At 43.9% G+C, this 897,838-nt stretch overlaps 3 protein-coding genes across 10 annotated transcripts; 2 read left to right on the top strand and 1 right to left on the bottom strand.

Moving 5' to 3' along the window:
* Nucleotides 1-107,412: 107,412 nt before the first annotated feature.
* RAN (RAN, member RAS oncogene family) lies at nucleotides 107,413-114,333 on the bottom strand. 2 transcript variants are annotated; one of them, XM_088482094.1, is made up of 7 exons: nucleotides 114,259-114,333; nucleotides 113,088-113,133; nucleotides 112,908-112,992; nucleotides 109,526-109,651; nucleotides 108,457-108,644; nucleotides 108,044-108,214; nucleotides 107,413-107,824 (listed from the first exon to the last, which is right to left on the bottom strand). In XM_088482094.1, the coding sequence occupies exons 2-7, from the start codon at nucleotides 113,121-113,123 to the stop codon at nucleotides 107,780-107,782; spliced, it is 651 nt and encodes a 216-aa protein (XP_088338220.1). In that variant the 5' UTR covers nucleotides 113,124-113,133; nucleotides 114,259-114,333; the 3' UTR covers nucleotides 107,413-107,779. The 2 variants fall into 2 exon arrangements, with proteins under 2 accessions (XP_088338220.1, XP_088338221.1); XM_088482095.1 differs by lacking the exon at nucleotides 114,259-114,333 and adding an exon at nucleotides 114,104-114,252.
* A 48,174-nt stretch (nucleotides 114,334-162,507) lies between these two features.
* Nucleotides 162,508-269,427, top strand: STX2 (syntaxin 2). Of its 2 annotated transcripts, XM_088482097.1 has the most exons (11): nucleotides 162,508-162,695; nucleotides 180,807-180,875; nucleotides 191,686-191,785; nucleotides 205,707-205,781; nucleotides 207,780-207,853; nucleotides 213,610-213,718; nucleotides 214,665-214,738; nucleotides 228,761-228,898; nucleotides 250,235-250,345; nucleotides 256,730-256,847; nucleotides 266,698-266,782. In XM_088482097.1, the coding sequence occupies exons 1-10, from the start codon at nucleotides 162,666-162,668 to the stop codon at nucleotides 256,811-256,813; spliced, it is 864 nt and encodes a 287-aa protein (XP_088338223.1). In that variant the 5' UTR covers nucleotides 162,508-162,665; the 3' UTR covers nucleotides 256,814-256,847; nucleotides 266,698-266,782. The 2 variants fall into 2 exon arrangements, with proteins under 2 accessions (XP_088338223.1, XP_088338224.1); XM_088482098.1 differs by lacking the exon at nucleotides 256,730-256,847 and having other exon boundaries at nucleotides 266,698-269,427.
* A 1,530-nt stretch (nucleotides 269,428-270,957) lies between these two features.
* Nucleotides 270,958-846,135, top strand: RIMBP2 (RIMS binding protein 2). 6 transcript variants are annotated; one of them, XM_088482099.1, is made up of 31 exons: nucleotides 270,958-271,091; nucleotides 306,438-306,533; nucleotides 358,806-358,913; nucleotides 422,843-423,016; nucleotides 425,605-425,739; nucleotides 550,222-550,362; nucleotides 633,878-633,967; nucleotides 675,248-675,370; nucleotides 704,966-705,070; nucleotides 710,172-710,222; nucleotides 723,222-723,242; nucleotides 728,001-728,205; nucleotides 731,989-732,036; nucleotides 737,906-738,057; nucleotides 738,168-738,244; nucleotides 739,617-739,726; nucleotides 745,722-746,534; nucleotides 758,806-758,957; nucleotides 770,409-770,879; nucleotides 771,195-771,344; nucleotides 774,799-774,957; nucleotides 780,376-781,086; nucleotides 787,974-788,091; nucleotides 801,916-802,068; nucleotides 802,861-803,045; nucleotides 809,420-809,588; nucleotides 810,426-810,491; nucleotides 819,610-819,713; nucleotides 827,020-827,091; nucleotides 833,441-833,575; nucleotides 845,120-846,135. In XM_088482099.1, exons 1-31 carry the CDS (start codon nucleotides 271,065-271,067, stop codon nucleotides 845,306-845,308), a joined length of 5,310 nt encoding a protein of 1,769 aa, XP_088338225.1. In that variant the 5' UTR covers nucleotides 270,958-271,064; the 3' UTR covers nucleotides 845,309-846,135. The 6 variants fall into 6 exon arrangements, with proteins under 6 accessions (XP_088338225.1, XP_088338226.1, XP_088338227.1 ...); XM_088482100.1 differs by lacking the exon at nucleotides 723,222-723,242; XM_088482101.1 differs by lacking the exons at nucleotides 723,222-723,242; nucleotides 731,989-732,036.
* Nucleotides 846,136-897,838: the final 51,703 nt, after the last annotated feature.

Consider the following 897,838-nt stretch of genomic DNA (forward strand, 5'->3'; position numbering starts at 1 on the left):
TGCAAGCTAAAGGTAAAATAGGCAAGAGTTGTTATATATTGTGCAGGGCCATCTTAACATATGGGCAAACTGGGCAGTTGCCAAGGTCCCCATGTTCTAGGGGCCTTAGAACTGGGCTTGGAGGGCATCTACATGAAGTGTGCGGGCTCTCGTTCCGTGCATAGGGCAGCCTGCTGAGAGGCAGGCAAAGAAAGATGCTCCCCGGCTGCTCTGTTTGTGAATTACACAATCAGAGCAGCCAGGCAGAATTCGCTAACTGCCTCCCAGTCTGCAGCCCCAGGGCCACATAAAGGGGGGGCACATTTCTCCAGGCTACCCTAACCCTAACCCACCATTCCTGCAGCACAACCCCAATCCTCCCCTCCTGCAACCTAACCCTGGCCCCTCGCATCCTATATTTGGGACATGAGGCTGCCGTGTAGATTAATATAAATGACTAAAGGACTGTTGTGATCAGAGATGTGTGCCGGACCATTTTGGCTGGTTTTGGTTCTAATTCGTTAGCCAGTTTTGCTTTTGCCAAACTGCCGTGACTGGTTTTGGTTTTGTATTTCTTTCCAAAAATTTGACAAAAAAAGCTAAAATCACATCATTTGAGTCTTTTTGTTCCTAGAGTACTATTAAACCCAACTAGCATTTTTCTTTTTCTTTTTTGAATTTGCAGCTCGGATCACACTGCGTGGAGTCACAGGGCTTATATATGCACATGAACCAAGCGCACTAGACTATAAAGAGCATACTTGCCAACTCTCCCTGATTGTCAGGGAGACTCCCTGAAATAGTAGCAATCTCCCTGACTCCCTGAAGAGTCTAGTAATCTCCCTGATTTCCTCTAATCCCAATTATGAAGCTGTTATATATAAAAAAAGACAGAGATATGTACATTCAAATGGGATCATTAGTATAATTTCTTTGCATTGGTTATAAGGCACAAGGATCCCTATGGATTCAGTATGATTTACCGCCGGTCGCATGTCCGGCAGTTCAAATCCCGACAGCGGCATTCCAGCAGCACTGAAAATCCCGATCGTCCCCAGGTAAGTATTCTCTAACCTATTCTACCCCCTAACCCTCCCCCCTAAGTGCTTAACCCTAAAGCCCCCTCTAAGTGCCTAAACCTAACCCTCCCTTCCCCACTGCCTAAACCTAAGTCCCCAGGGGGGGTGCTTAACCCTAAATTCGCCCGGGGGTGCCTAACCCTAACCCCCACCTTCCCCTAGCCTAAACCTAACCTCCCAAGGGGGTGCCTAACCCTAAATCCCCCCCCGGGAACCCTAAACCTAACTCTCCCCCCCCCGCAGCTGTCCGCAGTCGCCCGACTTACCTTCGATCGGTAAGCCGGGTGTCGGGCTCCCGGCATAGGGAAAATGACAGGCGTCGGGATTTCGACGTCTGTCATTTAACCCTTGCCAGGATTATACAGTCGGGAAGTCGGCGGTTGGAATTCCGTCCATCGGCTTCCCGACTGTTTCCCGATCCCTATGGCTTCATGTATTTTCTAATCAGAGTGTTTTCATCAACAAGTAGATCTTACTAACTGCTTTGGGGATCATTTACATTTGGATGCAAGTAAATATTTTGACACGCCTCTCAGATGTAGCACTACACGTCCACTTTACCGCCGTGTTCATAGGTGTTACTTTCACAATCTCCCTGAAATGCTTTTTCAAAAGTAGGCAAGTATGATAAATAGCACAGCCACTTGTTATGGGCCTGGAGTCTGGACACAGCTCAGCCACTTTACAGCAGAGTACAGCGCAGCATACAGAAGCGTACCCCTATACACACTGACTATACAGAGCACACGTACTTGTGAGTCTGGAATCTGGACACAGCACAGCCAATACAGCAGAGTACAGCGCAGCATACAGCATCGTGCCCCTATACACATTGACTATACAGACCACAGCCACTTGTGAGTCTGGAGTCTGGACACAGCACAGCCAATACAGCAGAGTACAACGCAGCATACAACAGTGTGCCTGACAGTGAAATGGCACCGAGTCCTGACCGCGACACCTTATATAGAATCCAAAACCCATGAGAATCCGACGCTGGAAGGATGACGTTTTGCCTTGAAGTGGAATCCGATTTCCGGGGGAAGACCCGAGCCGCCGGGAGGATTGACTCGGATATCAGAATTTTGGGTGCGTTCGTATTACAGGTAATCCAAACTGCTCATCTCTAGTTGTGATACATGTGTCTGTCCTGCACATGAGTGGCTATGCAATCTCACTGCTCAGAGCATAAAACCAGAAAACAGCGAATTGACTGTACATTGGCATCTTTCTGATCAGTGGATGTGTACCAGCATAAGCATTTTGGTGAGTGCTCAAATCCAAAAAGATAGGGGTATATGGCAGTTTAGGTAATAATAATACTGTAGTGCTTTACAAAGGCGAATTAGTACAGCTTAAATAAAATGTTTTATAAATATTTATGGGCCTATTTATCAATGAGTTATCATATGTAACAAGTGATAAAACTTGTTGCGTATGATAAATGGTGCTCCAGCCATTCAGATCCCAACAGTCATTTTTCAAATGGCTGGAGAACCATTATCATAAGCAACAAGTTGTATCACTCATTGCATATTATAAAACTCATTGATAAATAGGCCTCTTAGGCCCTCATTCAGAGCCACTCGCTATTTGCGGTCGTTCGTTCTAAAACAAGGGGTGGCTATTCAAATGAACCGTTCGCTGTTTGCGGTCTGTTCACGCCTCTATGTCTGAACGAGCGAACAAAACTTGCGTTAGTTTTTTTTAAAAATACGCCCCCTGGCCGCTCGCATCCTACGTCATGTCCGCTATTTATTAGATTAATCGAGTACATCGACCAGGGTATGAACTGCTCGCTTTTCTTGGGGCTGGTGTTTGCTACCACAATTTTGCGAGCAGTTCTGGCTCTAAAATAACCCAGTGACGTGGTCAATGACGCTGCTGTTTTAAATATGCACACCCATAAAACGCCCGTTTTGACCTTTAAGCACGCCTGCGATCGGATCTCCACTCCCCGTTTTCAAGCACCTTCCCCTGTTACCACCCACATACGCCTCTTTCTGTCACTCACAATAGCAGGCATTCGCTATTTTGCGAGCACATGAATTTTGGCCGCACTGAGTTGTTCGCGCATGCATATAACGATCCGTACGCATGCGCAGTTGGGCAAACATCGCTCGGAGCGAACGAGCAGCGACTTGCGTCCGGCTCTGAATCAGGGCCTTAGTTTGCTTTAAATTTGGAAAGTAGTAAATATTAATGGATTATTAACATACATGTAACTAATCTGTGTAACTATAAATATACATTGTTAAAATGTTGGCAGAACAAGGGATATACTTGACGGCACATGTCTGTGTAGTGGCACTAACGGTAACAGGGTCCTCCATGTGACTCCATAGGCCCCCCGCCATGCTTCCATTTTTGACCAATTAGAAGAGAGCTCAAGCCACTGAGTGCCAATGACTGTTTTGAGAACAGCCTGCGGTGTATTTGCCTTAGGAACAATGGACCTGATTCAGCAAGGAACTGCAGACACATACATATGCTAGAGGCAGCCATGTCATTTGCAAGTGGGGAGACGCAGGTGCTTATAACAAAGGTCTTTAGCAGTATTGAAGTGCTTGTGGTGGTGTGACATCGCACATCACACTGATCACTGCTTTAATCTGCTTAAACAGTTTAACTTGCCTACAAATCCATTGTTTGTATCTCTAGTCCATAATCCCCTCATCTCCTCGTAAACCTTCCTTTAATCTTATTCATATATACTAATCTCCTATTACAACATTGAAGGCAGGGAGATTTCCACAAAACCCTATATTTGCTCATAATATCACATTTTATTTATTAACGCAAGTAATTATAAATGTTAAGGTGCATATACACTACACGAGTGTAGAACGACTGTACGATTACTACATCGTATTCGTTCAATCGTTCATTATACTGTGCAGCGGATATTGTGCCCACACTGAAAGATATGTCGTTCAGTGCAGGCACTCTCCCTCATCCCCAAACATGGCCAACCTGTCGATATCGGCAGGTTGGCCTGCATGTTCAGGCGTTGACGGATGCTGACAATGACCAGCGGGAGCGGGCATCGCTGGTAGTTGCCGGTATATTCACTGCATGATTAATTAACGATTGAACGATAATGATGTCGTAATCGTTCATTTTTATTGTCTAGTGGATAAGCGCCTTTACAGTGCATTTCTGAGTGATATAGTTATCTTGATTTGCTATCAATCATAAATCATAAATTCCTGATTAATATTAGCAAAATACTGATTTTCCTATGACTCAATTTATGGATAAGATCATTTAAATGGGAAATGACTTATACAACATTTTACTGACCTTTTACAGCAAATATTGGTATCCATATATTACTCACCATTCTAGGACAGAGGTTATGGCTTCTGAAGGTGGAACATCTTTGTGTACTGTAGATAACGAGCTGAGTAATTAACAGACAAATAGTTATGATATTTAAAAAAAACAAAAACAAAACAATTTATCTTGTTCCAGTTAAGATACAAATGGCAAATCATAACCTTTATCTCAGTTCTGTGGACTGCAGAGTAAAACTAGATATAAGTAAAATAAAGTAAATTAGATATTCTTTAGATACATGTGACTAATGCTGGGTACACACTGGGCAACATATCAGCTGATCTATCGTATGTGCTTCAGCCAGTGAGTACAGACATATATCGACGGCTGTGCAGCATGGCCGATATACGTGCATCTGCAGATATATCGGCTCATCATGATGTATTTACGGGCGGTCACTTGCTGCAGAGGCCACGGGTGACTGACATCACAACTGGATGGGCACATGAAAATGTCCGCCCATTTGTGATGTCAGTAACAACACATCGGGCTGACTATTGGTAAGTGTGTATGCAGATGGAATCGTCCAGAAGGCTGACCCATCGTCCTAGTGCGTACCCACCTTAAGCATACAGCTCCCTTTTCTAGTCTGTGAATACTTACAGAATTTAAGTATTATCCTGTAAACCTTTCAACATTCCTAGTTCACAAACTTTCCTGATGAGGCCCCTAACAGTCAATGTTAAGGTTTTTTTTTAATATGATATCAATCTGATTTTGTTCACAAAACATAAATAGTTAGTTATAACAAAGTCTCCCACTACAAGTGTATTGAATAAATTATTAATTGAAAGACTATGAGAAAAACACTTAACAGTATTACTAAGTTCATAATCATTATAAACAGAGGGCCTGATTCAGAGCCGGATGCTCTTTCAGGGCGCTCGCTCTGAATCAGTGCTCTCCCTCTGAATTTTAGAGCAGCCTCCTGGCCGCTCGCATAGCTGTGGGTGACCACCCACAGCTATAGCGAGCGGCCAAATAGATGGTCGCGATGGTCAAGACCATCGCGACCATCGGGCTTGCGACGAGACCCTTGTGGTAGGGTCTCGTCTGCCGCAAGCCCTGGAGTGCTTTTGGCTCTATCAGAGCCAAAAGCACTCCCACTGACATCACTTGTGATGTCAGTGGGGCCGGCCCCAGATGGTAGGCGTTCCCATGGGAACGCCTCCGTTTGGCCAGCCGCACCCCCGGCATGCCCACCAAAGGTGGCGTGCCGTCACTCACCATCGACAGCATGCTGCCTTAGTAGCGAGACCCATAGCTACGGCTTGCCCGTCGCTATCCGGGTCTCGCGCATGCGCACTACGGAGGCGGGTGCGCCGTGCACATGTGCACTGGCCCAACATCGACCAGGGTCTGAATCAGGCCCTGAGGCCCCTTCCCCCTCAATTACCATGTCTGTGGGAGGAGGTATGAGGTTAGCAGAGTGTGATATTTACCTTTTGTCGATGTACCTTCAGGACAGACAAGGCTGTCACCCATCTGACACTTACTCAGCCATTTCCTGAGCCCTATTTCTTTGTCTTATTTAGGAGTATAGAAATGACTGGATTGGTTATTTTATTATTTTGAAATGATTTATTTTTGAATTTTTAACTATATACCCTAAACAGCAGAATAGACAAATACGTGCAGTACGGTACTGTGTAAAATAAAACGTACACATAGAAGAGACCAAAGCAGCTGTATCCCATACCAGGGCCGAAACTAAGGGGGCTAATGGGGCATGTGACCTGGGTGCCGGACTTGAGGGGGTGCCGGGGAGAGGCTGCCGGGAGACTAGGTTGCTGCTCTTGTGGGTTTGGAGCCTTGAGAGGCACAGAGACACAGTCAGGCTGATGTGGTGCCGGTCGCAAGCCAATCAATGCTCGTGGACTGGCAGCTAATCAGCAGAGGCAGTACTGACAGTTCCCCAGCGTGTGGCAGCCTCATTCCACACCACCCCAAACTCACCCATTGCACGGCCCGGGCAGGTAAGAGAAGAGAGATGGGGCCTTACTGTGGCTTAATGTAAAAGAGGCCTTAGTGTGGCATAATGTGTAAGGAACCTTTACTGTGGCATAAATGTAGAAGGGGCAATACTGTGGCCTAATGAATAAGGGGCATTACTGTGGCTTAATGTATAATGGACATTACTGTGGGGCATAATGTGTTGTAAGGGGCATTACTGTTAATAAAGTGTTATAAGGCATTATTGTGTCACAAAACCACACACCCTTTTGTTGCCCCATGTGACAAAAATCTTAGTTTCGGCCCTGCTGGTCAGCTAACAATAATACATTTAGAGAACCCAGACACCCAAACCCCATATGACAAAGTAGCTGTCACGTATGAGGGTTGAGTTGGTTGGAACATGCGTAGGAGGCTGAAGAGGAGCCTAGGGAGGCATGATTGATTTTGGGTGGCTTGCGCCAGTACTTCCTCATACAATGAGGGAAGATAGGAGGTGATGAGCCCAATGGCGTGGACAGTGGAACAACTTTATTAGATTGGAAACTGAACTGTAGTTGTAGAATCGTATAGGAACCGATGTAGTAGAATCGATGAAATGGAATTGGTGAAGCAAGGTCGGATTGGAATGGATGTTTGAATACAATCAGATTGGAACTGATGTTAATGAATTGAAGAACTTGATGTATTTGAATCCGATGTTGATGAATTGATAAACTTGATCGGTTTGGAACCAATGTTGAAGAATTGAAGAACTTAATTGATATGAGTCCGATGTTGATGAATTGATGAACTTGATCGGTTGGGATCGATGTTGATGAATTGCAGTGCTGGATCGGTTTGGGGCCGATGATGATGAATTGTAGTACTGGACTGGTTTGGGACCGATGATGATGAGTTGCAGTATGGGGTCAGTGTGGAACCAATGATGGAGATATCATCTGGGACCGATAGTTGAAGATATCGGCCCGGGACAATGGTTGAAGATATTATCTGGGACCAATGGTTGGAGATATCGGCTGTGACCGATGGTTGTAGTTAGGAACAAGTCTCAGTGGATAACCCAGACTGGAGCACAGATGGAATGGAGACTTGCAACCAGACTTGGAATTGGAATCACACGGACTGGAACCGTTCTGATATAGAGTATCAGGGAGCTCAGCACAAAGCTGTAACTTCAGCAGAAGCGACATTGTACTGGCAATGGAGCAAGTCAGGAAATGGAATTTATAGGGGTGGATCCCCAGGGATTGGATGCTGCGATCAGCTGGTCTAGGTGCAACATACTGAGTTTTGGGGGGAACTCAGGTGTGCAACCTGAGTACTAGCATGCTGAGCAAGCACACTGAGAGCACATAGCAGGAACAGTGTGGACGGACCTCATAGCCAGCTGGATGCAATGTGCAGTGCAGGCGGACCTCTGAGTTATCCGGGAGTAATGTGCGGTCACAGCCATTGGCGTCACAAGGGGGTGCAGGGATTGCATGCCACACCCTAGTGTCACCCCCCGAGGGGTGACACCAAAGTGCCGACTCCTCCTCAGTGACAGGAGATGGGTGCTGTACTGTAACATTACGTGCAGCACTCGGCTCCTGACACAGTGAGGGAGCCAGCACTGCACAAAGTGTGGTCCCTGGGACCACCTCTGGGACCCCCCCGTAGTGATTGCAATGGTGGTTCGGGCCGCAAGGCCACACCCCTTCCTGCAAGGCCACAACCCTTTTTTACTGGGGAAGCCTCATGCACTACAGCCCTTCCTGCACCGGCTATCTCAGCGGGGAGGGACGCCACTGGTCACAGCGCGAGCAGATCTCAGTGCGAGCTGGAACAACACTGCAGATGTAAAACATGGGAGAATCTGGGAAAAATTTGTCAGAATCAGACCCGTCGCTATCCGGGTCTCGCGCATGCGCTCTGGGCCACCATTGACCCGGTTGCAAGTGCTCAGCGCTTGCGACCAGGTCAGAATCAGGCACACAGATCCAAGCAGCCAAAGGATAAATGCATGCCACCACCCAGTCCCCCGATTCCTGGATGCCATGAAGTATACGCTCCATGGACCCCAGGAGAGGTGAACTGTCCCACGGAATACAACTCATACATGAATATCTTACCTATAGTATAGGTAAGAGTCCTGGAGACAGCAAGCAAAAGGCCTGGAGGAATAGACCCCACATTCAACATGGCGACAGGCAGGAGATTCTGCCACAATCACAGCCACAGCAGCTAGAGGAGAGAAAAGGCCAGGCAATGGCATCGAGTGGAGAAATCACCCAGCCACCCCACAGCCACCATAGAGAACCGAGAGACAGCGCACACAGGCAGACTTCCAAATCTCAGGAAGGAAGGCGGCCGAGCGCAAAAAGACAGGAGGCCACGGCCCTAGTGCGGACAAGATGGAGAAGAGAAGAGACAACCCCGGGACATCAAACATGGCACAGGACCCTCAGGTAAGTATCACCAATAAGGCTGGCCAGGTGGGAAGTCTAAACGGGCAGCAGGATCATTAAGCAGGATCACAAAGGCTGGAGAGCCCAGGCCAGGCCCCCGGGATTGGCTCACCCTAGTGCCCAGAGAAATTTGGCTTTTCATGTTTGCAGTATGGCATAAATATTATCTCTCTAAAAATACGTGTAGCTATAGATCAATAAGCAATGGAGTCATTTATGGCAAACAAGCTTGCTTTTTGCTTATCAATTTTAATTTCAAGGAAAGCATAATATTGTGCTACTTTTTCAACATTAATGCTATGTAAGCTTATTCCCTAACTATGGGGTACACTGCTGGGACCACTGCAGCTCTGGAGATATTGCTTAAATTGATCTTAGTCCTAGGAAGAGAACATTATCCTGAAAGTGGATTATTTAGAGTACAGTAGTTACTGACATTAACTGCTTTCCGATAGGCAGCTTGGACTATGCAGTGACAGACGCGTCCTTTATACTATTTGGGGAAGAGTTAACATTTAATCCATAAATGTCTTAGGAATTAATTATTCTTTGTTCAAAACAAAATAGGAGAGAGTGGGATATGTATGTGGGCAAAAGATCAGCTAGAACTATCTGCTTGTTAGACATTGTAGAAGCCGGATGACTGGCTGAGACCTAAATTGTTAAAATAAAATCTGCACAACGCCATTTTATGTTGCCCCTGACGACGCCATCTTGCGTTGTCAGCATGAAAGCATCGTGTGCGATGCTAATATGCTATTATTAGCATCGTGCAACTACATTGCTACTGCATATTGTTTAAAGTCCCACCATATCCCATATGCACAATAAATCATACATATAATATACAAGATGCATAGCGCACAGCTGCACTGTTTAGCAAAGCACTCTACACATAACACGCACCACGCATATTAGCGACTATACGCAATATCCCCACACTGACACATTGCATACTTACACAAAAAGGTTCCCTAGCGTTAAGGTTAATATTAAAGGTTTTATATGTTATCAAATCTATTGTGAAATGCAGGTATTTTGATATCTAGGGTTTAGTATGTGATAAGCAGACCGTGTTTAGTGTTATTCTAAACCACTGTTTATTTGCAGATTTTCGGTTCTATCGACAAGGAGATCGTAACATGCGTCTGTGAATTACGGATCATGGAGAGATAGGCATTGAAATGTACTCTGTAATGTAACCATTTTAGACTTGTTATTCGGTGAGAAAACGCACACAAAGAGCTGTTGGAGGGCTGAACTATTACAATAAAACCTGACCTATGAAATTAAATCGTAACAGAAGAACCAGGAGGAAGAACCAATGGGATTATGCCAAGTCGTTCTATTGTATTGCCTATCTCTGCAAGGGTACATATGCAAGCACTCCAGATCTGGTAGTTAGTCATCTTTTCTTGTTGGTGGAGGTTTCATAGTTGATGCCAGGAAATCTGGATCCAGAGTGCATGCGTATGTATCGACTGTACCTTGTATTCTGTATAACCTTTGCGCTAATTGTATTATAGATCAAGGTGTGTAACTATATGCTTTTTATTTGAATAATAACTTTTGTGCTTTGGAACCACACTCAAAGTCTGGAAAGAGATTATTAAATATGCGCACGCAACGCTAAATAGCGACTTTAGGATATAAAGTTTAAATAGGAATTCATAGTTGGGGCTCATAGAGTGAGATCATGCTGCCATTATACACGGTAACACACAGTTATCGGTCCCTCATCAAAGGGTGGAGGCGCCATACGCAGGAAAAGAACTCATTGCCTTCAAAAACCTGCTACCACTTGATGCTGAGGGACCGCTATCCGTTATTGTGTGAGTTCAAGGAGCGCTGATTAGAATCCAGGGACAAGGAAGGAAAAAGTTTGTTTGTCTTCGTTGAAAAAGTTTCGTGTTAAAAGGGGAAGTTGCACAATAGCGTATGCATATTTCCTGTATTGCTGCCATGTGTTCAAAAGGTCATTGTATGCATAGCATGATTGCTTGTTAAACCTCTGTATTACACTGCTATATTAAGGGAAAAGGTTCTATATTCTGCACAGAAAAGGTGTATGTAAATTGAAACCTATGATTGTGAAGGCTACTGTCTGTTAAGTGTAAATAGTGGAGGTTACTGTCTGATAAACCTCAGTGAAAACTCGGTAGGTGCTTGACAGGGCAGTACAAAGTACTGGGCCAGTGTACAAAGCAGGTACATTGTGGTTATCGAGAAACTAAGGGGTTTCTTGGTCCGGCACCCATTAATCACAAAGTCCATTGATCAGTTAGGTTCTTTGGGCAATGCGATCGAACCGCATGGTTATATAAACCGTGATTGTAAAGTGGGTTGTCGTGGGAGTGAAACTGCTGGCAAGGTTAGGAGTTATTGGAACTTCTAGATGCTACCAGCGGGAGTAAACTCAAAGTGGCAAGTGAGCGATGGAAGCTTGAGTTAACATTGTCGCAAGTAGAATAATTTTCAATAGGTGGTTATTCTGCTCCTTGTTATACAAGCCGAATGTAATGCCAGGCGGGTCTGCTATGTATAATGGGAGGGAGTGCGTGAACGTAGCACACTGAAAATCGTTCACCAATCGAAACTGTCTAGAAATTGCTAAGCGTTTTCTCAGATGGGTGTGAAGCAATCTCTAGTACTGGTCAATGATGTGCTGCTGGTGGAAGGGCCGCTTGGATCGGCCAGGTATGTTATGTTTAAAAAGTATGGTGCGTACGCTACATCGTACTGCGACATATGGGTCAAAATGACCAAGAAATGTAGAACACCTTTTCCTAAGATTGGTAGCTTTGATTCGGAGGTTCTGAACAATCTCAGATTCAGTATATGTTTAGTGAAGTCTCTTAAGAAAAGGGTAAAGTCTAACAATTGCTTGAAGTTGTGGCAGCACGAGGGGGACATGTGGCTTAGTGGTGTGCATGTGATGCAAAATAGCGTTGTGTGCACGACGCAAGGGAGCGCACACACAAATAGAGTTGCGTGCGCGCCGCAAAATAGCGTGCATGCACAGCAAGGTATCGTAAGGTTAGGTTATTAGCGCAAGCGCACCACCACTGCCCCATGCGGATTGGGGTGAAGATACAGTCGATCTCAAAAATCATAAAAATGTAACAAGTATCTTGTACCCTCTTCTAAGTAACTATAAGTAAGGAACATGTTTATAATGCAGATGATGAACCTGTTGTGATGTCCGCTCTTTCCCATGTTGCACAAATGTTAAATGTACCACCACAGCAAGCACAGGTAGCTGCCCTGCTAGTACCAAGAATGGAGGTAGCCCCACCAGTGCAGGAAGTATTAACACCCGCTGTAACAGTAGCGGAGATTACTAATACCATACGTAGTAGCAATGAGGCTGAACCCTCAAACAGGTAGTAAGGTCAAAGGTAGCAGTGTGGCAGGCATCCATCCCATCCGGACAATAACTGTTCCCAATGGGAATCCGGATGCACATGATGTGGTGGCCACAAGGGATGTAGCGATGCATTGTCCATGGACAAGAGCAGAACTACGTTCCATAATGACAGATTTACCTGATCCTAGGAAAGAACTAGCAAAGTGCCAGAGATTTGTAAAGGATTTAGGTAATGCTCATGAGCCAACCAATACAGATTGGCGAGTAGTATTACGGGCATGTCTACCACACAATACCAACGTGAAAAAGTTTATCACAGCCTGTGTATTGGATGGAGATAGTCCCATAACTGATGCAGGTAATCAGGACAATATAACCCACATTGTCACCCAATTGGCTGTATTTTTCCCATTAATTGTTAACTGGAGTAAAATCTTCATGATTAAGCAGAAAGAGAGTGAGTCTGCAGATTATTTTACCAGAGCTCTGCAGACTATTACCCAATACACAGGCTTAGAGGATATAAAAGACAACACCCATCACAGGGAAATGACAATCGCAGTGCTTGTGGATGGTCTTAAAGACACTCTAAAGGCCAGGGATCAGACACACTCAGGGAATCTGCAATTGAACATGATAAAAACATCTTTAGGAAGAGAGAAATGCAGAGCGAGAAACTAATGGCTGTTAGTATCCAAGCTCTGGAAGGAATGCAAATAACACCGCAGCACTCTTATCACACTCAGCCACAATACACTCATCCCATGCAACCTCCAAACCCTTATCCCAATACACAACCACAATCTTTCCTCATTCCCCAACCCACACAGCAACAACCTCTCACAACACGTCAACAACGAAGGTGTTATAGATGTAACAAGGAGGGCCACATAAGTAAGTTCTGTAAGGCCAGAAAGTGGGAAACGCCAAACCAGGGAACACCGAGATACCCACAGAAAGGGCACCCACAGCAGTCAGGACAATTCCAGCCATCACCTGCTCACGTTGCAGCAGTGAATGCTTTTCTGGAAGAAGATAGTCAGCTCTAGGGGTCAGGTCACACCTGTAGTCTACAGCCAGTCAGGTTAACTGGGGGTACTAGGAAAGAACCTGTAATGATGGTTGATGTAGCTAGTACTAAACATTCTTTTCTTGTAGACACAGAGGCGACCAGATCAGTGATAAAATCTCCCGCTAATTTACAGGTGACCAGCACAACAGTACCAGCAATGGGTGTAACGGGTAAAGTGCAACATTATCCTTTAACCAAATCTGCAGAGGTTACTATCAGTCCATTGCATACCAGGCATTCCTTCCTCCTAGCAGCAGCAGCCCCTACTAACGTACTGAGAAGAGATTTGTTATGTAAAATGGGATGTGTCATTTTTTTGTAACCCTGATGGTATATTCTTAGATATCCCAGAGAGAGTTGCGCACGAGGTGAGGGATATATTGGACACTCCCCAAAGGTTAATGTTTCACTCTACTGTTTCAGATAAGAATCCATCTCATGTAGAGCAGATGTTATCTCAAATACCAGGTTCACTTTGAACCAAAGATGGACAGGACACTGGATTGATAGGAAATGTAGCTCCCGTAATGGTAAATTTAAAAAGTGGTAGACAAGCTCCAAAAATTCCTCAGTACCCATTAAAACAGGAGGTAGAGATAGGGGTTTATCCCATAATTGAGCGGTTATTACAACAGGGAATTTTAGTCCGTACAGCAAGTGTAGCCAACAGTCCTTCTTCCCTGTGAAGAAGAGTGGTGGGAGGGGTTATAGTCTGGTACAGGACCTTAGAGGGGTTAATAAGGTAGCAGAGAGTCAATTCCCCGTAGTGCCAAATCCAGCTGTCATTCTAATGCAGATCCCACCAAATGCAACCCATTTTACTGTCATTGACCTCTATTCTGCTTTCTTCTCTGTCCCTCTCCATCCTGACTGTCAGTACCTATTCGCATTTACATACAGGGGGGTACAATACACATGGACACGGTTTCCCAGGGCTTCATAGACAGCCCCAGTATCTTCTCCCAGGCCTTACATGACTGTTTACAATCTTTTCAGCCTAATAATGGATCTGTTCTAATACAATATGTGGACAATTTATTGTTGTGTTCTGATTCGTTTATGTCATGTTTAAATGATACTAAACTTTTATTGCTTCATCTCTCGCAAACAGGACACAAGGTTGCTAAGGACAAACTACAGCCATGCCAGTCCAGGGTTAAATACTTAGGACACTGTCTAACGCAGGGATTACGACATCTGACTACTGGCAGAATCCAGGCCATACGGACCATGACACTGCCGCAGAACCAACAGCAAATCCATACCTTCTTGGGAATGTGTGGATACTGCAGAATGTGGATCACAGGTTTTTCTATTTTGGCTTTACCATTACAGGACTTAGGCCCTCATTCAGAGGCGGTCGCAAGAAGCAATTGCTCTTTCTGAATGAGGGCGGCCACTTCTTTTTTTTAGTGTGGCCAACTGGTCACTAGCTAAGTTGTGGGTTACCACCCGCAGCTTAGTGACTGACCAGGCTGATGGTCACTATGGTCAGGACCATTGCGACCATCGGGGCTTGCGACAAGACCCTAAGGTTGGGTCTCGGCAACAGCAAGCCCCAGGGAGCTTCCTGCTCTGATCGAGCAGGAAGCTCCATACTGACATCACTGCTGATGTCAGTGTGGCCACCCACAAAATGGCAGGCGTTCACTTGGGAACGCCTCCATTTGTGTAGCCCTGCCTACAAAATGGGCTGAGCTGTCGATCAACATCGATAGCCGGCCCTTTTGTAGTGAGCTTCGGAGCTAGAGAGTTTCTCTCTCACTCCGGGGCTTGTGCATACGCAGTGTGGCCGCTGCACGTGCACAGGGCCTTAACATCGACCCGATTGCAAGCGCTCAACGCTTATGACCGGGTCTGAATGAGGTCCTTAGTCTCTTCCTCAAAGCCCGATCGTGTCATACACACAGAGGAAACAGAGCAGGCTTTCCTTAATCTTAAAGATAGTCTGACAAGAGCACCTGCATTGGGAATACCTGATTATGAAAAACCTTTTCATTTGTATTGTACGGAAGCTGGCGGTTGTGCAGCAGGTGTCCTCACACAAAAACATGGTGATGCCAGTAGGCCCGTAGCATACTACAGTGCACAATTGGACACTGTGGCAAGATCACTCCCGACGTGTTTAAGAAGTGTAGCAGCAACTGCTCTATTGGTCAGTAAGAGTGAGGATGAAGTATTAGGCCATGATATGATTGTTTATACACCCCATGCTGTATCTCCTTTGCTGAATTCTGCCCAAACCAGACATGTTTCCTCAGCTAGGTTCACAAAATGGGAACTAGCTCTAATAGCACCTGCAAACATCACCATTAAACGGTGCAGTACGTTAAACCCAGCACCGTATTTACCATATGTGCCTCAGGAGGCACAAAGGATTGAGAGAGGTGAGTTGGTGGCGGAAGGTGAGTTTTGCAGGTATACTGATGCACATGATTGTATGGAATATTTAAATCAGACCTTTACTGCAAGACCTGACATACGTGATACACCTTTAGAAAATGTAGATGTGACATTTTACATGGATGGGAGTTGTCATAGACAAACTGACACTGGAGAGTTATGTACAGGTTATGCTGGTGTAAATGACAAAGACATCATAGAAGCTGAATCCCTTGGTCCACCTCACTCGGTCCAAGTGGCGGAGCTGGTGGCACTAAGGAGAGCATGTGAATTAACAAAAGGCAAATCTGCTAATATCAGCACTGACTCTAGGTACACCTTCTGGGTAGTACATGATTTTGGTGCTCTATGACGTCTAAGAAATTTTATGACAGCAGCAGGCACACCAGTCGCACACTCAAAACATATAAAAGGACTATTGACAGCTATCTAAATGCCTAAGGCAGTAACCGTCATTAAGTGTAAAGCCCATACATGTGTAGATGATCCAGTGTCACTGGGCAATAACAGGGCAGACGAAGCTGCCAAATGGGCAGCAGGTTTAAGAGTAAACATGCCAATAAATCAAATGATGATGGTTTTCCAAATTATTGATATGCAGAAATTAATTGAGATGCAAAATTTGTGTTCCATTCAGGAAAAGGCAGTCTGGAGATCTAAGGGATGTGGGCAAGAGTACTCTGGACTCTGGAGAGATGGACAAGGTAAGCCGGTGGCACCCAAGGCATATTACCCAAGCCTGGCTGAGGCAGCACACGGTCTGATTCACCTGGGAAAGCAAGGTATGTGCAAGTTGGTGAGGGCATATTGGTGTGCACCAGGTTTCTCTTCCCAAGCTGAAAAGAGGGCAATGTCCTGTTTGACATGCTTGAGGAAGAACATTGGAAAAACAATACCAACCAAGCCATCCCACGTTCCTCCGACAGACGGACCTTTTCAGGTAATACAAATTGATTTCATCCAATTACCACCCTGCAGGAATCTCAAGTATGTATTAGTTTGTACAGATGTATTTTCTAACTGGGTAGAGGCATACCCAGCTGCCACTAATACTGCTGTGTTCACTGCTAAAAAGATTGTTCAGGAGTTTGTATGCAGATACAGTATCCCTAGAATTATTGAAAGAGATAGGGGTACTCATTTCACAGGTGATGTCTTCCAGAACATGTGTAAGTTGATGGGTATTAATAGTAGACTTCACACCCCTTACTGACCGCAAGCCAGCGCCAAGGTGGAGAGGATGAATGGTACTATTAAAAATAAATTAAGTAAGATCATGGCAGAAACTGGACGGGGTGGCCAAAAGCATTACCGCTAGTCCTTCATAGTATCAGGACAACTCCTAGACCCCCCTTCAATCTGTCAACTTTTGAAATACTGTTTGGTAGACAACCTCATTTGATTATAAGTCCACAGGAAGATTTGAAAAGTAACAACGAGGTAACTGTAAAGTATCTTATAACAATGAGTAAACGGTTAAAACAGCAACAGCAGAAATTGAAATTGTTGTCACATGATATGTCTGAAACAAACTGTCATGATGTTGAACCTGGAGAATTTGTTATGAGCAGAAATTTTTTGTGTTCAGGTTGTTTGACAGATCAGTGGGAAGGTCCGTACCAAGTGTTGCTGATGAGTACAACTTCATTGAAAGTGGCAGAGAGAGATACCTGGGTCCATTCCACTCACTGTAAGAAGGTCAACCAACCGGTGGAGAGACAAGGGGGAGTCGAGGCAGATAACGTAAACCTGTCAATTGCGAGTCTGTTCCAGGAGGGTTAAAAGTTGCAGTGAGACACCTGAGCTAAAGAAATTTGTAGATCACTGATCCAGCAATGGAGTGGTATGCTGGGCTTACGTTTGTGTCTTCTTCCAGAGTTTTCATCATACTAGTTTGTTTCAGGATTTCTGGTTTCTGTGACAGAGGACAGATGATGGAGAGGAGAGTTGATGGTGATATTGATGGAGTGGAGTTGGGAGAAGGAGTGCTAAACCAATCGGCAAAGTATCTGCCCAAACCCAGTACAGTCATTGTTAAGAGATCTATTATTTTGAAATCTTGGAGACCATGTGAAGGTCTCTCGTCTGAGGAATATTGTATGTGTGAGTTTTGTGGGTCCCTAGTCGATGAGATATGCATCCAACGGTGCCAGCCTAAGTATAACCTGTATTGGGGTGGGTATCCTTTAGAGGATTATCATATCATGGTAGGCAAAGTTTTAAACCAAACTGACTGTTGTGTATGCTCTCATGTGCCTCAAGGACAACATAATTTAGGGTTAGTGCCATTCCCATTGAATGCCTCTGAGGTTTTAGAATTGCGAAGAGGGGATGCACTGGATGGAAAATTTCTTATGTCCAAACCACCTAATTTTAAATTCCACCAGTACCAAGTAGATAGATCACTTTTATGTTTGAACATCACCAACCCCAACAAACCAGGAATTTGGGAGGTGACTGGGAATAATCAGACGATGACCTTCTCACTAAGAGCTGATAGTGAACATATACATTTTGAACTTACACGCACAATTAGAACATGTGGAAGACACTTCCAGTATAAATATACACTAAGTTCCACCAAGTAAATGGTTGGTAGAGTACCAGAAGGGTACTGTGCCAAAGTAATACAACCAGAAACTTGTATGAGTCAAATGGGAGAACCTGAAATAGGATCACTGGCTAGGGAAATGTGTTTAACGATAATGATGTTTACTATCCCTTATGTACTCCCTGATGATGTGTATTTTATATGTGGAAGGAAAGCGTATAAGGGGCTCTCTCCGAGTTCAGAAGGTTTATGCAATCTAGGAAGAGTAGTCCCAGAAGTTATGACCATTACACATGGTGAAATGCTTGGTATTCATAAAAATACACCATCACCATATCTTCACACACAGTATGAACACCGTGACAAGAGAAACATGATACCTGGTGATATACATAAAGCCACACAATTGATTAGTGAAACAACTGGCTTCCAAATTTTAGTAGCATTGGTCCCATCAGGAGTGCTCGGGGTACTCTAAATTACAGATATATTCAAGATCTTGCTAAATTAATAGATAATATCACCGAGATGTATGATGACACGTTCAGGTATACAGGTAGGGAGTTACAAGCTTATAAGAAAGAACTTGTGCAACATAGGCTAGTGTTAAATTATTTAACAGCTGTCACAAGAGGGTACTGACTTTGGCCACCCAATTTGGTGTAAAGTGTTGCACATACATTACAAATAATACTAGTGACCCCAAGGAGGTGATAGACCGGAAGATGGATGAAATTCTGCAGCTGAAATTGGAATTTTGGAAGAACCATAATGCTTCAGTGGCTGAAGAAGAGGAGAAGGTAGAAGAATGGGTTTCATGGTTGAACCCAGTGAAATGGTTCTCCAGTCTAGGAGGGTGGGTCCAGGAAATGGTCGCTAGTATAGGTAAACTCCTGATCCTTATATTGGTTGTCATCTTAGTAATTGGCTTATGTGTCAGGTGTGTTCCTGCTGTGGTGAAATGTGGAAAATTTAATGCTAAAGTTAACCATAAGAATGAAATCATGATGGTGGTAAGCAATGATAGTATGAATACCAAGGTAAATGTAGAACTGCATTACAACTCTGAACTAGAATGTACCATCTGATGATGTATAGATGTAGCCATGCATGAAATGTATTATGAAATGTTATTTTAAACACCTTAAATAATGTAAGTCCCTATCCCCTTCTAGACTTCCTTTATAGGTGAGGTGCATCTCCACATCTTTACCATGATCTTCCAAGATCTGTGGTGTAGTTTTATGTCCCTCCCAGAGACACATTATTGATGGTTTAAGAACCACCTTGTGCCATCCCATAATATAACATGAAATAATATCTCATAGTGTAAGACTAAAAATAAATTTAAGACCAGAGTGTGATAGTGTGTGGTTTGCTATCAAAGGGTGGACTGTCAAAGCCGGATGGTTGGCTGAGACCTAAATTGTAAAATTAAAATCTGCACAATGCCCCTATGTTCGCCATCTTGCGTCGTCAGCATGAAACCATTGTGTGCGACTATTGTGTGTAAGCTATTATTAGCATCGTGCGACTACATTGCTACCGCATATTGTTTAAAGTCCCACCATACCCCATACGCACATTAAATCATACATATAATATACAAGATGCACAGCGCACAGTTGCGCTGTTTAGCAAAGCGCTCTACACATAAAACGCACCACGCATATTAGCGACTATATGCAATATCCCCACACTGACACATTGCATACTTACACAAAAAAGTTCCCTAGCATTAAGGTTAATATTAAAGGTTTTATATGTTATCAAATCTATTGTGAAATGCAGGTATTTTGATATCTAGGGTTTAGTACGTGATAAGCAGACCATGTTTGGTGCTATTCTAAACCACTGTTTATTTGCAGATTTCCGGATAACCTTTGCGATCAAGGACTGTAACTATATGCTTTTTATTTGAATAATAACTTTTGTGCTTTGGAACCACACTCTGGAAAGCGATTATTTCATATGCGTACACAACGCTAAATAGCGACTTTAGGTTATAAAGGTTAAATAGGAATTCCTAACATTGTCTCTTGAAAACTGTCAAATGTTACATCACTTCTAAACCAATCTGTCATACATGAGAGGTGGTTGATGCCTGTTAATAAAAAAAGTTAAATTATATTTTATTTAGACTGATTTCACAATGTGAACAATTATTCCTGAATATGAGACATCAGAACTGGATTAAGGTTTGCAAGGGCCCCAGAGCAACTAATGGTGCATACACACGGTCAAATGAACGATTTAACGATTTTACAAATGATTTGAATGTTTGAATGATTTCAGACTGTATTAAAATGAATGAAATCGATCAAATCTGACTGCAAACATATCAGATGTCAGATATTGTTAACTGGCAGCCGGGAATGCACATTGATCATCGTTACAGGCTCACATGTCAGATTTTCTGTCAGAAATTAATGATTGAAAGATTTTTAAAATCATTATCGTTCAAATATGACAGAAAATCTGACCGTGTGTATGCACCATAAGTTGTAGGGGCCACTACAAATAAAATTGGTAATAAAATATGATGGCGATGTTATTAAAAAGTATAATCTATAAATATTCCCAGCACTACAAACACGGTGTAGTGCCCCAAGTTCACATATGCCTCAGTGCCCCCACATCGGTGATGTAGCTATGCGTGGGGGCACCACAGTGTGTTATACTGCAGTGGATTCCACTTATAATAACTATAAGTAAGCCATCCAAATATTAATCAAAGTGACCAGCAGTATATGTATGAAACGCTGATGCTTGTTTCGCCTAGGGGATGCTTAATCAAGGCAGTTAAAAAAAAGAAAAACTTCCTTGCTAAAGCAGCCCCTAGGCGAAACGCATCTCAGCGTTTCATACATATACTGCTGGTCACTTTGATTAATAATTAGATGGCTCATTTATAGTTATTATAAGTGGAACCCACTGCAGTATAATGCTTCCCTGCTAACAGGGATTGTTCACAACCGCACTGTCACGCAGATCTGTGTGAAAAGAGGGTAGTTTTTAATCTCTAAGTGACAGGCATTATACGGAGTATGACAGCTTATAGAAACACAGGATAAATATGACTGCCTTGGAATATTAGATGTCAATTGTAACTGTTGCAACAATACAAGGTTACTATTTGTAACAAAGTACAATGCAAGTTACTAATCATAACAAAGCTATATTACTGCAGCCGCAGAAGAATCATATCACCACTAGCGGACACTGGTTCTAAAATAAACAAAATGACTGATTAGAAAGCCTGTACATGATGATAGTAATATATATATATATATATATATATATATATATATATTATACTTACCTAATAGAAATTAATCAGGATTAGCTATTAATTAAATTTCATGGGGTACTTATCATACAGGAGTTCAGTACGCAGGTGTGATCACAGTAATATTTAGAACTACTGTAGGTGTATTATAAGCCAGTTCCTATGAGAGATATATACATATCAGCCCAGCGGTATTGGAAACAGTTTTAATACACTATTTTTATATTCTATTTCTTTACACATTTATCTTTCTAAATCTATATTTTGAATGTTAAATATTTTGCCAGATAATTGGAAACTTTAAATAATTCATTTTTAAAAAAAAAACAAATAAAGATTATAGATGTTTTAATAGCAATTTTGTGCACTATTTATATGGGGGATGTATGATCTGTGCACCATATTAAAGGCTGAACTTCAGCAGAGGTTTACTGCACCAAATTCAGGCATTGACCACTGACAGTGGATGGAATACTCCGACTCTCCATAGTCAATTGCGGCTAGGCCTCTCTGAGAAAATTAAGGGTTCCCTGATCCAGTACTCAGGGCCTGATTCAGACCCGGTCGCAAGCGCTGAGCGCTCGCAACTGGGTCGATGGTGGCCCAGAGCGCATGCGCACGACAGAGCCGGCTCCGTCGTGCGCATGCGTGAGACCCGGATAGCGACGGGCAATCCGTTGCTCCGGGTCTCGTACCAAAGGGGGCATGCTGTCGATGTTGAGTGACAGCACGCCTCCTTTGGTGGGCGGGCCAGGGGGGTGGCTGCCCAGACGGAGGCATTCCCATGTGGACGCCTCCGATTGGGGGCGTGATGTCAATGGGAGAGATTTCTCTCTGGGGCTTGCGGCAACGAGACCCTACCACAAGTGTCTCGTCGCAAGCCCGATGGTCGCGATGGTCTTGACCATGGCGACCATCTTCCTGGCCGCTCGCTATAGCTGTGGGTGGTAACCCACAGCTATGCGAGCGGCTAGGAGGCCGTTCTAAAAAAAAAAAGACCGGCCCTGATTCAGAGCGAGCGCTCTGTCAGAGCGACCGGCTCTGAATCAGGGCCTCAGGGGGTCATACAGACCCGCTCGCGAGCGCAGGACGCTCGCAAGTGGGTCGATGTTGCCCCACTGCGCATGCGCATGATGGAGGGAGCCCATGGGAACGCCTACCATCTGAAGCCGGCCCCACTGACATCACTAGTGATGTCAGTGGGAGTGATTTTGGCTCTGATAGAGCCAAAATCACTCTAGGGCTTGCGGCAGCGAGACCCTACCGCAGGGTCTCCGTCACAAGCCCGATGGTCGCGATGGTCTTGACCATCGTGACCATCATCATGGACGCTCGCATAAGCTGTGGGTAGTCACCCACAGCTATGCGAGCGTCCAGGAGGACGCTCCATTTTCATGGAGGAGCGCCCTGATTCAGAGCGAGCGCTCTGGTCAGAGCGTTCGGCTCTGAATCAGGCCCTCAGTTCCTTGGAAAAGCTCATGCAACTAGCCATCAAAATAGATAGGCTCATTAAGGTAAGGACAATGGAGAAGGAATTTCTTCCGTTAATATCACGCGCCTCTCTTCCATCTGTTATGGAGGAATCATCTGAGTCAATACAACTTGGGGCATTCAGACTCTCCACAGAAGAAAAAACAAGGAGGTGGACTCTAGGACTATGGACCTCATTCAGAGGCGGTCGTTAGTTGCAAGCGGTCGCTCTGAATCAGGGCGGTCGCTTGCATCCTGAACGACCTCCTCCTTGTCGATTGCTAAGCTGTGGGTTAACAACAAAAGATCTAGCAACTGACATGGGTGATGGTCACGATGGTCAAGACCATCGCGACCTTCAGGGCTTACGACCAGACCCTACGGTTGGGTCTGGGCACTCGTAAGCCCCAGGGAGCTTCCTGCTCTGATTGAGCAGGAAGCTCCCCACTGACATCAGCAATGATGTCAGTGGGGCCGCCCCCAAATGTCAAGTGTTCCGGCGGGAAAGCCTCTGCTTGGGCAGGCACGCCCCCTGCCTGCCTCCCAAATGGGGCGAGCTTTCACTCACCATTGACAGCTCACCCCATGTGCTGCGAGACCCCTAGTGATGGAGCGTCCTTCGCTAGCCGGGTCTCACGCATGCGCTCGATGGAGCCAGCTCCGTCGTGCGCATGCCCAGTGGGGCAACATGGAGTCGGTTGCGAGCACTTGCGACCGACTCTGAATGACCCCCAATGTCTCTACTGTGGGGTCAAAGGTCACCTTGCTCATGACTGTCCTTGCAAGCCGGGAAATGACAGGACCTAATGGAAATGGAAGGGTTCATTTAGGCGTAATTTTAGTTTCTTCCAAAAATTCTATGTTAATCCCAGCTCAGATTTCATTCAATCAACAAATGGTCAATGTCTCTGCATTTTTGGACAGTGGAGCTGCAGGGAATTTCTTGGATATTCATTTTGCCCAGTCTCTTAACATTCCTGACATTGTTGAATTAACACCAGCAGTTACCATCTGCGGTCTCGATGGTAATCCCCTCCTGAATGGCTAAATCAACTCACAAACTCCTCCAGTTCAGGTAGCTATTGGTTCTTTGCATACAGAAAATTTGGTTTTTCTGTCTGGTACATTGGGCCTGGATCACAATTTCAACTGCGTACACAGATCGGCCGATTGTTGAGTACTCACTCTGGGCGACAAGACTTGCAATTTCTGCAACGGGTCAGAGCTGCTGTAATTGTACATTGTCGAAGCTGGCTAATTGGCTGAAACAGAATCTGTTTAAAATGAAATCTGCACGACGCCATTTTGCGAATGGCAACAAGACGCCATTTTGCAACTGGCCACCCAGCGCCATTTTAGTGCGCCATAGCAGGAAAGAACGCATTGTGCCTTCGAATATCTGCTACCACTTTGTTGCTGAGAGTCCTCTACCCATTATTGTGTGAGTTCAAGGAGCGCTGATTAGAATCCAGGGACAAGGGAGGAAGAAGTTTTTTTTCCTTCGTTGATAGAATTTTCATGCTAAAAGGGGAAGTCGCACAATAGCGTAAGGGTAATAATACATTTTGTGTAGTAGTCGCATTATTGTGTATGCGACTAGTCGCACAATAGCGTATACGTATTTCCTGTATTGCTGCCACGTGTTTTAAACAAAGCCATTGAGATTGCATTGTGATATTGATAGATAACATTGTTGTAAATATCTTGATCAGTGTTGCCATAATCTGGGAAAACGTTTATTTTTCTGCGCAGAAAAAGGGTGTGTAACAGTGAATATTTGTTGGTAGGGGTAACATGTTTCCTAGTTAAGGGTATCATGGGATCCTTAAGTGCTAGGCGCCTGGTGTCGGCCTAGTGGCTCGGTAGTAGATACCGCAGTCTATACACATAAACAGGTGTAGTTGTTGTCTTTGTTGTAGGTATCGGCTCTCAGTGTGATTGCAGTATTCAGTGATCAGTTACGGTTATTTGAGCATTGTAATTGAACCGCACAGTTGTGGCAAATTGTGATTGTGAACTGAGCAGAGGGTGGACGAAATCACTGAAAAGGGTAGGTGTTGTTGGAATGCCTAAATGCTAGCAGTGAAAGGTAGTCAAAAAGGCATTAGGTGCGTGGAAGCAACCTGGTTATTCTTCCATAGGTGTGTGGGCGCATCCTGTTAATATCGTCCACAGGTAAGTGAAAGTAGCCTTGATGTTCTTTCACCAGTCTAAAGCTATATTGAAAAGCTTAGGATTCTCCCAAGATGGGAGCCAAGCAAACGGTAGAGATGTTAAATGATGTGCTGCTGTTGGAAGCGCCGCTTGGGTCGGCATGGCATATTATGCATACTAAGTACGGTGCTTATGCAACTAGGTACTGTGATGTATAGTTTAAAATGACGAGGAAAAGTGAGAAACCGTTTCCCAGATTGGCAGCTTTGATAAGGAGGTATTGAACAATGTCCGAGATAGCATCTGTATGGTGCACTCTCGAATGAAAAAAGATAAAATATAACGATTGTTTAAAGTTGTGGCAGCATGAGGGGGATGCGTGGCTTAAAAGTGTGCACGTGACGCAAACTAGCGTCACGAGCATGATGCAGGAGAGTGCACATGCAGCGCTAAACTGCGGTGCGTGCGCGCCTCGAAATAGCGCACACGCACAGCATGGTAGCATTGCGGAAGGTATTGCCAGTGGTTCAAGCACACCACCACCGCCCTATGCTCAGGTACAGTCGATGTAAAAACTTATAAAAATATAACAGGTAACTTGTACCCTCTCTTGAGTAATCACAAGGAAAATGTTTATGATGCAGATGATTAACCTGTTGTTATGTCTGCCATTTCCCATGCTGTACACATGTTAGATGCTCCATCACAACAAGCACAAGTGGTGGCCCCATCTTCATCAGTGATAGTACAGGAAGTGTTAACATCCACTGCACCCGTAGAGGAAGTCGTTAACCCTATACTTAGCAGTAACAGGCTAAATCTCCAGCCAGGTAACAAGGTCAAAGATAGCAGTGCGGCCGGTCTGCATCCCATCCGGACAATAACTGTTCCAAATGGGAATGCGGATGCGAATGGTGTAGTACCCACAAGGGAGAGAGCAATGCACTGTCCTTGGACAAGAGCGGAGCTAAATTCCATAATGAATGATTTCCCTGACCCTAAAAAGGAATTAGCAAAATGCCAAAGATTTTTGTCTTCCACACAATACCGTCGTGAAAAAGTTTATCAGAGATTGTGTATTGGATGAAGATGGCCCCTTAACAGATGAGGGTAACCAAGGTAACATTACCCGCATAATAACTCAATTGGGTGTATATTTTCCAGTAGTAGTTAACGGGAGTAAAATTTTCACCATAAAACAAAAAGAGAGTGAATCTGCAGAGGATTACTGTACCCGAGCTCTGCAGGCTATCACCCAGTACATTGGGATAGAGGATATTAAAGATAGGACTCATTATAGGGAAATTTGGATACTTATGGATGGTCTTAAAGACAATCTAAAGACCCGAGTCTAGACCTCACTACCTGGCTGGAGGGGAGTTACTGTAGACACACTCAGGGAATCCGCTATTGAGCATGATGAAAACATCCTCAAGAAGAGAGAGACCCAGAGCGAGAAGCTAATGGCTGTTAGTATTCAAGCTCTAGAAGGAATTAATGTAACATCACAGCCGCCAGATACACATGCATCTGCACCGCTACACGGCCTAACCAATCCTGCACCACCACAGCCCTACCCCACTTATCACACACATCCACAAAACCCATACTATCCACAATCACCATATTACCCTCAAAGTCCTTATCCACACCCACAATCTTTCTCTACCACTCAACCCACACAGCAACCCTTTCACCCACCCCACTCACGAAGGTGCTTTAACTGCAACCAAGTGGGACATGTAAGTAGGAACTGTAAGGTGAAGAAGGTAGGACCCCCTAACCACGGAGTACCTTGATATCCACATAAGGGATATACACAGAGTACAGGTAATTTCCAACAGTCACCAGCTCCAATTGTGGCCTTAAATGCTGTATTGGAGAGTGAAAGTCAACGCTAGGGGTCAGGTCATACCTGTAGTCTACAGATAGTCAGGTTAATGGGAAGTACTAGGGAAGAACCGGTGATGATGGTTGATGTAGCTGGTACTAAACATCCTTTTCTAATTTACAGGTGACCAACGAGACAGTACCAGCAATGGGTGTAACGGGTAAAGTGCAACATTATCCTGTAACTAAATCCACAGAGGTCACTATCGGGCCATTGCATACCAGGCATTCTTTTCTCCTAGCAGCAGCAGCCCCTACTAACGTACTGGGAAGGGATTTGTTATGTAAAATGGGATGTGTCATTTTTTTGTAACCCTGATGGTATATTCTTAGATATCCCAGAGAGAGTTGCGCACGAGGTGAGGGATATATTGGACACTCCCCAAAGGTTAATGTTTCACTCTACTGTTTCAGATAAGAATCCATCTCATGTAGAGCAGATGTTATCTCAAATACCAGGTTCACTTTGAACCAAAGATGGACAGGACACTGGATTAATGGGAAATGTAGCTCTCCCGTAATGGTAAATCTAAAAACCGGTAGGCAAGCTCCAAAAATTCCCCAGTACCCATTAAAACAGGAGGTAGAGTTAGGGGTTTATCCCATAATTGAGCGGTTATTACAGCAGGGAATTTTAGCCCGTACAGCAAGTGTAGCCAACAGTCCCATCTTTACTGTGAAGAAAAGTGGTGGGAAGGGTTATAGGCTGGTACAAGACCTTAGAGGGTTAATAAGGTAGTAGAGAGACAATTTCCCATAGTGCCGAATCCAGATGTCATTCTTATGCAGATCCCACCAAATGCAACCCATTTCACTGTCATTGACCTCTGTTCTGCTTTCTTCTCTGTACCTCTTCATCCTAACTGTCAGTACCTATTCACTTTTACATACAGGGGTGTACAATACACATGGACACGGTTTCCCCAGGGCTTCATAGACAGCCCCAGTATCTTCTCCCAGGCCTTACACGACTGTTTACAATCTTTTCAACCTGCCAATGGATCTGTTCTAATACAATATGTGGATGATTTATTGTTATGTTCTGGTTCGTTTATGTCATGTTTAAATGATACTAAACTTTAATTGCTTCATCTCTCGCAAACAGGACACAAGGTTGCTAAGGACAAACTACAGCCATGCCAGTCCAGGGTTAAATACTTAGGACACTGTCTAACGCAGGGATTACGACATCTGACTACTGACAGAATCCAGGCCATACGGACCATGACACTGCTGCAGAACCAACAGCAAATCCATACCTTCTTGGGAATGTGTGGATACCGCAGAATGTGGATCACAGGTTTTTCTATTTTGGCTTTACAGGACTTAGGCCCTCATTTACAGGACTTAGGCCCTCATTCAGAGGCGGTCGCAAGAAGCAATTGCTCTTTCTGACATCTAACAAATGACAGAATCCAAGCAATACAGACCATGACACTGCCGCAGAACCAACAGCAAATTCGTACCTTCTTGGGAATGTGTGGAGAATGTGGATCCCATGTTTTTCTATTTCGGCCTTGCCATTACAGGACTAAGGGCCTGATTCAGAGCCCCTCGTAAGTGGCCGCTCGTTCGCTCCGAGCGATGTTTGCCCAACTGCGCATGCGTATGGATCGTTATACGCATGCGTGAACCAGTCAGTGCGGACAAAATTCGTTTGTTCGCTAAACAGCGAATGCCTGCTATTTTGAGTAACAGGAGGAGGCGTATGTGGGTGGTAACAGGGGAAGGTGCTTGAAAACGGGGAGTGGAGATCCGAACGCAGGCGTGCTTAAAGGTCAAAACGGGCGTTTTAAGGGTGTGCATAATTAATACAGGAGCGTCATTGACCACGTCACTGGGTTATTTTATAGCCAGAACTGCTTGCAAGATTGTGTTAGCAAAAACCAACCACAAGAATAGCGAGCAGTTCATACGCTGGTCGATGTATTCGATTAATCTAATAAATAGCGGACATGACGTAGGATGCGAGTGGCCAGGGGGCATATTTTTCCAAAAAACGACCGCAAGTTTTGTTCGTTCCTTAATCTTAAGGATAGTCTGACAAGAGCATCTGATTATGAAAAACTTTTTGATTTGTATTGTACGGAAGCTAATGGTTGTGCAGCAGGTGTCTTCACACAAAAGCATGGTGATGCCAGTAGGCCCATAGCATATTATAATGCACAATTTTACACTTTTCCACAAGATCACTCCCGACATGTTTAAGAAGTGTAGCAGCAACTGCTCTATTGGTCAGTAAGAGTGGGATGTGGTTTTAGGCCATGATATGATTGTCTATACTCCCCATGCTGTATCTGCTTTGCTAAACTCTGCCCAAACCAGACATGTCTCAGCTAGGTTCACAAAATGGGAACTAGTCCTTATAGCACCTGCAAACATCACCATCAAACGGTGCAGTATGTTAAATCCAGCTACGTATTTACCATATGTGCAACATGATGCACAAAGGGTGGAGAGAGGTGAGTCGCTGGTGGAAGGTGAGTTCTGCAGGTATATTGATGTACATGACTGTATGGAATATCTGAATCAAACCTTTACTGCAACACCTGACATACAGAATACACATTTAGAAAATGTAGATGTGACATTTTACACGGATGGGAGTTGTCATAGACAAACTGACACTGGAGAGTTATGTACAGTTTATGCTGTGGTAAATAACGAAGATGTCATAAAGGCCAAACCATTAGGTCCACCACACTCGGCCCAAGTGGTGGAACTGGTGGCATTGAGGAGAGCGTGTGAATTAGTGGAAGGTAAATCTGCTAATATATACACTGACTCTAGGTATGCCTTCGGGGTACTACATGATTTTGGTGCTCTATGGTGTCCGAGAAATTTTATGACAGCAGCAGGCACACCAATCGCACATTCCAGTCATATAAAAGGACTACTAACAGCGATCCAATTGTCTAAGACAGTGGCAGTAATTAAGTGTAAAGCCCATACATGTGAGGATGATCCGGTGTCACTGGGCAACAACAGGGCAGACGAAGCTGCCAAATGGGCAGCAGGGTTAAAAGTAAATGTGCCAATTAACCAAATGATGTTTCAAACGATTGACATGCTGAAATTAATTGAGATGCAAAATTTGTGTTCCATCCAGGAAAAGGCAGTCTGGAGGTGCAAGAGATGTGGGCAAGAGTCTTCTGGACTCTGGAGAGATGGACAAGGTAAGCCAGTGGCTCCCAAGTCGTACTACCCAAGCCTGGCTGAGGCAGCGCATGGTCTGACTCACTTGGGAAAGCAAGGTATGTGCAAATTGGTGAGAGCATACTGGTGTGCACCGGGTTTTTCTTCTCAAGCGGAAAAGAGAGCAATGTCCTGTCTGACCTGCTTGAGGAAAAACATTGGGAAAAAGATCCCTACCGATCATTCCCACATTCCTCAGACTGACAGACCTTTTCAGGTAATACAAATTGATTTCATCCAATTACCACCCTGCAGGAATCTCAATTATGTATTGGTGTGCACTGATGTGTTTTCTAATTGGATTGAGGCATACCCAGCTGCCACTAATACTGCTGCGTTTACTGCCAAGAAAATTGTTCAGGAGTTTGTATGCAGATACGGTATCCCTAAAATTATTGAAGTGATAGGGGTACTCATTTCACAGGTGATGTCTTCCAAAACATGTGTAATTTGATGGGAGTTAATAGAAGACTTCACACCCCCTACCAACCGCAATCCAGTGCCAAGGTGGAGAGGATGAACGGGACTATTAAAAATAAATTAAGTAAAATCATGGTGGAAACTGGACTGGGCTGGCCATAAGCACTACCACTTGTCCTTCACAGTATCAGGACAACTGCTATACCCCCCGCCAATCTGTCCCCCTTTGAAATACTGTTTGGTAGACAACCTCATTTGATTATAAGGCCACAGGAATATTTGAAAAGTAACTGTAAGGTATCTTATAACAATGAGTAAACAGTTCAAACAGCAACAGCAGAAACTGAAATTGTTGTCACATGATATGCCTGAAACAAACTGTCATGATGTTGAACCTGGAGAATTTGTTATGATCAGAAATTTCTTGCATTCAGGTTGTTTGACTGATCAGTGGGAAGGTCCGTATCAGGTGTTGCTGATGAGTACAACTTCATTGAAGGTGGCAGAGAGAGATACCTGGGTCCATTCCACTCACTGTAAGAAGGTCAACCAACCGGTGGAGAAACAAGGCGGAATCGAGGCAGATAACGTAGACCTGTCAATTGCGAGTCTGTTCCGGGAAGGTTAAAGGTTACAGTGAGATACCTGAGCTAAAGAAATTTGTAGATCCTTGTTTTCAGCAATGGATTGGTCTGCTGTGGTTATCTTTGTGTTTTCTCCCAGAGTCCTCATTATCTTGGGTTGTTTTGGGATCTCTGGTTTCTGTGGCGGAGGACAGAGGACGGAGAGGGGAGCTGATGGTGATATCAATGAAATGGAGTTGGGAGAAGGAGTTCTAAACCTACCGGGGAATATCTGACCAAACCCAGTACAGTAACTGTTAAGAGATCTGCTATTCTGGATACTCGGAGACAGTGTGAAGGGCTATCGTCTGAGGATTATTGTATGTGTGAGTTCTGTGGGTCCATAGTCAATGAGAGATGCATCCAACAGTGCCAACCTAAGTATAACCAGTATTGGGGTGAGTATCCTTTAGAGGATTATCATACCATGGTGGGCAAAGTTTTAAACCAAACTGACTGTTGGGTGTGCTCTCACGTGCCTCAAGGACAGCATAATGTAGGATTAGTGCCTTTTCCATTAAATTTCTCTGAGATTCTAGAATTAAAAAAGGTAAGACACTGGATGGAAAATTTCTTAACACCAAACCTCCCCATTTTAAACTCCACCAGTACCAGGTAGATAAAACACTTTTATGTTTGAACATCACCAACTCCAATGAACCAGGAAGTTGGGAGGTGACTGGGAATAAGCAGACGATGACCTTCTCACTAAGAGCTGATAATGAGCCTATGAATTATGAGCTGTTACACACAATTAGGTCGGGAGGAAGACACTTCCGGTATAAATATACACTAAATAACACCAAAGAAATGGTTGGCAGAATACCAGAAGGGTACTGTGCTACCAGAAACGTGTATTAGCCATATGGGAGAACCTGAGATAGGATCATTTGTTAGGGAAATGTGCTGGATGATTATGATGCATTCTATTCCTTATGTTCTCCCTGATGATGTATATTTTATATGTGGAAGGAAAGCGTATAAGTGGCTCTCTCCGAGTTCCGAAGGTTTGTGTTATCTGGGAAGAGTGCTTCCAGAGGTTATGACCCTTACACATGGTGAAATGCTTGGTATTCATAAAAACACACCATCACCATATCTTCACACACAGTATGAACACAGAGACAAAAGAAATATGATACCTGGTGACGTACATAAAGCCACACAGTTAATTATGAGACAACTGGCTTTCAAGTTTTGGTAGCATTGGTTCCAGCTAGGATCTCTCGGGGTACACTACAGTTAGATATAGCCAAGATCTTGCTAAATTAATAGATAATATCACCAAGATGTATGATGACACATTTAGGTATACAGGTAAGGAGTTGCAGGCCTACAAGAAAGAACTGGTGCAACACAGACTAGTTATAGATTATTTAACAGCTGTCACTGGAGGGTATTGTGTAACTTTGGCCACCCAATTTGGTGTAAAGTGTTGCACATACATTACAAATAATACTAGTGACCCCAAGGAGGTGATAGACCGGAAATAGGATGAAATTCTGCAGCTGAATTGGGAATTTCGGAAGAACCATAATGCTTCAGTGGCTGAAGAAGAGGAGAAGGTAGAAGAATGGGTTTCATGGTTGAACCCAGTGAAATGGTTCTCCAGTCTAGGAGGGTGGGTCCACGAAATGATTGCGAGTATAGGTAAACTCCTGATCCTCATACTGGTTGTCATCATAGTAATTGGCTTATGTGTCAGGTGTGTTCCTACTATGTTGAAATGTGGAAAATGTAAAGATAAGGTAAACCAAAAGAATGAAATTATGATGGTGGTCAGTAGTAACAATATGAATACTGAGGTAAATGTAAGACTGCATTACAACCCTGAACTAGAAGGTACCATCATATGATGTATAAGATTTAAACATGCATGAAATGTGTTATTAAAATGTTATTTTAAAACATCTTAAATAATGTAAGTCACTATCCCCTTCAAGACTTCCTTTATAGGAATGGTGCATCCCCACATCTTTCCCATGATCTCCCAAGATCCGCGGTGTGCGTATAAGGGTAGTTTTATGACCCCTCCTAGAGACACATTATTGATGGTTTAAGAACCACCTTGTGCCATCCCATAATATAACACTCTATAATATGTCATAATGTAAGCCTAAATTAAATTAATTGTAAAATCCGAGTGTGATAGCATGTTGTTTGCTATCAAAGGGTGGACTGTCGAAGCTGGATAATTGGCTGAGACAGAATCTGTTTAAAATTAAATCTGCATGACGCCGTTTTGCGAATGGCAACAAGACGCCATTTTGCGACTGGCCGCCCAGCGCCATTTTAGTGAGTCTCACACATAAGTACATACGGCGATGCTATTATTTAGCGTTGTGTGATTCCCACGCAATGGAAAGATGTTAAAAGTCCTCACTATATAAATACAGACAATTATTAACACATATAATATGATCAACCCTGCAAAACACGTACCACGGTGTACTCCACAAAACACGTAGCCGCACAACGCTAACTAGCATCTTTTCCCAGTACCCCAATACTTACACTCTACACCATTTTACATAAAAAGGTTCCCTAGCATTAAGGTTAATATTTAAGGTTTAATTCATTATCAGTAATGTTGTGAAATATATGCTATTTGATATCTAAGGTTTAGTGCATGATAAGCAGACCGTGTTTGGTGTCATTCTAAACCACTGTGTCTTTGCAGATTTCCGGTTCCATTGGGGAAGAAATCGCAACATGTGTCTGCAGGTTATGGATCATAGGTAGTTAGGGATTGAAATGTTTCCTGTAATGCAGCCAGTCTAATTTATTATGCAGCGGGAAAATAGACACAAAGAGCTGTTGGAGGCTGGAATATGACCATATGAATTGACCTATGAACTGTACTGTAACAGAGGAACCAGAAAGAAGAACCAATAAAATCATGCCAGCCTGTTCTATTGTATTGCCTATCTCTGCTAGAGTATATATGTGGGCTCTCTGAAACTAGATGCCAGTTTTCTTGCTTTGCTGTTGACGAAGGTCTCATCTTTGATGCCGAAATCTGGATCCAGACCGCGTGCGTATGTAACGCCTGCACCTTGTGACTGTATGATTTATTTGTGCTAATTGTATTTAGATCACAGCATGTAACCATCTGTTTTTATATTGGATAATAACTTTTGTGCTTTGGAACCACAATCAAAGTCTGAAAACAATTATTTCTATTGTGCAACTCATAACACTAAATAGCAACAATTTTAGAGTGTATAGATAGGTAGGAATCAATAATGTGACAAGCCGATGTGCTTTGATGTTACGCAGGACTGCGAGGTATTGCAAATGTGAGAAAGCAGTAGTGGGCGTCTCTATGCTGGCTGAGCGGTGGCAGGCATATTTTCATAACAGCATTGCATGCGATTAAGATGCGGCAATCACAATTGCGATCCATGCTGAATCAGGCCCATTGTCTCATGGTTCCACTCATATTAGGCCATCCATGGCTGAAAAATCATAATCTGGTGATTAACTGGGAGAGAGAGGGGGTGGTGCAATGCGCGAAAAGTGAGCCGTTTGGGCACCTAACGTGCACTTTTCGTGATCACGCCCAGCACTTTGGTTGGGTGTAGCTGTTTTACGCAGCTAATCCCGACCTCTATGGGCACAATCAGCGCGATAATTGGCATCAATTGAATAGCGCCCCGCAATCTCCCGTCACTTTAGATGGGAGATCAGGCATGTTAAAACAGTTGAATACTGCCCATTATGTAAATTTATCCAGGGCTTACCTATAATAGTGCCCATTCTAATATGTAGACAGCAACGTAGGAATCTGTGCTAATTAAAAACACCTAAGGGCAGATGGGTGGGGCGCAATTACCAAGCAGGAGGAGTCTAAGCTTTCAAGTGTATAATATATACACAAATATAGTGAAATGGGGAAGGGGGCTTGAAGTACTTGTAGTACAATGCAGGGGACAGAGGGCCTCATTCAGACCCACTCGATGTTTGGCCACTGCGCATGCGCACGCTGGAGCCGGCTCCGACGTGCGGAAGCGCGAGACCTGGCTAGCGACCAGCTCTCCGTCGCTCTGGGTCTCGCACCAAAAAGGGGCGGCTGTCGATGTTGATCGACAGCTCGCCCCGTTTTAGAGGCGGGCAGGGGGGGTGGCTGGCCAAACGGAGGCGTTCCCGACGGAATGCCTGCCGTTTGGGGGTGGCCCCACTGACATCACGAGTGATGTCAGTGGTGAGCTTTCGGCTCTATTAAGAGCCAGAAGTTCACTGGGGCTTGCGGGAATGAGACCCTACCGCAAGGGTCTCGTCTTGAGCCCCGATGGTCGAGACCATCGCGACCATCACTTGGCCGCTCGCAATAGCTGTAGCAGGAGGCCGCACAAAAAAAAAAAAACACCCTGATTCAGAGCAAGCGTTCTTTCAGAGCGTCCGGCTCTGAATCAGGCCCAGAGTATACACTCTAAGTACTAAGAACAATGATAGTCAATATAATCCTAATAAACTCTAAAATTAACATGGACTATAAGTGAGGTTCTTAGTACATGTTTGGCCATTTTTGCTTTCTTTTTGGTACATTGTCCCATGGTTCGACTCATATTAGGCCATCCATGGCTGAAATATCCTAATACAGTGATTAATGGGAGACTGGAGAAATAATCCAATGGGGATCTAAATGTGCTGATGGTTGTTAATTGTTGCCAGTTCGGATTCTGCAACATTTGGCTGAAGCTTTACCGTCTCAGTATTCAAGACTTCACTAATGTTTTTAAGTGAATACCTTGCCTCCCCACAGGGACTATGATTGTGCTATTGTATTAATCACAAATACAATGTTAAGTTCTTATTACACATTAAGATATATAAAATATAAAAAAAATGTGTGCACCGCCTAAAGGACAAAACATTTTTCTCCTCTTTGTATCTTTGACGTGCTATTGTATTAATGACAGGTGCCAAGTTAACTAAAGGGAGGTTATATGCATTATCAGCTCCTGAAACTAAAGCCATGGATGATTACATCAAGGATTTTGAGGGTTTTATTAGACCCTCAAAATCCCCAGTGGGCGCAGGATTTTTCTTTATTGCCAAAAAAGATGGAAGCCTTCGGCCTTGCATTGATTTCAGGGGTTTAAACAAAATCATCGACAAAAACACCCACCTGCTACCCCTAGTCTAATATTTGACCTCCTTAGAGAAGCAACCAAGTTTATGTCATTTGTATAAACTTCTACTACTCAGACCTGGCGGCATTTCAAAACCGGTGAAAGTATCGTACTTTAATGGAATGCAGGAAAGTTCACGCTGAGCTGGTCCCTTGAACCCCTCTGCTGGGCTGGCCAACACTGCCGGCGATCCAGGTCGACACTGCCTGCCAGCTGCCACGCTTCCGAGATTTGAGTAAGCCTCTGGCTCCACCATCTCTGTGCAGTGTCTTCTCCCTCAGGGTTGCCAATAGATCTCCTTCTGCCTCAGCCTTAGCCGCCTGCCATCAGCCCCCCTGACAGGAGCAAACTGTGGAGGTGATGCATGTTCAGCTTTCTTTTTCCCAGCGAGTTCCTTCCACTCCCATCCTGCCCACTTATTTCCACCACTACTTTCATCTTGCCCCTGCTCCACACTACTACTCCCATCCTATCCCTGCTTTCCACTATTACTTCCATCCTGCCCCAAACTACTACTATTCCTAGCCTTCTCCCTGCTTCACATTACTACTCCCACCCTGCCCCCTGCTCCACACTACAACATCCATCCTGCCCCTGCTTTCCACTATTACTCCCATCCTGCTGCTAACTACTACTATTCCCAGCCTGCCCCCTGCTCCCCATTAATACTACTCCCATGCTGTCCCCACTTCCCAATAATACTTCCAATCCTTACCCTGATCTGCACTGCTACTACTCCCATACCCCCTGCACTACTACTACTCCCATACCCCCTGCTTCTCAATATTGCTACTCCCATCCTGCTCCCTGATCCACAATACTACTACTCCCGTCCTGCCCCCTGCATCCTGCTTACTACTCACATCCTACCCCTGCAGCCCACTACTACTACTCCCATTCTGACCCAAGTGTATGGAGCTCGTGCTGAAGGAGCTGGCTTCGTTGGTGGCAATTGACTAACCAAAGTACCCCCTGGCCCCACAATACAGTACTGCCCTAACTATCATCCCTGCCTCTGGAACATACCCGTAACCCGCCCTACCTCCTGGCCTCAGGATCATACACTACTACATGGCCCCCTAGACATACAATACCCCTAGGGACATACACTACCCACCATACCTCCCGACCACAGGTACGTGCACTGCTCACCCTATTTTTTTCTTGTGGAGGCCAATCTGTTTTTATTTATTTCCTGTTGGGCCAGTGTGTGTGTGGATTTTTTCTTCTAGGGGCCAATATGCTTTTTATTTCCAGTGGGGACCAATGACTATCATTTTTTTATCGAGTGGGCCAATGTGTTTTATTTTTTTCTTGTGGAGGCCCATGTGCTTTAATTTTTTTCCTGTGAGGGGGCTAATGTGTTTTTTTTTTCCCTGTCGGGGGTCAGTGTGTATTATTTTTTTCTGTAGGGGACAATGTGTTTTTTTTCTCCTGCGGGGGTCAATGTGTTTTATTCTTTTCTTGTGGCGGTCAATGTATTTAATTTTTTTCTTGTGGGGTCCAATGTGTTTTATTGCTTTCTGTAGAGACCGATGTGATCGTTTTTTTCTGTGGGGGGCCAATGTGTGTGTTTTTTCCTGTGGGGGGCTGTTTTTTTTTCCTTGTCGGGGGTCAGTGTGTTTTATTGCTTTCTGTAGGGACCAATGTGTGTTTTTTTCCTGTGGGGGCCAATGTGTTTTTTTTTTGTTGATGATCTGCACTTAGCATAAAGCTGAGGAAAGTTTAAATGGTGCGACCAATGGTGGCGTCTAAAAACGCACAAAGCATGATTGCAGCATCTGTAGACACTGGCAGTGGGCATCTCAGTCTTTACATATATAGATAGGTGCACGGATGTACACCAGGGAAGGGCATTGTAGTGTCATTAGCATAAAGTCGTAGACCCAGCTGCAGCAAAAGATGCAAGAAAGGATGCAATTGTGTCCAACTCAGTCAGGCCCTATGAGAAGGGATCCCGTCCCCCTCGACAGACGCCATCCCCTCAAAAGACCCCGCCCCCATTAGAGCTGCTTCCATAAATTTTCCTGGGCTGGTTTTCCATCCCAATCAACCCCTGAGGGTGGTTGTTATAGGCAGAAGACCTCAGCTATTGTTTCTAGAGGGTTTATGCAAGACAGGCAAATGTTACATAACAGCTATGAGCACTAGGGCTAGGATCACTCTTGGGGGACAGGGTTGGTCTAGTTTTAATTATTTATTTAATTATTTTTTTAACACCATTAATCGTGAATATATTAAAGAATTCATGAAAGATACACTACACCAGTGGTTCCCAAACTGGGTGCCATGGGTTGGTGATCCAGGACCAAATTCAATTATTTATTGTATGCAGGGCCATTGAGAGCAGTGTCTCCAGGACGCTATACTCCTCATACCATCTGTACTATCATTGATGGTGGTAGTTGCCCTGAGGGTCCTCTCTCTGAATGTTGGGGTTAATGCTGAGTTTTCACTGGAGTGGTCACTCTGGGTGCTGTGCAATGGGTACTTGATCTATATCCCTCTTTGAGGCTGTAGGCTCCAGGTACCCAGCTGTGGTAGTCGATTTGTACTATCCTCCGCGGATTCCAGACGGGCTATTGAACTGTTGATTATTCATTTCTCTATTCTCTGAGTTCTCAAATATAGGTTCCAGCTCCTATTCCCTATGTTCCCTATATGAGTTCACTTCAATTGGTTCAAGGGGCAAACAGAGAGCCTTATAGAGATCTCTGACCTCTTAGACAGCACTAGGCAACTTGCCAGATGGGTCCACATGTCCAGACTCAGATCTGACTATTCAAATCGTGACACGCAGCAGCCTCTCTGGACCCTATGGAGCCCAGCACACAGCAGTGTGTGCTGGCTGGGGAGAGAGACTGCTGACGCTGAGCAGCAGTCTCCTCTTTCTCCCTGTAAAATGTGCTACTGACCCGGGCCTCTCCAGTAGACCCGGGCACAGGTAATTAGTATACACTCCCATCCCCCTCATGGTGCCTCTCACTGTATGGTCCACGTGATAGGCAAAACCAGCGTTGGTGGCTGCCAATCGCAAAATACGTATTTGGACAAGCAAAAGAGTAACCCTGTCCACCATCACATAACTGAAGCTAAGGGTGACAGCTAGGTACAATTAACTTAATTTAATCATTTTTGCTGAAGTTTTCAATGAGAACATTTTGGCCTAGGGGTGCCGTGAAAAAATGTTGATACTCTCGGACGCCATGATTCAAATAAGTTTGGGAACTTCTGCGTTACACAAACGGGCACACATTCTAATCTTTATCAGCCCCTTTCTATTTTCCAATACTATAGGTTACATACTTATTTTAATCACACAACATAAATCACTTGTGTAGTTATAACCGTATTGAGCTAATTAATATACTTGTTAGTATTACTGCATATATAAGTTTATACTTTAAATACAATACAGAAGCCTGTAATTGTTCCAGTGTTCTTAGTATATTCCACTCATCATACATAAAATACGGTTTGTTTGAGAGTATTATTTAATGCTTAAATTAGTCATGAGACTGATGGGACACTTGATTTATTGTTACTACATGTAATAGTTTTGTGTATTTCAAACCTTTGTCTACATTTATCTAAGTGCACCTTGAAATGCTCTTCTATCCAGAAGCCCAACGGTGGATGGTGGAGAATAGTTCCCATTAACCAAAGAACTGCCACGGTCAGAAGGGATGTCACAGCAGTCAGCAGGGCTGTTGCTGGTACGGTTGCATCCCATTCGACTGTACTGTCCGCGTATGTCCCCGGCTGAGGAAATCAATCTATTGAGACATCCACTGGCTGCAGGTCTAATTCACCGTAGTGCGCACATAGGTGCACCATCGAGCGAACATTGGCCAAACCATCAGACTTCTAAGCAACCCTATGTTTGCTTAGAATGTACGTCGGAATTTGGCCGCAAGTGCGAGAGAAAAAGGCACTCAGGTAAATATAAACACAATATAGTTAAAAATTGGAAATAAATACGTGAATAAAGTGCAAGAATTAGGTGATAATTTAACCTAAAAACTTATACAGAAACATGTAAATAAGACACTCTTCATTTCATATATATTAGTGGCAGCTCCTCACAGTGGTTCATGTGTTGGTGACAAAGAGCGCCTACTAGTGGGAACAGTATCAATAGTGTAATAAAAACATCAAATATAAAGTGCACTAAAAAAGATAAGGAATTTCACAACTTATCTCACAAAGTACTTTCTATGGTCACATGACCACCATAAGATTCAACATGTATGAAACTACAAAAGAAAATTGAACATAGTGTGTACTGCACAAATATTTCAAGTGTAGAATAAGGTCATATGTTAAAACATAACATAGGAAGACATAGGTCCCAAAATAGAGATCCACTAGTGCTGGAAATTAATAACACAGTTTTATTCAATAAAAGCAAACAGTAAGTATTGCACGTACAAGATATAAATATCAAATGAGCTTATCTGTCCATAGGGGAAGTATCAGCAGTCACAACGCGTTTCATCTCATACAAGAGACTTTATCATGGGATAGATTTCCGTACACACAACAATGCCTCATATACAAAGATCACCTCATTTTTTCAGCAAGTGCCTCACAAAGTGAACTTTCACCACTGTTCAACGAAAACTAATTTTCTCAGCATCCGCAGGACCGCAGCATGTTGATGTCCCCCTCAGCACTATAAACCTTATAGCCATGCAAGGCCTCATAATGTTAGAGTCTCAAAAGTTCCACACCCAATCAGGGCTTCTCATAGGGAACAAATGGTATAAAAGATACATTGCTTTTGATCTAGATAATACATGCAACACTGTCATTTGTAAGCTATGTCATTAAATACAGTACTAAATTGTTATGCATCTGTTGTAAATAATAATTCAGCATGTAGTTTACTGACAATCCTAATTCCACCAGAATGTCTTCATACATTAAGTATTCACCCATATCTTTTCAGTGACTGGTGCAGTCATTGACACCGCTCATTTATCTCTATGTACCTCTGCATATATTAGCTTGTTAGGGAAGAGTAATTGATACAAATGAATTCTTGAAGGCTTACTGTGTCATGGATAAAGCAGGCCTGTTGTCTTCACACATGAAGGAATGGAATACTTGTAATGTGTAAGAAGTGTGGCAGCAGGGACTCTCTTCCTGCATACATCTCATACATCACTCTTCTTAACCTGCATTCAATCTTACACTTAAGCTAAACAAGACTTATACAAATGGTTTTAGGAATATATAGTTAACTTTCCTGTGTGTAATGTGCCTTCTATACTCTTTTATACAGCTATTTTAAATAGAGATCAGCAATTCAGTTCTTTTTAACTAAATCAGCGCAAGTTCGGATTTATCTTATTGACTATCAAAGACACGTGAGAGCTGGATAGCCAATAAGATGCAGTTTTTCAGATCCAAACGTAGCCGAGTAGAACTGAACCGCTCATCTCTAATTTTAATATACTGTAGACTGTAAATAGTAAAAGTTTAAGAGTGGAAAACCGGTTAACTAATAAATGGTGCACTTGGGCTTTTGGTTTGTTTTTTATTATTATATTTGTATTATTTTAACATTCTACTGTGTTGTACAATCACTGAGATAAATTGAATGTACAGTGTTAACAATACATTAACATACAGTCAAAGAAAAGGAGAAAGAGGCCTGATCATTAATACTTAAATATTTCAGTTTAGATTTAAGATAAGTCATATGGTATGGTGACTGCATTTAAAACACATGAAGCAGGATAGAATTCCAGAGGTAAGGAGTAGGCAGAGAGAAAAGTTCAAGATGTTAATTGCTTTGGATGGAGATTTTGGGAGAAGCAAAGAACATATCTTGTTGTACATTAGAATATGGGGGTTAAAATGTAGAAAAGTACAGTCAAGTGGGTACCTTGACATGAGTAAAAGTGAAATGTGAGTCTATAGAAGAGGATACATTGCTGCTTGCTGACTTTAGGAAGGACTGATGGGTACCTGAGAAGGTGAAGGTAATTAAGGTGAGAAAGGCTGTGGGCATGTTTAAGATGAGGACAAATTTTGGCCATATTATAGAAAACAGTTTGGTCACCTGGACTGCCCTAGGATACCAATCCCAGTGTACATCACAAATAGCAATGATCAGAACGTGAAAGTGGCCGTCTATCAATGTATAGTATAGCTGCGTCCTGACAGTTAAATGAAGGGAAAAGTGGAGGATCTCAGAGTGGCAAGTATATGGACAGGGTCCTAAGAGAGAATGGAAGAGGTATATATAAAAGTCAGGGGACTAATAGCAGGAGCTGCATAACAGCTTAATGTGACTGTGACAATATTCACCTTTCCTCCTATATTGATAGGAGGAAGCATTAAAAATGTAAGGTTACTAAACAGGGACAATGAAAAAATCTTAGTGCCAGCAGGGGCAAAAGCAAGATTTGTTCCAGAGAGGGGGTGGAGCCAAACATAAGGGGTGAAGACTGAGGCGACCTAGTAAATGCAGAGTCTGTCAAACTACTGTATATATATATATATATATATATATATATATATATACAGAAAACCGAGCACTCACCATGTAGTGAGCTTTAAACCAGGTAACATTTTTTTCAGTCTAAACTATGTGATAGCAGCTAACAGGTTTCCATCAGTGTGACAGATAGTGTAGGACCTGCAGAAAGTGGGGTCCCGTGATGTGGGCTGCGGGCTTAAATGCATTGATCAATCCATGAACTAAATCCCCATTATTTATTTACTTATTTATTTACTTATTTATACATCATTGTGAGTGTTTAAACATGGTGAGTGCTGGGTTTTCTGTTTTTATTTATTTAAGCAATGTGGTCACAGGCCACTTGCACCCCAGTCCTGGGAATGGCGAGTGCAGGTCTGCACCCCAGATCTAGGAGTGGCGAGTGCAGTGGATTTCTGACTTAGTATATATATATATATATATATATATATATATATGTATATATATATATATAGTAATAGGATCTGGGTAGGAGGTCCTTCTCCTAGGGTAGTTGGACACCTCCTAACACACAACAGCCAGGAAAACAGCACACCAGTCCAGGGTTTTCATGCATGCTAGCCAGAGCTAGTTTTTATTGTGCAGTAATAAAACTGAAAATCATAAACTTAAATCCAAGCCCTTCTGGGCACTAACTAGACAATAACTTCCCTCTCTCAAAAATTGGTAGGGCCTACAGTCCTCACCACAAACATAGGCATTTGCAGATTACTTACAAGAAGTATAACATAGTGTCTCTGAATAAGCTGCCTGCTTGCTCTTCCCAGGTGTGAGACCCTGAGCCATAGCCCTACACGGCTTATATGAGACTCTCCCAGCTGCAGGCACTGATTAGCCTGCTCTCAGGTAGAAGGCAGGAAAAGCTGAACTCAGCCTGAATCCGACTGAGCATGCATTTCACTTTATGAAGACAAAACTGAAGGGAAAATGACCCAAGAACAAGCAGGAGCTGAAGACATTTGCAGTAGAGACCTGGCAGAGCAACACCAGGGATGAAACCAGCATCTGGTGATGTCTATGCGTTCCAAACTTCAGGCTGTAATTGCCTGCAAAGGATTTGCCACAAAGTATTAAAAAGTGAAAGTTAGATTTAGGATTGTTTAGTTTGTCCCATTACTTTTGGCCCCTTCAAAAGTGGGAGGCACATATAGAAACCGTTGTAATTCCTACATTGTTCACCTAATTACCCTCAAATTAAATCTGAAAGTCTGCAGTTAAAGCATATCTTGTTTGTTTCATTTCAAAGCCATTGTGTTGGTGAATAGAGGCCAAAATATGAAAATGATATCAATGTCCCAATATTTATGCACCTGACTGTGTATATATAATATATATATATATATATATATATATATATATATATATATAATACAATATAAATTTTATGTGATGATCTGCACAAAATAGTCTAATTTAGTGAAGTGAAATGAGAAAAATATATATAAAAAAGAATCTTTATAAATAAAATTCTGAAAATTGGTATGTGCATATGTAATCACCCCCTTTGCTATGAAGCCCCTCAAAAGTTTTGGTACAACCAATTACATTCAGGAGTCACATAATTAGTGAAATGAAGTCCACCGGTGTGAAATCTAAGTGTCACATGATCTGTCAGTATAAACACATCTTTTCTGAAAGGCCCCAGAGGCTGGAACACCACTAAGCAAGAGGCATCACACAATAAAGACCAAGGAGCTCTCCAAACAAGTCAGGTACAAAGTTGTTGAGAAGTACAATTCTGGGTTGGGTTATAAAAAAATATCCAAATATTTGATCCTCCTCCAAAGCACCATCAAATCCATCATCATCAAATGGAAAGAATATGGTACCACAACAAAGGGCCGTCCACCAAAACTCACAGACCGGGCAAGGAGGGCATTAATCAGAGAGGCAGCACAGAGACCAAAGGTAACCCTGAAGGAGCTGTGAAATTCCACAGCAAAGACTGGTGTATCTGTGCATGTGAACACAATAAGCCATACACTCCATAGAGCTGGGCTTTATGGAAGAGTGGTCAGAAAAAAGCCATTACTTAGTGATTAGTGATATAAATAAGAAGACACGATTTGCGTTTGCCAAAAGGCATGTGGGCGACTCCCCAAATGTATGGAAGAAGGTGGTCTGGTCAGATGAGACTAAAATGTAACTTTTCGGCCAGCAAGGAAAACGCTATGTCTGGCACAAACCCAACACATCCCATCACCCCAAGAACACCATCCCCACAGTGAAACATGGTGGTGGCAGCATCATGCTGTGGGGATGTTTTTCAGCAGCAGGGACTGGGAAACTGATTTGAGTTGAGAGAAAGATGGATGGTGCTAAATGCAGGGATATTCTTGAGCAAAACTTGTTTCAGTCTGCCTGTGATTTGAGACTGGGACGGAGGTTCACCTTCCAGCAGGACAATGACCCGAAGCATACTTCTAAAGCAACACTCAAGTGGTTTAAGGGGAAACATTTAAATGTGTTGGAATGGCCTAGTCAAAGCCCAGATCTCAATCCAATTGAGAATCTGTGGTCAAACTTGCTGTTCACAAGCAGAAACCATCCAACATGAAGGAGCTGGAGCAGTTTTGCCTTGAGGAATGGGCAAAAATCCCAGGGGCAAGATGTGGCAAGCTCATAGAAACTTATCCAAAGCGACTTGCAGCTGTAATTGCCGCAAAAGGTTGCTCGACAAAGTACTGACTTTAGGGGGGTGAATAGTTATGCACGCTGACCTTTTCTGTTATGTTCTCCGAAATGTTGTTTGATTCACAATATAAAAAAAAACACAGCTTCACAGTTGTAGGCATGTTCTGTGAATGAAATGATGCACACCTTCAAACAATCCATTTTAATTCCATATATATGTGTGTGTATATATATATCACAGATACACATTACTTGTCTTCTTACATCTCCAGTGTGAGATACAATAAGCCTTGGAGTGTGATAAAGTACCAACCAATCAGCTCCTAACTGTCAGTTTACAGGCTGTGTTTGAAAAATGACGCTAATTGGTTGGTACTTTATCACTCTTCACTTTATCACTCTCCAAAGCTTAGTACATCTCGGAGTCAGAGGCTGCAACAGTAGCAGAGACCAGGGAGTACAGGTTACTGGGTTACTGACGTGATTTGCAGGTGTTTGAAGAGGGGATGGAGCCAAATGCTGTGAGGGACAGGGCTTAATTGAGGACCACGGCAGGCGGATTGAGTTATTCATGTATACCATCATTACTTAGAATGGATGGTTCTTAGCTACACACATAGCAATCCACAGCAACAAAACTACATGTTAGAACAGGTGCCTTGTGATATTGTTTAAATAACTGCCATCTGCACAAAACTCCTCTTATCAACTTCCGAAGTAACATGTCTGTAATAAAGGTATTAAGACTCTATAGTTTTTTATCTGCACGAATAGCATGTCTTTAGTGCCATCATGTGTCTGTACAGCATAATGCAGGTCTTTATTTTGCATAATAGATATTCAATTGAAAGGCATATTTTCCCGTGTTCTTACAGACAGTATCAGACTTTTTCAGTGGTTGTGTCTTCTTAAGTATCTGATTTATTAAATTTAGCAGATATCACAAAGAGAAACAAAAATGACAATCTGAAATTATATCACAATCTAGATACCAAATCATACAATGATAGGGCAACATTCATAAAAGAAAAAAAAACAGTACAAGCAAGGGCAACAAATAAGAGATTTTGATGGTAGAAAGACTCAATTAATAAAGGACATTACCTTGTCCCAGAGTTTATGAATGTTGCCACAATCCCAAAAATTATGGCAATATGTAGCTTTGGAAAATCTGCACTTAGGACAAGAATCTGTCACCTCTTCCATCACAGTGAAAATAATATTGGAGTAAAGAGTCTGAAGTACTAATGCTAGGAATATCAGTACTCCAACTAGCAACAGAACAAGCCCAAAAATTACATGAGGCCGAACTTATAAGATACATACATAAAAACTGGGTTCTTTATTGTAAGACTTTAAAAATCCATAAAAATCATAATCCTGGTGTTTTCAGAACATAGGGGGTAGAGTAGTTATAAATGATGACTTTGTAAATATATAAAAAAAAGTGTATATAATAAATTGCCTTTCCAAGTTAAAAATGAATAAGGCACCTTATCCGGGATTAAAAACATCCATTATGACCACTGTTCCCTTTCCAAATCAAAAAAAGCAATTATCCATATATTGCCCCATTTACAATGTATAGGAGTGGTGAGTATCCTTATATAAAAGTTTGGATAGAAGGTAAATGGGTATAAGTGAACAGGGGGATATAAAAGAACACTAGATAAATATGGGGCAAACAGCGCTGAATAAAACTCCCCTCCACTTGCTCCTGATAGCTTCATCGTGTTTCCCCTAATCCATCCCCTGTTCATTTGTCTAACCTAGTCAGTGGTAGAAATTTAGTGTTCAGTGTGTATGCTTTGTACTTATGCTATGATCTGCCATATTGGGTCACATTTATGTGTTTACCATGTTCCTATATTCTTATGTTTACCATGTGAGGGGCTGCATATAACTTGTGGCAACTCTACAAATAAACTTAATAATTGGAGTTTATTCCTTGGTTTGTATAACATTAGCCGAGTCATGCTGTGGGTTCTTAGTTAGGCTGAACATATTATGGATGAATTGTCCAGGACCTATATTGTGTTTCCATAAGAACTTTGACATGGTTTGATTCTGCCGCGTGGGGGGTGTGCATGTAAGGAACTCATCACTCAATCCAGCCACCTCCTGCATAACAGCTCCTCCAATGCCCTCTTCTCTAGGGAACACGGGTGTCGTCTCCCTCACATTAGGGCACCTCACACCAACTGTCACTTTTCCTCTCAATGTCCTTGTGCACAGTGTGCAGCACTGGCTCTAACCGGTTCTAGGCAGCCAGAACCTTCTGGCAGATTCTGGCCCACACCACAAGTACTTATGATACATTATTGTACCACAAATATGTATAAATATAACAATATTTCATCACAATGTCACCTACACTATCCCTATCTATGTTTAATTAACCCCTTTTTTATAACAATATATATTAACTATTAAGCATGGATAATAAATATATAATAATACTTATATTGTAGAACCCCGATTGGTGTAGTAAAGGCATGTGGAATTATTTTTCTCTCTGACCAAGGTGGGTGGAATCCGCTTCCTTGATTCGTGCTTCCCTTGGTGGGTCAGGGAGGTAAGGAGGGTTACACTGACACAGGAAATCACCACTTCAGGTTGCAATTAAAGTTACAATTTATTGCAGAAAGCTGTTCAAGGTTTGGCAATGCTATAACAATATACAATGTTACCATTTATACGTACACTAGTAAATTACACTTTCAACAAAATTAATATTTTATTGTACTGGAACAGCTTTATGCTCCACCTGCCGGAACAGCAAACAAACACTGTTAAATTCCAGTGGCTTACCTCAATGCATATGCAAACTCTTCAGGGACCAAATACTGCTTAATTTATACAAGTTGTAAATTTCCTAAGAGATTTACTAAACTATAACAAAATACCTACTCACTAAGAAATGCCCCGACATGTCCCTACCACTTATACTAGTACTTAATAACACATATTACTATAATAATTATTTCCCAAAGATTCTATATACTATCTGGCCAGACACCTGTGTGTTGGTGCACATATGGATGGTTTATGCTCTCCTGGTATATAGCTGAAGGAACAAAGCAGATATAATGATCCTGCAGCTCGATGCATTTCTGTAAATGACATTTGAATGGTGCAAACCCAAGTTTGTTGTTTGTGAAGAATTTGGGTTATAATCTCTGCACTTCACAATGAAACTGTCCATTATTTGATAAGGGAATATCAGCTTCCCTAGACTGGTCAGTTTCTATTTTAGGGCAAAGGTCTGTGCACTACAGCTGTCCCACAGGGATGGAAAGAGATCTAGATCTGCTCCTGGGCTACTAAAGAATGTGCCTATTCCAATAGCGGAATAGTGAGTGCTGATGTAACCTGGATGCTGTCAGACCTGTTCCTCATCAGCAGGAATCTGCGATCAGCAGCACCAAAAGCTCAGACAGCTCTCTCTCCTCAGGGCAGTGTCTCAGCTGTCACTCAACAGAGCAGGGGCGGCACCAGAGTTCTCCTCCAACAGAGCTCACTGACAGCTCTCCTGCAGTACAATATCAGAGGTCCTGGTCTCCTGCAGCAGGATGTTGGCTTCCCTGCAGGGCACACACAATGGCACTGGCTCCCCCTTACCAGATATGGCTGCCTCAGTAAGTTAGCACTGGTGCAGCTCTGCCCTCTCAGGCTGTTGCCTCAGGAGACTCCGTCTAACTGTCAGTGCTGGTCTCCTATTTATACCCTCCAGCCACATGCCAGTCAGTGTCCCGCTGACTGCCCATGCTGCTGTAACTGACAACTGCCCTCTGCACACACAGCACACAGCACAGGCAGCAGGACTCCCTGTTCCTATCAGAGATGGGATAGTCCTTGCCAGAGCCGTAACTAGACTTTTTGGTGCCCTGTGCCAGAAAGAGCATTGGCGCCCCCTCATTTTTCAAAGAGACATAATGCACCCCAAAAAGGGCAATGTCTTCATGGGGAAGGGCCAGGGAAGAGATAGGAGAGGCCAGGAGATGCTGGGGATGAAATAAGAGGAAGCTACAAGCTAGAATGATAATAAACAGAAATTTGACAGGACCAAACAGCGCCCCCCGATCTGTGGTGCCCTGTGCAATGGCACGGGCCATACTACCCTAGCTACCTATACCAACCCAACCTCCCCTCTGTGAGGGGGTTTTTACATGCATAAATGTATTAGCAATATGTATGTATACCTAACACCTACTGTATAAGCTATATTTATGTAAATAAATACATTTAAACACATCCAACAGTTGTTTAACATATCTAGAGTGATTATACACACATGTATGTATGTATATATGTATATAGTGTAACATGGCCGGATTAGGGGTCCCTCTCCTAGGGTCGATGGCCTCACACAAAATACACCAGTCTGGGGTCTCGTACTAGCTGGTCGGTACCAGTCTTTATTGTGCAACGTAAAAGGAAAACAAAGCACAAAAATAAATGCTAGCCCATCTGGGCGATAACTAGACAAGAGGTTCCCACTCTAAAGAAATAGTGGGGCCTACTGCCTCCACTATCAAACACAAACGTATGCAGAAAACTTACAGGTAGTTTTCATCAAGTGTCTCTGAGCCAGCCAGTCTGCTTGCTCTCCCAGGTATGAGACACCAGCTTACAATCAAACACAGCCTATATCTGCGTTCCAGGTGCAGACCCTAATGAGCCTGCTAACAGGCCAAAAAGGCCAAAACCCGTAGTGGCCTGTGGATGGAGCCCACCCTCTCCTCACAACCACACCTCCAGGTCCTAAACCAGCTTTTCAAAAAGCCGACACTCAAATCTGCTTCACTGCAGACTTTCTCCTGGGGGTTTTTAGAACACATAGGTCAAAAACCTAGGACAAATGTATCTACCACTGACCGCTTTACCAGTGTCCCTATCACAATAGGTAGCGACACTCATAAGGGCACAATTAGGCCATGCCTCCCACAATTAGGCCATGCCCCTGGGCCTGCTCTCTGTGCCTGTCTGTGATATACACAAATCACCAGGGCATGGGATCTGTGATATATACAAATCACCATGTGGGATCTGTGATATACGCAAATCACCAGGGCATGGGATCTGTGATATAAACAAATCACCAGGGAATGGGATCTGTGATATACACAAATCACAAGGGCATGAGATCTGTGATATTAACAAATCACCAGGCTACGGGCATATGCAGGCCATACATCTATGGCCCGATTCCCCGTTCTCCCAATCCGATCTTTGATCAACAGACATCAATGATCGGTGATCCTTTAGCGAATCGGAGAAAACCTACATGTGAAAAATCCACAACTTGCCAGTACCGACCTTTATTTGGTCTGGATCAGTGAATCGAGGATTTCCAACATGTTGGATTCACCAATTCTCCAACAGAATGGGGAATTGGGGCAATACATTAGTGGTGTAAACTTTTCCCATGAAATAAGCCCTCCAAAGTACTGTATATAGGCATCATGCTGTGGGCTCTGGGCCTGATTCAGCTGAGGACAGAATTGAAAAGCCGCACACAAGTGGCTTTGCAATTCTGTCCTTCTGAAATGCAAATGCAGCAGGAGGTGTCTGACACCCAGGTCACAGCCTGGGATCACCATCGAGACCCTACCGCAGCCTACCCGGGTCTTGGCAGCCTTTGGGAATCTGCATAACTACAAAAATCTACGTCCTCTGCTGAATAAGGCCCTCTGAATTGTACACTGGTCAACAGGGAATGTGCTCTGATTTGCATACTAACCTCTAGACAAGGTGATCTGTGAGCTAGAACATCAAGTATACAGTTTACATTTGGGTTCCAAAACAGCTTGTACCTCCACTACCTAAAGCAGTGCAGAATTTTATATGTCTGGCTCTAGATTTCTGAATAAATAACCCTAAATCAAACACAACAAATATATAAATAAAGGAGAAAAATACAGGCTGTGCCCAACACATGATGAGTTAGGTTCTTGAGAGTCAAGCTGTTGATTAGTCAGGCAGCCAATTGGGAGTGGTCTTGTATCTGTGATTGGCTGACTGCCTATTAGGTAGTTGGGCTCTCTGTTGCGTAACTTATCCTGAGTCAGAGGTACATGTAATGTCGATGACGCACACAAGCTGTAGATTTTTTCTGTCTGTGTTTGCATGCAAATTGCACTGCACATACGACCCTATGGTTACAACTCTAAGGGGGAGATGTACTAAGCTCTGGGAAGTCATACATTTTAAAGTGATAAACTACCAGCCACTCTGCTCCTAACTGTCATATTACAGGCTGTGTTTAAAAAATTACAGTTAGGAACTAATTGGTTGGTTGGTAGTTTATCACTTTCCAATTTATCACTTTCCAGAGCTTAGTACATCTGCCAGTAAGAAAGAGATTTCGGTGGGTGTTTCAGGGAGGTAACAAGAGGGTGGCTAGCCAGACGTGGGCATGGCGCAGTCAACGACTGCGTCCAAAGGGGATGTAGCTAGATTACTGGTGGCTGGGATGCCGACCGTCGGAATCCCGACAGTGGAAGACCGACCCGGGACTACAGATAGGCATCGAAATCCCGAAGCCTATCTTTAGCCCCACACCGAAATCCCGACAGCCGGCATCCCGAATGAAAGTAAGCGGGGCTTCTTAGGTCTTAGCCGCAGGTGGGAGGGTTAGGTTTAGGCACTCCCGGAGGGACTTAGGGTTAGGCACCCCCCAGGGAGAGTTAGGGTTAGGCTACGGGGTGCAGGGCCGTAACTAGGGTGGTGTGACATGTGCCATGGCACAGGGCACCGCAGGGCAGGTGGCGCTGTTTGGGACTACCAATTTTCTGTTTATAATCATTCTCACTTACAGTTTCCTCTTCTTTTATACCCGAAATCTCCTGGCCGCCATCTGGCCACCTCCCAAAGCACCTTCACTCACATCCTCTTTTATTTACACACACATTTCAAAATACTGTCATACCCGGTACTCAAACCCATCACCTCTCACATGGCAGCCAAATACCTTACACATGGAGATATATGCCCCATAATTTCTGATGACAGCCTATGAGGCTGCCATCAGAAATTGTGGAAATTTTGGGTCTGCGCCTTATGTCACTATTTGAAAAACAGGGGGAGGGGGGGTGCCAATACTCTTTCTGGCCCAGAGCACCAAAAAGTCTAGTTACGGCTCTGACAGGATGGGGGTTAGGCACCCCCCCCCGGGAGGGTTAGGTTTTAAGGTGCGGAAACAGGGGGTTAGGGTTGGCACCACACCACTGGGGGAGGTTAGGGTTAGGCACCACTAAGGGAGGGTTAGGGGAAGGACAGGGGTAGGGATAGCATATTTACGACTCCTGTCGGGATCTTCAGATATCGGAATGCCGCTGTCAAGATTTGAACTGGTGGCTATTGAGCCGCAGGTATTTCATACTGATTCCATCCAGAGATAATAATTTATGGATTAAGGCAACACTATTCATTTATTATTTCATACAAGAGGCCAATAACATTTTTCATACTATGCATGTACTACTGTATTATTTATTTAATGCAATAACTACAAGGTACTCTTATTTATCAAATTAACTATGAGGGCACTATTATTTATTTTATCTGCAAGGGTACTGCACTGGTAGTCCACACTTTTGTCAATGCAAATATGTACTGGCGCGATAGCGCATGCTGACACTTGTAGTGCGACAAGAGCATGCACTATATTTTGGCCAACACTCTCTAGGTACATGTTAGGGACCTCCTGGAGTACTGGACCTGATGTCGAGATGGCTGGGTTTTTAGAAAATCAAGAAGCAAAAGTGGATGTTTCACATGTAGTTTATCCTTTGCGATTTAAGGTTTCGCAAATCAAATGGCTTTTTTGATCTTTAAATCACATGATAGTAAATCACATAGTAAATCAAGTGATTTGGATCTGGAAACCGCATTGAATACATGGCGGTTTGCAAACTGTGCAGTAAACCATGGGTTAGTAAATCTATACCCAATTGTCATTCATCAGCTCAGTCTAGTCTGTGCTGTGATCCAAGCTTTAAAAAACTACTGTATTATATGAAGGATTTTTGTAATCACGACTTTTGTGATCTGTTTTACAAGCATGCTTTATTTGCAACATCTCCAAGTTGTAAAATGTGTAATTTGCATTTATCTTTGAATGCAGTATATGAATACTTATGTCTTATGCTGAAGGTAAAAATTGTGACAAGTTTTCCATTCAGTATAATAAATGGTCAAACAGTGCCCTCATGTGTTGGAAAACAGAATCAACCCTTTGCAATTTTATTTTTAAGTGATACAGAATATATTGGTATATTCATTAAAGAAGCTGAATTCAGCCTCAATATTGTTGAAGTGCAGATAAATTTATATATTTTATATATATATATATATATATATATATATATATAAACAAGAATAAGGTGGCACTCCAAGGCCCGCATTCAATTTGAGGTGAAAGGGCCGGATCCGCGATACGCTTTCGCTGATGACGTAATTTTTGCCTGTTTTGATTTCACCCCGTATTCAATTTGGAAGACTTTCCGCCTAGGCGGAAAGTCAATGCAATGTACTAGGCAAAAAAGTTTCGCCTATGAATAGCAGGCGGAAAAAAGTGCAGAATTGGGGTTTTGGGGTGCAATGTTGCGGGAACCCCCCTGCAGCCTTCAGACAGTCCCCCAAAGGTAAACTGTGTCAAAAAAAAAAAAAAAAAACCACTTGACACCCCAAAAAATGACTTTGTAAAAGGGGGCGAAAAAAACAAAAAGTTGTGGTACAAAGTTAAAAAGTAGCAAACTTGACTCTGGGGGGTCCCCAAGTATGCCCCATGTGTTTTTTTGATTGCAGGTGCTTGCGGAAGGTTGATTTTTCATGATTTTTTGCAACCACTTTAGCAACTTTAAAATATGCTGACCCCCATTTTCAAGTACCCCAAATTTGTTGGGATAAGTTATTTTCTGGAAAAAATACTCCTGAATACTATTCTGCATCACATACAGAAAAACACTATTTAGCAGCTATTGAGCCCGTTTAAAAACACCAAATACCTTCAGCAAGCCAAATCGGGGGGTACCATAGTGTACCCCCATGTCAGAGCATCTTTTGGAGGGTGTCAGGCTGATTTCCCTATTTCTGACATGACTTTCCGCTTGTTTAAGTTTCGCCGGGTCCCGTTTTCGCGTACTTTCAAATTGAATACTGGAATACGCAGGCACGCGCACGATACTTTTCCGCCTGCAAAACAGGTGAAGTAGGCGAAACGTCTGGGCCGTGAAAAAGTATCGCGGCTCGGCTCAAATTGAATACGGCTCCAAGACTTGAATCTTTGTGAAAACGATGGTGCTTTATTGCAACGTTTCGGGGTCCAGCACCCCTTCGTCAGGACAGATACGAACGAAGGGGTGCTGGACCCTGAAACGTTGCAATAAAGCACCATCGTTTTCACAAACATTCAAGTCTTGGAGTGCCACCTTATTCTTGTTTTCTATATTAGGGGTGTGTTATCCCCGGGAAGGCACCCAAGCAAGGTGTAGCAGGCTGCAGCGGCCGACAGAGTGTCGGATATTTGGTTTTATAGTAAGCAAACTACAGTTGTTTAATCCCGTCTCCCTATGATGCCATACAGCGCGCCCGGCTCTCACTGGTCTCCTAGGGAACCGGATACCAACTGTGCATCAGCGGCTGTACATAGATAGGAAATATATAAGAACCCTCCACCATCTGTTTCCAAAATACTATGGGAATAAATATACATATAAAACATACATTAAACTACATACATTAAAACTAGATATAGTTGCCAAACTAAGTGGATAAATTTAGTGACGCAGGTACCCACAAGTTGTACATAAATAACGTGTACGCTGTGAGCTCTAGGCAAAGCACAATTCAATATTACTGTAATCATGAATCTCAACTACAGAATAACTAAAGGGAAATACTAAATAGAAAATACATTATAAATAGCAAGAAGAATCTATGCATCACATCAGAAGGAGTTCCAACATATCTTATCATTTAAACCATTAGGCGTAATTGTGTTCAATTCCATTATCCACTTGGCTTCAAGGCGCAATAGTTGATTGGCTCTATCACTTTCTCTTACTGATATGGGGTTGTTAATTTGTTTTGCCTGCTAATGCTGATCTTATGGCTGTCCTAGCGCCATTCTTTCGTGCATCGTCTTCATGGTCTTTCCCTCAGAGTAAAGCCCGCAACGGCATACTATGACTAGGGGTGTGCACCGGCCACTTTTCGTGTTTTGTGTTTTGGTTTTGGATCTGGATCTTTCTTCGTGTTTTGGATCTGGATTGGTTTTGCCAAAACAACCCTTCCGTGTTTTGGGTTCTGGGTTTTGTGTTTTGGATCTGTATTTTTTTGAAAAAAAGCATAAAAACAGCTAAAATCACAGAATTTGTAGGTTTTTCTGCTCCTATGCTATTATTAACCTCAATAACCTTAATTTCCACTCATTTCCAGTCTATTCTGAACACCTCACACCTCACAATAGTGTTTTTATGTCCAAAAGGTTGCACCGAGGTAGCTGGATGACTATGCTAAGCGACACGAGTGGGCGGCACAAACACGTGACCCATCTAGGCGTGATACTGCAGTGGCAGACAGGATGATAGTTTGAAAAGCTAGGCCCCAAACTGTACATAATGCAAAGAAAAAAAAGAGGTGCAAGATGGAATTGTCCTTGGGCCCTCCCACCCACCCTTATGTTGTATAAACAGGACATGCACACTTTAACAAACCAATCATTTCAGCGCCAGGGTCTGCCACACAACTGTGGCTGAAATGATTGGTTCGTTTGGGCCCCCACAAAACAAGCTGGCAATTAATGTGTCCCTGCACAAACTGGCTCTACGGAGGCAAGATGTCATCCTCATCCTCCTCATCCACCGATTCCTCACCCTCTTCAGTGTGTACATCCTCATCCTCACAAAGTATTAACTCGTCCCCACTTGAATCCACCACCACAGGTCCCTCTGTACGTTCTGGAGGCTGGTCTCCCTGGAAGAGCTGATAATTCATTTTGATGAACATCATCTTCTCCACATTCTGTGGAAGCAACCTCCTACGCCTTTCGCTGACAAGGTTCCCGGCTGCACTAAACACTCTTTCGGAGTACACACTGGAGGGGGGGCAACTCAGGTAAAATAGAGCCAGTTTGTACAGGGGCCTCCAAATTGCCTCTTTTTCCTGCCAGTACAGGTATGGACTGTCTGACATGCCTACTTGGATGCTGTCACCGATGTAATCCTCCACCATTCTGTCAATGGTGACAGTATCATATGCAGTGACAGTAGACATGTCAGAAATTATTGCCAGGTCCTTCAGTCTGGACCAGATGTCCAAACTTGGTCCTGCCTGCCCTGCATCACCGCCAGCGGGTTGCTTAGGATACCTAAGTTTTTTCCTGGCAGCCCCAGTTGCGGGAGAAAATGAAGAAGGAGCTGTTGACGTGTCACGTTCCGCTTCAGCTGACAGTGTTTTCACCAGCAGGTCTTTGCACCTCTGCAGGCTTGTGTCGGCCGGAAAGAGAGACACCACATAGGCTTTAAACCTAGGATCGAGCACGGTGGCCAAAATGTAGTGGTCTAATTTCAACAGATTGACCACCCTGGAATCCTGGCAAAGCGAATGAAGGGCTTCATCCACAAGTCCCACATGCCGAGCGGAATCTCTCCATCTTAGCTCTCCTTCACTTTCTCCAGCTGCTTCTGCAAAAGCCTGATGAGGGGAATGACCTGACTCAAGCTGGCAGTGTCTGAACTGACTTCACGTGTGGCAAGTTCGAAGGGCTGGAGAACCTTGCACAACACGGAAATCATTCTCCACTGCGCTTGAGTCAGGTGCATACCCCCTCCTTTGCCTATGTCATAGGTGGATGTATAGGCTTGAATGGCCTTTTGCTGCTCCTCCATCCTCTGAAGCATATAGAGGGTTGAGTTCCACCGCGTCACAACCTCTTGCTTCAGGTGATGGCGGGGCAGGTTCAAGAGTGTTTGCTGGCGCTCCAGTCTTCGGCACGCAGTCGCTGAATGGCGAAAGAGGCCTGAAATTTTTCGGGCCACCCAAAGCGTCTCCTGCACGCCCCTCTCGCTTTTCAGAGAATTCTGCACCACCAAGTTTATTGTGTGAGCAAAACATGGGACGTGCTGGAATTTGCCCAGATGTAATGCCCGCACAATATTGGTGGCGTTGTCAGATATCACAAATCCCCAGGAGAGTCTAAGTGTTGTAAGCCACTGGGCGATGATTTCCCTCAGTTTCTCTAAGAGGTTGTCGGCGGTGTGCCTCTTACTGAAACCGGTGATACACAGCGTAGCCTGCCTTGGGACGAGCTGGCGTTTCTGAGATGCTGCGACTGGTGACGCTGCTGCTGTTGCTGCGTAAGGAGATACATCTACCCAGTGGGCTGTCACAGTCATATAGTCCTTAGTCTGCCCTGTTCCACTTGTCCACATGTCCGTGGTTAAGTGGACATTGGGTACAACGGCATTTTTCAGGACACTGAGGACACTTTTTCTGACGTTTCTGTACAGTCTCGGTATCGCCTGCCTAGTGAAGTGGAATCTAGATGGGATTTGGAACCGGGGACACACTACCTCCAGCAATTGTCTAAATCCCACTGCACTAATGGCGGATACCGGACGCACGTCTAACACCAACATAGCAGTCAAGGCCACAGTTATACGTTTTGCTTCAGGATGACTGCTGTCGTACTTCATCCTCCTCGCTAAGGACTGTTGGAGGGTCAATTGTTTAGTAAAAGTAGTGGTGTTCCTACTTCCTCTCTGGGATGATGAACGACTCCCAGCAGCAGCAACAGCAGCAGCGGCAGCAGGAGGCGTAGCAATGCAGGATCCTCCGGAGGAATCCCGGATAGGAGAGTCAGTCATGCCAGTGACATGGCCTGCAGGACTACTTCCGATCCTGACTAAGGAGGAAATTGACGAGGAGGGAGTTGACGGTGTGGTTTGCCGGCGCTTGGATACAACAGGACAACGGGATTTAGGTGTCCCTGGACTGCTTACGGTCTTAGCCAAAGTTTCTGAACTTGACAGTAACTTATTATGAACGCGCTGCAGGTGCCGTATAAGGGAGGATGTTCCTAGGTGCTTAACATCCCTACCCCTACTTATTCCACCTTTACATAAGGTACATATGGCAAGACAGTTGTTGTCCGGATTTGGATAGAAATATTGCCAGACCAAAGAGGTGGAATGTTTGGTCTTCTGCCCAGGCATGACCGTGATGGGCTTTTTCATCCCACGGACAACAACTGTTTCCCCCGGAGCCTGATTTAAACAAACCACATCACAATCAGAATCCTCCTCGCCAACTTCCTCCTCAGCGCCAGCTACACCAGTATCCTCATCCTGTTGTACTTTTCAACAGTGAAACTTCAATTTGCATATCAGCAAGTGGACTGTGGGTGCTCCTTTCAGCACTTGCAGGGGGCGTGCAAATGGTGGAAAGAGCCACCTCTTCCCGTCCAGTGCTGGGAAGGTCAGGCATCGCAACCACCACCACACTTGGACTCTCCTTGGGGATTTATGATATCTTCTTAGAAAGCACAGTTCTTCGCTGTGCTTTTGCCAGCTTAACTCTTTTGATTTTTTTAGTGGGAGGAGGGCTTCCATCGTCATGTGAAGCTGAACCAATAGTCATGAACATACTAGGGATCGTCCTTAGCCGTTCCTTGCCACTCCGTGTCGTAAATGGCATATTGGCAAGTTTACGTTTCTATTCAGCTGATTTAAATGTTTTTTTCAAGGTCATTTTCCTGAACTTTGTCATTTGGGATTGTATGTGCCCTCTATTATGACATTGGGCATCGGCCTTGGCAGACGACGTTGATGGCATGTTATCGTCTATGTCATGACTAGTGGCAGCAGCTTCAGCACTAGGAGGAAGTGGTTCTTGATCTTTCTCTATTTTATTTTTATCGGAGAAAGTTTGGTCCTCCATTTATGTTATATCGATTTGATATATACGTGCCGCTAAACACAGAAAATATTTTTTTATTTTTGCTGGAGAGTAGTGCACTTTGTGGGTTACTCCAGCCTTTAAGAAATTAGCCAGCCGGCTCTTTACTTATGGGACACAGGCGCACGCTTGGCGCTGCTCCTTTGTTGATGCACGTGCGGATACTGCGCACACAATTCACAAACACAGAAAATAATTTTTTTTTTGGTTTGGACTGGAGTGTACTTTGGGGGTTACAGCACCCTTTAACGGTCAAGCCAGCCGGCCCTTTACTTATGACACATGCGCATGCTTGACGCTACTTTGTTGATGCACGTGCAGCCACAGTGCACACAATTCACAAACACAGAAAATAAATTTTTATTTTGTTTGGAGTGCACTTTGGGGGTTACACCACCCTTTAACAGATGAGCCAGCCGGCCCTTTACTTATGACACAGGCGCACGCTTGGCTCTACTTTGTTGATGGACGTGCAGCCACAGTGCACACAATTCACAAACACAGAAAATAATTTTTTTTTTGTTTGGAGTGCACTTTAGGGGTTACAGCACCCTTTAATGGTCAAGCCAGCTGGCCCTTTACTTATGACACAGGCGCACGCTTGACGTTACTTTGTTGATGCATGTGTGGCTACTGCGCACACAATTCACAAACACAATAAAAAATGTTTTTATTTTTTTTGGAGTGCACTTTGGAGGTTTACACCGCCCTTTAACGGACAAGCCAGCTGGCCCTTGATTTATGACACAGGCACACACTTGGCGCTACTTTGTTGATGCACGTTCGGCTACTGCGCACACAATTCACAAACACAGAAAAAAATATATATTTTTTTTTGGAGTGCACTTTGGGGGGCACTCCTGATGCACAGATCACCCCCTGGACAACACTACAGCACCGCTTTAGGACTACACCCTTTATGGAACACTGCACAACACAGTCCAGGCAGCCCCTATAGACTTTGGAGTGTACACAGCCCCTATGGACAACTGACTGCACAACACAGCCCAGCCAGCCCCTATGACAGCAGCACAACACAACCCAGCCAGCCCCTATGGACAACAGCAGCACAACACAGCCCAGTCAACCACTATGGACTGAGTGGACACAGCCCCTATGGACAACAGCAGCACAACACAGCCCAGCCAGCCCTAGCTCCCACCCTCCCTCTTCACTGTAGACAATCGGAGTGAGAAATGGCGCTGACGCGGGGACCTTTTATAGAATCCAAAACCCGCGAGATCCGGAAGGTGGGATGATGATGTTTTGCCTCGATTTCAGATCCGAGTCAGGCGGGAAAAGTCGAGCCTGACTCGGATATGACTTGGATCGGGGGGGCTCGGGGGGGTTCGGATTTCAGAAATCCGAACCCGCTCATCCCTAATATATATATATATATATATATATATAATATAATATATATATAATCCTGTATATAATTAAAATGTAGAGCGTATGTCTGATTTTCCATATATATTTCTATATATATTATTTCACTGGTGGTATGTTTTCTGTTTCTCTTTCCAGAATAGGGTTTCTATTTCTAGATGTAAATTATACCGAAATGAATATCTCTTGAAATTACTGATTTTATGTTTTTCTTTTTATATGTGCAATATGTGTTTTTTATTATTTTGTTCACAATCAGAATAATGTGCATTTATATATATTAGTAATGCTATTGGTGATTTATACGAGGACGTTTCGGTCTTGGGACCCATCTTCTATCAGATAAATACATATATTTATTTGCTATGTGTGCAAATTTTATTAAGCTAATTAAGTACGGAGTTGTATTAGTGGTAATTCACCAGATGGGAGTGTATGTATTGTGTATGTATTGCTTTTCTATAGTATTTATTTTCTATAGTATTGATTTTCTATAGTACCCATTGGAAACAATTCCTGGTTATCTGGCATTAATGGGTGGCTGGTAATGGCCACTTATAAGTGAACTATGGGCCTGATTCAGAGCCACTCGCGAGCACACTAGTGATGTCAGTAGTGTACTTCCTGCTCTATTAGAGAAGGAAATCCACTCGGGCTTGCGGCAGCTAGACCCTACCCCAGGGTCTCATCGCAAGCCCGATGGTCGTGATTATCGCGACGGTCTCCTGGCCGCTTGCACAAGCTGTGGATGGTCTCCCACAGCTTAGCGAGCTGCAGGAGAAATGAGGCTCTGAATGAGGTCTTATATCTAATCCCAAGTACGTTTACAATTGGCTGATAATTGTGTGTAATACACATGAATATAATATGGACCTGTGTAGAATCGCATGCAATGCCGATGTTCACATAGTTAAGCGATTTTCTGCTATAAGGTGTGCAGGAAAATTCCTTTAATCTTGTACGGTGCATGTGTTACATCGTGTGTACGCACAAAGGCGCTGTGTGATTGAGATGCTCGCTATCAGAAATCTCATGGAAAAGTGATGAGCATTCCTGGGAGGTGGCTATGAATGCGGGCAAAAATTATCCATCTCATGGGCGTACTATGGAAGTGTCACTAAAGTGTTTTCATACTCATACGCTGCAGCATTAATGCTTCAACTTGCACATATATATATTTTCTATTCAGTAATCAATAATATAACAGGTGGTGTATTCTTTATACAAGCAAGGGGGGAGGGAGATGTGTGTTGTCGAAAGTAGGCGGTAACTATGCCCTCTCCATGGTGCTATCCATAGCCCATGTCACAGACCACACTACCTGTGCAGACCACAACCCTATAGCGGGATGCGTTCGGCATCCCAGTGGTCGGGATGCCGAAGCTTACATTCCAGCACCAGCATCCGACCGCCGGGATGCTGAAGGTAAGTAGCGGGGTGGGGGGGAGGATTAGGTTTAGGGGTTAGGGTTAGGCACTAGGGGGGAGGGTTAAGTTTAGGGTGCGGGGATGGGGAGGTTAGGTTCAGGCACTAGGGGGGGAGGTTAGGCTTAGGCACCAAAGAAAGAGGGTTAGGGTAGGGAGAGGGGTAGGGTTAGCATACCAACCAACAAGTGTCGGTATGTTAAACCTGTCTGGATCCCAGCATCAGAATTCTGACCAACAGGATCACGACTGTCGGTATTTCATTATGATCCCCCCCCATACCGTTGGCCCCCACATTACTAGTCACACCCCCGCCGTGCTGGTAACACCTCCTGCGGCAGCACACAATAGGCCCTTCTTAAATGTCAGCTCCAGGCCCATGTAGACCTTAATCTGGTACTGTCCCCCTTGCTGGTCTGGACTGTTTGATGCATGACCTCAATGGCTGCAGTCTGTCGTTCCACTGCCACCCTAAGGCCATAGATGACATTGGCAAGGGTGGCAGTGGTGGATGGGGGTGACATAGATGATGGAGGTTGTGCCCACCATCCCCATCCGACTGCAGCCTTTCAGCCTCTACATCTCCTAAAATAAAAAAAATAGAAAAAAATTACTTTTTGGAATTGAAACATAAAGAGACAGATACAGAGACAGGTCTATGCAAATATTTACCAGATACAGCATGTGGGGTGTCTTTGGCAGGCAACACCAGATGTAATATGTCTGCATCTGCCAACAACCTCCGATCCAAGGACCCCAAAAGTTGTAATTCAGGTGGGTTGAATTGCAAGATCTCAGGGACGGGACCCCCTGGCCCATTTTTGTGCTGGATCCGGGAATAGATCTTTCTCTGTAGTCGGCTGCGAAGGTCACTCCATCTAATATGAATTTATTTAGAGAGCAAAATTATAAACAATATCTTGGTATGTAAAAAGTTCACTATATAAAAACATATGTTTGATTTTTAATTTTAAAATTCACTAAACATCAGTTTCACTTTTTTTTCCATCAATTTATACAAATAATACTGTTTCCGAAGATAGTTTTTGGTATAATCCACGTAGTGCTCAGAATTGATTTTCTTGCAAATTTCATTTGAGATCTGTCCACGAGCTCTAAATGGAGCTTTGGGCCCACTATGAAATCTGGTTAGTGCCTCTTCTATAAGTATATTAGTCAGGGCCAGATTGAGGGCCACATGGGCCTGGAGCTGAAAATTATCAAGGCATAATATTTTTAGAAGCAGATGAGGTGTGGCCAGCGCTGTGTGATGTGGCCAGAGCCACATGGGCATATACACCCTCTATAATCTCAATACCAATATCTCCATAAATATGTGAATTAATAAAATGCTTTATTTGTGAGGTAAATAGAAATACAATTTTACGACTTATAATTTATGGCTGACCATGTGGACAGCAGATGGTCAGTCAACATCATGCTGTCATGATGATGGGCCTATTTTTATTTGGAGGCCTGGAGCTGTAGCTCCATCCGCCCCATTGTTAATCTGGCCCTGATATTAGTTACCATCCTAATACTTTGTATCTTGCCATCTGGTGCAGAATCATCATTTGCTGTTGTGACAGACATATTTGAGGTGATGTGTTTTGAGGAGTTGGAGGAGGAACATCTGGTGTAGCCACAACCACAGTATCACCATCCACATCTGCTAGTATGTCCACAGGCAGATTTTCATCTGATACTACCTTTCCAAATTCGACCAGAAAATAGTGTATCTCTGCATAGCAGTCTTCCAAAGAGCAGCACTCTTCCACCATAACTGCAAAAGTCCAAAAACCAGCTGAGGCTATTTATAGGCATATGCGTAAGCAGGCATAACGCAATTATCATGCGTATATCCGCAATTAACATATGCCTATAAAAGCATGCTCCACAGTCAGACTCACTTTCCCTCGGATCTCCAATATGCCGCACATGCGTATGACTGCTCTGGCACTAAGTAAGACACCTGCTGTGTGGTGCCTGTAATTATATATGGAGTTATCTGAAACTAGAATAAAACAATAACTACTGTCATATCATAAGCAGCCATTTTTATGGGGACAGCCACATAGGTTGTTGCCGCACCATCGTGCAGCTTGACAGAAGGTGGTTTGATCTAAGGCGTCGGACCCCGGACCTCCTGGCCCACTTGCAGGCCATTAACACACGCAGTGAGGCCCTGATTCAGTGCCGGCTCGCTCTGAATCAGGGCCGTCATTCTTCATTTTTAGAGCGGCCTCCTGGCCACTCGTATAGCTGTGGGTGACCACCCACAGCTATAGCAAGCGGCCAGGAAGATGGTCGCGATGGTCAAGACCATCGTGACCATCGGGCTTGCGAAGAGATCCTTGTGGTAGGGTCTCTTTGCCGCAAGCCCTGGAGTGCTTTCGGCTGTATCAGAGCCGAGAGCACTCCCATTGACATCACTTGTGATGTCAGTGGGTCCGGCCCCAGACGGTAGGCATTCCCATGGGAACGCCTCCATCTGGGCAGCCACGCCCCCAGCACGCCCACCAAAGGTGGCGTGCTGTCACTCACCATCGACAGCACACCCCCTTTGTAGCGAGACCCTGAGCGACGGCTTGCCTGTCGCTATCCGGGTCTCGCACATGCGCACGACGGAGCAGCCTCCATTGTGCGCATGCGCACTGGGCCAACATTGACCCGCTTGCGAGCGCTCGCGAGCGGGTCTGAATTAGGCCCTAAGTTCCTTTGCGGTTTGTATGCCTGTTAGTGTTGATGTATGTACGCATATACATATGCATTGCTCCTGGGCATTCTTTAGGTTGCTGATATGTGCAATTTTGCTTTTTTGAATGGCTATTTTCTTTTTTGATGAGTATTATTTTAGTGTGAACATGTGTGTGATGTATGTGGTGTGTGGCATCTTTTTCTCATTAGTGAATAATACATGGTAAAGTATTACTATTAAGTTATAACAACTACTGTTCCTAAAAATCCTGCACAATGCCTATTATATGCTGCAATGCTATGAGTGTCAATTGCCCGCTGAACAGCAGTAGGAGTGCTCCATAATAGCAGGTTACTTATGGTAAGAGGAACCCCCAGAGCATTCAGTAAAACAACCTTTCACTCCGCAGACAGGGTGGCAGAGTTAGCACATCCTGCCACATCTATCAATAGCATTTATAATTCATTTTATGTTGAACTTTGAGGAGAGATATTGTTGGATAACAAGATTCCTAATCCTCTCTCCTTCCATAGGTGAAAATTTCCTCCAACCCAATCTCTACCTCTTCCTTTATAGGCGCCCATGGGTGTAGCTATAAGGGAGTCCAGGAGGTGCCATTGATATGGGGCCCAGAAGCTTAGGTTGCCCTGGATACTGGTCATATTGTTGTCGACCAAGTTCCTGGAATTGCCCTCTAAGCAATTGACCCATTGCCCAGCCTGATAAGAGGAATTTATCAGAGGTCATATAGGTGGTGATCACTATCTCTCCCTCTCAGTAATGCTCCGCACTGATATGATCCATCTCTCATGCTCTTGTTTTACCCTCACAGGCACAGCTGAGCTAATCAGTGAGCTCAACACTGTTATACAATAGGCTTTTCCTTGATTACTGCCTTTGTAGATTGAGCTGGGGCTGTAGTGAGATATGTGGCATAATATAAACTGGGGACACTTTGTGATATAATATGAACTGGGGACACTGTGTGACATAATATGAACTGGGGACAATGTGTGACATAATATGTACTGGGGGCACTGTTTGGCATAATTTGTACTGGCAGCACTACAATGTGACATATTGTAAAATGGTGGCACTACAATGTTGCATAAAATGAATTGGGGGCACTGTAGGTGTAATGTGAACTTGGGCACTACTATCGTGGCATAAGTTGAACTAGGGCACTACTAATGATAATATCATTATTAGGCACTAAGATGGGATATACAATTTAATAATATATAAGTTATCTAGGGCACTATGAGGCATAGGGCACTATGAGGCACTATGAGGCATAAAATTAACTAGGCACTACTATGGGACATAAAATAAATGTGGGCATTTACTATGGAATGAGCATTGGGGAGGGAGCACCTTCAAAAATGATGCTTTGGGGCCTTCAAAGTTTTGGATATACCCCTGAACTGGTGATGTCATGATGTACACAGAGCAATGACATCTAAGTTTTAGACCCATACTGTACATGAGGGCTCCTCCACACTGGTCAAAGCATTTTAGTAGACCAAGGAATTCAATTACTAAGTGATAGTTTATTGTGTGGTTTGACAAGTACTATAAATTAGATGAGGTTTTAAGATTTAAACCATAATATTTACTATCCTGCCGTTTGGAGGCTGAAAACTCAAACAGGATCCTAAGTATTGAGGTTTGCAATCCCCTATACTGCATGCTGCACCAGCCAAACTGCATTATAAAACCAGATATGAAATGCATAAATGTATCACAGCCAATAATTTAGCCAGTGGTGGTATTGCTATGCAGATGTCTGTCAGAGAATCAAATGACAATCAACCATATGGTGTTAAACACTGGACAAGGGACAAAAATTATTGATCAAATTGGTTAAATTACTTTGATTTAACCAATTTGTCTGAACAACTATTTTTGCCTGTTTTCCGGTGTTTGTGAGCAATAGTCAATGTACTGCGGTGAGGTGAGGCAGGTGAGGCAGAGCCTTTCCTGTCATACTTAGGAGTCTTGACTATAAATATTATAAGAAAGATTTAAAAAATATTATAAATATCTTCTTTGTATTAATTTAATTATTTTTTTATAGTCAAAACTCTGGAGTAAAAAGTGCATGGCAGGTGAGGCACTGCCTCCCCTGTCCAACTGTTCTGCACATCCCTAATCAAAACATCAAATTTCCAGCACTATATACTGCTGTATCTTTGTATAAGGTCCACATGAACCCTCAGGCCAGTGCATCCCCAGCCATTTACCTCACCGCACGTCACTGTAATATATAGTATATGCTCAGCATAAGTAATGTGAATTGATAACCTGATATAACTAGGGGTGAGCGGGTTCGGATTTCTGAAATCCAAACCCCCCCGAGCCCCCCCGATCCGAGGCAGATCCAAGTCAGGCTCGACTTTTCCCGCCTGACTCGGATCTGAAATCGAGGCAAAACGTCATCATCCCGCCTTCCGAGTCTCGCGGGTTTTGGATCCTATATAAGGTACCCGCGTCGGCGCCATTTTCTCACTCGGCTGTCGACAGTGAAGAGGGAGGGTGGGAGTTACGGCTGGCTGGGCTGTGTAGTGTAGTGCAGAGTAGTGTTGTGCTGTGCTGTGCTGTGCTGCGCTGTGCTGCTGTTGTCCACTACTTCAAAGTCCATAGGGGCTGGCTGTGTTGTGCTGTGCTGCTGTTGTTAATAGGGGCTGTGTCCACTACTTCAAAGTCCATAGGGGCTGGCTGGACTGTGTTGTGCAGTCAGTTCTCCATAGGGGCTGTGTCCACTCCAAAGTCCTGAGCAGTGTCCCAGTCCTAAAGGGGTGCTGTAGTGTTGTGCAGGGGGTGCTCTGTCCATCAGGGGTGCTCCCCCCAAGTGCTAAAAAAATAATATTTTTTGTGTGTTTGTGAATTGTGTGCGCAGTAGCCGCATGTGCATCAACAAAGTAGTGCCAAGCGTGCGCCTGTGTCATAAGTAAAGGGCCGGCTGGCTTGACCGTTAAAGGGTGCTGTAACCCCCAAAGTACACTCCAGTCCAAATCAAAAAAAAAATTATTTTCTGTGTTTGTGGATTGTGTGCGCAGTAGCCGCACGTGCATCAACAAAGTAGTGCCAAGCGTGCGCCTGTGTCATAAGTAAAGGGCCGGCTGGCTTGACCGTTAAAGGGTGCTGTAACCCCCAAAGTACACTCCAGTCCAAACCAAAAAAATAATTATTTTCTGTGTTTGTGAATTGTGTGCGCAGTAGCCGCACGTGCATCAACAAAGTAGCGTCAAGCATGCGCATGTGTCATAAGTAAAGGGCCGGCTGGCTTGACCGTTAAAGGGTGCTGTAACCCCCAAAGTACACTCCAGTCCAAACCAAAAAAAAAATTATTTTCTGTGTTTGTGAATTGTGTGCGCAGTATCCGCACGTGCATCAACAAAGGAGCAGCGCCAAGCGTGCGCCTGTGTCCCATAAGTAAAGAGCCGGCTGGCTCATTTCTTAAAGGCTGGAGTAACCCACAAAGTGCACTACTCTCCAGCAAAAATAAAAAAATATTTTCTGTGTTTAGCCGCACGTATATATCAAATCGATATAACATAAATGGAGGACCAAACTTTCTCCGATAAAAATAAAATAGAGAAAGATCAAGAACCACTTCCTCCTAGTGCTGAAGCTGCTGCCACTAGTCATGACATAGACGATAACATGCCATCAACGTCGTCTGCCAAGGCCGATGCCCAATGTCATAATAGAGGGCACATACAATCCCAAATGACAAAGTTCAGGAAAATGACCTTGAAAAAAACATTTAAATCATCTGAAGAGAAATGTAAACTTGCCAATATGCCATTTACGACACGGAGTGGCAAGGAACGGCTAAGGTCGATCCCTAGTATGTTCATGACTAGTGGTTCAGCTTCACATGACGATGGAAGCCCTCCTCCCACTAAAAAAATCAAAAGAGTTAAGCTGGCAAAAGCACAGCGAAGAACTGTGCTTTCTAAGAAGATATCACAAATCCCCAAGGAGAGTCCAAGTGTGGTGGTGGTTGCGATGCCTGACCTTCCCAGCACTGGACGGGAAGAGGTGGCTCTTTCCACCATTTGCACGCCCCCTGCAAGTGCTGAAAGGAGCACCCACAGTCCACTTGCTGATATGCAAATTGAAGATGTCACTGTTGAAGTACAACAGGATGAGGATACTGGTGTAGCTGGCGCTGAGGAGGAAGTTGGCGAGGAGGATTCTGATGGTGATGTGGTTTATCAGGCTCCGGGGGAGACAGTTGTTGTCCGTGGGATGAAAAAGCCCATCACGGTCATGCCTGGGCAGAAGACCAAACATTCCACCTCTTTGGTCTGGCAATATTTCTATCCAAATCCGGACAACAACTGTCTTGCCATATGTACCTTATGTAAAGGTGGAATAAGTAGAGGTAGGGACGTTAACCACCTAGGAACATCCTCCCTTATACGGCACCTGCAGCGCGTTCATAATAAGTTACTGTCAAGTTCAGAAACTTTGGCTAAGACCGTAAGCAGTCCAGGGACACCTAAATCCCGTTGTCCTGTTGTATCCAAGCGCCTGCAAACCACACCGTCAACTCCCTCCTCGTCAATTTCCTCCTTAGTCAGGATCGGAAGTAGTCCTGCAGGCCATGTCACTGGCATGACTGACTCTCCTATCCGGGATTCCTCCGGAGGATCCTGCATTGCTACGCCTCCTGCTGCCGCTGCTGCTGTTGCTGCTGCTGGGAGTCGTTCATCATCCCAGAGAGGAAGTAGGAACACCACTACTTTTACTAAACAATTGACCCTCCAACAGTCCTTAGCGAGGAGGATGAAGTACGACAGCAGTCATCCTGAAGCAAAACGTATAACTGAGGCCTTGACTGCTATGTTGGTGTTAGACGTGCGTCCGGTACCCGCCACTAGTGCAGTGGGATTTAGACAATTGCTGGAGGTAGTGTGTCCCCGGTTCCAAATCCCGTCTAGATTCCACTTCACTAGGTAGGCGATACCGAGACTGTACAGAAACGTCAGAAAAAGTGTCCTCAGTGTCCTGAAAAATGCTGTTGTACCCAATGTCCACTTAACCACGGACATGTGGATAAGTGGAACAGGGCAGACTAAGGACTATATGACTGTGACAGCCCACTGGGTAGATGTATCACCTTACGCAGCAACAGCAGCAGCGTCACCAGTCGCAGCATCTCAGAAACGCCAACTTGTTCCAAGGCAGGCTACGCTGTGTATCACCGGTTTCAGGAAGAGGCACACCGCCGACAACCTCTTAGAGAAACTGAGGGAAATCATCGCCCAGTGGCTTACCCCACTTAGACTCTCCTGGGGATTTGTGATATCTGACAACGCCACCAATATTGTGCGGGCATTACATCTGGGCAAATTCCAGCACGTCCCATGTTTTGCTCACACAATAAACTTGGTGGTGCAGAATTTTCTGAAAAGCGACAGGGGCGTGCAGGAGACACTTTGGGTGGCCCGAAAAATATCAGGCCACTTTCGCCATTCAGCGACTGCGTGCCGAAGACTGGAGCGCCAGCAAACACTCTTGAACCTGCCCCGCCATCACCTGAAGCAAGAGGTTGTGACGCGGTGGAACTCAACCCTCTATATGCTTCAGAGGATGGAGGAGCAGCAAAAGGCCATTCAAGCCTATACATCCACCTATGACATAGGCAAAGGAGGGGGTATGCACCTGACTCAAGCGCAGTGGAGAATGATTTCCGTGTTGTGCAAGGTTCTCCAGCCCTTCGAACTTGCCACACGTGAAGTCAGTTCAGACACTGCCAGCTTGAGTCAGGTCATTCCCCTCATCAGGCTTATGCAGAAGCAGCTGTGAAAGTGAAGCTGGAGAAAGCGATTCCGCTCGGCATGTGGGACCTGTGGATGAAGCCCTTCATTCGCTTTGCCAGGATTCCAGGGTGGTCAATCTGTTGAAATCAGACCACTATATTTTGGCCACCGTGCTCGATCCTAGGTTTAAAGCCTATGTGGTGTCTCTCTTTCCGGCCAACACAAGCCTGCAGAGGTGCAAAGACCTGCTGGTGAACACACTGTCAGCTGAAGCGGAACGTGACACGTCAACAGCTCCTTCTTCATTTTCTCCCACAACTGGGGCCGCCAGGAAAAAACTTAGGTATCCTAAGCAACCCGCTGGCAGTGATGCAGGGCAGGCAGGACCAAGTTTGGACATCTGGTCCGGACTGAAGGACCTGGCAACAATTTCTGACATGTCTACTGTCACTGCATATGATACTGTCACCATTGACAGAATGGTGGAGGATTATATCGGTGACAGCATCCAAGTAGGCATGTCAGACAGTCCATACCTGTACTGGCAGGAAAAAGAGGCAATTTGGAGGCCCCTGTACAAACTGGCTCTATTTTACCTGAGTTGCCCCCCCTCCAGTGTGTACTCCGAAAGAGTGTTTAGTGCAGCCGGGAACCTTGTCAGCGAAAGGCGTAGGAGGTTGCTTCCACAGAATGTGGAGAAGATGATGTTCATCAAAATGAATTATCAGCTCTTCCAGGGAGACCAGCCTCCAGAACGTACAGAGGGACCTGTGGTGGTGGATTCAAGTGGGGACGAGTTAATACTTTGTGAGGATGAGGATGTACACACTGTAGAGGGTGAGGAATCGGTGGATGAGGAGGATGAGGATGACATCTTGCCTCCTTAGAGCCAGTTTGTGCAGGGACACATTAATTGCCAGCTTGTTTTGTGGGGGCCCAAACAAACCAATCATTTCAGCCACAGTTGTGTGGCAGACCCTGGCGCTGAAATGATTGGTTTGTTAAAGTGTGCATGTCCTGTTTATACAACATAAGGGTGGGTGGGAGGGCCCAAGGACAATTCCATCTTGCACCTCTTTTTTTTCTTTGCATTATGTACAGTTTGGGGCCTAGTTTTTCAAACTGCCATCCTGTCTGCCACTGCAGTATCACGCCTAGATGGGTCACGTGTTTGTGCCGCCCACTCGTGTCGCTTAGCATAGTCATCCAGCTACCTCGGTGCAACCTTTTGGACATAAAAACACTATTGTGAGGTGTGAGGTGTTCAGAATAGACTGGAAATGAGTGGAAATTAAGGTTATTGAGGTTAATAATAGCATAGTAGCAGAAAAACCTACAAATTCTGTGATTTTAGCTGTTTTTATGCTTTTTTTAAAAAAAATACAGATCCAAAACACAAAACCGAGAACCCAAAACACGGAAGGGTGGTTTTGCTAAAACCAATCCAGATCCAAAACACGAAGAAAGATCCAGATCCAAAACCAAAACACAAAACACGAAAAGTGGCCGGTGCACACCCCTAGATATAACATAGCTGAGATGCTAATGATTAAAGTTCTATCAGCTGGAGAGCTCAGTACACAATCAGCCAATAAGAAGTGACCAGCTGGTGCTGCTGGTTGTCACCATCATTGTGTATGGTTGCACCAGCACTCCAGCCACCGCAGAGATACAGCTCCAGGCAGGTGTATCTATCTTCAGGTCTGCATCAGGTATAATTATGAGAACATGCCCATTTCCTTCTCTTCCTCATGCTACTGCTCCAGGACCTAATAAATCATAAGCACAGGAGGTGCCCAAATTTGAATACGGGGTGTATGCACATTTTATAGTATGTAGATGCAGTATGAAAATGTGTATCTGACTCAGAACAATAGATCTACGTCCAACACTACATGAGCCTCCCTCTATATATGTTTCCACAGATGCATAGTATGGGCCTGAATGTATCACAGACATACACAGCGCACAGATAATACACATCACTGCTGTGTGTAATGATTACATTTCTGCTCATCCCAGTTATGTGTTTTGATTTACTGACATGTAGTCATCACATTTTGGGGTCTATTTACTAAGCAGTGTTAGGAGACAGAGTGAAAAATGATAAGAAAGTGATAAGGTGCCAGCCAATCAGCTCCCAACTGTCATCTCACAGGCTGTGTTTGAAAAATTACAGTTGGGAGCTGATTGGCTGGCACCTTATCACTTTCTTATCACTCTTCACTCTGTCTCCTAACACTGCTTAGTAAATAGACTCCTGTATTTACTATTAACCCCCAATGCCCTGCATGAGATACATGGCAGTGCACCCCCCCCCGCCAGGGCTGCTAGTGATGTCATAGTGGCAGCTTATGATGCCACTATTGGAGGTGTGCTGGGCATAATAAGGCAGCTGGATGGTTCCTGTGTCATATCTGATATTGCTGGACTATTGACAATACGGATATTTTTCTTCTCCTTTCTGAGTGGATAAAATGATTTTATGATGAAGAAGGCGGAAAATAACCATCCTAAGACCATCAAATGACTGTAAGTAACTCTTCTAGAGCCATGGACTCACTGTATTACTGATGGTTAATGGTAATAGGTCACTGCTATATGATTTGATATAAGTTAAGTTATACCCCTTTTACACCGGAGCTAAATCCCGGGTTTTTGAAAGGTTAACCCGGCAGCTCCCTGGTGTAAAAGGGGAGAGGTTTGGATCGCTGGGTTGAGTGACCCGGCAATCCAACCCAGGTAACTAGCAGGGTTTAACATGGGCATAGCCCATGAAACCCTGCTGTGATAACAGCGCACTTCGGGTCACAATGACCTGGAGTGTGCTGCTAGCCGGCCGATTGGTCCGGCTTCAGTGGTGCTTAGAGATGACGTCATCTCCAATCGACCCCTTTCACGCTGGAAAATCCGGTTCTATGCAGACCCGACTCTGGTGTGAGCGGCTCCGACTCGGGAATATCCCGAGTCGGCGCCGGCAAAATACGGGGTCTGATCTGGATAGGAACTTTGGGCCTGATTCAGACCCACTCGCGAGCGGCTGTCCGCTCGCAAGTGGGTCGATGGTCTGCACTTAGCATGCGCACGACAGAGGGAGCTCCGTCGTGCGCATGCGCCAGACGCGACGAGCTAAGGACTTTCCTTCGATCGTTGTGTCTGATCAAAGGGGGCGTGCTGTCGATGTTGATTGACAGCACGCCCCCTTTGGTGGGCATGCCAGGGGCGTGCCTCCCTGACGGGGGCGTTCCCAAGGGAACGCCTACCGTCAGAAGCCGGCCCACTGACATCACTAGTGATGTCAGTGGGAATGATTTTGGCTCTGATAGAGCCAAAATCACTCCGGGCCTTGCGGTTGAAAACCTCAACCGCAGGCTCCGGCTCGCAGTGGCGATGGTCGCGATGGTCAAGACCATCGCGGCCATCAAACTGCACGCTCGTATAGGCTGTGGGTGGTGACCCACAGCTATACGAGCGTCCAGGAGGACGCTCCATAATTATGGAGGGCGGCCCTCATTCAGAGCGTGCGCTCTGCTCAGAGCGTACGGCTCTGAATGAGGGCCTTTGTTCCAACTCCGGGTCAGACCCGGAATTTAGGTGGAAAAGAGATATTAGATACATTAGTTTTAAAAACTCCCTTTTTCTTTGTATTTATACTATTTACTATGAATAACTGTTTTGCTTAGTAGCTTTCCATCTTTCTAATATTTATGTTAAGATTCTGATTTCAAATTATTTAAAATAAAAGCAAAAATATTGTGAAATGCTGTTATACAAGGGGAAGTGCATCTATATCACGGTTTGGTTTGCTTTATATTAGTGGTTTTGCCACTATAGGGAAATTACCTTGGCATTAAAATCCTGCATTGTTTTTATGTCTGTTTTATTATTTCACAGGTCGCTATGCACATCCGTCCGTTTAATAGGACAGAGGCTAAGAGCAGCGCCCGATGCATTATGCACCAGCTCGGGCAGCAGGTAAGAAAATGCTAATAACATTATTTTAGTTTAAACAACTGAATTAGTTTAACATTAAACATTAAAATTAATTATAAAATTGTTTTCTTCCCAATACATTATTCTTAGATTTGTTGTTCAAATTTTACTTTACAGCACATTTATTTATTAAATTTTTCACATTGTATATATATATATATATATATATATATATATATATATCTGTGTTTATAAATATGATAAAAAGAAAATGTTTTGCTTTGTGTATCAGAGGTGGAACGCTATCCACTGTCCCCATATACCCATAAGCAAATCAGAGTAATGACCTGCTGCACAGATAGTGCACAAGATATGGGAAATCATGGACAATTGCTGGACTATGCAAATGCTGGGCCTGCTGCAAAACACCATTGCAGGGCTCCTAAACTGCTCCTCCCTCTTACTAACCAGCTGAATATATTTGTCAGACAGGGGTGTGACCCCACAGACCAGTAGAAAATGCTGATCTCTCTGTTTGTGGCTTCTTATTGGTCTACAACTATGTGGTCACACCCCCCTAAGCTGCACATGCAGCACCAGCTATTGCTATATCCTCTGTAGATAGTGTGAGAAGATGTGTCTTTGTTTATACTGCAGAGAGGCCGGACAACATCTTCCATCTTGCCCTATCTGCAGAATCCAGGGCTCTCGGTTAAGTAGGGATAAAAGATGTCATGCACATATTCTATGGACAGTAACAATTCCCTCCACTAAGGAGGTTATGCTGAGAATTGTAGCTCCACAATAGGCAGCAAATCACTGGAGACACAATCCAATAAGTTATTATTATAATATGTCTCACTTACAGTTGGAAGGACCACCAAACTTATGAGTTAGACCATTCTGTGTCTTAAGGGCCTAAGAACCAGTGACTAGAAGAGTTTATATAGATACCAGCAGAATGTTCCTGGAAACTGTGCTGAAATTCTGACAAATATGACTCTATACTCCTATATCATGTTCCCATGTATGACTTTGCTTTTATCTATTAATATAAACTGGACTTAAGATCGTCTGCTCCAGCCCGGAGAGGTGCTTGTAGAGACTGGTGACATATAGTGAACATCTGTCTTCTCTTTCCTTACAGACAGTTCTACTGCAGGACCCTGGTGAGGATCCTGATGACGTCCTGCGTTGCTGCAGGACCAGGGAAAGGACGTTCACATTTAATGAGGTGTTTGACCAAGCAGCTACCCAGGTGATTGTAATCCTAAATTATGTACAATGAATAATAAAAGTTAATAGTATATATAACACAGTACTCATGGACATCCTATGAGAGGAGGGTTCCTGTGTGCTGTCTCTGAATGGGTCCCCCCAAACCATTGTACGTGATGAGTAGTCTCTGGTACTGTGCCAGAGCCTATTGTGCAGGCATACTGAATATCTGTGGAAAAATGGCGCCACAAGATAGATTTTTTTTTAGGTGGCCGCATGGTAAGTACATACAATGGGTGTATGGAGTACGGTCTGTGCCCCCTGGATTCAGGTTCCCATGTGCACCACACACCCTACACCCATTATACATATGGCAGCGTTGCTCATTCTGCATCTTGTAAAGGGAGTGAAATAGTTCATGAGAACAATTTATCATCGTATGTGAATGTAGCATCAGCCATTAATGCTTGTACAGCTGCCATTTCTCCTTATTCAGTATAGAGAATATTTTTACATTATTTTCATGATTGGTTATGTGGCATCAATAAATGTGTCTCATTTCAGGAGCATGTCTATCAGTCCACCATGAAGAACCTAGTGGATGATATCATGTCGGGGTACTGTGCTGCTATATTTGCATACGGCCCAACAGGTAATATTAATGTTATTAATACATAAGTCTAATTGTTTATATTGTATATGTAAAAGTAGTGAGCTGCTGAACTGAGTGGTGGTAAAACATGTGGACCATCTGTATTGTTAGTAATTGTGAGCTAGTAGTTTCCTGTGCAATTATCCAGGTGGTTACAGAAAGTAAGGCGTTAGATACATGGCATAATCCGGGTCTGAGCACTGAATCCTCAGTCTAGTGATGACAGATACAGGATAACAGATGAACATTTAATTTAAAACATCCAATAAGGGTACAAGTCATAGTTCTTAAGGATAACTCTTTTATTTGGGGCAAGTAATTGCATGAGAATGGTGACAAGTGTGGTAGTTAGAAGGTAAATCTCATTTACCAAAATATTGTTATAGATTTGGTCTATAGTCTAACAATATATTACACTATAGCTGTACAGGTAAAAGTATTGAATCACATAACTATGTTACAATGTTGTTTTGTGTTTAATAAAAAAAAGCCCCCAAATATGCATATTTTAGATTTTTATATAGTATCTTTAATGATGTTTACATTTTAATGGTTACATTGTCAGCTTGCGATAGGCTGTGGTTACCACTAACTCTCACTGACTAGGGAATAGGTGCACCCATCACCAAATGTGGAGGCAGCATTTTATGGGCAGAACAAATATACAATAGTGCACAGTCTATCCATTCACTAACAAGCGCTGATATCCCTGAGAGAGTGACCTGATGAGCAGCATCCTGATGAATATTGGCTTAGTCACATGATGTCTGTTACTGTACATTACTGACATGACACATTGTATAATTATATATCTGCCATTATTTCTTGTAACATCAGTGAGTGTATACTAAATACCTTTATATGTATCACAGGCACTGGGAAGACCTTTACTATGATGGGCAATGGTCATGAGCCCGGAGTGATATTTCTCACTCTGAAAGATCTATATAAGACCATCGAGGTGCAGAGAGGGCAGAATAAGTTCTCAGTGTCAGTGTCCTATGCTGAGGTAAGTATGTGAGGAATATGTGCTTGGTTTATATTCTATGGGCGGAATTCAATTCTTTTCATCACCTATCGAGTCCGACGGAGCTATTCTATTCTTGCTCCTGTTGGGCGCGATCAGCTGCCAAGCGCTACATTTCAGCTCGCAGCCCCTGGGGGATGAGAGCTGAAATGTGCGAAAAGTGACATGTTTGGGCGCCCAAACATCACTTTTCGCGATCGCGCCCAGCACTTTGGTCAGGTTTAGCTGCTTTACGCGGCTAAACCTGACCTTTATGGGCGCGATCAGAGTGAAAAGCTGGCACAATTGCATAGCGGCCCGCGATCTCCTGTCACTTTAGACGGGAGATGCGGGCCGCAAAATCAATTGAATTCCGCCCTATATGTCTTATTTAGAGGTGGATGGAACTCTGGGGGTTTGCATAAGATATGCATTTACATACTGCGCATACACGGGCAGCAGCGAGTATACTTAAGCCAAATGGATTGCAGCACAATTAGACATGATGCATAGGCAGATTGGGGTGTGTGTCTATTGCCAGTGCTGGAGGGCCAGATGCATCTACACAGAGTGATGGTAACTGTTAGCAGCGCTATCCTCTGATTGGCTATGTTATATGGAGTCACAGCAATATATTCACATTACTTAATTGATACCACTAGGACTTCTGCAGGACACAATCATCTCATTTGAGTTTTGAATGAGGTAACAACAGATGTTTGTATTATTTATTATTATTATTATTATTATTATTATTATTATTATTATCCTTTATTTATATGGAGACACAAGGATCACAGAGAGCCTAACAAAGTACATAAACAATTGAGCAAACAAGAAAACAGTGACTAATGGTGGGTACACACTGGGCGATATTACTGAGCGACTGCACGATTACGACATCGTAATCGTGCAATCGCTCAGTAATCATGCACAAATCGTGCACTTTTATGTCAGAAACGACCAGCAATGCGCACTCCCACTGGTCGTTTCCGACATTGTCCATCGCCTGAACATGCAGCACAATCTGACGACCTCGTCAGGTTGCTGCATGTTGGGGAATGGGGGAGAGAGCCAGGCGCTGAACGATATTGTTAATGATATCGTTCAGCGGCTGTGCTCAATGTCATGAACGACATTGAGCACAGTCTGCCGGGGACACACTACACGATATCGCTCAGGAAGCATAATCGTGTAGTGTGTACGCACCATTACAGTACAAGACAATGCAGGATAAATATATTGTATATAAATATTGCTGCAACAGCGGTCATAAAATTTAAATAAGTAGCACGGTGGCAGAAGTCAAGGGTTAGGTGCTGTATATAATAGTAAGGGAAGGAAAAGCTCATGGGGAAGAGGGCCCTGCTCATGGAAGCTTATATTCTAAATGGTAGGGGCAGACAGACAGGGGGTGACACAGATGGGATAGACAGTGAGCATGGGACAGAGTGTTTGGATGAGAGATGGAAGGCTCTGATGAAGATGTGCGTCTTGAGAGCCCATTTAAAGTTTTATAGAGAGGTGGAGAGTCCAACAGGGAGAGATAGAGAATTATTAGAGGTAGGGAGCAGCCTGTGCAAAATGTTGGAGGCAATCGTGGGAAGAAGCAATCAGTTTGCAGGAGAAGCAGCATTCATTAGTGGAGCAAAGAGGACAGATGGGAGTGTGAAAGGAGATGAGGTCAGAGATGTAACTGGGAGAGGATTGGGTGATGACTTTGTAAGTGAGTGTGAGGAGCTTGAATTGGGTTCTGAAAGGGTAGGGCTTGTAGGAGATGGGAGGCAGATTTAGTTCATTTGGAGAGGACGATGAGCCAGGCAGCAGCATTGAGGATAGATTGGAGAGGAGAGAGTCAGTAGTCAGGGAGGCCAGATAGAAGGAGGTTACAGTAGTCCAATCTGGAGATGACCAGTGAGAGGATGAGGGTCTTAGTAGCATCCAAGGTGAGAAAGGGTCTGAACATGGAGATATTTTTGAGATGGAAATGGCAGGACTGCAAGAGATGCTGAGTGTGTGGTTTGAATGTGAGGGAAGAGTCAAGGATAACTCAAGACAGTGCACTTGGGAGCTAGAGGAGATGGTTGTGCCGTCAATAGATAATTAAATTATATTTAGTGATGTTATGTGGGAGGGTGGGAAGATGATCAATTCTGTTTTAGACATATTAAGTTTAAGAAAGCGCTGGGACATCCAGGAAGAGATAGCAGAGAGACAGAGATACGAGTGAGGAGAGAGGGGGAGAGGTCAGATGAGGAGAGGTAGATCTGAGTATCATCAGCATAGAGATTAAATTGGAGGCCAAAAGAGCTGATGAGCTCACCTAGAGAGGACTTATAGAGGGAGAATAGGAGAGGTCCAAGAACAGAACCTTGGGGGATGGTAATGCAGTTGTAAACAATACGCTCATGGAGTCTGGGGAAAAAGGTAGGAGATAGATGAGTCTGTAGTTGGAGAGAGTGCTAGGATCAAGGGTTGTTTTTTTTAAGAGGGGACAGTGCCAAATGAGAGGGAGAGACTGAGGAGTGGGCAAGATGGGAATAGGTAGGAGAGAGTATTTAAAATAATCACTGTATCTGTGTACACTATATGAAACATGCCACTTAATCATTTATTAATTGTGTAATAATATGGTAATGCTACTTAATAATATACTAATAACACTATCAATCCACATCTCTACACCATCTCTGTGTTATTTTGCGCTATACACACTTATTACACCTGACATACACCTGCAGCAAATGCTGTATTTTAGCTGAATGCATCTTGAGATGATTCTGGCCCAACAAATGCATGAAATTAGCTTTTTATGTGTCCCTCTTATTTACATTCTGTCCACATATGCGGCCTACTTTAAATGATCCCCTTACATATAATAACATGTAATAACATGTAGTTGGGCATAACTAGAAATTACCAGGCTCATAACAAAGTTTGACGTGGAAATTAAGTCCCCCTACTCTGCTTTTTTGAAAATGCATGAGGACTGGTGCAGAACTGAATGCTAAGATTGGCCCCTGTTACATCTGTGCATTCCCCAAGAACCTTTCTTCAAGATATACAGCATCTTTAGAACTACAAGTAACACATGCTCTTTCCAGAGAGTAAATGTAGATTACACACTTGTGCTTGTATTGCACAGTGATTATTCCTTGTAATGCAGAGAGTGATTATACCTTCGTTACATTTGCAGGTCTACAATGAAATAGTTCGGAATCTACTAAGACCGTCCTCTGGATGTTTGAACCTTAGAGAGGATCCCTACGGCAACACCAAGATAGAAGGGATTGCAGAGTTCTTCCCCAGCAGTCCTGAAGAGGTGACTATCATTAGTCTGTGCTACCCTTATGCAGCGTCCATGCATTATCACTAGCCATCCCTGTCTATAATATTATTATTATTAATATCATCTTTTATTTATAAGGCACCACAAGGGTTTTGCAGCACTGAACAAGGAGGAAATGACAATGCTGTCTGTAAAGAGCCTATTAATGTATGAATGAATAAGCAGAGCCCATGACTATGTGATCACTGGTGTAGTGACCCTGCTATAGCTATAACACATGGACAAGTGTAACTTTATGAGTTGTTTTGTGTAACCACAAGAGTGTTAGTGCATCTATATTACTTTCTTTTTCAGGCCATCATGTTACTGACAAAAGGGAATAAGCGCCGCTCTAAGGCAGCCACAGCTGCCAATAAGAACTCATCCCGCTCCCATGCTGTTGTACAAGTCACCGTAAAGCAGACGAGCAATGATGGAGTGTGCATGGGCCGGCTGTACATGGTAGACCTGGCAGGAACAGAGCGAACATGCCAGGTATTTTACATCTCATTATCATTTCTTTGTAGTCCCCTGTAATGCCAAAGAGGTAAATATTGTAAGAGTTTGCTATTCTTCTGCAGTGTTCATGCTTCACCACTAGTCATCACTGTCTGCTCTACAGACAGAATATTTGTCACTCAGATCAGTCCCTGGCCCATTGCAGCTTACACTCTAAGAACACACGCAATCACAAAGAGGAACATACAATGTGTTTTCAGAAATATAGAAGGTTACTAAAGCTGCACTAAGCTAAATGCTTTGCACCAGTAAGCACAGATCTCCAGTTGTGCACTGTGTAAGATTTTGTTCCAGTTCTGCTCTGTACAATGAGGAGCAGTGGTGCACCAACACCATACATATTATGCTATGGACACCTTCACTCCTCCCAACTCTTCCCCTTCTCCTTTATATTTTTCTGCTCCTCTGCAAATGCCGCCACCTTGCTTGGTAAAGTTAAACCCTGATGAAAATCGAGGTGCACTCGCACACAGGGCCTGATTCAGAGCCGGACGCTCTGACCAGAGCTCTCGCTCTGAATCAGGGCCCTCCTACCTAAAAATGGAGCGGCCTCCTGGCCGCTTGCATAGCTGTGGGTGACCACCCACAGCTATAGCGAGTGGCCAAAAAGATGCTCGCGATGGTCAAGACCATCGCGACCATCGGGCTTGCGACGAGACCCTGCGGTAGGGTCTCGCTGCCGCAAGCCCAGGAGTGCTTTTGGCTCTATCAGAGCCCAAAGCACTCCCACTGACATCACTAGTGATGTCAGTGGGGACGGACCCAGATGGTAGGCGTTCCCATGGGAACGCCTCCATCTGGGCAGAAACGCCCCCGGCACACCCACCAAAGGGGGCATGCTGTCAGTCACCATCGACAGCACGCCCCCTTTGGTGCGAGACCTATAGCGACAGCACCATCGACCCGCTTGCGAGTGCTCAGCGCTTGCGAGCGGGTCTGAATTAGGCCCCCAGAGCTGTAACAGTGCATGTACTGTATGACATCATTATGTCATGCAGAGGGGTTGTGGTTGGCAGCTCCAAAAAGCGCAGCGCTAGCTGGGTGCCTTCAGGATGCCCGATTGGCTGCATATACTGTGCAGGGTGCCCATCTGGAGTGTCCGCAGGATGCTCTGTGGGTACTGCAGCACAGGGGCATTTCTAGAGAGGAGGCGGCCCATGTGCAGTCTCCAACATGGGCCCCCTTCTCTCTGTCCGGCAGTTGGCAGCGTACTGAGCTGTGCATGGCCAGTGCCAGAGTTATAGACTCTGGGCACTAGAGTTCGCCCAGAGTCTATAGAGTATGCGCAGGTCACCGGGAAAATAGTCGCAGCGGCCATTTTCCCTGTACTGCGCATGCGCAAACAATGGAAAAATGGCCGTGGTGGCCATCTTCCAGTCGTTTTTACATTGCCATACCACAGCGCCAACGCGGGACTCCGGAGATGTGAGAAATACTATGGGTGCAGAGTGTGCGGTGCAGGGCCCCCCTGGACCCAGCGGCCCATGTGTTATAACAGAGCCTTTCATGTTTATAGCTCTTTCTCTCGTGTTTGTAGTACTCTCTAAGGCAGGCCACACACATAGCGATATTTTACCCGATCTAGCCGATTCCGACACATTGAAAAGACAGATTATGTAAAATATGGCCAAATTGAGAGTAAATCGTGAGTCCCCACTCACGATCATGATGTGATGCGCATCCTTGCTGGTCGCACATCGCATCGTCAGATCTGCTGTGCAGTAGGGCAGATCTGACAATCTGGGATACAATGCACCGGAAAAAAAAAAGTTAAGATGCAAGATAGATCTTAAGTCAGATTGGATGCTTTTTACTCCAAATCGTGTGTAGGACTGCCGGGGAGCTGCCAGGGGAGAGTTCAAGGGAAATCATACACGATGGCGGATTGTGACCACATCGCTATGTGTGTGGGCACCTTAAGCGTGGTGTTTCTCCCCTTAGAGCCGTGATTCCTAATCTGTTACCGGCCACCGCCCCCTTGGTTACTTACATTTATTTCAGTGACCCCCACCCCCTGAGACCTTACTCGTAACAAATTCTATACATTTTTGATTAATGTCATTTTGTAATTAATAACATAGACCAGTTTCAAATTCATGATACTAATAATAGAATAAAAAATTTTTAGTAGCATGAGTTACATTACATCCAGTAAGAAAAGCATTTCAGCCAAGATCACTAACTAAAACAAAGGTGAATGAATATTCGACTGTCTTAGGACACAATTGAAGTAAATTGTGTCATTAGTTTTATCATACAATAGTTTATGTGTTTGTACCACATCCACTGTGACTGAAGTCAGATGTGGCTTCATTATCTTTTCTGTTTCTATTTTAGACTAAGAACACTGGCCAAACCCTGAAAGAAAGTGGCTATATAAACCTCTCCCTTCTGGCCCTAAGGAACTGCATTATGGCACTACGCAAAAGACCAGGCAGCCATATCAATTATCGGGACAGCAAATTCACCTGGCTGCTAAAGGTATGTTATTACTATGAGATTTCCTACACACATATGACAATACAACTGTACCTGATGTTAGGGACAGTGATAAGAGAGAAGGGCCCCGTGTACAGTCTCCATGCAGGTCTCCCTCTTCTCTTACAGGCACATGCACTAATTATACTCTGGCACTGCGCTTTCTCTACTGCGCATGTGCAGAACTCTGGAAATATGGCACCCATGTCATTTTCCCGGTGACTACATTGGTGATTATAGCAGCACTGGCAGAGTGTTAAGTATAAGTTATGGGTGCAGGGTGTGTGGTGTGAGACCACTGGACATGTACACCATATACCCTGCACCCCTTATAGATACACCCAGGGGCGTATTTATAATAGGTACAGGGTGTGCAGTTCAGGGGGGCCCGCACCGCACACCCTGCACCCATACTTTTTTTTTATACTTACCTCTTCTAAGTCCCACAGAGTAGCGCTACACAAAACACCTGTAAAATGACTGCCGTGGCCATTTTCCCGGTGTTTCGCATATGCGCAATAGGTAGTCACCAGGGAAAATGGCTGCTACGCCATTTTCCCAGTGAGAAGCTCGTGCGCAGTAGACTCTGGACACACTCTAGTGCCCGAAGTCTACTGCTGCTATCAGTTCGCTGATGGCAGCCAGAGAGAGAGGATGGGGCCCCAGATGGGGAGTGAATATTGGCCATCTCCTCTTTTAATACGCCACTGGATACACCCATGGCTGATGTATAAGTAGCATTAGTCACTTCTTAGATATCTGTTTGGGATACAAGCTTTTAGGAATATGAGACTTTATTATGCCCTGGTACTAATGGGGTGTGTGCTCTAGTTTATTGGGGTGTGGCCACAGCCCATTTGTAAATGCTGAGGCCCTGTGTAAAGGGGGTGTGGCCACAGTATCCACGTCGGAACCCCAGTCATCAGGAATATTGCTCCTAACACATTGTTCTGCTGTTTTATCTCAAACAATGGCTGCAATCAACCATGATAATCATATTAGTAATTAGTGCAAACATTTGTTTCTCACAAACATAGTATAAAACAATAGTAATAGATCTATAAACTGCTCATTACAATTTGTAAGGATTCCTCAGTGATCTCCCCTATAACCAGAGCTTTATCTATCACAGGGCGCACTGAGTGGCAGGAGCAGAATGGTGATGATCACACACATCAGCCCTACGGATGCTGCCTATGAAGACTCTCGCAGCACACTCATCTATGGGAGCAAGGCCAAGCACAGCAAAACAGTGGTGAGCAGCCCCCAAGGGGTAACTGCATATTTATCTATGTTACTGGGTATAACTGTGGTGGAACAAGGGATTTATTATTAAATATAACAAACATTATGAACATTCAAAATCAGTTTTATTAGAATATTGGTTGGAATGTGATCTTTTATTTTCTATTAGAAATTCAGCTGCAAATTAAAATATGTTAAAAAGATATACTACAGTCTCAATCAGTCATAAACGCTACATCTGTGGTATTACATGTCTGTGCGAGGACATGTAGGTTACCCATCCATGATCTCCTGTCTCCCTGTTTTCTCTGAGTGTGCCAGTGCCCAGTAACTAACTCTCTGCCGATTACCCTTCCTCCTGCAGGTAGAGAGGAACCGTGTTTGTGCCCTCCACAAAATCCCTGGGGCTACCGGAAAAGACAAAGTGCAACTGAAAGACCCTCGTCCTCCAGGTATTCTTGTTTCTTGTAATGAAAAGATTGAGGGGTCTGTTTATCATAGTTGTGGACTAACAATCTGCATCACCACTTATCTCAGCAAAACAAATTGTAGTTACACCACAAGTTACCATGCTGGGTGTTTGGGAGGTATATACATATGCTGGTCTATACAGTTGCAGATTAGGCAAAGGAAGCAACTGACCCAGGAACAATAGGCAGTGGCATCACAAGAGGGGTGCAGGCTGCACCTGGCTGTCATCTGCCAAGGGGTGACACCAAGGTGCAGACTCCCCCTCAGTGACAGGAGCTGGGTTTTGCACTGTAGTATTAACTGCAGCACTTGGCTCATGACACTGTTAGGGAGCAGGCACTGCACACAGGACAGGGCAGTCCGCACCTCCTGCACCCCCCCCCCAGTAAAAAGCAGCACTGAACAAGAGGGTTCAAGCTGCGAGGCCACACCCACTGTTTGCAAGGCCATTCCCCCTTTTCAACAGCGTGCACAGCATCCCTCCCTACACCAGGTAACAATGCGGGGAGGGACGCCACAGCAAAAAGGGGTTTACACTTCCAAACTATAATCCATTGACTAACTGAAGCAAAACATATACCAAGACATAGTAGTAACTGTACTATTTCTATATTCTTTTCCACAGAACTAGCCCATAAGGACCATAAGGACAAAGCCCCCAGTTCCAGTAACACTGGTTCTATGAGACGCTCTGAGTAAGTACTTTGTGCAGATATCGCATGAACAATATGTAACAATATGATTTATGAATAGAAATGTAAAATTCTGAAAATTAGTGTAATTGATAGATATGAGTAGATTGCGATTAAGTATTTTTTTATCTATTACTATATAAATGTTACTCATAATTCAGCATAATATCTAACTATGGGTACATTATTATATTATACTAATCTTAGGTATTGGTACATTCTCATGGAGTCCTTTAGGTGCAAATGTGTCTTTATTCGCTTTTTAGGGCTTTGCTGCCTGAATTGTCATCCGTGGTCCCTATGCCAAGAAAAGACCTGGCAGTACCTGAGCCAGTGGTTCCTATGCCAAGAGAAGACCTGGCAATACCTGAGGCTGTGGTCTCCATGCCAAGAGAATACCTGGCAGTACTTGAGGCCGTGGTCTCCATGCCAAGGAAACACCTGGCAGTACCTGAGCCCATGGTCCCCATGCCAAGAGAACACCTGGCAATACCTGAGGCTGTGGTCCCCAAGACAAGGAAACACCTGGCAGTACCTAAGGTTCTGGTCCCTATGCCAAGAAAACACCTGGCAATACCTGAGCCCATGGTCCCCATGCCAAAAAAACACCTGGCAATACCTGACGTAAGTGCTTTCAGTGTCATTGACTTACCTTTTCTTATGTCCTCATATTTATATATCTTTTTGTCATACATTGTAATGCTTATTACACTAACATTTAAATCTTATATTACTCCACAAGTGTCACAATTTATACACAATATGAGAAAGGAAAAATAGGTTTCTTGTAATACAAATTATCTTGCAAAAACATAGTCCATTATAATTGTAAATTAAATAAAAATAATTGGTAGTGGACAAGTCCATGGCCACGATTCAATTCAAAGAGATAATGAATAGCCCAGGGAGGGAGCTCCCAGAGCTAATCAACTCAGGATGATGTTTGGCCCGACTAAAGGATATTTTCTTGCACCCTCCTGGGGGTGCAAGGAGAAATCCAACAACAGCCTCGCGGCCACAACTTTAGTCGGAGAATGCCGGTTCTCGCAAGTAAACACCCATGTTAAGTCACGAGAACCGGCATTCTCCGACTTAATAGCGTGCTGAATTGAATCGCAGCCAATAAGATAAGCTACATATATAAAACTAAGAAATGTGAACAAAGGCATGAAAAAAACTCTAAATAAAACTAGTAAAACAAATATATTCCAATTATATATAATATATCTAGTCATCCTTTGTAGTATTATAGAATTAAATACTGAAATTCTATTAAAAATTCAGCTGCCAATTAAAATATGCTAATAATATATACTAGAGGCTCAATCAGTGATAAAAGCTACACCTATGGTATTACATGTCTGTGTGAGGACATGTAGGTTACCCATCCATAATCTCCTGTCTCCTTGTTTTCTCTGAGTGTGCCAGTGCCCAGTAACTAATTTTCTGCTGTCACCCTTCCCCCTGCAGGTGAAGGCGCACCATGTGAGTCTGGCCCACAAGATCCCCAAGGGCGCCAGAAAAATCAGTGTTCAGCTGAGACTCGTTCAGGAATTCTTGCACCATGTAATTAAAAGTTTAAGGGGTCTGTATATCATAGTTATGAACTAGCAATCTGCATCACAGCTTTTCGCAGCAATACAAATTGTAGTTACCTGGCAAGTTACCATGCTGGGACAGTTGGGATGTGTGTATGTATGCTGGTCTTTACAGTTGTGCAATACTTAACTACTGTATGTTACTGGGTATAACTGTGGTGGAACAAGGGATTTATGGGGACAAGTAGGTTACCCATCCATAATCTCCTGTCTTCCTGTTTTGTCTGGGTGTGCAGTGCACAGTAACTAACTCTCTGCTGTGTACCCTTCCTCCTATAGGTGTGTACCCCCCCACAAGATCCCTGAGGCTACAAGAGAAGACAAAGTGCAGCTGAAAGACCCTTGTCCTCCAGGTATTCTTGTATCTTATAATGAAAAGATTAAGAGGTCGGTTTATCATAGTTGTGGACTAACAATCTGCAGCACCACTTATCGCAGCAATACAGATTGTAGGTACACCACAAGTTACCATGCTGGGTGGTTGGGAGGTATGTACATATACGCTGGTCTTTACAGTTGTAGATTAGGCAAATGAAGCAACTGACCCAGGATCAACAGGAACAAATAGGGGTTTACACTTCCAAACTATAATCAATTGACTAACTGCAACAAAACATATACCAGACATAGTAGTGACTGTACTATTTCTGTATTCTTTTCCATAGAGCCAGCCCATAAGGACAAAGCCTCCAGTTCCAGTAACACTGGTCCTATGAGACTCTCTGCGTAAGTACTTTGTGCAGATATCACATGAACAATAAGTAACAATGTGATTTATGGATAGAAATGTAAAATGAGTACAATTAGTATAATTTATAGATAAGAATATTTTATTATGAAGTCTTTTTTTAGCTATTACTATTTAAATATTAATCATATTACACCATAATATGTAGCTATGACTACATTATTATATTGTACTATCCTTAGCTATTGTTACATTCACTTGGAATCCTTTAGGTGCAAATGTATCTGTTTTCTCTTTATAGGGCTTTCCTGCACAAACTGCCCCCTTTGGTCCCCATGCCAAAAAAAATATCTGGCAGTAACTGAGCCCTTGTTCCCCATGCCAAGAAAACACCTGGCAGTACCTGAGGCCGTGGTCCCCATGCCAAGGAAACACCTGGCAGTACCTGAGCCCTTGCTCCCCATGCCAAGAAAACACTTGGCAGTACCTGAGGCCGTAGTCCTCATGCCAAGAAAACACCTGGCAGTACCTGAGCCCTTGCTCCCCATGCCAAGAAAACACCTGGCTGTACCTGAGGTAAGTGTTTCAGTGTCATTGTGGTTATTTACCTTTTTCTTATGTCCTAGTATTTATATCTCTTTGTCATACAATGTAATGCTTATTACACTAACATTTACAACTTATATTACTCCACAAGTGTCACAATTTATACACAATATGAGAAAGGAAAAATAGGTTCCTTGTAATACAAATGATCTTGCAAAAACATAGGGCCTGATTCAGACCCGCACGCAAGTTGCGTCCGCTTGCTGTCAAAGAGGGGTCATCTATGCAAATCATGCGCTCGCTCTTTGCGGTGTAAGGACGCCTCTATGTCTAAGCAAGCGATGGCAGTTTGCGCTCACAAGTGTTTAAAGATGCCCCCTTGCCACTCGCAACACACGTCATCTCCAGGAAATGTAGGATTAATCGGGAACATCGGGAGCCATTGGATCTGCTCGCAGCGCTTGAGGTAGACCATACCCTCCCGCAAGCACTGCGAGCAGTTCAGAGTAATACCAACCAAGTCACGTGTTCAATGATGCTACTTTGCTAATTATGCATACCCATTAAACTCTGTTCTGATGGTCAGACACACCTGCGTTCGCAGCACCACTCCCCTGTTCACAAGCACCTTCCCCTTTTACCACCCACAAATGGCGCAATCTGGCACTCAAAGTAGCGTCCAGTCTGTGTACTACGAGCGGACGTTTTCACATCGCAGACGCTAGTTTGCGCACATGCAGTTGTGCGACCTTCGCTCAGAGCGAACGAGCGGCTGTTTGCGAGCGGGTCTGAATCAGGCCCATAGTCCATTATAATTGTAAAGTAAATACAAGTAATTGGTAGTCGACAAGTCCATGGCCACGATTCATTTTAAAGCAATGAAGAATAGCCCTGGGAGGGAGCTCCCAGAGATAATCAACTCAGCCTGATGTTTGACCCGACTAAAGTAATTCTTCTCGCACCCTCCTGGGGGTGCGAGGAGAAATTCGACCTCAGCCTCGCGGCCACAACTTTAGTCAGAGAGTGCCGGTTCTCGCAACTAAACACCCATGTTAAGTCACGAGAACCGGCATTCTCCGACTTAATAGCGTGCTGAATTGAATCGCAGCCAATAAGATAAGCTACATATATAAAACTAAGAAATGTGAACAAATGCATGAATTCCAATTATATATAATAGATCTAGTCATCCTTTGTAGTATTATAGAATTAAATACTGAAATTCTATTATAAATTCAGCTGCCAATTAAAATATGTTAAAAATATCTACTACAGGCTCAATTAGTGATAAAAGCTACACCTATGGTATTACATGTCTGTGTAAGGACACGTAGGTTACCCATCCATAGTCTCCTGTCTCCTTGTTTCTCTGAGTGTGCCGGTGCCCAGTAACTAACTCTCTGCTGCCCACCCTTCCTCCTGCAGGTGAAGGCACACCATCTGAGTCTGGCCCACAAGATCCCTGAAGGCGCCAGAGCATCCAATGTTCAGCTGAGACTCGTCCTCCAGGTATTCTTGTACCATGTAATTAAAAAGTTTAAGGGGTCTGTTTATCATACTGTAGTTGTGGACTGACAATCTGCATCACAGCTTATCACAACAATACAAATTGTAGTTACCCCGCAAGTTACCATGCTGGGACGGTTGGCACATGTGTACATATTACAGTTGTGCAATATTAAAAAAATATCAAAAAGGCTGTGCTGTAATGGAGTGTATATTGCATAGGGCTGGAATGCAGATTAGGCAAAGGAAGTGACTGGCCTGGGAATAATTGGAACAAATAGTGGTTTATAGTACTTACAAATTTACAAACTATAATCCATTGACTAACTGATGCAAATCATATACCAGACACATTAGTAACTGTACTATTTCAGTATTCTTTTCTATAGGGCCGGAATGGAAGGACAACAGGCTCAGTTCCAGGGACATTGTTCTTATGAGATGCACGTATGTACTTTGTGCTGATATCGCATGAACAATATGTAACAATGGGAATTATGGATACAAATTTTACATAATGAAAAATAGTGTAGTTTATAGATAAGAATAGATTATTCTGAAATATTTTTAGCTAGTTCTATTTAAATGTTAATCATATACCATAATACAGGGCCGTAACTAGGGCGTTGTGGCCGCTGCCTCCGCACAGAGTGCAACATGTCCTGAGGGTGGAACCAGCTGCACAACACAATTTCTATTTGCCACTGGGCGCCCGTTGCTATTTATTAGTAGCTATGTGCCAGGCTACTTTAGCCCTGCCTGTCACTCTCAGGTTGCCCCACCTCCAGACCCATCTGCAGGGATGGGAGAGAATCCATGACATCTCTCCTCAGCTCCCACATTTCCAAGAGGAGCTGTTTGATGGAAGTTGGAACATGGGCACGCAGAACACGGCGGTAACAGGCCCGGCACCAGTATCCTACATAGAAGGGTCCAGTGTGAGTGCCACTTTGACACACTGGACTCCAGTGCACAGTCACAGCAGGTTAATAGGTTCTAAATCTCAAAGTGCCCTCATACTGACATTTAAACCATTTTAACTATAGTTCTTTAGACCATGGGGATATTTTTCATCTACACAGCAGATTTCATGTCAGTAATCTAATCTAAAGGACACTACTGCTAGCCTCTACTATTAGGATATGGTGTCCTATAGAGAATACTATATTGTGTTCAATTGTGTTCTTCGATCTATGGGCCTGATTCAGAGCCGGTCGCTATTTGCAGTCGTTCGTTAAAAAAAAAGGGGTGGCTATTCAAATGAACCGTTCGCTCTTTGCCGTCTGTTCACGCCTCTAGGTCTGAATGAGCGAACAAAACTTGCGGTCGTTTTTTGGGAAACTACGCCCCCTGACCGCTCGCATCCTACGTCATGTCCGCTATTTATTAGATTAATCGAGTACATCGACCAGGGTATGAGCTGCTCGCTATTCTTGTGGTTGGTTTTTGCTACCACAATTTTGCGAGCAGTTCTGGCTGTAAAATAACCCAGTGACGTGCTCAATGACGCTGCTGTTTTAATTATGCACACCCATAAAATGCCCGTTTTGACCTTTAAGCATGCCTGCGATCGGATCTCCACTCCCCGTTTTCAAGCACCTTCCCCTGTTACCACCCACATACGCCTCTTTCTGTCACTCAAATTATCAGGCATTCGCTATTTTGCGAGCACATGAATTTCGACCGCACTGACTGGTTCGCGCATGCGTATAACGATCCGTATGCATGCACAGTTGGGCAAACATCGCTCGGAACGAACGAGCGGCCGCTTACGAGCGGCTCTGAATCAGGCCCTATGTACATACCTTCCAGCATTTAAACACACAAAATGGGGACAAACAATATTATCAGCAAAGAGCCCCAGGACCAGACTGCCACAGTATCATTTGCCATGGCCCCTCCAGTGTTGCAAACTATCAGTAATACCAAAATATGACATGGTGAGGAGGGGGGAAACCGGGGTTACACCGATTCTCCTTCTCGCACAGGGCACCACAATGTCTAGTTATGGCTCTGCCATAATATCTAGTTTTGGATCCCATTCTATATACTAATCTTTGCATCTCAGTAACTATCATAGAGCATATTGCATTTTACTTAAAATGTCATCATAATATATTTATATTTCTGCATAATAATATAGGATAACTATGAGTATAAAATGAGGAGGACAATGTCCAATTAAGTGAATCAGCCTAATTAAGTTGTATAATGTTCTCATGGAGTAATTTAGTTACTATGGTGTCTGTTTTCTCTTTTTAGGGGTTTGCGGCAGAAATTGCCCCGTGATCTCTATGCCAAGGAAACATCTGGCAATTCCGTAAGTGCTCTCAGTGTGGCTATTTTCAATTTCATGACCTAGCATTTATACGGGTTGGGTACGGGATGCCGGCACTCGGGATCCTGGGGGTCAGAATCCCTATACCGACATCCGGGCAGGGTTAGAATACTGACACCTGTTGGTAAGTATCCTTACCCTACCTCTCCCTCCTTGCACCCTAACCCTAACCTTCCCCCTAGTGCCTAACCACTAACTCTCCCCCTACCCCAATACTTACCGTCGGGATGCCTGTGCCGGGACTGACTGGTGTCGGGATTCCGGCGCTGGCATTCTGAGCCCTGGCATCCCAACTGCCGGGATTTAAACTACCTCTTATTTATACATCTTTTTGTCATACCAATGTAATTCTTATTACACTGACATTTGCATCTCATATTACTCCTCGTGTATCATAATTTATACACAATTTGGAGAAAGGAAAAATAAGTTTCTTGTAATGGAAATGACTGGGCAGAGACACTGGGCCTGATTCATTAAGGATCACTATTGCAATCGCAGCTCCGTAATCGCATGCAGGTCTGCTGCAAAAATATGCTAATGATCGCTATCGCAATACCGTCGCACTGCCAGCATAGACGCCCACTGCCTTCCACTTCCGCTATCTCACATCCGTAATACCTTGCAAACCTCCATAAACATTGGTAACAACGAGTACCATCATTCCCTAACGCAGAATTACAGCAGCCCTGACCTTACTTAGAAATTGCTAACCTCCTTGCACAAGCTGAGTATTCAAGCTGCGTATGCAATTGCAATGGCTAATTTATGCATGTCCCTGCAACGGCGTTCAAATGGACAGACACACATGCGTCTATCCGACCCACCCACCCCCCCTTCACCACCCCCAAATGCTCATTGCCTGTCAATCACTCTGCGTGGTCTCCGTGATCGCAGTGCAATCACAGTGGTGTCTACGCGAACATGCAGTGCGATGCATGCGCAGTACGCACCAATCGCCCATCTGCATATGCTTTAGCAATAGCGATCCGTAATGAATCAGGCCTATAGGCCATTAAAGCTATAAATTAAATAAAAATAATTGTCAGTTTTAGATTTATTTTGTCCAGGTCCATAAGATAAACTACATATATAAAACTAAGAAATGTGAACATAAGCATTGAAAACTTCCAGATAGAACTGGAAAAAAAAATGACATTCCAATAATATATAATATATCTAATCATTCATTATAATGTTTTAGAATTAAACTATTACTGTAGTAAAATATGCTCCTTTATTTCTATTTAATACTGCTCTTGAGGATATGAGAGTAGTTACCATTCCCACCTCCTCCCCAAATCCTTACCCTCTTCATGTCACCCCCTTGTGCCACTACTTCAATCTTTTCCCTTTTGAATGTAATGTAATGTAAGCTCTCACTAGCAGGGCTCAGCGCTCGCGAGCGGGTCTGAATCAGGCCCAGAGTCCATTCTGGTCAATATTGCAGCTCTTAATTTCTCCACAACTATAACTATATAAGCATGTGTATTGCAAACATATATATATATAAAAAGCAGATCTTAGTATATCAATAACAATTCTTCAGTATACACAGGTGTAGTTATATAATATGTGAATTAATACACCATATCCAGAGCCATTCCATGGGGTTTAAGAGACAGTTTTATAGAGCAAGGGCTATTAGGATAGTGTCTCAAATACTCAGGAGAACCTCCAGATGTTACTTACACTTTGTCATTACATACTTTTCATTAGAATTCTTTGGGGAATTGTATTCTGGTTCCATTTTCCCTTTCATTTCTGTTATTTTTAGTATTTTAGTATTTTTAGTATTTTAGAGTATTTTTAGAGTTGGTACATATTGTTAAAACATAAACGTTTAATTCTTCCTATGAATTGATGATCGGAAACTTTAATTGCTTTCCTTTTAGATCAAGACTACAGCTCATTGTAGTGCATGTTCTGTCAGACTACAGCTCATTGTAGCGCATGTTCTGTCAGACTACAGCTCATTGTAGCGCATGTTCTGTCAGACTACAGCTCATTGTAGCGCATGTTCTGTCAGACTACAGCTCATTGTAGCGCATGTTCTGTCAGACTACAGCTCATTGTAGCGCATGTTATGTCAGACTACAGCTCATTGTAGCGCATGTTCTGTCAGACTACAGCTCATTGTAGCGTATGTTCTGTCAGACTACAGCTCATTGTAGCGCATGTTCTGTCAGACTACAGCTCATTGTAGCGCATGTTCTGTCAGACTACAGCTCATTGTAGCGCATGTTCTGTCATCCATCTCGAATGTGCCCTTAGAAGGTGATGAAAAGAACTGCTTGGGCCGAGGCCGTCACCCTGCTGCATTGTCCACTAACACCATCGGCCATTTATCAAATAACATCTTACCAATTAAATAAACATCATTGGTGATTTTAGTGGTTTCAATTAATTACATTTCACAACTGAATTTTATTGTAATCTTATTTTATTGTATTCTTGTTACATAACATTATTCTAAGATCTCATAAGGTTTATGTTAGGGCAGTACCAGCAGAGAGATGATAAGACCATTAGAACTTGAGGTCTTCACCTTTAGCAAGCTGCCTTTCCCTTATAGCAAGGCGTGCCTAAGCCCTGGGGATCGTACCGTCTACATTTCCCACCCCACAAACACACTAATACAAAATAGGTTTTTGGACTGTGGGAGGAAGACGAGACACCTGGAGCAAACCACACAAACATGGGGAGAACATATAAACCACACACATACAGAGGTCATGTCCAAATATAACCCATGACCCCAGCACTGTGAGGCAGTAGTGCCAACCACTGTATATTCATGAGACTGTAGTTGCTAATCTACCAGTAACAAGTAACATCACAGAGGCATAAGACACTGGTTCCTGGTGACTACACAGACTGAATTAGCATTAATATGGACAGTGTACAGGGCCGGCACTACCATTAAGCAGGTTTAGGCAGCTGCCTAGGGCACCAGCACCTGAGGGGATGGTACTGAAGCTCCTAGCACAATAATAATGATGTCTCTGATGTCATTACTTTACTGAACACTGGTGGCAACCACAGTTTGCAAAAGCCATGTCCACCACCTCTGCACTTGTCAGCTGCTGTGTGACATGTCTGGTGCAGCTGCAGTGTAACCAACACCAGCGGTGCCCATCACTGGCCCCCTTCCTTCAGTCTCTGCATGATGACTGCTTCCCTCCTGGAACCAACAGCCACCAATATACTGTTGTCTTTTTCTCCCTTCTCCCTCGCATTTTAAGGCTCTGCCCCCCCCCTCTGAGACTCCACCTAGTTCAGCTACTGTGCCTGATTCCTCCACAGCCAGCTGCTCCAGGGGGTGAACCCAGGAATATTAAGAGGCCACAACCTCCTGCAATCAAAGGATGCTCCAACCAGCACTGCACTTACTGGTGCTGCTGGTCCCGCCCCCTGCACATGATATAAGGGGGCGCGCCGACACAGGGTGATCTTACACTCTGTTATGGCTTTGTTTATTTACATATCCTGACTTGGGACAGACATCAAAGCTTTTTCTGACTTGTGTTCCTCTTGTACCACTACCAATTTTGGGCCTTGCCTTTTGGGTTGTCGGCAGCTCTTTGGTTGTTCACCAAGGTAATGTCAGTAATGGCGGCCACACTGCAACTTCAGGGGATTCAGATAGTATCTTATCTAGACAAACTTCGCATTTCAGACCAGTAAGTGGATCCTCTGCAGGAGCACCTCAACCTGGCAATTCAGATCCCTCAGGTGGCTCCTCAAATAGCGCAAATCCAGCCTAGTGCCTTCTCAGCAAATGGTACACTTGGGGATCCTCTTGGACACTCTAGTCCAGAGGGTTTTTCTCCCATACTATAACATTGTTTCCCTTTGTAATGTGCTACAATCTATTCTCCACGTATAGAGAGTGTTGGTACATCTCTGCATGAGTGTTCTAGGCAAAATGGTCTCTACAGTACCTTCGAAATGTTGGGGTTTGCCCAGTTCCATTCCATGACCTTCCAATTGAAATTCTGACCAAGTGGAACAGATCTCATGTTCAGATTAAGTCCCGGTTAAGGCTATTGTCTTCAGAGACTCATCACCCGCTTCTCTGGTGGCTTCAGACCTCTCACTTGGGCGAAGTATATGTATTCCTCATTGGGAGTGCTCTCTACTCACTACAAATGCCAGCCTCCAGGGTCAGGGAGCAGTCACTCTGGAGATAACCTTCCAAAGACATTGGATGGACCAGGAATCCCAACTTTCCATCTATATATTGGAAGTGCAGGCAATTTACAGGGCCTTGTGTCAAACAACACATCTTTTCCAAGGGCTTCTGGTGAAAGTCTGCTAAGACAAAGCCAGGCCCATAACCTAAATAAATCATCCAGGAAGCACAAGGAGCCTTCAAGTCATGCAAGAAGCAGAATCCTCTGATGGGCAGAACGGTTCTCCCAACTCTGTCAGCAGTCTGCATTCTGGCAGTCAAAAATTGCGAGGCAGATTATCTCAGCCATCAAGATGTACAACAGCTCATGAACTATTGGGTTCACCCCTCCTTAGAAATATTTGCGTCCCATCTGAATCCCAAGATGCCCCGCTACTGTTCCTGGATTTGAGACCGGAGTGTTTTTTTTACTGGATGCACTGTCAGTCCCCTGGACCTTCCCATTAATTTATCTCTTTCCCTACTGTCTTGTGTCATCCATAAGCTGAAACTAGAGGACAAGATCATCATCCTGGTCATTTCAGATTGGCCATCAAGGGCATGGGATGCCGTTCTCAGATGCATGTTGGTGGCACCACATTGGTGGCTTCCCCTAAGGTTGGGTCTTCTCTCGCAAGGCACTTTTCTACATCAGGATCTTCAATGACTGGCTTTGATGTGGCTGTTGAGACAGCCCTCCTGAAGGCCATGAGTTTCTTGAATGCTTTGGTTCGTTTTATGCTTTGTGCTAGGAAACCCAGGGCATAACTAAGGTGGAGGCTGCTGCATAGTGCGGGTTGCCCTTGGGGCGGAACTGCTATGCTAACCAGCCTCTATAATGGGGGGAGGGGGAGAAGCACCCAGTACTCATCTTCAGAGGGCCGAACACCAGTGCATATTACTTAGAGGGGAAGGGGGGGTGCAGGAGGAGCCTGTGTGCAGTGCCGGCCGGCTCCCTCAGTGTCAGGAGCTGAGTGCTGCACTTGATGCTACAGTGCAATACCCGGCTTCTGTCAGTGAGGGGAAGTCTGCATCTTGGTGTCACCCCTTCGACGGGTGACACCCGGGTGCAGACCGTACCCACCTTGTAACGCCAATGAGGGGACATGGGTATAGTATTATATGTACAGGGGACAGCTGCATAGTATTATTTTAAAGGGGGCTGATGTTATATGTAAAGGGGAGGGCTGGTGTATAGTGACATGTGTACACGGGGGCTGGTATATAGTATATGTACAGGGAGGCTGGTGCAGGGCCTGCGCTTCCATTAGGCAACTTTAGGTAGTTGCCTAAGGGCGCCAGGACCTGAGGAGTGGCCCGCTGAGGCTGCATTGGAGAGGGGGCACTGTCTTGCTTCTCCCGAGCGCCTCTCCTGCTGAGAGACCCCCTGAAACCTGCCTACCCCAGCGGCAGACATCCATCTACATCCGTAGGCAAAACCCTTAAACCCTCCTCCCCCCCCCCTTACAGACCAAGTGCAGAGTGAGACACTGCTGCGTCTGGCGCCGATGACGTGAGTTATCGGCCGGCCCACTCTGCCGCTCCGACTCCAGTCTGCTCGGGATCGGGACCAGTGTCTCCCCTTCAGCTGCTGCCTCCCACCCTCCGAGGATGACTTTTGTTGCAGAGTTCCGGCGGAACAAAGTCCCTACTGCAGGACACTGAGCCTCCTCTCCCCCAAGGTGATTTGCTGCTGTTCTGCTACCGCACTCTGCCAGGGCTCCCAGGCAGACAGGTCCTTCAGCTGCTCTGCACTTCTCCTCCTGCGCTCTGCCAGGGATTTCAGGCACACAGGTCTGCGAGCCAATTAGAGCTTGCAGCCCTGTCAGCCTGGGAGCCCTGGCAGAGCGCAGGAGTATCGATAGCAATAGAGGGAGACTATAACCTTGTGGCAAACGTAGCTAACCACCGAGCCCGCGAGGGGACAATTTTCTTCTTTAGGTGGCCTTAATGGGCATGGAACTGCACTTCCGCCCTCACTCACTTCCAGGTCCCTAGCATGAAGGGGAAATATGCTCAACTCTGGCTCTATTTCCTGGCCTGGTCACCTCTTTCCTATCCCTGATACCCCTTTCTGCTGTCCCGTCTGTTCTATCTTGGCCCTGTCACCTCTATCCTGGAACCTCTATTCAGGTCCCTGTCACTCTTCTCTCCTGTCCCCACTGTTCTGTCCTGTCTCTGTCACCTTTATACTTTCCTGTCAGCTCTGTCCTGGTTCTGTCAATGCTGTCCTAGCATTGTCACATCTAGCAAAAAATATGATAGTTGCCCAATCAGCTTAATGATATACTACAGGTGCTTGTAAAGGGCGGGGTTTACACTGAACACAGAAAAAAGGAATTTGCCCCCCAGCACACTGCAGCTAAATCAAAAATACTTGAATCCTACATGATAATAGAAATTCTGAGGTATTGGTTACATACATTTGCAAATATATGAATAAGCGCTGAGCCGACGTCAAGGCTCCTCTATACCAGCGTCCCTAACATTAAGGGGTTCACGAGAAGCAAGGCACCCCAAAACATTCCAGCCAAGGACCATTCCCAGGGCATCACACGAAAAGGGGAAAAAAGGTGATGGTGAAGTGTAAAAGGATAGATGTGTAAAGATAAATCAATAAGTGTTAATGAAATGTAAAAGAATTAAAATAACAAATACACAAACGAATAGAGAAGTGAAAAAATATTCTATGTTAATTAAGTGGTGATGCCATGAGAAAGGTCCAGCCAGAACAACCCCGGGGGCCCCACTCCCAAACGCTCACCCCAAAATAATTATTGCTACATAATAGTAGCACCCACTCTGGGTCATATAATTACAAATTGGTGTATTGCATGTATGAGCTGCGAGCTAACTTACCTTGGAGGTACCCCAAAAAACCTCCACATGGCACTATAAGGATCAGCACCTCCTCCTAATGCTGACTCCCTTCATTCCTCCAAACTGCAAGCAAAAAATATGGTAGTTGCTCAATCAGCTTAATAATATACTACAGGTGCTTGTAAAGGGCGGGGTTTACACTGAACAGAGTTCATTTGTATATTATTTATGTCGTTTTAATTGTTTTACATTTCATTAACACTTATTGATTTATCTTTACACATCTATCCTTTTACACTTCACTATCACCTTTTTTCCCCTTTTCGTGTGATGCCCTGGGAATGGTCCTTGGCTGGAATGTTTTGGGGTGCCTTGCTTCTCGGACGTGAACCCCTTAATGTTAGGGACGCTGGGATAGGAGCCTTGAATTTCTATTATCATGTAGGATTCAAGTATTTTTGATTTAGCTGTGCTGGGTGGCAAATTCCTTATTTCTGTGTTCATTGTCAGATCTACCCTGTCATCTCTGTCCTGTTCGTGTCCACTTTGTGTAGTCCCTGTCACCTCTATCCTATAGATATCTAATATATATATATATATATATATAATCTATATACTGTATAAATATATATATATACAAACTTGTTTGGACAGGGGACATGGCGTTCTATTTATATATATATCTATATAGAAGAGATATATCTATCTAGATATCTATATAGATATATATGTCCATATTTATATATATACTGTATATATGTATAGATGGATGAATATTAAATTTATGTCAGAAAAGGCCATTTTATGATGGGTGGGGAGCACCAAATTACGGTCTTGCCCCTGGTGACAAAAATCCTAGCTTCGGCCCTGCTTCACTTCTATGCTACTTTGCCTGTATCTGGCTTCTCTGCTCTATTGCGTCTCAACTCCAATCTGCCCTTGTCGGGGCAAAATGCCACCAATTGTGGGTCCGTGGTGAGGGGGTGGGGCTAAATGACACACTTTCATATAATTTTACCCCCGCCCCATACGGACCGGCACTTCCTGTTTTTATCTCCACCATTCCGCCCACTTCACTTGTAAATGGGCAGGATGTTGGAGATCCGGCCAATCTTCTGGGGGCGTGGTGGTGATACCCAAAAAATTGGGATCCCATTGCCCAGCCTAAAAAAAGAAACTTCTTAGCGCTCATTTAGGTGGTGGTCTCTTAGAAGTGGCGTAACAAGGGTGGGGCAAGATTACATGTGCCCTGGCCGCTGTGACAGAGGTGCCAGTCAGATCATTCATTATGTGGGTTCCCGCCAACCGCACCAACCCCAGATAACCACCATGTAGGGGCCTACATTGTGTAACGATTGCTCTGTGGTATCTGTATCTGCAATTACTTCATAGTGGTTAGTACCACGCCCGGGATCAACCACCAATGCCTTGAATGAATGTTGTCAGTGTATGTACGAGTACATATATTGGGGCTGCATTTCATTATTTAGTTTGCAAAAGTCAGTAACCAGGCTCAAGTAATTGCAGCTTATTGGATGAGCATCTTTACATAGTACAAATCCAATTAAAAAGTAATTTGTCTCTAAGTATGCGGGTGGTGTTAGGATCACACATGCTATATTATCTAGTGTGCGGCCAGCAGGGTGTGAAAAAATCATGATTTAAAAAAAAAAAAAAAAATCAGATGTTTTTATTGAAATTATTTTATATTTAAATTGGATTTTTTTTCTATTAAAAGTCTTCAGAATCTGATGGGAACAGCTATTATATTTAGAAATAGAAATACTTGATTTGTCAATTTTAAATTCAGATCTCCGCTTCTTGGAGGGATTTAGAAGTGCGGTCAATCTCTTCAATGGATCTAAGGGATGATTGTAATAAGGGCTCAGGGTAGTTTTTTTTACTTAAAAATTCAAAAAGGTGTGCAGCCTGTTGTGAGAACACAACTTTAGAGGAACAATTGCGGCGTAGATGTCTAAATTGACTGGAAGGAATATTATCTAACCAACTCTTATTATGGTTACTAGTGTAGTCAATATAATTACTGGTATCTACTTCTTTATGGTAAGTATTAGTTTGGATGGTGTTATCCACTATGGTTAGTCTAATATCCATAAATGTGATAGTGGAAGGGTGAAAGGTGCTTGTAAAAGTGAGATTATAATTATTTTGATTCCAATATTCCAAAAATTCCAATATGGAATCATCATTCCCATCCCAAACAAAAAACATCATCTATAAAGCGTTTGTAGAGGACCAGGTTCACGCCGAACCAACCCCCTCTAAATCAGCTGCTCCTCCAAGCAGCCTTTATAGAGGTGCGAACCTGGTCCCCATCGCCGTGCCGATGCACTGTAAACAGTGGGTGTGGTCAAAAATAAAATTATTGTCAATCAAAATAAAATAGATGACAAAATAAATTCACGCTGTCCCCTTTCCATCGCATCATCAGTCATTATATATGATTCTACTACCGTGATCCCTCCTGTATGGGGCATGTTGGTATACAACGCACTAACATCACGTCAGAAATTAATTATGAGATAACCATTTAACCGTAGAAATAGAATTTTAAAATCGGTTGTATCCTTCAGATGCGATTTGAGAGAAAAGGCGTGAGGTTGCAAAAAGTGATCAACATAAAAAGATAAATTGGCAGTGAGGGAACAGACAGGAAATTATAGGACGTCCTGGTGGATTGTGCAAAGTTTTATGAATTAGCCTTTATTTATATGGTGCCACAAGTGTTCCGCAGCGCCGTACAAAGGGCCTGATTCAGAGCCGCTCGCTGCTGGCAAGCACTCGCTCTGAATCAGGGCGTGTTTTTTTTTTTTCTCCAGCCAGTTCGCAAAGCTGTGGGTAACCACCCACAGCTTGTGTGAGTGACCTGGAGTCTGTTGCGATTATCTCATTATCCATGTTTGGTCCTAGGGGTCAGAGTGTTTTCAATAAGAAAATCCACTTAAGCTCTACTTTATTGATTTACTTTTCCTAGTCCCCACCCTCTCTCCAAACTGGTGTGACCAGTTTGATTCCCATATATTCTAGCCCTGTGGGGTTTTGATTGTATATCTCTTTGAAGTGTCTTGACAGGTTATGGGTTTCTTAACCTTTTCTTATATTTCCCATATGTTCCCCTATTCTTGTTTTCAAGGTTCTTGTCATTCTCCCCATGTATTCAAGCCCGCAGGGACAGTTGATAAGATAAATGACCCCCTTACTTTAGCATGTGATGTGCTCTCTGACTTTGAAAGATTTTTGTGTGACATTAGACGAAACTGGGTAGTTTTTTGGTTGTCATGCCATGTATTCTACAGTATGTGCATGTACCACAATAGTAGAAACCTTTATGTAATGCCGTACCCATAAGGGTGGTTTGTCTTTGTTCTTACTGAGATAACTATATGTCAAGTGTGTTTTCAAGTCTTCGGCTTTCCGATAGACTATCCTTTGTATCTCTGGTAAGATGTCTGCTAAGGTTTCATCTTCCAAAAGAATGTGCGCAGTATTTTCTCTAATTTCTTACTATCTTGAGTGAATTGGGTGATAAAAGCGGCTTTAAATTTGTCATTGTTTTTTTCCATTTTATCTATCCATGTCTTTGATTTTCTGTAGGTCAATATCTAATGTCTTCTTTGTACTACTTTGTCTAGAAACTATAGTTTCATGCCGGTGGCTTGGCTCTCGAAGTCTTCCATTTTAGTACAGTTTGCATCTAATGGTGGGTACACACTGGGCGATATTACTGAGCGACTGCACAATTACAACATCGTAATCGTGCAATCGCTCAGTAATCGTGCACTTTTCTGTCGGAAACAACCAGCGATGCGCACTCCCGTTGGTCGTTTCCGACATTGTCCATTGCCTGAACATGCAGCACAATCTGACGACCTGCAGCAGTTCAATTCCAAGTGATGTTACATCACCTTGTCTACAAGTACTTTCCTGTACAACCCTATGGTGGTGCTGGGTGAAGCTGGCATGAAATCAATGTGATGTAAAATCACCCAGAATTGAATTGCCCCATTAAAAAACAAATCTATATCGGACATGTTATGTGCTAGAATTTCAGGATTGTAAACTGTACAAATGTGCAGTGGCAATATTACTTGCAGTGTTCCATAGACCACACTAGCACTATGTGAAAACAAATGACAAAGCTTGGCACAGACATAAATAGATTAACCCCAGGTACCTGTGATTGACATTCATCATTGCATAAGGTGCCAGATTGCCCCCACACTCCACATCACTTAGGATGACATTTATTATTTGCTCATTATATAGCACCAGCATAATCCCTTGAGCTTTATACACTGTGTATGCCAACAGGTACTGGGTATGGTCCCAATTGTAAATTCTATCTATAAGACTAGTGCGCTTAACAAATCCATAAAGGAGAAATTTGGAATTCCTTTGACAAGTAATTTTTCTTTGAGCTCACACAAAGCTGCCAGCTGGTTTATATTATAGACTAACCGTTGAGAAAAGAAGACATGCTGGTTTCCAAAGACATGTCTGCACAGGAGCAATGGTAATAGGCCCCTAAAACACTAACCTCAGACATCATTTAAAACATGACATTATAAGATATGGTAGTATGCATGGGGATAGAACTGTTGTATTTGAAGTTACAGAACCCTGCATAAATCTGATCTAACTGCCAGAAACCAAATATATAAACTGCCCTGCATGTCTAGATATTCCTTCATGACGCCCCCACCCCTTCTGTTTTCTTTATTAAAGTAGTAGTTATCCCCTCCAAAAATCATCACTGAATCGGTATGAAATACCAATGCCAGAAAGCAGAACCCCAACTAAGGTAAGTTTCTAACTATTCCACACCCTGTCTTCCCCCCCTTAAATCTCCCTTAGGGGTGCCTAAACCTAAGGGAGGCGACAGATACAGTAGTGGCCAAACTCCCATTACAGTCCACATTTTAAGGATACCTATGCTTGAGCACAGATTGACTGAATTACTAATTAAGGTAATTTGATTTACATGTCTGGACTCAAGCATGGATATTCTTAAATCCTGTACTGTAAAAGGCAGAGTTTGAGAACCACTGCTATAGTAGAGGATTGCTGGGAAATAAAGCATGTACATGGTTTTTGGAATAGGAATTATGGACAGACCTTATCAAGTATTTAAGCTCAGAAGCAAAAACATGGAAACTTCTCAGAAACTGTCCCATCTGCTTGTTATTTTTAATAAAACTGCTGGTTATGCTACATACCAGCAATGCTGATCTCACTTGTTACATATAAAATGGAGATCTTGCTGCTTGCTTTAACAGTACAGATATCAGAAGCAACATTTGTCTTACACAGAAGCCTTACACTGAAGGCGGTGTCCAATTAGCCCAATATTGTATGGGCGCTAACGGATCAGCAAAAATCAAGCATTTTTTGCATATTACACCGATTTTTTTTCCACCCTATAATTTCAAACGAAATTATCTCATAAAAAACACAGGGCCCGCTGTAAGCTCACCTTTTTAGGTTTAAAAAAAAAAAAAAAACGCAATTGTTGTTGACTCTTTTGGGACACAAGTCCCGAAAAATATCCACGATATGTGCCAGCGTCAGGCAGCACTTCAGGGCTAATAGGACAGACCCGCTGCAATCAATTAGCAGCACTGCTAATTTGATACCACACTCAAGTTTCTTGTAAGAGCCACAAGACTAACAAAAAAACCCAACCACAACCTCTAATATTTTACAGGGGCTGTGGCCGATATGACAATGTGTCAGAACTATTTACCTAGCAAACACTGCTGGCTTTCAGCCTACTTTGGAATAATTTTTTTTTTTACTCCTGCATTTAAATGCAACACTATGCTTTGTGTGCCATAGCAGGTTAACACTAGATTTGCCACTATATACACACAGCAATGTTTCAGATCCAGTATCAGGGACTGTTACTATACATGTTTTCCATATCACAGGGGGCACACAGATGTCTTACTCACTGACCTTTTAAAATGCTTACAGTTGGTACAAGCTATGCTGCTTGAGACATACCTGGAAGATAGTCCCTTAAGCATGTACGAGAAGCACTGACCTATAGAACACTGGAGCATTCATGTGAACAGTATCTGCACTCATACCAATGTTGGCAGTTAACCAATAAGGGTACAACTTTTATAAAGACAAACATGGTTTGGTACATCAGATATGTCAAACTAAGCAAGAGTTAGATGCTCTAATATTAAGCCATACTACCCTTTAAGATTCTTGAGGGGAGATTATAGCAACATGCATTGTGCCACTTTAACTCTTCCTGCTTCACCTATTTAGTGAGGTGAAGTTGGAAGCAGTACCGATAATATGTATTAACATCTCATCTGCCAGAGTTGGGATGTGAAAACTCACCTCGGCAATGACCGCCAGAGCAAACAGTGCATCAGCCTAATGCTGATACGGTCTCCATTCTCAGCCAGCTCCAGTGGGTATGTGCGAGTTCTCAAGCGCTTCCAAGAGCCCAGCAGCATGGACAGTGCTGACCCTGCTGTGGTGAAAGGGGAACAACTGCTGCAGCTGTTGATATTGATGGCTGCCAAAACAGTCAGTGCCATCCAATGCATGGTCAGTGGCACATCAGCACACCATCTTGTGGATAAGCAGCCGGCACAGGTAATGACAGGGGCACATAGCATCCCTGTCACTTACAAGCAAATCCCTCAATACATATGGGGGGGAGGGGAGGGGCAGTATCAGTGCACATAACATGCACTGACCCCGTTCCTCTCCCACATTCCCCCGCTTGGTAACAAATTTGCATTTGTGCCACTTATACTAGTGCTTGTTAAGTTGGTAGAGAACCACATATGCTGCAGCTGATAAGTTATCTTCCAATACCATTTGCCAAAAGGTTTGGTAACCTGATCTTTACCACAACCTCCAAACAATGCCAGTCACACCAACTTTATTGGGTTTTTAAGTTTAGTGTCATTGCATTTTGCAGTTTGCTTCCGAAGCAATACCAATGTCAATGCCCAAGTCTACATCAGCAAAACTAGTGGCCCCACCAATGACAACCATAGACTACTCTACAATATTAAAGGAAGCAAGCTTCATTTACATAGAAATTTCTCTATCTTGCAAGAACAGAGGGAGTAAATTAATCTTTGACTACACATGTATAGCTAAGACTCTGAACAACATTGAGGGACTAAACAATGAAACTAAAAAAAAAATAAAGTATGCTGTACTATACAGGGCTGCAAAAAGCAGTTTATTGATCCAAATCCACATTTGGAACATACGTGCAACTAGTGAATGACCAAGAAAAGTGTTGACAACATTTGAAGATACTGTAGTAAAAAAACAAAAACAAAGCCATTAACTAAAAATGGGAAACTTGAGCATCAAATCTTTTAAACCACAATTAGTGTAAACACCAGGATAGAGAAACTATGAACATTAAAGTACTAGGGTATTTGAAATACAACTTTATTATGATCTAAACGAAAAGGTAAGGGGGAATGACAGTAACAAACAAGATTCACCATTGAATATTGTGATGCGACTGTAGCAGTCTTAACTTAGATTGGAAATTTTAGGGATTATTATTTGCAGTCCCAAACAGCTAAATACGCAGGTCCAAAATATGAAGGATTTATTAAGTTTCTCAACCGCCACATTCACTCCGAAGCCCATTCATCTCCTTCAGCATCCCAAAAAGATTAAGCACATGTTTTGCTCAGCTAGATAATAAAGTGGCAAACACGCTGCACCATTGACATCACAGGACAGTTGCCTATAAAACTAGACTTCTGACTCTGGGCTCCAGCTTCATTAACCTCACAGATCATCATCTTCATCTGGCAATGCTGTGGTCTGAGCAACCTGGGGAGAAAAAATAAAATAAAAATAATTTCAGTTTGTATGTAAAAATGTCTACATCTGCCTTTTTCTTTTTTGGGAACACTTCTAAAAGGCAGTGTTTATTAGAAGACATAACACTGAGCAGAAGAGATTGCAGGACTAAAATGTGTTTATAACATAGCTGTTGACTTCGGTTAACTAGGCATACAGATTGGCATAATGGCAATTGTTAGAGCTTACCTGTAGATCAATTTCATACTGTGCTGCCAATTCAGGATCCATAACCACTTCTGGTGGTGCAAGAGCAGGCATGGCTACAAACTCAAGATTGGGATCACCTATCAGTTTCCTGGCAAGCCAAAGGAAGGGCTTTTCAAAATTGTAGTTGCTCTTTGCTGAGATATCATAGTACTGGAAAAATAAAGTCAAATACCAGAATTTACACCAAGATCTGAAGACAGGATTAGGACCAGCAATAAAAATTATGTACACATTTTTCTAATACAGAACTCCAGCTTACATTAAAATATAAGAGTGCCATCAATTTGCAGACTTTTACTTGAGAATTTCCAATTTTAGGGGGAAAAAAAAAAAAAAAAAAAAAAAACAACAAACATGTAGCAATACAGATTTCTTTAGGTCATGAAACCAACCTGAAGGTTCTTCTTCCTATGAAAGACGATGGACTTTGCTTTAACTTTTCTGTCCTTAATATCCACTTTGTTGCCACACAAGACTATGGGAATATTTTCACATACTCTTACAAGATCTCTATGCCAGTTGGGTACATTTTTGTATGTAACTCTTGATGTAACATCAAACATTATTATGGCACACTGAGCTGAAAAATAAAGCAACATTATTTTTTTTTTTTTCCCCGAACGATTAAAGAAAAAAAAACATGGGTAACATTTCACAAAATCTCAAGATTATATAAAGACAATATCTGGCAACAGCCAAATATGGCCATTGCCATTTTTGATTTTGTTACAATTAGACAAAATTCTAAACATGAAATAAAGAAAAAGGAACTATGAGAACAGAAAGACTAGAAGTAAAACTATTGATACGCCATATAATGGCATTAGATTTATAAAACCAAATCTGTGCTACCAAGATAGTCATGTAAAGTTAACATCTTTCACAGGGAGAGCATGTCACTACTGTATTCAAACATAGAATGATTGTAAACAGGGGAAGGGGAGGTGGGGGACATCTTCTTAGATCAAGGAAGTTCCGATACGAATAATTTAAAGGGGGAATCAAACCTGTATGCTCAAATACCTTTCAGATGTTTTCCTGCAATTGGTTAGCGCATAGCTACTATAAACCAAAATCTACAGCTGTGTCCACTTTCATCTTTTGCCACTTTGATGACAAACATGCGCATGTCAGGCACTGGCGTCTTTCCCACCATGCAATGCTATGGTTTGCAGGTGTAAACTTCGTTGGCGGCACGCAACTCACACCATACGTGGCACAATTAGCTGCATCAGTGGCAAAGATGCAAGAGGACACACATTTGTAAGATTTCATTAATTCTGGCTTTTTAAATGTACAACATTCAATTCACAAGTATATATTCCAACATTTACTGAAAGCAGACAGTAAATATATATTAAAAAAAAAGTGCCAGTATTGTTACAGATTAGCAACTCATTAGAATATAAGAAAATCTTAATCTAAACTGGTTATTAAGAAAGGACTGTACGCAAGACTTACCTTGGATGTAGTAACCATCACGGAGACCACCAAACTTCTCTTGACCAGCAGTATCCCACACATTGAATTTGATTGGCCCTCTGTTGGTATGGAACACCAGGGGATGGACTTCAACACCAAGTGTAGCTACAAGAAACAAAGTATTAACCTACCCATGCGGATTTTGTAAGCAAAACAGACAATATTGCCGAGATCACAGATCAGTGAATACATTTGACCTCTTGGGGGAGGTATGGATGAGGGATGGATAGACAGGTACTTTGATCAGTTTAAAGTGTGGCCAGGACAACATCCTAACACAGGGGTGGCCAAAACATTTATTGTGAACATGCGACCAGTTGACTGCGGTGGAAGTCTGCCGCTGCCTACTTTATTTTCCGGGCGCCTGCTGAGATCTTGTTACCGGCAGCTCTTTGCTTCACTGCAAGCAGAGGCTGGATCACAATCCTGAGCTCTGCCTTCCCCCCAGTGGGTGAAGAGAGAGAAGTCATGACGTGCTGAGCAGGAGAATCAGGAAGGATGGCGGTGGGTGCAGGGGCAGGGCTTAAGGCATGTATAGTGTGTATGTATGGGGCATTGAGCGCATAAGGGGCACTACTTTGTCCTAATGTGAATAAAGAACACTATGTGGTGTAATGTAAATCATGGGTACTATGTGCAGTTAGTGTTCACTCTAGCTCCGGGGGCAGGCAGGGCGCCGGAGCTAGAGCGCACACACGGAAAGGGGGCGTGTCTATAAGACACATGACCCTTTTCGGCACTCTTGGGGGCGTGCCCAACACTTACGGACAAGCCGGGCAGCCCCAAAGCGCTGCTGACAGGGAGAATAGATGCAGGCGCTCATTCACTGGGTCATCGCACATTTCCCCACCTGTGGGACACTGCGACCCGCATGTGAAGATGGCACCCACAGGCTGTGAGGGCAGGGTGCTTTTTACCCTCCTGAAGGAAGGCGGGGCCCTGCGCCCCACTAAAACAGCCTAGTGGGAACGCTACGTAGTGTAACATGAATAAGATTGTCCTACTGTGTGGTGTAGTTTGAATTGGATACTATGATTTCAGCAGGACAGTCCCACACCCCTTGCTGCAAGGTCAAGTCCCCTTTGTCGTGCTCTATAGATCACAAAAGGTTTTTAGCTCTAAGTAGAGCAATTCCAAAAATCTGGCCACCCCTGCCCAAGTCTTCTAAAAAGCTGTGGCCAACTGCAAACTCACGAGAAAGCACCAGTCAACATAGAATAGTCATGCACATAAAAAAAAAAAAAAAAGAAAAAAAAAAAAAAGGAGTGTTTGGCTATGTACCTGCTACTTCAAGCAGAGTTTTACAAAGGCAACAAACCAAAAGCTATACCTGGTCTACTAAACCAGTTCAAATTAGCAAAGCCCTTTGAGACAGCATTACGAGAACATAGGTAAACTTTCTATGTAGAAGATCTGTTCATGATTGTACAGGTCAGACATTGAGCTTTTTATTGCAGGTATGCCATCTCAGAGCAAGCAGGACAAATGCTTATTACATTGAGGAAAATTCAATAAAATCGACAATATACTCCCAGAACGTGTTAAGGCACTCTAAGGCAATGTACCTTCAATCATTTTTCTTTGCTCTACATGAAGGGGCACAGGAAAATGATACAGGACAGTTTATTGTAATAAGTAGCAGCCATACATTGTAGGATATACAACCCCTAAAAAGCAGCCTCACTGTGGTAAGCTCATCAACGCAAGGAGGTGTACAACACATTATTCACGCCTTTTAGTTTCGGCACATGCCACAAATCTGCAAGAGTAAAATATAGGGGTCTATTTACTAAACCTTGGATGGCGATAAGGTGCCAATCATCTCCTAATGCTGCATACACACGTAAAGATTTTCTATCCAACTAGTTTATTAGTTGGAAAGAAAATCTGGTAACGTATGGGAGTAACTTATGATCAGCAATTTGCTCATAAATGCCAGAAAACAGATGAAAATGGTAATCAGACATTTGTTAAATGTTTGATCTAAACAATTTGTTCAAACAGTTTGTGTCCATTTTCCGACGTTTGGGAGCAAATTGCTTATTGTCATTTGCTTTCATACCTTACCAGATTCTCATTCCAACCAATCAACTAGTTGGATGGTTGGACAGAAAATCTCTATGTGTACCCAGCTTAACTGTCACTTTTCAAAACAACCTGGGACATGGCAGTTAGGAGCTGATTGGCTGGTAACATCTCCATTCGAGGCTTAGTAAATAGACCCCATAATCTGGTATCTCCTAGTGCACAGAACAATGCTGCCTGTGTTCCTATTAGTATATTCATGTTATGGGGCAATGTATTTCCCATCTATTAGACAAAATGGTGGGGCTTTTTAAAGACTCACAGTGGCTATTCCCTACACCTTGAAAAAGAACCTGGCATCCTTCTGAAAGGAGGATAACAGTCTTTGCTGCAGGGACATTTTATGGGATCCCTAGACATCAGTTTGACCCTTGCAGACATCTTTACGTCAGAGGATAGGCACTCGCTTTTTCTTTAACAAAAAAAAAGGTTTTTGTACTACAACCTTTTTTTTCTCCATTTAATTTTGGAATTAAAACCTGGAGTATATCCGTGGAATATTAGACAGAAGTCCGGCTTTCATTATTTAAAGAAACCCATGATGTGCACTCCAAATAGGAAGATTTGTGAGTGAACTGTGTGGGGGGCACCCCTGACTTTTCATTTATGGTTGTGGTCTGTTACCTGATCCAAAAGATATAATATACATACTTGATCACGTTTTGGAGGCAGGGAGTTGTGTGCCTATATCCATGCACTTGTGGAGGTTCCGATTACTACACATCGAAGAAAAGACTATACAATAGTCTTTAAAGACCAAAAAATGATTGAAACAATTAACAGTATTAAGATGTTTACACGGTACGATTAAAATTAACGATATTTGTCGATCATATTGTTTAGTTTTTTGGTGCCCAACGACCTGCGATGCGCAGGCACATATGGACGATAACAATATCGTCCAGGTTACTTTAGGAACGTGCGATTGTTGATCGCAGTTAGTCATTGGTGGTGTACTGGATGATAGATATCGATCATCCAGCATACCCGGGAGATCGAACAATATAGTTATCAATCGTCCCGTGTATATGCACCATTACACAATTGGTCTTTTTTCTATTCAAAAGTATACACTGATCTGTTACACAGGGAAACCATTTAAACCAAACGAATGCCAAGATAATGCCATCTGCAGCTCAATTGTCAGACCCTGAGCACAACAATGAAGCGATTTATACATATAAACCTCAGAACGAGTACGATTTTAAGCTTTTCAACACTGTTTACATTCATATACTCATGTTAAAATGTAAGGACGTCAGGAAAGTCTACATACCTACATATTTCTTTTCAAATTCGCCAGTCAAGTGACGTTTCACAAACGTTGTTTTACCCGTACCACCATCACCAACCAGAACAAGCTATGAGGGGGAAAAAATAAAAATTAGGCACTACAATTTAAGACAGAGCAAAATGAAGTTAAAAAGGTCTTTGTTCTTCCAGAAGGTTGCATTACCTTAAACTGAACTTGAGGTTCTCCTTGGGCTGCCATGGTTTTTTAGCTAAGGAAAAAAATAAAATGACATTTAGATTTTGTTGTGTCAGCAACATGGGCAGCTCCATTGAGAACTATATAAGTAGAACACATCCACTAAGCAGGCAGCTTTATGCTTATTAAGGCCAGAGGGGTCAAACCATCTTCAATATAGAGCAACATCCATATTCTGACAGACCTGTTTTATATGTACATGCACATCTACTACTACTAATTATTGGGTCACTACATGCAGCTTGTGTGAGGCTGTATTAGTTACTAACTTACAGCAAGTTACAGGCTGCCAAGTCTTACCCACATGGATGGTAAAACACATAACTGAGGCCATGATAAATAAAAAAAAAAGATATAGCAGACAAAGAAAGGGATGCAATGCAGACAGGTTATATGGTGATAGATGCGTTTCAGGATGACATCTACGCCAGGAGTACAAAACTGCCCTAATACAACACGTCAACCAGATAGGGGACAGGAAAGTTCAGGATATCACGTCTGAGAGCCCGGTCCCGGGGAAGGAGGAAGCGGGGAGCAGTGAGGCGGCGATGGTGGAATATGGGGGGGGGGGCTGGGAATACTCCCGCCATTCATTGCCACATGCGGGAAGTGACTGAGCGGCTACTAATGGCGCAGGCGCTTCCTCCGACCAGGCCCGATTCTCCCATTGTCTGTCCACCCCCGCCCCCTCCCGGTACACTGCACCCTATATCCCCACACTACGGACTGCCCCGGGCCGCGGCCTCTTATCAGCACCGGCGTCGGGCGGCGCCCTTTGCTGCTTAGTCACTGGCTGGGGAGGAGGCAGGGAGCGAGGCCTGGCTGACAGCAGCCTGGGAGATCCGACAGGACGGCGGCTACTAACCTCCAAGACCGCGGCGTAACAGCAGAGCGAGTAACCCGCACCGTTAGGGGAAAAGCGCGCCAAGCCCTCCCCGTCCCCTGCCCCAGGTGGACCCAGCGCCGCCGCCCGTTCCACTCACCGACACGGGATCCCGCCCAGAGCTACGGGAATGTGTTGAACGGGGAGCAGGCAGTGTCTACACGTATCGGGCAAGCCGTGCCGCTAAGGATGGCCGGGATGCGCGGCGGATGGAGCGGGGAGGCCGGGGGGTGTTTCTCGCAGAGGAGCCCTCACCTTCCAGAAGAGTCTGTGAGACAGCTAGAGAAAATGGCGGAAGCGGGATTCAAATAGCAGGGTGCGCGCTGGGTGGGAGGGACATCACGTGGGGGGGAAGGGTTCTGACGTCACTGCGGGCAGCACTGCGGCGCGCGGACATGGCGGGCGGGAAAGGGGCCTGAAACGCAAGCGGCGCGCGCAGTTCCCTGGAACATAGGACCCCGGGGGGAGGAGGAGGAGGAGAGAGCAGGAATGTGCTGCTGCCTTGTTTCCATGCTGCTGCACTAAACTCACAAAGAACTGTTTTACTCTGTATGCCACAGAGAAGCCTACTGCAGGCCCTGGGTTACATACATCTGGCGCACAGAACACGGTGAACCTGGTAACCTGCTTCTCCAGTTGTTGGGAGTACAGGTGGCAGATTGCAGGCATCAGTCTGCTGTCTGTCATGCCATATAATTCACGGCTCATCTCACACGATGAGGATATGTGGTTGTGCAATATAATATCTGTCTTGACTAATAAAGGTACGCACACGGAGCGATATAGCGACCGATCCAACGGTTTAGAACGATATCGCTGCTGTAGTGTTCCGTGTGTGGGCATGATATCGCCCCCGTGGGGTCTCGCTCCTCCGGATCTTTCTGCGTGTTAAATTGATCTATGGAATCAATGAACAATCTCATGCAGCGTTATGCAGTTGAGGGAGGGGGGTGCTGGCATATTGGGCGGTTGGCCATTGGATCGCTCTGTTTGTGTGGGGACCGCCCTAAATGTCGACGGTCACATCGCAAGGTGTATATCGCACCATGTATGGGGCCCATAAGTTCTGATGCCTTTTTAGTGTGGTCAGCTGGGGCTTACATGTGTCTCACTTTTCCCACCCCAAATCTGTAACTTACAAGTACTTCATTTTAGGGCCGGCTCGAGGCACGTTCGACCAGTGCGGAGCAAACACGGCGCCACTCCATAGTGGGCACATCACTCCCAACCAGTATTGATTTCAGTAGGACAGCCCCGTTTTTGGCACTGCACCGCTGTTTTACCGCTGGAGGTTGGACACCTCTACCGCTGCGGCTGTGCCGGCCATCCATCCAGTGCAGGAAGAGGGCTGGCGGCTGCCCAGCTACTGACGTAGTGCTGGGGCTCGCCCCCAGCCTGACGTTAACGGGAGGCGTACCATATGGGCATGCCCCCAAATAATGTCATTTTGTGGGCGTGGCCTATGGTAATTAGACATACCCATTTTACACCCTTGTACATATAGGCCAGGGATGGGGAACCTCAGGCCCGGGGGCCGTATAAGGCCCCGGAATCATTTGGACTGGCCCTCAGAGCTTTTTTATAATATCCTCATCTGGCTAGCAGTGTGCCTAGAATGGCACCCTGCAGCCAGAATCTATGCAGCAGTGCTGCCTGGAGTAACCTTAGGATGCTTCAGACGGTCACTCCGCTGCCCTTACAGCTCCCCAGAGCGTCCTCAGGATGCTCCAGGTATTGCTGTAATCATCGGTGATTGTGGCCCCTCCCCCATGTAATATCACACGGAGGGGGCGTGGCCTGCACCGGACCCGCAAACAATATATATATCAAAATGGCCCTTGGCAGAAAAAAGGTTCCCCGCACCTGGTATAGGCAGAGATATGTAGAATGATGCTTACTTATATGCTTACATCAGTAAAGCATTTTGGAGACACATAGGTATCTTTTCCATAGAGTCCGTTATTCTTCCCCATAAATCAGGTATGTTGCTAAACAGAAACTCATGGTGTGTATATATAAATCACTATTTTGATGACACTTTACACACACTTAAAAAAGTTGAATAATTTATTCATACCAGATGGAAAGGGTAAAAGCCGATTCAGTATACACTACAAGTAGTATGGAACCCGGGTGCTCAAGAGTATATAGAACTGGCTCTGAGGCAAGGTAAACTATCCACTGTCACTCAACGCGTTTCGGCGCTCCCCGGTGTCTTTATCAAGATGAGTGACTAGAAAACATCTGTTATGTTCTGGGTTGTTAGTGGACCCGGGGTGGTCGCAGGAGCGATCACAGAAGCGAGTTTGAATAAAAAACTAGGTTTTTTAATATATGCTTGAGCAGACATAAAATATGGCAGTAAATAAAAGTCCAGGTATATATAAACGTGCACTAGAGTTCTGTGGTGGGAGTAATGGGTTAATGTCCAAGCAGAAACAATTAGAACTGTGCAGGTAGTGAGACTGGAATAATCAACCAGGTATGCAGGTAGTGATGCAGGAAAATAATAGCCAGGTATGCAGGTAGTGAACTAAGGCAATTGAGCAGGATGTCAGCAGGCTCAGGTATGGGCAAGGGTGGTGGAGGAAGCAGGGTAGTCCAGTGGAAGCTAGGAGCTGACTGGCAGACAGCAAATTATACAGGATAAGCACAGAACTCCCTCTCAGCTAGGCTGAGATACACGTTGCACTGGCAAAGAAGGAAGGCACTGACCCTTCCTAAATACCCCATGCCATGCTGTTACTGGCCGGAGGGAACATGTGACTCACCAGAATTGGCCAGCCGCATCACATAGCCAGAAGGCAAAATGGCGGCGCCCATGCCAAATGGAACGGAGACGCCGCTAGGCCTTACCAGCGCAGAGTGACAACAGGCCCGCACAACAACGCGCGCAGCCAAAGCCCCCCGCCAGACACCAGCTCCACCACCAGACAGCCCGCGCCACAACGACCTCACAGGTAACACCCGCCTAGCGTCATTCTGAAATACCCTGGCCGTGACAACATCGTATTAATAACAATTAAATTGAAATTAAGATTTCCAAAATATATAGTATGAAACATATTCACCCTTTTAAAAGGTATATAAGACACATGTATCCGCGTCGCCATCTTGTCCGCCATGGATAATGTTTTATAGGAGTGATGTAACGTCCCAAAAGTCCAGAGTGTTAATGGACAATAAAGTTTTTTTCTGAAAAAACTTTGTATATTAAGTATCGAGTGCACTAACTAAACTAACCAGGGATGTCATCCATCTAAAATGACCTGGGTAATATCGCGAGAGAGCTTAATTATATAGAGGGAAAGAACTCCCTTCTATATAAAGAGCCTAAACACCTGATCACATGATCGCGTTATCCTACTGGTATATATAACATAAAGTGGTACAGGAGTCACCTGAATTCCATACTTTGACAGTATAAATATCTATATCAGACAGAGGTATAACAAGGTTCAACTACTAAAATTTGAAATATAGAGAATGTAATCAGAGAGAGTACATAACTCTATTTAAGGATATTTAAAACACAGGTAAATACCATTATCTTCAATATACACAGAAAAGGAATAGTCAATAGAAGGGAGTACATACAAAAACTCTACAAGTGCCAAAATAGTACTCAATAAACCATTTGACCTCAAAATCAATATTTAGGCCTTTCGGTTTAAGAGTGTTTAGTTCATATATGTAGCTCATCTCTGTGCTAATCTCATATCCCTATCATTGTTTCTCTAGTTTTCCTTAACTAGTGAAATTGTTGCAAAACTTTTCAAACCTGTAATGGAGCAGTTATGTTTATCTCTGAAGCATTGTGAAAAAGGATGATTTTCTGAACCCTTCACAACATTTCTCACGTGTTCTGCCCATCGAATCTTTGATGCCTTTTTCGTTTACAGAACAGCTAGCATAGACAATACAGGGCCGTAACTAGGGTAATGCGACCAGTGCCGTTACAAAGGGCACCGCAGGGCAGGGGGCGCTGTTTGGGCCTTTCAATTGTCTTGTTTATTATCATTCTCACTTGTAGCTTCCTCTTCTTTTATCCCCAGCATCTCCTGGCCTCCCCTATCTATTCCCTGGCCCTTCCCCATGAAGCCATGGCCCTTTTTCAGGTCCACTATCTTATGTCCCTATTTAAAATATTATATTTTCAATTCTCTTGTACCTATTGTTATACCTTGTACAGAAATTCAGATTAAAATGATTATTTTTAATTTTTATCGATTTAGGCCCGTATTCAGTTAGCAGCAAAAAGTCGGAATCCCCAAAAAAGTATCGCAGATGACGTCATTTTGCCAAGCGGAAACTTTTCGCCATATTCAATTGAAAAGACTTTGCGGACGCGAAAACGCAATGCAATGTAATAGGTGTCGGAAAAAAGTGCAAATTCGCTATTTTGGGGTTCAAAGGTTAGGAAACCACTCAGGACCATTGGGACAGCCCCCCAAAGGTTAACTGCGTCAAAAAAAATCCTAAAAATATAGAGGAACACCTTAAAAAATGACTTAGAAAAAAGGGGCGAAAAAGTGCAAAGTGTAGGTACAAGTCTAAAAACTACCGAAATAGACTTTTGGGGGGTCTGCAAGTAGGGGTGAGATGTTTTCTTGTTTGTTTTCTTGGTTGTTGAGGGGGCGTTTTTTACGTGTTTTTAAACAACAAATTAGCGACTTTTAACTATGCTTACCCCCATTTTTAAGTACCCCAAATTTGACAGGAATACTTATTTTTACCATAAAAAAAGCAAAATGCTATGCACCACTTCTGCAAAGACACTAATTAGAGGCAATTGACAGCACTTAAGTACCCCAAATAGCTTCAGTAGGGCTAATCAGGGACATCTAGATTGATCCCCAATGTTAGTACATCTTTTGGGGGTTGTCTGGCTGAATCCCCCATGTTTGACAGCACTTTCCGCGTGTAAGTGTCGCCGGGTTGCGTTTTCACGTCCTTTGGAATTGAATACAGTGAAACGCTGGGACGCGCATGATAAGTTTCCGCACCTAAAACACGCAATGTAGGCGAAAAGTCTGGCAGGCGAAAAAGTATCATAGGTGCGAAACTAATTGAATATGAGCCTTAGTCTTTTCCCTTAATAATTGTTCATGTTCCATTGATCTAATCTCCACAAGAGCTTGACTGAGAAGTTTAGGTTCGTATCCCTTCTGTTTAAACCTATCAAATTCTCAGCTTGTATGTTGAAGGTTTTGATATTAGAGCAGTTGCATCAAAGTCGTACAAGCTGCCCTTTTGGAACGTTATTCAACCATCTTGGTAGATGGTTGCTGGTGAAATCTATATAGGTATTAGAATCAGTGGGCTTTATATAATTGCTAGTGGTAATATTACCTTCTATGATCTAAATTTTCAGATCTAAAAAATTAACTTCGCTTTTACTAATAGAAAAAGTCAAATTTATATTCAGCAAATTGCTATTTAAATATTGGCAGAACATAAGTGTCTCTCCCACCTCGTCATATAAACAGCACGTCGTCTATGTACCACCACCAGGACATCAGGTTTGCGCTACAGTCATGCTCACCCCAGATGGAAGACTCCTCCCACCTGGACATAAATAGGTTAGCATAATTGGGTGCAAACCTTGTGCCCATAGCTGTACCTTCCTGTTTATAGAAGACTCCGTTGAAGTGGAAGTAGTTAGAATGTAAGCTCTTATGAGCAGGGCCCTCTACCCTCTTGTGCTTCTCTTTACTTTCATCTACTTCTTACTCTCTAATAGGGCACCTAACACTTGGTTGCTTTGCATTTTTGCTTATCTGGGTGTTATGGTCGCGAATGTAGCAATGTATACTATCTATGTCCTGTATTGTACTGTACTGTGAGTCACTGTAATCTCAACCTATTTGTTTATGTACTTTGTAAGGTGGTGCGGAACACTTGTGGTGCCATATAAATAAATGATAATAATAATTACCTAATATAAAGGAGATTCCATCTAAGATAAAGTTCCTCAGATTTTCATCAGTGTTCTCTCTTTCTAAGGTGTTCCTGACTGTATCAATCCAATCCCTATGGGAAATTATGCTATATAGGGATGAGACTCATCCCTATATACCATAATTTCCCATAGGGAAATGTTTTATTTATGTTCCATATGAAGTGGTGATTCATTTTGTTTACTCTTAGCTGCCCTGAGGTGTAGCACCATTCTTTCAAGTGTTCTTTTTTCTTATTATTGTACTATATTAATTCAGGCGATGAGGCTGACGACCCCATGGGAGCACGCACTACACATTTTTCATGATTTGTCGTTCCAATGTACCGGAATCGGATAAATCGTTAACGATATCTTGTAGTGTGTAGGGGCCTTCAGTCGTAATGTGACCAGGACACACCAGGAGACTGTGATGTTTAATTTGATGTAAAAAATAAACTATAAACTGCACTGGTTTTCTTATCTTATAAAAATATATTTTCAATTTAATATCACACAGTAAATTGCACATACATAATATATCACAAAATATATGAATAACAATATAATATTACCTAAAAAAGGACCGATATCTTCTGCAGTGGTTTATGTATTCTAGTACTTATTAGGATCCATGTATTTAGGCCAATAAAAGTCATTTAATAATTTCAGTGTCCAAACAGAATTTGCAGCTGGAGTTATACCAGTCTCCCCTACAATCAACTTTGTAACTTATGTATAAAATAGCAGTTCCAACAGAAAATGGTGTTTACTTTTATCTGCTTTACTGTTACAAAGTAGCCAGTTCCCGAGGGACAAGATCTGTAACCAATATGGTGATTAGTAGCGGTGGTCACATACAGAGCCGTAACTAGACTTTTTGGTGCCCTGTGCCAGAAAGAGCATTGGCGCCCTCCCATTTTCAAATAGGGACATAACGCACCCAAAAAAAGGGGAATGGCATCATGGGGAAGGGCCAGGGAAGAGATAGGGGAGGACAGGAGATGCTGGGGATGAAATAAGAGGAAGCTACGGTACAAGTGAGAATGATAATAAACAGGAAAATTGACAAGTCCAAACAGCGCCCCCTGTGGTGCCCTGTGCCATGGCACTGGTCCCACTACCCTAGTTATGGCCCTGGTCACATAACTGCACTGAGTCCGGATCTCAGTGCTGTCAGCATAGCCTGTCAGTTTATAGCCGCACTCGTCCTTGGTGTGAAAAATTGTGTAAAAGTAATGGTGCATACACACGATCAGATTTTTCCTTCAGATATGAATGATAACGATTTAAAAATCGTTCAGTCGTTCATATCTGAAGGAAAATCGTTCATATCTGACATGCCTGAACGATGGACGATCAACGATGCGCGTTCCCGTTTGTCAGATAACGATATCTGACATCTGATGGGTTTGCAGTCAGACTTGGACGATTCCATTCTTTTTAATGTAGTCAAAAATCGTTCAAATCGTTCAAAACTTTGGTAAAATCGTTCAAATCGTTTAATCGTTCAATCGTTCATCTGACAAATCTGACCATGTGTACGCTCCATAAAGCAGGTAAAAGTAAACACCACCTTCTGTTGGAACTGATATTTGATACATAAGTTACAAAGTTGATTGCTGGAGAGAAACGTAGAACTCTAGCTGCAGACTCTGGACCTGATTCACCACAGAACGCAATATTGAAGTGCAAAACTATGCTAATCCATTGCTATCGCAATGCAATCTCAGCACAACATAAGGATGCCCACTTTAACTTACATACATCCGTAATGTTTCGCAAGACTGCAAAAACATCGGTACAATCGAGTACCATGGCACCCTTACGCACATTTGCACAAGTCCTGACCTTACTCAGAAATTGCTAACTTCCATGCACGCAATGAGACCTCAGGCAGTGTAGGTCATCGCAGTGGATAATTTATGCATGCCCCTGCAATGCCGTTGAAATGCACTGGCACACCTGCATTCGCCCGACCACCCCCCCTGTTACCACCCACAAACGGCACTTCCTGTCATTCACTCTGCAATGGCTCTGCGCAGTCACTGCAATCGCAGTCCCGATCGCTATTTTGCGCACGCGTACTCCGATGCATACGCATGCGCAGAATGGAACAATCGGGATGTTTTGCATTAAACAGTTGTAATTTGAGCGCTAAGGTTTTTTGTTTAATTTGATGTGCAACACTGTGTATGACTGAGTATGAATTTGTGTACGAAATGCTACAATCTAGCGGACGCAGCTTTTTCCCACACCAGGTTCCGTTGTGTGTCGTCTACAGACTCAGTTGCACACAGATATACAAGTGTTGCATATAAAATGAATCAGTCTAGTCTCCTGGTGCATTTTAGTTGCATTATGACTAAGACACATTTTCTGGCAAAAAAATATACCCGGCGTTAGTATAAGCGAACAAGTTCTGATGGCTCATACCAGGTGTCCCGAACAACAATTGCTGTATTTAAAAAATATACATGAAAACTACTGTAGATATGTGAAGAGCAAGATCCGTAATTCTGAGAATTATTAACTCTTAATTATATACTACCATCAAAGGTCCGTAGTGCAGTACAGGAGAAATTGTAATCATACATACACATTTAAATACAAAATCCAGAAAGGGGTTTGTTTTGTTTGCTTATTTTATTTAGAATGCGAGAAGTTAAATGTGCCAGTGGGGACAGAGAGGTTTAAGAGGTGAGCAAGCATCGAGGGAGCTGGGGCCGTCGGAGGCCATTGGGTAGAGGGAGCAGGTGAAAGGGAGGAGGATGTGAGAGGGAAAATATTTAATTGACTGTGATGGGGAGAAGGAGGAAAGAGTGGTTTGGCCATCATTAAGTGATGTGAGAGGAGCAAGACTAGAGACCCTCACTGAAGCACAACAGTTCAAGAATGATTACAATATATTGAAGGGCAGTGACTAGCAGTCTCATACTACTAAGTTCAGGACTCATAACTATGAGTAAGCCTATGACACACACATCGGGGTAAATTTACTAAGGATCGGTTTTGCTGTATATTGCAATTCAATGGAAATCACCGTCGAATTGCTGTGTAAAAATCTTGTATTTATTAACCATCGTATCTGAGTATCAATAGAAGTCTAATGGTAATGTTAATAAAAACCCATCGGATTATCCTTTTTCAAAAGAATCCACCATCAAATAGCAGTGTAATTATAACAGAAACTGACAAACATCACTTTTCTATTGTTTTAAGCAAGCACAAGTTAGTTTGACATCACAAATCCCTTGTAAAAACACAGTAAACGCCAACACATTGAGAGTGTATAGAGGTGTCTGGTGCTTTGCTTAGAAGAGAGAAAAGAGTTTGGAGGAGAATTTTGGTCTGAGAAAATGATTTGCTGTAAATTGTTTTGTCTATTTAAAAAGTTTGTCCTATTTTTGTCACTTTTGTCATTATTATTTCTGTCTTGTGTTTATTTTTTGCGTGCCTGTGGTGTTCTTGTGTAGTGAGTGGGGTCTCTTTGTCATGTATATCTTATTTGTTTTGTGTTAGTATGGTTGGGGAGAGGAGGAGTAGAGGGAGCCAGAGATAGGGAAGGAAGCGCAAGAGGTGGATTTGGAGTCAGAGGAAGAGGAGGATGAGAGTCAGCCCCCCAAGACAAAAAGTCAAATCTAATGTGGTAGAGGAACGAACGGCTGCATGGCAGACAGGTGGTGGGTCCTCTCTACTAATGGACTACTTAGATTAGTCCAGGGACTCAATGTCCATTACTCTGATTCCACCACAGTCTGATGATTGAAAATAATGTTATCTACACTCAGTAATTGTTTGCATATATGTGTAACACATAGAATCAGTGTCGGACTGGGGCATGAAGTGGCCCCGGGGGTATGCAGTGGAAGGGGCCCATGCTTAAGGGGTGTGGTCAGCCACCAGAGGGGGTGTGACCAGCTACTACAACCGCTTGGCTAACCATTTGGCAAAGTTTGGTGTCGTTTCTATAGAAGTGCGCCAAACATCTGTGGTCCTGCTCCACCAAGGCCAGGTAATTAACCCACTAATAGAGTAATAATGTATAATTTGAGTGCACAGTCTGGAACCTGACACCTAGAGGAAGGAGTGGGGCCCACTGGGGAATTCCCCTGTACCCCTGTGGGCCAGTCCAACCCTGCATAGAAGTGTTAAAGTAATCCTCTGCACGTACAAGGTAAAAGCAGCATTTTTGTCCCTCATATTAACAGTCAGTAATGGGCCCTATGTTACACTTAACAGTATTTAGTTACACAAAAACTGCTAAATATTTCTATGTTGGTGGGCTGATAGGAGCAGCAGCAGCACCTACACTTATGTAAGTTATATTGTTTGGCCATGTAGATGCTGTTTTTATTATTATTATTATTATTATTATAATTTTGCAAATGAGTCAGTGCTAAACATGGATTTTGCTATAATATTTTATTTAAATTAATGCTCATCTGCGGTTTATTCACAGCACCACAAGATTGATGTTCAATACGTTTTTTGTGTACGTCCATCAAGTGCTGTTGCCCCACCTACAGCAATGGTGCATCGTCCTCTGTAGACATCCACTCCAGCTTCTGCGCAGTCAGTTGTTGAGTTTCTGTTTATAAACTAAACGGGATGGGTAGGGGATGTTGGCGTTCGGAATCCCGGCGGCCAAAATCTCGATGCCGGCATCCCGACAGGGTTAGAATACTGACATCATGTCGGTCGGTATGCTAACCTTCTCTCTCGGCACCGGGATTGTGACAGGTGTCGGGATTCTGGCGCTGGCATTCTGACTGCCAGAATCCTCTCCGTCTGTATATTAACTGCATCACGACCAAACACAAAAATGTTTTTTTTTTTATTTTGACCAACTCTGCACTAAATGTTTTTATATTTTTTAGTGCAAAATCCAGATTAAAGTTTTACATTTTTTTTTTATGTTTTTTTTGGGGGGGGATTGACTACTATTTTTTTCCTCAGACTTGAATTTTTCTATAAATGATTAACTACAAGTGCATGATCCAAAGTTGCTTTAAACACACCATGATGCACTACTTTTAACAAACAAATGTCAGCAAATACAAAGTTAACTGTTGTTTCCAAACAGTTACAGCGCATTTGAGAACATCGGCAACCACTGCATATCCTGCTGAAGGCCCTGGTGATACAGTTGAGGAAGACATGATAACTTAATGCATTTATTTGAACTGTCTCCACCAACCAGGGCCACACTGGCCATCTGGAAATTGTGGCAAATTCCAGAAGGGCCGATGCCAATATGGGCCGGTCCTGCCACTGAGATGCTCGGCCGTCGGCAGAACATATCTCCCAGAACCACTTTGATAAAATCACATAGAAGAATCCCTCCCAAAATGGCCGCCTGAAGGAGAGATGGGCTCTAATGTCTGCCCGGCTGGAGGCGGTACTGTTGCTGTCCATCACAGGTGCATCCACCCCCCCACCCCCGGGGGTCACAAGAGCAGCAATATTCCTCCTGCGATCACAGCCCCCCTCCCGCGATCACAACAGCCCCTCCTCCGGTGGGTGCCCCTCCCTCCAGCGATCACAACAGCCTCTCCCCCACGGGTACCCCCTCCCACGATCACAGGAGCATCCCCGCCTGATGATGACAGCAGCACCAACCTGCAGGTAGGTGCTGATGCTGGAACCCCCTTGCCGTGCTTAATTTTGTGTGTATATATACAGTATATATATATATATTTTTTACCAACAGCACCAACTCCAGATCCACCAAGCCAGCAACTGCAAGCAACCACTGCCCTACCTGCTGTAGATAATGCAGCTCAATTTATGAGTGATATAGGTGCTTTTGAGATACAGGCGGAGCTGATGGGTACACAAATGCGCCAAAGAGGCAAAGAAATCATATATTGTCTTCCATGAATGTAAACATTAATACTTTGTGGTCAGCTGTTGAAAATCAAACGAGTGGTGTTCCTGGCAGTATTCCTTCCCCGCCACCAGGGGTGGCCTGGCCTCTTGTGTGTGTAAGCTGCAGTTTTGCAAGCTTCCAGAGGTGCTGCTCTTCTGAATCTGTCCTGCGACTAGTTGTAATTGCCTACTTATCAGCAGCATGGATTACACCTGATTATTAAGATCACCTGATTCAGCATTTATTTCACAGTTTGTGTACTTACTGGAATTTTTCTAATAATATTTCAGCCCCGGTGGGAGATTCCTGTCTGCCAGTCCAGGTGGGGTACTCATGTCTGCCAGTCCTGATAGGGGACTCCTGTCTGCCAGTCCTGGAGGGGGACTCCTGTCTGCCAGTCCTGGAAGGGGACTCCTGTCCAGCTGTTCCTGAGAGGATGCTGTCCCTCCAAACTGCAGTTGTTCTCAGGTTGCCTCACAGTGCAGCTCAGCTATCTCAGAATGCATCCCATCAGCCACCAACCCGAGTTCCATCCAGATGGCTGCTATACTGAGTGCCAACCAGCCACCAAACTGAATGCCCTTGCCTTTGGGCATGATGTTCTGTCTGCCCTTGACTCTATGCATGAGAAGTTGTCTGCCAGTGGTTCAAGAGGTATCCGCCGCCTTGCCAGAGGTCCGAGAGGGTTTCATCACCTTGCCAGAGGTCCTACAGGTGTATGTCACCTTGGCAGATGTCCAAGAGGTGTCAGTTTCCTGTTGCAAGATTCTGGACCTCATTCAGAGGCGGTCGTTAGTTGCAAGCGGTCGCTCTGAATCAGGGCAGCCGCTTGCATCCTGAACGACCGCCTCCTTGTCGATCGCTAAGCTGTGGGTTAACACCCACAGCTCTAGCGACCAACATGGGTGATGGTCGCGATGGTCAAGACCATCGCGACCATCGGGTCTTACGACCAGACCCTAAGGTTGGGTCTGGGCACTCGTAAGCCCCAGGGAGCTTCCTGCTCTGATCGAGCAGGAAGCTCTCCACTGACATCAGCAATGATGTCAGTGGGGCCACCCCCAAACGGCAAGCGTTCTAGCGGGAACGCCTCCATTTAGGCAGGCAAGCCTCCTGCCCGCCTCCCAAACAGGGGCAAGCTGTCACTCATCATCGACAGCTCGCGTCCGTCGCTAGCCGGGTCTCGCGCATGCGCATGACGGAGCCGGCTCCGTCGTGCGCATGCCCAGTGGGGCAACATCGAGTCGGTTGCGAGTGCTCAGCGCTTGCGACCAACTCTGAATGACCCCCTCTGTCTGCCCATGCCTCCAGGCATGTAGATTGGTCTGTTCAGCCAGGGCCATCCAAGACTCCTGCCCAGTCAGGGCCATCTGCAATTCCTGCCCAGCCTGCCAAGATTTCCAGTCCACCTTGCCAGCATTTCTAGTTCATATCTGGTCTGTACTCCAAGAACTACATCCAAAAAGGTCATTCCAGTTGCCACAACTGGGCCTCCCAGCTCGGTCATTGCAGCAAAAGAAGTTCTTGCTATTACCGTGACCGGGTCCACTGTTTCCAAGCAGCCCCCAGAGACTATTTCTCAGCCTACTTTTGATGTGGACATTTCACAGGTGTGTCCTTAAGCTGGCCACACACTAGACCAACTTACATCCAACCATCCAACTAGTTGATTGTTCGGAATGAAAATCTGGTAAGGTATGAAAGCAAATGACAATCAGAAATTTGCTCCCAAACGCCGGAAAATGGACAAGAAATGTCGTTTGAACAAATTGTTTAGATCAAACATTTAACAAACTTGTCTGACGACCATTTGCATCTGTTTTCTGGCATTTATGAGCAAATTGCTGATCATCATTTTCTCCCATACATTACCAGATTTTCATTCCAACCAATCAACTAGTTGGCTGGTTGGGCAGATAATCTTTAGATGTGTGGCCAGCTTTAGTGGACTTCTTCTAATAATATTTCCTTATCATACTCAAGATTTTTCAGAAACCAACTAACCAAATAGATTACCTTCTTGCACACTTCAGAAGGGCAGCTCTGAAGTGGGCCTGTCTATTTATGGAAATTCAACAACCTATGCGAAGGGATACCTAAACCTTTCTTAAAGCAATCTTCAGGGAGTTTGGACCTCTGTCTACCACCCCATCGCAACCATACTAGGGATTCCCTGAAGATCCCCACTAAGTTCTGAGTCTCCAGCGATCGTGTTGTGCTTAGGTGCCCAACAAATTCAGCCCATTCCCACTGCTAGAAATTCATCTAAGAGAAAGAAGATTATCTTTATCTGCTACTAAGGAGTATCTGGAATACGCTCGTTTTGGAGGAGGTACTATTATGATTCATGGTAGTATTCATTCCCCACCACCAGAGTTGCTTGGCCTCTTGTGTGTGTGATATGCAGTTCTAGAAACTTCCAGAGGGGCTGCTCTTTAGAGTCTGTCCTGCTGTCAGGTGTTAGGTAATTGCCTACTCATCACCAGCATGGATTACACCTGACACCTGGCTATGTAAGTCTGCCTGATTCAGGAATCATTTCTGTGTAAATGTTTTTGAAGCCCTGTTTTGCTCTGTACATTTGTGGTTCTTTGACATTTTCCAGAAAGAACTTCTGAATACCCTCAGGTGTGCCACTGTGACCACTCTGAATTCTGAAATAGTCTGCAGTTACAATACCTTTGTTTTTGTGCATATTCTAGGCTCTCTGGGCCTGATTCAGACCCGGTCGCAAGCGCTGAGCGCTCGCAACCGGGTCGATGGTGGCCCAGAGCGCATGCGCACGACGGGCAATCCGTCGCTCCGGGTCTCGCACCAAAGGGGGCGTGCTGTCGATGTTGAGTGACAGCACGCACCCTTTGGTGGGCGGGCCGGGGGGGTGGCTGCCCAGACGGAGGGGTTCCCATGAGAATGCCTACCGTTTGGGGGCGGCCCCACTGACATCACAAGTGATGTCATTGGCAGAGCTTACAGCTCTGTTTGAGCCGAAAGCTCTCTGGGGCTTGCGGCCACGAGACCCTACCACAAGGGTCTCGTCGCAAGCCCGATGGTCGCGATGGTCTTGACCATCATCCTGGCCGCTCGCATTAGCTATGGGTGGCAACCCACAGCAATGCGAGCGGCCAGGAGGCCGCTCCATAAAAAAAAAAAAAAAGACGCCCTGATTCAGAGCGAGTGCTCTGTCAAAGCGTCCGGCTCTGAATCAGGGCCTCAGTGTTTCCCTTGTGTCTGAATGCCAGTTTCCTCATTTACCTCACGTTTGCACCTATTATTATTATTAGAGGTCCTGTTCCTCTGTTTATGGACTGCCTTGTTATATCACCTGCCAGGGCCGGATTAACTGGGGGTCGACGGGCAGTCACTGGGCCCCCACACGGGAAGGGCCCCCACACCCATCGGGGTTAAAGTGGGCCAGAAGATAAAGAAACCAGTTCCGCCTCCTCCAGCCAACCTAACCCCGGCGGTGCAGGGAGACTCTATTTGCCAGGCGCCCACCGAGATTGTAACCGGCGGGCGCCCGGCTCACCGAACACCCCCCCCCCCCCGCAGCGTAAGCCGGAGATTGGAGCTCATGCGTGAGCTCCGGTTTCTGGCTCACGCAGTGCACCATGGGAGAGACGTAATGAAGTCACTCCCATAGTGTAGAGGAGCAGCCGAGTGGACCGGACATGGACAGCAGCGGATGCGGGAGTGGGGCTTAAGGTAAGTATTAGCTTTTATTTTTTTTATTGGTGCAAGCGGCTTTTCTACTGGGGGCATTACTACTTGAGGCATTACTTAGGGGGCATTACTATTGAGGGCACCACTTCTGAGGGCATTACTATTGGGGGCACCACTTCTGGGAGCATTACTATTGGGGGCTCTACTACTTGAAGGCGGGGCATTACTACTGGGGCACTATTACAGAGGGAGCATTACTATTGGGGGCACTAATACATGGGCATTACTACTGGGGGCATTTATACAGAGGCTACTACTACAGGGGGCATTGCTACTGGGGCCACTACCACAGGTGGCATGATTACTGGGGGCACAACTACAGGGGTATTACTACTGGGGGAATTTATACAGGGGGCATTACTAACTAGGGCATTACTATTGGGCACACACAGGGGGCATGACTACTGGGGGGCATTACTATTGGGGGCACAACTACAGGGCTATTACTACTGGGGGGAATTTATACAGGGGGCATTACTATTGGGGACACTACTACAGGGGGCTTTACTACTGGGGGCATAACTACAGGGGGCACTACTAATGGGGGTATTGCATAGGGGGCACTGCATAAGGGGTATCACTCCTGGGGGCACTACTACTGGGTGCACTGCATAAAGGGCACCACTACTGTGGGCTCTGCATATGGGGCACTACCACTTTTTGCACTGACACTTCTGGGGGCTCTGCATAAGGTCCCCATTGCGCATACCCCCAGTTTGTTACATTTAATAGTGGCCCCCACATGTTTGTTGCCCAGGGGCCCCCACAGACCTTAATCCGGCCCTGTCACCTGCCAATTACCGGATGCATTTCCAAAGTGTACCTGCATTTCTAAGTATACCTGTATTTCCAAGTGTATCTGCATTTCCAAGGTGTAGGGGAAGGCGGGGCTAGTTGTTACAAAAATATAAAACTGCAAATAGCTCAAAAATCTTTAATCATAACCAGACAGAACATTTTTCAAACAAAACAGTATTCTTTCTGCTATTTATATAGGGTGTAAGTTATATCCAATAATTATTATTAACAATGAAAAACATGTTTGTCGGAACAAAAATAATTGTAACAATCTGCCCCTGATGGGGGTAAGTTGTTATGGGGTTGGGGCAAATAGTTACCGATAAAATAATATATACAAAATGTTAATAGAAAAAGCGTTTATTAGAAACATTGTACGTTTATCACAAAATCACATTTGGCATATATTTGGTATACAGTCTGATGACAATGACAGACATCACTCATCGTTTTCACTGCCGATTTCTGATTCGCAATTAGTGCAAGTAAATGCTACTGCTTCACCTCTTACACAAGCAATATGATCCCACCCTTTACATGCAATACACTGGGCCAGATTAAGGTCTGTGGGGGCCCCTGAGCAATAAACTGGTGAGGGCCCCATCAATTACATTATCAAATATAAAAAAAATTACAAGTGATCTTCCAATATTTCTAAAGTTAACTAAAAACAATTAAAATCACACAGACATATCTCTCTACCCCAAAATAATCTTTAGTTACAGTAGGTGGAATCTTTAGTTAGGTGGAAATCTCTCTCTCTCTCTTTCTCTCTCTCTCTCTCTATATATTGTATGTGTGTGTATATATATATATATATATATAGGGGGTCCCTCTCCTGGGTAGAGGACTCCTTCCTTACACACACAGCAGCTGGGAAACAGTACGCCAGACTGGATTCGAGTACAAGCTGGTCGGCGCCAGTCTTTATTGTACAATGTCAGAAATAACATAAAGAAAACAAAACATAAATCCTAGCCCTGTCGGGGCACTAACTTCACAAGTGACTTCCCTCACTACAAGAACCTGGCAGGGCCTAATGCCCTCACCAGCAACAAAGGCACAGCACAGCACTTACAAATAGGTTTTCAAGTGTCTCTGAGCAAACTCCTTGCCTGCTCTCCCAGGTGAGACACTCAGCCCTAAACACACTAGGCTTATATTGGCCACTCTCTGGTGGGAACCCTAACAAGCCTGTTACCAGGCTGCGAGAACCAAAACCTGGAGTGGCTGTGGGTGGAGCCCTCCCTCTCCTCTCACCCACAACCCCCAGGTCCCAAACCGGCTTTTCAAAAAGCCGAGACTCAAGCCTGCTACACTGCACACTTTCTCCTGGGGGTTTAAAACACATAAGACAGGAATCTGGGACAAATGTACCTGCCACAGACCACTTTACCAGTGATCCTATCACAATACACACATACATATTTATGTATATACACACACACACGTGTATATATATATATATATATATATATATATACACACACACACACATGTATCTACATATCAATACATATATACATACACATACATATAAATACATGTATCCACACACATACATATATAAAATATGTGTGTGTGTGTATAAATATACATATATACATATATATATATATATATATATATATATATATACACATATTTTATATATGTATGTGTATAACCTGGATTGGATTTGACCTGTAATGATATAAATGTGACCTGAATTGTGTGCCTATTATATGTGTAGAAATGTGTGATACCTGCTTGTCAGCTGTCTACAGTAGCTCAGCTCACAACCACACCCGGGGAATTAGCTTTGACGTCTGATTCATCTTTGAGGACTCGGAGTCTCCCCTGCAGTGCTCTGTGAGTTGCTTACAGTTATAGCCCCGGCTCTGGTCCTGAGTCCTGAGTGAGCAGTCAAAGTCTCGCGAGATGTGACGTCATGATCTCGCGAGACTTTGACTGCTGCTTACTCGGGACCAGTGCAGTACAGTGAAGCTCCTCGGAGGAGCTTCCTAGATGTACTCCTGTGTTACAATGCCGGTCCTCGTCAGCAGCTGCTGTTAGGAAGCAGCTGAGCAGTCGCCGAGGAGGACCTGAGTGCGCACACTGTTTTTTTTTGTTCTAGTTGTGGGTGCCCTGTGTGTGTGGGGGCCCCTGGACGACCGCCCCTGCCGCCCTGCCTATAATCCGGCCCTACACTGGGTCCACTCCTGGTCAGATTTCGACAGATTATAACTCTTCGCACACATTATACAGCACACATTATACAGAAATACTCATCTTCAGAACTCAAAGTTTGTTTGTAACAACTTGCCCCAAATGACGTCAGATAACCAAGATGGCCATGCTTCATTTCACGATAACAATGATAATAAATACACTAATGGTCTGTGATTCTAACAAAATGAATAATAAGCCATTACCTTTACCAGTCCAGACAAGATATGAATTCAAATCTAGGTGAAAAATATTACTTTGGAACAAGAAGAATAAGTTTGTTTAAGTACCTATTACATAAACACGTCTGCGTTAGCGTCGTTTCACTGCGAACTGGCGGTAACATGTTCATACTTGTTCCCATTTGCACGAGCCATGGCGCGATGTGAGCGTGGTTTTAGATTCATTGTAACAATGTCACAACCCGGTCCTGTTTTTGACACACTGTGATCCAGTCTCATGGCAAGGTGCCAACGTTCTTTGTCCATTCTAGGATCATAGGCTTCAATTTGCTCGGGCCTGTTAGGCCGCAATCCACATCAGAGCCTAGCCTGGAGTACTGCTGTGACATGTTCTGATCACCTGACCATGGTCCATCCAATCCTATGCCACTCTGAGCCTCCGTGAACCACCTGATTCTGCTCAGCCTCTCACAGCTAACCCAGGGGCATAAGTTCCATCCAGTACAATGTCTAAACTCAGGGCCTGATTCAGACCCGCTCTCAAGCGGGTCGATGGTGGCCCAGTGCGCGCGCACGCAAGTCCCATAGCGAGTGAGAAATCCCTCGCTCCGGGGCTCGCAACAAACGGGGCGGCTGTCGATGTTGATCGACAGCTCGCCCCGTTTTGTAGGCGGGGAGGGGGGTTGGCTGAACAAACGGAGGCGTTCCCGAAGGAACGCCTGCCGTTTGTGGGCGGCCCTAAATAAATCACCCGTGATGTCAGCAGTGAACTTCCTGCTCTATTAGAGCCGGAAGTCCACTTGGGCTTGCGAGACCTGAGACCCTACCGCAGGGTCTCCTCGCAAGCCGATGGTCGCGATAATCATGACCATCTCCTGCCCGCTCGCACTAGCTGTGGGTGGGCACCCACAACTTTATGAGCGGACGGGGAAAAAAAAAATCCTAACCGCCCTGATTCAGAGCGTGCGCTCGCACTATTGCTTCATCTCTGACTCTCCACAAATGTTGCCTAGCTCAGTCCCAATTGAGTGAAGCTAATCTGTGCTCCCTTTGCATCTATCTCAGACCTGACTGTGCAGTTTTGTTCCTGATATATGTACAGACTCCTGCATCATCTCCAGACCTGTACCTACCATTCCTCTGGCTGCACAGGTAGTTACAGCCTGTTCCTTGTCCCGTTTCTGATTATCCATTCCGGTGTTCGGTCTGTCGGCCTGATTCAGAGCCGGACGCTCTTTCAGAGCGCTCGCTCTGAATCAGTGCCCCCACCCACAGCTATAGCGAGCGGCCAAAAAGATGGTCGCAATGGTCAAGACCATCGCGACCATCGGGCTTGCGACGAGACCCTTGTGGTAGGGTCTCGTCTGCCGCAAGCCCTGGAGTGCTTTTGGCTCTATCAGAGCCAAAAGCACTCCAACTGACATCACTTGTGATGTCAGTGGGGCCAGCCCCAGACGGAACGCCTCCGTCTAGGCAGCAACGCCCCCGGCACGCCCACCAAAGGGGGCGTGCTGTCACTCAACATCGACAGCACGCCCCCTTTGTAGCGAGACCCATAGCGACGGCTTGCCCGTCGCTATGTGGGTCTCGCACATGCGCATGACGGAACCGGCTCCCTCGTGCGCATGCGCACTTGGCCAACATCGACCCGCTTGCGAGCGCTCAGCGCTCGCGAGCGGGTCTGAATCAGGCCCTGTGTCCATTCCTGTCATCTATAGAGTGCTCCCAGACTACAGAGAAGAAAACCCAGTCCGAGCCTGGTAAATACTTCTGCCAAGATCTGACACTCAAGTGTCCTGGACTACAGAACCAAGTAAGAAGAGTGCTTTTATTGTTATCAAGTAACAACCCAGTACAGCCTAGTTAATCTACTGCTACACTCTTCTCTGCTACATACATCATACCATCAACAACACTAACGTCCCTGGTGGACTAGTGGGTACGATCCGGCATCTCTCTGCCAAGACCCGGGTTCGATTCCCAGTCAGGGAGGCATCTAATCACATGTCAAGAGGTCTCCTCAGGCCTGCTAGCTTTGCTCATACACCCAGGGGCGTAGGGAGGACGGTTCCAGTGGAGCATGAGCTCCAGGCGCCGGACAGATGAGAGGGTGCTGGCAGCTGCTGGAGTACGACTTCGGCAGTTATTTAATTGAAGACAGTGTCCCGGGTGCCAGCTCCAGGTGCACTGCTTTCTGCTTCATTCTGGCAGCCAGGGCTCCCTGATAGCCTCCTCCTCTGCTCCTTCCCGCACTGGATCCTGACACAGAGGACTGGGCTGGGGAGCAGGTAGGAATGCATCCTGGACCTCAGTATTTGGGGGGGGGGGAGGATTACTGTGGCTGCGAGCGGGAGGGAATATTGTGGGTGCGAGTGGGAAGGAAGTTTGTAGCCGTGAGAGGGGAATTACTGTGGCCGCGAGTGGGGTGGATTATTGTGGCCGCGAGTGGGGGCGTTATTGTGGGCCGCGAGCGGGAGCGGATTATTGTGGGCGTGAGTGGGGGGATGCTTGTGGTTGTGAGCGAGCAGCAGTACGCTAGCAAGCGGGTCGATGTTCCCCACTGCGCATGTGCACGACGGAGGGAGCTCCGTCGTGCACATGCGCGAGACCCGGGAATCGACGGGCTTTCCATCGCTCCGGGTCTCGCACCAAAGGGGGCATGCTGTTGATGTTGATTGACAGCTCGCCCCCTTTGGTTGGCATGCCGGGGGCGTGCCTGCCAGACGGAGGCGTTCCCATGGGAACGCCTACCGTCTGAAGCCGGCCCCACTGACATCACTAATGATGTCAGTGGGAGTGATTTTGGCTCTGATAGAGCCAACATCACTCCAGGGCTTGTGGCAGGGTCTCCATCGCAAGTCCGATGGTCGCGATGGTCTTGACCATCGCGACCATCATCATGGACGGTCGCTATAGCTGTCGGTGGTCAGCCACAGCTATACGAGCGTCCAGGAGGACGCTCCATTTTCATGGAGGAGGGCCCTGATTCAGAGCGAGCGCTCTGGTCAGAGCGTCCGGCTCTGAATCAGGCCCTTAGACTCTTCTATTGCTACTATTTCAGGGAGTCTTCCTGACAATCAGGGACAGTTGGCAAGCATGCCTCAGTCACCGCCCAGGATCTCCATGCAATTCCAATCTGTGTCCCTGGCGCTAACCTTTGGGACGCACGCGCAGATTTAAAACATTGGGCACTTGCATCCACTGCTGAATCAGGCTCTCTGTCAGTGAAAATATAGATCAGGCATAAGTCTCCTCAATTTCCTGTTTCAGGGTGATCCTCTTCATCATACAAGCAGGAGACAAACACATGAGAATTTTTGGGGTTTCAAATAAGAATACACAAAGGTTAAAAATATGCAAAAGGATCTGCCATTTGACATGCCTCATACTAAACATGGTGGCATAAATCTTTTGCCTGGAGAATTTTTTTTACATGCAGAAATTGCCAGTTACCATATACTTCCACTAGAGGGCAATTGCTACCTTATATTATCATCTTTAACACTGAGCAAAATTGTAAAGTTTCATCCATACCTGTGCATACAGGATCTGCTAGAACATACAAAGTTATGCAAAAATAATCTTTCCTACATGCCTACCTGGATGGTGCCTTTGAGGTTGGTGACTTGTCTGCAGAGCAGTGGCGTAACTAGGGTATTTGGAGCCCAGGGCAAATTTGAAAAGGGAGCCCCCCCACCACCACAACCACCCCGATATGTGGGCGTGGTCACTTAAAAATGGGGCGTGTCAACATGACACACCCCTTTATTTTCACGCTGAACATTCCTATCCATATGCACCTTAACCCCAGTAGTACCCCTTATACAGTACCCCCAATATGCAGTTGTGGTCCCTCTTATGCAGGCCCATAGTAGTGCCCCTTATACAGTATCCCCAGTAGTGGTCCCCCTTATACAGCCCCCAATTAGTTCCCCTTACTCAGTGCCCCCAGTAGTGGTCCCCCCAAATGCAGTGCCCTATGTAGTGTTCCCCCTTATGTAGTGCCCCCAGTAGCAGTCCCCACAATGCAGTGCACCCAGTAGTGGTATCCCCTTATGCAGTGCCCTTTATATAGTGCCCCCAGTAATAGTCCCCCCCCCTATGCAGTGCCCTTTATATAGTGCCCCCAGCAGTAGTCACCCCCCATGCAGGTTTCCCAGTAGTGGTCCCCCTTATGCAGGCACCCAGTAGTGATCCCCCCTATCTAGTGCCCCCTGTAGTGGTCCCCGCAGTGCTCCTAGCAGTAAGCCTCTTATATAGTGCCCCCAGCAGTAGCCCCCCCCCTCCCATGCAGTGCCCCCAGTAGTGGTCCCCCTGATGCAGGCTCCCAGTAGTGACCCCCCCTATCCAGTGGTCCCTGTAGTGGTCCTTCCTGTTATTGCCCCCAGTTGTGGTCCCCCCAGTGCAGTGCCCCTAGTAGTAGGCCCCTTTTATAATGCCCTCAGTAGTAGTCCCCCCCCCCCAAGTAGTGGTCCCCAGTTGAGGTTCCCCCTCCCGATTAAGTGCCCCCTGTAATAGCCCCCCCCCCAGTAGAGGTCCTCCCAATAATGGTGCCCCCCAGTAGAGGTCCTCCGAATAACGGTGCCCCCAGTAATAGCCCCCCCAATAGAGGTCCTCCTAATAATGGTGCCTCCAGTAATAGTCCCCCCCCAGTAGAGGTCCTCCTAATAATGGTGCCCCCAGTAATAGCCCCCCAGTAGAGGTCCTCCTAATAATGGTGCCCCCAGTAGTAGCCCCCCCCGTTGCGCCCCCACCCCAGTAGAGGTCCCCCCAGTGGTAGCCACCCCCGTTGTGCCCCCAGTAGTGCTGACAGGTTTTTAAAAATTTATATATAAAAACATATTTACCTGAATCCACGCTGCCGCCGCTCCCGCCGCCGCCCGCCGGTCCTCCCGGGCTGGCACGCTCAGCATAATGGGACAGACGTCATGACGTCAGTCCCATTACCTCTTGCAGTGGGTGCTGCAGCAGTCAATGAGAGTCTATCTGACTCTCATTGGCTGCTGTTTAACACACGCATGTGCGTGTGTTATGCACAGCCTGAGCCCGCCTCCTGGCGCTATTGGGCAAGCGCTCAGGGGGAGGGAACGGGCTCAGGCGTGCAGCACAGGAATGGCGCTGGAAGCCTAGCGCCGGTCCTGTGTAAATGTGTAACGCTGACCGCACTCATTGCGGTCGGCGCTACACTGGTGGCTAACTAGGGCGGGCCAGACCGTGGCCGGCGGCGCCCCCCCGCGCCGCCGGTCCCAGGGCGCCCAGGGCACTCACCCTGCCTGATCCCCCTAGTTACGCCACTGCTGCAGAGCTGACAACACATCTTACCAAACAAATATAATACATATGTTCCCATATGTAATAGGTGTGATTTTGGCAACATAGCTACTTGACTTAAAACAGCAATCTGTTTAAGGCAAAGCAAACTTTTAAATCTAGTGGCAATCATGCCAAAATGATGCAGGGACCAGTAAATCGCATAATTTGCATATGGGTGTGGTACATACTTGCCGGCATTTTAATTATCCTCCCAGGGAGAAACCCAGAGAAGAGATGCAGCTGACTATTTAGGGCTCCAGTGAGCTGTAAGGGCAGCGGTATGACCGTCTGAAGCGTCTTAAGGATGCTCCAGGCGGCACTGCTGCATAGACACTGGCTGCAGGGTGCCATTCTAGGTACCCTGCTATCCAGATGAGGCTAGCAGAAAAAAGCTCCAAGGGCAAGACCAAATGATTCTGCGGGCCTTATATGGCCCCCGGTCCTGAGGTTCCCCATCTCTGATTGAGGGTGTAGAAAAGGGTTCATTAGGCCCAATCCCCATTACAACAAAATGCAATTTTAGCCCCGCCTCCTCCATACAGACTTGCGATTCCGGGGAAGTGGACGGGATGTGGCAGAACCACCCACTCTTCCAGGGGTTTACCTAAAAAATCGTGAGTATCCCGCAACATCCGGGAAAGTAGGTAAGTATGGTTTGGTATTTTAGTGAGCTATGCAAAAAAATACTAAGTAAGTGTAGTACCTAACTTTCGGAATGTGACACAATGCAAAAACAGTAAGGCATGAATACACAAGATTAGCATGCGCCTTTGAGATTAATATTATTTTGTTTACTGAGGTATGTTATCGAAAGACCTACATTTTGCACCTACATAAACTGTGTGCAAATGTGCCACAAGCTGAGTCGGTTAATTTCCTACCTGCCATCCCAGCTGCTGTCCTCCTCTCTGTAGTGATAAACGTTCTGCAGGAGCGCCCTCTAGGAGCAGAAATGCACTACTACAAGAGATGTATATTTTTGCCCTGTCCATGTAAACTCACTCTGTGCACCATACAAGTGCCAGAGTAGCAGGTCATTATTGTGCTCCAGCATTTTGCTGCTATTGCATTCTGTTTGAACTGCTGTATACAAAACACTGAATGTCTACTGTCTTTAACCTTTTCTTGTGACCCCATTCTTGGCTTCTTTCTCCATTTTGCACCGCTGCTTATGATCCTTACCATGGCTTGTCGCTCTGAACCTGTGCCTATGACCCTGACCTTTGGCTTGTTTAATTGGTATGAGCCTGTGACTGTGACCCTGACCTTTACCAGTTTGATCATTCTCCTGCCTGCTGATTCTGTATCACACCTGCACTCCGACATAGGATTCATATAGATGTATGTAACTTTTCACTCTATATCGCATCACTTTGATGCTATATATAGCTTTGTTTAGTGGGAATTCATATTTACTTACCTCTCTTGAGATGCAATCCAAAAACGAGGGCTCTGTCGGTACATTCTTCTCCTTGCGGTCCTCTATGAAGCGTCGGGAAACAGGTCCTCCTGTGTGAATTTCCTTTTGCCTGGCAGCCGGTCCTGACCCCGCCCCCTTTCGTAGACCAGCAGCCATTGCTGCAGCAATGGCTGTTGGTCTAGGAAAGGGGGCGGAGCCAGCACCTGGTGCCGGGCAGTGAGCAGGGAAGTACTCAACTTCCCTCCTTTTTTCATCTGGCACAACAGATTACGCCATCCTTAGATGGCAAATCTATACACTGCAGAGGAACGGAAAGCTGAGCTTTCCGTTCTTCTATGAATTGCACTCAACATACAAAAGTATGGTGATGAGATTCATACATGGAGCCGGGGGTTCCGCAGGAGAAGTTATGAACTTCTCCACGGTAACCCGCTTTGTGAATAGCAACAAGCAGAGAAAAGCCCTGTTTACCGCAAAACAGGGCTTTTCTCTGCTTTATGAATAGAGCCCTTAGTCACCTCTAGGGCCCCGACCTGCAAATTATTAGAAGTGAAGTCCATCCCTACTTTCGGCCAGAGTCGGCTTTAGACCTCATGGGGCCCTAGGCAAAATACCGATTTTGGGGCCCCCCTCCTTCAAACAATCCATATCACTATACTTTCATTCCTAATTCATGAACCCCTCTCCCCACCCCTCTCCATCACAGCACCCCTCTACACATAGCACAGACCCCTTTCCTCTCTGAGCACCCTTCTCTACTCACAGCACAAACAGCTGTCCTCTCACAGCACAGAAGCCCTCTCTGCACACAACCCTCCCCCCACACAGCACAGACCCCTTGCCCCTCTGAGCCCCCCTCTCTCCTCAGCACAGGCCCCTCTCCCCTCTCAGCACAGACCCCCTCTCCCCTCTCAGCAATGACCCCTCTCTTCTCTCAGCACAGATCCCCCTCTGCCCTTTAGCACAGATCCCCCCTCTGCCCTCACAGCACAGACCCCCCCCTTGCCCTCACAGCACAGACCCCCCCTGCCCTCACAGCACAGACCCCCCCGCCCTCACAGCGCAGAACCTCCCTCTGCCCTCACAGCACAGAACCCCCCTGCCCTCACAGCACAGAATCTGCCCCTCTTCCCTCACAGCACAGACATCCTCCCTCTGCCCTCACAGCACAGACCCCCCTGCCCTCACAGCACAGAATCTGCCCTCACAGCACAGATCCCCCCTCTTCCCTCACAGCACAGACATCCCCCCTCTGCCCTCACAGCACTGAATCCCCTCCCTTCTGCCCTCACAGCACTGAACCCCCTCCTTTCTGCCCTTACAGCACTGAACCCCCTCCCTTCTGCCCTCACAGCATAGAACATCCCCTCCTCTGCCCTCTCAGCACAGAACCCCCCCTCTGCCCTCATAGCACAGAACCCCCCCTCTGCCTTCACAGCACAGAATTCCCCCCTCTGCTCTCACAGCACAGAACCCCCCCTCTGCTTTCACAGCACAGAATTCCCCCCTCTGCCCTCACAGCGCAGAATTCCTCCCCTCTGCCCCCACAGCGCAGAATTCCTCCCCTCTGCCCCCACAGCGCAGAATTCCCCCTCCTCTGCCCTCACAGCGCAGAATTCCCCCCCCTCTGCCCTCACAGCACAGAATCCCCCCCTCTGCCCTCACAACACAGAACCCCCCCTCTGCCCTCACAGCACAGAACCCCCCCTTCTGCCCTCACAGCACATACCCCTCCCTCTGCCCTCACAGCACAGAATCCCCCCTCTGCCCTCACAGCACAGAGCCCCCCCTTTACCTTCTCACAGCACAGATCCACCTCCCATCCCCTCATAGCAGCTTTCTCCCATCCAGTTACAGGCAGCTCACCAGCGGAATAACTTACCTGCCTGGCCTTGCTGGGTGCTGCTGGTGGTGGGCGGCGGGCTGGCAGAGTTGCAGGCTGCGGCCAGAGCTAAGTGGAGCAGCTGTGACAGAGTGGCGGTGGATGAGTCAGTGCGCTGTGCGTGGGTGTCACTTTTTTATGCGCAGAAAGCTGCGGCTGCAGCACACACACTCTCCAAGAGAGTACTGTGCAGATAACTGCGTGGGACTCTCTGGGAGTGGAGGCGGGACCGCGTGATGTCACGCGGTACTCGCGCACTACTCCTCTGGGAGCGCTTTGTGCAGATTTCTTCAGGCAAAGGGGCCCGTTGGCCCCTTGGGTCCCGCCGGGCCCTAGGCGACCGCTTAGGTTGCCTAGCGGGAAATCTGGCCTTGCTTTCGGCCGTTCTTGGTGAAAACCTGGGGGTCCATTAAACTCTGCACCTTGGGGTAGATTTACTAAAGCTTCTAAAACAGACAAGTGCTGGTGATGATCATAGCAACCAATCAGATTCTATCTATCATTTCTCTGTTGCATATTAGGAAATAATACACATATTCTGGTAGGTTGCTATAGGCAATAGGCTACCACCACTTGTCTGTTTTAGAAGCTTTAGTAAATCCTCCCCCTTGACTCTATGAGTGCTAGCCCTAGCCTGACTGTATCCAATATACAAGAAGTGTGGGAGTTGATGATTATTGCATCTTTTCTCCGGGCACATCTATATGCTGATAGGTTTAAGGCTGCGTATAGCTTAAGATGCATACAGCTGAAAATACACATAGGGAAATGCAAGTGTGATGACGCATACTTGCTCGTAAGCAACAGGGTAACGATCAACCTTATGTCAGCCCTTCGTGTGGAGACGTTTAGGTGTCCAGTCGGGACTCTAGGGACCGTTGTGCAGTTCTACAACAGCTTTATTAGACACAAGTGTCTAATGAACAGGAGGATTAGAGATGGAAGTGAAGGAACTATATACAATATTAATAGAATTTACAGCAGCAGAGGGTATCACAGAGTGAGTAAACTTATTACATTCATTCCTATTAGAAATGTAATCTATACTGGACATCAGTAAGCGAGTGCACAAACAAAGCTCCCTGCTGTCACCAGACCTTTAGAAAATGTACTTGATATATTGTTTTCCCTTTCATGTATTACATTAGGCTGTAAAATCTCATACCTCCAAAAGGATCCTGCCATTGAGCTAGCATCTTCTCTCCTGTGTGGATAGCAGCAACAGGACTATTTCCAAGGCCAGCGCTACCATTAGGCACCTTTAGGCAGCTGCATAAGGGCACCGGCCTCTGGAAGGCGCCGGTGAGTCCATCTAACAAACAAAAGGATGTCTTTCAGAAACATCCTTCTTTTACACAGTGCTGGCAAGGCCGGATTACTGGTAGGCTGGCAGTCTGGTCCCCCTCACAGAGGGATTGTCACCAGGATGGTGCAGCACCCGGACCCCAAGTCCCCATTTAGCAGTGGTACCTGTTCCTGGCAGCGTTGTGGACGTGATGTAATAACGTTGCGACGCTGCCACTACAAATCTGGATTGGAGGAGCCAGCTGCCAAAACACAGCACTGCAGATTGCTAGGTCAGAGGAGAGCACTGAAGGTGGAGCTACACAGACGAGGAACGGAGGGGCACAGCACCAGACGAGAAGATGGCCTGAGATAAGTGAACAAGTGGATAGAAAACTGGGGGGAGCAGGGGCGGCAGAGTGAAGCTTGACTAGGGCGTTTGCAAGCCTAGCACCGGCTTTACCTATTTCTCGCAAGGTAAACACACAACAGCGGACTTTTACAATTTGTGTTTATGTATTTCCTGGTCCAATTAACAGACCAAATCCAGGAGTTTGTGCATATGGAAAAGTACTGCAAAACAATATCTTCCCTAAAAGATTGCTACAACCAAGCTTCTCTCAAAAGGTTAAGGATACATTGAGGCTTCTTACCATAAGACTGCCCAAAAGGTGAAAAGCCAGTTGAATCCTGAGAAAGAAATATATATATATAGTGGGTGCTAAAAATAAATTTTAATAAATAAATGTATAAAAATAGTTCACACAGTGAATTTCTAATATCAATGCAGTACGATCCAGCTGCCCCCACAATGTGGTACTGGATACTCCAATAAATATGATCTAACAAAAGAAAAAAGAAATGGGAGCACTCAGACACAGGCTGCTGGCTTAAATTCAATTTTTACTTAAATCAATGTTTAAAATCACGTAAATTCATTGGTCCATAGGTGGAACTTTCAATCAATATCACAACAATAATGCACAAATATAACAATAATAGTGCTAGAAAAGCAAGCAATAAGTAGTTAGCAGCAAAGCACAGGAGGTCCAAGTTTTTAATCACCGCTATCACTGTGCAGTAAAACAAGGCGGCTAGCAGATCTCACCCTGTGGTGTGAGTTGCCGAGTTCAGCGCAAAAGAACCTCTGCTCCTGAACGGTCTCTGGAACTAGCGGTAAGCCAATGTAAGCTGCTACCATGTTTTGGCAATGTCCGGGATCAAACTTTTACGGCAACCCGGAAGTGTGTTCCACCTGCGTTCTGAGGGTAGGTCAACTGATGCGTTTCTCCGCATTTGTGGGTGGCGGTTTCATCAGAGGAATATTCTATCAATATCCGGAACCTAGGTTTATAACCCACACTCGGGCCACTAACTGGTTATTCAAATAGTATCTTTTTAACTCTTTGCTGGTTCCATAATAGCTCCATACTCGTAAAACGAAATTATAATGTTAAAACAACTCCACTGGAGAGACTATATAAAAAAATATATAACATCAATTATACTATAAAATAAATCAACTAATTTAAATATTAATTTATATCAGTCTTGAGGTGCTTAATTTAGATATAAACATATACCATGTTCTTATACAGCTAGCATTGATCCCACTAAACCAGTGGTTCCCAAAATGTGTCCCCAGTGGTGCTTTGGGGCACTTGCAGGGGTGCCTCAGGCTGGTGGTCCAGCACCAAATAAAATGATTTATGGCCAATGTAATGTAAAAATGTGGATAAACAGAAGCTCAAACCTGTCCACCACCACATAACTGAGCCTAAGGATGACAGGTAAGCACAATTTACTTAACTTTACTGCATTTTTTTTTTTAATTTCTCAATAACAAACTTTTGGCTTAGGGGTGCCATGAAAACAATACTGATAGTCTAGGGCGCCGTGATTCAAAAAAGTTTGGGTATCACTGCACTAATCCCTAGTTTTCAGAGAATATATGTATCTCATCTAATAATTCACTCTTATGGGGAATTATAACACAAATTCTCCACTGAATACAATGGAGGATATCCACAATATCCTATTAATATTTAGTATAAATTGTTATCCTTATCAGTCGACACAAACAATCAGTGATATTCAAGTTGAACTCACAAGTTTATACGTCTAAGATAAAAATTTATTAATTTTTTACTACACTTATAGACATACATGGTGCATATTGAAGAAATTATCAATAACTAAAAATATGCAAAGATAAAAGAAAAAGAGGAAAAGGTAAATGAGGAAAAAATTGTATCATGGAAGAGAGACTAATAACTTCTACCTACAACATTTGTCCTAGCAGATGCGGAAATGTAGTTGACACTAATCTACAATCATATAATGGATACGGATGGTAGGAAAGAAGAAAAGTTAGGGAATAAGGAATAGACGCACCCTAACTCTCAGATTTTGGCACTAGAAACAATGCAAAATAAAGAATCTCAGGGGGAGGGCTACAGAAATATTGGGGGAAAGAGATATTCCTGGTCCTTCTAAGACTAGTCACATACACCTAAATGTGCTTCAACTCTATAGTTTCATTCAGGCCATGTGGTTCCAGACTTCTAAGTCTAAATATCCAATATGCTTCCATTTTGCATAGGATATTAAATCTATCTACCCCTCTCTCTGTTGCCTTGACCTGTTCTATAGTCCTCACCCTGAGATTCGCAATACCACCCCCTTCACATTCCATCATGTGTCTAGACAAGTTGTGATAACCATTCTTATTAATAATATTCCTTTGATGCTCGAGAAATCATGTGTTTACTGTATGTATGGTTCGCCCAACATACTGGCGGCCACACCCACATTCGATAAGGTACACTACATAACTAGAGTTGCAATTCAAAAAACTGGTAATCTGAAAAGTTTATTTCAACACTGTTGATGTAAAGATGATGAATTTGTGTTGTTCTATGTGTTTACACATAATGCACTTCATAATGCAGCTAAAGAACCCATTGGGCTTCTCTGGTAGCCAATTTAGGGTGTTCTACCATCTTACAGTACTCAGTATAGTACTATCCTCCTTATATGCAGCTCCAATGGAATTTTTGATTCTATACCTATTAGAGCCCTTGCTCTTTTTAAACATACTGGGTGCCAGTTTTTGTTTTAAGCTGTCTGACTTTCTGTATACCACTTTAACCCCTTCCCCAACTATTGTCCCTAACACTGAATCAGCCTGTGAAATATGAGTATTTTTCCATATTATTTTCTTTATAGCTGTAGCATGGGTATTAAATTGAATAATAAATGCACATTTATCTCCAAGGTCCTCCATTTGTGCCTCCTTAGAGTTGTTATGCTTTGTATGTTGCTTGTATTTTAGCAAATCATTCCTATCTTTCCTTTCCGCATCCTCTAGGGCCCTATCTATAATATAAGTGGTGTATCCCTCTTCTTTAAAGGCCAAGTATAATTTATTTGCTTGCTTATAAAGGCCAGCCCCATCTGAACAATTCCTTTTGATCTGAAAAAACTGGCTTTTTGGGATATTATCTCTCCAAGCTTTCAAGTGGCGACTATTGTAATTTAAAAATCCATTGGTATCTACCTTTTTAAAGAAGGTTTCGGTAACTATTTGTCTGTCCTTCACGGGCAACGTAATATTCAAAAAATGTATATGTGTAGTGCTGTTTGTGCTAGTGAACTTTGGGCCTGATTCAGCTTTGGGAATAGAGTGAGAAAGAGCACGTAACTGTGAACCAGGACAAACCATGTTGCAATGCAAGGGGTGCAAATACATACCTTTTTATTTTGCATGTAGGGTAAATACTGGCTGCTTTTGCATATAGCCCACAAATACTGCACAGCTTTATTTTTACACTGCAATTTAGATGTCTGTTTGGACACATTCCTCCAAAATACAATTCTCTCTGCACATTTTACATCTGTCCCACCTGAAGTGCAGCATGTTTTCACCAAGATAATCAGTTACATGCTGTTTCTCACTCTATTCCCAAAGCTGAATCAGGCCCTTTAAACCATAAACATTAATATTGAGGGCAGTGACAAAATTGGTGATAGACGTGAAATCCCCATCCCAAATAAAAATCAAATCCTCAATAAATCTGCCATAGAGGACCAGGTTCCCCCCATATTTGCCACCTCATATCAGCTCCTCCTCGAGGGAGCCCATATAGAGGTTGGTGAAACTCAGGGTGAACCAGGTCCCCATGGCAGTCCCCCATGTTTGTAAATAATATTGTGTGTCAAACAAAAAATAATTGTGTTCCAATATAAATTTGATGGATGTAACCAAAAAGTAATGTAGTTTAGAGTCCATGGTACAATCTTTCTCCAAATATTTTTCTGCCACCTCAAGGCTTTTATTATGAGGGATATTAGAATATAGAGACTCCACATCATAGTTGAGGAATTGATAAGAACTCTTCCATTTGAGATCTTTAATCATATTTAAAAATTGTGTTGTGTCTCTAATGTAAGATTTTAAGGTGACTACTTGTCTTTGCAGATGCACATCAATGAAATGAGAAAAATTTCATGTGACAGACCCAATACCCGAAATAATAGGACGCCCAGGGTGTGCATTGAGGGACTTGTGTATTGTGGGGAGGTGATAATAAATTGGAGTGATGGGATAAGTGATTAATAAAAAGTGCCAGTCATCTTTGGAAATAGCGCCATCTGCTAGGGCCTCATCCAATAGAGTCTTTAATCTCCCCTGAAATTCTGTAGTCAGATTATTTGATAGTACCTCATAGAAAAGAGTATTCCCCAATTGCTTCTTTCAAATAGTCACATATGTCCTGTAAGACAACTCCCCCCCTTTGTCTGCCATTTTAATAGTTATTTGTTCCTCTGTCATTAGAGACTTGCTTATCTCTCATCGTATGTTAAATTATCTTTCAGGGGAGACTTTTCGGCTTCATCACATAATCTCAAAAAATCTTCCATTGTTTTTTAAAAACCTTCTACACAGGAACCTGCAACAACATCTCTGTTTTCTTAGTAGTACCCCCTAGTACCCTCTATATCAAAGATACAAACGTAATCCTCTTTTTCGGTGCCCCCTTCAGACTCTAACTCTTCCAAAACAGTAAGAGCCTCTTTCTCATCCTTATCTAATATAATTGGGACACCCTCTACATTTTTCTTTTTCAAATGCTTAAGTGCAAAGTATCTTTTTCTATTAAGATTTTGTATGAACTTATTTAAATCAATTTATTTATTAACAGTTTCTTATATAGCGCAGCATATACCGTTGCGCTTTACAATTGGAAACATTAATAGAGCAAAACTGGGGAGAACAGCAATGTGGTAAGTCAGGGTGTGCAACATCTCCCCCTGAATGACCCTGAATTGAGGTTTACATACCTTAACTCCTCTTAATTGAATAAAGGTGTGATTATTTCCTAAAGCACAGAAGACTAACCCTTTCTTCAAATGTGGGAGACTAGTACCCTGCCATATTCCCCCCTCATTAAAGGGTGATTCTAAATCATCTGTGATGGAAGCCTATCTTTCCAACCTGTTCACAACAAAGAGTCTGCATTCATATGCAGGCATCCTGGATGGTAACGCACCTCAAAATAAAAATGCTGGAGAGCCAGGTACCACCTTGCCAGTCTTGTGTTGGAATTCTTCATGGATTGCTATCATTTTAATAGTGCATGATCAGTAGCCATCGTGAATTTAACAACCCACAGATAATACCTAAGAAAAAAGAGATTTGCCCGCCAGCACACTGCAGCAAAAACAATACTTAATCCTACATGATAATAGAGATTCAAGCACACTGCAGCAAAAACAATACTTAATCCTACATGATAATAGAGATTCAGAGGCATTAGTTACATACATTTGCAAATATATGAATAAGCGCCAGGCCAATCATCAAGGCTCCTCTATACTGGCGTCCCTAACATTAAGGGGTTCACTTCCGAGAAGCAAGGCACCCCAAAAAAATTCCAGCCAAGGGTCATCCCCAGGGCATCACACGAAAAAGGGAAAAAGGTGATAGTGAAGTGTAAAGAAAAGATGTGTAAGGATAAATCAATAAGTGTTAATGAAATGAGAAAGAATTAAAATGACATAAATAATAAACAAACAAATAGAGAAGTGATAAAAAGTATTCTATGTGAATTAAGTGGTGATGCCATGAGAAAGGTCCAGTCAGAACCCCCCCGGGGGCCCCACTCCCAAACAATTAAGCTGATTTGAGCAACTACCATATTTTTTTATTTTTTCACAGATAATACCTCAAAGCTTCTACAGACCCTTTTACTTCAAGACATTCTTTTTCCACCACCGATGACCATCCCCGTCAAATTCCTGACACAATACCGCTCCTAGCCCCACATCCGAAGTGTGCGTTTGGACTACAGATGGCTTGGTAAGATCTTGGGTCTTTAAGACTGGCCCTTTACTCAGAAGTTCTACAAGTTGTTTATTTACAAGTTATTTAACACAGACTGACATTCTCTGGACCACTCAAGTTTATTTGGGAAATAATTTTTCAGATGATCTGTCAGTGGGGCCGCTAAGGTAGAAAACTTTAAAAATCTCATATAATAGCCTGCCAAACCAAGAAGGATCTCAATTATTTCTTGGTGTCCAGAACAGGGTTTTTTACTAGGCTCTAGACCCTACACATACTCTAGGTACTTGGATTTATTCTTCCCTAGAGCACATTTTTTTAAAATTACCATTTAAACCTGTTTCTCGTTAGGGCTGAAGAACCGCCTTTAGTCTGTTGATGTGGGTGTTCCAATGATGACTATATTTAACAATGTTGTCCAGGTATGCCTCAGCATAATTATGATGAGGATGAAGCACCCAGTCCATTAACCTCTGAAAAGGAACTGGAGCACCATGGGCTGCAAGGCATTGTTTTAAACTGATGGCACCCTAATGGAGAGGAAAAGGCCAGTTTCCTCTTAGCTTCCTCATCTCTATCTGCCAGTACTCCTTTGGCAGATCAAGGGTAAAAATATACCTGGCTGAGCCTAGACTGTAATGCAGCTCATCCACCCATGGCATTTGGTAGGTGGCAAAATTTGAGATGGCATTGACTGCAGAAATCCATGCAAAATCTTGTGGACCCATCTGATTTCGGAACCAGGATAATGGGCTACACCAATCCCCAAGTGACTCCTCAATTACCCCATATCTTAACATCTCTTGCACCTCCTCAACTACCTATTCTTGTTTCTCCCTTGGAAGCCTATAGAGCCTTGGCATACCACCACCCCTTGTGGGGTTACAATGTCATGCAGGACTAGGTTGGTCCTCCTGACTTATCAGAAAAGACATGAGAACTCTCTAACAACCTCACCCAAGGAAGCCTTCAAATTGCCTAACTCCACAGGTCCAGAGCGGTCACCATAAGGATGCATAAAGAAAACCTCCTGTTACTTATATGCCTTCAATAGATTGACATGGTCAGGTTAGACAATCTCATACCTGATTACTTCTAATGCCCCTTTCACTTTGCTAAAAACTTGCTTCCCTGGGTATGCAAAAACAAAAGGACTTTATTCCCTGGTGCAAGAATTCTAGCCCAGGCATTGAGAAGTTTTTGGGCCTCCTGGGTGTTTACCAAATTTGAATCATGAAGTTTTTCCCTTGGTCGGTAAGGATTTTTTTAGGTAAACCTACTCTGGAAAATAGATGCAGTGACATAGTTGCAACCTGTTTGGCTGTAGTGACCCTCAGCGGAAATGCCTCTGGGTAGCCGGTGGCATAATTAACTATGGCTAAAATTTATTTATAGTCCCTAGATGGTGGTTCAATTGGGTCCACTAAATCAACTTAAATTTTCTCAAAGGGGAACTCTACAATTGGTAAGGGAATCAGTGGAGCAGGAGAGCAGGCAGCACAAAACTGAGAAACTTCAGTATAAACACTTGTTTATCCTCTCCACCATCTTATCACAGCCTATTTGGTCACCTCAAGAAATTGCATGGGCTAAAAACAAAACCTGCTGTTTAAAGTGACCTCGCACCGCTAAATACCATACTCCCATGGGCAGAACTATGGGAGACAATGGAGGCACCTGCTGCTGGGCTCAAGCACTGAAGGGACACCTCCTCCATTGCCCACAATATATTCATCCCACTTAGGGCTGTAACTATGTGCACGTCGGCTCCCCCTCACCCACAAATCTGCCTCACTCCTCGCTGGCGGCAGCCCTAGCCTCGACTCGGACCCGTGCAGCAGTCCCGGTGCATCCCCTCACCAACAACTTCCCGTCACACTCCTCCCTGGGGACAGCCCTAGCCATGGACACATACAGCAGTCCCAGGGGCCCCCACACAGTCAGTACAATAGCTTCTTATACAAGAGTACAAACAGCAATTCAGGAACATGGCAATACAGAGTGTAAGCTCTTACGAGCAGGGCCCTCAACCCTCTTGTGCTTCTCCCTACTTTACCTCCATCTACTTCTTACTCCCCACTAGGGCACCTAACGCATGGTTCCTTATGCTCTGCTGCTTATGTGGGTGTTATGGTCGCTAATGTAGCAATGTATATTATCCATGTCCTTGTCTTGCATTGTATTGTATTGTATTGTACTGTAGGTCACTGGTCACCTATGTGTTTATGCTGTGTGATGCGCTGCAGAACACTTGTGGCGCCACATAAATTATAATAATAATAATACAGAATCAGCAATATGGTAGGTCAGGGAATGCAACATCCAGTACACAGAGGAGTGCCAAAGGTGCACACCCTCCTTTTTCTCCCCATGAATAACCCACAGAAGCAGGATTGTATATCTTAACCGCAATCCATCAATTAAGTCTCGGAAGATTGAGTACCTCAGAGGAAGTCACTGTGGGGTGCCACCAATGAGCATGAAAAACCAGTTGTGCACAGTGGATGCCTACTTTTTATATAGCCCCTAAAACCTGTGATTGCATGCTCACTATACCCAACAGCATAAACATACACAACATGCTGAACAGTGACAGATACCCCCTATTTCTCATTATACCCAGAACTTAATACAAAGTCATATGTGAGTGGTTTTACACAACAACAAAATACAATATAGCCATAATTATAGTTTTCCTGTTCAGAACTGTCAGTAGCTTTAACTAACTCGGAGAATGCCACCAATTTAGTAAGTAAACTATTCAAGGCATGCAAGGTGCCATATTTTTGTCAGGGCTCAGCCGGGGATCGGCTCCCGCTTACCGCGCCGCCGGCTTCCCCTGTCATCCTGGGTGGTCGGGCAGCTGGCGCGGGGGAGAAGCTAAGTATTCTCCCCGCATGCAGTGGCTTCCTGGTGGGCTGGTGTCTGGCATCACAATTCCGGACATGGGCGCCGCCATGACAGTCGGCCCATGTGACAGCATCTTCTTCCCAGGATAGGTGAGTGATCAGCTGACGCTGTGCACCTATCAAAGGGTTCCCCTGGGTATATAACTGTTCCACAGGTTCCAGGAAGTTGCCTGAACAACGGTTGTCTCCTAGCGTGCCTTAGTGAGTTCCCGGTCCAGGTTCCTAAACCTTTCTTACTGCAGCAGTGTATACCATCTCCACCTGTGTGCCTCCCGTCTCTGGTGAATATTGTGCAGCAGTGTATACCATCTCCACCTGTGTGCCTCCCGTCTCTGGTGAATATTGTGCAGCAGTGTATACCATCTCCACCTGTGTGCCTCCCGTCTCTGGTGAATATCGTGCAGCAGTGTACACCATCTCCACCTGTGTGCCTCCCGTCTCTGGTGAATGTCCGTGTAGCAGTGTATACCATCCCTACCTGTGTGTCCTCTGTCTCTGGTGATTTCTCAAGTAACCGTGAGTCTCCACTTGATATTTGATCCACGTATCAAGATATAGTTATTGTACGGTTAGGGTATTACTAGTGCCTATCCAGGCATCACCTCTCTGGGCCACGGGTGTTGGGTCTCTATTCCCGCAGGGCTTGGGTACTTGGTCAAAGGACCGCGACCTGCTCACGGGGTGCAGCTAAGCCCAAATCCCAATTGGGGGGGTCACTGGCGAACACCATCCTGTGGGTTAGATTCCGCACCTTTGCCCAGGTCTCGCCAACACTCAAGACCTGTGGATGAGGAGAACATATATCCAGGCCCCTCGTCTCCGCCTCCTCCCACAACTTAGGCCCTCCACGTCTTCTACTCCAGTCTCTGACGTGACAATTTTATTTGTGTGCAGCCAGACACTACGTTGATCTGCTTAGCTGCAATATTCTAAACTAATTACAACTAACTTCATATACTGTAGTTGGTTAATTATAAAACTTCCTACACAGGAGCAAATAGCTCATGTGTTAAGTGTCTGACTGCGGTATGGGGTTTGGAGTTTGAGTCCTGCGTATGGTATGCTGCAAATTATCTGTTCTAAAAAAATGGGGATTCAACTGAAGGTGCACATATACCCTGTATCTCCTGTATGTATGGGTTTAGCCGCTAGATGCAAGAGACAATCAAATTATCCTGCCTGTCTGCCCTGGCCCACAAATACATTGGTAAGACATCAGAAAAAAACTGTGATGGTGGGGAAACATTTCCATTTAAGGGGTTAGCCATTGGCCATCAAAATCAAACCATCAATGGTCCCGTTGTAACATCATTCAATTCACATCCTTAGCAGGGACTAATGTGAATGGCCAAATATTCTATGTAAAGCGCTGCAGATATGTTTGTGCGCTATATAAAGGACTGTTAAGAAATAAATATTATGCACATTGCAGATAAATATTAGTATTTCAATTCAGACTATAACCACTTGCCTGGCTTGGTCACATCAGATGCGACTAGCCAGAAATGCCCACTGGGCAGCTGCCAGAAGATAATATTCCAGCAACTTCCAATCTTAGAGGGATCTCCTGCCCCCCTGCAACCACAACTCTGCTCCCAGTATATCCAGATCACTGCAAGCGGCTGCAGGGCAGCAGAGACTGCAATGTTAACAGAACAGTCGTAGCTCACGGTAGCTGTGGCTTGTCTCCTGGTCTATCTCAATCATCGCTGGTCACAGTGATCGGGCAGTCAAGTGCTACCCCCAAGTGCTCAAGTGTGTGTGTTAATATATTAAAGATAATACTGTACTATAGAACATTTTTTTTTTTCAAAAAAGTCTCCAAAATATATTTTTATTATCACATTATGTAATTAATAGCTATTTAAACTTGATTTTGCAATTTTGTTAAAAAAAAAATTATATTGAATCAGGTTTAAATAGCTATTACTAATAATAAAAAAAATCTACAATTTTGGGGACATTTTTGGAAAAAATATTTGCTAGTTCAGCTATAAAAGTCTATGTGTTCAGTCCAAAATAAATGTACAGTTAATATAGGATTTCTTGCTTTATAATATTAATATCATATGCTTCAGGGATTCATTCTGGGTAATTTTTTAATTGAAGCCTAATTTTGTCTTGTTGCATGTGACTCTTGGGGGCATATTTTTCACTATTCACATTTTGTGAATGTAATTAAATATTTTATGTCTAAATTTGCAACGTGAAAATGTACATGGCTGATAAAGGGTGTTTCAGTCTCTCACTGCCTGGGGAACACAGATCAGAGGCCTATTGAGAGACACTGTGATTACTGAATGTATTTGGTGTACTAAAGTTCCTCCACTCTGTGGGGTATATTTACTAAAGGTCAATTTTAATCAATTTTAAAATCAATCAAAGTCAATTAACATCGATGTTGTGTTTCTGGGGCCAAATCACACATTTACTATAACTTAAAATAACTAAATCACAAATTGTCTGTTAGTAAATGTGTAATTTAGCCCCAGAAACACAACATCGATGTTAATTTGTTTTGAATGATTTTAAATAGTTTAAATCGACCTTTAGTAAATATACCCCTGAGAGAGGGAAACATTTAGTTCAGTTAGAGTTGGGCAGGCCAGGATTTACTTTTATGTTGTGTTTATTTTTGTGCTGCAAATAAAACTAGCTGTGGACACTTGTACCAAGGCCCTGGACTGATGTTCTACTACTTGGCTGCTGCATGACAAGTACAACCGTTGTCGAAGCTGGATAATTGGCTGAGACAGGATCGGTTTAAAATTAAATCTGCACAATGCCATTTTGCGAATGGCAATGAGATGCCATTTTGCGACTGGCCACCCAGCGCCATTTTAGTGAATGTTGCCCATTATAAGTACATACGGCAATGCTATTATTTAGCGTTGTGCGATTCCCACGCAATAGAAAGAAGTTAAAAGTCCTCATCATATAAATACAGACAACCCTGCAAAACACGTACCATGGTGTACTCCACAAACACATAGTCGCACAACGCTAACTAGCGTCTTTTCTCAATACCCCAATACTTACACACTGCACACTTACTTAAAAAGCTTCCCTAGCATTAAAGTGTAATATTCAAGGTTTATTCAGTATTATTAATGTTGTGAAATAAATGTAATTTGATATCTAAGGTTTAGTACATGGTAAGCAGACAGTGTTTGGTGTCATTCTGATCCACTGTGTCTTTGCAGATTTCCGGTACCATCGGTGAGGAGATCGCAACATGTGTCTGCAAACTATGGACCATAGAGAGTTAAACATTAAAATGTACTCTGTAATGTAGCCAGCTTAGATTTATTATGCAGCGGGAAAAAGGACAAAAAGGGCTGTTGGAGGCTGGATTGTGTCCATACGAACTGACCTATGAACTATACTGTAACAGAAGAACCAGAAAGAAGAACCAATGGAATCATGCCAAACTGTTCTATTGTATTGCCTATCTCTGCTACAGTATATATGTGGGCTCTCTAAACCTGGACGCCAGTCTGTTTGCTTTGCTGTTGAAGGAGGTTTCTACTTTGATGCCGGGATCTGGGCCCAGAGCGCGTGCGTATGTAACAACTGTACCTTGGGTCTGTATAATTTATTTGCACTAAATGTATTTAGATCACAGCGTGTAACCATCTGTTTTTATATTGAATAATAACTTTTTGTGCTTTGGAACCACACTCAAAGTCTGAAAGCAATTATTTCTTGAGCGACTCATAACGCTAAATAGCGACAATTTTAGAAGGTATAGACAGGTAGGAATCGATACTGTTTACTCCAGGAGATGGCATCCTTACCCTTATCATGCCACACATGGTGGAGAATGCAAGCACTGCAGCTAAATTGCAGCCAATAAACTCTATGTGAAATATTGAAAGCGACACCTAATTTTTACTTGCTGTTGGGAAAAGGCTGTTATGTTGTGAAATTCCTGGTGGTGTCATCATCAGATGCTTAGGAGAGCCAGATTCTGCTTCCCACAAGGCACTGCTGCAGGCTAATACAGCAGTTTAGCAGGTAGCTATGAGGGTGCAGCAAATAGCCATTGAGGAGGCAACAACAATTGGATATCGATGAACTCCTGAGGCAACACGCCAGGCTGGGCTTTCACAAGAGATAGCAGTGCCAGGACCGCAAAGGCTTGAAAGAGGTGGAGCAGATCCTGGCAGTACAGTCTGAAATTGCTTCCACAGATGTCACAACTAACTCCAGCTCCACACGGGCTAGTCATTTTTTTAAAAAGAGTATCAATGGTAAAGCCTATCTAACAACTTTCGAAAGAACAGCAGAGAAAGAAAGCTGGCCTAAAAATCAGTGGGCAGGTCTTTTGGCATCCTTCCTGTTAGGGTAACCACAAAAGGCATATCTTGACTTAAGCCTTACTGATGCCAAGGACATTGATAAATTAGAAACTGAGATTTTGACTTTTATGGGTTCATGATGTTGAGTTCATCGTTGGGAATACCTAATGGATAAGCCTCCCTGTTCTCAAATGAATGATCTTATCTGAGTACCAGCAGTCATGGACACCACTGGCCTACCTACAACACTCAAAAGGCCACTGATTGCTGGCTTTCCCAATTAGACTCCTTAACAGAACCCAGCTGGGCTCAGCCTCAAGCTAGAAAAAACACAACACCTCAGATGTTACCACTAATCTTCAGCATCAATGATTCATGTGGCGAATCCCCTTTCAGACAGCCACTATAAAAATAAACTCAGGGCCTGATTCATTAAGGGTCTCTATTGTGATTGCAGCTCCGTAATCGCATACAGGTCTGCTGCGAAAATATGCCAATGAATGCTAATGTAATGCCATCGCACTGCCAGCATAGAGACGCCCACTGCCTCCCACTACCGCTATCTCACAACCATAATACTTTGCACACCTCCATAAACATTGATAACATCGAGTACTATCGGCCCTTCATGCAGAATTACAGCAGAGAAGTGTGGCCAGAAGTGGTCTTCATGGAAGAATTGCGGCCAAAAAGCCTACCTTAGACATGGAAACAAGACAAAGTGACTCAACTATGCACAAAAACATAGGAACTGGAGTGCAGAAAAATAGCAGCAGGTACTCTGGACTGATGAGTCAAAATGTGAAATATTTTGCTGTAACAGAAGGCAGTTTGTTTGCCGAAGGGCTGGAGAGCGGTACAATAATGAGTGTCTGAAGGCAACAGTGAAGCATAGTGGAAGTTCCAGGCAAGTTTGGGGCTGCATTCAGCAAATGGAGTTGGGGATTTGGTCAGAATTAATGGTGCCCTCAATGCTGAGAAATACAGACAGGTACTTATCCATCATGCAATACCATCAGGAAAGCGTCTGGCTCCAAATGTATTCTGCAGCAGGACAACAACCCCAAACATACAGCCAATGTCATTAAGAACTGTCGTCAGCGTAAAGAAGAACTAGGAGTCCTGGAAGTGATCTGGCCCCCACAGAGCCCTGATCTCAACATCATCGAGTCTCTCTGGGATTACAGGAAGAGAAAGAAGTATTTGAGCAAGCCTATATCCACAGAAGATCTGTGGTTAGTTCTCCAAGATGTTTTGAACAACATCCCTTCCAAGTTCCTTCAAAAACTATGTGCAAATATACCTAGAAGAATTGATGCTGTTTTGAAGGCAAAGGATGGCCACACCAAATATTGAATTGATTTAGATCTGTCTTCTTTTTGCATTTTGTTAATTGATAAAGAACTATCAACACTTCTATTCTTGAAAGCATCTTACTTTGCTGCATTTTTTCCACACCTGCCTAAAACTTTTGCACAGTACTGTGTGCGTGTATATATATATATATATATATATATATATATTGCAGTGGTTCGGCACTCAAAAAGCTCCTCAGAATGAACAGGACCCGGGTGCTCGTGCTGGTAATCATACACAATAGCAGAAGTACCATAGGCAGGATTTTGCAAAAAGTTTACTGACTGCTTCGAGGGGGGGACGGCACGCGGGCCTGTGCCTCCCCGTAATTTCTGCATTTTTTTTTTTTAAAGGAGATCAGCCTTCAGGTTTGATATATATGGCGTCGGGCACTAGGACCTGCTGCCAACCTGTCTTCAAGTGACCCGGAGCCGAGGAGAGAACAGCAGCACTGAGCATTAAGAGTGACAGAAACATGGAGAAGGGGGATAGCAGCCAGTCGGACAGGGCAGGCCGATCACGGCCAGTGGGGGTATTAACATAGTGTGGTCGGGTTTCATGGTATCCTGTGACACGAGGGAGACACTGACACGAATGGAGGAACTGAGGGGAATGGACAGGAGCTGAGAAGGGCCAACCTCTGCAGCCACATCCTGATGACCTAATAAAGCTTAATTGAAGCCTGTGGTTGCTGTAGAACTACAAGTCTCAACAAGCAATGCAAGCCCCAGCACCTGGGAAGCATAGGGTGACTCATTGGGGCACCTAGGAAGGTAAAGAGCATTTGCAAAAGACAGAGGGCACATTACATCTAATTTTCTGAGGAGGCTATGAGGAGATAAAATGTGTTTGCAGCATCTGTGCAGAGCATCCTCTGACATTACTGTGGTATAATGTGTTATAAGGGGAATTACTTTGTTGCATAATGTGTTATAAGGGGCATTACTGCATGGCATAATGTGTTATAAAGAGTATTACTGTGTGGCATAATGTGTTATAAGGGGTATTACTGTGTAGCACAATGTGTTATAAGGGGCATTACTTAGTGTGGCATAATGTGTAAGGGGCATTACTGTGTCACAATACTACACACCCTTTTCAGGAGTGTGAGCGCAGAGAACATCCTCTTTGTTTTTTTGTTATTGTTTGTCTTTGGGGTGGCGCCAAATTACTGCCTTGCCCCGTGTGACAAAATCCTAGTTTTGGCCCTGCATACATATATACACATATGTCACACACACATGCACACACACACTTACCTTTCAGCAGCAGCTGTTTGTATATGGGGACAGGTCCAAGCGCCATGTCATTAGGCCCTTCCTCCTAGCTGCAAAATATCGTGATTTGCGGGTCAATCAGGAGGGGCTGGGCCAAATGACACAATTATAAAGGAATCGCGTCTTTTTGGCTCTGCCTCCTCTCCATTGATCCATGAATCGTGGCATTTTTCCTTCGAGGGGGTGTGGCTTAATAACATGGTGCCTGATTTTGGTTCTGTCAGTGGGGATTTCTGAGTACTCAGAAACCCCCCGTGTGTGCTACGGACACCCCTAAAAATCTTGCTTAGTATACCAAATTGGCCAGGGCCAGCCCTACTCTACAGCTTTTTGATATGCCCTCCTTCTCCACTGTACAGCACTGCACATTTTGGTGGTGCCTTCTAAATAACAATAATAGTAATATTAAAAAAAAAAAAAATATATATATATATATATATATATGCATAAATAATACAAATATTGCAGAGTTTATTTACTAAGCATCAGGTTCTAAAACCCGCGTTTCTGATCGTGTTTATGTCCGAAATTTAAAAGAGCAATGCTATTACTAGCTGTGATTTGCTAGTAAAATCATTGCTCTTTTAAACCCGGGCATAAACACGGTCAGAAGCGCCGGATTTTAGAACCCGTCTCTTAGTAAATAAACCCCTAGGCCAGAGGTTCCCAAACTCTGCCATTACAGTTCAGGTTTTAAGGACATCCATGTTTTAGTCCATATAGTTAAATCAAATTTAACCATATGGCGCGCTCAGCGTTTGTGACCGGGTCTGAATCAGGCCCATAGCCTCAGTTATCATGTAAGCAACACCAGAGGCATCGAGAGGGGGAGAGCGGGTACAATTTACCCGGGCCCGAGCTTTAAGAGGGGCCCAGGTGGCCCGGGTCTGGAGCCGCCCCCCCTCCCTCGCTGCAGCCCAGCAGATGCAGTGGAGATTGTTTGCAGCTGGGGGGGGCGCTGATCACACTGATCGCGCCCCCCCGGCTTTGCGCCAGGCTGAGGGGCTCACAGCGCCCCCTCCCTGGTGCACAAAAGTATGTTTTTAAAAAAAAGGGGGCGTGGCCACACCTCCCATGATTAGGCCACACCCTCTCTGTACCAATTGAAACGTTATGCCTTAACATTGCCAAAGACAATGGTAAAAAAATGCAAAGATGGAAACCCTAACCCCCCAACCCTCTTCCCCCATTACCACCCATAAACGCCCATCGACACTGCATGGAATTTCGATTTGCATCTCTGTGAAGTAGCCATCAGGATGCATGAACAGAGGACAATCATTGGCCACTTGTACCCAGTGATGGCTATCCACCATCGATGGTTAGAAACCATTATTGACCCATGGTTTTACCATAGATGGTGGAGATACAGATGGTTACCAGACATTGTGGGTAGCCATGGACCCGCCGCTCCAATGGGGTTTTTTTGTATACTTGCTCTGCTGTCAGTCAGTAGTAACCCTGAGCCGCCAGTGGCTCTGAGTCTGGCAGGGCAGCTTACAGTGCAGTGCAATTCACCGACACGCTGTCAGGATGGGTGGGCTGACATGTCACCTTGTCTGCCTTCTTCTAGCTGTAGTGCACTGCTGACTTGACAGGCTCAGCTGTCAGTCCGTCCATTCTATCTTTATAGGTGGGCAAGGTGGCTACTAGCATCTTGTAGTGCCTCAGTAGGCGTGTGGTCTCCTCCTGTCTCACTAACTCAGCTGCCGTGTACTGTCAGCTAGCCTCAGCTGCTGCTTTGTGGCTTTGCTGTGCTGCTGCACACTGCTATAAACATTAGTTTCATGCTATCAATGGTTCTTAATATCAGTGGCAACCACTGATATAAAACTTTCCAATTAGGGACTGCCATCAATGGTTCCTATCATGGAAGTTTCAAGCATGTGCTAGGCAGACTGCCAAATCCCATGAATTGCTCATCGGGAAGACGGAGACCACGCCAATGGAGGCTGGGCAAGACGCAAGTAGCTGCCTTGCCAGCCTATAAATGATAGAGTGCAGGGCCGATTTAGCCTTCAGGGGCCTGGGGTACTTATGACAGGGGGTAAACCTTGTAAACTAATCAAAATTTTGTGGGAGGGGGTGTTAATAGCAATTAAAGTTAGACTAAAAGTTGATTCCTGTAGCCTATTTATAGTGCATTATATAAAGTAACAGCATACAGAAAATTAAACAAACTGAACAGAACAGGTTGTGAGAGCTGGGGTCCCACGGGGACCAGAGGTGGCAGGGAGATGCAGTGGGTGACATTGAGAGACAGTGGGAGGCATGTAGAGATAGTCGGTGACAGGGGGAGGCAGTGGGAGATGGGGGAGGCAGTGTGTGGCAGCAGGAGACAGTGAGTGGCAGCGGGAGGCACAGGGAGACAGATGGCGACAGGGGAAGGCAGAGGGCAACAGGGAAAGGCAGATAGTCATTAGGGGGAGGCAATAGGTGACTAAGGAGAGGCACTGGGTGTTTTATGTTTGCTCCTGTTTTCCCATCCACAGACACATCTGTACCAGGGGCAGATTGGTCATTGACTTCAGTGGGAACTTTCCTGGTGTGCCGAAGGCTCAGGGGGCTGATGGCTGCTAACATTCAAGGAGTTATCAGCCTGAACCCACACTCTCCTCCAGCACTGCCGGCGCTGACTTGCTCTGGTCGCGAGGGGCTCCGTGACAGAGTCCCCAGCCCCCCCCTTAATCCGGCTCTGATATAGTGGATGAGACAGCTAAGGCTGTCAAGTACACACAACTAGAAGAGGGAGGTGACCACCCCCCGCACCAATGATGTTACGACGCTGCCCTGTACTATCCAGTGTAAAATGGAAACCCTTTGCTGGCGCACCCATGGCTACCATCGATGGTTGTAAACTAGTTGATTCTCCACCATCGATGGTAAAACCATCAGACATTGAGTGATGACCATCAATTATTTTTAGCCAATGATGTTTGATGGCCATCCCTAATACCGATGGCCTCTCCTAGCAATGGCCAGCCTGCATCCACCTCTTAATCCCTCTCCACTGGTGTGTAACAGACTGCACTCGGAGGTATAGCCCCAATAACGGAATGGGATTGAAATGCTGGCGGCTGTTTAGCCGCAGGTTCAAATCCCGACAGCGGGATTCCGACTGGGGTAGGTAAGTATACTAACCCTCCCGTCTCCCACCAAACCCTCCCTTAGTGGTGCCTAACCCTAACCTCCCAAGCAGAGATACCTATACCTAACACCACCTTCCCACACCCTAGACCTAACCCTCCCAGGTGAAGGTTTCTAACACTAATCTCCCCCCCAATCCTAACCCGCTAGACTCCCTAATACTAACCTTCCCCATCTCCCCCCCAGGGTCTGTATCGGCAGACGCAGATTTCCTGGCCTTGCAGGTGAGGCTGCGGTAAGCTTAAACTACAGCAGCTTGGCCAAAGGGGCAACCATATCCAGGGCTGCAACCTCGGGCGCTGGGATCGCAGATGCAGCAAGGAAGTGTCTGTTTTCTACAGATACCTCTCGCTGTATGTTAATTTTAGATGCACGGAATTGCACAGTCGCTGGTGTGCGGCTCTGCTATTCCGTCCATCTCTGAATCAGGCCCATACGGTGACTGACTGTTCTACTAGCAACACTCCACACACCCGCCGGCAGATTTGCATAGCCACACCCACATGTTTTCTCTGGCGCAGCTCTGCCCAGCAAACAAGGAGGGACCGGCTGCCAGTGCGCATGCGCGGTGATCTCTTTCCCCCTCCTGCCGCTACTCCCAACAGTGGTGGTTGCTGTGGTACCGGGCGGAGGGCAGGAGGCGGTGACCCTCCACCAAACACCGGGAAGCACACTCCCTGACTCAGGGGAGTCAGCAGCGCGTACGGGCATGAGGGACCGGCTGACCGAGCTGTCAGCGGTAAGTGTTGTCACAGGAGCCGCTATGGATTCATGGAGTAACGGTTCTGCCGAGCTGCGCCGCCGCCGCTGCTGGTGTGCCCCTGTGCCTGCCGTGCAGGCTGCTCCTCCTTTCCCTGCTCATTATATACAGCCTGCGGCGCCACTCAGTGCTGTTACTTTGTGTATATGTACGGACTGTTATGTTTTGGCATGTATGTTCCCGTGCATGAAATAAGTGCCACAACTCTCCTAGCTGTACCCCACTGGTATCTGATGGCAGCATACACACTGTAATGGGACCATTGAGCATCCAGTGTGTGTGCAGACATGTCCTGTAGTGTCCCCAGGCTCTTCCTCTAGGAAGTTTACACGCAGCAGATGTAATTGCTATATATATATACCATCATTGTGTCATTTTATTTCACTTTTATATCTGAGAACTGAATGTAATTACAGGACAAACACTGATAACTCGTTATGCACCCAAGAGTCCATTTTCTGTTCTGGTACCTGTGGATTATGGGATTAATAATGTTATCAATAATATATATTATAGTAACTCTCTCTCTAGCATGATGGAACGTGTGACACATTAATGGGTATTGAATATAAACAGGCATATGTTTACTTTCATATTCTGTTCATTTTTTTTCTTTATTTGTAAAATGTTTATAATTTCTGGAACTGTAAATCTGTTTCCTACAGACCAATTCCATTTGATTTTCATCCATATACTGTGTTTTTCACCCATTACCATCCTAATGGTTATTGCTGTACAAAATAATGCCACAAGCTTCTATCTCCAGCAGTGCTTGTCTCTGCCCATAGCCGCACATGAATAATTGCTGCTACAAGCCTTATTATATCATCTAGTAATTACGCTGTATGTGGTTGCTTTGATGATGTGTTTTTGGCTAATCAAGATTTGTCTTGAAAAACAAAATGTTTTGGAAATTTAAAGAGTTCTATATCCATTAAGTTATTCCTGCAATTTGGAGGACAGATCTTTGTTTCCCAGTTTCCAGAGTGTTTTTTTGGGGGGGAGGGTAGTAATCGATCACATTTCACTGACACATCCTGTAGGATTCCTCTCTGGTAGGCACTGGCCTCTGCACAGAGAAGATTCACATCTGCATACTTATTCTCTATTCAGATGTTGGGAAACTGTATAGAAAGTGGAGTATAAAGTAAGTGAAACCTATTTATAATGTGAAATGGCCCTTCTACATTTGTGTAGTATATCATAATCACAATAAGGCAGTGGTTCCCAAACTTTTCTGAATCCCGGCGCCCTAGAGTATCAGCTTTGTTTTCACGGCACCCCCAAGTTTTAGTTGGTTATTGAAAAATTAAGAATATAATCTAGTAAAGTGAAGTAAATTGTGCTTACATGTCATCCTTTGGTTCAGTTATGTGGTGGTGGACAGGTTTGCACTTCTGTTTGTTCACATATGTACATTACATTGACATAAATAATTTGATTTGGTGCTGGCCCACCAACCTGAGGCACCCCTGCAAGTGTCCCGAGGCACCCCAGGGTGCCACGGCGCACAGGTTGGGAACCACTGCCATAAGGTAATAGGTACATGCTTTATAATAAAAAAAGTTTTATATATTTCTCAATGCCTGTGTTGGGCTCAAAAATATACATGAATAGTTAATTATGTACTTAATGCACTCTTACTTCTCTGCAGCCGATTATCATTTTAGGAGGGGGTGGTCTTCTGTAACACAGTAGACAGAAAGTGATGGCTAATCCATACTTCTTATCTCATGTCATTGTATGTTAATTGTTTAGAATAGATCATAATGGCAATATACAAGGTTACGTAATATGTTGGTGCGTAATACGTTAAATATAATAGCTCGGCATACTTGCTTTGCAAAAATGTACTTTGCGTATTGATTCATACACAAGGATAGAGCTACAGTTGTGGTGTTCTAGTTGTATAAATTACTGCAGCTTTTTAATGTGCATCAGATGGCAAAAAGACCATGGGCTAAATGTAATAGCCTGCGAGCCGACGCATGCGAGTATGCTCATATTTTTAAAGCAGCAAGCATGTTAAAGGCTAAACCATCATGCAGACTATTACATTTAGCCCCATGTCGTAAATATTTAGGAGGAACTTTGTCTTGAATGTACAGATTAATACTGTACTCCAGGGGTAGCCAACCTGTGGCATTCCAGCTGATGTGGACCTACACGTTCCATCATGCTTTGCCACAGTTTTAATAGCAAAACCTTTAGCAGGGCATGTTGGGATGTGCAGTTCCGCAACAATTGGAATGCCATACGTTGTCTACCCTTGCTCTACTCTAGAACTACCAGGCTGCAGTGGAAAGTCACTATAACACTGGACAGTGTATTTTACCTTCATATCAGAAAATTCAGTTACTGGGATAAATTGTAATATTTTAATTGTAACATATAAACACAGCACAATTTACTGTTGGTAATTTCACTGGAGCAAAAATATCAACAGTTTGTACCTGACTTAGAACAGGTATAGAAGGTCAGGGTATAGCGCAGGATCTCTGGCCAATTTTGTTTCTGTATAGTGATTACATCATTTTAGCCTTGCCCATTCATGCTTCCTAACATCGCAAAAGTCATTATCGGGACAAAAATCAACCATGTCTCTGGTACAGCCAGACACAGTCTTTTTATTCATCTCAAATTGGGGTTGTTCTTAAATGTGAACTTTGAGTATGACCTGTACCTATATGCACTTTAGGGGGTCCATTTAGTTAGCTGTGAGTCAGCAATGGGACTTTGGCCTGGCCATATGCAACGTTACTTTGCCACGCTTGCCCCTAATTGAATTGACCTCTTTGAAGTTTTAGAAAAAGAGTGGCCACCAGCTTTCACAAAGTCTCAGGTGATGCAAAAATTCAGCAGGGGTGGGGAACCTTTTTTCTGCCAAGGACCATTCGGATATTTATAAAATAATTTGCGGACCATGTAAAATGATCAACTTAAAAATTAGTCTGCTAAATTTGGTGAAATATTTAATTAATAATTATTATTCAATTAACTCACCCCTAATGCGAGGACTGGAATCACACAATACACAGACATATGGGCCGACCTCACACTTACCACTTTGTGGGCTCTGGCAGCCAAGAGGAGGGGGAGGCTGTCTGTATGTCGCCTGGCAGAGCCTGGAGGGGCAGTCCCTATGGCCGTGTGACAGGCAAGTTGATAAAGCAGCCCTGGGGTCCTCTTAGTACAGCTCTGATGTAACCAGCCCGATGACAGCCCTGTAGACAGCTCTGCTGCGCTGCCTGCTGCCGCTGAGGGGGAGAGCACCCTGCACGGAATTGGTATGAAATACCGTCGGCAGCAGTTCGATTCCCGTCCACGGGAGCCCGACAGAAGCAGAGTGCGACGCAGCGGAAGCCCGACAGCGCTGGAAATCCCGATCGTGGATAGGTAAGTATCCACTAACTTAACCCCCCTAACCCTCCTTAGCGGTGCCTAACCCTAACCACCCCCTTCCCCGCTGCCTAAACCTAAGTCCCCCGGGGGGGTGCCTAACCCTCCCGGGGGAGTGCCTAAACCTAAACCTAACCCTCCCCCCCCCCCCCCCCCGCGGCTGTCCGCTCGCGGCGCCCGGCGTCGGGGAAATGCGGGCGTCTATATCTAGACACCCGGCATTTCACCCATGCCGGGATAAGACAGTCGGGAAGCCGGCTGCCGGTATTTAGGCAGTCGGCTTCCCGATTGCCTCCCCCCTGCACGCCCGCTGCACTGTCTCTGCTACTGCTGAAGGGGAGAGCGCCACAGCCGGCCAGGCCTGATGAAATGATCTTGTGGGCTTTAAGCGGCCCGCAGGCTGGAGGTTCCCCATTCCTGGTGTGAAGAATAAACCACTTAGTGCAAGTTACATAGGGCTAAATGTGTTGTATTAAATCTGACTTGATAGGGAGAATGCAGGTGACCACTGGTATGAGAAGAAGGATTGTACAATAACCATGTGACATTTCTTTTAGTGAACTATTTTTAAAGTCCTAAAGCAAGAGTAGCATTTAGAATTGAGACTGCAAGTTCAAATGTGCCATGTGAATGAGTCATTCTATTCAGAAATTTCTGCATAAAATGCAAATAACTGACCATAGCATACAGTGGGGCAAAAAAGTATTTGGACAGCCACCAATTGTGCAAGTTGTTGCACTTTAAAAGATGAGAGAAGTCTGTAATTTCCATCATAGGTACACTTTAACTGTGAGAGACAGAATCTGAACAGAAAATTCCGGAAATCACATTGTTTGATTTTTAAACAATTTATTTGTATATTCTTGCTGTAAATAAGTATTAGGACACCTACCAACCAGCAAAAGTTCTGGCTTTCACAGACCTGTTATGGAGCATACGCACGGTCAGATTTGCCAGATCTGTCAGATGAACGATTTTACCAAAGATTTGAACGGTTATGAGCGCTATAGATGAATTAAATAGATTAGTGGCACCTGTAAAAAAAAAAAAAAAAAAAAAAAAATAGATTAGTTAATACACAGTGCTTATAGCTCCTTTTATGAGGATTTATAAGGTGAGGTCCGGTGTTATAAGTTCGTTATGCCGCACTGTATGACTCCAAAACTGTCCCTACCTTACCCTCATATGGATGGTTACAGCGGGACAGGTCCGGGTTGTGATGTTACGTTGGTGGAGAGCAGCCTGGCCTTGGCTTTCTCTCCACGTGCCGCCGGCGTCTGGCCGCTATGGAAGACGTCAGCGGGACAGTGCGGGCAATGTGAACGGCTTCCCACGGGGGTGAGCTGATACCGGATACCAAACACATCACATCACAACCCGGACCTGTCCTGCGGTAACCATCCATATGAGGGTAAGGTAGGGACAGTTTTGGAGTCATACAGTGCGGCATAACGAACTTATAAAACCGGACCTCACCTTATAAATCCTCATAAAGGAGCTATAAACACTGTGTATTAACTAATCTATTTTTTTTTTTTTTTTACAGTTGCCACTAATCTATTTAATTTATCTATAGCGCTCATAACCATTATTATTTTACACCAAAATTGAATGAGCAGCTGCAAATTCACAAGCGCAGTATTGTGTATCACCCTTTTACAAAGATTTGAATGATTTTTGACTGCATTAAAATTAATGGAATCGTCCAAGTCTGACTGCAAACACATCAGATGTCAGATATCGTTATCTGACCATCGGGAACGCAAATCGTTCATCTGACAGATATGTCAGATTTTCCTTCAGATATGAACGATTGTTTTAAATAGTTATCGTTCAGAACTGAAGAAAAATCTGACCGTGTGTATGCACAATTACTTCCTCTTTAGGAAGCTCATCTATCCTCCACTCGTTACCTGTATTAATGGCACCTGTTTGAACTGGTTAACTGTATAAAAGACTCCTGTCCACACCCTCAAATAGTCAGACTGCAACCTCTCCACCATGGCCAAGACCAGAGAGCTGTCTAAGGACACCAGGGACAAAATTGTAGACCTGCACAAGGCACAAGGCTGGGATGAGCTACTCGACAATAGGCAAGCAGCTTTGTGAGAAGAGATCAACTGTTGGCGCAATTATAAAAAAATGGAAGAAATACAAGATTGCTGACAATCTCCCTCGACCATGGGCTCCATGTAAGATCTCACCTCGTGGGGTATCAATGATCTTGAGAACGGTGAGGGATCAGCCCAGAACTACACGGGGGACCTGGTTAATGACCTCGAGAGCTGGGACCACAGTCATAAACGTTACCGTTAGTAACACACTACATCGTCATGGATTCAAATCCTGCAGCGCCCGAAAGGTCCCCCTGCTTAAGCCAGCACATGTCCAGGTCCGTCTAAACTTTGCCCGTGACCATCTGGATGATCCAGAGGAGGATTGGGAGAATGTCATGTGGTCAGATGAGACCAAAATAGAACTTTTTGGTATAAACTCCACACACCGTGTTTGAGGGAGAAGAATGATGAGTGGCATCCCAGAAACACCATACCCACTGTGAAGCATGGGGGTGTAAACATCATGCTTTGGGGATGCTTTTCTGCAAAGGGGACAGGACGACTGATCCGTATCACGGAGAGGATGAATGGGGACATGTATCGTGACATTTTGGGGAAAAACCTCCTTCCCTCAGTAAGAGCATTGAAGATGCACCGTGGCTGGGTCTTCCAGCATGACAATGACCCCAAAGACACCGCCCGGGCAACTAAGGAGTGGCTCCATAAGAAGCATTTCAAGGTCCTGGATTGGCCTAGCCAGTCTCCAGACCTCAACCCAATAGAAAATCTGTGGAGGGAGTTGAAAGTCCATGTTGCCTGGTGACAGCCCCAAAACATGACACATCTAGAGAAGATCTGCAATGAAGAGTCGGCCAAAATACCTGCTGCAGTGTGTGCAAACCTGGTCAGGAACTACAGGAAACGTCTGACCTCTGTAATTGCCAACCAAGGTTACTTTACAAAGTATTGAGTTAAACTGTTTGATTGTCCAAATATTTATTTTCCGCAAGAATATACAAATAAATTGTTTAAAAATTATACAATGTGATTTCCGGAATTTTTTGTTGCACAATCTGCGGCTGTCCAAATACTTTTTTGCCCCACTGTATGTGAAAAACAGAAATCTCTGTGTCAAGGTGCTGGAATCTAAGGGGGAATTCAGTTATTTTTGTGCACCCAACGGGAGATATTCAATTGTTTTGCAGATGGTTCGCAAAAAAAGTGCTGTGGATGCCCATTACTTATTGTGTTTCGCGTGCCAAAATGCACGGGATTAACTGTGTAAAGCAACTAAACCTGTGCAAACTACTGGGCAGTACATTTTGGCACCCACAAGCTCGACTTTGGGCAGATTTCTTCTTGCTACCTAAGGAGGCTGAGCGCAGAAATAATGGGTGCCCGCGGCAATCGTGCCCAGCAGCCCTAACAATTGGTTAGCTCCCGTCGATGTAGATGGGAGATGCGGCAATGTTAAAACAATTTTATTCCCCCTAAGGGCGTGCAACTGTTTGTCGTTATGTTTTTACCCTTCATACCAGGGGTATTCAACACGCAGCCCTTCAGATGTTGTTGAACTACACATCCCAAGCATGCCCTGTTACAGTTTTAGTATGGCCTAATAGCAAAACTGTGGCAGGGCATACAGGGATGTGTAGTTCCACAGCAGCTGGGCCGCTTCTTGAATACACCTCCTTAATGCAGACTGGGAAAAAATAGCTTGTTTACAAGGGCAGTTCCTAAAAGAGGAACGTAGGTGTGTATCTAATTAAGCACTGAATATACAAATAAATAAGTTTGTGGAGTAGTATTTAAATTTATGAATGATGCTAGGTGACAGCTTTGGAGACTTGAACTGGGTGGATTCATAGGTAGGACCAGAGAAGTCACATCAGTTTTTCATACTTTGTCATTGTCCAAAAGATGTGGAAGGGGCACTGCTGCCTATAATTTTTCCTATATAAGCTGCAGTGTCTTTTATTTAGGGTCTAAGGGAGGGAGTTAAATTGTCTTTTTGGGTTCCCTGTGTCTGACGGAGCAACTCAATTATTGCTCCGTTCAAGTGCGAATACCGCAGACGCCCATTATATCTGCTCCCCCCTCCTCATGGGGCAAACAGAAATATGCGTAAAGACAGGCTTTTTGCACATTTTCCTTGTCGTGTCCAATAGTTTAGATGGGTTTAGCCATTTTACGTGGCTAAACCTGGTATATTTGGGCGCAACCAGCGCGAAAAAGGAATGGGCACCTGACGCTGAAACAACATTTGACCCATGTAAAGTGGCTGGCGATGGGGTACGCTAAAACAATTGAATCGCCCTCTAAATGGTCAAAATATATACGAATGGTTTATTTTGCAAATGTAACCTCAGCCCTATGTAAAGTTGTATTTTAGATACTCTAGCACCGGGTTGTTATACATGTGGCTCCCCAGCTGCAGTTTTGCTATTAGGTCATGCTAAAACTGTGGCAGGGCATGCTGGGATATGTAGTTCCACAGCAGCTGGAGGGATGCATATTTGACACCCCTGCTCCAGCATTACATTTTACTGTAGCATTTCCACCTCCTGGGGCTGGGCGGATTCGCTATAGTCAGAAGATGGAGGAGGATCCCTGAACACAAACTGTATGACCCAGGTGGAATTAAAAAAACAAAATACATAAATATATAATTTAAAAATATCCATTTGGCATTACACATTTAACATTTTTATCCATAATGTTTAATTTATTAATATTTATATAGCCTGTAGTAAAGGCCATTTCCACTTTCATTTGAATATACACATATACCATTGCGACAGGCTAGATATGATACAGCAACATAAATCTTTCTGTAGGGAATAAGTTTATTACAATGCTATGTAGCCTTAGAACTTTGCAGCTTGCTACTTCATTTCAAAGTCCATTTGTATTATGTCTGTGCAGCCAGTATTCAAACATTAGCTCCTCCAACCCGGCTATAGACAGCTTGGTTATGATATAATATAGATGCAGATCTGATACGTTGTGTAGTGCCATTACTAAAATATTCTATTTGGTAGTCCTTAATGGAAGATTATTTGTATTAGACCAACACAGTGTTAAAGGATATCGGTCATCAATTAATATTGAAAATGTTTTGCTGAACTCTTCTCTTCTTTTCATGTTTCGCATTAATTTTATTTGATCAAAATTGTGTTTTAGAATTAAAGAAATAGGGGGGAATTCAATCACTATGCTTGGCTGCGCACATATTGGCCAGTTACAGTAGCCCCTACATTGCATGTGTCCTACACACCTCTATGGGGTGCAAGGCAAGTCGTGCGTTGCAGATGGATGCTGTTCCAGAATGGCAAATTGTGTACTTCACACAATAGTGTTTTAAGATCTGAATTTCTCTACCCTTATTATAATTTATATATTGTCCATTTGCATTTTTACATTCTGCAACGGCAGAAATTAACATCAGCTGCAAAGCATTAGTGTTTGTCAATCTTGTGTGACATCAGCTTTATTATGTTGAGTAATAGCTTTTTATAGTCTGCTAATGTCATTCATGTTACTTTATGAAGAGCCCAGGAACTAGAGCACAGTAATAGAAGTCAATATAAAATTATAAATATAATCTAAACTGTATGGCTTGTAATAAGACTAAAGCTGCATACACACACACAGATTTTGTTACCAACGATTTTAGGAACTATTTTCTGTCAGATTTTTTAAAGTGTAATGAATGATTTTTTTGAACTACAAACTATTTTTGCATATTCCCTTAATGAAAATCGTTCAGTTGACAAGTTTGACTGAACTACAAACGTGAACGCGCATGAACGATTATCATTCTTCGTTTGACTCAGAAAGTGAACGATTTTTTTTAACGATAGTCGGTCAACAAATCATTGTGTGTGTATGCAGCTTAAGGAATACATTTACTAAGATGGGAGTTCTATTTAAGAAGTGATGTTGCCCATGGCAACCAATCAGATTCTACTGCTCATTTATCTAGCACCTTCTAGAAGATAATACCTGGAATCTGATTGGTTGCTATGGGCAACATCAATTCTTAAATAGAACTCCCATCTTCGTAAATTTAGCCCTACAAGTTAAAATGTTAAATTGGAAACTACATAGCAGATTGATAGTTTTTAAGCAGAATATGTTGTTATGTGATTGGAAACATTAAAGTTATTTTGCCCATAAGACCAAATACTGCTTGAATGACATTTGTTCTAGTAAATAGTGCTCATATATTTGTGCTTTGTTAGCCACCATATATATATTGTACACTGCTTACTATGTTCAACATCCAAAAGTGCAATATTATGCTGGGTACACACTATACAAAATGTCGTTCACTCAGCCTACGAATAACCTATCGCATAAGGCATCTGTATGTGTGTACAGAATACATGTATGCGAACGACGTCTTTCACAGACATATCGCATCAGCACAACAGATGCAGATATTTTGGTGCCTCTCGCTGTGTATACGGCCGCCCTGCCGCCCACCCGCACACTTGCTAGAGGGACCGCTGGTGACTGACATCTCACCTGGGTGGGCAAATTTAAATGTTGTGATGTCAACACAGACACAGTGAGCAGCAGATTGGTAAGTGTGTATTGGCTTACCAGTTGGCCGCTCGAGCGCCGGGTTCCTGGGTCGGCAGTCAAGTTGACAAGGTTTGTACCCAGCCTTATGCTTTTAGAACAACCTATACCAGCTGCTGGAACTTGCTTTATAAGATTTTTTTTTATTTTTTTGGTGTTCTGTGTTCCTCATGGCGTAAACCTCAGAGCACCAAACTGTTGTGATTGTATAAGATTTTCCATGTTTTATGATAATGTACAACTACAGCCATAGCCAAAAGTTTTGAGAATTTGTCAGATGTTACTATGGTATACTGAAGTAAAATTACAAGCATTTCATAAGTGTCAAAGGCTTTTATTGACAATTACATTAAGTTTATGCAAAGAGTCAATATCTGCGATGTTGACCCTTTTTTTTTTTTTTTTTCAAGACCTCTGCAATTCGCTCAGGCATGCTGTCAATCAACTTCTGGGCCACATACTGACTGATGGCCGTCCATTCTTTCCTAATCAATGCTCGGAGTTTGTCAGAATTTGTGGGGGGGGTTTTGTCCTCCCGCCTTTTGAGGATTGACCACAAATTCTCAATGGGATTAAGGCAGGGCTTGACAAATTTTTGTAAAATCTAGGAGCCAGCTTAAAAGTTTAGGAGCCAGACTATCGCTTGTTTCCAAAATATATGAAAACTTGTATAGACCACCACACATGCCCCTCAACCTCCCCACATGCCATCAGACCACCACACATGCCCCCTCAATGGTCATTAGATTCTGCTACATGTCCATATCTGCCCCGTATCAAAATATGACACATAGTAGGGCCCAAATACATATTATCCCAAAAAGTAGGGCTATGACAACAGGCACGAGGCAGAAGTGACATAACAACTGCAACAAACTTTCCCAGGGAAATGCAACGTGCCAGCTCTTATTACTTAGTGGGAACTGCTGCAAATGGGAGGCTAGAACACACTGTACAATGCTTTGTGCGCCTAATACACACACACACTACTTCCATCTATTCAGCACTTGCGAGTATGGACTTTTGAGCATTAGCAGCACACCATACGCCCCATGTATAACAGTCAGTAGCAGTTACTACTCCCATATTCCCCCCATAGAATGAGTGATCACTAATACGTACAACCTCACAGCGTTATCCGTACCAGAGGGGCAGATTCCCGGGTATTGCATGCATAACGACATCTTACTGACTGCTCCTTTTCCCTTAGCCCAGTCATATACCTGTAGTTTATTCCTGATTTCTGACTCTGTTTCTGCTCCCCCTTCGACCATAATTTCAGCAGCTCCAGCCCTCCCTTCTGGTGAGATAGACTTAAACGATGGGAGTTGGAGGAAGGCAGGGGCTTGGTTAAAGAGCTTCCTTGCGGTCAGGTGGAGTTATCGCAGCTACAGCAAAATATATCCCCAAACAGTACACTGACAATGAATGTGCTTTGTGGTTTCATTAATCAAAAATTAGTCGCCATTAACCTTGGTCGCCATGGCGACCTGGCCCCGGGTTTGTTGAGCCCTGGATTAAAATTAAGGTCTGGGGAGTTTCCTGGCCATGGACCCAAAATTTAAATGTTTTGTTCCCCGAGCCACTTGCTCTAAGGCAAAAGTGATAACTATCATGCTGGAAAAGGCATTGTTCATTACCAAACTGTTCTTGGATGGTTGGGAGAAGTTTCTCTTGGAGGATGTTTTGGTACCATTCTTTATTCATGACTGTGTTCTTAGGCAAAATTGTGAGTGATCCCACTCCCTTGGCTGAGAAGCAGCCCCACACATGAATGGTCTCAGGATGCTATGATTAGGCAAGAATGGGCAGCCCAGAAGTTGATTAACAGCATGCCAGGGCAAATTGCAGAGGTATTGAAAAAAAGGGTCAACACTGCAAATATTGATTCTTTGCATAAACTTATGGTGGGTACACACACCTGACAGATATATCTGCAGATCGAGTGATCTGCAGATGATGGTTCATACATACTGAACGCCCATCATATGCTTGTCCCCCCGGGTCCCGGCGGTTGGGGGGCAGGGCGGGGATGTGTACCATCCCCCACCCCGCTACTGCCACTGTGTACGGGCGGTCTGTACACACTTGCCAATGGACAGAAATGTCTGCAGATATTTCTGTCCATCGGCTGTGCAGCACAGCCAATGCGTTATGTCTGTGAACAAAGCAGTTCACAGACATATCGTGGGTACACACTGGCCGACAGGCATCAGATATACTGGCTGATCAATTGATCGGCCAATATATCTGTCAGTGTGTACCCAGCTTTAAATGTCAATAAAAGCCTTTGACATTTATGAAGTGCTTGTAATTTTACTTCAGTATACCATAGTAACATCTGACAAAAAGGTCTAAAAACACTGAAGCAGCAAACTTTGTGAAAATCAATACTTATGTAATTCTCAAAACTTTTGGCCATGGCTGTATACTCAAAGGTGTTTTCATTTTAGTAATGATTTCCATCTTGCTCATCTCTGGCCAGCACAAACGAACATTATCTGTATTTCTTAGTAACCCAATCAGATGAGGTCTAGGGCAACTACATTTTATTAGTAAAGCTGCCTTAATAGGTTTTATTTTTGTTAAAAAAAATTTTATTCTAGCTCCTTATGTTGGAGTTGTTTTCTGATCGGTTAACTTTTTTTTTATCAGTCCGGGGCATCTTTATTTTTATCATCAGTTTACCATGTTTCTATTTCAAGCAGTACAATGGAATTGTGACATAGCGATATGCACATTGGTTACACTCACTGCTCCCTCTAAGTATAGTGATCTGGAAGGGATAATGGTAAAAATGAAATTCGCAACTTAAAAACTCTGCAGATGTACATGAGCCCTCAGTAGACTAAAGCTGGGTACACACTATACAGTGTATCTTACGGCATATAGTTTCACCATGAATCAGAACGATATATCATACACATCATTTAGTGTGTGTGCGCCAGATGCGTCGTTCATTGCATCGTACTATTTCTGTCCTCCTTGTCAGATGGGACGATGCAATGAACAATGCGGTGCAGTTACATGCAGAATGTAACCATACATTGCGCCGTTGTACGCCGGATCATGCAGTGTATAGTTATATTGCATTGCTGGGTCGCACCATCGTTTGATGTGTACCCAGTTTAAGATTTTGAACTTTTCTGTGATTTTAGAGGGAACATTAAAACGGAATCTGTATGATTTACCACTGGACCCATGCCCGGCGGTTGGAATCCCGGCAGAGGACGAAATCCCGATCGTCCTAAGGTAAGTATTGACTAACCTATTTCTACCCTCTAACCCTCCCTTAGCGGTGCCTGTGCCTAAACCTAACCCCCCCTTCCCCGCCGCCTAAACCTAAGTCCCCCCCCGGCAGGATGCCTGACCCTAAGTCTCCCCCGGAGGTGCCTAACGCTAACCCCTTCCCCTAGCTTAAACCTAACCTTCCGCACCTTAAGTTTCCCCTGGGAACCCTAAACCTACCGCCCAACCCCTGTGGCTATCCGCGCCCAGCGTCCCATCGATCGGGATGCCGGGCGTCCGGCTCCCAGCGTATGTCTAATGACAGGTGTCGGCATATCGACACCTGTCTTTAGACCCTTGCCGGGATATGACAGTCGGGAAGCCGGCTGTCGGGATTAGGTCCGCTGGCTTCCCGACTGCATACCATTAAAACAGACTTGTGCTAGAAATAGTATTTATTTGACCGCTTTCATGCTTTGTATTGTATTGCTAATTTAAGAGCTGCATTCATTGGGCGTCCTTAAGAGTTTGGGTGCATTCTATATGAAACACAGATCCAGGTGTATGCAGAGCTGCATGTTTGCTAAGACTTGTCTACCTGGTTCCATAAAATGTGCCTGCTGCGTGCTGCTAAGTTTAAATTGTATCATCATGCAGTAGAGATGCCAGTCATGGTGACTAACATTTTTTTGTTTTGAAAATTAAGTAAATAAGTTCTACTAATGCTTGAAGCAGGGTTGGAACTACAGCCAGTGCAGTGCATTGGGGCCCACGGCAACAGGGGCCTGCAGTGGGCGGCGTTATTAGCGGCAGTACAGTAATGAGTCACACTGACTCATTGCAGTACACGTAGGCCCTAACAAAAGACGGAGGATGCCGCCGCGGTCCAACCGGAGGAGGTCAGGCCGGAGGAGGAGGTCCCCTCCCCTTCCCCAAGGCTGAACTACAGCCTTTTCCCCCCTGCACCCTGGCACTGTCAGTCATGCTACTGAACTGAAGAAGACAGCTGCAACTCGCACTGCAGTCAGTCAGGATGAAAAAGAGCCAGGGGCAACTAGTTCAGAGCCAGGAATGTAGGAAGGAAAGCAGGTTACAGGTTAGTGTGCTGGCACTGCCAGGATACAGTGAGCTGTAATGGGGTCGGTGTGTGCCATGAAGGAGGGTAATAAACTGCGTGGTAGACCGCAAGTACTGCAAGGGGGGGACAGTGAGTTATGAGGGGAGCAGTGAGGTTCGTAAACTGAGGTGGGCAGTGAGTGCTGCGAGGGGGGCAGTGAGCTATGAGGTGAACTGTGAGGGGGCAGTGAGAGCTGAGGGGGGGGTTAAGTGTGTGTTGCAACAGGGTCAGTGTAATATGGAGGGAACTAAAATGGTAGAAAAGAATATAGCGCTAGTATAAATATGGACATTTTCAAAATATGGAGTTCTTTATACCAGCAAATTATTGCTATAATTAAAGGGGTCAAAAATGTTAAGATGGGTACCGATCAGACAAGCAGTTTTTGAATAGACACATTAGAAGGGAGCTAGTTATATATTACTGTGGGTGACTTCTGATTTTTCTACTTAGTGTAGTCTTATGTGTGTCTTTATGCAATCAGTAGTATGCCCATTATATTGTATATTTAGGGACATCGCTTAGCCCACCATCTGGCAGGCATGTGCTTATTGTCATCACTGGAGATTCCATATTTCATGTGTGTTGCATTAATTACACTTTGGGGTTTATGTAAAAAGCATCGGGTTGTAAAACCTGGCATTTCTAATCATGTTTATACTCAATCTAAAAGGGCAATGCTTTTACTAGTAAAACATAACTAGTAAAACCATTGCCCTTTTAAAATTCTGGCATAAACACGGTCACAAGCACCAGGTTTTGCAACCCGATGCTCTGTAAATGAACCCCTATAAGTGTCACATATAGGGGGTATTCAATTAGCCGCAGGGTTTCCCCTGCGACTTATTACCGGCAAAAATCCCCGCAGCGTAGAGAAAGGCTATTCAATTAAATAGCCTTTTTTGTTGCACCGAAAAAAATTTGATGAATGCGTGGAAACCTACTGATTCCGCGTAAACTGCGGAAATAATGATTTTTTTTTTCCCCGCACGCAAACCTGATTTTGTGGTATTTCCATGGACTTTACCTCGCACCTCCCATGAGCTGCGATGTTTAGTCCGACTGTGGGGGCTCGCGTGTAGGGTAATCCCCTCTAATTGAATTGCTCGAGCGCGGGAATTAGCCACGCTAATTGAATACCCCCCACAGTGTTATAAATTTCAAGAGAAATTAAATCTTCTGTGTTTTCTTTTGTTTTGCTTAGTAATGGGGGGGGGGGGCAAAACATCTGGGCCCACCACTCGCTAGTTCTGCCACTGGCTTGAATGCCAGGCTGGTAGCGGCCCTTAGGCTGCTCAGCATAGAACTGCAATTTCTTGGTGAATCGGACGTGCAAATAAATGTCCTAGCTCTGCAAAAGAAACAAGCTGCTGGAAAATTGGTGATTGCTAGTAAGTAAGTTTTTAGTGATGAAATCAGTGATTTCCTGACTTTTGGTTAGCATTCTTGTCAGTTACAGAAAATCCTTTCCATTTTAATACATTAGTCCAGTGGTTCCCAAACTGGGTGCCGCAGGACACTTGCAGGGGCACCACGGGTTGGTGGTCCAGGAAATTATAAAATGACTAATTGTAAATGTGATAGGCAAAACCAGTGCTGGCAGGTACCAATTATAAAATATTTGGACAAACAGAAACAACCCTGTCCACAACCACGTAACTGAATCTAAGCATGACAGGAACAAATTACTTCATTTAATAATCTATGCTAGGGGTGCCATGATTCAAGAAAGTTTGGGAACCACTGCATTAGTCTAATAAATATTGTTAATATTTTAGACTCAGCTTTTTTATTTTTAAGGAACTGCTGAATAATTACCAAGGCTAGCTTAAATTTCTGTTTCTGCTGAAGGTAAGAGATGCGGTATTTTGGATGGAAGTGTGAAGTGACATGCACATCCAACGTACAGCTCATGCAGAGTCTACATTGTTGTTTATGCCCCGTTACCCTGTGAGGATTAGGTATAAGAGGTTCTGTTCCCTGGCAATAAAAGATGTGTTTTCAGTCCACAATATAAGCCTGGAGATAGTCATCGTGTATGTATATGTGTATGTATGTGTGTGTATGTATGTATGTATATATATATATATATATATATATATCTATATATATATATATATATATATATATATATATATATATCAGAAAAAATGGGACGGCACTCTGGATCTGGTTAAAGTGTATTCACCACTGAATCGATTACATATTGTATATATGCCAACGTTTCAGTGACGACACGCACCGCTTTCAAGACACAAAAAGCACAGCAAATGCAAAAAAGCTTTACAGACTTTACTTTGTATTTACTGTGCTTGTTTATTGCCTTGAAAACTGTGCACATTGGCATATAATATGTAATCGATTCAGTGGTAAATACACTGTTATCTTATGTACAAGACCCACAGTGCCGTCTCATTTTTTTTTTTTTTTTATATCGTTTATTAGACATATAGAAACAAACAATAAGCAACATAATAAAGGTTCTTCAACAATATAGAGATTGGGAAGTGTAACATCCTAAATATCGATGGAAATAATAAAAGTACACTCGATAAGATATAAAGTAGGATAGCAGGTTATTGGGGAGAAGGTGGGGATGGGGGGGAGGGAGGATGTATAAGCGAGCCGGGGACACACACGAAAAGGAGTCAAGAATGTAATTATGTGTCTCGGTTCATGTAAGACCGGGAAGGGTTACCGCTTGGGAGGAGTACCAGGTAGACCATATTGAGTGAAACTTATGCACTGTATTATTCAGAAGGCTAGTAGTGTACTCCATCTTAGATACGAACCAGATTCTGTTCAGGAGTTCTGGACGAGTTGGAGTCTCTGATTTCTTCCAATTACGCACCAACTGTTATTGGCGCTGTCTCATTTTTTTAATGTTAAAATGGTAGTAATTCTGGACTAGGACACCTGGGCACTGTTGATGGTTTATATTCTAGTGTCTGACACTAGGACTAAAGGCGCATATATCCACTGCACCGTAAATTGGACAATTTGAACAATATCGTTCATTGTCCACAATATCGTGCAGTGGATATGCCGTCAACGACCAGCGGGAGCTCACATCTTACATCGTCCGTACTTGCAGGGCAACCTGACAATATTGTCAGGTACTGCAAGTACGGGGATAAGGGAGGGTGACGTTACTGAATCATATATCGTTCATGTCGTTAATGACATTGAGCACGATCACTGCTGGTGAAACACTAGACGATATCGCTCATGGAGCATATCGTCTAGTGGATACCCGCCTTAAGATAGAGGATTTATATACATTTGCAAATATATGGTAAGCCACCAGCCATGATATGGCGCTTCTGCTAAGAGTTGTCTTGTACAATGAGTCCATATATTACGTCATATATATATTTGTGTCTTAAATTTGAGCGCTAACTTACCAAGAGGTACCCCAACAACCTCCAATATAGCACTAAAAAGAACAGCACTCTCTACAGGTACTGATCCCATAAATGCATGTCAGACAATGATACACGCAATGGAAATTGCTTAAAACATTGTACAAAAAAATTAATTGCGCTTTAATGATCTATTCTTCTGCTAGTTAAACTGGTAGGCTTTTTCTGTTTTCATGAATTTGCATTGCTGTCCAGTTACATCCATTGTTTGTGTTTTTGCTAAAGTGCCAAGAGAGACATATATTCATTCTTTTTTTAAACTTTGTTTATCCCTAAACAGGCTAACGAAGATGAGGACACCGTGGTTGTTATTCAGAAGGAACAATTTATGGATGATTTTTTCCATCAGGTAGTAATTACTTTTTCCTATTTTTAAGACTTGTGTAATTGAGATGGTTAAATGTTTCCGTTCTTGTCTAAACACATTTATCTGGTATCCCAGTTCAACGCTGGAGCAGGAAATACTGTTTTCTTCTCTAGACACGTATTTCCTCAGTAGAGAATTGTATAACAATATATGAAATATTTAACACTGAGAAATAGTCCTCTGTTTTAGACAACATTGAAATGTTTTGTTTATTAGTAGTTTACATATGGCAGTTTATTAATAAATATTTTCAGTTAACTTTTTCTTCTTCATTAAAGAGTAAATATCAAATATATTTGTCAAAAACAGTTTTGCACAGTCTGTAACTGGAAGTTGCTAGTTGATCCAGACAGCATTTTGGTACAACTGTGACCTGTCTATAATTAAATTATAATCTGCATGTATCATAAAGATTTTTTACATGGTTTTTCATTCAAAACCATCCACATTCCTGGCAGGCTGGTACATCATCTACCATTTGTGCAATGCAGCTGCGTCCTTATTATTGTTCATGGGAAATTTTCAGAAAGCTCTTTTTGAGAGCCTGTATATGACTCCCTCGCTGCGATGACAACATTAATGATTGGATGTCAGTGACACTTGTGTAGTCAGAGCCAATTGTTCTAATAAGTGCATTGGATCTTCCTTTTATTCATTTTTGCTGCACTTTTGAATCTTTCATGCTGAATTGCCAGTATAAGTAAATAAATGTGGTCTGTTTCATACTCTGGATGGACATTGCTTTCATGCTGCAAGGGTCAGGAAATCTGGATCGGAAGACATAGACCCCCTCTTTGTTCCCAAACGGCCAGAGCTTTTCAATTATGTTGCGGACTAGGAGGTCACTGCGAGCGATCTCGCAGTACAATATCTGCACATGTGCAGTACAAATCCTGCACATGCGTAGATTAGTAACAATCGGAGATGTACGCAAACCATTGAGTTTGCGTACATCTCTGAATCAGTCCACTTTAAGATCGTTAAATTGGTCAATCATTCTTTTTGTTGGCTTGTCTGTAGCGTATAGCAATCTTTATATCTTCACTGCTTTATAAAAAATCAGGAACTTAGAGCTGGGGGCGGCAGTTAAAGGCTTTGTTTTATTGCACTTTGCCCATTACTGGGTTAGATAGTGACTGTATGATCAGTCTTCTCCGTATCTTAGCTTGACAACCATAGTTTAGTCTACTGTTTAGATTGTGAGAGGGTATATGTAACAGCGCTCTTTGATATTCACTATTCTAATTGTTCTGAGGAGTAGCTCAGCTTGTGAGGCGTCCACTCTCACATATACTGTAGTAACGTAGTAGTATTCGGGTTTGAGCTAAGCTCTACACTGCTTTTATCATGGGTTTCTGTGCTCAAATGCCTTTTGTAGTAAATTATATCACTGCGATATCTTGTGTCTAAATCGAGATGTAACCTGCTCTCTGAATAATGTGCTTTAAAAGACCTTGAATCGATACATAAGGAGGGAACAAATATACTATTGAAGATGTCTTTATTATGGTTGGAGTCACAGTGCTCCTTGGGGGATCTATTGCATCAATTAGTCAATAGAACATTCTTACATAAGTTGTGCATGGATAAAAAGTCTAGAATAACCGCATATGTGAGGAATAGTCTTGATGCAGTTAGTGCCTCAATATGCATGTGGTTGTTAATGTTAGTTATGATCCAATGTTCGGTGGACAGAAGTATATCCTATATACTATATGATAGGGTCTCAGTGGACACACATGGGTGTCCTCGAAATCGTGTGTGTGAGAGTCGATGTAATAGTCTATTGGTGTTCTGTACGTGAGGTATGTAAGTAGTGTTCTGGTGGAATGGCGTCCCGTACCCCCAGGTGCACCAACTTACCCTCCACGTCCTCTATGCACACCTCATGGTTTGCTGTGTCTTCCTTCAGGTCTCTCCTGTCCTCCGGCGTCACGTGTCTCTCTCCATGTCAGCGCTTCCTCTGCTGCGCCTGCCTGAGATGCCGTCGAGACTTCCGGGTGTCGCGATCTCGCGGCGCCCGGGCTAAGCGTACTTGACAGCGGCTCTACTTTGTCTCCTGCCGAGGAGACTTAGGATTGCTTCTCAGTAGGTGGGAATCGTGAGTGGTGATGTTTCCAACGCATTTCTGCCTGTTCAGGCTTTTGTCAAGGATGATTTACTAGAGGGGGAGTCCTATATTGTGCCTATGTCCGATCAGTATACAGTGGGTGTGGTTTGTTGCTAGGCTGTAAATCCTCGTAACGATGTAAATAATATGTGCTGTCCTCGCACAATATTTATTCGTGTGCATTGATTTATTATCATTATCGTATGGACCTACGGGTTTATAGAACATCCACTTCTATAATTGTCTTTTATGAAGCCAATGAGCTAGAAAGATAGCAAGTGTGCATTGAAAGAGAAGTATAATAAATGCTGTCTGTGTCTGCAGACCTATTCTTAACCCCTTGTTATTGTGGACTTAATGTGTGGTATTCTCAATTCTTAACAGTAAAAACTGTGGTATGCATGAAATATGTTCAGAAATGATGTATGTTCATAACCAATCTTTTGTAGTATTGGGTATTTTGGGGTATTTGCCCTAGCGGGTAAAGGTGTATCATATATGGTAAGGGAAGAGGATGTTGAGATGGTGTAGTTTACTTCAAATATATGGTGGATTGTGTCTCACGGTGTACTACCTTTGTTCTTACTAAACTTGGTTGAGACTTTTGAGTGTTGCGGGATGTCACCTACTTCTACCTGCTCAGACTTCAAATTAGCACATTTGTGTTGAACTCTAGGTGTCATAGTTTTCAGTGTGAATACCCATTTGGTGGTGGTGGTCAGTGACATACAATGCAGGACATGGTTTATATGCATTGCTGCATTAGCGATTAGAACACTCAAAATAAGCAGCAGGGAGTCAGCAATCAAGTGTTAGGTGCCCTTGTGGGGAGTAAGAAGAAGCACATGAGGGAAGAGGACCCTGCTCGTGAGAGCATACGTTTTAAAGGGGGCAGGAAAACAGGATGAGAGCTGGAAGGCCTTGATGAAGTAGTGGGTCTTGAGAGCTTTTTTTAAGATTTATGGAGAGGGGGAGAGCCCCATAGGTAGGGAGCAGCAAAGGCAAAATATCGGAGGTGGTAGGAAGTAATTAATTGGAAGGAGAGACGGCATACATTTGTTGAGCGAAGTGGGAGTGTGAAGGGAGATGAGGTCAGAGATGTAAATGGGAGAGGATTGAGTGATAGCTTTGTAAGTGAGTGTAAGAACCTTGAATTGGGTTCTGAAGGGCAGGAGGTGTAGGACTTGAAGGAGAGGGGAGGCAGATGTAGACTGTTTGGAGAGGAAGATGAGTTGAGTAGCAGCATTGAGGACAGATTAGAGTGAAGAGAGGTGGAAGTCTGGGAGGCCAGATAGGAGGAGGATACACTAGACCAATCTGGAGATGATCAGTGAGTGGATGAGGGTTTTAGCAGAATACAGGGTGAGAGAGGGTTTGATTCTGGAAATATTTTTTAAATGGAAACGGCAGGACTGGGAGAGGTGCTGAATTTGTGGTTTGAAGGAGAGTGAGGAGTCCAGGATAACTCCAAGACAGCGCACTTTGGGGCTAGAGGAGTTACAGTAGTTGTTCCATCAATTGATAATTGTGGGAAGTGTGGTTATGCAGGAGTGTGGGAAGATGATCAGCTCAGGAATTGCTGGGACATCCTGGAAGAGATGGCAGAGAGACTGTTGGAAGTACGGGTGAGGAGAGAGGGGGAGAGGTCAGGGGAGGAAAGGTAGATCTGAGTGTCATCAAGACATGATATTGGAGGTCAAAAGAGTTGATGAGTTCACCTAAAGAGCATATATATAGGGATAATAGAAGAGGTCCAAGAACAGAACCTTGGGGAACACCTATTGTTAGTGGAAGTGAAGAGGAAGAAGAGACGGAGAAGGAACGTTCGGATGAGTAGGAGGACAGCCAGGAGAGGGCAGTGTCACGTAGACCAAGAGAGTGAAGGATTTGCAGGAGGAGAGGGTGGTCCAGTGTGTCAAAAACAGCAGAGAGGTCAAGGAGAATAAGCAGAGACTAGGTGGCCCTTGGATTTGGCAGCAAGGACGTCATTACTGACTTTCATGAAGGCAGTTTCAGTGGAGAGAAGGCATGTAAAACCTTGCTTATGTGTTCCCATCTCTATGAGGCAGGGGTGAAAATAGCATTGCTTTTTGCATCCGGCTGCAGTGCACCATGATTCTGGATGCAGCGGGGGAACGATATATGGGGCGTTCGTACACCAGATCGAGCAGTGTTTACGGATGGCCCAATATATTGTGATCTAGAGCCAAATTCAATTAACTTTGAAGTGAGGATTAGCCACAATGCTGTGCCCGGTGTTATTTAATTGCAAGCTGCACTTCGTGTTAACTAGGACTCTCAGCCCTTTTTGCGGCTGCTGCAAACTCATTTTCTACTTCAGGGTCCATAGGGGGTCCACAGGGTTGACCTTGGGGTATAGCTTGGATCTGGATCCACTGGCACCATACAGTTAAAGCTTTAGCTCCCAGGATGCACTTGGATCCTCCTCTATACCCCGCCCCCGAGCCACAGGCACCTCAGTTTCAGTTTGGTGCCGGCCGAAGTCGGTTGCACTGTGCAGTGTGGCTACAGGAGCAGCCCCTAAGCTTTATTTTTACAGAAGAAAAGTTTTTTATTTTTTTTCTCTTGTTTTACACTTAATGCAGCAGCATAGGACTGTCCTTCTGGACGTCCATGCTGCCGCTTCAACACCCCGCTGGCGCTGCGACGCCAGTACTGATATGGCCATCGCAGCGGGACCCCGGAGTTAGTCCTAGCATGGCTCCGGGACCTCCCTCTGACTGCTGCCGGACTCTACGGGGAACAGGTAAGCCGCGAGCAGCGCTCTTAGCACCGCTCGTGGGGGTAAATGCAGTCAGTTGCCGCCGGTCTCTGGGGACAGACCGGCGGCGCTAGTAGCGGCGGCGGGCTCCCCCTCATGCAGGCATACCCCGCGCTCCGCTGGACCACCAGGGTATAAGTTCCGGAGGGGAACCGGCATCCCTCAGCTCAGCGCGCCTTTTCTCACGTGTACTGGCGTCGCTGAGCTGCTCCTCTGCTGGCCACTCCTCCTCAGAGCTCTCCGGCTATAACGCAGGCTCCCAGGCAGGTGCATGGTCAGGTCCCCCTGTGTACCTCTCCCCTACCTAAAGGACAGTGTACACGGCGCTATAACTCCCCCCAGACACTGAATCTGGGTGGTTGAGGGCAGCGATTGGTGCAGTAAGTACAATCTTCCTGCATTGTATGTGACTTTGCTAGTGCTGCTGTCTGTACTCATTTTCTACTTGCTTTCAGCTTATATCTATCCCTTTGCTTCTCCTACAGCCCGAAGGTTTGTGGGGGAGGGGCGTTTTTCTATTAACCTCACTTTTATAAATCATGTATTTGTGAGGTCAGTCACATACTGTTGTGTGCTACACAGTACCATATTTTTGGGCCTGTTTGTGTTGCATGCTGGTGAGTGCGAGGGTGTTAACACCGTATGTCCTCTGCTGATGAGTATTTATTGTATAATTACTGTATCATGTCTGATGAGGAGACTGAGCACTCCGGGGCTCCTGTGTTGCTTTCCTGCAGACGCTGTTCTGCTGGTGTTAATGGGAGGATTTATCTCAGGATGGTCTTTGCGGGCAGTGCCAGCTGGTACCAGGCCCCTCTATACCCCCTATGCAGCAGGACCCCCCTTGGGCGATGTTTTCACAAGTGCTGACATCTATTGCAGATGTCGATCCCTACAGTGACCCCTTCTGGGGCATTGTCCCAGCACTCTATCTCCCATTCCCCGGATATTCCGCAGATATTGCGGTCTCCCTCCGGGGCCCAGACTGTGAGACAGTATTCGGGGCTGCCTGTGTATGTCCAGCTTCCCCCTGTATCACAACAGTCTGTAGTGCCTTTTCAGGGCTTCCCTCAGTCGGCTCCTCCGCCTTGGGTGGATGTTCTCTCCAACTCGGTACAGAGTTTGGCGCCTTCATCCTCAGCTTTTCAGTCATTTTTGCAGGGTGATGTGCCACAGAAGGCGACTAAGCGGCCTGTTGTGAGTTTACTCACTGCGCTGGTATCAGAATCGGATCCCTCTTCAGATGATGGAGAGGTCCATGAGGATTCTGATTTGGATGCTGTGGGCAGGAGGTTGAACCTAGGTCCTCCATTAATGTTCCAGCATTAGTTAGGGTGGTGCGGGCTATTCTCAATATAGAGGAGGAGGCACCGGTCCCTAAGTCGAAGTTTCCTGACTTCAAGAAAGCTGAGGTTACTTCTAATGTGTTCCCTCTGTCCGATCAGTTGGCGGATCATATGGCGGCGGCCTGGCAATTACCCAGCAAAGAGATTCCAACCGCAGAAAGGGTTGGCTTCTCATTATCCCTTTCCTGAGGATCATTGCAGGAAATGGGAGACTCCACCGGCGGTGGATTCACATGTCACTCGCTTGGTTAAAACCGCTGCGCTACCATTGCCGTCTATTTCCTCTTTAAAGGATCCAACGGACATGAAAGTGGAGATTTGTTTGAAGTCGCTCTCCGGAGCGGTGGCGCGCCCGTCCATGGCCATTTCCTGCGTGGCTAAAGCCATTGAGAACTGGGCCAAAGCCTTGGAGGATTCTCTTACGGACGGTGTTCCGGATGTTTAGAGAGCATTAGTGGCACAAATGAGGGATGCCGATTCCTATATTGGGGAAGCGTCATTGGACGCAAGCATGTTAACCTCTAGAGTTTCGGCTGCGGCTGTGTCTGCTCGGAGATCCTTGTGGCCGCGGTCCTGGAGGGCTGATGCGGACTCTAAAAAGGGTCTGGAGGCTCTCCCCTTTAATGGAGATTTGCTATTTGGTCCAGATTTGGACAAAATAGTGGATACCTTGGCTAAGTCCAAGTCGGCTTTCCTCCCTTCGGCTTCTGCGCCGGCTAGGGTGAGGAGCACTGCCGTTCGGTCCTTTCGGGTTCAGGGTAAGGCCAAGGGCCAGTCCTTCCCGAGACATTCAGCGACCAAAGCCTCATCCAAACCCAAGAAGCATATGGAATGCTTGGCGCCCCTCTTCCAAACAGGAGGATAAACCTGCTGCCTGACGGGACGGGCCTCTCCCTGGGGGACCCCAGAGTGGGAGGCCGACTTCTCAGATTCGCCCAGTGTTGGTTCAGTACCACCACAGATGCTTGGGTTCGAGAAGTAGTCTCTCAAGGGTACGCCCTGTTGTTTCGGTGCAGGCCGCCCCACCAATTTTTTTTGCACGAGTCCTTCGCTGGACGAGTCCAAAGCTTCGCATCTCTGTTTCTGGTGCAGAGACCCAATGGGTCTCATCGCCCTATTCTGAGTTTAAGGTCTCTGAACAAGTACCTCAGAGTTCCCAAGTTCAGGATGGAAACATTGCGCTCCATCATCCTGGCGATGGAACCGGGGGACTTCATGGTCTCCCTCGATATCCAGGACGCCTATCTCCATGTGCCCGTGGCACCGGCACATCAGCGGTACCTGAGGTTTGCTATCCTAAACCATCACTACCAATTTCGGGCGTTGCCTTTCGTTCTTTCCACGGCTCCGAGGGTTTTCACCAAGGTGATGGCAGTCATGGCTGCCCACCTTCGGGGTCAGGGTATACGGTTGCTGCCGTACCTGGACGATCTGCTGCTGCTGGCGAGCTCCCCGGAGGTGCTTCTTCATCATCTCCACCTGACAATTGCTTGTCTTCAAGCACATGGGTGGTTAATAAATTGGAAGAAGTCGTCTCTGATCCCATCTCAACGGATGGTCCATCTGGGAGCACTTCTGGACTCCAGTCAACAAAGGATTTTCTTGACTTTGGAAAAGGTATCCTCCCTACACCTGAGGATACACGGTTGCCTAAGCAGTGGCAGGGTGTCAATACATTCGGCAATGAGTCCTGGGGTCCATGGTGTCGGCATTCGACATGGTGGAGTTCGCCCAGTTCCATTCCAGACCCCTGCAGGGGCAGATTGTTGTGGAATGGAACGGGTTGTCCCGCTGGATACGATCCCAGATACTGGTATTGTCCCCGGAAGTGCGCAGGTCCTTGGCGTGGTGGCTGCAGTCAGCTCATCTCAGCCAGGGTCGCCCCTTTTGGATTCCGGACTGGGTTCTGCTCACGACAGATGCCAGTCTCCGGGGTTGAGGGGCAGTGACCGGCTCGTTCTCTTCAGGGCCGTTGGTCGGCGGAGGAGGCCGTCCTTCCCATAAACATTCTAGAGCTACGGGCAGTGTACCGTGCTCTTCTGGCGTCAGGCACCGTTCTTCTCGGAAGAGCAGTTCAGGTGCAATCAGACAACGCCACCACGGTGGCATACATAAATCACCAGGGAGGAACTCGCAGTCGAGCTGCGATGTTGGAAGTGTTCCAAATCCTGACTTGGGCGGAGTGCCACCTTCCAGCAATATTGGCAGTCTTCGTCCCGGGAGTCCTCAATTGGGAGGCAGACTTCCTCAGCCGTCACGACGTGCATCCCGGGGAATGGTCGCTTCACCCAGAGGTGTTTCAACTTCTCGTGGACAGGTGGGGACTGCCGGAATTGGACCTGATGGCCTCTCGTCACAATTACAAGTTGCCCATATATGGCTCAAGGACAAGGGACGCAGGCGCAAGCCTAGTGGATGCGTTGTCAGTGAAATGGTCGTTTCACCTAGCGTATCTGTTTCCTCCAGTCTCCCTGCTCCCTTGGGTACTCAGAAAGATCTAACAGGACGGAGGCACGTTTCTGCTGGTGGCTCCAGCTTGGCCCAGACGTCCTTGGTACTCTGATCTCAGGGGCCTGTCTGTAGACGCTCCGTACCTTCTGCCTCAACGTCGGGATCTGCTGTCTCAGGGTCCCTGCCTTTACCCGGATCTGGGTCGACTGTCTTTGACGGCGTGGCTCTTGAGACAGCCGTCTTAAGGTCCCGGGGCTTTTCAAGCTCTGTCAACAGTACCATGCTTAGGGCACGTAAACCTGCCTCTGCACGGATTTACCACAGAGTGTGGCACACTTACTTTCAAGTGGTGCGAGTCTAGAAGCTATGACCCTCGGGTGTTCAGAGTTTCTAGGATTTTGGCATTTCTGCAGTCAGGTCTTGACCTGGGCTTACGGCTTGCTTTCCTAAGAGTTTATGTATCGGCCCTGTCAGTGTGGTTCCAACGAAGGATTGCCACACTGCCTGACGTTCACACTTTGTTCCAAGGTGTTCTGAGGATCCAGCCTCCCTTTGTGTCTCCAGTGGCTCCGTGGGACTTGGCGGTGGTTCTTCGGGTCCTGCAGGGACCTCCTTTTGAGCCTCTTGAGTCGGTTGACCTCAAGTGGTTAACACTTAAGACTGTGTGTTTCTCCTGGCTCTTGCTTCGGCCAGGAGGGTATCCGAGTTGGGGGCACTTTCCTGTAGCCCCCCCTTCCTGAGTTTTTGCCTAAAGTGGTTGCTAAGTTCCACATAGATCAGGAACTTGTGGTGCCAGCTTTTCAGGCTCCGGGTCTTACGGCTGGCGAGGCTTCGCTGGACGTGGTCCGGGCTCTCAGAATTTATGTTGAACGGACGGCCTCTGTTAGGAAGTCCGATACGTTGTTCATCCTCTTTGGTTTCCATAAGAGGGGTTGGCCTGCCAACAAACAAACTTTAGCCCGTTGGCTTTGTTCTGTTATTAGGGAGGCTTATATACAGGAACGTTTGCCTGTTCCAGCCTCGGTTAAGGCTCATTCCACTCGGTCTGTAGGCCCTTCTTGGGCTGCTAGACGTGGTGCCTCCGCTGTTCAGCTGTGTAAGGCAGCCACTTGGTCTTCAATTCAGACATTATTGAGGTTTTATGCGTTTGACACCTTTGCCTCTCAGGATGCATCCTTCGGGCGCAGGATTCTCCTTTCTGCTCAGGAGCGTCCCTGCCCTTAGTTGAACTGCTTTGGGACATCCCCAATTTCAACCCTGTGGACCCCCTATGGACCCTGAAGTAGAAAACAAGAGATATGGTAAGAACTTACCTTTGTTATCTCTGTTTCTACGAAGTCCATAGGGTCCACAGGGCGCCCGCCCTGACGCACCTGGCTTCCAATGGGCTGTGGTACTGGTCACCGGTGTTTCCGTCTCCCATTTCTGTGAGTATGGTTTCTTGTGTGTTCCAGTCTTCCTTCTCTCTGTTTAGTCTCCTCCTTCGGCCTAGACTACTTACCAACTGAGGTGCCTGTGGCTCGGGGGCGGGGTATAGAGGAGGATCCAAGTGCATCCTGGGAGCTAAAGCTTTAACTGTATGGTGCCCGTGGATCCAGATCCAAGCTATACCCCAAGGTCAACCCTGTGGACCCTATGGACTTCGTAGAAACAGAGATAACAAAGGTAAGTTCTTACCATATCTCTTGTTATCCCATAGCTCCGTGTACTTATCTAGAAATCTATGGCTTATCACGCATTAGATGCAGATTTTTTGTGCAAGGAAAAGGCGTAATAGTCCGAGGCTACAGCACCTTTTCCTTGTGCAGTAAGATAACGAGGCTAATTGAATCTAGCCCTAAGTATCTCAGTATTTATATCGCTCAAAGGTATTACCATCTTTTTTAATTTGAACTTCCCCTGTTTATTCACTCAAGTCAAATCGGACCTTTTACATTTGGTCTAATCTTTTTATCCCCTGGATATAATAATAGAACATAAAATGTAACATATAATAATATATAATAGTCTCCCACTTATCCAAAGCACAGACCAGAACTGGCATCATATGGTAAAATGTCATATTTTATTTTAACATTCTTATTATTTTTGACTTTCCCCCAGGTAGAAGAAATACGGAATTGCATTACTAAAATATCAGAGAACGTGGAGGAGGTAAAGAAGAAACACAGCACTATATTATCTGCACCAAACCCAGAAGAAAGTAAGCTCTCGTATATATTTAGTATTTTTTTCCAACTTCTAAGTGAAGGTATTTCAACAATGTCAGAAATGCATCAGAAGGTAGCTATGCCTACAGCACTGTAAGTTGTGTGAGCATCTGAGAACTAAATACCTTTTTTTGCTGATCACCATTTCATATGTTGAACTTAAGGTATGGTTTTGTTTTTATTATTCTATAAATAGTAGACAGTATTAGCCAAGTATCTGTTCACATAAAACCCTTAGGATGTTGCAGAAGTGGTTGTTCTGCTCTGATAGCTTATAAAAAGCAGCAAGCAGAACTCACAGCCAGCAGGAAAACTCCAGCAAACGTTGTTTCCCCTGCACTGTTCACATGAAGCCATTAAACAGCTTACTTTTGCAATAGGTTCCCACAGTAGAATTTCCAGGTGTGTGTGTGTGTGTGTGTGGTAGGGGGGGGTATTTTGAAAGTGGAAGTTTCTTCTATCCTTAGTTTTGTTAGACACTCTAATCAGCACAGACTGTGCAATGGTTAGCGTTACTGCCACACAGCACTGACGTTGTGGGTTCGATTCTCTGTACGGCCCTAACTGTGTGGGGGTTTGTTAGGGCCATAGAGGGTTTGTGCTTGCATGGGTTTCTTCCGGGTGCTCCAGTTTCCTCCCACACTCCAAAAATATACTGGTAGGTTAATTGGGTCCCAACAAAAATTAACCCTAGTGTGTATGTGAGCATGTGGTAGGGAATATAGATCGTAAACTCCATTGGGGCAGGGACTGATGTGAATGGACAAATATTCTCTGTAAAGCGCAGTGGAATATGTGTGCGCTATATAAATAACTGGCAATAAATCATATTCCTTTTCACCCAACCTTTATGTGGCCAACATACTAAGTGCATGATACTGAGGAGAGAGACCCCATAGTCCTAACTGTCTATAGTTGGTATGGCTCTGTGATAATTTGGTCTTCTGTTTGCTTTAATGTTACTTCCCACTATAGGTGCGCACACCCCATTTCTCAACTCAGAGTCCACTAGTGGTATTGATAGGTGTCAGCAGATGTGTAATAGATGTCAGCCCACAAGATGTCTTAATCAGGGAATGACTTATTAACCAAAGTAAACTAGTAGCTACAGCATCTTATACATCTCCATTTTAAGAACATGGAACAAACGCCCGCAGCAGGTGCACATACGTAGCAGCACACTGAGTCTGGTTGTCTTGCTGATGTTAGTGTGACTCCAGTACTGTACAGAGCAGATGGAAGACAGCTTGAGTGCTCTCCTTCTCAACACGCCCTCCTTCACTCAAGGCTGTCTCTGTTACACAACCACAATAAACCTTTCCATACATTGAAAGTTTTAGTGGCAATCAAAAACAGAGGTTTTGAGTGTCAATTAAAACATAACATGAAATGAAATGACTTATGCAACATTTAAATGTATTCTAATCCACTCTCCTACAGGAAATCATTTAAAACAAATGACGGAAATCCCTTCATCAGCATATCGGCAAGATTATACTCGCAATATATTTTATGCTAATTAGATTACCATTAACTAACTGGTATAAAATGTCTGATTGCAATATGCTTGAAATACCCATGGTGCTAAGTGCTTGAGGTTAAGTCAATTGCACCTTTGTTGTCACATGCAATTTCAATTATATCCCTTGGGCTAAGAAGACTCACACACAGTCTCCTTTTATATGAGGCTTTTTTGGCAGTTTCTGTGTACCATGTGCTCCATCTCGGTTGTAGATAAGGCAACAGTGGGCTTTTTCCAGTTCACACAGCTGACAGCTGCACGTGCCATTGTGAACAGGTACCCACAGTGGCGTCACTATTGGGGTGTGGGCCACAATCGGGTGTCACCCTCAGTGCGGTTGACAGCAAAATGCTAGCTGCTCCTTAGTGACGGGAGCCGTGTCCTGCAGTGTGATATTCTCCTGCAACACTCTGCTTCTGTCACAGAGGAGAAGCCAACCGTGCAGGCAATAGTCTCCGGGGGCAGCCCAGCATCTCTGGGGTTGCTGGTCACGCCCCCGGAGTGATAGGATTGGGATTTCCCAAGAGGCCACGCCCCCCTTTTTGGGGGCGTGCAGGTATTTAAATTGTGCATTGGGTGTCACCAGACCCTGTTGACACACTGGTATCCAGTGGAAGTATGCCTGTCATTCTCATTGGATCCCCAATTGACATCACAGAAGGCTTCCAAAACTGCATTTTTAGTCTTTGAAAACTTCAAGTTTTAGATGCTGGTTCCCCTGAAGTATCTCAGGATACGTTTCACAGCTATATAATGCTTCCTTCCTGGGATGATTGCAATCTGGCTTACATGGCTCACAATATGCAAACTGGCTTACACTGCTGACAGCGTATGATGTCCGGTCATGTGCCTGTTATTACATTAAAGTCACTACAACACTTCGATAAGAAGGTCCTCTAGTTTCCTTAAACTCTGCCTCTGTTGTTGGACATCTTTACTTATATTAGTGCTTTTATCAATGGGTATATTGACTGGCTTTAACGTCCCAAATTCAGCAAGTCCTGCTTCAGTATGGGATGTGTACGGGATACCGGCACTAGGGATCCCAATGGTCAAAATACAGATGCCGGCATCCTAATCTTCTCCCTACCCTAACCCTCCCTCCCCAGTGCCTGAACCTAACCACCTCCTCCCACCCCACCACCACCCTTTAGTTCCTAGCCCTCACCCTAGTGCCTAATGGGGGGCATCCACTAGACGATTTTATCCCTGTCCAACCTCTTAACGATTTTCCCTTGAAGTTTCCCTTGAAATATAATCTTCAACTCTGAACAATTTGCAAAAGATTTGCAAACGATTTGCAAAAGATCTAACAATAAACTATGTTGTTTTAATCTGTGATTGAGAGCTTTCAACTATAGTGGGCAGACAGTGGTTCATCGTTTGATCGTTCAGCATGAACGATGTGTAAACGATGTGTAAACGATTTGTAAGCAATCAAGTGAAATTGACCTGCATGTTCAGTCGATGGAGGAGACGATCAAACGACCAGCGGGAGCGCGCATCGTACATCGTTAGAAACAATTACTGCACGATTTGCAAACGATGTTCAAACGATGTTCAAACGATGTTCGAACGATTATCGAACGATTTTATCATTATCGTTCAATCGTTCAACTTTATCGTCTAGTGGATACCCCCCTTAACCCTCCCCCCAATCCCACTACTTACCTTCGGGATGCTGACGCCAGGATTCTGACGTGTTGGGATTCCGGCGCCGTTTTTTCTAAGTGCTGGCATCCCATTTGTCGGGATACTGAACGTATCCCCTTCTGTATATCCTTGCTGGTTGTTTGCAATAGTTCCAGCATGTAAGGATTGTAGAGGCCCAGCAGTTAGTGTGCCAGCCCAAGATCTTTCAACTTGAACTCGCCATTCAACAATGATTTTACATTAATTATTTGGTTTACCTGACCAGCAAGCAATAAGTCATCTACGTACACCACAATGATGAACAACTTTTCCTTTTTGTGATGGAGGTAGGGATGGACATCGGAAACCCGGCATGGAATAGTTGCTGGGCTTCCGACATCAAATTATGCAATGCGATGGCAGCTAGCCATCGCATCGCAATAATTCGATAGGGGCGAAGTATGCTGGAGATGGTGATTTATTTTTCAAATATGTTAGGTATGTGTTTGATTTTTAATTTTTTTCATTATTTTTTTACTCTGTTGTTGTTATAGAAGTGCCAACTCAATAAAATATACTTGATAAAAAAAAACAAAAAACAAGTGGGTCTTTAGTGAAAAGCTTAACACAGATGGATCTCTTGCTCACTACAAAGCCTGGCTTGTTGCTAAGGGATATAACTAGAAATCCGGTATAGATTATAGAGAGATCTTCTCACCTGCTGCAAGGTAAACTATGTTTAGCCATTGCTTAATCTGTCCTGCATGATTTATTGCTGCACCAATTAGACTTTGATACAGCTTAAGTTAAATGAAGAATTGGTGGAAGAAATCTATATGAAACTTTCTGATCATTACAACAATAATGTGTTTCCATAAGGAAAAGTATGCCTATTAAAAAAGCAATTGTATGGGCTTAAACAGAGTAATCATTGCTGGTACATTAAGTTATATATTGTACTACTGGAGATGAACTTTAACCGTTCAAAGCATAACCACTGCCTCTATCTAGGGTTAGCAACCATCGAATTTCCGAGTCAATGGAAGTACTTTTTCCATCGAATACTGGAAATGCGATGGCTGCCAGCCTTCGGATGCAGCTTTCCAATGCCCATCTGATGGCTGACTGTGGAGGGGGGGCACACACCGCTGCACTGGATAGCAGCAGGAGAATAGATGTGCGCATGCGGAGCCTTGTGACACCCTCACCCATGTCACTGTGGGGGTGTGCCCAGGCTCCTCTACACTGAGAATAGATGCTGTACACATGCGCACATCTATTCTCCTGCTGCTATCCAGTGCAGCGGTGTGTGCCCCCCCTCCACTTAAGTCCCGGGAAATTACCCTGCTTCTGTCTGAATGGTGCTACCCGGGCAGCACCAAGCAGCTTTTACATTGACAGCGTAGAGCGTCCTATAGGACGCTCTTCACTGCTGCTCATTACAATGAGTTGGCAGTGCAGAGCGTCCTGTAGGACGCTCTGCGCTGCTGCTCATCACCCCCCGCACCGGTGGCTGTGGCGCTGACAAACGAGTCAGCATCATGGCCGGGTCCTCACACCGGCGCTTTGGTTTGCAGCCACAGCGGGCCGCCCGCACTCCCGCTGGACCACCAGGGTAGATAGGAGTTATTATATTATAAATAGAGGCTGCACTTTGATTGGATGGCTGCCTGCTGCATGATGATGACATCATCAGCGGCAGCCAGAGAGGGGATAGGTTAGGAAGAGCAGAGGAGAGGCAGGTAATATTTAAAACTAAAAAACCTGGCTTATGTCTGAAAGGGGTCTACCTGGGAATTTCCCGGATAGACACTGCAGTGTGAAAGGGGGGTCTCGACCAAATACCCGGGAATTTGCACAGGAGAAATTCCCGGGTCTGATCAGGAAATTTCCCAGGTTGTATGTCTGAAAGGGGTATAATTGACTTCACCTTCACCAGTCCACACACACGTGTGTACCAGGGCCAATGGTACTTCAACTCTGAACGCTGCCTTGGGAAATGGGCAAAATGCTGGTTTTGTCATCATACAACTAGCTTACACTGGTCTTTAGGAATTTCTTACATACATTCCTGTCACTATGCCATCAAGTTTCTGCTTATGGCTATAAGATTGGTTTCTAGATCTGGCACATACAACACATCCTCCATGTCCGTGACTGCTGTCTCGTTCTTTATTCTTAAATTAACAGATATTGTCCTGACTTTTGTGGCAGTTAGGATTTTGTCTGGTATCCCTCTGACTGTAATACCCCTTTCAGACATAGTGAGATTCCCAGGTTTTTGGCAGGACTTGGCCAAACTACCCAGTTCTTGTTTATGGTCAGTGCCTCTGCTATTGACCAGGGTTTTTCCCAGGACTTAACCTGGGTTGTCTACCCAGGGCTTAAGTCTGAATTGTGCGACCCGGGATTTTACTCCTTGATCGCACCTAGAGGTCTCTGATTGGCCTTTTGGGGCTGCCTGGAGGCAATGGGGCGTTGTCCTATGATAGGACAAAAAAACTATCAGCGCTGGATCTGGGGAGAGAAGCGGTGGTTTCTTTCCCTTTACAACAAGTGGTGAAGACCAAGTACCCATGGATTGGAAAGAGGTATCTGACCCGTGCTGCAGTGTGGAGAAGCAGCCGGCGCACACTAGCTACAGAGACGTTGCCCGTTGTGAGGTCTGGTGGTTGGAGAAGGGGTATGTGATTGCGTGAGTGTGTATAAGTGTGACGTGTGTATTTGTGCGTGTATGACATGTATGTGTGTGTATGAGCGTGACATGAGAGCAGCCTGGCCGTCCTGGCTGTTAGAATGCCAGGGCAGACAGGCTTATGTCTGAATGGGTTCTACCCGGGAATTTCCCGATTCTCAGGTGTAGTGTGGAAAGGGGGTCTCGAACAAAAACCCGGGTTTTTGATGAGGTGAAAAACCCGGGTCTGAGCAGGGAAATTCCCGGGTCGTATGTCTGAAAGTGGTATGGGTCACCTGTTAAAGAAATCAAACCAACCTGTGTTTCAGCTGAAGTGCCTCGTGGCTACAGATTCCATGAATCAGAAGTCTGTTAGTGTCTCATTCCTTCTCTCACAATTCCATGAGGCCCCGCTTGGTCCACTTATTTTGCACTCTGAGATTTTATGTCCCATTTTATGATATTTGAAACTTTTGTACTTGGGTTTAATTGGTTTAGCACTCTTCATAAGCAAGGTAGAGTTCACAGCAATTACCTCTACAGGTATGCGCTCTTGGAAGTGCAGCAGCTTGGTCCAGACTATTTCCGTTGATTGCTTGGTAGAGCAAGATTCCAAAGCCACTACTAGAAAGTAAAATTTCCAATGTTGAATTTTGCAACATTGCCATCGTAACCTCCTTGTCATCCGTCTTGACGCCTACGGATATCAATTGCTGTACAAAGGGGATCCGGTCAAACTACCTACAGTTGACATGCTGGCGCTTAGAATGCCGGCGCCGGTACTGCTAGTAACCTAACATAACTTCTCCATAGCTTTGCAAAACTCGTACTAGCCCATGTGCTGTACATATTTCCCTTATACATGAATAAAGGATTTTTTATGTACTCACAGCTTCCTTTCATTCAGTTTTCCTACAGCTGCTCTCTGGTTTTATCCTCCACTTTACATACACTACATTGCCCATAACCTGTTTGTATTGTTAGGTGTCAGCAGATGTGCAATGGAGGTCCATACACAACAAGATTTTTCTTACCAGGAAATGGCTTATTAACCAAAATGAATAATGCAGGATATGCACATATATGGTGTACACAATAAGTCATAAGGTATATGCAGGTATAATGCACAGTAACAGCTATGGCAGCATCTGTAGCTGCAGCGTCTTACACATGCTCCTTTCACTATGTAGGAAAACATAGGACAGATGCGCGGAGAAGCTGCACATGCCAAGTAGTGTGAGGAATCGGTGGTCACACTGACATCAGTTTGGCTCCTGTACTGTACGGAGCAAACTGCTTCCACAGGAGGATATGTATACAGTTGTAGAGAGAGTTAAATGTCGTTTACAAACACCGCCTATTAAATGGCTGTTAGGAGCTGATTGGTTGGTACTGTATCTCTCACGGTTGATACATCTCCCCCTGCAGTTCTATGGGAACCATGATTACCAGCCAATACTATGTCTGAATAACTCTAATTTTCCTCTGTTCCAGTCTTTATTATCTTCCCCAGTTCCCAAGACGGAACAGAGGACAGAGAGCTTTATATTTGAGGCCATTGAAAATCCCTGGAGGGAGGAACTGGATAAAGATTGAGGATTTAAGAATCTTGGGAAAAACATGTTGTTTCATGTGGGCTTATTTTTTGTTAAATGTGCTCGATACCCGCCTTCTAGTCACAGCTGACTGCTAGCTTGGTGCATGTGATTCATTGTTGGGTATGAGCACTAACTAACCAAATCTGCCTGCCTGTAATATTCAGCAATACATTAACTCTGTTTCTATTATGATCCTCAGCTGATTCCTACATGAAACTTTCTCTGCATTTTATTTAATAGTAATTAATCGCATGAATGTAAACAGTTATTCTTATTGCTAGGATCAGATATATATTAATGCATCACGCTTACATTTCAATAAAGTGACTGCAGGGTGAATCATTTATCATGATAAATTGTTTTATAAATAACACATTTTCCAGAGCGAATTGGCACCCTAGATATTTGTCATAGTAGTTTTTTTTATTGCTTTACATGCACCAGATTTCCTGTCAGACATGGAGGACAGACTTTTTCTGTAAAATGGCTTCTAACAGAGAACCGTTCCCCTCAGCTGCATAGCAAATGTAAATACAATGTCACATTTGTCAAGTTACTGGAACGTTACTCTGTATCTTGGTGAATGCTATGAGTAACTCTTTAACATATGACAAATTGAAAATTAAATTTTTGTATTTTCAATATTTTCTCTTAAGTTGTCTTTGAGCAGACTTTTTGCATTACAAGTACATCCTGTTGCTCCTCAGTGGAATTGTTAGAAATTCTTCATGGAATTTGTATTTATGAGGAGTTTTTTTTTGTTTTGTTTTTGCTTAACCTAGCAGTGACATGCTTTGTATAGTTGTAATTCAGCTGTACAATTACACTATGATGTAGATGTACTCTTGTTCTGCCACTGTAGCCTGCTTAGAATATCTTGGGTGTGGCAGCTGTGAGATCACTCCTGTTGCATCCTGCTGACATGGGGCCGGCTTTCTTTACAGTTCGTTTTGTTATCTACTTATTCTCCTGAGATGTGTGATAATAAGCGGTATTTGAAGTTTGTTAAAATGTCAGTATTTCTTGAAATATGATCATAGGCTTTATGCTTTGTTGTTGTTAATCTAGTCAGAATTTTGCAGACATTTCTAAGTAGCTAAGAATAACACAACTAAATCTAGAAATATGCCCTATAATTAACAATTATTTTTTTTTAATTTCCTCCTCTATGGCAGTAGATAATAAGGGATTAATCCTTCCTCCTAGTGGAGTCAGGACTAAAAAGATAACTGCTCTGGAAGGCGTTTAAGGCCACTCCCCCTTCTATTAGGTGTCTTTATTTTTTGTCCTTGTGTGGAGTGCAAGTATCATTTTCTTTTATTGTCACTCAGGCTTATCTGCAGATATGACATCTGAGATTCCAGGAGGAGTGCACAGCTCTTTCCTGGTGCCTTCATTATCTTACAATAGTACGTGTTGTGGGTAGAAGTGGGCTACCAATCTATAGGTGAAAATGTATCTTCTGGGTGAAGCACCTTCTACCCAGGGATTGTATAATGGGGCCTACACCTTTCAAAGTGAGACACTTAGGGCTCAATCCTAATAGCAGTGAGTATGCCACACTCACGGTACTCCTGGATTTTTGTTCCCAGCACCATATGGCTGCGAACCAAAGTTTGTGAGTCAGGGTTACAATTGGGGCTAGTTGTGGTGCCGCTGCCGTTGTTGCAACAACAATTTGGCCTTTTCGCGGCTAGTAGGATTGAACCCTTAGTGTGAGCCATACGTCAAAATTCTTAAAATGAACCCCTAGAACATGCATTTAATACTTAATAGCTCCTTTCTATTAGAGAAAAATATGATCACTGTTCCTTGGTTGACCGTGGTCTTAAGGCACACATCCACTAGCCGATTTCTATGATTTAACAATATCGTTAACGTACAATCGCTCACGAATCTGCCACATTAATGTCGGAAATGACCAGCAATGCGCGCTCCCGCTGGTCGATTCCGACTTCACTCATCGGCCAAACATGCTGAACAATTTGGCTATAACGTCAGGTTGAGCATGTTATCGGATGATTGATGTGCCCTCACTGAACGACTGCTCGTTCAGTGTAGGCACATTACAGACTGACAAACGACTGCACGATTACAATGTCGTAATCGTGCAGTCTTTTTTTGGTCTGCTAGTGGATGTGTGCCTTTAGGCTCGGAATAATAGGGGATTATTTGGAATGGTCTCAAGTCCTAGATGTAGAGGAGACTGACTGGTACACACTGGAGCGATGACATTCTGATTTGGCCAAATTGGATCAACTACTCATGCATATCATGCAGTGTGTATGCATTATATGCGTGCTCCTGCGGTTGCATGCAGCACATCAATCCTGACTATATCGCATGCGTTGCATGTTAACGAAGGAAGGAACCAGTGATTGTTCTGTCCTTAATTAATCGCTGCATTGTGTACCGGCAATTATGCAATGTCCAGGGTGTCCCCACTTTAAGGTACCGGCACAGGCCAGGAGCTCTGTATGTGTGGATGCCGGAATGCATTGGGGCAGATTCAATCGGAAATGAGATTTGCGGTTAATAGTACGCTGATGGCTCATGATATTTTACCAAATACAATTAGAAACAACAAATCATGACTATCATGAGCTTCAGTGTGTAATCTCTGTGAAGTGAATGAAATATGGGGAAATCATTCATTACCCCCAAAAAGTATCAAGTAAGTTAGCAAGTGGCCATAAGGTTGAATTTCGCCACCATCATGTCATTATAAATCACTATACATTATCACTGAAAAACATAACAATGTGGGATTAAAACCCTTTTACCTAGTATATATAGAAAAATATAAATTTTACTTTGTTTGTAGCTGGTCAAGATATAGGATATATCTGTAAATATAATACTATAGAGAGAGAAAAATCTGTTCCAATGGTTTAAAAAGTCGAGGAAAACTCACAATATTACATAAAATTCTAATAGAACTTTAATTCAACAAGGCTATATACATGAAATGTATGAGCAATTCAGCTATTAAACACACACAGGGAGAGATGCATCAAACCTTCCAGAGAGAAAGCGGAGAAGTAGGCCCAAAGCAACCAATAAACTTCTGTCAATTCAAAGACTTTGCTAGATAAATGACAGAAGCTGGTTGGTTGCTTTGGGCAACTTCTCCGCTTTATCTCTCTCCAAGGCTTGATGTATTTCCCCCATAATATCACAGACGACTAAGAAAACTTCTCGCAATTCAGATTTTTTTAGTTATCTGGGAGACCATTGGAAATCTGGTCTTTGGGCGCTCACTTTTTTTTTTTTGTATTTATCATATTTAAATGGTATTGTATATGTGTTGGTGTAGTTTCTAATTAAACAATGCATTACACTCTGGGTTCACTTCAATTACAAGTGAGGAAGGTAGTTGCTGTAATGGCATGGCAACTCTGCCAATGGCACTGCTACTCGTCCCCGTTGTGGCCCGATCTCGCACCAGATTCCTGGATTTTTGTACGCAGCTCTATGGAAGAAATGTTAAGAGGATGGAAATCTGCCAGTGTTAAGGCACATGTTGAAGAAATAAGGTAGTGAAAGGCATGCATTGTGGAGAAGAGAAGTTGGGGGGAATAAGGTTTCTAGTGCAAGTTATGGGTGATATAATTGCACAGACTTCATATTCTGTTATGGTGCATAATGAACTGGGGTGAATTGTGGGGTGCAGACGAAGGTAGGTTGGCATGTGCATGAGACGATCCCATTGAATAGTGATTTTTGGCTTAACCACCAGAGAAGTAGGGGGCCAAGTTAAGGGCTGTGAATGATGAATGTGGCAAGTGATTCAGTTGTGTTGAAAAGAGAGTTCAAGGTTACAAATAGGTTTAAGGGGGTCATTAGACTGGGCAGATGTTAGTAAAGTAAAGGTTTGCCTGGTGAGTGAAAAATAAAATGCACAATCCCCAAAGAGCGCTGGGCAATGAATGCATAATTATTTGTATATAGTATAAAACATTGGTAATTAACCTAAGCAGCTGTTATTAAATAACTAGTTTATATCCATAGATTCATGATCAAAGTCATAGAAACATAGTTTGATGACAGACGAGAACCACTTGGCCCATGTAGCCTGCCCTTTTATTTTAACCTTTTGGAAACCTCAACTCTATTTGATCCTTAGTCCTGTGTGAGGATATTCTTGTGCCTATCTCAAGCATGTTTAAATTGCTCTACTATCGTAGCCACTACCACCTCTGATGGGAGGATTCCATTTTTATATATTTTGTGTGGATTTTTTTCTAATGGCTCTTTGCACTGGGGCTTTTTTTAATTTGAAGTAAATAGGAATGTATATTGTAAAAGAGTTATAGTTCTGGAGAAAAATTTCCTTCATGGGGGTGAAGAAGCAGTTTTGCAGGTTGCCAGTCTGGCAATCAAGCCTCAAATATGGCATGCCAGAGTCTGTGGTGGCAACAACTGCCTCGTGTATTGCAGTAGTGAATGTGCTAGTGTAGACTGCTAGGGAAGGAGAGAACGGTGAGAAGAGAATGGTTTCAGTGAAGATATGACCTGGATTGGCTTGAGATCATTTAGCGGTCATATGTGGATTTCAGTGCATTCAGGGCACAAGAGCAAAAGGTAAAGATGAAGGAAAGAGGTTGCTATCCGCAAGGAGATGGTGTTGGAGAGGTTAAAAATGGAGCAGAAGTGGGAGAAGATGAGGTCAATGGAATGTCCATCATAGTGTGAGGATGAAGTCCACTCTAAGTGACCATAGGAAGACTGCAAGAAAAAAAATCGTTTTGTGGAAGCAGACACTGTGGGGTTGTCAGTGGAAATGTGCATTTAGAAGGCGAGACCTGGGAGATGATAATTGACAGCAGCATGTAGTGTTCCTGCTAGAATGCAGGCAGGGCACAGAGCGACAACAGCGGGATCTTCTGCACGCAAAAGGCGTGTGTGCTGCCGAAAAGGGTGTGTATAAAGGGTGCATGGCCAACAGGGGAGGGTAGTGTTCTTGTGAGACACGGTAATTTCGTCACATTTGGGGGCGTGCCCAGCACTTACGGAGGTGCTTGGCTTCCCCCAAGCTCTCCCCTCACAATGAATAGATGCCGGCGTCTATTCACCCGGCGGTGATCGGTCACCACAACTTTTCCCACCCGCGGATGGGGAAGGATCAGGGCAGGCTGCATCGCTAAAAGGGCAGGGTGCATTTTGCCCTTTTAAACTCTGGCAGGGCACATTTTGCCCTTTTAAACTCTGGCAGGGCACCTGGCTAAAACAGCCTAGGGTGAACACCTAGCATGAAAAGTGAGCTGATAGAAGGAACAATTGGTGAGGAAGAGAAACAGAGCGAAGGGTTGCCGTCTGGGATCACCATTGTGACCATCAGTTGCAATGGCTGGCACGCTTGTAAGGCCAGGAAGCCTGCGTCCATGGTTGCAGACACAGGCCTTGTCCCTCCCGGAAATCGTTTCCGGGAACGCCGGCCACCCAGCAAATGCCTCTGCCTGTCAAGCAGGCAGAGGCATAGGGGATTCCACGTGAGGAGGCAAAACTGTGTCCTCTCTAGAATCCGGCCCATAGTGCCAGGTGAGGTACACCAAGAACATAGATGGATGATTGTTTTTCGAAACTGAGCTATTCCAGAGTCACCGGTAATGGGGCGGGGGGGAGAGTAGGTTCTTGAGTAAGGCGCATGTAGGGAGCAGAACAATTCAATGTGCAGTTTGGGTAGATGTTGAGGGTGTGGGGAAGAGCAGTTGATCGAAGTAGTTCAGGTCCCCCACTTGGGATGCGTTCTGGGATATTGACAGCTAGGTTCAGTGGGCTAAGAAGCTGAATAGAAATGGTAATCCAGTAAATTCTTGAAACAACCTTGGAACCTGTGTCACTGTTTTTATCAAATGTTTTCTACTCATAAACCGAGCAAATGTGCTTCATTCCCTGTTTTCTGAATAAATTTGAAATGCACTTCAGTCTGTTTTGTTGGAGGTGCTTTGACATATAATACTGGATTAGGGTATGTTAATTGTATTTGGTAAAGACGGGCACCAGTGAAGTAATGGTTCCTAAACTATCATCGCTGGTAAACTAGATTTTATAATCTTTGAAAGCTATATGGATCCTCCTTGCAATTTCCATGTATTTATGCATTATTTTAATGCTACATGCAATGATTGCTATCCAAAATTGGATCATATTGGCAGTCTTGTCACTTTTTTTTCAACTAGAAAATATTACAGTATGGCTTGTTGTATAGGGAGTTTTGGGTAATCATTTAAAACATTTTCTAATGCACTATCATGCTCCTGATATAGCTTTTGTATTTAAAAGCTAAAGATATTTGTGCCACACCAGGAAACAAGACAGTACATATTAAGACATAAAGGTCAAGAGTGCTTGTCATTGATTTACAAGTACTAAACAGTGAAGTTTATGGTTAGCCTTTAATCTTGTTTCGAAAGACTTGGGAAAGAAGATGTATTAACCAGTGTAAAACCTAAGAAATTACATTAATATTTATCTTTTATTTTCAGGAACCAAGGATGAGCTTGAGAGCCTTAACAAAGAAATCAAGAATATTGCCAATAAAGTTCGAACAAAGTTAAAGTGTAAGAACAACTTTCATTGCTAGATTCTGTGGTAACTGATGTGGATGTTACACTTGGACATATGAAGGCTGCAGACTGAGTTTGGGACTTTTCAAAGTTAGTTCTAATAATAAAATGCTCCATGATTGTCTGAGATACTTACCTGATGTTTATAGCACAATTGTACTGGCCCTCACTTATACATTCTTGCCTTAGATAAACCGTTTTGGGAAAATTTGGGGACATATCAATATTTTGTCCACACTTTTTTTTTTTTTTCTGGGAATGGTACCGCTAATTAGGTGTAGAATTTACATTAGTGAAGAAGATGGCATTTAGATGGCAATAACACATACCTAATGCTGGGTACACACTGACAGATACATTGGGCGATCAATTGATCGTCCAATGTATCTGCTGCCCGTCGGCCAGTGTGTACCCCCGATATGTCGGTGAACGTCACCGTTCACCGACATATCGCATTTGCTGTGCTGCACAGCCAATGGACCGATATGTCTGCAGACATATCTGCCCATCGGCAGGTGTGTCCGCCCGTACACACACAGCGGCAGCCGCGAGGAGTGGGGCGGTACACGCAGATGAAGGCCGTTCAGTGTGTATGAACGGCCATCATCTGTAGATATGTCAGGTGTGTACCCACTGTAACTTTACATGTTTTGATGAACAACGATGAACTGTTCTTTATTGCATGAAAGTGAATACTTTGCTTGTGTGCTTTGGTAATAAAGATTTTCTCTCTGTGACCTGCACCTTTCCTATTCTCTGATGACCACTGCTTGCCTCCAGGATTTCTCCCATGCTGCTCCACCACTTAAGGAACTGCCCACCCTGCCTGACTAGACTGTTCCCCCACCCTCAATATTTTGAGAGCTTTCTCATAACCCATTTTACTCTATTCTTCCCCAGTCTGATACTACAACCTCTGCACGTGGTTTGGTATGCGATCCCGGCGCTGATAATGTCTGTGTTCAGAATCCCCGCAGCGTAATCAGACTGTAGATCCCACAGCCTAACCTTAAAAATTATCCTTATTGTGCAAGATCGGGAAAATCTATACCATTCTCTTTTTTTGGCCATTTGTACAATGGGACCACTCGAATGCTGGAGTGGATAAAGGTAATGGACCTTTTCCGTGCAAGTACATTTTCTTACAAATGTCTGAAACCTTCCCGGTAACCTCCTTAGATTGCTGCTTCCTGGGGTTCTACGCCTATTTCCTGAGAGACCTTCTCCATCTGCCGCAACATGCTGCTTCTTTGTTACGTACTTAAGTATTTTTACTCCTCTCTGCTTCATGATTCTAGACATTGAGTATTACTGGAAAGTAACATACCTGGTGGTAGTTTGATTTCACCACGCTCTCCATAGGAGCACCCACAGATTATACTGGCACGCTCTCATTAATGTTGGTGATGCTCACCGGATGACTTGCAACTCCAAAAATATCACATCAGACGAACATGCTAAATGATTCGGCATGTTTGACGGATTGATATTTTGCAATTTGGTCGCGCAAATACACAGTGAAATGATCTGGTCTATCCGCCAATATATGCCCAGCATACACAATATTGTCAGTGTTGTCTGTTAGGGAAACTATCACACAAAGCTTACTTTGAAACATTTTAATGTCTTGTAAATGATTCTGGACCTTTTCTACAGAAGTAAAATTTTGGTACATTTTCAAGTTTTTGACTGTACAATGTAACTTCCTGTGGTAGTTTGTGTTCACTAATTTCATGCCAGGATTACCTTCCCTAGCACTACTCCCACCACTATGACCTGATTTCATTACACATGATTGTTTTCACAGATTCGGCTAGAACTACTATACTGTATGTACTAACCTACTTATTGTGTCCATTCAACCCTATAGCGTAGGTAGATTTAGTGCATCATTTGTATTATTTGACTCTTTGATGTGTGAAATGAAGCTGTGATCAAGCATAGTTTGACTCATTATTAATAAAGGCTCATAGGTATATTTTTGTTATTTAGCTATTGAGCAAACAATTGACCTGGATGAAAATGCCAACCGGTCCTCTGTGAATTTAAGAATACGAAAAACTCAGGTAAGATTTGCAAAAAATAAAGAAATATTTTTACTCTTTTTACAATGTGCCCGATGCATTTATTCTTTATTATAATTTTTTTTATTATTAAATGGAAAACCTTAATTATGTCTTGTGTATAGTTTTGTCTGGTGTTTCCTCTGTGTCAGCCTGAAAAAAATACAGTTACCAAGTTTTTGGCTTGAAAATGTCAGTGGTTAAACGCTTCAAAGAAAATTCATACTTCAGACACAAGTTTCCACATGCATTGTGTTGGTGTAAGCAAAGTGTTTTCTTTTTTTGTGGAGAATAACACAGGAACAAGCAATCTGCTTAAAGTCTCTCTTCAACTTTGTAATGCCGCATACACACTAAACCAGTGGTTCCCAAACTTTATTGGATCACGGCATCCTAGAGTATCCGCATTGTTTTCATGGCACCCCTAAGCCAAAAGTTTGTTGTTGAGAAATTCAGAAAAAATGTAGTAAAGTGAAGTAAATTGTGCTTACCTGTCATCCTTAGGTTCAGTTATGTGGTGGTGGACAGGTTTGTGCTTCTGTTTGTCCACATATTTACATTACATTGACCATAAATAATTTGATCTGGTACTGGACCTGAGGCACCACTGCAAGTGTCCCAGGGTGCTACGGCACACTGTTTGGGAACCACTGCAATAGACGATAAGTTGGATGATATTAACGATTCTGAGCTCGATTAACTACATCATCCAGTGTGTATGCCAGACATTGTTAACGACACGCGCTTCCGTGGATCGTTAAAAATGTCTTTCATCGCCCTTACTTGCAGGGCAACCTGAAGATATTGTCAGGTTCTGCAAGTACGGGGATGAGGAAGGGTGCCGTCAGTGAACGATCGCTCAGTGTGTATGCGCAATGTCGTTAACGATATTGAGTCCGGCAGTAACGCTAAACGAAATCACTCATGGAGCATATTGTTAAGTGTTTATGTGGCTTAAGATGCGTGTATGTATGTTTTGTATAAGTGTGTAATAAAAATTGTGTGTGAAATCTATATGTGTGTACTTTATATATAATATATTTTGTGTTTAAACTAAAGTATGTTTGTGTATGTATATACAGATAGATATATAGTTGGGTATGAGATCCCTGAGGCTAGATAAGGATAGAAGGTAAAACCAACCCTAACCCTCCCTCCCGGTTCCTCACACTAACCTCCTCTAGTACCTAAACCTAACCTCCACCTCCACGCACTCTAACCTAACCCTTCCCCTAATGTATACAATATAAAAATACAGCAATGATACGGCACTCACAAATAGTGGACAAATGGTACTTGCTCCAGTGCCGTCCTTTACAGGGAACGGCGTCCCCACAGATATATGAACAGATATATGTACAGATATTTGTCATCCTGATGAAGGGGCATGTGATCCCGAAACATCGGATGAGACCACCTATGATTGAATAAATCTCAGAACTTTTTTCTATTACTTTTATGGACTCTGAGTGCCGCCTCTTGTGTACATATATCTGCGGGGACGCCGTTCCCTGTAAAGGAGGGCATCGGATCATTGCTGTATTTTTATATTGTATATATTAGGGGGAGGGTTAGGTTAGGGTGTGTGGTGGGGGAGGTTAGGTTTAGGCACTAGAGGAGGTTAGGGTGAGGAACCGGGAGGGAGGGTAAGTTTTTTTTTTTTTTTTTTACCTTCTATACTTATGGGTGTCGGAATGCCGCTGTTGGTATTCTGACCAGCGGCATCCCGACCAGCGTGGGTGTCATACCCAACTATATATTAAAAATAAAATATATATATATAGTGTGTATGTGTATAATATATTTTTTCACTCTTTCTCACCCTGGAAACATCTAAGACCATCAACTACTTACTGGTCATCTACTGACTGGACCACTGTAACCAACTATCTGGCCTCCCTGACTCTCACCTCTTTCCATTAAAGTTTGTCGTCAATACTGCTGAACGGGCTCCTACAAGAGCTATACTATCTCCCCTCCCCTTCCTTTCCAGAACACAATTCAAACTTCTCACACTAACTGACAAAGCCCTCACCCAATCCTCTCCTATTTACATCTCTGACCTTCTCTTCTGCCACACTCCAGCCTACCCACTTCGCAAATAATTGCTGCCTCTCTCCCAACCTATTACTTTCTCCCACTCCCGCAAGACTTTGCCAGTGCTGCTCCTTTCCTCTGAAACCCTCTCCACTCTCCCTATCAGACTCTACATCTTTCTACAAACCTACAAATGGACTCTCAAGACCCACTTCTTTATCAAAGCCTTCCAGCTCCCATCCTAACCCTCTGCCCCATGCTCCTTGCTCATTGTCTCTCCCCTCTGTCACACCAATGTCTATTTGCCCCACCCCTTTAGACTGTAAGCTCTTCCTAGCAGGGCCCTCTTCCCTCATGTTCTCCGCCCCACTGCCTGCAACGGCACAAAACTTTTGGGTTTTGGGTTGGGTTGGGTGTTATGACTGCTGATTGCACAATTTTTAAAAACCGTGTCCTGAAATGTTCTATACTGGAAGTCATTTTTTTAATACTGTTTATGTACTCTGTAAGGCACTGCAAAGCTATTGATAGACAAAATGTTGACAATGTATAGGTCAACACCAAATGGTCGACAAGCAAATAGATCAACAGGGACAATAGGTTGACTGTGCAAAAGCTTAACAGGTTCAAATGGTCAACACTTTTTTTTTTTTTCTTTTTTTTATTGTAAGCGTATTCTAACCCTAACCTTCCCCCAAGTGCCTAACCCTAACTGACCAATCTGGTAGCCTAACCTAACCTTAAAAAATGTTTGAAAAAAATGTCAACCTTTTACACTATCAACCTTTTGTACCTGACTACTTTTTGTCCCTGTCTACCATTTGATGTCAATCTATACATTGTCGACCCTTCATCCGGATACCGCAGAGCCCTGGGGGCACCTGATTGATAGAGCAGCATAATGATAATACACCTGATGATTCTAATAATGGTGATGGTTTATCTATCATTGTAACAGAAAAAGTTGTCTCTGGAGATGGCACTTGCTGAGCCTTCCACAACCCTGTTGGTACAAAAGACAGCATAAGGCTAGTGCATTGCCAATGGACACTAAAATACTCCATCCATATCTTATTCCAAACTTCACTAATACTGTATACATTTTATGTTCGTTGGAGGTGTTATGGGGATTAGTGTTAGAAGCCTGCTGCAGCAGCTCACAGATCTGTCGGGTCCCGGTCTTTGTTCGGGGACCGGGAAACTGTGGGACACCAGCCCCAATGGCCTATAGTCCCTGTTGTCTAGCAACTGACAGGACCCTCTGCGGTCGCACTGCCTGTTGGTCCTAGTTGTTACTACAGCTGGGATGCTTTCTTTGTACTTACAAGTGGCATATCTCTGTTTGTGCAGCTTCTCAGCTGTAGTATAATTATTTGTAAGGGGCCTGTCTCTGTATGTGCAGTGCAGCTACCCAGCTACAGTGTAATGAATTGCTAGGCGCCTGTCTCTGTTCTTGGGTTATGAATGGCTCCCTGAATAGTTAGCCACTTGCTAATATTTTTCCAAGAGTTGCTCAGAAATGGTCTTTTTTTATGATTGAATTTGGTCCAGAATATCTATTTAAAAGTACAATTATATAAAAAAAATATATTTTTGAAAACACAATATACCATAAATATAGTGATTTTTATGGTATACATGTGCATGAACTTGAACATTAATCTATTTAACCATACCCAATCAGCTGTCCCGTATCAATATTCTTGATCGATAAGAGGTGCACCATAATCAAACGGATTCATGGAACCATGCACATTGTGGGAGGATAGGAGGCTGCAGAGGGACAGGAAGGTCCAACTGAGATAATCTCTGGGTGTTTCTGACTGGTCAGATGCGACCATGACAGGGAATGCCCAACCTGGTCTGGTCGCACCTGATGCGACCATGCCAGGCAAGTGGTTAAAGCACATTCAGGGCCTTGGTGCATTGCCAGTTATATCTTCCGTCCTTCCAGAAGTCAGCTGCCCTGCTGCAGTCTTCCAGTAGTCCTGCAAGTTTTTCCCAGCCATTCTTGAATTGAGACTTGTCCCTGTTTGTAGGAATTATTTTTATTTTTATCTGTGTTTGTTCATTCATTTTTTTGTCTCTTATTAAATTTTTATTTTGTGTTTATGGGATTGTCTATTTATGATTAGTTCAATTTTAAATAATCCCACATTAATTTTTGAAGTCCTCAGGGACAGCGCTTCCAGTTTTCTTGGTTTCCTGTTTGTAGGAACCCTCGTGCACTCTCTTTGCCAGTCCTGCATCTGCTTGATAATTTACCTTTTTCTGGACCTGGATTCTTTCCTGCTCCCACCTCAGCAAATTTCTTGTGCTGCCTAGTTTCCACAGTGACTTTGTATCCGAGTTTAGTCCTGGTGGTATCCTAATACCAGGTGAACTTACTTAACCCAGGAGAGGCAGCTGTTATAGGTGTACACCTTTATTTGTCTTCAGGAGTTGTGTGGTAATCTAGGAGTGCATAACACTTAAGGTGCATACACACACAACAATGTAAGTAATGGATGATTTTCGTTGACCGATTTTCGTTCCGTTTTTCCCTTGAAAAGCTGGACGAAAATAGTTTTACAAAGTAGTTGGTTTTGCTTTACTTAAACGATTTTCCCTGTGTTGAAGGAAAAATGTTGCAACTTCTATTGAAAATCGTTCAGTTGGCCAGTCTGACTGAACTGCAATCGACAAACGTGAACGCAAATGAACGCTAATCGTTTGTTTTGCACTGAACGATTTTTTCAACGATAACGATGTTGTTATAGTTAAATCGTTGTGTGTGTGTACGCACCTTTAGTGGTACAATGACCATGTTACAGTATGCACAATGTATTTCTTACATCTTTCCAAGTACTTTGGCATTGCTGATTTTGCCTATGTAATTATCACAAACTCCTCCCCCCCCCCCCCCCTGCAATCTTACCACCTTTCTATATTTTATCAGCCTGTCCACCATTCCTCCTCATCACCCTACCATTGTTATTCATCATGTTTCTTCTTCATCTCCCTTCATCATATGTTTGTTCATATGTTTAAGTCCATTCCTGCATCAACCAACCAAAGGCTGCCGAGCTCCTGTAGGTAAGCTCAGGGAACATGTAAAGTGCCCTGCTATCAGGCAATCATTAACGCTGAACAGCTGCACAGTGCGTAATATTATAACCTTACCTTCAGCTATGTGTGTCTGTACATTCCTGGGTACACTGAAAGATATTTCTATGCATTGAACGTAATTGGCCTGTCATTTGGATGCGGCATGCTATTGATCCATGCTCTGCTATAGCAAGCCCTTCTTTTGGTTTATATTATTATACATTTGCTGTAACTATAACTTTTATGTTACTATTGAATTTTTTTTTCTGTATCAACTGTGTTAACCGGCTGATACATTACAGATGGCATTCAGGATGTTTAATTTAATAATTACAAAAAAAGTTTATTGTTTAGATTATCGTTGCGGTTTATGGTTTTGTGCTTGAATAAAGTAAGATTATAGGGGGGTTCCACTTGTACATAGATGAGATAAGGAATTTGATTATTAACTATTAAAGTACAAATGGGCACAATTAACAGAGCCCTGATGTCTGATCCTAGCGTGTTAAAAAAAAAAAAGTGTTATCTGCTTTTTGATTTTGGAAAGGAATCTGGTCTACAAATACATCCACCCAACTGACAAACTATTAGTTAGACTTAACACTTCCGTATTTTTTTTTTTGTTATAATTCCAGCATACAGTATTGTCCAGGAAATTTGGTGAAGTTATGATTGAATACAATGAAACCCAGATTCAATTTCGAGAGCGCAGTAAAGGACGGATACAACGTCAGCTTGAAATAAGTATGAGTCCAGCTAACCTCTTTTCTTAAAGGCCGATTCAATTGTTTTAGACTCCCCCGAATAGGCGCCTGATGGAGCAATTCAATTGTTGCTCCGTTCGCACACCTAAAGCTGCCGGGGTGGACATTTCTTCTCACAGCCTCCTGAGGTGCGAGAAGACATATGTTGCGAGTCTGGTTCTTTGAGTGCCGAAATGTATGTCTGGATGCCCTGACCACTTCTTTAGAAGGATTTAGCTGCTTTTTGCGGCTAAACCCAGTGCTTTTAGCCTCAGTAAATACTAATGGGCGCCCGAATGGAGAAACTATTGGATTGCTCCTTCAGGGGGCCTATTCATATAGACGTCCAACAGGGGGCGCACAGAACATTTGAATTGCGCCCTTAAAATGCACTAATGCTTGCATACTGTAGCAAAAAAATGTTTTACAATTTTATAGCTAATCCAACACATGGATAACGGACACTCATTTCATGGCACCCTTCCAGGTATGATGCTATGCTAAATGTTGTTCATCATTCTGAAAACTCTATAACTCTTGTAATATTAATGGGGGTGTAATGAACTGTAGGAAATATGTATTTCTGCCTGGCTTCTTCCTGTGTCTGATAATGGCTACATTAGAGCATATCTGCTCATAGAATATATTGACTTTTCTTTAACCATTAACCTAAGAAATTCATTTTACTAAGTTGAATTATATATTCTTTGGAAACACTCAAACACGACTGCATAGGAAATATGTGGTCTACGTGTTGGACAGGGAAGAGCTACATTTCAGTTTCTATGCAATAATTACTTTATCAGTAACAATTATACTGCCTGTTCTACATGCTACACAGCTGCAAAATAGAAAATGATTCTGATTTTTTTAATATATATATATATATATATATAAATAATTGACATTGTTAATTAGTACGAAGTAATAAAACTGTGTACTTGCAGCTGGAAAAACTACTACAGATGATGAACTGGAAGAGATGCTGGAGAGCGGAAACCCATCTATCTTTACTTCAGATGTAAGTATTGTGTTTGTCTAATCTGATTCCCAAATCCGATCCTCATGCATTCCCAAAGGATCATGTTTTCAGGATTTCTTTTTCTTCAGGGTCCATAGGTTCCACAGGGAGACCTTGGGGTGTAGTTTATGGGACCAATCTGGGCAACAAGCTTTTAGCTCCCAGGATGCATTGGGTCCACTCTCCCTATACCTCGCCGGAGTCGGGTCACCATTTCGCAGCTTCTTTTTTACATTTATTTTTAATTTACAAAGAATAGAGCGCGCAGCGACAGACTGTCCGTGGGACGTCTGCGCTGCCGCGACGCCAGTACTGATCTGGAGATCTCGGCGGGCATCTGTCGGTCAGCGCCAGCCAGAGCTCCCAGGGAGGACCCAGACTGCACCCGGAGATCAGGGGACAGGTAAGGCGGGTCACCGCTCGCGTGGCAGTCAATACCTCCGGTCTCGGTACAGACCGGATGTGGCTGGGTGTGGACGCAGGTTCCGGCCATCACGCTCCACTGGACCTCCAGGGACAATTTGGTGCAGGAAACCAACGTCCCAGGGGTTAATAACTTTGATGGGGAGACAGCTTCCCCGTTTTAGCGGCTCCTCCCCTCAGCTCAGCATGCCATTCCACTGCGGTCTGGCTTCCCTGAACTGCTCTCCTCCTCCGGACACTCCCCCTCTGAGGTCTGCCACGGCCATTTTCATCATAGTGCAGTCGCAGTTCTCCCAGGACAACGCGTGGTCCAGTTCCCCTGCATACCTCTCCTCATAAAAAGGGGTCAGCGTATGTAGCACTATTGCTTACCAGATACTGAGTCTGTGTAGTTGAGTATAGTGCCGCTTTGCAGCGTCTTTCCTGCATTGTATGTGACTTGTGCAAGCACTGCCTGCATCTTTTTTTTTTTTTTCTTTATCAGCTTATGGCTATACCCTTTCTCTATTTCTGCCCTAGTACAGGTGTTGTTAGGGTGGTTCATACCTGTCACATATTGTTGTGTGCTGCACTGTACCATTAGGCAACAGGCTCCTGCAGCTTAGCTAAGCATAAGACAGGGCCAGTATATTGCTCCCTGTTAGTATTTGTACATGTGGTTGCTTTGTACCCAGTGCCATATTGTGCGTAATTTTACCCTGCAAACTTGTCTGACAAGGGTAATGAACACATTCCTGTGCCATATTTGGTCTGTTTGCTGCTGCAGCTCCCGAGCATAAGACAGGACCAGTATATTGCATTCCTACTAGTATCCTATATACACGGTGGTTGCATTATACCCAGTGCCATATTGTGTGCCATATTACTCTGCAATGTCTAGCAAAGGTTAGAGTAACAAACCTGCATCTGCACTAATACTGATATCATGCAAACTATGTGCTGCAGGCTTAAGTGAGGAGGATTTGATACAAGATGGTTTATGTAGTAAGTGGTATACTTCACCAGGCCCATCAGATAACCCAGCACCTGTACAAGAGCCCTCCATGGCTTAATTTTCTCAGGTTCTGGCCATTATTGCGGACTACCAGGTGGTTCCGGCTGTCATTCACCGTATGGGGTTATCACAGCAAGCCCTAATTTCCCCTTTGGGGTTGCCACAACAGGTTTAGGCGATACAGGTACCTCCTGTGCCCCCTCCATGGGTATACATACTCTCTAACTCTGTGCAGAGTCTAGGGCTACATCTAATGCCTTTCAAACCATGTTGCAAGGTGAGAAGCTCTTACACAGTAAGCCCTCTAAGTGTCCTGTGTTATCGTCACAGTCCACGCAACTCTCAGATTCTAAATTATCATCTGAGGAGGCAGTAGATGCTGATCTCGCTATTCCGGACTTCCCTCTGGAGGAGGATGAGAGTCGGTCAAATATTTATATTCCTGTCTTGGTACAAGATCCATCTTATTAATAGAAGATGACGAGCCAGCCCCTAAATCCAAGCACACTGTGTGTTTTTAAATTCAGCAAAATTTCCTCTAGCCATTGCTTTCCTGCACAAGCACGGATGGTTAATAAACTGGAAAAAGTTCTCCCTGAATGGATTCTCAGAATCAGAGAATTTTTGTGATACCAGACAAGATCTCCACACTTCAACTACAAGTGTGCAGATGTCTCCACAGTCGCCGACTGTCAATCACTCAGCAATTCAGTTTCTGGGATCCATGGTGTCCACCTTCGACTTGGTGGAATATGCTCAGTTCCATTCCAGGCCTTTGCAAAGGCTGAGGTTACCCCATCAGATCAAAGCTCAGTCGATGGTATTCTCTCCAGAGGTGCGTCTGTCTCTATCTTGGTGGCTACAGACATTTCATCTAACCATGAGTTGCCCCTTTTGGATCCCGGACTGGGTAATCCTAACAACGGACGCCAGTGGCTGGGGCACAGTGACCGTTGCGCACGCCTTTCAGGATCATTGGACATCGGTCGAATCAACCACGCCAATCAACATATTGGAACTTAGAACTGTCTATAGGGCCCTCAATCTGGCCCAGCACATACAGTGCATCCGGAAAGTATTCACAGCGCTTCACTTTACTTGTTCCACATTTTATGATGTGACAGCCTTAATCCAAAATGGAATAAATTCATTTTTGTCCTCAAAATTCTACACACAATATACCATAATGACAACGTGTAAAAAAATTTTTTGACAATTTTGCAAATTTAATAATTAAAAAAACACTGAGAAATCACATGTACATAACTGTGCTCAATACTTTGTTGATGCACCTTTGGCAGCAATTACAGCATAAAGTCTTTTTGAATATGATGCCAGAAGCTTGGCACACCTATCTTTGGACAGTTTCGCCCATTCTTCTTTGCAGCACCTCTCAAGCTCCATCAGGTTGGATGGGAAGCGTCGGGGCACAGCCATTTTAAGATCTCTCCAGAGATGTTCAATCAGATTCAAGTCTGGGCTCTGGCTGGGCCACTCAAGGACATTCAGAGTTGTCCTGAAGCCACTCCTTTGATATGTTGGCTGTGTGCTTGGGGTCGTTGTCCTGCTGAAAGATGAACAGTCGCCCCAGTCTGAGGTCAAGAGTGCTCTGGAGGAGGTTTTCATCCAGGATGTCTCTGTACATTGCTGCATTAATTTTTCCCTCTTTCCTGACTAGTCTCCCAGTTCCTGCCGCTGAAAAACATCCCCACAGCATGATGCTGCCACCACCATGCTTCACTGTAGGGATGGTATTGGCCTGGTGATGAGCGGTGCCTGGTTTCCTCCAAACATAACGCCTGCCATTGACACCAAAGGGTTCAAACTTTGTCTCATCAGACCAGAGACTTTTGTTTCTCATGGTCTGAGAGTCCTTCAGGTGCATTTTGGCAATCTCCAGGTGGGCTGCCATGTGCTTTTTACTAAGTAATGGCTTCCGCCTGGTCACTCTACCATACAGGCCTGATTGGTGGATTGCTGCAGAGATGGTTGTCCTTCTGGAAGGTTCTCCTCTCTCCACAGAGGAATGCTGTAGCTCTGACAGAATGACCATCGGGTTCTTGATCACCTCCCTGATTAGGGCCCTTCTCCCCCGATCGCTCAGTTTAGATGGCCGGCCAATTCTAGGAAGAGTCCTGGTGGTTCCGAACTTCTTCCATTTACGCATGATGGAGGCCACTGTGCTCATTGGGACCTTCAAAGGGGCAGATATTTTTCTGTACCCTTCCCCAGATTTGTGCCTCGGGACAATCCTGTCTCGGAGGTCCGCAGACAATTCCTTGGACTTCATGCTTGGTTTGTGCTCTGACATGCACTGTTAAGTGTGGGACCTTATATAGACAGGTGTATGCCTTTTCAAAATCATATCCAAACAACTGAATTTACCACAGAGAGACTCCAATTAAGCTGCAGGAACATCTCAAGGATGATCAGTGGAAACAGGATGCACCTGAGCTCAATTATGTACGTCTGATTTCTTAGGATTTTTTTTCTATTATTATTATTACATTTGCAAAAATATCAAAAAAACTTTTTACACGTTGTCATTATGGGGTATTGTGTGTAGAATTTTGGGGACAAAAATTAATTTATTCCATTTTGGAATAAGGCTGTAACATAACATAACATAAAAAGTGGAAAAAGTGAAGCACTGTGACAACTTTCCGGATGCGCACTGTACTTCACAGAAGACCTGTACAGGTTCAGACAACAATGCCACAACAGTGGCTTACATTAATCATCAAGGAGACACTCTAAGTCGGGCAGCAATGACAGAAGTGTCGCGCATTTTGACATTGACAGTGTGTCATCTCCCGGCCATTTCGACAGTGTGCATTCCGGAAGTTCTCAATTGGGAAGTGGACTTCCTCAGCCGTCACAACGTGCATCCAGGGGAATGGTCTCTTCACCAAGAGGTGTCTCAACTCCTAGTGGACAAATGGGGCCTCCCAGAGGTGGACCTCATGGCCTCCTGACACAATCACAATTACCATTGTACGGGTCCAGAACAAGAGATGCCGAGGCAACCTTGGTGTATGCTCTGTCAGTGAAGTGGACCTTCCAGTTTGCGTATCTCGAGTTCTTCGGAAGTTCAAACAAGACGGAGGCACTGTCCTGATGGTGGCTCCAGTTTGGCCCAGATGTCATTGGTACGCAGATCTTCAGAGTCTCTCCATTGACACTCAGTTCCTGCTGCCTCAATGTCCGGATCTGTTGTCTCAGGGTCCTTGCCTTTACCCGGACCTAGATCATCTGTCTTTGACGGCGTGGCTCTTGAGACATCCCTCTTAAGGTCCAAAGGATTCTCTAGCTCTGTCATCTACAAGATGCTTAGAGCGCGTAAGCCGGCTTCTGCTAGGATCTACATCAGAGTGTGGCATACATATTTCCAGTGGTGTCGCCCCAGGATTTACGGCCCCCAGGTGTTTCTGATCTCTGAGTACTGGCCTTCCTTCAAGCTGGCTTAGACCTCGGATTCCGCCTGGCCTCGCTAAAGTGCATATTTCTGCACGGTCAGTATGGTTCCAACGTAGAATTGCTCCGCTTCCGGATACCCACACCTTCCTCCAGGGTGTCCTCTGGATTCAACCTCCCTTTGGCCCCCCAGTGGCTCCTTGGGATTTGGCAGTAGTTCTTCGGAAAGAAAACAAAAACCTGCAGTGAATTCACTGCAGGAACAGGGCGCTTGATTGTGCTTGGATTATAAATCAGTGCTTGCTGCAAGTAATATGGGTTAAAGTAGAACCCTAGAGATCGCAATCTCTTCCAAAGAAATTCAATAAACAAGATTTACTGCGCTAAGCACTGTAAATGACACGGTGTAAGCATATGATATGAAATAAATATGGTTTGCTGTCTGTTAATGAACAGGAGGCTTAAATAATATGTACATTTTTTTAATACATATATCGCATATCAATACTAGACATACATAAATCAAACAATTATAAAAAATATATATGATAAAAATATATATAAATTATTAAAATGAAATGCAATCATAGGATGGCTTTTAGCAGATGGCCATCACTGGCTGAAAAGACTTATATTTGTTATACTCATGTATGTATATCAAACAGGTCCCAAGACACTATGTATCTATGCAATTGTCACATGCTCATAGCGAAAGTGTTGCTAAAAAGTATCAAATTCCACAGACAAATGCTGGCAGCAGAACTCCGCTGATAGAAGCGTTTCTTCACTACTGGCGTCCCAGTGTGAGAATAATGTCCGCACTTGAAATGGTAATTCAAATGAACATAGTTAGCAATTAATTGAATTGAATAGACCTTGTAGTCAGTCATGAGAGAGTCCCGGTGATTCACGGGATGAAACGCGTTGACGTCATCCAGGCAGACAAGGTCCCTACACTCCTAGCACTGATTGTGCATTGCAACCTTCTGGCGAGTCTCCTAACCATCTGACCCCTTACCATCTGCAGCACACCGCTTTCCGCTACACAGCAGTTTGTCCTCCTCCAATTGCGGCTCTACACAGCTAGGACAAGCAGAGCCAGGACAGACAACAGTGTGGAAATGCTTTACAAGGTCTATACAATTAATTACTAACTATGTTCATTTGAATTACCATTTCAAGTGCGGACATTATTCTCACACTGGAACGCCAGTAGTGAAGAAACGCTTCCATCAGCGGAGTTCTGCCAGCATTTGTCTGTGGAATTTGATACATGCTCATAGAGAAAGTGTTGCTAAAAAGTGACAATTGCATAGATACGTAGTGTTTTGGGACCTCTGATATAGATACATGAGTATTACAAATATAGTCTAAGTCTTTTCAGCCAGTGATGGCCATCTGCTAAAAGCCATCCTGTGATTGCATTTCATTTTAATAATTAATATATATATATTCTTTTTTAATAAATATTATTTTTTAGAATTGTTTGATTTTTCTATGTCTAGTATTAATTGATATGTGATATGTATTAAAACAATTTACATCTTATTTAAGCCTCCTGTTAATTAACAGACAGCAAACCATATTTTCTTCATATTATATGCTTACACCATGTCATTTACAGTGCTTAGCGCAGTAAATCTTGTTTATAGTAGTTCTTCGGGTCCTCCATTTGAACCACTGGATTAGATGGAACTTAAGTGGTTAGCAGCTGAGACTCTTTCTTACGGCAATTGCATCTGCCAGGAGAGTGTCAGAATTGGAGGCACTCTCCTGTCGCTCCCCCTTCCTGATATTTCACCGGGACAGGGTTGTGCTTCGCACTCGGCCTGAGTTCCTTCCTAAACTTGTTACTAGTTTTCACATTAATGAGGAAATTATAGTCCCGGCCTTTCAATCACCGGACCTCTCGGCAGGTGAGGCCTCTTTGGTTGTGGTCCGTGCCCTCAGGATTTATGTGGACCATACCAGTTCCCTCCGTAAATCAGATTGCTTATTTGTGCTCTGTGGATTTCACAAGAAAGGATGGCCAGCCAATAAACAAACATTGGCTAGATGGCTTCGTATGACTTATCTCAGAGGCCTGCAAGCAGGGAAGGCCTTTCTGTTAATGCTCATTCCACTCTGTCTGTGGTCCCTCCTGGGTAGCTCGCCGTGGCGCCTCGGCTGTTCAGCTGTGTAGGGCGGCCACAAGGTCTTCTGTCAAGACCTTTCTGAGGTTCTATGCCTTTGATACCTTCGCCTCTCAGGATGCTTCCTTTCGGCGCCGGATTCTTCTCTCAATGCAGGAGCGTCCCCACCCTTAAAAGGACTGCTTTGGGACATCCCCAAGGTCTCCCTGTGGAGCCTATGGACCCTGAAGAAGAAAATGAGAGTTATGGTAAGAACTTACCTTTGTTAACTCTCTTTCTACTTCAGGGTCCATAGGGGGTCCACAGGGTTGACCTTGGGGTATAGGTTGGGAACCAAATCCGGGCACCACGCAGTTAAAGCTTTTAGCTCCCAGGATGCACTTGGGTCCACTCTCCCTATAACCCCGCCCCCCAGCCAGAGGCACCTCAGTTTAAGTTGGTGCCCGGCCGGATTTGGGTCACAGTTACTGCAGGGGGGCTGCTTAGCAGCCTCTAAGCTTAAAAGAGTTTTGTTTTATTATTTTTTACTACTCTTCAGAGCGGCAGCATCAGACTGTCCAATGGACGTCTGAGCTGCCGCTCCTACACCCCGCCGGCGCTGCGACGCCAGTACAGATCTGGGGATCGCAGCGGGACCCCAGAGTCTGTACTAGCCGGGCTCTGGAGGACTCCCTGGGCTGCTGCCGGATCGACAGGGACAGGTAAGTCGCGTGGTCACCGCTTGCGGTGATCCACGTGTGAATATGCAGCCTTATGCCTCCGGTCTCTGGGGACAGACCGGAGGCGCTAGCGGTGGCGGCGGGCTCCCCCTCCATGGAGGCATACCCCGCGTGTCCACAGCCCACCAGGGATTATAGCGGCAGCGGGAGCCGGCATCCCGGGGGGTCAATTGCTAGCCAGGGGAGGAAGCCTTCCCTGTCTAGCGGCTCCTCCCCTCAGCTCAGCGCGCCTTTCAATAATACAGTCTGGCGTCGCTGAGCTGCTTCCTCCGCGGGCCACGCTTCTTCTGAGGTCTCCAGTGGCCATTTTCTCTCTGTGGTGCTGCAGCTCTCTTAGGATGTCAGTGAGCCCAGTCCCCCTGCGTACCTGGCCATTTTGGGTGAGTGTACACAGCGCTATAGCCTTCCCAGACACTGAATCTGGGCAGTTGAATGTAGCGACATTGTGCAGTATATTATATGTCATGCTTATGTATGTATATATATTTTTCTGCATTGTATGTGACTTATGCTAGTGCTGACTGTCTGCTTTTTCTCTCACCTGTCAGTGTATATCTATCCCTTTTCTTTATCTGCCCTAATACAGGTGTACCTGGGGTGGTTCTGAGACCTCACATATATATATTTGTTAATATCTGTGAGGTTTGTCACATACTGTTGCGTGCTGCACGTTGCCATATTTTAGATGGAACTGTGAGTTGCATACGCTGATAATGGGTCCCTGCAGCTAATCTTCGCGTCAGTCAGGACCGGTATGGCGCTGCTTAATATTTCCGTCAAGATAGTCAGATATATCTGACCAGGAGATTGCACACGATACTGCACCCATTATTGCTATCCTGCAAGTCATAGCCTGCAGGAATTAGTGCGGAGGATTTTAACTCAGAAAGGTTTATGTATGCGGCACCATCTGGTGCCGGGCCCCTTGCACGACCCCCTTAAAGGGCGTTGTTTCTCAGGATCCTCTCCTTTGAGGATCGCCGGGCGGGCCCCATTGTCGTCACTCGCTTGGAGTTACTTCACCATACTGCCCTTTTGAACTCGGGGTATCTCGCAATTTCTTGCAATTTACCCCTGTGCAACAGACTGTCGCTCCCCGCCGGGGTTTTTCACAGTACATGAATTACCTCCGATACCACATCGGTCTGTCATTCCCCTTGCAGGGATTACCACAACGGCCACCCTGGTGGATGTCGTTTTATACGAAATACTAATTGGCGTGATATACGCCCTGTGGTTACTGACCAGTGGCTCTGCCGTGAACTGGATGGTATATTCGGCTCTTTCCCTCTCACATGGGGGGAGCCGATCTCAAGTATTATTATCCCTGCTTTGGGGCTGGTAGCCAGGCTCATTCTGGATATAGAGAATGTCGATCCTGCACCAGTATCATACATCTCCCGTTTTCTGCCCAGCGGGTGGATCTCATAGCGGGAGTCTGGCTGTCCCCAGATACGAGGAGTCACAAAGGCCTCCTGTTTCCCATTCCCTGAGGGTCCTCACAAGTAATGGAAATCCCCTTCTGGGATGGATTTGTATGTTAATCATCGGGTTACAGGCATTAATACGCCTCCCATCCCGGCCTGGACGAATTTTACGGATCCGTAGGTGGTAACTTTGCCTGAAATCAATGTACTCGTTTTCAGGGCCTGTTGCCCGTCCTACCATGGCCATCGCATGGTGATGCTTTTGTGACGTTTTTCCCCTCCAACACGTCTGAGGTTCAAATATCTTTTTGCCGCTCACAAAATATGCAGTGGTCATATGTGGGATTACCTCATGGGATGCCGGTCTTCTAACTTTCAGGGTTTCGGCGGCGTCTGTATCCGCCGCAGTACCCTATGGCTGCGTTATGGGAAAGCAGAGGTGCACACTCCTTCCATGGGGAAGTTCTTGTTTGGTCCTGACCTTGACAAGATCGTTGCATCATTGGCAGTATCACTAATGGGGAGATACCGTCTTTAGCTACTCCCACTACATTCGGACTAACTCTGTTAAGTCTTTTTGTCCTCAGGGTCAGCCTAAAGGCCTGTTTTTTCCTAGGCTGTCGGCCTCCATGGGGGCCACCATATCCAGTACCGAGCAGTCCTGGACTTCCGGACGACCCTGTTTCTACACCTGAGGATATACCCTCAGCCTGACGGGACAGGTCTACATCTGGGGAATTTCCAGAGTGAGGTACTGATTCTCAACGGCCTCTCATTGCTCATGCAGCCTCCTCACAGGCATTGTTACACGGGCCCTTCTTCAGAACTGATCAGGGCCTTACAATCCCAGAAAGCTATACAGTCTCTGTGGTAAGCAGAGCTATTTCGGCCAACCTCACTATCTCAGTGAGGGACTGGTTGTTCTACTTTCTTTTTGGGGCGGTGACCGACTGGTCCTCCTTTGCCTATACTCTGTCTCAAATCCCTGAATCAGATTCCAACGGTGCCTTGACTCAGGTGGAATCGTCCATGCTCCATCATCCGATGTTTGGAACCTGGGGATTTTATGGTATATCCGAGTATTCAGGATACGTACCTACGGGTACATACAGAGCCCTCTCATCAGCATGGGTTCAGGTTTGCTGTGCCACAGCAACACTTGTAAGTTTCGGGCTCTGCCTTTTGGGGCTGTCCTCAACTCCACCGGGGTTTACCAGCTTTATGGATTTTCTGACAGTTCACCTGTTCAGTGTATCCGAATGCTCCTTTCTCTGGACGGTCTCCTGCTTTTAGCAGGATCACCAAGGTACTTTACCGCCAGGTCAGGATAACCGGGGCTTCTTCTCGGCACAGATAATTAGTCAACGGAGAAAAAGTCCTCCCTGCATCCCTCACAGGGTTTTCTTCATCTGGGAGCACTGCTGGATTCTCAGAATCTGAGAATTTTTCTGGCGTAAGACAAGATCTCCACTCTTCAACTTCGAGTGTGCGGATATCTACGCAGTCGACATATGTCATTACTCTTTGTGATGCGCGGTCTACCAGAGTGTCTACCTTTTGGTAGGGTGGAATGTGCTCAGTTCCATTCCAGGCCTTGCCATAATTGACTCCCCTCCAGATGGATCGAGTTTTTTCCATCGGATCGCTGTTCGAACGATGATACTTTCTCCGGAGGCGAGTTGGTTTCTGTCCGGGTGGCTATGGCCATCTCGTCCAGGGTGTTCTTTGCTAAAGACAGTGTCTGGTCCGCATTCGTTTCGGGGCAGTTGGACGTCTGTCGCTTCTGCCCTGCCACTTAACTTGTTGATACTTTAAGCTGTCTTGGACTTTCACTCTGGCCTAACCCATTTGTCACGGTAAACCTGAATAGGTTCAGTCCGACAGTGTCACAACAGTGGCTTCCATCTAGGCAACACTGGTAGTTGGGTGGCAATGTTAGGAATGTCACCCATTCTGACATAGTCCAAGGGTCTTCTCCTGGCCAACTCTGCGGTGTTTATTCCCGGAGCTCTCCATTGGGAAGCGGGCTTCCTCAGCCGTCACGGCGTGCATCCCGGGGACTAGTCTCTTCTCCAAGAGAGGTTTCAACTCCTGTTGAGCAGAGGGGGCCTCCATGAGGGGATTGATCCCCATGGCCTTCTGACTCGATCACACATTACCGGTGTTACAGTCCAGCTCTAGGAGTACTGAAGCTACCTTCAGTGACTCTTTGTCAGTGAAGTGGTCCTTCCACTTTGTGTACCTGTGTCCTCCGGTCTCCCTTCTTCCTCGAGGTCTTCGGAAGTTTAATTCGAGACGGAGGGGCTTTCCTTCTGGGGGCTCCAGGTCGTCCCAGACATCACTGGTACTAAGATTTTCGGAGTCTCCTCATCGATGCTCCGTTCCTACTGCTTCACTATCTGGACCTGTTGTCTCAGGGTCCTTGTTTTTCCCTGGATCTGGATCGCTTGTCTTTAACTGCGCCCCTACTGTGGTCCTCGGGCTTCCCTGGCTCTGTCTTCATTGAGATGTTTAGAGCAGATAGGCCAGACTTTGCTGGGATCTGCCACAGACTGTGGCATACATAATTCTTATGGTATCGTACCTGTCGATACGATCCTCCGGTGTCCAGGATTTCCAGATATTCTGGCGTTCCTTCCAGCTGGCTTGGGTTTCACCCTTGGCCTGGCCTTCCTGACAGTGCGGATCTCTACACTGTCGGTATGGTTAAGATATGGAATTGCTCCGCTCTGGTATCCAGTTCATCCTTTGGAGTGTTTTCTGGATTATGTCTCCACTTGTCCTCCCTAGGGACTCCTGGGGAGTTAGTAGTGGTTCTTTGTTCCCTCCGGGGACAGTCAATGGAACCGCTGGTTGTGATAGCCATTACATGGTCTATTGTTTAAGCTCTCTCTCTCTCTCTCTCTCTCTCAGGGTGTTTAAATCAACCAGGAGAGTGTCTGAATTGGGAGCGTTCTCATGTGGCTCCCTCTTCTGGAGGGCATCATGTCAGGGTGTGAGTTGCTCTCGCCCTGTGTTTCTTCTTAAAGTGGTTTTTAGGTTCCATATTATTCTGGAACTTATGGTATGGCCATTCAGTTCCCAGTCCTCTCGGCTGGTGTGGCCTCATGGACTGTGGTCCGGCCTCTTTGGCTTTATGTGATCCGTTCAAGTTCCTTATGGTAATCGGACTCCTTATTGGTGGTCTGCGGTTTCTGGTTTTAACAGGAAACGATGGCCGGCCTATAATGAAATGTTGACTGGATGGCCTCGTATGTCTTCCTCAGGGGCCTACCCATGGGTGGGCATTTCTGTCGTTGAGGCTTGTTTTTTTCTCGGGCCGTGTAACCCTCGTGGGCGGCTCGTCGTGGCGCCTCGGCTGTTTTGCCTTACTAGGTGTCCACGTGGTCTTCTGTCCATACCTTTTTAAGGTTCTAGGCATTGGTTTCCTTTGCCTCTCAGGATGCTTCCTTTTTGGCGACGGATTCTCCTCTCAGCACAGGAGCGTCCCCACCCTTGGTTGAACTGCTTTGGGACATCCCCAAGGTCAACCCTGTGGACCCCCTATGGACCCTGAAGTAGAAAACAAGAGATATGGTAAGAACTTACCTTTGTTATCTCTGTTTCTACGAAGTCCATAGGGTCCACAGGGCGCCCGCCCTGACGCACCTGGCTTCATATGGGCTGTGTTACTGGTCACCGGTTTCCCGTCTCCTTTTCTGTGAGTATGGTTCTAGAGTGTTCCAGTTTTCTCTCTCTTTTTCTCTCCTCCTCCGGCCTTTGGCTACTTACAATCTGAGGTGCCTCTGGCTGGGGGGCGGGGTTATAGGGAGAGTGGACCCAAGTGCATCCTGGGAGCTAAAAGCTTTAACTGCGTGGTGCCCGGATTTGGTTCCCAACCTATACCCCAAGGTCAACCCTGTGGACCCTATGGACTTCGTAGAAACAGAGATAACAAAGGTAAGTTCTTACCATATCTCTTGTTTTTTGCGAAGTCCATAGGGTCCTGGTTTCATATGGGCTATCATGCTGGTCACTAGTTTCCTGTCTCCTCCTCTGTGAGTGTGATTCTTGAGCGTTCCAGTCTTCCTTCTCTTTTGTCCTCCTCCAGCCTTTGTCTTTTTACCAAATGAGGTACCTCTGGCTCGGGGGCGGGGTATAGGGAGAGTAGACCCAATGCAACCTGGGAGCTAAAAGCTTTAACTGCGTGGTGCCCGGATTGGTTCCCATCACCTACATCCCTGTGGACCCTATGGACTTCGAAGAAAAAGAGTTAACAAAAGTAAGTTCTTACCATAACTCTCATTTTATCATAAATAGGTGGCATGATCTACTTGACTGTGGACCTGATTCGGAGGAGTATGCAACCTGATGGATTGCATACAACTCCGATAGTTGCCGTTTGGCGCATGCGCACAATCTGTACTGCACATGTGCCAATCGGTGTCTGTGATGAAGGTCTCAGTGCCTTCTAAGCTGTAGCATGATTGACATGCTGCGGCTGTTTTGGGGCTGGAAAGGGGCGGCAAAGGTGAGTTGCGGCCAGTGTCTGCGTCTTCCAACGAAGCTTCACTGGCCCAAGAAGCGTTAATTTCGCGGCCATGCTGAGTAATCTGAGGGTTACTTAGATGGCCAATATTCATGCAAGTGATCTGATGGCTGCGTCCTCAGACGCAGCAGTGTATCACAGAAGCAGGCAGGAGATGTTTGTTTATATAAAATGCCCCCTGCGGCATTAGCATTATTTCTCATTGCCGCTGTGTACAAAGGCACAACAGTGATATGAATTGTGTACAACTTTGAATCAGGCCCTGTGTCCGTAAATATCCTGCCTGTTTCTTCAGACCTAAAAACTGAAAAAATGAGCTGTTGGGGGGTGCATGACGACTGATTTTGGAGAACACTGGTCTACTAATTACATTTTTATCTATTAGATTATTTCAGATTCCCAGATCACACGGCAGGCTCTGAATGAGATAGAATCACGACATAAAGATATCATAAAGCTGGAATCTAGCATACGGGAGTTACATGACATGTTTATGGACATAGCAACGTTGGTGGAGACTCAGGTAATTAATTTAAGATTTACTACTTTGCAAAACACCATTTATTATAATTGGTTATAATATGTTAATTGGTATAGTTGATCTGCACTCGCTTGTGAAAGAGTACTCATGTATAAGAAGCAGCTGTAATAATGGGTTTCCAGGGTCTCATTCACAGAAAGATGCTTAAGTCGTCTCCACACTAGACGACTCGCAAACCATGCAATGTCGTCAACTATTTCCCTTTATCTCCCTGTCACTCCTGGACATACGATATTGTGCTTAAACTGTGCAATCTGACCAACAACCTGTCTGTGTCCTCAACGAATTCCAGTGCATCGGTAACGAGATTGCCAGATCTTACTGCATGTAGGTAAGTTCTGAGGATAAGACAAATGACCCACGGGACAATGCGTCAGAATAATTATCGTTCGTCGACACTACACAATTTGCACGATTTGATGTTTTGATGCGTCGTAATCGCCCAAATCGTGCAAAAACAGACGATTAGTTTGTAGGCACCTTTAGAGGTAACCTAAAATGATTTGTAGGTGGGTTGTAATTGTAAATGTAACAATAGTTATGTGCTGTGTAATGTGTGCGCTACATATATTGCTGCTGTTAAAAAAAATAAATAAACTGATGCAGTGAATTAGGAGTAGTGGTATTGTTCATAATGATAAAGCATCTACCAAGTCACAGATGTAAGTTAAAATGAGGATGGTATGTTCTGCACGAGATAATTTGGTGCTCCCAGTTGCCCTATCTCTTGTCTATGATGTGTGCTGGATGGGAATTTAAGAGTGTAGCCAGATGCTGCAATCAACTAGTTTCTGAATACTTAATTGATCTAGTGCAGGAACCAAATATAATGAGTCACGTAGGTATTCGCATGCAATTTGCTAGAGCCGGCGCCATTCCGCCAAGATGGTTACTACATTTAGTACAGTCGTAGGTAATGCCTATTTATTCTATACAATGATAGAAGCTAAATGTATTATTTCTTCAGGGTCCGTAGGCTCCACAGGGAGACCTTTGGGGTATAGCTGGAGCTGGATCTAGATCCCGGGCACCACGCAGTTAAAGCTTTGCTCACAGGATGCACTGGGACCATCCTCCTCTATACCCCGCCCCTGAGCCACAGGCACCTTAGTTCTAGTTGGTGCCCGGCAGGAGTCGGGCTGATTAGCAGCCCCAAAGGTGATTTGATTTTGAGATGATTTGAGTTTTTTTCTTTTGACTCTTCAGAGCGGGCAGCGGCGGACTGTCCATAGGACGTCCGCGCTGCCACTCCGTTACCCCGCCGATGCTGCAACGTCAGTACAGATCTGGGGATCTCGGCGGGACCACGGAGTCTGTGCTAGCCGGACTCAGCGGGACTCACTGGACTGCTGCCGGATCTACGGGGACAGGAAAGAGTGGATCACCGCTTGCGGTGATCCGCGTGTTGAGCAGTTTTTTACCTCCAATCTCAGGGGACAGAGCGGAGGTGCTGGCAGTGGCGGCAGGCCCCCCATACCCAGCACGTAAACTAGACCACCAGGGACTTAGAGCTGGAAGTGGGAACCAGCGTCCCGGGGGTTAATTGCCGTCCAGGGGAGACAGCCTTCTCTGGTTAGCGGCTCCACCCTGAGCTCAGCGCGCCTTTCTTAGATCTTACATATATAGATTCAAGTATTTGTGAGGTCTGTCACATATGGTTGTGTGCTGCACAGTGCCATATTGTTGGACCAGTGTTTTGCATACTTTGTATGCACCCAGTTTTGCGCTTCCTGACTTCCCTCTCTGCTTTCCTTCAGGTGCTGCGCTGCGCTGCAGGGGTAGGAAAGGAGGATTTATCTCAGTATGGGCTATGTGTGAGATGCTATCAGTTGTTTGGGCCCTCAAACCCCCCAACAATGGGACAGGATCCCCCTTGGGCGGTTTTTTTTTCTCAGATGCTGGCCTCCATTGCGGATCACCTGGCGGTCCCAGCCATTTTGCCCCATATGGGGTTGCCCCAAACAGCCATCCTTCCCTCTCAGGATATCCCGCAATTATTGCAGTCTACTCCTGGGCCTCAGACTGTTACTCCCTATCAGGGGTTACCGCTCTATATGCTATCCCCACCGGTACCACAATAGTCTGTCATTCCCTCTCAGGGATCTCGCAAGCTGTACAACCACCCTGGGTGGATGTTTTCTCTAGTTCAGTTCAGAGTTTGGCAGCTTCGTCTACGGCCTTTCAGACCATGTTGCGGAATGAAAAACCTCAGAAGGCATCTAAACGTCCTGTAGTGTTCACTCTAGGTCCGGCAGCAGGCAGGGCGCCGGACCTAGAGATAAAGCACTTCTGCGCCAGGCGGTCAAAAAGGGGGCGTGGCCAAAGAAAATGGGGTGTGTCTTTGACGCACTTTCTTTTCGTCACTCCTGGGGGCGTGCGGCACTTACGGACATGCCGAGCAGCCACCAAGCGCTGCCGTTTTGACCACCTGCGGGACACTGCGAACAGCGGGTGGAGACAGAATCCGCAGGCTGTCTCAGCGGGGCGCCGCACTGGAGGTCAGGGTGCTTTCTGCCCTTCAGAAATGGGGCAGGGCGCGGTGCGGCGCCCCGCTGAAACAGCCTAGCGGGAACGTTAGTCCTGTAATGTCATCCCAGACCACACAACTATCAGACACAGACATGTTATCAGATGATGGGGAAGTGCCTGAGGTGTCTGATTCAGATTCCCGTGCACAGGAGGTGGAGCCTAAATCAGCTATTCATGTTCCAGTGTTGGTAAGGGGGTCCGATCCATACTAGATATAGAGGATGCCGTTCCTGCCCCTAAATCCAAATACCCTGAGTTTAAACAGGCAAAGATGACTTCGTCAGTTTTCCCTCTCTCTGACCAACTGGCAGAGCACATGGTGGAGGCCTGGTAAGAGGCCTCCACCGCAAAAGCATTTGTCCTCATGGAAAAAGTGGGAATCCCCACCTGCGGTAGACACCGGTTTTCCGTCTCCCTTTATGTGAGTATGATTCTCGAGTGTTAGTCTTCCTACTCTTTCTCCTCCTTCGGCCTTGGCTACTTACCAACTGATGTGCCTGTGGCTCGGGGGCGGGGTATAGAGGAGGATGGTCCTAGTGCATCCTGGGAGCAAAGCTTTTAACTGCGTGGTGCCCGTGATCCAGATCCAGCTATACCCCAAAGGTCTCCCTGTGGACCCTATGGACTTCGAAGAGAGAGGGATAACAAAAGAGAGATAACAAAGGTAAGTTCTTACCATATCTCTCATTTTTTAACTGTGTTTAGTGACCATGCTTCAGTTGCCATTATTGGGACTTTGATTCTGTTTCAATAAATTAATAGCCTTGATTGCCTATTTCTGCAAGTGTGTATGAAGATAATATTTAGGTATGTCTTTCTGTGCTGCTGGTGTGACAAACAAAGTTCCACCTAATATTCATCCCACAATGGCGCTTCCCTGGTTACATGTGTTTTTAGTGGATATTAATCTCATTGAATATATAAAAGAGAAATATACAGTCAGGTCCATAAATATTGGGACATTGACAGAATTTTCAGATTTTGGCCTCTATTCACCACGACAATGGCTTTGAAATGAAACAAACAAGATGTGATTTAACTGCAGACTTTCAGATTTAATTTGAGGGTAATTACATCCAAATCAGATGAACGGTGTAGGAATTACAATGGTTTCTATATGTGCCTCCCACTTTTTAAGAGGCCAAGAGTAAAGGCCCCCATACATCAGAGATTGATTGCTGCAATCGTGCAATTTGCAATCAATTGTGTCTAAAGATCTTTCCCTTTTTCAATCGATTGCAGATTGTGGCAATTCTGCAATCGATTGAAAAAGGGAAAGATCTTTAGACACAATCGATTGCAAATTGCACGATTGCTGCAATCAATCTCTGATGTATGGGGGCCTTAACTCAAAAGCTATTTCATGGACAGGTGTGGGCTATTCCCTCGTTATTTCATTATCAATTAAGCAGGTAAAAGTTCTGGAGTTGATTCTAGGTGTGACATTTGCATTTGGAATCAGTTGCTGTCAACTCTCAATATGAGATCCAAAGAGCTGTCACTATCAGTGAAGCAAGCCATCATTAGGCTGAAAAATGAAAACAAACCCATCAGAGAGATTGCAAAAACATTAGGTGTGGCCAAATCAACTGTTTGGAACATTCTTAAAAAGAAAGAACGCATCGGAGAGCTCAGCAACACCAAAAGACCCGGAAGACCACGGAAAACAACTGTGGTGGATGACAAAATAATTATTTCCCTGGTGAAGAAAAACCCCTTCACAACAGTTGGCCAAATCAAGAACACTCTCCAGGAGGTAGATGTATATGTGTCAGTCAAGAATCAAGAGAAGACTTCACAAGAGTGAATATAGAGGGTTCACCACAAGATGCAAACCATTGGTGAGCCACAAAAACTGGAAGACCACATTAGAGTTTGCCAAACAACATCTAAAAAACAAGAGATATGGTAAGAACTTACCTTTGTTATCTCTGTTTCTACGAAGTCCATAGGGTCCACAGGGTTGACCTTTGGGGGTATAGCTGGATCTGGATCCATGGGCACCACGCAGTTAAAGCTTTGCTGCTCCCAGGATGCACTTGGGTACGTCCTCCTCTATACCCCGCCCCGGCCACAGGCACCTCAGTTGGTAAGCAGCTAAGGCCGGAGGAGGAGACTAAACAGAGAGAAGGAAGACTGGAACACACAAGAGACCATACTCACAGAAATGGGAGACGGAAAACCGGTGACCAGCCACACAGCCCATTTGAAGCCAGGTGCGTCAGGGCGGGCGCCCTGTGGACCCTATGGACTTCGTAGAAACAGAGATAACAAAGGTAAGTTCTTACCATATCTCTTGTTTTCTACTTCAGGGTCCATAGGGGGTCCACAGGGTTGACCTTGGGGATGTCCCAAAGCAGTTCAACTAAGGGTGGGGACGCTCCTGTGCTGAAAGGAGTACCCGGCGCCCGAAGGATGCATCCTGAGAGGCGAAGGTGTCAAACGCATAGAACCTCAAAAACGTTTGAATTGAAGACCAAGTGGCCGCCTTACACAGCTGAACAGCGGAGGCGCCACGTCTAGCAGCCCAAGAGGGACCCACAGAACGAGTGGAATGAGCCTTAACAGAGGCTGGCACAGGTAAACCCTCCTGTGCATAAGCCTCACAAATAACGGAACGAAGCCAACGGGCTAACGTTTGCTTGTTGGCAGGCCAACCCCTCTTGTGAAAACCGAAGAGGACAAACAAAGAATCCGACTTCCTAACCGAAGCAGTCCGATCCACATAGATTCTAAGTGCCCGGACTACATCTAAGGAAGCCTCACCAGCTGAAAGATTAGGCGACTGAAAAGCTGGCACAACAAGTTCCTGATTAATGTGGAACTTCGAGACCACTTTGGGCAAAAACTCAGGACGAGTGCGGAGCACCGCTCTGTCCTGATGAAAAATCAGAAAAGGAGGGCGACAGGAAAGCGCCCCCAACTCTGACACCCTCCTGGCAGAAGCAATTGCTAGGAGAAAAACGGTCTTGAACGTCAGCCACTTGAGGTCCACCACCTCAAGAGGCTCAAAAGAATGACCCTGCAAGACCCGTAGCACCACCGCCAAGTCCCAAGGAGCCACAGGAGGCACGAAGGGAGGCTGTATCCTGAGAACACCCTGGAAAAAGGTGTGAACATCCGGTAGTGTAGCAATCCGTCGCTGAAACCACACGGACAATGCAGACACATGAACCTTCAGAGAGGCCAGGCGTAAGCCGAGGTCCAAACCTGATTGAAGGAACTCCAAGATCCTGGAAACCCGGAACACCTGAGGATCATAGTTTCTGGATTCACACCACTGAAAGTAAGTGCGCCACACCCTGTGGTAAATCCGTGCGGAGGCAGGCTTGCGTGCCCTAAGCATGGTACCAATGACTGAACTGGAGAAACCCCTAGACCTCAAGACGGCTGTCTCAAGAGCCACGCCGTCAAAGACAGCCGACCCAGATCCGGGTAAAGGCAGGGCCCTTGAGACAACAGGTCCCGACGCTGAGGAAGAAGGTACGGAGCGTCGATGGAGAGACACCTCAGATCGGAGTACCAAGGACGTCTGGGCCACGCCGGAGCAACCAGCATGAGCGTGCCGCTGTCCTGCTTGAATTTCCGCAGAACACGAGGAAGTAAGGATATCGGAGGAAACAGATACGCCAGGTGAAACATCCATTTCACCGACAGCGCGTCTACCAGACTGGCGCCTGCGTCTCTTGTCCTTGACCCGTAAACGGGCAACTTGTGATTGTGACGGGAGGCCATCAAGTCCAGCTCCGGCAGCCCCCACCTGTCCACGAGTAGCTGAAACACCTCTGCGTGAAGCGACCATTCCCCGGGATGCACGTCGTGACGGCTGAGGAAGTCCGCCTCCCAATTGAGGACTCCGGGAATGAAGACTGCCGAGATCGCTGGAATGTGACACTCCGCCCAAGCAAGGATGCGAGACACCTCCGACATTACTGCCCGACTTCGAGTTCCTCCTTGGTGGTTGATATACGCCACCGTGGTGGCGTTGTCGGACTGCACCTGAACCGGCCGTCCGTAAAGAGCGGGACCGGACGACTGCAGGGCCCGATAAACCGGCCGCAGTTCCAGAATGTTGATGGTAAGAAGAGCTTCTTCCGCAGACCAACGACCCTGAAGTGACAACGAGCCGGTCACTGCCCCCCAACCCCGAAGACTGGCATCCGTCGTGAGCAGGACCCAGTCCGGGATCCAAAAGGGACGCCCCTCGACCAGATGAGCTGTCTGAAGCCACCAAGCCAAAGACTGCCGAACCTCCGGGGACAACACCAGCAACTGAGAGCGGATCCGGTGAGGTAACCCGTTCCATTCCGATAGAATCAGCCCCTGCAGAGGCCGGGAATGGAACTGGGCAAATTCCACCATGTCGAATGCCGACACCATGGAGCCCAAAACCCTCATAGCCGAATGGACCGACAGGCGGCAACTGCTCAGGCAACTGTGTATCCTCAGCTGCAGGGAGGAGACCTTCTCCGGGGTCAGGAAGATCCATTGCTGCCGAGAATCCAGCAGGGCTCCCAAATGAACCATCCGCTGAGATGGAATCAGGGAGGACTTTTTCCAATTTATCAGCCACCCGTGCGCTTGCAGGCAAGCGACCGTCAAGTGGAGATGATGAAGCAGTACCATGACCGCCATAATCTTCGTGAACACCCTCGGTGCCGTGGAGACCAAAGGGTAGCGCCCGGAACTGATAATGGTGTTGAAGGATAGCGAACCTCAGATACCGCTGGTGCGAAGGTGCTATCGGAACATGGAGGTAGGCGTCCTGGATATCCAGGGACACCATGTAATCCACCGGTTCCATCGCCAGAATGATGGAACGTAACGTTTCCATTCTGAACTTGGGAACTCTGAGGAATTTGTTCAGAGACTTCAAGTTGAGGATAGGGCGATGAGAACCATTGGGTTTCCGCACTAGAAACAGAAGAATAGAACCCCGTCCCTCGTTGTAATTGAGGAACGGGAACAATGACGCCTGCTGTCAGCAAGGACTCTATAGCTTCCTGAATCTGTAAAGACTTGGTCGTATCCTGAGAAGGACTCGTGCAGAAAAGCTGGTGGGGCGGTCTGTGCCGAAAAGACAGGGCGTACCCCTGGGAGACCACTTCTCAAACCCAGGCATCCGTGGTGGTATTGTGCCAGCACTGGGCAAATAGAAGAAGTCGGCCTCCCACTCTGGGGTCCCCCAGAGGGAGGCCCGTCCCATCAGACAGAAGGTTTATCTTCCTGCTTGGAAGAAGGGCGCCTGGCACTCCAGGGCTGCTTCTTGGGCTTAGAAGCGGCCTTGGTCGTCGACTGCCTCGGGAAGGACTGACCTTTTGCCTTGCCCTGAACCCGAAAGGACCGAAAAGCAGAGCTCCGTACCTTGGGGAGGAAGGCTGATTTAGACTTAGCCAGAGTGTCCACAATTTTGTCCAAGTCTGGACCAAAAAGCAACTCCCCATTAAAAGTTAAGGCCTCCAGTCCCTTTTTGGAGTCAGCGTCAGCTCTCCAAGATCTCAGCCACAAGGACCGACGCGCCGACACAGCTGCAGCCGACACCAGAGAGGTTAGCAGGCTTGCGTCTAACGATGCTTCCCCAATGTAGGAAGCCGCATCCCTCATTTGACCTATCAACGCTCTCTGGATCTCCGGAGCATTTTCCGGAAAGGTATCCTCCAAAGCATTGGCCCAGCTCTCGATGGCCTTAGCCACCCAAGAGATGGCCATGGACGGACGGGCCACCGCCCCCGAGAGAGAGTAGATAGACTTCAAACAAGTCTCCACCTTCCTGTCCATGGGATCCTTCAGGGAGGAGATCGACGGCAAAGGCAGCGTAGCGCTTTTAATTAAGCGGGTAACGTGGGAATCCACCGCTGGAGGAGTTTCCCACTTCCTGCAATGAGCCTCCGGAAACGGATAGTTCGAAGCCAACCGCTTCTGCGGTTGGAACCTCTTGCTGGGCAACTGCCAGGCCCCTGCCATATGATCCGTCAATTGATCGGACAGGGGAAAAACCGTCGAAGCTACCTTGGCCTTTTTAAAATTTGGGTATTTTGACCTGGGGGCGGGCACATCCTCCTCAATGTGAAGGATGGCCCGCACCGCCCTAACCAATGCCGGCACATTAATGGAAGACTTAGCCTCCATCTCCTGGGCCCCGGCATCCGAGTCAGAGTCTTCATGGATCTCCCCGTCATCCGAAGACACGTCCGTGTCCGTGAACTGAGCCGCCAGTGAAGCCGGAACGGAACGCTTGGACGCCCGTGGGGGCACATCTCTGTGCAACATATGTTGAAAAGCCGATGACGAAGCCGCCAGACTCTGAACAGAGCTGGAGAGGACGTCCACCCAAGGCGGGGGTACTGCCTGAGGATACCCCTGAAAAGGTACCATCGACTGCTGCGGCACCGTGGGGGTTTGCACGTATACCGGCAAACCCGCATAAGGACCCACAGTCTGAGACCCGGGAGGAGACTGCACCAGACGAGTCACACCCGGGGAACGGGGCATGGTAGGCTGGGGCAACGCCCTAGAAGGGGCCGCAGTCGGGACCGCAAGTCGGTCCGCGATTGTCGCCAGCACTTGCGTAAACATTGCCCACGGAGGATCCTGTGCCACCGGGGGTTTAGAGGGTCCAGGTACCAACTGGCACCGCCCGCACAGACCGTCCTGAGACAAATCTGCCCCGTCAACCCCTGCCGAACAGCGTCGGCAGGAAAACAACACAGGAGCCTCGGAGCGCTCATTCCCCTCATCAGACATGACACAAACTTTTTTGCAAAAAAAGTGTCTCACCGAAACGAGGTAAGGCGTATAACACCCACGCACTCCCAAGTAGGCAACCCAAACAGCCCACAATATGGTACTGAGGAGCACACCGCAGTATGTGACGGACCTCACAAATATGTAGATTTATATAAGTGAGGTACACAGAAAGAACACCCCTCCCCCACGCACCTGCGGGCCATAGGAGAAGGAAAGGGATAGGTAAAAAGCTGACAGTAAGTAGAAAATAAGCACAGACAGCAGCACTAGCAAAAAGTCACATACCATGCAGAGAAGTTATACTCACTGCACCTTCCGCTACAATCAACCTCCCAGATTCAGTGTCTGGGAGGGCTATAGCGCTGCGAACACTGTCCTTTGCAGGGGGAGAGGTACGCAGGGGGACTGGTCCACTGGAAGCCTGCCTGGGAGCTCTGCTATGCTGCCTTAGGAAGATGGCCGCCGGAGAGCCCTGAGGAGGAGTGGCCGAGTGAGAACAGCCCAGCGACGCCAGCACACATGAGAGAAGGCGCGCTGGGCTGAGGGAGGAGCGCTGAAGCAGGGAAGGCTGCCTCCCCTGCTAGTACTAAACCCCCGGGGAAGCCGGTTCCCCGCCGGTACTTACACCCCGGGGGCCAGCGGACACGTGGGGTATGCCTGAAGAGGGGGAGCCCGCCGCCGCTACAAGCGCCGCCGGTCTGTCCCCAGAGACCGGTGGCATGAAGACTGTATTTTCCCCGCTTGCAGCGCCGACAGCGCTGCACGCGGCTTACCTGGCCCCTTCAGTCCGGCAGCAGTCCTTGGGTGGTCCCGGAGCCACGCTAGTACTGACTCCGGGGTCCCGCTGCGATCCCCGGATCAGTACCGGCGTTGCAGCGCCAGCGGCGCTGTTGGAGCGGCAGCGTAGACGTCCAGATGGACAGTCTGATGCTGCCGCTCTGAAGACAGTAAAAATAAAATAATAAAATCATCTTCTTTTTTTTTTTTTAAATAAAGAATAAAGCTTAGGGGCTGCTTATGCAGCCCCACTGCACAGGGTGACCCGACTCCGGCCAGGCACCAACTAAAACTGAGGTGCCTGTGGCCGGGGCGGGGTATAGAGGAGGACGGACCCAAGTGCATCCTGGGAGCAGCAAAGCTTTAACTGCGTGGTGCCCATGGATGCAGATCCAGCTATACCCCCAAAGGTCAACCCTGTGGACCCTGAAGTATAAAAACAATTACAGTTCTGGAACAACATCCTATTAACAGATGAGACAAAGATCAACTTGTACCAGAGTGATGGGAAGAGAAGAGAAGGAAAGGAGCTGCTCATGATCCAAAACATACCACCTCCTCAGTGAAGCATGGTGGTGGTAGTGTCATGGCGTGGGCATGTATGGCTGCCAATGGAACTGGTTCCCTTGTATTTATTGATGATGTGACTGCTGACAAAAGCAGCAGAATGAATTCTGAAGTGTTTCGGGCAATATTATATGCTCATATTCAGTCAAATGCTTCAGAACTCATTGGACAGCGCTTCATAGTGCAGATGGACAATGACCCGAAGCATACTGCAAAAGCAACCAAAGAGTTTTTTAAGGCTAAAAAGTGGAATGTTATGCAATGGCCAAGTTAATCCCCTGACCTGAATCCGATTGAGCATGCATTTCACTTGATGAAGACAAAACTGAAGGGAAAATGCCCTAAGCACAAGCAAGCATCACCAGGGATGAAACCCATCGTTTGGTGATGTCTATGCGTTCCAGACTTCAGGCTGTAATTGCCTGCAAAGGATTTGCAACAAAGTATTAAAAAGTGAAACTTAGATTTAGGATTGTTTAGTTTGTCCCATTACTTTTGGCCCCTTAAAAAGTGGGAGGCACATATAGAAACTGTTGTAATTCCTACACCGTTCACCTGATTTGGATGTAATTACCCTCAAATTAAATCTGAAAGTCTGCAGTTAAATCACATCTTGTTTGTTTCATTTCAAAGCCATTGTGGTGGTGAATAGAGGCCAAAATCTGAAAATTCTGTCAATGTCCCAATATTTATGGACCTGACTGTATATACACATGTGGAACTAAAAAATATCCAATAGTGCAAAAACCTTTTGACACTTTTTATACCATTAAAACATTTTGTGTCAGTTTTTGAACTATTGGATGTTTTTCTGTTCCACATGTTTTTATCCCGATGAGTGAGAAGTGATACACACCTGAAGTAAGAAGGGAATAAGACGAGGCGAAGTTGTGACATCATCTGTGCAGTGATACATATCAAGTTGCTATCTAGTAAGGTTAAACAACTAAACGGACAAAGGGCCTGATTCAGACCCACTCGCAAGCGGCTGTCCGCTCGCAAGTGGGTCGATGGTGTGCACTGCGCATGCGCACGACGGCGGGAGCTCCGTCGTGCGCATGCGCCAGACGTGACGAGCGAAGGACTTTCCTTCGCTCGTTGTGTCTGATCAAAGGGGGCGTGCTGTCGATGTTGATTGACAGCACGCCCCCTTTGGTGGGCGTGCCGGGGGCGTGCCTCCCAGACGGGGGCGTTCCCAAGGGAACGCCTACCATCAGAAGCCGGCCCACTGACATCACTAGTGATGTCAGTGGGAGTGATTTTGGCTCTGATAGAGCCAAAATCACTCCGGGCCTTGCAGTTGAGAAACTCAACCGCAGGCTCCGGCTCGCAGTGGCGATGGTCGCGATGGTCAAGACCATCGCGCCATCAACCTGCACGCTCGTATAGGCTGTGGGTGGTGACCCACAGCTATACGAGCATCCAGGAGGACGCTCCATAATTATGGAGGACGGCCCTCATTCAGAGCGTGCGCTCTGCTCAGAGCGTCCGGCTCTGAATGAGGGCCAAAGATCACTATTAATCTAGAGTCTGAAGGGTCACAAGTGTGTAATTTCATTCACCGGTGTGTATTGAATCTTTCTAATAAAATATATATATTTCCAAAACTGGGAAGCACTCCATTGTTAATGCATATAAGCGTCGGGTACCCTCCTAAGTGACCCCCCTGACACGGGTACAATGTACAACCTATGGAAAGGCGGCACTCCGATCAATAGTCTCCAAACACGGATCTGATAATCAACGTTTCGAGGGTACTTTATTCCCTCGTCATAAGGATAACAATGAACATATACAAAAACTCACCATTAAATACCTGCCACCGTCACCATGTGCAGCGCTGGCCCACGGGGAGACAGGAAGTCGCGCCAAAATGACATCATTCCTCATCACCTGTCGCCAAGGCAACCGCTCTGTGTACAACTAATACAAAGTGTGTTTACATGTACAACACCACTATGCAGTAAAAAAACAATCATAGAGGATGCATCCACAAAAGACAATACCCCAATAATATCATGAGACTAATAACAATACATAAATTCACATTTAAATATAGATCTCCTGATCGGCATAACAGCATATAGTAGACATATATCCTCCTAAATGCGGGCATCCCTATTCATAACTATACAATGCAAGTAATTAATATTGCAATCAGTAATAACAAACTGTTAATACCCTGCTGTGTAATTAATCATAATAGATAAATCCCACACACAGACTACATAAAACAATGGAGCCCCATATTCTCATTAAGGTCACGGGGAGCCAAAGTACCCAGCTTATGTATACACCGGCTTTCACATTGTAATAGCCGACCTGCACGGTCGCCCCTCCGATCAGGAGATCTATATTTAAATGTGAATTTATGTATTATTGTTAGTCTCATGATATTATTGGGGTATTGTCTTTTGTGGATGCATCCTCTATGATTGTTTTTTTTACTGCATAGTGGTGGTGTACATGTAAACACACTTTGTATTAGTAGTACACAGAGCGGTTGCCTTGGCGACGGGTGATGAGGAATGATGTCATTTTGGCGCGACTTCCTGTCTCCCCGTGTGCCGGCGCTGCACATGGTGAAGGTGGCGGGTATTTAATGGTGAGTTTTTGTATATATGTTCATTGTTACCCTGATGACGAGGGAATAAAGTACCCTCGAAACGTTGATTATCAGATCCGTGTGGAGACTTTATTGATCGGAGTGCCGCCTTTCCATAGGTGATAGATAGATATATACACTTTTTTTATTTATTTTTTTGCTTTTTTATACTCAATTTAATATCCACTAAGGACACATGTAACCAGTGGAGGTGACACTGTGGGGACGAATGTCATTATATACGGACTACCAGTGTGTATGAAGGCAATATATTATGTTTATTGGGTGGTTATATTCTTCAGACCTGTAGGACTTTCATAGTAGCTGTGCAGGGAAGCTGACGGACGGAATCCCGACTGTCTAATCCCGGCAAGTGTCTAATGACAGGCGTTGAAATCCCGACGCCTGTCATTAGACCTAAACCGGGAGCCCGACACCCGGCTTACCAATCGAAGGTAAGCCGGGCGCCAGGCACAGACAGCTGCGCAGGGGGGGAGGAGGTTAGGGGCTCCCGGGGGGGAATTAGGGTTAGGCACCCCCGGGGGAGGTTAGGGTTAGGCAACCCCAGGGAGACTTAGGGTTAGGCTGCGGGGAAGGGGGGGTTAGGTTTAGGCACTTTGGGGGGAGGGTGCGGGGTTAGGGTTAGGCACCCCTAAGGGAGGGTTGGGGGGGGGGAATAGGTTAGCATAACTTACCTTAATGGAAGATCAGGATTTAAACCTCTGTCGGGATTTGAACCGCCGGCCATGTAAATCATACCGATCCCGCTGTACAGTACCACATCGCAATGACAGTACTAGGATGCAAATCGAAAGAAGAAAGTTTTATGGTATCAGACCTCCATTTGAAACATGCTAGTGAGGAGCTTGCCTGTGTCTTCTAATGGCTATTTCACATATGCCGGTTTTGACCGGCCAGCAAAAAAATCGTCCAAAGCCGGACATTTTTTTTTCAGTGTCTTTCCCATGCAATGGCTTTAAGCCGTGTTTAAAGCTGTGTTTCTTGGGGTTTTTTAGTAGTAGCTATGCGCAGCATCAGATGGAGTTGTGGTTGGTTACAAGGTAAAAAAAAAAAGCTGGTGTGTGTTAAAGGAAACATTGGAATTTGTGCTTCACTGACGGCACAGCAACTGTCCTTGTAGAGCCATAACTAGACTTTTTGGTGCCCTGTGCCAGAAAGAGCATTGGCGCCCCCATCATTTTTCAAAGGGACATAATGCACCCAAAAAAGGGCCATGGCTTCATGGGGAAGGGCCAGGGAAGAGATAGGAGAGGCCAGGAGATGCTGGGGATGAAATAAGAGGAAGCTACAAGCAAGAATGATAATAATCAGAGAAATTTTACAGGCCCAAACAGCGCCCCCTGACCTTTGGTGCCCTGTGCGATGGCATCGGCCGCACTACCCTAGCTACGGCCCTGCGTCCTTGTCAGATATTGCCGGCTGTAACACGGCGACCGTGCCGTCTGAAGGGACCCATCTGTTTTCATACCTTAATAAAAATACTACACGGCAAAAAACACGCGCCGTTGCAAACCGGCAGGTATGAAATAGCCCTAGCGGTGGAGGGTTAAAGTGTTTTGGAAGATTTTAGTTACAAATGAGGTCTATGTAGTTCTAATAAAGTTACGTTTTATTACAGAGTTTATATAATTATTAATGTGTAATCCATATAATCCAAATATTTAAACCTTGGAAATAATGGAGTAGTGAAAGCAAGTATGAGAAAAAGTAACACATCCTGAGCCACACTCATCTATACATTTTATATAAATTAAAGTCCCAGGTAGTCTTTTTGTTCGGGCTAATCTCAAGAACCTCTGAACGGATTTTGATGCAAGTTTCACTATACTATAGAGCATTTGTCAAGGAAGGTTTAGCTGTATGAAACATTGTTTGACAAAAGGGAGCCGAGCAGTGACAATCATTGAAGCAAGTCAATGAAAAAAAGGATGTCCGAGCGCTTTTATGCCAAACTTAGATATATCACAATGATGGACTTTACATACCAATGATGGACTTTACATGCCATGTAGAGATTGATATGTATTACCCTGTTTCTCCAGAAAAATTGATGTAAGTCCTATTTACTGATACAAAATTTAAGTTTTTCCCTTTTCCCCTATCATTTCGATTTAATTTATATGAAAAACAATTCTTTATTTTAAACGAGTCCAATTCCCAGTAAGAGTCTGCTTTGGCATGACAATAAATAAAGCACAGGGACAGACACTTAACGTGGCTGGAGTTGGCCTGAGTGGAGACTGCTTTTCACATGGACAACTTTACGTGGCCCTTTTGCGTGTCACATCCAAACTAAATCTTTTCCTGTTGACATTAGGAGGAAAAACGACTAATGTCGTCTACAAGTGAATCTTATAAGACCATGGTTAAAACAGACTATCGTTGTAAATTCTAAATTTTTCCCATGCGAAGCCGAATCGGTTCTCTAGTAGAGTTAGATTTACTAAAGTGCGGGTTTATGTAAGAGGAGGTGTTGCCCATAGCAACCAAAATTATTCATCTAGCAGCGTTTAGAAAATAGCTAGAATCTGGTTGCTATGGGCAACACCTCTACTTCTATAAACCCGCACTTTAGTAAATATACATGATAAAGTGAATCTGAATTATCCAATGTAATATGCATTCCATCCACATTTATTCCCAGTCATCAAAAGTTGTCAGACCCTACAAATAGCCCACTGTATACTGCTGCCAGCTCTGAAGATATGGGGCCCATGAAGGTTGTCATTTACACAAGGGAAATCTGTTCACCACCAGCAATTACAAAGAACCAATTTAATTCTTATTGAAACCAATCTTTCATAGCTTGGATTGAATGCTGAGTTATTTTCTTTGTCAGAATGGAATCTGAAAGACAACCAACTTGAATGATCTGTTTGTTTAGTATTTCCATCTTATTCGGTCTCCCTTATTAATGCCATCCTTGCTAACCACCATTTCATCTGTGCATATAAGCATTAAATTATTCACGTTCTATTATATCATTCTTTATAACTGTGCCTTTACTATAACACTAGATTAAGGCCTCATACCCACCGATGTCAGATTTATTCTTCAAGTGTGTATATGTGTCAGCAATAACATTAAAAACCCCTGCCTAACATTGTAATGCTGTGTAGGTCCCCTTTGTACTGCCAAAATAGCTCTAAAGGTGCAAACACACACAACAATTTTTTGTACAATTATCTTTAACCATATCGTTAATCGTTGATAGAATTGTTCACTTTGTTCTGAGTGAAAACGATGAACGATTATCGTTCATGCGCATTCACGTTTGTAGTTCAGTCAGACTGGCCAACTCAACGATTTTCATTAAGTTAATTTGCAAAAATCATTTGTAGTTCAAAAAAAATCGTTCATTACATTTATTAAATGAACGATTTTAGTAAACTATTTTCGTTCATTTTTTCAAGGGAAAAATGAACGAAAATCATTTACTAAAATCTTTAATTTACTAAATCTTTGTCTGTATGCAGCTTCAGGCATGGGCTCCACAAGACCACTGAAGGTGTCCTGTGGTATCAGACACCAAGACGTTAGCAGCAGTTCCCTTAAGGCCTGTAAGTTGCGAGGTGGGGCCTCCATGGTTCGGGCTTTTTCTAGCACATCCCCACAGATTCTCTATTAGATTGAGACCTGGGGAATTTGGAGGCCAAATCAACACTTTGAAATCTTTTGGTTTTTTTATATGTTTTTCAAACCATTCCTAAATAATTTTTGTAGTGCTTATATTTATATATAATGTGTGAGTATAGATTGGCCAAATCTCTTAATTATAGGCTAGTTCCTCTTGCATATGTAGAATAAAAAAAAAAGATATATATATATATATATATATATATATATATATATATGCATGAAGGTGCACCACTCATCTCTCAATAAATCAAGCAGAGACCAAAGGATCAATAGAACGTTTCAGTACTTTTAGTACTATCTTCAACCATATGGTTGCAAAATTTTGGAACTAACATTCCCTATATTTAAAGATATTATATATATCCGGTCGCCATACGGAAAGACTGCTGTTAGGAGGAATTGTGTACTTCAATCTTGTTTGTGTGTGTGTGTATGTATATATATATATATATATATATATAATCGATACACGTTGAATAAGACATAATTGCTTTACAGACTTATATTGTGGTTCCAAAGCACAACACTTCTTATTGCAATAAAAGAAAGTTACATGCTTAGATCTAGCACAATTAGCGCAAAAGACAATTAAATACAAAAGGTACAAACCGATAAATACGCGTGGGCACTGGTTTCCGTATGCAGTATTTCAATCCTGAATCTGCGGTCACCCAAGGATATGGAGAAATGACTGACTGCTGCGCCAGCTCACAAGCCTATATTCGGTACAGGTTTCAGAGACAACAAAGGCACAGAATAACAGATGCTCATTGGTTCTCGCTTAAGGTCACTCCGTTCATTGCTTAGTTCATATGGTATCACTGGGGGTATGTCCCAGATCTTCAGATGTTGCTTTGTATGGTTTTCCCGCCGAAGAACTAATAAAAAAGACACTACATACAGAGATACATTCTAACCTATAATTCATACTTTGCGAACGCATGCTGCGATTTCCTTGCCGATAGAACCAATGGTCTACAAATAAACAGGGGTTTAGAATGGTACCAAACATGACTTGTCTACTATGTTCTATACTTTAAATACCATATACATACATTTCACAACATAATTATGTGCTACTAAAACCTCTAATATTAATTATTGTATGTTTAAGTGTGAGAATATTGTGTAGTTTCACTAGTTTGCGTTGCGCGTATGTGTATGCATGCAAGTCTGTGTGTGTGTTATGTAATTCAGTGTGTTTGTAATGGATTAATATATATAAATCCATTTCTGACACATTTTAATACGTTGCTTAAACTACAGTCCAAGGTGTTATAAGCAGTAAGGTTTATTTCTAAGCAGGGGGAGACCCACATCTGTTTGCTGTTGCCACCTTGTCTGGTAGCTTGTGACAGGCTTTATTTTTGCCTATTCAAAGTCTAAATGCCAGTTCCTTTGAACAGCAGTAGTATTGAACAAAAGGTATACAATTGTTAACGATTTGCAGGTTCCTGACAATGATTCCTAACTTTGCATTTAGAACCCTTCTCTGATCATATCACTATCTGTGTTACATTTTAATTATTTGTTATAGGCATATTGTATTAGTATGCAGACTTTCTCAAAACATATGCAAACACCCACAGACATACACATTAAACCTGTTTTCCACACTCTGACTAAACCTTGTAGTAATATAAATATATATTTGTGCGTATCGGAATTGTGCTGACGCAGAGTAGCGTCCAAGCAATTCGTCATCAGACCATAGACGACTAAATTGTCAGATAATAATTGCAAGCGATCGTATCCAATTATCTGACTTCGACAATATATATATACAGAATGTATATATGTTGAACTTTGCTATACATAATATTTTCCATTGGTTTTAATGTGATGTTTTGTATTTACTATATGCTACACTGTACATTGTTTGTAAAATGTGATACTTTTTATTTTTGTCTTTGAAGATTATTTACATTTTGATATTCATGTCTAAGCTAAACTGAATGTATATGAATACATAGAGATGCATAGCTCTTTCACTGCTTTGTGGCCGGCTGCCTTGTCAGGAGGTTCTTTTCTAACTAAGCAGGTAGAGCTTGAGTGACAGCTTTGTTGACTTGAACTGCTGGGTACATACCAATGATGCTGCGACCTAGCAACAGAACGATGTGATATAACCATACATCGTGTGAGCTGTACACCCTACATGATCCGGTGTACAATATGGTTACATGCTGCATGTAACTACATGGCACCGTTCTCTGCATATCCCATCTGCCGGGCAGAACAGCAGATGGAACAATGTGACAAACAACTGATCAGGCGTACACACTATACGATGTGTATGATATATCGTTCCGATCCCTTACACAATGATATATTGTTTAGTGTGTACCTAGCTTAAGAACGCACTGTGTGAATTGGTGCATCCTTTCACAGGGTCAGTGAACTGAATGAACAAAGTCTTTTTCATACTGCACAATGTGTTTTAACTAGGGGTGAGCGGATTCGGTTCTACTCGGTTCAGTTCGGATTAAAAAAACAAATCTTATTGGCTATCCAAAACTCGTGACAGCTGATACCCAATAAGATTCAGTTTTTAAATCCGAACGGAACCGAATCCGCTCACCCCTAGTTTTAACTCTATCCATTCATAGCTGAGAGTCAAATTTGTGCCTTAATAGTGGTCTTTTAAGTTTTCAAAACGATCATCATCATAGGAAATAATTGCATCCCTATAGACTTTTCTCCAGATGTTAACAAACTGTTTAATGCTTTGCCATTTGCTGCTGGTTCTATCTCCTGAAGGACAGAAATACAGGTAAAAGAACCATATGTTCTCATTTGCTATCATTTGCATTTTCATTCCAGTGTAACAAGGTTAGTTAAAAGGAATAATATACAAAACCAAGATATAAACCACTATTATGTTTGTGTCTCATTGTACTTGGTTATTGCTGTTTGTATGAATACCCTGCCAAAGTGGTACAGTTGTTTTTAGGATTTCTGCTCATGCACTCTTTTAGTCATCTAATTTATAGTTACTGTCTAGTCTGATTGAGGGTCCTGAAATAGGCGTTTAAGAATCACAGGTGTAATCCCCTCTGACAAAATATAAATCACTCTGATATTCTGAAAAAAATACATTTGGGGGTGTTAATGTTTCGTCATTTAAAGTTGCAATTAGGTTTGCTAATTGTCACGCAGTTACCCTGTTGAACCACAGTCTCATGAGATACTCGTACAATGTAGTAGCAGAGAGGCTTTGTAAAGTCTTTAGCCTAACTCCCTTGCTAGGCCATCACATGAGAATTAAGAAGCTTGATATTTAGCCAATACTAAATTCAGACTATATTCCGTGTCCTGGGAATAAGCAGAAACTAAGGGCCTGGTTCAGAGTTGTACGCAAACCCGATGGTTTATGTTCAACTGAGATGTTTGGTAATATGTGCATGCACAGGATCCTGTACTACACTTCTGCAGATCGGTGTCTGACGCGATGGTCGCAGTGCTACCATGATTGACATGCTGTGGTGGGGAAGGAGTGGAGACATGGAGCGGGCAAGAAAATATGGACGCGTTGGCTCCGTTTTCTGGGCGTGCCTAAGCCAGTGATTGTGTTGGTGGACGCAGCTTCACTGGCATCAGCAGCATGATTTACCTGGACATCCTGAGTAACCTGAGGGTTATTTAGATGTCTGATGGTCATGCAGTTGATCCAATAGCTGCGTCCCTGAACATAGCATCGGATCAGAGAGGCCGACAGAGGGCATCTTTTTTCTTAAGACACCTCTTGTGGCTTTTGGATTTTGTAGCAAAGCCGCTGCATGCAAAGACGCTACATTGTCCATCTCTGAATCAGGCCCTAAATGGTTACTGGAGAGCATTTTTTTTTTTAATTTCCATAAGCAGCATTGTAACTCTCCCTTACATATTGATTTTGCATGAAAGGTACCAAACTTACTGTTTAGCAGACAATAAAACAAAAAACAACTATGGGTTTACATCTTTAATTGTGCCATCTCCAAAAGTAATGCTTTCTGACCTTGTTTACAATAATGAATTCTGTACTCATAGCAGATACAGTATGAACCCTAAAATATTGTAACCAGTTTGTTACAATACAGTACTTGACACCATTTATTTTATGGTGGTTCTGTTCCCAAACACTTTAATCATTCAGATTATTTTAGATTAGCTGCTTAGCGCAAACCTTGGTTAGAACTAGGTGCATGTAAGTGCATGTTTCCTTGTCTACATAATTCCATAAGTACCTGTTGGTAAAATATAGTCCACTTGGATCTTATCTTCCATTTGGAATTTTATGTATTTAATCCTGACATCATTTTGTGTAACCTCAACATATTGGCCTGGTCTTTCGCTCCATAGGTCATATCATCTCCCTTGTTTTATTTGTATTGATTTTATATTTATTAATTTATTGTCCTACAGTTTTAAATAAAATTCTGTTGCTGACACAGGGTGAAATGATTAACAACATAGAGAAGAATGTAGAAAATGCTGCTGATTACATTGAACATGCCAAAGAAGAAACGAAGAAGGCTATAAAATATCGGACCAAATCACGCAGGGTAAGGTAATGAGCATGTCTGTATACTGTTCATTGTATTCAAAATGTAGTGACACTTGTAGGTTGCTATCCCTTCCAGCTGGTGAAACCATTCAATGTGGAAAAGGGCCCTAGACTGCACACCCTGAATATATATATATATATATCGAGAGAGAGAGAGAGAGATATGCTACCTGTGAAGACTATTGTTGCAAACACGAAAAGAAGAATTACAAATGCACAACTCCAACATTATATATAATAATATACATTTTGAGATAGTTTTACAATAAATAGAGGTTTTGCCATAATCATGGGTAGGCGTGGGTCCCCTGGATTGCTTTGGTTGGGCTGCTTCAGGGCATCGCATTATAAACACATTTTTCCTTTTCTTGCACTTTTAGCACCTCTCGTTTGTTTAATATATATGTATATGTATGTATTATTTTTACATCTTCATTTTTCACCCTATTATATACAGCAGTAGCTGCTCTTATCTATTTAACACCTGTTTACACTTCACCTTTCCTCATCAGAGTGATGCCCTGGGGTGGCTCAGCTGGGCCTGTTGGGGGTGTCCTGCGCTCTGTATTTCAACCCAAGTATGCTACCCTCAGAGGTTACCTGGGCGCGGTGGGTAGGCCCATAACCATGGCCATGATTATGCCAAAACCTCCTATTGATAAAAAATGATAAGAGCGCTACTGATGTAATAAAACCAATAAAATAAACCAAGCAAGGAAAAAAGGAGAGAGAAGAAAAGAAAAAAGTTTGAGAAACACCATAGATGATTTATAGCTCTTTTGAGATAATTCAATGGAGACCTACTAGGATAAGTTCCAAAAGGTGTACAAGGGATCACATACTGACTTTCCCTACCTCTATCCTGGAATGGAAGTGGCAGTAAAGTCCCGTTGGTCTTGTCCCGGTGATGATGCGATCCCTGCCGATGGTACTGAGATGTTAATCTCCGCGCTCCTTCCCGCTGCTGCCTCCTGGTGGTAAAGCGTCTTTCACGGCTTGCAGCTGTGGGTTGTTTACAGCGTTCTCTCCCGGCGTGACCGGCCCAGCCTTGCTGAGGGTGATGATGTACTTGGTGGGTGCCGCGGGTAACGGTGTGAATGCGGAGAGTTCCGCTAGGTGTGCAGAATGTCCTGGTGGTCTCCACTGATAGCCCCCAACGCATTTCATGCGATAAACGCACTTTATCAAGGATGGCTTGATGTCCTAAAAAGTGCTCCTTTTATAGGAGAAAAACTTTATTGTTTACACTTAAAAAACGGAAGTTCAAATCCGGAAGGGACTAAAAATAGCGGTAACCGCATGTGAAACAAGGCCATCTTGGATCTATATCTTACATGGACATTTGTTATAACGAGGTGTGTCAAAAGAAAAAATAGGATCAGAAAAGTTAGAAAAAAGGAAAAGGAAAAATAGGACATAATAGCGAAAATGTGCAATATGTGTGTAATGTTAAAAATGTATTCCATTAAAAAAAAATGTATTCAAAAAAATTTTTTACATTTTTTTTTTTAAATTTTTTATAAAAAAGCATTAAGTTCAAAATCAATATTCAGTCCGGAAGGTTGTAAAGTCTTCATATTAAATATCCATTCGGATTCTTTCATTTTCAAATTCTTTGTTAAATCTCCACCTCTCCAGTTATGGTTAACTTTCTGTATGGCTGAAAACTTTAATCCTGTTGGACTTTTATTGTGTACTTCTAAGAAATGGTTTGACACACTGTGCGTGGTTAATCCCCTTTTTATATTGTATAGGTGTTCAGATAATCTGATTTTCAGTTTTCTTTTTGTTTGACCAATATATTGTAGCCCACATGGGCATTCCAACATGTAAATAACTCCATCCGTGTCACATGTAATGTGATCTTTTATCTGATAAATTTTTCCAGTTTTATTTGATATGAATTCTTTTTTCGGTTTAGTGGTAACTTTGTCTAGATTTTTACAGGCTTTACAGTTAAGGCAGTAATGATAACCTTTATTTTTATTGTTTTTACTTATATTATTTTCTGGTGATAAAAAACTTTTTATTAATTCTTGTTTAATGTTTTTTGCTTTTCTATAAATTATTTTTGGTTTATCTGAGATAATAGACTTTAGATCTTTGTCCAATTTCAGAATATGCCAGTGTTTTTCCATCATATTTTTTATGAGTTGTGAATTGCTGTTAAATTGGGTGATAAAAAGCGGTTCCAGACTGTCATCTTTAACTTTCGTTTTATATCGGACTAGATCTTGTCTCTGTAATTGGTTTACTTTCTGGATTTGTTTCTCTAATTCCATTTTGTTATATCCTTTTTCCATGAAGTTTCTTTTTAACTCTTCACTTTGTGTTTGATAGACTTCATTTTCTGTGCAATTCTGTCGCACTCGTCTAAACTGACCAAAGGGAATATTTCTCTTCCAATTCTGATGATGGTTGCTGGAAGTGGGGAGTATGTTATTGCCATTCACTGCTTTTATGTGTGTTCTTGTGTGTGTATAAGATCATTTTTAATGTATATTTCCAGGTCTAGAAAAACTACCATCTCTTTGTCTGTGATCGTTGTAAATTCCAGATTTTTAGTATTGTTATTGATGTAGGATATGAAGTTTTTCAATTCTTCCTCTGGACCATCCCAAATGAAAAATATGTCATCTATGTATCTTTTCCAACATATAATGTTGTTTGCAAAAGCATTGTTCTTCCATATACATTCATCTTCCCATTTTGATACATAGAGATTTGCATAACTCGGCGCAAATGATGTGCCCATCGCCGTCCCACATTTTTGAAGGTAAAAATTGTTTTCATACCAGAAATAGTTGTTTTTTAAAATAAAGTCAATACCTTCCATGACAAAATTGATTTGTTCGTTTGAAATTTCAGTCAGGGTTGAAAGATAATATCGGGCATGATCACAGCCTAGATCGTGTGGGATGCAGGTATATAATGATTTTACGTCACTTGTACATAGAAAATATTCTTTTTTCCATGTTAAGTTCTCTAATATTTGTAGAATGCTAATAGTGTCTTTCAGGTAGCTCTTCTGTTGTGATACCAAATCTTGAAGGAAATGATCTATGTATTTGGAAAGATGTGCTGTAATTGATCCTATACCTGAAATGATCGGGCGTCCTGGTGGATGGTTTATATCCTTATGTACTTTTGGTAAAAAGTAGAAGTTCGGGATCTTAGGGTTGTTTTCTTTTATAAATTCATATTCTTTTTTGTTTATTATACCGATATCTAGACCTTCTTCCAAAAAATCATCCAGTTTTCTTGAGAAATTCTCAGTTGGATCAAATCTCATTAACTCATAGGTGTTCGTGTCAGATAATAATCTGTCTGCTTCAATTTTGTAATCATCCTTTTTCATTATGACCACTCCTCCACCCTTGTCCGCTGACTTGATGACTATTGAGCTGTCTTCCTTTAACTCTTTTAGCGCTTTCTTTTCTTCTTTTGATATGTTATATTTCATTTTTAGTTTTTCCGGAATTTGATCTATTTCTTGTTCAATCAGCTTTTGGAATGTGTCAATTTCAGAACTTTTACAAAACATGGGATTGAAGGTTGATGGTGGCTTGAAATCGGTGTGTTTGAATTGTTTGTTATAATTAATTTGAGTCCTTGTTAATGCATCTTTGGAAAAATATTTCTTTAAAGTCAATTTTCTAATAAACTTGTGAACATCTATATATAAATTGAATTTATTTATTTTCGATTGCGGGGCAAATTTTAATCCTTTTTCAAGTATAGTTGTTTGAGCCTTTGTGAGCGTTTTTCCACTTAAATTGAATATCGTGGATTTTGACTCATTGATTATGTTCTTCTTTTTTGTTTGACAACCTCCTCTTGTTCCTCTTCTTTTCCATTTCTTCTCGTTTTTTTGTATTGTGGCGTTCTGTTCCAATCTGGTGGTTTCTCCACTCCATGTGTTTCCTCTAAAAAAATATTCCTCCTCACTGTCTGTGTTATTCTCATTGGATCGCATCATCACCGGGACAAGACCAACGGGACTTTACTGCCACTTCCATTCCAGGATAGAGGTAGGGAAAGTCAGTATGTGATCCCTTGTACACCTTTTGGAACTTATCCTAGTAGGTCTCCATTGAATTATCTCAAAAGAGCTGTAAATCATCTATGGTGTTTGTCAAACTTTTTTCTTTTCTTCTCTCTCCTTTTTTCCTTGCTTGGTTTATTTTATTGGTTTTATTACATCAGCGCTCTTATCATTTTTTATCAAGTTATTTATTTCATATAGAGCTGCTTTTCATTTAGCGCGGCTACACTGTATCTATCCAAAACCTCCTATTGCACAATTCTATTGCAAAATGTATAATATTATATATAATTAGTAATGTTGGAGTTGTGCACTTGTAATTCTTCTTTTTGTGTTTGAAACCATTCAATGTACTGAAAGGTATTGTTAGCAAAACACGAGTGTTGCCAGCCGGGTGGCTTCAAGAAATAGGCGGGTAGGGGCCTTCGCAAAAATAGTGAAATGTTGAAATCCTGACTTTTTAATGCTTTAAACTTGAGAGTAACATTTTATACAGTGCATCCGGAAAGCTTCGCTTTTTCCACATTTTGTTATGTTACAGCCCAAAGATAGGTGTGCCAAGCTTGTGGCATCATATTCAAAAAGACTTGAGGCTGTAATTGCTGCCAAAGGTGCATCAACAAAGTATTGAGCAAAGGCTGTGAATACTTATGTACATATGATTTCTTAGTTTGTTTTTTCTATTCAATTTGAAAAAACTCAAAATAAAATTTACACATTGTCATTATGGGGTATTGTGTGTAGAATTTTGAGGACAAACATGAATTTATTTCATTTTGGAATAAGGCTGTAACATAACAAAATGTGGAAAAAGTGAAGTGCTGTGAATACTTTCCGGATGCACTGTATATTCTGTTTTTCTTTGCCTGGTCCCTAGTGTGCTCTGCTTCATACCATTCCATTATACTGGTTCTAATTCATTTTAGAGTAGAAAATCTGACCAGATTCTGTCCCACTTGCTTTATTATTATTTATTATGCAAAACAATGACTTACAGTACAAAACAATGCAGGACAAGGTTTATAAACATTGCTGCATCTGCGATCATAGCACTCAAATAAGCAGCATGACAGAAGCAACCAAGGGTTAGGTGTTGTAGGGAGTATGATAGTTAAAGCTAAGGGAAAGGAGAAGCCCATAAGGCATGAGGGCCCTGCTCGTGAGAGCTTACATTCTGAAGGTTAGGGGCAGACAGGTGGTTGACACAGATGGAATAGACCGTGAGGAAGAGGCAAGGAGCAATGGATTAGGATAGAGTTGGATGGCTTTGACTAAGAAGTGGGTTTTGAGAGCCCGTTTGAAGTTTAATAGAGCGATGGAAGAGTCTGAGAGGGAGAGAATTCCAGTGGTAGGAAGAAGCACGGACAAAATCTTGGACTTGGGAGTGGGAAGACGTAAACAGTTGGCAGGAGAAGCGTCATGCATTTGTGGAGCAAATTGGGCGAGGGGGAACGTGGAGGGAGATAAAATCAGAGTAAATAGGCCCAGATACTGCCCTACTTTCTTTCTGGACTGATAGCCAACCCATATACTGCCTCACTTGCTGGCTACACAGAAGTCCCAGTGACAAACACCCGGCTGGACACTAAGAGAGAGATTACCCATTTGCTGGCTGGACACATACTGTATAGCCAGCGCTGCCCAGATACTTTCGGCCGCATAACAGTGCTAGGTGGCAGGGGAAATTTGTAAGGCAGACCGGCAAAGAAATAGCATGGGGAGAACACTAATGGGTAATTATATATCCTTTCTCTCTATCATGTAAGTTCTAACTGCATCTGGCTGTGACATTCTACTGTGATATGACCTTATCAATTCTGCACACTATACATTTTTGTTTTTCCGCTCCATTCCATTCAGCATTGATCCATATCAGGCCAGGCCAAATTGTGGCTCTCCAGCTGTCATGAAACTACCCACTGATCAGCTGGGACTTGTAGTTCCACAACAGCTGGAGAGCCACAGTTTGGCTAGGCCTGAACTATATAGTTGGTATTTTGTACAGCTTTTAAATTTTTTAACGTACACATAATGCTGTCATTTTCGGTTGCCAAACGACAATGAACATATATACACACTGGTTTGTGTCATTCAAAAAAATAAATTTTTAATAGTTGGATATTTTTTGGGGGTGTTGGTGATGAACCCAAGACCTTTATTGTTGTGAGGCAGTAAAGCTAATAATGACACCAAACATGTTGCCACACATTAATCTTTTTGTTTGAATGTCAAGTAATACTGTATGTAACCTTACTGTGAAGCAGACTGGCCACTTTTAATAGCTATGGTTTTCTTGTAAACTTGATTTTTATTTAAACATTTTTTGTTTGTTTACAGAAAATATGGATCATTGCCATTTTAGTGCTCGTGGTGATTGGCTTAATTGCCTTAATTATTGGTTTGTCAGTTGGCTTTAAATGAAGCTTTGATTGTTTCCAATGTATATGCACAGGCTGTAAGTAATCAATATTTTTCTGTGCTCCCTCATTATACCATCAGCTCGGGAACGGGAACACACTTTTTATGGCATCGGGACAACGATTCTACCGTTAAATTGGAAACACTACATTTTAATTACTGTATAAAAAAAAAAGATGCATTTAAGTTTTTTTTTGTTTTCTTTGCCCATGCTGATTGTATAAGCAGTGTGCAATACAATAGAGCACAGTATCCAAATTAAATATATGCACAAATTATATACATTGGTTGAGGATATATTGGTATTTGTCACCTTTTTCATTCCAAAGCAACACTTGCTTAAAGAGGAACCACACTTTGATATCCAAGCTCACCCCATTCTGCAGCAAGAAAATAAAATGGGCTCTTTTGCAGTGCATGAAGCTTTTCAGTATATTTGGTCTTCTAGACCTTGGTAGAGTGCACACTTTTTGACTCTCAAAATTGAAGTAATTTTAAGTAATAAATGCAATCTATCCAGCATAAAATGATAGCATGCATCTTTGTGATCCATAGTCTGTACTTGTAGACACACAAATAATGGATGGATTGTTTTGTGACAAATAGTATTCAATAACGGACTACTCGCCACCCATTTATAACCCCTTATAATATTAAACAACTGTGTTGTTTGTACTTGCTTTGCTGGCAATTCCAGCTCTTCTGAAGTGGTCCATCTCCATTCCCTGCTTCAGGTGGCATGGCTAGCAGCTGCAGAGCCCATTTGACATATCCCTATAACATTCCACTGGTACACACAGTACTATATTATTAAATTAACCCAGATAGTTTGGTCTGCGCAGCCCTTTGATGGCAGTTTACAGAAAAGTCTGTTCTTTTACAGTGATTCTGGTTAAGGATTAGGGGGAAGATTTATCAAAGCTTGGAGAGAGATAAAGTACCAACCAATCAGCTCCTGTCACAGGCTGTGTTTGAAAAATAACAGTAGCTGATTGGTTGGTATTTTATCTCCATTCACTTTTTCTCTCTCCAATGCTTAGCACATAGGGGTCTAGGTTTGGTTCCACTTTATGAAGTGTGTTTTGTCACTTTTTGCACATGGTTTGTGGCATTGTCTTCTGTATGTACTAAATGATCTAGTTTTGTTCCCTCCTCTTACCACTAATTTCTACTTCAGGTTCCATAGGGTCCACAAGGTTGACCTTGGGGTATAGCTGGATTTGGATCCACAGGCACCACGCAGTTAAAGCTTTGCTGCTCCCAAGATGCACTGGGTCCATCCTCCTATATACCCCGCCACAGGCACCTCACTTTTAGTTGGTGCCCGGCTGGAGTCTGGTCACCCTAGCCCAGGGGGGCTGCTGGGCAGCCCCTAAGCTTAAACTTAGTTTAATTATTTATTTATTTTTTACACTATTTTCAGAGTGGCAGCTTCAGGCTGTCCATTGGACGTCTAAGCTGCCGCTCCTCCAACCCCGCTGGCGCCGCGACGCCAGTACCGATCTGGGGATCGCAGCGGGACCCTAGAGTCTGCACTAGCACAGGCTCTGGGCTCTCCCTGGACTGCTGCCAGACGCATCGGGGATAAGGTAAGCCACGGGTCACTGCTTGCGGTGACCCGCGGGTATGCATCTGTTAATGCAGTCCTTTGCCTTCGGTCTCTGGGGATAGACCGGAGGCGCTAGTAAGTGGCGGCGGGCTCCCCCTCTGTGGCATACCCCGCCAGACCACTAGACCACCAGGGAACATGTGCCGGTAAGCGGGAACCGGCGTCCCAGGGGTTATTCACTAGCCAGGGGAGAGAGCCTTCCCTGTTTAGCGGCTCCTTCCCTCAGCTCAGCGTGCCTTTTCTCTTGTGTACTGGCGACACTGAGCTGCATCCTCCTGCGGCCACTCCCCCTCTGAGGTCTCCGGCAGCCATCTTTTCCTAGCTGGGCAGCGCAGATCTCTCCGGCGATGTGTGGTCGATCCCCCTGTGTACCTCTCCCTTGCAAAAGGTTAGTGTACACAGCGCTATAGCCCTCCCAGACACTGAATCTGGGCGGTTGATTATAGTGACAAAGTGCAGGCTGTTTAACTTTCTGCATTGTATGTGACTTTTGCTAGTGCTGACTGTATCTGCTGTTTTTCTACTTTACTGCCAGTCTATACCTATCCCTTTCCTTCTCCTCCAGCCATGGTAGGTGTGTTTGGGAAGGGCTTTTCAACGATCTCACTTAACATAAATTCATGCATTTGTGAGGTCGGTCACATGCTGTTGTGTGCTACCCGGTGCCATATTTGTGGACTTGTGTGCAGCATACTTGTGGCGCGGCAAGACCTTCCCGGTTGTATTGTTATATATCTGTGGGTGTGGGTGCGTGTGTGTATGTATGTGTGTGTGTGTGTGTGTGTGTGTGTGTATATATATATATATATAATATATAGCATTCCCGCTAGGCTGTTTTAGCGGGGAAAAAGCGCCCCGCCCTCACAGCCTGCGGGTGCCATTCTCACCAGCGGGACGCAGTGTCCCGTGGGTGGAGAAACATGCGGTGTCCCGGTCACCGCTGGAGCATAGACGCCGGGCGCATGCGCCCGGCATCTATTCTCCCTTTTTGCAGCGCTTGGGGGCTGCCCGGCATGTCCATAAGCGCCGGGCACGCCCCCAAGTATGACGAAAAGGGGACGTGTCTCACACCCCCTTTTCGGACGCGCGCGCATTGGCCTCTCTAGCTCCGGCGCCCTGCCTGCCGCCGGAGCTGGAGTTAACACATATATATGTGTGTGTGTGTGTGTGTGTATATATGTGTGTGTGTGTGTGTGTGTATATATATATATATATATATATATGTATGTATGTGTGTGTGTGTATATATATGTGTATATATATATATGTGTGTGTGTGTGTGTGTGTGTATATATATATATATATATATATATATATATATATGTGTGTTTAGCATGTCTGAAGAGGAAGTTGAGCGCTTCCTCATCAGACCTGGCAGTCACCTAGTAAGAGGTTCCAGCCGCAGAAACGTTTAAGCAGTAGTTATCCGTTTCCTGCTAGTCATTGCAAGAAAGGGGGGATACATCACCGGCGGTGGATTCTCACGTCACTCACCTAATCAAGAGTGCTACCTTGCCAATGCCGTCCATTTCATCCCTAAAGGACCCCACGGGCAGGAAAGTGGAGACTTGTTTGAAGTCCATTTATTCTCTCTCGGGGGCGGTGGCCCGTCTGTCCATGGTCATCTCTTGGGTGGCTAAAGCCATTGAGAGCTGGGCCAATGTTCTGGAGGATACGCTTCCTGAGGAAGCTGCGGAAGTTCAGAGGGCTTTAATTGGTCAGATGAGGGATGCCGCATCCTATAATGGGGAGGCGTCTTTAGATGCCTGTCTCCTCATGTCTAGAGTGTCTGCGGCAGCGGTCTCTGCTCGCAGGTCTTTGTGGCTTTGTTCTTTGAGAGCGGATGCGGATTCCAAGAAAGGCCTGGAGGCCTTCCCTTTTAATGGGGAAATTTTGTTTGGTCCTGACCTAGACAAAATTGTGGATACCTTGGCAAAGTAAAATCGGTGTTTTTACCATCAGCTGCTGCACCTTCTAAAGCTCGGACATCAGCCTTTCGGTACTTTCGGACTCAGGGTAAGTCCAAGGGTCAATTCTTGCCAAGACAGTCGTAAACTAAGATGGCCTCTAAACCAGAGCCCGAAGATGAACCTTCAGCTTGATGGGACTGGCCTCTCTCTGGGGGATCCCAGAGTGTGGGGCCGACTTCTTCAATTTGCCCAATGCTGGTGCAATACCACCACGGATGCTTGGGTACAAGAAGTGCTCTCTCAGAGGTACGCCCTGTCCTTCCGGTACAGACCCCCTCAACAGTTCTTCTGCATGAGCCTTTCCCAAGACAAGACCAAGGCATTGTTGATCCAGGAAGCCATAGATTCCTTGCTGAAAGCAGGGATAGTTCCCGTTCCGCCATCTCAACGCGGGACGGGTTACTGCTTTTCTCTATTTCTGGTCCCGAAGCCCAATGGGTCTCATCGGCCCATTCTCAACCTGAAATCGTTGAAGAAGTTCCTCAGAGTGCCTACGTTCAGGATGGAAACTTTGCGTTCCATCATTCTGGCTATGGAACCGAGGGATTATATGGTCTCCCTGGATATCCAGGACGCCTACCTCCATTTTCCTATAGCGCCTTCACACCAGCAGTATCTGAGGTTTGCTATACAACATCTTCACTACCAGTTCCCTTTGGTCTTTCCACGGCTGTAAGGGTGTTCTCCAAAGTGATGGCTGTCATGGCTTCTGCCGTATCTAGACGAACTCCTATTGCTGGCCGGCTCACCGGAGGTCTTTTTACTACATCTGCACCTGACGATCGCTTGTCTCCAAGCGCACGTGTGACTAATAAACTGGAAGAAGTCCTCTCTCATTCCATCACAGAGGGATGGTACATTTGGGAGCCCTAATAGACTTCCGTCAGCAACGGATCTTCCTCACTCCGGAAAAGGTTGCCTCTCTACAACTGCGAGTGAGCAGTTGTCTAAAGAGTTCCCAGGTGTCAGTTCACTCGGCAATGAGAGTTCTAGGGTCCATGGTGTCGACATTCGACATGGTGGAGTATGCCCAATTCTATTCCAGGCCCCTACAGGGGCTGATTCTATCCAAATGGAACGGGTTGCCGCACCGAATCAGGACTCAGATGCTTGTGTTGTCTCTGGAGGTGCGCCTATCCATGACCTGGTGGCTTCAAACAACTCCTCTCACCAAGGACCGCCCCTTTTGGATCCCGGCATGGATCCTTCTCACGACGGATGCCAGTCTCCAGTGTTGGGGGTTGGTGTCTGGTCCTCTTTCACTTCAGGGACGTTGGACAGTGGAAGAAGCGGTTCTTCCCATCAATATTCTGGAGCTTCGGGCCGTGTACAGGGCCTTCCAGTTGTCCGGTCATGCTCTTCATGGAAGAGCAGTGCAAGTTCAGTCCGACAACGCCACCCCAGTGGCGTACATCAACCGTCAAGGAGGGACTCCACCTTCCGGCCATCTTCATTCCAGGAGTTCTGAACTGGGAAGCGGACTTCCTCAGCCGTCACGACGTGCATCCCGGGGAATGGTCCCTTCATCCATAGGTGTTTCAACTGCTCGTGGACAAGTGGGGACTGCCGGAGGTGGACCTCATGGCCTCCCGTCACAGTCGCAAATTGCTAGTGTACGGGTCCAGGACAAGAGACACCGGCGCAAGCCTGGTGGACGAGCTGCCAGTGAAATGGACATTTCAACTGGCGTATCTCTTCCCTCCGATAGCCTTGCTGCCTCTGGTCCTTCGGAAATTCAAACAAGACGGCAGCACGCTTCTGCTGGTGGCACCGGCTTGGCCCAGACGTCCCTGGTACTCTGATCTTCGGGAACTATCCATCGACGTTCCGTTTCTTCTGCCTCAACGTCGGGACCTGTTGTCTCGGGCCCTGCCTACACCCGGACCTGGGTCATCTGTCTTTGACGGCATGGCTCTTGAGACAGCAGTCTTCAGAGCCCGGGGTTTTTCCAGCTCAGTCATCAGCACAATGCTACAGGCACGTAAGCCAGCTTCCACCAGGATCTACCACAGGGTGTGGCACACTTCTTTTCAGTGGTGTGAGTCCAGGAACTACGAACCTCAAGCGTTTCGTGTTTCTAGGATTTTGGCGTTCCTTCAGTCTGGATTGGACTTTGGTTTCCGCCTCGCTTCATTGAAAGTTCATGTGTCCGCACTTTCTGTATGGTTCCAGCGTAGAATCGCTACTCTGCCTGATGTCCGTACCTTTTTCCAAGGTGTCCTCCGGATTCAACCTCCCTTTGTTCCACCAGTGGCTCCTTGGGATTTGGCAGTGGTCCTTCGGGCCTTGCAGGGTCCTCCATTTGAGCCTCTGGAGTCGGTGCAACTCAAGTGGATGTTTTTCTCTTGGCAATTGCTTCAGCCAGAAGAGTGTCAGAACTAGGCGCACTTTCTTGCCGTTCGCGTTTTCTGATTTTTCACCAGGGCAGGGCAGTTCTTCGCACCTGTCCGGGGTTTTCTTCCCAAGGTTCTCTCCAAGTTCCACATTAATCCAGGAAATTGTGGTGCCGGCATTTCAGTCACCTGATCTCTCGGCTGGGGAGGCTTTCTTAGATGTTGTCCGTACTCTCAAGGTTCATATTGATCGCACTAGTTCCATTTGCAGATCGGATTCTTTGTTCATCCTCTTTGGTTTTCATAAGAGGGGTTGGCCTGCCAACAAGCCCATTTGCTTAGTTTAGTTATTTGTGAGGCTTATTCACAGGAGGGGGGTTACCTGTTCCAGCCTCTGTTAAGGCTCATTCCACTCGGTCTATGGGTCCCTCACGGGCTGCTGGCCATGGTGCCTCAGCTGTTCAGGTGTGTAAGGCGGCCACTTGGTCTTCTATACAGACTTTTCTACGATTCTATAAGTTTGACACCTTCACCTCTCAGGATGCATCCTTTGGGCGCCGATTTCTCCTTTCAGCACAGGAGCGTCCCCGTCCTTAGTTGTACTGCTTTGGGACATCCCCAAGGTCAACCCTGTGGACCCCCTATGGAATCGGAAGTAGAAAACGAGAGATGGTAAGAACTTACCTTTGTTCTCTGTTTCTACGAGGTCCATAGGGTCCACAGGGCGCCTGCCCTGACTCACCTGGCTTCATATGGGCTCTGTGGCTGGTTGCCGGTTTTCTGTTTCCTTTTCTTTGAGTATGGTTCTTGTGTGTTCCAGTCTTCCTTCTCTCTGTTTTCATCTCCTCCGGCCTTGGCTACTTACAAGCTGAGGTGGCTGGGGCGGGGTATATAGGAGGATGGACCCAGTGCATCCTGGGAGCAGCAAAGCTTTAACTGCATGGTGGCCGTGGATCCAAATCCAGCTATACCCCAAGGTCAACCCTGTGGACCCTATGGACCTCGTAGAAACAGAGATAACAAAGGTACGTTCTTACCATATCTCTTGTTTTTGAAAATGTTCCAGGTTGAAGCTATGAAATGTCGCTGTAGGCACACCACACACATTAGGGGATCCTCATTCTTACAAATAACTTTTTGCTTTTCATCTTTTCTTACAACTTTTTTGCATTGGTATAATTAGTTGAGTTAGCATATGTAAAATTATAAAGACTTGACTTAAAATCGAAATTTTTAATAATTTAAGAGCTATGTTACATTTTACAAATTTGAATTGTAAATAAATTCATTATTGAGTATATTTTACAAACCACTTTAACCTTGCTGTAGAAAATGCATGAAGTTTATTAGGGTTACTAAAAATGTTTAGCTTTTTCAAAACCTTTCAGTACACACTAGGTTTAGAATGTCTTTATTCTGCCCCCTGGTGTACAGTTGACACTTTGCAGCAGATATGGTTTTCAGTTTAATTTCTTTTGTAGATGGGAAAAGTATTTATGTGACCTAATTAAATTGGTAATGCAGTTTAATACCCTATTTTAACTTTTTTTTTTTTTAGCTTTGCATTTTTATGCTCTTCTCTATTAACACTAATGTGACAAGTTAACAAATGCAAAATGTTTTTTGTCTCTATATGTATTCTTATTATTTTAACCTGTGGTGTCAATTCTCAGCATGATCTCATAGCATCATGTCAATGAAGCCAGAGAGAGACACTTTTGGATTACTGAAGTGTTAAATTATGATTGCACTACATTTCATTACTTTAAGTTTTAAAGCCACAATTATTTTTTTTATTTTGTAATATTAATAGATTTAGGGCAGACTTTCCCAAATTCTGCCATTACAGACCAGGTTTTAAGGATATCCACGCTTGAGTCCAGATGGTTAAATTAATTTGACTGAGGTACTATATAAGTCACCTGTGCTCAAGCATGGATATCCTTAAAACGTGGACACAGGTGTGTGTGTATGTATATGTATATATATATATATATATATATATATATATATATATATATATATATATATATATGTGTGTGTGTATACAAATCAGGTCTGTGCAATGTGTCCTTGATTAGATATCCAGATTTTATATACAACGTTACTGGATATGGTGCCACTCTATCCTGACTCCTTGACAGCAGAGTCAAATAGGGATTTCTGAAACAGGCAGGCACAGGAGAGTGCACTCGTGAATAGTAAAATAAAATCACTTTTACTTATGTATAAGCTCACGTACATTAAGGTTCAAAATGATCAGCATAGCATTCAATCATCACCCGGCAGATGGTAACAGCTCTAGGGAGACGAATGGCTTTCACGGATATCGCCCGCTCTGGAGACAGGCATAGGATGAACTCCTCCTATACCAATAATGGGCTCTGTTTTATGACTCGGAAAAGTATTGTCCCCTAGTTTGCAAACATCTTTGACCTGGATGGAGATTGATCTGTAGAAATGTTTATTTTAGATTACATTCCCAAAGAGCAATTGCTTCTTATTTCACGCATGCTGCCTTTTTTGCATCAGCTGCCAACACAGTCACCACCACTAATTTGGGCATTATGAAATAAACCTTGTTGGTTCTTCTGAAGCTGGGTACACACTATTACGATATATTATGCAACCTTGGTACTTACCACCCTTCTGCACGACCATCGTATAGTGTGTACCCCCAAAGCCATCGTTTTCACCCGTCGTCCTTTGCATCATCTCATGGTACTTAATGCCCGTCCAATTTACGATTCCATGGACAACGTGGTTTTACATGAAGCGTGTAATGATATATTGCATTGTCATGCGGCGGATTGTGTAGTGTGTACTGCAATGCAATATATTGTTACATTGCATCGCTGGGTCCCATCAGCTTAACTATTTTGCATTTGCTTTTCCTCTGCTTCTATATTGGCCACTATACAGTTCCTAAGTACATGTGAAACCTATTCTTTTTGCTTTATTTTCAAGGGCATTCTGTTTAGCTACAACTTTTTTTCTGACATTCTTATCCTCCCAATCCTTATCAATCATGTTACTACTCACGACAGATGAGCAAAGCCCGGCAGCGGAAGCCCAACAGCGCTGGAAATCCCGATCGTCGCTAAGGTAAGTATATACTACCCTAACCCTCCTTAGGGGTGCCTAACCCTAATCCCCCCTTCCCCGCTGCCTAAACCTAAGTCCCCCAGGGGGGTGCCTAACCCTAACCCTCCCTCGCCTAACCCTTCCGGGGGGGTGCCTAACCCTAAGTCCCACCCGGGTGCCCTAAACCTGCCCCTCCTCCCCCCCGCGGCTGTCCGCTCGCGGTCCCGGCATTCCTTCAATCAGGATGCTGGGCGCCGGTCTCCCGGCGTCGGGGAAATGTCAGGCGTCTACATCTAGACGCCCAGCATTTCACCCTCGCCGGGATATGACTGTCAGGAAGCCCGCTGCCAGTATTAAGACAACGGTTTCCCGATTGTATACCAGGCTAGGCACCCCTGAGGGGGGAGGTTAGGGTTAGGCACTACTAAGGGATGGTTAGGGGGGAGAGGGGGAGGGTTAGCATACTTACTGCCCCTGCTATTGAGCCGCCAGTATTTCATACCAAACCCTCTCTAGCATATGGTGCAGTGTGTAGATGGGTCAAGACATGCCAATGTATCCAGAAGGTTGAAAAACTGGGTTTACAAATAAATGGGGTGGGATATCATTTGGCATGAGCAATTCACCCCTTGTGAAAATCTACCCAGTATTCTGTAGGCAAATGTCCTTTTCTATTAAGCTGGGTGACACCGTACTGGCACACTATGTGCACAGCAGAATTTTGTTTGTTATGGGATGTGAAGCATTCTGTGCGGTGTGCTATTTACTTATAACGCTTTAAAATATATATACAAGCCAGAAAATAAATGTAGTAAATTGAGGCACCATTTTTACTCTCTGATATTTTGGTTGTATATTACAAATATTAATATTGTTTTCCTGACATTTCAGAAAATGATCTTCATAATCATCTGTGTTGCCATCTTGCTCCTAATACTTGTAATCATCCTGGCAACAACACTGACATAATGACCACGTAATGAAATGGATCTCGTGCCTCCTCATCGCTTTAGTTTTGCACCAGAAAGCCTTACTGTGGGTACTTAAATGATCCAACTTGGGTACAGAACTCCTGTTTTTGTTTTCTTTGCAAAGTATAAGCCAAACCACGCTCATCTGCAACAAACGGACAGGCGAGTATGTAACTGGACATTGAGCCAAAACACATGTATCGCTTATATGAAAGCAGAGCAGGTTTTTCACCATTTCACTTAATGATTGTTTTTTGCTAAATGTAATGTTTATTACGTTAGGAGCTCATTTTAATTGTGAAAGATGGTGCTTGACATTAATAAGCTGTCTCCTAAATTGTCCATGTTTTTGTTTTTCTCTTTGTATCATACACTTTATAATCCAATGCAACTACGTTCAAGTGCTGCTGCATTCAGTGTTATTTTTTTTTAATAATTTAAATTACTCCTATTTAGGAATCCTTCTAAATCTTCAGTCTGCCTAAGAGGATTCCAGCCACAAAGGCAGGCATCGCATATTAGCCCTGATTACATCAGATGTAGCTGCTCATTTAAAAAATGATGACTCTTTTACTTGCCATATTAATCCCTTTATAGTTATTAAGGTAGCAGTAAAAAAGCAAAATCACTACTTTGCGTGACAACAACACTCCTCCTCAAACACATTGGAGCCTCCTTATTTTCATGGTTATCAATGCATTAACCTCACGAGCTGTCTTCTGAAGTCTCGTATATTAGTCATTTAATCTCAAAGACCTTTGTTTTACTTTTGTAAATGTAATAAGCACTGAATGGTATTACACTTATTATCACTTAGTGCGTCACAGATTGAGGAACACACTGCTTTAGTTTGTGATTTGTCAATGTTCATATCCTGGATCTGTGTTATAAGTAAATTGTGCTTGCTCTGTTTCCATATTGCATTTCACAACTAAATAACTCCTGTTCAAACTATATGAAACCCTTTCCCAGCAGTGGGAAGGTAGCGCCTGCTACACTAGCAACAGTGCCTTGTGGTCCGTCGTGTACCACCAAAGGGCCTTGTCAGTAGCTCCTTGCTGTCTCTTCCTTCGTCTCCTGTGGGACAGGCCAGACTGCAAAAACACTGCACTACAATCCGCAACCAGTAAAGCCGGCCCCATAATGTGATGGTATTTTCCGGGGGGAGAGACAAATACTGGTTGAGCCCTGTCATCACATGCAGCAGACTGAACACTACTGTCAGTAGAGTAGCCCTTACCTTACAAATAATAAAGAGATAAGCTCTGCATTCTGTAGTCCACTATGCAGCAATTATGTAATATCAATGTGAACAGTACTGTTGCTAACCCAAACCAGGTAATCAGTCTTGCAGGTCTATGTTTTACAGTGAATTCAATGTTTTGTGCTTGTGACGTGATATATGAGAAACTGGGCTTCTACCACAGGCCAATATAATATTGCAAAACAAGTTTATATCTTGTATATATGTAAACAAGCAGGACCAGACTTTTTTTTTCCTTCCCCTTTATGAATGAAACCAAATGCAAGGCAAATCACACATTACAGTAACCAATCTGCTTTATTCCACTCACTAATGTATGATTTGGGTAGAATGTGAAAATGTGAACATTTCAGTTTGAGCCACCGTGGCATGTCAGGAGAGCTAGACCCAACATTTGTCACTCTTTTGTTGTTTTATCTGATAAGTGATTTATTGTTCTGAAATAAGCCCCCACTTCCTAAATATTACATAGCCCAAAGTGTAACACTAATTGACATCTATTTTGTATCAATTTCAACATGCTGGGGCTTTGTTTTTGCTTAATTTTTTTTCTTTTAAACATCTCAGATTTTTTTGTTGTTTTAAATGCACATCTGATGTTGTATAAAGTGACTTGATTTTGTTACCTTTATTGTTGCTAAAACATTCTAAACCAGATGGAAATGGACAGGTAGCTACTTTGTACTAGTATGATATTTCTCTGGCTTAGTTATATAGTTTGCACCTTGCTGAAACACTAAGCACTGCCTTACATTAAAATAATTCCTATAGGTGCATCAAATAAATGTGTAAATTAACCTTTTAATATATAGATTTTTTTTTACTTTATTTAAGATTATTCTAGAGCTCAATTAAAGTTTTTTTTAAATGTGAATATAGTCATTTCTGTTATAATGAAGGATTTTGCAAATGTATTACATTTTTTAACACATTCAGTGCATCGAGTATGTTCCTCATTTTATGTGAAATTTCTCCAGTCTGATATTTGTTTACTCCAAAATGTAAAGTAACAATGGAAATTAAGGCGCTTGTAACACTAAGTAGTCTAAATGGTTAATATTTGTCATGCCAAAATTATTATTTTTTTCCTTCTATTCTTATGTTGTCAGCTACATAATTATGTTTCTGTTAAAGCATTTCATGTGAAGAGATTGTAGTGTTTTTGTATATTTTATGTCTTCCACTGAAATCTTAAAATTCGGTTTAGCCCTTTTTGGTAAAGTGTTAATTTTGCAAATCACACATCTTAGATGATACATTCCTTTAATTAAAACAAAACCAATACACCATTTCTGAAAGAACTTGTTCCTATTGCCATGTATATACAGAGCCTTATGTACCATAAGTGTATCATGGCTAATAAACTATTATGCTTTTTAAACACTATTTTTGAATTTTGGTGCGTAATCTTACTTGTTGCTGCTCTAATATTTTGCCTTCACAATTTGAAATGTTTGGCAGATATAATTGTGATGTTAGAAGCTTAAATTTACCTCCCTTGCGTTAAATTTGTGAGACACTGTACGCAGAATTCAGTAGATTCTATTTTTATGTAGCCTTTCCTTTTGGAAGTTATATACAGTATGACATTTCAGTATAAAATGGCATATACCTGTATAACATCCTGTTTATACATGGTAGAGGCAGCCATTTGTTTGCAGTACCCATTTTTTAGCTTCTGTCTATAGGAACTAGTGACCTCTGAATTCTGAGGCAGAAATTAAATAAGCTACATTCTTCTGAATGTTTGTTCATTCCAGAAACTCCCTGCTTTTATTTTGTGTTGTCGCAGGTCACTTTAATTCTTTCCTGCGCTAGAGTGGGTTTTCGGCGGAGGGAGGGTTTGTAAATGCACTGTTATCAACTGATAGACATGAAACTGCTGAAATGACTGTGGACATTGATGAGCTATGTCAATTTAAAGTTTTTGGTAAAGGATTAAAATTTTACTTCAATGTTTTTTTTTTACACCCATTTATTTTGTAGTATTTGCAAGATTATTGTACATGGGTTTGTTCCTCACAAGATAGTTTTTTAACACTTTAAAGAGAAGGTGTGCTGTACACTTTGTAGCCACTGTTAGCCATTGGCAGATATATATTTGTAATTGATCTAAAAAAGGTTGGTATCAGGAAAAAAAAAATGCATGTTTCACTTGTATAATGTATTATATAGTTACTTTTGCCTTTCCTGTTTGTATTTTGCAGCTATAACATGCTTTAGAATATTGTACACCCTCGGTAATTGCTTACATTTATACATTTTGTGACACATGATGCTTTGTGAGTTTAGGCTATTAAAAAAAATCCTTGAGCCCAAAAATATGTGTACTAATACATTTTCCAATAAAATGTTACCTGCAAAAAGAATCTGCTGTTACTTTTTTCTTCAATAAAATGTCTTCTTTTTGTGTAAATTGGTATACTTGCATGTGTTTTTTATCGTCATTTCAAAAGAGTATTTTACAGATTATTAAAATATTTCATTTTCAACACTTATGTAATGTTAAACAAGTTTCACATGCATAGGAGGAAAAAGGATACATAACAGCCCTACTTAAACATTTTATATACATTGGTATTGAATAATAGTGACTATGATATTTAAAAGTGTGTTGTCTTCATTTGTGATTGTCTGTTATGGGTATCTTGCAGCCAATAATGATGGGCTGACAATGAAGTTCCTTTCCTGGGTCATCACTGTGAGGCTGCACTGGATCAGTATCCTCTCTCTCCTATATTTACAAGCCTCATAAGCTAAGCTAAAATTAGAACTGGCACATGGCCTTCTGCACGGGCAGTGGGTCAAACCTTGCACCTGTGGAGTAGCTCAACCCTATGTCATTTCCAGTGATTGGAGCTGACGCCCCATAGCACAAGTCACATGCTTTACTCTGCCAAACTGTTAAACATTTAAAACTACAAACTCCAGTGTGTATTCTGCAACAAATCTGTAATTCCACCATAGGACATTGTCACTTGTTACACCTGTTTGCAAATACAGGAAGTTATTACACTCCAGCAATGAGCAGCAAGAAGCGAGAAGATCTGGTATGTACTTACTGTAAAATCTCTCCCATGTCATGTGTTACCATGTATATCAATCACTCTTAACATGGAGCAATTTTTTTTGTTATGATGGATCTTTATTTTTTTATTTTAGTTTTTTCCTTGGATGCAGAATGTTCAAATTTTATATCCATTAGAGTAAATATTACATTTATAATACATAAAAAAAAAAAAAAAAATTCAGAAAAGCTTATGTTTTGTATAACTGTTGATAGATGAAAATATTTGGTTGTAACTGTTATTATATTAAAATTATGTGTTAGGACTTTCCCAAGAACATAAATATTAAAATGATACTGATGCATTTTCCTGGAAATAGCTTCTGGTGCTTGGATATTGCAGATAATGGAGGCTAGTGTTTATATTCAGTAAAGCCAGGAAATGACTTTCTATACCTGGATGGAGATAATCTGTATTAGCTGATGAAAGGCCACAGCTGAATCTAATACATGGCTCCACCCATCGCTAGGGATAATAGCATTTTGCAGACTTTCATTTCAGCATGCATGTAGCACTATGCACCTTCCTTAGCATCTGGTGCAGGGACGGGTCTTACACACTGCCTGATTGTGTACGGCTGCCTTTGCTGGGCTTGTGGAGGTTGCAAAAAGTTGAAGACTTTACATCAGTAAATGATCTGACTCCATCAGTATCAGTTGTGGTGGTCTTCTGTAATTCATAATTGTATATTAAAGAAAAGCACAACGTTTTCATATTATTGGAATTATACATATTGAATAATGGTACATTGCAATACAGGTACATTACATGCATGAGAAAATTAGAGTTTTGTTGTATATTGGCTGACAGTAAGTAGCACTACCAGGTGTTTAACACCTTCAGAGTTCTTTCTTAAGCTGGCCACACACTAGACCAACTTTCATCCAACCAGCCAACTAGTTGATCGGTTGGAATGAAAATCTGGAAACCTATGGGAGTAAATGATGATCATCAATTTGCTCCTAAATGCCAGAAAACAGATGAAAATGGTTGTCAGTGTAGATCAAACATTTATCAAACTTGTCTATTTGTTCAAACAACAGTTTTTGTCCATTTTCTGGCATTTGCGAGCAAATTGCTGATTGTCATTTACTTTCATACCTTACCAGATTTTCATTCCAACCAATCAACTAGTTGGATGTAATTTGGTCTAGTGTGTGGCCAGATTTAGTTGGTACTTGAATGGATTCTAGAGACAATACGGCGGTTTTGGGAATAGAATACAATACTTCCATCTTGTCAACTGTAGCAAAAATGCTCTGAAACAGACTGTACCCAGGACATTGGGTATTCTGTGCACTTATAAACAATTTGTGCACACTAGGGCTCCTATGTTAATGTATTGTGTAGTGTCTAATGTTTCTACTGCTTGTTTACATTTTATTTTGACATGATTTCTACCAATATGAACAATGAGGTTTACAATAATACGAATACTAATATACAGTTTGAAATAGGACTGATGTATATTATACTTTGTTCATGTTTCTCATGGAATAATTTAAATCTAAAGGACCTATTTATCAAGGCAGTTTATCATAAAATATTGGGGAAACTACAGTTACTGCATAATTTTATGTATCGTAACTATGTGCTAATAGCCTAATACAGGAGAAACACAGAAATCGCCTGCAAAAGGCTAATGGGGGGCATCCACTAGACTATTTTATCCCTGTCCAACCTCTTAACGATTTTCCTTTGAAGTTTCCCTTGAAATTTGATCTTCCACTCTTAACAATTTCCAAAAGATTTGCAGAAGATCTAACGATAAACTATGTTTCAATCTGTGATTGAGAGCTTTCAGCTATAGTGGGCAGATAGTGGTTCATCGTTTGATCGTTCAGCTTGAACGATGTTCAGTCGATGGAGGAGACGATCAAACAACCAGTGGGAGCGCGCATCGTACTTCGTTAGAAACAATTACTGCACAATTTGCAAACGATTATCGAACGATTTTATCATTATCGTTCAATCGTTCAACTTTATCGTCTAGTGTATACCCCCCATAACTATTGTTTTTTTGGAGTTTGGCCCTGTTAGTTGATGCAATTATTATTAGATGGCGTGAACTGCTTTTTGCCTATGGAGGCATTCTCGCAGGAGAGCAATATTCCGATCCCTCTCTCACAGGCTCGGTCTGACTGCATTCCCTGGAGGAGTCTTTCCCTGCATTATCGCTACCACTGTCCCTGCGAGTTAATTTTTTTAGATAGCGGGGATGTTTTCATTCAAAACTAAAATCTCCATCGTGTTACTGACTTAATTGCAGCAGTGCCACGATTATTTATGCATAAACCCCCTCATTGTGTCGTTTGGTACAGTATAGGATATTTGGAGCCGTATTCAATTTGAGGCGTTAAGTCCGGATAGGTGATACTTCACCGCCAATGACGTCATTATCGCATGTTTTGCTTTTACCCCGTATACAATTTGAAAGACTTTCCGCCTAGGCGGAAAGTCAATGCAATGTAATAGGCGGTAAAGTATCGCCTATGAATGGCAAGCAGAAAAAAGTGCAAAATTGGGATTTTGGGGTGCAACATTGCAGGAACCCCCATGCAGGCTTCAGACAGTTTCCCAAAGGTAATCTGTGTTAAAAAAAAAATGTAAAAAAAAACCACTTAAGGACACCCCAAAAATTTACTTTGAATTTGGGGGGGCAGAAAAAAAAATGTTGGGATACAAAGTTAAAAACCAGCAAACTTGAATCTGGGGGGGTCCCCAAGTATGCCCCAAGTGTTTTTTTGATTGCAAATGCTTGCGGCAGGTGGATTTTTCACGATTTTTTTTCAACTTGACTTTAGCAACTTTTAAATATGCTGACCCCCATTTTCAGGTACCCCAAATTTGCTGGGATAAGTTATTTTCTTGAAAAAATACTCCTGAATACTATTCTGCATCAGGTGTAGAAAAACGCTATTTAGCAGCTATTGAGCCTGTTTAAAAACACCAAATACCTTCAGCAGGCCAAATTGGGGGGTAACATAGGGAACCCCCATGTCAGAGCATCATTTGGGTGGTGTCAGGCTGATTTCCCCAAAACTGACAGTACTTTCCGTTTGTTTCAGTATCGCCGGGTCCCGTTTACGCGTACTTTCATATTGAATACGGGGTAAAGCCTGGACGACCGCAATACTTTCTACCGACTTCGCCTGTTTTGTAGGCAGTAAAGTCCGGGCCACGTTAAAGTATCGCGGCTCAGCTCAAATTTAATACGGGCCTTAGTGGTGTGGTTTTTTTTCTCTTTAAACAGGCAGTTTACCATTACATGCAGTATTGTGAAACATAAATCCCACATGGTCATTATGGTTGTTTTAATTGTCTTGTTTTGCACCTTCATGTTTCATTATTTTGCCTGAAATCAACCCAAGAAAAATATTTGTAATTACAGTATTCCCATATACAAAGACTAGCATGTTTAGGTGACCGTGCAGTTTTGGAACCAATATGTCCTGCTGACCTTTGTTACTTTATATAAAGCATATAGAGAAAGGAAAGATACACCTGCTTATGGAGGCACACCTTCCAAAATATGTTAAAATGTACCCTTTATTGGCAAACTTAGAATTAAAATGGAAGGCGCATAGGATAAAACACATGAGCTATATAAAAGGCATAACTGTATTTTATGGTAATATATTAATTTGTAATAAACAAAACACAAGTAATGAAAAAAAATATAGAAAGTGGGTGAATAAGGTACAAATGTCATGTGTGGTGGAAGCTTCCTCAGTCACTGGTCGTGTTTTCCTTACTAAGATGATGATGCAGCCCAATTTTTAGATATTTTACAAAACTACCCAGTGTATTAACGATACTGGATCAGAACCCCTATACACACCTTCCTATACCTTCTAATATCCTGCCTATACCTTCTAAGGATGACGCTAATTTGCGTACGCAGTCATACAGTAAATAAAGACTTAGACCTGGAATCTGTGGTTCCAAAGCACAAGTATTATTCAAGTAAAAGTTCAGACAGTTACACGCAATTGATCCAGACACAATTTAGGCGCAAAAGGAATACTACAGACCCAAGTACAGTATACATACGCAGCGCTTCCTGTACCAGGTGTTAGGCATCAGCAAGAAACTCCTCGTCTATCAGCATGCAGCACGAAGACTAAGAACCCAGTGTTTGAGCACACATATTTATACCCCCCAGGAATAGACAAAACAATAGAGACGTTTGTTGCTGATGCTATTGGTTCCCAAGGGGGGATCCATCTGTTATGGAGCATTTAACAGGCTGGTTCAAATAGACTCTCCCTGCCTCTTAACAGCTGGGGGTCTCTCCCTTCCCGCCCCCTGTAACATCCTAACAGTTAATACATTTTGTTGCTTGAAGTCTCTGCGATCCATAACTCGAGAATGCATGATGCAATCTCCCCACCGATAACACCGGAATACTGTGGAAAGAGTACGCATCAGTACTAAACCAAACACGGCTTGTTTAGCATGAATAAAACCTTAGTTATCAAATATCTTTATTTCACAGCGTTTATATTAACTGAACCAACTTAAATCATATATCTTAAAGCTAATGGAACCTTGTAAGTGAATATGTAATGTGTGAGTGTACGGGGTTTGATATGAAGACGCTAGTTAACTTGGTGCGGATGCATGCGCATTTAGCTACTAAACGGTGTTTTCATTCAGGGTCTTGTGCATTCGCTAATATGCGACTAGTTAACAGCGCTATTATGCGTATTGTGTATATGAGAAATGATGGGAGATGCAATCGCATGGTGCTAATAGTATTATCGCCACATGTACTAAAATGTGAGTTTATCTAAAATGGTGCTTAGGCGGCCATTCGCAAAATGGCGTCTTGCGATCTCATTTTCAAGATGGCGTCTTGCGATCTCATTTTCAAGATGGCGTCTTGCGATCTCATTTTCAAGATGGCGTCTTGCAGCCAGTCGCAAGATGGCGTCGCCGCTATTCAATTTTAAACTGAACTTGTCTCAGCCAATTACTCAGCTTCGACAGTCCACCGTTTGATAGCAAACAACATGCTATCACAATCTGCTATTAGAATTTAATTTAGGCTTACATTTACATATTATTTAGTGTTATTGTGGGATGGCACAAGGTGGTTCTTAATCCATCAATAATGTGTCTCTGGGTGGGGACATAAAACTACTATTATACGCACACCGCGGATCTTGGAAGATCATATGAAAGGTGTGGTAATGCACCAGTCTTATAACATCAGTCTTGAAGGGGAATTGAGACTTTACATTATCTGAGGTGTTCTATAAATAACATTTCAATAATACATTCTATGCATGTCTAAATATAATACATCAAACGATAGTATTTCCTAGTTCAGGGTTGTAATGCAGTTCTATATTTACCTCGGTATACATATTGTCATTACTGACCACCATCATAGTTTCGTTCTTACGTTTTACTCTGTTTTTACATTTTCCACACTTCAACACAATAGGAACACACCGGACGCATATGCCAATTATTATGATGACAATTAGTATAAGTATCAAGAATTTGCCTATGCTGGCGATCACTTCCTGGACCCATTCCCCCCTAGACCTGAGAACCATTTCACTGGGTTCAGCCATGAAACCCATCCTTCTATCTTCTCCCCTACTTCAGCCACTGAAGTGTTATGGTTCTTACGAAACTCCCATTTTAGCTGCAGAATTTCATCCTACTTCCGGTCTATCACCTCCTTGGGGTTGCTTGTATCATTGGTGACATAGGTGCAACATTTTACTCCGAACTGGGTGGCCAATGTTACGCAATATCCTCCAGTAACAGCAGTTAAATAATTCAGCACTAGCCTGTGTTGCACCATTTATTTCTTGTACGCTTGTAATTCTCTCCCTGTATACCTGAATGTGTCATCATACATCTCAGTGATATTATCCAGTTGTCTCACTGATTAACTGAGTGACTTTATGTACGTCACCAGGTATCATATTTCTTTTGCCTCTGTGTTCATATTGTGTGTGAAGATATGGTGATGGTGTGTTTTTATGTATACCCAGCATTTCAACATGTGTGAGGGTCATAACTTCTGGGACTACTCTTCCCAGGTAACACAAACCTTCAGAACTTGGGGAGAGCCATTTATACGCTTTTCTTCCACATATGAAATATACATTATCAGGGAGAACATAAGGAATGGTATGCATCATTATCATTAAGCACATTTCCCTTGCAAACAATCCTATTTCTGGGTCTTCCATCTGGTACATGCAAGTTTCTGGTTGTATTATCTTAGAACAATAACCATTTGGCACCTTACCAATAATTTCTTTGGTGGAACTCAATGTATACCGATACCTAAAATGTTTCCCACCAGACTTAACGGAGCGTAACAGATCATGGTTTATGGACTCATTATCAGCTCTTTGTGAGAAGGTCATCGTCTGATTATTCCCCGTCACTTCCCAACTCCCGGGTCTATTGGGGTTGGTTATGTTTAAGCACAAAAATGATCTATCTACTTGGAATTGATGGAGTTTGAAAGGAGGTGGTTTGGATGAGAGAAATTTTCCATCCAAGGTTTTCCCTTTTTGCAATTCTAAAATTTCCGTGGTATTCAGCGGAAATGGCACCAACCCTACATTATGCTGTCCCTGTGGCACATGTGAACACACCCAGCAATCAGTTTGTTTTAACACTTTGCCTGCCATACTATGATAATCCTCTAAAGGATATCCACCCCAGTACGGGCTATATATAGGTTGGCACCGTTGGATACAGTTATCAACTAGGGACCCACAAAGCACACAAATACAGGAATCTTCAGACGATAAACCTCCACACCTTCCCCGAGTATCCGGAATGATAGCTCTCTTAACAATAACAGTACTAAGGTTGGTCAGACACTTCCCTGATTGGCATTGCACTCCTGACTCCACTCCATCAGCACTGCCATCAGCTCCCATTTCCTCGATCGGTCTCCCATCACAGAAACTGGATACTACCGAACCGACCAAGATGGTGAACACTCTAAAAGAGAATATGAAAATGAACACAGCAGGCCCGTTCATTGTCACAACAAGACCTGCAGATTTCTTTCTGTTCAGTTATCTCACGACAACCTGTTCATTCCTCCCGGAACAAGCTCACGAGCGACAGGTCCACACTATCAGCCTTGTCTCTGACTTGTTTCTCCACTGGTTGATTGACCTTTTTGCAGTGAGTGGAATGGACCCAGGTATCTCTCTCGTCCACCTTCAAAGATGTAGTACTCGTCAGCAGCACCTGATACGGACCTTCCCACCTATCAGTCAAACAACCTGAATGCAAGAAATTTCTGATCATTACATATTCTCCTGGTTCAACATCATGACAGTTAGTTTCAGGCATATCATTAGACAACAATTTCAGTTTCTGCTGCTGTTGCTTTAACTACTTACTCATTGATATAAGATACTTTACAGTTACCTCGTTGTTACCCTTCAGGTCTTCCTGTGGACTTATAATCAAATGAGGTTGTCTACCAAACAATATTTCAAATGGGGACAGATTCAGAGGAGGTCTAGGAGTGGCCCTGATGCTATGTAGGACCAAAGGTAACGCTTCTGGCCATCCTAGTCCAGTCTCTGCCATAATTTTACTTAGCTTATTTTTAATAGTCCCGTTCATCCTCTCTACCTTGGCACTGGCTTGCGGTCGGTAGGGGGTATGAAGTCGGCTGTTAATACCCATTAGCTTACACATATTTTGAAAAACATCACCTGTGAAATGGGTACCCCTATCACACTCGATGATTTTAGGGATACCGTACCTGCATACAAATTCCTGAACTATTTTCTTGGCAGTAAACGCAGCAGCAGTAGTGGCCGCTGGGTAGGCCTCAACCCAGTTAGAAAATACGTCTGTGCACACTAATACATACTTAAGGTTCCTGCAGGGTGGTAATTGGATTAAATCAATTTGTATCACCTGGAAAGGTCCATCAGTCGGTGGAATGTGGGACTGTTCGGTAGGGATCACTTTCCATATGTTCTTTCTCAAGCAGGTCCGCCAGGATATTGCTATCTTTTCTGCTTGTGAAGAAAAACCTGGTGCGCACCAGTATGCCCTCACCAACTTGCACATACCCTGTTTACCCAGATGAGTCAGGCCGTGTGCTGCCTCAGCCAGGCTGGGGTAATATGCCTTGGGGGCTACTGGCTTACCATGTCCGTCCCTCCAGAGCCCAGAGGACTCTTGCCCACATCCCTTGGACTTCCAAATGGATTTTTCCTGAATTGAACACATTTTGCATCTCAATTAATTTCAGCATATCAATTGTTTGAAATGACATAATTGTTTCAGTTGGAGAAAACATTTTTAACCCTGCTGCCCATTTTGCAGCTTCATCAGCTCTGTTGTTGCTCAGTGACACCGGGTCATCCTCACATGTATGGGCTTTGCATTTAATTACTGCCACCGCTTTGGGCAGTTGGATTGCTTCTAAAAGATGTTTTATGTGTCGGGAATGTGCAACTGGTGTGCCTGCTGCTGTCATAAAATTTCTCAGACGCCATAGAGCCCCAAAATCGTGCACCACCCCGAACGCGTACCTCGAGTCAGTGTAAATGTTAGCAGATTTGCCTGCTGCCTGTTCACATGCTCTAGTCAGTGCTACTAATTCTGCCACCTGGGCTGAGTGAGGAGGACCAAGAGGTTTAGCTTCTATGATGTCTGTGTCATTTACAACAGCATAACCTGTACATAATTCACCTGTGTCTGTTTGTCTATGACAACTCCCATCCGTATAAAAAGTTACATCCACATTCTCTAAAGGTGTGTCATGTATGTCAGGTCTAGCAGTAAAGGTCTGATTCAGATATGTCATACAATCGTGCGTATCATTATGTCTGCCGAACTCACCTCCCGCCAGCAACTCCTCTCCTTCCACCCTTTGTACATCATGTTGTACATATGGTAGGTATGTTGCTGGATTCAGCGTACTGCAACGTTTAACAGTAATATTTGCAGGAGCGATTAGAGCTAGTTCCCATTTGGTGAACCTAGCCGAGGAGACGTGTCTGGTTTGAGCTGAGTTCAACAGAGCAGATACAGCATGGGGAGTGTAGACAATCGTATCATGGCCCAATACTACGTCCTCACTTTTACTCACCAATAGAGCGGTAGCTGCTACACTTCTCAAACAGGTGGGGAGTGATCTTGCAATAGTGTCCAATTGGGCACTGTAGTATGCTACGGGCCTACTGGCATCACCATGTTTTTGTGTAAGGACACCTGCAGCACAACCATCGGCTTCCGTACAATACAAATCAAAAGGTTTTTCATAATCAGGTATTCCCAATGCAGGAGCTCTTGTCAAACTATCCTTAAGATTAAGGAAAGCCTGTTCTGATTCCTCTGTGTGTACGACACGATCAGGCTTTGAGGAAGAGACTAATTCCTGTAAAGGTAAGGCCAAAATAGAAAAACCTGGAATCCACATTCTACAGTATCCACACATTCCCAAGAAGGTACGAATTTGCTGTTGATTCTGCGGCAGTGTCATGTTTTGTATGGCCTGGATTCTATCTGTAGTAAGATGTCGTAACCCCTGGGTTAGGCAGTGTCCCAAATATTTTACTCTGGATTGGCACAGCTGTAGTTTGTCCTTAGCCACCTTGTGTCCTGTTTGCGAGAGATGAAGTAACAAAAGTTTAGTATCATTCAAACATGACATAAACGAGTCAGAACATAGCAATAAATCGTCCACATATTGAATTAGAACAGATCCATTGGCAGGTTGAAAAGATTGTAAACAGTCGTGCAATGCCTGGAAGAAGATACTGGGGCTGTCTATGAAACCTTGGGGTAACCGTGTCCATGTGTATTGTAAACCTCTGTATGTAAATGCGAATAGATACTGACAGTCAGGATGGAGAGGCACAGAGAAGAAAGCAGAACAGAGGCCAATGACAGTGAAATGGGTTGCATTTGGTGGGGTCTGCATCAGAATGACAGCTGGATTTGGCACTACCGGGAATTGGCTCTCTACTACCTTATTAACACCTCTAAGGTCTTGTACCAGCCTATAACCCCTCCCACCACTCTTCACTGGAAAGATGGGACAGTTGGCTACACTAGCTGTACGAACTAAAATTCCCTGTTGCAATAATCGCTCAATTATTGGGAAAACCCCTAATTCTACCTCCTGTTTTAGTGGGTACTGGGGAATTTTTGGAGCTTGCCTACCGCTTTTTAAATTTACCATTACTGGGCTTACGTTTGCCATTAATCCAGTGTCCTGTCCATCTTTAGTCCAAAGGGAATCTGGAATTAGGGACAACATTTAATCTACCTGTGATGGAGTTTCATTTAAAACTGTAGAGTGATGCATTATCCTTTGAGGAGTGTCTAACATATCCCGCACCTCGTATACCATTCTCTCTGGGATATCTAAAAATACACAATCAGGGGTGCAATATATAACACATCCCATCTTACATAACAAGTCTCTGCCCAGTAGGTTAGTAGTAGCCGCAGCAGCCAGGAGAAAAGAATGCCTGGTATGCAACGGCCCAATAGTAACCTCTGTGGACTTTGTTAAAGGATAATGTTCCACTTTACCTGTTACACCCATTGTTGGTACTGTCTTGTTGGTCACCTGTAAATTAACAGGAGATTTTATCACTGACCTGGTCGCCCCTGTGTCTACAAGAAAAGGATATTCAGTACCAGCTACATCAACCATCATGACCGGTTCTTCCCTAGTACTTCCCATTAACCTGACTATCTGTAGGCTACAGGTATGACCTGACCCCTAGCGTTGGCTACCATTCTCCAATAAAGCATTTACGGCCACAATTGGAGCTGGTGCCTGCTGGACACTTGCTGGCCTCTGTGCATATCCCTTATGGGGATATCCAGGTCTCCCCTGATTTGGGGTTCCTACTCTTTTTACTGTAAAGTTTCTACTTAAGTGTCCTGGTTGTTTACAGTTAAAACATGTTTGTGTATCGGGTGAAGACGTGCTGTTGTGAGGTTTGCGCAGAGGGTAAAGGTGGTGGATGTGGGTAAGGATAGGGAGGGTAAGGGTATTGTGGGGGATAAGAAGTTGGCGGGTAGTATGGGACCTGTGGTTGTGTCGGGTTAGTGGGATAGAGTTGTGCTTGTTGATGTGTGGGATTAGTGAGGGCACATAATTGTTCAGATATGAGTGTGTGTGCAAGTGTGATGTTACCGTCATTCCCTCCAGAGCTTGGATACTGACAGCAATTCGTTTTTCGCTCTGGGCTTCTCTCTTCTTTGAGATGTTTTTCTCATGTTTGATGCAGTTTCTATGAGGGCATCTATTGTGAGTCCCCGCCAACCAGGCTGTGAGGTCTGAACCCGAGTTTTTAAACTCTTTCAGACCGTCCACGAGTACCGTGACTATCATTCCCCTGTGGTGAGTGCTATCTTTAATATCTTCTATCCCACTGTACTGGGTGATAGCCTGCAGAGCCCGGTCACAATAATCTTCTGCAGTTTCACTCTCCTTTTGCTTGATTGTGAAAATTTTGTTCCAGTTAACTACTACTGGAAAATATATACCCAATTGAGTCACAATGCGGGATATGTTACCTTAGTTTACTTGGTCTGTTAAGGGAACGTCACCATTCAATACACAATCCGTGTTAAATTTTGTCACGTCGGTATTGCGTGGCAGACAGGCCCTTAACACCACACGCCAATCTTTATTAGTTGGTTCATGAGAACTACCCAAATTTCTCAAAAATCTTTGACATTTGGCTAGCTCCTTTTTGGGATCGGGGAAATCATTTATGATGGAATTTAGTTCTGCTCTTGTCCAAGGACAATGCATTACTACTTCCCTCGTTGGTACTAAACCGTTCGCATCTGCATTTCCATTTGGAATGGTTATTGTCCGAATGGGATGCAGACCGATAGCGCTGCTACCTTTGACCTGGTTACCTGGCTGGCGGTTTAGTCTGCTGCTGCTATGTATGGTATGAACAACTTCCTCTATGGGTGCAGAGGGCATAAACACTTCCCTTGCTGTTACCGATGGAGATGGCAGCACCACTCGTGATTGTGGTGATGCAGCATCTATCATCTGCACAGCATGGGAAATGGCAGACATTACAAAAGGCTCATCATCCACATCATGAACATTTTCTTTATAGTTGCTTAAGAGAGGGTACAAGTTGCTTGTTACATTTTTATGGGTATTTTTGGTAACTGTACTTGCACCTCCATCCACATAAGGTGGGGGAGGTGAGCGTGAACTGCTGGCAATACTCTCCACGATGCTACCTTGCCGCACGGGTGCGCCATTTTGCGGCTCGCCCGTATTGCAATTTAGCGCTGTGGATGTATTTTCTGGCAATGTGCTCGCGATGCTAGTTTGCGTCGTTTGCACATTTTTAAGCCACGCATCCCCCTCATGCTGCCACAGTTTTAAACATTCAAAATATTTAACCTTTTTCTCTTGGGAGCGCATCAAACTGATGTGATCCCGGACATTATCTAACACATTTTTATCAAAACTACCAATTCTGGGAAACGGTCTAACACTCTTCCTCGTCATAGTAAACCATAAATCACAATACCTTATTGCCTAAGTACCATACTTAGTACGCATAATACGACGGGCCAATCCAATCGGTGCCTCCATTAGCAGCACATCATTGTCTAACATCTCTACTGTTTGCATGGCTCCCATTCTGAGACAACTCCTATGCTTTTCAATAAAGATTTAAACTGGTGTAAGACAATCAAGATACTTTCACTTACCTGTGGACGATTTAAGTTGGCGGCACCCACACACCTGGATAAGATTTGAAAAAGGCAACTTCCACACCCGGATAAGATTTAGTAAGGCAACTTCCACACCTATGGGAGTTTATATGTCAGCTACTCCCACGCACCTCTCTACAAGACAACATGTACACCTGCTACTGTGTATAGAATGGTAAAGCTGCTTACCGAGCGACTAGCACTTAGCCCTTAAAGGTCATACGGTACCTTTTACTGTAGGGAACAAGTTACCCCTACCAACAAAACACTCACTGTTACACAGTTTTTTTTTTTCCTGCGCAGAAAAATACACATTAATCCAGATACTGATAATAATTGAAAAAAAAAATGTAAACCTCAACGGCTTTGTTCAAACACGTGGCAGCACAATCGGAAGTACGTATACGCTAATGTGCGACCAGTCGCATACACAATGATGCGACTACCACACAACCGTATGACAACTTTAGCTGCGTACTCAAAACTGCGTCTTTGCTGTGCGCAAACCTGCGACTTGGCCGCGTACTCAGTACTGCGGCACCCCTTTAAACGTAAGGTTTTATCAACAGAGGAAAACAAACTTTTTCCTCTCTTGTCCCTGGATTCTAGTCAACTTCCTTGATTCACACGGAGACGGATAGCGATCTTTCAGCACAAAGCGGTTGCAGGCAAACCCTGCATGTGGCCACTCCACCCTTTGGTGAAATATCGATAGCTGTATGTACCGTGTGAACAGGTAAGTGACTTCACTACGAGCCCCCAACTAACGATACTGGATCAGAACCCCTATACACACCTTCCTATACCTTCTAATATCCTGCCTATACCGTCTAAGGATGACGCTAATTTGCGTACGCAGTCATACAGTAAATAAAGACTTAGACCTGGAATCTGTGGTTCCAAAGCACAAGTATTATTCAAGTAAAAGTTCAGACAGTTACACGCAATTGATCCAGACACAATTTAGGCGCAAAAGGAATACTACAGACCCAAGTACAGTATACATATGCAGCGCTTCCGGTACCAGGTGTTAGGCATCAGCAAGAAACTCCTCGTCTATCAGCATGCAGCACGAAGACTAAAAACCCAGTGTTTGAGCACACATATTTATACCCCCAGGAATAGACAAAACAATAGAGATGTTTGTTGCTGATGCTATTGGTTCCCAAGGGGGGATCCATCTGTTACGGAGCATTTAACAGGCTGGTTCAAATAGACTCTCCCTGCCTCTTAACAGCTGGGGGTCTCTCCCTTCCCGCCCCCTGTAACATCCTAACAGTTAATACATTTTGTTGCTTGAAGTCTCTGCGATCCATAACTCGAGAATGCATGATGCAATCTCCCCACCGATAACACCGGAATACTGTGGAAAGAGTACGCATCAGTACTAAACCAAACACGGCTTGTTTAGCATGTATAAAACCTTAGTTATCAAATATCTTTATTTCACAGCGTTTATATTAACTGAACCAACTTAAATCATATATCTTAAAGCTAATGGAACCTTGTAAGTGAATATGTAATGTGTGAGTGTACGGGGTTTGATATGAAGACGCTAGTTAACTTGGTGCGGATGCATGCGCATTTAGCTACTAAACGTGTTTTCATTCGTGGTTTTGTGCATTCGCTAATATGCGACTAGTTAACAGCGCTATTATGCATATTATTGTGTATATGAGAAATGATGGGAGATGCAATCGCATGGTGCTAATAGTATTATCGCCACATGTACTAAAATGTGAGTTTATCTAAAATGGCGCTTAGGCGGCCATTCGCAAAATCGCGTCTTGCGATCTCATTTTCAAGATGGCGTCTTGCGGCCAGTCGCAAGATGGCGTCGCCGCTATTCAATTTTAAACTGCACTTGTCTCAGCCAATTACTCAGCTTCGACAGTATGTTCCCCTTTCCCAGTTCAAGTTAATTTCAAGCTGTATTACAGATGTGTCCACATACATCTTACCTCCGTGCACTACAAGTTCCGTTATACAGAACATGTGAGCGCTGTGTGACACTGTAGCGCCAAGCGCTGTGCAACGTTGTACCTTCAAATGCGTCGTATTCGCAAAGCGATGCAAATAGGACGCACATGCAGCTTCTGCTGATTAAAATGGTATGTGGCATGCCTATCTGTACTTCTTTTATATGGGGAAATAGGAAAGCTCACATAGCCTATAAGACCCTTTGTCGGCCCTGTGAAGAGGGAGATTTGGCTTTGCCTGATGTGCACCTCTAGTACCTTGCAGGTCAGTTGACCCAGTTGAGTGGGTTACCCCATTGGACAAGGGAAACCTCCCTTTTGGCTCTCCTTGAGAAGGTGGGTCTGAACTCATTTGCAGTTTTTGTTGGCTCTTACTCCACTTTCCCATTGTCCTCTCTTGCTACAACATTCTCGTAGAATTTGGTTGAATGCGGAAAAAGTCTTGAGGGGACCCTGTCATGGACTCCGGCGTCGGGATTAGGATAGGCGTCGGTATTATGTTTTGACGCCTATCTTAACTCTCTTGTCGGGATATCGGCGTCAGCATTTAGACCAGCGGCTGCCGGTCACCTGACTACGTCCCATTCTTAGTCTCTGTTCTGTGTATGTTTGTGATGAGGAGAGGTGGGTGCACAAATATAATTTATAGATGCTTTTTAACACTATGTAGTAAATTCAAATACTTTTTAAGTGCTATCATGTAATATGTTAAGATTCTAAAGTTGTGTAAAGATAGTTTTAAATTATCAAAATCTCCAAAACGTCAGTGTCTTGGACACCTGACGGCCGTTCACTTACATTTACTATAGCCACTTCTAAGCTCTCACTTTGACCATTGGCAATTAATATGTCTATACCTTTTGATTGCAAAAGTAATTCAGCCCTTGCCTTAAGCGTAAAAGAACGGTTTTGTGTTTTTTTTGGTGTCATTATATTGTATTATTCAGTCTATTTTTCAGTATAGGTTACCAGCTGCTCCTGCTATGACTAATGTGTTGGACTAGATGCCCTACTGAAGCTGACAATACCAGAGCTATTTTTAAATATATATTCGGCAATCTGTGCAGTCTTTGAGGTTCTCTTGTATCTACTTCAAATAGAAAGTTTTTCATGTGCTCATATTTCTGCTTGTAAGAAAATCTGCACAGTAATTCATTGCAATCATATTTGTTTGTATAGTGCATATTTGTGAAACAACCATCGAGGAGACGATTAATTGGATGATGAAGGAACGAAGTAATCATTACCAAGTCAAAGTTTTTTATTAAATCACTCCCATGCCCCAACTACTAACTCATACCCCTTTTCCACCTAAATTCCGGGTCTGACCCAGAGTTGGAACAAAGTTCTTATCCGGATCAGATCCAGAATTTTGCCGGCGCTGACTCGGGATATTCCCGAGTCAGCGCCGCTCGCACCGCAGTCGGGTCTGCATAGACCCGGCTTTTGCGGAGTGAAAGTGGACGCTTGGAGATGACGTCATCTCCAAGCGCCACTGAAGCTGGACCAATCGGCCGGCTAGCAGCGCACTCCAGGTCATCGTGACCCGGAGTGCGCTGTTCCCATAGCAGGGTTTCACGGGCTACGCCCGTGTTAAACCCTGCTAGTTACCTGGGTTGGATTGCCGGGTCACTCGACCTGGCGATCCAACCCTCTGCCCTTTTACACCAGGGAGCTGCCCGGGTTAACCCTTCAAAAACCCGGGTTTTAGCTCCGGTGTAAAAGGGGTATTAGTGACTTCCTTTCAGTAATGTCTCGACAACCAAATCTTGTAAGTGGAACAAGTGAGTATGAAGTGGTCTACCATGGCGAGTGATGAAAGATAAGTGAGTGACTTTGAGGGGTTATTGTTGGTATATTTAGCTCTATATTGGTGAAGACTGCAGAAATTGTTCTTTCTCTAGAAATTTGGCATGGTAGTCTGAAGGAAAGACCTCACCAGCTGGCAACTCTTGACGAAATGCATTTGAGTGCTGCCCGAGACATAATTTTTCACCATTACTGTGACTTAAATGACATTTCTCGTACAGAAACTCTCATTTCTCCGATACAGTTCTTCCAAACAATAGTTAAATCCTTTTTCAAGACAGACTAAGCCAAAGGAAAATAAAAATAAAAACATTCAGCGCTAGCCTGAAAAGAGATCAGGTAATCATGCAGCAGTAGAAAAGAGGTATTTGCCAAATTCACTAAAGAAATCAAAAACACAGAAAAACTGCGCTTAACCACCCTTGCTGGGACATCAATTAAACCAAAAATAAAAATATATTTAATCACAATGCTTCATCAATAAAAAAAAATAACAATCAAGGTACAGTAATGTTGCAAGTTGTGCCAAGTATCACATACTAACAAGTCTTTATACAGGGAAACACATTATAAACATTCAGAATAAAATAGCTGTAGCCGAAACGTGCTACTGCTCTCTCCACTGGGGGTTCATTTGATCAGCTGCCTGCTACGAATTACATGCGGTGGCCTGTACTGCATCGCTACAGGTCCCCCACCACTACAGCCGCAGAGACCGGAGCCTGCATTTGCCATGTCACTATACTGCACTAAGCTGCGCCTGGGCAGCCCGGCTCATTACCCAGGACTGCAAATGTTGCCAGGAGTTTAAAAACGTATGTATCGTGTGCACATTGGACTTGTACAGTGAGAGAGACAAAGGTGAATTTACTCCATTAAGTCACTCCGCTGATGCACTATTATAAACTACCTGACGGGGCTCTATATATTGAATTTTACATCCTCCCTAGTGTAGCCACTACAACCAACAGCTAATCCTATCAAATATATTATGTGGATAGTTTAAAAGGAATCCCCAAGTGAACTTTTTTTTTTTTTTTGTTGGAAACCTGCAACAAGCTATTTGTATCCAATGTATTGGAGATTTGCCAATTAGGACAATTGACAACAACTGTTGTGTCCTCTTGTCTCTCCTAAGGAAACGTTTTTTTGCTATATATATTGCAACAAACATAAGTTACTGTTTTCTACATTCCAGCTTGCCAATCAGGACAATTGAGAATACCTTTTGTGTCCTCTGGCTCATTTGAGAAATTTGTGCTGGATACTTATCTTTGCACTGAGTTTTATGTTTTTATAAAATAATTGGAGTCTGATCATCTCCTTTTATGATGACATACTATTTTATTCTAAGGAATGTTTATATGTTTCCCTATATAAAGACTTGTTTGTATGTGATTCTTGGTACAACTTGCAACATTACTGTACCTTGATTGTTTGTTTGATGTTTTTTTTTATGAAGCATTGTGATTTAAATATCTTTTTATTTTTGGTTTAATTGATTTCACAGCAAGGGTGGTTAAGCGCAGTTTTTCTGTGTTTTAGACTGTGCCAAAGGGTCATAATTGGGAAACCCCTATTTATGCACTTATTATCAGTGCTGATACTGTGTTACTATAGTGATGCACAGTGCATGGTGTCCTGTACACAATCCTGATCTGTTGCACAATGTAAGTCCTTGAAATAATGGGTCACCAAAAAGATATGGTTTAAGCTGCATACACACACAACGATTTTGTTACCAACGATTTTATGAACGATGTTCTGTCAGATTTTTTAAAGTGTAATGAGCGATTTTTTTTTTGAACTACAAACGATTTTTGCATATTCCTAATGAAAATTGTTGAGTTGACAAGTCTGACTGAACTACAAACGTGAACGCGCATAAACGATAATCGTTTATCGTTTGACTCAGAAAATGAATGATTTTTTCAAACGATATTGTTTAACGATAATCGTTCAAAAAATCGTGTGTGTATGCAGCTTTAGAGCTACTCAATACTAAATTCTCCTGAAAGTGCCTTTCATATAAATATACAATGCTGTTGTCCTGGCTGGATGTGTGATCCATTGTCTTTGCACTGTTGTCTAGAATAATGCTGTCCAAGTATGTTCATAAACAGAACCACATGTATGTTGATACATTATTATTTACAAAATTTATCAATGTAGCTTATTGCATCTAAACCAGTGTTTAATTGCTATTAACCAATCAGAATGAAGCTGCTCTGTATTGTTAGTCAAATGTTGAGAGGCTTATTTGCTACAGAGCTCCTGACAGTTGGGTTGAGCTTATTTCCCCTTCGCGCTAGGGACCTGGAAGGGATGTGAAGCGAGGACGGAATTGCGGTTCCTTGCCCATAAAGTCCACCTAGAGGAGAAACATGTTCGCTCTCAACGCTTTGGGTGCAGTGGACGCTACACTCACCACAATATTATGTTCCTCTTCTATGTCCACGAGGATGGTAGGGAATAATGTTGGACAGTAGCTAATGACGTCAGGGTCCTCTCCGCGAAGGGAATCTAGACCCTACCCAGACGGTTGTGTATCATCAATAGAGGTTATTTTCCATTGGACTGTGCAGTGTTTATTTTATTAATATTTTTTTTGTGAGTCTTTAATATTTATTTAACATTTTATTTTCCTGATGCACTACTGTTCAAGGGCATGCTGGCAATTGTAGTTTCACATACATCAGCATGTTCTGTTAGCCATAGCATCCTGGCACTTGAAGATCTGTAACTGCCAGCATGCCGAAGCCAGTGCTTGCTGGGACCAATACACACCACCCAAGGGTGCTGAAAAGAGCCCTACTTTAGCAGCACATGGCTGTTTTTCTCATATAGGCGGCCTAATTAACTACACTTTGGCAACAGAGTATGTTGGTGGGGATACATGGACTCCGGGACTGCATTGTTTGCCCCCTAGTTGCCTCTACAAGCTCGGGCAAAGGTGCTGGAACTAAAGCAGTCTACACAGACATAAGTAGATATGTTTAAAAACTGCCCCTCCATCCATGTTGAAATGACCCCCTTGTGTGTAAAGGTGCATTCCTTTTCACCCAGTGATTTGGCCCTGAGGCTCATGTTGGCGAACACTCTACTTTTGCTTATAGATGCAAGCTTGTCACAAGGATATGTATGGATTTGTTTTGTGCTATCCACCCAGCTGCTTACATCTAAATATATTTGTTTGAAAAAAAAATATACGGAATATTCCAGTTTTAGGCACAAAATAAATGAGCTCATCCACTTCCTGCCCTCTTAGATTGAGTACACATGCATTGCACAAAATAACAGTACTCTAGGATTGTAAAAACCATGAAGGCTGCAAATTAATCATTTTGTGCTTAAGCTGAAGGATCTGTAGGAGCTCCAAGGCTATAGCAAACCTATAGAAACACAAAATAACAAAGTCAGCACAAAGGATACGTTTCAACTTTAAGCAATTGTTCTAAATATACACAGCAGTAATGTGTAGAGAGATATTAGAAATCGTTTTGGGGCATTTGCTTTTTTTTTTTTTCTTTCTCTTTTCTTCCCTTATGGGGAATGGGTTGCAGAAAGCTTAAGGTTACCACTTAACTGACTATTTTTAAAAACTGCTACAAAATTGTCATCTTTTTTTATGAGTGAATTAGGTAAGGAACATCCATTTTAACTTATCCAAAATGATTTCATACATTTTTTTTTTTTTTTCAAACATCGGAAACCTCGCAACTTTCAATTTGAGACCAGTTTCAGGGGCTGATTCAGACCCGCTCGCGAGCGCAGGACGCTCGCAAGCGGGTCGATGGTGCCAAATTGCGCATGCGCACGACGGAGGGAGCTCCGTCGTGCGCATGTGCGAGACCCAAATAACGACGGCCAAGCCGTCGTTATGGGTCTCGCACCAAAGGGGGCGTGCTGTCGATGGTGAGTGACAGCCCGCCCCCTTTAGTGGGCATGCCGGGGGCATGGCTGCCAGACGGAGGCGTTCCCATGGGGACGCCTACCGTATGAGTCCGGCCCCACTGACATCACAAGTGATGTCAGTGGGAGTGATTTTGGATCTGATAGAGCCAAAATCACTCCAGGGCTTGCGGTCACCAAGACCCTACCGCAGGGTCTCGTCGCAAGCCCGATGGTCACGATGGTCTTGACCATCGCGACCATCATCATGGACGCTCGCTATAGCTGTGGGTGGTAACCCACAGCTATGCGAGCGTCCATGACGCCGCTCCATTTTTAGGGAGGAGGGCCCTGATTCAGAGCGAGCGCTCTGGTCAGAGCGTCCAGCTCTGAATCAGGCCCTCAGACACTAGGGGGTGAGGGGGGAGGTTAATTTACTTTTTCCCAGCGGCTTCTAATCTTTGCAGCCGCTGGGTGGGGGGTCCTGCTTTGCTGACCGATCAGCAGTGATTGTCAGCACAGCAGACACAGGGGGAAAGGGTGCAGGCAAGCAGATGGATCGGAAGGTCCCTCTGAGAGCAACAGCTGCGAGAAGATTCTCTTCCTGCAGCCGCCCTCTTGTTCATCTGACAGGTCGAAATTTTGCGACCAGAGCAGATAAAAAACTGCCTGGTGTGGTCAGAAAATTGCGACCATACCAGGCTAAGGAGTTTTGCAGCATGCTTATTTCTCCTGCGGATGAATCTCGACTCCTGACATTTCTGTAGTTCTTGTGTTCCTCACCTTTTTGTTAACTTACTAAATTGAATTTAAGGCAGAACTAAACTTCACCATACTTGCCTACTTTCTTTTCCTGGAGATAAAAAGCAGATCACTTTGGGGGCCGGGCTCTTTACATCATTAGGCCCCATCTCTGTTGAGATGAGGCTGAGTGGGAAAAGGATCTTGGACCCCCTCTGGATGGGGAGAAGTGGGAAGACTTAAGACTGGATTGGTAAATGCTCCATCTCTACTAAAATTAAAGAAATTTCATATAAAACTTATTACCGATTGTATTACTCCCTGTGAGACTTTACAAAATGCTCCCCTCATCACCTGACTGTTGGCAGGGTTGCAGCCATAGGGGCACTATGCTACACATCTGGTGGACATGCCTAAATATTATGCCCGAATATTATCATGGTCTCTGGAAATCTCTGCTAACAAATGATACCTGGGTATTCTTGTTATGCTACCCCATCCGGTCTTGATACATTTTCAAAGAATCTACTCATGCATGTCCTATCGGCAGCCAAGTCGCTGGTGGCGCTCAACTGGAAAACTATTTCCCCCTGTCTCTTTCTGCTCTTAAACACCAGATTTGGCATGTGGCTGCTATGGAGGAGATAACTTATTATCTTCATGATAGGGGCCACATCTCTCAGGTTTGGGTTCCTTGGCTCTCTGCCGAACGCAACCTTCCATCTCTCTTTACCCCTGGGTGCTGTACATCCGCGATGACCCATGGGCGTCATGTACTCCCTCATACTGAGCTACTTTCACTACTACAATCTCCCCACAGATTGGTCTGTAATTTCTCACGCAATCTCTCACAGTGCTCATCTCCCCTCCCCCTCTCCCTTCCTACATTCATTCCCCCTATAACGGTCTGTATTGCAATTGTTGTTTTCTAAGTTTTCATTCGTATCAAAATTTGGTCACCTATTTGAGTCTAATATTATCTATTCATGTTCTCTTTAAGTCCTGTTTCCATTTTGGACTGGATCACGCTGTGACATTAGATATTTGCTTTCCTCTATATGTAGGACGGGTTTACTGTTTCTTTTTCTGTTTTTTTTTTCTCTTGACTGACTGCTCAAAATTAGGAATTATAAAAATAAAAATTGACCGAGACTTTGACCAGGAAAAACACAGGTAGAGACTAGGAAATCTGACAGTTTAAAAGTAGAAACACTGTTTTTATTGCATCTTGGTTATCTGTTCTCCACAAAGCATACTTTTATTCAGCTACCACAGAAGGTTAAGCTTTTATCCATGGTCAGGGACTTGACTTAAGAAGGCTAAATCTCCTGTTACGTGGATCCAGGTTAAGGTTAGCGCGATTACTTGAATTTAGGCCTTTTTCTCTTGGCAAAAGTCTTTGTGCTGTCAGCATATGTGCTACTTAAGAGTATATCCAATATCTTTTTCTATGCACAGGCTCAAAAGATTTGCTGGGCTCAATCCCCAGATCCCACCACTAACTAAGCCCACTGGGGAAAAGTAATCACTTAGCCATATAATGGATGCATCCGAATAAAGTGCTTAGCTTAAAGGAGTGTTACATAATTTGCCATGCATAACAATGTCACAGATGTGCTATAATCCGTGCCGGATTTTACCTGCAGCCCCCCCCCCCCCCCCCCCAAGTAAAATCCGCCACCTCAGTGTAGTCCTTGTCTGCACTGGCTACACTGTGACTGGCAGTGGCTTCTGGAAGCTCTGCCTGCCAGTCACATACACAACAAACAGTCTCGGGAGGTGCCTCCTCCCCCTGGGACTGCCAATCCGGGCTGCTATTAGCAGGGAGCGGCTTGCTGTAGGAAGCCATTACTTTGCCTTTCCGCCAGCCCTACCTGGCTACTAGGGGCTGCAGACGATGCAGGCGCCGGGGCCCGGTGAGTGTGCTTTATTTCGCGGCGGCAGCCCCATTCATCTAAGAGGGTGGGAGCCGCTGCTGGTTATAATTATACAAATAAAAAAAACAAATTCCAGCCCACAGGTTGGTAGGTTGGAGAAACTGTAACCCCCCCGCATAAGTTTACCCATGCTATATTTTTCATGTCTGTAGCCCCTCCTCTCTCTCATACTATGAGTTATGTTCCTTCCATACATCAACACTGCTAGACTTGATGCTATAAACCAGAGGTTCCCAAATTCTGTTCTCAAGGCATCCTAATGGTCCAGGTTTGAAAGATAATCATGCTTGGGCACAGGTGACTTAATTAGTACCTCATTCTTTTGATTTAACTATCTGTGCTCAACCATGGATATTTTTAAAACCTAGACCATTAGGGTGCCTTGATAAGAGTTTGGGAACCTCTGCTATAAGCCCTCTAACGCTCGTGGCAACCAACACTGCCCCCCCCTCTTTCCCTTCCTCCTCATCCCTTTGTCTGTGAAATCTATATGATTACACTTTTTTATTGTACTGATAGTATTTAAACTGTTTAACGTTCAACATTAGGGTTATACTGCAGGACGATTTGGATTAGGCACTAAAGTGAACAGTAGGGATTAGAGATAAAGGAAAGAATACTTACCGGAGTGCTGGAGGATCACTGGTCTGACCCGAAAGTGACAGTCACATGTCATGGGAAACAGAAGCTGTGCTGGGGCAGCAGTCAGGAGCAGGTAAGTGACCACTGGGCCTCACTTATTCTAAAATGTCGATATTGCATCGCTGTCTTTGTGAATGTCGATATGGGCAATGCTGACATTATGACCATGTCGACATTCTCATGCCGATATAGCAAATTTCCATATTATGACTTATCATACCCCGCCCTCTGTATATCTTCTTTTTTTTTTTTTTATATACTTGTAATCCATGCTTTACAAATAAAGGGTTTTTTTTAAATATGGAACTTTAAAATATATGCCTGTCTACATAATAATTTCCATACATTTTTTCAAGTTTGGTGTGAATGGTTCATTCACATAATAGGTCCACACCTCAAGGTTTCTTTTATTTTTTACTTTAGATCTCTCTGGACACGTATTTTTTTATGACCATCTTTTTTTTATGTGTTCTCCCCCTCTCTATTACTAATGATTGCCGGGGTCCCAGTTTTGGTCTCTATCTTAAACCCCACCACTCCCTGCTTCCTGTTTCTCTCTCTCCCCCTTTCCTTATTCACCAGAGCATTTCTGTATTGGATGTTTTATCTGTTCTTAATTAGCCTGTACTGGTTGTTTACATGGGATGGGTACAGGATGGCGGTGGTCAGGAATACCGATGGTTAGGATGCCAACATCTGTTGGGCAGTATCCTAACCCACCCTCTTTCCCTACCATAACTTCCCCCCCTAACCCTCCCTCACCCAGTGCCTAACCCTCACCCCAACCTCCCTACTTAACTTCGGGATGCCAGCATCGGAATTCTGACAGGTGTTTGGGATTCCGGTGCTGGTATTCTGACCATTTACATACACGTTTAGGTACTACTAGCTGGGATACCTGGCGTTGCCTGGGTTGAAGACTGGACCCTAAAGTACACCTGCCTATAACCTGGATAACTATGTAAATTAGGAGTAAATGACAGTGCAGCAGGCGTATTCTCATACCATTTGGAATGGGCTATATCAGGAGCAGACTGACTTAAAGAACAGAAACCACTTGAGATTCAGCTGCGGACAGATATGCTGTAATATGATAATGCAGCAGGGGACATCATGCCTCCTGCATGCATTACTGATCCAAGGATGCATCACCGGATCATCTGCGATCCTGAGTGATCATGGGGTCACGCAAGCCGGCCGCAGCAGATAAGTAAAATAGGCCAGGAAATCTCCAACTGAGATCGTGGCCTCTCCACAACCCCCCCCCCCCTCCCCTAACAACTGTGACACGCCTACATATTGGGGAATGGAGGCAGACGCTGCCCCCCGCCCAGAAACGGCAGCAGATTGTCGATCACTGACAGTCTGCTGCTGGACTGTGTGTGGGATTACAGACACTTACTGCACATGCATAGTACGGGTCAGACGCATGCAAAGACTCCCGATAATTGAGATCCCCGTTACTGAATCTGTGGTTGAATCACCTTTTGAAATCACTCTGCAGACCAACATTGAAGACTATGTCTAGCAGTGCTGCCATCGCGGGGCATGCAAGGACTGGAGTCCCATTCCCAGACAGAAGGGGGCATGCCAGGCAGTGGTACTGTGTGGCTGTGATCAATCTCCCCCTAATGTCTGTAATCTATGTATGCTAAGCTTTGCCAGGATCAAAATTTGTGGACTGATTATGCTGCCATAGTCTGAATGTATCGAGAACTGACCTGCTCATAAGCCTGCCAGGCACTCTGTTAAGACCCCCGATGCTGCTGTAAGATGAGACAGTGAGTGAAATGTTAATAATTTATATTGTTTAATGTCAAAGTTTATCATACAAACACAGAGGGCTGTCTAACTCCATATTTCATGTATGTGGCTGTTGGAAAAGTGGTATAACAGAGTAATTTAGGAGAGAGTGATAGTGTGTGCATGAATACAGCCCCTCAGCCCCAGAACCTGTCTAATATAAGTGTTCTGATTTTATGGGATTGTGTGAAAGTGTGTGGCCCTGACAGAATTCAACCCTAGGCACAAACCTAATCCTGGTCAAACCACCACCATGCCAAATTTGGCGGAGCTAGGTAGACAATTTGGCTGTGCATAACAGACAGACACACTTACTCGCTTATTATATAGATATATTTTTTCTTTTGGCCTTTTGTTGTTTGATGATGGTCTGTGCTGTTTGCATTTGAAAGCACAATAAATTAAATCCTTTAAAGAAAAAGGAAAACAGTTAATCTTCACACATACAGTGCTCTATGCACCTCAAGATATGTACGCCCATACATTGGCACAAATGTACAGGAATTAATGATGCAAAATACACTCTTCTCGATAACTATATGTGTACATGCTGGTCTGCATTGGCTGCATTTACAAGAACATTGCATTTCTTATCTTTGCCTACATGAACACCCTTCCTTGTTCTGCCTCTACATTCATAAGGTTCCTACATGCAAATTGAATGTGTGTCTGCATACAATAGCTGCACATAAAAGGAGAGTAGGAGTGTACCTTTAAATGCTCTAGTTACAAAAGAAATCTTCATGGCACATTCAGTTTGCATTGTACATTACTTCCTCTGTGTCTGACTTTTTACAGAAGCATCTCCCTTCTGACAAGGCAACTTGCTGCAGGGGTGTCAGAGAGGGTGATAGATTTATGTAATTAAGAATAAACACTACAGTTATTTTATGTAATTATAGGCAGAGCAGTAATAATCAGCCCTTGATGTGTGCTAGTAAATCTAAAGCAATAGCTTTACATGCTCCTTAAACACTCTAATCCACAGGTTCTCAAACTCTGTCCTCAGAAACCCAAACAGTGCATGTTTTTCAGGTCTCCTCACAGAATCGCAAATTGAAATAATTAGCTCGACGTGTGGCTCTTTTAAAACCTGGAAAGTAGGGGTGTGCATCGGCCCCTTTTCGTGTTTTGGTTTTGGATCTGGATCTTTCTTCGTGTTTTGGATCTGGATTGGTTTTGCCAAAACCACCCTTCCGTGTTTTGGTTTCTGGGTTTTGTGTTTTGGATCTGTATTTTTTTTTTAAAAAGCATAAAAACAGCTAAAATCACAGAATGTGTTGGTTTTTCTGCTCCTATGCTATTATTAACCTCAAAAACCTTAATTTCCACTAATTTCCAGTTTATTCTGAACACTTCACACCTCACAATAGTGTTTTTATGTCCAAAAGGTTGCACCGAGGTAGCTGGATGACTATGCTAAGCGACACGAGTGGGCGGCACAAACACGTGACCCATCTAGGAGTGACACTGCAGTGGCAGACAGGATGGCAGTTTGAAAAACTAGGCCCCAAACAGTACATAATGCAAAGAAAAAAAAGAGGTGCAAGATGGAATTGTCCTTGGGCCCTCCCACCCACCCTTATGTTGTATAAACAGGACATGCACACTTTAGCAAAGCAATCATTTCAGTGCCAGGGTCTGCCACAGGACTGTGGCTGAAATGATTGGTTCGTTTGGGCCCCCACAAAACAAGCTGGCAATTAATCTGTCCCTGCACAAACTGGCTCTACGGAGGCAAGATGTCGTCCTCATCCACCGATTCCTCACCCTCTTCACATACCCTCCAACATTTTCCTGTAACAACCCGGTACATGGGGGGCGTGGCCGCAGATAAAGGGGCGTGGTAACGAATAAAGGGGCGTGTCTATGGGGGCTGGAGGCATCGTGCACTGGCTGGTTTAGAACTTGCAGTTATTGTTATACTGCAAGTTCTGTATAATTACCGGCTGGCAGAGAAGCACGGAGGTCGGAGAAGATCCGGCTGTCACTCAGCAGCGCTACGGGAGTCCTGTGTCCCAGCAGCGCTGCCTATGAAATCTGGTGAGTGTACCCACCCGGTACAATCGGTACAGCCCCAGTTTGCCGGTACAGCCCATTAAAAAACGGTACTGTACCAGCTAAAACGGCATAGTTGGAGGGTATGTCTTCAGTGTTGTGTACATCCTCATCCTCACAGAGTATTAACTCGTCCCCACTGGAATCCACCACCACAGGTCCCTCTGTACGTTCTGGAGGCTGGTCTCCCTTGAAAAGTTGATAATTCATTTTGATGAACATCATCTTCTCCACATTTTGTGGAAGCAACCTCCTACGCCTTTCGCTGACAAGGTTCCCGGCTGCACTAAACACTCTTTCGGAGTACACACTGGAGGGGGGACAACTCAGGTAAAATAGAGCCAGTTTGTACAGGGGCCTCCAAATTGCCTCTTTTTCCTGCCAGTACAGGTATGGACTGTCTGACATGCCTACTTGGATGCTGTCACCGATGTAATCCTCCACAATTCTGTCAATGGTGACAGTATCATATGTAGTGACAGTAGACATGTCAGAAATTGTTGCCAGGTCCTTCGGTCCGGACCAGATGTCCAAACTTGGTCCTACCTGCCCTGCATCACCGCCAGCGGGTTGCTTAGAATAGCTAAGTTTTTTCCTGGCAGCCCCAGTTGCGGGAGAAAATGAAGAAGGAGCTGTTGACGTGTCACGTTCCACTTCAGCTGACAGTGTGTTCACCAGCAGGTCTTTGCACCTCTGCAGGCTTGTGTCGGCCGGGAAGAGAGACACCACATATGCTTTAAACCTAGGATCGAGCACGGTGGCCAAAATGTAGTGGTCTGATTTCAACAGATTGACCACCCTGGAATCCTGGCAAAGCGAATGAAGGGCTTCATCCACAAGTCCCACATGCCGAGCGGAATCGCTCTGTCTTAGCTCCTCCTTCACTTTCTCCAGCTGCTTCTGCAGAAGCCTGATGAGGGGAATGACCTAACTCAAGCTGGCAGTGTCTGAACTGACTTCACGTGTGGCAAGTTCGAAGGGCTGGAGAACCTTGCACAACACGGAAATCATTCTCCACTGCGCTTGAGTCAGGTGCATACCCCCTCCTTTGCCTATGTCATAGGTGGATGTATAGGCTTGAATGGCCTTTTGCTGCTCCTCCATCCTCTGAAGCATATAGAGGGTTGAGTTTCACCGCGTCACAACCTCTTGCTTCAGGTGATGGCGGGGCAGGTTCAAGAGTGTTTGCTGGTGCTCCAGTCTTTTGCACGCAGTCGCTGAATGGCGAAAGTGGCCAGAAATTTTTCGGGCCACCCAAAGCGTCTCCTGCACGCCCCTGTCGCTTTTCAGACAATTCTGCACCACCAAGTTTATTGTGTGAGCAAAACATGGGACGTGCTGGAATTTGCCCAGATGTAATGCCCGCACAATATTGGTGGCGTTGTCAGATATCACAAATCCCCAGGAGAGTCTAAGTGGGGTAAGCCACTGGGCGATGATTTCCCTCAGTTTCTCTAAGAGGTTGTCGGCGGTGTGCCTCTTACTGAAACCGGTGATACACAGCGTAGCCTGCCTTGGAACGAGCTGGCGTTTCTGAGATGCTGCTACTGGTGACGCTGCTGCTGTTGTTGCTGCGTAAGGTGATACATCTACCCAGTGGGCTGTCACAGTCATACAGTTCTTAGTCTGCCCTGTTCCACTTGTCCACATTTCCGTGGTTAAGTGGACATTGGGTACAACGGCATTTTTCAGGACACTGAGGACACTTTTTCTGGCGTTTCTGTACAGTCTCGGTATCGCCTGCCTAGTGAAGTGGAATCTAGATGGGATTTGGAACCGGGGACACACTACCCCCATCAATTGTCTAAATCCCACTGCACTAATGGCGGATACCGGACACACATCTAACACCAACATAGCAGTCAAGTCCTCAGTTATACGTTTTGCTTCAGGATGACTGCTGTCGTACTTCATCCTCCTCGCTAAGGACTGTTGGAGGGTCAATTGTTTAGTAAAAGTAGTAGTGTTCCTACTTCCTCTCTGGGATGATGAATGACTCCCAGCAGCAGCAACAGCAGCAGCGGCAGCAGGAGGCGTAGCAATGCAGGATCCTCCGGAGGAATCCCGGATAGGAGAGTCAGTCATGCCAGTGACATGGCCTGCAGGACTACTTCCGATCCTGACTAAGGAGGAAATTGACGAGGAGGGAGTTGATGGTGTGGTTTGCAGGCGCTTGGATACAACAGGACAACGGGATTTAGGTGTCCCTGGACTGCTTACGGTCTTGGCCAAAGTTTCTGAACTTGACAGTAACTTTTTATGAACGCGCTGCAGGTGCCGTATAAGGGAGGATGTTCCTAGGTGGTTAACGTCCCTACCCCTACTTATTTCACCTTTACATATGGTACATATGGCAAGACAGTTGTTGTCCGGATTTGGATAGAAATATTGCCAGACCAAAGAGGTGGAATGTTTGGTCTTCTGCCCAGGCATGACCGTGATGGGCTTTTTCATCCCACGGACAACAACTGTCTCCCCCGGAGCCTGATTTAAACAAACCACATCACCATCAGAATCCTCCTCGCCAACTTCCTCCTCAGCGCCAGCTACACCAGTATCCTCATTCTGTTGTACTTCAACAGTGACATCTTCAATTTGCATATCAGCAAGTGGACTGTGGGTGCTCCTTTCAGCACTTGCAGGGGGCGTGCAAATGGTGGAAAGAGCCACCTCTTCCCGTCCAGTGCTGGGAAGGTCAGGCATCGCGACCACCACCACACTTGGACTCTCCTTGGGGATTTGTGATATCTTCTTAGAAAGCACAGTTCTTCGCTGTGCTTTTGCCAGCTTAACTCTTTTGATTTATTTAGTGGGAGGAGGGCTTCCATCGTCATGAGAAGCTGAACCACTAGTCATGAACATAGGGAAAGACCTTAGCCATTCCTTGCCACTCCGTGTCGTAAATATCATATTGGCAAGTTTACGTTTCTCTTCAGATGATTTAAATGTTTTTTTCAAGGTCATTTTCCTGAACTTTGCCATTTGGGATTGTATGTGCCCTCTACTATGACATTGGGCATCGGCCTTGGCAGACGACGTTGATGGCATGTTATCGTCTATGTCATGACTAGTGGCAGCAGCTTCAGCACTAGGAGGAAGTGGTTCTTGATCTTTCTCTATTTCATTTTTATCGGAGAAAGTTTGGTCCTCCATTTATGTTATATCGATTTGATATATACGTGCGGCTAAGGCGCACACAAACACAGAAAATATTTTTTTATTTTTGCTGGAGAGTAGTGCACTTTGTGGGTTACACCACCCTTTAAGAAATGAGCCAGCCGGCTCTTTACTTATGGGACACAGGCGCAAGCTTGGCGCTGCTCCTTTGTTGTTGCACGTGTGGCTACTGCGCACACAATTCACAAACACAGAAAAAAAAAATTTATTTGGTTTGGAGTGTACTTTGGGGATTACAGCACCCTTTAACGGTCAAGCCAGCCGGCCCTTTACTTATGACAAAGGCGCACGCTTGGCACTACTTTGTTGATGCACGTGCGGCTACTGCGCACACAATTCAAAAACACAGAAAATATTTTTTTATTTGGTTTGGAGTGTACTTTGGGGGTTACAGCACCCTTTAACGGTCAAGCCAGCCGGCCCTTTACTTATGACACAGGCGCACGCTTGGCACTACTTTGTTGATGCACGTGTGGCTACTGCACACACAATTCACAAACACAGAAAATATTTTTTTATTTGGTTTGGAGTGTACTTTGGGGGTTACAGCACCCTTTAACGGTCAAGCCAGCCGGCCCTTTACTTATGACACAGGCGCACGCTTGGCACTGCTTTGTTGATGCACGTGCGGCTACTGCGCACACAATTCACAAACACAGAAAATATTTTTTTATTTGGTTTGGAGTGTACTTTGGGGGTTACAGCACCCTTTAACGGTCAAGCCAGCCGGCCCTTTACTTATGACACAGGTGCACGCTTGGCACTACTTTGTTGATGCACGTGCGGCTACTGCGCACACAATTCACAAACACAGAAAATAAATTTTTTTTTGGTTTGGACTGGAGTGTACTTTCGGGGGTTACAGCACCCTTTAACGGTCAAGCCAGCCGGCCCTTTACTTATGACACAGGCGCACGCTTGGCACTACTTTGTTGATGCACGTGCGGCTACTGCGCACACAATTCACAAACACAGAAAAAATAATTTTTTTTTTAGCACTTGGGGGGAGCACCCGTGACGGACAGAGCACCCCTGGACAACACTACAGCACCCCTTTAGGACTGGGACACTGCACAGGACTTTGGAGTGGACACAGCCCCTATGGACAACTGACTGCACAACACAGTCCAGCCAGCCCCTATGGACTTTGAAGTAGTGAACACAGCCCCTATTAACAACAGCAGCACAGCACAACACAGCCAGCCCCTATGGACTTTGAAGTAGTGGACACAGCCCCTATGGACAACAGCAGCACAGCGCAGCACAGCACAGCACAGCACAGCACAGCACAGCACAGCACAACACTACTCTGCACTACACTACACAGCCCAGCCAGCCCTAACTCACACCCTCCCTCTTCACTGTCCACAGCCGAGTGAGAAAATGGCGCCGACGCGGGTACCTTATATAGGATCCAAAACCCGCGAGACCCGGAAGGCGGGATGATGACGTTTTGCCTCGATTTCAGATCCGAGTCAGGCGGGAAAAGTCGAGCCTGACTCGGATCGGCCTCGGATCGGGGGGGTTCGGATTTCAGAAATCCGAACCCGCTCACCCCTACTGGAAAGGGAGAGGTAGCTTGGACTACACACTCTAATTTTAAACAGAGGTGCTGCCATGCTGTGAATTGTAGTACAATGCAAGGGACATAAGAATGCAGACACACACTCTAGGTACTAAGAACAATGATAGTCAAAATCATTCTGATAACTCTACAATTAACATGGAGTATAAGTGAGATTCTTAGTGCATATTTGCCCAAACATGTTTGCCTATCCACCACGTCAAGGTGAACCCCATAAGATGGGTCCCTAACATCCATAATACTAACACATTAAGTCAAATTTATTTAGGACTTACCTGTAATAGTGGCCATTCTAATATGTAAACAGAAATGTAGGAACCTGGGCTGATGATTAAAAACACCAAGGGCAGATGGGTGGGGTGCAAATACCAAACAGAAGGAGTCTCAGCCTTGAAGTGCACATATATACACAAATATAGTGGAAAGGGGAAGGGAGCTTGGACTACACACCCTGTTTTTAATCATATCAGAATTATTTTGACTATCATTGTTCTTAGTACCTAGAGTGTGCGCCTGCATTCTATATCCCGATCTTTGAAAATGTGTCAGGGAGTAATGAATACACCTATGCAGCTGCTTGCTGACCTGGAAAACATACTTGCCTACCCTCCCGTTTCAGCTGGGAGCCTCCCGAAAATCGGGTGCCGCTCCCGGCTCCCAGAAAAGCAGGCAAGCCTCCCAGCAGCCACGACCTGTCTAGGCCCTCCCCCCCTGCTGTTACAATAAAACCCCCACAGCGGTGGAAGGGGGGGGAGTGATCGAGGCCTGTCCCCTGCTTCACAATGCCAAAAATGTTGATATTGTGTAGGGGGGCGGGGCTGAAATTACGCAATTCTGTGTCCACGCCCCCCGTTCCACCCCCACTGCAGTGTAGTATTCTCGGCCATGCCCCCCTGCTTGTCTGACCTGGCTGCAGCCTCCTGGAAGGGGCAGGCAGAATGTCGGCAAGCCTGCCTGGAAATCGTGAACCTTTTGTGGTCCCGAGAATCGAGTTTGAGAACCCTGATGACAATTTTGTATAGTGTTGAGAAAAGAAAATTGGGGTAGACTTTCCTAGTGAAAACAACGTATACAAGAAAATGTGAAAACTGGTCTGGCCATATGGGGTGAAACAAATGAAAGTATTAAACATGGTCATTTAGTATTGTGTTTAGAGTCTAATTTCTTCTTTCATTTATAATAATAATATTATTTCTTAGTACATCCTGCTATAACATAAACTCCCCACCATGGGTGAATTATAAAATGTAACCACCAGCCCCCCACTTACTGACATACCAGTACACAGTACAATGAATAAGAGATGCAGATGGTTATCAGCAAGCCTGCTCCCTCCCACTCCGCAGGCATCAGCATGTTCGTATCCTGAGTGTTTCTTTTCTTTGATGCTGATTATTCACTCATCAGGTATATGGAGAGGATGTAACTGTGCTTTGCCTATTCCTCAGTAACTGCATACAAATAGGTTCTTCCACAGCATGTCTATTCCACTGTTCTCAGTGTCTGTGTTGGAGCTGAATGGGATGTCACACTCTCTCATGCCTATGGGATTAAGAGGAGTTTTTTCCCTCTGCTACTGATCTATCTTTAACTATCCAGATTGCAGTGCGTGGAAAAGTACGCCAGATAATACAGCAATTGGTATGAGAAGAATATGTTCCTGTTTGACTGCTCCTTTTGAGAATGCTCTTGTCTGCTATTAGCAAATAGAGGCGTTTGAGTGATCACTTGGAAGCATATTGAGTCCAGTGCTTTGTGTATTTTTGGCAGATATATGTACAGGATTTTTGACAGAGACAGACACAGTACTGCCCCTCGCTTCTGTGATCATGCAGGACACTTCACCTAACACAAGCTGCAATTTTTAGTTGTTAGTAAATACAGATTTTGTACTGGGATGTAGGTGCACCATTAATTCAGTCTTCAAGGTATATTATCGTCTCATCTGAACTGCTCATTGGTAACTTGATTTTGTACAAGGAACAATTTTGTTTTTTTATGCAGTGCAGTTTTACACAACACTTCACAAGATTTCTCTGAGATTACACTGTAATTTTATCAGCGACAAGGAGAGAGTGCCTTGCCACAGGGAGCCACCTGGGATTTCAGCTGGGGTCTCCAAGAGCGAGTAATAAAACAAACAATTAAATATCAGCATCTGACTCTGAGCAATACCCCCCTCTGAGCAATACCCCCTGCTTTCCAACATCTGCGGAACATGGGACTAATCTGGATAACTGTTCTTTGGAGCCCAGGGAGTTCAGTGTGTTTTCCTCTGAAAGGTTACCAAGGAATAAATACAATATCTGGTCTATCCATATGCTTATTTCGCCCCCTACAAATCTCCTAGATTGTTGCTCTTCTCATCAGTAAATGGGACAGGGTAACTATTATACAGAGAATACCAAAAAGGTAGGTTTTTAATGAGAGTATTTTAGGACATGGACAAATTATATTATTATATACCTGAAGGTACGGTAAATACTGGATAATGAAATCGTGCACAGAGCTGTTAATTAATTGCCAGTTAGTAGGTTGGTGGGAGTAAGAATAAAAAGTACCATAAGGTTACCAGCGCATGGAAGACAGCATGAGTCACCAGTCACAGAGGAATATTCTCCACAATGTCTAATATTGATATGGAGATAATTAGTCTAAGATTCTGGAAATGTACAGATATCATCTGGAGGTAACAGAACACTGACACTGCAGATTGTGATACTGGTGTTGGTTTTGCTTACAAATCAGAATGATATACCTCTTTATTACCTAGATTTTAAAGACAATTTGATTCTTAACAATTATGTGGCTTTTTTATATTTGTTATACATTTATTTGTTCTAAACTTTGTTATTGAATACATGATTGCATGTCTTTCCAGAGTATTCTAAATTCTGACGTTTATACAGTATAAAATTCCTTGATAACTTATTTTATGGCAATGTGTTCCTAAAGCAACTGTTACATTCTATTTTAGGAGAAGAGAAATGATCAAGATATTACTCCCCTGGAGGGTTTGCAAACAGACATCAAAGCTAATAAAACCACAAGGGACAAAGAGAAGAAAAAGTTGGTGAGTGACAGTATAGTCGGTAGATGGTTTTCTATTGAATTAGGTGAAGTATTAGAACAATATGGTGTGCAAGGAGGTTTGGGGCACAGTCCGAATAATGGACCCCGAAGGGTAAATGTACTAAACATCTGTTTTTCAAAGCCACTGATTCTCAGCAGCTTTAAAGGCTGGATTTAAAAGTGCAATTGTATATACAAACAAAACAAGTCTGATCTTGCAGGTATTTCTCTTTCCCCTTTAAATTCAACCCTCAAAGCCTTCAGGATTTGGCGGTTTTGAAAAAACAATCTTTAAAAAATATATCCCCTAATTTCTGTCTGCCGCAAATCCTTTGCATATACCATATCCTCCAGTTCTGTCTTTTAGGAGATACGGCTTGATAAGTGTGGCCACAGCCAATGCATTATAATGGCATCTCAGGGCAGGAGTTTATTTTGGTGTTAATAGATTGGAAAACACAATTCTTGACCTGCCACTTAATTTGGAAGTAATTTCTTAGGTACTTCATAATTGGTGGTGATATATACACATAATATCAAAAGCTGATGTATAATATATGATGGCTGGCAGTGGCATTCATTCTTACTCGTCCCCATCATTAGACCTTGGCTGGTCATGTCTTGATAAATCAAGGGTCTAGTAAGGAGGCAGGTGATTATCTGATCACTGGCATAGGGCATTCTGTGGGATCAGTTCACTAGCACGCTGTTATTAGATCCAGATAATAACACTGAATATAACTATTGTTGGTGCACAAAAGAAACACATCAGGCACATCTCGCAGTTTACTGGGTCCCAAGTTGAAAGATATGTGAAAAAAAGCATACATATATATAATAAGGCAAAAGAAAGGAAAGGAGTTGGGGAAACGAGAGAGAAAACCACTTTCTTCCTCTTCTGAGCTCTTCAAGACTGTGATGATCATGCAGTCCGCAAAAGCTTATTTTATAGTGTACACAATAACTGATTGTGTGAGATGACTTCTTGGATCACCATTTATTGATATTTAGAGTATTTATGTATTACCATTTATTGTATTGTAATTGGCTCAAAAACAGATGCAAACTCCAACAGGATTACAGAGCATAAAAGTAGGTCATAAGGCAAAATTAGTATAATGTTATTCTATCAAAGGTTTTAGATCATAGAAACCAGATACTGAGCCAGAATAGAAACATTCTGATTATTTTTCCTCAATGTAATGAAAGGGTTAAACTATTTACAAGTGGGGCGGTGGTAATACATAATTTTTAAACCTGTAGGTTTAGCAAGCGTTAAAATGGGCACCATGCCATTCAGACTAGTCTGTAAAGTCATTGCTCTCCATAAACTGAACAAGTGGGTAATGCATATGGAGCTTCCTACATCAATCTGTTCTAAATAATGAGACTGCATCCTCTGCCAGAGACTTACTTTTACTAGTCACGCTCTGGCCTGTTAGAGTGAGAGGAAGGGAAATGTTATTTGAATGTACTAATGTACATTTCAGAAACATGCTGTTGGTTCACAACAATGCATTATTGCACATTATATACAAAATATTTATTAAGATATCCAAGTGTAGTTTAATCTTCAGAACAATGTATAGAATTTATTGTATATACATATATTGAAGTGCCAAAAATAATGGGATAAATGCCTAGTATATTGTAGGACCCCCCTCTAGCCCAGCAAACTGCAGCAACTCTATGTGGCATCGATTCAACAATTAGACAGACCTCTGGAGGGATACTGACCCATGCCATCTGGGTAGCTTCCCACAGCTCTGATATTTGTAGTGCAGAATCTTGGGTGCAAATTGACCTCTCCATCGTGAAGTCCATGAAGGGCTGCAAATGGTGATAATGCAATGTTGTTACCAGTCCTCCAGGGTCCAATTAGCTACGTCACGAGCTCAGGTAAGACGCTGTGCCTGGTGTCGTAATGTTAACAGGGGCACTCTGGTGGGTCTGCTGCTCTCATCCCATGGAAGCTAAAGTATGCTGCACTGACCTGCTGGATATGCGTCTGGTACCTCCTGCATTGAATATGGATGAATTTGAGCCACTGTCGCTTGTCTATTATAACAGACAATTCTGGCCAGACGCTGCTGGTCACTATCATTAAGCATCCATGGTGGGTGGTAATGCCTTCCATGAGGTATTCCTGGTACACACGTGACACTGTAGATTGAGAAATGTTAAATGTTCCCACAACTTTGGAAATGGAATGTCCCATTCGTCGGTCACCCACTATCATGCCCTGTTCGAACTCCAATAATTCACGTCGCCTTGCCATGAGCAGCCTAACCGGTGTTCAAGCTGACTCACAAGATGTCAGATTACAACTGATGCAGCTCTAGGTACAGTGACAATACCTAGCTTCACCTGTTCATCTTTTCAAATGTGTTAGTGAGTAATGAATACACCTGTGCACAAGCTAGGTGATCTGGAAAACGTGAACTCTTGGTAGCTCTCAAGGACCGAGGTTGGCTACCCCTGGTATAATTCATACAATGTCCAATTAAGTTAGGTAAATGGCTGGTTGCTCCTCTTAGTAGGTTCCTGTCAGTAAATGGTCCTACACATACAATACAAACACAAAAAGGGTGCCAATTTGTGTAGTATTTTTCGTAAAAAAATAAATAATATAAAAGTAATGAAATAAAAAAATATTTCTTCAATTAATATGCATGCATCAAATGTATCTTACAATAATGCTTTTCTCTTTTTTTTTTTTTTGTAAATCTCTTTATTAATGGTTGACCAGGACATAGTTATACAGACAATATAATATATAATTTTCTTTTTTTCCTTGCATTACAGTAGGAATTAAAATAATAATAGAAGAAAAAGAAGAAGAACAGTCACATATTCCTATTATCTATTGTACATTTAATTTTTATCAAGAGTGTATGAATTGTCACATGTATCCATATGGGCATCCTATCTTGACAAATAAAATATAAAACATAAAACACAAGAGATATATAAAGTAGGCAAAATATCACCATTCCAGAAATCAGAAAAAAAAAAAAAAAAAAAAGAAAAAAGCTAATGTGACCAGAAAATGCATCACTGCGGCATACACTACCACAGTAATCCTTAAGAAGAGCTAATAAGTTGTCTTATTACATACCATTCGGTACCTTCAAACAATTTTAAAATCGAATGTTGTGTATGATTGTCTAGTTGGTCTATAAAATAGGACCATTTTTTATAGAAAGTTTTAACTCCTTTCTCTATATTAGGCAGTGTGGATCTCCTATCGAAATATAATAGTTTTAATAGCCATGACTTAAGTTGAGTAAGAAATGGAGAATTTTTAGAGATCCATTTTTTTAATATAATCTTTTTTGCTACCGTTAATATAACTGTAAGGAGGGGAATAATGTCCCGTTTATTGGGACCTAGATCCCAATTCGAGAATATAACAAAGAGGAGTGCCAGAGGATCAGGATGAACATTAATAGAAAACAATACGTTAATATATGCCACAATCTTATTCCAAAATAGTCTAATCTTTGGACATTCCCAAAAGTTATGGTAATAAGTAGCTGGATAATGATGACATTTAGGACAGACTCCAGATTCATCCTGAACCATGTGTTTGCGTTGTTGTTGTGTTATATATGCCCTATTTATAAATTTAAAGTGGACTTCCTGAAGAAGAGCCGATTGGGCGTATTTCATGGTGGAATCAAATCGTGATAATACATCCAAGGATTCTGGGTTGCATGCCATATCTGATGCCCATCTAGCATTGGTGACCCTCCATATCTTCCTCACATCTCTGTCTAGTAAGTCTCCATAGAGAAGTCTGGTATGGTATGTGTTACTTTTAATAAAGACAAGTAAATCAGATAAGATGTCTGTGGAGTCATCAAGAGACCCTAACGAAGGAAGGGAGTTTGCAAAATGTCGGGCCTGTAAATACATAAAAAATTGGGCGTGAGGTAAATCGAAAGCTATTCGAAGATCACCAAAAGATCTCAGATTTCCTCCAGGATCAAAAATATCTTTTATTTTCATTATTCCTTTGTCTCTCCATTGTAAAAATCTGATATTTTCCAAGGCAGGTGTGAAAGCTGGATTTCCCCAAAATGTAGTGTAATGAGAGCTACTGAAGTTTCTATTAAGTTTACGGTTAATAAATAACCAGGCATTGTATGTATCGAAAAACAAAGGATTGTGGAGTATATCTCGAGGAATTAATGAACGGGGAGAGTGTAGTAATGCTGCTGGTGAGAAAGGGGGCTAATATAGCCTTGTCTATAGAGATGTCAGTGTATAGATCTCTGTCAAGCAGCCAATCTGATATATATCTGAAAAAAATTGTCTGCGAGAAAATTTTTAGATTTGGGAAACCCAACCCTCCGTCTGCTCGTGGAAGGTATAATTTATTCATATTTATTCTGGCCTTTTTTCCCTGCCAGATAAATTTGGTGAATGCTTGAGTGCAGGATGTAAGGTCTGTTTTGTTAAGTGATATGGGTAACATCTGTATGATATATGTTATTTTAGGGATAATTATACTTTTTATTAAAGCAATTCGCCCCAACAGGGAAAGGGGGAGGCTTTTCCAGAGGTCTAAGAGATGGAACATTTTTTTAAGTAATGGTGTGAAATTGCTTGTATATAGATGTTTCAGGTCTGACGTTATAAAGGTACCCAAATATTTCAGTTTTGAGTTAGCACGTTTGAATATAGAAAGGGGTGAGGGTAAGGGATTGTGGGTTGAGCATCCCGAGACCGTAAGAATCTCCGATTTATCAACATTAATTTTATAACCAGCGAAAGACCCGAACTCAGAAATGATATCTAAAATGTTTGGAATGGATTGTGATGGGTTGGAAATAAGTAACATCATGTCATCTGCAAAAAGACTGACTTTTAATTCTAAATGTCCAATTTTGATACCACTGAATAATTTGGATTGTCGTAAGGCCACCGCCAGGGGTTCTAATGCTAAGGCAAATAGCAGTGGTGATAATGGACATCCCTGACGTGTTCCACAAAGAATCGGGAAAGGGGAGGATAAAAATCCATTGCATAGAATTTGGGAAGATGAGTTTGAGTATAGGGATTTAAGAATATTAACAAATTCATTAGGGAAGCCAAATCTTGTCATTGTGTCAAATAGGTGGACCCATGATACTAGGTCGAACGCCTTCTCGGCGTCCAGTGAAATAAGAACACTGGGAGTCTCTGGATTATGAAGTTTTATGTAGTGAATTGCAGACAGTACTTTACGAATATTAGTCACTGAATGACGTTGCCAAATAAAGCCAGATTGGTCTTTATGAATTAGTTGTGGCATTAAAATTTTAATACGCTCTGCCAATATTTTAGTGAATAATTTGTAATCCGTATTTAACAGAGAAATCGGTCTATATGACCCTGGTAAAGTAGGGTCTCTTCCCGGTTTAGGAAGTAATTTGATCAGAGCAGCATTAAAATATTTAGGTATAATTTTATCGTTCAATATAATATTAAACACATTAACAAGTATATTTATAATCTTTGGTTCTAAAATTTTGTAATAATCACCTGTAAGCCCATCAGGCCCAGGTGCTTTCCCTGGTTTTAAAGCTTTAATGGCATTCTGAATTTCCTCCACTGTGATTGGTAAAAGCAATTTTTCTGCCAAAGTATCAGGTAGTTTTGGTATATTAATATTGGACCAAAAAGAAGTTTGATTTTTATCATCGTAAGATTTTTGGGTATATAAAGATTCATAAAATGAGGAGAAGACTGATAAAATTTGTGAGCTAACTGAAGTGATAGTACCATTAGGTTTAGTTATGTGTTTGATGGTGGTGGAAGGAAGTGAGCCCCGTATTAAGTTGGATAGCAGTCGTCCTGATTTGTTACCTAATTTGTGAAATTGGAAGTCTCTATTGAATAAGGATCGATCACCTAACTGATTAAGAATTTCTTCAAACTGTGTTTTTCTCTGGAGGTAGTCAGCCTTATGAATGGTAGAAGGGGTGTCTTTGTATTTTTGGTAGGCCTCTGTCAGGTCTCTCTGAGCCGCCATGTAAGATTTAGAGAATTCTTTTTTTGTGTAAGCAGTGTATGATAATATATTTCCTCGTAGTACAGATTTGGAGGCCTGCCAGAACAGAAGTGGGTCTTCTGATTCGTGAGTTGAGTTAGTAATCTTGTATTCTTCCCAAAAAGTTTCTATTTTACTTCTAAATTTAAGAGATTGTGTTAAGTATGACGGAAATCTCCATTGTCTATGCGACCCCAAGTCAGCAGCCATAGACAACGAAAACCATACCAAGGCATGGTCCGATATAGAAATGGGTTCTATCTCTGTCGTATTAATCCGTGTAAATAAATGATCTGAGACTAAAATATAATCTAATCTGGATAAGGATCCATGTGCCGCAGACAAACATGTGTATTCTTTATCAATTGGGTGCTTAGCCCGCCATATATCAATAAGGTTAAGTTGTTCATTTATATACGGAATACCAAATTTTGGTGTCTGTGTGCAACGTCTGGACTGTGATTTTCTATCTAGTTTTGCGGAGGAAACTACATTAAAATCTCCACATATAATCAGAGAAGAGGAAGAATAAGGGAACAGTTTTGTCAATAGGGACATCACAAAAGTTTTATCATATACATTCGGGGCATAGATATTACACAAAACAATGGGGGTATCATTTATTTTCATATCGGCAATTACTAATCTACCTGACGGATCACTGTACGAATTTTGTAGTTGAACATTAAGGTGTCGTTGTGCTAAAATCACCACACCTCTTGATTTTGTCGAGTAAGGAGCTGAGGCAACCACTGACCACCTCAGCATACCGAGTTTACGAATTTCAATATCTAACAAATGGGTCTCCTGTAAGCATATAATATCTATTTTTAATTTATTTAGATATGTCAAGATTCTTTTTCTCTTGATAGGTGAGTGGATGCCTCCTACATTTAAAGTTCCTACTTTAATTTGTGATATTGAAAATACCAAGGCATAATTAAATTGAACTCACGGTACATTAATTTCCATGGAAGTACATGACTGTTATAAAAAAAAGAAAAATCATTATCACACAGAACTACCAAGATGGTGATCATAATAATAAAAAAAAAATGTAAATTTTGAAAGAAAAAGAAAAATGATAAGAATATGGTCTCGAACAGAGGAAACCACATTAGAATTATGTAGATATATATATATAACTTCCAGTATAAGAGCAAATAAGTAAGTTATTAAACTAAGTTATAACAAACTCTGCGACATCCGCTCCTAAACCACATCCAACTTCATTTTTAAACTCAATATATAAGAATATTAAGTGTTATGAGAGAACATTGAAGACAAATAGCATTATCAATAGCGGTAATGTCAGAAACATTACAAATTATGTTCTGAAAATGTAGGAGCATAATAAAGAAAGTATTCTATTAAATTGTGTCATATGACAGATGCTTTGAACGAAACATAGAATACTAATATAACCATATAACAATATAATCTAAACCGGTGTCTGATGTCATGAATTGACTAGAGTCCCAGAGAGAAAAATGGAGGTGACATCCGCCACCGTCGTCACAAGTAAAAGCGAGGTGAGGTATGAAATAACATGCGAGATTGTAGGGAGATCACGAGTAGTCATTATGGGATTCATTTGCCTCTTCTGCGGTCTGTTCTTCATCCAAATATGCCTCTGCATCCATAGCTCTTGTAAAATCAATAAACGAGGAACCACTGTAGATTCTTAAACGTGCAGGGAATATTAACGCAAACTTGCGGCTTATTTTGATAAGTCGAGTACACACCGGGGAAAAGGCTTTACGCGCCTTAGTAACTTCAATAGAAAAATCTTGGAAAATGAGGAGTCTGCTATCATTCCACAATAAATTTCTGGTTTTCCTAGATGCTAGCCATAGTGCATCTTTATGTGCATAATTTAAGCAGCGAAAAATCACTACCCGTGGCCTAGGATTTGAATGATCTCGGATTGGACCAACTCTATGTGCACGTTCCACAATGATCTTAGGGTAGGAGTCAGAGATTTTCAGTAACTCAGGGAGTGTTGATTGAAGAAAAGAATATAGCTCAGCCCCTTTAAGGGTTTCTGGCAGGCCTAGTATTCTCAAGTTGTTTCTCCTGGATCTATTTTCCAGATCATCAATTTTATTAATAATCTGGTTTTGTATTTTAGTAGTTTGAGAGACAGAACCTTTCAAAGTATATACATCTTGATAAATCTCCCCCAATCTACACTCAGAGGATTCCACTCTGGTGGAAAGCTGCTGTACTTGATTCTTAATATCTTTGATTGCCTGTGTAAAGTGTGCAGTTTGCTCCTGCATTAAGGGTTTCATAGTGTCTTGTATGGCTTTCACCATAGTGTCATAGGTGATTGGAGTACTCACTGTGGCTGTATTAGGCAGTAGTGCTGGGGAAGGCTGAGTATCAGACTGAGACATAACACTGCTCAACTCCGTCTGAGACGCCAGCGATTCAGGCGCGGGCGCCATCTTGGATTCTGAGCGCAGCTTCTCAGCTTTCTGAGTCTGGTGTCGTCTGGGCATCTGTGGGGGGAAATATTTTTCCATACACCGGACGAGTGTCTCCGCTTAGTGAGGTAAGCGTTTGTTCTCCGATGGAGGCTGATAAACAGCCGTGCACGCCGTGTGAAGCTGGGTGGTAACGGAGCTGAGCGCTGAAGCGTCTCACCACATCCTCACCACAACCGGAAGTCTATGCTTTTCTCTTTTTAACAAATTAGGTGATTTTTTTTTTCTATACTAGTTATCTCGTATTTCTCAATATGGCTGGATAAAACTTCATCCAATTTCTCAACCTTCTGTAGAGGTCCTATACACAGACCCTTGTACCAAAAGTATCCAAAAAAACACCAATGACCACTCATCGTTCAATACTTCACAAAAACTGTATTTATTTGGTAATAAAAATAAGGTTCAAATACACGTTCCTAGAAATAGTTCTTATCAACAAGTGGGTTATCCTCTTTGAAGACAGCTGTTAAGTGTCACATGCCATTTCACAAGGATAAGAGATACACACCCCTGAAGAAGTCAATGATGACGATAAGCGCCGGGTGGTTCATGTGTGGATCCCTCCAGAAAGGACCTTGTCTAATTTCGCCAGAGCTCATACCCACTGGTAGGGTGAGGTGGACTTAGTATTAAAATCTAACCCTAAAATGGATAACCAACATCTTGATAAAAAGAACGATTTCAAAAAAGTATTTGAACCATATTTTTATTATCAAATAAATAAAACTTTTGTGAATTACTGTACAATGAGTAGCATTTGGCATTTTTGGGGGGCCTTTGGTACAAGGGTCTGTGTATAGGACCTCTACAGAAGGTTGAATTAGTGGATGAAGTTTTATCCGGCCAGATCGAGAAATACAGAGGTGTCCTCCCTCGTCTTTGCTGCAGTCTTGCCAAACAGCCCTTCCTCTGTCGTGCCTGATGCCGTGAGACTCTGCTAGTGCCAGGTGTATTATTTTATGCCATATAAGCGTCTTAAGTTGCAATGTAATGCAACTAGGATACACCAGGAGATTGTGTGCGACAGTCTCTCAATCAGCATGCAAAGTGTTACGATGCAGCAGACGCAGCTTTTTTCCACACCAAGTTCCTTTTACAGTCTCAGTCATACACATATATACAAGTGTCACGTATCAAATTAATCCCCTGATGCATCCTAGTCGCATTGCATTGTATAAAAATAAATAAATGCAAAAAAGATGCCCAATGCTAGCAGAGTCTCACAGGAACTGGCAACTCACGCCAGGCAAATCGTGCTGCATGGCGTATTAAGGCTAGATGACAGAGGACACAAACCCTTATATATATATATATATATATATATATAATGGTTGATGTACATTGATGGATAGATTGTAATATTGTCATCTTGTCTCTCCATTGCTAATTATCTTGTAGCAATAGGATATCACTGCCCTGCATTCACTTTCACAGTCTCAACTTTATCTCGGGTCCAATTTATGTTCTATTTATGGCTGAAAGTATGTATACCTACATCACTCGTGTCCCAGTTCCTCTCGCAAGATCCCAATCTATTTATCTACAATGCTTTCATCTCAAATGCTATGGCACTGGTCTATCTTTAGCCACACAAGTGAGTCATTTACAATGGCCAAGCACAAGCACAGTGCAAAAATGCTTCACTCTGCTTATAATTTCAGCACACACCTGATTGTACACCTTTTTTTTTGTTTGTTTATGTTCCTGATTGTACACCTGATTGCAGGGACGCTAGCATAGGCATGTTTCCCAGTTTCTTTGTGCAGACTGGCAATAGGAGCATAAAATAGGCTCAAAACAACGTTTGTACTTGTGTTTATACATTATGGGCCTGATTCAGATGTGTACTCAAAGCCAATATTTAGGCAGATCGAGTGATTGATTGCCATATGTGTAAGCCGCACTGTGCATGCGCAGCGTTAGAATTGCACCTACGCTCGCACAGAGGATTCACTCATAGAGTGAGTGACAGGTAGCCAGGTGGTGGTTAGAAAAACGCAGGCATTTCGGACCATTTAAATGCCGTTTTCAGGGCGTGCATCAATTTGACACTGCGTCCTTGCTTGCCACAGGAGAGCCCTCTGTGTGTCTAGAGACACGCGGTGTGTGCGGCATGTTAGACTTACTTAGAAGGCTGATGGCTGCTGTACCTGCCTTCTATGTTTCCAGTTTTGAGTGAGTGGCGGATGTGAGACGCTTTTAGTGGGCGTCTCTAAGCACTGGACGACAAGTTAGTCCAGAGGTTCCCAAACTTTTTTGGATCACGGCACCCTAGAGTATCAGCATTGTTTTCACGGCACCCCTAAGCCAAATGTTTGTTGTTGAGAAATTCAGAAAAAAATGTAGTAAAGTAATAAAGTGAAGTATAATGTGCTAACCTGTCATCCTTAGGTTCAGTTATGTGGTGTTGGACAGGTTTGAGCTTCTATTTGTCTACATATTTACATTACATTGACCATAAATAATTTGATTTGGTGCTGGACCACCAACCTGAGGCACCCCTGCAAGTGTCCTGAGGCACCCCAGGGTGCCACGGCGCACAGTTTGGGAACCACTGAGTTAGTCATTAGTATATTTTCGCAATTGCAATCCTTATACATACTAAATGTGCAAAACACGTATCAACAGGGTTAATTATTTGCTCAAACCAATGTACCAATATTTGATATATCCAGCTAGAACAGGATTATAGGAAGGCCAACCAAGGGACTAGTGAACAGAAGAAGAGAAAGGTTATTGCAACAACCACTAGTACGACTGCAAAAACAGTAAAATTCCAATATGTTAGGACACCGATTTTCAAATTCGGTCCTCGGGACCCCAAACAGTGCATGTTTTCCAGGTCTCTTCACAGAATCACAAGTGAACTAATTATCTCCACCTGTGGAGCTTTTAAAATGTGTCAGTGAGTAATGAGTACACCTGTGCACCTGCTGGGTGACCTGTGTGGGGTCCTGAGGACAGAGTTTGAGAACCAGTGTGTTATGATATTAGCTTTTTATTGTTTTATTTGCTCCTACTGTTGTTTGGTGCAATAACTTTTCTCCTTTTCTTGCAATTACTTGACTTAGGAGTTGTATTGATGTGACAGTTTTATTTTGATATATCTGATTTACTTTGCACCCAGATTTATACTATTGAACAGAGATGCAGGGACGCTAGCGAACAGGGATGCAGGGACGCTAGCGTACAGGGATGCAGGGACGCCAGCGTACAGGGATGCAGGGATGCTAGCGTACAGGGATGCAGGGATGCTAGCGAACAGGGATGCAGGGACGCTAGTGTACAGGGATGCAGGGACGCTAGCGAACAGGGATGCAGGGACGCTAGCGAACAGGGATGCAGAGATGCTAGCGAACAGGGATACAGGGACGCTAGCGAACAGGAATGCAGGGACGCTAGCGTACAGGGATGCAGGGACGCTAGCGTACAGGGATACAGGGACGCTAGCGTACAGGGATGCAGAGATGCTAGCGAACAGGGATACAGGGATGCTAGCGAACAGGGATACAGGGATGCTAGCGAACAGGGATGCAGGGACGCTAGCGTACAGGGATGCAGGGACGCTAGCGTACAGGGATGCAGGGACGCTAGCGTACAGGGATGCAGGAACGCTAGCGAACAGGGATGTAGGGACGCTAGCGAACAGGGATGCAGGGATGCTAGTGAACAGGGGCGCTAGCAAACAGGGATGCGGGGGCGCTAGCGAACAGGGATGTGGGGACGCTAGCGAACAGGGATGCTAGCGAACAGGGATGCAGGGACGCTAGCGTGCAGGGATACTAGCGAACAGGGATTCAGGAATGCTAGCGAACAGGGATGCAGGGGCGCTAGTGAACAGGGGCGCTAGCGAACAGGGATGCGGGGACGCTAGCGTACAGGGATGCTAGCGAACAGGGATGCTAGCGAACAGGGATGCGGGGGCGCTAGCGAACAGGGATGCCGGGACGCTAGCGAACAGGGATGCAGGGTTGCAAGCAAGCAGGGACGCTAGCGAACAGGGATGCAGGGACGCTAGTGAACAGGAATGCAGGGATGCTAGCGTACAGGGATGCATGGACACTAGTGAACAGTGATGCTAATGAACAGGGAAGCAACAAAATGCTGTTCTGACACTTATTGAACTTGGCTCTCTCATAATCCTGCTCTCCCCTGCTTTCAGTTACTGCTATGGTAGCACCTAGTTCCTTTTTGCATTATGGATGTTTAGATGTAACAATGGCATCACCATGTCATATGACTACTCTGATGTTATCGTACATGGCAGGTAAAGAAGTAATGTGGGGCACTAGCAGGTGGGAAGTGGGAATGTGGGGCACAAGCAGGTGAGGATTGGTTCAAAACTCTAAACTTTATAAGTGAAATGTCTATTGGCGCTGACCCCTATTTATATAGAGACAATGAGGGTCTCCTACTGTATACACCAACAGTATATAGCCACATGAGGTGTTGTGATTAAAGTGAAATCATTTATTACAAGAGATACCTTCTGATAAAAGATATATCAACACAATAAAACATACACAGTCACAAACATAAAAATTCCTCCTTGGAAAAGGGAATAAAAACTGCATATAATAAAATACACTCTTAGCAACAACAAGTGAAAAATTACCCTATTTAAAGGGAATAATAAAGTAGGTAAACACTGATAAAGATCAAAATATTCAGTGTGAATGGTTCATACCAATAGAAAAAACTAGACCTAGGATCTCTGAATGAAAAAGGGGATAGATGTAGGGGCCCAAAAGTTTTTATGTAGATTAGGTCAGTTTCTAGACTTCCACGATTCACAGCGGTCAATGCGTTTCGACCCCACCTGAGTCTTTATCAAGACATTTCTATTGGTTTGAACCATTCACACTGAATATTTTGATCTTTATCAGTGTTTACCTACTTTATTTATTCCCTTTTAATAGGGTAATTTTTCACTTCTTGTTGCTAAGAGTGTAATTTATTATATGCAGTTTTTATTCCCTTATCCAAGGAGGAATTTTTATGTTTGTGTATGTTTTATTGTGTTGATCTATCTTTTATCCCTTTGTCAGAGTGTATCTCTTGTAATAAATGATTTCACTTTAATCACGGCATCTCATGTGGTTATATACTGTTGGTGTATACAGTAGGAGACCCTCATTGTCTCTATATAAATAGGGGTCAGCGCCAATAGACCTTTCACTTATAAAGTTTATTGATTATGTTTATTGGTCCTAACTTGTGGAAAGACCGCAAGGGTTTTAGGCTGCTATATTTTACCCCCTGATAAGCTCCATATCCCAAACTCACACTTTTTTTTCACTGGTCCAAAACTCTGGCCGTGCATTAAGGACAAACAGGCACACACACATTTTCTTGATTATTATATAGATATATGAATAGCTTTAATATAAATTCTTTATTTCAGACAAGGTTACTAAGGGGTCTATTTACTAAGCAGTGTTAGGAAAAGTGATAAGGTGCCAGCCAATCAGCTGCTAACTGCCATCTCACAGGCTGTGTTTGAAAAATGACAGTTGGGAGCTGATTGGCTGGCACCTTATCACTTTTCACTCTTCACTTTTCACTTCTCCTAACACTGCTTAGTAAACAGACCCCTAACATTGTAAGACAATTTGGTTACGCTGGAATGCAATATTGGCAGGCAATCTTGTGTGATTGGAAGTAGTCAACATATTTAAATGATTGAAGGGACACAGGGAGTAATTTATAAAGATCATGAATTAGGCACCACATCTGCATATTAGTTACACCACTTTCCATGTACAAATACGATTACTCCACCACTGAGCAAGTGATTTTTGTAACCTGCATAACCATGGGCACAAACGGGGCAGAAAATTGCCATGTTTTACTAGTGGAAAAAAATTATGCAGGTCCCTTGCTTTAAAACTCCCACTCACTTGGTACAGTTGGTATGGCTGGCTCTGTACAGACATTACACACATTATAGTTGTCACCATTTGAATAACTTTCAAGAAATACTTTGTGATGGAATAGGAAGTGTACAACTAAAGAGCACATATATCATACCAGCTGTAGTCTCAGTATCACATATATCATACCGTTCAGCTGTAGTCTCAGTTTTTTATCATTTGACAGAGGAACATAGTGCTCCATTTATGACTAAGTCATAACCCCATTAGTACTCGGTAAAAAGGTTATTGCCTCTGTTCAGTATTTAGCAAAACAGCAGTGAGCTTAGCCTACCGCTGATTATGACTGTACCAATGACATTGTCTATAGATGGTGTTAGCGGTACAGTCTCCATTGCCAGCAGTAAGGATCCAGCAAAGCCTTTCTGGCTCCAGCGTTTGCCTTCCAGGCTTTGCTGAGTCTCTGTTGGGTGGAAGGACAATGCATAAGCGCAGACAGATGTTGTGCAGAGTTTGGCTTCTGGCATCTCAGCAGAGGACACTTTTGAGTAGGACAACACTGGATATCGCTGTACAAGTAATTGATCTTAAATACTGGCAGCATATTGGCCCAGGCACTTTTCAAAGCTTGTTCAAAACTTTTCCATGCAACAGACCACTCCAAATAAATATACAGTAACTTTTTTCCCAGCAAAGTTTATGAGCTTCCAGAGAAATAGATGCTCCCCGGAAGAGCTGAAAAAAACAGTATTTGCAGTTTTTATAAGTCACACAAGCACATTCTGCACAATATAATATCACTTGACGCTAATGCGAAACAAGAATACGGTTTCATGGAACACTTCTCAGTGGTGAATATTGCCAAACACAAGGAAGCAGAATAAATATAATTTGCGCCAAAAAAAACCCTTGAAAATGTATAAATGGATCTTAGTAATTTGCTGCAGTATGATCATGTGACCGAGTGACTGCTTGTGGGTTGCCTAGGTAACCCAGCAGTTGTAGAGACAGGTGAGTATTGTGGAGGTGCATGCCTGCGCTCAGTGATCCTGGCAAATAGTATCAAGGTACTAATCAACTTATTTAGGGGTCTATTTACTAAGCAGTGTTAGGAGGCAGAGTGAAAAGTGATAAGGTGCCAGCCAATCAGCTCCTAACTGTCATTTTTCAAACACAGCCTGTGAGATGACAGTTGAGAGCGGATTGGCTGGCACCTTATCACTTTTCACTCTGTCTTCTAACACTGCTTAGTAAATAGACCCCTTAGTCTGCTGAACAGAAACATATTTATATGCATTTGAATAAGCGGTTGTACATGGTTACTAAATTGGACACTAGGTTTGTGTGGGAATGTAATTGGCACTTCAAGCTTTTAATTGGCCAGCCTATTTACTGCTTTCTGTCTCTTCAACACGTTAGTCACTTTGGGCTATACTTACTTACATAGTGCTACAGTCTGTTTCTGTCACAGACAAAGCATCACCATCTATCTACTATATAAAATTAAAATTTGTCCTTCTGTCTTTCTATACAAATCCACAGTTTACAAGCCAAGATCGTGAAGTTTTACATACGAGCGTATTAAAACACGGCAGAAGCAACTAAAAAATTTTTAAATCGAAATTAATTATTGTAAATTTTTAAATAATTAAAAAACACAATTTTTGCATAGCATTCGCCCTCTACAGGTCAGGTACGGAATTAGAAAAGAATTTAGCCCACAGTTTACAAGCCAAGATCTCTCTACACCTAAAACACCAAAGAAGAATAAAAGCATTGTCCTGTTTGTTTATTGTTAGATGCAGATTTGGACACCATTCTTCTTGGGCCATCTGCAAGGTCAATAATAAAAATATTAAAATTTTATTTTTGTTTCATTTCATAATTTGATTTTATAACATGCATTTTGCTACATACTAAGGAATTATGGAATTTTATTCTGTAGCATATAATCTAAGTCTCTGAACATCATTTACTATGGCTCTCGCATTGAGTTTACAGTACTGTACCTTTTAAATGCTGTATGAATTTATTAGGGATGAGTAGGTTTGGTTCTTAGAGAACCGATCCCACCCGAATTTCGGGGATTCGGGACGATCCGAGCGAAGCTCGGATCTCCCTGCCTGCCCCAGAACCCTCACCCGAGGCAAAACCTTGTGATGGCGCTGTCGGGTCACAAGGTTTTGTATTGAGCGGGCTTAACGCTGATTGGCTGAGAGAGCCGTCTGTCACGGCTATCAGCCAATCAGCGTTAAGCCCATTTAATATAAACACAGGAAGCAAAAGAAGATGGCACCCGACATCCCTCGCTGCCTGACACCACACTGGCAGCATCCCCCGCTGCCGACACCACCGCTGCCGACACTGCTGGCACCCCTGCAATGCTGCCTCACATACTCAGGACACCCTTAGCGACCCCCACACTGAGGACACCACCAGCATCTGCACTGCAGACACTGTCAGCACACATGCACTGAGGACACCGCTGGTACCCCCACACTGCCGACATTGCCGGCACCCTGCATTGAGAACACCCCTGCACTGCCGACACAGTCAGGAAACCTGCACTGAGGAACCACTATTGATATTAAGCCAGGCTTATTATGAGTCTGAATATGGTAAAAGTTGATATCTGCATCCATGAGGAGAGATCCATCTGATTTACAATCAGGCCCATAAAGATGGCAACTATACTGGGATGAAAAAAACGCAGCTCTGCAGGACAAATTTTTATTTATACTTGCTCATCCGTCAGCTTACACAACTACATGGTGTCAACAGTCGCGACCAAACTTTTTTGTCTACCTCATTGGTTCCTCACTATGGAATGCACAGAGGCTACTTCCGGTTCATTCCTTTTCAGCTCCTGAAGGGTAAAACTGATTGGATGAATCTTATACACCGTGGAGACCCTGAATGCCGGAAACAGCTGCACAAGGAACTGGAAGTAGTTTCATAGTGCGATCCAGCAACCAGGAAGTACACAGTCATCCTGGTATCAGAGCAACAGAAGCTCTTGGCCATGTTTACACTGTACATCTGACAAATTTTGAATGCTTCTATCTCCGAAGTTTGCTTTACATCGTTACAGGTCCTACTTCCTTCAAAGACCTTAGGACTGTGGATGGGCAAGTTTGTCACACTTTTTTCGTGAGGCCTGCCTAAGGAGAGGTTTGTTGGAGGATGATGTGTAAACAAACATTCTTAAAATCCCGGGCAACGCTGGGTACACCAGCTAGTATGTGATATTTAGGTATTTGCTATAAACTATCATTACAATACATACACACCCTTTCTCCACCGGACTCAGGCCACATCCCCCTGTAAAGCGTCTGTCTGAAGACAATATTAAATGAAATATGTTTTAAAATATTTTACCCTCTAGGCTGATTTCTTAACAGACGGGTATATTATTCCAGTCCTAGTCTGCACGGTAGGCAAATGTAGAGCTTTCAGGTTGTTTATTGAATTGAGGAACTCCTGGCAAGCTTCTGAAAGTGGAGCTTATATAAGTGATTCCCTCTGTTGTATATGAGAACTATGTTGTAGCTCAGTGTATGTAGACTTTGGCAATGTGTTTGTTTGTAATGTGCCCATTTCTAATGTTTTTATGTACATGTGATCAGATGTAAATAGTTTAGCAGCTGCTGTTTCTCTTTTTGAGGGGGAGATTTATCAAAACTTGGAGAGAAATAAAGTACCAACCAATCAGCTACTAACATTTAACAGGCTGTACTAGAAAATTGTCAGAAGCTGATTGCTTGTTACTTTGGAGTCTATTTAGTTAAGACCGCATGTTATTGCGACATATTTCAATACTATTACTGCACTATTTAAATGAAACATTATACCGGGACAGACTTGTGATAAAGGTATGTCCTGGCTAGGTTCCCAGATATCAGCCTCGTTGTTAATCTCCACTGCTAATGCACCTGCTGGGTCTGATGTGTCTGCAGAACCCATATCCCCCAATCATCCCGCTTTTCATGGTGTGTCTCATCTGAGGGCTGTAATGTCCCCTAGGGAAGAAGGAGAGTTGGGGTGAATAGATGACACTCCCCTTCCCACAATGCCATGCCCGCTTTTTGGGTGCATGGAACTTTAGCACACACCGGATCCTGAATTTTGCCTTATATATGTTGGGAGGTATGCAGAACCAGGGCTGGATTAAAGGCAGGGCGACAGGGGCAGTCGTCCAGGGGCCCCCACACATATGGGGCCCCCACACATTGTCCCCGACCCCTGGCCACATGCCTCAAGTCAGGTCCGGCTAAGGTTGGTCGCGATCTACTAGAAGCTCGCGGAGCTCCTGCATGTAGATCGTGACCAACTAACTGTTAACGCTGGCCTCTGATCGCTTCAGAGGCCAGCGTTCCCAGTGATTCATTGCGCGGGTGACGTCATGATGGCACCCGCGCGATGAGAGGAGCCTGCGCGCCTTTACTGGATCTAGTTAGATCCAGCAGGCAGAGGCAGCCGCGACGGCGGGACCCAGGAGCCCTGACAGGTAAGTTTTTCACAGGTGTGTGGGCGCGGAGGGGGAGTTAATACTGGGGGCACTACTTTAGGGTGCACGACTACAGGGGGCATTGCAGGGGGCACAACTACTGGGGGCATCAGACAAGTGGCACAACTACAGGGAGCATTGAATAAGAGACACAACTATTGGGGGCATTGCAAGGGGCACAACTACTGGGGGCATTAGAGAAGGGGCACAACTACTGGGGGCATTAGAGAAGGGGCACAACTACAGGGAGCATTGGAGAAGAGGCACAACTACTGGGGGCATTGCAGGGGGCACAATTACTGTGGGTATTGGACAAGGGGTACAACTACAGGGTGCATTGAATAAGAGGCACAACTACTGGGGACACTGCAGGGGGCACAACTACTGGGGGCATTAGAGAAGGGGCACAACTATTGGGGGCATTGGAGAAGGGGCACAACTTCAGGGGGCATTGCAGAAGGGGTACTATACGTGTGTATATATATCTATATTTATATATATATATATATATATATATATAACCTTTATTGATAGGGGCCCCCACATGTTTAGATAGTACTTACATATGGATTGGGATTGAAATGCCGGCGGTTCAAATCCCGACATCTGATGCCCTACAGGATCATGATCCCAACAGAGGCAAGAAAGTACCCTAACCTCCCCTGCCCCCCCCACCTCCCCTGTCCCCCTAGTGCCCAACCCTAACCTACCCCCGGGGGTGCCCAACCCTAACCTCTCCTTACCACTCCCTAATCCTAACCCTCCCTAATCTCCCCCCCAAAACTAACCATAACCGAAACCCCGCTGGACTCCCTAATCCTTCATTGTTCCTCAATAAAAAAAGCATTTATAAAAATTGATGGAAATACTCCACCTGTGGCAAAACATTTTGTGGAAATGGGACATAATCCTTTTGATTTTAAGGCTATGCCCATCGATTACATTCCACCATCTAAACGAGGAGGTGACCGTAATAAACGACTATTGCAACGTGAAAGTAGATGGATATATGACCTTCAATCAGTTTTCCTTATTGGTTTAAACAAAGAATTAACATGTTTTCTCTAACCAATTGTTCAGCACTCATCCTAACCCACCTCATGCTCTTTTCTTCCTATCTTCCCCTTCTGTGTCACGCCTGTCTGTCTGCCCCTCCCCTTAGAATGTAAGCTCTCATGAGCAGGGACCTCTTCCCTCATGTGCTTCTCTTTACATTTTCTTCTACTCTCTACTCCCCATTAGGGCACCTAACACGTGACTGCCAACTCCCGGCAGCTTATTGTGAGTGCTTTAATCACTATTTCAGCAATGTATATAAATCGTGTCCTTGTCCTGCACTGTAATGTACTGTAAGTTACTTGTTTCTTGTTCACCTATTAGTTCTATGTACTATGTAAGGCGCGGCGGAACACTTGTGGCGCCATATAAATAAAGGATAATAATAATAATAAATTGTAATGAATTAATGTAATCTGAGTTAATGTATCGATTGAAATAATGTTTCTGTTTAACTGTCTGTTCACCTTTCCACATTCACTGGGATCTCTGGCACTTTCGCTTTATTTAGGTCTACAGCATCGGTCTCCCTATTGTATGGGTTATGTGATCTGGGATTATACAATTATATATTAACTAGTAGTCTTGTAATATTGTAATACGATTGTAAATGTATTGTGTCCCGGAAACCTGTTTCTTATGTGTGGAAAGCATGGATGACATGTGTGCATTCCATTGCCGGGAGTATGAACCCTATATGGAGCGCGCACATGTGAGTGATAAGCGAGCGTTAGGGGATTGGTTGCTAGTGATTGTGGGGAGAGGTGACAGGTGACCGAACAGGTATTTGAATTCTATCTGGATTCAGTATTGCTGCATGGCCCCTGGAAGAAAGTGTTAGTTAGCACCAAAACGGCTGTCGGGTATCCTGCTGCCGGTCCTCTGCCACAGATCCTCCCATGATGAATATGCTCTCATGATAAGTACTCTGTCTCTCTCTAATTTGCACTTTATTGGCACTATGGCACTTTGGATTACTTGATCTGATGGCAAGATGAAAAATATATATGGCTATAAAATATGATGATTTTTTTTGTGAGTGCGGATTGAGTTTTTTGGACTCTGGATTTAATCCAGCACCCGATCTTTCGATTTATGTAAGAGTGTGCAGATTTGAGAGATAGATTTTATATATATATATATACAGTATTGTGCAAAAATTTTAAGCAGGTGTGGAAAAAATGCTGCAAAGTGAGAATGCTTTAAAAAATAGAAGTGTGAATAGTTTATTTTTTCTGAATTAGCAAAATGCAAACTGAATGGTCAGAAGGGAAATCTAAATCAAATCAATATTTGGTGTGACCACCCTTTGCCTTCAAAACAGCATCAATTCTTCTAGGTACACTTGCACACAGATTTTGAAGAAACTCGGCAGGGAGGTTGTTTCAAACATCTTGGAGAACTAATCAGAACTTCTGTGGATGTAGCTTGCTCATATCCTTCTGTCTCTTCATGTAATCCCAGACAGACTCGATGATGTTGATGATGTTGAGATCAGGGCTCTGTGGGGGCCATATAATCACTTTCAGGACTCCATGATAAATTTTGAGCCAATCAGACTCCTCCCTGATGGTATTGCATGGTGAATAAGTACCCTTTCTTTATTTCTCAGACTTTTCCGAACAGTAGATGGTTGTACCTGGGTCTCACTGGTTTCCATCAGTTCTGCTGGACATCTTCTGATTTCGAAGGGAAGTAAACATGATGTCTTTCATCAGATGCACTAAGTTTCCTTGGCCGACCACTGCACCTACGGTCCTCAACATTACCCGTTTCTTTGTGCTTCTTCAAAAGAGCTTGAATAGCACACCTTGAAACCCCAGTCTGCTTTGAAAGTTTTGCCTGGGAGAGACCTCGCTGATGCAGTATAACTACCTTGTGTCTTGTTGCTGTGCTCAATCTTGCCTGATGTATGACATGTGACATGAACGGTCTTCCACAACCTCACCTTTGTAGCAGTGTTTGGCTGTTCCTCAGCCAGTTTTAAGCCTCCTACACAGCTGTTTCTGTTTCAGTTAATGATTGTGTTTCAACCTACATATGAAAATCATGATCATTATCACCTGTTTGGTATGATTGGTTAATCATACACCTGACTATAATCCTACAAAATCCCTGACTTGGTACAAAAGTACCTAGAAGAATTGGTTTTGAAGGTAAAGGATGGTCACACCAAATATTCATTTGATTTAGATTTGCCTTCTGTTTATTCACTTTGCATTTTGTTAACTGATAAAAAAAAAACTATGAACACTTCTATTTTTTAAAGCATTCTTACTTTGCGGCATTTTTTTCACACCTGCCTAAAACTTATGCGCAGTATTGTGTGTGTGTGTATATATATATATATATATATATATATATATATATATATATATATATATATCTATGTATATAATATATACACACATACTAGAATAACAGACACCTCAATCCCTGCTCCTCCCCACCTGCTTCGTCGTGGTTCTGGCCCCCCTCCCCCATCATGGCTCTCATACTCCTGTCGCTTTGTCCTGCCCACTCCATCGTTCCCATACTTACTCCATCGGCAGGTCCTCCTCTTCCAGTTCTGTCCGGCCTACCTCTTCAACATGAGAACCTTTTGGGGCATGCACCCAGGCTATCACTGCGTGCCCATTTTGGAAACGGGACAGCCTTACACAATTGTTATATTCAGATGTGGACAAATTTGTTGGTAACATTACAGCTCAATGAAATAATGCTTCATTCCTCCTGAAAAGTGATGAAAATAAAAGCTATTGTAGCATCTATACCTGTTTAACTTTTGGTACTTCATAGAATAGAGAAAAAATAAATTGTGAAAAGAGATAAATTATTGCTTAGGGGTCTATTCATCATCACTGAATTTCTACAAAAGCAGGTGAAAATTAACATTTTTACCTGCAATTGTAGAAATGAAGTGTCCGGGCCATTCATCAAGAAGGTAAAGCAGGAGATGTCACTGCTCACGGCTCACAATCTATGGGAAGGAGTCACTGGTTGCGAAGAGGAATCATTTCGGATCAGCTGTCTCTGCACCGGAGCAATGATGAATTGCTCCGGTGCTCGCTTCATGTTAGTATGTTAATTATCGGGATCCGTTCAGTTCCTGATAATTAACATAATGAATAGACCCCTCATTTTCCAAAGATATCATACAATTGCCCTGGACAGATTTGTTGATATTACCTAGAAAGGACAATAAGTACTTGGATTATAGTGATAATTCAAACTAATTGTTTTATTAAATTTATATCACACGTCTTAAATTACGCATGCGTGGCGGCTACACTGCTATCACTCAGAGCACGGTAAGCCATTGCAGAGTGATTGACAAATAGTCAATGTTTGGGGGTGGTGATGGGGCAGTGGTTGGAGAAACGCAGGCGTGCCTGTCCGTTTGTACGTCGTTGCATGGGTGTGCATAAATTAGCCGCTGCAACGGCTTTCGCAGCTTGAGTGCTCACTGCGTGCGACGAGATAAGCAATTCCTGAGTAAGGTCAGACCTGTTGTAATTGTGCAAGAGGGGCCGATGTTACTCAATGTTCCCGATGTATACATAGGACTGCAAGATATTACGGAAGCGAGAAGGCGGCAGTGGGCGTCTCTATGCTGGCCGTGCAATGGCATTGTGATAGCATTCATTGGCATATTTTTGCAGCGGGTCTGCGTGTGTAGTCACAGGGGCAAATGTAGAATTTTTATGGGGGAGTTTATATACCCCTATAGATTGTAAGCTTGCGAGCAGGGCCTTCCTATCTATATATCTGTTATTAACCAGTTTTGTTCTATTAATTTTTACAATTGTAAAGTGCAATGGAATATAACCCGTCTAGAGGTTACTAGAAATCAGAATATCACTCAGACACGCAGCGACGAGTTCTTTGTTTACATATGTAAATTAATTGAGTCCTTCAGTGATTGGTTGTTTGTCATCTTATAGTGGAGTTAGAGCGCCAGCCAGGCCAGCCCTCAGACGAAGTGAACTACGAAATGCGTTAGTAGCCTGACTGATGCAGTGTGCTCACTCCTTGGCATCCTCCTCTTTGGTGTGGAACTCCGGAAGTCTTGCCGATCGCGGCATTGAGCAGGCTCATAGAGCGGTTTGGAGACCCGGGAGACCCGGGAGACCAGCAGCCGAGACAGAGCATTGCCATACGGGTGCAGTAAATGTCGTGGTATCCAGCCCACAGTATTTATTAAAATGGTATGAGTCCATTACCTCGTTTCATGGAGATGTGGATATTTGTCTTTTTTTATGAAATTGATTCATGCACGATAGAGCGCCCCCTTTCTTTCTTTTCATACTACAGATCATTTATGCCCATTGAATCCATGGTAAACTGAAGGGGAGCTGCGGTCTGTATGCAAGGACCTGAGTGCTATATGTCCTCACATATTGTGGAGGACTTTTTGCTGGACTATTGAGAGCTTATAAAAGGACAGCTTGAAAGTGATTAGCGCACGGGTATTTGTACATTTGATATATATATATATAAAACCAAATAAAGATAAAAGGGGCGCACCATAGTGCATCAAAATTGTTTTATTATAAACATTAACACTGCATTAAAGTACAATGTGCATACCAACTTTGGCGGTCAGACCACCGCAGGTATTAGAACATGGGGTTGATTACCACAGGAGGAGCAGCTCCTTCCACATGCGGTCGTCTTCACATCAAGCCACACCCTTATGCATTTCGTCTCCAGACTTCGTCAGAGGGCTGGCTTGATGTTTTCAGATGTCCGTATAAATAGGATGAATTCACCACACTTAATTACATTATTAGCAGGAATCAGCTGTAATCACTATTGTGTAATCACCTTGATACAGCATATACATTGCTTAAAATACATAAAAAAGGGGATATATTATATCCAAATTATAATACATAATTTCAAAAGTTAAAATACAATACAATTTTCCTTTACATATACAAAAATATACTTAAAATCATTAACACAATATACATAAATTTTTTTTAAAATACTAAAATTATTTTAAGCAGCATGTTGCTAAACAGGATATTGGTAAAAAGGAAATAGAAAGTATGGCATGATCAATAAATGAAATTGTAATATTATCTAACTGTATTATCAAAGGAAGGGCATAATTTCAAATCCTTCCCATGGTGATATAACGTATTCATTTTAAGAATCCAGTAGGTCTCTCTTTTCAAAAGCATGTTAAGTCTATCACCACCTTTATGATCTAATTTAACATGTTCCAATCCCATGAATCTTAATGGCTCTAGATTACTTGCCTGACAGATTTTAAAATGTCTAGGGACACTGTGATTATCTACTAGATGTTTCTCATATGCTCTAGGATACCAGTTTTGAGAGACCTTTTCGTTTGACCAATATATTTCTTCCCAAACCCACATTCGAGCATATAAACTACATCGGTGGTGTTACAATTGATTAACCCTTTTACCTTGTATTCTTTCCCCTTTATCTCCTCTGGAGGTTTTCCTTCCCTTGAGACCATGAGGGCAAACTTTACAACCCCCACACGTATAAAACCCCTCACTTTGCTTTAAAAAAGTTTTTTGTTCTTCTGCAACTACGGGTAAAGTGCTGGGTGCAAAATAATTTTTTAGAGTTTTAGCTCTCCTAAAAACTAACTCCAGTCTGTCAGGAACGTATGGAGACATAATATAGTATATAATGATATACCAATATTTGGAAATAGCTTTACGTATTTCACTGTTACACTCGTTATACTGAGTTACAAAAGGACACTTAACATCTTTAGTAGCTTCAGGTCTCTTTAACTCTTTATTTTTGTATTAAATTATGTCGGTTGAGATTCCCTGCTCTTTCGACTGCAGAACTGATCAGGGACAAAGGGTAACCTTTCTCAAGATAACATGATATATAAATGTTAGACTGTTCATCGAACTTCTCCAGGGTGTTACAGTTGAGTCTTAGCCTAACAAGTTGTGAATAAGGAAGATTACCTTTCCACTTAAACAAATGTCAACTATTAAAATCTAAATAGTTGTTACTATCAACTGGTTAAAAAAAGTCCATGTCATAATTTCCTTTTCATCACCATGACATCGTTTAGCATCAAGCAGTAAATCTAATGGGTAAATTTACTAACATGGGAGTTTTATTTAAGAAGTGATGTTGCCCATAGCAACTAATCAGATTCTACTTCTCTTTTATCTAGCACCTTCTAGAAGATAATACCTGGAATCTGATTGGTTGCTATGGGCAACATCACTTCTTAATAGAACTCCCACCTTATTAAATTTACCCCTTAGAATTTGATTTTATCATCTTGATAATTAGCTCTAAATCTTAGATTAAAATAATTTTTATGTAAATGTTCCATAAATCTGTAAAATTCTTCCTTTGTTCCGCGCCATACAATTAATATGTCGTCTTTATAGCGCTTATACACAACTAGACTATCGAAATAAGGATTATTATTGTAAACATGATTGTTTACCCATATACCCATATACAGATTTGCAAAACTGGGTGTGCAAACCGTCCCCATCGCATTTCCGCAAATCTGCAGGTACTGCTCCTTTAAGAAAGTAAAATGGTTGTGTTTCAGTACATAGTTGAGGCAATGCAATAAAAACTCTATTCTCAGTACTCCATAGCAGTATCACCCGTCAATATTTTCTAACACAATCTACCCCCTTTATGTGCGGGATAGATGTATAGAGTGGGATTGAACATCTATAAATGCCCATTTAAGAGTCTTTCCATTTAAGGGCATCAACAATCTGCAAAACTTTAGCAGTCTTTCACATATGAAGTAGGTTCTGGTACATACTTTTTTTAGATAAAATCCACATATTCAGATACTCTAGCCATTATTGACTCAATGCCCGATATGATAGGGCAACCGGGCGGGGCATCCCCATTTTTTGGGATTTTAGGTAAATAATATATTGTTGCTATTTTAGGGTGTTCATTCCACAAATATTTAAATTCTTCATCTGATAGTATTTTATCCTCTTTACCCATACATAATAGTTTGGATAATTCAGCATAATAATCTTTAGTAGGGTCGCTCTTCAGCTTAATATATGAACTAGAGTCAGATAGCAATCAATTAATATCTGTAATGTAACTGATTCTATCTAAAATAACAACACCCCTCCCTTGTCAGCTTGTCTTATTATTATATCTTTATTATTCATTAGTTCATTTAATGCTGACTAATTGGTTGTTATTTTAGCAGAACTGATCGATACAGGACCTAGCAGGCTGGCACCATGTAATTAATTAATATGACTCGATTCTTATGGAATCACATCATAATGGCTCCAGCTCCGCCGCTAATCGCGGCAATTTGTTGCGAGGGACGGGGCTTAAAAACATGGTGCCTGCACTCCAGTCTGTCAGGGGAGGGTTCTGGGTACTCAGACCCCCCCCCCCCCCTGCATGCACTATTGAGATCCATAGTGAATCAGGCCCATGGACCAGAGAAAGCAGCGGAAAGAGTTGTCTGAGGAGATCAGAGAGAAAATTCTACACAAGCTTGTTAAAAGTGAAACCTATATGACCAAGCAGCTTTGTGTTCTTGTGACTACACTTGCAAATATTATTAAGAAGTTTAAAGTCCATGGGACCATAGCCAACCTCCTTAGATGCAGCTGCAAGAGGGAAAAAAGAGCCAAGGAAAGCTTCCAAAGAAATACAAGATGACCTCCAAGGTGAAGATACGTCTGTATCTTATCACACCATCTGACGCTTTTTGAGTGACAGTGAGCTCCATGGAAGAAGACCCAGGTTGACTCCACATTTGAAAAAAAATTATATAAAAAAGCCAGACTGTAATTTGCTAAAATGCATATTGACAAGCCACAATTTCTCATATGAGAATGTACTTTGGACAAGAGTCAAAACTGGAAATTTTTGGCAAGTCGCATCAGCACTATATTCACAGATGAAAAAATAAAGCTTTAAAAGAAAAGCACACCATAGCTACTGTGACAGATGGAGGAGGCTCGGTTATGTTTTGGGGCTGTTTAGCGGTGTTTGACATGGGGTGTCTTCAATCTGTGCAGAGCACAATGAAACATACTGCCCAGTGTCAGAAAGCTCGGTCTCAGTCACAGGTCATAGGCCTTCTAACAGGGTAATGACCCAAAACACACAGCTAAGAGAACGAAGAATGAACAAAGAAACAAAACATTGGACTATTCTGAAGTGGCTTCTATGAGCCCTGCTCTGAATCTTATTGAATATCTATGAAAACAGCTGAAGCATGCAGTCTGGAGAAGGCACCGGTCAAGTCAGAGACAGGTGGAACAGTTTGCTCATAAAGAGTGGGCCAAGCTACCTGTTGACAGATGTAGAAGTTTCATTTAGAGCAACAAAAATTGGTTGCCTCTAAATGTTGTGCAACAAAATATTAGGTTAATGGTCCCATCAAAGCTTCTTCCATGGGCACTCAACAGGGTGTTGCCAAGTAAGTGTGTGTCTGTCTGAGCTCTCAGCGGCCCTGGTGCTAGTAGCCATGAGTCAGGTGTATTTCTAGTCACATTAATGTAAAAAGAAAAAACATAAAAACGCACAAAATGTATGCATGTAATAAAGACGGTCCCAATAACCTCTGATGAAGCATAACGCCATAACCTGTGTGCACTCCATTAACTTATGCCGCAGTTCATGATTAATTTAAAAAATCAATGAGGCTAACTTTACTGTATTTTAGGGTATAAATCTAAAAGTGATTGTGGCCCTAATGTACCGATAGAAAAGTCATGAAGTAACATTTTTAATGTTTGTACCAGGTGCCTTAGTGACCAGATCTGCAAGCTCATACAGGTTGAGTCTCCCATATCCAAAATGCTTGGGACCAGGGGTATATCGGATTTTCCGCATTTTAGAATATTTACATACTATAATGAGAGATCTTGGGAATGGGACCCAAATCTAAACACAGAATGCATTTGTTTCATATACACATTACACACACATTCTTAATGTAATTTTATACAATTTTTTAAGTAATTGTGTACCTTAAACAAAGTTTGTGTACATTGAACCATCAGAAAGCAAAGGTGTCACTATTTCAGTCATGCTAAAAAAAATTCTGTATTTTGGAATATTTGGATATGGGAGACTCAACCTGTAATAAACTTACAGGAAAAGTGTCAAAGACGTTAATATGGGGTGTGCTTCTATATGAGCGATTTTCTGTGTTTTTTTATGAGGAGGGTTCAATTATTATTTAAAAAAAAAATGCTGAGAAACTTTTTCTTAAATGAATTCCATTAAATCACAGGTTCTCAAACTCGGTCCACAGGACCCCAAACAGTGCATGTTTTCCAGGTCTCCTCACAGAATCACAAGTGAGATATTCGCTCCACCTGTGGATCTTTTAAAATGTGTCAGTGAGTAATGAATACACCATACTTGCCGACTATCTGGCTGCTCCTTCTGGAAGGAAGCAGCCAGATAGGCAGGGGGCGTGGCTGGCAAAAGGGGCGTGGCCGGATGGGCAGATGTAATTTGCGGGTGTGACGGGGGGGCATGTGATCACGTCATATTGGCGCCACCCCTGCTACACAATGGCGATAAAACAGGCATTGTGAAGCAGGGCCAAAATGGCACGATTCAGCGTGAATCGCATCACCGCCCCCCCTGCTGCGGGGGTTTAACAGGTATTCTGGGGGGAGGGGGGGATCGGTGGCAGTCGGGGAGGCTTGCTTGCCTTTCTGGGGGGCCGGGAGCTGCACCCGTTTATCGGGAGGCTCCCGGACGAATCGGGAGGGTAGGCAACCCTGGAATGCACCTGCTGGGTGACCTGGAAAACATGAACGGTGTAGGGTCCTGAGTGCCGAGTTTGAGAACCACTGTATTAAATGGTTTTAAGATAATAGGAATAATTAAAATCTTAATTAAATTACATCTTGTTGATGGTACATAGGATATAAAAGGTATTTACAGCATCACCAATATGTGTTATTTTCAGGAAACTGAGCATTAACTTAACCATCTATGCATCTGAATAGAAAACAAACACATACTGTAATGACGCCCATTACACTGGAATCGGTATGTAATGGCGACAGCGGCTGACCGGTGGATCGAAATCCCACATCGAAATCGCACCCCTAACCCTCCCTTAGGGGTGCCTAACCCTAACCTCCACCCCTAGTGCCTTAGCCTAACCTCTCCCCCATGGGTGCTTAAACCTAACCCGCCCCCCCTCCCCGCACCCTAAACCTAATCCTCCCGGGGGGGTGCTTAACCCTAACCTTCCCCCTAGTGGCTAACCATAATACCCTTTATCCTAGCCTAACCCTAACCTTCCCCGGTGAGGTGCCTAACCCTAAATCCCCTCAGGGGTCCCTAAACCTAACCTCCCCATCCCTGGGCTAAGTGAATATTTACCTGGCAGAGAGGACGATCGGTCTGACGTCCTCGGCGTTCTGGCGTTGGGATTAACATAGGCGTCGGTATTTGAACGCCTATGTTAAATCCCTTGCCGAGATTACGCTGTCGGGATTGAGACGGCCGGCCTCCGGTCTCATAACTACATCCCCATTACACTATGTGAAGCCTTCGCTGTCTGTAAACTCCAATATCTGTTGGATGTGAAAATTCTTTAATCAACTAGTTGATGTCTATAAATTAACAATGAGATAAATTGACCTCTTATTTAACCTGAAACTGCAATCTACTGTTCTGTTCTAAGGTGGGTTTCTGGAGTTAATTTGCATATGGAAAATCAATTAATCCATTACTAATTGTAAGAAAAACTCCCTTTTTGGTAGCATGAGCTCTCATTTAAAAATAGAATACATTTTTATATTCTATTTCTGTCAATGAAGGAGTTAAAAAAACAGGTAAATGTATTCTGTTTCAACAGTCAGCCTTTTGAAGCATTAAGAATGACAGAATTGCTGCGGTTGTGGGTTTGCATTATAATACATTTTCTCATTATGCTGCCAGTACAACACTTTTGGGTCCTTCTCTATGCAAGGCCTGACCTTTATCCATTACATCAGAGCTAATAGCTTGTTTGGCAAGTTTTTCCACAAACGATATTAAAATAAAAAGGCCGGCATCTGCATTAGTTCTGCAAAACCAATACAGTTCCATTATAGGCAATGAGGTATGTATACAGTACGGTATATGATGGTGAAGTATACAGAATGTGATGTAAATTATGGGCTCATATAAAGTTTAACAGAATTTACATCGAAATCACCAGAGCAAAAAGGAGCACAATGTACTCAGCTTGCAAGCTGGCCATATAAACAATATACGTCTAGTTCAGGAAGGGTAACGTGCGCCTGCTTTACTTACTTAGTAAATGTGCTGCACCAGGAGACGTTCCCAGTGGTAGTAGTAAATGCTGGGAAAGAGTACACAATTAATATACAGTGTAGTACATATATGGACCATGTCATGCAATAATAAATGTTATTGCTTGTGTTACGTTCACATGAATACACACATCCATTGCCTCCCCCTTTAAGAATTAAAATGGAAATCTGTTTTATTGCAACGGCCCGATTGCTAAAGTGACTATAATAATGCAAATAGATCTGAGCAGCCACATTACTATAGTATTAGGATTCAGACACATTGGGGGCGATTCAATTGTTTTTAATCTGTGATAATTAATGAGCGCCCAGTGTTGCAATTCAATTGTTCTGGGCGCTCATTAATTATCACCCTCTTCGCCCGGGTCTAGCCGGAAAGTTCTAGCTAGGGCGCACTAACTGCGGTTAGCGCGCCCTAACCAGGGGATTCTCACACATTTCTGTCCGTACCTTCCTGAGGGTGCCAGCAGAAATGCTGGCACCGCCGGCTATCGCACCCTGACTGACCAACAATTGAATAGCTCCGTCGGGCGTCTTAAAGAAAAAGTTGCAGGCAAAACATTTGAATTTCCCCCATTCAGCATTCATTCCAAAGCAGCTGCCGATCATCACCATAATCAGTTTGTGTATTGTTCCAGTGGTTGGGTATGCGCAAGTGATTTGCCTCCTTGTGCACAGTACATGTGTCTGTCTTGTGCTCAGCATGGACACATTTTATGTGAACAATTTATTTTGGCCTTGCTTACTGTACATACCCCCTACTGTTGTCTTTGGCAATGATACATAAGCACAAAATCCATCTGTCTGCATGGCTATGGATGCGTAACTGTTTTGGTGCTCATAATCTGTTGATGTTGTGTTTGCATACAAGTCTACATGAGCTCCTGTGTGTGCACTGTAAGTGTTCTACAACCTATTGTATTTGTGAAGGTAAAAATAAAAAATATTGCAGCAATTGCACATAAAACCTGCTGTGATGAGAAGGAGGACATGGAAATGTAACTGATTGTCACCAATTCCAGGTATGCACTACTTTAAGTTTAAATGTAATAAGTAGTACGCCATCTTTAAACCATCTTTGCACATTAGAACGAAGACCAATCATGCAGATGATCGCAGTGATTTGCCTTTGCCCCTGACCATCACAGATTGAGCCATACACACTATACGATTTAATGAACGACTGAACGATACCTTGTTAGTCCTTCATTTAAATGCACAGCCACAAACACGATATTGTTTGAATGATTGTGCAGCATGGTCAATCAATGTCGTATGTCGTCCACAGGAGTGCACAATTGTGCATACACATTAGACCAGTGGTCTCCAACCGGTAGCTCGTGGTCTTAATTTTGGTAGCTCACCTAGCTGCAGTACTGCTGAGTCAACTAGGAGGAAGTGACCTCTGACGTGTGCTCCACCATTGCATCGACACCATGGGTGGAGCCACAGGGAAGCACGTCAGGTGATTCCTGCAGCCTCTACAGCAATCACCTGAAGTGCTTCCCCGTGGTTTCTCCCACGGCGTCTATGCTACGGCGGAGCGATTGACTCCCACCGAGCCCTGATGGAAAATCACACAGCAGCCCTGCCTATAGCTTTTGCTCCTCTACTGCAAGTACATCCTTGGAGACGGTAATTTACAGTAAAATGTGCCTGTGCTTAAATTTTATTTACAAACTACAACATTATCACTGTAATAATTAAATGCATTTTTATTTTCTATGAAATATATATATATTTTTTCATTAAATTAATTTTTCTACAGTAGCTCACACCCCAATTAACGTAGAAGACCACTGCATTAGACTATATGCACAATTAGACATTCCGATACAGCAAATCGTGCTGTTCTAATGTGTATCCGGCCTTAGTTATTTTCTCTTCACCAGACATCCACCCTTTTCCCTGTACTAGCTGTGTCCTCTGAAAAGTGATTGCACAACTGGGTGATGTTGGATAAGGTATCTGTATGTATTAAAAGGCTACTGATTTGGTGTGACCACAGAGACCATGACTAATAAGAAGGCAGAGTATCATAAGTACATGCAAAGACCGTGGTAACAAACGTGATATATACAGTATATCGGGCAAATGCAGGATTTTTACAGAGGGGGTTTCCACACACAGATAGGGGATGGGTACAGGATGCCGGCATCCTGACAAAGTTAGAATACAGACACTTGTCGGTCAGTATCCTAACCTTCCCTTTCCCTACCCTAAGCCCCCTTCCCTGGTGCCTGACCCTACCCTCTCCCCCTAGTGCTTAAATAAACCTTAGTGCCTAACCCACCCCCTAGTGCCTAACACTAACCCACCCCGCTAATTACTTTCAGGATTCCAGTGGTCGGGATCCTGGCAAGTGTCAGGATTCCAGCGCCGGCATTCTGACACCGGAATCCCAGCGGTTGGGATATTGACCGCATCCCCACACACATATATACACATACATATATACACACATAGGGGCGGATCCAGAAGAAACTGACAGGGGGGCACCACGATAGGGGAAGGTGTGGGGCCGAAGGCACACAAGTCCCTGGAAAGTGAATGTGGCCTCACAGGGAATGCCATACCCACGAGCAACGTCCTCGTTTTCATCACGCTGAGGGCATGGATTACATACAATAACAAAGGTCTATTGGTAATTGTCTAAATCTTGGAAAGTTTCAGACCTGTCTGGAAAAGAGATGAGGAATAAATACCTGCATTTAAGTGTCAAATAATTTAGATCCCTCCCCCTGAATCTGCAACTGCCAGCCAACATAAAGCATTAGAATGCATGGATCTCTCTCATTGCCCTCTCCCTGCCCATATCTATATTACTGCCTCCTTGCTCCATATCGCTCTGATTGCCCCCTCCATTATTGTCTCATTACCCTTGCATATCTCCCTGATTGCCCCCTCCACAGCTGTCTCACTGCCAGTTCCTTCCAAATAGCACAGACCCCTCACAGCTCACTCATTGACTCTCTTACTGCCCCCCTAACAGCACCCAGTGTCCACCTCAGAGCACTCACTGTCCCTTTCATTGTCCACCACACAGCACTCCCCCTTCACTGCCACCTCACAGCACCCCCCAGCCCCTTTAGCAAACACCTCATAGCACCCCCTCGGCCCATCCAGTGTCCACCTCACAGCACCCCCTCGGCCCATCCAGTGTCCACCTCACAGCACTCCCCACTCACTAGCACCCCGTGTGAGACATTTTTGAGCAGCCCCATCCAACTATATCCATAATTAATACTTTTACTATTTTTAATATTAAAAAATGCACAACATTGGCTACCACAGGGAAAAACACAAACATTGCTCCTCACAGGAAAAAATAAAACACTTTTTCCCCCAGTGGAAAAAAAATTGGCCCCACAGGAATAAAACACACATATTGGCCCCCACAGGAAATAAAATACACCCCAGCCCCCTCACAGATGACTGACCTAACCTGTCGGTAGCAGAAGCCGTGGACGGCACAGGTCTGCTGTTTGGCAGGGTCAGAGAGTCTTTGGATACAGGTCTGGTGGATGACAGGGTGAGTATGCGGAGAATGGGTACGGTAAGCGACAGGGTGAGTGTGCAGGGACATGTCTGGTAGGTGATAGGGTGAGTGTATGTGGGGCAGATGATGTGGGTGACAGGGCGAAAGTCAGTAGGCAGGTCTGGACACAGCACCTCTTCCCTTCTCCTCCCCTTCAATGTTCTCCTCTCACAGCACTTCCCCACTTCAATGCACTCTCCCCCTTCATCATATCACAGCACACCTTCCTTCATTATTCACCACATCACAGCACCCTAACCCTTCCCCCAATATTCACCTCACACGGCCACGGGCAGCACCAGCAAGCTGCTTTCCTTCAAACTAACACCCCTGCAGTATCACCCACAGCAGCCTGCCCTGATGTGACACTGCTGAGGAAGAGGGGAGTTAAGGGAGACTGAGCTGCTTGGCTGCTCTGATTGTGTTATAAGTGTAATAAATGCAGGGCAGCCCCCCCCCCTGTGTTTCTGCAACTCCAGCCCTGGAGCCAGTCCCCCTTCTCTGTCCCCAGCTTCAGCTGCTCCATATTGCCAGCAGTCCCCCTTCTGTGTCCCCAGCCAGCCCCCTTCTGTGTCCTCTGCTCCAGCAGCTCCCCCCTTCTGTTTCCACCCTCTTCTGTGTCCAGAGCCAGCACCAGTAGCCCCCCTTCTGTGTCCCCAGCCATCCCCCCTTCTGTTTCCCCATCCCCAGCGGTCCCCCTTCTGTGTCCCCAGCTAGCTCGCCTTCTGTGTCCCCATCTCCATCAGCTCCCCTTCTGTGTCTCCATCCCCAGCAGCCCGCCTTTTGTATCCCCAGACAGTCCCAGCAGCCCCCTTTCTGTGTCTCCAGCCCCAGCAGCCCCCTCCTGTGTCCCCAGTCCTACCAGCAGCCTCCCTTCTATATGCCCAGCCAGCTCACCTTCAGTTTCCCTAGCTCCCCCCTCTGTGTCCCCAGCCCCAGCAGCACCCCTTCTATGTCCCCATCCAGCCCCAGAATCACCGCTTCTATAGCCCCAGCAGCCCTTCTGTGTCCCCAGCCCCAGCAACCTTCCTTCTGTGTCCAGAGCCAGCCCCAGCCTTTTATGTCCCTACTCCCCAGCAGGCCAACTTCTGTCCCCACTTCCCAGCAGCCCCTCTACTCCCCAGCCTTTTATGTCCACACTTAGCAGCCCCTCTTCTATTCCCTACTCCTCAGCAAGCCCCCTTCTACTCCCCCACTCTCCAGCAGGCCCAGCCTTTTATGTCCCCACTACCCAGCCAACCCCAGCAGCCCCCTATGTCCCCACTCCCCAGCCAGCCACCACCTTTTATGTCCCCACTCCCCAGCCTTTTATGCCCCCACTCCTCAGCAGTCCCCTTCTATGTACCTATTCCCCAGCCCTTTATGTCCCCACTCCTCAGCAGCCTTCCTTTTATGTCCCTAGTCCCCAGCAGCCCCAGCCTTTTATGTCCCCATTTCCCAGCAGGCCCCCTTCTATGTCCCCACTCTCATCAGTTCACACAGACTGCTGGGAGGAACTGATGTTAATAGCATTACCTGCCCAGCCATAACCGAGGAGGACAGATGGAGGAGGAGCTGATGTCTGCTGTCTGAGCCCGAGGAGGACAGATGGAGGAGGAGCTGTGCGTGAGTGTTTCACAATTGTGTGTGTATCTGTGTTGTGTCAGTGTCAGTACTGCAGGAGGGGGAGTGTTTGTGTGTGGTCAGTGCTGCAGGAGAGGAGAGGGGAGTGTGTATGTGTATTTGTGGGGGGGGGGATCTATTAATATGTGTGTGGGGGGGATCTATTAATGTGAATGTGTGAATGTGTGTGTGTGGGATCTGGTAATATTAATGTGGCAGAGGAGAGACATATTAATGTCAGTGGGAGGGGGGCTAGGGTGTCAGCGTATAGTAAGATTTGTTATTATATTTGTGTGGTCATCTATTGAAGAATTTTAATTATAATGGTTGTGGGGGAGCATATTCCTATTTTTGTTCACATTTCCTTTTGCAAGTCCCCCTTATGTCCCTGTGTCTATGGAAATGTACTGACATAAATTTGCCTCCATGTCAGCAATACAGAATATTTTGGTGACTTAGGGTCACATGCCAAGTGTTTACATAAAGTAATTGTAATTTAATTTGGTCCAAAGCACACCCAATTGGCAATAGACACGCCTTTTGGATGGTGCCAGACACGCCCCTCAATGGCGCACCGCGTCACACTTTTTACTGTAGTATGTAATCTCCCTGGAACTACTTTTCAAAAGTAGGCAAGTATGTCCTTACCTTGTTGCTGCTCAAGGCAAGCAAAGCGGCTCCTCTGTCCTCTCCTCAGCCGGGTATTTACAAAAAAACAAAACTTTATTGCACACCGGCGTCAGCAGGCACGCACGCACATCGTCAATCTGAATAGCTGCATGGCCCTTATCCTCGTGGCAGCCGTGCAGCTGAAATACAAGTAAAAAAACCTCCTCATGACAAGGGGAGCACATGCCTGGGGCCCCCGTCTGAATCCGCCACTGTACACACACATATATATGTCACTTATACCTTACACATATATGCACACACTTATGTCACACATATGTCACACACGCACACATAACCTTGCACAATGTCATCAGACCCCTCCCCTTAGCAGGAAAATGCCGCGATTTGCAGGTCAATCGGGAGGGGGCGGCATGTTCCCGCAAGGTGGGTGGGGCTTAAGAACATGGTGCCTGCTCTTGAGTCTGGTGGGGGGGGGGGTTTCTGGGTACTCAACCCCCCCTGCGTTCGCTACTGCAATATGTACACTTATTTACTGTATATAGTGCTAGCAGATTCTGTAGCACTTTACAACTGGAAACAAAGGAGTAATGAAGCAAGACTGGGTAATAGCAGGCAGAGAGGTAAGAGGTCCCTGCTCGCAAGCTTACATTCTATATTGAATATTTATATTGAAATAGGAATTTTATACATAAGGATAAGTGCTACATATTGCAAATTGGTCCATCCAGAGTGCAAAGATTTCGGGTGTATATTACAGACTATCAGACATTGCAGACAATTTAAATAAGAGTTTTATGATTGTATAATTGTAATCACATGTTGCCTGTAAAGGCGCATATCCACTACACCAGTGGTCACCAACCCGTCGCTCGCGAGCTACCGGTAGCTCGCAGACTTAATTTTGGTAGGTCGCCGCATCGCAAGCACTTCACCGCTGTGAACTCTCCTTTAGCGGCACTCCTGAGCCCCCTTTAGACGAGCCCTACACTTACCATCTGGACCGGAACCCGCTCTGCTGGCGATACCACCTGCTGGTCTGCAGATGTGGGTCTCTGGTTTCTCTGCAAGCCCTCCATAGCTGGGGCCCTGTCACGCTGCTGAAGCCGCGGGCTAAATTTCGGGTCCGGAAGTGTCCCTTCCTCACCCGGACATCTCCTGCAGAGGCTCTTTGGTCGCAATTGCCCCGTGGAGCCACTTCCACTTCTTCAGGGGCTGTAGTTTGCTGCTTTTTGTCTCCAGAGTCTCCATCTTGAAACCCACAGCCGGACACCGCATTAACCACTCAGTGCCCTGACAGCTGGATCGGAGTCACTTCACTGGACTTGATACACCTGGCTGTGGGTGAGTGACTTGAGGCTGCGGTTCATCTTCTAAACTTAGAGTGCCATTATTATATTATATCTCATTTTAAAGTGCTTATACATGGTTATTAGCCAGATTTTAGTTTTCAAAAATAAAATGTAGCTCTTCAAGATGTCTAATTTTTCTCAAGTAGCTCCCACCCAATTAAGGTTGAGACCACTGCACTACACAAATATAAATGGTCGATTGAACGATAACGACATCGTTATCGTTCATTAATCGTGCAGTGAATATGCTGGCAACGACCAGCGATGCGTGCTCCCGCTGGTCATTATTGGCATCTGTCATCGCCTGAACATACTGTCCAACCTGACGATATTGTCAGGTTGTGCATGTTCGGGGATGAGGGAGCTTGCACTGAACTATATATCATTAAATGTGTGCACAATATCCACTGTACAGTATAATGAACGACTGAGTGATAACTATGTCATTATCATACAGTCGTTCATTAGTCGTGTAGTGTATGTATATGCGCCTGAAGTGTTTGGGCACAGTTGCCAAAGTGTCTGTTACATTAGTGGATCTCTGCAGCTTTGCAGCAGAAACTGTTGCTGAATTAATGATGAAGCAAAATAACAACAATGCAGAAGTGAAAAAGAGAATAAGGAGATGTTGGATGAAATATAGATGCGTTTTAATATATTAAAGTCTTTTGTTTTTTTAGAGATGCTAGTGACTGCAATCAGGGCCGCAACTAGGGGGGGGCTAGAGGTGCACGTGCACCGGGTGCCGGAATGCAGGGGGTGAAAAAAGCTGACTCGAGGTGGCTTGGGGGCTGTAGATTCAGAAAACGGCCATCCAAAAATGGCCGCCGCCAAAGAGGAGACAAATGCTAGAGGTCCTTACTGACCCTCTAGTGTCTGTCTCCTCCTTGGCGGTGGCCATTTTTGGATGGCCATTTTCAGCAAATTGCATGCGGACTAGCCAAAAATGGCCGCCGCCTAGGAGGAGACAGGTGCTGGAGGACCTACTGGACCTCTAGTGTCAGGCCAGCGCAATGCACACAGCGCTGCCGGGAGAAGATGCTGAAAGCTGCATTTTCTCCCGTGAAATCCCCTGGCAACGAGCATAAACCCCCCTGGTAACGAGCATGAAACCCCATGGCAAGAAGCATAAACCCCATGGCAACGAGCATGTAGCCCCTGGCAACGAGCATAAACCCCATGGCAACGAGCATGAAACCCCCTCGCAACGAGCAGGTTATATTAAAGTAATAAGAAGCCTTACTGTGGGGTATAGAATGGTCTCGGGCACATATGTAAGTGGCACTTTGGTAATAGGCATTACAGTGTGTGGCATATTGTGTAATGGGCATTATGGTGTGTGGAATAATGTAAGTCACTATACCAGGGACGTCTGAGTAGTGCACTGCCTTATGGAGGAGCATGGACAAACTTCAGGTACAGAAAGGAAGGGGGTCGAAAAATTGCTATTTTGCACCGGGTGACAGATATCTTAGTTTCAGCCCTGTTGCAATGTATATAAATGATCTATTTATTTCACTTGCAGCACATTTTTGCTATGATGCTAGCGGACTGAATATGCCTAAGCAAGCGTTGTTTACAGTAAGTTAGTGAGATTAAAGGTTGAATAAATCCAACCTTATACATTTTTGCTTATGTTGATCTAGAGAGAGGCAAACAAGACCCCTAGTAAAACAGTTTGCAATTTAATCTTGGAAGGGACTTCCTGACCGCAACAATATCTATTAGGAATTCTCTGGGTCAATTACCACATTCTTTTCCCTGCTGATTATAGCTACAGATACAAAAGTTATCCAATTTTAATTTGCCAGAGCCAACTCATGTGGTAAGGCATTCTTCAGCTTAACCACCCTTAAGGCTATAAATCCAATGAAGTTTAAATGCTGAACTGGACTTGCCGATTTTTCTCGTGTGCTATGCGGACAGCACTTGGATGATTGCGTGGCTGCACTTTAGATCAGCTCTGTCCCCTACTGCCCACATAATCATCTTCTCACAAGGACAAAACAGTTACAAAATGGTGAATGTATTGGGAGATCAATGGTGGTCACCGTTCCTTTCACTATTCCCCCCTCGTCTGTACAATATAGCATATCACATTAGTTAATAGTAATTCCAGAAGCAAGTTGATTCTTTTATTGTCTTATACAATAATCAACAAACTTCAGTTAGGAAGTTCTGGTACACCTTGGGGCATGTAGATCTCATCTCCCTGATTCATATTAGGATGGTAACGTGAAATTCACCGATCATGCATAGGGTTATAGGCACTAGAATAGATGGTGCATGTTATTACACATTATGACTATCACAGCGCGCTGGACAGTGGCACGCACTTACCGGGTCCGGAGGTGCTGGTCTATGGCAGGGCAGCGGGCGGGTAGTCCCTGGCTCCCTCTGCTGTGTAGTACTTCCTCCCCCCTGCGGCATGGTACAGGCGGTCGTGGCTCCCTACGGGAGTGCGCGCCAACCTGACAGTATTTAAATAGACACACACACTTCTTGGTGACGTCACAGTAGGCGTCCTATTCAGGCCCTACCTATATAAGGAAGTCCCTGGGAGCACTCCTCTGCCAGAGTATATGCTCCATTGACTTACTCAGCGTTCCTGTGCTTTCCTTGTTACCTGTTCCTGACTTTGTCCGTGACTCTGATTTCATCTGATCCCTGGTATTGCTCTGATAATCCAGTTCTGACCTTGGCTACCCTCTGTGACCTGCATACGTCTGCTTCCTGGTACCATCTTGTCCGTTTGGTTTTGAAAGTCTTCTCCATTACATCCAGAGTACACCAGCACCTGTATAAGGGAACCTATTCTGAGGGCTGCGACCTGTGTGTCAGATGCAGCCAAGTCCATACCTTCTTGCGAGGGTCCCTGGTGAATACTGCCGGCACATTAGACTCCACGCCACAGAAATAGGTCATGCCAATCCCTAAATGCGGGTTGCATCCATTGTCTACCAAGAGTTGCAACAGAATACTCTGGCCCACAAAAACATGGATGCAGCTGGTAATCTTTCACCACGTGATTTGCTTGAGAACATCCTCGCCAGAGTCGAGAAACAAGAACAAGACAAGGCTCAGATTATGCAGTGTTTGCGGTGTCGCTCAATCACCTCTGGTACAATCAGCACCACTTCCCACGGTGACTATACAGACTGCAGGTGCTTCTGCACCAATATGAATCCCTCAAAGTATGATGGGGATCCTAAAGGCTGCAGAGGATTTCTGCACCAGTGTTCGATCCAGTTCAAGGCCCAGGTGGCAAGTTTCTCTTCCGAAAGGACGAAAGTGGCTTATGTGACTTCATTACTGTCTAGTCAGGCATTGGCTTGGGCTTCTCCGCTATGGTAAAGGAATGATTCTCTGGTCAACAATAGAGCTGAGTTTCTAGCAGCTTTCCGGAAGGTTTTCGATGAGCATGGGCGAGTATCCTCTGCAGGGTCAGCAATCCTGCAGTTGAAGCAGGGCAACCAATCTGCAGGACCGTATGCAGTACAGATTCGAACTTTTACTTCAGAGTTATGGTGGAACAACAAAGCCTTGGTTGCTGCATTCATGCAAGGACTGTCGGATCAAATCAAAGATGTACTTGCATCCAGGGAATTGCCAACATCCTTGGATGACTTAATCTCCTTGTGTTTCCTTCAGCACAAAGAGAGAGCACGTGAAAAGGAACAGTCTTGTCGCTTCAATGTCAAGGTTGCTCCACGTTTCACGGTACCAGTTGAACCTCCAGAAGAGCTCATGCAGATTGGAAAGTCTCATCTTCCTGCCGCAGAGAGGGAGCGGAGGTTCAAGAATAAACTCTGTTTGTATTGCGGTGAACCAAGTAATCTTCTCTCTGGCTGTCTGAGACGTCTGGGATACGAAAAGGCCTAATTGATCATGGGATGGTCAGATTAGGTGCATTCCAACACATCCCAACAGATAATATTGCTTCTCAGTTTTCCATCGATGTAACTCTGGTCCATGGAAATTCCTCTGAAGTCGTTAAGGCCTTTTTAGACTCTGGTGCCGATTGGCAACTTTCTGCTAAGAAGGTCCAAGAACTAGGAATTTCAAGTGTGCCGCTACAAAACTCCCTTTGTATCATTGGAGTGGATGGGAATAAACTTCCTACAGTTACTATCCACTCACCATCGGACGACAGAGGTTTCCATGCAAATGGGCACTCTCCATCGGGAATTGTTCTATATACTCCCGTCAGCCGAGAGTCCGGTCATCTTGGGTCTACCTTGGCTTCGCAAGTATGCTCCTGTTTTGGACTAGAAAGAATCTCAAATACTGTTGTGGGGTTCTCAGTACCATGGGTCCTGTCTCTCATCTGTCAGACCTCCACACCATGTTATTCGGAGTTCAGTCATCTCTCCGGAAGATCAGCTTCCAGCTCTATACCAGTCCTTCAGAGATGTATTCAGTAAAAAGGCCGCTGAGACGCTTCCTGCCCACAGGGAATGGAATTGTGCCATAGATTTGTTATCTGGGAACGTGCTTCCTCATGGAAGATTTTTTTCCTCTCTCGATTCCCGAGTCCCAGGCAGTGACAGAATACATTAGGGGGAATCTCGAACGTGGTTTTATCAAGGAATCCAAATCCCCGCTGGAGCAATCCTATTTTTCATTTTGAAGAAGGTTGGAGGTTTGCGACCATGCATTGATTACCGGGGTCAGTACTATCACCATCAATGACTGGTTTCCTCTACCTCTGATGAGCTCTTTGATCGGATAAAAGGAGCAAAGATTTTCACCAAGCTGGACTTTCATGGGGCTTATAATTTAATCAAAATCCAGTCAGGAGATGAATGGAAGATGGCCTTTAATACTTGTGATGACCACTACGAATACTTAGTCATGCTTTCTGGTTTGAGCAACGCCCCAGCTGTTTTCCAAAAACATGAATCACATCTTCCGGGTCCTGTTATACAAGTACATAGTGGTACCTTGATGACATTTTGATATTCTCTGAAGATATTATGACTCATCGCCAACATGTATATGAAGTGCTGTCACGACTCAGGGCCAACCAGCTTTTCTGCTAGCTTGAGAAATGCTCCTTCGAACAGAAAGAATCAACATTTCTGGGATACATCATTTCAGGGTCTTGCCTTCGGATGGATCAAGAGAAGCTTTCCGCCATTGTCAACTGGCCTCATCCTGTTGGGTTAAAAACAATACAATGCTTCCTGGATTTTTGTAATTTCAATTGTCAATTCATCAGGAACTACTCATCCATCGCTGCTCCCATTACTGCTCTTACAAAGAAGGAACAGGACACTCGAGTTTGGCCTTCTGTGGCAGAAAAAGCTTTTTCTCTGCTAAAACAATGTTTTCTTTCATCACTCATTCTAAGGCAACCAAATTGTAAACAAACTTTTTCCTGGAAGTGGATGCTTCCACTGTTGGAGTTGGGGCAGTGCTATCCAAAAAGAGATGAAGAAGCAAGTGGTATTCCTGTGGGTTCTACTCCGATAAATTCTCGGCCTCGGAGAAGAATTATGCTGTTGGGGACAAAGAATTACTAGGCATCAAGCTTGCTCTTCAGGAATGGTGGTATTTGTTAGAGGGAGCAAAATTTACACTGATTTTAAGAATTTGATGTACCTAAAGACAGCTCACTGCCTAAATTTTTGTCAGTCCAGATGGTCATTATTTTTGATTGGTTTAATTTGGTGATTACCTATCAGCCGGGTAATAAAAATGCTTTAATACCCCAGTCAGGACATTAATCAAACACACGTAAAAAATGAATAGGTTTAATTTTTTTGGAATAGATATTTGGGGGGGCGCGGTGGGCTGTCGCCGACCTACACGTACTGTCCGGTCGTTGGAGTGTTCATAGCCCACCGCCTCCCCCCCTCTCCTACACACATTGATTGTCTTCTGCCCACTCTCCTTCTATAATGCCGTCCCTGGTTCATCTACCCTTCTTTCTCTTCTACAGAGTATTCTTGTGTTTTTTATTATTTTATTATTATTATTATTATTATTATTATTATTTATTTATCTATTTATTTTTATTTTTCATTTATTATTTTTAATTTTTTACATATTTTTATAATTTATCATTTATAATACAATGGATCATATATTACATCATATAGTGTATGTTTATTACACCTTATGTAAATATATGTAATTACTTTTTCATTATCTATTTATCTATTTTTATACTCACCATCTATATCATGGTGATTCATATGAAATCTAGTCACTATATAAGTGGAACACATATACACAGACATGAATAATTTATATATGTGTGGAGTTTATATGTGTGATACGACCCCTTTTTTCTATTTGTATTAGTACTTTCCTTGTGATAGATGGACATACAGAGTTTCTAACTACACAGGTGAACAATTTGTGATACTATGCAGATAGGATTTGACATGGGCACAACCACACATTATATGTCCACATAGAGTTTTTTATATGCGTTTGTGGAAAGCCCATATGGGTGATACTACTCCATTAAAATAAGTTCCTATTTCTCGATCTCCATAAGGAATATTCCTGTGATAAATAAACAAATGCCTATTTAACTTGAATTTGATATACCTATACTTTATTTAAGGACACTAATTCTGTGAATTTCTTTGAGAAAATTGTTGTTGTTGTTAATAATGTTGTTATTATTATTATTATTATTATCAGAGAAACTGGGACATTTCCAAACATCCGGATTGGATTACTTAGATGATCCAATTAAGAAGCTTCTTATACAGCTGTTGTTTGTTTTTAAAATAATAACAGTATCCAGGCTATATATATATATATCATAGGCAAACGCAGGGGGGGTTTCCGTCTGCCTGGAAATCCCACTCCCCAGCCCACACTATGACCACAGTAGAAATAGTAATATAATAGATTGTTACTAGTGCTGCATGTTCTTCTCAGTATCACAATGAAATAATTAGCACCACTTGTGTACTTTTAACATGTATCAGCCAGTAATAAATTACCTCTGCACCAACTAGAAGATCTGGAAAACATGCACTGTTAGAGATGCACTGCTATAGAGCCCAATATGTACATACAGTATGTCCAGGGCAGTGCTAGGTTCTTCTGCTGCTCATCCAAGCTCCCGGACTTGCTCCAATAGTCTGGAATGGTGCCTACATCTAAAATAAATACATTCAGATCAGGCAGGATGGCCTACTGATGTATCTAATGGCTTACTGTGATCACTGGTCCTGTATATGCTGAAATTATTACACACAATACACTTTGTATGAAACTTATTAAACCTGGTTAAGTACTAATTCTGCCCTCTTCATGGACAGGCCACACTCGCTCTAAACTTAAGTATTTGGAAACCCCCCTCTGGAAATCCTGCGTTTGCCACTGTATATATATATATATATATATATATATATATATATATATATCCTGAAGCTACCGAGAATGTTGTTACTGCTATACTTTCTAAAAAATATACATATACTTAATTACTTATAAACTCTCTTGAACAGTCATTTTTATTTATAATGAGAAAGTTGGAAAATAAGAGAAGATTGCTATGAGATCTGCACCACCACTGTGGAAATAAGGAGTTAACAATGAATACCTGATTAACCAATAAGCCATGTTCTTCTACTATTTAAAAATTGGCTTGTGGGAAGGAGAGCATATCAGCTTGAAAAAGGCTACGGCGGTAGCCAAAACGTGTGTTGCTGCTCTCCTTGTTTTTTGGACTTGTACCCTCAGCATTCACCTACTACAAGCGCCAAGCCATCTTTTAATCTATTAATTTGGGGACCCACGTGGCTACAGAGACTGATGGCATATGGGAGTGTTATCCCATTTAGGTACGGGACTCCCTTCAAGTGCGGGTATTACATTCTACCAACGCCACCTGAGGCTGCTGATGAGAGGTGATGGCAAGTACTAAAACTCTCAATAATACACCAGACCTACATTTCCAGCTGGGGTGCTGGGAAATAGATGTCCTAATGTTGATATCAAATTGACAATGATTATATGAATGCTTTGAGGTGGACTGCCGTATACTTGCATGCCACTTGCGGCAAGTGAGGATTTTATTTTGGATACAAAGTGCAATAATTCCATTGAAAACATGAGACTAATTTTTTCTTATGCATAATATGTATAGCAACTGATGCATCAGTGCACAATTGAGCAAATAAGCTGAATTACACTGTGATTTTGTGTTTTGCTCCGGAGACCCCTGATTGGAGCTTTTTTCCTGTTTGGGAAAGTAATATATGGTTCCTATACATAGTCTGATCAACTTCCAAAAGATAAATAATCTGCCCGATGCCTTCACAATCCTGAAATAGGATGTCAATATGATGCGGGGGTGGTGTGGCACTCAGGACTTTTCCACAGAAATACTCACAGACAGCAATACTCTGTCTGTCTGTGAGCATTTCTTTGGAAAAGTCCTGAGTGCCGCACCACCCCTCAGAATATATATATATATATATATATATATATATATATATATACACATAGTATATATATTCCTTTAGGTTGTGTATTTATTGGTATTTATGTCTGTGTAAATTTATGTACTTTTTTCTCACCGTAAGTGCGGGTAATTAAACCTGTTAATTTTTTTCCTTGTGTATTAATTAATGTCCTGAACGGGGTATTTAAGCTCAGTATATTGCCTTTTCTATACTGATGTCAAGAGTTAGTAAAAACCTCTTTTTTACTGCTGCTTAAATACTTGTTTCCCTGATCTGGTTAAGCGCTGTTTTTTCTTATTTTTATTGGGTAATAAAAATATCAAAGCCAATGCACTCTCTCAAAGAATTTAGTTCCGTTGAGATGGAGGAATTGAAGGAGGACAAACCCATTCTAACCCCTGCTTGCTTCGTGGCTGTTACCAACAAGGTCAAGATTCCACCGGGGAAAACATTAGTAGCATCTGAACTCTGGTCCAAATTACTTCAGTGGGCACATTCTTCACGGTGTAGTGGGCATGCAGGAGTCAAAAGAACTTTGGAACTAATCCTCACTGATATTGGTGGTCAACGGTCAGTCACGATGTTAAGGACTTCGTGGAAACTTGTCATATTTGTGCTCAGCACAAGGTTCAACCACATTCTCCATTAAGTCCTCTGGTGCCACTATCAGTGCCTAACTATCCTTGGATTCATATCTCTATGGACTTTGTGATGGATCTACCTTCATGCCAAGGGTTCAACACTATCCTGGTGGTGGTGGATAGGTTCTCCAAGACCGCTCACTTTGTTCCTCTAAAAGGTCTACCTTCAGCACCGAAGTTGGCGGAAGTGTTTATTAGAGAAATTTCTAGGTTGCACGGATTTCCTAAAGACATTGTTTCCGATCGAGGGGTGCAGTTTGCGTCTAGATTCTGGAGAGCATTATGCAGGTGTTTTGGCATCAATCTGAGCTTTTCTTCGGCCTACCATCTCCAAAGTAATGGCCAGACAGAGCGAATAAACCAGGATTTGGAGAAGTTCATTCAGATGTATATTTCTGCCAATCAGGATGACTGGATCTCTCTGTTACCATGGGCTGAATTTGCCCACAATAATCTGTATTATGAGACGTCGGGGCACTCTTCATTTTTTACTATATACGGTTTGCATTCTATGTTACCAGAGTTACCAAGTCTTCAATCCGTGTCGCTGCCATCTGTACGTGGTACAATAAACTGGTTCTTTAAAATCTGGAAGGAGCTAAAGAAGAATCTGTGCAAAGCCTCGTCAAAGTATAAAATGTTTGCAGATAGGAAGAGAAGGAAGGTTCCGGTGTTGAGGCCTGGTGATAAAGTCCGGCTGTCAGCCAAGCACCTGTGATTAAGAGTTCCCAAGATGAAGTTCGCTCCCAGATACATCAGTCCCTTCCAGATTCTTCATGTGATTAATCCAGTGGCATTCCGTCTGAAACTTCCTGGTACTGTGAATATACCCAATGTATTTCATGTGTCCCTCCTAAAACCCCTGGTGCTTAATTGATTTTCAGCACCCTGCAATCCTCCCTCTGCAATTTCTGTAGACCATCAGCAAGAATATGAAGTGAAACAGATCTTGGACTCCGGGATTTCTAGGGGATCTGTTCAGTTCTTGGAAGACTAGAAGGGGTATGGTGCTGAGGAACGTTGTTGGGTCAAGGCTTCTGACATTCACACTCCCCAACTTCTTCAGAAATTCCATCAGAAGTTTCCTGGCAAGGTGGGGTGTTTGGTGCCCACCCTTAGAGGAGGGGGTAATGTCACAGCGTGCCGGACAGTGGCATGCACTTACCGGGTCCAGCGGTGCTGTTCTTTGGCAGGGCAGCGGGCGAGAGTCCCTGGCGCCCACAGCTGTGTAGTACTTCCTCCCCCCTGCGGCATGTTACAGGCGGTCGCTGCTCCCTTCAGGAGCGAGCGCCAACCTGACAGTATTTAAAGAGACACACATACTTCTTGGTGACATCAGAGTAGGCGTCCTATTCAAGCCCTGCCTATATAAGGAAGTCCCTGGGAGCACTCCTCTGCCAAAGTATAGGCTCCATTAACTTACGTTCCTGTGCTTTCCTTGTTACCTGTTCCTGACCTTGGCTTTGTCCGTGACTCTGATTTCATCTGATCCCTGGTACTGCATTTATAATCTGGGTATGACCTTGGCTTGCCTCTATGACTTGCTTATGTCTGTTCCTGGTACCATCTTGTCCGTTTGGTTTTGACCCAGCCTGTTGACTACGTTGAGTCTTCTCCTTTACATCCAAAGTACACCAGCACCTTTATAAGGGAACCTATTCTGAGGGCTGCGACCTGTGTGTTGGACCAGGGCCGGCACTAGGGGTGTTCGACCAGTGCGGTCGCACAAGGGCGCCACCCGTAGAGGGCGGCACCCCTCCCCAGCATCCCGATTTCAGCCGAAGTGGCCCGCGGGTGGTCAAATGGGGAGGCTGGGGACCCCCACCACCACAGCTGTGCACCGGTGCCAGTCCCCGGAGAGTGAATGGATGCCGTGCGCATGTGCGCGGCAACCATTCACTGACGGGAGAAGGCTGGGGGAAGCCCAGCCAGTGACGGAGTGCTGGGCTTTACCCCCAGGCTGACGTTATTTGGAGGCGTGCCATGCGGGCACGCCTCCAAATAACGGCACACAGGGGGCGTGGCCTATGGTTATTAGCCCACGCCCCCAAATTCGGTCGAGCGTGGCTTTCCCGCACGCGAACTTAGGGCGCTCTGTCGGGGTCCGGCACAGGGTGCTCAGAACCCTGGAGCCGGCCCTGTGTCGGACACAGCCAAGTCCATGCCTTCTTGCGAAGGTTTCTGGTGAATACCACCGGCACATTAGACTCTGCGCCTCAGAAATAGGTAACGCCAATCCCTAAATACGGGTTGCATCCATTATCTACCCGAGAGTTGCGACAATTACACTGCGCGGATTGTCTTCCCTCCCGCCTGAGTCCCCTCTCCTCCCTCGATTAGACTATCCATCAACAACCTCACAATCTCATCTATCTCACAAGTCCGCTGTCTTGGAGTTACTCTTAACTCCAACCTCTTCTTTGAATCACACATTCAGTCTCTCTCCCAGTCTGTTCGCTTCCACCTTTGTAATATCTTCAGGAACAGATACTTTCTCACCCAGGGGGCAACAAAGACTCTCATCCACTGACTGGTCATCTCTAGAATGGACTACTGCAACCTCCATTTATCTGACCTCCCTGGCACCCACCTCTTTACACTGCAGTCTGTTCTCAGTGCTTCTGCTCGGCTCATCCTCCTCTCCAACAAACTGCTTTTGACTCCACCTTTCACCAGGCCCTTCACTGGTTCCCATTTCCCTTCAGAAACTTAAAATCCTCACAGTCACCTATAAAACAGTCACTCGAATCCAATCTCCCTCCACACTCCCGACTTCCCACTTCACATAACCAGTAACTGCCGTCTCTCCTCTCAACTTAATACCTTCTCCCACTCCCACTTCCAAGATTTCACCCATGCTGCTCCCCACCACTGGAACTTACTCCCTCCCCAAATTAGACTTTCCACTTGTCTCCAATGCTTCAAATGAGCTCTCAAAACACACTTCTTTATTAAAGCATTCCAGCTCTCATACTAACTCCCCTATCCATGCTCCTTCCTCACCGTCTCTCCCCTCTGTCACCTCTGTCTGTCCCTTCTCTCTAGACTGTAAGCTCTCACAAACAGGAACCTCTACTCTCTCTTGCTCCTCCCTTGCCCATTTTGCCACCAAAATTTTAGGCTCAGCAGACAGCGCTACCTTTGTGGATATTGTGACTGCATATGAAACAATGTCTATATAGATTGTATATTCCATGTTCTCCAATGTTTTATACTGTAAGTCTTTTGCATTTCCAATTTATTTTCCATATATTTTGTTTGAACGGTTTATGCTTGCGAACGTTGTAAGGTGCTGCTGATCCCTTGTGGCGCCATATAAATCTAGAAGAGAGGCAGCACTCGGAGACTGATAACAACGGTGCACCCTACAACAGGGTGTTTATTTGGTCAATGTTTCGGGGATCAAGTCCCCTTCCCCAGGGCAATATATATATATATATATATATATATATATTATACAATTCCTTCAGTCCGGCACTCCTTCTTTGGAAGACAGCTGACTCCGGTGCCCTCAGCAGTAGATGGATGTTAAGTAAAGCAATTAAATGTGTCACATAAACAAAACCAACATTTCAGAGCGCTAAGCTCCTTGACAAAGGAGCTTAGCGCTACGAAATGTTGGTTTCGTTTATGTGACACTGTTAATATATTCATTATTGCCACAAATCTGAGTGCCGCAGCTTCATTACTTTGCTATATATATATATATATATATATATATATATACACAGCAGTGCAGAACAGCACACATTTAGTAATAAAAGTTCAGGTGCTGCAATCCCATAATAAATAACATAGAAGTATCAGACACCACTCACTACATTTTAAGTCACCAGGCTTTAGATGAGTATACCACTGTGTTTTTTTTGGTCTGCACTATCTACGTTATTACAATATAGTGTTTATTCTGACCACTTTAGTGTTATACATGCTGTCTGATTAAGGAGTGACATGCGCTTTGTAGACTGTTGCATACTGTATTTTTATACAATAGATCATGACCATTAGGTCATTTTTGATTTTTTTTGCATTTATAAGAAGTGTGCTGGTCTTTTTTCTATGTGAAAGCATTGGATATATATATATATATATATATATATATATATATATATATATATATATATGTATATATATATATATATATATATATATATATATATATATATAAAGCTTCCGGTTCTGTGTGTTTGTTCGGGCTAATCTCGTGAACCGCTGGAGGGATTTTTATGGGGTTTTCACTATATACAGTATTGGTTGAGGAAGGTTTAGTATGAACCATTCATCTGTGACAAAAAGGAGTGAGCAGTGACTATTTTAGTGAAGCAGTCATAGAAAAAATCTAATCTTACACCAAGTTGAAGTACAGTAGCTGCCCATAGTGCTGAAACACTGTGAGAGCCAATCAGAGCCAGCAATGTGCCCTGTTGCTTAGCAGCAGCCTAGAGAGGGGAGGAAGTCAGGGTCTAGAGCAGGATCACATCTGAGGCAGACAGAGGACCAGATTCAGATTTGGGAATAGAGTAAGTAATTTCGATCTGCATCTTAGAGCGGTAACCACCGGGACACATGCGCAGGGCAACTCTGACACATGCACAGACTGAAATCATCAGCGGCATTAACATTACGTGCACCTCTGAATCAGTCCCTATGTGTCGCACTTAATTCCCCGGTATTTGGATAACTCTAGAGTAGAGGTTGCCCTGTTAGAGGGACAGGCTGTACTGAATCTAGCATAGAGACCGGTTCTACACATATACAAGTGTGCAATGCCAATAATTGTGTTGTTACTTTTTGACAGCAGAAACCTAACAGCAGTAAGGTAGGAAGTGCTGCAAAACAACCAGACCAGAAAACCATCAGCAAGGACTCAGCAAAGCCAAATGCAGCCAAACTTACAAAAAGCAAGGTAAGAGGCTTCTTTATTCTTTATGGTTGTAAAGGTGTGGTCATTTTAGTGGGCAACTAAACCCCAGCATTAACATTTTCAAATTAATAGGGGAAGTTTTATGACATTATTATGCCTGACTTTCCATTGCATCTTTAATAAACATAAAAGTTTGATAATTTCTTTCCACCTTCGTCAAAAACAGCTTGATATACAGTAGGACACTAAGACTTTATGTAAAGTACAACTGGGTTTTTCTCTATCTTATATGCGGTGACAGCAACAGAAATCTTGGGATCCGGCACACTCAGGGTTTTTAAGGCCCCCTATCCCCTCCCAGGAGGTACATGCAGGTCAGCCATTGGCTCATCCCCAAATGTCTTTCCAGCCTCATCCCCAACTGTGTCTTTCAACCTTATCCCCCATGTCTCTCCAGCCTCAACCTTGCCTGTGTTGTACCAGCCTCAACCCTGATCTCTCCAGCACCATCCATGTGTCTCCAGCCTCTTCTCCCTATGTCTCTCCATATCCGGCCATTCACTCTTCTCCTCTGTATCTCTCAGCATCATTATCTTCCCACATGTGTTTCTAAGCCTCATTCCCCACCCTGTCTCTCTCAGCTTCAATCCCCCACACTGCATCTATCAGCTTTATCCCCCCACCCTACCTCTCTCAACTTTATCCTCCCACCCTGTGTCTCTTAGGTTCATTCCCCAGCCCCTGTGTCTCTCAGCTTCATTCCCCAGCCCCTGTGTCTCTCAGCTTCATTCCTAAGCTCCTATGTCTATGTTTCATTCCACATCTCCAATGTCTCTCAGCCTCATTCCCCAGCCCCTGCATCTCTCAGCCTCAAACCAAGCCCCTGCGCCTGACAAGCCCAGCCCCTGTGTTTCACAGCCCCAGCGTCTCCCCAGCCCTGTGTCTTCATCTCAACATCCCCCGCCCCGTCACTTCATCTCCAGCCCCCCCCAGCCACCACCTGACAGTGGGCCTGATTCAGACTTGGGAATAGGGTTTTTTTTTGTATGTATGGTCAATTCTGTCTGTAGCCTACAAATACTGTGCAGCTTTTGTACACTGCAATTTAGATTTCAGTTTGGACACACCACTCTCAAATGTAAGTCTTTCTGCACATTATAAATCTGCCCCACCTGCAGTGCAACATGGTTTTACCAAGATGCACAGTTGCTCTAACTTACTCTATTCCCAACTAAGGAGTCTATTTATCAAGCAGTGAAAAGCGTGGAGAAGTGGACCAGTGGAGAAATTGCACATAGCAACCAATCAGCTCCTACCTATTATTTTATAGACTGTACTTGATAAATGCTACTTCAAAGCTGATTGGTTGATATGGGCAACTTCTACACTGGTTCACTTCTCCGCGCTTTTCACTGCTTGATAAATAGACCCCTATGAATGACATCATGAACGCTGTGCTGGCACAAAAAAGACTATTGTTCCGGGTTGCAGGTCTCCCTCCAACTGTCTCTGAGTCCTTCTGAATATAGCAGAGGCCAGGGGGGATACATGAACTAGGCTCCCGAGATTCCTTTGTACCCCCCTGTCGCTGGGCCTGCTTATATGCCATATAAATTTACACTACTGTGGGGAACTACGTGGAAAGTGGGCCTGATTTATATATTTCCAGAACTCAGATGTTGGCGTAAATCTCCATTGATTGAAGGTCTGTGCATGCACAAGAGCCGCACTGCGCATGTGCGGATCAGGTCCTGTGATGACCCCAAAAGCCACATTCATGATTAGCAGCTGCTGGCATTTGGGGGAGGTGACACGGTGGCGATGGGAATTGTTACAGAAAACTGGGGCATGTTGACCCCATTTTCTGGGCATCAAAGCCAGTGGCTGCTTGGACACAGCTTCACTGGCAACGGTTTCGTGATTTTTCTGGACATCCTGAGTAACCGGAGGGTTATTCAGATGTCTGATGGTCACGCAATAGTACTGATGCTGCATCTATGGATCACAGAAGCCGGCAGTGGGCATCTTTTACTTAAGTCGCCTCCTGTGGCGTTTTGCATATTTTAGCACAGCTGCTGCGTACAAAGACACAGCGACTGTGCTCTAGCGTATATCCCTGAATCAGGCCCAGTATCGGAACAGATGTAATTATTTACTTCCAGCTTGGTGCAGCAGTTGTAAGATATGCGCTTTAGGGTGCCTCAGGCTTAAGTTTTACTATTAAATCTGTCAGTCTATTAAGTAGATTCTTCACTCAGACTTCTCACAGGCTGGAAATTATGCTTGGATGAGAATTCTATTGACTGAGTACTAGTATCCAACACCATAGCACTTTTTCTGTCATGCAAATTGCTGTCAGCTCTTTAAAAGAAGCCGTGATAATTATTATTTAATCTTAGTGTTTGAAATATAAAAGCTTTAAAAGCAATTTAACATCAGTCAGCACTGAAGCCTGCAATCTGTGTACCATTACATCAGTGAGTGTTATTATGAAATAAACTGTTACCCTAGTTTCTGCAGCTCAGTAATCCCTGTGAAGGTACAGTTCTGTGACCTGTGATTGGACGTATATTGATACCGTATAATTTATCATGACCCATTCAGGGATGGGAAGGAGTCTGTCATTGACGCTCGCATTTTTTAATTCACTGTATTGTAGTAGTGTTTGTGTGCCCAATATATTTTGTCAAAGCTGTTGCATTGACAGTTTTGTTTTTATATAATTTGACTTCTGTTACTGACGTATTGTATTATATTGCTGGGCTTTACCTAGTTACCTGTCATTTTATACTTATTTTGTATTGTAGCTGTACCTTCTATTTGTGATTCTTCCGATCCGAGCCGGCTCTACGCATAGGCAAACGTAGCAAATGCCTAGGGGCGCCTGGACGGCGAGGCTCTGCTAGAGGTTTGGCGGCCTCGATCGGAGCTCTGATCAGGCAGCAGCAGCTCACAGTCAGTAACAGCGGGCTGCCGCTGCTGGAGCAGGCGGGTCAGAGGAGGCTGGAGCAGAGTAGCAGACTCTGCACAGTGGGGGCAGTGGGCACTGTGCATCAACAAAAATGGCCGCTGCTGTCGGTGAGGAGGGCTGCTGCGGATGCATAGCTGCATCCAGCTCCTCCTCCCATGGGCCTTTGGAGTCCAGCAGGCTAAGCCTGCACTTGACTCCCTGCAGCCTGCCAGCGACACCCCCACAAAGCACAGTGAGGATTCTGCAGGGGCAGACGCACAAGCAACCAGACAGTTTTAAAAAGTAAGTGACTGTTATAAAAATGTTTTTCATTAAAGTCAGCTCAGCATGTAGTGAGGGATGCTGAGCTGACTGCTGTGAAGGCTGCTGTATGCTGGTCGGGGGAGGTGTGATTGGTGATGGGTGCAGCTGTGATCTGTGCTGCCGGGTGAGGGTTGCAGTGCTGGGAGAGGGCAGAGTGGTTCTGTACGAGGGGTCTTGTGCTGGGTGAGAGGTGCTGGATGAGGATTGCTGTGTAGGAGAGGGGTAATGGGTGTTGTTGGCTGCCTCTGTGATCTGTGCTGCTGGGTAATTGGTGTTGTGCTGTGCGACATGGAGAAGGGTGCTGGGTCAGAGGCGGAACTAGCGGCATTGCAGCTGGTACATTGCACTGACCTGGGCCTGCCGCAATGAAGGGGCCTGTAGCAGGCAGCAGTATAATGAATCTGACTGACTCATTTTACGCCGTTCATCTTTCCTCCGCGGGCGTTAACAAAGGAGGATGCCCGGATAGTTGTATATATTGTGCACTTAGCATGTGTTTCTTTAACAATAAAAAATAAGCCATAAAACAATGTGTTCTTTTTGGTGTCCGTGTATAAACACTAAGCTTGGTGGTGGGATTACCTGCACCAATGAAAATTTTGCCTAGGGCATCAAATTGCTCAGGGCCGGCTCTGCTTCTGAGTCATTCAATAAATAATATTGGGGGGAAAAAAACAGACAAATTTGTTTGTAATCAGTTAATGCGTTTGGTGGTAAGTCATAATTACTGGAAATGTAGAGATTCCGCACAAGGTAATCTGCATGGATAAAACCTGCCATTTCTGCATGATTTTAAGGTAAAAGGGGCTTTAGTGCCTTTGTGCGCCAAGGAACTCCCAGATTACTATTGTGTAATAAAAACAGCACAATGCACAATCCCTGCTGGTGTGAAGCAGGTTCCCCTAATATGCTCAGATTTCTTTTTTTTTGTTTTAAATATTTCTTTATTGAAGCATAATAATTGTGCTCAACAATATAATAGTTACACAAACACAATTAACATTAGCATTAAGAACACATTTATAACATGTAAATAGAAAAGATGACATCTGAAAACTGATATATTAACTAATCAGTATATATCTCCATCCATATAAAAATATTACAAATATAAACAATATTGTTAACTAGGGGTGAGCGGGTTCGGATTTCTGAAATCCGAACCCCCCCGAGCCCCCCCGATCCGAGTCCGATCCGAATCAGGCTCGACTTTTCCCGCCTGACTCGGATCTGAAATCGAGGCAAAACGTCATCATCCCGCCTTCCGAGTCTCGCGGGTTTTGGATCCTATATAAGGTACCCGCGTCGGCGCCATTTTCTCACTCGGCTGTGGACAGTGAAGAGGGAGGGTGGGAGTTAGGGCTGTGTAGTGTAGTGTAGTGTAGTGCAGAGTAGTGTTGTGCTGTGCTGTGCTGTGCTGCTGTTGTCCACTACTTCAAAGTCCATAGGTGCTGTGCTGTGCTGCGCTGTGCTGCGCTGTGCTGCTGTTGTTAATAGGGGCTGTGTCCACTACTTCAAAGTCCATAGGGGCTGGCTGGACTGTGTTGTGCAGTCAGTTCTCCATAGGGACTGTGTCCACTCCAAAGTCCTGTGCAGTGTCCCAGTCCTAAAGGGGTGCTGTAGTGTTGTCCAGGGGGTGCTCTGTCCATCAGGGGTGCTCCCCCCAAGTGCTAAAAAAATAATATATTTTCTGTGTTTGTGAATTGTGTGCGCAGTAGCCGCACGTGCATCAACAAAGTAGTGCCAAGCGTGCACCTGTGTCATAAGTAAAGGGCCGGCTGGCTTGACCGTTAAAGGGTGCTGTAACCCCCAAAGTGCACTCCAGTCCAAACCAAAAAAAAATTATTTTCTGTGTTTGTGAATTGTGTGCGCAGTAGCCGCACGTGCATCAACAAAGTAGTGCCAAGCGTGCGCCTGTGTCATAAGTAAAGGGCCAGCTGGCTAGACCGTTAAAGGGTGCTGTAACCCCCGAAAGTACACTCCAGTCCAAACCAAAAAAAAAATTATTTTCTGTGTTTGTGAATTGTGTGCGCAGTAGCCGCACGTGCATCAACAAAGTAGTGCCAAGCGTGCGCCTGTGTCATAAGTAAAGGGCCGGCTGGCTTGACCGTTAAAGGGTTCTGTAACCCCCAAAGTACACTCCAAACCAAAAAAAATATATATTTTCTGTGTTTGTGACTTGTGTGCACTGTGGCTGCACGTGCATCAACAAAGGAGCAGCGCCAAGCGTGCGCCTGTGTCCCATAAGTAAAGAGCCGGCTGGCTCATTTCTTAAAGGGTGGTGTAACCCACAAAGTGCACTACTCTCCAGCAAAAATAAAAAAATATTTTCTGTGTTTGTGTGCGCTTTAGCCGCACGTATATATATCAATATAACATAAATGGAGGACCAAACTTTCTCCGATAAAAATAAAATAGGGAAAGATCAAGAACCACTTCCTCCTAGTGCTGTTGCTGCTGCTGGGAGTTGTTCATCATCCCAGAGAGGAAGTAGGAACATCACTACTTTTACTAAACAATTGACCCTCCAACAGTCCCTAGCGATGAGGATGAAGTACGACAGCAGTCATCCTGAAGCAAAACGTATAACTGAGGCCTTGACTGCTATGTTGGTGTTAGACGTGCGTCCGGTATCCGACATTAGTGCAGTGGGATTTAGACAATTGATGGAGGTAGTGTGTCCCCGGTTCCAAATCCCGTCTAGATTCCACTTCACTAGACAGGCGATACCGAGACTGTACAGAAACATCAACAAAAGTGTCCTCAGTGTCCAAATCCCGTCTAGATTCCACCTGCATCCTCAAAGCAGCAGCGACAAGCGTGCGTCTGTCTGTTAAAGGGTGGTGACACCCTCAAAGTGTGCTACACAAACAATTAAAATATTGTTCTTTTTTTTTCTGTCTTTGTGAATTGTGTGGGCTGTAGCCGCACCTGCATCCTTAAAGCAGCAGCGACAAGCGTGCGTCTGTCTGTTAAAGGGTGGTGTAACTCTCAAAGTGCTCCAAAAAATAAAAAACTATTTTTTTAATGTGTTTGTGACTTGTGTGGGCTGTAGCCGCACCTGCATCCTTAAAGCAGCAGCGACAAGCGTGCGTCTGTCTGTTAAAGGGTGGTGACACCCTCAAAGTGTTCTACACAAACAATTAAAATATTGTTCTTTTTTTTTCGGTCTTTGTGAAATGTGTGGGCTGTAGCCGCACCTGCATCCTTAAAGCAGCAGCGACAAGCGTGCGTCTGTCTGTTAAAGGGTGGTGTAACTCTCAAAGTGCTCCAAAAAATAAAAAACTATTTTTTTAATGTGTTTGTGACTTGTGTGCGATGTAGCCGCACTTGCATCCTCAAAGCAGCAGCGACAAGCGTGCGTCTGTCTGTTAAAGGGTGGTGACACCCTCAAAGTGTGCTACACAAACAATAAAAATATTGTTCTTTTTTTTTCGGTCTTTGTGAAATGTGTGGGCTGTAGCCGCACCTGCATCCTTAAAGCAGCAGCGACAAGCGTGCGTCTGTCTGTTAAAGGGTGGTGACACCCTCAAAGTGTGCTACACAAACAATAAAAATATTCTTTTTTCTGTCTATGTGAATTGTGTGGGCTGTAGCCGCACCTGCATCCTTAAAGCAGCAGCGACAAGCGTGCGTCTGTCTGTTAAAGGGTGGTGACACCCTCAAAGTGTTCTACACAAACAATTAAAATATTGTTCTTTTTTTTTCGGTCTTTGTGAAATGTGTGGGCTGTAGCCGCACCTGCATCCTTAAAGCAGCAGCGACAAGCGTGCGTCTGTCTGTTAAAGGGTGGTGTAACTCTCAAAGTGCTCCAAAAAATAAAAAACTATTTTTTTAATGTGTTTGTGACTTGTGTGCGATGTAGCCGCACTTGCATCCTCAAAGCAGCAGCGACAAGCGTGCGTCTGTCTGTTAAAGGGTGGTGACACCCTCAAAGTGTGCTACACAAACAATAAAAATATTCTTCTTTTTTCTGTCTTTGTGAATTGTGTGGGCTGTAGCCGCACCTGCATCCTTAAAGCAGCAGCGACAAGCGTGCGTCTGTCTGTTAAAGGGTGGTGACACCCTCAAAGTGTGCTACACAAACAATTAAAATATTGTTCTTTTTTTTTCGGTCTTTGTGAAATGTGTGGGCTGTAGCCGCACCTGCATCCTTAAAGCAGCAGCGACAAGCGTGCGTCTGTCTGTTAAAGGGTGGTGACACCCTCAAAGTGTTCTACACAAACAATAAAAATATTCTTCTTCTTTTTTCTGTCTTTGTGAATTGTGTGGGCTGTAGCCGCACTTGCATCCTCAAAGCAGCAGCGACAAGCGTGCGTCTGTCTGTTAAAGGGTGGTGTAACCCTCAAAGTGTGCTCCACAAACAATAAAAATATTCTTTTTTTTTTCTGTCTTTGTGAATTGTGTGGGCTGTAGCCGCACTTGAATCCTCAAAGCAGCAGCGACAAGCGTGCGTCTGTCTGTTAAAGGATTACATCGGTGACAGCATCCAAGTAGGCATGTCAGACAGTCCGTACCTGTACTGGCAGGAAAAAGAAGCAATTTGGAGGTCCCTGTACAAACTGGCTCTATTTTACCTGAGTTGCCCCCCCTCCAGTGTGTACTCCGAAAGAGTGTTTAGTGCAGCCGGGAACCTTGTCAGCGAAAGGCGTAGGTTGCTTCCACAAAATGTGGAGAAGATGATGTTCATAAAATGAATTATCAACTCTTCCAGGGAGACCAGCCTCCAGAACGTACAGCAGGGACGAATTAATACTCTGTGAGGATGAGGATGTACACACTGAAGAGGGTGAGGAATCGGTGGATGAGGAGGATGAGGATGACATCTTGCCTCCGTAGAGCCAGTTTGTGCAGGGACAGATAAATTGCCAGCTTGTTTTGTGGGGGCCCAAACGAACCAATCATTTCAGCCACAGTTGTGTGGCAGACCCTGGTGCTGAAATGATTGGTTTGTTAAAGTGTGCATGTCCTGTTTATACAACATAAGGGTGGGTGGGAGGGCCCAAGGACAATTCCATCTTGCACCTCTTTTTTTTCTTTGCATTATGTACAGTTTGGGGCCTAGTTTTTCAATGCCATCCTGTCTGCCACTGCAGTTTCACGCCTAGATGGGTCACGTGTTTGTGCCGCCCACTCGTGTCGCTTAGCATAGTCATCCAGCTACCTCGGTGCAACCTTTTGGACATAAAAACACTATTGTGAGGTGTGAGGTATTCAGAATAGACTGGAAATGAGTGGAAATTAAGGTTATTGAGGTTAATAATAGCATAGGAGCAGAAAAACCTACAAATTCTGTCATTTTAGCTGTTTTTATGCTTTTTTTCAAAAAAATACAGATCCAAAACACAAAACCCAGAACCCAAAACACGGAAGGGTGGTTTTGGCAAAACCAATCCAGATCCAAAACACGAAGAAAGATCCAGATCCAAAACCAAAACACGAAAAGTGGCCGGTGCACACCCCTAAATTCATGTGTATATTATCTTTAGCAATCCCTAGATTGAAGAGCATAGCCTTCAGTGCTTACGGTCTGGACAGACAAGTTCTTTTTTCTTTAACTGTTTGTGCTTTTTTAAGCTCAAGAAAACAAAATCAAATCTCGGTGTGCCAACTACCTGTTAGTCTAAGGCACAGTACACACCTGTGGTTTGTTTGTTTTTTGTGTCACATTTGTTCAGTAGCAGACTTCCATTTGCTTTAATTTATTAGAAGGGCCTCTACCTCTATCCCCTTTTGTTTTGTTCACCTCTGCAATGAGCCCAATTGACTCAGTACAGAACCATTATTTCTATGTGAGTAGCCATCTCTCATCTGTTCCCCTATCAAAAATAGATGACTGGAGCATTCCTGGTGTATCAAACGGCACAGCTGGGAATGATAAACCCTCCAAACAGTGCTACTTGGTAAATGTCCCATAACCTACTCAAACTGCTCTCTGTGTTACTACACATTGGGTATGATGGAGAGTGATTACTTTGCCAGTTGGTGCAGAGGGCGTGATTAACACCCGGTCGCAAGCGCTGAGCGCTCGCAACCGGGTCAATGGTGGCCCAGAGCACATGCGCACGACGGAGCCGGCTCAAGGGTTCAGTGGGATGTCAGTGGGAGAGCTTTCGGCTCTGTTTGAGCCGAAAGCTCTCAGGGGCTTGTGGCCATGAGACCCTACCACAAGAGTCTCGTCGCAATCCCGATGGTCGCGATGGTCTTGACCATCGCGACCATCATCATGGTCGCTCGCTATAGCTGTGGGTGGTCACCCACAGCTATGCGAGCGGCCAGGAGGCCATTCTAAAAAAGAAAAAAGACCGGCCCTGATTCAGAGCAACTGGGTCTGAATCAGGCCCAGAGTGTCTTGTGTGAATTCGCTCTGCATATGGGCTATATGGGTTACATGCATTAATTCACTCTGCACCTTCCCAGAGCAGTGGGCACATACATATTAGCTCATGAAGATTTACATGGTTCTGCCACTTATGCCTGCCTGTGCCCGGAGCTCTCATTTAGGCAGTAGTACAGTATAGGCATATTTTTTGTAGATGATCAGGGGCAGGTGCAAATAGTGAATGATGAAGATGATACTATTGAAATGCTTGTGAATTGTGTTTAACAATTGCTCCACCAATGCTGACTAGTGATTTCTTTGTCACTCGGCATGTATTATATTTTTGATTGTGTTTTTAAGCATTTTTTTGTACTTGAGATCAGAAGATTGTACATGAGACCAGAAGATCTGCTCCATACATGCAGTAATACAGATTGCTGTGTCTTTAGACTCCATCAACGGTCACAGCATCAAAACTTGCACCAGTCCTATGGCAGATGCAGTTTCTCCATCTGTGTATACAGGGGTATATCTTCCTATTGGCCTAGATGGCCCTCACCAGGGGCACCATTGGTGACAGCCATCATCAATGATCTCTGGTCTCCTATCTCCTCTTACCAGTTTCCTGTAGTCAGTCGTCATTAGCAAAGGATCCATGGTTTCCTTTTGTCTCCTAAGCTCTGCTCTGCTCTGCTCTGCCCTCCATTGACTATGAATGTGTATCAGGCTTCTTATATGTCCCTTCATAACAGAAACATTTAAAAGTAGAGAGACTCATTTTTTTTTTTTTTACTTAATATATCTCTTCCCCCACAATACCTACCATATACCAATCACCATTCACTGATTCCCATATGTAAATCATACAGGAGAAGAGTGCCATATCAATCACAAGGCTATATTCGCAAGGTGATTTGCATATATGCAAATTATCTTGCCCACAATGCATCTAGTTTGTTATTGATGCCTTCTTTTCCTGTGTTGTTGACATATAGAAATTAATAAACAGTGCATTGCATGTAGTGTTATAACTGAAAAAAATATAAATATATATATATATATATATATATATTGTCTCCCTATTTCTGCAGGCGTGTAAATTGAACTACCCCCAGTGTAAGTATAGCAAATTTATGTTTTCTCAGTTTGAGGATCTTGCCATGATCCTTGTAGGTTGTGGTTATTTCCATGGTAAAAATATATATAACAAGCGCTGAATAAAAGTGAGAGAGACAAATTGTAAAAGATAATGATGTTTACAGCCCTTTTGGGGTAGTGTGATTGGAGCAGGTTGGAGGAAATGGGGACGCTATTTCCGTGTCCACACAAGGGTTCCAGATCTTTGGCTTGGTGAGTGTTGGTCTAAAACTTTCCCTACCTGTAAAGTCTGCCTGTCCTTGCAGACCGGGGATCTCTGCCAGACAGATAGTGTTCAACCGGGGCGCCGCTTGATGATGTCAGACGCCCGGACCTCGTGCGGTACGCAGATGGTTCTCCCAGATGGCTTCCTTCCGCTTTGCTCCTCACTTGTTCCAACGCGTTTCACGCCAATGTCGGCGCTTGTCAAGAATAGCTGGGGCAATCTCCAGAGTGCTCCTTAAATAGTATAACTTTATTAGTCAAATTAGGTAAAAACCGGATGTTCCAAACCGGAAATGCCGTCTAAACAGGCGGCAACCACATGTTAGTGGTTATAATGCAATTTTCTCTCTTACTGTTGTAAAAAATAATAAAAATAAAAAGAGGGACAGGTGACAAAAGGGACAGGTAAAAAATTTGGAGGAATAATATCTATAGAAAGGCTTTCAATTCTATTTCAATGTTAAGGCCACTAGGTTCCAAAGTTTCAAGATTGTATATCCATTTTGTTTCGTTTTGCAGAAGTTTTTTCACAAGGTCTTCACCTCTCCAATGTGTCGTTATTTTTTGTATGCCCATAAATTTTAAGCCTTGTGGGTTGCAGTTGTGATGTTTGAGAAAAGTTGCTGATAGATTATGGGTGGTTAATCCTCGTCTTATATTATATAAGTGTTCAGAAATTCTTGCTTTGAGTTTTCTTTTAGTTTGGCCTACATATTGAAGTCCGCAGGGACATTCAATTACATATATAACGCCTTCTGTTTCACAAGAGATGTGGTCTCTTATTTTGAATTCTTTTTTATTTTTGTTTGAAGTGAAGTTTGGCTCTGCTTTTGTTGTTGTTATTTGATTCTTACACCCTTTGCAGTTAAGGCAATGAAAAAAACCTTTCATATGATGTTCTTCCATCTTTTTTATTGGTAAGAAGCTGTTTGTTAGTTCATTTTTTAGATTCTTTGCCTTCTTATAGATAACTCTAGGTTTGGTTGGAAGCATCTTCTTCACTTCATCATCCAGCATTAGTATGTGCCAATGTTTGGCTAGTATGTTCTCAATCTTCTTATAATTTCCATTATATTGTGTAATAAAAATTGGTTGACTCTCTATTCTCGATTCTCATTGAGGTTTATATTTAATCAGATCTTCTCTCTTTAGCTGTGATGTTTTTTCTAATTGATTTTGTAAAAATTGTTCATTGTATCCTTTTTGTAGGAATTTTTGTTTCATTAGATCACTTTGTTCTTTGAAAGTTGAGTTTTCAGAGCAGTTTCTCCTAACTCTGCAGAACTGTCCTCCAGGAATGTTTCTAATCCAGTTTCGGTGATGGTTGCTGTTGAAAGCTAAAGCGTTGTTACCATTGCTTTCTTTGGTGTGTGTTCTTGTTTGTATTTTATTGTTTTTTACAAAAATTTCCAGGTCTAAAAATATGACCATGTTGTTACTGTGAGATTAAACAAATTCTAGATTGAGTCTGTTGTTGTTCATATAGTTGTAAAAAGCTTGTAAGTCTTCTTCAGCGCCATCCCAGATGAAGAAGAGGTCATCTATGTATCTTGACCAGAATAAGATGTTCTCTTTGTGGGGGTTGTTGTTCCAAATCCTTTGCTCCTCCCACCATGCCACAAACAAATTGGCTGGGAGCAAAAGATGTCCCCATAGCAGTCCCTTTTGTTTGTAAAAAGAAGTCGCCATCATACCAAAAATAGTTATGTCGTAAAATAAAGTCAATGTTGTCCATAATGAAATTAATTTGCCTGTTTGATATTGTTGATTGAGAAGAAAGAAAATATCGTGTTGCCTCACATCCAACTTCATGGTCTATGACCGTGTAGAGAGATTTGATGTCGCTGGTGCACAAAATATATGTCTCTTTCCATTCGATATTATCTATTTTTTGTAGAATGCTGGTGGTGTCCTTTAGGAAACTTCTCTGTTTCTCTACTAGAGTTTGGAGAAAGAAATCTAAATATTTAGAAAGGTTTGATGTTATCGATTTGATTCCAGAGATAATTGGCCTTCCCGGTGGCTTATCACGGTGTTTGTGTATTTTTGGCAGATGATAGAGTGTTGGTATTCTTGGATGTTTTTCAAGAATAAAATCAAATTCCTTTTTTGTTAGTATTCCCATTTCTAGTCCTTCTTCCAATTGTTGTGTTAGTTCTTTTTGGAATTCTTGAGTTGGATCCTTTCTTAGTCTTTTATAAGTTTCCTCATCTGATAGTAATCTTTTTGTCTCTATTTCATAATCTGTTCTGTTCATCACTACCACACCTCCACCCTTATCTGCCGGTGAAACGCGTTGGAACAAGTGAGGAGCAAAGCGGAAGGAAGCCGTCTGGGAGAACCATCCGCGTACCGCACAACGTCCGGGCATCTGACGTCATCAAGCGGCGTCCCGGTTGAACACTATCTGTCTGGCAGAGATCCCTGGTCTGCGAGGACAGGCAGACTTTAGAGGTAGGGAAAGTTTTAGACCAACACTCACCAAGCCAAAGATCTGGAACCCTTGTGTGGACACGGAAATAGCGTCCCCATTTCCTCCAACCTGCTCCAATCACACTACCCCAAAAGGGCTGTAAACATCATTATTATCTTTTACAATTTGTCTCTCTTACTTTTATTCAACGCTTGTTATATATATTTTTACCATTTACCAATTTTATCAAGCTGCTTACACTTAACCCTTCCCTCCCCAGGGGGTGCTCTGTCCATCAGGGGTGCTCCCCCAAGTGCTAAAAAAATAATATTTTTTCTGTGTTTGTGAATTGTGTGCGCAGTAGCCGCACGTGCATCAACAAAGTAGTGCCATTCGTGCGCCTGTGTCATAAGTAAAGGGCCGGCTGGCTTGACCGTTAAAGGGTGCTGTAACCCCCAAAGTACACTCCAGTCCAAACCCCCCCAAAAAATATTTTCTGTGTTTGTGAATTGTGTGCGCAGTAGCCGCACGTGCATCAACAAAGTAGTGCCAAGCGTGCGCCTGTGTCATAAGTAAAGGGCCGGCTGGCTTGACCGTTAAAGGGTGCTGTAACCCCTAAAGTACACTCCAGTCCAAACCCCCCCAAAAAATATTTTCTGTGTTTGTGAATTGTGTGCGCAGTAGCAGCACATGCATCAACAAAGTAGTGCCAAGCGTGCGCCTGTGTCATAAGTAAAGTGCCGGCTGGCTTGACCGTTAAAGGGTGCTGTAACCCCCAAAGTACACTCTAAAACAAATAACAAAATATTTTCTGAGTTTGTGAATTGTGTGCGCAGTAGCCGCACATGCATCAACAAAGTAGTGCCAAGCGTGCGCCTGTGTCATAAGTAAAGGGCCGGCTGGCTTGACCGTTAAAGGGTGCTGTAACCCCCAAAGTACACTCCAGTCCAAACCAAAAAAAAAAATTCTGCGTTTGTGAATTGTGTGCAGTAGCCGCACGTGCATCAACAAAGTAGTGCCAAGCGTGCGCCTGTGTCATAAGTAAAGGGCCGGCTGGCTTGACCGTTAAAGGGTGCTGTAACCCCCAAAGTACACTCCAGTCCAAACCAAAAAAAAAATATTTTCTGTTTGTGAATTGTGTGCGCTGTAGCCGCACGTGCATCAACAAAGTAGTGCCAAGCGTGCGCCTGTGTCATAAGTAAAGGGCCGGCTGGCTTGACCGTTAAAGGGTGCTGTAACCCCCAAAGTACACTCCAGTCCAAACCAAAAAAAAAATATTTTCTGTGTTTGTGAATTGTGTGCGCAGTAGCCGCACGTGCATCAACAAAGTAGTGCCAAGCGTGCGCCTGTGTCATAAGTAAAGGGCTGGCTGGCTTGACCGTTAAAGGGTGCTGTAACCCCCAAAGTACACTCCAAACCAAATAAAAAAATATTTTCTGTGTTTGTGAATTGTGTGCGCAGTAGCCGCACGTGCATCAACAAAGTAGTGCCAAGCGTGCGCCTGTGTCATAAGTAAAGTGCTGGCTGGCTTGACCGTTAAAGGGTGCTGTAACCCCCAAAGTACACTCCAGTCCAAACCAAATAAAAAAATATTTTCTGTGTTTGTGTGCGCCTTAGCCGCACGTATATATCAAATCGATATAACCTAAATGGAGGACCAAACTTTCTCCGATAAAAATAAAATAGAGAAAGATCAAGAACCACTTCCTCCTAGTGCTAAAGCTGCTGCCACTAGTCATGACATAGACGATAACATGCCATCAACGTCGTCTGCCAAGGCCGATGCCCAATGTCATAGTAGAAGCCACATACAATCCCAAATGACAAAGTTCAGGAAAATGACCTTAAAAAAAACATTTAAATCATCTGAAGAGAAACGTAAACTTGCCAATATGCCATTTATGACACGGAGTGGCAAGGAACGGCTAAGGTCTTTCCCTATGTTCATGACTAGTGGTTCAGCTTCACATGACGATGGAAGCCCTCCTCCCACTAAAAAAATCAAACGAGTTAAGCTGGCAAAAGCACAGCGAAGAACTGTGCGTTCTAAGAAGATATCACAAATCCCCAAGGAGAGTCCAAGTGTGGTGGCAGTTGCGATGCCTGACCTTGCCAGCACTGGACGGGAAGAGGTGGCTCTTTCCACCATTTGCACGCCCCCTGCAAGTGCTGAAAGGAGCACCCACAGTCCACTTGCTGATATGCAAATTGAAGATGTCACTGTTGAAGTACAACAGGATGAGGATACTGGTGTAGCTGGCGCTGAGGAGGAAGTTGGTGAGGAGGATTCTGATGGTGATGTGGTTTGTTTAAATCAGGCTCCGGGGGAGACAGTTGTTGTCCGTGGGATGAAAAAGCCCATCACGGTCATGCCTGGGCAGAAGACCAAACATTCCACCTCTTTGGTCTGGCAATATTTCTATCTAAATCCGGACAACAACTGTCTTGCCATATGTACCATATGTAAACGTAGAATAAGTAGGGGTAGGGACGTTAACCACCTAGGAACATCCTCCCTTCTATGGCACCTGCAGCGCATTCATAATAAGTTACTGTCAAGTTCAGAAACTTTGGCTAAGACCGTAAGCAGTCCAGGGACACCTAAATCCCATTGTCCTGTTGTATCCAAGCGCCTGCAAACTACACCGTCAACTCCCTCCTCGTCAATTTCCTCCTTAGTCAGGATCGGAAGTAGTCCTGCAGGCCATGTCACTGGCATGACTGACTCTCCTATCCGGGATTCCTCCGGAGGATCCTGCATTGCTACGCCTCCTGCTGCCACTGCTGCTGTTGCTGGAAGTCGTTCATCATCCCAGAGAGGAAGTAGGAACACCACTACTTTTACTAAACAATTGACCCTCCAACAGTCCTTTAAGTATGACAGCAGTCATCCTGAAGCAAAACATATAACTGAGGCCTTGACTGCTATGTTGGTGTTAGACGTGCGTCCGGTATCCGCCATTAGTGCAGTGGGATTTAGACAATTGATGGAGGTAGTGTGTCCCCGGTTCCAAATCCCGTCTAGATTCCACTTCACTAGACAGGCGATACCGAGACTGTACAGAAACGTCAACAAAAGTGTCCTCAGTGTCCTGAAAAATGCCGTTGTACCCAATGTCCACTTAACCACGGACATGTGGACAAGTGGAACAGGGCAGACTAAGGACTATATGACTGTGACAGCCCACTGGGTAGATGTATCACCTTACGCAGCAACAGCAGCAGCGTCACCAGTAGCAGCATCTCAGAAACGCCAGCTCATTCCAAGGCAGGCTACACTGTGTATCACCGGTTTCAGTAAGAGGCACACCGCCGACAACCTCTTAGAGAAACTGAGGGAAATCATCGCCCAGTGGCTTACCCCACTTAGACTATCATGGGGATTTGTGATATCTGACAACACCACCAATATTGTGCGGGCATTACATCTGGGCAAATTCCAGCACGTCCCATGTTTTGCTCACACAATAAACTTGGTGGTGCAGAATTTTCTGAAAAGCGACAGGGACGTGCAGGAGATGCTTTGGGTGGTCCGAAAAATTTCTGCCCACTTTCGCCATTCAGCGACTGCGTGCCGAAGACTGGAGCGCCAGCAAACACTCTTGAACCTGCCCCGCCATCATCTGAAGCAAGAGGTTGTGACGCGGTGGAACTCAACCCTCTATATGCTTCAGAGGATGGAGGAGCAGCAAAAGGCCATTCAAGCCTATACATCCACCTATGACATAGGCAAAGGAGGGGGTATGCACCTGACTCAAGCACAGTGGAGAATGATTTCCGTGTTGTGCAAGGTTCTCCAGCCCTTCGAACTTGCCACACGTGAAGTCAGTTCAGACACTGCCAGCTTGAGTCAGGTCATTCCCCTCATCAGGCTTTTGCAGAAGCAGCTGGAGAAAGTGAAGGAGGAGCTAAGACAGAGCGATTCCGCTTGGCATGTGGGACTTGTGGATGAAGCCCTTCTTTCGCTTTGCCAGGATTCCAGGGTGGTCAATCTGTTGAAATCAGACCACTACATTTTGGCCACCGTGCTCGATCCTAGGTTTAAAGCCTATGTGGTGTCTCTCTTTCCGGCCGACACAAGCCTGCAGAGGTGCAAAGACCTGCTGGTGAAAACACTGTCAGCTGAAGCGGAACGTGACACGTCAACAGCTCCTTCTTCATTTTCTCCCGCAACTGGGGCTGCCAGGAAAAAACTTAGGTATCCTAAGCTACCCACTGGCGGTGATGCAGGGCAGGCAGGACCAAGTTTGGACATCTGGTCCGGACTGAAGGACCTGGCAACAATTTCTGACATGTCTTCTGTCACTGCATATGATACTGTCACCATTGACAGAATGGTGGAGGATTACATCGGTGACAGCATCCAAGTAGGCATGTCAGACAGTCCGTACCTGTACTGGCAGGAAAAGAGGCAATTTGGAGGCCCCTGTACAAACTGGCTCTATTTTACCTGAGTTGCCCCCCCTCCAGTGTGTACTCCGAAAGAGTGTTTAGTGCAGCCGGGAACCTTGTCAGCGAAAGGCGTAGGAGGTTGCTTCCACAAAATGTGGAGAAGATGATGTTCATAAAAATGAATTATCAACTCTTCCAGGGAGACCAGCCTCCAGAACGTACAGAGGGACCTGTGGTTGTGGATTCCAGCGGGGACGGATGAGGATGTACACAACACTGAAGAGGATGAGGAATCGGTGGATGAGGAGGATGAGGACGACATCTTGCCTCCGTAGAGCCAGTTTGTGCACGGACAGATTAATTGCCAGCTTGTTTTGTGGGGGCCCAAACAAACCAATCATTTCAGCCACAGTCGTGTGGCAGACCCTGGCGCTGAAATGATTGGTTTGTTAAAGTGTGCATGTCCTGTTTATACAACATAAGGGTGGGTGGGAGGGCCCAAGGACAATTCCATCTTGCACCTCTTTTTTTTCTTTGAATTATGTACTGTTTGGGGCCTAGTTTTTCAAACTGCCATCCTGTCTGCCACTGCAGTGTCACTCCTAGATGGGCCACGTGTTTGTGCCGCCCACTCGTGTCGCTTAGCATAGTCATCCATCTACCTCGGTGCAACCTTTTGGACATAAAAACACTATTGTGAGGTGTGAGGTGTTCAGAATAGACTGTAAATGAGTGGAAATTAAGGTTTTTGAGGTTAATAATAGCATAGGAGCAGAAAAATCAACACATTCTGTGATTTTAGCTGTTTTTATGCTTTTTAGAAAAAAAATACAGATCCAAAACACAAAACCCAGAACCCAAAACACGGAAGGGTGGTTTTGGCAAAACCAATCCAGATCCAAAACACGAAGAAAGATCCAGATCCAAAACCAAAACACAAAACACGAAAAGTGGATGGTGCACACCCCTATTGTTAACAAGTTAGTGTATTTGTGAGCCCAGGTTCTCAACACACATCATAACTCTCATTGGAATAACTATGTACGTTAGAGCAATATCGGGGGATCATTTTCACACAGGCGTGTTTCATACCAGAGTGTATTCCTAAAACATTTCTCTAATTCTTCTTTCAATGATTGGGACAATGTTTCGATGTAACTTTCCCAAGTGGAAAAAAAAATTTCTGTGAATTTTTCTTTTTGTCTCAAGCCACTCCATTCGAAATATATGGAAAAGTTTTCCTTGAAACATCGTCAGTGTGGGTGCTGTGGCTTGCAGCCAAACTTGTAAAATACATTTCTTTGCTAGTGCTGAAATAATAATTAAGAACTTTTTAACCCCTTTTGGTACTTTAGTTTCCTTAGGTGTTGTACCGAATATTGCCCACTCGGGTGTTAATGGTAGCACTTCACTAAGTATCTAGTGACATAGTTTCCCACCATAACCCAAAAACCTTGTATTATTGGGCAGTGCCACAAGCAATGCATCAGTTCTGCGTCCTGCGCTCCACATCAGAGGCATTTGGAATCCTCCAACAAACCCATTACATGTCTTCGATGAGGGGTGAGGTAGGTTCTGTGTAATATGTTCAAGAAGAGTTCTGTGTAGGAAGTTGCTGGCACTAGTTTTACCGATTGTTCAAATGAGCATAATAAATGCTCCATGGATAAAGATGGAAAATGTTCTTTCCACTGTGTCAACCCTGTGTGTTGCGTATTATAATCTAAAAAATCTTTTGCGTAAAAACGAATAGTGTTGTGAGATAGCTTTATTTTTGGGGTTCTCCGTAGCAAGTAAAGTATCTAGATTATTGATGTAATCATTTGGAGCTAACTTTCTGGAAAGTTGAGCAATATAATGTTGTGCTTGAAAATATGCTAGAGGAGATGAACTAACAAGGGGGTATTTTTCTGTAACTTGGGTCAATGTCAAGGGTTTTCTTGAATTGATATCAGTGAAATGTCGGGCAGAAGTGATTCCTCTCCTATACCATAATGTAAAGGGGATTCCGGCGTTGCCATGTTGGAAATTGGGGTTGTGTATAAAAGGGAGGTATAAAGAAAAATATGAATTTAATGTACGTTTGTGGTGTAAAATATGCCATCATTTTCTGGTGGTCATCAGAAGTGGGTTGGTCTGGAGTGACTCAGAGATTTCCTCATCATGTAAGTGTATAAAGGATATAATATTCATGTTGCGCAAGAAAGCTGCCTCTAATGTTGTATTGGCATATTGATTTTTGTTGTGAATCCAATCCCTCAAGTAACGCAGATGTGCGGCGTGGCTGTACCAAGTGATATTTGCCATATTGATGCCCCAGTTTGATTTATGTTGTTGAAGTTGCACCATACCAATTCTAGCCGTTCCACCCTTCCATATAAAGGTTCTCATCAGCTTTTCTATTTCAGATGTGTGCCGTTTGGTCAATAAGATAGGAAGAGATTGGAGTGGGTAGAGAAGTCTAGGAAATAGAATCATCTTTATTAAATTGTCTCGCCCCAGATAAGAGAGATTGAGATGTTTCCATCTTTCTATACCTTGATTAATACTATACAAAATATGTTTCATATTAATTGTGTATAGGTTTTGAAGGTATTTAGGTAGCTGGATCCCTAAATATGAAATAGATTTAGTTGTCCATTCGAATGGGGTTTCTCCAAACCAGGACGGCCGCGCACAACCCTTTTTTAGATAAAGTGCCTTCGATTTTTCGAAATTTACCTCAAAGCCGGACACAGACCCAATTTTCAATATTCGTCTTATTATACGAGTTAAGTATTGTCAGAGGTCCCGAGATGAATAACAAAACGTCATCTGCAAATGCCGACATTTTAAGTTTCTGTACCGATAGTAATTCCCTTGAATTGTGTCCAATTTTGCAGTATTCTCAACATGGGATCTAGTGCTAGATTGAAGAGCATAGGGAAAGTGGACAACCCTGTCTAGTGCCCCTGGTCATAGTTATTTCTTCCCCTATGGTTTCATTAATAAGTAGCGATGTAGTTGGTTGTGTGTAAAAAAATGTAATAAGTGACTGAAATACCGGGCCGAAGCCCCGCCTATCAAGAATCGCATGAAGATAAGGCCGTGAGACCATATCAAAAGCCTTGGTGGCATCAAGGTTCAGTAGCATGGATGGGATCTCAGGTTGTAAATTAGCCACCATTACTGCTGCTATGGCCTTTCACTGAGTGCCTTCCTTTAGTAAATCCTAATTGGTGCGGTGTGAGTAGATCAGCAAATAATGTTTGAAGACGATCTGCAAATATTTTAGCTAATATTTTGAAATCAATATTCAGCAGGGTAATTGGGCGGTATGATGATATCAAAGTCAAATCTTTGTTGGGCTTTGGGATTAAAGATGTGTATGCTTGATTTAAAGTTTGGGTAATAAGGGGTATCACTTCTTATTTTATTAAAAAGGGCACATAGTGTTGGGAAAATTTCACGCTGTAGTATCTTATAATATTCTACCGAGTAGCCGTCGGGGCCTGGGGATTTATTGAAGTGCATGGATGAAATTGTGGCAGATATTTCAGTTTCAGTAATATCATTTTCCAGTTCCTCACGTTGCAGAGACGTTAAGTATGGTAGTGCCGCTTCCGCTAATATTTTTGCCAACAGGGTGGGATCATGTGTGTTCGCTGTATACAGGCTTTTGAAATTTTCCTGAAATTTCTTAGTTATTTCTGTGTTTTTAGTAAATAATGTCTGTGTATGGGTGTCTCTAATAGCAGTTATATGGTGTTTTTTAAAAAAAACTTTTTGTCATGTTTGACAATAGTGTGCCGGTCTTGTTGCCCCATTTAAAGTATTTTTGTTTTTCGTATGATCTAGTTTTATTTGTGCCTGAGTAAGCACAAAACTATCTAATAATTGTCTCGCTGCTAAATATGTCAATTGTGTTTCTGGTGTGGGTTGGGAGATGTAATCTGTCAGTGTAGTTTGTAAGTTTTGTTGCAGATCTACATATTGTGCCTTGTTGTCTTTATTTCTCTTTGCTATATAAGATAGAATGTGTCCACGCATTACCGCTTTGGACGTTTCACAGAACAAAATAGGTGTGTCCCAGTGCTCTATGTTATTATCCATACATTCTGTCCATTTTGTCACCATATATTTAGGAAATTGTTCTGAATTATATAGGTATGACAGGAAGCACCAAATAAAGGGATGGGAGTGATTTGATTTTGCAGCCAGAGGTATTGATACTGGTGCGTGGTCTGATATTGCAATGTCCCCTATTGAGGTAGATATTATATCTGAAAGAAGAGTGGTAGATATTAAGATATAGTCTATCCGTGAAAAAGACCCGTGGACTGCTGAGTAAAAGGTGTACGATTTGTCCGTACAATTATGTAGTCTCCAGGTATCCGTTACTGCGTGGTCATTCATGAGTTGTGGAGCATGTGTCCATTGGGCGGCTAAGGAGTTTGTAGGGGTTGGTAATATATCTATTTTTGGGTTGGCTACGGTATTCAAATCTCCTCCTATTATTAAATAAAAATTGATTCTACTATGTAAAAGTTGTGTTATAGATTGGAAAAATACCACTTGGTCATTATTAGGTGCATATATGTTTAACAATGTGTATTTGGTGTCATAAATTTGAATGTCTTTTAGTATGTATCGTCCCTCTGGGTCTGATGCAGAAAATAGTATGGTATATGGTAGATGTTTAGCAAGTATGATTGCTACACCTCTGGACTTTGTACGATATGGGGCCGATATCATTCATTAATCCAACGGTCTTTTAGGGTAGATTCATCCCCTTGTTTCCAATGGGTTTCTTGGAGGAAAGTTATATCAGGTTTCAATTTCTTCAGTGACATAATTATTTTTTTACGCTTAATTGGTGCGCCTGTGTCATAAGTAAAGGGCCGGCTGGCTTGACTGTTAAAGGGTGCTGTAACCCCCAAAGTACACTCCAGTCCAAACCAAAAAAAATAATATTTTCTGTGTTTGTGAATTGTGTGCGCAGTAGCCGCACGTGCATCAACAAAGTAGTGCCAAGCGTGCGCCTGTGTCATAAGTAAAGGGCCGGCTGGCTTGACCGTTAAAGGGTGCTGTAACCCCCAAAGTACACTCCAAACCAAATAAAAAAATATTTTCTGTGTTTGTGAATTGTGTGCGCAGTAGCCGCACGTGCATCAACAAAGTAGTGCCAAGCGTGCGCCTGTGTCATAAGTAAAGTGCCGGCTGGCTTGACCGTTAAAGGGTGCTGTAACCCCCAAAGTACACTCCAGTCCAAACCAAATAAAAAAATATTTTCTGTGTTTGTGTGCGCCTTAGCCGCACGTATATATCAAATCGATATAACATAAATGGAGGACCAAACTTTCTCCGATAAAAATAAAATAGAGAAAGATCAAGAACCACTTCCTCCTAGTGCTAAAGCTGCTGCCACTAGTCATGACATAGACGATAACATGCCATCAACGTCGTCTGCCAAGGCCGATGCCCAATGTCATAGTAGAAGCCACATACAATCCCAAATGACAAAGTTCAGGAAAATGACCTTAAAAAAAACATTTAAATCATCTGAAGAGAAACGTAAACTTGCCAATATGCCATTTATGACACGGAGTGGCAAGGAACGGCTAAGGTCTTTCCCTATGTTCATGACTAGTGGTTCAGCTTCACATGACGATGGAAGCCCTCCTCCCACTAAAAAAATCAAACGAGTTAAGCTGGCAAAAGCACAGCGAAGAACTGTGCGTTCTAAGAAGATATCACAAATCCCCAAGGAGAGTCCAAGTGTGGTGGCAGTTGCGATGCCTGACCTTGCCAGCACTGGACGGGAAGAGGTGGCTCTTTCCACCATTTGCACGCCCCCTGCAAGTGCTGAAAGGAGCACCCACAGTCCACTTGCTGATATGCAAATTGAAGATGTCACTGTTGAAGTACAACAGGATGAGGATACTGGTGTAGCTGGCGCTGAGGAGGAAGTTGGTGAGGAGGATTCTGATGGTGATGTGGTTTGTTTAAATCAGGCTCCGGGGGAGACAGTTGTTGTCCGTGGGATGAAAAAGCCCATCACGGTCATGCCTGGGCAGAAGACCAAACATTCCACCTCTTTGGTCTGGCAATATTTCTATCTAAATCCAGACAACAACTGTCTTGCCATATGTACCATATGTAAACGTAGAATAAGTAGGGGTAGGGACGTTAACCACCTAGGAACATCCTCCCTTCTATGGCACCTGCAGCGCATTCATAATAAGTTACTGTCAAGTTCAGAAACTTTGGCTAAGACCGTAAGCAGTCCAGGGACACCTAAATCCCATTGTCCTGTTGTATCCAAGCGCCTGCAAACTACACCGTCAACTCCCTCCTCGTCAATTTCCTCCTTAGTCAGGATCGGAAGTAGTCCTGCAGGCCATGTCACTGGCATGACTGACTCTCCTATCCGGGATTCCTCCGGAGGATCCTGCATTGCTACGCCTCCTGCTGCCACTGCTGCTGTTGCTGGAAGTCGTTCATCATCCCAGAGAGGAAGTAGGAACACCACTACTTTTACTAAACAATTGACCCTCCAACAGTCCTTTAAGTATGACAGCAGTCATCCTGAAGCAAAACATATAACTGAGGCCTTGACTGCTATGTTGGTGTTAGACGTGCGTCCAGTATCCGCCATTAGTGCAGTGGGATTTAGACAATTGATGGAGGTAGTGTGTCCCCGGTTCCAAATCCCGTCTAGATTCCACTTCACTAGACAGGCGATACCGAGACTGTACAGAAACGTCAACAAAAGTGTCCTCAGTGTCCTGAAAAATGCCGTTGTACCCAATGTCCACTTAACCACGGACATGTGGACAAGTGGAACAGGGCATACTAAGGACTATATGACTGTGACAGCCCACTGGGTAGATGTATCACCTTACACAGCAACAGCAGCAGCGTCACCAGTAGCAGCATCTCAGAAACGCCAGCTCATTCCAAGGCAGGCTACGCTGTGTATCACCGGTTTCAGTAAGAGGCACACCGCCGACAACCTCTTAGAGAAACTGAGGGAAATCATCGCCCAGTGGCTTACCCCACTTAGACTATCATGGGGATTTGTGATATCTGACAACACCACCAATATTGTGCGGGCAAATTCCAGCACGTCCCATGTTTTGCTCACACAATAAACTTGGTGGTGCAGAATTTTCTGAAAAGCGACAGGGACGTGCAGGAGATGCTTTGGGTGGTCCGAAAAATTTCTGCCCACTTTCGCCATTCAGCGACTGCGTGCCGAAGACTGGAGCGCCAGCAAACACTCTTGAACCTGCCCCGCCATCATCTGAAGCAAGAGGTTGTGACGCGGTGGAACTCAACCCTCTATATGCTTCAGAGGATGGAGGAGCAGCAAAAGGCCATTCAAGCCTATACATCCACCTATGACATAGGCAAAGGAGGGGGTATGCACCTGACTCAAGCACAGTGGAGAATGATTTCCGTGTTGTGCAAGGTTCTCCAGCCCTTCGAACTTGCCACACGTGAAGTCAGTTCAGACACTGCCAGCTTGAGTCAGGTCATTCCCCTCATCAGGCTTTTGCAGAAGCAGCTGGAGAAAGTGAAGGAGGAGCTAAGACAGAGCGATTCCGCTTGGCATGTGGGACTTGTGGATGAAGCCCTTCTTTCGCTTTGCCAGGATTCCAGGGTGGTCAATCTGTTGAAATCAGACCACTACATTTTGGCCACCGTGCTCGATCCTAGGTTTAAAGCCTATGTGGTGTCTCTCTTTCCGGCCGACACAAGCCTGCAGAGGTGCAAAGACCTGCTGGTGAAAACACTGTCAGCTGAAGCGGAACGTGACACGTCAACAGCTCCTTCTTCATTTTCTCCCGCAACTGGGGCTGCCAGGAAAAAACTTAGGTATCCTAAGCTACCCGCTGGCGGTGATGCAGGGCAGGCAGGACCAAGTTTGGACATCTGGTCCGGACTGAAGGACCTGGCAACAATTTCTGACATGTCTTCTGTCACTGCATATGATACTGTCACCATTGACAGAATGGTGGAGGATTACATCGGTGACAGCATCCAAGTAGGCATGTCAGACAGTCCGTACCTGTACTGGCAGGAAAAGAGGCAATTTGGAGGCCCCTGTACAAACTGGCTCTATTTTACCTGAGTTGCCCCCCCTCCAGTGTGTACTCCGAAAGAGTGTTTAGTGCAGCCGGGAACCTTGTCAGCGAAAGGCGTAGGAGGTTGCTTCCACAAAATGTGGAGAAGATGATGTTCATAAAAATGAATTATCAACTCTTCCAGGGAGACCAGCCTCCAGAACGTACAGAGGGACCTGTGGTTGTGGATTCCAGCGGGGACGAATTAATACTCAGTGATGATGAGGATGTACACAACACTGAAGAGGATGAGGAATCGGTGGATGAGGAGGATGAGGACGACATCTTGCCTCCGTAGAGCCAGTTTGTGCACGGACAGATTAATTGCCAGCTTGTTTTGTGGGGGCCCAAACAAACCAATCATTTCAGCCACAGTCGTGTGGCAGACCCTGGCGCTGAAATGATTGGTTTGTTAAACTGTGCATGTCCTGTTTATACAACATAAGGGTGGGTGGGAGGGCCCAAGGACAATTCCATCTTGCACCTCTTTTTTTTCTTTGAATTATGTACTGTTTGGGGCCTAGTTTTTCAAACTGCCATCCTGTCTGCCACTGCAGTGTCACTCCTAGATGGGCCACGTGTTTGTGCCGCCCACTCGTGTCGCTTAGCATAGTCATCCATCTACCTCGGTGCAACCTTTTGGACATAAAAACACTATTGTGAGGTGTGAGGTGTTCAGAATAGACTGTAAATGAGTGGAAATTAAGGTTTTTGAGGTTAATAATAGCATAGGAGCAGAAAAATCAACACATTCTGTGATTTTAGCTGTTTTTATGCTTTTTAGAAAAAAAATACAGATCCAAAACACAAAACCCAGAACCCAAAACACGGAAGGGTGGTTTTGGCAAAACCAATCCAGATCCAAAACACGAAGAAAGATCCAGATCCAAAACCAAAACACGAAAAGTGGATGGTGCACACCCCTATTGTTAACAAGTTAGTGTATTTGTGAGCCCAGGTTCTCAACACACATCATAACTCTCATTGGAATAACTATGTACGTTAGAGCAATATCGGGGGATCATTTTCACACAGGCGTGTTTCATACCAGAGTGTATTCCTAAAACATTTCTCTAATTCTTCTTTCAATGATTGGGACAATGTTTCGATGTAACTTTCCCAAGTGGAAAAAAAAATTTCTGTGAATTTTTCTTTTTGTCTCAAGCCACTCCATTCGAAATATATGGAAAAGTTTTCCTTGAAACATCGTCAGTGTGGGTGCTGTGGCTTGCAGCCAAACTTGTAAAATACATTTCTTTGCTAGTGCTGAAATAATAATTAAGAACTTTTTAACCCCTTTTGGTACTTTAGTTTCCTTAGGTGTGGTACCGAATATTGCCCACTCGGGTGTTAATGGTAGACACTTCACCAAGTATCTAGTGACATAGTTTCCCACCATAACCCAAAAACCTTGTATTATTGGGCAGTGCCACAAGCAATGCATCAGTTCTGCGTCCTGCGCTCCACATCAGAGGCATTTGGAATCCTCCAACAAACCCATTACATGTCTTCGATGAGGGGTGAGGTAGGTTCTGTGTAATATGTTCAAGAAGAGTTCTGTGTAGGAAGTTGCTGGCACTAGTTTTACCGATTGTTCAAATGAGCATAATAAATGCTCCATGGATAAAGATGGAAAATGTTCTTTCCACTGTGTCAACCCTGTGTGTTGCGTATTATAATCTAAAAAATCTTTTGCGTAAAAACGAATAGTGTTGTGAGATAGCTTTATTTTTGGGGTTCTCCGTAGCAAGTAAAGTATCTAGATTATTGATGTAATCATTTGGAGCTAACTTTCTGGAAAGTTGAGCAATATAATGTTGTGCTTGAAAATATGCTAGAGGAGATGAACTAACAAGGGGGTATTTTTCTGTAACTTGGGTCAATGTCAAGGGTTTTCTTGAATTGATATCAGTGAAATGTCGGGCAGAAGTGATTCCTCTCCTATACCATAATGTAAAGGGGATTCCGGCGTTGCCATGTTGGAAATTGGGGTTGTGTATAAAAGGGAGGTATAAAGAAAAATATGAATTTAATGTACGTTTGTGGTGTAAAATATGCCATCATTTTCTGGTGGTCATCAGAAGTGGGTTGGTCTGGAGTGACTCAGAGATTTCCTCATCATGTAAGTGTATAAAGGATATAATATTCATGTTGCGCAAGAAAGCTGCCTCTAATGTTGTATTGGCATATTGATTTTTGTTGTGAATCCAATCCCTCAAGTAACGCAGATGTGCGGCGTGGCTGTACCAAGTGATATTTGCCATATTGATGCCCCAGTTTGATTTATGTTGTTGAAGTTGCACCATACCAATTCTAGCCCTTCCACCCTTCCATATAAAGGTTCTCATCAGCTTTTCTATTTCAGATGTGTGCCGTTTGGTCAATAAGATAGGAAGAGATTGGAGTGGGTAGAGAAGTCTAGGAAATAGAATCATCTTTATTAAATTGTCTCGCCCCAGATAAGAGAGATTGAGATGTTTCCATCTTTCTATACCTTGATTAATACTATACAAAATATGTTTCATATTAATTGTGTATAGGTTTTGAAGGTATTTAGGTAGCTGGATCCCTAAATATGAAATAGATTTAGTTGTCCATTCGAATGGGGTTTCTCCAAACCAGGACGGCCGCGCACAACCCTTTTTTAGATAAAGTGCCTTCGATTTTTCGAAATTTACCTCAAAGCCGGACACAGACCCAATTTTCAATATTCGTCTTATTAACGAGTTAAGTATTGTCAGAGGTCCCGAGATGAATAACAAAACGTCATCTGCAAATGCCGACATTTTAAGTTTCTGTACCGATAGTAATTCCCTTGAATTGTGTCCAATTTTGCAGTATTCTCAACATGGGATCTAGTGCTAGATTGAAGAGCATAGGGAAAGTGGACAACCCTGTCTAGTGCCCCTGGTCATAGTTATTTCTTCCCCTATGGTTTCATTAATAAGTAGCGATGTAGTTGGTTGTGTGTAAAAAAATGTAATAAGTGACTGAAATACCGGGCCGAAGCCCCGCCTATCAAGAATCGCATGAAGATAAGGCCGTGAGACCATATCAAAAGCCTTGGTGGCATCAAGGTTCAGTAGCATGGATGGGATCTCAGGTTGTAAATTAGCCGCCATTACTGCTGCTATGGCCTTTCACTGAGTGCCTTCCTTTAGTAAATCCTAATTGGTGCGGTGTGAGTAGATCAGCAAATAATGTTTGAAGACGATCTGCAAATATTTTAGCTAATATTTTGAAATCAATATTCAGCAGGGTAATTGGGCGGTATGATGATATCAAAGTCAAATCTTTGTTGGGCTTTGGGATTAAAGATGTGTATGCTTGATTTAAAGTTTGGGTAATAAGGGGTATCACTTCTTATTTTATTAAAAAGGGCACATAGTGTTGGGAAAATTTCACGCTGTAGTATCTTATAATATTCTACCGAGTAGCCGTCGGGGCCTGGGGATTTATTGAAGTGCATGGATGAAATTGTGGCAGATATTTCAGTTTCAGTAATATCATTTTCCAGTTCCTCACGTTGCAGAGACGTTAAGTATGGTAGTGCCGCTTCCGCTAATATTTTTGCCAACAGGGTGGGATCATGTGTGTTCGCTGTATACAGGCTTTTGAAATTTTCCTGAAATTTCTTAGTTATGTCTGTGTTTTTAGTAAGTAATGTCTGTGTATGGGTGTCTCTAATAGCAGTTATATGGTGTTTTTAAAAAAAAAACTTTTTGTCATGTTTGACAATAGTGTGCCGGTCTTGTTGCCCCATTTAAAGTATTTTTGTTTCGTATGATCTAGTTTTATTTGTGCCTGAGTAAGCACAAAACTATCTAATAATTGTCTCGCTGCTAAATATGTCAATTGTGTTTCTGGTGTGGGTTGGGAGATGTAATCTGTCAGTGTAGTTTGTAAGTTTTGTTGCAGATCTACATATTGTGCCTTGTTGTCTTTATTTCTCTTTGCTATATAAGATAGAATGTGTCCACGCATTACCGCTTTGGACGTTTCACAGAACAAAATAGGTGTGTCCCAGTGCTCTATGTTATTATCCATACATTCTGTCCATTTTGTCACCATATATTTAGGAAATTGTTCTGAATTATATAGGTATGACAGGAAGCACCAAATAAAGGGATGGGAGTGATTTGATTTTGCAGCCAGAGGTATTGATACTGGTGCGTGGTCTGATATTGCAATGTCCCCTATTGAGGTAGATATTATATCTGAAAGAAGAGTGGTAGATATTAAGATATAGTCTATCCGTGAAAAAGACCCGTGGACTGCTGAGTAAAAGGTGTACGATTTGTCCGTACAATTATGTAGTCTCCAGGTATCCGTTACTGCGTGGTCATTCATGAGTTGTGGAGCATGTGTCCATTGGGCGGCTAAGGAGTTTGTAGTGGTTGGTAATATATCTATTTTTGGGTTGGCTACGGTATTCAAATCTCCTCCTATTATTAAATAAAAATTGATTCTACTATGTAAAAGTTGTGTTATAGATTGGAAAAATACCACTTGGTCATTATTAGGTGCATATATGTTTAACAATGTGTATTTGGTGTCATAAATTTGAATGTCTTTTAGTATGTATCGTCCCTCTGGGTCTGATGCAGAAAATAGTATGGTATATGGTAGATGTTTAGCAAGTATGATTGCTACACCTCTGGACTTTGTACGATATGGGGCCGATATCATTCATTAATCCAACGGTCTTTTAGGGTAGATTCATCCCCTTGTTTCCAATGGGTTTCTTGGAGGAAAGTTATATCAGGTTTCAATTTCTTCAGTGACATAATTATTTTTTTACGCTTAATTGGTGTATTAAGACCCCCTACATTTCAAGAAGTGACCTTAATTTTTTGGGAATGTTGAGAGTCAGAAGATGTCATAGTTAATGTGGGAGTAGTCATCCAACGTCTATAGCATGAGATAAACGTGAAAGGTATAATATAAATATAACCAAATCCCTCCTGTCCCAGCCAGCAGGGAGAATTAAATATGGATGTAATAAAAGATCAGAACCCGGGTTCTGTTCACATAACAATACTGTGTCTTTGTAATAATTCAAATATAAAATATGCTTCAATACATTTTCATATCTTTTCCTAACCAACATTTTTATATACCGTGTCCGAATGTAATTCTCAGACATTGGTGGGCATATATTACCAAAAAACAATTTGAGCATAATTAACAAATACCGAAAAAAGTAAATAAAAACATAAAACAGGTAGTTTCATTCCTATTACCAGATATTGTGGCTTCCCATAACTTTATGAGATATCTTTTTAAGTGTTAATGGAAAAATCAGAACGAGAGTGACCAGGTAAGTTCCTGGGGGAGAGACCCGTAGAAAAATGTGTGCGTGCTTTTTCAGGATTGTCAAAAAATAGCGTTTGGCCATTGTCAGTGACTTTCAGTTTTGCTGGGTATAATAATGCAAATCTCTTATTGTGTTCTACCAAGAACTTGCCTACTGAGGTGAACTCTTTGTGTTTTTGTGCAACTACAACAGAGAAGTCTTGGAAAATAAGTATACGTTGATCATCAATTATTAAATCTCTTTGTCTTTTGAAAGCAGATAGGATTTTTTCCTTAGCTCTATAATCTAGGAATTTCGCAATCACTGGTCTCGGCCTGTTTCCCGGCCCATCTCTTTCCGGGCCGAGCCTATGTGCTCGCTCTATTTGAGGTACCCCTATATCGTCTTGAATATCAAGTTTTGTGACTAGAGTTTTACCCAAATATTGCAGATCCCTTGATCTGTTCTGGTATACCTATAAACCTCAAGTTGTTACGTCTGTGTCGATTCTCTAAGTTGTCAACTTTTTCTAATAGCAATTTGTGAGAGGTAATATAGGAGTCATGTGAGTTTTGTAAGGTATGTAGATGATCTTCCACATCACTTGTTCTCTGCTCAACAGTGTCTAATCTGTTAGAATGTTCTGATATTTTAGATAAAACTGTATCTAGAGAGGTTTGGATTTTATGTAGCCTCTTAGCAATTTTAGGGGCAAATTGGTCAAGTTTTTCCTCTATTTTTGGGAGAAAATCAATAAATTTCTCGTCCATTAAAGGTCTGAGTGTTTCAAATTTTTCATCTATTTTAGGCATTATAGCGCTTAACAAGGCAACAGCTAAATCCGGGTTTGGAGACACATAATCAGCTTTCCTCATATCAGACTGCTCAACGGGGTAGTCTTTGTGGGAGAGGAGGGTGGAGTGCTTGTTTTCGCATGGATTTTATTTGGTTTACCCATTGTGCGGGAGGATGATCTCTGTGGTAATGGAAGTAATGATTTGGAGAAATATTTCTCCATATAACTAATACACTTGTATTACCACATCAAAAGATCATATAATAGATAATTTCAGCTGATCTAGTACACCAAAAATAGAAATGAATACAATTTGTGTCGTGACCAAAAAATAGTAGCGACTGTTTAACAAGTGAAATATGTCCCCACAACAAAGTAAACCAACCATAAATATTAAGCAATAAAGGAGGGGAGAAGGAGATGAGTGACTGAGGGTTTATGGTTAGTTGTGAGCAGGGCTAATAATATACACTGTAATCACCACAATAATTATATGTAACAGTGGTTACGAATGTATGGTGAGTATACTCACAAGACCCCTGCAATGTGCAATACTCCAAATAGACCATCCACCAATATTAGTCCAGCACAACAAATTGTGAAGGCGGAGAAGTAATCCGGATCCTGGTTTCAGTCGCCTCTTATAGTGAATAGATGATAGTGTCCCTTGTCATATTATCTCTAAAACTTGAAACTTGGGATGCAGAACCAATTCCCAAATCTCCTGCAGTGTACAATACTCCAAATAGACCGTCTATCAATGTTAGTCCAGAACAACAAATTGTGAAGGTGGAGAGGTAATGCAGATCCAGGTTTCAGTCACTTCTTATAATGAATAGATGATAGTGTTCCTTATTATATTATCTCCAGCATGTTGAAACCTGGGAAGCAGCCACAGTTCCCAAATCCCCAGCTTGTGGGAGTAAATTAAATATAGTGGAGGATAGTCCCGCCAGGTATAATAACCACAATCCCAAGGTTGGGTCAAATAGGAGATGCTGTAATGGTTCCCAGTACTGCCATCAATAATTAAGTTGTGCTTGATCCACAATCCAGAGGAAGATATAGTAAAGAACTTTCCCCTGGCACTCACTGTTAGGCAACTGCTTGGACAGCGACAAACCAGTCACACAGGAAATCCCCCGGTCACCTTTAATATAATATATTAGGAATTGTAAACAAGGTGAATTCCAAAGGTAGGTGATAGGGTGGGGAGTTTCTCTCTCCACGTCAGGCCAGTTGTCACACAAAAGTGGGTTCGGATTGTGTGAGCCACTCAAATATGTCCCTGTATAATTAGGGTCAGCAGCATGGGGCATTTAGCAGCATATATTGCTGTCTATAGTTCCCGTTTGCAGCCCCTTCATAAAGTTGCTACTGAAGCTTTAAATGAGGACGGGGCTCCGGTGATCGGGCCGCGGCAGAGCAGTATGGTCACACTTATTGCGTGGAAGCCACTGGAATACCCGCCCGTCTTCAATACTTGCTGCGTGTGCCTGAGCTCCAGCTCAGTCTGCAGGGGCAGGCAATCCCAGCAGAGTGTGGATGACCGCACCTATTTATCTGCTCCCCCGTGTTGTTGCTGACCAGGAGGTCCCAGGATCAGCCAGCTCAAAGCTCCCAGGGCAGATCGGGGGTCAGCCACACGGGCGGCAGGGAGGAGCCGCTGCCTTGTTCCGAAGGCACAGTCACACAAGATGGCGTCGGGTGACACTGCGCAGTTAAGGCCAAAGATTTGGCCGGACTCCGGGGTAGATAAGTTGCTCACTCCACCACACCGGGTCTGTAGCAAACCGACCACCGTGTGTTCCCCTATCCAGGGGATCGACGGAGTGTGTGCTAGGTTGTCTGTAGGAGCCATGCAGACCAGCTTTAAAGGCGCGAGGAGAAGAGCTGTTTAAAACGCGCCCATCTCAGATGCCCCGCCCACCGGAAGTCTCATGCTAAGATTTATTTTCTATTTTTAATTTTATGTTTGTTGAAATTTACATCAGGGAAATTGTGATGTCATCAGTCATCACCAACATTTGGATGCTGGATCGTTTTAAACGTTGTGAGGTGTGGTAGGTTACATGTTATCATTATATTTCAGTGGGTGATCAGGGATGGAAGTGAATGCAGAAAGTGCACCCATTGCTCTACTGCTCACCAAAGCTCATGATTGTTTTATTTTGCCACTTCTAATTTTCCCAGGCTGGAGCTCCGTACTCTAAAGCTGGGTACAAGCTATACGATGTATTGTACGATATATTGTTCTGGCACGGATCAAAATGATATATTGTACACACAATATAATGTGTATGCCCGATCCATCGTTCATGGCGGGCATTCATCGCATCATCCCATCTGCTGTTCTGCACATTAGATGGGACAGTGCAATGAATGACCCAGTGCAGTTACATGCAGCATGTAGCGATACATCACACCTTCGTACGTGACAGCTGCTCAGCAAAATGGAGGGAAATTTATCACACTGCGGTTATAAAACCGCCATGTGGTTTTCAGCCACAAACTACAATGTTGGTCACTAAAATCTCAAACCAAATCTGATGGCTTACGAACATCTAAATCGCATTCAGCTGAGGCTAAGAAGAAGGGATTTTTTTAATTATTTTATAATTTTTTTTTCAATGGTCAGATAGCTCAAGCTACATACGTTTCTTAGCTACCTGGCCATTCAAAACATAGAGGAGGCAAAACAGACATATTACAAATTAGTTTATCCACTATTCATTCATTATGGTGACAAAATAGTTTTTTATTTTATGGTGGCCAAATTAATTATTTTATTAGAACTATATGAATCATTTTATATTTTATAAAGGCAACATTATTTTATGAATGTAATATGGGGGTATTTTTAATACATAAATAGATAAGTGTTGCATCTTTCATATAATTATTTATTAACATTTAATTATATAGCACCAGCATATACCATTGCACTTTACAATTGGGAACAAAACCGTAATAAAACTAGGGATGTGCGCCGACCCCCGTGTTTTGGTTTTGGATCTGTATCTCCTTCAAGGTTTTGGACCTGGATTTGGTTTTACAAAACCACTCTTGCGTGTTTTGGTTTTGGATCTGTATTTTTTCTAAAAAATCATAAAAACAGCTGAAGTCTCATAATTTGGGCCTGTTTTTGTTCCTACAGTAATATTAACCTCAATAACATTTATTTCCAGTCATTTCCAGTCAATTGGATTGATCCCATCATACGGATTCCCCTTGTTCCACATTTGGCCAGAGCCTGTACCGGGACTGTATTCACCCCGCGGCATCCTCCAGCTGCGACTCAGCCTTGCACATAAAGACTGACGCCGCATCACGTCTCTGGAGTGAGCCATCCACACTGCCGGGAGGCAGACAACCACAGCAACCAGCCAGTGAGTACTAGCAGTGATTCCGCCGCGCTGCCGGGACCAACCAGCCGACAGCTTCACATCACAGACACGTGCCTGCACCGGGATTGCCACTCATTCCACGGCACCCTCCAGCTGCGACTCAGCCCCATACACTCAGGCTGACACCGCATCTCATACCTGGAGAGGTAAACTTTTCTTGCCGGGAGGTAGGCAACCATAACGGCCAGCCAGTGAACAGGAGCAGTGCCCTTGATGTATTGCTAACACGGATCGGCTGTCAGCTTGATTTCATATACACGGTTGGTGAGACAATACCTGCACAATTTACTATTTGCCTTCCATTACAATTTTGACATTTGGGTACCCATACCGCTATACACACACTAGCGGCTGCCATGTAACAGTGATCCGCAATTCATGTGACCCCTTTTTTTGACACCATTAATTTCTTGGAATGAGACATTCTTTTTTGAACAGATACTACCTCTGTTCTGTGATGATTGTTTTACTGCAACATATGTGGAGGTTGAGAATATATAGCATCTATGCTTCCTGATTTAGTTCGCATAGAGCATTAATGATTTCTATTTTATTCATGTCATTGCTACTTTGAATACCATAGCTTTTACCTATACACATCTTCAATAATTGTTTTACATTATAATTTATGTTTAGCATGTGTCTTTAGCGCCGTTCCACCTGTCCATATTTTACAGTTAACGGCACTTTTTGTGCCTTTTGGGAGTGGTGGCATACTCCCAGGTGGTGGGCAGCTGTCTACACATTATATTTTACGTTTAATTTACTGAACCATACCCCCCCCTTGGCGCTTGGTACTTCTCTTTAATGAAGGGAATTATCTGACTCAAGCTTGCAGTGTTTGTATTCACTTCACAGGTGACTACTTCGAAGGGTTTCAGCTTTCTGCACAACACAAAGTATTTTCCACTGGCCTTGAGTGAGGTGCAGTACCCCTCCTCTTCCTATGTCATAGTTCGCTGTGTAGCTTTGGATGGCTAAGTTAATAGTGTGAGCAAAACATGGGATGTGTTGGAATTCACCTAGCTGTAATGATCTCACAATATTTGGTGTCATTGTCAGAAATCACAAATCCAGAGTAGATTCCAAGTGAGGTAAGCCATTTGCAATGACTTCCCTGAATTTTTCTAAGAGGTTGTCAGCAATCTGCCTCTTAGTAAAACCGGTTATACACAGAGTAGCCTGCCTCTGAATAAGCTGCTTTTTCTTAGATGCTGCTGTTGGTGCCACTGGATGCAATACACCCACCCACATATCTGTGGTTAAGTGGACAGTGGTTACAACAACATTTTGGAGGAGACTAATTCATTTATTTTTCATGTCTCTGTACAGGCTTGGAATTGCTTTTCTAGTGAAGTGAAAACCTAGATGGGATTTAGTAGCGGGGACAGAGGATCTCGATTAACTGTCTAAAACCCACTGCACTAATGGCGGATATTGGACACACATCTAACAGCATAGATGTTATGGCATCAGTGATCCGCTGTGCAACTGGGTGACGGCTGTCATACTTGCTCCCCCTTGCAAAGGATTGTTTATCAGTCAATTGTTTTTTTTAGAACTACTACTAGTGGTCTTCCTGGTCCCCTTCTGGGATGAAGATCCACTCCCAGCAGCAGCAGGCATAGCGCTCAAGGATTCTGCTGAAGAATCCAGGATAGGGGATGACTGAGTTAGCCTTATCAAATTGGATGCAGGACTACTTCCGATCACAATTGAGGATATTGTGGATTAAGGTGTTGGTGGTGGAGATGCCAGGTGCTTGGATCTAGCAGAGAGAAGGGAGCTAGCTGACGCTGGACTGCTTGTTACTTTTTTAGCCAAAGTTTCTGAATTTTGCAAACACTTTTGATGGATGCGCTATAGATGACGTAACAGGCAGGAGGTTTCTAGATGGTTAGGGTCCCTACCTCTACTTACTCTGGCATAACAATGGGTACAGATGACTTGAAAATTGTTGTTAGGATTTGGGTAGAAATTATTCCACACATAAGAAGTGGATTTTTTTGTTTTATACCCAGGCATGACAATTGGCTTTTCCTTATCATGGGCAACAACTGTTTCCACTGGGGCCTGATTTACACAAACAACATCCTCATCATCAGCATCCTCATAATCAACATCCTTATTAACGTCAGCTACACAAATATCCTCCTCATCCTGGTGCACTTCCACAGAAGCATCCTCAATTTCTATGTCAGCATGTTGACTGCTCGTACCCATATTTGCAGAGGATGTACAGGTGGTGGAAGGAGGCTCCTCTTTAAGTACAGTATTGGAAAGGTCAGGCTCACACATGGCACCTGCCAACACACTTAGACTGTACTCCGGGATTTCTGACATTTCGGAGCGCACAGTTGGTTCCTGTGCCTTAACGATTTTAATTTTTTTGAAACGTCTACAGGGAGAAGGGCTTACATCATCATAAGAGTCAGAACCACAGTCATCAGTTGAGAACACATGCACAGACAGAGCAGCACAGAGCATGTCTGTTCTGTACACCCTGCACAGCCGGAGTGAAAATGTCGCAGATCACCAGGACCTTTATAGAATCCAAAACCAGCGAGAATCCAACAGTGGGATGATGTTTTGGATTCCGAGTTAGGCAGGAAAACCCGAGCTGGACTCGGATCCCCTATGTTCGGGTGGGTCCGGTTCTCTGAGAACCGGACCCGCTCATCTCTACATAAAACAAGACTGGGTAATAACAAGAGAGACACTGAGGTAAGAAGGCCCTGCCCTCAAGCTTACACTCTATAGCAAAATAGGCATTGTTACACAAGGATAGGTGCTACATATTGCATATTGGTCCAGCCAGATTGCAGAAGTTCACGGTGGGCTGTGTTTTCTTGTCATACAGGAATGTTGGCCTAAGGTCAGGAGGATGTGAAATGTAAAGAAAAAGAATATATGTAAGGTTATGTATGGATTTTGTCATCATAAACCCGCCCCGCCCCCCGCTATGCAATGCTGAGATTACTGGCATTGTGGAGTGCGGGACTGATCCACATTAACATGATTCAATGCGAATTGTGCCATCAGCCGCCTGTTGCCCCCACAGACTTGCCCACCTTTCCAGGAGGCCGGTAGCGCTACCCGATTTTCAAGAGCTTCCGAAGTATGCACTAGCTTTGAGACCAAAGGCTGCACAGGTTCTGTCACTGTTAGCTGATCCAGTTCCTTCTTCTGCTCCTGCTGTGCACTCTACTGGCACAACGGATCGTCAGTCCACCTTTCCCAAACAAACAGCATTACTCCTCCTTTCAGCTCTTCTTTGTCCCATGTGACCTATCCTCAATCCTACACTTTCAGCTCTTTCTCTTCTTTATCTATTTGTTTACTCTCCGCTCTTCCTCTTTTTTTTCCTTCTTATTGTTCCCTTCCTTCTCCCTCCAGCTAACCATCTCTGTTCTGGCTGTAACACCCCTGTTGCTGTCCTTCCCTCTCTCCCCTATCTAACTCTCTTCTCCTGTAAGCCCCCTGGGCCCCTGCTGCTGTTTTTCCAAACTAAGCATCCCCAGCAAACCCTGGCTCTCTCTTCTCCTGTAACCCAGCCCCCTCTACTCATACAGACCACCAACTTACTCTGCGTCTGGCCCACCCAACTGCTAGTCCAGCCTGCCCCCTCTCCTCATCTGGCCCACTCCCCTCTCCATGTACAACACTGTACTCTCGCTCTGTGCTGGGGTGTAGAAGGAAAATGCATGCTTGCATGGGCCACCATAAGAGAGGGGAGCTTTGGACAACCCCCCGTGCGCTGACCATTAATCCGAATCTGCTGCGGTGTTACCTGCCCTGCAGGGACAGACAACCCAGCAGGAATGACAGTTGCAGTGCTTCATGACTGGGTGTAGGCAGGCCCGCTGAGAGCCGCGGCGGGCCCGGGTAATAGGGGGCATGGCCTAATCATGGGAGGCGTGGCCACGCACCCTTCCCGAAAAAAAAAAGATTTGCTGCGCGCTGGGGAGGGGGGCACTCTGGGCCCCCTCAGCCCTGCTCAAAGCCAGGGGGGCGCGATCAGTGTGATCGCTCCCCCCCACAGGCATAGGAGACTGCTGTGGCTGCTGCTCAGCAGCCACGAGCAGTCTCCACTGCAGCTCAGCACACGCTGTGTGCTGGGCTGCTGTGAGGAAGGGGGAGCGGCGCCGGACCCGGGCCCCTCAGGAAGCCCGGGTCCCGGTAATCTGTACCCGCTCCCCCCCCTCTTGGCGCCCCTGGGTGTAGGGAAGCGGCAGGCCCTGGTGGCACTCCAGGCCCCATAGCAGCCATATCCCCTGCACTAATGGTAGTTACGCCTATGGTCTTATGTGTAAGTAACAGTATTTTATAAGGAATTCCATAAAATACAGATAACCAATTAAGGGACTGACAGAGTGGAGCAGCAGACAGTGAACATTTAGTGAGGAAGATCAGCCTTGCAGCTGCATTTAAAATAGATTATAGTGGTGAAAGTCTGTTTTGGGAAAGACCAGTAAGGAGACTATTGCAATAATCAATGCGGGATATAATTAGTGCACAAATTACAGTTTTTGCAGTGTCTTGTGTAAGATATGGGCATATTCTGGAAATGTTTTTAGATGTATGTAAAAGCATTTGGAAACAGATTTTGTCCTCACCACCTCCTGATAGACCCATGAATAGCGGCATTTTGCTGCTGCTCCTCAATGTCAGTGTTCTGATTGGAATGTATCACCTGGCCATGTCACAGCCCAGTTCCACACTCCCAGTCTCAGAATTACATATTGCCTAGTCCCGCCCCATCTACAACCAGCAGCTGCTGCATGGTAAGTGTGTATGTGTAATGTATGTGTGACATATACATGTATACTATATATATATGTATGAATATATATACAGTATAATACAGAGGTGTAGTGTGTAGCCATGGCGCCCAGAGCATGTGCGTGCTACCGCCCCCCCAACAAATTTTGCCAGGTAGGGGGCATGTCCAGCATGTGACAGGAGAATTACAGGGAAAAGAAAAATTAATATTGGGGGCAGTTTCATGACATGGAGGACTAGATATATTCCAACCCACTAAAGTCATTCCACTAATGAAATATATACAAATGTAATATAACATTAATATAATCAATGTTGCATTATATTTACTGTAATATAATGCCCCCAATTCAAATTAAGCCACATATAGTGACCAAAATTCACATGCTACACAATAGTGCCCCCAATTCACATTACGCTACACAGTAGTGTCTTTTATTCATGGTATGCCACAGTAGTGCCCATTATTCATGTTATACCACACAATAGTGCCCCTTTTTCACATTGTGCTACACAGTAATGCACACAATGTATGTTATGCCACACAGTAGTGCCCCTTATTCGTGTTATGCCACAATAGTGTTGCTTATACACATTATGTCACAGTAGTGTCCCTCATTCACATTGTGCCACACAGTAGTGCCCCTATTCACGTTAGGCCACACAGTAGTGTCATTTCATTATGATACACAATAGTACCTCCATTCACATTATGCCACAGTACGGTTGATTATACACATTATGCCAGAGTAGTGCCTCTTCTACACTTTATGCCAGAGGCATTTTTGGCATATGGCATCAGAGCAGTCAAGCGTGACTTCACAAGACTCATTGCTCAGGCTCCTCCCAGTGATGAGCGATGCAACCTGGTTTCTCAGCAGCAGCATCCGGCTCAGGCTTCCCCTTAGCAGCACGAACACAGCCGCCATGTTCTCTCCTCCTGTGTGACTGATGCTTAATCTGTGCAACCCGGAACGGCTGATGTCAGGACCAGGGTGGGAAGTGGGACTCAGTGTAAGCAAGGAGGAGAAGCCGGGGGTGATGATGGGAGGGGACTGTCTCCTCCTCCCTCTTTGTAATTGTCTGTGGCTCCACCTCTCATCCCGTCTGCTCAGTCCCAGAGCTGAATTAAGATCCCACAGGGCCCTAGGCAAAACAACGCCTCAGGGTACCATATTAATGTATATACAAATACATACAGCATATAAAATCCTCACACAGCTCTCCCTCTCAATCAGATCTCCCCACTCCCCCACAGCTCTTCTTTCTTCCTCAGTTCTCCCCTCAAACACACAGTGCTCCCCCCTCACACACACAGCTCTTTTCATTCACGGAGAACCCCCTACACAGCTCCCCCTTCACACAACACCCCATCCCCTCAAACACATACAGATTCCCTCCCTCACTCAGTTCCCCCTCACACAGATCTCCCCTCCTCACACAGACCCCTCTCTCCACTTTCTGAGCTCTTCCCTCATTTAGCTCCCCCCTTCACACAATACTCCCTCCCGTAAAACATGCATAGCTCTCCCCACTCAGATCCCTTCCCAAACACAAACCTTCCCTCCTCTCACAGACTCCTCCCACACACACCTCCCCTCCCTTCAAACACATACACAGCCCTCAGAGGGTGCAGGAGATCAGAAGCATATGAAAGCAGGCAGTTTTTTCTCTGCAGGCAAAAGAAAAAAATCATCTGCACCCCTTGCATCATTGAATCACAACAACAAACAAAAAATGGCAGCTGCTCAATCAATCTGGCAGTATTATTCAGGTGCATGAAAGGAAGGAGTCATACCAAGTAGAAAAAAGGCGGGGTTTAAGCCCCTATTGTTCCTCAGCACACTGAATTATACTTGCAACACTATATGAAGACTATATAGTAATAGGAATTCAGAGATATTAGTTGCATGCATTTGCAAATGCATGGAAAGCTGCTAAGGCCGCATCACGGCTTCTCTGTCACTAGCAGTCCCTAACACTAAGGGGTTCACGTCCGGGGAGCAGGGCCCCCCCAAAAATGTCTAGCCCAGGACCTCCCAGGGCATAACACAAAAAAAGGAAAAAGGGTGACAGGGAAGTGTAAAGTATAGATGTGTAAGACTAATTAATAAGTGTTGAAAAGGGGGTTAAAATATATGTGAAAAATTACATGAATAAAAGACAAACATTAAAGGTGATGTGAAAAGTAGCTATGTGTATTAAGTGGTGATGCCATGAGGAGGCCCAGCCAGAGTAGCCTCGGGGGCTCCATGCCCGAACGCTCACCCCAAATGTAATATATATCAATTATAAGGCCTCATAATAAAGGCACATATATATTTTAACAAATGTAAGGCCTCATGATAAAGGCACATACATAAATGCATCCAAATTAAGAGCCAGCTTACCTGGGAGGCACTCCAGGCCCCATTAGCAGCCACATCTGCACCTCTTGCATCATTGAATCACAACATGGTTTGGACTTTGTCTTGGACGGTTCACATTTGTACCCTGTAGCTGGGTTGCCCATGAGCCTGAAAATAGTCTAAATGCAATTCTTATAATAGAACACAAGATGGCAGGATCATGCAAATTATAACTTCCATTATAAAGAAGTAAATGAACATGATCATCTGATATTATTTAATAATAGTTGACCTCTTATTAGCAAGCAGTAATAACCGATAATGCTCATCCCTTCTTACCAATGGGGTAGTTTACTAAACAGTAGTGTATGAGTGTTGTGTAGTGAGATTACTGCTGACAGTATTCAGTGAATTCCAGTCATGTTTACATGTCGGCAGTGGTTGCTAAGCTGCAGTACATGTTGTACAGCTTCTAAAGCTAGATAGCACACCGGAAATACATTTAAAACACTAGATAAAATGATAAATAACTCACCTAGGCCCCAGTGCTGGTCCTAGTTAACAGGATGGGCGCAGTTAAAAAAAAAAAAAAAAAAGCAGCATGTCACCAACACACCCCTCCACACATAGGACCTGATTCAGACCCGTTTGCTAAGGCACGATCACTCGCTGCCTGACGATTGTTGCTCAGTGCGCATGTGTATAATTGGCAGTGCGCATGTGTAAACCAATCATTGCGATGGGGAATCGTGTGCTCGTAGCACAAAGCCAGAGTGCTACCTTGAGTGACAGACAGTGCCGTTTGTGGGTGATTTTGTACAGTTACGTGGCATCGAATTCAAGCGATTGGCTGCGGAACACTTGTGGCGCCATATAAATAAAGAATAATAATAATCGGCTGCTACCAACCTTGGGGAGGTGACACCATATGTTAGACAGTCAATAGGTCGACTGGGACAAAAGTATGACATGTAAGAAGGTTGACAGGGCCAAATGTCGACATGAACGTGGTCGACACAAAAATGGTCGACGCATGATTTTTTAAAAGTTTGTTAGGGTTAGGCCCATGGGAGGAGTGGCCGGGGCTGGACCACTCCTCACATGGGCCTAACCCTATTTCTCATTCATCCACAGGGGACACTGGAGTCAAGACTCTGAGTATAGACGGGTGCAGAGTGGAGCCGGCACTTTAAGAATTTAGAAGTGTGACTGGCTCCTCCCCCTCTATGTCCCTCACCTCTTCAGTCTTAGAAAAAGAGCCGAGAGGAGACGGAGAGGAAGAACCTCTAGAGAAGGAGGAAAAATTAGCAGAATACAAAGTGAGAACAGTAACAAACTGCAAGAACACAGCAGTCACACCACAACCAAAACAACATAATAGCAGCTCAGGGAGGGCATCCAGTGTCCCCTGTGGAATCAGATAAACAGATTTAGATTCCTGAGTGGAGCTGGCACTTTAAGAATTAAAAAGTGTGACTGACTTCTCCCCCTCTATGCCCCTCACCTCTCCAGTCTTAGAAAAAGTGCCTCGAGGGAGGTGGTCCCTGGGCACTCTCTCAATATAATTTTTTATTTTTTTCCCTTTTCACAGGCAGACAGTTCGCCCCTGTCTGCCTGTAATGTTGGAGCCACCGGAGGGACTCGTTGCTGTTTCTTGAGGCACGTGCCGGGTGCCTGACCATAACTCACAGAACAATGCGTTGGGAACAGTGAGCAGTGGACCCGTCGCGGCTGCATGCAGCTGGGTCCGGGTCCCACACAGTCTTCCGCGCATCGGCGGCAATGGCAGGGTAAGTAGTCCAGCCTTCCCCGCTAGCAGTGGAAGCGCTGGTTAAAAGTACAAGACGCGGCTATAGGAAGGGTACCCATTGCGGCTGCATAGTATTAGGCGGCCATTATAATAAGTGTTTCCAGCCTTCCCTGCTAACAGGGAAGCACTGGTTTTTCAGAAGCTGCGATGGTAGGAGCTGCCTACGTAGCTGGACGGCTCAGTAGGGGCGGCCATTTTCTTATGGGGTGGAGCTTCTCCCTGACTGAGAGGAAAGAGCGCATTCCTCCTCCCGCGCTCTCTGTCACTGGCCACCATTACAGCACAGCTACAAGAGCAGCTCCTTCTGACAGCTCCACGATATCAGCAGCACTGTTCCTGTCTTACCTACACTGGGTACAGTGAGTTATTGGGGGCACTGTCTGGGAGCCTTATTGAGGGTTGTGTGACAGTCCTCTCTCTATATTGCTGTGCCAATTTCCTCTCTATATATCTTCCCTCTCTCTTTCACCGTTTGTCTGAATGTAAGGAAATACTGCTGTCACTATACAAGTATGACAGGCAAAAGTAATGCTTCTAAGGCTTCTCAATAGTTGTACGCCTGTAAAAAGTGTAATTCTAAATTCACACAGACTCATTCAGAAGGGCTCTTTTATGCGAGTCATGCGACCCTGGGGAACCCACTCCCGGGGGATCTCCTCCTTGGTCCATGCTTGCTGGGGTCATGGTGGATTTATCTGCGGAACTCGCAGAGTCCCGCAAAGAAAGGGAGGCTTCTCGGGAAATTGCTGAACTAGCCTGGGCTCGGGCTATGGACAGTTTAATTCAGTCCAGTCGGCACCACCACAAACGCCGACCAGTAAGAGAGCCAGCCGTAGCTGCTAAACTGCAGTTAGGCGAGTCGGAGGATGACCGAGGGTCTCTAGTAGAGGAGGGAGATCTCTTTCAGGATTCAGAGGAAGAAATGCTTCCGGAAGAAGATCCTCTGGAGTTGGAGGGTCCTCAGGGACTAGACGCTCTAATTCTTGCGGTAAGCCAGGTACGTAAAATTTCAGATCATGAGTCTCCGGCTCCGAAATCCCTTTTTCGCTAAACAGCAGAGATTGGCTATCACATTTCCTATTTCACAGGAACTTGATGATCATTTGGCGGAAGCGTGGAAATATCCGGACAAGAAGTTCCAGATGTCTAAGCATCTTATTTTATCTTATCCTTTTCCTACAGATAATAGGACCCGATGGGAATCTCCTCCGGTGGACTCATCGGTATCCCATTTCTCCAAGTGGACTCATCGGTATCCCATTTCTCCAAGAAAACTACCCTCCAAGTTCTGGGAGTCATTTCATTGAAGGCGCTAGCTGACCGCAAGTTGGAAACAACTTTAAAATCCATATATACTATAGCGGGGGTACTCCTTCGTCTGGCCTAGTTAGGATCCTGGGTCAATAAAGCTATTGTACGATGGGCTGAAGAGTTAACAAGAGGTTAGCATTCAGGAACGTCAAGATCAGAACTCCTTACTTTAGAGACTCAGTCATCTATCTTGGTGAGGCTTCCAGAGATGTAGGCGTCCTTGGATCCTGGATTTCAGCTTCAGCAATAGTGGCTCGCAGAGCTCTCTGGCTTCACTCCTGGCAAGCTAATGGCAAATCAGTAGGGGCGGTGGAGGCTTTACTTTTCACCAGGGATATTATTTTCGGACCCGAGTTGGATAGTGGATCTCTCAGGCAACAGGAGGAAAATCCACTTTTCTGCCGTCTGCTTCCTTCTTGACCCCACAACCACATATGTCTTATTCTGGGACTTCCTTTCGGGTTCCCACAAAGGTCTGAGGCCGTGCAAGAGGCTTCTCTGTGGCTTCACGAGGAACAAGAGGTAGAGCAAGTGCAGCTACCCCCCATCGCCGTCAGGACCTAAACCTGCCTGCAAGCCAGTGGCATGATGGGCTACCAGCCCACCTAGGGGCTCCCATGGTGGGAGCTTGTCTTTCTCTGTTCAAAGAAATGTGGATTCAAACTTGTTCCGATGCCTGGGTCCGAAATCTAGATCACAACATTACCGTATAGATTTCTCGATCCATCCTCCTCATCGTTTCTTCAAGACCAGAATAATTCTGACTTCAGAAATGAAGATAAGGGTGTTACAGCAGGCTATCATGAGGCTCCTAGATTCAGAGGTGGTGGTTCCAGTTCCAAGACACCAGAGGAATCTCAGCTTCTATTCAAATCCTTTCGTGGTCCTGAAGCCGGACGGCTCGGTTCGACCTATTCTAAATTTGAAATCCTTAAATCTTCACTTAACGTTCTTCAGATTCAAGATGGAATCTCTGCGCTCGGTGATAGCAAGCCTGGAACCGGGGGAATTCCTGGTGTCTTTGGATATCAAAGACGCTTACTTACACATTCCCATCTGGGCACCACATCAAGCGTTTCTCAGATTTGCCATTCAAGATGCCCACTATCAGTTTCGGGCTCTTCTGTTCAGCTTATCCTCAGCTCCTAGGGTGTTCATGAAGGTCATGGCCACCATGGTGGCACTTATTAGTCTTCAGGGGGTCATGATAATCCTGTATCTGGACGATCTTCTGCTCAAGGCCCCATCACCAGAACGGCTTCTTGTGGATGTATTTACCACTTATCACCTTCTGCTTCAACACGGCTGGATTATCAACTTTCCAAAGTCACAGTTAGGGCCTGATTTAGACCTGGTCGCTAGATGTGGACGCTCGCTCCCAGCATATGCAAATTCAGCTAGGTGACGTCAAGGCAGGCGATTGCATGGCAAGGCATACGCACGCCCACTATGTCTTGGAGTGCGATCACTTCGTGTATGCAGTCGCCCACCAGCCTGTCTTTAGCCACCCACTAGCGAACGTCATCTCCAGAAAGTATATACAACCATCGGTACATCGGGTTCCATCGGAACTGACCGCAGCGCTTGCGGTTCACTGTACCCTACCACAAGCACTGTGAGCACTTCAGTGTATAGTTCAACCAGGTGACGTGTACTATGACGCTGCCTGTTAATTATGCACGCCTCTGAAACTGCATTAAGATGCTCAGGCACGCCTGCTTTTGCACCTCCACTCCCCCGTTTCCAGTGGCCTGCCCCTGTTTCCACCCTGTCACTCATTCAGCTGGGCTGTCTCTGCTGGGTGGGCGATTGCTTCCGGATCACTCTGACTAGTTCTCGCACGTGCACTGCAATGCATACACATGTGTACTTTGCAAAACATCGCTCGCTCCGAGCGATTGCTTGCTAGCGAACGGGTCCCTACACAGCATCTCTTATTCCTGGGGATGATTCTGGACACTACTCTTCAGAAGGTGTTTCTTCCAGAAGACAAAGCTGTGGCAATCAAGGAATTAGTCAGACTCGTCCTTCAACCTCGGAGAGTCTCCGTGCATCTTTGTATCAGACTTCTTGGAAAGATGGTAGCGGCTTTCAAGGTCTTAGAGTTCTGTTTTCACTCTCTGAACCCTCCAACTGGATCTCTTGTCCCAATGGTCAGGTTCTCATGTCCACATGCACCGCTTGGTACGGCTGTCTCCAGAGATGTGGATTTCCCTTCTTTGGTGGCTACAGTCCAACCATCTCCTGGCTGGGAAGCATTTCGGTCTGTAGGACTGGGTTATTCTGACGACGGATGCCAGTCTCAGAGGCTGGGGAGCACTGGTTCTGGATCATCATTACCAGGGCCATTGGTTGGGTCAGGAGGCCTTCCAATAAATGTTCTGGAACTCAGGGCAGTTTTCAACACACTTCGAGACTCCTTCCCTCTTCTGCGGGGGCTGGCCATTCGAGTCCAGTCAGACAACGCAGCCACGTGGCTTACATAAATGGACAGGGAGGAACTCGAAGCCGGGGAGCCATGAGAGAGGTATCCCACATCTTCTGTTGGGAAGAAAGTCACGCTGTGATGCTGTCAGTGGTATTCATTCCAGGTGTCGACAACTGGGAAGCAGGTTGCCTAGTCACCAGGATCTTCATCCAGGCGAATGGGCTCTTCATCCTTAGGTTTTCCAGGACCTAATTCAGCACTGGGGCAAACCCCAGATTGATCTCATGGCATCCAGACAAAACCATCAACTCCTTCTTTATTGCTCCCACACCTGTGATCCAGAGGCATTGGGGGTCTGTGGCCATTCCAGTTTGTTTATCTGTTTCCACCTTATCCCCTTTACTTCGAGTGCTCAAGAGCATGAAGTGGGATAAGGTCGGGGTCATTCTGGTGGCTCCAAACTGGCCTCGCAGGGCTTGGTTCTCAGACCTAAAAATGCTTCTCGAAACGGATCCTTGACCGCTGCCTCTTCATCCAGACCTCTTTCAACAGGGTCCTTTTCGCTACCCCACCTTAAACAGACTGCATTTGACGGCGTGCCTGTTGAAACTGCGATCTTGAAATGGAAGGGTATTCCACGAGCGGTTATCCCTACTATGATCCGGGCTCGGAAACCTGTGACCTCGGCCCATTATTACCAATTTCGAAGGCCTATGTGGCATGGTGTGAAAGATGGGCGTTTCATACCTCGTCTTTTTGTTTGCCCATCTTTTGGGTTACCTTCAGTCAGGTCTGGATGCGGGCCTTCGCTTGGGATCATTGAAGGTTCAGGTTCTGCTCTATCTGTTTTCTTCCAACGCAAATTGGCATTGTTTTCCGAGGTTCAGACCTTTTTACAGGGAGTCCTTCGCATTCAGCTGCTCTTTGTTCCTCGGACGGCCCCTTGGGATCTTAACTTCATTCTTTCTTTCCTTCAGTCTTCCGTATTTGAACCTTTTGGAGACTGTTGATTTAAAATATCTTTCTTGGAAGATGGTTCTGTTGCTGGTCTTGGCATCAGCTAGGAGAGTCTCGGAGCTTGGAGCGCTGTTGTGCCGCTCTCCTTATCTAATTTTTCATGCGGATTGGGCACTCCTCCATAGTCGCCCTGCATTCTTGCCTAAGGTGGTTTCTACTTTTCATTTTAACCAACCTATTGTGGTCCCAGTGTTGCAAGAGGATCTTCCATCCTCGCGTTCCTTGGATGTGGTGCGTGCCTTACGTATTTATGTAGACTGGACTGCTTCATTGTGCAAGTTCAATTCCTTGTTTGTTCTGTATGAAACGGCTAAGTGAGGGTGGCCTGCTTCTAAATGGGTTCTGGCACTTTGGTTACGACTGACTATTCATCAGGCTTATTTAGCAGCATCTCGGTCCCCTCCGGCTTCCATTTCGGTGCATTCTGTGCGCTCTGTTGGGTCATCTTGGGCGGCTGCCCAAGGAATTTGTTTCTTAGTTCTGCCGAGTGGCAACTTGGTCGGGGACTCATACGTTTGTTCGGTTCTACCAGTTCTACACATTTGCGCTTCTGATGCTCAGTTTGGCCGTTCAGTTTTGCAGGTGTCGCAGCACTCTCCCTCCCATTTAGGTGGCTTTGGGACGTCCCTCCAGTGTCCCCTGTGGATGAAGCAGAAAACAAGATTTTGGTACTCACCGTTAAATCTGTTTCTCTAATTCCACAGCGGACACTGGACGCCCTCCCTGCGCTGCTGTTATGTTGTTCTGGTTGTGTTATGACTGCTGTGTCCTTGCAGTTTGTTACTGTTCTTACTTTGTATTCTGCTTTTTCCTCCTTCTCTAGAGGTTCTTCCTCCATCTCCTTTCGGCTCTTTTCTATAACTGAAGAGGTGAGGGGCATAGAGGGGGAGGAGCCAGTCACACTTCTAAATTCTTAAAGTGCCGGCTCCACTCTGCAACCGTCTATACCCACAGTCTTGACTCCAGTGTTCCCTGTGGAATCAGAGAAACAGTTTTAACGGTGAGTACCAAAATCCTGTTTTCTGACATGCCTGTCACTACAGTCCCTTGACTGCTGTGCTGCCCGATTTGGAGCTGAGCTCCGATTGCAGTAGTGACGGGGGGGAGCTGCATAGCCATGGAATGCCCCTAGGCATTCCAGATGCCCTAGGCATTTGCTTAGAATGCCTATGCCTAGGGCCGGCTCTGCCATCTTCCCAAAGGTATCATCTGAAAGATTGTACCATCGGCACTTGCATGGGGACAGGAACTCATTGCACGTAACCCATGAGGATTGTTACTTGCACTGCACACCCTGCACCCATTATAGGAACGCCCCTGTGTATAGTGTATTTTAAGAAAGAAGGGTTGAGGATGAAGGCTTTCTTGATAACCAATAGTTAGCATGGTTGTACTACAGCAAAAGGCACCGAACAAACACAGGGTACTTGTACAATTATATCCCTATATTAATCTCTTAGAAACCAAGACTGAGGTATTCACTCTGGGTTTGGTCCTAGGCTACTGAGGCTCTTCTCTTAATGCTACTGGCAAATCAGCAGGTCTGCTTACTGTCACCCTGATTTTGGTGGATCCACAAGTCCCACAGGGATTCCAGGTGAAGGAAGATTCTCACAGTCCTTCAGTAGCACTCCAAATCTTCAGTAATTCCAGTAGGATCATTAACCCCTCACCAGTCCTAAGATTCAGATTTTTATTTAGTCTTGTTCCACGCTTGAAATTCTTCATTGTATAAACCAGAGCCCTTTCATTAAACAATCTATGCCCCACATTAAACCAGCAGGAAAGTATTTCTCTGCAAATTGCATAACACAATCCTGCCTCTCCTCCACACCAAACCCTGAGATCTCATATCCACGGAAGGCTGGGAATTAGCCAGCATATTAGATAAGGCATAGTCAGCACCTCTGTCTTGTGTGGGATGTCCGGCCACCTTCCCTTACCCCATCTTAACAAAAATCCATAATTTATAGTAGTTTATTCCTGAGATTTTAATTTATTCTTCTGGCTCCCCTATTGGAAGTTCTAAGAACTAGATCAGTCATAGGCAATCTGATACAATTCGGGGGTCACATTAGGTGCCGCTGTAACCTTCAAATGGGCTATACAATAGTAGATTAGTATATTTAATGATTTAAAGAGACTCCTACCTTTAATAACATATCAGCAGATAAGCATTACATACTATAACTAACAAATATGTCAACAGCTGGGGGCTGCTAGTGACGACTAGGTTGCCAATGGCCGTCTGTTGCCCATCAGTGGAATAGACCATAAATGATGTGTTGCAAATCTCTGTTTCAGACCCCCTGCTGGTAGTTCCCCCCCCCCCCTCTTCCTACCCCTGCATGATGTCTGCAGTCTCAAGAACATCCTGGACTTTAAACAAAGGAGCCTATCCCCTGGCGGTGTAATTAGCAACAGCATTGTTCCAGGGCATTAACCCTTGAGGTGCTAGGCAACGTACTAAGGTTGTAAATGTATCAAACCTAAAGAGTGGAGAAGTTGGCGATAGCGAGAAATTAGCTCCTAGCTATCATTTATCAAGAGCATTCTATAAAATAATAGTTTGCTATGGGCAACGTCTCCACTTGTCCACTCTTTAGAAGGTTTGATACATCTCCCCCTAAAACTCTTGCAGACTGGTTCTAGTGCAAACTTGAATTAAAGTTAACAGAACACAATGAATATATTCATAAAGTAAACCATGGTTAAATCATATACATAAATAATGCATTGGGTTACAGTAAATAAGATGATATCTGAAGGAGAGGGAGTCCTGGTTTATTTGAACACGCCAGTACTGTAACATGTGGCTCTGGGGAACAAAAGGACAAATATGACCACACTTTGCCATAAACAGGACGCATCTATGTTAATGTAAAGGTCACACTTTGTTTCATTACAGGCCCCTCACGTGCTCCCCTATAGGACTTTGTTTTATATTTCTCTTAACTGACCCTCTCTAACTAAACCCAAGGCTAGTGAAAGCCAGAGAATGAGGCAATTCTAAAGCAATAGGAAGTAAATGAGTCCCCCAGAGGATCTGTGCCCACTTATTGTACAAGCCTATCCTCAAACTACCAAAGTACTGGTTTGTGTCCCTTCAATGTACAAACCAGCACCCTATTATTAAACAATTTGTGCCCCACAATAAATTCTTCATTGTATAAACCAGAGCCCTTTCATTAAACAATCTATGCCCCACATTAAACCAGCAGGAAAGTATTTCTCTGCAAATTGCATAACACAATCCTGCCTCTCCTCCACACCAAACCCTGAGATCTCATATCCACGGAAGGCTGGGAATTAGCCAGCATATTAGATAAGGCATAGTCAGCACCTCTGTCTTGTGTGGGATGTCCGGCCACCTTCCCTTACCCCATCTTAACCAAAATCCATAATTTATAGTAGTTTATTCCTGAGATTTTAATTTATTTTTATTATTTTAATTCTAGGTTTAGAAATTATTGAAAATTAATTGTGCTTAGTGATTATGAGAACTTATGTTCTCTAATACATAAAAAACAGACCTGTAGAATCTTTGCTTTAGTACAAAGCAGTTACCATAGCAACCAATCATGCTGCAGACCTGCGTACACTCAGTGCAGACCTGTGTGCAGATATCTTGTCTACATAAACATAAAAGTCAAACCTAAAGTCACAGTGCTTGTTTCTCCCAGGAGATAATAATTTGGTTGGGGTAGAAATCAGGGACAACATGTCCAGCCAAGCTGCTTAGTCCTGAGAGAACAGATCATGAGGGACAAAGCTGAAGCCAATGGGTTGGAGAAGGTAGAAACTTGAGGGACGAAGCTTAATGCGAGCCATACATCTTCGGCCCAATTCCCTGTTCTGCCAACGGCGATCTGATCTGGCGATCAAAAACGCAAATCCACAGACATCGATAAATGATCCCTCGGGGAAGTGGGGAAAGTCAACATGTTCAAAATGTCTGACTTGATCATTTCGACCATTTTCAGGTCTGAATCAAGGAATCGAGGTTGTCACATATTGGATTTCTTCTTTTTCCCGACCCCTGCATCAGCAGAATGGGGAAATGGGGCAATCCATCGCAGATGTATGGGCCCCATAAGTCAATAGGTTGCAGTATGTCAAATTGTGAGAAATTAAGACAATGTCTATAAACAGTGAAACAAAACAAGACACAAGCACCAAGTAGTGAAAAAACTTTGCTGCTGTGTTTATTTCCTCCATGTCGGTGGCTGGGGCTCAGTATGGGAGCGCGATTAGTTATTATAATATCAGGAGTACGGATTCTTCTTTTTTCAACTATATAGGAAGTTTCCTATGCTTTTTTTCAGCCGCAGATTACAGCCTCTGCAAGTGATGTGATGAAATGATACAATACTGATACATTATTTCTCTGTGCTCCTAAAAATGCTACTGTTTTCCAATGATGGTATTTTTACTGTGTTATTTTAAAATCTTTAAATAAATATTATAATTAAGCGCTCTCTTTGAGAAATATATATCTTTTAGTGTGCGTTTAAGCAAACCAGTGCTTTAAATGGAGCTGCTCTTTTTGATAAGCGATCATTAAGAGTTTTCAAAAATGACTTAATAATATCTGTGCACCTGAATTTATATTTGTATATTTTGTATAGAACCTTAACAACACTGTCATTCATTCAGTGATTTAGGTGCCTCATGTACCTTAGACCCTCGGCAACCAGCTTGGTTGGCCTAGTGGTAGCAATGGCCCAGGGCATCAATGTGAAGAGGCTCAGAGTGTCAAGTTATATATGTTAACTTTATACCATAATTATTACTGTGCATCAGTCAATGTTGTTTTTTGTATACAAGAAATAAAATAAAATAAAAAAAAAATCAGTTTCCCTCCACTTGTTAATTAATCTAAAGCCGGGTACACACAAGACGACTTGTGTACCCATCCAACTGCAGATGCGATGAATGACATATCGTGAGGTCCGTACACACCACATGATTGGTGAACGACCGCACGATATGTTGTTCCCCTGCCACATCCAAATGCATGGGATCGTCACTCACATCTTCAGAGTGAGCAGCATGTACGGCAGATCTGAAGATGTCACGGATGATGACACGGGAGCGCGCATAGGGCCTGATTCTGACACGTTCGCGAGCGCTGATCGCTCACAAGCGGGTCAAAGGTGCCCTAGTGCGCATGCGCACGACGGAGGGAGCTCCGTCATGCGCGAGACCCGAATAGCGACGGCCAAGCCGTCGCTATGGGTCTCGCACCAAAGGGGGCGTGCTGTCGATGGTGAGTGACAGCACGCCCCTTTTGGTGGGCGTGCCGGGGGCGTTGCTGCCCAGACGGAGGCGTTCTCATGGGAACGCCTACCGTCTGGGGCCGGCCCCACTGACATCACTAGTGATGTCAGTGGGAGTGCTTTTGGCTCTGATAGAGCCAAAAGCACTCCTGGGCTTGCGGCAGTGAGACCCTACCAAAGGGTCTCGTCGCAAACCCGATGGTCGCGATGGTCTTGACCATCGCGACCATCTTTTTGGCCGCTCGCATAAGCTGTGGGTGGTCACCCACAGCTATGCGAGCGGCCAGGAGGCCGCTCCAATTTTAGGTAGGAGGGCCCTGATTCAGAGCGAGCACTCTTGTCAGAGCGTCCGGCTCTGAATCGGGCCCTTAGTGCGTACACACTGGACAATTTGAATGATTTGTCGTTCCGGTCTGTCGGAAAACGACAATCGTTTAAGAAATCGTCTAATGTGTACCCAGCTTAAGAGGAGCATGGATATTTCTGTAAATGTTATCAATAAGAATAAAAAGACCTCTGAGGATTTGGATACAACAACTTGAATAAAATTGATTTATTTATAATATATTATAAAGGAATGTAGTTTAAATCGGAATCGGCATGTATAGCCAGCTGTCGGGACTGTCACACTACCAACAGCGGCAACCCTAACCATCCCTTCTTGTAGCCTAACCCTCCCCACCCCACACCCTAACTCTCCCCGTTAGTGCCTAACCCTAAGTCTCCCCCCTCCGTGCCTAACCCTCCCCCCATAGTGCCTAACCCCCCAGTTGTGCTTAACCCTAACTCTTCCCCCCTAGGGGTGCCTAGTCATTATGGAGTATTGTGTGTAGAATTTTGAGGACAAAAATGAATTTATTCCATTTTGGAAAAAGGCTGTAACATAACAAAATCTGGAAAAGGTGAAGCACTGTGAATACTTTCCGGATGCACTGTATATATATATATATATATATATATATATATATATATATATATATCTTTAACTTTAGACCATAGGGCCCCCCAAAGCCTTAATCCAGCCCTGAGATGAGTCATGAAAAGTGGGTGGTGACTGCTCCGTGCATTGCTTTATCCATGGCTGATGAGTTACTACTATATTGTGTATTACTGCTGTTATAAACTGCAAATGAGAGCCTGATGCAGCTTTCTGTGCTACCCCCGTGGTCACTGAGCATTTTAGCTATGTTGCTATACACACTATAATCCTTTACATGGACGGTAATCTGATTCTTATCTCCTCTCCCCCCTAATGGCCAGGAGCTCCTTCACATCTGTGACTTTCCAATTTGTCATTATGTTGTCCATAAAGACTGTTTTGTCCCTGATGCCTGAAAATAAATACACCATCCCCAACTTGCTGTGCAGTTTGCATGGTACTGTAGCAAGACGAGTAAACAGAACATAAGCTTCCAATCTCAGCACAGTAAACTTTCATTATTCAGAAGCACTGTGCTTTAGGGGTATTCATGAAAGCTTGGAGAGAGAGAAAAGTACCAACCATTCGGCTCCTAACTGTCATTTTTCATACACAGCCTGTAAAGTGGCAATTAGGAGCTGATTGGTTGGTACTTTATCTCTCACAATTGTATCTCTCTCCAAGCTTTCATGAATACAGTACACCCAAAATATGTATAAAAAAACAACTAGCTTAATGCCCCGTGCAACAGAATGAAATACACAGATTGTATTGCCCTGGAGATGAATAAAGAAGCAAGTTCTGCCATTACACTGACTGTAATTATTAACAGCAACTTTGGCATGCATTAACATAATAAGCATAGGATGAAAATTACAATTCTCTCCTTAGAGAGAATGCAGCAAGTTTAACTGACCCTTATCTCCTGAACACACCAAGTAGCCCATCACATCAGAGATTTGAAAGACTAAGAGCTTTGATGTTGCCACGTCAAGTTTACTGAACCCATCTTTCCCAGCAAGCAAACACTCTGAGGACAAATAGACAGAACAGGACATGAGGCAGAAACAGATGCTCTAGAAGATGAATTTAGATTAACATTACTTCTGTAGGGTAGCACGGATCCATAGGATGGAGGAGAGACAGGCCAGATACCAACACTGCTCACCCACATCACTGCAATCCTCACCCATTCTGCAAGGTAACATTTATTTGTATTTATGGTTTAGAGCATATGCTATAACAGAAACTTATATGATAGGGGGGATCCAACATGTAATTAGTAGAGAAAAATTATATTAAGCATATCAACACTGGCAATTTTTTATTCAAATTGGACTTAATTAAAACATTGAGAGGACACTTTAAAAAAAAACAAAGATATAAAAATGAACAATTTAACGAGAATTGGGTGTCAGTGGCATTAAGGGTAAATGGTATGAGAGAAGTATACATGGGATGGAGAATGACCAGATCCATTCATATTCATAACAAGCTTGTGTTTAGGTGCATAGGCCTGAACTCTTACCAAAGATTCATATTGGGTCTACTAAATTAGGTGCTTATCTCACCTGTCTCATTATGGCAGGAGAAGATTGGTAGGCTGTCATGTAAGGAGAGTGGGTAAGGCTTCCAAATTTTTTTTTATATATATATATAACTCACTTCAATCAATAGAACTAAATGGCTTTTAACTCAGATTAGTTACTAATAGATAAGGCACCTACAGTACATCCTCCATAGCCGTATAAATATATATTTTCTGAAAATATTACTAAGATGATTGAAGGGGAGGTGATCTTCATTTGTGAAGGATGATCGCTTCAGCCACATTCATCTGATATTTTACCAAGGACTTTTTACATTCCAAAATAGTTATATTCATCAGAATGAGGGACCAACCCTCTAGGGCTAGTGTTACAGATACACACATGACTTCATCTAGGATAAGTTCAACTTCACGCCAGAATCCTTTTATTGTGGACTGGAGTCCCAGGGGCTTGGTTGCACCTCCAACACTTGTGTGACAGACCAGTAAACATTTTAATAAGAATACTAGGGCATATGTATAATCTGGTAACTACTATGCCTCCAGCACACATATACTACATTAGTTTGTTTATGAAAACATGAAAATCTGACTCTATGGTTCCCCATGTAGACTTTGCTCTGGTACCCTAGGGCCTATTCTATGTATTTTTGAAGGTAATCAAAAGCCAATTCAATGATTAACAGAAATATGTGAGATTAGGTGTGTATGGGTTGAGGATGATGAACAAAACATTTATAAAATGAGAGCGGTATCTGCAAAGCGTGTGTTTGTGGCCTATGTTATGAATAAACACTTGATTTGGAGGTATGCTAAAATTAATCAGTTTGGCAAGTTTAGGGTTCTTTTAAGATCTTCAAAGGACAGAACCTCTTTGGTATCCACATGCTGGCGGATCAGATTGTGTCCATGCAAACAGTGATGAGACTTGTTCATGGCACTAAACAAAACAGAAAAGCAGCTGTTTAATCAGGAGAACTATACTCTTTAAACTAGATGGAGAGAGAGATATTAAAAAAACTTTGTTAATATTCCCTTTTCCATTCTACAGATGTGGTATTCATACTGTAGGTCTACTACATTAATAATAGTGGAGTAAGACACTTTTACACTTCAAAAGCTATTAACCATAGTTTGTAAAGAAGACTCATTAAATAGAATATTTAACGGTATTTCACCATTAACAGACAAACAATAAAAACCAACAGCACCTGAGCTCAACTGGGATATATATATCGTCCAAAGCCGTTTAAAATAACTGATGTGCATTGCGATATCAAAATTCCATATATTGGTAATTTATTGTGATTCTATATATGTGAACCATCATTGAACATATATGATACATTTTATAATTATCGCTGATTTCATTAGCTTTATTTTAGAACAACACCGTGGTATTTATTTGACTCATTTGACATTGTATATTCTGGTAAAGTGTTATGCCTGGGCTTCTTTTACCACCCAAAGAAATTTCCCAGTGATTGGTGAGCTCTCTCCTCTAGTGAGCTGGTCACCAGGCTTCTGGTCTGTGACCCCAGTCAGTTGATGAGTGCTGTAAACTAAACTGCTGGTTTACAGCACAGCTGACCGGGGTCACAGTGCAGGAGCCTGGCGACCAGCTGACCCTAGGAGAGAGCTCACCGATCAAGCAGACCCCTGGATGCAGGTAAGTGTTTAATTTTTATTTTTAGCAATTTTCTATTTAGACCACAAAGGTGATCACAGGCACTGGCTCCCGACTCTGCTCTGCCTGACAGAGCGGAGCAGGAGTCGGGGAACTGGGGTAGAACCATGCTCAACGTTATCTCCAGATGGAGTTGTCATAGCAGGGTGCTTTCCATTGGATTTTTTCTCAATTCCTCTACATTTCAAGCAGATCGCATTTCCCATTACAAGTATGGGAAATGCAATCTACTTACTAAACAAATGCGAATTGAAAAGTAGTTTTTCATGAAAACCGCTCCAAAAGCCCTTTAATAGATTTCAGTGAAACTAAAATAATGTGGAAATGGTGTGAAAACACCCGTTTTCACATTGTTAGTAAAAAGAAAAAAAGATAAATAGAGCCCTAAATCCTACTTATTGAAGCCTGATTGGAATTTGGTCAGTAGGAAAAGTTTAATATATAAAGTTTTCCATTTATTGTTGGTAATCACAACTCCTAAACCAGCAAATTTGAGAGGGGTACCATTTGAAGCTAAATGTTGTATGGAGCCCTTTTGTAATTTGGACAGGTGTATTGGTGTTTATATTATTTAGAGAAATTGATCTTGAAATGTATTATATTGTCAAATTATTGGAATTTTACTATTCACAGAGGAAGTTCTGCACCGGCCGCACCACCCTTGTTATGGCCCTGCTTCCATAAGCAATGCTTATATTAGTGGAGATAGAGGGTACCACTGCCCTGCTAGAGTAATAACATTAAATATAAGAACTAATTGCCATAAAATTAATGTCTATATTCTAACATCTAAGATAGTGAAATAAGCAAACTTGGGCAGGTGGCAGTGCCAACATTTTACTTATGGTTAAAAAATCCTGACTAAAAAAATACAAATTGCATGTATACAAGTCTTAATATTTTGACATGACTAGCAATAAACTAATAGAGTTATTGCCAGGTAGATTGTAATAAATAATGTCTGAGGTACTATATAGTAAACTAAAGTAATGTACATTATACACAGGTGAATAAGTGGTACCCCTGTTGGTGTGGGAACAGGTAAGTCAGGTGGTACCTTACAGCTAAGATGGTGCTCCAGTGGAACTTCTTTCTCCTTTGGCAAGGATTTCACAAGCTTTATCCACCCCATGCTGTAGCAGAGAGGCTAGCCCCATATACACAGTAAAATGACCTAACGTGATGGCCTTTATATGATATATATATATATATATATATATATATAGATATAGATATATAGATATATTTAATTATATTTATCAGATATATTAATGGGGGGAGGTAGGAAGACATAGATCACTGTATGAAAATAATCACCACCATACATATTCTAGGAGATAGCAGCACAAAAAGAAGTACACTTTGGATATAACTTGGAAGAAGACAATTTCTGAGCTGTCTCAATATACTACATTTTAAATGCACATTAACCTTTGCACAACATGGATATACAATAATAGCAACATTGATTTTTACTCAGAACTGTTTTGTATTTTACTCTAAAGTGCACTCAAAGTTCTGTCATTGGAGTACTCTGTTGCTGGACGATCACTAACCTATAACATACACGTATTTGTAATCCACAATTGGTAATAACAATAAGCTTAGCATCTAATACTGTTCTTCCCTGATCCCAGAGAGCAATAGCTTTGACTTTCTAATGATAAAGCGCAACAAAAACATGGTCTGATTCAGATATGTATGATATTGTACACCCTTACATATCTGAACTAAACTAATTTAGTACTATATATCACGTGCCCAGATTATATGCATTACAGTGGTAAAATACATTTTAAGTAGCAAATATAATAAAAAAAATATAAATTATGTATAATTACTATATCACATTTATACTATTCATTCCATAGCCTCCCACACATTACCACGAATGTCCATATAACATCTATATATACTCAGTAGGTGGGAGAATATAACTGAAGCTTCTCTGAACTTATCTTTTCATGTTTATTTAAACCCTCCCATTACAATAGTGGTGTTTAAGTGTTCAGATAGGTTTGGCTATGTGGACGAAACAGCTTCTAACATGCTTATTTATCTACATTTGATTTAAATAGTTGTGATTATTTCCGGGATAATGTGTGCTCCTAAACAGATGACTGTGGCATATTACAACACATCACAAACATTTTAACTATACTAATAAAGCACAGAATATTGAATTTACTCTGCAGTGTAGACTTGCCTCAGATACAAACTGTCACTGTAACAATATTATGCTACTTAATTTAATAATACATAAATATGATGTGCTGTTCAACGGTACTAATAATATATGTTTGGCATGCATTTGGAGGTATTGCTGGGACAATATAATCTATGACCATACCTGTGTTTTATTATGTGCTGAAAAACCACTTTGGAATTTTTTATCAACTCAGGGCAAATTTTGGATAATTGTGATGTTCTGTGCTATGCTATATCCTGATGAAGTATCGGAATCCATGATCTGGCATGTGGCAAAATATGTCATTATTACTGAGCCAAATGTTTCAATATACAAAACTATATTGTACCAGGCAGGAACGTAACTGGGCACATCAGAGCCCAGTGCCAGCCCCGCCCACTCAGTGTGCGACATCATGATGTCACGCAAAGGGGGCGTTACCATTAGCTCCAATAAGTGCAGTGCTGACCGTGAGTCCTCAGAACACCTGATTGGCTGCATATAGTGTGTGGGGTTCCCGTCTGGAGTGTCCACAGGATGCTCCACTGGTGCTGCAGCAAGAATCCTGGCTACAGGGTGCCATTCCGGGCTCCTTGCTAGCCAGGAGCAATGGTCTCTGCAGTCGTCCATAGCTAGTTATGGCCCTGGTACCAGGTGTGGGAACTCTAATATCTAACTTATCATCCATTGTGGAAGAATTGTACGAAGGGTCAATAGTTCTCTTACTTATCATATTATTATATTTTCACCACAATATTTTAGGTACTATTTTTGTCTCACTGTTGAGAATTGTACCATATCAGTGACCATCTACTATTTGTAACGCTATCGTGTTTATACACTTTCGGAGTGTGTAGAAGGATTGTTCGACTTTAATTAGAATTTTATTAAAAAGTTATATTTTATCACACATATTTACACACAAGAGTGCCCCAACAAAGAGAGTCGTCTTTTTCTCTTTTTTTCAACACAGTGTAGACTTGCATCAGATACAAACTGTCACTGTAACAATATTATGCTGCTTAATTTAATAATACATCATGAGGTTTGCCTTTTTGCTATTCTGTAGTAGCAGAGGGCAATATGAGGCAAGCAGTACAGTACATGTATGTTTGGAAATTGAAAAGTATAATGTTCTATATTACATATCATAGCTGAAGACAAGACACCAATGTGGAACACAATACTGATTTAAGCATTAACAGATTACATACTTTACCCGTAACCCACATTTTTATCTTTTCTTTAGAACTGGACAACAGCACAGTTGATAACATGACATGAGTTATCAGTGCTGATAAAACTACAATATTATTTTATATATTTTAGTTTAAATTGGCAGTATGCACTCCTGCTACAAGGTATATAGCCATCCCCATTACTAATACTATCCAGGGTTAATTCTCACTATACTATGAGAAACCATGATCATCATTGTGAAAAAACGCTCCCAGGTTGGTCAACACATGGCTAATGTCTATTTTATACATTAGAGCAAAACGGCAAGTGTTATTCTTTTCAAAGGCTACCTGTCTAGTACTGAATAGTATTGTAGCTCTTCCAGACTACAACTACTTGCAGCATCATTCAGAATTACCCTAATTCATCCTCATAAAAGTTATGTTATGAATGATGCCAGTAATAGCTAACGGAGTGTATGGTTTTTTGTATCTGTCAGTTATCAGCATGGCAAAAAAAAGAAGACTCCCAACACTTTTGATTGGTTGGTTGGTTAATGCGGCTCAAGGAGACACCCTGTTGCCAGCATCTTTGTGGTCACAAATCCTGATAGTGTATCCTTCCCAAGAGGCTGCATTCTCACATGACAAAATTACAGTGTTATTATGCTACAGGTGATGAGACGTTTGCAAATGCAATTTGCCCTTTTGCGAAGTCTGATTTGCAGAAGAATCCTGTATATGCACACATTGCACATGCTTTGTAGCTGAGTGCACTCACATTGTATACAGTTGGTGGTACAGGGTGGTAATGGGGAAGCATTATGTAGGCTAAGGTTATCAAGGGCTAAGTTTATCAATTTGACTGATCTCTTGAACCAAGGATATGGCTGGTGCAAGAGCGCACTGATAATAATGATAATTCTGAAACCAAGTATATGGATAGGGCAGTGTGGTATTCTAGGCATGCTCTACTCTGCATACGGGGGAATATCCACATTTTTTCTATGCAAGCAATGCTAAAGCAATTCCGACTGACTTGCATTCAACTCTTCACCGGCCCAATGTATGCCATCCTTAGTGCACTCCATAGCAGTGTTATTGTTCACGGGACATTCTTCATTATACCTCCCTTAGCAGACCCCTATGGAACATTGCCACATCCCCAGATAATATTAATACACAATCCCTAGTCCAGATAAATCTAACACACCACCCCAGCTACTGTACTTATCAAATCTTTACCTACTTGACTGTGCAATACGAAGCACATCTATAGTGGAGCCAAACCCATTTAGGCTAAATAATCCCCATGATGCGAATAATCCACTATGCAAACTAGGCCCCTGACCAGTGGATGGTGGAGACTTGCAGGTGCTGGCTAACTGGTGTTCCTGCCATCAGCATAAAGAATTTTTCATGTATGAAAAGATCAGAGAGTGGCCTCAGAGAATCTACAGTAACTTTTGCAACTAAATCATCAGTATGGAAAATGAAAACCCTCGTGTGTAATCTGGGACAGCTGTGAGGTATGATGTCTGGGTAACTGTCAGATTTGTGACTAATACAAGCTGTGAGTTTGATGTACATGATGTCCGGACATGTTAAGAACCCTGGAAAAGTGTAGAAATCTCAACACAAATTTACAAAAATGCTGAAAAGTGTCCCAGGACCTTTCAAATCAAACATATCACCTTTGGGAGGAGATGCACTAAGCCTTGGAGAGGGATAAAGTAAAACCCAATCAGCTCAGCACTGTCATTTTTCAAACACAGCCTGAAAAGTGACAGTTAGGAGCTGATTGGTTGACACTTTATCTCTACACTTTATGTCTCTCCAAGGAGTACATGCTCCCTTGGTCTTCTGCACTATGGAATATTTATTGCTCCACTCATCCTTTCCCTCCCTCAGGTTTATCCCTATTTGTTCCTATTGTTTCCTGTATAGACTCTTGTATAAATAACAATAACTTGTATAAATAACAATAACCTATTGTTTCCTGTATAGACTCTTGTATAAATAACAATAGCTGACAATAACTAAAATGAAAGAGAACTTGGTTGTTTTTCATTTAAAAGAACATATTTGTTTGGCTATAATTACAGAATAAAACTTCCACAACAGTGGCAAAGAGGCCACCAACAAAACAGACCATGCGCTCAGTAAATGGAGGACCGGCCCACTCCCCTTGTCCCAGTAAAGAATCCGAGAGGGAAGTGGAGATTCGGCTTCTGCAGGTGGAGTGTGATGAGCTAAGAACCAGACTTGGATGTCTAAAGGTAAAAACACTATGGCATGAGTGCTTTAGTCTGGGTTAGCAAAGAAATGACCTTGTATTCATAGTCTGTAGTTGTTTATTCTCAGGCATTATTGTCCTGCTGTTTGGGACAGGTCCTCTAATATTAAATATATCCTATTTTAAGCATAGCAGGAAAAAAAGCTCCTGCCCCCTGTTTCTTTTAGGAGGTTTAGAAAAAAATGGAAATTGCTCCCAATATCATGCAGAGCAGCTCTCTGTTCCTCCTCTGCTAGTCCAGTGCCAAACCCCAAGACTTGTCATTGGTGTAGAGCACAGACGTGGTGCTAAGGTGCAGCAGTGGCAGAAATTAGCATATTGGTCGGGCTGCTTAGCATGCCAAGTATAGACTAGTGCTGACTAATATGCTAATGACCCAAGCCATTTAGCCTCTAAGAGGCAAAAGGAAAAGATGGAATTTTATTATGGGCTAATATAAAACTCTTAATAAAATTTCAATAGTAAAACAGCAATTAACGCTGACACTCAGTCTTACCTCAATTTTTCAGTCTCAGTTAGATGGTTGTTGGTTTCTGGGAATGGTGACTTTGTGAGGGCTATCTGGCACGTGAGGTCTAATTTCACGACTGGCAGATATTACTGTTATTATCCACAGAACACCCATAATCTCATCATATATTTAACTTTGAGTCCTTCATTCAGTTTAAAATTAAAAAAATAAAATAATATTTTAGCCATTGTTCATTGATAAGTAATATAGAGCAGCAAATAAAATGTTCTGCTAGGTAAAATGTATCACTTTATGCAAAAAACCCCCCCAAAATTAAGCAAACTTCTAAAATTGATTTAGACCTATGCACATAATATTACATATGTGGTACAGTATGTTATCTTTTGCTATACTATGGAAGCTCTGTTCACCTGAGAATATTTTGTTCAGTATGCTGTGGTCTAGTGTCTTACTAGCCCGCCATGATACTGGGAAAATCCCTGTGTGACCCACCCCCGGACCTATATTGCATCTCTGTCTGACCTCCTCCCCCGTATCTGTTTGAATCTAGATAGTTAGGGGTAAAAATACTAAGATTCGAGTTTGGTCGAGTTAGCAATCTCTGGAGAGTTTGGGCATTTTTTTCCACTCGCAAATTTACTAATGACAAACTCGGGAGAGAAATCTACTTTGCTACGGGAAAATACTGGAGAGTTAGTAAACTCTCTTCACTTCACCATCAGCTAAACTCGAGTAACTTTCACTAGTGAAGATAGGATTCGGGAATTTACCAAGAGGAGAGTTTATAAACTCACATGAGAATGGACAACACTCCTGTAAAAATGTGTGAAATCAATTCACCTGCCTGTGAGCTGCGAGTTTGGCAGAAACATACACAGATCAATATGATCCATGTATGTTCCTGCCTGTAAATAGTAGAAAGAAGGGTTACATTTTTCTTTAAAAATGACGTAAGGTCCCCCAAAAAAGGATAACCAGCCCCGGACTGCTCAGCCAGTCCTGGTTCCTAAAATTACGGGCTACAAAATGAGTAGGGTTCCCCCATAATTTAGGAACCAGCACCTGGCTGCAGGGCCAGTGCTGGTTTTAAATTTAGGGGGGAAATGCTTAGGGGTAGCCCTATATTTAAAACCAACACTGGACCCAAACCATCCGAGTGTAATGCCACAGGCAGGAGACCCTATCACAGGGTCTCCATGGCCAAAGCATTCACACCCCAAGCCAGTCATCCCAAGCCGGGAATCTCGGGAGGTGGGGATCCCCCAAGAAGGAGTCCCTCCTCTCCCGAAACCCCAGGTTTGGGCTGAAGCCCAGGGCTCTTCCCCGCACCCCTGGGCTGTGGGTATGGGGATAATAAAGTGTAAAATAGAAGTAATCTATTGTATTTTACAGTGGAACTACAGGTGCCAGCATGTCTGCCCTTTTGCACTTGTGGAACTACAAGTTCCAGCAGGCGGCCGGCACCCGTACCCCCACTGTAAAATAAAGTTAAAAAAAGACAAAACACAGACACCGTGTAAAGTAAAACTTTATTACACACCTACCTACCTCACTCACACATACTTACCTGTGCCAGCTGGTCGGTCCACTTCTCCCAAGTAGAATCCATTTGAAGTACTTGGAATAAAGATCCTATACTCACCTCCATCCTCGCGCTGCTCTCCGTAGCATCCAGGGGTCTTGGCAACATAACAAACTGAGTAACCGAACCCATAGGCACACATACCAATACTTTGCGAATGAGAGCTGACGGGCCCCCTAGGGAAAGCCCACGGCCCGCCAGCCAATCAGAGTCCACTTTGCATGTAGCGGCCACTCATTGGCTGGTTACACGTGGGTCCCAGACATTTTTTTAGATATTTGCGAACTACATTTAGTTACAGCCAAACTGCTAACACCTGATGGCAAAGGTCCCCTCTAGTGTTTTTTATACAAGTATCCATCACAATTAATTATAAAAGAGATTATTGTGAAAATCTTAATACAAATTCAATATTGAAAAAAAAAAAAAAAAGATTATTAATTAATGTAAATAAAAGTGGTTGCAATTGTAAGTCCACTGAAGTCATTTGTTGTCCTTTCTTTTTCTTTCAATACAGGAAGGATTAATGGGTCAAAAGCCAAGTGATATAGAGCATTTACTCAAACAGTCCCAGAAGGAGCTGCTGTGGCTGCAGAGACAGCTGTCATTTATCTCCAATGGAGGTCCAACCTGCCTTCTGTCCCCAAGCAAGGTACAGGACTAGTGTCCCAAATCATGCACATTAAATGAATAGCACTGTCTTAACTGAAAGTTAATGTGTAATACCGTGATCTTACAATAACTATAGTTAGCCTGAGTAAAAATAGTACACAGTTCTGCTGACATTGAAATTCCAGGCACAGTAATTTATGCTGCTTAAGGTGTACAATTTATTGCAGCCATATATCAAGGAGGCTAACAATGGTCCCAAAGGGAATAAGAACTTTGATCTACGGCTGGAATAAATTGCACAGTGATTGCTTATATTCTGGGTTATTAACCTCTCTGCAAGAGATCTACTACTGTCCCTAACTTATCTCTAGCTTTCTATGGCAGTAAATTAATTGCTGAGCGTTAATGAACACTGAGGACATTTTTTCTTTTACTGATGTAACATCATCACATATCATTCTTTCTGGTCATATTTTAATTTATAAAGTAATTTTTTTTTTTTACTGCTTTTCCTTTTATTTAAAAGTTATGAATATATTTGTCACTGTTTTGATAGATAGCCCAGCTGTTACCTTATTACACCAGGTGTAACATGTTAAGCACTCTGATATGCTAATCTTGTCTTAAGTACACATTTCGTGTATTCCTAGTGGAGGCAGTCATTTATACCCCTTTTCCACCTAAATTCCGGGTCTGACCCGGAGTTGGAACAAAGGGCCTGATTCAGAGCCGTTCGCTATTTGCGGTCGTTCGTTTAAAAACAAGGGGTGGCTATTCAAATGAACCGTACGCACATTGCAGTCTGTTCACACCTCTAAGTCTGAACGAGCGAGCAAAACATACGCTCGTTTATTTGTTAAAAACGCCCCCTGGCCGCTCGCACCATACGTCATGTCCGCTATTTATTAGATTAATCGAGTACATCGACCAGTGTATGAACTGCTCGCTATTCTTGTGGTTGGTGTTTGCTACCACAAATTTGCGAGCAGTTCTGGCTCTAAAATAACCAAGTGACGTGGTCACTGACGCTGCTGTTTTAAATATACACACCCATAAAACGCCCGTTTTGACCTTTAAGCACGCCTGCGTTCGGTTCTCCACTCCCCATTTTCAAGCACCTTCCCCTGTTACCACCCACATACGCCTCATTCTGTCACTCAAAATAGCAGGCACTCGCTATATAGCGTACAAACGATTTTCGGCCGCACTGACTGGTTCGCGCATGCGTACTAAAAACCGTACGCATGCGCAGATGTGCAAACATCGCTCGGAACGAGCGTACTGCCGCTAACGAGCGGCTCTGAATGAGGGCCAAAGTTCCTATCCGGATCAGACCCGGAATTTTGCCGGCGCCGACTCGGGATATTCCCGAGTCAGCGACGCTCACACCGCAGTTGGGTCTGCATAGACCCGGCTTTTGCGGAGTGAAAGTGGTCGCTTCGAGATGACGTCATCTCCAAGCGCCACTGAAGCCGGACCAATTGGCCCGGCTAGCAGCGCACTCCAGGTCATCGTGACCCGGAGTGCGCTGTTCTCACAGCAGGGTTTCACGGGCTACGCCCGTGTTAAACCCTGCTAGTTACCTGGGTTGGATTGCCGGGTCACTGGACCCGGCGATCCAACTCTCTCCCCTTTTACACCAGGGAGCTGCCCGGGTTAACCCTTCAAAAACCCGGGTTTTAGCTCCGATGTAAAAGGGGTATTAGAGGGCTGAACCAACTTTCTCAAGTATGCCATTTATGAATCATTAGGTACAGGTGTTTACCTGGAACTTTGCAGGCCCTCACTTACATTTACATGAGGACTGCTTCTTCCTATGCTTCTGTTGCTCTGCTCTGTATATCACTTATTGCCCATAGAGGAAGGGAAACACCAACGTTTTCTCATGCTTTATTTTATCACTTGTGGAATCTTTGGTCTGAATATCGCAGATGGGTGCAGTGCCCGCAGTAGCACAGGTGGCAGCTAAAACAACCTTTGGCCTTAGTTGGCATAATGATGCATGTTGTGCCTCAACTCCTTGCACACCTGCCAACACAGTTTACAGTGAAATAATAATCTAGTTTTCCCATTTATTTCCATTTCAAATTACCTGTCTGTAGCATCAGTTCATTATTGGTTATTGTGGTTAGAAAGTAAGGTAGAAAGATAAACCATACTTTTATCACTCTGTGAAGAGAATTAGGTCGACAGCTATAGCTGGGTACACACTTAAAGATTTTCTGTCCAACCATCAAACTAGCTGATTGGTTGGAATGAAAATCTGGTAAGGTATGAAAGCAAATGACAATCAGCAATTTGTTCCCAAACGCCGGAAAATGGACAAAAACTGTTGTTTGAACAAATTGTTTAGATCAAACATTTAACAAACTTGTCTGAACGACCATTTTCATCTGTTTTCTGGCATTTAGGAGAAAATTGCTGATCATCAGTTACTCCCATATGTTACCAGATTTTCATTCCAACCAATCAACTAGTTGGATGGTTGGACAGAAAATCTTTAGGTGTGTACCCATCCTAAGTCTTTGATGTCAGAGATGTCGACCCCACATGCCTTGCAGTGCTTTATGGCCGCATGGGTGGATCTGGCCTCCCACACCAGTCTAAGGGGAATTCCACCACCAGTCCTAGCTATCCCCTCTTCTTCGATATACAGGCTTCTAACCTTCTTGAAGTAGTTAATGGGACTCAAGCAGCACCAATATCTTCTCTCAACCATCAGGTCATGTGCTCCCATAGACTTCTCCGCTACCTCACACTTGTCCAGGACTTTGCTGTGTTGGAGCAATGTGGCTGCTTCAACATGCCTAATGTAAACTAAAAACCTGCTTTCCTGGGTTTGAGCCATTGGCGTATTTATAGTGGGTGCAGGGTGTGAGGTGCACATGGGCCCCTGGGTCCAGGGGGGCTGCGCGCCGCACACCCTGCACCCAACGTATACTTACCTTGCTCCGGCAAGCAGGTCCCTCCTCCTCCATGGTGCCATCTTCCCAGTGTATTCTTCGGGAAGATGGAGCTGCGCAGTGACAGCAAAAACTCTGGCACTGAAACAGAACCTTTGCTCTCTAGTGTGCAAAGCCATCTTCCTGAATATCACTGGAAGATGGCACAGTGGAAGAGAGACCCGTTTGGCAGAGCAAGTTAAGAAGCATGGACCCTTAGGCATTAATATACCCCTGGTTTATGCAAGCTGCTGTCTGTGTCCTGATGTGCTCGTTCTGGCTTTGCCTTCTGCTCTGCTATCCCCCTCTCATTCTATTTGGGGTTGTGTTGCATTTTGATACCATCTAGGCCTAAACACTTTTTGGGAAGCCAAATCATCTCTGCCACTTGGACTTCTGCACCAGCTAGGTGCTATGTCCTGGAGCTAAGTATCCCTAAGCTATCCCAGTGATATTTTACTGTAGCCATAGCTGATTACTATTAGCAGCACAAAAATACACAAAACATAAAAGTAAATCCTTTCCTGTCCGTCTCTAACTTAGCAAAATTATTCCTGCTCTCAGAGTGAAGGGACCTAACATCCCTCTCACAAAACAGAAGTCTTTAGCACAGCACTTACATTCAGTAATCATAGTGTCTCTCAAAAGACTTATTGCCTGTTCCCCAAGCAATAAGAGACTGATGCACCATTTATCAGCCTCTCACAGGTGGTCTGGAAATCAAGGCTGTTAATCAGGTTCTATCTACCAGACAGAAGCTAAAAACCCCGGGGCATATATGTCTCCCCTTGACAATCTTTTCAGTGTGTTTATTACTAATTCCCCCTAATGTTTTGACCTGTTGGGGCTCCTAAGCAAAAAAAACTAGAAAAAACTTCCCGACCTATGGGAGTCATTCAGACCCGCTCGCCAGCGCAGGACGCTCGCAAGCGGGTCGATGTTACCCCACTGCGCATGCGCACGACGGAGGGAGCTCCGTCGTGCGCATGCGCGAGACCCGGATAGCTACGGGCTCTCCGTCGCTCCGGGTCACGCACCAAAGGGGGCGTGCTGTCGATGTTGATTGACAGCACGCCCCCTTTGGTGGGCGTGCCGGGGGCGTGACTGCCAGACGGAGGCGTTCCCATGATAGAGCCAAAATCACTCCAGGGCTTGCGGCAGCGAGACCCTACCGCAGGGTCTCCGTCGCAAGCCCGATGGTCGCGATGGTCTTGACCATTGCGACCATCATCATGGACGCTCGCATAAGCTGTGGGTGGTCACCCACAGCTATGCGAGCGTCCAGGAGGACGCTCCATTTTCATGGAGGAGGGCCCTGATTCAGAGCGAGCGCTCTAGTCAGAGCGTTCGGCTCTGAATCAGGCCCTATGCTCTGCTGAAAACTTTTGCAATGCCATCCACCGTTATTCTCAGGTATCTACCTCAAAGCAGTATGATCCGTAATCAACTTAAATTTTCGCCCCAAAAGGTAGAACCTTAGTGTATCTAATGCCTACTTAATTGCTAATGCTTCTTTTTTTAACAGTGGCATAATTTCTCTCAGGTATATTCAATTTCCTACTTAAATAAGAGGATGTTCTTCACTATCTTTGCTTTGATTCAACACAGCACCTATTTCTAGATCTGATGCATTTGTCTGCACAACAAATAAATAAAACAACATTTTTAAAGTCAGGTGTCATCAAAACTGGTTAGGTGCACAACGCTAACTTCAACGCCTGAAAAACCTTTTCTGCCTCAGAATTCCACTTAACCATAACTGACTGTTTACCCTAAGTAAAGTCATTCAAAGGGCGAAATTGGGTATAAATCTTCTAAATACTCCGTGACTCCTATTAAAGAAAGCTCTTACCTGCTTCTTATTTAGGGGTCATGGCCAATTTTGTGTTGCCTCAAATGTATCATCTTGGGCCTTTATCAAACTGCCTATGGTGTATACAAGATACTTTACCGCTTCCATCCCTAAGCAACACTTTTTTGGGTTGGCTGTCATTCCTGCCTCATGTATGGAGTCCAACACTGCTTGTACTCTGGGTGAGTACAACTGCCAATCAGGACTACAGATGACTACATCATTGAGATAAGTAGCAGCATACTGTTTTTGAGGCCTTAGAATTTTATTCATCATCCTTTGAAAGGTGATGGGTGCATCATTTAACTTAAATAGCAGCATCTTATTTTGGACCAGGCTTTCCGATGCAGAAAAAGCATTTTTTTCATTTGACTTGTCTGTCAACGGCACTTACCAGTCCCCTTTGGTGAAATCTAGAGTAGTTAAGTACCATGTTGTTCTCAGCCTATTAATAAGTACATCCACTCAAGGCATTGGGTAGGCATCAAACCCAGCTACACTATTCAATTAACAGAATTCATTGCAAAACCGTAAAATCATGTGGGGTTTCAGAATGAGTACAATGGGACTTGGCCACTCACTATGTGACTTTTCAATTATATCTAATTTAGTGAAGCAAATCCCAAAATACCCTGGATTATAATTATCAAAATCCCAGGTATTACAGGATTCAAAATGCAATTTGGATTGGACTGGGGCAGGTGGTTAATACTTACCTTCTCGGTTCTGGTCACTTTAACCAGTCCTCTCAGGCTCTCCCAGCTGCCTATAGAATAGATGGAGCCCCATGATGAAGTTGCTCTCAGTCACTGGAAGTGCACTGTGTAGTAACATCATAACTGTGTGGTGTGCTCCCAGCCAGTCAGTGTCTGAGAGCAGCTGCATCACAGATATACCTCTACTGTCTGGTGAACAAGGAGCTGAAGACAATCATCTGCTCTCTGCTTTCCAAGGTGCCCAGTGCTGGGTTCAACGCTGGGATTGAGATTTTTTTTTAATCTTGGGTCTTCAAAAATGGGGCAGGATTGGGTTCCATAATCTAATTCCAAAATTTTTCTAATTTCTTTAGCCACCAATTCCTGTTGAGCTTCTGGTATTCTATATGCAGGGGTGTAGCGAGGGTGGTTCCAGTGGAACATGAGCTCCGGGTACCAAAATGGACAGAGGGCGCCATCCAGGGTTCCCGAATTCATGGGACGCTGCACAGTATGACGGCCACTTATTAGTTTTATCTTGGTTTGTTTGCTCTATATCCTAAATAAGTTACAGATCTGAGATCCGTTTCTACATTTCATGCTCTCTCAAGATGCCCAAATTGCCTCCTCTTCGGCCCTCCCTCCTCTGTGATCATCTTCTGTCACCTCCCCTTTCCTGCCAGATTGATTATATTCACTTGTCACCTCTTTAATTCCCTCTCCCTTCTACCTTGTGATCAGCTCTTTGCACCTGTTCACTCCTTTCTTATTGGCTTCTGTCACCACCCCTCTCTGATCGACTCTCCCCCCCCTCCTTTCAGATTGATTTCTCTCACCACCCCTCTCTGTTTGACTCTTTGCCCCTCCCCTCTCCTTTCTTAGTTTCTGTCACCACCCCTCTCCTCTCCTTTTCTTGTTGGCTTCTGTCACCACCCCTCCCCTCTCCTTTTCTTATTGGCTTCTGTCACCACCCCTCTCCTCTCCTTTTCTTATTGGCTTCTGTCACCACCCTTCTCCTCTCCTTTTCTTATTGGCTTCTGTCACCACCCCTCTCCTTTTCTTATTGGCTTCTGTCACCACCCTTCTCCTCTCCTTCTCTTATTGGCTTATGTCACTACCCCTCCCCTCTCCTTTTCTTATTGGCTTCTGTCACCACCCCTCTCCTCTCCTTTTTTTATTGGCTTCTGTCACCACCACTCTCCTTTTCTTATTGGCTTCTGTCACCACCCTTCTCCTCTCCTTTTCTTATTGGCTTCTGTCACCACCCCTCCCCTCTCCTTCTCTTATTGGCTTCTGTCACCACCCTTCTCCTCTCCTTTTCTTATTGACTTCTGTCACCACCCCTCCCCTCTCCTTCTCTTATTGGCTTCTGTCACCACCCCTCTACTCTCCTTTTCTTATTGGCTTCTGTCACCACCCCTCTCCTCTCCTTTTCTTATTGGCTTCTGTCACCACCTCTCTCCTCTCCTTTTCTTATTGGCTTCTGTCACCACCTCTCTCCTCTCCTTTTCTTATTGGCTTCTGTCACCACCCCTCTCCTCTCCTTTTTTTATTGGCTTCTGTCACCACCCCTCTCCTTTTCTTATTGGCTTCTGTCACCACCCTTCTCCTGTCCTTTTCTTATTGGCTTCTGTCACCACCCCTCCCCTCTCCTTTCTTATTGGCTTCTGTCACCACCACTCTCCTGTTCTTATTGGCTTCTGTCACCACCCCTCCCCTCTCCTCTCATTTTCTTATTGGCTTCTGTCACCACCCCTCCCCTCTCCTTTTCTTATTGGCTTCTGTCACAACCTCTCCCCTCTCCTTCTCTTATTGGCTGCTGTCACCACCCCTCTCCTCTCCTTTTCTTATTGGCTTCTGTCACCACCCCTCTCCTTTTCTTATTGGCTTCTGTCACCACCCTTCTCCTCTCCTTCTCTTATTGGCTTATGTCACTACCCCTCCCCTCTCCTTTTTTTATTGGCTTCTGTCACCACCCCTCCCCTCTCCTTTTTTTATTGGCTCCTGTCACAACCCCTCTCCTCTCCTTTTCTTATTGGCTTGTGTCACCACCCCTCTCCTCTCCTTTTTTTATTGGCTTCTGTCACCACCACTCTCCTTTTCTTATTGGCTTCTGTCACCACCCTTCTCCTCTCCTTTTCTTATTGGCTTCTGTCACCACCCCTCTCCTCTCCTTTTCTTATTGGCTTCTGTCACCACCCCTCTCCTCTCCTTTTCTTATTGGCTTCTGTCACCACCCCTCTCCTCTCCTTTTTTTATTGGCTTCTGTCACCACCACTCTCCTTTTCTTATTGGCTTCTGTCACCACCCTTCTCCTCTCCTTTTCTTATTGGCTTCTGTCACCACCCCTCCCCTCTCCTTCTCTTATTGGCTTCTGTCACCACCCTTCTCCTCTCCTTTTCTTATTGGCTTCTGTCACCACCCCTCCCCTCTCCTTCTCTTATTGGCTTCTGTCACCACCCCTCTCCTCTCCTTTTCTTATTGGCTTCTGTCACCACCCTTCTCCTCTCCTTTTCTTATTGGCTTCTGTCACCACCCCTTCCCTCTCCTTTTCTTATTAGCTTCTGTCACCACCTCTCTCCTCTCCTTTTCTTATTGGCTTCTGTCACCACCCCTCTCCTTTTCTTATTGGCTTCTGTCACCACCCTTCTCCTCTCCTTTTCTTATTGGCTTCTGTCACCACCCCTTCCCTCTCCTTTTCTTATTGGCTTCTGTCACCACCCCTCCCCTCTCCTTTCTTATTGGCTTCTATCACCACCACTCTCCTGTTCTTATTGGCTTCTGTCACCACCCCTCCCCTCTCCTCTCATTTTCTTATTGGCTTCTGTCACCACCCCTCCCCTCTCCTTTTCTTATTGGCTTCTGTCATAACCTCTCCCCTCTCCTTCTCTTATTGGCTTCTGTCACAACCTCTCTCCTCTTTCTTATTGGTTTTTGTCAATGCCCCTCTCTGATTAGCTTTGCCCTTCCCCTCTCCTTTCTTATTGGCTTCTGTCACCTCCCCTCTCTGATCGGCCTTTTCCTCTCCCCTCTCCTCTTTGATCCCCTCCATCCTTCTCTCCTCATTCATTCATTGTGCTTCAATGGACTTAAAAATTACACATCCTAGATAAAGTCCTAAACTTCAATTATAAGGTATGAGATTAAAAAAGGTCACTGCTTTGTTATTTAAAGTAATGGAAAATGTTATTTGAAAGGTCTTTTTAAAAAATATTAGGAGACCTGAAATCATAATAATGGTGGTAGAACAGGACGTGATTAATAGTACTCACATTAATATAGGTGCAATGTATATTTGCTAAGTAGGAGCATAGCTGAGAAGGGAGCTTCCCATAGGTACTGTGGACCTCATTCAGAGGTTGTCGTTAGTTGCAAACGGTCGCACTGAATCAGGGCAGCCGCTTGCATCCTGAACGACTGCCTCCTTGTCGATCGCTAAGCTGTGGGTAACCACCCACAGCTTAACGATTGACCAGGTTGATGATCACGATGGTGAACACGATCGCGACCATCGGGGCTTACGACCAGACCCTAAGGTTGGGTCTGGGCACTCGTAAGCCTCAGGGAGCTTTCTGCTCTGATGGAGCAGGAAGCTCCCCACTGACATCACTGATGACATCAGTGCGGCCGCCCACAAAACGGTAGGCGTTCGTTAAGAAACGCCTCCGTTTTGGAAACCACCCTCCACGGCCCGCCTACCAAACGGGGCGAGCTGTCGATCAACATCGACAGCCGCCCCTTTGGTAGCGAGCTCCGGAGCGAGAGAGTTTCTACTTCAGGGTCCATAGGTTCCACAGGGTGACCTTGGGGTATAGCTGGATCCTGGATCCTCGGGCACCACGGAGTTAAAGCTTTCAGCTGCTCCCAGGATGCACTTGGGTCCAACCTCCCCTATACCCCGCCCCCGAGCCACAGGCACCTCAGTTTTAGATGGTGCCCGGCCGGAGTCGGGTCACCCTGCGGGGTGGGCTGCAGGAGCAGCCCCCTAAAGCTTTTAATTTTTTATTTAACTTAGTTAAATTTATTTATTTTTTACTATAAGTTTTTTCTCTAGAGCAGCAGCGCTGGGCTGTCTGTACAGACTCCCACGCTGCCGCTCCTTCTCCCTGCTGGCGCCGCGACGCCAGCACTGAACTGGGGATCGCGGCGGGGGAAGCCAGAGTCTGTACTAGCCGGACTCTGGTTTCCCCCGGGACTGCTGCCGGAAGACGCCGGGGAGATCAGGTAAGCCGCGCACCGCTGATTAGCGGCGGTGCGCGGGTTCCTTTCAAATGCAGTCCCATGCCCCCGGTCTAGGGGACAGACCGGGGGCGCTAGCGGTGGCGGCGGGCCCCCCCTCCAGCGGAGGCATACCCCGCCAGACCACTAGACCACCAGGGTTAATATCGCGGCAAGCGGGATGCCGGCAACCCGGGGGTTAATATGCTAGCCAGGGGAGGAAGCCTTCCCTGTCTAGCGGCTCCTCCCCTCAGCTCAGCGCGCCTTTCAGCTCGGAGTCTGGCGTCGCTGAGCTGCAGATACTCGGCCACTCCTCCTCTGAGGTCTCCAGCGGCCATTTTCTTACTGGCAGCGTGGATACTCTCAGGGAGCACGCGGACCGGTCCCCCTGTGTACCTCTCCCCTGCAAAAGGACAGTGTACACAGCGCTATAGCCCTCCCAGACACTGAATCTGGGAGGTTGATTGTAGTGGAAAGGTGCAGTGAGTATATCTTCCTGCATGGTATGTGACTTTTGCTAGTGCTGCCTGTCTGTGTCTTTTTTCTACTTACTGTCAGCCTATACCTATCCCTTTCCTTCTCCTACAAGCCCTACAGGTGTGCGGGGGAAGGGTGTTTCTACTGACCTCACCTATATAGATCACGTATTGGTGAGGTCCGTCACATACAGTTGTGTGCTACACGGTGCCATATTGTGGGCTGTTGTCCAGCACACGGGTGAGTGCGCACGTTTTCTTCCAACGTCATGTCCGAGGAGGAGATTGAGCACTCCGGGGCTCCGGTATTGTTCTCCTGCAGGCGCTGTTCTGCAGGAGTGGATAGGGAGGATTTGTCACAGGACGGCCTGTGTGGACGGTGCCAGGCGCTCCCTGGTATGTCTAAACCTCCCATGTCGCAGGAGCCACCATGGGCGATGTTTTCCCAGGTGCTGGTGTCCATCGCGGACCGTCTGTCGGTCCCGACTGCCGCCCCTACTAGGGCGTTGCCCCAGCCTGCCATCCCCCATTCCCCGGGTGTCCCACAATTATTGCAGACTCCCCCGGGGTCTCAGCCTGTTGGTCCCTATGCGGGGTTGCCAATGTATATTCAGTCCACCCCTGTGGCACAGCAGGCTGTGGTGCCGTTTCAGGCTCCTGTGGCAGCTCCTCCACCCTGGGTGGATGCGCTTTCCCACACTGTCCAAGATTTGGCGGCAACATCTTCGGCTTTTCAGTCGATGTTGCGCAGTGACGTGCCCTCCAGGGCGTCTAAACGCTCAGTCATGGCGCAGGCTGCGCATCTTCCGGATTCTGAGGTGTCCTCGGATGATGGTAAGGTGCAGGATGACTCTGCCTCAGATGCCTCAGTCCAGGAGGTAGACACTAAGTCTTCCATCAATGTGCGGGCTCTGGTTAAGGCGGTGCGGGCCATTCTTCTGATTGAGGATGAGGCACCCGCTCCCAAGTTGAGGTATCCTAGTTTTAAAAGAGCTAAGGTTACTTCTGCAGCGTTCCCCTTGTCTGATCAGTTGACTGATCACATGGCGGTGGCCTGGCAGACACCCAGTAAGCGTTTCCTGCCACAGAAACGCTTGGCGTCCAATTATCCATTCCCGGAGGCGCATTGTAAGAAATAGGAAATTCCGCCTGCAGTCGATTCCCATGTAACACGCCTCATCAGGAGTGCTACTTTGCCATTGCCGTCTATATCCTCGCTGACAGGAAGGTGGAGACTTGTTTAAAGTCTATTTATTCTCTCTCAGGGGCGGTAGCCCGGCCGTCCATGGCCATCTCCTGGGTGGCCAAGGCCATTGAGGGGTGGGCCAACGCCTTGGAGGACGCGTTTACGGATGAAGCTCCGGACGTCCAGAGGGCGTTGTTAGGACAGATGAGAGATGCCGCCTCCTACATTGGAGAAGCATCTTTGGATGCTAGCCTGTTGACCTCTAGGGTTTCGGCGGCAGCAGTGTCTGCTCGTAGATCCTTGTGGTTGCGGTCTTGGAGAGCAGACGCAGATTCAAAGAAAGGCTTGGAGGCCTTACCTTTTAATGGAGAATTACTATTTGGTCTGGACCTGGACAAAATAGTAGATACCCTGGCGAAATCCAAGTCAGCCTTCCTCCCTTCAGCTACTACACCTGCTAAGGTCCGGAGCTCGGCCTTTCGTTCCTTTCGGGTTCAGGGCAAGGCAAAGGGTCAGTCCTTCCCGAGGCAGTCCGCACCCAAGACCGCCTCAAAGCCAAAGAAGCAAGCCTGGAGTGCTAGGCGCCCTTCTTCCAAGCCAGAAGATAAGCCTTCTGCGTGATGGGACGGGCCTCCCTCTGGGGGACCCCAGAGTGGGAGGCTGACTTCTTCAATTCGCCCAGTGCTGGCACAATACCACCACGGATGCCTGGGTGCGAGAAGTGGTCTCCCAGGGGTACGCCCTGTCTTTTCGGCACAGGCCGCCTTGCCAGTTTTTTTTTTTTGCACAAGTCCTTCTCAGGACAAAACCAAGGCCTTGCAGGTTCAGGAAGCCATAGAGGCCTTGCTGACGGCGGGGGTCATTATACCCTTACCACAGTCTCAACGTGGGATGGGGTATTACTCTACGCTGTTTCTGGTGCAGAAACCCAATGGCTCTCATCGCCCCATCCTCAATTTGAAGTCCCTGAACAGGTTTCTCAGGGTTCCCAAATTCAGGATGGAAACTTTGCATTCCATCATTCTGGCGATGGAACCGGGGGATTATATGGTCTCCCTGGATATCCAGGACGCCTACCTCCATGTGCCTATAGCAACATCGCACCAACAGTTTCTGCGGTTTGCTATTCTCCACAACCACTACCAATTCAGGGCTCTACCCTTTGGTCTCTCCTCAGCACCAAGGGTATTTACCAAGGTGATGGCGGTCATGGCGGCTCACCTTCGGAGCCAGGGGATACGGTTGCTACCGTATCTAGACGACCTCCTCTTGCTGGCAAGCTCCCCGGAGGTACTGATCCAGCATCTCCACCTGACGGTCGCTTGTCTACAGGCGCACGGCTGGTTGATCAACTGGAAGAAGTCCTCCCTCATCCCATCACAGCGGATGGTTCATTTGGGGACCCTGCTGGACTCTCGTCAGCAACGGATTTTTCTGACTCCAGAGAAGGTCTCCTCCTTACAGCTGCGGATTCACGGCTGTCTGAGCAGTGGCAGAGTGTCGGTGCACTCAGTGATGAGAGTTTTGGGGTCCATGGTGTCGGCATTCGACATGGTGGAGTTTGCCCAGTTCCATTCCAGGCCCTGCAGGGGCTAATTCTTTCGGAATGGAACGGATTGCCACACAGGATCCGCTCTCAGATGCTGGTGTTGTTCTCGGAGGTGCGTCTGTCCCTAGCCTGGTGGCTGCAGACAGCTCATCTCCTAGAGGGGCGCCCCTTTTTGGATCCCGGAATGGGTTCTGCTCACGACAGATGCCAGTCTTGGGGTTGGGGGGCGGTGACAGGCTCCTTGTCACTTCAGGGTCGTTGTTCGGCGGAGGAAGCGATTCTTCCCATCAACATCCTGGAACTGAGGGCAGTATACAGAGCCCTGCAGTCGTCCGGCACCGCTCTTCACGGAAGGGCCGTTCAGGTGCAGTCAGATAACGCCACCACGGTGGCGTACATCAATCACCAGGGAGGGACTCGCAGTCGAGCTGCGATGTCGGAGGTGTCCCGCGTCCTGGCTTGGGCAGAGCGCTATCTTCCAGCTCTCTCGGCAGTTTTCATCCCAGGAGTCCTCAATTGGGAGGCAGACTTCCTCAGCCGTTACAACGTGCATCCCGGGGAATGGTCGCTTCATCCAGAAGTATTCCAACTACTCGTGGACAAGTGGGGGCTGCCAGAGCTGGACCTGATGGCGTCCCGTCACAATCACAAGCTGCCCGTGTACGGGTCAAGGACAAGGGACGCAGGCGCAAGTCTGATAGACGCGCTGTCGGTGAGATGGCTGTTTCAGCTGGCTTACTTGTTCCCTCCAATATCTCTGCTGCCTCGGGTCCTGCGCAAGTTCAAACAGGACGGAGGCACACTGATCCTGGTGGCCCCAGCGTGGCCCAGAAGGCCGTGGTACTCCGATCTGCGGAGCTTGTCCATCGACGCTCCGTTCCTCCTACCTCAACGGCGGGACCTGTTGTCTCAGGGGACTATCTTTGACGGCGTGGCTCTTGAGACAGCCGTCCTGAGGTCTCGGGGCTTTTCTAGCTCCGTTATTACCACCATGCTGAGGGCGCGCAAGCCTGCTTCCGCGAGGATCTATCACAGAGTGTGGCACACTTTCTTTCAGTGGTGCGAAGCCAGAAACTATGATCCCCAGGTGTTCCGGGTTTCGCGTATTCTGGCTTTCCTTCAGTCGGGTTTGGACTTAGGATTACGTCTTTCCTCGCTGAAGGTGCACGTGTCTGCTCTGTCGGTGTGGTTCCAGCGCAGGATCGCTGCTATGCCGGACGTACACACCTTTTTCCAGGGAGTTTTGAGAATCCAGCCTCCCTTTGTGCCACCTGTGGCCCGTGGGATTTGGCGGTGGTTCTTCGGGCCTTACAGGGTCCGCCTTTTGAGCCCTTGGAGTCAGTGGAGCTCAAGTGGCTAACTTTTAAAACTGTTTTCCTCTTGGCAATTGCTTCTGCCAGGAGGGTTTCAGATTTGGGGGCGCTTTCTTGTCGTCCCCCTTTTCTGATTTTTCATCAGGACAGAGCGGTGCTTCGCACTCGTCCTGATTTCCTGCCTAAGGTGGTTTCCAGGTTCCACATTAATCAGGAAATTGTTGTACCAGCCTTTCAGTCGCCTGATCTTTCGGCTGGGGAGACTTCCTTAGACGTTGTCCGTGCACTCCAGGTTTATGTGGACCGGACTAGTTCTGTGAGGAAGTCGGATTCTTTGTTTATCCTCTTTGGTTTTCACAAGAGGGGTTGGCCTGCCAACAAACAGACTCTAGCCCGTTGGCTTCGTTCTGTTATTATTGAGGCTTATATGCAGGAGGGTTTACCTGTTCCAGCCTCTGTTAAGGCTCATTCCACTCGGTCTGTGGGTCCCTCTTGGGCTGCTAGACGTGGCGCCTCTGCTGTTCAGCTCTGTAAGGCGGCCACCTGGTCTTCCATTCAGACCTTTTTGAGGTTCTATGCGTTTGACACCTTTGCCTCTCAGGATGCATCCTTTGGGCGCCGGGTTCTCCTATCAGCACAGGAGCGTCCCCGCCCTTAGTTGGACTGCTTTGGGACATCCCCAAGGTCACCCTGTGGACCCCTATGGACCCTGAAGTAGAAAACAAGAGATATGGTAAGAACTTACCTTTGTTATCTCTGTTTCTACGAAGTCCATAGGGTCCACAGGGCACCCGCCCTGACGCACCTGTCTTCATATGGGCTGTGTGACTGGTCACCGGTTTTCCGTCTCCCGTTTCTGTGAGTATGGTTCTTGTGTGTTCCAGTCTTCCTTCTCTCTGTTTCGTCTCCTCCTCCGGCCTGGGCTGCTTACCAACTGAGGTGCCTGTGGCTCGGGGGCGGGGTATAGGGGAGGTTGGACCCAAGTGCATCCTGGGAGCAGCTGAAAGCTTTAACTCCGTGGTGCCCGAGGATCCAGGATCCAGCTATACCCCAAGGTCACCCTGTGGACCCTATGGACTTCGTAGAAACAGAGATAACAAAGGTAAGTTCTTACCATATCTCTTGTTTTCTCTGTCGCTCCGGGGCTTGCACATGCGCAGGGCTAACCATTGAGTCGGTTGCGAGCGCATCGGCGCTTGCCACCGACTCTGAATGAGGTCCAGTATCCCCACTCCAGTGATAGCTGTTTGGGGCAGTAATGCAGTCATAAGCTGTGCATCCTGTGGAATCTCACTCTAGCACATGTATTTTGTCAATTTAAGTTAAATGATCAGAATATATAGTACAATCTCCTCTATTGACTAATAACAATGATTAAAGTCAGATCCTAGGTGCTATACATAAATAAAACAGTGACAAAGCAGATACCACTTAATGTCAGTGCATCACCGAAGCATTCCATTCCCCCTATGGGACCTCCATGCAGAGGTGTAGCTAGGTGCCATGGTGCCCGGAGCAAGGGTATGTTTCGACGCCCCCCCTCCCCTGTACTGAATTGTGGGTGTGGCCAACATGTGGGGCATGTTACATTTGAAAATAAAAAATATTTAAAAATCTAATTTGGTGACAGAGGGCGTGATTCAGCAAGGATCTCAATTGCAAAGCTGCATGCAGGAATTATACTGTAGTGTGTAGCAGTGGCGTAACTAGGGTATTTGGAGCCCAGGGCAAATTTAAAAAGGGAGCTCCGCCCCCAAATGTGCGCGCGTGTAAAAAAATGGGTGTGGTCACTTAAAAATGGGGCGTGTCAACATGACACACCCCTTTATTTTCACGCTGAACATTCCTATCCATATGCACCTTAACCCCAGTAGTACCCCTTATACAGTACCCCCAGTATGCAGTTGTGGTCCCTCTTATGCAGGCCCATAGTAGTGCCCTTATACAGTATCCCCAGTAGTGGTCCCCCTTATACAGCCCCCAAGTAGTTCCCCTTACTCAGTACCCTCAGTAGTGCCCCCCCCCCAAATGCAGTGCCCCATGTAGTGTTCCCCCTTATGCAGTGCCCCCAGTAGCAGTCCCCACAATGCAGTGCACGCAGTAGCGGTATCCCCTTGTGCAGTGCCCTTTATATAGTGCCCCCAGTAGTAGTCCCCCCCTATGTAGTGCCCTTTATATAGTGCCCCCAGCAGTAGTCCCCCCCCATGCAGTTTTCCCAGTAGTGGTCCCCTTTATGCAGGCACCCAGTAGTGATCCCCCTTATCCAGTGCCCCCTGTAGTGGCCCTTCCTATTATTGCCCCCAGTAATGGTCCCCCCAGTGCAGTGCCTCTAATAGTAGGCCCCTTTTATAATGCCCCCAGTGGTAGTTCCCTCCCCCAAGTAGTAGTCCCCAGTAGAGGTTCCCCCTCCCAATTAAGTGCCCCCAGTAGTAGCCCCCCCCCCAGTAGAGGTCCTCCCAATAATGGTGCCCCCAGTAATAGCCGCCCCCACCACCAGTAGAGGTCCCCCCAGTAGAAGCCACCCCCCTCCCCCGTTGTGCCCCCAGTAGTGCAGATAGGTTTAAAAAATATATATATATAAAAATATACTTACCTGAATCCACGCTGCTGCTGCTCCGGTCCGCGACACCGCTCCCGCCAGTCCTCCCGGGCTGGCGCGCTCAGCATTATGGGCGAGATGTCATGACGTCTGTCCCATTACCCACTGCAGGAGCTGGACGGAAGCCCGGCTCTTGCAGTGGGTGCTGCAGCAGTCAATGAGAGTCTTATCTGACTCTCATTGGCTGCTGTGTAACACACGCATCACCACCAACGCTGGCGGCGATGCGTGTGTTATGCACAGCCTGAGCCCGCCTCCTAGCACTATTGGGCAAGCGCTCAGGGGGAGGAACGGGCTCAGCTGTGCAGCACAGGACCGGCGCTGGAAGCCTAGCGCCGGTCCTGTGTAAATGTGTAGCGCTGACCGCACTCACTGCGGTAGGCACTACACTGGTGGCTAACTAGGGCGGGCTGGACCATGGCCGGAGGCACCCCCCCACGCCGCTGGTCCCACGGCGCCCTGCCCGACACCCCCTAGTTACGCCACTGGTGTGTAGTGGACTTAGGCAGCTTTGCAATTGCGATACTTGCAATAATGCAAATGCAGCAGGAGGTGTACATTTATTATTAAACCCATCAGTCAGTGACCTGTTGATTATATATTAGTGGCCCACTGATATATAATCAACAGAACACTGGCTGATGGGTGCAATTATAAATATAAGGGTTGGGGACCTGCTACAATCAGAGGGGGGAGGGCCTGCCACTGACTTTCCTCCCCCTAACTTTTTGTCGCATGTCCCCATCCCCTATATTCAGTATTGCACAAATATTGACACCCCTATAAATTATAAAGTACATTCTGTAACCTGCCTGCCTATAAACAAAGTGCAGCCAGTGAGCCAGAACTCACTTCTTCTTTTCCCGCTGTTGATGCGGTGTGGTGCGTCCCGGGCGGCTCATCTCTCCAGACTCCTGTCTAGAGGCTCTCCGCGCACCTGACGTCACACGCACTCAGGGGCGGATTGGGCCAGACAACCAACCCGGGAAACTTCAGGAAGCAGCCCTAAATGGGGGTGGGATCTTTCTCCTGGAAAGATGAACACTTTACGCTTTCCTCCCACTACTAACCCCAATGCTATTTGAATATTGACCTCCTTCCTTCAACTAGCATTATTATTTATTATCCCCTACACATTACATTAATATTCCAACTAACCTTAATAGCCCTCAACACCACACATTAATAGCACCCACACATTACATTAAAACCACACCCCACACACATTATATTAATACCATTACACACACAGTAAAATAATCTGATTACACAAACACATTATATTATAATCACCCATCCTAAACTCGCATTATATTAAAAAAACTACCAACATTTGACACAGGGCATTGGGGACTTTATGAACATGTACACGTTGGGACACATTATATTAATGCCATTACATACATTATATTATTGCAGGGCTGTATTAAGAGAGGAGAGGGCCCGTGTGTAATCTCCGGCCAGGACCCCTCCTCTCTAGCCAGCAGCCGTGCGCGCATCAGTGAGTAGACCTTAGCTATGTGCCAGAGTCTACTGCGATTGAACAGGTCTGCAGAAAAATTAAGCAGCGTCCATTTTCCCAGCGATTTTTCTACTGCACCTTTGCAAATAAGCAGAAAAATGGCCACCATACTATTTTCCCAGTGACTTGTGCAGCACTGCCATTGCGGAACACTGAAGAGGTGAGTATTGAAGAAATGGTTGCAGGGCCTGCGGTGTTGGCCTGCACACCCTACACCCATTTTAGATACGCCACTGTATTTATGCCACCACACACACATACATTATAATATTGCCCGCACTACACTCTCTATCACTGCGCTGTACAAATGACACTCTCCTGGATAGTACAGCTACAAGGAGAGACAGAAGAAGGCATGTGAAAGGAAAGCAGAGTAGAATGTGGAGATGGGAAATGCGGAGTGACTCCCTCACAGCAAGGCAGCTAGGACAGAGATCTTTTAGTTAGTGCTGGATGTGGGGTCTTGAGTATGTCCCTCACTAGGTGGGGAGAGAGAAGGAAATTATAAGAAGAGTAAAATGCTGAAAAAAGAGGAAAGAGGGAGAGAGAAGATTACACAGATCTATGTGCTAGGACAGTCTATCAAGAAAAGAATAAAACACCTCTGCTATCAACACAGATCTGACTCTTACACATGACATAATCACAGTCAAAATGGCTGCTGTTGAATATTACTAGTTACATTTACTAATGCCATCACATGCTCCTTTAACTTACTTTATATGGCTGGAGGCAGATGGGTCACTCAAGGGCTTCAAGGTCCTTCTTCATACGGCTCCGTCCCGGGCTCCTCTGTGGATGCTGCTATGGAGAGACGTGATGACGTCTCTCCACACGGTATGCAGTCGGGAAGCCGGCGGACCTAATCCCGACAGCTGGCTTCCCGACTGCTTTATCCTAGCCAAGGTTAAATGACAGGCGCCTAAATCTAGACGCCTGTCAGTTTACCGACACCGGGAGACCGGCGCCTGGCATCCCGATCGAAGTGATGCCGAGCGCGGACAGCTCGGCATCTGGGCTTGCTTGTATTGGGGGACAGCTGGCATTGCAAGTATGGGATGGCCGGGCAGCACGTCAGATTAATTGCGGCAGGCACCCGGCGCTCCGGACCAGCAATACAGGTTGTTTGGAATTAGTGGCGCTGTCTGTGAGAAAGGGAACCCTGGGAGACCTCTGAACCGGCTTCCTCACTCTGCGCTCCTGACCCGAGTAATGCGTCATGCACTACTCGGCACTACTTGGGTCAGGAGCGCAGAATGAGGAAGCACTACGCGGCTCAGGCTGTCACTAACAGCTGCGAGCCACGGGCGGCCGGGCTGTAGGTGCCGCACGGCGCCAGAGACTGGCTGCGGCACGCCCTCTTAACTTTTTGGTGCCTGGAGCTTGGGCTCCCTATGTCCCTGCCTGCATGCCCTAGCGTGATACTTCCACTGTTTGCTGATTTTCTCTTCACTTCAGTATTCCCCCGCAGGCTGGCCGTACCCCACTGGCACAGTTCAGTACAGGAAGGGGGGGGGGGGGTGCTATGACATGCCCTTTCTCCGGGCGCCATAGTTCCACGCTACTCCTCTGTCTATATTGCTTTATTTTACCCTTAACCCCTTGTTTAGTGATTGTCATGTTTGATGTTGTTTTACCGGGTGTATCAGAAAACAGCCTCATGCTGTTGAATAGTGAAGAGGGATTTGGCTATTGTTACTTCAGGAAACAAAGGTACTGAGGTGGCTGACAGAGCTACTTTATCTTTTCAAGGTTTTATAAGATTTGCATGGTAGATCTGTTCTGGCTTTCTTTTCCCAGGCTGCTACACTTTATAATTAACATCACCCACTTTTTCTATGATTTCAAATGGTCCTTGTCACTTAGCCAAGAACAGAGGTGCGTAATTGTGCATTACGATTGCACACCCTTTGTTGTGCCTGTTCTAAGTGCTTTCTCACTACGGGCACCACTGCAGCTGTTCTTTCCTGCATTTGAGAAACATGCTCGATAACCATCTTATAAGGACTAGGTTCCCCCTCCCATGTCTCTTTTGCAATATCCAGCAATCCCCTTGAGTGTCTCCCATACAGCAAATCAAAAGATGGAATGTCCGTAACGGCCATCAATAAATATGGTAACAAATTATCACAATCTTTCACATTTTTATTAACCACTTTCTTATCACATTTTTTTTTTTAAACATAGCATTTTTATTTTTATCACATTATTTAAAGTTTTGTTAAACATCTCCACTAAACCATCAGTTTGAGGGTGGTACACGTAGGTCCTTAGCTGAGTAATTGTCACAAATCACGGAAAGATAGTGGATGCTAGCCCGTACTTCGGGATTGGCGAGAACCAGTACTGAGGTGCGGAGTCTAACTACCCAGCAGTATTCACCAGGGACCCTCGCAAGGAGGTTTAGACTTAACTGTGTCTGACACGCAGGTCGTGGCCCTCAGACTTGGTTCCCTTGTATAGGTGCTAGTGTTCTCTGTATAGAGTGGAATGCAGTGCAGGCATACCAAGTAGTCCTCAAGCTAGATCAGAACCAAATGGACAAGACGGTACAGGGAGCAGACGAAAATAGGTCAAGGAGGATAGCCAAGGTCAAAACCAGAATACTAGCTCAGTACCTGGGAGGAGATGGAATCAGGTCACAACAAGCTGGGCTCAGGAACGAGCAGTAGTAGTCACTGGGAATGCTGAATTATGGTTTGGGAGCCTATACTCTGGCAAAGGGATGTGTCGGAGATCCACCTTATATACTGGGACTTCAATCCCGCCGCTCACAATCACATCACCTTTGCTCGCATCTGCCCCTTTAAATTTACTTCCCTATGGGAGCCGTGGATGCGAAGATACACTACCACCAGAGGCAGAGGGGAAGCTGGAGACCTCAGCAGCACCAGATACCGACCAGCACCACCGGGCCTGGTAAGTGAACGCTGGGACCGGTGCACTGTGACAGTAACAGCATAACTCTTTCCTTGTCGACATAAATTGCGTACCCTGATCAGTTACGATTTTCTTAGGTATTCCTACTCTGCTAAAGACATATACTAGTTCCCTACCAATTGTCTTTAACATATTGCGCAATGGTATCGCTTCCTGGTATCTTGTAGTATGATCCATTATCACTAAAATATACTGATGACCCTGGGTAGACTTTACTATTCTCTCAATTGGGACCTCAATAATGGAATCGGTATGGCATGGCCGGCGGTTCGATTTCCGGCAGCGGCAGCCCAACAGATGAACAGATTCCGGCAGCGGCAGCCCGACAGCGCTGGAAATCCCGATCGTCCTCAGGTAAGTAATAACTAACCTAACCTAACCCCCCTAACCCTCCTTAGGAGTGCCTAACCCTAACCTCCCCCCAAGTGCCTAACCCTAATCCCCCCTGTAAGTGCCTAACCCTAACCACCCCCCTTCCCCGCTGCCTAACCCTAACCCTCTCGGGGGGTGCCTAACCCTAAGTCCCCCCCGGGTGCGCTAAACCTAAAACCCGCGGCTGTCCGCTTGCGGTGCCCGGCATCCCTTCGATTGGGATGCCGGGCGCCTGTCTCCCGGCGTCGGGAAAATGACAGGCGTCTAGATATAGATGCCTGTCATTTACCCACGCCGGGATAAAGCAGTCGGGAAGCCGGCTGTCGGGATCACGTCAGCCGGTTTCCCGATTGCATCCCTATCAATAATGGGTAATGGGACAAGCGGTCTTCTATAATGTGGCCTTGGAGCAATGTACTGATACTCAGGGCAGAATGTACAGTAGTCAGATTCATGCACAGTAGTATGATTCATCTTTATTGACCCCTGGACTGAAAAACTGCTGCAAAATTCTCTGAGTTTTTTTTTTTACCCCTAGATGTCCTGCAGTTATATGTACTTAAGAACTATCAATTGTTTCACAATATCTTCTCCCTTTTTGAACATTCAATGAAGAACTTGACGTACTGACATGTGAAGGAATGATAACCTACTCAGGCTACATCAACCACATTTACATTCTCCCTAGTCTTTACCACAGTAGGGTCTTTTAACTGTTCTGAGGCAAAAATATATTTCTTCTTCAGGGTCCATAGGGATCCACAGGGATACCATGGGGAAATGTGGTTTGAGTGATCCAGGCACCAAACAGTTAAGCTTTTAGCTCTCTGGATGCTCCGGGTCCTCCTCCACATATACCCCGGCCACAGGCATTCAGTTTTTCGTATGGTGCGGCAGGATCACACGCTCCTTTATAACAGGGACTGCTCAGGCAGTCCCAAGCTTTTATTTTATGTTTTATTTTGTTTATTTTTACTTCAGAGCAAGCAGCGCCAGGCGTCCTAATGGACGCCTGTGATGCTGCTCCATCTGACGCCGCAACACCAGTAACCGATTGGTGATTTCGACGAGCACCAGCAGAGCTTTTCTAACGGCTATGCTGGGACCCAGGACTGCAGCCAGAAGCACGGGGACACAGGTAAGGTGATTCCCTGCTCACGGGGAACCACGTGGCAGTTCGTACCTCTGGCGGTTGGAGACCTGCCGGAGTTTGCTGTAGTGGGGCGACCGCATCGTTCGCTATCCCATTAGACCACCGGGGCAAGTGAGCCTGGCACCTTGGACAGTGGCGGTGGCCATGATAAGGCAGGCGCACCCTAGGGGGTTAATGCAGCATAGGGGAGATAGGCTCTCCCTGGCAGACCGCCACCCCCAGTCCAGACGCCGATCTAGTTGAGGTTTTCACATGTCTGGGTTGCTCCTACTACCCTCCTCTGTATCTGAGACGCCCAGCGACCACTTACGGTGCTCTGCTGAAGCTGCTGGTCTCAGGAAGTTTTGGGTCTAGTCTCCCTGTATACCTTTTCCCAGAGGCCAGGTTATACAGCACTCAAATCCTACCAAACCTTGTGTTTTGAGTAGTTAATTTAGAGCCCATTACAAGAATATTGTATATGCATTATATGTGACATTTTCTAGCTCTGTTGTATTGATGTACAGCCATGACCAAAAGTTTTGAGAATGACACAAGTATTGGTTTTCACAAAATTTGCTGCTTCAGTGCTTTTAGACCTTTTTGTCAGATGTTACTATGGTATACTGGAGTAAAATTACAAGTATTTCAGAAGTGTCAAAGGCTTTTGTTGACCATTACATTAAGTTTATGCAAAGAGTCAATATTTGCAGTGTTGACTCTTCTTTTTCAAGACCTCTGCAATTCGCTCTGGCATGCTGTCAATCAACTTCTGGATCGCATACTGACTGATGGCCGCCCATTCTTGCCTAATCAATTCTTGGAGTTTGTCAGAATTTGTGGGGTTTTGTCCACCCGCCTCTTGAGGAGTGACCACAAGTTAAGATCTGGGGAGTTTCGTGGCCATGGACCCAAAATTTCGAAGTTTTGTTCCCCGAGCCACTTAGTTATCACTTTTGCCTTATGACAAGGTGCTCCATCATGCTGGAAAAGGCATTGTTCATCACAAAACTGTTCTTGGATGGTTGGGAGAAGTTGCTCTTGGAGGATGTTTTGGTACCATTCTTTATTCATGGCTGTGTTCTTAGAAAAAATTGTGAGTGAGCCCACTCCCTTGGCTGAGAAGCAACCCCACACATGAATGGTCACAGGATGCTTTACTGTTGGCATAACACAGGACTGATGGTAGCGCTCACCTTCCTTCTCCAGACAAGCGTTTTTTCAGATGCCCCAAACAATCTGAAAGGGGATTCATCAGAGAAAGTAACTTTACCCCAGTCCTCATCAGTCCAATCCCTGTACTTTTTGCAGAATATCAGTCTGTCTCTGATGTTTTTCCTGGAGAGAAGTGGCTTCTTTGCTGCCCTTCTTTACACCAGGTCATCCTCCAAAAGTCTTCGCCTCACTGTGCGTGAAGATGCACTCACACCTGCCTGCTGCCATTCCTGAGGAAGCTCTGCACTGATGGTTCCCCGATACCGCAGCTGAATCAACTTTAGGAGACGGTCCTGGCTCTTGCAGTACATTCTTGGGCACGCTGAAGCCTTCTTCACAACTATTGAACCTCTCTCCTTGAAGTTCTTGATGATCCGATAAATGGTTGAATTAGGTGCAATCTTACTAGCAGCAATATCCTTGCCTGTGAAGCACTTTTTGTGCAAAGCAATGATGATTGCAAGGTGTTTCCTTGCAGGTAACCATGGTTAACAGAGGAAGAACAATGATTTCAAGCTCCACCCTCCTTTTAAATCTTCCAGTCTGTTATTCTAACTCAGTCAGCATGACTGAGTGATCTCCAGCCTTGTCCTCATCAACACTCTCACCTGTGTTAACGAGAGAATCACTGACATAATGTCAGCTGGTCCTTTTGTGGCAGGGCTGAAATGCAGTGGAAATGTTTTAGGGATTAAGTTAATTGTCATGGCAAAGATGGACTTTGCAATTAATTGCAATTAATCTGATCACTCTTCATGACATTCTGGAGTATATTCAAATTGCCATCATAAAAACTGAAGCAGCAGACTTTGTGAAGACCAATACAGTACTTGTCATCCTCGAAACTTTTGGCCATGGCTGTACTGCCTTTATTTTCTATACTGTCAGTTATAACTATCACTGCTATTTCTCCTCAACCCTTTGCTACAGGTCCATGAGGGTATTTGTTTTTTTTGTACTTCTCATTTACTTGTACTTGTGAAGGCTGTCACATTTGCAGATGTTACCTTTAAACATAAATTAGTAGGTATAAAGGTAAGGGTAAACAGGAGGCTGATGCGCTGGTTACATGTAGATCCTGTTTGTCGGGCTTGTCTCCTCAGCATTTCATACATGATGGTTTGGGTGCTATTTGTTATAAGATCCCACCGCTCCAGTCCAGTTTACCAGCCCCTGGACAGGAGCCACCCTTGGGGTCCTCCTTGTCTCAGGTTATGATGCAGCTAGTGGACAGGTTGGCTACTCCCACACTGCCTCCCACTATTGGGTACCCACAGCAGGTACAGCCTGCTATGTTTGTCCCCCCCGATTCATCCTTCCGGGATAGATATTTGTGCCACTCAAGTCCGAGTATGGCTCAGTTGTCTGTTGCCTTTCAGCAAATGTTGCAGGCAAAAAGACCGGTAGCCACTAAATCACAACCTACAACCACACCAACTGGACATGCCCAATTTCGGCTGATCTTGTAAGCTATGCAGTGTTGGGCCTGGTTAGTACTTGGATGGGAGAACACCTGGAAACACCAGGTGCTGTAGGTAATAAGGCTCCGGTGTTTAAATGCCAGAAGGTGGTTAACGCTGAGTTTCCTAAGTCTGAGCAGCTTTCTGAACTCCTGGGGGAAGCATGTAGTACTCCTGATAAATGGTTCCATGTTACGAAAAGATTGGCATCTTTGCTGCCTCTGTCACCTGGCAAATGTACTAAGTGGGAAGTCCCTCTTACTGTGGATGCTCAGGTGGCACGTTTATTCAGGAGCTCTACTTTTCCTATACCGTCCTCATAATTAAGGATCCCACAGATAGAAAAAACTTGAAGCCTGTCTTAAATCAGTGTTTTTCTTTGTCAGGAGCTGTTACCCGACCAGCTATAGTTGCGGCCTGGGTATCCAAGGCATTAAGGAATGGAAAGGGGCACTCGAGGATACTGTACCAGATGCTACCAGAGAACAGCTGACCTATATCTCCCATATATAGGATGCAGCCTCTTATTTTGGAGAAGTTGTGATAAACGCTGGAATCCTGGCTTCTAAGGCATCAGCAACTTTGGTTAAATTGGTCATAGAACCTGTTGGGTAAGGTCCTGGAAAGCAGATGCGGAATCCAGGAAGTCTCTGGAAGCCCTGCTTTTTTCTGTAAAAACATATTATTTTTAGCAGAATTGGATAAGATAGTGGATACTCTGACAGCCTCAAAATCTGCTGGACTCCAAACAACTGCTACCTTTAAGCTTAGACAGTCCTCTTTTCGGTCCTTTTGCCCTCAGGGAAAGGCAAAAGGACAGCTTTTCTCCAGATAATCAAGGGGTGGGATGTAATAGAGATCGAGTCTGCCGGAGCTGCGGGATGCAGACTGATTTAGATCGTTTTTTTAAAGTTGCAGTCATTTACAAGGCAAAGCCATCACCTGGTGTCAAACTACAACAGATGCCTGGGTCCAAGAAGGGGTCTCTCAAGGCTACACCCTCACCTTCTTGAGATGTCCTCCCCAGAAGTTTTTCTGTACAATTCCCCCATCAGACTCTATCAAGGTCTTTGCCATTCAGGAGGCCATTCACTCCCTGCTGTGTTCAGGGGTGATAATCCAGGTTCCTCTGGCTCAGCAAGGAAGGGGTTATTATTCTAATCTGTTTGTAATTCAGAAACCAAATGGGTCTCATCGCCTTATTCTGAATCTGGGAACCCTCAACACATTTATCCATGTGCCCAGGTTCCGTATGGAGACTCTCCGGTCAATTGTTCTGGCAATAGAACCTGGGGATTTATGGTTTTCCTGGACATTAAGGAGGCGTATCTGCATATGCCTATTAAGCCATCCCAATGACGATTTCTACAGTTTGCTGTCTTGCAGAAACATTACCAATTTCAGGCACTACCTTTTGGTCTCTCAACGGCCCCTTGGGTCTTTACCAAAATAATGGCAGTTATGATGGCCAACCTTAGAATAGTCAGGATACTGCCATATTTGGATGACCTCCTGATATTGGCACAGTCTCCAGCTGTTTTACTACACAATTTCCAACTGACCATTGCTTGCCTAAGGACGCACGTCTGGATCATCAATTAGAAGTAGTCTTCTCTTTTCTCCAATACAGCAGATAGTACATCTGGGGGCAATCCTGGATTCTCAGGCACAAAGGGTATTTCTGCCAGGAGACAAGATTTTGGCCCTACAATTGTGGGTGTGCAAATTACTCCGCAATCAAAGATTATCCACCCACTCAGTAATGCAGGTCCTGGGGTCCATGGGTATCCACTTTCGATATGGTGGAAGATGCTCAGTTCAACTCCAGATCTCTGCAACAATTGATTCTCTCCCGATGGAATGGGCAGATTCTCTTCAGATGGAATGGGCAGTATCATCTAATGCCATCCCAGATGATTCTCCTCCAGAGGTTCGGCAATCCCTCTCATGGTGGCTACAAACGTCCCATCTGGACAAGGGTCACCCCTTCTGGATCCCAAATTGGGTGCTTCTCACCACGGATGCCAGCCTTCGTGGATGGGGTGCGGTGACAGGTCATCATACCTTTCAAGAAAGATGGACAACTCAGGAAAATTACCTGCCCATAAACATCCTGGAGCTTCGTGCAGTATAAAAATCACTCACTCTGGCACAGGAACTCTTCCAAGACAGGCAGGTCCAGATCCAATCCAACAACGTGACCACAGTAGCTTACCTCAATCATCATGGAGGCATGCAAAGTCAGGAAGCCATGAGGGAAGTGGCAAACATTTTGGTCTTGTCCAGAAATCTCGGAAATGTTCCTCCCCGGAGTCCTCAACTGGGAAGCGGATTTCCTAAGTAGTCAGGACATAGATGCCGGAGAATGGGCTCTCCACCCAGATGTCTTTCAGCTCCTGGTGGACAAATGGGGACAATCAGACATAGACCTCATGGCCTAACAGCACAACTACAAGGTCCCCAAGTATGGCTTCAGGACCAGAGACCCCACAGCCGCCTTCATGGAGGCGTTGGCAGTGAGGTCCGCTGTCAGTTTGGTTCCAGTGAAGGATTGCTTTTCTGCCAATGTTAGAATTTTTTTCAGGGTGTTCTCCGCATTCAGCCACCTTTTGGTCCCTCTGGTGGCACCATGGGATATGTATTTGGTTCTCAGGGCTCTACAGGTTTCCCCATTTGAACCTCTGGATTCAGTAGACCTTGTGGTTGACAGCGAAGATACTTTTTCGCCTTGCTATCTCCTCTGCCCGCAGAGTCTTTGATTTGGCAGCACTCTCATGTCACTCCCCATTTTTTTTTTACCAGGATAGAGCTGTCCTCCGTACAAAGGCAGATTACCTTCCTAGGGTAGTATCCCGTTTTCATGTGAATGAAGAGATTGGGGTTCCACTCTTCAGACCTTTCTGCAGGTGAAGCCTCCCTGGATGTGGTTTGCACTCTCCATATCTACGTTAATCGTACTAACTCCTTGAGAAAATCAGATGCTCTTTTTGTGTTGTATGACTTTCACAAGCGAGGCTGGCCAGCTAACAAACAGACTCTGGCTTGATGGCTGTGCATGACTATCTATCAGGCTTACTTGCAGGCTGATCTCCCTGTTCCAAACACGGTGACAGCACATTTTACTTAGTCTGTGGGACCATCGTGGGCGTTTCGACGTGGTGCTTCTGCTGAACAATTGTGCAAGGCAGCAACGTGGTCCTCTGTCCACACTTTTCTACGCCTTTGACACCTTTGCCTCTCAAGATGTTTCCTTTGGGCAACGGAGCTCCTTCCTGATATGGAGCATCCCCACCCTTAAGGGAACTGCTTTAGGACATCCTCCTGGTATCCCTGTGGATTCCTATGGACCCTGAAGAAGAAAATAAGATTTATGGTAGACTTACCTTTTAACTCTTTTTCTTCGAGGTACATCGGGTCCACAGGGCACCCACCCTGTCGCATCTGACTTCATTGGGTAATTGTTTTTTTCTCATGTTCACTAATTCCCTCTTCTTTGACAGAGTGTTTCTGGTGTACATTGTCCTTCCTTCTCCTCTTTTCTGCTCCTGCCTTGGGCTTGTTTACAAAATGTAATGCCTGTGGCCGGGGGTGGCATATATGTGGAGGACCCGGGGCATCCTGCGAGCTGAAAGCTTAACTGTTTGGTGCCTGAATCACTCCAACCACATTTCCCCATGGCATCCCTGTGGACCCTATGGACCTCGAAGAAAAAGAGGTAACAAACATCGCTCAACTGCGTAAATATCAGCACTGTGTCCATTTCTTTATGAGGCCCAATATGCAAAACATAGTTACAACTCTATATACATTTAACACTAAAATTAATGAATTTTGACTTTGCAAGATCTTAATATAACTATCTACAAGTTTATTTTTCAAAGTGCAAATTTGCTACAGTGTTTCTTAATACACTCACAAAGAAACTCGGAAGAAACCCACACAAGCACTGGAAGAATATACAAACTCTACACAGTTAGTGCTGTGGTGGGAATCAAACCCAGGACCTCAGTGCAGTGAGACAGTAATGCTAACCATTACACCATCCATGCTTTTTCCTTTGAATTCCCTTCTGCCAAACAACAATTAACACAAGTTAGCCTATTATTGAGAAAACTGTATAGTCCAATTTGACTCAAGAGACCAGGCATAAAACTTCTGATGGGTTTATAAGTTTCTATGAGGCTTTAACAGTAGGCTACATTTTCTAATGCTTCTAAGTTAGGAATGGGGGACTCGGGAAGCACCTCTGCACAAGGTTTAATTTGAGAGTAATAATTGATAAGGTGGCCCCAATTTATTAATAACTTACAAATGTATGATCATCCCATGGGGGTGCTGCCATAGACAGTAATAAACATTACACAAAGGAAGAAAGAGAATAAAAGCACTGTCTCTTTGCTGGCGCACAAATGGAAAAATAAATTAAAATGTAACTTTTATTATAAATGTTTAAAATTCATTATGCCTAACTAGTGAAATATTCCATAAATGATAAATCATGAAACACACATATGAATATATATTGATCTAATATTTTATTATTGATATTAAACAATTAGATAATTATAGTATGTTTTTCTCCGTGTCCTTTTTTCTGTTGTGCTTATAAAACATTCAATATTGTTGATTAAATTGTAGTAACTTCCTTATTAATAATGCACTCCCAAATGAATTATATCTATTGCAAATCTATGACTGTAGATAGATGGTAATCTCATATTTCTACTTCAGGGTCCATAGGGTTCCACAGGATACCTTGGGGGGGTATAGGTGTGACGTCAGTCGCAGGGCACCAAAGAGTTAAGCTTTCAGCCTCCCAGGATGCACTAGGTCCCCCTCCTATACCCCGCCCCCGGGCCAAGGCACCTCAGTTTAGTTTGGTGCCCGGCCGGAGTCGGGTGCACCTGTTGGAGTGGGGGCTAGAAGAGCCCCTGAAGCTTATTCTTCATGCAGCTGTGGCTGCACATCTGGATGAACAGCATGGACAGTCAGTCCTGACGTCCATGCTGTCTTCCCTACACCCCGCCGGTACCAGAACGCCGGTACTGATCCGGGGATGCTGGTGGGCGTCTGGGGTCACAGCTAGCGGTGACCCCAGATGCTCCGGACCATGGCCGGATTCAAGGGGGACAGAGGTAAGCAGCGGGGTCCCGCGGTGGGTCCCCGCTGATCACATGGTCCTAAGTCCCCAGGCAGGGGGCTCCCTGGGGACTGGCTGCAGCGTGGAGCCAGGCGACCAACCTGCGCTTCCACTACCCCCTGGGACAGCGGACCGCAGCAGAGCGGTAGCGCTGCGGCGTCCCAGGGGTTAAATGCATGCCAGGGGAGCGCGCCTTCCCTGTCTCACAGCCGGCGCCTCCCCCGCTGCACACAGCCCTCTCTGCATGCTGCCGACTGGTCCTGTGGCAGCGCTCCTCCCCCAGGCCAGCCTCCTCTCTGCTCCTCGGCGGCCATCTTCTCCAGAACGCATGGTGAACGCTGCTGGAAGCGCTGGACGGAAGCATCGTGGTCTGGGTCCCCCCGCATACCTCTCCTCCGCTGTGGTCAGGTCTGTGTATGCAGCGCTGTGTCCTACCAGGCCCTGTGTCTGTGTAGTTGAGTGATCAGCGCTGTTAGTGCAGGAATTGTTATTTTTCTGCATTGTATGTGACTGTGCTAGCGCTGCTGCCTGTAATCTTTTCTTCTCTAAACTGTCAGCTTTATTACTGTCCCTGTTCTTTCTGCTAAAGCCCTTGCGGTGCGGTGCTGCAGGGTGGTCTCTCGCCTATTTAATACTTAATTGGTGAGAGAGGTCACATACGTGGTGCCATCATGTCTGAAAGTGATTTTCCCCTCCGGCTACAGTGTACCACGTGCAAAGTACCGTTAGCGGAGGGGGAGGGTAGCGCGGAGGGCCTTTGCCGGCAGTGTTTGTCCATGGCGCGGCCTATTACGGTTACAGCACCGGTACAGGAGCCTGGGCTTGTTTCGCTCAGGCGTTAACAGCTTTAGTGGGCCAGTTAGCTCCGCAGCCCGCGTTTACTCCGATGGGTTTGTCCCAGCAGTCTGTGGTGTCGTCACCCATGCAGGGGTTCCCACGACAATTGGTGGTACCCCACAGTCTCCCTATTTCCCCGCTCCCGGGTTCTCAGGAGCCAGCGTGGGTTAACTCCCTGACGAGTTCTGTACAGCACTTGTCGGATGTGTTGCAAGGGGAGTCTGTGATGCGGTCTCATAAAAGGCCGGTGGCGTCTCTGTCCGCTCCTTATGAGGATGACGAAGGGACGTCTGATGATGGGGAGATTCTAGATCCTTACGATCAGGAACCTCTCCATACTAAGGACGCTGATGCTAAGTCCAAAGTATATATTCCTGGACTTATTCGGGCGGTCCGCACAGCCTTGGTGATTGAGGACGAAGTTCCCCCAGTGGCTAAATCTAAGTATGCCTTTTTCAAAGATGTGAAGGGCGATGCCACAGTCTTTCCTCTTTCGGGTCAGTTGGTGGACCATTTAGAGGAGGCGTGGAAACAACCTGGCAAAAGATACCAGCCGCAGAGACGCCTGGCGGTGGCTTATCCGTTCGCGGATAATTATTTTGCGAAGTGGGAATCCCCTCCACAGGTGGATTCTCACGTGACCCGTCTTGTCCGTAGTGCCACATTGCCGATGCCATCCATGTCCTCCCTTAAGGATGCTACGGACCGCAAGGTAGAAATCTGCCTGAAGTCCGCTTATTCCCTTGCTGGGGGGGCAGCACGGCCGGCTATGGCCATTTGCTGGGTTGCCAGAGCGATGGAGCGCTGGGCGGATTCATTAGAGGCTTCTTTTGAATCCGACTGTCCGGCCGATCAGGCGGAGTTGATTGGCAATCTCCGTGATTCGGCCACCTACATCAACGAGGCGGCTCTAGACATTAGTACTCTGGTGTCTAGAATTTCTTCAGCAGCGGTAGCTGCTCGTCGCACCTTGTGGCTGCGATCCTGGAAGGCGGACGCAGATTCCAAGAAAGGTCTGGAAGCGTTGCCGTTTACCGGAGAAGTTCTCTTCGGTCCGGATCTGGATAAGATTGTGGCCACGCTGGCGGCAGCCAAATCTGCCTGTCTCCCGTCGGCCGCTGCTCCTTCTGGTTCGGGACCATCGTCCTTTCGGTCATCTAGGGCCCAGGGCAGGCCCAAACCACAGTCGTTTCCTCGACAGGCTGGCCCTAAGAAATCGGTCAAGCCCCGGAAGCAGGCATGGAGTACCAGACGTCCGGCCCCCAAGCCAGATGGCAAGCCTGCGGCCTGACGGTCCGGGCCTCCCTTTGGGGGATCCCAGGGTGGGAGGCCGCCTGCTACAGTTCGCCCAGTGTTGGTCGACCACTACGACAGACACTTGGGTTCTGGAGGTGGTTTCCCACGGATACGCCCTCTCCTTCCGGCACAGACCCCCGGCTCGCTTCTTCACCACGGGTCTCCCATCAGACCGGAACAAGGCTACGGAGCTGCGGAAGGTATTGCACACTATGCTCCAGGTTGGAGTTATAGTGGCGGTTCCATTCTCCCAGAGGGGCCAGGGTTTCTATTCAAATCTATTTTTGGTACAGAAACCCAATGGGTCATATCGTCCGATTCTCAACCTCAAAGCACTCAACAAGTCTTTGCGGGTCCCGAAGTTTCGGATGGAGACCCTACGGTCCATCATTCTGGCGCTGGAACCTGGGGACTACTTGGTGTCATTGGACATACAGGACGCTTACCTGCATGTCCCTATTCTTTGGCGCCATCAACAGTTCCTCAGGTTTGCAATCAGCAGCGACCACTTCCAGTTTCGGGCGTTACCTTTTGGCCTGGCAACAGCACCACGTGTTTTCACCAAGGTGATGGCGGTCATGGCGGCTTCTCTGCGGCTGCAGGGAGTCCGCATGTTGCCGTATTTGGACGACCTGTTATTGGTGGCAGGATCTCCAGAGCTCCTGTTACGCCACTTGGACCTGACCATTGCACTGCTGCAACGGCACGGCTGGCTAATCAACTGGCAGAAGTCCACTCTAATCCCGTCTCGGAGGATTCTGCATCTTGGAGCCTTATTGGACTCGGGACAGCAAAGGATCTTCGTGACGGAGGACAAGATCTCTGCTTTACAGTCAAGGGTGCGCAGTTGTCTGCACAGCCGCCGGGTGTCCTTACACTCGGCGATGAGGTTACTGGGCTCCATGGTGTCGGTGTTCGACATGGTGGAATACGCCCAGTTTCACTCCAGACCTCTGCAGCACCTGATCCTGTCCAAGTGGAACGGGCTGACTCAGTCTCTGAAGTCCCAGACGATTGTGCTCACCCAGGAGGTTCGCCTGTCCCTTACGTGGTGGTTACAGACGACCCACCTCAACAAGGGACGTCCGTTCTGGGTTCCAAATTGGGTCCTGTTGACAACGGACGCCAGTCTTCGGGGCTGGGGAGCAGTTTCGGGTCCACACTTGTTCCAGGGCAGGTGGACGCCGACAGAAGCGGAGCTTCCAATAAATATCTTGGAACTCCGTGCGGTCTTCAATGCTCTCCAGCAGGCACAGCGGTTTCTCCAGGGTCGCCCGGTGCAGGTCCAGTCGGACAACGCTACCACCGTGGCCTACATAAACAGGCAAGGAGGAACTCGCAGTCGGGCGGCTCTCGTAGAGGTCTCTCGGATCCTGGTTTGGGCGGAGCGCAATCTTCCGGCCATATCAGCGGTCTTCATCCCGGGAGTGCTCAATTGGGAGGCGGACTTTCTAAGTCGCCAGGACGTTCATCCGGGGGAATGGTCCCTGCACCCGGACGTTTTTCAACTACTGGTGGACAGGTGGGGTCTTCCAGAAATCGACCTCATGGCGTCCCGGCACAACAACAAGTTGCCGGTGTACGGGTCTCGCACAAGAGACGAAGGGGCGTCTCTGGTGGATGCTCTGTCCGTACGGTGGACGTTCCGGTTCGCATACCTGTTCCCTCCGGTCTCCCTTCTTCCACGGGTAATCCGGAAATTCAAACAGGAAGGAGGGACGCTCCTGTTGATAGCTCCCGCGTGGCCCAGACGGCACTGGTTCTCAGACCTTCAGGGTCTGTCCGTGGACATTCCTCTGCGGTTGCCGCTACGACCGGACCTTCTGTCTCAGGGTCCTTGCCTTCACCCGGACCTGACTCGGCTGTCTTTGACGGCGTGGCTGTTGAGACGGCCATGCTGAGGTCCCGGGGGTTTTCCAGCTCTGTGGTGCGTACCATGTTACGAGCTCGGAAACCGTCTTCCGCGAGGATATACCATCGCGTGTGGCATACGTTCTTCCAGTGGTGTCGACCGAGAGGTTATGCACCGCGGGAGTTTCGTCTGTCTCGGATTCTCGCCTTCCTGCAAGCGGGACTAGATCATGGGCTTCGCCTTGCTTCTTTGAAGGTACAGGTTTCGGCCCTATCTGTCTGGTTTCACCGTAGGATTGCTACAATCCCGGATGTGCGCACCTTTATGCAGGGTGTTCTCCGCATTCAGCCGCCCTTTGTTCCACCTGTGGCGCCTTGGGATTTGGCTGTGGTCCTGAGGGCTCTCCAAGGACCGCCGTTTGAACCACTGGGCTCAGTGGATCTTAAATGGCTAACAGCTAAGACTGTTTTCCTTCTGGCCATTGCTTCGGCCAGACGTGTTTCTGAGTTAGGGGCTCTTTCTTGTAGACCCCCTTTCTTGGTTTTTTATGGGAACAGGGCAGTGCTCCGCACTCGGCCCGAGTTTCTTCCCAAAGTTATTTCCCAGTTTCATATTAACGAGGAAATAGTTGTTCCGGCCTTTAACTCACCGGGTCTTTCCGTGGGTGAGGCCTCTTTGGATGTTGTGCGGGCCTTAAGGACTTATGTTGACCGCACTTCTTCGTTTAGGAAGTCGGACGCTTTGTTTGTCCTCTTTGGCTTCCGTAAAAAGGGTTGGCCTGCTTCAAAGCAAACTTTGGCAGCCTGGATCCGTATGGCTATTTCTGAAGCTTATCTTCATGAAGGCCTACCGGTCCCTCCTTCTCTGAAGGCTCATTCCACTAGGTCTGTGGGTCCTTCGTGGGCAGCTCGACGTGGTGCCTCGGCAGTTCAGATCTGCAAGGCTGCTACGTGGTCTTCTGTCCATACCTTCGTGAGGTATTACAGGTTTGACACCTTCGCCTCTCAGGATGCTTCCTTCGGGCGGCGGATTCTCCTTTCTGCACAGGAGCGTCCCCACCCTTAAAGGATACTGCTTTGGGACATCCCCAAGGTATCCTGTGGATACCCTATGGACCCTGAAGTAGAAAATATGAGATATGGTAAGAACTTACCCTTGTTATCTCTATTTCTACGAAGTCCATAGGGTTCCACAGGACTCCCGCCCTGTCGCACCTGTGCTGCAGATGGGCTTTGCTCTGGTCACCGGTTTTCCGTCTCCCTCTGGTGAGAATGTGATTCTTGTATGTGTCCAGATCTTTGTTCTCTCTCTTCCTTCTCCTCCTCCGGCCTATGGCTTGGTAACTAACTGAGGTGCCTTGGCCCGGGGGCGGGGTATAGGAGGGGGACCTAGTGCATCCTGGGAGGCTGAAAGCTTAACTCTTTGGTGCCCTGCGACTGACGTCACACCTATACCCCCCCAAGGTATCCTGTGGAACCCTATGGACTTCGTAGAAATAGAGATAACAAGGGTAAGTTCTTACCATATCTCATATTATCAATACAGGCAAGTATATCCCAATCTAATAATGCATTCATGCAACTTGTACAATTTGCCAGTCTCATGCTAGCATCAATTATATGGGATTTATGATCAAAACTGTGAGTTGGTGACTGTTTCCACTATAATGATCACAGTGCCCTCTGTAGGGCAGAATACATCTTCAATAATGGAAATATGCCACATGGGAACATGCATCCACATCACATTACAGAATGTAGCGCCCCCTGTTAGACTGAAATATAATCAATCATATAGTTAAATGAACTATAGATTATTCTCCAAATTGATAGTTGCAGCGCCCCCTATAGGGGTATATAATTAAATTAGAATATTTGGCAAATCTATATCAGTGGAGATAATGACATGGAGCAATATAATTCCCCTCAATTGAATACTATGTGTATAATAACGCTAATATAAGCAATAACCATCTGTATTCTAGATAGGGAAAATCTTACAGCCCTATGGGGGGAGCTATAATATTTACATTGATTCAATATAATTTTTGTTTTCCTACAGAGGGCACTGTTATGAATTAATGATACAAGCGCACAGTAAAACTGATATAAGCAACTTTGCAGTCTTATAGGGGGAGATATAACATCCACCTAGAGTTAATATAATCCATTTGACATATAATGTGAGAAATATACCAATCAGTTCTCCATTGATACAGCATATGAGTGAATAATGTGATATGGGGGACTATAACTCGCCCTAATTTAATACTGTGTGTATGATAATGCTAATATAATAAATTAATGGATAATATATAGAATCTACCCAGTATTAATTTAATATCTGTCTGTATTTTACATAGGATTAGTAACAACCTGACGGCCCTAGAGGGGGAGCTATAATATTTATATTGATTCAGATACAAATAAATTCTCTTGTACTCCTGTAAAGGGCGTCATAATGAACTAATTACACATGTGTATGGTAATGCTAATATAAACAATTAAAGGGTAATATCAACTTACCTAATAAGATATTTATCTCATATGACTGGGTTTAAACTGTGCAGCCTTATAGGGGGAGTTACAACATCTATCTACAACTCATTTGGTATAGAATATGAGAAATATACCAATTATATTTTTTATTGAGATGACACATGCGTGGATAATTTGTTAAGAATTCAGTGCAGTATGCACCATCTATACAGCTATATTTGATTATGTCATTGGTGAATTTTATAATTGTGGTATTGGTTAATACTCATTAAACCAAATATTCAAATTTAATTATATACCCCTATAGGGGGCGCTGCAACTATCAATTTGGAGAATAATCTATACTTCATGTAACTATATGATTGATTATATTTCAGTCTAACAGGGGGCGCTACATTCTGTAATGTGATGTGGATGCATGTTCCCATGTGGCATATTTCCATTATTGAAGATGTATTCTGCCCTACAGAGGGCACTGTGATCATTATAGTGGAAACAGTCACCAACTCACAGTTTTGATCATAAATCCCATATAATTGATGCTAGCATGAGACAAGTTGTACAAGTTGCATGAATCATTATTAGATTGGTATATACTTGCCTGTATTGATATATGAGATTACCATCTATCTACAGTCATAGATTTGCAATAGATATAATTCATTTGGGAGTGCATTATTAATAAAGAAGTTACTACAATTTAATCAACAATATTGAATGTTTTATAAACACAACAGAAAAAAGGACACGGAGACAAACATACTATAATTATCTAATTGTTTAATATCAATAATAAAATATTAGATCAATATATTCATATGTGTGTTTCATGATTTATCATTTATGGAATATTTCACTAGTTAGGCATAATGAATTTTAAACATTTATAATAAAAGTTACATTTTAATTTCTTTTTCCATTTGTGCGCCAGCAAAGACACAGTGCTTTTTTTTCTCTTTTTTCCTTTGTGTTACATTTTATAATGATAAGCTGTTCAACCACTTGCTCCCACTACCATCTCCCATATCATGATTATATCAAATGAGGGTATCAATATGGAAGTTGCCCTAACAATTGAAATAAGGAGACAGTTGTTCCCAATGCCCCACAATGTTTTGTTTAATTTGTTTACTTTTTTTTTTTTTAAACTTTATTTTGTTTAGGGTTTTTCTTTTTAAGCAATTCTTTCCCTTCTCTCCATTTAAGCACATGTGAGAAAGCCCCATCATGTAATATCTTCCTTGGCATTATATGCGATTGTTTGATTGGTACTTCACTCACTTTTCTTTCATAAGTCTATTTAACTATGCAAATGTGGGTTCAATGCTTTGGTTAATAGGTTGATTATAAATAGCTGTTTGTGCAGGAACATATGACAAAATAAATCAGTACGTTAACATGCAGCACTTGGACAAGCGATACAATGCTGACCTTAATCAAATCAGATACTGAATAAATGGGTTGTTATATACTTTATTTGTGACATGAAGGATTTAAATGTGATTTAACAACACAGAGACAGCAGACATATACCCTTTTACACTAATGTCCTGGGTCTGACCCGGTATTTGGAACAAGGTCCCAAACCGGGTCATACCCGGGACAAACCCCCCCATAACTCCCTTCAGACTGCAGCACCAACCCGGATTATTCCTGGGCTGGCGCAGTTCACGATGCACACATGTGCAGTGAAACTGGCCTGCCAGCGCTTGGAGATGACATCATCTCCAATTGCCAAGAAACCAGGAACTTCCCATGCTGTAAACGGGACCTGGGTTATCTGTTTACACTGCAGGGTTACACGGGTCATTCCCGTGTTAAACCCTGCAAGCTACCTGGATTGGATTCCCGGGTCACACGACCCGAGAATCCAACCCTTGCCCCTTTCACACATAGCAGAAACCTGGGTTAACCCTGCAATAACCCGGGAATTTGCTGCTAGTCTGAAAGGGGTATAATAGAGAGCAGGGGCGTCACAAAATTTTTAGGTTGGGGGGCCAAGATATAATTTCATTTTGGCGCCACTAAATCTCTGAATGTCGCCCCCTTAGTGGCAGCTGGAGTAACCTGGACTCTCAGGGGCCTATTCATCATCGAAGGCCGTATGGCCTCCGATGATGAAGGATTAAACTCGCTGCGAGGAATACTTAAGTATCCAACTCGCAGCAGGGGAAGCGTGACACCGGAGCAATTCATCATTGATCCGGTGAGTGGACAACTGCTCCGAAAAGCAGTTGTGCCCGTGGAAAGTATTGCAGCTACTTCTGTAGCTGCGTTACTTACCTGCTCCGCGTTGACCCGGCTACGCATGTAAGATCTCAGGTCACGCATCGGCAAAGCCGCCGGGAGGGAGTGAGGAGGCGGTGGAGGGATCCGCTCGGATCCCTGTTCGCATCCCGGAACTTATTCCCATAGGAAGGAGCGGGGATCTGGGAACAAGCGCCGTTTGAAGATGGTGCTTGTTCTCAGCAGCAAACTGCAAAAACTTTCAGTTCTCGGAGTTTGCCTAATACCGGGGGGTCTTATCGGAGCCCTAATGATGAATAGCCCGGTAATCTAAATATCGTTTCCACATGGTTACCAGGCCATTTATTGTATAATGAATAGGTCCCTCAATCCCTCTAATCCAGCAATTCATGAAACAACTAATAATGCAATAAGTTTATCACAATATGTTCAGTACACATTGCATCCATGCTACAAATGAGATTTATTATCAGATCACTACACACACTATGCTGGGCTGGTTACAAAAATATGGATTTCAGTAGGATATAAATAGCTGCACATTTAAGTTGGTTTTGTTTAGTCCTATTACTATAGGAGCAGGGGTGTAGCGAGGGTGGTCCCGGTGGAGCACGTGCTCCAGCCAGGGACGAGAGATCATACATCCAACGGGGGCGGATAACCTGCAGAGCCTGCCCTGAAGCACTTAGGGCTCTATTTACTACAATCCGCATTTTTAATGCAGATTGTAGTGTGATATTACCGACTGAGGCCCTGATTCAGAGTCGGACGCTCTGACAGAGCGCTCGCTCTGAATCAGGGCGTCTTTTTTTTTTTTTATGGTGCAGCCTCCTGGCTGCTCGCATTGCTGTGGGTTGCCACCCATAGCTAATGCGAGCGGCCAGGATGATGGTCGCGATGGTCAAGACCATCGCGACCATTGGGCTTGCGACGAGACCCTCGTGGCCGCAAGCCCCAGAGAGTTTTCGGCTCAAACAGAGCCGAAAGCTCTCCCACTGACATCACTTGTGATGTCAGTGGGGCCGCCTCCAGACGGTAGGCGTTCTCATGAGCCGGCTCCGTCATGCGCTCTTGGCCACCATCGACCCGGTTGCAAGCGCACAGCACTTGCGACCAGGTCTGAATCAGGCCCTAAATTTGCATTGCGAATTCAGGCAAAATGACAGGGATTTACTAAAAATCCCTTGCAGGGACAGAGCTTGCGATAAAGCTCTGTCTCTGCGAATCCCCTGCGCACACTTATCACGGTATTTTCGTAAAAAATACTGTTACAAGTGCCGATGCATGGACCGACTGTCGCTAAGGGGAGCGCTGTGTATGCATTTAAAGGGAGGGGAGGTGTGTGGGGGAGGAGTCTGTGAGAGGAGGGAAGGTCTGTGTGTGGGAAGAGATCTGATTGAGTGGGGAGAGCTGTGCCTGTTTTATGGGAGGGAGCATTGTGTGAAGGGGGGAGCTAAATGAGGGAAGATCTTAGCAAGTGGGGAGAGCTGTGTGTTTGGGGAGGGTCTGTGTGAGGAGGAACTGAGTGAGGGGGAGAATCTGTGTTAGAGGGGATGGGGTGTTGTGTGAAGGGGAGCTGTGTGCAGGGGCGCTGAGATTACTATTTACCCGGCCCCGGGCTTCCTGAGGGGCCTGCGGGGGCCCGGGTCCGGCGCTGCCCCCCCTCCCTCACAGCTGCCCAGCACACAGTGTATATGTATAAGGGACACTACTGTGACATAATGTGTATAAGCATCACTATTGTGGCATAACATGAATAAGGGGCACTACTGTGTGGCATAACATACATTGTGTGCATTACTGTGTAGCACAGTATGAAAAAGGGGCACTTTCTACTTCAGGGTCCATAGGGTATCCACAGGATACCTTGGGGTATAGGTGTGACGTCAGTCGCAGGGCACCAAAGAGTTAAGCTTTCAGCCTCCCAGGATGCACTAGGTCCCCCTCCTATACCCCGCCCCCGGGCCAAGGCACCCCAGTTTAGTTTGGTGCCCGGCCGGAGTCGGGTGCACCTGTTGGAGTGGGGGCTAGAAGAGCCCCTGAAGCTTTTTCTTCATGCAGCTGTGGCTGCACATCTGGATGAACAGCATGGACAGTCAGTCCTGACGTCCATGCTGTCTTCCCTACACCCCGCCGGTACCAGAACGCCGGTACTGATCCGGGGATGCTGGTGGGCGTCTGGGGTCACAGCTAGCGGTGACCCCACATGCTCCGGACCATGGCCGGATTCAAGGGGGACAGAGGTAAGCAGCGGGGTCCCGCGGTGGGTCCCCGCTGATCACATGGTCCTAAGTCCCCAGGCAGGGGGCTCCCTGGGGACTGGCTGCAGCGTGGAGCCAGGCGACCAACCTGCGCTTCCACTACCCCCCTGGGACAGCGGACCGCAGCAGAGCGGTAGCGCTGCGGCGTCCCAGGGGTTAAATGCATGCCAGGGGAGCGCGCCTTCCCTGTCTCACAGCCGGCGCCTCCCCCGCTGCACACAGCCCTCTCTGCACTGTGCTGACTGGTCCTGTGTCAGCGCTCCTCCCCCAGGCCAGCTTCTCTCTGCTCCTCGGCGGCCATCTTCTCTGCAACGCATGGTGAACGCTGCTGGAAGTCTGGAAGGAAGCATCGTGGTCTGGGTCCCCCCGCATACCTCTCCTCCGCTGTGGCTCAGGTCTGTGTATGCAGCGCTGTGTCCTACCAGGCCCTGTGTCTGTGTAGTTGAGTGATCAGCGCTGTTAGTGCAGGAATTGTTATTTCTCTGCATTGTATGTGACTGTGCTAGCGCTGCCTGTAACTTTTCTTCTCTAAACTGTCAGCTTTATTACTGTCCCTGTTCTTTCTGCTAAAGCCCTTGCGGTGCGGTGCTGCAGGGTGGTCTCTCGCCTATTTAATACTTAATTGGTGAGAGAGGTCACATACGTGGTGCCATCATGTCTGAAAGTGATTTTCCCCTCCGGCTACAGTGTACCACGTGCAAAGTACCGTTAGCGTAGGGGGAGGGTAGCGCGGAGGGCCTTTGCCGGCAGTGTTTGTCCATGGCGCGGCCTATTACGGTTACAGCACCGGTACAGGAGCCGCCCTGGGCTTGTTTCGCTCAGGTGTTAACAGCTTTAGTGGGCCAGTTAGCTCCGCAGCCCGCGTTTACTCCGATGGGTTTGTCCCAGCAGTCTGTGGTGTCGTCACCCATGCAGGGGTTCCCACGACAATTGGTGGTACCCCACAGTCTCCCTATTTCCCCGCTCCCGGGTTCTCAGGAGCCAGCGTGGGTTAACTCCCTGACGAGTTCTGTACAGCACTTGTCGGATGTGTTGCAAGGGGAGTCTGTGATGCGGCCTCATAAAAGGCCGGTGGCGTCTCTGTCCGCTCCTTATGAGGATGACGAAGGGACGTCTGATGATGGGGAGATTCTGGATCCTTACGATCAGGAACCTCTCCATACTAAGGACGCTGATGCTAAGTCCAAAGTATATATTCCTGGACTTATTCGGGCGGTCCGCACAGCCTTGGTGATTGAGGACGAAGTTCCCCCAGCGGCTAAATCTATGTATGCCTTTTTCAAAGATGTGAAGGGCGATGCCACAGTCTTTCCTCTTTCGGGTCAGTTGGTGGACCATTTAGAGGAGGCGTGGAAACAACCTGGCAAAAGATACCAGCCGCAGAGACGCCTGGCGGTGGCTTATCCGTTCGCGGATAATTATTTTGCTAAGTGTGAATCCCCTCCACAGGTGGATTCTCACGTGACCCGTCTTGTCCGTAGTGCCACATTGCCGATGCCATCCATGTCCTCCCTTAAGGATGCTACGGACCGCAAGGTAGAAATCTGCCTGAAGTCCGCTTATTCCCTTGCAGGGGGGGCAGCACGGCCGGCTATGGCCATTTGCTGGGTTGCCAGAGCGATGGAGCGCTGGGCGGATTCATTAGAGGCTTCTTTTGAATCCGACTGTCCGGCCGAACAGGCGGAGTTGATTGGCAATCTCCGTGATTCGGCCACCTACATCAACGAGGCGGCTCTAGACATTAGTACTCTGGTGTCTAGAATTTCTTCAGCAGCGATAGCTGCTCGTCGCACCTTGTGGCTGCGATCCTGGAAGGCGGACGCAGATCCAAGAAAGGTCTGGAAGCGTTGCCGTTTACCGGAGAAGTTCTCTTCGGTCCGGATCTGGATAAGATTGTGGCCACGCTGGCGGCAGCCAAATCTGCTTGTCTCCCGTCGGCCGCTGCTCCTTCTGGTTCTGGACCATCGTCCTTTCGGTCATCTAGGGCCCAGGGCAGGCCCAAACCACAGTCGTTTCCTCGACAGGCTGGCCCTAAGAAATCGGTCAAGCCCCGGAAACAGGCATGGAGTACCAGACGTCCGGCCCCCAAGCCAGATGACAAGCCTGCGGCCTGACGGTCCGGGTCTCCCCTTGGGGGATCCCAGGGTGGGAGGCCGCCTGCTGCAGTTCTCCCGGTGTTGGTCGTTCACTACGACAGACACTTGGGTTCTGGAGGTGGTCTCTCACGGGTACGCCCTCTCCTTCCGGCACAGACCCCCGGCTCGATTCTTCACCACGGGTCTACCATCAGACCGGAACAAGGCTACGGAGCTGCGGAAGGTATTGCACACTATGCTCCAGGCTGGAGTTATAGTGCCTGTTCCATTCTCCCAGAGGGGCCAGGGTTTCTATTCAAATCTATTTTTGGTACAGAAACCCAATGGGTCATATCGTCCGATTCTCAACCTCAAAGCACTCAACAAGTCTTTGCGGGTCCCGAAGTTTCGGATGGAGACCCTACGGTCCATCATTCTGGCGCTGGAACCTGGGGACTACATGGTGTCATTGGACATACAGGACGCTATGGCGGTCATGGCGGCTTCTCTGCGGCTGCAAGGAGTCCGAATGTTGCCGTACTTGGACGACCTGTTATTGGTGGCAGGGTCTCCAGAGCTCCTGTTACACCACTTGGACCTGACCATTGCACTGCTGCAACGGCACGGCTGGCTAATCAACTGGCAGAAGTCCACTCTAATCCCGTCTCGGAGGATTCTGCATCTTGGAGCCTTATTGGACTCGGGACAGCAAAGGATCTTCGTGACGGAGGACAAGATCTCTGCTTTACAGTCAAGGGTGCGCAGTTGTCTGCACAGCCGCCGGGTGTCCTTACACTCGGCGATGAGGTTACTGGGCTCCATGGTGTCAGTGTTCGACATGGTGGAATACGCCCAGTTTCACTCCAGACCTCTGCAGCACCTGATCCTGTCCAAGTGGAACGGGCTGCCTCAGTCTCTGAAGTTCCAGACGATTGTGCTCACCCCGGAGGTTAGCCTGTCCCTTGCGTGGTGGTTAAAGACGACCCACCTCAACAAGGGACGTCCGTTCTGGGTTCCAAATTGGGTCCTGTTGACAACGGACGCCAGTCTTCGGGGCTGGGGAGCAGTTTCGGGTCCACACTTGTTCCAGGGCAGGTGGACGCCGACAGAAGCGGAGCTTCCAATAAATATCTTGGAACTCCGTGCGGTCTTCAATGCTCTCCTGCAGGCACAGCGGTTTTTCCAGGGTCACCCGGTGCAGGTCCAGTCGGACAATGCTACCACCGTGGCCTACATAAACAGGCAAGGAGGAACTCGCAGTCGGGTGGCTCTCGTAGAGGTCTCTCGGATCCTGGTTTGGGCGGAGCGCAATCTTCCGGCCATATCAGCGGTCTTCATCCCGGGAGTGCTAAATTGGGAGGCGGACTTTCTAAGTCGCCAGGACGTTCATCCAGGGGAATGGTCCCTGCACCCGGACGTTTTTCAACTACTGGTGGACAGGAGGGGTCTTCCAGAAATCGACCTCATGGCGTCCCGGCACAACAACAAGTTGCCGGTGTACGGGTCTCGCACAAGAGACGAAGGGGCGTCTCTGGTGGATGCTCTGTCCGTCCGGTGGACGTTCAGGTTCGCATACCTGTTCCCTCCGGTCTCCCTTCTTCCACGGGTAATCCGGAAATTCAAACAGGAAGGAGGGACGCTCCTGTTGATAGCTCCCGCGTGGCCCAGACGGCACTGGTTCTCAGACCTTCAGGGTCTGTCCGTGGACAGTCCTCTGCGGTTGCCGCTACGACCGGACCTTCTGTCTCAGGGTCCTTGTCTTCACCCGGACCTGACTCGGCTGTCTTTTGGCGGCGTGGCTGTTGAGACGGCCATGCTGAGGTCCTGGGGGTTTTCCAGCTCTGTGGTGCGTACCATGTTACGAGCTCGGAAACCGTCTTCCGCGAGGATATACCATCGCGTGTGGCATACGTTCTTCCAGTGGTGTCGACCGAGAGGTTATGCACCGCGGGAGTTTCGTCTGTCTCGGATTCTCGCCTTCCTGCAAGCGGGACTAGATCATGGGCTTCGCCTTGCTTCTTTGAAGGTACAGGTTTCGGCCCTATCTGTCTGGTTTCACCGTAGGATTGCTACAATCCCGGATGTGCGCACCTTTATGCAAGGTGTTCTCCGTATTCAGCCGCCCTTTGTTCCACCTGTGGCGCCTTGGGATTTGGCTGTGGTCCTGAGGGCTCTCCAAGGACCGCCGTTTGAACCACTGGGCTCAGTGGATATTAAATGGCTAACAGCTAAGACTGTTTTCCTTCTGGCCGTTGCTTCAGCCAGACGTGTTTCTGAGTTAGGGGCTATTTCTTGTAGACCCCCTTTCTTGGTTTTTCATGGGAACAGGGCAGTGCTCCGCACTCGGCCCGAGTTTCTTCCCAAAGTTGTTTCCCAGTTTCATGTTAACGAGGAAATAGTTGTTCCGGCCTTTAACTCACCGGGTCTTTCCGTGGGTGAGGCCTCTTTGGATGTTGTGCGGGCCTTAAGGACTTATGTTGACCGCACTTCTTTGTTTAGGAAGTCGGACGCTTTGTTGTCCTCTATGGCTTCTGTAAAAAGGGTTGGCCTGCTTCAAAGCAAACTTTGGCAGCCTGGATCCGTATGGCTATTTCTGAAGCTTATCTTCATGAAGGCCTACCGGTCCCTCCTTCTCTGAAGACTCATTCCACTAGGTCTGTGGGTCCTTCGTGGGCAGCTCGACGTGGTGCCTCGGCAGTTCAGATCTGCAAGGCTGCTACGTGGTCTTCTGTCCATACCTTCGTGAGGTATTACAGGTTTGACACCTTCGCCTCTCAGGATGCTTCCTTCGGGCGGCGGATTCTCCTTTCTGCACAGGAGCGTCCCCACCCTTAAAGGATACTGCTTTGGGACATCCCCAAGGTATCCTGTGGATACCCTATGGACCCTGAAGTAGAAAATATGAGATATGGTAAGAACTTACCCTTGTTATCTCTATTTCTACGAAGTCCATAGGGTTCCACAGGACTCCCGCCCTGTCGCACCTGTGCTGCAGATGGGCTTAGCTCTGGTCACCGGTTTTCCGTCTCCCTCTGGTGAGAATGTGATTCTTGTATGTGTCCAGATCTTTGTTCTCTCTCTTCCTTCTCCTCCTCCGGCCTATGGCTTGGTAACTAACTGAGGTGCCTTGGCCCGGGGGCGGGGTATAGGAGGGGGACCTAGTGCATCCTGGGAGGCTGAAAGCTTAACTCTTTGGTGCCCTGCGACTGACGTCACACCTATACCCCAAGGTATCCTGTGGAACCCTATGGACTTCGTAGAAATAGAGATAACAAGGGTAAGTTCTTACCATATCTCATATTATTGTGTAGTATAACATGAATAATGGGAACTACTGTGGCTTACCATGAATAAAAGACACTACTGCGTAGCATAATGTGAATTGGGGGCACTCTTGTGTAGCATGTGAATTTTGGTCACTATATGTGGCTTAATGTGAATTGGGGGCATTATATTACAGTAAACATAATGTAACATTGATTATATTAATGTTATATTACATTTGTATATATTTCATTAGTGGAATGACTTTAGTGGGTTGGAATATATCTAGCCCTCCATGCCAATAAACTTCCCCCAATATTAATTTTAATATTCCCTGTAATTCTCCTGCTACATGCTGGACACGCTCCCTACCTGGCACAATTTGAGATGGGCTATGTCTACACACTTCACCTCAATATAGGAGGTGTCAATAGTATGTATTGTGATTGGCAAATATGGTAAAATTATATGCAAAGTAATTTTCCCTAAACTTTATCCCTTAGTGAGACATATTACATACAGGTGTATATGTGCATCCAACCAGGGGCGTATCTATAATGGGTGCAGGGAGTGCGGAGCCAGGGGCACCGTGAGGGGGGGGAAGCGGGTACAATTTACCCGGGCCCGGGCTTCCAGAGGGTCCGGGTCCAGCGCCGCCCCCCTCCCTCCTCACTATCTCCCAGCACACAGCGTGTGCTGAGATGCAGTGGGAGATTGCTGTGGCTGCTGCTTAGCAGCCGCGAGCAGTCTCCTATGCCTGAGAGGGGGAGCGATCACACTGATCGCGCCCCCCCTGGCTTTGCGCCGGGCTGAGGGGCACGCAGCACCCCCCTCCCCGGCGCGCAGCGCGTATATTTTTTGCACTTTTTTATTCGAGGGGGCGTGGCCATGCCTCCCGCGATTAGGCCACGCCCCCTCTTTACCGGGGGCCGGCAGGGCTCTCAACGGCCCTGAGTGGAGCACACGGCCCATGGGTCCAGGGGGGCCCCGCACACCCTGCACCCACAGTATTACTTACCTCTCCGGAGTCCCATGTCGGGGCCGGGGTCCGGCGCTGTGAAAATGGCCGCAGCGGCCATTTTCCCGTCATTTGCGCATGCGCAGTACAGGCAAAATGGCCGCCACGCCCATTTTTCCAGTGACCAGTGCATACTCTATAGACTCCGGGCGCACTTTAGTGCCCAGAGTCTATAACTCTGGCGCTGGCCGTGCACAGCCGGCCGTCGGAGACTGCACACGGGCCCCCTTCTCTCTAGAAACGCCCCTGCATCCAACATAGTAATTACCTCACTGCTTCTGTTCATTACAGGGGGCTCCATTCTTCCTGAGCATTTAGCTGCCTGGCTCTGATGCATTCCTCCCTCCTATGAGGCTGCTGCTGCTCTTTCCTAGGGATGACCATTGCTGATTCAAAATTATCAATGGTTTATGGCCAGTGTTGAATGTTTTCGACATTGATGAGGCAGAACGAGATGGTTTCCCTCCATCGATGTAACAGCATAACCGAATGGGTTTTTTTTTTCACCAAGTGCCGAGACACCGAGCATAGCTCCACCCCCGGCACCTGTGAAGCCCCGCCCCCATGTTATGATTGGCCTACGGCCAGTCAGTCAAAAGACAGGGATGACCATTGGCTGGTGAAACCATCGATGGTCAACTGAATAGTTTGTAACCATCGATGGTTACTTGCTATTTTACCATTGATGGTAACCATCGATGGTTACACCACCGATGGCCATCCCTACTCTCTCCTCTACAGGTTAGACTAGCATATGATGAGCTCCACCAATGAGAGCTCAGCACATGCCTCTCTGACTTTTTGTGCTAAGTCTCATGGTACTCACTCAGTGTACTCCTGGCGCCTCTCTGAAATGTTGGGGGGGGCGAGTATGGTGTAATGTTCAGCTGTATCTTCACTTGCAGTTGAAGGGACGTAACTGTGTTTTAACGGAGCGCTCGCACGCAATGTTTATAGTTGGTGTCAATGGAATTGCTTGCTACAGTATTCAGGATTGTAAATATGCGTCATTTCATATAGATCTTTTACATAAAGGATAGGGTTGGTATAAGTGCGTACTTACAATTATGATGGCTTTGAATCTAAGCATACAGATCGGGGATGGATGCGTTCACCTCTGTATATATGTGTATACAGTATATATATCCTGTTATTTCCATACACGCAGCGAGGGTGGAATTAATGCAGACTTGCATGCAACTCTACATTTTCCACAAAATGAGTATATATTTAACTCTTTTGACAACTCTTTAAAACTGGTATCGTGTTATGAAAACACCCGGATTTCATGTATATACAATATGTACACATTAAGAAGAACCAGAAGTTGCGAATCACAACAGTTGGTTATAATTGAAATGTATCCTGAGAGCTGCATGTTCCCTATGGCTTAGTAAGGACCCAAAATGATATGCATGTCAGAAAATCTGTGTGTGCAATTGAGGACTGTAGTGCTTCCCTCCCTCAGGGAAAACCCTTTTATATTTCCTATTGCTCTTACAGTTGCTAAGCAGCTGACACTTGCACTGAATTGGAGAAGGCTTTGCTTCTTATGATATGTTAGCATACATACATGTCTTATGTTTGACATGCTGCTTCTGTTACCAGTGCTGGAGGTAGTGACATGCAGTTCATAATACTGATTGTATATGTATGTACCTTTTATATATCAATAAACCAATCTATCCTACACACCACTTCTGTAGCATTAATGGCACAGGAAAAGAAAATGATGTTCTCAAGGTCATAAACAGTACAACAGTTTATCAACTTGTAATTAATTGTAGCTGTTACAGTCTGCTCCTCCTATCCACTAGATAAATTTGTCTATTTTTATATATTTCAATTATTAGACAATTATTTTATAATGGATTAGTATCTGTTCCAAATCTTAAAACCGGAATGTGTATTTATATATAAAACAATAATATAGTAACTAGTCAATGAAGAGATGAGTGTGAATAAATGCAGAGATGAATATGTATAGTAACAAGCACACACCACACATATCCTATGTATAAATATGCCACTTTTACACTTTTAGTTAGTATTTTTTATTTTTTTTGTAATAGAAGTACTGTAAATGTGAGCTAATTTGAGCTACACAAACATGGATGCCTTAGATGCCTTTACAAGAAATGGAGTGCTTTTAAAAACAAACATACAGTATAAGAGAGAGAGGAAAGGTACCATATGCACAGAAAGAGTTACATTTGTCTAAATTAAAATAAAAAAAAAGGTTTGGAATTTTCCAGGTAATCCTTGTTAATACCCTTCTGCATAGGAGTTCCTAAGCTCTTCACTGGCTGCAGCATACTGTGGGATAAAAAAATAGGTAACCTATATTTGCAATGGATTGGTCCATCCATCCTGTGTAGACCATATATGTCCCCTTGTGTGCAGAGGTGGAGGAATCAGTAAGGTGTGGGGAGGGATGTGGCAGTAGGCTACTATATGGCTCTATTTATGAGCAGGAAAGGCTACAGATGGGTATTACACAGCTTACTGTATGAAATAGAGGGAAAAGCCATCTTGTGTGTGTGTGTGTGTGTGTGTAAGCTGGAGAGAGGGAGGAGGAGAAAGAAGGTCGGACTGCTGTCTCATAGGCTGTGGAAGCTGCTGCATGCTTGATGATGCTTCTTTCACTGGCTTTCAGCAGTCATGAATCATTGTGAGACGAGTACAAGCATTGCTTGCACACCAGACCTGCTGCTGCTGGTGTATCTGTCTTCCTGGATATAAATGGACACAGCACACTGCACCTGGCCCTGTGTCTCAGCAGCCTGACCTCCACTGCAAGGTAGGATGTCATTTCCCTCCTGCTGCTTTTGGTTTCCTGTTCTATGGCAGAAAGTTGGTTGCAGGCATCTCTCTGTCAACATTATCCTGCAATGGAGAACTATACTTGAGCTGTGGTAGTAGCTAACTTGCAATGCAGATGTTTTTTGTGAGTGAGAGGCCTCCATCCCGGTGCTTGAAAATATGCTGCAGCTGTTAAGGGGTTAAGTCATTCTAGTCATCAATATTGTAATATGGAAACAAATAATCTTCCTGAAACCCTTCTCAGTGTGGCTCAGATAAGAGGGTCCTTCATACCTTCACTCCACCCCACTCCTAAGCTCCCAGTGTATTGGTATTGGATCGTTCTTCCTCTCTGACCTACTAATTGGAAATATTAGTAGTAGACTAGATAGCAGCCTAAGTGATGGCTTTATGAGGTAAACCTGTGGGTGACCTTGAGCATGCAATATTATCCTGCTTGATGCTTTGGTACTAAGCAGCATTAGTGTGGGAAGGGTTAATAATATGTGCAGGATGAAATAAAAGCTTTGCAATATGCAGGGTATGTCTGCAAAGATCATTGATAAAGGCCCTTTGCTTTCAGCCTAATCCTATAGCTGGCAGATTTGGGCATAGAAATGAGGAAATCCCTCATTGCAAACAAGCTGTCATCTTAATTAACCACCTCTGTGCCCCATTATACTTCACCACAATAACTATACATGCTGTACCCTTTCAGGAAGTAGCCTTCTAATAAAACCGGTTATGTGGGAAAAAAAGAAAAAGAAACAGCTGTGCAGTTAAACTACAGTAACTGTTTAACTGATATATAAATGGTAAATAATGCAATGTAGAGATTCATCACTATTCCAGACCTCTCATTCACCGAGTTGGCAGTGTTTGTCACATTGCATCTTATGGGGGATGTCCCTGATCACTGTGTTTGCAGTCTGCAGTGTCAGCCCTCCGGTACCTGCTTTTATATTATGTTTTGCTTCTATTTGTATGAACAAGAAAATGCTGGAATTTGCCCAATATGCACCAGTGAGATTTTGCAGAGCGAATGAGTTTTAACATTGTGCCAAGGCAGACTGCAGTGTCTGGAAATCTTTCCTCTGATTAAAGTTAGATGTGTATTCACCAAAGGCTTGCACTTTATCTGGGATTTTTGTATTGATATAAAACAGATTATATACTGTGACTGTTTCTCATCAGCTGTCAAAGCTGTTTTTTTTTTAACCTGACCCCCTTTCTTATCTACTCCCAGACCTATTCCTTAATTTTTTCGAATTAGTTTTATTTTTTATTATTATGAGTTAATATAAACCGATATAATTTGGGTCTGAATATGAACAGTTATAATTTGGGTATGTAAAGCGGCTCACACATATGCAACGGTTTGCTGCATTTCCAAGGTCTGCCAACATCGGGACCGATCCTGACCGGAAAATGGTTGTAATCGGTGAGTCGGGGCTTTTTAACATGTTGAATTTCACTGATCCTCCGATGGATCATCGATGTTTGCGGATGTGCGGTTTTTATCGGCAGAACTGGGAATCGCGGCTCCGGTGTATGGGGTCCTTAAGTCTAAACTGGTTTATAATTTTTTTATTTTTGTTCATGTTATAATAACATTTGGGGAGAGAGTACCAACCAATCGGCCTCTGTCATTTTTCAAACACAGCCTGCAAAATGACCGTTAGAAGCTGATTAGTTGGTACTTGATCTCTCTCCTTTTTATCTCCCCATTTGAGTCAAAAGCATTAGCAGCCATTTTATTATATAGTACTGTGCATTACAGTAGTGGGCCACATAATTCTTTATAGGGTCGGAGGTCCTCACCATCACCCTTTAGTTTAGTTTAATAAGGTAGAAAGACGCTGCTTTTGTGGATAAGCATCAGTTTACTCACATGAAGCATTCATTCAGCACAAACAGGATGTCCTAAAGGTGCTTGTCTAACTGATGAGTAGACATCCCCATCATTACCTGATCACGAGAGTCATATGTCGCCCCTTTCTCTAATCCTCCAGGTATCATCCCACGGCCTATTCTCCTGCAGCCACAGCATGAAAAGGAGCGTCTCCTGGCTCCGACAACGAGGCTTACATTTAGTTTATATAGATTTCAGTTTGTCTTTTACACAGATCCTACCAAAAAAGTTTTATAATTTCAAAAATATCTTTAGAAAGTATATGAAATAATTGGCTATGATTTACATCTTGTTTATATGGTTAAACTAGACAAATATTCTTTGCAGAGTAGATTGTAATTAGTAGTCTGTTAATTTGCAGGTTTCTAATCAGATACAGGGTTTGTTCTATATAGATTTTTGGAACAGCATGGAAGCACACACATACTTTACATCTGATCAAATCATACCTGATTATAACATGTCTGCCGCCTTAAGTATACCTCCACTCTTTTTACATTCAGAAAGAATGTCTTGTACTATGTTGACTTCTCCCAAAAGCGTACTAGGCTGTCTCTGCTTTCATCATTTCCGCCAGTGGGGAGTAACAGCTAAACATGAGCAGGGCAGCTGTCTAAAAAACAAAAACATTACCCCCCCATTCTATCATTACTAGAATCATGTAACAAATATAAAGAAATCATAACTAAACACCAGCGTATTTTTAGTTTTACCCTATAATGAAAATAAATGGTTCCTTATTCTTTTGTAGTTAGCCTAACCCGCTCTGTCTCAGTATTGCAAATATATATTGGTTGCATATATTGGAGATTCATTGTTCTACTACAACATACAGTATATGAGCCACTATTTGCTGACAATATTGACTTTTTTAGAAATTGTGTATTACCTATTCGCAATGCTTTGTGAATAAGACGCATTTTAAGGGGAAAAGTCACACAAAAAGATGCTCGGCACTACCGAGTAGCACAGCGCTCATACATTATTTGTAACGCAAGTTGTAGCACTTGGAGGCTAGATGTATTTGGACACATCTGTAAATACAGAAATGATCCTTGAGATTTAATCCCATCAGTTTTGTTTTATATTTGGTACAGTAATCTCTTGCAACTGTGATTTTCTGTCTGTATGAATTGATATAGCTGTTTTATTTTGTAAAGCATCCTGCCTACCTAACCCCCCCTTCCCCTAGCCTAACCCTAACCTCCCGGGAGGGTGCCTAACCCTAAGTGCTCCCCGGGAGCCCCTAGCCTAACTCTCGCCCCCCAGTGCTGTCCGCGCCCAGGGCCCGGCTTACCTTCGATCGGAAAACCGGGTGTCAGGCTCCCAGCGTAGGTCTAATGACAGGCGGGATTACGACGCCTGTCATTAGTGCCTTGCTGGGATTAGATAGTCGGGAAGCTGGCGGACGGCTTTCTGACTGCTTCCCAACAAAACCATAGCACATGATGATGACTGGCAGAAAATCTTCATAGGAATTGTTATATTGTAGAGGGATATACAAATAAATGTAAAAATATTTGATTTTAGCCATTTAATTTAGAGAAACGATAGAAAACTAAACAAACTAGACAAACATTTGGCTTGGAAATAACAATAAAAACAAAATGTAAACAAATAATGTAAAACCAAAACATTTTAAAAGAGATGATAATTGTTATATGGGTATTAAAATTTGGGGTTTCCTTTGGATGTTTTAATTTATTATAGTTATTACATCTATTTTATGAAAGGGAATTATGTAACTAACATCAGTAATATGGGTGTGTAATCCATTAGCTAATAGTTTATCTGTTATTTGGAGCACTTTGTCGAAAATCTATTAAATTCCATTTAAAAAATACCCCTGTCGTCCCACAGTATTTCCCTGGTCATTTGTTTGTGTAGCAGTGCTCCTCATGGTTTCTGTGTAGGAGAAACTGTGAGTGACCATATCTGTATGTACGGCATTATTCCCAAAGAGCAACAACTAATGACTTATTTTCTCCTATGGTTTTCAGTCATTTCTGGATAACAGATTACATAACTATAAGCAAGATATTTAGTTGTCTTACTAATACAGCCAGGGCTGGATTAACAATGGGGTGGGTGGAGCTGCAGCTCCAAGCACGCCATGAAAATAGGCCCTCAGCATCCACTGACTTGACAGGAAAAAAAAAAAAATTCACTGCGAACATCACTGTCTGCACAGTGCACTGTATTGAATCCGACTGAACCGGAGCCGGACCATTCACACCCTCCTCCCTCCCTCCCTCCCTCCCTCCCTCCCCCCAGTTACACATCGGCCGCACGAAGCTCCGCCCCCTTGCCATCTGAAGCTCCGCCCACAATACGCGCTAAAGCTCCCTCCGGCCGTCCTTAGTTGTCTCACCTGGGTCACCAGAAGCTTCGGTCACTGGACTATCTGAAGTCCCGCCCATTACTTCCTACCCCATGCCCTTTTGCAACTGAGTTGATAGCTGGCTCTGGGGCTGGGCAAAGAAATGATGAGAAGTCAGCACAGCGGGTGAAGCGCAGAGGCTGAGCTGCCTTGCATCGGAGGGAAGGCAGCTGTCACCAGCCATGAGGAGAAAGCAGCATGAACTACCTAACTAACCTTCCCACAGGTTAGTGTGTGTGTATGTAGACACTGTGTATTTGTATGTATATATGTTTGTGTTTGCATATGTTTGTATGTATGTAGGTTCTTCTAAATAATCATATGTAGCGGATAATCAAAAGTGGTACTCTGGAGACTTGTTATACTGTATAAAGTGAAACAACGTCTTTAATCCATCCAACGTTTCAGGCCTCTGCCCATCATCAGGTCCCAGACAGAGGCCTGAAACTTTTGGATGGAATAAATATGTTCTTTCACTTTATATAACAAGCCTCTAGAATGCCGTCCTATATATATATACATATATATATAGTTCGGGTTGGTCCACACTCACGTCCTCATAGTTAAATTGCTGGGGTAGCTTACCCAAAAGGAAGTCCAAAAACCACCCATAAAGAACAAAAATATGCAAAAAATGGGGTGCACTCACCAGTCTTCCAATAAAATCCTTTATTTAAATGTTACATAGCAGCAGGTATCATAGTATGTCGACGTTTCGGTCCCAAGTGTGGACCTTTGTCTTGACAAAGGTCCACACTTGGGACCGAAACGTCGACATACTATGATACCTGCTGCTATGTAACATTTAAATAAAGGATTTTATTGGAAGACTGGTGAGTGCACCCCATTTTTTGCATATTTTTGTTACATATATATATATATATATATATATATATATATATACAGATATACAGATGGAATGGATATGTAATGCCTGCTGTTGGGATGCGTCCTGTCACAATACCGACAGAGGCATTCCCGATGGTTGGAATCCCGACAGGGGTCGGTAAGTATACTTATCCACCCTCCCCTAACCCTCCCTTCTTGTAGTCTAACCCTAACCCTCCACACAATGCACCCTAACCCTCCCCATTAGTTCATGAGCCTATGTCCCCCTCCTTCGTGCCTAAACCTAACCCTCCTCCCTTAGTGCCTAAACCTAACTCCCCCCCAGTGGTGCCTGACCCTAACCCTCCCCCCTAGGGGTGCCTAACCCTAACCTCCCCCCTAAACTTAACTCTCCCCCCTGCGGCTAACAGAACGGGCGCCCCAGACTTGCCTCGTTCGGGCACGAGTCCTCCCGGATTCCATGTCGGGATTAAGATAGGCGTCGGTATATCCATGCCTATCTAAACTCCCTTGTCTTGATTTCAGCGTCGTCATAGAGACCTTCTCTTGACTACATCCCATACCGATACCTAGTTCACCAACTGGTTATTTAACTTGTAGCTTATGCATTATCATTACTCTTTTTTGCATACCCGGTCTGTCAACATTATCCATTGGTCCCCGCCCACATCACACAACATGGCTCCATTATAATATCTACAATATTTGGAAGACCCCAGATTTATTGGCATAGGGCACATTTATTCAACCTTTTGAGAATTTAGTGATCCATAATAGCCATTTTAGTGAATATTAGCTGGCATCTATATGTATTTTTATCCCTTTAGTTGGTTACTACCTGAGCCTGCACACCACACTGGAGCGCAAACAGGAAGTGCCTTAATGTGTACTTCCGGCCATGGTCCAGTGACTATGCGGTGGTCTCCTACTGACAGTAGTGGCAATTGGGGGCACTGTGGATTTTGGAAGCAGGTACACAGTACTCGCGTAACCTGTTTTGATACTTCCTGTGATAGTATAACCCAGAGGAGCGCACATAGGAAGCGTCGTGCCGAGCACTTCCGGTCACGGATTGGCGCTATTATGTTAGTGGCCGTGATCTACCCACATTACCTCTACTACATGGGGCTGATTATGCATGTTAGCTAGCCCATTATAATCTACTGAGTTTTGGTTTTGTTAGATTTAATACAAGACTTTGATATTTCTGGTGGTTTGACATGAAGAAGTGAACACAGGTAAGTGGTGGGGGTATTTATATGAGGTTTCAGTCACCGTGGTGATACATACAGTTCCTTTGTCTGATGTTTCGTCTTGCGAAGGGTCTCAGAGCAGACCGAAACTTCGACTGATAATTAAATAAAACTTTCTTCTTAAAAAGCCCTAGTGAGTGCCCTCTATGTGCCCTCTATGTTTTACATATTGGATTATATATAATATATAATGTGTGTATATATGCTGTGGACTGCAGCTGTGTCGGCCTCCTGCTCCGGCTCTGCTTCACTAAAGAACAGCTACAGGCTCGGGTCTATTTACTAAGCCTTGGATGGAGATAAAATGAACAGAGATAAAGTCCCATCCAATCAGCTCCTAACTGTAATTTTTGAAACACAGCATGCGACATGACAGATAGGAGCTGATTGGTTGAGCCTTTATCTCCATCCAATGCTTAGTAAATAGATACCTCAGTGGCATGCTGGCTGCAGCGCACGCGGTATGGAGGGAGGCGGGAGTGAAGGATAGAGGAGTAAAGCGGTGTACACACTAAGTTGACAGGTCAGCCGAATGGCCGACCCGCCGACCCATCTGACGATTGTTAAGTGTATACACACTTATCAATTTGTTTGCCCAAAATGCCGGGCTTGACAGCTCAAATCGGCAGTCAAACACCTCCATGTGCCACAGCATGTGTACAGGCAATCAGCGGGTCGCCCGACGCCCGTACACACCAGCAGATGGCCGACATCTTTCATTAGTGCTGCACAGCAGATCGGATATGTCTGTAAACGATGTTGTTCACAGACATATCTACTGTACCCACCCAGCGATGCACTATAGATATAACAGGCAATATATCTATCAATGTGTACCCAGTTTTAAGCAGGCGAGGGTCTTATAGATATACTGTAGATCTGCCAGCAATTTATCTTGATATCATACATTAGTGTGTCATACACCTAAACCTTCCTCCACAAATGCTTTATAGAATAGTGACAACTGCATCATAATCGGTACAGTGGTTCGCAAGATTAGCCCGTACACACAGACAGATGCCTACCAGGGAATTTTTGTAATACTTTGTATAGATACAGTATGTTGTGGATTTTGTTACCTATGTCCTCCATGGAGATAGCCACACACTTTGTGTAGATCACATCCACACAGTAGGCATGCCCCCACATCACTGGTAACACTGCAGTGGTGCTTGTCATACTCCCCTGCAACAGCACACAATAGGCCCTTCAAAAATTTCAGCTCCAGGCCCATATGGACCTTTAATCTGGCACTGAATACAGCAAATTCACACATCACCACAATCAATGCTCACTGCATCCGGAAATAATTTACTGCACAACATTGTCCAAATGAACACTGCAATATGCTGGTGAGGCAGAACTAAAAAAAAAGTTAACAAGTAGATGCAATATCTTTAATTGAGCAATGTACACCAGCCCTAACTATAATTCATTATAAGGGTGGGTCAACACTAATTATTTATCGCAAATATTGGTCTCCTTATATATCTGCTTGAGTACTGCGTTCTCTACCACCCAGCCATCCTCTGCACAGACTGTCTCTCAGTCAATTATGAAGCCTGTTGCCAGGTTTTAATAAATTCACTAATTGGCATAAAGGCACTGACGTTGTACATAAACTTTTTTCTACCTCTAGGATAAAATTCAAAGTATTTTTCTTTACCTACAAAGCTATCCTCAATAATAAAATGGATGAGTAAATTTGCTGAAGTGCAGTTTTGCAAAACTGCACATTTTTTATTTAGTTTATGTACGACTTGGATGCCATAAAATATACTATAGATATAAAATATAATTTTGTTAAATACTGCCATCCTGATTTCTCATTTCTTTTTCAAGTGCAAAACCACACAACAAGCCTCCAGAAAAAAGTGTTATTCTTAGACCTGGTTCTGATAAGCGAGAGTGCCAGCGTCTTGGTCTGCGCATGTGCCATATTTTTTTAAGATGTCACCGGGAAAAAGGTGTTGTCCTCAGCCCAAAAGAACCTTGTTCCTGGGTGCAGGTTGAGCCACGAGGGACTCCCTTGACCTAGTGGTCCATGTGCACCCATTATATATACAACTCTGGGGAGCTCCTTTATGAGCGGGTTTGCCTATTATTTTTTTAAAATTCCTCTATAGCCTACATTTGATCAAGAAGATGATTTCAGGTAAGTATTACGGAAACTTTATTGTAAAAATAATTTAATTATTAATATTATATATATATATATATATATATATATATATATGAGGTCTGTCTAAAAAGTTTGGTGAGTGGTCTAATATATCTGTATGCAACGCTTGCAACAAGGTCGATAATACGCGCTAACATGCATGGACATGTCTGGACCTGCCCCCGCACTACCATTGTATTCATTTCAACAGAGTGTCCTGAGCAGTGGGTGTCGAACAGCAATGGAGCTCATCTTACACCGATTACTTGCCACTGCGAAAGCGTGCAAACCAATCGTACACACATTTTCTACTCACAGCATCCTGCCCGTACACTTTCACCAACATTTTGTGCGTCTCCGTCACCGATTTACCCAATTTGAAGCAGAACTTAATGTTGTGTCGTTGCTCCATTGCTGTTCGAAGCACACTGCTTGGGACACTCTGTTGAAATGAATGCAATGGCAGTGCAGTGGCGGCCTCGGGCAAACCCCGACTGGGGGCAGGTCCAGACGTGTCCATGCATGTCAGCGCGAATGAGCAACCTTGTTGCAAGCGTTGCATACAGCTATATCAGACCATTCACCAAACTATTTAGACAGACCTTGTGTGTGTGTGTGTGTGTGTGTGTGTGTGTGTGTGTATGTGTATGTGTATATGTATATGTGTGTACTATTAGTTTACTAATTACATCAATGTGGGCACTATTAATTAACAACTTACATCAATAGGGGCACTATGAATTCACAACTTACATCAATAGAGGCACTATAAATTTACTATTTACATCAATGGGGGCACTATTACTTCACTACTTATATATATGGGGCACTATTAGTTTACTACTTACATCAATGTGGGCACTATTAATATAGTACTTACATCACTGGGGGTATTAATAATTCACTACTTACATCAATGGGGTACTATAAATTTACTACTTACATCAATAGGGGCACTATTAATATACTACTTACATCACTGGGAGCACTATGAATTCACTACTTATATCAATGAGGCACTATTAGTTTACGACTTACATCAATGTGGGCACTATAAATTTACTACTTACATCAATGGAAGCATTAATAATTCACTACTTACATCAATGGGGCACTACTAATTCACTACTTACATCAATGTGAGCACTATTAATTTACTACTTACATCAATGGGGGCACTGTTCATTTACTAACATCAATAGGGGATTATTAGTTTTCTACTTACATCATTGGGGACACTTTAAATATATCACCAACATATATTTCCCCTTGATGAAATCCAGATGAAAGGACGAAATGCGTTGGAACCCTGATCTTGTGCCTTATGAACTCTACCTAATACTATTGAAAAGATAAGCTGACATCCGATTTTTTTTAAATTTTTAAAAAAATATATGTATTTTTTTAACTAAAAGGATTGCCATTTATTGTCTTTTAGTACCAATCATTTATTATCTTTTTTGGAGTATTTATGTATTCTATCTTGTGTATTTTTGTATGAAATGTTTTATTTAATTAAATATTCTTAAACTCTATAATATATAATTTTTATTAAGGCTTCAACTATAATATATATGATGAAACCGGTATGGCCTGGGGTGACCGTTCAAGGTACCATCAGGCACCAATCAATAATCCAATTTGTAAAAAACGCACTCACCAGGGCTTCTCGTTTCAGTTACTTTCATGACCTCCTAAGAAGGTTCTTTTTTACGTCACCATATAAACTAACTGAAAAGAGAAGCCCTGGTTAGTGCGTTTTTTACAAATTGGATTATATATATATATATATATATATATATATATATATATTATAATATGTAGCCTCTTTGTAGCAGGTCAATTTATATTTTTATTGATATTTTTATTGCACTAAGTCACTTTCTCTTGCTATTATTGTCCTAGTAGGGACAGGTTTATTTTGCACAGTTTTGCACAGGTTGCATTGGTTCACTTTATTAATGCACTATTAGGCGGTTATGGTCAACTATATTGTTTGATGTATCGTTGTACTAAGGTGGCAGAGTCACTGCCACCACCTTGTTGACTGAGCAGACACCTTTATACATGAAAAGGGAGTGCCACATATACATAAGTATATGTACATATACACGTATTACTATATATTTAATTACATATAACAAGCACACATTGGTGAAATACACCTAAAGCTGTACAGTGTTGGGGAATATTTGGCGCTGTTTTCTTCTATTGATTTATATATTAAAAAGCTTTCATTGATGAGTGGCAATTGCACTTTAGAAATAATGTAATTATGTGGCAAATCAGTTATCAACTTATCTCTGATCAATCATATATATGTGTTATATATTTTGGTGTTAACTTGTACTGTAGACTAGTGATGCCAATGTTTGTGCTGTTGCTTGTATATCTACAGTTTCCAATATACAAAAACAGCTATTGGGCTTTTAGTGGCATAAGTGCATACACTACATTCAGAGACTGTAACTAGACCTTTTGGTGCCCTGTGCCAGAGAGAGCATTGCCCCCCCTCCCCCCTGCCATTTTTTAAATAGGGACATAAAATAATGCACCTGTAAAAGGGCCACAGGCTCATGGGGAAGGACCAGGGAAGAGATAGGGGAGGCCAGGAGATGCTGGGGAAAAAAGAAGAGGAAGCTACAAGTGAGAATGATAGTAAACAGGAAAATTGACAAGCCCAAACAGCGACCCCTGCCCTGCGGTGCCCTGTGCCATGGCACTGGTCGCACTACCCTAGTTACGGCCCTGACTACATTATTGCCCTGGCACCCACTGTTTTTTTTTTTTCTCTCTTACACAGTGGAGGGTAAATCCAGATGTTACCCATCTGGTTTTACCAAGCTATTTTGAGGTTTAGTAGTTTACAAACCACAGTACACAGGTTGCAGGCTGAGTTTTTACAGTCCAATCTGCAGGATAGTAAATTCTGCTCTCCCAACTGATGTGGACCCTCATTTCTAGACATCACCACGTCACCTTCCCACACATGTCTGTAGGATTTTTCTCAGGTGACTTCTGTCCTCTGGAATGCTCTTCCACGCTCCATAAGGCTATTCTCTCCGTGTGTCAACATTAATTGTCCTTTAGGTTTTCTTAACTTTTATTTGCATGATACAAAATTATTTGGTCTGTAAAGATATTACAGTTATCACAATATTCTTAAACCAAGGTTATAATTTATTTTTTTTATTATCCACTTTTATATGTCAGGAAAAGGCCATAATAGAGACTAATTCAGAAAAAAAAATAAACATTAACTTTTGTTAAGCGGTTGCAAAGTTTAAAGTTTATAATTTTATTATTTCCTTAAAAAAATATTTTACAGTGGCAACATTTTTGTGTTTTGTTTTTAGTTAATTTTGTTAATGGTTGTGTTAAGCATATTGGACTTTATCAAGAATGTGTACTATGCCGGTTACCACAGCATATTTAGTGTTACAAATTTGGATACATACACATGTGCCAATTTTAAGTGCAGTAAAGGTGAAGACATACAAACTGGACACTGATGCATATAAAACAGATAGTTGTATTATTTGTGGCTAGTCTATGGTAGGGATAGACACTCCAACTGCTGTGGACCAACACAGCCCAGCATGCCTTGCCACAGTTTTACTGTTAGGGTATGCTAAAACTGTGGCAGGACATGTTGGGTTGCATAGTTCCACAGCACCTGGAGTGTCACATGTTACCTATCCGTGGTCTATGGTACAGTATGTGTAAGTTGGTGACGGCCAGCAGGTACTAGCAAACCACTATGATTTTCTATGTGGAAATGCACCGCTAACACTTATTGTTGCTTTTTGCTTTGCTCAGGCATACATTATACATGGGTGGGGGTGTATTTAAGCAAATGGGAATTTCTTTAATTTTTTTTTTTATATAAGGCAACAGTTTGTTTCTGATGTATTAGAGAAATATTTGAAGTTTGATTGATGCCTGAATGTTTATTTCTCAAACAAAATAAAAGGCTATAAACATGGGAGTAAGTGCATGTGACATATGCCTGGCATAAACTTGCTGCATATGCTACTCGTACCAACCTACATGTAAGTTTTAATAGTTGCAGTGTAGATGCAGATTTGAATATGCACGCAAATGCAGTTGTTGTTTTTTTTTCTTTTTAGGAAGCACATTTTGGTTGGGAAAGTTAATTCAGAACCATTTCAGTAGTATCTAACAGGATTAGGGTTCTGAATTGTTTTGGTGCACTGCTCAGTCCCTGCAGAAATCAGCAATGAATGACAGAAAGAGAAAGATTTGTTTCTTAAAGGAACGATGGTTTAGCAGTCATTTATAGCACTACATGGAGCTGTCCAAGGTACTGTAAAATGCATTGGTTTGGGGCTTATTCAATTAGGTGCGAGAATTGCTAAGATTCCGCACCTGCGGGTTTTTTTCTGCAGGTGCAGGATTTTTGCTACTCCGTTAGGTGCTGGGTTTTTGCTATTTTGAGTGCTGGGAGGTTTTTTTTTGAGCACCACCCGAGCAAGTCTGATTTTTGAGCACCACCCGAGCAAATCAGCGGGACTTGCTCTGGGACCCCGACGGTACCTCCCTGAGGACTAATTAAGCAATTGGAAGTTTACAATTAGCTTAATTAGCCCTTAATTACTTACCTTCCGAAACGTTGTTTTCTTCCTTCAGTGTCGGGACCTGGTCTCCTGCAGCAGGGGGAGTATGTCAGTGTGTGTGTGTGTATCCCCTCCCTGTAATGGGCGCTGGGAGAACTACATCTCCCAGCAGCCTTTGCTCCCACACCAGCCACCTGGAGCCTCCCAGCAGCCCCTTCCCTAGTGAGAAGATGGAATGGAGGACACCGGGAGCCGCGAAAACCACTGGAGACCCCCTGACACGCAAGTATAATTTTTCACACGTTGTGGGGATATCAGCTCTGGAAACCCCAAAACCATTATATTAAAATTGTAGACAGCGGCTATCGGGAATGCGCATACCAGTGGTAATCCAAAATTGGTTGCGACGGGCGTAAGGAACCTCGCTTCAAATTGAATATGCCCCATATTTTCATATATAATATCAGTCAGGTTTGTGTACCTGTAAGGAAAAGACATGTTCCTATGCCCGCTGAAGAAAGAGGTTGCATGTGCCTATAATAGCGGTCATCTGCACCCTTCTGCAACATGTAACCCATTAAGTCTGCAACAATCATAAATGTTTTCGATAGTTTCTGGAAAAATAGTAGCATGTTATGAGCTGCAGCACGGTGTTATGAGTTACACCCTATTTATCCATGTGCGATTAGGTGAACCTATCACTGATCAATAATGATCATACTGCATTTTCTTAAAACCCGTGTACAGTGACTATTCACTTCTTCATGGGCATCAATGATTTCTGTGAAGTGCTGAGTTACATTGACACAAGGGTAAATTTGACATTTAAAAAAATGGAGAAATGATGGTTATGCATACAGGGCCTTCACGTTCAAAGGGACAGAAAAATCTAACTATGTAAAATGTTTTTATACATTTAACTGATGTATATGTCTATCTAGTGTTGGTAAAACAACTCTATTCATACCATAAAATACACATTTCTTTATTGAAGTAAGTAAAGTTGCAGAAGTTAGAAAAAAATATATAATTACTTAAGTGGCTTAAAATGTAAAATAGTTATAAAAATGGAAACAAAAAAGCAATTTGGACCATGATTAAAAACAGGTATCACTCTTTACCCACTGAAGTGCTAAACACTTTCCCTGTATTTCTGTTATTTCTCTCTCATCCAAGCTACTTATGTTCCAGGTGTTGTCATGTTGATTTTTGTTCATAAAGATCAAATATAGAGTACATAGTACAGTTGGAGAACATGCATGAAAACCAGTAACAAAGATTGAGTTTCCCACATCGTATTTTCTATGATATCACAAGGAGACAATTTGCACAAAAATATATAACAATTTATTACATTAGCAAACACATATAAAAAATTGTATTCAATTAAATGGTTATATATATATATATATATATATATATATATATATATATATAGATGTAAATTGAGGCAATTAACAAGCATAAATAAAAGAAATGACTGTCTGGATGGTCACCGCCAGGATATCGCACCCAACCCGTTATAAATAAGTCCTTAAAAAACCTCTTCAAAATTAAGAAGTTCAACAAATCCAACTGGTGTTTTTCATAGCTACCAATCTGGGTCCTGCTGTCTTTTTCTAATGCAGTTTAGAAAGAGCAAACATATGATTGGTTGTTATGGGCAACATCACTTTTGCCATAGTGTTTATAATTGTTTCCCAGTATCTATAAAGCATTATCAGACCGCAATTCAGTTACCGGTGTTGTGAGCTAATGTGTACATTAGGCGTGATCCTGATGGTTTGTGTAGTTGGAGTTCTGCACATGCGAAGGATCTGCACTGCACATGTGCAGGTCTCCTTCTGCGACTACGGTAGCAGTGCCCCCAAGCCGCAGCATGATTGACATGCTTGTCGCCCATTTTTCTGGGAGAGCCAAGGCCAGTTTCTGCGTCTGAAGCAGATTTACCTTCCTTACAAGCAAGCAGGCGGTGGCCATTCTGGGTTAGCTTATGCTTACTAAGATGACCGATGGTCGCAATGTTGATCTGATCCTGTGTCTTCGGACAAATGCTGGCGTGTCTGACCGTTTAAACGCTGTTTCATGGGCGAGCATAAATTAGCCATTGCAATCACTTTCGCAGCATTAGAGCACTCTGCGTGTCAGGAGAGCTGCATTTTTTGCGGCTGGTCAGACTTGACTTACATGCTGCGTGACTGGCCGATGTGTGTTGATGTTACCAATGTTTACGCAGGAACGTGACATTGGACGGATATGAACACAGCAGTGGGAGTCCCTATCCTCAGCATATTTTCGCAGCTGCGTTCCGTGTGAAATCACAGATGCCGATTGCATTACCATCCGTCCCTGAATCAGGTCCATAGTTAACAAATGAATTATTCCAGTGGTATTTCAGTGTTTTTTTCACAACCTCTCTTGCCTATTAGTGGTTTTACCTAATCCAGATTTAGACAATAACTTTTTCATTGCATGAGTTATGGCTACCAACTTGCGTAGTTTTGACCAAGTTAGTTAAACATTGTAGCTAGCTGTTCATTAGTAGATGTATACTATACAGTATAATATCTATGAATATATGGTCTGTGGCAATTCTAGGGGCAAGCAAGCAGGGCTATCGACCGGGGTGCAGCGCCTGAGGGCGCGGCCGCAGTCACCCCGCCAGAGCTGTCTAATCTGACAGTGGCCGCCTGGTTTAGCCCGTCGCCATTAGAATTAACTGCAACCAGCATTCTGGGAGACTGGGACTACCAGTTGGAGGGAACAAAACAGTTTGGGTCGGCCTTTTGCCCTGGGCTCCGCAAGGTCTAGAACCGGCCATGTATATAGTGTCACCAACCGAATAGAAAAAATAAGTTCTCCGTGGTTACATTTGATCCGATTGTCTATATAGTCTTAATATTCATCACCTCTGCAATTTGCATGATAATTTTCTCCACCGATTAGTGAATCACCAGAAATGTGGCAAATTTCAGGTCAAATGTCCATAGCCAACAGTGTATGAACTCCTTAAAGATTAAGAGGCAAATTTAAGAGGCAACCAACACACTTGAAAATTAGCTTTGAAAAGAGCCTGTCCCAGCAATGGATAAAACTTAAAGTGATGGCTAATGCTATCACTTTACTTACAAGATTGAACCCAGCTGGCCTAATGTGCATACTATGCATGTGCAAGTGGTACTTACCAAAGAAGGATCCGTTACTGTAGTCATAGGCTAAAATTGCTAACGCTGTCTAAAGATGGACTTGGCTAACAGGGCCAAGCTCCATAAAGGTAAGGTTTTCAGGGCAAGGTAAATTGAGCATTATATCTTAAACAGCTATGGATAGTGTTGCTGCAATCGTTAGGTGGGATAATCCCTTCTTAAATTGCCTTGATGCTGTAAATTGCCACAAATTATTTGTTTGATAAATAAGCCCTTAAAAATCCCCTTTAAAAAGGAGTTTCACGTCTCACCACATCCTAGAGATCATGTACTTTTTTTTTAGAAACTTAATTTTTGATCAGTTGTTATACCAGATTCTTTTATTGTTGCTCAGAACTGGTGGTTATTGTCTATGATCTATGCTTACAATTGGTATGCAGCATAGTGCAAACTGTTTTATTTATTTATTACCAGTTATTTATATAGCACACACATATTCCGCAGCGCTTTACATAGGATATTTGGCCACGCACATCGGTCCCTGCCCCAGTGGAGCTTACAATCTATATTCCCGACCACATGTGCACACACATACAAACTACGGTTAAATTTTGGTAGGAGCCAATTAACCTACCAATATAATTTTTTTGAGTGTGGGAGGAAACCGGAGTACCTGGAGGAAACCCACACAAGCACAGGGAGAATATACAAACTCCGCACAGTTAGGGCCATGGTTGGAATCGAACCCACGACCTCAGCGCTGTGAGGCAGTAATGCTAACCATTACACCATCTGGTCATTAGCTACTTTCAAACACAGACGTCATCGGCAGGGTCCTTCACCATCCTTAAATGCTTTACATCAGGTGTGTTAGGGAAAAAAAAAAAGTGGTCACAGCTGATGTGTTTTGCCTCTTTCTGATGATACTGGCATTTCAGGACCTTGCGTATGAGGCTGTTTGAAAATGTTTAGTGAAGGTGATGGAGGAAGGGCAGGATCAATTAACTGTCTTCTTGCAGAGGGCTAATGCACAGGAAAACTTCTGAGTAGGTTTTCCATAGATGTACTTTTAGTTATTTTTGTCTAATGTTCTTTTCTGGTTTTATGTTACTTTTTTGTTATTTGTTTAATGATAAATGTTAGTATCCTATTAATCATTTCTAGTTTATGTTCTAATGGTGGTAGACAAGAGCCTTGGTAGCAGTAGCCAATGATCTAAGTGCCTCCAGTTGATAAGGAAACAGGCAAGGACTTTACTTGTCTCCAAGAAACACATTGTGGTGATTGTCATGAAACATCTGCTCATCCGCTGACAGATTGAAAGTATTGAATGGAGCACTAACCAGCAATTAAATGAGAGCTATTATCTGCATGGAATACAGACAAGGGCACATTTTCCTTATATACATCCATATAACAAGGATAAAAGAGGAAACAGATTTATCCATGCTTTACTGAAGGCTACTCAAGCATGGGCTTTCACACACCCGTTTATTGTTGCACTGTCCCCTCTCTCATCTACCTTTTTATTATTGCTCAGAGCTATGATGGTAGCCTACTATCACAATAGTGATATTACTATTGAAAAGGTTTTAATGCCACATATCGTTGAGCATTTTCAATGAGTCCATTATGGGTCTGTAAGAATCTTTTGCAGAGATGACTGATAGATCAAAGAAAAAATAGAATATGAAGACTTTCTATCATCACGTGGTAACCTGACTCCTGGGGCCTTGTGGGATAGCCTGCGAGATGCAGGCCTGGTGCTATCCCCATGAGTTAGTCCATATTATCAAAGCGCCAATAATGTTAAATGGCAAAAACAACCTAGATTTGAGAATACTGGATGACTTACTGGCATTTCGCCCGTGCCTGCATCTCAGGCTATGACATAAGGCCCCTATAAATTGTAAAATGGCTGACATGAGTCCAAACCCATCACTATAAGAAGTAGTTGTCAAGATGTGGGGTTTATTAAATTGGGTTTTCAGCTATTTCCCAATTCCTGCTTTATAGTTATGTAGCACTTTGGTTATATGAAGCCATGGGACACACACAATTGTGTGACAACAGGTAGAGGTAATTATTTGTCAGGAACGGAGAACAAACCCATTTTAGCTATTAAACAAGTCCAGATAGGGGTGTGTATTCAGAGCAGCTCCTTTCCACAAATATAGTGTATCTTGATTCTTCCACCCAGCAATACTGACAGTGCTCTCCTTTGTAATATAGCAGGTATAGTAAGCAGAAAAGTGGAATAAAATTGCTTTTATAATGTCATGAAATTAAGGCAAAAATTTATTTATCTCATAACACTAGTGTAATAATCCATAAAGATACTATCCAAGACAACAAAGGAACATGCTAAACAGCAGACTCATTCTAACCACTTTAGCAGATTCAAATAAGCCTGTTTTTACTTTTGATTTGCTGAGGCTGAAATGTGGTTGTGTTTATGAGTCTGAAATATATATTAGCTTGTTATTATATTAATACACTGTAAGGATGGGACACCAGCTTTTGTAGGTTTATGTTGGTGAATTATTTATGACCTATCCAACAGTCTGCTATAGTTGCTTATGTTCTCATGTTCTCCTTTGTCACCTTGGGCCTGTAGCCGTAAAAGAGCGCTGTTGCAAGACCGGCTACGTTACATTTTTTTGGCAGGGTTTCCTGTGATTACTTTTTGTTAGGGATATTTACTTTATATTTTTTATATTCCAAAAACGCAACCAAACATTCCATGCATGTCAGTTTAACTGTAAGCACTATTTAGGATCAAGACAAAAATTCCATTATTTATGTTGCTGCTTAAACACAATTTTCAGTCATTCAATTTATGAATATCTAGACCAGTGGGAGTGGGCGGTGAGTAAGATAGTGGTTGAATTAAATATATTCTCCAACATTATGATTTGCAGGAGAACACTGTATGTAGCTGAATGATAGTGAAGTATGGGAGTTAGTTGCAATTTCAGCTGCCGTCGCTCAGAATGCCAGAGCTGGAATCCCGACACCAGTCAGAATCCAGCGCCGGCATCCTGACTGTAAGTAGTGGGGTTAGGGGGAGGGTTAGGGTTAGGCACTAGGGGGAAGGGTTAGGCACTAAGGGGGGAGGGTTAGGTTTAGGCACTAAGGGGGGGGGGAATAGATTTAGGGCATGGGGGGGTAGGGTTAGGATACTTATCCGACAGTTGTCGGTATCCTAACCCTGTCGGGATGCCTGCATTGGGATTCTGACCGCCGAGACCCCGAGCGCCAACATCCGTACCCAACATTTTTGAACGGAAAATATAAGGAAGATTTATTTGTCTGTAAATATTTAATTAAAGTTGAAAAGAAAAACCCCATCGTTCTGCACACACCAGTGATGATAACAGGACATGCTGCCTGAGCAATAAAACTATATAACTGCAGCTCTTGGTGAGCAGTGTGAGCCAAACCTGCAGACATTTACCAAGCAACTTGCTTTTGTAACCGTGAGCCTGGATCTTCCATCTACACTAGGACATACTAAGGCGCATGACTAATCTCTGCCCGCTCTCTGCCAACCAGTCATTACAATATTGCGGTGTTGAAATCTCTCCTGTTTGGGAAGTCTGTCCTCACAACTATCTAGGGGTGGAATGAACTGCGACTGACAACTGGCAATCCCTGTCATTAGTCACAGGCGAATCTAATCCTGATTGCTAGTCTCCCAGATTGACTGCCCTGCTGAAATAGTTTTTTGTGCACCCATAAGTAATGGACGTGCAAAACTTATTGCACTTGTCGCGCCCAAATGAACCGGGTATAGACGCATTGCTATTGCTATTAATAATGCTGGCCTTCTGATTCTCGCATACAATTCAATGCTTATCGTATTTTTTCCCATGTCAGTTTACATCTATCAACTTTGCAACACTGGGCCTGATTCAGAGCCGCTTGTAAGCGGCCGCTCGTTCGCTCCGAGCGATGTTCGCACAACTGCGCATGCGTATGGGTCGTAATGCGCATGCGCCAACCAGTCATTGCCGTCGGAAATCGAGCGCTCGCAAAATAGCGAGTGCCTGCTAATTTGAATGACAGGATGAGGCGTTTGTGGGTGGTAACAGGGGAAGGTGCTTGAAAACGGGGAGTGGAGATCCGAACGCAGGCGTGCCAAACGGTCAAAACGGTCGTTTTAAGGGTGTGCATAATTAACAAAGCAGCGTCATCGACCATGTCACTTGGTTGTTTCTTAGCCTGAACTGTTCGCATGATTGCGGTAGGAAAATCCAACCACAAGCACTGCGAGCAGTTCAGATGCCTTTCGATGGACTTGATTAATCTAATAAATAGCGGAGATGACGTAGGATGCGAGCGGCCAGGGGGCGTATTTACAAAATAGCGAGCGCATGTTTCGTTCGCTCGCTCAGACATAGAGGCGTCAACAGACCGCAAAGAGCGAGCGCTCAATATAAATAGCCAGCCCCTTTTTCTGAACGAGCGAGCGCAAATAGCGTGCGGCTCTGAATCAGGCCCACTGTCCTTTATCTCAGCTCTCTTGCCTAGCCTCATATCCTCTATCTGCTTACAATCTGCGTTATTTTTCAAATTCTGCACACATTAGAACCCCACTTTTAATCCTCCCTATAACAATCTTGTTAATCTGCATACATATTGATTCACTGTTTTTTGATACATCACTGTTTTTCACTTGCATTTCTACAAATCTCTTGCACTCATATCTCATTTACATTTCCAAATTTCATTCCTCTTGTTTACTTATAAACACCATGACAAGGTTTTCGTCAACTCCCTCCTTCACTCAGTCTCTACCTAATCCTCTGTTCTGCCCCCTGCTTCCACCTTTATCCTTTCCCCCTTATCTTTTCCACCTTCTCCTCCCCTTCTCCCCCCTCCTCTGTCTGCCTACTCTTCACTCCTCACCATTGCTCAACTTTCTTCCTGTACTACCCCCCCTCTGTCCTACTACCCCACAACCAAACCCTCCTCCTACACTCCTCTCCCTGTCACTTCACCCCACTGCCATCCACATCTCCCTCCCTGCCCACCTCCTATAGGTTCCCTCTCTAGCTCAGGTGCCCACACCATCACTAAACTCTATTCATATCTGTCCCCCAAATTAATCTTACCTCCACGTTACAGCAACCCGGATAATCTTATTCACATCTCTCCCAAATGTATTCTCTATTCCTACAGTGCTGTCCTGTCTCTCTCCAAACAAAAATATTTCAAGAACCTCATCTCCTCCCAGTCCTCAAACCCCCAGCGTCTCTTTGCCACTTTCAACTCCCTACTCTGTCCTTCCCCTCCTCGCCTTCCCTCCTCGCTCTCTGTCCTCGACTTTGCCACCTACTTTACATCTAAAATTTATTCCATACGTGAGGAAATCATATCCCATCAGACCCTCAGCACTTCTCCCCCTCCTTGCCCTTACCACCCCTCCCCTTCTGTCTCTCCAACTCTGACATCCTTCTCCCCTGCATCTGGAGAGGAAGTCGTGGCCCTCATCCAGTCCTCCCCTCCTTCCACCTCCCCTCTTGACCCTATCCCTTCCCGTCTCCTCTCCCACCTGTCTCCTTCTGCCTGTTCCCATCTGGCTCACCTCCTAAATCTCTCCCTATAATCTGGCACTGTCCCTTCTGCATTCAAACATGCTCTTGTCTCCCCCTTTCTTAAAAAATTTACCCTTGATCCTAACATACTTTCCAACTATCGACCCAGCTTTCTTCTCCCTTTTGCTTCCAAACTCCTTGAGCGTATTGTCTACAACCGCCTTACCACCTTTCTTTCCTCCCACTTCCTCCTTGACTCATTTCAATCTGGCTTCCGATCTCTCCACTCCACTGAAACTGCCCTCACGAAAGTCAGCAACGACCTCCTTGCTGCCAAATCCAAGGGCCATTACTCTCTGCTCATTCTCCTTGACCTCTCTGCTGCATTTGACACTGTTGACCACCCTCTCCTCCTGCAAATCCTTTACACTCTCGGTTTACGTGGCACTGCCCTCTCCTGGCTTTCCTCCTACCTCTCTGATCGTTCCTTCACTGTGTCCTCTAATGACTCCTCTTCCCCCCACTTCCAATAATAGTAGGAGTTCCCCAAGGTTCTGTTCTTGGACCTCTCCTTTTCTCCCTATATACATCCTCTTTAGGTGAACTCATTAACTCCTTTGACCTCCAGTATCATCTCTTTGCTGATGATACTCAAATTTACCTTTCCACACCTGAGCTCTCCCCCTCGCTCCTTACCGGTATCTCCAACTGTCTCTCTGCTGTCTCTTCAATGGATGTCCCAGCGCTTTCTTAGACTTAACATGTCTAAGACTGAGCTGATCATCTTCCCACCCTCTTCCACTACATCACTTCCCACAATTTAAATATCTATTGATGGCACAACTATCTCCTCTAGCCCCAAAGTGCGCTGTCTTGGAGTTATCCTAGACTCCTCCCTCTCCTTTAAACCGCACATTCAGCACCTCTCGCAGTCCTGCCGTTTTCACCTAAAAAATATCTCCAGGATTAGACCCTTCCTCACCCAGGATGCCACTAAAACTCTCATCCACTCACTGGTCATATGGAGATTGGACTACTGTAACCTTCTCCTAGCTGGCCTCCCAGTCTCTCACCTCTCTCCACTACAATCGGTTCTCAATGCTGCTGCTCGGCTCATCTTCCTCTCCAGACGTTCTACATCTGCTCCCCCTCTCCTTCAAGCCCTACACTGGCTCCCCTTCCCCTTCAGATGCCAATTCAAGGTTCTTACATTCGCCTACAAAGCCCTCACCAAATCCTCTCCCGCATACATTTCTGACCTTCTCTCCCTTCACACTCCCGCCCGTCCACTTCTCTCAACTAATGCATGCCGCCTCTCTTGCCAACTGATTACTTCCTCCCACTCCCGCATCCAAGATTTTGCCCGTGCTGCTCCCTACCTTTGGAATGCTCTCCCTCTCCCTATCAGACTCTGCACCTCTCTACAAATCTTCAAACGGGCTCTCAGGACCCACTACTTCATCAAGGCCTTTCAGCACTCATCCTAACCCACCTCATTCTCTTTCCTCACTATCTTCCCCTTCTGTGTCACGCCTGTCTGTCTGCCCCTCCCCTTAGAATGTAAGCTCTCATGAGCAGGGACCTCTTCCCTCATGTGCTTCTCTTTACATTTTCTTCTACTCTTTACTCCCCATTAGGGCACCTAACACGGGACTGCCAACTCACGGCAGCTTATTGTGAGTGCTTTAATCACTATTTCAGCAATGTATATAAGGCGTGTCCTTGTCCTACACTGTAATGTACTGTAAGTTACTTGTTTCTTGTTCACCTATTTGTTCTCTATGTACTATGTAAGGCGCTGCGGAACACTTGTGGCGCCATATAAAGGATAATAATAATAATAATAATGCAGCTAAACCCATCTAAAGTCTTGGTTAGAGCTCCCCAAAGATCGACTTTTTGCAAATTTCTGCTCGCTACAACAGGAGGGTACAAGCAGAAATCTGGTCGTCTGCTGCACTCGCGCCCAATCGGAGCAACAATTTAATAACTCTGTTGGGAAGCCATTACTAATAGACACCCAAACAACAATCAAAATCCCCCCTTTAAGTGCTTATTTGAATCTATGGCATGGGTTGGAAACTGATTTTGGCTGTATACATGAGCAATGGAACGGGGGTGGGGGTGGGGGGGTACATGTGAAAGGAGCAGCGGGGACGGTCAGGAGCTGTGTTGTATAGCAATAGGCTGCACTGCCCCTTCATCGCATGGAGCAGGTGGTGTAATGTGTGGTCTTTAAGTTTAATACACTGCACATTACACTTCCTCCTCCTCTGTGCGGTGCAGAGGCTGTACTGCCTATTATGCACAGCCCCGGCCTGATTCTGACCGTCCACGGCCGCCGCTCAGCAGCTCAGGCAAGAGAGAGGGAGGGAGGGCAAGGAAGGTGGAGGAGGGGGAGAAGCAGGTGCCAGAACGATTTTATGGTTTCCCCCAACATAAAATCACTCCGTCGCCCCTGGCTATATATAAATAGAACATGTTGCTCTATATTGCTTTGCATGTATGGTATGCACATTCTTGTATTCTACCTTGGCATATTATTGCTGCCTCACTCTTTTAAGAGCATCTATTGAACCATATTTACCACTCTTCTTATAAAGTTTGCACAATACCTGTGCTCAGCAGAATTACTGTGACCGACAGATAAGAGTTAACCCTCCAATCTGTTCCCCAGCTGTCCTTTGTTGTACCCAGTGGCCAGGGTCAACACTTTGCTTGTTGTCCTAAGTCCGTATCCTGCAGAATATGAAAGTCCTCATGAAAACAGTCTAATACTGGGTACACACTGGTATATACTGTATATTGCCGATCAGCGATATGTTCTGTATGTGAACACCTTAGTGCACAGACCTACCGCGTAGGCTCTGCTGCACAGCCGATGGCAGATATATCTGTCCATTGTGCTGTGTATACGGGAGATCTGCCTACCGCCGTACACTTGTTGCAGAGGCCGCGGGGGGACCCGAGGCCAGATGCCAGATGATGGTTTTTCAGTGTTTATGAACAACCATCATCTGCAGATTTATCTGTAAGTGTGTACCCAGCTTAACACATATTCACCTGTATCTTGTTTATATTATTATTGTTGTTGTTGTTAATAATAATAATGTACAGCGTAAGTTGTAAAATGACACTGGGCTTGCTCAGAACACACCTCTTGCTGTTTGCTCGAGGGCCTGATTCAGCAAGGATCGCAGTTGCTAATATTCACGCAATTGGCCGATTGTTGCGTTCTGCACATGTGTATGCATCGCAGTGTGCGTGCGTGAGCTGGCTATTGTGAACGGGATTGAGATCGCAGAGGCTACGCAGACTCCTCACAGAATGATTGACAGGAAGCACAGTTTGTGGGTGGTGACGGGGGGTGGTCGGGGGAAACGCAGGTGTGCCAGTGCATTCTCACACCATTGCAGGGGCGTGCATAAATTAGCCACTGTGATGCCATATGCAGTGTGAGGTCTCATAGCGTGCGTGGTTGTTAGCAAATTCTGAGTAAGGTCAGGGCTTGTGCAAGTGTGCGTGAGACTGTGATGGTATACGTTTGTACCGATGGTTTCTCTATTCTGCTAAGCATTACGAATGTGTGTAAGGTAAAGTGGGCGTCGTTATGTTGTGTTGAGTTTCTATTGAGATCACAATGGATTAGCATGCTATTGCAGTTGAACTGCGTGCGTACGCAATATTGCGATCCGTAGTGAATCAGGCACTCAGTCCATAAGTTAACATATGGAATCCTATCTGAACGTGTGACTTAATTGGTTTGTCCTTGCCTCTCTGGAAGGTCCGCTAGCTGCCAGTATTACATTTTTCAGAAAAAAATAAAGGTTTCTCCCACACACCAGGCTCCGCAGAGAGAAGAACAGCCAGACTGCAATAATGAGAGAGCTTTCAGCAGTGTAAAACAAAACAAAGTAGAATTCCAAAAGTATGCATTGCCAGTTCTGACACATTGCAAAGTGCCACAGGCATCCTGGCAAAACAACATACAAATATTTATCGCTCTTTTTATATGTACAGTTTAGGGCCCGATAAACTAAGTAACAAAGTTACTGATTTTGCTTTAATGCATTTCCGAAACACAGAAGCCACAGTAGAAGTATTTTGCAAAGTGCAATAGTGACACACTTGCAAGCAAAAATTGCCTTATTTGGCATGTACAGGTACTTGTGCGTCTGTTTAAATGGTAATATGATCAGGATGGCATCTTTGTGCGTGACGATGGTACCAGTTGTGCGTGCGCAGACAAATATTGTAGTTTATACAGTGGGCATCTCAGGAATTTGATAGCCATTACTAACAGCAGCAACTGTGTCCAGCAGGAGACAAGACTTTGATCTAGCTATTTAGTAAACCTAATCCAGAGTAACATACTGTAGTAGCTTCCAAGTCTGTTTTAGAATTTGTCAGTTAGATGTACTGGTAGTGTCATCCTCAGTTTTACTGTTTCTTATACAGGATCTTGAAAGGATGTACTCTTATGACTGGAAATGGTTATTTGTAATGTTTGAAGTGGAGCTATAACAGAATCATATTTACAACATGCTGTCAGTCCTTTTTTTTTTTTTTTGCTGTAAAGTTTATTTAGGTTTTATGTCCCTTGCCTGTAAGTCAGACACTGCAGATAGGTCTGTACAATTAATGTACTTGTACAGGTGGTGACCATTCAGTGGCTCATTCCATGGTAACTCAAGTTACAAAGCGACATAGCCATGCATATACTTGCTATCAACAGCAAAAGGAATTCATGTGAAATTCATTTTATTTACTAAGAAAATAATAACAGGTCATGCTTTAAATAACTATACAGGAATTGCTAATTGTTTGCTATGTCACTTTGTAACGTGAGCTACCATGGAATGACCCCATTCTATTTAATTCTTACAATCATCAAGTCTTCCATAATATTTACATTACGAATCACAAATGTGGCAATCCAATCTTAGGAGGTAGTGTTTCCTGGAGAACGTTCTAAATTCAGACATACACCTAAAACCTGTGTTTTTGTGTGTGAACTCGCATCAACCCGGGTCTGTGTTATGCCTGAAAGGTGCAACCAGGACTGACAGTCTTGGGTCCGCGTCACTGCTCGCCAGCAGGGTTTTTCCCAGGACTTGCAACCCGCCTGAAATGTGACCTGTGTGACCTGAGTCTTGATGACCCGGGTCACGCCTAAAACAAACGGATTGGCCGGGGACAGTGGCGCTTGGAGATGAGATCATCTCCAAGCGCCCACTGAATGCTGGCAAACCCGGGTCACTGCAAGACTCGAGTCCAGTGTAAAGGGTGATGACCCGGAAATAAGCCATGTTTTCCCCATAAGTGTGAAAGGGGTAACCCGGCTTCAATCCGTGCTCGGTGTCCCGGGTCCGAGCTGGGTTGAAGCTGGGAATTTAGGTCTGAAAGTGGTATAAATTGTCCAAAATTTGTTGGTGGGAAGGGGTCACTTGGATAGCTGTAATATATGGGAAACACATGGCAGTACCCTGTGCATGTTGCAATAATATGGCAAACAAATTATTGGGCCTTAGTTAGAGTTGGACTTATGCTCAATTTTTGTTAATTTCAAATATGCAGCTATGTACTGTACAGTTGCACCAAATTCATTCGTATTTGGAAGTTGCAAATCTTGGATGAGGAGAGTTGGATGGGCAACCAAGCGTAATATAAGTACGGTAAGGTAGTTACACTTAATCAGATGTGGGCACATCCCCATATACGTTTATTAGGAGGCATATCTTTAACTGGCACTGAAGGCTTGGTGTAAAGGGGATCCCGACGCCGGCATCCCAACAGGGTTAGAATACTGACACTTGTCGGTAAGTACCCTAACCCTCCGTCCCTGCTGCATAAACCTAGCCCATCCCCCCTAGTGCCTAAACCTAACCTCTCCCCCGCAGCCTAAACCTCCCCCCTAGTGCCTAACCCTCACTCCACTACTTACTGTCGGGATGCTGGCACTGGGAATCTAACTGGTATCCTGACAGCCGGGATTAAAACTACATCCCGTGTAAAGATATATAATGATGATGACTCCAGCAGTGCTACAGCCTCTTTTGATTGGATGTTTGTGTTCCCTCCAGGTAATAAATATCTTTGCTCATTCGTTTTAAGGATATATAACATCAAGTTGCAGGTATTTATTTGTATTTACAGCTGAATGATTGAGAGATGAGTGATTTGGATTTGCTCTGTTATCTTCAGATCTCAAAAACGGCATCATATTAGTTATCCGGCTCTCACCTGTTTTGGATAAATCCTAATTAATACAAAGATAAATCCTAATTAATACAAACTAATTTGGTGAAAAGAACCAAGACAAAACCGAACCGCTCATCTCTAAATTACAGTATAGGAAGATGAGGGGCTGATGCGGAGTTACATGCAAGTTTATTTAGCAGAAAGATCTTACAATTCTTAGCACAGTGCGTTCTCCGTAGCCAAGCATACGCAGCTATGAGCAACTATGAGTGATTCAGAATCATACACAACACAGTTGCATCTCCAGCAACTGAAGGGGTGCAACTGGGGGACAACTGAGTGTCCACACATAGAATAAGTTTAGTTATGGTATGATGTGGGCATGTAGGTGGAATTGCAGGCTATGCTGAGATGCGCATATGTAGAAATCTGTCTGTTTTCAGATGGATCTCTTGCTCCAGTTGTAGGGCTGGTGCAAAAGTCTACTGATAACTGTCATTTCCATAGGAAAATAGATTGGAGCGATGCGGTCGCCTAGATGCGTACAATTGCGGCCAACTTGTGTCCAACTCTATACATGAGAATGTGGTAATGAAAACCCCTGATCTATAGAGTGTTGAGTTGTCATCCTCAGAGATGTCACAAGGTGGCCCCGCCCTCTAAGGCTGTGATGTAATGCTGTCACATCTAGGGGGCGGGACCGTCTGCTCTGTTAAGTGACTCCGGGCAGTGTTCTGCTTAAGGACGCTACGGGAGCCCCAGGTTGCAGTACCAGTGCTGGTTGCAATGGTGCAACCCACAGGGCCCTGCACTCTTTGCGGTGGCCCCACTCGCACACTCCTAGTTATGGCCCTGGGCATCCTTGCTTGATTAGCTTGAAAATTAAACATGCCAAATGGATTTTCAGAGATGCCCTTTATCTGTAGTCATTCTGAGCTAGTTCAGAGTGTATCATTTACTGAAAGAACAAATGTAAGCTCTTTAAAGTAAGATGTTCAGGGCCTGCAGTGCAAATGGTCTTTTGTGACATGTACTCTATGTACTTCTTGATATGCAGGCCAAGATGAAGGTGTTTGCAGGGGTGTAGAATGTTGGGGAGATAGAAAGCTAATAATTGATAAAAGCAGATTGAAGAGCAAAAATTTAATTTTTTGCCAAACAATATTATTTAAAAGCACTTTAATGAGTGGAGAGAGACTTTCGCTTTTTTTAACACCTTTTTTCCTTGCAAAAGCATGTGTTCAGTGGTGACCAAAAGTGTGCTCACATAATTAAAGGGGGCATATTTCTCACCTTGCAGCTTAATTTTTCACTTTTCTAAATGAGCTTTGACCTTTGTAATAAGAACAGTGAAACACACAAAAGTGACACTTGTAGTAAAGATGGTTCTGATGTCCCCTCCTTCTCACAAGTAGTTTAAGCCATAGATGGGGCAATGTCAGGAAGTACTGTACTTTAGGGAAATAATGGAAATGTTTAAATGAATGATTATAAAGTGGAATTAGTGTAGGATGCACTTTGTAGTGAAATTTTACTGTTCTCACCTTATGCGTTTTCCATCGTATTTGCCAACCCGCACATATAGGCACAGATTGATTTTACGAGATTGTTTCCAAGGAGTGAGCATTATCTATTTTGAAATAATAAATGGATTGTGCAGTTTTCCTTTGCTTTACCATTATCCCAGATAGTGGGAAGACTACAAATGATAGAAACATATATGTGTCTTGTGTGCTGATTGCACAGACCTGCAGAGCAAATGCTCTTTTTCGATGTTACCAAACTGAACACAGTTTATTGGGTAAGTGTTTGGATTTATAGATGGGGTGTCCAGGGACATAACTAGGTATTTGAAGGCCCCATAATAAAAGTTTCTAAGGGCCCATATGTACCACCCAATGGTGAAAATTGTATACAACACATGTAACTTTGACAAGGAAGATGGGCCCCCCTAAGCTCTGGACCCCATAGGAGCTGCACCCCTTGCAACTATGGTATTACGCCCATGGGGGTGTCTATGGTGCTGCAGAAGTTTGCAATGGTAAGGAACACTTTGCTAGGTGCAGAGTTAAGGTGCCTACACACTTACCGATCTGCACGTGATCCAGCATCGTGTACGATTTCCCTTGAAACTCCTCCCCGTCAGCTCTGCCCACAATTTGGTATTTAAAGTGTAAAATTTACAAACGATCTGGGGATTCACGATTTGGGCATTTTTTACACAATCTGTCGTTCCAATGCGTTGGAATCAGCCAGATCGTGTAAAAAAATCGGTAAGTGTGTAGGCACCTTTAGACACCTGAGTGGGATTACGTTATACCCACATCCAATGAAAAAATCTAGGGGCATATTTATTTATTATTGGGTTTTAGATCTGATAATTATAATTTCTTATTCAGGAAATAAAAAAACACACGCAGGGATATGTGCTCCGATAGTAGCTCCTCCCTGCGATGTGCAAAAGTAAAGTGATCACTAATGCGACCACTTTGTTCTCTGGTTCAGGGTCAAACATGCCACAACGCTTGCACAGTCTTCAGATCATGTGCGAGCGCCTACTGCCGGGGAGGGAACCCGGTAAATTTCACGACCCTAGCCCATTGAGGACGAGCTTCGAAATGCCTGCATTCCAGAGCTTGGTAAACTTGCCATTTTAGCAGCCCCATAGAAACCTATTAGGCCTGCTGTAGAGATCGAAAATGGGGTATTGTAGCAGATATCTGCTGTTGCCTCCGTGCATACATCTGGGTGGTACTTGATATTTGCATTTACCCCCAGGAAACTGGTGGTTTCCAGGGATATCCCGCAAATATTCTTTGATGAATATGCCCTTTAAAGGGCAGTTTTTGTTTTGCAGAAGAACACGTACTTCTTTGCTCCCTGAAAAAGGAATTTCCGCTAAGTCTGAGGTAGCAGAGGTTGTTTTTAAATTTTTTTTTTATTGTGAGACAATTTTTATCTTCCTCTTCCACTTTTCGGTAAAGTATGTGCACAGCGATGAATTTAGTAAAAACATTCAAACCTAGAAAAGTTGCACAATATAAAGTCCCAAAGTCACTTAAGGCATAGCTGGTCATATTGTTATTTTTTTACGATGGAGCTGTAAAACCATGTGCAGATTTATTTTCTGGGGACAATTCCAAGGACAGGGAAGTGGGCGTGAAATGCACTTGGTGGACAAACTGGCACACATTAAGAAGCAGTGCGGATTGGCATGGTTTGCAGAATGAGACAGCATGAAAGTGAACTGTGTTAGAAGGACAGTTTATAAAACATGATTTAGAACATCCTCGTTATGTGAGAGGGGGTTATTCTGGGGATATTCTGTCTTGAACACAGGATTGATTGGAGTAGTAAAAAACTTGTCTGTTATCGGGTTATGTCTGCAGTTTGTTTAGGCTCGGAATATAGTGCATGTGGATACCAATGGTAGTATGCATCCTACTCTCACAGTTCTGCCTTATAAATATTTAAATAGCAGTTCAGCTTTCAGGTCCAGTCATCAGTGACAAAGAATCAAACTTTATGACCTATTGTTAACTTGCAATGTGAAATATGATTCTTTCAGTCTGCTTGTCTTGAGAACAGGTTTTCCGTAGCATAATCATAACTGTATGTGGAACGAGATAACTAATCAGACCAGATGTGTTCTGTTATCTGCATCTGGAATACATACATGAACAGACATGCCTCCAAGTAAGGACACACATACTGTAGTAATGGGTGTTATCATGTCATATTTAGGGTGTGGTTATGGAGTGATGACATGTCTACCACTTCAAAAGCGGTAAGCATATCCTTAAATCCATTCATTGTTATGCAGAGCAGCAGTGAACAGGGATATATATCCTAGCATTCCAATTCACAGGATTACGGATTACGATCCCAGTTGGGATAGCAGGTCAGAGCTCTTAAATAGGTAATGCTGTGAGGTATGTATATATGAAGGGTTCTATTTATCAAAGAGCGACAATCTATATTGACAGCTAAAATGGGTGTGTTGTTCAGATGTTTTTTGCGTCCTCCTGTACAGGTAAAGTAAAATTGTGGCATTACATTAATGTAGCCCATACTGCATACTTTGGGGATCATCCCCTAGGGATCTCCAAGAGACAAGTGCAGTGGATGTGACAACATGATTTGCATCATCACGACCCCTCCCCCCCTGTACAGTGCTGCAATAATCTACCTGAAAAACCCCAGAAATCTATAAACAATGGCGCTGAAAAGTGGAACTCTAAGAATGCTTGATGTTATTGATAGGTGTCTACACGCAGCTGTTTATGGTTGCAAACCAAAAGGAGATACACAAAAAAAACAGTAAACAGCGCTGTGTACCACCTATAGTCTATATTAAAAATAAAAATGGAAAATAGAATGCAATACAAAAATTGTGCCAGAAATAAAAAATATTAATGTTAAATAATAAATCATGAAAGATACTTGAATAAAAATACAAATTTAATAATATGAAACAGACATCATTGGCCAATGTATCAAATGTACATATACATATCAAAAAATGTGTCTAAAAACACTAAATAAATTTAAAGCATTGCTTTAAATTATGCTTTAAATTAGTTATATCATCTACCCGGATAAGACAATTTCTTTGAAAGTCACCTTACTTTCTATTATGGAACTTTAACAGATTTCAGGCTTGTATGCATGGAGCCATAGCAATCTCTGCCCATACATTTAGCACCTATAACCACAGCTGCTACATTAGGTGTATATGCTGATCCAGATTTATGTAACTAGTTATCATTTATTACAGTGTTTATTGGCTCTTTTTTGATGTTTAGTGTTTTTAGACACATTTTTTGATATGTATATGTACATTTGTTACATTGGCCAATGATGTCTGTTTCGTATTATTAAATTTGTATTTTTATTCAAGTATCTTTCATGATTTATTTAAAATTAATATTTTTTATTTCTGGCACAATTTTTGTATTGCATTCTATTTTCCATTTTTATTTTTAATGTAGACTATAGGTGGTACACAGCGCTGTTGTTTACTATTTTTTGTGAATCTACCTGAGCATAGGTATTCTATGGAGGTCGCCAGGATTCAGTCTGCATTGCATGGCAGTTACCATGTTGTCCTATGTATTGTATGGCGGTAAATAGGATGCTCTCTTTTGTATGACTGTCACTAGGATGCAATGTGTATTGTATGGCGGTAACTACTCTAAGATGTTCTCTGTATTTATGGTGGTCACCAGGATGCAGTCTGTATTATATGGCAGTTACAAGAATGCAGTCTGAATTGTATTGTGGTCACCAGAATGCAGTCTGTATTACATGATGCTCATATAGAGTATACTGACTTCAATAGTACATTTTTTAACCTGCTAATGTATTTTATGTGTGATTTTGGCTAATTCTGTGATTGAAAACAACCCTATGCCATACATTATATTCTATTGATATAGATGTAATTTATATCTTGGTCCCTACATAAAACTGTTCTGATGCTACTGGCAGACCATGTTGAAGTCACACACTTTCAACAATTCCTCTATAAAACACTGCAGAATATATTAGCTCCAGGCAAAATCTGAAATTAAGTGTGTATAGCGTATGATATATGCAAGAGAATACAGTCAAATAAATGTATTCATTGAATCTCCACATATGACAAGTAGCAGACCTGTCTCACTGCAGTAATTTACAAGAACATTATTATTGATGGGGAGCCTTGGGTTTGCAGTTATCCAGATTCATGGCTCCTAGTCCCGTTCTTCCAGACACGCAGAAGCAAGAGCACAAAATGCATTGTTTTGCCTGCCCCACTAGGAGTGCAGCTAGGAGGGGGGCTCCCTGCTAGCACCCTTTTGTTTACGTCATCTCCCGGAGTGACGGAATGAAGGGGTGCCAGCAGGGAGCCGTAGTTGCAGCTGCATTCCTGGGAAGTTGGGTGAGCAGGGAAGGAGGGCAGTCAGCATATGGTTATAATCGCTGCTGCTTCCTGAATGCTGTGTGGCTGCTGCTACTTCCTTAATGCTGTGTGGCTGTTACAGGAGGAACAGATGAAATCTCCAACAATTAAGTTAGGCTGTAGGGCGTAGCTCAGTATAATTTATTGTAGTAATAGTAAGAATAAGAGAGTAGGGGTTAATGATTTATTGGGATTAATTAAAATTAAGTTTTTTTTATGAGACTGGGGGAGGTAATTATCAGGTTAATGTACATAAATTTAAATTTTTTTATGATATTGGGTTAATTTAAATTGGGGATTAAGAAATTAGTGATTATAAAGGGGTTAATTATATTACATTGAATAGGGTTGCTACAATGATGCTGAAGAAGTGGTTTTTGAGGAGGGGTTAATGAGGGAATTAATTTATAAGATGATCAAAAATACTCTCTTATGGTGTCACTGATGCTCTCTGTATTGTATGGCATCACCGATGCTCTATGTATTGTATGGCATCTCTGATGCTCTTTGTGTTATATGGCGGTCACTCTGCATTATGGGCCTGATTCAGCTTCAGATGGAATTGCAAAGCTGCTCGCAAGCAGCTTTGCAACTCCGTCTGTGCTGATATGGTAATGCAGCAGGAGTCATCACGCCTCCTGCTGCATTACGTATCCGAGCTGCATTGTCCAACGCAGCATTGTATACTTTGTGGGGCATCGGCTGGCTAAGGTAACCCATGGGGTCACGCAGGCGGCCGACGCAGTTGATATGAAGAAGCCAGGAAATCTCCGTCAGCCAGAGATCCTGGCTTCTTCCCTCCCCCCCCAACGGCGGCAACACACCTCCATTTTGGGGAGCGGAGGGCATCGCCGCCCCCTTCCCGCCCACAAACTGTAGCAGACTGTCAATCACTGCCAGTCTGCGAGCGGATCGCAGACCTGTTCTGCACACGCGTAGAACGGGTCATGCGCCTGCGCAGATTCCCGAACATTGGGAATCTGCGTTCAGCAGTGCACTAGTGTGCACTGCTGAATCAGGCCCTATGTTTTGGCCACTGTGATGTTATCTGCATTGTGTGGCCGTAATTGTAATGTTATCTGCATTATATTGTGGTCTTTGTAGTACTCTATGTATAATGGTGGTCATTGTGATGTACTCGGCATTATACGGTGGTCGTATAGGTAGATCAGGGGACGGCCAGACTTTTGGACTCTGTGGGGGAGATTCAATTGTTCCGCTGGTGGCTTTTATTTTAGAGGCCCGACAGAGCAATTCAATTGGTGCTATGTCGGGGTGCGATAGCCGCTGGCGCCGGCATTTCTCCACGCACTCAGGAGTGTGCGAGCAGAAATGTGACTGAAACACCCTGATTAGGGCGCACTAACTTCAGATAGTGCGCCCTAACCAGAAATTAATACGGATTTAGCCGTTTTAGACGGCTAAACCTCGTCTTTTAGACGGCGAAGAGGGCGATAATTAATGAGCGCCAAGAACATTTGAATAGCAAACTGGGCGCTCATTAATTAGCACGCCCAAAAAACAATTGAATCGCCCCCTGTGATCTACTTTAAAAAAACTTTTGTGATCTACTGAGCCTGAAAAAGGGGGTGTGACATGCAAAAAGGGCATGATCTCGCAGCAAGGGGTGTGGCGTCTGTCCTGCTGAAATCACACAAAGTATCCCCAATTCAAATTATGCCACACAGTAGCGCAATCTTATTCACATTACACCACATAGTACAGATGTAACCATGCTCATCTATGGCATGATACGGGCGCATCGTGGCGCGACTAGTGTGTCCGCATCGATGGCGTGCGCGTATGCACGCCATAGACTTCAATGGGGAGAACTCTGGCTGCGCCTAGTCGCGGCCCGGCAAACGCTGCACTATGCCGCGATGCGTGTGTCCCTTATACAATGTCTAGTGTAGTAGTGCCCCCTGTAGTAGTGCCCCCGGTAGTAGTGTCCCTTATGCAATGCCTCCAGTAGTTGTGCCCCTTATGCAGTGCCCCCTGTAGTAGTGCCCCCTGTATTTGTGCCCCTTATGCAATGCCCCTATATTAGAGCCCCTTATACAATGCCCCCTGTAGTCATGCTCATTATGCAGTGCCCTCTGTTTTTGTGCCCCTTATGCAACGCCCCCTGTATTAGAGCCCCTTATGCAATGCCCGCTGTAGTTGTGCCCATTATGCAATGCCCCCTGTAGTTGTGCCCCTTATGCAATGCCCCCTCTATTAGTTTCTTATGCAATGCCCACTGTAGTTGTGCCCATTATGCAGTTCCTCCTGTAGTTGTGCCCCTTATGCAATGCCCCCTGTAGTTGTGTTCCTTATGCAGTGCCCCCTGTAGTTGTGCCCCTTATGCAGTGCCCCCTGTAGTTGTGCCCCTTATGCAGTGCCCCCTGTAGTTGTGCCCCTTATGAATGCAGTGCCCCCAGTAGTAGTGCTCCTTATGCAGTGCCCACTGTAGTGCCCGTTATGCAGTGCTCCCCAGTAGTGTCCCTTATGCAGTGGCCTCAGTAGTGCCCCTTATGCAGTGCACCTTATGCTGTACCTCCAGCACTGGTGCCCCCTCCCAGTGTAGAACAGCCTCCCACTCCCCTGTGCTGTACTTACCTGTCTCCACGCTGGGAACCGATCCATGCCATCAGCGCTCAGGCTGTCACTCCTGCAGACTCGTCACATCGCAGCTGACATCACCCTCGCACTGCATCACTGGGAACGCTTGCCTCTAAAGCGATCATGATTGCTTCAGAGACCAGCGTTCCCAGATGATGTAGCAAGTTGGTCACGATCCACCGGTGGAAGCTTCGCCAGCTTACTGGTAGATCACGCACAACGTTTTGGCCAGGCCAGAGGTAGATGGTATGCAGTCAGAATGGTGACATTGTTATATTAGGATTAGGGTAGTGTGGAGGCATGCACTACATGTAGATGGGGCTCTCTATCTGCATAAAATGTAATACAGATATGTCCTCCGTCGTTATTATTGCTGCAGTCAAGTTAAGCATTCCTTCTAGTCGCGTGTGAGTTTGAGTTTACTCGTGCCGAGCATCTTTTAGTGCGTCTCATTTGCCGCAAATGCATCTTCTACTGGATGTGAATAAGATGCAGAAGCAAACTTTGCTGAATAAAATTATATGCGACATGTGTATGTTCTGTGTGTGACTGCAACTGTATTTGTATAGGAAATGTTGCGTTACAGTATCAGCAGCTTTATTTCCACACCACGTTCCGTTATGATAATTATACAGACTCTGGGCCTGATTCAGACCTGCTCGTGAGCGCTCGCAAGCGGGTCGATGTTGCGCATGCGCGAGACCCGAATAACGACGGCCAAGCCGTCGTTATGGGACTTGCACCAAAGGGGGCGTGCTGTCGATGGTGATTGACAGCACGCCCCCTTTGGTGGGCGGGCCGGGGGAGTGGCTGCCCAAATGGAGGCGTTCCCATGTGACCGCCTGCCGTTTGGGGGCGGCCCCACTGACATCACGAGTGATGTCAGTGGGGAGATTCCGGCTCTTAGAGCCGAAATCTCTCTGGGGCTTGCGGCCACGAGACCCTACCACAAGGGTCTCGTCGCAAGCATGATGGTCGCGATGGTCTTGACCATCGTGACCATCGACCTGGCCGCTTGCTATAGCTGTGGGTGGTCACCCACAGCTATGCGAGCGGCCAGAGGGCACACAAAAAAACCCCAAAAAACGCCCTGCTTCAGAGCGAGCGCTCTTTCAGAGCGTCCGGCTGTGAATCAGGGACGGAGCCCATTCACTTTATGCCACACAGAGGCCCTTATACACATTAGTAGTGCCCTTTATACTTTGTCAAACAGTAATGCCCCTTACACTACACAGTAATGCCACTTACTCATTATAATACACAATATCCTTTACAGATTATACCACATAGTAGTAGAGCCCCATTCAACACATTATTCCAACAATAGTAGTGCCCCTTACACATTATGACACACAGTAATGCCCCTTATAACATTAAGCCACACAGTAATGCCCCTTACACATTATGTCCCCCCCCCAACAACTCACCTCCCCATGTCTCTCGAGCAGCCTCTCACCTCCCCCTGTGTGCCATCACTTGGGGCCGGGCCGCCACCTAGTTACAGCTGGCGCACTGGCAGGCTGCAGCAGATACTGTATGCACTGGCACAATTCGAATCTGGGGCCAGTCGCAAGCCAATTTGAGCTTTCAGACCAGCAGCCAATCAGGAGCTGCCACTGGTGGCACTCTCTCCATGTCTACCTGCCGGTGCGCTAGCTGTAATCAGCTGGCACCAAATCAACACCACTGCCACCCAGACACTCCTCGGCAGCTCTGACTGGACTGGCCCCTCCTTGTGTACGTGACCTGGTGCAGGGGTAGCGGCGGGCCACAAAGGCAGCTCGGGCACCATAGCAGCTGCACCTCTTGCATCCACGGTAGTTACGCCACTGTTTGCATGCATGTTAGCAAATAGTGAGGTCCTTTTAATGATCAATGGACTGGGGTCATAGAAGAGTACAATGTAAATAAGTAAAAGCTGCATGTGTACTTCAAGGACCAGTCTTCTACCTGGGTTATGTCAGGTATCCCAGCTAGTACCAAATAATGACATTCAATAGAACCTGCTACACTATTTCCTCGGGGAGGGGAGAACATACGAGTCATCAAAGAATGAACGAAGCCTAAGGGCTTCATTTATCTTTTTGTTTTTTTTCTTTACTAAAAAAAAAAAGTGAAAAATTGTGTGTTTCACACACTTTTTACATTATTTTATTTTCACCTAAATGTATTAAAGGGCTTTTAGAGCAGTTTCGAAAAATACTACTTCAAGCCCTTTAATTTGAATATTTTTAGTTAGCCATGCATGCTGACATCCTCGCTACTCCCTCCGGGAGGGGGCAGCCAGAGTGCTTAGAGGGGGGCATGGAGCGTCATGGGGGTGTGTGGCCAGGGATATTACCAGGCATTGAAGGCATTGGAGCGGGGGTGTGAGCATGTGATTGCGTCATCGTGGGGGTGTGTGGAGAGGGTGCAGGGGGTAAGCGACGTCCGAGAGGCTTGCCTACTTTTCTGGGCAGCCGGGAGCGCCACCCGATTTTCGGGAGCCTTCCGATTTGAGATGCGGGGTGTGATAAATAGGGCCCTTAGTCAACAACCCAGTGGATGGCCTCAATTCTCTCAACCCTCCAGGATCGACTTCTCTCAAACTGTCACTGAAGATTGCAGTCCCTTTTACAGTATGTTGCTGTGGAACTTTAACAATTCCCAACTCTGCTATTGAGGCCCACTGCTAGTACACAGCTTAAAACCGAACATCATAGAGGCCATCATACTAACAGGCCATGCCAAAGGGCAGTGTGTCTTCAAGTCATGCATGTCATATTCTTTTTAGCCACTACCCCAAGTCCAGGTGCATGTAGTAGTTACCCAACTGTATTTTGCCCTTCCCATCAACAGGCCAGTGGCAGAAATAGACTTGTAGGGGTATATTTACTAAAGTGAGAGTTTTTAATAATGGAGATGTTGCCTATAGCAACCAATCAGATTCTATCTATTATCATTTAGAAGCTGCTAGTTAAATGTTAGGTAGATCTGATTGGTTGCTATAGGCAACATCTACATTTCTAAAAACTCTCACTTTAGTAAATATACCCTGTAGAATATGTTTTTCCCATCCTGACAGATGTACATCACCGGATTAAGAAACCGCATCAGTGAAAACCTTCACATCCTGATTCTTAGTGAAAGGATCCGTATTAACATTGTTTTCAAGGAAACATTCATGTTATATGACTATACACAAATACATTACAGGTAGTACTGTACAATAATTACAATTATTTATTTAAAAAACTGTTCATAATGGGTCACCTATTAATATATATTTTATATCATGCTGAATTTAATGTGAGAGTATATTATGTTGCTTATTATCTCAAATATTATATGTGGAAATAGAAACCCTCTCTGAGAATCTTGCACTTGCATTTGACCTGACAATTACATCTGACCTCTAAAAAGTTTGAAAACAAAAAAGCTATTTTACTATGTTGAAACATTGTTGAAGTAATTATCAATCAGATTGTCCTTAGGGTTAGATTATTGTGAATTTTCAGGTATTACAGTATAGATACATTGCTTGTTTTTGCGCACACTTCCATGAAACCACTCAATTAGTCCATGAAATATACTGGTTTTAAGATGTTCGGTGTTCTGTATGGTGGTCACTGGTACAATATTGCAGTCCCTGGCAGGCTCAGTGTACTGCATGGTGGTTACTTAAATGCTCTATGTATTCTATGGTGGTCACTGTGATGCTTACTGTTCTATACTTGTATATTGGGATGCTCAGTGTACTGTATGGTGTTCACTGGAATGCTCAGCATACTGTATGGAGGTCACTGGGATGCTCAATAAACAGTATGGCTGTCACTGGACTGCTCAGTGTACTGTATTGTGCTCTCTGGGATGCTCTATATATTGTATGGCTGTAACTAGAATGCTCAGTATATTGTATGGCAGTCCTGAGATGTTCATTATAAAATATAGCAACTACCATGATGCTCAATGTCCATTGTAGCAGTCAATGGATGCTCAATCACTGCGGATACTCTCACTATTTTATGACATTCACTGGGATGTAGTGTATAGTGACTAGGGCTAACTATTTGCTAACCCTGCCAATGTCTGTGTTGTGCCATGCCTACTGTTGAACTGTTCCTGCACACATGAGAGCACTTTAAAAAACGTCCAGGAGCACTTAAGTTTGCAATATCCGCCTCTGGTTTTTGCACCTGATTCATTTGTATACTGTAAAGTAATGTATGTGAATGTCAATGCAATGTTTAGAATTTAAACTTGAATACTAAACACATAAATGAGTAAAATCCCATTACTTCTCTGTAGTTTAATTAGCAAATGTAAATTTAACGAGGGAGTGTGGGAATTCTCCCATGCGGGATAGGTACGGGATCTCAGTGGTCAGAATCTCGACGCCAGCATCCTGACAGGGTTATAATCCTGACACTTTGTCGGTCGACATCCTAACCCTCCCTCCCCGGTGCCTAACCCTAACCTCCCCCTCTCTGCACCCTAAACCTAACCCTCCCCCGTGCCTAACCCGTAACCTTAATGCTAACCCCCCCTAACCCTGCTACTTAACTTCAGGATTCCGACGGTTGGGATTCTGACAGGTGTCGGGATTCCAGCGCCGGCATTCTGACCACCGCATTCCTCTTTGGCGGAATTTTAACAGCATTCCCTTTTGAAACTCCCTTTTCTGACTGACCAGGCTCTCCCCAAACTCTCAATCTCATGAGTACCATTTCAGTACCCACTAATTTATCCTAGCAACTCCTGATATTGCTCCCTCTTTGTACCTGCCACCCCCCTGTCACATAGTACTACCAGCTACAGTCCCAATTTCACTCCTTTGTCAACCTATCTACTTGTTCTGTTTTTTATATGTGTGATTTCTATTTTATATTATTTCCATTCTGACGGAATGATACTGTGGAGTTTTGTGACACCAAACAAATGATCAGCGGTGATGATGATAATTGATGTACAGTGTAGACCGGCATGTTATTGTATGCAAAATCATAGAGTCTGCACACTGCACAGATTTCTTAGACATCATAATTTTTCCGCTCTGTCTTACGGCACCCTAAGTGTACTATGCGGACTGCAGAACACCAAACTGATCGTGCAGGTTATAAATTTACATACTGCGTTAGCTCTACATACAAACCAGTCTGGATAGTGACACATAAATATTCAAAATAAATGATCAATCATAACGTTGGCCGTATGGTAGTTTAAGATCTAGTTATTTGGCCCAATTGCTACACATAAGTAAGTTTGCGCACATACATTTATGTGTCACTGGTAAATACTGTAGTGCTTATGTGATACAGTGTCGGACTAGGCATGAAGGGCTAGGGGACACCGGTACTGACCGGCCAGTGTCTAAAACTCAATGAGAACAAGACTAGTAAAGGCAGAATACGTTACATTGTAAAAAAAAATCTTACTACTTGGATGACCTAATTGTAAAAAAAAAATCTTACTACTTGGATGACCTAATTGTAGGTTAGTGATGAATGCAGAGCTACAATGCTATTCCAATCACCGGCAGGAACTGTGTTCATTATGTTAAAGCCCATAGCCAACAAGAGGAGAGGACAGGGTTGTATAGTAACTACCCACTTTGATTGACAGGAGAGTGAATATTGGTGTACTGTAGTTTCTATAGAAGCAAACCAGCACCCATGTTAATCAGTGGTTTTGATCCACCAAATAACTGACTCTCTAATAGTAGAAGAGCGCAGGCTGGAACCTGACCCCTAGAGGATGGAGTGGACCCTCAGGCAGTGGGGCACACCAGGGATTTCCCCTGTGGACCAGTCCGACCATGTGCTAAGTAAATAGAGGTCTCATGTTACCTGACAGCTGTTGACAACATATGGAGCCTGATTTGGTCACTGGTAGTCAGGGTTATCTGGATCAGTTTATAAATTCCGATATGAGGGGGAACAAAGTTGTAAAAATAGGCTGCCCAGGTGCAGGTGTTTCAAAATTCAAATTTCAACATCCATCTAGATACATTACACAGGTCTGTGAAATTTAAGGTATTGAAAGCTTTTATAATAATACTTTTATAGTCTTAATTATACTCCTGTGTACATCAAGAAATAGTATATTAAGAAAATTACCACATCACATTTACCTATAAGGGGGTTACATACATTTTTAAGAAAAAAAGTTTAATTGTTTTTGACACATTTATTGTGATATACGAAGAAAGTGTAGATGATATCACTGTGTTTTTGTCTTAATTACATAATAACATAACAATGAAATCAAACAATAATAGAAACAAAACCATAATTATCGAAAAAAATTGTTAATATCTTGTTGTTTTTTTTTGTGTTCAAACTTCATTTTGTCGCTTTTCGCTTCTAAGCTTTTTCTGTATCGTCTCTGTGTATCATCCAGCAGTAGTCAGCCATCATGCTGACGTCCCAATGACCCTGGTATCTTCTTTCTACATCTTTAACATCTTGGTGGAACCGTTCACCCTGTTCTTCACTGTAGTCTCCGAGATTATTCGGGAAATGCTCAATATGGGAGTTTCTGTAACTATTAAGCATTTCCCTAACAATTTCTTTGTAGTTTGGATCCTTGACATTGCCAAATGTTGAAATCACTTGTTTGAACGAAGTCCACGCCGAAAGTTGCACAATACTCATTACACACCCGAAATGTTCATCTTTTATTAACTTTCTAATGTCAGAGCCTATAAAAATGCCTTCCTTCAGTTTAGCTTCGGATAGGTTAGGGAATTTGATGCAAAGATATTTGAAAGCTTCTCCATCTTTAGGCAGTGCTTTTACAAATTGTGGTGTGTACTGCATATGTACTGTGTGTGTAGTGTGTACTGCAGGGCCGTAGCTAGGGTAGTGCGGCCGGTGCCATCGCACAGGGCACCAAAGGTCAGGGGGCGCTGTTTTGGCCTGTAAAATTTCTGTTTATTATCATTCTCATTTGTAGCTTCCTCTTATTTCATCCCCAGCATCTCCTGGCCTCCCCTATCTCTTCCCTGGCCCTTCCCCATGATGCCATTCCCCATTTTTTGGTGCATTATGTCCCTTTGAAAAATTAGGGGGGGGGGCGCAAACGCTCTTTCTGGCACAGGGTACCAAAAAGTCTAGTTACGGCTCTGGTGTACTGTGTGTATGTGGTGGTAATCAGGGGTTAAAATGAGCTGGCACAGGGTAAAGCTGTGTTGCATCTGTTGTATTTGGTTCCCCCTTCGCCAGCTCATTGTGTGTGTGTGTGTGTGTGTGTGTGTGTGTGTGTGTGCCTTTAGACAGTATGGGGTTTAGGCCCTTTGTAAATTTCAGCTCCAGGCGAGAACTGAATTGCTACGTTCTATACTACCGATTGAATTCATTTAAGACCATGTTTTATAATAAATGTAGGCAGAATACATTTACTACTTTAAAGAATATGAAAAAAATGACTTATTCATAAATACACATTTTGCAGAAAAGTAAATTAGTTAAAAAAGCTTTTTTATCGCAGACCTGTGTTATTTGCATCCAAATGACCTCAATAATAACCCTGACACTACAAGAATACCCCCACACACATGCACTACAGCAGGGGTAGCCAACAGAGCTACCAACAGTGCATGTTTTCCAGGTCTCCACACAGAATAACAAGTGTAATAAGTAGCTCCACCTGTGGATCTTTTCAAATGTGTTTAGTGAGTAATGAATACACCTGTGCACCAGCTAGGTTGTCTGGAAAATGTAAACTGTTAGTAGCTCTCTAGGACCGTGGTTGGCTACCCCTGCACTACAGAAACAATATGAAGAAACATGGCCAAAACTCAGTGATCCCCTTAAAGTAAACAGAGCCTCCAGTGACCGCCATGTAGTATGCACAGCATTGTAGCAACCGCCATACAATACAGAGAGAACAGAGTATCAGCCTTTTTATTTAATAAATTGTGAGGCCTTTATTAAAAAAAATTTATATTAAGTCTTCTACAGACAAATTGCAGTCTGCAAGTATATGTGTTTTCATTATGTTAAATGCACAATAACAGTTATTTGGCATAATTTGCACTTATAATTTAAGCCACCGGAAAATAAAAGCAAGTAAATATTAAGTTGTAATATAAAAGCATTACAGTCCTGTGCCATCTTTTATACCTTTACTGGCAAAGGCTAATGGAAATATATGAGTAAATATACTGTACATATAGAGGAGTTAGTACAGCACCTTTCAGCATTTGTCAATATGCCAGGCAGTTATGTTATACTTACCGACTTTTATAATCTCCTCTGTGGGAGATGCCCAGACAAGAGACACAGCTGGACACTTCCGGGGGTGGGGCCAGGTTCCTATGTCGTTAGGCCCTATCCCATCACGGGAAACTGCGGCGAATCGCGGGACCACAATTAAGGGGCGAGGCTAAATGATGCTTTTGAGTCATTTAGCCCCGCCTCCTCCATAACAAACCACGATTCCTGGCAGTTATTACACTGGGGAACAAAAAAATATATTTGTTTTTTTGCCAAGGATTTTTGCATTAGATCTTCGCTATAGCTGAATTGGCTCCAGTTTTCAAATTAATGAAAAATTATAAAATTCCATTATTTTCTCCATTTGAAGGATGGCGGTTCTATTTGGATAGTTCTAAATGGAGTTTAAAATGCGTATTACTGCACAATGGGAATAAATTTGTGTCTATTCCTATCGGTCATTCAACAAAAGAACAGTATGAAAATATCAAGTTAGTCTTAGAAAAAATAGCTTATTCTCAGCATCAGTGGTCTGTTTGTGTCGATTTAAAAATGGTAAACTTTCTTCTTGGGCAGGAAAGTGGATATACTGAGTATCCTTGTCACATATGCTTATGGGATAGTCGTGCAAAACAAAAGCACTGGCAGCAAACTGTATGGCCTCCAAGAGAAGTTATAACTGTAGGAGAAGCCAACATCATTCATGAGCCCTTAATTGACAGGAATAAAATTCATACTGCCGCCTCTCCATATCAAACTGGGTTTAATGAAACAATTTGTAAAAGCATTGGACAAGTCAGGCAATTGTTTCACATATATTTGTCAAACATTTGCTGCTCTTAGTATTGAAAAATGAAAGGCAGGAATTTGGCCCACAGATACGGAAACTGGTGAAGGATCCAAATTTTACCACATCTATGACTGAAATAGAATCTGAAGCATGACTGAGTTATTGTCTGTCATTCAAAATGTTTTAGGCAATCACAGGGCAGTCAACTATCATGAATTAGTACACAACATGCTAAAATGTTTCGAGAAAGTAGGTGCCAACATGAGTATTATTATTATAATTTATTTATATGGCGTCACAAGTGTTCCGCAGCACCTTACAGAGTACATAAACAAATTCTTGACCAGTGACTTACAGAACAATACAATACAGGAGCTGGACATGGATAATATATATTGCTACATTAGCGACCATAACACCCAGATAAGCAACAGAGCATAAGCAACCAAGTGTTAGGTGCCCTAGATGGGAATAAGAAGTAGATTAAACTAAAGTAGGGAGAAGCACAAGAGGGTAGAGGGCCCTGCTCGTAAGAGCTTACATTCTAAAAGGGAGGGGCAGACAAACAGGTTTGACACAGATGGGGTATACTGGGAGGAAGGAGCATGTAGCAGCGAGTTAGGATGATAGCTCGAAGGCTTTGATGAAGTAGTGGGTCTTGAGAGCCCGTTTTGAAGGATTTCAAATAGAGAGTCTGATGGGGAGTGGGTGAGAGTTCCAAATATGGGGAGCAGTGCGGGGAAAATCTAGGAGGCGGGAGTGGGAGGACGTAATCAGTTGGCATGAAAGGCGGCGTGCATTACTTGAGCGAAGAGAGCGGACAGGAGAGTGAAGGGAGATGAGATCAGAGATGTAAATGGGAGAAGATTGGGTGAGGGCTTTGTAACTGAGCATGAGAACCTTAATTGGGTTCTGAAAGGGAAGGGGAGCCAGTGGAGAGCTTGTAGGAGAGGGGAGGCAGATGTAGAGCATTTGGCGAGAAAGATAAGCCGTGCAGCAGTATTAAGGACAGACTGGAGAGGAGAGAGATGGGATTTGGGGAGGCCAGATAGGAGGAGGTTACAGTTGTCCAATCTGAAGATGACCAGTGAGTGTATGTGGGTTTTAGTAGCATCCTGGGTGAGATAGGGTCTGATCTTGGAATAATATTTGAGATGGAAACGACAGGACTGTGAGAGGTTCTGGATATGTGGTTTGAAGGAGAAGGAGTATTAAAGTACATTTTTTGTACAGCCATTTAGATCACTTCCCGTCCAATCTAGGAGATTTAAGTGAAGAACAGGGTGAACGGTTCCACCAGGATATTCAGGTAATGGAAGAAAGATATCAAGGAATGTGGGCTCGTCACATGATGGCCGATTACTGTTGGAGTCTGCAGAGAGACTGCCCGCAACAAGAATACAAAAGAAAATCCTACAAAAAATGGTTCTCATAGCTTCCTAACACTTCTGTATGTAATTATTCTGTCTAACATTTTATGAATCAAATTCAATCAGAATAAAAAAAAATATATTTTATAATATTGTTTAATTACATTTTTCATAAATATTAAAGACATATGCATATCTCAAAAACTTGAGCCAATTGAAATATAAGCATGGCATATTCATGATCAGGAGCACAAAATGAATCGACTCTTAAATCCCTGGCAACAGATTGCCTGTTCCCCAGTGTTATCTCCCTATCCTCTGCCCACTTCACTAGGAAGTGGGCTGTATGCGGGAGATCTGGCTACTCTTCTGGGGGTGCGGGGGGGCTACCTGAAAATTCGGGAGCCTCCAACAACAGGGAGAGTAGGTAAATATGAGTTATGTTAATCTCATTTTACAAATGAGATTAACAGTTAGATAATTGTATATCCCCCCTACATTTTACAAATAAAATACCTTGTACTCCCTGTACTTTGCAAACTAATTGCCTTGTATTTCCCTCCCTATACTTTACTAATTTGATTACCTTGTGTTCCCCCTTGTGTTTTGAAACAAATTGCTTTGTATCCCCTCACCCATATGCTTTACAAATTAGATTACCCCGTCTTCCCCCTATACTTTGCAAAGTATATGCTTTGTATTGCCTCCTATATACTTTAATATTAGATTCAGTTTTTATCCTCGACTCCTCCACCACTGCATGACATAGCAGCTTTCAAAAGCAATACATCTCAACACTTCAGACATCACTATTTACTTACAAGCATTAATGCTCTTCCGTCCTACTGTATGTGCTCTGCATCTGCAGCTTTTTGTCCAGGTGGCTCCTCTATGCAAACAGCGTTGCATTGTCATGATTGATGTCTGAGTCCCGAATTGTTGCGGCAGTGCCTCAATATGTAGGGGGTCGACATCAGCGCTTACCAAGTTCCAGCGCCGTAGGCTGCAGCTTAGTGTTTAATCAGTCGCTGCCTGCACTGACCGGTGCCCCTGTCAGATAGGCGCCGTTTGCTACATTTCTTGCAATCCATCCCCCACTCCAACATCTATGCCAATGCTTCTTGAGTGTATGTGGGCATCATTAGATCATAAACATTTTGATATAGGAGCAATGTAATGTTGTCTGAGTAGCCATTGGTTACAACAGTAAGTAATGTATCTGGTGGCGGTCTTGATAAAAATATCCTGGGGCTCTTTGCTGTATGATGAGAATAAGCGGATTATCCAGACAAGATAACCATGCTCATTTTTGCTGTCATCCAATTGAGAGGCGAACAAATACGGAGTGAGCATTTCTTTCCATAATTATCCGCTATGTGTGCAACCGTACTTTGCACACTTTATTTAATCTCCTCCTAAGTGTGTATTTGGTTTTACATTTTAAATACTTTTTTTTTTTTTTTAAATTTAACGTTCCCTGTGGTGCAATGAGTGTAGTGTCACATTTTAAATTGAGTGATGAAAAATAATGTTTTTGGGAAGAGCTTAAGGGCCTGATTCAGACCCACTCGCGAGCGGCTGTCCGCTCGCAAGTGGGTCGATGGTGTGCACTGCGCATGCGCACGACGGAGGGAGCTCCGTCATGCGCGAGACGCGACGAGCGAAGGACTTTCCTTCGCTCGTTGTGTCTGATCAAAGGGGGCGTGCTGTCGATGTTGATTGACAGCACGCCCCCTTTGGTGGGCGTGCCGGGGGCGTGCCTCCCAGACGGGGGCGTTCCCAAGGGAACGCCTACCGTCAGAAGCCGGCCCCACTGACATCACTAGTGATGTCAGTGGGAGTGATTTTGGCTCTGATAGAGCCAAAATCACTCCGGGCCTTGCGGTTGAGAAACTCAACCGCAGGCTCCGGCTCGCAGTGGCGATGGTCAAAACCATCGCGACCATCAACCTGCACGCTCGTATAGGCTGTGGGTGGTGACCCACAGCTATACGAGCGTCCAGGAGGGCGCTCCATAATTATGGAGGTGGGCCCTGATTCAGAGCTAGCGCTCTGGTCAGAGCGTCCGGCTCTGAATCAGGGCCTAAGTTCTGAGTTAAGCATTTACGCTACAGGTGAAAATAACTAGTGCAAGTCCATTCCCCTTTGGCTCTAGCCCATTTACCCTGGAAATAATGGGTTGTTTACAATTTGTGACACTGACAATTATTTTGGTTTTAGTTTTAGCAATGCAAATGTGGTTAGCCTAAATCGCAGAGAGGTCCTGTCCTATGCCAGTTTACTTGGCATCGCAATAAGATCTAGTTTTCTTCATAGTAGTGTTTCTGTGGAATTGGCACCCGCTGCATTATGAGAGATTGATTTAGTTGCACATACTCTTGTACACAGGGCTATGAATAAATGAAAGACCCCATCATGCGGCTTGGTACAGGTTACAGGCTTCTTACTTGTGTCACAAAGCATAGTTGCAGAAACTGCTGTTTTTAGGAAATAGAAAGGTAAATACTAGTAATAGTTCTCAGCATAAAAAGCCATACCACAATATAGTCAATATAAAACACTGGGGTTATTTATAAACAAATATGATATATAGATCTAGCTAGTATTATTATTATTATTATATAAACGATGATAATAATAAGAATTAATAATAATACTAGCTAGATCTATATATCATATTTGTTTATAAATAACCCCAGTTTTTATATTGACTATATTGTGGTATTATTATTATTATTATCATTTATTTATATGGCGCCACAAAGGTTCCGCAGCGCCTTACACAGTACATAAATGAGCACACAAGAAAAACAGTTATTAGCCGTACAATACAATGCAGGACAAGGACATGGTTTATAGACAGAGCGGCATAACACAAGCAGCAGGACATAAGCAACCAAGTCTTAGGTGCTGTTGTGGGGAGTTAGGAGTAAATTATATACGTAGGAGGAGGAGAAACACATGAAGGACGAGGGCCCTGCTCGTGAGAGCTTACATTCTAAAGGGGAGGGGCAGACAGACAGGGGTGACACAGATGGGGTATATAGTGAGGAAGGAGCATGGAGCAGTGGGTTAGGATGTGTGTGCTGCGGAATGTGTGTGTATAAGATGACCTGATATGTCAAAATTAAGTCCTTCATTCATCTATCTCTATGTCAACAAATAGATTTTGTTTATGTGTTATTTACATGAGAGATGTACAAATAAAGTTGTAGCACCTTAATTATTGTGTGTTACATTGTAGCATCTAAATACAGTACATCCAGATAAAAATGCAGCTATTATGGGACTGTCCCGCCATCCTAATACAGTAGTGACTACTTTAATCCCAGCTGCTGGGTGCTATGCCATGCTCCTATCAGTGGGTGCATCGCACATGCTAGACCCACCCACAAATGGGTGCAGCCATGCCCAACATGTTGTGCTCCCACAGGTTGTTGTTGTGCCTGGGCCCAGAATTTCTCTTGGCAGCCCTGGAGGTGACAGGCAGAACCAGGAGGGCATAGGGCTTAGTGGTGGGTTAACAAGACCATGGAGGGAGGGAGGTGGCTGAGAGTGGAGGAACAGGAAAGGCGGGGGAAAGGAGCAGAGGGTTGGAAGGCAGAGTGATGAGAGAAAAAAGGGGGAACACCAAGTGGAGGAGACCCGAGGGGGAAGATAGAGATGAATAAAGCAGAGGATTATGTGAGCACTGTGGTATGTGGTATGGCTCTTTATGCTGAGAACTGAATATTTGTGGGTCTCAGGAACGTAAATTGCATTAAGATTTAAATTGCAGAACCTTAGAATTATATTTGATGCATCATCCACCTGCAGACTAACACTATATCTGCAACACCCTATTTTATACAGCTACATAAAGACATTGGGATTATATATGGAATAATATAAATCTGGTTCCCTGTTTTAATACCATGCCATGAGAGATATAGTGGCATGAGTAGCGTCATCATGGCCCCACATCTGCTGTGCAATGTTGTGACTGCTTTATCACAAGGCAGGTGGTGGGACAATGCAAATCTCTTTACTTGCATAAGAGGCAAATGGTGGTGTCCTCCGAGTCATTCTGCAAGAATAGGTAAGTATATTATTTGTGTGACTGCGTGTCTAAATCAGACAGATAGGGATGGGGCAAACATCAGACAGATAGGGATGGGGCACTAAACTCACTAATACCTCTTTTACACCAAATTAAATATCCCGGGTTGATGCACGTGAAGAATAGTAGTAGTTGCTATTTTATATTCTATATTTTATTATTGTTTTTCTTTATTTTGGGGGGGGGGGGGGGGTGGACAAAGCATATTGTTGCACCTTGGCCCATCACTCGCTGGTTCTGCCACTGTATGTGCATGCAGAATATACTGTAGATTGTCAGTTTTGTACACAAGCAGATTGTAGATTGATGTGAGGGAGACTAAAATAATAACAGTCATGGCTGGCACAATACAATATTAGCATTACCAATGACTAGCGATTTTGCCTGTGTCATAAAAACATTTCCTAAGTACTACATGTCAGTATTACAATCACAAACTTACAGACTAACATTTCTGCTGTATAGCGTAAATCCTCTTTAGACCTACTATCCATATTGATTCATGCTTTTGCATTTAGATTTTACCTATGTTTGTGGTATAATTGTACAGGAGTAGCAGTTTGCACAGGCTGTGTGGAAGACACAGGGGCCCATTTATCAATAAATATTTGTGGCTTATTCCCTGCAAACACGCATTTTCGGGGGGTAATTGCAAATATTTAGTATCTTCCCAAAAGGACCGCAACAGATATCTGCCATACCTGCTGCGATCCCTCCATTCCCGCTGGCAGCCACAACCCTCATAAGTTTTTATTGGGGAAGCGATGCTGCCATTTTACCAACTTCCGGAATGTGATGTATTCCAGAGATTGGCCCTTGCAGCTACCACCATCTGAAGATGGCTGTAACATATGGGCTACACATTGCATAACTAGCTGGGAGAGAATGCCCGCACAGTAGTGAAGAGAATGCTGACGCGATCACTTCGATCCCAGCATATCGCAGTGACGATTCAGGAGCCCCTGACCCTGCGGATGCTCCGTAATATATTCGGCCGATGTGATTGCATCCCGCAATGCGATTATGGGCGCTAATATCGCGTCATTAATAAATGGGCCCCATAAGGACACTGGGGCATTCCCAGCAAAGTAAGGAGTTGGGACGCTTGTTCTTCTCAATTTGTGGAGCAGTGAAGAAACAAGATTTCAGTTTACCGGCATACCGGCTTCTCCCCTGATGACGGTATGCACCGAAACAGCTGTAGGGATTCATAGGCTGGGTGTTATGACGGACCCCACCGATGCTGTTACTCATTGAAACAAGTATAGTATGATATGCCAAAGATGTCTTATGCCTTTGCCGCTTGTTGTTGTGCTACCATGAAGTCATTCCTCACGGACAGTAAATTTATATTGCATTTGGAGGAAGTGTGCTGGTCTCATTTGTACTAGGGTTTTTTTGAGCCATCTGTTATGGATGTATATATATAATATATGTATATATATCCAGAGAGAAGCGGCACTCAAACGGACTTTACATACAAAGATACCACAAGTAAACGTAATGAAGGAAATGCGTTTACCTGTGGTATCTTTGTATGTAAAGTCCGTTTGAGTGCCGCTTCTCTCTGGATACATGCTCTTTTATGCAGTGCACCTCGGCTGTTGCCCGCTGTATTGGAGTGCCATTCCTAATTGTGTATATATATATATATATATATATATATATATATATTAAAACCAGCTGCCTAATATTGTGTAGGTCCCCCTCATGCCACCAAAACAGCTCTGACCCGTCATGGCATGGACTCCACGTGACCTCTGAAAGTGACCTGTGGTATCTGGCACCCAGATGTTAGAAACAGAACCTATAAGTCCTGTAAGTAGCTTGGTGAGGCCTTCGTGGCTCGGACTTGTTCTTCAAAAACATCCCACAGATGCTCGATCGGATTGAGACATGGGAAATTTGGAGGCCATATGAACTTTTTGTCATGTTCCTCACACCAGTACTGAACAGTTTTGCAGGGCGCACTATCCTGCTGAAAGAGGCCACTGCCACTGGGGAATACTGTTGCCATGAAAGGGTGTACTTGGCATGCAACAATGTTTAGATAGGTCGTACGTATCAAAGTAACAGCCACATAATTGGCAGGACTTAAGGTTCCCAGTAGAACATTGCACAGAGCATCACACTTCCTCCGTTGAATTATCCTTCTTCCCACAGTGCATCCAGGTGCCATCACAGACACCCGGCCATCCATGTGATGTAAAAGAAATAGTGATTCATCAGACCAAGGCACCTTCTTCCATTGCTCCATGGTGCTCTCATGCTCATTGTAGGCGCTTTCGCGAGTGTACAGGGGTCAGCGTGGGCACATATGTAGCCCATGTCCATAGGTAGCAAGCTGCGATGCTCTGTCTGACACCTTTCTATCATAGCCAGTAATTTGAATTGGGAATACTATTGTGTGTCCATGCCCCTATCTTTTGAGACCATGCCTCCTTTTTCAGTGCTCACCTTATTGAAAAAGCGCCAAGGGGGTGGGGGGTGAGTTCCACCACTTCTCTAATACCACTTTGAAGACCTGGTATGACCCTTCTGTATCCTGACCCTGGGAGTTACCACAGCAACTGAGGGGCCTGCTGGGTGGACTGAGCCCGGTAGCTGCTGGAAGATTAGTTTCCAGCAGCCTACGCAGGTGTCTCTGACATGGTCGCATCAGATGCAACCGTGTCAGGGAAAGCCAAGCTTGGCGTGGTCGCTTCTGATACAACCACGCCAGACGCAGTGGTTTTTTTTTTTAGCATTCCGCAAAAGGAACATTGCACCATACCACAAAAAGTACTCACTTGAGTCTGCGTGACATGCATAGATTATTCAAAACCAAACACCATGACCTGTCTATAGTTCTTAAAATCCCACCTTTTATATCTCACATTCACCTTTTACACCTATTTTGCCACCACTAAGACAGGTTTTTTCCAAAGTTAAAGTCAGATTGGACGGTCTTCAGTTCATCTGCACTTATTTTAATTTATTTTAATCATATCCATTTTTTTATTTGACATAACACCCCATTACAGCTCAACCATGCAAATTCAGCCATAAGTAGAGATGCAACTGACTTAGACTGTATTCAACTGAATTGCATACAACTTGGTATTGCCCTTAGTTCCGTACTCTTGGTTCTAAAGCATGCACAGAGAAAAAACATACAACATCTGTTGCACAATCGTACTTTTGTACATCTCTGCCCATGAGTGTGCAATTGTTTTGCTTGTCATTTGCAGTTTATTTGAATATCTTGTCTGGTTTTTATATTGCTTACTTGGTATAATGTTCATACTGTCTGTCATAGGGGGATGCAGAAGCCGGCACAGGGGATGCCACTTCGGCACTTACCCCTCCGCCTGAGTCATGGACTATCCCTCCCACCGGGACATAGACTCCTCACCTGGACATCCAGGTGAGTAGTGTGTGTACCAGAAGGAGAGGGGACGGGGTAGACCTTGATCCGGCCTAGGGTGAAGTGCTGTAACGGCTTCCCCTGTGCCGGCTTCTGTGCATGCCAATGCTGTCTGTAAAGCGCCTTGACTCCTATTGGAGAAAATTATTTATTATTATTATGGATGCAGGGACCCCTGTTGGAACCCCTGGGATGGCAATGGCTTGTTAATTGCCCTGTACCTGTAGTTTCATTTGGGATGTGCACTGATTTTTTTTTTTTTTTTACACCTGCTTCCTTGGGGGCACCAGAGCTATTTATGACTAACGTGAAGCCAGTTGTCAATTATGACGGAGGCTACACCAAGCACTATTTCAGGAGGCAAATATCCTACTGTTAATGACAGGAGTATAATATAATGAGTATTAAGTTGGACTTTGATTTCATATTTACAGTTGTCCACAAAAGGTTTTTGCATCTCTCTCTGCTTATAAAGGTGCATTTCTAATTAGTGGAATCATCTCCTGAGACAAAGAGTAGACATGTACCTCCTCATGCACTATTCAGGTGCACTTCCTCACTGGCAGACTCCTAAATGGATTTCTATATACAGTAGTTATTACTCTGTAATTAGAATAAAAGTGTTATTCCATCTATAGTCCACTTTTGTGTGCATTGGATATTCAGCAGTTTTTATGTCCTTTTACAACTATTCATTATGGCATTATTTTGCATACCTTAAATAGTTTTACATTAGTGTAATAGCTTTTACATGTAGTTTGTTAACACTAGCACACAAATCGGATGTAGTTATGACACCGGTGGCCGCGATGCCGACGGTCTCAGGACCGACAGTGAAATCCCGACAAGGGACTTCAGATAGGCTTCGAAATATCGACGCATATCTTAATCCTGACGCCGGAATGCCAAAGGGCACTAGCCCGAATGAGGTAAGTCCAGGGCGCCCTTAGAGTTAGCCATGGGGGGGGGGGTTGTTAGGTTTAGGGTTAGATTTTGGGGAACTTAGGCTTCCCTAGGGAGGGGGTTAGGGTCAGCAGTATGGATGTGCTACAAAAAGGGAGAAGTCTTTGTAGCACAACAATTATTTCTAGGATGAGGGCATTCTCTGCAGAACACTTAAGACAAAATTCCACGGAGGTAACATATAACATTTCACGTCCAAATGCAAAATGAGGCAAATATTCTGCAGAACAGTTTTGCTATATTCTCTAGGAAAGAGCGGTAAACTAATCAATTGCATTATTGCCTTACATATGTCAGTATGAGAGCACTAAATGTCACACTAGTGGTTCAGGAATGACAAGACTAATGTGATTTATTACCCTATACTCCCATGTCTGTTCTGACCTACACAATTCAGCACTCAGCTTAGAAAGAAATATTGCACATGTAATACCCAAACAACCGTGTAACAGAGATGCATGCCTGCACACAGGAAAGACCGTGGAAGTATCCAGCTGAATGTTCCATCAATGTCTTGAAGAATTCAGGTATTCCTGGTGGCAAAGGGTGGCCCTACCTAGTACTAAAAGGTGTGCAGAGCTCCCTTAAGGTGCACAGGTTGTTGCTGGAGCTATATATATTTGTGTTACCAAAAGTACTTATTACCGTCCGTCTCTCGTTGTCTTGCCGGCAAATAACTATTAGAGGTGTGCACCCTGTCCTGGTCGGAAGGCGAGCCTGTTTCTCACCTTGCACACAGGATCAGTGCAGCGGCTGGTGAGTATTGGATTAAAAAAAAACTTTCACTATTAACAAACAGGCCAGTTTGACACTTGCCGGTTTTGAACGGCCAGGCATGAATCGGTCGGTAGCCATCTGGGTTTTTCCAGGCTGTGTGCCTTTCACAAGCAGCGGCTTTGAACCGCTTTGTATGTTTTTTTTTTTTCATTTGAAAACCAATTGGACATGCGCAGCTGCTGCTGCATAAGGCCGGCCGGCAGAAGCCAGTGTGTGTGAAAGGAAACATTTTTTCCTTTACACCACTGGCGTGCAGGGATGGCACGAACACGGAACGGCAGCCGTCCTGCACAGTAGATATTTCCGGCTGTAAAACGGCGACCATGCCGTTGCCGTGCCGTGTGAAAGGAGCCAGCAGATTCCCTGCATTACTATATTTCACAGCCGGCTAAAAACCGGGCGGTTTTTTGCTGCCCGGCCAAAACCGGCAAAGGTGAAATAGCTCTTAAGGGACCTATCCATTAGCAGATAACTTGGACTGAACGATATATCATTCAGTCGTTCAATTTATCTGCTAATGGATAGGCCCTGAACGATGACAGATGCGCACTCCCGCGGCCGATAAATTTTATCTTTCGTCTCTCCAACATGTTGGTCAATTATCGCATATCGCTGCCAGATATTAGAAATATCTGGCAGTTTATGTGCGGTGAATGATGAACGATATTAGCAGCTACAAAGCACTGGAGAGAAAAAAATCCACTCCCTGAATGATGTCACGCAATATCGTTCATCATTCATCTTTTGCAAAAATCTGTCATGTACATGACAGATATCTTTCAGCACAGCCACCGCAATTTTCAATAGATATCTTATCTTTCGTCATTCAGAAAAACATCTGCTAATGGATAGGCCCCTTTACTGTTTCCATATTAGGTACATTGTAACAAGCTTTTAAACAAACACATGTGGATCTATATACAAGTACGTCATTTGAACTTTGTTTCCTGAAAACAACTGTATTGATATCCCAGGGAGACGTGATTATCTACGAATTGTTAAACATTTTTTATAGGAGTTCCCGATGTGATTACATTTTCTGAGGTTTTATATTTTTTTATTCTGTTCAATATTCTATGCTGCTATCATCATTGTGAGTGTTATATGTGACTGTATACATGTTTAGTAATAAATTGGTATGTTGAGTTTAGCCATTCCTCTATTTCAATTATTATTTGATTTCATTCAGCTGTATGCTCTACTGGCGCAGTCTTCCCTTCAAATAAAACGTCACGCCCTATTTCAGTGGATTTTTTTTAGTTGCTTACTGGGATGGTGATGGATTTGTCCTGGGCAAATCCGGGCAATGTTTGAATGAAACATAAAAAACTGTGCAGGAGTAATATGGTAGCCCAACAAGGCTTACCATTGTTATGAATAGACAGCCTGCCACATCAAATGAAGGGACTCCTGTGTTTATAAATTCAAGGATGTGAGATCTAGGCATTAGCTCCCCTCCCATCACGGGACTTTTAAAGCTTACTATAGCATAGGGTGTCATTGTCTGGTGATCATCAGAAAATACCTCCTAAGAGGGCACATTGTTTAAAATGAGGGTTCTTCTGAGTGTGCAGGTGCCAGGATGGGGGGAAAAGAACATGTTAAGTGCCAGGCCTACTAGTATCTAAGCAGTCCAGGTTGGTATTGTCTAGTGATCACCAGTCAATAACCAGTAACGGGGGCACATCATTTGAATGATTGGACTATTGTCTTTTAAATAAAGGTTCCAATGAGTTTATTAAAACCAGGAAGAGAGATATAGGCGGTCATTCAGACCCGGTCGTTAGCGCCGATGCGCTCGGACCGGGTCGATGGCCCCGCACAGAGCATGCGCACGACGGCGCCGGCGTGCGCATTGCGTGAGACCCGCTACGACCGACAGCGCCGGTCGTAGCGGGTCTCGATCCAAAGGGGGCGAGCTGTCGATGTTGATTAACAGCTCGCCCCGTTTGGAAAGCAGGCCGGGGGGGTGGCAGCCCAAATGGAGGCATTCCCATGGGAATGCCTACCGTTTGGGGGCGGCCCCACTGACATCACTAGTGATGTCAGTGGAGAGCTTCCGGCTCAGACAGAGCCAGAAGCTCTCCGGGGCTTACGACAACTGAGACCCTACCCTAGGGTCTCGTCGTAAGCCCCTATGGTCGCGATGGTCTCTGACCATCGCGACCATCACCGGAGCGGTCGTTAGAGCTGTGGGTGTTAACCCACAGCCTAACGACCGCAACAGAGACGGGCGGTCAGGATGCAAGTGGCCGCCCAGTTTCTGAGCGACCGCTTGCATCCTCCGACCGCCTCTGAATGAGGCCCATAGTCCCCTATTCCTGGAATTCATAATGATTTCTGCAGTGCAGGGCTGTTCCCTGGTAATCACCCATTATCACCAGAGAATAACTTTTCAGGGGTCACATCTCCCCTATTTTACTCCTGAGCAGTGGGTGTTGAGAAAGGGGAGATATAGCTCTTTTAATGCTCTCTCTCTAATTTTATGGCCTTTAAAAAGTTCCACAATATTTATACTGGAATGGGAATGGCTTAATAACAACATTTGTCTCCCCTTTATTTGAACCCTTGCAGTACAAAAGATGAGCCCCACTCATAATTAGCAATTAAGTGGTTAAGAACATTGTGATTGAGGTGGGCATTGGTGGGTATAGGATGAAATAAATAGACAGGGTTTTAGGAATAACCATACCAGCAGCAACAGCCACTCTAGTACTTGCACCAAGGACTTGGATCAGGGGCGTAACTATGGGTGGGGGGGTGTGACCGTTGCTGCTGTACAAGAGCGCAGGGCTCTGTGGGTGGCACCGTTGCTGCCTCACATCACTTACATGTGGCTAGCTTGGTGCTTGATATGGCACCCTGCTGCCAGGGCCACTGCTGAGGCACCCCCAGAATGTCTTTTATACGTTCCAGGCAGGCACCATGCAGTGTGTGTAACTGATCTGGAGCATTCTCTGAGCACTCCAAGTCCGCGTTGCACTTCCCGGTGCTGCCAGGCCCACATGTCCGCGCAACGTAATGACGTCAGGTGCTAAGGGGGCGGGGCTGGCACAGGGCGCATTTAAGCCCTGTTACGGCCCTGACTTTGATAGCTTGTATGTGCACAGCTCCATACTCTTCCTCCACCTCTGTGATTATACACTATTGTGTTTTACCACAAGTAGTTAATGAAATAAAATGTGCACTGTCCAGGACCATCACATTATTAGTTTTAAATAATACCACCAATCTTGCATTATATGAAATGTCCCCACATTTAATTAAAAGCACCACATAATACTAATACTCCCACTCCACCTCACGTGTAATAAAAAAACCCACCCACATGCCATTAATATTACCCCACAATCTCCACATAATAATAATACCTCCATATCAAAACCCCCGACATCAGTCCCCAGGTAACAATACCACACCCCACACATTACATTGATCTCCCCCATTCCTCCTCCCACATAATATTAATGCCATCACCATCCTCAAATAACTTAATCCCGTCGCCCTTTGCCAAGACTCTTACCAATTTTTGGAAGCTGTGGACTTTCTGTATCAGTCACATGTACTGATTAGAGGGGTCTAGAGTACAATAAAGAAATAAGGGCAAATAGTAGTAAAGAGATGGAGAGGACAGTATCCCTGATTCAGCTTCAGACGGAATAGCTAAGCTATTCCGTCTGTGCTGATATGGTAATGTAGCAGGAGGCATCACGCCTCCTGCTACATTGCGTATCCGAGCTGTGTTGTCCAAAGCAGCAATAGATACTCTGCGGACATGGGGTCACGCAGCCGGCCGTCGCAGCTGCAAGGGAGAGGCAATGAAATATCAGTCAGTGGATGGAGATCCTGGCCTCTTCCCTCCCTACCACAATAACGTCGTCGACACACCTCTGTTTCGGGTAACAGAGGCTGTCGCCGCCCCCTTCCCATCCCCAAATAGAAGCAGACTGTCAATCATGACAGTCTGCTGCCAGGATACGTGCGGGCTCGCAGGCCCGTTCTGCACATGCGCATGATCGGGAATCTGCGTTCACCAGTGCACTAACGTCAATCAGGCCCAGTATACAGGAGGTGAGAAACGTACAAATTTCAGATGTATGGTGTACCTCTTAGGTTCCTGGTCCAGCCGCCAGGAAATACTGCAATAGCGAGACACTGGGTTCCCAACAGACTACCCTACCATTCCATACAATGACTCTCACAGACTGATTGACGTCTTCAATGTAATATTAAAAGGAAAATATCAATGGGCTTTCCATGACCCCTGGACCCTAAGTTATAGCCTAGGTAGGCTAAAGAGTAATCCAGCCCTGATCTGAATTGATGCCTTTAAAGTAGACATTAGACGTAGCACAGAGTTGCACTACGATCTTGAAAACATTTTATTAATGGCCCCTAGTAAAATCCTTTTCCTAGGTGGATATGCAGCCATTTTTCCAGGTATTGATGGTCCTATAATACTGAACTTTCAAATCAGTTTAGTTTAGTTTACCAATAAGATGACAGAGGGGTATATAGTATAGTAGAATGCTGTTTAAGCCTGCACTAACTTCTATGATAAATACTTTATTAACCTCCTACCTTGTTTTTGGCCATGGCTATTAGAAGAACTGAGGAGCCTTTGGAAAAGACTGCTGCGTGCAACAACCCACTGGGTTTAGCTTGGTGGAAGGACACAATAGTAATATATTTTCTTTGATTTGCAATGTAACTGTTATGCTTGTGCTGGAATATTTCACCAGAAATTCTAAAAACATTATACAAATTGTCACAATTTTGCAGGACATGTATAATTTCAACTGTACAGGCTCTGTAAATGCTGTGCCTCATTTTGTGCTGCTCTGCCTAACCCCACATCATTTAGAACAGTATCCTAATGGAATAGCATACAAGTAAAAGAACTTGTAGAGCTTTTATAAATCCATAAGCTCTAAAGGAGCATTAGAAAGGAACACACTTAACGATTCACTCCATGAGTGTTTTCGGGCTCCGTGTCATTAACGTTATCGTTCAGTGACATCACCGGCAGCATCCCTGAACATACAGGCCAACCTGACGATATCGTCAGGTTGTGCATGTTCAGGTGATGAGAGATATCATTAACGATCCGCGGGAGCGCGTATCGTTAACGATATCTTGTATACACAGTGGAAGATATTGTGAACTGTATTGTTATCGTTCAATTGTTCAAAATATTGGGCCAGTGTGTAACCGGCTTAAGGAGTAAAGCTGGCCATACACCAGACAAACTTTCCTCCAACTAGTTGGTTGGTTGGAATGAAAATCCAGTAATGCATGGGAGCAAATGACACTCGGCCATTTCCTCCCAAATACCGGAAAACGGATGAAAGCTGTTGTTCAGACAAGTTTTTAAAATCGAGCAGATTTAGTCAACTTGCCTGAACAACCGTGTTCCTGTTTTCTGGTGTTTGGGAGCAAATTGCTGATTGTCATTTGCTCCCATGCATTACCGGATTTTCATTCCAACCAACCAACTAGTTGGATGATTGGCGGAAAGTTGCTCTGGTGTATGTGTACATTCCTGAAGAATCGCAGATCCTGCCTGTACGGAGTGGAATTAATAATTTGAATAATGAATAATTTTGTGTTTAATAAATTATGTTCTTAAATTTATTTTGTAAATTGTTGCTCATATATGTTTATTAAGAAGTGTGTGTTTTAGCAGCAAGCTGTTAAGTATTTCATTTTTGTTGTCAAGGGCCAGATAATGTGGGTTACTGCAGCTCTCTCTTAGTAAGTGCGCCAGAGCAAGTTGGATTTTATAGTGGAAGACATTGTACCTTTTATACCTGTTACACTATTCTGTTCTGTTTAATTATGTATCAGCGCGTGTTACAAACTATTTAGAAAATTGTTACGGAGTCCTCTGTTGTTACTAACGTGAGGTTTTATGTCTTAAAGCTGCACTACCACCTATAGATCTGCACATTAAATTAGCTGCAGAATGTAGCATCTCATAAATTCTCTTGCCCCTTCCAAACATCACACTGCCTTAGGTTTTATCTTGGACTGTGAAATTTAACCAGGGTAGGTGACAGAACTACAGTATTATGCTCCACTCCCTCCCTAGGTACTGTAGTAGTGCAACTTATCATGCTAATATTGACCCATGAGGGTAAAATACATTGTTAGTATTACCCCGACTTTCCACTGCAACTCAGATAAAAAGTATTGCTGCTTACAGGAAACTGAAGCTCCTCCCATACCTTTAGGTGCTTACCCTGATGATTTCTAATGCATGTCAAAATAGTACCTGTTTTTGCAAGTAAGGGGATGAATGTGCAGGCCAAGATAATGTAGTCTGTGGCGTTACAAATGTTTGAACAACCGCTTTGTGGAGTTTGCCAGATCAGCAGCGCTCCTGCAGATTAGAGACACATCTTGTACTAGTTTTGTGCTTTAGTGGAAAAAATTATATTTCAATGTGCCGGTCAGGACTGCTTAAAGTAGAAGTTACACCTTGTGCAGGCAAACTCTAAATTATGTGATTCAAATTTAGGCTTAGGTTGATTATACAGACCGGTAAGTGGTTGCATACCTAGATATATAGTTAGCCATGAGGTAGATGCACTAGTGAAAATAGAGAAGCAGCGTGGGTTCACATTATTTACATTTGTAATTGAGCCTTACTGTGTCTGCTCTGTTAAAGTCGCCTCAACCTTCTAACATGGCCATCTGCTGCAGAGCAGTGGGAGGACCTACTGGGTATATTGAGTTAAGTTTAAACACTTTAGACATTTATTGTATGTTATTATTGTTGCTATGTAGTTAAATGGTTAATCGCTTCACGCTGTCTCTTTACTGTGTTATTGTGCATGACTCATCTGCCTTACTAACATCACATGTCTGATTCATCAGACTTAAAGGTCACACTGATTAGACTCCAGGTACAATACTTGTTTACATGGCTCTATAAAAGGATCTGCATATGCACAAGACTGTCACTGTGTATTGGAGCCTCACAGTGCTCTACAGCTGTACAGTACTTAGCCCAAGAGAGCAGTGGCATATCTGGGGTGGTCGAGCGGGGCATGTGCCCTGTGCGCTGTCAGACCTAGTGGCCCCACCTCACTGGGTCTGACAGTGGCACTATACACTAAAACAAACACACTGACGCTGGGTGGTATATTCACTGACAGTGAGTGTACTACCTGGTGGTGGTGTATTTGTTTTAGCAGCCAATAAGAGTCAGACAGACTCTTATTGGCTGCTGCACCCTGGGCCAGTGCCGGGCTGGAGCTCACTCATGAGCTCAGCCTTCCGGCTCCCACAGTGGGTGAAGGAGAGACATCATGACGTCTCTCCCATAGTGCTAAGCAGTACGGGAGGAGCGGATGGCGGGGTTTCAGGTAAGCATAATTTGGTGTTCTGTGTGTTTTATGTGTAAGGGGCACTAATACTGGGGTCACTGTATAAGTGGCACTATTGGGGGCACTATATAAGGGGCACTACTGGGGGCACTGTATATAAGGGGCACTACTACTGCGGGCACTGTGTAAGTGGCACTACTGGGGGCACTGTATATAAGGGGCACTACTGGGGGCACTGTATATAAGGGGCACTACTACTGGGGGCACTGTTTATAAGGGGCACTACTACTGGGGGCACTGTATAAGGGGCACTATGGTTGCACTGTATATAAAGGGCACTACTGGGGGCACTGTATATAAGGGGCACTACTACTGGTGCACTGTATAAGGGGCACTATTGGGAGCACTGTATATTAAAGGGACACTACTGGGGGCACTGTATAAGGGGCACTACATATAAGGGCTCTGTATATAAAATGGATACTACTGGGGCACTGTATAAGGGGCACTACTGGGTCCACTACAGATAAGGGGCACTCCTGGGGCACTGTATATAAAGGGCAGTACTGGGGCACTGTATAAGGGGCACTACTGGGGGCACTGTATATAAAAGGACACTACTGGGGGCACTGTTTAAGGGGCACTACATATAAGGGGCACTACTACTGTGGCACATTACATAAGGGGCACTACTACAGGGGGCACTGCGTAAAGGGCACTACTACTGGGGGTACTGCATAAAGGGCACTGCATAAGGGGCACTGCTACTGTGGGCAGTGAATAAGGGGCACTGCTATAGTGGGCATTGCATAAGGGGCACTACTACTGGGGGAATTAAGGTGCATATGGAATGGAAAGGACTGTTCCCAGAGTGCCGAAAAATGGTGGCGTATCATGATGACACACCCACATTTTAGTGGCCACGCCTTTTGGCACTTGGTCCCATCCACTTTTTTGGCGCTCCATTTTTTTATCTTGCCCTGGGCACCAAATAGCCAAGTTACGCCACTGCAAGAGATTGATCCCTTGTCGTATTGCTGTTTGTCTTCTATCGCGTGTTTCCTGCTATCTTCAACAAAACCTACTCTGGTTTGGAAATCAATGTATGGACATAACCGCCTTGCTCACATCTGCTATGCACTTACCAATATATAGACGTCTGCCAATAATTATTGTCAGTAATACACAGCTTTTGACATGTATATGTGGAATAGTGGATTTACTTTTCTACCTGTATATTTTCACTTGTATTTTAATTTATACAAAAATTTTAAAGAGGTTATCTTCCTTTTATTTTTAACTTGTGATATGAGTCAGTATAAATGGTCTTTTTAAACCCCACACCTCATCCTTCATCCCAACTTGCTGCTTTATTACCGATTAAAACCATACTTACTGAATTTTTAGCAGTCCCTGTGGCAAGAGCAGGAGGTGTGATGATGTGATTCAGCAAGGAACGCACTCTAGCAGACGAACCCAGCCGCTGTGAGAATATGCTAATCAATGCATACGCACGGAGACCGCAGCACAAGATGCGCCCAGCCCCATATTAAACTGCCCATCTCCCTTTACTCTCAGCCTGATCAGTATGCAAGATAGCATAAACATCGGTAACATCGAGAACCATCAACCACATTTGCATAATAGTGCTTGACCAGGCCTCGCGCAGGATCTTGGCAACTTCCTGCGTGCACGGAGTCTCATCACTGCGTCTGTCGCTGCACTGCTTAATTATGCACGCCCCTAAAACGATGTCACAACGCACCGGCACGCCTGCGTTTGCACGACACCCCCTCCCCCCGTCACCACCCACGAACGGCACTATGTGTCAATCAATATCGAAAAGGGGTCTGTGTACACGCTGCTTGTAGTCTGCATACGCTTACCAGACCGCTCCGGGTAGTTCGCGCACGCGCAGTGTGATGCATGCACAGTACGGAAACATCAGCCAAGTGCGTGCGTTCTCTCCTTTGCGTTCCTTGCTGAATCAGGCCCTCTATAGTATAATGCCACGAACCACAGAATCACACCAGACTGAGCAGTTTAATGATGGTGCAAATTGGTGCATCTTGTGAGAGGGATCGAGGGCAGTTCCCTTCTCTTCCTGGAGTCAGTAAGAACTCCCTGAAGTTCATGAGTCTCTAGGACCTTGCATGATTAATGGTAATAGGATGATTTCTTACACAAGTATTAAAATATTAAGCAAAACTCCATAAGACCACTGTGCTTATGTTATACTTTCATTTGTAGTTTACAGTGTTGGGTACGGGATGCTGGCGCTCTGGATCCTGGCAGTCAGAATCCTAACCCTCCCCCTCTCTCCCTAACCCTCCTCTAAACCCACCCCCACACACCCTAAACCTATCCCTCACCCAGTGGCGTAATTATAGGGGGTGCAGGGGTGCACTTGCTATGGGGCCCAGAGGCTTAGAGGGCCACCAGCAAGCAACCCACTGCGCCATGCATTAATTTCTTTACATTTCCCACTGTGTTTATTTAAACTCTGCTGAACCTGGGCAAACGCCAGGCGGGGTGGGGGGAGGGGTGGCATGTGTGTCACTTACTGACAATGTGTGGCTTTCACCTGAAACGCAGAGCATCATCATCTCTCTCTTCTTTGGACGGCAGACAGGGACTGGTAGTGGGAGGGTCATGTGGCACAACAGGCAGCGGCTTCGAAGCGGCACCGGTATTTAATGGAGTGACTGCCTGTGAGTGAAACAAACTGTGCTGCTGCAGCTGCTGACAGCCTGCTCATTATAATTTCTTTATAAATATTATATGCCCATTAATATTCTATATATTGTATACAGTAACATGTATATACCTTTTATGCAGTATATGTATGTGTGTGTATGTGTGTATATATATATATATATATATATGGCCTGATTCATCACGGATCGCAATTGCAACTGCGTACACAGATCGGCCAATGGTGTGTACTCCACATGCATATGCATCGCAGTGCACGTGCGTGAGTTAGCACTGCGTTATCGCACTGCGATCACCTACGCAGATACAATGCCATTGCAGACCGAGAGATGAGACATCAGCATTTAGGGGTTGTGACGGGCGTGGTTGGAGAAACACAGGCGTGCCTGTCCATTTGAACGTCATTACTTGGCCGTGTATAAATTATGCACTGCAGTGGCATATGTAGCTTTAGTACTCACTGTGTGCGACGAGGTTAGCAATTTAGTAAGGTCAGACCTGTTGTTATTCCTGCGTGAGGTACCAATATTACTCGATGTTCCCGATGTATACACAGACCTGCAAGTTATTACGCATGTGAGATAGCGGTAGTGAGCGTCTCTATGCTGGCTGTGCGACTGCTTTGTGATTGCATTCATTAGCATATTTTCGCAGCAGACCTGTGTGTGTAATCGCAGCCACGATCACAATAGCCATCTGTAGTAAATCAGGTCCATAGTGCAGTAGCTAGGATTGTCGCACTTTTGCTCTGGATTTATACAGACGTGGAAACGTAAGTGCATTTTTACTCATAGGCAAACAACATCTTAAAGTTCCACTTTATTTTAAGCGCTATATTTTGAAATATTTTTTATATTTTTTATTATGCACAATACAACAACAACAAAAAAGAAAAGAAGAAACATCAGCACCTAAATGTAAAAACTAATAATTGGGAAACTACACCCAAGGTCTAGCACACAAATATTAAGGTTGGGACAGTATTTGCCGTCTGTTACAAACCAAAATGATGTATAGTTGCCAATGGTCCTTACTTTCGGGGACAGGCTTAGGGTTTTGAAGATTTATCCGTGGACTGGAAATGTCCCTGTGTGCAATTATTACCATAAATTCTTCATATGGTAATTAATGTTCAAAAAAAGTGCAATTAACACTTTCAGTAAACATGACTTTACGGGAACCTTAATGCTCAGTGACATATCTATAATTGGTGCATGTTATGCGTGCACACGGCCACATGGGTCTCATACGATTCACATCCTGCACCCAGTTCAACAATACTCACCTCTCCGGAGTCCCTCGTCAGCAGTGGCAGTGCTGCACTTATCACTGGGGAAATAGTATGGCGGCCATTTTCCCAGATAAAAATTGTTGGGAAAATGGCTGCTTTGCCAATTCCCAGAAGACCTACACATGCACAGTAGACTATGTCTCAGTGGCAGAGTCTACTAGTGCTCATTAATGCTCTGCCAGCTAGAGAGTTGGGGGCCCAGACGTAGACTGTACACGAGCCCCATCCTCTCTTAATACTCCCATGGGAGTGCTTCAATTTGGGCCAAGACACTATCAAGCATAATCTGCGTGGATGCATCAGCTTTGAGAACAATGTGTACCTGGAAAATAACCTAGACTACTGGCGACTATGAATAGCGCTCCTATGTGATCTCTCATTATCATATCATTTATTAAAAATCTGAAGTGGAGTTTTGGTACGAAAGGTCCCTGGGTGCAGTATCTCTGGGAAGACGCTGTCAGTCAATTTTTATTGAAATGCTTATTGTGTGATACAAGAGAAGCATCAGTACATCATAAAGGATCATTACAAAAGAAGAACACAGTATGTGGACATGCACTGCATTTTGTTTAATGCAAATTCATAAACTTGCTAAGAAGAACAAAATAAAGTAAATACAGCACTGTATGATCAGTGATATAATTCCAATTTAAAAATGAACATACATATGATATCAAACGATTTAAAAACTCCATAATAAATGACCTGAAATAATTATGGGCTAAAAATCAATCAGATGTGCTCAATATGAAATCTTTAGAGAAAGAGTAACCTAAAACAAGTATAGATCTTAAGTTATGATATACAGGTTGAGTCTCTCATATCCAAAATGCTTGGGCCAGAAGTATATTGGATATCGGATTTTTCCTTATTTTGGAATATTTGCATACCATAATGAGATATCTTAGGCATGGGACCCAGGTCTAAACACAGAATGCACATATGTTTCATATACACCTTATACACACAGCCTGAAGGTAATTTTATACAATCATTTTAATAATTTTGTGCATCAGACTAAGGGGGTCATTCAGACCCGTTCGCGAGCAAAGGACGCTCACAAACGGGTCGATGTTGCCCCACTGCGCATGCGCACGACGGAGGGAGCTCCGTCGTGCGCATGTGCGAGACCCGGATAGCGACGGGCTCTCCGTCACTCCGGGTTTCGCACCAAAGGGGGCGTGCTGTCGATGTTGATTGACAGCACGCCCCCTTTGGTAGGCGTGCCGGGGGCGTGACTGCCACATGGAGGCGTTCCTACCGTCTGAGTCCGGCCCCACTGACATCAGTAATGATGTTAGTGGGAGTGATTTTGGCTCTGATAGAGCCAAAATCACTCCTGGGCTTGCGGAAGCGAGACCCTACCGCAGGGTCTTGTCGCAAGCCCGATGGTCGTGATGGTCTTTGACCATCGCGACCATCTTTTTGGCCGCTCGCATAAGCTGTGGGTGGCCGCTCCAAATTTAGCTGGGACGGCCCTGATTCAGAGCGAGCGCTCTGGTCAGAGCGTTCAGCTCTGAATCAGGCCCCTAAGTATGTGTACACTGAAAGCAAAGGTGTCACTATCTCAATCATGCTCAAAAAATTCTGTATTTCGGAATATTTGGATATGGGAGACTCTACCTGAATATATCCTAAATAAGGGTATTTGGTAGTTAAACATAAACATCTTTTCCATTGCCACAATAACGCAGGTTATCGCTGGGTCTACCCAGGTAGCGACTCAGTAGAAAAGAGTCCCATAAAATAACCCTGGTCCAGTGACCAGCGTTGGACACTGGAAGGACTCGGTTTAAGGGGCAGTGTAAATGGGTAACTCGGGTCAGACGACTCTGGTCTCGTTTACAGCACGGGAAGATCCCGATTTCTCTTTTGGAGATGATGTAATCTCCAAGTGCCGGCAGAAGAGTTCCTCTGCACATGGGTGCAGTGTGAGCGGTGCCGACCCGGGAATAACTCGGGTCGGCACTGGTGTGTGAGGGAGGTCTGTCCTAGGTCTGATCCAGTTTGAAACGGTGTTTCAGATCATTTAGTAACAGCCAAAATAGACACCCGGCGCTAGCAGAGTCTCACGGCACATGGTGCGCTGAGAGGAGCTTTTTAGGGCGACTGCAGCAAAGATGTATAAGGACACATCTGTACATCAGCATTCAATTGGAGTAATTCTGAGTTTTGCAGATGATTGTTTAATAAATATGCAATGGATGGGGTTTACAGATAACAGATTCTGGCCAAAAAGTGATTGGAATTGGTGAATCAGGTTTTCCAGCATGTTGGATTGTACAGAACAATCTGTGCTGTTAATTGCTAGTGTATGAAATTCCGGCAGGTATATGTTCCAAATCAGATGTCCCATTGCATTTTTCGATAAAGCATCCTTGGCTCTCTTGATATAAGCACGCTTTGGCAGAATAAATTCCTCTTTCTCTACAGTGATTTTAACTTTAGCCAGTTATAACTTTAGCCAGGTCTATTGTTTAATACATTTTCTATTAGTTACTTTTGATATAGCCTATTGAGATGGTGGTCACAATAGGTGCACAGCAGATCTGTGCCGTCACGTGGGGGGTGCGGAGCGCACTTGGTCTCACCATCTGACGGGGTGACACCAAAATGCCAGCAGCTTTTTAGTGACCAGGAGATGGGCTCTGCCAGGGCCGTAACTAGGGTAATGCGACCTGTGCCATGGCACAGGGCACCGCAGGGCAGGGGGCGCTATTTGGGCCTGTCAATTTTCTGTTTATTGTCATTCTCACTTGTAGATTCTTCTTCTTTTATCACCAGCATCTCCTGGCCGCCCCTATCTCTTCTCTGGCCCTTCCCCACGCGGCCATGGCCCTTTTACGGGTGCATTTCTTATTTCCCTATTTGAAAAATAATGGGGGGGGGTCGCCAATGCTCTTTCTGGCACAGGGCTCCAAAAAGTCTAGTTACGGCTCTGGGCACTGCACATACCCCTGGAAGAGTATCCGGATCTCTCGCATCCCGCCCACTCCTTAGTGAAGTCGACAGGATGGGGAAATAATTGCTGGGAATCGCAGCATAAATGCCATGAATCGTAGCTCCTTATGGACGGGGCGGGGCTAAATGTCACAAATCACATAATTTAGCCACGTCCCCTCCTCGTGCTCCCGTGATTTGCAGCAATTTGCTGTGACGGGACAGGGCCTAATGACATAGGAACCTGGCCCCCAAAGTGGTCAGCTGTATCTGCTTTACGGGCATCTCCCGGGGGGCAGATAAGGAAAGTCTGTAAGTATGGCACTGCATATACTAAGTAATAAGGGGTGTCATTATTTGAAAGAGGGGAACCCCTATTTTTCTAAAGTGGGTGCCCTTTAATTATTATATACTAGGTTGGGGAGTTCTTCCCCCATACCTAGACTCCATGACATTTCAGCAGTGTAGTGGTTAATGTGTGGTTATCACAGTGATCACTACACAATAGCAGGTCGATGGCCGAAAATGCGCAATTGGACTCTTGGGTCTTCTCATGATCTGAGCTTATAGGAAGAGCTATCTCTGAAAGTAAAGGCCCCCATACACGGTGCGATGTAGCAGCCGATCGGACTGATTGGTATGATGTCGCTGGTATATTGTACCGTGTGTGGGCATGATATAGGCTAGTGCGCGCTACTCCTGGGGTCGTACATCGTACCTTCAGATCTTACTGCATGTTCACTTGATCTGGGGATGTGATGTATGATACCATGCAGCCCTATGCGGGTGTGGGAGGGGGGTGCAGGCATATCGGGCCACCCGATTGCTCCGTGTGTGGGGACCGCCCGATATGTCAGCTGTCGGATCGCAAGTTGCATCACAAGGTACATATCGCACCGTGTATGGGGTCTTTAAGAATTCCTGCATACCAGCGATCAAAAATGCCAGTATGCAAGAGAATGAGGGTGCGATATATCTACATTTTCTTGTGAAAATGATAGGTCCCATTCTATGAAATAGCTCTTAATGAAAATATGTAACATCACATGGAGAATTAATGGACAAGATTCTACAAAATAGTTTACTTTTTCCAGTATAGCTTCTCATGTATACTGTAACTGCTGTTATACTCCAACTCATCACACATGCATGTAATAAAGGCTGTCCTTATGCCCCTTCTTGGTTCATTTCAAATATTTAAAAGGCTGTATTGAGCAACATTTAGGGATAAAATAGGAAAGGTAACATTTATGAAGGGGATGGGGATTGCAGGATTTTTTATTTCTGTTTTTTACTCTTCCCATGTGTATTTCACATTGGAGCAGCGATCCCACAAAAGCAGACATTGAGTACTCTACTATGGTCAGTCCCAAAAATTGGGATAGGATACGTACCTAAGTAAGGGTAGTTTCATCTGCACATTTGTGCAAATAACTCTGGATTGTGGAGCAGTGGCGGAACTCCTGGAGACAATGGAGTCATTTGCCGTCGGGCTCCAGCCCTTAAGGGGGCACCTGGCTCCATTGTCCCCCAGGCCGTTCCGGGCACTGCTATGGAGATGGAGTGCCGCTGATCGGCACTCCACCTCCAGCGGCGTCAGTACGGGGGGGTGCGGTCGCACCCCCTATTTGCCGGGCGCCCGCTGAGTGTGTTACCAGCGGGCGCCCGGCTCCTTCTTTCCCCCCGGCGGTAACCGGAGGAACGGAGCTCACTCCTGAGCTCCGCTTCCGGGTCCCGCAATGCACTATGGGAGTGACGGCATTACTGGGGGCTCATTACAGGGGGCATTACTGGGGGCTTACTACAGGGGGCTTACTACAGGGGCATACTACAGGGGCCATTACGGGGGCTTACTACAGAGGGCATTACTGGGGCTTACTACAGGGGGCATTACTGGGGCTTACTACAGGGGACATGTTGGGGCTTACTACAGGAGGCTTTCTACAGGGGGCATTACTGGGGGCTTTCTACAGGGGGTATTACTGGGAGCATTACGGGGGGCTTACTACAGGGGGCATTACGGGGGGCTTTCTACAGGGGGCTTACTACTGGGGGCACTACAGGGAGTTTACTACTGGGGGCTTACTACTGGGAGGACTACAGGGGGCTACTACTGGGAGCACTACAGGGGGCCCTTTCTACTGGGGCACCGCAAAAGGGGACCACTACTGGAGGTACTGCATAGGGGGACCATTACTGGGGGGCACTACATAGATGGCACTGCATAGGGGGACCTCTACAGAGGGCACTGCACAGGGGGACCACTACTGGGGGATCTGCTTAGGGGGGTGGCAGCTGGGACTGCCATAGGTGCTCTGGGGGGTGGTACATTTTGATTTGGCAGGGGGCACCAACATTTATCTTGCCTCCGGGCACCTGGGATGAAGTTACAACACTGTTATGGAGGTATATAATTACCAGGTGCAAAATATGTCCCAATCCACTAAAACCAAGTCCATTTGAGATGATGCCCCACACTCATTTTCCAAGATGAAATTTAGGACTGTTTTTGAAATCTTGGACTCTTGGCAACTATTTAACAAGCCTGATTCCTAACTTTCGGGGAGAGTTTAGAAAATGTGAGATTTTAGGAGTGAACTCTCGCACTTTTTAAACTCGCCCAATGTAATAGAGTCTGAGAACATGCAAACTCCCATGTTTTTAGACTAAAAAAACTTAAGATTTAAACTCTAATCCAGATATTTTCCCATTTTGAAGATACAACTCGACCAATGTGAGATTTTACTGCTAAATGCTCACATTTTCTAAACTCTCACCCTATTACATTTGGCCCCTGGCCTTGCAGTAATTCACACAATTTTACCCAAAGTCTCAGAATATATAAAGGCCCCCATACACGGCACGATATATGTGCCGATCCGACGGATCGGCACGATATAGGTGCTGTATCGTGCCATGTATGGGCACAATATTGTACCTGATATCGTGCTGCGCGCACCCACGGGATCGTATATCGCATCCCCAGATCTTCCTGCAGGTTCATCTGATCTGGGATGTGATGTACGATCCCATTCAGATGGAGGAGGGGGGAGCCAGCATATCGTGCGGTCAGCGGGGACCGCACAATTGCCGGCGGTGACAGCACGATCCGTCTGCCGACGGATCGGCAGTCGCCCTACAAGGTGCATCGCACCGTCTATGGGCACCTTAACATTCAGAGGTGCCTGGTAGACATAATCTGATTAATCTCTCATTTTATCTGTAAACTAATTGTGTTTTAATTAAATGTTTGTTTTTATAGATTGTTATCCCTAGACCTATTGTAATTTGTAACTATTTGTTCTTTTTCTCATCAGTTCAGAAATGATCTCCAGTGTCTGCCGCCATCTGTGCAGCACAGAACATACAGCCAGATCCATCTCCTAGAGGAGAATTCTAGCTCCTTTAAATCCAATGTCACTTTGGTATCTCCAGATAAAGTGCGGTGGAGCTTTCTAGTAAGTTTCATTATGAATTGCTTTTAACAAATTTAGTTTTTTTTTCTCTCTCTCTAAATGTATGATTGTGAATTTACCAGGCTACTACTTTAGCTCATTTTCCCATTCAGCACTGACTCAGCTCTTGGGGGTGCCTTACAGATGTGCCCTAATACATCTTTGCTGCAGTTGCGCTAAATAGCTCCTTCGTTGCGCGCCAAGTCATGTGAGACTCTGTTATCGCCGGGCATCTTTTTGGGCGTCGCACACAGATATACAAGTGTCACATAATAAATTAATCAGCACAGTATTCTGGTGCGTCCTAATCTCATCGCATTGCGATTTAGACGCATTTTCAGCGACAAAAAATGCTTAATGCTAGCAGAGTAGCACGGGACCTGCTGGCTCACTCATGTCAGGCAAGTCGCACTGCGTTGCGTATTGAGGCTAGATGTATGAGGACACATCTGTATGTGAATTTTAGAGTGTGTGTGGCCAAGATGATGCAAATCATGTCATCACACACCCAGACCACCCATTTCAATGGGGAGGTGGGCAGGATCTGGGAGGCTGGTCTACTTTCTCAACAGTCCGGAAGAGCTCCCAGAAATTTGGGAGTTTCCCAGTAGGCAAGTGTGATTACAGTGTAGTTAATCAGTATTAGAGATAAGAGACATTGCCAGGGACAAACATTTTGAAACCATGACTTTCCCTAGACTTGGGGAAATGTATCAATCCTTCTTAAGAATGGAGAAGCGGACAAGTGAAGTTGTCTATATAGTAACCAATTAGTTTGTATCTAGCATTAATCATTCTATAAAATGATAGGTAGAAACTGATTGGTCTAAAGGCAACTTCTCCATTTGTCCACTTCTCTGTTTAGATGGTTTGAAACATTTCCCACTTAAGAACCTTTGATTATGATGTATTGCTGGTTGATATCTTATAATACTGGTTTTCATGCCCTGTCTAATGTCCCAACATTTTAATTATTGCTGACTGGTCCACACTAATAACGCTGAACGTTCTACATGTGCAATGAGTAAACAAACTATGATTACATTGAATACCCGTCATGTCTAAATTAGTTAAGTACATATGACACAGTCCAGAAGACACATGATCCTCAGCAATACATGCCAGTATTTCATGCAAAACTGTTGCCTGTGGTTTTTCAGCCCTGGTGAATAGAGATGAACCTGCAGGAAGGACTCATCTCACTTACATTGCCATGACACCTACGTTACAATGACACAGAATCTGTATCTCTAGCCCAGGAGCATTGTTATTATTCTGTCATTAATCTGCTCTGTACATAATAAAGGAGTGCCAGGTCCTCTCACCTCTTAGTTACTTAGTGACGCTGGCAAGTGCCACTGGCTGCAGTTGCAGATAGACAGGCAAAGGCTGGGACTGATAAACAGGGACAGGCAGGAACAGACACAGGAGTACAGTCTGTTGTGAAATAGATTCAGATAAGAGGCATTTTATGCCTACTGCAAAGTGTATTTAACCCAATCACTGCCTTAAATGAAGGTACACAGCATAGTAACCTCTGTATTTGGGAAACCTTTAATATCCATAGAAATAATATCAATAAGTATACATACATCTTAGATGTACAGAAGTTCTATACTGCAGCCCTTTCCTACTCATACAATAACTTTAGTGTCAGTATTACAGGATGATTAAGCAGCTGTATTTCCTTAGGGCCCTTTCACAAGTGCATCTAAATGCAGATTTAGGCTAAAATAAGCTGTAGATATACACGTAATGTGTTAATTGGTTGATGTACATATATAGAGTTATATACATTATTTTCTATGCAAAATAGCACTTGTCCAAATCCTACATTTGTAGCAAGGCAACTTAAATAAGCTGTGTTTCACATTACATATACAGTATGCATACAGCCATATGAGAGACTGTTTATCCATCATAACAAAGGTGCATGAGTCACAATGTGCATATTTACACAACAGCATCTGTTTACGCACATGTGAAAGGTTCTTGCTCTCAGTAGGTGTATGTAGGTAGAACCACATTCGCACAAATATCTCCGTACATGTTGCTAAACTATTGTCACCAATACTTATGAGTGGTAATTGCTAAAAGCTTGTTTTTAGTGAAAGTTTAGAAAGATAGGGGTATATTTACTAAAGGTCGATTTTGATCGATCAACATCAATGTTGTGTTTCCTGGGCTAAATCACACATTTACTAATACTTAAAAAAACTAAATTAAAAATTGTCTGTTAGTAGATGTGTGATTTAGCCCCAGAAACACAACATCGATGTTGATCAATTTTAAATTGATTAAAATTGATCTTTAGTAAATATACACCATAATATCCACATTAGAAATGATATTATACAACAATATTACAGATCAATTTAAAGATTTCCATATAGATTAATAAATAAACCTATTTTTTTAAGACAGCAAATATGCATGCTGTGTTGACAAAAGAAATTAGTTAATGTCTTATGAAAACTCCAATAATGTGGACATGTAATATACTTGTTTATGCACAAATCCACCTACTTATTTTCTTTATGCATGTGTACAATCTACTTACTGTATAAAGGCTGTACTTGTAAAATCAATCTAATTTGCCTTTAACATTGAAAGTATAACACAACTGTGATTGGCAACATTTCCTAAACACCTGTGCAAAAAAATGAAGAAAAAAAAATGTTCTTTTGCAGTAAGAGAGGCTCTTCAGGTATTCCCTAACAAAATGATTTCTACTCTTCTACATTCCTTGAATCTCTTGTAAAACTACATCTTGTCTTAGCAATAATAATACTATAATATAATACTATAATATTGACACACAGAATCATGCAGGCTCCATACAAATGGGACCATGGCCCTCATTCAGAGGCGGTCGCAAGAAGCGATCGCTCTCTCTGAATGAGGGCGGCCGCTTCCTTTTTTTTAGTGCGACCTCTTGGTCATTAGATAAGCTGTGGGTTACCACCCACAGCTTAGCGACCGACCAGGTTGATGGTCACCATCGCGACCATCGGGGTTGCGACGAAACCCTAAGGTTGGGTTTCGGCAGCCGCAAGCCCCAGGGAGCTTCCTGCTCTGAATGAGCAGGAAACTCCCCACTGGCATCACTGATGATGTCAGTGCGGCCACCAACAAAACGGTATGCGTTCCTTAAGGAACGCCTCCGTTTTGGAAACCACCCCCCCGGCCCGCCTACAAAATGGGGCGAGCTGTCGATCAACATCGACAGCCGCCCCTTTTGTAGAGAGTTCCGGAGCGAGAGAGTCTCTCTCTCGCTTCGGGGCTTGCGCACGCGCAGTGTAGCCGCTGCACGTGCGCAGGGCTAACTATTGACCCGGTTGCGAGCACATCGGTGCTCCCCTTTAGAATGTAAGCTCTCACGAGCAGGGACTTCTTCCCTCATGTGCTTCTCTTTACATTTGCTTCTACTCCTTACTCCCCATAAGGGCACCTAACACGTGACAACTCCCGGCAGCTTATTGTGAGTGCTTTAATCGCTATTGCAGCAATGTATATAAATCGTGTCCTTGTCCTGCACTGTAATGTACTGTAAGTTACTTGTTTCTTGTTCAGTTATTAGTTCTATGTAAGGCGCTGCGGAACACTTGTGGCGCCATATAAATAAAGGATAATAATAATAATAACCATATTTTTTGAATATCACTCACTATTGCAGTGCTTTGAGGCTCCAGTGTAGCAAACCAAAAGGTATTGTTTTGTGGTACACGAGACTTTTTCTGTGTTACAGAATTTCCCAATGAAATTCGGCACACAAGCAAGTAGTCAACTTGTGAATGCAAATGAAACTATGGAAATTCAGATGTTTTTATAATTTTTTGATGTTCGTCGCAGAACTAGAAGGGCTGTTTTACGCGCAAAGAAGTAAGATGTATGTGGACACATCTGTATATGACTTAATTTAACTTACATGTTATGTGATGATAATGCGGAAGTCCAGGTAGGAAAAAAAATATGGGGGTACTCCAGGCAGGGTAAAATTATTGGGTGAAGTGATACAGGGCATTCTGTGTTGAACAAAAATAAAGGGGAAAATTCTGTGTAGAACAAAAAATTAGGGGAATTCTGGGTGGAACAAAAATGATAGATAATTTCCGTGCAGAGCACTGAAGGCCAAATTCCACGAGAGAAACATGCAAAATCCAGCACCCAAATGTGGAATGAGGCAAATTTTCTAAAAAATATTTACTTTTCACTTATCTAGATTTTTTACCCATTAGCTCAAATGATTGGATGTTTACTGTAAACTGATCAGTGGAAAGATTCAGCATTTAATTATCATCCATAATACAGTTTATTCATGTAAATAAGAGACAAACTGGTATGATTTACTTTTTAATGAAAGTAGAAGAATAGGACAGTGTAAATGTTGATCTCCGGGTGGAAACGTGCATTGCCAGGCCCCATAACAACATTTTGTGGAGGCCCCGACAATGCTGCTTCATCCCCACAGGCCACCGCCTCTGCTCTGAGCAGGTTGCTTAGCCCGTGGACGGGAGGCACCCCAGCATTGCAGTACATCTAGGCCCCACAACAGCCTCATTCCCTGCACCCAGTGTGATTCTGCCTTTGTGATGATCATAGAATACTATTGAAGTAGGAAAGAGATTAAATCTATGAACATTGATGTTTGTTATCTCTGTTGTAAAGTTTATATTGTGCTATACAAAGATGATAAATAGTTAAAATAAATGTTTTAAGTGATTAAAAAGTAATCATGAAACAGAAATAGACTTTAATAACCAGACCTTCATGAGCAAAAGGGTTTCTGTATGTGATTTACAAAAATGGCTGATAAACAGAACGTGTAAATGTGGTGATAACATCTGTACTTGTTTCTTTAGTTGTCTAAGGGATTTTGCTTAATTATACCCCTTTCCGACATCTCGAGATTCTTGAGAATTTGGCCTGCCTCAGCCAAATTCCCGGGTAGCCGCGTCTGTCTGAAAGGTACCCGCCCCTTCAATCGACCGGGAAATTACCTTGCTTCTGTCTGAATGATGCTACTCTGGAATTTACTACCCCCGGGCAGCACCGAGCAGCTTTTACATGGAGTTGACAGTGCAGAGCGTCCTATAGGACGCTCAGTGCTGCTGCTTTGAGTTGGCAGCGCAGAGCATCCTATAGGATGCTCAGCGCTGCCGTTCACCACCCCCAGCGCCGGCCGGCTGTGTACAGAGAACCCCAGCCGGACGGTGGGGACACCCGCGCTGGAGACCGCCGACTGGTCCCAGCCATAGCGGGCCACCCGCACTCCTGCTGGACCACCAGGGAATTAAAAGAAATGTAAAAAAATAATAATAAAAAATAAATCTGCATTATGATTGGCCGGCTTCCGGCAGCTGAATGATGACATCAAAATCATCAGACAGAGAGGGGATAGGCTAGGAGGAGCAGACGGCAGAGAAGAGGCAGGTAAGCAGAAAAACCCTGCTCTTGTCTGAAAGGGGTCTACCTGGGAATTTCCCTGGTAGACACTGTAGTGTGAAAGGGATGTCTCGACCAAATACCCGGGAATTTGCACAGGAAAAATTCCTGGGTCTGAGCAGGAAATTTCCCGGGTTGTATATCTGAAAGGGGTATTAGACACTTGTAGTAAACAGGGAAATGCCCCAGTATTGTCACGTTCCTATTAAGGAGATCTCCTTTTGAGGAGCTGGAAGTCAAGGTCCCGGGTTGGGAAATGAACCTGAGGCGAGGGGCCTGGATATACGTCCTCCTCATCCACAAGTACCGGATGTTGGCGAGACCTGAACAAAGGCGCGGAGTCTAACCTGCCGGGAGGTGTTCAAAAGTGATCCCCTCCAATTGGGATTTGGGTTTATACTGAATCCAGCAAGCAGGTCGCAGCCCTTTGGTCAGATATCCGATACCAGTGGGAATAGAGGATGCAACCAAAGACACTGGGAAATGTACCTGATGATGGTACAGAATACACACGCTGTGGCTGGAGTCGCCCTACAGACACTGAGGAATGGTAGCACGAGATGTACCTGATGATGGTACAGAATACACACGCTGTGGCTGAAGTCGCAGCACAGACACAGGAATGGTAGCACGAGATGTACATGATGATGGTACAGAGTACACACGCTGTGGCTGGAGTCGCAGCACTGATACTAAGGATTACACTAGAAGTAGCTCTGACAAGAGAGGAGCACGGAACCTGGAGCGTAGTAACGAAAAGCATACACTAGAAGAACGGACGTTGTACAGGCAACTTCCTGCTGTCCAGAGCCCAGTTATATACCCCAAGGTAGCAGTCCATTGGAGGCCGGCGTCAGCTGCAGCAACCACGCTACCATTGGGTAAAGGATTAGTCAGGTGATGAAGACATGGCTGCACTCATGACGGCAACCGCAGTAACCAAGTCACAGGGCAACACATGCAAGTCCAAGCACTCCTAAGGCATAATCCTTAGCGTGTCACTCGCCGCCGCACCTGACGTCTGACCGCTGAAGAAGTCAGTGGAAGTCGGTGCTGGGGTAAGTAATGGTCGATCCTAGGCCGTAACCTGACAAGTATATTGTTTTTACATTGCTTGAATTGAGCCCATACGATACTGTTTGTGGTGAGTAGTATACCGGTGTGGTGTGATTTATGTAAGTATAGATATGTAAGGAATTTGTGGGAATATCTGATAGATTTCTGGTTCTGCATATTGAAGATTAAGGTTTAATTATTGTTTATGGGTTGTGGTTATTGTGACTAGTGGTGTGAAGGTGCTCATACATGGTCCGAGTGCATAGCTACCTGGCACAAGTTCACTTTTACTTCACATACATGTTGCCAAAACACTAAGGCCCTCATTCAGAGCCGCTCGCAAAAGCGAGCGCTCGCTCTGAATGAGGGCGGCCGCTTTTGTTTTGAAAGCCGGCCTCCTGGCCGCTCGCTAAGCTGTGCGTTACCACCCACAGCTTTAGCGAGTGACCAGGTAATGGTGCGATGGTCGAGACCATCGTGACCATCGGGGCTTGCGACGAGACCCTAGCAGTAGGGTCTCGACTACCGCAAGCCCCAGGTAGCTTCCTGCTCTAACAGAGCAGGAAGCTCCCTGCTGACATCACTGGTGATGTCAGTAGGGCCACCTAGAAATGGCAGGCGTTCCTTCAGGATCGCCTCCGTTTGTCCGGCCACCCCCCCACAAAACGGGGTGAGCTGTCGATCAACATTTTGTAGCGAGCCCCGGAGCGAGTGAATTTGTCACTCGCTCCGGGGCTTGCGCACGCGCACTGTGAGCGCTGCACGTGCGCAGGCCCTCTTCATCAACCTGCTTGCGAGCGCATAGCGCTTGCGAGCGGGTCTGAATGAGGGCCTAAGATCAGGCTGTTAGGCAGACAAAAGCCGGATCCTTTTATGGGTAATGTCATATACAGTCGTCTTGATTTTGAGCCTTGCTTTGTCATATTTGTGGTCAAACTAGGTTGAAAAAATTGTAATGTGCATAATCATTTTGAGATGAATATGTTTTTAGATCATAAGAATAATCGGAGGGGCCTATATATCAAGCTTAACATTCCCTTAAATCATGCAGAAACACATGATTTAAGTATCCTTGATAGATATCTTCCTTCATTCAGCTAAGTAACATGAGATACCGCAGATCTCATTACTCACAGAGGGGACTGCATTATGGAGATACTCAGTGCTTTTTTTTTCTATGATAAAAAGGTATTGGTACTCTCCTAAACTGATGAAGGTTATGTAGAATGGGAAGTGTTTCCCTGGCCTTTAAAGTAGGTGGGATAGAGTAGTCTGGTGATCCAGGTTCCAGACAGGAGTGTAAAAAAGTATTAGTGATGATGGTAGAAGAATTTCCTGATTCTGGAAAAAAGATGCTGGTACTTAGTACTGTTGAGCGCCTTCAGAAATATAGAGCTGGAGCTATTTATAAAGCTCCATAAAGCTTAGCTCTTTGGAGCTGGGCCCTGATAGCTAACGCCAGGGCTGTAACAGGGTTTAACAGTGCCCTGTACCAGCCCCGCCCTCTTTGCGAATTATGTCAACATGTAATTTGCAAAGGGGGCAGGGCCGACAGCATCCTTAAATGCAGGAGTGGCATGCAGCTGTACTCACAGCAGGGTGCCTGCCTGTAGCGTCCAAAGGACACTATGGGCGGCACTGCCACTCCGATACTGGCTGCTCTGCTATCAGAAGCAACGGCCGTGGGGCAGCGATGCTGCCATCCACAGAGCTCTGTGCGACAACACAGGTTGTATACTGCTAGTTACGGCCTTGACCAACGCCATCCTCAGATGGCATTAACGTTTGTAGCCAATAGTCTACATTTCACATTTTTTTCTCAGAAGGGTCTTCGGGTCCCTCCCCGACAGTCTGAAGAGTATGCATGCCTAATACAAATACCTTCTTCACTACTGCAATAAACAAGCTGTGAAGGAGGTTTAAATGTTTGAAAGTAAAAAAAAATGAATAAATCCAGAACACCCATGCTAGCTCGTTATGCTCTGCACCTCTTGAAATCCTTTATAAAGGTAATTTCCTGTTGGTATAGATATCCTGTCCTATTGCATAAAATCTACCCCAGAGTTAGCAATGAATTTTGGAGATATAAAACAGCACCTGGAAGCCACCTACATATTTGATGGGATTGCCCATTCCTTTCCCCGCTTTGGTCTGATGTCTTTAAATACTCTGCAGCTATACTAGGGGAGATGTCCCTAAAGACTTGGGGTTTTGGCTCCTAAATATCACCTCCGGTCCTACTGGCACTTATAAAAGATCCCTTTTAAGGAACCTTAATAACGCAGCAAAAGCCGTGATCCCGATTCTATGGAAATCAACTTCGGCTACTTCTATCAGAAGATTGATTATTACATGGACAAGAACCATATTATTTCCTTTTCATTGGGTAATCCTACTGATTTTACTGCCACCTGGTTACCAGCTGTTGGTTAGCCAGATAATGGGACCAGTTTGCCAGCCCCCTTGAGACAGTTGTGGTGTAGTCTCTCTAACCTCCTTTATTCATCCCTCTGACTTTCCGTATCATTTTCATTTGGTTCTTTGTTTTTCTCTTTTTATATTAATGTTGTACGATTTGGAAAATATCCATAGTACTAAAACTAAGGGGTATAGTGCAGGTTTTTAGAAGTGGAGATGTTGCCCTTAGCAACCAATCAAATTTTAGCTATTATCTTCTAGAATGTGCTAAATAAATGTTAGGTAGAACTTAAAAATCTAAAAACCTGTGTAAATATACCGCTAAATGCACAATTGAAATGTGATATATTCTCTTTGTTATCCCATTGTAAAGAACTGTTATGCAATGTATCATATTGTTGTCACTATTAGATGTTTCGTATTGCTGTCACTTGCTTTCAAATATGTATGACCTTTGTTTTTTCTTAATAAAAAACAGTTTGGATAAAAAATGTTGGGAAGTCATTGCTGGGACAGCCTCTCATCAATTGTGCTGTCTCGCCATGACTTCGAAGATACCCACCTTAATTAATCTGTTCTCACTGTGAATAGCAGCAATAACAGATGTTAATTAATGTGTCCAAAATGTAATAAATAGGCCCCTGAATCACAATAATTTAATTCATTGCATCTGGACCCAGATTAATAATAATTTATTGAACAGGTGATATTATAGAAGACACGGTGATGTTAATATTTGTTGTTAATAGAGAAGGTGACTGTCTAATTGAGGATATAATGTACAGCAAATGAGTATACATACTTACATGCAACATTTCCTTTTCATAATTAACAATGTTACTTTGATTATGTAGTATTGCAAAATGAGCACTTTGCTTGAAGTTCTTTTTATTCTGGAGGAATTATATATGTATGAGGATACGATTGGGGTAATACAGCCTGCAGAAACAGCAATTATCAGACTTTTGAGATCTCTGCATGATTTTAAATGCATTTCCATTTATGAAAAAAGCATATGGCTGCTTTGATATCTCTGTAGCTCCTGATGTATATAAATCTGGTGCATTCTTGTGAATCATTAGCAAAATACTGGTTTGCATTATCAGCAGTACACATAATACTGCTATAAGAGGGACAATATGTGAAGATATTAAATGTATAGTGCTGAGAGAAATGTCCCAAATTAATAGTATTAATGCAAGAATTCTCCATTATGGTGATGAAGTACCTCTTAAGGGCACTGAATTACTGCAGACTGAAAGAAAAGGACAGTGGTATCTTCCTAGGGGTATGTTCTATTAATACAGATGGTTACCTGAATAGATACTCTTCCGGTATATACTGTAGTTTATCTTACTTTACATATAGCTGGAAATTCTCCCATTCTCCATGCATACATGCTCTCCTCTACCGTATCGTTATATTAGGTTAGAAGGTTTGAAACCTCTAGAGTGGAAAGTTATTCATGCCTGTAATTTCTAACCTGTCAGTCAGTGCAGCGCTGGGGACGTTATATACAGTATGCAGAGCACATATCCGCTCGCTGTGTTAAATGGGATTTTTGTATATGATATATACTGGGCCTGATTCTAAGATGCATGGAGCTCCGTGTGCGCAACATTCGGAATGTTAATATTTTCTTCAGGGAATAATAAAGCAACTTTACATACACTACATGCATACGCACCGAGTCGCCCCACTATTTCTGTTTGCAGACACAGTTGTCATCACTAGTTTTGGGACTGACACCTACCCTATGTTGGGTGCAAGAGGTCCGTCTGAAACAAGCATCCCCTCGGCAGACTCAGAAACTGACACCAGTCTGGCAACGCTTCCATGACCCACCGACAAAACTGTCCTTTCTCTGTGCTTTTGCATTGTTTCCTCCCATTGAGCAGCTGCAGAATAACGTCCTCCTCTAAATCACCCAGTGACACACAGAGATGCATATGTTCATTAGGGTTGGGTACAGATCCTGACGGTCAGGATTCTGACATATTTCTGAAAGTATTATAAACCTTAACCTAAACCACTCATCCCGCAGCCTTACCCTAACCCTAAGCCTCCCCTAACCTTAATACTTACCTCCACAATCTGTTGGTATTCTGACAGTTGAGATGCCGCTGTCGGTATTGCGGCGACATCCCATTCATTACAGTGTATGCAATTCAAACACTATGGGGTCTAGTTACCAAGCAGTGTTAGGAGTCAGAGTTAAAAGTGATAAGGTACCAGCCAATCCGCTCCTAACTGCCATCTCACAGGCTGTGTTGGAAAAATGACAGCTGGAAGCTGATTGGCTGGCACCTTATCACTTTCTTATCACTTTTCACTCTGTCTCCTTACACTGCTTAGTAAATAGACCCCTGAATCACCAGGTCAAATAGAGGGTATCCCACACACCCCTTGAGATATATTACATAGACAATATTTAAAAAATCTATATAAATATATTGTCTGTATTATCAGACAGTCTATATATAATATTTATAAAGTCTCAATTATATACATATATGTGTGTGTGTAATATATATATATATATATATATATAATATTATCTATTACAGTGTATGCGCAGAGTTTAACAAAGCTGCACTGGACATTTACATTAATCCCAATAGCCCTGTTTTTTGCTGGACTGATTCTATTCTTGGACCTGAGGGCCTGATTCAGAGACGGACGCTCTGAAAGAGCGCTCGCTCTGAATCAGGGCGTTTTTTTTTGTTCGGCCTCCTGGCCGCTCGCATAGCTGTGGGTTACCACCCACAGCTATTGCGAGCGGCCAGGTTGATGGTGCGATGGTCAAGACCATTGCGACCATCGGGCTTGCGACGAGACCCTTGTGGTAGGCTCTTGTGGCCGCAAGCCCCAGAGAGCTTTCGGCTCTAACAGAGCCGGAAGCTCTCCCACTGACATCAATGGTGATGTCAGTGGGGCCGCCCCCAAATGGCAGGCGTTCCTTCGGGAACGCCTCAGTTTGGCCAGCCACCCCCCCTGCCCGCCTACCAAACGGGGCGAGTTGTCAATCACCATCGACAGCTTGGCCCCTTTGGTGCGAGACCCGGAGCGACGGAGCACCCGTCGCTAGCCGGGTCTCGCGCATGCGCACGACGGAGCCGGCTCCGTCGTGCGCATGCCCAGTGGGCAAACATCGACCCGGTTGCGAGCACTCAGCGCTTGCGACCGGGTCTGAAGCAGTCCCTGAAAGCGATGTCCTTTGTCATAAATTTGGGCATAGCGTTGTGGTAATGTGAATCTGTGTCAGTTGGGCCTGATATGGGAAGATTGTAGTCAGGAGAACCTGACAGAACTGCAGTGATGTGATCACTGTGAGGGGCCGCGCAACACCAGATCAGCTCCCTCTGGGGCCTCCTCGGATCCCTGACCCCCTTTCTGCTCAGAGTACCTGCACATGCTGAGAAAAGGCCTCTGCTCTACTTTATTGAGAGAAGTGGAAGGGGGCACCTAGGAGACAGGAACGGCATTGCTGAGGCACTACCTCTAGTTTCCTAAGGGACCCAGTGATACTGTCCCGCTCCTCTCCATGACTTTTTTTTCTTTTACTGATATAGTTTTTAAATGTGGCCACTTATAATTGAGACAGTTGCTCTTTATATGTACATTTCATGTTATGCCTTCACTGACAGCTGCACATTATGGGGCTGATTGTGAGTCGGGAGCAAAACGAACAAAAAAAACCCAAAGTAACTTTGTACAATATCTGGAACAAACCATGTTGCAATGCAAGCGGTGCACATATTTTATTTTTTTGCATGCAGGGTAAATACAGGCTGCTTTTGCATGTAGTCCACAAATAATGAACAGCTTTATTTGTACACTGCAATTTAGATCTGAGTTTGAGCTTTATTTGTACAATGCAATTTAGATCTAAGTTTGGACACACCCCTCTCAAATCTAAATGCCTCTGCACATTTGACATCTGCCCCTCCTGCAGTGCAGCATGATTTACCAAGGTGTAAACTTGCTTGCTCTTTTTTGCTTTGCTCCCAACTCTCAATCAGCCCATATATTGGTTTGGATTTATTTAGGAGCTGATAATAATGGGATGTAGTGATGAGGTCTCAATGCCGACAATGGAATCCCGGCAAGGGATGTAACATAGGCGTCGAAATACTGACGCCTATGTTAATCCTGGTGCCGGAACACCAAGGACACCAGCCCGAACGAAGGTAAGTCTGGGGCGTCCTTAGCGTTAGCCGCATGGGGGGGGGGTAGTATTACGGAGTCTTGCGGGGTTAGCGTTAGGTTTTGGGGGGGATATTAGGGTTAGGCACCCCTAGGAGGGAGGGTTAGGGTTAGGCACCGCCGGGGGGAGGTTAGGTTTAATGTGCGGGTAGGGGGTGTTAAGTTTAGGTACCCCTGGGGGGGAGGTTAGGGTTAGGCACTAAGGGGGAGGTTAGGGTTAGGCACCAGTAAGGGAGGGTTAGTATACTTACCTACCCAGTTGGGATATCCTCATGTCGGGCATCCACTGTCGGGATTTGAACGGGCGGCATTTCAATCCCATTCCGATAATAGCACCCTCCCCTAGTACCAGTGTTCCTTTGTTTTCACAATTCACATGTTCTAAAGCTGCATACACACGGTACAATCTGCACAACCAACAATATCGCTGAACGATTTCCGTTGAAATTTCTGTAGTGCAGGATAAACAATATTGGGTGTACACACTAATAGATATCTATGATAGGTATATTTCAATGAAGTCATCCTGCCACATCTCTGAACATGTCAATCATGATGAAATCGTCCAAGTTGGCCTGCATGGACGACCATAGATATCGTTATCGTCCATGTGGGGACGCGTATCACTGCATAAAAATGAATATGAGCGATTTATCGTTGAACAATATCGTTATCGTTCATAGATATCGTCCCGTGTGTACGCACCTTAAGAACACCTTTGAAAACTGCTTTTCCAAAACACAACCCATTCCATGATGGATTTGGGAGACTTTCACAATCAATCATTTGGTAAAAGTACAGAATCAAGCATTCTCAAAAGGCCGTTATTGCATTTAAAGAAACACACCTAAAATCCAAGAGTACATAAACTAAATGCCCCAGCCTTTTCTCTTCCATCTCCTCACATATTTCCTGTTACTTTTTAATAACGATCATTTAAACATACATGTTAGTATTCTAAAGAATAACATAACTTGTACTGTTACATTATTAGGATATTATAAGTTATATTGAAGTTTCATGAACTCTATAGAAGTGCTTGGCCTATTCTCTTTTGTTGATTTTTAATATTGTGTAATATCCTAATTATTTAAAACCATGTACTGGTCTTTTAACCCGGCCCTCGCTATGTACAGGTTGAGTCTCCCATATCCAAAATGCTTGGGACCAGGGGTATTTTGGATAACGGAATATTCCGTATTTTGGAATAATTACATATCATAATGAATTATCTTGGGAATGGGACCCCAATATACACACAGAATGCATTTATGTGTTCTATACACCTTATACACAAAGCCTGCAGGTAATTTTATACTATATTTTTAATAATTTTGTGCATAAATAAAAGTTTGTGTACATACATGAAATTCATTTATGTTTCATATACACCTTATACACACAGCCTGAAGGTTATTTTATACTATATTTTTAATAATTTGTTCTTTAAACAAAGTTTGTGTCCATTGAACCATCAGAAAGCAATGGCATCACTTTCTCAGTCATGCTAAAAATATTCCGTATTTCGGAATATTCCGTATTTCGGAATATTTGGATATGGGAGACTCAACCTGTATATGATTACTAAATATATGATTACTATGTTGCCGCAATACGTTTAGATGATACTGTATATAATAATACTAAAATGCATTTGTAGTTGTATAATATTTTTATGTTACAGATGTTTTTATGTTACAAATGTTTTAAAATGTGCTTATTGGCATGTGGTATATGAACTTTGGACAGTGGCTTCTCTTTTGCAGGCATATATTCAGGGAGTTTGTATTTATCTGATGGGTGCTTGGAGAGCAGCCCATCAGCTGTTCTGCCCATGACCTGAATTACTATATGCCTTCTAGCTCAGAACCTCATAGCAAACCTGATTAAATCATTAAATGGCAGACCAGCAGGGTCTGTAAATGAATTCCTAATCTAAAGGCCCAGTCTCCACAATGACATTTCCGCCAGGAGGTCTGCTCTGTAACAGAAAAAAAAGAAGCAATTACATTCCCTAACTAAATATACTTTAATATGTTGCTATACAGGCTGGCCATGAATCCCTAAATTAAATTAATCTGGTTAATGATGGTCATTTGATTTGGTTAAAATGATGTTCCTTAATTTATTGAAATCTCTTGCATTATACAGGATTTACTGTGGCAGACGTATTAAGGTTTGCCTGTCATTTGTAAGGTTGTACAGGCCAAAGCAGGGCACACTCGCTTCTGTGTTGTGGGGGAGATGTCATTTTTTTCCATGCTAGAGGGAACGGACTGTCCCCTTCTGAGGATAGATGAGTCCATGCACATACAGTAGGTGTATAGTATAATATTTATTTCACCCACCACTGGGTCTTTTCCTCAAGCTTTATGAAAACAGAAGATTTTATTTTTACAGCAGTTGACATTCAATGCTAAGTGGGGAATTCAATTAACCGCGATAATGTGAGAACTTGCGATGGGTACGTCGTTGTCGCACCTTTGCAAGTTATCTCCCCTTATGGCTATGCGCATTCGTGTTGTCGCACAATCCTATTACAAAAGACATGATGCGGCATTCACGTGATCATTTTTTGTGGTGGTACCCGTGATAAGTATAGGTAAATATGGGAAAATCTGCCTGTACCCCAAAAAAAAGAAAAACAGATATAGGATAACAATATGATAGTTTATTAGTGGACCTAATAAAAGCATTTGGGATTCTTAAGGTTCTTAAAATATGTCAAATGGCTGGTATATGCATGTTTCTTAAACAGTAAAATAATTATGGAAAGCAAGTGTTTTTTTGGCAAAATAAATGTTCTTTTTGTGTGGGAGGTGCATAGAAATGCCTATACGTGTATAAATAGATTTGTCATTTTAGACCACTTTTAAAATACCTTCAAAATACACTTCTAACATCCACCTGCAATCTTAAAAACACCTGTCCCATTCATACAGCACCCCATATAGCTGTCCCATATCAATTACCCCATTTATCTGCACTTTTTCACCCCCAAAGAATGACATATCATTATTGGCCAAATTAAGCTAATTATTTTTGTTTACTTAGTCAGAAAGGAGAGTGTTCCAGTGATTCTGAACCAACGATTTTTTTTGGCAAAAATTGGGGTTTCTACATCAGGGTCCATAGGGTATCCACAGGATACCTTGGGGTATAGGTGATGACGTCAGGCATCGGGCACCATAGAGTTAAGTTTTCAGCCTCCCAGGATGCACTAGGGTCCCCCTCCTATACCCCGCCCCCGAGCCAAGGCATCTCAGTTTCGTTTGGTGCACGGCCGGAACGACCACTTTCAGTTCCGGGCGTTACCTTTTTGGGAGTTCCATGTGTATTCACCAAGGTGATGGTGGTCATGGCGGCTTCCCTGCGGCTGCAGGGAGTCCGCATGTTACCGTACTTGGACAACCTTCTGCTGGTGGCAGGATCTCCAGAGCTCCTTCTACGCCACTTGGACCTGACCATTGCGGTACTGCAACGATACGGCTGGTTGATAAACTGGCAGAAGTCCACCCTGATCTCCTCAGAGGATTCTCAGTTGTCTGCAGAATCGCCGTGTGTCTCTGCACTCGGCGATGAGGTTACTGGGCTCCATGGTGTCGGTATTCAACATGGTGGAATATGCCCAGTTTCATTCCAGACCTTTGCAGCAATTGATCTTGTCCAAATGGAATGGACTGCCTCAGAGTCTAAAATCCCAGACGATGGTGCTCACTCCGGAGGTTCACCTGTCCCTAGCCTGGTGGTTGCAGACGACCCATCTCAACAGGGGTCGTCCGTTCTGGGTGGCGAATTGGGTCCTGTTGACAACGGACGCCAGTCTGCAGGGCTGGGGAGCAGTCACGGGTCCACACTTATTCCAGGGCAGGTGAACTCGGACAGAAACAGAGCTTCCAATAAACATCTTGGAGCTCCGCGCGGTATTCAATGCTCTCCAGCAGGCACATCAGGTTCTCCAAGGTCACCCAGTGCAGGTCCAGTCGGACAACGCTACCACCGTGGCCTACATAATTCGGCAAGGAGGAACCCGAAGTCGGGCGGCTCTCGTAGAGGTGTCCCGAATCCTGGTTTGGGCGGAGCGCAATCTCCCGGCCATATCAGCAGTCTTCATCCCGGGAGTCCTAAACTGGGAGGCGGACTTTCTCAGTCGCTAGGACATTCATCCGGGGGAATGGTCTCTGCACCAGGATGTCTTTCAACTTCTGGTGGACAGGTGGGGTCTTCCAGAGATCGACCTCATGGCGTCACGGCACAACAGCAAGTTGCCGGTGTACGGGTCTCGCACAAGAGACGAAGGGGCATCTCTGGTGGATGCTCTGTCCGTCCGGTGGACATTCCGGTTTGCTTATCTGTTTCCTCCGTTTTCCCTTCTTCCACGGGTAATCCGGAAATTCAAACAGGAAGGAGGGACGCTCCTGTTGAAAGCTCCCGCGTGGCCCCGGAGGCACTGGTTCTCAGACCTCCGGGGACTGTCCGTGGACATTCCTCTGTGGTTGCCGTTACGTCCGGACCTCCCGTCACAGTGTCCTTGTCTTCACCCGGACCTGACTCGGCTGTCTTTGACGGCGTGGCTGTTGAGACGGCCATATTAAGGTCCAGGGGGTTTTCCAGTTCTGTAGTGCAAACAATGCTAAGGGCTCGGAAACCATCCTCTGCAAGGATATACCATCGTGTGTGGCATACGTTCTTCCAGTGGTGTCGGCCGAGAGGTTATGCTCCTCGGGAGTTCCGTCTGTCTAGAGTATTAGCTTTCCTACAGGCGGGACTGGACCATGGGCTTCGCCTTGCGTCTCTGAAGGTGCAGGTGTCTGCCCTGTCCGTCTGGTTCCATCGTAGGATTGCTGCAATCCCTGATGTGCGTACCTTTATGCAAGGTGTTCTCAGAATTCAGCCACCTTTTGTTCCACCGGTGACGCCTTGGAATTTAGCTGTGGTCCTGAGGGCTCTCCAGGGACCGCCGTTTGAACCACTGGGCTCAGTGGACCTCAAATGGCTGACAGCTAAAACAATTTTCCTTCTGGCCATTGCTTCGGCCAGACGTGTTTCTGACTTAGGGGCTCTCTCCTGTAGACCCCCTTTTCTGGTTTTTCATAGGAACAGGGCGGTGCTGCGCACTCGTCCTGGTTTCCTTCCCGGTAGTTGTTTCGTTTCCACATCAACGAGGAAATTGTTGTGCCGGCTTTTAACTCACCTGATCTTTCAGTGGGTGAGGCCACTTTGGATGTTGTGCGGGCCTTAAGGATTTATGTTGACCGCACTTCTTCGTTTAGGAAGTCGCACGCCTTGTTTGTCCTCTATGGCTTCCGTAAAAAGGGTTGGCCTGCTTCAAAGCAGACTTTGGCAGGCTGGATTCGTATGACCATTTCAGAAGCTTATCTTCATGAAGGCCTTCCGGTTCCTTCCTCTGTGAGGGCTCATTCCACTAGGTCTGTGGGTCCTTCGTGGGCTGCTCGACGTGGTGCCTCTGCAGTCCAGATCTGCAAGGCTGCCACATGGTCCTCGGTCCATACCTCTGTGAGGTATTACGCGTTTGACACCTTTGCCTCTCAAGATGCTTCCTTCGGGCGGCGGATTCTCCTTTCAGCACAGGAGCGTCCCCACCCTTGAAGGATACTGCTTTGGGACATCCCCAAGGTATCCTGTGGATACCCTATGGACCCTGATGTAGAAAATAGGAGATATGGTAAGAAAATACCTTTGTTATCTCTATTTCTACGAAGTCCATAGGGTTCCACAGGACTCCCGCCCTGTCGCACCTGTGCTGCAGATGGGCTTTACTCTGGTCAAAGGTTTTTCTGTCTCCCTCTGGTGAGAATGTGATTCTTGTGTGTGTCCAGATCTTTTTTCTCTCTCTTCCTTCTCCTCCTCCGGCCTATGGCTTGGTACGTAACTGAGATGCCTTGGCTCGGGGGCGGGGTATAGGAGGGGGACCCTAGTGCATCCGGGGAGGCTGAAAACTTAACTATTTGGTGTCCGATGCCTGACATCATCACCTATACCCCAAGGTATCCTGTGGAACCCTATGGACTTCGCAGAAATAGAGATAACAAAGGTAAGTTCTTACCATATCTCCTATTTTTGCACAACTTATCACCTGCTCATGAGGTGGTGAAAACTTTTTCGTCACTTTTGCTAGGGAGAATTTGCACCCGCGAAAACCACGGCTAATAGGATTGCGCGATAAGTACAAGTTTGCACAATAAGCCATTTTTTGCAGAAAAGTGGCTTATCATGGCTAATTGAGCCCCCCCCTCTGGCTTTTGAATCGCTGTCATTTTAATGCCTGTTCTCACACTGCACATGCACGTTCATAAGGCCACGAATGTGCAGTATCTTTTTTTTTTTCTTTCTTCTTTAAACTATTTGAATGATGCAACAAGGATCAGTAGCAGTATCGTATAACCAAAAAACAAACAAATGGAGAGACAGTAAGGAAAGATACCAATAAAAAGAAGGCAACTAAGGATACTAGCTGAACACAGGGAGGCAGTAACTAAAAGGGTTGTGTGCAGTATCTTATTGCGGTAGCTGGCCATGGTGTCAGGGCCTTATTTAGAGTTAGCAGGACATCTGTCTACAAGGTTCCAGTCTGCATATTGGAAGATCTATGTTGCAATGCAGGGTGGAACAATAGTGCAGGCAGTATCCACATGATTTATTATTTATTAACTGATATTTATATAGCACAAACATATTCTGCAGCGTATCACAGAGATCATTCAGCCATTTACATCAGTCCCTGTCACAGTGAAGCTTACAATCTATATTCCCTACCACATGTACACACTAGGGTTCATTTTTGTCAGGAGCCAATTAACCTAACAGTACAGTATATATATAGTAGATTGTGGGGTAACCCAGAGTACATGGAGGAAACCCAAGCGAGGACGGGAAGAATATACAAACTCCAAACAGTTAGGGCTTTGGTGGGAAGCGAACCCAAGACCTCAGTGTTGTGGGGCAATATTACTAACCATTACACCAACCTGTTCTACCCAAAAAGATGCTCCCCCACTGGTCCCGGCCATAGGCTCAATCAGAAGTAGGTTCCAACCGTGTACCTTATTACATGCTTTTAATTTCATCAGGGGATAATTGGCAATAGCATGAAAAAGTATTTAAAGTAATTTACACATTGATGAGTATTCCCGAAACAAATGAATACCGTATATACTCGAGTATAAGTCGACCCGAATATAAGCCGAGGTACCTAATTTTACCACAAAAAACTGGGAAAACTTATTGACTCGAGTATAAGCCTAGGGTGGGAAATGCAGCAGCTACTGGTAGTAATCCCCCCTCTGGTACTGTCCCCAGTAGTAATCCCCACCTGGTAGTGCCCCCAGTAGTAATACCCCCCCTGGTAGTGCCCCCAGTAGCAATATCCCCCCCTGGTAGTGCCCCCAGTATTAATCCCCCCCTGGTAGTGCCCCCAGTAGCAACATCCCCCCTGGTAGTGCCCCCAATATTAATCCCTCCCCTTGTAGTGCCCCCAGTAGCAACATCCCCCCCTGGTAGTGCCCCCAGTATTAACCCCGCCTGGTAGTGCCCCCAGTAGCAACATCCCCCCCTGGTAGTGCCCCCAGTATTAATCCCCCCCCTGGTAGTGCCCTCAGTAGCAATATCCCCCCCTGGTAGTGCCCCCAGTATTAAACCCCCCCTGGTAGTGCCCCCAGTAGCAACATCCCCCCTGGTAGTGCCCCCAGTATTCCCCCCCTCCCTGGTAGTGCCCCCAGTAGCAACATCCCCCCACTGGTAGTTCCCCCATTATTAATCCCCCCCCTCTGGTAGTGCCCCCAGTAGCGATATCCCCCCTGGTAGTACCCCCCGGTAGTAGCCCCCCCAGTAGAAAGAAATGTAAAAAAAATAAACCACTTACCTGTAACCCCGCTCCTGGTCCTGACGCTGCTACAGGCTCCTCCGCCGCTTTGCATAATGTTTACCCACTGCGGGAGCCGGAAGATGGCTCCCGCAGTGGGAGCAGCAGTAGCCGCTGAGAGTCTGACAGACTCTCAGCGGCTGCTGATTACACCAAACACATAGCTGCCGGCTCCGGCGGCTGTGTGTTTAGCAGTGTGTAGTGCTGACCGAACTCCGTCCGGTCAGCGCTACACACGCTGTGCAGGCTGTGTCACAGTGACACAGTCCACCGCGGCCCGCATGGTACGCTACTCAGCAGCGTACCATGCGGGCATGACTCGAGTATAAGCCGAGGGGGTGCTTTTTCAGCACAAAAAATGTGCTGAAAAACTCGGCTTATACTCGAGTATATACGGTACTAGTTTGGCAACTAATTAATAATACACTGCAGTGACGTGAGGTCAGTGGCTGGGGAGGCACACATGGAGATGGATCTGAGTGCTGAGAGCCTGTCTCATCCCCCTACTCACTGTAACTCTCCCTTCACTACATTGATTCTACTACCTGCATCACTGTGTCTTCTCTTGCTGCTGCTGACTGAGCTCCGATCTCTAAACACTGCAGTGCACTTCCTGGTCACATGACACTTCCAAGGTGTCCACCCGTTTTTAAGGCACATCCCCCATGCTCAGACGCATGTCTCTATTAGCTCTTTCTGTGCAGCTTACTGCCTGTGGTGTGTCGACTGCTCTGCAAGCAGTGTCTATACAGAAGCAAGGCTGAGCTGTTGCTGCCTCATCTCTTGTCTCGCTGCACTCGCAGGGAGCTCCACAAAGCTGGTAAGTGTTAACTATAAAAATTATTACAATAAACAAAGGTGTTTCTAAGTTATAAATATCTTCTTTGTATTATTCTAATAATTTTTATATCATATCTCAGGAGTTTGACAGGGGAGGCTCTGCCTCCCTGCCTACCCTGACTGCACGTCCCAAATGCACTGCAAGGTTTTTGCTCTCCAACCACTTTTGATGCCCAACTGTTAATGTCTTTCACACATTTTCACAATTGTTCTATATATGTACGTATAGTTATGCTAGTTCATAATAATTGGTCTGTTTTTTTTGGAACTGAACAGATACAAGTAGTTTTGAGAGCAGGGATGAATTTTATGTGACATAACATGGCTCGCCTCTCTGATCATAAAGTGAAGTTGAAGTGATAATCAGTCCATGAGCACTAGACTTAACTGAATGACAAGTACAAGAATGAATGATGGCAAGTGACCCAGTTCCTCTCCCTGTCTTGAACCTGTGCACAGTCCATCAATCACAAAATCAGCACAGCAGTAGAGTGGAACTGTGGCAATTTTGTCTGTCAGTTTTTAAGCCTACTGACACCACTATCTCTAACCCCCATACTCACATTCATGGACTGTTCGACCTCTTATATGCCATATGCTTCTGGTGGTACAACACTGGAAGCATACAACCACCTATAATATCTTGAAAGGTAACCAATTAACAGGGACTAAATAATTATTAAATGATTATAGAACCGGAAAGATAGCTTATTAATAATGACTGTTCATACCCAAAAGTCACATGAAATAAATTGTATGTGTATGGTATATAAATAATTGACATTGGTAAGTACATCCGATCCACAGAACATGTTGGTTGTAAATCCAGTGTGCCAAAAAGTGTAGCTTAGGAAGGCACCTGTGAAACTAGGTTTCAAACAAGCCACTATTAGATAAATGGTAACCTACAATTACATGTAACAAATTCTATAAATAGCCAACAAATATGTTTTGAGATAAATATATTTAAAATGCATAATTGTCAACAGTCAATACAATATAAATAGTATATTAAAATACAGTACTTGGAAAGAAACGTGAGGAATAAGGAAAAACGGGAGGGGGAAAAATAGGGGTAGACTTGAGGAATAATTGAAGAGGGGAAAGAAAAGGAGGATGTGAGGAATAGGAGAAAGAATAAATGAAGCTTGGAGGAATTGGGGGAGATGAGATGAATTGGGGGTGACAGGAGGAATAGGAGAAGAGATATTGGAAGATGGTGGAAGTGAGAAGAAAAAAAACCTGCTCGATAGATAGCGACCCGTCAAGTGACGGGTCTAAAATACTAGTACACTTATATACAAACATATAGAAAGTAGCTGCAAGAGTACAAATATACATGTAGGCCTGCAATAAACATATTAGATGATAGAATAAATAAAAATATATTTAGGTTCAGTTTAAAAGCAATTGCAAGGATATACATAACAATGGGGTAGCAAGTCATTAAAATGTATACCAAATATATGGTTAGGAAATCCTATGAATTGAAAGTATTGTAGACCACTGAAAAGATTAAGGTGAATGCTATAAACAATGTGACTGTGATATATATATATATATATATATATATATATATATATATATAACAATATCCGGTGACAATGCACAGGAAAGAAGACCAGCACACTTCTTATGGATGCAAAAAAGACGTTGCAATCATGTTGTGGTAAATAGCAAAAAAATACAGCTTAGGAATATCCACTGAAGGCATGTCACAGTATAAAAAGGCAGCATGTATACTAGAGCAGCAGTCAAATGTACACCTTGTTGTAATAACAATAACAGTGATGACCAGCAATATGTGCAATATATACTTATCGATAGCCTGGTGACATTAAATGCAGAAAAAGTGGTTGATGGCCGACGGCCGTTTCTGTGTGTTTACACCTTCATCATGGGCACAATCGCAATAAACAATTACACTGTATAAATAGAGTAAAGGGCGCCATCCTGAAGATTAAGCAAAAGCACTCACCTGTACCTGTAATCATCGGTGAACCATGGGACAACATGTCCCGGAAGTGTCTCACCGGACTCCAACATGGGACTGAAGTGTCCCGCAGCTGACGTCATCACGCTACGGAGACAGACACGGTGCTGGGTCCAGCGCTGGCATAGGTCTCTGGCGCATAGGATGACATAGCTGTCACCTAGGAAGCCCATGTAGACTACAATTTAAATTTAGCCCGGTATAAAAATTATTTATATAAAGGAACGCTATTGCTAATAGTCTGGCTGGCGCCCATCTCAAATATCACAAAAAGGACTTGATAATAAGAAAAGGAAGCTTATAGTAACTAAATTATAACCAAGATCATCCAAAAAGTAAATGAAAAAAAAAAATAACACGCCGTTATGTCTATAATAATTTCAATTAAATACAGTGTATGAAAAACAGAAGGGAAGCAAGATAAATAATAAAGTGCAAAATATAGTGTACAAAAATATTAATAATAATGAAGTTCAATAATCCAAGACAAGAAAAAAATCCAATAAAAAAAATGATCCATAAAAAAAAGAAAAAAATATAATATGAATGAATAAAGTTTAGAAGACCAGGTGTTATTTACACCAATCCACGTTATCATAACTTATGAGACCAATAATACATCATAGAAAAACGCCAGATGAGATCTCTTCATTAAGCCCCTTAGGTCGTAAGGATTCAAATTTATAAATGAATTCACATTCTCTCTGTAGGAGTTGTTTCCCCCTCTCCACCTCTTTTAAGAGGTTTTATCTGATCTAGTGACATAAAGTGAAAATCCTTAATGGTATGGCCGATGTCGTGGAAATGTCTCGCAACAGGTGATGTACTGTGATCGACCAAGGTGGAAGCTCTCTTGATAGAAGAGCGGTGCATGGCTCTAGGTTCTTTCAACATTCGGGTAGTCTTCCCGATATATAACAAATGGCAAGGACAGGTAATAAGATAGACGACTAATCTACTCTCACATGTCATCCGATGTCGTAAACGATGACGTAATCCATTAGTAGGGTGCACAAACATATCGCCACATATATATACAAACCAACAGTGATCCGGCACTCAGGTATACATTTGCTTCTTTACCTGCCCTGGTGCATTCCTATTAGAGGAAATAGCATCCTCACTATACAAGCAGCACTGCATGCGGCATTCAGAGGGGTAAATTTACTAAGATGTTAGTTCTATTTAAGAAGTGATGTTGCCCATAGCAACCAATCAGATTCTACTTCTCATTTATTTAGCACTTTCTAGAAGATAATACCTGGAATCTGATTGGTTGCTATGGGCAATATCACTTCTTAATAGGACCCCCATCTTAGTAAATTTATCCCAGAAACTTGTGAAGAAATGCAGTGATATTTAATCAATCATTGACGTTTCGGGGTAACACATAAATATCACTATATTTCTTCACAAGTCTCTGAGTATGTGTGTGTGTATATATATATATAAAATATAAATATATATATATATATTATATATTATATATATATATATATATATATATATATATGTGTGTAATTTTGAAAGGATGCAGGTCTAGCACTGGAACGATATGTGGGAAACCAGAAGGGATGGGGTATTGGTTACAGCTAAGATTTGAATGATACAAAGTTGGATGTATGTAAATCTATAGCATATGACTTGCATCAGAAAGGCTCTACTTTTGACTTCATAAAGTGTTTAATTTGAAACCAAATAATTTATTTTTATTATTTGTAAATTGTGGATGCAGGTCAAAAAATACCTAATTTATAGTATGAAAAAATAAGACCAAACATTTTGTATCTTAATAACCTACAGCAAGTGAAAGGCTATAGATCTGGCCCTGGCTAGAATGCTTATTGTGAAACTCTTATTACCTACAGTTTTGAAACACATTCTTAGAGAAGGTTAGCTCATCATTTTGTAGGCTTATGGCTTTAGTGGTTAGCATTACTGTTTCACAGAGTTAGTGCCATGGTTTATAAATTCAACCAGGGCACCATCTGTGTGGAGATTTTTTTGTTCACCATGTTTTTGTGGGTTTACTCCCACATTTTAAAACATGCTGATAGGTTAATTGGCTGTGTGTAAAGTAGGACTGATGGGAATGATTAAATACTGTAAAGCGCTTCGTAATATGTAGGCACTATATAAATTAATTAAAAATAATAATAACATTTTCCCAAATGATAAATGCATATATCCAATTAGATATGGCGTTATAAAGTATTACAATTGCCACACTTAAATGCTTTAAATTTCCTCTCCTTAAACATGTCATGCTTCATCCTTTAAACTGTATATATAAAAGATGAAAAAAATGGGCACTCACCACGTAAAAAAAATATTAACTTCAGGTGCCAGAATAAAAGGGTAATATAAGGGATGATTCCGCATCGGACAGAATTTGGAATTCCATCCTTGCAAATATGCAAATGCAGCAGGAGGTGTACGTCATGCCCTGCTGCATTTGCGATCCCAGCACTGCGATCGAGGTTGGCGGCTGGGATCACCATCGTGACCATTGGTGGTCGATGGTGGATGGCGCTGGGCCTCCAGCCAGCTGGCCGGCTTGCAAGGCCAAAAAAACCGCGTTCGTCGATGCAGTCCCTGGCCTTGCCACTCCCGGAAAACGGGCCTGTTTCCAGGAACGCCGGCCGCCCCAGCCCTCGCACTGCCCCTTAAATGCCTCTGTCAATCAGGCAAAGACATCGAAGGGGCTGCGAGCGACTACGTAGGACCCATTCTGCACACTCGCAGAATGAGCCCCTGCGCACACGCAGACTCCCGATAATCGGGAATCTACTTTCAGCATTGCACTTGCGTGCAATGCTGAATCAGCCCTATAATCCGAGGAATAGGCGGCACTTCAGGGGATTACAATAAACATATTTGTTTATGTAGTTGCAGAGGCGTTGCTTCAGATCTACTGCAGCGTTGTTTCAGATCTACTGTGGGATGTACTAAAGAGTGAAATGTGGTCAAAACTTCGAAAACCCTTGTTTTTAGACTTTTGGCTGCATTTCTATATGTACCAAGCTCCGGAATGCGATACATTCCAGAGCTTGGACCTGGTGGGTAACTAAATCTTTAGATGGAATTATGCAATAGAAGCCTATAGGCTTCTTTACACGATTCCCCCTGAGAGGGATCCTATAGCATCCCTCCCAGCTCCCCCTGCAGTGCACTCGGAAGGATTTCAGAGAGACTTCTGGGTCATTAAGACGGAAGTCCCTCTATCGCAAAGGACAGTTCTTACCAGGAGAGCTAGCCTTTGTGATTTTCTAGGTACATACCGGTGCTAGTGTCTACCCCATCAGTGACGGAATCTACAGCATCACGGATGCGATGTTTAGTACATCCCGCCCCTAGTGTGAGTTTTTCTCAAGCTATGCATGCAGTAAATGAACAAGAAGGGCATTTAAAGCATGCAGCCATGGAGATTCATTTGTTTTACAGACTGATTGCCAGAATGGGGATGAAATGTGATCTATGTGATTTTGAACATGAAATGATTGTTGGGAAGAGAAACTGCTGATCTCCTAGGATTTGTCACGCAGAAGTCTCTGGGATTACAGGTGATAGTGTATAAAACAAAAAAATATCAATTTAGTGGTAATCCAGTGGGTAAAAACATTTTATTGATGAGAGATGTCGGAAGACGAGAATGGCCTTACTGGAAGGCGGCAGTATTCATGCGTTACAACAGTGGTATGCAGAAGAGTATCACTGCAGACGCAATCCTTGAAGTCGATGGGCTATAGCAGCAGAACTTGATAGATGAAAAAATGTTGCCTGGTCTGAATAAACTTGATTTCTGCTGTGACATTCAGTTGGTAGGGAGGAAATACAGGGACTTTGGGCCTGATTCAGCAGCGGATGTAAATGCAATCGCAACTGCAATCGCTTACGGATCGCAGTTGCTAAAATATGTTAATGCCTGCCAAAGCACAGCTGACATAAAGACGTCCACTGCTGCCTTCTCATATCCATCCAGTGGCGCACTCCTGCGTAAACATCGGTACCAGTGACGCACATCAAGCAGTCACACGGCATGTACGGCAGGTCTGACCACAAGCACTGCAGCTCTCCCCAAACGCAGGGAGTTCTCAGGCTGCGAATGCAACTGCTATGACTAATATATGCACGCCCATGAAACATCATTGAAACGGTCAGACATGCGTGTGTTTACTTAACCACCCCCCCCGTTACCGCCCCTAAACGCTGGTCACATGATACTCTTTGCAAATGGATCCTCTGTGCTTACGTAATTGCCATGCAATCTCGACACGTGCACAGTGCGACCTATATGCAAGCGCAATGGCAAATAATTGCTCAAACTGTGTAATCATCGCCATTGCTTCCACTGCTGAATCAGGCGCTTTGATCAAAAAGCCACATTAATAAGAGAATCAATAGGCTTGTATGTTTCTTAACTTTATTTTTCATGTCATATTTTTAGGATTACACTTTGTGCATCTAGGTGGAAAGATTACAGACCTGGACACATATGGCTCAATCAGACTTAATAGTTATTGATTAAGTAATTTGTGTACAAGTGGGAAATCATGAAATTCCGTTATATATGTGGCCACCGGGGACCATAAAGCCATCACACTTCTATTTTCCTGACAATCCATAACATATTTGGCCAATGAAGGACCACAATCCACCCATTATTCCCTAGAAATTTCCAATCCAAAAATGTTAATCAAGGTGCACCAGAAGTCTGAATTGCTGAAAGTCTGAGCGGCATAACTGTTGTATTGGCTCACTTAAGGACCCTTTTTTTTAAAACAATAAAATTATTAAGAATTAATACGAATGATTGCCACTGGTTTTCAATAGAATGGGATCACTGCAGTAGAGTAGTTTGAGTGCATTAGTGGAGTAAATTAAATATGGTAAGTATTTGAGAATACTGTGGGTAATAGGGCTTAACTAATGTGAATGAAGTGTTAAGTAATGATGATGTGGATATACTGTAATTTGATGTCACTTATTTCTTGGGATACAGAGGATTTCTGCGAATTTACTATTGAGCTGTAGATGTTTGCAGATTAGCTGTATACCGCGGAAAACTTATGATGTGTTATTACAATCTGCACAGTAAAGAGCAGCTTGTACTAAAATTCTAGTACCACTATTTCCAAGTGGAAGTAACAAGCTAGAAATCAAAGGAATGGGGCAGTTAAGATGATTCTACATGGTTCCTCATACAACTGGCCTCAATACGCCATGCGGCGCGAGACACGTGGCGCGAGTGTGCCGAACTGATTGGTGTAGCGTCTTATTCACAATTTTTTCACTCAAATGTACATCTTAGTCACAATCGGTTGTGATAAAACCGGTTCATAAGACCTTACTGATTAATTGTGTGACACTTGTATGTCTGTGGGCGACTGAGTCTGAATCTGTATACAAAGCACAACTAAACTTGGCGTGAAAGCAAACCGCAAGCGCTGCATCGTAGCACTTCGTATACAGATTCAGAATGATCAGTGCTGTCTTATGAAGCGGTCTTGTGCCTAAGATGCACATTCGATTGAAAAAGACTCAAAAAATCGTTCAGTGCAAGCAGAGTCGCACGAGACGTTTGGCATGACTTTAGCAATAATGTATGAGGACACAACTGTATCACACAATACATTGTGTTGACTTCTTACATACTATCACCAACATGTGGGAGAACTTGTGGGTAAATATATTATGCAGAGCTTTTCAAAGTCAATGTGTCTTCAGTCTTTCAAAGCCAATGTGTCTGGGTTTAATAATATTATATACAAAACATGCCTGATTTTGTATTTCATACTATTGCCCCTTAAATCCAGCAGTTAAAACCACACCTAAGATACGGTGGCCTTGAAAAGCGTTACATTGTAAATTTTCCCCTTGAACTCTGAATTGATTGATCCTCACTTATGGAACACTCTGTCATGCCATCATACTCTCCCCCCAGCTTTCAAAGTTTTAAAATGTCTTCAAAAAACTAACCACCTCTCAGCAAAGCATACCATTTTTCCGAATTGGGTACAGGATCCCGACAGTCACAATGCTGATGTATTTTGGTAAGTTATCTAAACCCAATCCTAACCCTAACCCACTCTTCCCGCAGTCTAGCCCTAACCATTCCCTACCGTAGCCTATGCCGTACCCCACCGCAGCCATACCCTAATCTAACTCTAATACTCACCATCGTAATCTGTCGGCATTGTGAATGCTGGGATCCTGACTACATCCCCATTTTGCCACCTAATTCCTCTTTGGCCAGCAGATGGGCCTATTTATCAACGAGTTTTTATCAGTGATAAAACTCGTTGCATATGATAATGGTGCTCCGGCCAATCAGCTCCCAACTGTCATCTGTTTTATCACTCTTTGGGCGGAATTCAATTGATTTTGCGGCCCGCATCTCCCGTCTAAAGTGACAGGAGATCGCGGGCCGCTATTCAATTGTGCCAGCTTTTCACGCTGATCGCGCCCATAGAGGTCAGGTTTAGCCGCGTAAAGCAGCTAAACCTGACCAAAGTGCTGGGCGCGATCGCGAAAAGTGATGTTTGGGCGCCCAAACGTCAATTTTCGCACATTTCAGCTCTCATCCCCCAGGGGCTGCGAGCTGAAATGTAGCGCTTGGCAGCTGATCGCGCCCGACAGGAGCAAGAATAGAATAGCTCCGTCGGGCGCGATAGGGGCTGGAAAGAATTGAATTCCGCCCTTTGTATATGATAAAACTCGTTTATAAATTGGCCCCTTAGTTTGCCATCACCCATTACCCACCCACATCATGCGTACCACTATTTTAGCCTAATTCCCACATATTAAATTCTTATGTTTTAGCCATAGGGACATCTTTCACCTTGTCTTCTAATCCATTGGCATCTCATTAACATGTGTTATTTGTCTTGTATGTTCAGTTTATTATATAATATATGCTGCTAATGGTAGATTACAGTAACATGCATTGAGGTCAATGGCTGGGGAGGCACACATGGAGATGGGTCTGAGTGCTAGGAGCCTGTCTCACCCCCTACTCACAGTGCCAATTGATTATCCTACCTGCATGATTTTCTCTTCTCTTGCTGCTACCAATCTCTATACACTGCAGGGCACTTTCTATTCACTTGACGCTCTCCTAGCTCTGATCTCTAAACATTGCAGTGCACTTGCTGGTCACATGATACATCCAAGGTGTCCATCAGTGATCAAGGTACACCCCCATATTGAGAGGCATGCCTCTATTAGCTCTCTTTCTGTGCAGCTTACTGCCCATGGTGTGGCCCCACTCCCAGCTCTGGAAGCAGTGTCTGACTATTCAGAAGCGAGGCTGAGTTGTTGCTGCCTCATCCTCTCGTCTCCCTGCAGTCCCAGGGAGCTCCACAAAGCTGGTGAGTGTTAACTATAAAAATTATTACAATAACAAAGAAGATGTTTATAAGTTATAAATAGCATCTTTGTATTATTCTAATTATTTTTATAACAAATCGCATGAGTATGACAGGGGAGGCTCTGCCTACCCTGACTGCATGTCCCTGGTAGATTGCCAGATTTAGCAATTTGCTGGCTCTCCGCTGTTTTTATTGTAATCAGGAGACAGTGCCCTCAATATTAACAGCATAAGGGTCAAGGAAAGTAAGAACTTAGGGCCTGATTCAGATATGTACGTAATGCTGATATTTCTACAGTGAGGATATCTTTGCAAAGTAATTGACATTCAGGGACAATAACTGGAAGTGGAGGCAAAAATGCAGATGTGTCGAGACCTTTTATGGGGTGTGTCTCAGCCTACAACTGTGACTAAGATCCGTATTCAATTAGTTTTGCATCTGCGAAAAAGATCCGCTGCCCGACTTTTCGCCTACATCGCGTATTTTGGACAGAAAACTTATTGTGCACGTCCCCGCTTTCCGCCGTATTTAGTTCCAAAACAGGCGAAAACGGCAAGCGGCGAATGCAGAACAGGCTGAAAGTACTGTCAGACTTGGGGAAATCAGCCTAACCCCCAAAAAAAGATGCACTAACATTGGGGATCAATGGAGAAGTGTTCCAATAGCCCTAATAAAACTAATTGGGGTACTGAAGTTGTTTGAAGTCCTTGTTATTAGCGTCCTTGCAAAAGTGGTGAAGAATGGCATTAAGCAGTATTTTTGGGTGAAAATAAGTAGGTCCCATCAAATTTGGGTTGCTTGAAAATGGGTACTTGCATATTTTACTGTCTCTAAAGTGAAGTTTTAGAAAAAGTGAAATTCCTCTGTCATATAAGCACCTGCAATCCCAAAAACACTTGGCCTCTTCTTAGAGCACTCCCAGAACCTTATTTCACTAGTTTTTGACGTTGTCCCCCCACTTTTGATATTTTCGCCCTAAATTTCAAAGGCGTGTTTTGGGGGGGATCCTGGAATTTTGTAATTCTTTTTTTTTTTTTTGGGTTGAATTGTCTTTTGGGGGGTGTACTAAGGGTTTTGAGTGGTTTCCCAACATCTGCACCCCAAAATATAGATTTTGCACTTTTTTTCACCTGCTATTCTGTGGAGAAAAAGTATTGCCTATTTCAGGGCCTTGACTTTTTGCATAGGCGAAAATGGAATGGAATTGAATACGGTGTAAAAAAAAAAAAGGCAAAATTATCACAAAAAAACACGCAAAAAGGCTTTTCGCTCCGAATTGAATACAGCCCTAAGTGGTTCTGACGTCTCAGTTCAGACGGCCATTCTACGCGATCATAGGGCTACTTAGATGGCCGATTATTGAGTGTGAATGCATTTGCTTGGATTTGTGATGGCCCCGTGGGCGTCTCGATACATATCCCACACCATGCGTCATTTGCATATTTTCGCACAGCAGCTGCTTACATATCTGAATCAGGCCCTTAGTTCAGTATTTTGCTTGCTATTCAACTTCATTTTATGTATAATGCATAATTCCCCACTGTACAACACTGCAGAATATTATGGCACCCTATAAATAAAGGATAACAATAATAATGAAGGGAAGAGAGGTTCTGAATTCCAAACAGCATAGCCCATATAAAAAAAAGATATTAAGAACTGGTTTATTGCTCCATAGTGGTTTTAATTATGGAACAATAAATCCGTTTTTAATCTTTTTTCTTTGTGTGGACTATGCTGCTAGGAATCTGTCTTCTCTCTCCCCCTTCATCAAGATCAAATTAGTGCCACAATAATGTGAGTACATGTTTTCACACTACATTACTTTCCCAGGATCTGGTTGAGTGAACTGTTTAATGCTTTTGTGTACTGCCGCTGAGTTTGGACACTTATAATGTGTAAGCTTTTGCAGATATAGCCAATATTGATGGGTTCTTTCTTGCTTCACAGATTTAAACAGCTCTGTAGTAGAAATAGGACCGAATAAAGTAGTGGGTACAGCTCTGTCCCCAAATTTGTTTCTAAAGTCTTACATTATCAATGCACACTGTTATGCACAATTACAAGCAATGTTGTTTACCGATGATGCAACTGAAATGCTATTGAGCTTGCAATAGAAAACATGTGCAAACACATATATTTATTTTAAATTGAGTTTATTTTTGAAGAGTTTTGCAAGTTGAAATTACAACAGATAAAAAAATAAGTAATCCAGCCATGACGAGCTAACCGCAAATAATATAAAAGAGTAATAAAACATACGAAGTAGCCAACACCATGTCAAGAATACAATACAATATATCTATATCTATATAATAAGCGAAAAAGTGTGTCTGTCTGTCTGTCTGACTCTGTCTTTTTTTGTCCTTTATGCACGGCCAGAGTTTGGACCTAGCTCTACCAAATTTGGCAGGGTGGTGTAGTTTGACCAAGATTAGGTTTTTGCCTAGGTTTGAACTTAGGCCCTGATTCAGAGCTGGACGCTCTGACAGAGCGCTCGCTCTGAATCAGGGCTGGTCTTTTTTTTTTTAGAACGGCCTCCTGGCCGCTCGCATAGCTGTGGGTGACCACCCACAGCTATAGCGAGCGGCCAGGAAGATGGTCGCGATGGTCAAGACCATTGCGACCATTGGGCTTGCGATGAGACCCTTGTGGTAGGGTCTCATTGCCGCAAGCCACAAGTTCAAATGGGAACGCCTCCGTTTGGGCAGCCACTCCCCCGGCCCGCCCACAAAAGGGGGCGTGCTGTCACTCAACATCGACAGCAGGCCCCCTTTGGTACGAGATCCTGAGCGACGGATTGCCCGTCGCTATCTGGGTCTCACGCATGCGCACTGGCCCACCATCGACCCGGTTGCGAGCGCACAGCGCTTGCGGCCGGGTCTGAAACAGGCCCTTAGTCAGGGCCACACACTGTCACACAATCACTGAAAATGGGGACACTCTTATATTACATAGGTTCCAGGGCTGGCTCCAGTGGAAATTGTCTGCCAAAAAAAAGCTACAAAAGTATAATTTTAACCTCAGTCTGAGCAAACTTGATGACTCAAGTTCATATTAAATCCAGCCTCTGTGTTTGCATACAAGAGCTTAACTATAACTTTGTGGGCCACATAGCAAGATCTTAAAAGCCCCCCCACCCAGAGGTAAAAAAAACACATTCATTTGCCCCCACACAGAGCCCATTCAGGTTATGCCACACAGAGCCCATTCAGGTTATGCCACACAGAGCCCATTCACGTTAGGCCAAACAGTAATATTCCTTGTACACATTATGCCAAGCAGTAGTAGTGCCCATTTTGCATAATGCCTTACAGTAATGCCCCTTACACTACACAGTAATGCCCCTTACACATTATACCACACAGTAGTTCCCTTTACAGATTATGCCAAATAGTAGTAGTGGCCCATATAACACATTATTCCACACAATAGTAGTGCCCCTTACACATTATGCCCCCCCCCCAGCAGCTCACCTCTCCATGTACCTCCAGCAGCCATTGCTTCCCCCTGTGTGCAATCAGCAGCCAGCAGGTGTGGATTTGGGGCCGTCCCGCCAGCTAATTACAGTTGGCGCACCTGCAGGCAGCAACAGACAGTGGGGGCAACATTTAAATTTTGCGTCGGTCGTGAGCCAAATGGAGCTCGTGGACCGGCAGTCAATCAGGAGCTGCCACTGCTGATTGGCTGCCAGTCTATGAGCTCAGATTGCCTCACGACTGGCAGCGCTGTGTCTCCATGACAGCCTGCCAGTGCGCCAGCTGTAATCACCTTTTGTGCGTGACTGAGTGCAAGGGGAGCGGCGGGCCACAGAGGCAGTTAGGGTACCATAGCTGTGGACGCAGTGACAGGGATCACGCAGATTCCCTATTATCAGAAATCTGCGCACGCACCTGACCCATACTGTGCATGTGCAGTACAGATCTGCGATCCCGCACGCAGTCCTGCAGTAGACTGGCTGGGGAGCGGGCGGCGACCGCCTCCATTTCCCAACACTGACAGATTTCCTGGCCTTTTTTTTTTTTTTACTCAACTGCGGTGGTCGGTTTGTGTCACCTCACCATTGCAGATGACCTGATTCTGCATCCTTGGGCGCAGCTTGGATTAGTAATGCATGCAGGAGACGTAATGCCTCCTGCTGCATTTCCATATCACAGCTATTGCAGCTGCTAACATGTTTCTGAAACTCAAGCAATTTTGGGAGCTATACGGATATCTGTTCTGTAAGTCATACTCCCCCTGATATACCCCATTCCAAACTGTTTGAGAATGTAATTTACTCCTAATTTGCATAATTATCCAGGTTATAGGTGAACAATGTAAAAAAATTAAGGCCGCAGATGTACTTCAGAGTCCAGACTTCAACCCGGGCAACGCCAGGTATCCCAGCTAGTACACAATAAACATCAAGAACAAAGGTCCATGAATCAAGAGATTTTGACTACATAATTGTATGCCACTCTGTGATATGGATAGTGCATCCCTATAGTCTGTATAAGTGTCAACAAATGTATGTTCTGTATCTTTCAGCATAGTATTCATCCACTAGACAGTAATAGATAATTTTCTGAAAAGAGAAATTAAGACAAAATCCACACACTGCCTGATTCAGCAAGGAACGTAAAGGAGAGAACGCATGCACTCGGCCGATGTTACCACACTGCGCACTGTATGCATCGCATTGTGCGTGAACTGGCAATTGCGATGGGAAATGCGAATGCAGAGGCTACGCAGACCCCTCGTAGAGTGATTGACAGGAAGTGCCATTTGAGGGTGGTGACAGGGGGTGGTCGGGCAAACGCAGGTGTGCCAGTGTGTTGGGATGGCATTACAGGGGCGTGCTGAAATTATCTATTGCAATTCCATACGTAGGCCTCATAGCGTGACCTGAAGCAATTCCTGAGTGAGGTCTGACCTGCCTTAACTGTGCGTATGGATCTGATGTTACCGATTATTTCGCTATGTTGCCCAAGTATACAGATGTGTGTATGGGGAAGTTGGCATCTTTATGGTAAGCTGTGATCGCAATGCGATTGCAAACATTTGCATTTCACTGCTAATATTAGCAACTGCGGTCCGTGCGTTCTAGCAGAATAGTGATCCTTGCTGAATCAGGCCCACATAGCGCTCCATTCTCAGTTATGGGATTGTGTCATGAATATTGTTGCTTTGCAGTAATTTAAGGTAAGACCTGGTACTGAAACAACCAGTTCTATTTTTCTGGATGGAGAGTACCAAGTGCAAATTCCACATCACTTGCTATGAATTATACCTGATAAATTGGAAGGAAATAGTTTACGAAAACCACCAAAAGACAGGTTGAGGTGCAATGTTGCAATACAGAAACATGATTTAAGTTAGCACATTCTGCCCAATTCACATACTAAACACAGACAGCCTGCTGCACTGATTTCCACCACAACAGAGAGACCATGAGCGCAATGCCAGCTGATGAGCCGTTATGCTGGTGTTATCAATACACAATAATTGGTCACTTATATAATGTTCTGCATATGTAGTGAAAGATGTACAAATTGCACAGGGCTAGTAGTCTCAGAGAAGGCAGGGCATGCTGATTTTGAGCACCATACCTACAATAGAGCTACAGGTCCAGGGGTGACCTGGGACTGGTTTTCGTTATGGCTGGTTGGTATGGCTCCCTGTTTTTTAACTAGCCTAGGCTGTCTACCTTTGTAGTGGTTGTGAATTTGTTCCGTTTTAATTTTTTTAAGTTTTAAGCACATTTGAGCTTGCCCCCCACCTGTACTGCAGTCTGATTTGCAGTATTGCACATAGCAGATGGAGCCTGAGCGGCTGAGTCCCCTCGCTGCTGAAGATGCACACAGAACCTACAGTTTTACGTCTAATTTTCCTGCTTACTAAACCTTGTACTTTTCACACAGAGTCTGGCGAGCAGCAGTTTCTTTGAATTGGGGGACCCTTTGGGTGTGATTAACAGAATTATGGATTCAAAGGGAGAGCTATTGTCATGCGCCTGAGACTCCACTAATTGTGCTGAATTGAGCTTTTCACCTATCTCTGTCTTCCTGTTAATCATTAACACCATATTTTAGTAGTATTGAATGTATATTATTTGTATCTGAAATATAAAATGATTGAAACAGACTGAATCCTGTTGGACACTCCCTCTCCTGTGTTAATAACAGCAAACAATAAAATGACCCAGAGCTCTTCTCGATTCTTCCTTTTGTGTTAGGAGCGAGGACATTTGTTGTGTATTCTCCTCCTATAAATCCCACAGGGAGAGCAGCACTGTCTTGCCGCTGGCACTGAAAGGTCAGAACTAGCGAGAACATTCATTTTAATCCATCCACATGCTTTGCAATTGCCAGAACATCTATCTGCTTAGGGCTAGTGACAATCAGAAATGAGGATGGACTTGTGAATACAGTGGTTCGCCTGCAATACGGAAGTGACCATGTACAATTTTATTCAGTGCAGAAAATTACTAAATAGAAAGGACATATAATTTGATGTCAGAAAATAACTTACAGACCTATTTAGTTTGGTTTGTTATAATTATTATTATTAAATAGCTACTGGTAATTCTTATCTCATGCATTGTAGAATTATTGACTTTGATTACCAACCACAACTGCTGGTTATATCGTCCCAAAATCCTCTTTTAAAAATGCTGCCTTTCTGAAGTGTTTTAGTATTTTTAATTAATATATTTGAATGTTTACATTTTAACATTCTCTCCTCTGATGTTAAGATCTGTACATGTTCATATCTTAACACAGAGGTTCCCAAACGTGGTCCTCAAGGTTGTAGAGATATCCATGGTTGAGCACAGGTGGTTCAATCAAATTGACTGAGATACTAATTAAGTCATCTGTGCTCAAGCATGGATATCCTTAAAACCTTGACTGTTAGGATGCCTTGAGGACCGAGTTTGGGAACCTCTGTCTTAACATCTTTCCTGATATAATTTATTTATTATTTATTTATTACCAGTTATTTATATAGCGCACACATATTCCGCAGCGCTTTACAGAGAAGAATATTTGGCCATTCACATCAGTCCCTGTGGAGCTTACAATCTATGTTCCCTACCACATGTACACGCACACACATACACACTAGGGTTAATTTTTTGGTGGGAGCCAATTAACCTACCAGTATACTTTTGGAGTGTGGGAGGAAACCGGAGCACCCGGAGGAAACCCACGCAAGCACAGGGAGAATATACAAACTCCGCACAGTTAGGGCCGTGGTGGGAATTGAACCCATGACCTCAGTGCTGTGAGGCAGTAACGCTAACCATTACACCGTCTGTGCTGCTAATATGTTTTGCAATGAACCATGCACCGTCACCATGTGATTTGATGTTACAGTAATCAAGATAAAGTGTCAATATAACCTTGTCATTCTGCTTCTTATACCTCTTTTTAACAATCGAGGGGTCTATTCAGGGAGGGGGGGGAGGACTGCCGTCACTGGAGTCCCGAGCCCGGACACTTGGCAGAAAGGGGAAGGGGGACGGGCCCACTGGCAATTTTTTTTACGGAGAGCAGTAGCATCAGATTAGATTTAGCCGGCGGTAACAAGGGCTGCATAGAGCCTCAGCTTTTATCTTGAGATGGTGTTACCTGTAGCAGCAATGTGGGTCCACTGAAGTCAGAGAGGCTTTGCAGGGTCAAGTCTGAAGAGCGTGTGCTTGACTAAGGGCATACTTGCCTATTGTCCCGGGACTGTCGGGAGCCTCACGAAAATCGGCTGCCGCTCCCGGCACCCTGCAAGAGTAGGCAAGTCCCCTACATTGTCCGCCTGCCCCCCGCGACTGCACGTGAAAGTGGGTGTTTCGGGGGGGCGTTGACACGATTCGAGCTGAATCGTATCATTGTGGCCCCGCCTCCTGCTTTGTAATACCGGTAATATCGGCATGATAAAGTGGGGGGCGGGGCTGCGATGATGTGATCCATCGCTCCCCCCACTTCAGTCGCCCCCCACCTGCTGCACCGACCTGGCAGCCCCCTCCCAGAGCGGGCTGCCAGAAAGTCATGAGTGTGACTAAGGGGTCTATTTATCATTAGCGGGTCAGTGGCTGATTTTTTATAGCTGCATATAACAGTCATAAATAAGACAAGTTTCTCAAAAATGTAAGAATCATAATGCTAGTGGTCAAGGCTACCAGTAATATGCAAGTATTCTATGTTTTTGTGCATTATTTTACATTTTGATGTATTACATTCATTGATGCTCTCACAAGCCGGACTCTATGAGGGGAAATTCAATTCAGTGCGATGTTGAATAGCCGTGGGAGGGAGCTCCTGAAGCTATTCAGTACACCGCGCTGTTTGGGCGGGCTAAGGATTTCCTCTTGCACCCCCCTGGGGATACGAGGAGAAATCCGACAAAAGTGCCGGGCACGCAGCGGTTTTACTGCTTAGCGCGGCGCTAATAGCCGCGCACCTGGAACTTTAGTCAGAGAATGCTGGTTCTCGCGCCTTAACACCCTTAAGTTGCGAGAACCGGCATTCTCCGACATAACAGCATACTGAATTGAATAGCTGTGGGAGCTCCCTCCCAGCGCTAATCAATTGGCTTTGAATTGAATTCCCCCCTATATCCTCCTGTCTTTTTGCCCTCCTGTGCATCCTTATATGAAGACTTTCACATTCTGTGCAATCAGTGGTCGAAGTGGGAATTTTGAAGTGGAGGTATGGAGGAACACTAGGCGCGCGAGTCGAAGGCTCGCACCAAAATAGGCGCGTCACGAGGGGTTTGGGCACTGAAAACGGGTCATGTCAGCATCCATCTCCTACTCCCTCCTTCCATCTCTCACCTTTTGCACCTCTCACTCCCGCCTTCCATTTCTCACCCTTTTCACTTCTCACTCTCTCCTTCCATCTCTTACCATTTGCACCTCTCCCAAGCACATGGAATAATACTGCTGTACTTGTGCTGAAAAATAGGATACGGAGGTAAACAAATTAGCTGCACAAAACTAATCACTCAAGACTCATCCATCTATCCGAATAAGTTAATAGGGTCACCAAAGTCATATAAAGAACAGCATTAACTGGAAATCATTAATCGTTTAAACCAATGGCTGCTATGAGGAGGGGCAGGGCCAAATTCCAATCTGTGTGTTGCCAGGCAGCTGCTCAGCCAATCATAACACGGGGGCAGATGTAAACAGAGTCGGGGGATCTCTAGGGCTACTGACAGTATACGCCCACTACTACCCTAGTCATACCTCCCAACTTTTAAGATTTATTAGGAGGAACATTTTGCTTTCGGACAAGGCTTCGCGTAAAAAAGGGGCGGAGCCTGGTTAAAATAGGGTGGAGCCTCACGGCACCCCCGTTTACGTCACTGTGGGGTCATGCTGAGCACTCTCCGAGATGCTGGGCTGCCTCCAGGCTCTCCCTACACTGAATGCGGGATAGTTGGGGGGGTATGTCTAGTGTTCCCAGCGGCACCGCACCCTCCAACCCTTTTGCTCACAGCTGACACATCTCCACACCTAGGACTACCGGGCTTTGTCGGGCACACAATAATAGGCGGGAGGCGAAACACTGCAGGGCTCCGCAGCGTTAGGGCAGAGCCAGTCGCACAAAAACTAACTGCGGCTTTCCTCGGGGGCTGTCCTGTGACTGACAGGCTGTCAGCAGTGTCAGGGTAGCGGAGGGTCTAGAGGGTGCCTCAGCACACACAGTAGCTTCCCCGCTCTGCACTGAGCCACGCCTCCGCCCTCAGCAGCTCTGCTCTCCTTCAAACTTGCAAAAAAAAATTGTTTGGTGTTTGAAGTGCCGGTATGTCATACCGTTGCATACCATACTTTGTGTACAATACTAGTTTGGTATAAATCTTACCTATTAAGTCTTATGTGCAGCATTATGATTGTTTTCTTGATGTTCTAGCATTTGTTCTGCATTTAGTCTTTCGGTCCTGTTCATTTTTATGTTATAGATCATGCTCTGTTACCCACTGAAAGATGCTGCAGAATTTTGTAGCACCCTATAAATTAGCAATAATAATAATTACTTTAGTATCACTTAATGCTTGTGAGAACAGAAAATGAATAAAATAAAAAATAATGGACTCCTGCCACAACATGTCTATGACCCACAGTCCTAGAAGGTGGTCTATGGTGGAGTTGTGACAATTTAGAAGATGTCTGAGTCATAGAGTTTTTACAGTTTTTGGCTGAATTTCTGACAGTGAAAATGTGAGAACTGCATACAGATTGCACAATTCTTATCCCCAGAATGTTACTTTACAGTATGTACAAATACCAAACCAGCCATATATGTAAAGTCAAAACTCCTTCCAAAGGACTGATAATTCTAAAACTACTCAGCTCCAATATAATTGTTTTTTTTCCCCATTTTAGTTGCTTCCTAAAAGAGCTGTCAGTTTTGTTGTGTAAAAGGCATCAGCACAGCATGCATAAAATTGCTGTGTTTCAGGTTTGCAATTTAATATAATTTATGTCACTAATTAGGAATAGAGAATTCCACAGCTGTCAATTTAAGTACTGAAAAGCTAATTAATATCTAGCGTGCTGTTCAGAAGTCTAAAAGCAATATCACAAATAAACGCCAGGTGGTGGTCGTAATTAAAATAATATAATATATTTATAATTTTTATCAGAGAGGCACAGTGGGTAGCATTGCACTGGGGCCATGGGTTAATTTCCTGACCAGGGCTCCATCTGTGTGAAGTTGGTATGTTCTCTCCTTGCTTGTGTGGTTTTCCCACAGTTGCTTTGGTTTCCTCCCACAATCATTAGCCAAACGATACAAGTATAATCACTTTCGCTCAGTAATTCTGAGAAAGGCCAAGTCACATGGATATCTTAACTTACACTTTTTTCTGACCAGTAAACCGTAGTGCTTCATGTACCGTGTTGACCGCAAATTAGCTATGGTGTGACAGAGGAATAGTATTTTTCATTCACAGTACTCTGAGTGAGCCTTTCTCAGTGCATCCTCTCTTCAGAATGCCAGTTTTCTGCTCAGAATATCATGATGGGTAGGGAAGGTTAGGGTTAGGTACTAAAGGGAGGGGTAGGGATTAGGGTTAGGGATAGCAGAGAAATATTTACCAAAACGCTGGAGGATTGGATCTCTGACCCAAAAGTGACAGTCACATGACTGCCGAGATCCGGAAGATGCTGCTGCAGATTTGAGGAGCAGGTAAGTCACCGCTAGGTCATCAGGACGAAATGTCGTCATTCTAACATGTCAACATTTCATCAATGTCTACTTGAAGAATGTCGCCATGATGACTGTCAACATTTCGTACCCAACCCTATCAAATGTACATTATGCCTGCAGTGCACGCCATGCTGCATAATGTATGCAGTTAAGACTTGCATATGGGATATTTCCAAAAGGGGGACTGTCCCACCATAGTCTGGACAGTTTGCAGATTTTGCTAGTTTTTCCTACCAGTTTGCAGATTTTGCTAGATTTTCCTACCTGTTCTTGCAACTTTAACTACCTGCTGCTATTGATTTCTTTTGCTGAATGACAAATTCAGGAATGTTGGATCTCTGTTGGTTAAGGGAAAGGTGCTGACAATGAAACAGTAAATGAATCCACACCAAAGCGCAACCTTAGCTGCCTAAGTCTACAAGAACTTCAGGTGTCACCAAACACCAAAATAAAGCTTAAAAAGAAAAATGGAAGTCCTCAGATATAGGCGCTACAACGACTCAATAATACACAATTATATCAAACCATACATTAATTGAAGAAAAATAAAAACGTAGGTAAACTTTGGAGGTGGGGTGTACAGATCTATCCGTCCAGGTCCTTTTTTTCTCCTTCCTCATCAGTTGAACCATATAGATATAGGGAAGAGAGGACAATGTGTCTTGTGTTTCTTCTCAAAACAAATAGTTTGACAACAAATTGTAATACAGGAAGTAACTATAGAGCAAGTAGGTAGGTGTATAAAGGTATCTCTTATGGCACTGTCACCATAATCAGAAGTGGATACAAAGTGTGAGAGGCGTATCCTACTTACTGGATCGAATACCGATGCAGTCTTATAACGGTTTCTTTATATGCGAGAGTACCATACTCACATGTGACATCAGATGTTCTCTCTTATAATGATATCTTTATATTGATCCAAGGCACAAATTCCCACAGAATCCGTAAATGACAGGGAATATATTCAGAAGCAAAGAATAAACAATCACCAACCATTACAACTCCAGACCAAATCAGGAACAGTCACAGATGTATAAACAAAAAAATGACTCAATATGACAACTCGGATATGTCATAGAGTCAAGAGTTAGCCCATTGAATGGTCTGTGTAGTCTAGGTGGTGGATCCATAAAAACATAGTCCTCAAACCAACGCGTTTCGACCCACAGATCTTTATCAAGGCATAACATTAGTGAGTCCCGGATCCGACTTAAATACCCTGACCTCTATACCCAATGGGGGGGGGATGGGGGGTTGGAGTCCAATCAATTAACACAAGTAAAAGGCTATAAACACTGTTAGAATATAAGTGGACACATGCACATACATAAAAAATCCACTTACAGGTTGAGTCTCCCATATACAAAATGCTTGGGACCAGGGGTATTTTGGATATCTGAATAACTAGTATTTTGGAATATTTGCATAAAAAAATGAAGTATCTTGGGAATGGGACCCAAACATACACACAGAATGCATTTATGTGTTATATACACCTTATACACACAGCCTGCAGGTCATTTTATACAGTATTTTCAATAATTTTGTGGCTCAAACAAGGTTTGTGTACATACATGAAATTCATTTATGTTTCATATACACCTTATACACACAGCCTGAAGGTAATTTTATATAATAGTTTTAATAATTTTGTGCCTTAAACAAAGTTTGTGTACATTGTACCATCAAAAAGCAAAGATTTCACTATCTCAGTCATGCTAAAAATATTCCGTATTTCGGAATATTTGGATATGGGAGACTCAACCTGTACTACATCCTGTAACAATAAACACAGCATACCTTATAAAAAAGCAGTCCAAATTACTGTGATGCCTACCACTGCTGGAACGCAACGCCTTCCACCAGAGATGACATACCTGTGCACTATTCACATGTGCGTCACTAACTAGAGGCCCATTTGTGTATTTCTAGTGTCCATCTGTATGTTAAGACATGACGCGCACACTGGACTAGGCATTGAGATTAGATCCACTTCCGAGTTCCACCGCTGGAACGCAAACAGGAAGTGAGAGACAATATCACAAAATATACTTACACATCTTAAATGCTGACAAAATATACAGATAGGATATACAAAACAGGACTAAAAAAGATAAAAATCATCCGTTATAAATAAACTACCTTAATAGCCTAACATACGAAAACATATTAGAAGTATTTATAATATATAAATAGTTCTTTAAAAGCATGTGATAATAGAAAACAATAATAGTATGTGCAAAAAATGTTAAATTACAGAAAAGAACTTGACAGGTGGAACTAAATCTGGTTACCCTGATTAAGGTAGAAACCACTTTATTTCAAAATCCGAGTTGGGGACCTTTGGAATATGGCTCACATTTCTGCCCTCGCTAACCTGTCCTCTTCATCGTTTTTATGCCAGGATTTAGAGATATGAATAATACCACAGAAGAAGGTAAAATGGGCCTGATTGCGACCATGCACACTATCGAAATGGGCTGACACACTATGGGTAGGGAGACCCTTCTTGATATTACGGATATGTTCCGCTAATCTTTCCTTTAGTTTGCCTACAGTCTGTTTGTTGCAAGAACAAATAGACTACGTTCTTCTTATTGCAAGTGATAATAAAAAAATAATTAATTTTTTATTATTCGAGCTGGAAGTATATTCTGTGATTTTAATTTGATCAGTAGTGCAGTTCTTTCACATAGAGCAATCACCGCATCTAAATATTGCTTTGAGGTGATGGATCTTCTGGTCAGTCTAGGTTGGGCAGTCAAAGCACTCTTAACTAGATTCTTTTTAATATTGTTCACTTGTTGGTTTATAAGGGATATAATTGCTGATCTCTGTGTCCTTTTTAAGGATATCCCAATATTTAGTAATATTTTTTTTCTAATTGTTTATGCTGTCTGTTACATTTCATAATGAATGGAATAACATTAACCTCTGGTTTGTCTCCGGAATCAGTGGGATCATTAAAAATGACCTATCTATATCTGCATACTTATTAAAGGATTTTTCCTGTAATTCTTTTTTGTAACATTTTTTGAGGAACTTCTCCTTAATCATTAATCCCTGGGATATACAGTCCTCATGTTTAGTAAAGTTCCTACGGATGCGGTGGAACTTGCTGTTGGGAATAGCAGATAGCTAATTACCATGATGATTGCTATCAAAATTGATGAAGGAATTGCAATCCGTTGGTTTAGTAAATATTTTGTTGCAGATCTTATTAGCCTCAATAAAAATTGTCTAAGAAATGTACATATTCCTTACTACTCTGGAAGGTAAGCTGGATATTCCTGTCATTGTGGTTAAGGTGCTTGCAGAAATTGTCCAAATATGTTAAATTGCCCCTCCATATAAATAGGGCGTCATCTATATATCTCGTCCAGGACACCAGATTTGCCCCATATTCATGCCCTCCTGGACAGACGTTTTCTCCCAAAAAGCCATGAATAAATTAGTTCAACTAGGGGCGAAAATGATGCCCATAGCTGTGCCCTTGACTTGTAGATAAAAGAACTCACAAGTGGATCTAATCTCAATGCCTATTCCGGTGTGCGCGTCATGTCTTAACACACAGATGGATACTAGAGATACACAATTGGGCCTTAGTTAGTGACGCGCATGTGAATAGTGTGCAGGTATGTCATCTCGGGCAGAATGCGATGTGCATTGTTCCAGAAGTGGAACCTAATGCTTTATTTTGGACCGCTTTTTGGGATTTTTATATGGTACACTGTGTTCTATTATTACATGATGTAGTAATTTGATTTTTTATGTATGTGCGTGTGTCCACTTTTATTCTAAAAGTGTTCATAGACTTTTACTTGTGTTAATTGATTGGACTCAACCCCCCCAATGGGTAAAGAGGTGAGGGTATTTATGAGTGAGGTGAGGTGATGAGTTGCGCACAGTTTAGGTGACTGTGTAGAGAGGGGTGTGCTGCTGTTTGTGGTGGTTGGGTATCTCAGTTCACAGGAAGAAAGTTCCAGGTAGGAACCACGCATGCATGAGGAGGGGGATATTTTCCACATTGGCAGGGTAAATATGGAGTTACTAAATGTGTGTGTCTGGTACTAAAATTGTCAGGTAGCTGAATAAAAAATATGGTATGTTGAAAATACAATCACAGTTGCCCTTTTAATAAGTTATTTTGGTATTTTTTGAGTTATATCTATATTAATTTAGCTTAAGAAGCCATAGGTATTTATGATATACAGGCAGTTATAACACAATACAGAGGTTCCTCAAAAAACACTGGTATGTTCTACTAAATAGAGGATGAATTACTAGCAGACATACTACCACCTAGACTACAGGTCACATAGAGGAAAGCCCCAGACCTCCGCCAACAAAGGCTTTTACTGCTGTGGCATATGCAGTTACTGTCATTTTGGTCCAACAGCAACAAAGAAGGTTCAGCATAACACATCAGACAGGACAGAAAGAAATATACAAATCCAGGAACACATACAGTCAGGTGCATAAATATTGGGACATTGACAGAATTTTCATATTTTGGCCTCTATTCACCACCACAATGGCTTTGAAATGAAACAAACAAGATGTGCTTTAACTGCAGACTTTCAGATTTAATTGAGGGTAATTACATCCAAATCAGTTGACTGATATAGGAATTACAACGGTTTCTATATGTGCCTCCCACTTTTTAAGGGGCCAAAAGTAATGGGACTATCAACTCAAAAGCTATTTCATGGACAGGTGTGGGCTATTCCCTTGTTATTTCATTATCAATTAAGCAGGTAAAAGGTCTGGAGTTGATTCTAGGTGTGACATTTGCATTTGGAATCGGTTGCTGTCGACTCTCAATATGAGATCCAAAGAGCTGTCACTATCAGTGAAGCAAGCCATCATTAGGCTGAAAAATCAAAACAAACCCATCAGAGATATAGCAAAAACATTAGGTGTGGCCAAATCAACTGTTTGGAACATTCTTAAAAAGAAAGAACGCACCGGAGAGCTCAGCAACACCAAAAGACCCGGAAGACCACGGAAAACAACTGTGGTGGATGACAGAAGAATTATTTCCCTGTTGAAGAAAAACCCCTTCACAACAGTTGGCCAAATCAAGAACACTCTCCAGGAGGTAGGTGTATATGTGTCAAAGTCAACAATCCAGAGAAGACTTCACAAGAGTGAATATAGAGGGTTCACCACAAGATGTAAACCATTGGTGAGCCACAAAAACAGGAAGACCAGATTAAAGTTTACCAAACAACATCTAAAAAAGCCATTACAGTTCTGGAACAACATCCTATGGACAGATGAGACAAAGATCAACTTGTACCAGAGTGATGGGAAGAGAAGAGTATGGAGAAGGAAAGGAACTGCTCATGATCCAAAACATACCACCTCATCAGTGAAGCATGGTGGTGGTAGTGTCATGGCGTGGGCATGTATGGCTGCCAATGGAACTGGTTCCCTTATATTTATTGATGATGTGACTGCTGACAAAAGCAGCAGAATGAATTCTGAAGTGTTTCGAGCAATATTATATGCTCATATTCAGAAATGCTTCAGTACTCATTGGACGGCGCTTCACAGTGCAGATGGACAATGACCCGAAGCATACTGCAAAAGCAACCGAAGAGTTTTTTAAGGCTAAAAAGTGGAATGTTATGCAATGGCCAAGTCAATCCCCTGACCTGAATCCGATTGAGCATGCATTTCAGTTGATGAAGACAAAACTGAAGGGAAAATGCCCCAAGAACAAGCAGGAACTGAATACATTTGCAGTAGGGGCCTGGCAGAGCATCAACAGGGATGAAACCCAGCGTCTGGTGATATCTATGCGTTCCAGACTTCAGGCTGTAATTGCCTGCAAAGGATTTGCACTAAAGTATTAAAAAGTGAAAGTTAGATTTAGGATTGTTTAGCTTGTGCCATTACTTTTGGCCCTTAAAAAGTGGGAGGCACATATAGAAACCATTGTAATTCCTACACCGTTCAACTGATTTGGATGTAATTACCCTCAAATTAAATCTGAAAGTCTGCAGTTAAAGCACATCTTGTTTGTTTCATTTCAAAGCCATTGTGGTGGTGAATAGATGTCAAAATATGAAAATTCTGTAAATGGCCCAATATTTATGCACCTGACTGTATCATGCAATAGCACAGGGGTTGTATATTTGTGATGTAACCGGGGCTTACCTGCACTTTGTACCGGTTATTAATTGCTTAATGTTGTCTCACTTATCACACTTAGGGGTTTATTTACAAAATTGCAGGTTTTTAGAAGTGGAGATGTTGCCCATAGCAACCAATTAGACATATTCTAGCTATTATCTTCTATAAGATGCTAGTTAAATGTTAAGTAGAATCTGATTGGTTGCTATGGGCAACATCTCCACTTCTAAAAACCCACACATTAGTAAATAGAAGCCTTAGTGCCTCCACCCATGCTCTCACAGGATATTGATAGTAATTCACCTTGGGTTATCTTGGGGAACCCTACCTAGAGAACGGTAGGTTTGTGTATTACTTCCCTAATATACTTTTTCAAATAATGGATACAAGTATGGATAAGTATTTAATAAGGGGATTAGTGATTTATTATTCAGGAACTTTGTATGACCAACTGTTATAAATGGATTCAATAAAATAATAAATTCAGCTAATAGTAAGTGTTAGTTCACAATAACAATAATGCAATAATACATTACATGCATTCCTCAGAATACTTAATTTGATATCACAAATTTGCTGATATTACAAATTTACATTTACCAATATATTATAGTTCAACACTATGACCCTTAGACACTTGACAGTTTATCTCCCCCAACTCCCCTCTGTTATATGCCCCAACCTATTACTCACACTTTCCTCACTCCAGCGGGATTGGTATGATTGACCACCGGACCTATGCCCGGCGGTTCAAATCCCGACAGCAGAAGACCGTCAGGCATCTAAATCACGATCGGAAAGTACACTGCCTAACCCTAATCTTCTCCCCCCCTAACCCTAACCCTTCCTTAGGGGTGCCTATCCCTAACCCCCCCATAAGTACCTAAACCTAACCCCCCTGTCCCCGCAGCCTAAACCTAAGTCTCCCGGGGGGGTGCCTATCCTCCCCCCGGGGGTGCCTAACCCTAGCCCCCCTTCCCCTAGCCTAACCCTAACCGTCCTGGGGGGATGCCTAAGTCTCCCCGGGAGCCCTGAAACCTAACCCCCCACCCCCAGCGGCTGTCTGTGCCTGGCATTCGGTATGCCGGGCGTCGGGCTCCCGGCATAAATAATGATAGGCATTGGGATTTTGATTCCTATCATTAGTCCCCTGTCGGGATTAAACAGTCGGGAAGCGGGCGGTCGCCATTTCAACCATCGGCTTCCTGACTGCATCCCACTCCAGCACACACTTCTCTTCCCACAGTTACCACGAAAACTTTTGTCTATATTATGTTATTAATATGACCATATATAATGTCAATACAACTTAAGAAACCTTTTTGTCTATTTGGCCTTGTCTAGTTGGTGCACTTTTGATTTTAGGAATCTGGGTTTGAAGATTTATTTGAACCCTTAGTTAAAGATATAGCAACATATTGTGAATTGAAATCCAAAGCTTCCAGATTAAATATTACCATATAATATGGAGAGACTGACTGGCAGTGGAGATTTTCTCGCTCTCTGTTTTATAGATTGAAGTCTAGTTGCATATTAGCAAATCCTATGTACTAGCTAAAGAAGATGTGATCCCTGCTGTTTTGATGTGCCTCACTTATCCCATATCTCTGTGGGACATAATTCCTCATCTTAACTCCCTTACTATCTCTTGTGATTGGGTCTGTCTTTCTGGATATATAGTACTATTCTGCCACTAGAATGTTGAGTTAAACCATATTATAGAAAATAGGAAGTAAAAGTGCTGCAATATTGTATGTATTTCTGCTTCTACTTCTTAGTCCTGCTCATCCTTAGCTGCAACCCTGATGTGCATTTATGTAAGTACTTTATTGAAGTTCTTTCTCAGGGTGAACTTAGATGCATAAATGAGTCTGTGTTTCAGTGATGTGTGGTGAGGTCAATGGCTGGGAGGCACACATGGAGATGGGTCTGAGTGCTGGGAGCGTGTCTCACCCCCTACTCACTATAACTCTTCCCTCACTACATTAAGCTTCAGTATCCATTGATTCTCCTACCTGCATCACTATGTCTTCTTTTGTTGCTGCTAACTGAGCTCCAATCTCTAAACACTGCAGTGCACTTCCTGATCACATGACACACCCAAGGTGTCCATCAGTGTTCAATCCACGCCCGCCCCCCATATTGAGAGGCATGCCTCTATTAGCTTTCTTTCTGTGCTGCTTACTGCCCGTGGTGTGGCCCCATCCCCAGCTCTGCAAGCAGTGTCTGACTATACAGAAGCGAGGCTGAGCTGTTGCTGCCTCATCTCTGGTCTCTATGTAGTTCCGGGGAGCTCCACAAAGCAGGTGAGTGTTAACTATAAAAATGATTACAATAAACAAAGATGATTTTATAAGTTATAAATATCTTCTTTGTATTATTCTAATCATTTTTATATCAAACCTCAGGAGTTTGACAGGGGAGGCTCTGCCTACCCTGACTGCAAGTTCCAGCTATGTTTTAGTATTGAGACTTTAGTAGTTGTGAGCGGATGCGCTCACTCAACGCCCTATCACAGATTGGGTTTTGATCCCCTCTGGATCTTGGGGTATCAGGGATTCCCTCTTACCGTCAGTAACCATCTGTTACTGACTCCGCCCACTGCACCATGGGTGTGTAACGTTGCTGCCACCACCAAACTCTACCATCAGCATTTGGAACCGCTTCTTACATACAACCCGGCTCCTACCCCCGGCACCTGGAACCGCTTCTGCTGCGTATGCATTGATGAGCTGTGGCCGCACCTCCTGATTGGTGTTGGCTGACTCCTCAAGATCTCTCGCAATGGATCAGGCTCTGCATGGTGCTGACAGAGGACTTGAGCTTGGAGGCACCTGGGCTCAATCCAGAACAGCCGGAGAATGGAATAGTGGTTTGCTCAATCTGTTGGTTGCAGGATTCAGATGCAGTCGTAGGGCAAAGATGTTTATTGCTCGATAGTCTTGAAAACGACCCTTCCTCTCAGCTTCACGGTGCAACAGGATACAGAGATGTTACAGCAGTCTTGATGTTCAAAAGATACTCACATACTGGGCTCACATGCCCTTCTTTTAGGCCACTCCAATACACATTATCACGGGGTAAGTCTGCCCTGTCAACTTAAGTGCATGTGTTGTGCATGTGCTGGCCACATACACAGTTAACATTGTCCCCTATGGACAGTGGGGTGTGGTCACTCCCCTGTGCCTGAGGCTACCCGCAGGGCTCAGCGACTCCTCTGGCTCCTTCTTGTCTGGAAGGGACAAAGGGCCTGATTCAGAGCCGTTCGCTATTTGCGGTCGTTCGTTCAAAAACAAGGGGTGGCTATTCAAATGATCCGTTCGCAAATTGCAGTCTGTTCACACCTCTAAGTCTGAACGAGCGAGCAAAACATACGCTCGGTTATTTGTTAAAAACGCCCCCTGGCCGCTCGCACCATACGTCATGTCCGCTATTTATTAGATTAATCGAGTACATCGACCAGCGTATGAACTGCTCGCTATTCTTGTGGTTGGTTTTTGCTACCACAATCTTGCGAGCAGTTCTGGCTATAAAATAACCCAGTGACGTGGTCAATGACGCTGCTGTTTTAATTATGCACACCCATAAAACGCCCGTTTTGACCTTTAAGCACGCCTGCGTTCGGATCTCCACTCCCCATTTTCAAGCACCTTCCCCTGTTACCACCCACATACGCCTCATTCTGTCACTCAAAATAGCAGGCATTCGCTATATTGCGAGCACATGAATTTCGGCCGCACTGACTGGTTCGCGCATGCGTATAACGATCCGGACGCATGCGCAGATGTGCGAACATCGCTCGGAACGAGCGTACTGCCGCTAGCGAGTGGCTCTGAATGAGGGCCAAAGTTTTCCCTCCAAAACGTACTTCCAGGAATCTGCTAAAGGACCAAGCCTGGAGTCTGGGGCTCTCCCCTGTTGCCTGCTCTGTCCGCACTCCTTCAGGTCAGCACAAAGCCTTGCAGCCCTGGGATTGAACTCCCGGCTGCAGTATCTTGTGGGGCACCGTGGGTGAGCTCTTACATGTCCCGTGCAGATTGCTCTCAGTGCCGGGACTTTGACCTTGGAAGAGGGGGGGCCCGGGTTGCGGCACACAGCCAGCCTTTCCCCGGTGGCCGGCTCCTAGCGGAAAGCCCCTGCTCTGCATCGCACAGGGAGCCGGCTAGCCCGGTTCTCCTGTATGCGGTGCTCAGCCCTGCTACCTCACCGCAGCCGCCCCTTCTCCCCCCTGTAATGAAGTACCGGGAGCTAGCGCTCCCGGTCTCCAGTAGACGGCCACTTAGCCCTGCTGTCCGAGACACTTGTCCCGGCTGCATAGGCTTCCTGGAGCTTTGCTCCCGGTTCCAGGCAGTTGGATCACAGCTACGCTGTGTAGCTGGGGGGCCGGGAGCTAAGCTCCCGGTCCCCAGAGTAGAGCATTCAGCCGATTCTTCCTCCCCTGGTGCCCCGGAGATTACACTGCCCGGCCGTGGCCTACTACCCCCAAACTGTGATTCATAAGGCTCATCATTGTACTAGAAACGCCCCTTACATCATATTATGCCACACACAGTAATGCCCTTACACCATATTTTGCCACACTTAGTAATACCCTTACATATTATACCACACAGTAACAAGATTTTAATCCAAGGCACACCATCAGTCCCGATCTTTCACTGGAAGAAAAAACATACACATTGGCCTCCACAGAAAAAAAATAACATTGCTCTCCATAGAGTAAACAATAACATTAATCCCCACAGAACAAAAAATAACATTGGCTCCCACAGAAAAAATAAAATTATACTTGCCTGTCGGTAGCTGAGCTGTTCCTCATCGGCTGTAGCTGAGCACTTTCAGCACACACTGCAGACTGGCTGGTGGGCATGCAGACGCAACGTGACATCATAGATCATGCAAGCCACGTCTCCATAGTTCACGGTTGGGCATGCCTGAGGCTCCAAGAAGAGCCCAGTGCTGCCAGGCTCTGGGTCCGCAGTACAGTAAAGGCCGCAATGACCCAGCTGACCTCGCGGCACACTAGTGTGGGGTTGTGAACCATGCAATCGCAGCGGTTGTGCGCCCCATGCGATTGCATGGCTAGCCCGTCCCTACAAATGGCCCTGTATACACATATGCTACTCTCCCTTTAACCTTACAACTTAACCCATGACAATGGAATAAAGTCAGTAATGACAAGCTAATTCACCATTTTAAAATTAACAAAACCGGGACAATCTTGAGTGAGGATGCCTTTATCACATGATGGAATATTTCCACATATTTTTACATGCCGTTATGGGTTCCTCAGATAAGTAGACAGTGTTAAGTAGATTATCATCCCTCCTTATATGTATATTACGAAAGGTCAACATAACCACACCCCATTCCTCACCTCGGTATTAGAAGACGACGAGAGGATCACTCTAGGAGAGAAACAACATACTTTAATGCCATGTCTTTTATGCATATGTTATATCAACTTAACACTCATGAGGGAGACACCTGCTTTGTCAGGTACCTTTATTACAACCGCAGACTATTAGGTTGTCATTAAAGATACGCTTCTCATACATTTTAATAATATTAACAGCGGCACACTTTATATTAGTATACGAAGACTGACTATTATAATTACACCGCACTAGCATTACAACACTTTCCATAGAACTAATAGCATCAGCACACCAGCAGGATTGAATGCAAAGGACCATAATTTTTTCAACTTCGTCCATATAAAAACTCCAGCAAATTAATCATTCCCATAGGATAGTGTCATTCCCGTTGCAACAGTAACCTTACAGCGCCTCCCACCTATGAAACAATGATCCATGTCACAAGATACCAGTGCTTAAGTACCCACAGTCAAGATGCTCAACATTTATACTCCCTGGAGAAGACCCGGATTGGTCGATATGTGTTGGAGATTTACCACCAAACAAAGCACATTTCAGAAGACATCGACCTTTACCCACCTTCTAAGTCTCCTCTACTGGTAAGAAGAAAGTTGATCGCGCAGAACCCCACTGTCAGTCTCGCGCGGGACTCGACGATGTCTCAAAGCTGCAGCCTTTTACATTTACCCCCAGGACTTCATACACTCCTTATAACCATACCCTTTACAATAGGGGTGGGCAATAAGCGGCCCCCCTAGCTGTTGTAGAACTACACATCCCAGCATGCCTTGCCACAGTTTTGCTATTTGGCCATGCTAAAACTTGTGCAAGGCATGTTGAGATTTGTAGTTCAAAAACAGCTGGAGGGCCACGCTTATTGCCCACCCCTGCTTTACAGGTACTACAGAACAGTTTGTTTCTTCTATTTTGTGACTATATTGATTTTTTTCTATTACTGGTTCCAGTTTCCTAGATTTTTATCAGACTTTATATTTGTATTAGACTTTCTTTACTTCAGTGTTGTGAGCATTGTGCATGAATAAATTGTACTTCCCTGATTCAGAATCTCTGTGTGCATTTATTCAATTCAGATTTGTAGCCAACATAGTTCAATTCTCACATGCACAGGTCTATCCCCACCTCTGTATGATATGTACATAATGTACAAGTGGTATGATTTGGTAGTGTAAACTTGTTATAGTACCATGTGCTGTAGCTCAGTGAATGCTCATTACAGTATGTCTGCTCCTTCTGCATTGCTCAGTGTAACAGTTAACAAAGCGTGTCTCCTGTAGCTAGGAAACAATTGTTACCGCAGGAAGGATAATGATGAATTATGAGAAGGGTTAGATGCAGGGTTCTTTTCTTTTCTCCAGATTAATAAAGGTTTCCACAAGAAGTCCTGTGAACTGACACACCCATCCAACACCAAGAGCAGAGCACTACATAGTCACCTACAGTAAATTGTGCAGTTGGTATACCCCGATCAGCCATAACATTAAAACCACTGACAGGTGAAGTGAATTACTGATCTGAGCGACTTTGACAAGGGTCAAATTGTGATGGCTAGATGACTGAGTCAGAGCATCTCCAAAACAGCAGGTCTTGTGGGGTGTTTCCCTGTATGGTTAGTGCCTACCAAAAGTGGGCCAGGGAAATACAACCGGAGAACTGGCAACAGGGTCACGGGTTCCCAAGGCTCATTGATGCATGTGGGGAACGAAGGCTAGCCCGTGTGGTCTGATCCGGTCTTCTAAATAAAAGATGTGCAATACAGGTGTCACTAAAACTGCATAAACTCTACATACAACCCTGTTCAACAATAAAGGAACATGGGGGCTGATCAGAGATTTGCATTCAATCGATATTCACGCAAATCTTTAATTTTTCAATCTCCGCAGGAGCCGCACTGTGCATGTGCAGATCTGGTTCTGCAACGTTGGTCACAGTGCCCCGAAAGCCGCAGCATGATAGACATGCTGCTGGGATTTTGGGGGGCAGTGATGGGGAGTGTTCAAGAAAATGGGCATGCCGAAGCTAGTGGCTGGGTCCTTGGACGCAGTTTCACTGGCCCCGGCAGAATAGTTTTGCCGGACATCTTCAGTGGCCTGAGGGTCGTCAGATATCCGGTGCCCCGGCGATGTTCATGCAGTTGATTCGTTGCACATTTTAGCACAGTCGATGCGAACACATACGCAGCAGTGATGACTTTACCATCCAGAGCCCCATTATCAGAGAGGCTTCCTCTGTGACTGCCACCCTCCATATCAGGCTTAACACTCACAATAGCATTTGATGCTGATGCTGCCATTATTAGCAGCTCCTACATCTGGACAGCTGTAGCCATATTGTTACTAACACTGGGTCGCTATTGCTTCCTCAATGCATTTGTGTGACCACAAGCACTAATTTTGCATTGTATCATCAAGTAAAAATCTGGATCTTACTGTCAGTTCTTTAACAAGGTGCCCTATTATATTTTCCATATTTTAGAACATCTTCATTAAATTTAAAGGCATGGGTAACTCTCTGTATAATACCACACAACCAGTAACTTTGCCTACTTTCACACACAAACTCAGGGTATTGCCCCTCAATGCTGTTTGTGATGTATAATAAAAAAGAATATCATCTGTTCACTTTCCTATTGTAAATTACATCAGTTTTACATTTATTTGTGTTCAGTTATCAACATTTGGTTCCAGAGAAATCATGGAAAGCAAACACTCTACCGGTTGAGTATGAAATACCGGCAGTTAAGATGCCTGCTGTCAAAATTGAGACAGCGGCATCCCGGTGCTCGGTATCCCGGCAGGGGACGTGTAAGTATACTAACCTTCTCCCCCTAACCCTCCTATTCCCTTTTTGCACCCTAACCCCCCCCTCACCCGCACCCTAACCCTCCCCATTAGTGCCTAAATTAACCATCCCCCCTTGTTGCCTAAACTTAACCATCCCCTCTTAGTGCCTGACCCTAACCTCCCTCCCCAAAGCCTAATCCTAACCCCCCCCCCCACCACTCGGCTAACAGCTAAGACGCCCCGATGTACATTTGTTTGGAAGGTGGCTGTCGAGATTCCGGAGTCGGGATATAGACTGGTGTGGGGATTTCGACGCCTATCTTTAGTCCCGTGTGGGGATTTCAACGGCCGGCTTCCCAACCGCCGGCATACTAACTACATCCCCTTTCACCCAATAAGCTGAAATATTAGGCAAAAAACCCACAACTTGCTGCTCTTTCATTCTCTCTCTAGAGTATGCCTCTGCCCCCCCCTCTCTCTCTCACTCACTCCCCATCCCTTTCTCTATATATAAATATATGCCCAAGTTGTGTAGAAAATTGAGAGTAATTGGTACAATGTGTATTTTTTTGTACTTTTCTCTTTCAAACTGTAAGCTGTAGCAATGCAGGCAATATAATTATATAGCTATTATATATAACAGCAAAATAATTGCATTTCATAGTCTAAAAGAGGGCTCAGCGCTTGGAAGCTGTAATTAGCTTTGAGTATTCAGGAAGAGATTTTCATAATAGGTTATACAATTAATACATGCACTTATTTGCTGTGCTTGCAGTTTTCTCTCTCAAATACCACTAGATCCCGCTCTTCAGAGCTGCCAAGCAAGAACATTAGAATAAGTGTTTTCTTTTTCATTTTCATCTATAGCTAAACAGCTAATATTACATTCACAGTCATGTGTGATTTAACTGTTTCACAGACATTGCCTGTTGAAGGTTAGATTTACCTAGACATTTACGGAGTTAGTACTAAGGTACAAAGGCTTTTCTTTGATGTAAGTCTTTAGTGAAAACTGTACTGTGCCTGTAGAGTTACTTTCTCATTATGTAGTATTTTAAGTGCACCATTCCAAGTTCAATTGAAGAGCTGCCTAAGAGTGCTATCTCTATTCAGTTCCATTTCTTGCCCTTTACATTTTTTGGCCTTGGTATAAACTTTTAAGATACCAAAAGGATGAATTGAGGATAGCTGACTCTGAGAAATAACTGGGAGACAATGAGAGCACAATACTATTCATCATGCATATATAAATCCTCATGTAATGTAATATTTCATATATTCATAATTAAAGTATATGGTAGATCAAATATAGGGGGTCATTCCGAGTTGGTTGCAAGCGCTGAGCGCTCGCAACCGACTTGATGTTGCCCCACTGGGCATGCGCACGACGGAGCCGGCTACGTCGTGTGCATGCGCGAGACCCGGCTAGCGACGGACGCTCCGTCGCTAGGGGTCTCGCACCAAATTGGGCGAGCTGTCGATGGTGAGTGACAGCTCGCCCCATTTGGGAGGCGGGCAGGGGGCGTGCCTGCCCAAACAGAGACGTTCCCGCTGGAACGCTTGCCGTATGGGGGCGGCCCCACTGACATCATTGCTGATGTCAGTGGGGAGCTTCCTGCTCGATCAGAGCAGGTAGCTCCCTGGGGCTTACGAGTGCCCAGACCCAACCTTAGGGTCTGGTCATAAGCCGCGATGGTCTTGACCATCGCCACCATCACCCATGTCGGTTGCTAGTGCTGTGGGTGTTAACCCACAGCTTAGTGATTGACAAGGAGGCGGTCGTTCAGGATGCAAGCGGCCGCCCTGATTCAGAGTGACCGCTTGCAACTAACGACCGCCTCTGAATGAGGTCCATAGAGTAATAAGTCCCAGGTTGCACTAAGTATCACCTGCAGCCCACTTCAGTTTAGTTTCACCTCACTAAAAACATAATACATACAATAAGATTAACACGTGAAATGTGACGCTGGATCAAATAGTGAACTTTCTTAACAGAGTCTTTAGATATGAACAACGAAAACTTTTTTTCCTTTTATTTTCTATCTTCTCCTTATCCCGATATTCTGTCCCTCTTATGATTGCACTTATTCCAATGAAACAAAGAACATACGTCCTTTATTTCAAATGTGCTTTGCAGGACACGATATCCAGATTGCGTGTCTTAAACCACAATCAGCGTAGTCACCTCCAACTGTGTCCTACTTTCTCTGATCCTTATCCTCTCCTCCACTCTCAGCTATTGATCCGAGGAAACTCTAATATACCAGCTTGAATGCGGCTGCTAATATGCAGACACAAACCGCTCCAGGCATACTTCAGTCTCTATTTTCTATGCAAAGTAGTGATATGCTTCTGATTGCTGTGCTCACTATGTACCAGACTTCAGCACATGTTTAGGGTACCTGTGCTGCGCGTGATGCTATCATGTCACGCCACTGGGGAAGAGAGGAGACCTAACCCAGAGAGGAGCCTGGCTCAAACCGCTGAAGAAGAGGAACAGCACAGTAGGCAAGTGTTGGTTGAGGAGGAGAGCGATGGTACGGGCGGTGGTTGGGGGGGTGGGGGAGGAGAAAAGCTGGAGATGAAGATGCTTGGGGGGGAGCTGGAGATGAGAATGCTGGGTCAGTGACTAACGGGCTGGGGGCTATGAGACACAGGAGCTGGGTTTGGGGCTGAGAAATACAGGAACTGGGTTTGGGGCTGAGAGAGACGGGCTGGGGCTGAGAGACGCAGGGGCTGGGTTTGGGACTGAGAGACGCAGGGTCTGGGTTTGAGACACAAGGGCTGGGGGCTGTGAGACATGGGCTGGAGGTTGTGAGACACAGGGGCTGGGGGTTGTGAGACACGGGCTGGGTTTGGGGCTGAGAGACACGGCTGGGGTTGTGTGACACGGACTGGGACTGAGAGACGCAGGGTCTGGGTTTGGGGTTGAGAGTCGCAGGGTCTGGGTTTGGGGCTGAGAGACGCAGGGTCTGGCTTTGGGGCTGGGAGACACAGGGTCTGGCTTTGGGGCTGGGAGACGCAGGGTCTGGCTTTGGGGCTGGGAGACGCAGGGTCTGGCTTTGGGGCTGGGAGACGCAGGGTCTGGCTTTGGGGCTGGGAGACGCAGGGTCTGGCTTTGGGGCTGGGAGATGCAGGGTCTGGCTTTGGGGCTGAGAGACGCAGGGTCTGGGTAATGAAGCTGACCGACACTTGGTCTGGGGAATGAAGCTGAGGGTCGCAGAGTCTGGGGAATGAATCTGAGAGATGCAGGGTCTGGGGAATGAACCTGAGAGACACTGGGAGGGAATAAGGCTGAGAGACACAGGGTGGGGGGATCTAGCCGAGAGACACAGAGGAGATGAGTGGATGGGTGTAGATGGAGAGACATAGGCTGGAGACACATGGGTGGTGCTGGAGGGATGAGGGTTGAGGCTAGTGCAACCCAGACGAGGATGAGGCTGGAGAGACACGGGGATATGGTTGAGAGACACAGTTGGGGATGAGCCAATCACTGACCTGCATGTACCTACTGGGATAGAATAGGGGGCCCCAAAAACAGGAGTATGCCGGGCACCGAGATTTATGTTGCCAGCCCTGCTGGCAGTCAGCAGGTCGCCCATACACACAGCCAGACGTGACAATATATCTGCAATATATATCGGCATCGCAGCTGCGATATGTGTGTGAATGACGTCTTTCACAGACAAATCGTCTGTATACACCTGCCGATGCACTACAGATAAATAGCTCGTTCAATGGAATGGACGATATTTCTGTCAGTGTGTATCCAGCTTAAAACTGATTATTATTTTCTGCTACTGCAGCCCATCCGATTGAAGGTCCAGTGTGCTTTTCATTCACAGATGCTTCTCTGCAAACTACTGTAAGGGGCAGATGTATAGTTGCACACAACTTTGTTTTGGAGATGACTATTAGACCAATATCCAATTAGCCCCAATATATTTTTGGGGGTGGAATACGGGGTTTTTTTGCTGATAATCCCCATTTTTCGTCTCTTTTTATATAATCACCGTATTGGGCAAACAAATAGGATTTTTTGCCCGCAAATACATAGGATCTGTGATAAGTTCACGGACCTATATGATTTTGCCATCGCAGTAGCAAAAACACATCACTTTTCGAGGATTATTTTTCAGGACACATCAGGTCCCGAAAAAAAGTCCCGATAAGTGCCGGCGTCAGGCTGGACTTCGAGGCTAATTGGATAGCCCCCCCGGCGGTCCTTTACCAGCAATAATTTACAGATGATAATTAGATACCAGCCTTATTTTTAGTACTGCGCATGCTACATGGCTGAACATGCATAACTATGGGCGATTCTGAGTCATATCCATTTAATATCCGCTTGTGGCTGAATGTGCGGAACTGGGTGCTAATGGGGCATTCTGAGGATGGATCAAGGGCGTGTAGACAGAATTGGAGGCTTTGCTGAGATGAGCGTATGCAGAGATCCATCTAACTTCTATGGCTCACTTGCACCATGTATAGGGCTGGTGTGAATGTGTGCTTGTACTGTAGTGATAACTGCTACTTCAGAAGGCAGATGGATGATTTCAGGACCTTATTCAGCAGTGCTAGTGCACTGCTGAGTGCAGATTCCCGATGATCGGGAGTCTGCACTGGCGCCTGACCCGTTCTGCGATCCCGCACGCAGACTGGCATTGATTGACAGTCTGCTGCCGCTTGTGGGCAGGGAGGGGGCGACGATGGCCCGTTTCCTGAAACTGCCGTTGGGGGGAGGGAAGAGACCAGGATCTCCGTAGGCTAACAGAGATTTCCTGGTCTCTTCCTATCATCTGCGGAAGCTGGCTTGCGTGACCCCATTGGGTCACCTTAGCAGGTCAATGTTCCCACAGAGTATACGATGCTGTATTGGACAATGCAGCTGGGATAAGTAATGCAGCAGGAGGCGTGATGCCTCCTGTGCATTACCATATCTGCAAGGATCGCAATTGCAAAGCTCCTTGCGTGTGCAGCTTTGCAATTGCAATCCTTGCTGACTCAAGCCCTGTCACAGCGCGCCGGACACCAGCTGTCACTTACCAGGTCCGGTGGCACTGGAGTTCCGGGCGGCAGGCGGTGTGTCCCCGGCGCCTGCTGCTCGTGTGTGCGGCGTCCATGGAGGATGGCTGCGGCTGCCCCTGCTGGGCGGCTGGTAAACTACAGGCGGCTGCGGCTCCTAGGAGCGCGCGTGCCGACCTTTAAGGAGATTTAAAGGGCCATACACATGTAGGGGTGACGTCGCAGTAGGCGCCATTTTCAAACCTGCCTATTTAAGGAAGTCCCTGACCTTTGGCTTACTTTCGACTCCGATTTTGCCTGACCCTTGGTACTGCTTTTATATTTGGTTCTGACCTCGGCTATTCCCTGAGACCCGCTTTTCGTCTGCTCCCTGGTACCGTATTGTCTGTTGCTTCTGACCCGGCCTGTCGACTACGCTGAATATTCTCTATGCTCTATCCAGAGTTTCCCAGCACCTGTATAGGGTAACCTATCCTGAGGGCCGCGACCTGTGTGTCGGACGCAGCCAAGTCCAAACTTTCTTGCGAGGGTCCCTGGTGAATAACGCCGGCACATTAGACTCCACGCCTCAGAAATAGGTCACGCCAATTCCCTAAATACTGGTTGCATCCATTATCTACCCGAGAGTTGTGACAGGCCCTCAGAGTGGCCATATAAAATACGTGCAACTCTCCCTATGGGCGAATATCATGCATGCCTTTCTAGTGTATTTTGTGACTAGCTTTTTGAATCCCCTAATGCAGGGATGGGGAACCTCAGGCCAGGGTGCCGTATAAGGCCCCCGGAATCATTTGGTCTGGCCCTCTGAGCTTTAATGGCACCCTGCAGCCAGAATCTATACAGCAGTGCCGCCTGGAGCATCCTTTGGATGCTTCAGACGGTCACACCGCTGCCCTTAGAGTTCCCCGGAGCATCCTCAGGATGCTCCAGGCATTGCTGTAATCACTGGCGATTGTGCTTTGTGCTATGAATAGTACAATATATTTCATGGTTGCAAGCTGCATTAGAAGATTGGATTTTTGTACTTACTGTTAAATCCTTTCACACGGAGGGGGCTTGGCCTGCACCAGGCCCACGAATGAAGTTATATATATAATAATAGCCCTTGGCAGAAAAAATGTTCCCCACCCCTGCCCTATTGTTATAATTAACTGATAATATTGAATTACACCGACCTAAATGGCCGTTGTAATTCAGTTACAAAACCACTGTATCAGAGATTCTCGGGTAAATTTAATATGATATGACCTACACAAGACTTAATCAATACTTTCTCTGATGGTTTGGTCATTTGTCAATAAGTACTATATAAAAAGAAAGCACATTTCTGCGTTGTAGTGGGCACTGAGAGATATTGCATTGTTGTAAACCCAGTTAGACTAGAGATGGCCATCAGCCATCGATGTATGCAAACCATCAATGGTTTACATCAAACCGTGATGGTTTTTGCAGTCGATGACGGAGGTCCAACGGCTAAGGTTCCTATACTCTCCGCTTTCTACATACGCATCCACGGCTCCTGTCATCTGTTCTTGTGCTGTCCCTAACTATCAATGACAAAGCTATTGAGGTGTTTCGCCTGATCGTGTGAGACCATCGATTGTTTCATCATTGTTGTCCATCCCTAAATTAATCTCTGACTTTGTCACCTTGATCATGATTTGAAGATGTCTTTCTGAATTTGTATTTACATATTTAGAGCAACAGTTTTATTTTCCACAGCATATTAATAATTGCATAATGTTAACAACGACCAGTATATGTTTATTTAATGACTTCATGGTTGTTAAGGGCCCATAGATGTTTTTTACAGGTGGCTCATTTATAATCAGTTCTGCTTCACAGCAGACAGAGCTTGCTGGATAAGTCAGTGAAAGTAATTGACAGCAGCCAAGTGATGCTTTACAGACCTAGCCTAAATTTTATATTGTTGCCAAACCATGAGAACACCCAGATCTGATTTCACTGGCCTCCCGACTTACACCCGTATCAAGATCCCGGTGGCAGCGTTGCGAGGTCGACATACTTACTGTGGACATAATGGGGTATCTTTACTAAAGTGAGAGTTTTTAGAAATGGAGATGTTGCCTGTAGCAACCAATCAGATTCTATTTAACATTCAACTAAAACCTTCTAGAAGATAATAGCTAAAATCTGATGGGTGGCTATGGGCAACATCTCCACTTCTAAAAACTCACTTTAGTAAATATACCCCAATGAGTGTCGACCTTCCATACTGAACCCATTTAATTATCTGCTAACAAATAATGTCTGGCTTCTGTTGCATTTTGGAGAATTTTATATGATTTATTTTCATTCTCATCGTCAGAGCCAGACTGAGGGCCTCATTCAGAGGCGGTCGGAGGATGCATGCGGTCGCTCAGAAACTGGGCGGCCACTTGCATCCTGACCGCCCGCCTCTGTTGCAGTCGTTAGGCTGTGGGTTAACACCCACAGCTCTAACGACCGCTCCGGTGATAGTCGCGATGGTCAGAGACCATCGCGACCATCGGGGCTTACGACGAGACCCTAGGGTAGGGTCTCCCTTGTCGTAAGCCCCGGAGAGCTTCTGGCTCTGTCTGAGCCGGAAGCTCTCCACTGACATCACTAATGATGTCAGTGGGGCCTCCCCCAAACGGTAGGCGTTCCCATGGGAACGTCCCCGTTTGGGCTGCCACCCCCCCGGCCCGCCTTCCAAACGGGGCAAGCTGTCAATCAACATCGACAGCTCGCCCCCTTTGGATCGAGACCCGCTACGACCGGCGATGTCGGTCGTAGCGGGTCTCACGCATGTGCACGACGGCGCTGGCGCCGTCGTGCGCATGCTCTGTGGGGGGCCATCGACCCGGTCAGAGCGCATCGGCGCTAACGACCAGGTCTGAATGACCCCCTGAATCTTTAAAGCAAAGGTCTGCATGCAAAGCACAAAAGCCCACACATATTTACATGTGTGAAGCAAAAAAAATAAAAAATCTTCCTAAATCTGTTGTCACAGGGAGTACAATTATTCTCTATGAGCCTCAGGATTACATCTGTTTGATTGCACCACTACTGACTCTACAGTAGTGGGAGCCAAATGCAGAGAGTACAGTGGTAGTGCAGGAGGATGTGTTGCTGCAGAGGTGAGGAAATGTGTTGCAAAATGGAGGAAGAGGAATATTGTTGCTACACGGGGTTGTCAGACCTCTGGAGATGGTAGTGAAAGACCACGTTATACCGCCAATGTTATAAATGTAATATTTACACAGTAATTTTATTTTAGTTATCACCTGCAAAACCAATAAAGGGCCTGATTCTGAGTCGGACGTAGGCAGTAACTATGCAGTTTATCTGTCTTGTGGTAGTGTAGCTGTACTTCCATTATATATTGAGTTTAGCGTACGGGGAAGGGAAGCCTGTTTGTGATGAGTCTCTTGCACCTAGCATTATGCAGTTGCATCTATCAATCTGGGGATCTGTGCTTTGCATGCAAATGTTTGCTTTAAAGTTCCAATTTGGCTCTGACTATGAGAATTAAAATAAATTATACAAAATTCTCCAAAATGCTACAGAAGTCAGACATTATTTGTAATCAAATGGGTTCGGTATGGGAGGTCGTCACTCATTGGGGTATATTTACTAAAGTGAGAGATTTTAGTAGTGGAGATGTTGCCCATAGCAACCCATCAGATTTCAGCTATTATCTTCTAGAAGTTTCTAGTTAAATGTTAAGTAGAATCTGATTGGTTCCATTTCTAAAAACTCTAACTTTAGTAAAGATACCCCATTATGTCCACAGTGAGTATGTCGACCTCACAATGCTGCCACCGGGATCTTGATAGGGGGGTATTGCTAGTTATAGATTTATTTAAAATATATACTTACCTGGGCTAGAAACTATCGCTCAGTCTGTCTGAGTAGATGATCTGGAAAAAGGTTAGTGCCAATCTTGCAATATAATGATTATGTTATTGAGACTGAGAGCTCTTCAGCCACATATCTACAAAGACAGATTCATGGCAGCTAACTTGATTGGCCGCCAGGCTTCCTGTCACAGACATGCCTTTGCCAAGTCCCGCCCTGATGATTAATTCCCGCCCCTCTCCTCAGTGTCGCTTTCAGAAAAAAAAAAAAATTATGAGGAAAAGAAAAAATAAACACCACCAGGGTGATGGCCGTGTCTGCGGCTCCCACCTGTGGGCCACATATAATGAGGGAGAGGATCGCAGGTTGTACATGACCGCTTTATAGCGTCTCTGTTACATTTATTAGTAGTAGCCTATATAATGCATGGTAAATTCATATGTTGTTGGAGCTAATGGGAATGATAAGAGCTAGTGACAGAAATGGTAAAAAGTCTTGTTTTAAGCAAGGATTGCATAAAAATAATAATGGAAGCGTTAAGTTGTTCCAAAGAAAGAATAGATGTGGTGAAAGGATTGATAAAATGTACAGTAAATTGTGGTGACAACAACATATGGGGATTAACATATAAATGTGAGGGCATACCTGGAAGGTACCATTTTTACAGTGGTTCATACACTAATCTTATAAGTGCAGACTTTTCCAGGAAGACCTTTAAGTGAAACTCTTGAGCAGCCAGACACATAAACAGCTCTGAGCGCTTACCCATTTCATGTCACAGAGGCATTAAAAGTCAATTCTATCGCATTGCAATATATTGTGCCTAGTTTGTATCTGTAATTTCCCTTTTTATTCATTTATAGTCTAGATCGGGTGTGAGGACCGCCTACTTTTTCTTTATTAAGGTGTTTTCATTTTTACAGAAATGTCAGCTCAAGGTTCTAATAGTAGAAAGGGCTTATTTAAAATTCAAATGTTTCTAAATAAAACCTTACTGTCACAAGGATTTGCGCAGATATTGTCTCTCTGGGCATTTTACACGGTTCTTCCCAGCCTGACAAAAAAAATTTCTCTCAGAGCATCGACTGACCTACTTTCATACTAACAAGTCAAATATTCTACATACTGGAGATGAAGCATGTGTAAGGATCTTATTTGTTTAGAAGTAATGTTCATTTAATTTTATTTATGAGGAATATTGTGGAATTACTCTCTCACAAGATTGAGGTGCTAAGAAACGGACAGGCTTCGGTAAGGCAGCACTGTACGATTGGTAGGGTGTGAGCTGATTTGTACTACAGTACGACAGGAAATTCTATATTACTGATCTGCTATAGATTGTTATATTCTCTTAAAATAGATTGCAATAGAAGAGATATGCAGTAGCTATATGGGAGAATAATACAGTTTTATTTCTGATGATCTTGAAACACAATTGGTTACTAAAGGCTAGCGAGATATCATTACCTTTAGTATAAATCAGCTAGTCATGTGACCCTGGTAATGAGGGAGCTGTCCATTCTAAATTAGTGCTGAAATGTTTCTATAGTATTTGGAAATGGCAGCATAAAGTTATGAGTAAGGGGTAAGCTTGGTATACATCTTGGTAAACGTGTTCTTTTCTTTCTGCTCTCCAATGTATTTTACAGAGATTACTAGTACAAAACTCGCAGAATATGTAATAACTCCATTGTGAAATATCTGCTTTAATATGAAACTTTGCTAACAGTCTACATAATGCAGCACAATACAGTATCTGAAAAAGAACTTTTAAATTCCTCATGTCTCATTTGTACTATTTGTAAGAATGTAATGTGGGGTAACAAACTAACATTTGTATGTTTAATATAAACTGTCAGAATATTTTGGAGGAGATGGCTGTGGTTTATCTTAAAGCAAAACTAAATGTAAAGTGCAAATTAAATCCAGAGAGCGGAATATTTTAATGAAGCTTTGATCCTAAAGAAGGGATTATACATGAAAGGATTTTAGGATTTTTTCCCCAGTGGAAATATATAAATAATGAGTATTTTTACATTATTTGCCACTAACAGTAAAACATTACACAGTGTGCGTGAAAGTTAATTGGTTGACCATTGAAATGTAGAATTAGAGTGTATTTGTAAAGGTGAATGCAAGGTGCTGCAGAAGGAGAAACTCACCAAAATATGTATGGCCAAAGCAGTCCAGATACATAGAAACAGATGCCTTACTCCAGGCAGCTTGGAAGTTTTTTACACAGACCGTATTGTCACATTACATTAGTCTACACCAATCATTCTGCGTAATTTCATATCCTGTCTTTTACACTTCAGCTTTGAGAGTGTCCAGGGTTTTAGCACACAGCAACTCACTTGTGCTGTTCTCTTTATCTCTCTCAGCCTGACTGGAGAATGCAGCTTATATATTATAAGGTAAATGGGGGCTTGTTTGAAGGATGACTTGGAAGACTTTGAAGACAACGGTGCACACCAGTGTCTCATGTATGCCGTGCAACTGAATGATTAACATGACTGTTAAGGTGATCTTTTCCATAGCTTGCTGGGTTTTGACTGAGCTGTGGTCTTTGTCAGTTCTGTTTAGTGATACGGTCCTTACAAATTCCACAGCCTAATGGTTTGCATGACGCACTAAGATAACATTAACTTACCATTAAATATATATGTGTAAATGTAGCTAAACATATCCATAATGGTATGTACACAGCTTGAATGCAGACTCTTGCTCAGGAAGTGATTTTTTTTCATAATCTTTTGCAATTGCTGGTCATCCGGTTACCTATTGTTTGAATTATGATTTATTCTCTTTTGCATGTGTAATGCATATGTGCCATAAAAGCCTACAGTAGGTTAAGCTAAATGATATGCAGATGGTAAATATGCAGCCTCATGTTTAACTCCAGATGATGTTTTGTAATCGTGAACGTGCATTCTGGGAATTATGTGTGTTAAATAAGATTGGTTTGTTGACCAAACATCTATAGTTTGATGTTGGATTTGATGAATGCGATATTAAACACATGTTTTATAATGGTCTATATCCATGATATATATTTGTATGTACGTTATTTGTTAACGAATGCCTGTTGTGAGTTATGGGGACTTTAGACAGTCTATGAAGTGCTATGTTTTGAGGACCCCTTTTTTTCTAGCACATCTTTAGCAGGAGTCTCATATGTTTTGGATATGACGGATTTTAAAAAATAAATACTTTCATTAGTCACAGACATAGTGTTATTATAATTTCCAAATATTACTAATAAAAAAGGGAAATAAAGATAATGTATACAGTTCAAGTATGTTTGTGCTCTTCCCACCAATTACACCAAAGTTAAACCGTAAAATAGGGACTGGATGGTGATGCTGTTTTGAATGTCAATGTACTGTAATCTCCCTTGGTAACCCACAATTTATTATATCCTGTGTTTCACAAATTAGATTGTAAATTATATACTGTTCAACAGTGCATTAATTCTCATTCTATTTTGTATATTACTGTTGCTTGCAATTGTTAGCATTAAAGGCCTAATTCAGAGATGGACGCAAATCCTGTCGCGACTGTGATTCCGTATGCAGCGGATTAGCGAAAATATGCTAATGACTTAGCTGATGTCTTGTGCACTGACACGCCCACCTCTGGCGAATTGCATCTGCCGCTTACCTACTGAAGCAGAATCATTGGTTGTACATCAGACTTCTGAGTAAGCTTATGCTCTTTTAGACAGAGCGGCTCTCCTAAGACAGCGGGACCTTTGCAGCTGCAAACTAATTTACAGAGGCTCACTAGAGCGCGTCCAGAAAATGGTCGCGACACACTACATTTTTCTAGCCACCCCCGGTTACCTCCCCCCAAATGCTGAACCCTTGCCACTCAAACTTTGTGAATAAATCTTCTATGTGACCACCATTACTAATCTATCGCCATGCGTGCGAAGTGCTCATAGGACATACACGGTGGAAAAAAATTGCTCCACTGCGTCCAACATCAATATTGTGTCCAACTCTGAATCAGGACCAAATTAGAATGACAGTCAGGTCCAATGAACTACAGATAAAAATGTGAGATCCCCTGTTTTCTAAATGATATTTTTGCACAGAATGTTTGTCATAGAATGAGATATTACTGTGTAATAGTGGGCTGAATAAGTACATGTTCCTAATTGTGCCTTGTCTAGGATGCAATCAGAAGCTGGAGGGTGCAAAATGATAGGCAAGGGAAAGGATATTTATCTAGCACAACACCCTTTTGTGCACATACTGTATGTGTCTCCCTATGACATAAATATTTTTGTGACGAGTAGGAGACAGTAATAGATACTACATTTTATTTTCTTCCCAAATGTCCATTGTTTTTTAACTTGATTATTTCATTAAATATTTGAGGGCATTAGAGGGATAAAGATTATAGACAGAATTGGTATTTAATGCCGGATCAAATACCGACAGCGGAATCCCGACGGACCTAATTTCCGACTGGGGCTGGTAAGTAACCTAACCCTCACCTCTCCCCCCCCAACCCTAACCCTCCCTTAGTGGTGCCTAACCATAACCTCCACCTGTTAGTGCCTAAACCTAACCCCCCCTCCACGCACCCTAACCCCCCCTTTCCCTACCCTAACCCTCCCGGGGGGTGCCTAACCCAAAGTACCCCCAAGGGACCCTAAACCTAACCCTCCCCCCTCCAACGCGATTAGATGCTAAGACACCCGGCTTACCTTCGTTCGGTATGTCGGGTGTCAGTATTTTGTAGTGAGGCTAATGATAGGCATCAGGATTTTGACACCTATCTTTAGTCCCCTGTCGGGCTGTTAGTGTATCCTGACTGCATCCCTTATAGACTATAGGTCTAATTTAGACGTGGACGCAGTGTCGATGTTTGCGCAGTTGAGCAATTATTTGCTACTGCGCATGCGTGAAAAGTCCTGGAAACCCCTAAGGTGCATGCGTACCACTGAGTGTACGCAGAGGCCGCTGTTGCATATGGGATCGCTCCTATTTGAGCTTACGGCAGAATGCAATGGACTTTCCTGGGTGGTGTCTGGGAGTTGGCCTGAAGCCAATGCAAAAAAAGACCATCTTATGTTGTGGGAGTGTCATGGATGTGTCAGTTAATGCGACTGCGTTCTCAAATGCAGATCCACAAACACAGAGGTCATGCTTATAGAATTTTCGGAAGGAGACACTGCGTGGCCATAGTGTAAGTGTCGATAGAGCAAGCAATGTTGCACCGATTGTGGAGTGTTTACAAGCACCGATAGAGTTGCACTGTCCACGAACATTGAAAGTGGGGTTCTCGGAGCTTGCAGAGTCCGTTTTATGCTAGTACACAAGAGGAAGGCTGAAATTAGCATTTGCATATCACCACTGCTGCGACAAATATTTGCAGCTACGCATGCATTAGCATCCACCTCAGAATTAGGCCCAATGTGCACTGGTGCACACTGCAAGTGCCATGGCTTTGCTCACCTGTTATTGGCTGATAACTTTACAGACTACAAGTGTACCTAGGTTTGCAGGGACGCACACTGTCGCAACAAACAATTAGTACTTTAGAACAATCCCTTTAACTTAAACTTGTCTGTTTTTTTCTAAAATACAGCCTCTTTTAATTTTATTCATGGCTTAAATGATGGTGAATGGATATGGAGTCTGCCTTTTGTATGTGTGAAGCAATAATGTTTTATTTTGCATATTGCACCTAAAAATGAATTTAACTGACATGCAACTAGTCAAAATGTGTCCCATCTAAATTAAGAGCTGCATCACCCAACTACTCTTATGAGCCCCTCCACAAATGCCCCTGTCTGTCTTTGGAACCCCATGTGCTTTGACAGAAATCTAGACACAAGCACAAATAATTTTGTCTTTGCCATTTTGTACTTTGCAAATGAGCCACAATCTGTCTAGGGGGTAGATGTACTAAGCTTTGGAGAGTGATAAACTAGCAACCAATCAGCTCTTGTCATTTTTCAAGCACAGGGGGTCATTCAGACCCACTCGCAAGCGGCAGTACACTCGCAAGTGGGTCGATGTTCCCCACTGCGCATGCGCACGACGGAGGGAGCTCCGTTGTGCGCATGCGCGAGACCCGGACTGCGACAGCCAAGCTGTCGCTCCGGGTCTCGCACCAAAGGGGGCGTGCTGTCGATGTTGATTGACAGCACGCCCCCTTTGGTGGGCGTGCTGGGGGTGTGCCTGCCAGACGGAGGCGTTCCTATGGGAACACCTACCGTCTGAAGCCGGCCCCACTGACATCACTAGTGATGTCAGTGGGAGTGATTTTGGCTCTGATAGAGTCAAAATCACTCCAGGGCTTGTGGCTGGGAAACCCTACCGCAGGGTTTCCCTCGCAAGTCCGATGGTCGCGATGGTCAAGACCATCGCGACCATCTTTTTGGACGCTCGTATATGCTGTGGGTGGTCACCCACAGCTATACGAGCGTCCAGGAGGACGCTCCATTTTAATGGAGGAGGGCCCTGATTCAGAGCGAGCGCTCTGGTCAGAGCGTCCGGCTCTGAATCAGGCCCACAGTGTGTAACATGACGTTTAGGAGCTGAGTGGCTGTTAGTTTCTCACTCTCCAATTTATCACTTTCCAGAGCTTAGTACATCTCCACCTTAAGGTGGGTACACACAGTGCAATGTAGTTAACAATCCAATCTCATTAACAATCTCCCTTGAACTCTCTCGACAGAACACACACACCGTGAAAGTAAAAGTTTATTAAAACATACATGTACGCACACGCAAACTCACTATCTCACATACTCACCTATGTATCCCTGTAGCATTTTGCATCCACTTGTCCAGTAAGAATCCATAGGTACCTGTAAAAAAAATCCATACTCACCTCCTCCTATGCGTGGATCACGTCTTCTTCGTTCCAAAGTAGGCATCCATAGGGCTTAGCAAAACAACTAACATTTACAGACCAGCGGCTATTAGTACTGTCCTCTAAGGACAGTAGTACCCGAATGACGGCTCAGCAGTGTAATTTCACTATAGAATCCCGGTGCTGTGCGCACTTTGGCTGAGAGAGACGAGCCTTCCGCCTCTCAGCCCTTGAGCGGTTCCCACCATTGACTTCAATGGTGAGAACCTCTAAGGTAACTTAAGGTTACTTTCACGGTTTTCACCATTGAAGTCATTGGTGGGAACCGTTCATTGACTGAGAGGCGGAAGGGACGCCTCTCTCAGCCAATGAGCGATCAGCACCGGGATTTATATAGTGAAATCCCACTGCTGAGCCGTAATTCGGGTAATACTGTCCTTTCCCAAACTGTGTGCCTAGGCACCCTGGGGTGCCTCAGGACACTTGCAGGGGTGCCTCAGGTTGGTGATATAGCACAAAATAAATTTATTTATGGTCAATGCAATGTAAATGTGTGGACAAACAGAAGCTTAAACCTGTCCACACCACATAACTGAACCTAAAGATGACAGGTAAGCACAATTTACTTTACTACATTTTTTTTCTGAATTTTTCAGAAACAAACATTTGGCTTAGGGGTGCCGTGAAAAAAAATGCTGATACTCTAGGGCGCCGTGATTCAAAAAAGTTTGGAAACCACTGCCTTAGAGGATGGTACTAATGTCCGCTGGTCCGCACATTTTCGGTTTGTTGTTTTGCCAAGCCCTATGGATGCCTACATGGACAGAAGAGGACGTGATCCACGTATAGGAGTATAGGGAGTATAGAATTTTTTTTTACAGGTACCTATGGATTATCTACTTGAACAAGGGGACGTGATGGGCTTTAGGGATACATAGGTGAGTATTTGAGATAGTGAGAGTGCATGTGTGTGCATGTATGTTTTATTAAACTTACTTTCACGGTGTGCGTGTTCTCTTTTTTAAATATTTCTTTTACAGTGAAACTACAAGTACCAGCGGGCCCATAAAGCCCCGCATGCTGGTACTTGTAGTTCTCCAAGTACCAGTATGCACGGGAGGCTTGCTGGGACCTATAATTCTACTGCAAAAAACAATATTTTTAACTCTTTCAAATACACTACACTATCAACCTGGCAGCCACCGCTCCTGTGGTGCATGGGTTAGTCCTGGGCTATCAGCGTAGGCCTGGGGTGCCCTGAAGAGGGGGACCCCTTTATTGGGAGGGTCCCCAACTCCCCAGGGATCCCTAGCCTGAGCTCACTACTTTTTTCACCGGTTTTAATTTTTTTGGCACAGAAGCACAGACGGATCTAACTGATCTGTCCGTTCATTTGTGACTTTATTTTCCACACAGATGCGCATGCATCATGGATCTCCCTGATCTGTGCGTGCATCTGTGTCGTCCATGACATTGTTTAGCGTGCATACACACGGAACGATGTGTCCCAAATTTTGAAAGACAGGTTGAGATCTTTCTGCATGTTCAAGAGATCAGCGACCACGATCAGTGACAGCGGGAGCGCACATCGGCATCGTTATCATGCCCACACAAAGCACTTTTTTAATATCTCGTTAAAATCGGTCGAAAATGCCAATATCGTTTTAAAAAATGGTACCATGTGTGGGGGCTGTTAAGGGCCCCATACATGGTACAATGTGTCCCCACCGATGCGACCAACGATCCGACGGCTGACACATATGGGGCGTTCCCCACACATGGAGCGATCCGGTGCCCAACCGCCAGATATGCCAGCCCCCCCGCATAGACCAGCATGTGATCGTCGCTTCTCCAGATCTCTTGTGCATGTAGAAAGATCTGGAGGAGTGCTGGACGACCCCTTGGGAGCGCACAATGGATGGTACTGTGCCTACACACGGAATGATATACTGTAGCTGCTATATCGTACCAAGCCGTCAGATTGGCAGCTATATCGTTCAGTGTATGAGGTCCTTTAATGTTAAATAGTTTTAAGTCTACTTCTTTTTTAATTGTGTTCCTGTTGAATTGCTACTATCATAATCCCAGACCAGTCAGTGATATTTAACCAGTTTGCAGTATGTGCAATCACCCTGCCCTTATGCAATGCAGAGGGAACATACCGTAACCTTATACCCCACAAGCTCATTTGCATGATGTTAGAGTCCATAGCAATGCAATGATAGGAGACAGTGCATTGTTTTACCTGGTAAAGTCCCCATAATTCCATTAAAACAGCAAAAGTCTACACAAAAGCTGTCACATGTGTGCTGTGGCTTCAAGTTCATCTTTTTAGTGTAGTGCCAGCAACTGAACGTCATACAGTATTAACTTTAGTCATTTAAATAAGCATCTTGGAAAATACATAAAATAAAATGTTTTTATTACCTCCGGTACAAACTAACAGGTGGATTATACTAAAATAAAAGTAAACTTCTGTTAAATTAAAATAGGCGTAACAATTACGTTGACCTGATGGTCTGTGTTTCTGTTGGTTGCAATGTACACGTGCTGCTCTGAATATGCCTTGTGCTCATATTGTGCTCATATTCTGTATCTTCTTTAGGCAAGTGTGTGTATTAATTGTGCTAAATGCTTCAGGTGACATTACAGTCTCGTTCTGTATTTTGGTGAGTGGACAGAGAACACAGAGCTCTTTTGGAGCAATTTGCAGCTCTGCATGTAGTAAATTGATGGGTTGAGTACAAATGGAATTGGGCAGATGTCCACTCAGCAGCGCTACAGAGAGCAATGATTTAATGAACTAGACTGACAAACACCCATATGCGCTTGGCAACTCATGCTGGTAGTAAAATGATGAGATTCTCCTGAAGGAGAAAAAAAAATAGTTTTTTTTTTTTTTAAATCAGCCATATTAAACAGACCCAAATTGTTGATAAAATTATTTATTTAGATAGCAATGACATTCATGTCTGATACACTGGTTAGATGGACACCCAAAAGATGACAAGGCCTTAAAACACACTTTTTTTTATCATATCATCCTTGGTAGCCAATATCCTATATAAGATAAGCATTTGTGTAATACCTTCATAAAAACAGTGATTGTGACAATTGACCACACATGCATGTACTAGTTTATACCACCTTCGTATAAATCGCACATTCAGAGCCTAGTTTTGCTGTCACCTTATAATTTGCAGTGTTACAACTGTTATTACTATATCTTTTACATAGTATCCTTGTATCTTCTTATGTGCAGTATTAATGTAAAAGCATTTTCTATTATCCTAGTATGTAAAGTGTGAGAGCTTATTTCAGTATGCTCAGTGGAGTAGGTACAGCTGAGCAAGACTAAGGGGTAGATTCAGTTAGCTGCAAGGTTCCTTCATGCTATAATGAGAGTTATCCATGTAGGGATAACTTCGCTTGTTTTTCCACCCCATAGAAAACAACCAATAATGAGCTGTTTTGTAATTGCATGCTATTTACCCCTACAAGTCCTGTTCCCTTACAACACATTCCGGCAAACCCTCATAATACCCACCACCTCATATTTTACAATGTTCCTTACAATTGTTTTGAACTACATGCCTACATGGTTTTATAAGTTAGAAGATTAAGAAACGCCTGTGTTTGAGTCACCATCTCCCCATTGCTGTGCACAAATAGTCCCTGCGTGTTAGTCACTTTGCAAATTAGATTCTCACTGCGATTGACAAAAAAATGAAAATTGACACGTGCATGCGCAGTTTACTGATTACTCTCTCAAACTGCGTAAACATCAGGATTGAATCAGGCCCTTTGTTGTAATCTTTGCAAAATATGCTGTATTGGGGAACAGAAAAAAAAGGGGTTGGGTATGAAATCCGATTTCATACCCAACCCCTTTTTTTCTGTTCTGTGAAATGCCGATGCTGGAAGCCCAAACAAGCAGAATCCCGATGGCTAAGGTAAGTACTCTCTCCCCCCTAACTCTCCCTTTGGGGTGCTTAACCCTAAAACTCCTGGGGCGGTGCTTAACATTAAGTCCCCCTCGGGGGGTAGCTAAAACATAACCCCCCCCCCTTCCCACACCCTAAACCTAACCCTAACCTCCCCCCGGTGGCGCATTACCCTAATCCTCCCTTCCCCATCCCTCTCCGGGAGGTGCCTAACCCTAAGTCCCCCCGGGGATGCCTAAACCTAACTCTCCCCCCTGCTGCTAACGCTAATCCTGTCCCCGCTTACCTCGTTCGAGAAGCTGTCTGTTGGGATTCCGTCGTCGGACAAAAGATAGGTGTCGGGATTTAGATGCCTATCTTTAGTCCTAAATCTGGATTTCGACATCGGGATTCTGTCAAACGGCTTCCCAGGCGTCGGTATTATGACTACATCCCCCAAAAAAGAACCCAGGTTTACCATTATGTGTACCAAGCATTTCCCTTACTTATAACTGCAGTTGCCAAATGTTTTAGAAAGATTTCAGCACTAATTTGCAGTGGACAGCTCCCTCATTACCAGATTTACATTACTAGCTGCTGTTTACTAAATAAAATGTTATCCTGCTAGACCAGGGAAGGGGAACCTCAGGCTCGGGGGCCGTATAAGGCCCCGGAATCATTTGGTATGGCCCTTGGAGCTTTTTTCTGCTAGCTTCATCTAGCTAGCAGGTTGCCTAGAATGGCATCCTGCAACCAGAATCTATGCAGCAGTGCCGCCTGGAGCATCCTTAGGATGCTTCAGATGGTCACACTGCAGCCCTGATGCTCCAGACATTGCTGTTATCACCGGCGATTGTGGCCTCGCCCCGTGTGATGTCATATAGAGGGTCGTGGCCTGCATTGGACCCACAAATAATGTTATATATATCAAAATGGCCCTTGGCAGAAAAAAGGTTTCCCACCCCTGTGCTAGACGTTTAAGTAACCTATTCTATTTTAAGAGTAAAAATGCTATACTTAATTCATTAGTGTAATGCTATATGGAATGGGTATGTATAGTATACTTAACCATACCCCTTCTCACCCTAACCATAACCCTCCCCCTCCATTCTAGTAGCCTAACACTAACCCTCCAAATCCCGCAAACTCACCCTAACCCTCCCCGTTAGCGCCTAAACCTAAGTCTCCCACCTGCGTGCCTAATTCTAACCCCCCCAGTGGTGCCTAACCCTAACCTCCCCCCCCAAAACCTAACAGGTTAGCCCACAGCTAACAGCTATGGGTGCTCCGGACTTACCTCATGCCTTCTGGATCCGGCGTCGGTATTTCAATGTCTATCTTAAGTCCCGTGTCGGGATTTCAGCATCAAGATTCAGACTGGCGGCATGCCGTCCGCCGGTCTGATAACTACATCCCAACTATATTATATGATATTGCAGCCATCTATTGGCATTACTTAATTGATATTTCTATTTCTTCTGCACAGTCCATAGGGCTGTACAGGGGAGACAATGGGGTATAGGTGGTGGTTAGGAGGATTGGACACCAACAGTTAAAGCTTTTCTGTCCCAGGATGCTCCAGTCCATCCCCCCCCCCTATACCCTGCCCACGGCCTGAGGCAATTCAGTTTTTCATTGGTGTCTAACAGTGGGGCTGCTTTTAAGCAGCCCAAGCTTTATTTTATGTTTTCTTTTGTATTGTTTTTTTCCTGAAGTGCAGGCAGCGCTAGGCAGTTCCCTGGACACCAATGTTGCTGCTCCATCATGCCGCTGCGGCGCCGCAACTCCAGCCCCAGGCTTGGTACTTACGGCGGGGCATCAGGGGGCCTTGCTAGCGTGGCTCCACGGAAGGACCCCAGACTGCAGCCGGGACACAGGGGACAGGTAAGGTGAGTTCCCGCTCGCTGGAATCTGCATCTATGCGCACAGTCTTTTCTCTGGTATCAGGAGACAGACCGGAGCTGCTTATGTGGACACCGGTTCGTCCGGGACTCCACTAGACCATGAGAGCATAAAAATATACTGGCACAGGGTATAACAGAGGATAGGGGAACTTGTGGTTGATGTCAGCATAGCGGAGGTCAGCCCTCTCCCTGCGGTCCCTGCCCCAGCTCAGGGCGCCATTCCCCTGCGGTCTTGGCACCCCTGAGCTGCTCCTCCACCCCCTCAGAGACTCACAGTGGCCATTGCTTCAGAGCAGCCACAGGTCTCCGGGAACGCTGGGTCCAGTCTCCCTGTATATCTCTCCTAGGAGCCAGGTTATACAGTATTTCCTACCAGCCACTGCGGTCTGTGTAGTTTAATTTAGTGCCCATTGCAGTTATATTTTACCCTCTGCATTGTATGGGACTTGTGCTAGCGCTGCTGTATGTTTTTTCTACTGTCAGCTTTTATACCTTTCTCTTTTTTTCATAATAACCCTGGGATACTGGTGTATAGGGGGTTCACTGTACTTCGCATCTACTTGTATTTGTGAAAACTGTCACATACGGTGCGTGTTGCATGCTTCTCAGTGCCATATTGTGTTATACTCTCCTTGCAGCTATGTCTAGCAAAGGCAAGGGTAACAAGAAGGCTGCTACTCCTATACTGGTCTCTTGCAGGGCCTGTTCAGCAGGATTAACCCAGCAGGATTTAATTCAAGATGGTCTATGTGCATCTTGTTATACTGCCCCAGGCCAGTCAGCCCCTCCAGCCAGGGCTGCCATCAGAAATTGTGGGGCCCGGGACTGACAGAATAGGCAGCCCCCCCATCACTCCTCACTCTCCCTGAGTCCCAGCAGTCTGTGCCCTTCCTTTTATTTTTTAAAACCCCCACCTCACTCTCCCTGAGTCCCAGCAGTCTGTGTCCTGCCTTTTATTTTTAAAACATCCACCTCACTCCCAAAAGCCAGCCACCTCCGCCGCATGCCTTTTTTTTCTTTATTAACTCCCTCTCCCCCCCGGTTGTTGTGCACCACTTACCTTATTGAAGGATCCGGCTTCTACTCCTCGGTCCGCTGCAGCTCGCTCCTCTTGATCCGCGGCTCCTCTGATGTCGACCTCGCCCTTCAGTGGCGCGCCATGACGTCACGACGTCATGCGCGCTGACTCCAAAACAAGCTTCATTGAAAGTTTGTGGGTACTGCTCACCTCTTCAACCTTGAGGAAGATCCCAGAACTTAGGGATCGAAACGCGTCGGTCCATACGGGGGACATCCATGCTGACAGACACCTTGCAGAGCCCGGACGGTTGAAGAGGTGAGCAGTGCCCAGCAGTATTCCCGGGATATATGCTGATGTTCCATACATCTCACGCTCATTGAGGACTGTCCGTTGACAGGACTCTCTGCCATCCGGTAATTGCAATTACATGTCATTTTGGATTATCCCATTGGGGGAATGCTTACATAAAGGATCAGCCATCTATGTTTTATTTTCTGTTTTGTAATAAATTGTGCTTCACTATGTTTATCTCTTTCTGCTCTTGTTTATGGGACACCATATATGAGAACTACACAGAAGAGTTGAATAAGATTGGGGGGAACACCACCCTTGTTTGGAGTATTGTACTAAGCGCAGGTCATGTGATTTTTGCTTCTTATTTATTTCACATGTGTTGGTGAAGGTTGGGATACCTTTAAAAAAATCACGTTTGTCCTGCTGCATGAGAGACTGCGCACTAATTGAGCTATCTACACTTATCCACGTATTACTCTCATACTTGGACAATCTCTTGCTGTTAGCCCACTCTCCAGAGGTCCTTCACCGCCAACTTCAGATAACCATTGCCTTTCTACAAACACACGGCTGGTTAATCAACTGGAAAAAGTCTTCCCTGACCCCTTCTCAAAGGATGGTATATCTGGGAACCCTTCTAGATTTTCAATTTCAGAAAATGTTCCTGGCAGCAGACAAAATCTCTGGCTGCAGCAACGAGTGCGCATGTTACTCCACAGTCGCCGAGTGTCAATTCACTCAACAATGCAGACCTTGGGGTCCATGGTATCCACCTTGACATGGTCTAGTTCGCTCAGTTCCACTCCAGGCCCTTAAAACACCTAATCCTCTCCAGGTGGAATGGGCTGCCCCATCTGATCAGATCCCAGACGATAGTCCTCTCTCCGGAAGTTCATCTATCCCTCTCCTGGTGGTTACAGACATCCCACCTAAAGAAGGGTCACCCCTTCTGGATCCCGGATTAGGTGCTCCTCACCACAGATGCAAGCCTCCATGGGTGGGGTGCAGTGACTGGCCAGCACTCCTTCCAGGGTCGTTGGACTCCCACTGAGGGGGTACTACCAATCAACGTCCTGGAGTTCCGAGCCACCTACAGAGTCCACACTCTGGCTCGGGACATTCTTCAGGGAAGGCCAGTACAAGTTCAGTCCGACAACGCCACCGCGGTGGCCTACCTCAGTCACTCGCAGTCAGGCGGCATTGGCAGAAGTGGCATGCATTCTCAAGTGGGCCGAACATCATCTCTCGGCCATCTCCGCGGTGTTCATCCCGGGGATTCTCAATTGGGAAGTGGATTTCCTTAGCCGTCATGACGTGCACACCGAAGAGTGGTCTATACACCCAGAGGTCTTTCAGCTCCTGGTGGACAAATGGGGTCTAGCGGACGTGGACCTCATGGCCTCACGACACACCACAAGCTCCCAGCATACGGGTGCAGGACAAGCAGCCTTCGTGGATGCCTTGTCAGTGAAGTGGACCTTTCATTTGGCATATCTCTTCCCTCCAGTCTCCCTTCTTCCTCAGGTCCTTTGGAAATTCAAGCAAGAAGGGGGCACGGTTCTGTTAGTAGCTCCGGCTGGGCCCAGACGCCATAGGTACTCAGATCTTCAAAGTCTCACCATAGACGCTCCTCTCCAACTTCCTCTACGGCCGGACCTGTTGTCTCAGGTTCCATGTCTACATTCGGACCTGGCCTGTCTGCTTTGACAGTGTAACTCTTGAGCCATCCCTCCCAAGGTCCAAAGGGCTTTCTCGCTCCGTGGTCTAGACCATGCTCAGAGCGCAGTGTGGCAAACAAACTTCCAGTGGTGTGCTACCAGAAGCTATGACCCTCTTGTTTTTTGGGTTTCTTGCCTTCCTTCAAGCTGGATTGGATCTCGGACTCCGCCTGGCCTCTCTGAAAGTGCACGTCTCTGCTCTGTCCATTTGGTTCCAGTGCAGAATTGCTCCACTGCTGGATGTTCACACCTTCCTTCAGGGTGTCCTCCATATACCACTTCCCTTTTTCCCTCCTGTGGCTCAGTGGGATTTATTACTTCTCCATGCACTTCAGGGTCCTCCGTTTGAACCCCTGGACTCAGTAGATGTCAAATGGCTCACTGCAAAGACTCTTCTTCTTCTGGCTATCGCGTCTGCCAGTAGGGTGTCAGATTTGGGGGCTCTCTCCATTTCTGATCTTTCATCAGGACAGGGCTGTTCTTCACTCACCCTGGCTTCCTTCCCAAGGTGGTCTCTTGTTTCCACATTAATGAGGAAATTGTAGTTCCGGCCTTCCAATCACCAGACCTCTCGGCAGGTGAGGCCTCCTTAGATGTGGTATGTGCTCTGAGGATCTACGTGGACCGTATTGGTTCCATCAGGAAAACGGATTCCCTCTTTGTCCTATATGGATTCCACAAGAAGGGCTGGCCAGCTAACAAACAGACTCTGGCCAGATGGCTTCGCATGACTATTTCACAGGCTTACATGCAGGCTGGCCTTCCTGTGCTAGATACTATATCTGCTCATTCTACTCGCTCTGTGGGTCCCTCCGCCAGCCTGCCATGGCGCTTCTCCTGGACAACTAATACAAGGTGGCCAAGTGGTCTTCTGTCCACACCTTTCTTAGGTTCTATGCTTTTGATACCTTTGCCTCTCAGGATGTTTCCTTTGGGTGTCGGATTCTCCTCTCAGCTCAGCAGCGCCCCTGCCCTTGAACAACTGCTTTGGGACATCCCCATTGTCTCCCCTGTGGAGCCCTATGGACCCTGAATAAAAAAAGGAGAGTTATGGTAGACTTGCCTTTTGTTAACTCTTTCTTTGAAGTCAATAAGGTCCACAGGGTACCCACCCTAATGCACCTGGCTTCTATGAGTTTCTTCTCTTGGTCACCAGTTTCCTTCTCTATTGTGTGAGAGTGTGATTATTAAGTGTACCAGTCTTCCTTCTCTCCTATCTTGCTCCTGCCTTGGGCGTGTTGACAAAACTGCATTGCCTCAGGCTGTGGACGAGGTATAGGGGGGGAAGGACTGGAGCATCCTGGGACAGAAAAGCTTTAACTTTCTGTCCCCCATTGTCTCCCCTGTGAACCCTATGGACTTCAAAGAAATAGAGTTACCAAAGGTAAGTCTTCCATAATTCTCCTTTTGTACTGCTGCAGAAAATAAGATTCCTGTTTGATATTTAAAGGGAACAGCATTGGATGTTTATATTTAATTGAATTTACTTTGTATTATACTGTATGTATTTAATTATATTTAAAATATTTATTAATAGCAGATACTATTCTCTTTTGTGTGTAGGACACTTGAATACATTATTATATTGTGTACAAATAGGGTACTGTAATGTGACTTTACCACTTACACTTTGAAGCCTCATCTCTACGCTTTCTCTACACTATTATTAGGTACAAGTATACATACTTTTTTTTACTCCTGAATTAAATGTGGCTTCCCATTAAAAACACAGGACAAGACCCGAACTTTGCCAGCACTGAGTTCGGCTGGTGGATAAATCAAGTTATTTTCTGGAATGGGAATCTCCATGCATCCCCCTGCATAGCAAGGAAGACCCTTAAATATGTGCCCACTCCATCCCATTATCTTATTTTATTTATTTTGCTCCACAAACTGAAATTTCAATTTTGCCTTACTCTGCAAAGCTCCTTACACCAGTACACAGACTCCGTACTTTGCAAGGAAAGCTAATTCAGACAGACTTCTCCCACCAGCCATTGCAGATTTTAGCTTCTTCGCAATGCTTCCATCTTGCTCCATAAACCTATACGGTTTGGCAAAAATCTAAGTGCACAAGGCACATGGCACAGAAAAGAGAATTTGCCTCTGATATTTTGCACTTTATAAATTAGGTTTTGTTTGTTCTGAACTGTTCGCTTACTTGGTATAATCTATACTTACAATTCATGTATTTGTTAATTTAAAACTCCACTAAATTACCTCTTTTATTTTTCTAGGAAGATGAATTAAAAGATGTTGTCCAAGACAAGAGTCGTCTGAGCCTTCAGTATGCCAGCCTATCTCACAGGGCACTGCAGTATGACCAGGTAATACTTACTGGCTTGTTTGTTAATGACATGCAGATTTCACTTTGATACTAGTATATCCAGGGGTGAGCCAATCAAAAGGCAAAGTAAGGCAGCATATTTTAAGAGGCCTTAAAATGAAGGGAAAAAGAAGTGTAAATGCTAATTTTCCAATATAGTAGACATGAGTTACATGAAAACATTTGTAATTTAGTTATACAAATGTTTGTTAGTTTTTTCATGTTCCAAAAATGGGCACACACAAGTACAAGCAATAAAGAGTCATATATATTTTGATTTCATCTGCCCTTACATCCGGAGAGGTGGGATTAGGGTATGACGGTGCTTATTAACATAGGCAAAGTTTAATATTGAAGCGTCACGCAATTGTGGCCCATGCAGACTTGCACATAAGCGAAAATATGCCTGTTTTTCAGTTTGGGTTTTTTTTGCAACTAGTATAGGACAGGTGCAATTATTCAATAATGATAATAACCAGTAGCAAACCAGGTGCATATGATAGACACACAGATGTGGCCATGCCTAGAGATGTGTACAACTGTGCATATTGGCAACCAGGTGTATTTGATACACATATAAATGCGGCTAAATATGGAGATGTGTACAACTGTACATATGGGTGACCAGGTGCATATGATACACACACAGATGCTGCCATGTCTAGAGATGTGTACAACTGTGCTTATGGACGAAAATATGCTATATACTATATAATCCCAGTTTAATTTAATTCTACGTCAGACCCTCTATCACCAATTCCAGCTTTATACCTCACCAAATACAGAGCTGTGGATAGTTGGACTGAATGAGGAATGAATTCAAATGAACAAGTGCTACCACTTCTGCTCCTCATTGTCATTTCCAGGGTATATAGCTATTATCATTGCACTTACATTTAATTCTGTTTACCTATCAAAATGTAGTGCAGGGCAGGAAAACAGTGCCTAAGCATATTGGGTAACGTACCACATATGGCTCTGTACATTAGTATTGGCACCAAGCATGGCTCTTCTCTAAGACATTACACGTCCTGGCACTAAAAATGGCTCTTAGTCTTGGCACCAGATATAGCAAAGCATATTTTCCTTGGTACCAGGTATGATTCTGCACATTAGTTTTGCCATTCATATTTGCATATGTATTGTGGTACTACAGGAGTTCTGCACATTTGTCTGTTTACACAGATATGGCTTTGCAGATTAGTCTGGGCACCAAATATGGATTTGAATGTTATTATTGGCACCATTTTTAGCTCTGCACAATAGTATTGGCACCAAGAATGGATCTATAAGTTAAACTTGGCACCAACCATGCTGAGGGGACAGGTCCACCAACACAAGAAAGAAGGCCTCTGCGTGGAGCTTCATTCAGCTCTGCAGTAACTCTACTGGCTGCAGTGTGTCATTCCAGGCAATCTGCAAGCCAAATTCAGATGCCGTGGGGCAGTGATGATGCCGCTCCCTGGGCCATGTGCACCACTCGCACGCCCCTAGTTACATCCTGATTGTGGTGACATTATCACTCCTAGTTTAGGTCTCCTATAACTCATAAACAAGTTGCACTATTACTTGACAGGACTGGTCAAAACAAGCAGTTTTGAGTCCACTTAGTGAGCAAGGGTTTCAGCTAGGCCTTCTGTACTCCTTTGCTTCATTTTAGTTGTCAGGGCTAATACCACTATTTTTATACTGCTGAAATTTCGCAAAAATTGCAGCATAAAGTACACAACAAGGCAGTTGTACGCAATGCTGATATTTCTTCTTCAGGGTCCATAGGGGATCCACAGAGATACCATGGGGTGTGTGTGGTTGTTGTAAAGATCCGCGACCCAAACAGTCAAAGCTTTATCTCCCAGGATGCACTGGTCCTCCTCCACATATATTCCACCCCCAGCCACAGGCAGACAGTTTTACGTTTGGTGCCGGGAGGACCGGTTGCACCCTTAGACAGGAGGACTGCTGGGGCAGCCCCAAGCTTTATTTTTATGAGTTAGTTTATTTTCTTTCTTTTTTTACATCAGAGCAAGCAGCGCTCGGCATCCTAATGTGCACCTGGGCTGCTGCTCCGACTGTACTGCTGCTCCTAATGGGCGCCTGTGCTGCTGGTTACATATAAATCCTGTTTAACAGGCTTGTCCCCTCAGGATTACATACAGGATAACCTGTGTGTTAATGTTATGTACCACCTCTCCAGTCCACCTTACCAGCACCTGTTCAGGAGCCACCGTGGGTGTCCTCCTTGTCTCAGGTTATGACGCAGTTAGTGGACTGCTTATCAGCCCCCACACTGCCTCCCACCATGGGGTACCCACAGCTATTACAGCCTACTATGTCAGTACCCCCTATGCATCCTCCTTGGATGGATGTTTATGCCCACTCAGTTCAGAATATGGCTCAAACGTCTGCCACCTATCAGCAAATGTTACAGACGGATAGACCGTTAGCCACCAAAGCACAGTGTACCCAGCTTTCGGATTCTGACGAATCATCTGAGGAGGCATATGATGCACAAGGTTCTCTCTCCGGGTCACACTCAAGCGAGGAGATCCGTCATTCAACAATGGATGTCCCTTCTTGAGTAAGGGCGGTTAAATCTATCCTGATTATAGAGGATGATGAACCAGCCCCTAAGCCAAAAACCCCAATGTTTAAACTTCAAAAGTGGTCAAGGCTGAATTCCATCAATCAGATCAGTTCACTGAGATCATGGGGGAAGCTTGGGGTACTCCTGGCAAACTGTTCCAGGTTCTAAAAATATTTGCGTCTTTTTACCCTCTCCCTACTAGTGAGTGTACGAAATGGGAAGTCCCTCCTACTGTTGATGGACAGAGGCACTGGAAGAGAGCTTGCCATCAGACGCTACCAGGGAACAACTGGTCTCCATCTCCTATATTCAGGAAGCGGCCTCTTATTTGGGAGAAGCTGCGTTGGAAACTGGACTCCTTGCCTCTAAGGCATCTGCAACTTCGGTAGTCGCCCCCCGGGTCCTTTGGCTACGGTCTTGGAAGGCGGACACGGGACCCATGAGGGCACTCAAATCCTTACCCATCTCTGGAGACAGGCGCAGAGTTGGACAATATCGTGGCTACAGTGGCAGCCTCGTAATCTGCCTTTCTGCCATTAGCAGCTGCCCCTAAGCCTAGACAGTCCTCTTCTTGGTACTTTTGCCCCCACGGTAAGGCAAGAGGGCAGTCATTTCCCAGGCAGTCTAGTTCTCACAGGACTACCAAGCCGCGATCCACGCAGTCTTGGTCAGTCAGATGTCCACCTTCGAAGTCTGACGACAAACCCTCCGCCTGATGGGGCGGGCCTCCTCCTGGGGGATCCTAGGATGGGAGGCCGACTTCTTAAATTTTCTCTCTTGGCTTGGCTCTTGGTGTCAAACAACAACAGATGCCTGGGTCTGAGAAGTGGTCTCTCAGGGGTACACCCTCACCTTCCTGAGGCATCCTCCCCAGCAATTTTTTTGTACAGCTCCCCCACCAGACCCCATGAAGGCTCTGGCCCTCCAGGAAGCCATTCACTCCCTGCGATGTTCAGGTGTGATAATACCGGTTCCTTCAGCTCAGCTAGGAACTGGTTTTTATTCCACTCTCTTTTTGATTCGAAAGCCAAATGGGTCTCATCTGCCTATTCTGAATCTCAAATCCCTCAACAAATTTATTCGAGTGCCAAAGTTCCGCATGGAAACTCTACGATCAGTTGTTCTGGCATTGGAGCTTGGGGATTTCATGGTTTCTCTGCACATTTAGGATGTATACCCGCATGTACCGATTACTCCAACCCACCAACGGTTCCTACGGTTTGCTGTTCTGCAGGAACATTACCAGTTTCGGGCGATGCCCTTTGGTCTGTCAACAGCCCCTTGGGTCTTTGCCAAAATAATGGAAGTTATGGCAGCGTACCTCAGGCGCCAGGGAGTCAGAATCCTGTCCATACCTGGACGACCTCTTAATCTTGGCACATTCCCTGATTGTGTTACAACTCCATCCCCAGCTGACCGTGGACTGCCTGCAAACACATGGTTGGCTCATCATTTGGAAAAAGTCCTCCCTATCTCCGACACAGCAGATAGTACATCTGGGGGCAATACTTGATTCTCAAATACAAAGGATCTTTCTGCCAGCTGACAAAATTTTGGCACTACACTTGCGCAATTTGCTGCACAATCAACGGTTATCCATTCACTCAACAATGCAGGTCCTGGGGTCCATGGTATCGATATGGTTGAATATGCCCAGTTCCACTCCAGGCTCCTTCAACAACTGGTTCTCTCCCAGTGGAACGGGTAGTATCATCTGATCCAGGCCCTGATGATTCCCCTCTCTCCGGAGGTTTGGCTTCCCTCTCATGGTAGCTGCAGACGTCTTATCTAACAAGGGTCGCCCCTTCTGGATTCCAAATGGGGAACTTCTCACTACAGATGCCAGTCTTCGCGGATGGGGCGCGGTTACCGGTCAACATATCTTTCAGGGATGGTGGACAACACAGGAAAGTCGCCTGCCTAGAAACATTCTGGGGCTGCGAGCATTGTACAGAGCACTCACTCGGGCGCAATACCTTCTCTGGGCAGGCCGGTCCAAATCCAGTCTAATAATGCGACTGCGGTAGCCTCCCTCAACCATCAGGAAGGCACGGAGGCACGCCAAGTCAGTCAGCCATGCAGGAACTGGCAAACATCCTGGTCTAGGCCTAATGTCATCTCCTGGCAATCTCAGCAGTGTTCATTCCTAGAGTCCTCAATTGGGAAGCGGACTTCCTAAGCCGTCAGGCTATACGCGCTGGAGAGTGGGCTCTCCACCTGGATGTCTTTCAACTCCTGGTGGACAAATGGGCCTGCCAGACTTTGACCTCATGGCCTCATGTCACAACTACAAGGTCCCCAGGTAAGGGTCCAGGACCAAAGACCCCTCAGCTACCTTCATAGATGCTCTGGCAGTGATGTGGGACTTGAAACTTGCATACCTCTTTCCTCCGATCTTCCTTGTCCCGAGGGTTCTTAGAAAGTTCAAGCAAGAGGGTGGCATGGTGATACTAATAGCCGAGCCTGGCCCAGGCGACATTGGTTTAGAGACCTACGGAGTCTCTCCATAGACACTTCTTTTTCACTTCCTCTATGGCAGGATATACTAGCACAGAGTCTTTGCCTGCACCTGGACCTACCACATCTGTCTTTGATGGTGTGGCTCTTGAGTCATCCCGCTTAAGAGCCAAGGGTTTCTCTCGCTCTGTGGTTCAGACGATTATAATGGCACATAAGCCTTCCTCAGCCCGCATCTATCACAGAGTTTGGCCCTCTTACTTTCAATAGTGCTCACCCAGAGGCTGTGACCCTCCAGTTTTTAGGGTCTTCCAGGTGCTTGGGTTTCCCCAGACGGGGTTAGATCACGGCCTCTGCCTGGTCTCCCTTAGAGTCCAGGTTTCTGCACTATCAGTCTGGTTCCAGTGATGTTAGAACATTCTTTCAAGGCGTTCTCTGCTTTCAACCTCCTTTGTTCCTTTGGGAGCTCAGTGGGATTTGTCCTTGGTTCTCCGGGCTCTACAGGCTCCTCTGTTTGAACCTGTGGACTCCGTAGAACTCAAGTAGCTGACAGTGAAGACGCTCTTTGCCCTCGCTATCTCCTCTGGCTGCAGAGTATCTGATTTGGCAGCTCTCTCCTGTCGCTCCCCTTCTTGATCTTTCATCCAGACAGAGCTGTCCTCCATACCCGGGCTGGTTACCTCCCTAAAGTGGTATTCCGGTTTCATTGGAATGAAGAGATTGTGGTTCCGGCCTTCCAGTTCTTAGATCTCTCTGCAGGAGAAGCCTCTCTAGATGTAGTTCTTGCTCTTCGGACCTACATGGATCATACTAATTTCTTTAGGAAATCACATTCTCTCTTTGTGTTGTCCGGCTTTCACAAGCGTAGCAGGCCAGCTAACAAACAAACTCTGGCTCGTTGGCTCTGCATGACAATCTCTCAGTCCTACACGCAAGCTGATCTTCCTGTTCCAAACAGGGTTACAGCACATTCTACTTGGTCTGAGAAGAAATTAAGAGTTACGGTAAACTTACCTTTGTTAACTCTATTTCTTCGAAGTCCATAGGGCCCCTAGGGAGAGTGTTTCTTGAGTGTACTGTTCTTCCTTCTCCTCTTTCCTGCTCTTGCCTTGGGCTTGTTTACAAAACTGTCTGCCTGTGGCTGGGGGCGGGGTATATTTGGAGGAGGACCGGTGCATCTTGGGAGCTAAAGCTTTGACTATTTAGTGCCTGGATCTCTCCAACCACACACATTCCATGGTATCCTGGTGGACCCTATGGACTTCGAAGAAATAGAGTTAACAAAGGTAAGTCTACCACAACTTAACACCACTCCAGAAAATATAGTGGTATTTTCTTACTTTTTTTGTGTCTTTTCCATTGTTAAACCCTCTCAGCTCATAAGTGTGTAGCGCTCCCCTCCGGGTTCCAATTGGTTGTATTTCATTGTGGATTTGAGTGTTGGGTGATGCTCTGGGACCTGTTGAAGGGGGCTGCTGTTTGAATTGTTTGCGCAGCGGTGTTATCTGACACTGTTCTATCTTAATTTATACAGATCGAGCGATTGTTTGCCATTTCACATGTGTGTAAGGTGCACTGTGCATGCGCAGCAATAGTTTTGCGTTTTCACTCACAGAGGATTACTGTAATTCGCAAAGCGAGTGACTAGTAGTCAGTGTTTGGGGGAGGTAACTGGGAATGGCTAGGCAAATGCAGGCATGTCTGACCATTTAAATGTCGTTTCATGGACGTGCATAAATTTAACTATTGTGATCTCCTTTGTAGCATGAGAGCTCTCTGCGTGTCAGGAGAGCAGCAGTGTGTGCAGTTGGTCAGACTTGCCGCATATGCTGCATGGCTACCAGATCTGCATTGATTTTAATAATGTTTACGCTGTTGCACGTCGTCGGATGGATATAGGAAGGCAGCAGTGTGTGTCCCTATGCTCAGATGTGCTTTGGAAAGCATTAGCATATTTTAGCAACTGCGATTCGCGAGAGAATGCAGTTGCAACTGCATTAGCGGAAATCTCTGAATCAGGCCCTTTGTTCTCTCTGCCTCACAGAAGTTGAAGCGCACTGATTTTCCATTACCTTCCACTGTTCTGCTATTGTACACACTATATGATCAATCCCGACGTGGATTGGAATAATATATCATACACATCGTATAGTGTGTATGCCAATTCTGTCATTTACTGTTTGGTCCCATCTGATGTGTGGTGCACCTCGTGTATTGTGTACGCACAACCACACATAGGCCCTGATTCAGAGCCGCTCGCAAATAGCAAGCGCTCGCTCTGAATCGGGGTGGACGCTTTTTTTTAATTAAAACTGGCCTCCTGGCCGCTCGCTAAGCTGTGGGTGACCAATAGAGCCGGAAGCTCACTACTGACATCACTGGTGATGTCAGTAGGGCAACCCACAAACGGCAGGCGTTCTTTCAGGAATGCCTCTTTCTCTTTCATCCACTAGGGGACACTGGAGGCGTGGATAGCTGGAGCTGGCACTTTAAAATTTAGAAGTGTGAAGCTCCTCCCCCTCTATGCCCCACCAGCCCTCAGTTTAGAAAATGTGCCGTCGGAGCTGGTCACAATCTGCTGTGCTCCAGCAGGTCACATAATTATTTATTTCTTTTATTTTACACTATTATTTATTTTTTGTTTATTATTTTAAAACATCTTTTACATTATTTTTCAAGTACCCTTCGCCACCTCTATAAAGGTGGGGTCCGGGTTACTGGCACCCTGTTAACCTCCTGGGTTACAGGAAGGAGTGTGCAGTGCTTCACCGAAAGCATCTGACAGCTCCTTACTGCCGCACACACACACAGCACAGACTGCCTCCAGGAAGCAGGGAGGAGAAGTGCTGTTCAGAAGAGCCGTCCAGGGGATCGCAGTGAGTACAAATCACTTGCACTTTCCCCGACTCCTGCCCCGCCGCCAGCGCTGAATTCAGAGAGCGCTATAAGCACTGCTCAATGTTTATGCTTATCCCCTCTCCCCGCTGATGAGCGCGACTAGCGGCTCCTTCTCAGCGGGGCTAGCGCAGGGGGGAGGTTGTGACTGCAGCGTGGTGGCCATTTTCTAGTCCCTCGGACTTGAGAAAGGGGGCGGAGCCTAATAGTGCGGGCTCCCTATCTATTTAACGCGGCAGTGGCTGTTACAGCAGTGTGGGGGCTGCGTTTAACCTGTTGTTTGCCTGCATCTCTCCACCACAGGTAGTGTGCAGGCACATGAAGAAGGCTGATTCGCCTGTCTACATCCCTGGCAAGGCTGTGAGTAACACTGGGGTGTCAGTGCAGGGAATCTAATCTGTGGGAGGTGGTACCTCTTCCTCTGTGTCCCAACCAGCCTTCTGTTTTATTTCAAATCACTGCTCTGTCTATTGTGTCTGGGTGACTGTTGTTTATCCATGTCGAACAAAACAAAAGCGGCTCAAAAGATGTTTGTCTGTTCTAAATGTAACAACAAGCTATCTAAGCCGCATGCCACTGGGTCCACGTTATGTGATGCTTGTATAACAATTGATCCACCGATGGCTATTTCTGACTCAGTTGCTCCGCCATGGGCCGCTGACATGGTAGGAGTTATGTCAGACTTAACGTCAGAGTTAGCTGAGGCACGTAAGTCTCAACCTCCCTGGGTGGCGGGGCTAACTAAGTCTCTAGACACCTTGGTACAGGTTATGGGCACTGCGGCATCCGCACCCTCCACTTCCTACCAGAGACCTAAGCGTACTCTGACGACTGTTATCCAGTCAGAGGAGTCGGAGGAAGAATTCCTTACTGTGGAGGATACCGAAGAAGGGGAATTAGATGTTGCATTACAGGACGATCCTCAGGAGTTAGAGTCCACCTCTCCCGGGGTGGAATCTTTAATTTTGGCGGTCAGAAAGACTCTCAATTTACCTGAGGATATAATACCTCCATCATAGGAGTTTGAATTATTTAACGAACAACCGAAGAGCTCTGCAGTTTTTCCGTTCTCGCAGCAACTTCAGCAACAGCTCTCGGTAGCTTGGAAACAGCCGGATAAGAGGTTCCAGATTCCGCGCCGGTTTTCATCTAGTTACCCTTTTCCTTCATCCATGATGGAAAAGTGGGAAACACCTCCTCCAGTAGATGCGTCTGTCTCCCGTCTCTCAAAGAAAACAGCACTCCCAGTACCAGAAGCTACAGTTCTAAAAGACCCGTCGGATCGTAAGTTGGAGACAACGCTAAGATCTATTTATACAGCAGCGGGTGCTCAACTCAGGCCCACACTTGTTACCGCTTGGGTTAACAAGGCTGTGGTTTCCAGGGCCGATCAATTGATTACAGGATTGGACTCAGGTAATTCCAGAGCAGAGTTACGTCTACTAGCAGAACACATCCGTGTATCTGCAGTTTACATGGGAGAAGCTTCAAAGGATATCAGTCAGATTAGTGCTCGCATATCTGCTTCGGCGATTTCGGCCCGCAGAGCCCTCTGGCTACGCGCTTGGCAAGCGGACGCAGAATCCAAGCGTGCGGTGGAAAGTCTACCATTCACTGACGACATGCTGTTCGGGCCGGAATTAGACAAATGGATATCCCAAGCCACAGGGGGTTAAGTCTTCCTTCCTCTTGTCAGCTGCACCGGCTCCCCGAAGAATTTACACGGGACCTTCGTTTAATTCCTTTCGGGCGCCACATTCCTTTCGTGGTAGGACCAGAGGTGCGCCCACACAACCAAGAGGTGGCAGAGGTAGAGGTCGTCCACACACGGTTGCTCGTAGACCAGAGCCTAAACCAGCTGAGAAACAAGTGGCATGACGGTCTTCCGTCCCACCTGGGACCATCTGCAGTGGGAGGCCGCCTCCAAAGATTTCAACAAGTTTGGAACCAGACTTCTACAGAACCATGGATCCAAAGACTAATTACCCTGGGGTACCGAATAGATTTCGAGACCTCCCCTCCACCTCGGTTCTTCACTACAAGTCTGCCAATACAGGCAGAAAGAGCCAAGGTTCTACAGGAGGCTATCCAGTCTCTAGTAGTATCTTCTGGAACTTCAACGAGGTATGGGGTTTTACTCAAACCTGTTTGTAGTACCCAAGCCGGATGGCTCGGTCAGGCCCATCTTAAACCTGAAGTCTTTGAACCGGTATCTGAAGATGTATCGTTTCAAGATGGAGTCTCTAAAGTCAGTAATAGCGAGCTTGGAACCAGGGGAGTTCCTATTATCCCTGGATATCAAGGACGCATATCTCCATGTTCCCATTTGGGAACCACACCAGGCTTTTCTGCGTTTCGCTATTTTGAAGGATCATTATCAATTTCGGGCATTGCCGTTCGGGTTATCCTCGGCTCCCCGCATCTTCACCAAACTCATGTCAGTCTCCTTCGGTCATCAGGAGTGAACATAATACCTTATTTGGACGATCTGTTACTCAAGGCTCCATCGGTGCCTCTTCTATCAGATCATGCCTTACTGACATATCACATTCTAATCCAACATGGTTGGATAATCAACTTCAAGAAGTCAAATCTCAATCCGTCCCAGAAACTTTTATTTCTGGGCATGATATTGGATACGAAATCTCAGAGGATTTTTCTTCCAACAGACAAGGCCAAGGATATCCGAGTGTTAGTTCAGCTGGTCCTCAAAACAAAGACTGTGTCAATGCTTCTTTGTCTGCGTCTCTTGGGGAAAATGGTAGCTGCTTTCGAGGCACTACAGTTCGGCCGGTTCCACTCCAGGGTGTTCCAGCTGGACCTGTAAGCACAGGGGTCAGGGTCTCACCTGTTCCTACATCGACAGATACGTCTGAACCCGGTTACCAGAGTAGCCCTTCTTTGGTGGACACACTCCAGCAATCTGTTAGCGGGAAAACGGTTCTGAATGTGGGACTGGATCATCATAACCACGGATGCCAGCCTTCGAGGATGGGGCGCAGTAGTCCTCGATTATCACTTTCAGGGTCGATGGTCCCCTCTAGAACAGAAGTGGCCCATAAATGTGTTGGAACTCACAGCGATTTACAATGCTCTGATAGAGGCAACAAAGTTGCTAAAGGCTCGTCCGGTAAGAGTTCAGTCCGACAACGCGACGGCTGTCGCTTACATCAACCGCCAAGGAGGGACTTGGAGTTGCATGGCTATGCGAGAGGTAACTCGGATGCTCCGGTGGGCCGAGAATCAGTCAATAATCCTGTCAGCGGTATTCATTCCGGGTGTGGACAACTGGGAAGCAGATTACATAAATCGACAGGATGTCCATCCCGGGGAATGGAAGCTTCATCCAGACGTGTTCAACGCGCTGATACGTCGATGGGGATGTCCTCAGGTGGATCTCATGGCGTCACGATTGAATCGTCAGCTTCCAGTATACGTGTCAAGAACTCGAGATCCGCAGGCGGAAGCAGTAGACGCTCTGACAAGTCCGTGGACCTACGACTTCGTTTACGTTTTCCCTCCGATTCCACTTCTTCCTTGTCTTCTAAAAAGAATAAGACAGGAGTCAGCCTCGGTAATTCTCATGGCCCCGAACTGGCCTCGGAGAAGTTGGTTCTCGGACCTTCGGTCCCTATTATCAGACGATCCGTGGCCCCTTCCTCTGCGCCCGGATCTTCTACTGCAGGGCCCTTTCATACACCCCAACTTAGCGCAGCTACGTTTAACGGGGTGGCTCTTGAAACTGATATCCTAAGACGTAGAGGTATCCCAGACCCGGTTATTCCCACCATGCTACGTGCCAGGAAGCCAGTTTCGGCTGCGCATTATCATCGCATCTGGCGTGGTTATATCTCATGGTGTTCTAGTCGGGATCTTCCGTCTAGGACCTTTTGCTTATCCCGGTTTCTGCTTTTCCTTCAGACGGGTCTGGATTCTGGCCTTCGTCTGGGAACCTTAAAGGTGCAGGTTTCTGCCCTTTCCATTTTCTTTCAAAGGAAATTGGCCCTCATTCCTGAGGTGCAGACGTTTCTTCAAGGGGTCTTGCGCGTGCAACCTCCTTTTGTACATCCAATTGATCCATGGGATCTTAATCTAGTTCTTCTGTTCCTTCAGTCGCCCATGTTTGAACCTTTGGAGGAGGTTGATCTTAAGTACCTATCTTGGAAGACGGTAATCCTCCTGGCTCTCGCTTCGGCTCATAGGGTTTCGGAATTGGGGGCTCTTTCCTATAAACCTCCTTACCTAGTGTTTACCTAGTGTTTCATGAGGATAGAGCGGAACTCTGGACGATAGCCGCCTTCCTTCCTAAGGTCGTGTCGGCTTTCCATATCAATCAGCCTATTGTGGTACCATCGTTGGTGGAGGACTCTGGTTCTCCTACCTTGGATGTGGTTAGGGCTCTCCGCATCTATGTTGACAGGACTGCTTCCCTTCGTAAGTCTGAGTCGCTTTTTGTCCTCTATGATGCGGTTCGGAGGGGTTGGCCAGCGTCTAAGCAGACTTTAGCACGTTGGATCCGGCTGACTATTCATCAAGCTTATGTTAGTGCTAACCGCCGGCCTCCTTCGTCATTTTCGGCTCATTTCACACGTTCTGTGGGTGCGTCATGGGCGGCCGGTAGAGGAGCATCTACGTCACAATTGTGTCGTGCGGCCACTTGGTCTTCAGTTCACACGTTTGTCAAGTTTTACAAATTTGATACATTTGCCTCTTCGGTGTCCCGTTTTGGCCGCCTTGTTCTGCAGGCGCTACAGAGCACTCCCACCCGTGGGGATAACTTTGGGACGTCCCCAGCGTAAGCACCTCCAGTGTCCCCTAGTGGATGAAAGAGAAAATGGGATTTTGGTACCTGCCGGTAAATCCTTTTCTCTGATTCCACAGGGGACACTGGACGCGCACCTCTGCGCTCTATGCCTGCCTGTTCGGTTTTGTTCTGTATGTTGTATGATTCAGTTATTGTGTGTTCTTCTCTCCTTTTCACTCCGCTTGTTCTCCACCTCCTCTCATTTTCTAAACTGAGGGCTGGTGGGGCATAGAGGGGGAGGAGCTTCACACCTCTAAATTTTAAAGTGCCAGCTCCAGCTATCCACGCCTATATACCCCAGCGTAAGCACCTCCAGTGTCCCCTGTGGAATCAGAGAAAAGGATTTACCGGTAGGTACCAAAATCCCATTGTTTGTCCAGCCACCCCCCCCACCCTGCCTACAAAACGGGGCGAGCTGTCGATCAACATCGACAGCCTCCTGGCCGCTCGCTAAGCTGTGGGTGACCAATAGAGCCGGAAGCTCACTACTAACATCACTGGTGATGTCAGTAGGGCCGCCCACAAACGGCAGGCGTTCCTTCAGGAATGCCTCTGTTTGTGCAGCCACCCCCCCCCCACCCCGCCTACAAAATGGGGCGAGCTGTCGATCAACATCGACAGCCGCCCTGTTTTGCTGCGAGCCCCGGAGCAAGTGATTTCTCGCTCGCTCCGGGGCTCGCGTGCGCACTGTCTGGTCATCGAACCGCTTGCGAGCGGGTCTGAATCAGGCCCATAGTGTACAGGAGAAACGATTGACTGGATACAATCCCACAACACGATATATTGTCCCATCATTCGGAAGATTGCATAGTGTGTACGCTCTATATTGTGTGTTCTGGGATTTAATGAATTGGAACTTCTGTATAGGGTGTACCCAGATTTAGGCTGTGTGTTCATGAGCTTACCTGCACTTCATAGCTGTGGATGGTGCTTTATTTACTACAAGCTATTACTGACATCAAATGCTGTTTTGAAAACCTCACCAGTACTTATGTATCATTTTCCATCACTTTATTTAAAATTACATTGTTTCTCTTACAGTCAGAGTGGATGTTATTTTCCTTTTTGCTCTGTAATTTCAATATGTTATGCTAGTGGTTCCCAAAATGGGTGCCTTGGCTCCCTGGGGTGCCTCAGGGCACTTGCAGGGGTACCTCGAATTGGTGGTCCAGTACCATATAGAATTATTTTTAGTCCATGTGATAGGCAAAACCAATGCTAATGACTGCCATCAATAAATATGTTACATATGTGGACAAAAAGATGCACAGCTCTGTCATCCACCACATAACTGAACCTAAGGGTGACATAGAAGCACAATTTACTCTATTTCATTCTTGCTGAACTTCTCAATAAGAAACTTTTGGCCCAGGGATGCTGTGGAAAAAATGCTGATACTATAGGGCGCTGTGGTTCAAAAAAGTTTGGGAGCCACTGTGTTATGTTATAATTATTAGTATACAACAAGATCTCACACTCGAACGAGGGAAACGCTAGGACAGTTTACACCATAATTTTTAATTTCTGATTAACTTTAACATGTTTTTTTTTACCTTCGCTATTTTTTTAATATGGCCTTTTATACCTTTGTGTTCAGCTTCTCCTTTATTATTTTTATTTTCTCTCCGTCTGGATGTTATACTTACACAGTGTGCCCCAGATGGCTGCCTCAGATGGTTATTTCTTGGGCAGGATGAACAAACACCTGGATCTATTCATTTAGGGCTTATTATATTACAAATGTTTCAGTAACCCGAATACATCATGCCCAAACTGCATCACTGTTTGCTGTGTTTGGTATTGCCTGTTTTGTACCATGTACTGTACTTCCACCCCACTGTATTATGTGCCAGCGTGTTATACCTCCACTGAAGTGCATCCTTCATGGGCAGGATGTACTTCACATAGATATACTCATACTGGGTATATCATACTGCCACACTCATGTCAGTTTTCCCATATATGCCTTGGGTCCTTGTACGGCTTATCTCCCACAGTCAGGGCCGGACTGGGACTAAAAATAGGCCCTGGCATTTAAAGCAAAAAAGACCCACCTTGCGTCAGCACCTGGCATAGACTCCTCCCCTTACTATTGACTCCTCCCACTTTTAGTCTATGCTCTTACAAATATAATTATTAGAACAACATACAAGTGTACATCATGCAGGGGATTCAAACATGTGCCATAGTCAAACATTTGGTATTTGGTTGGCTCTGTTAGGTAAAGCTGGCACTACATTGGTTTAGGTCACACACACAGAAAAGGGAAGGCATTATGCCAATTGACCAAGCCCTAGCTTTGCAGTTGTAGAGGATTAGATAGTGATTAGTGTAGGAATTTTTTAGGGCATGGGTGCTGAACCCAGAGGACGACACATCTGTGCACACCAAAGAGTCACACTATTTGGTGCTCTGTGTACATAAAGAGCATTGGAACTGCCATACACAACTGATGTATTCTCGCACACTTAAAAAAACAGGTGTGGCCTAGCTGGGACGGGGTATGACCACACAATAGTACCTCCAATTTAAATGATGCCACACAGTTGTGCCCCTTTGTCACATTACACTGCACAGTAGTGTCCCTTAGTCACGTTACACCACACAGAGCCCATTCACGCTATTCCACACAGAGCCCATTCACGTTATGCCACACAGTAATACTCCTTAAACAGTACATTATGCCACACAGTAATGCCCCTTACAACACATTATGCCACACACAGTAATGCCCCTTACACATTATGCCACCAACAGTAATGCCCCTTACACCACATTATGCCACACAGTAATGCCCCTTACACATTATGCCACATACAGCAATGCCCCTTATAATACATTATACTACACAGTAATGCCCCTTATAATACATTATACCACACAGTAATGCCCCTTAAACCACATTATGCCACACAGTAAAGCAACTTACACATTATGCCACACACAGTAATGCCTCTTATAAAATTCTGCCACACAGTAATGCCCCTTATAACATTATGCCATATAGTAACGCCCCTTACACATTATGCGACCCCGCCAGCAACTCACCAGCCCCCTACGTCCCTCCGGCAACCTCTCACACCCCCCCTGTGTCCGTCCAGCTGCCTCTCTCTTCCCCCTGGGTACCATCAGCAGGTGAATTTGTTGCAGGTCACCAGCACACAGCAGGCAGCCGCAGCCATGGAGAGTTTTGTGTTGTCTATGTGCGCAAATTCCAATGATTATTAAAGAAATAGGTTTCAGCTTCAAATTGCCTAGATACCTCTACTAGAATTATGGGTAAATATTAAGGTGAGAGTTCACAGCGTTTACTTCTATCTCTTGGGAGAAAAAGGGGGTTGGAAGGGGGGTGGTTTGGGACAACATGGGGTAGAGTATGGATCCCTAAAAAATGTCAGCCACAACAATATTGTTTTAAAACAGTAAATATTTATTTCACCAGATTATAGTATTAAATATATTTAAATCAGAATACATGTACTGTAAATGGCAAGATTCCCCATCTCAGTATAGATGATAATTTACATTTCATATGGAAAATAATAAATTAGTTATAAAAAACCCTAACTGGCATTATATTCCATTCATAACAAAATTAAAGATTTAGCTTAAAAAATGAGACAGCATAAATACATTAATACGTATAAAAAAGTCCCATGATCTGATCCTTCCTGAGTACCTAATTGGTACAAATTGATGTGCAGCTAAGAATATCTTTATGAAAAAAACAGCATAAATAATATAGGTTCAGGCTGTGGATATGGGTTGAGTATGAAATCCCAGCGTCTTAATAGCCGCCGGGTGAAATACCGACAGTGGAAGCCCGACAGAAGCAGAATCCCGACGGAGCAGGTAAGTCACCTAACCCTACCCTTCCTAACCCTCCCTTAGGGGTACCTAACCCTAAAACTCCCATGGTGGTGCCTAAACCTAACCCCCCCCTCCCCGCATCCTAAACCTAACCCTCCCTCGGGCTAAAGAAAGGCGTCTAGATTTTGACGCCTGTATTTAGTTCCATATCGGGATTTAGACAGCGGGATTCCGACGGACGGCTTCTCATCCGTCGGTATATTAACTGTATCCCGTGGATATAGAGCCTGTAAATTAATGCAGTATGCGACTATAAATGTGTTTATAATGTCCAGAGATAGATAGACAAAAGTCCAATATACTAATCCTCATGTGTGCTCTAACATGGTAACCCACACTTATTCTGCAGGTGGTTAGTGCAGGCATTCAATAAACAAACGCTGTAGGTACTGTAGATGCACTCACCCTGACAGTGTCATAGAAACATAGAATTTGACGGCAGATAAGAACCATATGGCCCTTTGGGTTAGGGCTGGGTTAGGTTAGCAGCAGGAGGTTAAGGTAGGTTGTTAGTGGTTAATGGTTGTTTGGGTATTAGTGTTAGGGTATCAGAGTTTGGGGTTAGTACTTGGAAGTTAGGTTATTAAGGTTAGGGGTTTGTTAAAGTCGGGGGTTAAGGTTGTTTGGGTATTAGTGCTAGGCTATTAGAGTGAGGGGTTAGTGTTAAGGTAATAGGGTTAAAGGTTTCATAGAATGTCCGTACTATAATATTCGAGGAGGCCATGCCTACACTGGACTACACCCATGTACACCATTATGTACACATTAAGGGCCCATCTAACACAGGGTCACTGGGTACTGCATGGCACATGTCACAGCATAACAGGAGTGGGTTGAGTCATCCCAGCAGCACTCCTACCCCCCAATAGACCCAGCACGTACGAGGGCACCCTCCCCGAGACCGAGCACCGAGGAGGGGCCTCCCCCTAGACCCAGCACCCAGAAGAACCCCTCCAAGACCTTCGTGTGCAGACACAGAGTCTCACTTACCTGCAGGTACCCAGGCCAGTGGCCCTGCTCGGAGGGGTAGCAGCTTACCTCGGCCCCTGGCGGGGTGGGAGTGCAGCTGCTGTGGGTGCTGGACAGAAGACCACCTCTGCTCCCGGTTCCTGCATTGCTTCCGCCGCTCACTGCATCGTGCTGTCCCAGCAGTGCCACCGTCGCTGCAGCCTTCACCTCCCCGGACGTGCTGCTACCTCAGCCCCGCTTGTTCTTCCTCTGCTTCACCCCGGGCTCATCTCTGAGCTACGTAGTGCCAGCACCTGTTCCGCCGAGAGCCACATGCACTGCACCGGGGGCCGGGTAGTGTCAGACAGATCCGCTGTCATTCAAATCTAGCCAATCAGTGCTCGTGGACCGAAAGTCGTTGCTGATTGGCTGCCGGTCCACTAGCTCTGATTGGCTCACGGTCTGCATCAGATTTGAATGACCGGCGGCGGCGTGGGTGTCTCTGAAGTGCTGCGACTTGGCTGCATGCTGTGCGTTGGCGACCCGGCAATTGACCGGCCCATCTGGCCATCGGCTTATCTGGCATTTGCCAGAACTGCCAGATGGCCAGTCCGGCCCTGCCCACAGTGTAACCTTCGTTGTGAGCCCAACATGGCTGCCTCACCTGGTACACTCGTGAATGGGATGAAAAATACATGCACCTGATGATTATGGTGGGACCCTACTCCTAGCGTTAGGATGCTGCAACCACTCATTTTGTGTCATCTCTTCTAGGCATACCCTATTCCACCCAGTTATACCCAGGGTAATACTACGTAGTGCGCCCAAGATGGCTGCCTCATCTGGTAAAATATATATGTTACTTCCCAAAATGTCTGCACCAACCCTGCAATATGCTTATTGTGCTCTCTAGGTTTTGGTTGTTTTTAATTATCTCTGTGTGGTTTTCTATTTTCTGCAATACCAAATCCTTGAATAATGTACCATGTTTTGAGTCCTGCGGGAGAACAGTGCTATATAAATAAAATGTATTATTGTTATTATAACCTGTTGCTGGGAAGAGGAAACACAGTTTCACTGGATTCACTTGGTAGGCCATAATGACAGGTTTAGTAATGTATACATATTGTATTTATTTTGCTGCAAAATATCATTTGTGTAGTTTTGGATGCTTGATAACCGTGATCTCATATACATATTTAGGACACATTGTTTTATTTTAAAAACTACTGGTTGCAGAATTGAGATGATTAGCTTAATTTGACAAATAATTACATGTAATTTTTGGGGTGAAAACGTGCAGGAAAACGGGTTAATTGATGTGGGACAGGTATATGGGGGTGCTGTATGAATGGGACAGGTGTTTTTAAGAGTGCAGGTGGGTGTTAGAGAAATATCTTTAAATGACACAAATATATACTTATAGGCAAGTTATGCACCCCCATTTTAAGTTGAACATTTATTTTGTCAAAAAAAAACACCTGCTTTCTATCATTATTTGACTGTTTTAGAAAATTGCATATAACAGCTATTTTACACAATTTAAGAACCCCCAACACTTTTTTTAGGGCCATTAATACACCTCTATACTATCCTATATCACTTTATGTTTTTTGGGGTACTAGCAGACTTCCCCATTTTTACGTACACTTATTGCAGGTAAAAGCAGCAAGAATTATTCCGTGAATGCCGCAACAAAACTTTTGCAATTTGGTTTGCACAAAAACAGGAGCGCGCATAGATGATAAGCACAATTATGACGCGATGCTTATAACTTTGTGTGCAACAATTTATTATTTTATTTCCCCCCTAAGGGTGATCGGCGAAAAGTTTATGCCGATTTGCGCTTTATTATTGTTCTCTATGTTTCTTCGTTTTTTCCTTTTGTGTATGTATTATTGTTTTGTGACTGGATCATCCAGTGCGGTATTTAATGGTATGTAGATTGGTTAATTTTCCCCTTATGGGTTAAGGAGTGTTTTTTCCCCATATTAGGTAGTATCGTTGCTCTTGGTAGTAGTATATGGGTAGTATTCATGTCCAAATAGGTCAATATGTGTGAGCTTAGTTATCTGTTTATTTGTTTAATAATGATTAGGGGGATTCATTTAATTTTGGTCTCCTTATATTTATTATATTATATATTTATATGTTTTTTATTATTAGAAGTATATATATATATTTATTTGTTTAATTTATTTTTTATATATGGTATTTCTTCATATATATTCATTAATGCCCTTCTTTTCTGAGTACCCTTACTGTGAAAATTTAATCTTGAAACAAACAAACAAACCAGAAAGTATGTTTTACACGTTCTATGTTTAGAACATGTAGACAGCTATTAATTGATTAATTGTATCCAGCTTGTTCTGAAAGCTTGCTATTGGTAATTGTGTATTTATAATCTCCTCCCAAGAAGGAGAGTTTCATCTTGCCTTTTGAAAAAACCTAATTCAATGAGGAGAAACGCGTCAAGGTTTTGACCTTTTTCTGAACTGCTGCTCCGTAATTCAGACTGACCATTGTTACAGGAGACTGCACACACTGGAGTGTATATCCCGGTCACAGACCATTGCGGACCTTGCGGCTCATATCCTCCACTTTGTGGCATCTCCCCGCTGTCACCACCGCTTACCTGTTTTCAGCTGATCCCGGGTGTTGGAGCTCACATCACATCACCGCTTACCTGTTTCAGCTGATCCCGGGTGTTGGAGCTCACATCACATCACCGCTTACCTGTTTCAGCTGATCCAGGGTGTTGAAGCTCACATCACATCACCGCTTACCTGTTTCAGCTGATCCCGGGTGTTGGAGCTCACATCACATCACCGCTTACCTGTTTCAGCTGATCCCGGGTGTTGAAGCTCACATTACCGCTCCTTTCCCTCTGTTGTCTGCAGGCGGCAGACATCATCTTGTCCGTGGATCTACTCTCTGAGACGGTGCATACCAGCCCGGAGTCTGGAGACTCTCGTAACGTGTAGGCTGAATTTCTATTTGCCCACTATTGCCCCTGTGGAATTTTCTGCTGGCTGGGTTCCCAATAATCATCATATGTCCATTCACTTACTGGCTTACTTGGAACTTTAATTTATCAGCAGTGAGTAGCCCCCCTTTTTGGTCCAAGGAGATGCGGATAACCTATACCTCTGGGACAATTGTTTGCCATCTTTATTGCATCATTATACCCAGATATCAATATTCAGAGGAACTTTTGTCATCCACCCAGGAACTGGTTCATTTTATTTGTTTTTCATTTTTATTTTTATTTTATTCAGTATCAAAAGTGGTTTATTATATCACTGCATTGTTTTAATTTATGTCCTGAGGAGCTGCAGTTCTAACAAGTCTATTGTTATTGAAATAAATTCATTCATATTACTTTTCTGGTTTGTTTATATGGTCAGGTGTTTATAGGCGCAGACACTAGTGTTTTTCAGATTTGCGCTTTATGCCTGTTTTCAAAGTATCTCCATATTCAATTTCCGAAAAAGTTTCTCCAGCAAAAGGCAGGAAAAAAGAGGTGCAAAATCCATGTTTTGTAGTACAAATGTGGGGACTTGGTTCAGAACCCTTTGGACCCTCCTCCCCCACCCTAATGACTAATTATCTTCACTCAAAAAAAAAAATACATGTAATTTTTGGGGCGAACATTTAAAAAGTGTGGGAACATGGGCAAAAAATAGGAGGCTAGGTATTTTTGGGGGCTATAAGGTTGAGACAGGTGTTTTAAAGAATGCAGGAAGCTGCAGCAGGTGTATTTTATTTGTTTTAAATCTTCACTTTAGAGACACCAAAATATACTAGTACCCATTTACCTGTACCCCAAACTTAACTGTGGTACTTATTTTTCTCAAAATACATTGCATTGCATCATTTTTTCACATTTATGCAACATGCATATAACAGCCATTTGACTCATTTTAAGATCACTAAATACTTTTATTAGGGCTATTAATACTCTTCTATGTTGATTTCCAGGGTCAGTGAGACTGTTTTTGGGGTACAGACTGATTTCCCCAAAATATGCTGTCCTTTTCCCTAGTTTCGTTATTAAATACATTCGCCCACCGCGTTTTCACCTGTTTTGGAATTGAATACGGAAATAAGCAGGAATACACATTGTGAAAACATCGCTTCCAAACAAGCGAATGAGGCTAAGTCATTGCGCTTTTCGACGACCTCGGCTTTTTGCAGCTAATTGTATTCGCCCCTAAGTCTGATCCAAATTAAGCTCTTATTTCATCCAAATTTTAATCTGAACATTTTGCACTTGCTGTTTTGTACAGCTCATATTGAGGAACCATTCACTAAACAAAGTGAAAGCATCCCAACATTCTCTACCACTTACATTTGTGTATATTATCACATTATACAAATACATTACATTTTTGGATTTGAATTTAGAATCAGGGGCATTACTGAGAGTTGTTTGTGGGTTAGAATGACATGTAGCCCCCCATAAGGAGGAGTGCCATTTTCTTCCAGCAAGGGCCACCGTTTTGGCATGCTAAAATAAATGCATGTATTCATGAAAATTAATGCAAATGTTATATTATAAGAAAATGCACCCCTAAAAAGGAGAATACCACATTTGAACTACACAGACGCACATTTATATGAGTTCAGAATTTTTACTTAGCCTGGCTATGTCTTACAGCTTCAATTAGGTACATTGGGATTCAAGTAAGCTCAAAAACTGGTGCGCATGCATGTAAGTCGCACTGCGCAAATGTTGCTATTGCTTTGCGATTACGTATGCACAGAGGATCCATTTGCAAAGTGCGTGACGTGGTCAGCGTTTGGGGGATGTAACGGGGGGTGGTTAGGTAAACACAGACGTGTCTCTGGTGCATACACACGGTCAGATCTGTCAGACGAACGATGAACGATTTGAACGATTTTACCAACGATTTCATGAACGACAAACGATTTTTGACAATATTAACATGAATGAAAATCGACCAAATCTGATTGTAAATATATCATATGTCAGATATCGTTATCTGTCAAACGGGAACGCGCATCGCTCATCGTTCAAGGCTCACATGTCAGATTTTCTTTCAGATATGAACGATTGAACGATTTTTAAAATCGTTATTGTACAAATCTGAAGGAAAATCTGACCGTGTGTATGCACCATTACTGTTTAAACGTTGTTTCATGGGCATGCATAAATTAGCTATAGTGATTGCAGTCGCAGTTTGAGATCTCTCTGCGAGAGGAGAGCTGCACAGTTTGCGTCTGACTATGCAGAGTGATTGACAGGAACTGCCTTTTGTAGGAAGTGACGGGGGGGTGGTCGACGAAAAGCAGGTGTGTCAATGCATTCGAACGCCGTTGCAGGGGCGTGCATAAATTATCCACTGCGATGCCATACGCAGCTTGAATGCCTGCGATGAAGTTAGCAAATCCTGAGTAAGGTCAGAGCTTGTGCAAGTGTGCGGAGGCTGCAATGGTACTCTCAGTCTTGCTAAACAATACAGATGTGTATAAGGTAAGGTGGGCATCCTTATGTAGTGCTGCGACAGCATAGCAATCGCAATGGATTAGCATATCATCCCAGCCAGACTGCGTGCGTAATTGCAGCCGCAATCTCAGTTGCTATCCGTAGTGAATCAGGCTCTGTTGGAAATCTTCAAGAGAAAAGAAACAAATCCCATGCTAGAAACAAATATATAAATAGACACAATCAGCTGAGATGAGCTCACTAAATCTATATTTGTTCTTTTATCTCCCCCTCTCATACTGTCAATAACTGTATTATTTTAGGTCTTTTCATATGACAGTAGAGTTAGGCAATGATGTAAAGTAAGTGAAAAGATTAGAATTTCTTCTTTATATCCTCTCATTCTACAGATTGTATGGAGCGTCCTAGATTATAGACCTTAAGAAACCAACGGCCGCAGCAGGTTGTAGCTATGGAAACCTCATATGGTTTCAAACTACACTTGCTTTAAAGGCACTATCAGCCCTCAATATTTTGAACAGGAGACCTAACTAATTTAATCAATATGAATAATTTCACACACAGATCTCTAGAGTGTGTATTAACTCAAGTTACAATTAAAGTACCTTAAAATCTTCAAGCGTCCCCTGAAAACTCACCTCTAGCTATTCTGCTAATTACATCCCCTCTACACAGTCCACACACAGCTTGTACATACTGTATGTTCTCTTTCTGCACTCACACATCCCACTTATCCCAGGCCAACATTGCTGTGTGACTGGATTATGTACCCCACCAAGAACCCTTGCAATCTGACTGGACCATTTGCAGTATGTACTGTATTACCCAGATAACAAACACCTGTGTCCCTATAGATTGTAAGCTTGTGAGTAGGGCCCTCCTTCTGTAGCTTTTTGTGTCTGTCTGTTAATACATTGTCTTGTTTTACTATTATTATTATTATCATTTATTTATATGGCGCCACAAGTGTGCCGCAGCGCCTTCCAAAGTACATAAACAAATTGTAGACAAGCGACTTACAGAACAATACAATACAGGACCAGGACATGGCTAATATATATTGCTACATTAGCGACCATAACACCCAGATAAGCAACAGAGCATAAGCAACCAAGTGTTAGGTGCCCTAGTGGTGAGTAAGAAATAGATGAAACTAAAGTAGGGAGAAGCACAAGAGGGTAGAGGGCCTTGCTCGTAAGAGCTTACATTCTAAAAGGGAGGGGAAGACAAACGGTTCGACACAGATGGGGTAGATGGGGAGGAAGGAGCATGTATCATGGAGTTAGAATGATAGCTGGAAGGCTTTGATGAAGTAGTGGGTCTTGAGAGTCCGTTTGAAGGATTGCAAAGAGGTGGAGAGTCTGATGGGGAGTGGGAGAGAGTTCCAGAGGTGGGGAGCAGTGCGGGCAAAATCTTGGAGGCGGGAGTGGGAAGAAGTAATCAGCTGGCATTAAAGGCGGCGTGCATTCGTTAAACGAAGAGAGCGGAGAGGAGAGTGAAGGGAGATGAGATCAGAGATGTATATGAGAGAAGATTGGGTGAGGGCTTTGTAAGCGAGCGTGAGAACCTTAAATTGGGTTCTAAAAGGGAAGGGGAGCCAGTGGAGGGCTTGTAGGAGAGGGGAGGCAGATGTAGAGCGTTTGGAGAGGAAGATAAGCCGTTCAGCAACATTAAGGATAGACTGGAGAGGAGAGAGATAGGATTTGGGGAGGCCAGATAGGAGGAGGTTACTGAAGTCCAATCTGGAGATGACCAGTGAGTGTATGAGGGATTTAGTAGAATCCTGGGTGAGATATGGTCTGTTCTTAGAAATATTTTTGAGATGGAAATGACAGGACTGTGAAAGAGTCTGGATATGTGGTTTGAAGGAGAGAGATGAATCCAGGATAACACCAAGACAGCGCACCTTGGGACTAGATGAGATAGTTATTCCATCAATTGATAAAGAAAAAGTGGGAAGTGAGGTTATGTGGGAGGGTGGGAACATGATCAGCTCTGTCTTAGACATATTAAGTTTAAGAAATCGCTGGGACATCCAGGAAGAGATAGCAGAGAGACAGTTGGAGATACGAGTGAGAAGAGAGGGGGAGAGAGATCAGGGGAGGAAATGTAGATTTGAGTATCATCAGCATAGAGATGATAATGGAGAGCTGATGAGTTCACCTAGAGAGGAAGTATAGAGGAAGAATAGGAGAGGTCCAAGAACAGAACCTTGGGGAACACCTACTGTACGAGGCTTTGGGGGAGAAGAGGAGTCATGAGAGGAAACTGAGAAATATCGGTCAGAGAGGTAGGAGCACAGCCAGGAGAGGGCAGTGTCACGTAGACCAAGGGAGTGAAGGATATGCAGCAGGAGAGGGTGGTCCACAGTATCAAAAGCAGCAGAAAGATCAAGGAAAATGAGAAGAGCGTAGTGGCCTTTGGATTTAGCAGCAAGGAGGTCGTTGCTGACTTACTACTGTTTTGTTCCCAATTGTAAAGTGCAGCAAAATTTGCTGGTATAAGTAAATGTTTATAAATTTTATTTTATTTATTAAGTAATAAGATTTTTAATCAATCGGCCTATTGTTGCGTTCTGCGCATTCGCCGGCACACTGCGATCAGGACAGTGACCACGCAGACCCATCACAGAATGATTTATAGGAACTACCGTTTGGGGGGGGGGGTCGCGAAACGCAGGCGTGCTGGGGTGTTTGAATGCTGTTGCAGTGGCGTGTATAAATTATCCATTATTATACACAGCTTGTGTACTCAGTGCCTGCGATGAGTTTAGCAATTTCAGAGTAAGGTCAGGGCTTGTGCAAGTGTGCGCGAGACTGCGATGGTACTCGATTTTACCGATGGTTTCACAGTCTTGGTAAACATTATGGATGTGTGTAAGGAAAGGTGCGCATCCCTATGGCATGGCAATCGCAATGGATTAACATATAATCGCAGTCAGACTGCGTGCGTAATTGCAATTGCAGTTGCGATCCATAGTGAATCAGGCCCATAGATTGTAAGCTCCACTGTGGCAGGGACTAATTTTTCGATAAATTAAATATTGTCTGTAAAGTGCTGCAGCATATATTTTCGCTATATAAAAAACGCATTAATAATAACTTTAATCAAATTGTTACAGTAGCGTCAGCATTGAAACGTTAGACTCCTGCCTCTGGAGGCTGAGCTGTTAGACAGCTCTGTGTTTTGCTTTGTGTCCAGCTCAGTCAACTGTTACCAAGATGTTTCACGTGTTCTAGTTTCACCTTCTGACTTGCTTTTTAAACTGTTCCACCTAGGCCTTTCAATGTGTGTGGTTTGTATGTTTTCCCTCTGGTTCATTTGGCTTCTAATGAAAAATGTAATTAACCTTAGTGTGTATGTGTATCATGTTGTAGGGAATATAGATTGTAAGTTTCATTGGAGCAGGGATTGGTGTGATTGACTAAATGTTCCCCGTAGAAAGCTGTGTGTTCTATATAAATAACTGTTAATACATACTGTAAACAATAGTCTATAAACAAGCCCTATTACTTCCTCCTTGCCATATTATTGTTCTACTGTTTTCCTGCTGCATTCAGCCTTCAAGTTATTCACTACATTAATGCGGTTAGCAGCTTGTCCTTGTGACAGCCTCAACCCTTTACTGTGTACCAAACCCAGCTATTTCTGACTATTCTTTCTAGTGAACCTACTGCTTTCCTTTAATTCTATTGGGCTCTAAATCGGGCTTCTGCCTTTTACAAGATGGTCTAAACAATTTAGACATAGACTAAAGATACCTTGTCCCTTTCCCCAAGGTGTTCTAATTCCTAAATAATCAGGACTGCGATAGAAGAATTAAAGTGGGCACAGACTTAGGCGATGTATCGGTTGGTAGACCGATCCTCCGTAAGAGCGGCCAATCACACTTACCAATCGACCGCTCGTTATGTCGGGCTTGACATCACAACTGGGCGGGCATTTAAATTTGCCCACCCAGTTGTGATGTTGGCAGTTCCTGCAGCCAGTGTATGGGCGGTCGGCAGATCGCCTGTACACACGTTCAGTTGCTATATCTTTCAGATATATTGGCTGTGCTGCAGGGCCGACCTGATATGTCTGTGAATGAAGTAATTCACAGACATATCAGGTGTACACACCCATTGATGCACTCACGTTATGCAGATGTGTCCACATACAGCTAATGCACATGCACTACAACCTTGCGTTACACAAAACGTGTGAGTGTTGTGTGACTCGGTAGCGCAAAGCATCTTTTCGTGTGACTTTACTCCTCAAATGTGTCTTACTCACATGGTGATGCACAAGCAGCTTCTGCTGATTCAAATGATATGTGACATGCAAAATGCTCCATTATATGGTGTCAGCAGCTGTGACACAGTAACGTAGGGTTTTGCATGCAGATGCGTTCACAGTCGCACACAGGGCCTGATTCAGAGACAGACGCTCCGAATCAGGGCGTTTTTTTTTTTTTGTTCGGCCTCCTTGCCGCTCGCATAGCTGTGGGTGACTACTCACAGCTATTGCGAGCGGCCAGGTTGATGGTCGCGAGACCATCGCGACCATCGGGCTTGCGACCAGACCCTTGTGGTAGGATCTCGTGGCCGCAAGCCCCAGAGAGCTTCTGGCTCTAATATAGCCGGAAGCTCTCCCACTGACATCACTGGTGATGTCAGTGGGGCCGCCCCCAAACGGCAGGCGTTCCTTCGGGAATGCCTCCGTTTGGCCAGCCACCCCTCCTGCTCGCCTACAAAACGGGGTGAGCTGTCAATCTCCATTGACAGCTCGCCCCCTATGGTGCGAGACCTGGAGCGACGGAGCACCCGTCGCTAGCCGGGTCTCGCGCGTTCGCAAGATGGAGCTGCCTCCGTCGTGCGCATGCCCAGTGGGCAAACATCGACCCGGTTGCGAGTGCTCAGCGTTTGCGACCGGGTCTGAATTAGGCCCACAGAATATAGGCATGCCCCATATCATTCGAATCAGCAGAATCTGCTGTGCGAATAAGACACATTTGAAAGGAAAGTGTTGCATGAAAAGACGCTTTGGGGTACTGAGTCACACGGCGCTCACACGTTATGTGTATCACACAAGGAGCCTAGGTGCATGAGGACACATCTGTATAATTCTATATATAGAATTATATATCGATAAGTGTGTACTGACTCTGATCTATCAGATTGTGAGGGCTACGGTATGCAGTCGGGAAGCTGGCGGACCTAATCCCGACAGCCGGCTTCCCGACTGCTTTATCCCGGCGAGGGTTAAATGACATGCATCTAAATCTAGACGCCTGTCATTTTACAGATGCCGGGAGACCGGCGCCCGGCATCCCGATCGAAGTGATGCCGGGCGCTGACAGCCGCGGGGGGAGGGTTAGGTTTAGGGCTCCCGGGGGGGACTTTGGGTTAGGCACCCCCCCCTGGGAGGTTAGGGTTAGGCTAGAGGGAGGGTTAGGATTAGGCACCCCCTGGGGGGGACTTAGGGTTAGGCACCCCCCGGGGGATGTAGGTTTAAGCAGCAGGGAAGGGGGGGGGGTTAGGTTTAGACACTTAGAGGGGGATTAGGGTTAGGTACTGGGGGGGGAGGTTAGGGTTAGGCACCCCAAAGGGAGGGTTAGGGGAGGGAATTAGGTTAGTTAGTACTTACCTTTATACGATCGGGATTTCCACTGCTGCCGGCCTGCTGGTGTCGGGATTCCAATCATACCGCTTCCGAGGGCTACTTTTTGCTCCGACAGAGGATCCATCAAATTCTACAAAATTATTAATATTTTGCTAATGGCAAAGAATGTCCTGTACCTTATACTGTGGTGCCTATGTCTATCATTTTCTTTTCCCTTTTTTGTACTCCTAAAATCTAAATTTTTACACCACATAAACTCCTCTCAGGGAAACTGTAGCAAGGGCAGTAAGTGACCCATCCTTCTTAATTGCCCATCTTTAGTCATTTATGACTTTTCTGTATCTGCATCCACCTTTAAAATGGGAACCGTTAAAGGATTAAGCTTTCTTAAAAAACCCTTTGAGAACTTCAACATATAAATACTGTACATGTCCTCTCTATGGAGTTAGAATCTCTTGTAGCAGCATGAGACTCCTCTTCCACCTTTTCCATAATATTAGCAGATGAATATTCTGCCATAGGATTCATACTCTGTAGTTCTCTCTATACTGTATGTCATTATGCTGCTGGTAGGGACTATGGGCCTGATACAGAGATATACGCTAATGCCATTGCAGCTGTGATCCCGTATGCAGCTGCTGTGCCAAAATGTGCAAATATCATAAACGCTGAGGAATTAATCAGACACCCACCTGCGGCTTTGCACATCCAAGCATCTGCGTACAAAGATGCAGCATCGGTTGCAGATTCGAATAACGGTCTTCTGAGTAACCCGTTGTTTGAGCAGAATTGCCATGGGAGCTGAGACGCTGGAGACTTTTTATTGCGAATGTGATCGCAAATGCAGGCTGTGAGACGGCCCGAAAATAGTCGCGACATACCTGCATTTTTTTGCTGCCTCTCCCCGTTATCTCCCTCAAACACTCTCTGACTGTCAGTCACACTGCGAGTTAAAAGTCAATGTGAGCAACTTTGGTAATGTACCTTGACACATGTGCAGTGCGACTTGGGGACACATGCGCAGTTTACCGATAATCGCTTAACTGCGTAAATATTGGCATTGCGGAGGTCTCTGAATCAGACCCTAAAGGCCTGATTCAGAAAGGGATGCAGTTGCTTATACGCACGCAATCGGCCGATTGTTGCGTACTGCGCATGCATTGCAGTACGCGAACTAGCTACTATGAACGAAAAAGTGAATGCAGAGGATACACAGGCTCATGGCACAGTGATTGACAGGGGATGGCGACGGGCGTGGTCAGGTGAATGCGCGTGTGCCAGTGCGTTTCAACAGTGTTGCAGGGGCGTGCATATATTAGCCACTGTGATGCCATATGCAGCCTGAGGCCTCATAGCGTGCGCTGAAGTCAGCAATTCCTGATTGAGGTCTGACCTGCCTTAACTGCGCGTATGGGTCCGATGTTACTTGATGTTACCGATTATTTTGCTGTCTTGCCAAAGTATACAGATTTGCCTAAGGGGAAGTGGGCGTCCTTATGTTAGGCTGCGATTGCAAACATTTAAATATCCCCGCTGATATTAGCAACTGCAGTGCGTACATATAAGCAGAATAGCGATCCTTGCTGAATCCGGTCCTAAGTACTTACTTTTCCTGGTGCTTCTGCTGCTAATATTAGGGCACTGTCTCCTGATTACAATAGAAACAGTGGAAAGAGGCATCACAGCTTCGCGGAGAGCCAGCAGATTGCTAAATCTGGCAATCTACTATTTGCAGCATATATTTTTCACAGTCTGTTTTGTTTGTAGACATGTCTCTATTAATTTAATAGAATTATCCACTACTCATGATCTAAATAATCAAGTCTCTTAGCAAAAATAAGGCACTATGGCCCTGATTCAGAGCCGGACGCTCTGACCAGAGCGCTCGCTCTGAATCAGGGCCCACCTCCATAAATATGGAGCGTCCTCCTGGATGCTCGTATAGCTGTGGGTCACCACCCACAGCCTATACGAGCGTGCAGGATGATGGTCGCGATGGTCTTGACCATCGCGACCATCGCCAGTGCGAGCAGAAGCCTGCGGTTGAGTTTCTCAACCGCAAGGCCAGGAGTGATTTTGGCTCTATCAGAGCCAAAATCACTCCCACTGACATCACTAGTGATGTCAGTGGGGCCGGCTTCTGACGGTAGGCGTTCCCTTGGGAACGCCTCCGTCTGGCAGGCAGGCCCCCGGCACGCCCACCAAAGGGGGCGTGCTGTCAATCAACATCGACAGCACGCCCCCTTTGATCAGACACAACGAGCGAAGGAAAGTCCTTCGCTCGTCGCGTCTCGCACATGTGCACGATGGAGCTCCCTCCGTCGTGCGCATGCGCAGTGCACACCATCGACCCACTTGCGAGCGGACAGCCGCTCGCGAGTGGGTCTGAATCAGGCCCTATGCTCCAAACGACCTATCTGTTTCTGCATATACATAATAATCTCTTTAGATTTGAAAAGGGTCTTAAAGGGCCTATCCATTAGCAGATAAAATGAACGATTGAACGATATATCGTTCAATCGTTCATTATATCTGCTAATGGATAGGCCCTGAACAATAACAGATGCACACTCCAGCGGCCGATAAATCGCATCTATCATCTCTCCAACATGTTGGACAATTATCGCATATAGCTGTACGATATTAGCAATTTCTGGCAGTTTATATGCGGTGAACGACGAACGACGAAAGATATTAGCAGCAGCTACAGAGCGCTGCAGAGAAAAAAATCCACTCCCTGAATGATGTCATGCGATATCGTTCATCGTTCGTCGTTTGCCAAAATCTGTCATGTACATGACAGATATCGTTCAGCACAGCTACCGGAATTTTCAAGGGATATCTTTTGTCTTTCATCCCTCAGATATACATCTGCTAATGGATAGGCCCCTTAACAATTTGAGATTTCATTTTTACATTATGCAATGACCTAAACTACCATCTTCAATCTCTTTAATTGTGTAGTAGCAAATATTGTCCCCTCTATGTGCAGGGCACACAGTTCTCTAACTGCCATCCTCATGCCATCAATTTGAATGATTAATTGATCATCACACCATTTCCCAGATCTGGGGACTACGTATAATGCTTCATCTTTATCGTAGCAAAATTTGGGATTTTTTTATAGTATCTGTATATTCCATCTATATTGGGGATATAATAAGAGGCTTTATATTTTTGTTTTACCCTTTTATGAGGTACAGTCAGAGGTTTTTAGTATATGCATTTCACTGATTATAGTCATAGCCCAAGGGAGTTTGTCAGCCTTTTGTCACTTGAAGCTTCTGGTAATTTTTATATACTGTATATATTTTTATTAAAGCATATTGAATTGCAACAACACATAATGTACAAAAACAATAAAAGAAGGCAAAGTAGGGTCCAATGACCAGTGAATCAGTGATAATGGGAAAATATGTTGAATTGACCAAGAAAAATAGATTGGATACACAATAAGCATTAAGCCACCCCGGATATACAAGAAACATACTAATACATAGACAGCAAAAAAATATATATATTTAAAATGTGTATGTTCCCAGGTAGATAAATGTTGGAGATGCTGGTGGGACATTTATTGAGACTTCACCCGAAGTTAACTGATACCCCTTTTACACCGGAGCTAAAACCCGGGTTATTGCAGGGTTAACCCGTGTAGTTCCTTGGTGTAAAAGGGGAGAGGGTTGGATCGCCGGGTCGAGTGACCCTGCAATCCAACTCGGGTAACTAGCAGGCTATAACACGGGAGTAACCCTGCAGTGTGAACGGCGCGCTCCGGGTCACGATGATGTGGAGCACGCCGCATGCCAACTGATTGGTTCAGCTTCAGTGGCGCTCGGAGATGACGTCATCTCCAAGCGTCCACTTCAACGCCGGAAAAGCCGGGTCTATGCAGACCTGACTCCGGTGTGAACGGCAACGTCTCGGAAATATCCTGGGTCGGCGCCGGCTAAATTCCGGGTCTGGTCCGGAGTGGAACACTGGGCCTGATTCAGACCCGGGCGCTCGCTTGCTAAAAGGGGCCGGCTTTTTAAATCATGTGCTCGCACTGAGTTGCATAAAGCCGCCCACTAAGCAATAGCGAGCGGCCGCACTATGTGCTCGCACCTATATAAAGACGCCCCTTAGCCACTCGCATTACATGTCATCTCCGGCAGTTGTAGGATTAATCGGGAACATCGAGAGCTATTGGAGCTGCTCGCAGTGCTTTTGGTAGCCTTTTCTCACCACAACATTGCGAACAGTTCAGACTAAAATACAACCCAGTCACGTGTGCAATGACGCTACTTTGCTGATTATGCACGCCCATTAAACGCCGTTCTGACAGTCGGGCATGCCTGCGTTCGCACATCCACACCCCCGTTTACAGGCAAATTCCTCTGTTACTACCCACAAACGGCACTGTCACTCAAAATAGCGGCCCCACTGCTGGCTATGGGCGAGCACTTTCCCATCGCAATGACTGGTTCGCGCACGCGCATTGCGACTCATACGCATGCACAGATTGCGAAAAATCGCTCAATGCGAGCGAGCATAGCATAGCGTCCGGGTCTGAATCAGGCCCACTGTTCCAAATCTGGGTCTGACCCGGAATTTAGGTGTAAAAGTGGTATGACAGAGATTGAAGGATTATTATCAACCATTCTGAGCTCACACCAGTAGGTACAGTATAATGTAAGCTCTTGTGGATCTCATGTCTGGTGGCAGTGGAAAGTGTATCAATGTAGCTCTCCCATACTTCAAAGAAAAAAAGTGTACGTTGCTCTTTTTCCCATAAAGTCTATCTCCAGTTTGTCCTAAACACGTGTCCCATCTTCTCCTTAAAAAGAGCAAAAGAAGAGGGCTCCCTCTAGATCCAGTTTTGAAGAATGTTTTTCCTACCTGCTGCACTAATTGCTAATGATAGTTTCTTACTTCCCTTAGTAAAACCCAAGTTCGGCCCACTTGGGACCAAAAAGAACATAATTTACCAGCTCATTTTCAGAGTAGCCAATAACCAAAAGCGCTTACCCCCAATCTCCTTATTGTATAGGAATAAGAAGCAATGCCATGTTGGAGGACTGGATTATGGAGGAGTGGCACATGGAGGGATTTGTGGGCATTCAAATTGGCTTTGTGACAAAGAATATGCCATAGTTTACGAGTACTACAATTGAGGATTATCTGGAAATATCTAAGGGAATTTCCTGGTCATGTTGGTGGGGAAACCTAGTAAGGTTCATGGGGTGTACAAAACCCTGCTCCAACTCAGTGTAAGTATATACATCGGTGTCATTCAACCAATCACGCAAGTAACGTAACAAGGTTAGCATGGTTATAATCAGTGACATTGGGGAAATTCATTCCTCCATTGGTTTACACTGAAACAACTTCCGAAGGCTAATTTGAGCACGACCACTCCTCCAATTCTGATACAATGGGGGGAATTCAGTTAGCTGTGGGGTTTACCCTGCAGCTAATTGATCGCGCTGCCCGATTCAACCTCATGTACTAATTACCAGAGGCAGGATTTTACCACAGGCTGCAGGGAAAAATCTACTTTTAAATGCAGATTGTGCATTGTACCGCATGGGGAAACACATTGATTCTGCACTTAATGTATTAATATATTTTGTATCTTTTTGAGTGAGGAGAATAGTAAGGGACTGGCGCAATATATCACTTTGGGGAAGAAGATCATCTTAATGAGTTTGGCCCTACCCAGGAAGGAAAGTAAAAGATGTTTCCAACCCATTAATTACTTTTTTAGGTTTTAAGTTGCGCTAGTAATGTTTAAGGCGTAAAAGGTTTGCACGGTTTTTAGGCAGCCTGATCCCCAAGTATGGAAGGCTCATCTTAGCCCATTGCAGAGGAAAAGGGTGGTATTGAGGAGCATAGCAGTCCATTTATTAGTGTTTATGATGAAGCTCGATATAGATCCATAAATGGTTAAATGATTTTTGATAAAACCAAAACACTTTCTATTATTATGTTTTGATACTGAGTCAGCATTAACTGGTAACATATTTTTTACTTTGTTTGTTTTAATCACATGTGCTTGTTATCCCTAAAGAAAGTTGCTGAGTATAACTGAAATGTTGCAGTATACATTTTGTTCGTTTATCTAACCATCCCACTGACGTCTGATCACTGGGGAGAGACTGCCTTAAGCTGAAACTGCTTTCCTGTTTCTGGAATTCCAGGACTTTCCAAGCCTTGGTGAATAAAACACGGAACAATGTCCTGATGCAGAAAAATATTCACAGATGGGTACACTGCTGTTACGAGGCAATGCACCTGATTGGCAGCTTTGTTGAGATGATAATGTTACTTTACTTGTGTCATGGGATCCAATAAGTGCCAGGAAAACAAACCCCATACCACAACCAGTCTGAAATGCTGACAACTACCAGCTTTAAATAGCATTGTCTACACATATGAAAATGTCACTAATTGAGCAATAAAATACATAGGAAGGCAGTTGTACCTAATAAAATGGCTACTCAACATATAAAATATAGAGATATGTGCATAGCTGAACTGTGTTTTATACGCGTATAGCGACTGTTATCAACAAGACTTGTTATATCTGTATAATATCATTATTCATATAGAGACTGGAGTAGTTTTGCAAAGGGCAAAACTAGAGAAAAAGACAAATATGCCTCTGTTGGGGCACTCTTTGGAAGAAAATATCATCGGATATTTAAGTGTAAAGTAGAAATAATTAAAACTTAGCATTTAATTGAAAACCTTACTAAAATGAATTCTCTTCAAAAGGTAACTAATATATATACCGTAGGACAAACACATAAATATACATATATAGACAATGAAAATGTTGTAATCAGGATCAAAAAACAATTTAAGATATATATACATATAAATTATTCACCTTGTTGCAAGAATCAGATAGTAGCAGGAAAATATATATGGTTTAGATAGTCTATTTTATATATTTTATATGTATATATCTTACATTGTTTTTTGATCCTGATTACAACATTTTCATTGTCTATATATGTATATTTATGTGTTTGTCCTATATATATTAGTTACCTTTTGAAGAGAATTCATTTTAGTAAGGTTTTCAATTAAATGCTAAGTTTTAATTATTTCTACTTTACACTTAAGTATCCGATGATATTTTCTTCCAAAGAGTGCCCCAACAAAGGCATATTTGTCTTTTTCTCTAGTTTTGCCCTTTGCAAAACTACTCTCTATATGTGTATTGCACAAATCCTATGGGCGCACCACTAACATTGAGTCATCTAGAATTTTCTATGTATGATAGACCACTACTGTATGTTGGTTTATGTTGATCTGATTTGATCCAATTAATTTGTATAAGTGATCGTCTATAACCATTCACCTAATCACTAGTGCGGACTCTCCTGTTTACTTAATATCATTATTCGCCATTATGAAAAGAGCATTGGTTGCAAAGGTGTTCAATATTATCAAACATATACTTCAGTGTTCTCCCCAGAAAATGTTTCCAGCCGGGTGGCATCAAGAAGTAGCCGGGAGGGGGCTTTCACAATAATAAAATGTTTTAAATCCTGACCTTATAATGATTTAAACTTGAAATAACAACTTATATATTAATTCTCTTCTTCTTAGAGGCCCAGACACTGTCCCCACTTGCAGGCTACACAGAATATATTGTTTATACAGCTCTATAGATACTGCCCCACTTGCAGGCTCTCCTTAATCAGTTCAGGTGACTGTTCCCGCCTGAACTTTTATACAGGAGGAGTGATCTTTGCCCTACAACCTGACACCGCCGCTGCACTGTGATGGACAACTACCCCCTGCCCCAATGCCACAGACCCTGCTCGGCACTCTCCCCTGACCCAATGCCGTGTCCCCTGCCTGCCACCTCCCCCTGCCCTAATGCTGCATCCCCTGCCCAGCACCTTCCCCCACCCCAATGCGCCGTGTCCAGTCACCTGGAACCTTCACTAACATGTCCTTATTGCCGGCGGACACGGAGCCTCCAATGTGAAGAAAGTGATGTTGGCGCAGCTCGGCGCCGCATCCGCCATCCGTGGCTGTGGCAACAAGGACACGTTGAGGGTGACCGGGAATGCGGCGCATTAGGAAGTGCCGGGCGGTAAGCTGTTTCTGCTGGGCGATGCTCCTGCAGAAAACAGCCTGGGGAGAACACTGGACTTTTAACCCGATGCATTAAGCATAAAACGTGTCTAACAAATTCTATTGGCTTCTCATGAATACTAATGTAAGGTTATCTAATGGCTGGAATGGTAGAGAGGTGACAAATAGAGCACAATGCAATTAACATGCAAACAAGAATGTGTATACAGGTAATTTCAATATAACCAGGCATCAGTTTATATTAGATTTCCCATCCTGGACCAGTTAAATAAATGAAAGAGTTGCAGTAGCACAAACCAAGCCTCAAATCTAAATGATATAAGAAGCCACTGTGGATGAGGATTATCTTACTCCTGGTACTTACTGCTTGCATTTTTAAAGATTGCCATAGCACTCTTTGCTGCTTTTATTCTTTATTTTAAAATGCATCTCTCACACTGTACATTGCTTAGTGTACATTATATTGCCAGAATAAGGGCAGAATATATCTCAATTACTTAAACTCAGCAGTATTCTTTTCTACGTAATTCCTTTTCCAGTCTTTATACTTTTGTATTCACCTTTCGCTGTACAACCACTTAAATGTTTGCATTATTAACAAAACATAAATTAAATAAAAAAATCACATACAGTAACTGTTATAATCTGTCAAGTTAGAGTATAAGTTACATATATACGAAGTTACAGAAATGGATTGCATTTATTTTTGACAAATGGCGCTATCAAAGAAGCAACCCTCAAGTTGAGAGGGTCCCGCATATTTGCTCCTTACTAAACATGACCACTTAGTGATGAATATCTTATGGCAGGCGCTGGATTGTGGCATTTGCCCAAAACAAATACACTCCCATCCATAGATGTACAGTGGACCTGAATCAGAGACGTACACTAATGCAGTCACCATCACAGCTGCTTTCTCCATAGCGTTTGCGGGTGCAAATGCTAATCTCCACCTTCCTTTTGTTTTTCACCGTGCTAGGGGTGTGTAAGCAGTGAGACGCCCGCTTTCAGGCTCCGTGATCTGTCTCCAATATCGCTGCAACATCAGTCACACCATCGACATTTGCAGTAACCTAGGGTCTACTCTAGATACTCTTTTAATCTAACTAAACATGGCCTTTGAAGCTGTGGATTTGCGATTGGGAATGCAGCAGCATTCCCAGAAATGCCGTGTCATTACCATAACACGCCCATGAAACTGCCCCTTTGTGCAATCACTAAAGATTCCTTCCCAGTCTCCACCCTGATACGCCCAGGCAAAGCAAACCCCTCCGCAAGTGTTAGCGATCCAGTATGCAATTGCGAACAGCATAGGACACTTGGGTTCGTGCATGCGCAGTATGGTTATTCCGGATTTTTCACGCATGTGCACAAGTAAAATATCGCTCAGCTACATGCAGTGATACTAATATATCTGCAGTTAACAAAAGCTGAGCAATCTGTAAAATCAGTTAACTGTTGAAATGATTACATAAAGCATGATGATGGATGAGAGTTTACCTATCTAATAATGTTGTTTAGTGAGATTACAGAACACACAGACACATTCCTTTCCCTGGCACATGACATTGTTCAAAAACTATTTTTTCAATCTTGTAATCCTAAATTCTATACCTGCCAGGTGTAGGTGTGTCCGTTATGTACGTGTCCTGCAGTTTGTGAATAGCTTTTGATATTAATTCACAGAGGATTGTTTGTAAAAAATAAAATAAAAATGAAAAATAATTCTAAGTACATTTTTGATGGTCAATCTAGCAACTGTGTACCCTCAAAACATCCCTAGGCAGGAATCATACATGACTTATAGCTGGCACGAGCAGCCAGCGCTCTAATAACTGGGCGTTTTGTAGATATTGGTTGTGACAGTACCTCATTTAGAATGACTGCTGCTTCTGCATTTTCATGTAAACATTTAAAATAAGGTCACAGTTCTATTTCAGTGGCAGCATGACACCACACAGTGTGTATCCCCTCAGTCTTCTCTGTAATCTTGCATTGTTATAACAATATATAAAAAAATATTTGCTCAGCTAAGGTGCAGCAAGAATTCAAATACCAGTTATGTAAATAATCATTTGTTATGTATTAGTCACTATGGGCAGGATTGTCAAAGGCACAAAGTGTAAAGGCCCCATACACCTACGCGATTTCTAGACAGTCACACGATTTTCAACTCGACATACGTTCAGTCTTGTTGAAATCATGCATTTTTTCATCCGATGCGCGCTCCCGTGGGTCCTTCAATCGTATCTTATAATTATATGTGCAGCACATATGTTCCATCGTATCGTGTTCAGAACGTGGCATTTTTTTTTTTTCATGCGATCCATCGTGTGGTAATACAGTCATTTCAATGACTGTTTGTCCCTATTCCCTAATGAGCGCCGACGGAACTGCAGGGTAATCGGATGAAAAACGGATGGGAAGCTGATCGTGTAGCTGTATGGGCCCTATAACACTACTTAATTGCAGCCTGTATCCACGTAGGCAACTGCAAGTATACCTGATCACATTTAGATACCATGGTTAAGTATCGTATGATTGTCCATGTGACAGAAATAGCCGGCATAGGCTAACCCTTATCTGTACAGTTCCAGGCATCAGAAACAAAACAATCTGAGGTTGGCGCTAGTGGGTAAATCTGACGCCACTGATTGTATTTAGTCATGTCATTTATTGTAATGATTGTAGATACCTGGCAGAAACAGGTTGTCCCTGAAGGTAAGCCTACCTTATACTGTACATAATTCAAAGTTGTAGAACTGGAAAGCTCAGTCCTATTGTGTGTGTTTAGTAAGTGAATGAGGACATGTAGCCAGGAAGTAAAGTGTATACTAATGTTTATATATTATATTACAATGTTAACAATTTATCATGCATTGCAAAGTGCACATGACACAATGTATAAGCTAAGCAATGGTAACAGTAGCATGCAATGCAATTCATAATTCAAAGTTGCACTTGATAACCATGGATATTTGTCATTCATTATTTTTTCATTTCACTGATTTATTTATTTTTTTATCCAATATTTTAGTTATTTTATTCCTATTAGTATTGTGTGGCAATAAAAAAATCATTCTCATTAAAGTTAATTGGATGTCTCTTCCATCACTGAAAGTACAGTATATCACAGGAACTTATTTTGTCTCAGTAACTACTGAGCTGTCTTTGGATTGGCTTTATTCATGTTTTACATGCTCATTAAATCTCTTACTAATGTATGCATTTTTTAAACCCATTTATGTCAAAGCCAACATGCTCTTGTACTATTTTGATCCCATTCAGTGAACAAAACACCACATAGATCCTTCAAAGTTTTACTAATAAAGATTTTTAATCAAACTCAGGATTGGCTGACATTTAAAAAAATATAAAAAAAAAATTCTGACTTCAGAAAATGAATTAAGGCACTGAAAACAATGTCTGACTTCATTGCATACAAATGGTGGTTGAACCGCATCACAACCTTCTGTGCAGGCACATTATCCCCTAACAAACGAGGTGAGCTGTAAGAGACAATAGCAAGAGCGCTTATATTTAAGCTATGAGGAAATCCATTAGTGAGCTAAACCCGGCCAGTACTATAAACTATTTTGCTCTGTTCAAACAATGATGTCTTTGGAGGGGAGAAAATTTTGAAGGATTATCCTAGAGCAACATATTTCAGAGCCTGACAGTAATTACATTTTGTTTCATTTCTTGTCTCTTTCCAAGCAATTGATCTCAAAAAGGGGGAAAATGAAGTGCTGATGTCTTTTTAGCATACCTTTCATTGCCTCCAGATTATAGACAAATTAATCGATACTTTAATTGATGCCTGAGCAAGCATTTCTCTAATCTTCCAGTTTTTAATTAATGTCTTCAGCAGGATAGTTCTGATAAATAGTATTTATTTCAGCTGTGTGTCATTTAAAATGCAGCACAAAAGCAAGAAGTTTCACATTTTCAAATGTTATCCCTCTTTTTAGTGTTATGTACTTATAGAGCATGCACACAGTGAAGGCTGTTACCTTATGTTTCATGTCACTGCATGTCATTTATTTATGTCCTGATCCCCCTCAGTGTGCAGTCTTGCATAGTAGGTCAGCACTTTATAAATAATGGATAATAATAATCTCGTAGGTTGTCTCAATGTGTGCAAGAATGCAGCCAATCAAAATATTAGAAATCAGTGACATCACTGGGGCCCTGCAGTACCGCTGTGTGCGTCAGTGATCTACAGTACCTGTGAATTAGTAGTCGGTATTCTCATACATATTGTTTCAACCAAAAAAAGGTTTGCAAACAGAATATTCTTGGGTCTTGCCATTCAAAGCTTAGTTACGCATATTTTGACTTACACTCCATTGGTTAAGAATTTCTGTTCTACAGACACACTATTCTGTGTGCGGAGAGCCTGTTTTATATATTTATTTATTCTTGATGAGTTGGAATATAAGAACAAGATTGGCTCACCAAAATATTCCACCTTTCGATGTATTTATTGACATTCCTAAGGAAGTTTATACACTTGATCAATTCAGATATTACTTTTTATTTGTTACAGGTGAAGTTGGACTATGAGCAACTTCGAGAGACCCTCACCATAGTCACCAAAGAGCGAGATTTGGCTGTGAAGGAGAAATACCAGCTCCAAGCCAAACTGGAGAACCTAGAGCAGGTCCTAAAGGTGAGAAAATATATATGTGATTGATATTTTATGATATTGATCTGACAGGTAAAATGGCCACTTGTGCAGCAAAATTAGATGCCTCCGAATAAACTGTTAGACAGTTTTATTGCCAGTAGTAAAGAGACTGACTTTGAGGTTAACATCACATTTGTTTGGCCTGCTTCCAAATGCTATCAATTAACCAGATGTGATGCTCAAATTAAAATGCAAAAACTTTTATAATCATTTACAGATGTGTCCTTATACATCTTTGCTGCAGTCGTGCTAAAACCCCCCTCTCACTGTGCCTGTTCCCATGAGACTCTGCTGGCACCCAAAGTCTTTTTTGCTAAAAATGTGTCTAAGTCGCAATGCGATGTGACCAGGACGCACCAGCAGAATGTACTAATTAATTTGATATGTGACATTTGTATATCTGTGTGTGACTGACTCACTAAATCTTTATACGAAGTGCTACAATGTAGAGGCCACAGCCTTTTTTTCATTCCAAGTTCGGTTGTGGTTTATATACAGACAGATATAATAGTGTCATTTGCTTTCATCCCTTACCAGGTTTTTATTCCAACCAATCAACTAGTTGGATGGTTGGATGTAAGTTGGTCTAGTGTGTGAACAGCTTTAGAATAGAATTGCTTCTGTCATGTGATAAATTGGATAGTGGTAGTCCAAGGAATAGTTAACAGCTGGAGCTTGGATTAAGATTGCTGTCTGCATTTTTTCATGCGTGTACTTTTTTCTGTTAGTGATCTTGGGATTGTTAAAGTGTTTGAAATAAATCACCAGGCATATTTTCTGCCAGCTTGTTATAATATCAGGTGGAAGCATGTTTTTAAAAGATAAATGTGAGGAATCAGAACAGTGTATCCATCAGCCAGTGTATCTTCAAGGGGGCAGGTTTTAACTGATGAAGTGAGATTTTGCTGTTTTATTATGCAGTTGCTGGAAATGTTAGGTTGTGCATTGCACATGATAACTACATTCAACCCTAGACAGGTATGCAGATCACTAGATAAGTATGTAGCAAGGTAAGACTGTGGCATGGGCTGCTGGATACCTGGGATGCAAAGGGTCCTCTTTACCTGTTACCATGTTAAAGGAGTTGGTTATATAGAGGTATATTTACTAAAGTTTGGGTTTATAGAAGTGGAGGTGTTGCCCATACCAACCAATCAGATTCTAGCTGCTATTTTCTAGAAAGTGCTAAATAAATAAGTAGAATGTGATCGGTTGCTATGGGCAACACTTCCACTTCTATAAACCCACATTTTTTTAAATACACTCGATAGTGTTTTGGTGCATTTATGAGTTCCATCAAAACAGGGGAGCTTGGCCCCCTGTCTAAGTGGGATAACTACCTAAATATCGTGCACTGCAGAGGGTTGGGTTTGCAGGGTTTCTATTGCCACCGGTGAAGTGATATCTGTAAACTGCAAATGTTAACCTGGTATATGTAAATGTCTGTTATTGCGTACCCCACAGGACGCAATAATAGAGGCCCACAAATGGGTGTGGCCAGTCACTGGAGGGGGTGTATCTATTTATATATATATATATATATATGGGGTGTATATATGTGTGTGTATATATATATATATATATATATAATGTATAAATCCGTCCTGGAACTCCCAATAACAATGTTTAACTGCTGCCGGTGCCCCCACAAAAAGAATGTACAGTGCAAAGGTGCGGCATTCATGGCATCTTAGAGTGAAAGATAGGCTAGTGCAGATAGGTAGTGGTGAGTATGGAGGGGTCAGGGAGGTAGTGCAGAGAGATAATGTTTGGTAAGGAGGGCTCAGACTGTAGTGCAGATAGGTAGTGGTGAACCACCCAGAATCCCTTGCAATGCTGGTCAGTTGTGGGTAAATGAGACCACTACACATATACTAACATTATGCCACTCTGTAGTGCCACCCATATTATGCCACAGTGTAGTGCATCTACATTATACCACACTATAGTGCCTCCCACATTATGCCATATTGTAGTCCCCCCACTTTATACCACACTGTAGTGCCCCCCTACATTATACCACACTGTAGTGCCCCCCTACATTATACCACACTGTAGTGCCCCCCTACATTATACCACACTGTAGTGCCCCCACATTATACCGCACTGTAGTGCCCCCACATTATACCACACTGTAGTGCCCCCACATTATACCACACTGTAGTGCCCCCACATTATACCACACTGTAGTGCCCCCCACATTGTCACACTGTAGTGCCCCCAACATTATGTCACACTGTAGTGCCCAACACATTGTCACACTGTAGTGCCCACACATTGTCACATTGTAGTGTCCACACAATATGCCACACTGTAGTGCATCCACATTATACCACACTGTAGTGCCCACATGTTATGCCACACTGTTGTGCCCACATATGCCATACTGTAGTACCCACACATTATACCATTGTAGTGCCCACACATTATGCCACCTGTAGTGCCCACACATTATACCACACTGTAGTGCCCCCAACATTATACCACACTGTAGTGCCCCAGGTTATGCCACACTGTAGTACCCACAGATTATGTCACCAGTAGTGCCCATGCTTTATGTCCAATTGTAGTGCCCAAACATTATGCCACACTGTAGTATCCACAGATTATGCCACCAGTGGTGCCCAAACATTATGCCACACTGTAGTACCCACACATGACACCTGTAGTGCCCACACATTATGCCACCTGTAGTGCCCACACATTATGCCGCACTATAGTGACCCCCATATTATTACACACTGTAGTGCCCACACATTATGCTACACTGTAGTACCCACACATTATGCCGAACTATAGTGACCCCCATATTATTACACACTGTAGTGCCCACACATTATACTACACTGTAGTACCCACACAATATGCCACCTGTATTGCCCACACATTATTTCAGACTGTACTGCCCACACATTATATTACACTGTAGTCCCCACATATTATGCACCTGTAGTGCCCACACAGTGTACTCACCAGTAGCATCCTTAGGCAGCTGGCAGAGCAGCAGTCAAGGAGGGTTGAGCTTATTTTCCTTTCATCCTAAGGACCTGAAAGTGATATGCAGGGAGGGTGGAAGTACGGTTCCATGCCTATAAAGACCACCAAGAGAAGAAATTTGTCCCCTCGTTGGCTCGTTTCGCTCGCCATGCTTCGGACATGGTGGCTCGCATCGCTCGCCGCAGGTTTGTATTCCCCTCTATGTCCACGTGGATAGTAAGGAATGACATTGGACAGTAACTGATGACCTCAGGGTCCTCTCGGTGAAGGGCATCTAGACACTACCATCACAGCAGCAGTCACACTCATGAGGCTACGCTGCGCTGCTGCTAAACTCCTGGTCAGAGGAGCATGTGATGGGCTCCTGCAATCATAGCTCTGCACATGCTCCTCTGACCCCACTTCAGAGACTACTGGGATTTATCACCCAGTAGGGCAGTGCAGTGCTGAGTCTGACTGTAGTGTGCACCAGGCCCCTCCGCGTAGCTGCCGGACGGCTCAGTCAAAGCCTTGATGACTACACGGCAAACAGCTGCACTGCAGCAGCCTGCTATAGGAACAGTGCCGTATGCTACGCCCTCCCGCAATAGAGGGCGTGGCTACAAATCAGTGGGGCCCACCAGGGATTTCACCAAATCCCCGTCGTCCCAGTCCAAGCCTGAGTGTGTTTTGTGGTATGTCTGAATGGAGTGCTAAAGGGGTTACATAGTGTTGATAAATGGGGTATGTAGTTTATCTCCCTCAGTTAAGATGTCTGGTTACTTTTACTGAATTTTACATAATATAGCTATATACTGTAGATGTCAGTGTGTTAAATAGAGTGTACCAGGCTTTTTATTTTTATAAATGAGCAAGAACTATATCACCAAGTGGGGCCAGTCTGGTGTGCATGGCTATTAGGAGTGCAACATACAAAATTATTATAAATCAATAAACCAGAGAGAAAAAAATAATAACTTTACATAAATTACAAGATGTTATCCTATATTTCAAAGTAGAACATAAAATCAAAATCTTGATAGCATCTCCTTAATTATACAGGAGAAAAACAGTGTTTGACTACCTAATAATTATTTTACCATATTGTATATAATTTTATATTTATGGATTTTATCTTTATCACGGTTATGTAATATTTGTTCGTGTTGAAACTATTGTAGCAGTATTAAACACAGGCAATCCCTGAAATATGCATATGGATATCGTTTTTACTCTTGAATTTGTTTATTTACTTTGTCCTTAGTTCTTTCTGTCTCATTAAGAGCATGGTGGTCCAGTGTTTGATACATTTATTCCATTCATTGATTGATTTGCCAAATATCTATACATCTATACAATGTATACATTTGTACCCTTATCAATGTTTATAAGTCCACACATGATGATATACAGTAGCAATTATATACTTTTGGGTTCTAAAGGTTCTCAGGATTCCCTGATGGGAAAGTGACACTTGCAATGAATTATATATGATGCTTAAAGAAAGATAAAGGAAAGTAGAGGCAACGATGGGGGAGAGCGCAAAATAATGAGGAGGGAAGACTGAAATATGAGGAGGAATATGCTCACATTATGAGTGTAGTAACAGAACATTTAGGGTGTTTTAATACAGGTGTTTGAATTAGGAAGTTGTGTGATGGAAATCTGTGCTTGACGGCACAAACTACAATTTTGTATAAAACATTAGACCCCACTTACATATCCGTGATCATGCATTTTCATACCTTGAGTCCTGCAGATGTTGAAATCTCTTAACAAAAGCTTTAGCACTGCACAGCAGGCTTCCTTCCCATGATAATCAGATTACTTAAGCAAAGGTTCATTTAAAGTAACTATACATGGTGAGTTGGTATTCACATAATCTAGTTTGTTCCCATATGGTAATAAGAGTTTTACATTCTGTATGATAAATGTAAACTTCATGGAATTATACATATTGGCCCTCATTCAGAGCCGCTCGCTAGCGGCCGTACGCTCTTTCCTGAGCGATGTTCGCACATCTGCGCATGCGTACGGTTTTTAGTACGCATGCGCGAACCAGTCAGTGCGGCCGAAAATCGTTTATACGCTATATAGCGAGTGCCTGCTATTTTGAGTGACAGAATGAGGCGTATGTGGGTGGTAACAGGGGAAGGTGCTTGTAAACGGGGGAGTGGAATTCGAACGCAGGCGTGCTTAAAGGTCAAAACGGGCGTTTTAAGGGAGTTCATAATTAATACAGCAGCGTCATTGACCACGTCACTTGGTTTTTTTTAACTCAGAACTGCTCGCAAAATAGCGGTTGAAAAAACCAACCACAAGAATAGCGAGCAGTTCATACGCTGTTCGATGTACTCGATTAATCTAATAAATAGCGGACATGACGTATGGTGCGAGCGGCCAGGGGGCGTTTTTAACAAATAAACGAGCGTATGTTTTGCACGCTCGTTCAGACTTAGAGGTGTGAACAGACTGCAATTTGCGAACGGATCATTTGAGTAGCCACCCCTTGTTTTTGAACGAACGACCGCAAATAGCGAACGGCTCTGAATCAGGCCCATTGTCTTTATCTTTGAATTTCCATGATCCAGGCCTCTTAAGCTTGTCTGTTTCTATTTATATATTTTATTATAATGTGAGGAGCAGTCAACAAGCAAATGTTGGGGAGCTATTTGCAGAATTAGCAAACAAATCTTTTTTTTTTTTAGCATCTTACCGAACGACTTGGACAAGAGGCTGAGAGAAATCAAGATAATTGTGGCGACTGTCAAAAACATTAGAATAAGTAACCAGGAAAAATTTTAAGGCAGCAAACAATTCTTATTCGCTGTGCCACAGTAAGGGTCATGAATAATGTGTTCATCTGGAACTGAAAACCAAATATGGTTTTTCACTGTGCATGCACTGGCCGCAATGCGTATTTAGAAGAGCAGATTTACTATTGGCAACAACAACTAAACTTATAACCTCCCTCCTTAACTTTGAATTTACAAAATTTGACATTGAACAGCTCAACTCCCTGTCCACAGTTAATGGCCTCATTACACTACCCTTTGCTTGGCACCCCACTCACACCACTTATTTAGGAGTCATGATGACCAAGGATTTGTCACGTCTCTTACAAGCCAAACTCCCTACCCCCCATCCAAGTTACGATCTGATTACAATCTTGGCCTATCCATTCCACGACATGAAAGTCTGAACGTCCAGCTTTCAGACCTTCATGTCACTGAGGTGTGGGCACCGCACTGTGCGGTGTTCACTGAACGTCATTCAGTGAACGAGCCCGACCTCCTATCCCTGAACATGCCGAACCTGACGAGCGTCGTCAGGTTGATGGGCATGTTAAGTAGACAGTCGAGGTTGGCAAGGACCCAGCGTGCACACGAATGGCTGGTCCTTGCCGGCTATCCATTACCCGACTTTGTGAACAATGCGACCAAAACCTCCTGGTATAAAGGACTTGGCTGGGATGTGTGAATGTTGTTAAAATTAATTTTGTACATAAAATTGTTTATATTCTTCAGACTTTAACCATACGTGTTCCTTTAACATGATTCCACACACCTACAAACCTTAATATGAAAATTTGTCTGGGCAGGAAAATCACCATGTCTAAAACTAGACATTTTACGCAGGCAAAAACACAGGGAGGCCTCCAATTGCCCATTTCCTAAGTCACTACCATGCTATTATTCTAAAAAGGTTATAGGCCAGAGCAAATGCCACAAAACATTGGGTCTCCAAAGGAGAGCAGAGTCTCTCTACATTATCCACAATTGATCCTTCACAGCCAAGCATAGCTGCTCTCACCATCCCACTAATTTATTTACCCTCCTATGTTGGAAGATCCTAAGATGCCTCCCCCATATCTCTTCTAAATTCAGCCTCCTCAAATCTTTTCTTCAACACCCAAATTTCTCCCCAAGCCTGCACATTACTAGTTTCTATACCTGGACTAATGCAGAGGTGTTCAGGGTAGGCCAGCTGGTGTCTTCTTCAGGGATCTGTCAATTCAGAGGTTCAATCCATGTGGTGGATCCCCAACACTGAATTCTGGTGATATCTTCAGGTGAGCCACTGTTTAACATCATCCAATAGACATTTGTTATTCAAGAGGGAACTTACCACCATTGAAATATTGTGTGTAGTATCCAGTAGCACCTACCTGCACTATTTCCGTCCTCTACAAACTCCTAGTACCATAGAAGCGATTTGACTCCCTTCCACACTTCATGCAAGCCTCAAGTAGAGTTCTTCAAGTTAAGATAACAGAAGACAACTGGCCAATTTTTTTCCCCTAAACACTTACTCTAGCGCCACCTGTGTACAACAGGTGGTATAGGCATCCTATATTACCCACAATATTTTCCCCTCTACTCAAGTATTGTTGGAGATGCAACAAGGTGCTAGGTGTGAGGTTCTGGTTTTGTTGTGGTCCCGGGGTGGTAATAGGAGCCGACACTGAAGCAGATTTAAAAATAAATGTGGAGTTTTTAATGAGTGGCTTAACAGATATGAATGTGATAAAACAGAAAGTCCGTGTATAGCACTAAAGTGCACTTGGGAACTGTAGTGAGGCAATGGGAAAAAGTCCAGGTAGTGATAACAGAAGGCAGTCCTGTATTCCAATTTTTGTGAGGCTGAAATGAATTGCAGGCTGAAGAAATAATGTCCAGAGGAAATGCAAGTGGAGGCAAGGTGCAGGGTAACAGCTGACACAGGTACTCAGGCAAGGGAGAGGCAATGGAGGAGGCAGGAGAATCCAGCGGGGCTGGAACAGGCAGGGAGAAGCAGGCTAGGTAATGATCCCAACAGACAGGTGAATGAGCACTGGAACTCTCTCTCAGCTCTCGCTGAGAAACACGTTGCACTGGCAATGAAAGGAAGCTCTGCACTCCCTTAAATACCCAGTGCCGCACTGTGACGTGCCAGAGAGAGCATGTGACACACCAGGATAGGGCAACTAGGTCACATGTCCGCAGGCAAGATGGCGGCGCCCATACCAGAGCGGAACGGAAGCACCACCAGGCCTAACTAGACCAGATTGACAGCATGCCCGCACAGGACTACGCACAGCCAATGCACCCCACCAGACACCAGCGCCACCGCCAGACGCCCCTCGCCATAGCGTCCTCACAGGTATTACCTGCCGGCCGGCATGCTGAGAAACCCTTGTCGTGACACTAGGTAGTCTCCTGCATATATGGTGGGAGTGCTCACTCTTGTCCACCTTTGGAGAGATGTCACACAAATGTATTAATCCATAGTGAATTGAGCCGACCATGGACCACTTGTTTTTGCTGCTCTCAAAATCCTCTGGTATGCCATGTTAGCAATGCAACTAGGGCAGTGATTCCATCACGCTGGAAATCAATACCCCCCTAATCTTTATGATTGATATTCCAAAATTGACTACTATATGGTCATGGAAGATTTGTTTCTTTCATCCGCAGATAAATTTTCAAAGTTATGTACAATTTGGTTGGACTGTTTGATATATAAAATACTTTCATATAGCGTTTAGCTCCCTGTACCCTCAACTCTCTCTATCATCCAGGTTTTTATATCACACCAATATAGATTTCTTACATACCCCACCCTCTGTTCCTACTTGTTTCCTCCACCTCCCCAATCCCCACTGTTATAAACCCATTTCCCCCTTATGTAATCACGATCCTTATTTACAGTAGTAGACAAATCCGATGGTGTGTGCTCTTAGTACTGGCAGAGGGTATAATGTCTACAACCTTAAGAAGATAACAAAAAGTATGTTGGGGTGCTCACAGAAGCCAAACAAATACACACACAGAAACACATATAGGTGTGACAAGTGCTTCTAAAGTGGGGCACACACAACATCACAGCATATTACACGGTCTATGACATTACATTTTATTAAGTAATTGTTTTGACCTGCAGTACACTTATAATGATACAAACATAGAGAAGAAAGGACAAAGTCCTAGGTGGTTATCACACTAATTAACATCAATTAGTCTAGATATTGACAGTAATCTCATAACCCTGGGCTGGTTTCCCGATTGGTAAAATCAAAAGAATTATCTAAATGCCAGAGCAATCTGACAATGGGTGGGATGTACTAAAGGAAAAATGTGGTAAAAACCCTGTTATGTACTAAGCCCCGGCCGCCCTTTTATCGGTGCAGCAGGTAACGCCAGAAAAACCTGGCATTACCCTATAGAAGCCTATGGGCTTCTTACCGCATCCCACACCCAACGCTTTGCAGTCGCCCAGCACTGGCCCCCACTCACCTTAGTGTCCTGGTTGCCAGCCCGTGCTCCTCCTGGGTCCTCCGCCTCCTTCTCCTCATTTTCTTCCAGGTGCTGGGAAGAGGAGGAGGGGCCCGGGACTTTCGTCACCAGCAGGAAGTTCCCAGGGCTCTGTTCACTGCCTTAGAGCAGGGGTGGGGAACCTTTTTTCTGCCGAGTGCCATTTTGATATATATAATATTTTTTGCGAACCCGATGAAGGCCATGTCCTCTCCATGTGATGTCACACGAGGTGGGGCCACAATCGCCCATGATTACAGCAATGCCCGAAGCATACTGAGGAGGCTTCGGGGAGCTTTGAGGGCAGCGGTGTGACTGAAGCATCCTCAGGAAGCTCCAGGTGGCACTGCTGCATCGATTCTGGCTGCAGGGTGCCATTCTAGGCACCCTGCTAGCCACATGAAGCTAGCAGACAAAAGCTCAGATGGCCAGACCAAATGATTCTGGGGGCCTTATATGGCCCCAATCCCTGCCTTAGAGTCTATAAGGTTTAGGTTGTTCAATAAATACAAACAATAGAGGAAGGGGAAGTGGGAAAAATTAAATGCACAGGATCTAATGAACGCTTAATTAAGTAAGTAATTAGAATATACCAACAATATAAATAAGATCGTAAGATGAAAATCTCTAAATAATCAACACAGTTGGTGGTGCTCCCTGGAACAAATATATTACTATATAAGGTTTTGCTTTGCACAGGCAAAACAGAAAAGAAAGTTCCGTTTGTGGGGCACTCTTATAATATGTAAACAATTATGATATGATGAAAATATAGCTAAAACATAACCTTTAATAAGAACATACCTTATAAAATGTACATAGGTGAATTATAACAAATATGATATCTCAATATATGTAAAAACATCAAGTAGCGAAAATATTGAAAGCATAGCAGTACACAATTTTAAATATACTGCCCTGTACTCTGAATACCATATATCATATCAATGTGACATCCGTGGTTATATTTTTATATGCATTTCATATCCAGTCTAGGATGGTTAAATAGAACCTGTGTATAAAATACACACAGATAAGGTTTATATTCTATTGACCTCGTGATAGATATGTAACAGGCATAAAGAATTAGATTCACAACAATAGGCTAGTTATAGGTGAATTAGCCCTATGACAGAATTTCTCCCAATGATCAGTTGTGCAATTCTCAAATCGAATAGTAAATACTATAGTTCAAAGATCACAAAATAAACCTGAATTTTGATACCAGTATTAATGTGATACGTATCTATATCTGAATTAACTATAGTTTATACATACATCACTCTGAGAACAGGATAAGGCACAAAAAGTCAATAATTATCTGAATATCACCATGTGTGCAACATATCAGTATGACAGACAATTATCGTCAACAATAGAAATCCTAGTATCTCAGTAAACCATCAGCATATATTCCTAGGTGTCACATAGTTGAACTCTTAACATAAATAGTTAATTTAAGTACAGGATTATATGTAGAATAAGTGAAAGTAAGACACCTAGATGTCCCCCACTTCTACTTTCACCTGTTGTGCCTATTACCTGGCATTGGACAGGGGATGAGAGAGTAGGGGGCTGGTATCCATAGAATTGAAAGTCTAACGGTGGGTTGTTAAAGATCCTTTATTTGGGAGTTAAATGATCTCTGATGCCAAATGGTATAGCAGAAATCAAGTGCACCCGGATCAGTCAGGTCGCCACCTTAGAAAAAAAGTAAAGATAATACCTGTACAGAGCTCTGCTTTGTTAGCATGGATATAGTGTTGGATTCAGAGTGTCCGCATCTGCTGCCTGTCAGGTGAAATCAGCTGTGTCTCATCAGTCCCCTGCATGTGCCGTAATACAATTCACAGCCACCCGCATCGGCCCCACGAGGTGGGGCCACAATCGCCCATGATTACAGCAATGCCCGAAGCATACTGAGGAGGCTTCGGGGAGCTTTGAGGGCAGCGGTGTGACTGTCTGAAGCATCCTCAGGAAGCTCCAGGTGGCACTGCTGCATCGATTCTGGCTGCAGGGTGCCATTCTAGGCACCCTGCTAGCCACATGAAGCTAGCAGACAAAAGCTCAGAGGGACAGACCAAATGATTCTGGGGGCCTTATATGGCCCCCATCCCTGCCTTAGAGTCTATAAGGTTTAGGTTGTTCAATAAATACGTAAGAACTTGAATCACCAGTGTGGGGGTCATCAATAAATCAGAGGTAAACCACACTGGACCATACTTGCCTACTTTTGAAAAACAGTTTCAGACAGATTGCAGATAGCAGCAGAATGCGCCGCACTCCATTGAGGGGGCGTGGTCCACTCCGCCCAAAGGGCATGTCTATCTCCTCTTTTGGGCATATGTATATTCCTAGAAGCCAAGACCCTAGCTCTCCCACTGACATTAATATATCTCTGCCCTGCTTCATTTACATGAATACTCCATCTCCCCCTGTCACATTCACATTACTAGATGCCCTCCACATTCACATTACTAGATACCCTCCACACACACATTCACAGTACTAGATGCCCTCCACACACACATTCACATTACTAGATGCCCTCCACACACACATTCACAGTACTAGATGCCCTCCACACACACATTCACATTACTAGATGCCCAACACACACACATTCACATTACTAGATGCCCAACACACACATTCACATTACTAGATGCCCCCCAGACACACACACACACACACACACACACACACACACACACACACACACTAAGAGCCATACATTTAATGATTAAATGGATGGCTGTCAGTGAGTGCCCTTTCAGAGTGCAATTAATGCCTGTGACACTCAGCACCACTAGCCACCATGGTGTATAATATATGAGTCTATGACGCCGTTCACTTTACTTTAAATCTCTTTACATTTGAGGCCACCGTGGGGGGAGAAAATGCTACTCACCTGCGCCGCTGATCAGTGCAGCGGCAGCGCTGCTGATACCACCAATGATACCTCCGCCGATGCCGCCAAGCACAGTCTGCCCGCTGGTCTCAATTGCCACTGCTGGATAGCCGGTCACCGTTACCCACAACCCCGCGGTGGCCGGCATTTAAGTGACATGGTGTCACGCAGCGTGAAGTCGTGACGTCCCCATGCATGCACAGTCAGAAATTTTTAAAATATAAAAAATCCGGGAGTTGATGTACTTTTATGGGGCAGTGGGAGGCTTCATTAAAAATCGGGAGGGTAAGCAAGTCTGCATGGGACCATATGTTGCAAATAGAGCATGTTGTCAGTATATCACAGGTTTGAGAATACCATATTTAAATTAGCCCTGTGAATCATAGGAAAATCATAAGGCATGTATTCAGTAAATCCCAGGTCTAAGCATACCATATAACCTCATATGTATCATAAACTAATCACTATGAGGTCTATTTACTAAGCAGTGTTAGGAGACAGAGTGAAAAGTGATAAGGTACCAGCCAATCAGCTCCTAACTGCCATCTCACAGGCTGTGTTTGAAAAATGACAGTTGGGAGCTGATTGGCTGGCACCTTATCACTTTTCACTCTGTCTCCTAACACTGCTTAGTAAATAGACCCCCATATGTTGCAGGTAGAGCAGCTGGTGAGTGTGTCTGGTAACTGGGTAGCAGTACAGGAATGCTGGAAGGAGTTGTGTGTGGCGGTAATACCAGGGTCTCTGTGTCTACCACTGTGAAACTAAACACAGTGACAAGATGGCGCCATGCAGACGCAATAGCTAAGTCCGGCTGCCATCTTGGAACAGGGAGTAAAACCTCCCTGGAGTAAGAAAATGTAGTGTGCGCAGTAGCGCACTCACTTTCAATAATACAGAAGAAAAACAACCAGAATTAGACCAGGAACAACTTCTTCTCTCACTGCTGGGCCCTATAGCTGCCAATCACCATGAAAATTGACGGATACACATTGTTGCTTTTCATTTTCACCAGATTTTGCAGTTTCTTCAAACAAGAGAATAGAAAATGATTATTCTGTACATATATACTACTTCACTAAAATAGCATGACTGTTGTGTTTACCTTCATTTACTTTTACCTCTGCAATGGAACTGCCTTCAACTGTTGTTAGTGGATTTAAGACCATAATTTCATGGTAATACATGATAAAGGCAGAATATTTATACTGAAACTGACCAAACCATCCTGAGGTCTAATAAAGCACTTATTATTAAGTGTGTTGGTATTATTACATACTTTCCTTCGTCAGGGCCAACTCATTCTCTATATTGTTCTAGTCATGCAACAGTTAATGAGATAGAGTAGTATTATTGGAGAGTTTGATCCCCTGCTGGAAAAAAAAATCTTAATCTAGAGGTGCAGGGATTTCATGCTATGAACTGCAGGTATTTCCTTGATGGTACATCTCTTATAACCTACGTTCACCAGTTGCCGTGGTGACTGGATTGAGAGGTAATCAAGATGCAGCTCATGCTGGCTTCTCAGGAATGACTTGCACATAATAAAGTAATATTAAACAAGTACTGATAAGTCACTATAGATCTTGTCCACTCTCTTAGATCTTCAGGTTTAAGACTGGTTCTCGGTTATTTTTAAGCAACTTAATTTTCAGTTTACATTTTTCATATGCTACAAATTGACACCATATACACAAGGTATCCAGTCAGAATGTCCACATGGATGTTATGTCGACATGTAAAATATCGACACTCATTAATGTCGACATGTTCTGAATGTCGTCATTTTATATGTCGACACCAAAATGTTGACAGTACATTTTTGTGTTATTTTGTAGGGTTAGCTTCACATAGACATGTACATTTATCTATACATGTAAGTTAATGCCTATTCATAAGGACAGTTAGATATTGCTGAACACTTGTGGAGTATGATCTAAGGATAAGATTGAATGGGTTTAGTTTGTCATCCAATATATCCTGCCAATCCAGCTGCCATTCAGCCAGCCAGGAATGGAGCTCTTCTGTATATTTGAAACCTGGAGAGTGCAGGACTAGGTATGCAAAACCTTGGCACTTTCACCACATTATGGGCGGGATGTATTAACGGGGAAAATGCGGTAAAACCCCCAAATATGCAGTTTGCAGGGGTTTCTTTTACCGCATTCCCCATATATACAAAGCACCGGAATGCATCGCACTGCATTCACCCGGTGGGTAATGCCACCTTAAGGTGGCGTTTCCCAATAGAAGCCTATGGGCTTCTTATTGGGATGCTCCCGCTTGGGAGGGTTAGAATCGGATCCCTCCCATCACCCACCGCAGGCTGTGGACGCCAGAGGGACTTCTGTGTGTTAAACCCGGAAGTCCCTCTGTCCGGAGCCATCGCAAAGGACATCTGTTATCGGGAGAGCTGTCCTTTGCGATATTCTTGGTACATGCCACGGTATGTACTCGAAGACAGGCAGGATGTACCACATTGCGGATGCGATGCTTAGTACATCCCGCCTTATAAGGGTTGTGGAGCTATTGAGAATCAACTTGATGGAAACAAAAATAAATTAGTTATGGAGGGCATTATACTATATTTAGAAAGAAAAGCAATGAGTAATTGAAGGAGGTTAAACAACAAGGCAATTGGGCGACAGAATTCCTAAACCAGAGCTGTTTAGCTGTCTAGCTGTATTCTGTTAGCAAAATAAGTGCTTAGTAGCAATTCATGTAAGGATTAAAAGCTGGATATACTCCCGAATGCCTGTCATCTGACAGTCCTTCCAACGTTACTTCCAGTGATCGTGAACGTGTCTGTACAACCATCATGAATGATGCCTGTGTGTAGTTCACATCATAATGAATGATGTCTGTAAACGACAGATGGGGAGTACACACTACACGATGCTCGTGCAGACTGGTTGTAGGTACTGTACCATAATTGCATGACATATCGTGTAGTGTGTACTCAGCTTAACGGGGAGATTCAGCGAAACATGAGGCTCCGCGCATCTATATGGGGTGATTCATTGTTTTTTAGGCGGCGATAATTAATGGACACCTGACTGTGCAATTCAATTGTTGCTCCGATCAGGCATGAGTGCTGTGGGTGCCCACATTTCTGATCGGCGCCTCCTGAGGTGGCGAGCAAAAAGTTGTGAAAAGTCTAGCTTTTGAATTGCTGTCGGGCGCCCTTTAACTATTGCCGCCCAAAAATCAATTGAATCGCCCCCATAGAGGGCGATAAGAATAACTCCTGATTCAGAGTCAGGAACATGTCAAAAAAGGAGGAAAAATAGGAACAATTTATACCTTAATAATTCCATGTTGCACTGCAGCTGGGGCAGATGCTTAATGTGCAGAGAGTTTTTTAGTTGGAATGCAGTGGTGAATTTATAATGGTTGCACCCAGGAGCCACCATTGTCCACTGCTGCCACTAGTAAAGTAAAGTCGCAGTCCGTGTAGAGTAACTACTAGTCCATACCGGCATCTGCGTGTCTTTTGGCTCTGCCCCGCCTCCTATGCTGTAACTATACTTTGGGGAGGAGTGCGTCCTAGCTTAATTCTTAATTTCAGTGTAAAAATAAACCTGTCCAGTATTTATTTGCTATATACAAAAGCTGTTAGTCTTCCCTGCATGCAGCAAACAAATAAATCATACTTGCCTATTTCCTACTTTTAAAGTGTCCTCTCTGGGAAAAGCCCGGAAAGAAGATGCAGCATACCACTGTAGGGGGCAGGGCTGGATGCTCACGACATTAGGCCCCATGATTGAATTTGATTTGCAGCATTTTAGCTGCGTCCCCTCCATGCGGCCCAGTGACCCACAGTATTATTTCGCCACCCCGCCCACTTCACTAGTAAGCAGATGGGATGCGGTAGATCCATCAACTCTTCCTGGGTGCGGGGGACATCTCGAAAAATCGTGAGTCTCCCACACCTTCCAGGAGAGTTGGCAAGCATGAAATAAATGCAGTTGTACCCTTTTCAACATGTTTTGTTCAAGGAACAAATGCTCATAGTAGGTAAATAGAGATACCTAACCGCTCTTTGCTCAAACCCTCTATGGCAGAGTTTCCCAGTCCAGACTGAGGTACTAATTAAGTCACCTGTGTTCAAGCATGGATATCCCTAAAACCTAGACTGTAATGGCTGAGTTTGGGAACCTCTGCTCTGTGGGTTTAGAACAACATGGAACCAGGTTTTCCTGTGTGAATTACTTGTGATATAATAGTTCACGTGGTTTTGATGGAACCTTGTGGCTAATTAAATTTCCCACTTAAGGGTCGATTTAATTTACTCGCCCCCACAAGTCCAAGCGAGTGCAGTTGTGTCCTCATACATCTAGCCTTAATACGCCATGCGGCGCGATACACCTGGCGTAGGTGAGCTGTGCCGTGTAGCATCTTTTTCACATCTTTTTTTGCTCTAATGTGCATCTTAGTTGCAACGCTGAATCTGTATTTGAGGTGCTATGATGCAGCAGCTGCAGCTATTTTTCACGCCAAGTCTATACAGATTGAGACTCAGTTGTACACAGATATACAAGTGAATCAGCACAGACTTGTGAAGTGGTTCTGTTACGTCATGTTGTGACTAAAACGCACATTCGGTAGAAAAAGACACAAAATAGATGCTATATGCCGCACTTACAGGAGCTCCAGACTCACTGATTTTGTTTGCAGTCCTATCAGAGGCATCACCTGGTCTGGTGACACCCACTGCGCACTCTACATCCCCCTGCGTGGTGAAGCCCCAAAAGGGGGAGTGGCCTCGTGGAATCCCCTACTGCCTCACTCCGGGGGCGTGTACAGCATCCCCAGAGATGCTGGGCTGCCCCCTGCACTGTCTGCTCCTCCTCTGTGACAGGAGCCGAGTGCTGTAGGAGAAAGTCACACTGCAGCACCCGACTCTTGTCACTGAGGAGGAGACGACATTTTGGTGTCACCCCCACCGAGGGTGACACCCGGTGCAGCCCGCACCCCCATAGTGACGCAACTGACTCCTATAGCTACGTACAAAAATCAGCAAGTCCAAGACAAGATTGGACTGTAAGGGGGGTGAGAGTAGGTGCTGTAGTCAACGTTTCCACATCCTTGCAACAGAAATTTTCCCCTAACACATTTATCTGAATTACCCCTTAGAGTGGTGAGCAAAAAATTACTAAGAGGTTCGCATTGAGTTTATCCACAGGCGTGTTTAAATTGGACATTAAATCCGTCACATGGTGCTTGCCCGCATGTGGCTAGGTTTATAATGGTAAAGATTACAGAGAAACAAATAGTATACCACATGCCTGCTAAAAGCTGTAAGTAAATTGCCTGTCAATTTTTTACTTGTTTATATATTGTAATGGGTAAGATTTTATCAGCACAACAGTTTTTTGATAGTTAGTGTTTTACGTGTCCCTACTTTGTGTTCTGTGTGTCCCTAGTTGGTGTTCTATGTGTCCCTACTTGGTGTTCTATGTGTCCCTAGTTGGTGTTCTATGTGTCCTAGTTGGTGTTCTATGTGTCCCTACTTGGTGTTCTGTGTGTCCCTAGTTGGTGCTCTGTGTGTCCCTAGTTGGTGTTCTATGTGTCCTAGTTGGTGTTCTATGTGTCCCTACTTGGTGTTCTATGTGTCTCTAGTTGGTGTTCTGTGTGTCCCTAGTTGGTGTTCTGTGTGGGCCTAATTCAGACCCGCTCGCGAGCGCTGAGCGCTTGCAAGCGGGTCGATGTCGCCCAAGTGCGCATGCGCACGACGGAGGCGGCTCCGTCGTGCACATGCGCGAGTCCTGAATTACGACGGCCGAGCCGTCGTTATGTATCTTGCACCAAAGGGGGCGTGCTGTCGATGGTGATTGACAGCACGCCCCCTTTGGTGGGCGTGCCGGGAACGCCTGCCGTCCGGGGCCGGCCCCACTGACATCACTAGTGATGTGAGTGGGAGTGCTTTTGGCTCTGATAGAGCCAAAAGCACTCCAGGGCTTGGGACAGCGAGACCCTACCGCAAGGGTCTCGTCGCAAGCCCGATGGTCGCAATGGTCTTGACCATCGCGACCATCATTTTGGCTGCTCGCTATAGCTGTGGGTGGTCACCCACAGCTTTGCGAGCGGCCAGGAGGTTGCTGGTTGCTCCAAAAAGGAGCAGGGACGGCCCTGATTCAGAGCGAGCGCTCTGTCAGAGCGTCCGGCTCTGAATCAGGGCCTGTGTCCCTAGTTGGTGTTCTATGTGTCCCTAGTTGGTGTTCTATGTGTCCCTACTTGGTGTTCTATGTGTCCCTACTTGGTGTTCTGTGTGTCCCTAGTTGGTGTTCTATGTGTCCCTAGTTGGTGTTCTATGTGTCCCTAGTTGGTGTTCTATGTGTCCCTAGTTGGTGTTCTGTGTGTCCCTACTTGGTGTTCTGTGTGTCCCTAGTTGGTGTTCTGTGTGTCCCTAGTTGGTGTTCTATGTGTCTAGTTGGTGTTCTACGTTTCCCTAGTTGGTGTTCTATGTGTCTAGTTGGTGTTCTGTGTGTCCCTAGTTGGTGTTCTGTGTGTCCCTAGTTGGTGTTCTATGTGTCTAGTTGGTGTCTGTGTGTCCCTAGTTGGTGTTCTGTGTGTCCCTAGTTAGTGTTCTATGTGTCCCCCTAGTTGGTTTTCTATGTGTCCCTACTTGGTGTTCTGTGTGTCCCTAGTTGGTGTTCTATGTGTCCCTAGTTGGTGTTCTGTGTGTCCCTACTTAGTGTTCTATGTGTCCCTAGTTGGTGTTCTGTGTGTCCCTAGTTGGTGTTCTATGTGTCACTACTTGGTGTTCTATGTGTCCCTGAACCCTCGCTATAATTTAGGACATGTTAAACATATATATATATATATATATATATATATATATATAATTAAATTGCTATCATATTGAACTCTGCAGTGCTGTTCTGCATGTTGATGCTGACTCATCTGTTGTACAGTTGCTGAACAGTTCAAGATGCACTGGGTTAAATTTACTGACAGTCATTACGTGGGATGTCAGGCTACAGATGTTTGATGCACAAAGACAGGAAGGACATTTGTCATGCATGAAATGTGTAGTTTTCCACTGTTTTTAAGTGTTTTAATCAACGGCTGTCAACAATATCAAGTGTCAACTGCTTATTATGTGTATAGATAATGTCTTTAATCAGCCACTTGTAAAACCACAGCTTACTATTCCCCATTTGCAGATATTGCCCTTTAACTCTCTGGTTGCTCAGAGATAAAGGTGTATTTCTGTCTGTCTTCATATATTAGACTACAATTATCTCAACAGTGGTCTGAATAGATGAAAAACACAGTTTAGTTGACATAGCTTTTTTGTACAGCAGTTTTGTGCTATACAATAACACGCTACATGAAATAAAAACAAAAGGGACTTGGTTGTAGTGCTAGCCTCTCTTTTTGTTATTTCTTTTATTTGAAACCATAAAACCAGGTCATTCTGTAACATGAAGATACACTGTATGGCCAAAAGTAAGTTTATAGTGAACATCACACTCATATGTACTTGTTGAACATCTCATTCCAAAACCATGGACATTAATATGGAGTTGGTTCCCCCCTTTGTGGAAATTACAGCCACCACTCCACTGACAAGGTTTTCTATTAGATTTTAGAACTTGACTGTGAGGATTGCCATCCACTCATTTACAAGAGCATTGGTGAGGTCAGGAAGTGATGTAGGGTGATAAGGCCTGGATTTCAGTCTGTGTTCCAATTTGTCCTAAAGGTATTTGGTAGGCTTGTGGTCAGGGCTCTGTGCAGGCCAGTCAAGTTCTATCACACCAAACTCGGCAAACCATTTTTTGATGGACCACACTTTGGGCCTGATTCAGAGCCACTCGTAAGCGGCCGCTCTTTCGCTCTGAGCGATGTTCGCACAACTGCGCATGCGTATAGGTCGTAATGCGCATGCGCAACCAGTCATTGCGGTCGGAAATCGTGCGCTCACAAAACAGCGAGGGCCTGCTAATTTGAGTGACAGAATGAGGCGTTTGTGGGTGGTAACAGGGGAAGGTGCTTGAAAACGGGAGTGGAGATCCGAACGCAGGCATGCCAAATGGTCAAAACGGGGCGTTTAATGGGTGTGCATAATTAACAAAGCAGCGTCATCGACCACGTCACTTGGTTGTCTTTTAGCCTGAACTGCTCGCAGTGATTGCGGGAAGTAAAACCTATCACAAGCACTGCGAGCAGTTCAGACGCCTTTCGATGTACTCGATTAATCTAATAGCGGAGATGACGTATGATGCGAACGGCCAAGGGGCGTCTTTACAAAATAGCGAGCGCATGTTTCGTTCGCTCGCTCAGACATAGAGGCGTCAACAGACCGCAAAGAGCGAGCGCTCTATTTAAATAGCCGGCCCCTTTTTCTGAACGACCGTTTGCAAATAGCGTCCGGCTCTGAATCAGGCCCTTTGTGCACAGAAGCATTATCATGCTGAAACCAGAAAGGACCTTCCTAACATTTTTGCACAAAATGTAAAACATACAATTCTCCAAAATGCCATTATATGCTGTAGCATTAAGATCTCTCTTCACTGCAACTAGGGGGCCCAGGCCACTATTCCTTCTCCATCAAACTTTAGAGTTGCCTGTTTGCATTTGGACAGGAAGCATTCTCCTGGTATTAACCAAACCCAGATTCACCTATCAGACCGCCAGATGGTGAAACGTAATTTATCACGCCACAAAACACATTTTCCAGTCTCCAATGGCGGTGTGCTTGCACCACTCTGACCAACGTTTGGGATTGTACATGTGATCTGAGGTTTGTATGTGATTAGGGCCGCAGCAAGGGTGGGATGAATGTGCACCCGCCACCAGTGTCCTCCAGCCTGGCGCCGCAGGGGGCTCCGAGCCAGACACCCACTGGTAAGATTTTGTTACCAGTGGGTCACACAGGTCCGTCCCTGCATCGCCGCGGTAGCCGGAGGCTGGAGTTCACTCCTGAACTCCAGCTTCCGGCTCTCCCTACGGGCACTATGGGAGAAACGTCATGACATCTCTCCCATAGTTCCGAGCAGCAGTCAGGCGGACCGGAAGACGACGGACGTAGGACCGGGGTTTAAGGTAAGTATTGTTTTTTTTTTTTTGTTTAAGCGGCATTACCATGGGGGCATTACCATATGGGCACTACTACAGGGGCATTACTATGGGGGCATTACAATATGGGCATTATTACAGGGGCATTACCATATGGGCACTACTAAACGGGCATTACTATGGGGGCATTACCATATGGGCACTGCTACAGGGGACATTACTATATGGGCACTACTACACGGGCATTACTATGGGGCATTACCATATGGGCACTGCTGCAGGGGACATTACTATATGGGCACTACTACAGGGACATTACCTCAGGGAGCATTACTATAGGTGCACTGCTGAAGAGGGCATTGCTATAGGGGCACTGCTGCAGGGGGCATTACTATGGGGAATTACCAGGGGGGGACGTCAAATTACTGTCTTGCCCCGGGTGACAAAAATCCTAGTTTCGGCCCTGCTGGCATGGAAACCAAGGCCCTCATTCAGAGCCACTCGCTATTTGCGGTCGTTCGTTCTAAAACAAGGGGTGGCTATTCAAATGAACCGTTCGCTGTTTGCGGTCTGTTCACGCCTCTATGTCTGAACGAGCGAACAAAACTTGCGTTCGTTTTTTGGAAAAATACGCCCCCTGGCCGCTCGCATCCTACGTCATGTCCGCTATTTATTAGATTAATCGAGTACATCGACAAGGGTATGAACTGCTCGCTATTCTTGGGGTTGGTGTTTGCTACCACAATTTTGCGAGCAGTTCTGACTATAAAATAACCCAGTGACGTGGTCAATGACGCTGCTGTTTTAAATATGCACACCCATAAAACGCCCGTTTTGACCTTTAAGCACGCCTGCGTTCTGATTTCCACTCCCCATTTTCAAGCACCTTCCCCTGTTACCACCCACATACGCCTCTTTCTGTCACTCACAATAGCAGGCATTCGCTATTTTGCGAGCACATGAATTTCGGCCGCACTGACTGGTTCGCGCATGCGTATAACGATCCGTACGCATGCGCAGTTGGGCTAACATCGCTCGGAACGAACGAGCGGCCGCTTACGAGCGGCTCTGAATCAGGCCCCAAATCCATGAAGTACACTACAAACATATCTTGTGCCAAAGTTGCTTCCAGAGGTAGTTTGGATCAGAGGGTGTGGCCTGTGCTGTGGGTAGCACATATATGGGATGAGGCAGAGCGTGAGGCAGGCCTAGTTGATATGAGTCTCTTAGCTAGTGTGTGCAAGGCTATGGGAGAGAGGAGTTTAATGCCATAATGTTTCTACAGGAGCTCTGAGTTTAGGGCAGATACTTAGGCTGGACAGGCTGTCTAGCTGAATTTGTACTCAGCGACCTGTTCTCGCACGCGCAATGCGATGCATGCGCAGATCGCAAACATCGGCTCGCACCATGCGTGCCGTATGTGCGAATTTAGGAGTCGATTCCACGCATTTTGAACTAACCCTTGGGTCCTGGTGCAGCGTACACACTAAAATATTATTGGGCCAATGAGCCAATATCTGTCAGGTGGATCAGAATATTGTATAGTGTGTACTTAGATTAACAATGTTTTTATTTGTCCAATATCATACAGATCATGCTGAAAACTTAGTGAGTAAGGCAAGTACAAGGCACGGTTGCACATTCCTACAAATATTCATATAGAGAGCCGCATCCACATCCAGGCACATACAGTATACAGTTTTACATTCTTTTTAACTTGTACAGTCTTTACATTAACCCCGAAGACCATTTAGTTGTACCAACATATACTATAACTTTAAATTATATGGAGTTTATTGCTTACAGCATCAAGACTATTGCATTGATGTAACTCATTTACTGTAACTGAGTTATAGAGATGGAAACGTCCTGGCTCAAGACAATTTATGTGTCAATCAGCTACTGCTTCTACATTATCTTGTATAAACCAACCTTCTACCTCTCAGAAACTACACCCATATGATCAGGGCCATAACTAGAGTAGAGCGACCAGTGCCATGGCACAGGGCACCGCAGGGCAGGGGGCGCTGTTTGGGCCTGTCAATTTTCCTGTTTATTATCATTCTCACTTGTAGCTTCCTCTTCTTTTATCCCCAGCATCTCCTGGCCTCCCCTATCTCTTCCCAGGTCCTTTCCCATGAGGCCATGGCCCTTTTTCAGGTGCACTATCTTATGTTGAAGGGATGCCGGTCACTATGATCTGTGCAGGCTTCATTCTGTTTATAAGCATATAAATAGTTAAAAATTAAGGAAGAAAAATCCATGCCCCCCCACCCCCCCCCCCCCACCCCCCAAATCAGTAACCAGCCCTGGACTTCTGAGCCTGGGCTGGTATTGGAAAATAGGGGGGGAAAACGACATGGGGATCCCCTTTTTTTCCCAATAACCAGCACCAGGCTGAACCAGCCAGGGGACAACACTATAGCAGTGAGACACACAGTGAAGTGCTATAACATTAACCAGTCCCAAACTGGTCTTTATACTTGTCTCTAAAAACCTAATACTAAATGCTTCTAGATTGGTATTTGGGAAAATTAGGTTTTAGTTTTAGAAAGGCTGTATGGTGGACTGGATCAAGCACCTGTATGAAGCTCCATGTACACATGATGTAATGGCAGGGGTACTAAAGACTGGATGCTGGCGCTCAGAATTCTGGTGCCGGAACAGTAAGTAGTGGGGTTAGGGGTTAGGCACTAGGGGAGGGTTAGGCTGCAGGCGGGGAGGATTAGGGTTAGGCTGCTGGGGGGAGGTTAGGTTTAGGCTGCAGGGGGAAGGGTTAGGTTTAGGCTGCAGGGAGGGAGGGTTAGGTTTAGGGGCAGGTATAGGTATCCTCACCCTATAGGGATGACGGCGTCAAGATTCTGACTGCTGGGATCCTGAGCGCCGGCCTCCCGTGCCAAACCCACAAGGAAAGCTATCTATTGTCGATGTTACTATACCCACTGGCAATAGAGCTACAGTATTTGGTACACCCTGTATGGTGGGATCAAACTGCTTGTTTATTTGGCAGATGGCAGAGAGGTGCCTATAAGCCACTGGAGTTTATGGAGACCTTTGTGGCTTTTCTAATAAAGGTTAACTGGTTAAAATAAGTTTTATTTGCATTGTAACAATTGAAACATATTGGGATGGCTCTGCTTTCTCAGTTAAAAAAAAAGTAGTTGAATCATGTAAACATCTGCGTATATTCATTACGGGCCTGAATGATTTATAGACTTAAATAACTTAACTTAAATAAACAATAACAAATTGCCCATTGATCAGCTTCCTTACAAATTATAGTATAGGGCAGTCTTACAGCTGTCCTTTACTACAAATGTCAATGGAGACAGTTTCCAGAGTTCTCCAGTGGCTGTTTATTTGCCAAATTAATTACTAGTGGCAGGTCTCTGAAATTTAGGATGATTTTCAGTCTCATCCAAATCAGTTTTCCAATCATTAGCTCATAATACTTGTTGGTACAATAAACCTATTTAAGATGATTTTTCGAGTTGGAATGTTTATCATTAATTTTACAACTGCCCATTTACTTATCCCACAAGTGTATTTTGTTAAGCTGCACAGGATGATCTCCTCATTGTCACTCTCAGGGGAAAGTGAGCTCTGCCTTTTCTACGGGTTGAGTACGGGAAGCAGGCGGTCAGAATACTGACAGCGGCATCCCAACAGTCGGAATCTCGACCCAACTAGGTAAATATGCTATCCCTTCCCCTTACCTTTCCCCTTACCCTAAACCTCTATCCCCGCAGCCTAACCCTAACCTTCCCCTCTGGCAGCCTAACCCTCCCTGCAACTTAACTCTCCCCTCCTGCAACCTAACCCTATCCCTCCCCTAGTGCCTAACTCTAAACCTAACCCTCCCCCTTACCCTAATACTTACTGTCGGGATGCTGGCGGACGGGATTCTGGTGTAGGGATTCCAACTGCTCTCAGGATTCCAGTGCCGCTATTTTGACCTTCGGTATCCTGACCATCGGGATGCTGACTACTTCCCTATTCATGGTTACTGTATATTGGTGTATAAACCATTCCAAATAATCTCCCTGCATCGTTTAACTTACCTGATTATGATATATGGGCGCAAAAAGACCATTCAAGTTTGTAAATATGCCTTTGGGACTATTATTATTTCGTTTATTTATATGGTGCCACAAGTGTTCCGCAGCGCATTACAAAGTACCTAAACAAATAAGTGACAATGCAAATACAATGCAGTGCAGGACAAGGACATGGCTAATACACATTGCTACATTACCGACCATAACACCCAAATAGCAACAGCATAAGCAACCAAGTGTTAGATGCCCTAGTGGGGACTAAGGAGTAGATGAAACGTAATTAAAGAGAAGCAAAAGAGGGCAGAGGGCCCTGCTTGTAAGAGCTTACATTCTAAAGGGGAGGAGCAGACAAACAGGCGTGACACAGATTGGGTATTCAGGGAGGAAGGAGCATGTAGCAGCAGGTTAGGATGAGAGCTGGAAGGCTTTGATGAAGTAGTGGGTCTTGAGAGCCCATTTGAAGGATTATAGAGAGGTGGAGAGTCTGATGGGTAGAGAGAGAGAGTTCCCAAGGTGGGGAGCAGCATGTCTAATTAAACATGGACTAGACTCTCACGCTAAAGAAGAAATATTTCCCCTCCCCCTACCAAAAATAAATAAATATAGACACAATACACATTTTATTACAGCACCTTTTTGTTATATTAGTATAACAAAAGGAGATCAGAGGTATATTAATCTGAGTAATCTTACACCTTTGAAGTCACAGTTCCTAGCAAACAGTGATGAAGGGTATTTTACACTATGACAGTGTGACATGGGAGGCGCGATGCACTAGATCCCTCTTGTATGGGGAGAAATATAGATAGTCTCAACTCTTTTTCAGATGAGCTCTGTATAAACTGACCAAACAAGGTGATTTTATGAAATCCTTGATTTATGTTCACTAATCCAATGGATGGTCAATGTGAAATATAACCATAACTAGCAACCCGCCCCAGCTTTGTATGAGAGAAATTTCATCTCACCAAAGCCCCCTGCATCTCATAACAACATATGCCATGCCACCACAGTCCCCTGCATCTCATAACAACCTACACCATGTCACCACAGTCCCCTGCATCTCATAACAACCTACACCATGTCACCACAGTCCCCTGCATCTCATAACAACCTACACCATGTCACCACCAGTGGCGTAACTAGAGTATTTGGAGCCCAGGGCAAATTTGAAAAGGGAGCCCCTCCCCCCCCCCCCCCGATGTGCGCCGAAAAAATGGGCGTGGTCACTTAAAAATGGGGCATGTCAACATGACAAACGCCTTTATTTTCACACTGAACATTCCTATCCATATGCACCATAACCCCAGTAGTACCCCTTATACAGTACCCCCAGTATGGAGTTGTGGTCCCTCTTATGCAGGCCCATAGTAGTGCCCCTTATACAGTAGTGGTCCCCCCAAATGCAGTGCCCCATGTAGTGTTCCCCCTTATGCAGTGCCCCCAGTAGCAGTCCCCACAATGCAGTGTGCCCAGTAGCGGTAGCCCCTTATGCAGTGCCCTTTATATAGTGCCCCCAGCAGTAGTCCCACCCCCCATGCAGTTTTCCCAGTAGTGGTCCCCTTTTGCAGGCACCCAGTAGTGATCCCTCCTATCCAGTGACCCCTGTAGTGGCCCTTCCTATTATTGCCCCCAGTCGTGGTCCCCCGAGTGCAGTGCCTCTACTAGTAGGCCCCTTTTATAATGCCCCCAGTGGTAGTTCCCCCCCAAGTAGTAGTCCCCAGTAGTGGTTCCCCCCCAGTAGAGGTCCTCCCAATAATGGTGCCCCCACCCCCAGTAGAGGTCCACCCAGTAGTATCCACCCCCCTCCCCCGTTCTGCAGATAGGTTAAAAAAAATATATATATATGTGTGTGTGTATGTATATATATATATATATATAAACATACTTACCTGAATCCACGCTGCTGCTGCTGCTCCGGTCCGCGCCGCCGCTCCCGCCGCCGCCCGCCAGTACTCCCGGGCTGGCGCGCTCAGCATTATGGGACTGACGTCATGACGTCAGTCCCATTACTCACTGCAGGAGCCGGACGGAAGCCCGACTCTTGCAGTGGGTGCTGCAGCAGTCAATGAGAGTCTATCTGACTGTCATTGGCTGATGTTTAACACACGCATCGCCGCAATCACTGCGGTCGGCGCTACACTTGTGGCTAACTAGGGCGGGCCGGACCGTGGCCGGCGGCGCCCCACCGCGCCACCGGTCAAAAGGCAGCCAGGGCACGCACCCTGCCCGACCCCCCCTACTTACGCCACTGGTCACCACAGTCCCCTGCATCTCATAACCTACACCATGTCACCACAGTCCCCTGCATCTCATAATAATTTTTTTGTCCTTAGTTTATATTTTTCTATTTAATTCTCCCTATACTAATATACACATATTTATTAACAAAAGGATACAGGTCCTGCACAGAGAAAGATCATTTACTGCGTGTATTACCCATATTTTAATAAATCTACAGTATTTTATTCTATCCTATGACAAGGAGCAAGATCTCATATGAAAAATGTAAATTGATGATGAGCAACAATGCCTTCAGATTAGCCAAGGGAATGATTGCACATCCAGAAAGTTATCCTTTCACTCTGAGTGTGAACCAGGTTCGCCCTTGTCTCCTTCATGACACCATGGGGTAACTGTCTGATCCCTCTCCTCCTGTGGTTGACATTTAGGCACTATCTGCTCCTCTCGAAGACTGCTATAGTTCATTCTGGGGTGAGGAGCAGAAAACCTCACGATCAGGGAGAGATTACCCACAGACACATTTCCACATTCTCAGAACCTGAAACCAGAAATACAGATTACTGGCTCTAGCAGTCACAATTACTCTACAAGTAACCAGAGGGCCTGATTCAGATATGTGCATAAATCCCATTGGTTTATATGGGTATATGGGTAAAATATTATATAAAGTTGTAGAGTTCGGTGTGGGAAATACTTGGAGCTAATTTATTACTTCACTTTGTTGTCTGTAGGACTTGTAAAATAGGCTGCTGTGTTGGATGCTGTTTGTATCTACTATATACATTAATAAAGAATGTGGATGGACAATGGGACTGATGCAGCATTGTGGAGGCCAATTTTTGTAGAGTATCTTCTATGAGTTTGCTCTGTGCATGCTGAGAACCCATTCCCAACGGTGTGTGAAGGAGCTTTCTACAGATGTGTCCTCATTCACTATTGCCTCAGTTGCGCTAGACAGCCCTTCTCGTTCTCTGCGCTCCAGATCTTGTGCGATTCTGTTTGGGCAGAGCATCTTTTTCACTGGAATGTGCGCCTTAGTCGCACAAATTAATCAATTGGATGCAATAAAACCGCCTCACTAGACTGCACTGATTAATTTGATGTGTGACATTTGTACATCTCTGTGCAAATAAGTTTGAATTTTTATATGAAGTGATACGATACAGCGGTCTCATCCTTTTCTCACGCTAAGTCCCGTATGCTTCATCCACGTCTTTGTTAGTGTTGAAAACTAATTTCTGTGCAGTGAAGGTGCAGCCCAGCGTCTCTAGTACACTTTGAGTGGTGCTTTGCTGCGTCTGTGATGGAACTATGTAATAAAAAAAGTTGCATATACTAAACCATTCGGTGTAGATCTGTCGCACCTGGCATCAGCATATTGGGGCTAAGTGTATGAGGACACATCTGTAACTAAAGCAAAGTTCAGTCAGGGAAAGATAGTTAGTCCAGTCACCTTATACTTTAGAACCACTTCTTTCATTTAGATTTTTCTCCTTTAATACTGCTCATTATAGAAACCTCTTTCTATACATGTGTACAAAGTACATGGGTCTACAGACAGTGTTGTTACATACAAGAGCTTAGCTTACAGATATACGTAATTCAGTATGCAAGAGTTTACATTTGTAGAGTAGCTGTGGGTGGACACAATTTGGGAGTGGGGAAGCTAGAGGCCAGAGTTCAGTGGAAGGGTTGTAGGCTTTGCTTAAAGAGATGAGGGGATGGAAAGGCATTCCAGAGGATAAGAGTAGCACTGGAGAAATCCTGTACTCGGGAGTGGGAGGAGATGAGACAGCAGTCATTGGAAGAGTGAGGAGGGCAGGAGGGAGGTGTGAGTGGGAATGAGGCTAATGGTGTGTGGGGTGGAGGAGTGAATACGCCTTTGAAGCTGAACTAGAGGGGTTTGTATTTATTCTGAAAGGTGCAAGGAGCCAGGGGAGCATTCGGCAGAATGGCTGATAAAACTGAAACACGTGTTCGTTTGGTTGCATTCGTTTAGATATTCACTAATGATATGCAGAACAATTAGACTGATGCATCACATGCCATTTTGTGTTCATCCAAACAGCATATGCGAGAGGCTGCTGAGCGGCGGCAACAGCTGGAATTAGAGCATGAGCAAGCCTTGGCTGTTCTCAATGCAAAGCAGCAGGAGATTGAGCTTCTACAAAAGGTAAGAGACAAATCATGATGGGACTCACTGTCAAAGGCTTATATGTAAAAGCGACAAAACTGGGGCATCTGTTCACTGATTATAAAATGTGGACTTTGTAGCTGAAAGTAATATCTATAAGTCTATAAGTCAATAAATGGTGACTTCTTTATAGCTTTTACAAATCACTTAACACTCATAAAGGTTTTTGACTATTAGTCATCTCATGATTTACCATATAGGATCTCCTGATCTATTCTTCCTCTGATCTATTCTCCCTCTGATCTGTATCTGAAAACAATATTCCTAAACAGCATCTAATTTATCATGTATTGTAAGCTTAACGAATTTGGCGAAGATATCATTGGTCAATACAGAAAAACAATAGGATATTTAAATACTAACAGTACAGTCTATTTCAAGTTTAAATTTAGAATCGATCCACGGTCTAGTGTGGATAAATCAGCCCATCAGACCAATGTTTTTGTAGCTGTTTGCTGCTATGCTTCAAGGTTTCAGGTGGTAAGTCGTTAAAGTCTTCGTTGTCACCATAAAATTAAGAGACTTACTGTAAGGGGTGTGCAATTTGTGTAGTAAATATTGTGATTACAGATGTGTCCTCATACACCTAGCCTCAATAAGCCATGCGGTGCGAGACGCCTGGCCTGAGTGAGCCACCAGGTCCTGTGCAGCTCTGCTTGCCTGTTTTGGCTGGGAAATGTGTGTCAGTTGTAATGCGATGCCACTAAGACACACCAGGAGACTACACTGATTATTTTGATATGCAACACTTGTATATATGTGTGCAAAATAGACCCAAAAAAAGACTCTCCGTGCAAGCAAAGTCGCATGGGACCTGGTGCGCCGAGAAGAGTTGTTTGACGCAGTAATAGTGTATGAGGATACCTCTGTATTTGCTGCATCATAGAACTGGTCAGTTGTATCTTGTGGGCCTAGCTTGTGTTTATGGCTCGCCATTGTAGATGATGGTTACCAACACTGATGAGTGACAGATTGCAAAAAGAAGAGCTTGTTTTCTGCACCAAGGTACTTAACATATTTGAATGAGCTGGAAATGGCGGAGAGTGTATTAATTTTAAGTGCCTAATTTATGGGAATAGAGAACTTTACAGACCTTCAAATAGGTCTGAAGAAATACACCAGCTGAGAGGTTTTGTAAATCATGATTTTAACCAGAAAAAAATCGTAGCAGCAAGCTATGAAATGGAGTGCACAGAAGACACACAATGGAGACCTGTCACATATCTTTATTGATGCATCTTAGGTAAATAACATTTTAAGGGGTGAGTTGTACTTGGGGGGGACTCTCCTTGAAATAGCCTCCAATATGTGCTACATGGTTTTTCTTGTTGGTTAAACAAGGCTACTGCAATGTCCCATAGTTGATAGGTACAACATTTCTTTAGTCTGCCCCCTGCCTGTCCTATTCTGCCCACTACTCTCCCATTTCATTTAGTTTGTGAGTGAAGATTGTTAGCATTTGGGTTTGCATCAGTGTTCACTATCTGATGGGTGGAGTTGGCATATTGGAAATTCCTGGCACAGTGCGGATGTCCACCACTTTCCCCTGAAGCAATTTGAATTAGGTTTAATTTTGAGTATGGTGCCCAGTGTGGATGGAAGAGATGCAGTCTTACAATTAGACACAGTTATGTGGGTGCAGTAGGAGCCATTGCTATGGGGCCCAGACTTTTGTGGGACCTGGACCCAGGTCGTATCGTTGTCAACCAAGTTCCTGGAATTGCCTGCTAAGCAGTTCAGTCCAGCCAGTTGCCTGGTCTGATGATGAGGACTCATCGGTGCTCATATAGATGACAATCTCTGTCTCCCTCTCAGTACAGACATGATCCATCTCCTGGAGGGCACTGTAATGTTATATGATATGAACTGGAAGGACGGAAATAGGGCATAAAATAAACTAGGGGCACTGTAATGGTGCACAGTTCGACCTGGGGACATTACTTGGTGGCATAAAATTAAATGAGAGCAATACAGTGTGACAATATGAACTTGAAGTACTACAGTGTGGCATAATATGAACTGGGGACACTACAATGTGGCATAATATGAACTGGCTGCACTACAATGTGGCATAATGTGAACTGGAGGCACTGGGGGTCATTCAGACTCGGTCGTTAGCGCCGATGCGCCGGCGCCGTCGTGCGCATGCGTGAGATCTGCTACGACCGACAGTGCCGGTCGTAGCGGGTCTCGATCCAAAGGGGGCGAGCTGTCGATGTTGATTGACAGCTCGCCCCGTTTGGAAGGCGGGCCGGGGGGGTGGCAGCCCAAACGGAGGCGTGTTAACCCACAGCCTTACCACCGCAAAGGAGGACGTCTTGAAAATTCAAGACGTCCTCCCCTCATTCAGACCGACCGCACGCTCTGTGCGACCGGCTCTGAATAAGGTCCACTGTGTGGTGCAATGTGAACTAGGGTCCTGATTCAGCAGCCTACACAATTGCAACTTCATATGCAGATCGGACGATTGTTCAGTATTGTGCATGCGTATCCATTGCACTGCTTATGCGCTGCTATCGCATTGCGATTAGGCACGCAAATAGGAATCTATCACATAATTAGTGACAGGCCATGAATGTTTGGGAGTGGTGATGGGGGAGTGGCTGCCGAAATGCAGGCGCGCCTTTCCATTTGAATGCCATTGCATGGGCGTGCATAATTAGCCAGTGTCATACACAGTTTAAGAACTCACTGCGTGAGACGAGACTTGCAATTTCTGCAACAGGTTAGACCTGCTGTAATTGTGTGTGAGGGGCCGATGTGCTTCGATGTTACTGATGTGTACGCAGGACTGCGAGGTATTACGGATGTGAGAAAACAGCAGTGGGTGTCTCCATGCTCGCTGAGTTATGGCAGGCAATAGCATATTTTCGCAGCTTCATTGCGTGTGATTATGCAGCTGCGATCGCAATTGTGATCGCAATAGGTGTCGCTCCAGAACAGGGCCGGATTAAGGGGGGGGGCGACAGGGGCGGTCGTCCAGGGGCCCCCACACACGGGAGGGCCCCTACACACCTCCCCGGCTGGCCACTGGGACTAGGGGCACATGTGGACTGCTGCCTGCGCTGCTGCATGATCAGCAGGGCACAGGCAGATACCTGTAAGGGGACAGGACAGTCCGGGGATCCGCGACGCTTAGTAACTTTATTGCACCGGCGGTGCCAGTGGCCGGTGCAATAAAGTTTTTTTTGTTTAATCAGTGCAGCGTGCGTGACGTCATGACGGCACGCAGCGCTGCACCCATTGAAAGAGCAGGCATCCGAGGAGCTGTGCTGCAGTGAGCAGCCGGCAAACAAATAAGGTAAGTGTGGGAGCTAGGCGCTGGGGAGGGAGACGCAGTGTGCCGAAGAGACAGACAGGGTCTGTCAGAGTGTCATCAGGGGGAGGAGGCACTGTGGTTGTATTGGATGGGGACAAGGGCCCCCACAACTTAGTTGCCCCGAGGCCCCCCACATGACTTAATCCGGCCCTGCTCTAGAAGCATTGTACCGAGGTGAAGCAGGAAGCGCTAACAATGAGATGTAAGAACATCTCATCTGCTGGAGTGGGGGAGTGAAAACCCCCCTCTGGCGATCCCCAGCTGAGCTCGCAGCACATCAGCCTATTGTTGATGCGCTGTGTCTCTCTCCCAGCTGGCTCCACTGGGCATGCGCAGGATCTTGCAAGCATCACAAGATCCTGCATGCAGCCCCTGGAGCCGGCAGCCGCCACAACAGGGATATTGCTGTCTCTGCTGTGGAGGTAGAGCAACGACAGTTGCAGCTGTCGATATCGATAGCTGCAGCTATTGGAATGGTCAGTGCAACTCATCGTTCATACACTGTCCTCCATATCAGCGCGGCTATCTTGTAGGTAGCAGCACTGAAAATAACATGGGCACATAGCGCCTCTGTCAATTACTGCCCAACCCCTCAGTAATACTTAGGGGAGAAGCGGTATCAGCGCACGTAACGTACGCTGATGCCACTTCTTCCCCATATCGACACTTGATACATCTACCCCCTTATCCTATACTTGTTATAGACAAATATTCCTAGGTGCAATTCAAGTAATTTAATAGAAACAGTTAAATACGCATATGGTAATTGTTATAATGATTGTTTTGGTTTCCTCTCATTCTCATGTCTAATTGTAAACATTACTTAGCTTTCACTGAGCAGTATTTTAGGAGAAAAACATAAACGTTACAATGAATGATGAGTCTGCCCATTTTGTAGTGTGTCCACAAGCCCACAAGTAAAGGCACAACCCCCTTTATTATAGTTTTTTTTTCTCAGACCAGAAAATTTAGGTTGCAGTGTTTACAGCGGCTTTTATGGTCCATAACTTACCTGCCTTTACTCTTTATTAGTCATAATTGTCTTGTCATTTGTATCAATGTATAGTGCCTCAGAACAATAAAGCTCTCATTTACCAATACTGAACAACCTTCTTAAGATTGAATGTGCAATAACGAGGATTTACTACATTTCTAAAAATATAATAATGATGTTCATAAATATAACTTTTTTTTTGTATGAAAGTACAGGTATAAATTCAGTATACTTTTACTCCAGAAAGAACAAATGATGACTGTGCTGTAATGCATGCAAGCAGATAGCTGGAAAAGTTGCCTCATGACAGCCCAAAATTACGCTGGACACTTTTAAACTCCATTTAGTTGTTTTTCAGGGTTAAAAGCTTTTAAGTTGAGCTAGATATTATTCAAACGAAAGTAAACTAATCAAGTTCTGTTTCCATGCAACCTTGATTTGAGCTGGGAATTGATTTTGCTCGTGATGATAAATGGTGCGCTGATTTTTAATCTGATATTTGCTATACTCTTTTTTTTGGTAGAGGACAATAAGTGCTTTATAACTGTAACGTCAGGGGAGGAAATTACTGTTCTTTTCTGAGAAGAATGTATGACAGATGTTCCAACAGCTGACCTGATCAGTACTGTGCATTTCTGAACTAAGGTTACTTCTTTCCACCTGTGATTTACTACATACTGTTATCTTTGAAAACAGTAATATGAAGTCCTGTGTTATTATTCTTGCACCTCTGATCAATCTGTGTCCAAATCTTTTCTTGTCTGAAGGCCCAGGTCGAAGCCAAGAAAGAGCATGAGGGTGCAGTCCAGCTGCTAGAGGTAAGCAACAATTATTTGTGTCTGTAATTGCAAGATTCCTTGTCACATTACATTCGTAGTACTGTATATTGCAATTGGTAGATGAGCTGTCCAAATACACAATGCATAGTACCTAAAGGAGGATATTCCATATAAGTGGACTAATCTGATATTCTTCAAAATACGAGCTTTAATGGAACAAATTGTATTTATAACAATACTTTTTTTTAAGGCTGTAAACATGTTCCTTTTTTGGCATATTTATGTATTCTGTACTTTCTTCTCACATATCTATATATACAGTCAGGTCCATAAATATTGGGACATTGACAGAATTTTCAGATTTTGGCCTCTATTCACCACCACAATGGCTTTGAAATGAAACAAACAAGATGTGATTTAACTGCAGACTTTCAGATTTAATTTGAGGGTAATTACATCCAAATCAGGTGAGCGGTGTAGGAATTACAACGGTTTCTATATGTGCCTCCCACTTTTTAAGGGGCCAAAAGTAATGGGACAAACTAAACAATCCTAAATCTAACTTTCACCTTTTAATACTTTGTTGCAAATCCTTTACAGGCAATTACAGCCTGAAGTCTGGAATGCATAGACGTCACCAGACGCTGGGTTTCATCCCTGGTGATGCTCTGCCAGGCCTCTACTGCAAATGTCTTCAGTTCCTGCTTGTTCTTGGGGCATTTTCCCTTCAGTTTTGTCTTCATCAAGTGAAATGCATGCTCAATCGGATTCAGGTCAGGGGATTGACTTGGCCATTGCATAACATTTCACTTTTTAAAAAAAACTCTTTGGTTGCTTTTGCAGTATGCTTCGGGTCATTGTCCATCTGCACTGTGAAGCGCCGTCCAATGAGTTCTGAAGCATTTGACTGAATATGAGCATATAATATTGCCCAAAACACTTCAGAATTCATTTTGCTGCTTTTGTCAGCAGTCACATCATCAATAAATACAAGGGAGCCAGTTCCATTGGCAGCCATACATGCCCACGCCATGACACTACCACCACCATGCTTCACTGATGAGGTGGTATGTTTTGGATCATGAGCAGTTCCTTTCATTCTCTTCTCTTCCCATCTCTCTGGTACAAGTTGATCTTTGTCTCATCTGTCCATAGGATGTTGTTCCAGAACTGTAATGGCTTTTTTAGATGTTGTTTGGCAAACTCTAATCTGGTCTTTCTGTTTTTGTGGCTGACCAATGGTTTACATCTTGTGGTGAACCCTCTATATTCACTCTTGTGAAGTCTTCTCTGGATTGTTGACTTTGAAACATATACACCTACCTCCTGGAGAGTGTTCTTGATTTGGCCAACTGTTGTGAAGGGGTTTTTCTTCACCAGGGAAATAATTCTTCTGTCATCCACCACAGTTGTTTTCCGTGTTCTTCCTGGTCTTTTGGTGTTGCTGAGCTCTCCGGTGCGTTCTTTCTTTTTAAGAATGTTCCAAACAGTTGATTTGGCAAAACCTAATGTTTTTGCTATCTCTCTGATGGGTTTGTTTTGATTTTTCTGCCTAATGATGACTTGCTTCACTGATAGTGACAGCTCTTTGGATCTCATATTGAGAGTTGACAGCAACTGATTCCAAATGCAAATGTCACACCTAGAATCAACTCCAGACCTTTTACCTGCTTAATTGATAATGAAATAACAAGGGAATAGCCCACACCTGTCCATGAAATAGCTTTTGAGTTGATAGTCCCATTACTTTTGGCCCCTTAAAAAGTGGGAGGCACATATCGAAACTGTTGTAATTCCTACACCGTTCACCCGATTTGGATGTAATTACCCTCAAATTAAATCTGAAAGTCTGCAGTTAAAGCACATCTTGTTTGTTTCATTTCAAAACCATTGTGGTGGTGAATAGAGGCCAAAATATGAAAATTCTGTCAATGTCCCAATATTTATGGACCTGACTGTATAAAAGGCTAACGCTGCTCCTCACCTCTATGGGGGGGATTCAGGTGTGCTGCGCGCTGGCGGCCACTAGATGGCCCCCCGACGGAGCAATTCAATTGTTGCTCCGTTCGGGCACGCACAGCTGCCAGCGCTTAAATTTCTACTTGCAGCCCCCTGAGCTGACGAGCAGAAATTACCGAAAAGTTCCCTGTTTGAGCGCTCAAACGGGACTTTGCGGGTGTGTGACAATGTCCCGTCATTTTGACGGGCTGCTAACTAGTGTGTGTTATAAATTAACTCATAATACAAATTCCATAAAAGTGGTATTCTGTTTTTTGGAGACAGATGATCAATACCCACTCTTACTATTTGGCATAGGAGGCTTTAAAGGGGAAATAAATAATTATAGAATACAAAGTGCAATGCAAGAAATAAGTTAAGTCAAAATTTCCCTTCTTCCTCATTTATAGATACATTCGTGTAAGCCATAATCTCGACTACTAGTTAAAGCATAATAGTGTAGGATAAATTACACCTTTCATATCAAGTGGACCAGAGTTCCCCACCTGAACATCTCCAATTTTGATAACATTTTACATGAAGGTCGGCATATATGTCAGATTTACTTTGGGAAATAAAATAAGCAATACAACAAAACTATGGCCATCAGAGTGGGGATGGGTGCAACCAGGGGCGTATCTATAATGAGTGCAGGGTGTGCGGGGAACACGGACCCCGGGTCCAGGGGGGCCCCGCACCGCATACCCTGCACCCATAATATTACTTACCTCTCCAAAGTCCCACGTCGGCGCGGGGATCCGGCGCTGTAAAATGACTGGTAAATGGCCGCAGCGGCCATTTTCCCATCGTTTGCGCATGCACAGTACAGGGAAAATGGCCGCAGCGGCCATTTTCCCGGTGACCTGTTCATACATTATAGACTCTGGGCACACTCTTGTACCCAGAGTCTATAACTCCGGCGCTGGCCGCGCACAGCTCAGTGCGCTGCCGGCTGCCGGGGGGAGAGGAGGGAGCACACGGGCCCCCTCCTCTCTAGAAACGCCCCTGGGTGCAACTGTCACTGACTCAGCAGGGCACAATTAGCAGGTGGGGCCGAGTTTCAAAATTGGTTCACTTGACACAGATTGAACCTTATTTCTTATACAGGCTGAGTCTCCCATATCCAAATATTCCGAAATACGGAATTTTTTTAGCATGACTGAGATAATGAAACCTTTGATTTTTGATGGTTCAATGTACACTAACTTTGTTTAAGGCAAAACATTATTAAAAATGTTGCATAAAATTACCTTCAGGCTTTGTGTATAAGGTGTATATGAAACATAAATTAATTTCATGTATGTACACAAACTTTGTTTGACCCACAAAATTATTGAAAATAGTGTATAAAATAACCTGCAGGCTGTGTGTATAAGGTGTATATAACACATAAATGCATTCTGTGTGTATATTGGGGTCCCATTCCCAAGATATCTCATTATGATATGCAAATATTCCAAAATACAGAATATTCCGATATCTAAAATACTGCTGGTCCCAAGCATTTTGGATATGGGAGACTCAACCTGTAATTAGAAATGCATAGCCTCTACACAGGGGTGATCTGGGCTTTCTTTCACTGGGGCATATAATCAGCTCTGCCCCACACGCACACACTGCCCCTTCTCATTCTCTCTCATCCAACAGTCAAGAAGTGCCAAGTGGTCAGACAGATACTTTACATAAATTGACACATATTCTTGCACTTTTAGATCTTTATTATATAGTATGCTTACAACAACTGCCAGTGCTAGACATTAAAACATCACGGTATTACACATTGTATGCTCATGTGCCAGGAAACCCGTCTAGTGATGCAGAGGTGTAGCGTGGAGCCATGTTGCCCGGAGCATGCCTATACTATGCCCCCCCTTATTACAGAAGTTTACTAAAGTGGGCATGGCCAGCATATGAGGCTAAATTTAAATAAAATAAAAAAGTCATAAATGGCCTACAGAGACCCATCGTTTGCTTTATAATAAATGCACACTGTGCTGCCCTCAACCCTTCCATGTCCTCCCTGTGACATTCTGTACCCCACCTCTCTCTGCCCAGTGCCTGTCTACACTCCCTAGTGTCCTAAACAAAAGCTTCTGGAGGTGAGATGGTGCTGGTGTTTCAAACAAAATTAGTAAAATAATACTTAGACTTATGTAGTGGTTCAAAAGAACTCCCCCGGTGTAGCATCAATTCACAGGAGGGTACATCCAGTTAACATGAAAAAAACATAAAACATGTATATTTCTAACACCATATATCAACAACAAGAGTATAGATGCGTTCACTAGCACTTGTATATGAATAAACAATATGGCGTACCACACTCATTATAAAATGGGTGGAGTATAGCCTCATAAAGGTTTCTTTTTAATTCTTCCAAGTAACGTTCTTCATCAAAAATGTTGTTTCAATAATAAAGGTGGGTGTGCGCGTACCCTACTCACATGGGTAGAGTCTTTAAAATTCATATAAAGGTATCTTTAGAAAGGGTATATATTATTGTGCAGTCCCCAAAATACTGCTTTAATCAAAGTGCGGATCCTCATAAATAGAAGGAGACGATGGTCTCAATTAAAAAAACTATTTTAATTCACAGACACGATAAAACACTATTGACCATGTAGAAGCTTCATAGATTTTAAAAACAGAAATGACCTGATAAGCATAGTAAGTGGCTTCCAGACATCCACAAACAGCAAGATCATACAGCTTCCTCGGCTGTAATGAGTCTTTAAAACAACCAAATGGTCTCGTTACCAACGCATTTCAATCTCTGTGTGAGATCTTTTTCAAGGTGTATCTCCAGCAATTCCCCTGGAGTGTCAAATGAACTTGAGCTATGCTTAACGCATTTCCGACCTTAATGGGTCCTTCATCAGAAGCGACCTGTAGGGACCTTTTACTGAGGGCAGGGAACAGGGATGTGGAGATTTCATGTGATGTAGGGACCTGTTACTGAGGTCAGGGCAGAGATCAGGGATGTGGAGAGGGTTTAGCTGCGAAGAAATTGATTATGCGCTGGGTGTATCAGCTTCTCACCTCACCCCTGATAAATGGGATTTTTCCTTTCTCGGGCTTAGAGGGGGCGTGTCTGGCAGGAAGGGGCGTATCTGTCAGGGTGGGGCATGTCTGACAGGAAGGGGCGTATCTGACAGGGAGGGGCGTGTCTGACAAGAAGTGGCGTGTGACAGGAAGGGGGCATGCCAGGGCTGCTGTGTGGTTGTAGCATTGCCTCTCTCTGCTGATATCCACAAGCTACTGCTGCTACTTTCTCTCTCTAAGGCAGTGGAGTAGGCAAGCTTGAAGGGAGACAAACAGCTGGGAGGACCCTCAGCCCATAGCTGCAGACTCTGAAACTGTTGTAGTCGGCTGTGTGCTACAGCTAACAGACTGCACCAGGGAGTATGTTAGCTATTAAATAAATGCCGGAGTTGGACTCCAGCTGCAGCCAGCGCCCTCTGACCTGTTCGGCACCCGGAGCTTGTACTCCACTGGAACCATCCTCCCGATGCCCCTGGACGCATAGGTTCAAACGGATTACATCAGGAACACGACACACAAGATCTTTTGAGCACTGTGTAAGTAGTGTACACAATGTCTCTTGAATAATTCTCCACAATTGCCTAATATTGGCCGGTGTTAAACCCTGCCATTGATGGCATGTTGAACTGCATCCCACATGTGTTCTATTGGGTTCAACTCCGGGTAATGACGGGGCCAACTCTTGATGCAAAACTCAGAAGAATGCTCCTTCTGCCATAATCTGGTGGCTACGGACCTGAAAGAGCCTGCTCCTGCCTGAGTGAATGGTGCAAATAATCCACAAAGATGGTTACGTAGCATCTGCCAGTCAGTGATATATCAGGGGTCCTAATGCATGCCAGCTGAAAAACCCCCACACCATAACAGAGCCACTGCTGTTCTGTATTGTCCCTTGTTGGCATGCGGAATCCATTACCTTGTGGGTTTTTTCCACATGCGTAATCGTCCATCTGCCTGAAACAGTTGGAACCTCGACTCGTCGGGCCAAGCTACACATTTCTAGCCATCTTGCGTCCAGTGGTGATGTTCGCAAGCCCAGGCTATGCACACAGCCTTGTGCTCTGGGGTCAGCAATGTGACTCGAGTGGGCCATCGGCTCCTGTCCTGCGGAGAAGAAAGGGAACATTGCACTATTTGGACACTGATGTTACTTGTGCCACTAGCATTACATTTTGCTTTTATCTGCGGCAATATCACACACCGGTAGGTTGTTACAATGCATGCCAGATGACGCTGTTCATGATCATCCAGAATTTTTCATCGACCACAGCGGTTTTGCATGCTTGGTGTCTTCCCTGATGTTATTTAGTCGCGTAACATCCTTAAAACTGTTGCATATGAAAATCCAAACTTTGTGTTGTTTTCAGAGATGTCTCATCTAGCTGTCATCTACTATCAAGGCACAGTTACTTAAATTGTGATACGCTGCCATCTTCACTGTGAAAGCTACGATGTTCCTATATATAGTACTTCAATTGCAGAAAATACCATTTGATGCGGGGATGTGGTGGCATATACTGGGAATTCAAGTTGTTTTTCTGGCACATGAGTGTATTATTTTGTGATGTATAATCCTGATATTTTTGTTAAACAGTTAACTACATATACATAACAAACACAAGAGGAACAATTCAGAAGAGAATGAATAGAAACACACTTCACCTTCTGTGCGCTGAGTGTGTGCCAGGAGATTCAGGTGCCATGAAGCGTCCTTGTGTCCCCTGCTTATGAGTTATCATCTGGTCTCTGAGATCTCTTGCAGAAGCTGGGTGCCTATGGGCCTGATTTCGAGTTATACGTAAACCCGATGGTTTACACACAACTCCGATGTTTTCCAATCGGCGCATCCGCAGGATCTGTACTGTGCATGTGCTGATCTATGACCGTTGCAGTGCCCTCTAAGCTGCAGAATGATTGACATGCTGCGGCAGTTTGGGGCTGGGGCGATGACAAAACAGAGGGCGTATGACTCCTATTTTATTGGCGGGCCAAGACCAAGGTCTGCGTCTTCTGACACAGATTTCCTGTCCCCAGCAGAAAAGTTCCGGCGGCCATTTTGAGTAAGTTTAGGCTCACTCAGATTGCCAATGGTGATTCGATGCTCCATCTTCGGACACAGCATTCGGATCTGCAGTGCCTACAGTGGGCGTCATTTGCCTTCAGACGCCTCCAGTGACTTGCTTTCTTTCACATACAAGTGGAATCATTGTATATATTAAAATTGATTTCCTCCTTTAGAACAGTACTATAAAAATGGAATACTATAAAAATCACATTGAGGCCTGCTTGCTTATTTCTAGACCTAAATATACAGTACTACACAGATAACATCAGAATTACTTTGCTCTGACAACTGCTGAAGAATGTGGTGCATTTCATATACAGATTACGGCACTGAAGTAAAGTATGCTGCAATATAGCGACCAGACTAAGCATACAATTATTGCTGCACATTTGCTGTTTAATTAATATGTTTTGAGTTGCATGTGTCTTGATGCAGCTGGAGTAAAGCCATGTCAATCTTCATATCAATTTGATGATGGCGATGGCTGCCTTTTTATTAAAATAATTGAATGAATACTTCTGCAAAAGAATAACCACCCCTAGTACTAAATAATCATGGAGTGGTCACTGTTAATGTTAATGCAGGGGAGCAGAGAAAATGGGATCCTCGCATACAGTTCGACCCTCCAGGCATATGCTTCTCTAAATGTGGCCACATTTTACTGCAGTGCGCTGTGGGACAAGTCCATTTTTACTGCCTGGAACTGGAATGTGAATATATATATATATATACAGGGGCGTCTTAAGAGAGGAGGGGCCCATGTGCACTCCCCGTGCGGAGCCCCCTCCTCTCTTCCTGGTGGGTGGCAGCCGACTGATGCGGCTGGCCAGCCACCGGAGCATTAGTAGACTCCGGGCACTAGAGTGTGTCCTTAGTCTACTGCACATGCGCAGAACGCCGGGAATATGGCCAGGTAAGTTTAAAATAATATGGGTGTGCGGTGCGGGCTCCCCTGCACCCATAATAGATATGCCACTGCATATGTGTCTATATATACAGTCAGGTCCATAAATATTGGGACATTGACAGAATTTTCAGATTTTGGCCTCTATTCACCACCACAATGGTTTTGAAACTTTAACTGCAGACTTTCAGATTTAATTTGAGGGTAATTACATCCAAATCGGGTGAACGGTGTAGGAATTACAACAGTTTCAATATGTGCCTCCCACTTTTTAAGGGGCCAAAAGTAATGGGACTATCAACTCAAAAGCTATTTCATGGACAGGTATGGGCCATTCCCTCATTATTTCATTATCAATTAAGCAGGTAAAAGGTCTGGAGTTGATTCTAGGTGTGACATTTGCATTTGGAATCAGTTGCTGTCAACTTTCAATATGAGATCCAAAGAGCTGTCACTATCAGTGAAGCAAGCCATCATTAGGCTGAAAAATCAAAACAAACCCATCAGAGAGATAGCAAAAACATTAGGTGTGGCCAAATCAACTGTTTGGAACATTCTTAAAAAGAAAGAACGCACCGGAGAGCTCAGCAACACCAAAAGACCCGGAAGACCACGGAAAACAACTGTGGTGGATGACAAAAGAATTATTTCCCTGGTGAAGAAAAACCCCTTCACAACAGTTGGCCAAATCAAGAACACTCTCCAGGAGGTAGATGTATATGTGTCAAAGTCAACAATCAAGAGACTTCACAAGAGTGAATATAGAGGGTTCACCACAAGATGTAAACCATTGGTGAGCCACAAAAACAGGAAGACCAGATTAGAGTTTGCCAAACAACATCTAAAAAAGCCATTACAGTTCTGGAACAACATCCTATGGACAGATGAGACAAAGATCAACTTGTACCAGAGAGATGGGAAGAGAAGAGAAGGAAAGGAACTGCTCATGATCCAAAACATACCACCTCATCAGACAAGCATGGTGATGGTAGTGTCATGGCGTGGGCATGTATGGCTGCCAATGGAACTGGTTCCCTTGTATTTATTGATGATGTGACTGCTGACAAAATCAGCAGAATTAATTCTGAAGTGTTTTGGGCAATATTATATGCTCATATTCAGTCAAATGCTTCAGAACTCATTGGACAGCTCTTCACAGTGCAGATGGACAATGACCCGAAGCATACTGCAAAAGCAACCAAAGAGTTTTTTAAGGCTAAAAAGTGGAATGTTATGCAATGGCCAAGTCAATCCCCTGACCTGAATCCGATTGAGCATGCATTTCACTTGATGAAGACAAAACTGAAGGGAAAATGCCCCAAGAACAAGCAGGAACTGAAGACATTTGCAGTAGAGGCCTGGCAGAGCATCACCAGAGATGAAACCCAGCGTCTGGTGATGTCTATGCATTCCAGACTTCAGGCTGTAATTGCCTGCAAAGGATTTGCAACAAAGTATTAAAAAGTGAAAGTTAGATTTAGGATTGTTTAGTTTGTCCCATTACTTTTGGCCCCTTAAAAAGTGGGAGGCGCATATAGAAACCGTTGTAATTCCTACACCGCTCACCTGATTTGGATGTAATTACCCTCAAATTAAATCTGAAAGTCTGCAGTTAAATCACATCTTGTTTGTTTCATTTCAAAGCCATTGTGGTGGTGAATAGAGGCCAAAATCTGAAAATTCTGTCAATGTCCCAATATTTATGGACCTGACTGTACAGGTTGAGTCTCCCATATCCAAATATTCCGAAATACGGAATATTCCGAATTACGGAATATTTTTAGTATGACTGACAATGTGAAACCTTTGCTTTCTGATGGTTCAATGTACAGAAACTTGTTTTAAAGCACAGATTCATTAAAATACAGTATACAGTACAATAACCTTCAGGCTGTGTGTATAAGGTGTATATGAAACATAAATGAATTTCATGTATGTACACAAACTTTTTTTGATGCTCAAAATTATAAAAAATATTGTATAAAATGACCTGCAGGCTGTGTGTATAAGGTGTATATAGAACATAAATGCATTCTGTGTTTAGTTTTGGGTCCTATACCCAAGATATTTCATTATAGTATGCAAATATTCCAAAATACGGAATAATCCGATATCCAAAATACCCCTGGTCCCAAGCATTTTGGATATGGGAGACTCAACCTGTATATGTGTATGTATGTATGTATGTATGTATGTATATATATATATATATATATAGCCTCAAATATAAATCTAGATAATCAAAGAGCTCTGGTAAATAGTATATGTATCTGATGCCATCACTTCAGTGTCAGTTAGTAAAACATGTGCATTATAAAACAAGAGTGCATCCAATGCTGTTAATGTTTATGGATATTTCAAGTCAACATGAATTTCTGTGACCAGTATAACAGCATATGTTTTTTTTTATTACAGTACTTAATTTCATGGTGACAGCCATATTATTTACAGTATGAAGCACACTAACCTACTCTACCAGAAGGTCCAGGAGACTCACAACTTTTCAGGACCTCCCAAAGCGTGGCTGGATCTCCCACATCACACCCACTTCCCAGTGAAGTGGGCAGGATGGGGAGATAATACCAGGAATTGCAGGTCCATAGGGAGGGGGACGGAGCTAGTTTGGCGCAATTGAAGGCCTAATGACGTGAGAGTACAGACCCACCCCCAGAGTGGTCATCTGCATCTCCTTTTTGCGCAAATGTGGTACAGAGCATTATACCACATATACCGCATAAATAAGTCTTATATATAGAGGCATATCCATAGTGAGTGCAGGGTGTGCGGTGCCCGCGCATGTGCAGTAGATTCTGGCACCAAGCAAGAATGTACTGGTGATATGAAGTGAGGCATGTGAGGTAGAGCCTTTCCTGTCATACCTAGGTATACTCCACAGTTTTTACTATAAAAATTGTAAGAAAAATGTAAAGAAAATATTATAAATATCTTCTTTGTATTATTGTAATAATTTTAATATTCAAAACTCTGGAGTAAAAACTGTATGACAGGTGAGGCACTGCCTCCCCAGCCATTTACCTCACCGCACGTCACTGGAATCCACTGTGCTGTGAAGAGAGGAGGGGGCCTGCACTGATGGCCTGATTCGCTATGGAGCACAATATTGCGTACACAAGCAGTTCAACTGCGATAGTATACTAATCCATTGCGATCGTAATGCAAACTTAGCACTACATAAGGATGCCCACTTTACATTGCACACATCCGTAATACTTAGCAGAATAGCGAAACCATCAGTACAATAGAGTACCATCGCAGCCTCACGCACACTATGAGACCGCAGTAGCTAATTTATGCACGCCCATTCAACGGCACTGGCACGCCTGCGTTTGGCCGACTACCCCTCTGTCACCACCCACAAACGGCACTTCCTGTCAATCACTATGTAATAGGCCTGCGTAGTCGCTGCGATCGCAGTCCCCATCGCAGCGTCCGGTTCGCGTACTGCAAATACACACGCACATCAGATTGCGCGCGTATTCACAGTTGCGTATGGTAGTGAATCGGGCCCTGAGTCTGCACATGGGCCCTCTCCTCTTTTAAAATGCTACTGCTTCTATATATATATATATATATATATATATATATATATATATATATACACACTCCTGTAAGTAATGTTCTAAAACAGTGAGTTCTGATATTATTTCTTATTATCAGTGAGTTATGATGTCATCCATAGTCTTCATTGGAAAACTTTTGTATAACAAGAAGTAACTTATCTGTACTAGAATTATTATTGACATTAAAAAGTTTGATGATATAATGTCTCATTTACAATAATTGGTATTTTATCTTCTGTAAATCACTGCATCTAATTATTTTTCCCCCATCATCACACTTACCAGGTACAACCTGGACTCAGCCTTTCGTGTCTCGAGTCTCTGATGTCAGAATGCAAGGAGCCTATCACCTGACACAGCATACAATAAATGCCACACAATATATTCTGCAGAAAGTATTCAACATTCTAGTATATTTATGTCTATATCAATTAAGGCTTCAATATTGGTGGCAGTTGTTTTAGTCCATTTAAACTAGAAAGGTCAGATAGTACTAGATAATATGGTAAACACAGGGCAGTTCTAGATGAAGCCCCTCCCCCTTGGAAATGTCTCCCCTCCACTTGTGCTTTGTGCCCTCACTCCTTCTGATTATAACCTTAGCAGGCAGGATGTGAGGGAGTATGGTGCTTAGTTGTGTCATCATAGCCAAGTGCCACACTCAGTTTCAGACACGGAGGACTAGCTGCTGGCAGCTTCATGTAATTGGCTGGCACTCCATGTGAGGAGAATTAAAGACACTGGGCGGGATGCATGATGCATTGCACTCACGATGCATGCCACTAGTGATCGCATGCATGCCGGCGTTGGTAACACTGGTATGCATGAACATCCCAGCGCTCTGTCGGTAAGAGCGGCCTGTTGCGATGGAGGGACTTCCGGGTCTATGACTCAGAAGCCCCTCCAGCGTCCTTCTGCGGCGAGGTGCTGGGAGGGATCCGATTAGATCCCTCTATCAGCACTATGCGGATAGAAGCCCATAGGCGTCTATGAGTAATGCCGTCTGGAAGATGGCGTTACCCACCGCAACCAAGTCCCGGAGGGCTTGGTGCATATGAGAAATGTGGTGAAACCCGCATTTTCGGGGTTTGAGCGCATTTCTCCCCTTCCTGCATCTCGCCCACTGTATACCTGACATTATGGCACTTCTGCATTTTAGTCACCCCGCTAATCATTGGCTCCTAGGTTTTACTACTAATGGTATGACTGCCCAGTCCTGGGTAAACAAAATGTTAATATGTATTTTGTTGAATAATTCATGGTGGCTATATTAGGCTCTCTGCCGTTCTCTGATGTACTACAGTGTGTCATGCATGCATTACAAGCCGATAACTTTTAATTTTATGTGATCTTTTGTGCATTATAAACTGTTGTGTTCTTTTTGTTGGATTGTTCTTTTATTTTGATATTGTGTTTTGTCTGGACTTATTGCTTTGCCTTTCACCCAGAACACTTTGGACAGCATGCAGGTATTTCAAATGTGTACTTGTTGTCCTGCCACATCCATCTGCGTCTGTGCATGTTCCCTGACGTTGAATCATTCTTATAAACATGCTTGTTGTAGGCAATGATTGACCCTGGCAGAGGATACCTTGTGATTTATTAACTCCTCTGCCATATGCAGTGCTCCAGTAAGTGCCTTTACGCCATCATGGACAATTGTGGCATTAAGGGCTCGCACTAACTGCACCATCTTCTTCAGCCATCCACGTAGACCAATTATAACAGGTTTGTGTCATTGATGTTTACAAAACTGGGCATGCTGTTTACATGGTCGTTAATTGTAATAAACTTCAGGACACACCTACTTGGACACTTTTATTTACTCTGCACAGAGGGCAGTGATTAGCATTTAGGTCTCAGCCACTGGGCATACTCTTTCCTATTCTTTAATGTCCTATACGTTCCCCTTAGAGATATTGTACAGGTTATTATATCCATGATTACAGCAGGGCATATACCATCCTAAGTGAACCCTTGTGTGAAGAGATGATAAACATGACTCCCTTTATTTGGCTAAGTTCAGCTTTGTTTGCAGTGTCCAAGTAGGTTGCATCTAATGGATCTCCCTGTCTTCTCATCTGTCCAATTTTCTGGCTCTGATTATTTTTCAGGTCAATGTTTGCAGAGAAAGGACCAAACCCCATTCCTAAACACAATTACGAAATTAAACATCTAAGTTATAAGAATGGTTCAACAGCCTATAAATATTGTATGTTTGAATTCAGATCACCTTCCGGAGTTAATCAATAAGTGGTACTAAAATAGATAGAGCTAGCTTAATTCTAACAATTGTGGCACAAGTCACCTTGTGTGCTCTGTAGTCATAAACACTGTGGGGAAGATGTATGAAACCTTCTACAGCTCCGGTTTTTAACCAAGGCCACCTCACGTTCAAGCTGGGGGTACAAGATGTGTAGCCCCACTTGGTTTCATACACTAGCATTGTTACTACAGTGTGTATTACTGTGAATGTGTTCTGTTCCAACAACAAGAGCCACTTGCACTGTGTCTGTCTGTACTGCGTATTACGGTTGAAGTATAGTATATATTTCTGCGATTTTTGATGTGAATAAAATTATGAAGTTATTGTGATTTTAATATTATTGACATTGACATTGGGATTGGGGCAAGGATGCCTACCCTCACTGGTTGTGTGAGAGATTCCCAAATCAATGCAAACCCTCTCACTCACATACAAGACAAGGACCCTTGGCTCCCACTTCCCCATGCTAGTTAACAAGTTAGACATGGCATGTCCTGGCAGCTCTCTATATACCTGGGAACATGTCTCACGGGTAGCACTGCCACCCAATTAAGAATCTTTTATTTCTGAAATTAAAGAGTATTGCAAAAGGGTGGTTCTAGGTTTTCTATATACAATATTAATCCAGTGCGGAAGTGCCCTCTCTGTCTGTCTATACCCGGGAACCTGTCAGGAGTTGTTATACAGCCAGTCGGGTATATATATTTTAAATACATTTAATATCACATATTTGTCATATACTGAATTATGACTTTTTATGTAGAAGGATAAAGAAATAGATACACCCCATGGGTGGAGATATATACGCCCCTAGCGCAGAGCATGGCAAACCCCCTTGGCGATGTGTTTGACCTGCTGTCATCTCCCTGAAATTTGTTTGCAAAAGTAAGCAAGTCTGGAATGGGATGGTGGGTGATTATTCTATATATGCGGATTTAGTTATATTTGGTAAATTGTTCATAGAGGTTGGGTTAGGTGCTTTTTCATTTTTATAATACTGGGTTTTAGGATGGTAGGTGTCACATTCCATGAGGCTTATGTCCTATGGACCTATTTACTTAATTTTCTGCTAGAAAATTTTCATTAATTTTAATAATTGACAAGGGGTATTAGAAAAAAATATGAATATTGAAGGGGTAGGAGCAAACACTTAAAAAGGTTAAGAACCTTTTTGTTCTAAAGGACAGGTGCAAAAGTTGGTCAGAACAACATTTTACAAAATGAACTAGATAAATGTTTTCTCCCTATTTATTTCAGTTAAACTCACATTGGGTTTTACAGGTAGCTATTTAGAAAAGAAAGTCCTACAATTCTGCCACACGCTAAACTGAAAAAGTCCATTGGATGCTACATGCCAGCAAATAAAATGATCGCAAAATAAATATTTTTACTTGTTGAATTTCTCACTTGCTTTGAAGTAATTTAGGGGGAAATTTAATTAGCTACTGTAATTTACCACGTGCTGATTGATCCCCCGGGGCTATTCAATGATCTGATCAGACCCGAAAAGAAATCCCCGATAAGTAGCATGGTGAAGAGACCCCATTAAGGCATAGGTCCGTGAACTTTTTCATGGATCCTATGTGTTAATGCCTGTTAATTTGTGTCTCATGTGAAAAAGGAGCTCTAATTAAATAGCCCCGGGCGATAAAGCCTGATATTATCACCCATTTTCATTTAACGGGTCTAATTGCATCCCCCCCTTAGTCTACAAAAAGAAAATTTTAAATCACTGGATTTTATATCGTAATTTAATGTCCTAAAATTCTGTATGGCTCAGTCACTTTTAATGTAAACATTATCAACTTATTTCTGCCTTCGTCAAAAGAGACTGTTAAAGAGAACCTAAACCTGGACAAGAATATGTTGCTACAGTATGTTGCAGAGGAGGATGAAGTAAACACTGACATATTCCAGTAGAAGTTCAGTCAACATAATAAATGAATCTCTTACTTAGATCGATAAGCTGCCCAGCAGACATGATAAGACTGACCTTTAATCTCCATTACCTGGATATGTATCACACTGTTTAATAAGCAGACACGAAGCATTTCATTGCTACAGAATGTGTGTTTGATCCTATTATGTAGAGTGCCCTTTTCTTTGTCAGAGGTCATAATGGAGTTTTGTGTTAGATGTTTTTTATTTGTTTTTGTTTTTTTAATTTTGCTGTTTAGTTCCGCTTTAAGTCAAGCTGCATTCAATTTGCCTTCTGTTGGCATAATAGACAGTATGTGAATGAGGCTGCAAAGTAGTATAATAGCCATGTTATTTCTTGGATAGAATATATTCAATTTCACATACAAAGGATTAGTGGGATTTTCATTAAAATTCTATAGAAGAGATGGGAAATGAAGAGGTGTGGTGACCTGAATTCAAACAGCTCTCTGTATTTCCTAGAGGTTGTTTATGATTTTATTGCTTGCAGTAGCTATAGATCTTTAAAGTAATAATGTATTTTGTATTAAAAGGAATTTTGAATGCTGTACATGTTTATTTATTGCTGTTTTGACATAAAGTACCATCTCTAAAAGTCTCCTATTAATAGGATTTTAACTTCTTTTGCCTTGTGACAAACGCTTATGCCTCATTCTGCAAGATGTACTGGCAGGTTGTACACATCATTCCAAGCATTACCTATAGCTCTACAATGCTGGTAAAACTGGCCTGGTAACTTCATGTCCTTTTGTAAGGCTTTCTGTGACCTGTATATGTCCTACTGTAGATTTGCATTTAAAATAACTATATTTTTTCAGTGCAGTTCAATAGTTTAGGTACAGTCGCCAGTATTTTGTTAAGTGAAAGAATGTGAGGTCCTATTAATAGGGTAAATTTTAAGTTAAATAAAGGGAGATATCTAAATTGAACACTATCTTAGGGTGGGTACACACTTGTCCAATTCTCATCTAATATAACTTCAGACCAGCTAGTTTGTCAGACATTGGTAGAGTGTGTACGCTCACAAGACCTCACAGCAGAGGCAGACTGGAAATCTGCTGAAAAATTGGACAAGTGTATACGCATTGATTGGATGTGGAATCTACGACTAGGACTGCAAAAGAATTGTATAAACTGTCTGATCTGGGGTCTGATCTCCTGAGGATTGGACAAGTGTGTACCCAGCTTTAGTGTTAATCTAAATTGAACACTCTTAAGCCGCATATCCATTAGACGATTGTACTGAACGATTACGACGTCGTAATCGTTCAATTGATCATTAAACGTGCACTATAATGTCGGAAACGACCAGCGATGCGCGCTCCCGCTGGTCGTTTCCGTCATCAATCATCGCCTGAACATGCCAGTCAATCTGCCGATAGCGACAGATTGGCCATGTTCAGGGATGAGGGAGGGTGCCTGCACCGAATGAAATATCGTTCAGTGTAGGCACTACAGAGGATCAGGAACAACTGTACGATTACGATGCCGTAATCGTTCTGTCTTTCTATAGTTGGCAAGTGGATACGCAGCTTTAGAGAACCAAACTCTATATTAATACATATAAGTAATATTACAAACTTAATCACTTTTAGGAATCCAAAGTCTAGCTCTTTCTTACTCAATATGGTATAAGCAAGAAACTAGAAAAATCATGGACTCCACAGTTGAAATCTAAAATATTCTATTTTTTTGTCCTTTGCATTTTCCATCCCTATAAAAGAAGTCTATTGCAAGCCATTGTTATGCCCATCACATATATGCAGTGAAGGCAGCCATTTTGAAATCTTAACCAGTAAGAAATGAAACCTATTTAATCACTAGGCATTCACTAATTCTTTATAGGCTTACTTTTTGGTTCAATAATTGCACTGCCGCCTAGTGAATTGATGAGTTACATCCCCATGTATTTTAGCTACAAAATGTCTGTCTCTACTGTTTGTAGGCAACTAAGCACGTTTTTGGTTAGTATTTCTCGATTGAAAACTGTTCATTTTATTCAAAGAGCTGCACCTTTTTGTAGGCCAAGGTTCGAGAGCTGGAAGAGAAATGCCGGACACAAAGCGAACAGTTTAATCTCCTCTCTCGGGAGCTGGAAAAGTTCCGTCAACAAGCTGGAAAAATTGACTTGTTGAGTGGCAGCGTGATCTTTAATTCTGATGTACCAGGCTCCCCCAATAAGGCTCTCTCACAGTTAATGAATGGAATAGCCACCTCAATTGGAAAAGGTGAGTTGGAACAGATTTTGAGTAATTGAAATTGAAAATGATCATCAAATATGTTATGCTAAAGCAATGAAAGGGTTAATAATAGTCGGTGACACTGTAACCTAGCATGTCGCATGCAGCTATACCCGCAGTCCAATTTAGGCATGCCGCATATCCTTTTAATCAGCAAAAGCTGCTTGTGTGTCCTATTCACATTACTTTGCGAATAAGACTCATTTTAAGTGAAAAAGTTTCACGAAATGACGTTCTGCGCTACAGAGTCACGCGACGGTCATGTGTTATGAGGATAGATGTACTGTATGTGGACACATCTGTAATTTAAAAGTGTAAAAAGCCACACTAAAAGTGCACCTGTCTCATACATACCATGGAGGCAGCCATCTTGAAGGTTTCAAAATAATTCATAAGATTACAACCAATATGTTCATTCAGGAACAGGTGACAAGGCCCATGCCTGGACAGTTTATGGCTCTCTAGGCGTTGTGAAACTACAGGCACAGCATTCTCTACCAGCGGAGTAACTGTCAGGTTTTGCTGGGACTTGTAGTGTTACCTGTAGAGCCACAGGTTTTTTGTGCCCGTCATGAAGTACCTCGTTTTTAGTAAATTGATAGGACTGGCAATATTAGTGCCCTGGTGATGCTACTGCTTCCTAGCAATATGTTTCTCAGTAGTAGATTTATATTCACACTTAGGGGAAATTCAATTCCAGGAGATGTCTACAAAGTGCTGTCATGACTGTCAGAATCCCAGTCCATTGCTGCCACCAACATCGACAATTTTCCCTCATACAGATGTGTCCTCATACACTATTGCCGCAGTCCCACCAAACAGCCCTTCTTGGCACACCAGTTCCCATGCAACCCGGCATGCGCCAAGCATTTTTTGCACCTTTATTGCTCGAATGTGCGACTTAGTCGCCACGTGACTGCACTGAATGATTTGATATGTGACACTTGAATATATGTGTGCTACTGCGCCTGAATCTGTATACCAGGTGCTACAATGCAGCAGCTGTAGATTTTTTATATGCCAAGTTTCATTGTACAGATTCAGACTCACACACAGATATACAAGTGTCGCATATCAAATTAATCAGTGCAGTCCCCTGAAGCCTCTTTTTTGCATTGCAACTAAGACGCACATTAAACCAAAAGAGGAAAAAAAAACACACTACACTGCCCGGAACAGCTCACTCATGCCAGGCGTCTCGTGCCACATGGCGTACTGAGGCTAGGTGTATGAGGACACATCAATGCCCTGTAGAGGTACATATGGAAATTAGCAAAGTTGGACTGCCATAATTCTCAGGATGTGTGCAGCTGAACATTGCAGGACCACATCGCCGAGTATTGAATTCCCCCTCAGACCTCAGTATGGGATATGTTCTTTGTGTTTAAGATGTGATCTGTATGGGATAATTTAATATGGACCTCTCATCCTCTTGTAGATTACTATTGGTATAATTTAACCATCAAGCTATATTTGTCTAATTGACTGTGCGTGACAAAAAAGAAATCATCTCTTTTTCTAGTCTCACTAAAGTACATAAACATCATTATCCCTTGGTTAGAACTCATTTCTTCTTTAGTACAGTTTTCAAGATTTCCACTGTGCTTGAGATTAAACTATCAATTTTAAAGTATTTTATTCTTCTACACAACTGTTTGTTTCCATCTCACAGTTAAAGCCTCCCCCATGCCAGATACTACATGGAAGACACAAATTCTTAGAATTGTTGTTGCATCAGGGGTGAGTTAAGGTGCGTACACACGGAACGATATATTTTAACGATATCGTTCAACGTGTATGCAACGAAAGACCAACGATGCGCGCTCACGCTGGACGATAACGATATTGTCCATCGGGCAAGCATGCAGGCCAATCTGGCCAATAGCGTTCATTTTCCATAGGCGTTTGCGATCGTTGGTCGTTCATCGTTGGTGATATATTTGGTGTGTGGATAAACAATATCATTCATCCAGCACACCAGGAATTACAAGGGAGATCGTTCAGCGATATCGTTCGCTGAAAAGATTGTCCCTTGTGTACCCAGCATTAGTTGAAAGGTTTTCAAAAAAAAGAAAACATTTGCTATTGGTTGGGGTCAACTTTACTGTTTTGTAGCCTATGTTGTTTGATATGGTTGATTTCAAATAGAAAACAACACACAAGAAACTACCCTGTCCTTCAAAATGTGATCCCATCTGAAACAAAATGATTGTAACTGAGAAAGACAGAAAAATTCAGGTCATTACACAAAACTGTGTATTGCCTGGAGAGGCACATTGGTCCTGTAGTTCAAGTCCTACAATCCAATGATCTGTTTAAATTAGTCTTCCAGTAACATGAAGGCATTCATTGGCTGCTACTTGTGGCTTTATTTATATATGGAAAAATTACCTTATCTATGTAGCAAAGTTATGTACTAATAATGGACCAATAGATAGATAGTAGAATAGGTACTTGAATCATGGCATAATTTCATGCAGCCCTTCCTGTGTTCTCTGATTTCAGTGAGCATTTAATGGCTTCCTTTTGCCTGATGTTTATGTACGGAGATTACATTGGATGTGATCATCATACTGCAAAGCAATAACAATCAATTGTGTAGCGGAGCACATAGGAAAGTATGCGAGTCATCTGTTGAGATTGTGTGAGTGAAAATCACCTGTGTGGCCGAGTTCTTGTATTCACTTCCAGGAAATTCAAACTTCATACCTATTTCTTTTTGAAGGTGGTGGCGAGGTTCTACCTTGTACTTTCTAGTGGCTCCTGGAAGTATGCATAGTGTAGGTATAATTGAGACTTTACACTGCCCATTACGACTACATATGAAAACATAGGGCCTGATTCAGCTTTGGGAATAGAGTGAGAAAGCACTCACAGTAACTGTGTACCTGGGCAAACCATGTTGCAATGCAAGGGGTGTAAATGCATACATTTGATTTTGTATGTAGCCCACAAATACGGCACAGCTTTATTATTATACTGCACTTTAGATGTCAGTTTGGACACCTCCCTCCCAAATCTAAATCTCGCTGCACATTTTACATCTGTCCCACCTGCAGTGCAACCTGGTTTCACCAAGATGATCAGTTAAGTGCTAAATCTCACTCTATTTCCAAAGCTGAATCAGGCCCATAGTCCCTAAGAACTTCTATATCCTTCATATTGACATTTTTCAGGAGCAAAGCTAAAGATCCTATGCATTGTCCGTGTGGCTACTTGTTATGATTGTGTTTTTGGTTTTGCTAGTCCACCTGATTTAGATACATAAACATGATGCGCTTTGTGAACATACATTCTTTCTACCTTCTTGTGGCATTACCTATAACTCAGGGCCCTTTAGGGAAGCTTATTCCCATATGAAGGTGCCAAGCACAGTAGAAGAGTTAGTTCCTTGTATCCAGACCTTTAATGTTTTTTGTTTCTATTCCTATACTGTCAGTTCTCATTGTATGTGTATTGCACTCTTAGGTTGCTAATACTTGTTTCATGGTATATTATCATATAATGTGCCACATGATCATCTAGGCTGCACAAAGGAACAATCTAGAAAACTGTGGCACAGGGCACCTGTCTTGGCACTGATTCTGAACTGCAAGCTTTGGGGCAGCTATTTTGGAATTAAAGGATGTGCCTTTAGCTTTCACTTTCCCAGTTAAACCTTATAGAACTATAATAATACTTGCTATTAATATATGAAAGAATAATATACATGAACTTACTGTTTACAATTCATTTAATATGTCCATATTACTCTCTTTCACCCTTCTGCAGTAGGATGCCATTTTACTGGACGTGCTTCTCTAACTGAGCAGGCAGAAAGTGAGTGACAGTCTAACCTCATACTCTGGCGATTTATTACAGATATGTTGAGGGCCACCGCTGATTAAACAATAAAGCTATTTCATATTTCATTAGGCCTCTGCTGTAAATATGTGGGAGTGGCTGTTATAATATAGTTGGGGGGAAGGGTTAATACAGTACATTAATGTTTAATAGAGCCATAAAATATTAGTATAACAATGTATTTTACCCTCTTGCTTCATATATGTAATTATATATATATATAAGCATCAGTTAGCTTCTGAACAAGTTTTAAGAATTGACCCGAGCAATTTTGGATCTGACATTTAAAATGACAGTAATATTAAATGCCAAACTTGCCTGGTTTTGCATTTAATATTATTGCCATTTTAAATTTTGGATCGAAATCACTGACTTCCGAAAGCCGCTTCTTAGTAAATCTAACCCCACAAGCTTCATCCCAAAGTCTTCTCTGGCCTTGAGTGGCAGACGGGCTCTAGCTTACAACTTGGATATTTATACACCAGATAGATCTGTAGTGTTTTCCCAGCTGCATTGAGACTACGTGGGTGTAATTAATCTATTTCACTTTGACTTGTATTTTATTCTCCTGCCAACCTGCTAGAGTTCTGGCACATTGTAAAATGAATGTGGTAGTGTGGGAATAGGTTCAAAAAGCTGACAACCATACGCGCAGTTTCATCCTATGATTTAATTTACTGTATTTGCCTGTAACTCAGAATCCCATTTACTGAATTGTCCCATAACCTGTCATTGTCATAAGAACCTCACTGCATCAGTTACTTGCGGTAGTGGTATTAACTCTTTCTTCAAAACACGTTATTATTAAAACATTACACAGCTGTTCGCTTTAATAACATTTCATGAGTACATTTAAAAATAGGAACAAATGAGGTATTTTTTTATATTCTGTTTTCTAATTGTATACAGCAATGAGACATGATAAAATTATTCTCCATGAGGTATTTTTTTTATTTTGAATTGCTGTTGTCATTTACTTATTATTAGGAGGAGCAACACATTTATTCAAGGGCCACATGGTAAAAATAAAATTTAAATTTCGCCCTTAAACTTGAACTGATCTCCAATGACAACTGTACAGTACATAATCATGTTACACACTTGCTGATACTTAACTACAGTACTGTACTGTATGTGTGCATTGCTTTTTTAACAATCACACCTTAGCAGAATACTGACCATATCAATACAATAAAGTTAAATTAATTCATCAGTACTAAATTGAATTTGCAAAATGTAAAATAATAATCAGTGCTAATGTACAAGCCACTAAAGCTGGTTACACACTAGAAGATCTTGCCCAAATGTTAACGATTAGAGCCATTCAGATCGACCAAAACAATCCCGAAATCTGCCAATATATACTGTACACACTACCCAATAGTAGTTTAGTTCTAAACGATCCTTTTAATTCCAAATCGTCTCGCCTCCATAGGGGAATGCTAATTAATTAGCAGACATCGGGCCGAGGTCCATATACACACTGTACTTTTTGAATGATACCAAAATGACAGGACCAATATAGTGTTTGCAGCACACGCTATATCTGAAGCTGATCCGAAAGGTTTTATAGCCACCATTGGGCTTTGGTGCTGCGTACACACTAAATAATTATCGGCCCTATCTGACAGGCATAGACATGTAGGGCTAAGAATTGCATAGTGTATACCCATTTCTACTCATATCTATATACATTTACAGCATTAATCTTCTGTACATTGACATACCGGAATAGGATTGAAATACTGGCGGCTCAACAGCCGCCGGTTCAAATCCCGACAGTGACAGTGCGAAAGGTCAAGATCCCGACGTGCGTTGGCAAGTACCCTAACCCTCTCCTCTCCCCCCCTAACCCTATCCCTCCTTTAGGGGTGCCTAACCCTAACCTCCCCTCTTAGTGCCTAACCCTAACCTCCCCCCAGAGGTGCCTAAACCTAACCCTCCCGGGGGGTGCCTAACCCTAACCTCCCCCCCTAGTGCCTAACTCCCCCTTCCCCTAGCCTAACCCTAACCTTCCCCGGGGGGGTGCCTAAGCCTAAGTCCCCTCGGGTGTCCCTAAACCTCACCCCACCCCATCCCCGGGCTGTGTTATACTTAACCGTCAGAGGATGATCGGGATGGTGGGGGTCGGTCTTCCGGTGTCGGGATTAAGATAGGCGTCAGCATTTTGATGCCTATCTTAAGTCCCTTGTCGGGCAGGTTGTTGTCAGGATTTAGACCGGTAGGATTGCGTCCGCCGGTCTATTAACTACATCCTGACATACCTCTGCTGTCATACTGTTATACAAATGGATGTTAAACACAGAAGCTCTTGCCCCATGCACATATTTATCATTTGTTCATATGAAAATGTATGTATTATTATTATATTTTCTGCTACTTTGCGGCTCCCTGTTATAGTGTGACCAGTCAAGCCTGGCACAGCCTGTGCTGGTTGCTGTTTTTGCAGAAAGACCTACGCTTATTGATGCCCTCTCTTGTGCTGGTTTCTTATTGTAGATCGGAGAAAAGACAGTTTTTTTCTATGACTATGCTAATGCTGTCATCACCCAACCTTTGGGACTCTCAAATGGTAAATCTCCTAAGAGGTCTTAGTAGACTTTATCTCAATGGGGTGAGCTACCTTTACATGTACTGTACATACCCTTTTGCACATTTCTTGCACTTCCTGCACCAAAACTGCATCTCCAGGTAAAAAAAGGGACACAAGTGCAAGTTACTTAAACGCCATCCACATTTTAATGTTCATGCACAGTGCGACAAAACTATAGCTATGCACTCCTGTTGTACTTACGTCCATCCCTAAACCAGGCCATCTATCTTTACTGTAATTGGTAGCACTGGGAAAAACTTTTTTTGTGTAATTTACTCATTTTAGACTTTACCCATTAATCTTACAACTCCTAGATTACGTGCCATGTTAAATTGCCAATATTTATTAAAATAAGAAAACAAAATTCCCACACTCATTTCCAAATTATTTCAACATTTCGGTCCTACCCGGAACCTTAGTCAAGGGCAGTGACATCAGATTACACTATCAATGTTGCATAGGTTCAGCATAGATTTAGCAGAGCACCAGTGCTTGGACAATAAATGCACTGTGTTATTGTGTTATTTAGATATTAGTCTGGTGAGTGCCATAATTTCCATGGAGGACCTATGTGTAGATTTGGGGACTGTTCTATACAGTTGGCATAATAACCCTTTTATGAGCACCCCAGCAGTTGTTTACATTTGGGATGTGAGTGCAGGACCTTTTCTCTCTCTCCCTCTATAAATTGCCTAATACAGTAAGCTTATTTGTATATTTTTGTATACATCTTATGTAGTATGTATTTTTCCTGTTTGGCTGGTCCAGGTCTGGTACGATGACCCAAGTGATACAGTAAAGAGTGATGTCCAGGTTCCATTTACAGTGGATGGAGAAATGTGTAAATTGTGAATAAATGTAAAAAGAAGAGTCAGTGTGTATGTTGGACAGGAAATGTCCTATCCCAGGGGAGAGAGGTGTGAATGGTGTAAATATATGAAATACAGTTAAGACTGTTGTGATACTAGAATAACATAATAAGTAAGAGGGATATCTAGAAATAGCTGGTTTGGGGTGGTTGTTATTCCATGTTCTAAAATCATGTTTGTACAATTAGCCTTTAGTTATGTAGTGAATAAACTCATAGAAGTTGGAAAGATAAAAAATATATTCCACAGCCACCCCTGACGAGCATTATTTAGGTAACGCCCTTAGATATTGTCTTTTATTACTGCAGTCTTAATTGGCCTTTACTTTTTTTTGCCCATTTAGGCCACTCGTACCTCTACCCCCATTACCCGGTATAGTGTTTTTCCTGTTCATCCCACACTTTTATGTCTTTACAATGTGCTCCTTTGTCCATCCATTCATGATGATCGGAAACCCGGATACTATTCCTCAGTCGCATGGGATATCTTACCAGACCTGTACAAAAGAACTAGGAAGAACATCTGCTCTACAAGACCCCCCAATCCTGCTGCACACAAGACACGCAAATGAGAAAACCACAAGAATTCACACCATTACTCTACCTAGTGATCTGCAGTAAAGACGAGTTAAGTGTTATTTACTGTATTTACTAGTCTTGCTAATCGGAGAATCACCGTCATTGTAGTGCACACAGAAATTCACTTGGGCACAGCTAGTAGGTGAATCCCGCAACATGTTGTGTTATGTTTGGAATAAACAGAACAATGTGAAGGCTTTATTGATACATAACTTTTTACAGCATATTCACTGATGGACATAATTTATTTTTATTTTGGGAAGCCACAGTATGACGAATAGAGGGATCACAGTGTGGCATATAGAGGGAGCACTGTGGGGTATATTGTGGGGGGGGGGGGCTCAGTTTCCCCAGGCCCCCCCCCAAGTCTTAATCCGGCCCTAATGTACAGTATGTATCCAACTCAATAGTGCTAATAAGCACACAACCGTATTATCCAATTTGAATTTTTCTTGTGTTGTTCTGACTCATAACTGGTCTACAATATTACAGATCTAATGGGGCCTATCCATTAGCAGATAATTTGAAAGACTGAACGATATATTGTTCAGTCGTTCAATTTATCTGCTAATGGATAGGCCGTGAACGATGACAGATGCGCCACCGAGCCGTGGCCGATAAATTATGTCTTTCGTCTCTCCAACATGTTGGTCAATTATCGCTTATCACTGCCAGATATTAGAAATATCTGGAAGTTTAGAAGCGGTAAACAATGAACGACGAACGATATTTTTAATGAAAATTCATAGAAACATAAAAAAAAAATCCACTCCCGGTGACAGATATCTGTCATGTACATGACAGATTTTTGCCAACGACGAACGATATTGCATGACATCATTCATGCTAAATGTTGCATATTATCAATTATACACTTAGGGGTCAATTCAATTAGGATCAAGAGGACCGAGTTTCCATTGCAATGGCGTGGAAATGCCACCAACTGCCCCGTAACCCTTGTGATCTGATCTCACCCCAGACTCATGAATTTTTGTATGCAGTCCTAAGGGACTGCAAACAAAAATCAGTGAGTTTGCCTGTACCGTATGTGTGGCATATAAATGTAAATGGATTACAGTATTACAAGACTGTGGTTAAGGGGTTGTAAACTTGTTTGTGGCTATAACAACCAATCAGGGACTTTGCTTAGTATCTTACCTTCCATTAGACCACAGGTTCTCAAACTTGGTCCTCAGGACCCCAAACAGTGCATGTTTTCCAGGTCTCCTAACAGAATCGCAAGTGAAATAATTAGCTCCACCTGTGGATCTTTTAAAATGTGTCAGTGAGTAATGAGTACACCTGTGCACCTGCTGGGTGACCTGCAAAGCGTGACCTGTGTTGGGTGCTGAGGACCGAGTTTGAGTACCACTACATTAGACCAATCAAATGCAGGCTGTTGCTATGGGTTACTGTACTGTATAGTTTTGCATTCACGCTAAAATGTATAACCTGGACTGTCTGTAGTTCATAACAATTAAATCTTTTAGAATGGAATGAAAGGGTATTTTATAACATTTGCAAATAATTAATCAATGACAAAATGTTGTCTGTATTTTGCTTTGTAAGCCTCACTCAATCAACAGCATTCCTGTGCAGTGTATCTTGGGAAATAAACTTCCTGCTTAAGACAGTGCATACAGTTTGAGTATATAATACAGATAAGGAAACAAGTGTTTTTTTTTTTTTACATAAATCAGCTTGAATATGTTTTGAGGATTAAGTCAGTTTTGTTGACATATTTGAAAACTGATAGATCATTTCTTTTGTAGCCTCCTGAAATGTAGCTGTCAATTTTTACACAGGTCATGAATGTCCTACTGGCAGCCGATCTTTGATTTCTGAATTTATCCGGCCACTCCAAATCACCGGGGACAAGCCAGAGCAGTTATCAGTGAAGCCTACTTTCCTCTCAAGGTCCCGATCTGGCAGCCCAAGACACAGATTTGGTTCAGATGTAAGCTTTGTATGTTCGCCATAGGTAGTCCAGATGTGCAATACCAGAGTGATATAGCCCAAAGCAGATACAGTATCAGCATGTGTATCATCTGTCTGTGTGTTTTCCAGATGGATAATAAACAGAATACGAATACCTCAAAGCAAAGATACTCTGGGAAAGTCCACCTTTGTATTGCACGCTACAGGTAATCACCAGTTCCCTAGCTCCAGCTTTACCTGCATAATCAGATAGTATTATACAGTATGAAATGGACAAATACAGTACTAACAAGTGCTAGACTAGAGGTGGGCACTCGTAGAATTTGGCATAATTTTTACCATCAGTTGCCATATGTTCCAATTAAATATTTATTTTATTACTGTTGTTTTATTTATTTCTTTTTTTTATTAATAATGTGCTTTGCAATCATGTTTTACTGGAGTACCCACATAAGGCAGGATGCTTAAAGATAAAAGGAGAATATGCGGGGGATCTTTATGAAACATTGTGCAACAATAAACTGATGAGAAAGGTATTGTATGTCTGCTGTTACGCGTATGCTGGTTTGTTATTCTGGAGCAGACATGGGTTAGGCTTTTCAGAGATTTACACCGTTGTGTAACAGGAGCACAGATAACTACAATTGGGACTAAGAGGGTGATTCAACAAGGATCTCAACTGCAAAGCTGCACACAGGCAACTTTGCCAATACGTCCTTGCTATTATGCACATGCAGCAGGAGATGTATGACACCCCCTGCTACATTTGCGATCCCAGCACTGCGACGGAGGTCGCAGGCTGGGATCTCCATCGCTACTATGTTACTCTGGCTGGCCGGCTTGAGAGGTGCACCTGTAATAAATGAGAGAAAAATACACATGCACTGGGGCAAAAGTACTTTACAGAAAATAAAAATTCCCCCACACGTTTATTCCCTTCTTTCTTCCACCTTGACAGTCCATTAGGAATAATAATAAAACAATGTTAACTGACAAGAACATGCAGCTCTTGTCCCCCGTACTGGACAGGCGTGGGCTGGTAGACATTATTACAGGGGGGGCTCCATGTTATATTGGCCCCAGACCAGCCTGTCATAGCATAGAGCTGTGAGTGACATTTTTCAGGGGTACCTTTATCCATTTTGCTGGCACACTGCAAAGTTTCATGTTGATGATAATAATCCTAAGCACGGGTCTTTACACAAACACTCTGGCATCTACGGAGAGACGCACCTGAAGACATAGGTCCCACTCTGCATCAGCCCCTACTGTATATGGTTTTTTTTCAATAAACATTACCTGACGCTCGTTTCTGTATTTTGTTTTCTGTTTATTATTTATGTGATCTACAAAGTGTACCTTGCCTTATGTTGCTCATTGGAATAGTTTAGTTGATAACTTAAGAGACACAGATGTAAGAGATGGGACAAGGAAGCAGATATGAATATAGTGATGTGAACCTTCTATGGAAATGTGTCCACCAGAGCTATTTCACCTATCTAATCATGTATTATCTCTATCCCCATCTATTCCTCTTCACCTCTTTCCCTTCTCCCCCCTCGCTCTATTTTACCTCAGTTATAATCCCTTTGATGGACCAAATGAAAACCCAGAGGCAGAACTTCCCCTGGTGGCAGGAAAATACCTCTATGTGTATGGAGATATGGATGAGGATGGGTTTTATGAAGGTATTTATGTCCATGTATAATGCACGTCACACAGAAATCACTGGCAGTTCAGCTAAATTCCCTGGTATACTCTTCCTTTGTAATAGGAAGCATACTGTCATATACAGTACTGATCTTGTCATATACTAGGGTGGTTCAATAAGTAAAGTAACAAGACCTCTCACTTGTGTAATGTTCTCTATTTCCTTCTAATTTCCCACCAGGCCAGAGCAGGTAGACTACTGCGTCCCCTCACGGCCAGTAGACTGTGCCTCATATCAGTAATACTGTCCCAACATCAGTTGCAAGATGGCGGGGCTGGCTGAAATACGGTCAAACATTGAGGTGCGTAGTGTGATCAGATATCTGCGTCTAAAGGGCACGTCAGCAGCTGAAATTTATCGCTTACTTGTCAATGTGTATGGTGTTAATGTTAAGTCACGGAAACAGGTTTTGATAACAACAGGACAAACGCTCAAAATGAGCAGCGACCCAGCCGGCCAATCACGTCCACCACAGATGACAATTTATGCAACATTGAAGGTCTGATTCAGGAGGACAGACACATTTGAGTTAGTGACATTGCTGAAGGACTGAACATCTCAGTCAGTACTGTGAACAACATCGTTCATGAGCAACTGGGGTACATGAAAAAGTATTCAAGCTGGGTACCGAAGCAACTCACAGAAGTTCACAAGACCAATAGGATGGGATTGTCTCTCATGCACTTGACGTGGTACCATGAGGAGGGAGTGCGATTCCTGCAGCATATTGTTACAGGCGATGAAACATGGGTTCATCATGTGACATCCGAGATGAAGCAAGCATCCTTGATGAAAAAAAAAGCATTGTCCTAACCTTCAAAGAAATTCAAAACAACTCCATCAGCAAAGAAGGTCATGGTGACCGTGTTTTGGGAACACAAGGGTATGCTTCTTCTTGATTTCCCCACAAGGGGAGATACTGTGAATGCTGGCCCTGATTCAGAGCCGGACACTCTGACAGAGCGCTCGCTCTGAATCAGGACTGGGCTATTTTTTTTTTTCGAACGGCCTCCTGCCCGCTCGCATAGCTGTGGGTAACCACCCACACCTATAGCGAGCGGGCAGGAAGATGGTCGCGATGGTCAAGACCATCGCGACCATCGGGCTTGCGACGAGACCCTTGTGGTAGGGTCTCATTGCCGCAAGCCCTAGAGTGCTTTCGGTTCAAACAGAGCCGAAAGCACTCCCACTGACATCAGTGATGTCAGTGGGGCCGGCCCCAGACGGTAGATGTTCCCATGGGAACGCCTCCGTCTGGGCAGCCATGCCCCCGGCACGCCCACCAAAGGTGGCGTGCTGTCACTCACCATCGACAGCACACCCCCTTTTGTTCGAGACCCGGAGCGACAGCTTGCCCGTCGCTATCCAGGTCTCGCGCATGCGCACGTTGGAGCCGGGTCCGTCGTGCGCATGCGCACTGGGCCACCATCGACCCGCTTGCGAGCGCTGTCCGCTATTGTGACACATTAAGATGGTTGCGAAGGGCAATTCATTGAAAACAACCTGTATTGCAGCGAACAGGCTTTGTATTGCTGCAAGATAATGCCAGGCCACACTCAGCCAACCGCATACATGAGTTGTTACGGTACTACCATTGGGAAGAACTGATCCATCCTCCCTACAACCCTGACATGCCACCAAGTGATTTCCAACTCATTGGACCATTGAAGAAGCACCTGGGTGGAAGGCGATATTCAACCAACGGTAAAGTTCAGCAAGCCGTCATGTCCTGGCTTCAGGCGCTTAACACTGATTTCTTCTATGCCGGGATAGATGCTTTGGTGTACCATTGGAACAAATGCTTAGACAAGCATGGGTACTATGTGGAAAAATAATCTATATGAAGGCCATACTATTGATTACATGTATATGTACAAGGTGAATAAACTTATGGAATGAGAGATCTTGTTACCTTATTTTTTTAACCACCCTTGTATACAGTGACTTTCATTTATAAGAGGCTACATATCTGAAATGCAAGTGCTCATGTGCACATACAGTAGATGATGAAATATACAGAGCAGTTCAGTGGAGAATATTGGGGTCACCACAAGTGGCATTGACTATAGTTATTAATGCTATATATGTAGATCAAACTGCATTGGACCAGCACTTTTTTGTAAATTTGGTGCATATGAGAATAATAATTCTCTACTTCCTAAAGTATTACCCAGGCAGAAACACTCACTGCACACATGATCTTTTGTAGTGTCTTTGTTGTGGTAGACCAGGTATCGAGAAACATGCTTTCAGCAACTACCCCTACCCTTCTAAAGTTAATACACAAAAACACTCAATGTGCATTTTATTTAGATGCATTTAGGAACTAGGTTAGATCAAGTTTGTCCATTAACAGTATGATGAGCTCAAATTCAGTGATATGCTGTTGTCGGTTGGGAGTTTTATCCTTGGGTTACTATACATCTATCAGTGAAAATGGGCTGTGACAGAGCCCTGTTTGTCTTATGCTGGTACACACTAAACGATGTCTACCCAGCGCGATATCGTAAGCGGCGGGACCCACTTTCTGATGTCAGCAGCGACGGAGGGGGCCATGCTGCATTGTCCCTGCTGACGATATCACTCATCTGACCTGCATACAGGTCCAATGGGCGATGTCGCTAACATGCCCAACATGTCGTCCGATCCGCCAGATTGGACGACATATCATCTTTGTGTACCCGGCATAAGAGTTAGACGCCTAGAATGAAGATCGTGTAGCGACGTCAGTAGATGGGGATACATCAATCAGCATGGTCCCAAGTGAGACAGTGTCACATGAATTCATTTTTTATTCCCTTTAATTAGGGGAGGTGTCTCCTCCGAATGCATACATCAATACGCTACTTTTATTAACAGCAGTATCAATTATGAATAATACATATTAGTTGGCTTGTTTACCTACATGAAATGCCCAGGCCACAATCCTTGTTATGAGAACCACCTTCTACTAATTTTAATATTTAAGCTCATTAACAACTCATCTGCACATGTCACTACGTGACCAGCATATTTACAACAATGTCTACAAACTAGATAGCCTTGTTCCAAAAGCAAAGCCATCTGCAAAGCTTACATCAGCAGATAAATGTGGGACATGGGTCACAAAACAAATACCATTAACCCTCCTGGTTACATATGGCATACACCAATAACATTCCAAAGAGATTTAAATTAAATGACCTTTGTACATTCACATAATGCAGAGAAAATCAAACATGCATAATTCATTCATTGTAATCTGAAAGTGAACAAGAACACAAAACAACAGTAGCAACTATAAATTAACTAAAACATCTCATTAATATTCTCAACTCAAGATGCATCAACATCTTTGTGAAGACTCTGTAGAGAGAGACAGGGTTTGTAATTTACCAGTTCTGAAGCCCTTATGATGTTTCAACTTTTAGAGCCTATCACTCCATCTCCTATAAATAGAAACCCCTTTAGCAGCCTAATACCTAAATTAATTATAAGGGAATGTTTCATTCACATAATGTTGACCAGCAGTTTTTTCTGTACGGTAAAAAGCTAATTAAATTGTTTGAAATTCAAAGTCAGGTTTTGATTTGAGATAATGTTTATGTATTATACCATAACACAATGCAGTGTTGAATAAAATTGCATAACCAAAGGTCATGTATATTCTTCTTATACAGTGCATCCGGAAAGTATTCACAACACTTCACTTTTTCCACATTTTGTTATGTTACAGCCTTATTCCAAAATGGAATAAATTCATTTTTGTCATCAAAATTCTACACACAATACCCCATAATGACAACGTGTAAAAAAAATTTTCTGCAAATTTAATATAAAAAAAATAAAAAAATAAGAAATCACATGTACATAAGTATTCACAACCTTTGCTCAGTACTTTGTTGATGCACCTTTGGCAGCAATTACAGCCTCAAGTCTTTTTGAATATGATGCCACAAACTTGGCAAACCTATCTTTGGGCAGTTTTGCCCATTCTTCTTTGCAGCACCTCTCAAGCTCCATCAGGTTGGATGGGAAGCGTCGGTGCACAGCCATTTTCAGAGATGTTCAATCGGATTCAAGTCTGGGCTCTGGCTGGGCCACTCAAGGACATTCACAGAGTTGTCCTGAAGCCACTCCTTTGATATCTTGGCTGTGTTGTTGTCCTTCTGAAAGATGAACCGTCGCCCCAGTCGAAGGTCAAGAGCATTCTGGAGTAGGTTTTTTCATCCAGGATGTCTCTGTACATTGCTGCATTCATCTTTCCCTCTATCCTGACTAGTCTCCCAGTTCCTGCCGCTGAAAAACATCCCCACAGCATGATGCTGCCCCCACCATGCTTCACTGTAGGGATGGTATTGGCCTGGTGATGAGCGGTGTCTGGTTTCCTCCAAACAATGCCTGGCATTGACTCCAAAGAGTTCAATCTTTGTCTCTCATGGTCTGAGAGACCTTCAGGTGCATTTTGGCAAACTCCAGGCCGGCTGCCATGTGCTTTTCACTAAGGAGTGGCTTCCGTCTGGTCACTCTACCATGCAGGCCTGATTGGTGGATTGCTGCAGAGATGGTTGTCCTTCTGGAAGGTTCTCCTCTCTCCACAGAGGAATGCTGTAGCTCTGACAGAGTAACCATTGGGTTCTTGGTCATCTCCCTGACTAGGGCCCTTCTCCCCTGATCGCTCAGCTTAGACAGCCGGCCAACTCTAGGAAGAGTCATTGTGGTTTCGAACTTCTTCCATTTACAGATGATGGAAGCCACTGTGCTCATTGGGACCTTCAAAGCAGCAGATATTTTTCTGTACCCTTCCCAGATTTGTGCCTCAAGACAATCCTGTCTCGGAGGTCTACAGACAAGTCCTTGGACTTCATGCTTGGTTTGTCCTCTGACATGCACTGTCATGTGTGGGACCTTATATAGACAGATGTATGCCTTTCAAAAACGTGTCCAATCAACTGAATTTACCACGGGTGGATTCCAACTAAGCTGTAGGAATATCTCAAGGATGATCAGTGGAAACAGGATGCACCTGAGCTCAATTTTGAGCTTCATGGCAAAGGCCGTTAATACTTATGTACATGTGATTTCTTAGTGGTTCTTTTTATTAATGAAATTTGCAAAAATCTCCAAAAAGTTTTTTTCACGTTGTCATTATGGGGTATTGTGTGTAGAATTGTGAGGACAAAAATAAATTGATTCCATTTTGAAATAAGGCTGTAACATAACAAAATGTGGAAACAGTGGAGCGTTGTGAATACTTTCCGGATGCACTGTATGTAGTGCATATCAAACATGATGTATTCTGAAACTTCTCTATCTCCTAATCTAAGTGTTTCTGGATAAATTGTTATTGAGGTAGTTTATTTTGTATTTCCTCCAATTTAACCATAATCAACTCATCATTGGTAACTTTTGTAAGTTTTTAACAAAGGCTAATAAACTGGCTGAGAGGAATTAACCTTTTACTAATTATGGGGCTGATTCTGAGTTCGGAGTAAAGTAAGAAAGAACAAGTAAGTTTGCATCTTGGTAAAACCATGCTACACTGCAGGGGGGGTTGGAGTAAAATGCGCAGAGAGATTTAAATTTGGGAGGGGTGTATCCAACTTCAGACCTAAATTGCAGTGTAAAAGTAAAGCTCTCCAGCATTTGTGGGCCTGCATTCAAAATCAGCCAGTATTTACCCTGCATGCAAAAATAAATAAATAAATATATTTCCAAACCCATGGTTTGTTCAGGTGCAAAGTAACTTGCTTTGCTTCCAACTGAGAATCTATCCCTTTATATACTCTATGATATGGGTAGTACTGTAAGCTTGTTGTTCAGTGCATTATTTGCTATTATAAATTTGTGCATGTACTAAAGATATATAATAATTTTATATTATACAGTATGTTATATATTCCATTGTCTGTTTTGTTTTTGAATAAAGCTCAAAAGAACCAATTGAAAGCCTACAATTTTGTTATATCTATATACATATATATTGTACACAGGAGAGCTTTTGGATGGTCAGAGAGGACTTGTTCCTTCAAATTTTGTGGATTTTGTTCAAAATGAGGAATTCCATGTATCCAGCACCTTGGCCAGTGAACAAGAAGAAAATTTCCTCAATCACTCAGCTCCTCTTCTTCAAGGTGACCACACGCTGGAGATCACCCCATCAATCCACATAGAATCCAGTGTGCTGAACAATGGCACAGGGAACATGGATGTGAACATTGATGAGATTGGAGAAGACATTGTGCCTTATCCTCGGAAAATTACCCTTATCAAACAACTCGCCAAAAGTGTTATTGTAGGCTGGGAGCCTCCACTAGTGCCACCAGGCTGGGGTACAATCCACAGCTATAATGTGTTGGTGGGAAAAGAAGTCCGTGCAACATTGAGCTTTGGGAGCAGAACAAAAAGTCTAATTGAAAAACTGGATCTTGCCACGGTTACTTATCGCATATCAATCCAGACGGTCACAAATCGAGGCAACTCTGATGAGCTACAGTGTACTTTGCTAGTTGGTAAGGACGTTATTGTAGCTCCATCTCATCTCAAAGTGGATAATATCACCCCAATGTCTGCTGAACTCTCCTGGCTCCCAAGCAACAGCAATTATAGTCATATCATATTCCTGAATGAGGAGGAATTTGACATTGTTAAGGCTGCCACTTACAAATATCACTTTATGAACTTAAAGCCCAATATCATTTACAAAGTAAAACTTCTTGCGAAGCCCCACCAGATGCCATGGCAGCTTCCTTTGGAACAGAGGGAAAGGAAGGAAGCCTATGCAGAGTTTTCTACCCAACCATCAGGTTAGTGGGTGCTAGGTAATCTTATCCTTGACTGCTGATAGAATGAGCTTGGTATCTGACATTGTTTTACTGTCATAATTAGAGTTAAAAGCACAGTTTATTGCACATAAATGGCACTTATAGATATGCATGATAGAGTGCTATGCACTATCCATATACATGCAATGGTTATGAAATGTATAGTATTCAGCAGGGCACTGGCCATCAGCAATGTTGCACACAGAAAATATATTAGAACAATGAGTAATAATAGTACATACAAGCCTCATTGCTTAGCGGGAAGTAAGTTCTTGATTTTATTTTTAGTTCAAGGATTATAATTTAGGCTGTCTGCCTCATTAGCACTGTTGTATTTCTGTAGTACAGTAAATACAGATGTGTATTTACTACAGAACTACAGGTCCTGTGTGCTAGATCCCATGGGACTCTGCTTGTGTCGAGCATCTATGTTCATTGTTCATCTGAAATTGTCTTAGTTGCAAACTGATGCGGCAAACTGATTAATTTCATATGCGACACTTTTATATCTCTGTGCGACTGAGTCTGAATCTGTATCCGAAATGCTAATGTAGCAGCTGCCAAGTTTCGTTGCACTTATTTCACTGACTCAGTCGCACACAGATATACAAGTGTTAAATAACAAAGTAATAGGTGCAGTTTCCTGGTGCGTCTTAGTCACATGACATTGTGGCTAAGATGCATTACCGGACGAAAAAAGACAATTGGCGCAAGTGTTGTTATGTGGAACCTGGCGGCTCACCATGCGGTGTATAAGGACATGTCTCTAGTGGTAGGACTCTTTAAGTAGAACAAGGTGATTGAGATAACAATGGGACAGTAGTGACAGCCACAGTTTGCAATACTAGACTGGATCAAATATGTTGGCCTAACACCAGTGCCTCGCTTAGGCTTTACTTAAAGCAAGTGAACATCTGTCCAGATCACTTTTAGACTGAGGTTTTCTTACCGCAGGTATCAACCTTGTATATAAATATCATCAGTTTAGGATGTTGTGAACAGCATATTATGGGTATGCAGTCGGGAAGCCGGCGGACCTAATCCCGACAGCCGGCTTCCCGACTGCTTCATCCCGGTGAGGGTTAAATGACGCCTGTCATTTTACCGACGCTGGGAGACCGGCGCCCGGCATCCCGATCGAAGTGATGCCGGGCGCCGAGCACGAACAGCCGCCGGGGGAGGGTTAGGTTTAGGGCTCCCGGGGGGGGGGGGGGGAAACTTAGGGTTAGGCACCCCCCCTGGAGGTTAGGGTTAGGCTACGGCGAGGGGGAGCTAGGGTTAGGCACCCCCGGGGGAGACTTAGAGTTAGGTACCCCCCCCGGGGGAGACTTAGGTTTAGGCGGCGGGGAAGGGGGGGTTAGATTTAGGCACTTAGAGGGGGGATTAGGGTTAGGCACTGGGGGGAAGGTTAGGGTTAGGCACCCTTAAGGAGGGTTAGGGGAGGGAATTAGGTTAGTGAATACTTAACTTAGGGACGATCAGGATTTTCAACTATGTCGGGCAGCCGCTGTCGGGATTCCAACCGCCGGACTTGCGTCTGGCGGTAAATCATACCGTTTCCATATTATGTATTGTAGATTCTATCCTTATTATTCATGGCCTGCGGTATTGTGGTAGAGAACACCTGTTGCTTGAACTGATAGGCAGAACCAGCTGAATCTTGGTGCTAGTTGTTTTGTTATTGGCTTTTGAGGTTTATTGAAAAATTGGTGTTTACAGAAACATATGTTGTTCTAGCTTTCCCACTCCCAACAGATGATCTCTGCTACTGAGCACAAGGTTCTTAACAAATGTTGCAGAGCTGGTTACATTGTCTAGGTAAATTGGTCATAATGTTTTTAAATATTGAACGAATATTGTTAATTTCGCCGTCATGTGCTGTAAAGTAGCCAGATAGAGGAGGGGAGGGTCCGGAGTGTGAGGGATTGAACAGGGTGATTGGGAAGAGAAGATTGAGAAGGAAGGAGCAGGGTGATGGAGAATAGGATGTGTCTGGGGTGTGTGGGATGGAGAAGGGTGATGGAGGAGAGTATGGGGCTGGAGTCTGAAGGAAGCAGTGGGGTGATGGAGGCGAGATGGTGCTGTAATGTGAGGGAAGGAGCAGGGTGATGGAGGAAAAGAGGGGCCATAGCTATAATCATCTCCTCCTTAGTATTTTGCAATCAGGGGCTCTAAACTCAGGGGTGAAGCTATGCTTCTGTCACCCGGAGCAAAGTCTCAGCTTGGCGCTCCCTCTCCCTGCCTCCCTGTTTAACACATTCGTATATGCCATCAGACCATCCAGATGCGCCATATATGACATCAGACTACTTTATATGCTCTTAAATATATTTAGGGCTGCTTCAGAAATTTCCCAGGCTCACAATCTGCCCTTTTGCTTGACAGAACACAGAATGTGACCATCCTCTATAATTATCATTGCAAAACTGGCAGGGATCCCCCATTGTTCTAATCATATCAACCAAATTCTTTACTAAGTGGCTGAGTCAGTGTTGCATGCAAATCTAGTTTGTGGATTGAGCCCCTGATTCACTGCGCAGCTGCAATAACGCATGCATCCGTGCTGTGAAAATATGCTACGAATGTGCAGTATGCAACAATCGGCCAACCCTGAATACACCATCATGCTCTAAATCTCAATGTCATTACGTCCATTTACTCTATAGCTATCAGAGTATGTGTATCCAGTATGAAATTGTTGTTCTGGTTATACTAATACAACCTGGATGACATTTTGGGAGAACCTTCAGTGACATTGAGAGAATGTTGGGGCAATTTGGCAGTAACTTCAGTGTTCAAAATAGCTCAGTGTGCTAATTTTACATGTACAAAGGTATCTAAGTTGATGTCAGCATTGAAATCTGTAGGAAAAACACCATCAGCAAATTGGAATAGTGGTCTGATGGCTTATTGCAGGATTGGGCATTAATGTGAAATGTAAGGCAAAACAGGCGCTGCAGCTTCAGCCCAAGACTAGAGAAGCCAATAACCGTCCGCTGTGAACTCCGCAAAGCAGGATATAGTAGTTGGATAGTGCATTTTCTGCTCTTCAAACACTGCAATATACCGTATAGTAGTGAGTTCAGTTGTATAAAGAGCACAGGCAATGGACATACAAAGCAGTGGAGAATAGTGATATAGTCAGATATAACCCTTCATTCATCTTATTCTCAACACCTGTGGCACCAATCTAATGAAATGTACAGCTCTTAGGGGTCTATGGGCCTGATTCAGCACGGATCACAATTGCAACTGCATACGCAGATCGGATGATTGTTAAGTACTGCGCATGCATAGGCACCGCACTGCGTGTGCATGGCGATCGCACTGCGATTACGCATGCAGACAGGAATCTATCGCAGTGTGAGTGACGGGGGAGTGGTTGCAGAAACGCAGACGTGTTTGTCCGTTTGAACGCTGTTGCATGGGCGTGCATAAATTATCCAGTGCAATTGCCTACACAGCTTGAGTACTTACTGCGTGCAACGAGACGAAATTTCTGCAATGGGTCAGACCTGCTGTAATTGTGCGTGAGGAGCCGATGTGCTTCAATTTTACTGATGTATACGCAGGACTGCGAGGTATTACGGATGTGAGAAAGCAGCAGTGGGCATCTCTATGCTGGCTGAGCGGTGGCAGACATTAGCATATTTTCACAGCTGTATTTTGCGTGCGATTACGCAGCTGTGATCGCAATTGCGATCCCTGCTGAATCAGGCCCTGTGTACTTATAGTCGCGTACCAGCCGCAATTATTATGTATCCATATTTTAATGAAAATATCTGTACAAAGGGGAACTCGCAGGGACAGCGTTTGCAGTAACCACTGTCCCTGTGAGTTATATACCCGGCAAATTGTAGAAGTCTTTAAAAGAAGTGAAAGACTTCTCCGGGGAAGCTGACACTGCGCATGCGCACGGTGTCAGCTTCCGGAGCCGGCCTGCTCCTGGAGCCTCCGTAGGCTTACAGCAGTTTGCACTATCTGAAGAAAAATACTAGGGCTAAACTCTATGAACTTTCTGTGAAATCTCCTGCATTGTGCTTTTAGTACATAACTACAGTACAATACATAAAATTATGCAGAAACTACAGCTTGATACATAGGCCCCTTAGTCATTGTTTTTAACAGTGAAAGATTCTAGTGGTTTTGTAATGTTGTGAGTGCTCTTATTCCATTAGAAGTCAGTGTCGATGCTAATCCGCTACTCAGTGGAGCACGTAGAAAAAACTCTCCAATGGTACTGTTTGCACGTATGCAAAAAAATGGTCATGGCCACACGTCACAAGGGGTGTGGTCCCTTCATATAGGCGCTTGTGAGCATGACACGCCACCCATTTCTCATCACTCTGGGAGCATTCCTCTTCATTACATTCCAAATACACCTTACGTATATGGTGGTTTCTCTGCAATGGGCAATCTCTGAATAAATTGATCCTCCCTGGGCAGGCAGTGTCTTCAGTCGGTATTCACGTAGGAGATCACATTGTCCAGTAGATGCCTGTTCGTGTAAGAATGTAACCAATGTCATCATACAACAGAGGTTCAACCAGACTTGTGCCACGTGTCACCTTTTGCCCCCTGTCTTTCCAGCTTCCTGTCCCGTCACTTCACCCTCCTGTCTTTACAGCCTACTGCTCCCTGTGTCTCTCAGACTCAATCCCCTCATCTGTGTCGCTCAGCCTCCCCCTCTGTGTCGCTCAGCCTACCCCTCTGTCTCCCAGCTTCCCCCTCACCATGTGTCTCTCTACCTCTCCCTTACCCTGTGTCTCAGCCTCCCCCTCACCTTGTATCTCTCAGCCTCCCCCTCACCCTGTGTCTCTCAGCCTCCCCCTCACCCTGTGTCTCTCAGCCTCCCCCTCACCTTGTGGCTCTCAGCCTCACTCTCTCTCTGTGTCTCACAGCCTCCTCCTCTCTCTATGTCTCTCAGCCTCCCTCTCTCCCTGTGTCTCTCAGCCTTACCCTGTGTCTCTCAGCCTATGTTCCCCTCGCTCTGTGTCTCCTAGCATCATTGCCCCCCGTGTCTCTCAGCCAGGCCCCATCATCCTCAGTCTCCCCAGCCCACACTTGCCTCCTATTGCATGATGAGGTTGCTGCTTACTGCTCTGTCTTCTCGGGCAGTTTGGCTCCTCTTCTTCAGTGTACAGTGACACAACGTCTGCAGAAGCAAAACTTTATTTTAAACTGCAGTTTGTCCTGTTTTCATGTCAGACATAAAAACGGAACAAACTGTGTCCTGCCAGCAGGGCCGTAACTATGGTAGTGCGACCAGTGCCATGGCACAGGGCACCGCAGGGCAGGGGGTGATGTTTGGGCCTGTCAATTTTCTGTTTCTTATCATTCTCACTTGTAGCTTCCTCTTCTTTTATCCCCAGCATATCCTGACATCCTCTATATCTTCCCTGGCCCTTCCCCATGAATCCATGGCCCTTTTACAGGTGCACTATCTTATGTCCCTATTTAAAAAATGTTGGGGGGGGGCTCGACACTGGCACAGGGCACCAAAAAGTCTAGTTACGACTCTGCCTGCCAGCATTGAGGAGGTTGGGGGTACGGCGTACCAACAACTAATTTGTGAGCAATAAGATGTATTGCTCACTGATTCCAGAGGCTGTATAAGAACTTCCAGGGATAGGAAATCCAGACCTGTCAGAGCTGGAGTAACTGAATAGCATTAATGGAAGTAAGTTCTGTAAACAATCCAGATTCAGTACACAGGTAATCAGTCCTCTCAGAACCCAAATGCAAGATGGTTCAGTACATATGTAAACGTTCAGGTGGGAGCTAGATCCAGGGCAGTCTCTCGAAACATAATTTAATCACCTAGCACTTAGGCCCTCATTCAGAGGCGGTCGCAAGAAGCGACCGCTCGCTCTGAATGAGGGCGGCCGCTTGCTTTTTCTAGTGCAGCCTCCTGGTCGTTAGCTAAGCTGTGGGTTACCATCCACAGCTTAGCAAGCGACCAGGTTGTTGGTCGTAATGGTCAAGACCATTGCGACCATCGGGGCTTGCGACGAGACACTAAGGTTGGGTCTCGGCAAGCGCAAGCCCCAGGGAGCTTCCTGCTCTGATCGAGCAGGAAGCTCCCCACTGACATCACTGCTGATATCAGTGCGGCCGCCCACAAAACGGTAGGCGTTTCTTAAGGAAGACCTCCATTTGTGAAACCACCCCCCCACCCCACCTACAAAACGGGCCGAGCTGTTGACCAACATCGACAGCCGGCCCTTTTGTAGTGAGCTCCGGAGCGAGAGAGTTTCTCTCTCGCTCCAGGGCTTGCGCACGCGCAGTGCGGCCGCTGCGCGTGCGCAGGACCAAAACATCGACCCGGTTGCGAGCGCTCAGCGCTTGCGACCGGGTCTGAATGAGGTCCTTAGTGCCACATGAGTTCCCTCTTTAAAGGGGTTTGTCAAAGTCCAGGCAGGTTTCTTTTCTTTGAACATGTTTGTTTGCCGATTATAATGCTGGGAGCTAGTCCTCCAGTAACAACTCTGGGCTATACTGCCAAATGCCACCCATATCGTCTAGCCAATCTCTTAAAAGATACACTTCTTTCTGTAAAAGACCATGCAAGTATTGCATGACCAGGGGCGGATTGGGCCACCTGGAGAACAGGGCACTACCTGCTGGGCTGGACTCCATCTCTCACCAGTACAGTGCCAAATTAAAAGGTAGACACCAGCAGCATGTGAGCCAGACCCTCTGCCACTGATAGGATTGTCAGTCACTGTCACACATTGACAGTGATAGCACCGTGGTCACGCTCAGGGCATTACTCTATGAGCTGTGCCTGCGGCTAATTATCGCAGCAGTGACAGGTAGTCTGCGCTGGCTCAGTGTACTACACACATTGGTCGCGCAGGCTGCAGGGGTAGATGGGTCGGGTATAGAGTCATGTGAAGAGGAGTGGCTACAAAACTGCAAATTCTTTCTCTCTGACATTTACTGAGTGCCAACTTGTCATTTGCTCCGCTTACTGAGATCCTATTACAATGGCTATCTAACATAGCTTTAGAATTTGATGAGTGTCAGTTGGTTGTGACTCAATCCTGATATAATACAGGGTCTTTTACTCGCTATTGGTCACAAAGTTGTTCTTATAACTTTTAAAGTAATTGACGTACAGTAATTTAGTGAAATTTGACAGACACACCTTGGTCTATGATAAACATGAGGAAGTCATAGCAAGTGTTGAAAGTGTTCTCCATTAGCTTCCAGGCCAGCTGCTCATGCATGCACGAAGTGAAGGCCAGCTGATCACCACCTTAGTCAGCAGCACAGTCCAAAATTCAAATAGGGGAGCCACACCAGCTCCCAGTGAGGATGGAAGTTGGTGTGGTTCCCCTATTTGAAATTTTGGACTATGCTGTAGCCCCACCTCTGGAACATCAATTACTTTAAAAGTTATAACAAAAACTTTGGGGCCAATAGGGAGTGAAACACCTTGTATAATTTCTTATAATAGGACCTGACGGTCAGAGGACAATATTACAACTTAATCAACCAACTGGACTTAGGCTGGGTACACACCTAAAGATTTTCTGTCCAACCATCCAACTAGGTGATTGGTTGGAATGAAAATCTGGTAAGGTATGAAAGCAAATGACAATCAGCAATTCGCTCCCAAATGCTGGAAAATGGACAAAAACTGTTGTTTGAACAAATTGTTTAGATCAAACATTTAACAAACTTGTCTGAACGACCATTTTCATCTGTTTTCTGGCATTTAGGAGCAAATTGACGATCATCAGTTACTCCCATACGTTACCAGATTTTCATTCCAACCAATCAACTAGTTGGATGGTTGGACAGAAAATCTTTAGGTGTGTACCCAGCCTTAGGTTTGGGGATTCAGAGTTTCACTACAATGAACATGTTTCACTACAATGAACATGTGCGGAATCTTGGTGTTGTTCTTGTGGCTTGACACTTAAATATCAGGTGTCAGCCATGATCAAATATTCATTCTTTCATCTGTGGTACAGAGACAGAATCAAGCACTTAATTCTATCATAAGATCTATCTACACTCATATACGCATTTGTATCATCATGTTTGGATTTCTACAGTGAATGGGTCATCAAGCAAAAGAATTAAACCAGCCCTGTTGTAGAATGTTGTCATGGTTTAATACGTTGACAGGTGCCATGCCGACATCCTTAGAATGACGACGTGAAATGTTGACATTCGCAGAATGTCAAAATGAGAATTGTTAACCTAACGTACAGATGTGTACTGCTACATCTTTGCTGCGTATGTGGTAAATCGCACCACACATGGTACGAGCAGATACGCACACTGCGTTCACATCCGCGATATCATAGGATTGTATGGTGCGATTTCAGTGCGCGCCATAGCGTACTGTAGCGTACGATGCTACAGTTAATTGCATGGAGTGATGCGTGCGCACGTTTGTAGCGCGATCGAAAAGGATGTAAGAGGACACATCTGTACCACACCCATAATCCGGGTCAAGGTACCTGGAGCAGCTTCTGATTCCTTACACCTCCAACTGTTTACTTTGATGTGCAGATGAACGGCTATTAGAAGTACCTAGAAACTCACATTATTAATTAGGGGTAGAGTTTTAGCTTAACAGCTCTAACTACCTGGAACTTGCTTCCTTGCTGAGTTTGAGAGGCGTCCACTCTAGAAACATTCAAAAATAGACTGAAGGTTTACCTGTTATTCCAGCATTTCATTAATGCCCCTTTAGCTTCTAAAAAAGAGCATACAACAATGCTTAGCTTTCTTTTCTGTAAACTAATAATACTTAAGTTTATTTAGTATTTTGTGTTTTTTTAAAATGCAAATGTAAAGCATTTTGAGTAACATGGATAAGGGTTGTCTAAGCTTGTTGACCGAGCAGAGCAGCCAGGCCTTTAGGCGGCCAGTCAGGCCATCAGCCCTCCTGGCATTTGCCAGAAGGGCCAGATGGCCAGTCCGCCCCTGGGCCCACCCTCTGTTTCCACAGGGCAAAGTAACAATATGGCATATGTTTATTATGTAGTAGGCATAATATCACCATCCTAATGTGCTACAACTTACTTAATCAATGTACACCTACACTAAGGTAACCCACAGATCAAGTTTTTCACACAAGCAGCAACTCCATGATAATAGTTTGCTTTATTGTGTTTATCATAGAAATCAAACGATACAGGGATAGAAGGTCTACATTGTCTAGATAGACAGTCAAAAGAGCGACACCAGATGGTCAACATGCGAATGATCGACAGGGTAAAATGGTGAGGGTTATTATTAGGCTGCGGAAGGGAATAGTTAAGGTTAGGCACTAGGGGGAGGGGGAGGATTAGGGTTAAAATAAAAAAAAATGTGTCGTTACCAATTTGTGTGTAGACCTTTTAACCCTGTCAACCTTAGTCCATGTTGACCATTTAAAAGATAACCTTTTAACCCTGTCGACCATTTGACCCTGTCAACCTGTTGGCTGCCTAACATGTGGTGTCGATCTTTTGACTATCTAAATAGTGTAGATCTATGGACACCCAAATGAAACAAGACTTATGATGTCTTGGATCTATGTCCATCTATCTATTATTACCACATAACATGTAACAATGTGTACTAGTAATTTTTCTTATAGTAAAACTTTAAATATAGAGATTTAAAAAAAAAAAAAAAGTATAAAAGTGCAATATGAAATGAAGACCGTCACCATCCCAATCAGTGACACACAAACAGACATGAGGCACATCTCATTTGTTTAATTTCCAGCTAACACATTGGCAGTGTCCTCACTTCTTTGTGTTCCAGTTAGCTAAGTGGCTGTTTTGATGACAGGACACAGAGCTACATGGCTGCTAGTTTGTGTTTCTTAGATACTCCGATGTATATACTCTACGGCAGACTTGTTTTTTTCTCTTGCTTTTCAATGTTTCATTGTGAAACCTCTCTTCTCGCCAGCATTGGCAGCTGTATAGCATTGTAATTGTTTCTTTTTTTTTTCCGCAATAAAAATGACTCTTTGGTTGTATGGCTGCCCTGTGCCGTTGGTGTTTGTTAATCTGGGTTACTGTCTAGACTTTTGCTGCATGCTGAATTACATAGCAAGGGTGGTTTGTGGCAGTTCCAAGTTGGAGTCTGATTAATTGGCCTGATTTCTTGTTACTGCAATTGATTATTTTCTTGGCCATTTTTTTGCATTTATTTTGTTTTGTGTTAAATCATTTTCTGGGAATGACTCTCCGCTCTGCTTGGTTAATTGAGGTATTAGCACAACCAAATATAATGACAATCTCTTTGCTGGCCAAAAATGGCATAAATGGATAATCTCCATGTTGATGGTTTCTGAACGGCATTTGCAAGTTTAAAGTTAAACTCATAATCAGCCTGGTCTCCATTTATCTTTTCTTTTCTAACTACATGGTACTACTGGAGAGCTCCACGGCTCCTCTCCCTAATATGTGCCATCTGCATAAAATGAACAAAAAAAAATATTCTGCCAGTTTATTAAAAATTATATTTTGATTAATTATGCTAGCATAAAAAATGCATAAGAAACAAAAGTGTTTAATTGATTAAATAAAGGGTGTCCTTCCACTCCTACAATCCCACCAAACTTTTTTTTTTTTTCAATGTTCTTGGGAATATAAAAGATTTGTATTCTTATATCTCCTGGCTGAAACGTTGACACTGTCATTCTATAGAATAAACTGTTCGGAATGGTAGCATGTACGTAGGGGCCCGCTTTTTTCGGCGTTCTGCTGATTAGTCTGTTTTCAATTACATCTATGTTCATTATTTACTGTGCATGTTTCATTATTTGGTGTCTTTTTCGGCCTGATGCATTCAACAGAAGGACATCTGAAAGGGGCGCCATTTACAGACCAGTCCTGTATTCATTTTTCAAATGCAGCATTTAAGGTGATCAAAGTGTGTGCTTTATTCATTTTACTTTGGCTAATTCCAAAAATTAAATTTCATGTTAATTTTTAGAAGTGCACCACATACAAAAATGAAGTTGAAATTCAACATTTAAAAAAATGCATTTAAACCTGCTGTCCTAACTATTGCAATATGATTGTTATGTTATACACTTATAAGACCCTAAACTTATGATTGACACATAACTATACTTAAAATTCATTGGACATGTGACTTGTGTTACATACGAATGTGACTCACGTTACATTTCTGTCCCCAGTCAAAGAACTCTGATACAAATTACTAAAAATTGTAGAATCCATGTGAATTAATCAATGTAGGCCTGTTTATCTACCTGATTAACTGTGAAGATGTATAAAATATTTCACCTGGTGATGATGGCCATTTCCAGTTCTGCCAGCTTGCTCCATTGTGCTCACTAATTATTCACCATCTCTGATGTCCTTGATCTCACCTGGGTAACTCTTTCCATCATATTCAACATAGAACCAATCACAACCGTTAACTACATCAACTGAAGTCACTGTGACATAAGTTCATCAGTAGAAAGAAATGAAGTTGAAAATGTCTTGGCATCTGCTGTGATACAATTTAATTTTCAAGTATTGTGTCCTATATTTTATTGAATTACTCTTTTCGTACAGCGCACTTAATATATATATATATATTATGTACTGTATATAATACAGTAGTGTAAGCATGGTTTCTGCATTTGCAATTGAAAAAGGTAATGTTCTGTTTTTGGTTAATTTTCCCTATTCTGTGGGGGTCGGGAACCTAACCCGCCCCATGTCACTCTATGGTATTGGATTTTCCACTACTATGACAGCACTGTACAATGCGGTATTCAGCTCCTCACCTTATTTACATTTTTGTTTCTTAATGTAAATAATACACAGCTACATTATGCCCAACTTATATACTTAATAAAATTGGCCAAAATAGCTCTGCCTAATCTAGCCAAATTGCCAAACATTTTGTAGCTGCCGCTCATTCCCAGATAAGTCCCTGCCCTTTTTGAGGTCTGTGAATAGAAACTATTCGGAGGTATGAGTTTATATAGAGCAAAACTTACTACCAAAGTCTTGATGAAATGTTTGGTAATTACCCTACGCAATGCATTTTTTTATAATTTGTTTTTATCTCTCAATGAAGCTGATATTATAATCTTTATTTTTTTAATTTTTTTATTAAAGACTTGCACAACAATATAATCTCATGTTTTATGGAGTAATATATATCTATATGACTAGTAGTTGAAGTATTATAGTTAGTGTAGTTCTACAATATCTTCAGTACACTGAGGACCTCTAGATTAGAAAGAATCAGTCTTTGCTTTTGATCACAGGTCCCCCTGTTCCACCCGAAGAAGTTATGGTGCATCCTGGGCCTACACCGGTTACACTGCTAGTTACGTGGAGGCCACCAGTACTGTCACCAACAGGAACTTCCAATGGAGCAAATGTGACTGGATTTTCTGTGTATGCAAGAGGACAAAAGGTAAGTCTCAGACACTATGCAGTCAATGTACTGACAAATATGAAGGAAAGACTGAATCATTTCTACTTGTTCCTCCATATTTGCCTCCTCCTAGTTACATTGCGTGAGAGATTTGTATTACCATATGACAATGGTTTTCAACTCCAATCCTCAAATACCCTCAACAGGTCATGTGTTCTGGATTTCTTTACTCATGCATCGGTGAGTTAATCTGTCTTAAGGGACCCATACACCAGGCGACAGATCGGATCGGAAACGCCGACCGACGGCCATTGATGTTCGCTGATTCGTAGGAGGATTGGTGAAATTCTACATAGTAAAAGTCACCGATCTAAAAATCACAATCCTATTTTGATTGTGATCGGCAAATCCGTGAAATCCAACATGTTGAATTTCACCGATCCTCCAAACCCCGGAACTGGGGACCGCAGAATTGCGACAATCTGACACTGATGTATGGGGGCCATTACTCAGTCAGTAATTATACCACTTGTTTCCACAGACAAATCCTGAAAACATGACCTCTTGTGGGTACTTGAGGCTTAGCATTTAAAATACTGTTATATGACATGTGTCACTCTTCTCCTTTATGTGTCACAATCCTGAGCCATCTCTAATGTCTTCTTCTTTTGGAGTAGAGCTGAGTTGTATCTAAGAAACAATTATTACATTTGACGTTACTCTACTTCAAAACTGATACCCTGTGATCATGGCAATATTTGACTATATACAAATTTCAGTATTGAAAAGGTAAATTGTATGTACATTCATACTTCTGCTATGAGCAAGCAATGGCTCATATAATTCTCAAATATTATATAACCTTTGGTAGAATTTGGCTGAGGTCACGGAGCTGTAGTCAGGTGGCTCAGCAACAATCCTCTTTTGCAGCAAACTGTTATGACATATATACTCCTTTTACACCGAAGCGAAAACCCAGGTTATTGCAGGGTTAACCCGGGTTGCTGCGTGGTGTAAAAGGGGCAATGGTTGGATTCCCGGGTCGAGGGACCCAGCAATCCAACCCAGGTAGCTTGCAGGGATTAACACGTGAATGACCCGTGCACCCCTGCAGTGTAAACGGGAACCCCGGGTCGACCGACCCAGGTCCCATTTACAGCATGGGGACTTCCGGGTTTCTCTGCACTTGGAGATGATGTCATCTCCAAGCGCCGGGAGAAGTGTTCCACTGCACCTGTGTGCAGTGTAAACGGCGCTGATACGGAATCTGGATCTGCGCCGCAGTAGAAAAGGGGTCTGTATTACCCGTTTTGGAACTGTGTTCCAAATCTCGGGTCAGACCCAGGACTTAAACTGGCCACATATCTAAAGATTATCTGTCCAACCAGCCAACTAGTTGATTGGTTGGAATGCAAATCTGGTAAGGTATGAAAGTAAATGGCAATCAGAAATTTGCTCTCAAACGCCGGAAAATAGACAAAAACTATTGTTTGAACAAATTGTTTAGATCAAACATTTAACAAACTTGTCTGAACGACCCTTTTCATCTGTTTTCTGGCATTTAGGAGCAAATTGCTGATCATCATTTACTCCCATACGTTACCAGATTTTCATTCCAACCAATCAACTAGTTGGCTGGTTGGTTGTAAGTTGGTCTAGTGTGTGGCCAGCTTCAGATAGAAAAGCAGTATTAGTGATAATTCCGTACACGTCCACATGGGCTTTTTAAGAAATGAGGGGGCCTTTGTGCACCCTACCCCTGGTAGTATGTGCAGATGATGGCACAGTACCAAATAATTTTCTATCTGCTGCAGATGTGCCAAATTTCCTGTGATTTCTTCTGAAATATGGCACTCATTAGGGCAAGAAAGGGTTACAAAACAGTTATCATTTTTTCCTCTAATGAAAGCTAATTTGTCATTGCCTTTTTGCCATACAATTGAGGAAATGATAGAGAAGCAGACATTATAAGCTCTTTTATATATAGCAAATGCAATTCACACCTGTGAACCTACGTCTTGTATTTTCCTGAAATACTAAAGAGACAGACTTCTATAGTTAAATTCTATTGTTAAATATCTAAATAAAGACATGACTCATCTGAACATGACTTTGCAGCATCAATTCCATTATCTTCCGCTCATGCAATGATAAACCTGTAACTCATCAAGAACTGATGGCAACAGTTGCGTTAATGCAAATTGGCCACAGAATTTAATGATTACATAAATGGATAATACTGATAGTATCAAATGATTATAGCCATAAATAAAGCTCTGTGTATAAATACCTCTAATTTGCAAAACTCACTTTTAGCCCCCTTAACCTGACAATATGTAAGTTTTTTTTTGGCCACAATAGAACAACTTATTGCTGTAATTTACCTTAGAGTATGGGGGTAGCTTACTGATGGTGAGGGCGAGCTCTGCAGACACATGCATACGTGAGCCGGCCTGCATATGCACTGTGGAACTGAAGGTCCAGATATGAAATGTGGAAAAAATAAAAAGTATTTAAGTTTAATAGTATTTAAAACCTGTTGTTAGAAACAAATGCATTATTCAAGGATTAAAGCTTTTATTAATAATTTGGAATTGTCATCCTGAGATGGTGATAACAGAACGATGCTGTGACATTACAAGTACCAGCTCCATCAGGCTTGGGGGACCCTTCCCCAGTAACCTTTATATATGGCCAAGTAGGAAAAAAAAAGAAATTTTCACCCACTGATAAATCAGTTCCTAAATCCTACTTAATTTTTTTTCTACTTCAGGGTCCATAGGGTATCCACAGGATACCTTGGGGTATAGGTGTGACGTCAGTCGCAGGGCACCAAAGAGTTAAGCTTTCAGCCTCCCAGGATGCACTAGGTCCCCCTCCTATACCCCGCCCCCGGGCCAAGGCACCTCAGTTTAGTTTGGTGCCCGGCCGGAGTCGGGTGCACCTGTTGGAGTGGGGGCTAGAAGAGCCCCTGAAGCTTATTCTTCATGCAGCTGTGGCTGCACAACTGGATGAACAGCATGGACAGTCAGTCCTGACGTCCATGCTGTCTTCCCTACACCCCGCCGGTACCAGAACGCCGGTACTGATCCGGGGATGCTGGTGGGCGTCTGGGGTCACAGCTAGCGGTGACCCCAGATGCTCCGGACCATGGCCGGATTCAAGGGGGACAGAGGTAAGCAGCGGGGTCCCGCGGTGGGTCCCCGCTGATCACATGGTCCTAAGTCCCCAGGCAGGGGGCTCCCTGGGGACTGGCTGCAGCGTGGAGCCAGGCGACCAACCTGCGCTTCCACTACCCCCTGGGACAGCGGACCGCAGCAGAGCGGTAGCGCTGCGGCGTCCCAGGGGTTAAATGCATGCCAGGGGAGCGCGCCTTCCCTGTCTCACAGCCGGCGCCTCCCCCGCTGCACACAGCCCTCTCTGCATGCTGCCGACTGGTCCTGTGGCAGCGCTCCTCCACCAGGCCAGCCTCCTCTCTGCTCCTCGGCGCCCATCTTCTCCAGAACGCATGGTGAACGCTGCTGGAAGCGCTGGACGGAAGCATCGTGGTCTGGGTCCCCCCGCATACCTCTCCTCCGCTGTGGTCAGGTCTGTGTATGCAGCGCTGTGTCCTACCAGGCCCTGTGTCTGTGTAGTTGAGTGATCAGCGCTGTTAGTGCAGGAATTGTTATTTTTCTGCATTGTATGTGACTGTGCTAGCGCTGCTGCCTGTAATCTTTTCTTCTCTAAACTGTCAGCTTTATTACTGTCCCTGTTCTTTCTGCTAAAGCCCTTGCGGTGCGGTGCTGCAGGGTGGTCTCTCGCCTATTTAATACTTAATTGGTGAGAGAGGTCACATACGTGGTGCCATCATGTCTGAAAGTGATTTTCCCCTCCGGCTACAGTGTACCACGTGCAAAGTACCGTTAGCGGAGGGGGAGGGTAGCGCGGAGGGCCTTTGCCGGCAGTGTTTGTCCATGGCGCGGCCTATTACGGTTACAGCACCGGTACAGGAGCCGCCCTGGGCTTGTTTCGCTCAGGCGTTAACAGCTTTAGTGGGCCAGTTAGCTCCGCAGCCCGCGTTTACTCCGATGGGTTTGTCCCAGCAGTCTGTGGTGTCGTCACCCATGCAGGGGTTCCCACGACAATTGGTGGTACCCCACAGTCTCCCTATTTCCCCGCTCCCGGGTTCTCAGGAGCCAGCGTGGGTTAACTCCCTGACGAGTTCTGTACAGCACTTGTCGGATGTGTTGCAAGGGGAGTCTGTGATGCGGTCTCATAAAAGGCCGGTGGCGTCTCTGTCCGCTCCTTATGAGGATGACGAAGGGACGTCTGATGATGGGGAGATTCTAGATCCTTACGATCAGGAACCTCTCCATACTAAGGACGCTGATGCTAAGTCCAAAGTATATATTCCTGGACTTATTCGGGCGGTCCGCACAGCCTTGGTGATTGAGGACGAAGTTCCCCAGCGGCTAAATCTAAGTATGCCTTTTTCAAAGATGTGAAGGGCGATGCCACAGTCTTTCCTCTTTCGGGTCAGTTGGTGGACCATTTAGAGGAGGCGTGGAAACAACCTGGCAAAAGATACCAGCCGCAGAGACGCCTGGCGGTGGCTTATCCGTTCGCGGATAATTATTTTGCGAAGTGGGAATCCCCTCCACAGGTGGATTCTCACGTGACCCGTCTTGTCCGTAGTGCCACATTGCCGATGCCATCCATGTCCTCCCTTAAGGATGCTACGGACCGCAAGGTAGAAATCTGCCTGAAGTCCGCTTATTCCCTTGCAGGGGGGGCAGCACGGCCGGCTATGGCCATTTGCTGGGTTGCCAGAGCGATGGAGCGCTGGGCGGATTCATTAGAGGCTTCTTTTGAATCCGACTGTCCGGCCGATCAGGCGGAGTTGATTGGCAATCTCCGTGATTCGGCCACCTACATCAACGAGGCGGCTCTAGACATTAGTACTCTGGTGTCTAGAATTTCTTCAGCAGCGGTAGCTGCTCGTCGCACCTTGTGGCTGCGATCCTGGAAGGCGGACGCAGATTCCAAGAAAGGTCTGGAAGCGTTGCCGTTTACCGGAGAAGTTCTCTTTGGTCCGGATCTGGATAAGATTGTGGCCACGCTGGCGGAAGCCAAATCTGCCTGTCTCCCGTCGGCCGCTGCTCCTTCTGGTTCGGGACCATCGTCCTTTCGGTCATCTAGGGCCCAGGGCAGGCCCAAACCACAGTCGTTTCCTCGACAGGCTGGCCCTAAGAAATCGGTCAAGCCCCGGAAGCAGGCATGGAGTACCAGACGTCCGGCCCCCAAGCCAGATGACAAGCCTGCGGCCTGACGGTCCGGGCCTCCCTTTGGGGGATCCCAGGGTGGGAGGCCGCCTGCTACAGTTCGCCCAGTGTTGGTCGACCACTACGACAGACACTTGGGTTCTGGAGGTGGTTTCCCACGGATACGCCCTCTCCTTCCGGCACAGACCCCCGGCTCGCTTCTTCACCACGGGTCTCCCATCAGACCGGAACAAGGCTACGGAGCTGCGGAAGGTATTGCACACTATGCTCCAGGCTGGAGTTATAGTGGCGGTTCCATTCTCCCAGAGGGGCCAGGGTTTCTATTCAAATCTATTTTTGGTACAGAAACCCAATGGGTCATATCGTCCGATTCTCAACCTCAAAGCACTCAACAAGTCTTTGCGGGTCCCGAAGTTTCGGATGGAGACCCTACGGTCCATCATTCTGGCGCTGGAACCTGGGGACTACTTGGTGTCATTGGACATACAGGACGCTTACCTGCATGTCCCTATTCTTTGGCGCCATCAACAGTTCCTCAGGTTTGCAATCAGCAGCGACCACTTCCAGTTTCGGGCGTTACCTTTTGGCCTGGCAACAGCACCACGTGTTTTCACCAAGGTGATGGCGGTCATGGCGGCTTCTCTGCGGCTGCAGGGAGTCCGCATGTTGCCGTATTTGGACGACCTGTTATTGGTGGCAGGATCTCCAGAGCTCCTGTTACGCCACTTGGACCTGACCATTGCACTGCTGCAACGGCACGGCTGGCTAATCAACTGGCAGAAGTCCACTCTAATCCCGTCTCGGAGGATTCTGCATCTTGGAGCCTTATTGGACTCGGGACAGCAAAGGATCTTCGTGACGGAGGACAAGATCTCTGCTTTACAGTCAAGGGTGCGCAGTTGTCTGCACAGCCGCCGGGTGTCCTTACACTCGGCGATGAGGTTACTGGGCTCCATGGTGTCGGTGTTCGACATGGTGGAATACGCCCAGTTTCACTCCAGACCTCTGCAGCACCTGATCCTGTCCAAGTGGAACGGGCTGACTCAGTCTCTGAAGTCCCAGACGATTGTGCTCACCCAGGAGGTTCGCCTGTCCCTTACGTGGTGGTTACAGACGACCCACCTCAACAAGGGACGTCCGTTCTGGGTTCCAAATTGGGTCCTGTTGACAACGGACGCCAGTCTTCGGGGCTGGGGAGCAGTTTTGGGTCCACACTTGTTCCAGGGCAGGTGGACGCCGACAGAAGCGGAGCTTCCAATAAATATCTTGGAACTCCGTGCGGTCTTCAATGCTCTCCAGCAGGCACAGCGGTTTCTCCAGGGTCGCCCGGTGCAGGTCCAGTCGGACAACGCTACCACCGTGGCCTACATAAACAGGCAAGGAGGAACTCGCAGTCGGGCGGCTCTCGTAGAGGTCTCTCGGATCCTGGTTTGGGCGGAGCGCAATCTTCCGGCCATATCAGCGGTCTTCATCCCGGGAGTGCTCAATTGGGAGGCGGACTTTCTAAGTCGCCAGGACGTTCATCCGGGGGAATGGTCCCTGCACCCGGACGTTTTTCAACTACTGGTGGACAGGTGGGGTCTTCCAGAAATCGACCTCATGGCGTCCCGGCACAACAACAAGTTGCCGGTGTACGGGTCTCGCACAAGAGACGAAGGGGCGTCTCTGGTGGATGCTCTGTCCGTCCGGTGGACGTTCCGGTTCGCATACCTGTTCCCTCCGGTCTCCCTTCTTCCACGGGTAATCCGGAAATTCAAACAGGAAGGAGGGACGCTCCTGTTGATAGCTCCCGCGTGGCCCAGACGGCACTGGTTCTCAGACCTTCAGGGTCTGTCCGTGGACATTCCTCTGCGGTTGCCGCTACGACCGGACCTTCTGTCTCAGGGTCCTTGCCTTCACCCGGACCTGACTCGGCTGTCTTTGACGGCGTGGCTGTTGAGACGGCCATGCTGAGGTCCCGGGGGTTTTCCAGCTCTGTGGTGCGTACCATGTTACGAGCTCGGAAACCGTCTTCCGCGAGGATATACCATCGCGTGTGGCATACGTTCTTCCAGTGGTGTCGACCGAGAGGTTATGCACCGCGGGAGTTTCGTCGGTCTCGGATTCTCGCCTTCCTGCAAGCGGGACTAGATCATGGGCTTCGCCTTGCTTCTTTGAAGGTACAGGTTTCGGCCCTATCTGTCTGGTTTCACCGTAGGATTGCTACAATCCCGGATGTGCGCACCTTTATGCAGGGTGTTCTCCGCATTCAGCCGCCCTTTGTTCCACCTGTGGCGCCTTGGGATTTGGCTGTGGTCCTGAGGGCTCTCCAAGGACCGCCGTTTGAACCACTGGGCTCAGTGGATCTTAAATGGCTAACAGCTAAGACTGTTTTCCTTCTGGCCATTGCTTCGGCCAGACGTGTTTCTGAGTTAGGGGCTCTTTCTTGTAGACCCCCTTTCTTGGTTTTTTATGGGAACAGGGCAGTGCTCCGCACTCGGCCCGAGTTTCTTCCCAAGGTTTTTTTCCCAGTTTCATATTAACGAGGAAATAGTTGTTCCGGCCTTTAACTCACCGGGTCTTTCCGTGGGTGAGGCCTCTTTGGATGTTGTGCGGGCCTTAAGGACTTATGTTGACCGCACTTCTTCGTTTAGGAAGTCGGACGCTTTGTTTGTCCTCTTTGGCTTCCGTAAAAAGGGTTGGCCTGCTTCAAAGCAAACTTTGGCAGCCTGGATCCGTATGGCTATTTCTGAAGCTTATCTTCATGAAGGCCTACCGGTCCCTCCTTCTCTGAAGGCTCATTCCACTAGGTCTGTGGGTCCTTCGTGGGCAGCTCGACGTGGTGCCTCGGCAGTTCAGATCTGCAAGGCTGCTACGTGGTCTTCTGTCCATACCTTCGTGAGGTATTACAGGTTTGACACCTTCGCCTCTCAGGATGCTTCCTTCGGGCGGCGGATTCTCCTTTCTGCACAGGAGCGTCCCCACCCTTAAAGGATACTGCTTTGGGACATCCCCAAGGTATCCTGTGGATACCCTATGGACCCTGAAGTAGAAAATATGAGATATGGTAAGAACTTACCCTTGTTATCTCTATTTCTACGAAGTCCATAGGGTTCCACAGGACTCCCGCCCTGTCGCACCTGTGCTGCAGATGGGCTTTGCTCTGGTCACCGGTTTTCCGTCTCCCTCTGGTGAGAATGTGATTCTTGTATGTGTCCAGATCTTTGTTCTCTCTCTTCCTTATCCTCCTCCGGCCTATGGCTTGGTAACTAACTGAGGTGCCTTGGCCCGGGGGCGGGGTATAGGAGGGGGACCTAGTGCATCCTGGGAGGCTGAAAGCTTAACTCTTTGGTGCCCTGCGACTGACGTCACACCTATACCCCAAGGTATCCTGTGGAACCCTATGGACTTCGTAGAAATAGAGATAACAAGGGTAAGTTCTTACCATATCTCATATTATCTAACCACTTAATGCCACAGGTGTGTGACTATGTAGCCTCTGCTTTTCTCCACTTTATCCTGGCTCCCCAAACACTACGGGGCCAATACAGATTTGACCGGATACTTGTTAAATGAGTACGTCTTATGCGTTTTCACTCTGCGCATGCCATGGAACTGGGCATATGTAAGTACGGGTGATTCAGAGTCATACGCACGTCAGTCACATATCCACTGGCAAGTAACGGGGCATAACTGCTGTAACATTGTTCTCAGACAGGCTCATGCTTAGAGAGGGCATGTCAGTGGAATGGCATGCTATGCAGAGCTGGCTGGGAGTGTAAATAAGTATCATTTCAGATGCATCTTTTGCACCTAGTATAGGTTCGGTGCAAGTGTACACTGATGATGATAATAGTATCAGTGAAGCATATGGACAGGGAACGGTCTGCTCAGGCTATAGATACATACCACTCTGCATATGGGGAATAGGCATTTGTTTCATGCACCAAAACAGAGCCATCTGCGTCCGAGTTGCATTCAGTGTTGAATTTCCCTTTAGGTACATGAGGCACATGCCTATGGGTGCCTCCTGCTTGGGGCCGGCACTTGGATGCTTGTTTTATTGTTGTCAGTCCTAAATTTACCAGTGATTACAAAATATTTGCACTCTACAGTTCCATATGCCATTTTGAGTGGAGTGTTGATGCAGACTCTCCCTGTAAACTGTCCTTCTTAGAAAATGTCTGTATAATTAAAAATATAATAAAATTAATAGCTTATGGCTTGTATTATTATTTTTATTATATTATACTGACAATAGCAACATGAGGGCTTTGTATCCAAACAATGCAAATAATAAAAGTGGGCAATGGGGTCTGGTCTTTATTGTGACTAGGGGTGGCCTGACCCCTAAATCCACCCCTGGTTGCATTCATCTCTGTCTCAGTCCCCATCTGTCTAGCCCAATCTCCACCAGATGCACCTTGTCACTGATAAGAAGACACGTGTCCACATCTTTCAACTAATACCCCTTTTCCACCAAAATTCCTGGTCTGACCCAGCCAGCGCCGACTCTGGATATTCCCGAGTCGGCGCCGCTCACACCGGAGTCGGGTCTGCATAGACCCGGCTTTCCCGGCGTGAAAGTGGACACTTGGAGATGACGCCATCTCCAAGCGCCACTGAAGCCGGACCAATCGGCCGGCTAGCAGCGCACTCCAGGTCATCGTGACCCGGAGTGCGCTGTTCTCACAGCAGGGTTTCACAGGCTATGCCCGTGTTAAACCCTGCTATTTACCTGGGTTGGATTGCCGGGTCACTCAACCTGGCGCTCCAACCCTCTCCCCTTTTACACCAGGGAGCTGCCCGGGTTAACTCTGCAATAACCCGGGTTTTAGCTCCGGTGTATAATGGGTATTAATGTGCTCGTCACCATTCTCCCACTACCAGTCACAAATTGCAAGCCTGATTCTTTTTATTCTGGCTTGATCCACAGTGTTATGAGATCTGGCATACCTCCTTGCCAACATTCCAGACCACATCACTATATTGTTGTGAAACAGCACCTATAACTTTTAACAACTTCTTCCCTCATCTTATTTATCAAATCCCATGTAGGTAGCACACCCAAGTTGGTTTATTAGCATGTTGGATGCATATTCAGTCTCTGCAAGTTTTCCACAAAGTGAAACTACACCATATAATCATACCCTGTATACCTAGCAATCTACCAGCTCACCTTGTATCAATGTCACTGCTTCCCATATGGTCTGACTGCTGCCTGAATATATATGTGATCGATCATCCACAATGGTTCTGAGACAAAAACATAATAGCAAATTCCCACCTTCAAAATATAACGCATATGCTGCCCATGCAACACACTACTTACACATCATACTGTAAATCTTCCACTCTTAGGGCCTGATTCAGACCCGCTCGCTAAGATGCATACTCTCGCTGCTGTCGATGGTATGCAGTGTGTATGCATGGTGTGCATGCGTATGCATCTCAGTGCTCATGTGCATACCTCAGCGAAAGTTCACAATGCATTCGCTCGCTGCACATAGACAGCCCAGCAGAGTGAGTGACGGGGGAAGCCGTTTGAAGGTAGTAACAGGGGCTGGCCATTAAAAACAGGTGAGTGGAGGTGCCAAACCAGGCGTGCCTGAGCATCTCAATGGCGTTTTAGAGGTGTGTATAATTATAAGACAGCATCATAGTACACGTCACCTGGTTTGTTTTTACACTGAAGTGCTCGCAGTGCTTGCGGCAGGGTATGGTCAACCTCAATGGCTGCGATAGCATCCGATGTACCGATGGTTGCATGCACTTCCTGAACATGGCGTGCACAAGTGGGTGTCTTAAAACCGGCTGGTGGGTGTCTGCATACACTATGTGATCACTCTCTAAGAAATACTGGGCGTGCTAATGCATTGCTGTGTGATAGAACTGTCTACGCAATTTGCATACACATCGTGCGAGCGATCGCATCTAGCGAGTGGCTCTGAATCAGGCCCTTAGTGCTTTCAATTTCATCCACCACCTCCTTCATCATACCATAGCCTCTCAGGCTGTCCTCTGAGCGTCCTGATCCACTTTCTTCCAAACAGGTGATATATCTACCACTTCAGGGTCTTATCAGCCTTGTGTACTCGCTTATTACATTTATTTAGATATTATTTTTCTGCGAATGGTGTGGTTGCAGATTTATTTGTTGCATATATACTTGAAACAGTATATTGTAGGCAGTCTGTCAGTGTTTTACTTCTCAGCTCTCTTGTGGGTTTTTGTTCCGTAAGTGCAGGTGGCCGAAGTGGTGTTTCCTGCAGCAGAGAACATTGTGGTGGATCTCCTGAAAATACTCAATTTGGATGCCAAGGAAGTTACAGTAAGAACCTTGTCAGCACAAGGGGAATCGGAAGACTCCATTATTGCTCTCATTCCGCCTAATTTACTGGTGCCTCCAACACAACAACATCCAAGGACTATGTCCAAATGCAAGCCATTAGCAAGCACTGGCATACCAGATACCAAAGATGAACATGTATGCCCGCACAGAAAAGCAGAAGAGCACTGGGATCACCCTCATACAGTATCTACCATTCATGGACACAACTTGGAACCTCCAACATCAAATTTTCACAGCCCTGGTCATGGTAGGAGGTCTCCGTCTCCACAGCGGATACTTCCACAACCACAAGGTGCACCCATTTCTAACACAATGGCCAAAGCAATGGCAAGAGAAGCAGCACAGAGGGTTGCAGAGAGCAACAGGGTAACGTATTCATGGTCGTAAGATGTTTCTTTTTCACACTTACTCAATAAAATACACACAAAGTTCATTACCAAGATCTTGTATTTATTAGTATAAGCTATATTATACAGTATAGCCATAAAAATGCACTGATGATCACAGTTACTGAATTCTAAAAAAATACTATTTTTACAAATTACACAATAGTAAATGAGACTGTAATTACCCATTTTGAAAGTGTTGGTGATAATTGATAACATAGATGAGTCACTGAAAGCAACATACTGTACGTATGGGTTCCTCTCCATCTGACTACTGCTTTGTTATCCAATTCAGAACGAGAAGAGGAACCTGTTCAGTGAGCGGAGTAATGCAGTGCACGATGCTAACTCGGATGAAGAAGAGGATGGCTACGACTCTCCGCACATTAAAAGAAAAGGAGCTTCTGTTGACGAGTTTCTAAAAGGTTCAGAGCTTGGAAAGCAGGTGATTATTGAAGTTTTGAATGTTGATTTGCTTTACAGTATACATAGATCTCCACAAGTAACTTGAGTAGCAGGTACAATACAACATTAAATATCACTAATTTGCCTAAAGAAGAAATCTTTGCTGTTTAAAAAAAGAAAAGATAAGAAATTTTCCATAAAAAGTTATATTTATATTTATATTGTGCTGTCATCCGCAAAGGACTAGAAATGTGACAACTCTGACATTTTCCAGAAGGGCCGGTGTGCTTGTCAGCATTAGTGGGCTAATCTCCTTTCTCAAAGGTATGTTATATTGAGTTGCTCAGGCTTACAGTCCAGCTTCTTAATACAATAGGCACAGCCACTGCATGCTCAGCACAGTGTGTTGGCGTAGCACTGACATAGAGCATTAGGCTAAGTAAGAGACAAAACACTGTCTTTGGGCATATTCAGAAATAGTGTGGCTCTGTATATGCTCGGTCTGCTTAGAGTCCCAATTCTGGGAAGATTAAGAATATTTTTCCTGTGGCAGCATAAAACCAATACACACACAGCAGACACAACACTCCGACACCTAATGAAAGCAGGGATTCCGCTCTCTCCTATATAAGTGAGTGATAAAATGAACTATAATTAAGACTGTTTTCTATAAAAGAAAAGAAATGTAAAGTCACTTGGCTCTTATGTTTTTGGTTATTGTGGCAATACAGAGGACTTTTCCTCTTTTTTTTGTGAAGAAATACATTTTCCATTAAGGATGTAATTGTGACACAAACATTTTGTGAAAACAAAACAGTTTCAGGAAAATGATCAGGGAGAAAACTGACTATATTTGTTCTCTCTCTAGTCTGAGAGGATAATTATACAGTATAGACTCCATGTTTACAGAAGCACAGATTATTTCAGGAAATGAGGCTGACGGTCTTGTTGGGGGCAGAGACCTGTTATTGGGTAAGTGAGCGGAGCATGTTAAAGGGGCCAGGTTATGAAATGAAGTGTGACATTATAGTAACCGAGAAACCACAGACTGAACATTAAATAGCGGAACAGAGAAATTAACTGAGGTTCCTATGAAACAAGTACAGAAACATTGTGCTGCCTAAAGCCTACAGGTGAGCAACCCATGCAATACATTATATTGGGAACTGTCTCTTTGGGATCCCAAAACAATGATACATTTGCATATTGTTATATTTAACTACATTAATATATAAATCAGAATTGTTTTATTTGTTGTCATATCATATTAATCAGCACAGTCTGCTGGTGCGTCCTGGCCACATCACATTGCGACTTAGACGCATTTTTGGCGGGAAATAAACGTTTGATGCTAGCAGAGTAGCACGGGACCCGGAGGCTCACTCACGACAGGCAAATCGCACTGCGTGGCATAATGAGGCTAGAAGTATATGGACACATCTGTATGTGTATTGACAAATTGGACGTTTTGCACAGATGTTCCTACATACTGGACTCACATTTTTTTATGCCTTTGTCTAATTAGCGTCTGATAAGTGTTCACCATGCAAACTTTTATTGGGAATGTTAATGGTGAAACGTGAAGTATTCCTTTGTCTTATTTTCCGTTTTTGGCATCAAATGGAAATAGTTGTGCTGTATTTGACAAGTGGATGTCACAATTTCCAACACAGCTTCATTTTTAACAATGAAATAATTAGCTATCCCCAAAGCCTCTGGGGAGGGATGCTGGTGCTCAACCTGAAGACTCTCATATGAAAATACTTTATTTGACTTGATAATCAGAAATTTCAGCTGGCTGTCTTACACAGAATCTTGCTGTAGAATCATTCCGAGGGCCACAAATAGGCCGCTAATTGAGATGTGCTGAGTGAAACATCTGCTCCATCTTATCTGTCTGTTAAAATGTTTATTGAGGAAAAGCAACTGGGAAAAGGATACAACTTAATTGCTGGAAAATTATTATGGTAATAATGTGTAATTCAATTAGTAATATGTAACATTTGTCAGGATTTTAACTAGTGATTAGTCACCACATCATGATAAATTTGAAGTTGAAGAATATTGACAATCAGATATGCAGCTAGCGATGTGAAAATGACAATGTAACTGATGTGCTGTACTTCCTATGTGAAGCTTTATCCCAGAACTTAAGGCATAAGGAGACTTAAGGCTTCCAGTAACCTGGTTTCCTGGGAACTGCTTCATAGTCTAGGTAACATTTGATTTACTTCAAGGTAATGGAGATATATTATCTTGACCTACATTTCAAAAGGCAGCTATAGCTGTATTTCTCTGAATGCTTAGCTCTCTTTATTGAACAGTGGCATTTATTATGGTACTGTAGTTAAATAACCATGAAATCACAAAACTGAAATATAAAATTCATTGTTGAATGTTAACCTGACATTGCATTATAGGTCTTTTTTTAAAAAGTAGAGTTTTACCTCCTCACTCAATTGCAGACAGCTAAAGCTCCTCCCTCATCTTAAAGTCCATGTCCTATTACAATTTGATGTAGGTCAAAAAGCTGATACTGCTTTCAGATGAGTTGTAATTACATCACTGGTCCTACCCCTTTGTATTAATCAACCAATCAACACAGTGCGTATCTGTAAAGTGAGTCTTCCTATCTGTCAGTCACTCTCGGCTTGCAGTTATAGAATCCCCTCCCTCCTAACATAGCAACTTGCTGCTGATAAAACTATCAGTTATTTTATGCATAGGAGCTGACTGTAAGCCAGATGCCAAGTGGCTGTATTTGCATGATTCTGCAGAAGGCTGATGTACTACAAATGTGTCCTCATACACTATTGCTGCAGTCACGGCAAACAGCCCCTCTCGGCCTGCCAGGTCCTGTGCGAATCGGCTTGTGCCGGGCATCTTTTTCGATTGATTGCGTCTTAATCTGAACTGAATGCGACAAAACTGCTTCATAAGACTTTTTCAAACGCCAAGTCTGAATCTGTACACAGAGTGCTACTGTACAGCGACCGTAGCTTTATTACATGCCAAGTTCCATTGTACTTTGTATACAGATTCAGTTGCACACAGACATACAAGTGTCACATACTGTATCAAATTATATATTGCAGTCTAGTTGTGCATCTCTGTCACATCACATTGCAGCTAAGATGCATTTTCAGGTGAAAAAGATGCTTGGTGCAAGGGGAGTCGCGTGGGACCCGGTTGCTCACTCACATCAGGCATCTTCATGGCTAGGTGTATGAGGCACATCTGTGTCCTAGCATTGCTATATGGGAAAGGAGGCTGCTATAGGTGTATACCAGGAGCTCATTCCATAGCTTTACAGAGACGCTGTATATAGCCATCAGAGTTTTGACCGATGGGTACTCACCACCACCACACCTTGCTTGTAGAAGATACCATTTTTAAATATTACCAAACTTTTTACTTATGATTTTCCTTTGTAAACTTTGCAAACCACACGAGTGGTTAATTGGCTTGTGCTTCTTTCTACTTTGCCTAATTAGCCACACTACTGTCCCGACGACGAGTATCACACTGAAAGCAGTAGAGGCTCTGATTTATCGGACATCTTGGAGGAAGATGAGGAGGAGCTTTACTCAGAGATGCAACTTGAAGATGGAGGCAGGAGGCGCGTCAGTGTCACTTCTCACAACACCCTTAAGGTAAGAGGGCTGGCGATGAACGAGCCATCTGGATTGATTTGCAGGATGTATTAGTAGAGAAGTTGAGAGCCCAGAGTTGGTCAGTCTTGATAACCAATAAAGTTTTGTGTTCTTGGAAAACAGCAGGCTACATCTACTTAAGTCCCACAATGCTCTGTTTTCTTGCCAAATGGTGCCACATGTGATACTGAGTTATTACATCAAAAACAGAGGCAAAGAAGCAGGGAGAAATGGAAGGAAATGGGGCAATACACTCTATGGTTATGACCAGAGCCGTAACAGGGATCCCCGGTGCCTTGTGCCAGCATGCAGAGGGGGCGGGTCCGTCAACGCCAATAAGGACAGTGGCATTTCCGGAGCATCCTCGGATGCTCCGGGGTGCTGTACAAGCTAACCGGCTGCATGTCTGTAGCGTCCAGTGGACGCTTTGGCGGTGCTGCAGCAGGGACATGGGTTGCAGTGTACCATTCCAGGCCATGGGGCAGCGTCAGTACCCGCCCACAGAGCCTTACACTCTATCCAGCGGCACCGATTGCACACCCCTGGTTACGATTCATATCATTACTATGAGTGCAAGCCCCCACTACACAAAATCCTTCCATGGTGTAACTAGCTGGAGGCAACTATTAAGGTAAGAGTGGAAATGTACCGACTTTTCCCTCACATCATTTGACACCATTGGCAGGGAGAGAAAATGGCACACGAGCGTGTCACATGATCACCACATCACATTTCCTCTTTGGCCAGGAACACCCGCTGCTTTGGACTCTTTTGGCCACTGGAGTTGAGCAGTACAATTGACTGGTGAATTCAATTCCGTTATCGCCTTATTTTAGAACTCTCAGCAATATTTTGGTAAATGGGCTGCACATTATGTTTTCAAAGTAAAGATTTTAATATTATTGTTTTCCTGAATGTGCATATATTCTGCAACCAGAAGTCAATGTGCAGACATAATGGACAGGACAAATGGCCACACTCTGACCTACCACCAGAGTGTGGCCATGTGTTTTGCCTGGGCAGTGTGTTGTCTGTATACCCTACTTCTAGCTGAATACCCTATAAATAATTCCTTATTTTGCGACATGTTTGTAGATTGTGCAAACATTGCTCTACTCGTATTTATTGGGAGTGTCAGAGTAACTTGCGATTGATGACCGACACCAAAACAACAGAATATTGTAAAGTACTGTACACACACAATAACCGCTTCTCCCAGGACTGTCCTGGTTTTTCCCATTGAAAATATTTAACTCTTGTTTTGTTTTACAATTTGGACTATTTACCATTCTCTTTGTGAAAACCAAAAGGAATAATGGCCTTTAATTATGTGCAAATTGTATTGCTTGTATTTGTGTGACAGTACTATTCAGCAATCTTAAACAAAACATGTTCTTATACAATATTCAACTAAATGCACATTTAGCTATACATATATAAATACATTTTCTATGTCAGTTTGCTAGCACCAACAGAGCTGTGGTATTTTATATAGAAAAATGGTAAATCAGTACGGCGCTGTCACTATGCTGCTGGTTCAGAAGGAGGTAGTCAGCCTCCTATAGAGATAGATAATACAAGAAAATGAGGATGAACCGCGCTAAGTGTCACTATTAGTGAAAATATACTTTTCAATAAAGATTAATGAATATTATACATAATAAAATATCTGCATAAATACTAACACATTTGCTATTGATGTGATTAATTGCGGCTTGGTTGAAATAATCAAAATTGTTTATTTATAAAACACATATATTAAAAAACATATTAAAGAAAAACGGATTCTAAATCCTCTTCAAGTATAGGTTGTGTTAAAAACACCAATTGGGTATTCCTATAGATAAAATCCTTCAGCAATACAAGATGAGATGAGGGTCTCCAAATAAATATGAGATGATTGAATATATAGTCATTAATGAAAGTAGGATCCGGAATAATTTCCAGCTCTGAGTATAATTACCAGCCTCTATTGGATCATCACGTCCTGGGTGTAGAGCAAATGCGGCAGTCGGCGTGGTTCCAAAAGGAGAAAGTCTGTTGGATAGTGGTTGTAGATGCCGGTCCGGAAAAGATGAAGATAAGTCCAAATTGGAGTGCAATCAGTAGAGGGGAACGCCAAACGCGTTTCGATGTGGAATCACCCACACCTTCGTCAGTGGCAGTACATCGAATATATATAATATATGTGTTTTATAAATAAACAATTTTGATTATTTCAACCAAGTCGCAATTAATCACATCAATAGCAAATGTGTTAGAATTTATGCAGATATTTTATTATGTATAATATTCATTAATCTTTATTGAAAAGTATATTTTCACTAATAGCGCGGTTCATCCTCATTTTCTGGTATTTTATATAGAATTGCATTCCACAAAGTAGGATTTGTAGAGCTGCAGTCTTTCAACTGAATTCAATGTTATAGTAATAAATAATGATAAAAAATAAATAATCTGACAAAGCCGCTGGGAGTCAGTATTCCATTTTACTTACTATGTGCCATAGTTGTGCTGAGAACATTTTTACTGCAGTCATTCTGCAAAAAATGTAAACATGTGCGCCACCAAGTGGCTGCATCAGGCAGTGTCTCTGTGAAAATACCATCATTATCACAGTCAGTGCCCAGCTTTATATCTCCTGACCTTACACTTCTTGTATCCTTAATCCATAATGTATTTGACTTTTTCCCCCTTATATAATAGACCACAGAATGTTCCCAGATACAGTACTCCATACTGGCATAGTGCTATACTCAGGTTTATTCTGGTGTGTTACTGTACATTAATGTATATTTTCCTAATGTAAAAAATTCCACAAATCTGCACATACTTTTGTACAGGACTGGCGTGTTTTTTCATGCACAGTTTTCATTTTTTAGCATTTTATTTTACTGTACAATTGTGATTTTTTTTCCTGGAAAGTGCACCATGTGTAAGCACACAGTAACCACTGGGAGAAATTACTAATTGCCTGGTCTATTTTTCTTTATTTAGCTCCGTTGTGTTTAGACATATTTATCATTATGTTTTTTCTTGTATCTACCAATTTTTTTCTGGATCTCCCCAAAATGTTGAATATGGATTTGATTATATTTGTTATTGTTAAGCTGTTTTTCTTAATCTGCTACATGTACATACTGCAGATGGCCAAATTGGTCATTTGCTGAAAGTCAGGGGCCCGATTCATGTAGTTGATTGATGACCGTATCCATATAATTATGTCTCCCCTTTCCTCACTGGTGACTCCAATCTCTTCTGTCAACTTATGGGTACAGGCTCATTGAGGGCTTTTTTGCCTCCTACTCACCGCCCATGACACCAATCACCCCCCCCATGACACCAATCATGGCTTGCTTCTACAAACCATAGTGAGTCTCTCCACACCACCTCCTTCCCTATGCCTATGACTGCATCGTTGTGTTTAGAGTAATCCTATGTATTTCTGGAAATTTCATAGCCGATAAATGTTTGGGGCTGCGGATACTTTGTGGCACCCTATAAATAAAAGATAATATTAATAGCAATAAATGGCATTTAATCTGGCATTTCTGGTTACATTGGTCAGTGAGCAATGCCAATGCAGTATTGTTTTATTTGTTGTCAACTTTGCAATGTAAGACCTGAGATGGGTGACAAGGACCAATGGAAGGCTAAGATTATCAATGTCCATGCGTGCCATTATGTGTGTTCTTTTGCCTTGTCGATCGTTATAGAATTTACATCTTTGATGCATAGCAAACACTTCGTCTTCCTAGAAACTTATGTTGTCACTTTTTTTCTGGTAATTGGTATTTCAACTTCCAGTTATCATAATACTATTTGAAAACTGCATTCATAGCATGAGATTTTCATTGGTTACACTACGTGATGGAAACAAATACAAAGTGTTAATGCAACAGAGTTGGGATGTGACACACAATCTCTGTGCTTCACAGCAACGCAGTTTAGATGAGGGGTCCATCCTTCCCGAAGGGTAGAGCAGAGCGGAGGCCTCTTTTGCAGACCATTTATCAGGTCGCACCTCACTGCTGGGCACTATAGTAGTTACATACAGATGTGTCCACATACACTTTGCCTCTGTGCGCTACAAGTCATGTTAAACATGAGTGTGTGAGTGCCATGTGACTTAATAGCGCTAAGCATCTTTTCTTTTGACTTTTTTTCCTTCAAATGCATTTTATTTGCACAGTGATGCGAATAGGACACACAAGCAGCTTCTGCTGATTACAATGATATGTGGCATGTCTATATTCTGTGTGCAGCTATGGCTGTCTGCAGCGAAATACTATGTTACTGCGTCAGCCGCTGTGACACTGTAACGTAGCATTTTCCATGCAGATACATGTTAACTGTTTATCGCACAAAGAAGTAAGATGTATGTGGACACATCTGTAGACTTCTCCAGCGGTACACTGCTAATGGGCATATAGTTCACGATAGATATATGGTGTCAATAGTAAATAGGTTTTCTGTGTGAGTTGAAGAGCATATGGATTTTTATATATATCTGCAAGAAGGTTCCGTGATTAAAGTCATTTTCTAAATGGCAAATTACTGAGTATTATGTACCTATTTATTATAGGGCTAATGCTATCACTTTCTCCTGGGTTTGGACCTGGCTTAATTAATGTGCATACCCGAACATTTTTATTATACCTTCCGCTGGGGATCTGTTATTTACTGTACATTGTACTCCTATTTATTAATGGTATGTATGAACTCTGCCTATTAGATTTCCCCTAGTGCTCGATTGCTGTGCCCCAGAGACACAGCATGACACAATGAGCTATGTTGTTTGGATTTACACATGTGACAACTTTCTGAGTATTAGTTGCTTAATATTTTTTACACTAACTTTCAGTGTGCATAATAGGCAGGTACAACCACCTATAGAATCATATATAGGGCAAATAATAATTTCATGTACATGAGGGTGGCTTGATGGATCTTATTTTTGTGAAAATGGTTTTGCATCCTCGTGTAACACGGATATGGGCAGCCTTATGACTAGAGCGTAATTAGCTAGTCTCATGTGATGTGTGCTGCATCTAACCGTCACAATGGCTGTCTGTGTGCAGCATCTGTCCCTGCATGGTCCTATTCTTACTATAGCATTGATATGCCAAGCTATCATTATTTGTATGATCTTATGTGACACCAGCCAAGCTTCTAATCATGTCTTTATTTTCACAGATTCCCATTCAGAGCATGAACCTTTCCTTCACAGAGTAAACTTGCATGCCTTATGTTTTCCATTGCCTCTAAAACTAACCCTGTCTTTATTTTTTTTCTTTCTCTCTCTCTACTTCTCTTTCCACGTTTTCTTTCTTTTTATTGCACTTTTTTGGTACTGTGTTTTAAATTTTTTGTTGTTGGTCCATTCTGTTTTCTTTTATTGTGTATGAACTTGTGAAGTGTTCTAAGACTAGTGCCACAGACCCTGCTTTACAGGATCAGCTGGATTTTCCCCCTCAGCATCCTCACAGTAAAAAACTGTTCAGTATTCCTGAAGTTGCAGAGGAAGAAAGTGGAGAACACTCAGAGATCTCTCACAGAGGGAGTTCTGTAAGCATGGCTTATAGAACAAGAGAACCCATAGCTAGGAATAATAGAATGCCGAGGGCTAGTAGTCAAGATGGGAGACATCAGAGTCCATGGCATTTCTCAAAGTGTAGGATAAATGGGGTCCCGGCATTCTCAGATGATTTAACATGTGAAGGGAGCAAGATCGGAACTCTCTCCAGAAGCCCAGACAGCGGCTTGGATTGCGGAAGTGAAGAGGAAGAAGCACGTTTTATTTTCAGGAAAGGCTGCAACACAGTTTCTAGAAGTGCCACACATGAGCTGCAACAAAATCCTGTATGCTCTAGAGAACCAAAGCAGATGTTGACTCGCAGAAAAACCCTCACCAGGCAAAGCAGCGTAGAGGAGGATTTTGGTGATATCAGCACAGGCTTTGTAGATAACACAAGCAGTTCCAAGTGCCATATTGAAAACCGTGAACTGACGCCATTTGTTAGAGATTTACATAACAAAGACTATGCATGCCGGAATTCAGACATTTGTCAGAAAAACTGTAGCAAAGCAATTCTAAGGCCAACTCACAGAGACACCGAAAACTCTCTGGTGTGTTAAATAAAAACTCCTTTTGCCATCTGCTTGCCAAATCAATTCTGTTTGTTTTTTTGTTTGTTTTTTTGGTTTTTCTTATTTTTTTTTAATGGGCTTTAGTCTGGGATCACTTTGCTGATTGCTTCTTATTTGCCTTGCTGTAGTCTTATTAATCAGCAGCGCTTTGCAGGCTTTAGATCATGCTGTCCTTTTGGTTCTGCTTGTACAGTAGTTGTAAGAATATGCTGTCTTTTCTGTTTGTTTGGTTTTTTTTATAGAGAAAGTATAATTGCAAACCTTTTTACTTTTTATATTTAATTTTCAGGACAACTGAAACTACATTTTAATTAAGGGTTAGCTGAAGGTTCATTAATAAATATATATTTGATTAAAATACCCATTGAGGTTTTTCCGCTATCATCCCACCAGATGGTCTATTTTTTGTCATTCATGTCATTATTTGGTATTATGACGTGCACAGTAATTCTGTCGTAAGACTGTTTAGATATGTACAAAGAGACAGACATACGTACATAATGACTGACCTCAGAATCCCACCTAGCAGAACTTTGGGAATGGCACAGTAGTGTTGGGGGATTAGGTAACCACTGCCCCTGTAATCAGCCATCCAAAGTTTTGTTCAATCTAGACCATAAAATTCTTCAAATTTGCTCTTTATAATATTGCAACTCAATTACTACTGGTCTTTATAGAATAGGGTTTCTCACCATTTGTCTTATTAGAGGGATTTCCACCTTCAGATGGTTTTAATTTCTTGCCATGGATATTTCACTCAAAAGCTGCTTTTTCATCCCAGTTTCTTGTTAGGAGTTTTGTCAATGTGTTTATATATCTGGACAGAGGGCCTGATTCAGCAAGGATCGCAACTGCTAATGTGCACTCAATCGGCCGATTGTTGTGTACTGCACATGCGTATGCATCGAACCAGCCACTGCGATCGGGACTACGTAGATTGATTGCAGAGTGATTGACAGGAAGTGCCGATTGTGGGTGGTGACGGGGGGGGGGGGGTTCTGAGAAATGCAGGTGTGCCAGTGCATTTGAATGCTGGCGCATGGGTGTGCATAAATTATCCACTGCGATGCCATACGCAGCCCGAGTACTCATAGCGATCAATGAAGTTAGAAATTCCTGAGTAAGGTCAGAGCTTGTGCAAATGTGTGTGAGGCTACGATGGTACTCGATGTTACCGATGGTTTTGTAGTCTTGCTAAAGGTTACGAATGTGTGTAAGATAAAGTGGGCGTCCTTATGTTGTGCTGAGACTGCGTGCATAATCGCTATTGCAATCGCAGTTGCGATCCATTGCTTCATTGTTTCTAGGGGTTTGGGCTGGGCAATGATCAGTCAGTCAGGTTATTTAATTATATATATATATATATATATGACTATATATATATATATATATATATATATATATATATATATATAGTCAGGTGCATAAATATTGGGACATTGACAGAATTTTAATATTTTGGCCTCTATTCACCACCACAATGGCTTTGAATTTAAACAAACATGATGTGCTTTAACTGCAGACTTTCAGATTTAATTTGAGGGTAATTACATCCAAAGCAGGTGAACGGTGTAGGAATTACAACAGTTTCTACATGTGCCTCCCACTTTTTAAGTGGCCAAAAGTAATGGGACTATCAACTCAAAAGCTATTTCATGGACAGGTGTGGGCTATTCCTCGTTATTTCATTATCAATTAAGCAGGTAAAAGGTCTGGAGTTGATTCTAGGTGTGACATTTGCATTTGGAATCAGTTGCTGTCGACTCTCAATATGAGATCCAAAGAGCTGTCACTATCAGTGAAGCAAGCCATCATTAGGCTGAAAAATCAAAACAAACCCATCAGAGATATAGCAAAAACATTAGGTGTGGCCAAATCAACTGTTTGGAACATTCTTAAAAAGAAAGAACGCACCGGAGAGCTCAGCAACACCAAAAGACCCGGAAGACCACGGAAAACAACTGTGGTGGATGACAGAAGAATTATTTCCCTGGTGAAGAAAAACCCCTTCACAACAGTTGGCCAAATCAAGAAAACTCTCTAGGAGGTAGGTGTATATGTGTCAAAGTCAACAATCAAGAGAAGACTTCACAAGAGTGATTATAGAGGGTTCACCACAAGATGTAAATCATTGGTGAGCCACAAAAACAGGAAGACCAGATTAGAGTTTGCCAAACAACATCTAAAAAGCCATTACAGTTCTGGAACAACATCCTATGGACAGATGAGACAAAGATCAACTTGTACCAGAGTGATGGGAAGAGAAGAGTATGGAGAAGGAAAGGAACTGCTCATGATCCAAAACATACCACCTCATCAGTGAAGCATGGTGGTGGTAGTGTCATGACGTGGGCATGTATGGCTGCCAATGGAACTGGTTCCCTTGTATTTATTGATGATGTGACTGTTGACAAAAGCAGTAGAATGAATTCTGAAGTGTTTCGGGAAATATTATATGCTCATATTCAGTCAAATGCTTCAGAACTCATTGGACGAAGCATACTGCAAAAGGAACCAAAGAGTTTTTTAAGGCTAAAAAACTCCTCTGACCTGAATCCGATTGAGCATGCATTTCACTTGATGAAGACAAAACTGACGGGAAAATGCCCAAGAACAAGCAGGAATTGAAGACATTTGCAGTAGAGGCCTGGCAGAGCATCACCAGGGATGAAACCCAGCGTCTGGTGATGTCTATGCGTTCCAGACTTCAGGCTGTAATTGCCTGCAAAGGATTTGCAACAAAGTATTAAAAAGTGAAAGTTAGATTTTGGTTTGTTTAGTTTGTCCCATTACTTTTGGTCCCTTAAAAGTGGGAGGCACATATAGAAACCGTTGTAATTCCTACACCGTTCACCTGATTTGGATGTAATTACCCTCAAATTAAATCTGAAAGTCTGCAGTTAAAGCACATCTTGTTTGTTTCATTTCAAAGCCATTGTGGTGGTGAAAAGAGGCCAAAATATGAAAATGCTGTCAATGTCCCAATATTTATGCACCTGACTGTTTATATATGTAACAAAAGAGCCAGCACCTCCATAAATAGAAAAAGTTGCAAAAATGTATTATATTACAGGTACATCATAAGTATGTCATCATATTCAACTGCATCAATTAGCAGTACAGGAAGGCATTTTGCAAATAATCAGGCACATGTATGAGGCACATGATGCTCCTGATGAAGGTAGTTACTTAACCCCCGAAACGGCTGTTGGGCTGGCTGCTTATGGATAGGCGTTTTTTTCTCCATGATGAGTATACACTCTCTTTGATTGTCAGTTATGTGCCTCATACATGTGCCTGATTGTTTGTAAAATGCCTTCCTGTACTGCTTATTGATACAGTTCAATATGATGACTTATGATGTAACTTTTGCAAGTTATGGACATGATTCAAATATAATAAATATTTCTACTTTTTCTATTTATGGAGATGCTGGCTGTTTTGTTTCATCTAACATTAACCATTTATGTGCCAGGCACTCTTTTTTACTTTGTTTGGATGGTTATGTTGTTGTAGCTACATTTGTTGATTTGTTTGAAAATTTTAAAGACTATAAACCTCAGAGCATCTCCGATATATTCTATAACTAATAACTAAAACGTGCAACCTAGAAGGCAAAGTGCAAAATAGCTCAAGAATCGTACCAGTTATTTTGGGCCAAATGTAATAGGGTGCGAGTGTACAGGCAAAACCCAACTCGCACCTTCTCACGGTTTTTGAAGGTGCGAGTTGATGCCGGGACTCGCAAATATAATAGCCTGTGAGCTTTTGAGCTTGAGGCTACTACACTATGCGAATCTGTTAGAGTATATGCCTATGTAAACTCACACCTTTTAATGCGACTAGCATTAAAAGGTGCGAGTTATACAGCAGCCTTCACAGATCAGTGAGATCTGTGAAGGCTTCTGCCTGTGTGTTTAAAAAAAAAAAAAATTATGTGCACCCCTCCCCAGAAGCATAACCAGCCCCGGGCTCTGTACAGCCTGTGCTGGTTTTTAAAATACATGGGACAAAATGCGTAGGGGGCCCCTGTATTTTAAGTAGCAGCACAGGTCTTTTCTGATCCGGTCCTGGTTGTGGAAATACAGGGGACAAAACGAGTAGGGTCCCATGTAATTTCCATAACCAGCACCAAACTTTTTCTAGAGGGGGTAAATGCCACAGCCAGGGAAACCCTTTTTAGTTTTATTGCAAAAGACAATATTTACACCATCAACCCAACACCCACCGGCCAGGGATAGCCCCGGGCTATCAGCCCAGGCCTGGGGTGTCCTGGAGAGGGGTGCCCCTTTATTGGGCGGTCCCCACCTCCCCAGGATCCCCGACCTGGGCTGACTAGCGGTCAGGGGTAATGATTTGGCCGGGGGACCTGGTGAAAGGGTTCCCTGGCTGTGGCATTACATCCCCCCACCCCCCGCTAGAAAAAGTTTGGTGCTCGTCTTGTTCCCTGTATTTTCACAACCAGGAACGGATCAGAAAAGCCCTGTGCTGGTACTTAAAATACAGGGGAACCCTGCGCATTTTGTCCCCTGTATTTTTAGAACCAGGACAGGCTTTACATAGCCTGGTGCTGGTTCTTAAAATACAGGAGCAGCCTATACATTTTGTCCCCTGTATTTTAAAATTTGCACAGGCTATACAGAGCCCAGGCTGGATATGCTTCTGGGGAGAGGGTGCATGTCTTTTTTTTTTTTTATAAGTATTTTCATATGTACACACAGAAACACGCATGTATCTCTGACCTGCTCACTAGCCTGAAGCAGGTCTATTGTTTTTGCGATTTCTCAGGCAATAATATGTGCGAGTGAAGCACTTGCACTCTATTACATTGCCCGAGTTCTATCTAGAGAATAGGAAAACATCTAGATGCGAGCTGCTTTTTTGCTAGTAATAGTAAACCCTGATAAATGCGAGTTTTTCTACAGTCGCACCCCATTACATTTGTGAGTAAAGTGTTAAACTCGCATTTTTTACAAATTCATAACCTATTACATTTGGCCCATTATATTCTTTTTTTGGATTGTTACAGTAGTTCAGTAAACCTTTTTAGCATACGGTTTGTTGTGATCTGGTCACTAGATAGCACTCTAGTTCCCACTTGTCTTTGAACTTATGTTTGCAATTGCAATATAATTTTTACTTTTCAATCTCTTATATATATATATATTTTTAACCTTTTGTTAAGGGAAACATTATCTCAATAAAGTATATATATAATCAGTGCTCGAAGTGGTAATTTAGAGGTGGGGGTATGGAGATTGAATCTTCCCCCCACCCCCTATGGGCCCCTGCTTCCATATCACTCCATTGTACTTCTAAACCCCCCCCCACACACTTCTCCCTGCCTGCTCCCCTCTCTCACACCCTGCCCTTACTGATTCCCTCTCTCTTTTACCCCCTACAATAGCTAGCCTGCCTCTGTCTGCCCCTCTCTCTATTCCCTCTCTCACACCCTCCCCTCTCTCTAATTCTCTCTTACCTGCGCTGCTGGAGTGGAGCCACCGGGATCCTCGGGTCTCCCTCCAGTTTTTCTGGCGCCGCTGCGAGCCAATGAGAAGCTGCCATTTAGCAGCTTCTCATTGGCTGGCGGCTGCGAGCCCTGCAATTGGCTGGCGGCCGCGAGTCCCGCGATTGGCTGGCTGCTGCGAGCCTCGTGATTGGCTGGCAGCTGCCCAGTACGTGGTGCTTACAGTGCAGCCGGGACCAGGTACTTTGTCCCGGCTACATGTCAGCGCCTCCACTGCACTGATTGAGATGTGTCCCCTGCGGGACACATCTTAACACATTGCCGCCGCTGTTCCAGCGCTGGGATCCCATACTGGATCCCAGCGCTGGTGCAATCTTTTGTACATCTAAAATTAAGTGGGACCGGGAAGTGGCGGTATGTCATACCGCCGTATACCGCCCCACTTCGACCACTGTATATAATTATATATATATATATATATATAAAAGACTGTTTAGCTGAACCCAAAATTTATACTACATTCCAAAATCTACTCTGCGAGCCAAATCCTATATATTTTTTTTTGTTGCAGTGACCATGCATAGAATTGTAACTACAGTAGTATTCAGAAGTGAATCTGATATCAGAGTTAGAGAAGAAATAGGGTAAAGAAAATAGACACAAAAATCTGGAATTTTCTACAATGAGATAAAACTTTGCATCATAATCACCTTGTCTGTCCTCTCCCCAAAATCAGTTTGACTGGGCCTTTTAGAATTATGGGGTCATGTCACCTACTCAAGGGCAATCATTTCTATTAGGAACAGGAAAAATAAATATTATATATATATATATATATATATATATATATGTAACATAAACATTGCATTGGTATAGCATATTGAGAAAAAAGGTATTGCTTAAGGGTGACAGGTGTACATTTATTATGTTATACATTTAAAACAGAATGTATGTTTCATGTTTAGTGTTTGTTGTATCACTGTATCATGTCTGTTGAAGAGCTGTTATATATATGTCACAGTGGTTCTGTGGATTTATATTATGGTCAGTTTCCAGTAGCTGTACGTGACCTCTCACACTCTTTGTATAATCTCACTCTTCCTAGATACTGTAGTGGTTTGGGCATTTACAGTTTATGTTTAGGTTTATACGTTTTCTCCAACATTTACTGTAATGTGTGTGACACAGGTTGTTATTTCATGTTTAAGGAATAACATTTTAGTATGTACCATACGAAAGGTACCTTCCACTGTTACTGTATATGTTATTGTTCAGCTAACCTTTCAATTAAAAAAAGTTTTGTTGTCTTTATGGCTTTCGCATTAAGCTGTAGTTTGAAATGATCTTATTATGCATTTGTGTGTAGTATAGACTGATTGTGTTTTCTGTCTGTGCTCAGCTTCTAGGAAATCACTCTACTTTAGGAAGAATGGAAAGAGTGGATCACCCAGCCCGACGGTTCTCTCATGGTAGTACAGTGCCACAAAGACCTCGACCCATGATGGTTCCATCCATTGGTTAGTTTGATAGATTTCTGCGTTATGTATTATGTTGTGTCTGTTCCTCTTCTCTGCGTGGTTTAAGAGAGGGAATTGTATGTCATAGAGGGCAGAATTTTATTAGCTGCAAACTGACAAAAGCAATAATACAGTTTACTTCAATGTATATGTAGAGTCCCCTTTAGCAGCTAATGAAATAAGTAAGTCGTTAATATTTATGCTATTTCTCTTTGTGTACTTTTTCAGTATAGCTGCAGAATGCTGTGTTCTTTGGACACAGTGGATTTTTATTATTATTATTATTATTATTATTTTGTTATTTATATGGCACAATCAAGTGTTTGTAGTGTAATACAAGGAAAATTACACTGAAAATCAACCAATTTAATATAAAATGTGTTAAGGAGTATACAAAAATTATACAAGCTGATAAATGAATCTGTACAACAGAGAGAGAGTTAAATCAATATCAGTCAGTGACCCAGTGGCTTTGGGGTGGAGACAGAAAGATTATTGAGATGAGTGACACATTTTTTCAGGGCGTTTCTTGTTATACATAATCACACGCAGCCATTTCTACTCCACAAAATAACTGGTATCTTACACCACCTCAGAGTTGGGAATACTGGGATTTTCTTGTAAGTTTGATGGGGCGAATTCTGCTCCTCCCAGAGAAGCACTTGGACCCATGTCAAAAAATCTTGAAATAACTTTGGTGATGCCATTCCCGGCAAATTACGTCATTTCAACCCTGCTCACTTCACAGGAGAAGTAGGTAGGATGCAGAAGTGTTGTCTACCTCCCTGGGAGGGCTTCCCCAGATTTAAGAGTCTCCCAGTAGAGTAGGGAAGCATGTGTAGCAGGCTGGATCTGCCTCAGATCTGACAATTTTTATACTGCATTTGTAGTTTTGTTCACTTGCCCACAAACTTAGGTGCCCACAGTAGTTCACGGACAAAACCATTTGTAGGGTGTAACCTTTGTCTTTTTCTTACATATAAAACCCCTCCTAGCAAAATTCAGTCAATTAGGTGCAAGCAATAAGGCTGTGCTTACAGTGACATCCCCACTATGGTACAGGTTGAGTCTCCCATATCCCAATATTCCGAAATACAGAATATTTTTAGCTTGACTGAGATAGTGAAAACTTTGATTTTTGATGGTTCAATGTACACAAACTTTGTTTAAGGCACAAAATAATTAAAAATAAAGTATAAAATGACCTATAGGCTGTTTATAAGGTGTATATGAACCATAAATGAATTTCATGTATGTACACAAACTTAGTTTGAACCACAAAATGACTGAAAATATTGTATAAAATTACCTGCAGGCTGTGTGTATAAGGTGTATATGAAACATAAATGCATTCTGTGTGTATATTTGGGCCCTATTCCTAAGACATTTCTATATGATATGCAAATATTCCAAAATACAGAATATTCCGATATCCAAAATACCCCTGGTCCCAAGCATTCTGGATATGGGAGACTCAATCTGTACCGATTCTGAGCCGGACGCAGCCACATCTGTGTCTGTATCTATTGGTGGTCGCCCTCCTGCGACTTTATGTAAATGCCGCTAAAAGGCCCTTCCCTGGTATACATCTGTGCGTACGAATGTGCAAGGACTGAGATGCCCACTGTCAGCATCCATAGATGCAGAAATACATCTGACCTCCGTGCGCTACAAGTCGCATTAAACATGAGCATCGTGCGATTCTGTAGCATCTTATTTGCACAGCCACTGACACTGTAACATAGTAATTGGCACACAGATATAACCGCAGTAACACACACAATATAGGCATGCTGCTTATCATTTTGATCAGCAGAAGCTTCTTGTGAATCCTATTCACATCACTTTGCAAATTAGATGCATTTGAAGCTGTAAAGTCACTTAGCGCTACCAAGTCACTCCATGGCATGGCACAACTAGAATGGCTGTTTAACGTGCATCTCCATGCATGCGCTAAGCCACCTTCCAGTTACCACCTAGAAATGCCCACTACATTTTAAACAAATTTCTTAGGTCGTGGATCTCCCATATGCCTCAGTCGCAAACCTTACTTTGTGCACATGCTATCAGGCTGCATGGGCAGTGCAACATATATGCATGCACAGATGAAGAAAGTGGCTCCACTTTGCCCGGCATTGGCAGTGGGTGCGAGTCAGAATCAGGCCCTATATGCTCTGTAAAGTCCTCTTTTCATGCTTACTGATTTATGGACATACTTTGATGCCATAAAGAGCACTGCGCATGGTAACTGTGTCAGGCTAAGGCCAGGTACACATCAGAACGACGTGTATCCCAGCCAACCTGATAGAAGTATATATCTGGAGGCTGTACACACTGCAAGATTTGGTGTATGACTGTGCAATATACCCTTCCAACCAGCATTCACCTGCATGCCGTCATCAGCCTGGTCGGCCCATCTGACGTTCAGCACATCAGATGGGACAACGTCGCTGCCGACACACATGAACGCTCAATTAAGGGTACACACCAAGCAATATGGACGATATATCTACGTTGGAACGATATATCAACCAATATATCGCTTAATGTTTATTTTACTACATTTGGCAGAGACAACAGAGTGCAAGGTCTAGGCAAACACAATCATATACATGGAAGAAATAACAATCACACACTGCTGACATCTGAGATCCCGTTAGCCAATGAGAAGGCTTTATTTACCAAATGGATCCTGATACATACAAAAAGTAACTAAAGGAAAATATAACCTAACTGGTGATTTATTTATTAACAATCAACCAATCAGACTATTGTTTTTATTGTCTAACTTGCACTTGATTGATGAAAACGAATTCCTCATTGATTCAGCAGTTTGTAAGTAACCACACTATGGCTAAGCTTGACATAAAATGAATAATTACTGCTACATAAGGCCCCTGTAAAGACTAGCTGGATGATATGCAAAAAGTATGATGTTACACACCTACTGTAATTACACTGCAAAGTTATTCTGTATGTCAACTATATGGTGTACCTATGTTCATCACCACATCCCTTCATATGTCGCCATCTTCACTTCGAGTTCATATAACACTTTATGTATGATGCCATGTCTAGCTAGCTGTGCTTTTCTATCAGTGATTTTAGATGTAATAGAGCCAGTTGCTAAACTGTACTTTCCTCCATCATTTATTTGTATGTTTACAATAATTTCCTCCAATGTGCAGAGAGGTGATATACATGCATGGGGCCCAGCTTTTTTAGTCACCATTTTCTAGCTTTCATTCAGACACATATTTAGTGACATGTAGTAGTATATAATTACCAAGAGTGTTGACATTGGTGTATAGTACATACATTTATTATAGAAACTAGATTTTACAAAAGACAGACTATCAATTCACTAATACTGGGTACACACTTGTCAATATTTAGTTTGTCCAACCGACGAACGATATATCGCAAGTTCATCGGCTGTTGTGTACACTCGATATGTATGAGAACAATATTGTTCATAGACATATCAGGTTGGCCCTGTAGCATATCCGATGCCAATATATCTGAAAGAAATATCTGTGCATCTGCATGTGTGTATGGGTGCCCTGTACACTGGCTGAAGGGACCGCTGTCACCACAACTGGGCGGACAAATTTAAATACCCACCCAGTTGTCATGTCAGGCCAGACATATCGAGCAACCGATTGCTAAGTGTGTATAGCTTACCAATTGGTCACTCGGATGGTCTACTTACCGATCCGTAGTGTATCCAGCATAAAACCGTACCTCATTAATATGGTGTTACTGGTTTCTAGTGAATTGTTATAGGGCCTGATTCAGTAAGGAACGCTATTCTGCATATACGCACGCACCTACATTGCTATTATCTGCGGTGCTATTTAAATGTGTGCATTCACATTGCATACGCAGCCTGACATAAGGACGCCTACTTCCCCTTACTCACATCCGTATACTCGTGTAACATTACGAAACAATCGGTAACATCGAGTAACATCGGACCCATATGCACAGTTAAGGAAGCCCAGACCTCACTCAGGAATTGCTAACTTTTGCGCACGCTATGAGGCATCAGGTAACGCAGTGGACAATTTATGCACGCCCATGCATCAGCGTTGAAATGTACTGGCACGCCTGCGTTCGCCCGACCACCCCCCGTCACCACCCACAAACGGCACTTCCTGTCAATCACTCTACTCTGGGTCTGCGTAGCCTCTGCAGATACAGTTCCCAACGCAATTGCTATATCACACACGCGCACTGCTATGCATGCGCAGAGCAAATTAATCGACCGATTGCGTGCATATACACAACTGCGTTCCTTGCTGAATTAAGCCCATAGTTCATTCTTGTAAAAATTGCTTTAGACCCCAAAATGGCTCACTCCTTAGATACAATAAAATAGGACTTTCTAAGAGTGATGGTAGTTCATGCAGTTTAAACTTACATAAACTGTGACTGCCTAGTTAGTTTAGCCCTTTATGAATTTGGATATATATTCCTAAGTGTCATAGTTTGATGATGCGTTAGATACAGTATATTTTTGTACTATTTAACAAATCCTGTACAGAACTCTAGCTACATAAATATTTGTTATACCTAAATACCCTTACCTCTAAATGTACAATACTGTATGTAGTGATTGTTTTGCCACAAATCTTATGAATATAGCTAAGCTATTGTTGATCCCACTTATTGAGATATCCCATAGATACAGAAGTCTGTGTACAGTATGTGGGTTGCTTTTGGTTGTCATTTGCAGCAGGATTTTCCTCCACTTTTCTGGTAGATTTGTCCTAGTGATGCCACAACTCACTTGGCACATAACCATTCCATCCACTTGGGTCATTTCAGAAGTTTGTCAAAGCCCAAGCGTGTTGTCGCAAAGTTCCATGTCCGTATGTTATTCCAGTGGAACCAAAGACATTTACAAAGTCAGAAGTAAAATATGTGCATTTTATAGAAATCACTTTTTCAATATACATTATGGGCCTTGTGTAGAGTTGGATATAAGTCCGTATGTTTTGTTTTTCTACATCATATAGGCATCTCCATATTGCAAGAAATGTGTGTAAGACTAAGGGCCTGACTCAGACCCCCTCGCTTGGATGCGTTCGCACGTAGCATGCCGATGTTCGCAATTTGCACATGCGTATAAGTTGCAGTATACGTGCGCGAACCAGTCCATGCGATCGGGAAGCTTTCGCACACTTTATATAGACGCCCCGCTGGAATGAGTGACAGGACGAGCAGTTTGTGGGTGGTGACGGGGTGGTCTATTGAAATGGGGGTGTGGTGGTGCGAAAGCAGGCGTGTCTGTGCGTCTGAACGCCGTTTCAGAGGCGTGCATAATTAAGATGCAGCGTCAGCATACACGGCACACGGCTGAATTACACACTGCAGAACTCGCAGTACTTGCGGTAGGGTATGGTCAGCCACAAGTGCTGCGTATGATGTTACTCGATGTTACTGATTGTTTAATACACTTCCTGGAGATAACGTATGTTACTCAGGGAAAGTGGGTGTCTTGTGACAGGCTGGTGGGTGTCTAAATACTTCGACGGCACGGCAAGACATAGTGGGCGTGCTAATGTCTTGCTAGCCATCGCGTGATTTACATACTTTGGTTGCTGGCGCTGCGTCCTAGCGAGTGGGTCTGAATAAGGCCCCAAGTCCCTATACAGACTTAGGGGGTGATTCAGAGATGTATACTTTCTACTTCAGGGTCCATAGGGTATCCACAGGATACCTTGGGGTATAGGTGTGACGTCAGTCGCAGGGCACCAAAGAGTTAAGCTTTCAGCCTCCCAGGATGCACTAGGTCCCCCTCCTATACCCCGCCCCCGGGCCAAGGCACCTCAGTTTAGTTTGGTGCCCGGCCGGAGTCGGGTGCACCTGTTGGAGTGGGGGCTAGAAGAGCCCCTGAAGCTTTTTCTTCATGCAGCTGTGGCTGCACATCTGGATGAACAGCATGGACAGTCAGTCCTGACGTCCATGCTGTCTTCCCTACACCCCGCCGGTACCAGAACGCCGGTACTGATCCGGGGATGCTGGTGGGCGTCTGGGGTCACAGCTAGCGGTGACCCCAGATGTTCCGGACCATGGCCGGATTCAAGGGGGACAGAGGTAAGCAGCGGGGTTCCGCGGTGGGTCCCCGCTGATCACATGGTCCTAAGTCCCCAGGCAGGGGGCTCCCTGGGGACTGGCTGCAGCGTGGAGCCAGGCGACCAACCTGCGCTTCCACTACCCCCTGGGACAGCGGACCGCAGCAGAGCGGTAGCGCTGCGGCGTCCCAGGGGTTAAATGCATGCCAGGGGAGCGCGCCTTCCCTGTCTCACAGCCGGCGCCTCCCCCGCTGCACACAGCCCTCTCTGCACTGTGCTGACTGGTCCTGTGTCAGCGCTCCTCCCCCAGGCCAGCTTCTCTCTGCTCCTCGGCGGCCATCTTCTCTGCAACGCATGGTGAACGCTGCTGGAAGTCTGGAAGGAAGCATCGTGGTCTGGGTCCCCCCGCATACCTCTCCTCCGCTGTGGCTCAGGTCTGTGTATGCAGCGCTGTGTCCTACCAGGCCCTGTGTCTGTGTAGTTGAGTGATCAGCGCTGTTAGTGCAGGAATTGTTATTTCTCTGCATTGTATGTGACTGTGCTAGCGCTGCCTGTAACTTTTCTTCTCTAAACTGTCAGCTTTATTACTGTCCCTGTTCTTTCTGCTAAAGCCCTTGCGGTGCGGTGCTGCAGGGTGGTCTCTCGCCTATTTAATACTTAATTGGTGAGAGAGGTCACATACGTGGTGCCATCATGTCTGAAAGTGATTTTCCCCTCCGGCTACAGTGTACCACGTGCAAAGTACCGTTAGCGGAGGGGGAGGGTAGCGCGGAGGGCCTTTGCCGGCAGTGTTTGTCCATGGCGCGGCCTATTACGGTTACAGCACCGGTACAGGAGCCGCCCTGGGCTTGTTTCGCTCAGGCGTTAACAGCTTTAGTGGGCCAGTTAGCTCCGCAGCCCGCGTTTACTCCGATGGGTTTGTCCCAGCAGTCTGTGGTGTCGTCACCCATGCAGGGGTTCCCACGACAATTGGTGGTACCCCACAGTCTCCCTATTTCCCCGCTCCCGGGTTCTCAGGAGCCAGCGTGGGTTAACTCCCTGACGAGTTCTGTACAGCACTTGTCGGATGTGTTGCAAGGGGAGTCTGTGATGCGGCCTCATAAAAGGCCGGTGGCGTCTCTGTCCGCTCCTTATGAGGATGACGAAGGGACGTCTGATGATGGGGAGATTCTGGATCCTTACGATCAGGAACCTTTCCATACTAAGGACGCTGATGCTAAGTCCAAAGTATATATTCCTGGACTTATTCGGGCGGTCCGCACAGCCTTGGTGATTGAGGACGAAGTTCCCCCAGCGGCTAAATCTAAGTATGCCTTTTTCAAAGATGTGAAGGGCGATGCCACAGTCTTTCCTCTTTCGGGTCAGTTGGTGGACCATTTAGAGGAGGCGTGGAAACAACCTGGCAAAAGATACCAGCCGCAGAGACGCCTGGCGGTGGCTTATCCGTTCGCGGATAATTATTTTGCTAAGTGTGAATCCCCTCCACAGGTGGATTCTCACGTGACCCGTCTTGTCCGTAGTGCCACATTGCCGATGCCATCCATGTCCACCCTTAAAGGATGCTACGGACCGCAAGGTAGAAATCTGCCTGAAGTCTGCTTATTCCCTTGCAGGGGGGGCAGCACGGCCGGCTATGGCCATTTGCTGGGTTGCCAGAGCGATGGAGCGCTGGGCGGATTCATTAGAGGCTTCTTTTGAATCCGACTGTCCGGCCGAACAGGCGGAGTTGATTGGCAATCTCCGTGATTCGGCCACCTACATCAACGAGGCGGCTCTAGACATTAGTACTCTGGTGTCTAGAATTTCTTCAGCAGCGGTAGCTGCTCGTCGCACCTTGTGGCTGCGATCCTGGAAGGCGGACGCAGATCCAAGAAAGGTCTGGAAGCGTTGCCGTTTACCGGAGAAGTTCTCTTCGGTCCGGATCTGGATAAGATTGTGGCCACGCTGGCGGCAGCCAAATCTGCTTGTCTCCCGTCGGCCGCTGCTCCTTCTGGTTCTGGACCATCGTCCTTTCGGTCATCTAGGGCCCAGGGCAGGCCCAAACCACAGTCGTTTCCTCGACAGGCTGGCCCTAAGAAATCGGTCAAGCCCCGGAAACAGGCATGGAGTACCAGACGTCCGGCCCCCAAGCCAGATGACAAGCCTGCGGCCTGACGGTCCGGGTCTCCCCTTGGGGGATCCCAGGGTGGGAGGCCGCCTGCTGCAGTTCTCCCGGTGTTGGTCGTTCACTACGACAGACACTTGGGTTCTGGAGGTGGTCTCTCACGGGTACGCCCTCTCCTTCCGGCACAGACCCCCGGCTCGATTCTTCACCACGGGTCTACCATCAGACCGGAACAAGGCTACGGAGCTGCGGAAGGTATTGCACACTATGCTCCAGGCTGGAGTTATAGTGCCTGTTCCATTCTCCCAGAGGGGCCAGGGTTTCTATTCAAATCTTTTTTTGGTACAGAAACCCAATGGGTCATATCGTCCGATTCTCAACCTCAAAGCACTCAACAAGTCTTTGCGGGTCCCGAAGTTTCGGATGGAGACCCTACGGTCCATCATTCTGGCGCTGGAACCTGGGGACTACATGGTGTCATTGAACTTACAGGACGCTATGGCGGTCATGGCGGCTTCTCTGCGGCTGCAAGGAGTCCGCATGTTGCCGTACTTGGACGACCTGTTATTGGTGGCAGGATCTCCAGAGCTCCTGTTACACCACTTGGACCTGACCATTGCACTGCTGCAATGGCACGGCTGGCTAATCAACTGGCAGAAGTCCACTCTAATCCCGTCTCGGAGGATTCTGCATCTTGGAGCATTATTGGACTCGGGACAGCAAAGGATCTTCGTGACGGAGGACAAGATCTCTGCTTTACAGTCAAGGGTGCGCAGTTGTCTGCACAGCCGCCGGGTGTCCTTACACTCGGCGATGAGGTTACTGGGCTCCATGGTGTCGGTGTTCGACATGGTGGAATACGCCCAGTTTCACTCCAGACCTCTGCAGCACCTGATCCTGTCCAAGTGGAACGGGCTGCCTCAGTCTCTGAAGTTCCAGACGATTGTGCTCACCCCGGAGGTTCGCCTGTCCCTTGCGTGGTGGTTAAAGACGACCCACCTCAACAAGGGACGTCCGTTCTGGGTTCCAAATTGGGTCCTGTTGACAACGGACGCCAGTCTTCGGGGCTGGGGAGCAGTTTCGGGTCCACACTTGTTCCAGGGCAGGTGGACACCGACAGAAGCGGAGCTTCCAATAAATATCTTGGAACTCCGTGCGGTCTTCAATGCTCTCCTGCAGGCACAGCGGTTTCTCCAGGGTCACCCGGTGCAGGTCCAGTCGGACAATGCTACCACCGTGGCCTACATAAACAGGCAAGGAGGAACTCGCAGTCGGGCGGCTCTCGTAGAGGTCTCTCGGATCCTGGTTTGGGCGGAGCGCAATCTTCCGGCCATATCAGCGGTCTTCATCCCGGGAGTGCTAAATTGGGAGGCAGACTTTCTAAGTCGCCAGGACGTTCATCCAGGGGAATGGTCCCTGCACCCGGACGTTTTTCAACTACTGGTGGACAGGTGGGGTCTTCCAGAAATCGACCTCATGGCGTCCCGGCACAACAACAAGTTGCCGGTGTACGGGTCTCGCACAAGAGACGAAGGGGCGTCTCTGGTGGATGCTCTGTCCGTCCGGTGGACGTTCAGGTTCGCATACCTGTTCCCTCCGGTCTCCCTTCTTCCACGGGTAATCCGGAAATTCAAACAGGAAGGAGGGACGCTCCTGTTGATAGCTCCCGCGTGGCCCAGACGGCACTGGTTCTCAGACCTTCAGGGTCTGTCCGTGGACAGTCCTCTGCGGTTGCCGCTACGACCGGACCTTCTGTCTCAGGGTCCTTGTCTTCACCCGGACCTGACTCGGCTGTCTTTGGCGGCGTGGCTGTTGAGACGGCCATGCTGAGGTCCTGGGGGTTTTCCAGCTCTGTGGTGCGTACCATGTTACGAGCTCGGAAACCGTCTTCCGCGAGGATATACCATCGCGTGTGGCATATGTTCTTCCAGTGGTGTCGACCGAGAGGTTATGCACCGCGGGAGTTTCGTCTGTCTCGGATTCTCGCCTTCCTGCAAGCGGGACTAGATCATGGGCTTCGCCTTGCTTCTTTGAAGGTACAGGTTTCGGCCCTATCTGTCTGGTTTCACCGTAGGATTGCTACAATCCCGGATGTGCGCACCTTTATGCAAGGTGTTCTCCGTATTCAGCCGCCCTTTGTTCCACCTGTGGCGCCTTGGGATTTGGCTGTGGTCCTGAGGGCTCTCCAAGGACCGCCGTTTGAACCACTGGGCTCAGTGGATATTAAATGGCTAACAGCTAAGACTGTTTTCCTTCTGGCCGTTGCTTCAGCCAGACGTGTTTCTGAGTTAGGGGCTCTTTCTTGTAGACCCCCTTTCTTGGTTTTTCATGGGAACAGGGCAGTGCTCCGCACTCGGCCCAAGTTTCTTCCCAAAGTTGTTTCCCAGTTTCATGTTAACGAGGAAATAGTTGTTCCGGCCTTTAACTCACCGGGTCTTTCCGTGGGTGAGGCCTCTTTGGATGTTGTGCGGGCCTTAAGGACTTATGTTGACCGCACTTCTTTGTTTAGGAAGTCGGACGCTTTGTTGTCCTCTATGGCTTCTGTAAAAAGGGTTGGCCTGCTTCAAAGCAAACTTTGGCAGCCTGGATCCGTATGGCTATTTCTGAAGCTTATCTTCATGAAGGCCTACCGGTCCCTCCTTCTCTGAAGGCTCATTCCACTAGGTCTGTGGGTCCTTCGTGGGCAGCTCGACGTGGTGCCTCGGCAGTTCAGATCTGCAAGGCTGCTACGTGGTCTTCTGTCCATACCTTCGTGAGGTATTACTGGTTTGACACCTTCGCCTCTCAGGATGCTTCCTTCGGGCGGCGGATTCTCCTTTCTGCACAGGAGCGTCCCCACCCTTAAAGGATACTGCTTTGGGACATCCCCAAGGTATCCTGTGGATACCCTATGGACCCTGAAGTAGAAAATATGAGATATGGTAAGAACTTACCCTTGTTATCTCTATTTCTACGAAGTCCATAGGGTTCCACAGGACTCCCGCCCTGTCGCACCTGTGCTGCAGATGGGCTTTGCTCTGGTCACCGGTTTTCCGTCTCCCTCTGGTGAGAATGTGATTCTTGTATGTGTCCAGATCTTTGTTCTCTCTCTTCCTTCTCCTACTCCGGCCTATGGCTTGGTAACTAACTGAGGTGCCTTGGCCCGGGGGCGGGGTATAGGAGGGGGACCTAGTGCATCCTGGGAGGCTGAAAGCTTAACTCTTTGGTGCCCTGCGACTGACGTCACACCTATACCCCAAGGTATCCTGTGGAACCCTATGGACTTCGTAGAAATAGAGATAACAAGGGTAAGTTCTTACCATATCTCATATTATTCACACAGTCTGTATGTGAATATGGCTGTATGCAGCGGCTGTGCGAAACAATGCAAAGCTACAGGAGGCGTCTTTTGTAAAAAGACACTTACTATAGGCTTCTCTGATCCGATGCTGCATCCGAAGACACAAGCATCGTATTAACTGCTGGACCCAGTTTAACAGCAACCAAGGATGCAGTCACTGGCTTCATTATGCCCCCGTTGTCTGGAATACTGGCTGTTGCTTCCCCCAAACGCCAGCAGCATGTCAATCATGGGGCACTGCAAGCGACATTGCAGACCCAGATTGGCTCCTGCGTATGTGCAGATCTTAAAGATGTGTGTTAACATTGACATTGCATACATCTGTGAATCAGCCCCTTAAACACATCTTTCATTCAGTAATGTTCTATGGAGAGACGGAATGGGGCGAGGGAAGAGGCAAGCATGCATAGGGAGTCTTATTGAAATTCCGGCACTTTCAGAGGTGGAAGCAGCACATATTTGCCTGTCGGGAAACAAATCTCTTGCAGTTGCTCAACCCCTGGTGCATGATGATGATGATCATCAGCACACATTTTGCTTCTTCTTTTTATAATAATAGTAAAACAGAAATCCGGTTTCCCCTCCCACTATAGTGCTACCAGAACTAGTTCTCATAACCTAGTCTGGTAGTAACAATTGTGGGGAGCTGAATAACGGGAGTCTCCACAAAATAGCCGCTATTAGCACTAGGCTAAGGCAGGCTGAGCTGGTGACTCTATAATGCCAACCAGCCTTTGTCTGTTCAGCACGGAGCTAACTTCCCTAGGGATATTGGACACTCAACTTAGGAAAATCAGCAATGTGCTGAAGCACAAGGGCTCCTCCAAACACTCCTGCTAGTGGCTGTTGGAGTAATAAATGGTTGAAATACAGAAATTATTTTATGTATTTTCCCTTGGCACAACTGGGCCCAGCATGCACTGCCATCTATAAAAAAAAAAACTTGGATATGCTGCACACTGACAGCCACCAAATCATGGTGGCACTTGTAGAACCACAAGTACTAGCATGCCCTGAATCAATCAGTGTGGAAGTTAATAAAAAGTCCACATGGAGTTTAGCTACAGTGAAGTGTATTGATGCCCAGCCAGTGTTGTCACACAATGTGCCTACTACTCTCCCTGTCACCCCCCTCGTGGATTGTTTGCATGCACACAAAAGGCGCTTGCGAAAGGTGTGAGTTGAATGACGCCCCTGTTTTTGTCACACTGGATGCTTGCACAGCACTCCTGGAGCTGCGCTAGACTCTGGACACAGGGCCTGATTCAGTGGCGCTCGCAAAAAGTGAGCGCTCGCTCTGAATCAGGGTGGCAGTTTTTTTTTTTTAAAATCCAGCCTCCTGGCCGCTCGCTAAGCTGTGGGTGACCACAGTTTCCTTCAGGAACGCCTCCGTTTGGCCAGCTACCTCCCCGACCCGCCTACAAAACGGGGCGAGCTGTCGATCAACACGCGCATTGCGAGCGGGTCTGAATGAGGCCCACAGTGTGCATTCATCTATCACTGCTATCAGTGCTGATTGGTGATACCACCTGAAAGGGTGACACCTAAAAAGCAGAGCAGCTCTGTCATTTTTGGTGTCACACACTTGAATGATGTCACCCGTTGCGTCCTGAACCCCCCTAGGAATACCGCTGCTCCCAGCAGTGGTGTTAGGAGGAGACCTAGTACTTCAGCTTCCCAGAAGGGTGATTTGCTTAGAAAATTAAACCCTCAGCTAGACAGGCTAGCGCAGGTGCACATTATAATGGAGGGTCCCAACACTGTAGGTTTCCCTGAGCTACCAGCACAACCTATCATAGACCTAAATATATCTTTCTGGAGAAGATGCATTTAAAACAGATTGCCGAGCTGCACATATCTTGTGCAACCCCGCATACACATGAAACTGTGTTTTCTTTTTCTGGATGCATTTTATGTCTGCAATTTTTATATAAAATGTCTTCAATTCTACACGTGGCCCTATCTGTATAGGAATAATGTGTTATTCCAAGTGATTTATTAAATGCTGCATAACAAAAAGTATGTTCTTTTATTATAACGCCAAGCTAAATGAATTGAGCTAGTTTTTTTATTTTACTCGGATTCAAGGGGGCTCCAACAAGAATTCTCAAAATAAGTACTCTAAGAAACCTAAGATTTAGAAATAATCTGATTTGCAAAGCAATTTATCTACTTGATAAATATAGTACAAGCGTAATTTATGGGAAGAGAAGCCCTATTAGTAAGGGCACCAGTCTCCATGGTCCTCTCTTCCAGACTCATAGAGCATGTTTAATGGCTCCTTCCCTTTTTCTCCATAGAAATTACAATGGACAGTAACAGTGAAGGTGGTCGTTCTCGGTCAGGTAGTGAGGGAAATATTTCACCTGTTAAAGAAGAAGCTTATTATCGCAGCATTGGAGGACACAGGAAGTGGTCTCTTCAGCGTACCAGGGCCTCTGGCGATAGATACGGTATGCACAAAAAACTTCTACCTCCTTTTCAACCATGTCTGGCCAGGAATGGATGCAAGGTTCTGCCTAGGATGAGCAGATATACAGTATTTGGTTGGGGCTGAACAAATCATTTTATATTCCCTCTACCAACAGAGCATTTTGTTATCAGTCTCAGCTGATGAAGCTTAAGATTACTAGCTCAAGAGAATGAGATCTTCCAGTCGTTCCCTTTAGGCTTAAAGCCTTGATCAGTTCTTTTCTAATTTGCTTTTAAATAGCCAGCACTTTTGCATGCAATGCAGCATGTGTATAGGGCTTACAGTGCATCTATCCCTCCATCCTAGCGCATATAGGTTCTCAAGCTTAGGGGAAAGAAAGGTAGGACAGCACCAAATTCATGTCCATCATTGCCATTCAACCACATTGTATGTACCCTGTAATTTACTGCATTGCATGAATTTTCTTCCTTTGGCTTCCCATACTGTATCTACCAAAAGCTCATTTTAAAGGTGCCTGATATCCAGCCAGTACTAAAATGGTTGTGTGTTCCTCATGTGCTCATTGTATTTAGAAGCATATTAAACCAGGCTTACCTTGTACAGACATGTAGTTGGCTTATGTGGACAATATAATAATATCATAAATAAAAATAAATCATCTTGATCGGGTGTAGAAACTGCAACACAACATCCCATCACATTAACTGTGTCATGCATACAACCACTATGCATTCAGTCTCATTGACTCTTGGGTCAAAGGTAAATGGTAGACATACAAAGATTGTTGCATATGTGTTGTACATTTCTTTAGATAGTTATGGCAGCCGGGAGAAGATCTCATCTGAGATGTACGAGGAGTCTGAGACGGACGGTGGGATGGAGGATTATCCCGTAAGAATATTTGTGGCACTCTTTGATTATGACCCAAGAACCATGTCCCCAAATCCAGATGCTGCAGAAGAGGAACTTCCATTCAAGGAAGGACAAATAATAAAGGTGACTTTCTACACTGCATGCCTTATGTAAAATCTCCATCTACACTGTATGTACGTGTGTATCTATATATATATATATATATATATATATATATATATATTCACCTTCAATGGCGGCACTCAGCGGTCTGCTTAAGCGTAATAAAGAAAAAGAGCACACAAGTGCTGTTTGTAACGTTTCGGGCTTTAATCGCCCGTCGTCAGGATATAAAACATTTATTTTCTTTTTCTTTATTACGCTTAAGCAGACCGCTGAGCAGGCACCGCGGCACTCAGAATTTCTGGGAAGGAGTGTGCTGGGTTACTGGCTGAATATATAATATATATATATATATATATATATATATATATATTCGACCAATGGCGGCACTCCGAGAAAAAGAAATTCGAACACACAGCATAGCTATAGTGTAGCAACTACTATAGCTATGCTGTGTGTTTGAATTTCTTTTTCAGGGAGTGCAGCCATTGGTCGATTATATTTTAGTGGTTCCTGACTACAGGTTTGCATTGTGGAGGGCACCCGTCACAGTTATTCACGCTTTACCTGTTGAGTGCCGGAATTTGGACATATACAGTCAGGTCCATAAATATTGGGACATTGACAGAATTTTCATATTTTGTCCTCTATTCACCACCACAATGGCTTTGAAATGAAACAAACAAGATGTGATCTAACTGCAGGCTTTCAGATTTAATTTGAGGGTAATTACATCCAAATCAGGTGAACGGTGTAGGAATTACAACGGTTTCTATATGTGCCTCCCACTTTTTAAGGGGCCAAAAGTAATGGGACAAACTAAACAATCCTAAATATAACTTTCACTTTTTAATACTTTGTTGCAAATCCTTTGTAGGCAATTACAGCCTGAAGTCTGGAACGCATAGACATCACCAGACTCTGGGTTTCATCCCTAGTGATGCTCTGCCAGGCCTCTACTGCAAATGTCTTCCTGCTTGTTATTGAGGCATTTTCCCTTCAGTTATGTCTTCATCAAGTGAAATGCATGCTCAATCGGATTCAGGTCAGGGGATTGACTTGGCCATTGCATAACATTCCACTTTTTAGCCTTAAAAAACTCTTTGGTTGCTTTTGCAGTATGCTTCGGGTCATTGTCCATCTATGAAGCGCTGTCCAATGAGTTCTGAAGCATTTGACTGAATATGAGCCCGAAACACTTCAGAATTCATTCTGCTGCTTTTGTCAGCAGTCACATCATCAATAAATACAAGGGAACCTGTTCCATTGGCAGTCATACATGCCCATGCCATGACACTACCACCACCATGCTTCACTGATGAGGTGGTATGTTTTGGATCATGAGCAGTTCCTTTCCTTCTCTTCTCTTCCCATCACTCTGGTACAAGTTGATCTTTGTCTCATCTGTCAATAGGATGTTGTTCCAGAACTGTAATGGCTTTTTTAGAAGTTGTTTGGCAAACTCTAATCTGGTCTTCCTATTTTTGTGGCTCACCAATGGTTTGCATCTTGTGGTGAACCTTCTATATTCACTCTTGTGAAGTCTTCTCTTGATTGTTGACTTTGACACATATACATCTACCTCCTGGAGAGTGTTCTTGATTTGGCCAACTGTTGTGAAGGGGTTTTTCTTCACCAGGGAAATAATTATTTTGTCATCCACCACAGTTGTTTTCCGTGGTCTTCCGGGTCTTTTGATGTTGCTGAGCTCTCCGGTGTGTTCTTTCTTTTTAAGAATGTTCCAAACAGTTGATTTGGCCACACCTAATGTTTTTGCAATCTCTCTGATGGGTTTGTTTTGATTTTTCAGCCTAATGATGGCTTGCTTCACTGATAGTGACAGTTCTTTGGATCTCATATTGAGAGTTGACAGCAACTGATTCCAAATGCAAATGTCACACCTAGAATCAACTCCAGACCTTTTACCTGCTTAATTGATAATGAAATAACGAGGGAATAGCCCACACCTGTCCATGAAATAGCTTTTGAGTTGATAGTCCCATTACTTTTGGCCCCTTAAAAAGTGGGAGACACATATTGAAACTGTTGTAATTCCTACGTTCACCCGATTTGGATGTAATTACCCTCAAATTAAATGTGAAAGTCTGCAGTTAAAGCACATCTTGTTTGTTTCATTTCAAAACCATTGTGGTGGTGAATAGAGGCCAAAATCTGAAAATTCTGTCAATGTCCCAATATTTATGGACCTGACTGTATATATATATATATATATATATATAATTTGTTTAATGGCCACGGCATATTGCGGGTCACCTCAGTCTCTACAACCCACCACTCGGCTCCAACCATTCTTTGGCTGCCCCTCCTACCCCCTACTGTGGCCCCCAACCCAGCCACTATAAACCCATCACCCCCTGTTCCAATGCTGCTCCGGCGACGGTCCTCCTCCCCTAAAGGACAGCCTTAAGGCTCATACACGCTAGACTATGTGCTGTATGAACGATATTGGTGAAAGATTTCCCTTGACCTTTCTGTAGTCCAGGACAAACGATATTGGGTGTATATCTTTAAAGATATTTTTCAATGAAGTCATCCTGCCACATCTCTGAACAGGCAATTCTTGATGATATCGTCAGATTGGCCTGCATGTACGGATGACAAAAGACATCGTTAACGACCCGCGGGAGCGTGCATCTTTGGTCGTTCACTGCATACACACTGAACGATATATATTTCTTTTTGGAATCAGTAACATATAACATTATACACCGATCAGCCATAACATAAAACCACCTGCCTAATATTGTGTAGGTCCCACTCTTGCCGCCAAAGCAGCTCTGACCAGTGAAGGGATGGACTCAACAAGACCTCTGAAGGTGTTCTGTTGTATCTGGAAACCAAGACGTTAGCAAGAGATAGGATTGAGATCTGGGGAATTTGGAAGCCAAGTCAACATCTTGAACTCTTTGTCATGTTCCTTAAACCATTATCCTGCTAAAAGAGGCCACTGCAATCAGGGCATACCATTGCCAAGAAGCGATGTACTTGGTCTGCAACAATGTTTAGGTATGTGGTATGTATCAAAGTAACATCCACATGACTGCCAGGACCCAAGGTTTCCCAGCAGAATATTGCCCAGAGCATCACACTGCCTCTGTTGGCTTTCCTTCTTCCAATACTGCATCCCAGTGCCATCTCTTCCCCCAAGCAAACGATGTACATGCACCCGGACGTCCAAATGATATAAAAGAAAAAGTGATTCATCAGACCGGGCCACCTTCTTCCATCTTTCCATAGTCCAGTTATGACGATAATGTGCCCATTGTCGGTGCTTTAGAGTGGTAAACAAGGGTCATCATAGGCACTCTGACCGGTCGGTCTGTGTGCTCTGACACCTTTCCAATTTTATGTTGCCCCCCAACATGAAATCGTTCTGACACCCCTGGATGTTACTGTTAAAGCTTTATTTTAAGCAGTTGGTCTGCTTAAGTGTCTGAAGACTGGGGAATGTTCTGTACCAAAAATCATATAATACGATCGCCATCTTACATTTAGTTATGTGCAATCTTTTTGCCCTTAATTCCCTGCTATTTTAACCTTTGAAGTGTTTCCTGGCCACATAGTTGATAATGTGAGATGAACTGTTTTCTCCTGCATGCTTTAGATCAACAGCCTAATAAAGGATTCCCATGCCATATAGTGTGGTTTCCCATCATCTTTGTCTGCATAATCCTGGTGTACCACTAGCTAATAAACTATTACTTTAAATCATAAACATTTTAATGAATATTGGGGATGATACAGCTTAGGACGGAATTGCAAAGCAGCGGCTTTGCAATTCAGTCCTTGCTAATATGCAATTGCAGCAGGAGGTGTATGAAACCCCCTGCTGCATTTGCGATCCCAGCACCGCAACCGAGGTCGCAGGCTGGATTCACAATCGCAACCATCAGTCACGATGGTGGATGGTGCCGGGCCGCTGGCCAGCTGAGTAAACCTACACTTACGCAAGTTGGCTGGCTTGCGAGGCCAGGAAACTGCATCCATGGACACAACCCCGGGACTTGCCACTCCCAGAAAACGAGACCAACACTCCCCATTTCCGGGAATGCTGGCTGCCCCCACACCGCCCCTCTAAAGCCTCTGCCTGTCAATCAGGCAAAGCCATAGCAGAGGCTGCGTGTGGCCATGCAGGACCTGTTCTGCACATTTGCAATACGGGTCCTGCACACGTGCAGATTCCCAATTATCAGGAATCTGCATTCAGCATTGCACTTGCTGAATCAGTCCCATTATTTGTGTGTCTGATATTATTTTTTACAAAGTCTCACAATATGCAAGTGCCGATTAAATGGATCAAAATCAAATTCTCCTTATGCCAAGCAAAGTCAGCAACCTCCATTCTGGCCTTCACACTCACTGCCACAATGGTGGTAACATACCAATATTTAGCAGTTTACATACCGGTTCTGTATTTTTTTTTTATTAGTCCACATAAAACTGTAATTATTACAACATGTTACATGCCAACTTCTCCGTTCTTGTCTCTATCTCTCAGTTCCCCTGCATTCCCTATTCCCCAACCCTATGGTTAAGTTTTTTTCTCTAAACACCCATAGGCAACCTTCCATGACTATAAAGATAAAGTAGTGTCCCTCCAGGAAACCCATTTTCCTCTGTAGTGCCCCAAATTTTAACAGACACTATATTTTAGGTTGCATATTATGTAAATTGACCATTCAAATGGCATGGGCTGGGGGGGTTAATCTTATTACATTGTGTGACGTTCATTCTTGCTTAGAAAATAGAAAACAAGAATGGCTGATATCGCATCCTAGCTGGACCACTAGCTGATAACAAGGTTACTATGGTCTCTCTCTATATGCTCAATTACTTTTTGGCAGTGGGTTTTTGAGGCTGTTCAGGAGATCAGACAGGGTAATTTAATTATAATGGGTTATTTTAACCTTGTTCCATACCCCAAACTAGTCCCTAGTGCCCTCCTCTGCAGCTTGTGAACCCTGTGTGGTTTTGTCTATGTCTCTGCGAAATCTACTTGCAGAGTATGACCTTTATGATATGTATCGGGTTTTTTAAGGACTACACATATTTCTCCCATGTACACTCTTCATACTCTTGCATTGACTTGATTTTACTACATAAGTGGATGCTTCAACACACTCAAGTCACAGATCATCCCTATGGTCTGGTCTGACCACACAGCTATTACGTGGACATGGGCCGGAGTTAACATTCAGACCCCCTTCCTAAACCTTGGTTCTTTCCAGAATACTTACTGTCCTTGTCTGAGACTGCTCTTGCCTCCTATCATACCACCAACTCTCTCCAAGACATTTCCTCATGTACCCTTCAAGCCTTTATTTGTGAAGTGGCCATTCAAACTGTCTCTCTTCTCTGTTGACAGTACCTAGACCTACAGAATGAACTGGAACTGCATTTAGTACAGGTAGTTTCCTTAGATAGAGCTCAACCCTCCTTAAGAGAAAGTTGTTTTTTATTGGGAATCGACTCCAAAAGTTTTTCCTATCCTGCATGAAGGGTGCCCTTACAAAACTTCATCAAAAATTCTATAACCTAGGTAATAAACCTGGCAGGTTCCTTGCTCACAACTCGTCAAGCTACTGTAGGAAGAGAATTAGGTATATTTTGAATCTGGAAGGTAAGAAATTGTTGAACCCGCTGGATATAGCTAATGCCTTTGCTAACTATTACATTTCCCTGTATAATTTGGACTCTGTCCATGCGTGTAATGCTATATTTCCCTGCTTTTTGATGCCCTCTCCTTGTCTTTCTATTTCACTTGATTCCAGACCTGAGGGTATTGGCTTGGTGCTTTAGTGGGATTAGATGTATCATAGACATTCTGGGTACTACTGCTTTTTCCCTCTTCTCCCACATCCAGTTTCAATACCATCTTCCTTCCAAGTAAACTGTTTACATATTATGCCATTAAACATTGGGTGACTAGCATGGTTACGGAAAGTGGCCCACTACGTATGCCCACACCTGTATTTCTTTTGAAGGTGCTGCGTGGTAATTCCAGCAGGCACATCCGTTTTTGGTATTCCCATTCTCAGCGATAGTCCTGCAGACAAAACCAAACTAAAATTTTATGGGAGTTTGACCTGGTAAACAATATTTGCATGTGTGGATTATATACCCTTCTTCCTTTCCCTTCTCTTTTTTTGTACCTCCTCCCTTCCCCCTTTTTTTCCTCTTCTATTTGTTTTGTATCTTTTTAAATATTCAATAAAAACTATTGATGAAAAAATCTTTGGATTACAGAAAGACATGATTTTGGCGGGTTTCTGAGTAAATGGTAACTACTGGTTAATTACCTGCCATGAATGATGTAAATGGATCTTGTAAAAGGCTCTTGTACCATTGTTCTCTGAGCACCAACTTATTCTCAGGTATATGGTGATAAAGACTCTGATGGCTTTTATCGTGGCGAAAGTTGTGGCAGAGACGGCTATATCCCATGCAATATGGTCTCTGAAATTCAAACTGATGATGAAGAAATGATGGACCAGCTTCTCAAACAAGGATTCCTACCTTTGAATACTCCAGTAGAAAAAATTGGTAGGTAAATTAAACCTTCCTAAGTTCTGTTGGGCTGTTCCCCAGGCTGTTACAGCGACTAACTTTATTTACTGCAATGTCCTGGGATACAAGTCCTTCGCCGGCCTATGCACGCCTTGTGTATGCCTTTTGTTTGGAATTCCTAGTGAGCACTTTTAGAATAGTGCTGTCCAATTCACTTTCCACTGTTAGATGTCTATATTTTTGTTCTCCTTGGTCACCCATGATAAAAGCTGCAGTCTGGCTGCCAGTTGGACAGCACTTTTCTCAAAAGTGGTACCACCATAAATTCAAATATTTCCAAACTAGGAGAAATCCTCTGCTTTAATTTGCATTGCTGAGTGCTTACATTTTTCAATTAAGGCTGACAAAATCTCTTTATTTTATTTACTCCACACTTTCCTTATCAAGAAGCTGGAAAAAGTTTGCAGTTTTCTCTTTTGACCATGCTCCAAACCAAAAATTTACAAATTATTAAATAAACTAATAAATTAATAGTAGTGATTATTTTCAAGCTATACTTTTAACTTTTTAAAAAAAACAAAAAAAAACAAATCTACTATACATATCTGAAAAAGAAAATTGGCAAACGTTTAATGCATGTTTGCCAGTTGCCTATAGTTAGATGTCTAGATGTGTTTTTGCAATATTTTTGTGTTAGTGAATACACCTTATTTACCACTCTATGAAATTAATTTATTCTCCATAGAAAAACAAATCTGACGTTAATCAGCCAAATTCACTTTCACAGCTGAGCGTTTCTAGATTGAAAGTAGAACTTTGAACAGCTTCATATGTTCTCCTCTTCTTTTATTTGTATGCATTCCTTTCCTGAAGTCAACTGCGAACGTTTCAAAGAGAGCTCTCGCTCTGTACACCGCAGATCCAGAAAGTCTAAACGAGGTCTGTGATAAGAAACCCTAATTTCATTCAGTCAATATCAATACACTAGCTGAAATTATTTGACCTGTCTAAACATACTGTGTCTCTTAAGTTAAACTTAACAAGCATGTTTTGTCCTTTGAGCTTGCATCATTTCCAATTAAAACCATGCTGCTATACTGTAGCTACCTCTTATCCCATCAGTGCCTGAGAACACATGGCCTCACCAGCTTGTGTCTATACTGTGTATATGTTCTTTTGTTTACTCAAGGGCCCACTGAACGACCTAGCCAAATACTAGGAGCTTATATCTTGTAGAAATTTTCATATGATTATCTAACTGTAGATCCCGGTTTACTTAAAAATAAATGCTTGAGTATTTATAGGGTACAATAACGAAATACATTAATAGGATAGCTGGAAATGTAATATAGACAGGAGGCAGTATTATCAGGAGGGCTAATCACTAACTGCAATCTCTTGGATTCTGATTAGTCCTCCCAAAGCCCCGATTTTTGGAAAGAATCAATTTATTAAAATGCAGTTGCAGTGCAGTTGTAAAGATACACAGAAATAAAATCAATATACAGTGGGGGTCATTAAGAAACAAAATATCCTTTATCATAAGAATGTGCATGTTGGTCAAAGTAAAAAAAACTTTTTCCCCCTTTTTCCCCTTAAAAAGTTGTTGAGCCTCATGTACCGTATATTTTTTCTATAAGTGATCGGAGTGGGAAAACATTGTGGCTGTCTTTATTTCATGTGTCTCATGTCTATTTTAGTCTTTTAATTACATTTGTTTACATGCACATATGCATACATTTTCCCTTATATAATGTGCCTAGATGGAGAAAGAGTTCACTACAGCCTCATACTGCAGCAGCAATCAGGTTATTTTGTATACTAAAGCCAAAACAGCTTAGGGGGCATCTACTAGACCTAAGCTGGCCACACACACAGCGATATTTTACCCGATCTGGCCGATTCTGACACATTGGAACGACAGATCGTGTAAAATATGGCCAAATCGTGAGTCCCCACTCACGATGCGATGCGCGTCCCTGTTGGTTGCACATCGCATCGTCAGATCTGTCGTGCAGTAGGGCAGAACTGACAATCTGGGACACGATGCAGTATGAAAGTCTGGATGCAGGAGAGATCGTTTGAAGATTGGACACCAAATCGTGTGCAGGTCGTGTGCAGAGCTGCCAGGGAGAGTTTCAAGGGAAATCGTACACATCGGCTCATTGTGTGCAGATCGCTATGTCTGTTGCCAGCTTCAGAACAACTTCTAAAGTGTTTCTTCCTGCTAAATTCAATCTAATTTTCATTTGGTTGCTAATTTTAGGGCAGTTTACTGCAGCTAGATCTCTGTAATGCTGCAATCCTCCTATGGTCTTGGCTTCTCTTCCTATGAAAAGTGTTCTCTTCTACAGTCACCACTATCTTGACATACGCCATTGGATGAGGGCTAGGTCATTATGGTTTATGATCGAAGCTTAGCTTTTGCCTAACCTGAACAGTTCACTTTCAACTTGCAAGTGTGCTCTGTTATTTAGTTCTTTGTCCCTATATCTTGTGTTGAAAGGAAACGCTCCAAAGGCTAATCCTAGGTAAAGGGGGAAAATGTTTACTTGTGTTAAGTGTCATGTTAAATTTCCAAGTGCAGTGTTTAAGCCTGGGTTGGTCGGTGATGCACGTGAAATGAGAGGGCCAGAGTTCTAAGTCGGCTAAAGCTCACACTCAGACAGTGTTTGCACTTTCGAAGCAGTTGGTATTTTTGGATTTACCTTCAGCAGCTTCTAGTTTTGGCCACAAACCGATGCCTGATCTTACTCCCTGGGATCCTATTACAACTGTCTTGGAGGAGAAGATCTGGGCTCAGGTGATACCGCTGCTCAGTTTAGGAGCTAGTGCAGGTGTCCTTATCTCTGGAAAGGTTGTTGGTCACAGTTTTCATCTTCAGGTTCCCCATCAGTCTTGGGGGGCTATAGGGGAGATGTTGAGGAACTGGAGTTTTTAGAAGAGGAACTGTCTTCATTGATAGAAGAAGATCCAGGTAACATTCAGGGGGTGGAAGCTTCAGTCAGGGCAGTGAAACCGGTCCTTCAGATCCAATATGATTCATAAGTTCAGGATACTGGTCTTTTCAAATAGAGTTAGAATAGAAGGAAAGGAATCTGGGCAAATAGAAGAGGAAGTGGGTGTTAGGTTTTCCATTCTCCCCTGCATTATAGGAGCTTTTGGGGGGGAAGCTTGACCCTGAGCGGAAAGTTTATGCGTTTGCTGAGGTTTCAGATTCTTTACCCACTGCCAGTGGCTGATAGAGGCAAGTCTGAGTCTCCTCCAAAAATTGATGCTTTTATCACAAGAGTAGCAAATTATACCACTATTTCTCAGTGTTCTCCCCAGGACCTTTTTCATGGGGGCGTACCACCTGTTTTTTCCCCCCACAAAACTCAGCTAACATCAGGCACCCAGGGATGGCCCGACTTATATAAGACTCAGACAGATTGTATGCTGGAGCACAGCCATTAGTTGGTGCAGTGAGCAAAAGAAATACTCACTGCACATGGAACCCCCCCTACTGGAAGAGCATATCAGGAAGGCTTAGGTCTACGGTGTGGTTCAGTTGAGGGCTCAAATTTCAGCTGCGGCAATCACAGACTGCAGAGTAGTTTAGTTCCTGGCAGCTGGATGGGGTTTCTAAAAGGTTCTTCCCTTTTCAGGGGAAGTGCTGTTTGGAACGCAGCTAGACAAAATAATATCGCTGGTCGCAGGATGGATGAGATTTTTCTCCATCATTCTGCTTCCATGTCCACAGGGCCTGCTTTTTGAGGCGAAGACTGTCAGCATTGGCTCCAATTGGTTCCACTAATCGGGTAAAGTTACAATGTCAGCGATATACTGATTACCGTCTGATTGCAAGACAATTTTGTCTGGATCTACACTCAATAAATTTCTGGATACAAGCAGCTGTTTTCTACAAAGTTTTATGGTGAATGCTCACTTTTGAAGCATTTAGCTTCCAACATATTTATTTTGTGGATCCACTTGTAACTAAAAATTTATACAATATAAATCCAGATGGATGTCTGAAGCTAAATTACTTCTTGTAAAACCATATTTAAAGTAACAGCTTCTAATCCTTTTGCTGTGCGAATTATACCAGCTGTCTCCAACAATTAAGGAATGATGTTCCTTACTAGACTTTTTGAATTATGATATTTTTTTAAATACATTTTATTGTATTTGTAACTTTGTTTGGCATATGCATATATGTACTTGCATTAGTGACTACAGTTTTTATATAATTTTTTTGAATTGTTTGTACCAAAATATAAATATTATTGCTGCATTAGTTTCACATACTCTGTATATTTAAATTTACGTATAATTATTCGTCCACTTGGGATTACTCCTCTTGTTACTTTGTGACATGCAGGAGGCCCATACTGGGGAGCCTGTAGTAGCGGCCCATCTGTTATTCTTCAGGGAAAGGTTGTTGCAATCTAATTCAGAGGCTTGGGTGAGGGGAATTATTAAAAGAGGTTACATTATAGACCTGGTCGATATTCTCAGCAGCCAGGATGTACATCTGGGAATGTGGTATCTATATCTGGGTATTCTCCAGCAGCTTATGAATAGGTGTGGTCAGCCGCTTGTCAATGTGATGACATTCAGGCAGAGCTTCAAGGATCAGAACTACTGCTCCTGGACCAGTGATCTAGCAGCAATGTTGATTCCATCTCACTTATCTATTCCCTCCAGTAGCTATGCTGCCAAGGGTTTTCAAAAAGATGAAAAGAGAGCCATCCAAGGTAATTCTAGTGGTCCCAGACTGACTCAGTAAACTCTGGTATTCAGATCTATTGAGCATACTAGAGACTCCTTCGAGGTATCTTCCTCAGGCCCGGGCCTGTTAAGCGATGTTCCTTTCCAGCATTTATCTTTGCCCTATCTGGCTGTAATGGTGTGGCTATTGAGGCAATGTTGTTAAAGGCCAAAGAATTGACTGACCCGTCTGTTTCAGGCCATGCTAATGGCAAGGAAGTCAGTTTTCGTTGCCTGGTGTCAGCAGAAACATCTTCTTATGTCATCATTTAGGTTGGCAAGATTGCCATGTTTTTGCAAGAAGGTCTTAAATCAGGATTAATGCTTGGCTCCATAAAGGAGCCTCTGGAGTCAGTTGGATACTAACCTGGAAGGTGGTGTTTCTCATGGCCATCTCCTCAGTCCATATTGGTGTCAAAGCTGGAAGCTCTCTTATGCCAGTCTCCCTTTCTCCATCTTTATAATGATAGGACAGTTTTGTGGACTAACCCCTTCTTTCAGCCTATAATTGTGTCCTGATTCCATGTGAACCAGGGAATATTTGTTCTGGCATTTCCCTGGGGTGATTCCCTGAATGAGAAAATATTTCTCCAGTCTTTGGATGTGGTTAGGGCTCTTAAGATTTTTGTCCAGAGGACTTAAAGAGATCATCTGTATGACCTACTTTTTATCCTGTGTTATTTCAAAAAAGGTGCTCTCCAGCTTCTAAGCAGACCATTGCCCAGTGAATTACAGAGGTATGTCACCAGGCTTACATTTATGCAGGAATGCTAGTTCTAGAGAAAATTAAGACTTGTTCTTCCAGTTCAGTGGGTGCTTAGTGGGCGGGTCTGTTGAGCAACTGTGCAGAGTGGCAACCTGGTCTTTCGTGCACACTTTTACTAATTTCTACAGGTTTTACACTTTAGCATCTAGTGATGCCAGTTTTATGCGGAAGGTGCTACGCACTTCCCAGGACTGCTCAAGCCCTTAGGGACAGCATTGGGATGTCCCCAGCATCTCCAGTGGCCTTTTCTTTGTTCCATGTTGTTAAGTGTTTTGTTGAGAGTTTGTTAGGATGAATTGTCCTTCTCCTCTCCAACTGGATTCAGTTGCAGCCAAAGGTGCATTCTTCCACCCCATTTTTCTGTCTTCGTTAAAGACTCATAGGGCTAAATTTACAAAATAAGGGGTATATTTACTTAAGTGACAGTTTTTAGAAGTGGAGATATTGCCCATAGCAACAAATAAGATTCTACTTAATTATCTAGCACCTTCTAGAAGATAATAGCTAGAATCTGATTGGTTGCTGTGGGCAACATCTCTACTTCTAAAAACTCTCACTTTAGTATATATACCCCATATTGTCATTGCTACGGACTACTCAATAGGATGACAATAACACACATAAAGTTAAAAAAAAGGGTTTAGCACCTGTACAGTTTAAATAATGAGCATGGCTGTAATGGAAACATTTAACAACTTTTATGAAAACAGCTGAATAAACAAACATATCCTTCCCTTTTATTCAGGCTCTCACTGAAATCAGTTGTGTGTGACGTGCTGCCGGACGTTATCGTGATGTCTGACTATGCACATTACCCTCTATTGCTGTAACTAAACTTTGATCAGTTTTCTGTACATCTCTATGGGGAGCAAGAAAAAATAAGTATAGTTACATAGTTACTGGTCACTAAGTGTCTTCACCAGAGGTGTAACTAGGGTATTTGGCGTCTAGGGCAAGATGAAAAACGGTGACACCCCCCCCAACTGTGTGTGCCAAAAATGGGGAGGGGCGTGTCAACATGACACGCCATTGTTTCTAGTCACTGTGGGAACAGTCCTTTCCATTCCAGTTTGAGCCCCAGGTATAATTGTATTTTAGATTATGGAGAATGTGAAGTAGCTTGATATAGTTAGAATTCACAGGCTTTCACTGAAGTAGCAGATGGCTTCTTTGATAAGGTGACTGACTGCAAAGCATGAAGGTGCTATGTTTGAATCCTACTATAGATATGACTGCATTTTAGATTAATACAAATGTGAAGTAGCTTGTTATAGTTAGAATTCACAAACTTCCATTGTAATAGTAGATGGGTCATTGGTAAGCTATCTGACTGCAAAGCATGAAGTGACAGGTTCAATATGCGAATATGACTGAAGGAGGGGAGACACAGATAGGGGGAAGCAATCGGGAAGCCGACTGCCTAAATACCGGCAGCCGGCTTCCCGACTGTCTTATCCCGGCATGGGTGACATGCCGGGCGTCTAGATGTAGACGCCCACATTTCCCCGACGCCGGGCGCCGCGAGCGGACAGCTGCGGGGGGGGGGGGGGAGGGTTAAGTTTAGGGCTCCCGGGGGGGACTTAGGGTTAGGCACTCCCCCGGGGGACTTAGGTTTAGGCAGCGGGGAAGGGGGTGGTTAGGGTTAGGCACTTGGGGGGGAAGTTAGGGTTAGGCACCCCTAAGGAGGGTTAGGGGGGTTAGGTTAGTCTATACTTACCTATCCACGATCGGGATTTCCAGCGCTGTCGGGCTTCCGCTGCTTCGCACTCTGCTCCTGTCGGGCTGCCGCTGATGGGAATCGTCATACCCATTCCCAGAGAGGAGATGAAGGCCCGGAGGAAGCTACATTGCTGAGGGACGTTTCTTAACGGCAACTTCCGGATATGCTGCTCTGGCCGGCGGCGCCCAGGGCACATGCCCTGCTCGACCCGCCCTAGTTGCACCATTGGTCTTCACCCACCCGTTGCACAGACATTTCACAGTCATCAGACTGAATTGAATTTCCCCCTCAGGTACTAAGAGAGGGAATGTCCAATAAATTTGATAATATCTGCAATAATGACAATGTCTCCCAATATATATCACATTAAATAGCAAAATTAAGTATTTGATAAATGACAAGCATATATAGTATAGAGAAAATGAATACTGTAAAAAGAGTTAGCTCAAGCTTAAGTACGTGTATCAGGTATTGTTTTTATTTAGGTGCCAGGGTCCTAGTACTGGCTCAACCTGTCCTAATCGCCAACCTCAACAGACATATTTCACTCCTTATAAACACATTTCTCTCAAAATACAGGAACAGTGAAATACAGGGGATTCAGAATACAATTCATATCACTATTACAGTGTAATGTTTGTTTTCCAGAATTTCTAGACAAACAGCTCAGATGTCAGTGCATGTGTTTAGTTGTTTTTTTGGGTATCTGAGCTGTTTGTAAATCAGCTGTATTGTCACTGTGATATACAAAATCTGGTACAAATGTAATCCAATTTTAGCATGAATGGAAAGCAAACTTGTTTATTAAGAATATACAGCTTATCTATTAAATATGTATGGTAGCTATTCTGTATTCTGAATTATTACTTTTTACCAACTCTTATTATACCGGTCACTTAGACTATTTATAGTTTATATATAAGTAATTTTTACTAATATATGCTGTAAGATATAATGTTTAATATAGTACATCCTAATGTGTCCATATTTCCCTTAAAGGCTCAAATTACAGGTAGTTTAGTGAAACATAAAAGGAACATAAATGAACAATGGGATATCTGATGTGTATATCAAATATTAATAATTGTGTCAGTAGTCCTTTATCCTCCTTCATTTCTCACCGTTAAGGAGAGATTCTTTTATAAACCAGACCTATTGGCAGCCATAACAAGATAAATATACACATTACATTTTTTGTTGTTCTAAATTGGCATAACATATCTCAATGGTTATACTTTGTATACACTTAAAAATCTAAAGTAAATATATAATTTATTTGGAATTTAAAGCATTAATCCACACATATCTATTGGTGGAATATTGAAAGTAAAACTCGGTCCCTCGGCTGGATTGAGGAGAGTTCTGTTATGTCTGCTAGACTCTCCTCGATCCTGACGATTCCGTCTTTTTACAGAAAGGCAGCATATTGTCCACTGACAATACACTGCCAGCACCAGTATGCAGTTGAAGCTGAGAGAACTCTGGCAAGCACAAGACATTGGGGGACCTACTGGATCAAGTGAACTTATTAACTGAGGTAAGTATGCTCTTGGGATCGAGTTTTACTGTAGGATATTCCACCCAAAACTGCATTTTCAGTTTCAGACACAATTATTCTTTAAGAAAGCTTAAAAAAAACAAAACAAAAAAACAACTCCCTTACTCACTTTGGTCTCACTCCTGCTACAGTGATATCACATTGGTGTTCTTGTGAAAGCTGTACTTCCATGCAGTAGAAGGGAATAGTCTTTGGATCAAGGTTACCTGTAGAAAATACAATTGGATACATAAAATGCAAAAGTTGCTTCATTTTATATTTGTGAAATTTTAAATCATTCAAATAAGGAAACAAAAGACTGCAATTTGTAGTCTTGAAATACAATTAAAAAAGGACACAAAATCCAAAAACACTCAACTTACTTTTAGGGAAAATAACTGCGTAACTCCTACCTATATTTTAAGGATGTTTAATAAACAATTTGTACAGGAGAAGGTACTGCAGGAGTATACTTGTGCAATGTGTGTGGAGGCACAGGTCTACCAAATTGTTTTATAATCTGCCATATATCTAGAAATTTGAATATCCCAATACAGTGGTTCCCACACTTTTTTGAACCACGGCACCCTAGAGTATCAGCATTTTTTCTATGGCACCGCTAGGCCAAAAGCTTCATATTGAGAAAGTAAAAAAAAATATATTAAATGAAGTAAATTGTGCTTACTTGTCATCCTTGTGTTCAGTTCTGTGTTGGTGGACAGGATTGTGATTCTGTGATTGGAGGTCACCAGCACCGGTTTTGTCTATCACATTGACCATAAATAATTCGGTTTGGTCCTGGACCACCAGCCCGTGGTATCCCAGGGTGCCACGGCACGCAGTTTGGGAACCACTACCCCAATAGGTGAATAAGGTGGAAGCAGTGTGAAGGCTATTGCAACACAGTTATGAAAAGAACAGAAGTATCATCACTACTTTATTTGGATAGTGTTAAGGTGAAGTAGCTGAATATTTAGAAATAACTGGTTGTAACAATAATATATTATTAAACATGATGCAGCTTGGAGAACAAAATGGTACAGAAAGTTGTATTTCTTTGTGCCAGTGCATAAATTGATGCTATTGTATGAGCCATGCTAAACATCTGATTTAGGTATTTTAACAATAAAGCTAGGAACAATGTGTTTCACTGTCCATTTCAGCTCCTATGTTCACTCCGTTGGTCTTTTGTCTAGCATGTTGTTTTGATCATAAGATATCATTGTTTTTGGAAGATCTTTCTTTCAAATTAACTGTATGGACTATTTTTTGATTGGTGCAGAGCGAAACAGGAGGAGTGGGAGGCAGCACTCAGTTTCCACACGGAGAATGGTTGCTTTGTATGACTATGACCCACGGGAAAGCTCACCGAATGTTGATGTTGAGGTAAAGCATTCATTTTAATTACTACATCAGTTGGCAATGAAGTATAAAAATGCAGGCGTTCACATATGTCTGATATACTGATATACAGGAAATGATCAGGTCACTTACATGACTGAAAGTGCCATACATAGATATTGGTATTGTCTGCAGTAGCACAAATATCAGGGGTGCTCAAGCTCATACAGAACCCATAGAGATGACTCTTATGCTCATACTGTATATATCATTTAGCAACTTTGTTTATAACACTTACAGCAGTCATATCACAAGTCAGTTTAATATAAAATACATGTCTGATCATCCACATATTTAGTGTTACCGAATTGCAAAATTCTTACTTGGATAAACTCCTACTTAACTCTCTAAAGTGAGAAATAAAGCTTGTCTAGGTGTTGGGCTTATTACCACTTAATTTTATTTTTTAGACAAACATACCAGTTCTACATAGATAACACATTTGTATTTCATAATTAGTGCTCTCGTATTGTTTGTTCCAAATGTAAATTACATATCCATTGGCCTCAACAGAAGTTCCATACAATGATCAATTTTATTACCTGGCTTTACCAAGCATTAGTTGTAAAGGTCTGAATAGCCCTCACTCAGCTGGTAAGTACAGAAATAGCGAGGAATAGGAGAGACAATAAGTGTGTCTAGAAATCAATCCTTAAACGCATGAATTGAATACACACCCCAGCCAGACTACAGATCATTTACATTTTAGCCATCTGTTGCAGTGGGTATAGAAATTGACTGTTCATAAAGATTATGAGTAAAGGTGCGTATCCACTACATGAGAGTGGAACGACTGTACGATTACAACATTGTAATCGTTCATCATCCTGTGCGGTGGATAATGTGCCCACACTGAACAATATGTCGCTCAGTGCAGGCACTCTCCCTCATCCCCGAACATGCACAACCTGTCGATATCAACAGGTTGGCCTGCATGTTTTACAGATGCCGACAACGACCAACGGGAGCGGGCATCGATGGTCATTGCCGGCAATATTCACCGCACGATTAATGAACGATAATGATGTCATAACCGTTCAGTCGCTCATTTTTCTGGTGTAGTGGATACGCACCATAAGGTAAAACAAGGATGCATTGCTTTAATATTGTACCTATACATTATTTGTAATTAACATGCATGTTTTAATAGCACCGAGGCAGACTTTGATGCCACATTGCTGATGATCAAGCATTTGAACTGGTTACATGGGAGATGCACAGAATTGTGGATCTCTCCACTGCAGTCATCAAAATGTGCTATTAATTTTTGTGAATTTTATTTCTTTGGGCATATTTGAAGAAAGTGACAAAGTGTAGGCAGTCTTTGGGGGCAATGTACTAATAGACTTTCATGCTCTTTGATTGTGTTATGTAAACCAGACTATTTACAAAAAGGCCAAACCGCACCTCAAGCAAAAAATGTCTCATCAGAAACTACAATCCCAATATTTTAAAACCAGTAAATCGACCCAGGTCACCTGTCTGCCCCTTCTCTATCTGCTGCTCAACCACCCTTTCTGCAGCTCCGTCATGTCCTCCCCCTTTGTTACTGACACCTTCCCCCCGTTCCCCAACTCTACTTTCCTCGTGTTTCCATTGACCGGCCAGGCTCTTCACCTAATCTAGGTCTGCCTTCTCTCCCTAGTAGAGGGTTGGTGGGTTTAGGTTACAGACTATGACACTGTTCCAGTGTTAATTTTGTCGATGAAAATTTTGCCAAAAAGTAATCATCGACAACATTTTTTTTTTTTTGAGGACTACATTGTAAAGAGAATATAAATGTTTTAATAACTTTCATTTTGTTCAATTTTAAATAAATGGCTAAGACTAAAACTAAATTTAAAATCCTTGTCAAAATTAACACTAATACTACATACACTTCTTACTATTTTTTTAAGTAGGGTTATGTAACATTTGTAAAGAATAAGTACAGTACGTGTTCTAGATATTTGCAGAAAATAAATATGACCTGTGTAGGGAATATGATTGTGTATTACACTTGTTCTAACAAACTTAATTTGTATATGATATATGGGAGGAGTACTTCGGTAAATCAGTATGTAACATTCTCAGCCTACTGAGCCTGGATTACTAAACATATAGGTAAAGGTATGCTGACTTCAAGTTCTCAAGGGAATTTTAGAGAAAAGTTTTTCAGTAAAATCCATTACAGTATGAATAAATAAACTGTTCGCAAAAATGATGACTAAAACATTGACTAAAATTAGACTAAAATGAACACTGAGGTCCACTGAGTAAATCTTGACTAAAACAAAGCAAAAAAAAAAAAAAGACTAAAATGTGACTTTATACCAACCTCAAACTATTAAATAAGCGACTAAATTTAAAATCCTTGTCAAAATGAGCACTGCACTGTTCTAGTGCGTAGAGCACCCTTAGAGACTTTAGTAAGGACACTGCTCTACTAGGGAACAAATTAACCTTGGAGATACAGTATGTTAATATGATCACCATGATGGCTCAGCCCACAATGGGCTTCATGCAGAATTGGATGCATATGAAAGTTGCACCCTATTTCCCAGCATTTTTGTTTTTGTAAAGTGCGCATGCGCGTCAAAATGCCATTCATATCTTTTGCCTCATTATCTACTTACTGCACCATGGAGAGGGGGTGTAGGCATGGCAAAATGCGTCCTGAGATGGCCACCTAACAAGCGCAAATATGTTTGCTTGGAGTGGATTGGCATGTGGGTACTCTAACCCTGGTGCAAGTAGTCAACTGATGATGATGCAGGCTCGGGCCGTGTTTGATTTGCTGAATGTGTCTAACACCCAATTATGAGAACAGAGAATAACTTCTGTGGCTGCTGTAAGATATTTGTAAGATATTTGTATCTTGTTCGATTGGCTTTTAAGAGGCTACAAGCAATTTGGGTAAATTAAGGTCTACACATTCCACCATTTACTGTAATGTATATGATTTGTGTCCTGTGTTTTGCCCATTTTTTATAATCACACTGAACTGACACCTTTTGTTGTATTCCTGCTGCCTCAGCTCCTTGTCTCTGGTTGGGAAGGGCGGTACATTAGCTACAAATGTGTCCACATACAGTGCATCCGGAAAGTATTCACAACGCTTCACTTTTTCCACATTTTGTTATGTTATAGCCTTTTTCCAAAACGGAATAAATTTATTTTTGTCCTCAAAATTCTACACACAATACCCCAAAATGACAATGTGTAAAACGTTTTTGAGATTTTTGCAAATTTAATAAAAAAAAACAAAAAACTAATAAATCACATGTACATAAGTATTCACGGCCTTTGCCATGAAGCTCAAAATTGAGCTCAGATGCATCCTGTTTCCACTGATCATTCTTGAGATGTTCCTACAGCTTAATTGGAGTCCACCTGTGGTAAATTCAGTTGATTGGACATGATTTTGAAAGGTACTGTCTATATAAGGTCCCACACTTGACAGTGCATGTCAGAGCATAAACCAAGCATGAAGTCCAAGCAATTGTCTGTAGACCTCTGAGTCAGGATTGTCTCGAGGCACAAATCTGGGGAAGGGTACAGAAAAATATCTGCTGCTTTGAAGGTCCCAATGAGCACAGTGGCCTCCATCATGCGTAAATGGAAGAAGTTCAGAACCACGAGGACTCTTCCTAGAGTTGGCCGGCCGTCTAAACTAATCGATCGGGGGAGAAGGGCCCTAGCCAGGGAGGGGACCAAGAACCCGATGGTCACTCTGTCAGAGCTACAGCATTCCTCTGTGGAGAGGAGAACCTTCTAGAAGGACAACCATCTCTGCAGCAATCCACAATCAGGCCTGTATGGTAGAGTGGCCAGACGGAAGCCACTCCTTAGTAAAATGCACAAGGCAGCCCGCCTGGAGTTTGCCAAAATGCACCTGAAGGACTCTCAGACCATGAGAGACAAAGATTGAACTCTTTATCGTGAATGCCATGCGTTATGTTTGGAGGAAACCAGGCACCGCTCATCACCAGGCCAATACCATCTCTACAGTGAAGCATGGTGGTGGCAGCATCATTCTGTGGGGATGTTTTTCAGCGGCAGTAACTGAGAGACTAGTCGGGATAGAGGGAAAGATGAATGCAGCAATGTACAGAGAAATCCTGGATGAAAACCTGCTCAGAGCGCTCTTGACCTCAGACTGGAGCGATGGTTCATCTTTCAGCAGGGCAACGACCCTAAGCACACAGCCAAGATATCAAAGGAGTGGCTTCAGGACAACTCTGTGAATGTCCTTGAGTGGCCCAGCCAGAGCCCAGACTTGAATCCAATTAAACATCTCTGGAGAGATCTGAAAATGGCTGTGCACTGCTGCTTCCCATCCAACCTGATGGAGCTTGAGAGGTGCTGCAAAGAGGAATGGGCGAAACTGCCCAAAGATAGGTGTGCCAAGCTTGTGGCATCGTATTCAAAAATACTTGAGGCTGTAAATTGCTGCCAAAGGTGCATCAACAAAGTATTAAGCAAAGGTTGTGAATACTTACGTACATGTGATTTCTTAGGTTTTTTTTTTTAATTAAATTTGCAAAAATCTCAAAAAAACTTTTTACATGTTGTCATTATGGGGTATTGTGTGTAGAATTTTGAGGAAAAAATGTATTTATTCCAATTTGGAATAAGGCTGTAACATTAACAAAATGTGGAAAAAGTGAAGCGTTGTGAATACTGGGCCTGATTCAGATTCAGAGCCGGACACTGTTTGAGAGCGCTCTGAATCAGGGCGTCCCTTTTTTTTTTTTTTTTAAAGATGGCCTCCTGGCCGCTCGCATAGCTGTGGGTGACCACCCACAGCTTATGCGAGCCGCCAGGTGATGGTCGCGATGGTCAAGACCATCGCGGCCATCGGGCTTGCAACGAGACCCTTGTGGTAGGGTCTCGTGGCCACAAGCCCCAGTGGACTTCCTGCTCTAATAGAGCAGGAAGTCCACCTACTGTCATCACGAGTGATGTCAGTAGAGCCGCCCACAATTGGCAGGCGTTCCTTTGGGAACGCCTCTGTTTGTGTATCCACACCCCCGCCCTGCCTACAAGACAGGGCGAGCTGTCGATCAACATAGACAGCCGCCCCTTTTGTAATGAGTCCCGAAGCGAGAGAATTTCTCTCTCGCTCCGGGGCTCGCTCATGCACAGTGGGGGACGATCGACCCGCTTGCGAGCGCTGTGCACTCGCGAGCGGGTCTGAATCAGGCCCATTTTCCGGATGCACTGTACATCTATCCTCTGTGCAGTGCAAGTTGCATTACACATAACGCGTGAGCGCCGTGTGACGCGGTAGAACAGAGCGTCTTTTTGTGTGTGACTTTTTCCCTTCAAAAGTGACTTATTTGCAAAGGGATGGGAATAGGATGCACAAGAAGCTTATGCTGATTGAATTGATACTAGAGAATCCCAGTGGTAAACACCTTAGTTATGGAAGATATTATGGATATTAGTTACTAAGGATATTATGGAGATAATGAGTCTGTAATTTAAGGGTATTTGTGATAAAGATTTTGGCTAAATGTGGTTCATCAATCACATTGTGACAGCAGTCTGAAAAATGGGCATTAATCTCCTCTACCAAGTAGTGTACGGCACCGCAGTTCACACATTGCATGGCCCCAAGACCTTTAATTTGGTATATGTTGTGCCCTACTCAGACAACAGCATCATGGCAATATGTCACTCATAAAAGTCGTCCTTCTGCTATTAATATATAGATGGGGCATGCCTATATTCTGTGTGTGACTGCGGCTATATCTGCAAAATGTAACGTTACAGTGTCAGCCGCTATGACACTGTAACGTAGCATATAGCAGGCAGATATAGCTGCAGTCACACACAGAATATAGGCATGTCCCATATCATTTTAATCAGCATAAACTGCTTGTGCATCCAATTCACATTGCTTTGTGAATAAGAAGGAGGAAGGATGCTTGGTGCTACCGAGTTGCACAGAAGGATGCTTGGTGCTACCGAGTTGCATGGTGTGACTAGAAGGGCTGTTTAACGTGCAAGGAGGCTAGATGTATGTGGCACATCTGTACCCATGCAGAGTTGGTCGCATCTCACGTTTATGGCCAACTCTGCACAGGTTGCAAAATGTGTTTTTTTGCCCTGGACACATTTTATGTTTGCCCTTAGATGCAAATTGAGTCCAACTCTGAATCAGATCCGATGTCTCAGCCATAGCAATGACGTCGGTTGTAGTTTGCCACCCAGGCTTTTAAACATATACAGTACAATGGGCAGATTTATTAGCAGCTAACTAGTATTTTAGTGCCATTATATAATACAGTGCTTTCCAGTGAATCATTCATATGAGTCTGAAGCAATTTCTGATGAATGTGACAGGAGGTCACCAAAGCAATTGCCAGGATGTTTGTTGCAGGCCTGGATTTTTACAGTAAAGATTTGAATAGGTAACTGACACTGTGCCTTAAGCAGCATGTGGTTGAATAAACAGGTAACACAATTTTAGCAGACAGAAAAAGGGATAATTTAATAGTATAGTACTTTAACCCATCTCAACTAGTAAACTTTTTATAAGACCAGTGAAAATTTATGAAAGCTGTTCTCCCAAAAAGCCGATATTTAATACAAATTATATGTGTGCTCACTGATAAAATGTTACTTCTTTATTTGGATATGAAATTGTATCATGAAACATTTCAGTTTCGCATGTTGCAGTTAATAAAATTAACTGTAATTCAGATGTTTAGAACAGAATGGGCCACCCACCCACCCTTCTCTTCTTTTATTTTCCCTTGTTCTTTTTCTCTTTTTATCTCTTTTTAATTTTAGAAGGTTTGCCACACCGTTGCTGCGAGATATTTTTCTTGCTTCTATACTTTTTATTTTCTTACACCGATAAAGTTAATTATTATATTATTGTTCTGAAATGTTACAGTTCTTATTTTAAAAGCATATTATGTGCTGTAATCTATTTTTGAATGTTTGACTGTACTATCTTAATGTGATTTGCTTAATAAAAAGAGTTTAAAAAAAAAGAAAAGAAGAGAATGGGCCATGAGAAAGCTGGTCTTGAACGAATAGTCCAAATTGAGAAAAAAAAATTTGTTAAATTGTAGGGTTCTACCTTAGCACACTAGTAAAACTGGACTAATCCAACACATATATTCAATAATAAATTCAGTGTGTAATAAATTAGTACTGTTCCTTCTGATACATCACTGGTGATGTGCTTAGTGTTGTGTATGACGGAAGGTGATGAATCAGTTATTAAACTTTACATTAACAAATCAGCATGATGTACAAGATAAAATGCTGTAAACTGCAATTTCTAATCCTGCAGGCGGAGATAACATTTTGCACAGGAGATATCATTACTGTGTTTGGTGAAATTGACGAAGATGGGTTTTACTATGTAAGTATTAGAATTAGCATACATGCTAGTCTTACCATTACATAATTACCAATGTGTATTTATTAGATGGAGTTGTTACTCTGCAATCTGACATTTTTGTCACACATCAAATGGATTTGCCACTTTCTACAATATAATATATAATTTGCCTCAGAAGTGTCTGCATTTTAGGGGTATAATACTGTAGTTAAGTACTAATTGTATTTGTTTTTATTTTACCTGTTTGATAATGTATGGATGACTAAAATGACACATTAAGATCACCATACTATGTATTCTTCACTAGATTATAGTTTGTGTGACCGCCATTACAGATGTATGTCTGTGCTGGGCTTCCTTCCTGCTCGTTGTGTTATGAGTTATATTCAGTCTTTAGTGGATCCCTCCTTGATAAAATATATGTGTCCCCCACATACAGCAAGCAGTCCTGTCAGAATCAGAGAGCTGGTTTGAGCTAAATTTGCAACAATTACTGCAAAAAGAAACATACTGCAAATCCTTCCATAGCTCTTCAATAACCCAACAGGTTTCACAGAGCTCTATAGAAGTATTAGGGATGGACTGACCAGTGTTTAGTACTCTCGTCAGATTTCCAGGAGGAGAAGGCGTTTGCTGGCGTGGCGTATTCTATTAAGAATAGTCCTTTAAATAGGGAGTTACTGTATGCTTTAGGAACTGAGTGAAAGGACAAGTTGGCAAAGGCTTCAAACATACCATATTTTCAACAGAAAACCATTAGTCAACCATTACAGTGGTTCTCAAACTCGGTCCTCAGGACCCCACACAGTTAACGTTTTCCAGGTCACCCAGAAAGTGCACAGTTCATTATTCATTACTCACTGACACATTTTAAAAGATCCACAGGTGAAGCTAATTATTTCACTTGTGATTCTGAGAGGAGACCTGGAAAACATGCACTGTTTGGTCCTGAGGACCGAGTTTGAGAACCTGTGGTCTAGTAGTTTTGGTTAAAGTAGAGATGCCCAAATATCCAATTTTAGAATCGGAAAAGTATCCTAGTACTGTGAGAAGCTGCATTCCAAGGATCAAATATGGTCATCGCCAAGTGCTGCATGGTAATATTTTTGATCGTAGTTATATAGCCATTTCATTATATTGTCTGACACTTCTCTATGGGGCCGATTCAATTAGCCATGAGCCAAAAATTGCAGAATGCATTAGAAATTTCCGTTAATGCGGGTCAATGGGAGTTAATGAGGATTTTAATTTGCAACTTAAGACCTGGTGAAAAGGCAATATATGCAGTGCAGTAACGCTGGGACACCCCTCCCAATGCATACTAATGTATTTAGAAGTTTTTAAATAGGAAAATATGACCAATAACAAGACATGTCATTTTTCAGGTGATTTCTCTAAAAGCAGTAAATGGGTTATATGATGTGGGACATGTATGTTGTGTGTTGTATTGATGTGAAAGGGGTTTTTGAACTTGTTACAAACTTGTGTATACATACTTTTATCACTGTAGAGACACTTTAATGTACACCAAAATACTCCACTTTTATTGGCTGATATACTGTATACATTATTTTTAAAAGTTGCTAAAATCAACCATTTTACACCTGAACTGAATCCAGTATTTCAGCTTATGGCCACAATTACCCTCCTATACTGTACTGCTAATTTATTTGCCACTTTTCTTGAGTGTCAGGATGATTTCCCCCACTCCTTCATGTACTTGCATAGGTTGCAGACTGCAGAATTATGGCGCGACTTGCCCTTTCCAATTCAATTGCAAGGGAATTGGGAGCGCGCTTCTTGGACATACGCTGAGCAATGCACGTAATGTTAAATGTAAAACGATGCTAACACAAAACATTGGGGTATGACATGAATGATACTGGGGTACAGTGGTGTGTACTACAAAGGTGACTCACACAGAAACAAATACATACGAATGGTAGGTAGGTATCTAATAATTACAGTATATAGACCTCAGTGTGCTCACAGTCAGTGCAGTGCATGGTTTGATGGTGATATCCTCTCCCGAGCTGTCTAGTCAGCAGATTAGCTCTATGACACTATGAACATCTGTCTTTGCTCTTTGACAATTGTAATATACAGCCCCTTTGTAAAGCTCCTGATAAATATTATGTTGCCCACTTCTGGTATAGGCCTTCATCTCATGAGTGAAGGCAATGTCTATAATCTTTTCTGTCTGCCCATCCCAGGCACTGGGTCATTGAGTGATATTGTTTCTGTTCTGCACGGTGCTATGGACACTTGATGGCGCCATAGAAATAAAACATAATAGTACTAAATCGGCAAAGCGAAAGCAGTGGGTATTCTTTATTTTTCATCTGTATATTCTTCCTCTCTAATGAATCTACATCAGTGGTGTCAAACTCGAGCCCTTCAGCTGCACTGGAACTACACATCCCAGCATGCACTGCCAGATTTTGCTATTAGAGCATGCTAAAACTGGCAAGGAATGCTGGGATATGTAGTCCCAAAGCATCTGAGGGCCCGAGTTTGACACCACTGATCTACATGCATACCCGGGCAATGTGTTTGTTACTGCGGAAATCCGCTTTCAGGAATTTATTAGCTTTTGATTGTCTAAAGTTAATTTGGTATGCTTTATTTTTATGTGTCTTTTAAGGTTCATTCACATATCAGTAATCAGGTACATTCAGTGTTCCAGACCTGTTGCACTTATGTGTATATTAACCACTTAACTGGCTAATTTATTTTCCAAAAATGCCCCCAAATTGTAGATTTTATGTTTATTATCAAATTATGTAAAAAATATATATTTATACCTGATTCAATATATTTTAAATAGCTATTATTCACATAATATAATAATTGAAAAAAAAGAAATCGATAATATTGGGGACATTTAAAAAAAAATGAGTTTATAGTTTAAAAAAAACCCCACTTTACTGTATTAGCTATAATATGTATTCACGCACACATACAAAATTTATATCAATATAATAATTGCGGAAGGTCTGGACAGGGGTGGGATGGGGTTGAGTAGGGAGCAAAGACAGTGGTGTCCAAAATACTACAACATGTTTTTTTTTTTATATATATATATATATCATAGGTGTCGGTGCTTGAGAAGCCATCCTACACCACACTGCGTTTGACACTGGCACCAGCCCAGTTGTTTCCTTTTACAGCTAGAATGCCGGACCTTTGCCAGATATATATATATATGTGTATAATGTGTGTGTGTGTGTGTATATATATATATATATATATATATATATACAGTATATATATATATATTGTAGACTGTGGAATGGCAAGATAAATAAGCAGCAGCAGTTGATGGGCATTCTTGAGGATCGCCCATCACTGCTGTAATGACACCTTCGAATAGGGTCACTTGGTGGTAAGATCACTGGGAACTGCCCGATCACTGTGGAAAGCAGTGATCGGGACACGGGGTGGAGCCGGGGCTATACTGCAGCTGCCAGATGTTGCTGGGCTGTCCGATCACTGTGGTCACAGTGATCGGGGCACACTATGGGCAGAGCCACAGCTACTGTGCACCGCAACTGCACTGTGGGGGAGCTGTTGGGCTAGGAGGTCCCTCTGGCCTGCTCCATCACTGTGCCCAACAGTGATTGTGACGAATTTGATACAGAGTCCAAATTTCAAAGATCCCTTTGAGATTGGTGGCTGCTGGAAGTTTATTTTCCAGCAGCCACTGAGTGTACGTTTTTAACTGGTCACATCAGATGCGAAAGCCCAGCCTTACAGCAAATGGTTAATGTGTGTTATGTATGTGACGAGACCATACTAAAGATCTGATTAAATTAATACTGTAAACTTAAATAACACATTATAACACTTTTTGGGCCTCACAATCAGACATATGTTTGTACAAGTCATCATCATTGTAAATTTATATAGTGCAACAAATTTTGTAGCACCTGACATACTTGTAGAGATATGACAAATTTGAAGACATGATAGAGACAAACATGGTGGACAGGAATGTGGATAGCAATGAGACATATGGTAGTGAACCCTGCAAGTGAGAGATTATATTTTCGAGGGGGGAAGGGGGTAATAAGAGATAGTAGTAGCTATAGAACATTAGCCATAGCACTCCAGGAGGTAACAATGAAGGAACAGCAGTGGATTAAAGTGGCGATAGGGTTGGTTAAAGTAGGTAAGTATAATGGTGCAGGGAAGTGCCGGATTAAGGGCCACATGGGTTTGGAGCTGAAAATGAAAGTACGAGTCTGTATGAAGAGGAATAGTTGGGCCAGTGCCATGTGGGCATGTACACCCCTACACTATTAGATCCAATGTCTTCATGAATATGGGAAAGTTGAAAAATTGGATAATTTTGTGAAGAAAATAGAAATGCAATTACGATTTATGGCTGACCGTGTGGCCAGCTTGTCATCATCAAGCGGTCATGATGATTGGCCTATATTTATGTAGGCCTGGGTCTGTGGTCACAGCTCCCCAAATTTGAATCTGGTCCTGGGAACAGTGGAGGAGATTAAGATGAGGCAAGGTGGAGAGACATGGGAAGCAGTCAGTATAGTGCAGATAGAGGTAGGTGCATGAGGTGAAGGGTAACAGGAACTCTCAGAAGAGTGCAGGGGCGTATCTATACTTTGGCCAGGATGGCACTTGCCAGGGGCGCCGGCCGCCACCTGGCAGTGCCACCATAGCAATAGATGCGCTCTGCAGTGCTGTGGACAAATAGGTTATGGTGTGCTGGGCACACGCTGGAAAGGATAGGTAGGGTGCGGGTGGCCACAGCCACACTGAGCACAGAATGCTGACCCGGCCGCTGCTGCAAGTTTTGTTTGCCGGGTGCCCGCTGCGGTGTATATCAGCGGTGCACCCGGCTGTCCTCACTTGCTGCTGTGAGGGTTGTGTATATAGATCCCCTTCAGTAGGTACATCTACGGAAGGGGATCTATCCACAACCCTGCTGTGAGCTCTGCTCTGCCTCCCTCGGCTCCCGCATGGTGCAGTGACTCATCTCCCAGTGCAAGGGATCGAGGAGCTGTTCGGCGCAGCACAGCACTGTGAGGTTACAGGTCAGTCTCTTCTTGTTAGTGTTGGCAGGGTAGGGGGTGGTGGTGTGTGTGTGTTATTAACAGGTCAGTGACAGTCTCTTGTTAGTGTTGGTTGGGTGGGGGGGTGTGTGTTTGGTTAACAGGTCAGTCTCTTGTGTGTGTGTGTGTGTTTGTAAGTATGTTGTATGTATGTTATGTGTGTGTGCATGTATGCTGTGTGTGTTGTAAGTATGTAGTGTGTATGTTATGTGTGTGTATGTATGCTGTGTGTTTGTAAGTATGTAGTGTGTATGTTATGTGTGTGTATGTATGCTGTGTGTGTTTGTAAGTATGTAGTGTGTATGTTATGTGTGTGTATGTATGCTGTGTGTGTTTGTAAGTATGTTGTGTGTATGTTATGTGTGTGTGTTTGTAAGTATGTTGTGTGTATGTTATGTGTGTGTGCATGTATGCTGTGAGTGTTTGTAAGTATGTTGTGTATATGTTATGTGTGTATGTATGCTTGTAAGTATGTCATGTGCGTATGTATGCTGTATATGTGTTTGTAAGTATGTCATGTCTGTATTTTATGTGTGTATGTTATGTGTGTATGTATGCTGTGTGTGTTTGTAAGCATGTCATGTGTGTATGTTATGTGTGTATGTATGCTGTGTGTGTTTGTAAGCATGTCATGTGTGTATGTTATGTGTGTATGTATGCTTGGAAGTATGTCATGTGTGTATGTATGCTGTGTGTGTTTGTAAGCATGTTGTGTGTATCTATCCATATATATATATATATATATATATATATAATTATTGAACACCCCCCCCCCTACTGTGTGGTAGGGGAAAATGCAAGAGAGAGGGGGGGGGGGGGTGCTGTCCCTTAGCTTGCCAGGGGCTCTCAGACCCCTAGATACACCCCTGAAAGAGTGTTGGGAGTTTGTCCTCCTGTAGCAGTATGTCAGGTAGAATGTTCTCGTCCTCTTTACTTACTGTATCATGCTTTATTATACTGTATAAATCCTAACGCGTGTAACAAACATACTATCTATAAGTTCACACTGGCCTGCAGTCAATACACCCCGATTACGTATATGGGTAGCAGACACATGTGATTTTTATGTATATGGGTAACAGAAAAGTGATTAGTGAGTTGAATCAATCCCAGTTAAAGTGTATTGTACAGGCATGTTACGTTACACTAATGTTCCATGATCCGTTTTTTTTTTCTACTTCGAAACATCAGTGCAGTGAATTGGATGTAATATAACATGACATGAAATGACTCACATGAAATTATATGTTGCTTGTGAAGTTATCACTGCTACTATGTTTTATTCATTCTAGGGTGAACTAAATGGACACAAAGGCCTTGTCCCCTCTAACTTTCTGGAAGAAGTGCCTGATGATGTTGAAGTTTACCTCTCGGATGCTCCATCTCGATACCCTCCAGATACCCCAATGCGAGCAAAGGTTAAAAGGGTAAGCTGCTGTACCAAGTATGTCTCCACAGTTAGGAACTAATACCCAATGTGAATAATGAGCGTTTTTCTCAACTAAGGAATTAAATCTACGGTGTCCATACATAAATTGCATTAGTCAGTGCTCAGGCTAGCTTGTTTTTTATGTTGACCAACATTGGTGTCTATGGTGATTGGTGCATACGGATCAGGAATGACTGGTAATGTATCTGTGTCAGTCTGTCTAGTCCTATTTCTGTTCTTTTTTTCCTTTTACAGACGGGTGTTTTTAGTAATAAATCCTAACGAGCATTGTACATTATGCGTGAATAAAACTGTAAGCAGTGTACATGATAATGGCTGCACGGTGGTACAATGGTTAGCTCTGTTGCCTCACAACACTGGAGTTATGGATTTGACTCTTAACTAGAGCTCCAGTGTGGAGTTTGTATGGTTTTCCCAGTGTTTTCGTGGGTTTTCCCCAGGTTCCCTCCCACACTCAAAAAATATAGTGTGTGTGTCCATGTGGTAGGGAATATAGACTGTAAGCCCCACTGGGGCAGGGACTGATGTGAATGACTATATTCTCTGTGATGTGCTATAGAATATGTGTGCGCTATATAAATAACTGGTATTTTATAATAAAATAAATGGCTTTAGCTGATTCTTAATGTTATTTGAAGCTTGATGCTTATATTTATGTTACTGAATTGAATTATATACATACATAATTGTGCAGCTGAAGACAATAAGACAAATGTGTATCTTATTTTTATTCATAAATGACCTTTCTCATGTTAAATATGATAGAAAAACAGTGCTGTAAATACAACATATTTAATTTAAGTTTTTTCCTAATAGGAGATTTTAATACTAAATAAATATCGAATATTTGTAATATTAGGTGCTATGCATGAGTGACATACATTAGTGGAAAATTCAATAAATTGAATGCAACAGTCATCATGAGTAATGTTTTACCTTTTTTACTAAAATAATCTTAAGAGGCCCATACATCAGCAATCTCAAAAGAACGATTCACAGATTCTCAGATTTTTTTCCTCTATTTAAAGATTCCCCAACCCACCAATCTGCAGATATTTTTCAGTGATTTGCAGATCATTTTTAGCAAATCACATATCTGCCACTCGTGAAACGCTCATAATTTTACTAGCTATGGTTGGCAAATTGGCTGATTGTTAGACAACCTAATTTAGCAATTCCAATCACTTTTTGAACAGAATCAACAATTGGTGAACCCCATACATTGCCAATTTTTTGGGACAATCATCTGCCAAAAAACGTCAAATTGGCCTTTAGTTTTACATTTTTAAAAAGGATGTTTATAAAAAAAAAATAGGTGTTTCTTGTTATCCACTTGTCGCTTCCATAATATGACTATAAATATATTAAAGAGCATTTTGACAAATTTTATTGAATATAAAATCCCAAAATGTGTATTTTTACACCATGAACGCTAATTAATGTTGATTTAATCTGGGGCCAGTTGCTGGAGTACACTTTTGTACCAGAAGAGCATAAAGCATGCCACTCTCGTTGCAGATGCTTTGTGAATAAATCTCTCCACATAGCCACTTATTTATGAATTTTAATAGAACAATCTAGTTTATATTATTGAAAGATTTGTATGCACTTTAAACAGTATAATTTTGACCATTAACAGATTTAGATCCCTCACGAGCTTGTGTACATTTGGATGCCATTTTTTGTGTAACACACGCGTTTCGATACTTTGCACAAAACATGTGTATGCATACACCCATAACAAGATTTTTGTGAATCTCTGACTTAAAACAATATGATACGCAGTGATAATGATGGCTGTATCAGCCAGGGGTGTTTCTAGTGAGGAGGGGGGCTGTGTGCAGTCTCCGTCACGGGCCCTCTCCTCTCCGTTCGGCAGCCGGCAGCGCTCTGAGATGTGCGCGGCCAGTGCCGGCGTTATAGACTCCGGGCACTAGAGTATGTCCAGAGTCTATAGCGCATGCACAGGTCACCGGGAAAATGGCAGCGGCGGCTATTCTGCCTGTACTGCGCATGCGCAGATGACGGGAAAATGGCCACTGCAGCCATTTTCCAGACATTTTTACAGTGCCGGACCACCGCGCCGACATGGGACTCCGGAGAGGTAAGTATATTATGAGTGCAGGGAGTGGGGTGCGGGACCCGTAACACCTTCCCTGCCCCTGGTATCGGCACTATCTAGCCACTGCTCATTGTCTCCTCCAGCAAGTGGAACTTAAATCACTGGCATTGTGGTTACATTATAACAAGTCGCAACATAACAAGTGACATATCCATTTGGACCACTGCAGGAAAGGAGATTCCTATTTTATAATTAAAGAAAAAAAAACCCAACAGATATTAGATATTTGTATTTAGCAACATTTTATATTTAAACAGCAACCCACATGTATTAATAACTGTCAAGACAATATTCTGTCTATTGACACATTATTACAATATATACAAATAGGGTGATGCAATTTAAACTGCAAAGGTCCATTGCCCTATTATGACATGTATGTCTACACACTTGTACGCCTGACATACATTAAATGCACATACTAATATTTTGAGCTGGCTGCTTCCAACTCAACATATACACGTAAGTAAGCTTTTTCATGTGAGTATTTTCCTACATCTTGTATGTTTGGTATGCAGACACGCCCAACTTTACATGAGCCCTTTAATGTACAATTCGCCAACATGTAAGACCATACAATTGATCTTAAATAATGGGCAATCAAACTGACCAAGCATTTGAGTGACATGCAGACATGGACAAATTTGTTGGTACCTCTCCATGAACAAGGAAGAACCTATATTTTTCTCTGAAATAACTTAAAAATGACAAAAGTAATTGGCATCCATCATTTTACATTTCATATTTAATAGAAATCAGACTTTGCATTGATTTTTGATTAGAATATTTTAAATAATAAAACAAATGATAATGGGTGCGTGTCTTGGCAGCCTAAAATGGTGATTGAATTTTAATATTGCTTCGCCTTGGGGTGTATTTTTTTCAGCTAAAAATACCACTTACCTGGGCACTGACTGCTTGATATTTACCCTATGGCTGTTCGGACTCTCTGTCTGTCTCTCGTCCGGGAGCTGGAGCCCGTTCCAACCCAGCGTGGAGGCCGCTGCCATTGTTGATCTACTCTGTCAGCATATTTACTGCCTGGACCCGCATTGCTGCAACTCACAAGGGACCGTGGTCACTGCTGCCCTTGACTCTCCTACACTTGATCCACCTTCCTGCTGGCCAGCTCTGGGGCATGTCAGGCCTTTGTGCAACCAGTGCATCTGTGGGTCCTCCTTCTGGCTCCGTCCCTGGAGGCCCTGTCACTATCGTAGCTTGCCTTAGCCGCTGCCTCTGCCCCCCTCAAGAAGCCTGGCTGGTACAGACACGTGCCCCCTCCTGGGACCCAGCGCCTGACTGCAGGAGCAAGACATAACAGGAGCAGAGACAGACATCACCTCTGGTGAATGTGAACTAGTGGCAGCTATAAAGAGTGAGATTCCCAGATTCCCCCTTTACATACAGGTTGCCGACAAGTATATTGAGGCTCACATCCCTGGGACTTACTCTTCAGAGCCTTTCTACCACTTAGCCTCCTCTCTCCCTCCCATCACCCCTCTGTGGCTTGCAATCTGCTCCAGAAGTGGCTGTGAACGTAAACTGCCTCTTCCATTTTCCACTGCCTGGCTTCAGCAACTATATGACATCTACCACTAATGTGGGTACCTTCTAAATGTGTTTGGGTTGACTTGCAGTACAACAGAATTTATACACCTCTTTCCCCTTGCAATTTCATGTTTTTTTTCCCATAGTGGCCAGCATTGAGCACCTTGGTTTCCACACTGCCTTATTTACTCTCAATAACAATTGCCAGTAATGCGCTTGTCTAAGCTCTGCAGTATTTATTATAACTTGCACTGCTTCCACTTTAAATTCAACTAGTGCCTTCACTTAACATTATACCTACATGGGCACAAACAGCTGGCGACATTCTCTCACCGCATACTAGCCCTACAGGTATATGAACAGTTCTATTTAGCTATGCTCTAAACACACTATAGATGGCTGGCTAGATCTTTTTTTTTAAAACAGTTTCTCGTGATGATTTTTTTCTTTTGCTAGATCGCCTGGTCTTCTGTGGTCACTTACTGGATACCTCTCATCTACGCTCCTCTTTATATTCCAAGTTTCCTATGAGGGAGTATAAAATAATCAAATCAAAACCCGAATCGATGGGAAAGGTGGCCCCTTATCCTGATATGTGCCAATTTATAAAGCTACTGCGTTCTAGATTGGTGATTGATACACCCTCTCCTGAACCATCCTCTTCAACAGATACAGTAGGTGAGCCGCCAGAAGGATGTTTGCAGAGGAAGCTCTGGTGGCTAACCTATCGCCAACCATGAGACAGTAGATTAGCAAAATCCTCTCCAATATTAAGTCACTGCTAACAAAACAAGATTTCCAGACTTTGGAGAGATAATTTTAATCTACAATTCATCAAGAGGTGGCTAACACCTTGGTGAAACATAAGGGGGCCTCTGAAACAGCTCTTAAGGATTATGATGTACTATCAATTGAAGATTGCTGAATCCATTAGGGCATATTACCCTAACATACAGTCAGGTGCATAAATATTGGGACATTGACAGAATTTTCATATTTTGGCCTCTATTCACCACCACAATGGCTTTGAAATGAAACAAACAAGATGTGCTTTAACTGCAGACTTTCAGATTTAATTTGAGGGTAATTACATCCAAATCAGGTGAACGGTGTAGGAATTACAACGGTTTCTATATGTGCCTCCCACTTTTTAAGGGGCCAAAAGTAATGGGACAAACTAAACAATCCTAAATCTAACTTTCACTTTTTAATACTTTGCTGCAAATCCTTTGCAGACAATTACAGCCTGAAGTCTGGAACGCATAGACATCACCAGACGCTGGGTTTCATCCCTGGTAATGCTCTGCCAGGCCTCTACTGCAAATGTCGTTAGCTTCTGCTTGTTCTTGGGGCATTTTCCCTTCAGTTTTGTCTTCATCAAGTGAAATGCATGCTCAATCGGATTCAGGTTAGGGGATTGACTTGGCCATTGCATAACATTCCACTTTTTAGCCTTAAAAACTCTTTGGTTGCTTTTGCAGTATGCTTCGGGTCATTGTCCATCTGCAGTGTGAAGCGCCGTCCAATGACTGAATATGAGCATATAATATTGCCCGAAACACTTCAGAATTCATTCTGCTGCTTTTGTCTGCAGTCACATCATCAATAAATACAAGGGAACCAGTTCCATTGGCAGCCATACATGCCCACGCCATGACACTACCACCACCATGCTTCACTGATGAGGTGGTATGTTTTTGATCATGAGCAGTTCCTTTCCTTCTCCATACTCTTCTCTTCCCATCACCCTGGTACAAGTTGATCTTTGTCTCATCTGTCCATAGGATGTTGTTCCAGAACTGTAAAGGCTTTTTTAGATGTTGTTTGGCAAACTCTAATCTGGTGTTCCTGTTTTTGTGGCTCACCAATGGTTTACATCTTGTGGTGAACCCTCTATATTCACTCTTGTGAAGTCTTCTCTTGATTGTTGACTTTGACACATATACACCTACCTCCTGGAGAGTGTTCTTAATTTGGCCAACTGTTGTGAAGGGGTTTTTCTTCAACAGGGAAATAATTCTTCTGTCATCCACCACAGTTGTTTTCCATGGTCTTCCGGGTCTTTTGGTATTGCTGAGCTCTCCGGTGCATTCTTGCTTTTTAAGAATGTTCCAAACAGTTGATTTGGCCACACCTAATGTTTCTGCTATCTCTCTGATGGGTTTGTTTTGATTTTTCAGCCTAATGATGGCTTGCTTAACTGATAGTGACAGCTCTTTGGATCTCATATTGAGAGTCGATAGCAACTGATTCCAAATGCAAATGTCACACCTAGAATCAACTCCAGACCTTTTACCTGCTTAATTGATAATGAAATAACTAGGGAATAGCCCACACCTGTCCATGAAATAGCTTTTGAGTTGATAGTCCCATTACTTTTGGCCCCTTAAAAAGTGGGAGGCACATATAGAAACCGTTGTAATTCCTACACCGGTCACCTGATTTGGATGTAATTACCCTCAAATTAAATCTGAAAGTCTGCAGTTAAAGCACATCTTGTTTGTTTAATTTCAAAGCCATTGTGGTTGTGAATAGAGGCCAAAATATGAAAATTCTGTCAATGTCCCAATATTTATGCACCTGACTGTATATAATCTGTCAGGGATGGTGGGTGGTGAAGATGTCCAAACCTGCCAGACGGCAGTGGAGACATACCTTCAGCTCTCAATTATCCCATTCATTCCCAAGAAAATATAGAATTCCTTGAACAGCCCTTTCTCTTAGAGGAGGTAGATCAGGTGATTTCTTCATCAGGTCATGATGGGTTTTCCATAGCTTACTAGAAGGCATTTAAGGAAAAACTCCCCCCCCCCCATTAATTGTCAGGGCTTTTAACTTCATCTCTGATAAGACTCACTTTACCAAGCAATCCCTAGAGGCCCACATCACAGTTCTTCCTTAAGAGGGCAAGGATCACAGTCCTAATACTGACATTTTGCTTAACTTATAGCAAATCGCTTGAAACTATTGCTACCTAAATTGATTCATGGAAACCACGTGGGCTTTGCTCTTGGCTGTGCAGCCAGAGACACCACTACTTAAGTTATCAACCTGGTTCATTATACCTCTATATCGTTCTCACTCTCTATCCTTTTGTCCACCAAAGCAGAAAAGGCTATTAACCGGATTGACTGAGAGTTATGACTGGTTTCTCTTGACATTTAAGACTGAGGCCCACCTGTCTCCACAGGATCTTGTCTCTTTATGACTCTGTCGGCATGGATCAGGGTTATTGGTTCATTGTCTGAGTCCTTTGATATAACAAACAGCACTAGACAGGTTTATCAGCTCACTCCTCTTTAGTTTGTATGTTGCTTTGCCAGTCAAAGCCCAGATATATCTGGCATTCAAATAGCGGGGCAGGAATATAAACTATATTTATTTGCGGCCAACCTGTTAGCCTTAACAGAACTGGTTATTTCGCTCCCTATCTCGTTATCCAAATTCAAGGAATTTAGTAATTATAAATTTTAAAATGAATTACTCCAAGTTCGTAGCTATGAATTTGACGGTGCCTGCTCCTGTAGATGTTGACTTGTGACATGCTTTCCCCTTCACTTGGAATTCCACTCAGCTTAATTACCTGGGAGTCCAAATTACTAGAGATCTCTATCGGTTGTTTTCCTTTAACTTTGTCTCCCTAATTCAGGCCATTCGTTCTGACCAGGTAGGATGAAGTGGTAAAGATTAACACTTTAACAAAACTATTATACCTATTACAAACCATACCGATTCATATTCCTCCATCGCGGTACCAGACTATGCAGCAGCTTATTAGTCAATTTGTCTGGAGCCATTCATAACCTAGATTTAAACATGACATTTTATACCATCGTAAACATTTGGGTAGACTACAACTTGCTGACATCACTACTTACTTTCATGCCATATTGCTTAACCATAAACTTAAATGAACCCGTGCTAAATACTCCAAACAATGGGTCATGGTGGAGGAATGTTGCTTTGATCACCCCATAGAAGTAGCCCCTTGGCTTCCAACACTCCCCAATATTGACCATCCCAGTCACACCCACTCTACAGAAGTTGAGAGTGCTTCACCAACTCTTAGTGTTCACTCTAGCTCCGGTGGCAGGCAGGGCGCCGGAGCTAGAGAGGGAACCTTTGTGCGCACACGCCCGAAAAGGGGGTGTGGCCATTGAAAAGGGGACATGGCCATCGAAAAGGGTGTGTGTCTATAAGACGCGTCCCCTTTTCATCACTCTTGGGGGCGTGCCTGGCACTTACTGATTCCAAATGCAACGCCGGGGGCAGCCCCCAAGCGCTGCAGACAGGGAGAATAGATACTGGGCGCATGCGCCCGGCGTCTATTCTCCGGTGGTGACTGGGTCACTGCACATTTCTCCACCCGCGGGACACTGCAACCCGCGGGTGAAGACGACACCCGCAGGCTGTGAGGGCAGGGTGCTTTTTGCCCTCCAGGAGGAGGGCAGGGCGCCGCGCCCCGCTAAAACAGCCTAGCGGGAACGCTAAACATTCCTCTTAAGGTTTTTATGCAGCAGGAGGTGTTTTCCGAGTTGGTCAGCTGTGTATTTATTAGGTTTGCACTCCATCGCTGACATACAGGCATCCTGGAGTTTACCATACTTGGTGTTTTGGAAATATTTACAACTGTAATTTCCTCACTTCTTCTTTTGGCTTCACTTCAGAATAGCCCAATGTTTTCTTCTTATTCTTTCTTGGGTGCTTTTAGCTGTGTGTTTTGTGTAATTTTCCTGTTGGAGGACCCATGACTAAGACAGAGCTTTCTGACCCTGGGCAGTATGTTTCACTCCAAAATGCCTGGATAGTCTTAAGATTTCATTGTGCCCTGCACTGTTTCAAGGCATCTTGTGGTAGACACAGCAAAGCAGCCCCTAAACAGAACTGAGCCTCCTACATGTTTTACAGTAGGTATGGTGTTCTTTTCTTTGGAAGCTTAATTTTTTCTCCTGTGAACATAAAACTGATGTGACTTGCCAAAAAGCTCTGGTTTTGACTCATTTGTCCAAAGGTCATTCTCCAAGAAGCATTAAGGATTGTCACTGTGCATTTTAGCAAATTCCAGTTTGTGTTTGTTTGTTTTTTGAAAAGTGGAGTCTTCCTGGGTCGTCTTCAATGGAGCTCAATGTCGCTCAAAAAGCATTGAATGGTGCGATAAGACACTGATGTAGCTTGTACTTGGAGCTCAGCTTGTATCTCTTTGGAAGTTTTCCTTGGCTCTTTTTCTAATATCTCACTATCCTTCTATTTAATCTGGGTTTGATTTTCCACTTGCAGCCGCATCCATGGAGTTTGGCTACAGTCCCATGGACCATAAACTTTTTATTATTTGCAACTGTAGTCACTGGAACATCAAGCTGCTTTGAGATTGTGTTTTAACCTTTACCTTTAACATGTCTATCTATAATTTTATTTCTGATATCCTCACACAACTCTCTCCTTTGCTTTCTCTGGTCCATTTATTACCTTATCTAAGGGGTTACAACAAATCTGGCCATTTTAGAATATCTTTGTAAAATGAGCAATAATTTATCTCTTTTCGCAGTTTCTTTGCTTTAATCTATGATGGCAAAGGCTTGCTGGTATACATGAGACAATAGCTTTTCATTTCATCAGTTTTCAGGAGGAATGAAGCACTGTTTCAATGAGCTGTAAATGTGCCAACAAAGTTGTACACATCTGTAAAGTACATTTTTTAAACCATTTGTATATGTTTGGACATGATTGCATAACAAGTACAGTACAATCTATGTGTTCCTAAAGTTAGTGCTGTCCCAAGTAAGTACATGGTTGCATTAATGTTTTAACTATCTGCTTGTAGGTCAAAATACTGCTATAACAAGGGTGTATTGCTCTATTGCAGTTGTTAGAGAACTTGAGGGCCGACCAACAGGCATCAGATCGTTGCATGTGGCCTGCAGCTCTTATGTTTGATAAGTTTAGGAAAAAAAAAAAAGAGAACAAAATTTTTTTTTTATCAAATGTACAAAAAAAAAGTAAGTTGATTATACAATATGTGTGTTCTGTTGTTAAAGACTGAATCATGTAATGACAGAAATACATGTTGTATTCTAAATGTTTCATTTTCATATTGAATCGCATACCACGTTAAAACTACAATGTAAACTATTGGTGTTAATAAAGGTATCTCATCACAGCATACCAGTTTGTTTCTCTTTAAGTTAACATTTGTCTGCTGTCCTTTGCTTTAAAAAAAAAAAAACTCAATGTAAAGTTGTGTTATTGTTTCTTCATTTATGCCTTTGTATGGAAAAATATTTTACACTAATTTTGTCATTTTTGTAATGACATTTTGTTTTGTTTTGATATTAATTGAAATCCACTTTTAAACTTAATTTTTACATTATTTTTTTGTGTCATCACTGCTATATTTTCTGTTTTGTCCTTGCTCATCTACTTTGGAACAGAAGAAGAGTGTACATTTCACACCTTTATGAGGCAGTGTAGCCTTCACGTAAGTGAACAACTGAAGATACCGGTGGTTTTAAAACTGAGGGTTGATGCAGATATCATTTTATTTATTCAAATTAAAGAACAACTACTGTATTACCAAAGTGCACTTCTTCACATACAAGGGAGCATTTTGTAACATAGACATCATATATCTATATCTTCAGAGGCTTTCATAGGCAATCTGTGGATCTCCAGTTGCTGCTCAAATAAAAACTATGTCAGGCATTATATAATTCAACAACAGTTAGAGAATCAATGGATACTGACCAGTGCTTGACAGAACTAGCTGTGAAAATGCATGTGCTGTTTCTTGCACCCCTGGTTTATTGGTTTTCCTTGTAACCTCTTCTCCACCCAAAACTGTTTTATAGTATAGGAGAAAAGCAAAGTAAAGTGGATTCTCTGGCTGCTCAAAATGTGGCCATTTGTGTTCTGTCAAGGAACATGTACTTGTGAATGTTACAAACCTCTCATACATAAATATATAGCAACTATATTTGTGGGGTGTATGTTTCAATGTAGTTAATTTATACAGTAACCAGTGAAAATATATTTTCCTCTGAAATCACTTCCAAAAAAACCCCTTTACCATAATGTAATTTTTTTTATGGAGAAGAGCTGTATGCTGGGTATGTTTCCTAAGGAAGCACATGTCTATGAACATAGCATTCTGCAGGATTGAAACATACAGCTCAGCTATAGAACACTTTACTCACTGCAAAACCAAGGTATCTTCAGGTGTGTACAATGGACTGTTTGATTCTATCCCTCCTCCCCTAAGAATTAGATACTGACCTTGATTTTGAATCAGATTTAGACTGAAGCCCGCATGACCACTCACGCAGGCAGCATGCAATTTGAGCTAGGAGCCGATATGTCCCATTCAGCTTCGATGTCCCAAAGCATTGGTGCAACCTAGTGGATTGGATTGTGCTTTTCCAGTTACTGAAAGGTGACAAGACAGTAAAGCATGAACAATAAATAGCATTGGTTGTGAAAGAGGGGCTTTAATCTTACTCTGATTCTAATTAAGGCTCAAGTCTTGCTGTGTGACAACCCTGTCAGTTTACTAATAGAAACATTTAATTGTATGCTTTTTTTTCCGCCCCCTTCTCCCCCTCCAAAATAAAGAATACAAGTGCAGGTTCTAAACAGGAACTGCATCACAATACTTTATTAACTTGTTCAAGTACTGTACACATGCCTGCTCAACACAGTAGAATGTACCAATTGAACTTTACCACCTAAGAGATTGCAACCCATATTCACTTGCAATTCCTCTGACGGTAACTATTGCAAGCAGAATGTAGGGGACACATGGACATTATAAAATCAAGTTTACTTTCATTGAGTAATTATTTCTCATTTGTTCCATAGGTTCCTACTGAGAATACAGGTACACCAAGAAGGGCACCTTCACCAACAGTTCATCTTCATTCTGTATCCCCTCCATCCTCTATGGGCTCAGGCAGCCCCATGAGAAGCAGAGAACGCTCTTCAAAGAAGAAAAAAGGTCTACTATCCAAAGGCAAAAAGTTACTGAAAAAGCTTGGGGCGGTAAAATGAATTACCTTTGAGGAATCTTAAAACTTCATTTATATGTTATGTTTAACGTAAACTAGAGATTTAAAGGGCACCTGATAAGGAAAAACGTGTAAAAGAATAACCCTAAAATCTTCAACTTGGTTCCAATGAACATTTCAGAGGTGGCTGTATAAGTGATATCTGTTCTTCAAAGAAATGATAACCTACAAAAATACAATCTGGCCCAATATTGAAGATACTTAGTTTATATGCAGCCTTGATGTTTTTGCCTTACTTGATGCACAATGATTTGTAATGTTCAATAGATGTACAGAATATATTCTTTGTAAGTTTTGTGTGCATCCAGTTGTATTCTAATTGTAATATTGTGATTTAAGAAATCATTGACCATTAAACCTTTTTAAAAAAAGGGAAATCCAGAATAATGAATATTTCAATATTCATATCTAGGTCATTCTGTTAGCCTACTGTTCTGCTGTTACAAATGACTTGTAGTCATAAAACTAATATTGTTCACAGCCAAGTACATCACTTAACACATCTATTCAACCTAATCAAATGAAAGCATCACCACATTCTAATTTCAGATTGGCATTCTCAAATGTACCATTACTGCAAAGATTCCTGTTACTATTTTGTAAGTATAATCCATTTGTAAGTTGTTTTTACTCTTTATACATGACTGCCTTTTTTTGTAAAGTGAAGGTTTACAAATAAACGCTCCCCTCATTGTGTCTTCAAAAGTGTACATAAACTGTATATAATGTTGTGCTAGAGTTATGGATTTAAGAAATATTGGCCTAAATGTGATTAAAGTGTTGTGTGGGTGTGTGCATGTGTACATTTGATGTGTAAATTATTTTATATAAATAAAATTTGATATTTTGTACAAAGTCTGAATATAGTTTGTTATTCAATCAACAATATATTTAAGGCACATGAGTAAACAAGGAATTATGTACCTGATAATAGGGGTTCCTTGACTCCTCCATGACAGCACATGCCAGGGGGTAAACCCACTCCTCCCAGAGTCTGGACAGGAAAAGATGACACACCGAGAAGGTACGTAAGGCACAAATTTCCCTCCTTCCTGGCTTACTCAATACAACCTTTAGTAAAAACTGAATTTAAGGATGGGTAAGTATGTCTCTATACAGGTGTTAGAGGAAACTCAGTTATCAGGTACATAACCCTTATTTCCCCTTCCTCCTCCATAGCAACACCCAAGCAGCAACTTCACTTATGGTGTGTCAACTCCTTATATTGCTATAAAGGAATAATTTATCACACTTATGGGGGAATTTAATTAGCTCCGTTAACAGGTGTGAAATAGGGTGATGGCCTCGAGCATCAACGCCTGGGGCTATTCTATTAGAGTCCCTTTTTCACTTGAGCGGCTTGCCTATTAAAGCAACGTATTAACGGGCATTAATATGTGTTAACGGCGTTAGCACACAAAATTCGCGATAAGTTCACAGATCTATGCGTTAAGTGCCTCGTTTCACCCATTGTCGGGGATTTCTTTTTCGGTCTGATCAGACCCCGAAAAATAATCTCTGATAAATACAAACTGCCGGCTGACTTCGGGGCTAATTGAGGATCAATTAGCATTGTGTAAATTACCGCAGCTAATTGAATTTCCCACTTAAAGTTGTTTTTTTTTTTCTTTCTAATAAAGTAAAAAGGTTAAAGAGTTCCCTCAGTTAACATATGAATATATAAACAGGAGATCATCCTACAGCTTTACATTGCTACTCAATGGATGCTGACTCTTTCTCTGCCCAGGGCGTAACCATTGCAATGTGTTCTAATGTCTTCAGGTATATACATTTTCTTAATTGTATGAGGTAATATTATAAATGGCTTTATCCACTGAGAAATAGAAGCCTTTGGTTTACCTTACATTAAAACAAATATTTTCCTGAAGTCCTAAAGGCTCAAAATCTGAACTTGTCAGACCTTCTTAGACCAGATTTAAGTTCCAGAGTGCTAATATTGGCAATATACTGTCCTTATTTTTATTTTTTTTTCCTAAATCTTTTTAGTTTTGCATTTTGGGCTACTGGAATGTTGCACATAACCTTCAGATCATAAAGTGTATTTATAATTTCTAAATTGCTTCTTTAAAATTATTTGACAAGAACGTTCATTGGAAGAAGTTTCTTGGTGGATGGGATAAAAACTCCAACTTGTATCCACTGTTTTCTACTGACAGCAACCATGCATCTGTTGTAGTTGAGGCCCCCTCCCCAAGGAACTTGCTAAGCCGGTATCTTTCTCGAAAACACTGAACGCAGAACAGATGACCATCAGCTTTCTGAGCAAGCCTCAGCTGTCGCAAACATAGCGGGTCTCCAGACACGCAGAGGGTGCTCATGCTGCGATTAGGAATGCAGTGGCTAATTTATAGACATCCAGAAAACAGTGTTTAAATGGTCAAACGTGCCTCCGTTTTTATAACCACACGTTACTTCCCCAAACAATACCCATCACTCACTTTGCGAATGACTTCTCTATGTGAGCATAATCGTAAAACAATTGCTGAGTGTGCGCAGTGCAGCTTTCACACATTTGCAATGGCTAACAATCATTCAATTTGTGTAAATATTGGCACTGCATCCACATCTGAATCAGGCCCATAGTGTACAAACATAGGCTTCCAAGTCTAAACTGACATATTCAATCAAATCTGATAATACATGGCAAGAGTTGGAGACAGACATACATTTAAACATTCCAGGGTCAGGGCTGGCAGCAAACAATACATGGTCAAAGGAATAGCCAAAGTCAGTAGCAGTAACAATAATATCTGAAACTGGTTTCAACAACGAGGTAATGTCACTACAACCAGGCAATCATTAACGATTGAACGATAATGATGTTGTAATCATTCAATCGATCATTTTTCTCGTGTAGTGGATATGCGCCTTTACAGAGTCTGTACAATATTGCTTCATTAAAGTCTGCATGGATAACCAGTGTCACAGCCCTAGGGATTGGGCGGAGAGCCTACGCTTGAGGCCTTGATAAGACTCCTTCGCATTAGACCAATAATTACATATATATGGCATTGGTGTAAGTGACATGATGCTTGATCAAAACAGTATTTAGAACTGCCAAGCAGGACAGGTAGTAGTGACCACAACAGAGTACATGTAGTACCACTAACAGCCTGCAGGAAAATGGATCACGATGTGCACAATGCTAAAGGTAGAGCGTAGATGAAGCTCCAGAGTATAATGGGACAAGTGGTGGATTAAGTGCACAGTTCAGGACAGCCCAGATGATAGATGCTGAGATGAATGCAGACTGGAGTTGCAGTTCTCGACACAATATGCTTTGTGTGTGCAGGTACTGGGAACTGGTACAGATGTACTCTATGGGGTACATTTACTAAAGTGCAAGTTTTTAGAAGTGAAGATATTGCTCATAGCAACCAATCAGATTTTAGCTGTGTTCTACAGGGGTGGGCCCTCCAGCAGTTGACGAACTACACATTCCAGCATGCTTTGTAACAGTTTTAGCATGGCAAAATAGCAAAACTGTGGAAGGGCATTCTGCAATGTATAGTTCTACAACAGCTGGGGGACCACTAATTGCCCACCCGTATTCTAGAAGGTGCTAGATAAGTGTTATATCCGATTGGTTGCTATGGGCAAATCTGTACTTCTAAAAACCCACACTTTAGTAAATATACCACTATGGGGCATATTCAATTGGGTGCGAGAAGAGCAAAAAACCCACTCCTGCGAGGTTTTTCCTGCAGGTGCGGGTTCTTTGCTATTCAAATCGGTGCATTTTTTTTCTTTTCTATGCGGCGGGAGGTTTTTTTTATGCACCTCCAGATGAAGTGTGATTTTTCCTAAAATCGTTAATTTTAGGAAAAATCACCGGGACTTGCTCTAGCACCCCGGCGGTACCCCACTGAGGACTAATTAAGCAATTGGAAGTTTCCAATTAGCTTAATTCGTCCTTAGTTACTTACCATCTGCTGCGCTGTCTTCTTCATCCAGCGTCGGAAGCCGGGTTTTCTGCAGCAAGGTGAGTATATCAGTGTTTGTGTGTTTATTACTGTTTGTAAGTGTGTATCTGACCCACGGTTTATGTGGCCCCCCCAGTGTCTGTGTGGCACCCCAAAATAGGTGCTGGGAGAACTACATCTCCCAGCAGCCCCCTCTCCAGTGAGACGTTAGAGGGGAGGCCACCGTGAGCTGCGGAGACCCCTGGGCAGGTAACTGCAGAATTTATTTAGAGCTGAAAACCCCGTGACCACTTTTTTAAAATTGCATACCGCGGGTATCGGGAGCGCGCATAACCACGGTATTCCAAAATTGGGCGCGAGGGACGCAAGGTTTATTACCTCGCTAAACCTCATGCCCAATTAAATATGCCCCTATGAGTGCAGACAGCTGAAGGCAGAAGCACATGTAGATGCACTTTGCAACTGTATCTGGTTCTGTCTATAGTAATCTGCTTTTCTACTTTGCAAATGCTGGTAGCCGAAGGCAGGATCAGATGCAGGAACTGGAACAGGACAGCAAGCCACTGCAGCTTGGAGACTTATGTTGATTAAGAGGAGTTCAAAATAGGGCACTCCCAGTGCCTATTGATCAGATCATGTGAGCGTAAGTCCCGGAATCAGGTAGGCCGATTTAGTCACATGATTGAATCCAAGATGACAGTATCCATGCTCTGAGGCTGCAGATACTACCAGATGGGATTTGAAAGTTGGTCAGAAAAAATATACAATTTCTTAGTAAAAAAAAAAGTGCACAAAAACAGCTTATTTTACACCCATTTCCAAATGAAATTTGCTTAAACACTCTCACAAAAGCCAATCTACTATATGCATGAGAAAGCAATCAATAAACATCAGCAGAGTGATCACAGCCAATCACAAGTGGTTTGCTAGTGCTGGTGGCACTCTTTCATCATTTGCCATTATTATCTGTCCCACACACTAGCAAATAATGCAGCGTTCTCAGGTGTATATGCTTCCTTTCCCCTATCTACATATGTCTGCAAATGTGAAAATACAAGCTTCCTTAACTTGGTCTTGTAGAATGCCTCATACCACTCATCCAGGCACAGACAGATGTAAGTGTCAAAATTACGCAAATCAACATAGGCGCACTTGTTCACATAGTTCTGGCATGTGCTACTGAACACTCTAGACCTCCCAAAATTAATAGCAGCCACCCACATTCAGCACGGACACTAATTTATTAAAATTTATGTCTAAAAACTAGAGATGAGCGGTTTGGTTTTGGCTCAAATCTCACCAAGTTCGGATCTCAGAATGAAGCAAAACGTCATCCTTGTCCATGAAAGATGAAGTTTTGCCTCGATCTGAGAGCCGAACTTGGCAGGAAGATCCCAGCCAAAACTGATCCGCTCATCTCTAGTTTCTATAGTTCGCATGACAGTTCACCCACACTGTGTGTAGTTCACAAATTCAATTTAATAAACAGATATCACACTTACAAATGGTAAAAGCGGTAAAAACATGTTACTAGATTATGTTCATACCCGAATTACAGCTATTCAGGGCACATCAATTTGCAAGGAGCCACATGATGATAAAAGTCCTCCCCACTATAAAGAAGTCCCACTGAATAGGCTGCATGTATGGTTCAGACAGACAGGATCCCGCTGCATGAATTGAAGTGTTTTGATTGTGAAATATTTCTCAAAAGGTTGACAGGTGTATTGCAATGCCCTCCCTTTTTTCTCATATCCAGCCAATCCCATTAAGCCCTTCTAAAACATGACCCACCTAACCAATCGGGGGGGGGGGGGGGGTTCAGCAGACAGGTAATATCCTAGAAAAGATAATTTTTTTATTTTAACAAAGGGGAAAATGGGGTAACAGAAAGAAATAAATATAAAAAATTACATCCAAATAGATAAAAATGGAGATATTACAACTGTACAAAAAGAGAAAAACCAAGACCAGTATTTATAATCTGAGTTAGATTTTAACAAAAAATTAGGAATCCTTGCACAAAAAAGGATACAAATTTGATCCATCTATAGAACCTGATCCATTTAGTTTATTATAGACTTATTTATTATTTTAATTTATAACATATTTATATGAAAATTAGCTTTAAATAATTTTTTTTGCAATTCAAGACAAAGAAAATAATCAAAAAAATAAAATCTAAAGAACAAGTCAATTTTTTTTAATGTAATCTTTTCCCCTCCCATTTAAAAGGGAATTTTGTTGTAAGTTTTAATCAATTAGTAATGGAAGATTTGACAGAAAAAATGATTAAAAAAAAAAGGGCCATATACCTAGAAAATAAAACTTTGAATTACAATTTAATTAAAGGGCAGATTGAGGCCTTGAAAAATCTAAAAAAGTACCAAAATACTGTGTTAAAGCCAGCAGATAAAGGTGGGGGGTTGGTACTTGTGAACCGGGAAGAACACGATGAGGAAACTTAGAATTATATAATGTAATAACATAAAAAATTAAAGGGAAATCCAACTGAAGGTATTAAAACAAAATATTACAAACTCATAAAAAGCATACGATGATCTCTGAAGATTAATTTGAATTTATTGAGATTAAGCCTTCTACACCACTTATATACTTCCTCAAGTTCATAAAAGAAAAACCACCAGGAAGGTGTTAACAGTATCACCAGTAATCTGTCGACATTTGTAGACTGTCATCTACATCCTTTAGTATCAAAAAGTCACACACATTTGAGAAATACTAGATTTTTTTAGTTAAACTCCAAAAAGTAAAATGGGAACATCATCTTCGGTTGGTTTCAGCAGACGTTATTAGTTTGCACACCATAATTGAATCCAAATTAGGATTAAAGGCAGTAGATAATTTTCTGGAAACATGGATAAAAGTGAGGGATTAAAACAATTTAAGAATAGTGTCCAGTTTATTTTAAAGAACAATTATTTTTAATTTGATGGACAATATTACTTGCAGTTCGTCGGAACAGCCATGGGAACCAGTTTTGCCCCCAGTTATGTCAACTTTTTATGGCCCACTGAAAGCTCCATAACATCCTGCCCCAGTTGGATCAGGGGGCAAACATGGTTTCCTGACATAGGTTAATAGACTAGTTGAGTCCCTTAAGAGACTGCCCAATGTTTTAAAGTAGCAGTAATTTAAAAGGCAAAATCAACCTGGTTTTGCCTATTACATGACTGCTACTTTAAAACATCTGGCAGTCTCACGGACTCACCGATGCTTGAAGTCAGCAGCCTATTACATATACCCTAATTGTTTTCTTAGTTTCGAGTTGTGCTAAAGAGGGTCTGGAGGAATTCTGTTCTTCCATGAATAATACCTTTAATATAAAATTTTTATATATGGTCCAAGGTTCTGTAGATTTTTTTGGATGTCACTGTGTATATTAAATTGAATCAGATACATATAATTTTTTTTAAAGAAAAAAACTGAAATAATTATATACATCTAACCAGTGAGCATCATGTTACCTGACTCAAAGGTATTCCACTGGTCCAGTTTAAAAGAGTTAAATAAAATTGTACAGAAAGTGAGATCTGTTGATGTAGAGAAAAACAATGCCTTTGAACAAAAGGGATAGGACAAGCAACTTCTAAAACAGGCAAAGAGTAACATCAAAAAATTAGAGGACCTGCTAACCAAGAAAATACACAAAAAAATGTATGTGATACATTTAAACTGGTAGGCATCACTGGATATCATAACAAATGTAAGAAATTTAAGATTATTTCAAAATATTGGTTATTACAAAAAGATTATTTCTTAAAAAATACACATTATTCCAGTGAGACCAACTTTTATTTATAGAAGAGCAAATAATTTAAAAGATAACTTGGTAAGCTCTACTGACAACCACTACATGAAAAGTGGAAACAAAAATATATATTTTTCTTTTTTTTATGTGTGGATTGCAGGCTGTGCAAGTGTATGAAGAGTAACACTATAAGTATTGTTTTTATGGAAATGAATGGTAAAAAGGTAACAATTGAAGACTTTATCACATGCAACATGAAAAGCAACATCTCTGATCACCTGCACTTGCAATCTTTATTATATAGACAAAACATTCCTCACATAAAAATCAAGAATGTCAGAGCACATCACCAATATAAAGAAGGGACTGGAAAAACAGTCCCTATTGGCTCATTTTTAAAAGATACACCAGTGTCCTAAACAAAAGTTTTGGGCCATTCAATGTATTAAACTTCAATGGCACAATAGAGAAATGGAGACTGGTATTCAACTAGCCTCAAAAAATTTATCAGGGGAGAAAAAGGGAGGTAGCCTCTGGCTTTATCGCCTGAGGCTATTCAATTAGGCTCCCTTTTTCTCCCGATGCCTGTGTTAACACGTTAAATTAACAGGTTAACGTGCGGTAACTCAGGTTATTGGGCGTTAACGCCTGAATCCGTGAATTTATAACGGATTTCAGGGGTTAAGTGGCTGTTATTCCCAATAACTGCACACTTATTGGGGATTTATTTTCGGGTCTCATGAGATCAAAGAAATCCACATTAAATGGGGCTAATTGAATAGCCCCCCGGGGATCAATTAGCGTGCTGTCATTTACCGCAACTAATTGAATTCCTCTGTCAGTTGGGATCGATTGAGGTTATGTGGATTCATCAACTTCCTGGTCGGTTTCTTCAAGTGTATAAAATAGATATCCCTCTTTGTTAATTTCCATTTTATCTCTGTCCCTATTTTTTCATCCATTATGTATCTATACAACTCTGTCAATGTATTAAAAGCAATGAAGACAAATAAAGAAAATAGTGTGCATTTTTTTAGGGCTAGAATTGTATTATTTTATATATGTATTTTATGCCTGTTAAACTGTTTTTATGTGTTTTTCATACTTGCTCTTTTTTTTGGATATGTATTTTTTTTATATATGCTTTCATTATGTATAATGGCATATGAATTTTTAGAAGTATTATTGCCCATAACTCCTAATGATCATATCCTCTTATTGATGTAAAAATTCCAAGTTTTTTTTTTCTAAGCCATATTCTAATGTGTAACAATTATATAGGTGGAACCTACAGTATGTTTAAGTCACAGTTTTTTCTGTGGAGCTGCACAATGCATTCCACCTATTGTACAAGGTGGAATGCATATCATAGCATTGAACGCATATCATTTAATTTCAAGTTTCTAATATATGGAAACAGTAAGTAGACACTGTAACGCATCTGACTTCTGGTCCCGTAAGGGATGTGTTCCGATTGCATAGGCAGAACATGTCTAAAGGTGCGTGTCCACTTGCTGATAGAGGAACGACAATACGATTACAACATTGTAATCGTAAAGTCGTTCCTCATCCCCTGTAGTGCCTACACTGAACGATATGTCATTCAGTGCAGGCACCCTCCCTCATCCCCGAACATGCACAATCTGTCGTTATCAGCATGTTCAGGGGATGATTGATGTCGAAAATAATCAGCGGAAGCGTACATCGCTGGTCGGTTGGAGCTGATTTAGTAGAAGATGCAACCTATGTAAATAAACTTCCAGAGGTGTTAGTGCAGGACCAAGATGTCAGCGGAGACATGTACAATATGGTAGGAATCACCACTGCACATATAGTTGAAAAGGATCCTTAACTACTCACATGGAAGGAAAGCGTGAACTCTCAGACTAAGAGATAACTGGATCAGAAGGGAGACCCAGCTATACAGCCCTGCAATATGAGAGTGCCTAAAACAGGAATATACAAATACACAGTGTATATATATATATATATATATATATATTAGAGATGAGCTGGTCCATTTTTCCAAGAACCGAACCCACCCAAACATAGGGGAGCTGATGCCGGTTCGGGATTCCCACCTAACTCGGAATCCAAAACAAGGCAAATCATCATCATCCCGCTATCGGATTCTCGTGGGTTTTGGATTGTATAAAGATTCCGGTGATCTGTGCCAATTTCATTCCAGCTGTGGAGTGTACAGAGCACCTGTGCTCTGTTCTTCTAGGGTGCAGTCAGTGTTGTGTGTCATTATTTGTTCAAGGTTGCAGTGTTGTCAGGCTGGGTCTGCAGTGCATAATGTGTGTGTGTGTGTGTGGGGGGGTGCTGCTGTGTCACTCACTGTTGTCCCGCCAATCAAGGGGCAGCAGCTGTGTTGTCCATAAAGGGTCTTGGGTTGCAGTACAGCCATGGCCAAAAGTTTGAGAATGACACAAGTATTGGTTTTCACAAAGTTTGCTGCTTCAGTGCTTTTAGTGCTGCAAATATTGACTCTTTGCATAAACTTAATGTAATTGTCAATTAAAGCCTTTGACACTTATGAAATACTTGTAATTTTACTCCAGTATACCATAGTAACATCTGACAAAAAGGTCTAAAAACACTGAAGCAGCAAACTTTGTTAAAACAAATATTTGTCATTCTCAAAACTTTAGGCCATGGCTGTACATTTTGCAATATGCCTTTCACCACACAAAGTGGCAAGGAAAGGCTAAGGTCTTTATTTATGACTGGTGGTTCTGCCTCTTATGATGCTGTAGACATTTAAAAAATGTTTTAAATCGTTAAGGCACAGGAACCAACTGTGCGCTCAGAAATGTCACAAATCCCTGAGGAGAATCTAAGTGTGTCGGCGGGTACCATGTGTGAGCCTGACCTTTCCAAAACTGTACTCGAAGAGGAACCTCCTTCCACAACTTCTGCAAATGTGGGGAGTAGCACAAGTCAACAAGCTGACATAGAAATTGAAGATGCTTCTGTGGAAGTGCACCAGGATGAGGCTATTTGTGTAGCTGATGCTAATAAGGATGTTGTTGATGAGGATGTTGTTTGTGTAAATCAGGCTCCAGTGGAAACAGTTGTTGCCCATGATAAGGAAAAGCCCATTGTCATGCCTGGGGATAAAACAGAAAAATCCACTTCTTATGTGTGGAATCATTTCTACCCAAATCCGGACAACAATTGTCAAGCATCTGTACCCGTTGTCATGCCAGAGTAAGTAGAGGCAGGGACCCTAACCATCTAGGAACCTCCTCCCTGTTTTGTCATCTACAGCGAATACATCAAAAGAGTTTGCAAAATTCCAAAACTTTGGCTACAAAAGTAACAAGCAGTCCAGCGTCAGCTAGCTCCCTTCTATCTGCTAGATCCAAGCACATGGCATCTTCACCACCGACACCTTCATCAATAATATCCTCAATCATGATTGGAAGTAGTCCTGCATCCATTTTGATAAGGCCAACTCAGTACTCCCCTATCCTGGATTCCTCAGAAGAATCCTGGAGCGCTACACCTGCTGCTGCTGGGAGTGGATCTTCAAGTATGACAGCAGTCTCCCAGTTGCACAGCGGATCACTGACACCATAACATCTATACTGGTATTAGATGTGGGTCCAATATCCTCTATTAGTGAAGTGGATTTTAGACAGTTACTTGAGGTCCTGTGTCCCCGCTACCAAATCCCATCTAGGTTCCACTTCACTAGAAAAGCAATTCCCAGTCTGTACAGGGACGTTAAAAAGAAATTAGTCTCCTCCAAATGCTGTTGTACCCACTGTCCACTTAACAACAGATATGTGACAAGTGGAACAGTACAAACGTAAGATTACATGACTAACAGCTCACTGGGTAGGTGTATTGCCTTCAGCGCCACCAACAGCAGCATCTAAGAAACAGCAGCTCATCACAGGCAGGCTACTCTGTGTATCACCGGCTTCACTAAGAGGCATACCGCTGACAACCTCTTAGGCAAACTTAGGGAAGTCATTGCAAAATGGCTTACCCCGCTTGAACTCTCCTCGGGATTTGTGATTTCTGACGCCACCAATATTGTGAGAGCATTACAGCAGTGTGAATTCCAACACATCTCATGTTTTACTCACACAATCAACTTGGTGGTGCACTTTTGTTTTTTAAATAACAGGGCCGTGCAGGAGATGGTCTGTGGCCTGCAAAATTTCTGGACATTTTCACCATTCAGCAGGTGCATGTAGAATATTGCAGCACCTGCAAGAAATGTTGAATTTGACCTCTCATCAGCTGAAGCAAGAGGTAATTACAAGGTGGAACTCCACCCTTTACATGCTTCAGTGGATGGAGGAACAACAAAAAGTCATTTAAAGCTACACAATGAACTATGACATAGGAAGAAGAGGGGGGGTAGGGTGTACCTTACTCAAGCTCAGTAGAAAATACTTTCCGTGCTGTGCAAAGTGCTGAAACCCTTTGAAGTAGTCACCTGTGAAGTGAGTTCAGACACTGCCAGCTTGAGTCAGGTAATTCCCCTAATTACACTTTTGGAAAAGCAGATTGATAAACTGGAGGAGCGGAAATGAAGTGATTCCGCTAAGCATGTCGGACTTGTAGATCAAGTCCTTTATTCGCTTCGCCAAGATCCAAGGGTTGTGAGGATCTTACAATTGGATCAATATATGTTGGCAACCGTGCTGGATCCTAGATTTAAGTCATACATCATGTCTTTCTTCCCAGCTATCTGAAGAGATAAAAAGAGCTGTTTGTAAGGAAATTTGTCAGGTTAAGCGGCACGTGATGCAGCAATGGCTCCTCCTTCAGTTTCTCCAGCAAGTGTGGCTGCCAGAAAATAACAAACTCCCAAAAAAAGACCCAGTGGTGATGCAGATAAGTCAACACAACCAAATCCTTATGTGACTGTATTTTTATGCATTCAACCTACTGATGGTATGTGGATAAGAGCTTGAACCATACTTTTCATGTATTTTTAAATTGGATGTCCGAAATTTTTTTAGCCAAACAGTCTTGCTGCTGAAAAAATTTACTGATGTATGTTTGTCTGTTCTGTATTTTTTATGTGATTGGATGCTGTTGCTCCTTTTTTAAATAAACATATCCTTGTTTGGATCTTTTTACCCTTGATGTGGAGATATATATTTTTTGGAAACTACATTATAATTTAAGGACAGAAAGTGCAAATATTCCACACTAGGAAAAGAGTGAGTTGGGGTACGCCATTGTTGCATGCAAAGATACCTTTTGAAGTTTCTGTTCTTATCACTAGAAAAGATACATATGTGAATCCTTAAACTACAGCACAAGATTTCTACGACCACAAAAGGAATGTATTAATTGTATTAACTGTAGGTTATAATTATTTGTGAAGCGCCCTATTGTATATCTACTTCTCTCTATTTTATGTCTATATTTTCTGAAGGGGGTGATCTTCATATGAGTGGGTAGAAACATTTGGGCAGCTGTGCGCAGTGGTCTGGACATTTTCCAATTTTATTTAAGATGTCAGACAGTCCGTTTCACTACTGGCAGGAAAAAAAAAGGCAGTGTGGAGGCCCTTGCACAAACTGGCTTTGCTTTACTTGAGCTGCCCACTCTCCAGTGTGTCCTCAAAAAGAGTTTTGAGCACAGCCGGAACCCGGAACCTTGTCAGCGATCACTGTAGGAGGCTACTTCTTCAAAATGTGGAAAAGATGATGTTTATCAAAATGAACTACAAATTTCATGAGGAAGAACCTTTACTGACAATTACATCTAAAAATTATGGAGGCATCTGAGGCTGTCATGGTGGATTCCAACGAGGACGAATTACTGTAATATTGTGTGAAGATGATGTACACACTGATGAGGGCGAGGAATCGGATGATGGCGAAATCTTGCCTCTGTAAAGCCAATTTGTGCATGGAGAGATCCTTGCCAGCAATGTCAGCTGCCCATTGGTAGCCTGTTTTGTGGGGGCCCAAACAAACCAATCGCTTCAGCCACAATTGACAGTCCCTGTCGCTGAAGTGATTGGTCTGTTATTGTGCATGTCCTGTTTACAACATAAGGGTGGGTGGAAGGGCCTAAGGACAATTCCATCTTGCAACTCTTTTCTTTGCATTATGTGCTGTTTGGGGCATTGCTGCCTGACATTTTTAATTTTATAGCTCATTAAACTGCCATCCTGTCTGCTACTGCTGTATTGCAAATGTTTCATAGATGTCCTATATTTTTTTAAACTGCTGTGCTTTTGTGCCGCTGCCCTGATGCTTCCTTTTTATTTTGTTTTTGTTTCATACTGTATTTATTTCAACTAAAAGCACAAATAGGCAAACTTGCAAAATACTCAACCTTGATTTTTAGATACCAACCTGGTGGCCTTGGATTTCCCTGATCATAACAGCCATATTTGGTCAGATGCAACTCAAACACCAAATGGAGCGGCTATTTTGTGATGGTATCTGGAGATGTTCTCCCTCCTCCCCATACATAATCTCAGAAGCACAATAATGAGATGTTTAGTACCAGACTTTAAAATCCCTCTGTCCCCTTCCTGTTCAGAGATTCCATTTTGTGTGTTGCCACAGACATCATCTCCTGCATGTCCCCTTGATTCTTTTAAAATATTTTGGAACCACCGAAAAGCTCCACTGGGGCAAGGACTGATGTGAGTAAGTAAAATATTAATTGTAAATTCCTTCCCTCCTCCCTCGTAAAATTGCTTTGGATCAAACTTTTTTATTAAATTTACTACTAATCAACCCTTCATTTCCCGGAATGGGATTGAAATACCAACGGCTTAATAGCCGGCAGTTCTAATCCCAACAGTGAGAGACCGATGGATGAAGATCCCGACGAGCGCCCGTAAGTATACTAACCTTCCCCTCTAACCCTAACCCTCCTTTAGGGGTGCCTAACATCCCCCCTAGTGCCTAACCCTAACCTCCCTCAAGGGGTGACTAAACCTAACCCCGACTCCCCACACCCTAAACCTAAGTCTCCCAAGGGGGGGTGCCTAACTCAACCCCCCCCTAGTGCCTAACCCTAACCCTCCCCAGGGGAACCGTCCCTAAACCTAAGTCCCGCCAGGGGGTCCCTAACCTTAAGCCCCCATCCCCGGGCTAATTGCATACTTCTCAGCACAAGGATGATCGGTCTAGCGTTCCGGCTTCGATATTAACATAGGCGTCGATATTTTGACGCCTATGTTAAATCCCTTTCCCTACCTTCAACTACATGCATACTCCAACTCCCTCAGGCCTCTTGAATATTAAAAACATTTGTGTCCTGATGTACCATGTTGGAAGTTGAACTGCCACAGCTGCTGCAATCTTTGACATACGGTTGCTGAATGCCAAAACTGTCAAGAAATGTATTTCCTGCACGCCCCTTTAAGTTTAAAAAATATTCTGAACCACCAAGTTGATTTTGTGGGCAAAACATGGGACATATTGTTCACCCATGCTCTCCCCTCCTCCCTCATAAATTTGCTTCAGAATAAAAAAAATTAAATTACATTTACTATGAATCAACCCTTCCTTTCCCTGCCTTTAACTACATACATACTCCATCTCCCTCAGGCCTCTTGATTAAAGAAAACATGTTTACTTATGTGCCAAGTTGTGGGTTAAACTGCCACGTGTTTGTGCCGCCCACTGCTGACACTTAGTTTATTCAGCAAGCTAGCTTGGTACAACTTTTGGGCCTAAACTCGATGAAATCAATATCGTGAGCTGTGAGGTGGTCAAAATTGACTGGAAATGAGTGGAAATTAATGTTATTGAGGTTAATAATACTGTAGGAACAAAAAAAAGCCCAAATTATGGGATTTTAGCAGTATTTATAATTTTTTTAAAGAAAATACAGATCTTAAACACGCAACGGCGGTTTTGCAAAACCAAATCCTCGAAGAAGATACAGATCCAAAACCAAAACACGTGGGTTGGCGTACATCCCTAATGTGTATATATATATATATATATATATATATATACACACACACACAAGGAATGGATAGTAGTCATTTACTGTGTCCATTTGTATCATATTAATTCTTTGCAGTCAGAAAAGTCCATCTGGAGCTTTTACCATAAGTGCTGCTGCCTTACAATCAGACTTCTCCGAGCCCAGTTTAAAATTTTCTAGGCAAAAAAGTGAGGAGCGCACAATTTTAAAATATGGTAATCTTTATATAATAAAAAAGCAGTCAAGTACCTGCAAGAAAAAGACAATCTGCATGAAGCGTCTGTCATTTCACCAGGATGACAGGACTTATCACTCCACTCCGTGATTAATGTTACATAGTAGCTGCACAAGTTGAATCCATGCTCCGTGTCCCACAGTAGTCTTGTCAGTGGTGTAGACATTCTCGACTCAGGTTTGCAAGCTGAGTACCGCCGCTCATAACCGGGAATCACGCTAGCTGAACATGTATTCCAAGCCTCATAATCAAAAGTTGGTAAGGGTGAGCGTGTGTCCATATGCCACCCAGGAGTGGAGTGACGAGTCCCGGCATCCTGGTGATATGACAGTCAGATATGCAGATTTTCTTTTTCTAACATGTACGTGACTTTTATATATATATATATATATATATATAAAGACTACCATATTTTACAATTATGCACTACTCACTTTTTTCCTAAAATATATATAAATACACACACATACATACATACAGTATAGTGTCTACCACTCTGTAAAGGAAATAATCAGATGTATAAAGTCCAGAATGTGACGGTGACCATTTCTGCAATTGCTCTGTTATATTACTCCTGTGACTCTCCGGCTACGGTTGTAGTTGCAGTAACTAAGTAAAAGCAAACTTAACTAAAAGTTAGTGTAGATCAGTGGTGTCAAAATCGGGCCATCCAACTGCAGTGGAACTACATATCCCAGCATGCACTGCCAGTTTTGCTATTAGGGAATGCTAAAACTGTGGCAGGGCATGCTGGGATGTGTAGTTCCACTGCAGCTAGATGGCCAGAGTTTGACACCCCTGGTGTAGACAGTCTCATAGGGTATAGAGCCAACCAACGTAGTAGGGGTGGTGATACCAACTTACACACACAAGTAGCAGTGTTTCTGCACTGGTCCTGGAATTACTGCAAAACCAGGTCAATACAGGCATATGCAGAGATCAATATAGTATGTGCTTATGCTGGTATACAATATGTGCCGAACAGTAACTCCTCCATATGGCTAAGTTGCAAAACTGGAGTATCATAGCCATACTACACATGAAGCTATGACAGCAAGATCTTTATGATCTATAGCAGTAAACATACTGGCTAATACAAAGACAGAGCTAAGAGTGTCTATAAGTAGTATACCATGGTAACTCACCGAAATCCTTCAGTATGAGGAAGAAGTGGATTGATGGCAGTAAAATCAGAAATTCGGTTGCTGTCTGTAGAGTGAGGTCAGTTGCACGGGCACTTGGGAGCTACTTGTGCCCAAAGTCAATGACAGGCATCCGTGAAAGGGAGCATGCCAAGAATGAGAGGGGGACGAATCCCTCTGGGGCTGAGAATGGGCGAACTGATGGAAAGCCCCAATTTATAGAAAGAGGCCTCCAGTGCAGTCTTCTGAGCAGGGGGGCGGTAAGTGCTGCGCCGCCGCTAAGCCCTGTCCCCAGCCTGTAATCCGCACCTTGTAGCTATAATGGTGGCAATAACCACACTCACTGTTGCGATAAACCCCTTGCAAGGATCGACTCTGCAATGGTGGGTCACAATGCTGCTACTACAGGTTGAGTCTCCCATATCCAAAATGCTTGGGACCAGGGGTATTTTGGATAACGGAATATTCTGTATTTTGGAATAATTGCATATCATAATGACATATCTTGGGAATGGGACCCAAATATACACACAGAATGCATTTATGTGTTATATGCACCTTCTACACACAGCCTGAAGGTCATTTTATACAATATTTTCAATAATTTTGTGGCTCAAGCAAAGCTTGTGTACAGATCAATCGGAAACAGATATCAGATGGCGCTGTCTAAAAGCTGCTGGTTCAAGGAGGATGTCACTCTCCTGACTAGTATAAAACCAAAAACAAAATGGAAGAACCTGCGCGAAATCTTGTGTATACCAAATGGTTAAGTGTAATCACAATCCCAAATCACAATAAATATTGGAACAGTAATGCTAGTGTGAAAATATCTCTATTCCTTAATCAATATCAGAGATAACTTCACAATTTTCAAAAAGTTGATTAATCAGTATAACAAAGATATTTATGTAAATAGATAAATGTATAGGCTCGACTGACGGTAAAATATTTTCATTTAATATGCATATCTTAACATGCTAATAAAATACACAATAGTGCACAAATATTGCAATAAAACAATCCAAAAAAAGAAAAATAATTGGGAAGATAAAAATCAGTAAAAGTCATAAATGCAGAGATGAAAGTCTCAGTGCCAAGGCCTGATGTTAGTAATAAATGGTAATCCTCTGTATTTACACTTAATGTTTACATCATGTGACTATTACAAGAATTTAGCCTAATATGCAATAGAATGTCATTTATTAAGTGTTTCTCAGAGTGACTCAGATTATGTGCATCTACCATTGGGACACACTATCTAGTGCTGAAAATATACTAAATATATTATATATTGAGCAGAATGAAATACATTAAGGGAATATAATTATTATGCGATTACTAAACATCACATTACCTGATATATAGGGTCACGTACTGTTTGTTATATAAGACGTGACGATATGCTAAGAACTCCGCCTCATATGCAGCTGATTTATGTCACATGATGAATGATGCGGAGTCACGTGCCTATTGTCACGAAATACGTATATGTTAATAGTGTTTCTCTACACACGTGACTAAGTTTGTTTATATCACGTGGTGTATGACGTGGAGACACTGGCTGATAGGTGGAATCGGGACACGTGCCTGATTACCACTATGTACAGCAAAGCAAAAGACAAAGAAAGAAAGAAAAAGTATGTATATTATCTCCTAACTTAAGCAACATAATGATTTGAGTGTAGAAATGTATGTGTTAATCTCCGTTATAAAAATAAAAAGGAGATCCATAGATCTTTGTATATGGCTTGACTGACAGGTGATTCCATATTTCGGAATATTTGAATATGGGAGACTCAACCTGTATATGGAAGCGGGAGTACGGCTATGAAGTAATGCAGTGCACTAGCCCACCAGGCTACCGGAATATAGTGAGGTGACCAGCAGGGCATTACAAACTCTGTTGCCGAGCACGGAGCTCAACGACTTAGCATGAAGCACCCGACGCAGCAATCTGAGCTGGGGTGAGGGAGTTGCCCTGGCCATTTTAAATGGCACCGCTGCCAGCACTGTAATGGCGCATGTTACTGGTCAGTGCAGTGATTATACATTGGTGCCCTGTCTGGGGAGCTGTACTGTTAAGAAGCCTCCTGCAGAACTCTATATGCTGCGCTACTGTGTGGGATTGCACTGTTCAGTCAACGCTGCGCTATGGGAATCACTTCTCTAACTGTATGCAGGTGTGCCGGGTACAGTAATACAGAACCCATGTCTGTAGGCACCCGCACCTGTGAATCACCCATCTCCCACTTACTAATTGGGAGATGGGGCATACATACCAATGTTGTGCCGCCGATGCATGGGGGGCAGGGACACTAGCCGCAGTAAGCTGTGGCGTTTCTCCAGGGTCTAAATGATCAAGTGGCCAGGGACCCAGATACTAGCCGTAGACAGCCGTCTGTGCATCCTGCTCCCTCGGGCACAAATCTAAACTGTTCGGACGCGGAATAAAGGGTGAGAAGCCAACTACACTTCTAAAGTGCCAGGCTCCACTCTCTCACCCCTGTGGGTTATACAACATTGTCAATGAGGACTTTCTCACCATTGTGCTGAACCTATATTTTTGGACTACTCACATTCCGACGTCAATAACCAGACAACTAATAACTGTGTTTTTTTTCCCAAGAAAACTATGAATTTTCACAAAATACCATTCGTTTGCTTACATTTTTGTTTTTAAATTGAGATTGCAAGAAAGTGAATGCCCTGGACTGTCTGCGTACTATTTAGCACACTAATGTCTCTTTATGTAAGTGTCAAAAATGCGTACTATTTAGCGCACTAATGTCTCCTTATGTAACTGTCAAAAAAAGCATACTATTTAGGGCACTAATGTCTCCTTATTTAACTGTATAAATTGCGTACTATTTAGCGCACTAATGTCTCCTTATGTAAGTGTCAAAAATGCGTACTATTTAGCGCACTAATGTCTCCTTATGTAACTGTCAAAAAAAGCGTACTATTTAGCGCACTAATGTTTGTTTGTTTTTTCATTGTAAAATCATGTTTTACCACTAAATGTAGCATGCGATTTTCCGAACTAATGTGTACTCCCTTCTCTATTTTTTACCCCCCAAAAATGTGTTTACAATCCAAGTTTTTTTTTAAAAAGCTAAAAATATTTTCTACTTTTGAAATGTAGGTTGTTCTACTCATGACAAGACCCCGGCCTGTAAGCATCTTTGGATTTCTTAGAAAAGATAAGTATATTTTTCTTTACACATTTGTCTAAAACAATAACTACCTGGCTTACCATTTCAGGTTGATGTTGGTCGTATTATATTGGCCATGGTTCCAGAACCCGACCAACCTCAACTTCGTCCCAGGCGTAGGCCTCGTAGGCGTGCAAGGCCCCAGATATATAGAACACGTGTCACCCTTTTTGGAATGCCAGATGATGAGGTATTAAGACGATACCGTCTTCCTCCCCAAATCATCCTAGACACTCTCTCATTAATAGAGAGTGATCTTGAACGGCAAATTGACAGTCCTACAGCAATACCACCACTTACGCAATTAATGTCGGTGTTACATTTCTGTGCCTCAGGATCCTTTCAAGCCACTGTGGGAATAGTTGCCGGAATCTCCCAATCCTCTTTTTCAAGGATCCTGAGGGCAGTGATGGAGGCCATTTTTAAACACCTCCATCATTTATTACAATGCCATTGGATATGGGTTCCCTTAGTGTGGTGAAGGCCAATTTTTACCAAATAGCTGGCTTCCCACACATCATACGGGTTGTGGATGGCACTCACATACCACTTCAGCCTCCAGCAAGGCTGGAGGCTATTTTTCAGAAACCGCAAACACTTTAATTCACTGAATGTAATGGTGGTATGTGATGCCTCCCTCCAGATCCTGTCCCTGAATGCCAAATTCCCCGGAAGTGCACGATTCCATCGTCATCCGGCAATCAGGGATTTGGCACAAATTAGACAAACTACAAGTTGGTGATGCGTGGCTTCTCGGTAAGTTGATACCTTCTGTTGCAACCAATGCAAAGCTTGTTACACAATGGTCCTGATGTTTGTTTTTCACAGGAGACAGTGGTTACCCTTGCACGCCCTGGCTGCTCACTCCTTATTTGGCTCCCACACCAGGGCCACAAAGTGAGTATAATTCTGCACTTACAGCCACCAGGCAGGTGGTGGAGTGCTGTATCGGCCTTTAAAAAGGCCGATTCAGATGCCTCCACCGCTCTGGTGGCGAGCTCATGTATTTGCCGGATATGGTTTCGAAAATTGTGGTCCTGTCAGGGATATTTCACAACATCGCCATAAGGAGTGGTGTCCCAATGCAGCCAGAGGATGCCTTGCCTGAGGATGGCCCCCCCGAGGTTGGTCGGAGGTCAGTATGTGGGGGGGCCATACGCGATGATGTGGTGGCCAGATTTTTTAGGTAATTATTGTTAAAAATGTAGTTAATTGACACAATGTAGACATGTAAGATTTTAATGGCCAATTTTGATTTTTTTTTTGTCTTTTATTCCATAAAATTACCCGAAAAAATGATGCCTACTACCTGATCCTAAAACTTGACTTCATGTGGCCACATTGGATATAACTTCTGCAACAATGATTTCTTCGCCTCATTTGTGGATTCATGTTGGCCTGCTACTACTTCAAACACTTATAAATAATAGTACAGAAATTTCTGGCGCAAAAGAATAAGATTAGAGCTGCCTGTTTCCAAACAAGGTTAACACCCTTTAACCCGAATACAAAATACACCAAACCAGAAAATTGAATGGAGACACCGGCGCTAAACCTTCACCACTAAGTATTCAAAGAAATAGCACTTCCCTTCTTTTGATTGTCTTCTCTTCCTTATTCCAATTGGAAGTGTTAAAAGATCATGTGTAGCTATGTCCCGTATATGAAAAATATAAAGACATAGAACCGCAACATAGTGCAATAAAATTAAATTTTAATATATGAAAATAGCATAAAACAAATATATTCCAAGTTGGTAGATTTGCAACAAATATTAAACAGGGAATGAAATGGAGACTTTTACCAAATAGAGGTGGTATTCAGGCATATAGTTGGTAACAATCTGAGGGATATAGGTTCCGGACACCTCCACTCACTGCCTATATCACCGGTGTTTGGTTGGGTCTCCACAATCACTTCTCCAAGATACAGTCCTTCTGTCACCGACCAACGCGTATCGAGCCAAGCTCTTCCTCAGGGCATGTGACAGAATGGCTAGTTCCCCTCTTAAATAGGGAGCTCAAAATTACTTCCGGGTCAAGGTTCAAAAATCCTTTAAATATTCCAAAGTGCTTTAAAAGTATTGCATATAGGTATCCATCATATGTGTAAATGCCCAATATAGTCTTTAATCTTTTTTATATAGGTCAGAATAACTTAAATAAACTAGTCTTTAAAATACAATCTTTGTGCGGCATTCACTTCCTACCCATGAGCCACATAAATTAATGATGTCATCTCGAGTCCGTACCACTTTGTATTTACTTCCTCTATTTGAACCGCATACATCTTAATATAAGCGGCATCACTCGGACCGCGTCGTCCCCGGTGAATGACGTCACGAAAGGCCTGTCGCCAGAAGCAAATTAGATGTAGCTGCTTCTCCCATATATGGACTTCCTTTGTATGGAGCGCATGGGTATCCTGTGTTCTTTGTGTTTACTTCGTCTATTTGAGCCGCATGTGTCCTAACATAGGCAGCGTCACTCAGATCGCGTCGTCCTAGATGAATGATGAAACGAGAGGCCCGTCGCCGGGAGCAAATTAGATATTCCTTCTTCTCCCATATATGGACTTCCTTTATATGGAACGCACAGATGTCATGTGTTTTGTATAAATTCACCACAATTATAAGTCCAACATCATTAATGTCAAAAAGAACATTTATCTATGAATAAAAGAAATATAAGAGGAATATGGTTAAACTCCAAATAATGATCTTTATAAAAAAATATGCTCTTTATAAACAACTATATCAAATCTTTATATAAAAATTCATAATAGCTATCATATACGCAAACAATTATATCTTAAAAGGAGCCAATAAAAATGGGAATATAGAGATAATCCATAAAAACATATAATGAAATGTATATCTAAAAAAGGAGTAAAAAGAGAGAACTAAATAAATATGGAAATCTTAAAAACATCTATTAAAAATACTGTGCTATCAAAACATACAGAAAATTCATAAGAACCACTTAATTTCGAAATCTAAATTTAAACCCGTTGGATGCAGTGTTTTTAATTTATGTATCCACCGCATCTCTGCCCTAGCCAGCATAGCTTCTTCGTTACGGTCTTTCCAGTTTCCTTTAACGTTCTCTATTGCCATGAAGTTTTTTATATGTTTAGTAGAGCAATTATGTTTTTTCTTGAAATGGTCTGACAAGGAGTGTGTAGTTAATCCTTTCCGGATATTCCTTAAATGTTCACTTAATCGTGTTTTTAAAGATCTACTTGTGCGTCCAATGTAAATGAGATCACAACTACATTGAACCAAATATACCACATTACTTGTGTGGCATGTGGTAAAGTGTTAAATGTGGTACTCTTTGTTTCCCACAATAAAATCCGTGTATTTCCTTTTCTCTGTTTTCACTTCTTTACAGGCCTGACATGTTCCACACCTGTGAAAACCTTTAGTTCTCACCGGGTGGGAATTCTTCACATTTAATGCACTCTTTGTCAGTTTGTCCTTTAGATTCGGTGCTCTCCTATAAATAAACTTCGGTTTATCAGGAATAATGTCTTTCAATAGTTGATCTCTTTTAAGAAGATGCCAGTGTCTCTTTACGATGGCTTCCATTTTTTTATGTTGTCCAGAATAGCCTGTAATGAAGGCAAATTCAAATTGCTTACTTCTTTTTCTCTTAATTTTCTCCTTCCTTCTTCCAATAATGGTTTTCTATCCAATTTCATGATACTTTCTTTTGTTTCCATTAATTTCTTAGTGTTGTATCCTTTACTACCCATTCTATTGGCCATTTTCCTCATTTGATCTTCACAAACTTCATCCTTGCTGCAGTTTTTCCTCAGTCTTAAAAACTGGCTCTTAGGGACACTGGGCCTGATTCAGACCCACTCGCGAGCGGCTGTCCGCTCGCAAGTGGGTCGATGTTATGGACTGAGCATGCGCACGACGGAGGGAGCTCCGTCGTGCGCATGCGCCAGACGCGACGAGCGAAGGAAAGTCCTTCGCTCGTTGTGTCCGATCAAAGGGGGCGTGCTGTCAATGTTGATTGACAGCACGCCCCCTTTGGTGGGCGTGCCGGGGGAGTGCCTCCCTGACGGGGGCATTCCCACGGGAACGCCTCCCATCAAAAGCCGGCCCACTGACATCACTATGTCAGTGGGAGTGATTTTGGCTCTGATAGAGCCAAAATCACTCCGGAGCTTGCGGTTGAAAACCTCAACCGCAGGCTCCGGCTCGCAATTTCGATGGTCGCGATGGTCTCGACCATCGCGGCCATCACAATGCACGCTCGTATAGCCTGTGGGTGGTGACCCACAGCTATACGAGCGTCCAGGAGGACGCTCCATGAAAATGGAGCCCGGCCCTCATTCAGAGCGTGCGCTCTGCTCAGAGCGTACGGCTCTGAATGAGGGCCACTGTTCAGCCAGTTAGTGTGATGTTCACTGGTTGTCGCAATATAATTGTTTGCATCAGTGGGCTTACTAAAACACTTAGTTTCCAGACTTCCATTTTCCACATAGATCTCTAAATCCAAAAAATGCACCTTCTGTTCACTAATATCAAAACTCAATGTGATATTTAGCTCATTTTGGTTAAGAGCTTCACAGAAATCTCTTAATGTATTTTCTGTCCCTTTCCATATAAATAATATGTCATCTATATACCTATGCCAGGACACCAAGTTCTCACTCCGAGCTACGTTATTCCAGATCTGCTCCTGTTCCCAATATGCCATGAACAGATTGGCGTAGCTCGGAGCGAACTTGGTGCCCATGGCTGTACCCGTAGTTTGTATATAGTAATGTCCATCAAAATAAAAGTAATTGTTGTTAAGGATAAAACTGATTCCTTCCAGTAAAAAGTCTTTTTCTGAATAATCACTTTGTTCCAAAAACCACTTGATAGCTTCCAGTCCTTTCTGGTGGGGAATATTCGTATATAAAGCCGCCACATCAGCTGTTCCTAAGTACATTTTTTCTTTCCATTCAATCTCACTGATCTTGTTTAGGACATCCGTAGTATCTTTTAAATAAGATTTATTCTTGATGACCAAAGGCTGTAGTTTATTATCAATATACTCTGATAAGGTTGTGGTTAAGCTTCCCACACCTGCTACAATCGGTCTTCCCGGAGGTTTAGTGGCATCCTTGTGGACCTTAGGTAATATATATATATATTGTGGGTGTAGTTGGATCAATAGTATTCAAATAATTGTAATCTTTTTTAGATATTAAACCTTTTTCGAAATATTTACAGAGTAGTTTATTGAAATTGGATTTTATTCTGATTGTTGGATCATTTTTTAATCTTGTATATGTCCCGTTGTCGTTTAGTTGTTTATAAATTTCTTCCTTATAGTCCACAATATCTAAAACAGCCACTCCACCCCCCTTATCACAAGGTTTAATAATAATAGTTTCTTCTTTAGATAGTGTTTTTAAAGCCAGCCTTTCTTTGTATGTTAAGTTTGGGTGCTTAATTTTCTCATTTTCTAATTTTTGTAAATCTTCTAAAACAGATTTTTGGAAGCTATCTATTAGGGCTCCTTTGAGATGTCTTGGGTAAAAAGTTGATCTTTTCTTTAAAACTTTAGTATTATCTTTTTCTTCTTCTCTTTCCTTTAGATGTTCTTCTATCTCTTCTTTTTCCTCATTTTCTTTTTGTTTAAACATTTTTTTTAAGGTAAGCTTTCTAACAAATTTCTCCACATCTATAAAAGCATCAAATTGATTAATATTCCTTGAAGGTGCAAATTTTAGACCTTTTAACAGGAGATTTTTTTCATCTCTCGAGAGCTCCCGCTTACTTAAATTAAAAATGTTTCCTTGTATTTCTTCTCTCATTTCATCTACTATTATCTTCTTCCTCTTTTTCTTTAATCCTCCTCTTTTTCCCCTTCTCCTTATATTTTTCTTATGGATCTCTTCTAATTCCACTGATTTTTCTTCCTCCGACCATCTTCTAAAAAAGGAGATGTATAATAAGGTTCTTCTCTTTGGTATAGTCCATCCTCTCGGTCATATACAATGTCCCTCTTGAAGTTTTTTTCGTATTCCCTTCTCCTCTGTTGTGTATAGTCCTGTCGCTCTATATTCCTTGAATGGTAGTTCTTGTATTGCGGGCGATAGTAATCCTTATAATTTCTATCATAGTTTCTATCATGATTATATCTTCTCCTATCTTTATTATATGTATAGCTGTTCCTCTTATGCCCGCTCCTTGGACTGTTCCACGTAGTGTTTCTTTGATATCTGTCATAATTTCTTATGGGTTGTTTCCTCAAATCTTCATTACTTCTTTTCTCATAATCTATCCTTGGTTTTATTGATCTTTTATCTTCTTTAGGTTCACTTCCTGATGTCCTTCTATCTTTACTTATATATCTTGGGCAACCAGAGAAATGAATTGATTTTTTAGGGGTCCTTCTTTCTGGTGTACTTCTCTCCTCTTCCCTCTCATCTTCCAAAAGTGAATCTGAGGAAGTTGATTCTTCTCGTTCCACCCTGCCACTTAAGTAAAACGCATGGTCTCTTCTTAATTTTTTTTGTTTTTTAATAATAAGTTCTTTAGTGTTTTTCTTAATCTTTATTTGTATCTCCCTTTCTTTACTTTTAAATCCAGATGATCCCTGGAAGGGTTCTATCAGAGTTTGCAATATATCAATTTGTTCTTTAATTTCCTTTAATTTATTTCTCCTTTCTTTCAGGATAATGTCCATTTTAGAAAAAGAACATGTTTCTAAAATGTTAGTCCATTCATTAATAAAATCATCGCTTGCATCTTTGAAAGATGGATTTTTTTTTATTCTCAGGCCTTTGGGGATTATTTGATCAGCAATATATTTTTCGATTGTAGCCACCTCCCACCATAATCGATTTTCTTTCAGAAGCCAATTTTCCAATCTTTTCATAGCTGTATCCACATTATCATCACTTAACTCTACATGATGGTCATCAAATATTTTTTTCACAGTTTCTTCTCTTTCCTTCAAGTGACTAAACATATTTGCAGCCTAAAAAACTGTACTGATAGGTGTATAAAATCTAAATTCTTATAAATAATAGTACAGAAATTTCTGGCGCAAAAGAATAAGATTAGAGCTGCCTGTTTCCAAACAAGGTTAACACCCTTTAACCCGAATACAAAATACACCAAACCAGAAAATTGAATGGAGACACCGGCGCTAAACCTTCACCACTAAGTATTCAAAGAAATAGCACTTCCCTTCTTTTGATTGTCTTCTCTTCCTTATTCCAATTGGAAGTGTTAAAAGATCATGTGTAGCTATGTCCCGTATATGAAAAATATAAAGACATAGAACCGCAACATAGTGCAATAAAATTACATTTTAATATATGAAAATAGCATAAAACAAATATATTCCAAGTTTATAGATTTCCAACAAATATTAAACAGGGAATGAAATGGAGACTTTTACCAAATAGAGGTGGTATTCAGGCATATAGTTGGTAACAATCTTAGGGATATAGGTTCCGGACACCTCCACTCACTGCCTATATCACCGGTGTTTGGTTGGGTCTCCACAATCATTTCTCCAAGATACAGTCCTTCTGTCACCGACCGGGTTTAAATTTAGATTTCGAAATTAAGTGGTTCTTATGAATTTTCTGTATGTTTTGATAGCACAGTATTTTTAATAGATGTTTTTAAGATTTCCATATTTATTTAGTTCTCTCTTTTTACTCCTTTTTTAGATATACATTTCATTATATGTTTTTATGGATTATCTCTATATTCCCATTTTTATTGGCTCCTTTTAAGATATAATTGTTTGCGTATATGATAGCTATTATGAATTTTTATATAAAGATTTGATATAGTTGTTTATAAAGAGCATATTTTTTTTATAAAGATCATTATTTGGAGTTTAACCATATTCCTCTTATATTCTTTTATTCATAGATAAATGTTCTTTTTGAAATTAATGATGTTGGACTTATAATTGTGGTGAATTTATACAAAACACATGACATCTGTGCGTTCCATATAAAGGAAGTCCATATATGGGAGAAGAAGGAATATCTAATTTGCTCCCGGCGACGGGCCTCTCGTTTCGTCATTCATCTAGGACGACGCGATCCGAGTGACGCTGCCTATGTTAGGACACATGCGGCTCAAATAGAGGAAGTAAACACAAAGAACACAGGATACCCATGCGCTCCATACAAAGGAAGTCCATATATGGGAGAAGCAGCTACATCTAATTTGCTTCTGGCGACGGGCCTTTCGTGACGTCATTCACCGGGGACGACGCGGTCCGAGTGATGCCGCTTATATTAAGATGTATGCGGTTCAAATAGAGGAAGTAAATACAAAGTGGTACGGACTCGAGATGACATCATTAATTTATGTGGCTCATGGGTAGGAAGTGAATGCCGCACAAAGATTGTATTTTAAAGACTAGTTTATTTAAGTTATTCTGACCTATATAAAAAAGATTAAAGACTATATTGGGCATTTACACATATGATGGATACCTATATGCAATACTTTTAAAGCACTTTGGAATATTTAAAGGATTTTTGAACCTTGACCCGGAAGTAATTTTGAGCTCCCTATTTAAGAGGGGAACTAGCCATTCTGTCACATGCCCTGAGGAAGAGCTTGGCTCGATACGTGTTGGTCGGTGACAGAAGGACTGTATCTTGGAGAAGTGATTGTGGAGACCCAACCAAACACCGGTGATATAGGCAGTGAGTGGAGGTGTCTGGAACCTATATCCCTCAGATTGTTACCAACTATATGCCTGAATACCACCTCTATTTGGTAAAAGTCTCCATTTCATTCCCTGTTTAATATTTGTTGGAAATCTACCAACTTGGAATATATTTGTTTTATGCTATTTTCATATATTAAAATGTAATTTTATTGCACTATGTTGCGGTTCTATGTCTTTATATTTTTCATATACGGGACATAGCTACACATGATCTTTTAACACTTCCAATTGGAATAAGGAAGAGAAGACAATCAAAAGAAGGGAAGTGCTATTTCTTTGAATACTTAGTGGTGAAGGTTTAGCGCCGGTGTCTCCATTCAATTTTCTGGTTTGGTGTACTTCTTCAAACAGTTCTTGATTGTTGTTGTTATTTTTGGTGTTGGTTGTATTTTTGAGTGTGTTTTCACTGTGTGAATTGATTGTGACAATTCACTTTGTGTTTATTATTTGTGTGGAATAAATTTTTGGTTAACATGAAAAATACATTTACTTGGTAAATTACAAGCAAGTGTAACCTGGTCCAAAAAAGGCAAACTTGCTTAATGGCTAATCCTGTAATGTGTTAAATTGTAAAGTATTTTACCATGCTTTGTGGTGAAAAACAAACACCAAAGGTATTATGGTGAATCAGTATGTTTTCTAATCTAGGCCTAAGCAGGTTTGATTTAATATTTACATTACCCACCAAAAAAAAACAAACAAAATTGCTGGTAATTCTACAAACCTATTGGTATTGTTAGGTGTTTAATGTACCAGCTTACATACTTACTTGAGCTTTCTACAATCTAATTTACATTACTTCCAAAAACATGCTCCAATAGTCGACTTATGTAAGGTTAAACAATCTAATATTTACAGACAAGGAATGAGACTTTAATAAAGCAAAATATATTTTATTTTTTTGAACATTTTTATGGCGAAAAAACAAAAAAAATTTGTGGCGCAGGAGCGCCAACATGTGATCCAGGACCACAAGCATGCCTACATCATGGCCCCTCAACCTGTGCAAGCCATCCTGCATTTCTTGCATCCGCCTCTAGTCCTCTGTGGGTTAAAAAAATGTGTGGATTACTAAACTGACACCTTAATTTATATGTTACCAAACAACTTACAAATCAGACTATACTTAAAAAAAAGAGAAACAAATCCAAAAAAAAACAAAGTAATGGCAAACGCAAAGACTGTATAAATAAAAACTTAAAAAAATTACACATAAAAATACCAAAAAAAAAGGGAGAAGTACGCCAAAAAACTACATTTGTTGGTTCAGTAAACAAGAAAGACAAAAGTATGAGTGTTTGGACATGTGTGATATGTGTAAGGGGAAAACATCCTAGACATTGTTTGGCAAAGATATATATCCAAAACATTAGAAATACTTAACAAATTGGAAATGCACAGGCAAAAGGACAACATCACCCAAAAACAAAAAAATGCAAAAGCAACCATAGTTTAAAAGGGAAACATACCGGTCAGAATGATGACTGGTCCTGGAGCCCCGACATCGTCCTCCTCTGAGGTGGGCCAGTGCTGGTCGGATGACGGAGGGGTGATTTGGCTTGGTGTGGAGGGGGAGGAAAAGAGAGGGGTGGGTGGAGGGTGATGAAAAGAAAGGGGGGGTGGAGGGGAGGGTGAATTTTGAGGGATGGGAATATTATGAGAGGGAGGGGTATCACGGTCTGGCCGGTCTGGGGTGGAGGGGGAATTTGGGGAAGGTTGGGGAGAGGTTTGGGTGGGAGTGGGTGGTAGGGGACGAGGCCGACGTCGTTGACGTAGTAGACGTTGTAGTCTGTGCTCAGCCCCTAAATGATGGATCAAAATTTTTAATATTCATTGTTATTTTGTTTTTTTTAAAAATTAACCCCAAAAAAAAATTTATTTAAACAAAAGCGCAATACGGAAAACATGCACACACAGGTATGTCCTAAATAAAGAAACAGGGCTAGATGGAAAACATGCACACGCAGGTATGTCCTAAATAAAGAAACAGGGCTAGACGGAAAACAGGCACACGCAGGTATGTCCTAAATAAAGAAACAGGGCTAGATGGAAAACATGCACACGCAGGTATGTCCTAAATAAAGAAACAGGGCTAGATGGAAAACAGGCACACGCAGGTATGTCCTAAATAAAGAAACAGGGCTAGACGGAAAACATGCACACGCAGGTATGTCTTAAATAAAGAAACAGGGCTAGACGGAAAACATGCACACGCAGGTATGTCCTAAATAAAGAAACAGGGCTAGAAGGAAAACATGCACACGCAGGTATGTCCTAAATAAAGAAACAGGGCTAGACGGAAAACAGGCACACGCAGGTATGTCCTAAATAAAGAAACAGGGCTAGACGGAAAACAGGCACACGCAGGTATATCCTAAATAAAGAAACAGGGCTAGACGGAAAACATGCACACGCAGGTATGTCCTAAATAAAGAAACAGGGCTAGACGGAAAACAGGCATACGCAGGTATGCTTACATTTAAAATGTTTAAAAAATACACTTACTTTCACTACTTTGCTGACGCAAATTGGCCAAAAGGCGTGGGGATCTGCGATGGAGATCGGACCAGCGCCGTTCGAGCTGGCCGATATTGCGGCGGTAGCCCAAGTTATGCAGGCGCCGCCGCACCTCCGCATAGGTGAGCCGCTTGCGGAGGTTAGTGATGGGGGCCGGATGCTCCGTGATTCTCCGGTCCATCACATCTGTGAGGACCCGGAGTTCTCTGCGTGTAAATGCTGCGGCTCTCATGATGGCAATGATTTTTTTCAACACAAAACAGTTTTAATAAAGGTCCCAGAAAAAATTTGATTGGCTAATGTACTTTGAAAATTAACAGAAAGCATTGTATTGGTTATTGTATGAGTCATGTGACCTACACCCGCACAAATATAATGTGAGTTATGATAGGCTTGATGCAGTGACATGCGTAAGCTAATTTAAATATTATTAATAAAGATGAAAAATCTGCATATAAACAAATGCAAAACAATAGTAGCATTCAAACAAACTTTAAAATTTGATAAACCATCCCCTTGGTATAAACATACGTATTCTGCGGAATGAATGACACACACGAACAAAAATAAAGTTTATTGACAGTGAAAAAAAAAAAAGATTGCAAAGATGTGAATACCAATTAAGCTAATGAATAAACTGATTACTATTAATCGATTCAAGTATGTTGGCAGAATGAAATAGCAGGCAATCGAAAAATGACAGGCCCACTTCCGGATTTGACTTGTGCGAGCGTTCCCTGCAACCAAAGAGGAGACGGACGGTCGCTATTTAGAACGTTCGCTAGCTAGAGGAGGGGTTGGGAGACTATGGGGCGGAAGATTATCTGCGAGCGAACATACGAGCGAGCACTTGAATTTACATTTTTTCGCTCGTACGCCGAACGAACAGCCACTTGCGTCCGGCTCTGAATCAGGCCCATAGTTTGAAAAAAGGGCCTATATTTTTTGAAACAAGGGCGCAGCTACTGTAGGTGCCACAATGGAAATTGGGCACTTTAGGTGCTCTCCACCATGCCCTGACTCATCTAGTATATCTGCACTGCAAGGTGATATTGTGTAGTGAGCATAGGCAATTGCTATCCAATAACCTCTAAGGGGCCACATCACTTCAAAGAGAATCCCCTCTTTTAAAAAAGATTCCTAAACTTTATTGGAGCCAGGATTGGGAGATTCAATCTGGTGAGCCTCTCAGCTCTCCCGGAAAAAAAGGCAAGTATCCCTGCCTGTATTTAAGAGTATAACATACTTTATGTGCAAAAATATTAAACATATATTTTTTTTTAGAGATTCAAGGTCAAAGGTCACATGTGACTTTGAAATGCAAAAGTTAATATTTAAATATAAAACATTTTTTAATGAAAACTATGGTCGCTTATCTTCAAAACAAGACCAACATGAAAATCAGAGTTATGGTAGACCTACCTAGATAACTCCTTCGAGGTCCATAGGGTCACAGTAATACCATGAGGATATTATGGTTGGAGAGACCAGGCACAAAACAGTTTCCAGAATGCCTTGGATCCTCCTCCATATACACCCCATCTCTAGCCATAGGACTTCAGTTTAGTTAACAAGCCTCAAGTCAGGAGAATCAAAGTGGAGAAGGAAGAGTAATCGTACACCAGAAACACTCTTACACAAGATGAGGCAATCTGTGACCGAAAGAAAAAAATACCCATGTAGCCAGGTGCATCAGGGTGGGTGCCCTGTGGACCCTATGGACCTCGAAGAAAAGGAGTTATCTAGGGAAGTCTACCATAACTCTGATTTTATTCTTCGGGGTCCAGAGGGATCTACAGGGATACTATGGTGATGTCCCAAAGCAGTTCCCCTAGGGTGGGGGGATGCTCCTGAGCAGAAAGGAGAACTAGTAGTCCAAAGGAAGCATCCTGAGAAGCAAAAGTATCAAAGGCATAGAACCTAAGAAAAGTGTGGACAGAAGACCACATAGCTACCACGTAGTTGTTCAGCAGAAGCACCACGACTAAATGCCCACGATGGCCCTACAGACAGAGTAGAATGTGCTGTCACCATGTTTGGAACAGGGAGATCAGCCTGTGAGTACACCTGAGAGATAGTCATGTATAGCCATCTCGCCAGAGTCTGATTATTAGCTGGCCATCCTCGTTTGTGAAAATCATATAATACAAAAAATACAAATCTGATTTTCTAACAGAGTTAGTAAACTCCACATAGATACGGAGAGAACGAACTACATCCAGGGAGGCTTCACCTACAGAAAGATCTGGAGCCTGAAAAGCTGGAACAATTTCTTCATTCACATGAAAACGGGACATTATGTTTGGAAGGTAGCCCTCCCTTGTACGGAGAACAGCTTTATACTGGTGAACCAAAAAAAAATGGGGAGCGACAAGACGGCGCTGCCAAATCAGAGACACTGCGAGCAGAAGAGATAGCGAGAAGCAGGGCCGGACTGGGACTAAAAATAGGCCCTGGCACTTTAAAGCACACAGGTTCACCTCGCATCAGCACCTGGCATAGACTCCTCCCACATCTTAGTCTATGCGCTTACACATATAATTAATATTAGAACATAAAAGTGTACATCATTCTCTGTATTAAAATACACACAAAAGAGCACATCCTGCAGGGGATTCATACATGTGCCATATTTAAACATTTGGTATTTGGTTAGTTCTGTTAGGTAAAGCTGGCGCTACGTTGGTATATGTCACACACAATGTAAAGGAAAGACATTTTCCAATTGACCAAGGCCTAGCCTAGTAGTTGTAGAGGATTAGATGGTGTTCACTGTAGCAATTTTTTAGGGCAGGGGAGCTGAGCAGAGGAGGACACATCTTTGCCACCAAAGCAGAGCTGTTACTACACATTTTGATTCCCTGTAGACATAAAGAGCTTTGGTTTCCCCCCAACACAAAATAATATGGTAGTATGCGCACCGTAGGCGCGCGTCGAAAAAAAACAGTGTGTTCACTGAGAAGGGGCGTGCCCCTTTATCACATTACACTGCAGAGTAGTGCCCCTTATTCAAGTTACACACAGTAATGCCCCTTACACCCAGTGATCACGCTAAATTAAAAAAAGTGTGGGTCCCAGGGACCCCTCATGTTAAAAAAAAATGGGGTCCTACTCCATACTGTTTGGGTGCTATGACAATTTATGCCTCACTGCGTGTAGCGCATAAAAAAAGCGCAGAACAGCAGAAGGGGTACAGACATAAGGAGAATAGGGGGCACTTAGTACACAGAAGAGCAGAAGGGGTACAGACATGGGGAGAGGGGAACAGGGGTCACAGAGGTGGGAGGGCAGAGTACACGGGAGAGCAGAAGGGGTACAGACATGGGGAGAGGGGAACAGGGGTCAAAGAGGTGGGAGGGTAGAGTACACGGGAGAGCAGAAGGGGTACAGACATGGGGAGAAGGGAACAGGGGTCACAGAGGTGAGAGGGCAGAATACACTGGAGAGCAGAAGGGGTACAGACATGGGGAGAGGGGAACAGGGGTCACAGAGGTGGGAGGCAGAGTATACGGGAGAGCAGAAGGGGTACAGACATGGGGAGAGGGGAACAGGGGGCACAGAGGTGGGAGGGCAGAGTACACGGGAGAGCAGAAGGGGTACAGACATGGGGAGAGGGCAACAGGTGGCACAGAGGTGGGAGGGCAGAGTACACGGGAGAGCAGGATATGTAGAGACATGGGGAGAGGGGAATAGGGGTCACAGAGGTGGGAGGGCAGAGTACACGGGAGAGCAGAACATGTACAGGCATGGGGAGAGGAGAACAGGGGGCACAGGTGGGAGGGCAGAGTACACAGGAGAACAGAACATGTACAGGCATGGGGAGAGGGGAACAGGGGGCATAATGGAGCTGGAGAGCAGAATGAGTATAGAAATAGGGGGAGGGTTAGGTACGAAGGGTGGAGGGTTAGGTCTAGGCACGAAGGGGGGGGTTAGGTTTAGGGGGAGAAGGGGGGAGGGTAAGTATGAAAAGCTCAGTTTTTAACAAACAAAATAATTTGGTGAAAAGTGAGAAAAATATAGGAAACAACATGTGTATATTAGGGGTGTGCACCGGCCACTTTTCGTGTTTTGGATCTTTCTAGTGTTTTGGATCTGGATTGGTTTTGCCAAAACCACCCTTCCGTGTTTTGGATCTGTATTTTTTTTTAAAAACAGCTAAAAATCACAGAATTTGTGGGTTTTTCTGCTCCTATGCTATTATTAACCTCAATAATCTTAATTTCCACTCATTTCCAGTCTATTCTGAACACCTCACAATAGTGTTTTTATGTCCAAAAGGTTGCACCGAGGTAGCTGAATGACTATGCTAAGCGACACGAGTGGGCGGCACAAACACGTGGCCCATCTAGGAGTGACACTGCAATGGTAGACAGGATGGCAGTTTGAAAACTAGGCCCCAAACAGTACATAATGCAAATAAAAAAAAAGAGGTGCAAGATGGAATTGTCCTTGGGCCCTCCCACCCACCCTTATGTTGTATAAACAGGACATGCACACTTTAACAAACCAATCATTTCAGCGCCAGGGTCTGCCACACGACTGTGGCTGAAATTATTGGTCCGTTTGGGCCCCCACAAAACAAGCTGGCAATTAATCTGTCCCTGCACAAACTGGTTCTACGGAGGCAAGATGTCGTCCTCATCCACAGATCCCTCACCCTCTCAGAGTATTAATTCGTCCCCGCTGGAATCCACCACCACAGGTCCATCTGTACGTTCTGGAGGCTGGTCTCCCTTCCCATTTTGTGGAAGCAACCTCCTACGCCTTTCGCTGACAAGGTTCCCGGCTGCACTAAACACTCTTTCGGAGTACACACTGGAGGGGGGGCAACTCAGGTAAAATAGAGCCAGTTTGTACAGGGGCCTCCAAATTGCCTCTTTTTTTTGGCCAGTACAGGTACGGACTGTCTGACATGCCTACTTGGATGCTGTCACCGATGTAATCCTCCACCATTCTGTCAGTGGTGACAGTATCATATGCAGTGACAGTAGACATGTCAGAAATTGTTGGCACGTCCTTCAGTCCGGACCAGATGTCCAAACCGGCCCTTGACTTATGACACAGGCGCACGCTTGGCGCTGCTGCTGTGTTGATTCACGTGCGGCTACTGCGCATACATTTCGCACACAAATACAGAAAAAAAAGAATTGTTTATTTTTTGTGGAGCGCACTTTGGGGGTTACATCACCCTTTAACAGACTTATGGGACACAGGCACACGCTTGGCGCTGCTCCTTTGTTGATGCACGTACAGTGCACACAATTCACAAAGACAGAAAAAAAGGAAGGATTGTTTATTTTTTGTGGAACGCACTTTGGGGGTTACACCACCCTTTAACAGACAGACGCACGCTTGGCGCTGCTGCTTTGAGGATGCACGTACAGTGCACACAATTCACAAACACAGAAAATATTTATTTTGTTTGGAGTGCACTTTGAGGGTTACAGCACCCTTTAACGAACAAGCCAGCCGGCCCTTTACTTATGACACAGGCGCACGCTTGGCGCTGCTCCTTTGTTGATGCACGTGCAGCCAATGTGCTACGATGTCTCCTATGAGGCGGCGGCCATTTTGGGAGAGACAATTTCAATAGTACTGTTTGCATGTAGACGGACAGACCGGCCCACGCAGCCATCGGCCCTTCTGGCATTTTCCAGAAGTGCCCGATGGTCAGTCCGGCCCTGCGAGAAGAAAAAGTGTCTTCGCTGTCAACCACTTCCAATCTACAGAATCTAGAGGTTCAAATGGGAGGCTGAACTCGCAGAACTCCTTGGAAAAAAATTCTAACATCTGGTAATAAGGCAGTCTTCCTCTGGAACCAGACTGCACCCTCAAAGTAGCCAGGCGGAGACCACGGTCTAAACCTGCCTGGAGAAAAGCCAGTATCCTGGAAATCCTAAACACATTAGGATCATATCATAGGGTGGTGAGGCGCGCTCTTCTGTGGGGAATGGGAGTGTGTGCTGCGTGTGGGTGTGTACGGAATGGCTAAAGGAGAGACTGAGTCGGTGAAGTATGGTCAAAACTCTTTATTTGGGTAGGCACAGTGCTGCTTGAGAATCAATTGACCCTGGGGTGTAAGGGGGTGTGGATAGATGCGTGCACGGGGGGGAAGGTGGGTGGGCCCTTTTAGGGGGCTCCTTACCGTGCAGTTCTCGACCAGCACGGAATCCCTGCTGGACCTATGGTCAACAGTCTTATCGCCCGGCAAATGTGGTATGGAGGGTGTGGAGGCGGCGTCCGCACAGTGTGCAACTTACCTACCGGTAGGTGCCTGGGATGGCGTTGCGATATGGGGATGATGGTATTCGGCAGTCTCTGGTTGTTGTGCAGCGTTGTGGTTGTGGACTGTTGTTTCTGTCCTGTATCTCTTGGAGCGGTTTTGCCACGTGCTGATGGTGATGGTGGTAGTGTACTTGATGGCAGACTGGAGATGTCTGCGTAGGCTCAGTGTCTGTACCCGGTAGGGTGGGCGGACTATGGCGTGCTGGCGGCACCTGGGATCGGTGTGCACGTTATTCCGAAGTGGAGGTTCCGCGTGTGCCGGCGGGACGACCGGGGGTGGGAGCTTGGTGGGTGCTTCTGGTAGCCGGGTGTGCCTGTACCCGGGTGGAGAGTGAGTTGCGGCGGGGTAGCGGCTCCGAGGTGCGGGAGGCGCGCTGCCGGCCGGATCTTGTGCCGTGTTTGCTGGCGGGGCAGACCGGTGCGTAGTCTGGCGGCTGCTCCCGGCTCCTGATAGTGAGGTCACTGTGTTGCCGCCCAGATCTTGTGCCGCGTGTGCTGGCGGGGCAGACCGGTGCGGAGTCTGGCGGCTGCTCCCGGCTCCTGACAGTGAGGTCACTGGGTTGCCGCCGGAAGTGGTGTGTGCACAAGGTGGGGGATAAAGAGAGTTTTGACCATACTTCACCGACTCAGTCTCTCCTTTAGCCATTCCGTACACACCCACACGCAGCACACACTCCCATTCCCCACAGAAGAGCGCGCCTCACCACCCTATGATTTGTCCGTTATCCAGGTAGGATCAGGTACTACTACCACAGGCGCAGCACTTACCCTCCCCCAACCCCCCCTCCCCCCCAGTTATATACACGCACATCCCTTTCCCCATCCCTCTCCCTCCCCACACCCCCCCTTCCCCCACCCTCACCCCTCTCCCCATACCCTATAACCATACCAGTGAGCGCGGTTCACCCCCCCCAAACATTAGGATCATACTTTATGTAGGAACACCATTGACCAAAAGACTGCCACTCTGTAATAGGTGCGGGCAGAGGCAGGATTCAGTGCCCTAAGCATCGTTTGAATTGCAGAATTGTAAAAACCTTTTGCTCTTAAGATGGAAGTTTCAAGAGCCACGCTGTCAAAGCCAGACGAGGTAAGTCTGGATGCCGGCAGGGTCCCTGCATCAACAGATCCTGCCGTAGAGGAAGAGGATACAGACTGTCTATTGACAGGTATTACTGTTCCGCTTTTCTGCTTGAATTTCCTGAGAACTCTTGGGAGGAGGGAGATCGGAGAAAAGAGATACGCCAGCTTCAAGTCCCATCTTACTGCCAGTGCATCAACGAATGCTGCGGATGGGTCTCTGGACCTGGACCCGTACCTGGTGACCCTGTAGTTGTGATGTGACGCCATTAGATCTATCTCTAGTAGGTCCCATTTGTTTACCAGAGCTGAAACACTCCCGGATGGAGACCACTCTCCAGCGTGAATGTCCTGGCGACTTAGGAAGTCTGCTTCCCAATTGAGTACTCCCGGTATGAATATTGCCGAGATGGCCGGAAGATGACGTTCTGCCCAAATCAAAACCCTCGTCACTTCTTTCATGGCTGCGTAACTTCTTCTGCCTCCCTGATGATTGAGGTTGGCCACTGTTGTTGCATTGTCGGACTGGATCTGGACCGGCTTGCCCTGGAGCAGGTCCTGTGCCCTGACAAGCGCTTTGTATACTGCTCGCAGTTCCAGAATGTTTATTGGCAGATGACTTTCCTGATTTGTCCATCTTCCCTGAAAGATGTGATGACCTGTCACTGCTCCCCATCCGTGAAAACTGGCATCTGTGTCGAGAAGCACCCAATTTGGAATCCAGAATGAGCACCCTTTGTTCAGATGATCCTTTCTCAGCCACCACAGAACCTCAGGAGTAAGAAGGATCCTCTTGAACCTTATTAGATGATACTGTCCATTCCACTTGGAGAGAATCAATCTTTGTCGAGGCCTGGAATGGAACTGAGCATACCCCACCCACCATGTCGAAGGTGGATACCATTGATCCCAGGACCTGCACTGCTAACAGAATGGCTACCCTTCGCTTGCATAGCAGCTTGTGTATTCGCAACGATAGGGCCACAATCTTGTCCACTGGTAGAAACACTGTCTGTGCCCGAGAATCCAGAAGAGCTCCGAGATGTACCATCTGATGTGTTGGAGAAAGTGATGATTTCCTCCAATTGATGATCCAGCCGTGCTTTTGTAAGCAGGCTATGGTCAGTTGACAGGCTTGGACTGAGGTGGCGGGGATTCGGGGATATCCCGGTGGGCCCCGGTTTCATAGCCACGCTCTCTTTTGCGAGAGGGCGGGGCCTAGCACAGGTCATCGGCAGGGTTTATTATAGCAGGCTCTGCCAGGCTGTTATGTTAACTGATCCGGCTGCTGATCGCTCCCCCCCTGCACTGGGCTGTCTCACATCCTCTGTAGCCAGGCATCCCGGGCTGCTAACTAGGAGTTTGTTTACAGTCTTGACTGCAGAGACCCTGCTGGTGTTAGTTGCTGCCTCTCCCCCAGACCAGCCACCAATGAGGTATGTTTGTCTCTCCTAGACACGCCCCCCCTCTCCTCTCTCTCCACGGACTCTTCCTGCGAGTGCAGTGGCATCCTTCTCCCTTCACAGAGCAACCTGCACTTTGACACAATGCAGCAAGGATTGCTTCATGTCTCCAGTAAATGGCTGCAGGTAATATAGGAGTACATTAAAAAACAAGAGATATGGTAAGAACTTACCTTTGTTATCTCTGTTTCTACGAAGTCCATAGGGTCCACAGGGTGACCTTGGGGTATAGCTGGATCCTGTATCCTCGGGCACCACTGAGTTAAAGCTTTTAGCTGCTCCCAGGATGCAATTGGGTCCATCCTCCTCCAATACCCCGCCCCCGAGCCACAGGCACCTCAGTTGGTAAGCAGCCCAGGCCGGAGGAGGAGATGAAACAGAGAGAAGGAAGACTGGAACACACAAGAACCATACTCACAGAAATGGGAGACGGAAAACCGGTGAGCAGTCACAGAGCCCATATGAAGCCAGGTGCGTCAGGGCGGGTGCCCTGTGGACCCTATGGACTTCGTAGAAACAGATAACAAAGGTAAGTTTCTTACCATATCTCTTGTTTTCTACTTCAGGGTCCATAGGGGTCCACAGGGTGACCTTGGGGATGTCCCAAAGCAGTCCAACTAAGGGCGGGGACGCTCCTGTGCTGATAGGAGAACCCCGCGCCCAAAGGATGCATCCTGAGAGGCAAAGGTGTCAAACACATAGAACCTCAAAAAGGTCTGAATGGAAGACCAGGTGGCCGCCTTACATAGCTGAACAGCAGAGGCGCCACGGCTAGCAGCCCAAGAAGGGCCCACAGACCGAGTGGAATGAGCCTTAACAGAGGCTGGAACAGGTAAACCCTCCTGCATATAAGCCTCAATAATAACAGAACGAAGCCAACGGGCTAGAGTCTGTTTGTTGGCAGGCCAACCCCTCTTGTGAAAACCAAAGAGGATAAACAAAGAATCCGACTTCCTCACAGAACTAGTCCGGCCCACATAAACCTGGAGTGCACGGACAACGTCTAAGGAAGTCTCCCCAGCCGAAAGATCAGGCAACGGAAAGGCTGGTACAACAATTTCCTGATTAATGTGGAACCTGGAAACCACCTTAGGCAGGAAATCAGGACGAGTGCGAAGCACCGCTTTGTAATGATGAAAAATCAGAAAAGGGGGACGACAAGAAAGCGCCCCCAAATCTGAAACCCTCCTGGCAGAAGCAATTGCCAAGAGGAAAACAGTCTTAAAAGTTAGCCACTTGAGCTCCACTGACTCCAAGGGCTCAAAAGGCGGACCCTGTAAGGCCCGAAGAACCACCGCCAAATCCCACGAGGCCACAGGTGGCACAAAGGGAGGCTGGATTCTTAAAACACCCTGGAAAAAGGTGTGTACGTCCGGCATAGCAGCAATCCTGCGCTGGAACCACACCGACAGAGCAGACACGTGCACCTTCAGTGAAGACAGACGTAATCCTAAGTCCAAACCCGACTGAAGGAAAGCCAGAATACGCGAAACCCGGAACACCTGGGGATCATATTTTCTGGCCTCGCACCACTGAAAGTAAGTGTGCCACACTCTGTGATAGATCCTCGCGGAAGCAGGCTTGCGCGCCCTCAGCATGGTGGTAATAACGGAGCTAGAAAAGCCCCGAGACCTCAGGACGGCTGTCTCAAGAGCCACGCCGTCAAAGATAGTCGACCCAGATCCGGGTGAAGACAGGGCCCCTGAGACAACAGGTCCCGCCGTTGAGGTAGGAGGTACGGAGCGTCGATGGACAGGCTCCGCAGATTGGAGTACCAAGGCCTTCTGGGCCATGCTGGGGCCACCAGGATCAGTGTGCCTCCGTCCTGTTTGAACTTGCGCAGGACCTGAGGCAGCAGAGATATCGGAGGGAACAAGTAAGCCAGTTGAAACAGCCATCTCACCGACGCGCGTCTATCAGACTTGCGCCTGCGTCCCTTGTCCTTGACCCGTACACGGGCAGCTTGTGATTGTGACGGGACGCCATCAGGTCCAGCTCTGGCAGCCCCCACTTGTCCACGAGTAGTTGGAATACCTCTGGATGAAGCGACCATTCCCCGGGATGCACGTCGTAACGGCTGAGGAAGTCTGCCTCCCAATTGAGGACTCCCGGGATGAAGACTGCCGAGAGAGCTGGAAGATAGCGCTCCGCCCAAGCCAGGACGCGGGACACCTCCGACATCGCAGCTCGACTGCGAGTCCCTCCCTGGTGATTGATGTACGCCACCGTGGTGGCGTTGTCTGACTGCACCTGAACGGCCCTTCCGTGAAGAGCGGTGCCGGACGACTGCAGGGCTCTGTATACTGCCCGCAGTTCCAGGATGTTGATGGGAAGAATCGCTTCCTCCGCCGACCAACGACCCTGACATCTGTCGTGAGCAGAACCCATTCCGGGATCCAAAAGGGGCGCCCCTCGAGGAGATGAGCCGTCTGCAGCCACCAGGCTAGTGACAGACGCACCTCCGAGGACAACACCAGCATCTGAGAGCGGATCCTGTGTGGCAATCCGTTCCATTCCGAAAGAATCAGCCCCTGCAGAGGCCTGGAATGGAACTGGGCAAACTCCACCATGTCGAATGCCGACACCATGGACCCCAAAACTCTCATCGCTGAGTGCACCGACACCCTGCCACTGCTCAGACAACTGTGAATCCGCAGCTGTAAGGAGGAGACCTTCTCTGGAGTCAGAAAAATCCGTTGCTGACGAGAGTCCAGCAGGGCCCCCAAATGAACCATCCGCTGTGATGGGATGAGGGAGGACTTCTTCCAGTTGATCAACCAGCCGTGCGCCTGTAAACAAGCGACCGTCAGGTGGAGATGCTGGATCAGTACCTCCGGGGAGCTCGCCAGCAAGAGGAGGTCGTCTGGATACGATAGCAACCGTATCCCCTGGCTCCGAAGGTGAGCCGCCATGACCGCCATCACCTTGGTAAATACCCTTGGTGCCGTGGAGAGACCAAAGGGTAGAGCCCTGAATTGGTAGTGGCTGTGGAGAATAGCAAACCGCAGAAACCGTTGGTGCGATGTTGCTATAGGCACATGGAGGTAGGCGTCCTGGATATCCAGGGAGACCATATAATCCCCCGGTTCCATCGCCAGAATGATGGAACGCACAGTTTCCATCCTGAATTTGGGGACCCTGAGAAACCTGTTCAGGGACTTCAAATTGAGGATGGGGTGATGAGAGCCATTGGGTTTCTACACCAGAAACAGCGTAGAGTAATACCCCATCCCACGTTGAGACTGTGGTACGGGTATAATGACCCCCACCATCAGCAAGGCCTCTATGGCTTCCTGAACCTGCAAGGCCTTGGTTTTGTCCTGAGAAGGACTTGTGCAAAAAACTGGCGAGGCGGCCTGTGCCGAAAAGACAGGGCGTACCCCTGGGAGACCACTTCTCGCACCCAGGCATCCGTGGTGGTATTGTGCCAGCACTGGGCGAATTGAAGAAGTCGGCCTCCCACTCTGGGGTCCCCCAGAGGGAGGCCCGTCCCATCACGCAGAAGGCTTATCTTCTTGCTTGGAAGAAGGGCGCCTAGCACTCCAGGCTTGCTTCTTTGGCTTTGAGGCGGTCTTGATGTGGACTGCCTCGGGAAGGACTGACCCTTTGCCTTGCCCTGAACCCGAAAGGAACAAAAGGCCGAGCTCCGGACCTTAGCAGGTGTAGCAGCTGAAGGGAGGAAGGCTGACTTGGATTTTTCCAGGGTATCTACTATTTTGTCCAGGTCCGGACCAAATAGTAACTCTCCATTAAAAGGTAAGGCCTCCAAGCCTTTCTTTGAATCCGCGTCTGCTCTCCAAGACCTCAACCACAAGGATCTGCGAGCAGACACTGCTGCCGCCGAAACCCTAGAGGTCAGCAGGCTAGCATCCGAAGATGCTTCTCCAATGTAGGAGGCGGCATCTCTCATCTGTCCTAACAACGCCCTCTGGACATCCGGAGCTTCATCCGTAAACGTGTCCTCCAAGGCGTTGGCCCACCCCTCAATGGCCTTGGCCACCCAGGAGATGGCCATGGATGGCCGGGCTACAGCCCCTGAGAGAGAATAAATAGACTTTAGACAAGTCTCCACCTTCCTGTCCGTAGGATCCTTCAGCGAGGATGTAGACGGCAATGGCAAAGTAGCACTCCTGATGAGGCGTGTTACATGGGAATCGACCGCAGGCGGAGTTTCCCATTTCTTACAATGCTCTTCCGGAAATGGATAATTGGACGCCAAGCGTTTCTGTGGCAGTAATCGCTTACTGGGCGTCTGCCAGGCCACCGCCATGTGATCAGTCAACTGATCAGACAAGGGGAACGCTGCAGAAGGAACCTTAGCTTTTTTAAAACTAGGATACCTCGACTTGGGAGCCGGTGCCTCATCCTCAATCAGAAGAATGGCCTGCACCGCCCTAACCAGAGCCCGCACATTGATGGAAGACTTAGTGTCTACCTCCTGGACTGAGGCATCTGAGGCTGAGTCATCCTGCACCTCACCATCATCCGAGGACCCCTCAGAGTCCGAAAAGTGCGCAGCCTGCGCCACAACTGTGCGTTTAGACGCCCTGGAGGGCACGTCACTGCGCAACATCGACTGAAAAGCCGAAGATGCTGCCGCCAAATCTTGGACAGTGTGGGAAAGCGCATCCACCCAGGGTGGAGGAGCTGCCCCAGGAGCCTGAAATGGCACCACAGCCTGCTGCGCCACAGGGGTGGACTGTATATACATTGGCAACCCCGCATAGGGACCAACAGGCTGAGACCCCGGGGGAGTCTGCAATAATTGTGGGACACCCGGGGAATGGGGGATGGCTGGCTGGGGCAACGCCCTAGTAGGGGCGGCAGTCGGGACCGACAGACGGTCCGCGATGGACACCAGCACCTGGGAAAACATTGCCCATGGTGGCTCCTGCGACATAGGTTTAGACATACCAGGGACCGCCTGGCAACGTCCGCACAGGCCGTCCTATGACAAATCCTCCCTATCCACTCCTGCAGAACAGTGCCTGCAGGAGAACAATACCGGAGCCCCGGAGTGCTCAATCTCCTCCTCAGACATGACTTAGGAAGAAAACGTGTGCACTCACCCGTGTGCTGGACAACAGCCCACAATATGGCACTGTGTAGCACACAACTGTATGTGACGGACCTCACAAATACGTGATCTATATAAGTGAGGTCAGTAGAAACACCCTTCCCCCACACACCTGTAGGGCTTGTAGGAGAAGGAAAGGGATAGGTATAGGCTGACAGTAAGTAGAAAAAAGACACAGACAGGCAGCACTAGCAAAAGTCACATACCATGCAGGAAGATATACTCACTGCACCTTTCCACTACAATCAACCTCCCAGATTCAGTGTCTGGGAGGGCTATAGTGCTGTGTACACTGTCCTTTTGCAGGGGAGAGGTACACAGGGGGACCGGTCCGCGTGCTCCCTGAAGATCTGCGCTGCCACTTGGAGAAAATGGCTGCTGGAGACCTCAGAGGAGGAGTGGCCGAAGAGTCTGCAGCTCAGCGACGCCAGACTACTAGCTGAAAGGCGCGCTGAGCTGAGGAGCCGCTAGACAGGGAAGGCTTCCTCCCCTGGCTAGCAAATTTAACCCCCGGGTTGCCGGCATCCTGCTTGCCGTTTATTTACCCTGGTGGTCTAGTGGTCTGGCGGGGTATGCCTCCGCTGGAGGGGGGGCCCGCCGCCACCGCTAGCGCCCCCGGTCTGTCCCCTAGACCGGGGGCATGGGACTGCATTTAAAAGGAACGGCGGTGCGCGGCTTACCTTGATCTCCCCGGCGTCTCCGGCAGCAGTCCCGGGGGAAACCAGAGTCCGGCTAATACAGACTCTGGCTTCCCCCGCCGCGATCCCCAGTTCAGTGCTGGCGTCGCGGCGCCAGCAGGGCGAAGGAGCGGCAGCGTGGGCGTCTGTACAGACAGCCCATCGCTGCCGCTCTGGAGAAAAAAACTAAAAGTAAAAAAATAAATTTAACCTAGTTAAATAAAAAGCTTTAGGGGGCTGCTCCTGCAGCCCCCCCCCGCAGGGTGACCCTACTCCGGCCGGGCACCATCTTAAACTGAGGTGCCTGTGGCTCGGGGTATAGGGGAGTATGGACCCAAGTGCATCCTGGGAGCAGCTAAAAGCTTTAACTCCGTGGTGCCAGAGGATCCAGCTATACCCCAAGGTCACCCTGTGGACCCTGAAGTAGAAAAGTTAGTAAGTGGAACCACCCAGTACACACACCTACACGTGTCCCTTTTCTCTGCATCCCAATCCCTGGAAGCCTTATTTCTGGAATGTAACAGAACCCTCTTGTCTTGTAACCCTCTCCCTGTCAGCTTCCTATTCTATGCACTATGTATACATAATTTACACTGTGTATGTATATTATGTATGTGTATACTATGTATATGTAATGTATGTATGTATGTGTGTAAGCATGCATGTATGTGTATACTAGGTCTATGTATATATAGGTATTCTATGTATAGGTATTTGTGTATGCATGCTATGCATAGATAAATGTATTATAAATGTATTCTATGTATAGGATTGTTTATGTACACTATGTAGATAGATATACATACATACACAGTGTGTGTGTATATGTAAACTATTATTATTGTTAGTCTAATAAAAGAGGCACCAGTAATTGCTACTATGAGGGGCGGATTGGGAAAGCAGGTAAGTTACCGCAAGGCTGGTCCCATAGTCCCCTCGGCTGGGCCAGCACTGACTGCGGCCGGGCAGGCCCGGATCGGTTTGGCTCACACTGTTGGCTGGAACCGCACTTCTACTACTTGCGCTCCACTATGGAACACAAACTGGAGGCAGTCATATGCTCCAGACAGCTAGCACTTCTGGGTGCCGCTATCTGGGAGCAGCGGCTGCATAATGTGGCTCTGACTAAGGGTGATAGGCTAACCAGCCTACCCGAGGACAGTACAATACAGCACCCGGAAGCAGGGTAACCAACAGGAGAGAGTACAATATGTGAGCCTAAGTCTCCCCGCCCCCTTCCCTCTCTCTTCAGCTCTGCCCGGCTGCTCTGTCTCCCTTGTCCGCTGCAGCTGTAGCAGTGTGTGAGGATCTCTCTCCCCACACCTTTCCTGTCCCCAGTATTAATATTATTCGCCATAGTGTCCACACCAATAGGTTTTGTTTTTTTCTGCCAGCGGCTAATGTTAGTTTTTTTTCCTATGCGGGACAATGTGTTTTATTTTTTAACCTGTTCGGTGCAATTGTGTTTTATTTTTTTCTTATCGAGGCCGATGTGTTTGTTTTTTTTCCTGTGGAGACCAAAGCGTTTTTTGTTATGTGATGTTTATTCAGTGCATGTGTCCCGATGGTGCTCATACAGAGTTGCAGTACAAATTCAGACAGATGTACCCAGAAGTGTATTAGAAATGTGTTGGGTCTTCCTGGGCAGCTGGCTAATCAGATGCAGATGTCACGTAGTATGGACGTGTTATTGGAGTAACACGGGCGCATTATGGGAGTGACACGGGCGCGTTATGGGAGTGACAGCGGCGCGTTATGGGAGTGACGCGGGCGCGTTATGGGAGTGACAGCGGCGCGTTATGGGAGTGACAGCGGCGCGTTATGGGAGTGACGCGGGCGTGTTATTGAAAGTGGTTGTGTAGAGATGCTGAATTGCTCACACTGAAGTCCATACTCAGATGGATGATCTGTACCTACCAGGGTGAAAGTTTCAATGGTGCGATTGATGGTGGCGTCTAAACATGCACTATTGCAGCGTCTGTAGACACTGTAATTGGGCGTCTCAGTCCTTACATATTCGGATGCATGGATGTACACCAGGGAAGGGCATTGTAGCGGCATTAGCATAAAGTCGCAGACATAACTGCATCAAAAGGCGCAAGGAAGGCGCAACTGCGTCCGACTTAGAATCGCAGAATCAGGCCCTATCAGGAGGGATCCTGCCCTCCTTAACAGATCCCACCCCCACTGCTTCCATAAAGTTCCTAAGCAGGTTATCTATCCCAATCTGCCCCTGGCTACTATAATAAAAGGGTCACCGATTACTGATATTGTTATAAAGGGGGCAGGGATTATTGGTATTACATTAAGTGTCGCAGATTATTGATATTATTTAATGGGGATGTCCACACCTACAAAAGGCTGGTCATGCCCCTTCGGCGGGCCCCTGCCATTGCATTCCCCTGTGGGCCCTTTATGCCCCAGTCCGACACTGTCAGTTGAAGATGGCTTTGTAAAACAATCGGTGTCTGTGCCAATATCAGAAGGTCGTCCAGATATGGCAGAATCCTGACTCCTGAGATAGGCCTTCATGACTCATTATTTTGGTAAATACTCGGGGAGCCGTAGATAGGCAAAAGAGTAGAGCCTGAAATTGGTAATGTTGCTGAAGGACAGCCAACCGTAAAAATTACTGGTGGGATGGTATAATAGGAACATGCAAATATGCATCCTGAATGTCCAGGGAAACCATGTAATCACCCGGCTTCATTGGCAAAATAATTGATCGGAGAGTTTCCATACGAAACTTGGGTACATGGATAAACCTTGTGCAAAAAAAAATTCTGGGGAGGAAACCTCCTGAAAGTGAGGGCATACCCATGAGAGAACACTTCTCGGACCCAAGCATCTGCTGTTGTTTGATGCCAACAATCCGCAAACTGAATAAGTCGGCCTCCCACCCTGGGTTTGTCGCCCGGCTTAGAAGCTGGACGTCTTGACGGGCCAGACCTTAGTATGTCGCCTTGATGTTCTGCGAAAACTAGATGTCTTACAGGAAGGCAGTTCCCTTGCTCATCCCTGAGAACGGAAGGACCGAAAAGAGACCTGCATAGTCTTTATAGTCGCCGTAGATGACAGACCTGCTGACTTTGAAGCCGTCAGAGTAGCTATTATTTTATCCAACTCTGTTCCAAAAAGCACTTTTCCACAGAAATGTAAAACTTTCAGCGCCTTCTTTAATCCTGTATCAGCTTTCCAGGATCTTAACCAAAGGGCCCCCACTATTGAAGCTGCTGATGCATTAGAAGCTAAAATTCCAGTATCTACAGCAGCTCCTCCCAGATAGGAAGCCAATTCCCGTATATGGAAGATATACAACATCTGTTCTCTGGAAGCATTTGGTAGAGAATTTTCCAATGCTCCCATCCATTCTTCAACAGCCTTGGCTACCCAGGCTCCAGCCATAGTTGGACGAGTAACAGCTCCAGATGATGAAAATATTGTTTTAAAACATGCTTCAATCTTTTTATCAGTGCAATCCTTCAGGGAAGATGCTGATGGAATAGGCAATGTAGCATTTCTGATTAAATGCGTCACATGAGCATCCACAGTAGGAGGTACCTCCCACTTACGACATACAGAAGCCGGGAAAGGATACAATGCTGTTATTCTCTTATTCACAAAAAAACATTTCTAAGGGTTACCCCATGCCTCATCCATAAGCTCAGTGAGCTGTTCAGATACAGGAATATCCGTTTTGACCACCACCTGTTGGTGATTACACACTGGAGCCTTCTTACTATGAGCTGGTTCATCATCCTGAATATCTAGGATTAATTTAACCGCCTTCACCAAAGAAGGAACATCCACTGTGGACAGATGGTCCTCCTCCCCCAAGCTAGGCCCTGGAGAGGAACCTTGAGCATAATCTGATTCCTCTGATGATTCCATATGTTGAGCAGTCTGATAAAAAAATAACTTGCGCTTATGCGACTTAATAACTACTGGTCTGCTATCAACTTTAGATGGTGCCATACTCTGACTAGAATGGGCATAAACATCCTTCCAGGATGGATGCATAGGAGGTGCAAACATAGCATGCTGTGTACACCCCATCCAAAGAAGGCATAGTGGGAGCAGCCATATGATCCACAAACTGCTTCATTACCTGGGACAAAGAGGATACCCAAGGCTCTTGTCCAGGGGCAGGTAAACTGGACTGGTGAGGTGGCTCTTCATAACAGACAACACACAACCCATCCTTAATGTCCTGAGGGGACAAATAGGCCATACATGATTTACATGACACCAACACAGAGGGCTCTCATTCCTGTATCCCTTTATTTTTTGACATGTTCAATAAAGGCAATAATTGCAATGTTAAGTGACAGCCTTCACAAAATCTTATTGAATGTGAAGCACTCAGAAAAAACCTCCACCCCAAGAGGATGGAGAGAAAAAAACAGTGAGTTATAATTCAGATATAAATAAAAAACAGTGTCAATACAGCAGCTAGCAAAGTCACATACAATGCATATGTAATAAAATTACAATAGACTAAACCAACTACACAAACACAAAATGGTAGAATAATATGAGATATGGTAAGAACTTACCATTGTTATCTCTATTTCTATGAAGTCCATAGGGTTGCACAGGATACCTTGGGGTATAGGCGTTGGTGGTAGACATCCAGGCACCATAGAGTTAAAAATCTTCCATCCTCCCAGGATGCACTGGGGTCCCTCTCCTGTACCCTGTCCCCGAGCCTCAGGCACTCAGTTTCGTTACAAGCCATATGCCGGAGGATAAAAAGAGAGAGAAGAAAGTCTGGAACACCCAAGAAATCACATTCTCACCAGAGGGAGACAGAAAAAATGGTGACCAGAGCAAAGCCCATCTGCAGTACAGGTGCGACAGGGCGGGTGTCCTGTGGAATCCTATGGACTTCGTAGAAATAGAGATAACAAGGGTAAGTTCTTACCATATCTCATATTTTCTACTTCAGGTTCCATAGGGTATCCACAGGATGCCTTGGGGATGTCCCAAAGCAGTATCCTTTAAGGGTGGGGACGCTCCTGTGCTGAGAGGAGAATCCGCCGCCCTAAGGAAGCATCCTGAGAGGCGTAGGTATCAAAAGCATAATAAAGTATGGACAGATGACCACGTGACTGCCTTGCAAAGCTGAACCGCTGAGGCGCCACATCAAGCCGCCCACGAAGGACCCACAGACCTAGTTTAGTGGCTGGCCAACCTCTCTTATGGAAGCCATAAAGGACAAACAAAAAGTCTGACTTCCTAAAAGCAGAAGTGCGGTCCACATAGATTTTCAAGGCACCACATCCAAGGTGGCCTCACCAACCGAAAGGTCCGGTGAATTAAACGATGGTACAATAATTTCCTCGTTGAGATGGAAACTAGATACCACCTTTGAAGAAACCCAGGACGAGTGCGCAGCACAGCCCTGTTTCTATGAAAAATTAGAAATGGAGGTCTACATGAGAGCTCCCAATTCCGAAACCCTTCTGGCCGAAGCAATAGCCAGAAGGAATACAGTCTTAATGGTTAGCCATTTCAAATTCACTGAGCTCAGTGGTTCAAATGGTGGTTCTTGAAGAGTCTTCAAGACCACAGCCAGATCCCATGGTGCCACAGGTGGAACAAAGGGAGGCTGAATAAGAAGCACCCTTTGCATAAAGGTGCGGACATCAGGAAGCATAGCAATCCTACGATGAAACCACACTGAAAGTGCAGACACCTGTACCTTCATGGAAGCTAGGCGAAGACCCTGGTCTAAACCAGCTCGTAGGAAGGCCAGAACTCTGGACAATCTGAACACCTGAGGAGCATAACCTCTAGTGCAACACCACTGGAAGAAAGCCCGCCACACTCTATGGTAGATATTGGCAGATGAAGGCTTCCGAGCTCTCAGCATGGTGTTGACCACCAAGCTGGAGAAACCTCTGGACCTTAAGAGGGCAGTCTCAATAGCCACGCCGTCAGAGACAGCCGACTCAGGTCCGGATGAAGGCAAGGACCCTGAGATAGCAGGTCCTGACGTTGAGGCAACAACAGCGGAGTGTCCACTGACAGACTCTGAAGATCCGTGTACCAGTGCCGCCTGGGCCACGCTGGAGCAATCAGCAGTAGCGTGCCGCCTTCTTGCTTGAATCTGCGTAACACTCGAGGAAGAAGGGAGAACGGAGGGAAGAGGTACGCATACTGGAAGGTCCACTTGACTGCCTGAGCGTCCACTAGACAAGCCTTTGCGTCTCTTGTTCTTGACCCGAACACTGGCAGTTTGTTGTTGTGTCGTGAGGCCATGAGATCTATCTCTGGAAGGCCCCACTTGTTCACCAGTAGCTGACACACCTCCTGGTGAAGAGACCACTCTCCTAGATGCACGTCTTGACGGCTGAGAAAGTCTGCTTCCCAGTTGAGAACTCCTGGTATGAACACTGCTGATATTGCGGTGAAATGCTTTTCCGCCCATACTAGAATGCGGGACACCTCTGTCAGA

This window comes from Taudactylus pleione, unplaced genomic scaffold, assembly GCF_031769625.1.
Source record: "Taudactylus pleione unplaced genomic scaffold, aTauple2 ptg000282l, whole genome shotgun sequence".
NCBI lineage: Eukaryota > Metazoa > Chordata > Amphibia > Anura > Myobatrachidae > Taudactylus > Taudactylus pleione.

What these genes read in the sequence shown, in the direction of transcription:
- RAN (XM_088482094.1), bottom strand. Translation starts at nt 113,123, where the DNA reads ATGGCAGCCCAAGGAGAACCTCAAGTTCAGTTTAAG. An exon ending in TGATGGTTACTACATCCAAG is followed by an intron (nt 108,645 to 109,525) that starts GTAAGTCTTGCG and finishes TTTATTTTTCAG; the next exon opens with CTCAGTGTGCCATAATAATG. An exon ending in AGTATGAAATTGATCTACAG is followed by an intron (nt 107,825 to 108,043) that starts GTAAGCTCTAAC and finishes TTTTCTCCCCAG; the next exon opens with GTTGCTCAGACCACAGCATT.
- STX2 (XM_088482097.1), top strand. Translation starts at nt 162,666, where the DNA reads ATGAGGGACCGGCTGACCGAGCTGTCAGCG. An exon ending in TGGATGATTTTTTCCATCAG is followed by an intron (nt 180,876 to 191,685) that starts GTAGTAATTACT and finishes ACTTTCCCCCAG; the next exon opens with GTAGAAGAAATACGGAATTG. An exon ending in ATCGGACCAAATCACGCAGG is followed by an intron (nt 250,346 to 256,729) that starts GTAAGGTAATGA and finishes GTTTGTTTACAG; the next exon opens with AAAATATGGATCATTGCCAT.
- RIMBP2 (XM_088482099.1), top strand. Translation starts at nt 271,065, where the DNA reads ATGAGCAGCAAGAAGCGAGAAGATCTG. An exon ending in CTTTGTATTGCACGCTACAG is followed by an intron (nt 738,245 to 739,616) that starts GTAATCACCAGT and finishes ATTTTACCTCAG; the next exon opens with TTATAATCCCTTTGATGGAC. An exon ending in GAGACACCGAAAACTCTCTG is followed by an intron (nt 781,087 to 787,973) that starts GTGTGTTAAATA and finishes GTCTGTGCTCAG; the next exon opens with CTTCTAGGAAATCACTCTAC.